Genomic DNA, 1,153,433 nt, shown 5'->3' on the forward strand with positions numbered 1-1,153,433 from the left:
CACACTGTAAGACATAGTAGGGGTTATTTTTGCTTAGATAAGTTAGCCATATTATGTTAGATAAGTGCTTAGGTAAGTTAGCCATATTATGTTAGATAGGTGCTTGACATGAGTCCATGTGTTTGACATAAGCTCAGGCCTTGATATGAGCTTATGATCAAAAACTGGTCATATAGGTGCGTTCCCAATCTCACACACTATGTCCAAATTAGATGTCCCTTTTCCGGTTGAGTACACAAACACCTCATCTTGCCAGTGAGTAATTTTCCGCTTTACTCTTTGAAATAGCCCCCACCTTCTCGTTTGTTCAGTCTTGAAAATTCAGCATGTTAACCCAAGCAAAACTTCCTCATTTTTGATGAAAACAGGGTCTAAAAACAGATATTAGGCTGACCGCAAGTTGTTCCACTTGAAGGATCGCCGCCCATATTTGTACCCTTTTCATTTTTCACTTGCGTCTGTCATATTTCTGGCCAATTATATTAAATGTCAAGGGTAACAGCAAATTGGGATATAGGTTAATTGGTCAAGACCCCTTTTGGCTAATTATCATCAAGGAAATATGGAAAAATTGATGTGTGGGTAATCTGTAGAAAATTACAAAAACCCCATATTGGAACTCAAGGGATCAGAGGGACACGCTCATTCCACAGGAGAGGGGGAGAGAGGAGAAAAGAGGAAGTACAAAGAGGTAAGATACAAAGGAAACCGTGACCACAGGTTTTGACAATCTTTTAAAGGTGTTAGTTTAATTGCCTGATCGCTTTAGAGAAAGGAGAATTGCTTTCTGTATGTTGAGATTCATCTGAAAATTTGGTGAGAAATAAAGCCTTTTAATTAATTTAATTAAGACAATTTTAACTTTAATCCAGGCTGGGCTGCCCTAGCTTGGGTTAGGCTGCACGTGTGAATAGCCTTTATGTGTGCTCTATCTAAAAGTCAAGCCTAGAAGGCCTCAGGATGGAACATAGGAATATAGGAAGCTGCCTTCTACTGAGTCAGACCATTGGTCCACCTAGCTGAGTATTGTCTACACAGACTGGAAGCGGATTCTCCAAGGTTTGCAAGCAGACATCAAATGGATTTTGCGGGAGATTGGTGGGGAATCCTGTGGGGAGGCACACAAGTGGTCTTCCTTGATCACAGATGATACACCCAGTGTGAGAATAAGATGAGTACTACCCAACCTTTGTAATTTTCTTGGAGGACAAGCTTAAAACCTTTAATTAGCTGACAACTGAACCCAGTACATAGCTTCAAGTGAACAAACCCTATATACTTTAAATAGCCAATCAAACCAGTTAGGAGAGCCGGCATAGTGTAGTCATTAGAGTGTTGGACTAGGACCAGGGAGACCTGAGTTTGAATCCCCATTCAACTATGAAACTCACTGGGTGACTCATTTTTGTTTTGGCAGCCATTTTAAAAAAACCAAAAATGGCCCCCGCGCATACGCAAATGGCCTCGGCGAGGCTGTGGGTCATGCCAGGCCTTGCAGAGGCCTTTTGCACATGCACAGTGGCCACCATTTTGGCCGCTGCACCATTTTCAGCAAGGCCCAAATGGGCCAAAGAACGAGCCTAAAAGGCCCGAGGGGTGCACTTTGAAGGCCGGCGGGGGGAGGGGGGACCTCTGTGCACCCCCCCACCGCCTCAACAATCATTTTAAAGGTATTTTTAAAGGTTTTTTAAAAGTACTTTAGATCTGCGAACACCCCATGGATTGGACCAGACCGGGGGGGCAATTCGAGGGGTGCCAGACCGAACTGGCCTGGTTCTGTTCGAGGCCGGTCCGGCCTCGAACCAAACTGGGCTGGAGGGTTCTATGCACACCACTAGTTTCTACCAGGTTTCTGTTACACCCACTATATCTATGTTTTCAATAGGAGCCAAGCAGTCCAGCTCACCCATCTTCTCTTGGAGGCTTCTGGCATTGGTATATAGATACCTATACGCCAAGTCCCTCACCTAGTGTTGGCGTGTGCTTATCCCCTTTATCAGCCTTTGATCTTTTTGGCAAGCTGTCACGTTATGTCATGATTCCTTCTGCTCAACAACTGGCTTTACTCTGTTCCTTTCTAGTTTATGTGAAACCTGTGCACCCCCGCATCTTAGGAGATTTTGCTGGCCAGATACTTCCCAGTTCCTGTTGGCAACCCCCCAGGTGTCATTTTAAAAGCTGCTCTGTGTCCTTTTTTATTTTAAGCACCAGCAGTCTGGTTCCATCTTGGTTCAAGTGGTTCCCATCCTTTCTGTACAGGCTTTGGTTCCCCAAAAATGTATCCCAGTGCCTACTGAATCTAAATTCCTCCTCCTGGCACCACTGTCTCATCCATGCATTGAATGCCTCAGCTCTGCCTGTCTCACTGTCTCTGCACATGGAACAGGTAGCACTTCAGAGAACGCTACCCAGAGGGTCCTAGACTTCAATATGCTACCTAGCAGCCTATATTTGGCTTGCAGGACCTCCCAACTGCATTTCCCAACACTGTTGGTGACAATGTGCACCACAACAGGTGACTCCTCCCCAGCACTGCCTAACAGTCTGCCTGGACACAGTGTGACGTCTGCAACCTTCACACCAGGAAAGCAAGTCACCGTGTGGTCTACATGCAGGTCACAGATCTATCTCTTTATGCCCCTAATGATCAAATCACCCACTACTAGGATGCCCCCACCCCCGGAGGAATATCCTCTGTTTGAAAGCATATGGGCACATCACCCAAGGAAGGAGTCCCTCCTAAAGGAATGTTTCCCTGTTCCTTAGACTGATGAAATCCTTTCCTAAGACCTTCACTCTCCATGACAGCTGAAGCACTGTCAACCTAGTAGGTTGGGTAGTACTCGCCTTATTCTCACACTGGGATCATCTGTGATCAAGGGAGACCACTTGTGTGCCTCCCCACAGGATTCCCCACCAATCTCCCACAAAATCCCTTTGATGTCTGTTTGCAAACTCCTGTTCGCAAAGTTCCTGGGAGTAAAGTTCCTCTGGTCTGAGCCTTGTATCCAAGATTAGCAGGCAAACTGACTCTCCTCAGGAATGTGATCCCTCCCACAAGCTAGAATGTCACTAAGCTGGAATGAATGCCCCACTCAGGCTAATTCCTCTGACAAACACACAAACATTTCCAGCCAGCCAGAAATTAAACCCTAGAAAATTACCAGCCCTAACAAACTTAGCTCGTCCTTTCCCTTTTGTTTTCCTGGAGAGAGAGAGAGAGAGAGAGAGAGAGAGAGAGAGAGAGAGAGAGAGATCTCCTTGCTGTCTTTCCTTGCTTGATATCTTCTTTAGGAGAGAAATACAAGCTTGTTGCCTCCTCTTCCTTCAAGATCAGCAGGCAAACTCCACATCCACTCAGCCACTAGAAGATTTGATTTCTAGAGACTGGGGAAGGAGCTGAATCCTGAAGAATGAGAGCTCTAACAACTCACATGAAAACAACTGAGTAAGGCATCCCCAAGTGGGGAAAACAGGGATGTTGGCTGATATCATGAAGAACTCAAAACAGTCCCATTGGTATTAAAAGAACAAATTAGACAATGCCTAGCTTAGCTTATCCTTTTGATTTCAATGGCATTATTGTGAGTAATTTTTTTCATCATGTCAGCCAGTGATTTAGCAGATTCCAGAAAACAGGGACTGTTCGTGGTAAGTAGGGACAGTTGCATTAAAAAGAAAAAACCACAAAGGGATGTAGTTCCCGAGAACTGTGTGCACTGCCAGCTCGGTCCCCTTTGCTGCTTGAGGTGAGATGCAACGAGCCACCCCACTTGTGCCTTGCTGGCCCTGCTCCCTGCTGATGCTGCACCTCTTCCACCTTGCCAGCCTCATCTTCCAGGGCATACCCTGCCCTCTCACCTGCACCTTTGTATCTAGATTTGCTGGCCCTCCTCTTGCTGTGCACCACTCCTCCAGCACCAGCTTGCTTGGTTGCTCCTGAATAACACACTTCTCTGCTTTGTCTTCCCCCAGAATGGAAGGGACAAAGTGGACAAGCTTGGTGCTGGAAAGACAGAAGGAGAGCGAGTGAGTGAGCTGGTGCTAGAGCAGCAGTGCACAGCAAGAGGAGGATAAACAAAAGTGGATGCACCCTACGGCAAACAGTGGGGCAGGTGGGAGGGCAGTGTGTGCCCCAGAAGGTGAGGGTGGTAAGGGGGAAGGGGTGTGTTGTTGGCACTCTGGCATTGGGGCTGAGGATGGTGGCCAGTGAAGGGGAAGAGCCAGAGAAGAAAAAGAGCCTAGAACAGGAGTGGTGGCAGCAGAGAGAAGGCAAGGCAGTGGGAACAGTCCACAGTAGACTGGTGGGGTGACCCTTGAGGTGGAGGGCAGGGTGGGATTCCCTCATTGCCCAAGGGCACGCTTGCCATCTAAGGCTGTTGCCTCACTCCACCTTATGGGGGATCCACCTAACTGCGAAGCTAATTCCATAAGCCCAAGGATGCTTTGGGCTTCTGTGTCTCAAAAATTCATCCTCCTTCGCACATGCTTTTCTTTAAATTGATGGGGAGGCAAAAAGCAGGATGTGAACTGCTGCTCAAACGCCAGACCTTTTGTACAGTTCAGCCATTGACAATTGTGACTTGCTTCACCCTCACTCAGTCATTACATACCGTTATATTCTCAATATAGAGAAACATAAGCTAAAATCCAAAGATGACACGAATACACTCGATGTGTATATAGACTGGAGGTTTTTAGAAGATGGTCCCTTTAGGCTACTATCCCCAAATGCTTTTTGAACTCCATGGGGGAGGGGGTAATTGTGCAAAAGACATGGAAATTAAAACTACCTTTGATTCATACACTCTCTGTTTAATGTGGTTCCCTTGTTGCATCAGTCCTACAAGCTGCTTGTGAAAGTTAGGAAAGTTTAATAAACAGCCTGGAATTCAGGAGCAGGGTGTGTGTGTGTGTGTGTGTGTGTGTGTGTGTGTGTGTGTGTGTGTGTGTGTGTGTGTGTGAAATTGCCTAAAGGGTTACCCCCACCCCACCCCCACCCCCCAGGACTGCGCCAGTCTGCTCAACTCTGTATCAGCCCTCTGGGGGGTTTCTGATCCAGCTTCCATTGATGAAAGTCTACAACCAGCCTCAGTTTGCTCCATTTCCCAGTTCTTTTCTTCAGATTATGCCCTTTCCCATCCATGATAACAAATAAAAATAGATATGCAACCAGCTTCTATTATAGTCTTTTAGTCCAAACACTTTTCTGATCTTTATTACTTTCCTTCGAACCCTCTCCAATTTGTCAGCACTGTTCTTTAAGATTTTCGAAATGGATGCAATCGCTTGAATGAGGCACTTTCAGTGCAAAAATAGATTTGTGACAATTATGCTCTGAATCTTAAATCCTTCTGCTAATGAGAGAGAAAATTATATCTGCTTCTTTTGCAGGAACATGTTATGCTATTGGCTTCTATTCAGTAGATGATCCTTGATTAACACTCCATTTGTTTTTATAAGAGGTAGGTCTGCTCAGTTATTCCCGTTTTTCCTCGCTTCCCTCTTTTCCTCCCTCCCTCCCTCCACACACACACACACACACACACACACACACACACTTAAAAATGCTATATCTTTACAATATGTGAAAGATTGTTTGTTTCTATACACACATAAAAATGTTTAATGGAGGAAAAATCCTTTTTAGGGTAGGGCTCCTTGTGTGAAGCACCGGGATCAAGGCCAATCCCGCTGCTGCCCTGCTTCTCTGGGCTATTACCCAGGAGGTACCAGGTTGTGTAGGCAGCCTGTGCAAACACAGAGCCAGGCAGTAGGAATGCCCGGCTGAGGGAGGGATGTCAGAGGACTTCCTCCGGCTCCCTGCTCTTCCACTCACTGCGGTGCAGCTCATGTGCTGCACAAGCAGCAGAGCCTTGGAAATAAATGTGATCATGTGTAGGGAGGCAGGCAGGAGCCTGTCTCCCCACCAGCCCTCCTCCCCGCCGCCCCCCCCCCCGCCCCCACACCATCATTACTGGCTGGGTGAATGACCTTCATGTCTATTGATCTACCAGTTGTGAGTCACTGATGGGATAGAAATTGGCAAGATGATTGGCATAAAAATTAGTTAAGGGGATGAACTAAGCCTTATATTACAGCCATAGCCGTTAATATCACCAGCTTCACTACTCAGTTTCTAACATGCTGCTCAGCTGAACACAGGTGGTTCACAACTGCCTGTGTCACTGCAAGCATCTAAAAAACATAGCCACAGTGCTGCATAACAGGGCTCTTGCGCTGCTGCTTACCCTTGTGCAATCCCACATTGCAATGCTACTTGCATGGGGGATAATGCTGTGGCACTGCAACATGCATTTCCACAAGGTTAAACAGTAGCAGAAAATCCCTGTAAGTAAATATCTGTATCTTTACTCATCTGAATAAAGAGAACACCCTGAGCTTTAACTACAAAATTAACAACAGTAATTTGTGTTAAACCTTGTTGAGTTCTTAGTTGATCCTTGCATGTCCAAAGGCAAAACCACTTACCTGTAAGGGTTTTAGTTATCCTGAACAACAGGCTTGGTGGCAATAGGGTTATGTGTGGTGGGGATTCAGTGCGTTTTAAACAGAGTTTCCGCTTCATGTGGGTTTTTCAGTGGGATCCTCCTCAGGGAGCAGGCATTCTTGAATAATTTTAGGCTGTATACTAATGTGACAATACTGTGTGACAATACTAAGGGAGTATTGTTACACAGAGGGACAAAGGGAAGGCAGGAAAGTCTCCTCTCGTTCTCTGGCTTTTCTTTCCTTGCCTACAAGTCTTCCCTTCCAGGAAGTCTGAGGAAAGGGCAGAGCAGAGAGGAGAGAGGTTTCCTCCCAGCTTTGGTCATTACCACAACTGTTGTTGCACACACTCCTCAATATCATGTGTTGGGGTGGCAGTGCATCTCACTCTATGCTACCTTTTGGAGACAGTAGCTGACATACTGCACAACATTATACACACAGTGGAGATGAGCCCCTGGTGGCACAGTGGTAAAAACTGCCACCCTGTAACCAGAAGGTTACAAGTTCGATCCTGACCAGGGGCTCAAGGTTGACTCAGCCTTCCATCCTTCCGAGGTCGGTAAAATGAGTACCCAGAATGTTGGGGGCAATATGCTAAATCATTGTAAACCGCTTAGAGAGCTCCGACTATAGAGCGGTATATAAATGTAAGTGCTATTGCTATTGCTATAACATTTGCATGGCTGCGTAAGGGTGCAGCTGTGTAAGCACAAAAGTTGCACAACTGGAGTTGCATGACCACTGTGTGCAATTTTCCCACTTGCGCACCAGTGCAACCATTACGTTCCACCGCATGAATAACGTTGTGCAGTACGTCAGCTGGTATGCAAAGTGATCCAGCAATATGAACCCTTGCTGCCATTAAATATGGAATAATGATACTTCAGAGCAATGCGATCTGGAGTTTACACCTTTCAAATGCCTTCCACCTCTCTAATTCTATTATCTATTACTCTGTTTTTCATTTTGGAAACATTCAACTGAATAGATTTAAGTGAATGACTAATATAAGCAGGCTCAGTGAAAGTTTCCATTCTCAGCAGCCTAGGAAGTCATTACTTTGGCACGGAGAATAATAGTCAGAAGATAATGGAATTGACCATGCTTCAGGGTCAGACTACAGAACGCTTCACTGATTGCTATCTGTAATGAACTCTTTGAACCTTGTTGACTTTTTTCAGATTAGGTCCATTTTGGTAGAGGGGGATGGACTGATCATTAAATTTTGCACACTCCAATTCCACTGGTTACAAATGCCAGGTAAGATATAGAAAGGTTTTAGTAGATTGATTTGTGAAAACTTTTAATGTTGATGAGAGGGAAGGGAAGGGAGGAAGATTAGATTTTGGAAAATTCAGAGAAAAAGATATACATGTTAAGTTTAAATAAGCTTGAAAGACAATACCAGACACAGTGCTTAACTACCACATATTACTTACTTAGAGTGGGTTATTGTATGCCATAATAAAATATGTATTAAATAGTAAATACCTCTAACAAAATTCTAAATAGAATGCCATGATGTCAGTTTGTCCACCAGAGAGAAAATACATCTATCCTGAACAGTAGAGCTGCAGAAGGAGTAACTTGCAGCCAGGATCTTGGGAAACAGGGAGGGAATTGGATGGTGTGGTTCTCAGGGGGAACGGATAATATAGTGACAAGGAAACTGCAGTAGGACAGAAGGGGAACAGACCCAGGGGAGGAAGTGCAGACCTGGTCCATATCCAGGACACCCAAATATCCAGAGTCTCTTCTGTAGCTCACACTCCCTTCGTAGACCTAGCTACTCCCTTAGACCTAGCTACTGAAAACTAGCTCAGGCAGAATAAACCTATAGATGGCCTGCCTGAGGCTCTATAGCTGCCATTCGACTGAAGCCAAATAGAGCCCCAAAGCTTTGCATAGCCCTACTGAACACATGAGAACTCATTATCAAGCTTACTCTGTGCAGTGATGGTGGCAAAGAATTATCACTTTTCCAGCAGCATTATATATTCAAGAATATTGTCCTGCAGAACTGTTCTGAGAGATTAGGAGCCTTCTCAAACATGGTCCTATTGCTGATGTAGTGTGACTTTGAGGAAAATCATTTTTATTACTCCTCATAGGGTGCATTCTGACAATGATTGGGGCTATCGGGAAAATGGGAATCTTAGATCCAAGTGGTGTGCACACTTTGGAATTTGTGTTGAAAGAACACAGAAATGTAGGGCTTGCAATCGCACCCAGAGCAACCACCCCAGACCAAATCTGAGATCATCAATTTGGCGATAATATAGGCTTGGTACAATTGCAAGCTCCTCATTTCCAGGTTCTCCTGAAACAAAATCAGGAGCATCAGCATACACACCACTTGGATGTAGGATTTCCACTTTTCCACCAGCCCAGATCATTGTGAAAACATGCTCAAGAATGCTGTTCAGAACATAATGTCTGCCTTTTAGCCACAAAAAAAAAAAAAAAAAGAGGCTGTATGGGTGTCTTACAATAGACACTGCAACAGAAGTGTGATTAGAATCTGAAACTCTTTCTGCCATGTTTATGAGTCGTACGTCTAGGAGTTCTGTAACCCAGAAAAATACTGGGGATATTACTTTCCACTTCATACAAGACAAAGAGGCCAAAGCAGTCAAAGTCAAGCAGGGCTAAACCTACAAATCTCTTTACTGGAGTTTACTCTATCCATTTCTGGCTGGAAAGTGAGGTGGCATGTCGCTGCAGTAGTGCTACCAGCACAATTTAAAGTTGTTCCTTGATATAAATGAAGAAAAACTAATCAAATAAGCAGACTTTACAGTTGGTATTTTCACAGAACAGATGAATAGAGCGTATATCAACCACAAGTGGCACATCATGAAAGATTCAGTATCAGGATCTTAAAATATATATCTCTCCTGGCAACTTCCTTCTGGCAAGTGAGGCAGCTTAAAACTGCTTTCTTCAGAGTTAATACTAATGCCTCTCCATGGGTTGCAGCCATGGTGTGCCGTCTCAGCAACTGGCTTCTTTCCCATCTTCCCAGATACACTGAGCATTCTCAGGTCTACAGAAAAATCACATAACAACAGAAAATCACATAACTGTCCCCAAATTCAATCCTTACTCTTCACAGTCCAAAACCTCTGAGACACATCCAGTACTAATGAAAGTTAGCAGCATCTCTTTGGAGAATGAGGTATTCTTTTTGAAAAAGGTTAGAAAAAGATAAAACAATATTTGAGGAGATGTGATCATTTATTTGACATATTAGCATATAATACCACTGTCCTTATTGAATAGCATCATTCTCACTGTGAGGACACAAATGCTTGTGATGGAGTCACAGCGTTTTTATTTTGAAGGAGAAAAAGCTTGGGGGATTTGTGTGGAGAAAATCATTTTGTCCTGCCTCTCCTCCCACCCAGCCCCAATTTCTCTCCAAATCATGTTAGAGGTTGTTGATTTTTACCCACAATAGGTAAAACAGCAGAGCACTAAGGAATGAGCACACACTCCAGTTACAGAGTAGGTAGCAGAGGATGGTTGGGATATTGCAGCTATTTAGAGAAAAGACATGGAGATCCTTGTATGACTAAACACTAAATATTTATTGGTTAAATACACTTAGATAGGAAAGACCTATCTCTAATCTAAAGGACTACATAGTGGATAGGTAAGGAGAGAGAGATAGATGTTTCCATCTGCTCTCTAGGAGGAAAGGAAGGATTGTGACTCAGCACAGGAAGTGCTGCAGAGTCAGTTCAGGGGTCATAGAGTAGGGACAGATAGGGAGACCATTACTCACTGTCTCTACTCCCAATGCCCCTAGTGGTCATTAGGACAGTTGGTGCAAAAGGTCGATGCACTGGAAGTTCATCTCCAACAAATCACCCATCCATTCATGGTACTGTCTTTTCATAATGCTTATTAACTGGGGGTAATCCAAAGAGCTCCTCCTCTCCCATTTTGCAGAAAGCAAAAATCAGGGCGGGTGTGAGGGGGGGCGTTTTTTATAATTTTCCAAGGAAAAGAAAATTATCAACATGCTAAGAAGTTCTGTGAAACAGTCAAGTGTGGCAAACGGCTGGTTGGCAGTGGTTGTCCGTTCTTTTTTCCTTTCATGGGTTGTTGTTGCCACCTCTGGTAGAGTCAACAACAACAGCAGTAGATCTCTTCTTAGCACCCATACTTGAACCTAATGTATACCAATTAATGCAGCATATCTTCAAGTACTGATTTTCTAGCAGCTGAAATATCAGCTTTTATACTATTTTTCTTTTGATTTATACTGCCAATATTTCCAGTATTCTGAAAAGTATGGAATGTGTAGCTAGATTTGTATGGCACACTGAAAGTATGCAGATTTGTCATCTGCATATGTCTCATTCTGATAACATTAAAAAATTGTTTTGATGTGACACATTTTGGAAAATTCATATTAGTAGGAAATATGATGCAAGACCAGGGGAATAACAACAGCTGAAACTGTGGGAGCAATTTTACCTGCCAAAATCTACCCCTTGATTCTGCTGTGATGACTCCACAGATCCAGATTGGGCTTTAATTCTTAAGGAGTCTCTTCCCCACAGATCAGGGACATGACCCACTTCTGAAACCGACATGACTCACTCCTGAAAACTGGATCAGTCAAACTCTCTTAATCCAGTGTTTGGGACTTTAACATATGTTTATAATGGTTTGAATGTGAAGGCTGGAGGACGGAGTCAAAAATAAGAGTCAAGGATGAGGAATGACCATTTGAGAATAGAAGGAAGATATTTTTAAAATAAAACAAGCAAAATTATATTATTATTATTATTATTATTATTATTATTATTATTATTATTATTTCGATTTCTATTATTATTTCGATTTCTATACGATTTCTTAAAATAGGGTTCGCATTTACATAATGTAAATGCAAATTCAAAAAATCTAGCATTGTGTGTGAAAACACCTTTAGAGTTCTGTACTTCTGCAGCTACTCATTATTACACACCTCATTTGGGGGCTTACAAGATAGCTGGAAGGTAACAAGGTCTGTTTGCAAAAGTTATCATCAAGCTAGGCAAACAACCTACCCATTTAAAAAGTCTAAATACTTTTAATAAAAAAAGGAAGAGTTTCCTCAAGTGTCAGGGAAACAAACCAAGGTTTTGTCATTGTACTTGAAGATGGTAAAAGATTGCATAGTCATACTGAAAAACACAACTCAGAATGTAGGACACAAGATGTCAGTGAGTTAAGATGGATGTAGCTAATGGGCTGTTTTGCATTTTTAAAAAGCAATTTCATACACTACAGGGGATTTAATCGGGAAACAGGGCAAGAACTGTACAAAAGGGGATTTACATGCAAATGAGCTTCTCAGTTACAAATTTGTTTTGTTTTCTAAATCTAACCATTGTGTCTTGGACCAGTTACAATCTCTTTCTAGCCTGGTAAACAAGAGCTTCAAGCGAAAATGTGTTGCATTCTCTGAATCTCAACTGGAACAGAGGGCTTTGAAGGATGTCAGATGCTGGCTTTCTAAAGATGCATAAAGTTCATGGATGAAATCATTATATTGATACTGAGGTTGTTCACATGACCCACAAAGCCGGGGCTGGAGAATGCTGGGGGGAAGGGAAGAGGATACCTGCCTTCCCCCACAAAACCTGAGGCTGCTGTTGCCACTGCAGCTCGTGCACCCACACAACCGGTGTGTGAACAATCCCAGATCAGCAAGGGGGAGCAGGGAAATCAGGCTGCATCCTCTGATATCCCACAATCCATTTTGTGAGGAGCACGGTGCATTGGGGCAGCTCCACACTGCCTGGTTGCTCCTTCATATGTCACTACAGCTCCCCTACTCGGGTAGGGCTGGTTGTAAGAATATGTCACTATAGATGTTGACATATTTCCATCCTCACTCTGGTATCTGAATCCAGCAGATCAGTCCTGCCAACTGTCTATGGCTGCATTCACATGTAACATGAAACTGCAGTAAAATGGAGCAGAGATTTGAATTTGTGAAAGTCCAAATACGTGCAACCGAGGTTTCACAGCAAAAGCTACCTTCAGTTTGCATCGCTAAATTCCAGTTTGAACCTTTGGTTTGTAGTGAGTTTCTCCACCACAACCTGAGGTTTTTTGGTGGCAACGTTATGTCCGAACACAGATGCCACCATAACCACGGTTTTGTGCTGTTTCTGGAACCGTAATCATAGAGAGGGTGGCCCAGACAAACGCGATGCCTGCGGCGCTTCTTGCTGGCTGCCTCTCCTAGCACTTCCCCCCACCCAATTCCAGTCTAAGAAAGCAGTTGCCCAGCAACAGGGATGACACCAAGACTCATCCCAAGCTTCCAAGCCTGTCAAATGGAAAGGTCACACAGGGGTATGCCCTCTTCCCACTCTTTCCCTTGTCCCCCCCCCCTCACATTAGTCAGGAAGGAAAGGGGACGGCATGGCAAGATGGGCACTATGTGCCTAGCTACCTGAAAATGAAGTGATCCAGATGTACATTCACAAGCACAGTGGCAACATAAACAGGGCAATCCCATTAGGTTGCTGGGACAGCAACATGTGGCAGGGCGGCGATACCAGAGGTCGGGTTTACAGGGTGACCCCAACCAGCTGAATTCTTGAATGGCGCTGCTTTATGTTTTGTACAATGATGTTGGGTAAGGGGGGCCCAGCCCCTTCCCCTTGAGGGAACAAGTACAGTCCCTAGGTTTACTCATGAGAGGGGCTGGGAAGAAGGATCAGCACTGCCTCCACTGAAAGGGGAAATTCCTCACATGTGATGAGTATGGATGCTATTCCTGAGTAGATACCCCTTCACAATGCATGAGAAGAACCGTCTGTGTGGATAGGGGTGTTAGGCAGAATTGCTAATACTGTGTGGTGACATCCCTTCTCCAATGGACAGTTCTCATGAGAGTGTCAGGCCACTGAGACATGCATCTGGGTCAGATGGCAGATGCCGTCCAGCCTGGTTGCTCTATACAGGCAAGCCACAAAGACGGGTACCCCAGCAGCAGCTCTCCCTGACTTGGCGACAGCTGTGAAAAACCATCAAAAACAGGCTCTGCCAGCCTGTCTGCCCATTTAAACATATCTATCTTTTTTTTTCCCCAGAATGGCGGCCCCACTCTCCTGAGGTCACAATCGGGGCCTTCTTCTCCCATGATTCCCCGTGGTGGTTGATCAGCATACAGGTTCGAAGCTGACAAATTTGAACAAATGTAAAGATCTGTCCCCGGTCCCGGTGTTTCCCCGGTCTGACCAACCAGCCAGTGGTCAGACCCCAGTCTGATCATTCCATTTTGACATGGAGCATCAAAATTTCCTTTGGGTGTGTGAAAGACTTCCCTGGAGAGGAAGGGGTCACTGTACAAAAGTTCTATCATTAACCAGAGATAAGGGGGGCATGCAATTGGGGAGGCCCTCTTTGCTTTCTTTCTTTCTTTCTTTTTTGATAGCTCAACTCATGAGCATACAGTCCGACAGAAGACCAAAGGTTTTTTGAGCCTAATAGACTGGCCATCTCATGAGAGTGCTAGCCTCCTGGTGACAAGCTGTCAAGGGGGCAGGAGTGTGGTTTGGTCTCCATGGACTGTTTTGTCAGGGTAATCCATCTCAAGAGCATCCTTGGTCACAGTGGGCCAGATCCCAGGATCCTTTGCCCTCCCTCATATACATGAGAACATAAGAACAGCCCTGCTGGATCAAGCCCAAGGCCCATCTAGTCCAACATCCTGTTTTGCACAGTGGACCACCAGATGCTGCTGGAAGCCTACAGGCAGGAGTTGAGGGCATGCCCTCTCTCCTGGTGTTACTCCACTGCAACTGCTACTCAGAAGTATCCTGTCTTTGAGGCTGGAGGTGGCCTATAGCACTCTGACTAGTAGCCGTTGATAAACCTATCCTCCATTAAATTATCCAAACCCCTCCTAAAGCCATCCAAGCTGGCTGTCACATCTTGTGGCAGAGAATTCCACAAGTGGATTATGCATTGTGTGAAAAAGTACTTCTGTTTGTTGGTCCTAGATTACCTGGCAATCAATTTTATGTTCTGTGAGAGGAAGAAGAATTCCTCTCTATCCACTTTCTCCACACCATGCATGGTTTTATAGACCTCTTTCATTTCTCCCTGCAGTCATCTCTTTTCTAAACTAAAAAGCCCCAGGTGTTGTAGCCTTGCCTCCTAAGAAAGGTGCTTTAGGCCCCTGATCATCTTGGTTGCCCTCTTCTGCACCTTTTCCAGTTCAACAATGTCCTTTTTTATATGTGGTGACCAGAATTGTACGCAGTACTCCAAGTGTGGTCGCACCATAGTTTTGTATAAGGGCATTATAATATTAGCCGTTTTATTTTCAATCCCCTTCCTAATGATCCCTAGCATGGAATTGGCCTTTTTCACAGCTGCCGCACATTGAGTCGACACTTTCAACGAGCTGTCCACCACGACCCCAAGATCCCTCTCCTGGTCAGTCACCAACAGCTCAGATCCCATCAGCGTATATATGAAGTTGGAGTATTTTGCCCCAATATGCATCACGTTACACTTGCTTACACTGAACCGCATTTGCCACTTTGTTGCCCATACACCCAGTTTCGAGAGATCCTTTTGGAGCTCCTCACAATCTGTGTTGGATTTCACTACCCTAAAGAATTTGGTATCATCTGCAAATTTGACCACCTCACTACCTACCCCTACTTCTAGATCGTTTATGAATATATTAAAAAGCACCGGTCTCAGTACAGATCCTTGAGGGACCCCACTTCTTACTTCCCTCCATTGTGAAAACTCTCCATTTATACATATCTCCTCTTAGGAAGCCATCATGTTCTCTTCCCTTTCCTGAGTAACAGCAAAACAGTACCCCTCAGCATCCTCTCCCCGCCACCCCGAGATTGTGCTTGTGCAAGAATATTTTGCTGCAGGGCTGTTATGGGGACAGCAGTGCAACTGCTACCAGATGAAGGGTTTGCTTGGCATTAAAAGAGACTTAAATGCCCTTCCCCTGCCCTTCCCCTACCGAGGGTGGACCCTTCCTGAAAACTCACAATCGTGCTCGGCACACCCACTTTACTATCGTGGCCAACGCGCTGATGCCTTGCCCGCAGTCTGGAGGCGCGAGTGCTATGGAGATGTGGCCTCGGTGTACCAGGAAGAGGGAGGGGCTCTTCTGCCCTGAAATCCAGACTGCGGCTCGACAAGCATCTGCCATGTGATTCACAGTTAGAAAATTAACTACGGGGTTGGCAACCTTCAGTTTCACGTTACATGAAGGTGCGGCCTATGCCACAGTGGAATAGTGAAGCATGGTGTATGACGTTATTTCACCCAGTTGTCCTCTCTCTTACCTTTGCGCCTATCTTCCTCCCCTCTGTCTGTTGCACCCTCTTTGTCAGATTTCAGATTGTAAGCCTCCCAGGGCAGGTTCCATCTTCTTCTTTTGCCTAGCACCAAGAAGGGGCACAGGGACCTTGGCTGCAGCTGGAAGGCAAAGTCCTGTGGTGGCTCCCCTGCCCCTAGGCTGGAAGGCAAAGTCCTGTGGTGGAAGGCAAAGTCCTCAGCTGGAAGGCAAAGTCCTGTGGTGGCTCCCCTGCCCCTAGGCTGCACAAACCACACCCTCTGCGTCTGTCAGGTGCAAAGGGCAGGGCCAGTGCTGAGGACAGGCCCATCAGCCCCACCCGAGCTTCCCCAGGCAGCAGTTCGAGAATCACTGACTGAGGCAGCTCTGCCAGGGCTGATGGGCCTTGACCTCGGCATTGGCCCCACTCCCTTTGTATTAACACAAGGGATGGGACAGCTGCCCAGGAGAGGGTCCATTTGGACCTCTCCCATCCTCCCCAGTCAGCATGTCATTGAAACCCTGGCTGGCGGGGCTCCCCCCCCCCAGCATAGCCAGCATTTCAGTGAAACACTGGCTGGGGAGAAGAGGGGAGTGACTTGTGCTCCTAGCTGATGAGCGCTTCGTGCACTGGCTAGGTGCAGGAGGGGGCAAGGGAGCACCCTGGCCATGGGTGAGGGGTGACTTGGCAGCCCCCCACCCTGGCCATGGCAGCCGAGAGACAATCATATCCCCTTACTCCCTCGTCTCTATGCCCGTGGCACCATGTACATTGATACTGCTGTATAAATCAACAGCAGCAGTAGCAGCATCCTCACCATCCTCATTCAAAACACTGGAAGAGTGAAAATTCCCTCCTCAGAAGCAATATTATCTGGATTCACATATTATAACATGCAGCCTCTTCATTGTAGAGGCTGGAAATATATTCCATTCCAGAGCCAATTACTTCGGACGGAGCCAGCTAAACAACCACATCACAAACAATGACGAGATGTGTACCCAGTGAACAGTGTACTCCTCTCCATTTTTGAAACTCTTTTGAGTGTTTTTATTATAAGACAGATTGCAGGCCTCTGTGGTTCTGGGATGAAGTGTGCTTTCTGCCACTTTTCCCAGTGTCCAGATGATACTTAACAACTTGGAAATTGACTGACTCGATCAGCCAGTGAGTCAGCAAAGTTTTGAGACAAGCAGAAGCTTAATTGCAGATAAAATGGGATTTAAATCCTAAAATCAGTAACAAGCCTTTGTTCTCACTAGAGATCAAATCTTTAGAGACCTCATTATAACCGGCTTTGCACAGTTAGTCCAGCTAATACAAGTACCTTTTTTGACCATTTACACTGCTCTGCCCTTCAGAGTATTTTATAAGCATATGAGGAGCCAGTTGTTATTATGTATGACATAAGTTAGTTACAGGCACACTCCTGCAGTATGATAATTGCTCATACTGTGGGGGGAATTACCAATATTCAAAGTGGGGGAAACTACCGATATGATCATGGTCTTATTATGCGCTTCAGTGCCCTAGGAAAGGCAGGAGTATCAAATATGTATGGCAGTAATTTCATAGCTATCTTTCACTGAGGAAAACTGAAAATTACAATTCGAAGATCAAATTTCCTGGTTACATGTTGTTTTAATTGGCACTGGTAAAGAGGATTAGTTTACATGTTGTTATTGTTATTGTCATTACTATTGTTGCTGCTGCTGCTGCTGCTTTTGCCCCCGCCCCCCAAAAGTTCTCAAAGAGGTTCACATATCAAGTGGAATGAGAAGAAGTTTCCCTGCTCCCAAAGGGCCTGCAATCTAAAAGAAACATCAGCAACAAGAAGTGGGAGAGACACTATGCTGAGATGAATAGGAATGATTGTGACTCCATTGCTAAATTTCGTGGTTTTCTTATATAGGCACCTCTTTGCAGGAATTATATATTAGTGAACTTCTCGGGGCTCAGGTTCAGGAAGGAGTCCTGGCAGTTAGAATAAGTTGCTTTGAAAAGAGAGATCTGCTCTTTAAAATCCAAGCTTTCTTCTCTACATGGAGAAGTTCACCAGTCCTCATTAATTTAATACTTTCACAACAAAGAGAGAAGAAAAAACAAATACTCAAAACTTCATTAATTATCTGAGCTGCTCAGCTGAAGTCTTAATCAACACTGTAGCTCAGAAAAGATAAAACAAAAACAAGAGGGACAAGTCACATGATACCTTACCAGCCACTAGCTTGGATGGCTTTAAAGGGGGCTTAGACAAATTCATGAAGGACAGGTTTATCAATGGCTACTAATCTGGTGGCTGTGGGCCACCTCCAGCCTCAGAGGCATGATGCCTCTCAGTACCAGTTGTAGGGGAGCAATAGCAAGAGAGAGGGCATGCCCTCACCTCTTGCCTGTTGGCTTCTCAGAGACATCTGGTAGACCACGGTGTGAAACATGATGCTGGAATGGATGGGCCTTCTTATGTTCTTACAGTCCATGCAATGAGAAAGGGTTCGCTGAAGACATTGTGACGTCTTCTGCAGACATCTTGATGCCTTCCCAGCATGTCCATTTATCATGGGGTGTGGTTGTTCACCCAAATGGTCCCTCTCCATGCATGTTAAAAATGCTAACTGGAACAGTAGAGTCCTAACTTGTCTAGCCGAGTTCTAACTTATCTAGTGTTTGTTATTTTCTTTGATTATGGATTATCAAATGTCATTTTTATAAGTTACAGATTTGGAAGGCAGAGATTTTAGAATTCTTGAATTCTTATTAAATATGCAGTTATGGGGGTAAGTGACAACATAATTTCCAAGCCAATTAAAGGTAATCAAAGGGACCGAGTCTATCTGTAGGTGACCTCTGAAACCACATTGTAGAATGTTGTCATAACGAACTTGTGGAATTCTCTGCCACAAGATGTGGTGACAGCCAACAACCTGGATGGCTTTAAGAAGGGTTTAGATAACTTCATGGCGGAGAAGTCTATCATTGGCTACTAGTTAGAGGGCTAAAGGCCACATCCAGCCTCATAGGCAGGATGCCTCTGAGTACCAGTTGCAGGGGAGTAATAGCAGGAGAGAGAGCATACCCTCAACTCCTGCCTGTGGCTTCCAGCGGCATGTGGTGGGCCACTGTGCAAAACAGGATGCTGGACTAGATGGGCCTTGGGCCTGATCCAGCAGGGCTGTTCTTATGCTCTTATGTTCTAATGTTATAGCTGCAGTCCTACCTGCTATAAGAACATCTTGCTGTGATGAAGTCCCCACCAATGGGAAGTCCTGACTACATACTGACAGGCTGAAATATTTATTTATTTTATTTCATTTTATTTCATTTCATTTCATTTATATACTGCTTGATATGTACATCTCTGGGTGTTGTACAACATTTAAAATATTTAAAAGTCACAAATTAAAATACACGACACAATAAAAATAGAATAAAATAGTTATTAAAACAAGTTTTTAAAATTATTTTAAAAGATTGGAATTTATGGTGGGGGTTTTTAACAGCTAATGTGGAAAGGCGGGACAGTTTTTTAAAAATAGAGGTGGTTTATTCCTTGTCATGAGAACACCTGAGCAAGCAATGGCTGAGTCTCTCCCGACTCAGCTGTTGTGTGAGCAGCAGTGAGCAGGAAAGATACATTTTCCATTCTGTCCCATGATTTATTCTTTGTATTATGGTATAGGCTCATCAGATGCCATAGCATGCTTAGCATAAATGTGAATCTTGACCAGGCTTGCAGAACTTGGGCTCTCCTGCAAATATTGGACTACAGCTCCCATCATCCCTGAACTACTGGCCACTGTGGCTGGGATGATGGGAGTTGTAGTTCAATTACAGAGGGAGTTGTGCAGCTCTGATCTAGACAGAAATTAAATCTTTATTTCTTCCCCTCATATGATATGCAACATGCAACTGTTGCATGTCCACTTGATACTTCTCGGCCCAAAATTTTCATTTCTTTAGTAGTTTGCATTCCCAGCTTTGTGGTGTAAAATAAATAATTTTATGTTCTTATTTATTTACTCATATGTCCATGATTTTTTAACTTAAAATACTCACACTGCCATTCTACCTGTAGGGGCACTCAGAGAGGCCAACAACAAAATCCACATTATAAAAATAATAAAGAATTAAAACAATCAAAATAAAACCAGCATCAGTGGAACTTACAATTAGCCAAAGAGTTAATCAGCCAGATAAAACAATGAAAGCTCTCAATTATGCAAGGCCATAAGCCTGATGAAAATGAGGCATTTTAATTAACCTCCTTAAGGCCATGATGGAGGTAGATGTCATGACCCTCATCCTAGCTGGCTACCCCTTAGGAGACAATGCTGGACCCAGTTCTGGGTCCTGAATTTGAGCCAACGCCTCCAGAGCTAGAGTCCCCCCAAACAGCACCATCAGAGCTTAAGCCCCCCTGAAGTGGCACCCTTAACAAGTGGCACCCTTACCCCTGCTAACTGGGCAAAGAAGCACCTTTTTAACATGACGATTCTCTTTATTTAGTAGGGGGAGAGTAACTGGCCCTATCCACCCCCAGCACAGTATCTTCAGTTACTGTTGCTGGTGTCTGTCATGTTTCTTTTTAAATTGTGAGCCCTTTGAGGACAAAAATCCATCTTATTTATTTATTATTTCTCTGTGTAAACCACTTTGGCCAACAGTCATGCTGGCTAACGTTGTCTTCCTGATGTGCTGGCCCATTTCACACCATTGTACTCCAAACAGGATAGGCAGGCAGGTTGCCAGACTCCGAATCAGAAATCCACCCCTGTCAATCTTCTACTCTCCATGCAGGGAGATGGAGCCCAGGTAGGGTATCCTGAGCTCAGAGATAATTAAAAGCTCAGACTATTTAAGATGACAGATCTACTTGACCCATGGATCCGTTCATGGTACAGCAGCCCACCTTGCCTTGCCTCAACTTGTTGCCTTTTAGACCTCATGGACTTTTGTGTGCAGGCCAAGGCAGGACAATAACTAGGTGGTCCTCGTGGACGAAGTCATTCCAATCCACAACATAGGCATGACCACAGAGAAGGCCCTCTCCAAGTTCTCATCAGCCTCACCTCTGCTGGCAGCAGAACTCAGAGCAGAACGATCTCTCCCTGGACGATCTCTGAGACTGATGGTTTGGTATGGAATCAGATGGTCCTTCAAGTACTCCATTCCCAAACCCCTAGGGCTTTAAAGATCAAGACCAGCACCTTCTATTGGGTCCAGAAGCAAACTTGGAACCAATACAGATTGCAACAAAATACTGGATTGCAAAATGCAATCCTAATATCAGCCTGGCAATTGCATTCTGTACAAGCTGCAGCTTCCAAACACCCTTCAGTAGCAACCCCACGTACAGCATTTTGCAGCAATCAAGTCCACCAAAGCACTTGTTACTACAGGAAGGGTCTCACTGGAGGTTACATATGCTTCGGTGGACTTGATTGCTGGTCTTGTGGTAGCAAGCATGACTTGTCCCTCTAGCTAAGCTGCCCTGAGTCTGCCTGGTTGCATTTGAATGGGAGACCACATGTGAACATTCCCCTCAGATGATGGAGCTGCTCTGGGAAGAGCAGAAGGTTCCAGCTAAGGTTCCCTCTCTGGCATCTCCAAGATAGGGCTGAGAGAGATTGCAGCCTGCAACCCTGGAGAAGCTGCTGCCAGTCTGTGTTGACAATAATGAGCTAGATACACCAATGGTCTGACTCAGTATACCGCAGCTTCCTATGTTCCTATTATTTAAGAGGCCTCTCACCACTCAGAATAGCTCCTCTGGCCAACACTGAGCAGATGCCGTGGGTGTGAAGTAAGATGTGTGCTACCATAATTCTTTCTCTAGCCCATTCTGGGAAATATGTGTACTCAAGATATGTGTCCAAAATGATGTGAGGTCTTCTGTGGAAGAAGCACATCTCTTCTCACATGATTCACTCTTTGATCCCCCCCACCCCATGCATCTTGCTCTTCTGCTCAGAGTATTAGCATACTGCACACTAGCACTTATTAAGCCTCAGCTCTGCTTTAGCTGTGATGTTTTCATTTTCCTGGGTGCTGACTGGGTCTGTTTTGCTGCTTGGTTGTTTCAGTTCTGATGTCTATGGCCAAATTGATTTTGCTGATATGAGAATTTTAAGAACATTTGGCAACTGTCACAGAATTCTCAAAGAAAATGCCAGCAGCTGCAGAAAACTGAGCACTTTTTAATTTAAGAGCCATTGGTAGCCAGGAGGACTGTGTGGGCAAAGCAATTCAGGAGTGACAGGATGCAAAGGATGACAAAGACCCTGAATCTTTATGAGACTATGTAACTATTCAAGTTACAGAAGTAGTGTCATTTTTTTTCAAAAAAAATTGGCCACCCTAAATGACTAGTTTCTACCAACATGTCTGGCGATAGAAATTGGGCCTGTGACTTGCAAAAAAGCGGGGGACAGCGGCTGACATACTCTGTGATATTATGCATGTGGTAGAATGTAACGTTTGCACAGTTGCCCAAGAGTGTTGTTGTGTATGCAAAAAAATTGCACAGAGTTGCACAACTATCATGCAACTCTGTGCAATTTTTGCTCTTGCACAACTGTGCAAATGTTACATTCCACCATGTGCATAATGTTCCACCATGTGCATAACATTGTGTGCAGTATGTCAGCCAGCAACTAGTAAACAATTTCCTTCTTTCTACTTTTCCTCCCACAAATATCTTGACTCAAAGCCACACATTGCTCACAACTCCTCCAGTAGTATATCATCTTCCACATATACCAAATATTACTTAATCCCTGACAAGATTTCCAAAAAACATGGAGGAGGGGAAACTAGGCCTGCTTGTAGTCCCATAACTGTTATATTTCCTGGTCTACTTACACAATTCGTTTTGGTGCTGTTTTTTCCACTGGTGGCATAGCCTACTCTGTGACTATGAGGGTAACAAAATGCCCTTCAAAAAAGAAATGTGCAGTCTGATTCTATGTGTGCATGTTTAGGGCTAGGTCTCTGTAGCTATAACAGCCCAGTGATCTGCAGCAATCATCAGGAGATACCTGCTTAGATCCATGACATGAAAAAACTGATCTGATGATTTTGCATATCAGACATCTGTTGAAGGCTCAGAAGGTGCAAACCAAGTTGAGTTTTTTCCGCTGGCCAGTGGGCGAACCTACTCAGAAGTATAATTATCTTCATGATGCAGGTGGGGGCTGAAACTGGGAGACAGTGGTTTGACCAGGGCTACCTAAGGAGTCCATGGCTCGGGCAAGATGTGAACAGGAACGTCTTGACTCCAAGTTCATGCTCATAGTAATGATATTAATGTAGCTCAGCATAAAGCACATGCTCTGCCACTGAGCTATGGCCTTTCCTTTGCATGTCTATTAGCATCAAACAGACCTATCCTGTATTGAATTACAAATACTTTCTTACAATCATATGTTTTAATTTAAAGTGTCTGCTCATCTCAAATCAACAAAAGAACATTTTCTGAGTTGCACAGATGATCACATGACCCTGGCACCTGACTTGTGCACATGACCACATTACTCTGGCATCTGGATTGTGCACATGACCACATGACCACACATGTGTACATGTGCACGGGACCACATGACCCTGGCTTCTCCAAGATAGGGCTGAGAGAGACTTCTGCTTGCAACCTTGGAGAAGCCACTGCCAGTCTGTGTAGACAATACTGAGCTAGATGGACCAATGGTCCATACTCAGTACATGGCAGCTTCCTATGTTCCTATGTCAAGGAAGAAAATAGACTGAGATTTGTTAAGCTGTAGCATAATTTAGATTTTGTCAAACTACTTTTTGGCAGGTCTGTATCATTTGCTGTGTTCCCCAGATACTATGTGTAATGGGAACCGTATGGGTTTCTTTCTTTTCAGTGTCTGTGCTGAACTTCAGTAAAATGTTTATGCTGCATTTGCTGTTATGGCAACTGCAGCCAAGTCCTAAAAATGACACTCCAGAAATAATGGACCCTTATGTGTCAGGGTTGCCATGGAAACACTTTTTTCCAAAAGTAACCTGTTCAGGATAGCCAGTCCATAATGTCACACATCCCTTTCAGAAGTATCCATCGTATTGCTTAGTGAATGGTGGCAAATTAGACAGGGGTACATCAGCTCAAGGGATCTTCTCAGAGGCATAAAAGGTGACTCAGAAAAAGCAAACGTTTCCTTGCAGTCACTGGACAGAGGACAATTAATTCAACCAACCTGTAACAAGAAAAGGAGGTAAAGAGGGCCGTAAGATTAACACATCTAGCAGAGGTGCCATTTCAGGTATCATGTTGGGGAGCAAATAAATTCCGGTGATGCGGGGTGGGTGGGCAAAAGTCACAACAAAGTTCCGAGTCACTCTTTGCCACTCTGATATATTTAAGTTTAAATTGCCAAAAAGTAGTTGCTCTCATCAAAAAGTAGTTTTCTGGAGCAGCAAGGCTGGGCATAAGGAACCCTTTTAAAATGCTCATCACATGTTTTGGTGGGGAAGCAGCCTTCCCAAGCAACCAATTGCCAGGAATTTAGTTTCTAAAAGAGGGTTCCACAGATGCAGCCCCACACTCCTAGTACTGTTTACATATGTCTCACAACTCTGTTGTTTTCCAGCCTCATATTTGTAAGTGTGTGTGTGTGATCTTCCCACTCCTAGATCACAGAGAATAATTCTATGTGCATTTCCTCACTCAGCTTCCATGCACACATGGAAGCCTAGCTTCTGGATACGTATGCCCCTAGATCAGGGCTGCTCAACTTCAGCCCTCCTGCAGATGTTGGCCTACAATTCCCATAAGCCCTGGCTATTGGCCACTGTTGCTGGGGATTGTGGGAGTTGTAGTCCAATAACAGCTGGTGAGCCTAAATTGAGCAGGCCTGCCCTAGATGAATCAGGCATAGTGACTGGCAGGATGCACAATTCTTGGAGACCTGGAGCATCTTGCAGAGATGGAAGCAACAGTGGGGCTGCTGTACAGATCGGTAGCTACTGGAATTACCATCGGGGTGTAGATATAATTGAATGGGGTGGGGCATGAGGATGGGGAGCCCATTGGCTGAGAAACAGACCACTCTTCACTCTCCCCCCCCACCTCCCTGACTCATGGCTCCTGATCAGAGTCTGGGAAGTGTGTGGTGTTATTTGCATAGGAGGGAGAAAAAAGGCATGAGAGAATGTTTTGGTTTTCACCATGTCCATAAAAATGTCCTGCTGCTAAGACATGGGGTGCAGATGGAGTGGGGGGGGGGAGAAATCTCTTGTCCCAAGGCCCACATCAGCTTTGCTACCATATTTCTTCCCAAGAATTACCATATTTCTTTGATTCCCATATTTCTTAGCTGTTAACTGTGGTAACACTGCTAGCACTACCACCCAGTCTCTACAGTTGCCTCACTGCTCCCATCTCTGCAGTAGCAGTTCCATAATAATTGTCCATCATGTCATCACATCAGCCAAGGTTTATTACACTGAAATGATTTTAAACTGATTTTGATTTGATTTTAATGAGTCATTTAAAAAAAATCTCTTTCTATATTTGTGAACTGCCTAGAGCCATCTGGGTGAGATGGTATAAAAATCTAATAAATAAACATGTTTGCTATGTAACTTTGTTTATACTTCATAATAACCAGGGATGTGATGTGAAACATGGGCCCTTCCTTAAATGGTTCCTCTGACACCTAGCGGCTTTATTTTGACAAAGCACATGGAATTAAAATTATACGCACTCCATCTTAATTCTTCCTCCGAGTCATTGTACTTTGGGTTTAGGGTAATACTGAAGGAGGTAGAACTTGTTTGGCATAGAGAAACCCGAACACAACTACTACTACCACTGCTTCTATTATTCATATATCACTTTTCAACAAAAAGGTCTTAAAGAGGTTTGCATAGAAAAAGAAGAGTAAGGAAAAGGTGGTTCCAAGTCACCAAAGGGCTCACAGTCTAAAAAGAGGCACGAGATAGTTGCACCAGCAATAGTTACTAGAGGGATTCTGTGCTGGACTTGTTGCTTTCTCCCTGGTTTAATATAAAGAGAACCATCACTTTGAATGTTACCTCTTTGCCCAGTTAGCAGAACCATGTTAAGGCTAGCCTGGCAAGAGAAATTTCAGATTTTGAAGAATCTGGTGGCAGTTTTTCCATTTCCTACTTTTTCTTAATATCTCAATATTATTTTTCTTATTTAGAATAAAATAGAATTACAACTTAACATTGCATGACAAAGCAAAAAGGTATATGAGTGCAAAAAAAAAAAAAATCTCATGGGAAAATGATAACCTACAGGTAGATCTAGTATGCACCAGTGCCTTTGAAAATCATTAAGAAGCATTTTCCCTTGACACAGTCTTACAAGATACTTCAATTTTGTTGATTCTACGATTTTAAAAAAATCTATACTCTTAATAGTCTGAGGATGTCTACTGTTTACTAGCCAGTTCTGTTCTGATAATGTTCAACACGAGATCCATATCAATATCTTACACTAATTTTCTCAGATATTCTGTGTTCATAAATACAGGATGTTATGCTTACAATAATCTTTTGCATATTTTCCCCCCAAAACTGGATTTTATTACAAGACCACCAGCACTGATAGTAGTCCTCATACAACGCTTCCAACATAGCATTTCAACACTTTGCTGACCTGTCCCCACTTACAGATGTTTACTACCTAAACCAAACTTTATAAAAGATCTCTTTTATATCTGCAGCACCGAAGACTATCAGTTATCATTCCATATACCCTTCTGCAAGTCTGTTATTTGAGTTCCTGCAGAGTAAGCCCATTTGCATTTGATTAATAAACTCATTGTACTTTTTGCATCAATGAATAGTTTTTCCTCATAAGACCTATAGGCCCTTGATAATTATTGCAAGGTTGTTCAAACTTTATCACTGATAAACTTTATTACCAAACTTTAGTATTTGATAATCATTGCAAGGTTGTTCAAAATTTATCAGTAATCACTGCAAGTAGGGTTGCCATCTTGGAACTTTTGAACCAGATTTTAGGCTACTTTTAAACCCATCCAACTATTTTCTTGTTGGAGGGGGTATCGGGAGCTAGGTGGCCAGATTTGGCTTTTAAAAAGCCAAATTCTGGCTTACGGCCCATTTGACCCACAAGTATACCCCTTAGGTTCTGGCAAATCTGAAATTCGGGAGTCCTAGCCATGCTGCCATAATTTGCCTGCCTCCTCCCGCCTGCTTTGCACTTTTCTTCTCGACCACTGACTGCTGCCCAGCAGGAGCAGATAAGGAAAAGTGTTGAAAACCAGCCCTGCCTTTTCCCAGCAGCCGCAGCAGCAGCAGCCGCAGCTACCTGATTGGGCCTCTTGGGTGGTTCTTTTTGGGTCCATTTCAACATCAGATTGATGTGCAGGTCCTCTTCAGCCTTTCATAACTCCACACCTACCATTCTGCTAGCCTGTTTAAAATCAGAGTGGTAAATAATATATATAGAGATTTATACCAACAGCAAATTGCTGGCTTTCCTTCTTTTGGACATGCACTATAAATACATATGCTTTTTGCTGTTGTTCATAGAAGGTATCAAACCAGGCTGCATACTACTGTGATGGTTTAAAAACAAACAAACACTGGGTTTTCATCTGAGTTTACATGGCTAGGATTGGAGTATATGTAGCTAAAAAACAACATAAATATGCATAGGAACATAGGAAGCTGCCTTGTACTGAGAGCCACCTAATGACACAGTGGGGAAATAACCTGCCTGGCTGTTGGTTCGAATCCCTGTTGGTGTGTTTCCCGGAATATGGGAAACTTCTATATTGGGCAACAGCAATATAGGAAGGTGCTGAAAGGTATCATCTCATACTGCACGGGAGATGGCAATGGTAAACTCCTCCTGTACTCTACCAAGAAAACCACATGGCTCTGTGGCCTCAAGGATTTGACACTGACTCAATGGCACAACCTTTGTTTACAATGAAAGGCAAGAGTCTCTCTCAGCCCTACCTGGAGATGCTGCTAGGGAGTGAACCTGGGACCTCTTGCATGCAAAGTAGATGTTCTTCAACTGAGCCGCAAGGGGAATGTCTTAACAGTGCTCATAAGTAGTCTCCCATTCAAATGCAGACCAGGCTGGACTTTTCCCCCCACTTACAAAAGAAAAAGCACAATTTGTCCCAATGGGATTCTGTGATCCAGATGTTTGAACTTTAGAGAAGGAGGCATGCGTGGCAGCTTTCATTTTTTTGTCCTAACAAATGCACCAGGTTTGTCAAAATATGCACAATATGCAAATATGCATATATTATACAATTTAACACATACTAATTTTATGCATTTTTTATACGAAGTGGAGGTCTTTGGGCTGAATTTCCATTCACCAAAAAATTCAGTATTTCCACTTTTTGGTGACAGATTTTGACTATTTTTACCGCCTAGACCTGTCAAGTCCCCTGCTGACTGAGCAAAGAGGCACCTTTTAACATGGTGATTCTCTTTATTTAGCAGGGGGAGAGCAACTGGCCCTATCCATCTCCAGCACAGCATCCCTCCTGTGGCTGTTGCTGGTATCTGTCTTCTATTTCTTTTTTAGAGCCCTTTGGAAACAGGGAACCATTTGTTACATTTATTTATATCTATGTAAACCACTTTGAGAACTTTTTTTTGAAAAGTGGTATATAAATATCCGTCATATATCATATCATATCATATCATATCATATCATATCATATCATATCATATCGTAACCTAATTGCAAGGTTGTTCAAACAGTATCAGTTCTCTGATGAACTCTACTTGTCTTGCAGGTATATTCCAGAAATGTCTAATATATAAGAACTGATAAAACAGTAGTGTAAGATTCATCTTAATACATACATTATTGTTAATTATTACATTCTTTGTTAGAAATCACAGGTTAAATAAAAATAATATATCTTCCAAAGAGATTCATCTTAATACATAAATTATTATTAAATAATATATCTTCCAAAGGGAACCCCACCACCACCACCTCAAATACCCATGTTTATTAAAATTAGGGTTGAATATCATAGAGCTTAATGGATAGTGGATGAATTACGAATAAAGCATCACAAATAAGAACAAAGCACCTCCAGTGTATTAACAGCTGCATACAGAGTGTTTTGGGGGTGTTTTTCCAGATGCCTGTCTTTTATGGACATCCAAAGAAGCTACTTTATTGGAATTAATATTCTGACTTCTACTAGCTAGTGCTATTGATGTTCCTCAGGGTCACCAAAAATAGTTGTCAGAATGGGATTAACTCAGGAAATCCACACACAGAATTTAAATGAGCTGACTACAGCTGACACTTCTCCCTGATGAGAGAGAGAAAAGGGCCTTGTTCATTTACAGATGTTGATAATTCATTTCAGTACAAATCTTTTACATATTGGACTGAAGTTGAGCTTTTTCAAAAAGCAGAATAGGCCATAATAAAACAAAATGTTGTGATCTTAGACATTTAGTTATTTGTTTAGATAATTTAATAGGCTACTTTTGGTGGTGTTTTCAGTTAATCCATTCCTTGATCCAGGCCAACGTTTGAAAGAGGCTTCAGTTACATTTTCCAGTCCTGGAGTACTGGAAGGGGGCTAGCAAACAGCAGGCAGCAAGAGCACTGAAGGCAGACTGTACTTGTCGCTCTGCAAATATCTGTCTCATTAAACTGTTAATATTCCTGGTTCAACCCCACTGTCTTGTCCTTGCGTACCACAACTCTTTCCTCTGGATTCTACATTTTTCAATCTGTTGTCTCCTAAAGCAGGTTACATAATTTAAACAAAAACAGAAAAATGTGTGTGAGGCGAGTGGTCAAATAACACTACAATAATAAAACCACTGCCAGAAGAATTCGTATCAAAATAAGGCTCATTAAAAGTACTAACAAGCCAAAAAGAACTTAAAAAGGTAAAAAGTAAAGTGTGTCATCAAGTCAATTTTCACTCCTGGCACCCACAGAGCCCTGTAAACCTTCTTAAGTCAAGAATCTTAAAAGGCCTGATCTAAATAAATTTAAATAACCCAAATAAAATGATATTCACCCAGTGCTGAAAAGACATCAGGTTCAGAACCAAGTGAGGTTCCCTGAGGAGCCTCGATCACCTCCTGCCTCGCTTGCTACTGAAGGCTGAGCAGCACAAGGAGAAGGACATCTGAGGACTAGCAGGTAGAACTGTTATGACACATTCCACAGTCTTCATTTACTGGGGAAAATATGGAAATTGCAATCTAAAGTCAAACAACCTTGACAGATATTCTGTCTATCATTGATAGATAATCACTAGAGGAATAAGCAAACAGAAGTAGATAAACATAGAAAATGGCCTCTGTGTGTCCACATGTGGGAGCATCGTATCTCAACTTTCAGTTCTGTTCCGTCTGATCAAAAATTATAGAAGGTAAGGCTCTGAATGATGACAGCTTTATTAGCGTGTTTCTCCCACTGGCTCTCTATGGCAATTGGATCCATGCCTTCAGTGCATCTGATTCTTGTTAGCCGCATATGCCTTGGACTGAGCCACTGTTGGTTCCCTGTCTTCATGGCAGAAGAAGCAACATAGTACAGCCAACTCTTGCTGGGCTGTCTACATAACCCAAGCTACCACACTGACACAAGTTTTTTTCCAAGCCACATTGTACTTACTCTTTATAGGATGTCTCCTGAACTTTTGCTCTGGTGCTAAAAAATCAAACCACATGCAGCAGAATGTCCCACTAACCTACTGTTCGTATTAGTACATATAAACAAACACAAAGACTATTATCATCTCCTTGTTTGTCAGATTTGCAAGATTTCAGCCATCTGAAACAAGCCTTTGAAAGATCCAGTAACCACTGCCGGAAAAGCACTCTTAAAAGCAAGCAGTGAAGGGGCTCATTGTGACCCTTGCTGTATCTCTTGTATAGTCTTAGTTTGATGAAAGCTGATCTATTTCAATAAGTCTCCTTCTTTCATGTGTGTGTGCGCTGCTCATGATGTTTCTTCTCTCTGCGTCTTTTTAAAGCTGTCCCAGCTTTTCATTTTATGCATTGTTTTTAAGTGCGGTTCCTTGGAAGCAACAGCAGGAGAGGGCAGAAGCTTTCCAGCCCTGCCTGTGAGCTTCCCAGAGGCATCTGCTTGGCTACTGTGGGAAACAGGATGTTAGAGAGACCTTTGGTCTGGTCCAGCAGGGCTCGGCTGGTGTTCCTGCCTTTGGCTCTAAATTGCTTTGGTTATTTTTTATAGAAAGGCAATTAATAAATGGAATATATAAATAACAGCCAACATGGTATGCAGCCATTACAGCGATAGAGGAAGGTGCCGCAGTGCTGCTGCAGACCCCAAACAGCAAGGATGCTGATGCATGAGTGCGAAAGCAGGAGCCCCACAGTTTTTCGCATTCAGCACAATGGGGAAAACGGTGTGGATGTTGCTTTTGCACCTATCCAGCAGCAGCAGCATCCTTACTTCTTAGGAATCCACAGCAGCATCCCCCGCTCCTCCTCTTTCCGTCTCTGTAATGACTGCGGTTCATGTCAGCCATTGTTTATTCCATAAATCTAATTGACAGTGGACTGCTTCCAGCAATACATTCCCAGCACACATGATTATTTATTTATTTATTTATGATATTTTTATACCACCTGATCTGTACATCTCTAGGCACTGTACAAAATTTAAAACAGTATTTTAAAATCAACAAATTAAACACATGAAACAATTTTTAAAAGTAGCATAAAGCACACACAGTAAAAACAGTAGCATAAAACAAAACAAATTATTAAAATTAATTCTAATTAAAAGCCTGTGAGAATCTTGAGGGTCTTTCTGAAAAACAAACAGATGCTCTTATTTCAGCAGGGAGCATATTCCAAAGCCCTGGGGCAGCCACAGAGAAAGCCCGGTCCCAGGTCACCACCAAAAGAGCCGGTGGCAACAGTAACCGGACCTCTCCAGAAGATCATAACAGGCAGCAGGGTTCATGACAAAGGAGGCACTCTCTTAAATAGGCTGGACCCAAGCCATTAAGGGTTTTATAGGCAATAACCAGCACTTTATGTTTAACCCGGAAACATATCAACAGCCAGTGCAGTTCTTTTAATGTTATGTGTTATGTGGTCCCTTTGTGTTGTCCCAGAGACCATTCTGGCTGCTGCATTCTGTACCAATTGTAGTTACTGGACTGTGTACAAAGGCAGCCCTACTTAGGGTGGATTGCAGTAGTTATGAAAAGGACGCACTGAGAGTGCATCTATTGTTATGTCCTCCGCAGACTTGTTTAAACAAGTATCTGGAGCATGTGTATAGGGGCCATTTGGATTAACAGCCTTCCCCATGCAGTACACACCAGGAGGGGTGTCAGGGCATCAACGGAGGATGTCCGGATAGTCACACTCTAAGGGAATCTCCTTCACAATCACATGTGCTGGAGGCTGTGTTGTCGGAACTGGGCCACTGTTAGTAGGAAACATGATCACTGCTGCCCACAAGGTTGTCTCCACCGCTACCACCAAATGGATCCCATGATTTTATTCATTCATTCATTCATGAACCACTTTTCTACAATGTAATCAGAACAGAATGCATGACAAACTTGAAACAATTGAAAATAGACAATGCAAATACAATGAAACTTTCAAAGAATAAAATCACAGGGACAGATAATGATGAAATCTACAAGGAAGCAGCAGTTAAATAAGCAAGCAAAGTTTTGTTTTTTTTTTAATCCAGGGACACAAAGAGGCAACAGCTGGTTTCTGCTGGGTCTGTATTGAAAGAAAATGTGCTGGTCTATAGACCACAATAATCTTATCTATCTATCTAGTGGAAGAGAGTTCCACAATCCAGGTGCTACCACCAAAAAAGCCCTGTCAAGAGACACTACCAAATGTGCCTCTGACACAGGCAGGAGCTGGAGTAAAGTCCCACCAGAAGATCTCAGAGAGAGTACAGGCTGCTTAATGCATGCTCCCCGGAGAAGCGCTGTTTTCCACACATTATTTCCACACAGACCCAGCTAGTGACACGCTATTCTAACTGCACAGATGCACCAGAGAGCTGGACAGTCAGGCTCAGCGGCTGTTCCCGTTCTGCCCACCCCTGCCACAGGGGAGAGGCCTGCTCACCTCACCCCCTCACCCCCGCCCCAACCTGGTGGCTAGAATAGCGGCAGTTTGGTCTCACAGCGGTGGCTGGGATGCGTTGTGGCAGCGAGGGCTCGTGGCAGCGGCATGGGCCTCATGGCAGTGCAGGGGAGGCCTCATCATGGTGGTCTGGGTGCCCAGATTGCCTAGGTGCACCACTGACTGATGTCATACACCCCAGTCCAAAATGGTGGACACATGAACGTTTGAGGTGTAAGAGGGCTAACTTGTGGACCGCCTAACCAATTTCAACCAAATTTGGTACAGTTGTAGTGCATGACAACAGAGAAACCTCAACAGCATAGTTTGTGATGATGTGGCCCACCCCAGTTCAAAATGGTGGACACATGAACATTTGAGGCAAAATTGGGCTAACTTGTGAATTGCCTAACCAAATTTGATTTGAACCGAATTTGCTACAGGTGTAGGGACCCATAGGGAATGGCTCAAGGGCATAGTTTGTAATGATGTCATCCATCTTTATTCAAGATATCGGACTCATGAACGTTTGAGGTGCAAGTGGGAACCGCTTTGGACCAAATTTGGTACAGTTGTAGGGGCACACAGGGACACCTCAAAGGCATAGTTTATGATGATGTCATCTATCCCAATTCAAGATGTTGGGTACATAAACATTTGAGGTGCAAGTGGGCTAACTTGTGACCTACCTAGCCAATTTAGACTAAATTTAGTCCAGTTGTAGAGATAGTCAAAGGAAAGTAGACAGACTTACAACAACTGGTTTTAAAAATTATATCACTGTATGAAATCACTGAGGGATGGAACTTATTGCCTAATTCTCACAAACAGTAGAGAAGGTGGGGGGAAAATGGCTCCCACTATTTCAGACTGGGTACTCACATGACTGAATGTTTCTCTGTTCAAAAAAATTCTCCATACAGAGAAAAACAGATGTCAAGGAGAACAGTTCTCACCTAACCTCTTCTTCTTAGCATGCTAGTTTTATGTGTAGGAATCTTTGGGAAGCAGATTGTAGGGGGAAGTATTCCACCATGTGAACCTTCACCTGAAGTCTGCAGTTCAGACATAGGTTTACCATTTCACCTTCTGCTTGTGATTGCTAGACACATGTTTTGGAAAGCACCGAAAACACTGAGTCACCTCACTTTATTCTCTAAAGGGACATAAGTGCCTTTTTGATATATACTTCTCTGTGTTGTTGATTGAATCCAGGTGCCCTGGTGATACAGAATTTATAATAACTAAGCTCTCTAGCCTTTTTATTGTCTGGTTGATACGACCCATTTGCCCTTTGAGTGCTATTACTGTTGGCCATGTATTATTTGGGGAGGAAAGAAGAGAACATCTCAGGCCTAATTTTGTTACAACTCAATGCAGGTGATTTTGTGTTGAATCACAATGCAAGCGGCGAAAGGAACAGAATCTCACAGTCATTGTAGCCCTTTCCAGATGTTCCTGTTGAGCAAAATGATCACTTGGGAGGAGAGGCATCATGATGGCAGGCTGTGTGCCATTGCTATGCACATTAATTAGAATGTCTGTCGAGAGCCCACACATTAATACTTGAAGGACTCTGTGTGCAACTTGGAAGCCTACTTTGGCAGGGTCCCTGATTCAAATGAGAGGACTCTCTGCCACCATGATGTGCCTCCCACATACACATTTCTTTTACCCCACATCAGCCTCTGGAGAGGGCTTCTGTCTTGACACTGTTGGTCAGGAAAATGTGTTCAGCTGGGGACTAAATACAAGAGCAGCAGTTTTGGCACAACATTTTGGCTTTTTAGTAACCACAAACCTTTTTCAGCATCCTAGAACTTTCCACTATCTGGAGTGAATCTTTGCCCCAATCTAATGCACGAATGTGGGATGGGGGAAGGGGTGATTTAATCCTTTGCCCGCTCCATGGTCCTGGGTCATCCCTCAGCTGCTATTTGCCCCCAGAAGGAAGCTGCTATTACCAGCGCAATTAGCAGCTCAGGAGGTCTTGCTCCAGACCTTGAGCCAGACAGGGCTCATGCCACAGTCCCTATCCATGATTGGAGCCCCCTGTAGCTTAAAAAAAAACAAAAAAATCCTATCTTGAAACCCCAAAAGCCTCACCCACATAACACTACCACCACAACTCGTAAAATAACGTGTTAACAGTCACATCTAGTTTGACTCTATGCCCATTATTCCCCAAAAGGCCATCGTAATTTTTTCTGAGCTATCAAGCGAAACAGTAAACAAATGCTTTGCAGATGTATTTACATGTCTAGGCTGTGTACCAGACCAGTGTCAAATAAAGCTGAAAAGTCATTTATGCATGTGTCTAGTAACGTTCCAATTGCTCTCAAAGAGAAAACTAAAATTATGAACTACTTTCATAATAGTGGAAGTAGATAAGTCTGTGGGGTGGATAAGTTCTATGATGGCCCCAGAAAAGAAAATTTCAATTACAAATTTGCTCAGAGATTTGGATTTAAGTCGTCATGAACGGTTGTTATTTTTATTTTATTTGTTTGTTTATTCGATTTCTATACTGCCCTTCCAAAAATGGCTCAGAGAAAAAATTACACAGAGAAATAATAAATAAATAAGATGGATCCCTGTCCTCAAAGGGCTCACAATCTAAAAAGAAAAAGGTTGAAGGAGGTCAAGGAAGGAAATGAAAATTAAAAGAAAGTAAGAACTTGATTAAAGAAGTCTGCCTTGACCACACTATCCAGGATAATTATTGATGTGTTTCTAACCAACCTTGTTTAAGCAAGATGCTTGAATGGATGGTGGAGACTCCACTCTAGCTGATCTTGAACTATCACCCATTTCAATCTGGTTTCTTGATTGGCTTTGGGACAGAAACTGCCTTGTTACACTATGTAAGCCTGCAACAGAAACAAACAAGCAGTCTTGGAGGAAATTGATTTCTAGACCCATTTCAAATTGGCTTTAGGGAGGGCTATGGAGTTGAGACGGCCTGATAGATGAGCTTCACCAGGGAACTGACAGAGGGAGTTAGGAAGCCGAGACAGATCAGTCCCACCATCCTCCCCACTCCCCCTTGTCTGTGTGAAAGACGCCCTCACCCCCCCACCCCCCCGGTCTCTGACTGATGAACAGCAGGAGGAACTGACTCTGCTTCCTGGACCTTCTCAACCCCAGATCAAGGGTGGTGGTGGTGGTGGCGGCGGCCTGCAGAAACAACCAGCGAACCCAGTACCACCACCACTGAAATGAGGTGGTGTGGGACCACTTTGAGCTCTGTCATGATGACTGAACCCATGCAGTCTGCATCATGGTGACCGACAATGGTCTGAACATAGTGAAGGCAGCCAAGCAGCTTCATTTTGTGGCCATCCTTGTGTGGTGCACACTCCAAAGCTGGTAATGCGGGTTGTGCTTGGCCATTCTGGGGTTGCAGCCCGGTGAAGCATCCCCACTGAAGCTGCAGAGTGTCAGCCTGCTGCCGCCATGGCATGTTCATGCTCTCTCCATGGCTGCTGCAGGATCACAGCCTACTTCTACCACAGTGAAAAGGGTAGGCAGATGCTCAAGGAGAGGCAGCTTGAGCTTGGCCTTCATGAACACGTGATCCATTAGGATGTTCCAACCCAGTGGAAGTTCACCTTTCTCGTGCTCCAGCACCTGCAGAAGCAAGAGCCGGCAATTCATCGCCTGGCAAGGAGGCATGGCTTGGAAGTGTGTGACCTATTCATCCAGGACTGGGCACTCATTTCCAACGCTGTCCTAACACTCGAGCCATTCTTTGTTGCACTAACGGCTTGTGTGTTGAGATAGTAATGCTGAGCCAGGCTTTGCCCACTGCTCTTCTCCTCGAGAAGATGGTGGGTGAGCTCCAGTCCACACTGACCACTGAGGAAGCAATCACCTAGACAGGAAGTAATGGACACAGGCAGGTCAGCTGAGGACTGGAGAGGTAGATCAGCTCAGGACACCCTTAGGTAGATTGGCAGAGCATGTTTTGTCCTGCCTATGTGACCCAAGGATAAAGGGCAAAGCTGTCACTCCTGACCAGTAGACCAGGTGGAGGGACCTCCTGGTTGCACAGGTTAGGCAAGCTGAGGAGAGGAAGCTGGGGCACAACCAGGAGGAGGGTTCTGGAGTGCCTACTGCTAAGCACTGTGTTGGAGTGTACCTGGAATGAAATCTTGAAATGAAATTTAACCTAAATTCAGAAGGTAACCAAAGGGAAACAGTTAAACAAGGTGTTGATGCCAAGGACAGTAACTATGTTAATTTGTTAAAAAAAAAAAAAATCAAAGCAAAACAACCCAGACACTGGGAAGGAAAATATTGTCACAAGCTCTGAATCCAACTGGATAGGGGCACCTCGAGCAAGTTTTGTAAGAGAACATAATCTGTTGCTATTTTTTTCGAAGGTTAAAAATAATTACATGCACTGCACAAAACAAATTTATAAAGTTCCTGCATTTTTTTAAAAAAAAGCTTAACATAGTAATTGGGAACCAAATGGAAAACGACAGCTCTTGAATGAGCTGAACAGTCCAGTCCTGGGCATATGTACTTGGAAGCAAATTTCATGGTGGTGTGTAGGGCTTATTCCCAGGAAAGTGTCATGGTACTGCAGCCTCTTAAAACGGATGTTAGGATGAAGTCCATCATGTTGTTGCTAGGTAATTATTTCATCAGGTCTGGAAAAGCAGACCTGATGAAGTGACACTTTGGATAATGCTAAGAAGTTAAGTGCTTTGAGAACTATCCTTTTATAGGCATTATTTGCATTTCCCCACACATCTATTTTAATAGAAGAATACTGGCAGATAATAGTTCAGAGCACCAAATGGTTTGAACTTGTTAATTATCAGTGAATTAATAAATTCAGTCTTATTGAGGCTTCTGTTTCCTTGTTTTATGGCCAACATCTTTTCTGAGGCAAAAGCAATGACAGTTGCCAAGCAACAAAGATCCAGAGTAACAAACAATCATTCAATATACAAGGCAGTAATATTTATAAGGAGACTACGACAAAAAAATGCTGAAATTTTACATCTCATGAATTATGTATAGGCAAATGCTAAATATGATATAACAGTCTAAAAAAAGAACAGTCTTTCAAATTGTCCCCTTAATTCAGAGAAGAATGAGATACTTAAATTTTGTAGTATGTGACATGGGCAGAATTAAGATATATGACCACTTGCTTCCATTAGGTACCCTAAAATTTCCCATCTGAGGTGAACCATCTTGCCCTGCCTAATGTTAGGGCCAGCCACATGTCCTCCAAAGGTTCAGTAACCTCCTAAAGGTTGTTTTGAGCCAGAATGCTTAGCATGGTAGGACCAGCTACATGGGAGACCGCTGTGAGCTCCTGAAGGTCTACCTTACAAGCTGCTATTGGTGGCACCAGCAAAAGTGACTACCTGCCATAAGATCTTAATGTGAGATGGAACTTTTAATAGCTGTCAGCATGTCACATTCATAACTGTGAGATGCTGCAAACTATTTGCTCATGTAGATAAAGTTATAGATGGTGGTTTACACGTCCCACAGCATACTGTGGGGTAGTGAAAAACTGTGTAAGTGCAATTTTTTTTAATTGTCTGCCAGTCCTGGGGCTGGGAGACTGCAGGGCTCCCAGCTGGCATTGAGGGGGATTTCCATAATGCTCCAAGCACTAGTGTGGGGCATTATGGGAGTTCTGGGGGCAGGCAGATGATCCCAGACCCCTGACCCTCCACGCTGCCTGAGGAGGCAGACTCTTCAAGAGGATCGTCTGCGGGAGAGATAAGATCTTGAGGGTTTCCTCCCCTTGCCCCCTTTGAGCCCTTTCTCCGATTGTGAGAAAGGGCTCATGGTGTGCTACTTCCATTAGGAATAATTGAAGTAGTACACGATGTGTGGCTGCACAGAAGTAGTTCCAGTACTGCCCTCTTGCGCAGTAGCATTGTCACATGTGTTAGAGAACTGCAGGATTAGCAGCAATTCTGCACTGCCTTCATTATGCTGCAAGACATGTAAGCCAATGTTCAGCAGACATCATGACAAACCATAGCTTTGCTAACCATAGTCTCCATACCATGGTTTGGGAATGCAGATCATGGTTTAGAGCTGCTTATCCACTTTCATTTTCCATCTGCTGAGCACTCAGCTTCATTCCTTTCTCCACAAAGCAGCAGCCACTTGAGGCTATAACTGCAGTCTTTCAATGGAATGTTAATTCAGACATAAGTAGTAAAGCATAACAACTAGTCTGCAAACCAGATTCCAACTGTGGTTTGATAAACTGTGGTTTGTGTAGACCCTTGCAAACCATGGTTTGTGAGCTGACATAGGTTCAAACACAGAACCACGGGTCCACTCCCCCACTCCCCACTCTCCTCTCCACATTTGGATGAAATGGAGAGCGGGCTCCCTGCATTTAGGGAGACTACAGAGAAGAGGGGAAACTGGCTGTGCAGGCTTCCTTTTTGCTTGAAGGACAGCCTGCACAGCCAATCAGACCTGGAGAGAGGGAGGAGCTTCTTCCAGTTGCAGGGGAGTTATGGCAGGAGAGAAGGCATGCCCTCTACTCCTGCCTGTGGCTTCCAGCAGCATCTGGTGGGCCACTGTGCAAAACAGGATGCTGGACTAGATGGGCCTTGGGCCTAGGGCCTAATCCAGCAGGGCTGTTCTTATGTTCTTATCTTCTTATGTTCTCCCTCAACTCTGGTTTGACCGAACGCAACCTACAGTTCTGCATTCGGATGTAATGTTCCCAGACTGGAACCCCAGTTATGAGCTGCGAAACTCACTACAAACCAAGGGTTCAAATTAGAGTCTGTGGAGCGCAACCTCGGGTCACTGGACAAACAGTATTGGAGTTGCATGCATCTGGACATAATGGTAGGGTAAACTGTGGCCCCTGCAGCTCCGATTCCACCTTGCGGTGGAATGCGGCCATAGTTTGGCATGATACCTGAATGCACCCAATGTTTTTATCACAGTAATTTTTTATGTGTTCCATAAAATATTATGTAAATATTTTGTAACTAGTCAACAATCAGAATAAACCGATGAAATATATCTGGGAGGAGTGGGGGCACATCATAAACTGGATGAATCATCTTATACCAGCATCTTATCCTCTTATGAATCATCTTATACCAGCAAGTAGAGGTGCTCTTGCCCCCGGACCTCGAGCTGAAGTCCAGGGCCTCCACACCACCTGGGGGCCTCCAAATCCTTCTTAGTCTGTCCTGGGTGGCACTGGCCCACCACTGTGCTGAGTGCCACCAAGTGTGACCACTGCATTAGGGACAGAGGGGGGCAGGGATATAAATATGTGGGGTGGCAATACTGCGTGTGTCACGGTGTGTCTGTGTAGCGGGGCCTCCAAAGGCCTTTAGGTCCAGGCTCCAAAATTACATAGGTGCACCTCTGCCAGCAAGAGTAAACAATGTGTAACTTATAGTCTCTAGAAGTCCAGCTCTGACTCTTGAAGTGCTAGTTCCTTCTTCCTTTCTACAAATCTTCCATTCAGCTGTTGTCTCTCACTTGCAATATCGGAAACGAAAATATTTCCAAATTGCAACTTCTATTGAATTTTACTTGGAAGGCTTGTTAAATTAAGGGCATGGTCAATAAATCATCTAACATAGATGAGGAGTCAAGCACATTTTGATGGGTGTCATTGATTGTACTACCCAGAGAGCCCATGTTCTTGCTTGCCTGCTTTTAGATCACTGCTCTTGAAATAATCAGCACACAACCATGTAAGGATAGCATGAGTTTCTAGGAATGGATGATCTCTGAAACAGCAAAGGCTGTGTAAATTATTGAGGAAGTATGAAAAGTGTATGGTTTGTATGGTTATTTTATGCTTGTATTTTAAATCTTTTTAGTCAGATTCATGTTTTTTATATTTTAACTTAATATTTTAATTGTGTATTTTTATAGTCTTGTTTTTAATTTTTCTGTGTGAACCACCTTGGGATTGTTTTAATAGAAGGCAGTATATAAATTTAACAATGAATGAATAAATAAGTGCATAATAAGAATACTATAATAAGAATAAATAAATAAGTGTGAGGCGATGGCAAAGTAATCAGCACTGTTGCCAGTTTGTCTGTATGCAGAGGAAGCAAGTCAGGCACGTAATTCATCAGCTAGCAGGCTGGCAGTACCATGGGTGAACATTTTGAATTAAAATCCAGACCAGAGTAGAAAGCATGACTGATCTTGTAAGACTGGATAGAGGCACCAGCATGAGTAAAGAAGGATTGCCTGATGTCATTTTATTGGCAGGGGTGGCGGCGGCTTAACTTGTTCTAGGATTCTCCCTTCTGATATTTAGGTTTGCAACATCAAGCTTTGCTGCTGAAGCTTTACTTTTTGCACCCTGTTCTTGAGGGGTCTTTGCACCCATTCCCCTAGGGCCTTGCAAGGAACAATCTGCCCACCTGAAAAAGAGAAAGTGAGGGTTTTTTTTCTTGCTGTGAACAAACCTTACCATAAAGATGGCAGAGACCAGAAGACAGGGCTCAGCATCCCGTATGAAAGGAAGCCTGAGGTTATACTGTACAGCTGAAGGATGAGGCTTTTCTTCATAGATTCTATCAAGTCTTTTAAACATCTAGCACTCTTCACAGCCAGCACTTGTACAGTGTTGTGGCACTGTGCAGTAGCGGAGCACAGACCCAAAACCAATTGCTCTCTCAGGGAGATGGCAGCACACAATTTCCAACTAGCATCACACAAAATTGAACATGTCACATGCTGTTCTGATGAATGCCTGGAAGAGAAGTTCTGAAATGCCCTAAAAATAACAGTAGATGTTAGTATAATCTGATTTGGTTTATGGAAGGAATAAAATAGTTATGCAGCTAACCTGTATATGCTGGCACCATTACTTATTTAAGATGTCTATGTGTCTTCCAAAGGGAGAGCAAGGTCAGCTGGGGCCTGTGTTCAATCAATGAACATCACACACACACACCCCTTTAGTTTTTATTTTATTTTTTGGTGGCACCTCTGGCTCCATGAACATTATTTACTTTATTTGTTTTACTTTATTTTTTAAAATCTACTACTGTTGCCACCTCTCCTACTCCTCCTGCAACCCCCACCGCTTCCCTCCTGTCCCATTGCTCCTTGCCCCTGCCACTCGGTAGCCAGTTCACACAACAGTGGTGGGATTTTCATGGCTTCTTGGCTTGCTCAAATAAGGAGAAAAGCCATAGAACCCCTTACTGTTGCATGAACAGCTAGAAAATGGAGGGTGTGTATATGCCTAGATTAGGCATCAGAGTAGCCTATGTGCATTGGACATCTTTCAACACCACTAGTTACACCCCTAGTGTCATCTATTTTCTCTGTTGGACTCTTGATCAGTCTAAAAGCACCTAATTAACCTCCTATTGCCTTCATTTTTATTTTGCTACGACAACATCCATTTAAGATTGTTACAGTCACTGCCATGATGTGCAGTATTACAAAGCCATTACGCTATATTTCGGAGCTGCTGGAGACTCCTAAGACAGCCCCAGTGCTGGTCAGAATGGACAGTAGTGCATGGTACCCCCATTATTGTGAATGGGGAGCCCTGCAGAAGCACTGCTGCATTATTGCTTGTTCTTACCAGTGTCGTGGCTACCTTAGGAGTCTGCAGCTATAATGCTGTAGTATATTGTGGGTCACTAAACATAGATTTTCACTTAGCTTTTTCCCCTCAACTCAGATTTTTTTATATTCTACAGTAATGTCTCTGAGGGACTCAAATATCCACAATGGTTCATTGTCCCCTGGGCCAGTGCAAGACAACACCTTTAGAAATGTACACTTTTAGATAATGTATTTACATTATTTTCATGTATTTTATTATCAGTAAGTAAAATAAATAGTAAATAGATACAAACCACAGATAATATCTGGATTCAGCCTAAGCTGGGGCACACAAACATTTTGGTGACAATACAGAGATTTAGCAAAATAAATCTGCAGATGCAACAAATCTGTAGATCCAACATTTACATGAAGGGAGGGGGAAATGTGCAATCACCATTAGAGGATAAAAGGTAAGGGAGGTAAACAATTTAGTGCATGAGTAACTACTACTACTACTACTACTATGGATATTTATATACCGCTCTTCAACCAAAGTTCTGAAAGCAATTTACACAGAAAAATAAATACATACATAAAAATAAATAATACATAAATAAGATGGTCTCCTGTCCACAAAGGGCTCACAATAGAAAAAGAAACATTTATTAATTTCTTATTTATTTATTTAATATACCACCCAAATATGCCACCCAAAATGCAAGTCTCTGGGCAGTTTACAACAACATAAGGCAGATACTGGCAACAGCCACTGGTGAGATTCTGTGCTGGGGATGGATATGGCCAGTTACTCTCCCCTTGCTAATTACAAGAGAATCACCACTGTAAAAGGCATCTCTTTGCTCAGTTAGCAGGGGTGCCATTAAAGCGGGGAGTGGCCAACAAAATATCAAATGTGGTTTAATGTAAATAAGTCTAAAGTGATGCACACTGGGGCAAAAAAAGAAAAATCCCAACTTCAGATATACGTAGTATACCCTGATGGGACCTGAATTTATGGTGGCTGACCAGGAGAGGGATTTTGGGGTCATGGTGGACAGCTCATTGAAAATCAGTGCACAGCAGTGTGAAAAGGGCAAATTGTGTGCTAGGGATCATTAGGAAGGGAGTTGAAATAAAATTGCTAATATTATAATGCTATTATACAAATCTTATAGTGTGGCCACATTTGGAGTACTGTGTGCATGGAGCCGGTTTGGTTTGAATCTGAACCAGTGAGGATTTTGCTTTACGAGTACAGGGGGTGGGGGGCCCTTTCAGGGGTAAGAGGCAGTCAGAAGGGGATGGTGAGCAAGTAAGTAAGCTGCCAGCCCCGGTTCTCACCACCATTCACCCTCCCAGCAGCCCCAAGCAGCGCGCTCCCCTCTCTTTGACTGAGCCACCGCATGCGCAGAGCCAGAACCGAGCCACCACCTAGCCAGTTCAGTAACAGAGTGGGGAGCATACTGCTTGGGGCTGCCGAGAGAGTGAGCAGCGGTACTAGCAGCTGCACTGGTCAAGTAACTTTCTTGCTCACCACCCCTGCCTGGCCCCCTTATCGTGCTGAACCAGTTCACTTGAACTGGGCCTGGTTCAGTTTGATCATGGACCAAACCACCTCCAGTTCAGTCCTCAATCGAACCAATGAACCAGCCCCTGTTCAAGGAGAACCGGTTCCACACAAACCATTCATGCACACCCCTAGTACTGTGTTCCCATATCTCAAAAAGGATGTTATACAACTGGGTAAGGTGCAGAAGAAGGCAACCAACTTGATCAAGGGTCTAAAGCACCTTTATTATTAGGTAAGGCTATAACATTTGGTCTTTTTAGTTTAGAAAAAAGGTGACTAAGGGAGACATTATAGAGGTTTATTAAATTATGCATAGTGTGGAGAGAGTGAATTTTTTCTCCCTCTCCCACAACAGTAGAACCAGGGGTCATCTGAAAATGGTTGCCCAAAAATTTAGAATAGACAAGAAAAAGAAAGTCCTTTTTGACACAGGATATGGTGATGGCCACCAGCTTGGATGGCTTTTTAGAAGGATTAAACAATGTCATGGAGGATAGGACTATCAATGGCTAGTCTTGATGGCTATATGATACCTTCAGGTTCCGGAGTAGGATTCCTCTGAATACCAGTTGCAGGGGAGCAGCAGCAAGATAAGGGGCATGCCTTCATCTCCTGCTTATGGGTTTCCAAGAGATATCTAGTGGGCCTCTGTGAAAAATAGGATGCTGGACTTGATAGGCCTTGGGCCTGATCTAACAAGGCTCTTCTTATGTTCTTATGTAGTATCTGAGGTACAAGATGGAAAGTGAACGCAAATATGCCATGGAACTCCATTTTGATACATCTTCCTGTGAATTACTTGTGTTTAAGAGATTTCTAGGCCATCCATCAGTGAAACATCAGTACAATATAAATGATAAAATAATAATATATAAAATCATAATTGAAACAAATTGCATAGCAGCATTTCAGCTTTAGCTTAAATATCTATTTAGGTGCCTAATTTAATTGAAAATGTGGCCACGTGCACAGATGGTAATCCAAAATATATTCAGATTACATGCTGCAAATACATGCTGCATTATTTATTCACATATTTAATCTATTTTTACCTTGCCTTTCTGCCTAACAACAGGCACCAATAATATGACACAATTAAATGCAGAAAGGGTGACATGATGAGCAGACTACCATTTTTATAATTGTCCACCACTTCTAAGGAAGCACTTATTCCATTACACATCTAAGAAAGACCTTGTGAATTCAGTCTCTGTGCTCCTTCCGACAAGACATAGAAGGAACAGGTCCTGGTCTAAGCATCTATGGACACAAAGAGGCTTTCCACACGAGCAGTGTGGCGAGCCAGATGGGGTTTGGTGGGGAGGGCAGGTCACCACCGCACACGAGCGGCTAGCCCACCCTGGGCGGCTAGATCAGCCGCCCACACAATTACCAGCTCCATCATGGAGCCGGTAGAGGAGGAAGGTATCGGGGGCCGCCCGTCCCCTGGAAGCCCCAGAATGCCCCATGCGAGTGCATTCTGGGGAGCCCCCCGACGTCAGAAGGCTTGCTGTAGCCTCCTGGTCAGGGGTCTCCTCACAAATTGCTGTGGCACGGAGCCGTGCCATGGTGACTCATGATATGAAAAACGGGATTAGTGGAGCACTCACTCCGCTAACCTCATTTAATGGAGGGGGGGATTAGGCAGGCTAGCTGCTGGGATTTGCATGGCTCCCAGTTGTTCACAGGCACGGGGGAAACCGGGCTGGCTCTCTTAGCCCAGTTTCCTCCGCCCATGTGGATAGCCCAATGTGTGCTTACAGTATTATAACAGCATTTTGTGGGGGTCTTTTTGACCCCTGGCACCAAAAGTACATAGTCATTTCAGTTAACATGCATTTCAATAGAGGTTGTCTGTACTTTGAAAAATCAATTTTTGGACACTATGAAGGATGGTGGGTGAAACACCACAGGGCACTTAACCTTTTAAAGGTGGTTCTTGGCCTCAAGGATGGAGTTGCAGAACACTGAACACAAAGTTTTATTATTTCCCCTTCTCAAATGAGGTACCGTTGACCCCAGTTCAACTGAGGGTCAAGCTATTACCCTACACCCTTGATCCCTAGAAAGTGTGCTACCTAGCAACAAGGGCCAGATAGCACAAATGTTTTTGTTCCTGATGGCTAGGGCATCTTCTCACCCAGACAGCTGGGCAATCTGCAGCTCCTGGCGTTTCTCAGTGGTAGGGGTGGCTTATGAAGGCTGTGGGATTATGATGATAATGGAAAATATCCACTCCCCATACCTCGGATGTTATTCCTCACTAAAATGAAATTACATTAGATTATCATCATTCACGTTACCACTGGCCAAAGAAAAGCCTATACCGTAGGTTATCAATGTCCACATTGATTTTGACATACAGTGAACCAAAATTACTGCATGCCAATATGACTCTAACAGAGTTTGTGTCTGTAGGGGAAGAGGTTACCGGAAAATAATTCATTTCCAGTTACCAGTCTTCACACTCTTCTGCATCACTTTTCCCACAGCTAAGCACAATAACTTGATGGATCCCAGAGCATACTTTATCACACAAGCAGTGAAGCAAGATGAAAAATACAGGATGCAAGACTTGATACTGATGACTAATGTGAATATACAGAGCCAGACTCTTCTCTGACTTTACTGCTAAGGACATTTGGCTGACTGTGAAACTTCCAGTTTTGTTTTTTAAGCTGCTTATATAATGGTTGTACCGTTTAAATGAATTTATGTCAGTAGAGCCAATAGATTTACACCAGGGTGTTGAATGAATAAATTGAGAACATCTCCGAGCTCTTTAGACTTATATCAGGGTACTTCATATTTTTACAAAGCTAAAACAGGTCCCAGTCCTTCAGACTTGAAGGTATCCCAGGTTTAGCTTCATGTTACCATAAAAGCCTCATTCTCAACAAGCTGGCAGATCTGTATCTAGGCAACTTTAGATTGCAAGTGAGGGGTGACATGACTGAATACTCCTCCATACCAATTCCCTACACATCAAATACTAAACTTTAGGAAGAAAGGTTTTGGTCATTGTTCACTGCTCCCACCACCACCACCCTTGCGGTTGCTCCCTGCTATCTTTGCACACAATTCTGGGGACTTAAGCAAGATCTTGTACACCCATCCACTACTGGGCTTCTCCCACCGCCACTTTCTCTAACCATTATGTGTAGAAGTTGGCACATCAAGAGAGAGACCCTTTCCCCCTTCTTTGTGGGAGAGTAGTAAGTACTTTCCCATAAAAAGTACTAGGAAGTAATCAGTCCCTGATGATAAAGAAATAATGAAAGTGATGTTTTTAAAACAAAACATACTTTATTACTACACTTTAACACATTGCATAACACACAGATAGAAATAGCTTGTCTGTAAAATTATCACAACACAACAGGGTGATTGCAGGATCACTTTAGCAGATGACACTGCTGTCTTTCTACCAGCAAAGCCTCAAACAACATTTACAGAAATAAACAGCCTCCGGGGATGTAGGGATATGCTGACAGACAGGAGGTAAGAACAGATCAAAACAAATGATGATTGGCAGGGAAAGATTAAGGAACAGAATGACACAATCGAGAACAGATTAGAGCAACAAATGTACAAATGAACAACCATCAGAAGGATTCTGAGAGAGAGAGAGAGAGAGAGAGAGAGAGAGAGAGTGATTCACTAGCTACAACAGAGATTAACACTGTTGTATTCATGTTGTGTGACGTTTATGGATGCCTACTGGATACAGCAGTTATGATACAGTATGTACATATCATAACTGCTGAAACAAGCAATGGCTGCATTGGATTCCCCCTTTTTTTCTTTATTTTTTTTAATACAGTATATGTATATTTTATTCTATAAAGGTGAGAACTTACTCAATGTGCCATGTAAGTGCTTGTGTGAAAAGATGTGATGCTAATCTCTTTTCTTTACAGCCATGCCCTCCTAATTCTAGAGCCCTTTCTTTTCTTTTTCTTTTGATTGACATGTAGGGGTGAGTGCGAACTGTTCGATGTCAAACCAGTTAACATTGAACCAAGCTGGTTCAGCAACTCAACCACAAACCAAACTGTGGTCAGTTTGGTCCGTGATAGAATTGAATCAATCATGGTTTGATGCAAACCAGTTCAATATCAAAGGGCAGCAGGGGAGCAGCGAGAAAGGTTGTCTAACGTTCTTGCCTGCTCACCGCCACTCACCAACTCTGCGTATGTCCCAATCACAACCAGATCACTCTTTAAAACAGGCCGCCCATGCGGAAGCAGCACAATTCTGGCCTACATGGATGCTGTATGACTTTGCATGGAGACCATGCAAATGGCCTCCACACATCCACAGGCGACCTGTTTTAAAGAGCAAACCAGCGACGACTGGAATGTACTGGAGGGCAGGGGGAGTGGTGGGAGATGGCAAGTGATGGTGAGCCACTAAGAACCTTAGACAACCTTTTTTTGCCGCCGCCCCCGCTGCCTTTGGTGGATTCCCTCACCCCTCACCAGATTCCCCTTTACAAGTATTGCTGTCGAGTTCAAACTGGTTTGGGGTTCATTCATTACACCCCTTGTGGCATGTATTCCTCTTTTTTTCCTAATTAAAAGTAAGGCACACACTTCTGCAGCAATATTCTTTCCCTCTCTGTTTGCACTTCCAAAACACTGCAGCTGCAGGATCAGGGCTAGTGTGGACACAATACTATGGAAGAAATAACCCATTGCTTTAAAATATGACTGTAACAAACATTGCTTATTTGTTCCCCTATTGGCCATGTTAATCTAAAGCATGGCACTAATTCATTTGTCCAGTTGTATCTCTTCTGCTTAAGAATACTTAAGCAGAAATATTTTGCTCATGCCCACTGGCTTTATTAAGACAGCCACCTGCACCTGGGAATAGCAGCCAACATCCAGACTAATGGAGGGAGTTTTTTCTGCTCAGTCAGGAGCTTGCGTTCTGGATTAGTTTTGCTCCGATGCAACAAGAAGTGCTTGCGCTACCTGTGTTGTGCCTCCTGCTGCGAAACCTCTTCCTCCATCCCTATATGTTGCATCTCTAAAGTTGCCCTCTATCCTTGTTGTACAAGTGGAACACTTGTACAAGTGGGCTGAAACTGCAAGGCAACTCGGAGCATCCCCTCAGCTATGCAGCCTTCTTGTGTCTGTGCATCTTTGTTCATTGCACTAGTGCAGCATTTATTAGTTAGGAGCAGAAGATTTAAATGGGTTTGCTCAAGTAAAAGGGGGAAGGATACAGGAAGAATGATTTCATACATGTTCATTCCAAAAGCACAAAAGCTGGTCTTGGGGAAGCAAGCATGACTTGTCTCCTTAGCTAAGTAGGGTCTGCCCTGGTTGCATATGAAAGGGAGACTAGAAGTGTGAGCACTGTAAGACATTCCCCTCAGGGGATGGAGCTTCTCTGGGAAGAGCAGAAGGTTCCAAGTTCCCTCCCTGGCATTTCCAAGATAGGGCTGAGAGAGATTCCTGCCTGTAACCTTGGAGAAGCCGCTGCCAGTCTGAGTAGACAATACTGAGCTAGCTGGACCTATGGTCTGACTTAGTAGAAGGATGCTTTCTATGTTCCTATGCACATTCTCACTAATATAACTTAATCTCTTTACATCTATCTAACCCCAGAGCCACAGTTCAACTGCCGCTCCTGACAGCTGTCTCCGTTTTTAAATTCCAAAGGCTAGAATGGCAAACTTCTCAACCAATGAGTTCACCACCAACCCTGCCCCCCAAACTCGCAGAGAAACACATGTCTACTCTGCTCTACACAGATGATGTTGCAGTTCTCTCTAGGACCTCCATAAGTCTCAGAAGAGCTCTGAGGGCCCTTGCCCAATACTTCAAGGAAGTCCAGTTGGAAATTAACTATCTTTTCTTGCTTTTTGTTTTAATCCAAAAAGTTATTTAAAAACAACAGATTGACCAATCCACTTCAAATCAGAGATATGGAGCTGCCACCCCCGCCCTACATCTGTGCCCAATATAAAAGCCCTGTGACAAACCATTCCATAAATATACAAAGTGCGGGGGGACGACGACAAAAAAACAGGAATCATACACCTTCCATTTTAACTAGGTTGGAGGGGAAGTAGGCACGGCTCAGTACACAGGGGAGCCAGCATGGCTGGGGCCAGGGTTGTGCAGGTTGTGCAGTGAGGCCTGCCTTGCCTCACTGTTTGTCCATCTCCTCTCACTGTGTGGCGAGGGGGCAGTCTGCTTGAAAAGGCCTGGCACAAGGCGACACCACACGTATGTGCATCTCAGAGAGCAGCTGGCCTGGCTGGCCCCAGCCGGCTCCACCAACCCGACCCCCACCCACCTGGGCCATCACTGAGTCCAATTCTCCATCTCCCAGGCCCTATGCAGCCCAACACAGCAACCAACATCCCTGCTATTTGCTACCCTCCCCCAGCCAGATGACTTTCCCTGCCAGGTGCCCACTCCAAAGGGCTCAGATGGTGTCCCCGCATATGCGGAGTATGCATATGCATAGAGGCCATCTGAGCCTTGGGGGTGGGGCAGCCATCAGGGGGCAGCAAATTATTATTATTATTGTTATTTCTTGTTTACACAGTCAGACAGGTGTTATTGACTGGTTTGTTTTATCCAGACATCAAGTCCTTCCCAAGGACCTAGGATGGCTGAATTTTATTGTCAATTGTTATAGATATTGTCGCAGAATATAGGCTGTTCCCAGTAAAGCTGCTTTTTGTAGTTGGCTGATGGTGATTTCTGTGGCCCCTATGGTATTGAGGTGCTCTTCAAGGTCTGTTGGTACTGCACCCAGGGCACCAATTACCACTGGGATTATTTTGGTCTTTTTCTGCCATAGCCTTTCAATTTCAATTTGTAGATCTTTGTATTTGGTGATTTTTTCTATTTCTTTTTCTTCTATTCTGCTATCCCCTGGTATTACTATGTCAATTATTTTGACTTGTTTTTCTTTCTTCTCGACTACAGTTTTATCTGGTGTATTGTGTGGCAGATGTTTGTCTGTTTGTAGTCGGAAGTCCCATAATATTTTTACATCTTCATTTTTTCAATTTTATGGTCCCACCAATGTTTGGCTACAGGTAGCTTGTATTTTTTGCAGATGTTCCAGTGTATCATCCCTGCTACCTTGTCATGCCTTTGTTTGTAGTCAGTCTGTGCGATCTTTTTACAACAGCTGATTAGGTGGTCCACTGTTTCATCTGCTTCTTTACAAAGGTGGCACTTGCTCTTTGTTGTTGACTTTTCAACTTTTGCTCTTATTGCATTTGTTCTTAGTGCCTCTTCTTGTGCAGCCAGTATTAAACCCTCTGTTTCTTTCTTCAAGTTGCCATTCTTAAGCCATTGCCAGTTCTTGGTGATGTCTGATTTTCCACTTATATTGTGCAAATATTGACCATGCAGTGACTTATTTTTCCATTTTTCTGCTTGACTTGTTCTTTCTTGTAGGCCTGCTTTGTCTCATTGGTGTTGAATAGTTTCGCGTTATTGACCATTTGAAGTGCATCTTCTTCACTGTCCTTGATATATTCTTCAAGGCCTCCTCCTCTACTGTTTGATGGACTTGCAGCATTCCTCTTCCACCTGAGCTGCGAGGGAGGTATAGCCATCACTGCGGGGGTGCAGAGCATGATTGATGGTCATGATTTTCCTGGTCTTACGATCTAGCGTCTCTAGCTCTGCCTGGGTCCAGTCTATTATTCCTGCAGTGTATCTGATCACAGGTATAGCCCAGGTGTTTATGGCTTGTATGGTGTTCCTGCCATTGAGTTTGGACTTGAGGATTTTTCTAACTCTGCTGATGTATTCACTTCCAATTTTTCTTTTAAATTCAGTGTGTGCGATGTTATCAGCCTGGAGAATGCCCAAGTATTTGTAATGTTCTTTCTCTTCCAGGTTCTTGATCTTGCTTCCATTGGGCAGTTCTATTCCTTCTGTTTTTCTTATTTTTCCTCTCTTCATTATTAATGCAGCACACTTGTCTAGTCCAAACTCCATTGCTATATCGCTACTGAATATACAGACAGTGTTTAGCAGTGATTCAATTTCTGACTGGGACTTTCCATACAACTTCAGATCGTCCATGTACAGCAGATGGTTGATTTTACTGGATGTTTTAGATGTTTGGTATCTGAGGCCTGTTTTGTTTAGTATTTGTTAAAGTGGGGTCATGGCGATTACAATCAATAGAGGGGATAGTGAGTCCCCTTGGAAAATGCCTCTTCTAATGCTAACCTGTCCAAGTGTCTCACCATTGATTGTTAACTGTGTACTCCACATGCTCATTGCTTTTTTAATAAATATCTGAATGTTTTTGCTGACACCAGTTGTTTCTAAACATTTTAGTATCCATGTGTGAGGCGATGAATCGAAGGCTTTCTTGTAGTCAATCCATGCAACACTTAGATTGGTTTTTCTTCTCTTGCAGTTTTCTAAAATCATTTTGTCAATCAGCAGCTGGTCTTTTGTGCCTCTGGTGTTCGGGCAATTTCCTTTCTGTTCAACTGGAAGCTGTTTGTTAGTTAATAAGTGTTGCATCACTTCATCTGTTATTATTCCAGTTAATAATTTGAACATGGTTGGCAGGCAGGTTATCGGTCTATAATTACTTGGAACTGCACCTTTTGCTGGGTCTTTCATGATGAGATGAGTTTTCCCAGTTGTTAGCCATTGTTCAATATCACCGCCTTGCATAATGTGAGGCACTACCTTGGCGTGGTTGTGGGGCTTGTGTGCTCTGAGGAAGTTGAGAGCTATGCCAGAGGTTCAACCATACTGGACAGGTCTCACCAGAGGAGCCAGACAAAGAGTGCCTCTCACATCAACCATATGATGAGACGTAACTTTAATAAATCTATACTGGATCGGTCATCACCCGGGCCAACAAGGACTGCACCAGGTGCTATAGTCCCTGGACATCTGGTGGCAAGTGGGCAACAGGACTCAGGATCTTCAGTTGAGCAACCAGGGCTGGAGACTGCAAGGTTACTGGAAGAAACATCGCTTAACCGAAAAAAATATACGAAAAGTACCAACAAGGAAATAATGATCTGCTATTGCAAGTCTAGTCCAACTAGAAGAGGTTATTTTAAAAGAATGCACCAAATTTGGAAAGAGTAGCATCCAGATACAGAAATAACAGAACAAAGGCTAGCAGACCAGAGAAGATTCATAATAAGAAATAAAGTATTCACAGGAGTTGAGCTGGAAGAACTGCAAAGAGCAACACAGGCTCAAGATATGGAAGAAGAATTACCATCAACTGAAGCAGTTGCTCAGGCACAGGTGGAGGAGGTGTTGGAAATAGAGGATGCCACTGTTGCTGAACTGTTTCAAAATCAAAACCAGGCAACCTCCCCTTTGCCTTCACCTCAAAAATCCAAATGCCGTTTAACAGAAAAGCAACAAGAACTAAAGCAAAAAATAACTGAGCACATGAACCAAACAATCACCAGGGTTCAACTTCCAGCTCTAAAAACAGTTGCCAAAAAACAACTTGCTCAGGCATTAAAAGATGTCAATGCTGCACTTGCAGAAATAACAACCAATAATTTGCCAGAAACAAACCAACTAATGTACAGTGCAGCAACAATAACAACACAAGAGCTCATATATAAGATCAGTGGACCTGTAAAAAAAGAAAGCAGTACATCACCTAAATGGAAGATTAGATTAGAAAATAAAATCTCCAGGCTTAGATCAGATGCTAGTAAATTGAAAGATATGAAAGACAAGAAGCTGAAGAATGAAAACACCAAACAGTATCTGATCCAAAAATACCACCTAGATTCAAGGAAAATTAGAGAAGTCCTGGAAATAATAAAGCAGCAAATAACAGCAGTGTCAAAGAAGATTAGCAGATATGAAGCCAGAATTACACAACACAGGCAGAATCTCCAATTCCAGTCGAATCAGAGACGTTTCTACCAAAGCATAGAAGGAGAAACTGCAAGAAACGTAGAAACACCAAATCAAGAAGAAACAGTGCAATTCTGGGGGAAATTATGGGACAATCCAATAGATTATAATAAAAAAGCAGGCTGGATGAAAGAGGTCAAAAAATGTAACCAACAAATGCAAGATCTAACAATAACACCAGAATTAATAAGTGAAAGAGCAAAGAAAATTAAAAATTGGACTGCGCCAGGGAATGATGAACTGCATGGCTTTTGGCTTAAACACCTAACAAGCCTTCATAAACAATTATTGTTGTTGTTGTTGTTGTTGTTAATTCGATTTCTATACCGCCCTTCCAAAAATGGCTCAGGGTGGTTTACACAGAGAAATAACAAACAAATAAGATGGAACAGGGAAGCCAGGGGATAACGGGGAAGCCAGGGAAACTGGCCCCAGCAAGTGCAGGGGTGCCATGTGGGGTGTGGTACAGGGGGATGCGACCTGGCAGTGTCCCAACCCCATGCAAAGTGCTGGGTCGCCGACCTGCCTCATCCCAGGTCAACTAACCCCTGCCTACTTCCTAACAAAACATTTGGGCTTAGAAGGGACAGGAGAAAGGAGCTCTAATCTTTGTGCCATATTTTAAATATCTTGGCCAAGAAAGAACCAAACATCACATTTCAGCTCCCACGAACAAAACAAAATCCCCACACAGAAAAACCCAACAGAAAAACCCACCCACTGCAAGCCACAAGAAGTAACCAAAATGCACCTCTCCCAAGTACCTATTGGTACTTATTGTTCCTATTGTAATATTTATTGGTATTTATTGTTCCTATTGTAATATTGTTCCAGACATTTCAAGCAAATGAACCATGCTACAGGAGAAAGGAGCCCTCCCTTCTGCATCTCCTTACCCCTAGAGATCATTAGTTAGCTGGACCGGTGGAAAGATTCCTTGACCCCAAATATGGTGAGCAATTACATGGTCCAGTTTACATAAACTCCTCTGAGTTTAGAAAAAGTATACTCTAAACTGCAGAGATAAAAAGCAGACACAGAGAGAGAGAGAGATACAAAGTCATACCTGCACAAGCCATGTGAGGAGAAAAATTAGATATGGGAATCTACAGGACCTGGCACATCCCTATAACAGGACCTGGCACATTCCCGTCAGTCCCTTTAAACCATTTTGTACTGATTCTCCAATGTTTTTGGAGCATCTGGTACTTCAAGCAGCCCCTGCCCCTTCAGTAAGAGCAGAACTGGCTTGTCTCTGTGGGGTCTGTTGTAAAGTAAGTAAAGTTGCACCATACAGTCGGTGTCGACTCCTGGTGAATACAGAGCCCTTTGGTAGAATATTGGGGGGGGGTACCATTGCCATCTCCCGCGCAGTATGAGATGATGCTTTTCGGCACCTTCCTATATCGCTGCTGCCCGATATTATAGGTGTTTCCCATAGTCTGGGGAACATACCAGTGGGGATTCAAACTGGCAACCTCTTGCTCACTAGGCAAGTTACTTCCCCGCTGTGCCATTAGGTGGCTTGGGGGTCTGTTGTAGTACATGTGAAGTCAATTCTGCCCTGACCACTCAGGTGGCATTTTATGGAGACGAGTCCACTAGGCCTAGTGCTGAGGAGCCACAGTGCCAACATGAGGCTGATGGTACCTAACAATCCTTTTTCAAAGGATCTGATCCCAACCGTACAGGGCACGGGGGTTCTTCAGTTTGCAGGGGTCCCTAGTGGCATGCATGTCTGACAAGGATATTGAGGGACTGGCTTCTCACTTTCAGGAATGTCAGAAGGGGAAAGGGACCTGCCCTTTCCAGGAACTCTTACTGTCCTCCTGATTGTGTAACAGGTTTGTTGCACAGAGAGGGAGCCTGTCTCTTTAAAAGCTTTGTAACATCAATGCATGCATCTGCTGTGCCTCTCTCTCTCTCTCTCTCTCTCTCTCTCTCTCTGTTCCATTACCCATCCTCATCTTTTGCTGGTTGGAAGAGAGGGTTAATGATCTGTTTGGGTAGCAGTAGAGGTGGCCCAAGGTAGTGTGGCAACCGATGTGTGGCACCAAATGCTGTCTTACCCCATGCCCCTAATGGAGACCAGCCACCTTTCAAAACAATCACTTGCAAGCTTTGAAAATGACCTGAGGTGCAGGGAGGCAGGCAAATTGCCAGCAACCTCCTCTTCTGTCCTCATGCTTCCTGTAAGCTTTGCAAGGAGTGTGAGGAGATATGTGGCTTGCGAAGCTTGCAAGGGCCAGATAAATCCTGAAGAGCTGCCTGAGGCAATCACCTTGCCTCATGAACGGGCTGCCCCTGAGTAGCAGGCTTGAAAGCAACGGAATATCTGCCTGAAGGGCTGATAAGCGTATTGTTTACCAGTGGACAGACAGAAAGGACACCAGCATGGAACTGCCCTGAGGAGGAGAGGTCTGCTGAGGACAAAAGATTGTTCAAAGCCCTGAAAGTTCAAGCAATTGTTCATTCACTCTTCTGAGATTTGAACTACTTTAAATGTTCCATTCTTCCTGAGGAAAAACATACACAAGCCCCAAGCTTTCCATGGGTTTTGCTGTCCTTCCTAATGTTCCTTTTAATGTTTTGGCAGCAATGTCCAATGAAGCCACTCAAGAGCACAATTAAGTTCTTTACACTACTAGTTTGTAGCCTTTGTGGACCGATATAAGAAAAGAAGAAGTTGTGCCAAGTCCTCTAACAGCCTACTTTTTAAATATAAACTCCTTTCCACTCCTTATATTGCATGTCCTCCTCCTGAGGCTAAATTAAACCAATAAGACTCCAGCTTATATTTTCTCTGTCCAAAGAGTGCTTTTCTTCATGGCCCTACAAAACTAGTCATCAGGTTACATCAGCAGGGAACAACACAGATTTATAGGACATGTAGAAGACCACTTGTCAATCAAGCGCACAGTTAATTCAGGCATTGGCCAGGACCGCTTTCAACAAAACACTGGAAGTTCACGTCTCAAGAAGATGATGAAAAACTAAATGTCAAAACTTCTTCCTCCTCCTCCTGCACCACACATACAAACACACACCCCATGTATAGGCCATATTTATGAGGCTTGGACACAATTAGTTCCTGTGTTACTGATATATTCCTTATTTTAATATGCAAACAACTTATCAGTTCATAGCCTTGCCAATAAATATCACAATTCACTTTATTAAAAGGAAAAGGAAAACTGATCAAAAGGAGTGATTGTTGGGACCATATATCCACTATTTCAAGATGGAGACAGACAATAGTTTTCAGAATGTGGCTGGCACATTAAAAGCTACTCATATTTTGAAGCACCCCAAGAAATCTGCAAAAATGTGTTGGATAGAATATTTACATCCCTTCCTTACAATTCCAGGACTTCAAAGCATCTTATAAAACCATTCATTCATTCATTCAATTTCTATACTGCCCTTCCAAAAATGGCTCAGGGCAGTTTATACAGAGAAATAACAAATAAAAAAGATGGATCCCTGTCCCCAAAGGGCTCACAATCTGAAAAGAAACATCAGATATACACCAGCAACTGTCACTGGAAGTACTGTGCTGGGGGATGGATAGGGCCAGTTACTCTCCCCTTGCTCAATAAAAAGAACCACCACATTCAAAAGGTGCCTCTTCGCCCAGTTAGCAGGGGTAATCAAACAATATCAAATCAAACAATAACTTACAAATATCTTTTTTAAAACATAAGAATAACAGCACAGAAAAAGCTAAAATAAATCATAAACCACATGAAAGAAAAACATGAAGGAAGAGTTGCACAAACCAAGGTGCTTATTCTGGCTATTGAAGGAAATATAGTGAAGCGTACGATTAAAGAGGCTATGTATATTGAACAGTTACAACCCTCTATTAATGTCAAGGAGGAAATGAGAGCACAGAGAGGGACCAACATCTCCCACAACTTCACTTATAAAATTAAACCCCCAAAGCGTTCCCCTTGCAGTCCTGGGAAAGGTGCAGGGTTTTCAGGGAACTGCAGTATTTCTGGGGCTGCAGCTACTGCTGCGGCCTGCCCGTTCAGATCCAAATTGAAGCTTCAGTGGTTGAATCAGACTGAATTGTGCTCGAGTCGAATCAGACAGCAGGACTTCGCATCACCCTAGATTTGATACATCACCCTAGATTTGATACAGTTCTGAGAGTTACTTTTGTTTGCATTTATAAATGCAATTTTTTGTTTGCATTTATGAGCCCCTGGTGGCGCAGTGGTAAAACTGCTGCCCTATAACCAGAAGGTTACAAGTTTGATCCTGACCAGGGGCTCAAGGTTGACTCAGCCTTCCATCCTTCCGAGGTCGGTAAAATGAGTACCCAGAATGTTGGGGGCAATATGCTAAATCATTGTAAACCGCTTAGAGAGCTCTGGCTATAGAGTGGTATATAAATGTTATTGCTATTGCTATTGCTATTATTTTCCCCGACGTAGCCGCTTCAACTGGAACAGACGTTACATAGGGTGCTGCCTTATACCAAGTCAGACCATTGATCCACCCAGCTCAGTATGGTCTGCATTGACTGGCAGCAGTTTCAGGAAGGAGTCTTTCCCGGCCCTACCTGGAAATGCCAGGGACTGAACCTGGGGCCTTCTACATGTGAAGCAAATGCTCTACTGCCTAAAGGTAGCCTCATGTTAGATGAGAAGGGACTGTCACTCAGTAGCAGAGCACATGCTTTGCATGCAGAAGATCCCAACTTCAGGCTCTGGTATCTCCAGATAGAGCAGGTAGAGATCCCTGGAGAGCCACATAAAGCAGCTGTATATGTTAACCATAGTCAGAGAGCTTGGAGATGGAGAGCTGCAACCCACAGTTTCCCTGAACTTTCACATGAATACCACTAGTCTTCATGGTTTCTCAAAGTAAAGTGGGGATTAAACATCAGATGGCGTTGCAATGTCAGCTAACGTGTTTGCTAGCCTCTTCCCCATAGAAGAAACTCACTTATCATCATTTAAACTGGTGTCTTTGTGTCCTCTATTTTTAGAAATATTTTTCCCCTGGAAATCTCATTTTCCCTTAAGCTCAGAAAAACCTTCTATCCAAGCTGGCATGGTAATAAGCACACACCCAGAGCTGCCTTGATATTGTTACTGTTCTGAAATGGTAATGTCAGCACTGCAGGGCTTCAAAAGGTGCTGCTTTTTTATTGTCATCCCCTGGGGTATGGTGTTTCAGTATTACGGATACTGAATGGAGACAGGGAGATGAGCGGTTGGTAAGTAAAGCAATACGGGGAAGCTAGCCTTCCTCTTGTTCAGTTGCACTGCTGTCATAGTGTCTGTAGTGCTTTTCTGTCACTCTGCCAAAAGGGTTTGTTCCCCCACACCCCAGCAGTTGACTGGAGAATTAAGGGGAAGCGAAATATAGGAGATGTGAAAAGAAGCACAGCAAGCTTGAAAGGGGGATAGTCAGGCAAGCAAAGAGATATTGCAAAGGCAAGTCGAAAGTGTCCAGTTACAAGAAGAGTTGAGAGGCAGACAAATAACAGGATATGGCTGGTAGAATAAATAGAAAGAGACTAGTCTTAAGGAGTTTCCATGACTCATTGCTGGGCTACAGTAACTAAAGCGGCACACAGAAATGATTCAAAAGGATGCAGGGAAAATGGATGTGGAAGAAATAAAAAAGGAGGATAAAAACTTTGTAGGGCTGAGAAGGCAGGGAAATGGATGGGATGGGATGATGTCATGGAGAGATACCTTTCTTGGCTAGACATGTGGAAAATTGAGGCACATAGATTATAGCTCTGTTTATGATCCTTTGCCAGCAGGCACTTGTTTACAGCAGAGAGGGTTAAGAAAAGATGACAGCTGATCCTTAATGTGACAGGAAACCTTATTTCACAGCAAGTCTGGATGGGCCTGGCAGCAGATCAGGTTTGACGGGAAAAGAGACATGACAAGGTTTTGTGTTAGTGTAATGGGCAAAGAAAACAGAGCACATAAGTTGCAGAGTAAGGAGGTGGTGGGGGAGAAACTCTTTTAAATCTGAGACATAGGGCTGGGGGACACAAAGCAGTTCCTGTGTGGAAACCACATTAAATTGCTGCCTGGGGCATTTTCTCCATGCAGCCACAAGCTTGCTATAGAACCTGAGGATCAGAGTGCAGAGACTTCCATCCCCATAATGGAGAAAACCGAAGAGCGATTGAATGGAAATAGCTTGTATGTATAGATGATTGCCATAGGTATCCATTTAAAATGGCCTCCAGATGGCGTCTGTTTCCTGTGTCTTGTCTTTGTGACAAGAACAGAATCACTGCTAGCATCACATGGAAATTAATGCATGTTTTTTAAAAGAGAGATTAGTTTTCACTCTCCCCAGGAGCCAATGTCGGAACAATCCTAAGCCTTCAATAGCTACATAAGTGTCTGAAATTAAACAAGCAGATAGTTTTGATGGAACAGATGTCCCCATGGCAATACAAGGATATCTCGCTCACTAAGAAGTGAAGGGAATGAACAGATGATAAAGATTCACAGTATTTACTGACGGTGCTCAAGGTACACTGTGTATCTTTAGAAGCAAGCTGTAAAGGATACACATAGGAGGAGGAACAGTACCACCGTTATAGGATTCATAAGTAATGTGAGACAAAATTGCTCTGAGAGTCAAATGAGGACAGCAAGCGGAGGGGTGGGGAACGCTTCCTTGTTAATTTTAGAAACAATTCTGTTCCTATGGCTAATGCATCCAAAGAGCCTTATTTCAAAAATAACCAACTTTTAAAATCAGATGTCATACATGCAATAGCCTAGATTTTCAGTAATGTGTAGCATTCCTGTTAAACAATATTGGCTGACAACATAAGTCAACTTTTGTGCACTTTGCCAATGTGGATGCTCACCTGGATGCAGACCTTGCCCAGCATTTGCCAAGCTCTGAGGCAGGTCAAAACTAGGGATCTGATTATGGTACAGAGGAGGCCAATGGCAAATGACATGGCCAAGACAGGCTGGGATCAGGTTCCAGAGCAACCAGATGAGGCTCCGATTCAGAGGCAGAAGATGTGGTTGAAGACAAGCTGATGGCTAGGTTCCAGATTCAGCAGATGAGAAAAGGCATGATGATGGAGTCTGTATTGCTCTTCAGACAAGTAGCAATCTGCTTGTACAGACTGAAGATTCAGGCCTGGAGCAACAGTTCTATAGGGCCACGCAGGCCCCGGTTGGTTCATCTGGAACCTGATAAGCAGCAATACCAGATCGATATTCTCTTATGGTCTGAGACCAACACTCCAACAGCACATGTAAGAAAAAATGATATTAACATACTAATATTACCTAAATCGCAGAGAAATGGGACTGGCACTTAATCGAAAATATATTCCTCAGTGCAAGTAGTTCACATGTTGTTCTGGTTCATGGTTTTGGGAAACACTCGGGCAAGATGTTCTCAGTGGGCACCCTTCTCTCAGAGTGCCAGCCTCCTCTTGACATCATTATCACCCATTTGCTTGCTCTCGCCCTCTAAGCCAGAGCAAGAGTGAGCAAGGAAGCAGGTAGCAGTGCTCCTCCTCACCACCACTATCAGTGCTCACTCACCTGCCCTCACTACCTACCTGCTTCTCATCCTGACCTTCAAAACTGTCCATGCCCTCCCCACCCTCATATCCAAGCACACCTCTGCCTATGACCTTGACCCAGTTCATCTGTCTGTAGGGGTCCTGGTTCCTGGCTACACCCTTTGGTCTACACCCTTTCCCCTTTGCTGTCCTGCAGCTCTGCCCACCAAGAAGCAGGGAGAACCTCATGTCCCAGACCCAACACGTGCCCCATTGCACTGCTTGATCCCATCTGCTGGCTGTAGCACCAAACTCCTGACCACAGACAGAGAAAAGGAAGGAGAGAAGAGGACAGGTCTTGTCTGGAGTTTGCTTGCTGGAGAGGGGAAGCAAGCATGCTTCAGACATGACCCATCCTCTTCTCTGTGTTCTTTTCTCTGTCTGTGGTTGAGACTCTGGCACTGCAGCTGGGTGGCGGGGGGGGGGGGGGGACAAAGCGCCAATCTTCGACCACAGCCACTCAGCCTGAGCTGCCCTACCGGGCAGGCAGAAAAGAAAAAAGAGGATGTAGAGTATCTGGAGCACGTTTATTGCTCCTCTCCCCATGTGATGATCACTCAGCAGCTGAGTGAGTGTATTTGCTGGCAGCTGCCACCTGACCCTACCTCACTCAACCCTAATGATAATTCGGATGCTGGGGGTGCAGGAGAGGGACTGCAAGATTACGTTTTGCCCCAGGTTACCTCTCTACAGCCTTGCCTGCTCCTCCTCATGCCTGGAACCACCTCCCACATTAATGCCCCTGTGATGCCATCTCTCTTATTTCCTTTCGGTCTCTGCTCAAAACCCACCTTTCTCATGAAGCCTTTGGTCCAAAAGCCCAGTCCCCATATTACCCTGTAACTTCGTCTAAGTAAGTGCAGATGAAATAATCACATATTCCTGTCTCTCCCGGCATACACATTCCTCCACTTTCTCTGCTGTCTCCTGTGAGTTTAGGTTGTGAGCCTTTGGGACAGGGATCTGTGTTTTCACACATTGCAAAGCACCAGTTATACAGGTGGCACTGTATCAGTTAAATAAATATAATAATATTACCCTGCTGTCTTGAGAGCTGTACAAGCAAGTGGTGATAGCAGGAAAGAGGAAGAGCAATTGTTGCTTAGTCATTTGCATGCCCTCTTCCTCTAGACCGGTGGAAGAGACCCAGATAACAACAATCGCTAATCTTCCAGAAGCTGCTGCTTTTACTCCTCATTCACTCAACCCTTTCTAACAGTGGAGGTGCCATAAAAAAATGTGGGGCACAGAAGGGGCAAAGTGTATGGGGGCAAACTCCCACATGTTAGATTTATGAACAATAAATCATGGTGTATTTCACATTAATGCTCCGATCCTGAATACAAACTGAATTGAGCCCATGAGGAACTGCTTTTTAGATATATTAATTTGTATAATAAAGGAAAGCATTCTTAGTATGTAAAAAGTATATTTCCTTTAATTATTATTATTTATTTTATTTTATTTTTTACATTTATATCCCGCTCTTCCTCCAAGGAGCCCAGAGCAGTGTACTACATACTTGAGTTTCTCTTTCACAACAACCCTGTGAAGTAGGTTAGGCTGAGAGAGAAGTGACTGGCCCAGAGTCACCCAGCTAGTATCATGGCTGAATGGGGATTTGAACTCGAGTCTCCCCGGTCCTAGTCCAGCACTCTAACCACTACACCACGCCAGCTCACCTTTAAGTTACCACAACAATGGGGGGCTCTGCAAGGGGGTGAATGACTTGTCCAAGGGATGGGGATTTAAAAGGTAAATCAGAATGGTGGACTAGATGGGCCTTGGGCCTGATCCAGCAGGGCTGTTCTTATGTTCTTAAGGTAAAGGGGTTTAACTTTTAAATCCCAACATGCAAAAGAGAAGTCACCTCTCAGCTGGGAAGCAGCTTCTTTTTTACCCAGTTTGGATTTAAAAGTTAAACCACTTTAACTTTAAAATCCCCAAACCCATGAATGAACAGCCTGCATTGCTTCCCCGGTGTCAGGTTGGGGATTTAAATGTTAAAGGAACCATTTTCCAGGTTAAGTTTTGAATATTACAGTTCTACTTTCACAGTCCTTTTGAGGAATGTTATCCCCATAATATTCAAGGGTATCCTGTACAACAGTACATTTCCTATCTGTACCATACAATTGATGGCCGTGTAACCAGGTTTACTTTTAAATGAATGTAGATACAGTCATTCACACAAAAAAATGTACAAGTGTACAAACATCTGAATGAAGATACAACATACTGTCTGAAGAGGGCTACAGTCTTCTCCCTCTGGGCAGCAGTAGGGACTGGGCCTAGCCTAGATCCTATCCCTAATGCCACCAAGAAGAAGAAAGCAGATATAGAAGCAGGCAGTGGCTGCTGCTCCTTCTTCTTGGTCATTATTATTATTTATTTGATTTTTATTTATTTGATTTGTATACCACCCTTCCAAAATGGCTCAGGGCAGTTTACAATTAAAACAAACCTCTAAAACAGTAAAGAGCTAAAACAAATTAAAAAACAATATAACAATTAACAATTTAAAAACATTTTAAAACAACAATTAAACAATTACAGTGATTAAAAACCCCAAAATCAGGTTTTGAATTTTAAAATAGACCCAATATTAAAAACCCCAAAATTTAGGAAGCTGAGAAAGCTTGGGTGAAAAGATGAGTTTTCAGGTGTTTTTTGAAAATTGCCAGAGATGGGGAGGATCGTATCTCAGCAGGGAGCACATTCCACAATCTCGGGGCAGCGACAGAGAAGGCCAATCTCTGTGTAGTCACCAAACGGGTTGGCAGTAACTGGAGACAGACCTCCTCAGATGACCTCAATGGGCGGTGGGGCTCATAATGAAGAAGACGCTCTCTTAGATACCCAGGGCCTATGCCGTTTAGGGCTTTGTAAGTTATAACTAGCACTTTGTATTTTCTCCGGAAACCTATTGGCAGCCAGTGTAACTCCATCAGTAAAGGAGTAACATGGTTTCTCCGAGATGACCCAGAGACCAACCTGGCTGCCGCATTCTGAACCAACTGAAGTTTCCGGACTACATACAAAGGCAGCCCCACGTAGAGCGCATTACAATAGTCAAGTCTGGAGGTCACCAACAGATGTACCACTGTTTTGAGGTCATTGATCTCGAGAAATGGGCGCAGCTGGAGTATCAGCCAGAGCTGATAGAAAGCACCCTTGGCCAGCGTCTCAACCTGAGAAACCAGGGAGAGGTGTGAATCCGGAAGTACTCCCAGACTGCGAACCAGTTCCTTTTGGGGAAGTGTGACCCCATCTAGAACAGGCAGATCAAAATCGTCTCTAGTGTTCTGACCCCGCACAATAAGTACCTTGGTCTTATCTGGATTTAGCTTCAGTTTATTCTCCCTCATCCAGCCCATTACTACTTCCAGGCAGGCATTTAGGGAGGATATGCCAGCTCCTGAAGAAGTTGACATGGAGAAGTAGATCTGGGTGTCATCAGCGTACTGGTAACACCCAGCTCCAATACCACCCTGATTATCTCTCCCAGCGGTTTCATGTAGATGTTAAAAAGCACTGGAGAAAGTACAGAGCCTTGAGGGACACCATACTTAAGCTCAGATTTTGAAGAGCAACAGTCTCCAATGACACCATCTGGAATCTATGCGAGAGGTAGGAGCAGAACCACTGTAGCACAGTGCCTCCCACCCGTAACCCCCTCAGACGTTCCAGAAGGATACTATGGTCAATAGTATCGAAAGCCACCGAGAGATCCAAAAGTACCAACAGAGTCACACTTCCTTTGTCAAGTCCCAATTGGAGTTCATCCATCAGGCCGACCAAAGCAGTCTCCACCCCATAGCCCACCCGAAAATCAGTTTGAAATGGGTCTAGATAATCAGTTTCCTCCAAGACCACCTGGAGCTGAGAGGCCTCCACCCTCTCAATTACCTCGCCCAGCCATCGGAGGTTGGAAACAGGCCTATAATTGCTCAACTCTGAGGGATCTAATGCAGGCTTTTTTAGAAGAAGTCTCCTTAAGACAAGGAGGCATCATGCCCTCCCTCAGAGAAGCATTTATGATTTCCACCAGGCTGTTTACAACAGCCTCCCTGCTAGATCGAACAAGCCATGTTGGACAAGGGTCAAGAGGACAAGTGGTAGGCCTCACCACTCCAAGCAGCTTGTCCACATCCTCAGGAGTCACAAACTGAAACCGATCCAGTCGAATCACATAAGAGGAGTCGTTGGGCACCTCCAGCTCAGACATCAAATTAATTGTGAAGTCTCCATCTAGGTTGGCCTGAATCCGAGAAATTTTATCTGCAAAAAACTCTTTAAACATATCACAGCGGGTAACTGATGACTCCAAATTCTGGTTCGGGGGGGGGGCAGATACTAATCCCCTCACAACCCTGAACAACTCTGCTGGACATGAACTCGCAGAGGCAATACGGGCAGAAAAGAACTGCCACTTTGCTGCACATATTGCCTGAGCATAGATCTTTAGATGTGCTCTATGTAGCAATCTGTCAGATTCGAGTCGAGTCTTCCTCCACCTGCTCTCCAGTCACCTACCTTGCCGCTTCAGCCCCCATAGATCTTCTGTATATCAAGGGGCCAAATTTGAAGCAGGTCAGAGGGGACGCTTGGGAGCAATCGTGTCTACTGCCCTGGTGAGCAAGTTGTTCCAATTCTCAACCAGGGCATCAACAGGATCACCAGCAAAGCCAACACTAAATCCCTCCAAGGCTTCTTTGAATCTTAGTGGATCCAGTAACCTCTTTGGGCGGACCATTCTAATGGGCCCCTCGCCCCTGCAGAGGTGGTAAGTGGTTGTAAGTCCAATCTTAACCAGATGGTGGTCCATCCATGACAATGGGGAAATCACAGGAGTCCCCACCCACAGAACACCACCCTGATCAGCGTAAAATACCAAATCAAGCGTGTGACCTGCAATATGCGTCTGTCTAGAGACCACTTGGGATAGGCTCATAGTTGTCATGGCCGCTATGAACTCCTGAGCTACCCCGGACAGATTGGTCCTGAAGTGAACATTGAAGTCGCCCATCACCAAGAGTCTGGGAGACTCCAATGCAAGTTCTGCGACCAAGTCCGTGAGCTCAGTAAGGGATTCCACTGGGCAGCAGGGTGATCGGTACACCAACAGAAGTCCCAATCTATCCCTGGTCCTCAAACTCAAGTACACACATTCAATATGGTCCGATACCCTGACAGGGACCCTGGTAAGGGAGATGTTATCCCTATAGACCACAGCCACCCCACCTCCCTGCCCACATCCCCTTACCTGCTCCTCTACAAAATATCCTGGAGGGAGAAGCTGGGACCAAACTGGACCACTAGCCTCCCCCAACCAAGTCTCGGTAATACATACCAGGTCAGCCTCTTCATCCATGATCAAATCATGGATGCGTTCAGATTTATTTTGGACTGGCCTGGCATTACAGAGGAGCAGGGGAAAGCATTGGTATGCCCAGTTAGCTACCCCTGCTAACTGGGCAAAAAGGCACCTTTTACCGTGGTGATTTTCTTTATTTAGCAGGGGGAGAGTAACTGGCCCTATCCACCCCCAGCACAGTACTTCCAGTGACTGTTGCTGGTGTGTGTCTTATGTTTCTTTTTAGAATGTGAGCCCTTTGGGGACAGGGAGCCATCTTATTTGTTATTTCTCTTTGTAAACCGCCCTGAGCCATTTTTGGAAGGGCGGTATAGAAATTGAATTATTATTATTAGTAGTATGTGGGTTGTTGCAGTGCTCCCCGAGGTCAAAGAGCTGGCAGGAGAGCCGGAAGGGGAGACAGCTATTAAATTTCTGACTACCCTTCCCCTGGAATGGCCTGCTGACCTGCCAACATTGCTTCTTCTATTCCCCACCACCACCGGGATAGCTGCCCCATAGTCAACAAAGGTACCCCCTGTCTCCTCATCTCCAGACAAACCCAAACACATTACAACAACTTCAACCCAAGTCTAAAACAGCTTAAAACTAATTAAACAGAAGGCCTCTAGCCCTCGCCCTCATTCTCCCCTGAGGTGGCTCCCCCAAAGGGGCAACCCCCTTTGATGTCACCCCTTCAGTGGTGACCCTGCCTCCACAAGGAGCCTTCCTATAAAGGCCAAAACTGAGCAGGTGACCCGAGGAACAGCTGAGTCACTCAGGGGCTGGTCCCAGTCCTGCCCACACTTACCACAGATGTTGACCTGAGGCTGCAGCCCCAAAGGGGAAGCAAAAGCAGGCAGGCAACAGCAGAAGGAGTGGGTTCTCATCACTGCTCATTCATTTGCCTTTTCTGTCCCTTGGGAGCAGAAGGGAAAGGGTAGGTGAGTGGGTGGCTACATGTAGGAAGACTGGCAAGAGCTAGAAGGTATCTAGTGATTAGCAAAGACCCCTGTCCCACTCACTGGAGCATAGATGTTGGCAGGTGCCCAGAGATACCCAATATACTGGCCCTGTTCAGATTATTTATGTGCTCCTGATGAGTATGCCTTGAACTAGCTTGTTTTCAACCTAGGCTCAGTGTGGGACTGTTATCATGATATCATGCTTCCAAAGAAACAACTCACAGTTTGAGCTCAAGATGTACTGCTCCCAGCACTGGTTCATTATGTGCCTGTTCGGAGCCTATTCTTAAAACAAGGTGCTTAAATCCGCCATTTGCCAGTCTCGATTTGTTACACAAGGGCTTGCTGTGCAGACACAAGGAGTTGATTAATTAGCTCTCACTCTATCAGCAACACTGGCTTTCCCTGTGCAGTGCCATGGTTTGCAACAGTTTCCCTCCCAATACCAGAACTTCAGGCTTGTAACATGTATGTATGCATGCATGAATATATTTTTATATTAGTATTCCATCTTTTGCTGAAAGCCCCCAAAGGAGATGAGGTATACACTTACATATAAACAATCTATTTTTTTTAAAAAATCAAAAATCACACAAATAAAAAATATCACCAAGACAGTAAAACCAAATTAAAAGCAGCAGCAGTTTCCAATCAGACTGCATAGGCCAAACAAAACAGATGGCCCTTTAAGACTTGAAGGCTGGAAGGGAAGGAATAATGTGAACTTCCTGTGGTAGGAGGTTCCAGAACCTGGAAGCTCCTATAAAAAGGTCCTGTTCTGCATACATGTCAACTGAGCTTTAGCTAAAGATGGAATCACCTCTTCCAAGAGACTGGAATTGGTGTAATAGTAGTGTATTGCCCAGTCCCATGTCAGAGAGGTGGTCCAGAAGGATATCATAGCTGATGGTACTGAATGCTGGTGAGAGGTCCAGTGGAATCAAAAAGGGCACACTTCCTCTGTCTAGTTCTTAGCATTGGTCATCAACGAGGCCAACCAAGGCATTTTCGGTCCCAAATCCAGACTGAAACAGGTTAAGCTAAACATAAAATATAATAATTTTAAAAACACTTTAAACATGAGTAAAGTGTACTTATCTGCAATAGTGGTTAGGCCTTAGAGCAAATGTGCCCCCCCACCAAATATTCTCCAAAATTTCTAGTGGAGAGAATTTGAGGTGGGAAACTATGACAAATTCCTGCTGAGCTTTCAAAGATTCTAAAAAAATAATCTCATGCTATCATTTCCAGAAATGATTTTTTCCGCAGCATCATCTTCATTCAGGGGAAGGAAATGAAGAAACAGGCATCAATAAGAAATGACTGATGAAAGAATGATCTGAGACTTTGTGGCTTGTCTATAAAAGAGCAAGTGGCTGTTAGATTTTTTGATAGCCAACATTAGATCTTTAAGAGTTATTTAGGAGTTATTCATCTTGCCTGTCTGTGTGATAAAGATAGATGACTGGTAGCAGCATTTCCCCCGACCCCTAAATGTTGCATCAGTACCAGCATTTTAGAAATTTACCATCATTTGGTTGGAACTCCAAGAAAGGGTTTATTAAATGCTTTGTGTAACTCCTTGTGTTTACTTTGTGTAACTCCAGTGTATACAAAAAGGAACAGATATCAGATCACTAAGTAATTCTTACCTGTTGGATTTTTGACAGGAAAAATTCAAATTCATATTCCTTCAGGGCACAAAGCTGTTTCTGTGCTGTACCTATACAAGCTTCATTTGCAAATCTAAAACATTAGCAGCTATTAGCACCTAAAGGTTTAGCTAAAAGGTTAGCAGCTATTAGCACCAGTGCATGACTGGTGCAATTCTATAACCCCCTAAACCTCATTCCTCAATCACGCCTGTAGTAAGAATTTGGGGGGGGGGTGTTTAATTATTTTAATTATTCTCAGCATGTCTAGAATATTCACAGCCACTTCTGCCATGTAGTGGTCACCAGTAGCATTACTGAACAGGACATTAATGAATAGGATTTTGTGGGAGCCAGGATGAGAACCATTTGCAGAGCCCCCTATGAATTGGTGACAGGAAATTTTAGAATGAATTTAGCAAGAGGGAAATCAACATGCACAGGAGTTCAACAGTTCAAGAATTGAGGCAATCATGCCCTGGTGCTAACAGGTGCTAATAGCTGCCAATCAATCTTCTATTAATTTTCCAATTGAGCTGGCAGGCAAAGGAGAACCTTTTAGATATGCAAATGAAGCTTGAATAGGTACAGCACAAAAACAGTTTTGTGAGGTTTTGTGGGTGTTTTTTTTTAACATGTTATATCCCTCTCTTCCTCCAAGGAGCCCAGAGTGATGTACTACATACTTAAGTTTCTCCTCACAACAACCCTGTGAAGTAGGTTAGGCTGAGAGAGAAGGGACTGTCCCAGAGTCACCCAGAAAGTATCATGGCTGAATGGGGATTTGAACTCTGGTCTCCCCGGTCCTAGTCCAGCACTCTAACCACTAGAATTAGGATTTTTTTCCTGACAAAAATCCAACAGAATTACTTAATTACAGATATATTATCTTAACAATTCTCCTCTGCCATATGTGAAGAATATGTGTGGGAGGGATTGAATTTTCAAATATTCTTTTCCAAGTATATCACATGAATGAGGTGGTAGAATTCTGAGGTGAGAGAATGGGCTGTACCACTTCAAAATGCAAGTGAAAGACTGCATTTTTAAATGCATTTCTACATTTGAAAAAATACTCTCACACAGAAAATTATCTCAGCAGAGAGTGAGCTGGCCTAGAACCTTTCTCCCTAATATGCTAATTTTCTACTTGGTGAGAGTTTGTTTAATTGGGGGGTTGGGTTTGGAAAATGGTGTCCTACTCCTGCAGCCTGAAGTGGTGCAGTCCCCTCTACCACCTCGTATGTGTGGTCCAGGCCAAAGTCCCATGCTGACTTGAAGAAGGAACCAGCTCTAATCTTCCCATTGCTGTTTCCATGACAGTAGAGTAGAGACCTGGTGTAGCAAAACCTTTCTCTCCCACCCCTTGCCTATTGTAGCCCATCAAAGTGAAAAGTTACATCATTTTGCCATGAAAAGGATTAATATACATTGACTAATGTTTCTATGCCAATAATTCCAGATTCCAGATGGTGTCGCTTGGAGGCTTGGAGAACTTTCATATGGCGTCCCCTAGGGCTCCATACTATCTCCAATGCTCTTTAACATCTACATGAAAGAGCAGGGAGAGCTAATCAGGAGATTTGGTGAAGGGCATTATCAGTATGCTGATAACACCCAAATCTATTTCTCTGTGTCAACATCATCGGGAGAAGGCATAACTTCCCTAAATGCCTGCCTGGAAGCAGTAAGGCGCTGGATGAGGGATAATAAACTCAGACTGAATCCAGATAAGATGGAGGTACTTATTTTGCAGGGTTGGCACTCAGGAGACAATTTTGATCTGCCATTTCTGGATGGAGTCACACTTCCCCAGAAGGAACAGGTTCCAAACAACTCCCTTGTGTCTCAGGCCGAGGCAGCAGCCAAAGGTGATTTCTATCAGTTTTGGCTGATAATGCCAGTTGCATTTGTTGCTTGAGATAAACAATCTCAGAACAGTAGTACATATGCTGGTAACCTCCAGACTTGACTACTGCAACACACTCTATGTGGGGCTGCCTTTGTACATACTCCGGAAACTGCAGTTGGTACAGAATGCAGCAGCCAGGTTGGTCTCTGGGTCATCTTGAAGAGGCCATATCATTCCTATATTAAAAGAACTACACCGGCTACCAATAAGTTTCTGGGCAAAATACAAGGTGTTGGCTATAACCTATAAAATCCTAAACAGCTTAGGTAAAAGGGTAAAGTGTGCCATCAAGTCAATTTCGACTCCTAGCACCCACAGAGCCCTGTGGATTTCTTTGGTAGAATACAGGAGGGGTTGATGCCTTTCAGCATCTTCCTATATTGCTGCTGCCCGATATAGGTGTTTCCATAGTCTGGGAAACAAACCAGCGGGGATTCGAATCAGCAACCTTCTGCTTGTTAGTCAAGCTGCTCCACTCAAGGTGACTCTGGACAGCTTAGGCCCAGGGTATTTAAAAGAATGTCTTTCTCACTAGGAATCCCATCACTCATTGAGATCATTGGAGAGGTTCGTCTACAGTTGCCACCACCTCGTTTGGTGGCTACACAGAGACGAGTCTTCTTGGTTGCTACCCTGAGACTCTGGAATGCGTTCCCTGCTGAAATAAGCCTTCCCATCTCTGACAACTTGTTAAAAGTCTCTAAAGATGTATTTATTCACCCATGCATTTTACCTAGATTTGTGGTTTAAAATTGTTTTAAGGTTTTAATTTCTTTCGATTTGTTTTATGTTGCCATTTTATGTTGTTTTATCTTGCCATTTTATGTTAAACTACCCAGAGATGGAAGTTTGGTGTGGTGTACAAATATAATAAACAAACAAACAAACAAACAAATAAATAAATAAATAAATAAAACATACATCTAAAGAAGACATTTTTAAAAGTATAATACTATCAAATACAGAATGTAGCATAATTTGTACTATCTTTCTTCCTTTAGCTGTGAGCACACTTCATTCTGAACTGATACAATTTTTAAAACATAGTTCTTAATAGGAAGAATTTCAGAAGCAAGGGTATCTGTCTAATCTCATCTTGGAGCTTTTTTACTGAAAGAAGGATCGGAAAGGATGTGATAATATATTTGAAATATTTGCAAAGTGCTCATTTTAACTTTAGTATTATAACCTTGTTCACGTAAAAGAGAGTAGCTGACATCCTGACTAAATTTATAAGAGGAAGTCCTATTGAAATGTAATAATCATTTATAGTAACTCCTGAATAGTACTACTGAGTAATTTAGTCAGAATTGCTATCACAGATTCACAGGACTAGCTGGACTAAGAATTTATCTAGTCAATTTTCTTGATCCAAGGTAGAATCATTCATACATCAGTTCAGCTCAAAATCAGAATTTGTCCAGACTAACATGTTTTCATGTAATCTGCCACCAATAATAACACAATCCAGTCATGTAGTCTACATCCCATTCTGTGTTATATCATTTTTCACTCCACTTCCTTAGGTTCTTCTCCCATGAGAGTATATATGTAGCCAGGATCAAAGGTTCACCATATCCTTCTTCCCAGGTGTGGCTCCTCCCAACTTCTCCTTCATTATAAGAGCGAAAAGGAGCAGGCTTTCAGGTCTAGTGTCAGTGGCCAACAAGGCTGAGCACCTAACAAAAACTGCCACCAACCCCTACTGGAATGCCAGAGGGATAGGAGAGAGGGTGGCAGCTCCTCCTCCTCGTCTTCTTTCTCCTCATGTCTGTCACTGCTCACTTATCCTCTCCACAATGGGGTGGCAGTGGGTGGAACCAAAATGGAGGAGCAAGTGCAACTGGAAGATAAGGGGCAGGAAGAGATGGCTAATGCTGGCAGAGCCATCTGCAGCCAGGAGAAAGTGACAGGAGTTGCCATGATGCAGTGGGAGGAGAAGCAGTGGCTTGATTGATCCAGCAGTGAATGGGAGCTCCTTCACTGCTGTGGGGCCAAGTGAGACAGCAATGTATGGCAAAACCAGAGAGGCTGGAGTGGGAAATTGGAAACATGCACGGACTGGAAGCCATCCACAATGAGAGGACATGGGCCAACATGTTTGTGAACCTTTTCCCCTCCCTTTGTGGCCATTCTCCTGACAGGAGGTGGGTTGAGAATGCCTGTTTTGATACATATATCCTGTGACAGAGCAGCTGCTGCCACCCTCTCACTCACCTACCTTCAGTTGGTGTCATCACCATGAGTAAGGTTGGCACACTCTTCATATTATATTGAAGACATCTTGTCCGAGGGTTGCCAAAAACTTGGGATTGGAATTGCATACTTCAGTTTACTCAATCCATATTCCAATATAATACAAGCTGAAGAGCAGAGAACAAAGCATACCACATAAAAGGGCTGTTTCACAGGGATGTGCACGAATGTTATTTGGCACTGGCAGGGGTGGTACTTTAAGGGCAGGGGAGGTTGTACTCACCCCTCCCGCCGCATTTCCCGTTATTTTTAAGCCCCTCGGGGCGGCAGCGTTCCTCCCTGACACCCTGTTTCCCTCATCAGCCGGAAGTGGCCATAAGTAGTGATAGTGCGTGTGCCCGTTGCGTGTGCACGCACGCCCGTCTGCCATGCATGCGCACACATGCAATGGGCGCACGCGCAGTCACTACTTCCGGCCACTTCTGGCGGATGAGGGAAACAGGGTGGCAGAGAGGAACGCCGCCACCCCGAGGGGCTTAAAAATAACGGAGCGCCGGTGGGGGAAATGCGGCGGGAGGGGTGAGTACACCTTCCCCCACCCTTAAAGTACCACCCCCGCCGGCACCAAAATGTTTCGGAAGCCTTTATAATGGCCTCCAAAACGTTTCGGGCTCAAGCCTACTATTTTGTATATAAATGTACACCAGCCAATAGAACATCACTTGATTATTCACAGCTGAGTATGTAGATTCCCTCCTAAACATTATATCCACTGGCACATATCAGGGCAGGACCATGCCAAGAGCAGGAACAACCTGATATCCTGCAATAGCTGTATGAAAGAGGGTATTTCAGTAGGTGCATGACAAGCAGTACTTGGGAAAAATTCCCTTTTCTTTATTTAGCAGGAGGAGAGCAACTGTCCCTATCCACCCCCAGCACAGTGACTGTTGCTGGTGTCTATCTTGTATTTCTTTTTAGATTGTGAGCCCTTTGTGGGACAGGGAGCCATTTTTATTTATTAATTATTTTTTCTATGTAAACCGCTTTGGAAACATTTGTTGAAAAGCAGTATATAAATATTTGTAGTAGTAGTTGTTGCTGTTTACAAAACTATCTGTCTTCTCTTTTATTTGGCACTATTTATTCTATTTATTTATTTATTTATTACATTTATAAACTGCCCCATCCAGAGGCTCTGAGCAGTATACATTTGGCACTATAACAATAATTAGTCCTACATTTCCCTCTCTTTCTCCTCCAAAAATACAATTTATTGTATAGAAAGCTATTCCATTCCACTATTATAAAGCCATTCCATTCCACTACTTTGTTGTCCAGGGGCCAGAAAAGCAAAACCAATTGCTGTATTCACAAAGTGATGTCTTGGTTTGTGGAGCTCTCTCCCTCTCCCTCTCCCTCTCCCCTCTCCCTCTCCCTCTCACTCTCTTTCCTACAGAGCTATTGGGAGAAGCTAAAGATTGGTAGTATGTTTTTAGCTAAGGCTAAATAAGTGAAGTCTAAATAAGCTAATGAACCACCTAATGGTGCAGCGGGGAAGTAACTTGCCTAGGGAGCAAGAGGTTACCGGTTTGAATCCCTGCTGATATGTTTCCCAGACTATGGGAAACACTTATATTGGGCAGCAGCAATATAGGAAGATGCTGAAAGGCATCATCTCATACTGCACAGAAGATGGCAATGGTAAAACCCTCCTGTATTCTACAATGAAAACCACATGTCTGTGTGGTTACCAGGAATCGACTGACTCAATGGCACAACTTTACCTTTAAATAAGCTGATAAACTATGTGGTTATGCAACCCTGGTGAATGGCCTTTTAAGTTAAAGAAGGGAAAGGAGCACTCTGGAGTTGTACGTGCCCAGTGAGGTTTTTCTTTGATTGGAGATTTGGAAAATCAAGGTCATCATTGAGCCTATGCAACTCCAGGCTGCTCCTTGCACCTCTTATTTCAATCTTCTTTCTATGTGACAGCCCTTCAGATATTTGAAGAGTACTATCATGTCACTGTGCACCATGGCATCATGGGTTTAGTATGCATGCAAGTAGAAAAGCCATGATATTATTGTCTTAACTTTCCTGGTAGTCTATGTAAGCGCTAGATAATTCTTTAGTCTATAACTTTAGTCAGGAAATCTTATCATGTAAACAGAGAGCTGCAAGCAGAGGCTACCTAACAATCACAATAGGAGATCACCTAGACAGGTCTGCTTCTGTCAGTCAGCCAGTCCTCTACTGGCTCATCTTTTGTTTTGCTTTTCACCTTTCTTCCTGTCCATGAGCAGCAGGAATGGAGTCTCTCCAAGACACAAAGAAGCTTGAATCCAGACTTTGAACCCAGGCTTAGCTGTACTTCTTTTACCTTACAGGTTAGATATCAGCATTCACCAACTCAAAGAACTCATCATGTTATGAGTTCCAGCCATGCTCATGCTTAGAACTGCAAAAGCGGGGAGGAAGTCCCATCCCACACTATCATTCGTCCCCTCCAGCCGACCCATTCACACTTATGGCCCCATCTGTCTGAAGGGGAAGGTGCCGTAAGCGTAATGGTCGGCACTTCTGTGAGCTGCAACCTTGGGTGGTTCAGGTTGCAGCTCACAGAAATATTGGCCATCACACTTATGACGCCTCCCTGTTGGGACAAATGGGATCGTAACCGTGAACAGACCAACCGGAGTGGGTGAATGACAGCATGGGGTGAGGACATGACTGGCGCGCAACATGTGAATAGGACATTTAATGTTTACATTTTGATTTTACAAAGGTATACAATTTGTGTACACTACTTTCCACTGCTTGCTGAATTAAGTGGAAAAACTTTAATAAATTTAAGCATGAATGCTTTGTTTTCCTGCCTTTCTCACAGAACGTACACTTAATTATCTGATAACATTTTAGGCTTTTTGTTAAAGGAACTGGGAAATGTGAAGCGTATAGTATAGTATAGTATAGTATAGTATAGTATAGTATAGTATAGTATATGGTAAGAGCAGCACCAATGCTTGAACAGGAGCTTGTGAATGTAGAAACATACTTAATATATAGCAGCAGAAAAACCTAGGCCTGCTCTTTGATCATATATTATGTAAGAGGCAAAATTATGATACACAATAATTCCTCCTGAGAAAGCGATTTGGTTTGCTGTAGTTCAAGCAAAACTTTAATGATATATATTCCTGGAAACGTATTTATATTAAAATTATATTTCTTTTTTTAAAAAACAGCCTCTAAAAATGGCAGAAAACATAAAGCATTTATTGAAAATAATTGTAAGACCTGCCAAAAGATGAATGCTTAAGATATTAACAAGGTATACAAAGGACAAGTGATAGTTTAAACTGATTTAAATAAATTAATTTAATAATATACTAAATTTAAATTGATTTGAATAAATAGATGTTTTTGTTCTTTGCAAATTTTAACCAGCCTCTTTGAGTAGATTTTTAACTCAGGAAAGCGGAGGCTGAAAAGGGGTATACTCTGGTGCAAACACACCTCAATTTGATCATTCAGCTACCAAGGTTTCCCATCACGTGTAAGCTTGCATGTGGAAAGTTTTTGTAACTTCTCCAATAGAAAGAGAGTCTTCCTGGAATTCCACCCAAATCTGGGGAGGGTGGTGGTGGTGTTTAAACACTGTAATAACTGGGTGATGGTGGCAGTGAATAACCTACTAAGTACAGGAAAGTTTAAAGGAACAGCCTTTGTGGGTGAAATCATAGAGAGGGGATGATTCAGCATTTTTCTTCCCCTCATGTGGGCTGGCTCTAAGACAAAGGCTGGGTTAAATGCGCTACATGGTGGCAGAGGTGGGATTGAACAGCCAGGTATCGCTCCTCAGGCCAGCTGGGACAAACAAACCTAATGATGAGATGCTGGGGAGGGAGGATCAAACTGCTTTTGAGGCTTCAAAAGCAGCCCTCAGTAAAAATCCCATCTTCCAAGCCCCAGACTTTAAAATAATTGTCACTCTGCCCACTGATGCTTCTGAGGGGGGCACTGGGGCAGAGATGATGCTATTGGGTCCAGAACAGGCCCCTCATAGGGGCATGGTCCTTAACCAGAAGCGGTCAGTGGGGGAGAGCCACTGGCTACAGGGGATACAACCCAAGAACATTGTGACAGGTGCCTTGTCACAGGGACACTTTGGAATCTCCACTGGAGCTTAAGGATGCTTGGGGAGGGTGGAGGCAACAGGACAAGAGATTCAAATGTTATTTTGACATGTTATTGTTTATTACTGTTTTGTATGTTTCGATAGTTAAGTTAGGAAATAAGAGTTGTGTTCCCAACCCTTTGAGTCAGGTGTTGTCAACTACTGTTTCCAACCACCTGTCTCAATTTAAGGTGGGGGGTGTAGTGATCAGTCACTGATCAGCCCCTCCCCTCCCCTAAAGAGTGAACCAGAAGTAAACCCTGTCCTGACTGACAGGCTGGTGACCTCCAGGAATCAGCCTATCAGCACCAGGTGTGTGGAACCTAGAGAGCTAGGAAGCGAGGGGTTTCTTTGTTCAGAAGCAGCAAGCCTGGTGAGAGAGGACGGGTGGAAGGCTTAGTGAGGAGCAATGGAGTTTTGCTGCCTCGTGGTCAAAAGCTAGCCTGGAGAATTCTCTCATGGAATTATCTCATGGAAGAACATCTGCAGATCCTTGAGAGACAGGATTGCAGGAAGCTTGACTCACATCAGGTTTGGGGTTAGTTCAAGACAGGGAGGAAGCCAGGGCTTCTGGAAATGTAGCCTAGGGAACAGTTTGTTATTCAGTTTGCATTAGACTTTTATTTTCCTTTTGTGTGCTCTGTATATCCCTGCAAATGGTCTATTGTTATTTTACCTAGAGTGTAATTAAACTAAGAAAGCAATAGCCTGCACCCATACATCCAGCTAGGGCGTTGAAAGAGTCTGTGTAAACTTTAAAGGTGCTTCTGTATTTTCTTGCATCCACATTCTTTGTAGCTGGGTAACCATGATTTTTAAAGTGACCCCTTCAATATCAGCTGGAGTGCTTTATGGAAGGAACCTTGTAATCAACTGAGTATTTCTACCTGTAACTAAAAGCTGAGAAAGCCTCAGACAGAGACTGTCTGTAGTATTTTGAATAAATACTTTTTTCTTTTTGTTCTTTGCCAATTTTAACCAGCCTCTTTGAGTGGATTTTTAAGTCAGGAAAGAGGGTGCTGAAAAGGAGTTTACTCTGTTAAAAACACTCCTCAATTTGATTGTTCAGCTACCAAGGTTCCTCACCATGTGTAAGCTTGCATGTGGAAGGTTTTTGTACAATAGAAAGAAAAGGAGAGTCTCCCTGGAATTCCACCCAAATCTGGGGTGGGGGGACCTCTGTAATAATTGGGTGGCGGCGGCAACGAATAAGCTATTAAGTACAAGGAAGTTTAAAGGAACAGCCTTTGTAGGTGAAAGCACAGAGAGGGGATGATTCAGCATTTGAATGTCTCTGGGCTGCTGATGGCTGTCCTTGAGTGTGCTATCAGCCTCTTGAATCTCATGGCAGCCTCCAAGAACCTTACAGCCTCAAAAAAAGGCAGCTGCTGCACCTGGGCCCTATACTCCTCAGACGTCTCAGAAAGCGAACCCTCTGCTGGGCTCTGTGTATTATTTCCTCCTCCAGGGTGCTGAGGACCATCTTCATGGCAGTCTGTACCACAATGCTGGGTGCTGTGCACACAGTGACAAACTTCTTCCTTTCTTGCTGTGAGGGAGGACATGTGCTGGCACACACCCTTATGAGAGCGTCAGTTGTGCATGCTGCCTACCTTGGACATCTGTGGGGGTGGATGAGGAATGCTCGCCCACCTAACTCACACAGCTGCGAGAACACAGGGGGTGGAGTCCTGAGAGGGAAGGAAGAGGCATCCATTCCTTGTTACCTGCCTGGGGCATAGTTCCGAAAAGTTGGTTCCAGGCTTGGTACACACACACATACACACACACACACACACACACACACACAAGCTTTCTGGCAGAAAGGCATGTGTGCATGGCCCATTTCTTGCCCCCAAGCAGCATACCCTCCTTGGTGGTTTGAGAACTCAAGCACTCTTGTTCCTGGCTGAGTGTTTGTGGGCCCCCTCTCTCCCCCATGCACAAAGTTCCACGGACCTTTGATTCTCTCTTTGCCAGGGGAGACTCTTTTACCTTCCCAGGAGTGTTCCCAGACAGCAGGCTATAATGCGGGATTAAGCGGGGTGAAGTACTACGAGTTACAGATGTTTCAAATTTACCTTTAAAAACCAATGCAAAAAGTGGAATTTTTTTACCCCTGCCAAAAATCAGGCTAAGCTCCAATGAGCAATGAAAAACTCAAATTGTGTATGGTGTGTTCCCTGAAAGCTCACAGGGACTTTGGACTAAAGCTGGATTTTAAATGGGTTTAATCTTTTAAATGATTTTAATTGTTAATTGATTTAATGTTTTTAATGATTTTAATTGTAAACCGCCCAGAGACACAAGTTTTGGGTGGTACAGAAATATTTTGAATAAAACAAATAATAAAATGATATGTGAATGCAAAATTGCCTTTCCATGTTTAATCAAAGTAAAATCACTGTCTGAGAACACTCCAGGAAGAAGGGGCAAGCCTGCCTGCCTTTTATATTTCCCCCTAGAAACCCTTCTGGAAATTGTTGGTGGGTCCCTGCCCCTTCTTTGATACCTCCATGGGCACTTTTAATGACCTTGAATGCAGGCAGGGGCATATGGCCCCCAGTTATCTGAATGCTACCCTCCCGCTCCCAGCATGGTCAGCAACATTCCTTTCCGTTGTATGGTGAAAATGGCTTGGAGGGTTGAATGAGAACAACTAATGCCAGTCTTAAGAGCAAAGGGACAAGATTTATTCAAAGAAGCAGAAAAAAAACATCCTCTTTGCAAATCTTTTAGAGGAGGACAGAAAACCTTTGGGGGTTTCAAACCAGTGGGTGTGGGCATCGCTATGTGCACACAGTGCGGGCTTGTAAGCTTGTGGTTTTGGGGTTTGCAAACTTTGGGGGAAAGTACAAAAAGAAAGCTCTACAAACAAGGCAATGACATAATGTGGTTCAGCCATGCCCACTACTTTGTAACCTCCTGCTCACAAGGCCTTACTTTGAGGAGCACTGCACTGGCAAGCTTACTTAATGGGGGAAGATTAGGTGGGTGTTTGCTCTGAATCCCCCTTGCCCTATTCTTGGCCTGTGCATGTCCATCTCCTTCTGTATTAGCCCAGGCATTAGTGTGGCTGTGCTGGGCCCCCTTGCCCTGAAGGCTTCTTTTTGTGAGGGGAGGAGCAGGTGGGGGCTACGCATTTCTGGATACATCCCTGGAGAGTCTTGGTTGCAAGGCTCCTGGTCTGTGGTGGTTTACTGTGCTTGAACCTTGTCTTGGCTGTGGCCTTGTATAGTGGTGGCTGTGGGGCTGCACCAGAGGGCCCTTATCCTGCCTGCCTGACACCCTGGGGTGTCAGCTGCAGAGGAGCTTGCAGTGGGGCCATGGCCTTGGTGCACATGGGAGTGCTGGCCTGCTGCCCTGGCATGACCACTGGGCTGGCAGGTGGCCCTTCACGTGTACCTGCTTTGTTGTGGGGGGGTGGTCCCGAGGGTGTTTCAGGCATGGGTGGGATGAAGGTTCCTGCATATCTCTGAAGGTCCCTTGCAGTGGTCCAGGTGGTGGCCGGACCTCTGCATTCTCTTGCAGAGGAGCAAATAACTGCCTCTGCCCTACTGAACATAAGAACAGCCCTGCTGAATCAGGCACAAGGCCCATCCAGTACAGCATCCTGTTTCACACAGTGACCCACCAGATGCCTTTGGGGAGCTCACAGGCAAGAGGTATCTGCATGCCCTCTCTTCTGATGTTGCTTCCCTGCAACTGGTAAGAGGACCTTGGGTGGCCAGAGTGGCTTGGAGTGGGCAGGTAGGACCCTAGCATCAGCAGCTGAGGCTGGTAGAGCAGCTGCTGGGGGACAAAGGGGGACAACTGGTTGGTGAGTAATTCCATTGAGCTGGTCATCCATTCAAGGTATAGCCGGTGTAGAGCTTAAACTGCCTCTCTTCAGGGCACCCACCCATTGCCCTCCAGGGCACCCACTTCACGGTGTGTTTGCATTTAAATGGGAGAGCACTGTAAGATATTCCCTGTAAGGAATGGGGTCGTTCTGGGAAGAGAATCTGCATGTAGAAGGGTCCAAGCTCCCTCCCTGGCATCTTCAAGATAGGGCTGAGAGAGTCTCCTGTCTGCAACCTTGGAGAAGCCGCTGCCAGTCTGTGAAGACAATACTGAGCTAGATAGACCAATGGTTTGACTCAGTATATGGCAGCTTCCTATGTTCCACTGTACAGTCTGTGGTCCAATGTGTTGCCTCCTCAAAGACCCACCTGTCCTCTTGATGCCTCTCCCCCTCTCTCGTGTCTCTCTCACACAGCACTTCACAGGTGGCCTGGAGCTCTCTGTGTGCCCCTTGGTGAGCTGCAGGCAGTCAACATGGTTCCTGTTGAGCACCTCGGCCATGTGCTCCATATTGGTCATCGACCTGCATGGGGCTGGCGGCATGAGGGCTGGCTCCTCCAGGAGTGCTGGAGTGTCAGGCATGGCGGGCAGGGCTGGTTGTTCCGGCAGGGGTCATGGTTGGCTGGAATCATCCCTCTCTGGTGACACTGTGGCACAGAAAGGTAGAGCAGTATAAGAGTTTAGGTGCGATTAATCCTATGGCATGACGTGCCAAGGTGCTATGCAGGGTTGGAGGCTACTCGCCTCGCGCATGCTTTTTCAGGACTGGACATATGTGGGTGTGGCAAGGCAAACAGTCCCCCCCACTGCAGCATGTGGCTAAGTACATTGCCCTCATGCCCTCAAGGCTTCATCAAGAGTATCAACTACAAAAAGTCCTTGATAGAACAGTGGAGCACATCAAACAATGGGGCAGCTGCAGGGCAGTAGCTGTGATCAAGACAAATGGGGTGGGCATCGATGACATATTCATTGAATGCTCATAGGGAGGAAGCAGGCAGGGGTGCAAGAATGGCCAAGGGTGGCCTTGGAGGGCCCCTGGCTCAACATCTGTGCCCGATTGTTTGAGCAGGACAAGGTTCCTCTCGCCTAAAAGCTTCCTCATCAAAGCATCCCCGTGGTCCAGAAGTTAATTAGCAACCTTATTGACAACTGCCAGGTTATGCACGGAGAGGACGATGGATCCTCCCCATCCCAATTGTGGTACTTACATAAACACTGAGATACACTCCTTTGTAGAGCTAGCCTGTGAGGGGAGGGACAGGTGTGTTGGAATTAAACGGTGCACCCCCACAGCAGCAGCCCACTGGTATTTGGCTGCCTCACTTTGGCCAGGTAGCACTCTTACAGCAAGCATCTAATTTAGGAGATGCTGCAGAGGGACCACAGCAAGGGCTACCTGTGCCCCAGGCTCTTCACAGCAGTATAATCTTTTGCTTTGCTTCTGGAGAAGAGGGCCTTTGCTGTAGATGCATTGGCACCCCCTGCCCACCACCTACCATCTCCCTGGGATCCCTGCAATGGTGACTGCTGTTGGTGCACAACTTTGCAGCAAGTAACAGCCTTCCTATGCCAGGCAGCCTTTGTTGGGTGTGGGTGAGACAATGATAGGGGTTGTTCTGTGGAGGGCATTGCTGTGTTAGGTACAAAAGCACCAGGCCATTTGTGTGGAGCACCACTATCCATTTGAGGGGGCCCTTCTGAGGTGCGGTGCTGCAGCAAGGCACAGTATGGTGCACCCCCATGTTTCTGCATGGATGGCCACGGGTTTGGCTGGAGTGGCAGGACATGCACAACTGTAGGTTAGAATGCCTCCCCACTGTCCACTCTCCCCGTCCCCGCTGAATCTGGAGTGGGCAACCTGTCCCCCTTGACAGTAGCAGAAAGCTGGGAATGGCCAAAAGGCTTGTATCTCTTAAAGAATATCCAAATGCATCACTGTTGCCAGGCAGAGTGGGGAAGAGAGGGAAGAATGATGGGGGCATGGCACTGCAGCTGAGAGGTGGCCAGCAAGATGTCCCTGGGTGGGTCTACGCCTCCTCCTCTATGATTCAAAAACTTCACAAAACCATAGTTATGGTGATGTCTGGGTTCAGATGTAACCCTTTGGCAGCCAAACCAGAGGTCTCAGTGGTGAACGTTTGTGCAAACTGAAGGTTCAAACTGGAATTTGACAAGGCAAACCACAGATTGCTTTCAGCTCCAAACTACGGTTGCACAAATTTGGACATAACAGAGTTACAACCTCTGGCCCGTTTAATTCTGGTTTCATACTACATCTGAATTTGGCCACATCTACATCTGAATTCGGTAATGAGAATAAAATGGAAGGGAAGAATAATATATTCCACCCAGACCTCCTTGGAAGATGGGTGAGATAAAAATGTAACAAATAAATAAATGATTGGAAATGCTCCAAAAGTTGATGTACGTCGAATACAGCAACAGGCAGTAGCCTAGCACACCAACGTCTTACTACAAGTCAGTACAGGCTGAGTAAAAACTGGAACTTTTGTGGGCTGAAGAATTTTTGAGATGGATTCTAAATGTGCCTTGAATTTATTATCAGGCATACATAACACACTTGTCTGTGGAAAAGGCTTTACCATTCATCTCATTTGCCCGCACAGCTACTGACCAACAAACAGAAGTACTTTTTCACACAACGCATAATCAACTTGCAGAATTCTCTGCCACAAGATGTGGTGGCAGCCAATAAGGTGGATGGCTTTAAGAGGGATTTGGATAACTCCATGGAGGAGAAGTCTATCAATGGCTACTAGTCGGAGGGCTGTGGGCCACCTCCAGCCTCAGAGGCAGGATGCCTCTGAATACCAGTTGCAGGGGAGTAACAGCAAGAGAGAGGGCATGCCCTCAACTCCTGCCTGTAGGCTCCCAGTGGCATCTGGTGGTCCACTGTGTGAAACAGGATGCTCGACTAGATAGGCCTTGGGATGATCCAACAGGGCTATTCTTATGTTCTTATGAGCCCATGACATGCCCAGGGCTAATACTGAACTTCAAAATCTGAGTGGAGATTTGAACCTAGGTCAAATTGGATTTGTGTGCATGACTCATCCGCATATATTTCATCAGGGCTGTGTAACTACTAAACCAAACACAGTCCACTATCCCTGTCTTCTGACCTGCCAAGTGCTTGACAACCTCACTGTATCTGCAGTCCCAGGCAGGTAGCAAAAACAGGTGGCTTACTGAGTGCTGAGTGCTTGTAAGCTGCCTCCTGAGTTGAAGGGCTGCCTTCATCTTGGTTGTGCAGGCCTGTGATAATGTGATCAAAGCAGCCTCTTCTCACATGGAACTTCATGTGTTTATTGGCACCCCCACAAAGTTTCGGATCAAGGCCTTTCAGCAATATAAAGGCAGAGGAGAGAATTAGTCAATATGCAGCAATAAGAATCAAACATGAGGGGGTGGGTCTGTTCCTGAACCATCATTTAAATCAGCTGTGTCAAACAATCATGAATATTTTACTGCACATCAAGTGTATGAGCTCTTTCAATGAATATAAAATACACTTTTTAAAAAAGTTTAGGTGAATAACCTGACCTGTGTTGCAACTCACATAAAAGACATTCACAACACCAAATGTGTATGATACAATAAATACAGTACTGCAGGTTAATCACATGGAAACAGATGTTCACCCTTAGTCAGCTTTATCTTAAAGATGCTTCCAAGGTTCAGAACTGTATCATCTTGAACAAGCAAAAAGATATGTGAGCACTTGTATAGCCAAACAACAATCAGATAAAAAGAATGCTACTTCTTTCAAGTACAGTGAAAACACGATGACTGCTTCGGCTCAGCAGTTTAAAAAGGTATTTCTGTATGGTGTTTCCACAGAGCAACTTCCCATATTCTCAGTTTTGGCACTTCAGTACACAGTCGAATATGTCCAAGGTTTCTTTAGAAAAAGCAAGTATATTTGCTTGATCGACACTCAGATGTCAGCCCTGGAAAGCCAATATCGCACACAGCACAGCCTGTGCCATCCAATTGCTCCTGCCATCCTGGTCAGTGCTGGAGATCATAAGATGCTGTGCTTGTTCGTCACTTCAGTTTCCAGTTCCTGCCACTACTGACCTTTTTTTATGTGCCTCAGTCGGAACCCTATGAAATCATAAATAAATATATTTCTTATTCAATAATAAATATTACATTCAGTAAGAAATGTGTGCAAATCTGCACAATATACAAAATTTATTATATAAGCACAGTTTATATTTCCATGGTGCAGTGTATATGGAGTCTGTACTTTTTAATAATGAATGTTACATAATACACTTCCAAGACAGGCTATGATTAAATCCCCACCACCACCACCAAAAAAAGCTGTTCCATTAATATTAGCTCAGTTTGGAATCCTTTAAACAAAAAGCACTGAAGAAGAGGGTTTTTATTTATTTCCCTTTCTTTCTACACTGCCCAGAGTTCTTGTCGGCAGAGCTAATGGTGCATTACTTTCCAGTCACTAGGGCTTAACAGTTTGCCAAGAAGTTGCTAAGCCCCAGAGGCAAATTTGTAGAACTCTCTTAAGTCTATAATGAATGTCAGTACTTTACAAATCATAACTTATGAACAATGATTTGATGGAAAGCAAGCTTTCAGGCAAAGGCATACATTAAAAATGCCATTACTGTTTTCCTCTGCATTCAGTATTTGATTTTGAAGTAGTACGAGTAGCTGAACTTCCTAAGCAAAATATATTCAAAATGAAAATATTAAATGATGCTACCATTATTGCTTTGCCAATTTACTTGAAAAATGAAATGAAATGAATGAACACTGGAGGGAAATGAAAATGAAAATATATGCAGATATTCTAAGAGGACATCATCATCCCATCATTGTAAGTTATCAGCCATTTATTGGGGGCTAGGAGGGGGTTACCAGCCATGTAGTGGCAGCTGCCTGAGAACGTTGCCAGCACTGTATTGTTTTTATTGTAACATCTTAAGGCAGTTTAAAAAGCCATAAACAACTATGCAGTTCTGTCTCTTGGGTCCATATGATCCAGTGCTGCCACATTACACAATACTGCTCGCCTTAATAAATTAGATTGTGTCTCTGGGCCAGCTGCTAAAACATGGCAGCAAAGTGCTCTAAGTACTGGTTTCAGGGTTGAGACAGTGCACTAAAGCCATGCAGAGAGACAGGCAGGCACTGGTGGTAAAGAGGTTGTAGTGGAGACAGGCAGGCAGCATGAAAGAGAGTGCCAGATGCACCTAAGTAATACGTTCATGACTTGGGAAGTTCCCAGTCACCAAGCCCAGCTAAGTCATCCTGTCATAAGTTGGCAGACAGCATTGAGCAGAGGCAGGCAGAGGAGATAGGAACATCCTTAGCTGAAGCACTGTTGCTTAAATGCAAAGTGCTCACAGTACAGGGCCATTCCCAGATGGCGATTTCACTTTGCTTCCTCATGGAAGGGCAGGTGTGCATTCATATATAGTCTGGATTTACCTCGAAGTCCCTGCAAGCTAGCAGGGAACACTCTATACACAATTCACGTTTTTCATTGCACTTTGGAGCTTGGCCCAATTTATGTCCGTGATTTTTTAAAAATCCACTCTTTGCGTTGGTTTTTTGTGCAAATTTGTAGTAAAGTCTCGCAGTAAACCCAGCCTTACAAAACAGTAAGCCTGCTGTCTGGGAAAGCTCCTGGTTTCAAAGTTGAGCCAGTGTACTGAACGAATTCAGAGAAGCAGGCAGGCATTGGCACATATGCGGTAGTGGTGGATGCAGGCATAAGTACCAAATGTATTTGTCCCACACACTCCAGCACGGTGCCCAAGAAATACACCAGAAACTGTACTGGGGAGAAAAGGGCCACAACTTTATTAGTAATTCAATTCAAATCAATTCCAATTGGATTTAGCAAGAGAAATCCAACACCCAGACAGTGCAGGCTTAACCTATGCTGGGGTTGGACAGTCATTGCCCTCCTCCAGCCTGAAGGGCGACACACCCTGGCTCAGGACTGGGCATCATAGCAGAGCTGATATCGGTCCCTCACAGCTGGCCAAAGAGGGTCGGGGCTACTTCTTGTACTTCCTGGTGCCAAGGCTGGACAGCCTTTGAGGTTGCAAAGTCCATGAAGCAGGAAAGAGTGTGAGATGTAGCCCTTGAGCCATGAAGCATCTAACGGCACACTGCACCCTCTCCTGAGTAAAATTAGCCCCCTTGATGTTCACCAATGTATTCCCAACTCCTGCTGAACACCCACCTACTGCCCCTGACATAGGGGAAGGTTAGCCCAGCTTGGGCTCTACCCCGCCCCCCACCCACCCACTAAGAATTTTCTAAGGACCCATTGCAGGTCAGATAAGTAACTGGCTCTTCTGTGCACCCAGAAGACAATCGAATGCCCACAAATCAGCACTTGACATGGAGCCACTGCTTGCCCAGCACCTGCCAAAACAAAACTAACGTTAATGCCAGTCACACAGCATTCAATGAATATAATGCCTGAAAACACGGGAATGCCAACGGCCAGTGTTCTGAATGGCCCTGTTGGGTAGGCCCAAGCAAAAAGCCACAGAGGCAGCCCCTCTGTGGAAAGAATGAAGTCCAAAATCAGCAGGCGACTCGCCACTCCTTACCAAGGCTTTGCGCAGAACTGCCCAGAGCTGGTACTGGGTCAAAGGGGTTCCATCCACATACATAAACAACACCATGTCCTGTGCTGGGCCAAATTCCAGGTAAGTTCTTAAAGCCCATACAAGGCATAATGGAGAATCCGCAGCTTGCTGCAAACTGACTATGTGAGCCCTGCCTGCCTGATCCAACTTGGACTTCCGCAACAGCAATTGCACCCACCGCTGGCCGTGAAAGCCAGATCCTCAGCCCGAAGGCAGGCAGACCTGTCGGCCATCAAGCTGCATGGAAGCACCTCAGATGGACAGAAAGCCCCAAAGAAAATTTGCAGACGCGGTGCCTGTTGGGAGGGCCTCTGCAGCTGTGGTACCCTGGGATGGCATGAGGGCCTTGGGTGGGGTCAGGCTATGAGATGCACTGATTGCCTCCCCACTCCCCATAGGACACAACTGTAGGGTGGGGTCACCGTGACTCTGCAGTTTATTTTTATATTTATTTATTTTTGCATTTTTATACCGCCTTTCGTTAAAATATAGCCCCAAGGCGGTTTACAAAAGTTAAAAACATACAATGAAAACAACATGCTAGGAGTATAAAAACATATAAAAACAGGCATAAAACAATACAACAAATAAAACAGTTGGCAGGTGGGGCTGGCTTTGGGGCCTGGACAGTGCAGCAGCAGCATCGGATTTTGAGCGGCTGGGGGCCTAAGGGCCTGGGGCCACTAGCAATTTGTAGGGACATTCATACCCAGGAGGCTTACCAGTGTGTGTGTGGGGGGGGGTGTAACTGGGGAGTAATTGAGCTGTCCTGTGGGGGAAGCGGTTCTCAGGCCCCTCAACACCATACGTCCCCAGTAGATATATATTTGTCTTGGTGGCCTGGTAGTTAGCCCTCCGCGTGCACACACACCCTCTAACTGGTCAGCATGCCTCCTAAAAAGGCCAAGGGGAGGACTTTGGGGTTAACCTCAGAGGCAGCCCAAGAAGCCTATTGTACTGCAGCTAGCCTTCTCAGACAAGGATGACGACCTGGAGGATGACGACCTGGAGGCACTGGAGAAGGCCAGGAAGCAGGAGGATAAGAAAGATGGATCAGGCCCATCTGGGGTGGTTAAGCAGAATACTAGAAGTGCAACCAGGGCTGAGCTTTTTGCGTCAGATAGGCTGGCCCAAATGGAACAGGAGGCACATGGAGATGGCGTTGCAGACCCTGACATGATCGGAACTCTGCATATTCTGCACCCTTTGAAGGATTGGGGTGCTCCCCTTCTACATGGTACACACATCAACCTGGGCCCGTGCTGCACACACATGCCTGGCAAGGTGCTGGTATTCCGCCTAGTCTCCCCTATGGATCTTGTGGCCAGGTGTGGCAGGGGACTGTGCACCATCATCATACCTTAGGGATAGAGGCCGGCGTGTACCGCATGGGAGTCACCCCATCTCCACAGCATTCCCCTTTGGGGGCTATAACTCTGCTTCTGTGCTACCATCTGCTTCCCATGACCAAGGAAAAGATTTAGAGGGGCGAGGAGTATGCAGATATATTTAGCCTCCTCTTTGGTGAACCTGAGGCCAAGCCCAAAAAGGAGGACAAGGGCAGGGAGCATAAAGTAGCCAAAAGGACGCCCATTGACTGGACATTGAACAACTAACTGTCCACTTTCAACATTTATATGGGGCTTGTGCCCCAGGTGCAACCTTCAAAACACCCTGCTTTAGTCAAATATTTAGAACTTATTCATTTCACAATTATGGACTTTGCAGGGACTTCCTGGGCCCGCTATGATGAAAAATTTAGGATGCACGTGGTGGTTGACCTCTCCGTTCCATGGGAGCTGAGGATCCTAATTATGTCTCAGACTTGGCCTGTGCATGGGGAGAGGGTAGACAGCGGGCATTTGGTATACAATCCAATATCATCAATAGGTACCACTCCCCAGGGCCAGCAGTGGGTTCAACCCCACTTGGTCTGCTGGGAGTTAAACAGTAGGGGCTGCTGCTCCCACAACCCCTGCCATTTCTGGTATGCCTGCAGCCTGTGCAGGGGGAAACACCCCAGCACTAACTGCAACCAGGGTAAACCTTGGGGCACCAGACATAAGAACAGCCCTGCTAGATCAGGCCCAAGGCCCTTCTAGTCCAGCATCCTGTTTCGCACAGTGGCCCACCAGATGCCACAGGAAGCCACAGGCAGGAGTTGAGGGCGTACCCTCTCTCCTGCTGTTACTCCCCCGCAACTGGTACTCAGAGGTAGTGGTGTGCCCGAACCGGTCCGGCGGCCATTCCAAAGAATGGCCGAACTGCCGGACCGGTTCGGACTGGGCTGGTTCGGGTCCGGGTGGGGGGTATATCTTTAAGGGCGGGGAGGGCTTGCTTAGCCCTCCCGCCTCCTTGCCCCCGCCAGCGCCCGTATTTAACATTATAGGGGCGCTGGAAACCAGCCGCCCCCCCCCCGCCGCCGCCACCGCCGCCGCCGCGAAATCACTCTTAAAAACATCCAGCCCTCCCTCCCTCCCAGCTAGCTGCCCGCCCGCCCCCCCCCACCCACCCACCCACCCAGTCGCTCACCCGGTCGGTAGATACTAAGCGAGAGGAGCTCCGGCACAGAGCTCCTCTCGCTAGGAAGGCCTCCGGGAGAATGGTGGCTTGCGCGCGCGCATGCGCGCGCCGCAAACCACGCCATTCTCCGGAGGCCCGGTCTACCCGCCGGGAAAGGGCCGGGTAGACCGGGCCTCCGATCGCTGGGTAGACCGGGCCTCCGATCGCCAGTCACTGTCAGTGTTTTGATCCGGAGGGCAATAGCACGTCCCCAGTAGCACGTTCCCTTTCAGGCCGTGTATTGTCACCCACAGGGTTTCTGTGGAGGACTCCAATCCATCTAGGTTTTCTAGCTTGTTAGATTCTATCCCTTCTTTAACATACAGTGCTACTCCAAGGCGCCCCTCCCTGTCCTTTCTATAGAGTTTATATCCAGGGATAACAGTGTCCCACTGGTTCTCACAGTTCCACCATGTTTCTGTTATGCCCACTATACCTATTTCTGCATTAGCAACCAAGCACTCCAGCTCACCCATCTTGACTCGGAGGCTTCTGGCATTGGCATATAAGCACCTATACGCGGAATGTCTCACCTGATGTGTGCTATCTTTCTTTTGACTCTTTGACCAGCTGGCACAGTGTTCTGTCTGCTCTTTATGCTGTTCTGCTCTGTCCCCTTCTGTTTTATCTGAATCCTTTGCACCCTCACACTTTGAAGGATGGCTTTTGCCGAATGGGATACTGCCCAGCTCCCATCGGCTGTTCCCCAGGTGTCTTTTTAAAAGCTGCCCTGCAACCTTTTTGATTTTAAGTGCAAGCAAAGGGTGCAAAGGATTCAGATAAAACAGGAGACAGAGCAGAACAGCACAAAGAGCAGACAGAACACTGTGCCAGCTGGTTCCATCTTGGTTCAAGTGTAGCCCGTCCCTTTTGTACAGGCCTTGCTTGCCCCAAAATGTGTCCCAGTGCCTAACAAATCTAAACCCCTCCTCCCGGCACCAACGTCTCATCCATGCATTGAAACCCCTCAGCTCTGCCTGTCTCACTGTACCTGCGCGTGGAACAGGTAGCATTTCTGAGAATGCTACCTTGGGGGTCCTGGACTTCAATACACTACCCATCAGCCTAAATTTGGATACCAGGACCTCCCAACTACATTTCCCCACATCATTGGTGCCGACGTGCACCACGACAGCTGTCTCCTCCCCAGCACTATCTACGAGCCTATCTAGCTGTGTGATGTCTGCAACCTTCGCACCAGACAACATTCTTTCTACCAACGGATGGTTCTGTCCCTCCAGCAACTAGGAAAGGGACCTAGCCCTATAAACCTGGGAGTTTTGGCCAACCTGCTGGCCTCCTACCCTTCAAGAGCAGATGTGAGGTATTTAGGTAGGGGGGTTTCTAAGGGGTTTTTGATACCTTATAAATTCAAGAGCGTGGCTTTTCATGCACCTAATTTGCATTCAGTTAATGACATGAAAAGGTGATTCAAAGGAAGACAGATAAGGAGGTTGAGGCTGGTAGGGTCCTGGGCCCCTTTGCATCCCCACCCATTCCCCATTTGTGGATTTCACCATTGGGAGTGGTGTCAAAGAATGCCCCAGGGGAGTTCCGTTTAATTCATCACCTGTCATTCCCGCGGGGCTCATTGGCAAACAATGGCATCCCCAAGGAGCTGTGTTCTGTATGGTATACATCTCTGGATGAAGCCGTTCACATCATCTGGAGCTGGGGTCCAGGGGCACTGATAGCCAAATGTGACATCGAACTGGCCTTTCACCTTTTACCGGTCCACCCTGACAATTTCAACTTACTTGATTTCGCCTTTGAGGGTAAATTTTATGTGGACAGGGCACTATCCATGGGGTGTTCTGTCTCATGTGCTGTGTTAGAAAAATCCAGAACTTTCCTAGAATGGGCCCTCAGGCGCAGGTCCGGGTTTGACACCACAGTGCATTATTTTGACGATTTTTCATTTGTGGGTGCCATGGATTCAGGACAGCGTGTCCTCCTTGTTAAGTACTTTATTTGTCATAAACCCACTACACTTAATGAGCAGTCCATGATTTACAATGCAGTAGCAGGTGAAGAGATGTCTCTGGTTCTATTCTTCGTCCAAGCAAGCGAGAGACTCCGTCCAGAGTCAGATCCCAGGGGTTCAGAGTCCAAGGTTCCAAGACGTACACCACCACTGTCACACAAAGAGGTATAGAGGCTGTTGATGAGTTGTCTCCAGCAGCCTGTCCAGAGCGAAGCTGCAGCTGGAATCAATCAGCGCTCTGCCCAGTCAGCCGCCCTTCATCAGTCGCATGCGTGCTGCAAGTGCTGCTGCATCTCAACTCCCTGACCTGGTCACACTGCTTCTCATGCCTGCGTGCCCTGGGAGATAACACTGGCGGTGAGAGTTCCTCCTGGGTTTCATCACTCTGCTCTGCTGGCTCCTCCTGCACCAAGCCTTCCTCCTGGCCCATCCCGAGTGCCTCCTCCCTCCGATCACAGAGCAGGCTCTCAGGGTCCTCTGGTGAATTCACTGCCTCCCACTCCTCTTCTGAGTCCTCAAACAAAGACATGACATTATTCAGATGGCAAGAGAACTCGGTGTACCCTTGGCTGAGAATAAAATGGAGGGTACTTCTTCCTGTCTAACTTTCCTTGGCATTGAAAAGGACTCGGTTGCAGGCTGTAGCTGCCTCCCTGCGGACAAGTTTGCATCCTGGTTGAGAAAATTCAGGGCATGCTGGGTGCGTGAAAGGTCTCTTTACAGGGCTTGCAGGTATTGCTAGGGCACTTGAATTTCACCGGTAGGGTGGTCACCCCAGGCCGGGCTTTTCTACATTGCCTTTGCAATGCCTCAAGGGGAGTATGGCTTCCCCACCACAGAATCTGGGTCACCAACCTGATTAAAGCTGATCTGTTTTTTGAAAGGTTTCAATGGGGTTTCCTTTTGGTGGGAGGAGCGCCTATTAGAGGCAGACATGCAGGTACATGGTGTTGCAGACCACTCAAGATGGCATCTGCACATATTCAGATGCCATTTTCAGCCCAATGCTGCCCAAAGGATGCTGGGAACAGGGAACTGATGCAGCCGGAGCAGTGTGGCTTTTTCAAACAGACAGCCCAGCTGCTTAATACAAACATCATTGTGCTGGGGTGGCGAGGACCAGCAGAGAAACAACAGAGGGGCAGGTAAGACCTGCCTTCCAACAGTTAAAGATCAGCTAGCCCCTGCCAAAACGATTTGGCTGGTGCAGCTCAAAGCATTTTGGCACCTTGAAATAAAGGTGCTGACATGCTTTTAGCACACTCCTAATCTAGTTTATTAATGCTGTAAGCTGCCCCAAGCAGTAGTGCACTGAAGTGGCAGGCTATAAATATTTTATTTATATTTATATTTGTACACTGACCCAAACTTCTGTCTCTGGGAGGTTTACAGAAACTTATTTTAAAAATTATTTATTTTAAATAAATAAATACTGCTTTTGTACACTGTGTTCTATGCTTGTGCACACTATAAGTCTGAGGCATATACTGCTATTTAGTTGTGCTGTCAAATCGGTGTTGCCTCCTGGTGCCCACAGCACCCTTGGTTTTCTCCGGTAGAATACAGGAGGGGTTTACCATTGCCTCCTCCTGAGCAGTATGAAATGATGCCTTTCAGCCTTCCTATATTGCTGCTGGAGTTTCCCATATTCTGGGAAACATACACGCAGGGATTCAAACCAGCAACCTCTTGCTCACTAGGCAAGTCATTTCCCCGCTGTGCCATTAGGTGGCTTTATATACTGCTGTATGATGTGTCTAATAAACCAAAACCAATAGTCTAATATATACACAGTAGTGTAAATAACCTCAGACACAGTCCAGTCTCAGTCACTCACAAACATTAGACACAGAAAAAACAGTAAAACAGAAACAGATTTTTTTAAAAAAGTATTGAGGTAAGAAGCACGAGACTCAGAAAGACTCAACACTAAACAGAGATTTTAGGAAAGGACAACTTGGAATGTAAGGTGGGATAATATAGGGCAGGATATATACACTAGACAGGAAAAGTACTGACAAGCAGTAATTTTTTCCACAACACCTTCCAAATGCTACTGCTCAGTGAGACAGCAGCTCACAAAAGAATCCTTTGAACAGCAGACACAGTGAGATAATCTTTCTACATCCCCAAAGCACTGTGAGTGGAAGGGAATGGAGAGGCAGTTCAAAGTTATTGGCCAGCTAGAGTTGTCAATATCAGAGAAGTCTGTAAGGCCTTGGCATTCTCCATATATGGAAGATCACCCCCATTCTTTCCGTCTTTTAAAAAAGTAACAATGATTTAAAGCAAAATCAACTTTAAAAAATAATAATATATTAAAACACTTTCAGCCCAGTTCAGAGTTCAGAAGCTTGCTGATTCAATTCGGAGATGAAATGTCAGTGGCCAAATTGGCCCAAATCAGCTCCAAAATGTATTGTCTACTGAAGTTTCCCACAGCCCTAGTGCTGATATTATTATACCTCTATCCAATCTCATCTTTTCCTGCTCATAAATAGGTTGCTCATATTTCAGGAACTTTATCCATAATAAGTAGAAAACAATTCTGTTTCTCCATAATTTTGTTGTTATGAAGACAGAATTGTGTGTCTGAACAAACCAGTCCATTTTGCCTTCAGTTTCAAAAATGTATTTGAGATAAAATGACTTCTATAGGCACCAAAAAGCAACAGTAAACCATAAGTATGCTTTTTGAAACAACCTTTAAAAGGGTAAGTTGTTGGTTTTTGAAAAATATATAAGCCATAGTACTGTTATTTAACTGAAATTCTGAAAACTAATATTGTGTATAGCATAAAAGACATTAGGCATTGGTGACCTCTTTGGACTCCATATTTCATCATTAAACTGATGTGGCTGCAGTTAACCCCTGAGAGGCATCCGGATCTTCAGCCAGGTGTGCTCCACCTTCAGAAGCAGCTTCTGTAAACTGAATAATAACTGTGCTCATGCAAGAAATGCTGACATGGGGCCCTTGCATGAGTGCAACTCTCTTTCTGTTTACAGAAGGAACTTCCGATGACACAGCAGCATTTTGCTGAAGATCCGGATGCCTCTCTTGAGTTAAACTCATTTTGTTCTATTGACACAGTACATGGGCTAGACTGGTCATAATTTGCAAGGTCACAAAATAGCACCCTTTTGCTGGCTACTTATTAAAACTCTAGAATGTTGCTGTCTCATGTTACTGGAGCAGAAATTATGCGCTATGTCGGCAATAGCATGTTATACATCATGGGCCAAATCCGCACCCAAATGATGTCACTCAAACAGTTGTATAAAACAAAAGTGGCCATAAAACATTCATTATCTAATTAATTTTATCCTTGTAATTTAGACACATCAAAACGGAAGAAATGGCAGTAGCTGAAGCAGGACTGAATTACAAGAAAAGCAAGGGCTGTAATATCTGTATTTTTGTGTAATATTTGTACTGTCAATATCTTCTCCCTCCCTCCACACGCAATCCAGGAACACTCCAATTCAGACATTAGAAATAAGAAGGCAACTGCAAAACACTATACACAGCCCTAAAATAAACATGGATTATAAATGTAATTCTTTGTGGTACCAGTGTAAAGGGATAAGAACATAAGAACAGCCCTGCTGGATCAGGCGCAAGGCCTATCTAATCCAGCATTCTGTCTCACACAGTGGCCCACCAGATGCCTCTGGGAAGCCCACAGTCAGGAGGTGAGGGAATGCTCCCCTGCAACTGGTATTCAGAGGCATCTTGCCTCTGAGGATGGAGGTGGCCTATAGCCACCAGAATAGTAGCCATTGATAGTCCTGTCCTCCATGAATTTGTCTAAGCCATCCAAGCTAGTGGCCATCACCACATCGCATGGCAGAGAATTCCATAAATTAATTATGCACTGTGTGAAAAAGTACTTCCTTTTGTCGGTCCTAAATTTCCTGACCTTCAGTTTCATAGGATGACCCCTGGTTCTAGTGTTATGAGAGAGGGAGAAAACCATTTTTCTGTCCACTTTCTCTACTCCATGCATAATTTTATATACCTCTATCATGTCTCTATGTTGTTTCCTCTTTTCCAAACTAAAGATGCTGTAGCCTTGCCCTATAAAGAAAGTGCTCCAGGCCACTGATCATCTTGGTTGCCCTATTCTGCATCTTTTCCAGTTCTACAATATCCTTCTTAAGATACGTTGATCAGAACTGAACACAATACTCCAAATGTGACCGCACCATAGATTTCTATAAGGGCATTATAATACTAACATACTTATTTTCAATCCCCTTCCCTAATGATCCCTAGCATGGAATTTGCCTTTTTCACAGCTGCCATGCAGTCAACACTTTCAATGAGCTATCGACCACGTTAGCCACGCTGGCATCCTCCTGAACTTGGTGGTACCTTTCCTCCTCCTTTGTAGACATTCTAACTGAGTTTTTAGTATTTTTGTTTTAAATAAGTTTCATGCTTTCTGGAATGATTTTACCCTCCTGACTTTCCCTTTCAGCTTCCTTTTTACCAGTCCCCTCATTTTTGAGAAGTTTCCTCTTCTGATGTCAAATGCATCTGTGTTGGACTTCCTTAGCAATGCTCCACTTGCATATAAGCTGAAATGGATCATACTGTGGTCACTGTTCCCCAATGGTTCCATAACTCTGACATCGCACACTAAATCCTGGGCACTACTCAGGATTAAGTCCAAGGTTGCCATCTCTCTGGTTGGTTCCACAACTAAGTGTTCTAAGGCACAATCATTTAGCATGTCTAGAAATGTGTCCTCTTTTTCATTACCTGAATGTGAATGTACCCAGTTTGGATAATTGAAGTCACCCATTATTACCACTCTGTCTCTCTTTGACATCTCTCTGATTTGCTTCTCCAGCTCCAGGTCACTCTCAGTGTTTTGATCCAGAGGGCGATAGCACGTCTTTAATAACACATTTCCTTTCAGTCCGTGTATTGTCACCCATAATAATTCTGTGGAGGACTCTGGTCCTCCTAGGTTTTCTAGTTTCTTGGATTCTATCTTCTCTTTAATATACAGTCTGCTCCTCTACCTCCGATCCTCCCCTCTCTGTCCCTTATGTAGAGTGTATATCCAGGAATAATAGAGTCCCACTGGTTCTCACCATTCCACCATGTTTCTGTTATGCCCACTATTTTTATTTTTTCATTAGTGAACAAGTGCTCCAGCTCTCCCATCTTCATTCAGGGGCTTTTGTCAAATATCATGTACACATAACTGGAACTGAACATACAAATACCCAATGTACAAATAACTGTACATTTACATATACATGTAAACATATTCCACATTATTAATCTATAAGCAGTCAATAACCCTATTTGATAATTCTATTTAAGCTCCAAAAAACCAATTTGAGAAACATGACTTCTTAATGTGGAGAGTGCTAGCATTTTCATTTTTGTATAAAAATAATGTGCATAATGTTAAAAATCCAACTGAAGGAGATGGTCTGAATGCTTCACTAGTTTGCATTTCATTTTCCATTATGAATATATTTAAAATTAGACCAACCTTTTCAGAGCTGACTAGTGAATTTGAATATCTTTCTGAGTGCAGAACCTGAGATTTGAAAAAGACGAGAATTTGAATACCAGTACTTTTTTTCAAAAATATTTTAAATTAACTCTTGATTGAACAGCCTTGCAGTGATAAAGCTTTATGATATGATACAAACCTCTTGACAAAGAGGAACAAAATCTCAGAAAGTGATGAATGGGGTGGGGGTGGGAATGAGGGAAACATTAAAGTGAACAAAGAGAGGAGGAGGAAGGGAAAGGAGTATATTTACTCATTTTCATTTAATTCTAGATTATTATTGTTGTTATTGTTTACACAGTCAGACAGGTATTATTGACTCGTTTGTTTTATCTAGACATTGAGTCCTTCCCAAGGACCTGGGATGGCTGGATTTTATTATCAATATTGTTGCCGTTTTTATTATAGATATCGTCGCAGAATATAGTCTGTTCCCAGTAATGTTGCTTTTTGTAATTGGCCAATGGTGATTTCTGTGGCCCCTATGGTGTTGAGGTGCTCTTCAAGGTCTTTTGGAATTGCACCTAGGGTACCAATTACTACTGCGATTATTTTGGTCTTCTTCTGCCACAGCCTTTCAATTTCAGTTTGTAGATCTTTGTATTTCGTGATTTTTTCTATTTCTTTTTCTTCTATTCTGCTATCCCCTGGTATTGCTGTGCCGATTATTTTGACTTGTTTTTCTTTCTTCTCAACTACAGCTATATCTGATGTATTGTGTGACAGATGTTTGTCTGTTTGTAGTCAGAAATCCCATAATATTTTTGCATCTTCATTTTCTACAACTTTTTCAATTGTATGGTCCCACCAATTTTTGACTACAGGTAGCTTGTATTTCTTGCAGATGTTCCAGTGTATCATCCCTCCTACCTTGTCATGCCTTTGTTTGTAGTCAGTCTGTGCAATCTTTTTACAACAGCTAATTAGGTGGCCCACTGTGTCATCTGCTTCTTTACAAAGGCGGCACTTGCTGTTTGTTGTGGATTTTTCTACTTTTGCTCTTATTACATTTGTTCTTAGTGCCTGTTCTTGTGCAGCCAGTATTAAACCCTCTGTTTCTTTCTTCAAGTTGCCATTCTTAAGCCATTGCCAGGTCTTAGTGGTGTTTGATTTTCCACGTATATTGTGCAAATATTGACCATGCAGTGGCTTATTTTTCCGTTTTTCTGCTCGGTTCTTGACTTGTTCTTTCTTGTAGGCCTGCTTTGTTTCATTGGTGTTGAATAGTTTCTCATTATTGACCATTTGAAGTGCATCTTCTTCACTGTCCTTGATATATTCTTCATGGCCTCTTTTCTCCTCCTCTACTGTTTGATGGACTTGCAGCATTCCTCTTCCACCTGAGCTGCGAGGGAGGTATAGCCTATCTACATCACTGCAGGGGTGCTTATTATTATTATTATTATTATTATTAATTTGATTTCTATACCGCTGTTCCAAAAATGGCTCAGAGCGGTTTACTCAGAGGAATAATAAATAAATAAGATGGATCTCTGTCCCCAAAGGGCTCACAATCTAAAAAAAAAAAACCATAATAGACACCAGCAACAGTCACTGGAGGTACTGCGCTGGGGGTGGATAGGGCCAGTTACTCTCCCCCTGCTAAATAAAGAGAATCACCATGTTAAAAGCTGCCTCTTTGCCAAGTTAGCAGGGGTTTTACCAGGTTTTTCTCATGATCAGACGCTTGCATGCTACTAAGAAAAACCTGCACAGAGATTTTTCATTACTTCGGTGCTCCAGTAAGTATCCTCTTGATTTCTGTCTCTATAAACTCACACTCTTAAAGCCAGCATTTCTGCACTAGTCGGTGGTGGTGGTGGTGGTGGTGGTGGTGGTGCTATAGATTCTCAGACTGCAAAATTAATCTTTTAGTTCACCTGCTATAAACACTTAATCCATATAGTTCACCTACGATAACCATTACTCCCACTTATTATCTTGGGACCAGAAGTCCAGAATGTAGTCCAAAGCGTGGTGACTGTTATAACAAGTGCTGTGTCCAAAACAAAAGTTTTGTGTCATTGCTGCCACCTTCTCTCATCATGCTCCATATAAGGTCTGAGACCTTAGGGGTTGGCCATTTGCCCTTTGATAGCACAGCCCCATAGTCAATTTCTGACCTGAGCCATCTCTAGACCCAACTCTGAACCAGGTTTTCCCTAATCTAATTGAGTACCCAGAATGTTGGGGGCAATATGCTAAATCATTGTAAACCGCTTAGAGAGCTCCAGCTATAAAGCAGTATATAAATGTAAGTGCTATTGCTATTGCTATTGCTATTGCTAATTAACCACTGCATCATGCTGGCTCATTCTGCTGCTGATCTTGTTCCTCAAATACTGCCTTGCAAATATTAGGCCCTTGTTACCTTCTAAGTAAATAAATTATTCTCCTTCTTCTTCTGTTTTTCTTCTCTTCTTGCTCTTATCTTCTTACTTAACTGGATGTAACTGTGTCTTAGATTGGGCTCTGATAAAAAATTAAGTAGCTAAGAACAAAACATAGATGTAATTATTAGGGGCTTTTTTTCTTCTAGTCAATTTTGCAACACCCAAAGAGATAATGTGTTTGCTTTTCTGAATGTCAAGAATAATTTAGGAAAATCTATAGTATTAGTGGCTGACATCCTGACTAGGGCTGCATGTGCACTAGATGAAAGGTGCCCATGCAGTGGAAGACTTCTTCTAACACAGCTATAGGCATTGTGTGGCGGTGGGGGGCAGGGTTTGATTCTTACTGATCTGTTTTTCCCTCAGTAGTGCCCTTTGCCAACCAAATATATGTCCCTGAGGTCATGGCAGCCCTCAAGGACAAATTTTCAGGCACTGCAGGGCACTTCTGGGGGAAGGGGAAATCAACAAGATCACCCTGCATGCGAGTGTCCAGACTGTGCAGTCTGGACACTCGCATGCAGGGTGATCTTGTTGATTTCCTCTTCCCCCAGAAGTGCCCTGCAGTGGGGAAGACTTCTACAGCCTGGGTGCTTCTTCTTGTTGCATATGCTCAGCCTTGGCCAGGATGCCAGCCATTATTGAAGATAAATATTCAGTAAAACTACTATTTTACTAATATTCATATACTTCAAAACTACTGCTCATATACCGATTTTCAACGAAAGATGTTCTCAAAGTGCTTTACATAGAAAAAGAATAAGGAGCAATTGGTTCCCCGTCCCCAAAGGGCTCACAGCAAGTCTACAAAGAAACAGAAGGTAGACACCAGCAATAGCCACTGGAGGGAGGCTGTTCTGGGCTTGAATAGGTGCAGTTGCTCTCCCTTTGCTTGATGTAAATAGAATCACCACTTTGAAAGTTGCCTCTTTGCTCTTAGCAAAATATTGATTAAAAATTGTTGGGATGTCATGACTGCATCCCGACCAACGTTGCACTTGTACAACAAATAAAAATACACCCGTGCAAGAAGGTCATGTAGCTGAGCAGATGCACATAGTTGCTTAATTTGTCTTGTGCTCTTGGTCTGCTTGTGCTTGCACAAGGATAGCATATAGCATTGCATCATTTCTTGCAATATATATGAAACTAAGGAGAAGGTTTCACAGCAGGAGGCACACTACAGGTAGCACAGGTGCACCCTGTTGCACCAGGGCAACACTAGTTTGGAATCCCAACTTAGTGAACTAGGTAGCACAACATCCTTGCACTAGTGCAGCATTAGTCTGGATGTGAGCCAATATGTGTGGAGCTGTATTTCTGAATAAGTCTCAACTGGTGCTCAGATGTTGAGCAGGGGCGTAACGATGGGGGGGGCAGGCAGGGCACGTGCCCTGGGCGCCACCCCGGCAGGTCATGTGGGGGGCGCCAAAGAGTGGCTTCCCCCCCGCCCCCCCTGGATCGCCCGCCAGCGTGGCGGGCGGCGGGGGGTCGCCCGCAGCCCGCCGAGTACGGCGGTGGCTGGTGGCTGGCGTGGCGGCGATGGGCTGTAGTGCGGCCCAAGCGGCAGCGGCGGATCGCCCGCCGCGCCGAGGAGTGCAGGCAGAGCGACGGCGAGCCTGCCTGCTGGCCCGGCGCGCAGTTGGGAAGCGACGCCGGGCCAGGAGGCAGGCTCGGCGTCGCTCTGCCTGCACTCCTCAGCGCGGCGGGCGATCCGCCGCCGCTGCTCAGGCCACGCTACAGCCCATCGCCGCCACGCCAGCCAGCCACCAGCCACCAGCAACCCGCTGCCGCCCGCCACATCGCCGCCGCACCCCCGCCACACTTGGTGGGTGACCCACCGCCGAATCGCCACCACTGCTGGTGATCTGCTGCCTGGGGGGCACCGCCGTGCCCTCACAGGTATGTGGGGGCCGGGGGGGCTGGGGGGCGCCATTTCAGGGCCAGAGCTTGCCCTGGGTGCCGTTTCCCCCCGATACGCCACTGATGTTGAGGTTCTGATTCCCATTTTTAGAGTTGTTTTCCATTGTGTGGCCATAACACTTCCAGATCAGTGTTCTACTTATTCTTTTAAGCTCTAGTCTACAAATTCTATTAACTGCATATATGAGACTATACATAGTCCAATGTTGTATAAGCTGATATTTTGAGTGTGAAAAATTGCCGGTGAGTTCCTGGGGTAAAGCTGTCCAATGAACACAATAAAGTTAAGACCGCTTTTTCTACCTGTTCCTGCTACGTTGCCACCATTGCACATTAAAGAGCTCCCCCATCATCATCAAAGGGTTAAAATTTCCCAAAGGATACCATTTAAGAAAATAAATTCTGAAAGAATATGAATAATCCAAAACTCGTGCACAATTTTTGGAATCTGGGTAGCATTCATTAAGCCTTTGTTCACATGTCATACTAATTAATGTATCAACTCCTACTGAGTATTTATCAGTATCACTGCTGCCAGTCATTGTGCTCATGAACCACGGTATCACTGGTCCTTCAGCTATCAACATAACTGAATGGGTTATAAGCAGGGGTTTGGGAGGGGCAAAATATGCTTCCCCTGAACAAAATCATACTTAAGATTGATCTCGGAAGGTGCAAATGAATTGGTATATATCCTAGTTCTTGCCTGTCCCTGCATGAGGAGACTGAGCTAGAAGAAACACTGACCATGAGACGAATCTATCTTCTTCTATTCCAATTTATTAGACACACAGAAATTGTCTCTGAACTGGTGCACTCTCTGTCAGGTATCAAGCATTATAAACAGTCAAGCATTATAAAATGGTCATTATAAACGTGTCATAATTATGGGCCACAGCACACAGGGGTGGTCCAAGACATTTTGCTTGGGAGGCGAGCTAGTCTTGTGGTAGCAAGCATGAATTTGCTAAGCAGGGTCTTCCCTGGTTTGCATCTGACTATATGTGATCACTGTAAGATATTCTCCTTAGGGGATGAGGCCGCTCTGGGAAGAGCACCCGCATGCCTGCATGCAACAAGTTCCAAGTTCCCTCCAAAATATCACACACACATACCCTTCCACAGGTGGTTGCTCAGAGTTATTAGGCCATGCTGCTAAGGGAGGGACAGTGACACATGGGCATTCTCAGAGTAAGCCAGGCAGTGGTGGCAGGGGCATTCCTAGCTCATGTTGGAGACAGGGGAAAGAAGATATGTACCCCAACCGGGGGGGGGGGCGAGGAGGGAAACATTAGCAGCATGCCCCATTTGGCAATGAAGGTTGGTGGCAGTGGATGACAGTGGGTGACCTGTGGTAGTAGGGCCTGGGATTAGTCACCCTCTACATCCTACCCCCATGCCTAAGGCCTCACCCTGACAATCCAGCACAAAGTGCACCTAAGGCTACTGAAGTCACTGGACTTAAGCACACAATCTATGTGCATGCAAGGAAGTCTAAGCAAGAGTGGCTGACATCCAGATCAACTGAGCGCAGATGCATCAGGAAGACAGGTCTATGTCACAGCGAGCTTTCCGAGCTGCACAACATTGGGCATGCAGTGGGGGATGAAAATTTCAGTACTTCACTCTGGCTCCAGAAGTGCCCTATGTAACCTAAAAAGATGACCCTGCGAATGACACAAGGCACTCCCAAAGCCAGAGCAAAGTATCGAAATTTTCTCCCCACTGTACAAGTTTTGCTCTAGGCATGGGCACAGCAGTAGTGGGGAACTCTTTGCAGCGTGGGTGCATCTTCCTGGTGCATCCGTGCTCAGTTGCTCTAGATGTCAACCAACATCTTGTTAAAAGTCCCAAGGGATAATTGATATTACGAAGTTATATGAATGTATCAAGTGCTATCAAGTGGCTTTTTATTTTTATTTTATTTAAACAAGTAATTAAGAGAAACTATTAATCTGTCATGAGGTGTTTTTAGCTTGTTATTAACGATCTCATTTGTTGAAAGAGTCCAACTGCTACAATGCAGTGCAATTATTTGCTTCTTAGCCTTGTATTTATAATGTCAGTGAAGCATAAGTCATTATAATGGTGTTAATGTGTGCAGCATGAATATTTGATAGACATGATTTTGGGGATAACAAATGAGCCCTTACCTCAGACTCCTAGCACTGCACTGAAAATAATAAAAGTTAATGTGTCTATCAAGTAACTTGTAATATGTAATTATAATTAGGCTGCCATCCATAACCAACTTCTTGTAAAGTTATAGTTCATTCTACTATGGCTGGATTTCCTATTTGGCCATTCTTACATGAGTATCATTCAACCACAGTTGATAACCACAGTGACTGAAACCACAGTGACCAATGATAACCACAGTGACTGAAATCCTGACTAATGGTGTATTAGCACAAAAAAGTTATGTGTGCATAAGGTGGCTATGGAGCTGTGTGAAGTTGTGGTGCTCCATGATGTTGCACAACTGCTTGTGGAAGACCTTCTCCAGGACATATACAAGGTTGCACTACAAGACTGTGCAACAATCATTGCACAATGATACTGTGTAATAGTCTTGAGCAATGATGATGCAATCTTGAGCAACTATGTTGTGAAATGAGTGTCATGCAACTTGTCAACATCTTCTGCTAGCACAAGAACTAGTCTCATGCAGACATTCCTTTCTTTGCACAACATTCTTGCACCACATCCTTAAGCTAGCACAACAGCATTATGCTAGTGCAACACTAGTCTGGAACACAAGCTCCCAATATAGTGCAAATTGGCTGTGCAATGTCCTTGTGCAAGTGCACCATTAGACAGGATGTCAGTCAGTATATTTTCCTTTCAGGGAAGTTCTTTATCTGGGGGGAAATTTTCTAGGAAGTTTTTGCTCATGATTTCTAACAAATGCATATTTGAAATGCAATAAGTGCTGCATTTTCCAGACAAAACTGTTAATATGTATTTGGAAAAGTTACAGTCCATGGAATCTGTAATCAACCAGCCCTGCTTTACAAATAAATGTAATGTAGCTTATCACGCAGCCTCTAGACTGTGAAGTGTACCACAGATTTTGCATCTGCTATCCAGGGGCGTAGCAAGGTTGGAGTGGGCCCAGAGACAAGATTTTAAAATGGGACCCCCTCACTGAAGCTCAGCTCATGAAGTAAATAAATCTTAAATGAGGCTGAATAGTGGTAACAAAAAGCATAGTAATATAACACACCTATGTGCCACAATAGAACATCATCCTAAATTATTTTTTGAAAAGGTTTTGTAAACTGTGGACAATGCAAGTCATTTAACGGTACTAGAGAAAGACATGCTGTTCTGGTAGCTCCAGGTCTTAACACTCAGATCAATTTCAGAGGCTGAATACAACTGAAGGAAGCCTGGGCAGGTGCGCGGCTGGGAGAGTCAGTCATGTGACTTGCCTCTGGGGGACCCCCAAGGCAGTGGGCCCCCAGACAACTGTCTCCCCTTGCCCTATTATAGTTACGCCCCTGCTGCCATCCAAATAATGGCCAAAGGCCCTTGTCTGAGGGCAAACACTGTCTTTCAAATATGCACTGTTACAAAGACAGACGAAGATATGACCGTATTAACAACCTATGTCTGTCACCCTTACGGAGCCATTAGATGACTCAAGGCTGGTTCTACAGAGAGTACATCACTTGCTGATCTTCTGGGGTTTATCTTAAGAACATAAGGACATAAGAACAGCCCTGCTGGATCAGGTCCAAGGCCCATCTAGTCCAGCATCCTGTTTCGCACAGTGGCCCACCAGATGCTGCTGGAAGCCACAGACAGAAGTTGAGGGCGTGCCGTCTCACCTGCCATTACTCTCCTGCAACTGGTACTCAGAGGCATCCTGCCTTTGAGGCTGGAGGTGGCCCACAGCCCTCTGACTAGTAGCCATTGATAGACCTCTCCTCCATGAAGTCATCCAAACCCCTCTTAAAGCCATCCAGGTTGTTGGCTGTCACCACATCCTGTGGCAGAGAGTTCTACAAGTGGATCACGCGTTGTGTGAAAAAGTACTTCCGTTTGTTGGTCCTAGACCTCCTGGCAATCAATTTCATGGAGTGACCCCTGGTTCTAGTGTTGTGTGAGAGGGAAAAGAATTTCTCTCTCTCCACTTTCTCCACACCATGCATGACTTTATAGACCTCTATCATGTCTCCCCGCAGTCATCTTTTTTCTAAACTAAAAAGCCCCAGGTGTTGTAGCCTTGCCTCATAAGAAAGGTGCTCTAGGCCCCTGATCATCTTGGTTGCCCTCTTCTGTACCTTCTCCAGTTCAACCATGTCCTTTTTAAGATGTGGTGACCAGAATTGTACACAGTACTCCAAGTGTGGTTGCACCACAGTTTTATATAAGGGCATTATAATATTAGCCATTTATCTTCTTGACAGGAAAATGTTAATGTGGACTTGTGTGAAATAAATGAGGTGCTTCATACCATTATTTGAAATTAGGCATCTAGACATAATAATTCAAGTGCACTTCCAAGTATTCTCTAGATAAAAGATAGCTAAGTTATAAAAAGAGGCATGTGAAGGAAGAAGGTATAGCTCCTGATTAAGACATTTTTTAATAGCCTGCCTGCCTGTTTATTAATGTCTTGCTATATATAATAAGAAGAGTTATTCAGGTATCATAGCATAAGTTTCAACAAAGCATGTTCCATATCGTAGGCAAACAACTGTAGCACATTGAGAATGAAATCTCACTAGCATACTCTTACTTACAAAAGAAGGGAATGCTGATAGAATAAGGTCACTTGAGAGTGTGTCGTTCTTCGCGCTCGTGGTAACGATAGAGGACTTATAATTAAGATGTGAAACTCTTTTTATATCATGTCTACAAAAGGTTTTCATAGGTAATTTTACAAGAAAAATTGAGAAAGCATGCATGCACAAAGAGCCTGGATTGTCTGAATACTCCTGCCTGGAAACACTGCGTTTTAGCTTTAGGTTTTGTGTCTAGTTGTCCAATCTTCCCCGCAGCATCTTTACTGACAGTATATTATATAGCTACAATAATGTAACCCTTGCGGCTGGTGGGCACTGCGGATGGGTAGGGGGAGAGTTCAGTCACCAAGGCAAGAGCCCCCCCCCCCACACACACACACTTTCCTCCGTGCCGGTGGGCTTGAGTATTTTTCCAAGCCTGCCAACACAGAGGAAAGCAGCCGGGGGGAGGGGGCAGAAAAGCAAAAACAGGGGGAAGCAGATAGAAGGGGCAAAAGGCAGAAAGAAGGGGCAAGAAGGGGGAAGCAGAAAGAAGAAAAATGGGCAGAAAGCAGGGGGCGTGAGGAAAGGAGAAAGAGGGGCAAAAAGTAGAACAAAAGGGGGAGAAAGTAGGGCTTGCATCCCCCCCACCTACAGCAAACAAAACAAACAGGAGAGCTCAAACTTACAGGCAGTCAGCAAATATTCCAAAGCAAGGAGCATACTACATCCCCTTCTTTATGCCTTTAACTTCCTTTTATGATCTTACTGGCTGGAACAGCTGCTATTCAAGCTGTTCCAGCTTCTGATTCCTAGGGGGCAGCACCTGACACTGCCTGCAAAAGGAAACAAGTTGTTCTAGTAAATAACAACATGGCGCTGCTGGATCAGGCCCAAGGCCCATCTAGTCCAGCATCCTGTTTCACACAGTGACCCACTTTGGGAAGCCCACAGACAAGAGCTGAGGGCATGCCCTCTCTCCTGCTGTTACTCCCGTGCAACTGGTACTCTCAGAGGCATCCTGCATCTGAGGCTGGAGGTGGCCTATAGCCCTAAGACTAGTAGCCACTGATAGACCTCTCCTCCATGAAGTTATCCAAACCCCTCTTAAAGCCATCGAGGGTCTTGGCTGTCACCACATCTTGTGGCAGATAATTCCACAATTTGATTATCAACAATGACTGATATTTATATACCACTTTTCAACAAAAGTTCCCAAAGCAGTTTACATTGAGAAATATAAATAAATAAAGATGGATCATATTTGTGTCTTGCTTTTCTTTTAAGGCACTCAGACTGGGTTTCCTCATGTTATCCTCACAAACACCCCTGTGAGGTAGACTAGGCTGAGAGATAATGACTGACCCAGGTTACCAAGTGAGTTTCGTGGATGAAAGGGGGCTTGAACCTAAATCTTCCTGGTATAAACTGAATGCTCTAGTCACTTACACTACACTGATTCTGCTAACATAGTTTAGCAGAGACATTTTGAATTGAGAGGAGAATCCAAGGCAATAAAGGAGGCTACAGTGGAATAGATTAGAGCACAGACAGGGGCTTCTCTGTGTTTATACAGGGTATAGTTCCTCTTGGAGATGCTAAAGAGGATGACGCCACCACATTTGAGATGCGAAGACTAAGGGACTCAAAAATTACCCCCCAATGTGTGCACCTCTCAAAATAACAAATTTGTTGCAGAAAATGCTAACTGATATAGGTAAGATATTGGGGAGAAGGTTTAGGAGGCTGCCCACCACTGAGTTCAATATGAGGTTTGGATTAAACATTCCAAAGGAAATGTCATTGGGCAGTAGTCAGGAATAGAAAGAGCTATCATTCATTAAGCAGCTACAATGATGAATGAGAAGCCCCATTCAGTGAATATAAAGGAAGTAAAGAGGCCTAAGACCAACTCTGAAGAACCCCTACACAGAGTGGAAGAGACAAGGAGGAAGGCAAATTGTAAATGAGGCAAAGGAAGAAGGATGGAGGCATTTGAAAAGGATGGAATAGCCAAAATTGTCAGTGGCAGCATACAATTCAAGGAACATGAGTATTATGAGAAAGGCTAGGAAAATGTCATGGGGCATCCTAGGGGGTGAATGTTAAGAGAGGTCTATGTGGACATATGTTAACTATCACTCTCTGTGGCTATGCTTTGCTTAAGTGGGGGAAATTAGCTTCAAATGGGTGCAGACCAATCAAAAGCAATATTACTCTTTAAATGCTGCAGGAAAGCTGTCCATGGCATGTACGCACTGGAAAGGACAAAGGAGAGTAGACATGTAAAAGCAACAGCCCTGCTGGATGGCCCATCTAGTCCAGCATCCTGTTTCACACAGTGGCTCACCAGATGCCTTTGGGAAACCCACAGGAAAGAGCTGAGGGCATGCCCTCTTTCCTGCTGTTGCTTCTCTGCAACTGGTATTTAGAGGCATCTTGCCTCTGAGGCTGGAGGTGGCCTATAGCCCTCAGACTAGTAGCCATTGATAGACCTGTCTTCCATGAATGTATCCAACCCCTCTTAAAGCCGTACATCTTATAGCAAAGAATTCCATCGGTTAATTATGCGTTATGTGAAAAAGTACTTCCTCTTGTCAGTCCTAAATTTCTTGGGAATCAATTTTATGGGATGACACCTGGTTCTAGTATTATGTGAGAGGGAGAAAAATATCTCTCTATCAATTATCTCCACACCATGCATGATTCCACCCCCCAATATGCATCACTTTACACTTGCTAGCATTGAACCACATTTGCCATTTTGTTGCCCACTCCCCCAGTTTGGAGAGATCTTTTTGGAGCTTCTCATAATCTCTTTTGGATTTCACTACCCTAAATAGTCTGGTGTCACCTGCAAATTTGGCCATCTTGCTGCTTATTACCAGTTTTTTTGTCATTACCTGAATGTGAATTTACCAGTCTATGCATGGGTAATTGAAGTCACCCATTATTACAGCTCTGTCTTTCTTTGACGCCTCCCTGATTTCCTTCTCCCAGTAACTCCCAGTCATGGTCAGCGTTTTGATCTAGAGGGTGATAGCACATCCCTAGAACCGCATTTCCCTTCAGGCCTCACCCACAGAGTTTCTGTGGAAGGCTCCATTCTTCATAGGTTTTCCAGCTTGTTATATTCCTTCTTTAACATACCGTGCTGCTACACTCCCAATTTGCCCCTCTGTGTCCTTCCTATAGAGTTTATATACAGGAATAAGCATGTCCCACTGATGCTTACTATGCCCACTATATCTGTTTTCATTAGCAATAGCAACCAAGCACTCCAGCTCACCCATTTTGGCTCATAGGCTTCTGGCATTGGCATATAAGCAACTATATACTGAATCTATTACCTGGTGTGTGCTATCTTTCTTTTGTCCATTTGATTTCTTTTGGCCATTTGATCTCTCACGTGTACTTGAAAACAAAGAGATGCTTTATTGGAAGTTAATGGGGTACAGAATGTGAAAAGAAGGTGATTAGCTTTAATGCTGGGAAGAGGCTTAAAGATGAAAAAGAGAAAGAGGAAAGCCATTTGTCATAGTTAGGGATCTGTCTGTCCAGTTGGCTCAAGCATGAGGCAAGCAATGAGGTGCGCCTGAGCAGCATAGGGTGCAGAGTTCTTTGACAGGGTGCAAATGCAAGGGTGCATGCAATGCAAGGGTGCATACACAATACAAGACAGCTATGCCATTTCTGAAGGGGTTCTTATAGGCAAAAACATACCCTGAGGCATGACTGAAGAGTTTCAGTGGAGGAGACTGATAAAGGGCCTCCTCAAAGTATTTCTAGTGACTTTAGGAATTCTTGCTCCTAATAAGGCATGAATATTGAGTATTGATTAGGTTATGTCTGGGCTGGCTCCCCTGTATATTCCCTAGACAAAGAGATGTTCACAGATAAATTGCTGAGCATCTGAACAGAGATGGGAGGGGGCACATCACACACTCTGGCATTACCCATTCATAGGGGTGTAACTATAATAGGGCAAGGGGAGACAGTTGTCTGGGGGCCCACTGCCTTGGGCCCCTCCCGAGGCAAGTCACATGACTGACTCCCCCAGCTGTGCACCTGCCGGGGCTTCCTTCAGTCGTATTCATCCTCCAAAATTGATGTGGGTGTTAAGACCTGGAGCTATCAGAACAGCATGTCTTTCTCTAGTACCATTAAATGACTTGCATCATCCACAATTTGCAAAACCTCTTAAAAATAATTTAGGATGATGTTCTATTGTGGCACATAGGATATATACAGAGAAACTTTATTTCGGTCGTAGACCAGCAATACAACAATATAAAACAAAGAAGAAGAAGAAGAAGAAGAAGAAGAAGAAGAAGAAGAAGAAGAAGAAGAAGAAGAAGAAGAAGAAGAAGAAGTGTGTATCTATAAATTTTTTACTATGCTTTTTGTTACCACTATTCAGCCTCATTTAAGATTTCTTTACTTCATGAGCTGAGCTTCAGCGAGGGGGGACATTTTAAAATCTTGTCTCTGGGCCCACTCCAACCTTGCTACGCCCCTGCTCATTCAGGTCTGATAACAGTGGGGAAGAAACAAGGTGAGAAGTTTTGTGTAGCCTTGAAACTGCTTATCATTGTATAAGGGAGGAAAAGAGCTTACATCCCATTCCGTTTGTCTCTAGTATACTCTCATTAGGGTCTGCCCTGCATCTCTCTCTGCTTATACTCAGACGCAATCAGAAAGGGGCATTTCCATTAGTCCTCTGAAAAGCACCATAAGGAAACACCTTGTCAGAATGAGCTTTTGTCTGGAATGCAGCCACCATTTCTTTTCCAAGCAGGCTAAGGAAATAAAATGCTTAAGTCAGGGGCCGAGCCACCATTGCGCGAACAGGTTCAGATGCCTCGCTCCCCAGCCACATCCCGTGTCTGATGTCAGCAGCAGGCGGTGAGGTTTCACTCGCAAACAAGGCTGCACACCCCATTTCCAAGCAAATTCCTGCCAGCGCCACATTCGCAGCGTGGCCAGGAATGTGTCTCCCTGCCTTTTAAAGCAGGGAGAGCCGTTCCCGACCATCCTACAAATGCAGCACTGGCCAGAACTGGCTTGCAAATGGGGCTCACGGCCCCATTTGCGAGTGAAACCACACACCCTGAGCCTGATGTCAGTGTCAGACACACAGGGTGTGGCTAGTGGGGGCCGTAGGTATCCTCCCTATGCTACAGGTCTACGTGGCTAAGTTTGAAAGCACCCCCAAATGGCGTAGTGAGCATGGCTCGTAATAAGAGTACACTGACTTGGAGGAAAACCAGAACAGAGAGAGTTTTGTACGTAAAGGCTCAAGTAGGGTGATAAGAAACAAAGTCAGTGACTGATAATCAGACTAACGCATACATGCAAGAAGATTGCATAGCTGAGCCAATACTCAGAGTTGTTCAGTCTCTTGAGCTCTTTGTCTGTACAAACATCATGCTTGTGCAACAAGGAAGGGTAACAGAACAGGCTGTGGGCATCTACTTCTCCCACAGTTTGTGCATCTTGCTCTGCAAATGCACCCTGTTGTGCTAGCACAACGCTAGTCTGGAATGCTAGCGCCTGACTTTGAGCAGCTGGCTAGTGCAAAATCTTTGTACTAACACAATGTATTTTCTCAAGCACAGTGTTAGTCTGTCGTCCAGTGTGTATACACCACTTACTCAAAAGAGTTTGAAGGGAAAGGAATGGATAGAATGAGGTGGCAGTTTGAGAGGAAGGCAAAGTCAATTATGAGGATGTGCTTGAAAATGGAGAGGGGAAAGCCAGTGGGCAGAGAAGAGGAAGAAGAAATGAGAAAGAAGAAAAGTTGATAAGGGGGATTTTTGAAAAGCCACCTCAGAGTTTGAGCCAGGATAGGGGGCAGTGGGCCGTAAGAAACATAGAGAAAGGAGATGGAAGAGAACATTGTGATGTATTTGGGTATTCCTTCCAGAGCTTGTCATTCTTTCTTCAGTGAGGAAAAGAAAAGGAGGTAGCAGAGATAAGGGCTCGAAGAAAAAGTCCTAGACAGAAAGGGCAAAAGGGAGTTCTTAATGAGGGTTACTTAATGAGAGTTGCTTGAAAAGAAGAGAGTACTGTAGTCTCATGGTTCACAGAATTCCTCCAGCAGTACACAACAGCATACTGAGAGGAGGAATAAGGATGCTGCAGAATAAGAATTCAGTGAGCCTAATCTCACAAGCAGCCTAACCCAGGCTAGGGAAGCCCAGCCTATGTTAGGCTGCTTGTGTGCAGAGCTGGGATCAAGTGCGATCCCTGTGCTGCCAAGGCACCTAACCATACTTTAAAACCCAGCCATTAGCTAGGGTTAAGGCCACGAGCACCGGGATCGTGTGTTTGCTTGGGCTGCAGGCAGCCCAAGCAGGCACAGAGACGGGAACCCTGGCATATCCGCAGGCTGGGATGCATCGTCCCAGCCTCCGGAGATCTGCACTGCTTGGATCAGCTCAGATCGTCTAGGAGCACGAGCCAAGCTCCACGCAGCATTTTTGTGATCATCAGGGGGCAATGTGAGTAGGACTCTGTCTTCCTCCTCGCCTGGTCATGTGAATAGCCTTAGTCTCTGCTGGTGTCTGGAAGGGAAATAGAATGGAAGAAAAGTGGAGCTGTAATGTTTAGAGGCAATTGAAACATGAGCATACAATAAAGAGATCACTATTGTATCTATTGTATCTAAAAGCCAGGAAAATCTATTGCTTTTCATAATCTATCTATTGAGATAGATGTGTACAAATGAGCTTCAAAAGGAACTTTGTACTCCATGCATGTATATCTTTCCATTGATGAGAGATTAGATTTCTGTATGGCACAATATTTCTGGCAACTTCTATATGCTCGGGAACATTTTAGTGTTCACCATACTCCCCCATTCATGCTATGAATGTCCTGAATCATAGTGAAACATTTTGTGTCATGTTGTATTGAGTAGCTGATAAGCATACAGAATGTCCATTTTCTGACTCTTGCTTATCTTTCTTCGTTTGTAATTTTAAATACCACTAGGGGGCATAGAATTCTTATAGCATTTCCTTCTGGATCAAAAAAAAAATACATGTCCCTAAGCCTTGAAATATGTCTGCTAAATCCAGTTGTTTTCCCTTTTTAATGTTTTGCTTCAGTTCTGCAAACATATACCCATTTGGAGTCCCCAAGTATAGATTTGTAGAATCGCTGCTACAAAAGGATTAGTAAAAAATATAGTTACTTTTAAGGTTTCAGGTGTCATAGATGTAGATAGTGGGTTCTTATGAGTATTTCTGCATGGCTAGTTTATTGTGCCAAAAATATCTTTCACTTGTTGCACTTCTGTGGTGAAAATATTTCTCAAGGTTGCACATCTGTGGTGATGACAGTTCATCTTAAAAGAGTACAAGTTGTGTTCCTTTCATGGCTATTGTGATGTGTGGAACAGGTCTACAGAAGTGTCACGGGGCACCTGTTGGACAACATTTATGACACAATTAGTGATGTAACTCCCCCATTACTCCTTCATGCCTGCCCCATTTTGTAAAAATGATTATGTACTTGATTTTTTTAAAAAAAGTTTTATCTGATTGTTGTGCTGAATAACTCCAGTTTAAAAGTCCTAAACCAGTTGTATTTAATTCAAAAAGTGGTAAGCAGCCGAAATGCTGATGCCTACAGCACTACTCCTTTTTGGAAGTAGCATGCTAACAGGGCATTTCCTTGATGTGCACTCTTAAAGTAAGGATGCTGGCAAATGTCTCCAACTCCGGCTTGGAGAAGAATTTTACAAGTTCAAAAGCCCATATCAAAGAAGAAGGGAGTTCTTCAAACCCCTGAAATTATTCTCCACTCAGAAAAGGTTGTTAGATGTGTCCCTTGTTTCCACCGCCATACCCACATCCTTCCAAGTACCCTCCATCAACCACTGCCCCTGAAATAACACTCTTCTCTTCCCTTTACTTACTGGTCTCTAGAGCAGTGGTGAAATTAACAATGGTGGTAAAGGGTGTGGTGGGGGGAGAGATTTCCTACATATGCCAGAAGGAACAGTGTAGGTCAGGAGGGGACTGGTAGGGGATAACCTCCCCCCCCCCACACACACACACACCTTCAGTGGCAGTAGCTTTTGGAAAGACAAATCCCAAGGGTCACTGTGAATTTCCCTTTATTCTCAGCACACTAAGGAGAAGCACATCAGGACAACAAAAAGCAAGAGAGGAAGAAAAAACCCACGCAGCCCCGCCGCCACCACCACCACTGCTGAAGCTTCTTCTGGTGTTTTGTGAAGTAGTGTGCCATGGCAAGAAGTGGGGGAAGAGAAGGGGTAAAACCAGCCCCCCACCCTGTGCCACCACCATTTATCATACCACTGCTGCATCAGAGAAGTGGGGGAGTGTTGTTTGAGGTTTAGATGCCCCTTCCCTATAGCTTTCAAAGCAGTTTGAAAAAGCTGAAAGTCTGAAAGAGAGTTATGGTATGCTTTGACCAGTGGTGAAAGAAGGGACCAACATTTTCAGGACTATGATTGCAAAACAAAAAGCCCTTTTTTCTTTTTTTCTTTTTTTGAGAGGGGATATTGACCAAATTGCTTCTAGCTGCCCTCTTCTGAAACCTTGCTTGCCAACTTCCCCTTAGTTTAAAGCAGAACTATGAGAAAAAGAACAAGATGATAACTATGGAGCAGATGACATAAAATCCCATTATATAAACCACACCTGAGTATGGATTGTTCGGATCTGATGTATTGAACTCTTACAACTCCTGCAGTCTTGGACTACTGCTGGATGTATCCATTCACCTTGTTTTGACATGATTTATCGGATCCTGATTTTGTCCCTCATTGCTATCTAGGAGTGTTTCCATTTTTAAAAAAATTAGTGAGATCGTTCATAATAAAAAAACTGTGTTCTACCTAGGTTGATGTGTGCTCCCAATTTTCGGTTGTGTGGAAGCAAGGCAGGAGGAAAACCTGGGTAGAAGTGATTGTGTGGAAGCAAGGTAGGAGGGAAACCTGGGTAGCTTTTCCTTGTACTGTGCTTCCACACAAGGAAGTTCTTTTCACGATTGGTGAGAAAAGCTTCTCTTGGGTCTGTGGGGAGAGCGGGCTTAGCCGCTATGAGCAGCTGCTCGTAGCTGGGCAGCCAGAACGGCTGCCCACATGACTCTATCACAGTGCTGGCGGGGGCTGCAGGGATTGGGGGCCACATGGCCCCCTGAAGTTTCAGGATGCCCCACGCAAGCACAGGGGGCATCCTGGAGAAACCCCCAAGCCCGGGAGGCTGCTTGCAGCTCCCCGGTTGGGGGTCTACTCGTGTGTCGCCACACGCCACGGCAACACATGAGCAAAAAAAATGAGGTTAACAGAGTGCTCACTCTGTTAACCTCATTTAAGGGGAGGGGTAGTTAGGCAGGCTAGCCACCTTGGGAGCACCAGGCTCATCTGCGAGCCCGGTGGTTCCCATGATACCATGGAAAGGGAAAGCAGGCTAAGCTCCCTTAGCCCACTTTCCAGGGATCGTGGGAATACCCTCAATAACTTCTATCCAGGTTTACCTTGTACCTTGCTTCCACACAACCAAAAATTAGGAGCATACACATCTCCCAAACCTGGGTACAATCACCACAGCTCCCAATCACCGTTTTTGATTGTGTGAATCACCTCATTTTCTGTCTTCATGTTTTTAACTGCATTGCCTGTAAAAATCTAAATTCAGTTTTTAAAAATAGTGGGCGAGGGGCAGTTTAATCTCAGTTTGAGTCTGGTTTGAAAATGGGATAGAGCCTGTTTGAAGAACCATGCCATGGAAAGAACAACAGGGAAGGAAGCATACTTATTTACTACTGTTGCAACTGAAAAGCTATTTGGGGTGGTAAAGGACATTTGCAGACTACTTACCTACATCCTGTGGTGTGCCTACCATAACAAGTTTGTTAAAAAAACTTCACAGATAAAATCACTTGCATCCAGTCATTGCTATAAAACACAGGTTTTCAGAGCAGAGCCTGGTTTGTTGGATTCCCATTTTCTTGGATCAGTTTGCACTGCCACCTGAAGATGTTTTATAATTATCAGTTTTTAGCTTTTAATTAACGTTTAGTTTGAAACTTTAAAACAAATGTAATTTTAATTGTGGTTTTATCCTGGTCTTTTAACTTGCTTAACTTAATTTGGTTAACTGTATTAGTCTTATTTTACATTGTGAGGCGGTTCCCACAATCAGTGGGAACCACTGAAATGGGGTTAGCGGGGAGAGCGAACTTAGCCCGCTCTCCCCACAGACAACCCGTCAGTTGGCTGCGGGCAGCCGAACCGGCCGCCCACATGACTGCCAGCTCCGTTACGAAATCAGCAGGGCCTGGGAAGTTCAGAGGCTGCGTGGTCCCCAGAAACTCCAGCATGCCCTGCATGAGTGCGCAGGGCATGTTGGAGAGACCCCCGAGCCAGGAGGCTGCTTTTTAGCCTCCCGGTCGGGGGGTCTACTGTGAGTTGCTGCAGTGCTGAGCCACAGCGCAGCAACTCACGATCAGAAAGCCCAGGTTAGCGGAGCGCTTGCTCTGCTGACCTGGGCTTAGGGGAGGGGTAGTTTAGCGGGTGACCTGCTTCCGTGAGACCAGGCTCGGCTGCGAGCCCAGTGGTTCTCATGGTCTGCCAAAATTGGGCTAGGCTCCCTTAGTCCAATTTTGGCAGGTCGTGAGAATAGCCTCTGTCTCTATTTTATTAATGTCACCACAGTGTATCTCCGTGCCATGGCAACTTGTGAGGAGATCACCACCGGGAGGCTAAAATGACTGCGAGGCATCCTGGGACTTCCAAGGGCCGGGTGGCCCCTGATCACTGCAGCCTCTACCAGCTCCATGACAGAGCCAGTAGTAGTGTGGGCGGCCGATACGGCAGCTGCTCGTCTGTGGGGAGAGCGGGCTAAGCCCACTCTCCCCACAGAACCTTCCCAGGCTCTACACATGGATCGTGTGTAGAGCCTCATAGTGAATGGATATTATATTGCCAATCAGATGCCAATCTGATTAGATTATATGATTATGTCACTGAGGACAAACACATCTAATTCAAGGCAGGGCAATGCTTTTTTACTTGATTAGAGATGTCATTGAAAATGGCTAAAAGAGAGGCATTCTTTTTTGCTGCCAATGTTTGCAAAAAGTGCTCATTCCTTTAAACTATGTTAGATCAAGAGGATCTTTTTAATTTTTTAACCAAAATCAGAATTGACCTTGAAAAAAATATATATGTGAAAAAAGTAAGCTCAAGGTATATTTGGGGGCGGGGGCAGGGAGTGCTATTCTGCATAATACTATCTTCCCGAACAAAACAAGCCTATGTTTTGACTTTGTGAGCTGCTCACAGAACAATTGTTATGGGGCAGTCAACAAATAATGTTATTATTTATTATACATTTGGCATTCTTTATTATTATTATTATTATTATTATTATTATTATTATTATTATTCAGATGGGGGATAATGGGTGAAGAGGCCATTTAGTGAGAGATATGTTTACCCTTTCTCCCTTCGGATGCCACATATGGCTGGAGTCTAGTTTATAATTTTTTTAAAATAAAGTGATGAAGCATATGATTGCTGATGAGCTCCATAAATTCCTGGATGAAGCAGGGTTTTTTTTTCCATCCAGTCAGGTTTAATTTTAATATTAGAACTGGAACTGGGCTTTTGTTGCCCAGTGGATAATATTCATCTGAACATGGCTGAAGTCCAAGAAAATGCTTTACAGTGTGTTCTCTTCTATCTAGTAATCTTTTTAAGTTTTGTTGTTTGTGTTTTGTTGTTTTGGAGATCCTGTAGCGAGTGTGGTGGGTGGCAGGAGCGTAGCGAGACCCCCAGGGGCCAGGGGACAAAACCTTATTCGGGGGCCTCCCCATCACGTGCAAAGCGTGCATGCCTCCAGCCCCCTAAATCTTGCCCCCTGTGTCTGACATCAGATGCAAGGTGGGGCAACAAAATCTCCCCACTGCTGCCCCTGCCCTGCCACTATTTGTGTTGGACAGGGGATGAGCCAGGTGGAAGTGGGTGTTGTGGCTGGTGAGCTGGCCTCTCTGCCTGAACTGCGCACCTGGGGCATGTGACATCCATATTTGAAATGTGCAGGTGCGTAGTTCAGAAGGAGAGGTGGCAGAGAGGCCAACGGGCTGGCCACAACACCTGCTACCGCCTGGCTCACCTCCCCCATCCAACAAAAATAGTGTCAGTAGGGCAGAGGCAGCAGCTTCACAGTTCAGCCAGAGAGGCCGGTGGAGAAGCCAGCTGGCCACAGCGGCCACCACCACAACACGGCCAGGGGTGGGGGCAGGGCACACCTGCTTGCCCCCCCCAAGGGCCCCCTGACCCTCTGGGCCTAGGGACATTTGTCCCTGTTTCTCCAATAGGTGCTATGCCCATGGTGGGTGGGGGTGGAGTCAGAAAGAAAAAGGAGGGAAAGGAGAAGGAGGGAAAATGGCGTTACTTCTGAATAAAACCTTAGTAAAATTAGCATAGTATTTATTAGTGTTTACAAGGGAAGCAGTCATTAAACTTTTAGCAATGAGGTTTTGAACCAGTTGTGCGTGTGGGCCTGCACAGCTTGTGAAAGTTCCTGCATCTTCCCTTCACTGAATTACTGGGCCTTCTTCCTGAACTGCATTACTGGGCCTTCTTCCTGAACTGCATTACTGGGCCTTCTTCCTGAACTGCTGCATTCTATCATTGCTGCTGATGATTGTTTCTCCAGCTTCCTGACCTGAACAACCCCTGAAGGTACTTTTTCCTTATCAATCCTGAACTCTGTTGTTCACTGGATGCCCACTGCAACATAGCTCAAATCCCACCACCACCTTTTTCCTTGTCCACCCCAGGAGAACCTGCTCTTCCCTCAAAACAATGGAGGTCCTACTTCTGCAATTACTTATTCACCATACAGACCCCTGATTTTACTCCAGCAAAGCAGAAGGCTATATTGCTTCTCTGACTGGGCCCTGAAGGTCAAAGAATATATATTCATTTGCCATTTCCTATTAACTTGGATGGGGATGCCAACACTTATGAAGCTGCTCTTCAAGCCTTAGATGATGACGACGACGACAACGACGACGATTTCTTGTTTACACAGTAAGACAGGTGTTATTAACTGGTTTGTTTATACAGACATCGAGTCCTTCCCAAGGACCTGGGATGGTTGGATTTTATTATCAGTGTTGTTGCTGTTATTATAGATATCATCGCAGAATATAGGTTGTTGCCAGTAAAGTTACTTTTTGTAATTGGCTGATGGTGATTTCTGTGGCCCCTATGGTGTTGAGGTGCTCTTCAAGGTCTTTTAGAACTGCACCCAGGGCGCCAATTACCACTGGGATTATTTTGGTCTTCTTCTGCCAAAGCCTTTCAATTTCAATTTGTAGATCTTTGTATTTGGTGATTTTTTTCTATTTCTTTTTCTTCTATTCTGCTATCCCCTGGTATTGCTATGTCAATTATTTTGTCTTGTTTTTCTTTCTTCTCGACTACAGTTTTATCTGGTGTATTGTGTGGCAGATGTTTGTCTGTTTGTAGTCGGAAGTCCCAGAAGATTTTTATGTCCTTATTTTCTTCAACTTTTTCAATTTTATAGTCCCACCAATTTTTGGCTACAGGTAGCTTGTATTTTTTGCAGATATTCCAGTGTATCATCCCTGCTACCTTGTCATGCCTTTGTTTGTAGTCAGTCTGTGCGATCTTTTTACAACAGCTGATCAGGTGGTCCACTGTTTCATCTGCTTCTTTACAAAGGTGACACTTGCTGTTTGTTGTTGACTTTTCAACTTTTGCTCTATTTGTATTTGTTCTTAGTGCCTGTTCTTGTGCAGCCAGTATTAAACCCTCTGTTTCTTTCTTCAAGTTGCTATTCTTAAGCCATTGCCAGTTCTTGGTGATGTCTGATTTTCCACTTATATTGTGCAAATATTGACCATGCAGTGACTTATTTTTCCATTTTTCTGCTTGACTTGTTCTTTCTTGTAGGCTTGCTTACTTTCACTGGTGTTGGGGGGCGGGAGGGGGTAAGCAAGCGGGAGGGCGGGGGGGCGGCAGTAGCTTTTCTTTGCCCCTAATCCGCTCGCGGGGGGGCGGCGGAGGCGGCTGGGGCGGCTGGTTTCCAGCACCCCAATTATACTATAGAATACGGGCGCTGGAGGGGGCAAAGAGGCGGGAGGGGTAAGCAAGCCCTCCCGCCCTTAAAGGAAGACCCCCCACCCGGACCCGGACCGGCCAAGTCCGAACCGGTCTGGAAGTTCGGAGGCCTTTAGAATGGCCTCCAGACCGGTTCGGACACACCCCTACTTCAGATCATTCATGTACAGCAGATGGTTGATTTTACTTGATGTTTTAGATGTTTGGTATCCGAGGCCTGTTCTGTTTAGTATTTGTGAAAGTGGAGTCATGGCGATTACAAACAACAGAGGGGATAGTCAGTCCCCTTGGAAAATACCTCTTCTAATGCTAACCTGTCCAAGTGTCTCACCATTGATTGTTAACTGTGTACTCCACATGCTCATTGCTTTAAAAAAAAAAAAAATATCTGAATGTTTTTGCTGACATCAGTTGTTTCTAAACAGTTTAGTATCCATGTGTGAGGCAATGAGTCGAAGGCTTTCTTGTAGTCAATCCATGCAACACTTAGATTTGTTTTTCTTCTCTTGCAATTTTCTAAAATCATTTTGTCAATCAGCAGCTGGTCTTTTGTGCTTTCTGGTGTTTGGGCAATTTCCTTTCTGTTCAACTGGAAGCTGCTTATTAGTTAATAAGTGTTGAATTAATTCATCTGCTATTATTCCAGTTAATAATTTGAACATGGTTGGCAGACAGGTTATCGGTCTATAATTACTTGGAACTGCACCTTTTGCTGGGTATTTCATGATGAGATGAGTTTTCCCAGTTGTTAGCCATTGTTCAATATCACCTCCTTGCAAAATGTGATTGAACTGTTTTGATAGTTGTTTATGGAGGCTTGTTAGGTGTTTAAGCCAAAAGCCATGCAGTTCATTGTCACCTGGTACAGTCCAATTTTTAATCTTCTTTGCTCTTTCACTTATTAATGCTGGTGTTATTATTAGATCTTGCATTTGCTGGTTGCATTTTTCGACCTCTTTCACCCAGCCTGCTTTTTTATTATAATCTATTGGATTGTCCCATAATTTCCCCCAGAATTGCACTCTTTCTTCTTGATTTGGTGTTTCTACATTTCTTGCAGTTTCTCCTTCTTTGCTTTGGTAGAAACGTCTCTGATTCGACTGGAATTGGAGATTCTGCCTGTGTTGTGTAATTCTAGCTTCGTATCTGCTAATCTTCTTTGACACTGCTGTTATTTGCTGCTTTATTGTTCCCAGGACTTCTCTAATTTTCCTTGAATCTAGGTGGTATTTTTGGATCAGATACTGTTTGGTGTTTTCATTCTTTAGCATCTTGTCTTTCATATCTTTCAATTTACTAAGCCTGGCGATTTTATTTTCTAATCTAATCTTCCATTTAGGTGATGAACTACTTTCTTTTTTTACAGGTCCACTGATCTTATATCCGAGCTCTTGTGTTGTTATTGTTGCTGCACTGTACATTAGTTGGTTTGTTTCTTGCAAATTATTGGTTGTTGTTTCTGCAAGTGCAGCGTTTACATCTTTTAATGCCTGAGCAAGTTGTTTTTTTGGCAACTGTTTTTAGAGCTGGAAGTCGAACCCTGGTGGTTGTTTGGTTCATGTGCTCAGTTTTTTTTTGCTTTAGTTCTTGTTGCTTTTCTGTTAAACGGCATTTGGGTTTTTGAGGTGAAGGCAAAGGGGAGGTTGCCTGGTTTTGATTTTGAAACAGTTCAGCAACAGTGGCATCCTCTATTTCTAACACCTCCTCCACCTGCGCCTGAGCAACTGTTTCAGTTGGTGGTAATTCTTCTTCCATTTCTTGAGCCTGTGTTGCTCTTTGCAGTTCTTCCAGCTCAACTTCTGTGAATACTTTATTTCTTATTATGATTTTTTTCTGGTCTGCTAGCCTTTGTTCTGTTATTTCTATATCTGGATGCTTCTCTTTCCAAATTTGGTACATTCTTTTAAAATAACCTCTTCTAGTTGGAAGAGACTTTTCATAGCAGATCATTATTTCCTTGTTGGCATTTTTCATATATTTTTTCTGGTTAAGCGACGTTTCTTCCAGTAACTTTGCAGTCTTCAGCCCTGGTTGCTCAGCTGAAGATCCTGAGTACTGTTGCCCACTTGCCACCAGATTTCCAGGGACTCCAGCACCTGGCGCAGTCCTTGTTGGCCCGGGCGATGACCAATCCGGTATAGATTTATTAAAGTTACGTCTCACCATATGGTTGATGTGAGAGGCACTCTTCGTCTGGCTCCTCTGGTGAGACCTGTCCAATATGGTTGGACCTCTGGCATAGCTCTCACCTTCCTCAGAGCACGCAAGCCCCACAACCACGCCAAGGTAGTGCCTCACTGGGGGATATATCATCATCATCATCATCATCATCATCATCATCTATTTACACACAGTCTACCAGATGTTATTGACTGGATTTGGTACTTTAATTATCAGGCCCTTTCCAATGGTCTAGGATAACTAAAGAAAAATTAAAGTTAGCGTTGTAGTTTTCATGCTGTCCCGAGTAGTGTGGCCTTCTGTAGCTGATGTGTTGTAATTTTATCAATGCCCAAGGTGTCAAGATGGTGTTCAAGTTCTTTTGAACTACAACTTTTGGCACCACTACTGTTTTCTTTTCCCAGAGCCACTCAATTTCAATCTGAAGGTCCTTGTATTTAGTTATTTTCTCCAGTTGTTTTTTGCCGACTCTTCTATCACCTGGGATTGCAATATCAATTATTGGAACCCAATTCTTCTCGGTGACTCTCAGATCTGGCGAATTGTGCGCTAAATGCCTATCAATTTGTATTCTAAAATCCCAAAGGATTTTTGCCTCCTCATTTTCTGTGACCTTCTCAGTTGGGTGATTCCACTAATTCTTGCTTGCTAGCAATTTGTAATTCTTGCAAAGGTTCCAGTGGATCATTGCAGCAACTTTATTGTGTATTTCCTTATAATCAGTCTCTGAGATTTTCTTACAACATACAAAGTGCTCAACCGTCTCATCTGCTTCCTTGCATAACCAGCACTTACTGTCTTTCTGGGTCTTATCAATTTTTGCTTTTATAACATTTGTTCATAGTGATTGTTCCTGGGCTGCAAAAATGAGACCTTCTGTTTCTTTCTTCAGTGTCCCCTTCTTTAACCACTGCCATGTTGTGCTATTGTTAACTTTTGATTGTGTCATTAAAGAACTGACCACGCAATGGTTTGTTGTGCCATCTGCTGTTTTTTGTATTCATCCTTTGATTCCTTTATTTTCAACAGTCCTGTCTTATTCACTTCCGGTAGCATTTCTTCTTGGCTTTCATTGATGTATTCCGCCAATGCTTGCTTTTCTTCTTCAACAGACTGTCTGACTTGCAACATTCCACATCCACCTTCATTTCTTGGCAGGTACAGCCTATCAACATCACTTCTTGGGTGCAGGGTATGATTGATGGTCATTATTTTCCTGGTTTTCCAATCCAGCGCATCCAATTCTGCTTGTGTTCAATCAACAATACCTGCTGTATATTGGATTGCAGGAATTGCCCATGTGTTGATTGCTTTGATAGTGTTACCACCATTAAGTTTGGACTTCAGTGTCTTTCTTACCCATCTGATATATTCCTTACTAACTTTGGTCTTCACTTCAGCATACTTGATCTTGACCTTGTCACTTTGGATAATGCCCAAATACTTATAACTTTCCTCAGTTTACAGACTCATTCTTTTCTGGAATCCACGTTTCAATGGGTTTGATTTAAAGTAACAAACCATAATTTCTCAATTTTCTGTGACTATATACTTACAACATTGAGGTTGTTCTTCCAGTAGCTCTACAGTCTCCAGCCCTGGTTGCTCAGCTGAAGATCCTGGGTCCTGTAACCCATTTTTTGACAAGTGCCCAGGTACTCTAGCACTTGATGCAGTCCTTGTTGATCCGGGCGATGACCGATCAGGTATAGAATTTGTTTTTCTTGTTCTCACCATGGTTATGGGATTAAGCACATTTAGTCGGACTTCTCCTCAGAGGCCTGTGTGGTTTGGGTGTAACCATTTTATTTGGGTTTTGGTTCATACATTAAAAGTCTTTGTCCATACTATATGGAGCATGGTATTTCCAGGGGCAACCTATTTCCCAACATTGGGCTATATGTGTAATATTTTGTATCCCACAGATGCATAGATTCAGTCAGCATTCCCCAGACATATACTCTTTTATTTATTATTTTTATTTTATTTTTACATTTTATACCGCCTTTCATTAAAAGAAAACCCCAAGGCAGTCTACAAAAATTAAAAACACACAGCAAAAAGCAATAAAAACATCAAGCTAAAAACAAGCATAAAAACAAGACAACAGATAAAAAGACACAAGAACGGCAGTAAAAAACAGTTATGTAAAAGCCTGGGTAAAAAGCCAAGTCTTTAAAAGTTTTCTAAAAGCTGTGATGGAGTCCGAGGAACGAATGGCCACCGGGAGAGCATTCCAGAGTCTAGGGGCAGCAACAGAGAAGGCCCTGTCCCGAGTGCACGACAGCCGGGCCTCCCTCATTGTCGGCACCCGGAGCAGGGCCCCCTCAGATGTCCTAGTCAAGCGGGCAGCAACCCTTGGGAGCAGGCGGTCCCTCAAATACCCCGGGCCCAAACCGTTTAGGGCTTTAAAGGTCAAAACCAGCACCTTGAATTGGACCCGGAAACGAACCGGCAGCCAGTGCAGCTCTTTCAAAATGGGGGTGATATGTTCCCAACGGGCAGCTCCAGATAGAACCCTCGCTGCCGCATTTTTCACTAGCTGTAGTTTCCGGATATTCTTCAAGGGCAGCCCCACGTAGAGCGCGTTACAGTAATCCAGCCGCGACGTGACTAAGGCATGGGTAACCATGGCCAGATCTGCCTTCTCGAGAAAGGGACGCAACTAGCGCACCAGCCGAAGCCGTGCAAAGGCACCCCTGGCACACCTGAGCCTCCAAAAGCAGAGTCGGGTCCAGTAGTACCCCCAAGCTGCGTACTTGCTCCTTCAAGGGGAGTGCAACCCCATCCAGAACCGGTAAAATCTCCTCATCCCGATTGGCTCTCCTACTGACCAACAGTACCTCCGTCTTATCCGGATTCAATTTCAGTTGTTAGCCCACATCCAACCCATCACGGCCTCCAGCCCCCGATTCAGGACATCCACCGCCTCCCTAGGATCAGATGACAAGGAGAGATAGAGCTGAGTGTCATCCGCATATTGCTGACAACTCAGTCCAAATCCCTGGATGACCTCTCCCAGCGGCTTCATGTAGATGTTAAACAGCATGGGGGACAAGACCGATCCCTGCGGGACCCCACAGGCCAACGGCCATGGGGCCGAGCAGTAGTTCCCCAGCACCACCTTCTGGACCCTCCCCTCAAGAAAGGACCGGAACCACTGCAACGCAGTGCCTCTGATTCCCATACTCGAGAGGCGGCCCAGAAGGATACCATGGTCGATGGTATCGAACGCCGCCGAGAGGTCCAGCAGAACCAACAGGGACGCACTCCCCATCTAGTTCCCGGCGTAGGTCATCCACTAGAGCGACCAAGGCAGCCTCAGTCCCATACCCGGGGCAGAAGCCAGATTGAAAAGGGTCCAGATAATCCGTATCATCCAAGACCTTCTGCAGCTGGGACGCCACCACACGCTCCATCACCTTGCCCAAGAAGGGAAGGTTAGACACAGGTCTATAATTGTCCAGGTTGGAGGGATCAAGGGAGGGCTTTTTTAATAGAGGTCTTACCACCGCCTCCTTAAGGCACGATGGCATCCTGCCCTCCCTTAACGAAGCATTAACGATCACCTCCAGCCATCTGCCTGTCCCCTCCCTGGCAGCTTTTATTAGCCATGTAGGGCAAGGGTCAAGAGCGCACGAAGTCACCCGCACACTGCCCAGGATCTTGTCCACATCCTCAGGCCGCACCAACTGAAAAGAATCCAAAACAACTGGACCAGATGGTACCAGAGGCACGTCTGCCGGAACTGCCAAAACTCTGGAGTCCAGGTCAGCATGGATGCAAGCGACTTTATCTGCAAAGCGACAGTCAAACTGATCACAAAGAGTCGTAGATGACTCCTCCCCCATTGTCCGGGGGGATGTGTGGAGCAATGTTTTCACCACACGAAACAGCTCTGTTTGCCTGCACTGAGCAGATGCAATGGAGGCGGAGAAAAAATGTTTCTTCGCCGCCCCCACCTCCACGGTGTAGTCCCTAAAATGGGTTCTAGCCCGTGTTCGATCGGATTCGTGACGACTCTTCCTCCAGCGTCGCTCCAGCCGTCGTCCGAGTTGCTTCATCGCCCTAAGCTCCGAGGAAAACAAAGGAGCAGAATGGGCTCCACCAAGCCGGAGAGGGCGCTTGGGGGCAACCGTGTCAACAGCCCGGGCCATCTCTCCATTCCAGAGATCAACCAAGGCCTCGACAGGATCACCAGCTCTGGACACTGGAAACTCCCCGAGGGCTGTCTGAAATCCAAGCGGATCCATAAGCCTCCGGGGGCGGACCATCTTAATCGGCCCACCACCCCTGCAGAGGGCAGATGGAACAGTCAAACTAAACCCCACCAGGTGATGATCTGTCCATGACAAGGGAGTGATCTCAGATTCCCCCACCTCCAGATCATTTATTTCCCGGTCGGCAAAAACCAGATCCAGAGTGTGTCCCGCCACGTAGGTAGGGCCCGATACCAATTGAGACAGGCCCATGGTTGCCATGGAGGCCATGAAATCCTGAGCCGCACCCACTAGGGGGGCCTCAGCGTGGACATTGAAATCCCCCAAAACAATAAGCCTGGGGGAACCCAAAGCCACCTCCGAGACCACCCCCGCCAGCTCAGGTAGGGAGACTGAAGTGCAGCGGGGTGGTCGGTACACCAACAGAATCCCCAGCCTATCTCGGAAGCCCACCCTCAAGGACAAACACTCAAAATTCTGAGATTGCCTGACCAGGCACCTGGAAACGGGGAGGGTCTCTCGAAAGATGACTGCAACGCCTCCTCCCCGGCCCTCGAGGCGGGGCTGCTGCACGATCTGGAAACCTGGAGGACAAAGCTGAGAGAGACCAACCCCGCCCAGCGCATCCAACCAGGTCTCCGTCACACATACCAGGTCAGCACGCTCATCCACAATCAAATCGTGGATGAGAGATGTTTTTGCGTTAACTGACCTGGCATTCAGCAGCAGCACCCTAATCCTCGAAGGAGTGTTCTCAGAGCTCCCTAGGGTCAGAGGGTTGGGAGAGGGCCGGAAAAAGGAACAGGTCTCAATTGCCTGGACCGATTTCCCCAGTAACGGCCCGCCCAACTCCCACCGCCATACCTCCCTCTGCCCGCTACCCGTGATATTGCCGCCCCCACTCCAGACCCACTTTTTCGCTCTCCCAGGCACATCTCCCCAGACTAACCCACCACAGCTTCTTGGCTTAATTTAAAAACCAGGACCAGGCTTATACGATCTCTGCTGATGTCTTAATTGAAGGAAGACAGATCTTCAAGGCAGACGAAAAAGGTCTTCAGGCCCTTCAGGTCTTCTTTTGTCTGGCACAGGGGACTTGTTTTTGTTTGAGGCAGCAAACGTTGCCTGAAAAAGACAGGAGAGAGCTCGTTCAGGGCTCTCCAGAGCCTGAGAGTGGTTGGGGGATGTTCCCTGAGGGCTCCTCTGGAGCCCGAGCCATGACCTGTGCCTGTGACTTCACACGCATGGGATGTTGCAAGAGGGGCCTCCAGGTGGGGCTGGACCCAGACCACCGTTCAGCTGGCTCTGCACCTGGACAGGGCTTTCCATGCCCTCTCCATCACACGTTGAGGTCATCTGGAGAGGTCCATCTCCAGTTACCACCGGTACACGTGGTGGTTACTCAGAACCGGGCCTTTTCTGTAGCTGCTCTTGGCCTATAGAAATCACTCCCACAGATATCTGCAGTTTAGGCTCGCTGTAGGTTTTTAAGAGAGCCCTAAAAACCTACTTGTTTGGCCTGGCCTTCCAAGGTTTTAAAATTGTTTTTTAGAGTATTTTAATTGGTTTTAAATGGTTAAATGGCTGGATTGTTTTTAGATTGTTTTTAGCACTGTGTCTTAAATGGTGTGTATTTTTATGTCTTTTAAAATTTGTTGTACACCGCCCAGATGGGATGGCATATAAATATAATAAATAAATAAATAATGATAATGATAAATATCTCACCCTGAGGATGCAGAGATTCATTATCGAGTAAAGGAGAAGCAACAAAAATATAAATTGTATGTGCATCAGAAACAGGGTGCGAAACAACAAACGTGGGGGACTTTGAGTATGGTTGCCTTATAAAGTGAGAAAGGGGTGTTCCCGATATTCTGGACCAAAACAAATAATCAAAATTCAAAGAGATTCTGTCATATTAGATGATGGGGGGAAATGGAACAGTCTGACTTTCCAACTGTGTGAGAGGAGACCACCTAAAAAATACTCAAGACTGTCACAATTTTAAATTAATTCAATTTTGGTTGTTATAAAAAGGAGGGATGTGTTTTAAGGCTTTATTCAGAAGCAACTCAATTTTTTCCTGAACATTTCTTTGTGTTTACAAGGAAAGTAGTTATAAAACAGTGTTGGGCTCATCATATCCAAGCAGGTACTTACAGAATTACAGTACATACTTTTGACAGAGAGTTGGCTTAATCACTGAGCATGAAGTTCCCAGTGAATTCCACAGCAGTGTTCTCATTCTTAAAAGACTTAGAGTGCTATCCTAAGCATGTTTATTCAGAAGTACATGACACTGAGTTCAGTAGCGCTTACTCCAAGTAAGTGTGTATAGGATCAAAGCTTTTGAGCTGCAATAGATTGGATGAGGGTGAAGGTGTACCAGATCTGGTCAGAGAGATGTTCCTGGACCCACTTTTGCTTCTGGATGCAATGTGGTAACAAGGAAGCTTCTGTGTAGATGTACCATAAAATTAAAGGTGTGTTGCTCTCATTTTACAACTTGTGCCTAAGTGTATAGGCCTACAGTACAAAACAGGTATGTATATGCAGCAGAACTGCATATAGTGGCTCACATACAAATTCTGACTGATTGTCATGGATGTGTAAGAATGTTTTGTGTATGCAAGGGCAGAGGGGCAATTTTTGCCAATCCCTCCTTCCTTTTGCTGCCACAGATGTCCCTCCAAAATATGTTCCTGACTGAAGTTCCCCTAACCCTCAGGGCATATTTTCAGGCAAGATCAGGGGTAGCAGAAGTAAGGTACTTAAAAAATAGCCCCTCCCCTCTTGTGTATGTGAAATGTTATTACGGCAGGTAACATTAGTCACTATCAACCAAGTTTTATTGATGTTCAGGAAGGTTATACTATTTGCAAGATGGCATGTGCTGTATTTTGATTGAGTTTGATCTTTGGTAACTGAAAAAAGAATATGTAAGTGAAAATTGGTTTGGGGGTCTGAAATGAGAGCATGAAATGTTTATTAATGTATTGCTCTTTTGAAATTGTACAATATTTACATTATGCCATTATAAATATACATGGCTGACAGCCAGACAATGTTACTTGTTAACAGACCCATTAAAATTAATGGGACAAGTGAGTAATGACTAGCTTATATTTAATTAATTTCAGTGGGACTAGTCATGAGAAACTAAGTCTGGATGTCAGCCTATATATGTTTCCTTAACTAAGCAACTGAAGAAATTTGAGGGCTATGAAATCCTCACCACACAAATAAATAAGAACGAGGATTGCCGTTTTCAGCCCATATTTTGAAGACACAGATGATTACTTCCCATACAGTTGCCATAGTTTTTTAGCCGACCTCCCAGTAGGCTTATGAGATCACCCAGCATTCCATGTGTGTGTCCATGTATGAGTCCTCCCCACCAACTTTGCAATGCCTGGACCAATATGAACCAAATCGTGTAAAGTTGTAGGGATACATAGGGACACCTCAACGGCGTCATTTGTGATGATGTTATCCACCCCGATTCAAGATGGCGGATGTACAAACGTTTGAGCTGCAAGTGGGCTAACTTGTGACCCGCCTAACCAATTTGAACCAAATTTACTAGAGCTGTAGGGACACATGGGGATGCCTCAATGGTGTAGTTTGTGATGATGTCTCCACCCCAATTCAAAATGGCAGATGCGTGAACATTTGGGGCACATGAGCTAACTTGTGGACTGTCTAACCTATTTTAATCAAATTTGGTACAGTTCTGGAGAGTGACACAACAGAGACACCTCAACGGTGTAGTTTGTTATGATATCATCCACCCCAATTCAAGATGGCAGATGTGTGAACATTTGAGGCACAAGTGGACTAACTTGTGGACCATCTAACCAATTTGAACCAAATTTGCTACAGGTGTAGGGACTCATAGGAAGGGCACAAAGGCCATAATGATGTCATCCATCCTGAACCTGGATGGCAGACACGTGAACATTAGAGGTGCGAGTGGGAACCAATTTGGACCAGATTTGGTACAGTTGTAGGGACACCTCAAACACATAGTTTGTGATGATATCAGCAACCCCAATTCAAGATGGCAGACACATGAACATTTGAGGTGCAAGTGGACTAACTTGTGAACTGCCTAACTGATCTGGACAAAATTTAGTCCAGTTGTAAGGATAGTGAAAGGAAAGTAGACAGATTAGTTCATACTAGGACAACTTGTTTCCCCTTGTAGGACTTCTCTGCTTTTGAATACAATTTAAAAGATAGCAAGTGCAACCTTTCCTGGAATAGACATGTAGTGGTGGGAAATGGTTCAGTTCTTGAATGTCTGCTCTTCATCCAACTGTTAAAAGCATAATAACTTTTTCAGAAAAAGTGGAAAATTCTGATTTTCCAGCTGTTGAAATTAAAATTAATGACATGGTTGCAGAATTTGTGCCTGCTATGTCAACAGACAGGGGGAAATATAAATGGTAAGAAAATAGAGGACTAATGAAATGCAGTCTGTGATCCTGTATATAATTTTCTGAGATTTACTTCTGAGAACATGCACAGGATTGGTCTGCCAATGATATGCTGCAGATACATTATAACAAAATACTAAATTGCAACTCAAGATTTTGCCTTCTCCATCCCTACCTCTGCCACAATTTCTCCCATGCAGCTTTTAAATGGCCTTCTAGACTTTTATACTGATTATGTCTGTTTGCTTTCAAAAGGCTGATTGTTTCCACAAAGGGAAATCTGGGAAAGATTCAGTGCAGCAGATCAAAACAACAAAAACAAATATTTATATACAGCTTTTCAACAAAAGTTTCCAAAGTGGTTTACACAGTACTTTGAGGCAAGAATGTTGTACAAATCAACACACATTTGTCGAAAACATAATAAAAAACCGTGATACCAAGTAAGTTACTTGAAAACAAGTTCAATACAAATTTATGAGGTATGCTTTCAGTTAAATGTATTCAGGATCTAAATGTTAGGCTGATATCTGCAACAACTAATTTCTGGAAGGGCAACGTTCTAAAGTTATTTTCCACTTAAAAGAATACACTAGTGTACCGTTTCCTTTCAGGAACACAAAACAAAGAATCCTGAAGCATCCTTGCAGGCAGTACCTTTCTTTATCTTGTGATTAAATAAGTTCTTTCTTATAAACATTCATAATGCAATAAAGAGTTTGATAAAGACCTTGATTTAAGGTGCCACAGGACTCTGTTGTCTTTGCCACAACATATTAGCATAGTTGATCCTCTGGAATTATTACTAAAATATTTGCATATGAAACTACGTGTTACAATGTACAAAAATTTGAAAGGGTTGTTTTGGGAGCTTGGTGGAAGAGAACCCTTTTACAACTGCAGGAGCCTTAATAGCCTCTCACATGGGTCTATAAGCTGCCCAGCAAACATCACATATCTGTTCTATAGCATCTAAGGGCTTTGATCAGGCTTCAAGTAAAGGGGCTAGTGGATTTTAAGGACCAGCTTTTAGGTACCTTAGAGTGACTCATCCTCTTTGGATGAGCATTATTGCTCCTCCAAATTATTATTCTTAATGCTGGCACTTGACTACTGCTATCCCCAGTTTCTGCCCAATAGCTAGATTTGTATCTTGACTGCATTTCTGCTCTTTTGATTCGCTTTGCAGGACTAGGAGCTTGGAAATGGACCACATTAAATGTTTTTCCTTCTGACAGTTGCTTTGAGGATCCCATCTCCACCTCTCCTTCCCAGTGCCTCTCTTCAGGATTTTCTTATCTTTGGATATAAGCAGAGAGCCAAATAGCACTGTTGTGCCCTTATTGGGTGTTTAAAAAGGGGAGAAAGAAAAAGATTTTCCTTGAGCACGACACTTGCACCAACATTGATCTAGTATCAATAGCATAATATATCCCAACCCCGCCTTAGGGATATGTGGTGGGAAGCCTTGCTGCAGACACAGAGTCTTGTTTAAGAACATAGCTGTACAAGAATTTGACTTCCTCCCTTCATTTAATTAGGGGGTTGTGCAGTGTAGTTCTGGAAAGAGGGAGTACATAATATGCAAAAACTAAATTAAGAAAAACAGCACAAAAAGAAATGAAATGGAAGAACATTGCTGGTAGTTCTTAAATGGTGTTCACCATTTAAGCAAAAAACATTTAAGAACTGTGCTGGAGTACTAGGATGTGTGCAGAAAAAAAATCACAAAAGGGCATGCTTGCAGAGGGCAGTCATCATCCGTGATGTCATGGGATGCTGTCTATTCAGTGCTTCTGGCATACAACTGCATCCTTGTACAGAGCATTCTTATTTCATGTGGTGTGTTCATGGGCAGGAGACAAACAATTCATTTTCCCAGAGACAAAACATTGTGGTTTAAAAGCTGAGAAAATGTGGTTTCTGACTTTAAAAAGGCAGCTAGAGTCCATGTGACTACTGTATGAGAGCTGTATAATTCCTGTATACAAAAATGTGTCTGGAAGGACACGCAGTTCAGCTGTATACTGGTTCATTTCCTTTAAAATATATAGCTTTGGTTCAAGTGACCAAGCTAAGAACTCACACTTTCAATTTATTCTAATGAGAGTTTAGAATAAATTATTATTCTAATAAATTCCTTCTTAGGGGCAAGGAGCTTTCAGAGTCCTGAGGCCTCTTCAATTTGAGGACTCTGAAAGTTACTTGCCCCTAAGGAGGAACTTTGAGACAGGGGTTGGGCAGTAAGATCAGATTCTTCTTCCATTCAAGGTCTCTTGTACTTTTGCAGAATGTGCAGAAGTGCAGTTTAAATTAAAACTCTGAGCCTCGTCCAACCAAACTTTTAAAATTAAGGCCCCTCCAAAACTTCCACTCTCCCCTGCCATAGCCACCCCTGCAAACTTAGATCCAACCATCTGTTCAGTGGGTTAGCATACAGTTAGCCAGTGTGCCCTTGTATGTATACAGCATACAGGTGCATATGTTAATCTGAGTGGGGGGGGGGATAAGGATTCATTTAGCAAGAGAGATCACTCTTACAGCACTCCCACCCATTCATCTGCAGAGTACAGCACTGAATTGTATAAAAGAGGAAACTGCTGGGAGAGAGCGATCCTAGCGGATGCTTGATCTCCAGCAGGACTGGTTTGGATTCCTCCAGACTCCCAACCCTTGCTTATCCTGTAGGCAGTGTTCTCTCTATTTTTTTTCCGTTTGTGTGTGGAATGAGTTTTGTTCTGGGTGACTGTATCAAGGCAGTGTCCACACATGCATCAGAGTGGGACCTTCTAGATTCAACCTGAGCAGGATCTAAAATTAAGTGAGCAGACATCAAAAACCATGTGCACACACATGCACGCCTTAGAGAGGGAAAACTGCCTGTAGGTTCTTGTTCACTGCCTCCCAGAAGGCTTTGCCCCACGGTCTGAAAAACTAGAGTTTACAAACTGTGTGTACTTATGGTTTACATACCACAAGCACACACACCCTCATTCATATATATATAATCTATCTATCTATCTATCTATCTATCTATCTATCTATCTATCTAAACTTTATTTGTGTGTGTATGTGTAAATGTATGTGTATGTATATATATTTGTTAGCCACCCCATAACAAATTGTTCTCTGGGAGGCTCACAACAGAGGATTAATACATACAATAAAAACACATAACACATTAAATTATAATGGACAAAAAGTGAAAATAAAATACAAAGTATGATACAAAGCAGCATTAAAAACTTATTTTAAAATTAGTTAAAAATCAGATCAAATCTGAAAAGTCGAATTTAAAAGGCCTGGGTGAACAAAAAGGTCTTTACCTGGTGTCTAAAAGAATAAAGTGATGAAGCCAGTCAAACCTCACTGGGGAGGCTATTCCATAAATGGGGCGTAACCACCAAAAAGGCCCTCTTCCCGGTAGCCACCCACCTCACCTCATTTGGCAGGGGCACCCAAAGAGGGCCTCCGAAGAAGATCTTAAGAAATGGGTAGGGGCATATGGGGCAAGGCGCTCTCTCAAGTAACCCAGTCCCAAGCCATTTAGGGCTTTAAAGGTTAAAACCAGCACTTTGAATTGGGCCCGGAAACGGACTGGGAGCTGGATGTAGATATAGATATACATACATACAAACAAAACATAGATTTAAATGTCCACAAACACAACACTGCGTGGCCATAAAAGCTGCCTTTAAATTGTGTGCTTGGTGTTGCATTTGTTTAGTATTACGAGAAGTTGGCAAGTCTTTTTAAGCATTTCTTCTTTTAGGAATAGTGACACTGCAATCTTTAAATATCTTACAAAGATAGGCATTGTTGGCTTAAGTGACAGTACATAGGCTAACACCCCACTCCTGCACACATTTACTTGCAAATTTAGTGCAATTGAGTCTAAGTGGATTAAAAAGATGGCAGCTTTCCCTTCCACACAGGGAGAGATCCAAGTCATGCAAACACATTAAGATAATTGATCACCTAGTGTTGTTTAATGCATTTACCACAAGTTAAACCTGTTTTCTGCCACTGAGAAGAAATTCTTCTCAATGGCAGAAAACAAGTTAAACTTTAAAAAGTCATGCCCCAGATGAACTTAAAAGGCCCCACGTTTTGCTCTAACCCCTTTCCGTCTAATTTTTAGGGGCTTGGTTGGCAGCAAAACTAACAACATCCCCAATGTTCCTAAAGAGCAAAAAGTTTGAAGCTGTGGGACCTACTGCTGGTGGTTAAAATCGGAGAGGCTCATCATCCCTCCTCCTTGCCGCACTCCTCGTCAAGCATCATTTCCTGACCTGTTTTCTTTCCAAGGCAGCTTGTTGCCTGCGTGTGTGGGGATGGCAGGGCTGGACGCAGTTGACATTAGGAAATGAATGTCACGCCGAGCTTTAGCCGCAATATGCAAAAACGGTAGCAAGAGCCAAGCAACAGGAAGCAACAGGAAGGGATGGTTTCTGCTTTTACTAGAGAAATACAGGTGCTGTAAATGAAGAAGAGTCACACCAAACCTGAAAGACCTAATGTACACTTGAATGTTCCAGTCTTTACAGACGCTACCGGTCATCACTATCTGCATTTAAAAGCGCACTCAGTTTCTTCCATTCCCAAGTCCATTCTCTTCCAACTTCTTGATCCCCTTTGCTGAGGGACTTTGGCGTCGACGGACCCCGCCACCGGCAAACGCAAATACCACCCAACTTGGCTAGCCCCTCCCGCCGTAAGCCTCGCGTGGAGCTGCCGGGCATCACGTGGGAGGGGGGCTCCCGAGAGCTACAGCGCACATTGCTTCAGCTTCAGTGCCAAAGAGCGAGCTGGAGTCTGTGTCCAGTCGACAGAGACTGTGGACCGCTGCGGCGACCTGCTGGAGCCGAGGCCTCAGCGCAAACTAAATAAAAGGGAGGAATGTCCTCTCGGCCTGCGTGGCCACCTGCCACAAGGGACGAGACTCGGGCGAGGAAGAGGCTGTGCTTTTCACGAGCGCTCATGTGAGTGAGGCGCTGGGAAGAGAGCAAGAGAGAGGCGGCTGCCTCTCTAGAAGCGGAGGGTCGCTTCTCCCGCTGCTCTCCCTTCTCTTGCTCACGTCGAAGGGCCTCGTCGTCCTCCTCCATCCACACCTTTGCTTCGCAACTGAGGTGAGGTTGGGCGAAACTTCCTGGAACTTGGCGGGAGCTTACGAGCGCGAAAGCAGTCAAGGTCCCCCACCCCGTTTTTTCCTCGCTGGATTTATTTTGCATTCAAACCACTGGGGTAACGTCGGCGCAGTTTTCTTTCTGCAATGGCTAAGCTCTCTTGGGACCTCAATAAATCATACCAATTGTCTGGGCGCAGAAGGGGTGTTTGTTGTGCAGTGTGAACCCGCCGCCGCCAAACCCCACCCCCCCAACAGAGAGAGAGACTAAAACAAAAAAAAGGGAGGGGGCAGGAGACTAAATGATGGATTTATTTTTATTTTTTCCTTGCGCAGGAGCTGCTGCTACTGGACTTGAGGCTGTTTTATGACTTTTTAACGGAGGTTTCTTCATTGCGTAATTGCCATGAGCTGCGCCTTATCATCCCCATCACCACCCTGACCGCCACCGCTGTTTGTGACTTTTGCGGCTATTTGGCGCAGGAGGAGGGCGCGTTCTGTGCATTCTCCCACGCGCCCCTTGCTTCTCCTCATGCCCGTTTTATTGGGTGGTGGTGACTTTCTCTTGCATTTGGACTGAGAGCAACAGCTTGCTTGCCTGCCTGCCCGGGAAGCGCCTGCCTTGCCAGAGCAAAATGTACTGACAAGCCAAGGGTAGCAGCAGGAGCCTTCAGCATTAGTTTGTGTCTTTCCAAGGCTTCCCGCCCCCCCCCCTTTTAAAAAAAATCTATAAATCAAGACAGCCAGCTTCTCTCTCTCTCTCTCCTCTCCCCACTCCTCCTTCCCCCCACAGCGGCCACTCGTTTTTTTCTTGTGTCATTTGTGGATGTTCCTGGCTCTCGCTTTTGGACGAGCAACACTCTGTTGCATTATCGCTGGGACTAGACTCTCTGCCCTTATGACTCCAAAGTTTTAAAATTAAAAAGAAGGTGGCCGAGAAGGCGAGAGCGTTCGGAACCTCTGAGGGCTTCAGAAAGCTAGCAGGAGTCTCCAAAAGGGAAGGCGTGTGAGCGGAGCCGCCGTCGCCTCTTCTCTCTCTCACCCGGCCCCCCGCCCCGCACACACGCACTCCTTGTTGTGGGTCAGCAAGGTGGCCCCCACGGCTTCCCCTGCCCCTTTCCTGCTTGGCGAGAGCTGTGGGGAAAGCGCTAAGCGCCTCCTGCCCCAGTCTCTTTTCTCCCGCCTTCTTCTGCTTCTTCCCTCTGCGCCTGGAATAGGCTGCTTGCCTCCCACCGCCTCCAGCCAAGCGGGTGCCGGCACCCTTTGCTGCTGCTGTCGCCGCCGCCGCTGCTGTTGCTTTTGCCCCCGCCGTGATGCCATGCCCCGCAGCCACAGCGGAGGAGAAGACGAGGGCGGCTCCGCCGGGCTCTGGCTGAAGAGCAGCTCGGCGGGGCGCCACGGCGGCAGCAGCAGCGGTGGCATGAAGGATGTAGAGTCCGGCCGGAGCAGGGTGCTCCTGAACTCGGCGGCCCCCCGAGGGGACGGCTTGCTCCTCTTGGGCACCGGCGGCGGGCTTGGCTTGCGGGAGAGCCGGCGAGGCAAGCAAGGAAGAGCCCGGATGAGCTTGCTGGGGAAGCCGCTCTCCTACAGCAGCAACCCTACCTACCGGCGGAACGCCAAGTACAGGAGGCTGCAAAACTATCTCTACAACGTGCTGGAGAGACCCAGAGGCTGGGCGTTCATCTACCACGCGTTCGTGTGAGTACAGCCGGCTGGCAGGAGCGGACGCGCACGCTCCTGCTATTGTTGGTGTTACTGTTGGTGTTTTGTTGCCACATGGGGAGGAGGAGCACCCACCTGGCATTAAAGTGGCCAGATTAAGCACACCTAAAGAAACAGGCATGCAGTGGAGGGCCTGGGAGGTGTGTGTGTGTTTCTTTCCCAGCGCTGTTGAATTATACTGAGCTACCGAGCTGATGCCCTGAAATGAGCATCCCACATGTTCTGTAGAGATGTGACGATGTCCTAGACATAAAGTAAGACACATCTTGATGCTGAAAGCACCTTTGAGCTATTTGCCCGCACACGTATGAATGTGGTTAATGGGAGGTAGAAAACTCGAGGGAGAGCCCTTAAAATGTACTTGCTGCTAGTGGGTGTAGATTTGACATCCAAATTTCAAACATGAAAAATAGAAAAGTGATAGGAGGCTTTAATTTTGCAATCATATACACATTCACCTGATATGAAACTCCACTGGATTATGTGGGGCTTTCTTCCAAGTTATTTAAAAAATCTATTAGGAGTATATAGCTCCCAGGGCAGTGTACACCTCAAAATCTTGCAATTACAGGGTCAGACTGTACATGCCATGTGCAGATCACCCCTAGTAAGCCTCCTTGAACCACTATGTCATAGTTACAACCATTGTAGTAAAAGGATGGATGTTTTTGTTTGAATTATCATGGAAACCTAGGATAGAGGGTGTGGAAGAGCTTTTTCAGATTAATTGACATATATTTTGAAGGTGTGATGTAGCATATGTTGTGTGGTTGAAAATCTGGGACATAAGGCAATACTGTCACAGCCAGGGATAGGAGCAGGGAGAAGTGAAAGGCTGAATTGGCTTGTGGTCAAAGGCTGAATGGTGTAAAGTCTCTTTTGCGAAACATCCCTCTCAAGAGTTGAAAGATGCAGTCGGTGAAGTGATCATAAACATTATTATGGTATGACATGCCCAAGAATTGAATGAACAGGACTTGCTTTTCCAGAAAGCAGGGTGGGGTGAGGAATAGGACATATTGGCCAATTACAGTAAGGAGGGGGAAATGATTAGGAATGGACACAGCAAAGGAACTGAAGGGGGTGAAAAGAGTCTTGGTACAGCAGTGATTTAAAGGCAATCCATAATGGGTTAGCAGAGTAGCTTTAGGAAAGCAAATTGGCATAGGAGATTGCAGAGTTATGGAATGGCTGTAGAATCCATAAATTCAATGGGAATTGCCATAGTTAACTTTTACATGTACTTTAAGAAGTTTAACAACAAAAAATATTTATATGCCGCTTTTCAACAAAAGTTTCCAAAGCGGTTTACATAGAGAAATAATAAATAAATAAGATGTTTCCCTGTCCCCAAAGATTTAGATTTTACAATCTAAAAAGAAACATAAAACAGACACCAGCAACAGTCACTGTGAGTACTGTGCTGGGAGTGGATAGGGCCAGTTAGTCTCTCCCTGCTAAATAAAGAGAATCACCACTTTAAAAAGGTGCCTCTTTGGGGAGTGGGGAGCAAAATATTTGTTTAAACATTTATATGTTTGCTTATGGAACACTCTTAAGGTGCACAGCACTTCACAATTCTTTTTTTATTTGTTTCATAGTACTTGCATAGAGCATTTCATGTGTTCAGAATGTTGTACTTTGTAATAAGGCAATCTTCTGTCCTCCTATTGCAGACAGGGGTATGAGACTGAAACAATAATGGCTTGCAAGAGCCACCTCATTGATTCATGGCCAAAGTGAAGTTTCATCCATGGACTTTCCACTTATAACTCACTCTCTTGTACATTGCATTGCTTCTTTTCCATTCAGCCAATTCTATACTCATTATTGTAACAACCCTGATCAATATGGGCAACTTCACCTGACATGGTAAAAGCTATGCCAACATTGGTCATGTTGTCTGAACCTACGAGTGTTGGCGTATTCTTCCTGATGTGTGGTTCTGAACCTGGTGTCTGTAACAACTTCAAATCTTGCCTGGCCATCTTAGGTAATGGGGAGGCGGCGGCGGCGGAAAAGCCCGGCCTGGCCGCTGGGGGCAGGAGGCAGCGGCAGGACAGCAGGCCTAGCCGCCCCGGGTAAGGGGGAGGCGGCGGCAAAGCCTGGCCTGGCTGCCGGGGCAAGAGGCAGCGGTGAGATGGCAGGCCAGGCCGTCTTGGGTGAGGGAGAGGTGGAGGCGGCAGCGGAAAAGCCCAGCCTGGCCACCGGGGGCGGGAGGCGGTGGGGGGAAGGCATGCCTGGCCGTCCCAGGTAAGGGAGAGGCGGCTCCGGTGGCAAAGCTTAGGGAAGCAGTGGAGAGACTGGAAAGGAGGTGAGTGGGAATTAGAGAGTGGGGCAGGAGGGAGGGGAGAATATCCGGCCCCAAATAGCGTGCAGATGCTCTGTGCAAGTCAGCTAGTAGTAGTAGTAGTAGTTGTTGTTGTTATTGATAATTCGATTTCTATACTGCCCTTCCAAAAATGGCTTAAGGTGGTTTATACAGAGAAATAACAAACAAATAAATAAGATGGATCCCTGTCCCCAAAGCGCTCACAATCTAAAAAGAAACATAAGACAGACACCAGCAACAGTCACTAGAAGCAGGGGCGTAACTACTATTAGGCAAGGGGAGGTGGCTGCCTGGGGGCCCCCACTCCTCGAGGGGCCCCCCAGAGGCAAGTCACATGTGAAATGTGTGTGTATCAGCGAGGGGCCCATTTAAAAATTTTGTCTCTGGGCCCACTCCAGCCTCGTTACGCCCCTGACTGGAGGTACTGTGCTGGGGGTGGAGAGGGCTAGTTACTCTCCCCCTGCTAAATAAAGAAAATCACCACGTTAAAAGGTGCCTCTTTGCCAACTTAGCAGGGTTTAATTTAGTTTTTACTATGTTGTCTGAAGCTGCCCTATAATTTCAATTTCGCAGATGGAGAACTGGAACAGAGAGAATGCCACACCACCCAGTGAGCTTACAGTGAATCCCATTGGCATCCGAAGGGTATATTTGAACCCAACTCAGGCCAAACACCTATCCACTGAATCCCACTAGCATCAGTTTTGACATTTTTTGTTGGCACATATTTAACTGTATCATAGAAATGAATGGGACTTAAATTTGATTTTGCCTGAATTGTGGCAAAACTTATTTTCACTGTCCATTGACAATGGAAATAATCTAGCTAAAGCACGCATCTGTCCATTAGTGTTTTCTTCTCATTAATTCATTTCAGTGGAAGTAATACTAGCTGTGGTGCTTAGAAGTGACTGTATCAAACCCACTGCAAAAGAACAAATACAAATAACTTCTGAAGTGGACTGTAGTCCACAAAAGTTTATGCTTCAATAAATTTGTTGGTCTTTAAGGTCCACAAGACTCTTTGTTTTAACTACAGGTAAGGTACTTGTGATGAGAAATAATGATGTATTTAATGTTTGCCACATTGTTACAATACTTCCATTAAATAATAGCCCCTGATGCCAAATCTCCAAATGCAATATTGACAAAAACATTAATATGCATAGTTAACCACTTTTTCCCAGCTATGAATATGCACTCTAGTAACTGCAAACTGCACATACTCTTCTATGGCCATTCTGACCTTTTCCAGAGGCAGGATGACCTCCAGATTGTGTGTGAGAGACGGTGGTGATCTGTCTGTGTATATGTGCGTTATTATACAATTGCCTCAGAGGGCAACTCTATAAATGGATGGATTAATGCAGAACATGTAGTCTCACTGGACAGCTCTTTTTCTAATGTACCTGGCCTGGTTGCTTCCACATCACATGGAAGAAGATGGGTTGTTAACCTGTGGACATTTGGAGCACAATACGGAAGAAAAAGAGCTGCATTGATTCACAATGCAAACAAGAGTTATATAATCCACAAGTGCTGTACAATATTACTTTTATTCTTAGAGTTGATCTGATGTGTTCCGAGGTCCTTCAGCTCTTTCTTAAGGATATATTCTTTTTAACTCATCCACGCACAAAAAATCTGTACTTAAAAAGAAAATGCTTTCTGCCTCTCTGTCTTTTGTAGAACACCCACTTGTACTTTTTACTCACCCCTATTCTATCCCAAGAACAGACTTTTGTAGGAAGTAAAAGCTAACAGTGTTTGGCAGTGCAGGAGCTTTTTGAAGATCTGGCTTGATTTCTAGATTACTTTTTGTATGTCTCCAGAGGACATAGGAGGGTTCTTATATTTTTATGTTCGTGTGTGTAAGAAAGAAGATCTCCAGCGTAGCAAAAGAGAGCTATGAATCAACAACTTTATACTATCTCCTCCAAGGTAGCTTTTTTCTCAGGCCAGGGAGGACTAGTTTAGGAGTATACAGTTCTTCTGCCCATTGAAGATTTTGCAGTTATTCCACCTGACAATTTCTTTCATTCAGCACTAGCTGCCATTCAGCAGTATTCATAGCTTTCTTACAGTTTTCTTACAGTCATTCCAGTCTTCCTGTGTTAGTATAGCCATTATCCTGTCTTTTCTTTTGTAGGCATCCTGCAATTGAGATGATAGCCCATTCTCTCAAAATCCTAACAAAAAATAACAACTGGCAAACTAATATTTATACATCACAGAGTGCAAGGATAAGTTGTATTTGTTTAAATCTTCATCGTAGCCTTTAGAGCATGGTCAGATGTTTAACTCTGTATACATAACACCCAATTACATATACAGTACTTCAGGGTAATCAGGGTAGTTAACAAGAGTTATTTATTTATTTATTTATTTATTTATTACATTTATATCCCACCCCATACAATAAAAGTCCCTGGGTGGTTCACAATATAAAACCAATTAAAACATTAACATATTTAAAACAATTTAAAATACAATAAAAACTCTAAAACTGAAGCTTTAAAACCATAAACTAAAAGCCTGACTAAACAGGTATGTTTTTAGGTCCTTCTTAAAAACATTTAGAGAAGGGGAAACTCTAATTTCATTAGGAAGCATGTTCCAGAGTCCCAGGGCAACTCTAGAAAAGGCCTGGTTTTGAGTTGCCACCAACCGAGCTGGTGGCAACTGCAACCGGACCTCCCCTGATGATCTTAACAGACGGTGGGATTTATGAAGAAGGCAGTGCTCTCTTAATACCTCTGACCCAAGTAGTGGAAGAGTGGAATCCCCCCTCCCCAGTCCTTGCTTGAAAGTTTAAGAGTAAAGTGGGGATTTAATCTGTGCTAGTACCAGGAAGTTTGAAGTCAAGAGATAGTAGTTATTTTCGCTTAATGTGGACTGCAAAGGTGTGATCTTCTCTATATAGCTCAAGGGTCAGAAACAGTGGCAGTGAATTGATGCATTTGGTTAGAAGTCTCATTATGTTTAGGACATCAGTAAAGCTATTAACGTGTGGGGACGAATCTCAGGAATATATATGAAAGATGTGCTGCAAGATATTCTGAAAATGCAAGCATTTGTGCTGAAAGTTAGCAGGCTTGTTTTTCACTACTTCATTTGGCAATCGATTTTCTGAAGTCAGGCTTGATATCATTTGTAGGGCAAAAAAGGAAACAGGAAAAGCAGAAAAGACCTAATGAGAGAATGATTGGAAGCAAATGGTTTTCTTCCCTCAGGCTTCAAATATCTGTGAATGGTTACAGGTTTCTATTGCATCTCTATAGTATCTTTTCATTAATTCCGTCCCTTGCTTGCTTGTTCAGTTACTCAGTCTCTCACAGTTTCATCTCACCTTTGTTATTTTTAAGTATTTCATCCATAGTTCCTCAATGAATGCACATTAAAACCAGGAGGAATTTTTGCTGAGGAAATAGGTAGAGATAAAACCTGTGAAAGTTTAGGTTTTTTCTTCTCCTGAATTCTTAATTACGTACGCTGTTGTTTTTAGTAATCGTAATCTCAACTTGAATTTGATCACATGTACTGTAGAGGCAGGTATAGATCTTACTTGGGAACTGATACTTTTAAATTCTGAAATTATTGATAGGAATAGATGAAAACATGAATATATATAGGTTAGATTTATGATAGGGGTTGACAGATCCCAGATGCCAGGGAGCCATGGCACCTAGACGAGGATATTCAGAGGTAGAAATAAAATCTTTATTTTATTACAAAACACATAATTATTATGTAACGATTTTACATAATAAAAACCCGGGCAGCCCTTTTTCTGTTCTAAGGAACTTACTTATAAAGGGAATAAAGAGAAACCCATGTATCTCCTTGCAACATACATCACCAAGTCCAGTGATTTTATAAAATGTCCATTGTCTGACTGACTCCCAAGTGTTTGGGCTGGCTCCTAAATCCAAATAAAACTTGTCAAGGCGTGGTTTATGATTATTTTGAGATCCATATACGTATCTTAAATATAAAGTCTCAGCAACTATCCAGCTTCATGGTATTAACTGGCCCTATCCACCCCCAGCACAGTACCTCCAGTGACTGTCCTTGGTGTGTGTCTTATGTTTCTTTTTAGAATGTGAGCCCTTTGGGGACAGGGAGCCATCTTATTTGTTTGTTATTTCTCTTTGTAAACCGCCCTGAGCCATTTTTGGAAGAGCAGTATAGAAATCGAATTATTATTATTATTATTATTATTATTATTAGGAATAAATACTTTTGATTGCTTATGTCTGTTCCTCATAATAGAATAAATAAATATAATACATACGATAAATATGTTTCCTTTAGTGGACTTTCAGTTACATACTTTGTCTCCATTATTACTGTAGTTTTTATAATAAGAAGCTTGCTTAGTAACAATTTGGATTACATAAGTATGATGCAAATTAGTCCACAATAGTGGTAGTAATTAATAAGCACAGTTTTACTGCGTGCTTCAGTCAAATCTTAATTAACAAATCAATAAATCATCCTTAAGATATCTAAGGGGTTTTGTAGTATTCTGTGCCAGCTAGGAGTTAATTCCCCTGTAGCACATTTCTGTGCATGTTTATTCAGAAATCAGTTTCATGTAGATCAATGGGAATTATTTGCTAATCAACGTGCTTAGGATCACCAACCTTAGAGCACAATTTACAGTATTTTAGGCTGCAGTTCCTAGTATTCTAAGGAAGGTACTCCAGAGGTAGTGTATGTGAGGACGGCTCTTTGTTGCTTTCCATCACTGATGGAAATTTAGTTTTTTCATGTTTTCTGCTTGTGGTTTGGGTTGAATTGTGTATATATTTCATCTCTTTTTCAAATATTATGCTCCTGCTCAGTCACACAACTGCTTTGGACGGACGCTTTAAGAATAGAGTACCTAGTGAATATGAGTAAAGAATGAACTTTTCATGTATTACTTTTCAAACATCTGCAACACTTAAGTGTTGTGTATGTTTACTTCCTATGTTCAATACTTGAGATTTTAGCTATTTAGAATAGGATTCCACTTAAGAAAGCTAGTAATTACCTTTTTAAATGTTTTAAAGTACTTTTAGACATTTTAGTAGAACTCTATGCAAAAGTTTCTCCTCTCCTATAATGATTGTGTTCTGTTAGAATACAAAACAAATGCTCTTTGCTTGAAAAATCACATAGCAATGTAATTCTGTTAAAATAAATGGAAGTTTTGCCATTTATTTCCGTGAGAAGCAAGCTGTCCTAAATACTTAACAGTATGTTGGAAAAAATAGATTGTTCATTGTAAGTATCAAGAATAATGTAATAAATGTTTTTGCAAAATTAATATGCTTGACATTTCCCCCCCAACAATTTTCTAGAACTACAGAAGAGACTTTTGCCAGAATAATATTTTCACTATGCAAAATAATTTTAAGGTAGACTTCTGCATATCACACTATGGTATTACAACAATGTTCAGTTCTTTTGATCTGTCTTTTATGACTTACAGCATTGAACTGAACTGAAATAAAGGATATGGATTTTTGGAGAAATGATAAACTGATTCCTGTTATATTTTGAATGAGAGTTTAATTTATTTGAACTCTAATTCAGAATGGTAATCCTGTTTTATATCTGGTTGTGTTTTTTTAAATGCGGGATCAAATCCAGTTTCAGTAGCAATTTCTTTGTGAGGTTAGTTTTGTTCACTCAGCTAGTGGCCTGGTTCAGATGTAACAAGAAACAATAGTTTCTCTTTGGGTGAATGAGTCCTGGAGAGCTATGAGCTTGCACGCTCCTCTGTACACTAAGTAGGAGATCAATGCTTCTGTTTTCATTTTTAAACTAACCACAGTTCCACATGTCACCCAACTCTGATTAGTTTAATTAAGCTAAATTAAACTAAATTTTAACCTTGACAATTTTTCTTTGGGTTTAGGAGCCAGCCCAAAAGTTTAGGGGCCAAACAATGGACACTTGACAAAATTAGAGGACTTAGTGATAGACAGGAGTGTAGTGGAGGGGGGCCGCTCAGGGACAGAGCTGTTGGGGTGGGCATAGTCATGGGGGGCTGTCATGGAGAGCGCCTGCACTTCTGAATTTGCAACTATGTCACTGGTGACAGACACTGTGGAGGGGGAGTGCAAATGGGCTTCTCTTTATCCCTTTTACAAGTAACATCCTTAGGACAGAAAAAGAGGTGCCTGGGATGTGCCACATGGCTTCAGGGTATCTGAAAAGTGAATCTGCTTTGCAGCAGATTTGCAGATGTTTAAATTGGGGGATTAAATAGACAGTTCACATAGGGTCACCTCCTCTCCGCAATCCCTGCAGATTTTTTCCTGTGCGTGTTCCCACCACTTGCTCTGGGTTTTTTATCCAACCAGTCCCATCAGGAGGAGGCAAGAGAGCTTTTTGTGTGTGTTAATTTGACAGTTAGTTACAGAAGACCTCAAGACCAAGCAGCCAGGGATCAAACAACAGAATGCAAGGGCTCAGGTTACATCTTGTGTTGTAACTCAGGAATTCCCCCCCCCTCCCCTTCTGGACTCTCTCATTCTCCCGGTGGCCCCTCTTCATTTCTCAGCCAGCCATTCTACTTCTTTCCCCCCTGGGTGGTATGAAATGCTACTCATCTTTAGCAAGCCTTCCTGGTAGCATTCTGCAGACAGAGACACGTGCACCACAGCTGGGACCACACTAGAATGCAGAAATGCTTTAGTGATTCAGCAGAGTTGGGGGTGCCTTCTGTGCTTAAAAGCATCTCCTTTGGGGAACCGTGGCCAATGTCTCACTTGCTCCCAGTTTGTTACCTCAGCACAGCACCCCTGCAGGTGCTGGAGAGGGCTTTCTCCACTGAGAGTGGTTTGTGAGTAATAGCTTCCACCCGAAGGGACATTTGTCTGTGTATTATGTAGGCTGCCTGGCTCTAATGTAACCTGACAGAAACATGAGCTGAAAGGAGCCCCTCCACAGAATTGCATCAATCTGCCACAACCCCTCTCCCACCCCTAGCTCTTGCAATTGCAAATCTCCTTTGCTGACACCTGGGTGGATTTCAAGTGCGAGTTTGGAAAGAAGCCCCTTCACACATCACAGAGAAACTTGGGAGCATAACAGAAGCCTCGGGTTCCCCCACCCCCACCCAAAGCCACTGGAAATAAAGGATTTTTTAAAGCCGGACATAATTCAGACTAAGCGAGAATGGGCAGCCTCAATCTGGGGGAAAACAAGAGTCCTGCCTGTACTGGCCCCCGATAGCCTGCAGCTAATTTGGGGTAAATGCAGCTAATATGTAGACTGGCCCACTCCATTCTGGAGGAGATTTGAAGTTAAAGCCCTGTGTGTAAAGCCTCCTGGGACAAATATAGATTTTATTAAAACTCTGCTTCTGAATTACCTAGTCCAAGTACCATGGTTAAATTTCTAGATGCCTGGGATTTATCAAGCTCTGGTTTTAGCTGTGATTTTATTCATAAAATAATAAAAATATTGACCTGGAGATGAGTAGAAAACATATTCTGTGATTGCCAGATAATGACATATTAACCTGATTTTCTAAAAAATCTAGGTAGTACTAGCATATTGCAGAAGCCAAATAAAATATTTTTCTAGAAGGTCTGAAAGTATTTATGCACATGATTACACATGCACAAGTCTCTATTGGATTTGTATGATGGATATTGCTTGAGTTCTGAAATAAATATCTTGAAAGGACTTTATTTTGATATATATTAAGCCATCAAATAGATGCCAGGAAAACTGGATTTTTGCTACTATTATCTGAGAGTGTGATTCGGATATGATCCAAGCTGAAAATACATTTGACAATGTTAAATATATTAAAATATAAATGTCCAGACAGTGAAAGTCATGACACAGCACTGTAAACAATAAGACTGCCAGCTACCTTTAGATAATTGCCTGCATAGAATGAGTGCCAGTTTAAATTTTTAATTGCAAATGGCAATCTTGGCAACTGGAAATACCAATATCTTTCCTCCCCTGCCCCCAACAAAATTGTATTAAAATTCTTGAAATACTGTTGTAGTACAGATGTACCTCCTTGTTTCAATACATATCCGCTTCTGAGTAGAGTTGCCATACTGTAGTGTTGTTAACCAGTTAAGTTTAATTTGAAGATCCATTACATGAAATTTGGCAGGCTGTGTCCTACATGAAGTTATCAAAATATATTCTGATAGTTTGATTTATGTAGAATAAAAGTACATTTCTTGGTGAGGAAAATTAATCTATGCCAATTTACTAAGCAAACATGGCATAAATTTGGAGAATCATGCTGGAATATATGTTGGATCTAGGGCTTACTCATAAAATTCATCTTTGTTCCTATTATAGTAGATGCACTGCAGGCTGTAGTGCCTGTCCTTTGATTTATTTATTTACTTACTTATTTACTACATTTTTAAACCGCCTCATCCAGAGGTTCTGGGCAGTATACTACAACTTTTTAAAAAGACATAAAACCCACAATTTGAACACAATGCAAAAAACAATATAAAAACTCAAAACTGATTAAAACTATTTAAAATCAATTAAAATACTTTTTAAAACAACAACACTTTACAAGCCTTGGAAGGCCAGGCCAAATAAATAGGTTTTTAGGACTCTCTTAAAGGCTGACAGCGAGCCTAAACTGCGGATATCTGCTGGGAGTGCATTCCAATTTCCATAGACTAGGAGCAGCTACAGAAAAGGCCCGGTTCCGAGTTGCCACCAGACATACCAGTGGTAACTGGAGACGGACCTCTCCAGATGACCTCAACGAGCGATGGGGATCATACCGAAGAAGGCGCTCTCTAAGGTAACCTGGACCCAAGCCATTCAGGGCTTTAAAGGTAACCAGCATTTTGTATTTCACCCGGAAACATATCGGCAGCCAGTGCAGCTGTTTTAAGACAGGACTAATATGGTCTCTCCGGGTTACCCCAGAGACCAATCTGGCTGCCGCATTTTGAACTAACTGAAGTTTTCGAACTATGTACAAAGGCAGCCCCACATAGAGAACATTGCAGTAGTTGAGCCTGGAGGTTACCAGCTGATGCACCACTGTTTTGAGATTGTTCTCTTCAAGGAATGGATGCAGCTGTCGAATCAGCCGAAGCTGATAGAAAGCACTCCTGGCCATGGCCTCCACCTGAGATACCATGGTGAGGTCTGGATCCAAGAGCACTCCCAAGCTGCTTATCTGTTCCTTCTGGGGGAGTGTAACCCCATCCAGCACAGGAAGATCTAACTCATCCCTTAAATTCCAATCCCCCACAATGAGCACCTCTTCTTGCTTAGATTCAGCTTCAATTTGTTATCCTTCACCCAGCCCATTATTGCCTCTAGGCAGGCATTTAGGGAGTGAATGCCATTTGATGATGATGAGGAGGAGGAGGAGGAGGAGGAGGAGGAGAAATAGATTTGGGTGTCATCAGCATACTGATAACACCCTGCACCAAATCTAATGAGCTCACCCAGCGGTTTCATGTAAATATTTAAAAGCATTGGTGACAAAATGGAGCCCTGAGGGACTCCATATAATAGCTCCCATTTTAAATAGGAACTGTCACCAAGCTCCAGCATCTGGAATCTGCCTGAGATATAGGAGTGGAACCACTGCAAAGCAGTGCCTCCTATCCCCAATTCCCCCAGGCGATCCAGAAGGATACCATGGTTGATGGTATGGAATGCCGCCAAGAGATCCAAAAGAACCAACAAAATCACACTCCCTCTGTCGATTCCCCAGTAAAGGTCATACATCAGGCCGACTAAGGCAGACTCAACCCCATATCCCGCTCTAAAGCCAGTTTGAAATGGGTCTGGATAATCGGTTTCCTCCAAAACCGCCTGGAGCTGGTTAGCCACCACCCTCTCAATCTCCTTACCCGACCATGGGAGATTGGAGACCAGCCTATAACTGTTCATCACTGAGGGATCTAGGGAAGACTTCTTAAGAAGTGGTCTAATAATTGCCTCCTTCAAACAAGGAGGCATCCTACCCTCCCTCAGTGATGTGTAGTGGGACATCTTGCATTATAACAGATTTTATTTATTTTTATTAATTTTTACATTTCTATACCGCCTTTCGTTAAAAGAAAACCCCAAGGCGGTTTACAAAAATTAAAACATACAATAAAAGCAGTAAAAACATCAAGCAATAAAAACATCAAGCTAAAAACATATAAACAAGCATAAAAACATGACAACAGATAACAGATAAAAACAGAGAAGCCGCAGTAAAAACGATCATGTAAAAGCCTGGGTAAAAAGCCAAGTCTTTAAAAGCTTTCTAAAAGCCGTGATGGAGTCTGAGGAACGAATGGCCACCGGGAGAGCATTCCAGAGTCTAGGGGCAGCAACAGAGAAGGCCCTGTCCCGAGTGCATGAAAGCCGGGCCTCCCTCATTGTCGGCACCCGGAGCAGGGCCCCCTCAGATGTCCTTGTCAAGTGGGCAGCAACCCTTGGGAGCAGGCGGTCCCTCAAATACCAGATCACGATTTCACACTGAAAATGCAACCTGGTTAGAAGTGTGTGTATATAATATTAAAAACACACACACACACACACACACACACACACACACTGCTATGGTTTCTTAGTCCATGGCTTTAATTAATAGATTTCTTGCTTGCTCTTCTGTAAATTGGACTCAAAGTGCGACAGTACATGGTTTAAGGTCCTCTGAGCTGAACAGAGTTTGACAAAACTTCCCAATAAGTTGGACTGAAGACTGGCAATTATTTTTATGAGAATTGAACATGGTTTGAGAGAGGCATCACTTTTTGCTTCTCATAGTTAACATGTATCCACAGAGGTTTTTGTTCATTCATTTGTCCCACTGTCATCTCTGGTCAAGGAGGATTTTTGCAATGATATGTGCAAAACCTTTTGTCAGAAGTAGAAATCTAATTAGTGTAAACGCACATACCACAAGCTGCAGTCTTCTAAACTGCCTTCAACACTCTGGTGGGAAAACACATACCTATTATCTGTCTCCAGCCCTTTAAATTGGAGCCATATGGCTTCACTGCATATAGAACTCTTTATGGATGATATCTTATATGTGATTTCACTGTGATGTTACTTATCTTTAGCTTTAAAAGCAGAAATGGACACTGACCTGAGGAACTGAATGAACTAAGGTGAACTAGTTAACTCTGAATGCACTGACTTCACAGAATCAGCATATTAGGAGTGTTATGTAGATTGTCTTGGCAGGGTGGTACATAATTGGTGCATAATTGTGATTGCTCTCTGAAGAGGGTTGTTACATGTTAGGCTTATATCAGTCTACAGTGCAGATGTAAAACCTGCATTGGCTAGAATATACGGTGCATTGACCTTTTGCGTCGTCCCTTATATTAATAACATAAACCCATGGCTGAAATGTGCTTTTAATGCCGCATTTCAAAGTGGACAAAACACATGCATACCATTTTTGTCTAATATAAAGCTGGTATATGAGTTACACATAGTAAACATGGAATGAACTGTATATTACATCTCAACACATTCTAATAAAATCTACATAAATTATTGTTTGTAATTATTAGGTAGAGATACATTAAAGTGGTTTATATGAGTACTTATTTTAATGCAAATATGAACTCTTATGGAACTTTCTCCTTGATTGTATAATTCTTGCAGTATATTTTTTAAAAAACGAGTACTTGGAAAGTAAGAAGTATCAGAATTCCTATTAACTGCATGGTCCTTAACACAAAATGTTCATGGTAAAACCTTTATGTTGGTAGAACAATGTGTAATTTAACTATTGAATGCATATATATGAAATGTAATCTGTTACAAAAGGTTTTCTATGTAGGCCTTTGTGTCTCTCTGTGTGCATGTGGGTGGAGTGCAATTGATTGCATATGGAGAACTTGATCAGTTATGAAACACTGAAAACGTCCATATTTTGAAGACATTAAGATCATTCACATGACTGAAAACTCTGGCAGGGCAGAAGGCTGCCTTCCTCCACACGATCAAAATTAGTTTTAAGGCTTTGCCGCTTGCCTGGCACGTGAGCAGGGAGCTGGCGGAGGAAGTCTGGCACCCCTCAATGTACTGCGCCAGGAATGTGGCGCATTGAGGGATTCCTCCTCAGCCGGGTGCTCTCACCACTTGGCTCTGAGTGTGCTCGGGCTGTTTGTACTCTCATCCTTCTGCCTAGGTAATAGCCCAGTTGGACTTCCCGATGGGGCAGCGGCGAGATAGACCTTGATCCTGGTGCTTCACATGAGCAGCCCTAACCGGTTGAGCTGTGCAAGCCCATGTAGGGCTGCTCATGTGAATAGCCTAATGAATAATCCCAGATTAAATTAAAAAGTCTACTCTGAAACAAATAACTTGATAATTTCAGAATATCTTTATACAGCTGCTTAAAATATAGATCATGATCCACTAAAATTAAACACTTGTAAATCACTTTGACTTCAATGGGAAACATTCAAGGATATCCACTGAAATAAATGGGACCCAAAAATGCCTTACTTTTGGCTGGATCGTGCGCTTTTCATGCTTTTTTCCTTTATGTTCATGGTGCAATTATCCGTTTCATTTATAGGATGACATAATAATATGGTTAGTGGTTTTTGGCTTTAAAATTAAAAAATATAGCTGTAAAATCGAGGCAAAATCCTCTTTGAGGATCCACATACTGATCTGATATAATTTGCAAATGTTTTCTTAAACTTTCTCAACATTAAACGGTATTTTCTGTTGGATAGAAAATAAAGTGTGGCCTGATGTTATTGGATACTGGTTTGCATTACTGGATACTGAAGAAGTAAATTCAACTCAAGTGAGTTAGGGGTTCAGTTTGCCTTTCAAAATGCACTGGAAAATTCTTCCTACTTGTAAGGAACACACATGGACTGGTGTCATATAAAGTGTGTGACAACAGAAACAAAGGGAGATCATCATTATTCTATTATCCTATATACAGAACTCTCCTCTGCTGTTTGGAATTGTATCACAGTTTATATTGGTATATAGCTTTTAGAATGATTTCACAGATGATGCTTGCTAATTGTCAAGTGAATAATTATTTGCAAGTATCATTTGTGAAATCATTCTAAAAGATAAAATTTTTGTCATCTTTTCTTTCATCTTCACAGTTTTCACTTTAGCCAAGAAAATCATGTAAATATGTCTGGTGCAGCTCCACCCTTATTTTTAGTGGATTTTAAATGTATGTTCTATATTTCAAGATAAATTATATTGAATGTTATGCCACCTACCTAGCTGTGCATACTCCCTCCTCTTTATTAGTTCTGGCCACGAACTATTCCATGAAACTGTGTTCAGAGACATTTGAACTGTGAAAGTTCCATAAAGTTGAGGAAGTTGATTGCACATCAAGTTACATATTCATGGAAAGTATGGGTTTGTTCATGCTAAAGTAGAGGGGTGCATTGTTTAAGGGGCAGTGGCCTGGATAGGTGAACATCATAATTATGAGTAAGCACCCACAAAGATCAGCTTTACTTGCTTGTAAAGGCTTTTGGCTTGCTGCCAAGCATTGCTTTGTCTCCCGGCACACACATACTCCATGTTCAGGCACTAAAGTGTCCCCTAAGTACACTCCCAACCCCTCCTCCAGGGTCCAGTAACTTGTGCCTGGGTTTGGAAGCCAGTACTGTAATTGATTTCCCTCAGCCGGTGGGTTTATACAAGGAATGACTCTGAGCAGATACAGAGATCCATTTCCTTCTTCTTACTGAGCAAGTAGCCCCTTCTCAATCAGAATTAAGGAGAAGGGCTCACAGGACAAATGCTATTTGCTGCTTCACAAGCCTGAGTTCTTAAACCTTTGTTTCTAGAAATTAAATGGTGCCCCACCTGTCTAGCAACTATAACTGACTTAATTAGAAAACACAACTCTTTCCCCTCCCTTCAAAATGCATTTTTGGCATTGTTCAGTTTCCAAAATTAAAATATCCACCAACTCTTTGATTCTCTTTCCATAGGCAGGCTCTTCATTTTTAAAATTTGCCCAGACACAGGATTTTATTTGTTCCACTCTGCTTTTTTATCCCTGTTGTTAAAAAGGCTGTTGAACAAAATCTTTCCCTCCATGGGGAAAGATCTAGACCAATGTTTCGCAATGTTTTTGGAGTCATGGACTGGTACAGGCTTTGTGCGCAGTTTCCCAGACCAGTAGTTAGTAAAGGGGTTGCCTCCCCTCGCCTCCACCCCCAGGCACCCTCGAAAACAATTTCAAGCCGGGGGGGGGCACTGCCGCTGGGAGCGCTCCAGAGCTCATTTCTAGGCAGGCGGCCCTTGCTGCTGGGATAACACTAATGTAGCTTCATCGCAATGAACGTTCTCCTAGCAGTGAGGGCTGCCTGCCTAGAAATGAGCTCTGGAGAGCTTCCAGCAGCGGTGTCCCCCCACCGGCTCAAACTTGTTTTGTGGGGGGCGGGATTAATTCCTCATGGACCAGCACTCAACTCCTCACGGACTGGCACTGGTCCATGGGGTTAAGAAGCACTGATCTAGACTATGGTCTAATTCCGGTTGTTGTTGTTGTTTTGCAAACAGCAACTATATTTCCAAATTCCCACCTCTCTTTCCCACCTCTCCTATCTTCAACCTTGGGAGAATATCACTGAGGAAGCTGGTGCAACACTTAGGCCTTTCCCCTCTTCTGGGATGAGAAACTTTGCTGCACAAAGCCCAGTTGCTCACACAGCAACATGAAAAAGTTCACACATGATCCCATCCATAAGAAAATCATGCAACTGAGTTAAATTTAGCCTCTTATGAAGGCATTTTATCCACTTCTTTCATTTTGTGTTTTCTGTCTGGCATTTACATTTTGAATGGTAGTGGAGTGAGATTAGGATCTCATGGCAAGGTGAGGGTGGAAAGGAGGGGAGGAACACTAAGCATTAAACCTACTCACCAATCTTGAAATAAACCTTCCAGCACCTCTTGTGAATCTGCACATTTGCTGTCCTGGTACAAGTGGAGAATGGTAATGGTGTGGACAGGAAAGCCATGTGTTCTGGTACCCCAAATCCATGGAGATGGAGGACAAACAGAACTGTATGTGTACTTTGGAACATAGGAAGCTGCCTTAGCTGAGTCAGATCATTGGTCCATCTAGCTAGGTATTGTCTCTACTGACTGGCAGCTGCTCTCCGAGGTTTCAGGCAGGAGCTTTTCAGTTTTCCCTCTAAGGTGTGAGCATGTGTGCACGCTCACACATTTTTTTAATGTCCGCTCAGTTCATTTTAGATCCCACTCAGGTTGAATCAGGAAGGCCCCACCCTGAATGCATGTGCACAACACTGCTTTGATACTACCACCCAGAACAAATCTAATTCTGCACACAAATGAAAAAAATAGAGAGAACACTGGGCCCTTTCCCAGCCTTACCTGGAGATGCCAGAGATTGAGCCTGGAACAGTCTGCATGTAAAACAGATGCTCTGTCACTGCGCTACAAGCCCACCCTACACACAGTCCAGCTGCTGCTTCCGTCAAGAGAAGCCCCATCTTCTTTCCTTCTGCAAATTGACTCTGAAGAAGATTTCTCTTTCCCTCTGGCTGGGCTTTTGCAGAACACAAAATACTCAGGTAAAGAATACAGACTCCACAAAATATAGTCTGGCTTTACAAAGTCATCTATCAGCAAAGAAGGGAACCTTTCATCTGCCAAAGAGTGGGAAGGTTCTTGCTACAGCCAAAGAGGCAACTGGGCTTATTGAAACTTGATTATGAACTCTGTCATGTGCTTCAGTATGCATAGTTGTTCGCGGGGAATGGTATTATGGAATAAATAATTATGAATGAGCAACTTTGTATGTACTTGGGCAAGTAAACGGAAGGGCATAGTGTGCAGAACAGAAGATAAAAGCAGTGCACAGCAATTTACTCAGGAAATTACAATTATTCAGGAAGACAATGCCTACATAGTTATGGCCTCTCAATGGCTACTAACATACAGAGTCTGCCAATGGTTACTAGTCATATTGGCTATATGCTAAAACTAAGTTCAGAGACTATTCTAAATAAGCTGCTTATGAAAAATGGAATGAGTCTTACACCAAATGGAATGAGTCTTCCTGCTAATCCATTCTGGGAAACCCTGTGCAGCAGTATGGTGATGTGCAGCAGTATTCTGTGTTGGGGCTGTTGTGGACTTGTTAGGCAGCTTCATTGCTTCAGGGAACAAGTGGTTGCACATTTAGCAAATTATCATTAATGGGAGTACTTGTGGTAGTGTTGATTGCACAACTGCTTGTTCTCCACAGCATTGGGGCTGCTCTACGTGCCTGCAGCAGCCCCAATGCAGTACATAGTAGCGCTGGTTTGCTGTGTTTGATGCAGGCCTGGGGGTAGACAGGACTGTGTGCCAGAGCGTCATGTGTTTGATTATCTGGTGTGTGGGTGGGCAAAGGAAATTAATGTTTATCATGAGAACTGAAAGTACAATAGTAAAAAAAGACTTGAAATGTTTTATTCAGTTGTTATTGCTCACTTTTTGCCTTCGCTTTCATATTATAAGAATGAGATGAGGGAAGCAACAGCTAATAAAAGCGTAACAAAATATTAAAATGTAGAATCCAAGTTTAACATCACAGCAGATCTTTTTCTCTCTAATGCATTATTTCACTGCTTCAGTGTTCTTGTTTTGAAGCTCAATTAAGTATAGTTATGAGCTGGAAGAAACACATTCTTCTCAGTGTAATTTGGTATTAATTTTTATACAAAATGCACTTTAATAAACATTAGAACATAAAAAGGCAAGAAGTATGTTTTTACAACCTGAGTCAAAATATCTGAATATATTTATTCATTCATTCATTCAATTTATATAACACCATTCCTGAAGTGGCTCAGGGCAGCAACTGCTAGCTGAGCAAAGAGGCATATTTTTAAAAGTGATTCTCTGATTGAGCAGGGGGAGAACAAATGGCCCTATCCAGCCCCAGTACAGCATCCCTCCAGTAGCTGTTGCTGGTTTTTTAGATTGTGAGCCCTTTGGGGAAAAGGATCCATCTTCATTTATTCTTATTTCTCTATGTAAACCACTCTGGGAACATTTGTTGAAAAGTGGCATATACATATTCTTCTTCATAGTCATCGTTTACATTAAAATCAGAAATACATAATAAAACAATTTTTTAAAAAACAATTTAATCAGATTAAAGGTAAAGTGTGCCATCAAGTTGATTTCGACTCCTGGTGGCCCACAGAGCCCTGTGGTTTTATTTGGTAGAATACAGGAGGGGTTTACTATTGCCTCTTCCCACGCAGTATGAAATGATGCCTTTCAGCATCTTCCTATATTGCTGCTGCCTGATATAGTACCCGTGAGGATTCAAACCGGCAACCTTTTGCTTGTTAGTCAAGCATTTCCCCGCTGCCCCACTTAAAACTCATTAAAATTAAAGCTAAATATCATTAAAAGCCAGGCTAAAAAGATGGGTCTTTAAGGCTCTCCTGAAGGCCTCCAAGGAAGATAATCCTCTTATATCCATGGGAAGCATGTTCCACAGCCTATGGGTGACAGCTGAGAAGGTCCGATCCCAGGTTGCCACCAGATGAACCGGTGGCACCTGAAGAGGACCTCTCCTGATGATCTTAATGAGTAGTGGGGATCTTGTTGAGAAAGGTGCTCTCTTTGGTAACCCGGACCTAAGCCTTTATTGCTTTAAATGCAATCACCAGCACTTTGTATTTCGCCCAGAAATATATTGGCAGCCAGTGCAACTGTTTACAAGCAGACATAATGTGGTCTCTCTGGGATAACTCAGAGACCAATCTGGCTGCCGCATTTTGGACTAAATGAAGTTTCCGAACCATATACAAAGGCAGCCCTACAAAGAGTGCATTGCAGTAGTCCAACCTAGAGATTACCAGCTGGTGTGTCACTGTATTCAGGTCATTCTCCTCAAGGAACAGGTAGAGTTGCTGAATCAGTCACAGCTGGTTTCAGTCGCAGTGCTCCTGGCCACAGCCTCCACCTGAGATACCATGGTGAGGTCTGGATCCAAGAGCACTCCCAAGCTACGAACCTGTTCTTTCTGTGGGAGTGTAACCTCATCCAGAACAGGAAGTTCTATCCCATCTTACAGATTATGACCCCCCCAAATGAGCACTTCTGTCTTGCTTGGATTCAGCTTCAGTTTATTTTCCTTCATCTAGCCCATTACTGTCAGTAGGCAGGCATTTAAGGGGTTAACACCATTTCCTGATATTGATGACTAGGAGAAATAGAATATAAAGTCAAAAAATTCACTTAGTTTATTTTTGTGATACACAAGCTCTTGAGACAGAACTGAACACCATACTTAATTTGAAATTGTTTTCAGCAGTTTCATGGTTTTTTTACTGCACTCCTTGGGACGAATTCTCTATTTCCATATCAGTTAATGAGAATTTTGCCACTTGGTTTAATAGGTACAGAATTATGTTTTTTCTATCCATCTATAATAGCTGAATTGCAGAGGAAATGTAAATGCATGATAATTCTGATCTTTGGTCTTTAAATGCAGACCCACACCCAAAAATGTGATTTGAAAAGAGGACACCCCCCACATTTCCCCTTTCTTCACTGCTCCCCTCAAAGATTCTGAACTTCATGATGTCTGAGGCTCACAGCTTTGCAGAGCCACTGCAGCTCTTCTGCTTAAGAAAGGAAGGGCTCATATTAATCAAAGTAGTTCTGAGTGGGTGGGGGGAATTGTGCTCAGTGGGAGTATTGAATGAGGGTGGAGTTTGGGGGCCAATTTACCCTTCCTCTGCTTCCCTTTAAATTGTGTTAAAAAGATATTTGGTAGTGAAATTGAGTGATGAGCTCCCTTCCACTCTTGACCAAACTCTCTCTCATTTAGCTTCTATATTGTGGTCCCTGTACCTCACACAGATGGGCTCTGTGCATGTGTGGAGGCCCATTTGGGAAACTTCCAAGCTTCTAACTCTCTAATTAGGTGTGAAGCCACTCCCCCATCAGGATGTATAGCTAGAGCCTTCTTCCCGTCCCCTTAGTTTTTTGTCACCGCCATGTTCTTCGGATCTTGGGCCTTCTGTGGACTTTCTGAGCTTCTGGACTGTGAGCTAGGGGCTGTGACGCAATGTGATTCAGCATCTGCACATGCACGGAGGCAGCTGGGAGAGAGCGCCACGAGGTGGTGAACGGAGGAGGAACAGGGATGGACCTATTTTCCTTTGTGTTAAAGAGGCTGTGGAAGCCCTCAGTTTAAAAGGGATTTTGCCTGCGATTTGGGCTCTGAATCATGTTTAGGCACATCCCTACTGTGAGCTTTAGTCACTTTCTGATTTTTTTCCTCTTCTTACTTTGTTAGTTTATCTTTTTTATTCCGCTTCTCCTGTTCTTTGGGTATGTACTCTTCTTTCATTTTTGCGTTTTGATTTTCTCCCTGTGCTCCTCCCTGCCCTCAATCTGAATCCTACCCAGACATCTTGGGATTCGCCGGAGTGGGCCAGTTTATGGCCAGTACAGTTAGCTTTGAGAAGTGCACCAACTGTGGGGGAAAGCTTCCATCAACAGATGGTCGTCAGTGCTATCTCCTTTGTTTAGGAGAATCGTGTGTTGTGGAGATGTGTCAGCATTGCCTGAAATCTACTAAAGAAGAGAGATGCTCAGGGCAATTTTATGAGAACTCTGTAGAGTAGCTCTCTAGATACAGTCTTACGTCAACACTAAAGCTTAAATAATATTGCTCCAGTTGTAATACATCTACAGTAATTACACCCCATACATCCAGTTATAGTGACCGTTTTTACAAGTACTCAGAAAAAGGAAACATTAAAACCATAATATATATCTCACACAATTATACAAAAAATAATCAACTTACAATAAAATAATGCCCAAAATGACAGCAAGGCCCAACAGTAAAACACAATACTCATCATACAGCACCAATATACCAGTTCACATCCTTGCTTAGGCTACTAGGCACCTCATTTCTGAGGGTATAAATCTAGAACAACTCCTTGGATAACAAAGGCCTAATCATGTCACTCCTCTTCGGTTTAAGTTTTCCTACACACCAGATACAGGATAGGATTGTATCTAGAGAGCTACCCTACAGAGCATGGGAATTTTATTTTTGACAGAAGGATCATTGGTAGCTCACTGTGAGTAGTATGGTTTTGTCTTCCTAAACAATTTCACTTGAAATGAAGTGATAGTTCTGTGTTTTCAGTATGGATGTATATATTTATAGTGATCTGGTGGGTACAATGAAGTTAGTACAAACATAGCCTGTATTTTGAAGCAACGCCGCTGAAGACGACCTTATTTTGGCTGAAACACATCTGGTGATTCATCAAGACATTTGGACTTCCTCAACTCCAGAACTTCCAACAGGAATACACCATTGGATTCTTTATGGAATTGACTGATATTAGGATATCTGATTATGTCTTAGGCATGGACTAACTGTTGGTGGAACTGTGGAGTATACTGTACATATTTCTATTTTTTACTTTGTGGTGCTACTTGATACTCTTTTGTACACTTCATTATATTATGAGTATGTGATAGGTATTGTAATTCTAAATATATTTTTATGCATTATATATATTTGGACTTTTTATGTTTTGTCTTGGTTTTTGCGGGAAACTTAGAGATGCCTTTGCAGGGGATGGAACTGGCCTTTAGAACTGAGTTCACCCCCTTCCTAAATTGTATAAGTTGCTGGGAACAGTTTTCTGTCAAGGAAATTTGGCTCAGGGGATTAATGTGCAGGTTTCCTAGGATCAATCCTTTCTTAGGGCACAAGGGAAGGAGGTGGCAGACCACTTGTTTCTGGTAACCTAACAGCAAGTTCTGCAGGCACAAGCACAGCAGGGGGCTTGTGCTTGTAATAACACATGCTATCCATGTCAGCTGAGGGCAGTGCACATGTGCAGTCCTTAGTCTCTTGCAGTTTTATTTATTTCTTTTAAACTTCACAGTTTCTGTGCATGCTTCAGGAACAACTCCCTCTTATTCTCTCCTTACCTCAGTTTGAGTCCCAACATGGCCGAACAAATGATGTCCTGGTTAAAAATAGGGGAAATTATCTGTACTTCCCGTATGAGTCGTATGCATTTCATCAGTGTCAGATATGCATTTGATGGATGAAACCAGTGATTTACAAAAGAGTCTAACAGTGTGGCTACATAATATGCAGAGTAGCCACAGGTGTACCCTCCCAGAATAAGTGTTTCTCCCTATTGCAGACCCTTTCCTTTCCTATTATTGGAGAGCCTCCTTTTTTTCCATACAAGTTAATGGAATGAGTATTACTTGTTTGACTTCAGTGAAGAAAGTGGAAGAATCCACAATCAAAAGAACCATTGATGGGCTGATAAGGGACAATTGCATGAATATGGTTCCATTGACATATTGAGGAAGATGAAGCGTGTTGAGTCATGGAAACTGATGAATGGTCTCTGTTCAACAGTCAGCAGTCTGTTCAACATGGTCTCTGTTCAACAGTCTGTCATCTCAAGGGATCATCCCAAGGCTGGGGGATAGAAAAGTGTAGCAAGCCTAACCCAAAGTTCTCCTGTTCCTTTACGCTTTATTTGTTTGTTTAATTTTTTACATTTCTATCCCGTTCTACCTCCAAGGATCCTGATACATGTGTTGATTCTCACAACAACTCCGTGAGGTAGACCTGGCTGAAAGTTAAGTAACTGGCCCAGAGTGACCCAGCGAGTTTCAGGGCTGCAGGGGGATTTTATTTTGGATCTCCCTGGTCCTAGTCCAACAGTCTAATTACTACACCACAGTGGCTCTTCTATGCCCAAATAAAGAATCAGCTCATTCCAACCAAAATTAAATACTTCCATTGCTGTCGGTGGAATTTTAAAGTGTTTAATGCTGGCCAGATTGCTCCCAGTGAGTTTATAAAACCACATTGGCTGCCACACACAAAATGTGATGTCTTGAAATATCCATTTGGATTGCCTCAAAACGTATCTGTATGTCTAATCAAATCATCTATCCATTGCCAAATTAAAATGACGCATCCCACACAGTGAACGTTATTGTCTGGGGAGAAGGTAAACCCGATCTTGCTTTCCCTTGGCACCCTCCACGCCCGCAGAAAATGGTTGTGTGCATGACCTTTGTGTATTTTTTTAACAATGCCAGCCTAAATGTTGTCCTACAATGCTATTACCAGAAGACACGCAACATTTTGTAAATGGATGCATTTTTAAGGTAAAGGATTGTGTGTATAAAATGCATTGCTAACTATACTATAATATTTTGGTCAGTATTTTGGTGTCACAAGATAACCACTGAGGTACCTGATCATGGAAAATAGTATGTTAACCATGAATTTCCTTGCATTTGGGCAGTAATATTTTCTTTTTTTTAAGAGGTTCAAAACATCTGCATTTTCTTTTATAGCTACTAATTTGTTTTGTAGTCATTGAATAAGAAAACAAAATCCTGTTGCTGTGCAAAGTATGACTAAAAACCAGCTGGCACTGATTTAAAAGTCATGATTCATGTACTCACCCTATTAGGAGTATAAGCCCCAGCCTATCTCTTTTTATTCATCCAAGATACTTCTTTTCGCCTTGGCTTTCTTCCTTTGATTGATACAGCCTACCTTTTCAATTTGAGTTGTTTGAAATAGAAATAAAATCAGCGAATGTAGGAATACAGGATAATGTGATTGTATCCTAGTTGGAGAACATGTGGGAAATGCACGTTTCATGTGATTGACCTTCAGCTCCTATCAGAAGAGTCCAAACTTATGATGTACACACGTATCTATCTCTATATAGAATCATAGCATTGGCGTGGGCCTTTTAGACCATATGTTTGAAGCTTCCGTTCAATGCAGCAAATGCAGAGATAGAGTATCACCAAGAGGTGCCTATCTAGCATCTGCTTGAAGAGCTTTGGGGAGGAAGAGCCCCTCCCTAGGTAACTTGTTTGATTTAACTTCTGTTACTGTTAGAAGTTTCTCCTAATGGTCTGTCAAAATCTACATTCCTGTAATTTAAGCCCATTAGATCAAGCCCTGGCCTCTGAGGCAGCAAAGAACAAGTCTTTGCCTACCTCTGTGTGAGTGTTCCTCTTGCCAAATTGAAATGGTGCATCCCACACAGCGAACAAGATTGTCTGGGGGAGAAGGTAAGCTCAATCCTGCCTGAGGAGAAACACTTCATGTTCCTCCTCAGTCAACTTTTTCAGGCTAAATAAACCAAGTTTCTTCAACCTTTCCTCATGGGATTCTATCTTTTTTCTCCTCCTCTGAATCCTTTCCAGTTTGTCTACTTCTTCGTTAAGGAGTAGCACTCACAACTGGACTGAGTACTCCAAATGAGGTCTGAGTAATGTGGAATAAAGTAACTTCTTGTTACTTAGAAATTGTGGTTTTATTAAGTACAGCTTAACATTGCATTAGCTTTTTCTGAAGCTACATCACACTGGTGACTCACGCTTATCTTGAAATTGACTGCTAATCTGGGATCCGTTTTACATGCACTAATGCCAAGCCAGGTATACCCATGTTATGTATGTGTATGTATGTATGTACGTATGTATTTAATTTGCCTAAATGCAGAACTTTGCATTTCAGTTTCCTTTCCCCCACTTTCAGCCCAGTTTTCCATTTTGTCAAGGCCATATTGAATCTTATTCCTGACTTTTGAGATATTGACTATCCCGCCTACTTTTGTGTCATTTGCAAATCTGATGAAGATTCCTGTCACCTCTTCATCTAAGTTGCTGATAAATATTACAGGGCCAGGAGGACAGAAGTCTGTCAGTGGCGGCTGGTCAGTAAGGACAGATGGGGCACTGCCGCCCACCCCCCCCCCCCAAAAAAAAATCCCCAACCAAACCAAGCTAAAGGCTCAGACTTAGCAGCAGCCAGGAAAACTTTCAGAGCAGGGAGCTTCTTCCACCTCCTATTCACCTGCCTGCATCTTGTTTTGGTCTTACTGGTTGGAACAGCTGTTACTCAAGGGGGCTCCTCCTGGCACTGCCTCCTGGAATAACTAAAATAATAGGTTAATATGTACTTCCTGGTTGCTTCATGGAGTATATTTTTTAATACTTTTCCCTCTTCTTCCTGAGAGCAGAGCCAGAAGGAGCCCCCTAGGAATCAGATTGGCTGGAGCAGTTTGAGTAGCAGCTGTTTCAGCCAGTAAGACCAGAAGAGGAAGTTTCAGGCAGGGGAAAAGGGCTGGAGGAAACTCTGGAGGATTTCCTGGCTGCTAGTAAGTCTGATCTTTTACTAGCTTTGTTTAGGTATGTGTGTGCAGTCCCAGCTTTCTGTCCCTCTTTCTGTCTTTTGTCCTTCCTTTCTGCCTTTCTCCCTGCTTCCCCCCTCTAATATCTAGATCTTTTTAAAAACTATGAAATGGTAACAACCAGTATTGCTCCTGCCTCCCCACCCATCACAAAAACTTTCTGTTTTCCATTTTTGCCCTACTTTCCTGCTTTTTCTGTTTTCCTTGGTGCTGGCAAGCTTGGGTAAATACCCAGGTCTGCTGGCGTGGAGGAAAGGGGTGGGGGATGGGCTTCTCCCTCAGTGACCAGGTCCTCCTGTGCCCTCCCTGCTCCAGTGCCCACCAGCTGCTACTGCAGTGGCATCCCACTCAAAACCTTCCTTATTATCAAAGGAGCTACTTAATGAGCACTCTTTATGCTCATTTTCCAATCAGTTGTGAATTCACCTGATGATAGAAATCAACTAACTTGTATTTCACCAGTTTGCTAACCAAAATATCATGGGAAATTTTGTCAAATAATAATATAACTTGATGAAATCAAGATAAATGACTTCCATAACATTCCCACAATAGATGAAGCTAGTAACTGGGGAAAAATAAAATAAAAAGATTAATTTGGCATGATTTCTTCTTGACAAATCCATGCTGGCTTCTACTGACTGCTTAAAATCTGTTGCACTAAGTCCACGCATAGGTCTACACAACCCAAGTCTCTACTTTTCCACTGTCATAATTCACATTAATTGTGGAGAATGGTCAAAGCAATATCTGGAATCAAATGTTAGTTTGTCAGATATGCATTTGCAATATCTTACTTAAGGCACGCATTACACATAGATGAGGGACAAGTTATGGCGGTAGGAAGACTTACTGGGGCATTGATCATGTCTGCTGATTGGACAGCAGCTGTCTGGGCCCCTCTCTTATATTCAATGGAAATTAAAAGCATACTATGAAGAATTTTTGTCCTGGATGTGGGTTTCTTTTTGACTACATTGTGTGAAATTACAGTGAGCCTGAATTTCATATACAGATGGTACAATTTTAGCTCTTTTTATTCTTAGCAATATCCATATTTATCTTGATGCTTATTTTAGAGGAGTGTAGACTATGGAGTAGTGTCTATCATATTTTGTAAGGTTAGTTTTGGTAACTATAACAATTGTTTGCATTTACTTTTGGAGAGTATGAAAATCATGGTGGTGAGATTTGTTTAGTGAGTGATGGTCTCCATGGATTATTTTCTGCTGAATCAAATCAGTAAGTAGTTTATTTGAGATGGACAGAATTGTTTGTGAAAGAAAACATCTGTCCAACCATTTAAGAGGTGTGTGTGTGTGTGTGTGTGTGTGTGTGTGTGTGTGTGTGTGTGTGAAGCATTTCTCACATTTGGTGAGAAGGGCTACCCTCTTTTGTGGGGAGAAAATTTTTACCTCCCCGCAGACAATCAGAAGGACGTTGATGGGTGGGCAAATCACTCGTCCAGACGAGTGGTGGCTCTCTTGCAGGCCGCCCGTGCCTTGCCGCACCTTGCCTGGCTGCTCCAGGGGTTGGGCTCAGGTAAGCACCACCTCGTGGCGCCCCCAGACCCCCAATAATGCACTGTTCAAGTGTGTGGTGCATTACTAGGAGCCTCCCTCCCCCGAGTTTGTCCGCCGTGGCTGAAGCAGCCGAGGCAGACACGCAATCAGTAAACCTGGTGTTTGGGTGTATTCATGCCCCAAACCTGGATTAAGCAGTGGGCTACATAAGAAGGCTTGCTGCTGCGCCGCCACTGGGAGCTGTGCGGCTCCCGGCAGTTATCACAAGCAGCAAAAACTGGGCTCGGCTTCCCTAGCCCGGTTTTTGCTGCTTGTGAGCATAGTTTCATTGTGCTTCAGATAGGGAAAGTAGCATTGGTAAGCATTAGAACTTTCTCGGATTATTGGGTGTACACATGGAATTTATTTATACCCTGCACTAAATTTATAACAATGGACCAAATCTTTAGTAGCTGCCTTGTAGCTTTAAGTGAGTGGCTTTTAAAGGGTGATAAATCACTGAGCTGATTTATTTTAGATTGCTTGAGAAACTATAACTTTCAAAAAAATATGTAGTTATCTGCGAGTTTGAGTAACGTGTCTCTACTAAAAATTAGTTACTTCTTATCAAATTATCCGTTTCCAAATTAATCTTTAATATATATGTTTAGAAGCTTGCAATAATACATTGAGGCTGTGTACACAAGCAGTCCTACCCAGGTTAGGGAAGCCCTACCTGGGTAGGGCTGCTCGTGTGCAGCACTGGGATCAAGCCTGATCCCGGCGCTGCCTTGCCTGCGAGCCCAGGTTTTGTACTCCCAGTAATGCAAGTGCATGCTTTACGGGGTCATCTGTATGCAGCCTGAGCATACACAGCCTGAGCATACACAGGTTCGGGCTCCTAGAGCACCCGACCCCCAGGGGAATCCTCCCATGCACCATTGTGGGATTCCTCAAGGCTGGAACGACGAGTCCTGGCTTCCAGAGATCTGAGCTGCTCCATGCAACGCGGATCATGTGGCAATGTGCCAAAGAGGATGTCTGAGATTGTCTGGGGGGTGGGAAGGTAGGTTCCACCCTGCCTTCCTCCCCGCTCGTTCGCACCCGGTTGTGAGAATAGCCTCTTTATTCAATAGTATTCCTGTTGCTACTATTACCAGATTGTGTATCCCCTTTTTGCAAACATTATATAAAACATGTCTAAATGTATTCTGTCAGTCACTTTGAGTGGGAATTTGCCAAACGTTGCTTGAACTCAGTTAATAGTTAGGTTTTTCTTTTTATGTCAAATGGTAATATTGAGATTCTCCTTGAAACTGTCATTTCACAATAAGATTCATACTGTGTTTTCTTACAGTTGTAGAATACATGAAAATGTTTAAACAGAACTACTGCAAACACAGTGCCCTTTCTGAACTACATCAAGTACTGAAGCCAAAGTGCTATGATCTCCAGGTTCCAGGCAATTCCCTCCAGACAGAGGAAGTAGAAGGAGCTATATAAATGGAGTCAGGGACTGATTGGTAAAGATCCCAGCCTAAAAAAGCAGTTGCTCTGTTGATCAGAAGAGCAATGTTCCCTCTAAGGTGTTCGCATGCGTGTGTGCTCACATGGTTTTTGATCTGCTCAGTTAATTTTAGATTCCGCTCAGGTTTAATCAGGAAGGTCCCACTCTGAATGCACATGATACTGCCACCCAGAACAAAACTCATTCCGCACACAGACTAGACCAAAAAAATTAGCGAGAATACTGCAGCAGAGTCTTTTCAGGACTGCAAAGAGATTGTTCTCTAGACCACTTTGCAGAACCAATAATATCTTCTGCCCAACTTAGCTTAGCTTGTCATGAGTAAAGTGTATCAGTGCAATTGGGAACGATGAACTAACATCTAGCTCAACATGGAAGCCAGACAAGACTGTGCCCTTATCAAATGGAGGACCCTTTGAAGGGTTACATCATACAGGTCTTGATGGAATCTGTATCCTGAATCTTTTGAAGATTCCATCAGCATTTAATGTATTTTGATTAGGGGTTATCTGAAGAAAGGAAGGTTCTGTGTTAGCAATTCCGTTAATATAATTAAACAATGTTAACTGTGCTTATAGAGCTAGATATTTCTAATAGGAAATACAAACGAGTTAAATTATGTGTTAAGAGAAAAGTGTGGAAGAAAGTTGATAAACTTTGCAAAACAGATTCAGAAACAAAGAATAGAATGATCTGGAAAAATGTAACCCTTCCTTCATGAAGTTTTTATAATCAGTGGCCACTATCTCATCAGCTGCTATGCTAGGAACATTTGACAACATAATATTTGGAGTTATGAATGTGAAATGGCCTGCTACAAAAAAATACATGGTCAGTTGTGTTAAAGAAGTTGTGAGCAATATTTATTAATAACTTTTGAGTGCAAAGATAAACATTGCAGAAGTTAAAACTCAAAAAGAATATTGTGTCTGTATCTGCCAACATATCTGCCAACTGCAGTGCTTTCCTTGTGCGATGGAAATGATATTGATTTTACCGTAAATTGTTGACAGCAAAAGGTCGAAGAGATCTTTGAGGTGGACAGATTTCTAACTTACCTCAGGGAAATATCACTAGCAATTAAGTTACCTGTATATTTTCTAGAACACCATTATAAACAAGGAGAAGAAAAGAGTGATTTCAGAAGTGTGGGGAAGTGGAATTCTGGGGAGATCCCAGAAAATACATAGCTACATCTTTCACTAGCAGAAGCTCTCCAGACACTAAGAAAGACACTATGCAGTACTATTCTGGAATATTTTTGTTCATATTTTTAAGAAAAATGTCCTAGATGTGCAAACTTCCTGCACTAGACAATTACAAAATATGACAAGAAATAAAACAGAGTTAGAAAGATAATAGTCATCGAGCCTCTTCTCACGAGCAGCAAGAAGGGCTAGACGGTGCGCTGCGAGTAAGGCTGGTTAAATGAACCTTTCCCGCAGACGAGCAGTTCTTCCTCCTTGGGTGGGCGGAGCGCCGACCAGATGGGCACTAGCTCCTGCCGGTAGCTCCGAGGGTTGGGGTGCTAGGATGCGCCGCCCTACCCCCCCAACCCCACCCCCGGAGCTCCAATAATGCACTGTGAGAGTGTGCGGTGGATTATTGGGATCGCCCTCCCCGCCGAGTCTGGCAGCCGTGGCTGCTAGCAGCCACGGCTGACATGTGACCAGAGAAATGAGGTTAAGGGGCACTCGCTCCCTTAACCTTCTTTTTCAGGGTGGCTAGTTAGGTGGGTTTGCTGCCGGGATCAACCCAATCCTGGTGGCTCACACGTACATGCAAAACCAGGCTGGGCTCCCTTAGCCCGGTTTTGCATGCATGTAAATAATATTTCAACTACTAAGGAGCAAGGTCTGCTACCTGTGTCACAACCTCCTAAATAGTTTAGTTGTGGAGAAGAAAAAAAACACAGACAATCTGGTGGCTGAGGGGGATATATTGTGTCTCAGGTTTGCAACTTGCTCAGTTATCTAGGTGTCAATCCTGCCCATAGATGCTTAAATCCTTTTGAAGCCTAACTGTGAGCAGAATTGCAGTCCTTGTGGACGATGCAAGTCATTTAATGGTACTAGAGAAAGACATGCTGTTCTGATAGCTCCAGGTCTTAACACCCACATCAATTTTGGAAGATGAATACAACTGAAGGAAGCCCGGGCAGGTGCACAGCTTGGGGAGTCAGTCATGTGACTTGCCTCTGGGGGCCCCCCCAAGGCAATGGGCCCCCAGACAACTGTCTGCCCTTGCCCTATTATAGTTATGCCCCCGTGCAGAAGAAAGGCAAGTGAGATCCAGTATAACTTTTATAACTGTCTTTTTTTGCATCAATTGGATTCAGCTAGTTCAATGAAGTAAACAGGACCACGTGGTCTACTTTCTTATTCTAGATAACCATAGGTGAGTAAAAAAAGATTAGAAGCCACTGTTCTTTAATCAATGTTAGTTCAACATTCAGTTGAAAGAGAATGGCATAGATGTGACAGCTGATATTCACATTTTATTGACACTTGATCAGTTCATGTGCAGTGTCAAAACATTGTTTTGGCCAGATGCAGCGGTTGAGATAGTTTAGGGGGCCTTCTAGTGTTCACCAGTGAGTGCTGTTGCATGGGAGAAAGGACCCTATGATTTTATTGAGAGCATCACAGAATGGTGGAGCAGGCATGGAAGTGTTTAACTCAGCACTGTGAATGTGTGTGGCTCTGAGTGACTAGCTTACTGTGCCCAGTATGGATTGTTGGCATCATGGCCTGTATCAGTGCTGGGCACTGAAGCTACTGAGCAGCCACACACTTGCACAGTGTTTATTTGAGTTAATAGACCTCCATGTTTCCTCTGCCATCTTGCAACATCCTTTGGTAAGGGTGCTAGGTCTCCTTCCATGTAGCAGCACTCTGTGGAAGATTTGGACATCTTCCAGAATCACCTTATGAGCAGCTGCTGGGTTTGGTGATCAGGAACATTCCCATGGGCTTGTGTGCACCCATCTTTCCCCCTCTCCTTTTGCATGAATGTGGTTATACTCTCCACTATCTGATTTTCACTAACCATGGTTTACTGTGGGTTCTGAATTGGCAAATTTCAGTTAGTGCCTTGCTTCTTAATCATGAATTTGTACCCATATTTTAAAGTAGGGTTTCAGACCATGGTTTGGAGTCAAGGTGCTAACCATAATTTATTAGTGGTGTTCCTATGGTTAGCAAAATTCAAGAAGTGGAGAAGAGAACCCCTTTGTGACAGGGAAGGAGAGAGCTCCATGATCTAGTTGCTCCTGATATCTAAATTAGGTTTGATGTTATGCCTGGATTCTGAATGAATGTGTTAGATACAGTGGCACACCTAGGCAGTGGTCCCTCTAATTTTTTTCTTCTCTATGCGGAATGAGTTTTGTTCTGGGCGGCAGTATCAAAGCAGTGTGTGCGCACCTGCGTTCAGAATGACACTGCATTCAGAACCTGAGTGGGATCTAAAATGAACTGAGCGAACATCCAAAAACTTGTGAGCGCGTGCACGTGCACACGCCTTAGAGGGAACAGTGCATCTAGGTGATTTTGGTGCCTGGACTGCCACCGCCATGATGCCCCCCTGCCGCCATGAACCACCCCCCCCGCCTCAAGACCCCCACTGCCGCTGTGAGATTCCCCTTGCTACTGCAAGGCCCTGCCAGACTGAACCATGGTTTTTCTGTAATTATGGCCGGGGGTGGTGGTAGTGAGCCGAGCAGCCCCCCTCCCCCCCCAGCGGCTGGAGGATTCGCCGCTTGGCCTGTCTGTCTGGCCCAGCAGCCCTTGAAAACTGTGAGGTGTGCTTACACAGTTCAAATAGATCACAACTTGTCTGTGTCGTCAGAGGCTTGCAACGATCTATTGGAACTGCGCAGACACACCTCACAGTTTTCAAGGGCTGCTGGGCCGGATGGACAAGCCCAGCAGCAACTCCGCCTGCCTGTGCTCACCCCCCACCCCCCAGGCATGCTCATGGCGGCTAAAAGTACAGAAAAGCTGCAGTTCGACACAGCAGGGAGCGGGATGGCGGCAGGAGGCCCTGCCTCCCGGTCATTTGGAGACCCACCCGTACCTTGGAGGCCATGGACCAGGGCCCCAAGGTCTGGGGGTAAGAGCGCCTATTGTTAGATATTCTGTGTATATTCACACTTAATAGAAATCTTAGTTTGATTGACTACAGAATGAATGTTAGCTTCTTACTATATTCTGGCCTAGAATCAAAAGAACACTCTGAGGCTGTTCCGACTATCAGTCAAAACTGGGCTAAGAAAGCCAAATCAGGTCTTGGCTGATTGTCAGAACCGCCAGGAACCATGTGGCTCCTGGTGGCAAACCCGCCTCCGGAGCCTGCCTTTAAAATGAGGTTAAGGGAGCAAGTGGTCCCTTAGCCCCATTTTTTAAAATCATCTCCAAGCAGCTGGGGCTGGGAGACTGTGTGGCTCCTGGCTGGCGTCAGTGGAATCCCCATAATGTACTGTACACTTGCATGATGCATTATGGGAGTTCTGGGGGGCTTGCCAGCCCCAAAACCTCCCTGCTCCCAGCAGAAGCAGGCAGATTTGCCTGCCCAGCAAAGCGATGGAGATCATCTATGGGAGAGGTAAGCTTCTTGATGCTTCCTTCCCTGTCCCTTCAAGCCCTTCTCATGGATCATGACTAGGACTCTTTCTCTTATAGGCTAGCACCACTCTCTTCAATACTTGGAAGTGCATGGACTATATTGCAGAAGAAGAAATAACGAGATACAGTATTTTGATTCTTATTTGAAACACCATTTTGAAGAGGGCAGAATTTAAACTGGAGACTTCTATAAAGGTATAATTATCAGTGCAATAAGGACAGATTAGTGTTGGCAGCTCTTATAATGGTATCTTTTACCTTTTTACTAGAGCTTCTTGAGTTCCACAGTGATAGAAGGATATTTCTGGCACTTATAATTATGAAATATGTCTTGACTAAAGTGTCCAAAATAAGACCTAAATATTTTTTTAAACATCTAAAAGTTATAAAAAGCCCCTAAAGAAACCTTTGAATTTTCAGTATTGTTATCAGCGCTATTTTAATTCATTTGAATAACCATTTAAACCCTAACATCATGATACAAGATTAAGTAATTAAAAATCCCTTAACATAATAAACTTTATGGCCAGAATGTAGTGTACATTTAGGTGGGCACACTTAAGTCTGATTGAAATCACTATTTATCAGAGAGGAGAGCTGGTCTTGTGGTAGCAAGCATGACTTGTCCCCTTAGCTAAGCAGGGTCCACCCTGGTTGCATATGAAGGGGAGACTAGAAGTGTGAGCACTGTAAGATATTTCCCTCAGGGGATGGTGCCGCTCTGGGAAGAGCAGAAGGTTTCAAGTTCCCTCCCTGGCATCTCCAAAATAGGGCTGGGAGAGATTCCTGCCTGCAACCTTGTAGAAGCCACTGCTAGTCTGTTAAGACAATACTGAGCTAGATAGACCAATGGTCTGACTCAGTATATGGCAGCTTCCTGTGTTCCTATGTTCCTATCTGTACTGGGCATGCTGGGATCCAGTGGTTAAATCCATAGTAAAATTAAAATGTAGTTGATGGATGAACAAAATTCAGATATTTTATGTATGTAAATGTGGCCAGAATCAGAATGGTGTAGTGGTGGATGGAGTGTCAGGCTGAGACCAGGGTTTAAATCTCTCCATAGTAGTGAAGAAATTTGGGTCAGTTAAATAGCTGCCTGGTTATTATATCTCAACCAAACCTACCTCATATTGTTATTGTGATAGTAAACCCATTTACACTGTCCGGAGCTTTTTAGAGTTAGTGAAAAATACATGAAACATTTAGAGGTCATGTATACTTGTCCAAACATCAAAGCCAATCATAAGATTCATTTTATTCTGTTTGTACATGTTGAGAGTTCCATGTGTATATGGAGGGAGCACCACGTGAGTACTAATTAGATTCCCCCCAATAAGATGTCTGGTGCTCATAAAAGTAACTTCTGTTTGTTTTACAACACTGGGTACTACTTCTGTTTTCTTATTTGTGATATTATTGAATAAAATTGGTCATCAGTAGTAAAATTCTACCAGAGACAACTGGTTGTAAAAGATTCTAGCAGCTTCTAAATTACTGTGGCACTAGAGGTCTTCCGAGTGATTTGCAACACAACTTTTTATCCATAAATGGAACAAATTGCTCTCTCTAAGGAGTGGAAACCTGGATATGTTCCTATTCCAAAACCAACTTTTTCAAGATCCATTTTATGTTTTCTGGTTTGAAGCCTGATGATATATTGTGTTTACTGCACTAATAGGAGATAATACAGAAGCCTATTTTATTAAGACAAGAAAATAAGTCAAATGACAATGTGTGGCATGGATAAAAAATGCAAGTGTTTTATTATAGCTACTAAATGCAATGAAGTAGTGCCCTATAGGTAGTTAAAAATAAGGATTGCTATTTCATCACAGTGGACATTGGCCAACATTCTGCTGAGTAATACCTCAGGGTTAGCAAGCCACTGGGGCTGCTGGGCACCTAAAAGACAGCCTTGGGGCTGCTGCGAAACGCCTTAAAACAGTGTGCCAGCAGTTTCGCAGTGCTACTTCAGTTGGAAACAATGGAAGCCATGCAGTGTTAACAGTGAGGTTACACTGCACAAATTGTTGGCCTTCATTCTCATCATAGCCAGAAAATGTAAATGACGGTGCCATGAACTCAGGCCTTACCCAAGTGTTCCTGGCACCTGAGGTGTGATAGAAAGCTGTCACTCCTAACCCTACTACTAGTCCCATACATAACCCCCCCCCCAAATTCCTTCCCCAAGCCCCCAAAACCTTTTCCTTTCCCTCCTGCCCAAACACTGGTAATTCCTTCCTCTCCCTTCCTGGGTTCCAGTGATTCTCCCCCCACCCGCACGCCTTACCTGGTGTTGGTTAGTGCTGCAGCTTCTACTCCTTGTCCTGCTCTGCCTTTTCAGACGCAGAAGGTAGTGTGGAGTGGCACGAAGCAGATTAAATGCACTTCCTGCTGTTCCATTTCCCCACAATCTGCCTGAGGCAGGGTGGGACAAACTAGTGGCCAGAGAGATGAGTGAGCAAAGGTTGCAGCAGTGGCGGCTGGCATGTGAATGTGCCACAGTCAGTTGAGGTTTAGCAGGGGCAGCCCAGTTGAGGTAATTGGAGGCAGTGGGTTGGTGGAGGCAGCTAATTCACCATCTATAGCAATCTACCACCTGAGGTGGCTGCTTCACTCAGCCTCATTAATGAGCCAGCCCTGCATGACCTGGCTGTTCATAAGGTGAAACACCAAAAGAAAGCATTTAGTTCTGTTCAGTGTCGTCTGAAGCCATGCTTTGTATTGGTATTCATTCAGATCTGATTAAGTGTTTCAGCTGCTATTGTAAATATATGCTTTCTTTCTGTTCTGTAGCTCTTCTGTACAGTGAGGTGTGCTGATATATGTCACAAGCTGCAGCCTGTTATATCTTATTGCTTAATTTAACTGTAGCTGGTGTGTTTCTTGTGGCCTGATAGGCTGGCTGAGTACACAGAAATTCTGAGTCATGTATACCTATTTTTGGATACCCAGTATAATTAGGCACAGCCTTGTAGCATTACACTCTAAAGAGTGTTTTAAAGTCTAAGGAGTACATTTTTGGGTAGGAATAAAGGACAAAAAAAATCAATATATTTTAGTCTAATATTATTTCAGAAAACTGTACAAGAAATTTTAAGTATCCCACCCAATAGCATATTTTATTTGCTTGTAATCCGGTTATAGTTCATATTGCAATTATTGTTTATAATAACTTATTAACAAAAAGAGTGATTGATTAAGTGCCATCAAGTTAGTGTTGACTCTTAGTGACCACATAGATAGATTCTCTCTAGGATTATCTGACTTCAGTTGGCCTTTAAGGTCTCTCAGTGGTGCATTCATTGTTGTCATAATCGAGTCCATCCACCTTATTGCTGGTCATCCTCTTCTTCTCTTTCCTTCAACTTTCCCCAGGACTTCTCAAGGAAGCTGGGTCTTCGCATAATGTGTCCAAATTAAGATAGTTTGAGCCTGGTCATTTGTGCCTTGAGTGAAAATTCTGGATTGATTTGTTCTATGATCCATTTGTTTGTTTTCTTGGCTGTCCATGATATCCTCAAAAGTCTTCTCCAGCACCAAAGTTCAAAAGCGTCAATGCTTTTTCTATCTTGCTTCTTCAAAGTCCAGCTTTCGCATCCATTGAGTGTCATGGGAAAAACCATTGAGTATACATTGGTTTGAAAAACCATTGAGTACACAGAGAATACACATATTGATTTCTTAACTATTAAGAATATATATGTGAAAACTAATACTCTGGTCAGACCTTGCCTTCAGCCCAGCACAGTGACTCCAGCTGTGATTATTTTATTTTGGATTTCCAAATACTGTGGACATTTCCCTAAAGCCTAAACAGCACCTGAAGCTGTCACCTGCTTCTATAAGTTTCCTATAGTTCATTACAGCTTATTTCTAAAGTACCACGTTTGGGATCTGAATAGCTGCGAGGGGAGTATATATGTTCAAATTAGGATTTCCAATGTTTCAAACGTTGATTGTATGTACTCTTTTTGTATTTTTACTTCTAGAATTACTACTGAGATGTTCAGCAAATAGTACAAATTTGAAAATAAAGATAGTCTGTAGTTGAGTGGATGGATGGATGCCAGTTCTGCCTTCTCTTTCCAACTGACTGTGCCATCTTTTAATAATGGTCAGACCTAATGTGAGATCAGTGAAAACATATTAATGTGGTAAACTAGCAGGATGTGGAGAAAACTCTCTAAAGGGGAAATTCTCTCTGAGGGTGGTATAGCAATATTTAGATGTTGCAGGAAGCATGGGCAATGTAGTCTGCAGATTTCCTTGCACTTCATAAATTACATGACATTACCCAGAGCTGGTTGGGAGAATGCAAACTTCTTTTCCAGTTCTTCCTGGCATGACTGAAAGTGGCTGCATGTGCTATGATCTCCTCCTACCCTCTTGGTAAGTTGAAGAGTATAGAACTTGCAAAGTGTATGGGGTGAAAGATACGTTTTGGAGAGGCCCGGACTCTGGAGGAGTTTTGGCCCAGTTCAAAATAAATTCAAGGTAAACCCATCAAATGCAGTTTCTTAAGCCTCCTCACGTTTCCTGTGCCTCTGCTTCCTTTCTCTTTTTGTCCCTAGGGACCCTCGCCTCATCTGCACTTGTACTTCAGTTTATTCTCCTCCTCCCTTTCCACTTCAGTCTTCATCCAGCTGCCCCTCAGTTAGTAGGAACACATTTTGAAACATGAGGTAGATAATAAGCCTCTTCTCACAAGCAGTGAGAAGGGCTCCAGAGTGGGCTGCGGGAAAGGCGGGTTAGACTCACCTTCCCTGCAGATGACCGCTTTTCCAGTGCTGGGTGTTCTCTCGGCACGGCCAGGCAGCAGGGAAGGTCAGGGGTTGGGATGTGTCATCCTGGCCCCCAGAAATACTGTACCATGATACACCACACGAGTGCATGGTGCATCATGGGGATCCCCCCTCCTGTCCCCAGGCTCCCTGCAGTCTGGTAGCCGCAGCTGCAAGCTACTTAGGTGGGTTTGCCACCATGTTGCTGCTGGAAACGGCCCGATCCCAGTGATTCACACATGTGCGCAAAACCAGGCTGCGCTCCCTTAGCCCCTAAACTTGAAGATGAGTCCTTGATTCCTCAAGTCTTGCACTACCACTTAGCTTTGTGTTTCTGAACAATGGTTCTGCTGCTTGTTGTTCACCTTTATACTCCCATATTCTTTCTTGACTCTTTGCTCCCTGACCTATGAAGCATGGTCAGGATTCCCCTTTTCTAAATGTGAGCTGTGTTGGTTGCTAGGCATGCAAATAGGCATGAGACAAGGACACGGATTGAAGTAATGGCTGCTGTCACGAAAGCACTGATGCCTGCGTTAAGCAAGAGTGTTATTCCCCAATGCAATTTTTAAGGCACAGTGCATATCTACATGGAAACTCTGGGGCTATTTACACACACAGGTAAAACCAGGCTAAGAAAGCCCAGCCCCGTTTTGCCGGTGTGTGTGAACTGCCGGGAGCCACGCAGCAGCAAACGTGCTTAGGAAGCCCGCTGCTTAGCCCGGGTTTTGTGCTTGAGGGCACCCTTAAACTGGGCCTAGTCCTTGTGTGACAGTGCCACATGGCTCTGCCTGCCACCTACTCACAAGTAGCCACCAGGCCAGATGCATCCCAGATCCGACCTTCCACGCTGCTGGCAGTAGCCAGCAATTGTCTGGGCAGGCGATCTTCCCGCTGAGGAAGGAGCCCTCGATCGTCTGCCGGGGAGGTAAGCATTTTAAGGCTTCCTTTTGGATTGGAGCCCTTTTTCACTGATCATGAGAGAGGGGTCCCTGACTGTGTGATTTTTGGATGCTGTACATGACTGCAGAATTATGGAGGTATTTAAAGTATTCTTTGTCCATTCCTTTGAATACTGCTAAAATATGTACAATATTTGAAAAATATGATTGATAAATAAATGAATATTAAATCATTTTCATGGTTTTGTTTTAATTGTAAACCACCTTGAGCCATTTTGGAAGGGCAGTATAAAAATGGAATAAATTAAATAAATAAAAATTATTACTCATATTTAATAGTGACTTGAGCAGTTGACCATAACTTAGAGAACTTTTTTCTAGGCCAGCTCTGGGACTTGCATGCACGCAGTGAGACTTTTGTTTGTTGTTCTTTAATAGGAGAGTATGAGGTTGTTTTTTCTTCCAAACTTGCCATGCAGCTCAAGGGGCTGTGTTTGGAAAAACAAAGATCAGTTATCTGCAGAATGAGACACAGGGTTATTTCGCTTGTGTCCTATAGTTATTACTAGCGCTGTGCATAGAAATATTTGATTCAGAAGTTGTTTTAGTTATTTGGTCGGGAGTATGATTCAATTTGCTGTTTCTCAACCACACATTGCACTTCAATTCAGCTGTATTCAGAGGATTGCTTTGATTCAGATCCAAAGCTTTGCCCATAGACAATAATGGGGAAATCAATGAATTACTTGAAAACATTTTTATTTTTCCCCTGAGTAGGAGAGCCTCATTATGGGTGGTCTACTGTGCATGCCCGAGACAGAACTGGCATGTGACTTGATTATGGGCGTAGCCGGCCCCTAGCCGCAGTTCCAGTTCTGTCTCGCTCGGAACAGCACATTCTAGGAGAGAGCTCTGCAGTAAGCGTTTCTTGGCTTTGCTACCTTTCGGCGGCTACTGAGCTGGGCGTTTTTTCTCCTGTCTAGTGTTCCCTTCCCCTCTCCCTTATCTCAGCTCCTCTATCAGTGTGTGCAAGGGTGGGAAGGGAGCTAGCCTCAATTGGGCTACAGACCATTTACTCGAAAGTATTCTTTATTATTTAGATTTGGTCCAATTGGCTCTATTCAAATTGCATTTTTAATATTTTGTTCTCCGTTTTCCTGCCCTTCCATTATGGAGCAAGCTCATGCTGAGGAGCTTCTCCAGGGCTCCATGTCTGACGCCTCGCAGCTGTTGCAGTGTGAGCTCTGTCTTTGTTCCTACCGTGGCTCAGCCTGGATTTTCCGCTCTAGCCAATACCGACTGCCCTCCCGTGGTGGCGGCTTGTTCTAAGGCAGACCGAGTGTTGGAGCAGCGCCCTTCTAAGGCTGCAAAGAAGGCAAAACACTCTGGGCACCATTCCTCCCAGAAGAAGAAGAGGAGGAGGAGGAGGAGGAGGAGGAGGAGGAGCCTCAATGGGGGGAGGGGCGCAAACAGCTGAGCGAGCGCCTCCTTATTCAAGCAGTCTGCTGCTGCTCGAAACAGAAAGCGGCTAAAAATGGAGCCAAAAGCAAAACGGAGGCTGTTAAATGCCAGCAAGAGGAGGGCAGTGACCGGAGCCCGGTGGGCACTATCCTGGCACCTGACCCTTGCCCAATGGGGGCCTCAGCGATTGAGGGGGAACTGGCTAGTCCGCGCCTTCCCCCCACGCTGCCAGAAGGAGAACCCACCCATCTTTCTACTGGGCAACCTCAGAGACCCACAACCGTGAGTAAGGACCCTTTCTCCCCTGGGGCTACCCAATGGCTAAGGGAGTTTTTTCAAAGGGAATTTCACATTGAGCCTGTGGTGCCAGTATTGCAGCCCCTGCATCAGCCTACCCTTGAATGGGTGGAGGTTCCCACACATACCTCCCTGGTTGTGCAGGACCCACAGTCTATCATGGGCCATAATTCCGGGCATTGGCGGGCCCGACGTTGGGGGGGGGGGCACTGGAAAAATGTCTTCATCTTCTCCTGACTCCAGCCCACGCCGCAAGGCCATTCTGCTATCAGAGCGGGGCCAGTTTATTCCTAAGCCCATCTCTCATAGACCTAGGAGGAGATATAGGGATTCTTCCTCGTCTTCTGATACTTCCCCCGTGGGAGAGCCCAACCGTAAGAGACCCAGACTACGGGCTCGTCCTGCCCCCCCCGCACCTCCTTTACCCCCTCCCTCCCTTCCTGCCGTACCCCCCACTTTGATTCCTCCATTACTGCCGGGGAAACCTATCTCCCAATCTCCTTCTGACACATCCTCCGAGGGTGACTCCCCTCTACCATTACCTTTGGACCCTACTGGGCCTTTGGAACCTGACAAGGAGGAAGGGGAGCTTTCGGAGGAAGACATAGTACCTCCCATATCTAACTCTGCCAGACTTTTCTCCTCAGCTGAGTTTGAAGTCCTGTTGACCAAGGTGAAACGCACGATCAATGATGTATCCCCAGCAGAACACTCAGAACCGCCATCGACTCCCGACCAACAGGTTTTCCCTATTGCTGAACCAATCACCCCGTCGGTGCCTTTTCCACCCCTCTTTCGCAGGGTGATGTGCGCCGAATGGCAGCGCCTCATGTCAACCAAACCAATTGGTAACTTGCCCCAAAAGCACTACCAGCTACCGGGGGAGGTCTCTAAGCTCCTTGCCACCCCCAGGGTAGACCCCCTGTGGCCCAGTTGGTGTCAGGGGCCATTGTCCATGCGAAAGGCCAGGAACAACTAAAGGCTTAAGAAGATAGGTGCAGGGACTCCTTACTTAAGAAAGTCCATGAAGCCTTTGCCACATTCATTACAATTTCTACTACTAATTCTATTTTTGCCAGGGCCTCTCTGCTCTGGGCAAAAGATTTGGTTATGATGGTCCCTCCTGAACTTCCCAAGTTATGCCAGGGCATCAACAAGATGACGAAGGCCGCGGCTCTGATGGCAGATTCCAGTTTGGACTGCATTCAGTCCTCTTCCAGAGCCATGGTAGCAGGTGTGGCCTTACATAGGGCCCTTTGCTTGAAAGCCTGGAATGTTGATTATAAGTCTAAAGTAGCCTTAACGGACACTCCTTTTGCAGGTACAGATCTGTTTGGACCGGCCTTGGAGCCGGTCCTGGTTGAAACTTGGGACAAGTAGAAGGCTATGCCTTCATCCCACAAAGAGTCCCGCAGGTTTTTTCGTGGCTCATCCAGTTCCTTTCATCCCTACAGGCAATCATCCCACCAGAACTTCTCCAACAGGGACACCAGAGCCGTTCCATTCAGAGACCAATACAGACCACAGTGGCGACAGCAATTCCGGGGCAATTCCAGGGGATCATTGCATAAATTCTCTGCCCCAGCCAACCCACAGAAAAAACAATGATGCCGTTCTGGTGGAAAGCAGGCTGGTGCACTTCTGTGCCACCTGGATGTGGAGAGGAGAGCTAGTCTTGTGGTAGCAAGCATGACTTGTCCCCATAGCTAAGCAAGGTCTGCCCTGGTTGCATATGAATGGGAGACTTGATGTGTGAGCACTGCAAGATATTCCCCTCAGGGGATGAAGCCACTCTGGGAAGAGCATAAGGTTTCAAGTTCCCTCCCTGGCTTCTCCAAGATAGGTCTGAGAGAAATTCCTGCCTGCAACCTTGGAGAAGCCGCTGCCAGTCTGTGAAAACAATACTGAGCTAAATAGACCAATGGTCTGACTCAGTATATGGCAGTTTCCTATGTTCCTATGTCCACAGCCACAGATACATGGGTCCTGGAGGTGGTAACCAACGGCTATACCATAGATCTCATTCTCCCCCCCCCGCCCCACCGATTCATCCCCACACCGATGTCTTCAAACCCGAACAGGCATCACCTGATGCTTCAGGCAGTACAACACCTTTTACAGATGAGGGTGACAGAGACAGTCCCTCTGGACCAAAGATTTCAAGGCACATATTCCATCCTTTTTCTTGTTCCAAAGGAAGACAGTTGTTGGAGAGCTATCCTCGATCTCAAGGCCTTCAACCGCTTCGTGCGCAAATGCAAATTTCAAATGGAGTCCCTGCATTCCATAAAGCAAGCAATTCAACCAGGGGATTATCTGGCCTCCATAGATCTTTGGGAGGCTTACCTGCATATTCCTATCAAGTGCGAATCCAGGATGCACCTTCGCTTTGCCTACGATAGTTCTTACTATCAATACTGGGTCCTGCCTTTCGGCCTGTCCTCCTCTCCGAGAGTGTTTACGAAGGTGATGGTCTCCCTCATTTCCCATCTTCGCCTTCAAGGCCTGTAGATCCATCTGTATTTGGACGATCTTCTTTTAAGAGCATGATCAAAAGCCCAGGCCATCAGGGATGTCCAGATCACACTATCAGCCTTGTGGGATCACGGCTTCGTGGGCAACCGGGAGAAGAGTCACCTTATTCCTTCACAACAACTGATGCACCTCAGAGCCCTGTTCAACACTGCACAGGGCACCATCTGTCTTCCGTGGGAATGTCGAGACAAAATCATAGGACAGCTCTGCTCTCTCCTGCACAAACACTCGGAAGACCTCATGACCCTAGCTCAGGCCTTCAATGATAGCTTGCCTAGAGTGCTCCCCTTGGGCCAGGTGGCACTCCTGCCCACTACAGTGGTTACTTCTCCCATTTCAGGATGACATCATGGCTGTCAACAGGATCCAAGTGGAGCTCCCACAGAGCGTCAAGCAATCCCTGCTATGGTGGCTGTCCTCAAGCCTGTTATGAGGATGTCCGCTGGCAGAAGCTTGGAGGGTGGTAGCAACGATGGACGCCAGCCTATCCGGCTGGGGCGGCCACTGCCAGGACCAGGTAGTGCAAGGGTCATGGTCAGTGAAAGAAGCCAAGCGTCCGATCAGTTGGTTAGAGCTCAGGGCAGCTCGTCTGACTCTACTAAGCTTCCAGGAATTAGTCAAAGGTAAGCACGTCCTTCTCAGAACAGACAATGTGACAGTAAAAGCGCACTTGAACCGACAGGACAGCACAAGGTCCCTATAGCTAATACAGGAAGCAGACAGCCTGTTCCTATGGGCAGAGAACAATCTTCAATCCATCATTTCGGAGCACCTAAAAGGGAAGAAGAACGACCTAGCGGATTGGCTAAGTCAAATCCCTAGACCCAGGCGAGTGGGCACTACACCCAGAGGTCTTCAGACAGATTACTCAGGCTCTGGGTACCCCTCAGGTGGACCTTTTCACCTCACCAGCTAATCATCAACTGGCGCGCTTCTTCTCCAGATACCAATCGCCTCTAGCGGAAGCGACCGACGCCCTACACGCACCGTGGGCGAAGGTCCTTTTCTACGCCTTCATAATGCACCCCAATCATAATGAGGGTCATCAGGAAGTTGAGGTTAGAAAAAGCAGAACTCATCCTGGTGATGCCCCATTGGCCTCGGAGGCCATGGTTTCCCGACCTCATCAAATTGGCAATCAAGCCTCCGTGGCATCTTCTACTTCGATAGGACCTCCTCCAGCAGGGCCCTATCTTCCACCCAACCCCCAGTGGCTTCAGCTGTCCGCCTGGAGGTTGAGCACGCAAAACTAGTGGCTAAAGGTTACTCTTGGCAGGTTCAGAACACCATTCTGGCTTCTAGGCGGTAGTCAACAAATCCGAGTCTACCAAGCCACCTGGTCAGCCTTCCGTACCTGGGCGTTTTCCCACAACAAGGACCTTTTAACAGCAGGAGTACCCGAAGTACTTGCCTTCCTACAGGCCAGTCTGGACCTTCGGTTACACCCAAGCACGCTCAGACGCCAGGGTTCCACACTGGCATCAGTGCTGAATATCTCTTCCACAGATTCAGGCCAGCCATCTCTTCACTCTCATATTTCCTGGTTCCTACAAGGGTCTTCTAACCTAGCTCCCCCGCCAGTCAAACGGTTTCCCTCCTGGAACCTCAACAGGGCACTGAATGCCCTTACCAGGGCGCCATTTGAACCTCTGTCTACTATTCCCTTGAAACTTCTATCCTACAAAGTTGTCTTTCTTGTCACAATCACGTCCGCACAGAGGGTATCCGAACTAGGTGCTCTAACAGCCAGAGAGGAGTTTTGCACCTTCCAGTTGGATGCAGTACATCTCTGCCTCGATCCTACGTTCCTCCCAAAGGTTAACTCTGTGTTCCACAGATCCCAAGTCATAGTTCTTCCTCCGTTCTGTCCTTCTCCAGCTCACCCCAGAGAAAAGCTATGGCACAAGCTCGATGTACGCAGAGCCTTGAAGGCTTACCTTCGCTGCACCAAGTCCGCCGATCTGACACCCTCTTTGTGTCATTCCATCCCCTGGCAGTGGGAAACAAGGTCTCCAAAGCCACCTTTGCCTCCTGGATTAGGTCATGTATCATGATGGCCTACTCGGCTCTCAACCTTGCCTCACCCGGGGGCGTCACGGCCCATTCAACTAGGAGTGTGGCGACCTCTGCGGCCTTTTCAGCCCATGTTCCACTAGCGAAAATATGCAGGGCCGTGACCTGGTCTTCTGCCACTCCGTTCATCAAACATTACAAGATCTCCGGATTCTCTGAGGCACAGGCTGCCTTTGGTCGCATGGTACTTCAACAAGTTCTGTAAAATACATCCTCCCAGCCCTGGGATATGCATCTGTAGCTTAGGCAAGTCCCTCCATGAGGATCTCCTACTCAAGGGAAAAAGGAACATTGGTCTTACTGTGAAGGGTTCTTTTTCCCTGTAGTAGGAGATCCTCAGCCCCTCCCAGATGTATTTTTGTTGGAGGGGGGGGTATTGGGGGGGTTGATCGGTCCAACCAGAACAGGGCTGACCGGTCAAGGAGTCAGCTTTCAGGGCTGATAGTATGTAGGCTGTTTTCTTCTCCTCCCCCCTCCCCCTTTTACCTTGTTTCGGGTGCTTTTGTTTTCCTTTCCCTTTTTCTCTTACTATGCAGTGTTTCTCCTTCAAGTGTTCAGAGCTCTCTCCAATCCATGGACATTACCTTACTCAACGGCCCTGGAACTGGGTCTAGGGGCCGGCTACGCCCATAATCAAATCACGTGGCCAGTTCTGTCTTGGGCATGTGCAGTAGACCACCCATCATGAGGATCTCCTACTACAGGGAAAAAGAACCCTTCACAGTAAGACCAATGTTCCTTTCTTGGCAGCATTTAATAAAATTCACAGGGATGGCAGCTCCTTCTGAGGGCATGAAATTTTACATACAGCAGACAAGTAGCTAAAGGGGTTTAAGTGCAGATATACTCTAAATGTTAAAGTTTTCCCCATCAATAAATGTTTTGTTTTAAGGAAGAATGGCATGAACATTGCAGGGATGGTGCCCCTTTCTGAGGATATGTAGCCTGCCAAATTGAAGAGAAAAGAGGTGTAGGGGTATCACCACTTAAAAGAGAGTATCACCACTTAAAAAGGTGCCTCTTTGCTTAACTTTGCAGGGGATTAAAATAATTACAGTAATTAATATCAAATAATAAAACACTATACAAATGCCAATTATGAGTAGTAATAATAATTAGCATTCATATAGTATTTTCAGGTGTTCAGAGTTTTCCCCATACAGGTGGTCCTCGTTATTTGAGCAAGTCCTGTTCTTGCCTATAGGTGCAAATAAGGAAACTGTGGATAATGAAACCTTACCCCTATGGGAATCCAGGTTCCTACACAAAAATGGTCTAAAAAGGAAGGGAGGAAGCAGAAATCAAGAACTGTACCTTGCCTTCCAGCCCCCAAACCCCAATTCCTCTGCTTTACTGTGAAAAATAGTGGAGATTTTTTTTTTTTAAAGAGCCACAAAATGGTTCTGCACTGTAAAATGGTGACTGAAAATGACATCAGAAGTCATTTCTGGGTCACTTCCGGTGACTCAGTTGACCTGGGCCCAGCGGTGAATTATTAAATTTATTATTGTTGTTGTTTCGAACCCCGGACTGGCTCTGAGCGGGCCTGGGGGGTTCAACTTGAGGTCGAACTGAACTAGGCCTAACTAAGAGGGCAAACCCTCGAGCTGAACTGGTTTGATGGTGAACCAGCTCCATCTTGAGCCGGTTCACTCATCCCTAGGTGGAAGCAGTGCAGAGCAACAGCCTCGTTTCCCCAGCCTCCGCATATATCACAAGGCTCCATGCGACGTGCACTGTGCCTTGGGTGATTCCCCCATTAGACGGGCACTCTTGGCACTTGTCTCTGTGTCTCCTCGGCTCCGTGGACACTGGTCCGGCAGCCAGGTTAAGAGAGCACTTGCTCCCTTAACCTCGGCTAAGAACCAGGCTTAGCAGCAGGGTTAGGCTGGCTGGGTGAGCCAGGATCCATGCAGATTCTGGTTCCCCACACAAGTAGCCTAGGCTACCCTAGCCTGGGCTAGCCTTCTCATGAAATCATCCACACTATGTATCAACAATTAGTTGAGCACTTACTTGCCAATGCTTTGAATTAGAGTCCTTTAAACTGCATACAGATCAGATATTATTATAATTGAGATATAGTTGTTACGCTTATTATACTTTTGGGATATGCTGGCTTACATGCTATGCAGCTTTATGAGGGCAGTTCAAAACCACCTACTCTGATGTGAGTGTCTAATAAGCATATCAGTGGTGCTTCACAACAGGGCTCTTCCACTACTACTTACCCTTGCACAATCAGATGTTGTGATGCTAGTTGCGGTGGGAATAATGCAAGCAGCATTGCAATGTACAACTGTGGAAGAATAAGTAGTAAGAGAAGAGCCCAGTTGTGCAGCACCACAATTGTGGTACTGTGGTATGAGTGGTTTGGAACCATTCTTGTAAAGCTTCGCAGCATGTAAGCCACTACTGAAAACTCATCTTTCTCTTTATAAGATTTTGATAGTATAGAGTATTAGCTGATGTATCATAGTGCCTAAGAGACTGAATTGGACTCAACCCAAATCCCCTGGTGCCTAAGACAACAGTATTCCTTCAAACTCCCATTTCCCTTCTTCATGGCATGAAGAGCATGCCATGTGCCAATTCGAGCACATCCAATCTTCCCTGGCTGACTTCGCCTGGTTGACCCCACCCCAATCAATCTCTCTCCCACTGATTCGACCCATCCTCACACTATTTCCATCTCTACTTCATACTTGCCAACATATCCATATTTTGCCATTCAGATGAATGGGGAAATAGGGACATGTTGGCAGGTATGCTACTTGTTGGTGGCTGTGGTGGCAGGCCACCACTCCTGCACCTCATCAGTCTTGCTTTTTCAAAAGGCAGATAGAAGGAATGGAGTGGCAGGATGCTATCCAAAGACATTTCCTGCTGCTCCATACTCTCTCTGCCTGTTGAAAAGGCAGGGCTGAGGATGGGATAAGGACAAGGGGGAAGCAGACATGTGTGCCACTACCATATGAGGTTTGAGGATGTGGCAGGCCAGATGAGGCTACTGAATCTGCTGCCTCTGCCAATCTGCTGATTGAGGTGGCTGCCTAACCTGGTCTTGTTAGTGGGCCAGCCATGAACTGCATTGCAAATTGGGAAATCTCTCATTCAGATGTCACCCTGGCATGAACTTGCTAAATAATCTTAGACAAGCCGTTTCCTCTCAGCCATTACTATCAACAATATGTGGATAATAATACTTATCTGATTGAGAATGTTGTTGTAAGGATTTTTAAAAAGCTGATATACAGGTGACCTGCGTTACCCACAGTTTCAACAGCCGTAGTTTCGCTTATCCATGGACGGGTTCAAGAGAATCTTTTTTAAATCCACGGTATAAAAATAGGCTAAAATTCAGCTATTCATGGGTTTGAGTGAATAGGTCACGCCTGGGCATGCAAATAGCATATATGCGTGCACGGTGGGCTACCAAATGGCCACCACGATCGAGGAAAGGGCCAGAAAGGTCCCAAAATGGGATGAACCAACCCCATAAAGACCAGGGAGAGGTCTGCAGGGGGAGTGGAAACTTTAGAGACACCCCCCCCCCCCCCGCCGCCATGGTAGCAGCCCCTGAAGGCAGCAAAGTTGACCTGGGCACAGCAGTGAGTTGTGAATTTTTTTTAAAAAAAATTTCAAACCTCGGACCAGCTCGAACTTGGCTGTTCGGGGGTGCACAAAACTGAATATGTCTGGTCCAATTCAAGTCCACTCCGGACTCAAACCGAACTGGGATAAGCGGTTTTGTGCACACCCCTACTCCCAGCAGCAGAGGTAGGCGCACGGCTTGCATGCCAAAAGGACCAAGAGCAATAATCTGGGGGAAGGGAGCTTGAACTCTGCCTCCCCCGCCCCCCAGTGAATATTATGGAAATAATATCTATGCAGTTGAATGCCTTGCCTTGTTTTGTGCTGAGGTTTTGAATCATCACTGAAGTAGCCTAATTCCAGAAGGAATGGAAGACGTTTGTCTTTTCTCATACTTAATGTATGAACCAGGGCTTTTGCTTGCCCAGTGGGACTTCTGACTTTTTTGTTTTGAAACAGCAGACATCTCACCTCCACCCCCACCATACACACCTGCCATATCTTAAAATGCTTTTAACCACAATCACCACCCTTATGTTCAAAAGAGTTGGTTGTATGGCAGGAAAGTCTGCTTTTTGAGAAATACAAGTCCAAAGGCCAGCTGAGTGCACAGAACTAATTGTGCAGTTCACTGGATTGTGGCCAATATTGTTTTGCACAGTCTTCCAGCACAATTTCAGTTGAGCACTCGCTCATGCTTTGAATCTGAGTCTTTTATACTCCATAAAAATAATTTTAAAAATACTAGTTTTTGTTGTTGTTACTAAGAACAACTTTGTGTTACTAAGGGCTTCATTTCTATTTCACATCCTTAGAAATATAAAATCAAGAAGCAAAGCAGCATGGAGTTTGCAAACCTTTATGAGCTTGATGAAACAGACTTCTGATCCTTGCTGTACTAACTTATTGTTTCCTTACTAAAGATATTTTTGGAACAGCTCCCAGGAGAGAGAAAACTAGCTTTGCTAAAAATGAGATTTGTAGTCTTTCTGTGCATTAATTAGTTGCATACACCTGAAATTTAAGAGATGCCGGGTCTGTTTTCTGGTTGAAAACTGTTGTCATGCATTAACCTTTTTTAAAGAATATTTTTAAATTTTGAACAATTGAAATAAGAACTAATGGCCTATATGCAAAATGTGCATTTGGGAGATACCCTGTGAATATGTAATATGTTCAGTGAAATATGTGATCATTTATAATTCATATTATGTATATTTTTATTTACTTGTCACAGACCCTGGCAGTGTAAAGCCCACTTCTTGCCCCCTCCCAAACACCATAATTTAATTACATTTAAATTATATTTAATACTAGAAATAACCTTTTAGTTTGTATAAATAGAATGCAACCATATATTTAAATGATTTTTTAATTTAAAAAACCAAAACCCTCTCCATTACTCAAGTGGCTTCAGGGAGGTTTCCTCCATTATGCCTGCTTTGCAACAAAGAAAAAGAGAACATGCAGTTCGTTTTCTCACATGACCTTCCTCATTTTGAAGCCTTCTCTAGACAAATTCATTGAGGACAGTTCTATCAGTGGCTACTAATCTGATGCCTGTAGGCCACCTCCAAACCTGGAGGCAAGATGCCTCTAAATACCATATGCAGAGGAGCGACAACAGGAGAGAGGGCATGCCCTCACCTTTTGCCTACAAGCTTCTCAGAGGCATCTGATGAGCCACTTTGGGAAACAGGATGTTGGATTAGATAGGCCTTGGGCCTCATCAAGCAGGGCTGCTACTGTGTTCTTATGTTCTGGGCTTGTGTTTGTGCTTTTTCAGAAGGAGGGGTGATGTCTTTTTCTTTCTTTCTGTTGCTTCACTTTCTTGGTCTACTTTCCTCCTCAAGGTCTTCTCTTTAATCCCCTAAATATGGCTGTTATAGTTTCCCAGTGGAGCAGAGAAAACTCTGCTCATGTCAGAAGTTACATTTCTGGGACTGAGTAGTCGAACCACATTCTGGACCTAAGCCCTGGTGAGCCCTGACTCAAATTTACCCAATTCTTGGGTTAGCTATAAATACTGGCTGACATCCAGATTAACACTGTATATGTTTAAAAGATGCTCGCTGTGCATAATAGGGGAGGGGTGATATCTGTCAATCTCCCCTTCCCTCTGCAGTCCACTGTGCCCCCTGAAAATATGCTCCGAAGGTTTGCAGCCCTCTGGGACATATTTTCAGGAGGCACAGTGAGCTGCAATGGGAAGGGCAGATCGTGAAAAATCACTCTCTGTGCAGTTGAGTGTGAAATGTTTCTCTCAAGTGCAATCTTAGTCTGGATGTCAGCCACTGATGCTAGAGAAAAGTAATCTGATAACTGCTGGTTTTTGTTTTTTGAAAGTGGGACACTTACCTGGAAGTAAGCCCTATTTTGAGCAGACATGACTAGACTCATGCTTATAATTTGATTATCTGGCCCAGTATGCCTCACTGTAATAATAATTTGGGACCTTTAGTACAAGTGAATGTTGTATAATTTTATCATTTTATTATGATCGCAATTGATATTTTATGTAAACAAGTTTTGAAAAGCTTTTTTACTGTGAAGCTAACATAGTATTATGCTGTTGGATAGCATACTGATTAGTATTTGCATGAACTGAAGAAGTTCTGCTTGTGTAATTGGGAGAAAGGCAGTTTTTACTGATTCCCTTTCCCAATGGAGTCTTCTCTGATCCTGAAAATATGTCCTTGAGGGTTGTGGAACTTTCAAGGACTTATTTTTGTGGGACACAGGGGGGAAAAATACCATCCCCCTCATGTGAGCAGAACATATTCATTTCGTACAAGTTGGGATGCTGCCCAATATCTATTGATATTTTATATAAACAGCTTTGGAGAAGTGCCCAGACAAAAAGTTATAAATAAAATAAATAAATAAATAAATAAGGCATCATTCTCAATTAGTCTGCATACAGTTAAGGGATTTGTGAGTATGGTCATTTTCTAAGAGCTACAATCAAATCAAGAAACACGGATAAAGAGGACTGTATTTAGAGTTAACTTATCATCGAATTAGAAAAAAAACACTTAAAAAACAATCCTCTAATGTTGAGCTAAAGGAAACAAATACTTTGCCCAAGATTTCATTAGATGCAAAAAGCACTTTCCTGTTTGGGTATTTTTGGTGGGTTTTTGGTGTGACAGAAGAGAGTTGTAAAACTGAAGAAAATTGTTTGCCCATTGAGATTGAGGGCAGGAAGAATTGCCCTCATTCTGGTATGGCTTTATGTTTTCATCTAGCCTGATCTGATTAGTTGCATAGCCTTATGATGTATTCCCATTCATTATGTGATCCCTGCTTGGAATAAGTGAAAATGGGCAAAGCCAGGGAGAAAATGGCACTGAAGCAGCAGTAGAGAGAAAAGAGAATAAGACTATAGTATTTGGCAGCAATCAGGAATTTGTATATGTTATGAAGTCTTTCTTGTCTTGTAACACATAGTATATAATTTCTGGTATTTTTTCAGTATTTTATACATGCTAATTTCTTTGTATAGTATCTTTTATAGAAGTTGTATAAAACTTATATATAAAAGTTTTCCAAACAAAGAAGTTATTTATAACTTCTATAAAAGACAACATATAAGAAACCATGTTTAAAAGACTGAAAAAGATACCAACACTATACTAATTCATTATAAATTAAGAGAGATACCATAACATATTCAGCATTTCAGATAGGTTAGCTACAAATGCTACAATTATCTTACAATTAGTCACTTTTAGATGGTAATTTCAATTGCTTCCCCCCCCCACCTTGCTAATGTTGCCAATTCTCTCCCACCCACCTCTGGTTTGAGTTAATTTCTTAACATTTACAAATGCATAATGTAAGAGGCATTTTATAAGAGCAAAGTAAGAGTATCTAAATTTTGGGGGTCATTTGAACAGCAGAATACTTATGTGGATTGCTTTTGTTAGTCTAAAATGTTGATTATGTCCTCTAGTAATATATTGGGATAGCACAAGTTTAATTAGACTGACGGTGCGGGTTAGAGTTGGTATTGTGAGCTTTCAGAGTCTGTTTCCATTTCAAGTAAGATCCAGCCCCCTCCAAGCTGGCCTGACATTTAGACTGGGGAGCTTCCCCCTCCCCCATACTTGCCAAAATTTCTCAGAGAGAGTATATGAGGGGGAAGGAAATTCTTATCATTTTCTACTGAACTCCCACATTCTCTCCTGAAAAGAAAGAGTGTGTTCCTTCAGTACAATAGCTGGCTTTCTGGAAATGACTCCTCCCTCCCTTCCCCAGCATGACCCCCACTCAGGAGAAGAAAATGAAGAAAAAACAAGAGGAGCCAGCCAGCAGTGAGGAGGATAGAAAAAACCAAGACTGTTACTGAATGTATGCCTCTGTGAACTGTTCATTCTGAGCTTGTGCCGAGTGCCTGTTCAGTTCTGTTCCGGAGTAAGACCCCAATCTGCTTTATATGGATTTAAATATATCCATTGTTGCTGAGCATGTGCAGAGTCTTCACAGCTGGACCTGTGCCCATGCACTGGAGTGAATGAGAAGTGTGGTGTAGTGGTTAGAAAACTGAAGAGTAAGACTTGTGGGCGGGGGTGGGGGACTGCAGTTCAAATCCCCATCTTGGCCATGGAGCAAAGCTTGTGACCTTGCACCAGTCCTGTTCTCTCATCCTAACCTACCTGGGTTGTTGTGAAGGGTTGTTGTGAAGATGAAAGAAGTGAGCACTTACAAATACATTTGCCAGTTCACCAGTGGTGAGTGCCCCCAGCCCCTTGGTGAGCAGTACACCCAACATCACACATACTTCCTCCTCAGAAGTCTCATTTCCAATGCCATTTTTTAGAATGTAAGAAACAGCAGAAATCCATTTTGAGCAGTAGGAGAGGGCTCCCACCATTTTTTTTACCATCTTCATATCCTAGTGCAAATGAGAAAAGATCTGCTCCTCTCCTAAGCCTGTGTGCCAGAAAGGATTTGGGATATGAGGGGGGATTGGTGGACAGCACAAATATTGGCTGGCTAGTGAGCTAATCCTAAACTTGTGGACCCCGGAAAGGAGAATAATGGAATTTTAGTTGGAAGGCACCTTGGAGGTCATCTACCCAGCATCCTATACAGATGGTCATCCTGCCTCTGTCTGAAAACCTCCAGCAAAGAAGAGTCCATTACTATGTGGGATATATTTAAAAATCCACAGCAAAGGAGAGTCTATCACTGTGTGATATGACCTGCTCCACTGTGCGGTTCCTGTCACAGATGGGAAATTATTCCTAATGTCTAGCCTAAATCTGCTTTCTTGTTGTTGCAGTGTATTGATTCTAGCTTTGCTCTCGGGAACAACAGATAAAAAGTATAGTCTTCCTTCAGTTTGACTGCCCTTCTATATAACTTCTATAAAAGACAACATATAAGAAACCAGCAAGTTTAAAAGACTGAAAAAGATACCAACACTATACTAATTCATTATAAATTAAGAGAGATACCATAACATATTCAACATTTCAGATAGGTTAGCTACAAATGCTACAATTATCTTACAATTAGTCACTTTTAGATAGTAATCTTCGATTGCCCCCCGCCCCCGCCTGCTAATGTTGTGATCACCAATTCTCTCCCACCCACCTCTGGTTTGAGTTAATTTCTTAACATTTACAAATGCATAATGTAAGAGGCATTTTATAAGAGCAAAGTAAGAGTATCTAAAAAATTTTTGGTCGTTTTGAACAGCAGAATTCTTATGTGGATTAGTTTATAATAGATACCAACACTATACTAATTCATTATAAATTTGAGTAACACTATATTTTACTGTGAAGCTCACATAGTCCAGATTCTTGATTGAGTGAGAATATGTTAATTAAAACTCTAGTGTTTGGGAAGAAAAACAAGGCAAAACAATTCCATTATTATGAAATGGAAGACAAGAGATTTTATGTATTTGGTATGGGAAGGCAAATGGATTTTGTGGTATTGCCCTCCTTCCCACATGCACCCAAAAAGCACCACCTGCTTTTGTTAATGTATACAACTAAGGCATGCAGTCTTTGATAATCCATGTATTCAGATTCTAAGAGAGATGAATGGGGAATTCCAATAGCCCTGTATTTTCTGAAGCATGTTGTATGAGAGCTTCAATTATATAACCACTGTACCATGCTATTCATTCACTCCAGCCTTGGGGAAGGAGTAGGTGGTGACAGGTGGTTAAGAGGCCCTGCCTATAGGGATGAGCCTGTTGGGCTGGTTCAGTTCAAATCTGGACCGGATTCGAACCGACCCAGCCCAATCTGATCTCGGGTTTGGCTGAACTGGTTCGCAGGCCGTTTTGAGGGGTATACATGTAAGGGGAATCTGGCGTGGATTCCCCTTTACAAGTAAAGGGCATTCCCTATAGTAATGTGGGGGGGGAGGGTGAGATAAAGGGCACATTTTACCTTTAATTTTGAGGTGGCGGGGATGGCAGAGGCAGCCATGGTGGTGGAGGCTCCTCCAAACTTCCTTCTGGCCACCTGAAGAGCAGCCTGGGCCAGCTGCGGTCCAGTTCGGACCTCTGTGCACATACAGAGGCCATTTTTGTGAGCTCCCCACATGTGTGGTGGCACGAACCGGGCCACAACTGGGTCACACCCAGCTCAGGCTGCTCTTCAGGAGGTGGGCGGGTTGGAGGAAGCTCCGCTGCTGCTGCTCATGCTGCTGCGGCCACCACCAACGTCTTTGCCACCACCGTGACCACCTCCACCATCCCCACACATGCAGAGGCCTGAACTAGTTGGCAACTGGGCCAGACTGCTCTTTGGAAGACTGTCAGGGTTGGAGGAGCTGCCGCTGATGTCTCCACTATCCCATCTCAAAATTAAAGGTAAAAAGTACCCTTTCTCTCCCCCGCTCCAGCATTAATATAGGGAATTTCCTTGGATTCCCCTTTACAAGTATACCCCCTGAACTGAACTGAACTGGTTCTTAGAACTGGGGTGGTCTGGATAGAACTCAGACCACCTGAACTGGGTCAGTTTGATTCGAACCATAGTTTGAATTGAGCTGGCTCACACATCCCTGCCTGCCTATCTTTAGCTGCTGAACATCATTTTCTGATAGAGGATCACTAGGTTTGTAATTAGCAAATTACAAGTGCTATGGTCCCCTTGTGCCCCAGCAGAAAATGATTCTTTGCTCATTGCCTAGATATAAGGAGAGATCTGTAGAATCTCTCGTCTGGAAGAGAGCCCTTTGCAATTCTTGTTGTTGTTGTTGTTGTTGTTATTACATTTATATCCCGCTCTTCCTCCAAGGAGCCCAGAGCGGTTATCCCCATTCCTTCTCTGAAAGCTGCTGCTTCTTCTTTAAAAAAAAAAAAACCTTGGGGAAATTTAGGGTAAACTAGTGGGTAGGTGAAAATATAATTGTGCTTTTAAAGTGTTCATATCAAAGGTTTGAAAAAATACTCCCATGTTTTTTTAGAATTCAGCTGGACCACTTGAAAGGCCCAAAAATAATTTTGGGAGTGAGCCAGAGGAAGCTCACAGATCCCTAGTAATATACTTTTATAAAATAAATGTTTGAATTTATTAACGTTTGCATGGCTGACTACTTTTTATAGTCTCTGGGAGTTTGCTGCATGTCTAAAAGTCATTTAATCTTCATGGATTAACATAATGTACCTAGGATATTTTGTGTAATAGATCTTACTTGAAGATAATATATTTCTTCTCTCTGAGTATCTTATTTGGTAACATTTCTCAATAGCTGCACGGTAGTCATTATGTATGATAAATATTACAATTTTCTATAAATTCATGGCCATGGATAATATATTTATATTTACTTTTTAAGCTGTGCTTCTTCAGCAGATTGTTTTTGTTTTCACCAGTAATGTTTTCCCTCTAAAATTCCTGATCTATATCTTGTATTACCAAGGTAATATATAAACAAAAGTGACTGTAAACATTGTTTGAATGCTTAAGACTGTAAATAAAGTGGAACACCAGCATTACAGAAGCTAGTTATAAATTATTTATTGGAGTTACAGTCTTCCTAAATAAAAAATTAGTCCAAAAGGTTTGCACTTAACTAAAATGCTCTTGTCACCACTACCCTCCATCCATCCTCCACACAGATATGTTTGTGTGTGTACTCTGATTTGATTTTTCTGTTCTGCATCAAAACAGAAAAAATTATGATTGCTATATGAAAAATGAACCCCTTTCCACATTTGAAATTTGAGTTTTTCTAGAAGTGTGGAACAGCTGTGGCCACTACAGTATGTAGCCTTTGCACTGTTATGTAACTGTATACTCTGCTTATAGCTGGCTAAATAATTGAATTTAGACCAAACCAGTTTCTGTATATTAGTACAGCAGCTTAGCAAAAATGATTGTGCACTTTTGCTAAAAGCATGAAAGGTGGTATATACAAAGGGTATCCTGTCAAGTTCACATTAAGATAGGGAGGCATTCCTAATATTCTCAAACTACATTATTCTAAGCATAGGTGATCACAACTGTGTGCTTTTTCTCAATGTGTGGGAGACTCACACATATTGGGATCACAGTGGGGCAGGGTGCTTAGACGCTTTGCCCCTGACATGATCCCGATAAGGTACTTTCTCTCTCTTTATCCCTCTCCCTCTCTCACACACTCACACCATGCACACTATTTGACTTGGGGAAAATGTTCCCACTAGCACCAACAGGAGGTTTTATCCAAGTCAAATAGCATGCACAAGTTCGTGGGCAGAGGCGTAACTAGGGAAAATGGCACCCGGGGCAAGCACTGAAATGGTGCCCCCCGCGCCGCCCCGTGCCACAACATACTACATTATACTTAGGTTTTTCCTCACAAGCGCCCGCCGCCGCCGCCAAGCCAGGCCACTGACTGGCTGCCAGGCGCCAGCAAAGCAATGCGGGGGGCGCGGAAGGGTCCACTCGTGGGGGATGGGCTGCCTACGCGCTCCCTTGACTGCTGCAGCGCTGCTGCACTGAGCAGGAAACATTTGTATTAACAAAAAATAAATAAAAATAAATAAAAATTTTTGTCATGTCGGCGCCCCCCATGTGACCAGAAAAGATGGCGCCCGGGGCACGTGCCCCCCCTGCCCCCCCTATAGTTACGCCTCTGCTCGTGGGCCTGAGCAGGGCTATGGTAGGGGCAAAGGTTTTAAGTCCCTCACTCCTGCAGTGACTCTGATCTGGATCACCTCCCCTTGCATGCTAAAGTACACAGAACAAACAGCTTCATAGTGATGTGAATTCCGGTTCGTCCTTGGGTCCGCCTTTTAGCCAATCAAACAGACTCAATGGGAATCAATTAGAGGCGTTTATTGCCCTGCAGGTAGCAACAGGTAATCAGCGGGCTTTACGCTCTCAAGCTGAATACAAATTGGTTATAGGTGCATCTTACATTTATACAAACAATCTGAATGATGCTGACACCCCAGACATAGTATACATGGCAACAAAATGGTGGACTAAGTATCTAGTACGCATGCGAATGATTCATTGTTCATCTGATGATCACTCCTTATTTGGTTACATCCTGTATTCTAAACTGTCAGCAAAGAACAGTGAGAATCCTGTGAGAACCAAGTTTCTTTAGATACATTTTAGTGGAGAGAGATAATGACGTTGATCTTGTGAGGCCTTGATGGCTCTGAGCTGACCTGGGGTTACTTTAAGTTGGAATTAGGTTTTCTAAGTAAAATGGAGTTGCTTTGGTTTTCTAAAACACATCAATAGCATATACGTAAAGCAACATATAGCTTGAACATAAGTCTCACTGAGTTCAGTGGGGCTTATGCTCAGGTAAGTGTGCATATCTGGGAGTAAGCCCCACTGAAATTAGGAGTGTTACTTTTGGGCAGCATGGGGCAGTGGTTAGAGTGTCAGTCCAAGATTTGGGATACCCAGGTTCAAATCCCCATTCAGACATGAAACTCATTGGGTGATCTTGGGCAGGTTACTCTTTCTCAGCCTAACCTACCTTACAAGGTTGTTGTGAGGATAAATAGAGAGGAACTATGTATGCCACCTAAGTTCGCTGGAAAAGGGTGGAATTAAAATGTAGTAAATATGCGTCATAGAGTACCTTTTGTATATGCTAACTTCCATGCTTTTAGAACAAAACACACAACTCTAACACTTATCATAACTTGGCCACTGTTATGAATTGTAGTTTTCAAATGTAGATTTGTAAGAACATGTTTAGTACATTGCTTCTCTTGCTTTCATATAATGGTTAGACCGTTTAGCACTACCGTTACAGAGTTATGAGTGAGAATTACTTTATAGTCACCATAGAGGAGAGCTGGTCTTGTGGTAGCAAGCATGACTTGTCCCCAGGGTCTGCCCTGGTTGCATATGAATGGGAGACTTGATGTGTGAGCACTGTAAGACATTCCCCTCGGGACAGAGCTGCTCTGAGAAGGAAAACTGTGTTGAAAATGCCATCATTTTTATTTCTTATAGATCCCATAACTTTGGCAGGAAGCAGACTTTTGGCATAAAGCTGTCAGTACATAGGGTAACATAGGAAACTGCCATGTACTGAGTTAGACCATTGGTCCATCTAGCTTAGTATTGTCTACTCAGACTGGCAGCAGCTTCTCCAAGGTTGCAGGCAGGAATCTCTCTCAGCCCTATCTTGGAGATGCCAGGGAGGGAACTTGGAACAGTAAGTAAGCTGTTATTGACAGCCTAACTGTGGAGAGGGAGCAAATCAAGCCTGTTTGCTGGGTAAAAACATGGAGGAAGAGCAGTGGACAATGTGAGCTGTTCATGCTGTCTGCAGCCTCCAGCCTGGGAATGCAACTGGTGGCTGGTCCCTGTCACAGACTGGTCTGTGTACCCAAACTCCTGAAGCTCCTTAAGGTGTGTGTCGACCCCCCGCCCCAGGAGTTTGAAGAGATTTCCCATTCCTGTTTATTCTCTGACTTATAATCTTTACCTAATGCCCAACCACCAATGGAAGAGGCAATGCTTAGCTTGCATTACTGAACAGACGGCTTAATCTTCCCAGTCTGGCTTCCTTTGTTCTTCACCACTAGAACATTTGGAAGAGGCTAGGCTGTTGTGCTTTAGGACTAGGTCATAGGGATTTTTTTCTGCTGCTCTGCTCTTTCCCACCTGATACTTTAGGGTTGACTGCTGTTAGCAGGGCATCATTTTGCCAGAATTCCTAATGTAGGTCTGCAATACACATCCTTGTCCATCGCCTTTGATTTGCATGGAGCAGCTACATATTTATCCTTCTTGGAGGGCATGATTCTGCAAGATCAAACAAATTTTAACAATTAATGAGAACGTAGTAAATTGAGAAGGATTATCTCAGTAGAACTAACATCCCTGCTGAGAAATTGCTTATAACCGATTGCCCAGCTAAAAAATTGCTACGAAATGGTTGCCCAATAATAACTTGCTCAGGACCAAATGGTTAGTAGTTGCTCAAAGGCACAAACATCCAATCTCTCTGCAGCTTATAGGGTTTGAACCCTGGACTTCAAACTTGGCAGTGACTGAAGCTCTACATGAAGCTCTACGAGCCTCATGGGGTTCAGCGGGGAAAGCAGGCTTAGCTGAATTGGCTGCACAGTCGGGTGCTTCTCACCAGGAGCTCCGGGGGAAGGGCAGCTCTGCCATGTGGCGCCCCAGCCCCCGAAGCCCCAGGAAGGCACCACATGAGTGTGCAGAGCCTTCCTGGGGCCCCCTCCCCTCTTCCCCAACCCCGAGTGTGTCAGCTGCGGCTGCAATCATGACACATGATTGCAGAAACAAGGTCAATGGAGTTCTCACTCCGTTAACCTCGTTTAAGGGGAGGGGTTGTTAGGCGGGCTAGCTGCCGTGGAACCACCGGTCTTGCCCGCGAGGCTGGTGGTTCCGACGGTCACTGGAAACTAGGCTGGGCTCCAGGGATCGTGGGGGGAATAGCCCCATAGTCTAGTATTGGACTGCTCAAATGTGTTTACATAGAAGTATATTACCTGCATATGTGTTATACCAAAAACACTCCTGCAGCAGTGTGATCGCCTTATGTTGTGGGTTGTGGTTATTAGCCAGCTGGCTATTCTTTTGTAAGCTAACTGGCTAACGACACTGGCTAATCTGAATGAGTGACACCATGATGGGTCTGACAAAAAGCAGGTAGGACCCACTTGGAAGGCAGAGATTAAGGTGACATCACTGTGTCTTCCTTTCTTCCTTCATCTTCAAGGTTTGTGTGTTAATAATAATAATAATAATAAATAAACAACTTAGTTAACCACCCCATAACAAATTGTTCCCTGGGTGGCTTACAACACAACATTAAAACATGAGATAAAAACACACATTAAATCATAACAGACACACACCCCCCACCAAAAAAAGTGAGGCCGTCACGGGCTTGCGACGATCTCAGCTGTGCAGGCTTGCTTCACAGTTGCTTCAAGATGCTGGCCTGGACGGATGGGCTCAGCATCCTTCATGCTCGCACCCCACCACTGCTGGCGGTGGCGGGGGGGGAGAAGGGAGATGGACTGTTCTGCTCTCCCTGCAACCACCCTTCAGCCGTGGTAAGAGTTTCTAAACAAAAACCAAACAAACCAAGGCGCTTTAGCGGGGTGGGCCCCCCATGGGGGGAGAGGTCACGGCTGGGTGATCCAGGTGCCCAAATTACCTTGGTGTGCCCCTGCGCACTGTAATCCCCTGTAACTTCTCACTGCTTGGGGAAGCGGCGCTGTCAGAGGCAGATTTGTACATTTGTACAAGCCTTTTACCAGCAAAAGACTGTCACAGTTATAATTACAGCTTGGCCAAACTTTTGAAACTTCAGTCTGAATTGGATGAGGGTGGGGAAGGGTCAAGGATGACTCCCCTTTTGTATTTCTGGGGTGGGGGATGTTGTGGGGGAGGTGAAACTTTCCAGAGGTCTTCCTAGATCTGACAGGAAGCTGCCATTTTATATTTACCTGGATGCCCTGTTTTGAGGAACATTCTAGGATAAACCCGGCAGCTACCAGATGTGGTCACCAATTTTTGTGTGAGGGCTCCCATTTCCCCCAGAATTTTGCAGAATGTGGCATTTTGGGAAGAGCAAAACAATAGTAGCTAGCTGTTTGGATTTTCAGGAAGCTCTGGTAATTTCCGTCATCCCTGAAAATTGTCCCCCTGAAAGTTGCTGAAATAGCACTACAGTTTTGTTGGAAATGAGGCTGACAGGCCCTAAATTTTCCTTCTCTTCTCTTCAAGTTGGCACTGCTGCTGTTTCCTCTTCCAGTTCTGATCTGGATGAATACAAAATGTGTCCTGAGCTCTACATAAATTTACCCCTTTATATCCTGAGGTGGACCAAAGAAGAGACACTCCTCTCTGGTCCGTCTGGCCAACTCTGCCTCCCACCATTGAGTGCTGACCAGGCCATCTAAATGGCAGACACCCTTATAAGTGGAGTAGTCAGGCAGCAGGCCCACAGTATGTACCACAATGCTGCTACCTTGAGATCCCCTCTTCCTTTCCTTAGAGCAGGCAACAGAGGCAACCCGTGTGGGTGGTGCCAGCGGGGTGGCAAGAGGTACCTTTAAAAGTCATTACTGGTGATACTGCTGGCACCCACACGGCAGCTGCCCCACTTATTGCACTCAACTGGCCTCCGCGCAGTCATTTGTGTGGTCAGCATGGTGTTTCTGACCACATAAATAGCTGCCACACATGCGCAGAGGCCAGGTGAGTGCTGTAGGCAGGGGATCACTGCTTGGGATGTCAGGCAGGGCGCCACTGCTCCCAGCAGCTTCCAGGTCCCAGGTATTGCCAGTAATGACTTTTAAAGGTACCTCTCACTACCCCCGGGGCTGCCCTCACCGGCTGCCTCTGGCAGGCAGAATGAGTTCTGCTTCTTACACACAAATGTATGCATTTTTAAAAAGAAGTACTGAATAGAAATTCTAGAAAATGATTGGATGTTCGCTGTAACATACACACCTTCATTGCCCACCCCAACTTTTTAAAATTACAATGACCAGAAAAAAACCAGAGTGAATAAAGGTCAGAAAGGAACTGGGTCCTGTGATTACCAGAATTTACAGGTAATATGAACAAATATTGAGAGAGCTCCACCACTCTCCAAGGTGTTAACAATTGGCTGAAACAGTTCCTTTTAAAAACCCTTGAAAATAAACTCTTTATCTGACCGTACAATGGGAGCATCACGGCACAAGTTGCATGTAGACTATATATAATACAAGCTGTTAGCCAAGGTTGATCTGTAATCTTCTTCCTCTTGTCTAATTACTCTTTGCTGAGAGAAGGTTGAGAATGTAAAGCAATCAAAGCCATAGGCCTGAATAGACAGAATATACTTTTCATAATGTTCTATGGCATGTTTCACTTCTGAAGTTTTTCTCTCATTCACCTTCCTGACAGTCATATGAGGTTAGCCATGGCTGCATTATTGTTAAATGGGAGAGTGAAGCTGAGATAATGCTCTGCTTTAGCATGTACTTATTGATTTCACCATGAACTCACTTATAGGCATTTCATCTCCGCCTTGACAATACTTCAATGCATGTTCAGATGATGGGTCACTATGGGTTTAGCATACAACATTCTGGAAGCTTGCTGAATCTGAAACAGCGTGATGTTTTCAGTCATGTTATTCTATCCTACTAAATTATTTGAGTGGGGGGCAGCATCCTTAGCCTGAAAATAAATTATTTAACAAGATGTCATCGTAACTGCCTTGCTGACGTAACTGTTAACAACATCAAGGCAAGACAGTGCCAAACAATGTCACTTTCTCAGCAGCAGGTTAAAAACAAGGATGCATCTTTCACAGCTGTATTATTGATATGATTATCATCATCTGTGGCAACATTCCAAGCTCTATGACACTGCATTCCTGGAAATTATTCTGTCTTTATGAACTGCTTGCAAATGATGTTATTCTCAGAGATGTCGTAGTCTTTTATTATTATTTTTCCACTGCTAGTCATCCTCATTTTCTTTTCTTTTCATTTTCCTAAACAAAACAGATGAGTGAGAGAGAGAGAGAGAGAGAGAGAGAGATTGAATGAGTGGGGTGTGGGGATGGATTTAGTTCACACAGAGTTCTGAGCAACAGTTCCCCACACATTGTTTTCTCCCAAACTATTTTCTGTTATGTCACAGTCTAGAACTCACATACTTGACATTAATGTGGGAAATGTGTGTATCAGAAAATGGTCACAGTGCCACTATTACCAAGCTACTGTGCTTGGTAGGGGGTAAAGAGGAGCAGAGGAGGGCTGGGGTTATGAACCTGGGAAATATTCGAGTGGGCAGGGTTGGGGGGGGGGGAGAAAGACAGTGCCAGAAAGGTGCCGGGCTGGAAATAAAGAATACCAGAATGGTGTTTATATGAAGGGAGAGAAAACCAAATAAAACATTTCCAGGCTGGGATATGCCATTTTGCATCTTACTTTGGGGGGGAAAACCAAGTGTCTTCACATGGAAGTGCACATCCCAAGCAACCCACAGTCAATCAAGAGTTCCTTAATGCTGGGACACCATTCATTACACTTAGTCATGTACAATGTGGGTACATGAAGTGTCAGCTATGAGTGGGATCAAACCCAGCACTAGCTGCTTTGAAGCACCCTTCTTGCAAGTGGCAGCCCACTACTCTCCTCAGAAAGCTCCCCTTCAGTGTCTGTGGGCTATCTAGAGCTACACAATAGATATAAGGGACTGCCATAAGAAGGAAATGTTTTCCCCCACTTTGCATGAGCAGAAGCACTTTCTGCTCATTCATGGAGTAGTCTGGATCTCATTATATGTGCTCTGTTGAGGCTTGTAAACAATTCATGCATGGGATCCATATATTTACAGTTAATGTGAGATGTCTTTAGGGACATGTGACTCCATGTATCACCTACACTGACCTATTGTATGGGAGGTCTGGTGAAACTTCAGCTGTTTAGGGATGACACAGTTCACACAATCAAGGAGTGAGATGAGTGCAGTTGTGTCCCATGCCATGTAGTTCCTCCTTTTCTGTGTCAGTTTCTTACAGTTAAACTATTTATTAACATTTTATTTAAGCAAAGGAGATGAATAGTTCTAAAAAGAGGTGTTTTCTTGTGTCTTTGAAATGTGTTTATTATTATTATTATTATTTCTTGTTTACACAGTCAGACAGGTGTTATTGACTGGTTTGTTTTATCCAGACATCGAGTCCTTCCCAAGGACCTGGGATGGCTGAATTTTATCATCAATACTGTTGGTTATTATAGATATCGTCGCAAAATATAGGCTGTTCCCAGTAAAGCTGCTTTTTGTAATTGGCTGATGGTGATTTCTGTGGCCCCTATGGTGTTGAGGTGCTCTTCAAGGTCTTTTGGGACTGCACCCAGGGCGCCAATTACCACTGGGATTATTTTGGTCTTTTTCTGCCACAGCCTTTCAATTTCAATTTGTAGATCTTTGTATTTGGTGATTTTTTCTATTTCTTTTTCTTCTATTCTTCTATCCCCTGGTATTGCTATGTCGATTATTTTGACCTGTTTTTCTTTCTTCTCGACTACAGTTATATCTGGTGTATTGTGTGGCAGATGTTTGTCTGTTTTTAGTAAGAAGTCCCATAATATTTTTACATCTTCATTTTCTACCACTTTTTCCATTTTATGGTCCCACCAATTTTTGGCTACAGGTAGCTTGTATTTTTTGCAGATGTTCCAGTGTATCATCCCTGCTACCTTGTCATGCCTTTGTTTGTAGTCAGTCTGTGAGATCTTCTTACAACAGCTGATCAGGTGGTCCACTGTTTCATCTGCTTCTTTACAAAGGTGGCACTTGCTCTTTGTTGTGGATTTTTCTACTTTTGCTCTTATTGCATTTGTTCTTAGTTCCCGTTCTTGTGCAGCCAGTATTAAACCCTCTGTTTCTTTCTTCAAGTTGCCATTCTTAAGCCATTGCCAGGTCTTGGTGATGTCTGATTTTCCACTTATATTGTGCAAATATTGACCATGCAGTGGCTTATTTCTCCATTTTTCTGCTCAGTTCTTGACTTGTTCTTTCTTGTAGGCCTGCTTTGTTTCATTGGTGTTGAATAGTTTCTCGTTCTTGACCATTTGAAGTGCATCTTCTTCACTGTCCTTGATATATTCTTCAAGGCCTCTTTTCTCCTCCTCTACTGTTTGATGGACTTGCAGCATTCCTCTTCCACCTGAGCTGCGAGGGAGGTAGAGCCTATTTACATCACTTCGGGGGTGCAGAGCATGATTGATGGTCATGATTTTCCTGGTCTTACGATCTAGCATCTCTAGCTCTGCCTGGGTCCAGTCTATTATTCCTGCAGTGTATCTGATAACAGGTATAGCCCAGGTGTTGTTGTTGTTGTTGTTGTTGTTGTTGTTGTTATTGTTATTATTATTATTATTTTATTTATGTACTGCTTTTCAACAAAAAAGTTCTCAGAGTAGTTTTCATAGCAAAAGGAATGATAGATCTGTGTCCCCAAGGGACTCACAATCTAAAAAGAAAAAGAGAGATACCAGCAACAGCCATTGGGAGGGATGCTATGCTGGTTGAACGGAGATGGTTGCTCTCACCAGCTGCTTAGATATAAGAGGTGCATCTTTGCCCAGTTAGCAGGTGTATGCTTAGTTAACATTCTGTATAGTGCAAAATCTCATCTAAGTGTAATGAGAGTATATTGAGTGAAATGAGAAACTAACAGAAACTTAAACTGTGACCAAATTTCAGGCTTACTCTTTTAGGGTCCATACATTTCAAAGAAAACAAAATGGGATGTCACAAGTATTGTTATCATTCCTTTTAAAGTACTAAAGGATGTAAACTAATGAGAAAACATCTATTTTAAATTAAGTAGAGGTCAGTTATATCTATATATTTAATTCTCCTAGAAGTACCTGTCGCTAATCCTGTGTGGCCTGGCTGGCAGGAGGAGGCAGCCACTGCTGGGATTGGCGGGTGGGTGGGAGGAGGTGGCGGGCGGTTTGCTAGCCAGCCAGCCAGCCCTAAACCGGCGGGTGGGGGGAGAAGCAGGTGGGGGAGAACCAGACTGGCCAGAAAGCCAGGAGGGATGGTGGGAAGAAAAAGTCAGTGGTGGTGGGTGGGCCAGCCGGAGGCGCAGATGCTCTGCACCTGGACCAGCTAGTATTGATGGTTACTTGAAGGATGGCAACAAGTCTCAAAACCAAACACAAATACTAAATATGCATCAACTGTAATTGGGGAAGGCAGTTTAAATTAGCAACCTTTTTGATTTCTAAAATGATTTGCAAATTTATACTATAACCCTTCTCCAGTATGTGGGTGCACAGAATATTAGAGGCATTGTTACAGAGTTCTTATTAAAACCTCCCCCCCCTTATTTTTGCTTTTGCTAGCATTCAGCAGAGGGGTGGGAAATTAAAGGTGAAAATGGAAGGAATTCTGAACAGGTTATGGAGCAGTTTAGGTGTGAAGAAAAATTCTAATGATAATAATTAAAAATATTTTTAGCAGAAATCACTAGGCTGCATAAAATTTTAACTATGAATCATGAATCGAAATAACCTCAAAGCTTTCCTGAAATTACAGTTCTTTAAGAGAGTTTTTCTCCCATTCTTGAAAAAGCAAATGAAAGGAAATTGGAAGAGTAACAGTTGAATGGGCTTTTAACAATTTGTATTATTAAAGCAGATTGCATTTAAACTTCCATTTATATTGCAACCAAGAAATTCTTGGAGGATTGAAATACTCCATCCCTGATTGTGAGTTTGCGTTTGGGAACTAAATATTTTAAAGGATCCTCTCTCTCTCTACATGAATCTGTCTGTCCATCATCTAAGGCCCTACTTTTGAAATCCCGTGACTGAGGTGACACATGACACACATGAAAAGCTAATGGGTCATGGCCCCCAGATTTTGGAATTCCTTGAGGTCTGTCTGATCCACTCTTTTAATGTTTTAATTGCCTGGTGAACGATGTTCTTATTTGTTAGGAACTATGGGACCTGTAAACTCTGGGGCTATTCTCATGATTAACAAAAATTGGGTTAGGAGAGCCTAGCCCGATTTTTGTTAATCGTAAGAACCACCGGGCTCGCAAGTGAGCCTGGTGGTTCTTGAGCGGCTAACCCGCTCAAGTAGCCCTCCCCTTAGCCCGGGTTTGCAGGGCGAGTGCTCTGCAAACCTGGGCTATCTGCTCGTGAGTAGCCGTGGCGTGGCTCCCCTCTGCGGCTACTCGCGAGTAGACCTCCAAACGGAAGGCAAAAAGCCACCTCCTGGCTCCGGGGGTCTCCCCAGTATGCATACTGGGGCTTCCGGAGGCTGCATGGCCCCCACTCCCCCCCAGGCCCCGCCGGCTCCATCATGGAGCCGGCAATCGTGTGGGCAGCTGATCCGGCTGCCCAGGGCTCCCTGCCCAGTTGGCTTAGCCCGCTCTTCCCGCAGCTTCAGCAAAAGCAGGTCTCACAGATCGTGAGACCCACCTCTCTGAATACTATGGCTGCTCTGCAGCACAAAGTTACAGAGGCATGCCAGTGCCTCTGTATTTAAGGTGAGACCAAAACAAAAACAAAAAAACCAAACCTGGTTGTTTTCTCATATAAATTTGCTTTTAAAATCTGCTACTAAAAACTATCTTTAATTTCATACTTTTATATTTTATAATCATTTCAAAATACTTAAACAAACAAACACAAATTTATATAAAGAAAAACTGCAGTTTAAAGAGAGATGTAAGATGAGTCTCAGGTTGAGTCGTAGAGGCTGTTTTCATGAGCAGCAAGAGCAGGCAGTGGAAGCCAAGCCCACTCTTGACTGTTTGTGAGAAACAGCAGGAGGCAAGCAGCATTCCCTCTAACAGGGATTCTGAGATGTTGTTGACTACAACGCCCAGAATCCCCAGCTGCAATGGCTTTTGGGTGGGGATTCTGGGAGTTTAAGTCAACAACATCTGGGAATCCCTGTTGAAGGGAACACTGGAGGCAAGTGGCTGCAGGCACCGCCTTGGTGGCAAACCCACCTGTGAAGTCCGCAGCTTAAAAGTGGTTAAGGGAGCAAGCGCTCCCTTAGTCCTGTTTTTCTTTCGGCTCCTGGCTGGCGACGAGAGATAACCACAATGCACCCCGCACCCACATGGAGCATTATGGGAGTTCATGACCCTCCGTACTGCTGGAGGTGGTGGAAAATTGCCTGGGTGCACAATCCACACACCCAGTGCTGTCCATGGATTGTCTGCAGGGAAGGGAAGGTAATAAAACCTTCCTCCCTGCCCACCCGCCAAGCCATTCTCACAGATCATGAGAAAGGGCTCATAATTTCAAAAGAATGAAAATTGAAATTTAAGAGGTGTATCTGAATTCATTAGGTACACCTTAAAGCATCACTTACTACACTTAATGATGAATTACTTATTAGCACAATGTACAGGAAGTGATTTGTTAAGGTGTACCTGTTGAATTTGTTGATGTAGATATCACTCACATCCTAAATGTGAAAGTGAAAGATGAAAGAAAAATTTAGGTTGATGGAATGTGATTTAGAAAGGGAGAGTGTACAAATTGTATATTGGTTCCATAGAAGAGAAGTGAAAGTAAACACATAATTTTAATTTCCACTCTTTTAAAACAGGTGCTGTAAATTATTGTTGTTTTCTTAGGATGAATTATTAAGCCAGTGATTATTTCCCTTTATATAAAAGCCCATATTCTCTGATTTTATTCAGGATGATATCAAGGCAAAGTTGCTATTTCAGATGATGGAAGAAAACTAGTGAACACTTTAGAGAGTGTTCCAGAGGCCCCTTTGCCCATGATCCCATAGAATCTTTCTTCATTGATTTGAAGTTTCCCATTCTTAATTCCTATTTTATTTAGAATTAGAGCAAACACTTTATATTTTCAAAAACCACAGGAAAATAATTTGATTCTCTCACTAATGTCTTCCAAAAGCATCTTTCATAATTTGGATTAATCATACAAGCACAGTTATTTTTCCTATTACTGTTACAAGGCTGAAACAGAATTTATTACCCCAACATGAGCCAAGACCAGAAGCCTTTTTGCGGGGGGAGGGTGCAACCTACACTACACAAGTTTTTCCTCTAATAAATGAAATGGAGGAATTCTTTGGCTACACTCTATATATCACTATGGCAAAAAGCCATCTTTCCAAGAGCTTACACGTGTACAGTCCTAGAATAATGAAATCATAATGCTGGAAGGGACTTTGGAGTCATGAAGCCTCTACACAGAGCATAAATCTGCTACAACATCCCTTACAGATGCCTGTCCCTGTTTGAAAATCTCCAGTGAAGGAGAGCCTGTCACTGCATGAGGCGGACTGTTGAACAGTCTTACAGTCAGGAAATTCCCCCTGATGTCTAACCTTAACCTGCTTCCTTGTAATTTCAGCCTACTTATTCTAGTCCTTCCCTCAGGGGCAACTCCTTCTGTGTGACAACCCCTCAGAACTTTGAAGATGGGCCATATGTTCCTTGGCCTTTTCTTCTCCAGGCTAAACATTTGCAATTCCTTTCACCATTCCTCACAGGACTTGGTTTCCAGACACCCTCACCATTCTTGTTCTCTCCTGAATCCATTCCAGTGTATCTATTTATTTCTTAATATGCTTTGCCTAGAACTGGACACAGTGGTTGATATCCTGACTAAGTAAGAACCAGTACTTCTCCTGAAGCAGCTCTGCTGATCCTCCAGGTGACCCAGTAATGGCCCGAGGGCTGAATGATCCTCTATAAACTACTTCTAGGTTGCAGGGAGCACTTTTGAGGACAGGGGATATGGGTGAAAATTGCCCACCCATCCTGGGTGGATTTCTTCAGAATGCAGCAACAGCACCTGTGCTTCACCAGTGCTTTGTCAGCCAATATTTAGGGAGGTCTGACCAGAGAACAGAGTGGAATTATCACTTCTCACATTCTGGACACCATGCCTCTTTTAATGCAGCCCAATATTGCACTAGCTTTTTAAACGCCTCATTAGACTGTTGGCTCCTGTTCAGTTTGTAGTCCGCTAGGACCTAGATCTGTGTTCTTCACTGCAAGGCTTGCGGGTCACTGGCAGCTCACACAGACTCAGTGGCGGCTCCCAGAAAACTCTCAAAGAAAGTAATAACCTGTTTTATCCATCTGTGATCTCTTGGTAGCAGCAGCCTGTATTTTCCCTGGCCGCCTGCAGCTGTGCTGGGTTTCCCACAGCTTCCTGCATCAACCCCGCTCCATGACTGGCCAGCTGCGCTCCATGGATAAACTGCTTCAGACTGTGAGGTGATTCTCACGATTTGCAAAAAGCGGGCTAAGGGAACCTAACCTGCTTTTTGCTTATGGTGTGCTGCAACAGGAGCTGCACAGCTCCTGGCAGCAAACCTCGGTAATTCTCCCTCCCTTAGCCGAGGTTAATGGAGTGAGTGCTCCGTTAACCTTGGTGTTTTGAGCATATATTGCTGTGGTGTGGCTCTGTGCCGCGGCAACACATGAGGAGACCCCCGACCGGGAGGCTGCAAGCAGCTGCCCTAGCTCGGGGGTCTCTCCAGGATGCCCCACGCACTTGCGCGGGGCATCCTGAAACTTCGGGGGGCCACGCAGCCTCCAATCCCTGCAGCTCCCTCTAGCTCCGTGATTCAGCCGGCAGTCATGTAGGTGGCCGATCCAACCGCCCAGGGCTGTCTGGGGATCATCTGTGGGGAGAGTGGGCTAAGCCGTTCTCCCCGCAAACCCTCTTAAGGTGGGTCTCACTGATCGTGAGACTCGCCTCTGTATGTCCTTCAGCCTGTTCTCTTGACCCTTGCCTAACTTGGCTTATTTGATCTGGTAGTTGTACTATCAGAGAGGGCCTGATAAACACTTTAAATCTGATAAACACTTTAAATCTGAGGGAGGACAGGGTGCTTGTCTTAAAGAGGCTATTTTTAGACCTTATTTGAAGAAATCTACATTGGATCCCTCAGAGTATGCTAATTACAGACCTATTTGCAATCTTCCATGATGAGGCAATGCAATTGAGCAGGTGGTGGCCTCAGCTCCTGGCAGCTTTGGATACAGATTATCTAGACCCATTTCAAACTGGATCCTGAGTGGGCTCTGCGGTTGAGGCTGCCTTAGTCAGCCTGATGGATAATCTCCAACTTTGTAGTGGCCAGTGTGGGTGCTGCTGGTTGTGTGTGGTGAGATGCATCTTTAAGCATAAATTAAGGGGTGCTTATCTCTGCTTCAGCCACACCTGTAAGCTGCTCCGAGCAGCAGTGCACTGCCCAGCGCTCCCTGTGTTGTGGGATCGGCTACGTCATGCACCTGGCTTTCATGGAGCTGATCCCCCGCTAGTGGCCAGGTGAGTGGTGGAGCCAATCCCCCACTGCAGGGAGTGCTGGGTGGCGTGCTGCTGCTTGGAGCAGCTTGCAAGTGTGGCTTGGGTGGAGGTAAGCACCTACTAATTTATGTGCTTCTCGTCACCACCCTGATGGTGCCCACACTGGCCACTACTGCTGCAGCTAGATATTGACAGAGGGAGTGTGATCCTTTTGGCTCTCTAAGTGGCTTTCAGTACCATCAACCATGGTATCCTTCTGGATCACGGGAGGGGGGTGGGATTGGGTGGCACTGCTTTACAGTGGTTTAGTTCCTACCTCTCAGGTAGTTCCAGATAGTGTCACTTGGAGACTGTTGCTCTGCAAAGCAAGAGTTACTGTATGGAATTCCACAAGGCTCCATACTGTCTCCAGTTCTCTTTAACATCTACATGAAATCACTGAGAGGATCATGAGGAGGTTTGGTGCAGGGTTTTATCAAAATGCTGATGATACCCAAATCTATTTCTCCATATCAACCTCATCAGGAAATGGCATAACTTCCCTAAATGTCTGTGGTATGGAGCTGGTAACGGGGTGGATGAGGGATAAAAAATTCAAACTCCTCTAATCCCAGGTCTGGTTACTGTTGTCACTGGCTCGTTTGATGGCAACTCGGGACTGGGCTTTCTCTGTGTCCGTCCCAAGGCTCTGGAATGTACTCCCTGACAAAATAAGAGCTTCTCCATCTCTGTTTGTTTTTTAAAAGACCATCAAGACACACCAATTTTCTTAGACTTTTAATTTAAATTAATTTTAAATTGTTTTCATCCCATGAAATTGTTTTAACTATTTTTATTTTATTTAACTATTTTTATTTTGTGAAATTGTTTTGTTTTTACTCTCTTCTATGCTTGTGCTTTAAATTGTCTAGAGATACATATATCAGGTGGTATATAAATATGATAAATAAACAAAACAAATAAATGATTTATATTGAGTCCATGGCCTGCACTCCATCGGCAGCCTGTACTTTTCCTGGCTGCTTGTGGCTGTGCTTTGCTTTTCTCATTGCAGCAACCCCACTCTGATCTCTGCCACCAGTAACGAAGGCTGCCTGTGCTCTCACTGGCCGCCTGCAGCTCTTCTCAGCGTTCCCCAGCTTCCCTCCTGAAAGCAATCCTGTTTGTGGTCTTTGGTACAGGTTGAGGTCTGTATTCTCTGCCCACACCTCTTCCCTCCCAATAGGTGTGGGCAAGGGTGGTGGAGCAGGGGCACGGGTTCACTCTCACAGTGAAAGGTTTTTTTGGTTTGTTTGTTTTGCATATTGCCCTCCACTTTGAAAAATAGTGAGTATAACTGACCTAAATCCTTTTCACATATACTGCTGCCAAGCTAGATCTCCCTCATCCTATTATCTATTAGGTGCTGTACCTAAATGTAAGATCGTGGCATGCATGTTTTGCTGCAGAGGCATAATAAAGTTACCTTTTCATTTATATATGGTGGCAAGCAGGAATTCACACACACACACCCGCCAATTGAAAAAACAAAATTTCCAGCAAGAATTTTTTTCCAGGTGTTTCCAGGTGTTATATCTTCTAATGGATAGGAGAACACAGTATATAGTTGGATAAATCCATGGCATCCTCCCCACAAGTACAAAATCTTCTATTAAACAAGATGTTCCTATAAAACAGTCTAAAACTGAAGAGTGTGCCTGTTGGAACTGGTAAATGGGTCAGAACCCCCCTGATAGAAAACTTTATAAGGTCTGCTAAATAACTCTTGTAATCATGATTATGTTTAATCATGAATCAATCTCCTCGCATTAAGACTTCTAAGAGCATAGATAGAGCATCTATTATATATTTTGAAGAGTTAGTTGGTTGATTGGTTTGTGTGAAATAATCATATTTTCTGATGACATACAGATACCAAATATTGCATGAACAATCATGCCAATGAAATGCACTACTTTTTGCACTGGAATATGCTCAGTGAATTTTTTTTGGGGGGGGGGCGTATTTTATAGAATAAATCCTGAATATCATACTTCCTGATCACCCACTGATTCCAAATTTTTCATGAACCGTGAATGTGCTGATTTCCTACACCAGAATATGCTGGGGAAATTGTTGACCTTATTTATTTATTTATTGTTAAATTTATACTCCACCTCTCATTAAGAAAATCCCAAGGTGGCTCACAATAAAATTTAAAAACAAGATTATAAAAAAGACACATTAAAATATTGAGCTAAAAAATATAAAAACAAATCTGCTTAAAATAAATAAATAAATAAAAACACTAGCATAAAAACAGTACAAAATACAAGAAGCAGCAGTTGAGACAATCATATAAAAGCCTGGGTAAAATGCCACAATTTGAGATGTTTTCTAAAAACTGTGATGGAGACTGAGGAGCGGATACCCACCGGGAGAGCATTCCAGAGACTGAGAGCAGCAACAGAGAAGGCCCTGTCCTGAGTGCATGACAACCTAGCCTCCCTCATTGTTGGCACCCGGAGCAGAGCCCTCTCAGATGACCTCATCATGCGGGCAGCAACTCTTGGGAGCAGGCAGTCCCTCAGGTATCCCAGGCCCAAATCGTTAAGAGCTTTAAAGGTCAAAACCAGCACCTTGAATTGGACCCAGAAACAATCTGGCAGCCAGTGCAACTATTTCAGAATGAGTGTGATGTGCTCCCACCGGGCAGCTCCAGATAAAACCCTAGCTGCTGCATTTTGCACTAGCTGCTGTTTCCGGATATTCTTCAAGGGCAGTCCCACGTAGAGCGCATTACAGTAATCCAGCCATGACGTGACTAAGGCATGGGTAACCGTGGCCAGATCTGCCTTCCTGAGAAAGGGACACAGCTGGCACACTAGCCGAAGCCATGCAAATTTTGAATATAATCATCATATTTTAGTATGTTATTACTAAAATGTTTTTGTTCTCAATAGATTTTTAACAGTCAATAATCAAATCAATAATTTCAAAAAGGCATCATGCCCAGGGAAAGCCGAAGATCTTTCTCGGATTCAAATTTACTATATATAGTAATTATTCAAGAAAATGAATAATGTTTGAAGTTGAAATCCTACAGATTTCAAGCTGTTCTTTTATTTCCCTTTTACAAGCACATTCATGAAAAAATCTATGATATATAGAATTAGAGGTGGCCATTGAATAGAAGTTTTGCTCATTTGTGGGCCACCTCCCTGTATACCACTTTAGTTATCATGGGAGTTAGTTTCGCTTATTCATGGTTTCTTACAAGCCCAACTAAATTGGTATCTATGTATTTAATCCTATGTATTTAATGCACCTTTAGAATGTGCATCCTGGCGCTCAGCCTGATAGGCTGAGGTGCAGGGAGCTCGCATGCGGCAGGAAGCTGTTGAGCTGCTGCCGGGGGAAATGGCGGTGGCAGCAGCCCCAGCCTCAGTGAGGCAGCGGCGGCCTGCGCACCTGCTGGGGTCAGGAGGTGGCTGGGCCGGCAGGATAAACTGTGAGCGGGGGAGGGGAGAGAAGCGGGCTGGGCAGGCATCAAAGACGCCCACTGGAAGACAGGGAGAAGGGGTTGAAGGGGGGGAAGAGTCAAACTAGGGGCTCAGATGCTATGCGCCCGGTCAGCTAGTACAGTTTACATAGCCACTGTCTCTACATCTCAGCTGGCATGTGGGGAGATGTAAATTAGTAGTTTCCATGAACATTATCTCCACAATATTAGAGGGCCTCCTGAAATTCAGTTCTTGAACTTACCTAGCAGTGCAATCTATGCAAAATGACTTTGCTCAGTCAGCGACAGGCCTCACTTACTAGACAAAACATATTTCATTCTGTTTTTAGCCTACTTTCCAGTAGGCTTATGAGATCATCCGGCCTTCTGTGTGTGTGTCCATTTGTCCCCCCCATCAACTTCACAATGACTGGACCAACATGAACCAAATTGGGTACAGTTGTAGGGACACATAGGGACACCTCAGTGGCGTAGTTTGTGATGATGTCATCCACCCAGATCCAAGATGGCGGATGCGTAAACCTTTGAGGTGCAAGGGGGCTAACTTGTGAACCACCTAAACTATTTGAACCATATTTGCTGCAGCTGTAGGGATACATAGGGATGCCCAAATGGCATGGTGTGTGATGATATCATTCAGTCCAATTCAAGATAGCGGCCGTGTGAACATCTGAGGTGCAAGCGGACTAATTTGTGGAGTGCCTAAGCTATAGCTATAGTTATAGTTAAGCCTAGGCTTGACTGATTTGAACCAAATTTGCTGCAGCTGTAGGGAAACATAGGGACACCTCAACGGCGAAGATTATGATGATGCCATCCACTTCAATTCAAGATGGTGGATTCGTAAACTTTGGAGCAGGGGCTTAGCAAGGTTGGAGTGGGCCCAGAGACAAGATTTTAAAATCCCCCCCCCCCGAAGTAACATATATTATTTTGTAAAAGGTTTTGTAAATTGTGGACGATGCAAGTCATTTAATGTTACTAGAGAAAAACATGCTGTTCTGGTACCTCCAGGTCTTAACACTCACATCACTTTCGGCGGACGAATACAACTAAAGGAAGTCTGGGCGGGTGCGTGGCTGGGGGAGTCAGTCATGTGACTTGCCTCTGGGGGGCCCCCCAAGGCAGTGGGCCCCCAGACAACTGTCTCCCCTTGCCCTATTATAGTTACACCCCTGCTTTGGAGGTGCAAGTGCACTAACTTGTGGACAGTCTAACCAATTTGATCCAAATTTGCTACAGCTGAATGGACACATAGTGATGCCCTAATGGTGTAGTTTGTGATGATGTCACCCACCCCACTCCAAGATGGTGGATGCATAAACTTTTGAGGCACAAGTGCACTAACTTGACAATTGTCTAACCGGTTTGAATCAAATGGGAACAGCTGTAGTGAATGACAGACAGAGAAACCTCAGTTTGTAATGATGACATCCAAACCTGATACAAGATGGCGGACACATGAACATTTGAGGTGCAAGAGATCTAACTTGTGGACCTCAATTTGCACCAAATTTAGTCCAGATATAGAGACAGTGAGAGGAAAGTAGGCTGATTAGTTCTTACTAGAACAACTTGTTAAATATCTTTTTAGCTACTACTGGTTAGTTACCAAAAAGAAATAGGCTTGTTAGTGCAGGTTAGCACTCTGGTTTTAGTATATTATAGCTTTTAGAAATATGTAACTCCATTATCCACTTATGCTATTAATATCTGAAATATCAAGCACAGAATAGGACTGGAGGGCAAGGTGAGAGGCAAGGGACTGTTACATTCTTCTTGGTTTGAGCTGGGGGATTTGCAGAGCTTACCTTACTTTCCCCATTGACTCTGTCAGTGAAGAAGATCGGTAAACTCCTTATGCCAGTTTCAGCCTCTGTCCTGACTGCCCTGAGAAGCAGCAGCTGTAGGGGACTGTTTCATCAGCTGAGTTCCAGAGCCCACATGAGAGACTGGGTACTAAGGACTATGGCTCAAAAGGATAGAGTGGTTGCCAGTGTGGTCACTGGTAGGCTGACTGCCTGCTGCCTTTGGTGTGGGACTGAGGTCTGAGGGGAAATTATGTTTGAAGTCCTACAGCTTTAGTGGGTTGTACTAGGCTGGTTATAAGAATGTGTCTGGGCTCTCTTGTTGAAGGGAGAATGGGGAAAGTGTTTGAGGTTGGGGTGGCTATTGCAGTAGTGCTGGGGAGCAGAGGATTTGGTGTTGGCAGGTCAGCACGCTGTTACAGGGGAAGGGGAACAGAAACCAGTAACTTAATTATTGTTTCCCCTTCCAGCTGCCCTGTTAGCTCTCAGGCCTTGGGGAGCAGTCACACTACTTACATAACCTAACCATGCTTCTCTGTAATGCTAGATTCTAATAAGATTGAAATCATCCATGAGCTGATCATAGATGAGGGAGCTGATCTAGCATGTATAACTGAAACCTGGTTGGAGGGAGGCTAGTGGCCCTGTGTGGGCCTAACTTCTTCCACCAGGCTAATCTGTTGTGCAGCAGGTTGGGGAAGTGGGCAGAGGTGTGTGGAGTGGCTGTAGTCCCATAACATCTCCCTTACCAGGATCTTTGTGAGAGAACTGACTTGTATCGAGTGTGTACCTTAAGCTGGGGACTCAGGATAGATTGGGAATTCTGTTAGTGTGCCGTCCATCCTGCTGCCTAACAGACTCCATAACTTAGTTGACAGAGTTGGTTGCGGAGCTGGTGTTGGAATTTATGGAAGTGAATGGGGGGGTGCTTACAGTGTTTTAAGGCTACTACTACTAATATAGTGCATTTCAACAAAAGTTCTCAAAGTGGTTTACATAGAAAAATAAGTAATAAATAAGTAAAGATGGTTCCCTGTACCCAAAGGGTTCACAATCTAAAAAGAAACATAAGGTGGCCACCAGCATCAGCCACTGAAAGCATGCTGTGCTGGGACTGGATTGGATAGGAACAGTTGCTCTCCCCCTGCTTAATATAAGACATCCACCACTTTAAAAAGGTGCCTTTGCTCTGTTAGCAAGGCTAACATGAAAGATTATTTGGCTGCAATTCTATGAATAATTTGATTTTGCATTTGCTCAAGATTAAATGTTAAGAAGGGAAATATATAGAAAAAATGTCTTCAATACTTACTAATTCAGCAGCAGCAACTCATGTTATTGCTATCAAGAAATAACTTTATGATGAAATATGCATACTTGGTTGAAGTTAGAGGAAAAGGCCTATAAGGGCAAAATAAGTTCAGAGATATGTCATACGATATACGATGGAATGATTATCACTGCTTTTTCCTTCATTTGGCACACAGAGATCTTACTTAAAGTCTGATTTGTGAGTTTGAGTCCAAATCAATTGCTGCTTTTCACTATTATTGACCAAAGGCTATGTCACTCCAGTATTAGGGATTCTGTGGATGTTTCTTTCATATTGTTAGCTAAAAGGGTCTATAAATATAAATCTGAAAATCTCTTATTTAACCAATATGCATAGATTTTTCTGATCACTAAAAGAGATATCATGTTTATTTTATTTATTTTTCCTCAAAGAATACTTAAAATTGCTCGTACGTGTAACTGGATACTGATTGGACAGGGCAGGTGGGTCAGTCTTATTCCAGTTTATCCCAGCTGGGTATTCATTACAGCATCAAAGGCAGAATAGAGCTGGGGAGGTGATGTTGTCATCTATTTCCACTGTTGTTTAGCTGTGCAGATATCTAGTTCAGGCAAAATCCATTTTTATTATGTATTTGAATGTATGTATGCCCATTCAGACAACTGGATGGGAAGGGGAGGCAGAGTCCAACTTAACTTCCCCTCCAGACTATCAAAGAAATGCTTCTGGGAATGTGATTCATGCTCCCAGATGATCTGCACTGCTCCAAGCCCATAGGATGCGTGCTTTAGGCTCTGGTCTCTGCACTTGCGCCCTCAGCTAAAGGACGAGCTTAAAAGTGGGGTTAGGCAGGCAGGCAGCACTGCACACAGGCAGCCTAGCCCAGGCTGGGCTGCCCTAGCCTGCGTTAGGCTGCTCATGAAAACAGCCTTATTATCTTTTAATGGGTGCCTGGAATAGATTGGAGATTCTGTGGGCACATTTTTTCTTGATCACCCATTGGTTCTGAGGAATTTCAATATCCTTGCAGAAGTCTTCTCTGATGGAATAGCTCAGAATTTCATGGCAACTATGGGATTGTCCTTGTATTGCTGGTCCAATAACATGTAGCTGGTCAAATACTAGATGCATTTTTCTGCCAGGAAACTGGTGGCCTGGAGGTAGCAAATATTAAGATAGAACCCTTGTCATACTGATCCCTGTGGCAAAAATAATTTCTAGACCAGTTCGAAAACTTCAATTTCATACCTGCTGCTATTTTTTTAGATAATAATGATTGTGTCTTTCTTACATTATACGATAAGCTTTGCTAAATCAAGCCAAAGGCCCATCAGCATCCTATTTCTAACAGTGACCAGACAGATGCTATATCTAAAAATATTTCTTCTTTGCATGTTGGAGTAATTAAAAGGTATCTCATTCCATTATCAGACAATGTGAATCAGATGCAGACTTTTTCTTTACTACTTTGTGAAGCAAAAATGCTGAAATCCATTAAGATTAAATAACATTTAATCCTTGGATAAACAATCTGATTGGGCTTTGCTAATTTATTTCTCAGTTAAAATCTCTGATCTTTCATTTTTTATTTGGAAGCCAATGCAAAGTTATGGTTTTATATAGCAAACTGATGCCTTCACTGAGTTATCCATATGCTCTTCTGTTCCCTAACTCCATCGCCCATATTAGAATATCCTTGCTTTCTCTCTAATTAATTTATATACACTATATTTATTTTTATACCCCCCAAAATCAACTATCTCTAGATGCTTCACTGTAATTAAAACCAACAAAGGCTAAAACCAGCACTATATGGTTGCTTGATAACAGCATTGTTAGCATTCGTCTCTGTATTCACATGGCATTCTCGGCACTTTTCTTCTCATCTTTATCAATTTCTCACTTAATTTAAATAAGATGTTTTAATGTATAATCCTATAATTGGTTAGCATTCCAGAAAACAGTCTGCTTCTCCAAAAAATTTTTTTTACTTCTGTACAGTACATGATTCTCAAATATTAAGCATCCAAATTTTTAATTGATAAAATTAATTGATTTTTAATTGATAAAACTAGTAGAACTAGTTCACAAGCAGTATTAACACCTGTGGTATTGCTGCTTTAGATTTGGCAGCAATAGGTAAACAAATGTTTAAGATAAACCTGGCATATAAATGTTTGAAACCTCAATCAGTGTTTTACTACTTTAATGTTACAAGTGAACCTTCCTTAGTTCCTCTGTTTTCAACTTAGAATGTGGAGTATGTGGGATGTATTTTTAAATAGAAATGAGAGATCATGTAGTTCCTAAAACATCTTCTCCAATGAGCAAATTTTGAAATTCAATGCTGGGTGAAATGTAGCTCCTGAAGCTCTTCTCACGATCAGTGAGAAGAGCTTCTCGCAGGTCTGCGGGGGCTTAGCCCACTCTCTCCACAGACGAGCAGCCTCCAAGCCTCTGCCCACACGGCTGCCGGCTCCATCACGGAGCCAGTGGAGGCTGCGGGGATCGGAGGCCACCTGGCTCCCTGAAGTTCCAGGGTGCCCCACACAAGTGTGCGGGGCATTCTGGAGAGACCCCCGAGGCCGGGAGGCTGGCTGCAGCCTCCTGGTTGGGGGTCTACTCGTGTGTCACCGTGTGCTGTGGCGGCACACGAGCAACAAAATGAGGTTAACGGAGCACTCACTCCATTAATCTCATTTAAGGGGAGGGGGAATTAGGTGGGCTAGCCTCCTTGGAACAACTGGGCTTGCCCAGTGGTTCTGACGATTGGTAGAAAGCGGTCTAGGTTCCTTTAGTCCACGTTCTACTGACCGTGGGAATAGTTTCCTTGTGCGTGAGCTGGGAAATATGGTGTGTACCCAAAAGCTAACCCTGTGCTGGTCATAGTCCATATGGGAAGGATCATCTGGGAACTGAAGGGGAAATTTTTTGAATGTGGGAAGGAAGTAACAATTAAAGCCTTTGCAAGTGTGTCACATCCCAAGCCTGTGTCACATCCCAGAGACTTTGAGAAATCTGAGAAGGGTTCTGAGTGTTTGATAGAAAAAGGGGCAGGACCATTCTGGTTCCCATAGCCAAGATATCAGCAAAGAAAAATAAGCTCTCTCTTTTCAAAACGTAATTCCTTAGTGCCTTCCTAAAGGTGAAGTGTGCCGTTGAGCTGGTGTCGACTCCTGGCGACCACAGAGCCCTGTGGTTTTTCTTTGGTGTAGAATACAGGAGGGGTTTACCATTGCCATCTCCCCTGCAGTATGAGATGATACCATTCAGCACCTTCCTATATCGCTGCTGCCCAGTATAGTCTGGGAAACATACTAGCGGGGATTCAAACTGGCAATCTCATGCATGCTAGGCAAGTCATTTCCCTGCTGCGCCATTAGGTGGCAATGCCTTCTTAGTGCCTGCTTACTGTATACAGATGTCAGATCACCTAGCTAGTCGTACCACAGTACCTAGTTTAGACATAGTGGATTGGGAGTAGCTTTGCTGTAGGGTTGGAAATTATTTATTTATTTATTTTATTATGAATTGCCTAATTTTTGGTAAACGAGGAAGGAATGTGCTTCCACACTGGTTGAAAAGGCAAACTTCACAAATTGACAGGACACTGGGGCAAAGAGAGAGGGTAAATATGCAGGGTTTTGCCATTATTTTGAAAGGACCACATAAGCACTCTTATACTTGAATGGACCACCAAATAGCAATACAATTAAATGTAATTAAATAAAAAGTGATGAAAATGGCATAAGCATTTCTGTTTGAATGGTATTTCACTTCTTACTGATGTCAGAGCACTGACCAATAACTACCCTTGATACTTGTGCAACTTGATTTTGTGCATAATTGTTCTTTTGTGTGCATAATTGGCATGCTTGTGTGTATTTGTTAGGAATTAGAACTGCATCTTTTCCTAGCAGCAAAATATTGCTGTTTGAATGAGGAGGAAATGTGATATCTCTGCAACAGAAGTGCTGCTTTCGGTGGGGTGGGGGTTTATCCCTTATAAAAGGATTGCCTGGAGAAGAAGAATAGTGCTAAATTTAGAACTTACTACATTTACGAAATAAACTTAGTGATTGTTTGTTTTAATTGTGTGTTCATCCCTACTGTATTTGCTGCTTCATGGCGTATGTGTCAAGTTGACTTTACAAGAGTGGCACATTCTGGCAAGCACGTTCCATTGTGGCTGCACGTATATAATTTGGCCATATAAAACACTGAAGTTTCTGGGAGTGGGAGGACTTTTCCCTTGTGCATCCCAGAGGGCCCCCATGCCACAAGTGCGGCAGCTGCTCATGTTAGGGCAGCCGCTGCACTCAGCGTGGCCACTCCTTCCCCCTGGCTCACTGCAAGAAATGGCAACAAGCCAGGCTTAAGTCTTTTGACTCAGTAGAGATCATTCACACAATTGCCTGCCAAGGTTAATTGAACCAGAGGTTCGTTTACTGTCTGTAAACTGCTGGGTCAAAAAGTTGGGCTACCCTCTTCTGGAGCAGCTGGGAGCCCTCTTCTGCTGACGCTGCAGATGAAATGCACTTCTTGAGGTGACACAGGCAGCTCATGTCATGAGAAGAGCCTCACTGTCTATGTAGGCTGTTATGAATTTGGAGTTGATGTGTAGACATGCATATTAATAATTCCTGTAGTATCTGGCAAAGCAAGGAATGAAGACCTTCAGACCATATGGTATGCCTATCAATGCAAACTGTAATTGGGTCAACCTGAAGTTCTGCCAGTCTTGTTTTTTAAAACAATTCCCAAAACCATTGAGATGTACTTTCCATGAGTGTTCATTAAGTTTATTCTGTCTTGTTAAAGGTGTGATTGAGTGCCTTCATTTTTGGCAATGACTGTAGAGTGTGCATGTGACATCTAAGATTCATGAATGAAGACTGGATCATTTAACCAATTTGCATAAAGAGGCACCATTCTAATGAGACTTCTGGGCAGAAGTCCAGCCCCCAACAGCCCCCGTTGTCTATGGGGGGCTTCCAAATGCCCCCAACTCTGCCTCCCAGATGCTGCACCTGTCCGGCAGGAATCTCTTTCCATCCTGCTGGGTAGCCGGGCAAGCATGAATTCTCTCCTTGAGGCAACAGGCATAAACGCTGCCTCGGTAGGTACACGAGACAGGGAAAGAAACAGTTGTAAGAAGGAAGCACAGAAGTGCACATTGTGGCTATAGACCTCTCAGCTTCCTACAGCTGCCACCACTGCATTTGTCACTGCCACATTCATCTCCTCGGCTGCCTGTCAAAGCAGAAGCATTCCTCCTCCCTTCCTGGATTGGTTCACACCACTGCCATGCTCCTTCCAGCCCCAATGTGAGGAGGAAATGCCACTGCTTGTGCAGGCATGGGCTGCGGGGAAGAAACATGGTGGTGGGATCCATCTGCAGCAAGTGGAGAGCAATTTTGCTGTTGCTGGGTGGGGGAAAGAAATGTGGTGGCGGCGGCAGCAGCCACGGGATGGTGGCACACTAGCTGCTGGAGCTGAGGACAGGGATGGGAGAAGATTCTCTGGTTTCCGCTGTGCCACGTTTCTTCCCCTGCCCCCCACTGCCTGCACCTGCTGAAGAGTTTCTTCACTGTGCTTCACCCCCCTCCCACACATTTCCTTTGCTGTGCTGGCACACTCCAAACAGGGTGAATGGAGGCGAGGGAGGAAGAAGGAAGAGTGGAAGGAATGTTCTTGCAAAATGTGGTATGTGCAGGTCAGTGAGCAGCATCTAATTCAGAATTTCTAATAAAAATACAAAAAAGAGAGGTTTCCACCTTTTCCTGAGCATATTCAGCTTATTTAAGTGGCAAGTTTGAATCTGTGTTTGTCACTGCTATTTACACACTTCCAGAAACAGTGATGGTAAATGCTTCTGTTTGCTCAAAGATTTGGGGACTGCAATATTCATGATGCCTGTGGTATGATATAATGGTATTATACAATGATATAATGGTATGATATAAGTTCAAGGCCACGCTGCAGTTTGGATAACAGCATAACAAGGGGCTAAAGACAGAAGGAAATAAAGAGCCCTTTCCCACGATCGGTGAGAATGGGCTACGGGGTGAGCGCTGAGCGGGGAGGAAGCCTTGAAATGCTTACCTTCCTGCAGATGATCCAGGCTGCTGCTCTGGACATGGAGGTCATGTGCCCAGACACGCACTGCTCCATTGAGCAGTGTGGAGGAGGGTCAGGAGCCCAGGCGCATCACCCCGCCCCCAGATCTCCCATAATGCACCACGCAAGTGTGCGAAGCATTATGGGGATCCCCCTGACACTGGCTGGGAGCCCCAGGGCTGGCAGACAATCCAAAAAATGAGGTTAAGGGAGCATTTGCTCTCATAACCTCATTTTGAAGGCTGGCTTGCCGCCGAGGCGTTGCCAGGAGCCGAGTAGTTCCCAGCAGTTCTTGTGTGCAGGGAAAACAGGACTGGGCTTCTTTATCCCAGATTCCCCTGTGTGTGAGAACAGCCTCAAAAAGTTCCTGCTTATCCCTAGCTAGCATGGCTACATATATCATTTATTTTAATTTTTTTTGTTATTTGCTTATTTAATGATCTGTTATAAAGTGCTCTAAAGACAATGTAGCTGGTGGGAAAGTAGGAAATAAATATGCTTTGAGACTTTGTTTGCTATACTTTGTTTGCAGCTGTTTTCATAATGTCTAAATGTGCCTATCCAAGTGGTGTGTGTGGTGGTGGTCAGTGGTCACTCTAATTTTTTTCATCTCTGTGTGTCATCAGTTTCGTTCTGGGAGGCAGTATCAAGGCTGTGTGTGCGCACATGCATTTAGAGTGGGGCCTTCCTGATTCAAACTGAACGGGATCTAAAATGAATGGAGCGGGCATCAAAAACTTGTGAGTGTGCATGTCCGTACACCTTGGAGGGAATGGTGGTGGTGGTGGTGGTGTGTGTGTGATATTTATCTTGCAAGTGGGGGGTGTAGCCATTAGGTCCAGGCTTCAAAATTACCTAGCTGCACCTCTGTTTGCATAGAGAGGATGTGTTTCACAGGTTCAAATACTCATAGTCCAGATAAGTGTAATACTTGAACCTGTGATAGTTCTTGCAGGTCTATATAGCTGATTGTGACCAGCATGGTCTCAATTGAGAATGAGGATGACCGGGGTGGGTGGAAATACCAAGGCTATTTCCCACACTTTCAGTTGAGTGCATGGCCCCCTGTCATCTTGTGAACAACCTCAAATGCCAGACTGCATGCTTATTTTTTAAAGAATGGTATAAATATAGGGAAACAATAATGAATAGATTCTTAGATATAGTTTCGCTCAGAATGTGCTAAATTACATGTTTATACTAAATATATATGCAAACAGTCTGGTAATCTATCCCTCTGAGGCTGTAAAGACCTAGAATTTCAAAACTTTCCCTGTGATTACAAAGTAAATAAAGAAAATATAATTCTTTAAATTGCTGTTATTGCAAATAAGCGTTATGATTTAGAAATATTTACTGGGAAATGGTATGTGACGGGGAATTTAGGAGAATCATAAGACATCCCTGTTGATGAGCCTGGGAAAATAAGACCTGCTAAATGAGTGTAAGCTACATTTTGATACTGAACCATTCTTGAGGGCAGCATACAGTAAATGCATTACTTAACAGATCAATGAAAAAAGTAGCTACACTCTTGGTGTGACTCTTGTGGATTGTTTTCACTTTGTGTTTTGCATATGAGAAAGGAGATGAAGTAAAAGGAACAAAATCTGCAACCTTTAAAAGCTGAACTTGGGGATAGTTTCTAATAGTCTTAGTTCCCAGTGAAAATCAAATTATGCACAACTGAAAGCCATTTTGTTACCAGTGAAATCCAAGACAGTTTTGCAACAAGAAGGATCTATAGCAAGTGCCTTTTTGGGTGAAGCACACGATATGGAGCAGGTAAGCTTTGCCAGTTTGCATGGGGAAATCCTGTTACAAAACCTAATTAAAACAAAACTGATATGACCTTAGAAGCAACAGACTTGCACTGTGAGCATTAGACTAGGATCCAAGGAAGCCATGTCACCCTTTCTGATCAGGAATTCTGATCCACCTCCAACTGCTGTGATACAAAGCCTCTGCTTATTCTGCAGTAGTTATATGATAGCAAGACCAAGCTGTTCATTGTTAAACCTTTTGCTCAGGGAACATTATAACTATACACACACACACACACACACACGTACAGTTAATGTGGCAAGGGACTGAGTGGGATCATCTCCATTGGCCCCACCCCTCTTCCTGCATGTTGCTTGGGTCTTGTGAACAGAGCCTATATGTATACAAGCTCTTATATACATAGATTTTGTCCACACAATCTGTATCCTGCATTTTTGCATGATGTTGTTGAAATGCCTTTTACATTTTTCATTCCTTGCAGTTCTCCTCCACACTTCTGTCCATTTCCTCTTGCTTTCCTCATTTTATGAAAAAATTGTGTAGCACATGAAGTGCTACACGAAAAATAATATGAAACCATGCACGGAATTATCACATGTATTCTGACTGCACCTATTTGATCATGAACCGTAGATGAATGGATCACTTTACACTTTTCATAGCTTTTTTAGGCTCCCTGCAAGCTCAACAGTACATTTCTCTAGTGATTACTTTCCCTTCATATTGAGAAGGTTTTATTTTTCTGATATCTATTTTTAGTTGTGGATCTATGAATCTTTATGTAGTGTACCCACAGGTTTGTAATTTGCTCCCTGAAGAGTATCCCACAGTTCAAGAATCAGTGTTATGTTATGTAAAGCAGCTCTTGTTCTGCACAGAAGTGAATAAAGAGCAAAAATTGATCTAATGAATCATTACTTCCTGATATAAACAAAATAAATATTGTTATGACAGGTAGCTTTCCTGAGGAGACACTGAATGAGGACGCCTGGGGATCAGGTAGGTTGCCTAGCAACCAGCTTGACTGTTGGATTAAGCTGGAGAAGCCAGATGAGGCCTATCACTGGCAGAAACACATGCCAAAGCCAAAAGAAAGGGTGTCTGTTAAAAGAACCTTAAAGGAACATTCATACAACCATGTTTTTCACACAGTAATTGCAATTACAATGTAAACACTTGGTTACTTGAAACCTGAGTTACATGTCAGCTACTCCAAACCAAACTTTTCAGCATAGACTTCCTCAGTTCAGCGATCCATGAAACTGTCTTCAACTTGGCCTTTAAGCCTCTCAGTGGTGCATTCATTGCTGTCGTGATCTAGTCCATCCACCTTGCTGCTGGTTGTCCTCTTCTCTTTCCTTCAACTTTTCCCAGCATTATAGACTTTTCAAGGGAGCTGGGTCTTTGCATAATGTGTCCGAAGTATGGTAGTTTTCACAATTCTAGCTAGCCTTTATATAGTGCTTTGAGTATTCAGAGGGCTTTGTGTGCATTATTATAGTAATCCTCACAACAACTCTGCAAAGTATCCCATTATTATCATACTACAGATGAGAGAGTAGCTTGGCTAAGATGATCTGCTGGATTCATGGGTGAGGTGATGTTTGAAAAATGGATTTCACAGTTCACCCTCTTAAGGTGTGTTCTGACATCATGTAGAATCATGGTTTATTTTGACTAAAGTTTATTTAACAAATCTCTATTCATGCCACAAGTGGTCAATAGATCTTGGCTTGTTTAGTCATATTGTCGTTTATTTAAGTTCCATCCTTTTGTTTTTAGCCTCCATGATCTGGACTTGCTTTTCTCTTTGTGAGAGCCCTGCAAGGGCATAGTTCCTGAAGCAAACTAGGATTAAATCACGATTGTGGCTCAGATTTCACACAAGACCATGGATAGGACAAACAAGGCAACTTTAAACCTTGAGTTCAGACTGTAGTTTGACTGCCCAAATAAAACCATGATTTGTTGACTGGCATGGTTTCAGAATACACACTAACCATAGTTAGACAAATCCTTTTTCCTTGACAGGAAAATTACTTCCTTTTCCATTTCAAGTTTTCTTCTCTGCTTAGTTAAACTTAGTAGAGTTCAAGAATAGACTGATCTTCTTTCCTAATTGAATCACCATAATCCACCAATGTGTGTTAAATTTAAACAGCAAGAGTGCATACTTAGGATCCCTTAACAGTTGGCGTAGCAAATCTGTGTAAAGCAATCTCATGTGTACTCTTGTTTAAGAACATATGAAGTGCCTTACTGTATCAGAGTGAAGTCCACCTAGTGAAACATTCTTTACAAGAATCCAAGCAGGTATTTGGTAATCCACTAGACGTTGACCAGTCCAGTGGACTGTAGTCTACTGTCCGTCCACTCCTGTTTTAATTTTTTTAAATTCACCTCTTGCTCCTCTCACCGTTCATCTACATGCCTATGCACAAAAATTGCGCACAGAAAAAACCCCACTGTCATAAAAGCGCACAAGAAAAATGCCCACATGGAAAAATACACACATATATATTATGCTCCAACGCAATAATTTTCTGTGTGGGCATTTTTCTATGTGGGCATTTTTCAGTGTGAGTGATTTTACATGTGGGCATTTTTTGTTGCAAGCAGTGTTCCGTGTGCGCATTTTTCTTGTGCGCATTTATGACAGTGGTGTTTTTTCTGTGCACAATTTTCTTGTGGGCTTTTTTCATGTGCGTTTTTTTCATAGAACCCTTTAAAAGACATTGGCTGACATCCAGACTAGCACTAGCAGTGCTGACTTCCTCACTAATGCTTCACTGTTGCATGAGCAGGGGAAAGTATGATTTTTGTCAATCTCCCCTTTGCTCTGAAACCCACTAAGCATAATAAAAGCATGTCCCTCAGAATCACGCGATAAATAACCTCTCCTTTGGTTTATCTAGAGCGACTCTCTAATTTTCTGTGATGCACTTGCTTGTGACATGCTATGGTCTAGATCAGGGGTTCCTATCTTTGTGTCCCCAGATGTTGGACTACAACTATCAACATCCCCAGCCACAATGGACCCCCAGTAGGCATATGGATGCTGGGAGTTGTAGTCCAGCAACTAGATTGCGTAGACTGATCTTGGAGGAACTGATGAGAGTAGTCCTGCCTTTGGGTAAGAGGTTGGATTGGGTGGTCTTTGGGTCATTCCCCCTCTTTTAAATGATCCCAGCCACACAGCACAGGAGGAAGGCAAACAATCCCAGGATCTTCCAGGACTGTACCTATTGTACAGTTAGACTTTGCTTCTTGTCTTAACTCTGTATTCTCTTGCTTTGTGGTGCTTATTTTTTATACTGATCCGTTTTTAACTGTGCAATTTTGAATTGATTATTATTATTGATTGCACTGTTTTTATTCTGTAAGCTGCATTGCAAGGCAGTGTATAAATATGTAAAGTGAATGATAAGCATAAACCTTGGAATGACCTTAGAAGCACTAACAAACTCTTTATTTGAAATTATTTGAATTTTGTTGTGATTCTAGGAAGTGAGCTTGACCTTGCAGGTCCAGACAGTCCTTGCAAAAACGACTAGAATAACTTAAATTGCTGATAAATGTGAAAGCATCAGGTAATGCACAATTTTGCATTTTCTGTATAGTTTATTTGGCATTTAGCTAAAGGTTAAGAATTTATTATAATTTCTTTTGTATCATTGTCATTTTATGGATTTCTATCTTGTAAATATTGAAAAGGTCTTTAAACACTGCAATAAATTAAAAGGAGCTTTCGATGGCACACTTTACCTTACTTTTCTATTAGGGAAGTAATAGTAATTTCTTCACCAGCAGAACAACAGTATCCACAACAAAAAGAGAAGTTGATGAATAATCTCAAATCTTCTTTCTGTATGATAAATATGTATTATGCTCAGTAAATATTTATTATTCTCAGTCATAGGCCATAACATATAAACAAAATACAGTAATATCAAATAAATACTGCTAAAACAAGTGCCTTGAAAAAGACGATAAGTCTGATTGAGGCTTTGGCACGTAAAGAGATAAATATGCAATCTGAATGGGGTACCTATAGGGACTTGTTATGTTTTCAAGAGAGGGGCTGTAAATTTAAAAAGCTAATCGAAGTACAAAATTTGGTTAGTAACTGGTTTCAGTATCATCAGCTAAATGAAATTTATAAGAAGGATCTTAAAGTTGGATTTGAGGATCAAATGTCGAGATTCGAGAAGGAATTGTGTGAAATGATGAAAAATTAGTCTCTAAGATGTATAAGTTGTTGCTTTTGGAGGAGACAAGAGATGAAGTGGTTAAAATGACAATGATAAAATGGACTCAAGATGTGGGTCATAATACAGATATGGCAGCTTGGGAAAAATAATGGAAAACTGATTTAAAGTTCACTGCATGTTATACTTTAAAAGAAAGTTATTATAAGATGATGTACAGGTGGTATTTGACACCAAAAAAATTAGCATTAATGTATAAAAATGTTCCAAACAAATGTTGGAAATGTGGACATTGTGAAGGAACCTTTTTTCATATGTGGTGGTCATGTGGGAAGGCTAAGGCCTTTGGGGATATGATATATAATGAGTTGAAGCAAATTTTTAAAATGACATTTCCTAAGAGGCCAGAATCATTCCTGCTGGGAATAACGCAAGGAGAGTTCTCCAGAAGAAACTTAACATTTTTTATGTGTGCAACCACGGTGGCTAGAATAGTATATGCGCAGAAATGGAAAGATAATAAAATGCCCTCAAAAGAAGATTGGCTGATAAAAATTTTGGAATACGCTGAGATGGCAAAGCTTACAGCACTCATAAGAGATGAAAACTTGGAATGTTTCAAAGAAGATTGGGAGCCATTCTTATTTTACTTAAAGAACTATTTTTCCAATATGGACCTTTCAGCAGGGTTTGAAATTTAGTAACAACATTAGGTTGGGTAGGGTAAAATTGAGTTTGCAATGTGTAGTATATGTGTTTTGAATTATTATAGCAATGGTAGATTTGTATAGCCAATATGAACCGTGCAGATTGGTAAGCGGAAAGTCAACATTTACTTAATTAAATGTAATTGGATTGTTAAGATATTGTAAAAACCAATAAAATTTTAAAATGCGGGGGGAAAAGGTGATAAGTCTTAAAATCCATAAAATCAACATTCCTGGTTGCTTAAAATAAAAGAAGTCCGTAACTTCCTAGCTGGCACAGCAAATAAGACGACAGAATACGTTACATGTGGATAATTATCATGCAATAATTCCCCAATTGCCTCATAAGATGATATATCAGGGAACTGCTGAAGGATAGGTACCAGAAATTTCTTCCGTGGTTCTGTATACAGAGGACAGAACAACAGATAATGGACAATATTTTCAATCTGGTCACAACCATCCTATCTAATAAAAGGCTTGGTGTCCATCCGTGCCTTCCTGGCCTCTTCTGGGCATGCGCGAAGCGCATGGCCAGAAGGAGCCAGGGAGGCAGGACCGCCAGCACCCGGCGGCCATCTTGGGCGGTCAGAAGCGGCCGCCCCGAAGAAGCCGGGTAAGCGGCGGCGGGGGACACTGGCCGAGGCGGCGCGGCCGAGGAGGCGGCAGAGCCATGGCCGAGGCCTGGCCGTGCCGCCGCTTACCCAGCTTCTTCGGGGCGGCCGCTTCTGGCCGCCCAGGATGGCCGCCGGATGAGGCGGCAGACAAAACAGTGCGGCGGTGGGCCCGGGCAGCGGTGGGCCAGGCCGGAGCCGCGGTGGGTGGCGGGCCCAGCCGGAGCCGCGGGCGGCGGTAGGTGGCGGGCCCGGCCGGAGCCGCGGGCGGCGGTGAGTGGCGGGCCTGGCCGGAGCCCCAGGCGCCGGGGGGTGGCGGGAGAGGGAATGGCGGCGAACGTCTGGAGCGCAGAGCTCCACTAGCGCCCGTTAACCAACGGGCTACAAAACCACTAGTAAATACATGTTATTCTGCGGAACCAGACTGAGAAATGTGAGCAGTCTATCCTCTGCGGCATCCTGCTCAAAAACCCAATTCCTCAGGGTGACCCTGGCCGTTGGCCAAGAAAGCATCCATCCTCATATTGTATTTACTTAGCAGAGCTACACATTGCTGTGCCTGACGTCCTTCCTGTAATTGTTCAAGCCAACACATCTTTGTGAGGCTTGTAACTCCCATTTCATTTATTCTATGCCAATAGCGAAGGAAAGCTAAATCAATTCTAGCAGCAATGGAGGGTAGCCCTGTCTCTGCCCTGAGATGGACTGCTTAAGTACCAGGAGGAAGTCCTAGTATTTTCCTCAAAAATATATTTTGAGTAATCTCTAACGGTTCCTATACTTTTCCTCCCCAGATTTTTACTCCATATAACATTTGAGAGATGGCTTTAGAAATATAGATCTTCAGAATGGGGTTCATCAGTTGACCCTATCTAGAATAAAAGAAGTGTTGCAGCTTTGCATTACTTTTAGCACCTGCTAGCAAAGTGGCCTCTATGTGATGTTTCCAATTAATATTAAGGTCAAAATGTATCCTCAAATACTTAAAGGATTGCACTTGGTCCAGAATGTGCCCATCAAGTAGCCATTTGAAGTATTGTGGTCTTTCCCCAAAGACCATTACTTTAGATTTGGAGTAATTTATGGACAGTTTTTCCTCATTACAGAAACTCCCAAACTTCGTTAACATTCTCTTTAAGCCTAGTCTATTTTGGGAAATAAAAATTAAGTCATCAGCATACAACAGAACTGCTACTTTTCGGGTTCTGAAGGTGCAAAGAAAGAAGGGGATGTCATACTTGTAACTATGCTGTTTACATATATATTAAAAAGGAAGGGGGCCAAAATAGCCCTTTTTTTACTCCTCTTGTAATTTGAATTGGTTCTGTCAGAGTACCTTGAAGTCCAATTCTAAGTCGTACGGTATTGTCCCGATATAGACCCTGAATGAGCCATAGAAGTCTTTTATCAATATTGGTTGTAACTAGTTTAAGCCACAACTAATCCCTATCCACAAGGTCAAATGCTTATATACTTATTTATAATATATACATATATATACTTATTTATAATATATACTTATTTGGACCTCGAGATAGATAAGTTTATTCGGTCATTGACCAGCAAACCCTGAGTATATTTTTAAATTAAATGCTGTAAAACATGTATTTGGTTGATGGTACATCTTCCTCCATTTATGCAGTTTATGGAGAAGATAACGAGCATACAATTTATAGGTCACATCGAGGAGACTGATGGGTCTGTCATTCTTAGGGTCTGAAGGATCCCCTTTCATATGAATTGGCACCACAGTGCTAGATGACCACCCTGTAGGAATGTTACCTGTGCTTTTTATCTGGGAGAATAACCATTTGGAGAGACCACCTATGATGCCTATCTCCCTGTAAAAACCCTTCCATTTTCACTTCTGATACTAGCCAAAGTTGTAATTTACTAGCATTGAATGTTAGTTGTAATGGAAGATGATCACTTTCTGCTCTGTCAGCCAGAGAAAAGGACCAAGGGTACTAAAGATGGTGAGCCTAGCATATAATCTACAGGTGAAACTCGGAAAATTAGAATATCGTGCAAAAGTCCATTAATTTCAGTAATGCAAATTAAAAGGTGAAACTGATATATGAGACAGACGCATTACATGCAAAGCGAGATAAGTCAAGCCTTAATTTGTTATCATTGTGATGATCATGGCGCACAGCTCATGGAAACCCCAAATCCACAATCTCGGAAAATTAGAATATTACATGGAACCAAGAAGACAAGGATTGAAGAATAGAACAATATCGGACCTCTGAAAAGTATACAGTGTACTGTGCTTGACTGGCCAGCAAACTCGCCTGACCTGACCCCATAGAGAATCTATGGGGCATTGCCAAGAGAAGGATGAGAGACATGAGACCAAACAATGCAGAATTGCTGAAGGCCGCTAATGAAGCATCCTGGTCTTCCATAATACCTCATCAGTGCCACAGGCTGCTAGCATCCATGCCACGCCACATGGAGGCAGTAATTGCTGCAAAAGGGGCCCAAACCAAGTACTGAATACATATGCATGCTTATACTTTTCAGAGGTCTGATATTATTCTATTCTTCAATCCTTGTCTTCTTGGTTCCATGTAATATTCTAATTTTCTGAGATTGTGGATCAATCACAATTATAACAAATTAAGGCTTGACTTATCTCGCTTTGCATGTAATGCGTCTGTCTCATATATCAGTTTCACCTTTTAATTTGCATTACTGTAATTAATGGACTTTTGCATGATATTCTAATTTTCCAAGTTTCACCTGTACTACACTTGTCCCCTTTGCTGTTAAATAGGTGAAATAACCAGAATAAAGGTCCAGATAACTACCATTAAGGCAAACCAGATAGTGCTTAAACATAATAGTATATAAAGCTTTCCCCTCTTTGTTAATATCTTTGTCTTGGGAAACGCAATCAAAATTAACATCATCTTCCAGTTCAAGACCTAAGTGGTCTTTTGCCATCCTTGCATTGAAGTCACCACCTATATGTAGCTGAAAGTTTGGACAATCTAGAATAAGGCCATCAATCAAATCCTCTAGCCTCCTCCAAATTCCTCCTAAGGTGCTCCAGGAACCTAGAGGAAAGTACACATTCACACAGGCCAAGGAACCAACACCACTACCTTGCACTAAGAGGTAAATTTTTTAAAAAATTAATTGTCGTGTTTTTAAATTTCTTGTTTCTGTTTTTAACTAATGTTTTATTTTTGTTTTTATCTGGTTGTAAACTGCCCAGAGACATAAGTTTTGGGTGGAATAGAAATACAATCAATCAATCAATCAATCAATCTAGTTGCCATGTTCACAGTCATAGTTAAGACTATAAGAATTTTTACTCACCCCAGGTCCATTCCTATCATGAGTAGTGGGATGTTGTCATCTGCCCTGCGCCATGGAATCATCCAATTTGCAGATCATATCAGAAGGGCATGTTCGTTTGGAATGTTGTTAGGAAAAGTCACACAATTAGGGCCAGGTTGTCTCCAATTAGAAGCCCTCCTAAGGCATTGAAATTGTTTTTGCCCCAAAGGAAATGGAGTAGAAATATTTTGTCCCCAATTTTCCTTCTCCATTTGATGAGGGGGTGTGATCCCTAAGTTGTAGGCAGGTGGCCTGAGTCTCTGGTGCAATTAAATGCTTCCTTATACAGTTTTGGATCTTTAAACCAATGTCCTCAGACTGAAACTTTAGCACTATTGTATTAGTGGAACTGCCCTGGGGTGTTTGGTCAGCACCCCAATGTTCGGGCTTTGTGGGGGAGTTAGTTTTGAAAAGGGGGATCAGTTCCATGTCAGTTTTAATTTGTGTAAAGTTGTGGACTCAGGAAATGACTGGACTGAGACCATTATTTAAGTTTCAAAATAAAAAGATATTTTGTAGGAAGGGGTACAAAAATAAGAAAGGTGTGGTTAGAGCAATATTACTATCAATAATACATTTAACTCCAATGAGGCATTTTATCTTAGGGTCCTAATTGTGTAAGTCCAAAACGGGCAAGAGAAAGAGGTTTTTGGAGATGGAGGGGGTTGGATTTAAGAAAGGGGTACAGAGATAGATTTTGGACCCAAAGAGGGGCGAAGGCTCATATCACCTGGTCTGGATGAAGGGCTCCAGGGACTACCAATGAACTTTATTCCTCAGGAACAGGACGGGCCAAGGTGGGTACAAGAATTTGGAAGGGTTAGTTGTTGGAGACTATTCCAGGAGGTTGCTTCCTCCCTGGACCGAGCTTCCCAGGCTAGCGAGGAAGGCTGGACAAAAGAGCCGATCTGGAAAGTGGCATGAAATACTGAACACCGCCTTGCATGGTGGCCAGTAGAAAGTAAATCGCCCAAAAAGCTGATGGAGTCCCAAGTGAAAGGCACACGTGGGAGCATACAAGGAAGCACGAAGATCATAGGGAGCACCCGATGGAGACCCAAGTGAGAGGCATGAGGGAGCAGTTGGAGTCCCCTGTGTGCACAGGGGAGCACACTGGATCATGTAATTGGGGGCCCTTATGCCCAAAAACATATCCTGGGGGTGAATTCCAATTTACTGTTGTTGACTAATGGGTGTGTTGGGAATTGACCTGCAAAGATTCTTTTGTTGCTAATCTTTCTTCCTGAGTGTAACAGTGTGGGGATTGCCAAGGTCAATCCCCACACTGGCTTTTGTCATGAAAACAGAGTGCATAGACATGAGAAGAGGGAATCTGCATAAACGGAACAGTTCAGTAATCTAATCAGAGCTTTGATTGATTGAATTTATATATTGCCTAATACAGAAATCTCTAGGCAGTGATGGGTGCATCTCCTAGGTTTGTATAGTTTGCTCAACCTCTTTTGTTGCGGTGGGGAATTTACCTACTCAAGCCTTATCTCTGCTCTTCTTGCTGAGCTAATTGGTGGATTTCTGACTGCTATCCTTTTTTTGTGGAAGGAGGGGAAAGACAAGGCTGTTCACCCTGGGTGCAAAGTGGCCTGGACAGAGTAACCTGCTCTTAGTTAACTTCTGAGGTCTACTTAGGAGGGCGTGCATCTGCTCCCCTTTACAATTTGCTTGTTTGGGGAGCCAAATCTAGGTGCAACTGGCCCACTGTTCCTAAGTGACCTGTCCCCATGTGTTTAACGGAGAACTTGCGATGCTGTGAGACTCCTGAGGATATCCAGAGTGAGATCTCCAAGCCTAGAAACTCAAACACGACCGAGGGGACTCCTGGGAGTCATCAGAAAAGCTTTGCTAGTAACAGTTGTGCCCATGAGACCACATGTGTCTTCAATTTCTAATATCTCCACCTCTTCCCAGACCAGTGTTATTCCACCAGTGCTTCCCAAATCCTGTAGGATGGCCTTTCCCCCTACAAATGAGCCTGCTTTGTCCTTTATTGTCCAATTGGACAAGGTAAGGATGAACGATTCTTTGGGATCAGGCTCCCTGGAAGCTCTCAAGGAAGAATGAGTATATTGGTGGACCACTTGCTCCCTACTACTGACTTAGTCATGAAGTTTAAAAGTGGGCTTTACAGCCAGGATAGTCTCATCTACCTTATCCCTTTTGACTGCAATTTCACTTGTCCCTATGGGTGTTTATTTCAGAACTATCCCAGAACTCATCTATTGTTACCAGGGTATCCTCTTCAAAGCTTGTGGAGACTGAGACTTCAATGACCCTAGGACCAATATGTGTAGGGCAGATTGCTGTCTCTGCAGGCCTATCATAAAACTGTTCACTATAAAGAGTTTTTCTCCTGAACTGGAGCTCATCAGTAAGGGATTAGTCACTGAGCATGCTCGAGACAGGCTGGAAATCAATGAAAGTTCATTCCTCCCACCAGAGGGCGCCATCCCCTGTTCTGGTCCTCTCTGCTCAAGGCTTGCACGCGTAAAGGTTTTGTTCTCTGGAATTTTGGCAAATAATATTAGATTTTCTGCTCTCCCTGCTCTATCTCTCCCTTAGAATGTGCAAGAGCGGGAAGGAGCTTGTCTTTAGGCCTTTTTATTCCTTTTTCCAACCATCTAAAATAGTTTTTTCTTTGCAAATTTGGCCGATTGACTCCATTTACTTTCATTTTTGGAATTGTTTTGTTTCCTGGGGACCACGTTTTTTCCTTCGGCTCGGCACTGAGTCCCAACATGGAACTTGCCCATGCCAAGGAGATGCTGGGGACTCACTTTCAGAAGGATCTCTCTGTTTCCTGAGCAGTCTGCCCCACTCTTGCTGGCTATGTCTTCGGCATCCATGGAAGTGCTGTTTATCATGCCTATTCCTGCTCCGGCGCAGCCTTTGCCATTGGGCTTTCTCATTTCGCCCCGAAAAGCAGCAAAAAAGACAAGGCACAGTAAGGAGGCTAATGGGGGCAAGATAAAGAAGGCAAAGAAGCTTTCCGCTTCAGTCTGCCTCAGTGAATGCCTGCTAATTTAGGCAGTGTACAAATGCATCAGACCCAAATCTAAGGAGCATAAAGGCAAAAAAGGCGACCATCACCCTGTAGGTGAACCATTGGTGTCTTCTACTAGCTCCCCTATGGTTGTTGTTGAGGGGGAACCGGCTGGTCCATGCAGTTCCCCCCACACACTGCCCGTGCAACCCAGAGGAAAGAGGCGTGCTCAGTGATCCGGCGGCCTCAGAGGATCAGGAAATCACAGAATCGGATGCTGCACTGCCTTTGGGCATGCTACCAGCCAGAGAAACCTCAGGTAATACTGCTCCCCCCTCCCTTTGGGGTCCGTTACCTCTCCCTTCCCTCCTGATGTGGCTGGTTGGCTTAAAGATTTCTTTACTAAAGAATGTTTGCCTCTGCTCTCGCAGCCTCAGTCAACAGTGCAGCCGTTGCTGCCCACCTGCCGAACACGGCCCCATAGACGTTTATCCTGCTCCTCCTTTGCGGATTCCAGCCCCAGGAGGGAGGCAATCCCTCCTCATGAACAAAGATGCTTTGCACCAAAGCCTCTTAATATAGGTGCGAACAGCACCATAGACATCCGCCATCTAGCTCTGAGTATGGGGAAAGGGGCCCACACCCCCACAGAGAACTGCCTCAGCCAGCTGCACCTATAGTCCAGGTGGTTCCTTCTAGTCCACTCCACCTCCCTGTCTTTGCCTAACCCTCCCCCTAACCCACATTCTGAATCTGCCTCAGCTTCAGATGCTCCTCTAAACCAGAATGAGTCTGAAAGAGAGGATGGGGAACTCTCAGACGAGATATCTACACCAGTAGCACCTATATCCTTCCGCCTTTTTTGAGCCTCTGATTTTGATGTCCTCTTATCCAAAGCTAAGTGAGCAATAAATGATGTTTCTCCCGCAGATGTGGCCCAACCTTCAGAATTAGATCAGAATGTGTTCCCTTCTTCTTCAGGCCCCTCTGCCTTGGTACCCTTTCCTTTCTTGTTTAAGCAGGTGTTGTTAGCAGAATGGCAAAACCCAGCATCCAGTAGACCCATTGGATCTTATCCCAGGAAACACTATACTCTGTCTCCTGAGGTTTCCTCCTTGCTGGCTATATCCCAGGTAGATCCGCTCATTGTTCAGATGGGCTCAGGTACGCTTCTTAATATTGAAAGCGAAGAACAATTGAGGTCTACTGAGGACAGAAAATGTGATCCGTGGCTAAAGAAAGCTCATGAGGCATCTTCTACGGTGATTAGGGCAGCCACAGCTAATTCTATTTTTGCTAGAGCCTCCACTCTATGGGCTAAACAGCTTGCCCCATTAGTTCCCCCTGGGAATTCTAAATTAAGGCAGAGCATTAACAAAATGGCTAAGGTTGAGGCCTTTATGGTGGACTTCAGTCTTGATTGTATCCAGCAGCGGGCTAGAGGCTTGGCGGCTGGGGTAGTGTTGCGCAGATCTCTGTGGCTCAAGGGATGGCAAGTTGACTCTTAAGTTTGCTTTAACAGCTTCTTTCTATTCAGGCTCCAACCTCTTCGGTCCCTCCCTGGACCTGGACCTGGTGGAGACCAGGGATTAAAAAAAGGCCATGCCCTCTACCAGAAGGGACTTTTGCAGAGGTTTTTGCAATCTTGGCCACTCCTTTCACAATCAAAGATAACTTTACTCCTCTCCTTCCTTTCAGGCAGGAGAATTCAGAAATTCCAACTTTGGGGTACAGGAGATACCAATGGAGACAACACTTCAGAGGCACAGCCAGAATGCAGGGATATAGAACTCCCAATGCCCATTTTAACAAGCAACAATGACTCCCTGCCCATAGGGGGCAGGCTTCAACAGTTTGCTCTCACATGGCTATCCACGACCCAGGATCACTGGGTGACAGACACAGTTTCCCACGGCTACTCCTTGGATCTGTCCCTAATACCCCACGATTCCTTCTATGCAATCCCACACTCTTGGAGAATGGAAAAAAAAAATCACCTGATGAAAGAGGTGATCCGACAGCTTCTTCAGATTCAGGCGATCAAGCCCATTCCTTGCACACAAAGATGTTCAGGCATTTACTCTCTTCTCTTCCTAGTACCCAAGAGGGACGGTTCCTGGAGGGCGGTGCTGAACTTCAGACGCCTACAACAAATTCATCACAAAAAAGAAGTTCAGGATGGAATCTTTGCGATCCATCAAGCAAGCAATAATTCCAAACTATTTCCTGGTGTCAGTGGGCATCTCTGAGGCATACCTGCACATCCCCATTTTCCCGGAACACAGAAGATTTCTGTGTTTCTCCTACAGTGGCCACCATTTTCAGTATCGGGCACATCCGTTCAGCCTAGCCTCGGTCCCACGGGTGTTCACAAAAATAACACCCCATCTCATAGCCCATCTCCACATGCAGGGGGTATGCATTTACCCATACTTGGACGATTTTCCCGCCAGGGCCTCATCCCTTCCAGTAGCCAGGGAGCATTTGCAACTCACCCTGACATGTCTCAAAGACCACAGGTTTGTTGTAAACCTGGGAAGACGTCATCTAAAACCCTCACAAGCGCTACAACACCTAGTGGCCGTCTTTCACACAGTTCCAGTGACCGTGACCCTCCCATCCGAAAGGAGAGACAAAATCGTGGAGATCGTCACCCTCCTGCTTCACACCACTTCAGTGGATCTGATGCTGCTAGCCCAGATTCTGGGGCTGATGATTGCTGCCATGGAATGTACTCCATGGGCCAGGTGGCACTCCCGGTCCCTTTAATGGCTCTTCTTGCCGTCCCAGGATGCCATCATGCCAGTGGATCATCAACCTATTCTCCTACCAGGTTATGTCAATAAATTATTCATCTGGTGGCTTTCCCCAGCCCTAGAGAAGGGCCTTCCCTTCACAGAGCCACAGTAGATTGTAGTGACGCCAGCCTCACAGGATGGGGAGCGATTTGCGAGGGCCTTCCAGTGCAAGGGTCCTGGTCTGAGATGGAAAGGACATGGAGCATCAACTGGCTAGAGCTAAGGGTGGCCAGACTAGCTCTCTTCCACCTTTTGACAGAGATCTGGGGCAAACACATACTCATTAGGACTGACAGCACAACCAACAAAGCCCACACAAATCGCCAGGTGGGCACCTGCTCTAGGGGTCTAAAGAAGGAATCCATTCTCCTGTTCAGCTGGGCCAAAAAGCATCTTCTGTGTCTTATCAGCGGTACATCTCAGCAGGTCGGACAACCTTCAGGCAGACTGGCTAAGCTGCCAGTCAGTTGACCCCTCAGAGTGGAGACTACATTCGCAGGTCTTTCTTCAGATTTCCAGGCTTCTGGGCTCTTCTCTGGTGGACCTGTTTGCATCCCCCCTCAGTGCTTAGGTACCATGGTTCTTCTCCAGGTTCCTGTCTCTGCAAGCGGTAGCCACGGATGGTCTCACATCTCCTTGGCCACCAGGGCTCCTGTATGCCTTCCCACCAATGCCCATCCTCTCAAAGGTCATCAGAAAGTTATGTCTGGAAGAAGCAGAGATCATCCTGATCGCACCTCACTGGCCACAACATGCTTGGTTTGCGAATCTGATCAACCTGTCGGTTCAGACTCCATGGCGTCTTCCTCTTCACCCAGATCTACTGTTGCAGGGCCCTATACAGCATCCAGACTTCAATTTGCTCCAACTTGGAGGTTGAGAGCCAAAAACTAGGTTGTAGCAGATATTCCTAGCAAGTCTTGGATATTATCGTGGCGTCTTACCGCCTACTACACAGTGCATCTACCAGACCACCTGGGTGGCGTTCTGCAGATGGGCATGTAGGAAGCGTGTCAACCCCATTTTGGCAGGGGTTCCTGAGGTTCTAGCCTTCCTCCAGTCGGGCCTGGAGTTAAGGCTGAAACCATCTACATTGAAGAGGCAAGTCTTAGCCCTGGCTTCGGTTCTGGACATCGCAGATCCTGGTACCCAGTCCCTGCACCCACACATTTCTCGGCTTCTCAGAGAGGTGTCAAATTTGGCTCCGCCACCAGTCCCTCATTTTCCATCTTGGAATCTGAATAAGGTGTTGAATGCCCTCATGTCTCCGCCCTTTGAGCTCCTAGATTCTATTCCCCTGAGGATACTCTTGTATAAGACTCTCTTTCTGGTGGCCATTATCTCAGCCCACAGGGTTTCAGAGCTAGACGCTCTCTTGGTTTGCAAGGAGCTGTGTCTTTTTCAACCCAAGGCGGCCATGATAAAATTGGACCCAACCTTTTTGCCTAAGGTTAACTCTATGTTTCGGACTTCCGGTTGGACTGCCAACGGGACTTCCGCTTGGACTGCCAATGAGGCTGCATGCTTCCCGACAGGGAAGACCAAGGAGGAGTTATTTGGGGGGCTTTTGAGTCTTCACAACCCCCCCTCACCACCCTGGATTAAAGGGTTGGATCAAGATTGACCATTGTACCCCCCAAAGCCTGCTCCTTATCTCAAGGCTGTGCTGAAAAGTACAGCTTTGATTTAAGTTGAGTGGTGGGGGCTGGGATTCATCAAGCTACACTCCTTCATCGGAAATCCAATGGACAGAAGCCGGTCTGGTGTCCAATCTCTTTCGATTTGGATTATAATGAATGGTTGAAGTTCAAGAAGCTCACCTCTCAGTGTGATTAGTGATAAATTGCTGGAATTCTACCTGCTTTTGCTGCAAAGATTGGACAGATCTCAAGCCGATGCTGTGAAGTTGTCATAAGTCTGCCAACTATAAATTAAGGATGGGCATTCAATCTGTGTACTAAATGCTGGAATTTAAAAATTGAACTGATGGCTAAAAGTTCTAAAAGTTAAAAAAGCAAAGCAGTTGGAATTATTTTTCCCCCAGTACCTTCTGAGAGAGTTTAACTCAACGAACAAGTGATTTGCTGTTTGCTGTTGAATATGTCTATCATGAAGTGCACCAATTAGCGCAAGAAGCCGGATTATTGAACCGTGGGAAAAATTTAACTGGTGGTGATAAGATAGAAAGGTTGTGGTCTGGAACTGAGTTTATTTGGAAAATAATTGCAGGCCTCTACTTTCTTGGACAACAAGGAGACTGAATCTTGCTGTAAGAGCTGTGTTGCTGGAGGAGTTGTAAATAATGCAAAAGACAAAGCAGCAGAGCCAAACACAGACCCAAACACAAACTAGGAGACTTTCTGTTCCAAACCCAGGCCTGGGTGAAGGGAAAATGTCTTCAGAGTTAAATGATACACTAGTTGCTGTGAAACAGTTACTAGAAGCTAATACTGGCACCCTCCAACAAGTAAGTCAGGATGTACAAACACTTAATAAGAGAACATCAAATATTGAGGAGACAGTGAAAAAATTGGCAGAAGACAACAAAGAATTTAAAACAAGGGTGGAAAGCCTGGAGCAAGATGTGGGATTACTAAGAGATGATAGGGAAAAATTATTAGATCAGATGGCTTTGTTGGAACGGAGGCAAAAAGAGCGTTTCCTGAGGTTTGGAGGAATCCCAGAAAAAACTGGTCAAGATATCAAAAAAGTGCTTAGGGAGGAACTTGCACTACTTTTGGGAATTTCAAGTGAAGACATGGAACAACAGATAGATGCAGTTTTCCGTGTGAATTCTGAATATGCCACAAGAAACAAATTATTTAGGGATTGCATGGTTCAATTCAACTCCAAATCAGTTGCAGAGCAGATACTGCAAGCACATTTTGCCAAAGCCCTTACCATTGAAGCTCAACAGATAAAAGTTCTGAAAGAAACACCATCCAGGATTTTAAGGAAACATAAGGATTACAATTTTTTAACAGATGCTTTAAACGCCAATGTAATACGTTTTAGATGGGAAGTACCTGAAGGGGTCTCCTTTTTTTTTTTTTTACAAGGAGAAGAGGAATAGATTCACAGAGCTCCTCAAAGCACAAGAATTTTGGCGGAAATACAAAAAAACTTTAACTTCTGAGCACCCAGTGCCTTCAACACATAATTCTAATTAGCCAAAATGGATTATAAAATAGCTTCATGGAACGTGAATGGATTAAATAGCAAAACCAAAAGGCTAAAAGTTTTTCACTTTCTTAAAAAACAAAGCTTGGACATTGTATGCTTACAAGAGACACATATTAGAAAACAAGATAGAAAATATTTGGTTAATAAGGCCTTGGGACAAGAATTCGTTTCCTCTGACAAGAAGGAAAAAAAGAGGGGTAGTGTTTTATGTGAAACAACAATTTGAACCCAAGTTGGTTTTTAAAGATGAAGAAGGTAGGGTGCTAGCTTTGGAAATCTTAGTTTCCGGAATCAAAACGGTGATAATTGGAATTTATGCACCCAATGGAAAAAAAGTAGAATTTTATAAATGTTTAGAACAGAAGATGGCTGAGGTATCGAATGCTAATTTAGTTTTACTGGGAGATTTTAACAGGGTTGTTTCTACATCCTTGGATAGAAAATCTGATATGTCTGAAAGGAATCTACAAGGCAGGCTACCTAAAGCTTTTTTTGATTTAGTAGAACATATGGATCTCTACGACTTGTGGAGAATCAAAAACTCAAATGCAAAGGAGTATACTTATTTCTCTGAAAGATACAAATCTCATTCAAGGATAGATATGGTCTGGAAATCTAAATCTATGTATTTCAGCCATGTATGAAAAGAATGGATATCTTGCCCAGAACCTTTTCAGATCATAATGTAATTTGCTTTACATGGAAGAAGGGGGGAACGGTTTCCTTTCACTGGAGACTGAATGAATACTTGCTGAAAAAAGCGGAAGTTGTGGAGAAAGCCAAAGGGAAGTTAAAGGACTATTTTGAACTGAATTTAAACCAAGGAATAGACAATAAGATAGTTTGGAATGCAGGAAAAGCAGTTATGAGAGGTTTTTTAAATACAACAAAATGCATACTTTAAAAAACAAAGGGAATTGAAAAAAGAGGGATTGATGGAGATTTCTAAAAAAGAAAGAGAACTTCTGTGGGCTAAGGACAAAAAGAAGATTACTCAAGTCATTAAAGTGCTTCAGCAGCAGCTCTCTATGTTACTATTAAATGAAGTTGAACGGAACTTAAAATATGCGAAGCAAGGAAAAGCTAGGAAAATGCAAGAAAAAGCTATGGCATAAGCTGGACGTGTGCCACGCCTTGTGTTTCTACATTCAACCCACTAAGGATATCAGGGCGCCGGATTCCCTGTTCAATGCCTTCCAATCTCGAACTCTGGGTCAGAAGGCTTCCAAGACTTCATTAGCGGCCTGGATTAAGGCATGCATTAAACTGGCCTACGAGTCACAAAATTTGATTCCTCCTATGGGAATCACAGCACATTCCACATGCAGTGCGGCGGCATCCACAGCCTTCCCTACTCAGGCACCATTGGCTAATATCTGCAGAGCTGCTACATGAAGTTCGACCGTGCCATTTATCCTCCATTACAAGATTCCTTCCTTTTCAGATTCCCAGGCCACCTTTGGCTGTAGGGTTCTGCAGCAGGTAGTCTAAACATCCTGTCCCACCTATATCTGTGTTTACTGCTTGGGCATGTCCCTTACTGATGAACTCCAGTACAGGGGGAAAAGGAACATTGCTCTTACCTGTGAAGGGTTCTTTTTCCCTGTAACTGGAGCTCATCAGGCCCTCCTGGATGTTTGGTGTCTGGGAGTTGGTCAGTGGGTCTTTTTGTAGATAGTTATATAGGTGAGATTCACTTTTGGGTGGAGGCAGCTCCAGGGTTATAGTTGTTAGTTTGCCTGCCTCCCCCCCCCCTTTTCCTATCACTCTAACCTGTCCTGTTCCTTCCTATTTTCTTCTGTGTTGCCTAGCATGCTGTTGCCTTGTTGTTATCTGACTTCCTCCAGCAAAGTCTCAACATGTAGACTCACTCTGCATCAGTCTCGAAACTGGGGATGGCGCCCTCTGGTGGGAGGAACGAACCTTCATTGATTTCTGGCCTGTCTCAAGCATGCTCAATGATTAATCCCTTACTGATGAGCTCCAGTTACAGGGGAAAAACTCTTCACAAGTAAGACCAATGTTCCTATCTCTGTCTCTTTTTGCTAGTTCCTGGTCTAATGTCTCATCATGAAAAGAGTTATCTTTGTGGCCAACCTGGTCTTTAGTTTCTTTAGTCCTCTCCTTATCAGGAATAGTGTCAGGAGAAGCAATTTTCAAAATGCTTTGTTCAATCAAGGAACAAATAGCTGATAAAGTTGCTTGAACCCCCATTAGAAATCGCTTTACTTGGGAGACCTCTTCAAATAGTGTTAATACTGCCTGTCCTGAACAAATACAGTATTTCCCCAAAGCTGATAAGGGAGTGGGAGTCGTACCTTTCTTTTGATGAAAAGGCTTTGGAGTAGACACATTAAAATCAGGTGGTGAAGTAAGGGGACCTAAATTATTGTGTTGCCTTTGAGGGGTAATATCAGGTAGCCTGAGGAACTGGGGGTTGTCACACAATGTTACTGTAGAGTCATTTATATCCAAAGTACATTATTTGTGTCATCAGGCCCTGTGAGAGTCCCAGCATCTGCAGTATCTACAGTCTGATTCACCTCTGGACTACCCAGGTCCCCCACCCATACTACATTAGAATCTGTTGCGCTATCATGTGTAGCAGGAAAAAAGTAATCCCCTATAGTTTTCTGCTTGAGAGAAATGGGCAGCTGTACAGAAAAACCCGAGGAACATTGCTTTCTAGGCCACAACATATTTGGTTATAAAAAGTCTTTACAAGTCCTCCAATTGCATGTGGTCCACCAATACTACTTGTTCACTGTGGTCTTTTTCCCCCCATGAAGGCTCCTCTCTTCACTGCTCGCCCCTTTGACATTCTCAGACAAGTTATACCTGCAAGTGGATGAGGCAGAGACAACATTGCAGAGTCAGCCCACCTGGGGCAGCTTTGGTTCTTCTGAATACCACACAGCTAATTTTGAAGCAGGTCGAAGAGGACGCTTAGGAGTGATTGTGCCTACTGCTCTAGTGAGTTCATTATTCCAAGTTTGCACCAGAGCATCGAAAGAATCATTGGCAGAGCCAACTTGAAACCCTTCCAAGCCTTTTGGGGATTCTATATAATCCAGCCCTGGGGGGAGGGAGAGAAGAGAGAACTATGGGAGCTGAAGTGGTGAGATAGACAACTAGAGTGCAAATGAAGAAAGACTCTAATCTGACAGGTTACGACATAGAGCACATCTGAAGATCTGTACTTTTCATGCTGCAGATCAATTGCAGACACAAGTTCATGTCCGGCGGAACTTGAGCCCTGCTGCCTATTAAGATCAGTGGAGGATCAGTTACGGTTGCTACCAGCTCATCTGGTGGTGGCTCAGGGCTGGACCTTCTCTGTGGTTTCCCCTGTCTTGGTAATATACTCCCTGTCAAAATAAGATAATCTTTATCTCCGATTGCTTTAAACAAGATCCTTTAGAACACACCTGTTTCTCAGGCTTTTAATTAAAACTAAATTTAAACTGTTTAATTGTTTTACTCTGTGGATATCTTTTAATTGTTTTGTTCTTTTAATTGTTTTTAATTGTTTTTATTTTATTTTTATATTGTAATTTGGATTATGTACACTGCCTAGAGAGAGAGATATCAGATGGTATATAAATATGATTAATAGATAAACAAATGTATCTGATTTAGATTTGTTGGGAACAGTTTGGCAGCTGGATATGGAAATAGGGTGAGTGCACATCAGAATGTGCAAGTCTGTGTTGCATTACTCTCAATGGGATGTACATTCCAATACATATTTTGATGCACATTAAAATGTGCACTCTCACCTGTAACTAGCTCAGTTGCATAATTTATGCAAAACTGAACCTCAGTTAGTGGCTGACATGCAGTGCAGCCTTCTGAGGGCAGAGCAAGAGTTCCATCATCACAAGGAGCCGGTAAACTAGCTGTGTGTGAGGCTTGTCTCATAATCCAGCATATGGGGAGGTGGTTGGTGATGGGGAAGTGATTTTCACTTTTCTGCCTTCCCTGCAAATGCTCTTTTCACTGCCATGGATATGTCTCTGAGGGCTGCACAGGGTGCTTGCCTGCAGATCCAGCATTGCTGTCCCCTTCTGAAATTGTGCATTAAAACAAGGCAGCAAAATTAAATTAAAATTGTGGTACAACAACCAGCAAATAGGATGTTGCTTAAGTTCTCTGAGCTCAGATTTGGAGTTAAATTATTGGAGCTTGGAACTGCCTCCTAGGGATGTGCACAAAACTGGCTTGTCTGGTTTGAGTCCGGACCAGACACAAAGCGAACCAGGCATGTTCGGTTTTGTGCACCCCCAAGCCCCCCCTCCCCCTGGGTTTGGCTCGAGTTCGAGCTGGTCCAGGGTTCAAAAAGGTTTTTTAAAATTTAGAAATTTAAAGAGTTAAAAAACAACCTGGAAACACAAATAGCCCATGCACATGTACAGTGGCTTTCAGAATGGCCGCCGCAAGACGGAAGAGGGCCGGAAAGTCCCGGAGATGGGCCGAACTGGCCCCCAAAAACCAAGGGAGAGCCGGGGAGGGGGAAGCTTCAGAGCCCCCCTCCCCCATGGCCATGGCAGCAAATGAGGCAGCAAAATTACCCCGGGCTTGGTGGTGAGTAATTAATGTTTTTTTTAAAAAAAATTGAACCCCAGACCATCTCTAAGCCAGCCCAGGGGGTTCGGTTTGAGGTTGAGCCAAACTGGGCCCAGTCCAGCTCAAGGGCAAACCCTTGAGCCAGCCTGGTTCAATGGCGAACCAGCTCATCGAGTCAGTTCGCACATCCCTACTGCCTCCCCCTCACCCAGGAGAGGCAAACTTTCAGAGTGTTGTGAATTCTGGGAGCTCAAAGTTTTCCACCCCTTCCTTGACAGTTGCTCTGTCAGCCTCCCTCACTGCCTTTCCTTACTGCGTTCTCCTTGTTGTTGTGTCAACAAGAGAAGAATCACAGCAGCAGTGCTGCAAGGGGAGAAGGAGAGCTTCCCCCCCACCCCCATCCTTATGTTTTCCTGGCACTCCAGATGAAACGTTTTGGTGGTGACAAGGGCTGGGAGGCTCTTTTCCTTCCTGCACCATTGTTACTTTGACTTGGTGCTCGGCAACTTGTCAAAGCAAATATGTTGGGGCTCTTTGGATTTGAAGAATGGTAAGGAAAGAGTGAGGAGGCTGACAGAATCACTGGCAGGGGTGGGGTGGAGAACCTCTCAGAACCACCTTGAATTGGATTGGCCAATGATCTAAATCCTTCCCAGTTTGGAAGGAAAGAACTAGGATAATTTCTGCATAATTCAAGGCAAGCTCTAGGGATTTGCTAGCAATATCTCCTATGTATCTCCTATACATGTGCACATTTAAAATATCTATGTACGTACATTGGTTCATCCAATAACATGTCATTTTGCACAACTGCTTTTTCAGAGGAGCTAAGAACTCTTATGCACAAAAGTTGTTTGCAAAAGCAGTAATTTATTTACCTATCATATTTACATACAGCCTGATCTCTCTTTCTCTCTCTCTCTCTCTCTCTCACACACACACACACACACACACACACACACACACACACACACTCCAAGATACAATATAAACATGAAATAAACAAAACAGTTTCACAGAACAAAAACAAAACAAAACCCATTCACAGAATAAAACAATTATTTATTTATTAAAATTTCTGGTATATGACCTCCTCCAAAGACTCTAGGCGGTGAACAATAACAATAGCAATAATAATAAAAATTTAAAGGGCAAAGGCCTGGCAAAAAGGTAGGTTAACAATAACAATAGTTTTTTGGGTTTTTTTAAAGGGCAAAAGCTTGGTGAAAAAGGTAGGCGCCTTAGTGGCTCCTTAAAAGCCACTAAGGAGGGGGCTGGACGAAATTACAGGGGAATGGTGTTCCAAAGAAGAGGATCAGCCACAGAGAAGGCCCTCCTACAGGCCCAGGCACCACGCACCACACATCATGCACTACACTAGGGCCCGGGACACTAAGGAGGGCCAATACAACTGGCCAAGAGAAGTGATCCTGGAGATATACAGGCACTAAGCTCATAAGTGTTTTGTAGGTGAGAACCTGCACTTTAAATTGAACATGAAATAGGCAATCAGTGCAGCGACTGTAAAAGAGATGTAACACTATCAAATCTACAGCCACCCATAAGGAGATGGGCTGCTGCATTCTAGACTAGTTGAAGCTTCCAAATCATTTTCAAAGGCAACCCTAGGTAGAGCACATTACAGTAGTCCAAGCGAGAGGTAACAAAGACATGAGTTACTGTTGCCAGGGCCAGCCGGTCAAGAAAAACTGTAACTGGCGAACCAGCTGAAGCTGGCCAAAGGCACCCCTGACTATGTCCTCCACCTGGTGTTCAAGCAGGAGCTATGAGTCCAGAAGGACCCCCAGATCACGAGCCATCTCTCTCAAGGGAAGCACAACCCTATCAAGAGATAAACTCACACACGGCAATTGGCCAGATCACAAACTGAACAAGAGCAATTCGGTCTTGGAGGAATTAAGCCTGAGCTTGTTTTGGCCCATCCAGGTCCTGACAGCCTCTAGGCACTGAGCCAGCGCATGAATGGCATGACCTGTTTGGCCAGGGGTAGAGAGATAAAGCTGAATATCATCAGCATATTGATGAAAACTTACCCCAAACCGATGGATGACCAGGCCCAGCGGTTTCATGTCGATGTTAAAGAGAATGGGAGCAAGCACAGAGTCCTGTGGAACCCCACAAGAAAGGGGCTTGTCTTATTTTAGATAAAAGGAGAAGATTTGGTGAAAGAAAATTCACCATTAGGTATCTACTACTGGTATTTATACACTACTACTAGTTGAAAAGAGGTTTGTAAATAGAAAAGGCAACTCCCACAGTGCATCCTAGTGCTCAGGCCAGATACACATACTAAGGACCAGCAAGCTGCCTTCACAGTTGGTCAAAAGTCATTAACATCTATCTATCTATATAAAATGCTTAGGCGACATATATGCATGTGTGAGACACTGGAGATGCATGAGGAAGAGGTCGGCCGAGTGAAGGAGCAGGACGGAGTAGGTTGGCCGCCTCATTAAGTGCAGCCCCTCAAAAAGGGACATACACCTACACCCTGCTTACCCCTCCGCTCCCTCCTCAAGTTAAGGCTGCTCCCAACAGTGGCTGCGGTAGCATCCTTTGTTCTGAGGAGAATCCCAGAGCAACTCCCCCCGCCCCCCGCCCGTGCTAACCAAGCAGCTGCTTGTTTCTTGCTGCTGTGCTCTGGAGGTGACACAGCCTCATGAAAGGGCACCTCGATGGCAGCTCATTGGCTAGCATCATTGGGGAAACACAGCCGAAGAGGGCTGGCGGGGGCTGGAGGACTCCCACCTCTAGCCCCCTCCAGAGGGAGCAGAAGTGCTGTGACCCAGTTGGAGAAGGCTGCATGTGCTGGAGCTGTTGCTCTGCGTGTTGAAGTGGGCATCCCATTCCCACTGTTGGGGGTGCAATGGAAAGGCCAGGGGGCAGCTGAAGGAGAAGTGTGCACAGGAGGATATAGAGGAGAAGAGACTCCAGGAGGGGAGGGAGAGAAAGAAAAGAAGGGAGAGGGAGAAAGAGGGGAGGAGAGAAAAAGAAAGAGAGAGAGAGAAAAGAAGGGAGGAGAAGAAAGAAAGGGACAGAAAGAGGAAAGGAGAGAGAGAGAAACAAGGGAGGAGAGGAGAGAAAAAGAGAGAGGAGGGAAGGGGGAGAGAGAGAGAAAAAGAAGGAAGAGGGAAGGGGGAAAGAGAAAGAAAGTCTTCACATTGTGTGGAAGTTTGAGGACAGGGAGCAGTGTTGGGTCATGCTGGGTGTTAACTGAAACGACAGGCTTCATCACCCCACAGGTTGTTTGAGGACATCTCCTTCCTCCAGTTTTTAGTAATGGTAAACTTTTTGTAGGTCTCTCACGCATAAGATCATTTGACTCAATAACTATTGTATCAGCAAACCAAGAGATTGAAAACTCCATGTATAAAGAAATTTGGCACAAAGCAATACAGCAGGGGCTGTGGCAGGGGGCAAGGAGAGCAATAAAATAGTAGCACGCAGATGCTCTGCACGGGTAAAGCTAGTAATTTATTTATTACAAAGACTACACTGACGTTTTAATATATCCCAGCAAAAACAGACAAAAGACATTTTGCATAATGCTTCTGTGAGCACACACGCTCTTACTACTTTTTTAGCCACCTCTTGCAGATAATCACACCAGGAAAAAGAAGTTAATTACCTAAGCCAAATCAAAATTAAGCTTTTCTTTTTCTAGGGAACTTTATTAGTAAACCCTGTCTTATATAGCTGGGAGAATTGATGAATTTATCTTGTCAGTACAATCAGCCACATTTCTTCTTTAAGTTTTATGTCTTTGTTAATTAAGCACATTGAAAATATATAGGAACATATATATTCATATAGATTCAGTGACACTGAATCTTAGGAACATAGAAAGCTGCTATATACTGAGTCAGACTATAGGTCAATCCAGCTTAGTATTGTCTACACAGACTAGCGGCGGCTTCTCCAAGGTTGCAGGCAGGAATTTCTCTCAGACCTATCTTGGAGAACCCAGGGAGGGAACTTGGAACGTTCTGTTCTTCCCAGAGCGGCTCCATCCCCTGAGGGGAATATCTTACAGTGCTCACACATCAAGTCTCCCATTCATATGCAACCAAGGCAGACCCTGATTAGCTAAGGGGACAAGTCATGCTTGCTACCACAAGACCAGCTCTCCTCTCCATATGTAGAGGCTGTTGGTTGTGCTGTCAAGTCGATGTTGACTCCTGGTGACCACAGAGCCCTGTGGTTTTCTTTGGTAGAATACAGGAGGGGTTTACCGTTGCCATCTTCCATGCAGTGTGAGATGATGCCTTTCAGCATCTTCCTATATCGCTGCTGCCCAATATAGGAGTTTCCAATATTCTAAGAAACATACCAGCAGGGATTTGAACCAACAGTCTCCTCTCTAGGCAGGTTGCTTCCCCACTGCACCATTAGGTGGCTTTGTTGTCATACATTTATTAACTCAGAAGTTCATCATCATCATCATGTTGTGGTTAGAGTGTTGGACTAAGACCAGGGAGACCTGAGTTTGAATCCCCACACAGCCAAGAAACTCACTAGGTGACTCTGAGCCAGTCACACATCTCTCAGCCTAACCTACCTCACTGGGTTGTTGGGAGGATAAACATAACCATGTACATCTCTCTGGGCTCCTTGGAGGAAGAGCGGGATATAAATGTAATATTAAATGTTAAATTAAATAAATCATCATCATTAATTAATGGAGTGCAAGGCAGAATACTATATGGAAATGTTTTATAGATCCCTACTTCCTAGTAAACCAGAAGTGAATCGGAGAGGGAGGTATGTGTGAAAGTTGGTCTGTCACTGACTGTTGCACTAGTGATAGCTGTCCAGGAATCAAAAGAGGGTTTGTTGTCACCTAAATGATGCAACTTTGCTGCAGTCCACACTGTGTTGAAATATAATTAAGGCTTTAAGAACTCCTGTTATGCCATGCCTCTCCTAATTCTGGAGCTGTGTTTTATGAACACAGTCAAGCCCACACAAAGAACTGCAAAATCTTGAGTTCATTCTCCGGGGATTTCTTACCAGTTCACTAAATTAGGCCAGTCACTGCCTGATGTAAAATGCTTATCTACAAACACAAAATAAAGACACAGTTTGATAAACCAAACTAAGTTGGGGCATATTGGCTCCCACGAAAGTAGCTTCCCAGAACTTTTCATTTCCCTGCAGTACTGAAGCTAGTTTCTGTCATTTGTTTCCTAAAGGTACTTTATTCTACTCTTCTAGTTAAAGACTTGTCAGCAGTTTTGTTTTTAAAAAGGCTTATTTTGGAGACTTCATCCCTTGGTAGTGACATTTTAACAGAGGCTTGAATCATGTCATAAGGTTTTTGAGAAAAATTTAGTTTTGTTTTAAATGTATCTTTAAAAAGAATGTACTCCTGTTTAACCATTTGAAGATGGCAAGGCATGTTTACAGTTTTGAATAACTCAGTTTTAAAATAAGCTTCCATTCCAGAGATCTTCACTTGCCACCAGGAGCTGCATCCACAAAAGTTATGCATAAGAGTGCCACCCCATTCCCCCAAATAAATGATTTGAACGTATGGCTTTGGCAGCTCTTGTCGTCTGCTACGGGGCTAGAATTCTCACACCAGATTCTGTTCTCCCTTCAAACAGATGATCTCCAGCAATCATCTGGACTGACTCCACACTAGCAGCTTAGTGCAGAATAGCTGTCTTGCATACACTCACTTCTTATGGGGAAGTGAGAGGCCATTGCTGGTCCATTGCACTCAGGCTTTTCTGCATTCTCCTCTCCTTTCCCCCTGATCTGTTTACTAGTTCCACACTAGGGCTCTTTAAACAGCAATGAAGGGTGCTCTTCCACTACAGGCAGAAGCACTCTTAAAATTCATTCATTCATTCATTCATTCATTCAGTTTCTATACCACCCTTCCAAAATGGCTCAGGGCGGTTGAATCATGTATGCACAATTGTGGATACCCGCAGCACTTACTATGGCCTGCTAATGAGGTCAGGTAATGCAGCACCTCTGGTGGCAGATTGGCAGAGGTGGCAGATCGCCAACCAGCATCCTTCATTGGCTTGACATCTCTGTCTGCTTTGGTGAGTCCACAAGCTCACGCAAACCTTACCAGGCAGTGGTGGCAAACATATTAAATGCCAACAGACACTAAAGCTGCTACCATCCTCACCTTTCTCCTCCCTCTCATTTGTCCTTTCATTCCTTTTGCGAAGGCAGAGCGGAGCTCAGAGTGGCAGAAAGTGTCTTTGAATCACTTCGTGCTTCTCTGCACTGCCTTGTACCTTTTGAAAAGACAGATGGGACAAGTAGCAGAAGTACCACCAGATTATGAGGTGTGGGGTGGAGGCTGGGTGGAATGAGGGGAGTGGGGAAAATTGGCACAGGGGTTGGGAAGAAGATTGGATTGAGTGAGGAGAACTGAAGTTCACATATTGATCTGAAATAATACTCAGGTATTTGGCTACAGGTGTCTATTTTAACCTATTATTTGAACATGGAGTGTACATGTCTATGTAATTTCAAGTAACACCTTCAGCAATATTCTGAAAGAGTGAGTATTGTTTTTAGTCTTTTTCTTCATGCATGCTCAGGGATATCTTTGTGTGTTTCCTCCAAATCTTATATTCTTGTTCATTATGTAACTACACAAGACATATTTGGACAAATGCATTTTAAAATAGTCTTCCTTAAGGAAAAGCAAATTTAGGGAAGTGTATTTGTATGCAAATACAGGTAATAGTGCAAATTCGTTGGATTTCAATTTATTTCTTTTAAAACTGTATGAGTACAGAATTATTCCAGAGTTCAGAATGCTGTTGTCAGGAAGCATCCACAGTTGTCCTTGCTCTGGATCTGCAGACATTAATATGGAACCGGAATCCTTACTTTGGAGGAAGCACTCCTCATGCCAGAGCAAGCACTCCTGTTTCAGACTAAGGACTCTGTAACAGCCTGCTCTTCCAGACTAAGGAATACTGTGGATATGATACTCATGGTAGATTAAGTTAAATGCTTTTGTTAGACCAGTTTGTCAGTAAATTTATTTATTTTTGAAAACATAATTCTAGGGTTGGTATGTTTCTTTAGGTTATAAACAACTATAGCCAGATATGTTGGCATATGTACATAAGTGAAGGTGCACTCAAAATAAATAAACTAATTTTCTGGAAGTGTGTGTCTCTTTTAGGTTGTGTTTCTATATACCCTTTCCTGGGAGTAGGCCCTATTGACATAATGAGAATCTATTTTCAGATAAAATATATACGATTATTATTTATATACTGCTTTTCAACATTTATATACCTGCCAGTCATGAACAGTCCAATCCCACACATGTTTATTCAAGAATAAGCATTGCTGAGTTCATTGGGACTTCTTCCTTAGTAAGGAGCAGAAGCATGGGCCTGTAGCAGTGTTCTTTCTAATTTTTTCCATCTGTGTGTGGAATGAGTTTTGTTCTGGGTGGTAGTATCAAGGCAGTGTGTGTGCACCTGCATTCAGAGAGGGGCCTTCTTGATTCAACCTGAGCGGGAGCTGCAGACACCAAAAAACATGCGAACGCATGCACATGCTTACGCCTTAGAGGGAACACTGGCCTGCAGCCTATAGTGGTTTGAGCTGAATAATGTTAGTGCTTTCAGAAAAATAGAATGGATCTTATTTAAGCAATTATGAATTTATCCCCACAACAATGGATAGATCAGTATTATGCGTGTATTGGGATCAATCTAGTAGTGCATTTTACTTATATTGGTCCAAACTATGCCAGCCAGCAGGAAAATTTGGTATAGAGGGGAATTCTGATAAATACTGATTTGAGCAGTCTGATGGTACAGATGGATAGTATTCATCCATTTATTTATTTATTATTACTTTTATAGACCACCCCATCAATTTAATAAATTGATTATATATACAGTACTATTACTTGATAGAAACACAGATCTGAAGATAATTTCCCCAAATGCTGTTGATGTTCTAGTTAAAATTCCGTGCCCCCCCCCGAAGAATGTTATTTCATTCACAGTTTATGCAGCAGTCCCATTCAGCTCTTTAAAAGAGCTTTATAACTCTACAGACTTGCACAGCTAAAATATAATTCCTAATTTCCTTAAACAAATTGTCTATATGTTTCCTACTTTTGAACAAATTTCAGACTAATATCAAAATCAGTGTAGTCCTTGACCACACACACACACGAGCACTGGTGCAACGCTGCAACATTGGCCTCATTTATATATTGAATATATATTGAAGGTAGTGACAGAAAACCAATCAGCAGGGGAGAAAAACAAGGAGATATAATGGCAGCCACCATCGAACCTTTGAACCGGGTTTGATTTGGTTTGGTCGCGGACCAGCTGCCTTTGCTGAGCACCAATCTAGTTCACAATTGAACTGGACAAACCAACCTGGTTCACGGTGAACCGGTTCTTTTCAAACCATTCGTGCACACCCCTAATGTGGGATATATAAAATGAGGCTAATGTGGACATATATGTTTTCACATTAAGATTATGAGGGTCAGGCTGCCACTGTTGCCCCCAGTCTCTGCATCTCACCAGTGCTTCTGAAGAGTTTGAGACTAGTGTTGCACCGGAGCTAGTGTGTGGGTGGGGGGTTTCCTGGCAGCTTCCTCTTTCTATAGAAGCCCTTTATGTCACTGGAAAATATGTACCTGAGGGCTGCATGACCCTCAGGGACATATTTTTGCATAGCACAGAGTGCTTTCTGGTGAAGGGTAGCTCATCGAAATTTGCCCCCAGCACTGAGCTAGAAGTGGAGTTGAGTTAGTTGAACTTCTCACAAGCACTTCTTTCATTACACTGGATGTTTGCAGGATTTCAGCAAACTCTCCTTTCCACAGAAGCCTTTTGTATTGCTAGAAAATATGTCCTTGGGCTGCATGACCCTCAGGCACATATTTTTGTATGGTACACGGTGCTTTCTAGGGTAGCTCATCAACAGTACTGAGCCTGAAGAGGAGAGCCATGGGGAGGGGAGCTGGTCTTGTGGTAGCTAGCATGAATTATCCCCTTTGCTAAGCAGGGTCCACCCTGGTTTGCACTTGGATGGAAGACTACATATGTGAGCACTGTAAGATATTCCCCTTAGGGGATAGGACTATAGTTAAATGGAAGAGCATCTGCATGCTTGAATGCAGAAGGCTCCAAGTTCCCTCGGGAAATGAATTGACTAGCAAGCCAGAGGTTGCCGGTTCAAATCCCTGCTGGTATGTTTCCCAGACTATGGGAAACACCTATATTGGCAGCAGTGGTATAGGAAGGTGATGAAAGGTCATCTTTCAACATCTTCAACTCATACTGCGCAGGAGATGGTAATGGTCACACACACACACACACACACACACACACACACACACACACACACAACCATATTCTATCAAAGACAACCACAGGGCTCTGTGGTCACCAGGAGCTGACACTGACTCGACAGCAAGCTTTACTTTATTTTAGTATCCAGAGTGCTTCTGGCAGAATGTATGCCAGCACAGGGCACCTTCTCCACTCCCTTCTCCCTAGTGAAGCTTCCTAAGTACCCTTCTTCCTAAGTACCTCTCTCCCAAGCTGTTGCTAAGCTATGTCACCACTAGCAGTTCCCCTCGTGATTTCGGGGTATCCCCTCTTGCACTGCATCTCTGACTGCTGCTGAATGTTCCCTGATCTTCAGCAATATTTTTTTTTTTTTGAGGGATCAGGAAGCTTCAATAGGGAAGAGAAGTTAGGGAAGGTATCTAGTGTTGGTGTACAATTCACCAGTGATGTACAAATAGATTAATATACAGTAGAACCTCAATTAGGGATGTGCAAACTGGTTCTACATCGAACTGGTTCGATGTAGAACTGGTTCAGTTTGACAGTTCTAGGCTGGACCGGACCACCCCCAGTTCGGTTTGGCCTTGAACCAAACCACCACCACCCCCGATAGTTCACGGGTGTTCACGAAATTCTTGAAGTTAAAACATTTTTTTACTTTAAAATTGCTCTTCGCGGTGGCGGGGGTCTGCGGAGGTTCCCCCTCCTCCTGCCGGCCTTCAAAATGCCCCCCTCAGGCATTTCAAAAACTTCAAAAATTTTGCAACCTCCCCCGAACTGGGGGGGGGGGTGTTTCGGGGTGCTAGACTGAACTGGCCTGGTTGGGTTCAAGTCAAGTTCTGTGCACACTCCTAATCTCAGTATTCATGGAGGTTCCATACCCAGCTGTAACCATGGATACAGAAACCGTGAATATCGAGTCATCGTGGGCTATGGGACTGCAGGGATTAGGTTCCTGGTTGTTGGGGAAATGATCAAAATTTGCAAAAGATCAGCCTAATTTTAGGGGGAAATGTAGAGGGGAGCTCCCTACCATGCTTTGCTGCTCCCCCTGAGTTGCACTGTGCCCCAGGATGCCCCCCCAAAGCTGAAAATAACGATTTCTTCCTTTCTTTAAAGAAAAGAAGCCATTTTGAGAGTCCAAAATACAAAATGGCGGCCATAAATGATCTCTGCAATCATTTCCGGTCACCCCCGACTGCGGATGCGCAAGGTCAATGTGTGTTTTCCTGCTTTTTTCCACATATGCCAAGGTTAGGTGTCTTTAATCCAGCCATGGATAAGCGAATCCACGGATATCGATTTCTTCCTGTACTGTGGATGGTGCACATCATTTGTGGCAGGGAGGGAGAGAACTGCAATGACATCCTATCCCTTTCAATCATATAATGTCATTGTGAGATAGAAAAAGCATTAAAAACATTTCAACTTGCAGGCTGTAAAAAGAATAATTCGGCTGTTTATCCTGTTGGTTGCTTTGTTGGTTTGAGTGATTGATAGATAGAACTTGGATACATATTTTCTTTGTTTTTGGCTTACATGCATGTCTGTTAGACCTGTGGTAATTACAATCAATCTTGTCAGGAATATACCAATAAAGAATATTCTGCTTACAATTATGGTGACTAATGTGTTATTTTTGTATACTTTGTATATGTAAATAAGATGTTTTGTACAAATGTGATTTGATTGGAGAGGTGAAATAGTTTCCTGGAATTATAATTTAGAGCTTAGAATATATAGACAGAATGAGTGCTTCTGTGGTGTGAAGAGGACTGCATGTCTAAAATCTAACAATATTTGCTAGTTGACTTCGGAAGGAGTAAAGCAGAGGAAGGTTCCCACTGATATTTGATCACATATAATAAGACAAGCAAGTAAACAGGTTGAAAAATTTTATAGCAAAACTGTAATTTAGTATGATCATTAAAAAAGCTAACAGGAAGCTGACTTCAAAAGCAGTAAAGCTTGGAATATATGACAGTAGCAGATCATAACACAGAATGACATGATTGCAGTGAAAACGGAATACTTGCGTCATAGGCCTTGTCATGGTTGGCCTTGTCATTTCTGGAGATTGTGGGGCTTGTCATGACTATAACTAGACATGCTTTATAACCGTCTGCTTTTTAATTCTATAAAAATCTGTGTTGGTAATCCAGAAAAAGTTTACTTTCAGGCAACATTTCCCCCTGATTTTGGGAGTTACTGAAAGAGAAAATGTTGCTACTTGGTGCAAATGCACTGTTTTTCTTTTAGTTTCCCTGTAAATGGCTCTTCTGCCAAAACTGTAAACTTGCTTTTTTTAACGTGTAAGAAGGTGAACTACTTAATTGGGCTGCAGAAGGAGGGGAATGTGCTGAGACTGAAATTCTCAGGAAAATTGAGTAGCGACATAGACAGTACATGCAAACCCTTGCTTAAATCACAGCTTTTAGTGTAACTATGTAACGTTCAGAGGCACTATTCCCCATTGACCTTGGGGCAAATGTCTGTGTGCCCCACTGTCCTGGAGGGGCCCACCACTGCCAGGAATCTCCCTCCTACTTCTTTGAGAGGAGAGCTGGTCTTGTGGTAGCAAGCATGACTTCTCCCCTTAGCTAAGCAGGGTCCACCCTGGTTGCATATGAATGGGAGACTTGATGTGTGAGCACTATAATATATTCCCCTTAGGGAATTGAGCTGCTCTGGGAAGAGCAGAAGGTTCCAGGTTCCCGCCCTGGCATCTCCAAGATAGGGCTGAGAGATATTCCTGCCTGCAACTTTGGATAAGCCTCTTCCAGTCTCTGTAGATAATAATGAGCTAGATGGACCTATGGTCTGACTAGGTATATGGCAGTTTTCTATGTTCCTCCCTTGCACTCTGCATCTTCCACTCTGGCAACCCAGGGAGACTCTCCAGATCCTGCAGGGAGGCTACTGCTCCTTCCTGCACCTGACCATCAGTTGTTTGGCAGGTGGATGGGGCTTCCGGAGGCAGAGCATTGTGCTCTCTCCTTGTCTCCCTGGGAAGCTCTCCAGTAGCAGAGCTGGAGGCAGAGAGGCCTGTGTTGCCCAGTGCACACCCTCTGCCCTACTGCTATCTCCTTGGTGGCCTGGGCCTGCCTTTTGAAGAGCCATGAAGTCCTGGAGAAGGCAAGAGGGACTATGGGACTTGTGTGGTTTATCCCCATCGTGTATGTTTCCAGAAAGGCTTGGCATAGGGCTTTGAAATCGGGCAAAGATATAGGGCATGGTACTAGGACTCTGTGTATTTATTTTGAAGCATATTGGTCTTTTCATTGGTTTTTAATAATTTTTTAAATAAAAAAACTTCAAAAATGTTATATAAGTGGCTTGTACCATGGCAGAAGTTTACAAAAACCTCTGGAATGGAAGTCCTCTCCCCCAATTACAAAATTACAAAAACCTCTGGAATGGAAGTCTACCCCCATGTGGATAAACCTGCCCTTTGCCTTAATAAAAAACCAGTAAAGGACTCAATTTTATGCCCCTACCTTTAGATCTCCTGGAATGGCTGGGCATAGGGCTTCGAAACTGAGCACAGATGACAGACAGGATGGTAGGGCTCTTGTGTTTTTTATCTCAAAGAAATCAATCTTTCCTGTGATTTTTATTGAATTTTCCCCCCTGCTGCAGTAAAGCTGCCAGAAAGCGTTATCTCTATGGCATACTTCACACCTAGTGAAAGTGGAACTATTAACATACAAATAAATAAACAACACACACACACACACACACAAATGCACAATGTTCACGTGTATTTAATTAGAAGGTCTGTGTGAGAACTGTGAAGCAAGGGGGCATATGGTTTGTTTTTGATATTTTTATACCGCCCAAAACATATGGCTCTGTTGTTGTGGTTTTAATTTTTGTATTCTATAATGTTGTGGTTTTAATTTTTGTATTCATTGGCATGATGCAATAAGAATTTGACCTAAGTTTAGGAAGCCATCAGAAGGAATGGACTTGTTTTCTGTTGTTCCTGAGGGCAGGACTAGAACCAAAGGGTTGAAATTACCCTTTGATCACAAAGGGTAATGAAGGTGTGGGGTGTGGGGCGTAAGGCCATTAGATCCAGGATCTAAAATTACCTAGCTGCACCCCTGTGTACATTCGCAACAGGAATTAAACTCTGAGAAGTTCAAGGAAAGAAGTGCAAAGGCTATATCCATAACAACATGTACTTGGAAGTAAATTCTGTTGTAATCAGGGGAATTTACTCCCATGTAATGGTTTAGGATCAAATTGCAACTGTACCAATGAATACCCATAATTAGATAAACAAGTTTGATTTATCTTTTCCTGGTCTAATACCCTAAACAGTAGATTTTATAAAGTTAGGTCTAAGTTATTGACTCTTTGGCTTCTCTCCTTGCTTGTTCTATATATAATCAATTCTTTTTCAGTTCCTTTAATGTAAAAGCCACAATGTGCTAAATCCCTAGAGGGTTGTTTTTTTAAGTGGGTGATCAGCAAATAGCAATAGTCAAAGAGTAGACTAAGACCGCAATTACTTATTGCAAATCACAAGTTGCTAGAAATACAGCTTACTAATTGGCTTTTCAAAGAGATGAAGTGGGGAAAGAGCAAGCACTTCCTTCCAAGGGTGGAGTGCCCTCACCCCCACCCCCACCCCCCAAATTCTGAAATGGAAAACTTGGAGATGTTTGGAAATATTTGAAGGGGGGGAAATCCTATGAAATAATTGCTATTCGAAAATGTGTGAATTACTTTTTAAAGCAGTGTTGTAAATTAATATTGTTAGAGCCAGTTCATGCAGCAGCATTTATTTTTTTTTTAATCCAAGATTCAAAGGCAGTAATGTTAGTAACTACTGCATTTGATTGGATTACTGAAGACTCTTAGGTCCTGATGCTGGCAAAGTACTTTCAAGTGTTGCCAGGGTAGACTGATTTAAATCAAGCCAATTAGAGCAATTGATTTAACTAGCCAAGAAAAATAAGGTGATTTGAATTGCTGATTTAAAGCAAGTGCCCATCTTTCTAATTCATATATTTCTTGAATAAGCATGCAATTGTTGCTATAACAATTAAAACACATATGTTTGTGACTAAACAGTACAAGAATATAATCCAGAATTTCTTGTCATGAAGCCCATGTGCTTCTTGTACTATGGAATGAGCCTCTTCTCATGATTAGAAGTCTGTAGGGAAGACAGGTTATACTTACCTTCCCTGCAGACGATCTTTACCACATTTCTGGACGTGCTGCCCGTGTACCCAGATGATTCCCCACATGCCCAGGCAGTGGGGAGGGTCTGGATTTGCCATCCCGGCCCCCGGAAATACCATGATCAGTGTTTCATGGGGATCCCCCCTCCCCTCCCTGGGCTGGGAGCCGCAGCTGCAATCAGATGTGGCTGCCAAACGATTAAAAAAAACAAAACCAAGGTTAAGGGAGTACCTCGTTTTAATAGGTGGCTATTTAGACGGGTTTGCCACCATGTTGCCGCGGGGATTGGGCTGATCCCAGTGATTCACACACACATGCAAAACCTGACTGGGCTCCCTTAGCCTGGTTTTGCACACGTGTGTGAATAGCCTCAAGGTATATTTGCTTAGATGAGCAATTGTGAAACCCTGGACTTCTGTTTGTACACTAAGCAAAATCATCTACATGATCTAAAACGTTTTTGGGTGTTCAAAACTGGTACAATGAAAGCATGTGGGGTTATCCAGGGCAGGGCATACATTTTTATGTTGTATAATCTTGCTAGTATACTTGTGCATAGAAAGAGATGATATGGGTTGAAGGTTTGAAATGGAGTTCATATCTAGGTTTATTTCAAGTAAACTCATTAGAATAAATGAAGACCGGTTGCCTCAGATGTCATGGCCCAACTGTCTAAGGGTGCTCACCAATCTCAAACCCTTATACGCCTCCCCTCCCCCCAGCCCTCACTTGTACCTGCCACAAAGAGAGGTCAGCTTAGCTTGGCCTTCCTACCCCACAACCCTGCAAGACCGCAACAAGCCTCCTCTGAAGGTTATCAAAATACAAACCACACCCTGCTGTGGACAAATGCACCCCATCAGGATGAAAGAGGTGAGGCAACGAATGAGTGATATCTGGTTGTGGGATAAATGCACCCCCCTGGGCCACAGCATGCTTGCCCATGGTAGTGTTCTCTTGCTTCCTGGCCCTTTCAACTCCTGGCAAACTCTGAACCCTGCTCCAAAATCTATGTTGAAGCCAGTCGGCGCATACGCTTGCAAATGGTGGAGAAGTTGGAGGTGGCTTGTTGAATCAGGGAGAGCCAAGTTCACTTCTCCAGATCATTCTCGCCCAAATGCACAACCAGAACCTTGTGAGGTGGGCTAACAGCTAAATATTCCCACAGTGCCAGAAGCAGTTGGCTCCACAGGATACCCCCTGTCCCAAGCCAGCACATGCTGGCACACTTCCCCAAACCAAGTTGGGTGCCGATTGACAAAGTGCTGGCTCGCTTGTAGGCCCAGAAGACCAGGGAGTGGCTGCAGATTAACACACGCACAGGAGCTGCTGCTCCCCAATTTCACCCATCCCCTCAGATGTTTTTCTGAAGGGATGTTATTCCCTTATTTTCTGAAGTGTGAATTCTCATTCTATGATAGCAAATGAGATTTTTTTCAATTAAACAACTCTCATGACCCCACTTTCACTTTTTCACACTCTCATTTACTAAGAATATGATGAATGGATCAATCTAGCACACTGCACCTTATGAAGAAAGACCTCAGAAATTCACCAAAATTCAGCCCTCTGCCCAATCACTCTGAAATTGGGGATGGGTGGTAGCCTCCACCCATTAGGCACTATCTACCAGCCCACCCCACTCTTTTGGGGCAGATCCACTTTCTGCCCCCAATCTGCCCCAAAGACACCAAAACTTCAAAAATTCCCCAAAAATCAGCCCTCTGCCCAATCCCCCTGAAATTGGGGTGGTAGCCTCCACCCAATAGGCACTACCACCCCACCCCACTCTTTTGGGGCAGATCCACTTTCTGCCCCCAAACTGCCTCAAAGTCACTAAAACTTCAAAAATTCCCAAAAAATCAGCCCTTTGTCCAATCCCCCTGAAATTGGGGTGGTAGCCTCCACCCATTGGGGACTACCACCTCACCCCACTCTTCTGCCCCGGGCCCCACTTTCTGCCCCAATCTGCCCCAAAGACACAAAAACTTCAGAAATTCCGCAAAAATCAGCCCGTTGCCCAATCCCCCTGAAATTGGGGTGGTAGACTGCACCCATTAGGCACTACCACCCCACCTCACTCTTTTTGCCCAGATCCCATGCTATGCCCCCAAACTGCCCCAAAGTCTCTAAAACTTCAAAAATTCTCAAAAAATCGGTCATGAGCCGAATCACCCGAATTTTTCGGCCCCGAAATTCAGGTGATTCGGCTCGGCCCCGAAAAATATCGGGGGGCATCGGGGGTGATTCGGTTTGGCCCCAAATCACCCGAAATTGCTCGTTTGGGGTACAGATTGATCTGTGCCCGAAATTTTTTGCACATCCCTATAATATACTATTGAATATTTTGTTATTTAACAATATCCAAATGTATTGGTATTCTGTTTTTTGTCTGACCCCCACCCCACACCCCATGTGTTACTTCTATTCATGCACGATAATTTTTAGGTCAATGTATGAAGCCCAGGTAATTTTTGCTGTTGTTTTTTACAAGGGTGATAGTTGCTGTATTCAACTTTAATTCCCCCCCCTTGTTTTCCCAGCTAGCCAAATCAAAAGTATTGTAGTGTACAACAGCTTACAGCCCTCTCTAATACTGGACATATTTGTAGTTATTGACTGAATAAATCTAAGACTTTTTTACTTTTAAATTTCATAAATATAGCAAACATATATAGCAAATACAGCAAATAGTACATTTGTAAATGCTAAGTCAATTTATTAAAGTAGTAAAATAAATTAGTTTTTACGAGAAAGTAAGTATTGCATATGTTTCAATTCCTACCAAATTTCTTCTCTCTCTCTTCATGTGCCTTCTCCGATTGGGAGGTTGGGGGCCAGCAAAATCCATAGATTGCGGTCCTTAGAATCGTGGTTGATATCTTCTGTGTACATGTCTAACCATTCTTTCAGGTCATCCATCCATCCCATCTTCCTCCTTTACCTTGATCTTTTTCCTTCTAGCTTTCCTTCTAGTGTTAGTTGTAGTATTTGATATATTACTCCTCTGAGTCTGTCCACAATACTCAAATTTCTTACCCACCCCAAACAGAGAATAGTACTTCCCATGGCTTCAAAATATCCAGAATTTTTATATCTTTAATCCTTAAGCATGTGGTATTAGATACACAAACTTTGAAAATGTGCAGAGAGGCAAGGTCTAGACTAAGCCTCCTGACTTTGAGAAATGGATCACTGTGCTCTGGATATTCAATTACTTTTACTAAATAGCAATTTAATGATTTTGTTGGTGTATTATGCATGTCTGATTGATAATTACAGTGCTTTTCATTGAAGAAGATTGATTCCTCAGGTCAAGCCATCTTCTGTCTCTTGTTTTGACACATATGTTCACACTGCAATTTGTGTGATAGAATTTTTTAAAAGTGTTCATCCATGTTGCAGGACAATTGTGGGAATCAGAATACAGGCCAAGTGCTCTGTCCAACACATGGCAGAACCATACTGTTGGGGAGGATACCATTTATTGGCCTTTGTTCTTCCCAGTTGCACAAAACTGGATCAGCAATGGATCAAACCTAGTTAAGGTGGTATGTATTCCGGGCACTGTAGTGTATGTTACCTTTCTGCCTAATTGTGGAGAATGGATCCAAATATTTTTAGAATATTTTTTAAAGAATGTTTTTAGAATGGATCCAAATATTGTTTAACATATTCAAATATTTTTAGTATTACACAGTCTGTTGTACAAGAAACCGGTTAGTAATAACTACTTTGCCACACACACACACAAACACACACAACACCGAAGCACCCCAAAGCAACCTGTCCAACTTCATACTTTGCACACACATGTATATCATTTTTATATCATTTATATCATTCAGTAGGCTTTACCTTTATCAGAGTGTGGCCAACTGATGAAGAGATAGGAGCAATTCCATAATCTGTATGACCTCAGGAACACTACCTTCCTTGATTTCACCCCATCCATACTGAGGCTATTCTCATAATCGACCAAAAACGGGCTAAGGGAACCTAGCCCGCTTTTGGGCAATCGTTGCTGCAATGGGAGCCACACGGCTCCCAGCAGCAAACCTCGCTACGTACCCCTCCCCTTAGATGAGGTTAACGGAGCGAGTGCTCCATTAACTTCATCTTTTTGCCCGTGCGTTGCCGCAGGGCACGACAACACACGAGTAGACCCCAACCAGGAGGCTGCAAGCACCCTCCCAGGCTCGGGGGTCTCTCCAGGGTGCCCTGCGTGCTTGCACGGAGCATCCTGGAACTTCTGGGGGCCACACGGCCCCCAATCCCCACAGGCCCCACTAGCTCTGTGACGGAGCTGGCAGTCATGTGGGCAGCTGATCCAGCCGCCAAAGGCTGCCTCTTGATTGTCTGCTTGGAAAGAGGGCTAAGCCTGCTCCTCCCACAGACCCGGAAGAAGCTCTTCTCACTGATCGTGAGAAAAGCTTCACTGAATGATAAATTACCACGTAAATGGCAAAGGAACTATTTTGTCTAGAGATAGTACCAACAGGGTTCAGGTGATATTACTTGTGAGAATGTTTGGTATAAAAACATAAAGGATTTCCCCCCACTTATATTGTATGTCTTCCTATGAAATTCACCTTCAGTTTTCTTAGGACAGTATGTATATAATGTATTTGGGAAATGATCTTATAACCTTTGGCCAGAAAAGTCACATGACATGGAAAGTATTTTTAAAACAAGCACTGATTTGTAATTTGAATCATTCAAATGAAAGTAGGGCTTGTCTTGAACATTTTCAAGTTTAAGACCCACCTTCTTCAATTGCCGTGAAATTGACCTTTTGGACCTACTCAGGATTGCCAAATGAAAACAAGGTCTTCCTTCAAGTGTTGGTTGCTAAGGGCAACTGGAACTGACTCCAAAAGAGGAATATTCTACCAACTTAGAGCATAATGCTTACTTTGTGAGCTAAATAAAGAGCTAAATTACAGAGAAGGAAGTTGCTTAAATGTGAAATAGCAAGGGAGAAAAACCTAAAATTATTTATTAAGGGCACAGAACTTATGAATTATTTGCAGTGCAGTGATTGCAACTAGCTGACAGTTCTTTTGAACATATTATTCAAGACCCATCCCTCAATATAGCGGGTTGGATTAGATGATCTTTAGGTCCCTTTTGACACTAATATTTGGCTGCTGCTACAAATTCTAGCACACTCTAGTTGAATGTGTTTGCCCAGAATACCTAATGGGTCTTAGAATCATTCTAAAGTACTATAAAATGACCAAACACATGGGATAGTTACACCTACTGAAATCAATTCAGTCAGATAGGACAATAATTCGTCATTTATAATTTAGGGACATGTAGGAAGTTGTTTTATATGGAGTCAGGTGAGATCTTTGGTCTATCTAGCTCAGTACTGTCTACCGACTGCCATGGCTCTCCAAGGTTTTAGGCAGAAGTCTTTTCCAGCCCTACCGGTAGATGCCAGGGATTGAACCTGGTGGAGCTTTCTGTGTATAGAGCAGATGATCTACCATTGAGCGACAGACCCATCTCTTATGTCTAAAGCTCCCTGGTTTGTCAAGGAGATTTCCAGTGTTCACTGCATATAAAAGAGAAAACTAGGGCTAATTTTGTATGCTAGGAACTGTAGCATGTAGAGAACACAGATGTTTATTACTTAGTATGGGATGAAATAAACAGGTAGTTGGTTCCCAGTCTGCATCAAAGTTATTTCAGACAGAGCAAGTCATTGCTGCTTCATATTATTTATATTTATTTATTCCCAACCATCTTTTACTATAATCTATTACCAAGACTGGTGGTGTGACGGAGCAGCTTCCTGTGTAAGTTCCTGGATGGAAATACACTTTCTAGGGAGAATGAGAAATGTCGAAAAAAGTGAAATTTGAAGAGAATTTCAGAATTTCTCCAAGGAGAAACTGAAATTTGAAGATAATTTGATGGTTCTGTCTCCCAAGGAGAAACACTGGAGAACTTTCTCAGTTCTGAATAACTTTCTCAGATGATTTTAGTGGTTTCTCCACTGGAGTCCATATGCCATTCACAAATTATGAAGTACAGTCCACCTTTTCCAACAATCAATATACCCTCCTGTTATGTTACCCAAAGTCAGGTGGTTGCTTCCTCCTTCATGGTTGCTTGCTTCTTCTTATTTTATTCATTCATTCATTCATTCATTCATTTATAAAAAGTGATTTACAAATCCTGTTAAGGAATGTTAACAGAAATTTCTCTCATGTTTCTTTCTGGGATGAGCCCTGAAATTATCTTTGAATTTCAGTTTCTTCTTGAGAGGAACCATGAAAATCATTTTTGAATTTGTTAATCCTTGGAGGAAAATTCTCTTTCAAATTTCCCTTGAGAGAAATTTTGTTTCCAGCTCTAGTCCTCCAGGGAGTGCAGCCACCTCCAGGACTCACCAGAGCTTTGCTCCAAATTTGGGGCTACTATAAGCATGTACCGAATACCACATTTGTAACCACAACCAGTAGCCATATATCGGGGTTTGTTATTTAATATTTATTTCTATTTTCTAGGCGGTATTTCTGTACCGCCTGATATAGACATCTCTAAGCGGCGTACAAATGAAAACATAAAACAATATAAAACAAACAGATAACATCTCAATAAATAAAAACACATTAAAATTTAGATTTCAATTAAAAGCCTGGAGAAACAGGAATGTCTTCAGGGTCCTCCTAAAAGCAAACAGAGAAGGAGATGCTCTTACATCAGCAGGAAGTGCATTCCAAAGCCCCGGGGCAGCCACAGAGAAGGTCCGGTCCCGAGTTGCCACCAAACAAATCTGCAGCAGCTATAACCAGACCTCTCCAGATCTTAATAGGTAACAGGGTTTGTGACAGAGAAGGTGCTCTCTTAAGTGCCCTGGACCCAAGCTCTTAAGGGCTTTATAGGTAATCATTAGCACTTTGTATTTCATTCGAAACATATCGGCAGCCGGTACAGTTTTTTCAGAATTGGTGTTATATGGTCCCTTTGGGTAAACCCAGAGACCAATCTGGCATTCTGTAACATTTGTCGTTTCTGAACGATGTACAAAGGCAGCCCCATGTAGAGTGCATTACGGTAGTAGTAGATTACCAACATATGTACCAATGCTTTAAGGTCATTTATCTCCAGAAATGGGCATATCTGGCATATCAGCCGAAGCTGATAAAAAGCATTCCTGGCCACTGCCTCAACCTGAGAAACCAGGGAGAGTTTATGATCCAGGAGCACGGACCTGATCTTTCAGGGGGAGTGCAGCCCCATCCTGAAGGCATATCTAAACCATCTCTCGAGTCCCAACCCCCTACAGACAGTATCTCCGTTTCATTTGGATTCAACTTCAGCTTGTTATCCCTCATCCAGCTTGTTATCCTTCATCCAGTTTCTAGATCGGAGTATGTGATTTCCTAGTTGACATGAGTCCTAATTGTGTTAGAAATTATGCATCACTTACCAAAACCTTTGTGGTCTTGATAGTGGCCAACATCCTGATTAATGAAGCGCCAATGCAGCACTGTTGATTCCAAACTAAGGCTGCACAAACACATGTGGAAAAGGAACTATCTCCCCTTCCTTCCATAACTGCCTCTGCCATATAAAAATATGTTCCTGGCTCTCACAGGCATATTTTCAGGTGGTGCTGGCAGCTGCAGTAAGAGATATTTTACCCACATGTGTGTCAGTGCAGTCTTGGTCTCAAATGCAACACTGTTCACTGGGGTTTCATTACTCAGGATGTCAGCCAGTGTATATCATGTATTTGTAGAACTGGATGGGTGGCATCCAAACCTTAGGTGCAGTATTGTGCCATAGGGATGTGTATGAAACAAATTTTGTGTTCTGTTTCGAGCTTGAAACAAAATGCAAAGTGGATGCAATGGCCCATCAAAACAGCGGTCCAGCTGGTTGTTTTGATGGAACAACTCAAAGGTTTTGAGTGTTTCAGCCATAGGGAACAATGGGGAAACTCAAAACACCCAATTGTTTCCCATGGGTAGCTCCTAGGGACACCAAAGTGGGTGGGTTGGGTAGTGCGTCATGATGGGTGCTATCTACCACCCAGCCCACAAAAGAAATGGGCAAGTGGGCCATTTTTTAAAAAGTTTAACCTTTCCCCCAAATCTCAATATGATCTTATGGGAGTTTGGAGAAAAGGTTCAAATTTTGTTTATGATCGCCCACTTGCCCATTTCTTTTGTGGGTTGGGTGGTAGGTAGCACCCATCATGCCCTACCACCTAACCCACTTGGGTGTCCCTAGGAGCTACCCATGGAGAACAATGTGGTATTTTGAGTTCCCCATTGTTCCCTATGGCTGGACCAAGCTACACTCACAGAGTGCTCTGCATACAAGTTTTGCATTGCAATTTGCAATGCATTTTGCAACCCTACCTTGAAAAAACTGCAGATGCACACAGTAAAAGGGAATCTGTCCCTCCCAATCCAGAATACGTATTTCAAATACAGTCCAAAAATGGACAAAAAGGATAACTGACCCAGAATCCACTGCCAGCCACAGTGCCTGTGCTGCAATAACATCATTGGCACAAGTTACTCTCTCATACAAAATTATGATTCTGTGGACCGGATCTCATGATCAGTGAGACCCGGTGCCAGGCACTGAGCAGGAAGAGCGGGCTAAGCCCACTCTCCCCACTCACAAGGGCCGGCTCCGAGACAGAGTTGGTGGGGGCTGGGGAGCTCGGGGGCCGCACGGCTCCCAGAAGCCCCAGTATGCCCTGTGCGAGCGCGCAGGGCATACTGGGGAGACCCCCGAGCCGGGAGGCGGCTTTTAAGCCTCCTGGGCAGGGGTCTACTCATGAGTAGCCGCAGCGCGGAGCCGCACCACGGAGCTGCGCCGCGGCTACTCACGAGCAGATAGCCTGGGTTTGCGGAGCGCTCGCTCTGCAAACCTGGGCTAAGGGGTGGGCTACAGGAGTGGGTTAGCCGCTCCAGAACCACCGGGCTCGGCTGCGAGCCCGGTGGTTCTGACGATCACAAAAATCGGGCTAGGATTTTCCTAGCCCAATTTTTGTGATCGTAAGAATAGCCCCTGTATGTTACTTCCCAGCATTGTAACAGCTACCATAACAGCACCATTACTTAGCTGCAACCATAGCCATAAGCTCAACTAGAGCAATTTCAGCCACATTTTGACTGAGTACACCTTGCAATGCAGATTGCAGAGCAGATGCACATAGCAATAGCAATAGCAATAGCACTTACATTTATATACTGCTCTATAGCCGGAGCTCTCTAAGCGGTTTACAATGATTTTAGCATATTGCCCCCAACATTCTGGGTACTCATGTTAGTTTCAAGGCCAGACATACAGCTTATCATCACAGCAATCACAAAGTCATATTATACAGAGAGAAAGCACTAGCTGCCACTGTCAATTTGTTGCCACAACTCTATCTCACAAACAAACGAGACCACAACTCATGGAAATTTCAAAGTAGGCACCAAGTTCTGCCTTTGTCAATCTGAGATACAGCAAAACCAGATAGTTATAGCAGCAATAGCATAGAATATTATACTTAGTGCTGAGAAAAGAAAACCACAAAATCAAAACTAGCTTCCTCCTCTCCAGATGTATCCTCTTCAAGAGAGGTGTAAGGGCTTTCTCTGTCGCCCAGTCCCTTTGAATACATTTTGAAATTCCCTCCAAAAGTGTTCCCTCTCTCTCCCTCCTCCCCACCCCCAGCCAATAGGGGCACAGTTGGCCATGACAAAACTTGATTTATATTATAACAAGCCAACCAAGAAGGAAGGAGATTGCAAGCCAATTGAAAGCCAATTCCGTAAAACCAAACAGCAAGGGAAAAACAGGCCTCCAAAATGGCACTTGGGACATCAAAATGAAACAGGGGTTCTGCTCTAAGCTTGAAACAGCCACTTTATTTGGCCCTTTTATATATGTATGTATGTATGTATATATGTATGTTTATCTATGTTAACCGCTTTGGGAACTTTTGTTGAAAAGCGGTATATAAATATTTGTCATATTTGTATTTATTTAAAGTGTGTTGTGTTTTGAGCTCAAAACACTTGAAACAACCCGTTTTGAGTTGGAATGTTTTGCTGGTGAAATGTTTTGCACATCGCTAATGTGCCATTGGTGGAAGTTCCTTCTGTGAGAGGAAGGAAAGTTGCACTTATGAAAGAACCACTTCTGCTTGTAGAAGGACCCCTTCTGCGAGCACAATGCTCCTTCTGCTAACTTAAGGAGCTTCTACTGATGGTGTGGCACTTCATCAAAGCTTTCAATGCCACCAAATATGTTTTGCATTGTTATACTTTGGTTTTTGAACACAAAACCATTCCATTCCATAACAACATTGGAACTAATTCTGTAGACCCCCAGGGGGTCCCAAACAACTTCAGAGGGTGTCTCAAACAGCGAGAGAACTGTCAGAAGGGCAGGGGCCTTACCCAACATGTCCAAGGTGTAGAGACAGAGATGATAGGAGGCAGAAACCTCAAGCTACTTGAGTCCGCCACCACTCACAAAGAGCAGGCTGACAGGCCAGGGGAATGTGGCTGACAGGCCAGGGGAATGTTGCTTCTTGGGCTCATCTAGTGAGTGGCCAAGGAATTGCCATTGCTATGTTGCCCTTGGCTTTGAGAGCAGCAAAGGATCCAGGTTGTTTTCAGCACCTGTTCCCTTGTCTGCCTCCCCATGTCTTGGAGAAATCAGGGCATCTCTTTGCTTTATATTCCTGACGGTGTCTCTTTCTGAATTCTGAATTAGTGTACAAGCTGACTAAAAATAATTAAATGAGAAAAACATGGCAATACTGACTCCCTTTGTTTGATTCCTACTTGTGTGAAAGAGTTTTCAGCAGTTGCTGCTGTAATGAGCAAATACCTAGTGAAAATAATTTGCAGCCTGAAATTAGATTGGCAGTCTCAAACCTAAAACCCAAGTTTGAAAAACTAAGTAGGATAAAATAAGCTCATCCTCATTTAAAACGTAAATGTGCTGTATTTATCTATGCCCAATTAAATCAGTGGCTTACATCCTGGCTAACAACGTGTGTGTGCTCCTAACATCAATGAAGAACTAGCCCCTACTCTGGTTTGCCGTTCCTCCAAAGTATGGGCACTCTTCCACTCTTGTGCAAGAATGAAAATATGTTCTGGAGTTTGCCCACACTCTGGGAGCACGCTGCTAGCCTGGAAACATGTTGCTTGGCCCTTAGCAATATGTTTCTGGTCTACACATCATTAGTCAGGATGTCAGTCAGTAGCTTTATACATGGGGGGCAGGGTCACACCGTTTTATATATTATTTTAGGGGGTCACAGTGTCAAACATTTTGAGAACCCCTGCTGTAGTAGGATCTAAAGATGACATGCCTGTTATTAAATCAACTGACTATTTAGGGATTATATTTTGTTTCGTGACAGTTTAAAAAGAAATCTTTGTGACTGTGGAGCTGCTTCTGAAACAGAGACGTTAAGCTGGGATACAGACAAACCTGAGCCAAAATCAATCAGAGAGGTCATTCACACAATCAAAAACTGTGTTCCACCCAGGTTTGGGAGCTGTGTGTGCTCCCAATTCTCAGTTGTGTGGAAGCAAGGTAAGAGGAAAACCTGGGTAGAAGTGATTGTGTGGAAACAAGATAGGAAAAAAAGCTACGCAGGTACAAAGCTACCCTTAACCTCGGCTAAATGCTGGGCTTGAAAGCAGGATTAGCCAGGTGGGGCAGTTGGCCTGCCCTAGCCTGAGTTAGGCTGGTTGTGAGAACAGCCTTATTGTGTGAACAAGCCTCCTGTTTCACAAAATGATGGTTGGTGCAGCAAACTGGGTAAATAAGATACATTTGTGATTGACCACCCGCAAGAACCCAGGGAGCAAATTTACTAAGAAATGTTTAATCCCTATTGGCAAAGTTAAGAGTTCTTCTGACCCTGGAAGAAGGGAAAACAAGTTCTTCTGCGTCTGTCTGTCCCTGATGCAGTTAGGGATGTGCACGCACCTGTTTGGAGGCCCTTTTACAGGCCTCCAAACAGGTTCGAACCCCGGGGCCAGTTCAAAGTTCGAAGGCGGTAGGGATAGAGGTTCAAGGATGGGGGAGGGTGCACTCACCATGCCTGCTGTTTTTCCCCTGCCGGCACTGGGGAGGGTGCACTCACACACACACACCCCCGCCGTTTCCCCCCTGCCAGCACTCGTTACTTTCCAAAACCTTTGGGGCTGCAGCATACCTCCCTGCTTCCCCTTCCCTGTCCTCAGCCGGAAGTGGCCAGAAGTACTGGGCACATGCCTGCAGACGGGCACACGCACACACACCAGGAACACGTGTGCTTGGTACTTCCGGCCACTTCAGGCCGAGGACGGGGAAGGGACGGCAGGGAGGTATGCAGCCGCCCCAAAGGTTTTGGAAAGTAACAAGTGTCGGCAGGGGGGAAATGGCGGGGGGGGGTGAGTGCTTAAAGTGCTAGCCCTCCCCAGCGCTTAAAGTGCTAGCCCTGCCGCCTTCGAACTACGGAGGCATGGTTTCCTGCACATTCCTAGATGCAGTAGCTTTCGGAAGAAAAACCTGTGTGAGTAAGCCTCTAAAATCATAGTACCAGGAGTTAGCTGGAACAGTTTTTATTTTATTTTTTTCATGCTTTACTTTTCCTATCAAAAATTAAAGCCATGTTCTACAGAAATATTTGTTATGGTATTTGCTACTGTTGTTAAAGGGTTGGCATATTACTACTTGTTTTCATATATATGCACTGGTCAATGACCGTAATAAGGTCTACCCATGTTCCAGTGTGCCAATTTGATAAAAGTGTGCCAATTTGTTAAGCAGCAGTCAGCAGTTGGTGACTGTGTGTTCTGAGGTGTTAACTTTCTCCCTTGGGCATGTTATTCTCTGGGCACCCAAGGGTGCGAAAGATTAGTGGAGGTTGATTGCCAAGGTGACAAAAGTCCTCCTAATTGTATTCTGTAAAAGGGGAGGATTGAAGGAGGTGGTGGCACAGTATCAAGTTGGAAGGGGTAAATGGGAAACTTTCTCCACAGTGGTATTTTGCACATTTGCAAGCTTGTTCATATTCTTAAAAAATAGCATGATTAAAACAGCATTCCAGGTTGTTAATTGGTGTTGTTTAATAAAAGAAAAGAACAAATGCAATCATAAAAGCAGCTAGAAACACAATCATTCAGTTTCAAAATACAATAGTTGGCATTACCATTAGCAAGGTAACAACTTTTAGAGTGAGCTCTCTGCTGTTTCTCTATCAATAAGATAGTGAAATAATGCGTGAGAGCTAGATGATAAAAGTCATCTTAAGTGGCGCAGCAGGGAAATGCTTGACTAACAAGCAGAAGGTTGCCGGTTTGAATCCCCACTGGTGTGTTTCCCGGACTATGGGAAACACCTATATTGGGCAGCAGCGATATAGGAAGATGCTGAAAGGCATCATCTCATACTGCGTGGGAGATGGCAAGGGTAAACCCCTCCTGTATTCTACCTAAGACAACCACAGGACTCTGGGGGCATCAGAAGTCGAAATCGACTTGATGGCAAACTTTACCTTTACCTTTAGATGATAAAAAGGTAGCTGCAACTTGTAGCCATGCAGACTCCCATTATAAAGTAATATGAAACTAGATCAGGGATTCTCAAACTTGGGTCCTCAGGTGTTATTGGACTTCAACTCCCATAATCCCCAGCCTCAGTGGCCTTTGGTTGGGGATTATGGGAGTTGAAGTCCAATAACACCTGAGGACCCAAGTTTGAGAATCACTGAATTATTTATGGATTAGTTGAAACATGCAAATGTTTCTGGCAGCACGGAGGACCCAGGCAGCACGGAGGACCAAGGGCTGGGATGCGTTGTCTTGGCCCCCGGAAATTGTGGGGATCTCAGCAGTGGGGATCCCAGCAGCAATTAGACAGGTACCTGTCACTGCTACAGCACCAGGTAAAAGCAGCCAGCGCTGCAGATGATTGAGAAAATGGGGCTAAGGGCTCCCTTAACCTCACTTTAGGAGGCTGGCTCTGAAGGCAGATTTGCTGCCAAAGCGCCTCTGGGATCGGGCATGATCCCGGCAGTTCTTACAAGCTGCCAAGATTGGGCTTGCCTGCCTTAGCCCGGTCTTGGCTGTGCATGAGAACAGCCTCATTCTTTTAGAGGGAACCTGAGATGGGATTAGAGAATGCAGACAAATGCTTGGATCAAAGCATGTGGACAAGCTGCTTGGAGCAGTGAGGCCTACCACTTGTCCTCTTGACCCTTGTCCAACATGGCTTGTTCTGTCTAGCGGGGAGGCTGTTGTAGGTGGCCTGGTAGAAATCATAAATGCTTCTCTGAGGATGCCTCAGGATGAGGATGCCTCCTTGTCTTAAGGAGGCAATTATTAGACCTCTTCTAAAGAAGCCTGCATTAGATCCCTCAGAGTTGAGCAATTATAGGCCTGTTTTCAATCTCCCATGGTTGGGCAAGGTAATTGAGAGGGTGGTGGCCTCTCAGCTCCAGGTGGTCTTGGAGGAAACTGATTATCTGGACCCATTTCAAACTGGCTTTCAAGTGGGCTATGAGGTGGAGACTGCCTTGGTTGGCCTGATGGATGATCTCCAATTGGCAATTGACAGAGGAAGTGTGACTCTGTTGGTCCTCTTGGATCTCTCGGCGGCTTTCGATACTATCGACCATAGTATCCTTCTGGAACTATGAGGGTATTGGGGGTGGGAGGCACTGTTTTACAGTGGTTCTGCTCCTACCTCTCGGACAGATTCCAGATGGTGTTGATTGGAGATTGTTGCTCTTCAGAATCTGAGCTTAAGTATGGTGTCCCTCAAGGATCCATACTTTCGCCAATGCTTTTTAACATCTACATGAAACCGCTGGGAGAGATCATCTGGGGATTTGGAACTGGGTGTTACCAGTATGCTGATGACACCCAGATCTACTTCTTCATGTCAACTTCTTCAGGAGTTGGCATATCCTCCCTAAATGCCTTCCTGGAAGCAGTAATGGGCTGGACGAGGGAGAATAAACTGAAGCTGTATCCAGATAAGACAGAGGTACTTATTGTGTGGGGTCGGAACTCTAGAGACTATTTTGATCTGCCTGTTCTAGATGGGGTCACACTTCCCCAAAAGGAACAGGTTTGCAGTCTGGGAGTACTTCTGGATCAACGTCTCTCCTTGGTTTCTCAGGTTGAGGCGGTGGCCAGGGTGCTTTTTATCAGCTCCGGCTGATACGCCAGCTGCGTCTGTTTCTCGAGATCAATGACCTCAAAACAGTGGTACATTTGTTGGTAACCTCCAGACTTGAGTTCTGTAATGCGCTCTACGTGGGGCTGCATTTGTACGTAGTCTGGAAACTTCAGTTGGTTCAGAATGCGGCAGCCAGGTTGGTCTCTTGGTCATCTCGGAGAGACCACATTACTCCTTTGTTGATGGAGTTACACTGGCTGCCAATAGTTTTCCGGGCAAAATACAAAGTTCTAGTTATAACTTATAAAGCCCTAAATCGCTTAGGCCCTGGGTATTTAAGAGAGCGTTTTCTCCGCTATGAGCCCCACCACCCATTGAGGTCACTTGAGGAGGTCCGTCTCCAGTTGCCGCCAACTTGTTTGGTGGCTACACAGAGACGGGCCTTCTTGGCTGCTGCCCTGAGATTGTGGAATGCGCTCCCTCCTGAGATACGATCCTCCCCATCTCTGGCATTTTTCAAAAAACATCTGAAAATACATCTCTTCAATCAGACTTTCTCAGCTTTTTAAAACTTGTTTTTAAATTCTTCTGATTATTTAATTGTTGTTTTATGATGTTTTTAATTGTTAATTATTTTTTGCTTCATAATTTTTCTTTTAATTATTAATTGGTTTTAATTGTGTTTTAATGTAAACCGCCCTGAGCCTTTTGGAAGGGCAGTATAAAAGTTTTAATAATAAATAAATAATAATAAATCAAAGAACAAATTTTCTTTACATTTTGCAATTTTCATTTGGCAACTCCCCCACCCCACTCTTCTACACACTTTAAAAGTTACTTTTCTTACCTCCCTCACAATTGTCTCAGTCCTCAACCTATTTTTTTGAGAGTGCTGAAGAAGGTCCAGGTGTTGAAAGTTTTCTGCAGCAGCTTGTGTCTCTTCAGGATACTGTGTGGCCCACCTCCTGCTTGGTACTTGTGGCTATTCTGTCCCTTGCTGATGCTTTGGCCATAGAACAGAGGACTTTGTGTGCAAAAATGGTTCCTGGCAATCCCTGTTAGCCCAGCCATGTTTATATGATAGGTTTTTCTAATAGAATTGGAGGCTCCTTATAATTAACCCAGTCCAACCCCTTAAGCAGTGCAAAAAATCCAGAGCTAGAGCATCTCCAGAAGATAGCTGTTGAGCCTCTGCTTGAAAATCTCCAGCAGTCCCATTGTTGAACTGCTCTTAGCTTTCTTCTAGTGTTCATCCTAAATCTGCCCTCCTGCAGCTGAAGCCCATTAAATCAATTGGAGCAGAAGAGAACGAGTCTTTGCCCTCCCCCTTACAGGTACTGGTTTCCTCTTTCATAGTCTCCTCCTGCTGTGTCCTTGCTCATGTGTGTTTGTGTGAAGGGGAGGATGCTCCTGTAGGAATTCATAAAACTCTTCAAGCAAAGTGCTCTGTTTATGGGGTTATCCTTGAAGATAGCCCAGGAGTTTCAGTGTGTTAAGGATGTGGCTGCAAGGGTTTTGTTTGGAGCCAGTAGATTATATCACTTTTCACCAATCCTTGTCCCCCTGGAGACGATGATCAGATGTACTGAAGGTTGCACTAGAAACAGTGAGGCTATTCACACACGCGTGCAAAACTGGGCTAAGAGAGCCCAGCCTGGTTTTGCACGAACATGTGAACTGCCGGGATTGGGTGCGGTCCCAGTGGGTACGCGGCGAAAAATCTGCCAAAGCAGCCTCCCTCTAAAATGAGGTTAGGGGAGCGAGCACTCACTTAACTTCATTTTTTGCAGCCGTGGCTGGCATACTTGGCGGCGAGAGGGATCCCAATAATGCACTTGTGCGGTGCATTATTGGAGCTCTGGGGTGTGGGATGACGCACAGTGGCATGTCCTGGCACATCGACCCCTGGAGCTGCCCAATCGTGATAAGAGCCCCAGTTTCTTTTTCTGTTGTGCGACTCTGAATATGGAATTGCTTCTCCAGAGTTGGCCCCAACACTTCTTGCTTTTAGATGAGTAGCAGATACAGTTTTATTTCAATTAAAATGAATTGGACCTTACTGGGATATTGCTTTTCTTAATGATTTTGTGTTTAACTGTGTGGTTAACTGTTTTCATTGTTATTAATTGTAAGTCACCTTGATTATATTTTTATACAGAAGGTGGGATAGAAATGTCCGAAATCACTCAGTCAGCGGTGCCAGGCCACATGCTGGGTTCCTAAGGAGTTCCCCCTCCATGTTCCTCCAAAGTCCGCTGAGGACACTGAATAGACATTAGAGAGTTAAAGGGACAGGAGGCTCAAAATCATCCATTTATCTGAGGAGTGATTGCGTTTGAGTTGACGGAGGCTAGAGCTGATCTTGGGAACTGCCTGCTTGCTCTTCTGCCAATCACCTGTTTGGAAGATTGGGTATTTGGTAATGTGACTCTAATAAATGCTTTAACATTGCACTCACACATCTCACGACTGTTCCTTAGAAGTGTATAAAGGTCTACACAGCTTAATTAGCTGTAAGAATGCGCTTCAAACATTAGCCTAAAAGGGCTAATGGGGATCAATTAATTCACTGTTGGTTTGAAATATACCTTTTCAATTTTCTTCATAGGTCCAGTCCTCTTCAGTCCTACTATGAACATCCACATATATGGTCTGAAGTAAATGGCCTAACATGTTTTCCATGGTCTTTGCTGGTAATATCACATCAACTGTGGAAATCCACTGAAACCTGGAGCCAGAAGACAAAGGTCCAGGTGAGTACTGTTTTTAGTATATTGTGGTGTTTCACAAAGTACTCTACGTGACTTTAACCCAAAGAGAAATATAACTTTGCAAAATGACACAATATACTAAAAAGTTCTAAAAACATCAACTACCTTTCCCCTGCTCCCAACCCCACATTTCTTGAATTCTCCTGATTCTGCATAGACTGACTGCATGCTCCAGTGGACTTCCGTAGTTGTTGTGAAATCACCAGTATAGCGTAAGTAACTTTTCTAATATGCAATTTATAAGGTGCATGCACTCATTATTTTCAACTAGTCAAAATGCAGTCCCCAGAAGGAACTACTATAGCTTGTAAATTTAAGAAGAACAATTCCAAAAAATGCACCTGGTCTGCAGCTTCAAGGGCTCACTGAGAATTGCCTTATAAGTTCTCCATAGAACATGATTCAGCTCATATGGGCAACAATATTCTTCTTACAGTTTAAGCAGACCATGAGGCTATTCCCACAATCGGCAAAAATTGGGCTAGGGAAGTCTAGCCCGATTTCTCCCAATCATGAGTAGCAACAGGAGCCGTGTGGCTCCCGCCAGTGGCTCAGCGGCAAGCCCGCTTACAGAGCCCGCCTCTAAATGGATCGTCTGTGGGGAAAGTGGGTAAAACCTGCTCTCCTCGCAAACTCACTTTTGACCCTTCACACTAATCGTGTAGAGAGCCTCCACATATGAAAGGCAGCACAGGCTTTCTATTCACACACACACACACACACACACACACACACACACACACACACACACACACACTTTAAAAAAAAACAAAAAACAGGCAGACATTCTGAGTAAATATACTAGAGGAAATTCTATTGAAATTTAGAAGTCCTTTACAATAACTTCTGAGTAGTACTACTGAATAATTTAGTCAGCAAACAAGCCAGCAAGTTTAGACATGTGTTGCAAAATATATGCATTTTCACACTTTTCAGAACTAGACAAAGAAACCTTAATTTATTCTAAACTTAGAACTGAAGACAATATGTCTTTTTAATTAATTAAGGAGATACTTTTAACACATACTATTGTCTATTGGGTTTACTTTCATTCCTCCTCTTGAGGAACATCAGATTTGTTTTGTTTTTTAAAATGCATGGACCATTCAGCTATGAACTCCTTATGGTTTCTGGATATATAGTGGATTTTGGGTACATTGATGGTTCCTTGTTTTCTGCTCTTTCTCCAAATAGAAACTGACAGCAGAATTTTTCTTTATTCTTTTGCAGCTTTTTATCCTCACTGAAATTTTCTTTTTGTTACTGACATACACCTTACTTGCATCTGCATGATACTGTTAGAAATAAGTCTGAACACAATCATTGCAAAATGTTGAAAGACAGCAATGTTGGCTTAATATCCATAATTCTGTTTTAAAATATATACACTACAAAAAGTAATAACAAATTAGCATAAAAATGAAAAATGTTCTTCTTCTAAAACACAAACATATTAGAGCAAAATCTGTATTGCACATATTTGCAGACTGGTCCAGGGCCATCTCATGGTATTTTCAACCTAGGCAAGGCAAAACATTGATCTGTTCCCCAATATAGTTTATGTTGGATAGCATAGTTGTGGCATAAATTAGAGTTCCTTGGAATAATGTTTTCTTAGAGTCATTCTGTTTTATTAACGGTGTAAGTGCTATTGTTTCAAAACATTCCATTTCAGAAGTCAAGAAGGAACCAAACTTCTTCCAGTAGCCAAATAAATTTGAATCATGACAAGGATTTTTTTTTTTTTTGGTCCTCAGAAACTATAAAATAATTAGTAAATAAAATGAATGAATAAATTTTTGTGATATATATCTTTTAACAAAGCTGTGTAGAACTATTTTAATGATGAGAGATGTTTTTCTTAATACTCCCAGCAGCCATATTTCATTTCCTTCCTGCATCTCTTGGGCTCTTTCATAGATCACATCCAGAAGTTTCTGTTTTTACACTTACATTTTAACACTTCTGCTTATTCAATACAATAGTGGCATATCACTGCAACAATTAAAATTCAGAACATCAGGTGGCCAAATCTGAAAATTAAGAAGGGTTGATAGGAAAGGAAACATATGCTCATTTCTAGACCCAATATCAATGCTGCAACCATCCAGGTAGATGTAGAGGGTCTCTAAGAATCTAACAATACTGCCTTTCTAGTAATTAATAATTGCATCAAAACTGAGACGTTTAAATGCTCACCCATCACACCCTAAAGGACATTTCTCCCATGACACACTTCACCTAAAATTACATCTTTCTATATGTGATTAATTAAGACAGAATAATTGCTATCCCTACATCACTTACAGAGAGCCCTTTCTCATGATCAGTGAAAAGGGCTTGGTGGCGGGTGGCGGGGAAGGCAGCAGAAGCTCGCCTTCCCCACAGACAACCTGGCTGCCAGATCTGGGAAGGCCAGGACGTGCAATCCCTCATGATCAGACAATCTGCTGTTTCCCTCAGCAGCACAAGGGTTGGGACACATCTCACTCCAATGCACCAAACTCCCACAATACACCAAATGAGTGCATTGTGGGTATTCCTGCAGTGACAGGCAGGTGCCAATCACTGCTACAGTGCTTGTTAAAAGCAGCAGGTGCTGCACATGATTTTAAAAAATGGGGCTAAGGGAGCATTCACTCCCCTAACCTTGTATAAGAGGCTAGCTCCACAGGTGGGTTTGCCGCAGAATCACTGCTGGGATTGGGTGTGATCCCAGTGGTTCTCATGTGCAGCCAAGACCAGGCTTGGCTGGCTTAGCCTGGTCTTGGCTGCATGTGTGAACTGACTCACAAGGTCACATCCTGGTACTCTGTTAAAAAAAAAAATCAGGATAAAGCAGCATCTAGTTCAATACAATAGCTTAAATGATTGGAACGCCTTCATTTGAACCCAAATAAGCTGCACTGAAACTTAAAATCTGAACATAATATAGATTATTAAGATGTATTTTAATCTAGTTCTATTTTAGTGAAAAATCATTTTCTCGGAATCATAGAATTTTAGAGTTGAAAGGATCTTGAAGATTTTCTAGTCCAACCCCCACCCCCTCTCCTTCAGTGTGAGAAGCTGCTGCGACATCCCTGGCAGAGGGGTGTCCAGCCTGTTTGAAGACCTCTAGAGAGCCCACCAGTGTATGAGGAAGACAGTTCCACTGTTAAATTTTCCCTAATGTCTAGCCTAAACCTGCTATCTTGTAGCTTCAACACTGTTTCTAGTCCAGCCCAGCAGCAAAAGAGAACAAACCTGTTCTGTTGGGGAATTGTCCTGACTGTACCAAGGGACAGGCCGCCGGAGAACCTGGATCACCCCTCATAATTGTTGTCTATCTGTGTACCAATTCCATTTTATCAATGTCCTCCTTAAAATGCAGTTTCCAGAAGTAGATAAAGAATTTCAGATGAGGTCTGGCCAGTGTAGAACAGAGTGAAAGTATTTCTTTTCGTGATCTGGACACTATGCTTCTGTTAATGCAGCCTAAGATTGCATTCGCTTTTTGTTGTTGTTGTTTTTGAGCAGCTGCACCATACTGCTGGCTCCTGTTTAATTTGTGCCCACGAGGAAACCAAGGTTCCTTTCACATGTATTTCTGCTATCCCATACTTGTGCATTTGGTTTTTCTTGTCTATATGCAGGACTTTACGTTTCTCTTTGTAGATCTTCATCTTGTTGGTTTTGGTCCAATGTTTGGGCCTGTCCATATGGGCTTGACTCTTGATTCTGTCTTCTAAAGTGTTAGCTATTCACCTCAGATTTGTGCCATCTGCACATTTGATAAGCATCTTCTCTAGTCCCTCCTCCAAGCCTATTATGAAAATGTTGAACAGCAGTATGGGGCCCAGGACAGAGCCCTGGGGAACTCCACTCAATACCTCCCTCTGCAGTGACATGAAGTCATTAATGAACAACCACCAGAGCTGTGGGTTTTCCAGAAAATTTTGAATTTTCTGGAATTCTCCCATCCCCCCATTTGTATAAAAATTGCATTCACATTTTTCTTTTAAAAAATTACTATACAAATTTTCCTGATGACCTAATTATATTGTGATCAGATCTGGCATGTTTGACCTATTTATACAGTAAAAACAAAAAACTACCATGTTACTTCCCCCTCCCTGTAACTCAAAGGTTTTTCAAATAGCCAAGCAAAAATTTTAGAAATGGAAAAATTTCTGTGGGGGGAAAAAAGTATGGGGAATTTTTATTTGCAACATGATAAATAATCTGGATAGATAGTGCACATAAATGCTTCAAAAAACTTGAATGTAGTATGCAGAGAATTGCAGTTACTAGTTGTGCATTTGTGCTACAGTTCTGAACATGCTTACGGATAAGTTAGTCCTATTTATGTTTTGGATTAAGGTGTTAGAGTTGCACATGTCCAGTAGAAGCTGTTCTTGGGTAAAACCATCAAGTGAAAAGAAGTCATCTTGTTGCTGCTGGCGTGGCTTCTTTTTTTACTCTTCAAGAAAGGGGCAGAAAAGAACCTTTCTGAATATCATGGGGACAACATAACACATAGCCAAGGTCTTCAACAGTACTATTCTTTATAATCAAAATAGTGGTCTCTGGAAAAGAGAGGTACATGGCAATCATAATTTTCCTTGGATCCTATACGGATGCAAGATAAAGTAACAAAAAGTACTGGTTGAATTTGGAATTTTTGGTAGAATTCCGGAGCACAGTGTTGGGGTGAGAGACAAGGGGAATTCTGCAAAAGCTTCAGAGATACTTTACCACTGGTTGGCAGGGCAAACTCTCCCTTTCCCCCTAATTTTTTTATAATCTCACCGCCTCTTTGGTATTTATCCATGTATTGTGAACTGCCCAGAGAACAATTTGTTATGGGGCGGCTAACAAATAAAGTTTATTTTTATTATTTGTTGCTATTATTGGCAGCAGTGTTGGAGGAAGAGGATTAATCAATAGATGACTGGCTCTCGCTGGTTGCCATGGTTTTTCCTCCTCCCCCCTGAAATTTGCCAAAAAATTCCGCTTATTTTACAGGGGCTGTTTCTGATCAGCCTTAAAATTACTTTTGAAGTCCTTTTTAAGAGGTGTTTGTTTACATTATACTTTTTTAATGCCTACACTTTGTGAATAGTGCATGATCATTTAAATACTGTTTCCTTAACAAAATACAAACAACTGGGAAGTACTACATCACCTCCCGCATTTCTATGCATTTTACTGAGAAAACCTAAATGTTAGATGTGTTACAGTTGGTGCAAAGTGCATGTATCGTGTGTTCAGCTACAGAGACCTGAGTACAAGTACTGCAAGGTGTGGTCTTCATTAGTTCACAGTGTTACTTATACTGAAATAAACTATCACAATAGGCTGCTCAGGGATGCATATGCTAAAAATAGACAGAGCCAGACTGGAAGCTTAGACTGGTAGTTAGGGCATAAAACTAGGGTGGCCAGGTCCAGATGGTGAAAATAGTCAAAATCCATCACCAAAAAAGAGGAAATAATTGGTAGTATTCACTTTAAATGTATCTTTACAAAACCCTTCACTTAGCATAAAAATTGCATAACATTTGCATATGCTAATTGGCATTATTTATTTATTTATTTATTTATTTTTTAATACCACCCTTCCAAAATGGCTCAGGGTGGTTGACAATTAAAACAAACCATTAAGACAGTAAAGAGCTAAAACAAAAATTAAAAAACAATATAACAATTAACAATTTTAAAACATTTTAAAACAATTAAACAGTCACAGTATAATATTATAATATTATATATTATAATATAATATTATAATATATTATATTTGTAATATAATATATTATATGCAAATATGCATATATTACATATACATATGTAATATATGCATATTTTGCTAAAAATAGAATAAGTAGAAAATAAATACAACTCAACAGGCAGAGCACAGAACTAATCTATGGTGTTCTCTGCCACAGGATGATAGGGATGTGCACGGAACCACAGAGCTGCGGTCCGGCACTGGGGTGGGGGTCCCTTTAAGGGCGGGGGAAGGGTGTACGTACCCTTCCCTCCGCTTGTCCCCCGCCGGTGCATGTCCATTTAGCAAGCATTTGGGGCAGCAGGATACCTCCCTGCCGCCCCCTCCCCCTCTGGCAACAAAAGGCTTCAGGAAGCCTTTTGCGCATGCGCACGTCATGTCTCCGCGATGTGCACTTGCGTGACATGCACACGCGCAAAAGGCTACCTGAAGCCTTTTGCTACCAGAGGGGGAAGGGGTAGCAGGGAGGTATCCTTCTGCCCCAAATGCTTGCTAAACAGACGTATGCCGGCAGACAAGCGGAGGAAGGGGTAGATACACCCTCCCCCCACCCTTAAAAGGACCCCCACCCCAGCGCCCGAACCGTCAACCCGCCCCAAGGCCGGACCAGTCTGGAGGCCTGCAGAATGGCCTCCGGACCAGTCCGAGCACATCACTACAGAATGATGGTCACCAGCCTTGATGGCTTTAAAATAAGCTTGGGCAGATTTCATGGAGGACACAATGGTGTATCAATTACCTCCCCCAAATATTTGCTTATATTACACTTATATTTATGTTTATTTTCTCTTTCTATCTATCTATCTATCTATCTATCTATCTATCTATCTATCTATCTATCTATCTTATCTATCTATCTATGCTTATTTTACACTGAGTGGGGATTTGAACTTTGGTCTCCCTGATCAATCATCCTAGTCCAACCCAAACTACACCACAGCACTGGCTTTACTGCTTCATTCCAAAATGCTGCTGTGACAAGGAAAACACAGTCCAGTCTAGTAGCCCATCAGTCTCCTGGAGATAGGGATGTGCACTTATCGTGATTGGACACATAATTTGGAACACATCCCCAGCCCCTTTAAAATGGAAGAGAACAGGTGTATACTTGCTCCTCTGCTCACTGCTGCTTCCTGAATTGGCGGTGCTCCTCCAAGCTATCTACACGTGCCTGTGGTAGTCTCCCCCAGTTGTACTTGCACAACGCCATAATGACAGCTATTTGCATGGTCAACAACCTTGTGCATGCTTGGAGGCCATATGCATCCTGGTATTGTGTGAGGGCAGCTGGGGGAGAGTGCTGCTGGTGCACATAGATAGCTGGGAGGAACGCCACAGATTCAGGAAGTGGCAGTGAGGGCAGAGGATCAAGTATGCAGCTGCTTTCCTCCATTTTAAAGGGGCTGGGAATGTGTTCCTAATCATCTATCAAATTGTGATTCGTGCATATCCCTACCTGGAGAGATTTATCTCTTGCATAACAAGACTCAAGGGTATTCGGAATGGGGAAACTAGTGTTGTTCACCAGTCTTGACTTGAGGAAGGGATGTTATATGGGTCTGCTGTGTTTGCTGGTTCTATTTTGACTATCTTCTAGCACAAGATGTTTGTGGGAGGGTGCACATTTGACTCCAGCTCTGTTCTCTGTGTACCAAAGGCGGCCCCATCTTGGTGTTACTTTTGTAAAGCACCCATTTCTTTTTGTGTGTGAAGGTGACATATTGCGGGTTGGTTCTCCAGGGCACCCCTCTTCTTCTGTACCTGAGCACACTTTTACCAGTTCACTTCTCTCATTGCTCTTTGCAATTATTTTTAAAGCAAGACCAGTTTTTATTGCTATTAAAATATTTCACCCCTTCTATTTTAATTTTATTAAAATAAAATAAAATTAATGTTTACTCAGAAGTAAACCTCACTAGTGTTAATGAAACTTCCTCTCAAGAAGTGGGGGAGAGCGGAAACGTGTTTTGGGGAAATAAACAGAACTGTGCATTGATTCAGATGGATGGTTTAAAATATACATATGTAAACAGACATTGTTTCTGTCCCAGCTGCTCCGATTGTGGCAATTTAAATGTAAATAAATCAAGTCTTAAAAGGTTAAAGTGTGAGCAGGGCTTCCCCTGCACACAGGAGAACCTCTGATTGGCTGGCAGTTGTGCTGCAGCCCACGCAGCAGCAGTAGCCATGAGTGTGGCTCAAAAGAGAACCAGCTGGCCGGCCGCGTGGAGGGGGTTCAAAATAGTCAAGAATCCTGGAATCCTGGCAATGCTACGTAAAACAATATTTATTGATGAGTGTGAAACAGACTGGGAATAGGAAACACTAAAATCAGCGCTGTTAAGCTAAGTCATGTAATTGAGAGAGAGAATTTTGATGATGATTATTTTTTAAAAGTTGCCGTGCAATTTTAAACTTTATATCCGAGTTGGTTCATTTGTTATAGTATAATTGCTGCTGAAAAGCATTCCTTCATAATGATGAGTACAAGTAGATACCGTAATGTGTGTTATGAGCTTACACATGGATTATAACTATCTTGTGGGACATATTTATGCCACCATGGCCCCTTCCTCCAGGCTGTGAATGCTGGCAAGGGGGTAGTCCAGAAGATACTGCCAGTCCATGTGGTAAGTCATACCATATGTTAAAGTATCCTCCTGGAGCACTGCCATGGGGAAGCAGCTTTCTGTGGAAACCAGGCTGCTGCTGTGAGGAATCAGGATATGTGGAATTTGTCACTTCATTTCTGTAAAAATTTCTGCCATTCTACCCTGTCATGTCAGATATCCATAGACATGCCATGGAATGTCTCAGATATCTTTAGACTTCTGTGCATGCCTTTGTTTCCCTCCTACACAAGTGTATCCCCCCCCCCACTTGCTTGCCTAACTGCAGCATCTATCTTTCCTCCCTCCCCTCTAAACAGTATGCACAGGAGTTTGCATGTTCAGTTAATGGTAAGTGCCCCCGCCCAGCACAAATGAAATCAGATAAAATTAGACATAAGGAAGGTTCCAGGATACTTGTTCAGAGCAACAGAACTGCAATTTATTTAATTTTTAACTTATTTAACATATTTTTATACCACCCCAAATTTACATGTCTGGTCAGTTTACAACAAAACAAAATAAATGACAACAGAAAAATTAAAACATTAGCTAACAAAATTAATGACGGCAGAAAAAGTTAAAACATTACAACAACTTAAAATTTTAAAACAATGTTTTAAAACAAAGTTAAAACCACTAAAACAGTATTTAATTAAAAGCCTGGGTGAACAGATGGGTCTTTAAAGATTTTTTAAAAATTGTCAGAGATGGGGGGGCTCTTATTTCAGCAGGGAGCTCATTCCAAAGCACCAGCACCTTGTATTTTGTCCGGAAACTTATCAGCATCCAGTGTAGCTCTTTCAATACAGGAGTAATATGGTCTCTCTGAGGTGACCCAGAGACAAACCTGGCTGCCATATTCTGGACCTGCTGTGGTTTCCAAACTACATACAACGGCAGCCCCACATAGAGCGCATTGCAGTAATCCAGTCTGGAGGTTACCAGCATATGTACCACTGTTCTGAGGTCAGTGAACAGTGTACCACTGTTCTGAGGTCATCTCAAGAAATGGATGCAGCTGGCATATCAGCCAAAGCTGATAAAAAGCACCTCTGGCCACCGCCTCAACCTGGGACACCAGCAAGAGGTTTGGATCCAGAAGCACCCCCAGACTGTGTACCTGTTCCTTCTGGGAAAGTGTGACCCCATCCAGAACTGGCTGATCAAACTCATCTCCCTAGTTTTGATCCCGCACAATGAGTACCTCCATTGCATCAGAAATATAACCAGGTGAATTACCGTGGCATCCCTGCTAATGTGTGTAATGTGTGTAATTCATAATATATGAATTATTATAATATGCTTTTTATTTTTTACCTTTCATAAACCAGATGTGCATACTTTTAGCAAATATAAATCATAATTGCTTTGGCAATCGATACTGCCCTCACAATATATTAAAAATGAGAAGGCAGAACAAATAAGTGCCTGTCATCCTCTTTTATGGAAGGCGCACAGAAATGGGGTACAAAGCTTAAACATTGCTTGAAATTGAGCCATTTGTTAAGTACTGACACCACAGTGAAATTATACAAGAACAGAGGGCATAAACAAGCTACCTATTCAGTTAGTATATAGGTCAGGGCCTTAATGATGATTGGTTGTATATAGAGCTGAGATTGAGAGCTTCTGCTGTTAAGTGACTGAATTGCATTTGTGTGATTTGGGGAAGCCAAAGCTGAAGGCTTTGATTAGAAGGCTTTGATATAGAAGGCTAGATTTCTATAACTGTAATGCTAACTGTGCATTAAAGTGTGCCTGTTTGTCATTTGTATCTAAGAAAGTTACCTATCTTAACATACAGTCTGGCAGAATCTGTGTATCAACAGCTACACTTCACTTTCTTGGAAAAATGAGAGCTCAGTTTCAACAGATAGGACTTGTCTTGCAAATCTGAAGAGGATCTAAAGGTCATGGCTGTGAAACTGAGATGGGTTGAGAAGTGAGATACTAACTAAAGGGAAAAAAATTACATTACATACTCAGGAAAGCATAGCATGCTGATGGCAAAAGAAAAGTTAATTGACTTTATTCCATTTGCTTACATGCTGCTGGCATTATGTCACTGACAGGTTGTGTATGTTAATGACAGATAAATTACAGTTTGGTAATTTAATAAGCCTAGAATGCTCTCTGATGTGGTTCTTCTTGTTTTAGTTTTCATGTAAAGATATAAGGAAGCTTTTATATTATACTAGTAAAAGGGCTTGCAGTTTGCAAGCATATGAACATCTACCCTCACTGTGACTCTAGTCTTTTTCTAGATCTAGAACAGGCATCCCCAAACTGCGGCCCTCCAGATGTTGCTGAACTACAACTACCAGCATACCCAGCCACAAAAAATTGTGACTAGGGATGCTGGGAGTTGTAGTTCAGCAACATCTGGAGGGCCACAGTTTGGAGATGCCTACTCTAGAAGGTCTCATTGCTCATGCATTTCCATGGAATAATTTTTCCTGATGTTCTGGGATATTAATGAATTTTCCTGAGATTTTGGATTGGATGTTTTTGGTAGTCTGGGGGAGGTCTGGAACCTACCTGCAAAAATTGCATGTATCTGTCTTTCATCATTTGGTCTGGGAGTTCTGTGTCAGTCAGTCAGTGACTCAGTGAGGGCTTACAATCTGCAAGCATATTAACATATTAGCTCTCTGTGACTCCATTCTTTTGTTATCTCTATGAGGTATCATTCCCCATACTTCATAATGGGAGAGTTTTTCTGGGTTTTTCAGGAAAGTGCTGGGTTTTTCTGGGGTTTTGGATTTCTTTGGTAGTCTGGTCAAGATCTGGAACCTAACTGCAAAAATTGAATGTCTCTATCTTTTGTGGCTTGTTCTGGGAGTTTCCTATGAGAGTAAATGAGTGAGTGAGGTCCAAGCAGCTTTATATTATGGATAGCAGAGGCTCATGAAACAATATGTTCCAAATTTTTAGGAAGCCTAGGCATTGACTCCCATGGTTTAAATAATCAAGGGATAACATTTAAATAATCATTGGGTGGGGCCATAGCTCAGCAGTAGAGCATCTGCTTTGCATGCATTCTGTCCCAGGTTCAATCCCAGGTACAATCTCCAGGTAGGACTGAGAAAGAATCCTGCTTGGAATCTTGGAAAGCCACTGCCAGTCATGGTAGACAATAATGAGCTAGATGGACCAATTGTATGACTCAGTATAAGGCAGCTTCCTGTACTGCTTATCTATCCATTTATAAAAGTACATATGTACATGGACTGACTATGATTTACAGCATAAATACACACACACACACACACACACACGTATATGTGTGTGTGTGTAATACAGGATACTAAAACCTCAGTAAATCTGTAAAAATATGTCTGTGACTAAAACATTCCATTTTATATAAGAGAACTTTTTTTTTTTAAATTATAACTATTCTAAATAAGTTAAAGATAAGTAAGTAAAGTGTGCCGTCAAGTCAATTTTGACTCCTGGTGCCGACAGAGCCCTGTGGTTTTCTTGGATAGAATACAGGAGGGGTTTACCACTGCCTCCTCCCGCGCAGTATGAGATGATGCCTTTCAGCATCATCTTATATAGTTGCTGCCTGATATAGTAGGAGTGGGGATTCGAACCGGCAGCCTTCTGCTTGTTAGTCAAGCATTTCCCTGCTGTGCCACTTAAGGTGGCAAGTTAAAGGTAATCTGAGCATATTAAAAAAGGCCATTTTACCTGCAGCATGTGTGTGTTTTTATTTTTTCAAAATCAGAATCACTATCCACTTGTATCATGGGGTGAGAATCTGCTCCATGTCCCACCACCACTGTCAGAGGTATGGTTGATCAAGATATATGAATGAGGCTTCTCCATCATGGTGTCTAGACTGTGGAACTTCTGCCATGGGAGATTAAATTGGCCCTTTTACCAAGGATTGTGAGCAGCAGATCAAAATGCTTTATTACAGCAAGTGTATGGATTATTTGGCTGTTAAAATTTTGGTTTTCTGTATTATATGGCTGATCAATCAATAATATTTTGGTTTTTGGTGTTTTCAGCTTATTGTATTATTCTAGGCATTGTGCCTTGTAGAGATGCATAAGGAAGAAATTCATCAGGGGCATCTCTAGCAAGTGATTGGGGAAGCTGCATCTGTTAAATTTCTTCCTGGATGCATTTCTCCCCAGATTTAGGCTAGACATTGGAGAAAATTTCCTAACTGATTTTCAGTATTTTATTATTCTAGGACAAGACCCTGCCCTGAGGGACTTGCAGTCTAGATATCAAAACAGAAGGGTAGGGAAATGGAGAGTCTTTTAAAAAAACAACCATCTTTTTAGAGAGGCTTTAACATATTTTTTCTGTTCATATTTGGTGGGTTTAACTTTTCAACGTTTCCCTAATTTGTCACTTTAAAATTTTGTTTTAATTGCATCTTGTTTTAGTTAATTTCTCTTAATTTTATGTTCTTATCTTTTGTCTGTTGTACTAATGTTGCGAGCCACCCTGAGCTTTAGTACACTGGAGGGCAGGGTATGAATATTTTAAATAAATAAAATTTAAAACTGGTCTATTGGAATCAATGGAACTTACGAAAGCACAAGTTTGGTTGGATCACTCACCATGTCTTTTAATCTGGTCCAAAACTCTGCTGGATATACTGTTTAGTATACAAGTACAAACACAGAAATATGTTAATAGCTGATTCACAAAGAAGAAGAGAGAGATTAGTGAAAAATACAACTGCTCCCATCTCTTCTAGCTATACTCTTAAAAAGCAAAAACCTTGTATATTAAAAAGACTAGCAGTCTGTGCAAAAATTGCAATTATCAAGAAACAGACAATATTTGTTCAATTGTTTTAGCGATTTTGATTAAGCTCAGTAAAGTGAGAGGAAGCTCTTAATACTTTACTGTAGCCTTTTCTAGGCCTCTTCATAATAATAGCAATGCAAAGAGCTTTCTTTCCCCCTAGAATTCCTTCTGCTTCTATTCTTAGGTAAGTCATTCCTTTTTAGAACATGAAATTGGAATTGACACTGATTGAAAATGCCTCCATTTAGGGATGGCTATTAACTGAGATTTGTCCTAGCTTATAAAATAGCCTTAAAGATTATCGCATCTTTGAAATTAGTTCCAGAAGCAGGAAGACTAAAATCATGGATTATTTAGGGCAATGAGTTTGTCCTCAAACCTTGTACACTCATTGTGCAGATTTCAACACAGTCTCCCTATTCTCTTAAAGCCTTTGATTTGCAGTATTCACGGTGCTTATATCCTGCAGATAAACATGGCATCCGACATTCTCTCTCTCTCTCTCTCTCCTCATCTGAAAACCTGAGATTCAAGAGGCAAGATGTGGTGATGCCATAAGGCTGCCAACTACTGAAACATTAAAAAAAAAATCTAGTAGTGGGGTGAAGTCCTTGGCTCCTGACAGGCTACAATAAGGCCCAGGGGTGCAGGGAACTCTCTGGCAGCTGCAGAACAGATTCTTACTGACGACTCCCTTCCCTGCATTGATTGGTTTATGCATACATGCAAGTGAGCACCAGTCACACCCTTGCATATGATGCCATATGCAGGGGGCATAGCCACAATTGGTAAGACAGGCCTCATGGCCCATCTGCTGCTTCCAGTTGGTGCTTTGTTCTTGCACCATTGAGGTGGGGTGCATTCTTGCTCTGGCTTGCTCTGGCTTCCGGCTTCTACTCTGCCCGAATTTGCAATGCAGAGTGGACACAAGCTGCAGCATGATGCTATGGGAAATAAGCTGAGTAGGCAGAAGTGGCAGCAGCATGCATGTGCATGCAAGCTGCTGCATTTGAGTGTGCTGTTGTTTGGACACCAGAGGAACTGCATGCACTGTGTATGTGCTGTTGGCTGCTTCCTCCAGTGGTGATGGCAATGATGGTCACCAGTGCTAGCCATGCAGAGGCTAAGGTCCATCTGTGACTCAGCTAAACTTACTCTTTCTTTGCCTGCAAGGTGAAGCAACAGCTCAGTAGCAAAGTTAATTGAGATGGGGACAGTGGGAGAGAGAGAGGGAGGCAGGGAGGGAGGGAGAAACAGAGCAATGGAGAAAGGAGAGCTGGTCTTGTGGTAGCAAGCATGACTTGTCCCCTTGGCTAAGCAGGGTCTGCCGTGGTTGCATTTGAATGGGAGACTAGAAGTGTGAACACTGCAAGATATTCCTCTCAGGGGATGGAGCCGCTCTGGGAAGAGCAGAAGGTTTCAAGTTCCCTCCCCGGCTTCTCCAAGATAGGGCTGAGAGAGATTCCTGCCTGCAACCTTGGAGAAGCCGCTGCCAGTCTGTGAAGACAGTAATGAGCTAGATAGACCAATGGTCTGACTTAGTATATGGCAGCTTCCTATGTTCCTGTGAGAAGCTGGGTAAATGTTTTGACCATGGACGAGAGGTCAAACTCCTTTACCAGGCTGTGGACAAACTGGAGATACCTGAGGAGGACAACTGAGCTGCATCATCCTCAAGCTCTTTATTTCTTCTCTTCTACATGTCCATTACAAAAGATGAGGGAAGAGTGAGAATGGCAGGGAATACTATGGCTACCTCCCACTTCCTCCAGTGCAGACCTTCTGCCAGAATTGGTTTTCTAGGGAAAGTAATGTTTTTAAAAGACTATCAAATGCTGAGCCGTACATTCCTCTCCCCTCCCCCTGAGTTTTGCCAACCTGACACGATCCTGCCCTGAACCCTCCCACAAGGACTCAGATGCTGGCTTCTCGGGCACTGGGCACTTGAGGGCTGGGACCTTGCCTTTTCCTTTGCCCTTTCCCTTGTCATTACTTTTTTATGGAAGGCATCCTTCAAAATGTCAATAATTGATACTCCCCCTCCCTTTTCTCAATTACTTTCCGCATTTATCCAATTATGTATAATAAATACAGCTATGTCTAAATCATTGTGTGAGGAGGACACAGGCCACTGGCAAATATGGCACAATGGGGTGGGGGGAGGGCACCTCTGACCACACCAAACTACCAGTCGGGGAGGAGGGGAAGGTGTGGGGGTGAAAAGACAAGTATGTATGTATGTAGTGAGGAAGTATTTATGAAACCTACGATCACCCTCTCCCCCTTTGCTGGCCCAGGTGAGCAGTGTTTTTGTCACCAGCCGGTCAGGCTGCAAAAGCAATGGCCCTTTGGGCCGCTGCGCTTTCATCAGCAGGTTGGGCAGTAAAAGTAACGGCTGTTTGGGCTCCCCCCTGCCAGGCCTCACACTGGGCAGGCCGAAATCACACCACCCTCATTCACCCCCTGGCTAAATGTGGCTGAGAAACAAACACCCCTCCCCCACCAGTGGCTAATCTGCCACATTTGGAAAGATCCTATTCCCTGCAGCACACACTGCCAAATTGTGGCCCAAGGAGGAGAGGCCTTGGCATGTTCTCTCCCTCGCCACTCCGCCAAGCAAAGAGGCTTGGAGAGAGGCGCAATCAGTGTCAAAACACTGATCTGCCTTCTCCCTTTGGGCAAGCACAGTCATGTGCTCGCCACTCTAAAATGGCGTTCGCATGTCCTCTCGTCTCTTTGGAGTCCAGACACAAGCCTGCCTCCCCCTCCCCACGCTAGCGTGGGGTGGGGAGCAGCATTCCATCTCCACTGATAGACCCCACTTCAACCCATGGCAATCAGTACTGACATCAACTCCCCAATCCACCCACGTCCTTACAGACTGGATGGCACATGTCTTTCCCCCATACAGTTAACCTCTTCCTTGACTTCTTTGCATGCTTTTTTGTTGTTTTTCTTCTTCTTCCAAACACTCCACAGCAGTGGCAGCTGGTGTAAGTGCTGCCGGTGAGAGGGCAGTGAGAGGAGCAATCCATTCCTTCATGTGCATTTTTTTTGCATGTATGTAGTAAAAATCCGTGGCCCTGATCCGTCATGTAGTTGCAAAATCAGAAGTGCAGGCACTCTCCATGACAGCCCCCATGGGCATGCCCACCCCAACAGCCAGAGAAGCCAAGAAGTACTGGTGCTCCTTCCCTGTGCATCCCAGCTCCACTACATCCCTGGTCCTGATGCAGAGATCTGCTCTCTCCTACTCAGCAAAGCTAATTTTTTCAAAATGGGATTTTTAAATTTCTAATTATTTTCAAAATAGAAGATACAGTTTTTGCACTATTTGCACTCCATTTCTCATTTATGAGGCATGTTTAAAATTGTTCAAGATTGTTTTCAAATATCAAAAAGTAATACTGTGCTTTTAAAACTATTGAGAATTCCTACCCATCCGCTTTTCTCAGCGAGTCTTTACAAACATCAGTATCACATCACTTTTTAATGTTGTGCTTTAGGCATTTGAGTAGAATTATTGTCATGAGTCATATTTAACCTTTGTTCAATTTCTGGCTGCAAGCAGATGAAACATTTTTAATTCTGAAGTATGCCAGTAGTTTTTTTCATGGTGAGGAGACTGACATACAGTTAAATGTTTAGGCAGGAAACCATGTCAGAGTTCAAATCTTAATTTGTACACTCACTATTATCACCTTGCAATTTGTTGCTCAGCTGACCAATTAAGGGAGTTCCATACTGTATAAGGTCAAAATTGCTCCACAGGTGAGGAAAAAAAACAGGCAAAACCATTTTCACACACAAAAACTATATAATATATAGCAATGACCTATGGCTGTATGAGTACATGTTTCTTGTGTTGATGGGGAAAGTGCGAAGATATCATAAATCCTTTGCAAAGTGCCTGCAATTAATGAAAAGGCATCTAATTGTGTCTGAGTACTGCTTCTGATAATTAAATGTCTCTGCCCCACCCCCACCCCCCGAGTGTCATGGCAAGTCACTCCAATAAAAACTAACATGACTACTTGTAGCCAATTATGCGTGTACTTAAAATCCTAGAAATTACATGGCACAGTAATTTTTTGGCTTTAGTGCTTAAATAAAGGATTTTCAATTTATTTCAGTACTAGCATACACATTTTGCACTAGACTGGAGACAAAAGGATGAACATTCTCACATTAAAATTTTGTGAATGATTTGCACTGCTATGAACAAAAAACATACTGCTACAGATGGTCCTAAATATTGATAGTATTATGCATAATGTTATGTTTGCTTAACTTTGGTTGAGCTGTCCTTTTAAGCAAAGCAAAACTACTTTGACTAAAACAGAACAATCAGAGCATAGTAGTTGCATTAATCTCCTAGAACATGCAGCAAAGAGCTAGGGGTCTAGCAAGGTTGCAGTGGGTCCTGGACAAAAAGTGAAGATGGGCCTCCCCCCACCCCCCACCCCACACACACACCGCTGCCTTCCGAAGGGCGCAAGGGGGAGAGAAAAGAGCAAGCTGGCACCCAGCTGGAGGGATCCCCGCCCTCAGGGACCTAGGGACATTTGTATCCCCTTGTTCAATTGTAGCCACACCCCTGCAAGAATTGCAGCTCATGCTTTATTGCAGCTCATGCTATACCCAACCTCAGACAATACCTCATGCTATACCCAACTAAATATTGCAGGTTTGAACTCTACTTTCCCCAGCAAGTTTAGGGGATTCAGGTCAAAACATAAAACTGAAAGATGAGTTCTTTTAACAAAGAAAACTGGGAAGGTTGGAACAGATAAAATGTTAATGGGGTTATAGACTGATTCCCCATTGCAAATTAAATACTGTATCATAAAATGATGTAGCACTGACTACTAGTGCTGTAAAATATTATGATTTTTTTTCTTTAAAATGTAAGCTTTAAAATCTGATTAGACTAAATCTCTGTGAATATTTTGTTGTCTGCAGAATTATTCATCTTAATAGTCATGTGAAGCTAAGAATAGTAAGACTCGGGCTCACATAACATCTACTTACACCCCACTTTACGATATTAAAAAATTTAAAATACAGTCAATGGTTATCTTCATCAAAGACAATCAGTCTTTCACAGCAAATAAAATAATGATTAAGCCTGTAAACATTTGTTAAATATCTATTAACAGTCTGCGGGGAATACTGTCAGATATCCCTGGTAATGATAATGGCAGTTGCAACTGTTGCACAGATTCACACAGCATATTTCTCACCTTGTGTAAATGGTGTGATCTCTGAGAAAACTCAACATTTCTCAAATGCCTTATTGGTAGATGAAGAATTAGTCCTTTATTATCTTAACAAATTATTTATTACATGTATATCCTGTGTTTAAGGTTGCTATTTTTTTCTACTAGTATTTGGAGATGTCCCTCATCTCCATTTAAAAAAATAATAAGCTGAATGTTGAAGTGCTTAGAATTCTGCTTCTCTACCACTATGCCCTCTCAGACTGGGAACCAGCAATGTCAGAGCACTGCCATTTTGAATGGGTTGGAATGTTCCTTAGGCACACAGAATATAAAGGTAAAGTATGCTGTTGAGTTGGTGTCGACTCCTGGCGACCACAGAGCCCTGTGGTTGTCTTTGGTAGAATACAGGAGGGGTTTACCATTGCCAACTCCTGCACAGTCTGAGATGATGCCTTTCAGCAGCTTCCTGTATTGCTGCTGCCCGACATAGGTGTTTCCCATAGTCTGGGAAACATACCAGCAGGGATTTGACCTGCTCATGCAGGTCAAACCTCATGCTTGCTAGGCAAGTTATTTGCCCGCTGAGTCATTATCTGGCTGCACGAGCATAAATAAGCAGCCACTCTGGGCTCCAGGGTACAAGTAGAATTCCCAGTAGGATGGTATTCTTCAGAAGCTTTTTATGTATCTTAACCTTGAAAGGGACAAGGCTGGGATCCAAAGAACTAGCTGGGTGACTCTGGGCCAGTCACTTCACTCTCAGCCTAACCTACTTCACAGGGTTGTTGCGAAAGAGAAACTCAAGTATGTAGTACACCGCTCTGGGCTCCTTGGAGGAAGAGCGGGATATAAATGTAGTAGTAATAATAATAATAAATAATAATAAAGCATAGAAGGAGAAACTGCAAGAAACCTAGAAACACCAAATAAAGAAGAAACAGTGCAATTCTGGCGGAAATTATGGGACAATCCAATAGATTATAATAGAAAAGCAGGCTGGATGAAAGAGGTCAAAAAATGTAACCAACAAATGCAAGATCTAATAATAACACCAGAATTAATAAGTGAAAGAGCAAAGAAAATTAAAAATTGGACTGCACCAGGTGCCGATGAACTGCATGGCTTCTGGCTTAAACACCTAACAAGCCTTCATAAACAACTATCAAAACAGTTCAATCACATTATGAAAGGCAGTGATATTGAACAATGGCTAACAACTGGGAAAACTCATCTCATCATGAAAGACCCAGCAAAAGGTGCAGTTCCAAGTAATTATAGACCAATAACCTGCCTGCCAACCATGTTCAAATTATTAACTGGAATAATAGCAGATGAAGTGATGCAACACTTATTAACTAACAAACAGCTTCCAGTTGAACAGAAAGGAAATTGCCCGAACACCAGAGGCACAAAAGACCAGCTGCTGATTGACAAAATGATTTTAGAAAACTGCAAGAGAAGAAAAACCAATCTAAGTGTTGCATGGATTGACTACAAGAAAGCCTTCGATTCATTGCCTCACACATGGATACTAAAATGTTTAGAAACAACTGGTGTCAGCAAAAACATTCAGATATTTATTAAAAAACCAATGAGCATCTGGAGTACACAGTTAACAATCAATGGCGAGGCACTTGGACAGGTTAGCATTAGAAGAGGTATTTTCCAAGGGGACTCACTATCCCCTCTATTGTTTGTAATCGCCATGACCCCACTTTCACAAATACTAAACAAAACAGGCCTCGGATACCAAACATCTAAAACATCCAGTAAAATCAACCATCTGCTGTACATGGACGATCTGAAGTTGTATGGAAAGTCCCAGTCAGAAATCGAATCACTGCTAAACACTGTCCGTATATTAAGTAGCGATATAGCAATGGAGTTTGGACTAGACAAGTGTGCTGCATTATTAATGAACAGAGGAAAAATAAGAAAAACAGAAGGAATAGAACTGCCCAATGGAAGCAAGATCAAGAACCTGGAAGAGAAAGAACATTACAAATACTTGGGCATTCTCCAGGCTGATAACATCGCACACACTGAAGTTAAAAGAAAAATTGGAAGTGAATACATCAGGAGAGTTAGAAAAATCCTCAAGTCCAAACTCAATGGCGGGAACACCATACAAGCCATAACCACCTGGGCTATAGCTGTTATCAGATACACTGCAGGAATAATAGACTGGACCCAGGCAGAGCTAGAGACGCTAGATCGTAAGACCAGGAAAATCATGACCATCAATCATGCTCTGCACCCCCGCAGTGATGTAGATAGGCTCTACCTCCCTCGCAGCTCAGGTGGAAGAGGAATGCAGCAAGTCCATCAAACAGTAGAGGAGGAGAAAAGAGGCCTTGAAGAATATATCAAGGACAGTGAAGAAGATGCACTTCAGATGGTCAAGAACGAGAAACTATTCAACACCAATGAAACAAAGCAGGCCTACAAGAAAGAACAAGTCAAGAACCGAGCAGAAAAACGGAAAAATAAGCCCCTGCATGGTCAATATTTGCACAATATAAGTGGAAAATCAGACATCACCAAGACCTGGCAATGGCTTAAGAATGGCAACTTGAAGAAAGAAACAGAGGGTTTAATACTGGCTGCACAAGAACAGGCACTAAGAACAAATGCAATAAGAGCAAAAGTAGAAAAACCCACAACAAACAGCAAGTGCCGCCTTTGTAAAGAAGCAGATGAAACAGTGGACCACCTGATCAGCTGTTGTAAGAAGATCTCACAGACTGACTACAAACAAAGGCATGACAAGGTAGCAGGGATGATACACTGGAACATCTGCAAAAAATACAAGCTACCTGTAGCCAAGAATTGGTGGGACCATAAAATGGGAAAAGTGGTAGAAAATGAAGATGTAAAAATATTATGGGACTTCCGACTACAAACAGACAAACATCTGCCACACAATAAACCAGATATAACTGTAGTCGAGAAGAAAGAAAAACAAGTCAAAATAATCGACATAGCAATACCAGGGGATAGCAGAATAGAAGAAAAAGAAATAGAAAAAAATCACCAAATACAAAGATCTACAAATTGAAATTGAAAGGCTGTGGCAGAAAAAGACCAAAATAATCCCAGTGGTAATTGGTGCCCTAGGTGCAATTCCAAAACAACTTGAAGAGCACCTCAACACCATAGGGGCCACAGAAATCACCATCGCCAATTACAAAAAGCAACTTTACTGGGAACAGCCTATATTCTGCGACAATATCTTTAACAACAGCAACAACATTGACAATAAAATCCAGCCATCCCAGGTCCTTGGGAAGGACTCGATGTCTGGATAAAACAAACCAGTCAATAACACCTGTCTGACTGTGTAAACAAGAAATAATAACTACATAACTATGTGCCCAAGGGGGGGCTTGGGTTTGTGTGTATTGAACAGCAACCCTCCATGCCACATCATTTTGAGACTCAGGAGAGTTTCAACGCGAGCGTATGATATGACTAATGATCTGTATCTTAAATAAAAGTGAAAAAATTAACTAGGTCTTCCAAAGCCCTTGGACATACCTAAAGTTCCTCTTTGGATTGCAGTCCTAATTAATCAGCTGAGTCCTGTAAGTGTCCATATCTCATGGGAGATTAAGACTTCTGTCTCTCTGGAATAAGTAAAAAAGAGAGAAAGGGTCTCTAACTATTAGGAACTGCTCTAAAGTCTGCCACAGAAATCACAGAGCAGACTCAAGGGTCACCACAAAGCCAATATTTTAATTTTGTTTTATTTGAATATATTGAAAATAATCCTGAACCTTCAAGGTAGGGCAATACAAAAATTCATATGAATGAATTTTAAAAAGTTGTTTTAATTTGAAACTAGCTGTGTGGTACAGAATTGTAACTACCCTGACTTCTTAGGTCCATATTATAAAATGGAAAGAATGGCTGTATTAAAAAACCCAACCAACCACCTTTTGCACAACACCATTTAAAAGTCAAATAAAATGAAATCTGTATTTGACTTTGAGACCTGAGCTAAATAGTGTATTAATCACTCAGAATTGGATTTGTGTCTGCTACACATAATCAAATCTATTGCTAATTGAACAAAAAAGGATTACATTGACTGGCCATAACAAGACTTAAGTATAAAGACTCCAAAATGATAATCTGACATTGCTGGTTCATTGTACATGTTAACTGAGATGGAAGAGAGGAGAGGCCTGAGGTGAAGATTGCTGCTGTAGACAATAAGCAGTCCCATATAAGAGACTTGGGGGTTACACTTGAGTTACATCTGTATGAGTAGCACCTAGGGAGAATGGAATATATTGTGTGCAGATATACAGGCCTATAAATTAAATAAATTAGGATATTCAAAGTCTTAATTTTGATGTTCTGTGAGTGTGAAATAAGAAAAATTTGAGACCGCAGACTTGTGAGATCCTGTAGAACCAGCAACCTGGAAGTGAATTCAAGAATGGCAAACAGTACCAGGGCCTAGTCATTGAATCTGGTCAGCCAAGACATTTGAAATGACTTGATTACTTGTTTAAAAAAATCATTTTCATGTGGGAAGTGCACACAGATATTTAAGTGAGGCTGGGGAAATGGAGTCAGGTGATGTTAGCAGTTTCTGGCAGACCCAAAGGCACAGAGGTCTTGGCATATCCTGGAGCAGATCTCAGTGGGTTTTAGTGGATCAGTTATGCAGTCTAGTAACTTTGGCAGGTCTGATGCAGAACCTAGTGGCTCACATTCAGTGTATCCTCACCTGACAGCTCAACACCTCCTACACTGCTGCGTGTTTAAAAAGGTGCCCATAGTGTTGTGGGACAGGTCTGTTCCACTGCAACTTAAGACTGAGCTAGTGTAGTTGTTCAACAAGGCATCCATACTGCTGTGCTTCTGCAGTTTTAAGCCATAGTGGAACAGGGCTGTTCCGCAACGTCACGGGTGCTGTTTTAAACACATGCAATGGTGCAGGCAGTACTGAACCACATGTGTTAGGCTGTGCTGAATGTGAACCAGTGGTTTTTGGTGGGTTTGTGCATGGAACCCAGCACAAAAGCTGTCTGTTCAGCTGAGACTGATAGTCAAGATAGCTGAGCAGGAAAGCACTGGCACTTTTTTCTTTCAGCTTGTCCCAAAAGAAAACAAGAAGTTCTGGTAAGAAGTAATCTGCCTACTTTCCCTTCACTATAATCTTAACTGATAATTACCAACTTTTACCTCAAACAGTCATATGTTCACCATCTTGCTGGGGTGGATAACATCATCACAAAGAATGCCATCGAGGTGTCTCTACATGTCCCTACAACTGTACCAAATTAAGTTCAAATTCGTTATACTTGCACCTCAAAAGTTCATACATCCACCATATTGAACTATACCACTAAAGTGTTGCTATGTGTCCTTAAAACTGTACCAAATTTGGTTCAGTTCAGTTAGGTGGTCCACAGGTTAGCCCACTTGTGCCTAAAATGGTCACACGTCAGTCATCTTGAATCGGGGTGGATGAAATAATTACAAACTACACCATTGTAGTGTCCCTATATGGCCTACAGGTCTAGCAAATTTGGTTCAAATGGGTTAGGCAGTTCATAAGTTAGCCCAGTTGTTCCTCAAATGTTTGCTCATCCACCATCTTGAATTTGGGTGGATTACATCACAAAATACACCGTTGGTGTCCCTACAACACTACCAAATTTGGTTCAAATTGGTCCAGGCATTGTGAAGTTGAGAGAGAGAGAGTGCTGCGTGATCTCATGAGCTTACTTTCCTTAAGGGAAGTAGGCTAAAAAGCAAAAAGACAAGGCTGGTTCCCCTTGCCCCAATCCCAGTCAATTAGCAAGCTTAATGGGGATACAGCTCTTCTGGAGGTATGGTCAGGTCGCCAGTTCTACAGGGTTGTCCTGGAATCTCCAGGAATCTGCATCATTTTTCAGGTGACTATTGAAAGCAATCCTAGATATCTTAATGACTTGATATTGTTAAAGATAATGGGGAAAAATATGGAGTGTGCGAGGAATCTCCAGGAAGAGCTTCAGTTAATGTTGGCAACCCAAAGACAATGAGATATTTGTTACCCTAATTCTCTCTCTCTCTCTCTCTCTCTCTCTCACACACACACACACACACACACACACACACACACACACGGGATATGCACGGAACTGGTTTGGAGGTGCTTTATGGAGGCCCTCGATGACGGAGGGTGTCTAGCCTTTAGAGCGGGGGAGGGTGCACTTCCCCCTCCCACAGCTTTCCCCCCACTGGTGTCCGTGTTTTGAAAAGCCCATTGGGGCGAAGTATACTTCCCTGCCACCCTGTTGCCCCCGTTTTCCGGATATGACCAGAAGTCTCGTTGGAGCCTTCTGCCCTGATCGGCTTTTCAAAAAAAGGATGCCGGCGGGGGGGGAAGCGGCGGGAGGGGGAAGTGCACCCTCCCCCACTCTTAAAGGTGCACCCCCACCGCCTTCGAGCCTCCCCACCGCGGTTCCATGCACATCCCTAACACACAGACAGACACACACACACACACTGTCACTTTCCTCTTCTTTCTCCTTGCCTTTATATTCTTCCAAATATTTACTACCAAATGTATTTTTTCTGAAGGCAGCTCACTGGATTCATTGGGAAATGCTTACTGATAGTACACTTGGGATTTCAGCCTAAAGACTGTCCCTACTGGAATTGTGAAAAGGGTTAGTTCTAGGCAAGGCTAGCCTGTTAATGAAACAGCCACTTCAGACAGCAGATTGACAAAAGTGGCAGGGTGGGAGTGGGTGCCCTGTGCCTGCTGACAACTGTCTCTGCCAGCTGCCTGACTATGCCTCTCCACTCCAATGCCTCCCCGTATCTTATGGTGGTGTTGCCGCTGCCACTGCCACCCCCACTCTGCACCCTGACCTTTGAAAAAGCAGGAATGGGGAATGGAAGCAGGAATGGGGAATGGAAGGAACTGTGGAGGAGTAGCCCATCACTCTGTTCCTTCACCCTTCCTTCCATTCCTCATTTGCTACCTTCTGCTTGTGCAAAAGCAAGGGAATAGGAAGAGATGGCATTGATGACATACTGGTGGCAGCAGCAGGTCATTTAAGGGAAGGAGCCGGGGAGATGTTCCAGCAGTGAGGGGATGAACAGTGCATGATTTGTTCAGATCACTGCAAGCAATCACAGATTGGGGGTGCCTTACTGGTACTAGGAGTTCAATGGCTGCCAGGACTCAGATCGCAGCAGATCCTTTTCATAGTGATAATATGACCATTATGTCAGTGAGGCTTTTGTTCTTGATTTTTCAAATGCACATAGTAACTGAATGAAGCTGTTGTAAATCTGTCAGGCTAGCCAGACGAAACGCAACAAAGACAGAAGCAGAACAGCAAAATCCAACAGGAATAAATTCTCCAAACCAGGTCCAGTCCGAGTCAGTCCAATAAATCCAACAGAGTCCAAAGCGAAATCCACAAGCAAGGTCAACACAGTCCAGGGTCCAAACACGGTCAAGGCAATACAGGAACACAGCCAATTAGCTCGCAGGAAACAGTTGTTGCTATCAGCAAGGTAGCTACGTTAGAGGCGTCTTAAACAGGCTGAGCCCGCAGTGCTGTTAATTAAGAGTTGCTGAGTCAGTAGCTTTGCCTGTTGTTCTACACATGCGGCTTCTTAGCTCTTGCCGTCTCTTGGATTGGCGCCTTTCCACAGCTGAGACTGGTTGCGCCTCCTCCACAAGAGCTGCCTCACCCAGCTCTAACTCATCTTCAACTCCCTGTGCGTCAGACCCACTCTCCTTTGCAGCCTCTGGTCCTTGCCCACCCTCCTCTGCTGTCAGCTCTGTCTCTACCTCCAACTCCTCCTCGGAGTCTTCCAGCATGCCCATGACAGAAGCCCTAATCTGTTTTGGGGCCACAGTGTAAGAGGAGGGAGACATCTTGCCTATCTCATGGCTCCATCCCAGTTCAGTCACCTTGCCCTCACAACAGCTGCTATTTGCCTTGAGGAAAAAAGCTGCCATTGACACCAGCTCCAGGGGCTCCTGATTCAGGTCAGGATGTTGTGAGAGATGGAGGGTTAAAGTTTCCTCTACCCTTGCCACAGTCCCAGTAAAGATATGGGCTCCACATCTCTGCTCTTTGCATTTGAAAAATCAAGCTCACAGGCCTCAGTCATGTGATCTGGAAGCCATTCTGGGGTGGATGGGGGCAAACAAAACTTAACCCAGGTAAGAGGGAGGTGCTCCAGCTGCATGACCCTTAGAGACACATTCCTGCAAGTGAATACAGGAGGCCTTCATAACCCGTGAGGGTTCCATTCTGCCCTACAACCATTGCAGATAATGAAACTGCAGATAACAAGACCTTGAGACATTAAGAATCGGGGGGGGGGTTAGGTTCCTCGGGGTTGAAAAAAGGGCAAAAAAGGCTTTAAAGGCAGAAATTAAAGAAAAAACATGCTGTGCAGTCTCCAGCTGCCCAGCAATCGCCCCCCCCACACACTTAAACCCCAATTCTTCCAGTTCCCCACAAAAAATCACAGGGATCCCCCCTCCCAGAAAGAGCCACAAATGCGCTCTATTTAGCAAAATAGGCCCAACTGCAGATACACGAAACTGCAGGTGCTCCGACTGCAGATCATGAAGACACGCTGCCAGTTTTTGACTGCTTTGCATTCCCACAGAGCTTCTTCCATTGTTGAAGCACTGTGGGGAATGTCAGCCACTATGACTGAATGAATGGTATATTCTCTAGTTTGGCCATTATACTTTGGCTGTATTATTAGACCTTGAGGTCATTTACACAATCAAAAATTGTGTTATACCCGGGTTTGGGAGTTGTGTGTACTCCAGGGGCATAGCAAGGTTGCAGTGGGCCCAGAGACAAGATTTTAAAATGCCCCCCATCACTGAAGCTCAGCTCATGAAGTAAAGAAATCTTAAATGAGGCTGAATAGTGGTAACAAAAAGCAGAGTAAAATTTATATATATATATAACCTATGTGCCACAATAGAATATCATCCTAAATGATTTTTAAAATGATTTTGTAAATTGTGGACGATGCAAGTCATTTAAAGGTACTAGAGAAAGACATGCTGTTCTGGCAGCTCCAGGTCTTAACACTCACATCATTTTCGGAGGATGAATACAACTGAAGGAAGCCCAGGCGGGTGCGTGGATGGGGGAGTCAGTCATGTGACTTGCCTCTGGGGGCCCCCCCAAGGCAGTGGGCCCCCAGACAACTGTCTCCCCTTGCCCTATTATAGTTACGCCCCTGGTGTACTCCTAACTTTTGGCTGTGTGGAAGCAAGGTAAGAGGAAAACCTGGGTAGAAGTGATTGTGTAGAAACAACGTAGGAGGAAAAGCTACCCCAGTTTTCCTTCTACTTTGCTTTCACACAATCATTTCTACCCAGGGTTTCCTCCTACCTTGCTTCCACACAACCAAAAATTGGGAGCATACACAGCTCGCAAACCCAGGTAGAACACATGTATTGATTGTGTGAATGATCTCCTTATCTTGGTTCTGTAATCAATTCCCAATGCTTTGGCAAGAAAGCAATAGTTAACTATTGAGGTCATTCACACAATCACAAATCTTATTCTACCCAGGTTTGGGAGCTGTGTGTGATCCCAATTTTTGATTGTGTGGAAGCAAGGTAAGAGGAAAACCTGCTTAGAAGTGATTGTGTGGAAGCATGGTCAGAGGAAAAGCTGCCCAGGTGTTCCTCTTACCTTGCTTCCACACAATCAGAAATTGGAAGTACACACACCTCCCAAACCCAGATAGAACACAATTTTTGATTGTGTGAATGACCTCATTGTTTTCTTTCACACAAGCAATTATATGTACTTTCACTAGTTGTCACTGTCATCATTGCTACCTGCATCACCATCACTGTCATTTTCAAAGTTTGAGAACAGAGAATTGTTATGTGGGGGATCATGAGAACTAATACAAACATAGTAAAAACCCAAAATTGCTTTCAAAATTATCTAGGATTAAGATAAAATTGTTTGAGAATTCTGTCCCCCCCCCCAGTAACCCTGAATATGCTCAAATTAAGTTATATACTAAATATGCTTACTTCAGGATACATTCACTAAGTAAGGCAAGATGCACAGGAATCAATTACAGAATTTTCTCTAAGAGTTCATCTAGGTTTTTAAACAACCTTGACTTAAACTAAGTAGCATTGTGAAATAATGTAGCTTAATCCATCTAAATTTCATGGCAATTTTGTTTGTTGATTATTATGACCCTATTAGTTTCCCAGACAAGCAGAGGGCATTCTATGGAAGACCGAAGCAGTAACACTGTTAAAACTGGGATGTAATTCACTCATATAGACAATCAGTTGTAAATGCAATTTCCATTCTAAAAATATAAAAGGAGGTGATATTTACTCTTTTTTAGCCTTCTTTCCAGTAGGTTTATGATATCACCCAGCATTCCGTGTGGGAGAATGAGACACATATGAGTGTGTCTCCCCTCCACCATCAACTTCACAATGCTTGGACCAATATGAACCGAATCAGGTACAGTTGTAGGGACAATCCATAGGGACACCTCAGTGGCATAGTTGTGATGATGTCATCCACCCCAATTCAAGATGACAGGTGCATGGTCATTTGAGGCACGTGGAACTGATTTGAACCAAATTTAGTACTGTTCATCATCAATTTTATTACGGCCACTGGCCGGCACAAATTTAGTATAGTTATAGGGATTCATATGGACATCTCAACAGCATGGTTTGTGTTGATGTTATCCATCCCAAATAAAGATGGTGGGTAATGTGAATGTGAGAGATGGAAGTTGGTAATTATCAATTAAGATTATAATGAAAGGAAAGTAGGCAGATTAGTTCTTACCAGTACTACTTGTTTAAAAATATGTAATTACATGAGAAAAGAAAGAATGAAATAGTTGGTGTGTGGTGACAATACATGTTAAAGCCAAATAACCCACCTGAACAATACTTGATTACATGTGATATTTAATATAAATTTAAATTTGCAGGTGACACTCATAATACAGATTATCATGAAATAGTAATCCAACAGTTGTGCTGTTGGACCACCAGGATCACAGATAGTTACCTTTTCTGAAAGCAGCTGAAAGAAGGAAGTAGTACAATATTTATTCAGTGTGAATTCATAAAGCCTTCTTACCCAGCTTGGGAAGAAGGATTATGTGCATCTAGTCAGCTATATTTAAGATAAAGAATAAGAAAGGACATTTAGATGTGACATTTTTAGTAAACCTAATGTTTTTGCTAAGCACTTGCATTATTTATATCCATTCCTCCTGTTTCAGTTATTGTGTCTGTGTTTTCCAATATAAAAACATTTAAGCATAAATATTTTTCTAGGTGCTACCATATTTTGAATGTAAAATATTATTATAATTTTACAACACACATTTTATGCAAGATGCAGCACAAGCCTATTAATATTTAAAAGTAAGTTCTACTGAGTCCAGTAGGGTTTACTCCCAAGCATATGTGCACAGGATTATAAAGCATGTTTACCTATGCATGTTTACTCAGAAGTAACTATCACTATGATCAGTGGGAGTTACTCCTATGTAAGTATGCATGGTTGCAGTGTTAGTTTCTTATTCTACTCCCTTTCTCATTCAATGTTTTCCATGTATGCATGCACGCACAGCTGCGCATGCACACACAATGTGTGTGTATATTGACTGATTCCAGACTAATGAAGCACTTCCACAGAAATGTTGGGCAAGTGTAAAGCTGTTACACTACCTAATTGTGCTAAGTCTGGAACTCGTGTTCCGGGCTAGAATTATGCTAGTAATTCTAACATAGAATTCTAGCACAGACACAATAACATGTTTGTGCTTGCACAACACACCTCATATGTTAGATAGCAAACGTTTGCAATTTGAAGTATTCCTGTGGCTTCATTCAATTATGTGTTCATTATTGCAGTAGTGCAACAGGCACTTCATTAGTCTGTATGCCTTGCAAAGAAAAATCTGTGAGGTAAATGGAAGCCTCTTGAAGAACATAATATAAGCACAGCCCTGCTGGACCAGGCCAAGCTTATCTAGTCCAGCATCCTGTTTCACACAGTGGCCCACCAGATGCTCTTTGCTCATTGCTATTTCCCAGAAATCAAAAAGATAAATTTTAAAGGCACAAAGACACAAATATTGATAGAGCATTAATGATTATTTGACATGTTACCTGCTTGAAAAGGAGAACTTTGGAATTAGTTTTATATTATCATCTGTCAGGCCTGGTTCAAAATGTACAACTGAACCAGGGTTTAAGGATCAGGATCACATTGCAGGATTGCATATGCCATCTTTTGCTCTCCATCTCTTGCATACAAATCCTACCTTTCCTCTGGATTTGGCATTAAGTGTGTGGCTCTCATCACTGTGGATTAAAATGAAGCAGGATATGTTCTTAAAATAACTTTCAGAATCCAGCCTTGTTTAGGGTTTTTAATTGAGCTTAAGAAAGTTTTAACCTTGTTTGCTGACAAGACACATGTAATGCCAGAACCAAGGAGTGTGTGTGTGACACACACACACACACACACACACGTGTTTGCATGTGAAGTAGATGTGTGCAGTAGGTGTGCAGCCAGTTCCTGTTCTCTAAACCTTGGTACAACTGAACTGGGCCCTTGCATTAATTCAAGTTTTCCTCATAATGTAACACTGTGATAGTGGTGTGTGTTTTTAAATCCAATTCTTGGTTCTTCCTGGACTGAGATGTATCTTTAGTGAAGAACCGGCTGCCTCCGCCCCTGGACTTACTTAGAGTGGCTTTGACAATGGTGCAGTGCACAAACCAACTAACTCATGCTTCTTGTCACTGTGCAATTATGGGATGAATGGGGAGAATGTCAATCTCTTCAAGAGAGATCTCTGAGGAAATGTTCCAAGAGGCAGTAGAAGTCACTTGTGCTTCCATGTTGTGAATCTACCACGTTAAGCCTGAATGTTTCATAGTGTGAGTGCAGGATTGTTTCCGATGTTACATAATGAAAGAAAGGTAGCTAGACAGTGATATATATATTGTTGTATGTTTTCAGTCTTGAACTATACAAAGTCTGGCACCAATTGCTTGCTGATTTAATATTTAACTTAATTCCTTTTGTACTATGGTGTTGCATGTGACCATTCATATTTCTGGAAGTCACCCACTTTGTCACAAGTGATCATTTTTCTCGGGAGCGCTTATTATTATTGATGTTATTGATAAATGGATGCAATACATGAGGTACCTATGATGTCTCAAACAAAAGAGGCTTCTAACATCTGACTGTAGCCTACAAGAATTGCTTGTGACACATTTTGTACTATGGTGTGGTTAAAATGGTCTGCCTTTTCTCACAAATAGGCACAGATGTTACAGATACCCTTCACATAACATGTCCTTTTTCTGTTATGTGTTGCACTGTATACTTTTCTGCCATTGGTATACAGTATATGACCAGACTATATCATGGCACTACAAATATGGGCTGGTGTAAGAACAATAGCAAGCTTTGTCTCACCATCAGTTATCAACTGTGCCTTATCATCTGCTATGGTGTTGGTGATGCAGTGGTGGTCAGGGCTGCTTCAAGACTTCCCAAGACCCCAGAAAAAATTAATGGATGTTCTATATGTACAGAAATGAAGATGCTACATATTTTCTGTATATATTTGTCTCTGTCAACGAACTCCATTGTGAAAATGTTTCCCAGCTTATATATACAAGCAAAAAACCTGGTGAACTTGAGGGGTAAATGGGAACTGTGATGGTTCCCATTTACATGCAAACCAAAAGTGATAATTTAATGAACATAGACAGAGAGGAAATATTAATGCATCTCTTCTTTATATATAATTCACTAAGGCATAGCTGTGGCCAATCCCATGTGTGGCAGCTCTTGCAAGAGTTTGGAGAGCTGCCGGATAGCAACAGGGACAGGCGGGGGGGGGGGGAGAGAAAATGGCGGCAGCAGCAGCCATCTGGCTGGCGGGCCAGGGAGATAATGGCGGTGGTGGGCAAACAACGGGCCCCGGTGGGCATGAAGAGAGGCAAGGGCAGGTGGCTGATGGCTGGAGAAGGCAGGGGCAGGCGGGAGAAAATGGCAGCGGTGGGGAGGGCAGGCGGTGGAGGAAACGGTGAAAGGGAAAACTAGAAAGTGCTGGCTAGGGTGGCCGGCGAGGGAAAGCGCCACTGGCGGGCAGTGAGAAAAAGTGCCGGCCTGGGCAGCTGGCAAGGGAAAGTGGACTGGGAGGGGGAGAATGGACTGGGGCTGGGCTGGGGTTTAAGATGGGGAGGAGAGACAGGGTGAACTAGGGGCACAGATGCTCTGTGCCGAATCAGCTAGTTTAAAGTAATAGGTTTAAGCCTAGTTGTGATAATTTAAGGACTTGAAATTCTATATTTACATATCTGATGTGTCAAGTTAGTGGGAAAACATTGGATTTTTATGATCATTCTAGTGGGATGTCTATATATATATATATATATATATATCAGAGTTCTGACAAATGCATCAGCTGTTAGGAATACATCAGCTGTTAGAGTAGTCTACACTACCCTACAAGCCTTGTAGTTTCCACATTAAAAAAAATTGTATTATTGAATGCAATCCAATTTGTATTATTGAATACAATTTACATTGGCTTTTGTTCTTCCATCTGTCTTCATTGACTGACTGCTCAAATGCAGTAAGAACAAAAATATGTGTAGTTCCTACCACCTTACATTATACAAATGATTCTGGTTATCATGTCTGATTACTAGTGACGAGAAGACTCCCTTAAGCTCAAATCTGAATTCGGTTCAGAAACAAAGCTATTTTTTTTAATTAGCTTGTCCTTTTTTTTTAAGCCCAATTCCAAATTTTAGATAGGAACCTAGGAAGCTACAATAAACTGAGTCAGACCATAGGTCCATCTCGTTCAGTATTTTCTACCCAGACTGGCAGCAGCTTCTCCAAGGTTGCAGGCAGGAACCTCTCTCAGCTCTATCTTGGAGATGCCAGGGAGGGAACTTGGAACCTAGATGCTGTTCCCAGAGCGGATCCATCCCCTAAGGGGAATAGTTTGCAGTGCTCATACATCAATTCTCCCATTCATATGCAACCTGGGTGGACCCTACTTAGCTAAGGGGACAAGTCATGCTTGCTACCACAAGACCAGCTCTCCTCTTGTCACACTCCCAATGTATGGCCTTGTGTGCCACTCTCAATGTGTGGTGGTTTTGTACACCATCAGGAATTTGATGGAATATAAGCAGTTCCCTCTTTATGGGGTACAAACAGTTCCCTCTCCCCAGTCTACCATGCACTCTTGAATCCTGACCCATCTCCTTTCCCTTCTTGCTTAGCTGGTGGTTGTGGCAATGATGGGAAGGTATCTTCAGAGGCCTGTCTGCATAGCTCCTATTCCTCCATCCCTGGTGCTTGTGATACTGCAATAGCAGTGTTCCAGGTGGCCAGCAGGAACCTTGGGAAATGCATTTCTCTACAATGTCTAAGTCCCATTGCACCTCTTCATTGCTATGGCTGCCCCAAGGTAAATGGGAAGGGGACAGCTGTAGTGGCAGGGACTGTGATGACTGTCCAATGAACTAATTAAAGTCAAACCTGAACTTCAGTGGCATTTGGGCTCAGCTCCTCATCAGTTTGTTGAGAGAACTCATACATTCACTACTATTCATCCTGTAAATTCTGCACCCAAAGCACTGCCTCTGGGATCAAGAAAGCCCAGCCACCTGTGTGGCCAGGGTGACCTGACAGGACAGCAGGGAGGGTTTCCTGCGAGTGCACAAAGTCTTGTAGGACTGTGGCTTCCAAGGGCAGCAACCTCACCCAATAGTGGTTGGAAGAAGGACCTAGTGGAAGATGGAGAGCCAGGGCAGAGCCCAGCAAGATTGGCCTGAAAAACCTGAGGCTGGTGTCTCGGGGAATTGGGTCATGAGGAGGACACTGGCTTGGCCCTGTAGAGGGGGAAAGGCCCTGAGACTGAGAGAATGAGGGAGGTGGAAGTTCCTATGTGCACTGTAGTGTCGTACCTCAGTTTGAGCAAGCAGAACCTCTGGTGAGCGTGAAGGAGTGAGAAGGACTATGAGTGCAACTTGTCCAGCATGCTCCTGTGCCAGGGGAGGTAAGCCATTAGTAGATAAGATGTTGCTACCACACCGCTTGCAACAAAATAATCTTTCTAAAGGGAAGCTGCCTCAGTCAGGTGAGTGTATTGCAAACAGAGATGGCTTCTTTGGCCCCCTTTGATTTGGAGCTGCCGTCCTGGGGTGACAGACCAAGAAGCCCCCACCCCACCCCGTTTCCAAACTTTGGTGCCATCATTAGTGATTAAAGGGACATACACAACGTTCTCTGAACTATACGCCTTATACAGTTAAAATAGTGCTAGTAGATATTTAAACAAGAGGTTGTAGACGAGAAGTCGGAACTACATATAGTGCTATATGGACGAATCCACATTATAGAACGGTATAAAAATACTTTCTAAGGTTTGGCCAACATATCACAGTTACACTTTCTCATGCCATGAGGATGCAGAAACCTCAATAAGGCCATTGCAAAACTGCAAGAGAAATAAAATATGTATGATTTATCCATAAAATCCCATTTCAAAGGCTTGGCAATCTAGCAGCTACCATCTAGCATCTTCCCTAATGAGGATCAAGATTGCTTTCAGGATTCCTGTTGTATGATAAATGCTTGCTTTCAGTGCTAAATGTGTTCGGAGACATTTGACATCTTTCCCATTTTATATTCACACTCAGTATGCATCTTTTAGTCTCTCTCATGGTTTTCCGTTGTCAAAAGTGATGCCAGATATTAGAATGATCAACCAACTTCAGCAGCAAGAAGGGGCATGTATTTACTGCCTGTAAAAATATACTTTCTTGTCACTGGTATTTTTAAGATGGTCAGACAGTAGATGGAAGTTTTCTGTTTTTGCACTTTCATGGCTGTTCATAGCTATTTGCAACTATTTTCTGTTCTGCCTTCCAATTTAAGAAGTAACAAATCTGTTTTCACAAAGGCTCAAGGCAACTGAGAATAACTAAACAGCCAGTTGTTGCTCTGAAATATGTCATAGAAATATGCCATATGCATTTATTAAGTTAGCCGTAAGTTCATCTTAAATATAGAAGCTCAAATTAGATACATGGATCATAAAACATCCAAAATAAATACATTTATTTGATTTATAAATACAAATTGCAAATATGTATAAAACATACACAAAACACACACACAATACACATAATATGCACATAATACAAAGTGGCATTAACATATTTTTTTTCTGAAATAGGTCTTGGTGACAGATATCCAGAGCAAAGAACCACATGCAGAACAAGCACTACTGTGCTAGTGCAAGAGGATGGCTTAGCTGAACTAAAAACTGATTTTGCATAAATACTATTGTACTATAGTGGTCTTACAAAAAAGTTCCCATTGAATGAATTCATTCAATGGCCAGAATTCTATCTATCTATCTATCTATCTATCTATCTATCTATCTATCTATCTATCTATCTATCATATTTTTATACTGCCCAAAACTTATGTCTCTGGGCGGTTTACAACAAAAACAAAAAGTTAAAACATTAGTTAAAACAAATAAATGACAAATTAAAACATTGGTTAAAATAAATGATAACAAAAAGTTAAAACATTACAAGAATTTAAAAACTTAAAACAGTATTTTAAAATTAAATTAAAACTATTAAAACAGTTTAACAGATAAGTTAAAACTATTAAAACAGTTAAAACTATTAAAACAACTATTAAAAGCCTGGGTGAACAAATGTGTCTTTAAAGATTTTTTTAAAAATTGTCAGAGATGAAGAAGCTCTTATTTCATCAGGGAGTGTGTTCCAAAGCATCAGGGCAGCAACTGAGAAGGCCTGTCCCCAAGTAGCCACCACACGAGCTGGTGGAAGCTGCAAATGGACCTCTCCTGATGATCTCAATAGGCGGTGCGGTTCATGCCGAAGAAGACGTTCTCTTAAATACCCAGGGCCCAAGCTGTTTAGGGCTTTATAGGTATAAAGATATATATATATATAAAAGATAACAAGTAATGAGCAAAAATATTTGCCTAAATAAAAGAATGTCTTCATTTACTCATTAACTACTCCTTTGGATTAATGTGAGGATGATAGGTCTGTCTATCCTGACTAATGTTGTGCATATGCAATGATGTAACACTAATGAAGGGCTGTTCCACTAGCTAGTTGCACTAAGTTTGTAGCTTGTATTGCAGACTAGTGTTGCACTAGCACAACAAGGTGTGCAACTTCTTATACATCTCTCATGTTTTGCAGGGAATGTTTGTGCAAGGGTGGAGTTCCAAAAGTCTCCATGATTTAGCACAGCTATGCCATTTTGCACTAGTACAACTTTGTTCATTGCACAAACGCAGCCTCCGTTTTGAGAGACAGTATTCCTCTGACTACCAGATACTCAAATTTAAATACATGAGATGATAAATTGCCATTATGTCCTGCATGAGAATTCCTTAGACATCTGTTTGATTATAGTCAGGATATTTGTCTTTGAATAGCTTAAGCTGGATAATTCACACAGCCCCACTGAACCATGTTAAGACAACCATTCCTACTGCACACCTCCTTATAGCCCTGGGCCACTCTCCACACATGGAGCTTCTTAAAGAGAAATAGAGCACTGTGGAGCTCCAGCAACATCTGTGAAGGTGCCTGGGAAGAGGGACTCCATTCCAGCTCTTTCCCCATAGAGGTCTATGTCTCCCCACACCATATCATGGGCAGTTGAGAACTGCCTGCACCACTGCAGATGTTCAAAACATCATTTGCACATTTGTTTCCAATAGATGTTATTTCCAGTGGGCATAGTGTCACACAATTGTGATTGCACAGTTTTAAGCTGTAGTAGCAGGACAGGGCTGTTCTGCAACAGTGTGGGCAGTTTAGACTTCCACAGCAGCATGGGCAGTTCTGAACCACCCACATTATGCTGCACATCATGTCGGCTCATATTTCATAACATTCTTGCCTGTCATGCCCTTCGGTCAAGGGAGAAACACACACACACACTCTTGGACAGGCTGAAGGACCACAGGAGGCACCAAGGTGTCACAGGTTCAGGAACAGCAGCAGGCACCTTGTGGTGGCAAGCCCAAGGCATAGGCAGGATTGGTGGGTCTGGGAGCAAAGGTCAGAAGGCTCTAGAAACAGAGCTGGCATGCAAGGTAGCCACCTTCAGGACAGAGGTCTACATGAGCTGTTGCATCCAGTAGCACCTAAAAGAACTGGGAAGGCTTAAGTAGGCCAGGAAAGGACCATATACATTTCCTGCCTGTGCTGGTGCAAACCTTCCTCATGAGTAACCCTTCTGTGGTTTGTTACACCTCCTCCTGAGGAGACTCATCTGGCGGTAGCTGCCTTGTGCTTCTCCACCTTGCCTGCAGTGCCTCTCTGTTACATTGGTACTGGCGGCTTGGAAGATCGGCTGAGGCATTCCTAGGGGGCTGGGATGTAGCTGGTGGCAGCTTCAGGGTCGGATTGTCAGGAGGGCTGTGGAAAGGCACCCCATCCCGAGATTCTTAGAACCCAGATGCCTTGGGTTCTTCGAGGATTTGGATGGATGTAGGGCAGGCCATGGGTGACTGAGGTGCTGGCATTAGATTGGTTTCCAGGGGCTCCTCCAAACTGGGGACGTCTTGGGGTCCTTGGGTGGGCACCGAGGCTTCTGGCACCACCAAGATGTGGAGGCCCATTACCTGGTTGCTGGAGTGTGGTTCCTCCTAGGTTCCTCCTCAGAGAAGGACTCTCCTTCCCCATCTGAAGAAATAGGATAGTCATTAGGTGGGACCTGACATAACCTAAACTTAGAAAGGTCAACTCTTGCAATGCATTCTACCACATGCATGCATCTTTATTGGCCTCGGATGGCAGTCATGAAGCAACTGAAGGGCATTTAGATATCTGAGGTTTCTTCTTCCTTTCAGCCTTCAAATATCTAAATGTCCTTCTTTCAGCCTCCCATAAATTGGAATTCAACTTTAGGACCTTGAGCTCACCATAGAATATGCTTGAGGAGATTCAGGCTGATAGTTTCCCAGGTGAAGCACCCCACCATTCCTCCAGGACTCATGACCTGCTCATGAGCAGTTTTATTATTTTAGATTGGAGATCCAGAGATGCATAAGCAGTGTCAGTACTACAATTGCTAATGCAAATGTACAACAAAACATTTAGCAACCATTTTATAACTTAACCATTTATAAATAATTCATAATAAAGAATTGCTGTGACTGTATAGTTTGAAATCTCTCACCAAATTAAAGAAAGAAAGAAAGAAAGTAAAGCTGAGTGCTAATTTTCTTTCTCTTGGCACTTGTGCTTCAGCTATTATCCTTCATTATTTATTATTCATTGGTTCCCAGAATACATCTTAAGTATATGATGGAACCAAGTCTCCCATAAGACAAGTGGAAAAAACAGAGACTAGCCCAACTTTTTAACATACTTGTTACATGTTTGAATAATTTTGACTAATAAGTTTGAATAATTTTAGACTATATTAACTACTGAAATGCACTGTTAAATATTGATCTTAGTAAAACATATATATGTGGTTCTGAAGTTCTCATGCTCTTGGAAAAGAGAGCAGTTATTTTTGAAACCCTTCCCATGTTCTGGAAGTGCTCTCTGACAAGAGAAACACATTCCTGACCCTCATTGCAATTGAAATCTCCTTACAATGGATAATAATTGCAATAATTGTGCATCTTTTGCACAAGAGCGTTGTCACCAAATGGAACTTTTTAGCATAATTAGCATTCTCTGCCCATTTAGTAGATCTATATTTTCACTTACCTGTCGATTTCTTGTACAAGTGCACTATTTTTCTGGTTCCTAAAGGATTGGCAACAAAACATCTCAAAGAACAGTCCATGGTATTTGTCTTCTCCTGTCACTCCAGAAAACTAATTGACCAACTTGACTCCTTCTGAGACAATAGCTGAGGAAAGAATGAAAGAAATCTACAGTTTTGATTTCTTATCCACAGATTTAATTTGCTTTCAACCTTTTAGCTAGTTATTTTGTAGGAAATAAATCTTAGTATCTTTTGGTTTCATCTCTGGAAACTGGTGTCAGTTGTATATCAGATACATATTGTCAAAATTCAGAAAATTGTTTGATTTTTCAAATTAAGCAGAGATGAAGTCTTTCTAAAATGACCATTAAGGAATACATTATGATAAGAACAATGAGCTTTATATTAAGACTTTTGAGAGATAATTATATAATGGTGTAATGTGAAAGAGATCTATTGGTCTTCATTAAAAATACTAGAGGAAATCATAAAGTAAAATATTGTTAGCAACAACATGTGGGAATGGTCTCAGTGAAGACCATTGTGCTGGAGATAATGTGAAGGGATATGCAAGTTCATCACTTGATGCTGCTGCCATCAAGTTATGAACATGTATGTGTGAACCATTGTTGGTAAAGAGTTAGGGCAGTAGCAGATTTAGTTTCAATAACGTTGTAGCCTCCTTCCTCCTGCCTACACTCCCAGAACAAGCTGTACATTGAGGTATGATTTCTTTCCCTTGACTGACCAGGACTTTGCCGATCTCTTCAATTGCTTGAGAAAGGGTCCCTGAATCAAGATTATTATGACTTATCAGACAATTGTGATACTTGAATGTTATTTTGTGCCAAAGAAAAGCACAGGAATTTTCTCCCTGCTTCTCTTCTCTCCACCTATATTAGTTCTTTCTCCCAGTTTTTCAGTGATAATTGCTTTTCAGGCTTTCAAAGAAAGCTTGAATATACAGTGTTATAGGGGAAAGCCAAAGAAATGAATGAATATTATGTTAGTAGTCATTCACCAATGAAAACAGCCATGGTACAGTAGATGCTATCACAAACATTTTCCATTCTGTAATTTTGAAAACATGACAGAACTATGCCTTTAAATATTTCCTTTATGAAAGAATCACATAAAGCTAAGCAACAGAATGCTAGAAAACAATAGTGTAGCATAAATTAACATTATAGAATGCTAGCCTCTCTAAAAATAACATGTTAATAAAATATTGCTATTTTGAGATGTGTGTGTGTGTGTGTGTGTGTGTAAAATTGACATTTTCACTAAGAAAAAGTAGTCCTAGGAACATAGGAAGCTGCCATATACTGAGGCAGACCATTGGTCTGTCTAGCTCCATATTGTCTTCACAGACTGGCAGCGGCTTCTCCAAGGTTGCAGGCAGGAATCTCTCTCAGCCCTATCTTGGAGAAGCCAGGGAGGGAACTTGAGTCCTAACCTTCTAATTTAGGAACTTGAGTCCTAACCTTTGTGGGAGAAGAAAGGACGGGCTCTCTCATTTTGAGATTTTCTCTCCTTGCCCATGCAAATTCCTCTGTTGCTTTCTGAGCAGTTGAAATCCATGCATGTAAACAGCAGAATAGGAATTACTTGCAAGTAACTTACAAGTAACTTGCTTTATTCACAAGGAGATCCATTGGCAACAAAGGATTCCTATTTAGTCTGTTGTTTCACATTGCAGATTGCAACTCTTTGGATTGCAACTCATTGCAGATTGCAGCTCTGAGTGCAGGCTATTTTTTTGCTACCCCCTTCTCCCACCTGAGCCCTACCCCCCAACAAAGCCATTTCCAATGACAAGGCATGGGTGAAGGAGGGGGTTTCTTGAAAATCAGACAGAGGTACCTTCTTACCACACATGGAAGGTGTCCCCTTCTAGTTTCCGCGCTCCATCCAGAATTCCCCCTCCTCCTGCAGCCACCCACACTGCCTCTCATGCTTTTTTCAAGGTCCTTTGACCCTCTGGAATAAATGGGAGTGAGGGCCCCAGGGATTCAGGGAGAAGGAGGAACTAGGGGAAATGACTTGTTCTCATGCTTTGCACATGCACTGCTGTGGATCCCCTAATGTCTGTCCAGACATCCTATAGTATTTTGTGGAGGCAGTGAGCACCCTCAGTAATAAAGTATCTGCTTTTATTTAAAACCTCAAAGTGGAGTCCTCATGAGGAATACTGCTAGGCAGGTTGCATCAGGTGGGGCCAAACTCAGAGTTCAAAGAAGATTAGATCTTCAGGTAAGATCTAATAAGGCAAGGAGGTGTCCTGCCCTTCCTCAGAGAAGCATTTATAATCCGTACCAGACCCTCTCTGATAGTACTATTGACAGATGAAATAACCCAAGTTAGGCAAGAATCAAGAGAACAGGTGGTAGGACATACAGTCAAAAGCAGCTTGTCCACATCCTCAGGAGCTACAAAATGAAAGTGATCCAATCTGATCCCATAAGGGGAGTTGCTGGATACCTGCCTAGTAGACTCTGCAATAAATGTGGAATCCAATTTGGTAGGGATGTGCACGAACCGGTTCGCAGGCCATGTTGGAGGCCTGCGAACTAGTTCGCTTGTCCGGTGGTCCGCTGAACCCCTGGTGAGGGGGGGTTACTTTAAGGGCAGGGGGGTTGTACTTACATGATGTTTTTAAAGATTTTTCGTATTCGGGCCAAATTGTAATGATGTGCACGGACCGCAGAGGCGCGGTCCGATGCTGGGGGGTTGCTTTAAGGGTGTGGGGGGGTTGTACTTACCCATCCCGACACTTTCCCCCCTCCGCTGCTCCATTTTTTGCCTAAGTCTTCGGGGTGGCAGCGTTCCTCCCTCCTGCTCCTGCCCCCTTGTTGTTCCCCAAACCCGGAAGTAACACGGGCACATGCGCCTGCCGCGGTGGCGCGTGTCACGCATGTCACTGTGATGTGTGGAGCACGCGCATGTCGGCAGCGTGCGCGCACATCGGTAGCGCATGTGCACGTCGGCGGCGTGCGTGGCAGCTGGTGAATACGCCCGTGTTACTTTCGGGTTTGGGGAACAACAAGGGGGCAGGGGCGGCAGGGAGGAACGCTGCCGCCCCAAAGATTTGGGCAAAAACTTCCAGAGGGGTAAAAGCGGCAGGAGGGATAAGTACAACCCCCTGCCCTTAAAGCAACCCCCCAGCGTCGGACCACGCCTCCGCGGTCCATGCACATCACTACAATTTGGCCCGAATACGAAAAATCTTATCCAAAAAAATCATTAAAAACAACTCAGCGGGTGATCAAAGTCTCCAAATTCGAATACAAGGGGGAAGGGCTGCGTACCAGCCCTTTCAACCCTAGACAACTCAGCTGTATGTGAACTTGAATTTATGGGATATTTATTTATTTATTTATTTATTTATCAAATTTGTACACCGCCCCAAATTTTCATCTCAGAATTGTCATGACTGATTTGATGCCAGTATGAGAGAACCATTAATTCCACAAACTTGTGCGTATTTAAATTCCGCATGATTAAGGCTGACTATTCTGTGAGGTCTTGGTTTGATAGGTAGTCATTGTTTTCACTTTTCAGCAATGTGAAGATTGATGTTGATATTTAACACATTTGTGTACAGTATGAAGGTATGCACGAGTGAATAAAATCTCACATATATCTGAGCATGTTTTTTATTTAAAGATTGCCTTTTGTCACCTCCTCCTCTCTAATCCTGTTTCTAACAGTATATTGTGTATTGGAATGAAAGGAAGAAAATCATTTCTGAAATTCAATACACTCTGCTTCTTGCTTTTCCAGAGACAGAAGGAGAACTGTTCGTTTTAAATTCTCTTCATGTATACTGATAGGTATTTATTTTTTATTTTTATTTAAAGGTACACAGACCGAGAGCCAACTAGTCTAGGCCATATGAACACAACTCATGATTCAAGTAACAACCTAATTTCCCCATATAATCTGAAGGCTTTCTTTACCCCCCCACCCCCCCCCCACACACTTATTAAAAAAAACTTTACACAGAGCATCCATTCAAGCTTTTCTGACTGTGGGGGTTGGCTGTCAGTTGTTTCTAAGCAACTGGTAATCACTGGGGCCTGGCTAGCGCAGCTGTGCTTGATCAGAATTCTCATGTAATAATTCCTGATCATGTAGATGCAAAGGGGGAGGGGGAGGTAAAATGACAGTGGCGCAAAGGTGAAAGAAGTTTCTGAGTCTTTATTGTTTTTAATGTTTTAATTTGTGTTTAATGTTTAATTTGTGTTTTATTGTAAACCATCCAGAAACATGAGTTTTGGATGGTATATAAATACATTAAATGAAAATAATCCTGTATTTAATCTGAGTGAAGGCATCAGATTGTGATAAGTTATTCATTGTTTAAAAAGAAAAACAGACTACCAGCTCAATGAAGACTAGCTTTTGACCAGTCTGTGTCAAAAGCAACCCAATACTAAACATGTTTATTTGGAATTCTCACTGGTTTTAATGGAACTTAATCGTAATTATGTTTAGGGTTTCAGTCTTAACCACTCATATTTGATACGCTCTCAGTTTGACTGTACACTCTGATGCTGAAGTGTTACTTTGATTGTAACAAGCAATACCAATTGGTTTCAGCCCTTGATAGAAACGTTGTGTTTCCCTCATAACCTCTAGTTCTGCCATTACTCGAGCCATCTGGACTTCATCATATCTCAAGGGACCTCTGATAGAATTTGGTATCTTGGTTGGCAGCTGTTTCCTGCCAGAACTCCTGCACCTTTAATAGCTACATGGTGGGCAAAAATTCAGTAGACAAAGCTTTCCATCACTGCAGCTCAAAGCAAATATTCTTCTGTATCTTAAACATTCTCATTACTACACTCCCACAATCTAAGCTATTCAACATGCGTGGAAAGCGCTTGCCAGACGATTAATATTTGACCCATATGCTGTCATGCAGATGACACTATGGGGAAATCTGTACATACTAATTGATAAAAACTCAGTTATATAGAAACATTGGGCACAAAGAGTAATCAGTTAACTATCACAGATCTTAACAGAGGACGATGTCTCTGAGCCCTTTTTGATTCCACAGAATGAATCTCAATTGCCGCCAACATCTACATGGCAGTTTGTGCTACTGAAACAGCATCTCAGCTTAATTTAGACAAGATGCTCTTACAATTCTAGAGACCCCAAGTATTCTTCAGGCTATTAGAGACAATACAGGTGAAACTCGGAAAATTAGAATATCATGCAAAAGTCAATTAATTTCAGTAATGCAAATTAAAAGGTGAAACTGATATATGAGACAGACGCATTACATGCAAAGCGAGATAATTCAAGCCTTAATTTGTTATAATTGTGATGATCATGGCGTACAGCTCATGAAAACCCCAAATCTCCAATCTCAGAAAATTAGAATATTACATGGAACCAAGAAGACAAGGATTGAAGAATAGAACAATATCGGACCTCTGAAAAGTATAAGCATGCATATGTATTCAGTACTTGGTTTAGGCCCCTTTTGCAGCAATTACTGCCTCAATGCGGCGTGGCATGGATGCTATCAGCCTGTAGCACTGATGAGGTATTATGGAAGACCAGGATGCTTCATTAGCGGCCTTCAGCAATTCTGCATTGTTTGGTCTCATGTCTCTCATCCTTCTCTTGGCAATGCCCCATAGATTCTCTATGGGGTCAGGTCAGGTGGGTTTGCTGGCCAGTCAAGCACAGTACACTGTATACTTTTCAGAGGTCCGATATTGTTCTATTCTTCAATCCTTGTCTTCTTGGTTCCATGTAATATTCTAATTTTCTGAGATTGTGGATTTGGGGTTTTCATGAGCTGTACGCCATGATCATCACAATTATAACAAATTAAGGCTTGACTTATCTCGCTTTGCATGTAATGTGTCTGTCTCATATATCAGTTTCACCTTTTAATTTGCATTACTGAAATTAATGGACTTTTGCACGATATTCTAATTTTCCAAGTTTCACCTGTACTTTACCTAAATTTAATACACACATGTATATCACAATGCACCATGTTCTTATTCCAAACTTAGATATAACTTGGAATAAATGGAATTTAGAACTCACTAGTAGGCTGGAACTAGTAAGCTAGAACCTGCTGGAATATAGAACTCACTAGTAAGCTGGATCCCATGCAGTTAGGGAAAATTATTATTGCTGTCAAACATAGAGGTTTTTCTCGTGCACACCCTAACCCAGGCTAGGAAAGCCCACCTTGGGTTAGGCTGTGCGTGAGAACCGCCAGGATCGGGCATGATCCCAGCGAGGCAGTGCCACCTAGCCCAGCTTTAAAACCAGTTCTTAGCCAAGGTTAAAGCCTCAAGCCAGCCCTTAACCTGGGCTCTGGGAACATGCGTTCGCTGCAGCTATGTTCAGCCTCAGCAGACGCAGAGATGAGTGCCTAAAGCACTCCTGCATGTCATGTGGTTCTTTGGGATAGCCCCCCAATGCACTGTGCATGTCATGCGGCACATTGTGGGCTCTGTGCTGCGCCATGCTGCGCCAATTGTCTGGGAGCACAGTCTGGTCTCCCAGGACCATTCAAGCTCTCACTCTTAGGTCGTAATGGATCCCAATCTGCCTTGAGCAATTAAAGCTTATCCCAAATAGTGATTGTTGGAGATGCCACAGTATGCATGCAGACTTGATCACTTTCTGAGTTTGCTCCATTATACAATGTTTCTGGAAAGTTGTTATTATCAGAGCAAACATGACACTGAACACAAATTTAGAGCTGAAGGACAAAAATAAAATACTGAGGTATGTCCCAAATACACAGAACCTAGATTTGAGTTCCAGACAATTGCTATTAAGAGGTTTATAAGTGGCAAAGTGGAAGGCAACTAATGCTCCTAAGTGGAGGACTGGGTACAGGATTTACTTGATCTAGCTTTGCACAGAAAATGGACTTTCACCAATGATGATAAATCAGAAATGTGGCTAAGGATTTGGTACCATTTCCTATAACTATATATAAACTAAAAGACAACTAAACACTTTCTAATTGCTAATCCATCTAGGCACCCATATGTTACAGTAATTTCTGGAAATTTATTTTCTTCTTCTTCCTTCTCTCCTTTCCTCTTCTTTCATTTGCTTCCTTCATTCATTGGATGAATATGGAAGAGGGTGGGATACGATGATGATGAGGACTTGAATACATTTTAAATGAGAAAAATGTTCAGTAAACTATTATTTAAAAAAAATAGACAAAACCTCAGAGTAACTTCATACTATAGAGTGTTTGGGACTAGAGCACTTATATGAGATATTCCTGTCTGGAAGGTTTCATATGTGAGGCAGAGCTTGCTGCCTCAGAATTTACTTTGTACTTGCCGATATTATTTGCTGGTACCACTGCTGTGAAGGATCTGCTCAAAGGATTTAATTCTCACATTAAACCTTCTATATGAAAATGCTACTGTGTGGCCACAATTATAGGGGACTGCACTATGTAACAATTGCCGATCAAATGGAGAAAGTCTTGTGTCAGCTGCCTTCACAGGGTGCTGTGTGATATTAATCAGCCCCCTGTCCTGTTCAACCATTAAGAAAATGCAAAGCAAGGCGAGAGAATGGTTTCACCTGTAGCCATACTCTTTTAAAAAAAATTTCACAATTATTATTTTTTGAAAGCATGATTAAAAATATATTTGGGAGAAAACTTGTTTGAATAAAATGTGTGTATGTAAGGAAGACAATTAACAAGACAGTTATGGAAGATTAGATCAATGTTCCATCTTTTGTTCGAAAATCCTACAGTATACAGAGAAACCAAATTCTTTTAAAATGGAAAAACACAGGTCACCTTAACCTGCTCAGTTGTCACTGAGTAAACTGATATCACATAGTCAAGGGAAAGTGATTTAAATGTCTAGATATTGAAGACAGCATGACACAGGACTGCAATGGAAAAAGGTCAATACAGATCCTTGAAATGCATCTACATTTGTTCATAAATTCTGGTAGCCGCTCAAATATTGAACAATATGGCAAGAATCATGTCCCTCAGGACATTGTTCAGATCAATATGCCCTGAAATGAAGGCAATGAAAATATCAAGGACAAAGGGCACCAAGACCCGGAACAATAAATCTCCAAGGATTTAGAAACATAGTGAAGTTTGACACCCAGATGCTTCCAAACAAGCAACACCCCCCACCCCCACCCCGGCATCACTCCATAAACCAGGGATAAGCAACTTTTGGCACTCCAGATGATGAACTACAATTCTTATCCCCAGCCACAATTTATTATGACTGGGGGATGCTGTGAGTTGTAGTTCAGCAACATCTGATGTGCCGAAGGTTGCCTTCCCCTGCATAAACTTCAGGGGCATATCTAGGGTGGGGCAGGCAGGGCACGTGCCCCGGGCACCACTTTAAGGGGGGCGCCATTTTGTAAAATTAATTTAAAAAAAAAATGGCTGCTGAAAACAAAATGGCCACTACACATGCTGAAATGGCCTCTGTGAGGCCCTAGGCCATGCCAGGCCCTGCAGAGGCCATTTGAGCATGCACGGTGGCCATTTTGTTTTCAGCGGCCATTTTTAAAAAATATTATTTTTAAAAATGGCCACCGCACATGCTCAAATTGTCCCTGTGAGGCCCTAGAGGCCAGCGGGAGGAGGGAAAACCTTTGCAGACCCCCCATGCCCCCACGTCCTTTAGAAAGCCCCCTGAAAGGGCTACAGGTAAAAGGTTTCTTTTTTAAATATTGTATGATATAAAACACTGTACACATAATCAGATTGGCACTATGTACAGCAAATCAGGGCTTGTGAATACTGAGCTGAAGCTTATGAGTTAGGATTGTATTCATTTGCTCTTATGATAAGTGAGTTAAATGTGATATCTTAATAATATGGCTGTTAATGGTGAGTTTGTCTTTGAATCAGTGTGAAATCCATAGTGTTAAGGCCCACTGGGAGTTTCTTGCTCTCTTTCTCTCATTTTAACTGTCTTTCTGAAAGACTAGAATATATTCCAAGCAGTGACACAGTTTATTCTGCATATCCTTTCATTATTTTCAGAGTATTTGGGAAAAGTCCAATTCTCCATTTAATTTTAAAACTTATGTAATAGTGATGCTACAATGCATAGTAGAGAATTAGATAGGCACTTCTGTTTAGTTTTCCAAGTACACCTCCACATAGTATTTGGGTATTTCATGAGCCCCAGCATACTGAAATTTGTAGTTTTCCAGCATTTTTTGGTCTGGCTACGTCCACTGCTGAATAGTTTTTGAAATATTAAAAGATTAATGAGCTTGACTTGTATTTTAGAGCTGATATTATGGCAAAGTTATCTGAAAGATGAGTATCAGATGTTTGGACAGGGGGCGCAATTTCAGTGTTTGCCCTAGGCGCTATTTTCCCTAAATGCGCCTCTGATAAATTGTGACAATCCTCTGAGTGCTGCTCCTTTTGAATCCATGCTTCCTTTTCTGGTTTGCATTACTCCCAAAGATTTTTCTATAACAACAAATGTGTTTTTAAATAATAAGCACAAGTTGCATAAATTACATTGCTTACACATTCAGAGTGCTATTTTATACATTTGTTTCAAAAAGGCACAATAAAATGGATCCATAACATAGGAGTCAAGAATTTTCATAATACCATGCATTAATTTTTGGCATGAGCATTTAACACACACTACAATCTGAAATAAGACACTTTCCTTTTTTGCCTGCATCGTTGTCTTTGACATGTTTGTATATTTTTAACTGTAACATTTATTGGATTTTAACATAATTCACACAACAACAAACCTTGTAGATAATGGATACCCTAATAGAAGTATAAATGTATGTAAAAGTGGGGTCTGGGGAGAACAGGAAGAATATAAAAATAAAAGGATGGAGGGGAAGAATAAAATCCCTAGATTTTGTAAATCTTCATGCATTGATACAATTAAGTAAAGTAGATATATTCAGTACAATAAGATTGTTTTGTACAGTATTTATTGCACAGGGCAGCATTCATGAGCCTCCCAGATATTTTGCGCCTACTTAATACAGTATATAAAAGTCTAATATTATATATAGAAGTGTTAACCTTCTACATATAACATGAGTCTTGGACATTTTTATATACTGTATTAAGAACACACCAAATATCTAGATGGGCCTTTCTAGATAGCAGCATAAACACTTTGCCAGGTTAATTCAACAGATCTCCAATAAATTCATCTGTACCTTAATGTCCTTTCCTGTTAACAAATCTGCTGATTAATTTATTGCAGGCTTTGCTACTAGAGCTGTTAAGGAATCTCAGCTACTATAAGATCTACCACTAGAGTAATTAATGGAGCAGAGGTAATAGAGCTAGAAAAGAGCCCTCTTTGAAACCTTGGAAATAGCTTCCAGTCACAGGAGACAAAAATCAGCTAGATAGACAAATGGTCTATCTCAGGAAAAAGTAGCATCTGTAGGTGAAACTAAATTCCCTTTTCTAGATATAAATCTGTTGATTAATTTAAGATATGCTCTATTGTTAATGGAACTGTTCTGGAGCGCTGGTAGAATGTCCTGTGACTACTTTTGGGTTTGTGCAGGGAATTAGCAAAGTTAGAGTGAACAATCCATTACAGTATCAATTGTACAAAACTTTTGTCTGGAAATAAACACTTGAGATAGGAATATCTGAAATCAGATTTATTTAAGCGGCAGGCTTTAGAGCGGAACATTCCACTCTCAACCACTGTATGATTTTGAACTATCTAGCATGTAAATATTCGAGTGCTCCCAAAGGTAGACTTTTTGCTGCTTGTATGGATTTAAAAGCTGTGTTTGATCTTATTCCTAGGGAATTACTGTGGTCCAAACTTGGGAAATCCTCGATGGACAAAAGATTGTTCTTGATTATGCAGCTCCATGTCAATTCTTCCATCCGAATCAGATATGCTCCTAATGGGGCATTAACTGATTCAATTCCTGTCACTCATGGGGTGAGGCAGGGTTGTGTTCTGGCCCCTTCTTTGTTTAATCTCTTTATTAACAATTTAGCGCAGTGTTTAGGATAGGTGGATTCATGTGCCCCAAAACTGGCCGATATTCGTGTGCCAGTGTTGCTATATGCGGATGATGCAGTGATTCTGTCCCAGACCCATCTTGGTCTTCTTAGATTGCAGGGAGCTTTTGCCTGCTATTGTAATGATAATAACCTCTCTATTACTTATGAGAAATCTAAGGTCCTGGCTTTTACTAAAGCCAGGAAACTTTACAAGTGGGTGGTAAACAAGGAAAATATCGAGCAGGTTTATAAATTGAAATATCTTGGTATACATTTCCAATATAATCTTAATTGGAAATCTCAAAGACTGTATTCTATCTCCATTGCACGTAAAACCCTCAATGCTCTTTTGCGATTTTACTATTCAAAGGGGGCCAGTATATACCTATGACTCTCCAGGTTTTCCGAGCAAAGATTGTAGCTCAGTTATTTTATGGGGTTCCACCCTGGATTCAGGGAGTAATATCTGAGATGGAAAGGGTTCAATCAATTTTCCTTAGAGCTATTTTTGGGGTACCCAGATGTGTACCTTATTCAGCGCTATGCTTAGAGTCTGGATCCCTTACAATTTCCTCTAAAGCATGGGAGCTTACCTTTATTAAATGGATCAAACTTAGCTTGGAATATCGGGAGCCCTCCTACTTTTGGTTCTTATGGAGGGACTCTTTCGCTAGCCTTTGGCTGTTATACGTCAACAATAAAATACTGCAAATCAGTCTGTCTCTTTCTGAAATTCTACTTATGGGAATTGAAAAGGCAAAAGATATACTCTTACAACGTCTCCATGACATTGAGCATCAGAATCTTGTGTTTTGGGGAAACAGGACCTGTTCTTTATTTTTTGGGATCATGCCCCCTTCGAGGAATAGAGGTGCTAGTTATCTAGCTTCCCTACACTTTAATAAGTTTATGATAGCATTTACTAGGGCCCGTATGAATGTGCTGCCCTCAGCCCTTTTGGAAAAAAGATTTGATAAGGGATTGCCAGACTCTGGCTTATGCCCTTGTGGTGTAGGCCTCCCTGAAATGGTTTCGCATGTGTTGTTATAGTGCTCTCTTTACTGTGATACCAGGAAAGAACTTATATTCCCTTTGTTAGAGCAGTTTCCAGGAAGAGCCGACCCCTTTTATTTGAACTTCTGCCTTGAGGACCAAAATAATGAAGTCACTAAAGTGGTGGCGAAATTCTTTTATGTTGCTATTAGATTAAGATCTTGTTCAAGATCTAATTTATAGGAGCTTACTGTTTTATTCTGTTTTATTAGGATTACTATGTATAATATTTTGTTTTAATGTTTAATATTTTGTTTTACAGCCTATGGCTGTAATAAAATTGATTAATTGATTTAAGGGTTCTTGGGGTACAGGAAATGAAGAATAGTTAGGTAAATGGCAAAAAGCAATAAAACGTTTACTAGTAATATCTAGTTCAGACTTATGAAAAGGCGTTTTAGCTTACAGGTCCAAATTGTACCTTCTTTCAATTCTATTTGTGTGTCTGTCAGAATGGGGAATGCAATGTCCTCTTTCCCAGGACCAGGCAGAAAAAGAGGGTAGAGAAGAGGCAAGCATCTCTACCCACAAGCCAGGGAACTAGGAAAGCGGCTGCTTCTAGGGAAAATCCAGGGGAAGTTGGTTCTCTAAGGCAGCCAAGTATGGTGCATGGTTTGGATCATGAGATAGGTCCAAACCAGGAGCTGGAAGCGAAGCTGGAGCAATAGTTGTGGTAGATGGAATTGCCAAAGCACATGCAGATGGTGGGTCTGAAGAAGGAGCACACCAATGAATAGGACTTGGGAGTGAAATAGGCAAAAACATGCCTTTACTCCAAACACAGGTCACACCTCCTGGTTGCAGGGGATGACATCCGTGATTAATAAAAGAATACATGCTGTATGATTCAATCACGGGTGTGTTCAGTCTTGAAGAACTATGGAGTGAAATGGTTTGAGAAACTTGTATGTGATAGGTTAAATGGGTGAACTCAAAACCTATCTCGTGAGTCAGGAAGACCTTCCAGGTGTGGAGATTGGAATGCTTTTCTCACCAGCGAACCTCTTCCCCTGGTTCGCATCAGACCATTAATGCTGCGATAGTCAGGTGGGAGTGCTACAGCCTTAGATGAGCTCTTTTTAGGTGATTATTTTATACCACCCAAAACTTACATCTCTGGGCAGTTTACAACAAGATAAAAACATTAAAACATTAGTTAAAAACAAAAACAAGAAATTTAAAACAACAATTTAAAATTTTTAAAACAATATTCTAAAACAACATTAAAAACAATCAAAACAGTATCAGTTAAAAGCCTAGATGAACAGATGCGTCTTTAAAGACTTTTTTAAAATTGTCAGAGATGGGGAGGCTCTTATTTCACTAGGGAGCGCATTCCAAAGCCTCGGGGCAGCAACAGAGAAGGCCCGTCCCTGAGTAGCCACCAGATGAGCCAGTGGCAAATGCATCATATTTAAAGTTTACAAAAACATTGAAGATAGTCTCCAACATTTATATTAACAAAGTATGTGTTCAGTGTGTTGCATTTCAGACTAAAGCAGCATAGGCGCTCGTGTGTGTACGGGTTTCACCCATCTCCCATTCTGTTTGAAGTGCTCCATGGTCCTGGACAGTATGTCTCCAAAGATCACACAGCCTTCAGGGTCATATTTTCAGTACAGAGTATTTCAGAGGGAAGGTGGTGAAAATCACCCCTCTTGTGTAAATGCTTGCTCTGCTTCAGTCTGGAATGCAGCATGCTGCACACACACTTCCTTTGCAGCACATGTACTTCAGTAGTCTGGATGCCAGCCAGTGATTTTAAAGTATACAATTTCTGTGTTACAAATTATTAATTGTTAATTGCATGGATTATCGTTAAGTATACTTTAATTATTTCTACATTTCATATTTTCCTGTATGTCCCACATGTAGGACACTGGCAGTTGGGTAAATGTCTCAGTCCATATTTTGCATATGTGTCACAGTACAGTGAAAACTTACAGTTCTGGTCATTAAAAGGTCACAATAAGAAAAATTCCTTTAGTTCTTCATATGGGTCATGCCCAAAGCATTTGCATTTGAGCCTTCTACTTGAACTCAGCAATTGAAGCTAAAGGAGTAATCTTCTCTGAGTACACACAATTACTAAGTAAGTATTCACATCAAAATGGTGTCAGACCACTATTTTAAGGGATAATTTGAACATGACTTATGTATGGCACAATCAGATGATCTCCTGTGTGAGTACAGCAGTTCATTTAGTTGGAATTGTGGAATTCCAACCGAAATTGGAATTGTGGGGTGCATACCAACAGAATGCCGCAAGTGGTGCTTTCACCACCACTGCCATTCAGAAATATACACTAATGAGTTAGATGGACCAATAGTGTAACTCAGTATGAAGCAGCTTCATATGCAGCCCTGCTATTTGAGATACTTTAACTAGGTGTGAGGAATTGAGCCTGGGACCTTCTGTACAGACAGCATATGCTCTCCCATGGAGCTAAAGTCCATCCAATCAAATAGAAGGGGTTAGCGGAGCACTCGCTCCGCTAACCCCATCTAAGGGGAGGGGGAATTAGGAGGGTTTGCTGCCAGGAGCTGTGTGGCTCCCGTGGCAGCACATGATCGGGCAAAAGCGGGCTAGGCTCCCTTAGCTCGCTTTTGCCCGATTGTGAGAATCTCCTCATTGATTAACCGGCATATACTAAAAAAGTACAGACCTATTTTCAATGAGCCAGTGACTACCCTACCAAAACTCACTTGCTTCTGTGAGACCATGGCAACAAAGCAAGTCTTTATTGTTCCTTATTCCAGATTCAACCGGTAGAGTTGGGAAATGTTCTAAAAGCTAATCTCTAGGAAAGATTATGTGAGGCTCAAAGTATAGATTCAGGACAAAAAAAGAACATAAGTAAAATTTTAAAAATTTAATTACCAGAGTCACTTCCCTTCCTAAAGAAAGTCATCTTGGGATGCCTTCTGTCTTCTAGGACCCAATCTTATGTCCCATTGATATAAATCTAGGTGCAGAATTTGAATGTTATTATTCTCGCTGAAGTATGTGAAAAATGCCTTCATTCTTTGTGGGGTGCTGTATTTTTAAAAATTAAATGTGACATATAATGATATTCTTTATGCCAAATGTGTTGTGCCTCATTTTCTTTATGAGTATTTTGAAAAGAGAAAAGTGTCAAGTAATGTTGCATAGAATGAAAGTAATGTTCTGAGGAAAAAGTGCTGACTTTCAGCTTATGCAATATGCAAGTTTAGCTGGCAGTGATTTTACTTTTCTTGTTAAACTATCGCTTTACTGGCTTTGATCTTTTAAATCTTATTTTCCATAGGATTTTGATGCAAAATCTTCCAATACAGATTGTGAGAATATTTCTCTGTTCTTACTATACAAGTGGACATCGATATTCACAGGGGTTTTGTTCCGTGGCTGTACCATTGATATGGAAACAGCGAATATTGGATCATTGATCCCTATGGGATCGTGGGGGTTAGGTTTCAAAGTGACTGAAAATGGCTAAAAATCGGCTGATTTTCACGGGGGGACTTCTTACCTTGCTCTGCTGCTCCGCCCAAGTTGCAATGTGCCCCCCCCCAATGGCAGAAAATCATGTTTTTTATCGGGGTGGTGGTAGACGGGAGCCATTTTGTGTCTCCAATCCCTAAAATGATGTCCGGAAATAAACTCCGCTTTCACTTCTGGCCACCCCTACCCGCGGATATGCAAGGTCAGTGTCCCTCCCGCTTTCCCCTCCCATGTATGCCGAGGTTGGGCGTCATTTTCCCCACCGCGGATATGTGAAACTGCGGATAAGGAATCTGTGAGTAAAGAGGTTTGCCTGTATAAAGTAAGGACAAAGAGAAGATAAACTGCCTTTAGCAGAGCTAGAGGCTATACATACGATTGTAGAAAATTGTGAGAACCACCGGGCTCGGCTGTGAGCCCGGTGGTTCTTGAGTGGGTAACTCGCTCAAGTCGCCCACCCCTTAAACTGGGTTTGCGGAGCGATCACTCTGCAAACCTGGGTTTTTTTATCGTGAGTAGCCATGGCGTGGCTCTGCACCATGGTTACTCATGAGTAGACCCCCAGTGAGAGGCTGAAAAGCAGCCTCGCAGCTTGCGGGTCTGCCCAGTATGCCCTGTGTGCTCGCGCAAGGCATTCTGGAGCTTCCAGGGGCCGCGCGGCCCCCGAATTCTCAGCCCCCGCTGGCTCCATCATGGAACTGGCAATCGTGTGGGTAGCCGATCTGGCCGGCCCAGGGCTCCCGCCCTGCTTCTGTGCAGAGAAAGCGGGCTTAGCCCACTCTCCCCACTTAGCTACCCAAACCGGGTCTCACTGATCGTGAGACCTGGCTCCTAGTTTTCCAGCACCCTGTTAGGGCAGAACTCTGTGGAGAATGATGGTCCACAGACAATGGTCCACCATTTAAAACCAACACAGACAACAAAATCAAATACAACAACAGCAATCAACACATACATCACAGCAGGAGGTGTCACAAGATAAAGACCAATGGTCTTATGCCAAGCCATTCGCCCACTGCAGGAGAGTGGCTTTTAACATCTTCTGCAAGTGGCGGAAGGGGCCAGATCATGGACAAGTCAAATTAAAAAAACTAGATGCTGTTCTCACGTGCAGCAAACAGTGGGCTAACGTATCCAAGCCTGCTTATGGCTGTTCATAAGTAGCAGTCCGATCCCGGCGGCGCTTCAGTGGCAAACCCACCTGCAGAGCCAGCCTCCTAAATGAGGTTAAGGGAATGAGCACTCCCTTAGCCCTATTTTTTAAAATCTTGTGCAGCACTGCCTGCTTTTAGCTGGTACTGTAGCAGTGACAGGCACCCACGCTTCTGGGATACCCACAATGCACCACACACTTCCAAGGTGCATCATGGGATTTCCAGGGGTTGGGACGATGCGTCCCGGTCCTCAACCCTCCGCACTGCCTGGGCCAGCAGAGGATCGCCTGGGTGCATGCCCAGCAAGGACCGACAGATAGTCTGTCAGGAAGGTAAGTTTGAGCAGCCTTCCCCACTTCCCGCCCTCAAGCCCTTCTCACTGATCATGAGAAAGGGCTCTTGATATTCTATATCCTGGCTTTGTTTGCAAACTCAGGTCAGGACAAACTGGGGTTTGCTGGATCCAGCTGTCACAATAAATCCCAGTTTGTTTGAAGTCGAGGCTGGAAGTTTAAAACCTGCTCCATTCACAGACAAAGGGGAGCAGGGAGTGTATGAGCCCAAGACTTGTTAATATTGATTAAACCTTGGTTCTACATGATGTCTAAACCAGACCAGTGTCTTCCAACTAAGCCCAGACATGAAGATTTCTGCTTAAATACAGAAACACATAATAATCAGTGGCAAACTCCTGTGAATACAGTTGTTTTTTCAAGGATCTCATGAAAAAGACACATCTGTCAGGAGAAGGGGTTGTCATATTTTCTTACTTATTTTGACACTTTCAGGCAGAGCTTAATCATAAAGTTTATCATAACATCATAAATTCATCTGATGTTTGGAAGGAGGGTTACTAGAAGAACAATAACCATAATTGTATCTTGTCTGATTCTGTGGGCCATCCTGAGCTTGTGAGTATGATCAGCTTTCATAAAACATAGCACTTGAAGATTTGAGATAGCTGGCCACTTCTGTGGTATTCTTCAGGGATGTCTGTGGTGAGGGGGGTTTCCCACTCCTGTACCACTCCTGCATTTGAGCTTGAATGTGGCTATATAGCACTTTAATAATGAGTATTTTATTTATTTTTCAGGTTTCATACCGCTTTTCATAAGACATCCCAAGGCGGTTTACACAAGTTAAAATACAATAAAATTTCATAAAAATCATGTTTAAAGCCTTAAAATCAGACAGTAAAAAACCATAAAACCCACCCACCCACACACAAACCATTAAAAAGATAAACAGAAGCAGGAAAGCTGAGAAACCTGGCAGCCGTGAATGGGTAAATGCCTGAACATATAAAGAGGTCTTTAGTTGTTAAAAAAAAAGCCACAGATGTCAAAGAGTGGATATTCCCTGCGAGAGCATTCCAAGCCTGGGGGCAATAACAGAGAAGGCCCTGTCCCACATACACAGCAGTTAAGCTTCTCTCAACTTTAACACATGGAGCCAAGGCACCTCAGCAACCTTGTTGGGCAGGTAGAAATCCTTGGGAGTAGGCGGTCCTTCAGGTATCCAGGTATATGCTCTGAGTGAGCAGTTCCAGAGAGAACCCTGGCAGCTGCATACTGCACCAACTGAAGCTTCCAAATATTTTTCAAAGGCAGCCCCACATAGAGCGTATTTAAGTAATCCAGCCACAACATGACTAAGCCATGGGTAACTGTGGCCAGATCTGCCTTCTCGATAAAGGGAAGCAGCTGGCACACTACCAAAGCTGTGCAAAGGCACCCATGGCCACCACCTCCACCTGAGCATCCAAAAGCAGAGCTGGGTCCAGTAGAACCAATAGGGATGCATTCCCCCTGTCTAATTCCCTGCGTAAGTCATCCACCAGGGTGACCAAGGCAGTTTCAGTTCCAATTACCTTGTTTTAAAAGGGAAGATTTGAAACAGGCTGGTTGTTATCAAGGTTGATGGAATCAATGGAGGGCTTTTTTTAAATAGTGGTCTTACCACTACCTGCTTGAGGCTTGATGGCAACTTACCCTCCCTTAATGAAGAATTAATAATTGGCTCCAACTACCTACCTGTTCCTTTCCTGGCAGATTTTATTAGCCATGAAGGGCCAGGATCCAGAGTGCATGCTGCTGCCCACACACTGCCTAGATTCTTGTTGACTTCCATAGGCTACACTAACTGAAAAGAATCCATCACAGTCGGACCAGATGGTTGCCAAGGTATGTCTCCTGGAACTGCCAAAATCCTGGAGTCTAAATGGGCATGGATGCGAACAACTTTATCTGCTAAGTGACATGCAAACTGGTCACATTGGGCTGCTGATGGTTCTTCCCCTGTCACCCGGAGGCCTGTATGAAGTAATGACTTTGTCACACAAAACAGCTCTGCTGGGCAGACTCAATGGAGGTGGAGAACAAATGCATTTTCGCTTCCCCCACTGCCACAGAGTAGTCCCTAAAATGGACTTTAGCCAGTGTTCAGTCAGATTTATTATGAGTCTTCCTCCATAGTCATTCAAGCCGTCATCATCGCCCTAAGTTCCAAGGAGAAGAACGGGCTCCACCAAGCCAGAGAGGGTGTTTAGGAGTGACTATGTCAATAGCCCAGGCTGTCTCCACATTCCAGAGATTAACCAGGGCCTCGACAGAGTCACCAGTTCTGGACACTGGAAACTCCCCAAGCGCTGTCTGAAAACTGATTGGATTCATAAGCCTTTGGGAGCAGACCATTCTAATTGATCCACCACCCCTTCAGAGGTTGATCGAAGCAGTTAAACCAAACCCCAACAGATGATTTTCTATCCATGACAAAGGAGTTATATCAAACTCACTCATCTGCAGATCATTAAGTTCCTGGCTGGCAAAAACAAGGTCCAGCGTATGTCCCGCCACATGAGTAGGAACTGATAGTAGGCCCATGGATGTCATGGCTGCCATGAAGTCCTGAGCCACTCCTACTGGGGCGGGGGGCTTGACATGGACATTGAAGTTCCCTAAGACAATAAGCCTTGAGGAACCCAACACCACCTCCAAGACCACCCCTGCCAGCCAGGCAGATAGACTGAGGTGCAGCAGGATGGTTGGAACACCAACAGAATCTCTATCCTAGCTTGTAGGCCCACCCTCAGAGACAAACACTCAAAATTCTGATATTGCCTGCCTGGGCACCTGGAGAGGGGAATGGATTCATGATAGATGACCACAAGTCCTCTTCCATGACCTTCAAAGTGGGGCTGCTGTAGGATCATGAAACCTGGGGGGCAGAGCTAAGAGAGACCCACTCCACCAAGCTCGCCAAACCAGGTCTTAGTCACACATACCAGGTTAGCATGCTCATGCACAGTTAAATCATGGATGAGAAATGTTTTGCATTTACTAACCTGGCATTCAACAGCAGAACGTTAATCCTTGAGGGAGTGTTACTGGAATTCCCTGGAGCTGCAGGATTGGGATAAGAGCCATGTTGCAATGAGCCCTTCCTTACCCTAAGGAGTGAACCGGAAGTGAACCCTGTCCTGACTGACAGGCAGTGACCTGGGGGGGCGGGGTCAGCCACACAGTGGGTGGGAACCAGAGGGCCTTGCAGCAGGAAGAGAAGCGTGTCTTTGTTCTCAGAAAGAGCTAGGAGGGAGATAAGAGAGGACGGGCGGAAGGCTTAATGAGGAACAGCAATGGAGCTTTTGCTGCCTCGTGGTTTGCTGTCTCTAGCCTGAAGAATTCTCTCATGGCCGAACATCTGCAGATCCTTGAGAGACAGGTTGCAGGAAGCTTGAATTCTCTCCTGGAGTTTGGGTTGAGTTTCAAGGGGAAAGGAAGCCAGGGCTTCTGGGCTTCTGAAGGGTTTAGTGAGAGAACAGTTCTGATTGGGTTTTTAACTCAGGGAAAGGGGTTTTACTCTGGTGCAAATGCGTCTCAAGTTTGATTGCTCAGCAACTCACTCTACCAAGTGTGCTCATCATGTGTAGGCTGCACGTAGAAGGGTTTTTGGACTTTTCCCTGGAGGGTCTCCCTGGACATTCACTCAAATCCAGGGGAGGCAAACCCTGTAATAATTAGAGTGTGTTGATAGCAAATCAGCTACTGAGGAAGCAGTTTAAGTTTTTAAAAAGAACAGCCTTTGTTGAGCAAACATGAAGGGAATGATTCAGCTTTTTTCTTTCCCCCACTTGGGCTTCCTTTGAGACAAAGGCTGGGCTTAAATCCACTACAAGCCAGAAACAGGAATAGGCCTCTGCTGCCCAAAACATTTCCCCCTGTAACGGTCTGCCCAGTTCCCATCACCACATCTCCCTCTGCCCACCACCCAAAAAATAGCTGCCCTCTGATTACCCCCAGTTCTCTGCTCGCCCATACATATGCTAAGCACCCCAGTGCACAAAGGCAAAGTTTAATTAAAAGTACAAGGACTGTACTCAGAGGAAAAGAAACCTACAACCAAAAGCAAAGTCCCCTTCACACACACCCCAGACCACTGGGAAGTGGGTTCCCGCTTTCCCCGCAGCCGAGCAGCCGCTCGTAGCTGGGTGGCCAGATTGGCCGCCCACACAGCTGCCGGCTGCGTTGGGGGCTGTGGGGATTGAGGGCCATGTGGCCCCTGGAAGTTCCAGGAGAGACCGCCGAGCCTGGGAGACTACTTGCAGCCTCCCGGTCGGGGGTCTAATCATGCGTCGCGGCGACACACAAGCAAAAGAACCAAGGTTAACGGAGCTATCGCTATCGCTCCGTTAACCTCATTTAAGGGGAGGGGGATTTAATGAGGCTAGCTGCTGGGAATCATGCGGCTCCCGATGCAGCACACAATCGCCCCAAAGCGGGCTAGGCTCCCTTAGCCTGCTTTGGGGCAATTGTGGGAATAGCCTCAATGTGTTGCTTGGCAGGTAGGAATGCTTGGAGAGGGACATTGTTATCACCATCCTGCTTGCAGAACTCAGGTGTTCCCTAGCAATTCTGCTCCTCTTCAGCTTCTGTGTCCCAGGCTACGAACCCCAGGCTTAGAGCCGAAGGCTCATACCTTTGGCAAGGCACATCCTCTATAACCTGCTGGGGGTGGGGCTGTAGATTGAATCACTTCAGCTCCCAGATGGCAACACACACAACAAGCCCTTCCCTGCTCAGCTTTTTCCATGTTCCATGCTTAGATGGAAGTTGGTCATTTTATTGGGGGTGGGGTGGAAACCTGCAATCCTAAATACAATTATTAGAAAGTACATCCAGGTAACTTGGTGGGGTCTGACTTCTTAGTGAAGATGCTTAGGGCTGGGCTATAAGTTGATTTCATTAACTTTCTCCATAGAGTTTCAGTGTCAAGGAAGCATTTCCTCTGTATCATTATTTCAGCTAAGTTTGTGTCCAGGCACAAGTAAAGCAGGCATCCTTCATCTACTTGTGTTGTGCTGATTGATTTGCTTGCTCACTGAATGATGGAGAGAGAATGCTGGCAAAATAAGTTAGCATGAAAATGGCACAGGTGTTGATCTCATGCTCCTAACAATCATACAGGATGCTTAATTTAGCTCCATGTCAATCTTCTTTGAAAGGACAAATTTTCTTTAGATAGGTGCACAGTGTTTGAGAGTAAAATGGCACACAGCCATGCTGATAGTCCTAAGGGTTTTGCAATAGTACCTCTTTGCACAATGGCCAGTTTTTGTACTGAGTTGCTCAGGTGCTGATTCTGTTCTTCAGATTTAAATATGTTCTTTGTCTATGTGTGAATCTGTTAAATTCTCATGCAAATGTATTAGGTTTCTCTTCAGATTTCTTTTACTGTCACTCCATGCGATAGTTAGCTGGTCTGTCAATATGATGCTAAAGGCTATGCTAAGTGTACTGGTATAGTCAGATATACCTACAAATTTATAGTTGGATATCAATGAAATAAGTATTTAGAATATTAGTATAATTCATATAGTGCCATTAATGTATTTCACTGTTCCAGTAGTGACACAAGCAGAAACATGTCTCTGTGCCAAGGAGCTAACATCCTGATGTAGAGTAATGTGAATTAAAGCATTATAATCAGAATCTTTGGAAGTTTGTTTTTAACTAATAGGTGATGTATGCACAGAAAAAGTGTTTTTGTGCACACAATGGCAGAGGGGCTATTTTTGCCAATTCTCCCCTTCCCTCTACAGCTCTTTGTGCCTCGAGAATATATATCCAGGGGTTGGGGTTTGCCGGACCCTCAGGAATGTATTTTTGGGAGACACAGAACTGCAGAATCAAAGCGGGGGTAATCAGAAATCACTTTTCCCTCATTGTGCATATGAAACTTTCTCCCATGCATGCATCATTTGTCTGGATGTCAGCAGTGGACTTCTATAAAGGATTAATCAACAAGATTAATGTGAAGCAAGGAACTGCACTCTAGAAAAAGCACAGTTAACAATGCAGCCCCTAAGCATGTTTACTTATCCCATTGAACTAAATGATGCTTACTTTCATGTAAGCATACTTAGGATTTCACTGAATGTCGTTCTGCAAACTAAAGACTCTTAAAGGAAGGTTCACATTTTGCTTCAAAGAAAAATTATTTTCAATATACTGTACATCCAGGAACCTTTTTTAAAACAAACAAACAAACAAACTCCCTAAACAGGTTTTTGCAACCAGGATGGCTATAAAATGTATAAGAAAATTAATATAAAATTGTTAAAATGTAACATAGTAGTAATGACAAAATTAATATAAAACACTCATATCAATACTTTTGTTAAACAGCAAATATATCAACTTTCTTAAATCCCTACTTTGCAAAGTTTTAAGTTATTTAAAAACCTAAATGAAGAAAATGAAATTAGGCATCAATATTAAAGTCTGTTGGTATGGAATACAGGAGGACCTTGATATCTGCGTGGGTTCCATTTCCGGCTGCAACCGCAGATATAGAAACTGTTAATATCAAGTCATTGGAGGCTATGGTATCACAGCGGTTAGGTTCCTAGTCATCGGGAAAATTGCTGGAACTCATCCAAATTTTGGGAGAAATGCAACCAGCATTTGCTGCTTTGCTGCCCCCCCCCCCCCCCGAGTTGTGCTGTGCCCTGGAATGCCCCCAAATTGGCTGAAAATCACCTTTTTCTTTCTTTTTCAAAAACAAAGCCATTTTGAGGCTGCGAAACACAAAATGGAGGCTGGAAATGACCTCTGTGTTCATTTCCAGCCACCCCCAACTCACGGATATGCAAAGACAATGTGGGTGTCTCCCCCCCCCCCACGTATGCTGAGGTCGGGTGTCTTTTACCCAGCCACATATAAGTGAATCCTCGGATATCTAGGCCCTCCTGTACATAAATAGTATCATTATAAAATGTGTTTGGATTAGTGTTGGAATTCAGTATAAAGGAGCTAGCTGACAAATGATAAGATCTCTGTCTACCCAGTGAGGGCCAATTCATATAATGTGGGGAATAGTATCCATTCAGATTTCAGCTCCAGCTGAAATACTATCCATTCAGATTTCAGCTCCAGCTGAAAAGGTTGGGGAAAGACTTTAGAATGTGCCCAAATTGCAAGTCAGTCCTTATGTACCATGCCTTTACAAAACTGGTGGACTACGTTTTGTTAAATTTAGCTGGATGTACCAATTGGTTAAGCCATGTGTCAAACACTAACATGGGAAGCTGCCATATACTGAGTCAGACTATTGGTCCATCTAGCTCAGTATTGTCTACATTGACTGGCAGTAACTCCTCTGGGGTTTCGGGCAGGAATCTTTCCCAGCCCTACCTGGAAATACCGGGGATTGAATCTGGGACCTTCTGAATGCAAAGCAGATGCTTTACCTTTGAACTATGGTCCCATCCCCAATCAACACTGTTGAGATCCATGCAGCCCACCTTCACAACACACTACCTGGGCTATGCATTGCCCAGGCATTTTCTAGGTGAAAATTGTGACAAACAACAAGCACTCTGTGCTGTCATTGTTGTCCCAATTGCAGCTTGAAGAACCTCCTACTTCAAATCAGCACCACTCTTCCCCATAGAGATTCCAAACCTTGTAGAGTAAAACATGCTTGCCTGATACAAAAATAGAAACAAGTTCATTATAATAGCATAGTAATAACAAAAGGCTGTCTTCATGTAGTGTTGGCCCTTGAGAGTGTGACTGAGTCAGCCTTAATCACAGCAGAACACCCTAAGGGACAAAATGTGACTCACGATCTGCCAGGCAAGGAACTACATAAAAATGCATTCTTTGGAGTTAAAAAGAAAACATCATGTACTGTGGTATGAATATCAACCTCAAAACTTAAAGCATTTCTTGACTGGAAGTTTGGTCTCAAAGCATTTATATAGAATTTTAGATTAACATTGTGCCTTCTCTTTCTGTCAGATTTGAAGCCCTGACCTGAGCCTCTTTTGAAAATGTAATCTTGAAAGGGCATTTCTGTTGATTTTACACCAGACATATCAGTCTATTAAACAGATGTGTTGTATTCCAGTCAAGTGAAAGCTATGAATTTCCTCTATCAATTAGATGGAGACATCTGCAGAAGAGCTGGATTAGAATAATAATTGATCCAGGGCCAGTGAACTTTAGTGTCTAGGGCTTTGGCAGAGGAGAAACTCCCGTTGACAAGGATTTACCTGGATGTAGCTATGATTGCCTCCCACATTTTGATTGACACAAACTTTAATCTGTTATAAATAAATAAATAGATGATAATTATGATACTCTTTATTTGTTAGCCACCCCATAACAAATTGTTTTCTGTTACAATGCGTATAGGCTGGTTGGGTAAAATATTGCCTGGATCAACCCTTTCTTTTTTAGTAGGAAAAATGTTCTGTGAAATGGCCTTTTCTGTATACCAGTGATTTTGAAAATATTCCCAGTTAGTCTCACATTTTGTTCCCAAAGATAGTAGTCCATTATCTTCTTTTTAATTAAAAAGAGAGGAAAGATTTTGCATATGTTTTAATTGACATAACAGATTCATGAATAGCATGGTAATTAGTTTCTATAGCAGATTGATTAAGGCTTAATAACATTTTCATAAAATAAATGCTTTGCAATTATGTAGGAACAAAATACCATCTGGGTTCCTCCAGTCATCACCTCCAGTTTATTTTTAGTATCTTCTCACAACATTTTAAAGGCTAAAGAGTGTATTGCCTAGACGACGTATCAGCTGAAGTGTTAGGACAAAGGAATAGGTAGATCATACCTCGATATTTTGAAGGGTTGTCTTATTTGTTGTGTCTGAGAAATAGAGTTAAAGTATCAGTGTCTAGATATATTTCATTACAATTTTGTGAAAATCAAGCTAGCCTCCACACATACTTTTTTTTGTAATTAAGTCTTAATTTATTCCATGACAAGTAAGGAAATACTTGGGATTTGCTACTGCTCCTTGAGTGGTTATAAATAATTGTCACCATTGCTATTTACATTCAAGAAAGGCAGGTATGGACCCATAACAAAATATTGCAGTATATCCCTGATGTGCATGTTAACTAGAGTCTGTGACTGAGCATGATGAAAAAAACAAAAGTTAGCAACAAAGACAGGAGTCCCTGTTCTAGTTTGGATCTTACTTCATATGCAACTTTTTATTATTTTTATGGAGTTATTTTTCTAGGGTGGGTGAGCATCAAAAGATTCCACAGGAGACTCCATCATATTTTTTTCAGAACTTCATGAAAAAGCCCCCCCCCACACACACACTTTAGTACTCCCACTGCCAGAAAGCCCCAACTTCCGCTATCAAACCTTTGTAGATGACCCGGAAGCTTCACTTGGTCCACAGTGCAGCGGCCTGCCTGCTTATGGGCACTAGGAGATACGATAGTATGACACATCTCTTGTGGTTGCTGCACTGGTTATCTATTTGCTTCTGGGTCCAATTCAAAGAGCTGGTTCTCACCTGTAAAACCCTTCAGGGCTTAGCACCTGTTTACCTTCAGGATCGCCTCTCCCAGCCTGTCCTGTCATGTGAGATCTACTCAGGTTGCCCTCCTTTCATCCCTGGTCAGAGAGGTCCATAGTACTAGGGCCCATGGAAGGGCTTTCTCTCTAGCTGCCCCTTCACTTCAGAATTCCCCCCTCCCCCCGATTCGGTCTGCCTTCTCCCTTTCAGCCTTTAAAACCTTATTGAAGACATTTCTTTTCTGCCAAACGTTTGCCCTTTAATTTTTTTAAAAAAACCTCAAATGCTGTTCTTGTTTGTATCCCGCCCTGAGTCTGTGGATTGGGTGGTATATTAAATATTTAAATAAATAAATAAGCAAGCAAGCTGGAAAAATATAGAACTTGTATGGCAGAACGGGTCAAAAAGGCAGCTCCAGAATGGAAGAGAAGTTGAGATGGTGTGAAGTTTAAGAAGGGGGGGGCACTGAAAAAGGGATTGTACCTCACATAGGGGTTCAGTCTGCTCCTAGGAGAAAAGGTGTGGGCACAAAGGAAATTCTAGAGACTAGGGGATTGTGAGCTAGGGAAGCCAAGAGGTAATTTGGGACATGAGAAGATAGGCAACTTAATTCCACATACCTGAGTTGAAGTAACCAGCCAAAATTTTTACCACCAGTCCCTAGTGTGTGCATTTTGTGAGTGGGAAATACAGTAATTGAATGTTTGATTATTTCTATCTGATCAGATGCTGACAAGATTATTAGCAATTCTGTTTATCTCTTAGTTACTTTCCAAACAGCTTATTCAGGGATTGATATTTCATTGAGATTCTCTATTTGAATTGCATATCAATTAGTGGAGCTATTCTCATGATCAACAAAAATCGGGCTAGGAGAGCCTAGCCCGATTTTTGTTGATCGTGTAAACCACCGGGCTCTCAGGCAAGCGGGTCACTCACTTTGGTAGATATCCCTAAAGCCCGGATTTGCGGAGTGAGCACTCCGCAAATCCGGGCTTTCTGATCATGAGTAGCCGTGGCGCGGCTGCGTGCCGCAGCTACTCATAAGGAGACCCCTGGAGGACAGGCGAAAAGCTGCCTCCTGGCTCTGGGGATCTCCCCAGTATGCCCTGCGCAAGTGCGCAGGGCATGCTGGAGCTTGCGGGGGCCAATTGGCCCCCGCTCTCCCCAGCCCCCGCCAGCTCCATCACAGAGCCGGCAATTGTCTGGGCAGCCGATCCGGCCGCCCAGGGCTCCCTCCCCGCTCGTGTGTGGGGAGAGCGGGCTTAGCCACTCTTAGATAGCTAGAGGAAAACTCAGATTTCTTCTCCAAACTGTTCTTTTGGGAACATGAAAGTTGGCATAACTGAGATATATAAGGTCCCAGCCAAGCTAAGCTGCCTTTATTTTGGCAGTTAACAAACAGTTAGGAAGGGAGATGGCGAATCGAGTTACAACCGCCCCAAACCGGGTCTCACTAATCGTGAGACCCAGCTCAGTGTTTGCTTTGGTAATACTTATTAATAAGAGGGCAGTATCTTCATTGTTGACAGAAGGGTTTGTAGTAAGGAGGTAGATGGCTTCTGGAAAGTTATATAAGTTTGAAAATGCTACATAGACTGAAAGTCTGAAAAGCTGAACTTTACTTTAGCCACACTATTCACTAATATCCAGCATAAATAAATATGGAGAATGAAAAGCAGTTTGCATTTTTGTCTTTTAAAAAATGTTTACCAAAATTAGTTTGCTTATAAGATCATAACAGCTACTGTACATTATTGTGTAGCCTAACAGATTTTTATTTAGTTGTGCATTCTGTTCAGAAAACATCTGAAGGCATTCGTTAGATTAGGAACAAAGCAGTCCATATATCACATTTATTAAAACAAACAACAACAACAAAAACCCCACACACAATCCTGTGCTGTTTTATTTGTCTTACAAAGCTTGCTAAATATGGTAAAGATGTGTTGTCCTCGAAGGGATGAAGTATTATAAATACTGTTGCTATTAGATAGTTCAAAGAAACAGTGTGGGAGTTACAATTACAGGTTCAAGAACCTATTTTCTCCCACACACACTCATCTCCTGTCATATTCTTTCCTGATAGTTTGCAAATTTCCAGTGTTTCTCAGTGTGCCCTCTTATGTATGTTGACTCTTATCTGTATGAACAATAAAAACAATATTGTTTCTATTGCCAGCTGCTCCATCTTCTTTAAAAAGTGATGCTGCAGTATTATTTGCAGCAGAGATAGCTTTAAATATAGCTGATGGTACCCAGGCAGTCTCTTATGTGCACCTGCAACTTCTGGATACCTCACATTAAGCTAGTAGAGATGTAATCTATCCCACCAGTGCTGGGGTCATTCAGACATTACTTTTATCTGCTTCTTTATTTGTGGAAATGATACACTTGTGTGAGATATCTAGGGAGTGATCTAGATAGCTAGAGGAAAACTCACAGATTTCTTCTCCAAAATGTTCTTTTGGGAACATGGAAGTTGTCATAACTGAGATACATATGGTCCCAGCCAAGCTAAGCTGCCTTTATTGTGAATGAAAAAAAGCAGTCAAAAGTAACAGTTTGGTAACTTGAAAGTAACTTGAACAAATAAACAGTTAGGAAGGGAGATGAGAATTGAGTTACAACTGCTTGTTATATGTAGTTCCATGATTCTTTCCTCCATACATTTTTAACCCAAAGCAATTTGGAAAGGCTGAATCTGAGCAGCAAAGGGGAAATTTGAGAGAGTTGCTTACATCTTCTCAGTGCATTTTTCAGTTCCAAATCAAAATCCCAAAGCTGCTTTCCCATCTGAATTTTAAAGATATGGGGGAGCTATCATTCCCTCTGTGGCTGAACAAACAGCTTGGAAGAGGCAATACTGAACTGGAAAAGGACTAGAGAGTGAAGGATTAAGTAGCCCTTCTTTTACCAACAACAACACTACGGTGAATATTTTAATACCGCTTTTCAACAAAAGTTCTCAAAGTGGTTTACACAGACATATAATAAACAATGCACATCATCAAACTCACAGCCTGCCTAGGCAGCTTTGGGTTTGTTTGTTTGTTTGTTTTTCAGCGTAATGAATCGTGAAACTCTGCAAAACATATGGGGATAGGATTGTAAGTCAGGATTGTAGGTCACATGCTTGGCATGCATAAAGTCCCAGGTTCAGTCCCTCGTATCTGCAGATAGGGCTGGGAAAGACCACTGAGAGAGCCACCCTGAAGTCAGTGCGCACAATACTGAGCGAGATGGACTTAATAGTCCATGGTCTAACTTAATAGAAGGCAGCTTCATATATAGCTTGAATCCCATAACGAAAAAGATTCAGGTAGACTTTTCTGGAGTTGTAGATCTTTGCTGACATTACTATTTTCTCCTGTTCTAGGCCAAGCTGTGGTCTCAACATAGGCAAGGATCCAGGAACTATACAAACCTCAGACAGCTCTGAGGAAAAAGGGTCACGACCATGGCTAGCTCCAAGCAGGAACCCCCAAGAGCTAGTTGAGATATTGCTCCAGCAGTTTCTTGAAGTAGACTTCCAGTTTTTATGACTTCTACAAAGGCATACTGAATTAGGTCCACCCCTTCCCAAGGAAGGCTCTAGGGATATTTACCTGATTTATGTGTGCTGGCTTCTGCAGTGCTGTGAGGCCAGTATTAAGACTGGCAAGTCTTCAGGGGACTCCTCCAAGTCAGAGAATGAAGGAAGGGTTGTGTCCTCAGCTCGTGGTAGAGGTGTTAGGTCAAGTTCCCCCACTTCTAGTGCTGGGGATCCTGGTGGCAAAAGATCGCCCAAGGTCTGGGTTGTAGGGACTTCCCACACTAACTCATCCCTGCACTGTCTGCCTCCTATCCCAGTTGGGGTGTCCTAACAATATTTGAGTGTTACTGAAATATCATGCAGTCTCCATTACTCTTTTACTTTTACTTTTACTCTTACTCCCACAGACATTCCCTCTCTTGGGTCTTGTTAATCAAGACTCAAAACAATTTCAGTTTGAAACAACATTGGCCCAGCACACACACACCACCACCAGTTGTGGTTCTGAGAGTGCACGCATTGAGACATCCTCCATGGTTGTCCTAATGCCCTGTTGGCACATTTCCTGATCACTTGTGGGGGCCGGTCTTGTTTGAACTGGCCCAAGAACAGAACAGAACCTACAAGCAGTGTGCAAAAGGAGGATACTGGAACTGGAAATGCAGCATAAAAACTCAAAATACAGGCGTATTCCAGAGAATTGACATTTGAGAAAACCACTAGAATTAAAGTAAGATGAGTTCTCATCTTACCAATTCATATAATAGTACATGACATACATTGTTTGAGTTTGGGGGAAAGCCAGGGAAATTTTTAGCTAGATTGTTGGCATCACAACAAAAAAATAAACTGATTCCTCAGATAAAATATAAGGGCATGAAGGCTAACACACAAAAAATAAATTGTAAAACAATTTAGGTTATTTTATAAATGATATAACTTTGTATTATGAAGGAGAGCGTTTCTTGTGGTAGCAAGCATGAATTGTTTTCTTTGCTAAGTAGAGTCGAGTAGCCGCCAGACGAGCTGGTGGCAACAGGTAATGAGGCTCATGCTGAAGAAGACATTCTCTTAAATACCCAGGGCCTAAGCTCTTCAGGGGTTTATAGGTGTCAGACTCCCAAGGGATGGAGTGAGCTCCTAGCCCTTCTTGGACTCCAGAATGACCGTGTCAGTACCAAAAAAAAGGTCAGCCTCAGGAACAGCCAGGGGAGGAGCTTCGTTTGTTGCCTGAGTCGTCCTCCTGGCTTGCTGCATTCAGCCAGTTCCCTCTCCTGGAGAACTCCTGGCTCCCATACCCAGAAGCAGCTCCTCATAATCAGCTGCCTTGTCTTTAAATATCCAAGTGCAGAGCTGACAGGGCTTCAAGCCTACTTGCAGCCCTGCCCTCTTCCTGACCTTGCTTCCTGTTTCCTGCCACACTCAACCTAGCTGTCTCCCTGGAGCTGTTTCCTGCAGTTCTCCCTGCCTTGTCCTCTCAGTCCCACTGGGATCTGGCCAGCCTGGACCCTTCTCATCCCTACTCCCCCCTGAAGGGAATAAAAGCCCCTCAGGAAGAATGCCACGCCCTTCTCCAGACTCCACAGGGCCACCCAGGAAACCAGGTAACATGGCATCCCAACAATAGGTAATAACCAGCACCTTATAGTTTGCCTAGAAAGTTATCGGGCAGCCAGTGTAACTATGTCAACACAGAAGTAATATGATCTTTCCTAGATGACCCAGAGACCAACCTGGCCACCGCATTCTGTACCAACTGCAGTTTCCAGACTACATACAAGGCAGCCTCACATAGAGTGTATGGTGATAGTCTCGCCTGGGAGTTACCAATATATGTACCACCGTTCTGAGGTCATTAATCTCAAGAAACAGATGCTTCTCGCATATCGGCCAAAGCTGATAGAAAGCACCTCTGGCCACCACCTGAAACTGGGACACCAGGGAATGGTTCAACTCCAGAAATACCCCCAGACTGTGTACCTGTTCCTTCCAGGGGAGTGTGACCCCATCCAGAACCAGCAGATCAAACTCATCTGAGTTCTGACCTCGCACAATAAGTACCTCCACCTTATTTGGATTCAGCCTCAGTGTAGCAATGGTACTTGATTAATGTTACTGAATACAATGGCATTCAGTGTAGCAATGGTACTGCAGAGGAATGCCTTTAAAGCATTGTTTCCAATGGAAAGGAGCACTGTGCTACTGCACTCCACATCAGCCCCACCACTACATCATTCGGGCTGCCTTTGATGTTGTGCAACAGCCCTGGTGGGTTGATACCATCGATGGGGGACTGCACAGAATGTAGGCCAATAACAACAACAATTAATAATTAAATAATGACCTATGTATCCCTGATAAACCAGCAGAATTTTAAGATTTCAAATTGTCTTTCTTTCTTAACAAAATATACCTAAATTTTCAGATGAAGATCTAGAAATCTTACAAGCCCTCATTATCTTGAGGAGACAAGAGTCTAGGTCTTCAAAATATTAAAATACCTGGGCTGAATGGATTTCATATCAAATATTATTTAAAATGTATTGATGTTTTATCAGCCCTATTGTACTTTACTATTAAAGATTGTATGGAACATAATAGCATGCTAAGGACCTCGAAAGAAACTAATTTAACTGTAATTTCTAAAGTGAATAAAGATGTGAATAACTCAAGCGTTATACCATCCAATTGCCTTAATTAGACTTGGAAAATAATATTCTTCAATGCATTTAAGAGAATGGATAGAATAATTCTCCAGAATATTTTCTTAAATTCTAATTAATGCATTGGAGGATATTCTTTTCCAAGTCTAGCCTTAATTCAAGATTTTAAATTCTCAACAACTATTTTGGCAGAAAAATGAATAAGATCATAGCACATATGATCAAACCGGTTTTATTGCTGATAGAAAGATGTATTATTATATTAAGTGTTTTGTTAGCTTAACCTTCAGTTTAAATCAGTTGAAACCCCATTCAAGAAGGGGGAGAAATAATAAAACTTTGTGTTCAGAGTTATGTTCCAGGTCAGGATCAGCTTTAATGAGGTTTAGTGCCCTGTGGTGTTTCACCCACCATTCCTTCATTACATTGTTTAAAGTTGCAGTGTATATTGATATGAATATTGGGATATTGGCAATCTCTGCTGCATTGCATGTTAGGTGAAAGTACTGTGCACTTAAGGTGCTGTGGGTCAAAACCGAGCTACAAAAGTTTGTCGTAATACTGTAATTACTCACTGGATCCATAGATGCTTAGACCTGAATCCATTCCTTCCATAACGTGTAGGAAAGGACTGTAGAGGAACACACAAGATCTCTACAAACAGTGTTGGGTTAAATATTATCCCAAGGATATGACAAATGTACTGTATCAGTCTGGTTTTGAGATAATAAGTTTCCTGAGTTATCCAAACATTTTCAAAACCTGGCGGTTACCTTAAGCAAGAGACCAGCTCAACCTCAAAAGACCCCAACACCTTATTTACTATTCAGTTTCTAGTGGGAAGGAGTAAAATAACAAAGAAGGCACTGGGATGTATGTTCCACAGCACTATTGGCATTACTGTTACAGAAATAGTTTCAGGGCATAATGTATCCATAGTTTTTAAATATGAAAAGACACAATACAACATGAATAACATAGGAAAAACATAATAATACCTGTAACTTAACTTGCCTATGCTAAATAATCCAAACACAAGCAACACAATTCACCATTGTGTGAATTCTCCAGTGGGGTACGCCCCACCCTTCAAAGGGATAAGACGTAAAATAGATTATGCAGTGTGGTATAATTGTGATTCTGATTTACCAGCTGGCAGAGTAGAGCCCACAGATACCCAGTGTGCTTCATGCTTGTGAAGAATTACATACCTTCTGTGTTACTTTCAGAACTGATATAAAAATTATGTAAGATTTCGAACTGCTGGCCTATTATCCTAGATCATGGCCTAGATCATGTATTGTCTCCTGTTGAAAATCTTTACATAATCCTTCATTCCTAGACTGGCATCAGTATGTTTTGGATGTCACTTTGCTTGTTAAATTTACTTACTTTAGACATGCAAAAGATATCGAAGATGTAAATGTATTAAGAAATAGGTATTTATTGTCCACTGGAATATGAAATTCAGTGATAACATTTATCTATATTCCATGCTTCCACTTGTATAATTTCTTTTTTGTTTTGTTTTGTTACAATAAAAAGTATACTTATAAAGCAATAATTATCTCATTCAATGAGGCTCTTCTCACGATCATTGAGAAGAGCCTCTAGGAGGTTTGCGGGGAGAGCGGGCTTAACCCACTCTCCCCGCAGTTGAGCAGCAGTCTGCACTGGACGGCCACAGTGGCCGCCCACCCAACTGCCAGCTCTGTCATGGAGCTGGCTGGAGAGTTCGGGGGCCATGTGGCCCCCGGAAGCTCCAGCATGCCCTGTGCGAGCATGCAGGGCATGCTGGAGAGACCCCTGAGCCGGGAGGCTGTTTTTCAGCCTCCCGGTCAGGGGTGTACTCGTGAGTCGCTGTGCCAAAAACTGGGTTTGCGGAGCACTCACTCCGCCAATCCAGGTTAAGGGGAGGGTTACTTTGGCGAGTTAACCACCTGGAGGCAACCAGGCTCGCCTGCGAGCCCGGTGGTTCATATAGTCAGGCGAAATCAGGCTAGGCTCTCCTAGCCCGATTTCACCTGATCGTCGGAATAGCCTCTATATCACAAATCAATCAATTGCTCTCTCCCATTGAAACCAATGATTCATTGTAAAACAATGTTTCTGTCGTTCTGTCTGGGTCACATCCCATACCTCTTGTGGTAGCTTTTCTAAGCACAAGGCTACCAGGCATTTCATCACAGCTCTTTTTACACATTAGTATACAATGATTTGAAAAATGCAAAAAACCAAAACCAAAACCCATGAGAGAGACCAGTATAACAGCACCAAATGTTTCATTGCTGTACAGGAGGACCTCGATATTTGTGGGGTTTCTGTTTCACGGTACAACTGTGGATATGGAAACTGTCAATATCAAGGCATTGTGGCAATGGGGAATTGGGGCTTAGGTTACCGGAAAACATCACCAAAACATTGATTTTCACAGGGGGAAACACAGGAGGAAGCTGCCTACCATACTTAGCTGCTCCCCCTGCATCATGCTGTGCGCTGAAATGGTCAAGGTCAACCCCCCAAGTTGGCTGAAAATCTCTGTTTTCCCCTCTGTTTTAAAAAAACACCAGCCATTTTGAGGCTCTGAAACACAAAATGGCGGTCAAAAATTATCTCCGTGGTCATTCCAGCCCCCTTGACCCATGAGGTTGACATGTTTCCCCCCTTTTTTTCAGTGTATGCTGAGGTCAGGTGTCTATTACCCTAATGCAGATACATAAATCAGTGGATAATGAATCTGCAGATATCAAGGTCCTCCTTTACAAGATACTGGATCTTGATAGTAGATCATACTAGATCTCATAGCATTGGTACCACTCCCTTTTGTTGGTCTCTGATTTTCTAGAGGTTTGGAGTTCTAGGACCTGTGAAAGGGCTTTTTCGGTTGCTGCCCCACTTCTTTGGAATTCTCTTCCCCTTCAGATTTGTCTAGCCCCCTCTTTACCAGTCCTTAAATCCTTACTGAAGACCTTTCTTTTTTGCCGGGCATTTGCCCTGTAGTTTACTTTATGTCCTTTCCATTATCTATTTTCGTTTGCAATTTTTAATGTAATTTTTGATTGTAATTTTTAATATTACCTTATTTACATGTCATTGTACACCGCCCAGAGTCTTTGGAGTGGGTGGTATATTAAATGCTTCGAATAAATAAAATAAATAAAATGCTGATCAGTTGAGGGGGGTGGGACAATGTTTGTTCATAAGCTTCGCTAAAATTAAAATACAGGATACCCTTGTTATGCATGGTTTCACAGATCGTGGTTTCATGTCTCTGAGGATGGGTCTTAGAAACCCAGTTTCTTTATAAGTGGCATGAAATATAGGCAATTTTTGCCTATCTGCTGTTCCCAAGCGGCCAGAAATGACTTCCAATGTCATTTCCGGCCACCATTTTGAAGCACAGCGCTGTTTTGTAGCTCTTTTTAATTTTTTAAAAAAAATTAAATAAAAATAAGGGGATTGGGGGTGGGGCATTCCTGGAGACCTGGAGAACAAGGTGCTATTTCTACCCTTATTTCTGCTCCCTTCCTGCTTTTTTGGCATTTTTTAAAATAAGGAACCTAACCCCTTGATTCCAATAGCGTAAAGGTTTCTTTATTTGCAGTTTCCATATCTGAGGTAATTGGCAGGAACGGAAGTCCCGCGGATAACAAGATCTACCTATAGTCTAGAAAAATGCATTTTAATAAACACAGGTTAAAAGACATTCAAATTCTATGGCTGAGCAATTGTCTTGGGATCTAAATTTGGACTTTGATGGAAACACAACCAAATATAATCTAAGCAAAAAACACACAAAAATCTCATGATAATATTATCTTTATGCTGAAGAGGATCTGTGGATGCTAGTACTCTAAATAAAAGATTACAGAAACCCAGAATTGGACTGATTAAAAGGACTAGAAATCAATGCTGAATAGTTCTGACAGTTAACTTCTTAGTAGTCTTGGGATAGTTCCTTGTGTGGAACAAACATCTGCACATTGTATTAGATCTTTAAAAACAAGGCAATCTTATTACTAAAATAATAGTAGTGACACATTTTATTAATATTATCAAAATGTGAGTCATGATCTAGGGACCATTACAATAAAAACTCCTTTATGCGTAGAATTTTGTGTGGTACATAGGATTTGGATGGGAGGGTGCTGTGAGATCTTCCCCTTCGGGTTGGGGCCAGAGCTTAGCGGAAGAGCACTTTTATGCTTGCATGCAGAAGATCCCAGGTTCACTCCCTGGCATCTCCAGGTAGGGCTAAGAAAAACTCAGAGGCGTAACTATAGGGGGGGCAGTGGGGGCACGTGCCCCGGGCGCCATCTTTTCTGGTCACATGGGGGGCGCCGCCATGACAAAAAAAATTTTTTTAATTTTTTTTTTAAAATTTGTTAATACAAATGTTTCCTGCTCAGTGCAGCAGCGCTGCAGCAGTCAAGGGAGCGCATCGATGCCCCCTCCCCCACGAGCGGTCCCTTCCGCGCTGCCTGCGCCCCCCCCATTGCTTTGCTGGCGCCTGGTGGCCAGTCAGTGGCCTGGCTTGGCGGCGGTGGTGGGCGTTTCTGAGGAAAAACCTAAGTATAATGTAGTATGTTGGGGGGCGGGGGGGCGCGCGGGGGGGTGCCATTTCAGTGCTTGCCCCGGGAACCGTTTTCCCTAGTTACGCCTCTGGAAAAACTCCTTTCTGAAACCTTTGAGAACTGCTGCCAGTCTGTGTAAACAATACAGTGCTGCATGTACCAAGGGTCTGACTCCATATAAGGCAGCTTCCTATATCCATATGTTCCTTAGTTTGTTACATCATGTGCCTTTAAACTATGCTCTGTGGGCACTTAAGATGAAACTATGAGTCAGCGGCGGAGCCTGACCACCGGTGGCCTGTGTGCGGCCGCGGTGGTGGCCCTGTGTCTGACATCAGATGCGGGGGCTAGCCACGCCCCCGCATCTGACGTCAGACGCACGGTGTGTGGTCTGGCTCCCGAACGGAGCCTTGAGGCTTCGTTCGGGAGTTGGAGTTTAACTCCCAAAGTGGCCGCGCGGCCCCCTGGGAACTAAACCTGCACCCCCACGTCTGATGTCAGACACGGGGGGCATGTCAGGGCCACGAGGTGTGGCCCCTGACTGGGCACGGTCCGGGTTCTTTGAACCAGTTGGCCCAATTGGCTCCGCCCCTACTGTGAGCAAATAGTTTTCTCATAAATAGTTTTCTCTTTATGAGAAACTATTTCTCTTGTGAGAATATTTCAGTTCTCATATGTGAGAACAGAAGCATGCACAAGACCTCTTTTAATAACTCAAATATTTATTTCTTATGACTCTGAAAAACCCTAGTGCAAAAAAAAAGTAGCTTGGTTAAAGCAGGTGGGAAAACAATGTTATCTGTGCACTATCTCAAGTTTCTAGTTGGGCCTGGGACTGTTCAAGCCACTGAGACTTTACAATCCCAACCACAAGATTCTGCTGCAAAACTGGAATTGTTTCGCCCATTCTCTCACGTGCATTTCTCATCCTGAGGCCTCCTGGACTTAAAATGACAGTACACAACAAATACTTCTGATTAAACAGATATAAGATTAGGATTAGATCAGCTGGCAAAGAGGAGTATCACAAATGTGATCCAATATTCTTTCAAGTAACTTAAGTGGGTTTTAAGTAGAGCTGAACCAAGATTTAATCGGTCCCGCTTTGGGAGTTATTTATTAAAAGTATTTATACCCACCCTTTGCCAATAGATGTTACTACAAGGTAGTCATTTTGGTGTTATAAAGGAAGATAATTTTCTGTCTAAATGACTAATCTACTTCCTGAATTACTGTCAATTTAGTTTTGAAAGCAGTTTGTTTTCTTTATAGATGGCTAGCTTTAATCTAACAATTTTTTTTTTGTAAAAAGAATGCCTCATACCTCCTGCCATTTGTAAAGCAGAAATGCTTTTTTTCTTTGAGGAAGTGAGCAAAAGCAGCATAGCATCTAGCGCATTAGGCTCATATCCATTCTCTGATATTAAATTTGCTGGGTGGCCTTTGGTAAGTAACTTTCTGTCAGCTATGTGTGATTTTGAAGCTCAAGAGCTGTGCTCCATGGGGTTAGAAATATAATAAATAAATAATATATATTTTAAAAATGATTCAATGAGAACACATCTTTAAAAGTGTTATTCCCTATCCTGCCCTAGTTGCATGCAATAAGATATGACTCCATATCTCTAAATGTGGATAGAGATGCACATCTGAATGCACATCCTAATGAAATCAGTGTGGTACAGTTGGATGACATCCACCGATGGATACACACATAAATGCACATCCAGTATATATGCCTACAGTTCCTGAGCCAAACAAGGAGATTCACATGCAGATCTCCTGCTCTGTACTGGGAGAGCAGTATCTTGTTCTCAAGCTTTTAGACAAAGTTGTTTTGTATAGAGAGGGAGAGAGAGGTGGTGTATGTGTGGGTGTGTGTAGGCTGAGGCTTTACGGGGGGCATGAGCAGCTGTTGATAGCCCACTGTTCCCTTCCACCTCCAAGTACCTAAGAATGAAGGGCAGGGAATGAAGTTCACTGGCACTTCAAGCCTCCAACTTTCTAACCAGATTCCTTCAGCCTTGCCCCTCTCCAGCAGCAGAGTCTGTCACTTTGGCCACTTATCTTTCCTCCTTGGTGTGGTGCCACCCTGCTCTGTCCTAAATAACCCTGTGCAGCCTTCACAATCTCATGAGAGCCTTTAGGCCTCTCATGAAATCATACTCTAGCCTCAGAAAACAATGCGGCATTGGTGTCTTGTAAATAAAGGCACAGTCTACCTGTGCCTTGAAGTGGACTGCTGCACAAGGCAACACTACATGGTGCACCTCCACACAGCAGTAGCTCCAACTTTAGCCCACTACCTGCTGCCGATCTTAAGTCAGAGAGGCCATCCTCTGTGACTGAAAGTTTCCCTGCAGGATCCACATCCAGCACTCAGTCATGTTATGGCAGCTGGGAGCCCCAACTGGCTGTTAAAATTATCAGTGTCAGTCACCCACTGTGCTTAAAATCTTCCTGTAAATAAAGAAAGCAGGGACTCATTGAAGAGTCTGGGAATACCAGATGCTAAGTGAACTTGGATGTGATTATTTATTACTATTTAGAATACGTATGGAATTTTAACCAAAATTAGTTGCTATTTTAGTAAAAGAATATTTTTCGTTCAGCTTTTTGCATAGGCTTTTAAAATTTAATAATAATGGCAGACATTTAGACTTGAGAGAATTTCAGCACACTTACAAATTTTGAATTTAAATCAACCCGACCCTGTTTTGGTACCTTTTTTAACCAATCAGGGGGCCTGCATGGTTTAAAGAAGGTGCCAAATGGCTCTTGGATCGAATTCAAATTGAATTTCAAAAATTTGATTAGGATTCAAATTGAATCCCACTTTTAAGGGGTGATTTAATTCAAATCACTTGAATCACCCAGATTCGTGTATAATTTATTTGAATTCAGATTGATTTGCACATCCCTACTGCAGTGTTGCTCAGATGCTTGTAGACTATCTCTGGGATGATCTTGAGACATCCCAGACTCCATTGGCTGGGAGTAGAAGTTGTGCAAGACAGTGTATTGTGCATTCTGCAATGTATTGAGCAAAGCCACTATGCGATGTGTTGTGCAGCCTGTTGTGAAATGTGTTGTGCAACATGTCAACATATTCCTCTAACTCCAAAACCAGTGTGGAATTGAGATCCCTTTCTTTGTGCAACATTATTGTTCTACATCCTTGCATGAGCACAACAGCATTATGCTAGTTTTCATGTTGGCCAATGACATTTGTAGTAGTTTGTTGCAGTTTGCTGTTTCAAATGGCAGGAAAGGCAGGATACAAATTATTTAATAAATATATAAATATTTGTAGAATCTATTTCTTGATGTATTCTCCTTACTAAGTTGACTGCTTCAGGTTCCAGTCAAAACTAAAGGTCAAATTATATAACTACAATTTACATGACCAAGCTGTTTTTATTTTGAGCCTGGATTGCACCTTTCAGACATCCTTTGTCTGAAACATCCATTACAAGCACAGGTGGCAATTTGTCATGCTGCTATCAAGAAGACTGAACAGGCATGCCAAATTGTGGTTCCTGTTTGAGTACTTGCATTCTCATGAGCACAGTGTAATCTGATATTTGTTGTGGGTTGGACCAGCCAGCTACATGCATAATAGTTGTGTGAACTGACCCTTCTCTTGTGCATCAGTACAGTATAAACAGTACAGTACAGGTAGACCAACAAGAAAGGCTTTGAATGGGAAACCTATACTTTTGATGTCCCCAAGGACCATGACATACTGCCAGTCAGGTATTGTCAATTCATTAATCTAGATTCTACACTGGTGCCTGCACCCTGATCCACAGCCCCCTGAACATTGCCATAAACACATTCTACTAGTACTGCTATGAATATGTATATCTTCCTTTTCAACAAAAGTTCTCAAAGCATTAGAGCTCCTGAATGGGTAAGCATCCCTATTAATATCAATGGAAGGGGCAGATCTACATGAGTTGTCCCCACATTGTGAATCAGGAATTCCTTGGAGATAGTGTAGTTTTTAAGAGCATGAGAGCCTTGGATCTGCAATAGATCACTAGATATATAAGATGTATTGCGTTAAAAGCAGCTTGTTAATGTAGAAGTTGAAAATCACGTGCCCCGGGCGCCATCTTTTCTGGTCACGTGGGGGGCGCCGCCATGACCAATTTTTTTTTTAATTTTTAATTTTTTGTTAATGCAAATGTTTCCTGCTCAGTGCAGCAGCGCTGCAGCAGTCAAGGGAGCGCGTCGGTGCCCCCTTCCCCACGAGCGGTCCCTTCCGCGCCGCCTGCGCCCCCCCCCCATTGCTTTGCTGGCACCTGGCGGCCAGTCAGTGGCCTGGCGCAGCAGCGGCGGCGGGCGCTTGTGAGGAAAAACCTAAGTATAATGTAGTATGTTGGGGGGGCGGCAGGGGGGCCCGGCGAGGGGGGGGCGCCATTTCAGTGCTTGCCCCGGGCGCCGTTTTCCCTAGTTATGCCTCTGATCACAACTGTTTTTCAAGTTTCCTCCATATGCTGTCACGGAGCAACTCTGACTGAATTGGTGTATTATAATTAGCAACTTGCTTTATAGCTGATATTTTTGGCACTTATACTATTTTTCAAGCAGCAAAGTTTTGAAATGAAATAGGAAGTGATATTTAAGGACTTGCTGTGTGGTGGTGGTCCCAAATTGATTTCATGACATTTTTTTAATCAAATAGAGTAGATAGGTAGTAAAGCAATTTTCTCAGTTTTATGTTTTTCTATTCACAGTCATAATAAATGAGGACAATTTTGGTATTAACATAACCTAAGAATTATTATCTACAATTTACTTTTCTAAACCAAAATTGTAGGTGTTGGTATGATTGTGTACTGTATTTAATAAATTCATCTTGTATTTTCCCTCTAATCTAAACTAATATTTAGTTTTCCTTACACTAAATATTTTTGTGTCTTTGTTTTAGACTGGAATGCTCAATCTGACTGGAAAGATTTAAATGCTCAGCGAATACTTATGAAAATCTCTATACTTTAAAAACATGTTTTTAGGCTTTTAGTTTTCGTATTGTTTTATACTGAAAATTTTCACTGAGTTGTAGAATTTGGAAAGGTATTCTGTTCTTCATTGATGCTCAGTTTCCCTTTATACAGATCTATGTCCCGAAGTGGTAAATTCTTTTAGTGCTGTAAAAAAACCCATTCAGGCATCAATCCTAAATACTTTCCAGGGAGTAAATCCCTTGGAAAAACTTCTGAACATGCTTGGAACTGAGCTATAAGAAAACTTTAGAGCGTTTTCTATTTATTGCTCCAACCTGGTGCTTCAGGTTGAGGCAGTGGTCAGAGGTGCTTTCTATCAGCTTTGACTGATACACAGCCGCGTCTGTTTCTTGAGATAAACAACCGCAGAACACTGGTACATATGCTGGTAACATCCAGACTTGACTACTGCAATGTACTCTGTGTGGGGCTGCCTTTGTATGTAGTCCGGAAACTGCAGTTGGTACAGAAATATTTATATATCATATAAATCATATACCTATCATATCCCCATATTAAAAGAACTACACTGGCTACCATATGTTTTCGGGCAAAATACAAGGTGCTGTTTATACAAGGTGCTGGCTTAAAGCCCTAAACAGGCTTTAAGTTTAGATACCCTCAGTCTATGTTTAGCTTTATGTTTAGATGCCCTAAGATACCTTAGATATCCTAGGCCTTTTACCCTAGGCCTAGGGTATCTAAGAGAACATATTCACTGTGACCCCCATCGCACATTGAGTTCATCCGGAGAGGTTCAGTTGCCACCAGCTCGTCTGGTAGCTACACAGGGACAGGCCTTCTCTGTTGCTGCCCTGAGACTTTGCAATGCACTCCCTGCTGTAATAAGAGCTTTCCCATCTCTGACAACTTTTAAAAAGTCTTTAAAGACACATGTATTCACTCAAGCTTTTTAAATAGGTGTGTTTTTAAATTGTCTTAAGGTTTTAATTTCTGTTTTAATTTGTTTATGTTGCTGTAAACCTCTGAGACAGAGGTTTGGGGCAGTGTACAAAGTTAGATAGATAGATAGATAGATAGATAGATAGATAGATAGATAGATAGATAGATATTCTTGCCTGTTTCTGTCAGTGAGTATGTGTGTAGAAAAAGAGAATTAATCCTTTTTGGAAACTGAAGTAACTCATCTAGCTGTCACATGAGAGCAGAACAATAGTAATCTGGTTCATTTGTCATCTAATTTTCAAATTACCCAAATTGCTACTAATGTATGGTGTTCTGGTTCAGATAATATACAGGAAATCCACCAAACACTGCTGATGAGCATTCTTTTATTCATTTCAATTGCTTTTGCAAAGAATAATAATGCAAATCCTATGGAAACGAATAGAGGATGTACAACATTGCTGGAAGGTGGATGGATTATGCCTTTCACCCTCTAAAATGATAATATTGCAAACATTAATCTTCAAAGAAACCAAACAAGGGAAGCATTAGTTACACTTTACATAAAAAGAGAATAATAGTTTCTAGCTCACAGTAATGGGTTTGCTCATTTTAGACTTTTAACCCATTTATAGTTATGAAGTCTTGATGTTGTGGATTAATGGAGTTTGTGTGATGATGGTAATAATACTGAGTATCAGTTCATCAGAGGGTGACAATTTTGTTTGTGTCTCAAAAAAGAGGAATGTCATTTTCTAGAAATGCATTCTCAAGAATGTCAAGATTGTTGTCTGAATAATCAGGCAGAGAGAAATTAAATTGGACTGTATTGTATAGAAATGAAACCAAGATTTACCCATTCATTTGGGAAGCATTTAAATCTTGTATAGTTGGAAAAAACCAAAATGTTTCTAAGAAATGTAGGAAAGCAGTCCATTATGAACAATTTATTTCTGTTGTAACAAGTGCATATGCTGTAGGTAATCACAGCTGTAAAGAAGACACTACAGAATCCACTTTATCTTGTTTGGATACTATATTTACATTATTTATATTCATACTGGCATACCAGAGGCATTGCCTGAAAATCTGATGTCTGTGTACCGATGCAAGTTTTCTTCCAAGTCTTCGTGGCAGTAGTAGCTCCCTACATGGTTCTTCTTGAACTGCTCTCTACGTACTGCTGACTGGGAAGACTTTTGAACTCCTGTGTTCATGGATTTGGGACATTGGAGTTGGGCCACTGTGTATATACACAAGGATATGGTCATGTGTTAACCCAAGCTCCAATTCCTAAGGCAGTAGAAATCACTGGCATTTTTGCATCAGTACAGTACAGGTTAGAATTTCATGCCTAGCTTTTGACTAACTGCAAGCATATATGCTGAGCGAGTTTCTGAACAGGAAAGCTGCTGTACGAATTCATATTAGCATGCATAGCAAACATTGAACATTTGTAGAAGACTTTCACAGTGATCTTCACAGTTTGATTAAAGTATTACTTTTAAATGCAGAAAATTATGGTTCTTTAAATACTGTATGTTATCCTGGTTAAAGCCTCCTTAACTGATATCAGCATTTTTTTTTTTTAAGTATGTTTAATAAGTAATTTGGAGTTTGAAGTGAGCGATATGGTAACAGCTCCTGGTATGATTGGGGACTGTTAACTCACCTCTGTTTCATCCCAGTTCAGGTGTTCATGTAAACAATATCAGCATATCTCTGATGAGTACAGAAACATAGTGACCGGTGAATTACCCCGATTACTCAGCAAGCATGTGTAGAATTCCTTATTTGTTAAGACAGGAGTGGTTATCTCAGGGTGACAACAGTATAATAGCATTTTCTTATGCTTTGTGTAAACAAACCTTGTATTGAGCATTACACAATAACTATACAATAACTATAAAACCATATAGTCAAAGGCATTCTTGAAGCATTCATATAGGAGAGTGAACCATAGAGAACATGTTATTCTTTTGAGTAACAGTCTGAAGCTGCCAGAGATTAAATGATGCTCCTCTCAGCTAGAATTTGATAAACATATCTGAGTGCAACATTTGTTTTCTTACTTCACCCCACATTGTGATTATTGATTGCTTGCCATTTATAAGATACAGAAGAAATAGAGAAGAGCATGGAGTGAGTGGACCTAGCACAGCGATCTTTTCAGATGAATGTTGGCTGTGAAAGTCTGACATAAAGAAATCATTCACATGTGCCCAAGTGAGCTAAAGGTCACTGAAATGACACTATGCTACTTGTTTTAGCTGTATCCTATTGGCCAAACCTCCTTCTCTTGGCATAATTATAACATATTTCTACTGACTACTCTGTTCAAAATGAATTTTGAGTTCATGTGCATGGTATTTTTAAAACCCAGAAAAGCTGTGTGTTACTGGAAATTATGGATTTTTTGTTTTTAAAAGGAAAATTTATTTCGCTTCAGCAATATTGTGTGACCAATCACAAATTATTTATCTTCCTTGAAAAGAATTCAAAATATTTTCTTAGATAATAAAGCTTGTATTGGTATGTAGTCTCCGCGTGATAAGAATACATTATATTGTACTTAAAATATCACCTAAAAGAAGACCACCCACAAGGAGCAAGGAGTCAAACAGAGGTTCAAAGATGAACTGGTGTTTCTGCAAGGTTAGAATCTCAACTAGAGCCTTGCTGTTAGGGTTGCCAACTAGGGACTTTTATAGAGGACATGAGGCTATATTGGGGACCAAATGACTTTTTTGCATTTGTTGTGGTGCCTGAAGTTCTGGGGGGCAGCTGGAACATTTTGTTGGCTCAGAACATTTTGTTCTCATGAGCAGCTTCTCTTCCTCTGTATCCTTCCCCTGCTGGTATCCTACTGACCACCCATCCAATAGGGAAGCAAGGTTCTGCTTCATTGGCAGGTTGCAGAGCCATGTGATGCAGGAGCACGGATAATTGGGCCTGGCAGGTGCAGCTTGCTTCCTTCATGTGGTAGCAGTGGTAGTGATGGTGAATCTCTTCTACAGTATTTATCATGAGCAGGGCAACCGGCCCTATCCAATCCCAGCACAGCATCCCTTCAGTGGCTGATGCTGGTGTTATCTTGTGTTTCTTTTTAGACTGAAATCCTTCTGTTACCTTTATTGCTTCAGATTGCAGTTGGGGAATCATATTTGTCATGATTTCCCATGTAAAAAACAAACAAACACCCCACACCCCACCATACAACTCTAGTACATTAGAAAGAGCAGTTCTGCTATAGCCTTGCACCCCGATATGTTAGTTTTCTTTAAGCAGGTAGTTGATTTTTTGCACAAATAATTGTTTTTAAAAAAGTAGTTTTTCATAGGTACGTAGAAAGCTGTCATATACCGAGTCAGACCATAGGTCCATCTCTCTCAGTATTGTCTACACAGAACGGCAGCGGCTTCTCCAAGGTTGCAGGCAGGAATCTCTCCGCCCTATCTTGGAGATGCCAGGGAAGGAACTTGGAACCTAGATGCTCTTCCCAGAGCAGCTCCATCCCCTAAGAGGAAATACTGTATCTTACAGTGCTCGTACTTCTAGTCTCCCATTCATATGCAACCATGTCAGACCCTGCTTAGGTAAGGGGACAAGTCATGCTTGCTACCACAAGACCGGCTCTCTTCCTTGCTTCATCCTACAGTTTGAAGTCACAGAAGTCATTCTACACAGAGTCACAGAAGTATTCTACATCATGGTTTGATGAGCATGTAGATTGGCTCTAAGTTGTTGAGCATCTTTAAAAGGAATCCATGATTCTGGCACCTATCTTATCTCACCTGTTGAACACCTCTAGGTGATATTTTAGACCACCCAGATAACTCAAAGAGAGTAGATATATTTTGTGCCAAATAAGACATCCATAACATGGATTTCTTTAAACACTGTGTCTTTTAAAAAGAGGATGAGAGACTAACACGCAGTAAGCAGAATTCCTGAAATTTAAGTTTATTCTTATGGCAGTAGTCACAAAACTTACAAATATAAAGAAATTAACAACCAAATAACACAGGGAACATATATCAGATAATTTAGAGGACTCAGAGGGTGATTACATGCATTCTGTCTTCAATTTGCAACACATTTTAATAATTGCAGCCCGGAAAATTGTCTCTTTCTGCTGGCCTTCTATCTGCTAATTAAAAAAAAGAAAGAACATAAGAATATAAGGATCTTCCTGGATAAGTTTCCAGCCTTGGATAAATGAGTGGTTCGTGTTAACTTTAGTATGTATGGTGTGAAAAACTAACATGGTGAAAGATAAGGACACATGGAAAGAGGAGAACAACCCTTCCCAGCAAATGCCATAGTGCAGAGAAATTCTCACACCTGCAACCCTGCCTGCTTCAGGGCCCAGGAATTCCTCTCTGCCCACCCCCACCAATTATAACTATACCCCTGGTTCCGGAGCTCACGATTTATTTTTTTTGCCAGGTGCTGGCAAGTATTTAAAGACCTAAAGGGTCTCTCACAGACTCCACAGAAGCATCCATTAAGACAGAGGAGGCAAGTATATAGAGAAATGGGGAGAAAGGTGCTTGAAGCTCCCCACTCCTTTATGACTAGCCCAGTTCTGAAACAATACTTAAAGACAACCACCAGTGCCAGTCCAGAGTCACAAGGGGACTGGGTCCACCATGGCCCACAAATTGCATGAGATCTCAGTGGACTGCTTTTGTTCTACAAATCAAAGCACCCAACTCATAAAATAAAAAGTGCAGGATTAATTAAAGATATTGTCAACTATTCTGCAACCTCTCTGCAGACCACATGGATGGAACTCACAGACCAGTGATGGTCCTTGGACCACAGCAGGAACACCTGTCATAGTGCCATAATCATCTATATCTAGAAGTCTGTGCTTCAAGCACTTTTTATCTTTAAAATACCCTTAGGTAACCACTAATTCCACTTTAACATCATCACATGAGAGACTAGTAGAAATCACAGTTTTGTTTGAGATCTATTTCTGATGGCAAATAAGGAAATGTAGAATAGCTACAACAACTGATAACAAAATTATCAAATTATCTGTTCTTAATTCACACTGGCCCACATGTTGCACATCAGGTGCCGATCCATCCAGGCTGCAACAGGCTCCTAACGAAGCCTTGGCCTTCAAGTAGTTTAAGTATACTTAGTGTACCTGCACTCTGGAAGTACTACATAGATTGGAAACACATTGCTGTCAGTCAAACAATGTGTTTCCAATCTAAGTAATGCTTCTGGATTGTGGGCACTTTTGCACTCTAGCTTCATTAGGCGCCTGCAGCAGCATGGGTAGATGGGCATCGCCCCCATTATGCTGTGCAACATGCAGCCACTATTCTTAGTGTGATCATTCTCAATTCCTTTAATAATTTTGAAATTGGATTGTAGCATGAAGTGGGGGGGTGGTGGAAATAGAAGGTATGGTGTTGGCAAGTCATCGGGCTATTACAGTGGAAGGTAACTACAGAAACTTAAAGTTGTTCCCCTTTCCAAAGAACTAACAGTTCTTTGACGGTAAGGTAAAGTGTGCTGTCAAGTTGACTTTGACTCCTGGCCCCCACAGAGCCCTGTGGTTTTCCTTGATAGAATACAGGAGGGATTTACGATTGCTTCCTCCCGTGCAGTTTGAGATGATGCCTTTCAGCATCTTCCTATATCGCTGCTGTCCGATATAGTACCAGTGAAGATTCGAACTGGCAACCTTCTGCTTGTTAGTCAAGCGTTTCCCCGCTGTACCATTTAAGGTGGTCTTTGACTGTAGGGAGTGTTAACCACTCACAGAACTTCACCTTGCTCCTTTGCAATGCCATTTCGGTTCATAATAAATCAGAAATCACCCATGATTTGATTGTGGATGAAGGCGCTGACCTGGTATGCTTGGGGAGGCTAGTGGCCTAGTTTGGACCCAGCTTCTCCCAGCAGAATACTCTGTTTTGGGGCAGGTGAGAGGATGTTGGTGGGAGGTGATGTGGTAGTAGTCTATAATAATATCATCTCCCTTACCAAATCTATTTCTCTGTGTCAGCTTCTTTGGGAGATGGCATAACTTCCCTAAATGCCTACCTGGAGGTGGTGGTAGGCTGGAAGAGAGATAACAAACTGAAGCTGAATCCAAGTAAGACGTAGGTACCTATTGTGCAGAATCAGAACTCAAGAGATTATTTAGATCTACCTTTCCTGGATGGGGTTACACTTACCCAGAAGGAACTTGTTTGTAGTCTGGGAGTACTCCTGGATCCAAGCCTTTCCCTAGTGTTTCACATTGAGGCAGTGGTCAGGAGTGCTTTTTATCAGCTTCGACTGATATGCCAGCTACGTCCATTTCTTGAGATAAATGATTATAGGACGGTGGTTCATATGTTGGCAACCTCCAGGCTTGATTACTGCAATGCATTTTATGTTGGGCTGCCTTTGTATGTAGTCTGGAAATTACGGTGCAGAATGTGGCAACCAGGTTGGTATCCAGGGCAATCTGAAGAGACGATATTACTCCTCTTCTAAAATAACATTTGTTTCTGGGCTGGTTATTACCTGTAAAGCCCTTAATGACTTGGGGTGATGGTATCTAAGAAAGCGCTTCCTTCGTCATGAACCCTGCTGCCTACTGAGATCATCATGAGAGTTCTGGATGCAGTTGCTGCTGGCTCGTTTAGTGGTGACTTGGAACTGGGCCTTCTCTGTGGCCACCCCAGGACTTTGCAACATGCTTCTTGTCTGTATAAGAGCTTCCCCATCTCTGACTGCCTTCAAGAAAGCTCTCAAAACAAACCTGTTTCTTCAGGTTTTTAGTTTAAAAAATCTCTATATATTGTGTTAACTGGTTTTATTTGTTTTATTTGTTGGTTATTTTAAGATCTTTAGAATGTTAATGTAAACTGCCTAGAGAAGTTTTAGTGGGTGGTTTATTAAATGAATGAATGAATGAAAGAATGCTTTTAAGACCAAAGTTCAACACTTTTGAATTGCATGGATTTCAATTGAATAGTTAAGTATGTGCTTAATAGTATTCAATTGATATCAACGGCACTTAAACATACTTAGCTTGGGCACAATGGTACTCTAAGTACTATTATGACTTATGACAGTCAGGCATGTGAAAAATATGCTAATAAACATCATCAGCTGAATAATAGTAAATAGTGACCAGAATTTCCCACAAGGTTGCCCCTTTTTATAAAATATTTGAATAAAACCCGCTTGTGTTTGTGTTTTCAAGAACTAGGAATGGAGACTATTTATCTACTGTGAACTCTTTAGGCTGTTTCACTGATATAATATAAAAATATAAAATGTACTTCATGAAATATTATTTTGATCCAGGGCCTCTATTTGAAGACCATATTTTGATGGGACTGTTCATATTATTCAGGATGAACCAGAATGGAATAGGATCACAAGAGCAAGCCCCACCTTTCTCATCAGATGCATGAACAATTCAGGGCTGGCCCACCTGCTAGGTGGACCGAGGCAGTATCTTAGAGTGAGAGGTCTTGGGGCCCCATCAGTGCTGAACTAAATAGTGCCAAATTAAACAGTGACACCCACCTGCCTATCTTCTAACCTGCTGGCTGGCCAATCCAAAATAAACAGAAGCTGCAGGCTGAACGCCTTGTATGCTAGGCAAACAGACAGAAGAGCCCTCCAGCTGGCTCAGCACCTCCTTCTCTTGCTGCCTCCCATGCGTGCACCCTGTGGAGGCAGGGTGAGACTGAATGAAGCTATGTGCCTTTGGCGCCATCACTCTCTAGCACTTCTCTCTGATTTTCCTCTGCTATGGGTGGAGGGTGGGTGGGGGGCGAGGGAGGCTGCTGGGGATGAGGCTAATGCAGGCAGCCTGAGAACTGCAAAGCAACCTTCCTGTGTGTCTTTGCGCTCGCTCTCTCTCGCTCGCTCTCTCTCTCTGTCTCTCTTGCAAAGAGAGCACTGAAAAGTTCTGTCTTGATTTCTCGCCCCCTCCTTTTGTTACATGCTGCAGAAAGGGAGAGAAGCTCAAAGGTGAAATTTATTATTGATAGGAGACATTCAAGACAATTCAAGTTTTTTCTCTGGTGGTGGGGGAGAAACGTGTGAGAGCAAGCAAACAAGAACAGCTGCCCACCCCCCACTTTCAAGCCCGGAACATAATGAAACGTGTTTGTGTGGCATTGAACAATACCAAACAAATATACTCATAAATACCCCCCCCCCTTTTTTTTTTTTTTACTCTTCAGTCTTGATGAGGAATAGAATTCACTTGAGCAGTTGGTTTGAGCAGCTGGCTGGGACCCTGTTCAAGGGAGGGAGGTTGACTTCAGTCCTTTCTTGCTGGACACACCTGCTCTCTCGGTCTTGCGGTCTCTCTCTGGAATGCAAGGTTTTTGCTCAGGGATTTAGGGGAAGGGCCACAGCCAAAAAGAAGACTGATAGGTGAGGAGGAGCAGTGGTGAGTGAGAATAAAGGAGAACTGGTGATCTGCTTGTTTCCCATTACGGTAAAATCAAGAGGGCACCTCTCCTTCCCACATCAAGGTTTAATTTGCTTTGGGTTTGTACTTGATATAATTGGTTTATGAACCTGGTTGAGTACAGCCGCAGTTCTATCCTCATTAACCCCCCCCCCCATTTCTATTAAGAAAAAAGAGACAACTAGATTTTATTTCCCTTTTATTTTCTTGGTGATGAATTTCGCATGCAAAGGAAAAATCCAGTCTGCCTTCTTGCTTAGAAGTAAATAAGAACTAAATAAGAGCTACTTCTGAGTAACCCTGTTTAGAATTATTTGCCAATTTAGATTTTGGCGAGAAAATCTACAAGCCACTTAATTAAAAATGGATTTAAAACAGGCCTTCAACTTGGATTCCCAGCCCATTATGCCTACATTGCAGCAGACAGCCATGGCAACAGAAGTGGTAATCCTGGTCCAGGTGAACTATCCACAAATCAATTGGACTGAAGTTGTGATGACTTTTTATTTCTTGCTCTGATTATGGAGGATGTGCACAGATGCCCTAATAGTCTCCCAGTGTGTTAGGGGGACAATGTGCTGCCTCAGCAGCACCACGGGTTTGGTATGCATGCAAGTATCAAGCCAGGTTAATATTATTAGACTTTATATTGGTCTATGTAACTCTAGAAGAATTATGCTGATCATGTAAGCTGAGAACAGCTAGTACAGCCTATTTAGAATCAATGTCTTGGGAATAGCTTAGTAGGGCTGTCTCAGTCTGAGAGCCAATAAAGCACTGGCTCCTCCTTTGCTTGGGCCTTTTCCCTGCCAGTCCTAAAAGTAGCAGAAAAGGGCCCTCTCTGGGAAGGAGGGAAAGAAGTAGGGATGTGCATGGAACCGGGCGGGGGTGGCTCAAGGGGGTCGGGGGTGCCATTTTAAGGGCAGGGGAGGGCTCACTTACCTCTCCTCCATATTTCCCCCACCGGCACTTGTTGCCCGTAAAAGCCTTCGGGGCGGCAGTGTACCTCCCTGCTGCCCCTTCCCCCTCTTCGGCCGGAAGTACCGGGTGCGCATGCACACGTAAACGCGCACGCACCCGGTACTTCCAGCTGAAGAGGGGGAAGGGCGTCAGGGAGGTACACTTCTGCACCGAAGGCTTTTATGGGCAATGAGTGCTGGCAGGAGGAAACCGGGGGGAGGGGTAAGTGCACCCTCCCTTGCCCTTAAAGAGGCACACTTTAAAAGGGCCTCCGAACAGGTTAGTGCACATCCCTAGAAAGAATCCTTCAATCCTCACCTGAACCTGATTGAACCTGGGTTTAATGTCCAAGCATCATCAATTTGAATAAACTCACCAACAAACTCTGAGGAAACAGCATCTATAATATGTGAGTTATCCTTTTGCAAGTTATTATTATTATTATTATTATTATTATTATTATTATTAATTCGATTTCTATACCGCCCTTCCAAAAATGGCTCAGGGCGGTTTACACAGAGAAATAATAAATAAATAAGATGGATCCCTGTCCCCAAAGGGCTCACATTCTAAAAAACACAAGATAGACACCAGCGACAGTCACTGGAAGTACTGTGCTGAGGGTGGATAGGGCCAGTTACTCTCCCCCTGCTCAATAAAGAGAATCACCACGGTAAAAGTTGCCTCTTTGCCCAGTTAGCAGGGGATAGCCCAGTTAGCAGGGGATAAATAAAAATTATTTAACATAATTTATTATGCTAATAAATTAATTAATAAATTAACATGCTAAAGCAGGTTAGACAATAAAAATTATTTAACCTTCTTGGATGTTACTTTGTTTGAATAATACTGCATGAAATCATCTGATGTTCAGAACAGGCAATACTTGACAAGCTGCACTTGGAGGTGGTATTTCTATTTCTCTTGCTGCTAAAGCAAAATCATTCTAAGTTGTTCCCACAAATCCAACTATTGCTAAATAGCTGCTGGGTTTTCTTACTACTGCTAAAGCTTGTACATGGGGATTTTATGCACACGTGGCACTTTTAAACCAGACCCAACTCCCATTTGGGGATTATGATACAGGTATAAGAATAAATGACTTTCTCTTTTTTGTTGGTTGGTGGGGATTGTCTCCTTTTCTTAAATAAAACAATATTTTTTTTTACATACTTGGAGAATCTCCTGAAAATGCAGAATGACAATTTATCTTGTCATTGGGAAAACCTTTAGGTGCCTTAGTGGACATTTTAAAAAACAAATAAAATATGTCTATTTTTATATTCATTTCAGTTGCCAAGTAAATATATATAACACATTCTAGACTACTCATTTTTCTCTATATTAAATGGGGGTGGCAAAGTCATACTTTGCCTATGGCTCCAAAACGACTCGAAGGCTCGAAATGTTTCGGTGCGGGGTTCTCTTCAGAGGAAGCAGGCAGGTCCTACCTGCCTTTCCTCCAAGCCCCCACTGGTCTGCCACGGCACTCTTGCTATGGAAAGACTTCTGTGCCTCACCGATGGGATGCATCCCCAGCATATTTCACGCGGCATCAGCCTCAAATGCATAGTATAGATAGGAAATGTACTGCTGTACCTGCATTCAGCATAACGTGAATAACTGTGCCTGTGTACCGATCTGTACCTGTGTATACTGTACACAGATTGTATGAGTGTTAATGTGTGAACAGGGCTAGGAAGTTGCCTTATATCATTTTGGAGCATTGATTCATCTAGGTTAGTATTATCTGCACTGATTGGCTCTCTAGGGTTTCAGATGGGGTCTTTCGTACCCATGCTTGGGGATGCCAGAATTGAACCTGGGATTTTCTGCAGGCAAGGCATGTGCACCACCATTTAGCTGTGATTTAGCTAAATGTGCACCACCATTTAGCTCCTTTACTGGAGTCTTCTTAATAGATACACATTTGAAATGGTTACTTCACTTAATCTCCTTCGCTGCAGCTGAAGCAACCATTGATAAACTGCACTTTACTTTTTATTTGGTGTGTTCATAATATCATTTTAAGGCCATGATATTAATATATTAAGATCTAAACCCATTTTGTGCTGGTTCCAGTGTTTACATACTACTACTCGGGTCTTTCAAAGAAGTATACAAATATATCTTGAATAGCAAGACTGGGAAGATACAACTCCAGCCCATTTTTTTTCAGGTTGGTATTTTGATTCATTATATTTGATTCCATTTCCTCCATTATTCAAGTCATTGGAGGTGATGCTGGAGTAGCTGCCTTCCAGGACAATCAGAAAATTAACTCACACTTTCTAAATTGAATAATTTCTCACCACTACATTAACAGAAGAATTTCATACCACACTACTGTCAATTATTTTAGAGAATGATAATAAAATAGCACATCAACAGTAGTTACTATAATAATAAGTTGTGAGGCCTTTTAATGATTTTTTTAAATGATGTGCTCAAGCAAGTACTATAATAAGATTGAAATGGCAGGATCAGTAAGGGGCGGGGTGGGTGGGATGCTAATTCAGTGGGCTGTAATGAGATTGTTCTCAGGCAGATAAGCTTTTCTAGAGAGACTGGATAACAAAGAATGGATGTATCTTCTTAGGAGATTTATTCAATTCACTGCTCCTCTCAGTTGCATTGATATACATTAATCCTGATTTCTGAATGAATAATTTGTTAAACATGCCTTGTCACATATCTTAAGTGAAGCTTTTGTGGAGGAGGCTGCTACTACATACTTGCCTGTTGAAAGCTGCTGTGTCTGTTGGGTGTAAGACTACAACATTCTGTTCTCTCGCCCTTACTGTTCAATATTTATATGCGGCCTTTAGCAAAGCTGGTGAGGAGTTTTGGGCTAGGGTGCCATCAATATGCGGATGATACCGAGCTTTTTCTGCTGATGGATGGCAGGGCCAAGGACACTATAGCTCAGCTGACCAGGTGCTTGGAGGCGGTCGCAGACTGGCTGAAGCAAAGTCGTCTACGGCTTAATCCAGATAAGACTGAAGTTCTGTGGCTGGGCTTGAAGAGGTCAGGGGGGAGTTTCCAATTACCGACCCTTGATGGTGCTCAGCCTGGGTGTGATTCTTGATGCCTCTTTGAATATGGAGGCTCAGATCATGGAGGTCGCTCGGAAGGCCTTTTTTCAGTTACGCCAAATATGGTGGCTAGCCCCTTATCTGTCCCCTCCAGATTTGGCCACTGTGATCAATGCGACGGTCACTTCTAGGTTAGATTATTGCAACTCACTTTATGTGGGGTTGCCATTGCGCCTAACTCGGAGATTGCAACTGGTGCAGAATGCAGTGGCCAAGATCCTTACTGAGGCGCCTTGGCGAGCACATGTGACACCTTTGCTCGTTCAACTAAACTGGTTGCCGGTTGAGTCCCGGGTTAGATTTAAGCTATTAACTTTAACATTTAAAGCCCTACATGATATGGGCCCTCCATACCTCCAGGACCGCCTTGTTCTATATGTCTCTCGCCGGGTCCTGAGATCGGCCACAAGTAATACCTTGGTGATCCTGGGCCCTAGGGATGTTAAACTGCAATCAACGAGAGCCAGGGCCTTCTCAGTGGTGGCCTCAGCTCTATGGAACAGTCTCCCGGATAATATCAGAGCTCTCCATGATTTGTTGGCTTTCCGTAAGGCACGCAAGACAGAAATGTTCCATTGGGTGTTCGGTCGCTGAGATAGCTGGTTGTAGAGTGATCTGGTAATCCATGGTTATTATGTCTTGTAATGAGTACTGTATGAGGTTGTGGTTATGATGTTATGTATGTTGTATTTTATAGAACTGTGTTGCTTTGTATGTTATTGCTTGTAAGCCGCTCTGAGTCCTAAGGGAGTAGGGCGACATACAGTATAAATCTTAACTAAATAAATAAATAAACAGAAGAACTTTAAATATATCTTTTTTTCTTCTGTAGCAAATTACTTGTTAGTAAAATGGTTATATGCAATACATGTTTAAAAGTGTTCCTTACTCAAGGATTTTCCAGTGAAACATTACATTTTGCATTTTCCTGAATGGGGCTGCAAAGCTGAGGCTCTTGGACATTTTGCTGAGGGAGACCAGATGCAAAAGAGGGCAGGGCTACATTGCAGTAGAGAAGAGGTAGTTTTGGCAGGTGCACTTGGTGATACATGGTAAGAAAAGTTCCATTGGCTGACATTCCTTCAACTATTCAAAAATTAAAGGAACAGGACATCTGTTCTCCTCTGCGTCTGATCATCCTTGTTTTCCTTTTAATAACAATACCTAGGTGACGAAGAAGAAAAAATGGATGAGAAGGCCACATTTCCGGTTTTAAACTGGAGGGGAAGGCTGCATCAAAAATGTATATGAGCGCACACTGCCCATAGCTAGATCCCAGCAGCAAGACCCATTTCATGAGGCTCTCCACATGAGCAGTGTGGAGAGCTGTAAGGTGTTTGGTGGGGAGAGCGGGTCAAGCCCTCTCCAGAATGCTGGAAGTCCCAGCATTCTGAGAAGACCCCATGCCGGGAGGCTTGTTTTAGCCTCCTGGTTGGGGATCTCCCCGTGAGTTGGCGTGGAGCCACGCTGTGGTGACTCTCAATCAGATAAACGGGGTTAGTGGAGTAACCTCGGGGTAAACCCATATTAACCTCATTTAAGGTTGGGGGCATTTATGGAGGTTTGTTGCTGGGAGCTCTGCAGCTCCCATTGCAGCACATGAGCCGCAGGAACCAGGTTGGGCTCCCTTAGCCCGTTTCCTGCTGCTCATAAGAATAGCCTCCATATGTTAATATTTGCCATGGTTAAGTCATCACACTACATTTGTGCAATTAATGTATTATTTGAATGCTTCCTTTAAAAGGTGAAAGCTACTGCCAGTGAGAACTATTGAAGACTAGGACTTGCACTGGTATAATAAATAACACGTCTCACCATAAGGGTGCATTCATACAACATATTATTCCTGCAAATATGCTAGGATAAAATCACCTTATATTTACTTGGACACATCCAAAATTATGCATGGCCTGGGGGGTCTCCACAGTATGCCCTACACACTCACACGGGGCATGCTGGGACTTAAGGAGGCCGGGTGGCCCCCGATCCCTGCCACCCCTACCAGCTCCTTGACAGAGCCGATAGTTGTGTGAGTGGCTGATGCGGCCACCCAGGGCGAGCATTCTGTTCGTGTGCAGGGAGAGCGGGCTAAGCCCACTCTCTCCACACTAACCCTCCTCGCACTTCACACTAATCGTGTGAAGCACCTCATTCATTCTTTTCTTGGTACTAAATAATATAGCCATAACTTTCAATTATTTATGGATTGATAATTTTGTGTCTATGAAGTTCTCCTGATCTGGGCTTGGAAACAAAAGATGTAAAAAAAAAAAACCCTTTGTGAAGATGTGAACTTCCTAGCTCACACTTGGAAAAACCCATCCCTTTTTTTGTGTCTATGAAGTTCTCCTGATCTGGGCTTGGAAACAAAAGATGTACCAAAAAAACCCTTTGTGAAGATGTGAACTCCCCAAACCTCCAAGTTTAACTTCCTAGCTCACACTTGGAAATACCCATCCCTTCAGACCTGCTAGCCCTTCATACCCCTAAAACTCACCCCTTTCTTACCTCTCTGACTGTGGAAACCATGGTGATGGACAAGTCCCTTCCTTCCCTGCTGGTTGTCCTGTTATGCTGGACATGGGAAGGCTTCTTCCCTCGTCTCTCCTTGCTGTGCTTCTTACCCTAACAAACTGGATCCTCCATGCATCAGGAAGGAGTGGCTGGAGGCAGCTGGAGTTTCTGTTACTAGACCCGCCCACTTGACCATTTAGGGGTACTTCAGTGTAGTTTCTAACTCAAGCCTCAGCCATTTTCTGTCCCTATGATTGCTTGGAAGAGAAACATTGGTTGCATTCCAGCTAAACAGTCATTCTGACAAGGGTTTTTTCTAAAAAGTCATTTGCAAAAGACCTGTAACAAGCCCAAGGAAATATCCTCGCTGATTGCATTATAAGCAGGTGAAATACAGAACAGACCCTCCTGAACATTGCATGATGTCATGTGCCAGTCTCAGAAGGCTTACCAGTTGACCGAGCAAGCAGGAACTCTGCTGGCACCACCATCCCAGTGTTAGATCTGTGGACTGGTAGCCAAGGAGCAGAGGCCAGATTCTCTGCACAGAAGCAAGGGACTGTAGTGAGGATGAGGCTAGATCAGGCAAGGCAGAAACTGGGAGGTTTCCAGGGCAGGACCAGCAAGAATCCTCAGGAAGCAAGTCCTAGGCAAACAGTTGCAGCCAGCAACTGACTAGGCAGAGAAAGTTTCTTAAATCCTTGTGAAGGGCCCTGCCTCTTTCCTAGAGCTGCAAACAAAGATTACTCCTGAGGAGTCCTGCTGGGCTTCAGGTTCTTGGCAGTTAGGGGATCACTTCTACGGCATTGGTGAAGGGCTTCGCGAGCTCAGTCACGACTGTGTGTTGGGGATCCTGAGTGGGGTTCCCGGCAAGTCCTGGGGTTGGCCAGGAACCCCGTCGTCCTGGATGTGCTGGCCAAATCAGTGGTTGGGGTGTACCTGGGAGGATCCTCCTGGGGGCTAGCTGGAACTGAGGGTGGTGGTAGCCTGGCATTCTCCTCTATGGGTACTATGGAGTGGCTTGGTGAAACATTGGGTAGGGTAGGGTCCGGCAGATCCTGGAAGGGTCCTGGAAGGCACTGAGGTAGGTCCAGGGTCTTCTGATGGAAATCATCTCCCCAGTCCTTATCCTCTGAGGGTTCCTTTGTCTCCTCGATAGCCCGTCTAGATCAGCTGGGGTTTCAGAGGGGGCTTGGAGATCCAAGAAGGAACGAAAGAGAAAGGAATGCAGGCTCGCTTCCCTACAGGTTTGATAAGAGTTTCCAAGGCTGACTCAAGTTCTACTCAACGTTTCTCCCCTATCATTATCAGACTTGAGTGAGCCTCTGCCAGAGGGCGTGATGTTCCCTTCTCCAGATGATTGCTCTAGAGATCTCCCTTTTTAAATATCCTTTGTCATGGAACATACAGGAAATCACCACCCAGACATAACCGAATCATAACTAATATTCACCCCTTATCAGGAGCAGTAACTCCTGAAATCATCAGGAAACTCCTGAAGGGGACCATCTGCCGGTCTTCCACTAGCCTCTGGACATGTTTTTGCCTATAAAGAACTCCCCCACCCCCAGCCCAACATGGAATGTTGCTTGCCATTTTCCATCTAGCCCTGTTGCTGGAGCTTTTGCCCCTGCAACTGCCACCACATGCATTTTTAGCCTACTTTCCAGTAGGCTTATGAGATCACCCAGCATTCTGTGTGTGTGTCCGTGTGTCCCCCCACATCAACTTTGCAACACCTGGACCAATATGAACAGAATCGGGTACAGTTGTAGGGACTCCTAGGGACACCTCAATGGCATAGTTTGTGATGATGTCATCCACCCTGATCCAAGATAGCAGACAGGTAAACTTTTGAGGTGCAAGTTGGCTAACTTGTGAACCTCCTAACCGACTTAAACCAAATTTTCTACAGAGATAGGGACACATAGGAATGCCCAAAGGGTGTGGTGTGTGATGATGTCATCTACTCCAATTCAAGATGGTGGCCACGTGAACATCTGAGGTGCAAGCAGGACAATTTGTGGACTATCTAACCAATTTAAACCAAATTAGGTACAGTTGAAGTGAGTGACACATAAGCATACATCAATGGCATAGTTTGTTCTGATGTCATCCACCCCGATCCAAGATAGCGGACACATAAACTTTTGGGGCGCAAGTGGGCTAACTTGTGAACCACTTGATTTGAACAAAATTTGCTACAGATGTAGGGACACATAGGGATGCCCAAAGGGTGTGGTGTGTGATGATGTCATCCACTCCAATTCAAGATGGTGGCCACGTGAACATCTGAGGCACAAGTGGGCTAATTTGTGGAGTGCCTAAGCAATTTCAACCAAATTGGCTACAGTTGCAGTGAGTGACACACACGGACACCTCAATGGAATAGCTTGTGATGATGTCATCCACACCGATTTAAGATGGCACACACATAAACTTCTGAGGTGCAAGTGAGCTAATGTGTGAACCACTTAACCAATTTGAACCAAATTTGCTGCACCTGTAGGGAAACATAGGGACACCTCAATGGTGAAGATTATGACTATGTCATCCACCTCAATTCAAGATGGTGGACACATAAACTTTGGAGGCACAAGTGCACTAATTTGTGGACAGTCTAACCAATTTGAACCAAATTTGCTACAGCTGAATAGATACATAGTGATGCCCCAATGGTGTAGTTTGTGGTGATGTCACCCACCCTGATCCAGGATGGTGGATGCATAAACCTTTGAGGCACAAGTGCAGTAACTTGAGGACTGTCTAACCGATTTGAATCAAATTGGGAACAGCTGTAGTGAATGACACACAGGGACACCTCAATGGTGACATTTGTAATGACGACATCCACCCCAATCCAAGATGGCAGACACACGAACATTTGAGTGCAAGAGATCTAACTTGTGGACCTCGATTTGCACCAAATTTGGTCCATCTATAGAGACAGTGAAAGGAAATTTGGCTGATTAGTTCTTACTAGGACAACTTGTTGCTACCTAGCCTGGTGTGTGTGCTTTTGCTCTTGCATTAGCCACCCTCATCTGCTACCAAACCCCACATCCCATGCTGCTTGAGTGTGCCCATGAGCTCGCTCTATGCTTGAGCTCGCTGGAGAGGAGCATTTCCTATAGCTAGATTCAGGCAGTTATGAAGAACACTTTTCTCATTTTTTTTTCACCCTTAAATCTCTATGCCACTTCTGAGTATAGTAACTTGGTAACATGCCTAACCAACCACATGTTCATTTCCTGTACCCCTATTATCCCTCAATAAAAGAAGTCTTGTTTTCAAAGTCATGTCTCCATCCCCTTTCTTTCCCCTTTGCAGTGGGTCCATGTTGTGGCTGCCTATCTCATACCGTTCTTGAGGTATTTGTATTGCTGTTCACGGGTCTGCCTCATTTGATGCTAATTTCTCCCACTCAAGCCAAAACCTAGTCATGGAGGGTGGTAGCTGAGACACTTCCTGCAGGCCTCGTAACATCTCTGCAATTCAGTCAGTGACCTAGCTAGTTGAACTTCAGTACATAGGCCATTGTCATATAGGCTCTGTTCACTATATTTAAAAAATGGAATAATAGTAGCAATTCACACATGGTGGCTGATAATTTTCAGCAGAATCCTGTGTAAACTTGAATGAAAGTAAAATATATTAAATGCAGTGGGACTTACTTCTGAGTAAATATGCATATGATTGGTGTAAAGGAAGCCCCCACTGAAGTTTAGGTACTTTCACTCACATACCCCTGCTCCAGTGAGGTATCCAGTAGTAGCTTCCACCACACTCTGCTTCCAGAGAGAACTCAGTCTGGGTTTGAACCCCCACTTTGAGGATCCCCTCTATTGTTGCAGAGCGGGAGCCAGGGCATGGTTCCCCATTCATTTAAGTTTCCTTTTTAAGTTACTCAACCAAGTGGTCAGCTTGTGGGGAGCGGCAACTCCATAATCTCTGTAGTGTGACTGCCCTCTCCTGATGGTACCAGGGGGCCCAGATTGCTTGGGCAGGCCATCCCATCTCTGGGAGGGGCTTTGGCCCAGGTGGGCTTCACCTCCTTCCAGCTCTATGATTCTCCCCACCACCACCCCTGCAAATCCCCTCACCACAGATGGCCCCCCCTTCTTCCACCCTCCCCCTTCTTCCACCATCTCTGAGCACGCACACACAAGAGGCGAGATTTTTTATTTTATTTTATTTTACTTTATTTTATTTAATATATTTTTATACTGCTTAAAATTTATGTCTCTGGGTGGTTTACAACCAGATAAAAACAAAGTAAAAATTAGTTAAAAACAAAAACAAGAAATTTAAAACACAGCAAATTTTAAAAAACTAAAAACAATATTCTAAAACAAGATTAAAACAATTAAAACAATATCAGCTAAAAGCCTGGGTGAACAGATGTATCTATAAAGACTTTTTAAAAATTGTCAGAGATGGGGAGGCTCTTATTTCACTAGGGCATGCATTCCAAAGCCTTGGGGCAGCAACAGAGAAGGCCTGTCCCTCAGTAGCCACCAGACGAGCCTGTGGCAAATGCAGACAGACCTCTCCTGATGATCTCAATGGGTGGTGGGGTTCATGACGAAAAAGACGTTCTCTTAAATACCCAGGGCCCAAGCTGTTTAGGGTTTTATAGGTTATGACCAGCACCTTGTATTTTGCCTGGAAACATATTGGCAGCCAGTGTAACTCCTTCAATATGAGAGTAATATGGTCTCACCTAGATGACCCAGAGACGAGCCTGGCTGCTGTATTCTGGACCAACTGTTGTTTCCAGACCATGTACAAGGGCAGCCCCGCATTGCAGTAATCCAGTCTGGAGGTTATCAGCAGATGTACCACTGTTTTGAGGTCATCTAACTCAAGAAACGGGCGCAGCTGGTGTTTCAGCCGAAGCTGATAGAAGGCCACTGCTGGCCACTGCTTCAACCTGGCCACTGCTTCAACCTGGGACACCAGGGAGAAACTTGGATCCAGAAGCACCCCTAGACTGCATACCTGTTCCTTCTGGGGAAGTGTGACCCAGTCTAGAACAGGCAGATCAAGATCATCTCCAGAGTTCCGACCCTGCACAATGAGTACCTCCGTCTTATCTGGATTCAGTCTCCGTTTTTTTATCCCTCATTCAGCCCATTACCGTCTTCAGACAGGCATTTAGGGAGGTTATGCCCTCTCCCGATGATGCTGACATGGAGAAATAGATTTGGGTGTCATCAGCATACTGATAGCACCCTGCACCAAATCTCCTGATGATCTCTCCCAGCGGTTTCATGTAGATGTTAAACAACATCAGAGACAATACGGAGCCCTGAGGGACACCATACAAAAGTTCAGATTTTGAAGAACAACAGTCTCCAAGGGACACCATCTGGAACCTGCCCGAGAGGTCGGAATGGAACCACTGCAGTGCAGTGCCTCTCACTCCTAACCCCCTCAGACACTCCAGAAGGATACTATGGTTGATAATATCGAAAGCCGCCGAGAGGTCCAAAAGGACCAACAGAGTCACACTTCCTCTGTCATTTGCCAATTAGAGATCATCTAATGGGCCACCACCCTCTCATTTACCTTGCCCAGCCACGGAAGGTTGGAGACAAGCCTGTAGTTACTCAGCTCTGAGGGATCCAAAGTAGGCTTCTTCAGAAGCGGTCTAATAATTGCCTCCTTAAGACTAGGAGGCATCCTACCTTCCTTCAGAGATTGTTCTCTCTCTAAAAGATTACTTTTTTAATCTACTCAGGAACCAAGGTGGGTAGAAAAGTAGGTAGGCATTAGTAAGATAAAGCAAAAGTCATTTATATCTCCGAACGCATTCTAAAATCTAAGCAAAGCACTTACTTATCTGGGTGACTGGTGGTCCAGTAAATAGATGCAAAGTGGATGACGACAAAGACAAAACAACACTTTAAAAAGAGTTTCTTAGGGAATGCATTCTTAGGGAGGGTCAGTGAGCCTTTCCACCAATAGGAAGTAGCCTATGAGGGCCCAGTTTGACAGCTCCTTAGCCAGTGAGAAGGTGAGGCGCCCTGGTGGATAGAGCCGGCTGGGAGACCGACACCTGTCCGGAGTTCAAAGAGTTTTCTGCTACCCTCTCCCCAGGATTGGGGAAGTGCAAAGACTCAATTTCTTCTGTGTTAGACAGGATTAGGTAATTGGTGCAGGGCAGGTCCTATGGATGCTGTAGACATAGTGTTCTCACTTTCAGGATGAGGGAGGCTAATTCCCATCACGCTCCTGGTTCCTTCACAATTGGATTTTATGTCAGACTTAATTTTACGTGAAGCTATATCTGTTTTGTTCTGAGATTAGCTAGAAACTGTTGCTTTTAATACGTGTGGTGGTGGTTTTTTTTGTTTTTTTTGTTCCTGTGTTTTTATTTGTTTTAGTACAAGTCACTCCGAAGGTCTTCAGACTAACAAAGTGGCCTATGAATACCAGTAATAAAATCAAATAAATAACATATAGATATTGATAAATATGTTGCTCTCCGTAATAAAATGACACTTCAGTGCCATTTTAAAAAGCTGATCTGTCATTTCCCCCTTTTCTTAACTGCATGTAGTCATACAAGAGAACTCAAAACCGACAGTAGCAGATCATATAAATGTGATGTTATACTCCCCCCAACCCCCACTTTCAGCTGCAGTCTTCTGATCACTGAAAGCCACAGTAATTACGAACTAGTCACATATGTGCTAAGTGCCCTAAGGTCAGAATAATGATGAATGAACATGCTTTTCTTATGAACTGCAGTTGTCTGAGTCCACTTCTTTGATTCTCCAGCTGGAGGAAATCATTGTTTGCCTGGCCCAGTAATAAAAAGAAAAATGCTGGTTTTCTAGGGCTGTGGTTTTTCAATATAATGGCCTGATTAATGCGCTTGTCACTTTTGCTGCTGATGGAAGTAACGGGTGATTCAATTTCCTAGAGGGGATACAGTGATCCAATAGCTAGTTTAATTATTATTAAGCAGGAAGCTTTCTGCTTATCTCAGCTATATGTTATAGAGACTTTAAGTCTAATAACAAGTAGTCAGATTTTGGAAGTGTTTTTTTTTTAAAGTTGTCCTGCTTTGTGCTTTTTAAAACATATCTTCACTTTATACAGCTGCTTCCACTGTTTTTGAGACTATTCCAAAATCTCAGCTTCTGTGACAATAACCCGTGACAAACAAACAGACAGATAGACAGACAACTAACTGTAACCTATCAGGTATCTTCACTTTTTAAAACAATCTGTTTCTGGTAAAAGAGTTCTGATTGATATACATTGACGGATTTCAGCAGTTGAAAGAACCTTTGAAATGGTGAACGCACTGTTGTATGTTGTGTGTGAAAATTACCACTGCCAGCAGTGGCAGCATTCTTTCTGGTAAAGACCATCTGGAAGAAGATAAAATGATTTTTATTTCCCAAATCCTCCTGTCAGCAGTGCTATGTCATGACATAGCATCCTTCTGACTACATCCTAGGGGATCTTGTGGGGAGGGGATAGTTGCCCCTACTGTTACTACCATTTGTTTCTGAGCTCCCCTCAGAACATCACTAGATCATAACATGGTGTTGCTTATGAAAGGATCTAGGAAATAATAAGTTGTTTTAGGTAGAACTAATGGATCTTACTTTCCCTTGGTGACTCTTACCTAGGATCCCCTTCTATATGCCCCTTCTATATGAATTTGATTTTTATACTACCGTCAATACATGGGTTACAAAGTGGTGTTGTCTATACTAAGAGACTGCCATCTTGAAACAACATGGCAGAGTGGTAAAATATATCCCCCTCCTGTGTGATGTGAATCTGGTTTATATATGACTGTGAATGCAGAAGTTGTTAGACGGGGACACATGGACACACATACAGACGAGATCTCAAAAGCCTTCCTTCCTGTGGAATGTAGACTAAAAATGGGGGCTGCTAGTTTGCAGGTTCCAGGAACAGTGCCCCCACTGGTAAACAGGTGGTGGCACCAAATGAGGGCAAAAAAGCAGCTGATTTTTTTCTAGTCCCCCAAATTTGAGCAAAAGCTTTGCATGAGATCATGTTCAGTTCAGCCCTATCTTTAATTCTGAGAGCTTCTTCTCACATTATCTCTTCAGCATGGCTGCTATTGCAGTGCAGCTCCTTCCTGTGTGACAGAGGTCATATTAGAACCCCCAGGTCATATGGTGGAGCCCATGCTACAACTCTTCCCCATGTCAGCATTGCCCTAGTTTAGGCCTTGCATGGAGGGGAATTTCAGCTTTCCCCACATGGCCCAGGGCTTCTCACATTATCTTCATTTCACACATGAAAGTATTTTGAGAAGGGTCTTTGAATTGTATCCTACAGTATTTGGGATTTACCAGTATTTATTTATTTATTTATTTATTTATTTATTTGTTACATTTATTTGTTACATTTATAAACCACCCCATCCAGAGGCTCTGGGAAGTGTACAACAACTTTTTAAAAAGAAATAAAACCCGCAATTCAAACAAAATGCTAAAAGCAATATAAAAACAATTCAAAAACTATTGTAAATAATACATGTTTGCGAAAGAACAATTTTCCTTTTAAAACCTTGGTGTCTCATGATGATGCAGACTCGTGAGAAAGGGGGAAAAGAACATAGTGAGGCAGTTCTCATGAGCAGATAATCCCAGGCTTAGGTGAGAACTGCAGGGATCCATGCAGATCCCAGTGGTCCTGCTGCAACAAAGCCAGCGCCAAAGCCCAGCTCTTAGACAAAACCCAGCACCAAAGCCCAGCTCGGCTCTTAGCCAAAGCCCAGCTCTTAGCTCTTAACCTGGCTGCTGGGGTTGTGTGTCAGCACGAGCTGCTTGCAGCTCATGCTGACACAGAAACGGGCACCTAGAAGGCCCATCCCCTGGGGGAATCCGTGCACTAGGGGATACCCAGAGGCTGGGATAACGGGTCCTGGCCTCTGTTGATCCGTGCTGCTCCCAGCAGCAAGGTTGTGTGGGTGCGTGGCTTTCATGCCACAGGGACAAAGAGCGATCATCTGGGGGAAGGTAGGTTGAACCCTGCCTCCCCGTTTCCTGTCCGCCCTTGCGGTCATGTGAATAGCCCTAGGATGACAGGAATTTCTTTAAACCCACTTTTACATAAGATACAAGAATTCAGCAGAATTTCACAACTCATTTATTCTAGTCCACTGGAAATGTTCTCATGGTAATTGCTCCAATACAAAGTACTACTTCACCTGAACACCTGCTAACAAGCAATTTTCAGAGACAAATCACGCAGATGCTATTTGCTTCAGTTGCAGATATAAATGAAATTGGATTGAGTGGAGAAACTGTATTCCAATACAAGCCTTCAAATATAAATTCATTATGTCCTATAAAGAGTTGTTAGAACCATATTTAAAATTATAACCTGTAACTAAATTGCATGTATTTCAGTCGTAGTTTTCTGTATGCTGCTTCTTTAATTTCTGATATTGTGGGAAATTTCTTTCTAAAGAGAACTGGAATAATGGAGCATTATTATTACTAACTACTTACATTTTCTTGACACTACTTTCATCAAAGCTTAGAACATAAGAAAATTGATCCTGTAGGTTAGGATTTGGGCAGTATAACATACCAGAAATGTCAATCTGAGTGGGAAAGAAAAATAGTGTTTCATGCATTAGGATTTGGAGCTTTGCCATCATTTACATATTTTCAGTGTTTTGAATTTTACATTGGTCACTCCTTTGAAAAAGCCATTCATTCTGCCCAGTAAAAGAAAAAGGAAACAAAATAGAGAATTTAAAAGCTATTGCACCATTCTTTTTCTTCAAGGTGTGTATTGGAAGAACCTACCTTCAAATCGATGCAGTTTTAACATGCTGAAGTTAATGGAAATTTAGCTGTCAGATCAGTAGCGATAGGATTTTGCCCTTAAGCAGAATAATTATTTCAGTTGCATTTTATCATGATGCTGTATGATATTTGTAGGAGGGTACTTACCCTCCTATAAAGGTATTTCATGGTACTTACCACAACAAATTTGGACATGAACTTTGGTTCACTCAAAGAGCTTTTTTTATTTCTGCCTGTCAGACTGAAAGAAGATATCTAAAAGACAAACTAGATATAACAGTAGCAGACCACTTTTTTAAATGTAGGTCTGCCCTAATTCCATATAAAGTGGAGAGTGGGAGCTCAGTGTTAAGACCAAAAGGGTCACTATGGCCTTGCAGTGTGTTGTCATTTCCCCAACACATTCAGCCGGGCAGTGAACCTAATTGGAAGAAAATTGTCTATGGGAGTGGGCTATAGAGAGCTAAGCAGCAGGGAAAATGAGGATTCAGCATGCCTCCCCTGTATATTTATTTATTTTACTTATTTTTTACATGTATATCCCACTCTTTCTCCAAGGAGCCCGAGCAGTGTACATGGTTATGTTTATCCTCACAACAACCTGTGAGGTAGGTTAGGCTGAGAGATATGTGACTAGTCCAGAGTCACCCAGTGACCCCTTTTTCTTTTAAAAGCAGCCCCCCTGTTTTATATGTGATTGAGATACCCACACTGAGAAAACAGGTCTGCCACAATAGTTCACTCATTTATACCAGTGGTGAACTCAGGTGGTTGAGTGCCTATCGGTTTGGAAGTGAAATTGTGGCGTGCGCGCGCACACACACACACACACACACACACACACACACACACACACAGAGTAGTGGCTTCTACATATTCCGCATTCTTCAAACTCCCTTCCCACTCTTGCTTTAGATTGGGCAGAGCCTCATTGGGACTGGAAACACACACTACAGTGTGTTGCTGTCATATTATTGCTGGGTCAAGGTTCAGTATCTTGTGTGCCCCCCCCCCCTTATTTAAAATATTTTGTTGCAGATCTCACTTGCCACATCTAATATCCTCCGTAGCCATACTTAGCAGGCCATGGTGGGTATCTTCAGTGGTTCATTTTCACTGGTTCATATTTAAAGTGAGGATTTGCAGTAGTCGTCTAGATATAAAACACAGTGAGGCTATTCACACAATGGTAGAAAATCAGGCCAGTCTCCACTAGCCCAATTTTCTACCATTGTGAGAACCACCAAGCTCAGCTGCGAGCCCAGGGGTTCTTAAGCGGGTCACCAGCCTAGTGCTTAAACTGGGTTTGCAAGGCAAGTGCAAGCGCTCCTCCAACCCAGTTTTTGCAATTGTGAGTTGCCGTGGTGCGGCTTCATGCCACGGCTACTCACGAGTAGACCCCCAACTGAGAGGCTGAAAAGCAGCCTTCCCGCTCGGGGGTCTCTTCAGCATGCTGGAGCTTCTGGGGGTCACGCAGCCCCCAGACTCCCCAGCCCCCACTGGCTCCGTGATGGAGTCAGCAGTTGTGTGGGCGGCCACTGCCCACAGAATGTCTACTCGTGTGCAGGGAGAGCAGGCCAAGCCCGCTCTCCCCGCAACACCCCCCCCCCCCCCCGGCAGCTCCCACTGATCGTGGGAACCGCCTCATAGTTAACTCAGGCAGAGCCTTCTTTCTCTATACAAAAATTTCTAATGGAAGCTTGAAAAAGAATAAGAGTGTAATTGAATCTGAGGGACTGCAAATACTCTGGCCTTGATCCAGCCAAGCCCTCAATTTCATACTTAGCTTGAGTCACAACTGATTATTGTGTCATTAAGACATAGGCTTGCAAGCTTAACACTAAGCACATACTGAATCTTGCAATGTCCATTGCTGGGTGAAGGCAGGGAGTTCAATATCTTGCACTTTAAAAAAAAAGAAAAGGCACTGATATCTGTAGACTAAGATGTTTGGTGAATTTGTGGTAGTGAAATTCACTATAGATATTAAGACAGAATAGCTGAATGGATCCCCTAAGAGCAGAGTAGTTGCTGGGCAGGGATGCAAGCAGCTGAGGAATTCTCTGATCTCATTCTTTCTACAAGGCTGCTTTATAATGCACTGGAAATTCTATGGAAACCTGGGAAACATTCTGAAGGCAAAACCACTATGGTAGGTTTTTTGCTAGTAAAAACAGGTATTCTTGGTTTTGTGAGCAGATCAATACTTTGTCATCAATATGAGCTGCTTATTGATTGAGGCAAAAGAAATCACAGTTGTTGTTCAGCAGCATCGAAACTAAGTTGTTAATGACGAAGTCCCTTTGAAAAGAATAGTCATAAGTAACTTGTCTCTTTGGCTGACATCCAGACTAACAAAAGCATCAATGCTAGGTGAAAGCACCAGTGCTGCTGCTGAGCTGCCAACTAAAGCAGCACTGGCATTTCACAGGGTGTGAAGATTTCAGCAACCTTCTCTTCTCTCAGAAGCATTCTGTGCCACCCAAAAACATTTCCCTAAGTGCTGCATAGCACTAACCACAATATGTGGCCCTTGAGTTGCTATACTGTTCTGAAAAAAGGTGGGTTACCCCGTTAATAAATGTGACGATATAAGAACAGGAAATACCTCAGACTAGTAGCCGTTGATAGACCTCTCCTCCATGAAGTTATCCAAACCCTTCTTAAAGCCATCCAAGTTGTTGGCTGTCACCACATCTTGTGGCAGAGAATTCCACAAGTTGATTATGCATTGTGTGAAAAAGTACTTCCGTTTGTTGTTCCTAAATTTCCTGGCAATCAATTTCATGGGATGACCCCCGATTCTAGTGTTATGTTAGAGGGAGAAGAATTTCTCCTATCCACTTTCTTCACACCATGCATGATTTTATAGATCTCTATCATGTCTTCCCGCAGTCATCTTTTTAATAAACTAAAAAGCCCTAGGTGTTGTAGTCTTGCCTCATAAGGAAGGTGCTCTAGGCCCCTAATCGTCTTGGTTGCCTTCTTCTGTACCTTTTCCAGTTCTACAATGTCCTTTTTTAGATGTAGTGTCCAGAATTGTACGCATTACTCAAAGTGTGGCCGCATCATAGTTTTGTATAGGGCATTATATTATTAGCAGTTTTATTTTAAGAACATAAGAACGGCCCTCGTGGGTCAGGCTTAAGGCCCATCTAGTTCAGCATCCTGTTTTACACAGTGGCCCACCAGATCCTGCTGGAAGCCTACAGGCAGGAGTTGAGGGCATGCCCTCCCTCCTGCTGTTACTCTCCTGCAACTGGTACTCTGGATTTTCAATCCCCTTCCTAATGATCCCTAGCATAGAATTGGCCTTTTTCATAGCTGCCACACATTGAATCGACATTTTCAATGAGCTGTCCACCACGACCCCAAGATCCCTCTCCTTGTCAGTCTCTGACAGCTCAGATCCCATCATCATTTTCTTGAAGTTGGGATTTTTCATCCCAATGTTCATCACTTTACACTTGCCAACACTGAACCACATTTGCCATTTTGTCGCCCACTCACCCAGTTTGGAGAGATCCTTTTGGAGCTGCTCACAATCTGTTTTGAATTTCACTACCCGAAAGAGTTGGGTATCATCTGGAAATTTGGCCACCTTACTGCTTACCCCAACTTCTAGATCATTTATGAATAAATTAAAAAGCACCAATCCGAGTAAAGATCGCTGGGGGACCCCACTTCTTACTTCCCTCCATTGTGAAAACTCTCCATTTATACCTACCCTCTGTTTCCTTTTCTTCAACCAGTTAGCAATCCACACATGTACTTGTCCCCTTATCCCATGTTATGTGCAAGCTCCCTGAATGAGAATTGTGAAAGGGAAATTTCCAGTGGGAAATAGCCTGTTCCTAATTGGCGGCCTAGGTGTGAATATGCCCCCGGGTTTATAATAGCTATGCCCCTGCTCTGCTCCCTTCTGTTGCCGTTCCTAATGAGAGCATTGTCGTTTCTGTGCACCAAATACTTTAGGGAAGGCACACATTAATACTCAGCACCCAACAAATGTTCTTAACCTCCTTGAGAAATACAGAGGCTGAAAATACATGTTGGGATTTTTGAGGGGAAAATAATCACAGCTTGTCTAATGTGAAGGGACTTCAGAGCGTGTTAATTACTTTCTTCTTGTGGTGGAGGTTTCAATTTCACCATAAGCCTTGCAACAAATGGAGCACTCTTCCCCGAAAGGAAGCAAACAAATTTCTTGAATATTTCCCTGAGTGTTGCTTTTTTATACTCTTCTTTCATGGTTTTACAGGGCAAGTCTTAGAATATCCTGCTGATTCTGTGAAATGCCTCCCTAATTTTACATCCAACACATGGTATGTTCAAGAGAAAAGAATGTATAAATCTTGTGCTGTAATTGGACCTGTGTGAGGCCTGCCTTTGCGAGTGAATAAGAAGCATTGGTAGTTCTATTTGTTTCACACAAAGTGAGGGAGAGAGGGAGAAAGAGTTAGATTTCTTAAATTGGTTTGCAAGTCACTTTGCTGAGAAGTTGTGGGTGCCAGAGGAAAAGCAAGCTAGAGGAAAAAGAAAACAAAAAAGAGGACAAGAAAGTTGAAATCCATAGGAAGCCTAGTGAGAAGATTTCTTTTTGTTTTGGCATTTTATACATACTGAGTAGGAATGAAAAGCTGCTTCTTGTCGTTAGCAACTTGTAAAATATTAAAAGATGTGCCTGTTGCGTATGCAGCTGCATTAGAACAAAAGGTTTATTTTTCTGTTTAGCTACCTGTTGTCCCTGCTGAGAGAGCTGATGTTATAAAGTGCTACCTCTGGTGAACACAATACTTATATGCATATTTCATTTTAAAGATTATGTGTTTGTTTACATCAGTTGCATTTATCATCCTCATGGAATTGGTAGAGAAACAGCAAGCTATTTTGTCTTTTCCAGAACAAACACTGCAAAGCCTAGGAAGGAAGGAAAATCCCTTATGTGGAAACTCTACGAAGGAATTATTATGTGAATTATGTAGTTTTATCTAGGTTACACCGATCAAGTTGTGCATCCATGGCATCTGTCCAAATTGATGTGGTGTAGTAGTGCTTATTATTTTACAAGTAGCATCTAAGTGATAAGAAAACTTTGGGAACCCCTACCACAGTGCATTGATTTTTATTCAGTGAAAATTAATAGTCGGTGAACTGATCTGTAGCAGCTACAGTGATCGCCTATCCAGAGCCCCTGCTAGAGTCTGAGGTGGCAAAGGTTAGTGCCAACTACTTTTGAGGCAAATGTTCTATTGACCAAACTAGTCTTAAAATGAGAGATGGGCTTCTCTAAGGAGTCATGAGCAGTTAACAGAGAAGGGCTCTTGCCACCATCATCTCTTCTGAGAAAGTCTTAAACCTGAACTGTAGCCCCTTCTGTTGATGTGTCAGTTCTGGGAATCAGAGAGGCAACCACAGGGCTTCAATCAAGCCAGGACTGATCAAGACTTGGCTCTGGAATCTGTACCCAGGGCTAGAAATTTAACCCTTTTAACTATGAAGTACATATGAAGCTGCTTTATATTGTGAGGCGGTTCTCACAGGCAACCAAGACAGGGCTAGGGCAGCCCGTGAGAACCAGCGGGAGCCAAGTGGCTCCTGCCAGCATCGTGGCAACAAACCTACCTACGGGGCCTACCGGTTAGCCAAGGTTAAGGGCACAAGCACGCCCTTAATTTGGGCTAACCGCTCATGTGCAAGTGCCGGCTGCTCCCAGCCACAGTGGGATGGGCAGCTGGAAAGAGTTTCCTATTGCCACGGCCACCCACGCCGCCCCATCCCACCACACAGCAGCATGGTTTGAGAAGGTAGAAGGGGGGACCTTCCCCTCACCCCCACCCTCCCCATAGCTGTGGCTGTGGCCTCTTCCCTTGCCCCTCTCGCTGCCGCCGTAGGCAAGTGGCGACTCTGCTTCTCCGTTAATCCACCACTGCCACCCCCTCCAAGACTCCCAAATAACAGGCCAGTCATTCTGCAACCTGTTTTGGGCCTCTGCACATGCACAGAGGCCATTCATGTTACCACACCAATTGTGTAGTGGAGGGTAGGCGAGTGGATGGAGGAGGGTGGGCATGTGCGGGAGGATGTCCCCCATCACCCACCTGCCCTGCCGCTGCCACTTGCCTCTCTTGCAGTGCCAGCGGGGTGGGTGGGTGAGCAGGCAAGCGGTGGGGAGGGGCGAGTGGGCGAGTGAGCGAGCAATTCCTACACACACACACACACACACACACACCAGGCGCGTAACAATGATAGGGCAAGGGGAGGCAGTTGTCTGGGGGCCCCACTGCCTGGAGGGGCACCCCAGGGGCACCTCACATGACTCCCCATTGCCCCCTGCCCAGCCCCAAGGCCCCTCAGCCACTTGCCCTCTTCGCCGTCTCTCCTGCTTGTTCTGCTGGCCGGCAATGGAAGCAGCAGACAAGCTGCAAAGAGCTCCTTTTCTCCCGCCTCTCAGCTGATCGGCGGGTGGGCGGGGCTTCCACGGAGGCCTCCGTGTAGGCCGCAGTGAAGCCTGAACTCGAGTAGGGCCCAAGCCAGCCAGGAAGGAGGAGGCAGCCAGAGTGTTCTCTGCAGCAGAAGACCCCCTGCTGCACTGCTTAACCCAGACCAGCATTTGCCAGGTAGAGTGTGAACTCCTTTTTGTGGTTACCTTTCCCGCCCCCCCCCCCCCATATATAGGGATCTGCTTGCCATAGGGCTTGGATATGGGGGGGGGAGGGACTGAGAAGTCTCTGAATATTTATTTTGAAACAGCTTGGAAAATTTGCTGACTTAAAAAAAACTATCTAAAAAGTCCTATAAGTGGCTTGTTTCATGGCAGAAAATTGCAAAAACTTCTGGAACAGTATCTTATTAATTTTATTTATTCATTCATTCATTTATAAATGCACTTATGTTCAAGTTGTTTTGCAGCCCAGAAGGTCTGAGTGAGAACTGTGAAGCATGTCTTGTGCTTTTATTTTATTTTATTTTTCTTGTGTGTGAACTGCTCCCCAATAACTTGCAGGGACTTCAGGGTAAATCTGGCCAACATGTGAATGCAGCACCTCCATTCCAGAGGAGATGTGTCTTAAAGGGCTTTAAAAGCCTCCTGTGAAAAACCTCCTGCAATCAAACTTGACTGAATTTGTTCAGAATTCTGAGAAAACAAACATAGGTTCACCCTGCATGGTTGAAAGTCTCCTTTGCTAATCTGCAGCGAGGGGCCCATTTTAATAATTCATCTTTCTAGTGTGTTCTAGGCATTAAAAGTAATACAAATGTATAGTACTCAATGTATATCACTATATATTGTGACGTGTGTGTGTGTGTGTATTCAGTGAAATGTATTTGCAGGTAGCATACTTATTTTGGAATATCAGACTTAAATCCTTGGGGGCCTGGGGTGTGCGGAGGCCCTGGACTTTGGGGGGGCCCATTTTAAAATCTTGTCTCTGGGCCCACTCCAACCTTGCTACGCCCCTGACACACACCATCCTATCCATGCAGTGCCCCTTGCCACCCTACTCCATTGCCAGTGATTCTCTCTCTCTCCCACGCTTCTGCACTCCACCCATCTATCTGAGGACCTTGGAATCCTCTGTTTCTTCCCAGGGATCTTGCACCGGGACTGCCCTACTCCCTTGAGCAGGCACCTTCTCTCCCCACAAAGCTCACCCTTCCATTCCCTTCCCTTCCATTGCTGCACCCTGAAGTCGTGCTTGTCCCCCAACCGAAGGCCCCCAGGCTTCACTGTCCAGACACTCCACCTCCTCTCTCCTCTCAGGTAAGGGTGGCCATTGGGCAGGCTAGCACAAACTAGGGTAGGGGTGGAGGCTATGTTCCAGGAAGTTGCAGCCAGGAAGCAGGTGGCAGTGTCTCCCCTAGCTCACCTTGTGCAGTGGGAGGGGGGTGACTTGAGACCCCAGCATCTTTCCTCAAAAGGGAGGCTCATCTGGATGACAGTGCTTCAGAGCATGTGCAGAGAGTGCTGCCTGAGGCCAAACATCTGCAAGGCTACAGCCTTGTGCTCCTGTGCCTTTTTGTGCCAAAGTGTTACCCACTGGCAAAGAGCAATCCTTGCTGTGTGCATTGGCCCTTCTGCTTCTGGTAGGGGAGAGCTGGTAGGTCCCCTCCAGTGTAAGCCGTTCTCCCCACGGCAGCTGCTCTCCCCCTTGATGCTGCCGCCCTGCTGCAGGCTTCCTCTTACCCTCCCCACCCCCATGGCTGGCACCAGGAAGGAGAGAGCAGCAGCCCCATCACCTGTGCAGTCTCCACCTGGAAAGGGCCAGGGGGCAGTTGTGCTTGCCTTCCCAGCACCTGCCATGGGGGGTGGGAAGGCATAACCTCTGAGGCAGCAGTGCAAAGGAGGAACCAGGTAGCTGCAGGCAAGCAGGGGGGACACTCCCACCATGCAATTGGAAGCTAGTGGCACAGATTGAGGGGAGCATGCCGGCCCATCCCTGTTTGCAGTGCTCCTGCTCTTGTCCCTTGGCATGCAGTGCACACAGTCCAGCACAGGAGACGGTGTCCCAGTGCTGAGAGCTAGCTGCAGTGACTTGCAGATAGCCCCCATCTCCCAGTGCCATCCTTATGGCTGTCTCTGCAAGGGCAGCCATGCCCCCTGGGTGAGTGTCCCTGCATCTATTACCCGCAACTGTTTATAGCTTGTGCATGGCCCCAAGGACCTGCGTATGGTGGTATAAAACTGTATTCAATGAATGGAGAACTCAATGAAGGTATAAATGAAGAAATAGATGAATGACTAGGTTGTTGGGAACCACCCAGAGATAAGTGCTTCAGACAGTAGCGAAAGTGTGCATGTCAAATCGGCAGAACAGCCGCCAGCTGCTGCCTCTGTGCTCTCTTGTTGCTGCCAATTGTGGGGTTTGTCAAGCAATTGGATGAGGCTTGAGCCCGTGGTCCCTAATCCATGGGGGAGAGCTGGTCTTGTGGTGGCAAGCAGGAATTGTCCCCTTTGCTAAGCAGGGTCCATCCTGATTTGCATTTGAATGCGTACTACATATGTGTCTGTGCTAATATTCCTCTTAGGGATGGGGCCACTCTAGGAAGAGCATCTGTGGCTGCCCCCGGGCTTTGGAATATGCTCCCTACTGAAATAAGAGCATCTCCTTCTCTGTTTGTTTTCAGGAAGAACCACAAGACTCTCCTGTTTTTGCAGGCTTTTAATTAGAATTATTTTTAATAATTGTAATACTTGTTTTAATATCTATTTTGTTCTATTGTTTTTATTACGTATTTTAATTTGTAACTTTTAAATATTTTAAAGTTTGTACGCCATCTAGAGATGTACATATCAGGCAATATAGAAAAATGATAGATAAGTAAATAAATCAATATAAAAATCATGTTTTACATTGAATGTAATAGACTAACCATTTTGTTAAGATGCTTTTTAATTTTCTAATGTTTGGCAGAGATGTTTCATGGTGGGTGCTTGATGATATCCTGAGTTGACAGACATAAAGCTAACAAACTTTCAGTAAACTAGTGACCTCAAGATTGAATTCACATAATTATCTTTCCCTGTTCACTGAGGGAGTATAACCATCCCCATGTCCAAGGATTGCTAATTCTGCAACTGCTAGTTATAAAGCAATGTAATATGCAATGAGGAGTCTTTTTATTTGGCATATTTATTTTCTTGGTTGAAAAAGTTAATGTATTAATTCAACTGCACATCTCTTGTAGTTCTGCTATGTATTTAGTTCATTTGAATTATTAATATGTCGATATAATAAATTTAAAATAAAAGTCAAAAGATGGGAGCATAAAAGCAAGTGTGGAGTAGGAAAGTGAGCACCTCAACTTGCAATTTCCACAGTTTTTAGAACACAAGTTAAAATCGTAAGCACCTTAACTTTCATTTTAACAGCAAGCTATTTTGATATTTGTATTCTGTGTCTTTTTTTGGCGACACAGAAATGGCAGTAGTAGTGGGAGTGCGCACCCAGCAGAAACTGGTGGTCCTCTCATACTTACTTGCTGCCATGTCATGGGAACCCAGTCATAATCTCAGTTTTTCCCTTATTAACCTTCAAGCCAGCTATCAACCCATAGCTATACAGTTCCTTCTTAATACAGTTTTTTATTGGATCAGTCAGGGTCAATGCAATATCATCTGCATTTAGACAGGATTCCTTCTTGTACACATTGCCAATGGTTCCAAATACAGTATACATAATAAGGCTGAGAGGATACAACCCCCCACTTTCCATTGAAACCAATGGCTTGTCTACCGTGAATTCACCAGCTGTGAGGGTTTCCAGGAACTGAACCCTTGCGGTAGGTGAGGGATGACTGTACTTGTATGAAGTACTTCATTCATCATGTGTCAGTGGAATGATTAAGTTGCAAGCAAAGGTTTTATAATAAGCTACCATTACACCATCAGGGCCAGGGACTTTGCCCTCTTTACTTGATCTAATAGCTTTGCATCCTTCGTCTAATGTAATATCTTCTTATAACAAGTGTCTATCTGATATATTAACCAACTTAAATATTAAATATGCCATACTAAGATGTTTTGGTAGCATATAATTATCCATAATAGCTTTCAAATTCCTTCATTATTTCTTTATACTTTGTTAATACTGAATTGCTATATGTCTTTATCAATAACACTTTTGTTTTCATCAGTTCTTCCTTTAATTTAAAGGAGAAGAGTTTATCAGCCTTTCCTTCCTTTCAAAGTACCTTTCTTTTGTCTACTTCAGTTTTTTATGTCTCAAGTAGGGATGTGTGAAACGTTTCGGATACAAAACATTTTGTACCCAAAACAGCCTGTTTCGGGTGTTTTGTAGACAGAACAAAACACCCATTTTCCAGATCCAAAAGTTTTGTATACAAAACAAAACGTCCCTGTTTCGGCTACAAAACGTTTTGTTGTTTCGGACCTCCATTTTGTGGTGATCTCTGAGTCAGTCTCCATTTTATGTTTGACATCTCTTTGAATTTTCCAGCCTTCTGATCAGTGGGCTGACCTGCTGACAATTCCCTCCTTGTTCCCCACTGGCTCTTTTGCTTCTTCCCACTCTTTACTGACCCCACATTGGCCAGGGGAAGGGTTGCTAACCCATGGGGTGCTGGGTTCTGCTGTTTCTGTGGTGTTCTGAGTGTAGATTCTCTGGTAGCATATGCTACCAGAGAATCTACAATGAACACCTCAGAAACAACAAAACCCAGTACCCCACAGGCTTGTGGGAGTGGGGGTGGTTGGCAACTTATGTGCACTACACACCCCTCGCTCTGGGCAACCCCAGTGCCCCCCAAGTGGAATTATGGGGCTGCTGAAACCTCCATTATTCCCCATGGGAGAAATCCAAGACACGTAAACTTCAATAAATCACAAAAGATCAGCCCTTTGCCCAATTCTTTTGAAATAATTCTGGAAGTTTCCCTGCCCCCATTGGGCACTACCACCCACCACACTCTGCTCTGGGTCATCCCTTTCCCCTTGATTTGAAGTGATACATTTGCTGGAATCCCCATTATTCCCTATGGGAAAATTCTTAAAGATGTATAAACTTTTAAAAAAATACACACAAAAAATCAGCCCTTTGCCTAATTCCTTTGAAATTTGGATGGTAGCTTCCACCCACTGGACACTACCACCACCACCACCCACTCTTTTTGCCCCGGGACCCTTTTTAAAAATCCAAATTGATTCGGATTTGGAAAATTTTGCTACAAAATAAAACAGGGCTGATTCGGATTCAGAAAATTTGGGTACAAAACAAAACGGGGATGTTTCGATTCAGATACAAATCGAAACAAAATTCCAAAATGCACACCCCTAGTCTCAAGCAAATCTTGTAGATTTCATCATGATCTACATTTATTATATGATTTAATTCTAATCTGTGCAGTTCTTCTATCAGACCTGCTTATCCCCCCTTTCTTTATTCAAAAAAAGACGAAAAAGGTATAAATTGCACCCAATAATTCTAAGATTATTGGATTGTGCTGCTGGTTGAGGTTTGGGGAAAGCGGTGGGCTGGCTGAAGTGGCTGGGGGCAGTCTGTCACCCTGTCACTCAGACTCTTGAGGTAGCCACTTTACTCAGCCTTATTAGCAAGCAAGCCATGTTCTGATAAGCAAGAAGTTGTGTATATCATTATTTACAGTAAAAGAACCCTAACCCTTTTCATATTATTGACTTGTGAGATAAACTAGTTTCCACTTTTTCTCTTGCAGCAACCAGTTATAGACTAAGACAAAGCTGCCAATACATATCCTCAAGGGACTGCACATATCTGCCAAGTTGTTCTAATGCTAATATTGATATACCCCCCCCCCCCAAATGGTGTTGTAGGGAAATGCTTGTTGCTACTTGCAGAATTTTAATATTCTCTCCTTCAAAGCTTTATGGGGTATATTTATTGTTCCCTGTATTTTCAGCAGCACTTTTGCCCTGTGGAGTTTGCTGGAAACACTTTCTTGGTATGTCAGATGCAACTTCTAATCCCTCCCTCCCTCCCTTCCTTTATTTTCTTTCCCTCCCTCCCCCTCCGAACTCTCCCCCCCCCTTAAGATGTTTCAGAACCTCTAGCTATCTCTTGTACAAATTCCTTTCTTTAGCCAAAGTCCTCTTAGTAGTTCCACAACATTGTTGATCAGCACAAGCCACTTACAAGTGTGTATTTTCTCATCTTATGCTGGTACAATAAGGCAGTATGCCTTTTCTCCCCACCATCAACATGATCGATAGATCACAATGCATAGTAGCTCAGCATGGGGGGCAGTTAGGTGAATGCAGAGGCAAGGAGAAAGTCTGGCTTCCTCACTATCCCTCGTTGCTCCTGGCTGCTGAGTTAACCCTTTGCATTCAAGCTGGTCATTTACAGTTTGGGAAAAACTGCATGCAAGGAGTTAACACTGCAGCTGGGTACAGCCAGGCAACCAGGACATCAATCAGTCAATCAGGGCAAGAGGAGTGAGAATGGTGTGGGGCTCAGAGCAGCGGGAGAGGGTTCAGCTCCATTAACCTCCTAGCTAAGAGGGGGTAAGTGTTATGGTCCTAGCTAGTGGCAGTGGGGTTTATCTGCCCCTCCTCCTGCTCCATTTGGGCCAATGGAGTTGCCCGGGGGGGGGGGGGAGTTTGAAATGTTTTTTTAAAAAAACTTCTTGGCTGCCTTGCGCATTAAAGGCAATTTGCACTCAAGATTGACAAAAGAGAGTCTAACAGCATGCATGAACCTAAATCCAATCAGCTGTGATGTAAACTACAAAGAACTGTGCAAGAAGATGCACCATTTTAAAAAGTCTGTGAATACAGTGTTTCTTTTGTACTATTATTCATCATCATTGTGTCAATTATCAATAATAAACTTGCATATTTTCAGTCATGCAAATGGACATTCTTACATAGTAACTGTTTGCGGACCTCTTGTTCTAAATGTTGATGTAGATTGGCTCTTTGGTTTGAAAAGTTTGCTGACCCTTGGTCTAGGGTGTCTCCTCTCTGCTGGCTTCAGTCTATTTCCTTCTTTACCTGCCTCTGCCTTTTTGTAGAATGCAGAAGCAGAAAAGGAGGGTGGCCATTTTGAAGCAGCTGTCTGCCAAGTGGTGTGGCTGCTCCCATGGTGGTGAGCTCCAGATGGTGGCAGGGCGGCAATTTGCCATCCATGTGGTGCCCCAAAATTCTAGGCGGCTGCCTCACCTTACCTCATGGAAGAATTGCCCCTGTTCCCAAACATTTTCCCCTGTTCATAATATTGTTTTACTGATTTTTCTAATAGCTTATCAATATTTTATTTGAATTAGTTGTGTTAACAGCTTCACAATTTATTTAATTGCTATTAATATTTTTGTTTTGAACCATGATGAGTCATAGGGATAGGGCCATAGCTTTAGTGGAGGGAATCTGCTTGGCATGCAGGAGAACCCAGATTCACTCCTTGGCATCACCAGGTAGTGCTGGGAAAGAGACTTGCCTGAAACCTTGGAGAGCCACTGCCAGTCAGTGTGGACAGTACTGAGGTAGATGGATGGATCCATGGCATACACTGTTTTCTGTGCTCCTCTGTCAAACCTTCAGTACAATAATGTCTATAGAGAGAGTGGGGGGGGGGGGGGGGAGTAAGAGAGAGAAGGAGAGAAATTTTCTACATCAATAGCAATGTTAAAGTTTTAGTCTTAGTGCAAATACCATGGTAGGTAAGAGATGAATGAGGGTTATGGCGACACACAAGTAGACCCCCGACCCTACAAGCAGCCTTCCGGCATGGGGGTCTCCCCAGAATAAGGGCTGGTGCAACATGGTAAGCAAGGACCACATTGCAGGGGGGTGCCAACGTTGGGGGGTGCCTGCAGCATGACCAGCCAGGGGCGATGAGGGTTAATGAATGCCGACAAGGAGGAGGATGGTGGGCTGGGGAAGGACAGCACATGCCTACTGCTCTCTCCTTACAACGCAGACCAATTTACTTAATAATCCATTGGGTTGGTCACTTTAATCATGAAGATTTTTAAAGTAATGGGCAAAACTTGCAAAGCTCTCAGGAGAAATCCGAGCGGGAGAATGTGTGAGTGGAAAGGGGGCAGGGCGGCAGGCAGTAATTGGTGCAAGGAGAGGGGTGGCTGGGAGAGAAAGAGACCTTGCTGGAGGCTTGCAGGAGATCTTTTCTCCAGCCCCAATTGTCTCCAATGATCCTTTCAGCTCCCAGCAAGCCTTGAGCTGGGAATGTCTTCTTTGTTTGCAATTAATATCTCTTTTCTTTCTATTCTCCTTTTACCCGCCCTGCCCCCTTCTCCTCTTTGCTGGTTGGTTTCGCTTTAGACTCATCTTGGAAGCTGAAGAAGGGAAAGGTGCATGCTCTCAAGCACCTGAGAGGTGATTGTCTGTTGCTTTTTTGGAGTGAAAGGTTGTTGGCTTTATGAGGGGAAACACCCTCCAAAAAAACAAAACCCTTAATTTTTCTTCTCCCTCCAGCTCTAGCATAAATGAGGCTAAAATTATCTCTCTTTTGTTTGCAAAGTGTTTTTTTTTAATCCCCCTGTGTTTGGGGAGTGGGGCGGGGGGCAAACGTTACCAGTGAAGCTGGAGACCAGGCAGATCATTTGGAGCTGAAGTTCAGACAAAATCGAAGGCATAGTAAATTTTTGAAAATAATGGGGAGCAGGGAGATTTGAACACCTTCCAAACACATTCATGCATGTGGTTCCCCCCCTTTTTTTTTTCTGAGCACCCAGGTTTGAGAACCCTTGGCCTAAGGAGAATCATTAATAATTTCCTTTCCTAGTCACTTGGGGAAATCCTTCTTTACCCTAGACAATCAGCCAATGTTTTTGTGCAGCTCTGCTTTTTGTAAAATCGTTGGCATGTTGGGCTAGGGCAATGAATACTGCCAGTGCAGTGAAGCCTTAGGAGTGCTGGACTTTGGAGACTCAGATTCAAATCCTCCTTAGGGACAAAACTTTCCTAAATGCAAAACTAGTTTCTCCCCCACCCCCCAAGTTATTTCATGTTACAAATCAGGAGAATCATCTTAAATTCAGAATCCTCTTCCTTTTGGGTAAATAAGAGTATGACCTGTTTTTAACCTCTATTTTTAAGGAACTTGTCCTAAGCTTTTCAGTTTTTCGCTTTTAAAATAACCTTTAATTTGTACCTAATAATGATTGTGGTTTTTAATTTGACAACTTTTTTGTTTAACTTAGTTAATCTTATTAGTTTTCTTGTATTTTTTATCTATCTTCTTGTTGTAAGTAGGGATGTCCAGCAGTTCGGGGGTTCGGTTCAATGGTTTGGGGTTGAACCGAACACACACACCCCAGTTCCTTCCGGACCGGAACCAAACCCTCTCACGCATATGCATTTTTAAAAAATTACTATTTTTAACCTGTTGGCCCCTTCAGGGGGCCTCGTTTAGGCCATGGGGGTGGGTCCGCAAAGGTCCTCCCTCCCCCTACTGGCCTCCATCATCACTGCCGCAGCCCATCCAGCCACTTTTTCTGGCCCATTTGGGCCTCCATTTCTTGGCACTGTGGCCATTTGGGATGCTGCCACACATGTGCAAATGGCCTCTGTGAGCCCTGGCATTGCCCAGGGCCTTGCAGAGGCCATTTGCTCATGCTCAGCGGCATCCAAAATGGCCACCACGCCAAGCAACAGAGGCCTGAATGGGCCAGAAAAAGCAGCTGGATGGGCAACGGCAGTGATGATATAGGCCGGCGGGGGGGGGACCTTTGTGGAACACCCCCCCCCCCCGCAGCCTAGACAAAGCCTCTCAAAGGGGCTAATTTTTTTTTAAAAAAAATCACGAACCCCCCTGAATCGGGGGAGGGTTTCAAGGAGGTGCAGAACCGAATTGAGCCGGTCAGGTTCAAGTCCAGTTCGGACTTGAACTGAACTGGTCTAGCCGGTTCCATGCACTCCTTGTTGTGAGCCGCCGTCAGCAGTAGTGCACTAGAGGGGCGGGGGATAAATAGTTTAAATAAATAATAAATTCAGAGTTGTCTTGTATTCAGGTAAATATAGTATTAGTAGCTTTCCTTGGCTAATCACTATCTTCTTGATTCGATATCAGCGTTACTACTGAATCCAGCTCAGTAGTTGCATGATAACATGGATGCAAGTTTTATTTTTGATTGTGATTTGTGCTTCATCCTAGTCACCTTAAGTGGCGCAGTGCGGTAATGCTTAACTAACAAGCAGAAGGCTGCCGGTTTGAATCCCCGCTGGTACTATATTGGGCAACAGAGATATAGGAAGATGCTGAAAGACCATCATCTCATACTGTGCAGAAGGAGGCAGTGGTAACCCCCTCCTGTATTCTACCAAAGAAAACCACAGGGTTCTGTGGGCGCCAGGAGTCAAAATTGACTTGATGGCACACTTTACCTTTTACCTTACGTCATCCTAATTTATCTCACAGGATTGTTGCAAGGATGTGAAAATGCATAATCAATTTTCATAATTGATCATGCATTCACTGAAGTTCAATGCAACAAGATGTCAAGATGGCCACTAGCTTAGTGATTCCATGAACCACTGACTGGAAAGTGCTGAGGGCTGGTGGGGCCCCATCCCTGGTATTGGCTCTGCCCTCTTCATCTGACACCAAATGCAAGGTGTGGGGCTCGGTGGCACACGCATGCTTTGCACATGCTTTTTTTTTAAAAAGGGTGCCGTGGGATATTAAGACTTGCATCAGAATAAGTCTGTGCAGATCAGTTGATGGGAATTTTTTTTTTAAGCTGCCTTTCTCTCCTGCAGTTTTCCCTTGAGTTGTTTTTTTTTCCCCCATCTGTGTGCAGAGATGAGTTTGTTCTGGGTGGCAGTATCAAGGCAGTGTGCATGCATTCAGAGTGGGGCCTTCCTGATTCAACCTGGACGGGATCTAAAATTGTCATGCATATCAAAAAAACTTGTGTGCATGTGCACATGCAAAAGCTCGGGGGAGGGGGTTCTATAGCCTGCCATTAATACTGATGAGGGAGGGGGGATTTTGATTTATAGCTTGCAGGGTGGGGGGCAGAACCCATAGTATCGGCCCTGCCCAGAATGCCTGGGGCATGCTGGGATTTCTTGTGGCCGAACAGCCCCAATCCCCGCTGCCCCTACTGGCTCCATGACAGCTGGTAGTTGTGTGGGCGGCCAATCCAGATAATGTGTAGAGCCTCCCTGATTACTAAAAGATTCTAAAACGAGGACATTTTTCACAATTCAAAACACACAACATAGAAGTCTCTCTAATAATAGCAGGCAGAGAGCAAGCCAAGCAGCACATACAGTGAAATGTTGTAGTATATAATTATAGTTTCCTTCTCACATGCTTGAATCAGGTTCAGATTAGGGAACAGAAAATCTGCAGATAGTAATGTGTTTAAATTTTCTGTGGAAGATACTACTGCATTTGTAATAAAAGCACCTCATATTGAGTAATTGGTTGTATACAATTCACAGTAGGAAAACTCCAGCTCTTCCTTTGTTCCCTAAAAAGCGGGGTGGGGGGGTGGATACTACAATCAATTGCCTATACATTTTTGATTGCTGATAATCTAGGCAGTAGGGCAAACCAGAGCACAAATAACCCATTAAAGAAGAGAAGAATATAGAAATATTGAACTGCACTGACAACTCCAGGGTGGCTTCGTTTAAAATCCATCCATGTGAGGAGATAACCTGCAACAGCAGTATGAACCACATAACTAGCTTTTCAGCAGCTACTGAGGTTATTCTCATGACCAGGCTAAGGGAACCAGGCTAAGGGAACCTAGCCCAGTTTTGCCTGGTCATGTGCTGCAACAGGAGCTGTGCAGCTCCTGGCAGCAAGCCTCCCTACATGTCCCTCCCCTTAAACGAGGTTAGCTGAACGAGCGCTCCACTGACCCTGTTTATTGGATCATGTGTCGCTGCACACGTATGACAATTACTGTGTCATTTCTGTCATCATAATCCACTTCCAATAATATAATACTGTACAAGGAATGACAAAACATGTGATCTTACTCCACTTTTGCATATTTCTTTTCTGAAATAAAATTGTTTTGATGGTCTGTAATTTCTCAGAAGATGGCACATCTTTAGGAAAAGAGACATAGGCAGATATAGGCAAAGCAGCTTTTATTATTTGTTTGATGCATTTATATACTGCCTTTCTGCCTTGATCAGAGCACCCAATGCGATTTACAATGTTGGCTGACATCCTGACTAACAGTGTGCTTGCACAATCATTATTTTATTATTATTTTTTTACATAGTTAGGTCAAGAAGGTTGCAGAGCTGCACAAAGTTGTGGCGCTCTGTGATGTTGCACAACCACTTGTGAAATATTCTCTAGGACATAAACAAAGTTGCTCTACAAGGTTGTGTAACAAGTTTTTGTACAACAGTATTTGCATAATGATTTTGTGGAACTGTCTTGAACAACAATGTGGAATAGTAATTGTCTAACGATGTGCAATGAATGTTGTGCAACGCTTGTCAACATCTTCCATTAGTGCAAGAACTATTCTCACACAGACATTCATTTCTTTGTCCAGCATCCTTGCACTATGTCTTTAAGCTAGCACAACAGTATTATCCTGTATTAAGCTAGCACAACAGTATTAAGCTAGCACAACAGTATTATCCAGACTAGTATCCACAATACTAGTCTGGAATGTAAGCTCTTGGTGTAGTAGAACTCACTTGTGAAACAACCTTGTGCAAGTGTATTGTCCTTGTGCAAGTACATCATTAAGATAGCCCTTAAAAATAAGCAAACATGTTGCTGAAGATTTAAAAGCAGTGTTGACTCAGGCCGCTGGTGGTCTCTTCCAGGACTGAGGAGAAGAGCTGGCCTCAGTGCCTTTTCAACCTTCCCCTCAGGGCATGCGGGTCTTACTGTATCCCTAGGAAGGTGGGGAACAGGCTGCCCAAACAGTCCTCACAGGCCAGTGCTGGTCTCTGTAAGGGCTGAGCAGAAGAGCTCCACAAGCTGGCACCTTTCCCTCAGGGCACACAGGTCTTTCCATATCTCTGGGAACAAGAATTATTGTTTATGATAGCAGCATTTCAATCCATTGAACACTGTTGTCTGAAATAATTTTTGCAGCCTATAAAATTAACATTGACTGGGAAATGGTTTTACCAAGCAGTTCAAAGCATACCCTAGACATTTATGGCCGTAGTAACTTACATCATGGCATAGTGGGGACGATGGAGGGGGATATGGGAAGTGCTCACAGACTATCTATTTGCATAAGATCTGGCATATTTCCTGCCACTGAGAGAGAAACAGGGCTTTATTAAACTCTGTGTGCAGTCCTGTGCCCACAGAGAGACTGTCCATAGTTGGTTTTTTTAAATATGTCCTGTGATTTACAGCATTGCTGTTATCATTCATGTGCAATTCAGAATAGTATTGCTCGTGCAGCACAGTTTTTCTGGGTTGTTATTTTTTTTGTTCACTCTTTTTAATTATCTCTACAAGCATATTATGAATCATAATGTGTGATTGCTGACTTTCTGGCTGCTAAGGGTGGCATGTGCAACAGAATGTGACCTTTTCATTCAACAACTAGTGGTCGCTTAGGAACCAGCCCTCTCGTGGGATGGCATTAAGTGGGGTTTCTATCATTTAAAAATGCTTTAAATTTTTAAAGCAAGCTTTTGGACAATTTCTTGGCTTTACTTTTTTTTTTTAACCTTCAGCTACTTATAACTAAAGGAAAGACTTGAATGTCTTAGTTGGTTTAGTCCATTTCTCTTTGCTGTTGCTGAAAGCCCCTGTTTCCAGCATAGTCATTAGACCTCCTGAGATTACTAGCCTTTTAAAACGCCATAGGGGGGGAAACTTATAATTAGGAATTCTAAAATTAGCCATCAGTTCTTTTTACTGAATTAGAAGTGACTGGTGTGATTACATTTGTTTCAGCCTTCTCTCATCGGCTACAAGCTAACAGACTAAATTATCTGGCCACTTGCTCTTCAGTCCCACTGGAGACATGGAGGAGCACCTATCCTGGAGTCAGTGGAAAGCATAAGGGTAAATGGTCAATGAATTTGTTCCCCAGTGACTTGAGAGAAAGAAATCCAGAGAGAATGTGTAAAAAACTTAATTAATTTAAGAATAAATTCCTTTTAGTACATTAAGCCAGCGCTCTCCTATCATGGTATTTTGCAATCAATCTTTGGTGGATTTTAAATATATATACCTTAAATTTTGGAATGAGCATAACATTTGTTTGGCATGCCATTTAGTATAGACTTATAGGCATAAAACTGGCTTATTGAAAACCATACTTTGCAGATTAGGAGCCTGCCTGTGAATGCATGCTTCCTTCTTTCTTTCCCCTTTCTGGAGAGATCGCTCCCCTCCCTTCCTTTTTGAGCATTTACCAAAGATAACCATTTGTGTTATATGTGAACTAAGGCAAAGCATGGTTGACAGAAGCCATGGTTAGGGAACGAAACCATGATTTGAAGTGGGTTTGCAAACCATAGTTACAAAAGAACCTGGCTGCTGTTCAGCTGGAGGCTCTACAGGTGGTGACCATGCAGCCCATATGTTTGTCCGCTTTGCAAGACTAGATTCCTCATGGATCATGCAGAGCTATTGCTATTGGTAATACTGAATCATGTTGAGATTATGAAATTATGTTAACTGGGCTTTTTGTTTGTTTGTTTAAAATATTTCTATGCCGCCCAAAACATAGGTCTCTGGGCAGTTTACAATTAAAACCATTTAAAACATCAACTCAATTAATAAGTAAAATCATTTAAAACATTTTAAACCCTGTATTAAAAATCTTAAAACTATACATCTAATTAAAAGCCTGGGTGAATAAATGTGTCTCCAGTGCCTTTTAAAAACTTGCCAGGGATGGGGAGGCTCTTATTTCAACAGGGAGCACATTCCAAAGTCCAGGAGCAGCAACGGAGAAGGCCTGTTCCCAAGTAGCCTCCAGACAAATTGGCGGCAACCGCAGACGAAACTCTAGAGATGATCTTAACAGGCAGTGGGGCTCATTGCAAAGAAGACGTTCTCTTAAATACCTTAGGGTTTAAGCCATTTAGGGCTTTATAAGTAATAAACAATGGGGCTATTCTCAGAGGCTAGCCCGATTTTTGTTGGTCGTCAGAACCACCTGGCTTGCAGCCAAGCCCGGTGGTTCTGGTGCGGCTAACCCGCTCGAGAACCCCTGGCAAAAAGCAGGTTTGCAGAGTGAGTGCTCCTGCAAATTTGCTTTTTGCGATTGTGAGTAGCCGCAGCGCGCCTTCGTGCCGCACCTACTCACAAATAGACCCCCGGCCGGGAGGCTTAAAAGCAGCCTCCTGGCTTGGGGGTCTCCCCAATATGCAGTATGCTGCGTGGCCCTCACTCCCCCCACCCTCCTCCGGCTCCGTCTTGTATCTGGCCATCGTGTGGGCAGCCGATCCCGCCGCCCAGGGCTCCCTGCCCACTCGTGAGCAGGGAGAACAGGCTTATCCCACTCTTCCCGCTCACCGAAACTGGGTCTCACTGATCGTGAGACCCGGTCCAACATCTTGTATTTTGCCCAGAAACATATCGGCAGCCAATATAGTTCTTTCAACACAGGAGTAATATGGTCTCTCCTGGATGACCCAGAGACCAACCTGGTTGCCACATTCTGAACCAACTGCAGTTTCCACACTACACATTGCAGTAATCCAGCCTAGAGGTTAGCAGCTTATGTACCACCGTTTTGAGATAGTTCATCTCAAGAAACGGGCGCAGCTGGCGTATCAGCCGAAGCTGATAAGAAGCGCCTCAACCTGGGACAACAGGAAGAGGTTCAGATCCAGAAGCAACTCCAGATTGCGTACCTGTTCCTTCCCAGGGAGTGTGACCCCATCCAGAACCAGCAGATCAAAATTGTCTTCCAAGTTCTGACCTCACACAATAAGTACCTCCTCCTTATCTGGATTCAGCCTCAGTTTGTTATCCCTCATCCAGCCCATTACTGCCTCCAGGCAGGCATTTAGGGGGGTTATGCCTTCTCCCACTGATGCTGACATGGAGAAATAGATTTGAGTGTCATCAGCATACTGAAAACACTCTGCACCAAATCTCCTGATGATCTCTCTTTTTTTTGTTTTTGTTCTCTTTTTGTTTTTGTTCTCTTTTTGTTTTTGAAAGAACAAACACTTACTTTTTGTTCTCTTTTGTTTTTGTTTTTGAATGAACAAACAGCTACTGCAGCCTGATTATAACATTTCCTTCAAATAAAATTCCTAAGGAGGATTGTGGGGGTGGGGGGATAAGGTGGATGTTTTTATCTGTCTCACGACATTATCTAGCTTCATTCACACAAAATAAGTGTTGGGGGAAATGCCATTTTAATAATTCTAAAGTACTTTGTTTATAATTCAAGTGCAAAACCTATTCATTCTGTATGATTTATCACATTAAAAAGCCATAATGTATTTAATATGAGCAATTATCATTAGCCAGAAGAAATGTTGTGATGGGATTAGGGGACCAGCTGATTTTAAAGATGCAGCAGTATAATTTCCACTTATATTGTACTCGTGTATGTGTACAAAGGATACTAATCATATCTCATTACCATTTCCCATAGGTATAATTTTCCATTCTTGATATTATTGATTTCACATTCCACTCCTTATGTGATCCGGCGTCAGAATATGTAATTCTCTTTAGAAGCTGGGATGTGGAGTGCCCCCTAAGCCTCAGGGCTATATATCCTTAACCTCCATCAGTTTCCACTGCTCATGACCCTTGTTTATCCCTAGCTTGTATCCTGTTTGCTACCTTTCTTCCTATTCCTTACAGTCACTTAGATTGTAGGACTTTGTTCTCTGCGTTAAGTGTTGTTTTTTTCTTTATGACAGTTACTTTGAGAGCTTCCCCTCCCCAATAGTGGATGTCCTTGGGCATTTTTCATATAGCCAGTATACATGAAACAACAACCATCTGGAGGCTGCTTTAATTTGCTCCCTGTAGCAGCCATTTCTATGAGGAAACCTGTTCATATACAACTTGTCAAATGGGTTGGGCGATTTTCCACATACCAAACATACTGCCAAGAAAAAGATATTTCAAGGACAAAAAGAAAATCTCCAGTTCACATAGTTAGCCGCTTCAGACTAAGAGCTTTCTATAACCACAGATAAATACCAAAGGTAGCTTCAAATGGTGAAACTGGTTTTTATTCCTTGGCTACTTGAGGTGGAAAAGATCCTTAAGGCAGAAATTATATTTTTATGGTTTTTCACAGGAAGAACTTATTAAGATGGGTCTTGATCAGGCAAAGAGAACACTTAAACAGCGATTACTGGATGTGAACGAGCAATTAGATTTAGTTAGCCTTCCAAGTGACATATTTCTGTCTAACCAACTCTCCTCCGTAAGACCTGAGATTATTTAAATAATCTAACAATGGCAAAATTCATAAGAGCTTTGACTCTTGCCTGATTTAACTTCCTACAGTGGTATTAGATGTGAAATATAAGGAAATAATTTATAGAGCTTGGTTATGTCCTTGTGGTACAAGAGCTATTGAAACAACTGTACATGCTTGACTTTATTGTTTGTTCTATAAGGTTATCCATAATAGTTTTATTTCTCTATTATTAGTAAATTATCCTGGCCATACTGATAGGTTTCATATTCAATATTTGTTATCTGATTACAATGATTCAATTTCTTTAAATGTGGCTAAATTTTGTTTTGTAGCCTATAGAATTCGTAGATAATTACTTGATGTAATCTCCCCCCCCCCCAAATAACTCTTGTTTTCAAACAACTCTTTCCCAGGTGTTATGTATGATGATTATTGTATGATGATTATTTAGCTGGTCAATGGCTGTAATAAAGGAATCTGATCTGAACAAGGGTTACACTCCCCAGAAGGAACAAGTAGGCAGATGGGAGTGATCTGGATCAGAGTCTCTCTTTGGTATCTCAGACTGAGACAATGACCAGGAGTCCTTTTTATCAGCTCTGGCTGCTACAACATCTGCATCCATTTCTAGAAGAAAATGATCTTAAAACATGGGTGCATATGCTGGTAACCTCTAGGCTTCAGTACTACAATGCACTTTGTGTAGGGCTGCCTTTGAATGTGGGAGATAAATTTTAGTTAGTACAAAATACAGCAGCCAAGGTAGTCTCTGGGTTTACTTGGAGAGACCATATTACTCCTGTTTTAAAATCATTATATTGACTGCCAGTAGGTTTCTGGGTTAAATATAAAGTGCTAGTAGCAACTTTTAAAGCCGTAAACAGCTTGGGCCCAGGTTACCTAAGAGAACAAGGTTGTACACATCAAGAGATGTGAGCAGTGAGTCGGGCAGGGAGGGCTGAGGGGGAAGGCAAGATCTCACCTATCTTCTCCGCAGGCAGTCTTTTGGCTGCACTGCTTGCGTGCCCACATAAACAGTGCTGCCGGGAGATGCATGGCCATCTGGAGACCTGGGAAATGCAGTCCACCCTCCAGAAATCCCATAATGCAACATCTTTATTATTATTATTTATTCGATTTCTATACCGCTCTTCCAAAAATGCCCCAAACATGCAAGTAGCACGATTCATTGCAGGATTTCCCCACAGCCAGGTGCTCTAGCTGCCAAGCTCTGTGGCTACTTGCTCTACAGGCAGCCCAAGCAGACATACAACCAAGTACTGGGGTAGATGGTCACACTTGTGCCCTTGTATCTTGGTAATAGCCCAGGTAAAATACTCGGTCTACCTGAGGAGGCAGTGCCGGGATCGAGCCCAAACCTCATGCTGCACAAGAGCAGCTCTACCCAGGTAGGGCTGTACAAGCCTGGGTAGGGTTGCTCACATTAACAGCCTCAACATCTTCTTCTGCATGATCTCCACCACTCACAGATAATCTGGGTAGGTCCACTTGCAGTTGCCACTGGCTTATCTTTCAGTAACTTGGGGTTGGGCCTTCTCTGCACCCAGCCTCCTCTAAGCTTTGGAATGTGGTCTCCACTGAGATACGAGGTTCAGGATCTTTGGCGGCCTTCAAGAAGATCCTTTAAAAAACCATCTTTTCCAGCAGGCTTTTAGTTGAAATGTTGGTTTTAATTTACTTTAACTATGTTTAAGTGTTTTAACTGTTTACATAGCTGTTAAACTACTACAAGATTCACTGAGTTGCAGTATAAAAAAGTAATAAATAAATTAATAAAACCAGCAAACTAATGTTTCCCCCCATATTCTGGAACTTCTTGCCACTGTAAATGTAGCAGTAGGTTTTTCAATAGCTCTTATTGTTCTCTAAATCTAAAAAGTATGCCATTTAATTTAAGCCCTGAACCAAGTTTGTGTGGTCCCAGTTAATACAGTTTCACTTAGAATCCAACTGTTTAGTATTATGAACATAAGAACAGCCCTGCTGGATAAGGCCCAAGGCGTGGCACACAGTGGCACACAGTGGCACACCAGATGCCCCTGGGAAGCCAACAGGCAAGAGCTGAGGGCATGACCTCTCTCCAGCTATTGCTCCCTGCAACTGGTATTTAGAGGCATCTCTTACCTCAGAGGCTGGAGATGGCCTATAGCCACCAGACTAGTACCCATTAATTGTTCCATGAAGTTATCCAGACCCCTCTTAAAGCCATCCAAACAAGTGGCCACTGAATCCCGTGGCAGAGAATTCCATAGATTAATTATGCATTGTGTGAAAAAGTATTTCCTTTTGTTGGTCCTAAATTCCCCGGCCTTCATTTTCATGGGATTACCCCTGGTTCTAGCGTTGTGAGAGAGGGAGAAAAAATTCTCTCTGTCCACTCTCTCCACTCTATGCATGATTATATACACCTTTATCATGTCCCCCTGTAGAAAACTCTTTTACAGACTAAAAAGTCGCAGGTGCTGCAGCCTTGCCTCATAAAGAAGGTGCTCCAGGCCCCAGATCATCTTGGTTTCCTTCTTCTGCACCTTTTCCAGTTCTACAATGTCCTCGTTAAGATACTGTGACCAGAACTGCACGCCATACTCCAAATATGGCCGCACCATACATTTGCATAAGGGCATTATAAAATTAACATTTTTATTTTCAGGCCCCTCCCTAATGATCCCTAGCATAGAATTTGCCTTTTTCACAGCTGCCGCACACTGATTCAACACTTTCAAGGAGCTGTCCAGTACGGCCCCAAGATCCCTCTCCTGGTCAGTCACCAAAAGCTCAGACTCCATCAGTGTATCTGTTAGTTGGGTGTGTTTTGTTTGTTTTGTTCTGTTTTTGCCCCAATATGCATCTCTTCACACTTGGTTACATTGAACCGCATTTGCCAGTTTGTCACCCACTCACCCAGTTTGGAGATCCTTTTGAAGCTCCTCACAATCTACTTTGGATTTCACTAAGATTTTAGTGTGATCTTCAAAATTAGCCACTTCACTGGTTATGACAACTTCTAGATCATTTATGAACAAGTTAAAGAGCACTGGTCCAAGTACAGATCCCTGGGGGACTCCACCTTCCCTCCATTGTGAAAACTGTCCATTTATTCCTACCTTCTGTTTCCTGTCCTTCAAGCAGTTACCAATCTACACATGGTCCTATCCCCTTATCCCATGACCAGTGTTCCCTCTAATTTTTTTCATCAGTGAGTGGAATGAGTTTTGTTCTGGGTGGCAGAACAAGGCACTGATATGCATATGTGCATTATTATATGTCACTATAGATACAACACACACACACACACACACCAAAAATATGGAAGGAAGGGAGTGTACTTTACAATTTTATTTATCTGTCTTCTTTTTAAAAAGCAACTGTATTTGCCATTGGTGGTTAAACATAGCCTATAAAATAACAATAATAAATAAAACTTGTCTAAGTTTTTTGTTTATTTAAATGTGAGTTCATCCTTACTTTCTCACTCTTATCCTGTAAAATGTTGATTGCCTGAGTGTTGCCCCAGCCCCTATAATTTGATAGTTACGCAGTAGCCTTCCCTTTTCTTTCCAAGTATCCTGGAGATTGGAGCTAACGCAAACTTTGCACCAGGCAGGCAAGTCACCATGCGTTCTACATGCAGGTCACAAACTCATCTCTCTGTGCCCCTAATGATCAAATTACCCAATACTAGGAGACCCCAACCCCCAGAGTGTCCCCTGTATGAGAGGATATGGGCACATCACCCAAGGAAGAAGTCCCTTCTAAGGGAGCATTCCCCTCTTCCTCAGATTGATGTCCTCCTTCCCTGAGACCTTCATTCTCCATTACAGCAGAGAAGCTGTCAGCCTTGGTGTGGCATACCTTTATCATTTCCCTGAGGGTCTAAACCACATACCTATCTGGCTCCCTGAGCTTCTCCAGGTCAGCCACCTTGTTCTAGGGAACAGACGGTCCCTGAAAGCCAGGACCTCTATGTACCAAGCACACACCCATGACTTCTGCCCCTCAGGCAGACAGCCATACAAGCAACACTCTGAGGCAATTCACACGATAGGAGAAAAGTGGAGGCTAGCCCGATTTTCTCCCATCGTGAGAACCACCGGGCTCAGCTGCGAGCCCAGTGGTTTCAGTGAGAAGAGCCTCTCTGTGTAATACACTAGGAAGCACCCTATCCCCTGCTGTCCTTCTACCCTAATAACTGGTTTTATTGGCTATTTTGAATATGTAGGGACTGTTTACTTGAAAGCTATGTCTTGGCTGCAGTTATCAGCTTAGTAAAGGTTTTAAGCTCTGTCCTCCAAGGAAACTTCAAAAGTTGGGTAGTACTTACCTTCTGCTTGTGCTGAGTGTCTCCTTTGTAATAAAGGGGGGAACAGCCTGTGTCCCTCCCCTCTGAGTTCCATACCAAACTCCTGTATCTGTTTGCAAACCCCTGTTTGCAAAGTACTGGGGAATAAAGCTCCTCTGGTCTCAGCATTGTCTTGTCAAGAGCTGCTTTCAAAATCAGTATTAATGATTTTGAAAATTATTTCCTTCAAATTAGTAGATTTTCAAATTTAGTATTTAGATCAACTACAATTCTTATGGTGTATCATGCTAGGGACTCTTTGAGAAGATGGATGGATGGGTGAACATGTGATGTGTAGGTTTGGATATTGATTATTTCTTTCTCTTGAAATGTTTGTTTTGATATGTGGATAAGTTAAAGAAAACTAGCTGGGCTGGGAGCAGAGCATCTGTGCCTCTAGTTCTCCCCCCTGCCCCCCACTGCCATTTTCTTTCCCCACCTTTGCCCCCACCATTTTCTTCCCCGCTTGCCTGCCATCGCCGTTTTCTCCCCCCTGCTGCTGTTTTGCCAGTGCTTTCCTCTGCCCCTGCCTGCAGCTCGCTTGCAAACTCTCGCGAGAGCTGCCACACCTGGGATTAGCGACGGGTATGCCAGAGAGAGAGAGAGAGAGAGAGAGGGCAGCTCAGCTTGGGTTAGGCTGGCTGAGAGAAGTGACAAGAACTCCTCAGATCCCAATGCCCACCTAACCCTCCTAAACAACCTGGCTGTTAGCCATTGTTAAGGGTGCGCTCCCACCCTTAACGTGGCTGCTGTGTACCGTGAGTCTCAGGCTGAGTTCAGTCCAAGGAGATACAGAGACAGGTACACAGAGCGCCCATCTGACAGGTAATCTACCAATGCAATGCACATGTTACTTGTTGCATTGTAGGATGCCCGGAGGCCGGAACATCCGATCCCTGGATCCCTGATTCCATGCTTCACAGAGCAGGGCTGCTTGTGTGGGAGCACTCCCACCACCAAGCCATGGATCATCTGCGGAGAAAGCCTTTCTCACCCACCCGCTTTCGGCAATCATGAGAATTGCTCCAATATTTGCATATTTATATGTGTCATTTAAGTTACCTTCAAAATTAGTTTCACTTTTAATGTTTTTCAGGAATTATATCTGGATGAACAAATTATACTGAGATGTAAGCATACAAACATGTATTGAAACAGAAGAAATTGTAACTATATTTCACGGTGAACACTAGCTACTGTCAACATTTAAAATATTCACATTATTTTATTTATTTCAGTTTACTAACAGGTAAGCCCAGTGGTTTACAAGAGGCTAACCTGCTTGCGAAGCTCTCCCCTTAGCCCAGATTAGCGGAGCGAGTGCCCTGCTAACCAGAGTTTCTGGATCATGTGTTGCTGTGCTGTGGCTCTGTGCCGCGGCAACTCATGAGGAGACCTCTGACCGGGAGGCTAAAAAACAGCTTCCTGGCTCGGGGGTCTCTCCAGCATGCTCTGCGCACTTGCGCAGAGCATGCTGGAACTCCCAGGGGCCACACGGCCCCTGAACTCCCAAGCCCCCACTGGCTCCGTGACGGAGCCAGCAGTCATGTGGGCAGCTGATCTGGCTGCCCGGGGAGGGCTTAATGATCATCTGTGGGGAGAGTGGGCTTAGCTCACTCTCCCCGTAAACCCTCTGGAGGTGGGTCTCACTGACTGTGAGACCCGCCTCCTAGTATTTTGATCTTCTTCAGTAAGGGCCGTAGGTCAGTGGTAGAGCACATGATTTGCATGCAGTAGGACTGAGGTTAAATCCTTGGCCTCTCCAGGTAGGACTGGGAAATTTAGTGAACCTTTACTCTGACAAGCCAGTGCCAGTCAGTGTAGACTAGGGGTGGACATTAAGAAGCTCGGAAGCCACTGGTAGCTCCCAGGCTTATCTCTTGGCATTTGAGCTTGTTTCTTCTTCTCTTCTCTTTGAGTCAATACTGTAAATCAACTGGCTGGCTGAGCAGGCATATGGCTGCACCATTCTTAATCTCTCTTCCTTTGAGTGATCAAAGTTGCTTTTACTTTCTCTCCCATTTATGTCTTTCCAGTGTCTGTAGTACAACTTTGTACTCTACTAGCCTTGTTAGGCAATGCAAGTATGTTCCTTGTTCAGTCGTTGCTAACGCAGTACAAGACTGACATTCAATAAGATTTGTTCTTCCTGTAATACCCACCATTTATTCTCACATAAAAGGGCTTGAAAGGAAAGCTCAACCATGTGCCAAAACAGATTGAAAAAGATTGTTCTTTTTTGTTCAAAACAAAACATCCTCTTTTTTCTGAGCATGAATATGAGAATTTTTGTCTGCAACAGAGGATATCACCATGACACCTACACTATAGTTCTTTGAACACCTACACTATAGTTCTTTGAGGAAAAAGAACAGATGCAGCTGCATTGTCAAAAAAGACAGGGTGAGGAGGGAAGAACTGGGAGATATCAGTATAAGAGTATTTACTTCTATCTTCTGTCTTAGAATCCAATATATTTGAGTAGGGCTGCAATCTTTAATCAGTTTAATTGGTAGATTAATCAATTAAAGTTTGTTTAACCAGTGGGGGGCAAGTTTAATCAACAATGGCAACTTTAATCAGTAGGGCTGCCTGTTAAGACAATTAACAAATCCCTTGAACAAAATGCCTTGGATCTGAAGCATTTGTGCTGTGGTGCCCTGAGGTTTGAGTTCCTTCTGTGAACAGGAGGAGAGTTGCATTTTTGGAAGGGCCATTTCCAAGAGTGCGATTCTTCTGTTCACAGAAGAGGCATCCAGCCACAGAGTGTCATAATGTGAAACATGAGAATCCAGAATAATGAAATTTATATATATATTCAGGGCACAATTCTAGGTTTCAAATTGTTTTCATTAAAAATAAAATCATATTGTTTTTGTAGGGGGTAGGGAAGCCAAGAAAATCAGATATTTTAACTAATTTCCAACTTCACTTTCCTGCTACAATAAATACTTGAAATTAAAAATATTGCTGACTTTAGACAGTATGTTTTGATACCTGACTTAGGAAATTGAGTTTTATGAGCTGCAGTGCTGTGAATTATAATGCTTTATAGTAGGCATGTCTAATACTGTCTACAAGAAGAATCTGTGATGATCTGAGTATAATAAATTCAGTTATGGAATGCCTGATTAAATCCATTAAACTTGGCAATTTGTTCCCTAGTTTTAATTTTATTTAAAAACACAGACTGCCTCATGAGCAATAATGCCACTTTATTTATATAAATGTTTTATTAGAAGACAGAATATCACACTGTGATATTCTGGTATGAATAACTTCCAGTTTCTCAGTTATGAAATAAACAAAACTTTTTAAAATTATTTATATAGTTACAGAGTTCATGTTATACTTAGAGAGAAATACTAGGTCTGCACTGTTTGCCAGTTCAGTTCTAATTGAGGGGATACTGAGTGAGTTGGCAATAATATTTCAAGTCCAGCCCTCTTAAAGAGATAGCATCCTCACAGACACAGATGCTAAAAATGTGTGGCTGACATCTAGACAAGCACTGTGCTGTTGCAGCAATGCCAAGATCCAGATTGCCACTGCACCATAATGTGAGTGGGGGAAGGGGCAACTTCTGACAATAGACTTTCCCTTTGAAGTCTACTTTGTGTCATGAAAATGTGTCCCTGAGGGGCACATAGCCTTCAGGGACATATTTTTGTGATGCACAGTGGGCTTCAGAGGAATTGTTAAAAAACGCCTCTTTCCCAATTGTGTGACAGTGCAGCAGTAGTCTGGATCTTGGTGCTGCTGAATCAAAACAGTGCTAGTCTGGATGTCCGCCAGTGAAAGTAGTTAAATGCCATAATTAAAATAACATTAATGATAAGATCAACAGCTGCGTATTCTTAAGCTTCTCTCATTTGCTTTAAGGTTTTGACATTTCAGTACTTATTACACATCTGTGAAGCATCTAAATATATTCAGAGCCTATTCCTCTGTTCCATATACTGTTAAATTTCTGACTGACTATTAAGGAAACAGGTTTACTTTGCAAACTTTCATCACTGTGCAGCTCATTTGATGTGGCACATTTAACTCGATAAAGTCTCAGAGGGTAGACAACAGATTTAATAATCTATTCCCCAATGAAGTAAATTGCAAAGTTTTCACTGTTTCTGTAAAGAAAATTAAAAGTTTACCAAGCAGATAGTTACTGAAATGATTGAAAATTATAGAGTTAGTATCCTAATCAAGGCACAAATGCAGGAAATCAATTTACATGTTAATCTCTTTTGTGGCTTACACCTACCCGTGACAACTAGCAAATTCCATTTGTTTTATCAGAATTTATTTCTTTATAAACACCTATATTGGGCAGCAGCGATATAGGAAGATGCTGAAAGGGATCATTTCATACTGTGCAGGAGATCGCAATGGTAAACCTGTATTCTGCCAAAGAAAACCACTTGGATCTGTAGTCGCCAGGAGTTGACACCAACTCAACAGCACAACTTTATCCTATATAATAAAGTGCCTGGCGTGCGTCCGTGTCTCCCTCGTCTGTTCTAGGCATGCGCTCCGCGCATGCCCAGAACACGCCAAGGGAGACACGATCGCCGGGACCAGGCGGCCATGATGGGCAGGAGGAGGAGAAGCGGCCGCCTAGGAGAAGCGGCCACCGAGGAGAAGCGGCCGCCGCGAAGCCGGGCGGGGGGAAGAGGCGGCAGGGGAAGCTGGCCGAGGCGGCGGCGGAGCTGTGGCCGAGGCCTGGCGCCCCCGCCAAAGCCCGGCGGGGGGAAGAGGACCTCCCCACCCGAAACCACCGCGGAGGACCCCCCCACCCAAACCAAAACCACCGCGGAGGCCCCACCCACCCAAAACCACCGCGGGAGGCGGGAGGCCCGGGTGGGAGGAGGAGGCGTGGGAGGGCGGAGAAGGCAACTAGTGCCCGTTTTTTTAACAGGCTGAAAAATACTAGTTTATAATAAAGTCACTGCCCCACCCAATGACAAATTGGCATGCATTTTAAAGCTTTATTTATTAAGAAGATGTTTGTCCCACCTTTGAATCTAGTAACATTCTTAAGGCAGTCATAAGGTGGGAATCCCCGATTCATCTCATGTGATAACTCACATTGGTGTGGGGTCTCACAATCACGCTAATGTTGGTAACCCATATTAAACCTAGATTTACATGTGTGAACCAAACTTCTCTCCAAGAAGGGCTACAGCTAGTATACCTGCCGAAGCTCACAAAAGGCTCTTTGTGCTACAGATGTCATTTGATCATTCAAAGTTAGGGCTTGATCTAAGTGCATTCCCTAAGCTGCAAACCTGCTACTTGAAGAAAGCATCACCAAGTCAAGAACAGAATAAAAATGATGTTCCTATTAGGTGACTCACTAACCAACATTACTTCTATCTTAACAAGACTAAACTTCATTTTACTAGCACTCATCCAGCCTATTACTGATCCCAAATATACATTTGAAATATCCTCTGCTTCATTCTGAATCCCCAGAATTTGTGTGTGTGAGTTATTTAGTTGTCATGGAGGTGATTAATAATATAAGGCATGGTATGCTTAATAGACAGTTTATCCCTGATAAAATTACAAAAGTAAAACACTTTGATGTGCCCTGTTATCCACTGTAGATAAAATATAAAATTATTTTATCAATTTTTGCATTTTATTGCTCATATCAAATTACTTTAACTTGATATTAGCCGGTGACATAGCAAGGGGCCTGTGTGCAAGAATTGAACATGGGCCCCTTGGGATAATTTCCCCATAGGGATCAATGGGAAACTCAAAAAGATTAATAACTCCCATAAAGATTAATAACTGGGCATAAAGCTCTGAAGTTTGAGACGGTATTAATTTAAATTTTAACATTTAATGTTAGTTTCTAAAATTGTTCCTAGTTAATCTAGTTCCTAAAATGTTTCTAAAATTGTTTAAAAGTGTCATAACTGCTTTGTTTCATAACAGAAAGTTACAAAACGTTCTGGAATTGAATCCTCCACTCTGTCCATCATTCAAACCTCATTTGGAGGAAATTGCCCCTTGCCTTCATATAAAAAGAGTAGTACCCCCATTGTTGTACCCCATGTTATCGTTCCAAAATGACTGGTCAGAAAGTTATCAAAATTATAATTGGGGTAGAGCATGATGGTAGCATTAAATGTGTGGAAATTCAAGCGGATCAATCTACCCATTCATTTTTAATGCATTTTATTTTTATTTTTTAAAATATATTTAACATATTTTTATACTACCCAAAACTTACGTCTCTGAGCAGTTTACAACAGAACAAAATAAATGCCAGCAAAAAAGGTAACACAATAAATGACAACAAAAATTAAAACATTAGTTTAAATAAATGACAGCAGGAAATTAAAACATTAGAACAATTTAAAGTTTTTTAAACTATTTAAACAGTATTTAATTAAAAGCCAGATGTGTCTTTAAAGATGTTTCTTTAAAGATTTTTTAAAAAAAAGTTTAAAGTTTAAAAAACTTTTTAAAAAAATCATTAAAAATCAATGGATGGAATGAGTTCCTTGAACATCCACACATTTAATACTATAATCATGTAGGAACATCATGTAAAATTTCAGAGATTTCTGCAAGCCATTCATAATCTATTAATATTTTTTAGTTTCCCATTTATTCGTATAGGGAAATTATGATTTATGTAGGAAATTTGGATTTCCTACATAATAATAAAATATTTATGTAAGAAATTTGGCCGCCCCTTTGTGACAGCCCATGTTAATTGAAAACACTTGCTCAATTGATGCTCTGCCCCTGATAATAGCAGTAATTGTGCATCACGGAAATTTGTCACTGAGAGTTGCATGACCCTCAGAGTCATATTTTCATGATGCACGGTGGGCTTCAGAGAGAAGGGGAGATGGTAGAAAACTGCCCTTTCCACTGCTCAAGCAATCATGCAGCCTTAGTCTGGAAGTTAGCACCATTGCACCAGTACAGTTCTCGTCTGGATGTCAGCCACTATTAATATTATCAGCATGTGAATTTAAAGCTTGAGCATAAAATAGCAAACCAATGAGGAATGTAAAAACTCCCTTGTGTACAATAATGAAGAATAAAGTATGTTGAAGATTATCATCTGCAATAAGAATTTTAAACTGCAGTTCCAGAACATATAACAAATTTGCCATAGATCATGATTGTGGATTTTAATGTGTTTACATTTTACATGCACCATATTTTTGTTTCAAGGCTGTAGTGAATATAACCTCAATGTTATTGCTTAACTATCTAGATTTTAATACTTAATATAGCTGAAAGATCCCATTGAAATAGAGTAAATAGTTTGAAAAACTATGGTAGCTGGTGTTAAGACAAAGTAGAAATGCTTTTTAAGTGATAAATGGGACCATTTCAGAAGACTCTGCTTAAGAAATATAGAGAGGTTATTCACACAATCAAAAACTGTCTTCTACCTGGGTTTGGGAGCGGTGTGTGCTCCCAATTTCCAGTTGTGTGAAAACAAGGTAGGAGGAAAACCTCGGTATAAGAAGCAAGCTTTTCCTCCTACCTTCAGTTCTGCAGGTGGTATATGGTCAGTATTCTTTGCTGTGAAGACAGATGAAAAGAAATCCTTCAGCTTCTCTGCAATCTCCTTATCCTCCTTAATAATCCCTTCCATGTCCTCATCATCTAAAGGTCGAAATGCCTCCCCAGCAGGTTTTCTGATGCTCATATATTTAAATACATTTATGTTATTCCCCTTCACACTTCTAGCTATTTGCTCCTCAAACTCTCTTTTTGCATCCCTTATTGTCACCTTGCATTTCTTTTGCCAGAGTTTGAGGAGATTCTCACAATCTCCAAAAAGCGAGCTAAGGGAGCCTAGCCCGCTTTTTGGCAATTGTGTGCTGCCACAGGACTACTACCCGTCCCCTTAGCCAAGTGTGGCGACACATGAGTAGACCCCCGACCAGGCTCGGCCGTCTCTCCAGGATGCCCTGCGCACTCGTGCAGGGCATCCTGGAACTTCCGGGGGCTGTGTGGCCCCCAATCCCCACAGCCCGTGAGGGAGCCAGCAGTTGTGTGAGTGGCTAATCCAGCCACCCAGGGCTCTGCGGGCAATCGTATGCGGGGAGAGCAGGCTAAGCCCGCTCTCCCCGCAGACCTCATTTCAGCAAATCTCACTGATCATGAGACTTGCCTCACAATGTTCCTTTCTGTTCCCTTCATTTGGGCAGGACTTCCATTTTCCTGAGATAGTCATCTTCCCTTTTATAGCTTCCCTGACTCTACTTGTTAGCCACGTTGGTGTCCTCCTGAATTCGGTGGTACCTTTTCTCCTTCTTGGTATACATTCCAACTGAGCTTCTATTATTGTGGTTTTAAATAGGTTCCATGTTTTCTGGAGTGATTTGACCTCCTGACTTTCCCTTTCAGCTTCCTTTTTACCAACATATCTATGTTGGACTTCCTTAGCAGTACTCCACTCACCCCTATGGTTCTACAACACTGACATCTAACACCAGATCCTGGGCACCACTCAGAATTACATCCAAGATCACCTTTCTCTGGTTGGTTCTGTGACTAACTGTTTTAAGGCACAGTCATTTATCATATCTAGAAATTTGGTCTCTCTGTGATTACCTGAATGGGAATTTATCCACCTAATAGCACGGTGGGGAAATGCTTGACTAACAAGCAGAAGGTTGCCAGTTCAAATCCCTGCTGGCACTATATCCGGCAGCAATGATACAGGAAGATGCTGAAAGGCATCATCTCATACTGCGTGGGAGGAGGCAATGGTAAAACCCTTCCGTATTCTAACAAAAGAAAACCACAGGGCTCTGTGGGTGCCAGGAGTTGAAATTGACTTGATGACACACTTTACTTTATGAGTGGGTAATTGAAGTCAGCCATTATTACAGCTCTGTCTCTCTTTGACACCTCTCTGATTTGCTTCTCCAACTCCAGATTACTCTCAGCATTTTGATCCAGAGGGCGATAGCATGTCCCTAGTAACACATTTCCTTTCATTCTCATATTGTCACCCATAATGATTCTGTGGAGGACTTTGGTTCTCCTAGGTATTCTTGCTTGTTGGATTCTATCCCTTCTTTAATATAAAGTGCTACACGTCCCCCAATCAGCCCCTCCATGTCCTTTCCATAGAGTTTGTATCCAAGAATAACAGTGTCCCACTGATTCTCACCATTGCACCTAGCATTGGCATATGCGATCTCCCTTACTTTTATTTGACCTTTTTGACCAACTGCCATGTGTTTCTAACTGCTCTATTCTTGGTTCTACTCTGTCCTCATCAGGTTTATCCAAAATATGTGCACCTATGCACCTTAGGGGATTTTACATGCCGAATCAAATACTATCCAGTTCCTGTCTTCAATCCCCCAGGCATCCTGAGCCATTTTTGGAAGGGCGGTATATCAATCAATCAATCAAAGAAAGAAAGAAAGCTACTCCTTTTTTATTTTAAGTGCCAGAAGTCTGGTTTCATCATGGTTCAAGTGAAACCCATCCTTTGTTTGGCTTTGTTTGTCCCAAAATGTATCCTAGTGCCTAACAAATCTAAACCCCTCCTCCTGGCACCACTGTCTCAACCATGCATTGAGATCCCTTCATTCATGTCTGTTTGGGAACCCTTTATAAATTATAATATCCGTTATGTTCAAACCGTGTTCCCATTTTCTGGATTTGACTTATAGTATTTTCGATATGTAACTTACAAGAAGCTGATCAGATCAGATTTTACAATTTTAAGAGTCTGAATTTCTTTTGCTTTATCTTGTTCTAGATATTTTCTCTTTACTGAGGTAATTAATTAGAAAAGTGAGGTTTTCCATTATGAAAAATTATTGGTTTTATATTTTATGGTGATTTGCCTCTGTCTTCTTTGGTTTACTTCTCAATAAAAATTCTTATTTTAAAAAAAGAGAGAGAGAGAGATCTCAGCTCCACCTGTGTCTCTGGCCCTACATGTGGAACAGGTAGCACTTCAGAAATGCTACCCTGGGCGTCCTGGATGTCAATATGCTACCTAGAACTCTAAATTTGGTTTTCAAGACCTTCAGATTGCATTTTCCAACATCATTGGTACTGACATGCACCATGACAGCTGACTCCTCCCCAGCACAGCCTAATATCCTCTCTAGATGCTGCATGACATCTGCAACCTTTGCACCAGGCAGGCAACTCATTATGCGGTCTTCACATGTGTCACCAACCCATCTCTCTATGCCACAATGATCGAATCACCTGCTGCTAGGAGGCCTCCCACCCCCTGGAGGAGTATCCTCTGTGTGAGAAGATATGGGCTCATCACCCAAGGAAGAGTTTCCTTCTAAGGGGTCATTCCCTTCTTACTCAGACTGATGTCCTCTAGGGATGTGAACAAACCAGTTCAGCGGTCCTTTTACAGACCACCGAACCAGTTTGGAGGTCCAGTGTTCAGACAGTTCGGTGGCAGGGGGGTTACCTTTAAGGAGCAGGGAGGGTGCCCATACCACCCTGCTGTATTTCCTCCATCAGCACTATCGCCAAAACCGCAGGCGCGGGGCCACTGCGTACCTCCTTGCAACCCTGGTCAGCATCGTATTGGAAGTGGCCGTTGCGCATGCACATGTCATGCACATCACCGGCCACTTCCGGTATGACGCTGACTGGGGCTGCAAGGAGGTATGCAGTGGCCCCACGCCAGTGGGTTTTGGTGACAGTGCCGGCGGGGGAAATGCAGTAGGGGGTGGTATGGGCACTCTCCCTGATCCTTAATGGTAACCCCCCTGCCACCAAACCATCTGAACACTGGTTTGTGCACATCCCTAATGTCCTCCTTCCCCGATACCTTCATTCTCCATGACAGCAGAGGAGCTGTCCACTTGGGAGTGGGATGCCTATTTCACATCTCTGAGGGTCTCACCCACATACCTCTCTGCCTCCCTGAGCTTCTCCGGGTCAGCCACCTTGGCTTCTAGGGAAAAGACTTGGTCCCTGAAAACCAGGAGCTCTTTGCACCATGCACACACCCACGACTTCTGCCCCTCAGGCAGACAGTCATACATGCAACACGGTGCAATACACTGTGAAGCACCCCCTCCCCTGCTGGCATTCTAACTTCATAACTGGTTCAATTGGCTGTTTAGAATGTATAGAGCTTGAAAATTAGCTCTTAGGTGTGGTTGTCAGCTAATTAAAGGTTTTAAGCTCTGTTCCCCTAGAAAATTACAAAAGTGGGCTAGTACTCACCTTCTTCTTGTGCTGGGTGTCTCCTTTGTGATAAAGGGAGATCTTTATTTTTGTGATAAAGGGGAACCACTTGTGTGCCTCCTTGCCCACTTCCCCACCAAACTCCCACTAAACTTTGATATCCGTTTGGGGCGGTGTGCACATTTGATAAATAAATATTTGAGTTGGCACTCATGATAGAAATCTGCACATGCTGACATCAGTTTTTAAGAAATTGCTGCTGTTCTCTGATCCTTTCGTGAATTCACATTACACATATGCACAGAAAAACATTCCTGCCATTATTTGGCCAGAGATTGGTGATGAATAGGGTAAGAAACAATTCCTTGTTAGCTCTCTTTCCAAATTATTTCTGTTTGTATTATCTGTGACTGTAAACCATAATATAAAGCAAAGACACCAACTGCATGCAAGAGTTTATTGTAAAGCTGTCAAAAAGATTATTTCATAAATGGTACCATGCAGAGAGAATACAGCCTTAATGGATTAGTTCAAGAGCTGCCTGATTTCATGTGTGCTGTAAATTGAGCTTTAGGTTATCTGATTAACCAAGATTATCTCCTCTTCCCACTCTTTCCCATGCTGCTTGGCAGCAGTCCCATACCATGTGAGAGCAGTCCGCACTCCAGTACTTTTGTCTCCATTTCCAAGGTGTTTTCCAGGTTACAAGCTTTGCAAGGTGTAAAGAAGCATTGCAAGGTACAGTGGAATGGTGCAACCATTTTGAACTGCTAGTAAAAGGTTATTCAATGCTTCATGATAGGCTGGTGGCCATTCATATTGCTGCCCATTGCAATGTGGTTTCCAGGGAGGGGTGTCCGTATTCTCCTTGCACTGCATTATCTGCATCTTCCTCCTGCTCCATTTTAGGCCAATGGGGTCGCGGAGGAGGCAGGGGGGTGACATGATGTCTTTTTAAAAAAATTAAAATTTCTCATCTCCCTTGCGCAAAGCCGTCAGGAAAAGCGCCATTCATAAACAAAAATTTACTTGCCGTGTTGTACCCTTGCAGAAGCAATCCAGGTGGGGGGAGTGGAGAGGGCCCCTAGATAGACATACTGTAAGGAGAATTGGGGATCGAGTGGATTTTGAACAAGAGGGTTGCGGCAGGGGAGTCAAGGCAGCTGTCCCCCTTGTTTTGCCCCCCAAAAGTAGTGAGCAAAGCAAGCCCAGGCAGAGCATCTCTGCTCTTAAGGCTTTGCCCTCCCACCACTTCCCCTTCACACAGTGTAAAAATAAGAAAGAATTGATGGGCAAAGTCAGCCCAGGCAGAGCCTCTCGGCTCTTAAGGCTCTGCAACCCTCCTACAACGGAAAAATTCTGCTACTTTCCTGCAACGTAGATGCAACATTGTAGTGCTGCAGCGCAGCAATAAAATCCAAATTAGGGCATCAGAAATATGGACGGCACCTCACTGCAAGCGATGTTGGATTGCAGGCAGTACGGAAACACACTTTGCAGATAGGTTGTGAAATTGTTGCAGCGTGTAATGCGGAAAGCGCCCAGGAGCAGTACAACTGTAGAAAGGAGTCACACTGTGGAATCCTTTCATACAACTTGGGGTTCTCACATTACCGTGACAAGATAACAGCATGCAAAGATGGTTTTCATGCCATGAAAGTAACGCCAATATGGGTCCTACGTGAATATCCAGCCTGGCATAAATTGACCTGCCAGATGTTCTGAGCATGTTTATGAATTCCCACTTAACTTTCTAGTAAGTGTGCTTAAGATTTCAGCTTTAACATAGTTGTGTGCTTTTTGGTTAACAAAACCAGTTTGACCTAGAAATGCCCAAGTCAAACTTTGACATTTGCCAAGTCTTATGACCAAACTAGATGTGATGTGTGAGATCTTTGATAGGATTTTCCGATCTTTTTCTGTGGGCAGCTTCACATGGCACACCATAAGCAGACCCACTAGTTTCCAGCAAGTATGTACTGTTAGACACAAGTATGTACTGTTAGACACAAGATGCCCTGGTGTGACATCTTTAATCTACATTTGAAATTGGACGCCACATGTTGGGTAGCAGTGGGTTTAGATGACACACAAACAACATAGCGGGTTCAGATGACACATGCTGGAACCAGAACTTGTGGCTCATGTTGGGAGCAGGTGTTCACCGGAAGCTGGCAATTCCACTTTCAGTGTATCGTGTGAAGCCACCCTTTGGCTAAATGCAATCAGGCAGCAATTTGAATTGGATCTGTAGTGTTAGGGAGAGGGCAGTTATCCATTTCCCCATGCCACAATCCTGGTCTAAATCTCCCCCCCCCCGCCCCCGCCCCCACACACTTCTATTAGCCACAGAGAGGGAAAGTCAGGGGCAAAAAAGTGTGATGTAGAATTTAGATGCAAATTAAGTAATCATTTCACACAAACAAAACACAGGATTTGCTCTAATCATGGGACTTGTTTCATTCTGAGTTTCCCCCCAGACAGTGTCTTCATTTTTAATTGTATTTTGTTGTTCACTAAAGGGGAAAGTTTGATTAAATCTTTGATTGATCAAATCCCACTAAACCAAAGGAATACATTTAAACAGGTCCATCATTCCAGCACAAAAAAATGCCATGAAATCTTTGCTGATATTTGTGTCCAGTACAACACTGTGATTCTAATGTATTTTACCAATTAGCAACTTCAAGCAGCACACAGCTGTTTATTTTCACCAGTCTCAAAATCATTGCATGAATTATCCAAATTCAGGATGCAACAGCTCATTAGCTGCTCTCTTAATGATCTGTGTACACTACAATCTGCCACATTCCTTGGTGCTATCACCTCTAACGGGAATTCCAGAGTGAGTGTAAAATATACATCTTAAATTGTGGAAATAGTTTGAGCACAGTAAGCAGCTTGGATGTCAATTTGGAAGTGAAATTTTACCCAAGTGCTTTTCATAAATTAGCTGTGTTCTTCTGAAATGTCCTGTCCCATTGGAGTTCTGTTAGTAAGACTGGAACAGAAGAACACATACTGTTAATCTGAACTTTTAAAAACAATGTAATAGCACGTCAGTCTCCCTTGACCAATATTTTTCTGAGGGGGAAAACAAGAGGCTATTCTCACGCACACCTTAACCCAGGCTAGGGAAGGCCAGCCTGGGTTAGGCTGTGCGTGAGGATCGCCTGGATCAGGCCCAATCCTGGCAGGGCATTGTCGCTTAGCCCCATTTTTAAACCCAGCTCTTAGCCAGAGTTAAGGGCTCAAGTGAGCCCTTAACCTGGGCTCCAGGGTTGTATGTTCACTGGGGCTATGTTTAGCCCCAACTGACACAGAGACAGGCACCTATCTCTGGAGACAGGAGAGTGTCCATCTCCTGGGGGAATCCAATGCATTGTGCATGCCATGCGGTGCATTGAGGGATATCTGGAGGCAGGGATCGTCATCCCAGCCTCTGGGCTCTGGAACATCTGGGAGCGTGGTCCACACTCTCAGCAACAGTACAGCACGTTTCTGGGGGGAAGGTAAGTTTAACCAGGCTTCCTCCACCCTCACTGCCCTTCTGCCGCCCTGCCCACCTGGAAATGTGAATGACCTCTAAGAATAATATATCACAGAGGCTATTCACACAGTCTGCAAAAATCAGGCTAAGGGAACCTAGCCCGATTTTTGCAGCCCGTGAGAACCACCGGGCTCAGCTGCGAGCCCGGTGGTTCCTAAGGGGGTCACCCGCTTCTGTAGCCCGGTGCTTAAACCAGATTTGCCAAGCGAGCGCTCCGCAAACCCGGTTTTAGCAATCGTGAGTTAGTGCAGTGCGGCTCCACGCTACGGCTGCTCACAAGTAGACCCCTGGAGGGGAGGCGAAAAGCCGCCTCCTGGCTCCGAGGGTCTCTCCAGCATGCTCTGCGCACTCACTTCTACCCAGTTTTTCCTCTTATCTTGCTTCCACACAAACAAAAACTGGGAGCACACACAGCTCCCAAACACAGAATAGAACACAGTTTTTGATTGTGTGAATGACATCACTGTCTCCAGATTCAGTGATAGTATGGATGGATATTCTTCTGGCTGCCAGTGGAAGTCCTCTTATCCACAGTCCAAGAATTTTTAATATATTTGACGAGTGGCCACACCACTTTATTTGGTCACATATATGGCATAACTCTTTTCCATACTTGTGTTACTGGAATGCCGGTCCTGCAATCCAAATATGGCTAAAGTGCATGAGAAAAGTCCCACATTCATATTTTTCCATTGGAGGTGTGGCTTGCTAACTGCTGGAGTGCTGACTCCAATTATGAAATAGACTTTCTATCACACATTTTGGGTGAGAGGCATAAAAATGCCCTATTTTCAGATTTGTCGTCAGGGCAACTTAGACTGTTTTAAATTCCAGTTTCCTATGTGGAAATACCTTAACAATTTTTATACCCCTTTGATAGAGCATTTTTATGACAAGGAAGAGTGTAGAGAAAATGAGAACAATTATTCTATTTCTTTCATAATACCAAAGTTTGGAGTAATCTAATGAAATTGATTGACTTTTAGTTCAGTCCAAACAAAATAATGTACTTTGTATAGTGGTATGCCCATTCTGGACAAGGTTCCTAGTAATAATCAGCTTGATCATCAACACGTCATATGATTTTAAACCAATGTATTTTCTAATGGATTTTGTTCCAACAGCTTGGAAGCGGCCCTCAGGTCAAAAAGCATGTTTTCTGAGAGCCTTATTGGTAGCAAAAAAGATTGCTTCTCCAATTCTCTAATAATTCCCTTGAATTAAAATACTGTAACCTTTGGATATATCAGCTAAATACGCAATGCAGTGGCTTTGTTTTGAACCTGAAGATGGCCATCAAATCACACACATAATTTTTGAAATAGATGGGTAATTCAGCTTCAGCTAGTCACAGGGGAAAGAGAATTTCCTATTTCTGGCTCTTATGTGCCTCAATAGAGTTTCATTTTTCTAATTTCTGTAGTGATCGTTCATTGCCCAGAATAGATTCAATTAGGATACTAGGAAATAGGTTTTTGTTTAAGAGTTAAAGAGAAGAGACCAGAACAAGAGTGTGAGTGTGAATAATACATGACAGTCATTTGGGAGATTATTCCAGAGACTTTGTTTTATGAAAAGAACAAGATTATTTCTGCTAGATCTAGAGGAAGAGGTGATTTTGATATTGACTTTTGCAATTTAGCCCCAGTCACCTGGTTCCCTATTAATAATGCAATCAATTATCTTTTCAGTCCAGCAGCAATGTAATTGCTCTTGGTAACAGTAACAATTACCAAGTAACAAACAACAGTAACAAACAGTAACAGGATTATCAGTATTTAGAGTGTTGTCTGTACCTAGTCCTGATCTTTTGAAAGAAGCGTGATTCTTTCTTGACCATGCCTGCTCCTTAACAAAGCACCGGTAAATGCAGCCCCAAATCAAGGAAATAAATATATCTATTTGAAATGGTGGAATGTAGTTCTGTGATTTCAAAGAATGGTTTGGAAAATTTCCTGAGGCAGTATTCCTATATAGTATACATGGGATATATTTGCACTGCAAGCAAGGAGAAACCTAATCAAGGAAAAACAAGTACAGTTCAGAAAATAAAAGGTAAAGTTTATTATTATAAATTACTTTAAAGTTGCTGATACATTTAAAAAGTTTAGTTACAGCAGAACGTAAACACAGAATCATATATCTTTTGTGATTATTGTCATAGCAACTGCAGAATAGAGAAAAAAGAATATTAAAAAATGAAAAAACTTTTCATCTACAATATTCACTTCTGTCTCTAACAATTCCCTAATGAACTCAGGTGGCATTAGACAAGAGGCTTCTGCTGACATTATTTAAAGTCACCCTGTAGGGAGTTGTCTTTAGAGACAAGATTAATACTGAATCAGGAGGCATTTTGAATCATTCTTGCTACAAATGAAATGCGCGTCAGCCTTCTTTGTTCATTATTCCTTTGTTGAAAGCCAGTGAAGACGGATGTCTTTCTAACTTAAATTTGAGCAAAGACATATGGATAACTGAAATTATAATAACCAAGAAATGAAATTAACAGGCCCTTATCACCTGGCCTTCTATGTATAAGTAGTGCATACATGTACGTAGGAAGGACCTACTAAATGATCACACATACATTGTCATACAAATATATTATCATGTACAAATACAAAGTTATCAACCAGCCCTTAATTCATGTAAACTACAGAACTGATTATATAATAATTATTCAGAGGTTGTTATTCCAGGGTATTTTTAAACCCTGCACAATGAATTTCCAAGAAATCCTTGTATATCTATCATATTAAGTTGCCTGAGACTGACTGACTGACTGATTAATTGACTGATTGACATGACACTCCCAGACCTAACCATGAAAGATAGCAACATGCCATTTTTGCAGGTAGATTCCGGACCTTACCCAGACCAGTGTTCCCTCTAAGGCGTGCACATGTTGGCACGCTCACAGGTATTTTGATGTCTGCTGAGTTAACTTAGATTCCACTCAGGTTTAATTAGGAAGGTCCCATTCTGAATGCATATGCGCACACACTGCCTTGATACTGCTGCCCAGAACAAAACTCAGTCCACACACCGATGCAAAAAATTTAGAGAGAACCCTGGCCCAGACTATTAATAAATAAATAAAAGGAAAACCCTGGAAAAATTCATTAAGTTTCCGGAAAATGTGAAAAAAACTCCCATTGTAAAAGCATAGGTTAGGGTTAGCATGAGGGTTAGTGTAAGCAAAAGGGTTGGGTTTAGTAGGTTCAGGTTGGGATTCAGTTTATGGGTTTAGTTGGGTTTAGTATTGGGGTTGTGGTTAGGTTCTGCCTTGGGAGTAGGGTTAGTGGTAGGATTGGGGTTTGAGAGAGTTGGAAGAAACTTTGGCAGTTTTCTCAGGTACAAAGAAAGTCCAGACTGTGAGGTATAGGACTATGCTTGCAAACTACAAGCTGTTTTGCTAGTTTATCAGTTTGTCTATCTATAGTAGTGCCTTATCCTGAGTCCAACCATTGGTTCTGTGGCTCTACAAGTCCTCATGCAGAAGTCTTTCCCAACCTTGCCACCCGAGGTCCACTGTTCCCTCTAAGGTATGTGCATGTGCACACACTCACAAGTTTTTTGATATCCGTTCAGTTCATTTTAGATCCCGCTCAGGTTGAATCAGGAAGGCCCCATTCTAAATGCTTGTGTGCACACACTGCCTTGATCCTGCCGCGCAGAACAAAATTTATTCCACAGAGAGATGAAAAAAATTAGAGGGACCATTGCTGAGATCCCTTTTTAATTGGAGATGCTAAGAACTGAAACCAGGACTTCAAGCAGTCAGCACTGGGTCATGGTTCAGCCAGCCAGAGGGTAGAGTGAAGCCAGTTCAGGACTTTTAGGTCCTCCTAGCAGAGGACCAGGAACTAGGCAGTTGACCAGGAAAAGAGGTAGGGCAGCAAACTGGGTGTCAGTACTGAAGCCAAGGGTCAAAGCTGAGCAGACAACAAGAAACATGAGTGGAGTGCGCCAAAAGCCAAAGCCAAGCCAAGTGAATGGATAGGAGCTGGAACTGAAAGACAGGCCAAAGGTTAGGGGTCAAGTCAAGCAGCAATCAGGATCAGAAAACACTAGGGCCAAAGAGACCTTTTAATTGAGGCAAAGCTTCATCCCAGACAGGAAGCCTTATATCCTTCCTGTTCTAAAAGGGTCCAGGAAACATCCTGGTTGGTGTAGTTCAGCTGGTTGCCACCTGATGCAGCAGTATGCAAATCCTCAGATTCCTGGTTACATAGCTAGCTCCTAACTCATATGTGAAGCATGTGCTGTACCATGTTATGTAGCCTCTCACACACAAATTATTCTGGTCATTTGCATGTATCTATGACCAGGATCCAAAGGGATATATGAGCATGCCAAAGGCTTGATATTTTTTATTTTCATTCTCTAAAGAGCTGACATCTGTGCTATATCACAAACTACTTAGAAACGCCTCCACAGTTTCAAACGCAGGAAGTTGAACCATTACAAATTTGGGGTCAGTTTCAGTTCAGGTTCATCTGTATGTGTTTAATTTTCTAGTTCAGTTCAAATGCTTGCATGCAGTGTAATTCTATAAAATGAAGTAGATAACTAATTGACAAAAATATTTTTTGCACTATTTTAGAATTGATAAATGTTACATGCAAATACATGCAACAGGAAAACAAAACATTAATCATACAATTGAAAGTGTAAGTGTTCCGTACCCATTTTAGTTCAAGGCAACCAAGAGATTTTAAATCCAATTGAGTTCTGGTTCAGTGGGGGGGGGGGAATATGTTTTTTGAGTTAGGGTTAGGGGTTGATTTGACTCTGTGTTCAAATATGATTTGCCATGCTACATAGGGGGAAAGAGGTGGCGTTGATTGTTCAGGGAGCTCTCCTTGTATATGCAGAACTATTTGCATGGCTCTTTAAATCCCAGCCTGTGTTTTTTCATGGATGCTTTTATGGGTTTATGCAGCTGTGATCTGCCCAGCTTCTTTTGAGAGCTTCAGCTGCAACAGGCTCTCACTGTTTGCTAAACATGAATATTCATTCCAGACCAGGGGCGTATCTAGGGTAGGGCAGGCAGGGCATGTGCCCCGGGCGCCACTTGAAGGGGGGCACCATTTTTAAAAATTAATTTTTTTAAAAAAGGCTACCAAAAATAAAAGGGCCACTGAGCATGCTCAGATGGCCTCTGTGAGGCCCTAGGCCATGCCAGGCCTTGCAGAGGTCATTTGAGGATGCACGGTGGCCATTTTGTTTTCAGTGGCCATTTATTTAAAAAAAGATTATTTTTAAGAATGGCTGCCGCACATGCTCAAATGGTCCCTGCCAGGCCCTAGAGGCCAGCGGGGGGAGGGCAGACCCTGCACAGCCTTTAGGAAGCCCCCTGAAGGGGCTACAGGTAAAAAAATTTTTAAAAATTTAATATAATATAAGACACTGTACACATATTCAGATTGGCACTATGGCACACATATTCAGATTGGCACTATGTACAGAGAATCAGGGCTTGTGAATAATGAGCTGAAGTTTATGAGCTAGGATTGTATTCATTTGCTCTTACTTTGCTTCTTGTGATAAGTGAATTAAATGTGATATCTTAATAATATGGTTATTAATGGTGAGTTTGTCTTTGAATCAGTGTGAAATCCATACTATTAAGGCCCACTGGGAGTTTCTTGCTCTCTTTCTCTCATTTTAACTGTCTTTCTGAAATACTAGAATATATTCCAAGCAGTGACACAGTTTACTCTGCATATCCTTTAATTATTTTCAGAGTATCTGGGAAAAGTCAAATTCTCCATTTATTTTTAAAACTTATGTAATAGTGATGCTACAATGCATAGTAGAGAATTCGACAGGCACTTCTGTTTAGTTTTCCAAGTACACCTCCACACAGTATTTGGGTATTTCATGAGCCCCAGCATACTGAAATTTGTCATTTTCCAGCATTTTTTGGTCTGGCTACGTCCACTGCTAAATAGTTTTTGAAATATTAAAAGATTAACAAGCTTGACTTGTATTTTTCAGCTGATATTATGGTGAAGTTATCTGAAAGATGGGTGTCAGATGTTTGGACAGGGGGCGCAATTTCAGTGCTTGCCCTAGGTGCTTTTTTCCCTAGATACGCCTCTGTTCCAGACTGATAACAGGAGCCCCATCAACTTCGCCATCCCCTTCTGAGAGAGCCCTCCCATGACCCCACACTTACCACAATGAAGGAGATGTCAGGGAGGGCACAACCACCCTGGGGCTTTAGGCCCTGGATGCTGCAGCAGCTACTACAAGTATGCACACATATAAACCTTAGGAAACATAGTTTCAATTATTACTGATATTCCTGATGCCATACAGTTGCCATAAGCCCACCTTGCCATGGGCTGAAATAGATCAATTTCCGATCAGACAAGACCAATGAGCTATACTATTTTTCAAATGGGGGCCACTTTGGCAAAACACACACACATCCTTTCAATGTGAGAGCCATTTCCCACTGTGCTGTCACAGTACTGCCTTTTTCTCAGTGCTGGGAGTGGTGGGAGGGCCCTTTAAGAGAAATGGAGCCCTCTCTTCAGAGCTTTAGGAGGAAAGCACTGGAAAGGGCTAGAAATCCCAGCACTCCCATGCACACCTTTGGAAGATGATGCAGGGGCTCAAGAGGGCTTTGTTTCCTTTATAGGAGTTCCCCCAACACAGCATGGCACAGTGGGAATGATCACCTCAGCATGGTGCCAGGGGGATTGTGAAGAGTATTCAGCTTTGGCTGAAGCTTCACTCAGACCAATATACAATTAGTCAGAGAGCTGCATTTAGGGTTGAGGGCTGCCGCCACTGGCTCCCCGGCCTTACAATGAAGACTACTGGACTAGACTCTGGAGGGTAGGGGATCTTGGTCATTATTCATAATGGACTTGAGGAGGGACAAACTTCCAGAGTTCAGTGTCTGAAACCCCACCCCCTTCATTGTCAGGCTCCGTCCTGTCATTAATTTGCAGAATTGATTTTATTTAAATTCAATCCCTATTTACCTGCATGCTAAGTTATTTAATTCAGAAATATTGAAACCCTTAAGATCACTTGCAGATTTTGTTTTCCTTGCTTACAGAATTAAAGACAAGATTTATTCCAGTTATTGCAAATATTTTAGAAGATATTTTTATCACTGTTTTAGTCATTTCTGACAGTTCACTTTGAAGCCAACAAATTCTCAAAGTGTCGTCCTTGTGGAAGGAGGACACTGCATTTGTGAATTAGTTTGCATTTGAAAAGTATGTTTATAAATCTGGACAAAATATCATTTTATTCTCCTGCGAGCCCGCTGGTTCCCACAATCAACAGAAAGCGGCCTAAGCTCCCTTGGCCTGCTTTCCATCGATTGTGGGAATAGCCTCAGTGGGTTTGACAGAAGCCAGGCTGGATCCTCTTCCATAGGGAAATGAACTGTCAGTGAAAGTGAGTTTAAAATGGGGGTTGCTCCTAACACAAATTAGCAGAATACTGGATTGATTGGTCCTCTGCGATGTTTTGCTTCAGAGTAAAAGTTACAACAAGATGATCTTCTGCATTTGCTTGCATGCACTTGTTGGGCATTGGTATTTAATTGTCTTTGCTAAAAGCCTCTTAATTTAAAAGGAAAGGTGAATCTTTTCAGCAACTCTGTTTCTAAGCAAAAAAAAAGGAGAGATGACCTAAGAAGCTGCTGGGCAGACCAGGGAGCTTTTGAGCAGACACCAGTGAGAGATGCTTGCAGCCTAGAGTGGCTGTGTTTCACAACTGTTATGGGCAAGCAACTTTGGGAGTGGTAGCCCTTGGAGGGAAGAGTCAAAGAAACAAAGTGGCTGTTCTCATGAGCAGCCAAGACTGGGCTAGGGCGGGTAAGCTCAGGCCTGGCTGTTTGCGGGAGCCAACCCACTTTCAGTGGCAAACTCACCTAGGGAGCCTACTGCTTAAATGGGGCTAAGGGAGCAAGCACTTCCTTAACCACCTTACCTTGACTGTGTACCGCACCGGCTGATTGTAGCCAGCACTGTAACACTGAAGGGCTCCTCTCCGTTGCTGGGGGGAGCCCCACAATGCATTGCACATTTGTATGATGCATGGTGGGATTTCCAGGGGCTGAGACAACACGTCCCGGACCCCAAACCTCTGCAATTCCTGGGGAAGCCAGCATACCCAGCAAGGACTCTGCAAACTGCCGCCTGCCCACTGCCCCACCCACCCAGTCATGAGAACGACCTCAACTATGGTTTACTCTGAGAGTGAGTTCAGATGCAACACAGAACTAAGGTTAAGTTTAACAGTTACACAAGCCAACTTCAACCCTAGGGTTCAGATCCTGCTTAGACAGCCATAAATAAATCACAGTTAGTGCCATGACAGAGGTTGAGATGATCAAAGTAAACTAGGTTGCTTGAAATAAGCTGAGGTTCAGCATGATGTCTGAACTGGCCCAGTGTATTGTCGCTGTATACTTGTATCTTCAGAAAATCTGCATCTACAGAGGGCAACCTGCAGCTTGACGAACTACCTTCCTGCATGTTGCAGTGACACAGCACATCCTGATAGGAATGCTGGAGATATTTCTTGGTCCCTGCTTAGCCCATAGCAAATGTATAATGTAACTAACAGAAGCTTTTGTCAGAGATGCTCAGCTTTATTTTAATTTGGACATCTATAAATTTGAGCATTTACGGGGGTTTGCACTTTTCTAATCACTTTGACCTTATACAGTTAAATACAATTTACTTAATCCACAGTAAGCATGTTATACATAAAATATGCTCTTGTCTGAATACATTTTAGAATAAATCAGCTTTTTGCATTGGCAGTGCTATTCAGAAATTTTGTTTGCAAAATTGAATAAAGTGGCTAACTATATTGTCTCTCAATTTTCCAAGCTAGTTATATATATGTAGGCATGATAGATTACCGGAGCAATATCACTGCAGTGATTTTAATAACAATGCCAGCTCTGAGAACTGAAACGGCAAACATGCTTTTTATTGCTCATGCAAATGTACACCAGTTAGTTAAATTATCATGTCTCTTTTGTCATGGTGGAGGGTGCAGGAGAACAAAGTATCAAACGTTTTGAGATTTAGTATGGTTCTAAGCAAATTCTTACCTCTTGGGCTTACTTTTGGTTGTAATACAGCTGGGTTTGTTTTATTGTGTTTTTAGTATGATTAATTTTAGTCATTTAAAATTGGATTTTCAGTCTCGTTAAGGATTATGCTACATACATATGCCTGACTGGATGAGGAACCATGTGTGCTAGGGATGTGCATGCAACCGGTTTGGAGGCCCTTTATGGACCTCCAGTTCGGAAATCTGGCAGTTCAGCCAGTTTGAAAGTGGGAGGGATAACTTTAAGGACTAGGGAGTCTGCTCTCCCCCTGCCCCCACCTCCGTGTTTCCCCTGCCAGCACTGTCATTCAAATTGGTCCCACAGGGTAGCAGCGTACCTCGTTGCTGCCCTGGCACATCGTGGACCGGACGTGTTTGCTGCACATGCGCATGTCGCAGTGTGCGCGCGAGTGAGCACAACGTGCGCTCGCATGTTGCGATGTGTGTACACGCAGCACATACTTCCGATCCATGATATACCAGGACAGCAAGGAGGTACACTGCCGCCCTGAGAGTCCAATTTTAATGACAGCGCCATCAGGGGAAACATTGGGGCGGGGGTAAGAGCGCCCTCCTCAGTCCTTAAAGTTATCCTCCCCACACTTTCGAACCGGCAGTTGCTGGTTCTGTGCACATCCCTAATGTGTGCTAATGGGTGTTATGTGTGCTATTTCTCTTTCCAGTCCTAAATACACAGGGCTTCATACACAAAGCTCACATAGACAAAGAGTAATCCTTCTCTCCTTCCTACCAAAAACATTCTTTGCACAATTAATTCTTTTTTAAGAGAGGTCCACATGCACATCAATGGAATAGAGGCCATTGTATGTTTCCAGTTTATAAGCTGCCTTGCACATAGGTTAATATAAATAAATACATCATTTTGTTCTAGTTACAGAATTCAGTAAAAACAAAGTATATTATTTGCTGTTATGGGGTGGCATCCACAGTTTCCCTTACTCTATAACAAGGAGTCTTAACTGTGATTGTATTGTTAGCCTATTTACATATAGCAAAAGAGTGGAAGTTTATATCAGACTCTTACCTATCAAATAAGTGAATGCTTGACATCTATTTTGCTTTGATGTTTTAGCTGCTTAAGTATTTCATGTTTGCAATATATGTGATCACATCTCCCAGCTCAAGACTGGACTGATTTCTGATGTGAGAAGCTGTAAAGGTTTTTAAAAAGAAAGAAAAGTTGTCTAACTTAAATGTTTCAATAGCAGCCTTAAAAGAACAAATGCTTAAAAAAAAAAATCCAGTCCTCCAGAGTTTATTAGGCATTGTGAAGGCATATAGCAATAAATTTCATGAGCTGAGTTATATTCTTAAGGCACAATCCAAAAAAGGGCTCCATCCCACTTCTGCTCTCCCACATTCCTGCACCATTGTAGGCACCATGCCTGGCAAAATTTGAAACATACCCTGACACATACTCAGGATCAGGACACTGCATGACTTGTGTTCCATGGCTAGTGGTAGCCAGGCAATAGGGCACTATTGTGCTGCAGTTCAGGGGTTGTCACAACTGTTCCCCAAAGTCACAGCAGCATCACTGGCTCTTGCAAGGCAAGGGCTGTGAGTTTCTGTCAGTAGCAGCTGGTACGGGTGGGAGGCAAATGAGCCACAGATGCAACTTCTTCCCTTTCTCCTCTCCCCTTCCCAGCTGCCTTGATTTGCCTAGTTTTGCCCGCCAAAGCTACTTCCCAAGCACGTGGATAACCTAGTGTCTGAACAGGCAGATCACCAGTCCGCATGCCTGGGATTAACATGGTGGCTGGTGAAACTAGGCCAAGCAAGGCAGCCTGGGCAGGGAGAGGAGATTGGGAATGAGCCGCACCTGCAGCTCGTATACTTCCCCCCCCTTTCCCGCCCATCCTTGCCACTACTGGTTTCCGTTGAGGCTGAGGGGTGGATTGCAATGGTATAGTCCTCCATGATTCTGTGCAATGCGAGTGAGTCATGGATCAGGCCATGGATTAGGCACCTGTAGCGGTGCAAGCAGCTCTGATCCGCCCATGTTATGGTGTGTGACATGTCAACCAATTTATTTCAGTTTCTTCTTTACTAAATTAATATTCCAGGTAATTCATTCAGTGAGGAATTAATCAGAGCCACTGTGGTACAATAGTTGGACTAGGACTGGAGACCCGAGTTCAAATTCCTATTCAGCCATGAAACTCACTGAGGCAGTTCCCGCGATCAGTGGGAGCCGCCTGCGGAGGCTAAGCCTGCTCTCCCCACACACGAGCAGGCAGTCTGCTTCGACTGCTGGCTCCATCATGAAGCCGGCAGGGGCTGGGAGGATTGGGGGCCGCGCGGCCCCCGGAAGCTCCAGCATGCCCTGCGCAAGCGCACAGGGCATGCTGGAGAGACCCCTGAGCCCCGGGAGGCTGCTTTTAAGCCTCCCAGTCGGGGGCCTACTCGTGAGTTGCCGCACTGCAGCAACACATGATTTTTAAAAAACAGGTTTGCGGAGCACTCGCTCCGCAAACCTGGTTTTAGGGCAGGGGTAGTTTAGTGGGTTAACCGCTTGGAGGCCACTGGGCTCGTCTGTGAGCCTGGTGGTTCTCATGGTCAGGCGAAATCAGGCTAGGCTCCCCTAGCCTGATTTCTCCTGATCATGAGAATAGCTTGACTGTGTGATTCTGGACCAATCACTTATCTCTTAGCCTAACCTACCTGACAGGGTTGTTGTGGGAATACATATAACCATGGACACCACTCTGGACTCTCCGTAGGAAGAGCAGGATATAAATGTAAAAATAAATACATACATTTAGTATGTGCATTAACATAAAATTTGAACTGCTTCTTAGACACCTTTGTGCAGCCATAATAGTTTCACCCAGGAAAGCAAACCATCTATGGATGCAAACGGAACGGAAAATTTACTGCATAGAAGAAGGTGGGACACTGATGGGTTCAGTGGGGTTTTGATCTAAAATTTAGTTGATGAATCGCACCAATTTATCCACTAAAGCTTGTATCCGTTCTTCTTATCTGTATTTTTCAAAAGTTGACTTGATATAAATTTAAGTGACGGCCTTGGCTCAAATTATACTATAATCATCCAAATCTGTGATTCTAATGAGGTCACATTCTGCCCTAAGAAATTCCTTTCAACTCCCACTGAAAACAGTGGGAGTTTTGGACATACAACTGTGGGGCATTATTTGGCAAATAAACTTTAAATTGCTTAGAATAAACAGCAAAATGGATAGCATGCCAAATCCTGAAGTCTTCAGGCAAATGTCTCACTAAAATTCTCCCCAGAAACAGATATATAAAAGGATGCAACTGTTGCAGTTTCCCCACAGAGGCAACCCTTAGGAAGGAGAAAGTAGGTTTTGGTCTATACTAGTAAAGGTTGTGTCATTGCAGCAACATCATATAAATTACACAAACAGAATCAGACAAGGATTAACCTATCTTGTTTTCTTAATCTTCTACTACTAGTTCAAAAAAATGTATGGTTTTCATTTAGATGGTTGATAAAAATTTCCAACACACACTTGTCAGTAATATATGTTGATATTTGCAAATTATGGGTTATTACAATCTGGAATCAGAAATGGTGGAGAACCCACCAGGTATCAGATCCTGTCCTGCCCTGTATCATCAGAATAGCTTCAAGTAAATCTGAGCATTGCCCAACTCTTTCCCAACCTCTCCTAAGATTAATTGAGCTGGCCCCTGCCCAGCTCAATTAAGGGTCTTCTGATATTAAGAGGCTATTCACACGCATGGAGGAAACTGGGCTAATGAGGCCCAGCCCCGTTTCCCCCGCACATGTGAACCACAAGGAGCTGCGTGGCTCCCAGCAGTTAGCCCGCTTAATTGCCCCCCCCCCACTTAAACAAGGTTAGTGGAGCGAGTGCTCTGCAAACCCCATTTAGTTGATTGTGAGTCACCGTGGCACGGCTCCGTGCCATGGCGACTTGCGAGTAGACCTCTGACTGGGAGGCAACAGCAAGCCTCCCGGCCTTGAGGGTCTCCGCAGAATACCCCACACACTTGCACAGGGCATCCTGGGACTTCCAGGTGCCAGACAGCCCATGATCCCCGCTACCCCTACTGGCTCCATAGCGGAGCCGGCAGTCATGTGGGCAGCCGATCCGGGCTAGCCTGATGATCATCGTATTAGGCTCTACACACCGATCATGTGTAGAGCCTCAGTGACTTTCTACCACCAGGAAAATGGTGAGCTTGTGTAGGGCCCAGGTGAGGTTCTTCTTAGTGCTTTAATTGCCTTCTGAGAGTAAAAAAGGAAGATGCACCAGCATGAGGAAAAGTTATCCTGGGGCCATGCAGCCTTGAGAACGTAAAAGTGGGGAGGCACATTTTGATGGTTCATTCTGGCACACAGCTCTCAAGGACATGTTTTAGGGTGACACAGGCCACACCCAGAGCCAGAGCAAATAATCAAAATTCTCTCCCCTTCTTGTGCACCAGACGTTGCATGGCAGGAGCAGTAGTGGAGAAGCTCTCTCTTGCACCGGTTCATCTCCCTTTCCTTCTACCAGAAGGCTGCTCTGGATGTCAGCCATTCTAATTACATTTCTTGATCTAGTGGCCAAGCACATCTCACTTCAACCCTCTAGCAGAAGTGTGGATTTTAACAACTCTGGAGAGGAGAACTTTACGGCTACCGATCTTCTCCATCATCTTTTGTGAACCTTGAAAAAGATGTAGTTCTAACCTGAGCATTCTCACTTCAAGCACTCAAGTGTGTGTGCGTGCGTGTGTGTGAAGAAGAAAAAATAAGAGACCCCCTCATAGCATGTGTTGTTTGCCATAATTGTAGGAAGGCATAACATTAGGAAACTGGCCAGCATGGCACTCATAATGAGGTCTTGCATGAGAAACAGAGGTATCTTGCCAGTTTCATAAATCATTGATTAACTGAAAATGGGTTTAAAATATATTGTTCTCAGTTTCTCGGTATTCCATTACCAATATTCAGTTTCTATCTTAATTATGTATGGAGCTGTTCAGTAACATATACCTAGCTTATTTTTTACATTTCAACATTTGCAGATGAGCTCTCAATTTTGTAGATGTTTTATTCCTTCTGTTTTCAGACCAAAATCAAAGCTACTGTACTAGCCACTGAAGACAGGAACTATGCAGTTTTGCATTTTCTTCCCTTTTTTAGTGTTTCCCTAACTTGATTCTCTGCTTCGATAAGAGTTTTGCCATCTAATTTTAATTCTGTAGCTGGACTTTCCCTTTCCCTATGAGACTAAGGACTCAACTCAACATGACGTGGATAATACATGATCCAGATCTCGTGCCTTTTTAAAAGCATAAGTAGTTACCACACTTGGCTGCTTTGAAAAGAGGGAAAGTGACACTTGGGGAGGAGGTGTTTCACTCTTTCCCTCTTGCACTGTTTCTCTGATCTAAATCATCCACTGACGCTGCTGGAAGCACTGTAGTGGGAAGCACACAGGTATCCCATATGTTTTCTGCAGAGATCTAATAAAAGCTTTGGAGATGATATAGACTGGGGAATGGGTACTGCCCTGTAGAGCCGTTAATGGTTAGACACAAACAAAAATAGATATCCTGCATAATTTCCAGTTTGGACTTGAGATTATAGTAAAAGATGAAACCCACTGGCAGTTGCAGAAGAAATGAAAATTGGTTATTCCTTTTTCAAGAGCTAATTTGGCAGATGATGGGAATAGGAAAAGTATAGTGTGTAAATTTTCCTTGTTGGATCAGACAAGTATGTCTAGCCCACCATTTTGTTTCCTCAAGCTAGCAAACAGATGCTTCTGGAAGTTTACAAGCAAGGCATGATGGCAATAGCTATCTCCTGATATTAGCCCCACGTATTTGGTGCTCATACTGTTTCCATACACGGAGGTTCCATTTAGCTATCATAGGTGATAATTGTTGATAGGTCCAGGAATTGGTCTAAACCTTTAAAAATGCTATTTGAACTAGTGATTATCACCATATCTTGTTGGCTTAAAGATACATAGCAAAACCAAAGAAAGGTTAGTTAGGGTGACTCTCGACATTTAGTTCGAGAGACTGTAGGGCGTAAAAGGAAATAAGGTTAGGGACTGCAAGTGTCAGATTAAGTATCCAGTTGAACTGATCAACAAGTCTGTTGGTCAAGAGAAAGGAAGAGATCCAGAAGAAGGGGGAAAGGTAAGAGAAAGACTGGTGCTGAGGGGAAGGGAAAGTGGCATGAAATAGAGAAGAGAAAGGCACTGACATGGAGGGAAACTGGAAGAAGCATCTTCCTCCAAACCCAAACATACAGGTGAAACTCGGAAAATTAGAATATCGTGCAAAAGTCCATTAATTTCAGTAATGCAAATTAAAAGGTGAAACTGATATATGAGACAGACGCATTGCATGCAAAGCGAGATAAGTCAAGCCTTAATTTGTTATCATTGTGATGATCATGGCGTACAGCTCATGAAAACCCCAAATCTCCAATCTCAGAAAATTAGAATATTACATGGAACCAAGAAGACAAGGATTGAAGAATAGAACAATATCGGACCTCTGAAAAGTATAAGCATGCATATGTATTCAGCACTTGGTTTGGGCCGCTTTTGCAGCAATTACTGCCTCAATGCGGCATGGCATGGATGCTATCAGCCTATGGCACTGATGAGGTATTATGGAAGACCAGGATGCTTCATTAGCGGCCTTCAGCAATTCTGCATTGTTTGGTCTCATGTCTCTCATCCTTCTCTTGGCAGTGCCCCATAGATTCTCTATGGGGTCGGGTCAGGCGAGTTTGCTGGCCAATCAAGCACAGTACACTGTATACTTTTCAGAGGTCCGATATTGTTCTATTCTACAATCCTTGTCTTCTTGGTTCCATGTAATATTCTAATTTTCTGAGATTGTGGATTTGGGGTTTTCATGAGCTGTACGCCATGATCATCACAATGATAACAAATTAAGGCTTGACTTATCTCGCTTTGCATGTAATGCGTCTGTCTCATATATCAGTTTCACCTTTTAATTTGCATTACTGAAATTAATGGACTTTTGCACGATATTCTAATTTTCCGAGTTTCACCTGTATGTCCACCAGCAAAGCCCATAATGTGCCATTTGTAGTGAATAATATAATATTTTTTTTACCATACTATTATTTGTGCATTTGGCATCCCGCAGAGGGAAAAGGCACAGGGGCAATTTGGAGTGGAGAAGTGGTGGGCAGGGAATGGATTAAGCACCCCTTCTCCCCCTCACTGCTTCTCTGACCCGTATCACCCTTCTGAAGTGATTCTTCCTGTTTCAAAAAGGCTCTTGAGGTAATATTACGCACATCCACGTTTGTGCATAGCATATATATGGGGCATGTTGAGGTTTGAGTGGGCCCTGGGACAAAGAACCAAAGATGGGCCCTGCCCTCCTTGTTTGGAGAGGCCCAAGGGGGAGAGCAAAGAGAAGCTGTCACCCAGCCAATGGGCCCCTCCCTCTGGGACACAGGGACATTTGCGGGGGGGGGGGGGCCCATTCAGTTGTAGCCATACACTCCTCCACATGTAATATCTAGTTTGTACCTTTTTGTTTTGCCCAAGAAATGAAGCCTCATCTCCTGTACATATTGAACATATGAAGTTGCTTTATACTGAATCCATTGGTCCATCCATTGGTCCATCCATTGGTCCATCTACACTGACTAGCAGGAGCTCTATGGGGTTTCACAAGGAGTCTTTTCCAGCTCTACCTTGAGGTGCCATTGCCAAGTTTAACCTAAAACTTTCTGCATGCAAAGCATGTGTTCTGTCACAGAGCTATGAGCCCATCCTGGATCATGCTGCTCCAAACCATTGCTTAGCATTAAACTCTTGCATGGTGTGTCTGATCAACACATGGGTTTTTCAGAGACAGGCAGCTGCTGGCGAGGTAACAGAGAAAACAATTTTCTTTTAAAAATAAATAAACCTCCTACCAAGAAATAGTTAGATCCCTACCTGAAAAAGTTGTGTTTCCACTTTTTAATATGTGGAGATCTGTAATATATGTGCAATAATATGACTTTCACTGGTTTACATACAATCTGTGCAGATGTGGGATGGGGAATAGACACTAAAGGCAAAAGAGCAGAGATAGTCCCAGAAGCATTATGATTTTGACAGTAAATGGAAAGTTAATGAGGCAGGAATTGACAGCATGCAGTTCCAACAACAACTGTGCCAGTAATACTGTTGTAATCATCGCTAGAACTTTACCTTCAGAAACTTCACTCAGATAATTATAGTCTGTGTGCAGCAGCCCTTTTGCTCTGCTGGAGACTTCCGCTTAAAGAGACCAAATGAGTTGCTCTCCTAAAGAACTCTTGCTAAGGCTTCTTATTTCATCATATCAAACATAGAGATGTTTACCTCTCTGTTAGAGCTGACACCTCTTGAATGATCATTCTAAGTTCATGGCTTCATTTAGCAAGCAATCTAAATTATTTCTTGTATATTGGAAACCAAGCTAAACCCTACTGTATGTTTGGTAATAGGGGATGAAGGTCCTGGTTTGTTTGCCTGTGGATGGGAAATCAGTAAGGGGGCAATTTTAATGTCAAAAGTGACCTATAAGGAAAGAGTTAGCACAAGGGCAGCCCTTGCATGAGGCAGGCAGGAAGAGGCAGTCCTCTTATATGGGGGAGAGGCACATGAAGCAGCAAGTCCTTGGGCCCTGCTACCCTGGGCATCACCCTGCCATCCATTGCCACCACCCTTCCTCACCTTGCTGGGGCACACTATTGATTTTCCCCTCCACACCCCATGGGATGCACCTCTTCCCCTGCCCCTGACTTGTGCTAGGAACACTCCTGCCACCACTGCTTGACTTGGTGGCATCATCTGAGAGTGCTTGTGTGTCACCATTTCTGCCTTTGCAGCATGTCCTGAGAATGCTGAACATCCACCTGCAGCTGGGGTGTGTGTGTGTCATAATGTCCTTCGCCTCAAGAGGAAAGGTTTTGACTGCCCCTGGCTTAGCACTCCCCTCCAACACCCAGGGGCTTAGGAAAGTTGGCATGGAACTTTGGACCAGAAGTGAAGATGGGCCCTGCCCCCCATCTTCTCTCCCCACCCAACTTCTTTGCTCCAGAATAAGAATAAGGACATGGTGAAAAATAAAACATTCTCAGTATGCCCTTCCTCCTGCACCTATGCAGATAATATCACACATTCCCCATATAGCAGACTGCCCCCACCGCAAGGCCCAGTAGGATTTGTCCCATGCATGTGTCTGAAAGATACAGTCTGAATTTAGTTCTTTTGTCAAATGTGTTTTGTCCTGAAAGAACATGCTGCAAGTAACAGTTGTAGCTGTTGTTGCTGCAATAAGATAGTACAATATTTATTGGCCCCCAAGGAAAACTAAATATCAAAACATATGGAGCATGTTATACTTTAGAACAAATTTCTATTTTTTTAGCACCAGTCTGAGCTTTGCCACTGCCTTTTTCTTCTTCTTTTTTCCCCTTCAACTTTTTGGTGCTGGCCATTCTTCTTGCTAAGCCTGAGATGCAACAGTTTGGCTACAGCCACTTAGCTTCAGTGTTGAGCCGAGATCTGAATTAATATCTAAAATTCTACTTATTGCACTGCAATGCAAATCATATCACTCAGTGACCTGGCTCGTACAATTGGTCAAATCCAGGTTTAATGTTAAATACTGACATTACTGTGATTGTGTGAACCCATGCCAAGGCAGAAATCTCAGATTTCTCTCAGGTTATAAACCACAATTGCACCAATGTTGGTAACCCACATTAACCCTACATTTGAATGGTTATGTGAACCAGGTCAGTTTGTGGTTTCCCTTCCAATTCTTTACACCTAAAGATGTTTAGATGGGTTTATGAAACAGACTTCTCAGCAACATCATTAGGATAAGCAAGGAAAGGAACAGTAGTAGGTTATATCACACTTAACCAAGGCTTACCTGGGAAATGCTAAGCAAAGACTCACTACTGAATACATTTTTAAATAAAGAAGACAGAATAAGACATAATGCATACAGTGTATGACTTGCCAGATGTCTTGCTTGTGTATGGCTTTCACTGTTTGCCAAAAATCCATTATCTTTGATTAATTAATCATAAACAACAAAGCTGCTGTGCTGGTTTGTATAACTCCTGAGGCACAGATTTTGAAATAAAGCACAGCACTAAAATGATAGGTTTTTGCTAAAGCATAAATGAAAGAAGCACATATACTTCATAATATCATATATATATATCTAGTACCCATATTGTAAGGATGTTGGAGTAAAAGGGTGTTGGTATATACATAGCAATAGCAATAGCACTTACATTTATATACCGCTTTATAGCCGAAGCTCTCTAAGTGGTTTACAATGATTTAGCATATTGCCCCCAACATTCTGGGTACTCACTTTACCAACCTCAGAAGGATGGAAGACTGAGTCAACCTTGAGACCCTGGTCAGGATCGAACTTGTGACCTTGTAACATTCTGGTTACAGGGCGGCAGTTTTACCACTGCACCACCAGGGGCTCATATACATGCAAAAGGTTGCAATACTGATGGATAAACATGTTCTGCCTCCTCAACACACATAACAAAACAATAAGAATGGAATTTCATATTGCTCTGTGGCCTGTTTACCCTCATTTTTATGTTGTTTCATTATTATTTATTGGTATTTTGGGCTGCCCTGAGCAACATTGTGCTGAAGGGGCAGGAGAGAGGGAGAGAGAGAGAGAGAGAGAGAGAATGAATGCCAGCTTTGAGATGAAAAATAATTTCCAAGTTGATGCTCAAATAATACTGGCTGACATCCAGAGCAGCAATCTGGGGATGCAGCGCAGCTGGCTGCTCTTAATTTAGACAGTCTTCCTGACCAGCAGAACATGCATGGTGGCGGGGGGCGGAGTGGGGAGGTTAGGAACATAGGAAGCTGCCATATACTGAGTCAGACCATAGGTCCATCTAGCTTAGTATTGTCTACACAGACTGGTTGCAGGCATGAATCTCTCTCAGCTCTATCTTGGAGATGCCAGGGAGGGAACTTTGAACCATCTGCTCTTTCCAGAGCAACTCTTACAGTGCTCACACATCATGTCTCCCATTCATATGGAACCAGGGCAGACCCTGTTTAGTTAAGGAGACAAGTCATGCTTGCTACCACAAGACCAGCTCTCCTCTCCCAATTGCTCTTAACTCAGCCAAAATATTTCCAAGCAGCAGAACATGTGAGGGGAGAGCGGGGAGTGATTTTCAATGCTCGGGTCTGCCTCCATAAGTGCTCAAAGGGCTCCTCAAAGGGTTGTTGTGAGGATAAAAATAAACATGTACTCTGGGCTCCTTGGAAGAAGAGTGGGATATAAAAGAGGAAACCCCTCTCCTGAGTATGCATCGCTATAGGCCTCACTACTGCAGTCGGAGGGGCAGGCAGGGCACGTGCCCTGCACGACGGAGGGGCAGGCAAGGCACGTGCCCTGGGCGCCACTTGAGAGAGGGTGCAAAATGCCACTGGTTGTCCCAGCCCGGCACCCCCCAGCGCCCCACCCCCAAATTTTAGTTTTTGGCGCCCCTGGGCACCACCATGTTTTGGCTCGGGCGCCGCACATTGCTCTGTTGCACAGCCTCAACCTGCTGCTGCATATTGGCTTGGCTGGGAGGGACCTAGCACTCCTCCCACCCCCTCACGCTTGCACAGCGCGAGATCACACGAGAGAACGTCTGCTGAGTTGGCTGACTTCATTCTCTCTCTCTGCTGGGGAGTCGGGATGCACAGCTTTGTCTCTTCAATAAAACACAAGCATATCCAGCAAGGTGTGTGTAATTTTTTTTTTAAAAAAAACCCTCTTCTTTCAATTAAATGTATGGAGGGGGAGGGTTGAGGTGAGGTGACTGCTTCGGGTGTTCTGGGGGGGTGTCTTCCCTTGTGGGGTGGGTGGGGGTGGGTGGCGGGGTGCCAGCAGCTGGCAGCGGGTGACCTCCCTGGGTTAAGGTGTGTGTTGTTGAGTAGTGGTGTGTGTGTTTGTTTGTTTTTTAAATTCTTTAAATTTACTGGGGGGAGGGTAGTTGTACAGTTCTTCTTGGGGCTTGGGGGTGAAGGGCAGGCAGGCAGGCCGCAGGCAACCTCCCCAGTGGGCCACAACAACGACAGTAACTTTGGGAGTGTGGGAGGAGAGGCGGCGGCGGCAGCGCAGTAGAGAGCCTTCCTTCCTAGACTCCCCACCCCAGACTAGCTTGAAAGAACTTCGTGGAGCCGAAGGCTGAGGTGGCAACTGCTCAGCGGGACTTCTGACTCAAAGGAGCCTTCCTTCCCCTCAGGCAGCATGGCTGGATTGTGCTTCCAGTGCTGCCTTCCCCAGCTAGGGGCTTCCAATCAAATGTAAAGCAAAGCGTGGTGTGGTGGGTGTTGAGGAAACGGCTGGTGCTTGGGGCGCACACGCGTCCCTTCTCGAAGGAGCCTTCCTTCCCCTCAGGCAGCATGGCTGGAATGTGCTTCTCACGATGTGCTTCTGAGCAGCCGCCGCCGCCACCGCTGCTGCCTTTCCCAGCGGGGGGATTCCAATAAAAGCAAAAGGTGATGGGGGAGGAAGGTTGAGGAAAGGAAATGGGAAGCCCCGCTCCCTAATATTTTTTGTGGGGAGGGGGTCTGGCTGCAGTCAAGCTTCCTTGCATGTGCTCCGAGAAGTTTTTCTTTGCTATTATTTTAAACATTCTCAGAGTCTCAGTCTCGGTAGTGCAAACAAACAGATCCCTGACAACAATTAAACTCTCTTGGGTGTAGGCAGGGGAAGAATTGTTTGTTTCATTTCTGTGACCTGTTGAGGTGTGGGTTTTGGAAACTTCATTGCTTATTCAACAGCTGCAACTCCAGCCAAATGCATGGTTCTCTCCCCGCCCCACAATAATATCACTTGTGGAGTGCCTTCACAAATTATTATTAATAATAATAAATATAATTTGTTTTTCAATGAAAAATTTCCCAAGCCATTTACACAGTATTGGTTGTGGCTGGAGGAGCAGGGGGTCAAGAGCAGGGCTGAAAGGCAATGAGGTAATGCAGGCGGTTCCTGTTGTTTAATATAGCATTTGTCAGGGGTGGGGACTATTTGTTATTATCCTGTTTATAGTCATCCTATGCTGTATTCTCACAACAGCTTGGGAAATATCTTTCCTATTGAGGACACGTGACTAGATATGTGGCTAGGACATGATCCCTAGTACTTGCTCATGTTAATGAATAGTACAGCAAACAGGAGACATACCGTTTATGGTTATTTCAAGGGGAGTAATGTGGGGAGGCAAAGTAAGTGGGGAGGCAAAGTGTTTGTATATTTATCTATAGAACTGTATTTATGAAAAATTGAATATCAGTACCCCAATGTATTCTCATTTTATACATCTAAAACCATCTGAGCCTTCTGCATCTTGGGAGTGGGGGGTCAAGTAAATGTTTGCCCAGTCATCTTATGCTGTATTCACTTTCTGAACAGTCAAGCCACTCCATCCTGCTGGCACAGATTCAATAACTGATCATCTGTAGCATAGATTAGCTCTTGGTTGAGTTTTGACACATCTGAATAAACTTTTCCCCTTAATAAATGCAGAGCTGCCGCCGCATGGTCTGCCGCCCTGTTCTACAAGAAAAGAGGTCCTCTTGTGGCTATGGCATAGTGTTAGGTTAACAGTCCAGCCTCCTTTTCTAACACCACACTGCTGCTTGGCAGGCCTACACAATGCTGCAGGTTTACAGTATAATCCCCTGTTGGAGAATGTCCTCCACTTTGTTTTTGCAGTTCCAAAGAATCTGCAAAAACAGATGTTTATCAAGCCTCTGGTGGGTCACCAGTTGTGCTTGGACAAGAGTCAAAACACCCCAAGGCACAGTGGGTTATATATACTTCTAATGTACAATCAACTGCCAGGGGACTTGACTTGTGACACACTCACTAGTTGGTACAAAGTGACTTTATACCGTGTGGGATTTTCACTTCTAAAACAACTGAAGCCTGCCACTAAATCTTGTTATCTAAATAGCTGGAAGGATTCTATCTCAGACAGGAAGACAATTTGCATCAGTGAAAGCAAGGAAGGTGCAGTTATAATTTTCAAGTATGTCATAATTTGCTAATTAAAAGATTAACGAGCTTGACTTGTATTGTTGAGCTAATATTATGGTAAAAGACAAGATTTCTGAAAGATGGGTGTCAGATGCTTGGATGGGGGGTTGCGGGGGGCGCAATTTCAGTGCTTGCCCTAGGCGCCATTTTCCCTAGTTACGCCTCTGACTGCAGTGGCTTGAGCAAGTGGAGGGAATATTTGCCAATTCCTCCTCCCTACGGAAGCACTCCATGCAAACCAAAAGTGGGTCACTAATGGCCGCACAACTCTCAACAACCTATTTCAAGCTTTTATGGAGTGCTTCTGCAGGCTTTGTGACCCTCAGAAACATATTTCTGGGGTTTCCTCTACATGTGCATCAGTAGTGGGCACGGTGTCGGCCACTGTCTTCTCCTCTTCTGCTAATTCTGCACTCAAAATCTCCAGTAATGTGGCAAACATGCCATTTTTATTTTATTTATTTTTGCATGTATATCCCGCTCTTCTTCCAAGGAGCCCAGAGTACACGGTTGTTTTTACCCTCATAACAACCCTTTGAGGAAGATGTCCCACCTTGCAGGTTGGTTGCTGCACAGTGGTCCCGCCAGTGGTTCAGCGTAGCTCCTGCCAGGGTTGGCCACCAGCCCAGCCAAGAGTCAGAAGTAAAGGGAAAGGGTTGCACCACCCATAAACCTCCTCTTTCAGGGCTTTCTCCAAGGCTGACTCCTCACCAGGCTCTGCAGCCACCTCTGTTTGTTCTGCCCCCTTTTCATCACTGGCCAGCTGTTTTTAAATGCTTTTTTGCATGCCTTACATCCTGGCCCCACCCTTTCCATTTCCTCCTCCGTATTCTTTATTAAAGGTATCCCAACTCAATCCTGAGCCTTGCCTTCCTCCTCCTGACCATCCCAAGTTCCCCTGATGTCAGCACTTGCAGGCGCCCCTTGCTTCAGGGCCAACTGCTTGCTTGTGTCTCCCAGACCGGACAGCAGGTTATGCAGAGTTAAGTGACTGGCCCAGAGTCACCCAGTGAGTTCCATGGCTGAATGGGGATTTGAACTCAGGTCTTCACAGTAGTAGTCCAGCACTCTAACCACTACACTATACTGGCCCACAAACCATGTCATGTTGTCCTGCTCAGCAGGTTGCCTGCATTTTATTTCCCCTGCAAGTTTAATAAGGGAGCAGCCAACTCAGGAAGGGGACAGGCATATGATCTGCACAGATGTGTTATTTAGATAATTACACTGGACAAATCAGTTTTGTCTGAGGTCCTGTTCTATAGCATATTTACGGTAATAGCAAATTGTAGCCATTTGTCAGTCTGTTAAACACATTTGTATGCTACCTTTCCTTCAAGTAACTCAGTGCAGCTATTATCACTTATGTACTCTGTCTTCAACAACTTTGTGAGATAGATTAGACATATTCGATTGTTCTAAAACTGTGTACACCATACCTAGGTCGAATGGGATCATGGCAACTAGCCTGTTCTTAGCCATGCCCTCTGGTCATAACCGTGTTCAGAGCTTGTCTGGGGAGAGCAGTACTAAACCTGGGGACACTTCTTCCATGTAATCTAGAACTCTGGAATACCCAGGGTTCTAAATCTCTCAAAGGAAATGTCCTACAGTTCTGCAGTACAAAGGGCCAGTTTGGACGATACTTGCCAGCCATCACATCACATCTCCCTTATAGTCTTTCCCCACATAGTCACATGGGTGTGGAATACCCAAAGCACCCTTTATTTCAAGTAGTATTTTACCCTTTCAGGCAGTATTTTAACCATACATTAAGCGGCAATTCAGACATTTCTTCCTCTGTGTGACTATATGAGGTAGAATGGCACATCATGTGCAGGGGAGACATGGCACATCAGGAAAGGTGAGTTGGACTTCCTCAGACATGTGCTGCATCCAAGGTGAGCAAGTAGCATGGTTAAGGAGTGCATCAGTATACGCAATGAGGCTACCAATCTCATTCCCATGCTTTCTTTACCTGGGTACAGCATACTCAGTTTTAGAACATCTGAATAGGGCTCAAGTGACTTTTCCATGACATTTGTTAAGCTTCATGACTGAGCAGGAATTTGAACCCAGTCTGTCCAATACAGACTCTCTAAACCACACCATACTGGCTCCGCTCTTTGGAGATGCCCATCTTATCCTGTCTGCCCAATGACTTGCAGGAAAATTTTGATAGTGAAATGGGCAGTTGCAGGGGTGTAGCTAGGGGGGAGGGGGCCCGTGTTCATCCCTCTCTTGGGAGGCCCCCCAGAGTGAGGGAGACAATGAAGAAAATAGGGAGGGGTGGAGCTGGAGGGCCCTCAGGAGCTGGGGGCCCATGTTCTTTGAACCCTTTCGTTCAATTATAGCTACGCCCCTGGACAGTTGTAAAATAAAACCAAGGCACTGCATGTTTAGCTCAAATGGACTCTTAACCTGCCCATTTACCTCTTCACAATCATACACTAAACATTAGCCTTCCTGTGTTAATTGTGTTTTCTAACTGTAGTTATTCTGAATTAATGTTCATGAAGGAAATAAAATGAATCTACAACTGCAAATGTACCACTTTGCATTTACATTGAAGCAGAGTCCCATCTCACTGAAGGGAAGCAAAGAAAAGCTATTCTGTTGTATTTAAAAAGAGTAGCATTAAGATAGTTCTCTGTGGTTTAAACATAGACAAGTTGAGAAGAAAGCTTGTGATTCTAAACAGGGACATCCAGAATCCTCTTGAATCCTGCCTTTCTTTGTAGCCTTTGGATATCTTATCCAACTTCTGAGATTCAGTGTTTTTGTTTTTAAAGGAGATAAAGTGCTTTCCTATTTCACAGAGAGTCTTATGTTAAATGTATTCACATTTATAGAGCAGTTGAGGTTTTGGTGCGGAATTTCAAAACCCTTATTCAAAGAGCAAAATTCTACTATTTTGCACAATAAACTCTATCCATAAGCTAGCCTGCTAAGCTGTTTTGGGGACTACATAATAAATCATGTGAGTTAGATTGTGTATTGGATGATTAGTTAATGAGCTCAACCATCTTGAAATCTGTGGCAAAGTTTCCATTGATTTTAATGAATATGGGTAGCTGTTAAGATCATCAGTCTTTGATGGCTGAAGTTCTCTGATACTGTACAGTTACCTGAAAGATGTATAGCCTGTACTCATCCTGCAGATTCCTGCACAATCCTCAATATATTCCTGTTCCCGATTATTAGGGGGGAATTCATGTCAACACTTCAGATCCTGATTTTTGTTTTTTAAGGGGAAAGAAGCTGTTGAATCATCCATTGCCATACTGTCAGGATGTGCAAGATTTATCAGCTACAACTTAGTATTTCACTGATAATCCCCAGTGTGTCTGAAAGTCAGTGGGAAAAAGGACAGACAGGAAGAATGTTTGTGAATATCAGATAATGAATGGTGTGTTAGTAGAGTAAAATACTGTCTATATGACAGTGAGTGTAATTTTGGTTCGTTGATTTCCACCCATCCACTCCAGTCTGCCTTGGGTATCAGTTTCAAGTAAACATTTGTTTGTTATTAGATGCTGCAGCAATAGGAATTCTAAGGATTAATGTTACAGACTGACATGGGTCCCACCAGGCTGCTACCATGTGTCACAGCCCAGTCTCGACCAGCCTGTGATTTTTCAGTTTCACTACTGCCACCAAGTAGACTTTTAGGCTTTCTCTGGCTGAGTCTACTGAAACCAGCCTTCCAGCTTCTGTTTTATTAAAAATGAAGTAGTGAGGGGTGAAGGCTTTAGGTTTGGGGTGAAGAAAACAGACAGGAGCTATAGTGGGTTTTTTTAATACAAACAAGCAATTTTTCTTTGAAAAAGTTCAATTTAAAACAGTAGTTCCTTTGGAAAATTCAGTACCAAAACAGCAACCAATAGAGCACAAGGAAGAAATAAAATGTGATCAAAATGCATCCAAACTGACCTGTCTAACAGGTCTAAACCCTAACTTCAGAGTCGTTACCCGGAGTTTTTCTGCAGTCACCTCAGCTTCTCCAGCAAACCCAATTTGTCCCTTATTTAGCCTAAGGTTCTGCTCTCATTTCACAGTTCTGGTGTTTCAGTCCCAGACTGCTGGTGAGTGATAAAGCTCTCTAGAGGGACTGACTCTCTCCTAGTGATTTTTCGCCTTTATTCTCAGCAACTCTTTTCAGTTCTTCTTTTCCACTCCAGCTCTGCAACTCTTTCCGGCAATGATGTCCACTTGATCTTCACTCTGGCTCCTGACTCTTCAGTTCTCCAACTTGTACTGCACTAAACTATGCTGAAGGCAGCCTCCCAATATTCTCCAACTTCCATCCCATTTTTACAAACCATCCAATCAACACAACTTAAGTTCCCTCCATTTTTCAAAACATACCCAATAAAATCACACTTCCTCTTTCCTCCAAAATTTTAATGGTCAAATTCTTCTACCACCAAAATCAAACTGTAGAACAGGAACTATGAACCTTTGAACCCTGCACAGCTTTCTTAACACAGTGAATAAGCAAGGTAATTGCAACATAAAATCTTATATACAAAACTCTTTTACGTAGTTTCCCATTTTTATCTAGAAAAATAAATATCTTAAATTTATAGATAGCTGAAGCAAAAGACATATGTCTCTGTACTTAAACTATCAGTGTATATTGAATGCTGTTTCCTGGTATAAAATTGGACAGGATATCACTGTGTCTAAGACTTCAAAAGACCAGAATTTCATTAAAGAAGGCACAAAATATGCTCTGCCCCCTTAATTGTTTTTAAGGGGAAATGAGTTCTAATTTTGCATTGATACATTTGTTTCTGCTTTTGTAAGTGAGTCAGAGTTTATGCATTTAGTGTCAGAGCCCAAAATGCCATTGACTGTAAAAATGTTTTGTATTTATGAGAAACGTATCAATTACTTTTTCTCTTGTTGACTCAAAGTATTTAGTGCTGCTTTATAACTTGGACATCTCTTGCAGAGTAAGAGATCAAAATTTTATATATTTGAGTATAGTGCAGGTACCTACATGCTGTCACAACACTGGCTGCACCCTTTTCCAAATTAGAAATATATATGGTTTGGAAAAAATAAATATTTTTGAACTGATATAATAGGGACAACACTAATATAGCACAATGTAATATTTGTTTGTTTGTTTATCATATTTCCACACCGCCTGATATGTACATCTCTAGGCAGTGTACAAAATTTAAAATATTTAAAAGTTAACACATTAAAATACATGACACAATAAAAACAGCATAAAACAGTTATTAATAGAAATAGTTAAAATTAATTAGTCTTGAGGGTCTTCTTGAAAACAGACGAAGAAGGAGATGCTCTTACTTCAGCAGGGAGCATATTCCAAAGCCCTGGGGCAGCCACAGAGAAAGCTCAGTCCTGGGTTGCCACAAAATGAGCTAGTGGCAACCATGACCAGACCTCTCTAGAAGATTGTAACAGGTGGCAGGGTTTATGACAAAGGAGGACCTCTCCTAAATAGCCTGGGCTCAAGCCATTAAGGCTTTTATAGGTAAGAACCAGCACTTTGTATTTCACCAAGAAACATATCAGCAGCCAGTGCAGTTCTTTTAACTGTTATGTGGTCCCTTTGTGATGTCCCAGAGACCAATCTGGCTGCTGCATTCTGTACCAATTTTAGTTTCTGGACGACGTACAAAGGCAGCCCCACTTAGAGTACATTACAGTAGTCAAGCTGAGAGATTACCAACGTATGTACTACTGTTTTAAGGTCATTCAGCTCTAGAAATGGATGTAGTTGACGTATCAGCCAAAGCTGATAAAAAGCGCTCCTGGCCACTGCCTCAACCTGAGAAACCAGGGAGAGCTTTAGGTCCAGGAACACTGCCAAGCAATGTACCTGATCTTTCAGGGGGAGTGTAATACCATCCAGAACAGGCAGATCTAAACCATCTCTTGGGTCCCGAAATCCCACAGTCAGTACCTCCATCTTCTTTTGATTCAACTTCAGTTTTTTATCCTTCATCCAGCCCATTACTGCTTCCAGGCAGGCATTTAGGGAAGATATGCCATTTCCTGATGAGGTTAGCATGCAGAAGTAGATCTTGGTGTCATCAGCATATCAGAGCCCCTGGTGGCGCAGTGGTAAAACTGCCGCCCTGTAACCAGAAGGTTACAAGTTCGATCCTGACCAGGGGCTCAAGGTTGACTCAGCCTTCCATCCTTCCGAGGTCGGTAAAATGAGTACCCAGAATGTTGGGGGCAATATGCTAAATCATTGTAAACCGCTTAGAGAGCTTCCAGCTATAAAGCGGTATATAAATGTAAGTGCTATTGCTATTGCTATTGCTATATTGATAACACCCTGCACCAAACCTCCTGATGATCTCTCCCAGCGGTTTCATGTAGATCTTAAAGAGCATTAGAGACAGTATGGAGCCTTGTGGAGCTCCACACTTCAGTTCTCGCTTAGCAGAACAAAAATCTCCAACCAGCTGGAATCTACCAGAGAGGTAGGAACTAGACCACTGTAAAACATTGCCACCCTATCCCACCTCTCTCAGGTAGTCCAGAAGGATACCATGGTCAATGGTATTGAAAGGCGCAGAGAGATCCCAAAGGATCAGCAGAGTCACACTCCCTCTGTCGATAGCCACTTGGAGATCATCCATCAGGCTGACCAAGGCAGTCTCAACCCCATAGCCCACATGAAAGCCAGTTTGAAATGGGTCTAGATAATCTGCATAATCCAAAACAGCCTGGAGCTGAGAGGCCACCACCTGCTCAATCACCCTGCCCAACCATGGAAGATTAGAAACAGATCTGTAATTAGCTAATTCTGAGGGATCCAGTGCAGCTTTCTTCAAAAGTGGTCTAATAATAGCCTCCTTAAGACAAGGAGGCATCCTGCCCTCCCTCTGAGAAGCATTTATAATATTTACCAGCCTCTCTGATAATATAATTATTAGATGATATAAGCCAAGTTGGAAAGGGGTCAAGAGAACAGGTTGTAGGACGCATTATCCGAAGCAGTTTGTCCATTTCCTCAGGAGTCACAAACTGAAAGTGATCCAGTCTAATCCCATAAGAGGAGTTGATGGACACTGCAGTAACTGTGGGATCCAACTTAGCCTGAATATGAGATATTTTATCCACAAAAAAGTCATTTAAAACATCACAGTGAGTAACCCATGGTTCCAAGTTTAAATTCAAGGGGGAGTGGGTACATACTAGCCCCCTCACAACCCTAGACTACTCAGCTGGGCATGAATTTGTGGAAGCAATGCAGGCAGAAAAGAATTGCTTCTTTGCCACCTGCACTGCCAGAGCATAGATCTTCAAATGTGCTCTGTCTTCTGCCCAATCAGACTCGCACTTAGTCTTCCTCCACTTGTGCTCTAGTCATCTACCTCGCCACTTCAGCTCCTACAGTTCATCTGAATACCTCGGGGCTGTCTTTAAAGCAAGTCTGAGAAGACACTTAGGAGCTATTGTGTCTACTGCTCTAGTAAGTTCATTATTCTATCTTTGTACCAGAGCATCGATAGAATCATTAGCAGATCCAAACCTAAACCCTTCCAAGGCTTCTTAGAATCCTATTGGATCTAATAACTTCCTTGGGTGGACCAAGGTTCTTCACCCCTGCAGAGGTGGGTCATGGCTGTAAGTTCTACCTTAACCAGATGGTGACCCATCCATGACCATGGGGAGATGACAGGAGTCCCCACCAATGGAACACCACCCTGATCAGAGCAAAAGACCAAATCGAGCATGTGACCAGTGTCATGTGTCGGTCCAGAGACCAATTGAGATAGGCCCACAGTTGTCATGACCGCTATGAACTCTTGAGCAGCTCCCAACAACCTGGTCCCAAAATGAACATTGTCGTCTGCCACCAACAACAACCTGGGCCACTCCAATGCCAACTCAGCAACCAGGTCCGTCAGCTCAGTTGGCAACTCCACTGGACAGCGGGGTGATTGTTACAACAGCAGAAGTCCCAGTCTATCCCTGGTCCCTAGACTTAGGTACACACATTCAATATAGGCCAAATCCCTGACAGGGATCCTGGTAAGGGAGATGGTATTCTTATAGACCACAACCACCCCACCTCCCTGCCCACATCCTCTCACCTGTTCCACCATGGAGTAACCCTCTGAGAGAAGCTGGGACCGAACCAGACCACTAGCCTCTCCTGACCAGGTCACCATGATACGTACCAGGTCAGCTCCTTCATCCATGATCAAGTTATGGACTACCTGAGATTTATTTTGAATTGACCTGGCATTATAGAGTTATAAGGTGAGGTTCTGTGGGTGGGTGGGTGGGTAGTATTTTGCTCCAAAGTCAAAGAGGTGGTAGGCCTGCTGGAAGAGGAAACAGCAATTAAATTTCTGAATTCCCTTCCCTGTAACAGACCGCTGGCCTACCAGCACCATATCTTCATCGATTCCCCACCACCACTGGTATAGCTGCCCCAGGGTCATCCCCCACCTCTCTATCTCTGTTCAACCCAAAACACCTAAGTGTACCAGGCCTAAGGTGTAGGCAACCCAAAACACCTAGGTGTACCAGGCCTAAGTACTAGGCAACAATGAAGTTAGCAGGAGTCTTCCTTCCAGTGGTCCAAGACAATAAGTTGGCCCCAGCACTCAGTCCCACTCCCAAAGGCCGCCACCAAAGGCTGCCACTAATATCCAACTGATATGAAACTTCACCAAGGTAAATGCTTCATTCTAGACTGGAGATAGATTGTTTTATTAAACTGTGCACATCTTAGAGATATTTGAGGGATTTTGTCTTTTAAAATGTGCTGTTTTTTTGTGGTGAGTTGCTTATAAAATGAGGTGGACCAATCAAATTTATATCTGCTACATTTGCCATTCTTCATTCAATTTTTTCATAAAGTGGAGGACTCAACCCATGAATGCTACCCAAATACAGAGCTATAGTGTATGGAAGTGAGATATACAAGTGGCAATCACCTGGATCTCCATATGGCATGATCATTTCCCCTGTGCCCAAGTACTATACTGTATATCCCAGCCATATGAACATGCATGAAGTGTTAGAGGTTGTTGATTTTTACCCACAATAGGTAAAACAGCAGAGCACTAAGGAATGAGCACACACTCCAGTTACAGAGTAGGTAGCAGAGGATGGTTTGGATATTGCAGCTGTTTAGAGAAAAACACATAGAGATCCTTGTATGACTAAACACTAAATATTTATTGGTTAAATACACTTAGATAGGAAAGACCTATCTCTAATCTAAAGGACTACATAGTGGATAGGTAAGGAGAGAGAGAGATGTTTCCATCTGCTCTCTAGGAGGAAAGGAAGGATTGTGACTCAGCACAGGAAGTGCTGCAGAGTCAGTTCAGGGGTCATAGAGTAGGGACAGATAGGGAGACCCTGACTCACTGTCTCTACGCCCAATGCCCCTAGTGGTCATTAGGACAGTTGGTGCAAAAGGTCGATGCACTGGAAGTTCATCTCCAGCATGAAGTTGCCAATACCTGCTGAGGCACTCAAGGTCTTAGTCAGAGGTCTGTCACTGCTCTCCTACCTGCGATCGTTTAACGATTGAAACTAGGACATTCAAAGCATGTGTTCTAACTGAGCTATGACTTCTCCCATCAGAGGCCTTTGGCTCCAATTGGGGACCAGAAAGTTGCCATGCAACTCAAACAAATCATGTGATTGATGCTTTCTTATTGCTGACATTTTACATCTGGATTATGTGGAAAGGGTCTCTGTGTGTTATATGATCCATTTCATATGAAACAGGTCTAACTGCACATATGTTCAAAGAGATACATTTGGTGGTACATCGGGATGTGCATGAGCCAGTTTGGCGTATCCTCTGGGAAGCGCCAAAACCGCGTGGGCACCAGCATTCGAACCGGCTCAATGGAGCAAGAAGCGGTTCTCTTAAGGAGCTGGTAAGGAGTTCCTTACCTGTTCCTCCCCGCCCTGCTGCTTTTCCGGGTGCAGCATCCAGTCCCCAACTGGTTGCGCAGGTGTGGCGCTGTTCCCTGAAGCTTGCATGTGGCACTGGCATGCACATGGCTGGCGTGCAGGTTTGTCAGCCATTTGCGTGGTGAGCATAGTGTTGCTGACCACGCACAAGCACCAGCCATGTGTGTGCCGATGCCATGAAGAGCCTACAGGGAACAGTGCCACAGACAGCCCCGCATGGTCGATTGGGGATCATGTTCCACACCCAGAAATGTGGCTGAGCAGGTAAGGAGCTCCTTACCATCTCCTTAAGGGAACCGCTCCCCACCAGCCTGTGCATGAGCCATTGGTGCACATCTCTAGTGGTACTACAGCCAATGGCATATGAAAGCCTAAGGAAGCTGCCCTCATTTAAAATTATGTTAAAAACAGAAACGAAGTCAGGATCTTGGAAGGACTAGCATTATCACAGCAATAGAATCTCAAACATTTGCACCAGAGTTATTCTGCTGAAGCCAAATGGACTACAGTACTCTGTAATACAGAACTTCATATGTATAATATATGTTTATTTTGAATTTAGAGTTCTATTTGGAAATGCCTGTAAGAAATAATATATCAGAATTAAAATATTTACAGAAAAAGTTTAGTGATAACGTGTCTAGTTTTGATATAGGAAATATGAAGAGAAGCTAGATAAATGCATTGTTTTGGATCTCTGACATAATGTTTTAAAGAGGTTTAATGTTTTAAAGAGTTTTTCAGAGCTTCTGCCTCTGAAAATAAATTTCTTTCCTTCATTCCAAACTGTCCTTGGTTCTAAAAAAAAATTTATTTGTGAAAACAAAACTCAGGAACTTGTACTTTTATTATGTCTTAAACAAAACTCAGGAGCTTGAAAGACATAATAAAAGTACAAGTTCCTGAGTTTTGTTTTCACAAATAAGATTTTTTTTAGAACCAAGGACAGTTTGGAATGAAGGAAAGAAATTTATTTTCAGGGGCATTTTTCTCATTTTTAAGTGAGACTGGAATTTCTGGGGACATAGCAGAAGATAAGAGTCCTGAAATTATTTTGATTTTGACTTTGGGGGATGAAGGTAGAATTTCCAATAACAAAGATAATATTTTTACTTTATTATTAGAAATCTTCCTTTTTGTTCTCCAAAGCAAAAATCAAATTTAAGGAGCCTGTCTTGCTACAGCCATAGAAATCCCAGTCTCACTTAAGTGTGCCTATCAGATTATATTGTGTTCATTCATTGTACCATATGGTATGACGTTCTCTGATTATGGTGAGCTGGAACCCTTATCCATTCATTCGATGCTTTGCAGCAGTCATTATTGAGATGGTCTGTATGTCTATGTGAAATATGCTCCCACTTCTCGTCTCTGAGAGGGAAACAGAAGAACTGCTTACATAGTACTTTCCCCTCCAAAAATCAAATGTGATTTATTACTGAACACGGCAGTGTGTGCAGTAGCTTTAATAGGCATAGTAATAGCCTAACTGCATTTTCTGCTTAATCATGTTAGGAGCCATTTTAGTGTTTAATTACATTCCCAGTGATCTTAATGGGAGTAACATTGTTAACATATTACATTTTTAATGAACTCAGGTCACCCTCCTCTTTACTCAGTAAAGATAAGAGAATGTGTTTTTTTTAAAAAAAAAAATACGTAGTTAGGGCTTAACAGTTCCAACATATGCCACGGCCTGAACAATTACATCACACTAATTAAAGTTATTTTCAGTTTCACTGAGCATGTAAGTGAAAGGCCTAATGGGTGTATATCTGAGACTTCAAAACTATAATAGTATTTCTTGTTCATTCTGAATGACAAAACCACACATGATGTGAAGACCACCATGATGAGAACTCCTGAAGTTTTATTGTTTTACTTTAAAGCAGATGCAGGAGGCTCAAAATTTTATTGGAGCAGTGGTTCTGGGAGAGGTGGGGGGCATGTCTAACTAGTTTCCCCTGTGCCATTTCCCCAGTCTAAATCACAGTCCTTAGAGCTGCAAAGAACTTTTGGCTATGAAGTTAGAGCTGCTGTTAACCCTATAGGGGAAACATACAGGTTCAGATGCTGTATCTTTGTTGAAAGCCTGCCCTTTATCCATCTATTTTGCCACATCCATGCTTCTGTCATTATTCCTAAGCTAGCATAGTGATTTAGTGGCCAAACTACAAATCAGGATTCTCTTGATTAAAATCTCACATCTGCCATTAATTCATTAGGAGACCTTATACAAGCCATTTCCTCTCAGCTACAGCTCCCCAAGTGCAGCACGTGAATAATTATACTTACAGGATTGTTGTAAGGATTCCATCAAAATAATACACAGGAAGCACTTTGTGTGCTCAAGAAGCACTATACAAATTCCTAGGATTGATATTCTTAGCTACATTAATTAATATTCCTAACAATCACATCCAGTGGTAAGTTCCCTGCATCTTGGACATCCGGATTGCATCCTGTATTTAGTCCTGCATCCTGGACACCCAGATAGAGGATGACAACTAAGCACAGCACATGATGTGCTTTTTTGAATGTGAAAAGTATTTTACTTTAACTGAAGTTTGAGTGGCCTATAATTTTTTTGATCTAATCCTGTTTCCCCATGGTTTGTTTTCATTTTTATAAATTTCATTTAAAATAATGTTTCAACTCTTTAGGTAGAAAACATGAAACTAGCAGGAATTCTTACTGTGCAATTAACTTTTCTTCATCCAGCTAAACCCCCAATGAGTTTGAAAAGTACTATTTTCATGCATGTCATGCAGTGTTCCCTCTAAGGCATGTGCACATGCCTGCGCTCACAAGTTCTTTAATGCCCGCTCATTTGATTTTAGATCCCGCTCAGATTGAATCAGCAAGGCCCCATTCTGAATGCATGTATGCACACACTGCTTTGATATTCCTGCCCAGAACAAAACTCATTCCGCACAAAGATGAAAAAAATTAGAGAGAACACTGGTGTCATGAACAATTTCTGTTTTATTGCTTCATATTTTGATATTTATTGATTGGAAGCTCTTATATTCAGGCAGCAGCGATATAGGAAAGTGCTGAAAGGCATCATCTCATACTGTGCTAGGGATGTGCACGGAACCAGCTGGCCCGGTTTGGTTGGAATCTGGACCAAACTTGAACATGACTGGACCAGTTCGGTCCCATACCCCTTAGAACATGCCCCCCCCCCTTTATTCGGTTTGGTCCGGGGGGGATTCACAAAGTTTTTTAAAAAATATATTAAAAACTGTTTTTTTACCTCTAGCCCCTTCGGGGGCTTCCTCTAGGTCACGTGGGGAGGGGGGTCCACGAAGGTTCCCCCTCCCCCCCGCCAGCCTCGTTTATCATTGCCATGGCCCGTTTTAAGCCCTTTTTTTGCCTGTTTGGTCCTAGGTAAGCTGGCGCTGCAGCCATGTTTCCCGCTGCTGCACGTGTGCAAATGGCCTCTGCGAGGCCTGGCATGGCCCAGGGCCTTGCAGAGCCCATTTGCGCATGCACGGTGGCCATTTTTTAAAAAAATATTTTTTAATTCAACGAGAAGAATCGGGTTCTGATCATTGATATTGCAATCTCAAGGGATAGACGAGTCGGCAAAAAACAATTGGAGAAAATAACTAAATACAAGGACCTTCAGATTGAAATTGAGTGGTTCTGGAAAAAGAAAGCAGTAGTGGTGCCAATAGTTGTTGGTGCCCTTGGTGCAATACCAAAAGAACTTGAACACCATCTTGACACCCTGGGCATCGATAAAATTACAACTCATCAGCTACAGAAGGCCACACTACTCAGGACAACACAAATACTATGATGCTATCTTTAATTTTTCTTTGGTTATCCTAGACCCTTGGGAAGGGCCTGATTTAATGTACCAAATCCAGTCAATAACATCTGGTAGACTGTGTTTTAATATTAATAATAATTAATAATACTGATTCTTAGTACCAGGGTCTCCATGAGGCCTACTATATTATTATTTTTGGATAGGTAAGCTTAATAACTTTCATTCTGATCTATTTAAAGCAACAGATCATGACAGTTCTTGGCCTTAAGAGTTTCATTTTTATAGCAATTCTGAAGCTGATGGAATGTTGGCACTGACTCAGCTATTTCATGCCATAACTCCACTTGCAGCATTGCCTTACAGTTTTCAGAATGTCATCATTTTGGACACTGATGTGAACCTTTTTATGTTTTGGAAAAGTTGTCCAGGCAGGAATATAGTCAGTTTCTTGAGAAAACTGGTGTAAATCCTGCCTCTTCAAAGAGGCGCATGGGATTGTACAGTTGCTAAAAACAAATGTGTGAATCTTATTTCAGAGATATTCAAGACTTAATATTATAATAGCCCCCATTTTCAACTGATCTGATAAATTTCAGAGCCAGAGTAATCTCAATAATTTGAAATATCCTTAACAATTGTTTAAAATAATTACAAATTGAAGCTTAAACTATTATAGCTTTTAAGATTATGAAGACTTGTTCATAAATTCAAAGTACATTGTATTGCAAAGAAAATCTCAAACTAAATATCCTCATTGTGCATGGGAGGAAAAAGAGGGGGTTATTGAAAATCGACTTGACATTCAAATAAAATCTGAAAAAATATTCTGGCATGTATGTTTGGGAACTGTAAAGACTTCAGTGAAATCCTGCATGTTCATTTATCTACTGGCAATTTACATTTTTAAACAAAAAATTATTTATCATCATATATTTTAAATTAAACTTGTGGACGTTTCATTAGAGCCATATGTCTTGAAGTCTAATGAAAAAGGACTTGAAGAAACTTCAGCCAGGAATTGTCAGGGTCAGTACTTCATGTGACATGGTTATTATGGGCAGAAAAGATGTGATCAAGGCAGACTTGGAAGCTATGTATGTCTTTTATCACTTCTTTTGCTGTAAGTTAAGCCAAGTTGACTATGAAATTCAAGGACTGTGGTGACTGCAAACAGTGAAGAAACTAAAGAATTTCTGAAGGCATTTAACTGTAAATCAATTTAACCAGTAAAGAAGACATAAATTAAAAGATTATGGGGCTTAAGAGTTACTATTCAAAGAAAATTGATAGGGGGATAAGGGAAAACAGCATTTGGGGAACAGCAGTCACAGGAGTCAGATGAGATAAGATCTTCTAGACTGAGATGGAGAAAGGAAGGAAAGAATTAAAGTAACGGGTATGTAAGAATCAAGAGAGAAGGGAACTGGAAGAGAGAACAGGGCTTCACAACATTCTTGGCTGGAACTATGGAAAATTGATAATAAAGAATATATTTTGCTTAAGTGCAGTACATGATCTTCTGCCAACTTTGGTTCACTCTCGGGGAAGGAGTCTGTTGCAGTTTATGTGGAGAGATATACCCAACTGACACATTTTTCAAACTGCAGCAAGGCAACAATCCAGGACTTGGCATCACAGGAAGTGTGTTGTGTGAAATGATCTTGCCAGGTGTGTACTGCATTATCAGTGTGGCTCCTTTTGTCTTCCTATTGAATGTATACCAGGAAAATAACAACCCAAATCAGTACATAAAAAAATTGGAAGGCTATTCACACAGGTGGGCAGGGGAAAGGCAGGGTCCAACTCACTTCGCCACCAGATGATCCGAAAAATGCTGCAGGGTGCGCTCCCAGATGATCCACACTGCTCCAAGCAGCACTGATCTCCGGAGGCTGGGATGATGCGTCCCAGCCTCCGGATATCCCACAGTGCACCACACAGCCAGTGCAGTGCATTTGGGGATACTCCTGTGAGATGCAGGAGGATAATCGAGGCACACATCTCTGTGTATGCTTGGGCTGTGTGAAGCCCGAGCATACACACGACCCTGTGCCCTTTGACCCAGGTGAAAGCCCAGGGGGAAAAACTGGGCTTGCAAAGGAAGCAATGCTGGGATCCGCAGAGCCTTAGAGTTAAAGGTCGCTTCTACAGTAGCCATTTAGCCTGAAGTTTATTTATTTTATTTATTTATTGTTGAATTTCTATACCGCCTTTCATTAAAAACAACCCCAAGATGGTTTATAAAAGTTAAAAACATACAATTAAAATGACAATTAAAATATTAAGCTAAAAATATAAAACACATCTAATTTAAAAACTATAAAATACAAGCATAAAAACACATAGACACAAGAATAAAAACACATAGAAGCAGCATAGAAATGGTCATGTAAAAGCCTGGGTAAAAAACCAAGATTTAAGAAGCTTTCTAAAAACTGTGATGGAGTCTGAGGAGCAAATGGCCACTAGAAGAGCATTCCAAAGTCTGGGGGCAACAACAGAGAAGGCCCTGTCCCAAGTGCATGACAGACAAGCCTCCTTCATTGTAGGCACCTGGAGCAGAGCCCCCTCAGATGACCTTGTCAAGCAGGCAGCAACCCTTGGGAGCAGGCGGTCCCTCAGATACCCCGGGCCCAAAGTTGCCATCATTTGTCTCCTTCTTTTGACGAACCCAGACAATGTATTTGCCAACCCACTGCATTCCATTTTACAGAAAAACCCAGACCACGGAAGAAAAAAGGCACATCCCTTCTAGGTCCTTGAATGGTATGAGTGCTTCTAGGAAACTGAGTATTTTCTGAGCCTTCATCCATGGCTGCAGCCTCAGAAAAGTGGAGGTTTTCTGAGGTTGCAGCCAAGGAACAGAAAGAAGGCACTCCCCTTCTAGGTCCTAAAGTGGCTCGAGTGAGTTTTTCTCTGAGAATTCAGCCATGGTTTTAGCATCAGGGGCGGGGGGAGAATTATTTCCCAGATGCACCCTTGCCATTCATAGACCTAGCTTAATGAACTGGGGTGGGGGGTGTTCATTTAAACTGAAACCACGGAAGGTATGTGTGTGCTCCCTCTGGAGCAAAGAGCATGGAACATGAGCCCTGTCCCCCACCCCACCCAGTAAAAGAGAAGGAGGAGGAGTCGTCAACAAGGGAAGACAAATATTGATGCGGGCGGCGGGGGGGAGGCTGCCATCGCTTTTCTCATACTGTAACTGTCTTGTTGACTCAAAAGAGGACTGGCAATATTAATCACCTCTCTGAGGACTACAGTGACACCTCTCGCATCGCTTAAGCATTTTGCTGTGGCCATGCTAATTCACTTTAGTCCCAGTGCACTGTTAATTATTATTGTCTATCTACCACTCCAGCAACAAAAACCTGTAGGAGCCAGTGTGGTGTAGTGGCTAGAGTGATGGACTAGAACCGGGGAGACCCGAGTTCAAATCCCCATTCAGCCATGATACTAGCTGGGTGACTCTGGGCCTGTCACTTCTCTCTCAGCCTAACCTACTTCACAGGGTTGTTGTGAAAGAGAAACTCAAGTATGTAGTATACCGCTCTGGGCTCCTTGGAGGAAGAGCGAGCTATAAATGTAATAATAATAATAATAATAATAATTTGCTCTGTGTGGACTGAGCATGAGCAGTACACAAATGACCTCCTTTTGGCCACCCCCGAGGTGCTAGTGGTGATGGGGGGTGACTTCAATGCTAGGATGGATCCTGATGACCACACACTATTCTCCCGCCACCACCTACCCATCCCTTGCCTGGAGTTTGAACCACTGCCCCTTATTCGTTATTCAGGGGATCAGAGAGCTAATTTTGCTGGGCTCTGCCTGGCACAATCAACAGCCAGACTTAACTTACAAATCCTAAACGGCTCAATGGAGAATGATCATTCAGGTGAATATACCTATCTATCTGGTGTAAAAACAAGCACCATAGACTATGTCACCGTCTCCAGGAATCTACTCCCTTATGTTCTGATCTTTAAAGTTATGCCGCATAGTGATCACTTTCTGCTCCTTTTACAACTGGAGTCCCTCGCCCAACAGTCACACTTGGAAACTCACTACCTGCTCAATATTCTTACAGAGGGACAAGACAGATGTCATGCAAAATGCACACCACAGCTTGACCAAACAATAAAGGAACTGCTCTCAGTGGAACCTTTTCTGAGCTATCGGCGAGACCTTATATCTTTCTCCTCTGTTTCAGCCCCCCTGGAGACATATGAGAAATGGGTGCACAAGCTCCAAAAACATCTTTGTAGGAAAGGTGGCTCTCCCGCCATGTCAGCAGGATGCCCTTCCAAACCCTGGTTTGATGAGGGTCGTTTAAAGGCCAGGAAAGCCCTTACCTCTGCCTACCTCATTTATAGAGCTAGTACAGGAATAGTTGCCTCTGAGGTCCTCTCACATCTCCAACTCCTCAAGAAACAATATAAAAATCTTCAGACAATTAAGAACAGAGGCCATGAAGGCTACCTGGACACTACTCATTCAGGCTGCCAAAGCGAAAGACTCTCCCACTTTTTGACGCATCACAGCTAATTCTTCTTGCAATGGCTTGGCCCAGATAGACTCCCATATCTCGCCATCAACCTAGGAATTGCACTTTCAGAACCTTTACGACGATGTTACGGTAAACTTAGACCCTTCTCTAAGGGATATAAAATACTTGCCCAGCTGGCCACCAGTCATAATGTCGGAGGTTGAATCCCTTGTCTTACAATCTAAAGGTTCCTGGATATCAGGCCTTGGACAGCTCTAGGTTCACGGTATCCCCCCCTACATTTTTGACCCAGCTGGAAATACCAAGTCACAGAAGGGCATTCACCCACACCCACTGTCATGCCCTTCCATCCATTGTTTTGTAGTTAGATATGTACTCATGTGTTTAACTATGTTTTATCTTTTTATGAGTCATCCCGTTAGAGTGGTATCTCCTTATAGACCAATTTTGTATATCGTTTGCACTAAATTGTTTATATCAGTTAGTTTTATCAGATTTATTAGTCTTATCAGTTGTCTTCCTTTATTTTTTTGCTATCCCGCTTTTACCCTTTAGCATATCTTATAGCTTATTTTAAGTGTTCCTAACTATCACGTGTGTGGGTGCATGTAAGATCAGAATTAAATCTTCCTAAAACCTAACATAAATCAGAGATAGATGTAAAGAGGAAGGGGGGAGGGGAGATAAGGAAGGCACTCAGGAATAGGATGGTTGGGAATCTGGAGTTAGTAGAGGGAGGAGAAAGGGGAAAGGGAAGTGGAGACCAAGGCTGTAGAAGCAACACATTTACCAGGATCTGGCGTGGAACAGCAAGTGTGCGCAGCTTGGGCACAAGGCTTGGGAACAATGAGAAGAAGTGTTGGGAAAGAAGAAGCTAAACTATATGTGAGAGACAGCAATTAAATCATTTTGTGTGTATGTGTGTGTGTGTGTGTTTACATCTGCCTAGAGTGTAATTCTAAAACCAGCAGGAGGATATAAATAATGCTTCTAATTCAACATTGCAAAATACCTTTTCAGAGAAAAGACAAGATTATCCCCTTTCTTTTCAAGGCAATTCACCAGATAACAATGCAATGACCAATGACAATTGTAAACCTTCTGTAAAAGGAAATGCACGCTCAACTCCTGGCTTCCCCCAAATATATTACCTGAGAGCAAGTCCAGACAATCTGTCTCTTAGGAGTTAATCATTTCACTTAGAGTCCAGTGATACTTTGCAACAGGGAGTCTCTTAATGGAGAACCTGGCAGAGACAGAGGCCATAGCCTGGTCCACTGGGCTATGAGTTCTGGTCCAATATGAGTGACCTGGGCCACAACATAGTCCAGTTGCTTGTGGGTGTAAACCCAACTAACATGCAACTGTAAAGGCATTCCAAAGTGATAGCATTTGAATATCTGTGAAACAGGAAAACAAGCCCGGCCACTGTGTTTCTTGATTACAAGTTTCACAAGCATTGTGAAACAATGCTGGATTACCTGAACCTTCACAAAGCAAGTACCCTTTGTCCCAAAGGCAAATCCTGAGACCTGGATGTCATGTACTGGTCAGTTCATTCAGAGTTCAGGCATTAATTGTTTTCTTAATAAAGTAGAATCAGACATAGGTCTTGATTTCACAAAACTCTGGGTCTAATGTGGCAGTCAGGGTGACCACAACACTTCCCCCAGAAGCCTACTGTGTCACTAAAAAAATTGCAATTCTCAGAGATATATTTTCAGGTAGCGCGGACCACTTCCCGAGGAAGGGGAGGTTATTGAATTTGTGCCCACTGCTGAGCCAGCAGTGTAGCTGATTTAGATGAACTTTTAAGAAGCACCAATGCTTAATTCATTACATTGGTACTTTAGGATGTCAGCCACTGATTCTTGCTGATCAAGATTTAGAATGTTGCAGTGGATTGAAAACAATTATACAATTCAGCAAGATGTTAACAGAATATATTTGAAGCAGATTCTAGTTTATTATGATCCAGATGAAGCAAAGTAATTAATTACCATTTGATGAGAGAAAGATACTAGAATAATTTGACCTTTTTGGAAGAACTTTTGGAAGCAATCACATCAACATCACATATTCAAGGAATTATTTGGAAGTTATATTGCCACAGTTATCTAATTTTGATTCAGCACTCTCCCTTTGCACTTGTTTTGGATTTATTGGTATATTGGTGAATTTGTTGAAACAGCCTTAAATGTTATATGATGTTTAATTGCCATTTGGTATATACCGTTACGTTTTAATGCTGGTCCAGCACAGATCATCTGTATGCTAGTTATCCACGGCCCCCCACCCCTTAAAATGCCCCCTGCCATCCAGGATGGTGGTGGAGGTGGTGAAAGCTTGTTCCATGAGCCTCCTGCCTCCCAAAAGATAGGTCAAGCCGTCTTCGGCCCATTTCAGGGCTCTCTGTGCACACATGCAGAGCCCTGAAATGGGCCAAAAATGGCCTGACCTGCCATTTGGGCGGCAGGAGGACTCATGGAAAGAGCTTTTGCTGCCTCTGCTGCCATCTCCGTCTTGGTCTCCCCTCTCCGCTGAGGGGGCTGGCCGTGCTGTGTGTGCTTGTGCTGGGCTGGCTGGGTGCTGCCGCCGCTGCCTCCTCCCCCTCCTCTGGCCCCTTAGAGTGTCACCGCCGCCTTGGCAGTGCCCTGATTGGTTTAGCACTGTGAGGGTGGGATGAGGGTAGGGCTTGCCACGTATGCCCTAAGTAGGTAGATAGATAGATAGATAGATAGATAGATAGATAGATAGATAGATAGATATTGCAATGTACAGTACTTTGTGCATATGATTGTTTTTTAAATACATCCAGGTGGAAGGAAATTCATTGCCCTCCTCCTGCCCACCCTTAATCAAATCCCTGCCTCCTGCACCGTAGGGATTTGGCTGCGGACCCAGTTGTGATGCACAGGTCTGCTGCCATCATGTCTAGCTTGGCTGTCAAAGTGTAAAGCAGGCCTGCATAACTTCAGCCCTCCTACAACTCCCACTATCCCCGGCCACAGTTGTCAATAGGTATGAAAGTTGTAGTCCAACATTTGCAGGAGGGCCAAAGTTATGCAGCCCTGTAATACATGTGTAATGACATGTATTTAAGAATAAGGCATGAATTGTTCATGAACAGAACAGAGGAATTATATTTTTACAATCAACTCCTAAATATGTCTATTCAAGTATAAGTCTCACTGGCTAAAATCCTAACTAATGAAGCACTGGTGAAATGTGAGGAGCACTAGTGCTTCTGAAAAGTTCAACTAACTCAGCTACAGTGGCAGGGGCACATTTTGATAACCACTCCTTCCCCACAAAGTGCTCTGTGCCACTTGAAAATATCTCCCTGAAGTTTGTGCAGCCCTCAGGGACAAATTTTTGGGAGACACAGAGGGCTTCTGTGTCATTGAAATTACACACCCCCACACATTCACACACACTAGCACTGGTGCAGCATTGCTCTGGAATGCTTCAGAAACACTGGTGCCACACCAGTGCTGCTTCCATTGTACCAGTGCTTCATTAGTCAAGACAGGGGCATAATCTTTGTGGGGGGCAATGAGGCTCAAGCCCCCTCTGGGATTTCCAGGAGGGGACAATGCCCCCCAGTGGGCTGCCAGATGGGGGTGGTGGGGCTCAAGTCCCCTTCTGGATTTCCTTTGGGAGGCAATGCTCCCCGCCTCCTTGGCTGCCAGGGAGCATCAGCAAGCATTCACGCTCAAGTTCATCAGTCAGTTGAACAACACAGTCAGTCCTGCATTGTCTTTCTAGCAACTCAGCAAGTTCTCTGGGCTCTTTCACTCTATGACTCTCTGATTAAAAGTAGTATAACAAGGAGAAAAGCTAATGGTGCTCTATGCATGCAGGTGCTCTGCCCAGAGCAACCCCATTCACTATCTTATAGTGCTCACATGTAGTCTCCCATTCAAATTTGAACCAGGATGGACCCTGCTTAGCAAAGGGAGCAATTCATGCTTGCTACCACAAGAACTCTCCTCCCATGTGCCCTGTGCCCCCTGGGAAATTAAGAAGTCAACACCCCTGAGTCAGGATGTCAGCCACTGTGTGCAGTGAGGCTTATAACCTACTGCAAAAGTTCACAAGTGTACTTGTGACTGCAGCCACATAACCTGTAACTTTACCTTTCCAGGTTGGAAAAAAAAGGGGGGGGGATTTGAGTGAAAAAAATGGCTAGAGGGGGAAAGTGGGCCCTCTGCCCCGTCACCATTCCTCTTTGGCAGCATCTTTTGAGGCTGTTATGTGTGTCTGAAACATGTACAGTAGTTTGATGCTTGTGATACACAAAGAAAAACGCAAACTAGATGGAATTTCTAAGGGGGAAATAGCAGCTTAGTGGGGAAAAGGTGAGTGGGGGAGGGAGATGCTTGAGAAGTGTCTGGCTTCTCAAAGAACATCCATTCAAATGAATGGAATGTAAGAATACTAGGTTTCATTTATCCTTGGCCACAAAGCTTTAGTACCTTTGACTGATATGCAGTACATGGTTACATAATCCTCATTTGAAGTGGTTAAGTCTAGCTCTTCATCTTAAGCAGTACAAATAATTGTCTTTTCCAGATAAATTGCAGTCAAATGATCCCAAAAGAAAAGCCTTTGCATGTGGTATTTTGTATTATTGTCATGCTGTTCTTTTGATCACTTATCTGCTAAACCCAGCCTCTTCTCAGTCATTATGTTCAGACTTGCCTTTCCCAAATTTCTTTTCTCAGACTAAACCTCACTTTATTCCTCTGGCAAATGACTCCCACAACTTAATGTTTTTCCCCACCCCAGAGAAAAATCAACATATTTGGGGAATTTCAAACAACATCAAAGACCTGAGAGCTGCTGTTGCTAATGACATTTGTCTTGAGGATTTGCGTAACATCCACTGATCTTTAATGTTTCTTTGTCTGCAAAACAAGAATAGTAATTGTGATACAAGCTGTCATGCTGAACCAGTGATGAAATAAGATGTATTGGGATTTCAGAGTTTTTGGCTAGGGATCTATACCCTGTCTTCTTGCTTGCCCGAGTATAAATACATGTCAGATACAGGCTGGTTGGCTAGCGTACTTGTATTGACAGTTCACCATGCTAACTTACACTACATTTTTAAAGAATTAAATCAGTTTAAGATTAAATTTAAGGTTTTTAAAATTTCCACCCATGCTCTACAAAGTATGGAAATTGCATGTTAAGGTAGTTACTTTCCTTTTCAGCAATGGAAGCAGTAACAGGTTTTGTATGGTCTTGTATATTATGCTGGCTTTACATATAACAAAAATATAAAGGATCAATGTTTGCTTAACATACAGTATGTTTAATACAGTGTAGAACAATATACTCAGCATAAAATAATAATAATAATAATAATAATAATAATCCCCCAGTGAGGCACTACCTTGGCGTGGTTGTGGGGCTTGTGTGCTCTGAGGAAGGTGAGAGCTATGCCAGAGGTCCAACCATACTGGACAGGTCTCACCAGAGGAGCCAGACAAAGAGTGCCTCTCCCATTAACAATATGGTGAGATGTAACTTTAATAAATCTATACCGGATCAGTCGTCGCCCGGGTCAACAAGGACCGCGCCAGGTGCTATAGTCCCTGGACATCTGGTGGCAAGTGGGCACAGGACTCAGGATCTTCAGTTGAGCAACCAGGGCTGGAGACTGCAAGGTTACTGGAAGAAACGTCGCTTAACCGGAAAAAATATACGAAAAATGCCAACAAGGAAATAATGATCTGCTATTACAAGTCTAGTCCAACTAGAAGAGGTTATTTAAAAAGAATGTACCAAATTTGGGAAGATAAGCATCCAGATACAGAAATAACAGAACAAAGGCTAGCAGACCAGAGAAGATACATAATAAGAAATAAAGTATTCACAGGAGTTGAGCTGGAAGAACTGCAAAGAGCAACACAGGCTCAAGATATGGAAGAATTACCACCAATTGAAGAAGTTGCTCAGGCGCAGGTGGAGGAGGTGTTGGAAATAGAGGATGCCACTGTTGCTGAACTGCTTCAAAATCAAAACCAGGCAACTGCCCCTTTGCCTCCACCTGAAAACCCCCAATGCCGTTTAACAGAAAAGCAACAAGAACTAAAGCAAAAAATAACTGAACACATGAACCAAACAACCACCAGGGTTCGACTTCCAGCTCTAAAAACAGTTGCCAAAAAACAACTCGCTCAGGCATTAAAAGATGTCAATGCTGCACTTCCAGAAATAACAACCAATAATTTGCAAGAAACAAACCAACTAATGTACAGTGCAGCAACAATAACAACACAAGAGCTCGGATATAAGATCAGTGGACCTGTCAAAAAAGAAAGCAGTACATCACCTAAATGGAAGATTAGATTAGAAAATAAAATCTCCAGGCTTAGATCAGATGCTAGTAAATTGAAAGATATGAAAGACAAGAAGCTGAAGAATGAAAACACCAAAAAGTATCTGATCCAAAAATACCACCTAGATTCAAGGAAAATTAGAGAAGTCCTGGAAATAATAAAGCAGCAAATAACAGCAGTGTCAAAGAAGATTAGCAGGTATGAAGCCAGAATTACACAACACAGGCAGAATCTCCAATTCCAGTCGAATCAGAGATGTTTCTACCAAAGCATAGAAGGAGAAACTGCAAGAAACCTAGAAACACCAAATAAAGAAGAAACAGTGCAATTCTGGGGGAAATTATGGGACAATCCAATAGATTATAATAAAAAAGCAGGCTGGATGAAAGAGGTCAAAAAATGTAACCAACAAATGCAAGATCTAATAATAACACCAGAATTAATAAGTGAAAGAGCAAAGAAAATAAAAACTTGGACGGCGCCAGGCAACGATGAACTGCATGGCTTTTGGCTTAAACACCTAACAAGCCTTCATAAACAACTATCAAAACAGTTCAATCACATTTTGCAAGGAGGTGATATTGAACAATGGCTAACAACTGGGAAAACTCATCTCATCATGAAAGACCCAGCAAAAGGTGCAGTTCCAAGTAATTCTAGACCGATCACCTGCCTGACAACCATGTTGAAATTATTAACTAGAATAATAGCAGATGAAGTGATGCAACACTTATTAACTAACAAACAGCTTCCAGTTGAACAGAAAGGAAATTGCCCGAACACCAGAGGCACAAAAGACCAGCTGCTGATTGACAAAATGATTTTAGAAAACTGCAAGAGAAGAAAAACCAATCTAAGTGTTGCATGGATTGACTACAAGAAAGCCTTTGATTCATTGCCTCACACATGGATACTAAAATGTTTAGTAACAACTGGTGTCATCAAAAACATTCAGATTTTTTTTTTTTTAAGCAATGAGCATGTGGAGTACACAGTTAACAATCAATGGTGAGACACTTGGACAGGTTAGCATTAGAAGAGGCATTTTCCAAGGGTACTCACTATCCCCTCTGTTGTTTGTAATCGCCATGACCCCACTTTCACAAATACTAAACAAAACAGGCCTCAGATACCAAACATCTAAAACATCAAGTCAAATCAACCATCTGCTGTACATGGATGATCTGAAGCTGTATGGAAAATCCCAGTCAGAAATTGAATCACTACACTGTCCGTATATTCAGTAGTGATATAGCAATGGAGTTTGGACTAGACAAGTGTGCTGCATTAATAATGAAGAGAGGAAAAATAAGAAAAACAGAAGGAATAGAACTGCCCAATGGAAGCAAGATCAAGAACCTGGAAGAGAAAGAACATTACAAATACTTGGGCATTCTCCAGGCTGATAACATCGCACACACTGAAGTTAAAAGAAAAATTGGAAGTGAATACATCAGGAGAGTTAGGAAAATCCTCAAGTCCAAACTCAATGGCGGGAACACCATACAAGCCATAAACACCTGGGCTATACCTGTTATCAGATACAGTGCAGGAATAATAGACTGGACCCAGGCAGAGCTAGAGACGCTAGATCGTAAGACCAGGAAAATCATGACCATCAATCATGCTCTGCACCCCCACAGTGATGTAGATAGGCTATACCTCCCTCGCAGCTCAAGTGGAAGAGGAATGCTGCAAGTCCATCAAACAGTAGAGGAGGAGAAAAGAGGTCTTGAAGAATATATCAAGGACAGTGAAGAAGATGCACTTAAAATGGTCAATAACACAAAACTATTCAACACCAATGAAACAAAGCAGGCCTACAAGAAAGAACAAGTCAAGAACCAAGCAGAAAAATGGAAAAATAAGCCACTGCGTGGTCAATATTTGCACAATATAACTGGAAAATCAGACATCAAGACCTGGAGTGGCTTAAAAATGGCAACTTGAAGAAAGAAACAGAGGATTTAATACTGGCTGCACAAGAACAGGTACTAAGAACAAATGCAATAAGAGCAAAGTCGAAAAGTCAACAACAAACAGCAAGTGCCGCCTTTGTAAAGAAGCATATGTGGACCACCTAATCAGCTGTTGTAAAAAGATCGCACAGACTGACTACAAACAAAGGAATGACAAGGTAGCAGGGATGATACACTGGAACATCTGCAAAAAATACAAGCTACCTGTAGTCAAAAATTGGTGGGACCATAACACTGAAAAAGTTATAGAAAATGAAGATGTAAAAATATTATGGGACTTCCGACTACAAACAGACAAACATCTGCCACACAATACACCAGATATAACTGTAGTTGAGACGAAAGAAAAACAAGTCAAAATAATCGACATAGCCATACCAGGTGATAGCAGAATAGAAGAAAAAGAAATAGAAAAAATAACAAAATGCAAAGAGCTACAAATTGAGATTGAAAGGCTGTGGCAGAAGAAGACTAAAATAATCCCAGTAGTAATGCGTGCCCTAGGTGCAACTCCAAAACACCTTGAAGAGCACCTCAACACCATAGGGGCCACAGAAATCACCACCAGCCAATTACAAAAAGCAACTTTACTAGGAACAGCCTATATTTTGCGACAATATCTATAACAACAACAACAACAATATTGAAAATAAAATTCAGCCATCCCAGGTCCTTGGGAAGGACTCGATGTCTGGATAAAACAAACCAGTCAATAACCAGTCATATACACAATATACCACACATTGTATGAAGCATATGTGTCATTATGTATCATATATTGACAGTTTTCATTATAATCTCTTTCTAAATATATAATTTCTGTTTAATATCTTCTCCTAGAGATCCTCGTATCTGTATAATATATCCAACTGCTAACACCTATCTGTCTGTGTAAAAACAAGAAATAATACACAATAATAATAAATGCAGATATATTTCTTATTTTCTTTGATCAACCCATTTTCACCAAGGAATATACAAAATTGTATATGATTTTATTTGATGTTAAGTTAATCCTTCCATGAATTTGGTTCCCAGTCAAAAAATAAAGAGCAGTCTTCCAGAATTGACCAGTAGATTTACTATGAGGAAAGAGAGTATGCCAGGAACTTACATACAAACATGTCATGGCACCCCAACTGTTCCCTTTTTTATAAGGAGGGTTATTTTGGCAACTGGTGATTAGGAGTGGAGAAATGGAAGAGGGGGAGGGGGAGGAGCGGGGGGGGGCTTAACACTTTCCCTGCCTGTCATTTTTCTACTTAAATTGGCTCCCCAGTCAGCTTCCACCCGAAGAAGTTCCAAATGCAAACAGCTGCCCAGTATATTACACTAGTAGATGAGGCAAGTCGTTGACCAAGCAAAGTCATTTTGCATAGATTACTCTGCTAAGAAAGTTCCAGAATTGAAATCCAGGAGACCCTCTAATACCACAGGGTTAATGTTCATGAAAACTGTGATACTGGACTGCTTGACCTAATCCAAAAAATAGGGTTAGTTAGCTAAACAATCCATTCCTGTGGCAAGAGTGGATAGAGCAGCCTGCATGGAGAGAGTGAGTATTTAAACTGTCCCACACATCAGCTGAGAAACATGAGGTAGTGTTTAAACAACCACTCTCCCCACTTCTCAGCTGACCCACAGGGAGGTTTAAATAAGCAACATAGGGGGCAAGAGCAGTTGGTGAGGGCAGCACCGGGGGCGGCAGCGAGAGGCACCATCGTTTAAGCAGCACCTGCAAGCTACAGCACTCCTCCTGTATTCCTGTGTGGGGTGGCGGTGCTCCGCCTGATATCCAGGCTGGCTGTGGCATGGCCCTGGTCTCTGTGCATGTGTGAGCACCATAGCTTGCAGGTGCTGCTTACACGATGCTAAGCACCTGCTTATTACCTCCTTAAAGGTGCCTCTCGCCACCTCCATGGTGCTGTCCTCACCGGCCACTCCTGATAGGAGTATAAAACTGCAAATAACTGAAACTACCCCCTGCAATAAATAAAGTGGTATACAGGGAGATGGCCCACGAATGAGTGAAACTGCTACGTGAGGGCCACCTGTATATGTCTTAGCATTCTTTATTTATGTGCTTGCAAAAGGGAAGTGTTTTTATTTATTTGCTTATTTATTTGCATGTTTGTTTGTTTGTTTGTTTGAGGTTCATCTGAGGGTGCCACCAGCTCATCTGGTGAAGACTCAAGGCAAGCCTTCTCTCTAGTTAACCCCTGGGCACTTCCTAAATGCACTTCCTAAAATTAGAGCTTCTCCATTCCTGATGGCTTTAGGAAACAGCTAGACACATCTCTTCAGCCTTTTTAGTTGAGGTTTTGATGGGTTTAATTGATATTTTAGTTGCATTTTACTGATTGTTTCAATTTTAAATTTTATATAAGTAAGTAAATAAATAAATAAACACTATATTTGTATACCACCTCATTACAACAAAAAATAACAGTTTGAAATTTGTAGGATTTCAACTTTGAAACATTATTCATTTTATTCAACATTATTCACCAACATTATTCATTTTATTGACTAATTACCAGAGATGATAATTTTGAAATAGTAAATTTGAATCTGAGAAAGATATTCTGCTTCTCTTGGGTATTATGTCATTCTGGAATTATTGATCTCATTATTGAGTGTTAAAAACCTGTTCAGAACAATAACAGTTAAAATATGATCATATACAGAATTTCTTCTTTTAAAAGTACCAAAAAAAATTTAAAACCTCCCCCCACCCGCCCGCCAGCATATTCTGATGTAAAAAAACAGTCCATTCAGCTAATTTAAGTGGCAGGATTTTTCATGCATCATTTGTTATCTGAAGGAAACTGGGAAGTATTATATTCAGAATTTCTGCTAGGAATTTCTGGTGGCTACTAGATGCACTGGTGGCAACTGCAACAAACCTCTCTGGATGATCTCAATGGGTGGTGAGGCTCATAGTGAAGAAGACATTCTCTTAAATACCCTGGGCCTATTAGTAGATAAGGTCTACTAACAGTCTACTCTCTATTAGCAGAGGTAACATGTAATTCCATCATAAGAAATGAGTTTCATAATCAGGTCTAAGTTGTCTGACTTCTCTCAGGGTAAGCCTCTTCTGGTAAGACAAGAATGAGAAGAGCTAAGAGTAGATAGTGGGCTTGCTTTCTGGCAATGGATCATGTATAGGTTATAAGAAACATGGGCACCTTGAGCACTAAATTAATGGCCTGGTTCAAATTAACATGGCTTTCCACACAGAATAACATTGGGGCCATGGCAAGAACACCCCCACCCCCAACAGACTGCCTATGCATTCACAGCACGTCCTTTAATCACGTGTGAAGGGTGTTCCTTAGAAATTGCCCTTCTACATGCGCTGCAAACACCTGTCACACTCTTTTGTGACTTTGGGCATGTGCATTCCCACCATGGCCGTAATGTTATTCCATGTAGAGGGCCATGTTCATCTGAACTGGCCCAATGTCTAGCTTCCTTTCCAAGAACTGGAAATTCAGGGTAAGGCTGGTTTACGACTTTATCCAGGTCTTCTATATAAACCAGTATTTCAAAACCAGTTTTTAATTTAGGAACCCAAATTAATTTCCAGTAAGTTTAGTTTTCTATTGTTATTTTTCAGGTCGTCAATATAAACCTGTATTTAAAAATCAGAACCTGAATTAGTTTCCAATAAATTTAATCTGTCTCATTTTTGTAGTGTTCAACACTTTAGGGTTAAACATGAAGTTTAAATACAAACTTTTACAATTGTTAATATTCCATATTAGCTGGTGTGACAACCATGGAAATATCCTTTGCTGAAATGTATCCTTTCCACTGTAGTATTCTATAGCACAAATCAAAGGAGAAGAGGGTTAACTTCTGGTTTTATTTATTAGAACAGCTTTTAATTTCCATTTATATCCTTAATGATTTTGCACACTTTCAGCATTAAGATTACATTACTTTTCTGGCAGTTCTACTCCTGGTTTACTGTGTTTTAAAGCTCAAGCATTTTTTCCTCCTGATTTTTGGATGTAACTAATCAAGCTTGCTGAGTCTCATTCCTCACTGTAGCAAACAAAACATATAAGTACTGCAATTATTTAATTGGGTGGTGGGGAGCAAAGATAGGATAAAATATGTAAAATAGATACAAATATGTTAAAACAATGCTGACACTTATAGTACTATTTAAATCATCTCTCATAACTTTTATTATTAGAAAGTATGTGCAATTGCCAACGTTTTAATTAGATTATGGTCTGTATTGGTTCAGAAATATGACTTCATGAAGGATCCAGCAGCCCCAAATTCTAAGCCAGTATGGCATCCACCATCAGCTGACTAATGGAAATAAAATTAAGTGACTATCAGCACAGACTTATGCATGTTTACTCAGAAGCCCCACGGTCTTCAATGGGATCTACTCCCAAGAAAGTGTGCATAGGATTGTAGCCTATTGTTTTATAGCTGCTTCCCTCTTGAACACAAAGAAATTTTATGATTGTTTAATTAAGCTTTATTCAGAAACAATTCCATTTTTCTCTTCCTTCTTTACCTCTCTTTCCTTTTTTACTCCAACCCCCCCCCGCAAACGTCTCCACTGGGTTAAACTTCTAATTAAAACAACATAAAAGATAGAATAGATATAATACAACACTTTCCTCCTCTTTATAACAACCAGAATGGAATTGATTTAAAATTTGGTGACAAAGTATTGAAGTATTTTAGGTGGTCTCCTTTCATGCACACTTCTCCTAATTCTTGGGGAATCTGGCACAAGAGCTGTTAGCTATTTGTTTTCTGGTACAAAGGATTCCCTGTAGGGTTGCCAACACTGCGTTGGCAGATATGGGGACAGGGACTCCAGGGGGCTGGGCAGGGACATGGCCACCTAGGGGTTTGTCTTTTAAAAAAATAAACATTTTAAAGCCGCTGCTATGCAGCGGCGGAGCAGGACAGCGGTAAGAGTTCTCCCACCTCACAAACGATGGGAAATGAATGGCTGTTCTCTGGGGTAGGGCAGGGGCCAGGGTGCACGGCATGCTGGTGAGTAGCGACAGCTGCGCGCTGCTTCTGAAAAGGCTCTACTGTACTCCCTCCTGTCCTGGAAGGCACTCTCTGCCATGACCGCCAGTCACTGACTCCAACAGGAGGAAGGAAGGAGAGCGGGCGGATGAAAGAATCCCTTCTTTAGCCCTGCCTTCCTCTGAATGAGGCAGACGGGCCGATTTCAGGCTTCTGCCCATACACATTCTAAAGAATGCATGTTCTAAACTGTCTTGAAAAACTAAAAATTAACAAATCACCTGGGTCAGATGGCATCCACCCAAGAGTTCTGAAGGAATTCAAATGTGAAATTGCTGATCTCCTAGCCAAAACATGTAACTTGTCCCTACAATCAGACTCTGTACCAGAGGACTGGAAAGTAGCTAATATGACTCCAGTTTTCAAAAAGGGATCCAGGGGGGATCCGGGAAATTACAGACCAGTCAGCTTAACCGGTGCCAGGTAAATGAATGAAAAGCATACTTAAGGACAAAATTGTTAAGCATATAGAAGAAAAGGCCTTGTTGAAGGAGAACCAGCATGGCTTCTGCAAGGGCTGGTCTTCTTGCCTCACTAACCGTCACATAACAGGTTCATGTGTAGATTGGTAACAGGTTGAAGGACAAGAAACAGGGTAGGAATAAATGGAGAGTTTTCACAATGGAGGAAAGGAAAAAGTGGGGTCCCCAAAGGATCTGTACTGGGACCAGTGCTCATTAACTTCTTCATAAATGATCTAGAAGTCTGGGTATGCAGTGAAGTGGCCAAATTTGCAGATGACACTAAACTGTTTAGGGTAGTGAAATCCAAAACAGATTGTGAAGAGCTCCAAAAGGATCTCTCCTTTTGAAACTGGGGAGTGTGTGACAAACACAGCAAATGTGGTTAAATGTAAGCAAGTGTGAAGTGATGAATATTGGGGCAAAAAACCCAATACACTGATAGGGTCTGAGCTTTTGGTGACTGACCAAGAGAGGAATCTTGGGGTTGTGCTGGACAGCTCATTGAACATGTCGACTCGTGTGTGGCAGCTGTGAAAAAGGCAAATTCCATGCTAGGAATCATTAGGAACGTGATTGAAAATAAAAATGCTAATATTATAATGCCCTTATACAAATCTGTGGCCACATTTGGAGTACTGCATGCAGTTCTGATCACTATAGCTTAAGAAGGCCATTGCAGAACTGGAAAAGGTGCAGCAGAGGGAAACCAAGATGACCATGGACCTGCAGCACTTTCCTTATGAGGCAAGGCTACAACATCTGGGGCTTTTTAGTTTGGAAAAGAGTTGATTGCGGAGAGACACGATAGAGGTGTATAAAATTATGATGGAGTAGAGAGAGTGGGCAGAGAGAAAATTTTCTCCCTCTCACATAACACTAGAACCAGGGGTCAACCCATGAAACTGATGGCAGGGAATTTTAGGATCAACAAAAGGAAGTACTTCTTCACACAGCGCATAATTAATCTATGAAATGCTTTTCCATGGGATGTGGTGATGGACACTAGCTTGGATGGCTTTAAAAGGGGCTTAGACAAAGTCATGGAGGACAGGTCTATCAATGACTACTAGTCTGGTGGCTATAGGCCACCTCCAGCCTCAGAGGCAAGATGCCTCTGAATTTCAGTTGGAGGGGAGCAATAGCAGGAGAGAGGGCATGCCCTCACCTCTTGCCTGTGTACTTCTGATGGAGAAATTCTAAGAATTCTGGGTTCATTTAATGAGCAGAGGCCCTTACCGACCATCAGGTTCAAGCTTTTATTGATCACAACATGTTGGGTGTCTCTCTTCCAAGAACACACACTTAGGCTTTTGGCAAGAGTCTTTTATACTGTTTACAGGCTATAGGACTGAGTTCAGAGCCTATCAGAGGCCAATGTTTCTTGGTATACACCAGTCATACTAGTACAAGCAGAGTAAAGCTTAGCCATTGGTAGATGAGATGAACCAATTACAAGGCAGAAACCAGCAATAATGCACCAATCAGCTTTATGCCTAGTCAGGCAGGGCCACCTATGGTCAACAGGTGTTTATCTCTACTCCGGCGGGGCAGAGTATTGTTTCCAAGAAAGGGGGCCCTTGTAATGGCAGGGTGCAGAAACCTGAGACCTTTAAGGCTTATACAGGTAACACAACTAAGTGAAAGGCAATAGTGGAATTTTCCTTCATCATTTCTCAGGGGCATCTGGTGGGCCACTGTGGGAAACTGGACTGGATGGCCTGGGGCCTGATCCAGCAGGGATGTTCTTATAAGTTGGCACTACCAAACAATAAGTCCTCAACACCAGCTCACTGAGAAGCATCAGTGGTAACAATAGTGTGCCTGATGTTGTTAAAAGAAGTGAGAACAGGGCTTTCAGCAATGGTCGATTTGATAGTCTGAAAACTAGCCTTGCTGGATACATCCCAATTAAATGCTATAGTATAAAAGAAGATGCAACAGCACAACTTAGCTTTCACCAAATCTGTTTTGGGATGTATGCCACTCTGAGATATTGTGTGTTCCAAATATGTCACTGAGTGTGCAAAATTGACATTTCTCTGCAGAGATAGTAACTCCATGTTGTTGGAGTTTTCTTAAGATTTCTGTCAGTTTAGTAGAGATGTGCAATATGAGTTGACCTTGAATTGATTTGGGTTGAATCGGGGGTTTACACAAATCGCTCTCAAAATAGAGGACCTGATTTGGGGTTGAGGAAAATCAACCCCTGATTCAACCCAAATTGATTTGGGGGATTCAAGTTCCATTTTTCCAGGGAGAGCTGGTCTACCAATTGGGGTTGACAGGTAGACCAGCCCTTCTCTCCAAGGTAGACCAGTCCTCCGAGGTAGGCTGACACACTGTGTCCAGAGCAGAGGGCTGGCCTACCCGCCGACCCCAGTTGGTAGACCAGCTCTCTGCGAAAACCACCATTTTGAGGCCTGTTTTCCAGCTCTTCCCAGAAAAGCGGGCCTCTAAATGGCACAAGAATCACTTGAATCGATTTGAGTGATTCAAGATTTATTCATTGAGGCAGCCGGCCAAGCCTTTTTTTCACTGACTCAATTTGTGTTTATTCGATTCGACCTCAAATTGGATTGCAAAAATTGATTTGTGCACACCCCAACAGTTTAGCATCATGCTTCTCAATGGTTTTGTCATACACTAAAATGTCATACTGAAAGTAAATGATGCCATCTATAGTCCCCAAAATTACAAGCATTATTCTTTGAAATACCAAAGCTGCAGAGGCTAACCCTCTGCGGCTGTAAACTGCCAAGAGCCGGAAGTTAGTGGCAGTGCACAAATACAATAAATTAATAATCCAAAGGGCAGCCTTTTGAATGGAAAAAGACCCTCTGGGGTAATGAAGGTTGTGCATTTGCGAGAACATTTGAGCAGAGGAATTTAATGATAGGCTGAAGACAAGTCCAAAGTTGTGAACAGGGAGGCCTCTTTCAGATTAAGCAGCATTTCAGTTATATTTGGTAATAGATGACAATCCACTACTAGGGATGTGCGAGCCAGGGTAGACATTGAGCCAGCCTGGTTTGAGCGGTCCGAGGTCAAACCGGACTACCCCCACTTCGAAGAACCGGCTCATGGACCAAAGTGGGCAGCATATTTGTAAAGGGGAATCTGGCTGTGGGGGCCCCAAGTGGGATTCCCTAGATTAAGTAGGGTGGTGGTGAAAGGGGAATATTTACCATTAGTTTCCCACCGGTGAAGCTGGTAGTGGCAACATCAGAAGTGGTGGCCGTGGCTCCTCTACCCCAGCCCCGCCAGTCTCCCAAATGACAGGCCAAGCTATCTGCGGCCCAGTTTGGGCCTTTGCATACGTGCAGACGCCCAGACAGGGCTGCAACCGGACTGGCCTGTCATTTTGGAGGCGGACAGGGGGGCTGGAGCAGCACCCGCCACTGCCTCCAATGTCGCCGCCTCCGCTGCCCCCACTAGTGGTAAACTTAAGGTGAATATTCCCCTTTCGCCACTCCCCAGCCTAGGGGATCCCCCTTTTCTTGTAAAGGGGAATCCTACCCTAATTCCCCTTTACAAGTATATCCCCCAAGCCACCCCGCAAGCTGCTTCAGCCAACTCGATGGTTGAACTGGACCTGGACCCATATTGGTCAAGCCCGGGCTGGGTCAAGTCGAATCTGGTCTGGATTCAAACCAAGTAGGCTGAATGACTGGCTCGCACACCCCATTCGCTACTGTTAGAATTCACATATCTTAAATCTACTCTTTATTTATTTATTTATCATATTTATATACTGCCCCAAACTCAAGTCTCTGGACAGTTTATAACAATACAATAAAAACAACAAATAAAAAAGTTAAAAGTTACAATAATTAAAATTTAAAGCAACGTTATTTGAGGTGTACAGTTTGATTTTTGTACCAGAACAATGAGGCCCATTCTCATGAATCATCTCTACATATAATTCTCTTAAATGCACCCATTGCTAATCCCATGCATGTCAGCTCTTGCAAGAGTTCGCGAGCGAGCTGATGGAGGAAAGCGAACAGGCAGGCTAATGGCCAGCCAGCTGAGAGAACGTGGTGCTGGAGAAAGCAGTGGGTGGGGAGGTGGGGAAGTGGTGGTGGGAGGTGGGAAAGTGGCAGTGAGGGGGAAGTGACGGGGTGGAAGCAGCAGCTGAAATGGGCCAAGAACGTGGGAAGAGATGAGGGGAAAGGAGGGCTGAGGGCCGAGAGTGAGGGAGGGGGGCTGAGAAGGGGGGAGAGCCAAGAGGGATGGGGGAGGTCTGAGAATGAGGGGGAAGGGGGAGAACTAGAGGGGCAGGTGCTCTGTGCCCAGGCCAGCTAGTTCTGATGGTTTTATGATGTCAGCATGCTGTAGTCTTGAAAGCACCTCCTTAATGGGTTGGCACAATGCTATGGGTATGTTCTTCACTTTTGTTTAACAGGTACTGCATTTGCCTTTATCTGAATTTTATGTTTTAAATGTATGGCAGTGCCAGTAGTATCAGCAAAAACATCCAAAAAATCAGCAATCATATCAGCAAATCAATGTTCCATCATCTGTAATATGGGTTCTGTGCCATTTGAATCTAACACTATCAAGAGATCTTTTTGATGTTTCCAGCCCAATATTGAGATTCCTTTTTGTGACATGTACACTTTCCCTTCTGCACTACAACCTTTATATTCCAGCACAGCAGTGAAGTATCAATTTATGCTATTCCACAACAAGGGAATCTCCTATTGTGGGGTACCTATTAGGAGTGTGCACGGACCGATTCGGAGGCCATTCTACTGGCCTCCGAACCGGTCCGGACATGGGGTGGTTTTGGTTCGGGAGGGTTTGTGTCGGGGGTTCCATTAAGGGCGGGGGGGGCTTTACTTACCCCTCCCGCCCTTTCCCGTTTTTGCGCCGTAAGTACCATAAAAAATGCGGGCTGCAGGATCCCTCTCCGCCCACTTCTATTCTCTTTGATGGCTCCGCGCTCGGGCGGGCGGCAGCTGCTGCCACTGAAGCCCCCTCGAGAAGCCCCCTCGAAGCTCTTTCGGTACCTTAAATCTCGCCCGGACCGAGTCTGACCACACTCGGGCGGGCGGCAGCGAGATGTCCTTCCGCCCGCCCGCTCCCTTCCCTGCCGTCTGCAAAGTGCAGGAAGCCTTCTGCGCGCGTGCGCAGAAGGCTGAGTGCAGGAAGCCTTCTGCGCACGCGCGCAGAAGGCTTCCTGCACTTTGCAGACGGCAGGGAAGGGAGCGGGCGGGCGGAAGGACATCTCGCTGCCGCCCGCCCGAGTGTGGTCAGACTCGGTCCGGGCGAGATTTAAGGTACCGAAAGAGCTTCGAGGGGGCTTCTCGAGGGGGCTTCAGTGGCGGCAGCTGCCGCCCGCCCGAGCGCGGAGCCATCAAAGAGAATAGAAGCGGGCGGAGAGGGATCCTGCAGCCCGCATTTTTTATGGTACTTACGGCGCAAAAACTGGAAAGGGCGGGAGGGGTAAGTAAAGCCCCCCCCCGCCCTTAATGGAACCCCCCACCCCAGTGCCGGACCGCAACTCCGCGGTTCTGTGCACACCCCTAGTACCTATGTCTGAAGGTTGCAGGTGCATATCTAATGTACTAAGGAGTTTCTTGTAAAGCAGATGGGAAATGATAGCATATAGAGAAGCAGAATCATCCATCATCTGCACTTCATGTTCATTAAATTTTACTTGACAATGTGGAGAAGCAGCAGGCTCTGAGTCTGTCACACTTAAAAGGCTGTCAGGAAGTGGTTCATCTGCCTCATCCTTATCATATAGTGAATCAGTAATGGAGTGGACAGCAGACTTGCAAACCTTAGCAAAGTGTCCCCTTTTCTTGCACCTGTTGCAAGTTGCTGGGAGGAGAGCTGGTCTTGTGGTAGTATGCATGAATTGTCCCCTTTGCTAAGCAGGGTCTGCCCTGGTTTGCATTTGAATGGGAGACTGCATGTGTGAGCGCCATAAGATCCCCTTAGGAGATAAGATAGAGCCACTCTGGGAAGAGCACCTGCTTTCTTGCATAAAGAAGGTTCCAAGTTCCTGGCATCTTCAAGATGAGGCTGAGAGAGACTCCTGCCTGCAACCTTGGAGAAGCTGCTGCCAGTCTGTGTAGACAATACTGAGCTAGATGGACCAAGGGCCTGACTCAGTAGAAGGCAGCTTCCTATATTCTTATGACCTACTATGCAGGACAGTGAGCAAAACTGGCTTTGTAGGCAGAGTCTCCACATCAGTAGAATTGGTAGCTCTTCCTTTGTTGTGCTGCCACTTTTGGGGGCCATTCCATATGAGAAGATTGGGTTTGGAAGGATTTAGGCTGAGCAGCCTGGATTTCAGGAAGTTGGTTTTGGGGTACCAAAAAGAGTAATTTGGCACAGTGAAGAGCATTTTCCACCCTCCTAGCAATCTCTATAACTTTATCCAAGGTACGTTTGCGCTCCAGTAGCAGTTCTTCACACAGTTTGGAGCATTTTGTTCTCATAACAATGTGATCCCTGAGCATTTCATCGGTAAAGTTAGCAAAATCACAGCTTATACTTAAGGCACACAATACTGTGACATATCAATCGACTGATCAGGCAGTTGGTCTCTAGAATAGAATAGAACATTCAGCAATCACATTCAGAGTAGGGTTGAAATGATTATCTAAAGCTTAAAGAGCAGCTTCATAAGTGTTGGCATGCCCTTCCAAGTGGGTAGGAAATGGCAATATATATTATCTCGCCTTCAGGGCCCAGGCAGTGAAACAATATAGCCTTCTGCTTTGCTGGAGTAAAATCAGGGGTTTGTATGGTGAGGAGGTAATTGCAGAAATAGGACCTCCATTGTTTCAAGGGAAAAGCAGGTTCTCCTGGAGTGGACAAGAAAAACGGTGGGATATGAGTCATGCTGCAGTGGGCATCCAGTGAACAACAGAGTCCAGGATTGATGAGGAAACAGTACCTTCAGGGGTTGTGCAGGTCAGGAACCTGGATAAACAATCAGCAGCAGCAATAGTAAAATGCCGCAGTTCAGGAATGTAGGCTTAGTGAATGAAATGAAGATGCAGGAACCTTCACAAGTTTTGCAGGCCCACTCACACAGCAGTTTCAAAATTTCATCACCAACTTTTTCTATAGCTGCTTCCCTTATAAACAAAGCAATCTTATGTCTGTTTAACTAAGCTTTATTCAGAAACAACTCCATTTTTCTCCTTCCCCTTTCCTTTATGACTCCACCCCCGCCCCGATCCCCACTGTCTTTGAATCCACTGGGACAAACTTCTAACTAACACAACATAAAAGATAAAAAATAGATTAAATACAGCACCTATGTCCTAGGAAAGGTTAAGTTCAGTGAAGGCTTTAAGCCATTGTTTCAGAGCCCATTTATCTTTTTCTTAAGCATGGAGACATTGCAAATATGTAACTACACACACCCCTTATAGTTTTTAATGGATGTTCAACAGGCTTACGGGAGACCTTTTCTTGTAGGACATTAATTGCATGGTTTCCAGCTTGTGCATTTTAAAGATGACCAAAGACTTCTGAGGTCTATGGTTTCTCATTTGATCTGTTTCTAGAAGCAAAATAAAGTTAAGGAATTCCCTGCAGAAACTGTGAGAGGATTGAAGATGCAGGAAAAATTCGGGGGGGGGGGATTGCAAAAACCCGTGGACAAAGAATGATGATGAATGATAAATAGAAATAAATAAGTGCTAAATGAATAAATAACCAGCTCTCAATACTCATGAAAACACAACCACATCTGTATATAGAATTACAACATGAATGAATAGATAACCAGCTCTCAACACACATGAAAACAATCAAATACATCTGGATAGCACATATAGACATACAATAACATGATAACATGTTGTTTTTATGCCTGTATTTTATGTTTTTTTAAAAAATTTTAGCTTGATGTTTTTATTGCCTTTTTACTGTATATTTTAACTTTTGTGAACCGCCTTGGGGTTATCTTTTAATGAAAGGCGGTATATAAATGTAACAATAAATAAATAAATAAATAAATAGAATTACAACATGCAATTGAAAAGTAAAAGACCAATATATGCAGGTATCCAAAAAACGTCCGAGATGTCTTCAAAATGAGACTGTAAAGAGTACATATAATGCAGGTAATGAATTTATTTGATTCTCTGCTGCTGCTCTTTATAGTCTTTATTGCTTTTATGCTTTTGTTTTAAATTTTTTAATCAGATTTGTTTAATATTTTTTCCCTACTTAATATTTTAATTGTGTCTTTTTTACCATCTTGTGTTAAATTTTTTTGTTGTAAAGCGCCTTGGGATTGCTTTAATGAAAGGCGGTATATAAATTTAACAATAAAATAAATAAATAAATAAATAAATAAATAAATAAATGCATGTAGTTCAAATCATGAATCCTTAATTCAAAGAAAAAAAGCAACATACTCTGTGATGACTGGTAATGACTGATGATGGAAAACAAATCACACCAGGGAAAAACCAGACAGCCACCCCGGGATAAGGAGCTGTTTCACCAAAAGCTTCATCAGAGGCAATTTCCCACTAGTACAGGCTGGAATAATGAAATGAGAACATAAAACAATATCTATAACACTGTAAAATATAAAAAACTGAACACAAAAAACACTCACAAAATACAGAATAACATTTCTATGCCTTTAAGCTTATCAAAGCTGATACAGAAACTCAGGGTTAACTTTACTAATAACAGGCTCAGCGGGTCAAAAATAATAAACAAGCCCAAAAGTTTTCTTAGCTGTACCCAAGACCAAAAACTTCACTAAGAGATATAGCATATCATAGATGCAAAATCTCAAACAATGTCATATCTTTTAATTAATCTTGTTTTAATGGTTTTAATGCTGTTTTAAAATATTATTTTAAAATCTTTAAATTGTTGTAATGTGTGTGTTTCCCCCCCCCCCCATAACACATAAAAAGTAGGAACTACCTGTAGTTTGTTTGTCCCGGCAATAATTACAATAGGAACAAACTGAAATGGTGATATGAGGAACTAATATATAGCACACTAAAGCAATACTAATAAGAAACAAAAGGATGAATACAAAAGGACTTACAAAAAGTAGAAAAGCATTACTATGCAAATGAATTTATAAAAGCATGTTAAAGCCTCAGGGTTCACCTAACTAATGAGAACTTATCCCAGATTATAAAGGGAGGAAAAAATTAACCCAAGAGGTGTTTCCGCTGTTCCTAAGAGCTCAAACTGCACTTAAAGGAGTAGCCTATCATGAAAGCTGACCTCATGTTATGTCCCATAGAGCTGAAGAGGTGACTGTAAACAATGAATCGTCCCTTCGCTAATAACAAACTAATAAACAAAGTTCAAAAACATGCCATACCAATGAGGGACCGAAAGAGGGCAAATGTATACATGTGAAAGAAGCCAAAAGAAGGTCATGCCAGCCCAAATCATATGTATAATAATACCCCAAGTAAGAAACTGAATGACTCACAGACTGTAACAGGGCCAAGCAGAAATTATTATAAAAAACAGGACAGATCATTGACAGAATTCAAACTTTGAGGTACCACAGTCGAATAATAATGAATGAAAAAAAGCTTCTTTCTGGAGAAGAGTCTGACAGACATCTGCTAAAGCAAAGGAAGATCCACAGTACTTATACAAAATTTAAAAACCGAATATCATCAGCAGAATGGTGTTTATCAATATAATGCATCAAAAGGGGAGCTTCTATCACCTTATGCAGAATACGAGAATGATGTTCAGCAATCCGAACTTTGGCACTTCTTTCTGATTTACCGATGTACCAAAGATTGCATGGGCATTGAATCACATAAACAATGGCTTTAGAACTGCAATTAGCAAAAAAAAAAAAGAAGAAGAAGAAGAAGAAGAAGAAGCAAGAATGATTTGTGTGTAAAAGGATGATGTACAGACTTGGTGGGAGCAGCTAATGAGCATACCGAACAATGGCCACAGGCAAAAAAGCCAAATGGTTCAGAAACATGCTTGTTTGGAGATAAAAAGTCAGTGCTTATTAACATATCTCGAATACTGGACGATTTGCGATAGGTAATCAGGGGTGGGATATCACACCCAGGTAACTGAGCCACTATACGCCAATGCCTTTTGATGATATTTTTGATTTTATAAGCCATTGGAGTGTACTGAATGGACCAAAAAAAGATGGGAACTGGAGCTACGGGTCGTAGTATGAAACAAGGACCGACGGTCTACAGAACTGGCACAAGAATGTGCCTTCCGAATAATGTGTTGTGGGTAGCCCCGATCAGTTAATTGGGATTCCAACAGTTTGGACTCCCTAACATAATCTGAAGCATTGGTAGAATTTCACTTAATCCTAAGAAAATGGCTATAGGGAATGCTTCGCTTGAGATGTTCAGGATGGTAAGAATCGAAATGGAGATAGGCATTGGTATGAAGAGGTTTTTTATAAAAGCTAAATGCCAACTTATTAGAATGGTCTGTGAAGACCAAGGTATCTAAGTAAGGGATACGATCTTTGTCCCACTGATAAGTAAATTTTATGTCACTGTGAAGTTGATTAAGCCAAGCAACAAAAGGTTCAAGGGTAGAAAGATTGTTATAAATCAGGAAAACATCATCAATATAGCGTTTGTACGTTAATATATCCTGATAGAAAGGGTTAAATGTCGGATTCAAAACAAACCTATCTTCCAGTGATGCCATGAACAGACAAGTGATGGAAGGAGCGAGACTGCAGCCCATTGCCAGTCCCTTAATCTGCGCATAAAATTGATATTCGTGTTTTAAAAAGCTGTTTTCAAATACAATATCGACAAGTTTCATAAGAAACAAGGTGGGAGGATGTGATGAAGGGCGAGCTAACAAAATATCCTCAACCATCGTGCAAGCTTCATCCAGAGGTACTGACATATACAAGGAAACCAGATCTAACATACATAAAATGGCTGATTGGGAAACTGCAAAGCCTTCAACCTTCATAATGAAATCTTTTGTATCTTTAATAAAAGACTGAGAAAGGGAGACCGAAGGTTTGAGAAAATGATCGATATAGATGGAAAGAGGTTCAAAAATGAAATTGGAACCTGACACAATGGGGCGGCCTTTAGGAGGACCGGCTTATGAATCTTTGGTAAAATATAAAAAATAGGCACCCGAGGGTAAGGATTAAACAAAAAAAATTCGGCATCTGTAATGAAACCTAAGAGATTAGCCTCATCCAAAACCACTTTGATGATAGACATAATTTTAGAAGTGGGATCTTTGTCTAAAGGAAGATAAAAGGACCTATCATCCAATTGTCTAGAAATTTCCTTTAAATAATCGGTCTTGTTCATAACCACAATGGCACCACCTTTATCTGAAGGTTTAAAGATCAAATCAGGATCCTGCTTGAGTGTATTTAAAACACAATGATCTTCTCTAGAAAAATTAACTCGATATCGGTGATGTCCAGACATCTCTTTTTCTACTTTGGCAATATCTCTTTCCACAAGTTGTTGAAAAACGGTGACATTGGGGGAATTAAAAATTGGAACAAAAGTAGATTTCCATCTAAATGGGGATCCCTCACATGTGGGATCACTCCCCCCCCCAAATCCTCAATTTTATCGATCTAATTAACCTTAAAAGGTCAACCCGGGTGTTGAAGTCATGGTACACAGGTGTAGGAACGAATCCCAAGCCAAGCTGTAAAACTCTGAGCTGATGTGGGGACAAAGATTTGTTACTTAGGTTAACAAATAAGGTCTGGATTGGCCGCGGGGGCGGCGATTCCTGCAGAAAAATGCTGGGAATCTTCTGATCTATTTTTAACAGCTCTCTCCAAGAGGGGATGTTTTCTAAATGAAAAACCTTCTTCCTCAGAAGGAATAGACTCATCAGTATCAGTGTATTCCGAGGAACTCACAGGATTTCTCCAAGAGACAGATTTGCGTTGAAACCGAGAAGGAGCCATCCAGTTATAAACTCTGCCTGAATCATAATCACGTTCATCACGTAAAAAAAAATTATTTTTAAAAAGAAGTTGTTCCTTAAATTGTTTAATATCCCCATCAATTTCTCTCATTTTTGTATCTAATACCTCAGAAGAGATGCTAGACCTTAAATTAGTTTCACACTCGTCTAATTCCTGTTTAATATCAATAACAACTTTAGAGGACCTTTGAATAATGAAAAGCATAAGGTTCAAACTGCATTTGTTTAGGTTCGAAATCCATTTCTCACAAAATTCTGTGTCCTGTTGAAATAAAGTAGGAGGTTTAAACAACTGTAAACCCCTCGGGATGTGAGAAGCCATGTCATATTTTTTTCAAATATAGGGCATGGAGTTGAGTTCTAACAAACTTCTTTTTCAGATCAACAGATTCAGACCAATTGGGAGTAAGAGAAACCTTTTGAGTGCCATGCGAGTCAGTCATGCAACTACCTAAAATTTCATTGATTTCATCAGCAGAAAAAGCAAAGAAGCTGGTAAGGTGACTAAATCCCCAACAAAACAGAAACAACAATCCCCCAACAAAACAGAGACTGGGGTCCACAGAATAGAGGAGGGGGGGAAATTGCAAAAACCCATGGACAAAGAATGATGATGAATGATAAATAGAAATAAATAAGTGCTAAATGAATAAATAACCAGCTCTCAACACGCATGAAAACAATCAACCACATCTGTATATAGAATTACAACATGAATGAATAGATAACCAGCTCTCAACACACATGAAAATAATCAAACACATCTGGATAGCACATATAGACATACAATAATATGATACCAAATAGAATTACAACTTTGGAAAAATTCTAGAGGCCCACTCATACAGAGTAAATATTTTGGCAAGAATAGGTATTAAATTCAAAGAGTGTTATTTCAGGGGTCAAAATCTGCCTAATGGATCTCTATAGATAGGCTTCATATTTAAAATAAATCTATTTTTCTTTTATTTCAGTCAATCCTTTTGAAGTCTGTAACTGACAAAGGAAGCACCAATGTAACAAAAGAATCAGAATAACAGCACTTCTAGACTGACTGCTCTGGTACATTGAGGAAGGGGCAATTTTTGACAACCTCTTTCTCCTCTGTGCCACCCAAATATGAAACTATGAAGTCTCGCGGACTTCATAGCCTTCAGGGACATATTTTTGGGTGGCACATAGGGGAAGGGAAGCTTTGTAAAAATAAGCCCCTTCCCCAATGCATCGGTGCAGTTAGCCAGGCAGTGCTTTTATTTTAATCCTCTTGCTGCACTGTCACTTCATCAGAATGTCACCCTGTGTTTTAAGTCTAGGCTGATGTAAAGCTACCATAGTTGGCACCAACTATTTTTGCAGTCATTTGCTATGCTCAGTAGTAAGTTTAAGCTATGTTTTTATGAGCCCTAAATCCCTTCATAGTATTTGTAAAAGCAGATAACATCATGTCTTCTTTTGAATATATAATTCCACTGTTTTGGAACATAAATCTTGCTTGAAAAGGTTAACTAATTTTATTACATTAGGAAGATTATCAGTTCATGGAAATCTGAACTACAGCAAACAGCAACATATGGTTTAAAGGAAGCATTACGTCTACCCTCTCTGTGTGTGTGCGCGCGTGCACATGCGCACACACGAACACTAAAATAATTTCTTGTTCTCTCCTTAAATTTTGGGGAAATTTTTTAAAGGGATTATGTTATAAAGCTAGCATATTTAAAATCCTAATAGTGACTAAATCTTGTGTTGAGGTCACAGTTGTCTGTGGTTAATGTTGTTACCCTGAATACTAGGGGGAATTGCTGGCTCAGATTCAGAAACCATGTATTAGATATGCGTTTGGAAACCATTTGCATTCTGGGATATTTTTAAAACGCTCAACGGAAAAGCTGTTTGGCAGCCATATAAGCTGTGTGGGCATCTTGCATTCTACCAGCCTCCATATCTGGAGTAGAGATTTGTCACAGGGGGTGGGGAACATTTTCCCCCATTGGTAGATGTTTTTTGTTTCAAGGGATTTAGAGTTTATTTTTTAAAAGAACAAAATCACTAGCATAACAATTGAAAGCTCCAGAAACGGTTATGCTTTGGGATTCTGGTCTTGTGAGAGAGAATTTTATAGCTGCCTCAGTATGTGGGGGAACTCCTAGTAGCTACATTGGAAAAATGCTAAATAACTTAAAAATCAAGGCTTCTTGATGCTTTAACATTTCTGAAATCTCTGGCTGCAATCCTGCTGAGATTCTCATGCATTTTTGCTTTGACAAATGAGTTTAAGAAAGTTTCTACTAAATGTCTTATTCACATAACTTTGGTTATAGCTGAACTCTGAATCAGGCACCCTGTAATTGTCCAAGTATTCCCTGCTTTCCACCATGGCTTCCTATTAATATTTCAGTATACTAGCACAATAGAGTGTTTTCAGCGTTCCACCATTATAAGCCCTGAACATTATATTGTGTATAGAATCAAAACCATTTGTTTGGTTTTGAAAGGAGACACCTACTCTGCAAAATTTGGTGAAGATCAATTAGAAAATGGCTTAGATAGAGCAGTGTAAAGTTTTTCTCTTTTAAACAGGGGTTTAAAGGGTTGGCAACATGTATTCGGACTGAGGAATTGGTATTTAAATGATTTTATTTGTATAGTTTCAGCCTTTAGACTGCATGCCAGAAACGTGCCTTTTGTTTGTCGTCCAGGACCCAATTGATTGTTATTTTACAATTGATCTTCAAAGTTGGATTTTAAGAAACATAAAAATGCATTTTTAGTGCTAACAGAGTCTGTGCAGTAGCAGGTTTGAGGTTCCAGTGCCCACAGCGCTGCCCACAATAAAAATGGCAGCTGACTCCCTGCCCCGATCCTACTGGTTGCTGCTGCTGCTCCTGCCCACCACTCCCACCTGCTGTTGGGGATGTGCACGGAACTGCGGAGGCGTGGTTCAGCACCATGGAGGGTCTCTCTTTAAGGGTGGGAGGGTTGTACTTACCCCTCCCACCTCTTTCCCCCCCTCTGGCGCTCCATTTGTCTGCAAAGATTTTGGGGTGGCAGCGTTCCTCCCTGCCGCCCCTGTCCCTGTTGTTAGCCAGAAAAAGAGGAAGTAGCTGTCGTGCATGCACCCGCCATGCACGTCACACATTGCGTGTGCACGCAACTTGCACACGCAATGTGTGATGTGTGCGGAAGGCGTGCGGCAGCTACTTCCTTTTTTTCCAGACAACTACGGGGGCAGTGGGCGGCAGGGAGGAACGCTGCCGCCCCAAAAACCTTGCACAAAAATGGAGCGCCGGAGGGGGGAAAGCAGTGGGAGGGGTAAGTACAACCCCCCCACCCTTAAAGAGAGACCCGCGCTGGACCGCCGGACCGGGCCACGTCTGAAACGATTCAGAGGCCTCGAAAATGGCCTCCAGACCAGTTTGTGCACATCACTCCACTGCCCCAATCCTGCTACCCACTGACACTCTCCCACTTGCCCCAGTCCTGGCAAGCCAGCATTCCCTGCCCTGTCCCAGCCTCTACTCCTAGGCAGGGGCGTAGCAAGGTTGGAGTGGGCCCAGAGATGAGGTTTTAAAATGGCCCCCCCCCCCTCAAAGTCCAGGGCCTCCGCACACCCCAGGCCCCCAAGGATTTAAGTCTGATATTTCAAAATAAGTATGCTGCCTGGAAATACATTTCACTGAATACACACGCACACGTCACAATATATAGTGATATACATTGAGTACTGTACATCTGTGCTACTTTTAATGCCTAGAACACACTAGAAAGATGAATTATTAAAATGGGCCCCTCGCTGCAGATTAGCAAAGGAGACTTTCAACCATGCAGGGTGAACCTATGTTTGTTTTCTCAGAATTCTGAACAAATTCAGTCAAGTTTGATTCCAGGAGGTTTTTCACAGGAGGCTTTTAAAGCCCTTTAACACACCTCTCCTCTGGAACGGAGGTGCTGCATTCCCATGTTGGCCAGATTTACCCTGAAGTCCCTGCAAGTTATTGGGGAGCAGTTCACACACAAGAAAAATAAAATAAAATAAAAGCACAAGACATGCTTCACAGTTCTCACTCAGACCTTCTGGGTTGCAAAACAACTTGAACATAAGTGCATTTATAAATGAATGAATGAATAAATAAAATAAATATAATACTGTTTGTTCCAATAGTTTTTGTAATTTTCTGCCATGAAACAAGCCACTTATAGGACTTTTTAGATAGGTTTTTTTTAAGCCAGCAAATTTTCCAAGCTGTTTTAAAATAAATATTCAGAGACTTCTCATTCCCACCCCCCATATCAAAGCCCTATGGCAAGCAGATCCCTATATATCCGTGGGGGGGGAGGGGGCGGGCGGGGAAGGTAACCACAAAAAGGAGTTCACACTCTACCTGGCAAATGCTGGGCTGGGCTGGGCTGGGCTGGGCAGGGCAGCAAGGGGTCTTCTGCTGCAGAGAACAGTGGTGGCCACTCTGGCTGCCTCCTCCTTCCTGGCTTGATTGGGCCCTAATCGAGTTCAGGCTTCACAGAGGCCTACACGGAGGCCTCCGTGGAAGCCCCGCCCACCCGCCGATCAGCTGAGAGGCGGGAGAAAAGGAGCTCTTTGCAGCTTGTCTGCTGCTTCCATTGCGGGCCAGGAGAACAAGCAGGAGAGACGGCAAACAGGGCAAGTGGCTGAGGGGCCTTGGGGCTGGGCAGGGGGCAATGGGGAGTCACGAGAGGTGCCTCTGGGGGGCCCCTCCAGGCAGTGCGGCCCCTAGACAACTGTCTCCCCTCGCCGGATCGTCGTTACGCGTGTGCTCCTAGGGCTTAGATGGCTTTCTTGCATGTGCAGAGTCCGCACATGTGCAGAGGCCATATGAGCCCGGGGGAGCAGGACAGCCAGCAGGAAATGCTCCCGCCCACCACTCCACTCTGGGGCACACCCCTCACCTGTTTGGGCACACTCCTCACCCCAGTCCTGGGGTGCTGGCATCCTCTGCCAGTTGCTGAAATGTTTGTTCATTTGTTTGTTTATTACATTTATAGACTGCCCCATCCAAAGGCTCTGGGCGGTACACAACAAGTTTAAAAAGACATAAAACAAACAGCATCTAAAACACACTACTTAAAACAATACAAAAACAATTTTGAAACAATTCAGAGGTTGTTGAGAAACCCAGTTTATTGAAGCAATCATCTGCCTGATACATTTGAAGTAAGACACAACTCCTCGTCAGAGTTATTTTCCATGTTATGTCTTATGCATGAGATAGTTTCTCCTTGACAGAACACTCACATATCATACTCTAAATGTATCAACATGTATCTTTTAATGTGATTTACATTCATGCTGTTATTGTGTGGGATGAGTATAAGAGTTGCTTCTAAAAGGAATACATTTCTTCTTTGAAATCGATGGTTTATATTGCAAATCAGTGAGTCTTTGGGTGGGATGGGATTGTAAGAAATGGAAAGATTCCTTTAAAAAACACTGGTAATCCCCCTCCCCCTTTAGGTACCTTGCAGGGGAAACGGGGGATAGGTAGAAGGTTTCTACCCAGAAATAGGGTAGAGATACCTGTGGCTGCAGCAACACTATTCTGGATGCTACCTGTGTTGTTACAGACTCAGAGGCTGTTCTCACAAGTAGCCAAGACCAGACTAAGGAAGCCAGAACCAGGATTGGCTGCCCATAAGAATTGCTGGGAGGCACGCATCTCCTGGCAACACCTCGGCGGCAAACCCACCTAGGGAGCCTGCCCCATAAATGAGGTTAAGGGAGCAAGTGCTCCCTTGGCCACGTTTCCCTGATCATGTGCCAGTGCTGACTGCTTGCAACTGGTGCTGATGAAGCACTGATGGGTGCCCTCCCATTGCTGGGAGGATCCCCACATTGCACTGTGCACTCTTATGGTGCATTGTGGGATTTCCAGGAGGCCGGGACAATGCGTCCCGGCCCCCATGCCTCTGCACTCCCTGGGGCAGCAGCGGACCATCTGAGCGCACGATTCATGTGCCCAGATGGTCCTCAGAGATTGTCTGTGGGGAAGGCAGGCTTCTGCAGCCTTGCCTGCCACCCCGTCTGCCCAGTCGTGAGAACCAGCTCGCAGTGATTTACATTTCTCAGAAGAGACATTAATTGTTTTAGAAATCACTCTGGAGAAGTCACTGTAAGGAAGAAGTTACAGAAGTTACCAGAAGAGAGGCTCTGGTAAAACATAGAAAGCTTGCCTATGGTTTAAGAAGAAAGAAATCAGATAAAGAATCTTTCATTTCAATCGTGCATGATCAAAGCATAGCAGATAATTTTCTAACAGAGGAGAATACAGGATAGTGCAGAGAAGGGGATTCTCTGCACAAACAAGCTTTTTACAAGAAGGCCAGAAGACTATAAAGAGTGCAATTATAATAATTAATAGCTCTTGAAGGCTATAAAGCAAGCTTTGTGTAATCTTGTAAAAATGTTTGTTCTAGGAAGTGACAAAGGAATAATAAGTTTATTATTTTGTATATGATATAAATATTGTAAATAAAGAAGATATTGCTAAAGAGGCCTCTCCATAGAGGATTTGCATACTGTAGGAATTGAGCAAGCCAGGAAGTTAGTTAAGCAATGTGTCCTGGATATAGAAGTTCAACAAGAAGGTGCATGGCTCAAGCAGGGTTTATACTTAGGGAGTCAAGCTATTAATCTTAAACCAGCTAAATATTTTGATGTGGTGCTTGTCCCTAAATTTAGACGAGCCCTCACTTTAGCACGTTTAAATGTTCTTCCTACAGCAGTATTGGATGGCAGGTTCAAGGGAGTTCTGCTATTTTTACGTCTTTGCCCATGTGGCAAAGGGGTTATAGAATCCACCTCGCACGTTATTCTTCATTGTGATTTTTATAGGGAACCCCGTTTAAGACTTTTATCTCCTATGTTAGACAATTTGCCTGGCTGGTCTGATGAATTTTATTTAAATTATCTTTTAATTAATGAGGACACTGATATTATTTCTGTTATGGCCAAGTTTTGTTATATTATTTGTAAAATACGTACTGGTTTATTGTAAATGTTTGCTGGTCAATGACCGAATAAACTTATAACTTAACTCAAAAAATAAAAATAAAAAAATAACTCAACTAAAGATAGATTGCCTGAGCATCCATTATGGATGCCTTAAAGCTGATTAGTTATTTAACAAACTTACTGGATATTCACCTTTCCAGTTAGATTACTGTATATTCTCACAAAGGGCACAATTCAGAGGAATTTAAGTTTGCTTAAATCTCACTGAAATGAATGGAATTCATGAACTTATAAAGTGCAAGATAGCTTTTATCCAGAAGATCATAAAAAGGGGTTATTATATGTATTCACATGAGAGAATTTTCAAAGTGGCATGACCCACTGAGGCTGTAATCCTATGCACACTTACCTGGGAATAAGTGCCATTGAACTCAATGAGACTTACTTCTGGGGAGACATGCATGGGCTTATGTTATAAATGGGGGAATAAAGGATCAAGTCCAGGCTGCTATTCCTGTGCACCCTCAGTCGGTGAGCGGTGTGAATATGGTTGGTGCCATGAAATCAGTTAATTCATCTCATTGTTTTGTGACCTGATGGTCTAAATGATCTTCCAAAATCCTTCATTGTTATGCCCTAGGCAGCTTGCTTTTGTAGTTACATTTCTTTCCTTTTATAGAGTTTAAGCCTACTTATCTATTGTTTTCCTAGAAGTTTAAAATGAGAAGAATAGGACAAGGGCAAACACCCCCACCATGGTTCTAAACCCTAACATTAATCTCCACTAGAATTGTCAAACACAGTGTCAAAACATGAATATTAATGCTTTAGCTTGTAATATAATTTTCCAGTACTCGTTCCCAAAAACAAATGCTTACAAAACATTGACTTTTCAGAAACCTTCCCCGTTACTGTATATTGGATGGCTTCAAATCTCTTGATTGCATTGACCAACTCTGTAATGGCACCATTGTACACAAGTCTCTTTTAATAGCATTTGTAACACTATCTTTTATATTGCTGGCATCTAGACATAACAACAAACTACATTGGTTGGAATCACAATAAATTGTAATATTAGATCCTGGTCTGAGAACAAACTATGGTTTACACAAATCACAATTTGCCACATTTAGACACAATGGCTCAGTTCAGATGTCACATGGAGCCAGGGTTGAATATAAACCAAAGTTTGCAAATAAACTCGGATTCAAATCTGGGATTGTAACCCAGCTTCAGGTCCTGGAAACTCTGGCTAAAATAAAGCAGGAATGCCAGCTCAGACAGCACAACAGGGCCCTTGGCAGCTGCCTCAAAATTCCAGCCTATATCAATGTCCTTGCATTTAGACAACATGTATGGTGTAAATTAATGGGGGGAAATCTAACGTTGGGCCCTATCAGATGCTAAGTTTCTAATAACAAGCAGAGATTCACTCTCCAGGTGATAAAAAATAACGTGGTTTATTTTGTCTGCTGCTGGCTTGTTTTGCCCTTCCCTTTGCCCAGTCCTCCCGAACACAATCCCAGAGTTCCTAGTCTCCCCAACTCCTGGAAATGCTTTGCCCTGTTGGTGTGGGCATGGAAAAGTTCCACGAGCTGCTTCAGCTCTTTTTGCCCATCCTTGACTGTTCTCAGTTGGTCAGAGCCTAGCCATGGCATAACTATATAAAGACAGGACACATGGATCTTTCTTGTAATAGGTTAGCGGGAAAGCATAAAGCTGGCCCACAGCACCCACACACAGAAAGTTGCTTGCAGCTTGTTTCCGCTCCTGTAGTCATTCTGCCCTTCCTCCCACTCCCTGGTCAATGTCTGCACCCAGCACACAACAGGATAGAAGGGTTGCTGTTGCAGACCACTTATGGTAGCAGTGATGTCAGTAGTCGCTAGGCTGGTTTAACCCGAGTGAATCCAGAGAAGAAACCATGGAGAGGCGTTACTCAGCTGCTTCTCAGTCGATCAGTGCCGGTATCTCTGTGAGTGGAGGTGGAGTTCTTGCAACAAACTGAGAATAAACCAACAGGATTGGTTTAGACACAGTGCAATTATTAATTGAAGCACAGTTAAAACAAACAAGCCAACTACAAATATTGGTTACAAAAGTTGGTTTGTTCGATCAAATTGAATCTCAGTTGAATTTCAGAGGCACATTCAGATGAAAAAAGAAACTGAGTATGATGAAATTCAACCGAACTTCTACGTTGCATCTGAAAGTGCCCTTTGGGTAGTGTCTCCATAAACAAGCATCATAGTTTATTCTCAGTGCCACAGGATTCATTCAGTGTAATGTGGAGAGCACAGCTCATCTCTCTGGTAAAGCTGAAGTGAATTGTAGAATATGGTTAAAACATTTGCTGAAATAAGCTATTAGTCTAATAGTCCATTCCAGTGTGTGCTTTAATCATCCAAGCAAGTGTATGGAGGATCACAGCTTTAGCTGTGCAGGCAGTGTCCAATCAGTCTATGAATATGTGCTGGAGCAGATACACTTCTAGTTAAAATAAAATGTTGTGACAACCAGCAATTTTTTTAAAAAAGAAAAATATTTGTGGTATGCATTTTCATCCATCTTTCTTGTTGCCTTTTTGTTGTTGTTCTCAACCACTTACTTATCTTCTTGACCATTTATCTGGGTAAATGGCCATGAGCCATGAGCCATGGCCAAACCTGACACAAGACTGTCCATGGGCTTTATCAATACAGGTGAAACTCAGAAAATTAGAAAATCGTGCAAAAGTCCATTAATTTCAGTAATGCAAATTAAAAGGTGAAACTGATATATGAGACAGATGCATTACATGCAAAGCGAGATAAGTCAAGCCTTAATTTGTTATAATTGTGATGATCATGGCGTACAGCTCATGAAAACCCCAAATCCACAATCCCAGAAAATTAGAATATTACATGGAACCAAGAAGACAAGGATTGAAGAATAGAACAATATCGGACCTCTGAAAAGTATACAGTGTACTGTGCTTGATTGGCCAGCAAACTCGCCTGACCTGACCCCATAGAGAATCTATGGGGCATTGCCAAGAGAAGGATGAGAGACATGAGACCAAACAATGCAGAATTGCTGAAGGCCGCTAATGAAGCATCCTGGTCTTCCATAATACCTCATCAGTGCCACAGGCTGATAGCATCCATGCCACGCCGCATTGAGGCAGTAATTGCTGCAAAAGGGGCCCAAACCAAGTACTGAATACATATGCATGCTTATACTTTTCAGAGGTCCGATATTGTTCTATTCTTCAATCCTTGTCTTCTTGGTTCCATGTAATATTCTAATATTCTGAGATTGTGGATTTGGGGTTTTCATGAGCTGTACTCCATGATCATCACAATTATAACAAATTAAGGCTTGACTTATCTCGCTTTGCATGTAATGCGTCTGTCTCATATATCAGTTTCACCTTTTAATTTGCATTACTGAAATTAATGGACTTTTGCACAATATTCTAATTTTCTGAGTTTCACCTGTACTTTGGCATCCAATCTGTGCTGTCATTATACTGTTGTATTACTATTATCTTTTTAACTTGGAGAGGAGAACTGGTCTTGTAGTAGCAAGTATGACTCGTCCCGCTAGCTAAGCAGGGTCTGCCCTGGTTGCATATGAATGGGAGACTAGAAGTGTGAGCACTGTAGGGTATTCCCCTCAAGGGATGGAGCCACTCTGGGAAGAGCAGAAGGTTTCAAGTTCCCTTCCTGGCTTCTCCAAGAAAGGGCTGAGAGAGATTCTTGCCTGCAACCTTGGAGAAGCCGCTGCCAGTCTGTGAAGACAATACTGAGCTCGATAGACCAATGGTCTGACTCAGTATGTGGCAGCTTCCTATGCCCCTAACTTAGTATGTGGTAAGCACTACATTGGTCCCTGAAGTCTACTCAACAGTCACCTCTGAGGAGAAACACCAGAACATGTATAGCAGGTTTTAGGTACTAACATCCAGTTGCTGGAATTGAAAGTTAAGTCACAAAGTGAAAAACTTGATACCATGGTTTCACCTATAGCCCTATCCATATATTACTGTTGTAGGTGCATAAAGGTGTCTACACATGTACATGTTTTTGTGTGAATGACTGTATCTGTCCCCTCAGGTACAGGGCCCCTCATATAGGGTATAGGTAGGAAGTGTACTGTATATGCATTGAACATCATGTGTGAATGACTGTACCTGCTTCCAGATCTGTGCACGCATACCCTATACACAGATCATACCTGAGTTGAACAAAACATATGAACAGGACTCATGTCATTGTGATTTTTCTGTGTATTTCACAATGGCTTGCAAAGTAGCCTTTCAATGATACCATTAAATACATTATAAATCTGTTTCAATGCCTAATATATACTAAGCAAATTTAAAGATCAGGCCTCCAAGGCTATCAAAATGATTCTGTGTTTAATTGTTAACGTCAGATGGAGAAGATAACAGAATGTGTGTGGATTAACATTTGTTTGTTTTGTTTATTCAATTTCTATACCGCCCTAGCAAAAATGGCTCAGGGGGCTTACACAGAGAAATAATAAATAAATAAGATGGATCCCTGTCTCCAAAGGGCTCACAATCTAAAAAACGTAGCAAAGTTAGGGTATGTTGGAAAATTCCCTAACTAGAAGCCAGCGAAGACATATGCCTATCTAAAGAACAAAGGGTTTTTCCTAACATTACTGTCAGAATTCTTTCTTTTTAATATGGGGTGTGGTACGACATTCCACAAAAGAGACTCTCTTAATTTACTTGGAATGTGCTGGTTTTGTAACCAATGATACAACAAATCAGACAGGGCCCAGTGGCCATGGGTATGTATAGTTCCAGCAATCTTGCTATTTTCATCTCATCAATAGAGTCTCCCCACATTTGTCTTTTTAACCCCTTTGGACTAAGCCTTTGGGTTATAATCCTGCATACTTGGTTTCATGAACATTATGCTTCTTGCGAGCATTAGGTTTCTTTTGATTAATTTAATTCAATCTACGCAAGGAAATCTACAGAAACATTGAAGCAGTCATCTCATACACATATATTCTTTCAAAATAGCAACAGTGGACTTCATCAGGCCCCATCTTGTGCTTTATAGACTTGGATCCTAACATCCATGAGCAGAGTTCCACTTAGGGGAAGCTGCTTTCCCACCTTTCTCTTCCCTCTGCAGCCTGGAAATCCAATTCTGAGGGCGAGGAAACTTCCTGGAATAGAAAGGAATGTGGCATGGTGGGGCTGGAGCAGGAAGAGAGGATCACTTAACATTGACCCGTTTGAATGAGGAACACAGCCTTCTACTTGTACAAGAGCATCTTAGATCCTAAACCATTATGTTTTTAAAATGAAGGTAAAATGAAATAAAGCCCATAACTGAGAGTATAATTCAGAATCAGTCTACTAAGGCGTGCTGCACTTTAACTTAGCATTATAGAAGAGGTTGGATTAGGACAGACTTCTCAAGTTATAATTTATATCCATGCCCACTAAAGGCTCTCCACAAAATCTATGACAGCAGCTACTTTAGAGTTTTTGTGTGGAAAGGACTGGCTGAAAAATACTTTCAACTGTGGAGAGCAATAATTTGTAGCTTCTTAGGGCACCATTTTATTAACAGTGGAAGAAGCTGCTCTTTACAAGTTGGAAAAGGCTGCTTCTCTCCCTTCTTTCATTTGCCCTTCTCAGTTCTGCAGTTTCACAGTGCGTGTTCTTAACAAGTTGTGTTGAATAGGAAAGAGCAGCCAAAACTGAGAACACTGACTTCACTGAAAGAAAAAGAATTCATATTATTGTTAACAAAACGATAATCTGTGCAGTACATGAGAATTTGTGTCATCTTGTTCTTTCAGTAGAACAAGAGCTTTTTGTGAATTATGGGTGTTCACTCCTCTTTCTCCACATTCTGTCATTTCTTTTAAAATTACAGTAAGTGGGGTTTTTTAAAGCAACTGCTATTGTGGTTACTGTGGCTGTAATTGAATAGTGAGTACATTTTAGGGTTCCAGCCCAACCTGATATTAAAAAGGCAGTATCAAAATTAAGATGGTTTTGATGGTTGGTTCCATTAGAATAATAAGAATGTTTCAGACATATGTTTCATGCAATGGTATGTGGAGCTGAAAAGTATGGGACTTGCCTGCAAACGGAAATCTGATAGAAGCTTCCAGCTGGTGTAGTTTGGGTTCTGATGCAATTTATTAATCTTGTTAGCTGTTACTGTGTTTTTATCTGGATCTTGTTAATTTAGGGTTTGTATTCAACTCATGAAAAAGAACTGGTTTTACTTTCCATATTCAGATATGAAAAAGCTCTTGGCTCATACCTTCAAAGGCAATTAAGTCAGTAGCATCATGGAAATTTGGCTAGGATTTGGACCTAGAGATACTATAGTTATTTAAAAAAACAAAACAAAAAACAACCCTTAGATTGCCTTAATAGGCTATTGCCCTCTAAGCTCTTTTTTGTTTGTTCATTTTTCTCGTTTAACCCTTTAATCAAGATGTTCAATTATTTAAAGCAATGTTTAACTCCTATTATAAACCCAATCAATGCATTGCTTGGTTCAAGGTATTCTATAACTGCAGCTCTTCATTTAAATACAAACATGATAATCCAAACAAAACCACTTTGGGAACTTTTGTTGGAAAGCGGTATATAAATATTTTTCTTTGTCATTGTCATCTATAGACCTGACAGTCATGTCTAGACCCTTTGTCTTTGAAATTCTTCTGAAGGTCCACAATCTCTGTCCCTATTCAATAAAGGTCCTTATTTCCTAGAGTACAGAAGCCCTTGGGTTAATTTGCTGTGCGATGACTCCCTAGGAACTGCAGTTATGTAACCACAAACCCATTGGAGTGTCTGCTGCTAGCTGCACAAAACATGTATAGTGACAATGTAGCTAGCTGCTTATTAGGTTAATTAACAAGTTGTTCTAGAAAGAACTAATCAGTCTAATTTCCTTTCACTGTCTCTACATCTGGACTAAATTTGGTGCAAATCAAGGTCTTCAAGTTAGATCTCTTGTGTGGCAAATGTTCATGTGTCCACCATCTTGGATTGGGGTGGATGTCATCATTACAAACTGCACCACTGAGGTGTCCCTGTGTGTCTTTCACTACAGCTGTTCCAAATCTCATTCAAATAGATTAGTCAGTCCTCAAGTTAGTGCACTTGTGCCTCAAAAGTTTATTCAGCTGCCATCTTGGATCAGGTTGGGTGACATCACCAACTACACCATTGGGGCATCCCTATGTGTCCATTAAGCTGTAGCAAATCTAGTTCAAATCGGTTAGACTGTCCAAAAGTTAGTGCATTTGCGCCTCAGACGTTTACATGTCTGCCATCTTGAATTGGGGGTGGATAACATCATTGCAATCTTCGCCATTGAAGTGTCCCTATGTGTCCCTACAGCTGTAGCAAATTTGGTTCAAATCGATTAAGCAGTTCACAGGTTAGCTCACTTGCACGTCAAATGTTTATGGTTCTGCCATCTTGAATCAAGGTGGATGACATCATCACAAACCACACCACTGAGGTGTCCCTATATGTAACTCATTACAACTGTACCTAATTTGGTTCTAATCAGTTAAGCAGTCCACAAGTTAGCCCACTAGCGCCTCAAAACTTTATGTGTCCAGCATCTTGGACTGGGGTAGATGACATCATCAAAACAACACCATTGGGGTGTCCCTATGTGTCCCTACAGCTACAGCAAATTTGGGTCTAATAGGTTAAGTGGTTCCCAAGTTAGCCCACTTGTGCCTCAAAAGTTTACACATCTGCCATCTTGAATTGGTGTGGATGACATCATCAGAAATCACACCGTTGAGGTGTCCCTATGTGTCACTCACTGCAATGGTACCTAATTTGGTTTAAATTGGTGAGGCAGTCCACAAATTAGCCTGCTTGCACCTCAGCTGTTCATGCGGCTGCCATCTTGAACTGGCATGGATGACATCATCACACACCATGCCATTTGAGCATCCCTATGTGTCCCTATAGCAGTAGCAAGTTTGGTTCAAATTGGTTAGGCAGTTCACAAGTTAGCCCACTTGCGCCTCAAAAGTTTTCGCATCCGCCATCTGGGATTGTGGTGGATGACATCATCACAAACTACGCCGTTGAGGTGTCCCTATGTGTCCCTACAACTGTTCCTGATTTTTTTCATATTGGTCCAGGCATTGCAAAGTTGATAGCAGGGGACACATCATGGACACACTCACAGAGAATGCCGGGTGATCTCATAAACCTGCTGGAAAGTCGGCTAACAATAACTTGGTTATGCAATAATCTGGACCTGGTAGTTACCAACTACGCTTCGGTCCTGGAAGTGGAAACATATCTGAGATCAACCCCATATCCAAAGCTTGTGGGATTAACACCAAAGATGCCTCAAGTACTTCTGCTTTCCCCCGGCTATTATTTCTTCTTTCTCTTCCTTCTTTTCAACCTCCACTTGAAGACTGCACTTCAGCCTTTTAAAGGACAAAAGGCCACCATCTCTAAAGCAGCATCCGATGCTGATATTGCACCATGTGGCTCTGCAACCTGCCACTGAAACAGATCCTCTGTTTTGGCTTCCCCATTGGATGGAGGGTCAGTAGGAAGGGGAAAGAGACAAAGGAAGAGAAGCTGCTCATGAGAGTAAAGTGTTCTGAGCCAACAAAATGTTCCAGCTGCCCCACCCCCGCCGAACTTCAGACACCACAACACACACACACACACACACACGTTGTTTGGTCCCAAAAATAGTCTCTATTCCTCCTAATGGCGGGGGGGAGGTTTTGGTCTCCAAGATGTCTTATGTCGCCCCTAATTGGCAACCCTACCCAGGGGTTGGCAACACTATCCAGTCAGGTCACAGGAATTCCAAAGGAATCAGAAAGCAGAATGAACTGCTGCACCAGCAACTGATAGCTCAGGACTTATTTGCAGAGGTGGACTTGGAAGCTACATCCTCAAGCCTTAATGTATTTTAACTTCGATCGTACTCATCCTTACAATAGATGCAGGGAGTTTGGGTTCCTTCAAGAGACAGTGACAGTGTGAGTAGATAAGTGCTCTGGAGGATTGTATCTGACTAGGCCCTTTGATTATGAAATAGGCTTTACTCTCTCTCTCACTCTCTCTCGTTATGGTCTTCTAGTGCTGAAGGGCTCTTTTCTGTGGACACTGGTATAACTTGTGATACTAAGCTTTCTTGAACTCTGGAAGTCCTTCAGTGATGTTGTTGTGTTGTTGTTTATGTACTGCTTTTCAGTGAAGAAATTATCAGAACAGTTTACATAGAAAAAGAATAAGAAGATGGTTTCCTGTCACTAAAGGGTTCATAATCTAAAAAGAAACACAAGGTAGACACCAGCAACAGCCATTGAAAGGACACTGGCTGACATCCTTGACTAGTGAAGTACCAGGGGCATAGGGAGCTCGCCTGTGGCCAGAGGACAAATCCCTGCCGGCAGCTACCCTGCCCCCTGGGATTTCTAACTGCGTGCATGAATCACATGCATGCCCCAAGTCATGCCCCCGTATCTGACACAGGGGGAGTGGCTCTACGGGGGATAGTCTCTGCATAATTTCCCCAGTCAGTGGTTTGAATTGCTGACTGGGAGCTCCTTTCCTTGCCTCCCTGAGGTGCAAAGAAAACAGCTCCATCAGTGATTCAACAAACCATTGAAGAAACTCTGCAGGGGATGACAGGCCCCATGCCTGGTACTGGCCACACCCCCTGCATTTAATGGATGCAGAAGGTGTGGCCACTGCCTGGGAGAGCCTCTTCCCATCCTCCCTAGTCAGTGTTTCATTGAAATGCTGACTGGCTGGGCGCGCGCGTGCGCACACACACACACACACACACACACACACACACACACCTGCCTCCAGCACAGCTAGAATTTCAATGAAACACTGGCAGGGAAGGAGAAGGGTGCACCTTGCGTTCCCAGCTGGTGAGTGCTTCATTAAAGCACTCCCTTGCCCAGGAGTGCCCCGGGCAAGGGGTTGCCTTGGCAGCCCCCCCCCAGATCCTGGTGGCTGCGGGGTGGTCAACCCCCTCGTTAAATTTCCCCACACCCCTTTTGATGTCAGCCACTGTGCTAGGGTCGAATTGGGTCAATTGCTGTCCCTCAACCCAATATAAAGAGAATCACCACCACTTTGAAAGGTGTCTCTTTGCTATGTTAGCAAGGGTTAGCATGTCCCAGCAGCAATTTTCTTCTAGGAAATCTCACTGAGTTCACAGAGAGAGCTTCTGTTGCTCCACTCTCCACTCCACTTCTCTCAGAAGAAGAAAAAATATTATTATAGGGAAATCAGAATTGTGCATTGCACAGAAAACACTGAAGAGGTATTTAGGCGGGAATTCCCTTAAGCTGAAGCTGGAATGCTGTAAAACAACAAGTCTGGAGATGGGTTTGTGTTTTTTAATACAAATAATTGATTAAGCTTTAAAGGCCTTGTACAGGACAATATGTTTCTTTCTAACCATTTGGTATCTAGAGATCATACAAATTGCTTGCTGTTTGCTAAAGCATAGATGTAGTAGTAAAATACCACTTTGCAAAATTGTTAAATGCACAGAGCCAATTTTATATAATGTAAAATGATGCATTACAGCTCTTATAGCAAATACTGCCTGTTACCTAATTCTCTAAACAGCATCCCTCAGCTATCACCATAAGCAGAAGCAAGAGCATTTGCTAACGGGCTTGTCAGGCACATATTCCATTTGCTCTAATCTGTCTTAATTTCCAGGAAACTTGAGTAAATAGATATGTATTGTGGTGTACTGGAACACAGGAGAGCGATTTTAAAGCTCTTTGCTTCGAAAAATGATGTTTCAAGTGAAAGAGTCTCCTGAATGAACAATAATAGTTGCTTTAAAGATTTTGAAGCCTATAAGCAGAAGTTTTAAAAGTTATTTTTAATATATTTTCAATAAGAATTTTTTAAGAAGTAAACCAAAGAAGACAGAGACAAATCACCATAAAGACAATATAAAACCAATCATTTTTCATAATGGAAAACCTCATTTTTCTAATTAATTACCTCAGTAAAAAGAAAGTATTCAGAACAAGACAAAGCAAAAGAAATTCAGACTCTTAAAATTGTAAAATCTAATCTGATCAGCTTCTTGTAAGTTACATATCAAAAACACTATAAGTCAAATCCAGAAAATGGGAACAAAGTTTGACCATAACGGATATTATAATTTATAAAGGTTCCCAAACAGACATGAATGATTCAGTAGACATACCATGTACAGTACATAAGCCGAGACTTTTAAAACTGAAGCATAGTCCCACACTTTCAAAAACCAATCATGTAAGGAAGGGATTTCCAAAATACGCCAGTTAGATGCATATATAACCCCAGCCGCTGTAATCATATATAAACACAATTCATTTGATTTGATGGGAATATAAGGTTTTATCATACTTAAAAGAAAAATTTCTGGAAGGAAGGGAATCTTAACTTATAAGATTTGTTCAACTGTCATATGAATTTGTTTCCAAAACTGTTGAGCTTTACCGCAACTCCACCACATATGGTAAAATGAACCTAAATGTGAGTTACATTTCCAGCATTTCTTAGAGAAAGAATCATCTATTTTATTAATAGTCAAAGGAGTTAGAAATTTTAAAGGTTCTATTAATTTGATCTCAAGGCCTGCATTCCAATTGTGCCAAACATGCTGACATGTGGATGTCTTACCCTTCAACTCTGCTGATTTAGCTGGGACAGCTCCTTTTCAGAGAAACCCCCACTCTCAAATTGTTCCTATTCCTTCCTTCCTTGCACTATACATGCTTATGTTAGCTAAAACTGAATCCTAAGGAGCAAGCATCACAAAGAACCTGCTTAGCTACATGGTATATAAAATGCAGCAAGGAAGCAGCTTGCCTAGAGTGCAAGAGGCTGTAGTTCAAATCCCTGCCGGTGTGCTGCCCAGTCTGAGCCTAGTAAATACATTTGTAGTCACCTATATTGGGCAGGAGCAATATAGGAAAGTGCTGAAAGGCACCATCTCATACTGCGTGGGAGGAAGCACTGGTAAACTACTCCTGTATTCTACCAAGAAAATCGCCTGGAATGTGGTTGCTAGGAGTCGACACTAACTCGACAGCACAATCAATTCCTGACATAATCAACCCCTTATTTTAATGTTAAAGATTATAATTGTTAAGGCAAGCAAATAAACTAGCATCATTTCTTCTTTTATGTGCAAATACTGATGTTTTACATCTGAACTTTCCAACCTACAGTGCTTGAATTTTAGGGGTGGCCAAGGAGGCTGATCCCTTTACCTTACCTGCTGTTTTTAGAAGGACACAAGGGGGCATGATCGGGCTAAAGTTGGGGGGAGTCAGCTGATTCAGCTGTGGATTTCATTAGAGACTTCCTCCCCCCCACAATGTAAGCATTTCCTGCCCCAAAGGTGAATGCAAAACAGATTATTTTTCCATTAGCTAGTAGTACTGTCTACTTCTCCCAGTCTTCTGAATCTGGACAATGGAAGTGCTTGGTTCAGCCCTCCACCCTGCTCTCTTAATTTGTTAAACTAATTTGTTAAACTATAACAATTAAGGTGAACTTTTAAAAAAATGAAGGGGGGGGGAACCCTTTCCCACTATGCTCAGAAGTTGTTCTTTAAGAAAAAAAGCACCCATTCATTTATTAGATTTATAGACTACCTGATATGAAACATCTCCAGGCTTATGTAGACTCAGATTTAAAAACAGCCAACAGTTAAAAGCAATTAAAAGAGTAAAAAACAATTTTAAGATTTAACTAAAAGCCAAAAAAACAAGTGTGTCATAAGAGCTTTCTTGAAGGCTGGCAGAGATGGGGAAACTCTTATTGTGACAGGGAGTGCATTCCAAGGTCCTGTGGCAGCCACAGTAAAAACCCAGTTCTGAGTCACCATCAAACAAGTCACAGGCAACTGCAAAGTGACTTCTCCTGATGATCTCATAAGGCAGTAGGGTTCATGACACCCAATTCACATCAGAATTATCAGAGGAGAGCTGGTCTTGTGGTAGCAAGCATGACTCCCTTAGCTAAGCAAGGTCCACCCTGGATGCATATGAATGGGAGACTTGATTTGTGAACATTGTAAGATATTCCCCTTAGGGGATGGGGCCACTCTGGGAAGAGCAGGTGGTTCCAAGTTCCCTCCCTGGCATCTCCAAGATAGGGCTGAGAGAGATTCCTGCCTGCAACTTTGGAGAAGCTGCTGCCAGTCTGTGTAGACAATACTGAGCTAGATGGACCCATGGTCTGACTCAGTATATGGCAGCTTCATATGTTCCTGTGTTCCACATAACAGCCCATTTCACATAAATATTCATTTATGTGAATTGGGCTGTAGAAACAGAGAAATTGGAAGGGAAGAGGGAGCAGAGAAATTGGAAGGGGAAGAGGGAACCAGGAATGGATTTTTTTGTCAAGGTAATTGACCTTGATCTCAACCCTTATTCTGAGAAATCTGGGCTTAGTATGTCCCTATTATTTGTTCCCTTGGAGTCGTGTCAAAAATTAAATCAGGTGGAAGGTAAAGAGTTTGCCTATAACAAGAAAGTGGGGCAGAGCTGTTCTTTGCAGTAGCTGCAAGGACAGTGAGGGTGGAAACTAGGAAATGATCTTTGTTATGGAGAGAGAGAGAGAGAGACTCTGGCTGGGTTCAGACATAGCACAGAACTGTGGGTCTAATGGACCAGCAGTTCCATGCCCACTCCTCCCACTCTCCCATCCGTGTTTGGCTGATGGGGAGAGGGACCTCTCTGCAGTCAGTGAGACCGTAGAGAGGCTGGGGAGCTGGTTGTGTGGGCTTCCGTCTTGAGAGGACAGCCCTCACTGCCAATCAGGCCAGATGGAGGGAGGAGCTTCCTCCCTAAACTCTAGTCCTGTTGTGCTCAAACTGCGGTGCCAGCTTTCTAACGTAGCGCTGGCACCACAGAAATGGAGTATGCAGAGGCAAAACTCCTCTCTGAACACTCTCTGTTTGGTGTTTGAAGTTTGAGTTTGGTGAGGGATTTGCAAGTCGCTTTCCCCCACAAACTCCATTTCCTCAAGTTTGGCTGTTCAGGTTAGGAAACCAGAGGTGAAGGTACCTCCAGTTTCCTATTTCATCTGAACTTGGCCTATGTGGTTATAGTGTGCTGAAAACAGAGATAGGTCACTTATTAATTTCTAAGAGGAGATGTGCTGGGGCGTTATTTGTATGGACAAGGCCATCTGCTACAGGTTTCTGTGAGTCCTTGGTCACAGCGTGTCATCAGACCCTCTTTGTCTCACCCCTTAAGCACTGCCCCATTCTCCTAACAAATACTTAACACAGTCCACCCACACTCTGGAAGTGCTACTTTGCTGTGTACAGACAGGGAAAACTTCCTTAACAACTTCTCATTTTGCGGGGAGGAGGAAAGACACTTTTGGAGGAAGTTATGGGTTATTTGGCTTGGCAAGGGGAGTTCCGTAAAATGGAGGTGGGGGGACTCCTCAAGTGCTTGGAGACAAACAGCACCCTAGCTACTTAGATCAGAAACATGGTGGTTGACCATCAGCAATGTTTCTGATCTGAGTAGTGCTTTTGGAGTGTAGATGAACTACTTTAGGTATTTGTACTTAATTAGGACCCTGCAACAGTGCAGGTGGATTGGTACCACTTGCATTAGACTGCAGAACATGTGGGCCAGTGTTCTAAGTCCCCTCAATTTTAATCGAGGGAATTTATATGCGCTTGCTTCTCCAATTGAAATCACTGGGCTTTAAAAGTACTTAATTTGAGCTAGATTGTGTCCACATTCTATAGCTTTGTGAGTTAGAGCTCATTGCTTCCAAATTGTATTGTATAGCCACCATGTCTGGTCCAACCAGTGTTTTTATTAACAAAGGAGTTCACAAGAGCACATACTTCAGACAGCGTCCACCTTGTGGCTCACCACTCACAAACTGAACTGAAGAAAAAAAACACTGAGCATGCTCAGCTCATCAGACAAAGAGAACCCCACTGAGCATGCTCAACAACCCAAGAAAATTAGACTACTAACAGTCTAGAGGTAATATTCCTAAACTACAAAAACACTTCGAAATATTTTTAGAAACAGTAACCTGTAGGGATGTACACAAAATGTTTTTATGCCTCATTAGAGAGGCACTGAAATGATTTGGGTTGCTGCAACCTAAACATTTCAGGCAGGGTGTGTGTGTGTGTAGAGCGGTTGCTTAAAGGAGCAGTTACTCAGGTCCTTACTTGCTCTTCTGGCGCCCCACTGCCGTTCCAGTCACAATGCTGTGCTGCTCAAAAGACCACACGTGGCTGCTTCCCTGTTCCCAGCAGCTTGCACACGGCACACACATGGCATCTGCAAATGCTCTGGTGCCATTTGCATGAGAAGCAACACCATGCTGACCATGCAAATGGTGCCAGTGCAATGAGCGCATGCACAGAAGCCATGTGCATGCCAACACTGTGCGCAGCCTGCTGGGAACAGAGAAGAGCAGCACAACACTGTTGCTGAAATGGCAGGGGGCAGTGGAGAAGCTGTTGCTCTCCACACACACACACCTGCCCAGAATGTTTCATACACATCCCTACTGTCCTGTTTTTAATATAGAATAGCAAATGATGTATATACAATTGCTGAGAGAGAAAATACTGTGAAAGAGAGAGCTTCACAGACAATCCACAGCCAGCAGTAATATAGCTATAACAATTCAGAAGGCGATGGGTCCCTGTATTTTCCCCGTAATTCCTTCCATCAAATTAAGCCATTTCCAGTCATCAGCTTGTGCAGATGTAACCAATTCATACAGAGAAATTCCCGCTGATTTCCCCCCCTTTATATCATAACACTAGAGAGCTGAAAGCTGCTTAGGTTTATTTATAACTTGTTCCTTCCCAATTGCAACCATTTTTAGTAAGAACTGATATAGAGGACACTTTTTTAAAGATAAGGATATGGTGCTTTCAAAGCACAGAAATGAAACCTTTGCTCCATGAGTGGGAAGGAAGGAAAATATAACTTTGAACCCTACCACCATTGCATGCAAGGGGGAAGGGAAATAAAACTCTCAGAACAACTGAGAGTCTCCTGGAATTGGAATTTATATTCTTCTTTGCAGTTGTGCTGATCACCATCTGTTGCCTTCCCCTCCTCCTCTGCATCCCCAACCTGCCCCCAGCTTGTTGAGCTCCTGGCAAAAACACTGGCTTGTTGCCACTGCCATTACAATCACTCACCTTGTTCACTTGCTGCCCGCCAGGCAGTCAAGTGCTGGAGAGAGGAATGGCATGGGGCCTCCCTCATTCTGAGCTCCCCCTCAACCTGATGGCAAGCGGCGCTGGGCAGCAGGAGGAGCAGTGGGCAGCAGGAGCCACCTCAGTCAGTGGGAGGAGTGGCAAGCCACTGAGAGGCCTTCCTGGAGGCCCATGTAAACACCATCAGCTCCACCGCTGGCTGCTTGGTGAAATGTGGCAGGCTTGGGCTCAGAGTGCTTGTTGTCAGCACCAGCAGCTGGACAGAACAAACATGGAGTTGGCAGTGAGCGGTGTGGGCCTTCACAACTATCCCAGAGGCCCAAGGCCCTCAGCTAGTACCCAATGTGGCCATTTTCATGTGCCTCCCCTGTACATGGGAACTATGCTATGGCAGCACTGTATTCAGTCTGTCTTACACTCAGGTAAGTGTGTATGGAATTGCAGCCAAAGTTGGTTTTCTTCCACTCAACTTCCATATATCCAAAACAACGAATTTGTTTCCCATGCTTAACATGAGAGTTAACCCTGCAAAACTCATTCCCTTTTGATGCTCATACACACATCAAGCAGTGTGGGAGCCACTTCTCTGTTGTTCAGTTCCACATTGCTGGGAAGTGTGTCTGAATTAAATATCTGCTTGGGTGGGGCCAACTGCACAGGCCTTTACGTGCAACCAGCACTCCATCAAGAGCGGTGCTAAGCAGGTGAAAATGATAGACATGATTGACCCTATCCATATAATGGTTTAATTCACACAGACACTACAGCCCTCAGGCACCCCACACCTTTTCCCCAGCTACCCCACACTTATTCTCAACATGCGCTACACAATTGCCTGCCCTCCCCATGTTTGTTCCTGGCCACACCACAGCTGGATTTTAAGAAGCCCTACCCCACCCACCATCACTGTATTACCTGGGGCAATTGCCCTGCAATTGGCTGCCTCCCCATGGTGGGGAGGGGAATGGGAATGGGAATGAGAATTCCGACACACGGCTTCCGATCATTCTGACCTCACAGCTATACAGAGACGTGACTTCTTCACCAGTGGGTATGTGAGTCCGAAGGGGTCCTAATTGGGAGAGCCGGCAAGTATGAATATGGTTGAGTTGCAAATGATATGATGCAGTCACAAGAGTAAATGTAACATTAGAACATAGTCCTAATTTGCAGAAGAGGTTTATGATCTCACATTTGCTACCAAGCTTCAAAACACAGGACATTCATAAATTTTCATTATGTATTGATATTTGTATTTATTTTTGTTTCCAAATTATTTTTCTCTGTAGTAAAGCACTGATTTTTTAAAAATTCTTTGACCATTTTCATATGATATATTAAAAAGCACTTTTGATCTGCTCTTATGCCATATGTGGCAAATATGAATGCTAATGCAAGATAAGATGTGGAAGAGAAATAAAATGTACATTCTCATTAACACAGGCTTTAGAGACAAAACCTAGGGAGGAGAAACCAATGTAAGCCTCAAATGGAAATTCCATTGCCTTCATATTATTTAATGAGCCCATAACAGTCATATTATTGCATGTGTTTGTTTTATTCATTGGAATAAAATCAGGTAGGGGTGTGTGTGTAAGGAAGTTCTTCAAATTTGAAGTAGTAAGATAGGAGCTACAGCTTATAATATGAGGCTCTAGCCTGCCTGTGATTATGTCAAGGGGGTTTCAAATGGTTTGAGAATAGAAAGAGGAATGTTTTGATAGATTCATTGCTGAATGGGGTTACCAGTTTGGGCCCTGTTGTTCTTCAGCAAATCTGAAGTCAAAGCTTCCACACTGTCTAGGAACCAAGTGTGTAGAGTTTGGTAAGTGTCGCAAAATGGCAGCGAGACACGAAGCATATCAGAGACATAATTTTTTAGAACTTTGAAGAATTTTGTTTTGTTCCATTCATTTTTGTTATGAAAACCCAATCATCTAATTCTTCATTTGTTAAAAACTGATTTAGTTTAATAATGAAAGCCATCTATTTTTCCTTACCGGACACTTATCTGAAGTATGGCTGCAGCAGTGGACTGTTAAAAAACCCACAAACCATCCAAGTTTTAAAGGAGCAGTAAAGCTCCTTTTCGCAGCTGTCTCCTGGCAGCTGCCATTTTCCACCACAATGTCCCCGATATAGTGTAGTTCCAAGGCATTGTGCGGGAAGAAACAGCAGCAACCCCACCCCCCCAAAGGGTGGCTCCCACTGTCAGCCACCTGTTTTCTCACAAAGTTATGGAACATCTGGGTCATTGAAGGGAAAAGCATGGTGACTGCCCTAAAGTATTCTGGTGCTTCTCTTAAACGTCTAATGGTTGCAGAAGTGGGGGAAGCCTACTGTCACAGTGCAACAATAAGTCTCCCCATTATGAAAATGGATGAGGCTAAGGAATATCTTTTGGTTCCTACAGGACTTCTCTGCATTTGTTTCATAACGAATGAAAAAAAAATCAAATGGGCCCAGCTTGGTTCTATTTTTCATTTGTTTCACAACAGATGCAGAACATTTTTGCTGTTACATTGGTTCTTGATGCTACTGTTTTACTGTCTTATGTTCTTATGTTATATTTTTAATTAAAATTGGAAAAATTAAAGATTAAAGTAATAAATACTGTACTGCTGTGCTTGTTATCACTTTATAAAAGTTGCTGTTAATGGAAAAGGTAAGCAAATGTATCCCTGTGAAATATCAAAAGGGATATTTCTTTTGAGGGGGGGGTGGCATTTGGCTTGAGAAAAAAACACCATACACTTTGTCTCAAATGTACACATTTGGGAAAGTAATGCTGGCACTTGTATTAATAAAATTACCTCAAATAAGATTTTCCCGTTTGTAGCATCTGTTTGCTCATTGTCCCCTTATGAAATTTTTCATCTGCTGGAATTGCTCATTTCTTCAGAGCAGCAAGAACCTATTTTTCATCGTTTTGTTGGTTTGTGATGTTTCAGTCTTTTCTGTGTTTTAATCACAAGGACTAAGGGCAATTATCTTTTTAAGGTAATTATAAGGTAGGCACTGACCCTTCAGTTTCCCCCACATATCTGAAATCAGCTGTTTTAACGTGCTGTTAAAGGCCAGACTAGGTGTGCAAAGCACCTGCATGTATGTCAAAGATGTGTTTGTCCTTTTCAAATATAAAGGGGAAGTCTACTCATGATACAAAACGGAGTTCACAAGGATATGGCCAGAAACCTGTCTCCTCCCCTACCTTGCCTCACAGTGCTCTGTAACTTTAAGCAATTTTCATTCTGCCCAGCTCATTTCCAGTATCAGAACCAGACTGGGGTGGGGGGGCTGCTTAAAGGCACCAGGAAGTTTTTCACACCTGGCTTCTAGTTTGCATCTCTTCCAGAATGGAGGAGGTGCGTTCATATATCGGCAATATTTACCCCGAAGTTCCTACGAGCTATTGGGGAGAACTTCACACATAATTTGGGTTTTTTATTGCTCATTAGAATGTAGCCCAATTTATATCCCTGGTAACTTGGCAAAGGGGCACCTTTTAACGTGGTGATTCTCTTTATTTAGCAGGGGGAGAGTAACTGTCCCCATCCACCCCCAAAACAGGACCTCCAGTGACTGTTGTTGGTGTCTATCTTATGTTTCTTTTTAGATTGTGAGCCCTTTGGGGACAGGGATCCATCTTATTTATATATTATTTCTCTGTATAAACCACCCTGAGCCATTTTTGGAAGGGCGGTATAGAAATCGAATTAATAATAATAATAATAATAATAATAATAATAATAATAATAATATCTGGAATGCTGCAAGTCCATCAAACAGTAGAGGAGGAGAAAAGAGGCCTTGAAGAATATATCAAGGACAGTGAAGAAGATGCACTTCAAATGGTCAATAATGAGAAACTATTCAACACCAATGAAACAGAGCAGGCCTACAAGAAAGAACAAGTCAAGAACCGAGCAGAAAAAATGAGAAATAAGCCCCTGCATGGTCAACATTTGCACAATATAAGTGGAAAATCAGACATCACCAAGACCTGGCAATGGCTTAAGAATGGCAACTTGAAGAAAGAAACAGAGGGTTTAATACTGGCTGCACAAGAACAGGCACTAAGAACAAATGCAATAAGAGCAAAAGTAGAAAAATCCACCACAAACAGCAAGTGCCGCCTTTGTAAAGAAGCCGATGAAACCGTGGACCACCTAATCAGCTGTTGTAAAAAGATCGCACAGACTGACTACAAACAAAGGCATGACAAAGTAGCAGGGATGATACACTGGAACATCTGCAAAAAATACAAGCTACCTGTAGCCAAAAATTGGTGGGACCATAAAATTGAAAGAGTGGAAGAAAATGAAGATGTAAAAATATTATGGGACTTCTGACTACAAACAGACAAACATCTGCCACACAATACACCAGATATAACTGTAGTCGAGAAGAAAGAAAAACAAGTCAAAATAATCGACATAGCAATACCAGGGGATAGCAGAATAGAAGAAAAAGAAATAGAAAAAATCACCAAATACAAAGATCTACAAATAGAAATTGAAAGGCTGTGGCAGAAAAAGACCAAAATAATCCCAGTGGTAATTGGCGCCCTGGGTGCAGTTCCAAAAGACCTTGAAGAGCACCTCAACACAATAGGAGCCACAGAAATCACCATCATCCAATTACAAAAAGCAACTTTACTGGGAACAGCCTATATTCTGCGACGATATCTATAACAATTGACAATAAAATTCTGGCATCCCAGGTCCTTGGGAAGGACTCAATGTCTGGATAAAGCAAACCAGTCAATAACACCTGTCTGACTGTGTAAACAAGAAATAATATTTGGGGTGAAAAAAATCCCCTTTTTACATCAGTTTTTGGGGGCAACTTCAAACGCACAGTAAAGTCTCTCAGTAAACCCGTGGTAAAGCCTGCTGTCTGGGAAAGCTCCAGAGCATGGTGAGATAAGCCAGGGTTTCACTCCCAGGGCAGATTTCACTCCCTTTCGCTGTGAACTCCTTTTGTATAAAGAGCAAATCCTCCACCCCCTTGCATTATATGCGAATGGGAGAAACACATCTTTAGAATATATACTGCACATCTGTCCTGCACATCTAGTTTGGTCCTAAGTTTTATACAATTAAAAGTATAACATTTTAAAACCTTAACATTAGTGTCACAGTTAGCTTTTTCCTCTCATGTGAATTATACTGTTTTCCGTTTCAGGTCCAATACCTGCCCACTATGGTTAAGATCCATAGAACAACGTTGCATATCAGCAATGGAATTTTGCTGTTGTGTTTTTTCCTTTGAATAGCAGACCCTCGTGTCATATCAAACTGCTTTTAAAATTCCCTTCTTCTTCAAAGGAGATTTGCCACATGGAACAGGACATAGTGCATGTACTGTTCTTTGAGAAGTACAAGTCCAACATTGCTTAGGTACACATTGCTGGCCATGAAGTTTTTTAGACCAGTATTGGAAAACCAGAAAATACAAGGTACATGAAAGTCTGCGGCAGAGGTGAGCAAAATGAAAACAAAAGCACCTTAAGTATACATAAACATTATCTAAAGCAGGAGCAAAGTCCCTGTGATTTGGAAGCTGTTTAATGTTCTTAGGAGTTAATTTTCCCCTCTGAGAAGCTCAGTTAATAAAGTAAAAGGCACAGCTGTCACAATCTTATTTTTATATTTAAAAAGCTTAATTTAATCTGCTCTTCAGATCTTTATAGAGATTAATTTTAGTCCTGCTCATGGGATGCCCCTTGCTTTCATGAGGTCTCAGACCCTAATGTCTTGCTGTTATATTCATAGAAAAGGCTAAAGTGCAAGTCATTTCTTATGAATGTTTACAGTATAAATTTACAAGCCTTCTTCTATGGAAGAACGCTTATGCTCTATACAGTTTTTGTCAAAACATTTAAAACAAATTATAATAACCTTTTGTCATATCTCATTTTACTTGCATAAACAAGTCACAATGAAACTATAAATGATGGAAAATTTAATCCGCATGGCTTGCATTATCAAAACTGTATTTTCCTCAGTGTCAGCAGTGCATTATCTTTGAAAAGACTCCTTTTAAAGAAAGATGTCATGGTAGGATCTGGATAAAAACTATTTCTAAGCTTCAACTAGTTGATGTTTTCACCTTCTAGATATTTCTGAGATAAGCAAATAATCCCAATAAAACAAGATTTTCTGTTAATCAAATGAATTTCCCAACTGGTGGTATTCCAGATATTGCTGAATTACAATTGTCATCATCCCCAGCTACAATTTATTGTATGGGAGTTGTAGTTCAACAACTAACTTGATGGGAGTTGTAATTCAGCAACATCTGGAGTACCACGGGTTTGGAACTCCTGGATTAGATCAATGGCTAACAGACTGCATTTGGAAACCCTGTATTTTCTTGAAAGTGAATCAGAAATTCCTCATTGTAAAAGCAGACATCTTGCCTAACACTACTGAACATCCTCTTCAATGTGTAGCTGCAGGAGCTTTGTGAGCGGCTGTTTTGTGTCACATTCCCAGTTCAACCCAGGCAACAGAGAGGCCCAACAGGTCTAGCCAGGGTCTCACATGAGCAGGTTCTCTCTCTTAGAACAAGGCCCAAAATTATCTGCAACATGCTAGGGTTCTGTAGCAGTCACAGAGGGATTCATTGACAGATAAGTCAGTGTGGAAAGGCAGAAAGATCTCTTCTTTGGGCACAGTGAGGTGGTTGCCTCAGGCAGTGGATTGATGGGCCGGGTGCTGCCTCCTGACTCAGCAACAGTAAGAGTGGCTAACCTGTGACACCCCACCTGCCCATACTGCTACTGGCTCACTGGGCAGCAAAAGGCCTGAGCACAGAGACATAGATAAAATTGTCTCACAGGGATGTATGACACAATGGAAAATACAGAAGGAGGCAATTCACATTCATGTGGTGCATTATTGCAGCTCCGGGGGTGGTGGAGTGATGCGTCCTGGCACGCTGACCCTTGCAGTTACCAGCAGCAGCCAGTGCTCATATGGGTGGGCGATCCGGCTGCTCAAGGAGAGGGAACTGCTCGTATGTGGGGAGGTAAGCTCCTCACGCAGAGGCATAGCAAGGTTGTAGTCGGCCCAGAGACAAGATTTTAAAGTGGGCCCCCTCCCCTCACTGAAGCTCAGCTCATGAAGTAAAGAAATCTTAAGTGAGGCTGAATTGTGGGAACAAAAAGCATAGGAAAATATGTGCCACAATAGAACATCATCCTAAATTATTTTTTTTAAGGTTTTGTAAATTGTGGATGATGCAAGTCATTTAATGGTACTAGAGAAAGACACGCTGTTCTGGTAGCTCCAGGTCTTAACACTCACATCAATTTCAGAGGATGAATACAACTGAAGGAAGCTTGGGGCAGGTGCATGGCTGGGGGAGTCAGTCATGTGACTTGCCTCTGGGGAGCAGTGGACCCCCAAGGCAGTGGACCCCCAGACAACTGTCTCCCCTTGCTCTATTATAGTTACACCCCTGTCATCAGGGTTTCCTCCCGGCTAACCCTATTGCCCTTTCTCACTGGTCATGAGAAAGGGCTCCCAATGTTATTGTGATGATCAGCCTTATTTAGTCTCTTCTCTCCGCATACCTTTTGAAGAGGCAGTGACAATTCACAGATAAAATTGGAGAGAAACTTGCAATACCCCTGTTCTCATGCAGCCCAATTTCCATCCATTACATATGCACACATGTGCACACACACCATTTGACCCCATACATATTAGTATTACTGAAGGCTCTGTTGGATTTATTACTCCTCATTTATTCTGAGTAAAGAAGCACAAGATCAGACACAAGACTAGAATATAAAAATAACTGGTTAGAGAGCCACCCAGTGGGGAATTTGTCGAGACTGTTGGACATAGACCATGAAGAACACGCATAATTTTTTAAAATCACCGACCAGGCTGAGTGGTCAGCTGCTCAGGCTGACCTAGGCTGACCCAGCCATGGTCTACTCTGGAACACACTACATAACCTTAGACAAGTCACTCTTGCTTGACCTATCCTTACACATAGCTATTTTGCAAGAAAAGTGATGCAATTCTATATATGCCATTCTGCTGCCAACTTGGTGGTTGATAATACACCTTTTTTTCTCATATGGACTCTGGCTTTAAATCAGTTGGGTGGTGGTAGATCTCCATTTCATATGTATCACATATAGTTGGTGTGCTTTCCTTTTACATGGACTCTAGCTTGTAATCAGATTGCTTATAGTTGATGTATTTTTCCCTTTCCTGAGTGACCTTTTGGCAAGGTAATTTTGGGGTGCAGTAAAAGGAGAAAAGTACTCTGTTCCTTGAATTTTCATGAGTGTCATTATGAGGGCTATGGACTAATGCACTGTGTGAAGCTGCCTTTCAGACAAAAATATTACGATGGTTTTTTGGTCTGTGTAAACAATGTATACTAGCTTAACCCGTGCAAAGCATCTGTGCGCCAGTACTTGATTGCTCCCCTCACCACCCTCCACCACAGGCCCCTCGCCTCAGAGTTCTCTCCACCCTCACCTGAGCTGCGCTGCTGCTCCTTCCGCTCCGTCCCATTGCTTCCATTCCCCTCATCCCCTCTCCTCTCTTGGTTGCTCCTCCATCCCATTGCTCCATCCCCCTCACCTCAATTAGTCATGGCTGCAGCATTACCAGTGCCGATTGGCCAAGCTGCAGCCCCCTAAACCCAGAGACCTCACCCAAGCCCTGCTCCTGCTCCTTCCCACAGGAGTAGCAGAAGCAGTTGACTGGGCCCTTCCTTACTGCTGCCACCATTGCTGCTCATTCCCCTCAGGATGCTGACAGGCTTGGGCCCATCCCTCCTGTGCCTGCCTCTGCCAATGGACTCTGTAGCCCTGAGCAGCTGTGACAGTTGACTGGGCCCTTCCAGACCCCTCCACCCCACCCCCTATCTCTCTCTCTCTCTCTCTCTCTCTATCTATCTATCTATCTATCTATCTATCTACCTTCTCTCCTCTACAGTCTTCCCACCAGTATCAGCTGCATTCCAACTGACCATAACATCACAGGCTCCTCTCCTCTATTTGCAAATGGAACTCCCATTGACCAATCACGACAGTGCTCCTGATCTGTTACCTTTGATTGGTAAAGGACTGTGTGGGCAGGGCTTGCCACACACCATTTGCTACAGACCAACAACAGCAACAGCAGCAAATATTTATATACCACTTTTCAGCAAACGTTTCCAAAGTGGTTTACATACGTAAATAATAAATAAATAAGATGGCTCCCTGTCCCCAAAGGGCTCACATAAGATAGACACCAGCAACAGTCGCTGGAGGTACTGTGCTGGGGGTGGATAGGGCCAGTTACTCTCCCCCGCTAAATAAAGAGAATCACAACTATAAAAAGGTGCCTCTTTGCCCAGTTAGCACCTGAGCCTTTTATATATTTTGATTTCTATGCATTATACATATGTAATTTTAACTTCCTGTTAAAGTGCTGCACTTTATTTAAAGAAGTAACTTGGATTGCAGGGAGTCAGCCAAAGGCCTGTAAAAATTAGCCTTATATACAAACAAACTATGAATGTAATTCCCCATTGAACAACATTAGCTAATTTAATACATCAACTCTGCATTGTCTGATATTAGATAAGCAACTCACTTTTACAATAGGAACATAAGAAGCTGCCATATACTGAGTCAGACCACTACCCAGGACTTTTTAAAAACAAACAAGCTATTCTAGTAAGAACTGATCAGACTACTTTCCTTTCACTGTCTCCACATCTGGACTAAATTTGGTGCAAATCGAGGTCCACAAATTAGATCACTTGCACCTCAAATGTTCATGTGTCTGGCATCTTGGATCGGGGTGGATGTCATCATTACAAACTTCACCATTGAGGTGTAGTGTCACTCACTACAGCTGTTCAAAATTTGGTTCAAATCAGTTAGTCCTCAAGTTAGTGCACTTGCACCTCATAAGTTTATGCATCCGCCATCTTGGATTGGGGTGGGTGATGTCATCACAAACTACACCATTGGGGCATCCCTATGCGTCCATTCAACTGTAGCAAATTCTGTTCAAATCGGTTAAATTGTCCACAAGTTAGCACACTTGTGCCTCATAGGTTTATGCTTCCACCATCTTGAATCAAGGTGGATGACATCACGAACTACACCACTGAGGTGTCCCTGTGTGTCACTCACTACAACTGTACGTAATTTGGCTCAAATCAGTTAGACAGTCCACAAGTTAGCCCCCTTGTGCCTCAAACATTTATGCGTCCACCATCTTGGACTGGGGTAGATGACATCATCACAAACTACGCCAGTGAGGTGTTCCTATGTGTCCCTACAACTGTAGCAAATTTGGTTAAAATCGGTTAGGCGGTTCACAAGTTAGCGCAATTGCACCTCAAAAGTTTACGCTTCTGCCATCTTGAATCGGGGTGGATGACATCATCACAAACTATGCCGTTGAGGTGCCACTCACTGCAACTGTACCTAATTTGGTTTAAATTGGTTAGACAGTCCACAAATTAGCTTGCCTGTGCCTCGGATGTTCACGTGGCCATGTACCTCAACAGTTTACGCATCTGCCATCTTGAATTGGAGTGGATAACATCATCACACACCACATCATTTGGGCATCTCTATGAGTCCCTACAGCTGTAGCAAATTTGGTTAAAATCACTTAGGTGGTTCACAAGTTATCCCACTTGCGCCTCAAAGGTTTATGCATCTGCCATCTTGGATCGGGGTGGGTGACATCATCACAAACTACGCCGTTGAAGTGTCCCTGTGTGTCCCTACAACAGTTCCTGATTTGGTTCATATTGGTCCAGGCGTTATGAAGTTGATAGTGGGGGTGGTGGGACATATGGACACACACAGAGAATGCCAGGTGATCCCATAAGCCTACTGAAAGTAGGCTAAAAACCAAGACATCAAATTGTTCCGTTCAGAATGAGGAAAACAGTGTCTGTATTGGCCCCAAAATATGTGTTAGAATGTTAGAATTCACAATATTCATTTAAAAGATGCATCTTAAAATGCCTGAATAAAACATAGATAAGCAGCAGTCAGTACAGCTCTTTCAGTGTCCTGGTGTTCTACCGCGGTGTCCTACCACGTTTTGGGTGGTATAAAAATGTGATAAATAAATAAATAAAATACTACTGTGCTTTGGATTGTCTTTCCCCCCCCTAGTTAACCATAAGTGTGAGTAAACAAGACCTTATATTATAGGGCTGCAACAGCAGCTATAAGGGTGTTAAGGGTGAGATGGACCAATCTCATTCCACCACTTTAACCAGAAATCTGGAGGGCAGTAGATTCTATGGCTTGTAGTTAGAAAATGGCTCAGTGCCTTGATTTTGAAACTTTGCTATGTAGGAGAGGTGAGTTTGACGCCAACTTTGAAGTAGAAAGGATAAGACATGGCTTATTTATAGGAGTGTAAAGTCTGATGAGTTACTCAGCAATTTGACAATTTTTTGTTGGTTTTTTCTCATAGACTTTGCTAGGTTAGACTTTATTTGGTGATTTCTTTGTACTGGGAGTTTTAAGAAAAGACTTCTTGTATTTGGTTAAGGAGAACATCTAGTACACGCTTTGCCCTTGTAGTAGTGTTAAAGGTTTGTAGTTTTTATTAAAAATGCACTTAATTGGTCCGTTTTACCCAATGAATCTCCACACATGCTCAGTACAAACCTGTGTTGCTTAGCAACTGGTTCCCCTGAGCTCAAGGGTGTCAAACTCAATTGGGTAGTGGGCCAGAGATTATTCAAATGCACCTCCAGGGGGCCACACATAGCATACCAAAAATGACTCATTACTTTGAAATTTAAGATTATACACCCCCACCGCACTTCTGTGCTCCACACTTCTCTTCAATTCCCTCTGGTCCTTGACAAAGCAGAATGGAAGGAAGCAAACAGTTGCTTTATCAGATTGGAGCCTTGTAAGGATAATTTTGCTGGTTGTGAGTATTCAAAGGTCATAGGCAGTGAAAAAAAGAGCACAGAGGAACAATAGATTTGGATCGAAAACTGGGCAGGGCAAGTGTCTTATCCAGGTTTGGGAGCGGTCAGCTATCCATATCCAAGGCAATGGTGGCACTGGGACTAAACACAGCATAGAATACCATACCATATCCATATCTCCTAAATAACAAACTTTCCCAGCATTTTGAAGCTTAGGTGAACATGGGAAGCCCTTAACATGTTAAACAGAAAGATTGGGGGGGGGGTAATAGAATTCTTAAGGTGAGCTCGAAAGCATGCTGCACAAAGAATCCACATAATTTGAACTTTCTTATGTTTTGAAGTTCTACCTTTTCCCCTGTTTCCTCACTATTTTTAATACTCTTTTGTTTTGCAGCTTTCTCCTCGTGTTTGGTTGCTTGATTTTGTCAGTATTTTCTACTATTCCTGAACATACATGGCTTGCCACTAGTTGCCTCTTCATTCTGGTAAGTGGACTTTATACCACAAGAAAACTTCATGGATAGTTAAGTAGGTTTTTATATTCTGTGCATTCCCAAACATATTAATGTATCTGATCCAGGAGTGCGAAATCTATGCCACTGAGCAGTCCTTCTGGGTTAGGAGAAGATATTGCTTACCAGGATTATTCCCATCCCCAAGAAAAACAAAAGATTGAGTTCCAATGTTGGGACAATACTTTGTCAGAGTCTAAGGCAGTTCTCTTTGGACAGTAGTGACCAGCTTGTTCCTGTTCTCTTCTCCCTGCCCCAGCTGCTGCAATCTGCCTTGTCTTGCCTTCCGCAGGGTTAAACCTTGGCGTGTGGGCTGGTTATTTTCCCAGTTGTGGAATCAGGTTAATAACCAGCCCACATGCTAAGGGTTAAACCCATGGCGGGCAAGACAAAGGGAAATGTGCAGCTGGGGCAGGGAGAGGAAAACAGAAACAAGCCACCCCTGCAACTTGTTTTGTGCTCACCTGTCCTTCTGTAAAACTGCTATTTCTTTAGGGTGACCGTGGTTCAGAAGAGATAGGCGTTCTCTTCAGATGTTCAAAAAAGGGGCACTCCAGCATTCTGGTAATGGAAAGAATCTCTATCACGTTTAGTGTTTGCCTCTTAAGATAGCGGGGCGGGGGGAAGTGGTTAAGGCTTTTTGAGTGCATCAGTAACAGGTTGGGACTTCCAGGGATGTTCTTGGGAAACTCTGTGAGTACAGCATATCTCTCTCTCTCTCTCTCTCTCTCTCTCTTAACACCAGAAGAGGGCTGTAGATCCTGTTTATTTAGAAATTAGCAAGAAAGGCAACATTACCTTTCCTTCAACATTTCCAATCCAAAAGTATAGATGTACGCATAATTGCAATGCATCGGTAGAAGCTCTGTCATTCTTCTAAGTGACAGAAGCCTTTAGCTTTGGAATGTGGTCACTATAGTTGTCTTCCCTACAGGATCCAGGGGATACTTACTGATTGGGTATATGTCCTGCTCCTGCATCTGGCTTTTCCTACATTAAAATTTTTTTTGGCTGACATCCAGACTAGCACTGTGTAGATGTAGCAGTGCTGTTCCAAACTAGTGTGCTATGCTATCATGTGAGAGGGAAAGGTGAATTTTTGCCAATCTCCCCTGCCCTCTGAGCCCACTGTGTGTCATGAAAATATATCCCTGAGGGTTGTGCATTCGGCTTCTGAGGGAAGGGAAGATTGATAATTATCACTCCTCCTATAACTCGCACAACAGCACAGCCCTCACCTGGAACTGCACGTCACCCTGCTACACCCACACACTGTTAATCTGGATGTCAGCCTATATGTATCCATTGTGTCTGGATTAACAAAATGTATGTTGGTACCAAGAGATAGAAAGTGAGGCATTATCAGGTAAGTACTTTAGTTATATTGTGCAGCATAAGATATTCACATTGATTCATACAACAGATATGCAATATTACTTCAAACATATGCTTTTATTTCTATGTCTTCATTATATATTGCCCTTTTAACAGCATGGGAGTTAGACGGGAGTTAACTTTGATTTCTAATGAAATCAAATATCCAAGAAGCCAAATTCTGCACTATATAACAGTTTCCCTTGAAGAAGCAATGGGACGTGGGTGGATATCTTGTTATTAATGGGTCACTGCTTTCCTCCTCTGAACTCCAGAAAATTAAGGAGTCTCAGGGCATTAAGTCCTATCCTACAAGGTTCCCAACAAGGTTAGCAGCTGGTGTTTGTGTTTGGGAAGTCTTTGCGTTCACTGCTTTGCACAGAAACACTAGCCCTATTCACACATTATGTTCAACACATGTACAGACTGTTTGCCAAGAGGTACAAATCTGCTCACAGATACAGTTCTTCATATGTTATAGTGCATATAATATATTGCACCCTTGCGCAAGTGCTATAGCAAAGAAAACAAAAACAAAACAGTGGCAGGGAAAGTGCCACTTAGAAACAAGAATTTACTTTCAGTTTTGTGACCTTGCACAAGCAATCCAGCAAAACAAACAAAATGGCGGAGAGGGTGGCAGTTCATACTGCTTTCCACTTCTTGGTTTCCAGGCAGGGGCTGTCCACATTCTCCTTGAACCACATTATCTGCCCCCTTCTCCTGCCCCATTTTTGGGCAATGGAGTCACGGAGGAGGCAGGGAGATAACGTGACATATTTAAAAGACAAATTCTCGTCTCCTGCGCGCAAAGCCGTCAGGGAAAGTGCTGTTCAAAAACAAAAAATTAATTGCAGCATTGCACCCTTGCACAAGCACTGCAGCAAAGAAAACAAAAACTAAAAAAAAACAATGGCAGGGAAAGTGCTGCTCAAAAACAAGAATTTACTTTCAGCGTTACACCCTTGAACAAGCAATCCAGCAAAAAAAGAAAGAAAGAAATGGTGGAGAGGACCCCTAGATAAACATCAGGCGAGTTGGGGATTGGGTGGATTTTGAACAAGCAGGGAGCAGCAGGGGAGTCAAGGCAGCTGCCCCCTTTGCTTTGTCCCCCAAAAGTGGTGAGCAGAGCAAGCACAGGCAGAACCTCTTCCCTCTTAAGGCTCTGCCCACCTGTCAGCTGCTCCTCCTTTGCACAGTGTAAAAATAAGAAAACATAAGGGAGGAAAGATAAAATAACGGCACTTCACTGCAAGTGATGTCAGATTGTGGGCGGTACGGAAGCACACTTAGGGGACATGTTGCAAAACTGTTGCAGCGTGTAATGCAGAAAGCCTCCTGGAAGCAGTGATGGGCTGGATGAGACATGACAAACATACTGAATCTAGACAAGACAGAGGTCGGAACTCAGGACACAGTTTTGAGCTGCCGGTTCTGAATGGGGTCATACTTCCCCAGAAGGAACAGGTGTGTAGTCTGGGAGTGCTTCTGGAACCAAATCTCTCCCTGGTGTCTCAGGTTGAGGTAATAGCCAGAGGTGCTTTCCATCAGCTTTGACTGATATTCCTGCTGTGTCCATTTCTTGAGAAAAACAACCTCAAAACAGCTGGTAGTCTCCAGACTTGACTACTGCAACACGCTCTTTGTTGGGCTACCTTTGTACCTATTCTGGAAATCACAGTTGGTACAGAATGTGGAAGCCAGGTTGGTCTCCGAGTCATCTCAAAGAGACCATTTTACTCCTATATTAAAAGAACGACACTGGCTACTAATAAGCTTCCTGGCAAAGTACAAGGTGCTGGTTATTTATTTATTATTTCTTTATTACATTTCTATACCGCCCTATCCAAAGGCTCTGGGCGGTGTACAAGTGTATATAGGTTATATCCTATAAAGCCCTAAACAGCTTAGGCCCAGAGTATTTAAGAGAACGTCGTCTTCACTATGAGCCACATAACCCATTGAGATCATCCAGAGAGGTTCATCTGCAGTTGCCACCAACTTGTCTGCTGGCTACATAGGGACAGGCCTTCTCTGTTGCCACCCCAAGACTGCAGTGCACTCCCTGTGATTTTAAATTGTTTTAAGGTTTTAATTTCTGTTTTAATTTGTTTGATATTGTTTTAAACTGCCCAGCAATGGAAGATTGGGGCAGTATACTTACTTACTAAATAAATAAATACGAAACTGCACAGCAGTAACTCTGTTAAGTCTATAGCAGCAAAAACATTGAAGACACTTTAAAGACTAAGAGCTTTTCCAGGCAGCAATTAGTGCCGTATCTTTAAAGTTTCCACACAAGCTCCAAATGCCTTTATACTTATAGTCAACACGATCAAATAGGTTTCTGTGCTCCTTCCTAACTTAATCTTACTCTCATGCACATGCCAAGCAGGGATCTCTCAGAATGCAAGTACTGAGTGACAGGTAGTGCTGTGAAAATCTTACGAAGTTCCTGTTCAGCATATGGCCAGAGAGAAAGAACATGTTAGGAAAGAGCATGTAAGCCTACATGACTGTGTGGACTGTGAGTCAGTGGCGGCTGGTACTTACATCCCGTACTGCCGCATGTGAAAGCTATTCCCAGCAGTGGCGCACCACTCAGCACCCACGGCGGTGGAGGATTGACTCTGCCACTCAGCTGGCCTCCGTACATGTGTGGACATGTGTGGAAGCCATTGGCTGGCCACGTAAATGACCTCTGCCAGCTGAGTGGCAGAGCCAAACCTCTTCCGCAGAAGGTACTGGGTGGCACGCCGCTGCTGGGAAGAGCTTCCACTTGATGCAGTAGGAGACAAGTATGGGAGACAAGCACCTACTAACTTACACTAATAGGTGCTTCCCAACACCCACCCACTGCAGGCAGCGTTTGGAGCTTGCACTTTCAAAATTCTGCACTTGATTGCTGTCTGAAAAAGCCCTAACAGATGTATAAACATCTGTGTGTATAGAGATTGAGGAGAACCATCTCTGCAGCAGAAGGAAAAATGTCAGAAAAAATAAAAAGACATTGCAATGAATGAACAGATCAGCACATCCCTAACCACCACCTCTTTCAAACAAGATTGCAACCTGCCCTCCCTCAATGAAGTATTAATGATATAAAGTAGCCCAGCTCCAACAACCTCCCTACAAGATGAAATCAGCCATGTTAGGCAATGATTCAAAGAATAGGTGGTAGGCTATACTGCTCCAAGCAGCTTGTCCACATCCTCAGGAGCCACAAACTGAAACTCCACCAATCCAATCTCACAAGAGGGATTGCTGGACACCCCCCAACTGCCCCTGCAGAAATATTGGAGTCCACACATCAGCCCAAATGCATTAAATTTTATCTGCACAGAACTCATTGAATGCGTCACAGTGAGACATTCTTTCCAGAAACAGATTTTAAACAGAAGGGGTTTGAGTTAAACTCCTAACAATCTGGAACAGCTCTACTGGACAAGAACTTGCAGATGCAATACACACAGAATAAAATCTCTTCCTTGCTGCACGTATTGCCACAGCATATGCCTTCAGATGGGCTCTATGTTGTGTCTTATTGAATCCAAGTCCTCCTCCATTTGCATTCCAGTCGTCTCCCTTGCTGCTTCAGCTCCCGTAGCTCTTCCATATACCATGGAGCTGATTTTGGTCGGAAATGACGCTTAGGAGCGATTGTGTCTACTGACCTGGTAAGTTCTCTGTTCCAATTATCCACCAGCACATCAACAGAATCACTGGCAGAACCAACTCCGAAACCCTCCAAGGCCCTCTGGAATCCTACTAGATCCAACAGCCTTCTTGGGTGGACCATTCTAATAGGTCCACCACCCCAGCAGGGGTTAGACTTGACTGTGAATCCAACCTTAACCAGGAAGTGATCCCTCCATTACAATGGGGAGACTACAGGAGAATTTTACTCTTGATATCCATGATATTCTTTATGTATAAATCTATCGTTCTTGTACACCTTATTGCGCAAGCACAAACATGTTTGCACTAGCACAATGCTAGTCTGGAACTAGTACCAGACTTAGCGCAACTACCTAGTGCAACAGCCTTGCACTAGTGCAACATTCCCGCACAAGTCCAGTGTTGAGATATCAGCCATTGTTAATTAAAAAGGATAAAATGATTGTCCTACTGATGTGATCCATCTTGAGGGTCACAGGTCACAAACTGAAGATTAATAATCTAGTAAGACTTTGTTGAGGTAACATAAGATGATAATACAGTGCTGTTGCCAAATATCCAAGGATAACTAGCCTCAAATCCCATCCTTGAAACAAACCTACTATGTAGCATAAATCGAGTTATGTATACATGATACACACAAATCAAGCGTCATGAAGCACAACTAACAAGAACATTTATAATTTATTTTTGTAAATAATAAATTATTATTTATTATAATAATTTAGAGCAAGGATTGTAACTAACAAAGCGGATGCACATCACAGAACTATGGCCACACTTCCAAAGTACCGCAGTGTGGAGCACAATGGCAATATTCTCCAATTCCTGTTAACCCCAGAAATGCACTGTGCCAACTGAAAATATGTTCTACAGACTTGTAGAGCCCTCAGGTGGCACAGGCATCAGAGAAAACCATCTCCCCGCTCTCGTACTGTGCAGTGAGCAGCTAAGAAATCTTTCCACAGCATGGACTCATCTTCCTGGCACACATCCACTTCATTAGTTAGAATGGCAGCCACTTTTATTTTTACCTCACTTCAGCAAAATAGGCCCTAAAGTAGCTCTCTTGAATCTCACCTTCTGGCTCTTTCTGGAGACAGCCACGCATGACTATTGTGTAGTGCATAATTAGTAGCAGTGACAGTGGGTGGGAATTTCAATTTGCATCTGAATTGTAAAATGAATGGTCATGTCATTCCCATTCACAGTCTGTATAGCAGTTGGGATTGTATTGGATGTTTTACATCCAGATGTGATTTACAGTGTATCTGGATGTGCATTTAAATGTACATATGGTTCCTAATCCAGCAAGGAAATTTTCAGTTTTATCAGTCAGTCAAAGGAGCAGTCAAAGATTTATTTCTTAACTAATTAGGTTGTTACAAGACTTCACATCATTGCAAATAGATAAAATCAAAATTAACTAAAACTGGAATAGTCCAACAAACAAACATAGGGATATATAGGTTGTTCATATATTTAAAATCACATCTTGTTATATCCTAATATTTATTTATGTATTTAGTTATTTATTTCCATTCATATCCCACTCTTCCTCCAAGAAGTACATAGTGACGTTTCTCCTCACAACAAGCCTGTGAAGTAGGTTAGGCTGAGAGAGAAGTGACTGGCCCAGAGTCACCCAGCAAGGATCATGGCTGAATGGGGATGTGAACTTGGGTCTCCCCGGTCCTAGTCCAGCACTCTAACCACTACAGCATGCTGGCTTTGTTGCAGTGAATTTTGTTCTCTGTCTTTGTGGAGCTAAAGCACATCTTGAAGTTTAGAATTAAGTTCTCTTTAGACAGAAGATATATTGTTTTAACCTGTCATCAAAATTGACCAAACCATCTTACAGTGATTGAATAAATCCCACCTGGCATCATTATAAACATTGCAATGGATGATAATAAGGACAAATAATGACACTTGAGCTCAAATGTTGATCAGAAATGATCTTCCAGTAGCATCACTCAAGATATTGAATACACATAGTCGGCAATCTTAGTGTGGAATAGGCCTTCTATGGAGCAAAATATGTTGTTATTTATTTTTTTATTTTATTTAACCATTCTTGTATACCACCTCCTCCAAAGACTCTAGGTGGTGAACAATAACAATAGCTCTCTCTCTCTCTCTCTCTCTCTCTCTCTCTCTCTCTCTCTCTCTATATATATATATATATATATATATAATTTTTTTTAAGGGCAAAAGCCTGGCAGAAAAGGTAGGTCTTGAGAAGGGCCTTAATAGCCACTAAGGAGGGGGCTGAAAGAATCGGGGGGGAGGGTGTTCCAAAGAAGAGGGGTGGGCCCAGAGAAGGACCTCCTATGGGCCCAGGCACCGCACACTACACCAGGGTCCGGGACACTAAGGAGAGCCAACTGAGAACACCTCACAGGACAGGATACAACTGGCTGAGAGAGCTGAACCCAGAGATATACAGGTGCTAAGTCCATACGGGTTTTGTAGGTGAGAACCAGCACTTTAAATTGGACCCAGAAGCGTACAGGCAACCAGTGTAGTGACCATAAAAGAGGTGTAACACTATCAAATCTATGGCCATGAAGAGGCAAGCCTCTGCATTCTGTATTAGCTGAAGGTTCCAAATCATTTTCAAAGGCAACCCTAGGTAGAGCGAGTTACAGTAATACAAGCAGATAACAAAGGCATGAGTTACTGTTGCCAGGGCTTGCCGGTCAAGAAACGGCCATAACGGTGAACCAGCCAGCTGGCCAAAAGCACCCCTGGCCACGTCCTCTACGTGCTGTTCAAGCAGGAGCCACGAGTCCAGAAGGACCCCCAGATCACAAACTTTCTCTCTCAAGGGAAGTGCAACCTCATCAAGAGATAAACTCACACATGGCAGTTGGCCAGATTGCAAACTGAACAAGAGCAACTTGGTCTTGGAAGGATTAAACCTGAGCTTGTTTAGGCCCATCCAGGTCCTGGCAGCCTCTAGGCATTGAGCCAGCACATGAACAGTATCACCTGTTTGGCCAGGGGTAGAGATATAAAGCCGAGTATCATCAGCTTGCTTATTTGTTTGTTTGTTTGTTTATTTAACATATTTGTATACCACCCAAAACTCTGGGCAGTTTACAACAAAACAATAAAAACAACAGATAAAACGGATCAAACATTACAATAATTAAAATTTAAAATATTAAAACTATTAAAAACACAATTAAAACACAATATTGATGAAAAATTACCCCAAACTGATGGATAACCAGGCCCAGCAGCTTCATGTAGATGTTAAAGAGAATGGGAGCAAGGACCGAGCCCTGTGGAACCCCACAAGAAGGGGCCAGGGTGCAGAACACTCATCCCCAATCAACACCAATTGGAACCTTCCAGTGATATTGGGCCAGAAACACTGAAGAATAGTGCCCCCAAGGCCCAGCCCATTTAGGTGATCCAGAAGGATAACATGGTCAGTGGTATCGAAAGCCACTGAGAGAACAAGAAGAACCAAAGAGATGCACTTCCCACATCAAAGTTACAATAAAGGTCATTCAACAGGATGACCAATGCTGTTTCAGTGCTGTACTGCAACCTGAAACCTGACTGGCAAGGGTCCAGGAAATCAGTTTCCTCCAGGACTCTCATCAACTGAGCACAAACCATCTCCTCCAAAATCTTACCAAGAAAAGGAAGATTGGAGATGATGAAAATAACTTTTGAGAGCGTGTTCTGTTTTAATGAAACAAAGATCAAGAGGAAAAAATGATTTCCATATCTTAAATTCTTAGGTAATATTGTCAAGAAAAATAAAATCTACTCAGAGAGGCTATTCTCATGACCTTCAGAAACCAGGCTAAGGGAGCCCGGCCCGGCTTCTGCAAGCTGTGTGCTGCAACAGGAGCCACACGGCTCCCGGCAGCAAGCCCACATAATCGCACCCCCCCCCCAAACAAGGTTAGCGGAGCGTGCGCTCCGCTAACCCCATTACATGATCGTGTGTCTCCACAGTGTGGCTCCATGCTGCAGCGACTCATAAGGAGACCCCTGATGGGGTGGCAACAACAAGCCTTCCGTTGTCGGGGGGCTTGCCAGAATGTCCCATGCGCTCACACAGGGCATTCTGGGTGCCGGGAGGCCCCCGATCCCTGCCGCCCCAACTGGTTCCGTGACGTAGCCTGTAATCATGTTGGGGGCCAATCCGGCTGCCCCAGGCTAGCCGCCTCATCATCTGTGGGGAGACTGGATCAAGACTGCTTTCCCTGTGAAACCCCTTGCGGCTCTCCACACTACTCGTTCGGAGAGCCTCAGGGTTTTGCTGATATTGTTCTTCAGTCTTTGAAGATATTTTATTGATACGCCTTGCCAATATATAATATGTGCACTGGATGATGCTTAAAAATAGTTTGGAGAAGACTTAACGGGTAGTCACATGCACAGCCCAACCCAAGCTAGAGCAGCCCAGCTTGGGTTAGGCTGTGTATATGAAGTGCTGGGATCCATATGGATCCTGGCACTGGCTGCCCACCTGGCCCAGCACACCCTTAACCACAGCGCCATGGACATGAGTGTGCTCAGCCTCCTTGCAGCCTGAGTGGACACAGAGATGGGTGCCTAGAGTGCCCATCACATGGGGGTATTCCCCAAAGCACCGCGCTCGTAGCACGGTTCATTGTGGGATATGTGGATGCCAGGACGCATCATCTTGGTCTCTAGAGGTCTGCACTGCATGCAGCAATGCAGATTGTTTGGGAACGTGGTCCACACTTCCCACCACCACTGCAGGAGCGTCCAAGGGGAAGGCGCATTTTGCACATCCTTCAACCCTGCCTTCCCTCCCCACCTCCTAGTCGTGTGAATAACCTTAAAGTATTTCAAATGATCATATTCCCCAAATATCCTTTTGTGGGTAACTTGAAAGCAATAAGCTTAAACAGAAGATCAGCATCATATTGTTCCATATACCACTAGCCTTTAATCTAGAAAATAAAATAATGAAATAATAGATAATGAAATAATGTTCTTCATACTGATATACTGCAGATAGACAACAATAAAGATTATGTTATGTTTCAAGTACACCATGGTTCTTTCCTTTTCCTCCTTTCTGCTTGAATTTTTGATTCTTCAAATTGCAAATTAGTTGATAAAGCTCCTAATTTGTAACAATAAATAATTATTACAACTTGTAATAATATACTGTATACATTGTCATTATATTTAGTTTATTTATATTTATATATGAGAAAAAAGCAGCACATTTACAGCAGGGAAGAAAGAATAGGTGGGAAAGTAGAGATAAAATAAAAGAGAAAGAAGAAATGCGTCTCCTGGAACACTTCATTGTACCATGGAGAAACAAATGTAAGATTAGAAAGAAATAGAAAAATCATATATTTTGAAAACAATATATAGACCACACAAAGTACATTTTAAACTTGCACAAAAAGCTCTCTCATCTTGTCTCTCACACAACCATGCACCTTACAGGCTGATATACATATATAAATCACGTAGGCCCTTTCAGAATTTACACGAATTCTGAAAGTGGGATGGTTTCCTGGACATACTACATAGTTCAGACTCTTAGGACTTCAGATCACAATCCAGTACAGGGATAGAACACTCTGTGTATTGCTTTCAGGGGTCTTAAGTGCACTTAAAGGACCATCTGATATTACTGTAGCAATGCTGGAGCCACTGCTGCACATGTCTTTCCTGCACCACTCTGGAAGTATCTGGTGTTTCTGGATATCTTGGCAGGAGTCAGTTTGACAACCCTATAAGTAGCCCATTTGGCTATTTACTAGTAATATGTATAGAGGAGATTCTCACGATCCACTAAGGGAACCTAGCCCGCTTTTAGTGGATCATGCGCTGCCACGGGAGCCGCATGGCTGCCGGCAGCAAACTCTACTAATTTCCCCTCCCCTTAGCTGAGGTTAGTGGAGCGAGCGCTCTGCTAACTCGGGTTTTTTTATCGTGAGTTGCCGTGGCGCGGGTCCACACTGCAGCAACTCATGAGGAGACCCCCGGCGGGGAGGCTAAATGCAGCCTCCCGGCTCGGGGGTCTCTCCAGCATGCCCTGTGCGCTTGCAGGGCCCCGCGGCCCCCGAACTCCCCAGCCCCCGCTGGCTCTGTAATGGAGCTGGCAGTCGTGTGGGCGGCTGGTTCGGCAGCCCACAGCCAACTGACGGATCATCTGCAAGGAGAGCGGGCTAAGCCCGCTCTCCTCATAAACCTCATCTCGGTGGTTCCCACTGAGCGTGGGAACCGCCCTACTGTGTTTCTTGTGACAGCACAAAGGGCCTGCTCTATATTGGGTAGGCCACCACCTGTGCAGAGACTCCTAAGGGTTGGTGCACAATGCTGATACCATTGATGCCTACAGTATCTGGATTTCTCTGGCCAAAACTAATATGATGGGGAAAGACATCCAGATTCTAGTAAATTGCCTTGGTTTGATCCCCTGTGGTTTATGTGAAATATGTCTAGACTTAGGCCAGTAATGCAATCAAAATCAGGCCTTTTGATAATGCCATCGCTCCAATAAAAGGACTTGGCTTTAGAAGATTGATGGCATGTGTTATGGTATCTTCTTTCAGCTACCAGATGTTGGAGGTTTGCAAATGCTTCCAAATTAAGAGAGTCCTTCTAACAGAACTTGAAAATGATGGGCTTAACAAAGATTCAGCAGTCACATCCTACACCCATTATCACTAGATTTTCTGACATCACAAACAGGAGTATTTGTTTCTAGTAGGTTGGATTGGCTATCCCCCATATTTGACTGCTGTGAGTACTGGATTGTTTATAAGCTGGTGCTAAAATGATAAATAATTACAAAATTGTTCCTAAATAAACTGCATTTTGATCTTTAAAAAATCCAAGAACAGACCCTTGGAGAAAGGAATCAACTTTCAACAAATTCAGATGACTATAAAAAATATTTGGCATTCATTGTGATTAGTGTGCCATTCAAATAGATGGGAACAAAAGCAACTGTACTAGCACAGTTGAAATAATTTTATAGTGCTCAAAATGCAGCAAGTAATTTAAAGTCTTACAATGGAGAGTAAAATCCAGTTAGAGGAAGTTGTGAATATTTTTTTTAAGTACAAATGCAGTACAGCAAATCAAGAAATGTCACTGGTAATATATTGTACAAAGCAATGTCAGTCTTCACACACACACACACACACACACACACACACACCTGTGTGCACTGAGCTAGCCAGAATCAGATCAATAAATTTAACACCGACTGATTCATGCATGAATGAGTGCAATGCCCTTTATGCAGATAATTTTCATGGGATAAAACCATGTAGATTAGCTTTGGAGAAAATGTGTTTTCTGTAAAGCCCTGAAACTTGAAGAAAAGACCACAGGGAGAACTGCAAAGCATTGTGGCAGATGGCATCAGTCACTTAGAGAAAATATTTAGAGGGTCATATACACTCATCTACAATAAATGAGATGATAGCTGAGATGGCAGGAGTGAAAAGTCTTTCCTCTGACCATGTGCATCAGCAGGATGTTGGCAGATGATAAGTTCTATTTGTAAAAATACTGCTGCTGTTTTTTTCATGCAATCTTTCAGTCACACACCTTGAGGAAACAGCTCCCAGGAGTTTTACAAACCTCCTTGTCTCCAGCTTGGGAGAACTAGAAATAAATGTGGGAGGAAAAAGCCTTCTGGCTTTTTCTGGCTGGTAGAAATAACATTTCCATAGCTACATTTGGGAGTGAGGTTTGTCTACAGAGGATGCAGAGGTAGAGATTCCATATCATTTTCTTCAGACCAAAGAAAAACCCCAAACAACACAATACTATTGTAAGAAGGCTATTCACTAGGAAATGTTACTTCATTTACTATTTCCCATATTCCCTGCTGTGTTCCACTATGAGCAACACAAATATAAAGTTAAAATAATTTAAGTGAAAATATGTTTGTTTGTTTGTTTGTTTGTTTGTTTGTTCCATTTCTATACCACCCTTCCAAAAATGGCTTGGGGCAGTTTAGACAGAGAATTAATAAATAAATAAGATGGATCCCAAGGTCCCCAAAGGGCTCACAATCTAAAAAGAAACATAAGACAGACACCAGCAACAGTCACTGGAGGTACTATGCTGGGGCTGGATAGGGCCAGTTGCTCTCCCCCTGCTAAATAAAGAGAATCACCATGTTAAAAGGCAGCATTGAATTGCAGAAGGTCCTGGCACACAGCCCTGCACTAGGCCTCACAATGGTGCAGAAGATACCTTTCACCTGTGGAAAGGCGCCTTTGGCTCCAACCCTTTGTGCCCATAACCACATATTGCACTATTTATTTATTTTTAAGATTGTGAGCCCCTTGGGAAAGATCTATGAACGTATAGGGGAAATACTGTAAGATGGAATAGAGGGGTTGTCGAATGCACGAAATGTCAGTAGATGTAGTGATTTATTTTTTTTAAGGTGTAGGTATTAAACTGTCGTCAAATTGTCTCTTTAACTTGGAAGTTATGCTTTCTTGGGTGATGTGCAAATGACGTATGTTGTATCTGAATGAATTTGAAGCTGAATGTTGAGGAAAAAGAAACTCATTGAGGCTATTCACACGAGCAGCCCAACCCAGGGCTGCTTGTGTGGAGGGCGGCCAAGTCTGCTCGTGTGGAGCACCTATCCCAGTGCTTCTGCCTCCGCTAGCCTGACTTTTTAACTCGGCTGTTTACGGCGGTTAAACAAAGCTGGGGTTTAACCTCGGTGGGCGATTGTGTCCCCAATTGCCTCCAGGTCACAAGCCTTACCCGCAGCCTGTTGCCATTTCCAGCAGCAAGCCAGAGGGAAGGGTGCGGGGGACCATGGGATGCGGGAAGTCGGACATCCTCCCGTCCCCAGCTCTTGCCTTCACCATGCCTGATTGCTCATGTGGGTGCTCAGCAAGGGGAAGGCAAGAACGGCTGCCTCTCATCTGTTGGGAAGGCGGGCAAGCTCCCAGCCCACCCACCCCCGCAGCCCTCCAGAGCGGCGGCCAGCAGGTCGTGTGCACAGCCTCATTGTATAATTTAGATCTAATCCATGTGTTTCAACCATTTAGTAATATCAAGAATGAAACTTTGATCATATTGAGAAAGATATGGTAAGAAAGATGAATTCTGTAGCTGATTCATGTTAGAAAGTCTATGGTACAAGCCACAAATTTTTTTGTGCTTCACTGATTCAAAAGCCTATTGGCATGACCCAGCAGCTGTGCAGTATAACCATATACACTGATACGTCTGATTCAAGCAGTCATAACAGCTTTTAGCTAGGCTTCTACCTGTGTACCATGACTTGTAAAGGTGAAGTTGTGCCCTCGAGTCGGTGTCAACTCATGGCGCCCACAGTGCCCTGTGGTTGTCTTTGGTAGAATACAGGAGGGGTTTACCATTGCCAGCTCCTCTGCAGTATGAGATGGTGCCTTTCAGCATCTTCCTATATCACTGCCAAATATAGGTGTTTCTCTTAGTCTGAGAAACATACCAGTGGGGATTCGAACCGGCAACCTCACTAGTCAAGTCATTTCCCGCTGCGCCATTAGGTGACTTGTAACTCCTGTCTAAAAGCTATTGTGGCTGCACGAATCAGTCACAGGCCACACAGTCACTGACTCCCAAGCCACACAGTCGTCCCAGATTTCAGGTATGCCTGGGGTTTGCTGAAGCCTTGCTGTCTTTGCTGCTGGTGAGGATGAGTAGGATGCAAAGTGCAGGAGGCTTCTGAAGCTCTGAAGCTGAAATTCTAAGCCTAATTATACTGAAAGTTCCCGGTGGCCTTGCTCCCAAATAAACATAGGATTAGGTTCCAAATGTTTATAAGATTTTCTACAGGAAGATCATGGGAATTAATTGGTAATGATTTATATTCCATTTAGAACATCTCCTCCAAATTTTTTGTGCTTTTAATTTATGACTCCACTTTTCCTACTTTACAAATTTGGTTGGATAGGATTCAACATTAACTCTGTGTTCCTATGTTTTAAAACCATCTCTGAATTCTTGCCTCTTATATCTGAAAGGTGAGTCATGCTTATTCATCTAGCACATTGTTCGCTTGAAGTATATGTAATACAGCATATTAATCAGCCCCTTAATATGAAATGGAAATAGATAAAACCTTGGAGTGAAACTGAACATCATAATCATTTTTTTAAAAGTGATCATCAAACAAAGACAAAAGAATCTAACTGAGATAGCAGTGTTCTGCTATGTGTTAAGCTACTGCCAAAGAGAATAGTGAGACCCTCCGTATGGATAACTTATAGAAAGCCTTGATTGCCATCATAATCATCTTATTTATTTATTTATTTATTTATTTATTTATTTATGCAATTTACAAACAGTCTACCCGATGTTATTGACTGGATTTGGTACTTTAATTAGTGAGCCCTTTCCAAGGGTCTAGGATAACTAAAGAAAAATTAAAGATAACGTCATAATATTCATGCTGTCCCAAGTAGTGTGACTGATGTGTTGTACTTTTATTGATGCCTGAGGTGTCGAGATGGTGTTCAAGTTCTTTTGGTACTGCACCAAGGGCACCAACAATTATTGACACCACTATTGTTTTCTTTTTCTGAGCTGCTCAATTTCAATCTGAAGGTCCTTGTATTTAGTTATTTTCTCCAATTGTTTTTCATCAACTCGTCTATCCCCTGGGATTGCAATATCAGTTATCAGAACCCGATTCTTCTTTATGACTATCAGATCAGGCATATTGTGTGCTAAATGCCTATCTGTTTGTATTTGAATATTCCAAAGGATTTTTGTCTTTTCCTTTTCTGTGACCTTCTCAATCGGATGATTCCACCAATTCTTGTTTGCTGGCAATTTGTAATTCTTGCAAAAGTTTCAGTGGATCCAGAGGCGTAACTAGAGAAAACGGCGCCCAGGGCAAGCACTGAAATAAATTGCGCCCCCCCCCCCGAAATTGCACCCCCCCCGGCGGCGAGCCCTGAACACTCCAGCCGCCGACGCCGGCCTCACCCCGCCCCGTCCCCCCTGCTGCCCTTCGCTGGTGGGGTGGGTGATCTGCAGGTGGGGTGAGTGAGCAGGGGCCAGGGGTCCTACCGTCCTCCTTCCACCCCGCAGCGGCGGGCAGCAGCTACGACTGGAGTGTTCAGGGCTTGCCGTCTCCCTATGGGGGTCGCCCATGCCGCCGCGACCAGGGGCCCGGGGTCCTCCTTCCACCCCTGCAGGCGGCGGGGGGCGGCGGCTACGACTGGAGCGACGCCGAGGCCTGCCGTCCGGCCTGGCGTCGCTTCTCAACTGCGCCGCGTGCCTGCGTGCACCTGCGTGCAGCACAGTTGAGAAGCGACGCCGAGCCGGATGGCAGGCCTCGGCGTCGCTCCAGTCATAGCTGCCGCCCCCCGCCGCCTGCTGGGGTGGAAGGAGGACCCCTGGCCCCTGGTTGCGGCGGCATGGGCGACCCCCGTAGGGAGACGGCAAGCCCTGAACACTCCAGTCGTCTCCGTAGGGAGACGCGAGCGCGGCGGGAAAGGAAGGGGATCGGCGGGGGCACTTTTTGGCGCCCCCTACCAAGTGGCGCCCAGGGCACGTGCCCTGCCTGCCCCCCCTATCGTTACGCCCCTGAGTGGATCATTGCATCAATGTTGTTGTGTCTTTCCTTATAATCAGTCTGCACAATGATGATGATTTCTTCTTCCTTCTCCTCTTCTTCCTCTTCCTCCTCCTTCTTGATAGGCTAGTTATAGGTGCTTGATTAGACTATGGTTGGAGAAAGGTTATCATTTCTTTGCATTTTAATGATAAAGCCACTTTTCCTCATGGTGTATACATTTATTTCTCTCCCATTATCTTCTCTGGTCAGACAGATTTTTGTTGTGTTCCAGTGGGACAAAATAAGTATGTAAATTAATATGTAAACATTGCTATATCTTACCCTGTAATTGGGAAAATACATATGCTCTTACAAAACCCATTTACCCCAATTTAGCAAAAGTGAACCATATTAATTTAGCTCACAAACTGAGTCTTTTGTAGAGAAAAGGTTTCGGTTTCAGCACTTGAGCACATATATGGTAATTCTGCACCCCAGGTAAACCACTAAAAATGCATTTGGTGCAACTGGCAATGATAGCACTGACCACCTGTTTAAGGGGCCATTTCCTTCCACACAGATGATGGAGTTAGAGACGACAATGTTGATCATGGTCTCCATCCAGACATGTGTGTCCATAGCAATGGGCTGCTACCTGCCCAGCCAACCATCATTACAGTAACAGGGGTTTTCACCTGGGAGTGATGGAAACTGAATTCAAGAAATAGGAGGAGGATAGGATAGTGAGTGTATTTAGTCCCCATTCCTTCTAACAAGGTATTGACAAAGTAGACAGCAACAGCCTTCTGCATTGCATAGGCTCAAATGATGAATGTAAAATGTGTTTGATATATCCTGTTCTTTCTCTGGGAAGCACATGAGCAACACCTGTTTGAATGCATGCTCTAATGGGAACTCTTCCTTATTGTTAACTCCCAAATGACTAAATTCCCAAATATTAAAGATGAACTTTCTATTTTATAATGTTTTAAATAACTCTCTTAGTTTTAAATTTGTATAATGTTTCATACCTCTTTCAGCATCTTGAAAAAATTGTTTTGTTTGAATGTAATTTATTAACATCGATCATTAACCCAGATGAATAATCAATAACCCGGAGAGACCATATTATGCCTGTTTTGAAAAAGTTACACTGGCTGCCGATATGTTTCTGGGCAAAATACAAAGTGCTAGTTATTACCTTTAAAGCCCTGAATGGCTTAAGTCCGAGTTATCTAAGAAAGAGCCTTCTTCTACATGATACCCACAGCACGTTAAGGTCATCTGAGGAGGTCAGTCTCCAGTTGCCACCAGTTCGTCTGGTGGCAACGCAGAGGTGGGCCTTCTCTGTAGCTGCTCTTGGACTGTGGAATGCACTCCTGGCAGAAATTCGTAATTTGAGATCATTACTGTCCTTCAGGAGAGCCCTTAAACCCTATCTGTTTGGCCTGGCCTTCCAGGATTTTAAATGATTGACTAACTGTTTAAAATTGTTTTAAATTGTTGCCCTGATTTCCAGAGTTTTTAGTTATTTAATTGGAACATAGAAAACATAGGAAAGTGCCATATACTGAGTCAGACCATTGGTCTATCTAGCTCAGTATTGTCTTCACAGACTGGCAGTGGCTTCTCCAAAGTTGCAGGCAGGAATCTCTCTCAGCCCTATCTTGCCAGGGAGGGAACTTGAAACCTTCTGCTCTTCCCAGAGTGCCTTCATCCCCTGAGGGGAATATCTTGCAGTGCTCACACATCAAGTCTCCCATTCAGATGCAATCAGGGCAGACCCTGCTTAGCTATGGGGACAAGTCATGCTTGCTACCACAAGACCAGCTCTCCTCTCCTTAATTGGTTTTATTGTGTTTTAATAGTTTGTTTTTAATTGATAACTTGTTTTAATTGTTTTTATCATGCTGTAAACCGCCTTGAGCCAGTTTGGAATGGCGGTATATAAATCTAATAAACAAACAAACAAACATCTTTTAGTTAGCAGTTCTAAAACTGATGGCCAACATCCAGACTTAATAAGACACATGTGCTGTGAGCAAAGTTGCTCTAGTACATGATGACTGTGTAGCTGTGTAATGTCTCAGTGAAGCTGGAAATAATGCTTTTCCGCAAAAGTCCCCTGGAAGAGGCTTCACAGCAGGAGGTGCACCAGAATACAAACTCCAGCCTTAACACATCTGGATAGTGCAACAATCTTGCATAGTGCATCACATGTGTGGAAGTACTTCATTAGTCTGGATGTCAGCCAACATACAGGTGAAACTCGGAAAATTAGAATATCATGCAAAAGTCCATTAATTTCAGTAATGCAAATTAAAAGGTGAAACTGATATATGAGACAGACGCATTACATGCAAAGCGAGATAAGTCAAGCCTTAATTTGTTATCATTGTGATGATCATGGCATACAACTCATGAAAACCCCAAATCCACAATCCCAGAAAATTAGAATATTACATGGAACCAAGAAGACAAGGATTGTAGAATAGAACAATATCGGACCTCTGAAAAGTATACAGTGTACTGTGCTTGATTGGCCAGCAAACTCGCCTGACCTGACCCCATAGAGAATCTATGGGGCATTGCCAAGAGAAGGATGAGAGACATGAGACCAAACAATGCAGAATTGCTGAAGGCCGCTAATGAAGCATCCTGGTCTTCCATAATACCTCATCAGTGCCACAGGCTGCTAGCATCCATGCCACGCCACATGGAGGCAGTAATTGCTGCAAAAGGGGCCCAAACCAAGTACTGAATACATATGCATGCTTATACTTTTCAGAGGTCCGATATTGTTCTATTTTTCAATCCTTGTCTTCTTGGTTCCATGTAATATTCTAATTTTCTGAGATTGTGGATTTGGGGTTTTCATGAGCTGTACGCCATGATCATCACAATTATAACAAATTAAGGCTTGACTTATCTCGCTTTGCATGTAATGCGTCTGTCTCATATATCAGTTTCACCTTTTAATTTGCATTACTGAAATTAATGGACTTTTGCATGATATTCTAATTTTCCGAGTTTCACCTGTATATTAAAAACAGAGAGTGTGATCACAATAAGAAAATTGATTTAATATCTTTTGCATCCTATTGCTAAATTTATTTTTGAATAGTTAATTAACTATGATTGTTTTTAGACTAGGAAGTATAACTCAAAATTTATGTCGTAGTTTGTTTTTTTAAAACCCCAATGCCTTCTGATTCTCTAGAGTAAGAGACTAAAACCATGAGAATCTGATGGCCACAGCACGTACTGTGCAAATTTACCAAATATTATTTAGAGTGTTAATGATTAATGGTGTTAATTAATGAGGAAACTACTTTTAGTCATTTTAATGCCCTTACTAAAAGAAACTACTTATTGCTGAAACCAATGGAGAAGGAAGGCAATTTAAGCCATTTCAATAGCTTGAGTCCTAATAGAGTATGAACAAAATAAATAATGAACACAAAGGGCACAATCCAGCCACAGTTAGCATTTTAAAGTCTCATTGATTTCAGTGGAAGAGTTAAGCACATTCTAAAATGCATCTGTTCTGCTAGATTTTGGACAAGCTCTTTTATTGCAATTATCACATTAGTTTCCATCACAATTAAAGACAACTTATTTTTTTTCTGTATGCATGTTACTTTGTGCAGTCCTACAGCTTTCTCTAGCGCAGCAGCTATGACTTATTCATATGTGAAAGACTCCAGGAGCTTTAGAAAGGCCCTTATTGTTTCCTGAAATCAGTAGGTGTCAAATCTTTCATATGCATACATGGCTTTATGTAGGCACACCTTCAGCTGAGATCAACAGAATCCCTGAACAGAAAAACAAATCTAAATCAAATGCCCAAATTAGTTGGTGGTGCTGAATATGAGCATACAATTGTTGACAAATTTCCATGGCAGATTGCACAGCCCCTGGGGTTCAGAAAGAGACCTTTAATTCACCTTTGAAAAAATGAAGCCCTTGAAATAACACTTCTCAGTTTCAAGCCATAGCTCTACCACTCTGTCACTGGTGACTGTTCTTAGTCAACAATATGAAATGTATCATGCATGATGAAATAAGTAATAAGTAAATGTATTTGTATTAGCCATTGGACCTAACAAAGAAATAAAAATACCCTTTCACATTCTATAGGAAACACCAAGAAGCTGGACATAGTTACTACCTCTACGTACCCACCCACATCCCCCATTTCAGAAACGTGTAAGGCAACTATTTTCTGCCCACCCGTATTTGAAAATGTTGTTCAGGCACAGGCAGGACTTAACCACTTAAGGCAGTGTAGTGGATTTAAACCTTTGTCTCAGAGCCAGCTCACATGAGGAGACAGATTGATGAGTTATCTCTGTCGAGCTGCCTGAGTGGGCTTCCGTTTTAAAACGTTTTACGTTAGACCTTTGGTAGATTAAAATGCTGCCACCAGACACTCTTTTATCAGAGACTGGACAGCCTGGGATGGAGTTCCACAGCCTAGACTTCTCTCTTTATCTTGCTATTGGGCAAATATCAAAACCTTCCACATGTGTGGCTACACGTGGTGAGACAACAAGGCAGCCGCTTTAGCGGCCCTGCTGGAGTCATTTTCACTAGGGGCCCACCCTAGCCTTTCAGAATAAATCAAGCACTCTGTCGGACTTTTTAGAAAAGAAAAGAAAATGCTTTATTAAATTGCTACAAAACTAGTTTGGCTTATGTTCCAGCTTTTTGGTTACAGAGTATTTTGAAAACGGCCAGATATTTTAAGGCAGCACGTAGATAATTCAGTTATTCAGTTATGGGGTGGGGGGGAGGGTATTGGACCAGATATTGAGATATGCACAGCAACACCCACAAAGGAACAGAAATTCTAACACACGTTCTTAGTAAAACACTTTCTTTTGCCCTAAACTTCCGAAGCCACTAGCCTTGGTTTCTCTTCCCTTGGAAACTCACCAAATTCCCTGATAAGCTCAAGCCCCCTGCAATCTTGTCTTTCAAGAATCTGCAATCACTATCTTGGAGCAGATGCTGCTCACTCAGCACTTACCTTCCCTTGACTTCCTGCTTCTACTTCCCAGAAGCCCCAGTGACTCTCAAGTCCCACCCACCTGGTGGATTGATTGGTCAAGACCTGGGGGTCATCAGTCTGTCACTCAAGATAGGGGTTCATTTCCTATTAGCTCTATAGAAGGTGGGGAGGCTGGTCACCACATATCCCTCCTTAAATTGAGACAGGCAGCTGGAGACAGAGTTCACCATTCCTGTCTCAAAAGAGATGGAAATACAAAGTGGAACTTCGTAACTTAGCAATCTATACATATAAAACAGTACTAAACCACAACATTTCAAAATAACATTTGGAATTTCTCGTCCTTTGGCTTTCACCCTCCTCAAAGAGTTCCTTAAGTTCCCGTGAAGTCCTCAAAGTGACACCATTACAAGGCTTCCACTACGATATTGGTCTTCCCATGAATATGTTCTATTACAGTGGTTCACTTCCTATTACCTCTTTAGCGGGTGGGGAGGCTGGTCACCACAGGCAGAAACAGGAATTTTATATCCCTGTCAATTGGGCAAAGAGACACCTTTTAGAGTGGTACTTGGCAAAAACCAACTGTCCAGCCCAGCATAATATATCTCCAGTGAGTGTTGCTGTTGTCTTATTTCTGTGTTTTGTTATTGTTGTTTTAGATTTGTTAGATATGCCATTTTGCAGCAGGAAGCCATTTTATTAAATCTTTTGCTTTGTAGACCACTTTTAGAACCTTTTTTTGTGTTGAAAAGCAGTATACAAATATTTGAAATAATACTAATATTCCCACACACTTTATTTGGCTCAAAAGGAGCACAGGATACCTCAGTAGCTTGACGTCTTAAAGACTGTATTTTGTTGCATGTTCACACACATACAGAATGTCCATCCCTTGACAGTAAGGAACTAATGAATGAATTATTTATTTATCTATCATATTTTTATACCGCCTGATATGTACATCTCTAGGCGGTGTACAAAATTTAAAATAATATTTAAAAATCAGCACATTAAAATACCTGGAACAATTAAAACAGTAGCATAAAACAAAAACAGTAGCACAAAACAATTGTTAAAACAAATTATTAAAATTAATTCTGATTAAAAGCCTGTGAGAACAAGTCCTGAGGGTCTTCCTGAAAACAAACAGAGAATGAGATGCACTTGTTTCAGCAGGGAGCATATTCCAAAGCGCTGGGGCAGCCACAGAGAGAGCCCGGTCCTGGGTCGCCACCAAACAAGCCAGTGGCAACTGTTACGACCTCTCCAGAAGATCATAACAGGTGGTAGGGTTCATGACAAAGGAGGCACTCTTTTCAATACCCTGGTTATAGGTAATAACCAGCACCTTGTATTTAACATGGAAACATATCGGCAGCCAGTGCAGTTCCCTTAAAACCAGTGTTACATGGTCCCTTCGAGTTGTCCCAGAGACCAGTCTGGCTGCCGCATTCTGTACCAATTGTAGTTTCTAGACTGCATACAAAGGCACCCCACACAGAGTACATTACAGTAGTCAAGCGTGGAGGTTACCAGCATATGTACCACTGCTTTAAGGTCATTTACCTCCAGAAATGGACATAGCTGTCGTATGAGCTGAAGCTGATAAAAAGCACCCCTGGCCACTGCCTCAACCTGAGAAACCAGGGAGAGATTTGTGTCCAGGGGCACTCCCAAGCTACATACCTCATCTTTCAGGGGAAGTGTAACCCCATCCAGAACATGCAGATCTAAACCATCTTTCAGGTCCTGACCCCCCGCAGTCAGTACCTCCTTCTTATTTTGATTGACCTTAAGTTTGTTATCCCTCAGCTCATTACCTCCTCCAAGCAGTTTATAATTTATTTATTTATTTATTTATTTATTTACACAGTCAGACAGGTGTTATTGACTGGTTTGTTTTATACAGACATCGAGTCCTTCTCAAGGACCTGGGGTGGCTGAATTTTATTGTCAATGTTGTTGCTGTTATAGATATTGTCGCAGAATATAGGCTGTAACCAGTAAAGTTGCTTTTTGTAATTGGCTGGTGGTGATTTCTGTGGCCCCTATGGTGTTGAGGTGCTCTTCAAGGTCTTTTGGAACTGCAATTATTATTATTATTATTATTATTTCTTGTTTACACAGTCAGACAGGTGTTATTGACAGCTTTGTTTTATCCAGACATCGAGTCCTTCCCAAGGACCTGGGATGGTTGAATTTTATTGTCAATTGTTATAGATATCGTCGCAGAATATAGGCTGTTCCCAGTAAAGCTGCTTTTTGTAATTGGATGATGGTGATTTCTGTGACCCCTATGGTGTTGAGGTGCTCTTCAAGGTCTTTTGGAACTGCACCCAGGGCGCCAATTACCACTGGGATTATTTTGGTCTTTTTCTGAAACAGCCTTTCAATTTCAATTTGTAGATCTTTGTATTTTGTGATTTTTTCTATTTCTTCTTCTTCTTCTTCTTCTTCTTCTTCTTCTTCTTATTATTATTATTATTATTACATTTATATCCCACTCTTCTTCCAAGGAGCCCAGAGCGGTGTACTACATATTTGAGTTTCTCTTTCACAACAACCCTGTGAAGTAGGTTAGGCTGAGAGAGAAGTGACTGGCCCAGAGTCACCCAGCTAGTTTCATGGCTGAATGGGGATTTGAACTCGGGTCTCCCTGGTCCTAGTCCAGCACTCTAACCACTACACCATGCTGGCTCTGTTATTATTATGTATGAGAAGATTTATGTATGAGAAGAAATGCCATTTCCTGATGAGGTTGACATGGAGAAATAGATCTGGGTGTCATCAGCATATTGATAACACCCTGCACCAAACCTCCTGATGATCTCTCCCAGCGGTTTCATGTAGATGTTAAAGAGCATTGAGGACAGTATGGAGCCTTATGGAACTCCACACTTTAGTTCTCACTTTGCAGAACAGCAGTCTCCAAGTGACACCATCTGGAATCTACCAGAGAGGTAGGAACGGAACCACTGTATATCAGTGCCACTCAATCCCACCTCCCTCAGGCAGTCCAGAAGGATACCATGGTCAATGGTATCGAAAGGTGTAGAGAGATCCAAAGGGAGCAGCAGAGTCACAATCCCTCTGTCGATAGCCAGTTGGAGATCATCCATCAGGCTGACCAAGGCAGTCTCAACCCCATAGCCCACAGGAAAGCCAGTTTCAAATGGGTTTAGATAATCTGCATCATCCAAAACTGCCTGGAGCTGAGAAGCCAACACCCGCTCAGTCACCTTGCCCAACCATGGATGATTGGAAACAGGTCTGTAGTTAGCTAACTCTAAGGGATCCAATGCATGTTTCTTCAAAAGTGGTCTAATAGTAGCCTCCTTAAGATAAGGAGGCATCCTGCCCTCCCTCTGAGAAGCATTTATAATATTTACCAGACCCTCTCTGATAATATAATTACCAGATGAGATAAGCCAAGTTGGACAAGGGTCAAGAGAACAGGTTGTAGGACACACAGTCTGAAGTTTGTCCACTTCCTCAGGAGTCACAAACTGAAAATGAGCCAGTCTAATCCCAAAAGAGGAGTGGCTGGACACCTAGACTTTGCAGTAGCTGTGGAATCCAGCTCAGCCCAAAGGTATTTTATCCGCAAAAAAGTCATTAAAAGTCACAGCGAGTGACCAATGGTTCCAAGTTTAAATTCGAGGGGGTAGGGGACATACTATCCCCCTCACAACCCTGGACAACTGAGAACTGTTCAAGTTCGGTCACATTGGATGGTAGGTGTTGGTGGACTGCTATCCTCCCTGGATCTGGTCGGCCCTCCAAACTGGATGGAAGAGCAAGGAGGAAACTGGTAAGAGAGGTTACCAAGAGGCCAATGGCCACTCTGAAGGAGTTAAAGGACTTCATGGCAAAGAGTGGTTGTTCTGTGCATGTGGCAACAATTTCACGAGCACTCCACAGATGTGACTTGTTCGGGCGGGTCGCAAGGAGAAAGCCGCTTCTCAAGAAAGGCCACATTAAAGCTCGTTTGCGCTTTGCCAGAAGGCACCTTGAAGATTCTGATGCCAAATGGAAAAAGGTCTTATGGTCAGATGAGACCAAGATTGAACTATTTGGCCTCAACACCAAACAGTACACCTGGCGTAAATCCAACGCAGCTCACCATCCACAACACACCATACCTACAGTGAAGCATGGAGGTGGCAGCATCCTGTTCTGGGGGTGTTTCTCAGCCTCAGGGACTGGGGCGCTCGTTAGGGTAGAAGGAAAAATGGATTGGGCCAAATACTGTCAGATTCTGGAAGAAAACCTGCTACCCTCTGCCAGACAGTTGAGGATGGGCAGAAGATTCACCTTTCAACATGACAACGATCCGAAGCACACAGCAAAATTGACCACACAGTGGCTGAAGGAGAAAAAAGTGAACGTCCTCATGTGGCCCAGTCAGAGCCCAGACCTAAATCCCATAGAAAATCTGTGGAGAGATTTGAAGATAGCAGTCCACCAACACCTACCATCCAATGTGACCGAACTTGAACAGTTCTGTATGGAGGAGTGGGCAAATATTGCTCCGTCTAGATGTGCAAGGTTGATAGAGAAGTATCCCAACAGACTCAAGGCTGTTATTAAAGCAAAAGGTGGTTCAACAAAATATTGACATTGGGGGGGGGTGATCCTTTTTCATTCTCAGTAATTCTTGTTTTTTATTTCTGACACTTTTTCTGGACTGTAATTGTGATGTTTTTCAGTTGGATGTTATAGGTTGCATTGGATAAGTACAGCTGGTGAAGGGAATTTTCTTTGTGTTTTCATTTCAGGATGTAAGGGAACCAGAATTTAAGGTCTATCAAAGGGGGTGATTCTTTCCTATACCCACTGTAGATGTAGATCAAAAAGAGATGTAAGCATGTATGCATATGAGTGTGTTATTAGAGCTCTCACCCATTGAAGTAATATTAGTTTATGGTTTAACCAATTGATGAAATTTGCATATGTTGTATTTGAATAAGACAATAGTTCTAAAGGGGAAAAAATCATTGATTTCTTTATTTTAAATAATACACAGTTTTTCATCGCAAGCACCAAAGAGGGATTCTCTCTTATGTGAAAGTAAAATGCCTTTTCTAATACAGAGCTTTCCACCAGCAGGTTAAAATTAAAAATATTAACATTTTGTTTAAAATCTGCTGCCTAATTAATCTGAGACTTCTTAATCAATCAGGAGGGTTTTAATCAATAAATCTAACCAATAACTAAATCTTGCAGCCCTCATATAAAATGTTTATTCAATTAATTGGTTGAGAAATGTTGTTAAAAAGCAATATAGACAATCTGCAACTTCAGGCACACCTGTATGTTCTAATCTTCCTGGCATAATATGACACGGACTGCATTTTTGACACCCTCACCAATTAAAATTTCCCCAGACTAACTAAAATTGCTATTCATAAATTAAAGCTTTAGTTGACGACTCTAAATATTAAAGCAATTAAGAGTTTCAACCCTGGTATTATCATGATGCAGTTACTGAAATGCATGTGTAATAAAATGACAATGAACTGGACAGATAGTGAATGCTTTATAAAATATTGATAATTGGTTGTTCTGACATTTCTTATTCATATTTAAGCTCCAATTAAAATAAATTAATGGCTTTCCTGTCCTCCTACCTCGATTTTTGCCCACACACCTCTGGTTCTTGAGAACACACACATGTCTGGAATTCCAGTTGGACTCTTCTCCTACCTGGCTTTTGAGTGTAGGAACCAGCCCATAGTTTCCTTCTGGAGGTCCTAATCCACACATTAATTTGAGCTCCTGCACCTATCTGCTTAATCAAGGCATTAAGTAGCTTACAAAGTTATCCCATCATTATATAGCCATATCTTTTGTATAGAAGGACAGCCATATCCACTGATTCTCACTGTTCCAATAGATGATGTGCCTTCAGAGGCACTCTTACCCCCAGACCTTGGGGCTCTGGTCTGTGGCCTCCTCGGTCTGGGAGGGCCTCCAAAGGTCGAGGACTCCTGCAGCCACTCCGCATGCTGCTTCCATGCCCACCCCACTGGGCAGCTCCAGCGCACCTATACAAAAAACAACAACAACCACCCGCCACTGGGCAGCAGCGGCACTAGCTGCGGGGAAGGGAGGGGGGAGAAGGGGAGAGTTCCCCTTTAAGGAGATGTTTACCCAGGAGAAGGTGGGATGGAGAGGGTGGGATGGGGCGTGGCGGTGGTAGTTGCAGAGAGGGTGGGGCGGCAAGTAGGGGAGAGTTCTCTTTGTTACCCTCCAGGATGGGAGGCAGTGAGCTCCGTCCAGCTCTGCTCCCTCTTCCCAAGTGATGGCCTCTCTGCTGAGCAGCCTTCCTCCACATGGGGGAAGCACTGTTTTTAAAAACAGTGTGCAAAAGGGAAGAAACTTTCTCCTCACACACACACACCCCAACATTGCAACAGCAGGGCCTCTGAAGCCCTTCAGGTCCGGGCTCCGAAATGACTGGGTGCCTTCTGTATTGTTCTCTTAGTATCAAGCTGGTCTTGTAGTAGCAAGCATGACTTGTCCCCATCGCTAAGCAGGGTCTGCCCTGGTTGCATCTGAATGGGAGACTTGATGTGTGAGCACTGCAAGTTATTCCCCTCAGGGGTTGAAGCCGCTCTGGAAAGAGCAGAAGGTTTCAAGTTCCCTCCCTGGCTTCTCCAAGATAGGGCTGAGAGAGATTCCTGCCTGCAACCTTGGAGAAGCCGCTGCCAGTCTGTGAAGACAATACTGAGCTAGATAGACCAATGGTCTGACTTGGTATATGGCAGCTTCCTATGTTCCTATGTTCCCACCATGTTCTGGTGTTAACATACACATTGCTTCCCACTCCAAATGTCCTTTTTGTGTGCAGTTTTATTTATTTTATTTATTTATTTTTGCATTTTTATACCGCCTTTCGTTAAAATATAGCCCCAAGGCGGTTTACAAAAGTTAAAAACATACAATAAAAAGACAATAAAAACAACATGCTAAGAGTATAAAAACATATAAAAACAGGCATAAAACAATACAACAAATAAAAACACCCAGAAGCAGCAGTAAAAACGATTATGTAAAAGCCTGGGTAAAAAGTCAAGTCTTTACAAGCTTTCTAAAAGCCATGATGGAGTGCGAGGAACGAATGGCCACTGGGAGAGCATTCCAGAGTCTGGGGGCAGCAACAGAGAAGGCCCTGTCCCGAGTGCACGACAGCCGGGCCTCTCTCATTGTCGGCACCTGGAGCAGGGCCCCCTCAGATGTCCTCGTCAAGCGGGCAGCAACCCTTGGGAGCAGGCGGTCCCTCAAATACCGTTGTATCAGTTGTATACAGTTGTATCTTTGGTCTCTGTAAATAGCTGCCCTTTGTCCCAAAATGTTCCCAAATGCCTAAGAAATATAAACCCTTCCTCCTAACACCACTAGCACATCCACACGTTGGGGCTTTGCAGCTCTGCATGCCTAGCTGACCCTGTATATGGAACAAATAGTATTTGTCAGAGGCGCACCTAGGTATTGTTGGTGGCTAGACTTGAATGGCTTCGGACCCACCCCACCTTCGGTAAGTTAAAATTAAAAGTTAATTTTTTAAAAAAAGTTATATACCTCAATTTCCCCTAAAGGTCCAGGGAGGGGGGCCTCCCGCCATGTTGCCACCCCATCCCATCACTACCCCATGAAAACATCAAAAATTCTAGCCACACCATGGGGTGTGGGTGTGTGGGGTGAGCCGAGCAGGCCTCCCCCACCCCCGTGGTGGTGCCAGTAGGTAGGGTGGGGCTTGGGAGTGGCCGCTGGGCTCGACCATTCAGCCCAGTGGCCCTTGAGAACTGCAAGAAAGCTCCACCGAATGCTTCTTTGCAGTTTTCAAGGGCCGCAGGCCAAGCAGTCGATCCCAGCGGCTGCTCCTGAGCCCTGCTTCGCCTGTCGATGCCACCACGGGGATGGAGAAGGCCTGCTCAGCTCAGCCCCCACCTGTACACCCCCCCCCCCAGCCAAGAACCCCCGGTGGCCATGCACCTGGCGTGGCTAGAATAATTGAAGTTTTCACGGGGCAACAGCAGGGTGGGGTGGAGTGGTGGCACGGCAGGAGGCCCCCCTGGACCTTAGGGGCCAAAGGCCGGGTCCCCAAGGTCCAAGGATAAGAGCTCCTCTGGTATTTGTCAAAGTGTTACCATGCAGGTTCTTCATATCAGCATCTTAGATAGCAAGCTGTGTGTGGCTTTTAGAACTTCACAACTATATTTTCTAAAAGCATTGGTGCCAAAGTATAAAACAACCATTGACTCTTCCCTGCTACTATAAAATAGCACATGATAACTTCCTGATCTGAAGGCTACAAGCATGTCATGATGCAGTCAATATACCTATCACAAATCCATCTCTATTATTATTATTGTTTCTTGTTTACACAGTCAGACAGGTGTTATTGACTGGTTTGTTTTATCCAGACATCGAGTCCTTCCCAAGGACCTGGGATGGCTGAATTTTATTGTCAATTGTTATAGATATCGTCGCAGAATATAGGTTGTTCCCAGTAAAGCTGCTTTTTGTAATTGGCTGATGGTGATTTCTGTGTCCCCTATGGTGCTGAGGTGCTCTTCAAGGTCTTTTGGGACTGCACCCAGGGCGCCAATGACCACTGGGATTATTTTGGTCTTTTTCTGCCACAGCCTTTCTATTTCAATTTGTAGATCTTTGTATTTAGCGATTTTTTCTATTTCTTTTTCTTCTATTCTTCTATCCCCTGGTATTGCTATGTCGATTATTTTGACTTGTTTTTCTTTCTTCTCAACTACAGTTATATCTGGTGTATTGTGTGGCAGATGTTTGTCTGTTTGTAGTTGGAAGTCCCATAATATTTTTACATCTTCATTTTCTTCCACTCTTTCAATTTGATGGTCCCACCAATTTTTGGCTACAGGTAGCTTGTATTTTTTGCAGATGTTCCAGTGTATCATCCCTGCTACCTTGTCATGCCTTTGTTTGTAGTCAGTCTGTGCGATCTTTTTACAACAGCTGATTAGGTGGTCCACGGTTTCATCGGCTTCTTTACAAAGGTGGCACTTGCTGTTTGTGGTGGATTTTTCGACTTTTGCTCTTATTGCATTTGTTCTTAGTGCCTGTTCTTGCGCAACCAGTATTAAACCCTCTGTTTCTTTCTTCAAGTTGCCATTCTTAAGCCATTGCCAGGTCTTGGTGATGTCTGATTTTCCACTTATATTGTGGAAATATTGACCATGCAGGGGCTTATTTCTCCATTTTTCTGCTCGGTTCTTGACTTGTTCTTTCTTGTAGGCCTGCTTTGTTTCATTGGTGTTGAATAGTTTCTCATTATTGACCATTTGAAGTGCATCTTCTTCACTGTCCTTGATATATTCTTCAAGTCCTCTTTTCTCCTCTTCTACTATTTGATGGACTTGCAGCATTCCTCTTCCACCTGAGCTGCGAGGGAGGTATAGCCTATCAACATCACTGCGGGGGTGCAGAGCATGATTGATGGTCATTATTTTCCTGGTCTTACGATCTAGCGTCTCTAGCTCTGCCTGGGTCCAGTCTATTATTCCTGCACTGTATCTGATAACAGGTATAGCCCAGGTGTTTATGGCTTGTATGGTGTTCTCGCCATTGAGTTTGGACTTGAGGATTTTTCTAACTCTCCTGATGTATTCACTTCCAATTTTTCTTTTAACTTCAGTGTGTGCGATGTTATCAGCCTGGAGAATGCCCAAGTATTTGTAAGGTTCTTTCTCTTCCAGGTTCTTGATGTTGCTTCCATTGGGCAGTTCTATTCTTTCTGTTTTTATTTTTCCTCTGTTCATTATTAATGCAGCACACTTGTCTAGTCCAAACTCCATTGCTATATCGCTACTTAATATACGGACAGTGTTTAGCAGTGATTCGATTTCTGACTGGGACTTTCTATGCAACTTCAGATCGTCCATGTACAGCAGATGGTTGATTTGACTTGATGTTTTAGATGTTTGGTATCCAAGGCCTGGTTTGTTTAGTATTTGTGAAAGTGGGGTCATGGCGATTACAAACAACAGAGGGGATAGTGAGTACCCTTGGAAAATGCCTCTTCTAATGCTAACCTGTCCAAGTATCTCGCCATTGATTGTTAACTGTGTACTCCACATGCTCATGGCTTTTTTTATAAATATCTGAATGTTTTTGCTGACAGCAGTTGTTTCTAAACATTTTAGTATCCATGTGTGAGGCAATGAATCGAAGGCTTTCTTGTAATCAATCCATGCAACACTTAGATTTGTTTTTCTTCTCTTGCAATTTTCTAAAATCATTTTGTCAATCAGCAGCTGGTCTTTTGTGCCTCTGGTGTTCGGGCAATTTCCTTTCTGTTCAACTGGAAGCTGTTTGTTAGTTAATAAGTGTTGCATCACTTCATCTGCTATTATTCCAGTTAATAATTTCAACATGGTTGGCAGGCAGGTGATCGGTCTATAATTACTTGGAACTGCACCTTTTGCTGGGTCTTTCATGATGAGATGAGTTTTCCCAGTTGTTAGCCATTGTTCAATATCACCTCCTTGCAAAATGTGATTGAACTGTTTTGATAGTTGTTTATGAAGGCTTGTTAGGTGTTTAAGCCAAAAGCCATGCAGTTCATCGTCGCCTGGAGCAGTCCAATTTTTAATTTTCTTTGATCTATTACTTATTAATTCTGGTGTTATTATTAGATCTTGCATTTGTTGGTTACATTTTTGACCTCTTTCATCCAGCCTGCTTTTTTATTATAATCTATTGGATTGTTCCATAATTTTCCCCAGAATTGCACTGTTTCTTCTTTATTTGGTGTTTCTAGGTTTCTTGCCGTTTCACCTTCTATGCTTTGGTAGAAACGTCTCTGATTTGACTGGAATTGGAGATTATTATTATTTGATTTCATATATTTTAATTGCTTTATGCTGCCTTTTCATGAACTGGATTCACAGTGGCATTACGAAGTACTGTAGGGGTTTTGTGTTCGCTGCCTTTGTAAGCTTGCATGAAACTGAATGTGGGTTGTGTTCATTGGCATTGTTAGCACACGGCACATGCTCCCATTGTTTGGCTGAGTGCCCTGAACTTATTGGCTGCCTGCTCATCCCTGACCTTTTTTGGAAGTAAGAGACAATGGGGGGGGGGAATGCTCTGAGCTGGAACTTTTCAAGTGCTCCCCATTATTGCCTTCTGTCATTGAGCTTCCCCACTCTATGCAATTGGGGTGGAAAGTGGGAGGGACAGACCTGCACACCTTCTCCGCATTCCCTCTGTCTCTGTCTCATCCCATCCCATAACAACTCAGTTGTTGGGCTTAATGAAGGGGGGGCAGTGGCACACCCAAACACAGGATGTGCCTATTGGCATCCCAATTGCTGGGCATAGTGGAGGGCCAGCAGGCAAACTCATGCACAGCAGCAACCCAGCAGTCAAGAGTGGTGGAGAGGCAGCGAGTGACCCTCTGCCCAATGGTAACTCAGCTGCCAGGCCTGGTGAATAATGTGGTGGGCAGGCCTTGTACCCAGCAACAATCAGCAGTTGAGCATGTTGGAGGGAGCAGCAGGATGACTTCGGTGCTGTGGATCGACTATGAATTGTACCTACTTTCAGGCTTAATTAATCTGCAGTTTAAATTTAGAACTGATCCTAAAGATTATATTAGAACTAAATTTATGTATATAACTTGCTTTAAAACTTGGTATAAATTTTAAGTCTTTCACAACTTCAGTATCTAGAGTGCTGCTCACACAAGCCTCTTTCCCTGCCCCCTTCTCCCCACTAAGGCCCCAAGCTCCCTGAAAAGCTATTCTGGAGGATCAAAGGACATGCTCTTATATGCTTGATAATTTTCTCTTCAATAATGCTTTCTGTCAACTTACCAACTTACCCAGAACAGATGTGACTGGCCTGTAGTGTGGATCCCCTCTGGATCCCTTTAAAAAAATATTTTGTCCTTGGTTCCTCCTTTCTTCAGCTCCATATCTCTACCACCCATGGTTTCTTATGGCCCCTGTTTTTCAGCCCATAGCCTGCTTTGTTTCACTACCTCCAGCCATCCTGTCTTGGCCAAACTCCCAAGGAATCTCCCTTCTTCCCCATAACATCCAGCTCCTCCTGACCTTATGTGCTATCAGGTTTCTTCAGAGTCTACTCTTGCTTCCATTCTGTTGTATCTACTACAAATATTTTAACAACATTGGAAACTTTGCAGAGATTCTGGAGTTGGGAATTTTTATGAGCTGGACTGTTTGTAACAATCAGTGTCAAATCTCACTGCCACAGCAAAGTAAAAAATGGATTGGAAACTACTGGGGTGTGTGTGCTATACACATGACAAATTATGTATATTTTAATGAATTAAGTGGAAATTATTACACTCTTAAGAAACTAATAGGTTGTTACATCATGCTAGCAAAGCAGTCACCCATAGTTGCTGCCTGCTATTAACTTATTAACTTACTGAAGAAGATCAGTTTCTTACAGAGTAAAAACATGGGTGATTTATTGGGGGTCAGAAATCAAAGGTGGGTCACCACTTTGTCAATATTCCTGTGTTTAATTTATTTTTAGTATACAAGTGATTCCGTTCCATTCTAGTGTTCATCATGAAAGGATAACAAATTAGCTACAGTAGCTGTCATAGAACAGCTTTATGCTGAACAGGGAAATGTTTTTTACCAGCCAAATAAAATATAAATCCTATTCTCTGTTTCTTTGACAAACTGCTTAATAAACTTTTTCAAGCACTTTCGTCTCTGCTGCATTCGGTCATGAACCCATAATCATTTCAAACCAACAAAGGGTAACAGTGATAGCCTGGAAGTTCATTTCTGTGAAGGCTGTAGCACCATACGTGTTTTCGATAGTGTATACTCATTATTCTCTTGGTTATTATTTCCAACAGTGTGGAAATAAGGGCCTATGAGGGCTCAGTTCAATTAAAAATATTTGAAAATAAAAACTATAAAAATAAAAACACAGGTACTTTCCATCTTAGCACGGACCTTAAAAAAAACAGATCAAATAAATTTTTTTTTACAATTATTCTAAAAGAGGCTGCAGTTTTTATTAATTCTGTAGAAGACAAGTTCCACAGACACTGAGCCTTGTGAGAGACAGTAGTTTTTAAATGATGTAAAGGGGTCGTTACTGCTATTGTTACTCATAGTGAGGCAGTGCAAGAAATCTTGACTCGGGGGCAGAAAATTTGACTAGTGCCCCCTGTGGTGATTAAAAAATACAATAATAAACTAAATAATAGGCAATGCACTGACCTTTAATAATAATCCAGTGTTGCCTGAGGCAGTCTCTCTCACCCCATATAATTATATGAGGAGCCCTGCACTAATTTCTTTTGACCCATTATCCCCTCTGGTCAAACAGATTTTGCAGGTTTTGGAGCACTGCAAGATACAAAACAAAAATGTGTCCACATCACAAACGAGGATGGCTCTGCATCATACCAAATTTAATTCTCTGGGGGAAAAGAAAAGAAAAGATTGCCCGACTGTATCCTGAGGGCTAAACTAGATATGATGTGGGAGGTTGTGCTCAGATCTTCCATATCTTTTTCTTTGGTTAAAAGCAGCTGGAGTGGAGGCAATTTGGATTGGGGCCATGGTGCTGGAGGAGGGTGGTTGAACACTTTCCCACCCCATGCATTTTCAAATGAAATTGCCTCTCCTCAAATTCCTATTAGCCATGGAGAGGTGAAAAGCAAGTACAACAGAGATATAATCCAAGTAATCCCATGTAAATTGCTACCTGAATAATTCTAAAGTGCATATGGAAGAAAATTTCTAGCCTAGTCCTCTCCGTTGTGCTTTTTTAATGAACTGCCACCTACAGACTTGTAGATCTGATCTGTACTGCATGGAGATGCAATGATTTAAAAAAAAAAATTCTAGATGTCACAAGCAATGTATTTCATTTCAATTCTTGAAAAGAATACAGTTGTATTCTAACTGCTTGACATTAATTAGCTAGCACTGACAAGCATTTGCTTCCATTTTCTGTGCTGCTGACTTCACCAGCTGTGTTTCTTATTTGTCCCCTTTTAGGAGTCTGTCATGATTGTTGTCTTTGGTTTTGAATTTATTGTACGCATCTGGTCTGCTGGCTGCTGTTGTCGATACCGTGGATGGCAAGGAAGGTTGCGATTCGCAAGGAAACCATTCTGTGTAATAGGTAAGCATCCAGCCATGGCCATTATAAAACTACAACAATGTCATCTGTCTCAAGCCCATGTTAAAACCAGAAGAGTAGGATTCAATTTGCCATTCATATGATTTAAATCCTAGGTTAAATTTGGTTGTGATTTTGATGGGTAAGTATGTTTTCCATATTCACCTATGGAAAGAAAACAATCTCACACATGCCTTGGAATTTAGTACATGTATCTGGTCTGCTGACTGCTCAATACCACAGAAAGCAAGAAAGGTTGTGTGTCTTCCCTCTTCCCACAAGTGACTATGGGAAGCTGATAGCACTTGTAGCTCCTAGATACAGAAGCACTGACAACTAGTTTTTTACCAGGAGGTTTTCCAAACGGCAGTTTACTCTAAGGATGTAAATGGAAGCACGCGGGGGAGGCTCGAAGGCAGTGGGGGGTGCTGCTTTAAGAGCGGGGGAGGGTGCACTTAACCCTCCAGCTGCTTTCCCCCCCAGTGTCAGATACTTCCGGTTATATCCAGACAATGGGGGCAACGGGGCGGCAGGAAGGTACACTGCCGCCCCAATGGGCATTGACAAAAACAGACACTGGCAGGGGGAAAGTGGTGGGAGGGGTAAGTGCACCCTCCCCTGCCCTTAAAGTTAGACACACACACACACTGTCAAACCAGCAGAACCACTGGTTCTTTGAACCGGTTTGGAGGCCCACAAATGGCCTCCGAACCGGTTCCATGCACATCCCTATTTTACTCCTGCTTCACAACACTTAGGATAGGGGTGAGTTCATATAAGGCAGATATTTACAGAGCCTTCAGTTCAGTGCTGTTCATACAGCCAGTGGCATTATTTGGCTTTTAGTTTTTTCATGACAATTGGCCCTTAATGTGAAACAAGCATCTTACAAATGCTGCACTTTTTTTGAGTGTTGAAAACTATTGTGTGGTATACTCTGGCATTTTTGCAGAGCCATTTGGTATTACAGAACTGCCATGCAGTGCTGGCTAGATGCTGCAACTCTGCTTTTGCCTTAGAGTGGCGAATGGGCTTTGTTTGAAGGAGCAGTTTGGTTCCAGTATAAATTAGAGTGAGTTTTGGCATATTGGAAAGATGAGGAAACAGGAATACAGTTCAAAGGCTTTGCTTGCTTGCTTGCTTGATTGATTATGTGCCGTCAAGTCGGTGTTGACTCTTAGCGACCACATAGATAGATTCTCTCCAGGATGATCTGTCTTCAACTTGGCCTTTAAGTTCTCTCAGAGGTGCATTCATTGCTGTTGTAATCGAGTCCATCCACCTTGCTGCTGGTCGTCCTCTTCTTCTCTTTCCTTTAACTTTTCCCAGCATTATGGACTTCTCAAGGGAGCTGGGTTTTTGCATAATGTGTCCGAAGTATGATAGTTTGAGCCTGGTCATTTGTGCCTTTATTTAAAATTCTGGATTGATTTGTTCTATGATCCATTTGTTTGTTTGTTTTCCTGGCTGTCCATGGTATCCTCAAAAGTCTTCTTCAGCACCAAAGTTCAAAAGCATCAAGGGTAAAATGGGGGTACAGAAGGCAAAGGTTTGGTTAGGTGGTGCTATCAGTCTTAGCTGGAATTCTAACTTCTAACTTACTGGAAATAATTTAGCTAAGGTCCCAACTAAGAGTAAATAAGATGACTAAGACTCTTGGATCAGCGCCTGGCTTAAGGCTTGCCATGAAAACTGCTTGGAAAGTGGAGAGGAAAAAGGAGGGAGAGAAGGGGCAAGGAGGCTTAGAAAGGCAAGAGGTTAGGTTACCTATCCTTCCTGGGTAATTTGGTGCATTTGGTGCATGTTGCCAGGGAGGCCTCCTCATGGGGCAGGAAAGTAGAGAAGAATGTCGAGGAGCAGAGGGTTACAACACATGTGTGTGAGAGTGATCCAAACAGATTCTGAGGCCTTGTGCTTCGTCCAGAGATAGATATACCTCAAAACATGACCTGAGGCAGTTTCCAAGCCATTCTGCCTACCCAGAAAGAGGTTTATTGCTATTCAAACTTAATGATTCCCGCCCAACAAAGGCAAGAGGAAGCTATGCAGATGTGGTGTACATGTTGAATAGAGCTGTTCTTAACTGACTATCTCTAAGACCAGGATGTCTTCCAGGATGACAAGAACAGGATGCTCCAATTCCCCCCCCCAACTTTTTTCCAACTAAAATAGCTTTTATGGGCCTCTCTCCTTAGTTCTTGCCAACCAATGGCAATGACGAGTTGGGAAATGTTCCACTTATCTGCATTACCCTCGAAGAGTGCTTTACATTTATCTTTTTAGATAAGGAGATTCCTCCTTTCAGTGAGTTACCTTTGAAGTAGGATCTGAATAGCCAGACATACCTCATTATCAAGTGGTTGGAGCATCCTTTTCAGTTTTGTTAGCTGCTTAACCTGAAGGCATGCTGCTGGCGCAGCCTGTGCTTATCGACCCATTTGGTGCGAAGTCTCTTGACTGGGCAGGGTAAAGTGTGTACTAAGATAATGACTGATGAGCCAGTGTGGTTAACATTTGAGTAGAGCGGGGGTCTTCATGTTAACCCAAAATAGGGCTTACTGGCAACAGTGGAGAGAGCCTGCGGATAAAGTGGATAAAGCAAGAAGGAGATGTGGCTTCCTGCCTGAGGGTGGCTTTGGGGAATGTTGGCTCTGCCCACCCACCCTCTCAGTTTCTTACCAGGCAGACTTGTTTCCTTTCCTTCACAGTCAATGGACAAGCACACTACACAGGTCAATCCAAAATCCATAGCAGCTGTCACACTCTTTTACTGATAAAAAATATCAGTTAAAAATATCAGACTATCAGATAAAAAATGGCAGCAGAAATACAGAAGCAAAAATACAAAATGGTGTCCGCAGCCACTTTATGTAGTTCTAGCAATTTTGCTCCCCAATCGCAACTGGGATTACTGTTCTCTGAGCATTTTCCCTCTCTCTCTCTCTCTTTTTGACAAGGTGTTCCCTCTAGTTTTTTTAATCAGTGAGCAGAATGAGGTTGCTTCTGGGCGGTAGTATCAGGGAGGTGTGTGCACATATGCATTATTATGTGCCACTATAGATATAACATGCACGCACACAAATACTGAAGTAAAGGAGTATATTTTGCAATTCTGTTCTATAATTGGGATGTATAGCTTTGTAGTGCTAAACTAAGTATGCTAGCTTTTGGTTTTAAGTCGAGCTTTTAGTATTCCATAAAGACAACATTTATTCTGTCTGAACGTTTCTGAAAGTTGTGTCATCTTGATATAGTGAATGGTGAGGGAATCTAGCACTATTCCCCAAGAATTATCAAAGTTATATAAGTGACAGAGAAGATAATATAGTACAACAAACAGGAGTCTAATGCACAGGTCAAAATGAATCACTATATCGAAAAGACGCTACTTTCAGAAAAGCTCAGACAGAATAAATCTTGTCTTTATGGAATTTTAAGAGCTCAGCTTCAACACCCAAACAAAAGCATGTCCAAGAAAAGCAGAACGCCCTCCCCCCCCACTCATTCCATTCACTCCACCTGTGGGGAGGGCACCTTAAGCACCAAAGCAGCCAGGGCATGGGTGACAGAGAGGGATGTCTGGAGAGCAATGAGCATGCCAGAAGAGAGGAAGCCCAGCCAAATAAGATCACAGGGACAGGGCCACTGCTTCTAGCACTGGCGATGATCCCACTACAGTGTTACTGGGTTGCTCCCTCTTTGTTACTGCTGCCTTGGGGGCCAGCTCCAGGAAGTGCAGTCACCTCCACACGCTGCCGTTATCTCAGCAGGCAACGTTGCTGCAACAAGGCACTGGAAACGGCCTCCCTCTGCCTTCTCCCTTCATAAAATCCCACTTGCCCATCCTGTCCCAACTCGTCCCACTGCTCCCTGAGGGTGGAGGGAGCTGTTGCCAGTGCAAGGGGAGAGAACTGAGCGAGAGGCACCAGGGAAGCGTGAAGAAAATGAAGCCTCAAAGAAAATAGGCCTGTTTTGTGAATTGGGCCCCTGACGCTAGGAGATTTCAGGAGTCCCTCCAGCCACCTTCCTTCTCCCTCCTCCTCCCCACTTTCTTTCTTCTTCCCTTCCTCTTTCTCTCTCTCTTCCTCACACGGGAGGGGCTGAGGAAGGAAGGAGTAGCTCACCAGCAGCGTCTTTCCCTCCACGTTTGCCATTGGGGCAGCAGGAGGGGAGAAAAGAAGGCGCGGCTTGACTCACCTCCACATGATGGTGGGGGGGAAGGAAGATGTGGATGGCGGGGAGGTTCAGTTCATCTTCTCCCCTCCATCTCCACCTGCATGCCATCCCACAGTGCACAACTGGAAACAGTTAAAAGGAAGGAGAAGCACAGTGCAGCGTGGATTGGTGGGTACAAATAGGAAGTGTCCTGCTGTACTTGTATTCAAGATAACATGTGAATAACTGTACCTGCAAACAGACCAGTACTTATGTACACAGATTGTACACCAGCCAAGGCTAAAGGGTGTAAGTGGTGAATATAATGTGTGAACAGAGCTAGTATGTTCATTCCAAAATATGTTGAAGGTATATATTGATATCAAACCAGTGAAAAAGCCTTTTACTCATGAGCAACAACATGTGATATCAGAAATAAAGGAATCTTAGGTTTTGCCTCTTGTATTCCTATTGTTATCTTCTTGAGAACAACAGCAGGGATGGGAGGGAGAGAAGTTCTAGGGAAGTCTCCACTCAAAATGCAGCAGAGCAGTCTCTTTGCTATATTTTGGAAGGTGCTCGATAATAATATCTGATAATAATATTGCAATATCATCAGGCGCGCCATGAGGCATAGAACCCAGCATAATCTCTCCTGTTAAGGTACCTGATAAGGCTTTGAATCCTCTCAACCCCCTTGTAAGCCCCACTTTCCCAAAAAGGTACCTGTTGGTGGATGAGGGCTGCTGCCAATGGACTTGTTAGGCAGCAGCACTGTGGGCAGGAAAGCTCCTGAGATATATAGTTTCCAAGTATAATGAATTCTGCTTAGCCTGTTTCTGGTGGGGAAATGCTCAAGGCATAGAATGTTGAGGTAGGGGGGGATATGAGAAAGGTGGAATGTTGGGGAAATGGCAGTTGAGATGGGTCAGTGAAGTCAGTGGGGCTTGGGATGTGGAAGGACTATTAAGGTAATAGGTCATATTTGGCTATGAGTTGCAAAGAAATAATGCAAAGTCATTACTGAAATGCAAATAATGCAAAGTCATATTTGACTATGAGTATGCACAGAAATAATCGATCATATACACAAACACCTGTAACAAGTACATCTCCAAATTACAATGTTTGTGTCAATAAACCGGAGTTAAGTTCTAGGTAGTGACTTGTTTGTGTGTTCTCCCCCACCCCGGATACACATTTACCCTAATGTGTTGCAAATAACACAGTGGGACTGTGAGAACTCCCAAGTAATCACCATTAAATTATTATGGAGTAAATTTGTTATGACTGTACACTAAGGCCATACTCTGAGTTAAGGAGTGCTTAAGCTTAAGTGCACTGGCCCATATGTTGCACAGTGTAACGCAGGTGTGGTGCTGAGCCACCCGCACTGCTGCAGGCTTGTAGTGATAGATATAAGTTTATTCAGTCATTGACCAGCAAACATTTACAATGTTTGTAAAAACATATTTTACAAATAATATAACAAAACCTGGCCATAACAGAGATAATATCAGTTTCCACATTAGTTAAAAGATAATTTAAATAAAATTCATCAGACGGGCCAGGCAAATTATCTAACATAGGAGATATAAGTCTTAAACGAGGTTCACTATAAAAATCACAATAAAGAATAACATGCGAGGTGTTCGGGGCATATGTACCCCAACCTTAGATCCAGAGGTACCGGCCCAGAAGTATATGGAATTCAGGCCTGTGTCTGATTTCATTTTATATTAAGAGTTCAATTAAGTGCCTGAACTTGAGGTGAACATGACACCCAGATCTCATGACTGCCTGGTAAATGATTTGTAAAGGCAGGGGTAATCTAGCATTGTTTATCAGTGTTTGTGGAATTCACAAGAGACACAATGGGTCAGGCTTAATTACCAGTCTCACACTGCTGAAATTAATCTGCTGTCCAGTAATCCCCTTACCTCACTGACAGGATGCTTCTGCCTTAGTCAAATGTGTTGATTAACTCGCCTCACACATGTACCCCTTTTGATGTTACTTTAAATATTCTTTTGTTATAATTACAGACTAGATAGAATGTAATTGCTGTCTCACACAAATAGAGCTAATTCTTTCACTAACTCCTGACTTTTAACATTCTTGGGACAAGGCAGGAGAAGATGTAGATTTGTTTTGGGGAATGACAATAGAACAATACTCTTCTAACAGGAGAGACCCTGTTTACCCTGGACTGACCAAATATCCTGAGCTAATTTTGATAATTAAAAGACAATAGATGCCTTTTGTGATCCAGAAGACTCAAATGAACATCAGAGGATGGAACCACTATAAGAAGGAGTCTCTGGACATGGCAGATGGGCAGTCTTTTGCCTACTAGCAATCTTGTGCCTACAAGCAAGATCTGCTCATGAACAATCCAAGGGTTTGCTGCCCAAGCCGTGGGGCTAGAGGCAGGAACTCTTGCCATGGGAGAAGGGACTGTTTGTGACTTCTGCTGCCAAATGAGAAGTCAAGACTTCCCCAACCATGGTGCTCTGACTCTCAGCCTTGCTCTGAGCGAACTGCATGCTTGATCTAAAAGCTCCTGTCTCCAGCCAAAAGCTTCTCTCCTTCAGCTGAAAGCTCCACCATTCTCAAGCCTCTGATCCGGGTAATATGCCTCCCCACAAGCCTTGGATCCCTCCATCCTTTCCCCTCCTTCTCCTTTCCCCCCCTCTCCCTCTACTAATTCCTGATCTTCCCAGCCCATGCCAGCCCTCAGCCTTCCTTACCTCCCCCCTTTTTCCATCTATAGCTGAATTGTATTAAGATTTAATACACACACATATGTTAGTTAGGAACACTGGGTGAACACTGGGATAGGGTTGAAATACTGTTAGTAATACTGATAGAATGTTCTGCTTTCTGCTCAGATTGATGTTATTCTTTCATACTCAATAAAGCCCATTGAATCATTTAGGATTGGTTTGATCTCCTTTCTTCCTTGCGCCCAGATCCTACATGGTCACTATATAATCAGGCCTGGACCACAACAGAGGTGGATTCTATAACCTCTTTGCCACATGGGCAAAGTTGTAAAAATAGTGGAGCTCCCTTAAACCTGCCATCCAACACTGCTGTAGGAAGAAAATTTAAATGTGCTAAAGTGAGGGCTCATCTAAATTTAGGGACAAGCACCACGTCAAAGTACTTAGCTGGTTTAAGATTAATAGCTTGACTCCCTAAGTATAAACTCTGCTTGATCCATGCACCTTCTTGTTGAACTTCTATATCAAGGACACGTTGCTTAACTAACTTCTTGGCTTGCTCAATTCCTACTGTATGCAAATCCTCTACGGCTTGTAGTGAAGCTTCAGCATTCTTACACATTTGTACAAGAGCACAGATATTTGAAATGGCTCACCCACACTCCAGAAACACTAGTTAGATCAGGAACATGCTGCTGACTGTCAAGGGATGTGTTTCTGACCTAAGTAGAGCTTCCAGATTGTGGGCGTGCTGTTTGAAGTATGCAAGGCCACTGATGCTCCACTACTGGCCTGCGGAAGCATGGGTGAATCAACACTGCCTACATAATGTTGCGAAACATGAGGACCGCTGATTTAATGTTGTTGAATTCTGGCCTAAGTCGCTTTCTTCCCAAGTGATTTCTAATTTTCCTGCCAGCAGCTCTCTTAGGAATAATGTCGCCAGTATGATACAATTAAGCGGTAGAAGTGTTAGAATTCAGAGACCTAGGTTTCAGTCAAATCATTGTCCTGCAAGCTCTTGGGCCAATCACTCACCTACCTCATTGAATAGTTGTGAGGAGAAAATGGGAACAACTATGCAGACTACCCTGAGACCCTTGGAAGAAGGGGGTATGTGACAAAATACATTAAAATGTGAAATGCCTGACACATGAAGCTACAAAAAAAATCTCTCTTACTTTGCTCTTTCCAATGCCAGCACCGATTTGAATTGTGTACTTTAAGCAAAAGCTCAGCATGCACAGTTTTGAATGTTAGGCTTTGAGGTTGTTCTCATGTGCAGGATAACCCAGGCTAAGGATGCTCATCCTGGCTTAGGCTGCACGTGAGAACCACCAGCATCAGGCCCAATCCTGGTGGGCCAGTACCGCCTAGCCTGGCTTTGTAGCCTAGCTGTTACCCAAGGTTAAGGTATCAAGCACCATGCTACTTGGTTGTGTGTTCGCTGGGGCTATGTTTAGCCCCAGAAGATGCAAAGACGGGCACCTAGAGCTCCCATCTTCTGGGAGAATCCACCAATGGATCTTGTATGTCACGTGGTGCCTTGTGGAATCTCCAACCTCTAGAGCTCTGCACTGTAGCATGCAGCACAGATCATCTGGGAGCACAGTCCAGACTTCCAGAAACAAAGCAGGACTCTTCAGGGTGGGGGAGGTGAGTTTAGCCAGCCATCCCCACCCACACCCACCCCTGCACCAGCCCACTCAGACATGTGAAAGACCTCTATATTAAATAACTGCAATTTTACAGTCCTCTCTACTGACAGATTGCAGTAACTAATTAGAAAATTCCATTAAAGGTTATGTGTCTGTGGGAACAGTTGTTTATAACTCATTTGAGAACTGTTAGCATTTCAGTTTATAACAGATAGGCTAATAAGTCTGAACAGCAGCATCTATACATTTGTAAGCAGAGTGGCACACAAAAACTCTTCTTAATGTTGATGATTACACGCTGGATGTGCTACATGGATGTCTTAGCCATGTACCCATCCTCTTGTCACCATTTCCTACTTAAATACCATGCTGAGACTTTAGAAGCTTGTGCATCTGCCGTAGATGTGTTCTTCAATTGCTTTTGGGATCAACCAAAATCAACAGCCTAAGTGCACACAATAATAATAAATTTGCACTGTGATGGATCATCCAGCAGTTCACTGGTGGGCTTTGGCCACTGAACACCACTGATGACTAGGGCCCCAATGCTATTAGTGGAGTGCATCATGAGGCTGAGGGGCGATGCCTGCAACTTCAGCACTGTGCGACAAGTAGCCTACATCAAGCACTGCTATCCACATGGCTGCACACTAGTGAAGTAGCAACCCCTATACTTCTGCCATCTTATGAAGCTCTTCAATGAGAGTGCCAAGTCCCCCTCACCTAGGCAGATGTGCTTCATGGTGAAAGTTGGTAGTCCACCAGGAAATCACTATACAAACCACCAGTGCATATAGATAACTTTGCAGGTTAAATTCAGAGGCCTTTTCCTGTTCAGCATTCCTTAGAACTTTGCTTCTCTATAGTATCTGCAACCAAAGCCAGCACCAACCAATTTTTTATTAAATAGATAGATAGATAAATAAATAAATAAAATAGTCACCACCGCCCCACCCCCAGTCCCCAACCACAGCCAGGCCCAAACCAGTTCAGACTAGAGATGGAACAGGCCCGGCTCTAGTGTGCATAGGACTAGATCCAGTTTGGTTGGAGTTTGGTCCTACTCGAACGAAACTGGGTTTTCCAGTTTTGTGTACACACCTATCTCCTCCTCTTCCTCATGGACTATGGAGTCACATTGTGATTATTTCTTTTAAAAAGAAATTACCTGCCTGTATTTTGACAAGGGATTGTTATGTATGCAATTCCTTCGTTTCCTCAATGTAATTAAAATGCCATATTATGAGAGCAATCCCCCAGGAATATCTCCTCTATGCAATCCTCAGTAATATCCACCAGGAATATATCTTGAAATGGATGGGGAGTGAACAGGAGAAGAAAACAAGCAACCATAATGTTTTCTCCTCTTTAGTGCTGCTTATAAAGAAACAAACAGCGCTGGGCAGAGATGATCCAATGGTCTATTGCTCTGCGTTGGACCGGATTCTTAATATTTTCATATGCATCAATGAAACCTAAGCTGAGAACACTAGGGTAGTGAGTTTTACTCACTCCCCTGCCTGCAGAAAATATCCATGTAAAGAGGACAGAAAGAATAAAATTTGAAGGAGACATAATCACATATACGTGTATTTGTAGTCCACAAAATCTATTGAATAATTAGGTTCCTGATTCATGTTTCTGCTTTCAGGTCTCTTCAGTCCTTAACTTCTTTGAATCCTTAGTGTTTGTGCTTGATATATGAAAGATACACATTCCATCCCAATGTCACTATATTCACAAATAGCACTCGATATGTGGGGGGGACAAATAGAAAGTTGAGCATCTGAGCTGCAGTCCACACGTAGATTTCTGCTATGTAATAGTCCCAAAATTTGTCTATGAATTCATTCCAGCTGTATACCAAACTCTGGCCTTGAAGCAGTCCCACAGTTATGAAATACCAGCCTCCAAAGAATGGAGCAAAAACCTGGTCGATTGTTACCTTTATGATGGCAGGCTTAATACCATTAACATCTTTTCCTGGGATTATTTTGTCTATCCAGTAGTACCAGTAATGCAGAAGTGGTCCCATGGCACATCCTGTAATAAACATGTTAACCATACGGTCAGCATTCCAGTTTTGTGTAGGCTTTTGCCTCCTTTCTAAAGACTGCTGAATGATATCTGCAGCTCCCATTAAAAAACCAGAAGTCACAGTATTGGTCATCATAAGGTAGCGTCTTGTGAAAAAAGGCTTGAAAAGGGGCTTGGAAAAGCGTATCAGTGCAGCAAACTGTCGTGTAGCGCGGCCAAGCATCTTCCTTTTTCTCCTCTTTGAATTAAATAGACACAAGTCAAATAATTACAAGAAGGGCATTTTTCTTGATCAGTCATCTTCCTTTTCCAGACTGAGAATGCTCTTTTTCAGGAACCGCTATGTTCCTGAATACTGTACAGTTATTCATTCTGAGGACAAGAAGGCAAATCAGCTTAGGTCAGGCACATAAGGTGAGGCACAGGGAAATACATCATAGGAGTCTAGTGAAGCATGTACTTTTGTGCTTTATTATGATGTCACTGCTGATCTTCAACATCTTGCAGTTAGTGTAGCTTAAACAAATAAATAGTGGGCAGTCATTAGTTACTAAGCACTATTGAAATCAACAAGACAAGTTAGTTGCCACTAACTGAGATTCCCTCATTTTCAATGGGACTTAATATAAGAACATAAAACAGACCTGCTGGATCAAGCCCAAAGCCTATCTAATCCAGCATTCTGTTTCACATAGTAACCCACCAGCTGCCTCTGGAAAGCCCACAGACAAAAGCTGAGGGCATACCCTCTCTCCTGTTGTTGCTCCCCTGCAACTGGTATATAAAGACATCTTGCCGCTTAGGCTGGAGGTGGCCTATAGTCCTCAATCCAGTAGCCATTGATAGACCTGTCCTCCATTAATTTGTCTAAACCCTTCCTAAAGCCATCCAGGCTGTTGGCTGTCACCACATCTTGTGGCAGAGAATTCCATAGGTTAATAATGCAATGTGTGAAGAAGTACTTCAGTCCCATTTGCTTACTGCATTTGTTTACAGATTTTTTTCCCCTTGATGAATGCAAGCAAGGAAGCCCAGTGAACTGAATATTTATTTCTACAGCCCCTTTCCACTCCTTTACATTCTATTTCTTATTATTTCTAATTTTTTAAACTTATTTTTTATTTTTATTGTGCAAAGGAGGAATAGCTGACGGGCTTTTCCAAAGAGATGGCGGGGGGAGAGAAAGCAAGGGCGATCAGGCAGCAAAGCTCGACACACTGGTTAAAACCTGGCCTCCCCTTGGCGCAGCTGTTGGAAAATGCAAACATATTTCTAAAGGCTTGTGAAGCAAACCAGTTCTGCGGCACGTGGAGTCCTTGTTGCCAGGATGTTGGAAGTCCTAGCTGGCACCGCCATCCTCCCTCCTCAGGAGAAGGCCTGGTAGGAGAGAAGCAGCAAGGGCGACGGCAGAGAGGAAAAAGGCACCCCACCGCTGCCTTCCCAGCGCTAGCTAGCGAGGCTCTGCCTGGGGCGCCGACTGAGAAGGAGTGGCGGAGGCTGCTGCTGCGGCTGCTGCTGCAGCCACCCCCAGTAGCCCCGGCAGGACCTTCCTTGGGACCTTTAAGGCTACAGTTATACCTTTAAGGCTACCAGAAATTGACACCCCCACAGATTTTAAAATCTAATTAATAATACATTTTATTGAATACAAAGCATTTAGATTATTTTAGAATAATCTAAACCCGCAAGATGTCTCCATATGTCATAAAACACACAAGATAGAAATGGATGTTCTGGCATGAATGCTTAACCTATGTTAAGAGATTGTGCTTTTATATGATTAAATGCTCTAATGTGTGTTACCGATGGATTTGGAGTATAATACTTTAAACCTAAAGAAGGGGGAATGGGAAACCAGGGTAGGAAGGGGTGAACCAAATGAAATACCCTAACTGATGTTGAAGAGAGCTTTAGAACCAAAACAGGGCATTTAAAACACCTAAGAAAGGTAACTGAGCCCAGACTAAACCCCATCTGAGAGATAGTTCAGGTTCCTAAGACAGGCCAGTCCAATCCAGCCTGGGCTTCAAGAGCTGAGGCCAAGTCAAACCTCTCTCAGAAAGCTGAACTCACTCAGGAAGATGGCTGATTCATGAAGGGAGAAAGGCTGTCAGCAAGGCTTTGTGCTGTAACTTTACCTAGGGACCTGGGGTGTTATTATTCAAATGAAGTAATGAAACCACATAATAAAAGTGACTTCGCCAATATTCCTTAAATATAAGTTCTCGTCTTATATTTAAACCTAAGGAAAGGGGAAAGGGAAGGCAGAGGAGGAAGGAGTTTACAAATAGAATGCTATCTAACTGCAACTGAGAGCACCAACATGACAGACTTAGACAAAAACTCCAAGGACACAGAAGGAAAATGCAGAAACAAGATCTCCAAGAAGGAGACAAATGTGGATTGGTGCAGAACCACAGGCATAAACCATAGGACCATAAAACACAAGGCTCCAACAAAGGAAACAAACCATGGAAGGCAATGGGAAACAGACACTTCCCAATCCAGTGAATTTTAGTCACACAAAGTTAATCCGTTCAAGTCATGTTTCAAGAGCAGGAACTCAGACTAACTGGCCACAGAAAACCATACACAATCAGGTACATAAAAGTCAGAGAGAGAAAAAACTTTGTTTTAAAGGGGGGGGAAATCATCATTTTTTCTTCCTGCTTGTAATTTTACCCATGGCAAGATCATGTAAATAAAGGACACAGAATGATGCTAACCTCTTGGTAAGACTTTAAGAAAATTATATACACATTGATCAGGAGTGAGAGTTCTTGGTACTAGGTACTAGGTGAATGATTAAGAATATAAGCAACAGTTCTCTTACCTTTAACCCACTTACTAGAGTGTTATCTTTAACTCTTTAGTGAACTAACTCCTCCCCCACCCTTAGTCTAAAAGAGAGGCCTCTAATCTAGTTTTTCTAGCTGTCTGGAAAAACTGAAAGCTAACAAATCACCAGGGCTGGATGGCATCCATCCAAGAGTCCTCAAAGAACTCAAATGTGAAATTGCTGACCTCCTTGCTAAAATATATAACTTATCCCTGAAATCGGGCTCCATACCAGAGGACTGGAGAGTAGCAAATGTAACACCGATTTTCCAAAAAGGATCCAGGGGCGATCTGGGAAATTGCAGGCCGGTTAGCCTAATGTCAGTTCCAGGCAAATTGATGGAAAGCATCCTCAAGGATAAAATTGTAAAGCACCTAGAAGAACAGGCCCTGCTGGGAGTGAGCCAGCATGGCTTCCGCAAAGGTAAATCTTGCCTCACCAACCTTTTGGAGTTCTTTAAGAGTGTCAACAAGTGTGTGGATCCAGGTGATCCAGCTGACATAGTATACCTGGACTTCCAAAAAACTTTTGTCAAAGTTCCTCATCAAAGACTCCTGAGGAAACTTAGCAGGCATGGGATAAGGGGACAAGTACATGTGTGGATTGCTAACTGGTTGAAAGACAGGAATCAGAGGGTAGGTATAAATCGAGAGTTTTCATAATGGAGGGAAGTAAGAAGTGGGGTCCCCCAGGGATCTGTACTGGGACCGGTGCTTTTTAATTTATTCATAAATGATCTAGAAGCAGGGGTAAGCAGCGAGGTGGCCAAATTTGCAGATGATACCAAACTCTTCCAGGTAGTGAAATCCAAAAAGGATTGTGAGGAGCTCCAAAAGGATCTCTCCAGACTGGGAGTGTGGGCGACAAAGTGGCAAATGCGGTTCAGTGTTAGCAAGTGTAAGGTGATGCACATTGGAACGAAAAACCCCAACTTCAAGTATATGCTGATGGGATCTGAGCTGTCGGTGACTGACCAGGAGAGGGATCTTGGGGTTGTGGTGGACAGCTCGTTGAAAGTGTTGACTCAATGTGTGGCAGCTGTAAAAAAGGCCAATTCCATGCTAGGGATCATTAGAAAGGGGATTGAAAATAAAACAGCTAATAGTATAATGCCCTTATACAAAACTATGGTGCGACCACACTTGGAGTACTGCGTACAATTCTGATCACCACATCTTAAAAAGGACATTGTAGAATTGGAAAAGGTACAGAAGAGGGCAACCAAGATGATCAGGGGCCTAGAGCACCTTTCTTATGAGGCAGGACTACAACACCTGGGGCTTTTTAGTTTAGAAAAAAGACTACTGCGGGGAGACATGATAGAGGTCTATAAAATCATGCATGGTGTGGAGAAAGTGGAGAGAGAGAAATTCTTTTCCCTCTCACACAACACTAGAACCAGGTGTCACTCCATGAAATTGATTGCCAGGAGGTCTAGGACCAACAAACGGAAGTACTTTTTCACACAACATGTGATCCACTTGTGGAACTCTCTGCCACAGGATGTGGTGACAGCCAACAACCTGGATGGCTTTAAGAGGGGTTTGGATGACTTCATGGAGGAGAGGTCTATCAATGGCTACCAGTCGGAGGGCTGTGGGCCACCTCCAGCCTCAACAGCAGGATGCCTCGGAGTACCAGTTGCAGGGGAGTAATGGCAGGAGAGAGGGCATGCCCTCCATTCCTGCCTGTGGGCTTCCCAGCATCACTTGGTGGGCCACTGTGAGAAACAGGATGCTGGACTAGATGGGCCTTGGGCCTGATCCAGCAGGGCTTTTCTTATGTTCTTATATTCTTAACCCATACAAAAACACACACAAGGTTCACATGCTCACCCAAAACCAAAGAGGTTGTTCACACGACCAGGCGGTAGGGTTGCCAAGTCCAGGTGGTGAAAATAGTCAAAATCTGTCACCAACAAGTGGAAATAGTTGGTGTTGTTCACCAAAAAAAGTCTCTAAAAAGTCTTCATTTTGCATTAGAAATGGCATAAAATTTACTTATGCTAATTGATATGATTATATGCAAGCTTTGCTAAAAACAGGATAATTTGAGAATAAATAAAACTCACACACCCCTTTCCCCACACAGTTAAAACACCAGACTTCCTCTGACTGGGTCACAGAATCCTATGGGACAAATGGTACATTTTCTTTTCATTTTCAAGGTGGTGGGAAACCAACACAGAACCCTTTCCACGCAGTTCAAACACCAGTGAGCTCTGGATCACAGAATCCCATGGGGCAAATGGTGCATTTTAATTTCATTTTGTGGGGGGAATGCACCCCTTCTCCACAGTTCGACACTAGCCTGCCATCCATAGTGGTACATAATACATATTGGGGAAGCATAACTTTCCTGACCTGGAGGGAGCTTTCTGGCTGTGCACCTGCAGCTGTAGAACAGCAGAGACACATGACACAGTCAAATGAAGAAGACACCCCCCCCCCACACACACACACTTGGGGGCACTGGGCCAGTCACAGTGAATCACTGAGAAAACAAAGAGGTAGGCTGCTGCAGAAAACACATGGCTGGGGAAATGGGATGGGAATTGCCAGCACAGCAGCAACATACAAATGACAAATGAGCTCCTCCTGTTACCACACAGCAAATGTTACACATGGGTAAGTCCATCATGTCCAGTAGGCCTACTCACAGGTTACACCCACTGAGTGATTTGAACCACTCGACACTTGCAGTAGGATCACTGGAACTCCAGAAACCCCCTCCAGCACAGATAGAGTTGCAGAGGGGTTAAAATTGTTGCTAATCCAGGATAAAAGTCTACATCTGGGAACCCTACCAGGCAGGCAGGGTGGTGGGGAAGGCTGGGTAAACTCACCTTTCCCCCCAGATGAGTGATTTCTTGTTTTGAGAGCATGGGCCGTGCTCCCATACGAACACTGCTGCATGGCACAGCACACAGCTCTGGAGGCTGGGACGATGCATCCCAGTCTCTGGGAATCGCAGAATGCACTGCATGACACGCGCAATGCATTGGGGGATTCCCCCAAGAGTGTTCGTCTCCGTGTGTCGGGCTGGAAGCAGCCCATGCTTGCACACATGAACAACAAACCCAGGTTAAGGGAGTGCTCACTCCCTTAACCTCAGGTAACAGCCGGGCTAAAAAACGGGGCTAGGCAGCACTGCCCCACTGGGATCAGGCCCAATCCTGGTGGTTCTCACGTGCAGCCTAACCCAGCCTGGGCTTTCCTAGCCTGCATTATGTTGCGCGTGAGAACAGCCTCAAAGGGTGAGGGAAATCCTAATCAACTCCTCGGGAGTAAAGAAAGGAACTGATGACTCCCTAACATACCTGTCCAGTGAGCAGGCAATGAAGCTGTGACCAAAAGCTATGCTGAAACAGGCAGCAAAGTGGGCCACCTTAGGATAGAACCCCAATATCTTGCACCCAAAAAAGCAAAAGGAGGATGTATGTTTGTATGTATGTAAGAGTGAAAGTGTGTGTCTAAGTATAGATGAAGCTCTGAGTGAAGGTATGAGTGAAGTGCTCCCTAGAGGTTTTAAGGAGCCTTCTTATAGGAAGCAAAAATGAAAACTTACCAAAAAAATTTATCTGAGAACCGGATCAAAGGTAAAGTTATCCCCAAAGTGCTGGTGATTGAAAAGATCTAACACTCTCTCTATTAGCCAATAGTTGTCACAAATATGGGCACATAAGCCCAACACCTTCAGTTCTCAGGCTGGAGAGGATGCAGGGCAAAAGCAACTTAACAATCTCGCTTAGCAGTGAAAGAATTTTGGCAGGTATCCATAATACATTGGATTTTATAGTGGAAAAGCAGCTCTAATGTGTCTGTATCTATGTAAGGTACTTGGCTGGCTTGAAAAATGGTGAGTTATCTTTGTAATGAAAAAGTCATATGACCACAAGCCAAGTGATCATGTTAACTGACCCTAAAATGAATGTTTTATGTATGTATGTATGTATGTATTTTATTTTTTTACATTTTTATACCACCCTATACAAAAAATCCCTGGGTGGTTCACTATATAAAAACCATTAAAACACTGACACAATTTAAACAATTTTAAAAATACAAATAAAAACGCTAAAACCTGAAGCTTTAAAACTATAAACTAAAAGCCTGGCTAAATAGGTATGTTTTCAGGTCCTTCTTAAAAACGTTCAAAGAAGGAGAAACTCTAATTTCATTCGGAAGCGTGTTCTAGAGTCCCGGGGCAACTCTAGAAAGGCCAATGTTTTGACTGCATTGTGCACAGATGTGCATGACGTCAATTATAATGTATAATTACAATGGCCTTTTAAAATCAGAAATATTTACTGACAAAAAAAACTATCAGTGTTCCCTCTAAGGCGTGCACTTATGCGCATGCTCACACATTTTTTGAGGTCCGCTCAGTTAATTTTAGATCCCACTCAGGTTTAATCAGGAAGGCCCCACTCTGAATGCCTGTCCGTGCACACTGCCTTGATATTGCTGCCCAGAACAAAACTCATTCTGCACACAGAAGAAAAAAATTAGAGAACATTGTCACTGATTAAATACTTAGACTTACACCTGTGCAATGAAAACACTAAAAATATTGCAAGTTCTAATTCTGCAAATGCTTCAAATCACATGTTTCCAGCTGGGAATTGTAAGTCCTTTATCTATAATCAGCTTCATGAATTTCATGCTGAGAAAATAGAATACTTTAGAGTATTCACCACTAATGGTTGCTGTTGCCTTGCATGATATATTTCTCATTAATCAGAGTAGTAATCAACCATCAGAGACTATGATCATCCACACTCTGTAAACCTGTGTATAGGTTGCTTTAAGGCCAAATGAAAGATTAATTTATTTCAATTCATTTTATCTCATCACCTAATTAAATGTTTTTTATCAATCACCTTTGCATTTAGAAATACTACACACAGTACATGGTTCAAAGAAAAGTGCTTCACTTTCTGGCATTTCCTCTTCACACATCGCCCAGGACTCCTTTTCCCTGTATCTGTAGAGGGCTGTCTGGAGAGGACAAGATCTTTGACTCCATGTGCTAAGTGTCTTCCTAACCACTGAGTTGCAGTGTTTACAATGGATTTGTTCCCTGATCCTAACTAATACTTTAGAGTACAGGGAGCACTCTAGGAAGAAAATAGAGAGAGTGGAGTGACTGGCTGTATATGAGCAGATGCAAGATGTTAAACTGGCCATGTTGCCTTTTAGGACATCAAGCCTCAGGATCTGTTATGTCTTGCTGAGCTGAGGATTCTGAAGTCCTCAGATCAGCAGGACATGGTGTGCAGCATCCAAACCAATTAGCCATTAGTGGAGCCATTTTTTAATAACTGAAATCAATGAGACAAGTTAGTCATTGTTAAGTTCAATTGATTTAGCCGTGACTAATTTAGTCTGGATGCTGCCCGGTAGCTCCAGTACATCTCTACTAGGACACTACCATTAACGACTGCATTGATAATCCGTTCAAAGGGAAGAAGGATGTTGGGGCAACTGACTGACATGATGCGTAGCCTACTACCTCTGTAAGGAACCACTGTGGGACTCTTGCACACTTCAGAGCAAACACCAATGCTACCCTGAGGGAGCAATTGTGGAAATGCAGCTTCCGCAGGTTTCCTCATTATCTCGAATGGGGGAAACTGGAGATGCAACTTGGGCAATTGCTACCTCAGGGCAGCATCAGAGCTTCTATTGATATCTGCAAGAGTCCTGCAGTGGATCCTTACGAAGGTGGTAGGCTATGCATCATGTCAGCCACTGAATTCAGCCCTCTGCTTGGTCTATGCACCCCAAAGCATGTCACTAATCATGTCACTAGGGGCATGTGCATAGCCCTAGTCTATGCACATAGCTGCTGGATCATGATACAAATGAAGCAGTTTCTTGTTCAGCTTCTGAATGCACATGCCCCTGGTTTGATTTAAACTTGTATTTCAAAGGTCTTGGGGAAATTAGAGTTGCTGGCCATAATTTGTGGAATTTCATATGTACGTAAGATTTTGATAAAATGGAAGATCAATTTGTGCCAAAGTCTAATAATGCATGGATCTATTCAGAGGCTGTTGAATTGGTTTTAATCTTGATTTAGAAAAATAAGAGATCTGTTGAGTCATGTCTTAATATGGTTTATTATTTGTTCTACTTATATACCAGCGTATCCACAGGCATCCTCAAAGTGGTTCACAACTTTCCATACACAGTGTAATGCAACTGAATGCCATAAAAATACAATAATAAAAATGCAGATTAGAAATACAACCTTTAAAAACATAGTTATTCCTAGCAGCAGCTGCTAATAAGCCAAAATAAACCATCAAGCCCCATAAGAAATATCTTCTTACACTGATAGAAGATGACTAGTGAGAGGGCCTGTTGGGCTTCCAGAAAGAGAGAGAGCTTCCTGTAGCCTAGAGGCCATGACCAAAACAGCCCTATCCAAAGTCCAGTAGTGGCTCGTCCTAATGAGCTGGGGGGAGGGGGGCACCACACGAGGCACAGCTGCCTCTGGTTTCTAGCAACTGTGTTGCGTCTCTCCCTCCCATCCCGCCCTGCCCTGGCATTAACAAGAGCCACGTTGCCTGCAGGCTGGCCATTAGTGCAGGCCGGTAATGGCCAGCCTGTGAGCAGCACAGCTGTCGTTAATGCTGGAGTGGGGAGGGATGGGGGAGAGAGGCGCAAGGGAGTGGCCGGGGACCGGAGGCAACTACACCTTGTTTGGCAGCTACTGCCCAGGTCACTACCGGTTGAATTTCTGATGGTGGTGGAACCTGGAGCGGAAGCTCTTCTGAAGATCTTTGTGTTCAAGCAGGCTCATATGGGAGGAGGTGGCCCTTTAGATACTTGGGCCCTAAACCATTTAGGATTTTAAAGTTAATGGCAAACAACATTTTGAATGCTGCCCAGAAACAAATCAGGAGCCAATGCAGATGATACAACAGTGGAGTCATATGCTCTTTGTAACTCGCTCCTGACAGAAATCTAGCTGCTACATTCTGAACTAATTGATGTTTTAAATGCTTTTCAAGAGTGGCCCCATGTAAATCCTGTTACAGTGTTGAGCCTCCATGTGACCAAGGCATAGAACAGGCTTCCCCAAACTGCGGCCCTACAGATGTTGCTGAACTACAACTTCCAGCATACCCAGCCACAAAATATTGTGTCTAGGGTTGCTGGGAGTTGTAGTTCAGCAACATCTGGAGGGCCGCAGTTTGGGGAAGCCTGGCATAGAAGAAGGAACATAGCTGGCACACTAGTCAAACTGTGCAAAGGCATTCTTGGGCACAGCAAAGGAGCCAAGCTGGCTCCAGAATGAACCCCAAGCTGCACACCCAGTCCTCAAGGTGGAGTACTACACCATGCACTCATTGCCAGAATGGTCTTTCTCCTGACAAACAGCACCTCAGTCTTGTCTGGGTTTAGTTTCAGTTTGTTTGCATACATCCAGTCCATCACTGTTGTCAGACACTGGTTCACGACTTCCACTGCTTCCTCAGCATCAGTTAAAAAGGAGAGCTAGAGCTAGATGTCATGTGCCTACTGATAACAACCCACCCCAAACCTGATTATCTCTCTTAGAGGTTTCATGTAGATGTTAAATGGGGTGGGATGGGGAGGATAGAACCATGAGGGACCCTACAGTCAATAAACCACAGGTTTTTACCACATTCCCCCACTCCCCCAACATCACTTTCTGGAATTTATTGGTTCAGTAAGATTGGAATTGTTGTCCCACCATACAGGCTGGTCCTGCCTGGCCAGACAGCCCCAAATGATACCATCTTGATGAATATGAATATGACGAATATTTATATACCACTTTTCAACAAAAGTTCCCAAAGTGGTTTAAACAGATATAAATAAGTAAATAATAAATAAATATAGCTTTTTCATTACAGACCAAATGTTTAAACATAGAATAAAAGAATTTCCCTAGAAAGTGGTCAGAATGATCTGTTAGCCACTTGTTGAGGCCGTGTACACTAGCTCACCAGGGAGGGAGGATGGGCTGCGGGGAAGGCTGGAGCTCCTCTGCCTTCCCCATCAGACGAGCAGCTGCCGTCCTCCCCTGCACCACACTACAAGCCCACCCAAGCAGTGGTGCAGTGGAGGGAGACACTGGGAGTGGGAGGACTCCCCACACCTGCCCACATTCCAGGGTGCCGTGGGGCATGAGCTAATTAGAGCAGCCACCACACTCGGTGTGGCCACTCCTTCCCCCCAACTCGCTGCCGGAAATGGCAGTGGGCCGGGGGGAAGCTGTTTAATCCGACGGTGATCACCCAGACCTCAGACTAAATGAATTGTTGGACCTGAGGTGTCCCTGGTAGTAAAAACAGAATAATAAATTAAATAATTGGACATTTGCTGACTTATAATTGCTATTTATTCGCTTGGCATCTGCTTTATTACTCTGCCTGCTGGTAGGTCTAGGCCTGGTTCTGGGCTGGAAATAGAAAATTGCAAAGATGTCAGGGCTGGAAATGCCCCAGGTTTTTGTTGTTTTGTTTAGGCAGTCCAAAGATCTTTAAATCAGGAATCAGCTCTAGCAACCCACAGCAGGAAAGAACAACTACCTATCATTCCTGAAAATTTCTTTTGCCAGAGGAGATTGACCCACATAAACTGAGGGAGCCCCTTGTTCAACACTGGCTCAATTCTTAATGTATTTATATGCTTCAATGACACTATTATTACATTTATTTATTTTTTGTTAAATGCCCAAGTTAAGAAAATGAAGGCAGTAGAAATTTTATTTTCCTCTGAAAAAGCAAAAAACCAAAAAACATAAACTTGTAATACTAAAATTCCAAGGAGACAGTAGCATATCTACAAGTATTTGTAGCCAGTACAATCCATTGGAATAATTGGATGTCTGATCCATTTTTCTGCTTCCAGGTCCTTTCAGTCTATAGCTTCTTTGTGGTCCTTATCTTCTGTGCTTGAGATATGAGAGATATACATTCCATCCCAATATCACTGTATTCACAAATAGCACTCGATATGCCGGTGGGAGAAACAGAAAGTTGATCATCTGACATGCAGGCCACACACACAGTTCTGCTGTGTAATATTCCCAAAATTTTTCTCTAAATTCATTCCAGCTTTCTGCCCAACTGTGACCTTCAAAAAGCCCCATAGACACAAAATACCAGCATCCAAAAACTGGAGAAAAGATCTGATCAATTGTTACCTTTAATGTGACAGACTTAATACTTTTTACTCCTTTTGCTGGGATTCTTCTGTCTAACCAGGAGTACCAGTAATGTAGGAGTGGCCCCATGGAGCATCCTGTGAAAAACATGTGAACTGTGCGGACAGTATCCCAATTTTCTGCAAGCTTTTGCCTTCTCTCCAAAGACTGTTCAATAACATCTCCAGCTCCCAGTAAAACACCACAGCTCGCTGTATTGATAATGACAAGGTACTGTCCTGTAAAAAAAGGCTTGGAAAAGCGTACCAATGCGGCAAATTGTTGTGTAACACGGCCAAGCATCTTGCCTTTTTATCTCTCTGAAAGAATTGGACACCAGTCAGATAAATATGCTGAGGGCATTTTTCTTGCTCTCTCATCTTCCTTTCCCAGACTGAGAATGCACTTTTTCTGGAACTGCTGTGTTATATTTGAAGCGGGGAGCTATGTATGTCTTAATTTATTCATTATGAGGTCCAGAAGAACTATCAGCTTTGGTCAGGCATGTAAGATAATGCACACAAAAAATACATCATAGGATTCTAGTGAAGAATGTACTTTTGTGTTTTATTATGATGTCACTGCTGATCTTCAACATCTTGCAGTTAGTGTAGGTGAAAAAACAGTGGGCAGGATCTAGACTTAGTAATCACTAAGCACCACTGAAATCAATAAAATGTGTTAGTTATTACTAACTTAAATCCCTTCAATTTCAGTGGGACTTAATCATGACTTCCTTAGTTTGGATTCATAAGAACAGCCCTGCTGGATCAGGCCCAAGGCCTATCTAGTCCAGCATCCTGTTTCACACAGTGGCCCACCAGATGCCTCTGGTTAGCCCACAGGCAAGAGCTGAGGCCATCTCCTCTCTCTTGCTGTGGCTCCCCTGCAACTGGTATTGAGAGGCATCGTGCCTCTGAGGCTGGAGGTGGCCAACAGCCACCAGATTAATAGCCATTGATAGACTTGTCCTCCATGAATTCGTCTATGCCCCTTTGAAAGCTGTCCAAGCTGGTTACCATCACCACATCCCATGGCAAAGAATTTCATAAATTAATTATGTGCTGTGTGAAAAAGTACTTCCTTTTGTCGGTCCTAAATTTCCTGGCCTTCAGTTTCATGGGATGACCCCTGTTTCTAGTGTTGTGAGAGAGGGAGAAAAAGTTCTCTGTCCACTCTCTCCATTCGATCATGTCTCCCCTTAGTTGCCTCTTTTTCAAAGTAAATAGCCCCAGAAGCTTTAGCCTTGCCTCATAAGGAAGGTGCTCCAGGCCTCTGATAATCTTGGTTGTCCTCTTCTGCACCTTTTCCAGTTCTGCAATATCCTTCTTAAGATACAGTTATCAAAATTGTACAAAGTACTCCAAATCTGTGTTCCTGCCCTATTTCTACTAAACAGGAGCTTATTAACAGCTGTCCTTAACAAGCACATCTGGCAGTAGTTCTCTTGTTCATACAAAATTACGAATAAAATGGACACAATTTCGAAGGGAGACTCATTGTGAAAAATAGTTGTGAACATTTTAAAGCTATTAATTATTCTAAATAATTAAATCTGGTAGATAATTAAATAGAATTAGAGTTTTAAAGAGACGTGGAGGACTTGCCATTGTGTGTCTAATATTTCTTTTTTCCTAATAAGGGTTAGTGTAATACAGCGTGCAGTGTGAAATCATCATGCTTCAGGTTTCTCCACTTAATGCCATAGCACAATGACATTATGTCACACACTGTACTATATGCATAACACATCAGAACCAAAAGAGCCTTCAAAATGAGAGAAGTTTTATCTTAATTTACAAGCCCACTGATAAAAATTGGCTGTACTGATTAGTCAACAAAAGTTTGCCTACCAATTTATGTGATCAAAGTTTTCACCCCAGCATTAACTTTCTCCTTGTGATTCTTTCAGACACAGCAGTGGTATAGTCCTGTATTATACAAACATGATGCAGGAACCTGTTCTAATCTGATTACCTTCTTGCAGTTCCTAGAAAACTGTGATCACAATCCAGTGTATAATTAACACATGTTTAAGCTCAGCGGTAAACTGGATTGCAGCCTATAGCTATAACCGCAGCATTTTTTCTTACATACTGCTATGTATTAAGTACAGTCCAAAAAGCTGACAGTCTAACTCTGCTTGAATTCTATTGATTTTAATGAAACTTAAGTATACTTTAGCTTATCCAATTGTGCCCTATATTTATATTGATACTGAGTATGATACATATAAATTAATCACTTTTCTGCTAAAGAAAGTGTGCAAAACAACTTATAATCAAAAACAAAATAATACTGAATGCTCACAATTAAGATCTATGCAAAACAAACTGGCCAACATCCCAACTAAGGTTATATGGATGCCTGTGTGTATAAAGGGGCTATTTCCACTGATCTCCCATTCTCCTGGAATCACTCTGTCTAATTTCCCCTGAAAGCACCCTGACATAATTTCAAGTGGCACAATGTACTTCTGGTCGGTGGGGGGATTGGCAGAAATCACACACACACCCCATGAAAATGTCCACGTAGTCAAAACAGTCTTCAGCAACAGTCTTAGTCAAGATGTCAGCCACTAAAAACAAAATGTAACAGCTTATCAGTTAAAATTATTTTAACTGATACCAAGAAAGCCTGACAGAAATTTTTAAAAAGTCTTCCCTTTTCTGCAAAAAGAAAGCAGGGAAGTAGCTCACTGGATTTCCTGGGCAGAGAATTCCAGAGGGTAGGTGTAATTACTGGAAAAGCCATGTGGCTACTAAAAAAAAAGGTACTAAGAAAGCTAACACAAACTTAAGTTTCATTAATAGAAGCATAGTGTCCAGGACATGAAAAGAATCAGTTCTACACCATTCTGCATTGGTCAGACCTTACTTGGTATACTGTGTCCAATTCTAGTGCCTGCGTTTTAAGAAGGACATTGATAAACTAGAACGGGGTCAGGGAATAAAACAAGTGATGAGAGGTCTGGAAACTAGGCTCTGTGAAGAATGGTTGGAGGTGCTGGGTATGTTTGGCATGGAGAAAAGAAGTCTAAAGGGAGATATGATAGCTATCTTTAAATCGGCTTTGAAGGGCTGATACAAGAAATCAACTTTTTCTGCTGCTCCTGAGGGTAGAACTAGAACCAATGGGTTGGAATTATAAGGGGAAAGATTTCAGTTAGGTCATTAGGAAGAATTTCCTAACTGGAGAGCTGTTTGACAGTAGAATAGTCTGCCTTGTGCTGTGGTGGACTTTCCTTTGCTGGAGGTTTCCAAACAAAGGCTGGACAGCCATTTGTCAGGGAGGCTGAAGCAGTTCCCTGTTCTGAGCAGGGGTTTAATCTAGAAGACTTCCAAGGCACCTTCCAACTCCAAAATCCTGTGATTCTGTGCCCTTGTTTCCATAAAAAAGGAGGCCAAAGTCTGACCTTCGGATCCCATTTTTCCTTAAATCCAGGGATGGAGAATAATAGACAAAGGCACTGGTAGAGGAACAGGGGGAAACTTGAAAACACTACACAAGTGTGCATGTGTGTGCTTACATGTGCATGCATGTATGTGTGTTTGTGTGCAAAAGAAATCTATGACTGACGTGTATGTACATTTGTGTGTGAAAACATAGAATTGTTTTGGAAAATTCATAGGACTCCACCAGTTTAAAATGTGGTGATGGTCTTTCTGTCAGATAAAGATGATGAATCTCCAAGACTACTGTGTACATATATGTAAATTCCTTTATGTTCTTGCAAATGAGCAAAAGAACATAAAGCATATATATCATTTTCAGTCTTGGAGAATAAGAGAATAAGTAAGGCAAGATATATCTTTTATTTATTGGACCAACTTGTTATGGGGTAGAAGTATGGAAGCTTTTGAGTCAAACAGAAACTCCATCAGGCAGAATGGGAGTTTTCTAAATCCTAGATAAGGTTGTCGAAAGAACTGGGAGCTCTGGAACAGAACTGTAGTTTTGTGATAGAAAACTAGCATGCAGAAGATCCCAGCTTCAACCCCTACTATCTAATAGTTAAAACTATCTCAGATAGTAGGGCTGAGATCTGTCAGTCAAAGTAGACAGTACTGGTGGCTTAGATGAATCAATGCTCTGACTGTATAAGGAAGCTTCATATGTTCATATCTATGTTCAACAGCATACCGTGAGGAGTGAGGCGCTACCTCCAGAAGGGGGAAAAAGTCTGTCTTTTCTTTGTGTGCATACAGAAGTGATTGCATGCTCACGCAGGCTTTTTTCAGTCCTGGATGATATATTTTAGCCACTACAGATATTGACCAGTTTGCCAAGGTTTATGCATTTGTGTCTTTTCATTTTAGCACAGTGACTGACATCCTGACTAATGAAGTGCGGGTGCTACATGAGATATGCCAGTGCTGCTGATGGGTTCAACTAACACAGCACTGGCCCTTGCACAAGGGAGGGGAGCAAATTTAAGTGATTTAAGGAGGAAGATGTACACTAGTCTCTCAGGAGTGGGTTGAAAAACAAGCTCTGGACAACTTAAGACTAATAATGTCCTTTTCTTTTGGTTCAAGAAGTTCTAGACTGTCAGAAACATGGCATCTCCAAATTGGTTTCATATATTAGTGCAATTTGATGTGCAGTAGGTTCTAAGGGATATATACAATACATTTCCATGGAGCAAGTAATTCTGATAATTCGTTTTTTTCTTAATTCTTGCAGCCTAAGAACACTCTTGTCTTAATGCATGACAATAGTACAAGTCAGTTTTTACAACACAGTCTGAGTTATTACTGAAGATTATTGTGACACTTTGGTTTCATATATCTTAAAAGGTCTCTTGAAACAAAAGTGCAAAAACTGGGGAGACTGAAACTTTTGTATTTCCAGTGATGTAGATGTATGTAGCGTGTGTAGTGTAGGGACTTGAGAACTTAGAGACTTCTTTGGCTAAAGTGATAACTCTGCAAAAACCAGACAGTACCATTTTTTTCCAGAGAATTTCCTGAAGATATCCTGCCAATTACTTTTTGCTAGTTGGTGATGATTAATTATAACCCGTCTGGCTTTAAGCAGACAGATCCGGTTTCTTTAGCAGAGAAAAATGCAACATGAAAAACAGCTATAAGTCAACATTTATGCCAGGATATAGGAACCTGAACTCCTCTTTGACATTTTTAGTTAGTGGGAAATGAAAGCATTGTCGTCTGCATGGTTTTTTGAATGACCTGTGGTTATCTTGTTTTACATCATGGCAAAAAGAACATCCAGGAAAGGGATGTATGAATCTTGGATGGTGCTATTGCATGTCAATTTGATAGTGGAATGGGCAGGAGCAGCTACAGTTCTGAACTTCTTTTGTCAAGATTTAGAAGTTGTCATCAGTGTATCATCAGCAGATGGGTAGTCTTTAAAGAACCCACCTACAAATCATTCATCTGATGCCAGTAGCACTGCATTGATGACATTTTTGTCACCTGGACCAAAGGCAAAGCAAGTTTGGAACAACTCAAGAATTTTATCAACACTATCCATCTCACCACCAAATTTGCATTCAATAGCTCCACTGAAAATTCATCCATTCATTTTTGTTGCCGTGTATCAAACTGTCAAACAACCAGTTTGGAAGAGCAAAGAGGTGACCAAGAACATTATTAGAAGAGCCAGAATTTTGCTTAAATACTTATAGAGGTAATGTCATCAATGTTCTTAATTTATTTGCCTTATTAATGAAACTGAATATGCCTGTTGTTAGAGTATCTGCTTTTCTTTGCATTTTATTTCATAAAAAGCTCTGAAATTGTCAGTGACTGCTTGCTTGGCATTTTCAAAACTCATTCAGAAAATGGGGCAGATTCCTCTTAGAAAATTCTGTCTTTTTTTAAAAAATTACACCAAAGCTTCGAGACTGCTTTCCAGGCAGAGGCGTAACTAGGGAAAATGGCGCCTAGGGCAAGCACTGAAATTGCGCCCCCCCCGCCCCCCCATCTAAACATCTGACACCCATTTTTCAGAAAACTTGTCTTTTACCATAATATTAGCTCAACAATACAAGTCAAGCTCGTTAATCTTTTAATTAGCAAATTATGACATACTTGAAAATTATAACTGCACCTTCCTTGCTTTCACTGACGCAAATTGTCTTGCTGTCTGAGATAGAATCCTTCCAGCTATTCAGATAACAAGATTTAGTGGCAGGCTTCAGGTGTTTTAGAAGTGAAAATCCCACATGGTATAAAGTCACTTTGTACCAACTAGTGAGTGTGTCACAAGTCAAGTCCCCTGGCAGTTGATTGTACATTACAAGTATATATAACCCATTGTGCCTTGGGGTGTTTTGACTCTTGTCCAAGCACAACTGGTGACCCACCAGAGGCTTGATAAACATCTGTTTTTGCAGATTCTTTGGAACTGCAAAAACAAAGTGGAGGGAGTTCTCCAACAGGGGATTATACTGTAAACCTGCAGCATTGTGTAGGCCTGCCAAGCAGCAGTGTGGTGTTAGAAAAGGAGGCTGGACTGTTAACCTAACACTATGCCATAGCCACAAGAGGACCTCTTTTCTTGTAGAACAGGGCGGCAGACCATGCGGCGGCAGCTCTGCATTTATTAAGGGGAAAAGTTTATTCAGATGTGTCAAAACTCAACCAAGAGCTAATCTATGCTACAGATGATCAGTTATTGAATCTGTGCCAGCAGGATGGAGTGGCTTGACTGTTCAGAAAGTGAATACAGCATAAGATGACTGGGCAAACATTTACTTGACCCCCCACTCCCAAGATGCAGAAGGCTCAGATGGTTTTAGATGTATAAAATGAGAATACATTGGGGTACTGATATTCAATTTTTCATAAATACAGTTCTATAGATAAATATACAAACACTTTGCCTCCCCACTTACTTTGCCTCCCCACATTACTCCCCTTGAAATAATCATAAACGGTATGTCTCCTGTTTGCTGTACTATTCACTAACATGAGCAAGTACTAGGGATCATGTCCTAGCCACATATCTAGTCACGTGTCCTCAATAGGAAAGATATTTCCCAAGCTGTTGTGAGAATACAGCATAGGATGACTATAAACAGGATAATAACAAATAGTCCCCACCCCTGACAAATGCTATATTAAACAACAGGAACCGCCTGCATTACCTCATTGCCTTTCAGCCCTGCTCTTGACCCTCTGCTCCTCCAGCCACAACCAATACTGTGTAAATGGCTTGGGAAATTTTTCATTGAAAAACAAATTATATTTACTATTATTAATAATAATTTGTGAAGGCACTCCACAAGTGATATTATTGGGGGGCGGGGCGAGAACCATGCATTTGGCTGGAGTTGCAGCTGTTGAATAAGCAATGAAGTTTCCAAAACCCACACCTCAACAGGTCACAGAAATGAAACAAACAATTCTTCCCCTGCCTACACCCAAGAGAGTTTAATTGTTGTCAGGGATCTGTTTGTTTGCACTACCGAGACTGAGACTCTGAGAATGTTTAAAATAATAGCAAAGAAAAACTTCTCGGAGCACATGCAAGGAAGCTTGACTGCAGCCAGACCCACTCCCCCAAAAAATATTAGGGAGCGGGGCTTCCCATTTCCTTTCCTCAACCTTCCTCCCCCATCGCCTTTTGCTTTTATTGGAATCCCCCCGCTGGGAAAGGCAGCAGCGGTGGCGGCGGCTGCTGCTCAGAAGCACATCATGAGAAGCACATTCCAGCCATGCTGCCTGTGGGGAAGGAAGGCTCCTTTGAGTCAGAAGTCCCGCTGAGCAGTTGCCACCTCAGCCTTCGGCTTCAGCTTTCAAGCTAGTCTGGGGTGGGGAGTCTAGGAAGGAAGGCTCTCTACTGCGCTGCCGCCGCCTCTCCTCCCACACTCCCAAAGTTACTGTCATTGTTGTGGCCCACTGGGGAGGTTGCCCGCAGCCGGCCTGCCTGCCCTTCACCCCCAAGCCCCAAGAAGAACTGTACAACTACCCTCCCCCCAGTAAATTTAAAGAATTTAAAAAACAAACACACACACCACTACTCAACAACACACACCTTAACCCAGGGAGGTCACCCGCTGCCAGCTGCTGGCACCCCGCCACCCACCCCCACCCACCCCACAAGGGAAGACCCCCCCCGAACACCCGAAGCAGTCACCTCACCTCAACCCTCCCCCCCCATACATTTAATTGAAAGAAGAGGGTTTTTTTAAAAAATTACACACACCTTGCTGGATATGCTCGTGCTTTATTGAAGAGACAAATTTGTGCATCCCGACTCCCCAGCAGAGAGAGAGAACGAAGCCAGTCGACTCAGCAGACGTTCTCTCGTGTGATCTCACGCTGTGCAAGTGCGAGGGGGCAAGGGGAGTGCTAGGTCCCTCCCGGCCAGCCAATATGCAGCAGCAGGTTGAGGCTGCGCAGCAGAGCAACGTGCGGCACCTGAGCCAAAACACGGTGCCGCAGTGGCACCCAGGGGCGCCAAAAACAAAAATTGGGGGGTGGGGCTCTGGGGGGTGGTGGGGCGGGGCAGCCAGTGGCATTTTGTGCCCCCCCTCAAGTGGCGCCCAGGGGACGTGCCCTGCCTGCACCCCGTCGTTATGCCCCTGTTTCCAGGCTAGTTTTTTTTTTTTAACTTCCTGTCCAAGACCATGTGGTAGGAAAGATTTGGGTGGGAAGAGAACCCAGTACCAAGCCATCTGAAAACTGCAAGAGAGATGACCCAGCACCCCTCTGCACACATGATCTCACTCAGTCCCGTTCTTGACCAGGAAAGAAGCTAAGGGGTTGGCCTAGTTCCTGAGAGGCTGGAGGAGTCTCCCAGCTACCTGGCTATACTGACTTCTGCTGCTAGTTCTGAGGTAGAGGAGTGAGTGAATGAGGCTTCTTTTAACAACAGAGGGCTTTAAAAATTATTCAAGCTACAAGACCATAATATACTACGAGGTCTTGCACACTACCCTAATCGCCAGTGGTGGGGGGAGGGCTGGCGGGGAGGTAGGCTCCTGCCTGCCGCCCTTCAAACGATCTCCCTCCCCATTTTGCTCTGCGGCAAATGAGCGGTGCTGCAGTGAGCAGCAGAGCAGGGAACCAGAGGAGGAAGACCTGCAGCATTCCTCAATGCCTCACGCCAGGAGCATGGTGCACTGAGGGATCCTCCCTCAGCTGGGCACTCTTGCTGCCCGGCTCGGTGTGTGCTCTGGCTACATGCAACCTGAGCATACACACAACCCTAGCGCAGGGGTTAAGGGTGCACTTGTGTCCTTAACTCGGCTAAAGGTCGGGGTGCAAAGTAGAGTTACGCGAGCTGGGAGTGCCAGGATGGGGAGCAATCCCGGCGCTCTACACAAGCAGCCTAACCCAGGCTGGGCTGCCCTAGCCCGGGTTAGGCTGCTCATGAGAATAGCCTCTATGACTATTGTCTGAAACGTTGCTCAAATGTTCCAGTCTGATGGATGGAGAAGCAAAAGGGGGAGTGGGAAGTATTTGGGGGGAGCACTTGCTACCCCTTGGAGTCACCTCTGATCTTGGATCACAAATCAAGTTATTGTTTCACCTGTGCTTTTCTTAAGGAGACCCACCTTCACAAGTGAATGACTGAACAGGCCCTTTATAATAAACTAAATACAATCTGCATAGGAACATAGGAAGCTGCCATATACTGAGTCAGACCATTGGTCTATCTAGCTCAGTATTGTCTTCACAGACTGGCAGCGGCTTTTCCAAGGTTGCAGGCAGGAATCTCTCTCAGCCCTGACTTGGAGAACCCAGAGAGGGAACTTGAAACCTTCTGCTCTTCCCAGAGCAGCTCCATCCCCTGAGGGGAATATCTTACAGTGCTCACACATCAAGTCTCCCATTCACATGCAAACAGGGCAGACCCTGCTGAGCTAAGGGGACAAGTCATGTTTGCTACCACAAGACAGCTCTCCTCTCCATGTTCAGTACTAAAGCATAAATTATGGAATGCAATTTTTCCTGGAGCCATATGCAGTATATTGGGAAAACAACCTTCATATCCATTTCACAAACCACTCCAAAAGCATAAAAGGATTAGAGTGTAACAATAGCTATTTATTTATGCATGCATGCATTCATGCCCTCCCAAAGCATTTCAAAATGAACAAAGGAGTTGCCAAGGGAGATAATTTATTGATAGGTGAATTACCAAATCACCTATCACCTTGGGAGGAGAGCTGGTCTTGTGGTAGCAATCATGACTTGTCCTCTTAGCTCAGGGTCTGCCCTGGTTGCATATGAATGGGAGACTAGAAGTGTGGGCACTGCAAGATATTCTCCTTAGGGGATGGAGCCGCTCTGAGAAGAGCATCTAGGTTTCCAAGTTCTCTCCCTGGTATCTCCAAGATGGGGCTGAAAGAGATTCCTGCCTGCAACCTTGGAAAAGCCGCTGCCAGTCTGTGTAGACAATACTGAGCTAAATAGACCAATGGTCTGACTCGGTATATTGCAGCTTTCTATGTTCCTATGTACTCAATGCATTTCAACAAGTATCTTCATCAGGGGCAACTATAAATATCAATAGGAAAATACTAAAATCAATAAAAGGATAACATTCTTTAAAAGCCCTGAATAATATGCATAAGAAAACACTGTAAGTGCAAAACTAATAAAATCAAAAGCAATTAACATACATCACATACCTCTTTTAATACTAACATCACAATGACATACAAAATCCTTTTTATGGATGTGAACAAAGTGTTTTGTGCACGTCCAGGGCAGTAGAGAGTGGGCACTTTAAAGGACGGAAGGCAGATCTTACCTGCCCCTTCGTTATACCCAGTGGAGGCTCTTCACTTAGGGCAGGGTGGGCAACGCCCACCCCCCAAAAAGGCCAAAATGTCCAAAGAAACTAATAAAAATGGTCCAAAAACAATAATAGTCAGCCATTCTGTCCTCTGCCACCATTTCAGGTCTGACTGACTCAGCCACTGCAGCCCTGCACTTCCCTGCCTGTAGCTTGCAAGCCTGCAGTGTTGACATATAGTGGGCACTGGTAGTAAAATTCCTTAAACACCTATAAGAGCCCACGAAACAGTTTCACATAACAGTGTTCATAAGGCAGGAGCCAATCCCATGGCTTGCCTTTGTTGTCAAAAGATGGGCTGAATTCAAATAGCCCTATCAGCAAAGACATCATACTGATTGACAGCTCCCTCTGCCTCTGACTAGCAATCAGTGTAGCCGGGGGCAGTCCTTGTTCTAGTCTTCTGAAGGAAGAGAGCTGCAATCCCCATTTTGTTCACTCTTGGACAGTGTGTTGTGTGAACTGCCTTGCAGAGAGAAGAGAGACCATTTCTTATGTTTATTTAGCCTCAGATTATGTAAAATAAGTTTATGTAATTGTCAGATTATGTAAATTATGTAATTGCTAGCACCAATTACTGGCAAGGCCCATTGGGGCACCTTTAAGGAACTAATCAACACAAAACAAAGCATGTTGGTAGCCCCCTGCACCTCTCCTCAGGTCTGTACCTGAAGCGATCACTTTGTCTTACCACATGAAAGGGCCACCCTTGCTAAATGCATGCTATATTTGTGCTTTTATTATCATGAACTTGCAATAATTACTAATTTCCTGCCAGGTCTGCCATGATTTAAAAACCATCATTTCACAAATTGGGAATCTAATCTTCCCATAGTTGCAGTCTGCAGATATTTCCTATCATCATTTGGACAGTTTTATTTATAAACCAGGAGGGGTAGCTTAGAAGCTTTTTACATCCACCTCCCTAGTTAAGCATTCTGGGGCCCTGCCAAGCCACATCCCCCCCCCCCCCCCGGCCTCCTCTGCATTCACCCAGCCCACCAATTTCTTCATGCGGGACAGCGGAATAGGCATGGCCCCTCCTGCCCCTGGAAAGAGCAAGCTGCAAATGTGAGAAATAATTATAAGCCCTTCATGCTAGTACTATGTGGAAATAACGACTTAATTTGTGGAGGGTTTGGGTGGGTTTTTTGTTTGTTTTTAGCATTTTTAAATACACCAAAGCTGCAGAGCCAGACAGATGGTTTTCTAGGCATTCAGGTTTACAAGTAAAAAGAGACAGGGAGATGATCGATACATATTTTAAAACTGTCTGTTAGACATTTCTGAAATAGTAAAAAGTGGCAGGAGGGCCAGGCTTCCAGAGAGGCCTATGCATAGGCCTTGCTGAAGCCTGAAGCTCTCCAGGGAGGCCTTGGAGATCGGCAGGAGCAGACAGTCAAGAGAGGGTTAACTTTTCTCCCAGCCCTATTGGTTCTCCTGGAGTCTTGTGCTCCTCCCCCGCTTGGAATTTGTATGGAACTGCAGAGCCCAGGTAGCTGGCTCTGTTGGACTGAGGGTCTCCCTCCCACCAAGAAGGGAAGTAAAACTTTTGCTGTTTGAAAGTAAACCCTTTGCTCTTTGTTTTGTATGTGTGTGTGTGATTTGTTCCCCTTGGTCAAGCTACTATACTGCTCGCTCTCCCCCACCCCACCCCCATGAACCGTGTGTGTGTTGTACATGGGAGAGAAGTCCCATCCTGTGTGTGTGTGTGAGAGAGGGAATTCTTAAGCTTTAAAAAACAACCAACAAAACATTTTCAAAGTATTCCAAAACATGTACTCATGGCATGTTTTAATAACTGTCTGAAAATGGGTGTCTTTGAGTGCAGAGGCTTTTACAAGTGTGTTCCTTGGAATGACATAGCCACCTAATGGCGCAGTGGGGAAGTAACTTGCCTGGGGAGCAAGAGGTTGCTGCTTCGAATCCCCACTGCTATGTTTCCCAGACTCCTATATCAGGCAGCAGTGATATAGGAAGATGCTGAAAGGCATCATCTCACTGCATGGGAGGAGGCAATGGTAATCCCCTCCTGTATTCTATCAAAGAAAACCACAGGGCTCTGTGGTCGCCAGGAGTTGACACCAACTTGTTGGCACAACTTTACCTTTTACTTCCTATATGCCCACAGGAGTTAGTGTTGTTGTGTGTTTGGTTTTTTTGCTCCACCCCTGCGCCACTCACTTTGTCTCTGTCCTGCCTGGCGCCCACCTAGTCCCAGGAGTCACCAGCTGCCACTGGGTTACACCTTCGCTGCCCCCCATGGCACTGTTTGTATTAAGCAGCCAGGCTCTCTGTTTGCCTAGCTGCATTTGCTTAGAAAGAAGTTCCCTGTTCCCAGCAGAAAATGGCGTCTGAGCATGTGAACTGCCCAGAGACGCAAGTTTTGGTGGTATAAAAATATGTTAAATAAATAAATGAATCTTGAGTGGTCAGTTCTTGAGTGGTCAGCAAAGGTGTAATGAAGGGGCAGGTAAGACCTGCCTTCCTCCTTTTAACAACAAATATTTATATTCCGCTTTTCAACAAACATTTCCAGAGCAGTTTACATAGAGAAATGATAAATAAATAAGTAAGTGGATCCTTGAACTCAAAGGGCTCACAATCTAAAAAGAAACATAAGATAGACACCAGCAACAGTCGCAGTCACTTTAAAGTGCCCACTCGTCCCCAGCTAAAACAATTCAGCTGAGGCAGCTCAAAGCGTTTCAGTACTTGGAAATAGCAGTACCAAAATGCTTCGAGCACATCCCTAATCTTTTTTGAAGGGACTATTAACATCAGCTTTATGAATGATAAACAATCTCCAAACTTACATGCATAAGTGAAGCTTAAAAGCCTAATGGTTAGACTATTATCTCCAGGTGTGCTTGGAATAGTCAAGTCCACCACACAGTGGGACAGCTTTATATCATGCAAGCTATGAAAAAGCTAAAACAAAAAAACTCACCTAGGCAGAGAAGTTCCCAAATACATTGTGTAAAATGAAAGGTAAAACTACAGGGTAAAATGAAACTTTGGAATACAACTTTTAAAAGCCTTTTTCATGGTGGTTTAAAGTTTTTTTAAAAAAACTCTAAATATTAATAAATGCCCACTGTTGATAAACAGGTACGCTCAAGACACAACATTTATCCAATTTTGTGTCTAACAACAACAAAAATTACACAAAATTATCCAACCCAGTTACTGCAAAAGGCAGAAGTTGAAATGTTTGAATACATCATTTCAGACTTGTTATTTAATTAGATAAATTTAAACCAAATAACTATTATCTATCAGTTATTTACACACATATGTTAATCTGTATAAACATTTGTCCATGTATACTACCTAGTACAAGCACACACACGCATGTCCCTATATTTTAAATCATTGCTTTAGAATAGATTCTGCCACCCTTACTCATATTGAATTGAATTGAATTGAATTGAATATTTATGCAGAAATACTGCATTTTCTTAAATTCGATCATTTTTAGTTTTTCAGGCCATCCAAGCACCAGTTTCAGAAAGGTGTTAAATGCTTTCAACACTCATTCTGCTCAGATGCTTAGTGCATTGAGAGATGAATTTCAAGTTAGCTGCACTCTTAGCAGTCACTCCCATGTTTCAAGTGGAAAGACTCACATTTGAGCAGCTTCTTGCCAGCAGCTTTTCTCAGCAAGAGAAAGTTATATCACAGTTCCACCATTATAATTCCATGCATCTTCACTTCAGACACAGTACATGTCACCTCCAAGAATGTGGCAGTGAGATGGATGATTCATGTGTTACCAGAGTGGATGGCTGCCACTCCCAGAGGACTGGATCCCATGTTGCTTGGAAAGTGGTATTTGAATAATAGAGTCATATGGAGCAGGTAGATCATATGAGACATTCCAACACCAGCACTGCATTTCACTGTTTCCCCTAGAGAATGCAGCACTGATGTGAACTGACCATGTGATCTACCTCTCTATGTGATTCTGTTATTTCAATTTTGCCAGTACACTGTAGGATCTAGCTACAGAGAAGAAGAAGCATACCACTTTATCAATGTATGAATCAGACCATTTGTCTATTAAGAAGCAGCCCCAAGGATGATTTATATTTTTTTAAAGCAAGTAAAGCATCTGGGACTAGAGGTATGGCAAGAGCATCCCTGTTGCCCCGCCCCTGCAGTAACAAAATGGGTAGTTCTTACATTACCAGTCCTGTCTAAACCACATTTCCTTGGAAGTAAATACCATGAAATGTGGTTGGGATTGATATGCATACTTGGAAGTATCACTTAAAGTGAGATAGCTGCACTGGCCCCATCATAACAAAAATCACAAGATCAATAAAAATAGTAGGTTTATTAGCACAAACAAATATTTGCAGTACAGTACATTCAGCCCGAAGAAGAATCCTGTTAACTCAAAAGCTGGTGTAGTGGTTAGAGTACTGGACTAGGACTGGGGAGACCTGAGTTCAAATCCCCATTCAGCCATGAAACTAGCTGGGTGACTCTGGGCCAGTCACTTCTCTCTCAGCCTAACCTACTTCACAGGGTTGTTGTGAAAGAGAAACTCAAGTATGTAGTACACTGCTCTGGGCTCCTTGGAGGAAGAGCGGGATATAAATGTAAATAATAATAATAATAATTAATTAATTAATACAAGCTACCTGTAGCCAAAAATATCACCAAATACAAAGATCTACAAATTGAAATTGAAAGGCTGTGGCAGAAAAAGACCAAAATAATCCCAGTGGTCATTGGCGCCCTGGGTGCAGTTCCAAAAGACCTTGAAGAGCACCTCAACACCATACGGGCCACAGAAATCACCATCAGCCAATTACAAAAAGCAGCTTTACTGGGAACAGCCTATATTCTGCGACAATATCTATAACAACAGCAACAACATTGACAATAAAATTCTGGCATCCCAGGTCCTTGGGAAGGACTCGATGTCTGGATAAAACAAACCAGTCAATAACACCTGTCTGACTGTGTAAAATAATAATAATAATAATACTCCATTGTGAATATTCATTGGTTCTACTTAACATGACTGACATCCAGAGCAGGCTGATGTGGGCACTTAACTGCTGTGTGCTCACTCTGAAGCATGGGTGGTCACTTTTCAGAGCTTGTCCTCCCTCCAGAAGTCACTGGTGTGTTTCTGGTCTAAAAGGGCACTTGGTGAGCTTTGGTGAGCTCCAAAAGTATTTGCAGAGACCACCCATGCTTCGAAGTCAGCACACAACAAGAATGTGGGGATAAATGGAGGACCTTCATTAGGCTGATCTGGATGTCAACCAACTTACTTTCATGTTAACACATTTAGCATGAAAGTACTTTCATATCTTGTAGAAAGTGAAGGCCAGTTCAAACATGCAGACATAGCATGTGATTTAGCATTTACTGAACCCCTTCAGACTCCAAAGAGGAGGAAATGCATATTTGAACTCTTTCCTACATAAAAACTCACTTGTAACGGAAAAGCTAATACGTCAGGGAGAATGCTAAGCTTATATGCTAACCAGCTCCAGGCGGTTTGGGAGGAAACTGATTATCTAGACCCATTTCAAACTGGCTTTAGACCGGGATATGGGGTTGAGTCTGCCTTGGTCGGCCTGATGGATGACCTTTACCAGGGAATCGACAGAGGGAGTATAACTCTGTTGGTTCTTTTGGATCTCTTGGCGGCGTTCGATACCATCGACCATGGTATCCTTCTGGATTGGCTAGGGGAATTGGGGATAGGAGTCACTGCTTTACAATGGTTCTGCTCCTATCTTTCAGGTAGATTCCAGATGGTGGAGCTTGGTGACAGTTCCTCTTTCAAACTAGAGCTATTATATGGAGTCCCTCAGGGCTCCATTCTGTCACCAATGCTTTTTAATATTTACATGAAACCACTAGGTGAGGTCATCAGAAGATTTGGTGCAGGGTGTTATCAGTATGCTGATGACACCCAAATCTATTTCTCCTTATCATCATCATCATCATCATCATCAGGAAATGGCATTCACTCCCTAAATGCCTGCCTACAGGCAGTAATGGGCTGGGTGAAGGATAACAAATTGAAGCTGAATCCAAGCAAGACAGAGGTGCTCGTTGTGGGGGATTGGAATTTAAGGGATGAGTTAGATCTTCCTGTGCTGGATGGGGTCACACTCCCCCAGAAGGAACAGATATGCAGCTTGGGAGTGCTCTTGGATCCATGCCTCACCATGGTATCTCAGGTGGAGGCTATGGACAGGAGCGCTCTCTATCAGCTTCGGCTGATTCGACAGCTGCATCCATTCCTTGAAGAGAACGATCTCAAAACAGTGGTGCATCAGCTGGTAACCTCCAGGCTCAACTACTGCAATGTTCTCTATGTGGGGCTGCCTTTGTACGTAGTTCAAAAACTTCAGTTAGTTCAAAATGCAGCAGCCAGATTGGTCTCTGGGGTAACCCGGAGAGACCATATTATGCCTGTCTCAAAACAGCTGCACTGGCTGCCGATATGTTTCCGGGAGAAATAGAAAGTGCTGGTTATTACCTTTAAAGCTTTGAAAAGCTTGGGTCCGGGTTACCTTAGAGAGCACCTTCTTCGGTATGATCCCCATTGCTTGTTGAGGTCATCTGGAGAGGTCTGTCTCCAGTTACCACTGGTATGTCTGGTGGCGACTCGGAACCAGGCCTTTTCTGTAGCTGCTCCTGGTCTATGGAATGCACTCCCGGCAGATATCTGCAGTTTAGGCTTGCTGCCGGCCTTTAAGAGAGCCCTAAAAACCGATTTGTTTGGCCTGGCCTTCCAAGGCTTGTAGTTGTTTTTTAAAAGTATTTTAATTGGTTTTAAATGGTTTTAATCGTTTTTGAATTGTTTTTATATTGTTTTTAGCATTGTGTTTGAATTGTGAGTTTTATGTCTTTTTTTAAAGTTGCTGTACACCGCTCAGAGCCTCTGGATGGGGCGGTTTATAAATGTAATAAATAAATAATAAATATTAATAAATAAATAACAGCTGCTGTTTTAAACATCCTGGATCTGTATGATGATGTCATAATGATCCATATTCAGTTATTTTCAGGTCATATCATCACACATTTCTAATGAAGGGAACAAATATGATGATTTGTGATGGATAACATGCATCTTTAAGACCGGTGTCCATTCACAGGAGCAGGAACATGTACACCCATCAGATTCTTCAGATTTCAAGTTTTAAATTCATACTTCAAGTTTTTAATTCATACTTGAATTAGCTGTTACTTGTATTGTGTATCACGTCAATCATAGTCACATTTGTCTGTTGTTGTTTTTTTAAAACTAAGCCATAGTTTTGTAACCTGTTACATATGCTAGGAAGCGCTGTGTTTTTGGTTAGTGCTTTTTGGACCTCTGAAGCTAATGAAGCTTTTGGGATCTGTAGCTGTTGGATGCAGCTTCTGTAGATCCTGAGTTCTAGCAATAAAGTGTGATCCTGGCATTTTTCCTGCTACCAACACAGCATAATCAAACAACAAAAACAAAATATTCCTTTCCCAAGTACTAGATGTATGAACAGCATAAATATGTATAATTTGAGGATTAAACCATTTTTTCCAATTTCAGGAAATTGGTACATATACACATCACGCCAACTGCACTACGCAGGCCTTGAAATGAATTTAGGATGCCCAAGAACAAGGTCTGTGTGTTGGAATGTCCAATTCTGACAAATGTGTACCATCACCACCACCTTGGTGCCCATGGAGAAAGCACTGGGAGGAACGACACTCCCTAGATGTCCCTGTGCACCTTACTGGCATCCCCATGTGCCTTCCCAGCCATCCCTGTGGGATCTGGTTACATAGAAATGGCTCCCTTAGCACTAGAAATGTCAGGTACTTCCCAGAGCTTGTTGTGCTAGGATGGCCTACCTCTGCATGGTGCCAGGGGTGGGCGGGCAGGTACAAATTTGTCAAAATTGACATTCCAACACACAGGCCTACCAAGAGGAGTGCTTGATAAAATCAAGAAATCTACCTTTTCTTACAAATTGCTATAAGAATTACATGAAAGAACATTTGTTTTGCTGGAGCTTAGCATTAGTTAATGGAATATTTTATAGCATCTATCTATCTATCTATCAGCTGTAAAGGGATGTTATTTCCATTCACTTTTCTTTTCAAATTCTTAAATCTCTCCACTGTTCCTGAAAGTTTTGTCCATGAAGATATTTCACAAGATTAACTCCTTAATCATAATAATGCTGACATTTGTCTCTCCAGATTCTTTGTTAAAAAAACAAAGTAAGGCTGTGTTTGCACAACTGTGGGAAACATGATTAAAGAGTTAACTGCGATCACTAAGCCCCGCACACTCCCGTGGTGCATGACAGATCTTTGTTATCAATCCTGGTTAAATGCTGTTTCACCACAGCAGTTTGCCCGGGAATGTCCAGAAATTCCGAGATCTCACATCATGCTCCTTGGGAGTGCGCAGGGCATAACAATCATGGTTAACTCTTTAACTGTGCTCCCCGTGGTCATGAGAACATGGCCTAATTTTAGCTTTTCTTCAGTTTACTGCTGTAGTGAACATTAGCTTCATAATCTAATGTTATGTGCAATGCAGCTTAGCCACAATACTTGAAATTACTCTTAGCAAGTGTTTCCTTCCTTCCATGCAGGCTACATGCAAAAAACTGATCTCTGAATTTATTCAAGATCCTGCTTCTGCAGTCCTAATCAAGACTGTTGACATCAAGAATATTATTTTTGTACAAATCAGATACTTCACCCAGCATATGACCATATTACTAGTCAATATGAGTACATTAATATATTTTGTAATGTATTTCTTTCAGACATCATTGTTCTCATCGCTTCAATAGCAGTTGTTTCTGCAAAAACTCAGGGTAACATTTTTGCAACATCAGCACTGAGAAGTCTTCGTTTCCTACAGATCCTTCGTATGGTGCGCATGGACCGAAGAGGAGGGACTTGGAAATTGTTAGGTTCAGTGGTTTATGCACATAGCAAGGTAAGTGCCTGTCCATATTGTTTGCTTCTCTGGATTTCTTCTATATGATTCAGGTATGTATTTATGCTAAATAAAGAAAATACAGAATTCCAATAAAGAGTTTGAATTTCCTGCACTGTTTTTAATTGTGCTTAGGAATAAGCAAGCAACTACTTTGCTGTGCCCAAAGGGACTTTGGTCTTGCATTTCTTGAAGAGCAGCTCCCACACTATGTGGCAAATTTATTTTGAAGCTAAGGAGGGTTTCAAAAGAGTGTTATGATCTGCGTCTTCATCCATCCATCTTATTTATTTATTATTTCTCTGTGTAAACCGCTTTGGAAACTTTTGTTGAAAAGCGGTATATAAATATTAGTTGTTGTTGTTATTCAAAGAAAATAAATAAATATATGCCAGTTACTGCAACCAGTCTTTTAAAGGTAAAATTGGGCCATCAAGTCGATTTCGATTTCGGCCACAGAGCCATGTAGTTTTCTTTAGTAGAATACAGGAGGAGTCTACCATTGCCATCTAGGCATACCAAAAATAGTGATTGAAACATACATGCCCTGAAGTGGCATGACCTTTTACATCTATTTAATGAGAATTTGTGCATACTAGAAACTGTTCACATATAGCTGATGTCTGTTGAACATGGGAATATAAATATTCCAATAAATGATGGGCCTCCAGATAAATTATCAAGATACATATTTACCTTTTACTTCTGTCCTTTTTGTCCTATAGGAATTAATCACAGCCTGGTACATCGGATTTTTAGTACTCATTTTTTCATCTTTCCTTGTCTATCTGGTGGAAAAAGATGCAAATGCTCAATTTTCTACATATGCAGATGCTCTGTGGTGGGGCACAGTAAGTACAGAATCCATCCAAACTACATAATTTGTGCTCTACTGTATTATATATTCACAGTCCTAGTCAGTGAATAGCCCAATTCCTTTGTATCATGATCAGTATTAGTTTATTCCTATGTAAAAAGGTAAATGGGGTTGATTCCGATGAACAGCAGCCACTAAACATGAGGAGGACAGGTTCGCGTGGAGAGAGCGCCCATCCTGACATCACTGAAGGACATCCTGACTGTGTTGGGATGTCCTTCAGTGACGTCAGGATGGATTTGCACTCAGTGGGACCCCGTTCTCCTCACATGTAGTGGCCACTGTTCATTTGAACCAGTCCATCATGATTTCAATTTTATAATATTTTGAAGCATTTGATGCACAGGACTTACACCCATTCTTAACTTTGAACATTACTGAGGCTGTTCTTGTTGATCTTCAGCAAATCATGCAAGTATTCAGTCATACCCAGGTGACTAAAATAGTTTCCTAAATTAATCAAAATCCTGAAATTTAAGATATCCTGTGTTGCTGGTTTTTTTAAAAAGCATATATCCTTTGGTAAGGAACAAACCTCTTGAAATATATTTTGAAAATATCAATGCAGTGAGTGTCTCAAGCAGTGGTTCTCCAATATTGCATATGACTATGGTCCAGGTGTGAGTATTTATGTGGCGTGTGGGCAGCTTTCTTTTTTTTTTAGGATGAAAAGCTTAGAGCCCAAGTTGAAGGATCACAGAAACAGACAGAGATTGCAGCTGTATGGGGTTTTTCAGAACTCCATCCTGTCACCAATGCTTTTTAACATCAACATGAAACCGTTAGGAAAGCTCATCAGGAGATTTGGTGCAGGGTGTTGTCAGTATGATGATGACATTCAGATCTATTGCACCATGACACCATCATCAGGGAATGGTATGACCTCTCTAATGCCTGCCTAGAGGTGGTAATTGGTTGGACGAGGGAATAAATGGGATGGATGAAGGATAATAAATTGAAGCTGAACCTGTACAAGTCACTCATTGTGGGAGGTCACTTCAAGGGATGTGATAGATCTCCCTGCTCTGAATGGGCTTCCACTCCTCCAAAAGGAATAGGTACACAGTGTGGGAGTGCTTCTTGATCCCGGATTTGGATCTTTGGTACATCAGATTGAGGTAGCAATCAGGAATGCTTTTTATCAGCTCCAGTTGATACACCAGCTACATCTGTTTCTAAAGGGTCATAAATCAGTGGTGTACATGCTGGTAACCTCTAGAACTGTCTACTGCAATGCATTCTACACAGGGCTGCCTTTGAATGTAGTCCAGAAACTCTAGTTAGTGCAGAATTCAGCAGCTAGGTTGATCTCTGGAATAACTTGAAGAGACCATATTTCTCCTTTTTAATAATCATTGCATTTGCTGCCAGTAGATTTCTGGGTGAAACACGAAGTGCTGGTGATTAACTTAAAAGCCCTAAATGGCTTGGCTCCAGGTTCCCTAAAGGAACCCCTTCTTCTGTATGATCCACACCACTCATTGTGGTCATCTGAGGAGGTCCACTTGCAGTTGCCACCTGTTCATCTGGTTAGAAATTCAGGGTCTGGCCTTCCCTGCAGCTGCCCTTGAGTGTTGAAACATGCTCCCTGCTGAGATACAAGGAGGCTCTACACATGATCCGTGTGTAGAGCCTAACCAGGCTCTGCAAGGAGCTCGCCCTGGGAGGCCAGATAGGCCGCCCACACGATTACCAGCTCCATCATGGAGCCGGTGGGGTGGTGGGAATTAGGGGCCACCTGGCCCCCGGAAGTCCCAGGATGCCCTGTACAAGTGTGCAGGTCTCCTCGTGAGTTGGCGTGGAGCCGTGCTGTGACAACTCACGATCGGTGAAACGGGGTTAGCTCTGCTAATCTCGTTTAAGGATAGAGGCAGTTAAGGAGGTTTGCTACCGGGAGACGTGAGGCTCCCGTTGCAGCACATGGCCTCCAAAAACGGGCTGGGCTCCCCTAGCCTGCTTTTCAGAGGTCGTGAGAATAGCCTCAAGGTTTAACATCCTTGCTGATCTTTAAGAAGGCCTTGAAAATACATCTTTTTAAACAGGCTTTTATCTGAATTTTAAAAAATTGTTTTTACATTGTTTTAATGTGAAACTATTTTTACTGTTTTAAATGTTTGTATTTGTTTTGTTGTAAACAAGATTCAGTGAATGGTGATATACAAATGTAATAAATAAATAAAGTAATAAACTCATAGGTGCATTGTTAAGAATGAGAGTAGTATAAGGCAAAGGGATGTTACTAGTTTTATAGCTGCACATGCCTTCTCCACCAATAAATCTATTATCAGGTTTGCTCTGAAGTGTGGTAGTTACCACTCTTTATGACTATGCTTTGGCTTAATGTGTAGAATTTAATTCAACTTAGTGCAAACCTGCATACAGCCAAATTATATGTAGAGATACTGGGAAAGCTGACCATGGATAGGATACACTTGAGTCAGAGTACTTAGAAGGGCACATTAAAGTACAAGCTGCTGGTCATTTGAAGGGCCTCCAAACAGGTTCATGCACATCCCTAGCTAGCGAGAGCTGGGCAACCTCAATCCTTGGGCACAGTGAGTGAATCTACATGTTGTTCTGAATGGCACTGAATTGTTCTTGTGGATAAAATTGTTCTGAAAGCCAAAAACTAATTCTAAGAAGGGGGTTTATGGACTTTTGGGACTGGGCTGAGCACTTTTTAGAATGTGAATCCTTATTTGAGCACCAATGAAGCCTGGCATTCAGATAAGCTGAATGACTTAAGGGCAGAGCTCGCTATAGGAGTGAGGCTCAACCTTTGAGAATCTAATCATGAGGCTTAGTTCTCAAGGCGAATTAATCATTGGTGGGAGAAATGGGTGAGTGAAATCTTTCACTTAGGGAGATTGCTCTGAGGAGGAATTTCCTTATTGGTGATCAGTGTCACCTTTTAATTTACTAAGGGAGGCTTCATAGGATATGCATACCAAATTTGTTTAGTCTTCATGGAAGGTCTTCCCAAATCATCCAGGTTAGTCAGAGACTTGTTCAGCCTATTCTTTACTGAGATTCAGTAGGAGGGAGGGATACTGCTGTCAAAACCTCCTCTCACATTCCATTGCCAGTTTCCTGTTTCTGCCTGGTCTCTGGTAATGCCAACATGGACCTGAAAGGGTTCTGGTATTGCTTGTAGGGGGTAACTTCTAACAGGAGGCGGGTCTTGATTTGGAACTCCCAGCAACTAAGTTCTGCTATCATATCTCCTGTACTGCAAGGGCCATATAGCCATCACAAACCATGCACACTGAACTGCATTCCTCATCTGCATTAATTAGGCTACAATACAATCCTTTCATGACTGAGCACTTAATTAAATGGCCCCAGGGACCAATCCACCTCCACCTGTCCTTACAAAGTTCCAGGCTCAGAGATTTACCATTCATTCATTCATTTATCATTTATTATTTATTATTATTGAAAAATTTATACCACCCTTCCAAAAGGCTCAGGGCGGTTTACATTAAAACATCATAAAACAACAATTATTAAATAGCCAGAACAATTTAAAAACAAGTTTTAGAAAGCTAAGAAAGCTTGGTTGAAGAGATGTGTTTTCAGAAGTTTTTAAAAAATTGCCAGAAATGGAGAGGCTCGTATCTTAGTAGGGAGTGCATTCCACAATCTTGGGGCAGCAACCGAGAAGGCCCATCTCTGTAGCCACCAAACAAGTTGGCGGCAACTGGAGACGGACCTCCTTAAGTGACCTCAATGGGTGGTGGAGCACATAGGGAAGAAGGCGCTCTCTTAAACAAGTTGGCGGCAACCACAGGCGAACCTCTCCAGATGATCTTAACAGGCACTTGGGCTCATGGCGAAGAAGACATTCTCTTAAATACCCAGGGTCTAAGCCATTTAGGGCTTTTAAAGTTATAACTAGCACTTTGTATTTTGCCTGGAAACCTATTGGCAGCCAGTGTAGCTCCATCAACAGAGGAGTAATGTGGTCTCTCTTTTGTTTGAGAAACTTCTCTCACTGAAGAAGACTCCGCTTGCCTGGCTATGCCCATACTCCCTTTCCCCATGTTGCTGCTTCAGAAGTTGACCACCTGTCTGCCCTGGTATAGGTTTCCAGCACCCCTGAAAATGGGAGGGGGTCATAAGCAGCTGAAGCAGGGGAATTGGTCCCAAGCCCAGGCCTAACAGAGCAGGTTAGTCTCTGGGTCATCTAGGAGAGACCATATTACTCCTGTGTTGAAGGAATTACAGTGGCTGCCAATACATTTCCGGGCAGAATACAAGGTGCTGGTTATTACCTATAAAGCCCTAAACAGCTTAGGCCCTGGGTATTTAAGAGAACGTCTTTTTTGCCATGAGCCCCACTGCCTGTTAAGATCATCTGGAGAGGTTCATCTCTGGTTGCCGCCAACTCGTCTGGCGGCTACTCAGGAACAGGCCTTCTCTGTTGTAGCCCCTGGACTTTGGAATGCTCTCCCTGTTGAAATAAGAGCCTCCCCAACTCTGGCAACTTTTAAAAAGGCACTGAAGACACGTTTATCCACCCAGGCTTTTAATTAGATTTATAGTTTTAAATTTTAATACTGGGTTTTAAATGTTTTTAACCTTTACAATCTTTAATTGTAAACCGCCCAGAGATGCAGGTTTTGGGTGGTATAGAAATATAACATAACATAACATAACATATAAATAAAAAACATTAGCAACAGATTCCTTGCTATTGTCCTTGTAGCCAATGGAACATGGCACTTGGCAAACACTGACTAAAACTGGATACATCGTGATGCATTTTAATGGATGCACGGTAAGGGACTAAATGGAATATAAGATAAATAAACAGAATTTATTGTGACTATTGGAGAAATATTAGAACACAGGAATCAAGAATGTATAATTTATTTGGTTTGGGCAAGTGCAATATTAATGCACTTGGCTAATGGAACTTGTGCAATATCTGTATGATTGTGTAATGGAAACTGTAAAGGACACTGTGGTGGGGTTTTGTTTAATAACTTGGAGCGATGTTTTAAATATTTGGTTTAATATAGTATTTGATTTAGCTATTGTGTAACATGAAGTACTTTATCCTCTTGAATTTGCTATTATGGCTTGTTTACAAAAGAGTCTGAAGCTGTTTAAAGCATTTTATTAGGATAGGTATAATATAATCACCCTGCTTAGAGAAGATGCAATGTGATGACTAAGGGGAGAAGTGCAATATAAAAGGACATATCATCTTCATGATGAGGCAAGGTGTGGAGGTTCTGCTGGGCGGGGGAGGAAGATACTGAGACTGCTGGAAAATCATACATGGTTTTAGAATATTAATTTTTTGATGAGATAATGTTTTGGAGAGTTATATCAGAAATTGCAAGGTAGTTTAATGGTAAAGCAAGAGCGGATCATGCAATTCTTGATAAAAATTGATTCAGAAAAGAGAAACAGGGCTGAAGTGAAGAGGAAGAGTAGGAATCAGGGCAAATCTTAACTACAGGCAGACTCCAATCTATTTCAAGGGCAAATTGAGGAGAACAGAAATAAAAATATCATGAGTTAAAAGGGAGAAAGAAAAGAAAGTGAAAGAAAGAGAATATAACTTGGAAAGGCATATAGGCTCACATGTTGCACGGTGTTACATCAGTGTTTCCAACCAGATTGTACTGCTGCAGGCATCTAAGAAAGCAGTGGCAATCTTGTGCAAGTGTGCAAATATTTAAAGTTGTGGTTCCAAAGTGTTCGTGTGCATCTTGAAGTATTTGAGCTCTTCTGCAAGACCACCAGTGCTGCTTTAGATACCTGTAGCAGCATTGGAATCGCTGGCATAACACTGCATAACATGCGGGCCTCTCTGTTTTTCCTGGTTATTTTCTTGTTCTTTTGCTTTCTCAGTGGTGGCACTGTAGCTTTGGAAACAGCTGTTCAGGGAGACTCATCAGGCCACAAGTAAAGCTCGTCCTATTTTCTCATGCGTTTAAAATTGAATTATTGAATTAATATTTTTTTTGCTTGTATTATGACCTTTAACATTTTTTAATTTTTTAACTGGTTCTGGTTTTAGAAATCATGCATTGCCTTTGATGCCCTGTATACATCTACCCATCTAGCTAGGGCTGCCATATGGAAAAGAGGACAGGTCTCCTTCAATAGCCCCATTGTCCGACCTTAGGGCACAAGTCCAGTTCCTGTAAACATGGGGGATCCCAGCAGTACACCTGCCAGGAATCTTCCCTCTCTCTTTCTTTCTTGAGAGTGAGTGCTGTGATGAATGCATGCAAGTGTGCTGCCATCTCAGCTCCTCCGTCCCCCTCCTCCTCCTTGCCGGCCAGCACACAGCATGCTCTTCTCACATGCTGCCCAGAGAAACAGCAAAGAAGGCACTTGTTTGTTTGTTTGTTTTGGTTCCCAACTGGGTGGCGGGGGGAGTTTCTTCCTTCAACTCATCCTTCTTTCTTTCTTTCTTTCTTTCTTTCTTTCTTTCTTTCTTTCTTTCTCCTCTCTTTTCTTTTCCTCCTCCTTCCATCCCTTCCTATATGGATACAGGGAGGTTACTAGAATAATTTAGGCACTCTACAAGTAACATAGTTGCTCCTCTCTCTCTCCCCCTCTCTCTCCTTCACTCATTCATTCGTTTGTTCTACACTTGTATACTGTGGGGGAGAGGATAACGCCATTAGACTCTGCAGAAGTCTAGCTGCACCTGGTCTCCTGTTCCTTTAAGATATGTTCATAGGAGGGAATTTCAACAGATGCAGCTTATCATGCAGGGGGAAGCACCTGCTGAAATTCTCTCTAAAGATAAAGTGTGCCATCAAGTTGATTTTGACTCCTGGCACTCACAGAGTCCTGTGGTTGTCTTTGGTAGACCATTGTCTTTGGAGACCATTGTCTTTGGAGACCATTGCCTCCTCCTGCGCAGTAAGAGATGATGCCTTTCAACATCTTCCTATATTGCTGCTGCCCGATATAGGTGTTTCCCATAGTCTGGGAAACATACCAGCAGGGATTTGAACTGGCAGCCTTCTGCTTGTTAGTCAAGCGTTTACCTACTGCGCCACTTAAGGTGGTCTGAAATTCCCTCTACTGTGCATCTATTAAAAGTACAGGAGACCTGTCCTCTTTTCCAAATGACAATCCTACACCTGGCAAACTAAAAGCAATGTGAGTTAAAAACAAAAGTATCTTGCTCTTTGAGTGGTTAGTTCTCACCAGATAGACTTACATAGTCATAGATGACACCATAGTGACAAATCATCTTTAGAAAAATTAACATGGATATGTCCTGCCAGGGCATTGCCCCCAATATCTGACGCACATTTCTGAGCTACACAATAGCTGTGAACTGTGTAGCTTCTGACAGTGGTGGCTTTTGCTAGGACACTGGTATTGACTAAACTACTGAACTCACCTGACAGAATGCCCTAGTTCAACTCATTATTACAGGTATAATTATGTGCTTGCAGTGCACTAATTGTGACCAAGATGTTGACTGCATCTCAGGTGCCATAGACAACCTTAACTCTTATTGGAAGCAGGTGAATTAAGTGCTGGTATTTTAAGGCTTTGAAGTGTGGTGCTCCCACATGACAGAATGTTCTGTAGATACAAGTGATAATGTCCCCTCTGTATGATTAAGATTCAGATTTCAGTAATTGGAGCAGCCATGTTGTAATAAAAGAATGCACAGATGATATCATTTACTACACTAGATTAATTCTCTAATTGTTTGCCTTATTAAGAGTTAATTGTAATACACTGTAATAAATTGTGTTCCATTAAATATTTTATCTAGGGAACTAAGAGTCTTTTGACATTATCCTTATTTGGATACATCAGTTCTACTCCTGTTCACTTGTAACCATTATTAATCATTATAACACAAGAAGCAGTTTAAAATCTTATAGAATAATTCTGCCTTTGTGGCACTGCCTTGGGTACTTGCCCCCTGATCTGGCCCTTCCATGTGATTTGACCTTTTCTTGCAGTGTAGGGTGCTTTCCAGTTTAGCTGCTCAACAGCAGCAAAATGCTTCCATTCAGGCAAATCACATTTGAAATGTAATGAGCAGGGGGAGCAGTCTCGCAGAAACGAACAACCCCCCCCCAAACAGCAGCCTTTCTGGATACAAGCGATTATATTCAAAAAAAGGCATTGGAAATGTGAATTGCACCCTGCTGTCAGCGTAGGGACTATGGTGTCACAACACAAGAAGTGTGGAAGCACACTTCCGAGATCTGCCGTGACTCCGTTGGAGAGTGTAATCTGGAAAGCTCCTGGGATACAGCAAGTCGTGGGCTACCCAAGATATAATCAACTATGCTGCCTGGTTACACATAAATAGGTCTCTAGAGTCTAGTTGGCTTCTAGAGCCCTCAACACCTTTGTTGTCCTCCCCTGAACCTGTTCCAGTTTATTAATGTCCTCCTTAAAATGTGGGGTCCAGAATTGGACACAGTATTCCAAGAAAGCTAATGCAGAATAGAGTCAAATTAATAATTCTTGTTATCTGGACACTATATCTCTGTTAATGTATTAAGATTGCATTAGCTTTCTTAGCGGCAGCATCACATTGCAGGCTTATATTGTCCACTAGGATACGTAGGTCACTTTTGCAATTACTGCTGCCAAGCCATGTCTCTCTTATTCAGTACTTATGCATTTGTTGAACTTCATCCCATAATTTGAGCCTTTTGAGATCAGATTGAATTATCATTGTCTTCTAAGGTATTTGCTATCCCCCACCCCCAGCTTCATGTCATCTGCAAATCTGATAAGCATCTCTCTACATCTTTCTTCAAGTCATTTATGAAAATGTTGAACAGCACAGGGCCCAAGACAGAGTCTTGTGGCACTCCACTCAGTATCCCCCTCCAGGATGAAGTGGAGCCATTAGTGAGTATTCAGTGGATACAGTTGTTCAAACAGGTGTGAATCCACTTAACAGTAGCATCATCTGATTTTATGTATTTGTCAACAAGGATATTGTGGGAGACTTTGTCAGATTCTTTGCTAAAATCAAGATACACTATCTCCACAGCATTCCCTTGATCTTCTGAACTAGTAACTCTGCCAAAAAAAAAAAAAAAAAAGTGGGGGGAGGGATGAAATTAGGCTGGCACAACTTGTTCTTGACAAATCCATGCTGGCTCCTACTAATCACAGATTCTTTTCTAAGTGCTCACAGATAGACTGCTTAATAGTCTGATCTAGAATCTTGCTAAGTATTGTTACAGACCAGGCCTGATCTATATACTAAATATGCTCATTAGCTAGTATATAAAATAGGTCTGGGTCAAGTTCTTTTATATTGGTGACCACGTTTGATCTGGAAACAAGGAAGAAAAGAGATCCAACCACTCAAAGATTCAATGGGCTTTATTGAGTATAAAAGAATAACAACATAATCTAGCAAGCAGAAAGCAGAGCACTCTATCAATATTGCTAACAGTATTTAAACAGAACATCCTAACCAGTACCAATATTCACCGTGTGCCTAACTAACTTAAGTGTGGGTAATTAAATCTTCCTAGATTCTAATAAATTTCAGATACAGGCAGAAAAGAGGGGGGTGGGTTTGAGAGAGGCTGAGGGCTGGCATGGTTTGGAGTTAGTATAGGAAAGGAAGGGGGGAAGGAGAAGGGAGCAAGGAAGGATGGAGGGGATTCCAAGCTTGTAGGAGCAGCATATTTACCAGGCTTGAGAATGGTGGATCTTTCAGCTGAAGAGGAGAGACTGTAGCTGGGAGCAGCAACAGAGCGATGGTCTGGCTTCTGGTGGTCAAGCAGACAGTTTGCTCAGAGCGAGGCAGAGAGTGAAGGTGCCATGGCTGGGGAAAAGTCTTGACTTCTCACTGCGCAGTAGAAGTCACAGACAGTTCCTGTTCATGAGCAGAGTTCCTGAGCAAATCTTGCTGTAGGCACAAGATAGCTAGCGTGTGAGCAGAATGCCCGTAGGCACAGAATTGCTAAACTGCCATGTCCAGAGACTCCTTCTTATAGGTTCCATCCTTTGATGTCTTCTGGATCACAAAAGGTGTTTTTCTGCTATCCTCTGAATATTGTCTTTTAATTACCAAAATTAGCTCAGGATATTTGGTCAGTCCAGAGAGATCTCTGAATCTCATCTTCTGTAAACTCTGTGCACTCAGGAAGGGAGGGGGTGGGGAGCATTGCCCAAGGCAAATCTGCACTTGAGAGCCACAATGGCATCTCCCCAGAAGGTGTTAAAAAGTCAGCAGTTAGTAAGGGGATTCAGGATATTCTGTGTGAGACATTATTTCTTGTGTACCTCTTCCTAGTGTTTTTCTTGTAATTGAAAACAAGAGAACTGCAGCAGACGCTGCAGTGAGGTAAGAATTTAAAGTCCACAGGCATTTTCTCTGTATCCATTTGGCTATGTTGAATTTCTATAGACAGCAATTGAGCTAATCACTTGGGCATTGCAGAGCCATCACTGACAATGGAAGGAGGAACTCAACAGGTTGGGCAAACCCTTCCACAGACATAGTGAGTCAGATTTTTAGCATATGAAAGCTCAGGCCAAAGCCTTTGTTTCTTGCATATCCATTTTAGCAACACAATGCTATATTCCTCCTGCTCCACAGAGCAGTTGACCTGGGTGCCAGAGTTCAGGTATCATTTCATTTCTTGATATAAAATGGAGTCAGACACAGGCCTATATTTCTGGGTTGGTACCTCTGGTTCTGATATGTTATAAACCGTTCATAGCAGTATTGACATCACATTGTCAGGTTGTAGTTTCCTGATTCCTCCTCTCCCCCCCCCCCTTTGAAGATGGGAACATTTGTTCTTCTCCAGTCTCCTGGAAGCTCATCTGTTCTCAAAGATTACAGAACCATGGTTCTGAGATCACATCTAAAAGTTCCTTCAATAACTGAGGATGTTATTCATTTGGACCTGAAGATTTACTCATTGAATTTAGCTAAGTGTTCTCTTACCATCTCTATGTATCTTGAGGCACATTTCTCTCCTTTCTTCATTTATGCATCCTTGTAAAGCTGGCTGGGCCACATTTGCCTGGTAGGAGAAGACATATGTAAAATAGGTATTAAGCCACTCTGCTTTCTCTCTGTCACCTGTTACCATTGCACCACCTTCTTCAAATAACAGATCTACTGCTTCCTTGACCTTCCTTTTGTATCAGACATATCTGTTTAAAAAAAAACAAAACACCCAAAACCTTTTATTGTTTTTGGCACCCCTCACAAGCCTCCGCTCATTCTGAGTCTCAGCTTTTCCTACAGGTTTAGGCCACTCTTCTGTACTTTTTTCTTGGTTAGATGCCCATTTTCCCATTTCATATTTGTGTCCTTTTTGCTTCTCAACTGCTCAGAGAGTTCTCTATGCATCCACATTAGTTTCTTGAGATGTCTCCCATTTTTCCTTGTCATGGGAATTGTTTGTGATTGTACCATCAGTATCTCCCTTTGTAGAATCTCTCATCCCTTTTCAACAATTTTTTCTTTTAGCATTTCTATCCATGAGATCCTATCTAGTTTTTTCTTGAGCTCATTAAAATCAGCTTTCCTGAAGTCAGAGTACAAGTCTGACTTCTTGAATTTTTTCCTGCTTTTGATAGCATGAATTCCAAGATGGCAAGATCACTTTCCTCCAAAGGCCCACCCACTTCCACATCATCAACCAATTATTCCCTGTTGGTTAGGACTAATGCCTAGGTAGCTGACCCCCTTGTTCCTTCTACCTTCCTTCACTGTCCATGTTGCTTGGTGCCCCTGAGCACTTGGTCTCCCCCGCACCCTTCCCTGCTAAATTCCCCTGCAAACTCCCTTATTTTTCTTAGCAGTCTCCTGTTCACAAGCTCTAGTTGCAAGCTCCCAGACCTCTGTGGGTGTCAAGACCCGCACCGGGGCACAGTTAGAATCCCACAGTTCCCTGTCGGAAAACATAGGGATGTCCCCGGATGAGGATTTCTAGCCTGAGGAACCTGTGGGAATCACCCCAGACCGTTCTGAACCAGAGGTCTCGGCTGAAACCACTCTCAGGAACTCCCAAGCATCTCCCATCCAGGGGACTCCACGGATGACATGCTTGATGGATCAGACCTGCTGACAGAGACTCCAGGACCATCAGGGCTTACCATAGCCCCTACTTTGAGAACTTTCCCCAAGGATGAGGTACCCATCTTGAGTCCCCTATGAACCACCAGACATAGGGACATCCCTAGTATGAACCCCAACTCCTCGAACTCCCAGGGAGTCCCCTCTAAACCCCCAGTCCTGCAGGCACCATCGGGTCAGGGTAAATCTGCAGGTGAAACACAGAAGTGATCTCCTGGCCACCACACGCCTGCCTTTTAATAGGTCTCAAGGGGAAGCAGCTCAGATGGAGCAAGTCTTGTTTGGAGTAGGCAGGCAGGAAAGAGTGTGGCTCTTCCCAAGCCTATTTAAGCTGCTTTCTGAGGCTGGGGCATTGCTGGTAGCAATGGCTCTTTCTGAGCACCTGCTTAAGGACTGCTGCGGTACACGCTAGCCCTGACTTAAGTATCCTGTTTGCCTTTTGCCTCTGGACTCCTGAGGCTAACTGCAGTTCTCATCATAAGCTGCTTCAGCTCATATTCCTGCTTCCCAATCTCTGCCAATGAAGGCTACTCCGGTTTCCAGGCTGTGCCACCTCCACCACCTGATCCTGGTAGCATGGTGAATCCTCACCATGCCTGAGCATCCCTGGTGTGTGACTGGTGTGTGTTTCTTAGAACTGACCTAAAGTGAACCTTAACCAGCTCAGGGCTGTGGCTCCACTCCGAAATCACCAGTGACTGACCTCTGCAGCCTCCTGATTGCAAGCTCCCAAGCCTCTGTTGTTGTAGCACAAATCCCAGCTTTCACTGCACAGCTTCAGTGGTATCCTATGTGACACACATGAAGCCAGTCTTCCAGTTCTGCCTCTTCTACATTTTCCAACTATAATTAACGAGTGCAAGTTTGTGCTGCTGCTGTGGGAATGTAGCCATTTCCACAGAAAAGGCACCAAGACCATGCCCCACAAAAAGACCATTTTACTCCACAGCTACTGAAGGCACACTGAACTTTGTCACTGTGCTTTAAAGAAAAATATCTCTCCATATTTGTTGCAGTCAAGGTATATTTCAACTCCAGCACATTTGCTGAAGAACAGTTTGGTTCCAAGCAATGCACATGGTGCTTTACAGAGGAACATAAGCAAAAGACTGGTTCCTGCCCTCGGGAACTTACACTCTAATTTTCTTCTGGGTGCTCTAACTATTACAGTAGCAAAGAAAAATAATGTGCAGAGTTTTGCTGGGAAGTGAACTTGTGAAGACAGAAACATAGAAAGCTTCCTCATACCAAGTTAGACCATTGGTCCATCTAGCTCAGTATTGTCTATAGGAGAGAAGAGCTGGTCTTGTGGTAGCAAGCATGACTTGTCCCCTTAGCTAAGCAGGGTCTGCCCTGGTTGCATACGAATGGGAGACTACATGTGTGAGCACTGTAAGATATTCCCCATAGAGGATGGAGCCACTCTGGGGAAAGCATTTAGGTTCCAATTTCCCTCCCTGGCATCTCCAAGATAGGCCTGAGAGAGACTCCTGCCTGCAACCTTGGAGAAGCCACTTCCAGTCTGTGTAGACAATACTGAGCGAGATGGACTTATGGTCTGACTCAGTATATGGCAGCTTCCTATGTTCGTATGTCTACATTGAGCCCATTCAGATGTAACGCAAAACCGGAGTTGAATGGGCCTGAGGTTGAAATATTTTATTGTCCAAATGTGTGCAACTGAAGTTCAGACCCAAACGCCTCCTGAGATTTCCCTCCTGAGATTCTTATATGAACCTTTGGTTTGTAGTGGGTTTCGCCACTCCTACCTATGGTTTGGCAGTGCTAGGGTTACATGCAAATGCTGCCCACAGTCTCACTCTGCTGCAACCGGAGTTGAGGGAGAAAGCTCTTCCCATGCTCCAGCTGCAATTGGCTGCCAGGGCTGTCCTTCAGTCCAGAAGGAAGCCCACTCAGCCAGTTACCCCTCCTGCCTTCAGTCTCCCTGACTGCAGAGAGTCTCCCGCCCACTACATGTGGACAGGAGAGCGGGGGAGCAGAACCATGAGTCCATTGGACCTGCAGTTCCTCATTATGTGCAAATGCGGCCATTGACTGGCAGCAGCTCTCCACAGTTTCAGGCAGGAGTCTTTCCCAGCCCTACCTTGAGATTCCGGGGACCTTCTGCATGCAAAGCAGAAGCTCTACCATTGAGACATCTGTGTATTGTCTAAAAACCAACCTGAAGTTGGAAACCAACATAGTTCAAAGGAAGAAAGGAGACTGTGATACACTTAAGATATGCTCTTCTTGTCAGAGTTTCAGGATTTATTGAAAGTGCAAAATAACAGGTTGAATTTTGTTTTTTGAGAGAGAGATTGCTGCTGTTCTCTCTTTCTGAGGGTCCTCAATTATATAAAGATCTACAGGGCCCATAGTAAGTTTCTCTGCTGAGGAGACGATGAGCCTGCTATGTCATTAAAGATGGATGATAGTTGGCTCTGTCTTTTTCATAAGCTCCTCTTCTTTTCATCAAATATAGCTTGGAAACATATCCCTATTCTCCAATGTCTGGCAGTGATAGCAACCTGGATGAAAGCCAGACTATTCAGGTTCATTCCTGATAAAACAGGCTTATGCTGATTTGCTGAGGGAAGAACATTAAGAAACTGCAAGTCCATCAAGGAAAGGAAAGGCATTAGTTACTCCCTTGTTAACAATTAAAGGCTTACTTTCCCTACATTCATTTTGGGAAATGATATTAATATATCATTATTTATTTTTATGAAAACTTTCAGAAGTGTTAACTATTATTCTGTTATCTTAAAGCTATGGATTGGCCCTTACACAAAGTAGCAGCCAGTATGACTTTTTGCAGTTGGAACACTGTCTAGCCAAAGCGCCAGATATTCATGTAACCTGATTGTCTGGAGTTGAGTGTACATGCTTAAGTGCTGTGCAGTTGTAGTAAATGGAAATGAAATTAGTTTCTCCATTCAAGAAGCAAAAAAGGGTGTGTGGGTGTGTGAAGGCACTGCGATGGCACAGGAACTATGCAATATGTGACTGTGATTGCTATACAACTGAGTTTCCATTCTCAACATCTGTGGTGCAAATCACATTTATCAAGAAAAAACAAACTGCATACTGAATGAGGGCTTTTCTGCTTGTCTGAAGGGTTCCACCAATAAGAGAGGTGATTATTGTGGCCTCTGCAGAGTGTCATAATTTCTCCCAAAAGTGTGTATGTGTGTGTGTGTGTGTGTGTGTATATATTTATATTTATATTTATATTTATATTTATATTTAAAAACTGTACAATAGGATGCCTTTAAACATGGTGGCCAGGTAAACTATCCCTACAAATCTCTTTTCTGAGCATATGAAGGTGCCTTGTTCTGTTAATGGAACTGCCCTGGGGTATTTGGTCAGCACCCCAATGTTCGGGCTTTGTGGGGGAATTAGCTCTTAAAGGGGGTAAGCGCCACCAGTTTTAATTGGTGCAAACGTTTGGTCTCAAGAAATGACTGGATTGAGACGAGGTTATAGTTTCAAAATAAAAAGATATTTATTGTAGGGAGGGGTATAAAAAGAAAGAAATATGTGGTTAAAGCAATATTACTATCAAAAATACATTTAACTGCAACGAGGCGTTTTAACTTCAAGTCCTAATTGTGTTGTTCCCAGGCAGGCAAGAGAAAGAGGCTTGTGAGAGAGATAGTGGGTAGCTTAGATCTATGAAAGGGATAGAGAGGGCCCAGTTGCAGAGCAAACGTTCACCTTCACCTGATCTGGACGATGGGACTTGAGGACTCCAGGGAGGGCTGCAGAATCTCATCCTCCAAGACAGTGTGATTGAAATCAGGAGGGTTGCAGAGATTAATAGAGGGGGAGGTACTCACAAGGAGGGTACCTCCATGAGGCCAGCTTCCTGTGGTGGCTAGTCAAGATGGATGGATTAGTAAGAGGAACAATCTGGGAAGTGGCACAAAAAACTGGAAACCCCCAGTTGCAGTGGCGAGTGCACAGCAGATCACCCAAGCTGTTAGTGATTTCAAGCTCTTTGTAGGTTGCAGGAGAACACAAGGAGTGCTCAATGGAGTACCAGGTTAAAAACCCAAGGGAGCACACAATGGAGTCCCAAGTGTAAAGCACAAGGGAACACACTGGTTCTTGGAAGTGGAGATACTTATATCCCAAAACATGCCTTGGGGACAAATTCCTCTTGCCCTTTCCTTCTGATTAAAAGTGCCAGGATGGACCTGCACGGAATGCCTTGTGTCTGATCGCTCTTTCCTGTATGTAACAATGTGGGGATTGCCTTCTGTGTGCAAGGCTGATTGTGATGAAAATCAGAGTATGCAGGTGTGCAAAAGAGTATGTGTGCCTGCAGAGGTGTAGCTACGATTGAGCAGATGGGTTCAAGGACCCCAGGCTTCCAAGCTCCAGAGGGCCCCCCAGCTCCAACTCTCCCTATTTTCTTCATTATCTTCCTCACCCTGAGGGGACACCAGGAAGAGGGCTGAACACAGGTCCCCTCTCCCCTAGCTACACCCCTGTGTGCCTGGATGGGCTCTCCAGTAATCCTATCAATAATTTCAATAGATACACCTCTGGGTCTATGTCACTGACTCATTTTCTTTGTGATGGGGATATCATTGCTCCACTACCTTATCTACTTTTCTCCCTGCTTAGCATAATTGGCTCATTAGCATGTCGTTATCTCTTGCAAGAGGATGAGGGGAGTTAAAGCAGTTCACTCTGAATTTAGAGTGGCCTTGGATGCCAGTTAACTGGCTGTAGTTAACTCTGGAGGCTGCTTAGCTGGGGCTCCTGCATGGAGAGGGTATGTGTATCTTGATCTCCGTTCTAATTTGCTTTGTTTGTAGCCAAATCTCGGGGTGACTAGCCCATTACCAACTAAGTGACCTGTCCTCCATTGTGTACCATAAACTGGGAGCTTACATTGCTGTGAAGTTCCTGAGCATATCCAAAGTGCAATCTCCAAGCCTGGAGATGCAACGGCAAACAGGGAGGCTCCTGGGAGCCAGGCAGAATAAGCACAGCTAGCAACAGTACTGAACCAGAACATTAATCCAGCTATTTCAGCGTTGTCTACACTGACTGACAGCAGTTCTCTGGGATTTCAAACTGGGGTCTTCGCCAGCCCTACCTTGAGATGCTGGAGATTGAACCTGGAACCCTTTACATGCATACACACGTGGACAAATGTGTTGGTACCCCTCCACGAAAAAAGAAGAACCCACAATTGTCTCTAAAATAACTTGAAACTAACAAACGTAATTGGTACCCATCATTTTAACAAAAACCAGACTTTGCTTTAGAGTTTTGATGCAACAGAATATTTCAAATAATAATACAAATGAAAATGGCATGGACAAAAATGATGGGACCCTTAACCTAATATTATGTTGCACAGCCTTTAGAGGTAATCACTGCAAACAAGTGATACCTATAGCTCTCAATGAGACTTCTGTACCTGTCAACAGGTAGTTTGGCCCACTCTTCCTGAGCAAACTGCTCCAGCTGCGTCAAGTTTGAAGGGCGCCTTCTCCAGACTGCATGTTTCAGTTCTTCCCATAAATGTTTGATGGGATTCAAAGCAGGGCTCATAGAAAGCCACTTCAGAATAGTCCAATGTTTTGTTCTTAGCCATCCTTGGGTGCTTTTAGCTGTGTGTTTTGGGTCATTATCCTATTGGAGGATCCATGACCTGCAACTGAGACAGAGCTTTCTGACACTGGGCAGGATGTTTCGCTCCATAATGTCTTGATAGTCTTGAGATTTCATTTTTCCCTGCACAGACTCAAGGCACCCCGTGCCAGCTGCAGCAAAGTAGTCCCCAAACATTAGCGAGCTTCCTCCATGTTTCACAGTAGGTAGGGTGTTCTTTTCTTTGAAAGCTTCATTTTTTTTGTCTGTGGACACAGAGCTGATGTGACTTGCCAAAAAGCTCCAGTTTTGTCTCATCTGTCCAAAGGACTTTCTCCCAGAAGCATTGTGGCTTGTCAATATGCATTTTAGAAAATTACAGTCTGGCTTTTTTATATTTTTCTTTCAACAGTGGAGTCCTCCTGGGTCTTCTTCCATTGAGCCCACTGTCACTCAAAAAGTGACAGATGGTGCGATCAGACACTGACGGACCTTGACCTTGGAGTTCAGCTTGTATCTCTTTGGAAGTTGTCCTTGGCTTTTTGTCTGCCATTCTCACTATCCTTCTGCCCATTCTGGTTTTCCTCTTGCGGCTACGTCCAGGGAGGTTGGCTACATTCCCATGGACCTTGAACTTCTGTTGTCTCAGGAACATCAGACTGCTTTGAGATGGTCTTATAGCCTTTGCCTCTAACATGCTTGTCTATAATTTTCTTTCTGATCTCCTCAGACAACTCCCTCCTTTGCTTTCTCTGGTCTATGTTCATTGTGGGACACACGATGATACCAAACAGCAGAGTGACTACTTTTCTTCATTTAAGTAGGCTGAATGACTGATTGCATGATTGGAGACGTGTGATACTAATTAAAGAAAACAGCTAATTTTAAAAAAATCACTCTAATCCAATTATTTATGATTTTTTTCTAGGGGTACCAACAAATGTGTCCAGGCCACTGTAGAATATCTTTGTAGAATAGGCAATACTTTGGGGCTATTCACACGGTCTGCAAAAATCGGGCTAAGGGCGCCTAGCCCAATTTTTGCAGCCCGTGAGAACCACCGGGCTCAGCTGCAAGCCCAGTGGTTCCTAAGCAGGTCACCTGCTTCTGTAGCCCGTTGCTTAAACTGGGTTTGCGAAGTGAGCATGCTGCAAACCCAGTTTTAGCAATCATGAGTTGCTGTGGCATGGCTCTGTGCCATGGTTGCTCACAAGTAGGCCCCCGGAGGGGAGGCGAAAAGCTGCCTCCCGGCTCCTGGGGTCTCTCCAGCATGCCCTGCGCACTCGCTCCGGGCATGCTGGAGCTTCTGGGGGCCAATCGGCCCCCGTTCCCCCCAGCACCCACTGGCTCCGTAACGGAGCCGGCAGCTGTGTGGGCAGCCGCTTCTGCCACCCAGAGCAGACTGCTGCTTGTGTGCGGGGAGAGTGGGCTAAGCCCGCACTCCCCAGGCAGGTCTCTGTGATTGTGAGACACGCCTCTTTATCTCTTTTCACACTTGCTTTGCTTTACTCAATGACATATCAAAGGCGTGCAGGTATACATGGGACAATTGCTTTTCATTTAATTGCTTTTCAGGAGGCATAAAACACTTTTTCAATTAGCTGTGTAAGGCTACCACCAAATTTATCCACTTGTGCATGCAGCACATGTGCTCCACCACTGACCTATAGCCCCTACTCAACTACTGCCATGCTTATTGCCAGGCATATAAGCTATAGTTATGGTCATGATTTCATTGTATGTAATTTTTAAGCTAATACAGGTTAATGTGTGTAAAGAAATACCTTCTTCATGAGCTTTCCTTGACTTACTTTATATACACATTCATAGGGCCAGTTCAAATTATACCAGCCTAGAACACATGAAGAAAGAGCAGCCACGCCAAGAGAGCTCCTGTCAGGACATCCCAACACCTGCCTGGCACATCTCTTGGTTGTATGTAGGCAGGGGCGTATCTAGCGTGGGGCAGGCAGGGCATGTGCCCCAGGCACCACTTGAAGGGGGGCACCATTTTTTAAAATGAAAAAAAATTTTTAATGGCCACCAAAAACAAAATGGCTGCCATGCATGCTCAAATGGCCTCTGTGAGTCCCTAGGCCATGCCAGGCCCCACAGAGGCCATTTGAGCATGCGCGGTGGCCATTTTGTTTTCGGTGGCCATTAAAAAAAAATTTTTTTTGTAAATGGCCACCGCACATGCTCATATGGTCCCTGCAAGGCCCTAGGCCTTGTCAGGCCTCACAGAGGCCATTTGAGCATGTGTGGCAGCCTCCAAAATGGCCATCACACCGATCTTTGCAGGCCCAAACAGGCCCGAAAATCAGCCCGGGACAGGCTGCGACGGTGAATTAAGAGGCTGGCGGGGGAAGGAGGAACCTTTGCAGACACCCCCCAGAGCCTTTAGGATGCACCATGAAGGGGCTACAGGTAAAAAATTTTTTTTAAAAGATAATAATATAATATGTCACTGTACACATATTAGGGGTAAAAGGCTTACATCCCTCAAAAAACACGCTACTGGGGATCCCATTGCAGTAGGGAATGTGGCTCTTGGTGGTGGTCCAAGGCACCTATGCACTAGTCCATCAGTGAGATTCAATTCGTACTCCAAAGAGGCTGCCTTTTATAGTTGATTTCAAATAAACTCCACTTGCTGGCAAATAGACACACATGAGCAAAGCATTGCCAGCCCAGGTGCACAGAGAGACCATTTAATGAGCAAGGTTCTCACACAGAATGCTGATATGGCGATGCAGTTAATTATATCACTAACTAAAACAAGGGAGCCCAGCAGAGATGAGAGGGAGAAAGAATGCTTGATACAAGCCACTAACTCTCACGCAAGATAGCTGCTCGGTGCCTTCTACAAAGGGAAATGCATAACACTACATTTCATGGCTGAGATCCTGACACAGATACTACACTTTTCCTCCTTGTGTTACAATAATCTGGTGCAAGGGGATCTTTCCCTACAATGTCCATACAGTCCTGCACTTCTCCTGCCCATGAAGTGCTCAGATTTTGGGCCAGCCTGCTTTTTCCTGTCCTGCTGCTAGCAAGACATTGCCCTATCAGCTATTCCCTCACCATGGTCTGGTTAGAAAGGGTGTGTGGACATCAAAGGGTGTGTGGAGCACAAGTTCTTTTGGAAACGGAGATGCCACATTCAATCCCTCTCTCCCCTCCACACCCACTGACCATGCACTTTTCCTGACTACTGCTCAGTATAGTACTGATTTCTAAGTAACAATCTCTACCTTCCCCCAAGCAGTTGAATCCCTCCAACAAGCTTGTCCCAGACTCTAGCAATATTCGCATGTCCTGACTCTTTAAAAACATCAAGCAGGATTCAGACTAACAGTGCATGAGGGGAAGAAAGTTTCACTCATGCAACTGGAAAGGTACAGTTTTTGGCCTCCTTTCTTTCTGCTGCCCTCAATGCACCCTGAAAATACAGGCAGACCTCGATATCCAGATGGGTAAAAGATACCCGACCTTGGCATACACGGTGGGGAAAGAGGGGGGCAACCTTGCAGGTCAGGGGTGGCTGGAATTGACCTCAGAGGTCATTTCCAGCTGCCATTTGATGGTTTGGGGCCTCAAAATGGCTCTGTTTAAAAAGGGGGGGAGGTTATTTTCAGCCAATTTGAAGGCATTTGGGGGCATAGCACAACTCAAGGGGAGCAGCTAAGATGGTAGGCAGCTTTCCCCTGCATCCTTCCCGCCAAAATCCTCTGTTTTTTAACCATTTTCTTCAAACCAGGAACCTAACCCCCAATTCCCCATTGGCCTAATGCCTTGATATTTGCGGTTTCCGCATCTGCGGTTGTACCATGGAACGGAATCCCCACAATATCGAGGTCCTCCTGTATGTCTCTTGAGGGTTGGGAAACCCTCAGTCTTGGTCTGGCTTCTAGTCAAAGTATGTGAATTTAATTTTTAAAAACTCTTTTTACAATTCCTTCCTATGATGATTGACGTCATCTCATAGGCGTAACTGGGGGGGGCAGGGGGGGCACGTGCCCCGGGCGCCATTGGGGGGGGCGCCATACCAGTCCCTGCCACCCCCACCCCATTGCCCACCTGCCCAGCCCCAGGGCCCCTCAGCCACTTGCCTCCAGCTCCGGCTGATCGGCAAAGAGGCCTAGGATCGGCAAGGCCTGCAAACTGCAGAGCTCTTCTTCTCTCCCCGCCTCTCAGCTGATCGGCGGGTGGGCGGGGCTTCCAGAGAGGCCTCCGAGTAGGCCTCTCTGAAGCCTGAACTCGAGTAGGCCCCAAGCAAGGAAGGAAGGAGGAAGCAGGCAGCAGACCCTCTGCCCAGACCAGACCATCCAGAACAGCCATTGCTAGGTAGGCTGTGAATTCCTTTTTGTGGTTACCCCCATATATAGGGATCTGCTTGCCATAGGGCTTTGATATGGGGGTGGGTGGGGCGAGACTGAGAAGTCTCTGAATATTTAATTTAAAACAGACTGGAAAATGTGCTGGCTTTAAAAACAAAAACTATCTAAAAAGGCCTATAAGTGGCTTGTTTCATGTCAGAAAATTACAAACACTTCTGGAACAAGTATATTTTATTTATTTTCATTCATTCATTCATTCATAAATGCACTTATGTTCAAGTTATTTTGCAATCCAGAAGGTCTGAGTGAGAACTGTGAAGCATGTGTTGTGATTTTATTTTATTTTATTTTATTTTTCTTGTGTGTGAACTGCTCCCCAATAACTTGCAGGGACTTCAGGGTAAATCTGGCCAACATGTGAATGCAGCACCTCTATTCCAGAGGAGATGTGTGTTAAAGGGCTTTAAAAGCCTGGTGTGAAAAGACTCCTGGAATCAAACTTTACTGAATTTGTTCAGAATTCTGAGAAAACAAACAAAGGCTCACCCTGCATGGTTGAAAGTATCATTTGCTAATCTGCAACAAGGGGTCCATTTTAATAATTAGCATTGCTAATGTGTTCTAGGCATTAAAAGTAGCACAAATATATAGTACTCAATGTATATCACTATATACTGTGAAGTGTGCATGCGTGTATTCAGTGAAATGTATTTCCAGGTAGCATACTTATTTTGAAACATCAGACTTAAATCCTTGGGGGCCTGGGATGTGTGGAGGCCCTGGACTTTGAGGGTCTGGGGGCCCATTTTGAAATCCTGTCTCTGGACCCATTCCAACCTTGCTATGCCCCTGGCGGAATAGTTACATATGTATTGATCACTACACATGGGTTTCTGCACAGCACCTGCACAGAAGAAACTTCCATGTAGAAAATGTGTCTCTTGTAAATTGACCCTGAATTTTCCATCCATGACTGCGATATCTGAGAGTTAGAGTCAATAATAAAAGAACAGCACACTGCTTGTGACAGGAAGGGGCAAATTACAATGATTTCTTAGTTTGGCAGGGGCTGGTTTTGGCCCTGGCAGAACTTGGCTGTCTGCTCCTGTTGCAAATTCCTCTGTCTAGTGTGGCAAACTAATGTATCCTCCTCCCTCTTGGTGTCAAAAGTAAGCACTATTGTGGTGAATGCACATATACCCCATCATGAGCCAACAGTCATCATAAGACAAAGGCTGGCAGGAATCATTCACTGGTTTATAGACACACACACACACACACCACCACCACCTTCTTCTTCGCCTATTTTGCTAGTGGCTATTTGGGCAGGTGATCCTCTAGTCTAGGACAAAGTCATGTTTTTTAAAAAGCATGATACGAGACAGAGAAAATGACACTTGGAATCCTCACATAACTCCTGACTGTTGTTCTAAGTCCTTTACAGAGATGGCTCATGTTTTCAGGTTTTGATCAACAACCATGTCTAGATGGTACAGTGTTCCTTTTAACGGGGATTTCCAGATATTGCTGACTACAAGTCCCATCATTCCTGCTTGGACAGTGGCGCAATTTCAGTGCTTGCCCTAGGCGCTGTTTTCCCTAGTTACACCTCTACCTGTCTTGTCTTTTCCATTTTGGGACACAAAACCTATTACTATGTTTAAAAGCATTTATTTTCTGGCCATGAGGACTGCAAACTTAGGCTGTTGGTGTGCAAGACATTTCTTTAAAATATATATTTCTAAAGAGCCTTGTAGCCTCATGTTTCCTTTTTCCTGTCCCAGTATACTTGCATGGATGCAGCCCACAACCCACATTTGACTATGGCTGTGACACATTTCCATATTTCCGGGGGTGGCGGGGGGCGCGCGGCGGGGGGGGGGGGGGCGCAATTTCAGTGCTTGCCCCAGGCGCCGTTTTCCCTAGTTACACCTCTGCGTCATCTGTAGCTATGCAGAGTGGTGTCATTCATAGAGAGTTCTTCCATAACTCTAGGCACAGTTTATAAGCAGAGAGAAACATTTCTGGCTGTACTAGCTGTCCCCTCACCCATCTACAGTTGCTCACCGAGCAGAGCTAACCATTTCCTACCTATTCCGCATTTAACCCAAAGTGTACTTTTTTGCTGTGACTTACTGCTCCAAACACCATCTCTCCCCTCCTCCGCCTGGAATCACTTTATTGTCCAAAATACAACTTAATAGATTATTTGATTGATGAGCCTTCTGGGATGTTTTGCCTCAGGGTAAAAATCACAATGGGATGCATTTGACCCATTTGTAGTTGTTTGTTTGTGTGTGCTTGTTGAGCAGAGTTTTTTAATTATCTCATCAAAAAGCCTCTGAATTTAAAAGGAATAATGAATTCTTTTAGCAGCTTTATTTCTAGGCAAAAAATAGAGAGGAGACCTAAAAGTTTGCTAGGCAGACCAGGGGAGGCACTTGCAACCTAGAGCAGCCATGTTTCACAGCTGCTCTGGGCTAGCATTTATGTGAGCAGCAGCTCTTGCGGGGAGGAGTTCAAGAAACAACCCTTTAATCTGAGAGTGAGTTCAGATGTGATGCAGAACTAAAGTTAAGCTTAACCTAGGTATACAAGCCAACCTCAAATCTAGGGTTCAGGTCTTGGTTAGACAGCCATAAATAAACTGTGATTAGTGTCATGGCATGGGTTCAGACAATAAAAGTAATCTAAGTTCCTTGAAATAAACTGAGATTCTGTGTGGCATCTTAACCAGTGCAGGGTTAACATTCTTGGCATTTACGGTGTCTGCTTTTTTCTCATACTGATTCATTTATTTGTTAGATTTATAAACCACCTAATAAAACCACTTTAGGCAGTTTACATAAAATTAAAATTAAAAAACCCCAATTGCACAGAAACATAGCAGTAGCCAGTGAATTATTTTAGAATAGGAATAATATGATTTATTTGGGTTGCCAAGGAGACCAACATGATTGCTGCATTCTGCACCATTTGTAGTTTCTGGACTACATATAAAAGCAGCCCAGCATAGAGCACATTGCAGTAATCAAGCCTGGAAGTTACCAACATATGCACCACTGTTTTTTAAGATCATTTATCTCAAGAAATAACATAGCTGGCATATCAGTCAAAGCTGATAAAAAGCACTCTTAGTCACTGCCTCAGCCTGAGATACCAGGGAGATGTTTCGGACCAGGAGTACTCCCAAACTATATACCTGTTCCTTCTGTGGGAGTGTAACTTATTCCAGGCCAGGTAGATCTAAATCATCTCTTGAGTTCTGACCCCACACAATAAGTATCTCCATATTGTATGAATTCTGCTTCAATTTCTTATCCCTCATCCAGCCCATTACCACTCCTAGGCAGGCATTTAGGGAAGTTATGCCATCTCCCAATGATGTTGACATGGAGAAATAGATTTGGGTGTCATCAGCGTATTGATAGCACCCTGCACCAAATCTCCTGATGATCTCTCCCAGCGGTTTCATGTAAATGTTAAAAAGCATTGAAGACAATATGGAGAGCAGTGGGACTCTGTACATAAGTTCTCACTTTGTAGAGTAACAGTCTCCAAGTGGCACTGCCTGAAATCCACCTGAGGGATAGGAGTGAAATCACTCTAAAACAGTGCCTCCCACCCCAGTCCAACTCTCTCAGGCAACTCAGAGGGATACCATGGTCGATAATATCGAAAGCTACTGAGAGATCCAAAAGGACCAACAATACTCTGTCGAGTCCCAGTTGGAGATCGTGCATCAGGCCAACCAAGGCAGTCGCCACCTGGAAGTCAGTTTGAAATGGATCTAGATAATTTGTCTCCTCCAAGACTGAGTGGAGCTGAGAGGACACCACCCTCTCAATCAACTTGACTAACCATGGGTGGTTGGAGACAGGCCGATAATTGCCTAATAATTGCCTAACACTGCGGGAGTTACATTTAAAAACAAATTTACATGTGTTTCCTTTCAGATCACATTGACAACAATTGGTTATGGAGATAAAACTCCTCTTACTTGGCTAGGAAGGCTGCTTTCTGCTGGATTTGCATTGCTTGGCATTTCTTTCTTTGCATTACCTGCTGTGAGTATATTTACAAGTCTTTAAATCTTAAGAACCTTCATATACTAAGCTGTCATGATGTAGAAAACAATGCTAACAATCTGGTTCAATATATTTGTGTGAATACAGGATTTCTATCATTGTTCATCTGCAATGAACAATCCTTTAACAAAATTCAAGCTGCTTTAAAAGCTCATTCAAATCCTATGGCAAATGTTTAAAATGTTATGACATATCCAAAAGTTTAGTTCACTAATATATCCATATAAACCTTCATAGTCATAATCAGCAGCTTTTGTGGGGAGCATGTTTGTGTGGTGCTTACCAGATATGATGCATTCAGTCTCCAGTATCACTAAATGCCAGAAGATTCATCCCACCCTGATTCCCCATCTGTCCACATGGTTGATAAAGACAACTGCAGATCTCTGTAGGCTGCAGAGCTAGCTTCCTGCTGTCAACACAGAGGTATCCCCAAGGGAAAAAATATCTGCCTTGTCCAAGAACACACTTCATAGCATGGGTATGTAATCATACCCTCAGTGAGGATCTAGGAATCAATATGTATGTTTTTCAGGCATATTCATTCCGCTTTCTTGGCATAAGCAATTATAACATTTTTTCAGATTGCCAAAAAGCATCTAGAAGAAATTTTACTCATCTTGCAGAAGGTTAAGAAAAACACTACACTGTCCTCTTGAGCTTTTCAGTAGAATTAGAATACTGTATTCTCAACCATTTCACTTGAGAAGCTGAAATAAGTGGGAAAATCATTAACTGCATTGTTTCCATGCCCCGCAGACACTCTATTCCATATTAATTATTATTAGAGTGAAGTCTATTCGCCTTAGAGCATGTAGACAGGGATATGATTTCTGAGTTTTCTAAATTCAAATCCAGCTATTGGTCTTGAAGGAAATTGTACAATTATGCTTTGCTTAAATCCCTCTGAATATGCATACCTGGAGGATAAGCTTGCTTGCCTGCTGATACTGACACCTAGTTGAAAGTTTTAGTAGCACATACACAACCTGATCAAAAAGAATAATGCAGATGTGAAGGCACAGTAAATTGAATCTTGTACAGTGGTCCCTCGACTTACGATGTTAATCCGTTCCGAACGCACGTTCGGAGGTCGAAATTTTTGTAAGTCGAAGGGCGCATCCACGGAGGTCTGAAAACATTCGTAAGTCGAGGAAGCCACATCTAAAAATTCGTAGGTCGAGTAAGCTGCATCTAAAACGGCAACGACTTCTGGTCTTTTTTGTCATTCGTACCTCGAAAACATCGTAAGTCGAGTAGTTCGTAGGTCGAGGGACCACTGTATATATCTTTGGCTGTCTAATAGGATAAAATAACATCCCCGGTTCAAGAAGTTCTTTTACTTGTGCATGTGGGATAGCATCCACCCAGTTAATTGATGTAGCATAGTAGTTAAAAGCATGTGCAATAACCTAGAAATCCCTTGATGAAATACTAGGTCAGTCATGCTTATTTGGCAGCCTACTATCTTTCAGTCTCAGGCTACCATTTGTAATATAGGAATAATAGCAGGGTATTACCTTGCAGAGCTGTTGTAATTACTATTGAGATACAAAACCCCAAAAATGATGTAAACTTGCTAATTGATTTTGATTTTTTAAAAGTGTTACTTTCCACAGCATTACAAGCTACTTTTTAAACTTGGAGGTATTTAAATAGCGATCTTTCATGCATTGTAGGGTGGTACAATTTGGCAGAAGTAAACAAGAGACTTACTGAATTTGCACGTTTCCTATCTTCATGTTTTTTCTGGATCAAAGTAAAAGAGCTCATTCCAGAGAAAGTTGTACTCTTAAGTTCAATTAAAAGCATTAGAATCTGAGTGCACAATTAAGCATTTATGTTTCAGTGATTTAAATGAGGGCCAAACTACATATGCATGCAAACATATATGCTAGAAGCATGCTTCCATCAAGCAGCACTCTTAGGACTAGACTTCTGGGACAAAGTCTGGTCCTCAGGAGAGGGCCCCCCAGGACATATGTGCTGGGGCCCCCCCAGGGCTGAGGACTGGATTTTGTCCCAGAAGTCCAGTCCTCAGCGCTGGGAGGGGGGCCTCCAAATGTCCTAGGGGGCCTCTCCATCCACCCCTTGCCTGCCCCAATTTTGCCACCATATACACGGCTGGGAGGGTATTGAGGCCTCCCCATGGCAGCAGCGGTAGCTGCTGGACCTGTCCAGGCCTGACTGAGCACAGGTGAGATGCTCTTGTGCATCTGTGCAGTGCGAGTCTCAAGCATCGCAAGTCCATGAGGTCACAGGCTTACGACGTTTGAGACTCACTCTGCACAGGCACACCGGAGCGTCTTGCCTGTGCTCAGTCAGGACTGGACTGGTCCACCAGTCGCTGCTACCACGGGGGATGCCTGCTCGGCTCTTACCCGCCAAGCCCCCCAGCCACACGCAACCCTTCAGGTCCGGGCTCCCAAAATGCCTAGGTGCGCCCCTGCTTCTAACCAGAAGTGCTGTATGTGTAAAATATCTGTGTGCGGGGGAAGAATTCAGTCAAGACAAGTGTACACAAGCAGTAGGAGGATTCATGCTGAGCTTTTTCTGCATCCCATTTTCCCACTGATCTCTCCCTGAAACAACAATTTGCCCCTGAAGTAGGGGGGGTGACAATTTTCAGTGGGCAAACAGGCCACAGAAAAAGAAGAACTGAGCTGAATACTATATGTTCGACTGCACTGAGATCAATGAAGAGGCCACACACCAATATTTGGGTAAAACAGGCAAAGACAAATGTCTGACCTGAATTTAAATAGAGGTGTCAATTGGGCATGAGGTAGCTGGAAGGCAGGGAAGGAGGTCATGTCTAACTAACATGCACATGGAATCTCAGCCGTCTCAACGTGCAGCTGGGCTACCCAGGGCCCAGTAAACTTTACTCACTAAGGTGTGGGAGTATCCCAGCTGATAGGTCTGGAGGTTAACCCCCTTTCATAAATTCCCAACTATAATAAATACTAAAGATTCAACTTCATCTTACAAAATAAGCCAATGATCTTTCACTCTGGCCTCCATAACTTAATTAACATAACTTTCCCAAGCTACTTATGCAACCCTGCCTTCCAGCTCCCTCACCACAGGCAGGTGCATCAGAACAAGAAATCATCTTAAGAAATGTAAAACAGCAGGGAAGCCCAAAACAAACGTAAAGCACCACTGCAAAAAGGTGCTCAGATGCTCAAATGCAGATCATGAAATTGAACAGCCCATAGGAAGGGCTTTATCAAAGTAATAGTGCCCCCCAAAATGAAAGCCCGATACTTCAAAATCCTCAGGGTGAACCGGTAAAAACCGGAAGGCAGACTTAATGTCGCATTTAGTATGCATTTAGTAGAATGCATGAATCATTCCATCTCGAACCGGTTCACCTTGAATTATGCCAGTTTGACAGTTCGATTGTGAACTGGACAGGAGGCAGTCCAATCCGTGATCAAACCTAACCAAGCCCAGTCTGTGGCGAACCAGTTCAGGATTGAGGGGATATGTTTGTAAAAGGGAATCCAATGGGGTGGTGGCACGGTTCCAGCTTCCACGGATGCACAGAGGCCAATTGCGTGGATCTGCTTGTGCGGACCCAACACTCTACCAGCCCTAATGTCTTTATCCAACTTGTGCTGTACAACTCACTCCAATCCTTCCATAGATTTCAAATTTTTTTGAAAGGTGGAACAGCCAGGGCCCTTTGTAGGGGATTAAAAAACCAGCTCGAAAACCTTCTAGAAGGTATGTCACACTGGGCCGAATCAGGGTAAAAGTGTAAGTAGAGCTTGTAGCTGCACTGGTGTAAGTAGAGCTTGTAGCTGCACTGGCATTGGGGCCCTTGTTAGCAGCTCCCATTGCCTGCCCATCCTGGCTTGCCCTGTAGGGTGCCTGGTGACATGTGAGCAGCCCCACCTTTGAAGTAATTAGATGCTGGGTGGTTATGCCTGCATTGGGAGTGCTCCTGCTTGTACTTGCAAGGAGTGCGAAGATTCTTCCCATTCACACTGAATTCCCAGCAAACCCCTTTCCTTACTTGCCAGCCTCTGCTCTCCAATATAAGCCCCTAGCCGTACCTACAGACAGGATGTGGCCACTGTCAGTCCGATTGCCCGAGGCCACCCTCTTGGGACATGATGCCCCACCACAATTCCCCATCCATCCTATTTCAAAAGAGGACTTGATCCACTGCACTTCATATTTGAAATTGCTTGTCATACAACAGCCAGGACAAACTCAAGTAAGAACTGCAGGCCCAGTGAATAATGCCTACGCATTTTACCAAAGATGCTGCTCTCTACGGCTGGGCCTCCAACACAACTGCCATGAAAATAGTGTAACCAGAAAGCCAGATACCCAGTTTTTCTCTGCTTTGGGTTGCTTAAATTGCCCCACTTCCCTCAGTTGGGTGGTAAGAATGCCATCCTTCACCAACAGTTTGGACTCGGGATCCCTAAACAGTAGGGAAAACCGATCAACAAATTCCCCTCTCCAGATCTTTTCCTTGGTGACGTGCTAGAAGTGACAACTCAGGGGAGCTGATACCATCATATACAGGTTACATTGGGAGGACCAGTTGCCCCAACAGAATGCAGAATTCACACTGACCCACTGAGTTTTGGTTCAGCAACGATGCCCCAATCTGTAGGTCAAGGCCCCAAACCTCTCCCATAGTCCTGATGTATTTCCTGGGGAAAGGTTTGGGTGTTGTCCATGGCATCATGCACAGATGGCCCATCAGCAACTTGTCCCAAATTGGTGTAGCTGCTCCCAGCTTGATTAGACGTGTCTGTCGGGTGCACATGATCTACAGTTCCGCCCAATTGAGGCACGAAAGGTTCTGCTGATGAAGTCGAGGCCACTGCTGCCACACGGCCAGCCAATTCCATAATATCCGAAGACCCACTTGACGTCTTTTGCATGAATGTGGCCCAGTATTTGGGAATCCAGCTGGGTGTCAAAAAGAAAACAAGGGGAGAGCCAGCCTTAGCATGGCAGCACCCCATCCCCCAGCTCCCCCGTAAGCAGGCTCCAATGAGGCCAGAGATGCTGGAACTGGTATGTGGACCCCAGGCTTTGTTGCAACTCTAGCCATCCAATTTACACCCCAAGTAAGATCCCTGGGCATCTGCATTTGCCCAATGCCATTCTGAGATGAATGCAAAACAGGAAGTTGAGAAGCCACTCCAATCCTGGATGTCTCTTCCAAAATGCCAAGGCAGGCACTAGTCTCGCCCAGTAGGGATATGATCTGACCAGATTCAGTTGCCGACAGTGCTTCCCCTAACCCACTTCAAGGCCCACCCCCCAATGGGACGAGCTCATCATGGAATCCGCCTGTTGGAGACCCACTTGCCCCCATGGGGCAATCAAACCAGATTGCTGCTCAAGCCTTTCAGAGCCATGCAGAAGCAAGTCTCACAACTGAGAGTCAGGTTCACTGTTGTCAGGCAATGAATGGGAAGCCCCCAGAGTAGGGATGAGCCCGAAGTTAGTTATAAGTTTATTCGGTCATTGACCAGCAAACATTTACAGTAAACCAGTACATATTTTACAAATAATATAACAAAACTTGGCCATAACAGAAATAATATCAGTGTCCTCATTAATTAAAAGATAATTTAATTATTTATTTTAATTATTAATTAAGCGTTTTGGCGCCTCTTTCAAGAGATACCAAAACGCTTTGGCTCCATGGCGCCAAAACATATCTGCGTGGGGCAAGGGGTTCCCTTAAAGGGAGGCAGGCACGTCCTACCTGCCCATCCTCAAGGTTGACTCAGCCTTCCATCCTTCCGAGGTCGGTAAAATGAGTACCCAGAATGTTGGGGGCAATATGCTAAATCATTGTAAACCGCTTAGAGAACTCCGGCTATAGAGCGGTATATAAATGTAAGTGCTATTGCTATTGCTATTGCTATCCTCCAAGCCCCTGCCGGCCCACCGTGGCACTGTTCAAGCGGAAATACCTCCATACACATGGCAGCTTGTGCCACTTGCTCCTTTGAAACGTTGCATTGCGCTTATGGGTTGCGTCCCCCAGCATCCCTTGCACAGCATCGGCATGTAAATGGCGTCAGCACATGTGTCTCCCCTTAAGGGAACCCCTCACTGCCCTTGGATGTGTACTGAAGCAATTCGGTGTACATCCCTACCCCAGAGACTTGTATTTCTTAGGTGCCAGCCCCCAGAAAGATTATTTGAGAACAGACAGTCACAAACAAGTACGTGATGGTACACCCAAAACCCATTCGGACAAAGGAATGGTCCCAATCATGTAGCTTGGACTTATGTACTCCTCTTTCCTGCTTCTTGTGAACTCCTGCAAGAGGAAAGGACTTATAAAACAATACTGCCTCCACATCATCTCAGTTAAAATTACCCCCAGCCCTGTCACATTCACAGTGAGGGAGAGCATTTCCCTGGCTTTTTGTATACTAGGTTAAATCAAATTTTATACCCAAAATTAATGTCCAAAATTAATGACTGATTGGGGATCAATCAGTCATTTTCTCAGACAGCAATTTATGCTAGCCTTGGAGATAAGATCCAAGCAATCGGAGCATTCCCACTCACAAAAATATAATTCTCCCTCTCCACACACCCCAGTCCCAACCAGATTTGCCTCCCATGGGGCTGGCTTTGGCACAAAATGAGTTGATTCTGTTTGGAAGGACATCTAACACTCACAAGCATGTGTAGTTTTAAGAAGTTCAGTCCTTGCTTCTCCACTGCAAAGGGGATTGAGCACTGGGCAGCACATTGTGAAAGTGTCAAATGCATGTTAAGCAGTGCAAACCTTGCAGGGGAGAAGCAGCATTTGAGAGGAAGGTGTTTCATTTCCACTTGTCTGTCATTTCCCCCCTGCATTTCCTCACCTGCCCTGTTCCCCCAACAGGATTCCATATGCATGTTGAAAAATGTCTGAAACACCAGTGGAGGGGAGGGAAATGTGGGGCAAAAACAGTAGACATGAAAGGGTTAAGCAACACCTCTCATCTGCCAGTTCTCCCCTGCAAAGCATGCTTTCCGTACCTCCCTTTACAGCGGGAAAGTGGCAGCTGGAATTTGAAATGGAAAACACAAGTTGACCAGATAACATTTAGTTGTGGACTTTGGGCCAAATGAGAGGTGATGGTGTCAGAATCAGATTGCTGCTGAATCCCTATAACAGTGTTCTTCATTGCAAGACACAGAAACCGTGATGGCTCCCATCATCTCTAAGGGTGGATCCCTGACTAATTGCAAAACAGAATATGCGTTGCAGCCCGCCTGGCACAGTGAGGAGGCAACAAGTCTCATTAAGCAATGCTGTGCTTTGCCTAGAACTGGTGGGGTTCCTTTAAGGGAACTGGAGCCCTCTCAAGCCCCATGCCATCTTGGAAGGTGCACACTGAATGCTGGGAAGTGTAGTCCTTCCCAGCACTTTCCCCATAGAGTTATATGGATAGAGCACTGGGAAGGATTACACTTCCCAAAACCCCATGTGTGCCTTCCAAGTTGGAGCTGAGGTTTGACAGGACTCCATTTTCTTAAAGAGCCTTCCTTCAGCCTCTTCCTCAACCCCCAGCATTGGGAGAAGCACAGCATTGTGCTGAGGTTAGCTTGGTGGAAAGTGACTCATACGTTGGAGGTTTTTTTGCTCCCACTTGAAAAATAGTGAAGATCACTGCCCTGTAAGGCTCCACTTAAGCTTTAGCATAGTAGAGAAGGCTGATCCACCCCCCCCCAACAAAACTGCCTCTAAGCAGACATTTTTCTCCCAATGGGCACCAAGACCACTAGTGCCCCCTATTGGAAGGTAAATGGATGGGGAAATGAGATTATGGAGCCGGGGAGTGTGAGTGCAGAAGAGGCTCCGCAGCCCCTCCCCATTCACTCCTATTGTGCTTTAAATTGCCCACTTCCATTGTTTTATATAGACTCAGCACAAGCCCATCTTGTTTGGCGATTTGGCCCTTTCATATGCACTTGGTTATCTTAAGATAGTGTCCAGAGTGCCATTTCAATGATTCGTGAACGAAACCATGATGGGTGATTTTAGAGCTTGTGTACTTATAATACTTACCAAAATTACCCTCCTGACTATGAGCATTTGTTGTACTACACTCTACTCCAGGGCATTCTTGGGTCAGGATTTGCATTAAAAGTGCAGGAGCAGCATCGTCAGAAACATTTTGAGAAAAGAAGGAATCCTGCTGCCAGTTTAATTCAAGTAAGTGGCAAGTGAATCATATTTTTAAAAGTTCTTGTTAGGGAATAGGATAATTAATCCCTGTTATGCAATGTTTAAAAGAAAAACAAAAATTACTTGGATGATTTCTCGTAACACAGCATGTTCAGCAAACACGTTACCTCAATCAAGTAGGGGCCATATGTACATGGAACCAAGCTTCCACATACATACCCCCGTTAGATGGAAAAATCAAAAATATACACTCTGGTTGAGCTGGGATGGCACATGTGAAATCCTTTTCTAAACACTGAAATTCTGCCAGTCAGATGTCCATGAATAAGGGCAAGATTCTGTTGCTCCCACCTGCCTGCTAAATTGCCAATTGGCATGATTTTAGTTTTTTTTTTAAAAGAACTGTGTACACTCAGCCCCTGTTCTGCTGTGTGTGCTTTGTTGGATAGGAAACCTTGGGTACAATCCACCACGCCCCACTGAAATCAGCATTAAAACTCCTATTGATTTCACTGCAGCTGAACTTGATGTATTTGATGTTTCATGTCCAGCAGTGTTGGATAAATGTACTGTTGTACTTTCCACCAAAAAAAATTCTTCCAAAAGAACTAGGATAAAAATTGTATGATGTTTTGCATGAAAGTTTCCATTATAGTTTTCTAGAAAAACCCAGAACTGAGGAATAAATGGTGGTACAGCATATTTGTCCATGTTCCATTAGATCTCAGTAGTGGAATTGTAATAGAGTGCCAAGGGGTAATGCATGCATTTCGAATGAAGACACCTCTATCGGTCAATGCAACACTTTGAATGACTGAACATAATTTCCCCCCCCCTAAAACGAAGGGCACCTTAGTGGCGGAGGTGGCAGCGGTGATATTGATATACACAAGGAATGGAATAAATCAATTGAAATGTTAGCATATTTGATGTTTTAAACTATTGAATTATGTTTAATTTTAGATCAGTAGATTTCACCTTGTTGGTTTGAGCTGAAAGCTATCCATTCAATTCCCTGGCTTTTTCACATTAGATTAAATCAAGAAGCATTTTACATCCAAAATGAATTTCCAGTCTGCTGCTGCAAGGAGCTATTCTTTTTTCCCTTTCCTTTTTAAGTGTAATATTTATGGATCCAGAACTGTGTTCCCATGTTCATTTTTGATGTGCTTGCTTTCTGGATGTGTATAGCTCTCATTATTCTTTAGAAAACCAAATAATATCTCCTCTAAAGGATTTTGGCAGCAGAAGCAACTCCCAAATTATGCTGGATTATGCCCATGAAGTACAGCTGCCAAATGTCTCTTTAGGGATCAATCAGTCATTTCCCCAGCCTGTCATTTGTGCTAGCCTTGGAGGTAAGGTCTAAGCAGTCAGAGTATTCCCACTCACATAACAGAATGGGAAAGGAACATGCCAGAACTGTTATGATCACATGACCACTGAGCAAGCTCCAAGTTGATAGTCCCAGTGCACTGTTCCTGGCCAGCACAGGGTCTTCTTTTATATTATTAGTAAACACACAGCGGGGAAAATACATGCTGCTCTCAGAATCTTTGCAAGGTAATGTTAAAATACAGGTTGATTATCAAGAATCTATGTGTTTTCACATTCAGAGGGTGGGGGTACAAATTCCTCTTCAGTCCTTACTCACTTATAATGAGTACACTATTATGAGCCAGTTACGGTGAACTAGAAGCTAGCTTGGCATATGTACTGCACATACTACCGATTCATTCCAGAACACTGTTAAGGGTGTAAGCCTCTAGTTCAGTTGTCCCAGGGCTTATCACTAATGTGAATATAGTCCAGCATTCACAATGGATGGATACAAAGAAAAAGTTGACCCCAACCCTCTCTCCCAACATCCCCACACAAAGTAAAAAACAAACAAATAAAAACTTGTAATAAGTAATTTATTTAACAATTACAGAACTCAAAGGCAAAACTTTAAACTAATTCATAATGATAACCCAAATGGATTATTGAAGATCATTGGACAATTGGAAAATTAAGAACTAACACAAATGTAATTCTGAACATTTGTATACCTGTTTTGTCACAACACTCACAAATAAAGACTGGTTATGAACATCCAGCACTGAATGATTGAAGGTCACCAAGATGTGTCATGAAACTAAAATGGGCCACATGAACACCCCCACTCTTGGAGTTGGGGTGACTAGCCAGCACAAGAGGAGAAAGTGAAATGCCTAAGGTGGGAAGTTGTAAAATGAAACAAAACCTCTGGGGAATGCTTGTGGAATGCAAGAGTTCCATGAAAACCTGGTTCAAGAACACTGCTGTGAACCCTCAGGACTAGCGCAGATGTAGATTGTGTTCAGACATTACAGTAAACCATGTTTCAGCTTGTTTAGAATTATTAACATGAGCCTTGGGTTTGCATGCTCCCCTCTCCCATTCACATCCAAGGGTATACAACTTCTGATTCTGGTTTGAAATGTGGGATTTATTTTAAATCAGGGGTGCAAGTTCCAAATTTCTCCACTCAGGCCTGAAGAGGGGCTAGTGCATGAGCCCAAGGTTTGTGAAGTAATACAAAAAATCATGATTAAAGCATTGTTTAGCATGGTATCTTAACCCAGCTATACTCTAAAAGGGTTTTACCTGAATCAGGCACAGCTATATGCAAGGGTTATTTAGAGAACTCACTAGAGGTTCAGTGCTAAGAGGATGGAAGAACAAGTGTTTTATACATTTTGTCCAACAGTCTATAATTATACAAGTCTATAAGAATACTGATTCTCTCAGGCCTGCACAACATCCAGCCCGCGGGCCTCATCCATCCTGCGGGCATATTTTCTCTGGCCCATTGGGCTGTTTCCTGCCATTTTCTACCCTTCCTCCTCTTGCCACACCAACTCCTGGATAATAGGAAGGAGGGAGCTCCCATTCAGGGCTTTCTTCCCTCTCCCCTCCAAATGGCATGGAAGGAAAGAAGAAAGACCAAATGGGAGTTTCCTCCTTCTGCCCAGACTAGAACTGGCAAAAAATGAAGGATGTGTATGTGCCACCTGAGAGCCAAGAGGCATTCACCTGTGCGGTATGGGGCACCAGGCTGGCAGAGCAGCCAGTGCTGTCTGCCCCATGGGCATTACTACCACTGCTGCTGCTGCCTGCACCTGCCTTGTTGCCTCCTTGATGTGCTCAGTCGTTGGAGAACTCTTTTGCGAAGCTTGACCCATCCCCTTTCCCTCTCTCTCCCCCACTATTGGTAGTGAGTGTGTGCAAAGCTAATCGTGAGGGACCTGGATGGTTTATTGCATTTGTGGGGTGTATAAGCCAAGTGGCTGCCGGGAAGAGCTATAGTGTGTGCAGTGGAAGTTACTACTGGATTTGTAGGAAAGCAGGGCAGATTTGGCTATTGTGCAGGGATAGGATGGTGTAGTGAAATGGTTAAGAGCATGAGAAGTCCCCAGTTCAAAATCTCACTTCAGCCATGGATTTACAAGATGGTATTAGGCAAGCTTCTGCCTTAACCCCCCCCCATCTTCAATACAGAAATAATATTAGCCAACTTTCCAGCACTGTGTTAAGAATTATTGAGTTAAGGTGCATAAGGTGCTATATAAATGTCAAGTTGTCATTAAGTTGTTAAAATATATTCTTCAAAATAATGTTGATACTAAATATTTGAAATGCTCAATATGTTTCCATATGCTCAATGGAAAAATCATTTCTTGTTGCTTTATTGTTGCTAAATACCTACCAAATCCATGTGTTATACTTTTGAAACCTGTTATTTTAAAAATGTACAGTAGTTGCATTAGAATTGTTAAAAGAAGTGATCTTTAGTTTTTCATTGTGAAGCAAGTTTCAAGCAAACTGAAACTACAGAACCACTAATGAATCAGGCCACAAGTGTCATATGACTTGTCTGCATAAGAAGTTATTCCATAGGTTTTCATTTACAACGTGTCCTATGTGGGTCCAAGAATGGCCCAGCAATGGCTATGCCTTGTTAGGAGTAAATGATGAAAATGATGTTGGGGAGCTGTATATACTTAAGTCCCTAAGAAGAGCTCTGCACTATCTTTGACCATGGTCGACTCTGTGTTGACAAGAATACAATTTGATGATGACTACTATTGCACAGCTGCCAAACTGAAAAAAGCCACCAAACGTCAGTTGCATTCATCAAAGATAGTGCAATAAAACGCTTTCTTGAAGTCTTGGTGGGTATGGCTGTCTAGCGTACAAATATAATGTAGGGCATCTTTATCATTTTTAATGAATGTAAATACACACAACCTAATCTTCATTGCATTTTCCCTACAAAACTAATTATTTAAACCAGTGTAACAGATATTGCTTCCAGCTTGAACAAAATCCAGATTTCCCTTAGTGATAACAGTGCTACTTTCATTTCGTATATTGTTGGCTCCTTTGTGCTTTTCTATTGTTTCCTCACACCAGGCTGCGTGGCGGTTTTATTCTACTGATTCCAGACGAACAAACCTGACAGCCACCTGGCGATATTATGAAAGTATTCTTCCATCCCTCAGGCATGTATCAGTGCTATGAATGATACAAAAAAGCTATGACTTGTATTGGTTTACTAATATGCTTTTCAATTTTTGTTTCATTCCCTGCTCCCTCTTGCCTTTTTTTTTCTCTTTATCATATATCCTGCACGTAGTGTGTATGGCGTAGTTATGCGGCTGATGAGAAATCGGTTTCCATTGCTACCTGGAAGCCTCATTTGAAGGCCTTGCATACCTGCAGCCCTACAAAGTAGGTAAAAATATGGCAACTGGTGCTGTACTTGATATCTGTCCAAGCTTATTAAAAATAAATAAATCCGTGTGTGGTTTTTCTTGTTCTTTCTCTCTCTCTCCCCCACCCTGGTCCATTTCCTTTTAATTTATTTCATTAAGGAACTCAGCTAGCAAACAGGGTCAATTATACATCCTGCAACCATAATAAAACTAATTCCTATTTAATGTTGCTTCGGAAACAATATTACAATAAGACAGTAGACGATTTTTTTTAAACCCCCCCCCTCCCCCGCCCAGGACCACAAAAGGCTCCTGAAGTTGATCTTCTAATTGTATCCAGGCAAAATATTACCTGCGTTTGACTCTTTTAATGCTAATTCATCCTACTGCACATAGTAAGGGATATATTATTCACTGTGAATGTATAGCAGCTTACAACTGCTGACTCCCATTGGTTGCTCTTTTTTCAGAATAATTGTGTTTATAAATGAAAGAGAAAAGTTTTCTTCCACTTTGCCACTTGAATCCTCAGCTCTGTAAATCAACACCTCCTTTGAGGTCACTGGACCACACTAATTTATGTCTACCAAGGTTTTGGCTTGCAGCATTTAGTCCAGAAAAAGACTGAGCAATTGTTAATTCACTATAATCTCTTGCTGCTTTCGGTCTACAGTGCAATATTTTTAACATCAGTATATATGTCTTTGAACAGTAGCTTAAAATGTCACCATGTTATCCTTTTGATCAGTTTGAGTTCCATACTTTTCTTCTTCGTATGAGAAACCTATACAGGAGGGTTTCAGCATTAAATAATGTACAGGGGCTTATATTAATATGACCTCTCAGAAACATTCCTTATCTTCTGTGTAGCTTAGACTTTGCTGAATGCTGATTGTTCTTCTCATAAGCTAGATATATGTGGAGCTCTGGAGCAGTGGCACATGTAGGTAATTTTGGCACCCAGACTGCTCCCGCCGTGAGGCCCTCCCCACCATGAGGCCACCCCGAAACCTGCTTTGGGGGCCTCCTGCCACTGCCACATCACATCGATCCTCTAGTCCCCCCCCCCGCCTAATTTCAGCCACCATATGTGCAGCCAAGGGATGGCAGCAGGGGGGTGAGCCAAGCAGGGATCCTCTCAGTGGCGGTGGCAGCGGATAGAGCGAGCACTGGGCCTGTCCGTCCGGCCCAGCAGCTCTTCATAACTGTAAGGTGCACCAGCGCGCCTGCGCAGTTGAAGTAGATCATCACAAGCCTGTGACATCAGGTGGCAGGAGGACCCCCTGGCCATTTGGAGACCCCCATGGACCTTGGAGGCCACGGACTGGGGCTCCAAGGTCCAGGGGTAAGAACGCCTCTGCTCTGGAGACCCTTTTGACTGTGAGCAAAATATTGTTATTACTAATATCTCTAAGTGCAAGAAAGCAGGATAGTTATCTCATATGTGTGGAGCAGACTTTCATGCAACAGCGTAAAGAGAGAGAGAAAGAAAATCCATGTCACCATATTTCCACCATCTTCTCTTCCATTCTCCCGCAATTGAATAGGCACAGAAAGCTGATAGGTGAATTTCAAATGCTTGACAGGAACAAAGGTCCTAAGTGATCCAATGTTGCATATCAACAGCTTCAAGGGCCTTGTTCAGATGTAATGGCTAACTACAGTTAAAATTTATTGGCCAACGTTCTGATCCTTCTCTCCAAATTGCGCCGCAGACGTTCATCAAACCGCAGCCAGCCAAACTCCAATTGCAGGAGGGGGAGCCCCTCCCTGCTGCTCAGCCTCCAAGGCTGTTCCCAGCCAGCTCCACAGCCAGACTGTGGGCAAAGCATCACCGCATCAGTGGGGCAGCTGTGATTGGCTATGATTTTGAAGGGGCGTGCCAAGTGCCATCGTGCATTTCCAGAGTGCTCTGCCCACTGTCTGCAGGGGAAAGGGCATTGAAAGCCCTCTAAACGTCCTGTAATGCAGAGCTTCTTCTGCCCGTAGCCTTGTATCCTGAAAGCACCACACAATCACAAATTAATTCTCTGATGGTTTTGTGGCCCATGAGGGTGGAATTCTGCTTTCATTACGGGAGGGGCAGGAAAAATCAACATTAGATATGCTGATGGGGGAGGGCAAAGGATGCTGGGAGTTGGGGGGGGGTGTCTGTCCCACCATATCCAAGGAAGATGTCACGAGGGGTGACCCTGGCAAGGTAGTCCATCAAGATCCATCACGAATCTGCTGTCTGGCAGCTTGCTGCCCAGTGGGCTCACACTCTCATGAGAGGACCAGTCTTTTGGGGATATGGCTGTGCTGTGCCCATCCATTAAAGGGTGTTCCCCACCCATAGACTGTGAGCTCATGAGTTGAGCCACCCACTTAACCACCAATGAATGCAAGTTGAATAAAGTTCATACCATAGAGAATGTAACTCTCTATGGTGAGAAACTAGAAATGATTTTCCACTACCTCCCTTCCCTGAATCCCTCTGAAGCCTTGCATGCACCCCAAAGGAGATTCTGACCTCCCATGTGCCATTGCCTGGCCGTGGCTATGGAGTGAGCCAGCGTGGCCATGGAGTGAGCATTTTGTGTAAACATGCATTTACACAAATTCAAAACTCTCAGGTTCACTCCTTCTGTGCAATGTATGCAGATAAGCAGGTGTGGGGAATCATGAGAGAGCACTTTCCTCTTCTTCCCCAACCCTGGGGCAGTGGGGGCAACTGCAATGGCTGAAGGTGAGGGCGCAGGTGCAGATGGCCAGGCAGGGGATATTTCCGCAGCAGCTTGGCCACCATCCCCAGGATCAGGAAAGCACTCTCTGGGATACCCCTGCTCATCACTTTCCAACACTCAGCAGCACAGCACAGCTCTGCTTAGAGTATCCATGTCCTGACACTCTTGTGAGCAGGTGTAGTCTGTGTGGGGTATCACATAGGAAGAATCGTTCCCAAAACTGGATCAATCATGATCCTGCTGGCCCTGCTAATAAGTAAGCCTGGGTTGCAAACCACACAACCCCGGGAAGTGGATGGGCCCCATTTATTCATCATTTCTTTATTAAAAACAAACTAGCTCCCCCTGGAGCTTCCCCACCCTCTTCCCCTTTGCTGACTTCTACACACCCAAAGGCCATCTAGACGCTCCCTATGTCCGTGCCCGGGTGCATGCGTGGAGGGGAGGTAGGGGTAGCCATCAGGACACCTTTAAACCCATTCAAAATTCCCGAGTCCTGGTCCATCGCTGTGCTGTATGCAGATCTCGAATGCACGGATTAGAAGGAGAGGGGAGTCCCCATTCTCCAACCATCCTCGGACAGCAGGGTGGCTGTTCCGGGGAGATGGCAAGAGTGTACATGTGCATATGGGTGGGCAAGCTGGCAAGGGTCATGGTTTCACAGCAGCTTGTCTGTGGTCCCCAAGACAAGGCAAGTAGTCTCTGTGGTACCACTCCTCGTGGCTGCCATCCAGAAAATAGCCTTGCACTATTTAGAGCACCCATGGCCTGACACTCCCGTGAGGGAACTAATAGTGAGAGAAGGGATGTTTTGTTATCTGGCATCATTTCAGATTTGTCCGGGCATTTATCTCCCCTCCCCTCTGATGGGCCTTCTCATGAGTTGTCTGTGGATGAGGGGGATCCCCATGGCCTTTTGCTCTTATGCCTGACAAGTGAGTCCTGAGATGGATTTCTGTTGACCCAAGATTGCCCCTGGTGACCCTTGATCATGGGTAAGCCGGGAGGGGCATGAACCCCCCCAAAGGGGGACTGGTCCCTTTCCCCAACCTTTCTGTGAGAAAGATAGAACTTGGCACCTCCAGAATCCCTGCTTGTGGCAGACCCTCAAACCTGGACAGGAACACGCCCCCCCCTTTGCTCCCCGGCTGGAGAGGGGATGCCCTGCTCATGCTGGCTATACCTGCCATGAGGGGGCCGTTTGCCAGGGCATACCCACTTGTGTGGATGGTATAGACCAGACCTGCTCAACTTAGCCCCCCCCCAGATGTTTTTTGCACTACAACTCCCATAATCACCAGCTACAGTGGCCAGTTGCCAGGGATTATGGGAGTTGTAGGCCAACATCTGCAGGAGGGCTGAAGCTGAGCAGCCCCGGTGTAGACACGGATCAGGCACAGCCATTCAAAGTTCCCCAGCTCAGTCTGGCAGGGCACTATATCTCCCAGTGCAAGGAATCTCAGGAGAGGAAAGCTCTGGTTTCCAGCTGCCCCAGAACACTGTGGCTGGGGGCACATCTCCACATGGATGTGCAGGCTGGCAGGGTGCAGGATTTGATAGTAGACTGGCAGCAGTCACCAAGGCTGGGACAGCACTCACCCAAGTTCCCGTTCCCACGGCTTTCCTGCATGGTGCATCCTGCCTCAGTATCTAGTCCCCTTAGGCTGCCACACTCATGAGAGAACAGACTGTGGGATAATACGCTGTTTCAGCATTCATTGAGAGTACCACCTAGTACCACTAGAGTACCATTTCATGCATTTTACATTAGTCCTCACAGTCTGCTCTACTCCCTAAGCCTAGGGACTAATAAACCCCAAGGGGAAGGGGCTGAACCCCCCCTTCCCCAACCTATATGCTTGGGTCTGCCTTTTATACCTGCCCCTGCCATCCCCCAGGCATTTGTTCCGCTCCCAGTGCTGTGATGGGGTCCCCTGCTTATGGTGCCACCTGGAGTGTTTGTATTTTGTGAAAATACATCACTGTTGCTCCCTTCTCAGAGAGCAAAGCACTTAAGTGCCCGTCCTGTCATCCCATGCCCTTTTCCTACAGCTTGCCAGTTGGGGGGAGCAAGGGGCAGAGTGGGAAGACAGACTGTCCCCGAGCGACTGTACAGCTCAACAGACTGACATGTCTAGGATGGGGCATGCCGGCGTCCCTGTAGCCTGGCAACTCCATAGCTAACAGGTGGGGTATGGCTAGTTTTCAAGAGGCTGCCAGCGAGAAGTGCCGAAAGCATGGAGCAGTCACATCCTTGGGTGGGTCTGCACTGCCACCTCAATGATTGCAGTTTGAAAATTGGTGCAAAACCATGGTTATAGCTACACCAGCAGTCGGACATAATGCTTTGGTGGCAAAACCTCAGTTCTCAGCGGTGAACCTTAGAGATAACCAAAGGTTCAAACTGGCGTTTTGCAAGGCAAACTGGATGTAGCTTTCGGCCTGTAACCATGGTTTTGCATGTTCGGGCATAACCAAATTAGACCCTCAGCCATGGTTAACTGTGGTTAGCCATTACGTCTGAATGCGGCCAAAGTAAAAACAGTTTGCAAACTTCTCAGAGGACAGAAATAATGTTTAGTAGTTAGTTGTAACTAACTTGTCCTATTAATTTTGATGTTCTGTTAATTTCCTTTCATCAAGTAATTTAGACAGGATATCAGCCAATTATTTTAAGAAATAGTATTTAGGCAAATAGACATTTGTACTTGAAGACATTTTTTCCATCAATTATGCTGGAGTTATGTAAAACCAGAGTCTGTCTAAAGTATATTGCAGGCGAAGGAAAACAGAACATTGAAAATTATCTGGCATTAGTTCTTTGGTGTGACATCTCTGGTCCCATTCAAACCTGTTTCATTGCTACCTACATCTAATAAAAGCCTACTGCTTTCTGTTAGCTATGTGTCAGCACTTCATTTTGCCTAAATAAAGGCTTTGCCAACTCATCTGTGGTGGCATGTTTTAAACACGTTGAGCATGCACTTGAATTTTTTCTAATGTCACTATTACACATCCCTGCTTGAATGTTTTGTGCTTGCTTTATGAAGTGTTGTTATTAAACATATTAATGTAATTAACACAGCCAATTGTAATTTAGTACATATCTAACACTATTTGTAACCACATCATGATAGTGACTGCCAACATAACAAATTTCTTCCTTCCCTAAACCTTCTCTTTTCCATTCTCTGAAACCTGAAGGAAAGAACAAGGGGAAACATCTAGCAGGTTTGTGGTGTTTATATTTGATTTATATTTATATATTTAAAATCTAAAATGCTATTTGGGAACACGTATGCATTTTTGGGAGTGCAGACTCAAAATGCATTGGCATGATGCCAAGTAAAAGACCATGATTGGATCCAAAAGGGAACTTTTAAAATATTATAATTTCTAATAGTCAAATTCTTATAATAAATGGGACAGAATGTTGCTCAACATCCTCCACAGATGACTAGTAATATTTACCTCCTTAATATTAGATTCTGCGGTAAAATGGGTGGCCAAGCAATAAGCCCCAATGAATGCTAGCATGAGAGCTGGATTAAGACTGTAAAGATATCTATTTTTAGGTCACAACTCATGATACATCCAAAACAAGTTGGCACTTTCTTAAAGAACATGGGCAGGAATTCAAATTTAACAATGCTGCAACAGATACAAAATACCATTTTGTATATTTCATGAAATAGCTAAACATTAAGTAAAATGTTATTTTTAATTCTTTATTTATTTAATACATTTATATACCGCCCCATAAAAAAGTCCTGCAGTTCACAATATAAAACAATTAAAATAATTAAAACCATTTAAAATACAGTAAAAACTCTAAAACCAAAGCTTTAAAACTCTAGATTAAAAGCCTGACTAAACAGGTATGTTTTTAGGTCCTTCTTAAAAACATTCAGAGAAGGGGAAACTCTAATTTCATTAGGAAGTGCATTCTAGAGTCCTTGGGCAACTCTAGAAAAGACTCTGTATCGAGTCGCCACCAACAGAACCGGTGACAACCACAACTAGAACTCCACAGATGATCTTAACAGGTGGTGGAGTTGATGAAGAAGAAGGCGCTCTCTTAAATGTTACTGTAGTTTAGAAAGTCTCAGATACATGTTATGGGGAAACCAGCATTTACCCATCATGACCCTCCTTCCATAGCACACTGTAATATTAATCTTTCACAGTGAAAGACCCCTCTTTCAACAAAAGATCCATCTTTATTTATTTGTATTTCTCTGTGTAAACCGCTTTTTTGTTGAAAAGCGGTATATAAATATTCTTAGTCATCATCTAGATCTTGGAGTCACATCTATTACAACATAGTTAAATACAAATTTCTGTCCAACACTTCAAGGGAGTGTCATTTTGTTTTGAATGTAACATGAGTTACATTCATTTAACTTAGTTGAATAAAGTTCATTCATTGTCAGACAATCAGAATCTAGTTCAATATCTGTTGACTGTGGCTGTCTAGCTATGTATTGGAAGGATGCAAATGATCTAGGTATGAGTAGGTTAATCAACTTTAAATTTATCTGGAATATTGTAACAGAAACTTTTAAAAAGCTACCTAGGAATGGGCCACATGATTGCAAGAATTTCTTTCTATCTTTGATGTACGAGCTTTATGGTTTTTCAAACAAATGATCTCCCATGTGCATATCTGAGGTGAGGAAGCAGCTTTCCTGTGTGCTCACTTTGCCCTTGAGACAAAGAATAACTATTACTGCTTAAGTACACTGATGAAAAGGAAGGAATGAGAGAATATTTCTTCCTACTTAGAAGGCAGTCATGACAAACTATAAAAACTAGAATATAATCTAGTCCCAATAACTAGCCACCATCATCCAAGATCTAGCTGCAAAACAGAAATTTAATACAGCCTTACAACTAGAGCTGTAACCCAATTAAATAAATCTCAATCAATTGTATAAAATGTAGTCTATTAGTAAACTAAATCAGCATAAATTTGATATGAGAAAAAAGCATTTGAAGAAAAAAAGCATATTTTGTTTAAGTGATGCACATCTGTATTGCAACAGGCATCATCTTAGAAGAGACATTCCCCCTTCTCTCAGTCACAGGAGCAAATGCTTCTTTTTAAATGGCATTTGTCATCTACAGTTTTTACACATGCTTATATTAAAAACAATTGCCATGATTTTCCAATTCTAATACAGTCCCATGTGCTAATGTTTAAAAGAAAATGGAAGGAAATTATTGTTTCCATTTGTTACTCACCACCAAACATGGACTTGTTTTTTCCCCTCACTTTCTTTGCCCCTGAATTGCCTGAACAAGGAGAGCTACTGCTAGTTAGTACAAATTCCATAATTTGCCTTGGCAGGAAGCAGGAAATAGTTTTCTTGCTGGTAAGGTTAGGAACTGCTGGCACTTCTATTCTACAGTGTGCTGTACATTAGGATGTAGGGGCAGGCGGTTCATTGACTGGAATGATTGTCCAACCATTCTAGGCTGATTTGAGCCTATTTGGGAAGAGGAGAGGATGGGATTTCATGACTGGGGGGCAAAAAAAAAAAAAGCAGCTCTATGAAGAAGGTATTATTTGTAAAAACGCCCCCATTTTACCTCTAAAAGGTATATCTCCATGTACTATACACACCATGGGCTGAGGCTGTTATTAAAGGCAGGTGGGGAAGCATATTATAGTTGGGAAATGAAATAAAACGTTTCAAAAATCTGCTGACCAGTTAACCTTTCTAGTCAACCAAAATGTTTTAATCTATTAATCTAACCAATTAATCAACTAAATATTGCAGCTCTACTGATAAAAATTTTTGGATTTAGCATTACATATGAAGTTTGAAAACACTAACTGTTATGGCCTTTTGCTAAATAAACAGTTATACACACTTTGGGTAGTTCTACAGCTTGTAGCTTTCATTTTGATCGAGTTGCGTTATTCTGCTCACATATACCTGTCTTCTGTTTGCTCTGTTACTTTATATACATTCACTCCTTTGGCTATTTAAACTTGCGGAGGCAGAATTTTTTGCCTATCCTACCTATTCCACATTTGAGATTTGCCTCTTTGTAGAGTGGAGAGCCATGCTGTTTCATGCATGGTAAGCTTCCATCATTTTGAATTTCCTTGCAAGAGAATGAGGCTATTCACACGATGGGAGGAAATCGGGCTAGTGGAGGCTAGCCCGATTTCCTCCCATCGTGAGAACCACTGGGCTCGGCTGCGAGCCCGGTGGTTCTTAAGCGAGTCACTCGCTAAAGTACCCCTGCCCTAAGCCCAGGTTAGCGGAGCGAGCGCTCCGCTAACCCGGGCTTTCCGATCGTGAGTTGACGCGGCTCCTCATGAGTAGACTCACGAGTAGACTCCCGACCGGGAGGCTGAAAAGCAGCCTCCCGGCTCGGGGGTCTCTCCAGCATGCCCTGCGTGCTCGTGCAGGGCATACTGGAGCTTCCGGGGGCCACATGGCCCCCAATCCCCCCAGCCCCTGCCAGCTCCATAACAGAGCCGGCAGTCGTGTGGGCGGCTGGTTTGGCTGCCCAGAGCAGACTGACTGCTCATCTGCGGGGAGAGCGGGTTTAGCCCACTCTCCTCTCAAACCCCATCCAGGCTTTTCTCACTAATCATGAGAAGAGCCTCAATATGTCATTGCTCCCATTTTAGAATACCACTTTTTCACTCATTAAGCTGCCTTTAAATTTGGAGGTTCCATCTAACTATCATGGCTAATAGCCAGTGACAGACCTACTTTCCATGAATGTTCCTAATTGTTCTAAACCTGGTGATGCTTAACATATCATTGGAGGTTATGTATCCCCCTACTTACTAAAATAGCAGTTTCAGAGGCTGAGGCTGTGCTGAACAAACAGGGAGGGGGTATTTATGTCAGAGTACCATTCCACTTACGGAAGTACCAACGAAAATGTCCTCCCCAAAGCTGTTATAAGTCCCAGGAGGGAATAATAGCATTATATTGCACTTGAACCAAGATGGAACCAGATTGCTGATGCTTAAAATAAAAAAAAAGATTGCAGAGCAGCTTTTAAAATAATGCGTGGGCATTTTTCACACAGCAGGCTTTACCGCGAGTTTACAGTGAGGCTTTACTGCACGTTTGAAGTCGGTCCCAAAAAACTGATGTAAAAAGTGGATTTTAAAAAAAAACACCTCTGGATATAAATCTGGCTACACTTTAATGCACAATGAAAAACCTGAATCTTGTGTGAAGTGCTCCCCGATAGCTGGCAGGGACTTCACGGTAAATCTGGGCAATATGTGAATGCACACCTTCCATTCCGGAGGAGATGCGAGCTAAGGGCCTTGAGTGAAAAACACCCTGTGGGGTTGCCAACAGGAATTGGGTGGTATCTCATTCAACAAGCAAAATCCCCTGAGGTATGAGGGTGGAAAGGTTTCAGATCAAGGGGACAGAGTAGAACCAAGAGTAGAGCAAAAGGAAGCACATGACAGCTGGTCAAAAAGATCAAATGACAGTAAGGGAGATTGCAGACGCTGACGCCAAGTAAGAGACTCAGCATATAGGTGTATATACACCAATCTCAGAAGCCTCCGAGCCAACATGGGTGAGCTGGAGTGCTTGGTTGCTAATGAAAACAAAGATATAGTGGGCATAACAGAAACCTGGTAGAAGGGTGAGAACCAGTGGGACACTGTTATCCCTGGACATAAACTCTACAGAAAGGTCAGGGAGGGGCGGATTGGGGGAGGAGTAGCACTGTATGTTAGAGAAGGGATAGAATCCAACTAACTAGAAAACCTAGGATGACCAGAGTCCTCCACAGAAACATTATGGGGTGACAATAAGAACTGAAAGGAAATATGTTACCACGGATGTGCTATCACTCTCCAGATCAAGACGCTGAGAGTGACCTGGAGTTGGAGAAGCAAATCAGAGAGGCATCAAAGAAAGACAGAGCTGTAATAATGGGTGGTCTTAATTACCCTCACATACACTGGGCAAATTCACATGTGGGTATTGTTGGAGAGGCCAAATTGCTAGACATGCTAAATGACTGTGCCTTAGAACTGATGGTTGTGGAATGAACGAAAACAAAGCAACCTTGGACTTAATCCTGAGTGGTGCCCAAGACCTGGTGCAAGATGTCAGACTTGCAGAACCACTGGGGAACAGTGACCATAGTGTGATCCAGTTCAGCTTATATGCGAGTAGAGCATTGCCAAGGAAGTCCAATACAGATGCATTTGACATCAGAAGAAGGAACTTCTCAAAAATGAGGGAACTGGTACAAAAGGAAGCTGAAAGGGAAGGTCTGGAGGGTCAAATCACTGCAGAAAGCAAGGGTCATATTCAAAACCACAATAATAGAAGCCCAGTTGGTCCTTCTATACCAAGAAGGAGGAAAGGTAACACCAAGCTCAGGAGGACACTAGTGTGGCTAACAAGTAGAGTCAGGGAAGCTATAAAAAGGAAGACTTCCTTCAGAAAATGAAGTTCTATCCAAATGAAAAGAACGTAAAGGAACATAAACTCTGGCAAAAAAATGCAAGGAGACTATGAGGCTGTGAAAGGTGACTTTCATCTATGGTCTTCCAAGACCAAACCAAACAAGTTATCTGTTGGACAAAACTAGCTAGTGACTTATGATAATGAAGCAGTGGACCTCATCTATTTGTAGCTCTTAAAGAGCGTAGAGCCTAACTGGGTTCTCCCCACAGACGAGCAAGGAACTCACCCTGGACTGCCGGATCAGCCACACACATGACTACTGGCTCCGTCATGAAGTCAGCAGGGGCGGCAGGGATTGGGGCCGCTCAGCCCCCAAAAGCCCCAGCATGCCCCGTGTGAGTGTGTGGGGCATTCTGGAGGGATCCCTGATGCTGGGAGGCTTGCTGCAACCTCCCAGTCAGGGCTCAACTCGTGAGTCACTGCAGCGCAGAGCCACACCATGGCATCCCACGATCTTGAAAAGGGGGTTAGCGGAGTGAGTGCTCTGCTAACCTTGTTTTAGGGGAGGGCTACTTTGGTGGGCTAGCCACCGTAGAACTGCCAGGCTCACCTGCTAGCCCGGTAGTTCTCATGATGGGGGGAAACCAGGCTGGGCTCCTTAGCCCGGTTTCCCCGCATTGCAAGAATAGCCTCAATAACAGATGCAAAAAGAGAGTTTGGGGAGTATATAGCTAGAAATGTCAAGGGGAATAACAAAAACTTATTTAAATATATTTAATGTGAACCGCCCTGAGTCATTTTTGGAAAGGCGGCATAGAAATCAAATCAAATAAATAAATGAAATATATTAGAAGCAGAAAACCAACCAGGGAGGCAGTTGGACTCTTAGATGATGAGGGCCTGAAAAGGATAATTAATGAGGATATGGAGATTGCAGAAAAGCAGGACTGGTTCTTTGCATCTGTCTTCATGGCAGAGGATACTGACCATATACCCGCTCTAGAACTGAGCTTCTCAGGATTGGAGGCTGAAGAACTGAGCCAAAACTGAGACAAGAGATGATGTTCTAAACTGTCTTGAAAAACTAAACATTAACAAATTGCCAGGGCCAGCTGGCATCTACTCAAGAGTTCTGAAGGAACTCAAATGTGAAATTGCTGATCTCCTAGCAAAAATATGTAACTTGTCTCTACAATCAGGCTGTGTACCAGAGGGCTGGAAATTAGCTAATGTAACTATGATTTTCAAAAAGGGATCCAGGGCGAACTGGGAAACTACAGGCTGGTTAACTTAATGTCTGTGCCAGGTAAATAGATGGAACATAAGAACAGCCCTGCTGGATCAGGCCCAAGGCCCTTCCAGTCCAGCATCTTGTTTCACACAGTGGCCTACCAGATACCTGAGAAGCCCACAGGCAAGAAGTGATGGCATGACCTCTCTCTTGCTGTTTCTCCCCTGCAACTGGTATTTAGAGAAAAGAACACTTAAGGACAACATTGTTAAACATATAGAAGAACAGTAACTGGTTGAAAGACAGGAAACAGAAGGTAGAAATAAATGGGCAGTTTTCACAATGGAGGCAGGTAGGGACCCCAGGGATCTGTATTGGTACTGGTGATCTTTAACTTTTTCATAAAAGATCTAGAAGTTTGGGTAAGCAATGAAGTGGCCAAATTTGCAGATGATACTGAACTATTTAGGGTAGTGAAATCCACTACACATGGTGAGGAGCTTCAAAAGGATTGATCCAAACTGGGTGAGTGGGTGACAAAATGAAAAACAGTGAAATGACTTGATTAGCAAACCAGAGGTTGCCAGTTCAAGTCCCCGCTGCTATGTTTCCCAGACTTTGGGAAATACTTATATCGGGCAGCAGCAATATAGGAAGATGCTGAAAGGCATCATCTCATACTGCACAGGAGGTGGCAATTGTAAAACCTTTCTGTATTCTACCAGACAGCCACAGAGTTCTGTGGTAGCCAGGAGTTGACACCAACTCGATTGTACTCTTTGTTTTACTTTTAAGCAAGTGTACAGTGATGCATATTGGGCAAAAAAACCCTGAATTTAGAGATATAATGATGGGGTCTGAGCTATCAGTGACTGACCAGGAGAGAAATCTTGGGGTTGTGGTGGGCAGCTTGTTGAAAATATCAACCCAGTGCATGGCAGCTGTAAAAAGGCAACTTCCATGCTCAGGATCAATAGGAAAGGGATTGAAAATAAAAATTCTAATATTATAATGCCCTTATACAAATCTATGGTGTGGCCACATTTGGAGTACTGTGTACAGTTCTGGTCACCATATCTTAAGAAGGACACTGTAGAACTGGAAAAGATGCAGAAGAGGGCAACCACCTTATGAAGCAAGGCTACAGCATCGGGGGGGGGGTTAATTTGGAAAAGAGGTGATTACGGGGAGACATGATAAAGGTGTATAAAATTATGCATGTAGTAGAAAGAACAGACAGGGAGGATTTTCTCTCTCTCACACACTACACTAGAGCCAGGGGTTGTCCCATGAAACTGATGGCCAGGAAATTTAGGATGAACAAAAGGAATTATTTTTTCACACAGCGCATAATTATTCTTTAGAAGTCTCTGCCATGAAATGTGGTGATGGCCACTAGTCTGAATGGTTTTAAAGGGGCTTAGACAAATTCATGAAGCACAGGTCTATCAATGGCTATTAGTCTGATGGCTATAGGCCACCTCCAACCGACCTCATCTGTTTGTAGATCTTAAAGAGTGTTCTACATATAGCACATAAAATGTGGTTTTTAACATCTTTCTTATTTATTTATTTATTTGATATCTATACTGCCTTTCCAAAAGTGGCTCAGGGTAGTTTACATTAAAATGAAAACAACTAAAATCAATTAACAGTTAAAATCAGAAACTATAAAAACAACTTAAAAACATTAACAATTATTATTTATTCAATTTTGATTTCTATACCACCCAATTAAATTAAAACATTTAATTAAAACATTTAAAAGTTTTTTAAAACCCTGGAATGCCAGGCCAAACAGATAGGTTTTAAGGGCTCTCCTGAAGGCCAATAATGAACTCAGATTACAAATTTCTGCTGGGAGTGCATTCCATAGCTCAGGAGCAGCTACAGAGAAGGCCCGCCTCTGAGTCGCCACCAAACGTGCTGGTAGTAACTGAAGACGGAGCTCCTCAGATGACTTTAACGTACAGTGGGGATCATGCAGAAGAAGGTGTTCTCTAAGATAACTAGGACCTAAGCCATTCAGGGCTTTAAAGGTAATAACCAGCCCTTTGTATTTTGCCCGGAAACATATCGGCATCCAGTGCAACTGTTTCAAAACAGGCATAATATGATCTCTCTGGGTTGCCCCAGAGACCAATCTGGCTGCTGCATTTTGAACTAACTGAAATTTCCAAACTATGTACAAAGGCAGCCCCACATAGAGCGCATTGCAGTAGTCAAGCCGGGAGGTTACCAGCTGATGCATCACTGTTTTGAGGTCATCCTCTTCAAGGAATGGACACAACTTTCAAATCAGCTGAAGCTGGTAGAAAGCACTCCTGGCCATATCCTCCACCTGAGATACCAGGGTGAGGCCTGGGTCCAGGTGTACTCCCAAGCTGTGTACCTGCTCTTTCCAGGGGAGTGCAGCCCCATCCTGCACAAGAAGCTCTAACTCACCCCTCACATTCTGAGCCCCTACAATGAGCACCTCCGTCTTGCTTGTATTTAGTTTCAATTTATTATCTCTCATCCATTATCTCTCATTACTGCTTGTAAGCAGGCATTTAGGGAATGAATGCCATTTCCTGATGTTGAAGATGAAAAGGAGAAGTTGATTTGGGTGTCATCAACATACTGATAACAAAATCTCCTGATTTTGTGCCAAATAAATTATTTATTTATTTAAAATATTTCTAAGCAACACCTTATGTCCCTACAATGGAATCTCCACAGTAGGTAAAAAAATAATATTTTCAGGGAGAACATGAGCAAAAATGGGATTCTAATTTCTAGGCCAGTTTTCTTCATTGCAAGGCCTGGGAGCCAGAGGTGGCTCCCATTGACCCTAAGTGTGGCTCTCTGTCTAATTGTGAAGCAGAATCCTTAGCCCCCCTGGCAAAGTACAGAAGCAACCATTCACACTGAGTGGTGCTGTGCTTTGCCCAACACTGACGGGACTCCTTTCTGGGAACTGGAGCCCTCTCAACCCCCAATGCCATCTTGGAAAATGCACATGGAATCCTGAGAAGTGTAGTTCTTCCCAGTGCTTTCCCCATAGGACTCTATGGATAAAGCACTGGGAAGGACTACACTTCCTAGAACCCTTTGTGCACCTTCCAAGATGGCACTGCAGTTTAATAGGGCTCTGTTTCTCATAAAGGTCCCTATTTCCCTTTGCACTGGGAGAAGCATAGCACTGTGCTGAGGTTAGCTTGGTGAGAAATGACTCTCACATTGGAGGATCTCTAACATTGGAGGATTTTTGCCAAAGTAAGTCTCACTTGAGGAAGAAGAAGAAAAGACCCCTGTTCTATGCCAAAGACATGATGTAATAACACTGTTTTTACATGACATCAAAATGCTGCCAGTTGAGCTTCTCAGGGCAGAGAGTTCCAAGCCTGAGCATGACAGGCCTGGGACACATCTCGTGAAGGCCCTGTCCTGACATACCCACCAGCTGAGCCTCTGCTGGTGATGGGACACAGAGGAAATCCTCCACTGAAGACCTAAATGGCTGGGCAGAATCATGTGGGGATAGGCAGCCCTTCATGTACCCTACTCTCAAGTCATTTTAGGCTTTAAAAGGTGATAACCATTACTTTGAATTGGACTTGAAGACAAACCAGCAGTTAATGAAGTTGGAACAACTGCAGAGTTATGTGATCTAAAGAACCAGCCCGTCAAATCTCTTGTTGCCACATTTTACACATTTCCAAATACTTTTCAATCACAGCATCACTTCTTAAAGTGTGTTGCAGTAATCTGACCTGGATTTGACAAAGGCATGTGGATAGCAGTCAGATCTAACTTCCAGGAAGAAGGATACAGGTTGTGCACCGGCCAAAACTCTGCAAAAGCACTCCTGGCCACAGTCATTATTTAGGCATCCGGGAGCACTCACAGACTGCAAAATGCTTCTTCAAGGAAAGAGCAACCCCCCTACAAAACAGGCTGTACATCTAATCCCGGATCAGCTTTTTTTACTAACAAACAGGACCTGTACTGTTTGGATTAAGTTTCAGCTTGTTCATCTACATCCAGTCTATCACTGATTTCAGACACCAGTTCAGGACCTCTATTGCCTCCCTGGAGATTTATGACAATGAAATATAGAGCTGGATGCTATCCACATATTGATGGCACCGAATCCCAAACCTCTGGACAATCTCTCCCAGTGGTTTCATATAGATGTTGAGTAACATTTGTCCATTGTGACTGCAATGTTCTGCAATTACAATGTTCTGCAATTACAAACAGTGATGGGCTTTTCCCTTTAAATTCTCTTTGTTCTGACTGCACTGCTAAGTCATCTGCATGAAATACTGGCTGACATCCAGACTAAGTTACTCAGGAGTTACTTTAAAGGGCTACTTAATTTCAGTGGGACTACTCAGGAGTAACTTAGTCTAGATGTCAGCCACTTAGCTAGTTAAGTTCCTTCACTCTTTCAATTAAAATGCATTTGTATTAGGGTCACTTTTCACAGTATTATTACTATATGGAGATGGCTTAAAATGAAACTGCTTTCCCAATGTTAGCTCCTCTGTGTGGCAGTTTCCTTTGTGAGTACCAGCTCTCTGTATAGCTCAGCCTCCACTATGTGGTATGTTTCCATGCCACCAACATATATTCCTGGTGCTGGCTTGAGCGAAGGGTAGTGGTGAGGACAAATCACATGGTGACACATGAATATGGTGAGCCCCCAAAGCAACTTGCTGTATGTTACAATTGTCACATAAATAGTGGTGTTTTAAGAAGCTGTCCTTAGTCAAACAGTGCACAGGAACAATGACTCTGTTCAGTCTTAAGTCTCTCAATAAACATAACCTGTAATATTAACAGATTGTCTTAATCCATGGTGATTGCTTAATAAGTGTTTTAGATTATCTGCATTTTGTGGTTGTGATATATTAAAAAAAAAATAGGATAGTGACTTTCAAATAGGATAACGTTTCTTTACAGACATGCTAATATGGGGATGTCTCCTGAATCTCATATAAAAATTTTAATAGTAGTATTCCATTAAGCAGCTCACTTATTAGGTAGTGTTGTTATTTTCCCCCAACCTACTTGAAGTAGTTTGTTTTAAAACCCTGTTTAAAGATTCACATTTCCCTCACAGAACAAAAACACTCTCCCATTGGCTGAGGTGATTATGACATCAGTGCTACTCAACCTCCCTGCAGCCTTCTGATATGTTTTGTGCTGATTACTGAAAATGAATGGGGAAGGATTTGTAAAAGGAAATCCAGGAAATCTGCCATTTGTAGATTCCTGCATGGTCGCAAATTTCTTCGCTAGCAATGAAGATTATGTTGGAGTGGAGATGAGGGGAGTAAAGACCACAAAGTCTTCTGTTTCTGTTGGAGCTGGTAAATTCTGGTGAAATTTAACCCCATGGAATGAGAAATCTATTGAAAATAAAGGGCAACTCTTATTATAGGGGGGTGCACAGAAGCACAGAGCTGCGGTCCGGCACTGGGGTGGGGGGTTCCATTAAGGGTGGGGGAGGGTTTACTTACCCCTCCCGCGCTTTTCACCTTTGGCGCCGTATTTACTTTAGAAATCGGGCGGCAGGATACCTTCCTGCCACCCCTTTCTCCCCGCTTGGCTGCTCCGCCTCCTGTTAGAAATCGGGCGGCAGGATACCTCCCTGCCGCCCCTTTCTCCCCACTTGGCTGCTCTGCCTCTTGGCTTCTCAAAAGCCTTTTGCAGCCAAGCAGGGAAAGGGGCAGCAGGGTGGTATCCTGCCGTCCAATTTCTAACAGAGGCGGAGCAGCCAAGCGGGGAGAAAGGAGTGGCAGGGAGGTATCCTGCCGCCCAATTTCTAACAGCAGCAGCCAAGCGGGGAGAAAGGGGCGGCAGGGCGGTATCCTGCCCCCCGATTTCTAACAGGAGGCGGAGCAGCCAAGCGGGGAGAAAGGGGCGGCAGGGAGGTATCCTGCCGCCCGATTTCTAAAGTAAATACGGCGCCAAAGGTGGAAAGCGCGGGAGGGGTAAGTAAACCCTCCCTCGCCCTTAATGGAACCTCCCACCCCAATCTTTCCGAACCGAACCGCCCCGTGTCCGGACCGGTCCGGAGGCTTATAGAATGGCCTCCAGACCGGGCCGGGCACATCACTATATTATTACACTTGAATTATTTAACCCATGAGTCTGAGGTAAACAGAGACATAGGCCTCATGTAGGCCTTGGCTCCCTAGCTGTAACAGTGGCTTTTCCTTCATTTTACCTCAGAATGCTAGGTCTCAGTGCTCTTATTTGGCTTTTACAACCCTCCATTCTTGTATCTCATAAGCAGAAGGGGCTGCCAAGTTTCTTGTAAGGGCCAGAGAGCCCAGGACTTTCAGGCATGACCAGTGTTCTCTCTCATTTTTTTCATCTGTGTGTGGAATGAGTTTTGTTCTGGGTGGCAGTATCAAGGCAGTGTGTGCGCACATGCATTCAGAGTGGGGCCTTCCTGTTTCAACCTGAGTGGGATCTAAAATTAACTGAGCGGACATCATAAAATTTGTGAGCGTGTACACATGCGCACGCCTTGGAACAGTGGGAATGACAGGCAGACATTCTTAACCCCAAAACCACTTTCTAGGTAGCAAAATTCTGTGCTACAACGTGTGCTTGAAGAAAGAAGCAGGTTAAGTTTTTACCATATTTTTGCACCAAGAACCTGTGGGTTGTACAGTATTTTACCAAAAGAAAGGGAGGGTGCAGGAACTGAAAGGGTGCGGGTTGTCTAGCCACACTCCACCACCACTCCTCCCTCCCACCATTGCTTGATATCTACTCTCCAGGTGCAGGGCTGGGGCAAGTGGGACTTCCCATCAGGCAAACTCCACCACCACTCCCCACACTTAGTATCCAACACTAAGAGGTGACCAAACTTCCTAGCACCTAGCTGGATACTAAATGAGAGGCACTCTTGTGCACCTGCACCCAGATTAGGCATTGGGTGCAGGCACCTCTTGGTGCTGGATACTAGGCAGTGGTGGGTGTGAGGAATGGCAGCAGAGTTTGCCTGAACCCCAAGCATATCCCATCCCCTCACTTGCTCTGAGGACGTAGGGCATCCCCTCCCCTGCCCGCCTCCTTAGAGCGAGTATGTAAAAGGTACAGAAACATTGTTAAGAGGAGGGGGCAAGGATGTGGGGAGCAGCTAAGTGCAAGATTTCTAATTTATTTTTAACAAGAGCCGCTCAAAACTGCAGACTCTAAACAGGTGCGGGCACCTGCCATGGGAGGGTTCTTGGTGTGGAAATACAGTAAATGTATTATAGAAGTTATATTGATGGTTTGGTGGTTATTCTATAGTGCTGGTCGCTACTTGTATCTTAGGGGTGTTGTATGTTTTTGTTGGCTGTTCAGATTGTCATAAATGAATAGATTTATTGACAGGCAGACATCAAACTGGTGCAACTTTACCTACAATACAAGGATAGTAAAATGAAGCAAGAGGCCACTGTCATATAGAAGCAGCAACACTAAGACCATTTAAGGCCTATGTGACAGAAAATTTCAAATCTACCTCAGAGACATGAGTTAAATCATTCAAATGTAATAATGGTTGCCCTTTATTTTCAAGAGATTTCTCTTTCCTGGAGGCAGGGTGGAAAGGCAGATTTCACCAGCCCTGACAGAAATTATTCTCAGCTGTTACTAGGGCAAAAGACACAAAGTGCAGGAAACAGGCATTGTTCACCACCACCCCTTCTCCACACAGTTGCTTCCTCATTTAAGGCAGAAGAAAATCAAATAAAAATAATTTCCCCTTATACTGGCATTAAAAAGGCAATGGAGGGTTGAACTATTAAAACTAGCTTTCATACTAATCTTGTGGTCTTCACTCTCCTCATCTCCACTCCAATGAAACTGTTCACACACACCCTTCTCCACACAGTTGCACCCTTTCTTAAAAGGCAAGGGGGGGAATCAAATAAAAATATGAATCAAAATACAATATTGGGGAATAATAAACATTTAAAGTTTATTTGAACTAAACATTTTAAAGTTTATTTGTACTAAAATTGAAATGGCCCTAACACACAAACACCAAAGATTTCTTACACATTTTCTCTTCTTACTGCATCTACTCAAGCTTTCCATTGCTTTTCTGTAGGTACATACCCAATTTTTCCCCCATTGTGCTTTTTGTTGTGCTCTTGCCCAGTGATACTATACACCACTTGAAGCTTCTGGATTTTTCAGATTGACAGTTGTTTACCACAGGAAACTTTATTTGCCATGCTTAGAATGACCAGGCCTCAAAGAAGGATAGCAGCAGTGATGTCACAGCAGAGCCAACATGGCTGCTGCCTGTTTTGAGGAGCATGACCAAATCAGAATTTCAAGCTTTGATTTCAGCTGCATATGAGTAGATTTCAGCACACACACAAAAATACCAGGTGACTTGTAAAAACTTTTTGATGAGACTTGAACACTAACAAAAAAAAAAAAAATAGGAGACATCCCCATTGTCAATACAATTGTAAATGTTCTATATAAGTGCCCTTCAGTTTAGGTCGTATTTTCTTGTATTTTTAATGGTGTAAAATATATTGTGTACAGATCATGAGTAACCACTTCTACACATTATGGGTTTAATTCAGTATTCACAAGAGACTTTGTTTAAGGACCACCATGTATACATCCCACATAAGATTTCTGCTAAATAAATTTATTTATTTATTTATTTAGTTAAATACATTACTTAAGATCCTCAACAGATTAATGAGTTTTACTGTTTGGAAAGTAGGTTTTTACTATCCTCTTATACTGAAATACAGTACATTCTGATCCTGAGCTTGTACTCCAAAGTTCCTGTGACACACTGCAAGAATTTTGTCCATGAATGTTCGTTTAGGAAAAGACCAGTATTTTAAATGGCTTTTTCATATTCATAATTCTGACTTCTATTTGTCACATTAAACTTAAATTTAACAATTGATTTGTTAATTGTTTGGCTTATTAACTGAAAAGGAAATCAGTAGTGGTCTGACTTGGCTTACATGGAAAACCTAACCCCTTTCCTCATATGAAATGCTTAGTAATATGATCCTCTATTTCCCCTCACTCCTAGTAAGCTTTATAGTAATAAACAGAAGCTCTTCAGGATGTACACCTCTCGGAAACATAGGTATCCAGCATCCTGTCTATTCACATGATATTTGGGAATGCCAACTAACATCAGGTGCATGAAGAGTTTATTTCCCTTCTTAATGTTTTACAGTTTTTTACTCCTTAAAGGGTTCTTCCATGATTTGGGCTGGGCTCCCCTTCCCCCTGGCACAACTGCTTGTAAATTTCCTTGTTGCTTGCTGCCTGCACTTTTATACCAAAAAAAGAAATGAAAAAAAGCGGGGGAAAGCCTCCGGTGATTTTGTGTAGCAATACTTTAAATACCCATGCAATGGGACTACTGCAGTTCTGCAGTGTGTCTTGGTTTGTTAAGTCTAGTTGTGCTCCTTTGCCTTAAATCCTTGAGCAAAGAAAGAATAATAGAAGATTTAAATGACCAAGTTTTCCTGAGTTATATGAGGATTGTTGCAGTAGTGGTGTTTATCACGTTATGGTGTGTGGCTACAAAATGTGTAGAAAGTAACCACTCACCATGTACAAAGTGCTTTTAAGAGAACTGCCCTTCTGTAGAATCTGTGTGGCCCAGCTTGTGAGGACTGCAGTAGGCCAGCTCCAGTGTACAGGGCTGCTCCAGCTGGAATCAGTTGACCTTCTAAGTCAGTTACTAAAAACAGTAATTCCAGTTTGTGGATCTCCTGGAGGAAATCCTTCAGTCTCTGCCAAAAAACTAGCTAATTTTATTTTTCTTATATCAAATCAGGAAAAAAATCAGAGAAGCAAAGTTTGTTTGTTCATTACATTTATATCCTCTTCTTCCTCCAAGGAGCCCAGAGCAGTGACCATGATTATGTTCATCCTCAGAACCCTGTGAAGTAGGTTAGGCTGAGAGATAAGAGCACTCCACTTAATTATTATTAAAATTTATATACCACTTTTCAACAAAAAAAAGTTGTCAAAACAGTTTTATATAGCAAAAGGAATAAGAATATGGTTCTCGTCCCTAAAGAGACTCACAGTCTAAAAAGAAACAAGGTAGACACTAATAACAGCCACTGGAGGGATGCTGTATATGGGTAGTTGCTCTCCCCCTGCTAAGTATAAGAGGCTCATCACTTTCAAAGGTGCTAACTGGTCAAAGAGGCACCTTCAAAGTGGTGACTCTTTAATATTGAGCAGGGGGATCTCCTTAACACAGGCAAACTGATTATAGAAAGTTAAAATTCATAAGATGCTAATTATTAAGAACAGCAGCTGTCCTACTGGAGTACTTTGGAGATTCCTTCCTTAAACGATTGGTTTTTGAAAGCGTGGGACTATGCTTCAGTTTCAAAAGTCTCGGCTTATGTACATGGTATGTCTACTGAATCATTCATGTCTGTTTGGGAACCCTTTTAATTATAATATCCATTATGGTCAAACTTTGTTCCCATTTTCTAGATTTGACTTATAGTGTTTGCGATATGTAACTTGCAAGAAGCTGAATAGATTCGATTTTACCAAAAAGGGGGGGGGGGGGAGAGAAAAAGAACAGCAGCTGTCCAATACCATTCCTCTGCACAACCCTTAAGGACACTTTGAACATGATACTACTACAAATATTTATATACTGCTATTCAACCAAAGTTATCAAAATGGTTTACATAGAAAAGTAAGTACATAATTAGTTAAGAGGGTCCTCTGTCCACAGGGCTCACAATCTAAAAAGAAACATAAGACAGATACCAGCAACAACCACTGGAGGGCTGCTGTGCTGGGGTTGGATAGGGCCAGTTGCTCTCCCCCTGCTAGATTTAAGAGAATCACCACTTTAAAAGATGTCTCTTTGCAAAGCCTTCCTAAGGTTTCATTTACACATGTAATGAGTAGTAGATGGGTGCTTAAAAACAGCTTTGTGGAAGCTACTCCACACAGCAAGCCATTATTAAAAAGCTTGTCTCTGTATGGCTTCAGAGGTTTTTACCACATCACCACCACTCTTTTTTGTTATTTGCAATCCTGTGGTGAAAATGTTGGTGGAGCTATAATATAATATATAATAATGTTGGTGGAGCTATAATATTATATAATAATATAATATAAATGTTGGTGGAGCTATAATGTTGGTGGAGCTAAAATGTTGGTGGAGCTATAATATAATATAGTAGTTGTATTTTCAGTGTGTGGATCACGTCTAAAATTATTTATGCTGTCTATCTCATATCTCAAAAGTGTGGGCTATGATTTTTAGAAGTTAATGAAGTCCTAGCAGATTGGTTTTTGTTTTGTTTTTTGTTGGTAGTTTTGCAATGGAACCACAGTGACCTCTAGTGTATCCAAGATATATAAGTAAAAGTCAGAAAAATACAGAATCACCCTCTCCCACACACAAAAATGGCCGTCTATGAGACAAACAAAGACCTTAGAAGGGGAAAGTAGTGAGTTAACTCCAGTTCTGATTACTTGAAGCCAAATGCAGTGAAAATCCCACACCTGCCCACTCTTCCATTTTTTGCAAGATAAGTCCAAATTTATTGTTGATCTCCTTCATTGAGATTGTAATCTGATCTCTACTTGAGCTATCTAGCTGCTTACATTCAGCAAATAATTTTAATGAATTCTAATTAGTTCCTTGGCAAGCAACCTACACAACAGATGCCTAAAGTAGATAGTATCTTTACTCTGACCAGTACTTAAGTCTAGTATTCAACCTTAAATAACAGAATATGAAGCAAACTAAATGGCATAGAAATGTGGTCCATATGAAGGCAAGTATTAAAATATCCTGTTCCCAGTTTTTATTTCCGTTAGGGAAAGGACCATAACTAGACACTATGAGTAAGGCTGTTGTACTAGGTGAGGGAGAGGATGCACACCAAACTTGCCCATGCTACAACTTCTTCTACACTGCTGTCCCGTCCCCCACAACCACCACCAATTTACCAGCTGAATCTGCAGGGGCAGAAGAAAATTCACAGATGGCACGGAGGGCTGTTAAGGTGGGCAGTACCAGAACCACTTTTTGGGAGGGCGGGGGTCTATTTAAGTGAAAGAGAAAGTGAGCAAAACAGAAAGGTAAAGACAGATAAAATTACAAGTGTGTGGAGACTGAAATTCAAATAAGAAAAACTGACATAACAAAAACAATGGAAAGTAGGCCTTAAGTTCCAGGTGGGTTGCATGTCTAACATGATTGAGAACTACTGGATAGAGGATTAGTTGCCGGGTTCCCTTGCATATAGAAATAAAAGATTAGGGCTGGCTCCTTTTCTGTATGCTTCACGTGCAAGGACCAGATCAAGGAGCGCAGTGAGGGATGCTTATCCTAAGCATGCAGTGCAAGTCTGGAAGTGAGTATGGCGGCTTAATACCCCTCATATGAGGGTTCAAGTCAACAAAGTTTCCTCAGTTCAAGTAGGATGAGGACTGGTGTCCCTTGGGAACTCTGACAATCTGCAAATTCCCAAGCAGATTAACAAAAAGAAGTATCTGAACAAGGGGAAATACTGTTCTAAACTACAAACAGACCAGAGTTTCAGGATAAAGCTTACAAACAGTCAGGATTCCATGGTTCACAAAGGCAAGATGCAAGGAGACATGATTCTAAAGTACTGCTAGGCAAGAGTTCAGGGAAACAGGTTAATAAGGACCAGGTGTGTCTATCTTGGAGAGTAAAGCCACAACCCAACACACTGTTGTCCTTGAATTACAAGGAGCCCCGCTTTCTTATCTAGCTGGGTGCCAACTACTTAGCTACTGTTTTTAGGCAGCTGTAAAGAGGCATGATTTAGCTAAACGGGTGGTGGCGGGGTGGGGGGGACAGGAACTGCAGCTTGTGAACTTGAGCCCCCTCCCTCTCTCTGCCCACATAATTTGAATACTATACCAGTGGCAGCTGGTGGCTTCCAAGATGGGGGGAGGGCCGCCAGACAGGGCAGATGGGCAGAGCCAAGGATAGTGAGAGGTAGAGCCAATCGTGGGCTTCTCTCTCTGTCGCACCAAGCCTCTTTTCTCTCTTTCTCACCAACCTCTGCCATACCTCATTTCTCTTTCTCTCTCAGCCCACCTCTCACCAAGCCTCCCTCCCTCTCCCCCACCAAGCCTCTTTCTTTCTCTCTCTCACCAAATCTCTCCCACACTGCAAGCCTTACCATCCAACCCACCTTTTCTTTCTTTCTATCTCTCTCACCCCACTCCCCCAACAAAAACAAACACAGAAAGATCAAAATTACAAAATAGCCAGTTAACTCTCCCAAGCAGAGAGCTTCCTCCAATCCCTTCTCCCCCTAACTTTTTGTTTTGTTCTTACTGGCTGGAACAACCTACTCATCAAGCTGCTCCAGCCAGTCCGATTGCTAGTAGGCAACGTCCTGCCCCCGCCCCACTGGCAGTAAAAATTGATGGAAAAAATACAGTTCTTTTTGCTTTTGGACTGTCTCTTCAACTCGATTTTTACTTCATCTGTCTTTAATATGGGAAGCAAAGGGATGTCCAAAAAAGATAAACAATAATTTTATTCTTTATTCAGTTTTTTGGGTTTGTTTGTTTTTTTACTTCTGGGTCAAGCAAATTTAGTATGTAGGGGGAACAGCTACATATATATTTGTATTATGCAAATAATACATATATATAGTATGGTGACATTATATTCCAAGAATAAAAGTTAGTTATTAATCTCATCAGCTAAACCCGTACACATGTATGCTCTATATGTATCACCATCCCCATTTTAGATATCCCTATGATCTGAGCTCTTACTGATCAGAATTACAACATAAAGTGGAGTACAATTAAATATAGAACTCACAGATCTGTGAATACAGAACTGTGTTTTGTTGGCTTCATACAGTCACGGTGACTATGGGGTTGGAGCAAAAGTGGTGCTAAAATACTGCATGTGAGTCTACTAATTACTTGCAGATTACTTGATTTTACTTTCGAGATTCCACCCCCCACCCCCGTTTTCTTTCTTGTGATTTTTTTCATAATCAGTAGAAATTACTGCAAAGCAAATAAGACTGAAATGTAACTGCAAAATAAACTTTGAAATTTTCTTTTTAAAAAAATAAACCTAATTAAGAAGCGGGATAGTGGTAAAGATGTAACAAAGGAAAAAAATTAAGTTTCAAGGCTGTATGTCATCTTTGCCCAATAAATGTGCATTTTTTCTGCAGTTAAGAAAGGAGATTAAGCTAAGAAAATTCTGGAAACTCTCTGGACTGCCACAATAAAAACACACATTTATACAATTTTCTATTAGCTTGATTGTTTTACAACCGTTTCTAAAATGACTTCATTAGAAGCTGTCCAGCATGTGCTTGATTTGCTGCATATGGTATCCTATGCCCTGCCTGAGCTATGCTTGTATTTTGGAATAAGATGTACAGGCTGCATGTACAAATTTCTTTGATTATCTAGGAGCTCCATAATCACAGTGTCTCATAATTTCATTCCATTTTGTATAATCATACAGAAAAACATTTCCTTTTTAGATTGCAGCTGGTTAGGCAACTAGGCATGGAACAGTACACTTTAAAGTTTCTTGGTAGCTGTAGAATACATTTCCATTTCAAATGTTTCGTACTGTCATGCTGCACTAGGATGCACTAAGAGGCCATGACATAAACAGAACAGACAAGACCTCAACTTGATTAGCAGCTATAGCAACGGTCAGATAATCTTAGCCACATGCACCTTCATAGTTCCCAACATAGTTCCTACAAGAACGCTGTGTCCCCATCACAGGAACCAGTGAAATCAGGTCAAGTTTTGGAGATTCTTCCGTTTGCAGCACAAGCAACATGTGTTTGTCTAATTCCCTTCTCAGTGACTTCCCTGTTCAGGGAAATGTTCCCAGTGACAGTACTGAAGCTGTAAACTGTAGCACAATTCCATGCCACACAAACATGGAATCTGTAACTGTTATATCCCACCCATAACACGCTGACTGTGAATATTTCTAGTATTCAATTAAATGTAATCTATACACTTTTCTTTGTAAATGAATATGTATTTACAAAAAACATGAACATATGAATGAACATGCACTATTAAGCAATCTACAATGTATGAGTTCTTAAGTACTTTTTATGTGCAAGTAAACAATGTGGGAGGATCACCCACAGATAAGCAGTCTGCATCTTTTGGTATTTTAATTTAGACCTGAAAATTCAAGCTACATGGCACCTTTGATGTGCTAGCTAAAATTGACTTGTTTTCCATTCTCAGTCCATTAGTGGGTTCTGCACCCAATCAGTTGCCAGAAAGTCACCCAGTGTATTGTCATATTCCTGTGAACTATTCATCCCACTAATAATGTTTACTGAATATTGTGTTAATTGTTTTCAGGTTTGTTTAGATTCTTTTTTTTTTGTCTTGTCCAAATGAGTATTGTAAGTAACAAGGAATTTAAATTGTAATGTTTGCTAATACTGTTTGTTGAGTGTTGAAAAATGTAATGTCTTGGGAAAATGCATGGATAACAACATTAATCTTGCCTGCTTAACTCTAACAAATAGCATGCAAAAATAACAGCACTTGAAAAACATTATTCCAATACAGATTATTAGAAATGCACTGACCTTCACTGTGGAACTTGAAAACATAGTTACAACTGGTCTAAACGTTTTTTAAAAGCTGTGCTAAGGCTAAGTTTGATAAGAGTTTATATTTTATTTTGTTTCACTTTTTTGTGATATATAGAGGCTCAACCGGAGATTTTTCTCAGTAGATGAACAAAATGTCAATATGTCAATGAGAATGACTGAAACCATCTTAAAAAGTTAACTAGAAATTAAATCATATTACTAGTAGGAATTATTATACACATACTCATTGTGAAGGAAATACATATATGGTTCCTTAAAAGCAAAGTTTCAGTGTAGAGTGTAACCTATATCAGAACTTACTCTAGGAGCCACTGCCAAAGGGTGCAATGCCACATATTTTCCTCCTTCTATAAGCCTGAAAGTGTGCATATGGAGATCCATGCATATGCTGTGGAATATGGGCTTATTAACCCAGTCCCATGATTGGTTCTGCTCATGAAGTTTACAATGCTGACATGGAGCTCCCCCATTCATTTCAGTGGAGAGAGCTGATCCACACAACCATTCCTTTAACATGGATGGGAACTGGGGAGCCCTCCACTCATGTAGTAGATTCATATGCACATGAGCACATGCTGATGTGTGAATCAGGGCATATTTGTACATCTATGTAGCATTATCCAAAAACTGCAGTGGGTTGGAGTGAATGAAATATGAAGTAAAATACATTCTCTGCTTTCACAGTCAAAAGCTAAGCTTTAAGGAACGGGTACGGATGGCTAGCCCAAGAGGACAGAGTATCAAGAACAGGCAACCTTCGGTTGGTGACAGAAGATCACCAAGTACTGACATTACTGCAGAGGGCAGCCCAACAAAAGTACAGAAGAGCTGGAGCTTCAATGACCGAACACGCTTCCGACCTTCCCTGCGTTTGAAGAGTTCACAGCCAAAGCCAGTGCCAGATAGTAAGGGTTTGTTGTTGTTTTTTAAGTCAAATTTCCTTTTCATTGTAGTTGTCACAAAAGTGGCTCAAACCCCTGTGGCACCTGAAATGGGGAAGTATATACCACCAACACCTCCTCCTGCAGTGCCAAAGATTTCCTCCCCATCAGTTGCTCTGCCTCCAGTCTCTCTGTCTCTCACCTATTCTCCTTACACTCTGCCCAACTCATCTCCTCTATCTACACACACACCCAGCCCATCACACCCTTCACCACTTATTTCACATACATGTTGCAGAGCCAGAGCCACCCTCACTCTTGTCACTCCCTGCATTTCCCTAAGTTTTGAAAAGGGAGAAAGCAGAAAGAGGTTTTTCAGCTAGTACGTACTGTGCTGCCCTAGAGAATCTCCATGGTATCACTCTAGCCCAGCATACTACTGGCCCAGTCCACTTCCTTCTCCCTTTGCTGGCCTCTGCCTTTTGCAGAGTAGGAGCAGAGATAGAAGGCCATTTTGGAGAGTTTTGCACTGCTCAGTGAAAAGCTGCTCATGTGGTGATGGGTGGCAAGTGGAGGCGGGGGAGGGGGGACATTTTGACATCCCACAGGTGTCCCCAAAACCTGCCTTTCAAAGCAGCTATCTAACCTCACCTCATGGAAGACCCGCTCCTGGGTTGTCATTCAGTTTGCAATTACAGTAAATTAATTAATTTTCATTCCTATACTATGAAGCCCCATCTACATTTGGGAAATGCTGTGCTGGAGTGCTATTTTTCCTGTTGAAGTCATGCTGTTTCCATTGCTGAAGTCATGACCAAGGTTATGCATCTGTGCTTTCACATATACAGGGAATTCCAGATATTATCAGAGGCCTCTTCCTGTAGGTTCAAAACTGTGTCTGAAGATCTTGTTCCCACTAAATCTGGATCCAATCTTGTCCCTACAACGCATAAGCAGAAATGTCCTGGTAGCCCATTGTACCTCATGAAATGCCACTCTGAATGGGCAGGGAAGGCCTGCCACTGGAAATCCCCATGCACAAACAATAGCACCCTTGTGCACCATTTCATATCCAAATCAATAGGCTTGTTCACATGATCCGAAACCGGGTCAGAGGAGCACCCAGCCAACGTAGGACAGCTGTGCGCACTCCCAGTCAATAGTCATGTAAATGCAAACATCAAGGGGGGAGGAGAAGGATGGGAGAGTGATCATGTGGGAGGTGGGAGAAGGATAGAATGGCTTTTTGTCCACCCTTGATAAAATGCCGGGGACAGCCATCCTGCCCAGCTCCTGCCTCCCTCACAATCACTCTCTTTTCTTCCCTTGGTGTTTGGGAGTGTGCACAGCAATCCTATCCTGGCTGTTCCTCTGACCCTGTTTAGGGTTGTGTGAACAAACCTAAAATATTGTATATGTTTTCAGTACATGTCCATACCTTGAAAAAGCTATCGCTCAAAGCAATTGCACTGTACAGTATTAAACTACTGATTGGAACACATTATGGACATTTCACAAATGCAAATCTTATTTAATGTAATAAATCAATCAGATTTCATTAGGGTTGACACTCCCCACACCCACACAAACTCTACTGAGGTTCCTTTGACAGCAGCCTGATAGTGCTGACACTGTTTAATTTTATTTATTTATTTATTTATTTGTATTTGTGTTTGTATACCACCCCAAAATTCCATCTCTGGGTGGTTTACAGCAACATAAACAAATTAAAACAGAAATTAGAACCTTAAAACAATTAAAAACCACAAGTCTAGTTAAAAAGCTTGGGTGAATAAATGTGTCTTTAGAGACTTTTTAAAAGTTGTCAGAGATTGGGAGGCAAAGGTGTGTGTGTGTGTGTGCGGGTGTTTAACATGGTGGTAAAGGTTCATTAATGGTGACAAAAGGCTTACCTATTAAATGGTACCTACTCAGTGATAGAAATAGGAAAGGCACAGTGGTAGGGAAAAGATAGCAGCCCTGCATCTGATTAAATAAGTACAACTCTGTTCAGCATCAGAAATGTTATGTCTTGAACTATCCACTCTGGGCTACACTCTTTCATAGCTACAAAATAAGACAGCAGTCATTAGAATGGCCACATTTTTCTGGCATGGTTCCTATGCCTTTAATAACTACATGAAATTGAGCGCATGAAGCTTTCCCCATATCTGTAGCTGCAGGCTAGGAGACCTTGGACCGGGTCTCACGATCAGTGAGACCTGGTTTAGGGCTCTGAGCGGGAAGAGCGGGCTAAGCCCGCTCTCCCTGCTCACAAGCGGGCAGGGAGCCCTGGGCAGCCGAATCGGCCGCCCACACGATGGCTGGCTCTGAGACGGAGACGGTGGGTGCTGGAGAGCTCGGGGGCCACACGACCCCCGGAAGCCACAGTATGCCCTGCGCGAGAGCGCAGGGCATACTGGGGAGACCCCCCGAGCCGGGAGGCTGCTTTTAAGCCTCCCGGCCGGGGGTCTACTCACAAATAGCCATGCCGCGGAGCCGCACCATGGCTACTCAAGAGCAGATAGCCCAGGTTTGCGGAGTGCTCGCTCCACAAACCCGGGCTAAGGGGTGGGCTACAGGAGCGGGTTAGCTGCTCCAGAACCACCAGGCTCGGCTGCGAGCCCGGTGGTTCTGACAATCACAAAAACTGGGCTAGGATTTTCCTAGCCCGATTTTTGTGAATGTAAGAATAGCCCCCTTGATTCTGCCTTTCAGATGCAACTCTTAAACCTTCAAGGGGAAGAAATTGGCAACCTAGCATGAATAGATAGGGAGAGTGACATTCATTGGATATTGATGGGCAGTGGAGCTGGGGCGGATTAAGCAATTTGCCGGCTGTAGGCAGCCAAAGATTTGCCGCCCCAGTAGCAAGGGAGGAAGGAGGGGGGAGTTCAAATCATTTTTTTTTTTAACATTTAAGACTGCCACCGTGCAGAAGCGTGATGGCAAGAGCTCCCTCGCACCTGCCAGCCCGCCTCCCAAATTATGACAGCGGCAGGTCGGGGTAAGACAAATTTGTGGGCATGTGGTGTTGAGAGAATGGTGATATTCCTCCTAACCCAAATTCGCCCACCTCCCAAATGACTGCAATCGCCCAACTTTGGGCTTTTCTGCACGTGTGCACGTGCAGAAAGGCTTGAAACTGGGCAACTGCAGTCATTTGGGAGGTGTGCAGGCTTGGCGGAGAGAGTGGTGATACCCCTCCTAACCCAAACCCACCCACCACCCAAATGACTGCAACCGCCCGACTTCTGGCCTTTCTGCACATGCACACGCATGCAGAAAAGCCTGAAGTCGGGTGATTGCAGTAATTTGGGAGGTGGGCAGGCTTGGGTTAGGCGTATCGCCACTCTCTCGGTGCCATACGCCAGCAAATGTCTTGCTCTGACCCGCCACCCTCATAATTTGGGAGGCAGGCTGGCAGGTGCAAGGGAGCTCCCGTCACTGCGCTCCTGCATGGCGGCAGTTATACACATTAAGAATTTCCCCCCCAATGAACAAAATTTGCCGCTGGAGGAATTTTGCCGCCATAGGCAGTCGCCTCTATTGCCTCTCCGTTAATCTGCCAGTGACTTTAGAAGAGACTTCTTGCTTTGAAGAGTATGTAGGTTTGTTAGCTTTTTAACTGAAACTTTAACAGCTGCCTGACATACAGAGACATATCAAGTGAAGCTTTCCCCATCATTCACTGCCTCCATGCCAGGAAAAACTTCACATGCAGTGCAATCTATACATGTCTACTTGGAAGTAAATCCCATTGAATTCAGTATGAACTACTGCCAAGTAAGAATGCATAAAATTTGCAACCTTAGTACATTTCTCTGTGTTAGATTGCTTTAAGAGGCACAGAAGTGGGCGGGGGCAACTCTAAAGTGGATCCATTATAAGTAATCCACTCCCAGCTTAACGTAAGAATCTCTTCTGACCACCTAAATCATTATCCTGTTTTTGCTTTTGTGTGGGAGCAATTTCTTCAGACCCTCCTAGCAGAGGCGTATCTAGGGAAAAGAGCTCCTAGGGCAAACACTGAAATTGCGCCCCCTGTCCAAACATCTGACACCCACCTTTCAGATAACTTTACCATATATCAGCTGAAAAATACAAGTCAAGCTCGTTAATCTTTTAATATTTCAAAAACTATTTAGCAGTGGACGTGTAGCCAGACCAAAAAATGATGGGAAACTACAAATTTCAGTATGCTGGGGCTCATGAAATACCCAAATACTATGTGGAGGTGTACTTGGAAAACTAAACAGAAGTGCCTGTCTAATTCTCTACTATGCATTGTAGCGTCACTATTACATACGCTTTAAAAATAAATGGAGAATTTGACTTTTCCCAGATACTCTGAAAATAATTAAAGGATATGCAGAGTAAACTGTGTCACTGCTTAGAATATATTCAAGTATTTCAGAAAGACAGTTAAAATGAGAGAAAGAGAGCAAGAAACTCCCAGTGGGCCTTAATACTAAGGATTTCACACTGATTCAAAGACAAACTCACCATTAACAGCCAAATTATTAAGACATCACATTTAACTCACTTATCACAAGAAGCAAAGTAAGAGCAAATGAATACAATCCTAGCTCATAAGCTTCAGCTCAGTATTCACAAGCCCTGACTCTGTACATAGTGCCAAACTAAATATGTGTACAGTGACATATTAATTTGTTACTCTCTTTTTTTAACCTGTAGCCCCTTCGAGGGGCTTCCTAAAGGCCATGTGTGGGGGTCTGAAAAGATTCCCTCTCCCCCTGCTGGCCTCTAGGGCCTCGCAGGGACCATTTGAGTATGTGCAGTGGCCATTTTTAATTATTATTTTTTTTAAAAAAAAAGTGGCCGCTGAAAACAAAATGGTCACCACGTATGCTCAGATGGCCTCTGAGAGACCTGGCATGGCCTAGGGCCTCACAGAGGCCATTTGAGCATATGCGGTGGCCATTTTGTTTTCGGCTGCCATTTTTTTAAAAAAATTTCATTTTAAAAAATGGCACCCCCCTTCAAGTGGTGCCCGGGGCACGTGCCCTGCCTGCCCTACCCTAGATACTCCCCTGCCTCCTAGACTGCTTTGCCAAGTCTGCTAATGGAAAGCCCCACTAAAAGGTTTTGCCTAATTTCAGTTCCCATTTTATGACTTGTGATCAGTCTGAGACAGCTTCTGTTATATGATGTCCCAGCAGATCATATTCCAAACTACTCATTTTGAATTTGTGATTTTACCTAAAGGATGTTTAATCTATATGCAATCATGTAATTTTTCTAGTCTTTTGTAAGTAACAATTAGTATTCAGTGCATCTTGAAGTGAAGGTGCAACTTACTGACTAACCCATCCAAGTGTTCCATCATGGGAAATTTATACAATTTCATTTAATTAATGAAAAAGAGTGCTGTAAGGTCATACTCTGTTCCCATTTCTATTTCTGTGAGCTCACATGAACTCTGCCCTTCCATAGCCTTTAGAGTAATTTTGCAGTCCTCAGGGTAAGCAGTGTATTTTAAAAAAAAAAACATGGAAAGAATGTACCTCCTCCTCTGTGCTTTCATCTAATTCATGTATTATAAATGACAGCTTTTCCTTTCAGTACACAAACATGTTCCTCATTTGGATTAACTTGTTCTGGAGTGAGGCCCTATTTAGTAGCTTGATGGTTTTTAATGAGTAATTTTCACATATAATGCTGTCTTTATATTCTCTAGTAGATTAATGTCATTTGCTAGATCTGCATTAACTATTTTCCAGGCAGTTGCTAAAGGCACAAAAATCCTGGCCAAAAAAAAAAAGGTGACATCTTGCGCCCATTCCCGTCACCATCCTTCCCCCCCTCAAGTGACATATTAGTGACATGCACTGAGTATTGGAACAGGTATGGATGGTGTCCTCCAATCCATTTATTCCATTCATTTGTACCTAAGTACAAAATGTCTTGTACAAAAGACACCAAGAGATCAGGAACAGGAAGCAAAATGATTCATACTGGTTGAATATCTTCCTGTTCTCTTTTTAAGAACAATTTCATGATGGAATAATTTAACCTTAGAATTATTGTTCCTATGGTTTTTAGAAAACCTCACAATTCTACACATCGTCATTCAGAACAGAAGGATTTCATTTTTAATTAAGTAGGAGAAACTAAACAGTGCCAAGACTTCTGCCAAAGGATATCACAAAATAAATAACAGTTAATGCTCTCTGATAAATGTTAGTAAGAAACTTATGTAGCATATTGAATAAGCAGTCAGAATTTGGCAGCCATAATCTCTTAATTCAAGTTCACCCTTTTGCAGTTCACACAGGCAGAAGGGTTAAATACAAGTTAAGGGTTTATATAAACATTGGATATCCACAAACACTAATCATTGGTTATTCCAGTACCATTCATGACAGTTTGGAAAACTTCCCTTGCTTGAACTGGCGGGAGCAACATAGGGAGAGGGACATCATGACTCCTTGAGAGATTTCCTGCTTAACCCTTATCTTTTGTTATGACATCAGACACTACCCGCCCACGCATTCTCTGATGCATATCTTCCAGCAGGCTCTGATGACCAAACGAGAAACAATATGTGAGTGGAGGGCAATCTCATCTTGTTTTCATAGTACATGTCCACCTATCCACACAGGCATTGCTGTGTCTCTCTGGATTCCTGCTGCATTCCAATGAGAAAGTTGGAAATGCATAGTAATCTTGGAACTATCTGTGCCATTAAGATTCATCAAGGGAGGAGAGAGGGAAGCAGCTCCTGTATGCCAGAGCAGACCCCAGGAAGTCAGGAACTAGCAGAGAAGAGAGGCTGCTGGGATTCCCCTCCTTCAGAGCTCTTAGCTAATGATGCCATTTGGGGCAAGTAGCCACATGTGGCCTGATCCATCTCAAGACCATGGTGGAGGAACAGGGTTAAAGAATTTCCACAAACACCATGGTCCTGATCCAGATTAGGGGTCCCTATCGTTGCTATTTAATGGTCGGGGGGAGCACACAAGAACCAATCCTGTGTTTTTTCTAACATGCAGAATTAACAAGAATTTAGGGAGAGCTGGCCTGGGGTCAAGAGCAAGGTGTGTGAGACAGCCCATTCGCTTTATATTCTTTAGGATACAAAATCTGTCACAAGGCGCCTGACTGTACTATCATCAAAGGGCTCTGGAGGCAGATCTACCATCTCATTCCAGTTGTCTCACATTACTAATAATAATTAGTAATAATCTATGTATAGAAGCTACCTAAAATAGTTCATGCACTGACTGTATTATGGAAGCCCAAGGCTAGTCACTGTGTAACACTGTAGCAGGAATCTCTTGTAGTTAGTGAAGTAGATATAGCATAATTTGTCATCAGGTGGTGGGTTTCATTCTCTGTTGGATTAGTGCAGTGGTTCCTCCAGATGTTCCACCTGGGTTCCTCCAGATGTTGCTGAACTACAACTCCCAGCATCCTCAGCCGTAATAAATTGTACCTTGGGATACTGGGAGTTGTAGTTCAGCAACATCTGGAGGAAACAGTTGTAGTTGTAGACCTATAGTATGGAATTTGTCTTGGTCCTTTTGGATCTCTTGGAGGTTTTCAATACCATCAACCATGGTATCTCATCTGGATCGTCTGCAGAAGGGACAGGAGACACTGTTCTGCAGTGGTTCTGTTCCTATCTCTTGAGATTCCAGATAGTGTCACTTTAAGACTATACCTCCTCTAAACAGAATATTTTGTATAGTGTCCCACAAGGCTCCATACTGTTTCCTCATCTACATGAAACCACTGGGGAGATAATCGGGAGACTTGGTGCGGGGGTGCTACCAGTACACTGACACCCAAATCTATTTCTCGATGGCATCTTAATCAGGGAATGGCATAACTTCCCTAAATGCCTGCTTGGATGAGGGAGAACAAATTGAGATAGTGAACAGTGAGACTGAGGTACTCACTCGGGAGGACTGTAGCTGTGGAGAGGGGTTGGAGCCATCTGTTCTAGAAGGGGTCACACTCCCCCAGAAGGAACAGTTACATACTCTGTGAGTACTTCTTGATCCACACCTTGCTCTGGTTTCTCAGGTGGAGGCAGTGGCCAGAGGAGCTTTTTATTAGCTTAGGCTGATACACCAGATACACCATTCTTAGAGAAGAATGACCTAAAACAGTGGTACATATGCTGGCAACTTCCAGACTTGACTATTGCAATGCACTGTATGTGAGGCTGCCTTTATACATAGTCCAGAAACTGCATTTGGTGGTACAAAATATGGCAGTCAGGTTGGTCTCTGGGGCAACCCGAAGAGACTATATTATTCCTATTTTAAAAGCATTGCACTGGCTACCCATATGTTTCTTGGCAACATATAAAGTGCTGGTCATTACCTATAAAATCCTAAATGACTTGGGTCCAGGGTATTTAAGAGAGCACCTTCTAATTCAAGATCCCCACTGCTTATTAAGATCTTCTGGAGAGGTCTGCCTGAGGTTGCCTACAGCTTATCAGGTGTAGTCTCAGGGCTGGCCCTTTTCTATAGCCTCCTCAAGATTTTGGAATAAACTCCCTGTGGGTGTAAGTTTCCCCATCTCTGGTAGCCTTTAAAAATAGCTCTCAAGACTCATTTATGTAAGCAAGGCTTTGACCAGTTGTAAATTGGTTTTATGGTTATTGCTGTTTTGAAATTCTTGACTTAATGGAAAGCATATCTAAGGACAAAATTGTTAAAAATATAGAAGAACAGGCCTTGCCAAAGGAGAACTAGTATGGCTTCTGCAAGAGCAAGTCTACAACTAACCTGTTATAATTCTTTGAGAGTGTCAACAGGTATGTGGATAAAGGTGATCCAGTTGACATAGTACACTTGGGGGCTATTCTCACGATCAGGCAAAATCGGACTATGGGAGCCTAGCCCAATTTTGCCTGATCAGGTGAGCCCAGTGGCTCACTAGTGGCTAGCCCTCCCTGAAGCCCGGGTTTGTGGAGCGAGTGCTCTGCAAACCTGGGCTTCCCGATCGTGAGTAGCCACGGTGCAGCTCCGTGCTGCGGCTACTCGTGAGTAGACCCCCAGAGGGGAAGCGAAAAGCCACCTCCCGGCTCCGGGGGTCTCCCCAGTATGCCCTGCGTGCTCACACAGGGCATACTGGAGCATCCAGGGGCCACGCGGCCCCCGAGCTCCCCAGCCCCTGCCGGCTCCGTCACGGGCTCCCTCACTGATTGTGAGACCCGGCTCTTGGACTTCCAAAAAGCTTTTGATAAAATTCCCCACCAAAGGCTCTTGAATAAACTTAGCAGTCATGGGATAAGGGGACAGGTTCAGGTGTGGATTGGTAGCTGGTTGAAGGACAGGAACAGGGGATAGGAATAAATGGAAAGTTTTCACAATGGAAGTAAGTAAGAAGAGGGGTCTCTCAGGAATCTGTAGGGTGCTGGACCAGTGCTCTTTACCCTGTTCATAAATGATCTAGAAGTAGGGGTAAGCATTGGTGGCCAAATTTGGAGATACACTAAACCAAGGATAGAGAAATCCACAACAGATTTTGAGGAGCTCCAAAAGGATCTCTCCAAACTGGGTGAGTGGGCAACAAAATGGCAAATTCAGTTCAATCTAAGTAAGTGTAAAGTGGTGCATATTGGGACAAAAAACCCCAACTTCATATACAGTGATGGGCTCTGAGCTGTCGGTGACTGACCAGGAGAGAGATCTTGGGGTCATGGTGGACAGCTCATTGAAAGTTGCAGTGTATGGCAGCTTTGGAAAAAGCAAATTCACGCTAAGAATCATTAGGAATGGGGTTGAAAATAAAAATGCTGTCATCATGTCCAGATGATCTGTTTCCTCCGAAATTGCCTAGAACTGCAAGGCCACCACCTTGCACAAACATGGAAGGTTAGAGACCAACCTATAATTGCTCAACTCTGAGGGATCTAATGCAGGTTTCTTCAAAAATAGTCTTATAATTGTCTCCTTAAGACAAGGGGGCATCCTGCCCTCAGGCACATTTGATATTACTAAGGCTATCTCTAATAAGCTCCCCACCAGATTATATAAGCCATGTCTGACAAGGCTTGAGAAAACTGGTAGAAAGCCGCACCGCTCCAAGCAACTTGTCCATATCATAAGGAGTCATATATTTAAGCTGGTCCAATCTAACCATGCAAAAGAGTCTCTGGACACCCGCCCCGCATTAGACTCTGCCACAATAGAGACATTCAGGTTGGCCCAAATGAGAGATATTTTTTCTGCAAAAAAATCATTAAGAGCATCATAGTGGGTCATCGAAGGATCCAAGTTGGAATTCATGGAAGGAGGCACCCGAGTTAGTTCCTTCACAACAGCTCCACTGGATGCAAGCTTGTAGAAGCAACATGACCAGAGAAAAACCATGTATTTTGGCCATCTGTGTTGCCAGATAATAGATCTTTAAAAGTACTCCATGTTGTAACCTGTTGGATTCAAGTAGAGTCTTTCTCCAATCTCTTGCCTTGCCATTTCAGCTTCCAGAGTTCATCCATATACCATGGAGCTAGTTTTGAAGCAGGTCAGAGAGGATGGTTGGGTACAATCCTATCTGCCACCCTAATGAGTTCCCTATTCCAGATCTCAACCAGGGCGTCAACAAAATCACTGGCCGAACCAACTATAAACCCTTCCAAGGCTTCTTGGAATGTTACTGGATTCAGTAACCTTCTTGGGTAGACCATCCTAATAGGTCCTTCACCCCTGTGGAGGCAAGTTGTGACAGCAAACCAAACCTTTACCAGGTGGTGGTCCATCCATGACAATGAGTAAATCACAGGAATCCCCACCCACAGACCACCACCCTGATCAGAGCAAAAGACCAAATCAAGCATATGACTGGTGGTGTGGGGTCCCAAGACCATTTGGGATAGGCCCATAGTTGTCATGGCCACTATGAACTGAACTACACCTGACAAACTGGTCCCAAAGTGAAAATTAGAACATCATCCTAATCTCTCGCCCAAGTGCACACACATGCACAGTACTTCCTGCCACTTCCAGTCCGATGAGGGGGCAGGGAGGTACACTGCCGCCCCACCGGACCATTTAAAAGTACAACGCAGGTGGGGGAAACGTGGAGGGAGGAGAAAGAGCTCCCTCCCCTGCCCTTAAAGGTATCCCCCCACTTTCGAATTGGCCCCCGCTGGTTCGAGGTACATCCCTAGTCAGCTAACTTAGGTAGAAGTGACTTGTTTAAATCTTGATCGATGTGTGATTATTGCCAGCATCTGGCAGTTTTCAAAACAAGTAAGCAGAATGATACAAGAGTTTCCACTGTGTTGAGTAGACAGAAATACCTTGGCTGTTACTAACTCTGAAATGACTGCACTATGAGGAAAACAAGTTATTCTAGTAAGAACTAATCTGCCTACGTTCCTTTCACTCAGCCCTGGATTAACCATAAGGCAAAACAAGCACGTGCTTAGGGTATCAAGGGAAGGGGGGCACCACAGAGCTTCCCCCCTAGCTATCATGCCCTTAACTCTTTCACTGAACATAAGAACAGCCCTGCTTGATCAGGCCCAAGGCTCATCTAGTCCAGCATCCTGTTTCACACAATAGAGCACCAGATGCCACTGGGAGCCACAGGCAGGAGTTGAGGGCATGCCCTCTCTCCTGCTGTTACTCCCCTGCAACTGGAACTCAGAGGCATTCTGCCTTTGAGGCTAGAGATGGCCTACAGCCCTCCAACTAGTAGCTGATGATAGACCTCTCCTCCATGAAGTTATCCAAACCCCTCTTAAAGCCATCCATCTTGTGGCAGAGAATTCCACAAGTTGATTAGGCGTTGTGTGAAAAAGCACTTCCGTTTTTTGGTCCTAGATTTCACAGCAATCAATTTCATGGGATGATCCCTGGTTCTAGTGTTATGGGAGAGGGAGAAGAATTTCTCTCTCTCCACTTTCTCCACACCATGCATGATTTTCTAGGCCTCTATCATGTCTCCCCGCAGTTGTCTTTTTTCTAAACTAAAAAGCCCCAGGTATTGTAGCCTTGCCTCATAAGGAAGGTGCTCCAGGCCCCTGATCCTTTTGGAGCTCCTCACAATTTTCTCTGTATCCTCTGCCGTGAAGATGGACACAAAGAACCTATTGAGCTTCTCTGCAACCCCTTATCCTCCTTAATAATCCCTTTCACTCCCTCATTGTCTAATGGTCCAGCCATCTCCCTGGCAGGTTTCCTGTTTCTGATGTATTTAAAGAACTTCTTGTTATTCCCCTTGATACTTTTAGCTAAATGTTCCTCAAATTCTCTTTTCACCTCCCTTACTGTCACCTTGCATTTATTTTGTCACTTTGCATTTCACTGCCACACTCAACTTTAGTCGATTTCTTGTAATTGTTTTTATCTGATGTGTTCGACTTTACTCTGCATTATTTTAAAAAAAGTTTTCTTTGGCTCGGTGAGTGACTAAAGTTTCGAGAAACTACTAAACTATGTATCTGAAGTAAAAAGTCATTGATTTGCGAAAAATTACTGTAAAGAGCAGTACAAAATATTGATAAAACTTTATGTAAAAGATGGTCATATGTTATGATGTCTGATCTTGAAGATGAAATACTTTTCTCAATCATTCCTTCTGTTGCGGCTATTTATAAGAAATTATAGGCAGTGGAACTGTTTTGTTTTACCTTAAAAAATCTAGAAGAAAACTTTTAAAAATTTAAATAAATATTAAGGTATAATTAATAATTTGCTTGGGTCTTAATGTCTTGTCAGTTAAGCAATGGAGGGGGCCGAGGGGGGCACCATTGTTGGGCTGTGCTTAGGGCATCAGTTGCCCTTAATCCAGTCCTGCTTTCACTATCCTTACAACTGGACTAAATTTGGTCCAAATTGGTTAGGCAGTTCAGAAGTTAACCCACTTGTCCCTCAAATTTACATATGTCCACCATCTTGAATTGTGGTGGATGACATCATCTCAAACTATGTTTGAGGTGCCCCTGTGTGCCACTTACTACAACTGTACCAAATTTGGTTCAAATCAGGTAGTCCACAAGTTAGCCCTCTTATGCCTCAAACGTTCATGCGTCAGCCATCTTGGATCGGGGTGGATGACATCATTACAAACTACACCACTGAGGTATTCCTATGTGTCACTCACCACAACTGAACCAAATTTGGTTCAAATTTGGCACGATCCCCACTGCACATTAAGGTCATCTGAGGAGGTCCGTCTCCAGTTACCACTGGTTCATCTGGTGGCGACCCAGAGGCGAGCCTTCTCTGTAGCTGCTCCTGAGCTGTGGAATGCACTCCTGGCTGAAATCCGTAATTTGAGATCATTACTGTCCTACAGGAGAGCCCTTAAGACCTATCTGTCTGGCCTGGCCTTCCAGGGTTTTAAATGACTGGAAAACTGTTTTTAAATTTTTTTAATGGTTGCCCTGGATCTCCAAGGTTTTTTAGCTGTTGAATTGTTTAACTGGTTTTATTTTGGTTTTATAGTTCTGATTTTAACTGTTAACTTGTTTTTAATTGTTTTTACCTTGTTTTAAACCGCCCTGAGCCATTTTGGAAGGGCGATATATAAATCGAACAAATAAATAAAAATAAATAATAAATAACTTAGTCAGACGGTCCACAAATCCCACTTGCACCTCAAACATCCATGCATCCACCATATTAAATCGGGGTGGGTGACATCATCACAAACTACACCATTGAACCATCCCTATGTGTCCCTACAGCTGTAGCAGATTTGGTTCAAATCGGTTAGACGGTTCACAAGTTAGCCCTCTTGCACATCAGATGTTTACGCATCTGCTGCCATCATGAAATGGATTCATCATCATGATGATGATGAATGACATCATCACAAACTATGCCATTAAGGTGTCCCTATATGTTCCTACCACTGTACCCAATTTGGTTCAAATCAGTCCAGGCATTGCAGAGTTGAAAGCAGTAGACACACACACACAGAATGCCAGGTGATCTCATAAGCCTACTAGAGTAGGCTAAAAAAATGAAACCATGGTCAAAGGTCGACTCTAATCAAAGGAAGCCACAGAAAAAAATATTGCTGAAAATGAATGCATGCTACATTTACTAACATGAACACAGTTAATCACTCTCCATGTATCAATCCATAGGAAATGCTTTTATTTTACAGTAATAGCTTTGATTTCTGTTATTATGCATATCTGCAATATTGAGGAGCTTGCATGCATCATATATAAAATTATGTTTAAAATGCCATTTGATTAAAAACTATTTAAAGTGGAAACATTGCTGAATTCTACTTAGCAAATACTTCTCAGTTCTTATAAAAAGTCCCCTAGGTGCTGTAAAGAACCATGCAAGTTTCCCATATAAATCAAATAAAGTTTATAGTTTTTCCAGAGCAATTTAGTATCACTGACATTAGGAACTTAGTCCCTACCATAATACAAGGCTACTTATAGTAGCTGTGAAGATATTAAACAGAAAGAGGATGATTTAATGAGAAAAGTACTTTCATTTGAAGCTGGTTTTCCAATATATAGCATGTCTAAACATGCACTACATGGGAAACTGCACCAACTGATATTCATCTCATAAAGTTTCCACACCATCTTAAAAGGAACTCGGTGCACAACTGAGGATTTTAAAAAATCATTCAGCTGTATCATTATTTATAAAGAAGTGTGTATGTTAAAGTTCTAAGGACTGCATTCTCTTCCTGTGCTTGTTTTATACTAGTGTCATTCCATTGACATTAGCAGATATTCATGATTTACACTAGTGACAATGAACCAAAATGAATCCAGGATGACCAGTCTCTCTAAGGCATGTGCGCTCACATGTTTTTTGATGTCCACTCAGTCAATTTTAGATCCCACTTGGGTTCAGTCAAGAAGGTCCCACTCTGAATGCATATGCGCACACACTGCCTTGATACTGCCGCCCAGAACAAAACTCATTCTGCACACAGATGAAAAAAATTAGAGAAAACACTGCCAGTGGATATACTACGGGATAGCACAGACTATTTTTAGCATGCCATGATGTACAAAGAATATTATTTATGGTCTTCAGCTATGATTGTAATTATTAGCACCTTTTTGTGAACAGCTTTCAAGGAGTCAATATTAAGCAATAAAACAATAATTACTTAGTTCATTTAAAGAAATATAAATATTTGACTGTCATTCGATTTTTCATTAAGTTGAAGGGGGCAGTAAATTACTTTATGCATAAGACTGTAAAAGTTGCAGTGGCCAAAGCATGTGGAAGAGTATCAAGGAATGGAAGACTAACTATTCTAAGGAGAATTCAGCATTGTGAGTGGGAACGCTTAACATCTTATAAGATGAAGAAGTGAGAACTCTTCAGCAAGTCTCAATCTCTTTGATACCCTGGCTTGACATCCTCACTAAATTACTCAACAGAAGTCCTACTGAAAATAACTAGTCCTTTAGAATAACTCCTGAGTAGTACTATTGAGTAGCTTAGTCTGTATGTCACTCAATGTACTTTTGACAATTCTTTTAGATCATTTCATGTTTTTCACTTGAAATATGCTTTAAATATTTAATAGACTTCTGAAGGAGGTGCTGATTTGATCTGCCCTTACTTAGGAGCACAGAACTTTGCAGTGATTCAGACTATTGGCCAGACACTATAACTTTTCAAGGTCAATTGAGTTTGCAATTGTGAGTTTCTGAAGAGAAACAGGGTGTTCTCTCCTATCTCAATTGACTTGACATGCAGCCATGATAGTAACTATCCCAATGGAGAAAGTTCATTCAGTTTGAAATTGTTTTTCTCCCAATTGACTTAACATGGAAATGGGACAGAAACAAACTTGACTTGACTTAATATGGGAATGGGACAGCAGTGGGACAGAAACCCAATGGAGAAAGACCATTTGTTTTTATTATTTTTCTATTTAAACCACTTTGAGAACTTTTTTTGTTGAAAAGTGATACATAAATAATAATAGTAGTGATAATAATTTGGGGGGTGTTCTTATGGCAATTGGTTTAACATGGGAATGGGCTAAAAACTACCCGACCATTGGAAGTTAATTCATATTGGGGTTGCTTTCTACCATGTGTCATATTTTTATTAATGACATAAACATCATAACTGGTGAAAGGTCATACTTTTGAATATATTGTGTACTGAAGTGTACATAAGAATATAACAACAAGGGCATAGCTGGGAGTGCAGTGGTTTGTTTATGCACATTTACCCAGCCATGGGTAAGGCTTTGCCCCATAATTCAGGGTGAGGGATAAGCAAAGTAACAATTTTGCTTATTTAAAAGCCAAAGCAGATATTGCCTAAATCAAAGGAGAAACTGTTGCAACAACACTATTAGCACTGAAACTCCTTTCATGTTTTATTGCTCCAGTTAAACTACCTATTTTAATTTGCACTTAATTTATTGCATGGATTTATTAATGCTATTAACCTTGTGATGTGCATGTGTATTCTTTATCAGTATGTGTATCATTTATTTGGTGTTCTTCTCTTGCAGCTGATGCCACTCTTGGTACAGATGATCTATATGATGAGAGAGGTTGCCAGTGTGATGTATCAGTAGAAGACCTCACGCCAGCACTCAGAACAGTTATACGAGCTATCCGGTAATTGTTAAATACTTCAACAAGGGAAATCACTTATGAAACTTCATAGATTATCTTCCTAGAAGCAACAGTTATAGGTTGATAGGGAAGTTGTACTTGCACTGGGCAGGATCTAGATTAGTCATGACTAAGCAACTTTAAAACAAATGAGACAAAATCATGATTAACTTAAGTCCCATTAATGTCAGTGGGATTTGATAATGACTAATTTACTTTGAATTCTGTCCACTTTCTGTGGGTGCTTGTTCTCATGACAGCAAAATTATCGTTAAAGGCTTAACTATGCTCACTGAGCCAGGTGCACTCCCACAGAGCAGGACACAAGAACCCACACTTTGCTGGCAACCATAGTCTTGCTGCCGCAATTAACTATGATTAAACAACAATCAGCAACTAGTTGCTGATCATAGTTTAATCCTAGTTAGGTGGGAGTATGGTTGCCAGTAAAGCACGGCTTCTCACACCACACTGTGGGAGCACACCCAATTTTATGATCATAATTAATGCTTTAACTAAGATAGTGCAGATTGTGAGAACAAGCATTGGATCTTACTGCCCTGCTGGAAATGATGTAATAATCTGATAGTTGGAGTGGAAGGGAATATAAGAAAGTATTTTCTGCCTTACCAAAAGAAAACCACAGGGCTCTGTGGGCGCCAGGAGTCTAAATCAACTTGACAGCAAACTTTACCTTTACTTTTAATGGATTTTTAATGCCACAGATGTTTGTTACAACATTCATGCTATAAGTATGTATGTAGATGCTTAGACCTCACTCTCTCATAGGGAACCAAAAATGTTAAGCTACAGGTTAAATGCTGAAATTTAATACTCTTGTAGCTCAAGGGTCAAACTACACACTGCATTGTCTCTGATGTTTAAGCTTAACTTGCAGCTACAGGGGGTCTGATCAGGTCCACAGTGCACAGAGAGGGAGGTATTTAACCCTTTCCACTGTATCCAGAGCCCAGTGAAAGTTGTGCCCCCAAAACCTGCTATTAATCCCTGGAGGATAGCTTCTGCTGGTGCCAACGATCAGATATCCTCTCCCACACAAAATAGTCCTGATTCTGACTGAGGATCCCACACCACCCCGGTGGCTTCTATTTTAGTTTTTTTGTTTTAATGGAGGGCAAAACTACATGTTTACTATAACATGTAGTTTGTCCCTGAGGCAACTAGATCTGTATAATGCCTGGTTTGAAAAAGTGGTCATGTTTATACCTCTCACTCCAAACATGTGGCTTTAAGTCACCTCATAAATGCTGGCAGAGCTCCAGCAGAGAGAAAGGTGACCCACAAATGATATGGAATGTAGAGTAGGTGACCCTGAACTAGTGTTGCACTGGGAGAGGGATGTACAGTAGCAACCAGAAATTTAAATCTGAAAATGGGAGAAGCCACACATGCAACAGAATGGAAGGTTATTGAAGTTCCCCTCTTCATACATACTAATAATCTTAGTGCCTAGTGTGTGTATCACGGGGAAATTCTCGTGACAACCAGGAACGTATCTATGATTGTAGGATGCAACCTGCATTCACTAAGATTATATATAGCTTTCTGTAGCTTTACTGAAAGGTGTTGATGAAGTTGTTTCAAGTTCTAGTATATTTGACTGAATGAGGTTTATTTCATGTTCTCTGAGGGCTCTTCCAGATCCTATCTTTCTCTGCTGATCATGGTACTTTTGCCAGATACCAAAATGCTGACATACCAGCATTGGGGACAGCCCCAAACCAGACACCAACTATACTGATCACCAATACTGCTAATGCATACAGGATCAGTATGAGGATAAGGGGCAGTACTCAACCATTATGAAAAGTAGTGTGGCTCAAAATCCATGTGATAAGTTACTTCTTTGACGGACTTCAAATTTAGCTTTTGAATTTATATCTAGCCTTGTAAGGAATGTGACATCTGGAAGCATGCTAAATTTGTAATTGTATTCAGAAGAGAGCAAGATAGTTACTCTTTTGCAAATATGTAGAGCCTTCTGTGCAGCTGTCTCTTAATTTAGATCAGTCCTGCACAATGTGATCCATAAAGTAACATGCAACCCATAATAAACCATGCATCCCAGAATACCAAGAACTTGATCAACAGTCTTGTATTGGTATTGGCAAAGTTCAAGAATGGTGGCATAATACATGGGTAGTGGAATGCACTTGGCTTGGAGGGTAACAAGTGGTATAGATCTCATCTACATGCTGTTTCTAAGATGCTATCAGCACTTTCATTAATCCATCTGGGCCAGATTAAAGGCCACAGGGTTCCTCTGCTTTTCTGAGGCATCGCCCAACTCTCTATTTATATACAAACACATATTGAAGACCCAAACCCAAAATCTCCAAATTATGGAATTTAAACTTAAATTTCTCCAGATCTGGGTAGATGCTGGTCTTCAGTTAATGTGACAGAGAAACATCCACTAACTCTTGAGCTGTGAGGATTTCTGAAGGGAGAAAAGTGGGTATATTCGTTTCATTAGGATGTTCCTACATGATTCATAACCAAATGGCTGAAAAGTATCTACAGATAGACTTAGAATAAAGTTTTATTCAGACGAGAATATGAGGGAGAAATTACCGTACAAAAGCCATTTGTGTGTGTATGTGTGCTACATTTCCTGTAGAATAAGGACTTCTGATTATTTATTTATTTAAAAGGCGTATACTATACCCTACCTTTCAGTCTTCAGTGCCCTACAAATCACAACTGCCTATGAAGATTTAAAGTAATGTTTTAGCCATTTCTTATTCAGCATATCACTTCATGCTTGTCTTTCCTTTAAAACATAAAGGCCAACAATAGTTCTTTGATTTTAAATAAATCAAGTCTCAGTTATCAGATTGCATTGGATCTCGTATTTGATATGTACGTAAGTGGAGGAGCAATTTGAATGAAAAGCTTGTTTGCCCCCTTGTGGAAAAGTTAGGAAAGGATTACAGAACTTTTAATTTCTCAGGCTGCCAATAGCACGCATTAGAATCAGTATAATACTAAAGAGCAGGAAGAGATGGTTCTTTGTCACAAGATCTGGTCCCTTTAATAACTTGAGTACATAAATTAATATGTTTTTGTTAAGTTATCCCATTTCGTGTAAACAGAAATGCTTTTGGCAGTAGTATATCATAGCTTTTATTTTGACATGCAATTCTAATTCAAACTATGATTGCTGATTTAAAAGGGGAGTAACAGCAGGAGAGAGGGCATGCCCTTAACTCCTCCCTGTGGCTTCCAGCAGCATCTGGTGGGCCACTGTGCGAAACAGGATGCTGGACTGGATGGGTGTTGGGCCTGATCCAGCAGGGCTGTTTTTATGTTCTTAAAAGTTGCCTAGAACACAAACTTCTTGAATATGAATTATATTTCATGATTTCATCATCCTAAAGCACGTTTTGACAGTCTTAACTTCCCAAAACAACTGGGGTTTGACAGCTCTTATTTCAGTGAGAGTTGTGAGGGGAAATTCTGGTAGAGGAGGCAGGCCCTCAGAGACTATGTTTAAGGGTTATGTTTCAAATCAGCAACACCAAAAGTAATTAAATAAACTAGCTGCTGGATTAAACAAATAAACATGATAAGTTAACAGATTAATAATTAATGAGAAACAAATTGCATGTAGTGCTTTCTCTTGCAAAATGAAAATCGGAGCACCTTTATAATAAATAAGAAAATAACTGTAAACCCTAACTCTACATGGCTACAACAGACCAATACTTTCAAATGCAGGTCTACCTCCATCATGTCTTCAACAGAGAAAGAGGGTGTGATTTAAAGTGCCACAGGGACACATTGGAGACTGTCGTCTTTCCCTCCACAGCTTATCTCTCTAGGTCAGGGCTTCTCAACCTGTGGGTCCCGAGATGTAATTAGACTTCAACTCCCATAATTCCCAACCAAAGGCCACTGGGGCTGGGGATTATGGGAGCTGAAGTCCAATAACATCTGGGGACCCACACGTTGAGAAGCCCTGCTCTAGGTGCTTTTCTTCCAGCCAGGCTCACTTCAAGTATTGGAGCCCAGCTGGAGGAAAAGGACATGAGGGGGTTGGACTGTGGGATAGCAGCAGGCATCCTGGGTAGCAGGCTTCAACAGCCACACTCATGCACCCCTTTGGCACTTTAAATTACACCACATACCCCTCTTTAAATGATGGTTAAGGTAGAGCTGTGTTTGAAAGAACAGGTCTACCACCATCACATGTACCTTGGGCCTTAACGTTATATATTGAACTTATAAAATCTAATTAGTTTAATTGGGACTTGGTAATTGGTTGACTCCAATGAGAACAGGATCTAGCCTATACATTTTTATAAAAACAAAAAAAGAACTTTTCTCTTTGTCATGTCAAAGCATTTATCCTTCTAGATTCTTAGAAAAGTTCATATACTCGTTTTCCACAACAAATTAGAAATTATAATTTGTAGACTGGCAATAACATGTTGCAGTATATCCCTGGTGTGCATGTGTTACATAAGCCTGTGGGTGAGCATGGTGTGGGGGCGGGGGAGTTAGCAGCAACAAAGACAGAAGTCCCTGCTGTAACTTGGACCTTACTTCATATGCAACTTCCTCCTCCATTCCTCAGAAAAATTCACACACACACACACACACACACAATTGTGTTTGTTATTTCAGGGAACCCATCACACCAAGAGCTTATTTGTGTCAAATGCCTTCTCCCTCTGAAATACAAAGGTGTGTTTCAGAGAGCTCATTCCTGAGATTGTGGAATGCACTCCCTGCTGAGATACGATCCTCCCCATCTCTGGCAATTTTTAAAAAACATCTGAAAACCCATCTTTTCACCCAAGCTTTCCCAGCTTTTTAAAACTGTGTTTTTAATTTTATGGCTAATTTTAAATTGTTGCATTGTTTTAACTTTTTATATGTGTTTTAATTGTTCTTTGTTAACCGCCCAGAGACGAATGTTTGGGTGGTATAGAAGTTTAATAAATAAATAAGGCTTGTGAGAAAATAATTGTTTTAGACACCTTTCCTTCTCAGAAGAGTGCTTGTGAATATCTTGAGGGAGCATTCTTCAGGCGACGAAATTTTCTGCTCTTTTTGTTCAAGCTTTCTTCCCCCACTCCTCACCACCGAATCTGTTAAGTGCCCTCTGAGTCCACAAACTAGGGATGTGCACAGAACCCTAACACCCGGTTATGGGCCTCTGAACTGGTTCGATCGGCCAACAGTTCTGTCGATTTGAAGGTGGGGGGGGCATACCTTTAAGGGCGGGGGAGAGTGCACATACACTTCCTTCTGCTTCCCCCCGCTGGTGCTCCATTTGTAAACTCCCTGCTGGGGCGGCAGTATACCTCCCTGCTGCCCTGTGCCCTCTTTAGCCAGAAGTGCCAGGTGCATGTGCGCATGCCAGGTGTGCACACGTGCATGTCACACTCACTCACTCGCACATCAGGCACATGCAAGAGCGAGTGCATGTGCACCCGGCACTTCCAGCCAAAGAGGGCATGGGACGGCTGGCAGGTACGCTGCCGCCCCAACGGGGACTATACAAACAGAGCGCCAGCGGGGGGGGGGAAGTGGAGAGAGGGGTGTGCACCCTCCCCCGACCTTAAAGTTGCCCCCTTGCCTTCAAACTGACCCCTTCCACTTCCGTGCCCATCCCTACCACAAACATCCCACTCCATTGTGTTACATGGCGCAGTTTTGGAGATTTGTTGCCCCCTTGGGATATTTTTCTCTTTCCAGTTTTTTGTGAAACCAGCATATCTGCAGGTTACCTTGAGTCTGCAGGTACCTTCCTCTTGCCCACAGGTGCTCTGGTTATGTCCATGAGGATCCTAACATTTCAAATTCTTTCAGAAATAGATATAAGATTGTAGAGAACATTAAAGCACATTTAATTTTCTGGGTGGTATTCAGTAGTTTGGGAGACAACAATCCTAGACAATTTAGAATTATGTTGATTGTTCACATATTTTGTTTAGTATTTTGTTCACTAATTGTTCAGTATTTTGACTGAATGATCCTACTCTGTGAATCATTATCATGGCCTTATTTCAATGTATAAAATGTAGATGAATGAATTAATCCAGTTATTTCTTTCATAGAATCATGAAATTTCATGTTGCCAAAAGGAAGTTTAAAGAAACTTTGCGTCCCTATGATGTCAAAGACGTCATTGAACAATATTCAGCAGGCCACTTGGATATGTTGTGCAGAATTAAAAGTCTTCAGTCACGGTAACAGGAGAAAAAAATCCATTTACAGTGGAGCCCCTCCATATAGATTAGATTAAACACTGACTTGTGAAGTGTGTGTCTAAACATTTTTTTAGTCCTCCCTGACACTCATTTTTCATGAGCTTTTACAGGTTTGGGTCTTCTTCCCAAGTTCATTTGTGCTTTAAATTAAGAATTGGAAAAACAGAAACTCTTAACCATCTATTAATACTTGTGTGGAAGCACCACTAAACATCTCATTGTCCTGTTAGGTTTTACAGCTCTGATAAATGAGGAACTGATTCTAAGCAACTCCTTCACCATTCCCAACCAATAATGAGCACAGTCAAAGGCAAAACCACCAGCACCAACTATCCCTCCATGTTTAGCAAGAGTTTCACATGCAGTAGCAACAGGAAAAAATATTGGGTTGCATCCAAACCTTTGTACAAGTGGAAGAAGGTCATGCAAGATAACTTCTCTGGCGCTCCAGCCTCCTCCTCTCCACAGCAGTCCATGTACCCGCTGAAAAGACTTTCCTGAGGGTTGGGGGAGTTGGGGTTTGTGATTATTTAGCAAAGCACCAATGAAGCTACCACTTCAGTTACAGAGTGCAGAGTTTTGTTGTTGCAGCTATTTAAGTAGCATGCATGGAGATCATTGTAGAGTCTAAACTAAATAGGTTTATTAGTGAAATACATTTGGAATAGGAAAGACCTATCCTATCAATCAGCTACGTAATGAATAGGTAGGAAGAGAGAGATAGATGTTTTTATCTTCTCTCTAGGAGGAAAGGAAGAAGCCTGACTCACTACAGGAAGTACCTTAGGAGTCAAAGCAGGGATCATAGAGCAGAGGCAAGCAGGGACAGGTAAGAAGACCCTCACTAGCTACCTCTGCTCCCAGTGCCCCTAGTGGTCATTAGGATAGTTGGTGCAAAAAGTCAGTTCACTGGAACTCCATCTCCAACAGGGGGATCCTCCAAAAAGGGGTATAATAGGATTGCGAGGGCTGCAGGAGGAGTGGGAAATTGCTGGAAATTGGGCAAATTCTGGACTGTTTAGCAGCCAGGATTTTCTAGATCCAGACATCACAGCATATCCTGACTTATTTTAAACCAAAGCAGAAGTAGAACTCTTCCTCTCCTCATGTGCAGCTGGTGGAAGATTATGTGAGTTGAGCTGAGCAGTATTGCCTGGAACCAGGACTGGACCATGGTTCTGTCTGGCATCTGAACTGGGCCTTAAATATAGTAAGAGATCATTGAGATAGGGACATTCATATTATATGGCAAGGTCCAAATTTTAAATACATATGTAAAATTATATATTTAAACACATAATCCCAAGCACAATTGTTGTTATATTCTTCTAGTGAGGAAAAACAATAACCTGTAAAAGAAAGTTTTAATTGTTATACATGTAACATTGGCTGACATCCTGACACAGCACAGGTGCAATGGGAGAAGCACCAGTGCCTCTGAAAATTTCAACTAAATTAGCTCCACTGTTGCCTCAGCAGTAGGGGCAAATTTCAATGACCTCCCCTTCCTCAGGAAGTACTCTGCACTATCCAAACATATGCCCCTGAGGGTCACACAACCCTTAGGGACATATATTTCGGTGACACAGAGTGTTTTCATGGGAATGGGAAGTTGCTGAAATACACACACACATACGCACGCATGCACTGGTGCCATGTTAATAGGGAACTCTTCAGAAGCACTGGTGCTTGTTCCATTGCACCAGTGCTTTGTTAGTCAGGATGTCAGCCCTTGTTAGGAACTTCCAAAAATTTAGTAAGTGCTTTCCTTTCCTCATGTGCAACAGGTGGAGGAGTATGTGAGTTGAGCTCAGCTGAATATTGCCTGAAGTGGCTGCTATCCAGACTAATGCTGCACCATTGCCCTCAGAAGGCAGGGCAATTTTGTGCGATCTCCATTTCCCTATGAAGCTCACTATGCCTCCTTAAAATAGCTCTTGAGATCTGCATGACCCTCAGGAGCATATTTTTGGGAGGCACAGTAGGCTTCAGAGGGAAGGAAATATCATTGAAAGTTGCCCCTCTGCCCACACACAATGGTGCATTAGTTTGGATGTCAGCCAATGCTTCTTACTATTGTGAGTCTGAATGAATGTTTGTTGGTGAAAATCAGAAGAGCTTTCAGTGTAAAAATGAAAATGTCTTCATGTAGCATGGCTCAGACTTGTTTCCATTTGATAGCCCAATCTAGTTAGGATGTCCCATGCCCTGAGCTTCTACTAGACTGGGAAAGAACCGCACACTCAAACGTGTGCAGCATGTGCAGCTTCTATTGCTGGATCTCGACAGCATCAAGGGCTGCAAACATAATTTCTGTTACTAGCTGATATCCTGACACAAGCGTGCATAAAACATGCTGTGTTCCAGGCCAAAGCTGTAGCAATGCTTGCGAGGTGTGTGTAGATTTTAGCTGGTCTCTTCTTTCCCTTGAAGCACTCTTTAAGCCCCAAAAATATGTCTTTGGGGACTTCATGACCCTCATGGACATACTTTCAGGTGTTAAAGAGTGCTTCAGAGGGAAGGAGAGATCGGTGAAAAGTGCTCCACCTGCATGAGTGATGCTGCAGCTTTAGTCTGGAATGCAGTGCGCTGTTTGCACGCTGCCTTAATCAGGAGATCAGCTACTGGGTGGAAAGTCTGCTCAGCATTCAGTAGATGGTTGTTATTGCCAACATGGATAGCATGAACCATCTTTAGGTGGTGGCACATGGAAACCTTTGTCCAACAACAGGCTATCGTTTGAATGTGAAGGATGTAGACGAATCATTCCAGATATAGAATTTGAGTTTTCATTGCCTGAATTAGAAGTTTTTTCAGTGCAAAGTTCTAGAATGGAGTGCCTTAGCAAATGTCAAACAACTGTAGGTACAATTTCATTTTGTATTTCTTAGTTCTTAGATGCTAGGTCAACCATAGTCTTTTATGATTCAAAGTGATGGCCAGTTATCATTTCAGGAAGAAATGCTACAATTTGCTTAAGGATTATTATAAGCTGTTTTACCATTTTCTGTTTCAAAAACTTGTTTTCAATTGCTGTTATCTACCTGAGTTCTCATTCATTTTCAGCTATAAGAATAGTCTCTTTATCTTGCAGGGTTGACCAGATTCTTGGAAGAGGACAAATTACTTCCGACAAAAGAAGTCGAGAGAAAAATACGGTGGAGAATGAGACAGCGGATGATCTTAGCATGCTTGGGCGCGTAGTCAAGGTGGAAAAACAGGTAACTTGACTCTTAAAAGATTACAAGTTCATTTTACTGTATTTGTCAAGTATTTCAATAATTAATGATAGATATGTAATATTTAGAAGATTTTAAAAATTGTTTGGTCTTTAATTTTCTTTTATCTCCATAACATGGTAATTTTGGTGGGAAATTATTATAGAGAAGGATGGGGTGTCAGCAGCACCTTACCATGGCTGACATCAAGGCTAACATTTTACACACTGAAAAATGTTTCACATGTGCAATAGGGGAGAAGCCATTTTTACTTCCCACTGTGCCCCTGAAAATATGTCCCTCATATTTTTCCCCTTAGGGACATATTTTCAGAAGACACAAGTAGGCTGCAGAAGGAAGGGGAACTGGGCACAAATCATCTCTCCCCCATTGCACAAATGAAATGCAAGACTGGATGTCAACTACTGTTGTTATGCCACTGTCAGTGGAAGTTTCAGGGATACGACTGTAGTTGTAGAGCACCTGCTTTGCATGCACAGGTTCCCAGGTTCAGTCTCTGGCATCTGCAGCAGGTAAGGCTGAGAAAGACCTCGGTCTGAAACCCTGGAGAGTGGCTGCCAGTCATTGTACACAATACTGAGCTAGATGGATCAATGGTCTCAGCCTAAGACAGCTTCATATGTTCACTGTGCTAGTGCAGGTACTTACAGAGTTGGTTTAGAAGATTGATGCCCATACCCAACTGTTCCACAGAAATATGAGGAAGTCCCATAGGTTTCAGTAGAACTTCATTGGGGCTACTAAGGGTAGACTGCAGCTTCAAGGATACACTTTTAATTTATAAAACACTTATTTTTCAGCAAATATTTTAATGCAAATAATTACTCTTTGAAAATCCATATACAACAAATAGCTTTGTATGTTTTGTTACTATTATTAAGGATAAGTATCCTTTGTTTATAATAGTTATTCAGACTATATTTTTCCCCTTCTACCTCTCTAGGTCCAATCAATAGAGTCAAAATTAGACTCGCTGTTAGATATTTATCAACAGGTCCTGAAGAAAGGATCTGTATCTGCACTGACTTTGGCTTCATTTCAAATGCCACCTTTTGAATGTGATCAGACTTCTGACTATCAAAGTACTGCAGATAGCAAAGATTTGTCTAATTCTGCCCAGACTAGTGGATGTGTATCCAGATCAACCAGTGTCAACATGCCATGTGGCCTACAGCTTATACTGACACCAAATGAATTTAATCCTCAAGCTTACTATGCTTTTAGTCCAACTATGCATAGTCAAGCCACACAGGTGCCAAATGATGGACCTGCAAATCTATCAGCTAACAATGCACTAAACCAAATAAACCAGATACCTAAGTCAACAGCACCTACAACATTACAGATACCCCCCTTTTCATCAGTAAAGCATATTAATAGGCTGGAGCCTATGCATATTATTCCTATGAGCACACAGGAAAATACTTCTGATGTCACCGCTTGCCTTGTAGCTTCAAAGGATAATGGACAAGTTGTACAGTCCAGTGTGACAAAGGATCTTTCATGGAGAAAAGGCTTTGATACAGAAGGGGAACCCCTGGTCTCTGTGAAACCAATAGTGCAAATGGACTTAGGGAAATCGCTATCTGTACAAAACCTTTTACAGTCAACAGCAGAAGAACTGAATGTGCAGATTTCTGGAAGTGACACCAGTAGTTCAAGAGGAAGTCAAGAATTATACAGCAAATGGAGGGAATCAAAATTATTTATAACTGATGAAGATTTGGAAACAGAGAGAGAAACTGAGACTTTTGAAGCCATTTCCCACCCATTAGTGGAAACGACTCTCTCTACTGACTCTCTAAGGACTGGAATGTCAAGATCATCTCAAAGCATTTGCAAGCCAGGAGACAGTACAGATGCTCTCAGCCTGCCTCATGTCAAACTTAAATAGCATTTGTGAATTTTGTTCACATGCTAAGTAATCCTTTCAGTCATACATATCAGAGCATGGACAATTTTGAAAGCCCTTTTAATGAATTTTTTTAAAAATTAAATAAATCAGGAAGAAAGGCAGTTGTATGAGTCCATATCTTTTAGTTGCATGAAAATGCATGTTTAGGTGATGGATAAAATTCAGATTTATACCTACAGTACTCTGTTCTTTCATGTAGTACAGTAGGTATAAATTAGTAAATGAATGTTACAGATTTATAAAAGAACAAAAGATTTGAACATTTAGAAACTGTGCTGTTTCTACAGGACAGAAATAAAATTCTCAAGATATTAAAAGCACTTTCCTTCTGGTTTAATACTATATATGTCCTAAATCAGACAATAGTTACGTTTACAACAAAAATATTATCTACAGCTGCTAACAAAGGAAACACATAATATGAGATTACAAATGGCTGCTAGTTGCAAGCTACCATTAATCATCTATTTTAGAATATTGATTTCTGTATCCCTTTTGAGATATAGAACTGATAAAATACTTTGCACAGCACTTTTAGGTTTTCTTTGTGACAGAACCTTTTTTTTTTTTTTTTGCTAAAAATGTACAAAACTCCAAGTTATCAGGGATGACCTTCAATGTGAAATTTTCTCTATCTAAATTTTTCTGAACTAATTGATGGTCACCTTATGGATCTGAAGTATTTTGGAAAGGGAATTAACAGATATTTGGTTGTAGATATAACATATTCTCCCTTTATGATGTAGTCTGTCCTCAGAACTGAGTTTTGAGACTGAATGATAGCACAATCAGAAGTTGGGGAAAGAAGACAAAGTACTGGGTGAGATAAGAGTAGATCAAACAAGAACTGTAGAAATTAAAGAAAGAGGAGAAAAAATACTGTACAAGAAATGAGAATGAAGAAAACTGGAGGTACAAAAAAGAATTTTTTTAAGTATGTGTGCAAGAACAAGTGAGTAATGTTGGGGGGAAACAGAAAGAAAGTTTGTATAATTCTATCTTATAAGTCAGAGACTGTTTCTCCCCACCACATTTAAAATACTTCTAGGAAAATCCAATTTGTCTGGCTGTGCTAAAAATTAGTAGTCATATCCTCCAAGCATCTGTACTGGCAAGAGCCAAAGGTTCAGCTACTGCCTGCAGAACTTTTTTGAAAATACGAATCTAAAATCTGATCTCTCCTCTGAGTATATGTTGCAGAACAGTTTCTGCCCCCGGCCCCACCTTGCTCCAACTCTGTCTATATAAGCTTGTGATTCTTAGCCTACAGAAAATGGATTTCCCCCTCAACCTCTCCTCTTACTTTCTTGCTAAATATAATTTGGACTGACCTGAAGCAACAATACTAATAAATACTTACAATTCTATACTTGGTCTTTGCCACTGAAATATTTTATGAGCATAAGCACATTCCAATCCCACTTCCCATAATTAACCAATACTGCTACTTATATCCCCAGAAATTATATCCTGTATGCTCATGAGCAGGATGTCTTGGGCTCAAGCTTCTCAAGTGATTCCAGAGGCATTCCACAAATTAAAGGAGGCCACTCCTAGCTTACTTGGAACATGTGATGGTTTATGAGCCAGGCCTGCTGAGAACAATGTTATACAGAAAAATGTCACAATAGTCTTAACTATGGTTAAATGCTGCAGATCATTCTGCAAACAATTTAAACTGTTTACTCTGAATCAGTTGTAATTTCTGCCTCCATAATTCTTTTTATACAGAAGAATTTTCTGAATGTTACATCATAATCATATTATATGAAAGTACACACAAACTGTAAAGTGTTTACATGGTGTCATTCATATGAAACCTGCTGTTTTACAGCTGTTGCTTGGTCAAAACTTGAGGTAAATTCCAAGAGAAGGCATCATGAAGCACATGGCTGTCCTTCACTTTCCATGCAAGTTTCCACATTTTCCTTTTACAATTTGTGTGTGTTTTTGCTGAAAGTTGATTGCTGCAAGATCTTTTGTGAGGATTTTCCCTCTACCCCTCCCGCCACCCCCAGTATCACATTTGGGGCAGCAACTAGAGGCCCCTTCATCATATTTGCCCTCCCCCAGCTGATTCTGTCTACCCTTCCAATTGCCAGAATCAGAGGAAAAAGAGGGTGTTTTTTTATGGCAGGCCATTTTGCAGTGTGGTGGGACAATGGACTTTGTCCTGCAACCTCTTATTCCCTTGTCAACATAACCCTTTGACAAAACTATTTCCTGACCAGGAGATTTACTTATTTGGATGTCCCGCCAAAAGTTATAACATTTAAAATATTGCAGAATACCTACAATGTCCATCTCCTTTATTTATTGAATGTTTTATAGTGCCTTTTTGTGCTATATGTGAAATCTCCTAAACCTGCATTTAAGCCTAACAGAGGAGATAAAATGAGCAAGCATGGCACAAGGCAAGCAACACATGTAACAATAATGAGAAATGTTTCCCTTTAAAAAAAAAAAAGAGGTATCATTCTGTCAAATGTTTGTGGTAAGACCAGCATCCAAGTGGATCTCCAACTCAATTTCTACTGAAGCAGAGCAGTTGCTGCTGCAAGGCAGCTATAGTTGCTTGTCTTGGCTTAGATGACTCACCTATCAGAAACTGCTATTTTTGCCTTAATTAAAGGACATGCTTGAGTCCTCATAACGTTAATTATGCACATAATGATGTATGAGAAAGTGAATGGCTACTTTCAAAAATACAAACTAATCAGGAATATATCTTTTCAAAATTACTGCTGACAATTTGTATTTCCCCCCTTTGTATTGGCAAGTTTTTACAAATACTCTTCTAAAGGTATGTTTTTTTTCCTGCTGTTAAATTGATGGAATTTATATATTTAAAATTTTTGATCTGAATGTTGAAAAGTGGAATGGTATTCATATTTCCTCAGTGGGAACTTATAGATGTGTAATATAAAATGTGGGCCATATTTTATATTATTGAAATAATTAACAAAATCAAAAATTGCCAAGAATCTTTCCTGAAATATGTACTGAGCCCCTCATTATGCTGTCATCTGCATGAGTAGCTATTTTCATGCTTATTTTCATACTACTGAACTCAACATAACAAAAGTGCAGTATGAAGGACAAGGTCAATATGTCCATTGTTATTAATTGAGAGTTGTTTATGAGAGTGTGTATAGGAGCATATGAAAGCTGTAAAAAGTTGGGGAAAAGAATCTGATCCTTCAAATAGGTTTTGAAACTACAGTGTAAACAAAATTGATTTTTACCAGTATGTATGTTGTTTTTGATTGACGAAAGAACTGAAAAGAATAGTTTTGATTATGGTATCTTTAGAAAGATATATTTTCTTCCATCACATATGATATATTTTTATTTAAATATGGATAAAATGTTCTAACCTAGAATTCAGTATGGCAAAGGTCATACATTTTTACCCACACTATCCACATATCTTATATGTGTATATGAGAGAAGCATACTTAAATTGACTGTTTTATTAAATATGGTGATGGATACTTCTCCTGTTCTGTGACCAGGCAAATAAGTCTTGAACACTTTATAAACTGCAATGTCCAGTTTGGGCTTGCAGGCTTACTTAATCGAAATTCCGATTAACTTACCTCAATAAGAGTGTTGACCCAGTTAAGAGTATGCATGCTAGAGCTCATACTTTTGCTAGGCATCTGTTTAAATTGAAAATGGTAATATTCCAGTTATTTCCTGAGGAAACTCATGCTTAGCTAAATTAATCCATATATCACATTGACTCTTTAACAATGAATGCACAAAATACTAACGGAAAAAAGGGATAAAGAAAAGAAACATTTATAAAGCACAGAACAAAGTAGAATTTAGCAGAAAAAGAGAATTTAGCCGAAAAAGTAAAGGAATAAATGTTTACTCTGAAGTAAACCAAGTTGAATTCAATGGGACTTACTCACCTGTAAGGGCCAAACTACACATTACACACAAACATATAGAATAGTAACCCATGGGTCTGGTTTTTGTTAACCAAATGCCATTGTGGAAGAGGCTGATTAAGCAGAAAGGTAGGGGCACAAAGTGCTTAACTCTTTTCCTGCCTGCTGTTTCTTCAGCCCCAGTTACTGTATTTCTTCCTGAAGTGGATTTTCTTATTTTAAAAAGGAAGAAAAAAGTACTGCTGGTTTAGTGTTACATCAGTTTATGTGTAATGTGTCATTTCCCCTTACGTGTGCTTAGAATTGTAACCTTAGTTCCTGTCCTACATGTTTCAGTGACAAGTTCACACATAAATGTGTTTAAGATTAAGGACCTTAATGCATGAATACAAGAGACTAAATTTGTCCCTATGTGATTCTGTTGGCTTCGCTGGACATACTTGCAGACAAAGACAACAATTTGCCCTTTTGAGCCATTTTTTCTTCTACTTGAAGGAAATATTAATTTTAGTAGAGCTAAATATGGCAGATTTTAGATTTAAAAATTGGTCATATTTCTGTTTTACTTTCCTCACCACCAAATGTTTTGGCACAGTTCACATTGATTGCAACATGAAGATTCTATAACTATTTAAGTTATTTACTAGGTTTTTAAAATTCCCAGTCATTCAGGTAGATACAGGATACATTCATAGAAGAAATATCTTCTGTTCTTGGGAGTGTTGGCAGATACTTACTTTGGCCCAAATATAAGGGGAAGGTGCTGAAAGGTTGGTTTTATGACAGTAATGGAAAAACAGATGGGACATTTTCACTGATGCTAAAGTGGCGCAAGCCATTACATTACAATACAATGTTAATTGTAATTTCATGATAAAATGAATCCATATTGTTGTTAATAAAAATGGTTTAAAATAATGACTATGTATGCTTTTTGAAACTTGAAGAAGTGCTGGTGGAGTTTGTTGCATAGGTCCAGTTTACCTGTGAGTCATCTGTTTCTGGTTAATCCTGCTGCAAAGCTAAGATTTCAAGGATTTGGGACTTGCTTCCCACACTGATAGCCAGTACTGAGGCAAGCTCCTTGGCTCTAGAACTCTCTGCTCACACTACCAGATCTCAGAATCACAGAGTTGGAAGAGAGCTTGTAGTGGCCTAGTCCAGCTCCCTGCTCAATGCAGGAAACCCAGAGCTAGAGCATCTCCAATGGATGGCTGTCCAGCCTTTGCTTGAAGACCTCTGAGGGAGAGCCCACCAATCCAATCAATTTTATTACAGCCTTAAGCCAACCAAAAAAACAAAAACAAAAAGAAGAACATACAGAGGTGCAATAAACATCATAAAGAACATCAAAAATGTAAAAACAGGATTGCAAATAGAACTAAAAATACATTATAAAAAACCATGGCGGGATGTCTGTCTCATAGCCCCATAAATGAATTTAGCTACTATTTTAGTGACTTCATCATTGGTGTCAGCCAGGCAGTAGTTAAGATAGAAGGAGTCAGGCCTACCAGGGAACTGCTCAAAAATTGGAGAAAAAATAATTCTCTCCTCAAATCACGGTATAGGGGACAATATAGCAAGATGTGCATGACAGTTTCAAGGCTACCCTCTCCACACAGACACAGCCCTGAAGCAGAAGAATCTTTAGAAAACCTGCTAAGGAGTATAGCAGAAGGTAAAACATTCAACCTGGCCCTAGCAAAGGCCAACCCGAATTTAACAAAGTGAAGGGAAGATAGATATTTAGCAGACCCACTCCCACATTAGAGAGCCCACCCACTCCCACATCTGTCAGCTTGAGTGCCCACAACACCCTGAGGCAACGCCATTATGCCAACACACACTGCCATCAGGAAACACACCTCCTCTGCCACTTGTGTTTCCCAGCAAAACACCCACTAGCTGGCAAATACAGGTGGCACAATTCTTGATGCTGTGGCAGCACGGAGCAGCAGCAGGGTGAAGCAATATCCACAGGTGGTAGAAAGCAAAGTGGGATGCTCACATTCATTGTCCAGGGCAGAACTGCTACCTGACACCATCACCTCACCTTGCCTCATTGGTGAGTTACCCCTGCTCCAGGTAACTGATAATATTGTTGAACAATTCTTATTGCTGCCAAGTTTCTGCAAGAAATCTACCCTCCTGTAATTTAAGCCTATTAAATTCAGTTCTGCCTCTGGGCTAGCAGAGAACAATTCTTTGCCCTCTTCTATGAGACAATCCTACAGGTATTTGAAGAGTGGTATCGTGTCCTCTCTCTGTGTTCTCTCCAGGTTAAACATACACAGTTCCTTCAAGCTTGGACTTGTTTTCCCAACCTTAACTATCTTCATTGCTCTCCTCTGAAATCATTCCAGTTTATAAGCATCCTTTTAAAAGTGTTGTACTCAGAACTGGACACAGTACTCCAAATTAGGTCTGACTAGTGTTGAATAAAATGGAACAATGACTTATTTTTGCTTGGAAATGATAGTTATATTAACTTATTACTTGGATATGATAGTTGTAAAATGTAACATTAACCCTTTTTGCAGCTGTATCACACTGTTGATGCATGTTCAGCAGTTGCCTGCAATCTTGAGATCTTTTTCATGTGTACTACTGCCAAGCCAGTTTTGCCGCATCCTATACTTGTTCATTAGATATTTTTTGTCCAAGTGCAGAACTTTGCATTTGTCTCTGTTGAATTTCATTCCTGTCTTCTAAGGTATTTGCTATCCCTCCCAGTTTTGTATAATCTGCAAATCTGATAAGGATTCTCTCCACCCCTTTACTTAAATAACTGATAAAAATGTTGAAGAGTACTGGAGAGTACATCTCTCCAATCTGATAAAAAACCAGTGACCACTTTGAGCTGTTACAGTGCACTCCATCACAGTTTTCCAACCAGTTGTGAATCTCCTTTTATGTTCTCTGCCTAATGCAGGTTCTGTTCCCTCTCCTGTCATCACAACACTAGTGCTACCTAATTCCCTAAGAACCTGTAAAGCCAGCAAGCCCCAGACCTTTTCTGGCAACCTCCATGCACCCTGTCTCTTCATTAAGGATCATAACCATTTGCTAAAGTGGAGAATTCCATGCAGACTAGAGTTACACCCATGAGATGCACCCTCTCACATGTTAATACAGGTTCTGCCCATGTATTACATTTTATGAACATGTAGATAGACTTATGTAGCCTTTAGGAAGCACCAGGGGCGTAACGAGGCTGGAGTGGGCCCAGAGACAAAATTTTAAAATGGGCCCCTCACTGATACACACACACTCACTTCACATGTGACTTGCCTCTGGGGGGCCCCTCGAGGCGTGGGGGCCCCCAGGCAGCCGTCTCCCCTTGCCTAATGGTAGTTACGCCCCTGCGAAGCACTATGAAGAACTTTCTACATCAGAAATGAGCATGTATTGTGAATTTTTCCATGATTTCATGCAGCCATGTTTCAGCTAAATAATATTTTTATACAAAAATCTGCACACAGTACTCCTCAGTGTTTCTTGGATATTTTAAAAGCTATAATTTGTTAAATCCAATGCAACATCACATCACAGACTTATTATAGAAACTATTATTTTAATAAGGATGAGCTAGTTCTATGGATCTTCTCAGTTCATTTTTCATTATTGCTGCTGGTTGATTTTTTAAAAAATCAGGAACAAAATAATATTATGAATCAAAGCAGTCCATATTATGGCTTAGCAATAACAGTAAAGTCAACAGGATATTTGCAACATGAGTGCAGAATTTCAGCCTTAAAGGTTTTTCAAGCTCCACTAAAGTGGTTTTAAATATATATATATATCAATAATGTTTGCTTACCTCTGTATGTTAGATGTAGCTTTTGTTAAGCCTGATGAAGAACTCTATAATTTTAAGGGTTGCACTTGATGTGATGTGTGCATTGCTCTCTGTGCTTGAGGGCTTGTTAGAGAGAAAAAGACAAGCACAACGCAGCACAGTCTGCAGATCTGTGAACAAACGTACCATTTTTCAGGGACTAAAAATGGTCATGGCACCTGATACATTTATTTATCATATGTATTTCCTGCAGAGTCCCATGGGCTCAGAGCAGCTTACCGCAATTTTTTCTAAATGTTAAAAGTCCTGTCTGCAAGGGGCTCAAAATCTTGTGGGGGAGGGGAGTGGAGAACTTGTATTTTAAGAAATCTTGGTACACCTGAAGGAGTCTGTTGCTCCTTGCCATATCAGCACATATAGCCATGTGGTGCTCTCTGTCGCTGCAGGTATGTGAACATGCAGCCTAATCTGCACGGAGCGGAGCATATATGATCCATACCCGTAATAAGCAGGAGACAGACGCTTCTATTGGGGGGATGTGGGAGTGTACTGATCTGAGCATGTGGTGTAATGGTATTGGAACGAGCAGCGAGACCACCAGGTTCAAATCAAATCCCCGTTCAGCCACAAAGCTCATCGGACGGCCTTGGACCTATCGCCGTCTTCTAATTTATCCTACTTCCTAGCACTGTTGTGAGAATAAAAGGGGGCGGGGCAGAACCAAGTCTAAATTGGAAGTCTGGCCGGGTAAAAGATCTGAGACAGATAATGTGCTTTTCTTGCAGCACCTCCTGTTTGCCCAGCGCAATCCTAAACATGTTTCATCTACTTTGAGACCTACTTTGCTTAACGGGACATACTCCTAAGTAAATTAGTACAGGACTGCTGCTGCACTAGAGGCAACTTTTCTAGAAACCTAAGGGAGGGGCGTAGTTAGGGGAGAGGGGGCCTGTGTTCACCCCTCTCCCCCGCGGCCCTTTGGAGAGAAGATAATGAAGAAAATAAGGAGGGGTTGAGCTGGGGGCCGGGGTTCTTTGAACCCATCCGTTCAATTATAGCTACACCCCTGGGAAGAAAGTTCACTTGCACGGTGGTCACCGCCTGCACCAGTCATAAATACTGTTGTCAAAACTTGCTTGGAGATTTGCTGCAGAACTTTCGTCTCCCACTTTCTTTTGCCAACTAGGCCATCCTAAAATAAAGTGGCACACCTCCGGGCTTTGCACCCTAAAACATATTTACTCGCCATTTACTTCCCAGTAACGGTGCTGTTTCTCTTCTCCCCTGAGCCGGGGGCGGGAGTTTTGCTTTTCTCTCTCTCACACCGTCACAGGCTTGCCCTTTATTAACATTATATCATAATATACACGGACACTTATTTGTTGTATTTTGATTATCAGAAAATTGCTCAAAACTAATAGGGAGTTTCCTTCAAAAGGAATCCGTGATTTTGAGGTGTATTTTCTTAAAGGAAGCCACACGCTCTCTTCCAGGCGAGCAAGGGATTCATCAGGGTTTGGGCGGGTTTCAAGGCACCAACCAATCACCTCCTAGAAGTTAGAGACGCTGTAGCCAATCAAAGCGGCTGCCGGAATCGGGCGGTTTACACTGCCACGCGCTGAGAGAAAAGACAGTTGGTGCGCGTGAGGGTGGTGTTGGTCGTCCGTCCCTCCTCTCTGCGCGTTGACGCTTCTCGTCATGTCTGACTGGGAGGCGGACAGCGACGAGGACGGGCCCCATGGAGCCTCCACCAAGCCCCCTCCCACTTTACCTGCGTGGCGCCCGGCGGCGGCTCCTCCTCCTCCACGGGCCCGTGGGAACCCAGACGCGGGCGAAGACAGGGAGGAAAGCGGGGGCGGGAAGAACTGGGGTTCGCGGCCGGCGTCCGCCCGCGAGCCGTGGCAGTCGAGGCCCTTGGAGTATCGGGCCCGAGGCTCCTCGAGAGGAGAAGACAGAGAGCGCGCGCCGCTCTGCTTCCCTCTGGATAACGCTCTCGTCGGCACCCTCATAGGTTAGGCGCCGCTCCCTGCCCTCCAGCGCGCGCAAGGTTCTCTTTGGGGAGGGGAAGGGGAGCCCGCGTGGCCATGAGAGCGTGCTTGCCCGTCTGAAGAGGGATGCATTATAGGGTTCAGAAAGCGAAAGGAGTGGTGGAGGTAACACGGGCGAGGTGCCCAATATAGACAAAGGATTGGCCTTGGAGTGGTAGAGGGGGTAAATCTTCTTATGCAGGCCTGCTTATGAAGGTGACTTCAACAAAGTGTGAAACACTGCAAATTCACACTATTATTTATTATACTGCTTTTCTGCCTGTGCACTTAAGAAGGTTTATAGTATAAAATAATGGCCTATACGCTAATTGACAGCATACAGAAGGAATGGGGAGGGAAAACATATATGTGATATAATTGCTCCAAATAAAATGATTAAGGGTGCCAGGATGTGGCAGCTCCATAGGAATGTATGCATCTATAAACAAGATATACATATATAGATGTTCTATATGTGTATGTACTAATGTAGTATATTATATGTGTGTCCTGGAAAAAAAACGTAGTTGAGGGCTTTTGTTGAAACTAGTTGCTGTTCGAATGTGATCCTGGTCTGGCAATCATTCATGAGGCTCCATTTCCACCCATCCTGATGCCAGTACATTTTGAGATTGGAGGAAGAAGCCTTGTGTTCACTGTGTCGTTTGCTTGTTATGACTACAAAATATATAGACCGACTTTGGTCTGTAACTTGGAATAGTATTTTACTAATCAAATGTGTTTGCACTTGAACAGAGAAAGCCTGTTTAGTTAAACATGGAAGATCCATTGATAGTTTTGAGAGTCTCATTTGAGCAGCTATGGTATTTAGAGGAAATTCTATTCTGTTAGTTGTATGTATGTGAAACTAATCCAATGTTAACTTCCTGTTAAAAACAAGAGTACCATCCTTCTGTTCTGGCAGATTAAGAGTTCTAATAGACTCAAGAAAAATTCATCAGAACTATAACATATGATTGTGTCTATTGGATTCCATTTAAGTTCGTTGGTTTAGCTTGGCAGGACTTTACACATTGTGTTTTGCATACATGGTTGTATGTTAAAATTGAACATATTTTGCCCTGGTTACGTGAGCAAAGCAGTCTCTTCAGCCATTCTCACAGGAGGTGGTATCCATGTAGTATATGTCACATGTGGTCAGCAGTGTTCTCTCTAAGGCGTACGTATGTGTGTGCACTCGAGTTTTTTTAAAATGTCTACTCAGTTAATTTTAGATCCCACTCAGTAGTAGATCCTGCTCAGGTTGAATCACCACCTAATGGCACAAAGGAGAAATGTCTTGCCTAGCAAGCATGAGGTTGCTGGTTCGAATCCCAGCTGGTACCTATATCGGGCCGCAGCTAAAAGGCATCATCTCATACTGTGTGGGAGGAGGCAATGGTAAACCCCTCCTGTATTCTACCAAAGACAACCACAGGGCTCTGTAGTTGCTGAGAGTTGGCAGCACACTTTACCTTTACCAGGTTGAATCAGGAAGGCCCCACTCTGAATGCATGTGCACACGCAATGCCTTGATACTGCCACCCAGACCCAGAACAAAACTCATTCCGCACACAGATGAAAAAAATTGAGAGAACACTGGTGGTCACCATTACCTAGACTGCTAGTGTCATATTACTGGTTCACTGTGATTCCATGTAACATTACAAGGGGGTAAGAATATTCACCTAGTAAAAACTGGAATATCTGTGCATTGGTCTGTGTTGCTTCTTGGGGCCAAACTGTATGTTAATGCATCATTTATGTATGTATTTAAAGGATTTTTATCCCACCTTTCAAACCACTGAGGTCTCATTGCAAGATGAACTTAAAAACAATATGAAAATTAACACTTTTACATTTCATGCAATATGTCCGTTGTAGTTTAAAAAAACAGCATCAAATAAAACAAAGGGAGAACATCATAAAGACCAGCTAAATATTTATTTATTTGACACATTTCTGTACTGTCCCATATGAAAAACTCTGGGTGGATTGCAATCTAAAAATACGATAATTAAAACATTAACAAAATTAAAACAATTTAAAATATAGATTAAAACTTTAAAACTTAAAGCTTTAAAACTATAAATTAAAAGCCTGATTAAACAGGTATGTTTTCAGATTTTTCTTTAAAATATTCAGAAAAGGGTGGGGTTCTAATTTTGTTAGGAAATGTGTTCCAAAGTCCTGGGGCAACCCTAGAAAAGACCCAGTTTTGAGTCGCCACCAACCAAGTTGGTGGCAACTGCAACCAGCCGTCCCCTGATTATCTTAATAGGCGGCGGGGTTCATAAAGAAGAAGGTGTACTTTAAATACCTTGGACCCAAGCCATTCAGGACTTCATAGGTAATAACCAGCATTTTGTATTTTGCCTAGAAATATATTGGCAGCCGGTGTAGTTCTTTTAAAATGGGTATAATATGATCTCTTCAGGTAGCCCCAGAGACCAGCCTCGCTAGTCGCTACTGCATTCTGTACCAGCTGCAGTTTCTAACTATGTACAAAGGCAGCCCAATGTAGAGCACATTGCAATAGTCACGTAGTAGTTTGTTTTATTACAGTCATTGACCCAACAATACAGAACACAGTAAAGATAATATAAATATTATCTGTATTTGCATTACATTTTGTGGATAAAATTGCTCTTATCCATTCTGACTTGGATGCTAAGATTTTTGTGGTGCTGGAACTGGATGTTGCCGGTGCACCATCCGGTGGTGTTATGTTGGATGCTTTTCAGACTGTGTTGCCTGAGGAGGTGGACAGGTTGCTTGGAAGGCTGAGGCCTACCATGTGCGTGCTCGACCCTTGCTCTTCATGGTTGGTGAAAGCTAGGGAGGGACTGGGTCCATGGGTGGCATGGGTGGTGAATGCCTCTCTAAGGCAGGGGGTGATGCCACCTCAGCTGAAGGAGGCAGTCATCAGGCCTCTACTAAAAAAGCCCTCTTTGGACCCAGATGACCTGAATAATTTTCAAACAGTTTCTAACCTCCCCTTCTTGGGCAAGGTGTTGGAGAGCGTGGTGACATCTTAGCTCCAGGCTGCCCTGGATGAATCTGATTACTTAGATCCTTTCCAGTCTGGTTTCCAACCTGGATATGGAATGGAAACTGCCTTGGTTACCCTGGTGGATGAACTATGCTGAGAGATAGACAGAGGGAATGTGATTCTGTTGATCCTCCTGGGCCTCTTAGCTGCTTTCAATACTACTGGCCATGGTATCCTCCTTGGAGACTCTCTGGGTTGGGACTTGGGTGCACGATTATACAGTGGCTCTGCTCCTACCTTGAGGGTCATACTCAGAAGGTGGTGCTGGGGATGCCTGTTCCACCCCTTGGCCTATGGGGTGCCACAGGGATCTACTCTGTCCCCCATGCTGTTTAACATCTACATGAAACCTCTGAGAGCGGTCATCCATAGGTGTGGGCTGCAGTGCCATCAGTATGCTAATGACACCCAGCTCTACCTATCTTTTAAGTCAGCAGACACCAGGGAGGCAGGCAGTGGATGCTCTGGACCATGGCTTGGAGGCTGTTCTGGACTGGATGGGGGGAAACAAACCAACAATCTAGATAAGACGGAAGTGCTCTGGGTTGGTAAAACTGATTATTGGAGTAGTGAGGTAAATCTGGTCTTGGACAGGTTTAAACTCCCTCTGAAAGACAAAGTCTGCAGCTTGGGGGTGCTTCTGGACCCAACACTGTCCTTGGAGCACAGTTGGCAGTGGTGTACAGAAGTGCCTTTTACCAGCTATGGCTGGTGCACCAGCTGCGACTCTACTTGGATAAGTTGGACCTGACCTCAGTCACTCATGCTTTGGTAACGTCCAGATTGGACTACTGCAATGTACTGTACATGGGACTGCCCTTGATGATAATTCAGAAGCTTCAGCTGGTTCAGTATATTGCTGCTAGGGTGCTCATGGGTGGAAGTCACTTCATGAGTATCACACCCATCCTGCGGCAGCTTCATTGGTTACCAGTCTGCTTTTGGGGTAGATTCAGGGTGCTGGTCTTGACCTTTAAAGCCCTACACGGCATGAGGCCGGGGTACCTGTTGGACCCCATTTGCCCATATGAACCTGCCAGGGCCCTCTGCTCATCGTGTGCAGCATGCCCTCTGACTCAATGTGCAGCAGCTGTGGAAGAGGCCAATTCCATGCTAGGGATCATTAGGAAGGGGATTGAAAATAAAACTACTAATATTATAATGCCCTTATACAAAACTATGGCGTGGCCACTCCTGGAGTACTGCATACAATTCTGGTCACCACATCTAAAAAAGGACATTGTAGAACTGGAAAAAGGGCAGAAGAGGGCAACCAAGATGATCAGGGGCCTAGAGTACCTTCATTATGAGGCAAGGCTACAACACCTGGGGCTATTTAGTTTAGAAAAAGATGACTCTGGGGAGACATGATAGAAGTCTATAAAATCATGCATGGTGTGGAGAAAGTGGATAGAGAGAAATTCTTCTCCTTCTCACATAACACTAGAACTAGGGGTCATCCCATGATATTGATTGCCAGGAAATTTAGGACCAGTAAACAGAAGTACTTTTTCACACAACACATAATCAACTTGTGGAATTCTCTGCTACAAGATGTGACAGCCAACAACCTGGATGGCTTTTAGAGGAGTTTGGATAACTTCATGGAGGAGAGGTCTATCAACGGCTACTAGTTGGAGGGCTATAGGCCACCTCCAGCCTCAAAGGCAGGATGCCTCTGAGTACCAGTTGCAGGGGAGTAACAGCAGGAGAGAGGGCATGCTCTCAACTCCTGCCTGTAGGCTTCCAGTGGCATCTGGTGGTGGTCTGCTGTGTGAAACAGGATGTTGGACTAGATGGGCCTTGGGCCTGATCCAATAGGGCTGTTCTTATGTTCTTTTCATCTCGGGCCCTACTCATGGCCCCGCCACTAACAGAGATCTGGTTGGCAGGGCCTCTTTGGTTGTGGCCCCTCAGCTTTGGAATGCCCTCTCTGATGAGCTTCACTATGTTCCCTCCCTCAGTGTTTTTAAAAACACTTCTTTTTAAAGAGGCTATTAAATGTTTCACGTGTTGCTTATATTTCATAGGTTCTTTAGTCTGGTTTTTATCACTCTTGGTTTTTAGCTTTTTAAAGAATTTAATTTTAATTTTTAAAAGCTAATTCTGATTGTGGTGTTAGCTTGTTTTTTAACTTGTTTTATTTGGTTAATTTTATTAGTCTGGTTTTATATTGTAACTGTCTTATAAATGTTATGGGCCACCCCGATCAGTAATGTACTGGAGAGGTAGGGTATGAATATTTTAAATAAATTAATAATTAAAGATATAAATAGTGCAAAAAGACATAGTGTCAAGGTCTTCATAATAAATACCAATAACTCAAACCAGCTCAGACCTGATCTTGCATGCAGCCGCACAAAATTTGGCCACACACAATGTTATAGATACATAGCGATCAGCTAGTAAAAATGATGTATATCCATCTGTTCTAACAGAGATGTTTGATAAGAAGGGGAAATAAGAGAAATACAAAAATCTCTATAAAATAAGCTGTATAAAAGAATGTGAGTCAGTCTCAACACCCTGACCAGAGGGACAGATCCAGCTGATAATAGAAATTTTATGGTATCTGCCCTCCAGAACAGCAGATGGAAGTGCATTAAATCATGCAAAGAAGAAGGCTCTTCTTTGGGACAGTTTAGGGTAATTGGTAACTACCAAAAGTTTCTTATAGAGATTCGTGCCAGATCGCTCTGTTTTTCAATGTCTGCTATACATTGTTTTATAAGCCTTTTAGCAGCATCAAGACCCAAAGGCATCAGAAATTGAGGGGAGAATCTATGTTTGCCCGACATAGCATAGTCAAGTCTGGATGTTGCCAGCGTATGCACCACTGTTTTAAAGTTTTTATCTCCAGAAATGGACATAACTGGCTTATCAGCCAAAGCTGAGAGAAAGCTCTCTGGCCACTGCCTCAACATGTGAAACCAGGGAGAGATTTGGGTCCAGAAGTACTCCCAGACTACGTACCTGCTCTTTCTGGGGGAGTGTAACCCCATCCAGAACAGGCAGATCTAAGCCATTTCCTAAGTTCTGACGTCCCATTACAGCACTGTAAAACAACTTGCCCTTTTTGGTGAGAAGTATCTGTGAGAATTAACTTTATACCTCAGCAAAACGTCAAATTACCAGACACTCTGTTTTTGGTTTGTTTCCGCCCCCCATTCTGATCTCTCAGAAGGCCATAAACAGTGGCTTGTTAGAGTAAAAGGCGTGTTCTTCATTGTGGAAAGCCACTGTAGTCCCTGATATAAAGGATTGGATGAACAAGATGACAGCTCTGTCTGCCAGAGAAAACGTGTTCAGGAAAATGGACAAACTGAAGCAGTTTAACAGCATTTGGAAAGCTTTTGTTGAACTCTTCTCTGACTTAAATATAGAATAGTGATACCTGTGATTTGTGGTTGGTCCGGTTTGATGGTAGTGGTATTTTGTTTTGTTCAATTGTTGATTTTGATTTGCTTTGTTTTCCTTTTCTTAATCTGTGCTAGAGGTCAGGGATGGGTTTACAGGGTATTATTGTTGCTATTTTAATTGTGTAATCTCATTTAAATTTTAATAAAATGTTAATACACAAAAAAAGTTCCAACCTCCCACAATGAGAGTCCGCCTTTCTTGGATTCAACCTAAGTTTGTTCCCCCTCATTCAGCCAATTACCACTTCCAGGCAGGCATTTAGGGAAGTTAGGCCGTTTCCCGATGAAGTTGACATAGAGAAATGAATTTGGGTATCAACACCCTGCATCAGATCCCCTGATGATCTCTCTCTCTCAGCTGTTTCATGTAGATAGAATGGAGCCCTGCAGGGCTCCATACACTAGCTCTCATTCTGAAGTGCAGCAATTTCCAGATGACGCTATCTAGAATCTACCTGAGAGGCAGGAGCGGAACTATTGCAAAGAAATGCCTCCCAACCCTTTCGGGCGCTCCAGAAGGATACCAAACACTTTGCAAAATAGTAGGATTTTGACTTTTTAAAAAAAAGTTTGCCTCAAGGGCCTTCACAGGGAGGGTATTCTAGAGGTGTAGTGCCATTATTACAGTGATCTGCTTAACCTCCCCCCCACCCCCAGGAGCTGGGGAGGAGATTCACATTAGGACTAGGCACAGGTGGGAATTAATTCTTTCTTCTCACCATGGTCCTGATTTGAATTGCCCTTTCTGGCTGTGTGGGGGGTTTTGGGACCATGGCATCACCACATTGTGGTCCTGTTGCAGATCCCCCACTCAGCTCCTGTTTACTTAAGAAAACCTAAGTTTGTCAGCTCTGATGTACTTGGTATAGTATGTGGTTTAGGTGTATCTTCTATATATTTAATTCTCTAAGACATACCCGTGGCTAATCCCAAGCATGGCAGCTCTTGCAAGAGTTCAGAGAGCTGCCAGATAGCCATGGGTGAAAGGGGGTGGGGGAATGGTGGGGCGGGGGGAAGGCAAACAGTGGTGGAGGCCGGCTGGCGGAGAAAACAGCAGCGGGCGGACAGAAGGAGGTGGCAGCAGAGGGAAAGCAGCAGCAAGGCCAGCTGTGTGGGGGGGAGCGGCGGCCAGGCCAGCGGGCGGCTGAGCGACTGGGACCGGCAGGCAGGCGGCGCAAAAGGAGGCAGTGGGCAGGGGAAAAGGGAATCGGCGGGGGGGGGGGGCAGGCATGCAAAATAGCGGCGGGGTGGGGGGAGGTGGCGGGCTAGGGGTGCAGATGCTCTGTACCAGATCAGCTAGTTTTTCTTTAAACTTTACATCCTTTTCATGGAGTTTCAGGTACTTGGCCTTAGCTCTTCTAATCTTGATAAAAAGTATGTTTGTATTTTACCAACAGCAAAATGCATTCTTAAGATACTTGGCACAAGTTGGGATGTTGCCAAGATTTACATACGTACTAATTTACTTTTACAACAGGTCGAGGGGGAACTAAAATAAAAGAGCTTGAAGAATCTTCAGGCTGTAAAATACAGGTGAGGAGTCTTCCTTCCTTCCTTTAATCCAGTGCTTCTCTCAGACATATCAGTTGTCATAATACAAAAGGGCTGCAGACAGATACAGCTCATTTCTACTGTTGGTCTAGTATCCTGCAGAAAATAACTAAAAGGAAATAAGAGGGGACTTAGTTAATTCAGTTTAGTGATACCTGACTGAATGTTAAACAAGAGAATATTGATCTGCACATTTGCAGTTTCTAGTTTTCAGTTACCCAGGTCCTTCAGGAAAACCTGTTTCATACTTCAAAGAAGTTTTAAGAACTTAGAAAGAAGAGTTAAAGGAGGAGTATTGTAGCATTCATTCTAGTATCCTATGCTTGTATTTAATAATACCTTACATTTAGGTTGTAAAGGGAAATTGTGAAGCTATGATAAAGATATTTGGTGGTAATGATAAGCAAACAAAAGCCAAAATGCTGATTGATGACCTTATTGAAAGGAGTAGCCAAGGCAATGCAGGAGAAAGGTATACTAAAGGTAAGACAATAAAACTTGATATGTACTTTACACTTAAGCTTTCTATGCCAGGCTAGTCTTGTTTCTTTAAAATCCACATGAATGATACATAGCTAGCCACTCTGTGCTTGTCAATTTAGTACTGAAAGTTTATATTTATTTATTTTCTACATTTTTATACTGTGTTCCTGCCTTGACAAAGGCACCCAAAGCGGTTTATAATATTAAAAGAAGCAAATTACAGAATGTTAATAAAATGTTGTCTCAGGCTGTTGGTCTTTTCAGGAGCTGAGGACAAGAGCTCCCTGGCCTGGGTGCATCCTTTCCTGCCTTCCTCTTGGGGCACACTGGTCTTTCAGTACTCCTGGGAACGTGGGGGGTGGGGCTGCCCCAACAATCCTCACAGGCCAGAGTTGGTCTCTATGGGGACCGATGTTATGCTCTCCCCTGGCCTGGGGGCCTCCTTTCTTGCCTTCCTCTCAGGGCACTGGTCTTTCAGTACTCCTGGGGGAAAGGGGGGGGGGCTGCCCCAACAGTCCTCAGAGCTGGTCTCTATGGAGGCCGGTGTTATGCTCTCCTCTGGCCTGGGTGCCGTTCTTCCTTGCCTTCCTCTCAGGGCACACTAGTCTTTCAGTATTCCTGGGAAGGTGGGAGAGTTTATAGTGGGTATGTGGGGAAGGAGTAAGGGTAAGGTAAGAGGGATTTCCAGAGGTTAGGAGGGGGTTCTCTATGATATGCCCGAAGTAAAAATATGGTCTTGTGAGGTGGAGTTTGTCTCTACACTGCCATAAAATGAGATGGGCTTTTGGCTCCCTAGAAACTCATTCAAACTTCACAATAATCTGGTAGCAAAAAGACACAAACTCTTTTCCTAAATGTTAGCTTTGTTTTAACAGATTCCTTCAAACACCCAGATGTTGGAACCATTTGTTACCATGATAGTAGTTTTGGTGGTTTGAAGTCTGGATACAGTAGTCCGAAACAGTCTATTAACTGGGCATCCCTTCGAGAGAATAAAGCTAAATATGAAGCTATGAAGTGGGCTGGTTAGTATAACAGGTTTTGGGGAGTTGTTGACCTTCAATGTCAATTCCTTATTTTACATATAAGTAATTTCTTTTTTTAGAAAAACAGTTTCAAAGATGTATTGAGACTATGTGAGCACCTGCAATATTTATTAGAACGATCTGGCATACGGTTTCTCTTTAGAGCAAAAAGCAGATAGTGAAGCTCTTCACTAGTGTAACTGCGGCTGCAATCACTTAGACCGGTTTTTAGGCACACTCGCATGCAAAACCTGGGTTAAACGGTGGGCCTCAGTGTCTGATATGTAGAATTGCCAGTTATTCGAACTTCATTTTCAATCTTGATAAAGTTAATAGTTTTTGTACAGATTGGCACAATACATTTTTTAAAACTCGTTTCTTCTTGGTTTAGTAAATCTATGTAGAAATATTGTGTAGTCTAGAATGGCATGTAAAGAAATTAAAAACTATTCATGGCTTGTTTGAGAGAACCACATATCTATAGTGGATGTAACTTTATTTCTGTAGCAATTTCTTGAATTTGCTTTGCCCTAGAGCATAGAGATATCTGCTTATGGTAGCCAGAGTGCTGAAAAGCTTGGTATGTGTTGCTTTTTAAAACAAGCAGATCATGAGGGGATCATAGGCAAGGGAAAAAAATCAAGTAATTTTTGAAGTGCTTGTCACTTCTCTGGTTTTAGAGAAATATTCATGCTAATTCAAGAATTTGGTTCCCCCCTCTAATAGCCTATTCCTTTTAATCTGAACAGATTTACCTCCAATTGAAAAACAGTTTTACAGAGAATCACCAAAGATTGCTTCCATGTCACAAGAAGAAGCTGATAAATGGAGGTAAGAATTCAGATATGGAAAGTTGTGTGATATATCAGAGTGTTAGATTGACTTTTCAAGGATTGTATCATGTTAAAGGTGGGGAGGGGTGTTGAGGATGTCCACTAAATAATAAGTAATGCTCTGAAGTCTGCTTAGGTGAACATTGTAGACCCAGGCTAAGTGCATACTTTGTACAGGATAGATCTTATATTCCATGAACTATGTCATTCTTAACTTGAATATTACATTGAACCCTTTTGGAGTATTGGAGCATGCAAGCTTTCTGTGTAGCTTGCAAATTGTAAACGCTTATGTCTTCAGCTGTGGGACACTTCAACAATTCTCAGGAGTTTGGAATCACTTAGCCAGCTTAACACAATCTCTTAGGTGTACACCTAAGTGTTGTGTGTTGAGACATGTATATCACCGGAGCCAAGACTGGTTGCAGCACTGTGTCAAGTGTACATTCTGCAAACACATAATGTTGCATAGTGTGTGAAAAGGCTCTTAATTGTTCTCTTTTATACTAAATTGACTCCCATATTGTAGCATGGTTGACTTATTGACAGCTGATGTTGGTAAAGGCCTAGAAGATTTTTTTTTTTTAAGTATGGTAACAACTCTGCTTGTGATTTTTGTTAAAGTATGTCAGTTTGAAATAACATTGGTGTAGCATGTTTAAGTGCTATTTTCCTAGGGCCAGTTCAGGCAGTCAAGTTACAATCATGAACACTGCCCGAAGAACTACAAGCCCTTGTGCTCCCCCTGCCCCTTGGCTCTGTTGACATCTCTGTTCGTTTAAACCACAGCTTGTCTGAAGCTCAGATATTGTTCTTTATTGCAAGGCCCAGGAGCCAGTGGCAGCTCCCATTGACCTCAAGTGCAGCTCCCTAATTATTTATTAGGCCTGTGTGAAGGTTTGGCCTGAATCCAAATGCTCTGCACAGCCTGCTTGGCACTTTGCAGTGGTGACATTGCATAGTGCATTATAGGACACTGTAGAACTGGAAAAGGTGCAGAAGAGGGCAACCAAGATGATCAGGGGCCTAGAGTACCTACCTTATGAGGCACCTAGGGCTATTTAGTTTAGAAAGAAGATTACTGCGGGGAGACATGATAGAGGTCTATAAAGTCATGCATGGTGAGGAGAAAGTGGATAGAGAGAAATTCTTCTCCCTCTTACATAACACTAGAACCAGGGGTCATCTCATGAAATTGATTGCCAGGAAATTTAAGACCAACGAATGGAAGTAATTTTCCACACAACGCCTAATCAACTTGTGGAATTCTCTACCACAATATGTGGCAGCCAAACAACCTGGATGGCTTTAAGAGGAGTTTGGATAACGTCATGGAGGAGAGGTCTATCAACGGCTACTAGTCGAAGGGCTATAGGCCACCTCCAGCCTCAAAGACAGGATGCCTCTGAGTACCAGTTGCAGGCGAGTAACAGCAGGAGAGAGGGCATGCCCTCAACTCCTGTCTGTAGACATCCAGTGGCATCTGGTGGTCTACTGTGTGAAACAGGATGCTGGACTAGATGGGCCTTGGGCCTGATCCAGCAGGGCTGTTCTTGTGTTCTTAAGATTGTTCCCACCATGCAGTGCTGCACTCTGCCCAGCACCAGTGAGGGATTGTCTGAACGTTAAGGGAAACTGAGCCTTTTTCAAGCCCCAGTAGTTTCTTGGAAGGGACACATAAAGCGCTTTCCCCATAGTTCTAAGGGGAAAAGCTCTGCGAAGGATAATACTTTCCAGTACTTATGTGTGCCTTCCAAGATAGTGCTGGGGGTCAGTAGGACTCTATTTCTCTTAAAGAGCTCCTTCCTGGTTCTGCGATAAGTGCAGCACTGTACAGGGGGTCAGTGCAGTAAGAAATACCTCTTATAGTGAAGAGTTTTTTTGCCAAAGTGGCCTCCACTTGAAAAATACTCAAGATGATTGAACTGTCATTTTATTCTGGCTTACAAACCAGAGTGTTAAACTATAAAGTTGTTTAACATTGTGGCTCATAACCCAGAGCTAAAGCACAGTTTCCAGCTTTGCACAAACTGTGAAGCTATTGTTTAAATAAACCAGGGTGTCATTTAAGACAAAGCGTGTGTGTGTAAATGGAGTATGTGAGCTTGGACCACATTTATTATTCTAACTATAGTTAGTTGATTGTCTGAACTTGCCCTTAGTCTTTTGGCATAGAGTATTCTACTAGTTGTGAAGATAATTAAAAATGACATTGTTCTTTGCTCCAGATACTTTGAGTACTAAATGTGTGCCTATTGATACTATATAACTTTATCTCTCTATATTATTTAAAGAAAAGAGAACAATAATATCACATGTAATGACCTGAAAGATGGTGAAAAGCGTCACATTCCCAATCCTATCTGTAAATTTGAAGATGCTTTTGAGTATTATTGTGATGTTATGGAAAATATAAGGAAAGTTGGTTTTCAGAAGCCTACACCAATTCAGGTATTGTGACTTTATTTCTGAAATTTTTTAAAACAGTTCTGTTTAAACTGCTTATATACTGTATTTACTGCTTATTATAGTCACAGGCTTGGCCAATCATACTTCAAGGATATGATCTCATTGGAATAGCACAGACTGGTACTGGAAAGACATTGGCTTATCTAATGCCTGGATTTATTCATTTGGATTTACAGCCAATGTAAGAATTAGATGTTTATTCACTTGGATTTACAGCCAATGTAAGAATTAGATGGGATGAGAGTTTGTTTGTTTGTTTGTTTGTTTGTTTGTTTGTTTGTTTGTTTGTTTGTTTGTTTGTTTGTTTGTTTGTTTAAAGATTTAATATACCACCCAATCCACAAACTCAGGGTAGTGTAGAAACTTGTGTTTTGTGTGTGGTGGGATTTTTGAAACACAAAATTGGGTCACAACTTTGACTCTAGGATATATTGCAGACTAGGTCATGACAGCCCTATGCAAGACACTCATCCTTTTCCCCCTCTTTATCTGCTTCTCTCTCAATTCCCATTCTTGGCTGTGGTATATTGTATTGTGTATAATCTGGCAACAGGTTCTGCAGAGAGAGAGATCTTCAATGGGGATAGGAAGAAAATGCAGTAAAATTTGCAATATGAATGTTACTGCTAACAAATACTGTAACTGAATGATCTGTATCGTGATCCGTTGCATTCATAAGATTGGGTTCTGCGCCTGCGCATGGACCTCATGGACTGATTAGCTAGCTCCTCATGCTTCTTATCTCCTAATCCTGGTTCAAATCACTGTATGGCTTTCTGTCAGCAGTGGACAACAATTGTTTCTGGTGTGTAGTTCATTGATAACAAAGCATATTACAACTCTGTGATTTTTTTTTTATTATTATTTTTTGAGATCTGGGATTCTTCACATAGCATTACAGAAATTCTTTTTTTTTTCAAATTCCTACCACATCTCAGCGACAACTGTTGTATTTCTGTAGTAGCCATCATGCTACCTGGATATGGAATCTCATACCTAATTCACCCTGAATCTACACAAATCTAGGTTATTTGGTTTTGTGTGGGCAGCTAATAAATATCATAAGACAGTGATGTCTGCTGGCTTCTTTTTTTTTGTTCTTAATAGAATTGGTTGTCTCTGCCTTTGTTTTGCTCACATTATTTTTCTACATGTACTAGGATTACTATATCATACGTTAAAGTACAGCTCAGTCCTAATTGTTTTTGTTTGAAAATAAATCGCATTGAGTTCTTTGGGATTTACTTCCTGGTAAATATGTTTAAAAGTGTAGCCTTAATGTGGTTAGTGCCAATGTTAATTACTGTATCTTCTGCATAATTGCTATTTTAAATAAGATTGAACTTTCTTCCAGACCTAGAGAAAAACGTAGTGGGCCAGGTATGTTGGTTCTTACTCCTACTCGAGAATTGGCCCTTCAGGTTGAAGCAGAGTGTTCAAAATATTCTTACAAAGGATTTAAAAGGTAGTATTTAGTCATCTTCTCTTCCACTGCTTTTGGCATTGTTACTAAGCTATGTTGCTCTGTATTTGAATAGAAGGCCACTTAGTAAAAAAGCTAAGCTATGGTCTGAATGGAATTTATCTTCCAACTTTGTGCAGTCTCACTATTGGTTGACTATTATTGTCTAGATGTTGCTGACAGTGTGTTAGATGGAATGCAGAAGCAATTGCCTTTCTAGAGAGCTTAAAATGCCTCCTAGCTTTTTGTGTGTTCAGAGTATTACGACACCTGATTAAGGCTGCAGTCCTGTTAAAAAACACTTAGTCCCAATGAACTTACTAGGGACTTATTTCTAAGTAGATATACATAGGATTGCTTTCTCCAGAAGGGGTTTTAAAGGTAGTTTAAATTGTATTCATTTACTCTCAGTGTGGGAGGGTCACTTTAATTGTGGAGGGTTTTTTCCCCATTTCTCAGTGAAATCTTAAGTGTTAAGTGTAAAATATTAAAATACATGGCATTGTGTCATTCCAGGTTAAACTTAGACTAAATATTGAACAAATTTTTTTTAGCATTTGTATATATGGTGGTGGAGACAGGCACGGGCAAATCAGCTTGGTTAACAAAGGTGTGGACATTGTTATTGCTACTCCTGGTAGACTGAATGACCTTCAAATGAACAACTACATAAATCTGAGGAGCATAACATACTTGGCAAGTAGTCAGCCTATTGTATTGTGTTGCGAATTAATGTGTGTGAAAACTTCATTAATTTTACTTTTAACGGGGTGTGTGTGTGTGTGTGAGAGAGAGAGAGAGAGAGAGAGACATTGAATTTTCTTACTTGTTCCAACTCTGGGCATGAACAATTTGGCTTCTGGACACCATAAAGTTAGAGTAGCCTGAATATCCAGTTATGCTGCTTAATGAGCTGCTTCTGATGAATGAGCCATGTTCTCATGGAAGTGATCGTGACTGGCCACCCCAATCACTGCATGTCTTGTCTCCAGGCCCACACCAGATATCCAAGTGTGGGTTCCTTTTGTATAGCAAGAAAAACCCAACATGCATAGGCTCAACTCTGCACCCGACTAAGCTGATTTTTAGACTTTCCCAGAGAAATCATATAGTTTGAGCCTGCAAAGTCTGTGTATTTTGTGTACACAGGCCCTATGCAAGGAACATATTCACACATTGACATCTGACAAGTGTTCTCTGTGGTCACATTTCTCCACTCCACGTAGCTGGTAAGAACAGCCTACTGAGCCAGATGGGGAAATGGTTAAAATGGGAAGTGACCATTGTCAAGTGCCATTATGCATATGTGTCTTCAGATATTTGAAGATGGAAGAAAAAAGCATAGAAAGGCAGATTGAAGGATTCACAATGACTGAGAATATTTAGCTCCTTGATATCAACAGTTGATCCAAAATCCTTGTGTTTCAGAACAAAGGAAGTATTTTCAGATCAAATTCTCTTTCATTGGAAGATGTCCTTGAGTAGTATGGTTTTGTGTTTTCCTTTTAAGTAATCACAAATAAAGGAGCTCTGTTTCCTTGAACCTCAGTGTGTGTGAGCATAAAACACTTCAAGGTTATTCACACAATCAGAAACTATTCTACCTGGGTGTGTGCTTGCAATTTTTGGTTGTGTGGAAGCAAAGTAGGAGGAAAACCTGGGTAGCTTTTCCTCCTACCTTGCTTCCACACAATCACTTCTACGCAGGTTTTTCTCTTACCTTGCTTCCACATAACCAAAAATTGGGAGCACACACGGCTCCCAAACCCAGGTAGAACACAGTTTTTGATTTGTATGAATGACCTTTCTCTCTTAGGCATGGAGAAAGGCAAAATTCCCTTCTCTGGAAGTGGGAAGTTCAACTTATTTATACAACATTCCCTTTTTAAAAATGCATACTCCCCAGATATTCCTCTATTGGTTTCTACATAGATCGAATGTGTCTAGTTCTGCCATATTCACAGTACACTTAAAAGTTCTTCTTTAGGTAAAGAGGATATCTTGTTTAGGTTGTGTCTTGTGGAACAGCCAGAAATCAGTTAGCTGGATTTTCTTTAGAAATGCAGTTCCATTTATTTTGTTGCAAATGCTGAATGTCATAAGTGAGAGTATGGATGTAAAGCAAATGTGCCTGCAAGGTAACAGTTATGCAATTCAGTATTTAGAACAGAATGCAATAGAAATAGTGGCTGACATCCAGAGCAACCTAACACAAGTGCTCTGAATAGACCTGTGCTTTATGGGCTCGCTGCAAAGCACAGACAGGAATGAGCCCACTGATAGCTCCTTTAGACTGGAAATATAAGCAGTGCACTTCTGGTCTAAAATCATTTCCTGATAGTGGGCAAGTACCAAAAAATATGTATGCACCTGTGGTTCACAGTGATCCTGCAGCAGCTCGGGAATGTTCAGAGTGCCCATGCTAGGCTCCTATAGATGTCAGCCACAGTATTTTGACGTGGAGTTTCAGGGAGTTAGTAGTTTTACATTGGAGTCATGAGTACTTAACCATTATTTTTATCAGGTGTTGGATGAAGCGGATCGAATGCTGGATATGGGATTTGAGCCTCAAATAATGAAGATTTTATTAGATGTACGGCCTGACAGGCAAACAGTTATGACCAGGTATATATGCTTTTTAGCAGCTCACAGTTTCATCTGAAGGCTTGTAAAGAAAATGTGATCTGTAGATATTCCACCTCATTCTTGCAGTTCTATTTAACTGTGCATTGCTTTGAGTACCTTTGGGTAGAAAGGTGATCAACAAATGTCATTAAATAATTGCAATAGTTTAAATAATTAAATAATTGTCAGAAAATGGCAACTTGTCCAACAACTTGGTGAATGCAGGGCAGATGATTCCCACACTAACAGATCAGGTAGCAGTCATACGGTCATGAATTGCAGAAATCCTATAGGGTTCCAATACAGGAACTCGCGAAGGCTTTGGGGCTCGAGATACCCCCTCCAGAGTCGTCAGTCAAGGACCCAGTCTATGACTATTTGTCATCAGTTTCTATGGCTCATCCTATGGCTTTGCCAATGCTTCCTGCTCTAGTTGCAGCTTCCAAGTCTGTCTGGACTATGCCTGTCACTTCTACACTTCCAAGAAATTGGAAAGCCTCTACAGAATTCAAGAGGCCTCATGCCCATTTTTATTTAAACATCCAGCCCCCCAACTCCCTAGTTGTGGACTACACCTTGCAATCAAAATCTTCAAGTAACTTCATGGAAGAGAGGTCTATCGATGGCTACTAGTCGGAGGGCTGCGGGCCACCTCCAGCCTCAAAGGCAGGATGCCTCTGAGTACCAATTGCAGGGGAGTAACAACAGGAGAGAGGGCATGCCCTCAACTCCTGCTTGTGGCTTCCAGCGGCATCTGGTGGGCCACTGTGCGAAACAGCGTGCTGGACTAGATGGACCTTGGGCCTGATCCAGCAGGGTTGTACTTATGTAAGTAAGCACCCCACACCACAAGGAGGGCTGGAAACTGGATTCGATAGCAAGGAAATTCTACTCCACCTCCTGTCTCTCACTGAAGATAGCCAACATGGTGTGCATGTTGAAATATCAGCAGCCCCTGTGGGATTCCTTGAAGGATGATGCCATTGACCTGCCTTTTTGAATCTACACTTCTAGCCAGGCTGCTGTCAAGTCTTGCCAAGTCTGCTGACTTGACATGGCAGCATCTTAGCACTGCCAAGCACCTGACAGAGACAGAATCCAGGTTGCTGGCAGGCTCAGTTGTTCTGTGATGCCATGCATGGCTTTGTTCCACACCTTTTAGAGTTCCATATGAAGGACAAGATTGAAAATTTGCCTTTCAGTGGTGATGGCCTTTTCTCCAAGGATATAGATGGCACCATGGAGAAGCTAAAGAAGTCTCTCTACACAGCTAAAACCTTTGTCCCACCTCAACCAGCTGTGTTCCAGAACAGGTACCGTTCTGGGTACAAGCAGTGCTATCCGCCTAAATCCTCTCAGGACAAAGTTGGCTATATATAGGGCTCCAGACAGTTCTCCCAGCACCCATTCCAACAGCGTCAGAGGAACCAACAAAAGTCTAAGCAGCAGAATCACCCTAAACAATCCTTTTAACCTTGAGGTCCTGGAAGTTTCTGCACTGCCCACTCGTGATTCCATCCGCCTTGCTCCCTTCCTGGCGTCATATAACATCTGACTCCTGGGTGTTGTGCATAATTGCCTGTGGCTATGCCATTGAATTTGAGGCTCTCCCCACATATGTGGGAATAAAATACACCCACTTGTCTCCTATCCTTGAACAGGAAGTTTCTTCACTTTTGCAAAAGGGGCCATTGAACCAGTTCCAGCCTGTTCTATGTATTCTAGCTTTTACTCTAGATACTTCCAGGTTCCTAAACATGATGGAGGCTTTCAGGCCATCTTAGACTTGAGGGGATTGAACAAGTTCATTTGAACTAGCAAGTTCCATATGATATCCCTGCAGTCTCTTCTCCCACTACTGTGGGAAGAGCAGTGGTTTGTCTCCCTTGACTTAAAGGATGCATATTTCCATAAGGCCTCTCCACTGCCAATTTCTGTGCTTCTGCCTGGGTACTAGGGCGTACCAAAACAAGGTGCTTTTCCTTTTGGTCTCTGTACTGCCCCCAGAGTTTTCACCAAATGTATGGCCGCAGTGATTGCTCATCAGCGCATACAGGGTGTTTCAATTTTTCCATATTTTGATGACTGGCTTATCACTACCAGAGAGAAGTCTAACCTTTTGTACAGCCTCTCCCCCCGCCCCCCAGCAGATCTGGGCCTCGGTGTCAACCTCAAGAAGTATGTTCTGACCCCTCAGCGCACAATCCAGTATATTGGTGCTGTTCTGGATGCAGTCACCAGATGCGCCTACTTACCCATCAAACATGTCCAAGCCATCTCGGCCCTGGTTGCTGCTTTCCAGGCCTCACCCAGACAGAGCACACTCAATTCAGCTCCTTCTGGTTCTGATGGTCTCGTGCACCACAACGGTGGCCAATGCCTGTCTGAGAATGCAGAGACTCCAGATGTGGCTGCTTCCCTTCTTCCGACCAAATCTGGACAACCAAAGGAAGTGGTTAGTCATTCCTGATGCTATCCTGCAAGACCTTACTTGGTGGTTTCTGCCTGACTCCCTTTCGCAGTGTGTCCCATTCCATGTCCTGACCCTCCACGACCTCGGTTACTACTGACGCTTCAATGCAGGGTTGGGGCACACATTATGGTTCACTGCGGACAAGGGGCTTGTGGAATCTTCACCAACAGGAGCTCCAAACTAACTTCCTAGAGCTGTTGGCGGTTCTCCTCGCTTTTAGAAGCTTTCCTTCCTATCCTACAAGGACAGGTGGTTGAGGTTCACATTGATAATACTACAGCTATTGCCTACCTGAATCATCAAGGAGGGATCATCTTGAGATCCTTGAATAACCTGGCCTTACAACTGTGGGAATGGTTTTTATGACATGACGTCCACCCTGTTGCCATCCACATTTAAGGGGGAGGATAACATTCTAGCTGACTCACTGAGTAGGGACATTTCTTTTTCAACCCTCCATGAGTGGGAAATGAATGACGGTGTCCTTTCTGATGGTTTTGCTTCCTGGGATGTCCCTACTGTTGGCCTATTTGCCACCAAATATGATTTATTTTGTTCTAGGGTGTGCATTGGATCGAACTCCTTAGGGGACGCCTTCCAGTTACAATGGAAGGACAGACTGTACTACCTCTCCCCACCCCCTTCCTGCTAATGTCCAAGGTGGTGGGAAAGATACTTCAGGAATGGTCTCTGTGCATTCTAATCTGCCCCTGGTGGCCCAGGCAACCCTGGTTTCCAGGTCTCCAAGGCAGTATTCCCTCTAATTTTTATTATTAGTGAGCGGAAAGAGTTTTGTCCTGAGCGGCAGCATCAAGTCAGTGTGTGCACATAACTCTCTCACACAAGGGCAACTGCCTCCGTCTTCCACTATGGAAAAGGCTTCTGATGGAGGTTTAGTCCTGCACCATGCTTTTCGCACTCTCTTGCTGATGACATGGAGACGGAACTTTTAGATGAGATCCTGTTGAACGAGAGAAAAGCCTCAACTAGAAGACACTATATGTGCAAATGGAAGCATTTCCTATCCTACACGTGTTCAAAAGGTTTTGAACCCTTCCATGTGTCTGTCTGACAGATACTCCTAACCTTACTTCACTCAAGGGTTTGGACCTCTCTAATACCGTATTTTACGGACTATAAGCCGCACCTTAATTTCAATCCAGTTTTTCAGAGTTTTTGAGCTTTCCTTCTCCTTTCGCCTCCATCTCCCCTCCAAGCCCTCCTTTCCCTCCTTCTGCTAGCGGCAGTGAGCCCACGTTGGTGACCCGCGACGGCTGCTGGTTGTTGCTTATCACGGCCGCCGGCAGGGCCCGCCCGGGACCACCTCCTCCATCTCCTCTTGTGCCTCCGGCGGCTCCTGCGGGCTGGCACTTGTCTGCGCGGGCTCGTCTCTGGGTCGGGCCCCGCGTCCCCTCAGAGGGTGGTGGCGCAGCATCCTCCGTCACTGCAGCAGCATCGGGGCAGCAACCGGAGGGAGCCCGGGGAGGGGGGCGGCAGGCAAGCTGACTAGGCTGCTCCCGGCAGGCCCCAGCGAGAGAGGAAGGGAGGTGGTAAGCAAATCCTCCCTGCTTGCCCTTCCTCCTCCTCCTCCCTCTCTTTCCCCGATAAGCCCTAAACTTCCAACTTCTCCCCGGCTCCGGCCACACAATACAACATGGTAGGGAGTGAGGAGTGGACAAGACCAAGCGGCGCGAGTGGAGAGGGGAGGACGGGGCTAGAGGCGAAGCAGCCGGTACAGGGAGCAGCAGCAGCAACAGCGTCAAGTTTTTTGCAGAAGGGCCCCTCCGCGCCTTCACTTTCCCCTCCACCCTCCCTCCTTTTCCGGAGTATAAGACGCACCTGAATTTGGGTGGATATTTTTCGAGGAAAAAAGTGCATCTTATACTCCGTAAAATATGGTAGTTCCCTTAGAGTTCATCACATGGCTATATCAGCTTGCCACCCCGGCAGGGATGGGAAATCTATTTTTGTCCACCCTGACTAAATGTTTTTTTAAAAGGGATTAACAATCTCTACCCTCCAGTACAGGAGCTAGTTGAACCATGGAGCCTCTCACTTTTTCTGTCCACCTTCTAACATCCTCGATGAAACTGTTGTGCCTAAAGACTGCCTTCCTAGTCACTCTCACTTCGGCTAGGCAGGTCAATGAGCTCACTAATTTGAGGGCTGATTTCCCACATACCAACTGCTTACCCAGACAGGGTAGTCCTTTGTCCTGACCCTGCCTTTCATCCTAAAATTGTATGATTTCCACACCAATCAGGACATTATCCTTCCTACATTCTTCTTCAATCCTTAAGAACATAAGAACAGCCCTGCTGGATCAGGCCCAAGGCCCATCCAGTCCAGCATCCTGTTTCGCACAGTGACCCACCAGATGTTGCTGAAAGCCACATGCAGGAGTTGAGGGCATGCCCTCTCTCCTGCTGTTACTCACCTGCAACTGGTACTCAGAGGCATCCTGCCTTTGAAGCTGGAGGTGGCCTTTAGCCCTCCAACTCGTAGCCGTTGATAGACCTCTTCTCCATGAAGTTATCCAAACCCTTCTTAAAGCCATCCAGGTTGTTGGCTATCACCACATCTTGTGGCAGAGAATTCCACAAGTTGATTATGCGTTGTGTGAAAAAGTATTTCCATTTGTTGGTCCTAGATTTCCCGGTCCTAGATTTCCTGGTCTAGATTTCCCTAGATTTCACAGTGGATGTCTGCCTGACCTAAAGAGAAGCAGGCTGCAGTTTCCTTGTGCTCAGACACTGACATGTCCTAGAGGAGAAGAGGAGTGAGCTGCAATTATGATTTACAAGAAGAAAATCAATTTCTATTAAGACCTTAAAAGACATTTTTAGATGTTAAGTACAAACTACCACACTTTTTGTTTTGGCCTGATGTTGAGGCCTTAAAACCTTGAGGTTCCTGTGCCTGATGGAATTCTTGTAACATACACTTGTGTATCATATAAAGATACCACCCTGTTTCTCTTAAAATTTAAGAGAATGGGATGACCCCTAGTTCTAGTGTTATGTGAGAAGGAGAAGAATTTCTCTCTGTCCACTTTCTCCACACCATGCATGATTTTATAGACCTCTATCATGTCTCCCTGCAGTCATCTTTTTTTCTAAACTAAAAAGCCCCAGGTGGTGTTGTCCTGCCTCATAAGAAAGGTGCTCTAGGCCCCTGATCATCTTGGTTGCCATCTTCTGCACCTTTTCCAGTTCTACAATGTCCTTCTTAAGATGTGGTGATGACCAGAATTGTACGCAGTACTCCAAGTGTGGTCACACCATAGTTTTGTATAAAGGCAATATAATATTAGCCGTTTTATTTTCAGTCCCCTTCCTAATGATCCCTAGCATGGAATTGGCCTTTTTCACAGCTGCCACACATTGAGTCAACACTTTCAGCGAGCTGTCTGCCACAACCCCAAGATCCCTCTCCTGATCAGTCACCGACAGCTCAGATCCCATCAGCGTATACTTGAAGTTGGGGTTTTTTGTCCCAATGTGCATCACCTTACATTTGCCAACACTGAACCGCATTTGCCACTTTGTCACCCACTCCCCCAGTCTGGAGAGATCCTTTTGGAGCTCCTCACAATCCTTTTTGGATTTCACTACCCAAAAGAGTTTGGTATCATCTGCCAATCTGGCCACCTCGCTGCTTACCCCTGCTTCTAGATCATGTATGAATAAATTAAAAAGCAGTCTCAGTACAGATCCCTGGGGGACCCCACTTCTTACTTCCCTCTATTGTGAAAACTCTCCATTTATCCCTACCCTTTGTTTCCTGTCTTTCAACCATTTAGCAATCCACACATGTACTTGTCCCCTTATCCCATGACCGCTAAGTTTCCTCAGGAGTCTTTATGAGGAACTTGGTCAAAAGCTTTTTGGAAGTCCAGGTATACTATGTCAACTGGATCACCTTGATCCACACATTTGTTGACACTCTCAAAGAACTCCAAAAGGTTGGTGAGGCAAGATTTACATTTGCAGATGCCATGCTGACTCACTCCCACCAGGGCCTGTTTTTCTATGTGCTTTACAATTTTATCCTTGAGTATGCTTTCCATCAATTTGCCTGGAACGGAAGTTAGGCTAACTGGCCTGTAATTTCCCGGATCGCCCTTGGATCCCTTTTGGAAAATCGGTGTTACATTTGCTACTCTCCAGTCCGCTGGTACAGAGCCTAATTTCAGGGATAAGTTATATATTTTAGCAAGGAGGTCGGCAATTTCACATTTGAGTTCTTTGAGGACTCTTGGATGGATGCCATCCGGCCTTGGTGATTTGTTAGCTTTCAGTTTTTCCAGACAGTTTAGAACATCATCTCTTGTCACTTCTATCTGACTCAGTTCTTTAGCCTCCATCCTTTAAAAAGCCTGGTTCAGGAACAGGTGTATGCTCAGTATCCTTTGCCGTGAAGACAGACGCAAAGAACTCATTTATGAGTTCCTTCTATGCTCTTAGAGTGTTCCATACATGCCGTAGACGTTCGCAGGTGCCTACTGTACTTCCTGAACTGTACGAAGGCGTACCGACACTCAAACAAACTGTTTATCTCTTTCTCTGGGCCTCACAAGGGCTGCGCCATCTTCAGACAAAGGCTATCAAATTAGCTTGTGCAGCTCATCTTCTCCTGTTACAGGAAGCAAAGTGTTCAGCCTCTTGCCAAGGTCAGGGCCCATTCTACCTGGGCCATGGCTATCTCAGCAGCCCACAAGTCAGGCATCAGCATGACTGACATTTGCAGAGCTTCTACTTGGTCTTCTGACCTACCTTTTGTTAAAGCACTATGCAATGGACTTGCACTCTGCCTTGGAGGCTAATAATCGCTAGCACCCACCCCCTGTGTGGAAGCTAGTCACTCATCCAGTTGTCAGGGACCATGGATCCCTACAGAGATAAACAGGTTGCTTACCTGTAAGACATGATCTTTGTGGGGATCCATGGTCACTCACAACACCCACCTGGCCATTCCGTCTTTTAGCATATCTTTGTAATTCTTTGCTTACCTGTGCTGCTTTGTTGTTTTTTTCTTGGTGTCTTCTCTTGATGTTGTCAGTCTCCTTTCAGCGGCCAATTCAGGAACTAAATAGGGAGGTGTTCTACAGCCTGCTTTATAGGCTCTGCTATCCCTATGCTTTAAAGGGCCAGAGAGCACCTAATCAGAGCTATAGATTCCTCTGTGAGACTCCTGCGCAGGTGCAGAAGTCCCCAATTGTGAATAACCATGGATCCCCACAGAGATCATATGTTACAGGTAAGCAACCTGTTTTTATAGCTAGTCCTCACTCATAAACACATGTTCAGAGGGTAGATAGAGCCTTACAGGAGTTTATCCCTTCTTTTTGGTGCCTTTCTTCAATAGATGACAATGTTCATCTTTCAGCAAGTTTTTTTGCTCATGTTGATATAGTTCTGCTAGTTGCATAGAGTTTTCCTGCTCTCCGGTTCCAGTCTGGGAGGATGGAGAGCTTCATCCCCCAGTGAAACAGAAGATTGATCCTGTCTTCTGGCCAGGATGAAGACCTTTCCCAGTCATAAAAACTCCCATCTGGACTTGCAAAAAAATAGGAACTCGCAACATCATAAATCTTCTCCTCCTGAATAGGTAGCTCAAGAAGGATTACAATTTAAATATTCATGAGAATCAATTCCATAAGGAACTTGCTGTTAAAAAGCTGCACTGTAGATATCAACGCAAACGAACCATTCCTTTGACTAAGGCTAGCTATGTTCATCTTAAATTTCTGAGTCCTTTGAAGAGATCTATAGCTACTACATTTATATCTTGTTCTTTCTCCAAGGAGGCCAGAGCAGTGTACATGGTTATGTTTATCCTCACAACAACCCTGTAGGTTGAATCTACCTAATAACTCAGGTAGATTAGGCTGAGAGATGACTGGCCTGGAATCACCCAGTGAGTTTTGTAGGTGAATGAGGATTTGAACTTGGATCTCCCCAGTCCTAGTCCAACACTCTATCCACTAAATCATACTCTCTCTAACAATATACACTTCTCCCCCCCCCCAATAAAGCATTTATACCTAAGTAGACCTGTATAAAAAGCATAATAGAAACTTGGTTCCTTCTATCTGAGCAAATAATTGAGGAAATATTCTATAGCACTTTAGTCAACAATAGTAAGAATTTGTGGGTAAGCTTAGAAAGGGGCTATAGATTGAATATGTACACAGTTTCACAGAAAGGTTTATAACTGGAGAATAAATAATGCTTTCAAAGAACAATTACTATGACTGCAAAAAACCTTATAGGGTTCCTAAAATAATACCGATTGAAAAGGAGCCCCAAAATATAATCTTCTATTCAATCTGCTCATACATATTTTAAATCAGAAATATAGATTAAAATTGTAAACAAATAATGTAGATCCAAAATCTCTAACTCCACTATGCAAAAAATGTGTGGCATATAATCATAACCTAGGCATTCTATATACAATTGATTAACAACATTCACTTTAAAAATTTTCCCTCTTCAAAGAGGGAAAGGATGTTCGTAGATACAGTTCTGTTAAAATGAGATTATATTTTTAAGTAACTACATTGGATTACAGGGAGTATGATCTGTTTTAACTAAATCCACTGATAAAGACTATATTTTAATCGAAACGTATCTGACTTGTGGTATAGGATTATCAGGAATCTGCTTGCACCGTATGATAAGAGGTCAAGCTTCATGCGGAACATTTAGTTGTTTGTATCCAACAAAGAAGTGTGAGAAATTCTCTTGGAGCACATGATTCTTGTCGGAACTACATGAGAAACATCCTTTGGGACTCTTTCAAGATCTCATAATACAAGGATTTTTTTGATATATCTATATGATGGCTTTGATTTCCATAACTGAGTATGAATTTTGTTGATTGTATATGGAATATCTAGGTTATATTTATGACTGTATGCCATACATTCTTAACACAGTGGAGTTATAGATTGTGGATCTACATTGTTAAGATTATAAACTAATCTATATTTCTGACTTTAAATAAATTGGAGCAGATTGATAGAATGTGCATGAAATGGATTTTTCATTCTGTTTTGAACTCAAAACAAAATACACCACAGCCAAAATGTTCTGTTGAAACCACGGTTAAGCCAGTTGTTTCAACGGGACAAACTCGTAACATGTCAAGTGTTTCGGCCACAGGGAACAAAGGGGAAAATTTAAACACCCCATTGTTTCACATAGGTAGCTCCTAGGGATACCAAACTGGGTTGTGTGGTATGTCATGTTGGGTGCTACAAAAGAAATGGGCAACTGGGCAATTTTTAACATTTTTTAAAAGAAATACTCAACACAGCTGGTTTCGAGTCAAAACATATCACTGGTGAAAAGTTCCGTATGTCCCTACAGATTAAGGAGTAGATTATATTTTGGGACTCCTTCTTTTCCATCAAATAATAATTAAACATTAAGAAAAGATCTTCGATGGGCACATGGTTAATACAAACAGCAGAATAAACTCATTTGATTTTTAACAGGGAGTGACTTTATTCTTGAGTCATTTATTTGTGGTAACAAACTTCACTTGAAACTCATGTGGTGGCATATAGAGTGGAAACAACAAGAGTCAAAATAAAAGGAGTAATATAATTGAAATATTTCAGAATGACTTCCCATTTTGTTCCTGCCAGTGCTACATGGCCAGATGGTGTCCGCCGTCTTGCAAAATCATACTTGAAAGATCCTATGATTGTGTATGTTGGTACTCTTGATTTAGCGGTGAGTTGCTCTTTAAATTTGGGGCTGTATTTAGTCCTATACCTATTTTTGTGTTACAAAAATTAAGTGGATAGTATATGAAGTGCGCAAGAAATCCACTCATCTGTGACTAGTGAAAAATGTCTGGCAAGTGAAAAAATATCCTGACGAGTGATGTACCACCATAGCTTGAGGAGCCATTTGGCAAGTAAAGTATTTTATCTGACTGGTGAACTGATCCAACATTTATTGACCCCTGGGTGCACTTGTCCTGCCTCTGAGACCAATGAACTTCCACCCTTTTTGAAGTTTATAACCACACATGGATACACCTAAAATCTAATACACATTAGCCCAAGTCACATAGTTGATTGCCACCACCACCCCTCAACATCTAGAAATTGACTTGTCAGTTGAAGTTTATACACATCCTGTCACAAGCATGTACATCCTTTTGTCATGCCTGGATATAAGGTGATCTCAGTGGCATGCTGGGGTGCTTGGTAGGTGGAGCAGGAATTTCCATGTACATGGATATGCAAACACAGAAAAGGTAGCAGAAAGTACTATTTATTTATTTTATTAATCAGATTTGTACACCGCCCCAAGCTTTCGTGTGTGGGCAGTTAACAATAGCACAAAACAAGTTAAAATATATACAAAAACTTAAAGCAATTTTTAAATTTAACAATTTAAAAATCACGTACATATTAAAACCTTAAAATTTTAAGAACTGAAAAAGCTTGGGTGAAGAAGTGGGTTTTCAAATGTTTTCTAAAAATTGTCAAGAGATGGTAGGATCATATCTCAGTAGGAAGCGCGTGCGCAGAAGGCTCCCTGCACTTCGCAGAAGGCAGGGAAGGGGGCGGGCGGACGGAAGGACATCTCCCCGCCGCCCGCCCGAGCGCTTTAGCACTCGGTCCGGGGCGAGATTTAAAGAGCTCAAATGGCTTGAGGGGGCTTTGGGGGCGGCAGGGAAGTATCCTGCCGCCCGATTTTGAAGTCAAGGAGCCCCGGAGCGGCGAGGGATTCTGCGGCGCATTTTTCAAACTAATTATGGCGCCGAAGCAGCAAAGCGCGGGAGGGGTGAGTAAAGCCCCCCCCTTAATGGACCCCCCCCACCCCAGTGCCGAGCCGCAGGTCCGCGGTCCGGTGCACACCCCTATGGCGCAGTGGTAAAACTGCTGCCCTGTAACCGGAAGGTTGCAAGTTCGATCCTGACCAAGGGCTCAAGGTTGACTCAGCCTTCCATCCTTCCGAGGTCGGTAAAATGAGTACCCAGAATGTTGGGGGTCAATATGCTAAATCATTGTAAACCGCTTAGAGAGTTCCAGCTATAGAGCGGTATATAAATGTAAGTGTTATTGCTATTGCTATTGCTATTGCTATGTAAAGCATAGGAAGACCCACATTTTGCAGTTTATGCTTGCGTTTAACTCAGGAATTTCTCCCTCCCCTTCTGGACTCCCTCCTCAGAATTTCTCCAATCTGCCACAACCCCTCCCCCCCCCAACGCTTGCAACTGCAAATCGCTCAGAGCTGACCATACCCAACACAGCTGTCAAACTCCCCTTCATTGAATTTTTGGGAAAAGCCAAAGTACTGGCAATGGCCACTCCACACATCAGGGGAGAAGCAGTGGGGCATAACAGAAGCATCGGGTTTTTTGTTTTTAAAAAGCCACTGAAAATAGGATCTTTTAAAGTCGGACATAATTCGGACTAAGCCAGAATGTGCAGCATTGATTCAGAGGAAAATAGAATCATATCTGTAGTGGTCCCTGATAGCCCGCAGTGACTTCAGGGTTAATGCAGCGAATATGTGGACTGGCACTCTCCTTTCTGGAGTAGAGTTGAACTAAAAGCCGTGTGTGTGAAGCTTCCAGAAATGATGCTAATGTAGTGGATAGTATTTACTCTTTATTACATCACAGTTTGGGTCTCAATTTGAATTTCCTTGCCTTGTGTGATCTGCCAGGAAATTGTGTTCTTTTAGGAAGAATGGGACTCCCTAAAAACTGTTCCATTGTAATTGAAAAATATCAGCCAGAATCTCAAACTTCCACTTTCCAAGCAAGAGTGTATTTCTGTTCTTTGCTGCTCCCCGCCCCCTTTTGGCAAAATCATGGCATCTTTTCTCTCACGTTATAATGGATGATGATGTTTGCATCATGATGCAAAAGTAGTCTTGCAACCAGTTTGTTAATCTCCTTTCATAAAGCTTGTGCACTAAAATATGGTCAGTTTTTACCTATGTGTATTTGTTTCCTTTGCTGCACCATCCTTAATTACCAAATTACATTCTGATAACAAACAATCCAAAAGATCATTGAGGTAGACATTCTAGAAATAGATACTGGAGAAAGGACATTTATTGCATTAGCTAATTTTTCATTGTCCTGCTGGAAACTTTTGCTGGTCTCCTTTCAGAGACCCAAAACGCAAAAAGTTGTGTTTCGTTACCATTCAAAGAATTACAGCTGTATAAGGCTATTCACATGAGCAGCCTAACCCAGGCTAGGGCAGCAATCCTGGTGCTGCCTCACTGCCTAACCCTACTTTTTGCCCCAGGCTTTAGCCATAATTAAGGGTGCAAGTGCACCCTTAACCCCAGCACCAGGGATATACATATGCTCGGGCTGCACACAGAATCATGCATCCCGAGGGTGCACAACTCTTGGGGGATTTCTCCAGTGCTTGTTGTGTGGTGGGGGATTCCCCCATTGCTTGTTGTGTGGTGCATTCTGGGTTATCCAGAGGCCAGGTCCATTGTGTGGGAGCGCTATCCGCACTTCCCACCATCAGAAAGATCATCTGGGGAGAAGGTAAGTTCGGCTCAGCCTTCCCGCCCCACCTCAAATTAAATCACGCCCCAGTCATGTCAAATCAAATCTTTATTGTTGCAATCATTTGACCAGCAAAACACAAAGTGCAAACACTTTACATAAAAGCAATCGTGGTCAAATAAGTAATAAACTGTTAAAACATAAAACAGAGCCGTAACGCCCAAGTTCATCCATTACATAAAACAGAAGGCTCCATAAGTTACATAAGTTATAATCTAAATTTAGTTCAATCCAACCCCATGTCTTGCTTTTCAACATTTCTTATCTGAGTCTTGTTAGCCAGAAAACAAAACTTCGCCACGTTATAAGATACTACATCCCAATGGTCTGTTAAAAGTAATTCCTAATAGTATTGCTCAAAACAACTGGGATATGCTGTTAGAAAAGGACTTCTATATCCCTCCTGCAAAGTTCGATAAAACTGACAATTCAAGATAACATGGGCTGTTGACTCAACTTCCCCCAAACCACAAGGGCAAACACGCTCCTTGTAGGGGATCTTACAGTATCTCCCCTCCCGGACAGCCATTTCTAAGGCATTATACCGGGCCAACGTCAGAGCCCTCCGGAAACTAGGTACTCATATTTTATTAAGGTACCTTGCTGGGCCAGACAGAGATGTATGGTAGCCTAAGTAAATGCCAACCTCTATCTGGCTCCTGTACATCTGTTTCTCCATATCCATAATGCGTTGACACAGACATGATCTCGTTCTCCCATAGCCCAAGACAACCAAAGCATCTCTGGAGAAGCCGCAGTAGTTCAACCCCTTCTCCACATAGTATTTCCACCTAGACTTATATATATCATTCAACACTAAGGGTGCTACTCCTACTGGCTGAAAAATCAACTTCAGCCAATATGTAAATATTACCAGCCAAACACTTGCCTCCACCTGAATCCATCCTGCTTCCGATCGTAGAATTGCATTAGAGACACCCCGGGGTAGTTGGAGCACACTTCTCAAAAACTTAGATTGGATTGCCTCCAGCCTGGCAAAGTTGGAATAAATACCTAGCTGCGCTCCATAAGGGAGCAAAGGATGGACTTTGTCTGAAAAGAGTTTCAGCCAGAACAAATTGTACACCTTGCCTCCTATGAAAGGAGTTAATAGCTGCTGCTGCCCTCGAGGCATTTTGCATTACATATTCTTTATGTGCATTCCTCCTGGTATTGGTCTGGAAGACTATACCCAAATACTTAGACCAGGCTTCCCCAAACTGTGGCCCTCCAGATGTTGCTGAACCACAACTCCCAGCATCCCTAGCCACAATAGATTGTGGCTAGGGATGCTGGGAGTTGTAGTTCAGCAACATCTGGAGGGCTGCAGTTTGGGGAAGCCTGACAGACTGTGATACTTGTTCAAGTCTATGTCCATTCAATATCCAACACCGCTTCTTAGATTTGTTTGCAAAGGCCATCACCTTAGTCTTTTCATAACTTATGGTGATCGCCTGTGAATCACAGTAGGACACCAAAGCATTAAGGGCTCTCTTAAGGCCAGTTGGGGTCTGTGATAAAATCACTGCGTCATCCTCATATAGGAGTATATTCAAGTGTCTATTGGCCAGCTTAGGGGGATGAAAATCCTGGTTATTCATCTGAGTAACTAAATTATTAAATAGAAATTGAATAACATTTGTGCCAAAATACATCCCTGCCTAACCCCTCTACTCGTTCTAATTTCATTTGTAAGATACTCTTTGTTACTGCAATGCACTCTTATACTTGAATGTTCATGCATCGTAATTATTAAGAGCAACAGCCGCCTATCAATGGATGGTCTTACCAATTTTCCCCACAGTATTTCCCTTGAGATTAAATCAAATGCATATTTAAAATCTATGAACTCAGAATATAATGTAGAATTTGACTTCCCTGTATATTTTTCGGCTAAATGCTGAAGTACCAAGGCTGGGTCCGCTACCGAGCGACTGGCCCTAAAATCATTTTACTCCTCTGCTAGGATCTCTTCTGTGTCAAGCCAATCTACCAAATGGTTATACAAATGTCTAGCATACAACTTACTCACTATGCTAAGAAGATGATAGGATGGTAATTCCCTGGCAGCTTCCAATCACCCTTCTTATATATGGGGGCCACAATAGCAACTCCCCAATCTTTTGGTACACATGTTGTCCTGTCAATGTAAGAAAACAATGCTGCCAATACAGGGGTCCGCCATTCTAAATTACAAGATATTATCTCCACCGATATATAATCAGCACCAGGCACTTTCCCTGGTTTTATTTGTTTGACAAGCAAAGCAATTTCTGCACACAATACCAATGGCCATTCAGTTAAGGTGTCAGCATTTAGCTCTGGAACTCTGAAATTTGCTTCTGATTTCCTATACAATTTACGAAAATGCTCTTCCCTGGCGGCGGCTGCTATTTGACACTCAGACCTTAAAGGACCCTTGCTCTGTCATGCAATAATATGACAGAATAAAGATGAATTTTTAAGTTGAGCAGCCCCTATTAATGGATTCCACACAACTCTATCCGCTTCTCTCTTTTTAATTTTCAGTAGCTGTTTGTAATGCCTCTTGGCTTGTACCAGAGAATACGATGGCAATGAACAGGTCTGTCCCACATAAGTCTGATACTCTCGCAACAGCTTCTTTTTTGCGTCAATGCATTCCTTATCAAACCAGCCTCTTTAGATCGAGGAAAATACCTTAGCTCTCTCTTATCCTGAGCCCAAGTCAACAGAGGTTTAAGCATTGCTACTACTTTTTGATAGAATAAGGGAGTTTCTGCATCTATTTCCCCTAAAACTATCTCGTCATGTATCAGACTGAGAGGTTCAGAACAAAGAAGTAAAGTCACCCTTTCTCCCTGGTCCACTGACCATTTAGCTCTAGATGGAAGAACGTCCAACATGCCTTCCATAAAATTAGAGGGCTCCAACTGCGGGAACCATCTACTCAGGGTCAAATATAATTCACTAGGTAAATGGTCGCTATCTGGGTCAGAGGCAGTTCTAAATTTCCCCAAATAACCCAAAAGGTCAGTGGAAATAGCCATATAATCTATGGTGGGAGATCTGACACCAGACCAGTACGTAAACTCAGCTGGATGGTCATGTACCGTAGCTCCGTTAGACATATAAACTCAAGCCGTAAAATGTTTGCGCTAAACACAAACCTGCAAATGTTCCCACCTTATCTTTAAATTTCCTAGCCAGCAACAGGCTGGGAACATCAATGATGGGGGGTTGTAAATGGAATTTTGCATATAAAGCCGTATCATCACTACTCGGTCATGCATTAAAATCCCCTGCAACCAGCAGGGCCACTTGCAGATGAGCAGACTGAAGACCCTGTATATATGACACCAAAGAGCCCCATCTCTGGTTAATCTGGGTGTTAGAGCGAGACGAGGGGAAATATACATTAATTATCAAAAGTGATCTATGTTCTAGCTGTATAAGAATTGCCATGGCATATCTATCAAGAGTAGGCAGCTCCTCGATTGAAGCCCTTATTGAAGATGCAATAGAAATAGAGAGCCTTCCACTTGGTCTTCCCCCTCTCCCTCCTGCCCCAGCCCCCTGCACTGCACTCAGGACAAGGGTCACAAACCGCTCCATAAATATGTCCTCTCTCAGCCACATTTCCTGCAAGAGAATCACATCATACTCTGCCAAATACTTGATGAAGGAAGAATCTTGTAACTTAGCTTTTAATCCTGCCACATTCCACGAGACCACCTTTAACAAGGCACCTTGTTGGTCTATCAGTCAGATTTCAGAATTTTCTGGGCCATTCTGGCTACTTGAGGCCGCATGCCCCTCTTCTTCATATCTGACATTTAAGATTGAAGTTTCAGAGATCTTCTGGGTCAGTACTCCCTCTACTGTCTGAGCTTCAAGGCCAAAATCGATAAATGGACTCCTAAGAGGAGTCTTGTTAGGTGTTCCCAATTGCGACTTAATTCGAGCCCCCTTCACGCGACAGGGTGCTGTTGCAGTCTCTTCTTCACTCCCAAACAAGAGATTTCTGTTTTCCTCGATCTGAAGACTTCTAACAGGTTCCAATGATATCAAGGCTACAGAATCTGCTCCCTTGGGCCAGGGGTCACCAACATCCCTTGAAAGCTGACTTCTCTCCGTATGTTCCTCTGGACATAACAACGCAGTGAACTCATCGATGTGTGGATCGCTTGCAAACATCCTCCCAAGTCTCAGATCTGTCAACTCTGGCTCCAAGGGAGTCTCGACATTGCTGGCGTGGACTTCCCCTCCAACCATTCGACAAGCAACCACTTGAGGAGACCTCTGTGCATCTTCCTCTATCTGTAATCTGGAGGATAGCTTTGCTTGTGTTTTACCCTTTGGGGTGGATTTACCTAACATCGAATTTCTCAGATAACTCCATGGTCAGCTCAGCAATCTACATGTTATCATACAAGGATATCTCTACTTTATTGATGGAATTTGAAGCCACTTCCTTTAAATCAGAATAAGCTGTGGTTAACCATCTATTACTTTCTGCCACTGATTTAACATTGCTACGTTGGTGGAACTGGCTAACAGCCACATCTCCAGCTGGCCTTGGAGTCTTAGATCGTCTCTCAGCAGTGACACCAGGAAAAAGAGGGTGAATAGGTATTTCAAACACTCTATATGGCTAAATCTGAAAACTGGCCAAAAAGTCTTGCATTCTAATTAGAGTTAACAGAATCAAATCAGTGCCAAAAGTTAGAACAAGCCTCATAGTCCTAAAATGGAGAGGGCCACCATCTTTGTCTGCAGCACTCTTTCCAAAAAATTTGAACTCCCTCCCCCAGAAGACCCAAGTTGAACGGTTTCCTTCTTTGAGACTAAACTTTAAAATTATTTGTCAACTTCCAGCCGCTTCCTTGAATCTTGTAGCTTGTCACAAGTGTCTTTAGGAATTAAGAGACTTATAATCTTGGCTAAAGAGGTTTCCAGAGCTGACAGTTTCTTTAAAACCAAAAGAAACGACTCAGCTGTAATATATTATATAAGCTTTTAAAAGAGCTTTTAAAAGATCATCGTATTATAAGCTTTTAAAAGAGCATCATTATAAGCTTTTAAAAGAGCATCACCACAGACGCCAAAGTGTCTTGCTTCACCTCTGGAGAGTCAGTCAAAAATTCCTGCCTATTATTAATATGCTTACAAGTCCTTAAAAATTCCTGCAAAGCTGGAGAACCTTCAGCCGTTGGCAAATTTAATACATCAGTAAACAGCTTGTTACTACGCGACGGAAGTGTGGCATGTGTCGGCTCAGCTGTAATTTTTTTACACAAATCAGTTAGCTCCGAGTATCTATTTTCCAAAGGTAAGTCAGTACTTACATTTCCCACAGGTGTTAAATATTGATCAATATTTGAATTTTTCAACTTCTTCTTTTGCCTATCGGGCTTCCCCTCTAAAGGAGATCTAATCCTCTTTTTGTTTTTCTTCATGTCACACCCACTAATCTCAGCAGAAGCAGGGGAGAGCTTGTTATTGAGTGAAATACAGCACTCTAATCGTAGAGGAGAGCTTGTTGAGTGTAATCAAGTGAAATACAGCAGTCTAATCAGTCCAGCAGCTCCAAGGCCATAAATCCAAGTTAGCCTGTAAAATTCAGCATGCAAAAGACCTGGGAAATTTACTAAAACTATAACTCAGCAAGGGAGCTCTCTGAAAAGATTACTTAACTGGTTGCCATCTTAACCGGAACTCCCATGTGCATATCCTCAATGTCTGACTCTCGTTACTTGTTGTGAAGCACTTTTGTTACGACAGTTAATCTTGGGTGCCTGATTTCCCCCTTAGAGAAAATACTTGAATGTCATTTAATTCAGGGTTGCATTAGACATGACAAGAAACATATCATTTAGCTGGGAAGAGTTTTTTCATTTTAAAATAGCTATGCAGGGGCCTAATTCAGGCCTTTAAAACTCATAGCCTGGAGTGGGGATTGGGTTGGGGAAGAAACACAGAATTAAAGAGTTAAGCATGCTACACTTTTTACAGTGGTTCTGGGTGGGAACGGCCTCTATGTGATTGCTCCAAACTAGACAGTATTGCATTTAACATCACGTCTAGTTTGACCCTCAGTCTCACTGGAAACAGTAGAATCTATATTATTAATCCCCGTAGACGTGCCTCTGTGGGGATGCGTCCCGGCAACCCAGTGGATTGGCTGGGAAGCTGAGGCACCAGATTGGCTGGGCGGTGGAGCACACGCGCGGCAGGATTCATGAGACTATTGAGCTGCTGCCCAGGGAAATGGCGGACGGCGGCGGGACCAGCTGTGGCGGGCACTGTGCGCCGCCAGTGTGAGGAAGCGGCAGCAGGAGCAAACGGGCCAGCAAGCCGGTCAGAAACCACAAGCGGGGAGAGGGGGAGGGAGAAGCGAGAGGGGGGGGCGGTGGTTAGAGACACCTGGGGGAAGAGTTAAGGAGAAGGGCCTGAAGGGGGGTAGCCAGGAAGAACTAGGGGCGCAGATGCTATGCGTCCGGTCAACTAGTTGTTTATTAAAACTAGATTCCCTGGGTTGTAGATTGTATTTTAAAACTGCTTTCTGATACAAACAAAATATTTGATGATTACTTGGCTTTTTTAAAGTTGCATGTTGGTGTTAACTGTACAGCAGCATCCATTAACTTAAATAATACAAGAACTAGGAATTAGTTCTTCTATTGTCAGCCACTTGTAGGTAGAACACAAATACAGAATGTACAGGCATATAGTGTGTGTGCGTGCATGTGTGAGAATTTTAATTATATCTGGTAGGATGGAAAATGTAAGATCTTTTCAATGATTTATTAAGCTACTGTACATATAGTTGTGTTCTATTGATAAACTAGTTTTAACTCTTTAATAATCTTTTCTCATTCTCTTGTGAGCAAAGTCCTATGATTCCAGAAAATGCTATACACATTGATAATTTTCTCTCCAGGTACAGATACAGAACTGTCTCCACTATAACTAAGTGTGTACAGTTCTCATATGAGGTTTTGACAGTGTTTGAGAAATGAGAGACCTTAAATTTTCATTCCCATTTCCATTTACTAAACTTAATCTTACAGGCAGTAAGTACAGTTGAGCAGAAGATTGTTATTATTCCAGAAGAAGAAAAAAGAGCTTTTACACGTTACTTCATTGACACTATGAAGTCTGAAGACAAGGTCATCATTTTTGTTGGAAAGAAACTTACGTATGTAGCAGAAATTGAGCACAAATATTATTTATATACTCTTTTCTGCAGTTTTTTGTACTCCATGTACAGTAAAAACAATAGAAATTATATATTTGTATTGATTCTTATGTTTGTGCTTCAGTATTAACCATTAATTGTGACTTCTTTGATCAGAATGTGGTGCTGATTAATGTTTTTAGTTCTAAATGTGATTTAAATTTTCTTCTGATTTTCAGCTATCAACAATCAGTGAGATACTGTAGATAATTCCCTCTCTAAAAAGTGACAGTGGGACACTGACTTATGTGATATCTCTTTCCCCTTTGGAGTTGGATGGAAGAATACACAGCTTTATTCTGTTTAAGACAATATGCAGGATTATCTCAAGCTATGATTAAATCCTCCTTTCCTTTTTCCTCTCTGCTATTTCCTCCTCTCTCAGTCCTAGTCATGGGGGTCATTGTCTGTTGGTGGAGAAGAGCATCTACTGTGGTTTATCTTTACTTACTTGCTATAGAAGCAGAGCAATGTCAATGAGAGGATCTTTAAGAGCACTGTGGGAAGAGCTTCCTTCCAGTTCTGTCCTGCTGCTCTAGAGCCTATCACCCTCTTCAGCTTTCTTATTTCTTCAGGACTCCTTTTAGCTCTCCTATTCTTCTTAGTGTATTTTGTTCTGTTTCTTGCTGACCTCTTTGATTCCTTCTGTATTTAATAATAAAATTCTTTACTCCTTCCTTTTGTCCTGTCTTTCTCTCCACCCCGACATTAGAAGAGAAATGGCTTTGTATGGAACTTTTGGATTTGAAAAACCAGTCCAAGAATAATAAGAAAGGGTGAAATTTTGAAACCTTCGGGATATGTTAATTTTCTGCTTTTATCCTGATTGGAGTTGCTTTGCTGCAATCCCTTAGCCAGGGCCACCCATCACTTCCCAGGCCACTCAGAGATGCCCTTCAAGTAGGTTGCCAAAACTGATAGGCATTCCGAGCCACAGAGACCACTTGAGCCTCTAGTGACAATGCTGGATCAATGAGCATCCCCAGACTGTGAACCTGGTCCTTTGGGAGGAGTGCAGCTCCATCTAGAGCAACCTGAACATAATTCACCCAGATGGATGAACCACCAATCAACAGTATTTCTGCCTTGTCTGGACTGAGTCTCAATTTGCTCACTTTCATCCAGTCTGTTACTTAAGAAGGATTGTCATGCCCCCACTCGAGGACACTGGAGAGGAGTGAGAGGCAGGCGACTTACTAGAAAGTGGGGAGGTGCTTGAGGAGCAGCAGGTCGGTGATGTGAGTGGAGAGGTAATTGAGACAGGCTAGGGAGAGTGTTTGGCACAGGAGGGGCCAGCAGGGCTGGGTGATCTTTGGAGAGAAAAGTCAGGATCTGAGCCAGAGTTTGAACAGCCACTAACTCCTCAAGAATGCAGACGGGGAAAACATCAGCAGCAGGTGAGGGAATTACGAAGGAGTAATCGGCTGGCAAGAAGACAGAAGCCGGATTGAATCTTTGGCAGCTGGCAGGGGTAGAGTGTTCATTAAGTGCACGTGGCTGCTGACTATAAATCAGGCAGCCTGTGCCTTGAACAAACTGCTGGAAACAACACGTCAAATCAGCTTGGAGCTTTTGTTGGAGAGATTGTGACGTTGGAATTTGATCTTCTCACTCCTCACTTCTGTATTCTTGGTGAGACTGTTAAACCTGACTATTTAGCAGTAAAACTGAAACTTGAGCTACTGGCTATTGTGTCATATATTTCTGGCCAGCGTCTTCCGTCGAGTGAGCTTGTGACAAAGATAAGGTGTCCTCCGTGACTGCATCAGCAGCAACCACCATAAAAAGAATGCTATGATAAAACATTCCTTAGGCAGGCCAGCTCTCCCAATCAAGTAAAGGAATTTCAGCCATTGCTTCTTCACTCTGAGGCATAAATGGATGATGGACTTCCCTCCTCCCTTACCTGGAGCTGGCAAAGAAGGTAGCCTTATCCACTGTACCAGACCACTGGAGGTGGGGGCCAGATGCACTCAGCCCTAAGACCGTGGTGTCTGAAAACCCAAGAGGAATATTGGAGCAGCTAAAACAAGTGCGAGTGAATGCCTTACTCTTGTCTTTCATCTTTACTCCTTCAGGCATAGAAACATGAACCATCCACACTTTTCCTACACAGTGTTGATAAAGTTGTTGCCAACTATGTGGGTAAAAGGATCCAGATGTGATAAAGTTACAGGTCCTCCTCTCTTCTGCAAGCCTAAAAGGGGGCTACTTGCATATTTGCATCTTTAGAAATCTGCCATCTAAAATTCATTTATGTCGGCCAGTGAAGGACCTTGCCAATTGTCAGTGCCAATACCTGTAGTATTTGCCACTCACCTCCAGCAGTGGGAATTAGTGGTAGCAAGCATGAATTGTTCCCTTTGCTAAGCAGGGTCTGCCCTGGTTTGCCTTTGAGTGGGAAGCAACATATGAGGACTGTAAGATACTCCCCTTAGGTGCTGGGCCCACTCTGGGAAGAGCATCTGCATGCTTGCATACAGAAAGTGCTGAGTTCCCTCCCTGGCATCTCTAAGATAGGGCTGAGAGAGACTCCTGCCTGTAATCTTCCAGAGAAGCTACTGCCAGTCTGTGTAGGCAATATTGAGCTAGGTGGACCAATTGTCTGATTCGGTATAAGGCAGCTTCCTATGATCTAGTATCGTGGATTGTTTGTTTTGTATTTAGCAAGAGCTAAAGGATGTAAAAGCCCTCTAGTGCCTGACCAGGCATTCAGTCACTGTAAATAATTGGTATCTGCGAGTTATCTTGAACCCTATGAAGAACTGCATGGTTGAAATCATCTAGAATTCTCATCTGGAAGTAATTTTTTCTATCCCAGGCCTCAACAGGAATTGTTTCCAGGCTAGTGCCCATAAAAACACCATATGGAGCCAGAGGTGCACCTAGATAATTTTGGAGCCCGGACCTAAAGGCCTTTGGTGGCCTCCCTCCACAAGTTAAGCTTCATCCGCCTACACACACACGACACACAATATTTTTAACATGTGGGTTCTTGAGGGCACAGACAGCAGCTGAACTCACAAGAACGTAAGCGTATAAAACATATACTTATGCAAATATGCATTAGCAGAAACATTTCAACACACAACTTAACATATTCCCATTTTAAAATTTTATTGATTTTTACAATACTTTAACAATCAAGTTACACTTAATTAAGTATTGACTTCCCGCTTACCAGTCTGCGTGGTTCTTGTTAACTATAGCCATTGCTATAATAATACAAAACATATATACTCCATCTTACAGTTCGATTTTGCCCTACCCAACCTGCTGTAATTACTAAATTTCAAACCCTGCTGAAAGGTCCATGTTAGAAAAATAGTTATTTAAGTAAAGGAAGAAAGGTTCCCAATCTTCTTTGAAACATTCCAAGTTTTCATCCCTTATAAGTGTTGTAAGTTTTGCCATCTCCACGTATTCCAAATTTTTTTATCAACCAGTCTTCTTTTGAAGGCATTTTATTGTCTTTCCATTTCTGCGCGTATACTATTCTAGCTGCCGTGGTTGCATACATTTAAAAAGTTAAGTTTCTTCTAGAGAACTCTCCTTGAGTTATTCCCAGCAAGAAGGATTCTGGCCACTTAGGAAATGTCATTTTAAAATTTTTCTTCAACTCATTATATATCATATCCCAAAAGGCCTTTGCCTTCCCGCATGACCACCACATATGGAAGACAGTTCCTTTACATTGTCCACATTTCCAACATTTGTTTGAAACATTTTTATACATTAATGCTAATTTTTTCGGTGTCAGATACCACCTGTACATCATTTTATAACAATTTTCTTTTAAAGTATAACAAGCAGTGAACTTTAAATCAGTTTTCCATTATTTTTTCCATGCTGCCATCTCTATACCTGGTGGCGCAGTGGTAGAACTGCCGCCCTGTAACCAGAAGGTTACAAGTTCGACCCTGACCAGGGGCTCAAGGTTGACTCAGCCTTCCATCCTTCCGAGGTCGGTAAAATGAGTACCCAGAATGTTGGGGGGGGCAATATGCTAAATCATTGTCAACCGCTTAGAGAGCTCCGGCTATAGAGCGGTATATAAATGTAAGTGCTATTGCTATTGCTATATTATGACCCACATCTTGAGCCCATTTTATCATAGTCGTTTTGACCACTTCGTCTCTTGTCTCCTCCAAAAGCAACAACTTATACATCTTAGAGACTAATTTTTCATCATTTTCACACAGCTCCTTCTCAAATCTCGACATCTGATCCTCAAATCCAGCTTTAAGATCCTTCTCGTAAGTTTCGTTTAGCTGATGGTACTGAAACCAGTTGCTAACCAAATTTTGGACTTTGGCTAGATTTTTTAATTTACAGCCCTTATCTTGAAAACATAACAAATCTCTGTAGGTACCCCATTCAGACTACATATTTATCTCTTTACGTGCCAAAGCTTCAATCGAGGATACCCATAATGGAGTTTTAGGTTCCAGCCATGTTTTATATTTTACCCACACTCGCATTAGACTCCTTCTTACATAGTGATTAAGAAAATTTTTATGCACTTTACTTTTATCGTACCACAAATAAGAATGCCATCCAAACCTTCTATCAAATCCTTCCAAACCAAGTATTCTGGGATTTCTTAATGTTATCCATTCCTTTAACCATGTCAAACAAACAGCATCAAAATACAACCTTAAATCCGGCAGGGGTAAGACCACCTCTTTCTTTAGCATCTGTTAAATTTTTAAATTTAATTCTTGGTCTTTTCCCTTGCCAAACAAATTTAGTTATGTCCTTTTGCCATTGCTTAAAACAAGTTAACGTATTAATTATAGGAATAGTCTGAAAAAGAAACAACATTTTAGGTAAAACATTCCATCTTGACAACTGAAATTCTTCCCATTAAAGATAAGTTCATTCTGGTCCATCTTTGCAAATCAATTTTTACTGTATTCCATATTTTGACATAATTATTTGAAAACAACAAAGATTTTTAATTTGTCAGCCAGACACCCAAATATTTAAATTTTCTTCTCCACTCTCAATTCGCTCATTTCATAGAGTCTATCCTTAGATTTCTGGTCCATGTTCTTTGTCAACACCTTCGTTTTGGTCTTATTTATATAAAACCCAGCCAATTGGCCGAATTGTTCTATTTTTTCCAAGAGCCTTCCGATCTTCTCTAATGGATTTTCAAGAAAAAACACCACATCATCCGCAAAGGCTCTACGTTTATACTCCTGCTTCCCTATTTTCAAGCCTTGTATTTGATCATCTTCTCTGATATTTCTACAAAGGACTTCCAGAACTAATATAAAAAGTAATGGGGAAAGTGGGCAACCTTGTCTGGTTCCTTTTTGTATTTTGCAATTATTTGATAGTTCCCCATTTATAATAATTTTAGCATATTGCTCCGAATATATTGTCTTAACCACTCTAGTGAAATTCTTGCCAACTCCCATTGCATCCAGTAGCCTCCACATAAACTGCCAGGAAACATTATCAAATGCTTTCTCTGCATCCAGAAAGATCATAGCTATTTGTTTATCATTGTGTTTTTCATAATACTCCAATGCATTCAGTACTGTTCTCACATTGTCTCTTAATTGCCTTTTTGGCAAAAAGCCTGCTTGATCTTCATGAATAAAAGCTCTTAGTACAACCTTCATTCTCCTTGCCAAAATGGCAGCAAAGAGATTGTAATCATTATTTAACAGTGAGATAGGCCTGTAATTCTTAACTTGCGTTAAGTCTTGATCCGGTTTTGGAATTACTGCAATGTTGGCATACTTCCAAGACTCCGGCATATTTCCTCTTTGTAAAATATCATTAATCGTCCATTGCGAAGGCTGTAATAATTGATCTTTAAAGGATTTGTAGTATGAAGCTGGTAGGCTGTCAGGCCCTGGCACTTTATTGGATTTACTTGAGTTTATTACTTCCGTTATTTCCATTATTGATATTGGTGCATTCATAATTTCTATATGATCCTTGGAAAGTTGTGGGATATTTTGTGTCTTCAGAAATTTATCAATTTTTATATCTTCTACTTTGTTTCCTTTGTATAATTCAGAGTAGTATCTAAAGGATTCCCTTTTTATTTCCCTTTCATCATAGGAAAGCCCATTTTATGTTGATATCTTGGATGTGTGCTTTTCTTTTTCTCATTTCTAATTTTCCAAGCCAATAACTTGCCTGGTTTGTTTGCAAATTCGAATGACTTTTGCTTTGCATATTTTAAATTCTGTTCAATTTCATTTAATAGCAACATAGAGAGCTGCTGCTGAAGCATTTTAATAGCTTGAATAGTCTTCTGCTTGTCCTTCGTCCATAGCAGTTCTCTTTCTTTTTTAGAAATCTCCATCAGTAGTCCCTCTTTTTTCAATCCCTTTTGTTTCTTAAGATATGTGTTCTGTTGTATTAAAAAAACCTCTCATAACTGCTTTTCCTGCATCCCAAACTGTTTTATTGTCCATTCCTTGGTTAAAATTCAGTTCAGAATAGTCCTTTAACTTTCTTTTGGCTTTCTCCACAATTTCCACTTTTTAAAGCAAATATTCATTGAGTCACCAACGAAAGGATACCATTCCCGTCTTCTTCCATGTAAAGCAAATTGCATTATGATCTGATAAAGTTCTAGGCATAATATCCATTCTTTTCATACATGACATGATAGATTTGGATGTCCAGACCATACAGGGGCGTAACTACCGTTAGGCAAGAGGAGACAGTTGTCTTGGGGCCCCACTGCCTCAAGGGGCCCCCCAGAGGCACGTCACATGACTCCCCACCCACCTGTGTTGCACCCCCTATGAATTATGTTCTCTTGGAGATCGGCAGTAGCAGAGAGTAAAAAAAACAGATTGAATGTGAACCAGATATTCACCATATTCATAATGGGGATGTGAGTGTGAGTGCACTATATATTGTGAGTGTGTTTGTGTGTGTATATCAGCGAGGGGCCCATTTTAAAATCTTGTCTCTGGGTGCACTCCAACCTTGCTATGCCCGTTAGACCATATCTATCCTTGAGTAAGATTTGTATCTTTCAGAGAAATAGGTATATTCCTTCACGTTTGAATTTTTAATTCTCCACAAATCATAGAGCTCCATGTGTTCTACTAAATCAAAAAAGGCTTTTGGTAGCCTACCTTCCAAAATCCTTTCAGATGTATCAGATTTTCTATCTAAAGTTGTAGAGACAACCCCATTAAAATCTCTCAATAGGACTAAGTTAGCATTCGATAACTCAGCCATCTTCTGTTCTAAATATTTATAAAATTCTCTTTTTAAAAAATTGGGTGCATCTGTTCCGATTATCACCGTTTTGAGTCCAGAAACAATAATTTCCAAAGCTATCACCCTGACTTTAAAAATCAACTTTGGTTCAAATTGTTGCTTCACATAGAGCACTACCCCTCTTTTTTTTTTGTCAGAGGAAATGAATTCTTGGCCCAAGGCCTTATTAACCAAATATTTTCTATCTTGTTTTCTAATATGTGCCTCCTGTAGGCATATAATGTCCAAATTTTGCTTTTTAAGAAAATGAAAAAATTTTGCCCTCTTGGTTCTATTATTTAAACCATTGACATTCCATGAGACTATTTTGTAATCCATATTGACTGGTTGGAATTATGTGTTGAAGGCACTGGGTGCTCTGGAGTTAAAGTCTTTTTGTATTTACACCAAAATTCTTGCGCTTTGAGGAGCTCTGTAAACCTATTCCTCTTCCCTTTGTAAAAAAAGGAGACCACTTCAGGCACTTCCCATCTGAAACGTATTCCATTGGCATTTAAGGCATCTGTTAAAAAATTGTATCCTTACGTTTAGTTAAGATCCTGGATGGTATTTATTTCAAAACTCTTAACTTGTTGGCCTTCAGTGGTAAGGGCTTTAGCAAAATGTGCTTGCAGTATCTGCTCTGTGATTGATTTGGAGTTAAATTGAACCATATAATCTCTTGGTACCTTGTTTGTTGTGGCATATACAGAATTTAGACGAAAAGCTGAATCTATCTGTTTATCCATCTCTTCACTTGAGGTTCCCAAAAGAAGTGCAAGTTCCTCCCTAAGCACTTTTCTGATATCTTGCCCAGTTTTTTCTGGGATTCCTCTAAACCTCAGAAAGAGCTCTTTTTGTCTCAGTTCTAACAAAGCCATCTGGTCTAGTAATTTTTCCCTATAATCTCTTAATGATCCCAGGTCTTGCTCCAAACTTTCTACCCTTCTTTTAAATTCTTTATTGTCATCAGCTAATTTTTTCACTGTCTCCTCAATATTTGATGTTCTCTTATTCAGTGTTTGTATGTCCTGACTTACTTGTTGTAAGGTCCCAGAGTTAGCTTCTAGTAGCTGTTTCATAGCAACTAATGTCTCATTGAGCTCTGAGGACATTTTCCCTTCCCCCAAGCCTGGGTTTGGGACAGAAAGCCTTGTGGCTTGTGTTGGATTCTGTTGTTTAACTTTTTGCATTATTTTCAACTCTTCTTCACATAAAGCAGTATGTAAATAGTCAAACCCAGAAACATAACTCTTAGAGCAAAATTCAGTCTCCTTGTTATCCAAAAATGTACAGGCCTCCAATTGTTTCCAAATAGACTCAGCTCCAGACCGCAGCCCTTCTGTCTTATCACCCCAAATTTATTTTCCCACAGTTCAATGGTCCACCTTCTTCATCTAATTGGTGCAGTTTCTGATAGACATATTCAACAGCAAATAGCGCTTGCTTCTTAAGTTTTACTTTCTCTGGAGAATTCACAGAATAGTCCCAACTACTTTACTTTTTAAGTTTTGGAATTTTTAACCATCAGTTCAATTCTTGAATTACAGCATTTAATACACAGATTCAGTTCCCAGCCTTAATTTATGGTTGACAGACTCACACGGACCTCTCAGCCATGGCTTGACGGCAGCCCAATCGTTACAGCAACAGCAGGTAAAATTCCAGCAATTTATCACTTATCATGCTTCGGGGTAAGCTTCTTGACCTATAACCATTAATTATAATCCAAACAAAAGAAATTGGATGCCGGAGAAGCTTCTGTCCTTGGATTTCCAAAGGAGGAGTATAGCTTGATGAATCCCAGGCCCCACTGCTCGGCTTAAATCAAAGCTGTATTTTCCAGCGCAACTTGAGATAAGGAGCAGGCTCCGGGGGATGCAGTGGGCAATCCCAGTCCAAACCCTTTAATCCAGGGTGGGGGGGTTAAAAAGGCTCAAAAAAACCCAAAACAGCTCCTCCTTGGTCTCCCCTGTCGGGAAGCATGCAGCCTCTTCAGCTGTCCAACCAGAAGTCCAACTTAACATATTCCCATATCATGTATTTCTTTCCTCACTCCCCCCACCCCATCTCTAAAGCACCAAGCACAGGTCATAATCACACCCTGCCGCCTGGTGCAGTGCTGGCCAGCAGCAACTACACCACCCAGGACAGACTGAAGATTATTTTGGGGGGCCCAGGGGGTGTGGAGGCCCTGGACTTCAGCCATGAAGTCCAGGGTTAAGAGCGCCACTGTATGGAGCAGCAAAATCAACATCACAAAAGATTGAAAGGTCTGGGAAAAGAAAGATTTTATCTGACATCAAATAATATCAAGGTTGGTACCTGGTGAGCTTTTGTGTGAAGAATGTTCTCGAGATGGGGCATCACAACTGTTCCTAGTTGCCCACCTTAGAATTATGGGTTCCTGTTTGGACATGTTTGGATGAACCTGTTGCAGACTGCTCCAGAAATTTCTAATACCAGAGTGAAGTTGTGGCGCAGTCAGACCTCCCAGCAAAGAAACATCTTACAGTGATGAATCTAACGAGATTAATTTATTGACTGTATATTTCAAGGAAATTCAAGCAGAGATCTGTTACAGTAGCAAGAGAAACCAGTTTTTTAGGATGAGTAGCATTCTGCATGTTACTGATAGTACAGGGCTGGTGAGTCATGACAGAGCAAAAAGAAACATACTGGTTAGAGCTCTAAGCAATTCATCTGTTGCTCTTGGAGTCCACTAATGTTGGCATAAGAGAATGTTCACAAGCAACACCATGGAGAAAGTGTACATCATTCATCAGGGCAGAATTAAGGTTATAACCCTGCATCTTCATGACTTGAGTCAATTGGCAGTAAAGATAATATCTTCACAGTGCGCTGGTTTTAGGAACTGGGAAGAGGAAAACTTCCAGTCTCTGAGAGATAAACATCTGGCAAATGTTTCAGCAACAACAATAAGTTCTGTCACCAAGTTGTGGGTCAAGCAGGGAGTGCTCCAAGTATTACAATTGCTGACATAGAATAGGAAGGCTAGTGGTGGGCCTGTTTGCCTCATAGTTAGATACCAATACTAAAAGGTTATTTGCTGCCAGAAAGCCGTGGTGGACACACCATCATTGAATTGGCCAAAGGGCATCCTGTACACCTCTAATTATTCACAAGGTTGGTACAGAATATTGAAGCACAGAGGAAACAAGTGAGTCTTCGTAATCACCACAAATTGGCTGAGGAAAACGGTTTGGAGATCTGCCTAGTGATCATGTTGTCCCTTGAACCATGGAGATTCCCAGTAAGAGTTGGACCTGCTAAAGTAAGGGCCACTGTAATATTATCTCCACCCAGATAAATTCCAACAGTTGGCCTAGAAACTGAATGCTGATTGCGTAACCACCACAGATTACTCATCACTATGCTTTGTTCAAGGTGGCAATCTGCTTCAGAATCTTAAAAATCAATTTGGAGGAAGTTCTACTAACGTTGCAGCGGGTCATAACCAAGGCTGACTGTGAGTCAAGAAGACTATAGATTGTGAATTACTATAAGAAGACCTAGACAAAGAATTAAATGCTAATAACTCTAAATGGCAGGTTACCATACATATTTCTTTGTAAGTTGATAACAAGTGGTGTCAGCACTTAAAGTAGGAGTGGCCATCAAGTTTTTTCTTATCAGGTTATAAGGTGAACTTAAAGAAGTTTGAATGGCTTAATATTTTGTTATCAGACAAAGTAGCTCTTAGCTACTTATGTAATAGTATATGGGAGCTGGAAAGTAAATATCTTGACTTTTGGCTCCCTGGTAACTTAGATAAAATCACAAATATGAAAAGATATAGAGAGAGGTCAGAGCAAGACTTGAACAATAGTATAAACTTATATTATCACGAATTGGAAAGTTTTTCCATTATAAAGACAATGTTTTACCCAAAAAAGACTTTATTGAATAATATTTACCACTCAGTCCCTGTACCTATGTTGAACATGTAACAAAAGGTGTGTTTGGTATTTTTATCTGGAATAATACATGCTAAAGAGTGTCATTATTAGTTGTTTATAGTTCTACATATAAAGGATAAAAGTGTGGGATTTCCAGCTTTGTATAAGAGTAGCTATTATATATGTGAAGATATGTAATGTAAGAGCCAAGCATTCCTATATTGTTGTTTTTTTGTTTTTGTTAACCTTTCTAATCAGTGCTGATGACCTATCAAGTGATTTTGGTCTTCAGGGAATTCCAGTTCAGTCCTTACATGGCAATAGAGAACAGTGTGATCGTGAACAGGCTTTGGAGGACTTCAAGAAAGGTAAAGTTTTACACATCTAAGCGTCTTTTCCGTTCTGCTTCAAAATTGGCTCCATGGTATACTAAAGAGCTGACGCAGCAAAGGAGAAGACTAGAGCATAAGTGGAGGAAAACTCTAATTGAATCCAATAAGACATGACATAAAGCCCATCTGTAGGCTTATTGTGTTGCAATATGTGCAGCAAGGAAGCAATTCTATTCTACATGTATTACGTCTGCAAGTTCATGTCCAGTGGAGTTGTTCAGAATTGTGAGGAGATTGAATTGTGAGGGTGGTGGCCTATCAACTCCAGGTAGCTTTGGAAGACACTGATTATCTAGATCCATTTCAAACTGCTTTAAAGCAGGCTATGGGGTGGAGACAGCCTTGGTCAGCCTGATGTATTATCTCTACTAAGGAATGGACAGAGGGAGTGTGACTCCGTTGGTTCTTTTGGACCTTTCTGCAGCTTTTGATACTATCGACCATGGTATCCCTCCGGATCGTTCAGGGGATTTGGGAATAGGTGGTACTACTCTGCACTGGGCTATATCTCAGGTAGATTCCAGATGGTGTTGCTAGGAGATAGTTGCTCTCTGAAACAAGAGCTATTGTACGGTGTCCCTCAGGGATCCATCCTATTCCGATGCTTTGTAACATCTACATGAAACCTCCTGGTAAGATCATCAGGAGATTTGGAGCAGGGTGTCTTCAAAATGCTGATGACACCTAAATCTATTTCTCTATGACATCATAATCATGAAATGGCATACCCCCCTCCCCAAATGCCTTCCTACAGGCAGTAATGGACAGGATGAAGGATAATAAATTGAAACTGAATCCAAACAAGACAAAGATCTGGATTGTGATCCATTGTATCCATAAGAACGGGGTTTCTGCGCCTGCGCAGGGACCTCCCGGGCTGACTAGCTAGCTCCTCTTTGCACCCCGCCCGTCTGCACGTCCTCTGCTTATTCCGTTGGAATTGACCGTTGGGGCGCTTCTCCCTCAGTTTTCTCTTGACCGCCAAAGCGTATACACCTCTTGGCTGTTGCTCCTCGCAGAGAAAATTAGGACTGTTTTTTGACTACTCTATTGCTTATCGATTACTGTTTGAAAACTCAACCTCAAACTTACCTTGCGGTGAACCCTCAGCTAGTAGACATCCATCCTCGGCCGCCAGAGAAGCCTGCGGGTAAAAGGAAGAGAAAAGCTACGCCTCCGCCTTCTGAACCATCCTCGTCTCCCTCTGATGATAGTGGAGATGACGAATCTGGCCCTAGTTCTGAAGGAGATGATATCAGCCGCAGATCGGACCCACCATCAGATGTTCCTCCTAAGCTCTCAACCTCTCCAACTGAGGAATTGAAAGCCTATCATGTCCTATTAAGGGACATTGCAGAGGCACTAGGAATGGACATAAAATCCCCGGATGCTGATGTGGCGGATCCCGTCTATAATATGATGAGGAGCTCCAAGACATCGCACCCTGTTGCCCTCACCATGATTCCAGGCATAAGTAAGGCCGCCAAGGTGACATGGGACATGGTGGGGGTCAGGGCGCCGACCTCTAAACGTATTGAAAACTTGTATAGGGTGACTGAGCAGGATAACACTTACCTACTACAACACCCCGTGCCAAACTCCTTGGTTGTGAGTTGCGCATCATCATCTAAAGGTGCACACCGTCATTCCACGCCGGGAGATAAAGAAGGCAGGAAGATCGATGTTCTGGGTCGCAAAATCTATAGCACCTCCTGTCTAGCGATACGTATAGCTAATTATGCGGCGTGCATGGCAAGATATAACCATCTTCTTTGGGATGCTTTAATGCAGGATTCGGCATCGTTATCTCCAGAGGAATTTCAATGGAGATTCAATGATACTTTTGAAAAGACTACGGCTGTTACACGCCAACAATTGAGTGCCTTTAAACACTTGTCCAAGACTGAATCTAGGGCAATGGTGACAGCAGTAAGTTTGCGGAGGCATGCATGGCTGCGTTCGGCGAGCCTGCAGGCCGATATGAAAGAGAAAGTGGAGTCTTTACCCTTTGATGGAAAGGGCTTATTCCACGAGGAAACATACTCGTCAATGGAGACTTTGAAAAAGTCAAAATTCACGGCGCGCACATTCATGACACCTTCAAGTGGGTCCAGCACATCTTCGCGAACCCGTACTTACTATCAGCGAAAGCCTGAGAGGTATCGTGACAGAAGGGAGTACAGGAAACAATATAAGCCCTATCAGCGCAATAGGGGATTCAGCCATAAGGCTAAAGGGAAAACTGCTCGGCAAGGTGATAAGGACACCACCAAGCAGAACTTTTGATGGGATTGTCCGTCCATGGCACTATTGTCCCAGCAACCAGGCGTTTCAAATTCCGACACCGCCAAAGGAGACATCCAGGACTCAAAACATCGGCCCTGTAGTTGCCAGGTACAACATCAAACTGGCAAGCCGTGCTCAAGCATGGCACAACATAACATCTGATCACTGGGTTCTAAGGATAGTTCAGACGGGATCTGCATTGGAATTCGAAAAAAGGCCTCCTTTTTCGGGACTGGTTCACACGCCAGCCACGGAAGTTCTCCAGGAGGAAGTCAGGGTGTTGCTGGAAAAACAAGCAATTGCACCAGTGCAATGGACGGACAGGCTGAAGGGTTACTATTCTCGTTATTTTCAGATCCCCAAGAGAGATGGGGGAATCAGAGCAATAATGGACCTGAGAGGTCTCAACCTTTACATACGGTCCAGGAAATTCAGAATGGTGACTTTATAGGGCATTCTTCCCCTGTTGGTCGACGAGCGTTGGGCGGTGACCCTGGATCTGAAAGACGCCTACTTCCACATAGGGATCCAGGGGAGTCACCGCAAATATCTCAGGTTTACGGTAGGGCCACAGATTTATCAGTATGCGGTGCTGCCCTTTGGACTCTCCACGGCACCCAGAGTATTCACCAAGGTGATGGCAGTGGTAGTGGCATACCTCAGGACGTGGGGCCTAAGGCTCTATCCATACTTGGACGATTGGCTGGTGGTGAGCCACGACAAAGGCATGCTAGTTCGTCAGGTGCAGGAGTTGTTGGACTTATTACAGGACCTCGGGATCAATGTGAATTGGAAGAAGTCGAGGCTGGAACCAAGAACCAGTGTGGATTTCATTGGAGCGGTTCTGAACCTGGAAAAGCAAAGGGCATTCTTACCGGAGGAATGGGTTGCTCAGATACGGACTCTCATACTGCTCTTTCAGAGGTCGCCACGACAGCCAGCGGTTCAAATCCAACGATTGCTGGGATTGATGGCATCTTGCACCGCGACAGTGGAACACACACGGCTCCACATGCGCACGTTACAGCATTGGTTTCTCCGAAATTTCCGACCCAATGTGGATGGCCAGAATATGCATTTAACACTGCCGCCGTGTACTCTTGCAAGCCTACAGTGGTGGCTGGATCGGAACAATTTGGGGATAGGAGTTGGGTTTGTGTCCAGAATACCCACCTCACAGATAACGACCGATGCGTCAATGACAGGTTGGGGTGCGCATTGCGCCGGGACCTGAGTCCAGGGCCAATGGACTCAATTACAAAGTCGACAACATATAAATTACTTGGAACTAATGGCTGTGTTCTTGGGGTTGAGGGCATTCGAACCAATGATACGGGGGAGAACAGTACAACTAGAGTTGGACAACACAACGGCAATTGCCTACCTCAACCACCAAGGAGGGACAGTGTCCTTATCTCTTTGCCTGCTAGCACAGAAGATATGGGATTGGTGCGTACAGCATTCAGTGCACCCACTGGCGATCCACATAAGGGGTGTGGAGAACTGTCTGGCCGACAGGCTCAACAGGGACATCAACTTCAATCAGAGACACGAGTGGGAGATAAACCCCTTACAACTGGAAAAGGTGTTCATAGCCTGGGGGGTCCCATTGATAGACGTGTTTGCCACGACTGCCAACAGAAAGTGTGCCAACTTCTGTTCGCGTGCGGGCATAGGCCAAGGATCACTGGGAGATGCTTTTCAGCATACGTGGAGAACAGGACTGCTTTACCTATTTCCCCCACTACCGTTGATGAGTCGTGTAATCGCAAGAATAATGCGAGACAAGGCAAGGTGCATACTTCTGGCCCCATGGTGGCCACGCCAGCCGTGGTTTGCCACACTTCTACAAATGTCAGGGTCAAGTTATTACAGGTTCCCTCGGGTTCCAGACCTGTTGCAAAGAGAACAGGGAAGGGTGTTACACCCCGAAGTGCAGTCACTGAAGATGACCGCCTGGAGGATCAACTTTTGAAGAACATTTTACTAAATAGCAGGCGTGAGACGACTAGACGCAGCTATGCCTGTAAATGGCGGCGCTTCAGAGTCTATATGAAAGGAAAGGGTGTAGCGCCCATGCATGCAACATCGCGTGATGTGCTGCGTTACCTGACTTCACTAAAAATGAATGGCTTGGCGAATGTGTCCATCAAACTACATTTGGCAGCGGTCTCTTCAAAACATAAGGGATGGGATGGGTACACAGTCTTCTCCCACCCAGAGTGCAAGCGTTTCCTAAAGGGAGTTAATAATCTATACCCACCTGTTCGTAGTCCAGTGGAACAATGGAGTCTGTCCTTAGTGCTCTCTGCCCTGACTGAAGCCCCATTTGAGCCGCTGGCGTCTATCCCAATAAAGTATCTGACTCTGAAGGTTGCCTTCCTGGTGGCCATAACATTGGCGAAAAGGGTAGGCGAAATGACAGCCTTGAGGATGGACAAGCCGTACACTCAGTTCTATCCACACAAGGTGGTGTTGCGTTTTGATCCGAAATTCCTACCTAAAGTGGTGTCGGAGTTCCACCTGAATCAGGACATAGTATTGCCCACTTTCTTTGCCAATGCGGAGTCGGACTTGGAAAGAGCACTCCACACATTGGATGTGCGAAGGGCACTCCTGTATTACTTAGAAAGGACTCATGAATTTAGGAGAACTAAAAAGTTGTTCGTCACCTTTAGGGGACGTAGCAAGGGCCCTCCAGTTTCACGACAGAGACTTGCACATTGGCTTGTAGAACTCATATTTCTGGCCTATAAGAGCCAGAAGGTGACACCGCCCAGGACGGTGCGTGCGCACTCTACCAGAGCTGTGCGACGTCCGCAGCGCATCTGTCAGGCATTAGACTGGCGGACGTCTGCTTGGCGGCAACATGGTCGTCACATCTGCCATTCGTTAAACATTGTGCACTGGATCTGCGAATGGCTAAGGAGGCAAATTTTGGGAGGTCTGTCTTGAAGCGAGTGTTGGCATAGCTATGGGTCTTCTGCACCCGCCTCCTTATGGGGTAGCTTGCTAAACACCCAGTTCTTATGGATACAATGGATCACAATCCAGATAAACAGGTTGCTTACCTGTAACTAATGATCTGGATGTGATCCGTTGTATTCATAAGTCCCTCCCAGCCGGTCCCACTGCAGAATGTAGGGGTTGATGCTTCCTGATATGCGGGTCGTCACGGTGTGGCGGTCTGCAAGAAAACTGAGGGAGAAGCGCCCCAACCGTCAATTCCAACGGAATAAGCAGAGCACATGCAGACGGGCGGGGCGCAAAGAGGAGCTAGCTAGTCAGCCCGGGAGGTCCCTGCGCAGGCGCAGAAACCCAGTTCTTATGAATACAACGGATCACATCCAGATCATTAGTTACAGGTAAGCAACCTGTTTATACTCATGGTAAGAGGCCATACTTCGATTTCACTCCCCCCGAAGGATTAGGTATGTAGCCTGGGAGTGCTTCTGGACCCAGGCCTCACACTGGTTTCTCAGGTTGAGGCTATTGCCAGGAGCACTTTCTGTCAACTTTGGTTGATACAACAGCTGCATCTGTTCCTTAAAGATAAAGATCTAAGAACTGTGGTGCACTCTCTGGTAATCTTTAGGCTTGACTACCGCAGTGCATTCTACTGGGACTGCCTTTGTATGTAGTTTGGAAACTTAAGTTAGTCCAAAATGCATTGGCTAGATTTGTCTCCAGGGTTTCTTATAAAGACCATATTATGCCTGTTTTAAAACAATTGCATTGGCTGCTAATTGGTTTCCGGGCAAAATACAAAATGCTGATAATTACCTTTTAAAGCCCTAAACGGCTTAGGAGCAGGTTACCTGGGAGTGCGCCACCTTGTTCATGATCCCTATCGCACATTAAGGTCATCGAGAGAAGTCCGCCTCCAGACACCGCCAACATATCTAGCGGTGACTCAGGAGCGGGTCTTCTCTGTAATCACTCCTGAGCTGTGGAATGTGTGTCAGGGTCTGGCTGACTGCCAGGGAAGATCACGGGACAAAACGGAGCTGCTGCAACAGGATACGGCTCGGAAAGTTCATCTTGACCGGACTTGGCTGCACACTGTCGACACGGAGGTTGACAAATGTTGCTTTTCAGCAGTGAGTAGAAAGCTGGTGACGTAATTTATAGTGCAAGCCGAGAGCTAGGAATGTGCATGGTCTGGAGCAGTCCAGACCGGCACCGAAGGGGGGCCTTTCTTTTAGGGCGGGGAGGGCTTGCGTACCCCTCCCGCCTCTTTGCTCCCTCCAGTGCCCGTATATGACTAAGTAATTGGGGCGCTGGAAACCAGCCCCCCCCCCCCGCGAGCGGATTAGGCCCAAGGCTACTGCTGCCCCCGTCACCCGCCCTCCCAGCAGCCCATCCTCTCTCCCAGCTGCCCGGCCCAAGTCCTCACCAGAAGTTGATTTAAAAATAGAGAGGAGCTCGCGAACAGAGCTCCTCTCTCGGCAAAATCCCAGACGCTACTGAGGCTTTGCGCGGCGCATGCGCGCCACAAAGGGCATCTGGGAGTTCCGGCGGAGGCCCGGTCTACCCGCCGGGACGAGACTGGGCCTCCGCCGGAACTCGCAGTCGTCCTTTGCGCTGCGCGTGCGCCGCACAAAGCCTCAGTAGCGTCTGGGATTTTGCCGAGAGACGAGCTCTGTTCGCGAGCTCCTCTCTATTTTTAAATCAACTTCTGGTGAGGACTCGGGCCGGGCAGCTGGGAGGGAGGGAGGGCGGGCTGCTGGGAGGGCGGGCGGGCGACGGGGGCAGCAGTAGCTTTGGGCCTAATCCGCTCGCGGGGAGCGGCGGGGGCGGCTGGTTTCCAGCGCCCCAATTACTTGGTCATATACGGGCGCTGGAGGGAGCAAAGAGGCGGGAGGGGTACGCAAGCCCTCCCCGCCCTTAAAGAAAGACCCCCCCACCCGGACCCGAACCGGCCACGTCCGAACCGGTCTGGAGAGTTCGGAGGCCTTTTGAATGGCCTCCGGACCGGTTCGGACACACCCCTACCGAGAGCTCCCAGCTGACAGGAATTCAAGGTTTATCAGCCCTCTGCAAGAGGCGTTTGCTCCTCCTAATAGTCTCTAGTTGAGTCCTACGTCTCATAAGACGCCACTGTTGTGGAGTCAGTGGAGGTTGATTGTATAGCTCCTCTTCGGATCGGTCCTTCACACTTTCTGCTGTCTCAGGTTGTTGTGCCTGCTCTGAATCATTAGCTGGATCTGCCACAGCCGTTTCTGGGAAACTGACAGCTGGGCTCTGCCCCTCAGACACTCCTGCATCGGCTGGAAAGTTGACTGCTTCCCCTTCCTCCTCGCTGTCTGAGATCGAGGGCATGACAATGTGCTTCCTATAGATATTCGTGTCTTATCATCTGTATCATCCTTTACAAGAGCCCTTAAGATGTATTTTTTTTTAGCCTGGCTTTTGGTAATCTTGGAATATTTTAAATTGTTTTAAATTGTAGTTTTAATAGTTTGTTTTGTTGTGTTTTTATTGTATTTATTGTTGTGAACCGCCTAGAGCTTTGGAGTCAGGTGGTATTTAAATTAAATTAAATTAAATTAAATTAAATTAAATTAAATGAATAATATAACTGGTCACAGAAAAGAGATGATAGAGAAGAGGTAGAGAAGAGATGATACTGCTCAAGTGTGAATCAAGTTTCTAGTTATAAAATTATGTTTAAACTTGAGTAGTACATATCCTAGAAGTCATTAAGAAGGGAGTAGGTTTATAAGACTGTAACCAGCCCTCTACAGGGAGAATGAGGAGGCAACATCGTGGACTATTATTTGTTGGTGTCTCAGTCCTGAGACGTTTTGTAGAAAAATGAACCTTAATTCATGATTAAACTGTATGTAATAAGCTCTGGGTATTATACTAAAGTCTAGCAAAATAAGCATTGTTTGTGTTGTATAAGTTTTCATTGTGCTTTGTTCTAGGCAGAGTTCGTATACTGATCGCAACAGACTTAGCCTCTCGTGGGCTTGATGTTCAGGATATCACTCATGTGTTTAATTTTGACTTCCCACGCAATATTGAAGAATATGTTCATAGAGTAGGCCGTACTGGACGAGCAGGGTAAGTTAGGTGTTCAATATAAAGCAAGCCGGAGCTCTGGAATGCCACTTGATTGCTTCTTGGAGGAACACCAGTGTTCTCTAGTGTGCCCTACATAGATAGTTGCTGACAAAGGGACATATCAAGGTCATTCTCACGACCATTTTCAGTGGGTGCAGGGGGGGAAGGGAAGATCTAGCTTACCTCCCCCTCCCAGACAATCTCGTTGGTTGTGTGGGATGCGCTGCTTACACACCCACATGATCTGCGCTTCGGATAGTGTGGATCTCTGGAGTCCAGGAAATGAGTCCCGGCCTCCAGAAATCCCAAAATGCATCACATGTGCAGTGCATTGAGGGATTCCTCCTCAAGTTGGGCACTCTAAGTGCCTGGCGATGTGTCTTCTTGGGCTGCTTGCAGCCCAAGCAGATTCACGACCCCAGACCTGGGAGAGGGCTTGCTTCCTCTAACCCAGGCTAAAGCCCGAGTTGAAAACTTGGGCTTCCACATGAGCAGCCAAACCCAGGCTGGGCTGGGCTGTTTATGTGAACAGCCTCATTGTATCTCGTTATTTGGAAGAAGAAACAAAATTCAAGTCCAAGCACAATAGCAATAGCACTTACATTTATATACCGCTCCATAGCTGGAGCTCTCTAAGCGGTTTACAATGATTTAGCATATTGCCCCCCAACATTCTGGGTACTCATTTTACTGACCTCGGAAGGATTGAAGGCTGAGTCAACCTTGAGCCCCTGGTCAGGATCGAACTTGTAACCTTCTGGTTACAGGGCGGCAGTTTTACCACTGCGCCACCAGGGGCTCTTGATTAGGAACCAGCTCTCAATGATTAGGAACCAGCGATCTTGCTGAGATACTAGTTGCTTATCTATATCAGAATGAAAAATCAGTGCGACTTAAAGAACCTTAAATGAAAGGTTGGGGTTTCAGTACTTTGCATCACCATGATTTTAATCTGGCTTGGTGGTGCAACAGGTTTCCCTCTCCAGTATCAGCTGTTTTTCTAGGGATTTTTCAATATGGGAAATAGCAGCTGGAGGCCCAGTTGTGATGAAGAACATGATGGGGCAGGAGTTTAAAATCTCCCCCCGCCCTGCAACACACACCATGAGCCAGATTAGGCCCACCTCCTATGGCTGCTACTTACAGTGGAAAACAAAATAAACAGCATGCTAACTGCATGTTTCTCATAATATGTATTTCTTCTTTGCCTCTGTGTGTCACGCTATTTAGCTTGCACCTGCTGAGAGCCAATAATCAAAACTTTCTAGAGCTTTACCTTCAGCTTCTCATAATATATATTCAGACCCTTTTGGCCAGTGTTCTAATGTAATTACAGTACATCTGTGTTTGGAATACTGTGTGTAGTTCTGGCCACACCATCCCAGGAAGACTATGTCATGACTAATATAGTCTGGGTTCTGCCCCAAGAGTTTTAAGAATATAATTGTCTCCAAAGGTAAGATATTCTGCTAAATAAATGCTCTGCATATGCTTTCCACAAAAATGATACAGTTTATATATACATGCCATCTAGCTTTGTGTATTGATTTACAGGTTTAGCTGTTGAGTTAAATTCTTACATATCTGTTAAAAGAGTGGGTTTTGTTGAAGGTAAATGTTGATTGATAGATAGACAGATAGACAGATGTTTACAGTCTTTGATCAGTACAGAAACATGAAGAAAGGAACATAATGTTGCACCTATTACAAAAGCAACAATATAGTTTTTACAGATATACAATGACATAATAAATTATTCCTCTACATTAGTCATTAGGTGTTGTCATAGGAAGTTGCCTTGGTATAAGACCATTGGTCCATCTAGCTCAGAATTGTCTACACAGACTGGCAGCAGCTTCTCCAAGGTTGCAGGCAGGAATCTCTCTCAGCCCTATCTTGGAGAAGCCAGGGAGGGAACTTGGGACCTCCTGCATACAAGAATGAAGGTGCTCTTCCTAGAGTGGCCCCATTCCCTGAGGGGAATATCTTACAGTGCTCACACATCTCCCATTCAAATGCAAACTAGGGTGGACCCTGTGTAGCAAAGGGGACAATTCATGCTTGCTTCCACAAGACCAGCTCTCCTCCCATATATCCATTGCTATTAGACAAAACGTAGCCATGTTGTAAGTAACAATGTAAGCAAATGTCCTTTCAAACATCACAGAGACATACTTGCAAATCTCAACAGCTTTCCTTTTTTTCATAGGCGCACAGGAGAAGCTGTAACACTTGTAACTAGAAATGACTGGAGAATTGCATCTGAACTGATTGACATTCTTGAAAGAGGAAACCAGGTAATGTTATGGTATCTAAACTATGTACTGATTCACTCACTGTCCTTTCCTCGATCTTTTGGTTTCACAAATTAGCAGTTTAATGAAATAATGTTTTTACAGTACCAATACCATTGTAGTGCAATGTCATTTTAATATGAAATATAGAAGTAGCAGTTCAATCAAGCTTTAATACATAGGAGCCCTCAATTTTTTGCTTGCCCTTAGTTGTCAAGCCTTAAATTGTGGATGCTTACTCTTCCTCCATTCATGTCGTACCCAAGCAGCACCAAGGAATTTCCTTTTGGCTTTCCCAAAGGAAAAAGAAGCACATGGCTTACCCCTTTTGGCCACCACTCAACTGAGGTGTTCCAGGTACTTCAGCCAAGCAAAGGCTAATGAAGCCCTCTGCCTCCCTTTCCTGCTCAAGAACAGGAAAACAAGACAAAGCGACTTCCTAGTGTGGCTGGAGTGTGGCCACAGTGTTTTGAGCTATGAACAGTGTTTTGAGCTTCTGAACAGCAGCCAAGGAAGCCTCCCCTCCAAACCCACAATAAATCATCATGTCTCTTCTGGAACTACCCCACAATTAAATGAATTATTTTTAACAACATTAAAAATCCTTTACTTCATACCAGAATCACAGCTTACACTTATGTCTAACTTGGTGTGGGAGAATACTTGTTTGAAGGAATCTTTTGTGTGGGAAGCAAGACCATTCTGCCAATTCCTGGCAAGAAAGTCACATGCCCAAGAGTTGATCCAGTATCACGAGGTTGATTTGTCCAAGGTTTCACCAATTAGGAGACCTTCTGCTCTTCCTGGGATAAGATATGAAAGTTCTTAGTGTCTGATTATACCCCTGGGTGATCTATGGCCTAGTTTGGAATCATGGAGCTCTTTCTCTTGTTTACAACAAACCTGTGATCCTGAGAACACTACAAGGTGATCTACGTATTCTTGAGGCTCGGCATCCCAGAATGGTGATAAACAGGTGTATCATTCATATCTTTGTCATGTTCTGTTGTGTATTCACATATATGAGTGATGTGCCTGCACAGTCACCTCCTGAGTAGGAACATAGGAAGCTTCCATATACTGAGTCAGGCCATAGGTCCATCTAGCTCAGTATTGTCTACACAGACTGGCAGCAACTTCTCCAAGGTTGCAGGCAGGAATCTCTCTCAGCCCTATCTTGCAGATGCTGGGGAGGGAACTTGGAACCATCTGCTATTCTCAGAGCTGCTCCATCCCCTAAGGGGAATATCATACAGTGCTCACACATCAAGTCTCCCATTCATATGCAATCAGGGTAGATCCTGCTTAGCTAAAGGGACAAGTCATGCTTGCTCCTACAAGACCAGTTCTCTGGCACTCCAGCTCCGCCCCATCATATTCAGCATGATTGTTTATGTTGGCAGTTGACGCACCTAACTGCTCAGTTCCTTTCTGACCATTGTCATGTTGACCTCTTCAGAACAAAACTCCCTGTTGACTCAGATGTGCTACTAGGTTCACCAGCACTTTAGTGAATTAGGTCTACAATAAGGTAAACAGGTAGGGCCCTGTACTGGTAGAGTCTGTTACTGATACATGACTCTCATGAAGTGCCCGTGCACTGGCCTTATCAAAATGTGGAGTTATCAAAATGTGGATGGGGAGAAAAGTCTGATGCTCAAAGACCACAGTCTACTTGAAACATTGTTACTTGAACAATGCATTCCTTGAGAACACTGAGATCTGGATTGTGATCCGTTGGCATTCATGAGTAATGAATGCTGTGCATGCTCAGGGATTTCACAGATAGATCTACTAACTCCTTGCAGTGCCCCATCTGCCATGCACATGCTCAGCATATCTGTTATTTTTGTCAGCTAGGGTGCCATTTTGATCAGTTTCTTTCTGACCGCCATAGCGTGGACACCTTGTAGACTGCTGCTCCTTGAATCTGAAAGGAAATACATAACCTTTTATTATTTTTAACTGGTTTTGCACTTGGACTACTTTTAAACAACTTTTGGATTGCGGATGTTAAAATTATTGCTTGGGAGACTTTGGAATAACTCTTTTGGTCATCAGACAGTGGACTTGTTAAATTGCTTTGTGGTTGCTTAAAACCATAATGGAAAAGAAAACAACTTTTAAAAGATGTAAGGAATCCAGAGCAATGTGACCATCTACTGATGATCATGACTCCTGCTTGTTATGCCTGGGAGAACAGCATAACCCAGCTGCATGTAAGATTTGCATGGCATTTTCTAAGCAAACTCTGAAAAATTGGGCTCTCTGTTTGCATTCAGTGCTTTATGATGATGCTTTACGCCCTTTTGACACCGAGACCAGGATTGGCTTCGCCATCGATGCCTACTTCGGGGTCAAACTCGATGTTGCCTCATGGGATGAGATCTGTGCATGTGCAGTCTAAAACCTTGTCCCCATCTACGTTGACTGCAATATCAGAAGCAGTTTTCAAGTGCTGGAAGGAACTTCCCAAGGAGTTCTCGTAAGCAGAAGTGTAAGACTCCCCTCCTTTTAAGAAACATAAGAGTAAATCTTCTAAAACATCCTCAAGATCAACCACAGAGAAACCATCAATGTCAGGAATGCCTTCTCTGTAGGATGCCCAAACCCACTTCTGTTCGCCATCAACACCAACAGCTCATTCGGCATCGAAACACTTGAAACCAAAGATTGTGTCAACATCAAGACACAACATCAACAGTTGATCGATATCTAAGAGATCTGGATAGTGATCCGTTGCATTCATAACAATGGGTTCTGCGCCTGCGCAGTGACCTCATGGACCGATTAGCTAGTTCCTCGCTCCGCCCCTAACTGCCCTGCATGCGTTCGTGCTCTTCTTCACTTTGGCAGTTGGGGCGTGTCTCTTTCAGTTTCTGTTTGACCGCCATTGCGTCAACACCTCGGACAGTTAGCTCCTCGGCTAGTTCGTGATTTGATTAACGGAAAAAGGACTAAGGACTGGACTAGGACGACGAATAGGCTAAAACGACAATTAGATTGTATTTGGACTTGAAAACGGGATTACAAATTGGATTCTAAAGCATAAAAACGATCATTTCTGCGATGGCTGAGGCCATGTCGGCTAAAGACCGACCCAAGACAACTTTCAAACGCTGCTCACAGTGCAAGGCAAAGTTGCCTTCAACGGATTCACACGAGTCCTGTTTATTGTGTCTGGGGGAGCAGCACAACCCAGCGGGTTGTAGGATTTGCTCGTCATTTTCAAAACAAATGTTGAAAAATCGAGCACTGCGGCTCAGAGCGGCGCTCTATGATGATGCGCTCCGCCCACCGACTCCGCGGCCGTCGACCTCGATGTCAGGAACCACCTCGATGTCAGCCACGATGTCAGGAACCACCTCGATGTCAGCCACGATGTCGAGGCCGGGCACACCCACGCTGTCAAGGGCGAGCGCTCCGTTAGTGGACCCTGCCAGCAGGCAGTCTAAAGCCACTGTGATTACGGAGTTCAAACAACCAGCTGACACCAAAAAGAAACGTCATCGACATAAGCGGCACAAACAAAAATCATCGACAGAGGAGGAACGAGAGCCTTCGCCTCCTCGGAAGCGGACGAAGAAGACTCGAGTTCATAGCCGCACTCCAACTCCGCCGCCACGCCGATTGGATTGCGAAGATTGGGACTCTGCGGAATCGACTGCTTCGACGCCGTGGGACTCGTTGTCAAGGAGCGATCGGAGTCTACCGACACCAATTGCGCCGCTATCGGTATCGATGCCGACAGTCACACCACAATAGCTAAACGCGCCGATGTTTGCGACATCGACAAGGGACCTGGTATCGGCTTCAAATTCCCCATCACAAGGCACATCGATGTCGATGGCAGTATCATCCACTCTGCCTGGACTACCAGGCTCGGTATCGAACTCGGTATCGAGGACCGATACGGGGCAGACTTTGATGTCGAGAGATGCATCGATATCTGAAACACAAAATCAACATCAACGGTGTGCGATGGAGCTCACCCCGGCGCAAACCCCGCTGGTATCGCCGGCCGCAACTCCAAGGCAGGAATACAGGACTGAGGATTACCTGGACTTTGGGGAAGATGCGGCAGAGAGGGAGATGACTGCGGAATCGGGGGCACGACGAGACTTGTTGGCCCTTTTGGAGTCCACAGATACAACTCCGACAGAGTCTACGTTTCATGGCTTCCAGTAGCGGGGAGCCAGGGTTCTATCAGTATCGAATACTCCATGCTCAAGGCTGCCGGTACCGAGAACCCCTTCAGCCTCACCACAGCGAGTGCCTCTGCAACTGTCGGCAGTTTTCCGACCGGTGCAACGTGTCTCGGCAGCCACTAGCCCGATGCAGACTCCAAGACCTCTAATGGTGGATAGGGCTGCTGCCACCAGACCATCTCCGATGTTTGTTCACCCGCCATCGTCGTTGATTGACCAGCGGGTAGCATCGCAAGTTCATAACTCCTGCGGGTTCACTCACGCTCCCCCAGTGGTTTATCCAGCGGACTATGCTGATTATAAGATATGGAAAGCGCAACAACAATTGGGTGCTGTATCTGCCCGCCCTGCATTAGTACCTACCACTGGGACTTTAGCTGTCAGCGCACCAGTTAGAGTAGCTGCCCCTGCAGCAAAACAGCAACCGATGGTACCGGTAAGTCCTTTGGGAGTGCCGGATTCTGGGGATGCGGACTCGTCAGAAACATCGGATTCTGAAGAGGACGACCCATCAATACCGGAGGAACCACTGGAGCCGGAACTACCATCTGACGTAGCCCCGCACACTTCAGTTTCGCCCTCAGAAGAGCTAAAGGCGTACTATATTCAGATACGGGAGATGGCGGAAGCTTTGGGCCTTGAATTGAAACAACCTGAGCTGGACCTAAAAGATCCCGTCTATAATATGATGGCTCATGCTAAAGTGTCTCACCCTGTCTCTTTGCCCATGATACCGGCAATAACTAAAGCAGCAAAGACTGCGTGGGAGGTCCTGCAAACATCAACAGCAACCTCGCGTAAACTTGAGATATAGGGTGCAAGAGACTAACAATGACTACCTTATGAAACACCCAGAGCCAAATTCATTAGTGATAGAATGTGCCTCTACGAGGGGGGTAGCTCGACATTCGACGCCTGGTGATAAAGAAGGCAGGAAACTAGATGTCCTGGGCCGAAAGGTCTATGCCACATCGAGCTTGGCAATCAAGATTGCGAATTACTCAGCTTGCTTGACAAGATATGGTCATCACATTTGGGACACACTGTTCCAGGACTCAGCAGCAATGTCTCTGGAGGAGTTTCAAGAGAACTTTAAGAAAACATATGAGAAGGCAACGGTGATTACGCGTCACCTACTAAGCATGTTTAAACATGCGGCCGAGACGGAGTCACGACAATGACAACAGCCATAACCTTACGGCGCCATGCATGGCTACGATCGACTAATTTACAACAGGACATGCGCGATAAGGTAGAACACTTACCTTTTGATGGCAAAGGCCTCTTTGCAGAGACAACTGATTCTACTATGCAGTTGTTGAAGCAGTCAAAGTTCACTGCCAAGACTTTCATGGCTACAGTGGGTGGCGGACAATCGTCAAAGTTCCGCGCTTATGGGCGCCAACAAGGCCGTTCCAGATTCAGACAGGAGAGAAGGGACTACAAGCGGCAATATAAGCCTTATCAGAGAAATAAGTCCTATATGCAACGAAACCAAAGGGGACAGAAACAAGGCAAGGACCAACAAAAGCAGTCTCTTTGATGGGATGCTCCATCCACCTCACCTGCAGCCAATTACACTACAAGCTCAAACACCCAAGGCCCACAACAACGGCCTTGTGCAGGTCAGTGCTACCATCAAACTGGCCAGTCACGCTCAAGCGTGGCGCAATATAACATCAGACCAATGGGTATTGAAGATCATAACGTGTGGTTATGCAATAGCATTCAAAGCTTTGCCACCTTTCCAAGGGATAACCTACACCAGACCAACCCAGGTCCTAATAGAGGAAATACAAGTGTTGTTGGAAAAGCAGGCGATTGTACCGGTGAGGTGGGTGGACAGAATGCAGGGATTCTATTCCCGATATTTCCAAATCCCCAAGAAAGATGGGGGAGTAAGAGCAATAATGGACTTGAGACAACTGAACTTATATGTGGATACAAGGAAGTTCAGAATGATAACACTGCAGAGTATCTTGCACCTACTGGTGCAAGAAGAATGGGCCGTCACCCTGGACCTGAAGGATGCCTATTTTCATGTAGGTATTCGCGAAGGACATTGCAAGTACTTGCGGTTCACCGTAGGAGATACAGCGTACCAATATCAGGTTTTGCCGTTCGGCCTATCCACAGCGCCACGAGTATTCACCAAAGTCATGGCAGCTGTGGTCGCTTACTTAAGAACCAATGGGATAGTGATATATCCATACTTGGATGATTGGTTAATGGTCAGCAACGAAAGAGAAGAGTTACTTTTGCAAGTCCAGTATGTACTCGCACTTCTGAAAGACTTAGGAATCATGGTGAATTTAAAGAAGTCCAGGCTAGACCCACAGAGACGGGTCGATTACATCGGGGTGATACTGGACATGCAGGACAAGAAGGCTTACCTACCACAGTCCAGGTATACTCAGATCAGAGAACTAGTGTAGATGTTTCAGCAACATCCCAGACAGAGGGCGGTGTCGGTTCAAAGACTGCTGGGTCTTATGGCGTCATGCAATGCGATGGTGTACAACACGCGTCTGCATATGCGAACCCTGCAGACTTGGTTTCTGAAAACCTTTCGCCCAAATCAAGACAGCCAACAAAAGTGGATTTCACTGTCTCGGGCAGTGTTGAAGTCTCTGAAGTGGTGGACAATTTCAAACAATTTACTGTCGGGCGTGTCCTATCAACCTCATACACTGACATGCAGTATCACGACGGACGCCTCCCTGCAGGGTTGGGGGGCGCACTGTCTACACCATCAGATACAAGGACAGTGGTCGGAGCAGCAGGCAAGAAGACACATAAACTACCTGGAACTCCTGGCTGTATATTTGGCGCTGAAAGCTTTTCATGCACTGCTACACGGGAAGGTAGTGCAGGTTCGGCTAGACAACACCACGGCGATGGCGTACCTAAACAAGCAGGGAGGCACAGTTTCACGGGCGCTATGTGTACTGAGTCAAAACATCTGGAATTGCTGTGTGCCCAAGAACATTGTACTGATGGCGATACATATAAAAGGGGTGGACAATATTCAAGCGGATGGACTCAGCAGGTCCCTGACGTGCAATCAGGAGCACGAATGGGAAATGAATATGGACTGCCTGTCGGTGCTCTTCAACAATTGGGGTTGGCCGACAGTAGACTTGTTTGCGACGGCTGCAAACGCAAAGTGTCCAACGTATTGCTCTCGTGCAGGTGTTGGAGTGGGTTCTCGGGGAGACGCATTTCAATACAGATGGACCAGGAGCCTATTTTACCTGTTCCCGCCACAGCCACTGATATCGAGAGTGATAGTACAGCTACTCAGAGACAACACGAAAGCTATTCTGATAACGCCATGGTGGCCCAGGCAACAGTGGTTCTCAACGCTGCTGAGAATGTCCAAAAGAGTGTACCACAGGTTCCCAAGGCGCTCCGATTTATTGTCACAGAGCTCCGGGGCAATACAGCACCCACAAGTGGACACACTACGACTCACGGCGTGGCGCATAGGTTATTGAATAAGATCCTACTAAATAATAGAAAGAGATCAACGCACCGCAACTATATGAGTAAGTGGAGACGGTTTAGGCAATACGCCAAGGAGCATGGCTTCTTCCCGAGGAGAGCCACGGTGACTCAGGTACTCCTTTATATGACTACACTAAAGATAACAGGGCTGGCAAATACTTCCTTGAAGGTGCACTTGTTGGCAATCTCATCGGAACATAAAGGATGGGGCGAAACCACAGTTTTTCCCCATCCGAAATGCAAGAAATTCCTCAGGGGATAAAACAATTTGTACCCACCGGTACGACGCCCACAGCAACAGTGGGACTTGGCATTAGTGTTGCAGGCAATGACTCATTCTCCATTTGAACCTATGTCTGCAACTACTTTGCAATTGCTGACCTTAAAGACTGCTTTCTTAATAGCAATCACGACAGCACGGAGAGTGAGTGAGCTGGCTGCCCTTAGGATGGACCAACCATATATGCAGATTTATCCGCATAAGGTCTCTCTCCATCTAGATCCACGTTTCCGTCCCAAAATAACATCTGATTTCCACATCAATGCAGACATCGTTCTGCCAACATTCTTCCAGGATCCAAAAACCAGCCTGGAATAAGAGATGCATGCTCTGGATGTGCGCAGGGCGCTGCTATATTATCTGGATGCCACGAAACGTCTACGACGTACGAAAAAGCTGTTTGTGTTATACATGGGAACATCTAGAGGCAAGCCTGTCTCCCGTCAGCGACTGGCACAATGGATTGTGCAGGCCATTAGACTGGCCTATACTAGTCAGGATCGGGTGCCACCAGGGACTATCACGGCACACGCTATGCGGGCCTACGCTTCTTCGGCTGCGGACTTGGCCGGTGTGCCGCTAAAGGACATCTGCAGGACCGCGACTTGGACGTCGGGTCAGCCCTTTATACGACACTACGCAATAGACCTCCGCCAATCAAAGGAAGGAGAGTTTGGGCGGAGTGTACTGAAGCGGGTCCTGCAATAGATGATGCCCGCCGCCGTGACGGAAGCTGGCTACTCACCCATTGTTATGAATGCAATGGATCACTATCCAGATAAACAGGTTGCATACCTGTAACGTATGATCTGGAAGGGATCCGTTGTATTCATAAGACCCGCCCAAACCTCCCCGCGGATAATGGGCAGGACAAGGTTGAAGCTAGAATGTAAAGATAAGGCAACTGCCAGTCCTCCAGAAACTGAAAGAGACACGCCCCAACTGCCAAAGTGGTGAAGAGCACGAACGCGTGCAGGGCAGTTAGGGGCGGAGCGAGGAGCTAGCTAATCAGTCCGTGAGGTCACTGCGCAGGCGCAGAACCCATTGTTATGAATACAACGGATCCCTTCCAGATCATACGTTACAGGTATGCAACCTGTTTTTATCCATGCTCTCCTTTAGCCACAGTGCAATCTCCCCAACTTTGCATCAAAACTAGTCTCTTAACACCAGCACAAACCCAGTTCAGTCTTCTTCAATCCCAAGGAATCAAATTCAGCTCCACAAGCTCAGTTAATTACAACAGCTGATTCTGTCATTGGATTTGAGCCAGAGGAAGAGCAATTTGAAGCAGCAATGGATCTGAACACTGCCAAGACTTTGCTTTCGATACAAGATTCTACAAACAGTACTCCTTCAGGTTCGACATTCCAGGGCTTCCTTAGCCAAGGCTTAGATGTCAATCCCGATATCGAGGAGGTGCCTTTGTCATTACCAATATATGTTTCTTCTATATGCTTCACTGCTGAGAAGGCTTCTGCTTCTAAGTTAATTCCAGTGAGTGCATCTGCAGCTACGACAGCTGGAAATCTTACTACCTATTCGTCGCAGACTGTTTGGAAGATGCCTGTAAACTATACTGCAACTCAGGGTTTGCTGCCCCCTAGGGATGTGGATTAATTATTGAAAGCACAATGTACATTTCAGCCACATCCTTCAACGTCTGCAGGGCTGCACGTGAGTCAAGTTGCCAGGGTGCGCCTACTCAATATAATCTACTTCTAAAACCTCAAAATGTTACTTTCACTATTTGTCAGGTATTGCAGAGTTCTGCAGAGATTGTATAGCCACCACCAATACCTGTGAAGGAAGTAATTCTTCCAAAGCAACCTTTGACAAGTTATTACATCTAGGACTGTCCACACATGACATTCCTTCTAAGCCTGATCAACCAATGTGGCCATTGGTTCCTACTAATCCACCTGTGTCCATGCCTACTAACCCAGAGGGTAATTTGCCCCCAGAGGGCTCTGAGAGTGATTCAGATGCCACATCTGATTCTGAAGAGGACCCTGTAATTACTGAGGATCCTTCAGACCCACCTTCAGGTGTGCCACAAGCCCTCAACATCCCCAAACGAGGAGCTGACAGCTTATAACATACAACTTACTGAAATGGCAGGTTTGGAAATAAAGATGCCAATGACTGACTTAAAGGACCCTGTTTATGCCATCATGGCAGCAGCACAATTCTCTCAACCAGTAATACTGCCAGTGCTGCCGGTTATATCAAAAACAGCTCAGTCAGCATGGGAAGTGCTGGGAATTGCAAATTTTGCCATCTGCATGGCGTGATACAACCACTGCTTGTGGGACAACTTGCAATAGGAACCCACTTCTCTCTTTTCTGAGGTCTTCCTGAAACATAATGAGGTTCTTCCTAAACCCACAACAGTCACCAGACAACAATTAAGTATATTTTAAACATCTTTCAGAAACGGAATCTCAGGCAATGGCAACAGCCATTACCATCAGAAGACACACATCTGCAAACCTTCAAAATGATATGAAGGATAGGATTGAGGGCCTACCGTTCGACAGCAGACTATTCCATGAAACAACTGATGGAGTCTCTCCAAAAAATCAAAATATACAGCCCTTCCAACTGCCCTCGCCTATGCAGTGGATCACCACTGATGTGTGTCTGACAAGATGTGGTGCTCCATTGTGAACATCAGATTCAGGGCACATGGAATGTACATTAGTGTCAATTACACATCAGTTTCCTAGAGCAGTGTTTCTGTCACTCAAGTCTTTCTCCCCTTTACTTCAGGGCAATGTGGTTTCAAATACAGCTTGACAACAGCACAGCCATTGCATATATCAACAGACATGGCAGGGGTGGTTTCTCGTTCCCTGTGTGCACTCAGCATCCAAATATGGAACTGGTGCATTGTTCACCAAGTGTACCCAATTGCCATCCATATCGGGGGGGTTGGGGGGGTTTGACAACATACTGGCAGACAACCTCAATAGGTCTATGCTACGACATCACCAGTGGGAAATCAACAACCTTGACCTACGACTGTTCAATCTATGGGGGATTTTAATAATAATAATAATAATAATAAAAAATAATAATAATAATAATAATAATAATAATAATAATAATAATAATAATAAATACGATTTCTATACCGCCATTCCAAAAATGGCTCAGGGCGGTTTACAAAGAGAAATAACAAACAAATAAGATGGCTCCCTGTCCCCAAAGGGCTCACATTCTAAAAAGAAACTTAAAACACACACCAGCAACAGTCACTGGAAGTACTGTGCTGGGGGTGAATAGGGCCAGTTACTCTCCCCCTGCTAAATAAAGAGAATCACCACGGGGTGCCTCTTTGCCCAGTTAGCAGCATTTTAGACACGTTTGCATCAGCAGGCAACAAGAAGTATCCACATTACTGTTCCAAAGCAGACCATGGACCAGGTTCTGTGGGAGACACATCTCAACACCTTTGGAAATTGTTTTCTGTATGTTTCCAACTCAGCCACTTCTCAACAGGGTGGTAGCATGGTTGATCCAGGACAACACAAGATGCATACTGATAACTCCCATGGTGGCCCCGCCAACCATGGTTTGTGTCTCTACTCAGACTGTCCAAACAGACATTTTGTCACCTGCCACAACATCCGGATCTTCTGACAAGGGATGCAGGAAAGCAGGGCCAGATTAAGCTAGTGTGGGGCCTGTAGCATATGTTATAAAGGGGCCCTAAATTTTAAAAAATGCACATAAATATTAAAACATAAATTATTTACTTGCATAGTAAAGTAATTCAATTTTTTCATTTGCTTTATTTTGGAGTATGGGAGACCAAGCCACAAACTCACACTTACTACAACAGTGAATGTTTATATACCGTTTTCCAATCAAAATTCTCAAAGTGGTTTACATAGAAAAATAAAGAGTAGATAGATGATTCTCTGTCTCCCAAGGGCTCACACTCTAAAAATAAAAATGTGATAGGCACCAGCAATAGCCACTGGACAGATGCTGTGCTGGGCCTTCTCTTAAAGGCACATTTAGCAGAAAAGGGATTTTTTTTTTAACATGGACCAAATAAAACAGGTAAAGTTTTAACTTTAATTCCCAGAGTTTTTGATTTAGGAATGAAAACAAATATGCCAAGGAAAAGTGAAGGGCAAGATTGGAAAAAGGCACAAACCATATAGTCTGTTAGTTCTGCTATCATTTAAATCTACAATCTAGCATTTAGAAATAGTACAGCTGGAAACCTATTCACCTGAACCTTGGAAGTGCCACATACCGTACAGGACTCAGGAGACCAGAAGTTTCTCCCTGCCCCACCCCCGCAAGAGAGTCTACTGTTCACAACAATCTTTCAGCCATGTCCCAAGGGAAATACATTACATACAGTGCTTCAGATGCAGAACAGGGCATTTGCTTTGCAAATGGGTTGGGGCAATGTATGATTGCTACTACAAGACTAGCAGCTTATCAAGCAAAACTAAAGCCATTACAGTCAGAAGTTTTTTCTTCTGCATCAGATTTTTATCCTTCAATTAATACCCACATAGTGGAGAACCAGTGTGGAACTGTGTAGTGATTAGAGTGCTAAATTCTAGGACTGAGGGACTTGTGTAGAAAAGTAACCGGCAAGCTCTTGTATGAGCTTTGCAAGACAATGTGCATCCTCCCAGCTACAACTCACTTGGCCAAAACTAGCAACATGACAGGACATTTTATGAAGGAAAGGGGTGGGGGGAAGAAAGGCCAAAAGGCATCACCAACCTGCAGCTTTAGGTTTTCAAAGCAAAGGTTAAGGCTCCCTGGAGAAGGTATGGGCTCAATGTGTGTATCTTTGTTCTGCTCTCCTGCACTTCCTCCCTGTTCCCCGGGCTCAAGATTTTTAAAAAAGTCTTGCTCGCACCTTCATTTTTGTTTTAGCCTCTGCTTAAGATGATCTGCCTGCCTGGTCTGTCTCCAGCTTCACTTGGAACATTTTTCTTTTTAGCCTCTGGGATTTCTTGAAGTAAAAAAGTATTTTCCTAATTTTTTTTCCCTGGAGACAATGGAGTCAGGGCTGGAGAAGAATCTCCTGCAAGCGTCACGGTCTCTTTCTCTCCCTGTCCCAGCTAGCCACGCCACCCCGCCCTTGCAGTGATTACTGTCTGCCCCCTCCCACTGCCATTCAGAGACTGATAAAGATAAAGATCTGCTGAAAATGCTCCATTACTTGTTGACAGGGGAGGGGTACACTACAGCTCAGCTGAGCCCACTAATTGGAGGCAAGTAAAGTGAGAACAGGTGCTTACTGCAGCCGCATCAGAGGCAGGAATCAACAGAGCCCTCTTTTCAGCATGCTCTTCCGCACGCACCAAGTAGAGAGAAGAGAAGGGGCAGTTGGAAGCCAGGCATGCGGGGCCCTTGAAAACACGGGGCCCTTGAAAACACGGGGCCCGTAGCAAATGCTACATTTGCTACTACGTTAATCTGCCATAGCAGGAAAGGTTCTGCACCTGAATTTAAGAACTCTTTGATTAACAGCATGGAGAATAGATTACTAAATAAGATATTACTAAACAATCGTAAACCTTCTACTAGAAGGAACTATTCCTGCAAATGGCGATGCTTCTGCAAATACGTTGCTTTTCCAGCAAACCACGCAGAGCATCTGTAAGACAGGTACTACCTTATCTGATAAGCTGGAAGATCTCAGGTTTGGCCAACATTTCCATAGAAGTTCACCTGGCAGCAATATCAGCAAAACATAAAGTTGGGGTGGAAAAACAGTTTTTTCCCATCCTAACTTCAAGAAGTGTATTTAAGGGGACTAAGTAACCTGTTTCCTTGAATTCATAAACCTGTTGAACAATGGAGTCTTTCACTAGTATTATCTACTTTAACAGAGAGTCCCTTTTAGCTGTTAGAATTGGCTACTTTGAAGCTGCTATCTTTGAAAACTGCCTTTTTGGTGCAATTACCAAAGCACACAGAGTTGATGAACTAACAGCTCTCCGTATTGATGTCCTGTGTACGCAGTTTTCCCCCAATAGGGTTGTCTTGCATATGGACCCAAACTTTTGGCCCAAAATTGTATCTGATTTTCATTTGAGTTAAGACATAACAGAGCATCTGTGTGCTCTTTGGGGCTGGCGGTTCCCCCTCCCCCCCACCTTCTGCGCCAGACTCTCCTGTCCTCCCCCCCAACCTTCTGCCCAGGTCTGCACCGCTAGCACGCTTTCCTTCCCCGCTGGCCGGGCACAGTGTGGCTCCAGCACCCGCCCAGGCTCCTCTTGGGTGTGACTCTACTGCCCACCTCCTCTCACCTCCACTGGACCTCCACCGCCCTCCGCCGAGCTGCCACCACACCATGGCCAGCCCAGACCCCCGCCACCACTTCCTCACCACGGGCGGCCGGGCTCCTCTCAGGCACGGCTCCACTGCCCGCAACCTCTCACCCCTGCTGGGCCTCCGCCGCCCTCTGCCTCTTCCTGGCAGCCAAGCCGCTGCCTCACCACGGCCAGCCTAGACTCACCACCACTTTCTCCCGCGACCGGCCTGGACCAGGCCCAGCCGCCTCTCCTCACCACCACCACTGCCGCCTCCCCCTTTTCGCTGCTGCCACCTCCTCGCCGCCGGCTTCTGCCCAACCCCAGTGACTGGGACTGGGCCTGCCTCCACTGCTGCATTTCTGCCCGCCAGACATCCCCACACGTCCCCACATCCCCACACATTTCCGGTCGGCTTAGTGAAATAATTATATAGATATAGATACTACCCACCTTTTTTCAAAATCCAACCACTAGTTTGGAGAAGTGGTTGGACTAAACATCTTCTCTTTAGATGTGCACAGATGCCTTATATATTACCTGCAAAGAACAAAGAGTTTTCATAAGACAAAAAGCTTGTTTGTTTTGGAGGGAAGAACAAAGGCTGTAGAATATCCTGCCAGAAACTCTCTCATTGGTTTCTTGAGTTAATATTCTTGACTTACAATTTACAAGACTTGTAATCCACTCAAACTATAAAGGTATTTATTTATTTAATACATTTCTATACCGCCCAAAACGCAAGTTCTCTGGGCGGTTTACAAAACAATAAAAACAGCCAATAAGAGATTAAAATATTTCAACAATTAAAATTAAAAAGTTAAAACTATTAAAACACAATTTAAACAGTATCTAATTAAAAGTCTGGGTGAACAAATGTGTCTTGACTGCCCTTTAAAAAGCTGTAAAAGATGGGGAGGCTCTTATGCTTCCTTGGCTGTGCACCTGTCTGACTTTAAATTCCAGGACATTTGCGCTGCTGCTACATAGTCTTCTCAACTTGCCTTCATTAAGCATTATGCACTGCTACAGAGGCAAGTTTTAGGAGGGGTGATTAAAAGGGGGGCAATGATACTTACCTAGCTACTGCACTCGCTTCCTTGAAGACAGCTCACTATTCACCCATTACTCATGAATGCCAACAGATCATGATCCAGATAAACAAGTTGCTTACCTATAGCTGATGATCTAGAAGTGATCCATTGTCATTCATGAGAACCCCATGCCTCCCCACTGCAGTAATCTATGCATTAAAAAAAAATACCTCTGACTTTGTTCAACAGATTATCATCAGCTGGTGGTCGTTCCACAAACTGATCAAAATGGTGCCTTAACTGCCAAACATAATGGACACGCTGAGCCATGTGCATGGCAGAGGGAGCACTGTGAGGAGCTAGTAAATCTGTCCACAAGGTTCCTGCACACCTGCAGTACCCATTATTCATGAATGACAACTGATCACTTCCAGATCATCAGTTACAGGTAAGCTACCTATTTTTATATTAGATCCAGGATCACCATTGTGTTTCCATTTTTCTTGGATACAAAGGGGGGAAATGGAATAGATCCTGGAGTGCTTCTGGCTCTGCGTAACAGGCTTGATAGCTTCAGTGTCCAGGGGATGTAATTGCTTGCACAGTTAGATTCTCTCTGTTTCTGGACCTTGACAAGGCAATGAACCAGACTCTCAAACCTTTGGTGAACTCTAGGATTGTACCCAAGTGGAATTGCTTTGGGGGCCTGTTCAGGTTTGGTCTCTTTCAACTCCTTTTGTATCAATGCAAAGTGCTATCAGGGTGTCAAAAGTGAAGTAAACCAGGATGAGCGCTTAGGCTCCTTAAAGCTTCAATTCCCCCTCCCCAAAAAACCCCTACTCACTGGGACCAGCTGAGGATAGATTCTGCCTTTTTGCTCCTTGCTGCAAGGGAGTTAGCAGCCACTTTCTGCAGCTTGACTTCTACAAATGCTTTTATCATCATTTTTATTAGGGCCATTGGCCAGCAGAAAAAGGAATAACAAATATGTCCAATACAACGATCAATAAACAATGCTAAAACACAATAAAACAGAATACAATCACTCATAATAAATTAAAAACAATGAACAGCTCTCGCAATTAAGCGCTTAATAGGGACTTTAACCTAATGGCAATGTAGAAAAAATTAGCTACAATTTTTGTAATCTCGGAGCTTGAATCCGCGAGACAGTAATATGTATAAAAGAGCTCACACCTTCCAGGAAATTTGAGTAACAGAGGAGAAATAAGTTCTTCTTTGGCATCCCAATACAAAGAACAATATAGAAAAACATGGGTTACAGTTTCCAGGAGGCCAGCGCCACAAGGGCAAAAAACTGTAACAGGATGATCTTTAGCAAACCTCCGTTCCAAAAGAGAAGAGGGCAACATGTTAAACCGGGCCCGAGCAAATGAAACCCGAAATTTAGAAAAATGCAGTGTTGTTAAGTAATTAGCACCTCTATCTCCCCAAGGTGGCAAAATCCCAAAATGTAAAGGGAAGCAAGTCCTATTGGCCGAAGACATAAGTTCCTGCCATTCAATACCGTGCAACCGGAGAAATAATATTTCCTTCACCTTATTATATTCCCAAGTGAGAAGTTCTGAAGGAGAAAGGCCCAGTTGCATAATTTTATTGTTTACATATGTTAGCCAAGAGTTAAGATAAGAATCTACCCATAAATATTGGAAAAAAGAAAATTCCTGAATCTCTGAACAAAGTTTACTCCATCTAGCAAAAGTAAGCTCCCAGGCTTTACAGAGTATAGAGGAGAAAGACCCAGATTCCAAGCATAGAGCAGAATAAGGCACGCACCTAGGCACTGCAAAGATTGCTCTTAGAAAAATAGACTGTACTCTCTCCAGTTCAGCTGTTACTCGCTGGATCCATAGTCGGACTCCAAAAAGTAGTTGGGCCACAATCTTAGCACGAAATACCTGGAGTGGCATGGGAACAAACTGGCCCCCTTTAGAGTAATAAAATCGCAAAAAGGCACTGAGAGTATTGCGGGCTTTATGAATTGAAGACAGCCTGCGGGTTTTCCAGTTTAGATTATATTGAAATAATATGCCTAAATATTTATAGTTGTAAACCTGCTCAATGTGGTTCTGATGTATTACCCATTTATATAATTTCCTGGATTTAGAGAAAACTAGGACCTTGGTTTTTTTGTAGTTAACTGTTAGTTTGTTATTATTACAGTAGCCGGCAAAAGCGTGCAACAGTCTTTGCAGACCTAATCTGGACTGAGATAGCACAGCTGCGTCATCGGCATAGAGTAAAACGGGCACTCGTTTGTTAGCCAGCTTCGGAGCATGGGAATCCACACTCTCCAGAAATGGAGCCAGATCATTAATAAAGAGATTAAACAGTGTCGGTGCCAAGATGCAGCCCTGTCTGACCCCTCGAGTAGAGGGGATAGAATCAGTTAGGGCCCGATTGATAGCATATCTAGCCCGTAATGAGGAATTGGAGTAAAGCTGCATCATCAAAAATAGCAATCTCTTATCTATTGTTGTTTTTCCAAGTTTGGACCATAATAAATATCTGGAGATAGAATCAAACAAAATTTTAAGTCAATAAAGGCAACACAAAAATTGCATTTGGAGCCGCTAGAGTATTTCTTTGCTAGATGGTGCAGGATCATACAGTGATCGAGGGTAGAGCGGCCTGCTCTAAAGCCCGCTTGTTCAATCCCGAGAATTTGATTTTCTGAAATCCATGCCTCAAGCTTATCCAAAAGATACAGAGCATATAGTTTGCCAACCACTGACAACAAACTAATGGGTCGATAATTAGATGGATCTGAATGGGAACCATTTTTGAATATGGGAACAACTATTGCTGTTTTCCATTGCTCTGGTACAACACCTGAACTATTAATAGATGTAAATAAATTAGCTAGAACTAAAGCCCACCATTCTATATTGGCTTTTAATAGTTCAGGAAGAAGAAGATCAGGACCAAGAGCTTTTCCAATTTTAAGATGACCTATTAAATCCGTTATTTCTGCAGGAGTAACAGGAAGCCAACGAGACAACTCCCCTGTAAAGACATATAACAACTTATGGATCTGGATTGTGATCCGTTGCATTCATAATGAATGGGGTTCTGTGCCTGCGCAGGGACCTCGCAGATATATTGTCTAGCTCCTCACTACGTCTCCATCTGCCCTTCACATGCTCCATGCTTCCATTATTTTCGGCAGTTGGGGAGTGTTCTTGCTCTGTTTCTATTATTTATTTATTTATTTATTTATTATTTCTATACCACCCTTCCAAAAATGGCTCAGGGCAGTTTACACAGAGAAATAATAAATAAATAAGATGGATCCCTGTCCCCAAAGGGCTCACAATTTAAAAGGGCATTATAGTATTAGCAGTTTTGTTTTCAATCCCCTTCCTAATGGTCCCTAGCATGGAATTGGCCTTTTTCACAGCTGCCACACATTGAGTCGACACTTTCAATGAGCTGTCCAGGACCACAAGATCCCTCTCCTGGTTAGTCACCAACAGCTCAGTTCCCACCAAGTTCTTGTAGTTGGAGTTTTTCATCCCAATGTGCACCACTTTATACTTGCCAACATTGAACCGCATTTGCCATTTTGTCACCCACTCACCCAGTTTGAAGAGATCCTTTTGGAGCACCTCACAATCTGTTTTGGATTTCACTACCTCAAAGAGTTTAGTATCATTTGCAAATTTGGCCACCTCGCTGCTTACTCCTGCTTCTTGATCTTTTATGAATAAATTAAAAAGCACCAGTCCCAGTACAGATTCCTGAGGGACCCCACTTCTTACTTCCCTCCATTGTGAAAACTCTCCATTTATCCCTACCCTCTGTTTCCTGTCTTTCAACCAGTTAGCAATCCACACATGTACTTGTCCCCTTATCGCATGACTGCTAAGTTTCCTCAGGAGTCTTTGATGAAGAACTTGGTCAAAAGCTTTTTGGACAAAAAAGATTTTTTTTTCTCATTAACATCTATATGAAGCCGCTGGGTCAGGTCCTTTCCCAGTTTGGGGTGAGATTTCATCAATACGCTGATGATACTCAGCTGTATATTGCCATCCCAGACCATTCTGGGGATGCTGTTTCTGTGTTTACTCGATGCCTGGAAGCTGTTAAGGTTTGGATGAATCAAAATAAGCTCAGACTGAATCCCACTAAGACTGAGCCACTTTTGCTCAGCCCTCTTACTGGCCAACAGCTGGATGTGAACCTTGCTTTAGATGGGGTGGCGCTGCCCCCAAAGGAGCTTGTTCGTGATTTGGGGGTCCTTTTGGACTCGCGCCTCCTGCACGAACAGCAGGTGGAGGCTGCGGCCAGAAGTGCTTTTGCCCAACTTCATCTGATTTGCCAATTACGCCCTTACCTTGATCGGCAGGCATTAATGACAGTGACCCATGCCCTTGTTATCTCCCGCTTAGATTATTGTAACACTCTCTATCTAGGGTTACCTTTGAGGATGATCAGGAAGCTACAACGGCTCGCCTACTCATAGGTGCCAGAAAATATGACAGGGTAACACCTCTCCTGCAGTCATTGCACTGGTTGCCTATTCGCTTCCAAGTTCAATTTAAGGTCCTGGTTTTGACCTTCAAAGCCTTGCGGGGTTTGGCGCCTGTCTACCTACAGATCAGCCTCTTCCATCCAGTTACATCCCGTCCAGTCAGATCATCTCAGATGGCCCTTTTGTTGGTCCCTGATTTCCGAGACGTTCTGGGCACTAGGGCCCGTGAAAGGGCTTTTTCAGTTGCTGCCCCACTTCTCTGGAACTCCCTTCTCCTTCAGATTTGTTTAGCCCCTTCCTTACTTATTTTTAAATCTCTGTTGAAGACTTCTTTTTCGCCAGGCTTTTGCCCTGTAGTTTACCTATTTGGTTTTTTCTTTTTTGTTAGTTACTTTAGTTTTTAATTCAGCATGTAATTTTAATGTTGTGTGGCTTTGCATGTTTTTGTACACCGCCCAGAGTCTTCGGAGTGGGCGGTATATTAAATGTTTCTAATAAATAAATAAAATTTTAGACGACTGGCTCATGGTCAGCAACGACAAAGAAAATCCAATTTTCACAAATCCAATTTGTGCTACGTCTATTGGAAGACCTAGGCATCAAAGTGAGCTGGGAAAAGTCACGCTTCACACAGAGAAATAATAAATAAATATAAGATGGATCCCTGTCCCCAAAGGGCTCACAATCTAAAAAAGAAACACAAGATAGACACTAGCAGTAGTCACTGGAGGTACTGCCCTGGGGGTGGATAGGGCCAGTTACTCTCCCCCTGCTAGATAAAGAGAATCACCACGTTAAAATGTGCCTCTTTGCAAGTTAAAATGGAAGACTTGGCAAACATGTCCCTCAGAGTCCATTTGGCAGCGATATCATCTGAACACAAAGGATGGGATGGCACAACAGTGTTTTCCCACCAGGAATTGAAGAAATTCCTAAGAGACTTGAATAACTTATACCCACTTGTAAAGAGACCAATGCAGCAATGGAGCTTGTCTTTAGTGCTGGCTGCCCTCACTGAACACTCATTTGAACTCACAAGAGAGGCTACATTATGAATGAAGACTTTAAAGACAGTGTTCTTAGTTGCAATTACTACAGCACAGCGAGTGAGTGAATTAGCGGCGCTGATGCAAATGGATCCATGCTTCAGACCAAAAATATTAACGGAATTCCACTTAAATGTGGATATAGTGTTATATATACCTTTTTCCAAAACCCAGAGATGTCACTGGAAAGGGCCATGCACTCCTTGGATGTGTGGCGCATGTTGCTGTATTATCTGGATGCGACAAGAGACATAAGAAGGACAAACAAGTTGTTTGTGGTACACAAGGGGAGGTCCAAGGGGCAACCAGTGCCAAGACAAAGGCTGACCCAGTGGTTAATCCAGCTGATAAGGCTAGCATACAAAAATCAGGGGAAAGAATCTCCAAAGGCCATTAAGGCACAGTCAACGAGGGCTTGTGCATCTTCAGCAGCCAATCTGGCAGGAATGAAAATCTGCAGGGCAGCGACTTCTTCTCACCAGCCAGTTATAAGGCATTATGCCATTGATTTCCATATAACAAAGGAGGCCAGTTTTGGAAGGAGTGTTCTGAAGCAGGTACTGCCACAATGACAGGCTCTACAGTGCCCACCAGCAGATGCAGAGCTGGCTAATCACCTGTTCATTATGAGTGCAACGGATCACGATCTAGATAAACAGGTTGCTCACCTGTAACATGATCTGGAGGTGATCTGTTGTATTAATCCAACCAAAACCTCCCTGCAATCTTTAAAAAAAAAAAAGATACTCTCGAGGATCGTCAACACATGGTCTGAAATAAACTGAGCAAGAGCACACCCCAACTGCCGAAAATAACGGAAGCACGGAGCACGTGTAGGGCAGTTGAAAGCATAGTGAGGAGCTGGTCAATCTATCTGTGAGGTCCCTGCGCAGGTACAGAACCCTATTCATTATGAATATAACGGATCACCTCCAGATCATGTTTCAGGTGAGCAACCTGGGATTTTTTTTTTTAACAAAAAAGAAACTATATAAAAATGGAAGGGGGGCACCATAGTAAAATTGGCCTAGGGCACCACAACCCTTTGATCTAGCCCTGCCAAGGACCCCCTAAAAATAGATCTGTCTGTATCCAACTCTGTACCTTTTGGAAGAAGAATTGGTAGGACATACTTTCTAGCTACTTGGAAGTCATGCAAAAACTTGCTACAAAAGAGACATCAACCTCTCAACATATCAAAGATACACAATGTAAACCAAACAAAAGCCATTAACAAAGAATTGTTAAACAGTTCATGGAGTTGTATCTTAACTATTTTGCTTAAATAATACATCAACACTGCATTTTCTTTTAAGTAGTTACTACAAAGTTTATGGGGAAGTCCAAATTTGATGTGATACAAAGATATTTAGCTTTTACGGTATGGTGAGATGAAATATTTATATATAGAAAAAAGTAATGTTGATTGGATTACTGAACTGTATGAAATTTTGTTGTGGTTATTTAATTTATCAGGTAATTCCTGAGGAGCTAATTTCAATGGCTGAGAGATATAAGCAGTTTCAGCTGAAAAAAGAAATGGAAAGAGATTTAGGACGGCCTCGTGGTAGATCACGGAAAGGTTTTTAATCTGTTTGGTGATACTTGAACACAGTGAGTACCTGTAGAAATGTCAGTAATTTGATAATAGACTATATCAAGCTTGTGTACACACTTGAAATCTAAATGAGGAAAATCTGATTCTCCTTGATTTGCGTGATTTGTAATAAAGTCCTTTTCCAGGTTTGAAAAAGAAAATGCATATTGTATATTCATTGGAAATCTGAGTCATCAAGTGATGATTTGATGGGTCCCATAGCATGGTTTGAAGGCACATAACGCAATAACTGCTAAACGGTGTCTGGTTATTGTCTGAATAGGAGACAGTGGAACCCTATGCACACTGCCTTATGTTCTGTGAAAAGAAGGTAGAATATACATGTAATGAATAGAACTATGAAGTAGTTTGAGAATAGTGGCCTTAATATAACACATCATAGGACTTATTATAATACACTGATTGCTTCTTGATTTCAGGAAGGAAAACTTGCACATAAAAGCAGTAACTGTCAACTCTGAAATTTTGTCTGCTTTTGAGTACATCATCAATGGAACTTGGAAATACTAGAAGCTGTGCTCCCGTGTAATCATTTTCAGATTTCTCTGTTTGCTCTAAGGTATTTTACACGCAGTGCTGTAGCAGGTATTTGAATTATTAGGTTTCAGTTTTTGATACATTTTTATTGGCAGTAAATAACTTAATGCTTTGATAAATAGCAGAGCATGTTAATTCTTGTTGCATGGTTTATAATAGGTTTGTTGAATGGGAGAATTGTGCTTCATAGAATAATGTTGACAAAGTTCTGATAAGAGAAATAAGTGAGGCCAACAGAAATCCTCCCCTGCTTTAATTTAAAATAGACTTTATTGTGTGTGTGTGTTGTGCACTGCATTTTTTTGAGTAAGATGTGGAAATACTGAATATGGACAGTCCAAGTCTCATTTATAGAATAATATTGGATCTATGACACTGAGCAGATTACTGTTCAACATAATCTTTTTATGAGAATTTTTTCAACACGGCTTCTGGATAGTTTGTTAGTATGAAAACTATGAGCTTTAAGGGAATAAAGCAGTGTTTTCAGTGACATACTGTATACTTTTTGTTTACTAAATAAACAGTATCAAAATTGTGTGCATTCCTTTGTTTATATAAATAACATGGTCAACAAAGAGGTTGCCAGATAGTGTTGCTCACCTTTCTGAAAGTCATTAACATTTATTATAACTCTATTCAGATTCTTGGACCACTTTGTTTCTACACGTATAGCCCAAGAATAATTTTTTGGCTTCAGAGTAACATCTCTGCACTTGAGTGCCGTGCTCTTGTGTGACAAAGAAACAGACTAGGTTAGGGCTAAGCAGATAGGAATGAGATATATCAAATGGTTCATAAAGGTCTATGGAACAAAGTAAACAAGCTGTAACCAGCAAGACTATTGGAGAGTCAAAAGTTTCTCTTTTTTCTTCCCTTAAATTGGGGTCATGATATGATGTACTGTTCTCCTACTAGTGTGTGTGTGTATGCCATAATCTACAGGATCTGGATCGTGATCCGTTGAGGACCATAAGAATGGGTACTGCGTCTGCGCAGTATTCTTGCAGTGGAATGCCGCAGCTCCTCAAGGCGTCTGCGCCCCACCTCCACGCCTCCGGTGTGGTGCTATTTAAAGTGGGTTGGACACCAAGTTCCTCAGTTCTTTTCCAACTGCCGTTGTGAACAGACTTTGTTCTCTCTCTCCTCATTTGGATTAGTTCCTCTTCTGAGAGTTCACAATCTTTTAAAAAAAGATTCTTTTCAGTTTTATTGACCACAGAACAGCTTGCCTAACACAGTGGAGTTTTTGACAATGGAATGGACTGACTATGATAACGGATTATGGCTGATGAGAAGAAAAAAGAAGTCTCAAAAACACTTCTGTAGATCTACAATCTTCTTAAAGTGTGAGGGCTGCAATGCAAAACTCCTCTCGAAGGATGTTGCTACATGCAAGATCTGCCTATCTTTCTGAAAGCAAATGAGGAAAAATCAGGCTTCTAGGCTTTGTTCCGCAATCTACAATTGTAGATTGTAGATCTACAGAAGTGTCTTTGAGACTTGCAGTTGCCCACCATTGCAGCTACATCTCCTGACCCACTCCCCCTCAACATCTCTATCAAGGGCAATACCATCATGGCGTTCAACCAGCTCCACCAGGTTTGTGACCCCATCATTGACACCAGCGACCAGCTCTATGAAACTGGCATGCCATGCCGCTGCATGGCACCATGTAACATCGTACTGTTGGGTCCTTAAGATGGTTTCCATGGTGTACACCATAAAGTTCAAGGTGATTCCGAAGTTCTCCGGGGTGAGATTCACTCAATCGACCCTGTCATTGAAGGAAGAGGAAAAGCAGCTGCTGGTAAAGGGTTCATTTGCTCCTGTTGAGTGGGCACACAGACAAGAGGGTTTTTACTCCCAGTATTTTCAGATACTAAAGAGAGGAGGTGGAATCCTAACAATTATGAATCTTGGCCACTTAAACAAATTTGTCCATGTGAAAAAATTCTGAATGATAGCATTGCAAGAGATCTTACCACTTCTGTATATAAAAAACTGACTTGTACTGCTGGATTTAAGGGATGCATATTTTCACATTGGCATCAGGAAGGTGCACAGAAAATATCTATGATTCGCTGTAGAAGGACAAGTATACCAATACAAGGTATTACCCTTCGGCCTTTCCACTGCCCTCAGAGTATTTACCAAGTGCATGGCGGCAGTGGTGGCTCACCTAAGAATGCAGGGCATTGCAGTCTACCTGTATTTCAACAACTGGCTCATAACATCAAAAGACCAAAATGAGTTACATTCTCAGACGTTGGATGTATTAGATCTTCTCCAAGACTTGGGAATCCAAGTCAATTGGGAAAGATCTCATCTACAACCTGTATGTGTTATAAGCTACATTGGTGCAATTCTAAACACAAAAATGAAATGGGCATACTTAACCCAGGAACGCGACAACTGTATCAGGGAGATGGTTCAGAGTTTCCACCAACATTCAACGACTGCTTGGTTTCATAGAATCCTGCAATACAGTAGTGCGTTATGCACGGTTAAAGATGCTGAAACTTTCACTTTGGTTTCTATCAGTTTTCCGCCAGAATGTAGTCAGCCAACAAATACGTCTTGAAACAAACAAAGGAAACCTCTTGTGTAGGGGTGTCCGTTTTCAGATGCTAAATCCAACTATCTGGATAACAATGGATGCACCCCTACTAGGTTGGGGTGCTCACTGCAGTGGCCATCAAATACAAGGTAAATGGAGTCCACAACAAAAACAGTTCCATATCAATTTTTTGTACAGCTGGACAATACTACTGCCCTGGCCTAGATCAACAGACAGGGTGGATGGTGTTGCAATCCCTTCTGTGCCCTCGGCCTACAACTTTGGCACTGGTGCATCAGACACCAGATCTGCCTTCTAGCAATTCACATAAAGGGTCTGGACAATGTCTTAGACAGTCTGAGTCACACTTTTGCTCAACAACAACATGAATGGGAAAGAAAGAAAGTATGTTACACCACTCTTCAAGAACTGAACCTGATCATAGACCTGTTTGCCACTTCAGAAAACATGAAATGCATTCGATTTTGTTCCAGAGCAAGTCATGATCCTCAGTCATTGGGAGATGGTTTCCAGATGGACTGGACTTGGGAAATCCCTTACAACTACCCCCACAACCCTTGATCAGTCATGTGGTAGCACACCTGTTAGCCACTCCAGTATCGTGCATTCTAGTGACTCTGTGGTGGCCAAGGCAACCTTGGTTTCCACAGGTACAAGAAATGGCATCACAGGTTACCACAAGAAACAGATCTTCTAATTCAAGGCAATAGCCATATATCACATCCAGATGTGCTCATGCTACGCCTGACAGCATGGCAAATAGGCTTCTAACAAAGATATTGCTTAACCAAAGAAAGCCTTCCATGAGATGTAATTACTTGGGAAAGTGGCTGTGTTTCAAAAACTATGCAGAAACTAGAGGTTTCAACCCAAAACAAGCTACAATCAAAGAGGTTCTCTATTTGACAACCTTGAAATCTCAGGGTTTGGCAAATGTGCCACTGAAAGTCAATCTAGCAGTGCTCTCATCTAAACATCCTGGCTGGGAGGGGAAGAAGCTCTTCTCGCACTCTGATAGCAGAGCTTTTCTAAAAGGTCTCATGATCTTATATCCACCTCTTTGAATTCCAGTGGAGCTTATCATTGATTCTCTCGGTCTTGACTCAAAGCCCTTTCAAACCACTAAGGTTGACTCAGCCTTCCATCCTTCCGAGGTCGGTAAAATGAGTACCCAGAATGTTGGGTGCAATATGCTAAATCATTGTAAACCGCTTAGAGAGCTCCGGCTATAGAGTGGTATATAAATGTAAGTGCTATTGCTATTGCTATTGCTATTGCTATTGCTATTGCTAAGCACTGCTTCTATCAAATCAGTGACTTTGAAGACAGCCTTCCTTATAGCTATAACAGCTAAATGAGTTAGTGAACTAACAGCTTTGCATGTAGACTCACCTTTTACCAGAATTTATCCTGACAAAGTGTTGATGTGTATGGATCCAACTTCCTTCCCAAGGTACTGTCAGATTTTCACCTTAATCAAGATATTGTCTTTCCAACATTCTTCATTCTTCAAGGATCTTTTCACACCTTTGGAGCGAGCTGTGCACTCCCTAGATGTGTGATGAGCCTTGCTATACTACCTAGATCACGGTTTCTCAACCGCCGGTCCCCAGACCGGTGCTGGTCCGCGACGGGTGGAGTGCCGGTCTGCGCCTTGGGAAATTCCCCCCCACCCCACTGTGAGCCTCCATACTTTAAAAAAAATAATAATTATTCCAATTCCAGCTGCCACGCAGCCGAGGGGATGGCTGTGGGGTGTGTGTCAGCTGTCCAGTGGTCCTTTTACCCCCGTTGGCGGCAGCTGATACCAGAGCGAAGCCGAGGCCTCCCCTCCGGCCCAGCGTCACTTCCCAGTTGCAAGGCACACAGCTAATAGACTTAACTGCGCAGGCACGCCTCGCAGTGAGAGCGACACCGTGGCCTACCCTCCGGCCCGACGTCTCTTCCCAATTACCCATCTCAGGTCAGCAGTACGGTAACAGTTAGGATCGCAGCCTTTCCATTTCGGGGCTGCTTTTGAGGGAGCTGCCAGAAAGGCCATTCTGCAACTGCCAGAAGGGCCAGCCTGCAACCCGCTCGGTCAGGATGGGAGGTAGAGTCGAGGCTCTGGTTGGACAGGAGCTGCGATAGGGAAGGCAGAGTGGGAAGTTTGAATGGAGATGACTCTGGGGGCCGCAGCAGCAGTTGCAGTGACGAGGATGGCGCAATGAGACGGTGCCACGGGGGGATCTAGGGGTCCAGCTCCACTAGCATGCAGCTGGCGAAAGAACCGGTGAGCATCGGGGTAGGTAAGGTAAGGGGAGGATATTGTTCCCTTTCCCACCCTTTTTTAGGGCTCAGCCTCTTTCTCTCCAGTCAGCTCCTAGGACGAACCGGCAGAAAGACTCACAGACGCTGCCGCTCGAACAGTCCTTCTCTCCCTCTCTTTGTGCATTCCCCTCCTGAGCCTTTATTTGCTCGGAAAGCAAGCAGGGAAGGCGGGGAGGCTAGCAATGAGAAGGCAAGGAGCTCTCCTTGCCCCCCTACTTTCCCTGGAGATCTTTTAGCTAAATCACAACAAGAGGGTCTGCCCATAGATCTTCTTTTCTCTGTCGCGCCCAAGAAGATAAAGGGGCGGGCTCAGCCGATAAGGAACTGGCCTAAAACGGAGTTTGATTGGCAAGATTTCCCTCAAGAAGAATCACAGGGATGGTGGCTGCTAAGTTGGCTGGGCAAAATCTGGCAAAATCTTATAAATTGCTGCTTTAAATTTCCAGTGATCAGATATGTACAGCCACTGTGTACTATTTAGCTCCATTCTCCGCCCCACTGCTGGAAGAAGAAGAATAAATTCTGCAAAACCAAAGCTTCCTGTACAAAATTACTATATGTTGCAGAATTTTGCTTTTCATATTTTTCCACTATTTAAAAAGAATTTATTATTTGTTTTTTGCACAGCTGTAATGATCATCTGATCTTTTGGAATCGGTTGTAGACTTGTGCTAATGAGATGGATACAACCCTTATGGCCCTGAAGCATTTTTAGAATTGCTTCCTTTCTGCCAACAATATTTTGCTCACAAAACCAATATTCACATTATTGAATTGGATTAAGTAACACTGGTTCCAGAGTTGCTGGTTGCTAGTGTGTATTACATATTTAACTCTGTCATTCACCTGATTCAGATACTATAATTGCACTACTGTAGCTGTGTATAGCAGCCCGAAGGGCATTGCTCTCCCTCTCCCCCTTCAAGCCTGCCCCATCCTCTTTTTCTATCCCTCTGTCTCTCTCTCTCTCAAGCCAAGCCTGCCCCATTCTGTTTCTCAAGCCAAGCCTGCCCTATTCTTTCCCTCTTTCTTTCCCAGTCTCGCTTCTCTCTTTACTTCTTCTAAAAGCCTGTGTGGTTAAAGATCAAAGTATAATCTTCTTATCAAAAATTAAGAGAAAAACTTCTCTAATTTTTTTCCTTAGAAGTGCTCTGTGTTAAGTGTGATGATATGGCAGAGGTGGAAAGGGAGAACAATGCATTTTATTATGTATTTTTTACAGATTGTATTGTATTTATTTTATTAGCATTTTTAATTGAATTTATTTTATTGTAATTTAAATTAATCTTGGCCTGCCAGAACTTCAAAAGTTACATTTTGATTAAATTCATTTTAATTAAGTTCACTTTAATTTGATTGATTTAGTTGATTGATATTTAGTGTTACTTTAATAATCAGCATCCTAAAAATTGACCTTGGCCCCCATGAACCAAGTCACGGTCAGTTCTGGCCTACCAGGTCATTTGAGTTGTGCATGCCTGTAGTATAGTACTAACAGATAAACTTGAAACCCCTTTATTAACTGCTGGTCCAGGAAACTGTGCACAAAGAATGTAGTGCTCCTTGAAACTCCACACAAAGAATCTAACGGTCCTTGACTCCAAAAAGGTTGAGAAACACTTACCTAGATCATACAAAAAGTTTCACGACCACCAAACGCTTTTTTGTCATTTACAAAGGCTCGGTTAAGGGTTGCTGCATTTCTAGACAACAAGTGTCCCACTGGCTATTGGAACTAATTATACTGACTTATAGATCACAGAACGTAGATTCTCTAAAAGCTATCAAGGCTCACTCTACTCGTGCCTATGCTTCATCTGCTGCACACTTATCTAGTGTAACTTTTAAGGACATTTGCAAAGCAACATGGTAACTCCACAGAGTTACAACATGGTAACTCCACAGAGTTACCATTCATCAAACACTACACCATAGACTTAGGCTCAGCAGCTGAGGCCAGCTTCAGGAGAAGTGTTTTAAAGTGGGTGTTACAATGACTGCTACTGCATCCTCCTCTAAAGGGAGCTATCTAAACACCTATTCTTATGGATCTCAACAGATCACGATCTAGATAAACAGGTTGCTCACCTGTAACTTATGATCTTAGAAAGTGCACCAGCTACGTTCCTTTCTCGAGAAGGTAGATCTGGCCACAGTTACCCATGCCCTAGTCACATCATGGCTTGATTACTGTAATGTGTTCTACGTGGGGCTGCCCTTGAAGAATATTCGGAAACTGCAGCTAGTGCAAAATGCAGCAGCTATGATTTTATCTGGAGCTGCCCACTGGGATCACATCACACCCATTCTGAAAGAGCTGCATTGGCTGCCAGTTTGTTTCCGGGTCCAATTCAAGGTGTTGGTTTTGACCTTTAAAGCCCTTAACAGTTTGGGCCCGGGATACCTGAGGGACCGCCTGCTCCCAAGAGTTGTAGCATGCTTGACAAGGTCATCTGAGGGGGTTCTGCTCCAGGTGCCAACAGTGAGGGAGGCTCGGCTGTCGTGCACATGGGACAGGGCCTTCTCTGTTGCTACCCCCAGACTCTGGAATGCTCTCCCTGTGGCTATTCGCTTCTTGGTCTCCATCACAGCTTTTAGAAAGCATGTGAAAACTTGACTTTTTACCCAGGATTTTGTGTGATTGTCTCTACTGCTGCTTCTTTGTATTTTGTATGGTTATTTTATGTGTGTATTTTAATTTTGTTTAGTTCTCTGTTTTTATATTTTATCTTAATATTTTGATTGTGTAATTTTTATAGTCTTGTTTTAATTTTTCTATGTGAACCACCTTGGGATCGTTTTAATGAAAGGTGGTATACAAATTTGGCAATAAAATAAATAATGATAAATCTGGTAGTGATCTGTTGTAACCCTCCCGAACCACCCCTCTGCAGTAGTGTTCTGCTATGGGTGTGCATGCAGTAAGATTCCAAAAGTGAGCTCACTAACAAGATGATCGTCATCAGAGAACTTGCATTTTGGGTGGTATAGACATGTATTAAAATAAATAAATAAATAAATCGGTGGTCGTCCAAGAGCTGAGGAACATGGTGTCCAGCCCGCCTTAAATAACACTACGATGGAGGTGGGGCGCGGATGCCTCGAGGATCTGCGGCATTCCACTGCAAGTATCCTGCGCAGGCACAGTACCCATTCTTATGGATGTCAACGGATCACTACTAGATCATAAGTTTCAGGTGAGCAACCTGTTGTTTTCCATCCACAGTTTAGTCAACCGTTTTCTATGCACACATCATTCTCTACTTGATTATGGATTTCTGACACCCAGAGCTGCAGATACGAACTTCAAGATCTCAACTTTGCTTTGGAATTATCATAAGAAAATCCCTGCTGAATCAGGTCCAAGGCCCATCTAGTCCAGCACCCTGTTTCACACAGTGGCCCAACCAGATGCCTCTGGGAAGCCCACAGGAAAGAGCTGAGGGCATGCCCTCTCTCCCACTGCTACTCCCCTGCAACTGGTATTTAGAGGCTGAAGGTGGCCTATAGCCTTCATGGTAGTAGCCATTGATTGATCTATCCTCCATAAATATATCTAAACCCCTCTTAAAGCCATCCAGGCTGTTGGCTGTCACATCCTGTTTGTTGGTTCTAAATTTCCTGGCAATCAATTTCATGGGATGACCCCTGGGTCTAGTGTTATGTGAGAGGTAGAAAAATTTCTATCCACTTTTCCCACACCATGCATGATTTTATAGACCTCTATCATATATTCCCTCTGTCCTTTTTTTAAACTAAAAATCCCCATGTGTTGTAGCCTTGCCTCATAAGGAAGATGCTCTAGGTCCCTGCTCATTCTGGTTACCCTCTTCTGCACTTTTCCCAGTTCTACAATGACCTCCTTCACATATGGTGACCAGAACTGCACGCAGTACTCCAAATGTGGTTGCACCATAGTTTTGTATAAGGGCATTATAATAGTAGTAGTCTTATTTTCAAGCCCTTTCTTAATGATTCCAAGCATGGAATTGGCCTTTTTCACAGCTGCCACACAATGAGTTGACATTTTCAACAAGCTGTCCACCATGACCCCAAGATCCCTCTCCTTGTCAGTCACTGACAGCTCAGATCCCATCAGTGTATATGTGAAGTTGAGCGGGGGGTTGCCCTAATATGTGTCATATTACACTTGTGTCAACAATTTTACACTTGTTAACATTGAACCACATTTGCCATCTTGTTGCCCACTCCCCCAGTTCGGAGAGATTGTTTTGGAGTGCCTTGCAATCTGCATTGGATTTCACTACTTTAGTGCTCAAATTGCTCAACTGTGTAGGCATTATGTCAATTATGTGAATTTGTCTACTGATATTTTATTCAATTGCTATAGCTTTATTTTCATTCTATATTATCTGCCAAGTGTCAACCACCTTTAGAAATGTACTTGAAAAGCAGTATAAAGCTTTAATCAAACAATGTTTACAAGTTCAAGTCAGCAGGATTCTGGAATGAGGATCAAGATGGTCATAATTTTTTTTAATTCTAAGAGCAATATAAAGCACAATAGTCAATCAAAGGCAAATTTATTTACGGTCATAGACCAAGGCTCAACAAAACAACATATCCAATACATAATTAAAATTATACAGCTTTATCTTGTAAACAACTCAAACATCTTTTGTATCAATCTTGAATCTGCGCACTCTAGTAGCTATATAACAACATTTTGCTACTGTATATGAGATACCTGTGTCATTATCAGAAGGTAAAAACTTAACTAACCAGTCTTCAGACTGTCCCAGAGCACTGGTCAGTAAAGATAAAATTAACTGATGCCTGACATCCCGATAAAACCTACAGTTCAACAAAACATAGTTTACAGTTTCAGCTTCGCCAGAGTCACAAGGACACAGTTGGGCATCCAAAGGCACCTGGTGAAACCTTCCAATAAGCAGGGCTGATGGAAAGGCATTAAATCGGGCTCTCAAGAAAGCCCAGCAAAACTTGGGAGAAGTGATGGAGGACAAATACAATGCGGGTAAAAAACACGCCCTTGTCTTTAAAGATCTGTAAAGAACAGGCAGACAAGCTATCTCATTTTGAAGTTCAGTGTTCTCTAATCGCTGGTGAACTGCTCTTTTAGCACTCACTAAACCCATTTCCCACAGGGAATTGGGATAAACCAACACTAAGAAGTTTGTTGGTTATCTTCAAACACCAGGATGGCTGCGGTATGAATGAAAAGAACTTGGGTATAAGCCCTACTGGCCAAAGATGGAGTTTTAGCCAGTAGTAAATAATTAATATCCAGGCCCTGGTCTCTCTCTTTGGTAATCCAGGCTCCTGTCGGATCACCGCATTGGCAGTACATCTAGGAGTACCAAATAGAGCTCTAAGAAAATCAGCCTGGGTCCTTTCTAGAATGGCAAAATTTTCATAGGGGCCTAACTGAGCACCATACAGTAGTTGTGGTATGGTTTTAGCTAAAAACAATTTTATGGCGGCACGGATGTATTCGCCCCCTTGAAGATGATAGTACATCAAAATGGCTGTCGCGTAAAGCACAATATACAACAAAATAAAGGTGAAGAGACTTGGTAGCACTTCTGTCTTTAACTTACATTTGCTTGCCAAGGATAGGATTGCTACTATACTGCTTGGACAGGCAAAGCACCAGGCCAGCATTGGTTAATGGCGCTGATGCAAGGGGCAAAGATGAACAAAACTATGAGGGTGTGCCTATGGAGGAGGGAGATTTAGTTGGAAACTTATGTTTACCTAGAGGTCTGCCCCCAACAGAATTATGTTATGTAAAAGAGGTGATGTAAGTTTAAAATTCCAACTATAGTCAGTGGAAAGCTTCAGACGACGCCCTACCCCTTTTAGGCTACTTTCCAGTAGGCTTATGAGATCACCCGGCATTCTGTATGTGTGTCTGTCCGTGTGTGTGTCCCCTCAACTTTGCAACACCTGGACCAATATGAACCAAATTTGGTACAGTTGTAAGGACACACAGGGATGCCTCAAATGGCATATTTTGTGATGATGTCATCCACACCCATTCAAGATGGCGTAAACTTTTGAGGCACAAGTGCACTAACTTGCGATCCACTTAACCTATTTGAACCAAAATTGCTGCAGCTGTAGGAACACACAGGGATGCCCAAATTGTGTAGTTTGTGGTGATGTCATCCACCCTGATCAAAGATGGTGGATGTGTGAACTTTTGAGGCGCAAGTGCACTAACTTGAGAACTATCTAACCAATTTGAACCAGATTTGGTACAGTTGTAGTGAGTGACACACAGGGACACCTCAATGGTGTAGTTTGTATTTATGTCATCCACCCCGATCCAAGATGGGGGATGCATGAACATTTGAGGTACAGGAAATCTTAACTTGTGGACCTGGATCTGAACCAAATTTAGTCCAGTTGTACAGTGAAAGGAAAGTAGGCTGATTAGTTTCTTACTAGAACAACTTGTACCTTTGTTTCTACAGTCATAATATGGCTTCTGGCTAGCTCTTCAGCCAGTTACAGCATATACCACTAGTAGTATATATGCCCCTGCCAAGTGACACACATCTCTGGTTTCATTACTCTTGGCCTTATGGCTCAAGCAGTTACCCAGTACTAAGTTGCTGGATATTAGGCACTGGGCCCCTCACTAATTAAAACTTTTTACACTTCTTCAGATACAGGATTAATAGCTTGTTTCTGACAAGAACGCTAAATTTAAATGGCATGCATTGTCCTATTGTGATTTTATTAAAACTTGTGGGAGGGAAATTATTGTGGATGGGATTGTGTTCAAGTAGGTCACAAGAAAAGGTTGAAAACAACTGGACCAGAGAATTTAGAAACACACATAGGGACTGGGCCAATCAGTTGCCTTTGAGAAGGCCACAATTGGGGCATGAACTAATAGCCCTCTCCTGCTGTTGCTCCCCAGCAGCTAGTATTTCATGGTTTACAGTACTTCCTCCGAATCTAGAGGTAGCATGTAGCCATAGATACATTTTCTATTACATTAGTCAAATTCATTTTTGAAGCCATCTACTATAAGCTAATGACCATCACTACATATTGTGATAATGAATTCCCTAAATTAATTACTTGCCATGTGAAGCATTTTTAAAAATCTGTTCTGATTCTCCTGCCCCTTAGTTTCATTTAATGAGTGAGGGAGAAAAATGCTCTCTAGTCACTTTCTCCACATAGGCATTGCTTTATAAATTACTATTGTGTCCCCTATTTGTCTGTTATTGCAGTGAGAATCTAGGTAGACACTGGAACATGTATGTAGTTTGAAAACAGTACAATAACTTCTCAAAATCAACTGCTTTTTATTGTATATTGAGAAAGCAAAGTTCATCCATCTTCTGACTTGTCACATCTAATTACAGAGGCAAGGTCATGCCTGTACAGTCAAGAGTGATCAAATCTCTTTTTAAAAAATCTTCATTTTGATTCTAGAGTGTATTGTAATAAATTAAAAAACCGGTGTAGCTATTCATTAAAATGCTGTTCATTCATCAAAAGCTTATTTGGCAGTTCAGAGAGCTGCCAAATAAGCTAGCTACAGGACAGATGGGAGAGGGGGAAATGGTGGTGGCGGCTTCAGGCCATGCGGGCGGGCAAAACGGCAGGAGGATGGGCGGGCAAAACACCAGTGGTGGCCAGCTGGTGGGCCAGCAGGCAGGGGAAGGAAGAAGCCGGTGGGCGGGGGGAGTGAAAACAATGGTGATGGGGTGGGGGCAGGCAACTAGAGGCGCAGATGCTCTGCGCCCAGCCCAGCTAGTATTCATGAATCCCATTCCCATTTTAAGATCTATTAACCTGATCAAATATGACCATGACAGACTGTCAAAAGCCTTGAACATACTAAGGTGAGTATGGCTGGGGGATGTTATCCTTTTTTACTGAAATATATACAGTTTAGTATGCGACGAATGGGATCTGCAATCTGCCTTCCTTTTATAAAACCTGACTGGTCTGGGTTTATATACTGGGCTAAAAAATTGTTTAATGTTTTTGCTAAGCAGGATGTGAAGAGCTTGATTGAGCAAGCCATTAGGTCTGTAGGATTCTACTAACTCCTTAGCTTTGTTAGGTTTTAGAAGCACAATGATCCTAGAGTATCACCACAACTTTGGAATCACTTGATCTTCCAAGATGAAATTAAATAAGGCTAAGAGTCTGGTTATCAATATTTCACCAATTTTTTTTAATGGGAGCACTTTGTTAGTGATCGGCCCATTTAGGCTGTGCCTATGATGGTCCTGCAGCGAAGGGATAGATACTTCCTCAATAAATTCATCAGTTTCAGTACTGTCTATTAGGTCAAAGGTATATAAATTCAAATATAAGTTAGCAAAGGACTTGTTTATCTCTGTGGCATTAATTTTCTACATTAGTTTCTTTAATTTGCTGGACTGAATTGTGCGTTACCTTTGTTTTCAATCTGTTTGCCAACCGTTTAGAACTTTTAGTCCCATGTTCATAGAACCTTTGGTAAGCGTAGGTCATGGCAGCAGCTATCTTTTGGCACTCAAATGTCTCCAGTTCCTTTCACTTGTGTAATAATTGCTTTTAAATCCTACTGGAACCAGTGTCTTTATGCTTTGTTTCCAGATCTTTAATTTGTGTTAAGAGTTCATTTAATAGCTTTAGTATTGTTCGTTTTCATTAAAATTGACTTTAATATATTATCCCTCAGGCAAGCTTTCATGGCATCCCAATTAATCGCTTTAGGAGTATCCCAATTATCATTATGTCTATAATGCAGTATGGAATTATTGAGTCTCATTACAATATCGGGCTTGTCCAGAATTACCAGGTTTAACTGCCAAATTGAAGAGAAGTTTGAGCCTTCATGAGATTGAAAGATGCTGAAACTGGGACATAATCTGAGGGTCCTATAGATCCAATATCAGCAAAGTTTATTGATAATTTCAAAATATTGGTAATTAAGATATAATCAATTTGTGTATACACTTTAAATCTAGGAGGAAAGTATGTGTAATTCTTGGCTGAGGGATTAACCTCCCTCCAGACATCTGCAAGTGAAAATGTGTTAAAGTGTCCCTAAAGAGGACACTTGCCTCCCCCCATATAATCTGGTGACTGTACTTTTATCCTGTCTGCAGTCAACAATCTGATTCAAGTCTCCACCCACAATGACATAGCCTTCACTGGTCCTATATTTATAAATGAGAGACCTCACAGTTTACCCACTATAGCTAGAACTCCATCCAAGCCCCAAATCTCCAGGCTTCAGTGGGATTACTTGAGCTCCTGCTAACTGAGCAGAGGCACTTTTAAAAGTAGTGATTCTTTTATATTTAGCAAGTGAGCAGCAACTGCCCCTATTCAACCACAACACATCATCCTTGCAGTGACTGTTGCTGGTGTCTACCTTGTATTTTCTTTTAGATTGTGAGCCATCTTATTATTAGCCTACTTTCCAGTGGGCTTATGAGATCACCCAGCTCTGTGTGTGGGGGTGGTGGTGGTGGTGGTTGTGTGTTCTTCCGTCTCTGTGTATCCCCATCAACTTCGTGACGCCTGGACCAATATGAACCAAATCGGATACAGTTGGAGGGACACCTCAATGGCATAGTTTGTGATGATGTCATCTACCCTGATCCAAGATGGTGGATGTGTGAACATTTGAGGTGCAAGTAGGCTAATGTGAACTGCTTAACCAATTTGAACCAAATTAGGTATAGTTTCAGTGAGTGACCCATATGGACACCTTAACAGCGTAGTTTGTGATGTCATCCATCCTGATCGAAGATGGCAGTTGCGTAAACTTTTGAGGCACAAGTGGGCTAACTTGTGAACTGCCTAAGCAATTTGAACCAAATTTGCTACAGCTGTAGGGATACATAGGGATGCCCAAATGGTGTGTGATGATGTCATTCACTCCAATTCAAGATGGCGGCTGCATGAACTTCTGAGGCACACACGGACTAATTTTTGGACTGCCTAACCTATTTGAATGAAATTGGGTACAGCTGTACTGAGTGACATACATGGACACCTCAATGGCATAGCTTGTGATGATATACATGCCGATTCAAGATGGACACAAACATTTGAGGCGCAAATGGGCTAACTGGTGAACCGCTTAACCAGTTTGAACCAAATTTGCTGCAGCTGTAGGGACACATAGGGATGTCTCAATGATGTGGTTTGTGATGATGTTATCTACCCCATCCAAGATGATAGACGTGTGAATGTCTGAGGTGCAAGCCAGCTAATCTATGGACTGTCTAACCCATTTGCTCCAAATTGGGTACTGTTGCATTGAGTGACACACATGGGCACCTCAATGGCATAGCTTGTGATGATATACATGCCGATTCAAGATGGCAGATGCATAAATATTTGAGGTGCAAGTGGGCTAACTGGTGAACCGCTTAACCGGTTTGAATCAAATTTGCTACAGCTGTAAGGACACATAGGGATGCCCCAATGGTGTAGTTTGTCATCTACCCCGATCAAAGATGGTGGACAGGTGAACTTTTGAAGCGCAGACACACTAACTGATTTGAACCAAATTTGGTAAAGTTGTAGTGAGTGACACACAGGGACACCTCAGTGGTATTGTTTGTAATGATGTCATCCACCCCGATCCAAGATGGTGTATGCATAAACATTTGAGGTGCAGGAGATCTAACTTGTGATTTGAACCAAATTTAGTCCATTTGTAGGGACAGTGAAAGGAAAGTAGGCTGATCAGTTCTTACTAGAATAACTTGTTTTTCTGTAGAAATCACTTTGACATTTATTGAAAAGTGGTATGTAAATATTCATAAAAAGTTTTTTAAGAACTCATAAAAGCAAACTAAACTGTTTAAAATCATTTTCAGTTAAAAGTCTGAGAGAACAGGAGTGTCTTGAGGGTCTTCCTAAAAGCAGAGGAGATGGTCTTATTTCAACTGGGAGCATATTCCAAAGCCACAGGACAGCCACAGAGAAGACCTGGTCCCAAGTCGCCACCAAATGAGCCCATGGTAACCATAACCAGATCTGTCCAGATGATCTTAATAGGCAACAGAGTTCATGATAAAGAAGGCACTCTCTTAAATACACTGGACCTAAGCCGTTGAGAACTTTTTAACTAATAACCAGCACTTTGTATAACTTGTGGTAACAGATCGGCAGCCAGTGCAGTTCTTTTAAAATCAGTGTTATAGGTCCCTTGGGTTGTCCCAGAGACTAGTCTGGCTGCTGCATTCTGTACCAATTGTCATTTCTGGACTACTTACAAAGGCAGCCCACGTAGAGTGTATTACAGTAGTCAAGTCTGGAGGCTACCAGCATTTGATTGATTAAGTGCCATCAAGCCAGTGTCAACTCTTAGAGACCACATAGATAGATTCTCTCCAGTAGTGATGTGCGGTTCGGTCCGGATCCGGCGGTTCGATCCCGGACCGAATCGGGCCCTTCTGGGACCGATCCGGACCGAATCCGAACCGGTTCGGGAGTGAAATTGAGTCTCTGGAGTGTCTCTCTTAGTCTCTTTAAAGTTCCAAGTGTGTCCTCCATTTTGTGTCTCCTTCCCGAAACTTTTGCTCCTCCTTGCATCCATTTTGTGATGCTATTTCCAGGCATTGTATTGGCTGCGCTATTGATCCTTGATTGGCCAGAATGAGTCCTTTGGTCTGGTAGGCTGCTTGGCTGTTGCACTGTTGAGAGCTGGCACCCTGTTGGCCGTGGGGGGAGTGCAAAGGTGGGGGCTCCCAAAGGAGGGAATTTCAAACCTATATAAACCCAAGCCTCTTCTCTGGAAACTTCTCTTGGCTGCAGTTGTGGGATCATCTCTGAGACCTTGCTTGCTCTTTTGCTGCTGGTGTCTGCTGTGAGTCCCTGACTGTGTGTCACATTAGTGTGTGTCTGTCTCTCTGCTCTCTCTGTGTGTTGTTGTGTGCCACCTTGTCCATCTGGCCTCTGTCTGTCTCTGTCCAAACCTCTTTAATACTTTCCCCTCAACTTTTTCCAACTTTCCCTGTTGTGTTTTCTGTTCTCTTCACCCTTTCTCTCTCAACCCTCCTTCTCCCAAAGTTTTGGCTTGCCCTCCCCCCCCCCCCATCTTCTGCATTGCTTTCCTGTTTTTGTGCCTTGCCTGACTTTTGTTCCACTTTTTGAGTTTCATTCAATTATTGCTTCTGTGTAAATTTATATATTTGCTGATTTTGGTTTTTAATTAATAACTTCTGCTATTGTTATTGCTGGCTGCCTGTCTGAGTTGTGTTCCTGAGGATTTAGTTTATATTATTGCTGCAATTGGATTCCTTGTGTTCTGATTTTGATTGTTAATTTGTTCCCCTCTGGCCCTGCTCCTAGCTTCCCCCCTCCCTCCCTCCCTCCCTCCCACCCAGATAAGATTGTTTCCCTCCTGTGCTGCTGCCTGTTGAGTCTTGCATTCTTTGGATTTCTTTGTGGAATTAGGTTCTGGTTTTGGTTTTGCTCGCTGTGTGTGTCCCACCCACTCCCCCAGTCCCTCCCCCTGGTAGTAGTTACCCCCCCCCACCCTGAGACTTTCTGGCTGCCCTTTGGTTTCCTTTTTTTTAACTTTGTGTATAGATTGTTTTGATTCAAATTTGATTGTTCCCCTGTGTGGCCCTCTGCTCCCAGCTTCCCCCTCCCTCCCCTCCAGAAACCCACTCCCCCCACTGCCACCTCCTCCTCCTCCACTCCTGCCCTGCCTGCCCCCTCCCACCCAGACTGAGTGTTGTTCCCCATCCTCCCTGGTGCTGCTGCTGCCTGTTGAGTCCTGTCTTAGTTACTTTGGTTTTTTGTGTGAAATCAATTAGCTTCTTTTGGTTCTGGTTTTGCTCTGTGTGTGTGTGTGTGTGTGTCCCATTCCTCCCTGCTGGTTGTTGTTGGTTCCTCCCCCCCCCCCCCGACTTTCTGCCCATTGGTCCCAGGGTTTTTTTTTTGTTTTTTTTGGACTTTTTTTCATATTGTTTGGTTTGCTTTGATTGATTCATTGATTGTTCCCCTCTCTGTGTGGCCCTCTGCTCCCAGCTTCCCCCCTCCCTCCCCTCCAGAAACCCACTCCCCCCACTGCCACCTCCTCCTCCTCCACTCCTGCCCTGCCTGGCCCCTCCCACCCAGACTGAGTGTTGTTCCCCATCCTCCCTGGTGCTGCTGCTGCCTGTTGAGTCCTGTCTTAGTTACTTTGGTTTTTTGTGTGAAATCAATTAGCTTCTTTTGGTTCTGGTTTTGCTGTGTGTGTGTCCCATTCCTCCCTGCTGGTTGTTGTTGGTTCCTCCCCCCCGCCCCCAGACTTTCTGCCCATTGGTCCCAGGTTTTTTTTTTGGACTTTTTTTCATATTGTTTGGTTTGCTTTGATTGATTCATTGATTGTTCCCCTCTCTGTGTGGCCCTCTGCTCCCAGCTTCCCCCCTCCAGAAACCCACTCCCCCCACTGCCACCTCCTCCTCCTCCACTCCTGCCCTGCCTGCCCCCTCCCACCCAGATTCATCCCCCTTTACGCATACTAATCCCCCCAAAACACACCCTGCCCTCTAGTCTCTCCCCCTCTTGCCCCCCGACTCCCTGCTACATACCCCATACCCCCTGAAACACACTCCACCTCCCAAACACCCTCTGGTGTCTCCCCCTCTTGCCCCCTTGACTCCCCGCTACATACCCCAGACCCCCTGAAACACACTCCACCTCCCAAACACCCTCTGGTCTCTCCCCCTCTTGCCCCCCTGACTCCCCGCTACATACCCCAGACCCCCTGAAACACACTCCACCTCCCAAACACCCTCTGTTGGTCTCTCCCCCTCTTGCCCCCCTGACTCCCCGCTACATACCCCAGACCCCCTGAAACACACTCCACCTCCCAAACACCCTCTGTTGGTCTCTCCCCCTCTTGCCCCCCTGACTCCCCGCTACATACCCCAGACCCCCTGAAACACACTCCACCTCCCAAACACCCTCTGTTGGTCTCTCCCCCTCTTGCCCCCCGACTCCCTGCTACATACCCCAGACCCCCTGAAACACACTCCACCTCCCAAACACCCTCTGGTCTCTCCCCCTCTTGCCCCCCTGACTCCCCGCTACATACCCCAGACCCCCTGAAACACACTCCACCTCCCAAATACCCTCTGGTCTCTCCCCCTCTTGCCCCCCTGACTCCCTGCTACATACCCCAGACCCCCTGAAACACACTCCACCTCCCAAACTCCCTCTGTTGGTCTCTCCCCCTCTTGCCCCCCTGACTCCCTGCTACATACCCCAGACCCCCTGAAACACACTCCACCCCCCAAACACCCTCTGTTGGTCTCTCCCCCTCTTGGGACCGTCACTGCTGCTGCTGCTGTCCTCCTCCCACACCCGAATCCCCCTCCCTGCTGCTACATTACAGCTCCTCCTCTCTTCTTCCTCTCTCTCTCTCTTTCTCTCTTCTCATCCCTTCACTTCTTCTTCCTCCCACAGCTGCAGCCACACAGTATCCTACCTCTGACCTCACCTGGAGGTCCCCGCCATCGGGTTTTTTTCTTTTGAAAGTTGTTTTATTTCATTTGTCTCTGCTTGGGGGTGAGTTGAGCAACAACACATAAATAGTGTTGTCTCCTCACTTCTGCTCCTCCATCGTTGAACTACCCCGGTTGCCTGTGCCTCGTGCGGCCGCCCTGTTGTGTCCCAGCCCAGGGGGTTGGCTGGCGGCGGCACATCCGTGACCAGCAGTGAGCGGCAGGAGAAGGACTGGAAGAAGAGGGGTTAGTGCGTGTGCAATTGTGCACCTTTTGTTGCCCCCTTTCTCTCCCTAGCTGGTGGTTTTAAATAGGGACACCCCTATCTTGAAATGCATTTGGGTGTGGGGAGGAGGGAGAGGAGATGTACCGTTGCAACTTGTGTCTTCATGCCCAATAAAGAAATTGCTGCTGTGTGTTGCGTTGCATTGCATGCGTCTTGCAGGTGGTTTTTGAACAGGTGCCTTCTTCCAGAGTGTTTCCTTGCCTCTGGGGCAGTCTGAGTGGGGTCAGGGGATCGGATCCTGCCACTACATGCTGGGCCAATGCCACGCCAGAGTGTTTCCTTGCCTCTGGGGCAGTCTGAGTGGGGTCAGGGGATCGGATGCTGCCACTACATGCTGGGCCCATGCCATGCCAGAGTGCTTCCTTGCCTCTGGGGAAGTCTGGGCTCTGATGCTGCCACTACATGCTGGGCCCATGCCATGCCAGAGTGCTTCCTTGCCTCTGGGGAAGTCTGAGTGGGGTCCTGGGCTCTGATGCTGCCACTACATGCTGGGCCAATACACACATATGATGATGATCATGATGTTCAATCCATGAGGCTGCCATCAAGTGTTTGCTGCTGCTTGCTTGCCATGGCATTGGGCGGGCAGAGTCACAGAGTGGGTGGGTTCAACCTCTGTGTAGGTGTGACTGGGTTCTGGTTTTGGTTGTGTGCAATTTAGAGTCACTTGTCACTAAATAGGCTGCATTGAGTTTGATGCTCCCCCCACAGGAGCATTACTTGAGAACCACCCCCCAGAACCCACACTTTGTGTTCCAGTTCACTAAATAAGGGTTTCCTCCTTTGATCTGCAGGTTCCCAAGCGTTGACTGCGTCCCTCCCCCACCCCCGGTAGGTGCTGTGCCCTCCCCCCATCCACTCTCCCCCCCCAAAAAAGTTAAAAACTTGCCACCCACACCACAACTACTCCACCCAACTGCCCGTGCCACCCTCCCACACCAGGGGTCCACCCTTTAACCCCCTATTTTTTTAAAAAACCCTCCCAGACCCATCTCCCCAATTGGCTTGGTGGTTGACTCCCAAATTCTAAAAGGACACCCTCCCCCTCACTTCAATTGGCTTCCCCCCCCCCATATCAAAAAGTCTTCCTTTCCCCCCAATTGGCTTCCTTTTTTAAAAACAAACTTCCCCCCCGCCGTCTCCAAATCAGCTGCCTTTTTTTTGGCCCCTAAGCCCCTCCAAATTATTTTTTTGACCCTGTCTGGCCTTCCTCCTAAAGTCTCCCTCCTTCTGACCTAGCAGCATGTCTGAGCGCCGTGTGGCGGGCAGGGCTCGCTCAAGGCTGGCAGGCAGAGGTGGGAGAGGCCAGGTGCGGGGTGCGCCTGCGGCACGGGGAGGGAGAGGACGCTGGGAGCCTGAGGACACCCCAGTTCTCCCCATTGGAGAATTCTTCGCTCCGGCCCCATCTTTGGTGCGCAGGATTCAGTTCCCCACGCCTGCTGCCGCCAATCGCAGCAGAGGCAGAGGCACCGTTAGGGCTGTGGCGGGTCCCTCCTCGCCGGCGGCACCAGGTGCTGCTGAGGTACCGCCAGTTGTTGTGGTGGAGGAGACTGTGGAGTTGGAAGAGCAGGTAGAGGGCGGTGAGGACCGTGCGGCTGGCAGCGATGCAGCCAGGTTCTCCCTCCCTCTGGGGCCCCTTCCCCCTATCCTTTCGCCGCTCAGTGGGCCCCCCCCCTCGTGAAGCCCGACACTCTGGTGGGGAGCGGTCTGGCGAGGTGGTGGAGGAGAGGCCTGCCTCTCCGATGCCAGTTGAGCCGGGCCCTTCCTCCGCTGTGGAGGGCGGAAGGGGCGGGTTGGGTGGCAGCAGTGGGCAGGCAGCGGCGGCCGCCCCCCCCCCAGGACTGCAGCCACCCCGCGAGAAACGGCCTAGGACAGCGCCCAGGGCGCAGGAGGCCAAGGGCAGTGGTGTATGGGTGCATTTTGAGGTCGCTCAAGATGCCCCATTCCACGCCCGCTGTGTCCACTGCAGGATGCTTGTCAGCCGTGGAAGGGACCCTGCGCACCTGGGTACGACGCCTATGTGGAGACACATAGAGCGTCACCACCCAGGTCTCAGGGGACGGGCTGGCAGCGCTAGTGCGCCTTGTGCATCTGCCACTAGGGCGGGCAGCAGCAGTGTGCCAGCCAGCAGGCAGGCTACACTGCCCGTCCAGTGGTGGACGCAGTCCTCGGGCAGCCAGCGTATTGTTCACGTGGACCATCATCACCTCACCCGCCTCATAGGGGAGATGATTTCCACCGATGACCAGCCGTTTCAGGTGGTCGAGAACAACGGCTTCCGCCGGATTCTCCAATACCTGGCTCCCGAATACGTCATCCCCTCAAGGACCACGTTCAGCCGGAACGTGGTCCCCTCCGTGTACCGCCGGTGCAGGGAGCTCGTGTCGGCCGAGCTGCGTGCAGCTGCGGCTGGGACAAGCGTGCATTTCACGACTGACCTCTGGACCAGTGTCAGTGGGATGCATGCTTCTTTCCTGGGCCTCACTGCCCACTGGTGGGGACCGGAGAGTGAGGGGACCTCCGTGGGCGATGCTTCCGGGTCCGGCGCGGCTCCCGCTACACTACGGCACAGGTGGGCCATCCTGCACGTGGAGACGATGGACACGAGGCACACCGCGGAGGAGGTGGCGGCCGTACTCGACCGCCAGATAGAGGAGTGGCTTGGCGGGTGTCCACACCTCTCCAGCGGCTTAATTGTCACCGACAATGGAGCCAACGTTACTGCCGCTGTCGAGACAGTCATGGACTGTGTGAACATACGGTGTATGGCACACACGCTCCATCTGACCGTCAGGGACGCCCTTGGCCTTAAGGAGCTGAAGGCGTTCCAGGAGAAGGGGGCCCGCCCCATCCCAGGTGCTGTTGCTGCCACGGCCACGCTTGTGGATAAGTCTCGCAAGCTGGCCGCCCACTTCCACCGCAACAAGAAGTCCAGGAGACTGCTTCGCCAGAAGCAGGATGACCTTGGCCTTCCTCGCCATCTCATCCCTACGGATGTGGAGACGCGGTGGAACTCCACCTTCCTCCTGTTCCAGCGCCTGTTGGAGCAGGAGAGAGCCCTTGTCGCCCTGGCGAGGGACGAGTCCTTGGATGTCTGCGACTTCTCGAACGCAGAGTGGAAGCAGATGTCCGAGGCGGTGTCGGCACTCGAGCCCTTCCAGCTTGCCACGAAGGGCTTGTGTGGCGACACCACTCCCTTGAGCCAGGTGCTGCCCACAGCTGTTGGTCTCGAGAAGCTGATGGGTGGACTCCATATCTCTCTGACCACGCCAGAGGGTCGTGCTCTGGCTGGGAGGCTGAGGTCTGGGGTTGACAAGCGGCTCGTTGATGTGCTGGGAGACAGGGAGGAGTATGTCCTCGCTTGTCTCTGTCACCCAGCCCTCATGGGCAATGCCGTGAGTGCCGACGAATTGCCCAGGTGGAGGGGCATCCTGGTCGAGAAGGTTAGGGAGGAGGAGGCCGCTAGGGCCCGCAGAGACCAGGGTGTTGGTAGTGGTGCGGGGGCAGCCCTCGCGGCCCAACCCACACCCAGCAGCAGCATGGGCGGCCAGCCGGCGTCAGCTTCCCCTTCCCCTCCCTCTTCCCAGTCCAGCAGCGCGGCATCCCAGGCGGCGCCATCGCAGCAGCCACTTGCTACCGACTCGAGATCCGCCCAGTGGTTTCAGCGGTTCTGCTATGGCACCATGCCTGGTATGCGGGAGGCTCGACCTGCCAGGCCCCCCTCCAGTGCTGAGCAATGCGTTGCACAGTACTTGGAGGAGCCTGTGGAGGGAGACGGCGTGGACTGCGCACAGTTCTGGGCGAGCCGCCGCCGAGTCTGGCCGGACCTGGCGGTGGTGGCTGTGCGCCTCCTCTCCTGCCCCCCAACCAGTGTTCAGAGCGAGCGGGTGTTTTCACGTGCCGGGGACGTGGTGACACCCTCTCGCTCCCGCTTGGACCCTGGTCTGGTGGAGCAGCTGGTCTTCCTTAAGGTGAACCTCCCCCTGTTGGGCTACCCCAAGCTGGAGTTTGAGCCGGGCGAGTGATTACCGTGGGTTGCCCCATGGTTGGTCACCTGCCTGGCTCGACCTCTGTGCTTATCCCTCCCCTCCCCCCTCTAGCTGAGCTGACGTGACAGATGCTGAGCCGTGCCAGCCAGTCGCAGCGTGTAGTGTGCCCACACAGAGATGCAGTTGTAGTAGTTGTTGTAGTGCTGCGACTGGCCAGATGTTTACAATGCCCACGCCCACCTAAAAAGAAACCCAATGCTGACCAGCACAGGCCCTTTATCTATCCACCTGTCAGCATTTGGGGACCTGGCGTGGGCACGGCCCACCCCCCCAAAGTAGCACAGCCCACAGAGTACTAGACTTAGCGGCAGCGGCGGGTATACGTTCTAAAATGCAGTGTAGATATGTAAATACAGTATGTAAATAAACATGTAAATAAATTTTTCTTTAAAAACCCCATGTTAAAATCAAGCCTCAAAATTATGCAAAAGAAAGAAAAAAAGGTGACAAAGGGAGAACAAAATGATGAATGCCAAATGAATTGATTTTATTGAAAATGTTGCCAGAAATCATGTGTGGGGGGCTTGGTTTACATGGAGAAAATGATTGGATGATTTTTTCTAATGAAACGAATGAATTATTATCATCTTATGTTCATCTTGATTGTGGTCACTGTTGATGTTGGCTGATGGCAAAAAACCCAAAACCATCAGAATAGCAACGAACTGGCTGCCAACACAACATATTGATTGATAACTGTGCAGGGGGGGGGGGGAATTGGGTCTCTCTCTGTGTGTGTGGTGCAGGCTCAGTCTGTCTCTTCCTGTTGTCTGTCTGTCTGTGTGAATGGATGCCTAGCACTGTCTTTGTGTGTGGATGCTTTCTGTGTGTAGTGTGGTGTGTGTCTGTCTACATGTTTTTCCTCCCCCCTCCAACTCCCTCCCCCCCCATGCCTCCCTCCATCCCTTCCCCCTCATCCTCCCCCCTTCCTCTTCACCACCCTCCATCCTCCCTCCCTTCCAGCCCACCACCGCCTCACCTGCCCCCAACCCCGGTCTGGCAGATGATGAGAGTCTGGTCTCTCCCACCGAAGCACACACGTGAGCACGTGTGTGCACAAATATGTGGCTGAGCAACTCTGAGCCGGACCCTCCCCCCCTTCAATCCCCTCTACATCCCTCTCCCCCTCCCCTTTCCTCCCCCCTGCCTCCCTCCCCCCTCCTAGCTAGCAGCGCACACATACACAGTACACACACACAAAACACCTGTGGTGGCAAACACCACCAGCACACATGCACTCACACTGGTGCCACCACCTGCCTTGGGCCTCTCTGTGTCCTTGAGCAAATATGTGGTGGTGGACCAGAGAAGCATTTCTTTCCAGCAAGGCAAAAGGCATGCACTCACTGCACACACACACACGAAGAAGAGGTGAAAAGACGAGAAGAGGCAACTTCTAGAACCAGTAGCAGCAGGTGAGTGTCGTGTAATTGTGTTGCTTCCCAAGGCCACTGCCCATGCTCAATGCTCAGTCTGCTGAAACTAAAGAACTAGCCACAATCATCCTTCCTCACACGCAGCGCAGCGCAGCTCAACTGCACAGCACACTGACTAACTAGACACTTCAGCTGGTGGTAGAAAAAACAGAAGTCTAGATTCTAGAAGATGTCCTGGTGGATTTTAAACTTTCAAATCTGTGCTAGGATTGCCTCGCCTCCTCCTCCTCCTGCTGCCTGTAATTGTGCCCTCTCCCCTTGCAGTTGAGCCGTCGTGATGGGTTGGTGATGTGCGTGCGCCGTCTACTTAGCTCTCTCCTCCTCATGTTGGCTGGGCTTGCCAGGCACTGGCTGGCAGCAGCTGTTGGCTGTGTGCTAGGCTCAGGCTGTGGCGCGCGTGACTGGACTGGGAATGTTATTGTAGCGGCAACACTGGTTGTGGTGGTAGCTGTTGTTGTTGCTGGGCTGGTGGCTGCTGGCCTGTGCTGACTCTGCGCACTTGGTCTGGTCTGGTAATTTGGATGCAGATGTAGGGTGTGTGTGCATCATCCATGGGGAGCATCAGAGCAGAGCAGGTTGGCTGGCTTCTGTCTGTCGAGCCTAGTCAGTGGCAGGCACTGAGCGAGGCGGTGGTTTCTTTGGGCATCACATCACCCATCATGCAGAGCGGCAGGTCTGCTGCTCTGCTGCTCCGCCTCCTGCTTCTTCTCTGTGTGTGCTGCTCTTGTGCTTAGTGTGCTGCTCCGCTGCTGCTGCTGTGCTGGCAGGCAGCACAGCAGTGGCCTTTTTGTTAGATCAGAGAGTGGGTGTTGTCTCTCTGAGTGTCCTCCTCTTACTTGCTTGGATAGGAGTGGTGGTAGTAGGTAGGCATTAAGATGGACTGACTAGGTGTTACGTGTTAGGGCGCCCAGAGAGAGGCGCCAAAAAGATGGGGTGGCAATTGTTGGGTTGCTCCTAGTATTATTGGTGAATTTTTGAAGAAAATTTTTTTTCCATTGGCTAGAATGGGGGTTTGGGGCTGCCCCAGACCCACCTCTGTGGGGTGGCAGCACCGCCAAAGTGGGTCCAGGACCATGGCAAAAATGCCCTCAGTCCCTCCCAGCAATCCCCGTAGAGATAGGAGTGATGGTTCTGTTGTTTTTCTGAGGTGTTCTGAGTGAGTGTGGATTCTGTGATAGCAAATGAGAGTGGATTCATGGTGTCTCATTGGAAATCTCATTAGCTATCATAGAATCTACACTCAGAACACCTCAGAAAAACAACAGAACCATCACTCCTATCTCTACGGGGATTGCTGGGAGGGACTGAGGGCATTTTTGCCATGGCCCCGGACCCACTTTGGGGGTGCTGCCACCCCACAGAGGTGGGTCTGGGGCAGCCCCAAACCCCCATTCTAGCCAATGGAAAAAAAAAATTCTTCAAAAATTCACCAATAATACTAGGAGCCACCAATTGCCTTGGGATTTTTGGGGTGGAGGACACCCATGGGTGGCTACCACCCACCCCAGCTTTTTTGCCCCTAAGGGCTCCACATTGTGAGTTATGGGCAAAAATTAATTTTAAAAAAAAATTGTAAAAAATCAGAGGAAGGTCCAATCGACTTGAAATTTGGGTGGCAGGTAGAACACAATGTCCCCTTCAAAACCAGCCACTTTTTGTAATCCGAACCGGTTCGAAACCGAACCGGACCGGGGGGGTGGTCCGGCAAAACCAAAACCGAACCACCCCGGTCTGGTCCGGACCCGGTTCGGACCCGAACCGAACTGGGAGAACCGGTTTTATGCACATCCCTACTCTCCAGGATGATCAGTCTTCAACTTGGCATTTAAGGTCTCTCAGTGGTGCATTCATTGCTGTTGTAATCGAGTCCATCCACCTTGCTGCTGGATGTCGTCTTCTTCTCTTAAACTTTTCCCAGCATTATGGACTTCTCGAGGGAGCTGGGCTTTCTCATAATGTGTCCGAAGTATGATTGTTTGAGCCTGGTCATTTGTGCCTCGAATGAAAATTCTTGACTGATTTGTTCCATGATTCATTGGTTTGTTTTCCTGGCTGTCCATGGTATCCTCAAAATTCTTCTCCAGCACCAAAGTTCAAAAGCGTCAATGCTTTTTCTATCTTGCTTCTTCAAATTCCAGCTTTTGCATCCATAGTGTGTTAGCGGGGAAACCATTGTCTGAATGATTCTAATCTTTGTAGGTATAGACACGTCACGGCATCTAAATATCCTTTCCAAGGCCTTCATTGCAACCCTACCAAGTGCTAGTCTGTGGCATATTTCTTGACCAGCATATGCACCACTGTTTTAAGGTCTTACCTCCAGAAATGGATGCAGCTGGCATATCAGCCGAAGCTGATAAAAAATGCTGGCCACTGCCTCAACCTGAAAAACCAGAAAGAGTTTGGGATCCAGGAGCACTCCCAACCGACATACCTGGTCTTTCAGGTGGAGTGTAGCCCCATCCAGATGTAAACATGTTAGATATTTACAGAGCATAAGTTCAAAGGGAATAGATTCCAATTTGGTTTGTGTGAGGTTTTTTAAAAATTCAAGTAGTTCCTATTTTTTGTAATTAAACTTCTAGAAAAAATATTGGAAACCCATTCTCTCTTTCCTTTTCAATTACTCTTGCAAGTGCCTTACATTTTGTTGCTTCAATTCTGCGTGTATAGAATAAGTTGAACTCTGGTATAAAAAAGTGCAGAAGCTCAGAATTTCTGAGACAATTCAGAAAGTAATCCAAAAGTCTGTTGAAGCAGGCCTCAAGGTCTGTGTAAAGCCAGTTGTCATCAGAGGACCATTTGGAACATACATGGAAAAAGGCAGTTTTGACATGATAAGAACAGAATTTGTCAAATTGATTTCTGTTGTCATGTTTTGTTTTAAGCTGCTCCAGAAGATATTTCAGAAGCTTTAGGCATTCCTTCCTGTTAGGAAATAATGAAAATAATTGTGAGACAGATTTTCTAAATACAGAACTCCTACTATGCAGAGATCCTACAGCTGCAATTGGTTTAAGGGAGACATTTACTTTGCATATGCCTGTGCAGAATAGGCAGTGTTGTTGAGTCGATAGTGTTAGACTTTACTATTAAGAAAATGGGAATTGTGAAGCACCATGTAAATTCAGAAATGATAGTCACAAATGGTGGTTGCTTCAAACATAAACCACTGGGCTTTAAACAAAACAAAACAAAAAAATCAAATTTGTTACAATTGTGTCATACCCAGTGATGTAGCAAATTCAGAAGTGCAAGCGCTCTCCGTGACAGCCCCCATGGCCATACCCAACCCAACAGCCAGAGAAGCCAAAATGTACCAGAGCTCTATCTCTGCGTTTACCCACCCACCCACCCTCCACTGGACCCTGGTCATACCAATTGCTTGGAGCCTATTCAGATACTACTTTCAGGCAGATGTCTCAACCCAATAAGAAGCTCAGGGTTCCATACACCTTTATCATGTGTCCAGATACGGACCTTAATATAATCTTCAGAGGCCCTGCTCCGAGTGCCCCTGCCAAACAAGCCTTGTTGGTTATTGCACCCCATTTATGGAATAGTCTCCCCAGTGAGGTTCAGCTGGCTTCATCACTTTGTTCTTTTAGACCCCCGCTAAAGACCATTTTGTTCGCAGGCCTTTTTAAATTTTGATTTTTAAATTTGATTTTTTAAAACTGGTTTTTAAATAAGCTTTTGTATTGTATTGTTGTGTGTGTGTGTGTGTGTGTGTGTGTGTGTGTGTGTGTGTGTGTGTTGTGATTTCAGGTGTTATGTATTTTTACTTGATGTTTTAATACTGTGTTCTGAGCCACTCAGAAAACAATTTGTTATGGGGTGGCTAACAAATCAAGTTTATTATTACTATCTCACAGTGAAAAACATCTGATTTACGATGCATTTTATTTAAATTCCAGTACAGGAAAATCTCTATATTTGTGGGGGTTCCATTCCACTCTACAACCGCAGATACAGAATCCACAAGTATCAATGCATTGGGGCAATGGGGATTGGGGGGTTAGGTTCTGGTCAGCCAAAAAAATGCAGTGGGGATGGTAGTGGCGGCTCCATGTACCTTTAGGGGGATGGCAGCGAAGGTGTCCACAGTGGCGGGGACTCCTCCTTTTTAAAACCACCACTGTGCTGGCAGCAGCGGCAGTGGTAGGGACTACTTCTCCCTTCCCGCCTGCTGATTTGCAACCCATTTCAAGCCTCTCTGCGCACGTGTGTGTGTGCACAAAGAACCAAAATGGGCTGCAGACCAGCCCGTGTTGTCATTTGGGAGGCAGGCGCAGAGAGAGAAATCATTGCCACTGCCCTCCCTGCTGCACAGTGGCAGTTCTTAAAAGGTCGGAGCGCCTGACCCCACCTCCACCACTATCTATGCTGCTATGGCCTCCTCCTCCTCTCCCTTCGCCTCCCTCCAACCCAAGCCCTTTACTTGTAAAGGGGAACCCTTGCCAGATTCCCCTTTACAAGTATGGCTGTGGCCAATCAGACTGGGCCCCCAACCAGCATATACACGAATTCAAAAGGCTCCTGTCCCCCTGCTGTGTATGTAGAGGTCTGGTGCCTATTCCCCAACCACGGATACATGAAACCACAAGTGCTGAACCCTTGGATAATGAGGTTTGCCATGTCGGGGTGTGTGTGTCACTCTTTTAAAAACTGATAAGCCTCAGCTCATACCTGAAACAGCTTTTATATAGACCTTACCTGCCCTTCAACTAAAAACCCCAGGGCAGTTCATAACAATAAACATAGTAATAAAACTTCAACAAAAACAGACCTACATAAAAAAGAGAACCAGGGGCCACTCATCGGCCAAAAATCTGTGTAAAAATGGCAACCCATTTCCTCAGAATGGCTGGATGAGAGGGAGCCACAGAGATCTCAACCATGAGTGAATTCTGCAGGCTGGTGGTAATCCCTGAGAAGGCCCTGTCCCGCATGCTTGACAGATGGGCTCAGCAGGTGTCAGCATGTGAAGCAGAGCCCTCCTAGCTGACCTCATCAGTGAGGCAGATTCAACTAAAAACAGGCAGTCCCTAAGGTGGGGCCTAAGTCGTTTAGGGCTTTAAAGGTGATAACCAGCACCTTAAATTGTGCGTGGAAACAAATGGACAACCAATGCAGTGTCAGCGGACTGATGTGATACGTGCACCGCATGCAGTCCCAGAAATCAATCTGGAAGCCACCACCTGCAGTTTCTGAATACTTTAAAGGCAGCCCCTCATACAGTGTGTTGCAATAATCCAAAATATGACATGACTAAGGCATGGGTGACCACCTTAAGTGGCACAGTGGGGAAATGTGGTTGGCGGGGATTAGAGAAGGACCTTTTTGGTTGTGGTCCCTCAGCTTTGGAACACCCTCCTGAAGAGCTTTACCATGCACCCTCCATCATTTAAAAACAAGCAAACACCTGCAGATCAATGTTGCCTCTAAGACATGTGTGCATGCCCTCACATGTTTTTGTTGTCTGCTCAGTCAATTTTAGATCCTGCTCACATTGAATCAGGAAGGTCCCACTCTGAATGCAGGTGGGCACACACTGCCTTGATATTGCCGTCCAGAACATAACTCATTCTGCACACAGATGAAAAGAATTAGAGAGAACACTGCTGCAGATGCATCTTTTTAGAGGCTTTTAAATGTTTTATCCGCTGCTTAAATCTGCTAAGTCTTTAGCTTTATACTTATAACTTCTAATCTGAAATGTTTAGAATTCCTAAGTTTTAAATGTGGTTTTAACCTACTCTTAACTTTTATTTTATTTTTTTAAATGTTGTGAGCCATCCGAAGTAGATGGGGCAGGGTATAAATATTTTTAATTAATTAATTAATTAAGGGGTAGGGGGAAGCATGTGAAGCCACAGAAGTGTATCTTGTAGCACTAGACAATTCTCTAGCATTATATCTGACCAGGGTATAGTGAGGTATAAGTTTAAGATCTGAGATTAAGAGGTCAAAAGCCACACATTCAGCTATTATTGATAAGATGTTTAGGAGGGAACCATTCCAGGTGTATTTTATCAGCCATACGATTTTGTACCAGTCCAGATCAAACCACTGCTGGTTTGAACCTGTGGAAGTTAGGATTTTTTGGCACCCAGCTAATTTTACCTGCTTCAAACGCAGGAGAATAATTCAGGCAATAAAACTTCCCTGTTACTCACTAATTAATAAGAAATTGCTCCAGCAGTTTATATGCTTTAGCCATTATACCAATTTCTCTAGTATAATGGCTAAAGCAGATTACAAACAATGTCATTAAAGATACTAACCTACAGCATTTTCCCCCACCACTTTCACAGCATGTCTTTTTGTTGCCATGATGCTTTATTATAATCTTCTCAACAAGCGAGAAAGAGAGGCGCCAAGTGTCTTCTAGGTTTTAAGAAACAAAGAATGAACAAGTTACTGCAATATTGATTCTAGCAATGAAGGACATTTTTTCAAAGTAGTTCAGCATTATTTCCACTTGAAACAATGGAAGTAATGCTACGCAACTGCATGTGGGCTCTTTTTAAATATTTCTGCAGGAGTGCTGTTTGGCAACCCTGCCAAGACTGCCTTCCATGTGGGCAGTAGCCCTGGTGGGTCCCCAACACCAGTGTTAAATTACACTGAATGTCAGCTGCTGACAAAGGTGACTTGGGTTCGCTTAAGTGTTGATCTGCAATAGATGCTCTAAAATCTTTTTAAGACACTGGCCCACGCATACCACACAGCGTCTGCTGCTGGCATTTTTTGAAAATTGTCATGATTGCACAAGAGCACTCTTGCAAAAATCCCCAACAATTGCACAAAAACAGTTGTGCAACACTGAGGCCACTGGAAATAATGGTCAAATGTAGTAGCATAGGGAGGACACCAGTGGCCTGTTCAGCCAGCCGCCACTGGCCTCCTCCACCCCAGCCTCGCCCCCTGCCTCAGATATCAGATGCAGGGGGTATGGCCATGTTAGCAAACACGGCCATAAAATCAAGTAAAATTCGGCTAGCACTGTGTTTGCAGCCTGGCCAGGATGGCTTCTCCCGGCTTGCAAAGGTAGAGAAAGGCGTTCCTAGCCGGGCTGTGAGCCCAGCACTGGCTGAAACTTCTCAAAAGCGGAGCCGTGTGACACATGGCCCCGTTTGCTAACATGGCCATGCCACCTGCATCTTGATGACACATGCAGGTGTGTGGCTGGGGCGCGAGGTGTGGCCCCTGAGGCGCACCGGCCCTGGTTCTTTGAACCCCCATGTGGAATGGTGGCTCCACCCTGGTCAAAGGGTCACACAACTGCATTTGCTCAATTTTTCAGGATTTGCACAAGAGCACTCTTATGCAACTACAGCTATTTTGTTTTAAATGCCTGTAGCAGCATGAATGGTGGGGAAACTGCCCGCAGGACACTACATGGTATGTGGACCACCATAAGCACTGCAATTCATAAAAGCAGACAATACAGCAGATTTTCTGCAGTGAAAAGCCACAACTTGTGACCCAAGTACTTCAGATCTGTGTTGATAAGGACTGTCAGCCAGCATAAGTGCCATCGTAAAAGACAGTGACCCACATCTTCTACAGCACTATGAAGGTAGGAAAAAGCTCCACCCTCACAAAGTGGCTGGAATCCAGCTGAGATTTTAATTTCTTCCCCCCTCCTCTCCCTCCACCCATGCAGGGCTACAGAGCAAGGTATCAATCCCTACCACTGAAAGCACTGCAGATGATGTGGACGATTGTGTTTGCCTTGGAACAAGGAACATACTCCACTTCAACACCATTTCTCCCCCTTCAAGTGTACAACAAGTTAAAGGCTACTTTAGCCGCCATGATACAAACAGTTCACATCACAGCAACTCAATCTCACCATTAGCACTGAGTTATTAGACTAGTTCTCAGTCTTAAAGTTTTACACATTTGTCTTGATGCTTAAGGGATAGCAAAGGATGAAAAACTAATGGATCCGCTAATCATTTTTTGTTAGAACAAACATCTATGAGTTTTGTACAGGGGATAGCAACCTACAACAAGAGGACCCCGTTATCTGCAGGGGCGGATAGCAAAACTGCGGATAATGGGAAATTAAAGTCAATGGAAATTGAGAGGGCAGGTTCCCAAACTAAAACAGATCACCCCCAAATTGTCAAAAATTATCCCCAAAACTTGAAAACAGGTCAAATAAAGTGCCCTACCATGTTCCACAGGCCTTTAGGAGTCCAAGGATGGCCCCCACGAGTTGAAATGTTGCCAAAATTTGGCAGAAAATCACTTTTTTAAAAAAGAGCCAATGGCTCCTGCACTCAGAATGGCTGCCAGAAATGAACTCTTGAGGTCATTTATGGCCACCCCCAACCTGCAGATATGTGAGTTTAACCCCCTTTTTGCTGCCCGCCCACCCCACCCAGTATTCTGAGGTCGGATGTCCATTGCTCAACAGGGATATGCAAAACTGTGGATGATGAGTCCACGAATAGCTATGTTTCCCTGTACTGTAGGCGGTTGAGCTATCCAAGTTACATGGAACAGCTAGAACATCTGGCACAGTACTTGATTTTCTCTGCTCTTGCAGTACATGAGCACCCTCGTCCCATTGTGCAAACACATTTGTGATGTAGAGGAAAGGATTGGACTACTGACAGGCTTGCTGGGATAAAATTCAAAACCCTTTGACCTAAGGCCTTGTGCAAGACGAAGTGTGTGCGTGTGTGCACGCACACACACTGAGCCGGGCAATAAATACATGATTTTTATTTTCAATACCTATTAAGCACCTTCCATCTTTGACATTCTTAGGCACTAGGTAGAGTGGTTCACTGAGCAACTTTTTCCTTTCTTTAGCTCCTAGCCAGCTTTTAACATCCAGACCATCCTTTGTACTGTCACACAATTTTCTATCAGTTTCCAAAGCAAGGATGATATCTACTGATATATCTGAAGGAGCCTCTCCAATAAGAAGAGTTACTGCTGGACATCCAGCCTTCTTTTTCACCATCGACACTTTCTCTTCTGTTAATAGCAAAACATGAATTACATCGTATATTGGAGAGAGAAAATGTATTTGAGGATTTCAGGTGGCTTCTTCACAAAGAGATATGCACAAAGTAGTAAGCTAATGCAAAATATTACATAAACACAGTATAACTGAGTTACCACATAGATTTTTTTAACACAAGGAGTTCATTTGTGGAACATAATGCCACTGGCTTACATATCGTGCAAGAGCTTATTGCTCTGTCAGTGGGGTGCCTATGCTACCTTTGTCCATCAGAAACCTGCATGCCCATTGCTGAAGTGGCTCCATGGCTGCTAAAAGCAGCATCAGCATGGAAACAACTCTCAGAGCAAGTCACTGGTGCTCTTTTTAGCAGCTACCGGGCTGCTCCGGCAGCATGTATGTGGCTTTGAGATGGACAGAACCAGCGTGTGCACCCTGCTGTTACATCAACAGACCCCTGCATGTATGTAAGCCAATGGCATTACTTGCTGGGTGACTCTGGGCCAGTCACTTCTCTCTCAGCCCAACCTACTTCACAGGGTTGTTGTGAAAGAGAAACTCAAATATGTAGTACACCACTCTGGGCTCCTTGGAGGAAGAGCGGTATATAAATGTAAAATAATAATAATAATAAAAATAATTACTGAACTACTGCTGACATGCATCATGGAATGGGCAAGGTGGTAATTACCCTGGCTGACATACTGCTCTTGCCCAAGATGCAAGAATTGCACTAACGTAGTTGCACAATAGAGGGCCGTTGATAATAATAGCCCTGTATCATACAACTGCATTTGTGCAATTTTAGCATCTTGCACAACTGCTCTGTTGCTAGGCAGAAAGAGTGTTAGTATGTCAGCCACTCTCACGTTCTAGTACTCTTCCTCTACAGCAGAAAACTACTGCTTTGTGCTGGTCAACGACCGTAATAAAGATTATTATTATTATTATTATTATTAACTACTGCTTAAGCCCAGTTTCACCACGACAGTACAGGCCTGCATGTGGAATACACATTGTTTAAATTGGGTTCTCAGATACAGAATATGCACGGTCAGCATATTGGCACAGTGTCCGTCCAGGCTACAAACCCATGGCATGCTAGCAGCACACACACAAAGACAGAGAACCTAATTCAAACAACACTGTCCCAGTTGCATACAGAGCAAGCCGTTCTTATTTCCTTGCATCATGTCTAAATTGTTGAAGAGGCAACATGTAATCAGAGTTTCTTAGGTTGTCTGCAGAATAGTTTACAAGCTGCCTTAACAACCTTCACTTAAGAGTATCTGTAGAGCAGTTTACATATATATGCCAGATTTATTCCACTACATTATTCCTCCTGTATATAGGACCGTGAAGAGAAATTTCAGTGAAAGTTGGGCTGCACACAGAAACTCTGCAGCCATTTCCACAGCTGTGGCAACATCTCTTCCATAAGTTCTGTCCTGAACACTAGCTGACCCTAACAAAAGGTTTAATTTCACTTGCCTGTGGCTTTTGCTCTGCTCAGCTGCCAAGTCATGCTCAACAGTAAAATAGTGTTTTAATTTTGTGCTCAGGTTCTACTAATTTCAGGTGAACTAGATAGTGTTTGTGTATGCACAGTTACTCATCTCTAAAGAGGCAGAAGATAATATAAAGTAATAAATACTTGCCTTTTATTTTCTGTACTTCTTCTACAATAATGTTCCTTAGTGCTGAAAGCATTTGGGAAGCTGAAAGTTGTCCTTTATCATTTAAAAATTTGTCTAAGTTCCCTCTTCCGGGATTCCTTTTCAGTTTTGCAAAATAATAAGCACCAGCAGAAGCATCAGCATCACAGCGTTCCAGCTCAAGTCTTAGTTTTGGAAGTATAAGCATAATATCAAATTCATCTGGGTTAGATATCTGTGAGCCAGACAAACAAAAGCACATATTATTTCTCATCTTTCCAAGTTTCAAGGTGGATAGGAAAATTAAATGTAAAATGTATTACAAGAATAAAGCACAACTCTATTATCCAAGTAGAAAGCCCATGTTAGCCCCACAATCTCCCCTATAATGATAGGAAGAAAGGTAACGGCATGGCTTAATTGCCTAGCTGGGCTGCAAGGATTAGACACAGTGGCCGCCTTCAGACATAACACCAAATCAGAGGCAATCATACCAGAGGTTCCATGTTGTGGTTGTCCGAATGTGTGAAACCATGGTTTCATCACTCAACCAACCTGTGGTTTTCCACCCTAAACCGTAATCTGAATTTTTGGTTTGCAGTGAGTTTCACTGCTGGAACCTCAGTTTCAAAGGCAGCATTGTGTGATCCAAATTCTGCGACCTTAGTAACCTGGGTTTTGTGCTGTGGCTGCTCCCGAAACCATAGAGAGGGTGGCTCAGACCAGCCCAGAAATGCGTCAGCTCTATGCCTGCCCCACTTCTCACTGGCCACCTCTCGGATCAGTTGCCCTGCCCTCCACAATCTCCGCATTCCTGCAGTTGCCTGGCAACAGGGACACCACATTGCTGCATCCCAAGCTTCAATGCATTTAATTGCAGTTTCTATACAACACGTTTTAGCTTCCATCCGGGGAAGGGGAGGGGGCACTTGTGCAACGAACCCTTTTATTAATAACACACCTGATCAAGTGTGGCTGCCCAGCAAGGCATCCTTTCTAAAAGGTTGCATGTGAAGTGTAGTTGGTCAGCAGGGCATTGACTTCCTGGATGTCTGAACAGTACCTGTATTAAGATTCTCATGGATGGTGCTGCTTGCACCAACAATATACACTATGATCTACTCCTGGTGTTTTCCTACTCTGCTCACCTGAAACCGCCTGGACACATGGAGCAGCCCGGACTCCTTGAGAGTCTGGAAGGGTTTAGTGGGGATGAGAAGGTATGGAGTATGAACTCTATTATTAACCAGAGATACCAGAAGCCCCACATCAGCAAGGGGCCCTAGAGCTGGATGGCCTACCTCATGAGAGTGCAATCTAATGGAGTGCCGAAGCTCATGGAGCCTCTGGTCATCCCCAGTGGACTGGCCATCTCATGAGAGGGCTAATCCCCAGCAAGCAAGCTGACACAGGGGCAGGAGTATGTTGGGGCTTCCTGGACTGCTTGGCCTGGGTCTACCAGTCAAAGAGCACTTTTTGTCACAGTGGACCAAACCCCAGGATCCTTTGCTCACCCTCAAATACATGTTCCCTCCTAGGATGTCATCATGACTCCTTCCAGGAGTAACGGAAAACTGGTGCCCCTCTGCATCCCTCGATACTAGTAGTTGTACTTGTGCTGGGCAGGCTTAGTATGGCTGTGGGGCCCTAGCAAGGGCAGTGGTACAAGTGGTGAGAGGAATGGGTTTAAATGCCCTTTCCCTGCCGAGGGCAGCCGAACATAAGAACAGCCCTGCTAGATCAGGCTCAAGGCCCATCTAGTCCAGCATCCTTTTTCACAGAGTGGCCCACCAGATGCCACTGGAAGCCTACAGGCAGGAGTTGAGGGCATGTCCTCTCTCCCGCTGTTACTCCCCTGCAACTGGTACTCAGAGACATTCTGACTTTGAGGCTGGATGTGGCACACAGCCCTCCGACTAGTAGCCGTTGATAGACCTCTTCTCCATGAAGTTATCCAAACCCCTCTTAAAGCCATCCAGGTTGTTGGCTGTCACCACATCTCGTGGCAGAGAATGCCACAAGTTGATTATGCGTTGTATAAAAAAGTACTTTCGTTGATTGGTCCTAAATTTTCTGGCACTCAATTTCATGGGATGACCCCTGGTTCTAGTGTTAAGTAAGAGGAAGAAGAATTTCTCTCCATCCACTTTCTCCACACCACGCATGATTTTATAGACCTCTATCTTGTCTCCCCACAGTCATCTTTTTTCTAAACTAAACAGCCCCAGGTGTTGTAGCCTTGCCTCATAAGGAAGGTGCTCTAGGCCGCTGATCATCTTGGTTGCCCTCTTCTGCACCTTTTCCAGTTCAACAATGTCCTTTTTAAGATGTGGTAACCAGAAATGTACACAGTATTGCAGGTGTGGCCGCACCATCATTTTGTATAAGGGCATTATAATATTAGCCGTTTTATTTTCAATCCCCTTTCTAATGATCTCTAGCATGGAATTGGCCTTTTTCACAGCTGTCACACATTGAGTCAACACTTTCAATGAGCTGTCCACCACGACTCCAAGATCCCTCTCCTGGTCAGTCACTAACAGCTCAGATTCCACCAAGTTCTTGTAGTTGGGGTTTTTCATCCCAACGTGTACCCTTGCCAACACTGAACCATATTTGCCATTTTGTCTGCCACTCACCCAGTTTGAAGAGATCCTTTTGGAGTGCCTCACAATCCGTTTTGGATTTCACTACCTGAAAGCGTTTGGTATCATCTGCAAATCTGGCCACCTCACTGCTTACCTCTGCTTCTAGATCATTTATGAATAGATTAAAAAGGACCAATCCCAGTACAAATCCCTGGTGGACCCCATTTATTAATTCCCTCCATTGTGAGAACTCTCCATTTATACCTACCCTGTTTCCTGTCCTTCAACCTGTTAGCAATCCACACACGTACTTCTTCTCTTTTCCCATGACTGCTAAGTTTTCTCAGGAGTCTTTGATGAAGAACTTTGTGCTTTTTAGAAGTCCAGGTATACTATGTCAACTGGATCACCTCAATCCACACACTTGTTGACACTCTCAAACAACTCCAAAAGGTTTGTAAGGCAAGATTTACCTTCTGCAGAAGCCATGCTAGTTCTATCCCAGCAGGCCTGTTCTTCTATGTGCTGTACAATTTTATCCTTGAGGATGTTTTCCATCCATTTGCCTGGAACGGACGTTAAGCTAACTGGCCTGTAATTTCCCGGATCACCTCTGGATTGCTTTTTGAAAATCGGTGTTACATTTGCTACTTTCCAGTCCTCCAGTACAGAGCCTGATTGCAGGGATAAGTTCTATATTTTAGCAAGGAGGCACATTTTTGGTCCCAACATGCACCATGACAGCTGTCTAAGTGTCTATCTAGACACTGTGTGATGTCTGCAACCTTTGTACCAGGTAGACAGGTCACCGTGCGGTCAACACGCAGGTCAAACCCATCTCTCTATACCTCTAATGATTGGATCACCCACTACAAGGAGACCCCATTCCCCCAGAGGAGTATCCCCGGTGCGAGACAATAAGGGCTCATCTTCCATGGAAGGGGTCCTTTCTAAAGGAGCATTTCCCTCTTTCTCAGACCGATATCCTCCTTCCCTGAGATCTTCATTCTCCCTGACAGCAGAGGAGCTATCAGCCTTGGAGTGGGATGCCTCTACCATGTCCCTGAAGGTCTCATCACATGCCTCTGAGCTTCTCCAGATCTGCCACCTTGGTCTCAAGGGAACAAACTTGTTCCCTGAGAGCCAGGAGCTCCATGCACCGAGCACACACCCATGACTTGTGTCCATGGAGCATTTTTAACTGATATTGTTTTAATTTTGTTTTTAGAATATTGTTTTTAAAATTGTTTTTAAACTGCTGTGTTTTAAGTTTTGTTTTGTTTTTAACTAATGTTTTATCTTTGTTTTTATCTGGTTGTGAACCGCCCAGAGACGCAAGTTTTGGGCGATATAAAAATATGTTAAATAAATAATTAAATTAATTAAATAAATAAAAGAGTCATACATGTGACACTCTGCAATACACAGGGAAGTGCCCCCTCCCTTGCTGACCTTCTATCTTCATAACTGGTTTTGTTGGCAGTTTACAGTATTTACTTTATTAGAAGGTCAGGTCTCAGCTGTATTGGTCAGCTATTGAACTGTCCAAACTGCCTTTCTCAAAAACATGAAGGAGGGATTTGTACTTACGTTCTCTTCTCCACTAGGCTCCTTGTAATCACAGGGACTTGCTCCAGGCTCTCCCGCATACTTCCCACTAAACTCGAATGCCCTGTTTGCTATCCCTGTTGGCTAAGCTCTGTTCACTATGCTCTTAGGCCTTCACCTCTTATGTAGAGAGTAGGCTTCAAACTGAGACACAGGAATGTGGCTCAAAGGAATGTGGGGCCTCCCACAGCCCTAGCTGACTCCACCCCCTCCAGGCAGGGAGAAACAAAAACTGGATGCCACAGGAGTTTGCTAGCCTTGGCAAATAACAAACACACCAACTAGGACTTATGCCTTAAAGAGAAACCAACATCTCACAATCTCCCCTCCTCCTGTTAGTTAGTTTGAAGGGGGGAAAGGCTTGATGTTGTTTAGAAAAGCTTGCTCACCTCCTGAAGCTGCTTCTGCTCTTCCCAGAGTAGGCTTCAAACTGATCAATGCCAGAAAGGCATGATCGCACAATCTTGAAGATCGTGGCCAATGGTTGCCGCTCTACTGATGTCCTCACACCTTGCCACAGTCTGGTGATGCGAGCACTTAAAAGCTTGTTGGGATGTGGCCTCGGTGGACCAGGAAGAGGAAGGGGCCCGTCTGCCCACAAGCCAGAGGCTGCGAAACCATGGCTCAGCAATCATCTGTGGGATGACTCCCGGGTTCACAGATTAACCACTGGTTTGTCCACCGGAGGTTTCACACTACTTCTGAAGATGGCCAGTGGCTGTCATCCAGAACAGCCATCTAGCAGAGCTGCGTCCCTACACAGAGAGGCTGCTATGGACTTAGCCTGTGTCTTGCAGAGCAGCACCACGCTTGCATGGTAGGAGTTATTTTTGCTTCTCCCCTCTACCCCCATAAGAATGCTCTACCTTCCAAAGATATGTCCTTGAGGACTGTGGAGCTGCATCCCTAGATGGTCACTCTGACATTATGTCAGACATTGTACAAGCACAATTGAACTTCAGAACATGCCTGAGCAAAAGTAACTGGCAAGGACTGGAATCATTTGAACAAATTACATTATATTCGCACTTTTAAGAAGATCAAGTTATTCACACAAGCAGTCCATTGATTTAAGAGTTTGATGGTTTTTAATAGTTTTAACATTATTTTAAATTTTAAATTGTTGTAATGTTTTAACTTTTTTATTGTATTGTAAACTGCCCAGAGACTTGCATTTTGGGTGGTATATACATATTTTAAATAATAACAATGCCCGGGGTTGCACAGCCCTACTCAGGTAGGGGTGGTCTTATTGAGCGCCAAGATTGGTCCCAATCCTGATGCTCTTCACAAGGGTAGATCAGGTTTTTTACCTGGGCTTATACTGAGGTAGAAGGGCACAAGTGCCCAGTAATATGCCCCCAGTCAATGAGTGACCCCAGTCCCCAGTAATGCCAGATGTCTAGAATCCCCGGTAGTAGGTAAATCCCCCAATACATTGCACTCCTCGTGCAGTGCATTGGGGGATTTCTGAAGTCTGGGCTTTGTTTCCCCAGCCTCCAGATGGCCACATCGCCCGCTGCAACACAGTTTGTATGGGCACGTGACTGGCGTGCCCAAAGAGAAAGGATGGATCGTCGGGGAGGGGGGGACGTAGGTGCAATTCTGCCTTTGCCCCCGCCCTCTCCAGCCCTACACAGCAGTTGTTTGAACAATCTAAGGTGTATCCAAATCCTGTCTTCATTCACATTGTCTTGCAGTTGCAGAAGACAAAGGCCTACATTTTCTTTAATCATTTCTCACCTCCAGAAAATCTGTTCCTGAGAATTGGGGGACCCTCAGGAACAGGAACATAGGAAGCTGCCTTATACTGAGTCAGAACATTGGTCAATCTAGCTAAGTATTGTCTACACCAGGGATTCTCAGCGTTGGGTCCCCAGATGTTATTGGACTTCAACTCCCAAAATCCCCAAACAAAGGCCACTGGGGCTGGGGATTATGGGAGCTGAAGTCCAATAACATCTAGGGACCCAATGTTGAGAATCTCTGGTCTACACTGACTGGCAGTATTCCAAGATTCCAGGCAAGAGCCTTACACAGGCCTACCTAGAGATGCCAGGGATTGAACTTGGCACTTTCTGCATGCAAAGCAGATGCTCTGCCACTGAACTACAGCCCCAACCCCAATTGTAGATAGGGTAGTATGGGGATGCTGAAAGGAGAATCCATTAAAATCACACACCCCTCTTGCATCATTAAAAGCTCAAGGTGGAGGAAAGGTTTACTTCCCAAGAGAAATAAACAGTACAATAGCACTAGAGTTGGCAGAGTTGCAAGCTTTGATTTGGAGGGCTTGTTTTTAAGAACAGAGATTTTGCTTTTGCTTTAAAACTCAGCATATCAGTACATTATGTCCTACAAGCTCAGAAACCAAGGTAATTATAACAAAACAAAAAGTACTAATGATTTGTGCTTCCTTAACTCCAGCCTGACATCAATAGTTTCATCCCTTAGGTAGAGACCATGAAGAAGCATACCATGTAAAGCACCAGATCAAACTACCCCTCCCCCCAGCACTAGGGATGTGCACGAACCTGTTCGGAGGCCCTTTTACGGGCCTCCGAACAGGTTCAAACACCAGGGAGGTTCGAAGTTCAAGGCCAGGGGGGAGTGCTGCTTTAAGGGTGGGGGAGGGTGCACTTACTTCTCCCACCGCTTTCCCCCCACCGGTGCTCATTGCTGGTAAAAGCCTTTGGTGCGGCAGCGTACCTCCCTGCCGCCCCTTCCCCCTCCTCGGCCAGAAGTGCCGTAAGTACCGGGTGCGTATGCGCCATTACGACGTGCACGTGTGCTCACGCTACAGGTGCACGCACACCTGGTACTTCTGGCCACTTCTGCCCGAGGAGGGGAAAGGGGCGGCAGGGAGGTACGCTGCCGCCCCAAAGGCTTTTACCAACAACAAGCGCTAGCAAGGGGAAAGCGGCAGGAGGGGTAAGTGCACCCTCCCCCACCCTTAAAATGGCACCCCCACCACTTTCAAACCACCCTGCCGCGGTTCCATGCACATCCCTACCCAGCACCTGAAGTAACATGTTCGCCACTCCCGCCCCGGAATGGAGAGAATGTGCCCCACCCACTGCACTTCCCCCCTCCCACCGCATGTTCCCCCTTCCTTTCTCTTACCCAGCACCACACCCTCTGCTGCTGCTGCTCCTCCCCCTGCCCCCTCCTCTCTATCCTACATTCAACTGTCCTCTGTGCTTCTGCACCAGTTGTTCCTCAGTGTCTTGTAAAAAACCAGGCAGCTGGATGAAAAGCAGCGGCATTAGTTGGCATACTACCAGGTAAGGAGAGTGCTGGCATGGTGCCGCCACCACCACCCCCGCCAATAACCTGTGCCACCTGAAGTGACTGTCTCATCACACCTCATTAGCGGGCCAGCCCTAGCCATTTAATAGGTAGCCATAATGTTTGAAAGTCCCTTGCCAGATATGTAGATACAAATGTGTGTCACTGCAGCACCATCTTGTCAGTGTTGCCTGTGCTTGGTGATAACTATCATGGAGATGCCCCAAGCACTCATGATGAAATGCTGTAAATTATTTTCACTTATTACCCAGGGAGAGGCAATTACCCAGTGGCTACACCAGGAAAAAAATTGAGGGGGGGCACAGAAGAGGCAAAGTACATTTCTGAGCAGGCAAGCTGTGTTTTACATCATAAGAGATTTCTGAAACAGAAACGGGGCAGGGGCCAAACCCTGAGGAAGTCTGAGGGGGTGCTAACCTCCCCCCTCCCCAGAAGCCCTTGGCACTACCCCACAGAAACACTGTTCAGCAGTCTTAATCCAAGTTGTGGATTTTCCCATAAATTTTGAACTGGGATTTTTATTTTTTTGAAAATTTCCCATCTCCTTTGAAGACCTTTTTATTACATATAAAAGGAAATAAATCCAACAAAATTCTATGAAGAAAAGCAAACGTTTTGACATAAAAACGTCATTATCTATGCTTGGTGTTTAACCTGCATTCTTAGATAGCAAAATTTCCCCATGTAATTTCCCGCATTTGCATAAAATGCATTGATTCTTTTCTCAAAAAATATTACTATAGAAATTTTCGTGGTGCCTTAAATAGTTTGTGATCTGATTTGGCCTGTCATTTGAACTATCTATACAGTTTAACAAAAACCATCACTACCATTTTAATTTCCCCTCACCGTATCTCAACTTTTTTCAAGTAATCAGGTAGAAATTTTTGAAGTGGAAATTTTTCCACAGAAAAATTAAGTATGGAAATTTTTTCCACCCCACATCTCTGATTTCAATGTGTAAACTGGCAAGAGATGCAAGTTTTGGCCGTATATACACCTATTACATAAATAAGTTAAAATGAAACAACATCCGAATCAGCCCCATACATCAACATCTGCAATACACCAGACTACTGTTTCAGGTTTTGGAGCTGGCAGCCCTTTGGCTCTTGCTAGAAAAGCAGCCAGATCAAAAACGAGATGCCCTCAGAGATCAATGAAGCCTCCGGCCGCGTGTCTTCCCTTCCCGTTTACCTTTAGATGTTCATAGTAACTGCCGGATCCCAGTTTTTCAATAGAGCTGAAACACGGCTCCTTCTTGATGGCTTCGATCAGTTTCTCCCTGACCATGTTGACACGCCGCGAAGCCTCCGACACCGCCTTCTGACTCAAGGTGAGCGTCTCCAAGACCTTCTTCAGGCTCCGCTTCCCTTTCTGGTCAGGCTTCTCTTGGACGGTCTTCTTCAGAGAAGGGGCTTGCTTTCTGAAGGCGCCGTCTGCCATCTCCTGGGCAGATGCCCCTGCTCTCAGGACACACCCCTGTTGCTCCACCTGGGGCGCCCGGGTCTTCTCTGCCGCGGGTTGAGTTTTCTCCTCCACCCGGTCGGATTCCTCCCCTCTAGGGACGCCCTCCTTTTTCTTCTGGGAAACTTTTCTCTTCGTGCCGGCAATGACTTCTTTCCCCGCCTGGTAGGAGTCGTCTTCTGTGGGAATACGTTTCGGTTTCAGCGAAGCGGGGCTCTTCCTGCAGGCAGCTCCTGCCTTCCCCTGGTGGCCAGGCTCCTCTCCTCCTCCTTCCGAGGCGCACTCCTGCACTTTCTGGGGCGCTGTTTTCTTCTCTTTGCGGGCCATCCTTTGCCCTGGCTGCTCAGACTCCCCCGCTTGGGCGGCAACCTCCTTTCTGCTCTGGGAAGTTTTCTTCCTACCCGAGGCCACGTCTTCCCTCGCCTGGCCGGCTCCCTTTCCTTCATCCAAAGGCGATGCCTTGCTTTTGGTGGGATGTGTGCCAAGAGACGGCGGGGGGACGCTCGTTTGCGTTGCGCTCTGCCTGCGCCCTCGCCCCTTGGGGGCCGATGGGGACTTGGCTGCAGCTCCAGCATCCTGCACAGTGGAGTCCTTCTTCGCGCCTTTCCCTCTCCCTGTTGAGCTCCGCTCCATACCGTCGTCAGCCGGTTCCCGCCAAAGGAGTGGCGACTAAAGCTTGAACTGAAGATGCACCAACAGCGACGACAGAGCTCGCAGGTTTATTGGTTCAAATTGGTTCAGAGCCCGGCCCGCCCCGGTAAAACCCGCTTACCACGTGAGTGGGCCCATTCGCGTGGAGAAACGAAACTCAAGGCAAGACGGGAAGAAGAATTTTAGCTGGCAGCTGCATGTCCCACTCTCTCCTCCTTCCTCCAGGCTAGATTTGGCTGGGCTGCTCGCCAGCGAGTTTCCCGTAGAAACTTGCCCTCTGGTGACAGCAGGTGGGACCGTGGGGTGCCTCACCTGAAGAACGGTCAAATGTCTGCTGCTTCCTTTTCTGTGTCTCGCACACTGAGCGTCTGCAGGCAGCCCCGTTCAATGCTTCTCTCGTTTCCACCTCCTTCTTTATCGGACAGGGAGGGAGAGAGGGGAGGGAGAACAGGCAGCCTCGTGCCATGGTGCTGCGTTTTGCAGCACGCCGCCGCACTTCACAGTTATTGCAAGGGAGCCCGACTCTGAGGGACGGAAGGTAACAGGCACCCATGACATCATCTTCCATATCCCAGGATGCAGGCTTGCCAAGTCGCAATTGCTCTGCTAGCCGAGGAAAGAATTGCATTTTCCCCATTACGTTTCAGTAATTTTCAAATGTTGGGAAAATTATAATAAAATGCAAAAAAATCGGGGTGGGGGAGGACACCAACCAACTACCCAGGGCCCCCACACTTTAGGGTCCCCACCACCACCAAATCTTGTACATTTCTTAATGGATGAAGTGTTAATAACATGGGCTTTACTGAGAAAGGTGTTTATACTTAATTTCTTACCTTGGTTCTGTGTTCATAAAAGGTTGTTTTTTACAGTTCTGAAATAGAAGATAAAATATCTTACTGCAGCAGGGTAGGAGGGCTGCCGGGCTGCCCGGGATGTGAAGGTGGGTGTGGTGTGTGGTGCCAGGTGCTACCTCATGCAGATCATGCCGCTTCTGCTCATGTCAATATGACATTGCAAGGGATGTTGCCCACTGAGTGCTTCTTTCCTTTCCCTTGCAAATAAGGGAGAGGAAAGAAGCACCTAGCCAGACTGTCAAAGAAAGCACTTGCTGACTGGATGGGCCACACATCCGTGCCCGGCGCTGATAACAACTCCTTTGTAGGGATGTGCACAGACCAGTTCGGAGGCCATTCTAAAGGCCTCCGTACCGGTCCGGACACGGGGTGGTTCAGTTCGGGAAGATGGGGTGGGGGGTTCCAATAAGGACAGGGGGGCTTTACTTACCCCTCCCAACAACCGCGCTGTATTTCCTAGAGAATCGGGCGGCAGGATACCTCCATGCCGCCCGATTCTGAATACATCAGGAGGAGCCACAGCCAAGCGGGGATTGAAGCGGGCGGCAGGGAGGTATCCTGCCGCCCGATTCTCTAGGAAATACGGCGCGGTTGTTGGGAGGGGTAAGTAAAGCCCCCCTGTCCTTATTGGAATCCCCCACCCCAGTGCCGGACCGCAGCTCCGCGGTTCCGTGCACACCCCTCCCTACTCCTTTGGTGGAAAGGGACATGATCAACATGGGGTAGTACACCTGGTGACAGCACACACTCAAGAACAAAACAAGACAGACCCAGGCCCAGCACACAGTGAACACAGCGGGGGTGGGCATGGCAGCCAAGAGCAACAGTTGCACCCTGGCAGACCCACACCCTCCTCCGTGACTCGGATATTTGTCTCCCTTTACCCAATGTTGGCTATGCCAATGTCTTACTGTAAGTATACATAAAATACTGGTTCTTAATAGTGTTTTCTCTGATGGATGTCCAGAGAAAATGTATTCCCATGGCCACGTGTGTACCATGTAGTCATGGAAATTAACTATTTAATTTTTCTGCTGCTAGCTTTTAACTTTAACTGGGTTTTTTAAAAGGTTAATAAAGAATAGGTTGAAAGTTTTTAAAAATTGAAATCCAACTTTGCAAGAGTTTTTCATCTTGTAAGGAAAGGAGCTTGGGACTTCTTGTTTGAGAGAGAGAATGAGCATGAGCATGAGCATGAGCCTTCCTATGAGATGGATCTCTTAAGAACTACAAGTTCAAGAGTCCCTTAGTTCATGCTGGCATTTTTTCTGCTCTTGAAGACTAAACAGGCCTAATAAAAATTAACAACAATGAGTGCATTATGATACATTTATCCATACTTTCATTGCAGCTATATAGTTTCATTGCAGCTATAGAGTTAAGTGATTTAAACTGACTTCCTTCCATACCTTAAAGGGACCTCAAATGATTATTTTTCCCAAGGCCCCTGAAATCCTAGGGCCACTTCTGGAAGTGCTTTCTTGAGGGAAGCTCTCGTGGTCCTCCAGCAAATGAGCAACAAGGACACCCTGGCCTTACAGTCACAATGCATGTTCATATTTTGGTGACTAATCAAAACTAAGTTTCAAAAGGAAAGGGAAGATATTTCAGTTGCATTTCATCTGGATTTCAACACAGTTAAGGGAGTTAAAAGCCATTTATCTTCCAATGTGCAAGTCATTTTGTGCATACCTTTCCAGCCTATCCGGACAGGTAGTTTCTTTGTGCTTAAAAAACTGGGCTTGCCACACTTTTTTCCTATTATGGCCATGACATGCCAAGGCAGGTACATAGGAACATAGGAAGCTGCCATATACTGAGTCAGATCATCAGTCTATCTAGCTCAGTATTGTCTTCACAAACTGGCAGAGCCTTCTCCAAGGCTGCAGGCAGGAATCTCTCTCAGCCCAATCTTGGAGAAGCCAGGCAGGGAGCTAGAGTCATCAGCACTGCTGGCACAAGGGACAAGTGCCCCAAATGCTTGGCTGTGTGCCCCCAACCTCTTGTCTGCCTGTCCACCTACCCCCTACACCTATCCCACCCTCTTTTTTTGGACAGTGCGGGAGGTGGTGTCAAGGTGGTACCCTCTGGGTGGGAATTAAACATTCCAGCCCAGCAGTGCTGCCTATCACTACCTCCTCCACTCTTGAGCCTCCATCCTAGTCTTGTGGTAGCAAGCATGACTTGTCCCCTTTGCGAAGCAGGGTCTGCCCTGGTTGCATAAATGGGAGACTACATGTGTGAGCAATGTAAGATATTCCTCTTAAGGGATGGGGCCACAGTGGGAAGAGTATCTGCATATTTGCATGCAGAAGGTTCCAAGTTCCTTCCCTGGTATTTCCAAGATAGGGCTCAGAGAGACTGTTACTCTGGCCTATTTTTGCACTATGCTGGACTATGGAAGCTCATACTAAAAAAGGAACAATGGACCAAAAACTGAACAAAAGGAAAAATCTAACATTTTTTTGTATGCTATGAAATACTCTTAGCAGAGAGAGGCCATAAGAGCCTCCAGCGAGAGATAGCTACCATTTGGCACAATATAGTCAAAGAGTGTTTTGAAGATAAGGCAGCAGATAAATCACTGGGTATAGGTCTTGGACTGTATGTGAGGAGACTGGAAGACCCATTTCCATCAGCGCCTTGTCAAATTAGTATATGGTTTGTAGTACCTTATCGAGGAGGAATGAAGAATAAGAATTACCAGGCTTAATGGTAGTAGTTCATTGAGGGAAATAAACAAGCCCTGTCAAAAGTGGGGATTGGATTTTTGATGGAATCCAGGTTGCCATGATCTACACAGGATATGGGATTTCTAATAACTATGGAGTCCAAAGAGCCAAAGAAAATTAAGGGTGCAACAGATGCAAACCAATTAAGAGTCTGAAAAGACAGACAAAGAAGGGAAGTGTGATCTTTGGATATAAAAAGTCAAGTCAGTAAGAAAATAGCAGATTTTTCTCTCTTCCTACATATATATTTCACTTTCCTTTCTTACAATGTACAGCCTTTTCCAAATCTCAAAGGTTAGGCTAGGAAGGAAAGAGCAAGTATTTCCACCCTGCCACTTTCCAGCCTAACTTTATCCCTTCTTCCCAAATCCAAACTCCCCATCCTTATGGCCTGTGACCTGACTAGAGTTACCTGCCTACCCTTGCAGGATGAATCTTCCAAAATATGCTCATATTCCTTTAGCATTTCAGGGAGCCAAAAATAACCCCCAACTAATCCTTGGCAAAAGTAGTCTATTGTCAAAGCTGTTCATTTTAACATTTAAGCACATGGGGTGGGGGAAGCAAGCAAAACCGCCTTTCTTGGAGCTGTAAGATGGGATGTCTCTCTCCTAGCATACTAAAACTCAAGAATCACACTGCTGCATGCACTTGGCATAGTTACCGGATTAGCAGTCGGGTGCTTTTCAAAGAAATGGGCTCTCTGACATAAGTAACTTAATAGCTGCACTGGGGTGGGAAACTCGAGTGGGGAGGGGAAGCCTGTGCAGTGAAGGCTGAAACAAAAGACATATGAAGACATACTGAATACATATTTGTTCACCCAGGCTATTAGATTCAGGGGTTCTCAACCTTGGGTTGACTTCAACTCCCATAATCCCCAGCCATAATGGCCAAATGCCATTGTGGTTGGGGGTTATAGGAGTTGAATTCCACCAACATCTGGGGACCCAAGGTTGAGAACCCCTGTAGTCTTAACATTCCATGTTTGCTTTTAAATTATTCCAATTTTAATGATTTTAATGCTTATATTATTTTAATTGTAAACTGCCCAGAGATGCAAGTTTTGGGCGGTATAGAAGTCTGTTAAATAAATAAATAGATAAACTTAAACTTGAAACCCCTTTACTAACTGCTGGTCTGGGAAACTGCACATGAAGAATGTAGCGGTCCATGAAACTGCATGAAGAATTTAGTGGTCCTTGACCCCAAAAAGGTTGAGAAACACTGCTGTACACCAAGGCTGTATGGCTTCTGTCCTCCAGTTGTTCAAATATAGTTCCCATTATCCCTGATTATTGGCCACTGTGGCTGAGGATGATGAGAGTTGTAGTCCAATTGCAGCTGTAGGGCCAAAGTTGTGGAGCCCTGGTTTACACTGACTGGCCATGGTTCTCCAAGGTTTCAGACAGGAGTCTTCCCCAGCCCTACCTGGAGATGCCAGGGATTGAACATGGGACCTTCTACACTGCATGCAAAGCAAAATGTTCTGCCACTGAGCTATGACTCCATCCTAACAGAAGACTATTGCCTCAAGCCCTGCTTGTGAGCTTCCCAGAAGCATCCAGCTGGCCATATGGGGCACAGGATGGTGGACTCAGGAGTGCAGATCTCCCCCATAAGCATGTAAGGAATTCCTCATTTTACTGACCTTCCCCTCCCTAATAATCCATCTCTCCCCCTCAAAAGTGTCTTTGCTCGTCCTCACCCCCCAAATGTAAGGAGTTGTCCCTCAAGCTTTCCCTCTGTTTGTACCCCTGACTGGACTAGTTGGGCCATGGTCTAATCCAGCATAGCCTGTGTTTAGTTGTCTGTACATATATCTTTGGTTGCTTACCTGTAACTGGGGTCCTTCTGGTGCTCATGTGTCCATTCACACAGATGGGCTTCAGCTGGAGAGCGAAGGCCTAATTGGGAGTATGCAAGCTTCCTCTTTCTCTCTCCTGATTGATAGTACCTCCCTTGCAATACCCATAAGGTCACATGACAATCCCTTTCCTCCTTAGTTAAGGAGTCCGCTGCCTATGAGACATGCTCTGTGGCAGGGAGGTTGGGTAGGTGTGTGAATGGACAGATGACCACCAGAAGAACCCCAGTTACAGGTAAGCAACTGAAGTTCTTCTGGGTGGTCTCTCTCCATCACACAGATGGGCACATTGCAAACTTTCATCATTGGAGGCTGGACAGCAGGGACACTCAAAGGTAAAGTCAGGTGTTAGAAATCAGGAGTTAGGAGTAGATGGATTGAAAAACTGTAAGCAGGATCTCTTTTAGCTTGAATATCCAGGGTGTAATGCTTGATGGAGGAAGGAGTAACCCATGTAGCGGCTTGGCATATGGAGTCCAAGGACAGTCTGGTGTTGAAGGCGATAGAAGTAACTAGAGCATGGGTAGAATGTGCTTTGACGGATGAGGGAGGTTTAACTCCCACTAGCTGGTATGCCTGCTTAATGGTGTGGATGATCCAGTTGGAAATTGATTTGAGAGGAGGCTTGGTGCCCCTTGATAACAAGAGAAGGTGAGGTTCTGAATGATTAAGTTAAAAAGGCTAGGGCCCTGCAGACATTGAGGGTATGCCAGCATCTCATCATTGGTAAAAAGATTGGGAAAGAAGACTGGCAAGGTTATCAGTTGAGATTTATGATCTACAATCTTGGGAGGGAGGAAATATCTGTACAAAATGTAACCTTGTCCGCATGAAAATTCAGGTAAGGGGCATCACATCGAAGGACTTGAAGCTCATCCACCCTCTGGGCAGAAGTGATCGCCACAAGGAAAACAGTCTTGAAGGTGAACAAGCAGATATCACAAGCAGTCATAGATTCAAAAGCCTTCTTCATCAAGTTGATAAGGACCAGCAGGAGGTCCCATGTAGGGGAGAACACAGGGGGGTCTGGGTAAAGGCGGACTAGGCCCTTCAGGAAACGTTTCACTTCTGGGTTTAGAACAGTGTGATTAGACCAGTGTACCGTGATGGTTGCCAAAAGGTCACACAAAGACCCAACTTCTTGATTTCTAACAAGTAGGAAAGGATAAGAGGTAAAGGTGCCAAAGTTGGATCCTGTAAGCGGAGCAGGTGTTGTGCCTTAAAGGGTCTATTATAGGTGGAGGGCACAAAAGAAGAAGACCAGCTAATAGATCATGGGGTTGTACAAAGTTCCTGGACCCTTTCTAATGTATCATCCATTCTGGGTCCGAAGAGAGCCTGGCCATTGAAGAGCAGATCCTCACTCCTCATCTTGGCCTCTGGTGCAAGGCGATATAAAAAATGTTATTAATTATAATTATAATTATAATAACATGGGGGCGGGGCTTCAGGACATGTTGTACTGTACACATCTTTTTATAAGGTTAGAGGTCTGTCTGTGCACAGATTATACGTGCATTGAACATATCTTGTGAACAGGGTTTATGAGTACCATGCATTTGAGAGAGTCTACCCAGCTTCACTTTTAAAACAAATGCATGTATAATAATTAATACAAATATGTGTACACCTGCATGTACATAAGACCTAATTATTATTATTATTACATTTATATCCTGCTCTTCCTCCAAGGAGCCCAGGTGTCCTAGTCCAGCACTCTAACCACTACACCACGCTGGCTCTCTAATGTCTGAATAGGACTTGAGTTGCTACGATCTCTTGTTTCTTGAGAACTTATTTCTTTTTTGGAAGGACCCCCTTCGCCTCCACCTCAGTTCCACAAGCTCTGTGAGGCATGCACAGGTTGGGGGTGGGGAGGAGAGACCGACAGATTACTGAGGTGGCGGCTGCTGCTTGGGCGCACCAATGAGAGTCCAAAGCCGGCATACACACAGACAGCTGTTGACACAGCTACATGCATGCCAGAGAAGAATCGCGGAGGTTGATCAGGTTTCGCAGGGGCAGCTTTCTCAGCGCCGCCCCTGCTCGGTGGGAATAATCCCAGGAGGAGACCGTCAAAGCTGCGCCCCTGCCGCCCCAACCCTGTTGCTCACAGCCAACTCTGCAGCTCCATTCAATCCTCCAGCGCAGACTTAGACACACGCCCAGTAACACGTCTACCATGCCCGCGATTGCGCATGCGGAGAAACGTTCTGGGGCTGGGTGGGCGTGGCCTGTCAATCATCGTGTCACCTTCGGCCGGTACGTCATGGGCAAGATGGCGGCGACCATGGGTTGCGCTGGGTGAGCAGGGTGTGGGAGGTCCGCCTGCTGAATTTCGCCCTCAGGCTTCTTCTGTGGCGCTTTCCTGCGGCTTCACGGCAACCGTTCTGCTCGATTCCTCAGATGTTGCCGCTCGGCCGGAGCTGGCACCGCATTGCGGTGACCCCGATCCCCACAACCTGGGCCCGCTGTGCGGGAAATGGCGCCTCCTCGCCGCCTCATGATCTCAGTGCTTCGAAGTATGACGTCATTGTCATCGGTGGTGGTCATGCTGGCACAGAGGCGGCATCGGCGGCTGCGAGGGTGGGAGCCCAGACACTGCTCATCACGCACAAGATAGACACCATAGGTAAATCAGTGTGAGAAACAGGCCTTTGTTATTGCCAAGTTAAATTCAGTAGCTCTGGTTGACAATGAACATGAGAGATGCATGTTGCTAAAATTTCTGCTGGGGAACGAGGGTGAGTTTCCTCAGATAACAGAGGGATTTGAAAAATCCTAATAGGTGATGTCTTAAGTTTCAGGGGAGTGGCCAAATTAACTGGTCACAAAAGAGCCTTTTGACATTTAAAGGCTAACAGATTTACTGTGGCATCATAGACTGCATCTGATGGTTAAACAATCTGAAAAAGATGGAAATACAGAATCTGCATGGACCTCTTAAATTTACATACACAAACACAATGATTAGCATTCATGAAATATTGTTTGTTTGTTTGTTTGTTTGATTTCTATTCCACCCTTCCAAAAATGGCTCAGGGCAGTTTATACAGAGAAATAAGTAAGTAAGATGGATCCCTGTCCCCAAAGGGGTCACAAACTAAAAAAAACCCCATAAGATAGACACCAGCAACAATTACTGGAGGTACTGTGCTGGGGATGGATAGGGCCAGTTACTCTCCCCCTGTTAAATAAAAGAGAGTAGTAAGTAGTTACTACATCCACTAGGTACATAATCTAATGAAACAATCTCAGTTGTTCACCAGGGAATTGTGGGAAGGGCATGAACCTATGCTGAGGTTCTGGATAAAACTGCATCTTTCCCCAACAGGATTAATCCCCAAATTACTGGCAGCCGAGCCACAAGCATCCTGGTGTAAGGAAATAACGCATAAGCTTTCCTGCTGCAGATTATCTCCCGCCTTTTTGCTGGAGGCTGGTGCGACTATTGCTCGCAAATTGGTGCAGCAAAGACTGGTCGATATAGAAATACAAAATGAGAAGGCTATTTTACCACAATTTTACAAATCTGTACATCTTAAGACAGACTTAAGCCCAGCTACTTATTTGTTTATGATTAACCAATGTAATCATAGATGGGCTTTCTCTAGGGCGAGGTTTAATGCCTTCCAGTCAGCGCTTTTATACAGGAAGTATAACAAACTGCCCTATGGAAAGTGCATATGTCCTTGTGGCCAAGAGATTGAGTCAATGGCCCATATTCTATTAAAGTGCCCATTTTACCAGGATGTAAGACAGCACTTAACTAATCCCCTGCTTAATAATTTGAAGGGAAAAACCGGGGATTTCCTTGAAAAAATATTTATTAGCCGATGAAGATGCAGTAATTTCCAGAATAGTTGCTAAGTACTGTTATGTGGTTTTTAAAATAAGAGTCTCAGACTTATGAGTGTATTTTAAATTGCCATTTTTAGGTATATGTATATGTTTATTTTAAGGATTTTATGCTATTTTATGTCATTTACTACTGTATATCTCTCTTTTGGTCATTGACCGTAAATAAAGTAATCAATCAATCAAACCTATGCTGAGTGAAGAAGTACCAGTGACAAAAGCTGCCTCCCCACGCATCTATTTTCAGACAAATAGCACATACTAAAAATGTGCTATTTTCAAAAGAACATATTGAGATTCAAAGGATTCCACATGGCTGTGGAATTCTGTGGGAAAACATGCTTTCAAATTTCCTCAATATGTTTACAGATATGTGGAACCCTGGATCTCTTTGCCATATTTATATTTTAGACCTACTATGTTAACTGGGGAGGGTGGGGATTAGTAAAAGCTGTTTTTTCCACTACATTTCTAGCACACTTCCATTTCCAGCTAGTGTGGTGAGGAAGCTTATATCTCTCTTTGAGTGCATGGGGAGGCTTATACACACACCATTAGAAAATCCCATTTATTTATACCGGTTTTTTTTAGTAAACAGATATTTTTATTTTTATTTTATTTTTTTCATTTATATTCCGCTCTTCCTCCAAGATGCCCAGAGCAGTATACTACATACTTGAGTATGTAGTACATACAGTATGTATGTAGTACATACAGTGTACTACATACACAACAACCCTGTGAAGTAGATTAGGCTGAGAGATACATGACTGCCCCAGAGTCACCCAGCAAGTTTCATGGCTGAATGGGGATTTGAACTCGGGTCTCCCCGGTCCTAGTTCAGCACTCTAACCAGATATACCTAAGACATGATAACTACACAACTAACTAAAGGCAAAATGCTATCAAGCTTCTTGCAAAGAAAGTTTGAAAAAATCATTCCATATGATCATGTTTCTGGGACAGCCTGATGTTATCAGATCTCCAGATTGCAAGCATTGGCAGCATAATGTTAACTGACATTCATAGCAGATGTGTTTCCCAGATAGGTGTGCTAGATCCAGGTATTTAGAAATAAGCAGAATCATTGATAGTCTCAAATAGCATCTTTTAAAATGTTGGGTCTAGAGAGCTGCAGTGGATAGAATATTGGGCATTGGGAAGCCAGTTCCAACCCTTGCTGGGTGGCTTAGGTCTAATAGACCTAATCTTACAGATTACCTCACCTAACAGATTACACATCTCTCTGTCTTCAGGAATAACAACTGTGTTCCTGGAAATGTTTCTCCTGTCTTCTTGACCCAACTTGCTTTTCTTTCCTTTCATAAGGATTAAGCTCAAAAATCCTGCTTGTCATAGCAAGCGTGATTTGGACAACTACCAGTGTTGACTGGTTTACCTGTATTTTTTAAGACATTGATAGGAAAGAGGGAGGAAGAGTACTTCTACTTTCTTTTCTACTAAGCTGTATTATTGGTTCTTTTGTGGTAGTTGGTGTCATCTTGACCCTGAATCACTAACTTGGGGCAGAGGAGCGGAGTGTTTCCAAAATATAAATATATGATTTGCTGATAGTTACAAGAACTTTTCCTGTTATCCTGTCTAGGGCAAATGTCATGCAACCCTTCCTTTGGTGGTATTGGGAAAGGACACCTGGTGAGGGAAGTGGATGCACTGGATGGGCTCTGTGGTCGAATCTGCGATCAGTCTGGGGTGCATTATAAAGTGCTAAACAAGCGCAAAGGACCAGCTGTCTGGGGTCTCCGAGCTCAGATCGACAGAAAGCTCTACAAAGAGAAGATGCAGGTGAGAATGTGGGAAGGAATGAGGAAAACAAGGATCGGTTATTGAGTTGAAAAGAACAATGAGGTAAATGTGTGAACCACGGTAGGGACATAGCATGGAGGTAATCGATGTGGATTCCACATACAATAAAGCTGTATGTTTACTATTCCTTAGAGAAATTTTAAAGTGTCTTCTACAGCAGTGTTTCTCAAACTTTTTGGAGTCAAGGACCGCTAAATTCTTCGTGCAGAGTTTCAAGGACCGCTACATTCTTCATGCGCAGTTTCCCGGACCAGCAGTTAGTAAAGGGGTTTCAAGTCTGTCTATCTGTCTGTCTGTCTGTCTATCTATCAGACTTCTATACTGCCCAAAACTTGCATCTCTGGGCAGTTTAGAATGAAAATAATATAAGCATTAAAATAATTAAATTTGGAATCTTTTGCAAACATTGAATATTAGGGGTTCTTAACCTTGGGTCCCTCAGTTAAACTCCCATAACCCCCAACAACAATGGCATTTGGCCATTATGGCTCGGGATTATGGGAGTAGAAGTCCACCAACGTCTGGGTACCCAAGGTTGAGAACCCCTTAATCTAAAAGCCTGGGTGAACAAATTTGTCTCCAGTATGTCTGGAGTGGAGGTGCTTGTGATTACTCAATGGAGAGGGGATGCTGGGCCATTGGAAAAATTCAAAAGCTACATGGGGCCAATGAAAACAACATACAAGCAAGCCCCACTGATGCAAGAGGGAAACAGTGTTCCCTCTCAAGGCGCCTCGACCACAACAGGCAGCTGGGTTTCAATCAACCAACCTTTGGCTGCAAACAATGAGCATGCAAGAACCAGCAGCCCTTCAAGTGGCGCCCACTGCCATACTTTTTCCTCCATGCCCCCGCATCGCATACAGTTTGAAGCTGTAAAGATAGGGAATAAGATAGCTATAGGAAGATCTCAGCAGCACGTGGAGGCAAGGCACAAGAAGGGTCCCATGCCTCCGTGATACTCTTCCTCTTCCGTGCCATGTGCAAAATTGAGGAAGTGAGTGCCTTGATTTCAGTGGGGGGGGGGGTTGACTCCCAGTCAGGGACCGGCACTCAACCCTTCGGGGACCGGCAGCGGTCCAGGGACCGGTGGTTGAGAAACACTGTTCTACAGAGTGTCTTCTCCATCTCTCTACAGAGATAGAGAGATGGAGAGAGAGATATAGCAAAACATTCTTCAATATGAGAGACCTCTGCACAGTGCTATTCTCAGCACTGGGAGATAGGGGCTGGCTTTGAGAGAGCCCTACTGAGTTCCAGGAGGAGAGCTAGTCTTGTGGTAAAGTTAAAGTTGTGCTGTCGAGTTGGTGTCGCCTCCTGGCGACCACAGAGCCATGTGGTTGTCTTTGGTAGAATACAGGAGGGGTTTACCATTGCCTCCTCTTGCGCAGTATGAGATGATGCCTTTCAGCATCTTCCTGTCTCGCTGCTGCCCAATATAGGTGTTTCCCATAGGCTGGGAAACATACCAGCGGGGATTCGAACCGGCAACCTCTTGCTCCCTAGGCAAGTTACTTCCCCACTGTGCCATTAAGTGGCTCCTAGTGGTAGCAAGCATGAATTGTCCCCTTTGCTAAGCAGGGTCCACCTGTTTTGCATTTGAATGGGAGACTACATGTTCAAGCACTGTAAGATATACCCCTTAGGGGATGGGGCCACTCTGGGAAGAGCACCTGCCTGCTTGCATGCAGAAGGTTCCAAGGTAGGGCTGAGAGAGATTCCTGCCTGCAACCTTGGAGAAGCCACTGCCAGTCTGTGTAGACACTACTAAGCGAGATGGACCTATGGTCTGACTCAGTATATGGCAGATTTCGATGTTCCCAGGGCCATCTTGGTAGGTGCACATAGAGGACTGGGAAGTATAGTCCTTCCCAGCACTTTCCCCACAGAGTGCTATGGAGGAAACGCAGAGAAGGACTACACTTCACAGCATTCTGTGCTCACCTTCCAAGATGTGTCTGGGCCCTGGGGCTCTGCTTCTCATTGAAGCCCCACCAGCACTGGGCAAAGTACAACACTGTGTAGTGGAAACCTAAGCGATTCCTTTCGCAGATGCTTTAAATTGGAGCTGTTCAAACTCCATCCATCCATGAATGGAAGGAGCTTATGCTGACAGACCATTTAGTCTGGATGCCACCCATTCTATTAGTATTGAAATACAGCGGAGGGCTCCTTATTTATGTTCTTATTTGTTGTTCTTATTTATGGCACCTACCAAAGCCTAGTAGTGAATGGAAAGAGTTTACTTATGCTAATAGAGAGCTAGTTTGGATACTGCCCCAGGACATGCAGAAATAGAAATTTCTGGATATGGGGAGAGGGAGCTTATTATTGTTAGTATAAGTGAAGGAATGTGCTCTGAATTTCACATGACGTTTTCACAAAGTGAGATGTTCCTGAGAAGGAGGAGGCATCCTTTCCATGGGTTCATTTTATTCTCCAAAAGGTCCTGTCCAAGTTAGCATTTGTGCAGCCCTTTAACAACTCTTTTTTCTTATTAGAAAGAAATTCTACAAACACCACTTCTGACAGTTTGTGAGGCATCTGTGGAAGATCTTCTGCTGACAATACCAGAGTCGGATCATCCTGGGAAATGTTGTGTCAATGGAGTCATTCTGGGTCAGTACTAGAGGAAAACCACTTCCTGGACCATTCCAGTCATCTTAGAGCCCTTGAACCATGAGAGTAATAATATCCAGCAACCTACTTGATTTTATAGTGTAATAAATGTGGCACTCCTTAAATTCCTGTTTCCAGTATGTTTGAGGTCACTCCAGCTAGTCAAAGACTGTAATAAAGTTATTCTGTTCTGAGGTCACTCCACTCTAACCAGACAGCTTAAGCCCTATTCAGATCTTATGGTCAACACACATACATTCTGCGTAATGTGTGTATGTGCATAAAGATCTGAACCTGCATGCAGTTGTTCACACGTTATGTTTGATGCACTTCCTATCTGTAGCATGCATTTGAGGAACCTGTATTCAGGTTCCTGTACAGTCATTCAAACAAAAACACAAATTTGTGTACAGGTACCTGGACACACATACAGCATCTCTCAATAGGGTTTTAATGAAACATAGATGTCTTGGGTTCCTTCTAAAGACAGCTATTGTAGACATGACTTAAAAAAAAAGGTTGTATCAACAGTTTAAAAGTGGCAGTTTTAGCACTGGTGGAATGTGCTGACTTAACTGATTGACATTCTTCTGTTTCCTTTTTCAGGAAGTAGGTTATCAGCTTTCTTGGGCTGTTAGACTTCTTTGTGGAGATGTTCAATAATAAAGAGGAACTAGAAAGCAGGAACATATGGCCTCCCATAATTAAGTCAAAGCATGACTGAGTGGTTATTGTATGTGATTTTATCATGGATATAAATGTTTACTCCTGTGAAGTTGACTCAGAAATAGCCTGTGTTGGCAGACAAACACATTCAAATATAATTAGCTGTTTGAATGAGTTAGACCTTTTACACTCTAATCCTAAAGAAACTTATTTAAAAGTGAACTTTTAAAAAGTGCTTTTAGTGAAATTTTCTTCCAAGTAATAAGTTTATGATTGGGATCTTCTAGATCTTAATGAACAAATGCCTGCATTTGCAGCCATCACTTTCAATGAATATGCAGCCATGTCAGCAGTGTGATCATCTGAGGAGAGCCACATGGTCCTTTTTGAGGTTGTAAAACCACCAAGAGGTGGCTTTATGTGTGTATGTGTAGGGTAGCCAGTTCCTCAACTGATCACAACATCTAAAAGCCCTAAGGCTCCAGGAAAGGAAGCAGCCACTGCCACTCTCTTGCTGATCCTCCATTGGTCTCTTCACCCTCCCTGCTCCTTCTGTAGGAAGCAAGATTTTGCCCCACAGTAGACAGGAGAAGCTGCAGCATCTGCATTCTTTTCTGCTGGAGCATTTATAGATATAAGCTTACTCTCCAGATTCAAACCTGGCAGCCCTGTGTGTTTGTATGTGTGTGGTGGTCAACAGTCTCTGTGTTCTGATGTGCCTCAGAAATTAATCACAATTGCATGTTGCAACTTCCAGGGAAATATTCAAAATGTAAATTGAGTCAGAGAGGAGTCAGAGACATGTTGTTAGGGCAGGTGTGTCAAACTGTGGCCTTTCAGCCACAGAGTTGGTCTACAACACCCACTATCCCCAGTCACAGTGGCAAGTAGTCAGGGATGATGGGAGCTGTAGGCCAATATCTGCAGGAAGGCCACAATTTGACACCCCTCTGTTAAGGCATCAGGAGACTGAGCACCCTCTTGAGAAGATTATTTGGTTTTTGGTGGCTTCAGCACGTAAAGGTGGCCTCATAAATCCACCCTGACCCGAAGATGGAATTTCCTTGGTTAGAGATGGAGCCACATTGGACCACTGGGAATTCTATAACCAAAGCCAATTACTCAACGTGTTGCCCAGGTTTTTCTGGGTCAGTGTTAAAAAATACAGCTCAGTTCAATAGTTTTGTTGTTCTGCCCTGTGTTGTTGAATTCAAGTGTGTAGCCCTTTGATGTTCACAGTTCAGAAAATGACAGACCAGAATAAGTTTGAAAACAGTAATAAGAGGCTGTTTTTCCTCTCTCTAGTAAGATGGATGCAAATGAAGGTCAGGATGCTGATTTTACATGGCACAGGGATTTCTGTGACATTAAATGGAAAAATTCCTCCCCCCCCTTTTTTTGTTTTATTAAAGATATTTCTGCATTATGTTAAACTACAGTTTTTCTCCTGTCCAGATGATCTCAGGCACTTAGTGGAAAGAGCAGAAAGAGCAATCTGGTTGACTTCATTAAAGTTTATTATTCTGCATATTAGAAATAATATTACTTCCTCTGCAATTAGGGTAGCAGCTGGTGCACTAAACTTGCTTTGTTTCATTTCATGTTCCGTTCCTGCGCTCCACTCAGACAATGGAAGGAGAGTGCATGCTGGAAGTGTCATTTTGACCACAGGAACATTTCTGAGGGGGACAGTCCTAATTGGATTGGAAATGCATCCAGCTGGGCGGATGGGAGATCAGCCCTCCATAGGCCTTGCTCGAACTCTGGAGAAACTTGGATTTAGCATAGGAAGGCTCAAGACTGGGACTCCACCCCGACTGCTGAAAGACTCCATTGACTTCAGCAACCTAGAGATACAATTAGCTGACAACCCTCCTGTGCCATTCAGCTTCCTGAGTGAAAATGTGTGGATCAAGGTGAGATGGAATCCTAAGCATGTAGCAGTTTGAGATGTGCCAGTTCCTAAAGTGACCTACAGAATCCTAGCAACGCTGTGTATTTCACCTCACAAGGACAATATTTTGAAACATTTGCTTCAATGTGGCAGTGATCTGGGTAGTGCTGTGTCTCTGTGTGGAGGTACCTGAATGACCATTACATTTGTCTATGCCTGTTAAAAATTGCTGAACATAGTATAAGTCGTCCCAGGAAAACTTACCCTAGAGAATAAGACCTTCTAATTACTGTATCATGGTTGAGCCTTCTTATTTCTAAGATATCAGCCTTCATACTTATGTAAAAGGACTTAGGGTAATTGAAATGCCATTTTCCACCCCGTTCCCCAGTAGCCTCTTGTTCCTGAACTATTTGCCCTATGATTTGTAATGATGGATAAAACTTCTTTGAGTCTTGCATTTCACTGACTTGGTTATTCTCCCAGCAATGCCATTGAATTGTCTTAAGTCCAAGTGGACTTTATGTGTTAGTCCCAAGAAAGACTACTTGCTCCCAAAATGGTTCAGAGTATGCATTTTTTTCAGAAATGCTATCTGAACTGTGTTGGAACCCTCTCTGCCCTTTTGAAGTTTCACAGTAACAATGCTTACCAAAGGAATAAAAGATGGTATATGAAGTAACAGGGCTGTAGATTGGGATGCAGATCAGAGTCCCTTGACTTTGCTGTATGGCTTTTGGTACCTTACTAGATATATTCAAGATTGGGGCCTAATTTAGAGTTTCCATTTCTTTGTGTGTGCAAATTGTATTTTTTATAACATGCATACACTCCTCCCCCTGCCCACCCCGTAGGAGTGGCATTGTAACTGCTGGGGGTCATAACAAATAAAACACCAGAGATGGAATAAAACACAGTGGCGGACATCTAGAAGAGCCTAATGCAGGTGGTGCTAATCCTCTCATGTTGCCGTGGGCTTGCAACACAGTGCTGGAGCTGACACAAATACTTTGGGGCGCTTACCCCACGGTGGAAGTGCTCCGTAGACCAAAAGACATCAGTGACCTGTTTCCAGTCTAAGGCGCACTTCTGGAGTATGGGTGGGTGAGCTCCTTCAAGTATTTGCCCTTTTGCACAAAAGCACAAGATTGCTTACACTGTGCTGTGAGCCCATAGTAGCACAGGGGGATCAGCACCGCCCACGGAAGGCTGCTCTGGATGTCAGCCAGTGGCATCCACAGAGGTGTGTTACAAATAATTCGGCTTGTGTTTTAAAAGGCCTGGTAAAATAAGAAGGTCTTCACTTGGTATGGAGAGACATACGGGTAGGTCTCAGGCAACCCTCCCTGGGCACAGCATGACATAAACATTGTTCCATATTACGGTTAGAAATAATGACATAATACTTTGTTGGGGTGTCACAATGATCTCAGCATTGGATTCAAGCACTTTTAATAAGCTCAGGTGGTTTGGCAAACAGCTGCTGACATTACTGTCTAAACCATTCAGCAGGTATAAAAACTATCATAATTATTTCACTGGCTGACATCTGACCAAATTTATTTGAAGAAGTCCCCCTGAGATTTCCTTTTAACTTCAATGGGACTTCCTTGACTAAATTTAGTCAGGGTGTCAGCCAATGAATCTTCGGGGTTCTTTTTTTTTTCCCCCAGCCTGAAGATCAGTTGTTATGTTACAAGACTTACACCAACCCCAAAGTGGATCAGATCATCCATGAGAATCTTCACCTGAACAACCACGTCCAAGAGACAACAAGAGGACCTCGGTGACTCCCCATTTATATTATTTACATAATTATTTCCATCAACATTATGGCACGTTACAGAGTAACATAAGCAAAAAAGACACGTCCAAGCTGCTTTCACACTAAATTCTGCTTATGTTACTCTGTAAAAAGAAAGAAATGAGAGGAGAGAGGTAAGGGTAACATGGAAGAATATGTTTACATGCAGGCACACATCCTCCTTTAATTTCTGTAGGTAGTGAGGAGTACAGCCATAAGAAAGCATGTCCAGCCTCTTGCACTGCTTTGGGGGATCCTGGGATGCAGTTAGCCTCCTCACCATGTTGGCATCCTGACTTAGTTTGTTATTCCTGTGTCTAGGTACTGCCCCTCCCTTGAGTCTAAAGTTCTGCGTTTTCCAAATCGCATGCATCAAATCTGGCTTGAGCCTGAGGGCCTGGATTCCAATGTCATCTACCCTCAGGGAATGTCACTGACGTTGCCAACTGAGATCCAGGAGAAGCTCATCACCCACATTCAGGGCCTGGAAAAAGCTAAAATGGTACAGCCAGGTGAGAAATGGGGGAAAGGACAAATTTCTCGTCAGATGAGACTGTATATGCGGTTTATCATATGGGAGCATATGCCACAACCTACTTAGAGGGGTGTGCCCCCCCCCGACTGTTAACCAAGTAGTATACCACACATTGTGATGCATGTTTTAATTATCCACAAGTGTGTGATTTTATACATTCCACATCTGGGAATGTTTGAATCCATTCATAAGGCATTTCCCCTCAATCATACTTGCATCCATTTTACCTGTCCTAGGCTATGGAGTTCAGTACGACTTCCTGGACCCACGTCAGCTGACTGCCTCCCTGGAGTCTTGTCTTGTTCAGCGGCTGTTTTTTGCAGGGCAGATAAATGGCACAACAGGCTATGAGGAAGCTGCAGCACAGGTGAGAGAGTTGAGGAAAGTATGCAGAAAATGGAGGAAGATCTGAAAAATCTTCTGTTGTACCAAATTACAGAGGCTTGCAGTTAGAGATGATTTGGTTGGTTATTTCAAATGTATGTGTGATTCCTCATCTCTACAGCTCTTGACCAGCTGCACTTTTCTCTCCGTCCTCCAGTTGTCTCCTTTCTCCATCATTCTGCTAGACCACTCCATCTTTTGACCATCCTTTCCTAAGCCTTCCAGGTTCCCTTAGGCTGCTGCCTTCTCAGACCTCTGCTTCCTTGTTTCCTAGGCCTCTAGTGCTTCCATCCCTACTTCCTTAGACCTTTCTGCCCACCTTAGAACCGGAGTAGCTCAGCCAGTGACCATTCTGCATGATGTAATCAGGGCAGGCAGCTCAATCAATCACCATCACTTTAGCGACATGCCTATAGAAGTCCAGTAAATTAAGGAGGCAAGTTGGGGCCTCATGTTTGCCATCACTGTGCCTGCCTTAGAGTGTCAGTTGACAGCAACACAGTGAAGGATGAAAATCAGTTGTCAGCCATTCCACCCAGTTATCATGACTTACGATATCTTTTTGTACTGATTTGCAGTAATTGCTATATGCCATATTTATTTTGTTAGACCATCCATAAAAGGTGGAATATCCATTATATATGTCATTATTTTAACCCTTGATAGACATCAGGGTGGACCCTATCCCATCTGAGAAGGGGGAAAAATAATAAAACATTTTGTTCGGTGTTCTGGATCTCCATCTTCTAGGTGAGGATGAACCTTAATGAGGTTAAGTGCCTGCTGTGTTTCATCCAATGCCCCCTCATAATATTGTCTAAAAGTGCCCTTTTTATTAATATGGATATTGGGGAATCAACAATCCCTGTTGTATTGCATGGGAAAACAGAATACTGTACATTCATGGTGCTTGGGGTTCAAAGAGACCCCACAAAAGGCTGCCGTTTTAATACTGTAGGCATTAACCCCGTTTTCCATCAAGGGTATGGATATTACAGGATGGATAATGTCTATCTTGGGATTAGCAATAAAAATCATAGTGCTGTAGTTGCAAGCATACTGTAACTACATTACTATTATGCTGTCTACTCCTACTCAGAAATGCTCACCTACTGGTAACATTTACTATCTGACATCCTGACTACCAAAGCATGTGGGTCAATAGCACCTCTGAGCATGCAGTGGGACTGCCCCACCGCACCATAAGTTCCCTTACACGCTGTTTTGTCACTTCTTTCAGAGAGCTCTCCTCTGTCAGATTGTAAAGACATTGCTGCCCTCAGTGACACGTTTCCCAGAGGGCTTTGGAAGAGCAAGAAAGTGCTTCAGGAGAAGGACCAGTTAGCTCCATTGCCCAGAACTGTGTGTAAGGGAAATGACAGTGCTGTGGAGGCGGCCCCGCTGTGTCTCAGAGGTGCTATTTACAAGCACGTTTTAGTAATCAGAGTGTCAGCCAGTGTTTGTGATCACCAGAGAGCCAGTCTGAACCCATCTAGTAAAGTATTGTAAATGCAATCTCAGTGGACAGTAGTGTTTTCTGTTGGTGAACCATAGTTCTTACCTGCAGTTGCATGTACAGTGCTATTGACACTGGCTGTGGCTGCTCTTGGGCCACTAACACATTTATCATCTGTGGTTTCAGCACTGCCATCTTGAAGAGAAGTGCCACAAAGTAGACCAAGATTGTATAGTCCAGGGGCTTCCCTGCATCTTACATAACAACATTGCTCTCTGACAGGGTGTAGTTGCTGGCATCAATGCTGCCCTACGGGTCAAAGATAACCCCCCATTTGTCATCAGTCGCACTGAGGGTTACGTTGGTGTTTTGATTGATGACCTCACCACTCTGGGCACCAGCGAGCCATATCGGATGTTCACCAGCCGAGTGGAGTTTCGGATGTCCTTGCGTCCAGATAACGCTGACAACAGGCTCACTTTTCGAGGTAGTCAACTCCTCTGGCAGCATGTTGCATTCTGGGCTTTCTCTTCCCCGCCTTAACGTTTCATCCTTTCTCTAAAGGCTATAATGAAGCTGGTTGTGTGTCACAAAAGCGATACAAACAAGCATCTCACATGAAAGCAAAGTTGGAAGAAGGAATTGAAGCACTGAAGTCTGTTCAGTTCAGCTGCACAAAATGGGCCCAGCTCATTCCAGAGGCAAGAATAAGTGTTCAGCGTAGCTCACTTTGCAGGTAGAAGCTGCTCCTTGACTCTTTCTTGTCTTTCCCAAACTGTATGTTTAATGAGGTATAAGAGGGAGGCAGTATACAGACATTGCACCTTGTATTCTCTCTTTCATAATTTTTAAAAAAATCGATCTTGACTAGGAAACACGATATCTGAAGGTTTTAGGCTGCAACCTACAAAACTTTGTTTCTATGGAAAAGAAGAAGCAATCTCCTTAATTCCTTTGTTGTTTTAACGGAGTCTTGGGGTTCTTACAAGTCTCAGCCCAGACTTGTAAGAACCCCAAGACTGGGAGTAACAGTGAACCATAGATTCTGATCTCCAGTGCTGAGTGCAGAGTGCCCTGTGTGTCTGTGAAATTAGCAGTGTTTTGTAACTAAAATACTTGTCCTTTAGAAATAAGACCTTAAAACTAGGGCTTATTTGCACAGTTGCTTATTGCAATGTAAATCAACTCTTCACCTCGTCTGTTCTCTCCCTTTCAAAAGGGAGACATTCAAAACCGAAACTGTTGAATGTGAGGGAAATAGGCTCTGGATAGTCTTGGACTCTTTCTCTTTTTCTCTTAACCTTAAAATAAATGATCCTAAACTAGTACCTCACAGAGGCAGGGTGTGAAATTCACTCGGTGGTGAGATAGTAAGCAAGGCTATGCAACTAAAACTACCTGAACTTCTTGTCTGAATAATAATTGTCTGAATAATACAATAGAGGCAAGCGGAAATCAGGATTTCAATTTAACTTTGATACAAAACAGTCTTGCACTAAGAACAACGTAAGCACAAGTGAATGGGTTTAGGGTTGCCATCTTAATGTAAAGATTGTGTGTGGGGGACTTTTTGGGAAGGTCATCTGTGGTGTTCTTTCCATTTTTTAAAAAAACTTCACTATTCCCCTTGAGCTAAAATCCTGTTTCTTCCATCATATATTAACCTAGTTTCTTTTAACATATCACAGTATACTAATTTCAGACAGAAAAGCTGGGCTACCATGTAATGTTTCTTTGTAACTTCCTATCTGTGGATTCTCTTTTTAACTTGTAAGCTTCCCAAAGATGATGATGTTGTTTTGTACATGAAGCATGTCTAATGTAGTGTGATTAGGATTCATAGATGGTGGGCCACAGTATGAGCAGCTGTGAGAAAGGACTTAGATCTATAAATATCCTGAAGTGTCAGGGAAATTGATGTTGTTCACTGGCCTAATAAACAAGGATGATTTGTTCTTGTTTGCTCAGTGCTCTGGACATCCTTCAGTACCAAGAAGTCAATATGAATATTTTGGCAAGAGCTGTCCCAGAGTCCCTGAAAATGTTTTCTGAATGGAGACAACTGGCAGAGAGGCTGAAAATAGAAGGTAGGGAAGACCAACAAACAGAACACAGTAATTCCCAAATGACCAAGATCTATTGGATTAGCTCAGACCAGAAATGATGTCCAGTCTCAGGTTACACTGCATTTCTGTGAAAATTAGCAGTTACTACCCCAGACAGCTCACAACCCTGTAACAGTACTTAACTTACAGGGTTGTTGGAAGTGTTACATCAGATATACATATGAAGCACTTTGCACTTTCAAAAAGTGCTTAACAAATTCTAAGTATTATAAAGAATTGTGTTCAAGATCATATGAATAACCACTTACCCATGTGCTGGAAAGAAGCATCACCACTGTGGAGAGCTTTCTGAACTCCACAGTGCTTATTGCACAAGCGGGAGGTATTTTTGCCAGTCTCTCCTTCCCCAAGAGGTGCCCTTCACCACCCAAAAATGTCCCGAGGGCTGCGTGACCATCAGGGACATATTTTTAGGTGGTGCAAGGCACTTCTGGGGGAAGGAGAGTGGTAAAAATGCCCCCTTGTGCAATGCTCAGCAAAGCTTAGGAAGCCTCTTTAGCGGGGATGCTTCTTCCCAGTGCACAGCTGCACAGTTAGGGTGGTGGCAAGTGTTGTTCTCAGTTTCCTTCGCTGGGTCTTCTGATGGGGTTAATTTATCAAAAGCTCCCATGCTGTATGAAGTTCCCACCCCTATTATTTGTTGTTGTCGCTTTTGTTCTCCTATTCATTCTCTTTGCAAGCTGTTTATGGGTGGTATGTATCCAGCCAGAAGTTGGAAATAGAGGAAGTGCGTCGAAATGAGGCTCTCCAGCTGCCAAAGAATCTGGATTATTTTGCCATCAGTGTATCACTATCACAGGAAGTACGAGAGAAACTGGATTCACACCGTCCCCAGACAGTAAGGCACTTGCACTGAATGGGACAGAATGTTTTGTTTTTGTTTTTACATTTTATATCCCGCTCTTCCTCCAAGGAGCCCAGAGCGGTGTACTACATACTTGGGTTTCTCCTCACAACAACCCTGTGAAGTAGGTTAGGCTGAGAGAGAAGTGACTGGCCCATAGTCACCCAGCAAGTATCATGGCTGAATGAGGATTTGAACTCGGGTCTCCCTGGTCCTAGTCCAGCATTCTAACCTAATAATAATAAAAATCTAAAAATGTTAGATACTACACAAGCACTAGATATGATGGGTGGCATTTGGACCTTTGGCACAGATCAGTGTATGACGAAGGAGCTTTCACCAACTTTGACCATTGTACTGAACATCTGAATGCTAATCAATGTCTGTCTCTAAAGTTAATGGCCGACATGTGCAATGAAACAGTTGCCAGAAGGGCAATTAGAATTGTAATGAGTTAGCAATGGGGAGAGCAGCTTTCCCCTTCATTCAGTATAAAATCTGCACTTCAGCATCAGATGTTCCGTAGTCTCCACTTCACTGTTCTGGCAGGGGCATAATCTTTGATCATAGGGCACCTTCCCAAAACATCCTTCCAATACTGCCATATGAAGGGCGTTAAGTCTAGCCGCTGAAAGAGCCCTACGATGATCCCCGTTAGAGATCCGAAGTAAATATTCAGCGGGGAAATGGCTACTGATTTGGTCTCCTAGGAATAGGCCAGGACCTATTTGGGCAACATCCCCCTGCTTTGTCATGTCCCAGATACGTTGCGTTATGGCAATTTTGGCCTTGCTGTGGCCCGAAGTTCTAATCAGGGGCAGGGGTCAACCAATATGTACAGCGGTATATAGGAGCTGATATGGTGTAATGGCTAAGAGACAGCCATGAATCGGGGTGTGCGCAGTTCACATCTTGCTTCTGCCATGAACTATGTGTCAAGCCATTCTCTCTGTCTCCGCCCCCGTTTGCAAATGGAAGATAATAGCACTGACCTTCCATACACTCAGAAGTGCTATACAAATGCAAAGTAGTGTGCTATTATGTGATAATTAATGAAATGTTAGGCATGAGTTCACACATGCTCAAAATGTTAGACCTATCCAGACGATATAGAGAGAGGGACATGTGGCAACAAAAACAAGAGAAACAACTTTTAGCCTTGATTTTTAAATTATAACTTATACCTCACCCTTCTGTAAACCATACACCAAAAGCGGCTTACATTAAGACGATATAAGACGACAGCATTGTGAGAAGTGGCAATGCTGACAGCATACAACCTGTCAGGAGCCGCTACTTCATTGGCCCATCAGATTGCGTTTTCTGAAGTGGCTTTCATTTTGGGGGGCGTTATGGAGCCAAAGGCATTATACCCACATCCGTTCATGGAGTCACGACAAACATTAATGCAGTTTGTTTCTTGTTACACTTTTATACTGCCTCAAACAATTGTCTCTAGTGGGTATACAAAATAGTTTAGAAGTGTGTGCTTTCTGAATGGTGATTACAGTGACTTTGTTCATAAAATCTTGATACTCTGTTTTCACTGACCCCCCCTTAGGAGGATTAATATGGTATACAGTGAAGACATACTTCGACTGTGTTTTCTTTCTGTTTCATTTAAGTAATAACCACAGAAAAAGAGAGGAGAGGGAAGAGAGCACACAACAGGATATGTGCCCAGTATATTGGAGGACTAACTTTTGAAGTTATTTTGAATCTTTGTTGCTTTGTTTCTTAAAGTAGGCATTCTCACCTTGATATTTACTGTTTCTAGATTGGTGCTGTCAGCCGCATCCCTGGAATTACACCAGCTGCTGTTGTTAACCTGCTGAGATTTGTAAAAAACAGTCACCAGAGAGTAGAGAAAATAAAAGGTTCATCTAGGCATGCTGGCCCCTTACCAGATGGAGATCTGCTGGAGCAGAAGACGTTCCAAGCTGCTGATATGAACAATGCTTTCTGAGCAAAAGCCAGAGAACTAATTTATTGGTAATAATGACACTGAATGTTATATATATGCATGCCTGAAGCCTGTGGTTTTAAGGTCATACACATACTGTGTATGTATATCACTGTCTAATAAATCTATAAACAGAGCACATTGGTGATACACAATGTAGCCACTGTCTCAAGCTATCTTACAGATCCATAAATCTATGCAATCTAATGAACAGTGATGGTGGCTGACAAACTGAGCAACATTATGAGGCTGTTTTCATGTGCAGGCAAACCTGGGCTAGGAAAGCATAGCCCAGTTGTTTTTGGAGTAGGCCATACTTGGGGTAGATGGACTAATAGGCTGACTTGGTATAAGACAGCTTTGTATGTTCAAAAGGATACAGGTATTCACAGGTTGGCTCTAAAATCATATTGAAATACAATTGTTTTCCCCTTGTGGGAAACACCCCCCCCCCCAAAAAAAAACAACTTTGAGTCAAGGTGGGTCTCCATAGGTAATAGTTACCCAGATAGCACTGCTATACCTGATTTGGAGCTACAGGCTTGTAGTTTCCATTTTGCCTTTCTGAACCCACAGGATAGTGAGATCATCATTTAGTTCACATGAGCTAACTTACGGAGTATGTCACTTGGCACGGAGCATGGGAAAGGTGGCTCTAGGTACAGTGTGACTTGCGACTGCAGGAGGACCATCCCTCTGCTCACCTCCTGGATTGCAACTCAGGTTAAGAAGCTGAAGTAGTCACAAGTTAATTAAGTGCTATTCTTCTGACTTGCTGGCCAAACGCTCTCCCCCTATATTGGCACATCAGACCAGCACAAGCTTATCACCCTCACAGGAAGGACTAGATAAGAGGTAACAGGCTCATCACAAGTTATGTGTTTGGGCATTAGCCACACCATCTTGCTGTGTCTGGGCTCTTGTTGCCTCCAGATCAGCCCTGCTTCCAAGCCCATTTCCTTCCCTAACAAAAGTGTTAATGGCTGGCTCAAGGTGCAGGAAGCAACCTTGTGAAAACATTCCTAGCCATTCCCAAGGTCCTTCCCAACCATGAGATAAGCTCTGATGCACCCATTTCATTCCACCCTACAAAGTTTCTTAACCTATTCACCTCATTGTGCGAGTAGCAATGTTTGAACTGAACACAATGCATTCCTTTTCTCATCACCATTGTCTAGGGATGTGCACGGAACCGGATGTGCACGGAACCGGTTAGAGGCCCCTTTATGGGCCTCCGAACCGGTTCGACGGCGGGGGGTGTCTAGTTTTAAGAGCCGGGAGAGGGTGCATGCACCCCTCCTGCCACCCCGTTGCCCAGATATGACGAAGTCTCTGGTGCATGTGCACATGCCCATGCTGGCACGTGCAGGTGTGTCAGAGACTTCCGGTCATATCCAAGCAACGGGATGGCAGGGAGGTATGCCGCTGTCCCAAGGGCTTTTTAAAAAATGGATGCCAGCACGGGGGAAAGCAGCGGGAGGTGTAAGTGCACCCTCCCCAGCTCTTAAAGCAGCACCCCTGCCACGCTTCTGTGCATATCCCTACCATTGTCACCCTTTCCAACAGAAAGGTGTGGTCAGCATTCTGCCTCAGGGCAAGATGCTGCCTATTTCAGCCCTTGAGACCACCAAACTGTGTGTCTTTTCCTTGTATTCACCCACTGAGTGTCCGTGCATTTGGGCATTAGCCACATCATCTTGCTGTGCCTGGACTCTCGTTCCCATCCTGCTTGTTGCCTCCAAATCAGCCCTGCTTTGAAGCCCAATCTGTGCAGCGTGCTTGGCTGCATCCAGATACTGGCTTTCCTAAGATCAGACCCTCTGGATTTTTCCTGGTTCTTTGATCCTCATGTGACACTTGAGTCCCCACTTCTACCTTCCCACCTGTCCCAGAGGAAAGAGGTCCTTCAACACTGGTAGAGCTACAAGGGTCCATACACCCCACCTGCCAGACTTGGGTATTACTAATCTCTGTTCTAAAGCCTCTGGCTCCCCTCCAGCTCTCTTTAAATCCAAAGCTGTTCCCTTATACACTTTCTCTGATCAGCCCTGAGTGGATTTAATTCAGGTCTAAAGCCAAAACATCTCTCCGTGAGCTTCAATTTAGTACTATTAATATCAGTCTGGTTAGCTCTAAGTTAATATTGTGTTGCTTGCTAATCAAGATTTCTTCCCTGTACCCTGAAACCCTAAAATGAACTTGATTCCCTATTGTACCTCAACTCTCTGGCAGTTCTTCCCAAGACTGAAGCTTTCTATAAACTTATTCTGATAATAAGCTGTTCCACCTAGTTCCCCTCACAAACACAAAAGTAGTCAGGGGGTGTTTGCCAATTCCCCAGGAGCAGTTCCATTAACAGTAAAAAAAACAACACCCCAATGAACTGGGGCCCACATAGATAAGACACCCCCCCCCCAATGCTTCCCACAGTTTTCCTCTTGGGCAGGAAACAAAAAATACCTCTGTGCTAGGATATAACTGGGCTTCTATGAAGAGAGGCGAGCTGAATTCACACTCTGAAATCTGTAAGTAACGTCTTGAGTGTGGCCTAAAAGGAAAGAGGTAGCCAGTAGAGCTGCAACAGAAGCACAGACTGAAAACTTAGAAATGGGTATAGTGCTGCTCCTTTCACTATAACATGCTAGCCAAATATAACAAGTCAGCAGCTGTTTTTCACAACAACTCTTTGTTTCATTTCCTTTGCTTGTGGGGACAGTAAAAGACAATTGTCTGTATGCCTATGTACATACCTTGTAGGTTTGGTTATTTGCAACCCTTGGGTTACATCCAGCATTTGAGAGATGCTGAATGACTCCCAAGAGGCCAACCAGAGGTGTAAGCAGGATCTGATGCCTGTAGTGCATCTAAGGGCAAATAAAACTTTGATCTTAAGTCCTCTCATCTGGGCTGATTATTGGACTCCATTCCGCCCAGGAATGAACCTCCCCTATTGGGGACAGGGGTACCCCGATACTTCAGTAGCACTGGGAATTGGGCTGCAGGCCTCTTTGAATGGAGGCACATTTGCTCATCATGTATACTTCCTTCTCAGTGACTCTCCAGAACAATAGGAGAATCGGCAGCAGAATAAATTACCTCAAGACTAGCTTAAACATTTTTTGCAATCAAAAGCCACCAAAACAAATGAGGCTTCAGGGTCTGTTCAAAACACATAAGCATGGAGGCCTGACACATTGAGTAGGGACTTCCATAAGTGTGGTACCACCACTGAAAAAGCACTGTCTCTGAGCCCTACAAGTCAAATCTATGACAGTGATGGCCCAGGAAACAGAGCCTGAGATGAGGTCCTTAAGGCCTTGGCAGGCACATGTGTGCAAAGACAGGCCTTCTAGCTGTGAATATCCATGAAATAAAGGAATATAAACACTATGACCTCAATGGGGTAGTAAGCCTGTGTCTAGGATGTACAGATTGTGGCAGGTGGGATGTCACATGATTGTGTTATCCTCCACATAACCTGCCTACCCTGCCCCCAACTCCCTTCTATTTAGGAAACAAACATGTCAAGGAAAAGGCAGGCCCCTTCTCCCTGACAAGTAGGGAGTGGGTAGGATTTCTTCTTTAATTTGGAGGAAGTATTTAGTCACGGCCCCGCCTGTAGTAAGAAGTGGGATAGCCCAGACATAGGTTTACCACTAGGCCCAGCTGAAGGCCTCCCTGGTGCCAGAAGCACAGTGGTGAGCCCCACAGAGTGTGCCAAGCACCAGTCTCACATCTATCCCTGCAGTATGTCGTGCACCAATTCCCTCGCTTGCTCCATTCTCCCTGTGGGTTAGGAACATAGGAAGCTGCCATATACTGAGTCAGACCATTGGTCCATCTAGCTCAGTATTGTCTTCACAAACTGGTTGCAGGCAGGAATCTCTCTCAGCCCTATCTTGGAGATGCCAGGGAGGGAACTTGAGACCTTTTGCTCTTCCCAGAGCGGCTCCATCCCCTGAGGGGAATATCTTCCAGTGCTCACACTTCTAGTCTCCCATTCATATTCAACCAGGGTGAACCCTGCTTAGCTAAGGGGACAAGTCATGCTTGCTACCACAAGACCAGCTCTCCTCTCCTTGTGTCCTGAAGTTCCCTCCGCACAGTCCCTCCCATTTCATCCACCCCTGCTCATCTTGCCTTGCCATTTTGAAAGATTTGGAGCAGTGAACAAAAGGGCAGGAAGCGGCAGGAACTACTTGTTGCTCTGTTCACCACTCTCTGCCTTTGAAAAAGGCAGGGCAGAACAAGCAAGTGGGGGAGGAGAAGAGATGGCGGCCTGCTATTACTACCATGAGGTAAGGGCAGGACACATGTTTAGGGGGCTAGTGGGCATAGGGTGCCCATTGCTACATCTTATTAGTGAGCTGACCCTGTTTAACAGCTCAATGAAAACTCGGCTTCTGTATGCATAAGGTCAGCAACTAGTAGGTTTTTTTTGGTGGGGGGGACAGAATGTCTTAGGACAGGATTTATTGTATTTTTATGAACTGCTCTATACAAATAACCATTTGTTTTAGAAAACTAGGATAACGATGGTTTAGTTAAATAATAGCCCCTACTTTAAATATCATTAGGCATAATATTATCAGTTTCTGGACTGCAGGTTTTTGTTTAGCACAGTAGCGTCTCATGTTCTATACTCTAGTGCCAGCCAGCCAGCGTGGTGTAGCGGTCAGAGTGCTGGACTAGGACTGGGGAGACCTGAGTTCGAATCCCCATTCAGCCATGATACTAGCTGGGTGACTGGGCCAGTCTCTTCTCTCTCAGCCAAACCTACTTCACAGGGTTGTTGTGAGGAGAAACCTAAGTATGTAGTACATTGCTCTGGGCTCCTTGGAGGAAGAGCGGGATATAAATGCTGTTTAAAAAATAAAATAAAGAAATTAATAATAATAATAATAATAATAATAATAATAATAATAATAATAATAATAATAATAGTGGTGCACTTACTGGCTTATATGATGCGCAGCATTATGGCTCTGTGATGCAGCACCCTGGGGCTGCTATGGATGTCAGAGCAAACCTGGCATTGTTCTGAGGCAGCAGATGCAGAAGCCGCATTTCCACAGGTCTCCCCATTTGTGACAATGGGGAAATGCTGCTTCAGGACAGAGTTGAGGCTGCCTTTGAGGTCTGCAGCAGCTGGGCCAGGGCACAATGTTACAGAGCCGTAATGGTGTGCATCATGTAAGCCACTATGTTTTCTCTGAATTTGCTTAGTACTTAAGCAATCCTATTGCCATGTAAGCAAAGGGAAGGTGTTGGCAAGCTTCCTGTGGTAAGGAGCACTTACTTTTCTTAGTTAAAAGCAGCTAAAAGACTGGTTTGACTTGAGGCATGGCTCAGACACAGAACATGTCAAGTGAGATATTAACATACTGGTAAAGGAGAACCTCTGTTAATTGTTCTTTCTCAATAATGGAAAACATGTAGTGTAAAAATATGACTGACAGACAGACAGACATAGAGGGGCATAGAAAGCTGCCATATACCAAGTCAGACTAGGGGTCCATCTAGCTCACTATTGTCTACACAGACTGACAGCAGCTCCTCCAAGGTTGCAGGCAGGAGTCTCTCCCAGTCCTATCTTGGAGATGCCAGGGAGGGAACTTGGACCCTTCTGCATGCAAGCAAGCAGGTGCTCTTCCCAGAGCAGCGCCATCCCTTAAGGAGAATATTCCACAGTGCTCAGACATGTAGTCTCCCATTCAAATGCAAACCAGGGTGGAACCTACTTAAGCAATGGAGACAATTAACACTTGCTACCACAAGACCAGGTCTCCTCCCTGATTTTTGTGTAGTGGAAACAAATCACCATACGAGCTGGAATAGATGAATCAGCTTAATTGCTTATTATTTTAATCTCTAGTCCCACAATGTATTTCAAAGTCAAGGCATTCCAAAATTAGACCGTCATACATCACCAAGGACTGAATTCTGGAGCAAACTGACTAGAGAGAACTAGGGATGTGCACGGAACCACACGGGGGAGGCGTGAAGGCGGCAGAGGTGCTGCTCTAAGAGTGGGGGAGGGTACACTTACCCCTCCCGCTGTTTCCCCCCCACTAGCGTCCTTTTAAAAAAAAGCTCATTGGGGCAGCAGTAGCATACCACCCTGCTGCCCCGTTGCCCCGATATTACTGGAAGTCTCCGGCGCATGCAGGAGCATCAGAGGGCACTCCCCATTGGTTGAACTGGTTTAGAGGCTCATAAAGGGCCTCCGAACCAGTTCCATTCACATCCCTAGAGAGGACTTCTCCATTTAATACAATACAGAGTATGCTCACCACTAAGTTAACACAGCTTGCCTGCATTCTCTGGACACAGATGACAAGGCTGTTGGGGCAGACTGTGCCCTTTCTTATTTTTCAAAATTAAGTACTATTTACTAGCGTTGATTCTCAAACACACTGCATATTGTGCCCCCCGCCCGAGAAAGGCCTTAAAGGCAATTAGTTTAGCGCAACCGCCAGGGTTATCTGGGTGATCACAACTACTACAAATAATGGGTTTTTTAAATAAATAAAAAATCTAGTATGCATTTGTAGAGAAAACTATTAATACTGGCCTGAATCCAGCTGTAGTTGTGAATAAAGAGCTGGTTGGAGATCCACATCTGCATTGTAATTCCAACCAGTCTTGGCTGAGCATGAAGCTGTCGAGATGGATGCATATCAGCATCTGCATTGGCTGTGTGTGTAGCAGCTTGCTTCTACATGGGAATCTCACTCAGTGGAATCTCAAAGCAGTGCAAGTGAGATAGCAGTTGGGCTTTTGAACAAAATAGAGGAGTTGTACAATTTAGTTGAAGTTCTAACCACCAGGCCTAGATCTTCCTTGCTTTATTTAATAGGCCAGGCACGTAATTGCTTAGTATTGTGTCCCCAGACAAACCAGAGAGCCACGGTGATGTAGTGGTAAGAATGTCACACTAGCATTTGGGAAATGTTCAGTTCTTCAGCATAATGCTCACCGGATGAGTGGCTTTGGGCCAGTTACTACCTTTTGGTGTAACTTGTGAGGATAACATGGTGGGCAGGGAGCTATGCACATTATTCTCAATTCCTTGGGGAAGGGGCAGGATAAAAATGCAATTAAAAAAAAAAAAAGCCCAGTTGCCAGCCTTGTTATCCCTACTGAACTCTGCCTATGTTTTACAAAGCTCTACAGCAGCCACAAGATGGCACTGAACAGGCATTCTGCAAGGAGGGGACCAGGGTTGTATTGGTCTCTCAAATCACAGGTAAAATCATCCAGTGTATTGGACCCAGTATTAAAATACTAGCAGCATATCAAAACATGCTACAAAGTTGTGCAGGGCAATTAGAAATGGAACTGCACCTTATTATATTAAAAGATATGGGCACAAGACTTGGATCAAGAAATCACTGACAATCAATGGAAAAATATCTGAATGTCCTACTCAATGCTTTCTTCTTCTTTAAACATCAAAGAGGAAAATTATAAAATACTAGCTGATCTGATGCAGAGCATCTGTGCCCCTAATTTGCCACCTCCTTCTCCCCCCACTCCCGCTGCCACTTTTCTGCCTGCCCACCCCACCTGTCTTCTCCTTCTGCCCGCAGCTGCTGCCACCTTCTTGTTCCCTGCCCGCCCCCATCTCCTCCTTTTGCACCAGCTGTCAGTCACAGCTGCTTGCCCGCCCACCACCGCCGTTTTCTTCAGCCGGCCGGCCCTCACCACCGCCACCATATTCTTTCTCTGGCCCGTCCCGTAGCTATCCAGCAGCTCTCCAAACTCTTGTGAGAGCTGCCACACATGGGATTAGCCACGGGTACACCTTAGAAAATTATATACAAAGCTTAGCCAGATCGCACCTTTCCCCCTCAAACTTAGCTGTGACAAATCCGGACATGTCCCACTTGGCTGCAGGAAAAGGGGTTCTTTCTATCACCAATGGTGGGCTTGCTCATTTATATACAAATTTTGGCTACAAGTACACAAACATATTAAAGCAATATTAAACATAGACAGAGTTAAACCCAATGAATTATTTACTGGACTTACCGCTACAGTCTCAACTTACCACTCCAAGCAAAGAACTCTTTAGCCTCCTAACTATATCGGCAAAATTTGTCATCGCCTCACAATGGAAGAAAAAAAGGACACATTTCTCTTAAAGCATGGTTCAATAGAATATGGTCTACAGTGGTCATGGATAAAATTTCTTTACTGCTGAAAAATGATACTGATCAGAACTTAAGTGCACTTTACTATGCCAGGTGGGAGCCCTTCTGAAATATATAGAAGAGGGGTATGATATAGAAGAGGGGAAAGACCCAATGCATGACCCTAATGCTCTGAACTACATTTACACTTGGTGAAAGTGAATGTTCATTTGCAGAAACCAGCCGATTCTAATCTTAAATTTCGAAACTGGTTCATTGAACGATGCAGGGGGAATTGATCTTATAGATGTGTCATTGTTATTCCATAATGTGATACCTACCTGTTATTGTATTTTGAAGGAAAACATTCTAATAAAATTTTATTTTTTTAAAAAAAGTTGTGCAGGTCCTCAACAACATACCTGATCTTCTTCACATGTAGAATTTTTGTTTATAAATCGTTTTACAGGACATGATCAGCTCTACTACATGACTTTTGTTTTCACTAATTTCTAAAATAAGCAGGGTACAAAACAATAGATGCTTAAATTGAATGAAAGAGGGACTGGGCTTTGTTTTGAAGTGGAACACACTGATCTGCTGCTAAAATACAAAAACTGCATCCAATAAAATGGAATCACTGAACCTGTCTGATCCTTAAGCAGCGAGATGCACACAGCCCAACCTTCTGCTTCAACAGTGAGAACCCTCTTTCCTGTGATCAGAACATTTTCACATACCATCACAAAAACACATTACTTCTAGATGGTTTTAGTGTGATCTCCATGTGTGTTTTTTAAATAGATGCAACAACTAAAAACTGCACTCTGCAACAGGAGTAGTAGCTTTACTTGGACTTTGCTAAATAATCACAACACCCAACGTTTAGTGCAGCACAGAAAACAGGAAAAAATCTGTAGAAAAATGTACACTTTAGGTAGTGCAGCTGTTTCATTTGGTTTAGGGACACTGAGACATCCATAAACCAAATGTAACTGCTGTACTCCTGATATAATAAGAACATAAGAAGAGCCCTACTGGATTAGGCCCAAAGCCTATCTAGTCCAGCATCCTGTATCACACAGTGGTGCACCAGATGCGACTGGAAGCCTACAGGCAGGAGTTGAGGGCATGCCCTCTCTCCTGCTGTTACTTCCCTGCAACTGGTACTCAGAGGCATCCTGCCTTGGAGGCTGGAGGTGCTTACCCCTACTTCTAGATCATTTATGAACAAATTTAAGAAGTACTGGTCCCAGTACAGAGCCCTGGGGGACCCCACTTCTTACTTCCCTCCACATTGTGAAACCTCTCCATGTATATCTACCCTCTGTTTCCTGTCCTTCAACCAGTTAACAAACCACATATGTACTTGTCCCCTTATCCCATGACTGCTGTTTTCTCAGGTGTCTTTGATGAGGAACTTTGTCGAAAGGTTTTTGAAGTCCAGGTATACTATGGTATAATACTGGGCTTGGACACTGTACATTTGTTTTAGCTTAATTGTAATCTAGATTATTTAAATAAAGCAAACTTGTGTGTGCGTGGACACGTGTGCATACATGTGCCTCCTGAGATTTCTGCAGACTCTGAAAGCTCTTGTTCCAGGCTCAATGTCTAGAAACAAACAAAAGCTGAGATTCTTCAGATGATCAGTATCCACTACTATGCTTGCATGTACAAAGTCAAACCACTTTTCAAATTAGCCAAGGTCCTCTGCTTCTTCTGTTTGGCAGCATACTAGAAAGTGTTACAAGTAGCACAGAGATATTCAAGTATCTCATACACAAACAGAAAGTACCACAGTGAAAATATAGCTTTTAAAAAATCCCCAGAAATGTTTTAAATTTTGTGCTAACCACAGCAACAGGGTTGCTGTTAATTTCATATCCAATAGGTATCATTGAGAAAAGGTGGGGTATCCAGCTGTAATTCAGCGTTTCTGCTAATTAGCCCTTTTTTACAAGCAACACTCTGGCAGCTATTGAAGCAACAGCCGCTTGCCCCACTCCTGTGCCTCCTTACCTCCTGGACATTCTCTTAACCCCCTACCTATTCTCCATGCATCCAGTGCTTGCCTGCAAAGACAAATGCTTTAAGCAAACACAAACACACACAAAATTTATTTACTACTCCGTGCACACAGAGGCACAAACAAACAAAAACAAAACACACACACAAATTTATTTACTAGCTTAACTCGTGCACACAGAGGCACTCTAACCCCCGGACCTTGGGGACCCAGTCCGGTCCTCCAAGGTCTGGGGGCCTCCGCACCCTGCATCCCACCAAATCTCCTGTTTTTTTGTTTCCCCCCCACTGTGGTCAAGGGGTGGCTGCAGGGGGGAGCGGGTCAGTCCTTCTCCCCTCTCCCTCCCTCCCCCAGTGGCAGCAAGGACCACAGCGATGCTGGGCTCGTCCATTCAGGCCAGCATCTTTTACCAACTGCGAGGTGCACCTGCACAGCTGAAATCTTTGCAAGCCTAGTTAGATAGATAGCAAGTACATATAGTTGTATACTGCCCCAAACTCACATCTCTGGGTGGTTTACAATAAAGCAGTTTAAAAACAAAGTTAAAACATTAACACAATGATAAATTCTATACATCTAATTAACAGCCTGGATGAATAAATGTGTCTTGACCGCCCTTTTAAAAGCTGTCAGAGATGGGGAGGCTCTTATTTTGGCAGGGAGCACATTCCAAAGCCTCGGGACAGCAATTGAGAGTGCCCGGTCCTGAGTAGCCAGTAGACAAGCTGGTGGCATCTGCAGACAGAGCTCCCCAGATGATTCCCCCCCCCCTCAGGTGTAAAATAAAGTGTGCCATAGAGTCAGTGTTGACTCCTGGCGCCCACAGAGCCCTGCGGCTGTCTTTGGTAGCATATAGGAGAGGTTTACCATTGCCATCTACCGCACAGTATGAGATGATGCCTTTCAGTATCTTTCTATATCGCTGCTGCCTGATATACGTACCAGCGGGGATTTGAACCGGCAACCTCTAGCTTGCTAATCCAGTCTAAGGTGTACCCTGTGGCTAATCCTGAGAGTGGCAGCTCTCTCAAGAGTTCCAGAGCAGAAGCACTGTGGTGATTGGGCAATGGAGATTCCATATGCAGATAGGGAGGAGGAGCCTGTGAGAGCAGAAGCACCATGGTGATTGGGCAGTCGAGATTCCATATGCAGATAAGGAGGAGGAGCCTGTGATGGTTAAGGTCAGTTGGGATGCAACTGTTACTGGTCAGATGTTCTTGATTGTAGAGGAGACGAATCCTCTATAATAAAGAGGTTGAGTGTGCGCCCGTGTCTTTCTCAGCCGTTCTGGGCATGCGCTCCGAGAAAGATACGGCCGCAGGCACCAGGCGGCCATGTTGGAGGAGGAGAAGCGGCGGGCTGAAAACAGCCTACGGGGAGGGCAGAGGCGGGACCGGCCCTGCCGCCGAAAGGGACAGAGGCGGCGGCGGGTCCGACCTGACCGTGGGGGAGGAGAGACAGAGGCGGCACCAACGCCGCCGAACAGGGTGAGGAGGCAGCGGGAAAAGGGGCCAGGGCCACCACCGCCAACAGACAGAGGAAGGAGCCGGTAGGGGAAGCCGGCCAAGGCGCCACCGTGCAGAGGAAGGAAGCAACCGAAGAAGCCGGGCAAGGCGGCGGCAGAGCCGCCGCCAACAAATGGGGGAAGGAGGGAAATACTAACTGCCTCCAAGCCCAGAACAGCTGGCAGCCCACATTCATCCACGCAAGCCGCCATCTCCAAACCTGCCTGCTGCCACCTCAGACCTATATTGTGCGGCCAGCTGCTCAAGCACCTCCTGCTCCTCCTCTACCTTCTCCTCAGCTTCTGAGGAGCCCGGATACTGGGCGGAAGGAGCGCGGAGAAGGCTACTAGCACCCATTATTTCAACGGGCTGAAAGATACTAGTCTTTATGAATAAAAGGATAGTGGGCAGGAGTCTGCAATGAGAGGGGTAGTGAGGGAGGAAAGAGCCCCTTCAGGAGAAGGAGACTGCCATTGTGTGAATTAGATGAGGAAACAATAAGAACAAGGTCTGTTAACTCAGGAAGAGGGGGAGAGAAGGGAGGGGAAGAAAGAGAAGGGAAGAGAGAGAAAAAGAAGGGAGGGGAAGTGAAAAAGGAGGAAGGGCGTGTGATGGGCCCAAGCCTGTCAGCAGCCTGAGGGAATGAGCAGCCATGGCGGTGGTGGCAGCGAGGAAAGGCCTGGGCAACCGCTGCTGCTGCTCCTGTGGGAAGCAAGAGTGGGGCTCGGGTGGAGAGATCTCTGAGGTGAGGGGGGCAATCAAGTACTAGCATGCCAATGCTCTGCATGGGTTAAGCTAGTATTTATTACTTATTTGCACTTCTAGCCTATGCTATACTCAAATGTCTCAGAGTGGGTTACAATAAAACCAATATAAAACATAATTAAAATTCAACTTCATAAAATTAAAAAAAATACAGTAAAAAGTACAGTGCTTGAGAGGGGAAGAACCATTACATCTCTAGTAAAAATCCAGGGTAAAGAGGTGCATCTTCACCATTCTCCTGAATGTGCACAATGTCAGAGCTTGGTGCACCTCAGAGGAGAGGGCATTCCGCAACCTAGGGGCCACCACGGAGTAAGCCCTCTCATGTGCCCCTACCCCTTTAACTGCTGGCTATGGTGGCACTACCAAGAGGGCCTCTCCTACAGATCTTAACAGACAGGCAGGTCTATATGGGAGAAGGCGTTCCCCTTCAGGTATTTGGGGCCCAGGTTATTCAGGGCTTTGTAAGTCAGCATTAAAACCTTGAATGGGGCTCGGTGGCAAATTGGCAGCCAGTGCAGTCCCCCTAAGACCGTGTGATGTGCATTCGGCCAGAAGTACCCATCAGGAGTCTTGCTGCAGCAGGGTTCATAACAGAGGTGGTATTCTCTTGAATACATATGCTAATAAATTAAAAATGCTGCTGCTGTTGTGCCATCAAGTTGGTGTTGACTTCTGGCGACCACAGAGCCATGTGGTTTGCTGTACTTGGGCAGAAATTCTCACAAATAGTTAAGAATACTGGGCATGGTCCAACAGGTACAGCTCCCACGATTAATAAATAGGTCTGGGGTTCACACTTATGCTCAGGGTGGTCCTTTTCAGACCAGCACTAAATGCAAGGATGTCAGTAGAGGAGGGTATGGGCATGGTTGGCCATTCCCACTTCAATGAACACAGGAGGGTAACTTGTGAAAAGTAGTGTTCTCTCAAATTTACTATATACTCCTAGATGGCAATAAATTTTCACAAAGCCAAAAATTGCAACCTTGATTTTTAAGATATTCTAACTGAATGTAGTAGGCATCCTAGATCTTTTAAGTACAGCTAGTTACCCATTTTTGTCCAAAACAATTTTTAAAAAAATACAGGGATCTCCCCACTCCTTCAGGCCCTATATATACACAAGACCTAACATCTAACCTACAAGGCACATACTCGTCTTTCATACACAAAGACCATGTTCATATTATGGCAAGACCACTCCAGAGATCTAGCAAAAGACATAAGCATGCTTTCCCAAGGGTGTAAGAAATGTGACCAGTCTCGCCTCACACACATTTAGTACTATTAAATTTAAGAGAAAAAGCTAAGCCATTGGTGAACAGACAAGCAACTTGCTTTCTCCCCACACGAACATGGGGGTTTAGAGGAATTGTAAAGAGAATTGCACAGGCGAGGTGGGCTGAGAACATTAAAAAGTTACGTTTAGTTTCCACTGTCAGTGCCCACATAGTAGTAGTTGCTAGAGCTCCACCCCAGCTATGAATACCTGTTCCTATACATATACACTTGTGCTGAAATCCTCAGGAGTCCCGGTTCATGTGCCCCTAGCACCTGAAAAACAGCAGGTGCAAAGTAAGAGGGGGTGCTCTTTGCAATGGCATCAAAGCAGTGCAACTCTACCCTTACCACTTTTCTATATAGGCTTTTAGACACCAGAGCAAGGCATCCAATTTTAGTGTTTTTGGGTTGTACCAACTCCTTGTCTCTGCTGCTAATATAAATGTGTTGTTTTTAGTGTGTTCTAAAGTTGTTTAGGGCCAGCTTAAGGCCTGTGTATTCTGGAGGGGTCTTGTTATATGTATACAATCTACTGTTTACAAGGAAGCATCTGCAGATTGTTGTACGAATAAAACCAGGCACTAGAGTGGGGGGAAATATGTGAATGTGCAACATCTCCCACCCAAATCCAAACTGGATCTTTTAAAGAGGATATTTACTAGAATAGCAGGGGGAGAACAACTGGCCCTACCCAAACCCAGCTCAGCATCCCTGCAGTGGCTGTTACTGGTGTCTACATTTGTTTCTTTTTAGATTGTGAGCCATTTAGGGACAGGGTGCCATCTTATTTAAGTAAGTTTATCTATGTAAACCACTTTGAGGACTTTGGTTGAAGGATATATAAATATTCATAGTAATAGTAGGATGATTCAGTTCATAGTTCAGAGAAGAGATTCTTTTATCCTCTAAACTGCTTGGGTTGCCTCTAGGTGGCAGAAGTAGCCAAGTTCCTAATCTTAAGTCCACATGCCGAGTCTGTTTAAGCAGCACAAAGCGCATTACTATTGTTGTAGGACCTTCCCCCACTAAAAAATAGCCATCTCTAGTACTTCTTACAGCCATCCATCTCTATTCAGTCTCTTACTTTGTGTCTCCCAGATTTATCATTTATCTGTATATCCAAGACAACTTATGTGGCCCTTTAACAGGAAAACTTTTAAATTGATCTCAAATGACTTCCATTTCCTGAATCCATGAAATCAGCCTTCAATTTTAAAGTAAAAATAGCATTTTTTTTGCCATTTCATCTACTTGTGAACTATTCAGAAGAGCACCAAGTAGGTCAGAGTTAATGGTGCTCTGTTTTTCAAAACAGATTTAATGCTGCTACTCTAGACAGAAAACATTATCCTACCTGGAAAATAAACAGCCATTGAGATCAAGTAGTTCTAGACTCAAAATTTATTGAAGATAAACTAAAGTCCAAATGTTTGCTTACAAAATTTAGTATTTTCCATTAATCAAACAGAATTATACTATCACATATGCATTAGAAACCAAAACTAGTCTATGGAAGTGAATTGCCAGACAAGTATCAAAATGTTGATGTAATTTGGGCTTAACTAACCAAAAATTCAGCACAGGTGAAGTCAAACCACCATCAGCTCTAAGACACAGTATACAGAAAATCCAGTTACCAAGGTAATTTTGAATGACATCCCTCCATCAAAAAGTGTTTTAGCAGACCCCTTCAGATCAAGTTTACTTTGAACTTCCTACAGCACAGGCACCCTTCTGCCCCAAGTACTTTTTTAAACACAGGAACTGCCCTGTACAGCTTAAACATGCAGTTCAACCTATCCCTGGAAGATTTTGCCATTTGGTTTTAATTTCCTTATATCTCTATTGTTTCGGCACAGATAACAAAAGTTCCGTTTAGGAAAAGGTTTTGCAGAACAAGGCAACTAGACAAATGTATGACACCTGCACTGGTATCTCCTCAGCCAAATGCATAAGATTTAAGTCCCAGAAATGTCAATTGCAGTACCTTTTCATGTTACCATCCTTTTCATTCACCTTTAACACAACCTTTCAGTTGCTAGTTTTTGGTTTGAAAGTTCTGATCAGATCATTTCAGGGTATGATGGTTTTGCGACTTAGCACCTGTTATGCCATCCAACAGATTTTCCTGTAATCCAATAGCGTTTTGCACCTTCAAGATCCAAAAGCCATACCAAACTGCCATTAATTATTTAATGATCAAGTTCATGAAGATCCACGGGTTGTTAAATTTACACAGCCCCGCATCATCTGCACCAAAAGATGTACTCACAAAGGGCACAATCCAATCTAAGCACTCATGGGTCCCATTGTAAAGCATATACTTAAAGTTCCCACTTTAAGCACTTTTAAGAAGTGCACAAGTTTGGCTGAAACATGCTTTAAAGTCACTAGCATAAGTTTGAAAGAAAGGTGGTCAGAATAACCAAAAGCAGGACCCTGTAATCTAGAACACAAGAACAAAGCAGAAGTTCAAGGGACAATTAAAACAGCCTTCAACTACTGGAAAGGTCATAAATTTGTGTCATTGTTTTTTAAAAAAGGCTTAAGGGTACAGAATTACAGAAAGGCAATGTATTCTTAAGAGTAATATGCTTAGAACATTAAAATTCTGCCACCTTTAATGTTGTATGGTCAGCTCATAGAAGCTACAATATAAATTATCTCTACAAGTGTTCAAATACTCTTCAAAAGACATGGTCAATGCAAACTACTTAGAATTATGTATAGATTAAATGGTACATATACCAATGCCTTCTTGCTTGTGGTACAAGTGTTAGACCTGCTCCAAGGCCTGTAATTTGATCAAGTTTCTTAGTAACTATAAAGAACCCCCCTTTGGCACAGCACCTAGAACCTGAATCTTGTTGGTGTTGATTTGATACACAATTCCAATACATTGTTCTATACAAGGAATTAAAAAAACAAGATAGGGATACATCATGCTCTTCTTACACAAATACACTTAACTCATGATCAAATTGGAAAGGTTATATAATTTCATGATTCTAATGGACTATCCAAAGGACCAAGTAAAATCAACCTTCTTATGTCAAAGTATAGCCTGACTCTTCAGAACGTTTTTAAGTTCACAGCAGAATGCTGTTCAGAATACCTTAATGATTTCTCAGCCATGTTAATCCATAGGATACCATATCAATTTGTATTACTAGCTTGAAAAATATTTTGAGATAGTCTTCTAATCTTAATGTGGTAAACTGCATAGTAATAATTTTTAAAATTAAACCAGCAACACCAAAGTTAAGAATTTCAAGTCCCAAGTACACAGTTTAGATCAAAGAGAACAAGCCATTAACTACATGTGCTTTGCTTCCTTAAATATGAAAAATTGAGAAATTAAGGCTGCAGTCCTATGATCACACTAGGCTTAGAAATACCTGTTTTACAATTGGGTTACTCAACCACAACTCAGTTCTGACTACATGTTGGCACAAGTTTAAAAAGTTGCTACCTAAGCACTTTGTGTTGCAATTCCTTTAGAAATTTTAAATACCACTATCAAGGGTAAAATGTGATTTTAATCTTCCATCTTAGTTTTGCAAGTAAAGGTCCAAGTCAACTATCCAAAATGTAACTATTAACCCCAAAGAACACACAGACTTTGCATTAAACTTTGTTTTAATGGTCTCAAAATTTGTGACAGATTTTGGTCAAGTTGTTTCCATTTAAAAAAAGGTTACCGATTTTAGAAACTAATAACTTAAACTGCCACGAAACAAATGGTCCACAAACATTCCTTTCCTTCTGAAGCTTTTACGATGCATTGTAATCATTAACCAGTCTTTTACTATTAAACTTAAATGGCCAATTGAGACAAACAGTTCTGAGACCATGCTTCCACCATTGATTAAGACTGAGGTGGCAGATGTACAGAATTTTCATTTAGCCTTCTGAGCCTTCTGGGCAGACTTTGTGACCTTGCCAGCACCAGCTGCTTTCTTGTCAACCGCCTTGATGACACCGACAGCAACAGTTTGTCTCATGTCACGCACAGCAAAACGACCTAGGTATAAAGAACATTGTTACAGCATTTCCTAAATGAAGATACAAGTATGTAACAGTACTACCCACTCTATGCAGCTGTTACTTAACTTAATAAAAGCCTTTTTAAAACAACTAACAGAACTTCAAAGCACTTTTTCATAAGGTCTCCCCCCCCTTCATTATTACAAAACTAAGTTGACTTCAGCTAGCACATTCAAGGATAGGAAGAGTACCTCATGTGAAGGTTAGTGCAGGCATATAAAGTCACAAGACTCTCTCTCTCTCGCTCTCAAAAAAAAAAAGGCAATCTGGTACAATGAGAAATAGCTGGCTAGTAAAGAGAAACAATTAAATCACAGCTACCCCATGCAAAGCATGTTCAGATGCTCAGGCTAATACATGATAAACAAACACACACTAAAACAAGTCTCTGGCCACTTACCCAGAGGAGGATAGTCAGAGAAGCTCTCGACACACATGGGCTTGCCAGGGATCATGTCAACGATGGCAGCATCTCCAGACTTGAGGAATTTTGGACCATCTTCCAGCTTCTTACCAGAACGACGATCAATCTTCTCCTTCAGCTCAGCAAACTTACAGGCAATGTGAGCAGTGTGGCAATCCAGCACAGGGGCATAGCCAGCACTAATTTGGCCAGGGTGGTTCAGAATGATAACCTATGAAATGATTGAAAATACAAGATTAATCCACATTTACACCATTCTAGCTCACGTAAGTTTACTGAAATCAATAATACTAATCACTTCTGCCAATACCTGTGCTGTGAAACCAGCAGCTTCCATTGGTGGGTCATTTTTGCTGTCACCAGCAACATTACCACGGCGGACATCTTTAACAGACACGTTCTTTACATTGAAGCCAACATTGTCACCAGGCAGCGCTTCACTTAGAGCCTCATGGTGCATCTCAACAGATTTTACTTCAGTTGTAACGTTGACAGGGGCAAATGTTACTACCATGCCTGGTTTCAGAATGCCAGTTTCCACACGACCAACTGGTACAGTACCAATCCCTGAAAGATAGATTCAAATATACCTATTAGGCAATTACTAAGAGCATCAGCTGTGAGAAAGGAAGACAAAAGTTTGAGTGAGCAAGTTAGCACAGAGCCTTGCCTAGAAAGAACACAAGTGCCCTGATCATAAGGTGAATGTTATTTCCTAGTGTCTTCTGCATTCTGCAGGCACAAAACTACACAGTTGATGTTACACAACTTTTATTTGTAAGTTCATCTTTACTGATACTTTTCAGCAACCTCAATTTGAACTTCTCACTATACATACCACCAATTTTGTAAACGTCCTGAAGTGGCAGACGCAGAGGTTTGTCAGTTGGACGAGTTGGTGGCAAGATGGAATCCAAAGCTTCCAGCAGAGTAGTTCCACTAGCATTACCATCCTTACGGGTAACTTTCCACCCCTTAAACCAGGGCATCTGCAAATATACATGTAAATTAAGTATTATAAAGGCTTTAGAATTTTATCGTGAGGTTCAAGGGGTGAGGGGAGCAAGAGATGCTGAATAAGAGAATTCAAGTAACTCATGTCTTGACAGCTGAGGGAACATCTGAATCACTCACACCCAGATCTTCCAGAGTTTTACATATTTCAATCCCATCAAAGCTGAATTTGCTCACCAATCTTTTGAGCATTATTACTTACATTAGAACTGGGCTCCAACATGTTGTCCCCATTCCAACCAGAAATTGGCACGAACGCCACTGTATCTGGGTTGTACCCAATTTTCTTTATGTATGTGCTGACTTCTTTGACAATTTCTTCATATCTCTTCTGGCTGTAAGGTGGTTCGGTGGAATCCATTTTGTTAACGCCAACAATGAGCTGTTTTACACCCAGGGTGTAGGCCAGAAGGGCGTGCTCACGGGTCTGCCCGTTCTTGGAAATACCGGCTTCAAATTCACCAACACCAGCAGCGACAATCAAGACAGCACAGTCGGCCTTTAGAAAAAATTATGAGAAGTGGTAATGTTTACCATTTATTCATTATACAGTAACGACTTATATTCCTAATAAGTGTCATCCAAATCTCTGACAGGGCAGTGTTTTACTACCACCAGAAACATCTTTGGCTTGTAAAAGAGGCTCCCAATTATGCAGTACCTTTCTGCAAAAGGCTTGGATGTTGTCAGTTATACTTCAATAAAGATGTATTTGCTCACCTGAGAGGTACCAGTAATCATATTTTTGATGAAGTCTCTGTGACCAGGAGCATCAATGATGGTGACATAGTATTTGCTTGTTTCAAACTTCCAAAGTGAGATATCAATAGTGATACCACGCTCACGTTCTGCCTTCAGTTTGTCCAAAACCCAGGCATATTTGAAGGAGCCTTTACCCATCTGTTTTTGAAAAAGAAAATAGTAGCATCAATTTAGTATAGGATAATATCAATAGCCATACGAGTTAGCAAAAGGAAGCTGTCTCTAAAAATAGCATACATCAGCGTTCTGAAATATTATACAAGTTATGTTTAGCCAAATATACTTGGCACAGGAGGTGAGAGATTCCGCATCTGTTTCACTTTCTTAACCCTGTGACACTTCAAACCATTAATGCCTAATGTAACACTAGAAGTGTTAAACCTAGTCACTCCTTCCAAGTCTCTTCTGCAAATTTTTATAAGAAATGTCTGCCCAAGTAGAACTTCTACTATTACTGAGCACATCAGTTTTCTTATGGCAATACAGTTAGCAGGCAGCCTATGGTTGGAACAACGAATTGCTGTTTTGTAACTCTACACACACACACACACACACACACACACACACACACCTCAAGCTAAATAATTCAGAACAGAACCGAACAGCTCATGTAGCAAAGAACACATAAGCTCAGAGTTAAAAAGTTTTAGTCACAGCTGTAAAGCTTTGCAGTACTTTATAAGCTTGTCTACAAAGGGCACAAAACCCCTTTGCCATCTCAAATACAAACACCACCCTTGCAGCAGAAATAAATTGTTCCAAAGCAATTTTAAGCAGCCCACTATAGGTGGAGTAACCAGCTTTCTAATCTTATTACAGGCAATTGGAAGACAAACTAACCTCAGCTGCTTCCTTTTCAAACTTCTCAATGGTCCTCTTGTCAATGCCACCACATTTGTAAATCAGATGACCGGTGGTGGTGGACTTGCCAGAGTCGACATGTCCGATGACAACAATGTTGATGTGGGTCTTTTCCTTTCCCATTTTGGATGGTTAGTGGATGGCTCTCTTGCACTTCAGATAAAGCACCTTGAGAAGGGAGCGAAAACACATAAACAGGTTAAACTCACTGGAAAAAGTCTGTTAAAAAACCCCAAGAGCCCCCTGGTGGACAATAGTGGAAGTAACTAAGCGGCGAGAAAAAATGTTAATGGCAGAGACCGAGAAGCCACACGGATTGGCCATCCAAGGCCGGTTATCGGTTGCTTTGCTTTCAGGCCCCACTAGCGATCCGGGTCGGAGCTAGGCCAAGGCCTACCTCGAGTGCCTCCTCACTCCACCCATCCTACGGCGCGGAAGGGAAGAAAACGGCAGGGCAATGGAGAACGGGCGTGTGGGAGCCTTTCCCCTCGCAAGCCATCGCCAGCCCCCTCACTGCCGTCCGTGGCGATCAGAGGGTATTGGGGGGCGGGGGAGAAGGGGGACGCCAGAGCGCGAGAAGGGGCGGCTCCGGCTCCTTTGTGTCGAAAGACCGCGAGGAAGCGAGCACGCGCCGGGATGGGATGGGGGGGGGGGGAGTGAGGGCGCGAAGGGCGACCGAGCCACCCTCGTCCGCCGCGTCCTCCATTTTGTGACGGCAGCAACGGCGGCGGACGCCGGCCATTTTTTTTTTTAACAGCGCGAAGCGAGTTCAGAGGCACAAGGGGGGACGATTCCGGAGACACCCCCCCCCGGGAAGGGGGAGAACAAGCCGTCGAGCGACAAGCCCCGGCCCAGGCCGGGAGAAGCTGAAGCCGAGGAAAAGGGGGCTCGGGCGGAGAATAGGAAACGGGACGAGCACACCTGCCACGACCGCAGTCCCCCCTCCCCCCCCGTGTGCCTGCCCCCCGCCTCCCCCTTCACTCCCCCTGTGGCGCTGCCGAGCTAGGAGGGGATGGTGGAAGGAGACGCCCCCTCCCCTCGAGACGGGTCTCTCCCCCAAACCCCCTTCCTCGCACGAGGATTGGGGCGGCGGAAAAACGAACCAGGGCGCGCGTACGCACGCGCAACACGCTTTCGCGGCCGAGTGAAAGCGTAGCAGTTCCCCCCCCCAACTCGGCCGCCCCTCGTGCGCCCCCCCCCCCGCCGCCGCCTCTGGAGCGGCCGCCCCTCCCGTCCTCGGGCCTCTTCGCCAGCGTCGATCGCTGCCCGGGCTAGGAGCACGTGGGTCTCCGCCCTTCCGCCTAGGCCCAAACCTTGGCCTGGTCTCGCGCGCGAGAGAGAAACAACGTGCGCCTACCTCTGAAGCGGCGGCAAACCCGTAGCAAAAAAGACCGAAGCTGTGAGCGGCGCCCTTTATATAGCTTGAGCCGAGAGGGCGGTGGCCTCGGGACACGTCACTGCTCCCAGCATTCCATTCGTTGCTCCCTCCCTCCTTTTTTCACCCCCTTCCCCAGAGAACTCCCCCCTTCACGAGCATCGCCCAGGGAGCGAGGGAAAATAGCTTTTCCTTCGCAGAAGCGTAATTTCCCCGGCTTCCTTCCGGTACTATCTTAATCTGCTGCCATCCTCCTTCCCAAAGCCAACGCCTCTCATGGCGGACTTGGAGAATTGGGAGATGCTCCCTGCCGCCTGCCATGCATTGTGTGGGCTGAGCTGGACAGTCCAGGCTTCAAGCAGCTCCTCCTGCCCCTCCCCCACCCCCACCCTAGAACTGCCTGGCTCGAATGGCTTTCACAGTCCCCACCTATCCCTGGGCCTGATCCTCTTTTTACTTCTATCCCTTCCGAGCTGCTCCTCCAGTTTTTCCTTCCTCTTCCAGCCACATAACATTCAGCCTGGGAAGACGGACGGCTCTTACTCCCAAAGAGACGGGCGTTGCTAGAAACTGCTCTGTGTTCCACAGCTGGCGCCTTTCGATAAAAAGCACTTGTAGTCCCTTCCCCCACTTCATACACTAATGAACTAACCGTGTCTTTACTCTATACTCACCACTCGCCCTCTCTTAAAAGCACCCTTCTCCCCATGGTCACCCTGGGGGATACTGAAAGGTGAAATGTGTGAACGCATAGAAAACTCAGGCCCTTGATCCTTCAATATCATTCTACGCCCCCCCCCCCAAAACCCCACCAAACAAAAAACAAAAATCCTTTTCTCTTAGTCCAGGCCTAATGGATTAGAAAGATAGTTTCCCTTACCATACTTCAATTTCCCTCAAGTTTCGGAAGCTGCATATTACCAAAACTGCAATCAATCACCTTCCCCAAACAGATTTTTTTTTTTACAAGTTTCATGTGCCTTTAAAAGGTACACATTGTAGTTCTGTCAATGTAACTTATGATAGTGATAAACATTCATTCAAGAGTTCGGAAAGATTTTAATTTACTTAAAAAAAAAACATTTTATATCCTGCTCTTCCTTCAAGGAGCCCAGAGCAGTGTGCTACATACTTAGGTTTCTCCTCACAACAACCCTGTGAAGTAGGTTAGGCTGAGAGAGAAGTGACTGGCCAAGAGTCACCCAGCAAGTATCATGGCTGAATGGGGATTTGAACTTAGGTCTCCCCGGTCCTAGCCCAGCACTCTAGCCACTACACCATGCTGGCTTTAAAATGCAATACATGCATTTTATGGATTGAGACCATAAGCTGTACAAAATTACACTTTTGCCCTCACCCACCCTAGACTGCAGTCCTATATGCACTTACTCTAGAAAGCCCTGTTGAACTGAGTGAGACTTAACTTTCCAGTAAACATGCTTAAAGGTAAAGTGTGCCGTCAAGTCAGTGTCAACTCCTGGCGCCCACAGAGCCCTGTGGCTGTCTTTGGTAGCATATAGGAGGGGTTTACCACTGCCATCGATACCGCACAGTATGAGATGATACCTTTCAGCATCTTCCTATTTCACTGCTGCCCAATATAGGTGTTTCCCATAGTCTGGGACACATACCAGTGGGGATTCAAACCATCAATCTCTTGTTCCCTAGGCAAGTTACTTCCCCGCTGCAACATTAGGTGGCTGCATAGGACTCAGTAGAACAAATTAACTTTGAATTCAAATGGCATAGTAGAGATGTTTCTCAGAGCTTCTCATATGACAACAAACTGAAATTTAAGCACTTCAGACCTGTGACCTGCCACTGTTCTGGACTGTTACTGTTAAATTTAACAGTAGCAATTAAATTTTTACATCCCAGACACATTATTTTTCAGATAGTGGTGTAAAATGGCTCTAGAAACTCTGCATTGTTGTGGGTGGGGAAGGGAAGTCACACAAGATCATATAAGATCATATGAACTCTTTATTGACCTTCAGGAGAGCCCTTAAGACTTATCTGTTTGGCCTGGCCTTCCAGGGTTTTAAAATTGTTGTAAGGGGTTTTTAATGTACTGAGTTTTTTTTAGGGTTTTTAAATTGGTTTTTAACTTATTGTTTTATGGTATTTTAATTTTTTTGTTTTTATTGTTGATGGATTTTAACTGTTTTTGTTTTGCTTGTAAACTGCCCAGAGCCAAATTAGGAAGGGCGGTATAAAAATTCAATTAATAACAACAACTACTACTACTACTACTACTACTACTACTACTACTTTGGCGTGGTTGTGGGGCTTGTGTGCTCTGAAGAAGGTGAGAGCTATGCCAGAGGTCCAACCATACTGGACAGGTCTCACCAGAGGAGCCAGACGAAGAGTGCCTCTCCCATTAACAATATGGTGAGATGTAACTTTAATAAATCTATACCGGATCGGTCATCGCCCGGGTCAACAAGGACCGCGCCAGGTGCTGGAGTCCCTGGACATCTGGTGGCAAGTGGGCAACAGGACTCAGGATCTTCAGTTGAGCAACCAGGGCTGGAGACTGCAAGGTTACTGGAAGAAACGTCTGGAAAATCAGACATCACCAAGACCTGGCAATGGCTTAAGAATGGCAACTTGAAGAAAGAAACAGAGGGTTTAATACTGGCTGCACAAGAACAGGCACTAAGAACAAATGCAATAAGAGCAAAAGTAGAAAAGTCAACAACAAACAGCAAGTGCCACCTTTGTAAAGAAGCAGATGAAACAGTGGACCACCTAATCAGTTGTAGTAAAAAGATCGCACAGACTGACTACAAACAAAGGCATGACAAGGTAGCAGGAATGATACACTGGAACATCTGCAAAAAAATACGAGCTACCTGTAGCCAAAAATTGGTGGGACCATAAAATTTAAAAAGTGGTAGAAAATGAAGATGTAAAAATATTATGGGACTTCCGACTACAAACAGACAAACTTCTGCCACACAATACACCAGATATAACTGTAGTCGAGAAGAAAGAGAAACAAGTTAAAATAATCGACATAGCAATACCAGGGGACAGCAGAATAGAAGAAAAAGAAATAGAAAAAAAAATCACAAAATACAAAGATCTATAAATTGAAATGGAAAGGCTGTGGCAGAAAAAGACCAAAATAATCCCAGTGGTCATTGGCGCCCTGGGTGCAGTTCCAAAAGACCTTGAAGAGCACCTCAACACCATAGGGGCCACAGAAATCACCATCAGCCAATTACAAAAAGCAACTTTACTGGGAACAGCCTATATTCTGAGACGATATCTATAATAACAGCAACAACATCTATCTATATATTTAATTCTCCTGGGTGTGCCTTAGAATGTACGTCCCGGCTGGGTGGCGGACGCGCCTGATTGGCTGAGGTGCACCCAGGAGGATTGGTTGCCATAGCAGTGGCGGGCCCGGCCACGGAGGCCAGAGCAGTGGCAGGCACAGCCCAGCCACGGAGGCACGGCCCAGGAGGGGGGAAAGAAAGGGGGGGCAGAAGTGGGGGTGGAGAGGAGAGGCGGCTGGGTCCGGAAGTGGAGACTAGGGCAGAAGGTGTGGGGTGGAAGAGGCCCAAAAGAGCACACAGATGCTCTGTGCGGGGTCAGCTAGTTGATAATAAAATCCAGCCATCCCAGGTCCTTAGGAAGGACTCGATGTCTGGATAAAACAAACCAGTCAATAACACCTGTCTGACTGTGTAAACAAGAAATATAAGGGGGATAATTCATTGACTTGCTTCACTGATCTGATGTAAGTTACTTTAGCAGGGAAATATATAAACTAAGACAGCAAATAATCACTTAAGGAAACCATAATTCAAACATTTATGGAAATTTTTACAAGGCAAAGGCTACAATGTTAAGTATACTTACCTTACCTCCCTCCAAGCTCAAGTGAAATTTATTTCCCAATGGACATATTTAGAATCATGCTGCAAATCACATTAGACTCAACTACTCAAATTCAGACTTGACTATTTTGTTTACTTTAAAGGTGACCTTCTTTATGCTTCTCAGAGGAAAGCTAATCATTATAGATATTGAGTAAAAGACACACAACTTGCAGGCCCACAGTGGATAGATTCACAATTTCCTTCTGATACAAAACCAGCCCCACTCTGCATATCTGGAATTGTACTGCTAAAGATTCCTTTCAGAGTTGCAGATCTTTCTTATTATGGCAGTGGAAAAGTTAACACAGCCAGAGGGGATTCACAATAGCATGGAATAAAGGAACTATTTGAATAAACATGCCCAACTTGTTCACAAGGATTTTTCCATTTAACAAGAACAGTTTGTTGTTTCCTAATCTTCCTGACAAGTTAAAATCTTTGTTAATGATCTCATTAACACAATCAAAAACTGTTCTACCCATATTTGGGAGCTGTGTGTGCTGGTTGTGTGGAAGCAAGGTAGGAGGAGAACCTGGGTAGTTTTTCCTCCTACCTTGCTTCCACACATCCAAAAATTGGCAGCACATACAGCTCTCAAACTGGAGTAGAACACAGTTTTGGATTGTGTTAATGACCTCACTATGTTGAATTAGGTTGTGGGAGGGGCAAAGCATGGGGGAGATACCTTCTGAGTATCCCCTCTCTGCTGCTTTGCCTGGGTTAATATCAGTGCTGTGAGAAATTTCACACAAAAGACTTTCTCAGAGGTTACCTATCACTGAGCATACCAGAGCTGCATACATTCATCCCACCCATTCCTCCACCCACAATTCTATCAGGTAGACAGAACCCTTGCTGGATAGGTGATCCCTTTTGAAATCACCTTGTAAACATCTGGCAAACCCGATTCACAACTGAAAACCTGTTTCTACCAGGGCTTTAGCTTCCAAGTGGTTCCTATGGGAACCTCATCACCTTGGGAATATTCCAGGCCCCACCCCCTCCTGAATTTTCAGCTTTCATTAAACAACACCTATATCCTTTTTATTTATATTTAATATAATATATTATATAGGACTATAAGAAAAATATGCAGGCAGTATTCTAGTCCTGGTTTCTATGTCACAGACTGAATGCAAAGGCACTCTTGATGATAGACAAGTCCTTGGGCACTTCACAGGTTTTAAAGTTTTGTTAAAATTATCTAATAAATTGCATCATTTTAGTTTAAACATATGCCAGTACTTATATTTTGGATCTTTTTTAGCCTACTTTCCAGTAGGCTTATGAGATCACCCAGCATTCTATGTGTCTGACTGTGTGTCCGTCCGTGTGTCCCACCCACTCCGCATCAATTTTGCAACACCTGGACCAATATGAACCAAATCGGGTACAGTTGTAGGGACACATAAGGACACCTCAACAGTATAGTTTGTGAAGATGTCATCCACCCCGATCCAAGATGGCGGCCGTGTAAACTTTTGAGGTGCACATGGGCTAACTTGTGAACCGCCTAGCCGATTTGAACCAAATTTGCTACAGTTGTAGGGACACATAGGGATGCCCTAATGGCATGGTGTGTGATGTTGTCATCCACTCCAATTCAAGATGGTGGCCGTGTGAACATCTGAGGTGCAAGCGGGCTAATTTGTGGACTGCCTACCCCATTTGAACCAAATTGCAGTGAGTGACACACAGGACACCTCAATGGCATAGTTTGTGATGATGTCATCCACACCTATTCAAGATGGCGGATACGTAACCTTTTGAGGCACAAGTGGGCTAACTTGTGGACTGTCTAACTGATCTGAAACAAATTAGGTACAGTTGTAGTGAATGACACACAGGGACCTCAGTGGTGTAGTTTGTGATGATGTCATCCATCCTGATTCAAGATGGCAGAACCAGAAACCTTTGAGGCACAAGTGAACTAACGTGTGAACTGCTTAACCGAATTGAACCAAATTTGCTACAGCTGTACGACACATAGCGGCACCTCAACGGTGAAGATTGTGATGATGTCATCCACCCCAGTTCAAGATGGCAGACAATAAAACTGTTGAGGTGCAAGTGCACTAACTTGTGGACAGTCTAACCAATTTGAAACAAATTTGCTACAGCTGAATGGACACATAGGGATGCCCCAATGGTGTAGTTGGTGATGATGTCACCCACTCTGATCCAAGATGGTGGATGCATAAACCTTTGAGGTGCGAGTGCACTAGCTTGAGGACTGTCTAACCGATTTGAACCAAATTTGGAACAGCTGTAGTGAGTGACACACAGGGACACCTCACTGGTGCAGTTTGTATTGATGACATCCACCCCAATCCAAGATGGTGGACACATGAACATTTGAGGCACAAGGGATCTAACTTGTGGACCTTGATTTGTACCCAATTTTGTCCAGATGTAGAGACAGTGAGAGGAAAGTAGGCTGATTAGTTCTTACTAGAACAACTTGTTTAGTTACTGATTTTCATTTACTTAACGATTTATCTCCCAGTGTAGCCTTAGGCCATCCCACTACAATCCATCTCCCTGAGGGCCTGATTACTACAATGCAGATAGCAGTCTCTCCATTAGGGAGATGGTAAAGGTAAAGGGAGACTATACAGAAGTAAATTCGTTTAAATATGTGGATTTAACTGGGCAAAGAGGCAACTTTTACCATGGTGATTCTCTTTATTTATCAGGGGGAGAGTAACTGGCCCTATACACCCCCAGCACAGTACTTCCAGTGATTGTTGCTGGTGTGTGTCCTGTGTTTCTTTTTAGAATGTGAGCCCTTTGGGGACAGGGAGCCATCTTATTTGTTTTATTTCTCTTTGTAAACCGCCCTGAGCCATTTTTGGAAGAGCAGTATAGAAATTGAATAATAATAAATAATAAATAATAATAATAATTTTAACCTCCATGTAATGGATTTAGCTGATGTTATATCATCAGTTTAGGATTTTAGAATTGTGCTTGTATAACTGATGTGTGTTAATTTCATTGGTCAGCAACTAGTTCTCATATTATGTGAATGTGTAAATAACTCTTTCCCCCCCACCCCCAATGTTCACATACTTCAGTCACAGTCTTTATTTTTAAGTGGAAAAATGTAACCCTAGACGTTTTTCATTACCGAAGGCATTATATACCTCAACAATACTCCACTTGATAGATCCTTGTCAAAATCACTATAGAGAATGCTCTTATTAGAGCTTCTGATAGCATACCGTTATGTGCTTTCCCCCCACTCCCTTGAGCAATGGGAAAGTTATTCTGGCTGCTTTTGGAGAAGAAATCACTGGAAGATTATAGTGTCTTTGTAATATTCAATTTATCTTCAAATTCAGCATTAGATGGATCTGAAATAGCAGAGCACTCCTACAAGTCAGCAACAGCTTACATCAGTTCCCAAAAAGCAAACTCTGTTTCCTAGGTGCTGCAGCTCCCTGCCCAGCTTCTCCATTCCAGCCTCTCCCAAACTCAGTCTGTGTCTGTCTTACACACTTAGCCTGATACTGCAGTGATCAAAATGCACACCTGGAGGTGGGGAAGGAAAGATGAATTACCTGACATTCTTACATCAGCCCCTCCCTTCAGCTGAAGGATAGCTGTATCTTACAAAGGTTTTGTTGGCTTCCTCTCAGGGTACTGTGGTAGTTCTTTTATTGCAGCCATAGGCCAGACAAAAACAAAGGTGACAATAACACAGCAGTTCAGAATTACAATATGGAATAAATAAAACAATACATACAGATAAGACTAAAACTACCACAAGATCAAATGTATAAAAGACCGTGGCAGGATGTCTGTCTCATCGCCCCATAAATAAATTTGGCTACCACTTTGGTGACTTCATCATTGGTATCAGCCAAACAACAATTAAGATAAGAAGGATTAGACCTTCCAGGGAATTGCTCTAGTAATGGAGGGTACTGCAGAACCCTTAATGTCACATGCAGAGACATCTACTGGCCTCCTGGACTATTCACGACATATATCCAAGAACAAAGTTGATCCGCTGGCAATAATCATAACCTTGAATTCACTACAGTGGCCAACACATTATACACAATGCAACACTGGCATTAGTGATCGGCTGGCACTGCTGCACACATAGCCTTGGTGGTGTTGTGCATGAGCACAATTGTGCAACTACTTAAGACAGCATATGCACTTGCGCAACACAGAACTACCATTGATTCCATGCCAGAGCTGATCCATCTGTGCACACAGCAGCACCAGCCAATCAGTAATGCCAGCATTATGTATCATGTTGGCCCATATCTTTATACAGGAGTGATTCTGGATTACAGATAACAATAGAGAATGCAGCAGACAAACTTGGGATGTTGAAAATTTGTTTGGGGTGCTCCATCCATTGACAGCAGAGTGACTACATCAGTCAAGTACAAGCACAAAGTGGGGTTTGTGCTTGTGCTTTTCATCTTTGTCTGACCTGACAGATGTGTAGCAAAGCAAAAGTTCTCCAGCATCACATTATAGAATCTGCCTGTCAGGATGGATTGGACTCACTAGAGCACAGTACTCCCAGTTCCTATTCTAGGTAGTGTCCCAGAAGCATATAATGATCGATGGTATTAAAAGCTACCAAGAAATCCAGAAGAGTCAACAGGATCTCACTAACCTGTCTTTCTCTCAGCATAGGTCATCCACCAGTGCAGCCAAAGCAGTTTCAATTACAAAACCAGGCCAGAAGCCAGATGATTTTATAGGTGATAATCATGAGATCTATTCATTTGTGACATTAGTGCTGGATGTTTTTAAGCTCAGTTACTGAGTAATTAAAAATGAATGAATGAATGAATGAATGTTGACATCAACAAGCAAATTCCTTTTGGTTTTGGGAAAGGAATCAATGACTAACATACATTCAGTGCACTCATTAAAATAATTTCCAGAGTGACAGTTGTGTTACTTTTTTGTAGCAAAAGTAACAAAAATGTGTGGCATACTAAAGGCTAATAAATTTACTGTAGCCTAAGCTTAAATGGAAGTCACCTTAAGTGGCTCAGCGGGGAAACGCTTGACTAACAAGCAGAAGATTGCCAGTTTGAATCCCCACTGGTATATATCCCAGACACCTATATCGGGCAACAACGATATAGGAAGATGCTGAAAGACATAATCTCATACTGCGAGGGAGGAGGCAATGGTAAACCCTTCCTATACTCTACCAAAAGAAAACCACAGGACTCTGTGGGTGCCAGGAGTTGAAATTGACTTCACGGCACACTTTACTTTAAGCTTAATTGGACCATAGTCCACTACATCAGATGTATGATGTTTTACTCTCAGTTGGGAAGGTATTCAGCGCTTGAATCAAAGGCTTCATTCAAGCCTGAATCAAAGCAAGAGGTTTCGATTCAATTTGCTCAGACTTGAATCAGAACAATGGATTTTTCTCCCATTACACAGAGCCATTGGCCCAGTGCCTTGATAAGTTCCACAAGCCTTAGTGGGGGCTTAGCAGGTGGGCAGTGACCTGGAGTGCTTTCTGGGAGCCATGTGGGTGTCTGCCGTTTTTTTTTTAAATGATGTAATACGTCTGCCACATTGCAGCAAGACTGTGATGCAGAACACACTGCATTGTAAAAAGATGGTGGATGTTTGCTCTGCTGCCACAAATTGCTCTGGGTTGCTGCCATCCTACTGCCTAGGCCCTAGATAAACTTCTCCCAACTCCTAGTAGGGGCTTACCTAGGTGGTGGGTGTTGCTAGAACAGCCTGTTTGGGGGCTACAAACAGCACCCTACTATGTAATTTGGAACTGCAGGCTTGCAATCTCCATCTTGACTAAGACCTCATGGGATCATGACCTCTACTCATGCCCATATTTGGCAAAGCTCTCAAGTCAGTCGCTTAGCACAAGCAGCATGTGGCAACTTTACCCAGGTCAAGTATGACATGCGACTGTAAGGTATTCCCCATAGCGCCTCTTTGTTTACAATACAGAGAAGGAGGAGGGCTGAGCAGACACAACTTAAGGAGAAGGACTATTTCTCAAGAGAATAGTAGAACTCCAACTTTTGGTATGAAGGATTAGTTTCACTAATCATCTCCACAGGAATTCAGATAAGGCTGAGCACTCCCACCCCACTATCACTGCATTAATGGTCTGGGGCAGACCAGCAGGAACAGTCACTTTCAAATAATTTTTCTCTCCCCTGGAAGGTCTTCCTGATGTGCCAGATAAGCCTTGAGACTGACCATTCACTCCCGCCCATACAAGTTATCCAAACCATTTCACTTTATTGTTCATTGAGATCACACCTACCAGTGACAAATCAAGCAATATGAATTCTTTTGTTAACCATGGATGACAGCCCCAAGAGCAAGGAAATGTGACCTGTGGATGCTCCAAAGGCAAGAATTTGCCCATTTCTAGCCCCAGCACCAACAACTGTTGTGCGAGTGCATGTGTGTATGCTATAGCCATACTATCAGCTACGGTTTTTGCTCCAGCCTTGATTCTAGCTCAAATCCCAGCCTTCAGGTTGGATCAATCTCCAGACCCAAACCTTGCACCATGCTTGGCTACCCTAGAGAACTGGACCTTAGAGACCTGACCACCTCTGGATTTTTCTTGCAATCAGACCCTATCCTGGTTCTGTGGCTTGCAAGTGGCACACTTGCCTCTCCTTTTTCCTGCCTTCTTGCCTTGTCCCTGTGAGGAAACCTACCAATGCATGCTACTCTACAAGTATGACTGACAAACCATTGGATATTGGGTTAGGTATTTACTAGCTGCCTATCAGTCATCTAATGGCACAGCAGGGAAATGACACGCCTAGCGAGCAAGAGGTTGCCGGTTTGGATCCCTGCTGGTATGTTTCCCAGACTATGGGAACTATGGTATGTTTCCCAGACTATATCGGGCAGCAGCAATATAGGAAGGTGCTGAAAGGCATCATCTCACACTGTGCAGGAGGAGGCAATGGTAAACCTTTCCTGTATTTTACCAAAGAAAACCACATGGCTCTGTGGTCATCAGGAGTCGACACTAACTCGAGGGCACAACTTTACCTTTAACTGCCTATCTCCCTAAGTGTCCTCTCTCACTTCTTTTCTCTGTTTAAGGCCAATGCTGCTCTTCAGACCCTTTCTCTAGCCTGCTCTCTGCTGATTTTGTAATAATTCGAACCTTAAGCTAAAACGCCTCTTCGTGATATTCCAAATCAGCATTATCCTCTATAATAAAAGCCTTGCCTGTCCGTCCGTGTCGCCCAGGCGTGTGTCTGTGTCTCCCTCGGTTGTTCTGGGCATGCGCGCAGCGCATGCCCAGAACACGCCGAGGGAGACACGACCGCCGGCACCAGCCGCCATATTGGGTGTCTTGCAGGCGGCGGTGGGCGGCGAGCGGAGGAGGAAAAGGCCAGGCGAGCGGAGGAGGCGGCGGGGGAAGCTGGGCAAGGCGGCGGCGGGCCCGGCCGGAGCCGCAGACTCGCCCGGAGGAGGCGGTGGGCCCGGCGGGGGGAGGCCAGGGAAGACGGTGGCGGGGCCGGCCGCAAGGGCGGGGGAGAGGGCGGGGCGGGGGCTACGGGGAAGGCAGAGACGGCAGCGGGGGGACCAGGATGGCAAAGGCGGCAGCGGGAGGAAAAGGAAAAAAGAGAGGGGAGACAGAGAAAAGAAAGGAAAGGGGAGGCCGGCAGTGGGGCCCCCGCAAAGCGAGGAGGCGGGGGGAAGCCGACCGAAGATGGCGGGGGCGGGCGACACTCTTGGCGGTGGCGGCGGAACTCTCCCGTCCTAGCACCTGTTATTTCAACGGGCTTGAAAACACTAGTTAGTTAATATTTTATCACCACCTTGCCTGCTTAATCAATTTTTCTCTTCCTGTGCCTCTAAATCCGTACATAAATCTGATTGTACCATCTCTCTCTCTCTCTCTCTCTCTCTCTCTTTCATATTATTTCCAGACCAAAACTTTTTACAAATTGATTTTGTAACAGGCTGTTCACTATAACCTTGCTAATTCCCCACAGAAACCCAGAAGCAGTCTTGGGATCAGACGCGTAACTATAGGAGGGGCAGGCAGGGCACGTGCCCTGGGCGCCACTTTGGTGGGTCATGTGGGGGGTGCCAAAAAGTGCCATGGACCCCCCCCCCCGATCACTGGGAAAAAATTTTTTTTTACAGCCGCACGCCCACCAGCTTGCGGCGCTGCCGCTACCTGCGCCCTGGCCGGCGGGCAGCCTGAAGGAGTCGTTGTGTGCCCCCTAGGATGGCTTGTGGGGAGTGAGCGCGCAGCACGGCGGTGGATCGCCGAGTACAGAGTGACGCCGAGGCCTGCCGTCTGGCCTGGCATCGCTTCCCAACTGCAAGGCGGTGGTGGGCTGGGGCGGATCGCCGAGTACAGAGCAACGCCGAGTCCTGCCGTCTGGCCCAGTGTTGCTTCCCAACTGCACAGGTGGCGGGGGGGGGGGGGGTTTGCGCAATTTCAGAGGCAGAGCTTGCCCTGGGTACCGTTTTCCCCAGTTACGCCTCTGCTTGGGATGTTCCACCACCGCTTCAGAACAGTTCTGTTAGCATGGTCCAGTGATCCAAAGCGTTAGTGGCTGCACAAATGGCTACTAACTTTCCCAAAACAAGAGTGCAATCCACCCTGCATGAAACAATGCAAACTGCATTGTTTAAAAAGATGGTGGCCTTCAGTGTGACTTCTGTGAAGAACTCTGGGCTACCACCACCACCCTTGCAACCCAAGTAAGCCCCAACTACAGAGCTTTTCCAGGCACTCTACCTATTTGTGAATGGGTTTTTTTTCCAGAGGCCCCTGCACAAAACCCATTCTCAGATGTGATAGTGCCCGGGGAATGGGGGGGAATTGCAGAGCAACTTACTCTATGGTCATCATCTGCACGTGGGCTTCACCCGGAATCCCCTGCAATGACCATTCATGGATTGGGAGGGAGGAGAAGGCAGTGATAGTGTAACTACTACTACCACCACTACTACTACTTATATACTGCTCTTCAACCAAAGTTCTCAAAGCAGTTTACACAGAACAATAAACACATAAGATGATCCCCTTACCCCAAAGAGCTCACAGTCTGAAAAGAAACATAAGGCAGATACCAGCAACAACCACTGGAGGGATGCAGTACTGGGGCTGGAAAGGGCTAGTTGCTTTCCAGATAAATAGAATAATAGAAATATAAGAGCATCACCACTTTAAATGGTAGCTAAGAGAGCTCCTCCTGCTAACTTAGTAGAGAAGGTGTTGCTGCTGCTCCTCCTCACAGGTAGGCACCTTTCGATGGCCCCAGGCCTCCAGCCAGTGTTGCTAGTACTGCTCTTTGGGCTCCCAGATGCCTCTCTGCTTATGTCTGAGACCACAGGAGTGTGGTTCTCATTTTTAACATGCTCAGGAGTCTCACGGGATCATGGGCTCTCTGTTTGTTGGCATATTGGGGATCAGTTTACTTAGCAGGCAGTGGGACAGTCACCCCCAGGTTCAACAGCTGCCAAGTAAATTGCAAGGGGATCAGCCTCGCACCTTTTCCTATAGTTTGGGAATGTCTGAGTAGACTCCGGAGTTAACTTTTGGGTTAGTCTCAAGGTCTGTTTGTCTGTAGATTGACCCCCTTACTTCCCCTCTTCTGCAGTTGCCTCAAACAAGCTAAATCACCTCAACAGGAAAGTCAGATAAGGCTCTGTGATTTTATTTTATGTATGTACCGTATGTATGTATGTATGTATGTATGTTTACATTTCTATCCCGGTCTTCCTCCAAGAAGCCCAGAACAGTGTACTACATATTTAAGTTTATCCTCACAACAGCCCTGTGAAGTAGGTTAGGCTGAGAGAGAAGTGATGGCCCAGAGTCACCCAGCGAGGATCATGGCTGAATGGGGATTTGAACTCGGGTCTCCCCAGTCTTAGTTCAGCACTCTAACCACTACACCACGCTGGCAACGCCCTTCCCATCAAAGAAAGCTAAGTGGGCAACAAAAACTCAGAGGTGTACTCATTAAAAAACTGATTGGTTTCCAAGGTTCTTCCAACCTAAGGAACATGTTTGCATGTTCATTCACTCTGTTTACATACAGGTTAGTCTCAACCATTCAGATCATTGTGTCGTAACTCCACCACAGCAAACAAGACAATGGGACCTTTTGAGATTCCCTGGAATTGCCCTATTCAGGAAAGAAGGGCAGCTGGAATGTTGCCTCAGGACACATTTTGGGCTATTATTGCTCCTGGTTTCATGAACCAGTGTGCTTCATTTGGTTTCTACACCTTGGAGTCACCCACATTTTGGACACTAGACCTGGCACCTACTATAACATCTAGCCATGCCTTGCTCTGCACGCAAATCATGCTTCCAGCCTCCAGATCAGCCTTCATGCCTGGCCCGATCCATCCAGCTCGCCTTGCTGCTAGAAGCTGGCTACACGAAACGAGGCACCTTTGGGATTTACCCCTGCTACCTAACTAAGCTGTCTTCAGTTCTTCATCGCCTGGTTCCATCCCTGAGGAAAGAGGTCCTTCGGTTGCGCCAGAGCCATGATGGTCTAATCGTCACTAAAGGAAGGACAAGATTGAATGATAATCGCTGTGCCCCTCTGAGTTCCCTGCCCCTGCCTCTTTAAAATGAAGAAGAGCAGGTGCATACCTACTCCTCTGCCACTAGTCACTGTTTTCTGAATTGGCAGCGCTCCTCACAACTATTTTCACATGCTGGCAGCGCTCTTCCCCAGCTGCCCTTGAGTGACACTGGCACGCACATGGCCTCCGCAGGGGCAGGGGATGTATTCTGAATCGTGTTTCAAAATGCAGTTTGTGCCATCTCTATTGTGAATCGTCACTGTGCTTTTAAAAATAGAGCTTTACCAACTATACCTCTTATATTCATGGCCATTTGACTCCACCGTTTACCATTTTCTTTTGTTCTCTATTCCTATTGTAGTGATGGGAAGGCTTTGAGGGAGGCCTCACTTGGAGCAACTGCTGGGAGGGTAAAGATAAAGGTAAAGGTAAAGTGTGCTATCAAGTCAATTTCAACTCCTGGTGCCCTCAGAGCCCTGTGGTTTTATATTATAACATTGTTTTAATCATTTCATTCTTTTTATATTTGTTGTATTTTAACTTATGTACATCTACAACTTAAGTGGCGCAGCAGGGAAATAACAAGCAGAAGCTTGCTGGTTCGAATCCCCACTGGTACTATATCAGGCAGCGATACAGGAAGATGCTGAAAGGCATCATCTCAAACTGCACGGGTGAAGGCAATGGTAACCCCCTCCTGTATTCTACCAAAGAAAATCACAGGGCTCTGTGGGTGCCAGGAGTCAAAATCAACTCGACAGCACCCTTTACCTTACACTGCTAAAGGATGTACATGACAGGCGGTATATAAATGTGATTTAAAAAAAACCCCATGCTTTTTCTGTGTGAAGGGAATGGTTTTGTATTGTAGAACATGCAATTGTGTGACACCCCCTCCCCCACAACTGAAGTTTGAAGTGGTACAGTCCAGATGACTGTTTATTGTCTCATCCATTGCTTATAGGTGCTAGGCCTCAGAAAGCATGCTAGTGAGCCTATATAATCCACTCTGTTTTATCAGTCCTAGTGGAGAGCAGTGATGTTGTTAATGACTTGAAAGATTAAAAGCTTTCTCTCAGAGACTGCTACAGTAGACTTTGGCCCTTTGGACTTGTGCTCTCTTGTGAGTCACCTTTTAGAGCATGTATGCCTGCAGGACTGTCATACTCGGTCAAATGATCACATCAGCTGTGAAAATTCCAGAACATCATAATGCCACATTTTCCTCCTTCCTGGTATTCAGAAAAGTGGTACTGCTGAATTTCAGTTTGTTGTGCAGCTGTTAGAGGAACAGAACCTTGGTCAGGAAAGCAAAAGTGTAAATCCTAGATGAGGGTGGTAGGGCAGAAAGAAGCACAAATGACCTATAATATGAGAATTTAGATATTCAGATAATGCTCTTATATTCAGATAAGGCTGAGTAATAATTATTTTATCAGTTCATAACATTGTATTCTACTTCTTCAAAGTACTTAAGGCGATATTAAAGCTAAAACCTCATATATCAGAAGTATTTATTTAAAATATTTCTATACTGCCCAAAACTTGTGTCTCTGGGTGGTTCTCAGTTGCCATCAATCATAACTGCCATCAAAACTGGCATCAATTCTCCATGCCCCCAAACTTCCTGGAACTTGTACACAGCTGCCTAAAGATCAGAAAGAACAGGGCCAATACAAAAACAAACAAACAAAAACAAACAAAACCAAAACCCTGCCCTGTTACAAATGTCTTTACTAACTTGCAAAATTATCAGAGTGAATTGTCACAGTTCCTAACTCCTGTGGCACCTCTTTTGGATGCAACAGTCCAGTAGCCGCTTGCAAAAGCTTTGCTGGATGTTGTTTTGCTGAGATGATGGTAGTGAGAAAGAAAGATTTACTTACCATCTCACCACATCTTAGGCCTGCAAATTGATTCTATAAAGTGTTCAATTAGACTGGGCCTGTATTTTTCACCATAGTATGCAAAGCCACCTAATAGTGCAGTGGGAAAATGACTTGATTAGCAAGCCAGAGGTTGCTGGTTTGAATCCCTGCTGGTATGTTTCCCAGACTAAGGGAAACACCGATATAGGGCAGAAGCAATATAGGAAGATGCTGAAAGGCAACCTCTCATACTGCATGGGAGATGGCAATGGTAAACCCCTACTGTATTCTACCAAATACAACCACAGGGCTCTGTGGTCGCCAGGAGTCGACACTGACTCGACGGCACACTTTATGCCTTATGCAATAATAAGTAAAATAAGTAAAACGTGTCCAAAGGACCGGGGTGGGGGTGGGTGGGTGGCAGTGGTGGTTGCATCCTAAATGGCCTGCTAAATTATTGTATAGATACCACCTAGTGGATGGAATCAGAACTCTCATTTTATTGGATAACATCATTAAAATAGCTCAGAGCTGTATGTGGTAGCATTCTTACACTGGAAGCCTGAGAATCACTTAGTTCAGCCTTTTGTGCAACACAGTGGAAAATATCTGAATTCACTATGGTTTCATGGCTGACATCCTGACTAAATTATTCAATAGAAGTCCCATTGAAATCAATGGGACAAGTAAGTCATGACACACTTGTCCTGTTAATTTCAATGGGACTTCCATTTAGAAATTTAGTTAAGACAGCTGATCTAGGTTTCTTTCTTTTTTTAAACTGGCTGCTAAAAAATACAGACTGAGCTATTGCTAATAGTCCATTACCTTCTGTTAATCATGTGGCTTGTCTGTACTGCTTTGTTTTTGCATTTTATAAATGTTATCCATTGTATGCTTATCAGTAAAATACTGTAATTTCTTCAAATCAGACCAATGAATATCCACACACATTGTGACAGGTGAGAAGGAAGAAAATGGTGGTGGTGGTGGCAGCCAGCTGGCAAGCGGGAAAACAAAACGGTAGTGGACAGTGATGGCGGCGGACTGCCCAGCTGGCGGGGAGAAGAGGGAGGGTGGGCAGAAAATGGTGAAGGCAGCAGTGAGTGAGTGGGCGGGCGGGGAGTAGAGGCCAGCAGGGGAAGTAGCGGCAGAGGCTGGCTGGCGGGCGAATGGCAGTGGAGACAGGCAGGCGGGAAAGAAGACAGTGATGATGATGGCAGGGGTGTGTGCAGTGGTAGTGAACTAGAGGCTCAGATGTTCTGCACCTGGCCCAGATTGTAATTATTTTATTTTCTTAGAACACAAAAACAGCCCTGCTGGATCAGGCCCAAGGCCCATCTAGACTGGTTCAGCATCCTGTTTCACTCAGAGGTCCACTAGATGCCTCTGTGAAGCCCACAGACAAGAGCTGGGGGGCGGGCATGCCCTCTCTCCTGCTCTTGCTCCCCTGCAACTGGTATTTAGAAGTATCTTGCCTCTAAGGCTGGAGGTGGCCTATAGCCCTCAGACTAGTAGCCATTGATAGACCTGTCCTCCATGAATTTATCTAAACCCCTCTTAAAGCTATCCATGTTGTTGGCTGTGTCACCATATCTTGTGGCAGAGAATTCCACAAGTTGATTATGTGTTGTGTGAAAAAGTACTTCCGTTTGTTGGTCCTAGATTTCCTGGCAATCAATTTAACGGGATGACCCCTGGTTCTAGTGTTATGTGAGAGGGGAAAAAATTTCTCTCCAACTTTCTCCATACCATACATGATTTTATAGACCTCTATCATGTCTCCTCTCAGTCATCTTTTTTTCTAAACGAAAAAGCCCCCGGTGTTGTAGCCTTGCTTCACAAAGAAGGTGCTCTAGGCCTCTGATAATCTTGGTTGCCCTATTCTGTTCCTTTTCCAGTTCTACAATGTCCTTCTTAAGATATGATGATTAGAACTATAGGCAGCATAGATTTGTATAAAGGCATTATTGTATTAGCAGTTTTATTTTCAATCCCCTTCATAATTGCAGTCTGGGAGTACTTCTAGATTCACACCTCTCCCTGGTTTCTCAGGTTGAGGCGGTGGCCAGGGGTGCTTTTTATCAGCTTCGGCTGATATGTCAGCTGTGTCCATTTCTTGAGATGAACGACCTCAAAACAGTGGTACATATGTTGGTAACCTCCAGACTTGACTCCTGCAATGCGCTCTATGTGGGGCTGCCTTTGTACGTAGTCCGGAAGCTTCAGTTGGTACAGAACGCAGCGGCCAGGTTGGTCTCTGGGTCATCTCAGAGAGACGACATCACTCCTTTGTTGATAGAGTTACACTGGCTGCCAACAGGTTTCCGGGCAAAATACAAAGTGCTTGTCATAACCTATAAAGCCCTAAATGGCTTAGGCCCTGGGTATCTAAGAGAACGTCTTCTGCATTATGATCCCCACCGCCTGTTGAGGTCGTCTGGAGAGGTCTGTCTCCAGTTGCTGCCGGCTCGGCTGGTGGCCACACGGGGATGGGATTTCTCGGTTGCTGCCCCAAGACTGTGGAATGTGCTCCCTACTGAGATATGATCCTCCCCATCTCTGACAATTTTTAGAAAGCATTTGAAAACCCACCTCTTCGCCCAAGCCTTTTCTGTTCTTTAAATTTTTAAGGTTTTAATTCGTGGTTGATTTTAAATTGTTAAATTGTTTTAAGTTTTGTTTATATTTTAACTTGTTTTATACTATTGTAACCACCCAGAGACGAAAGTTTGGGGCAGTGTAGAAATGTAATAAATAATAGAATAAATAAATAAATGATTCTAAGCATGGAATTGGTCTTTTCCACAACTGCTACACATTAAGTCGACACTTTCAACAAGCTGTCCACCACGACCCCAAAATCTCTCCTGTTCAGTCACTGACAGCTCAGATCGCATCAGTGTATATGTGAAGTTGGGTTTGTTTGTTTTTTGTCTCAGTATGCATCACTGTACCCCTGCTAACATTGAACTGCACTTCAAACCCCTTGAAGTTGGGTTTTTTTGTCCCAATAAGCATCACTTTACACCTGCCAACACTGAACCACATTTGCTATTTTGTCACCCACTCCTCCAGTTTGAAGAGATCCTTTTGGAGCTCCTCACAATCTTGGATTTCACTACCCTAAATAGTGTGGTGTCATTTGTAAATTTGGCCACTTCGCTGCTTACCCCAACTTCTAGATCATTTATGAATAAATTAAAAAGTCCCAGTACAGATAGATCCCTGGGGGGACCCCCTTTCTTACTTCCCTCCATTTAGATAACTGTCCATATACCTTCCCTCTGTTTCCTGTTCTTCAACCAGTTACTGATCCACACATGAACCTGTCCCCTTATTCCATGACTGCTAAGTTTTCTCAAGTTTTTGATGAGGAACTTTGTCAAAAGCTTTTTGAAAGTCCAGGTATACTATGTCAACTGGATTACCTTTATCCACACACCTGTTGACACTCTCAAAGAACTCCAAAAGGTCGGTGAGGCAAGATTTACCTTTTCAGAAGCCATGCTAGTTCTCCCTCAATAGGGCCTGTTCTTCTATACGCTTAACATTTTTATCCTTGAGAATGCTTTACATCAGTTTGTCTGGAACAGACATAAAGCTAACTGGCCTATAATTTCCTGGATCCCTTTCTGAAAATCGGTGTTACATTGGCTACTTTCCAGTCCTCCTATGGTACAGAGCCTGATTGCAGTGATAAATTATATATTTTTGCTAGGAGGTTGGCAATTTCACATTTGAGTTCTTTAACGATTCTCGGGTGGATGCCATCTGGCCCTGGAAATTTGTTAATTTTTAATTTTTCCAAACAGTTTAGAATGTCATCTCTATCTGACTCAGTTCTTTAGCCTCTGTCTCTGAGAAGCCCGGTTCAGGTACAGCTATACGCTCAGTATCATCTGGCATGAAGACAGATGCAAAGGACTCATTTAGCTTCTCTGCAATCTCCATATCCTCCTTAATAATCCCTTTCACTCCCTCATCATCTAGTGGACCAACTTCCTCCCTGGCAGGTTTCCTGCTTCTGATGTATTTAAAGAAGATTTTGTTATTCCCTGTGATGCTTTTAGATAAATGCTCCTCAAACTCTCTTTTTGCCTCCCTTATTGTCACCTTGTTTTTTGTTTTTTTTTTGCCAGCGTTTGTGTTCCTTTCTGTACTTGTCATTTGGGCAGTCCTTCCAATTTCTGAAGGGGAAGAAGAATTCCTTCAGAATTAGAAACATCTCTCTATACCCCAATGATCAAATTGCCACCTACTAGGAGGCTCCCACCCACTTGAGTATATCCTGTGTGAGGGTTTAATACAGGTCATTTATTACCAGTCCAGCTACCTCTCAAAACTGTGCATAAATGTCTGGAGTATTTATATTCTTCCATGCAATGACAGCACTTGGGTGCAATGCGGTCAGTGACCAACTAATATCAATTAGATTTCATGGGCAACCCTTTAACATGATAGTTTCTCAATTCTATGCCTGAACGACTGATGCAGAAGAAGAGGAAGTTGATGAGTTTTATGCTCAGGTTCAATCTGAAATTGACAGAACACGCAAGCAAGATGTGCTGCTGGTGGTTGAAGACTGGAATGCCAAAACTGGAAATGGTAAGGAGGAAAACACAGTTGGAGTATATGGCCTAGGAAACAGAAATGAAACAGGAGGATGACTTATTAGTTTCTGCCAATTCAATGATCTAATCGCTAACACATTCTTCAAACAACCAAAGCGGTGCCTATACAGGAATTGATGGAATAGCTACAGAAATATGGCAAGCAACAGAAGAAGAATCAATCAAGGCTCTAACCAAACTATGCCAGCAAATTTGGAGAGTGAAATAGTGGCCAACAGATTGGAAGAGGTCAGTCTACATACCCATAACAAAGAAAGAAGATGTGCAGATTGCACAAACCATCACACAATATCTTTAATTTCACATGCTAGCAAAATAATGCTCAGGATCATCCAACGCAGATTAGAACCCTGTGTGGAAAGGGAAATGCCAGATGTTCAAGCTGGTTTCAGAAAAGGCCAAGGAACGAGAGCCATCATTGCTGATGCATGCTGGATAATTGAGAAAACCAGAAAGAAGTCAATATGTGCTTTATTGACTACAGAAAAGCCATTGATTGCGTTGACCATGTCAAGTTGTGGAATATCCTTAGGAAAATGGCGTCCCAGAACATCTCATTGTTCTCATGAGAAACCCATACACAGGACAGGAAGCCACAGTCCAGTTGGAATATGGTGAAACAGACTGGTTCCAGATCGGCAAAGGAGTAAGACAAGGCTGTCTACATTCTCCTTCTTTATCCAACTTATATGCTCAAAAAGCAGCAGCAGCAGCAGGGTGTCGGGCTGGCTCGCCTTGCCTCTCCTCCCTCGCTCCTGGGGTTCCTCCCTCACTCAGGGCCCAGCATAGTTCAGGCCGCGCAGAAACTGGTCAAGGCTGTCACCACCAACAGGCCGCAGCTTGTTTCTGCTGCTGTCACTTACTTAAGACCTCGTCTGGCCACATTCTGGCACTACGCCAGGGTTGAGCTGGTTCCACCCACCCCTGCTGAAATTCCTAAGGCTATTGACAGTATGAAAGCAATGGTGAAGAGCTTCAAGTCTGTATGCCTCACACAACTCACTGTCAAGGAAGCTCTGAGGAATGGTTTGGTGGCTACCGAGGTGCTGATGTGGTTTTACATTGGCGAGATCATAGGCAAGCATGGTCTGACTAGATACAATGTTTGAAAATATCTTGCTTTTGAGTCTTATATGCTCAACATATATTGAGAAAAGCTGGGTTAGAAGAAGATGAGCATAGTTTTAAAGTTGGAGGAAGAAACATCAATAACCTGCACTACACTGATGACACCACTCTGATAGTTGAGAATGTGGATGATCTGCAAGCTCTAGAAATGAAAGTCAAGGAGCACAGTGATAAAATGGGACTACAACTACATGTAAAGAAGACTCAACTAATGACAATAGGTACAGCAACCAGCCTCAGAATTGATAATGAAGACGCTGAAGTGGTGGATAGCTTCTGTCTTTTAGGAACAACCAGCAACAGTAAAGGATCCAGCAGTCAAGAAATATGCCACAGACCAGTACTTGGTAGGGTTGCAATGAAGTCTTTGGAAAGGATATTTAGATGCCGTGACATGTCTATACCTACAAACATTAGAATTGTTCGGACAATGTTTTCCCCTCTGACACTCTATGGATGCGAAAGCTGGACTTTGAAGAAGCAAGATAGAAAAACTATTGACACACACTTTTGAACTTTGGTGCTGGAGAAGACTTTTGAGGATAACATGAACAGCCAGGAAAGTAAACCAATGGATCATAGAACAAATCAATCCAGAATTTTCACTCAAGGCACAAATGACTAGGCTCAAACTATCATACTTTAGACACATTATGTGAAAACCAGCTCCCTTGAGAAGTCCATAATGCTGGGAAAAGTTGAAGGAAAGAGAAGAAGAGGACGACCAGCAGCAAGGTGGATGCACTCAATTATGACAGCAATGAATGCACCACTGAGAGACCTTAAAGGTCAAGTTGAAGACAGATCATCCTGGAGAGAATCTATCTATGTGGTTGCTAAGAATCAACACAGACTCGGCAACACTTAATCAATCAATCAATGCCTACAAAACTATTTTGCTGTAGAAATTTACATGCAAGTGCACAGGCAATTTTAGAATGGCATCCTAATTACATAAGAGTAAGTAAGGGATTTGCAATGTGCTTTAGTGATATTAGGATTTGTGTCTTGGATCTGAAGCTCTGTGCAAACACTAATCCTTGGTGCACAGAAGAACCCCCTGGATTAGGCAGTCATTTTATAAATTGGCTTTTTAAAAAGAGCATAACTAGTATTTAACAGTGGTTATTTGGTGGCTTTGCAATACATTTTGAAAGGTGAGGAGGATTTCTATTGCTCATTTGTATTATGAGCACAATTGAATTCTGTTTCTTCAGTTATCCAGATCTTCCCAGTTTTCCACATTTCTTTTGTGTTCCCACTTGCATTTTCTCCTAGTAATTTCATGTCAAAGTGACCTCAGTTTAGTAGTGAACAGTGAACACTTCAGAGTCAGAGAGGATGAGCAAGACATGACATCTGTTGTTAAGGGAAGGAGCCCACACATCCTAAAAATATACTAATCATTTTGCAAACATTTTCATATGATGTCATCATTTCATATGATGATGAATGATGAATTCAGTCATCCAAAAACCTTCGGTTTAAGATGAGAGTTACATTTCATGCTTTACATTTTCACTTGTGCTCTAAAAAGAATGGAAATTGCAAGTTAAGGTGCCCATCTTAACTTCTGCACCATATAAACTGTAAAGACTATACAGTCTGGTATATGATGATGGCTTTAGAAATGAGGCTCTATACACCCACACTTTGCCTTGATCAGAGATGCATCAGGCAGAAATTCACCAGGGGCATCTCTAGGAAGTGATTAGGGAAACTTCACCTGTTCAATGTTCCTGGATACATCTCTCCCCAGTCCACTGTCCAACTGAAAGAACAAGGCATGATTTCAAAGGGATTGGATAGATACTTTTGACTTTATAAGCAATAGAATGTTCAGGGATTATGAAGGTGGGATGCTGAAAATACTTCTCACCTTAACTGTGCCAGTATAATGTTTAATCTTAAATACCAAGCACAGGCTCAATTACAGATTTACTAGCTCAAATGCTGTTGGCATCCAATTTGTTATAGTGAGAGAGCTGGTGGAAATGAAAACGTTGTGGAAGTCACAGCTGCTGACTGGGCAGCCAAGTGGTGAAGAGAAGACTCTCTTCACATATGAGACATGTTTCAGGACTTAGTCACAGCTTTGAAACAGGAGGAACCAAACCCTTCTTAACTCAAATTAAACTCAGAAGAAGTCTAACTACTATATTTGAAGCAAAAATGTTCAGTTTTTCTGAGATGCATTTTAAAAGTGCAACTGTTGTTTGAAAGAGAACTATCCAGGTGAAAGCTATGCACAAGAATGGTTGGTGTTCCTTCCAGCCTCAAGGGGGCATAAAGTTCAAACAAAATTAGGAGAAGCTTTAGCTGCCAACTTTGATGGCACACTTTATCTTAGCCACCAAAACCACAGTTACAATGTCTTAAGCTATGCTCCATGCTCAGCCATGATGATTTCATCCATTCCCCATAGCTGGGATAGAGAGTTGGGGGTTTCTGAATCAGCAGTTTAAATTAAAAACAAAACAAAACAAAACAAAACCAAAACATGGGAATGGGTACCAGTGTGAGTTGAGAGAGGAACTGGTGGGAGGCCAGTTTACAGGGAATTGTTCAAACATAAGCTAAAGGAGGGAGAGCAGGACCAGTTAAACGGGGGAGGGGGGAGTCTTTCAAAGGTGCCGAGAAGTGTTTAATTCTTAAAAAGCACTCCCAAGTTGCACCAAACACATTTTGAACTACTCTTCCTCAAAGGTGACTTCTGTCTTACTTGCTTCCCTTGAGGACAGAAGAATGTCACCTGCAAAACCCAGTAGTGCTCCCTGCAGAATTATTATTTGAAAAGTGTTAAGGGCAGTGTTGGAGTGTTTGTAAAGTATCAAACACATTTCTCAGCACCCTGGGGTCCACCTTGTTTCTTCTGGGTATTTTTGACCCATTCTTTCTCCCTGTTCATTGCACTCCTGCTCCTTTCCCAAACAGAAAATCAAATGTTGTCAGCAGCAGCAGCTGTACAAAAGGGATGGTACTCAAATTTGGAGCTCAGTTGTTTTGGGCCTCCAGTTGTTTAGGATTCTCCAATCCATTCCGGTCCCTGACAAATGCTCCTAAACTGATTACTCTTACACCTGTGGCCTGAAGAAGTCCTTCTCCAGCAACTGTCTTCTGTTTGCTTCCAGGTTCTTCCTGGTGGCAGTTTTCTTAGGGGTTATTTACACTGGGCCTGCTGCAGCTTTAAAAACCACCAGCAGTCACACCCACACATGTGATTGTTTTTTTTTTCTTTTTTAGGTATACAGGCAGCTTTGAGAAGCCTTACCTTGAAAGACAGTATACAAATAAATAATGATGATGATCAAGATCCAAAAAAATCTTTTGGAGAGGTTTTTCTGATGTGCAAGCAGAGGGGTGGTTTTCAGCACTCCGCTTCCCTCTGCAGCTACCTATGCCTCTGGAAAGGATCTTCCCGAGAGTCCCCCAGTTCTCAAGGACATAGTTTTGGGAGGCACAAACAGGTGCAAAAGAAAGGAGAGAGTGTCAAAATCAATCCCTCCCAGCTCGCACATGGAAAAAACTATGCTAACAACAAGCAGCATCCAACCACTTTTATATATAAAAAGTACATATAAACACACTACTTTGGAGCATTTCTGAGGGCAAAGTGGTTTTAAAATACTGAAAATAAATATTTTATATAGTCAAACATGATCAGTATACAATGTAATAATGCTTTATTTTAGTAAGATCCTCATTAATTTAGTACTTTTTGCCTTGATTACTTCAATAAAATAGTTTCATTCAGGTGAATATTTTTTCACCTTGTTGAAGTGCTTTGAAAAGGATTTGAATTCTACCAATCTTTCTGAGGGAACAGAAAATCCCATTCTGATGTTGGGGTGGGGGCGGGAGCAGTGGTAGTCTACTGCAAGCCTTTCTTTAGCCTGCAGGCCTGGTTTTGCTCTTGATTGTTCCAGAAACAGGCACTAACTCAGCATTGTGCTGCTAGTCATTTTAAATCCCCCTCTTTGTCTTTCCTCTCTGCCAGGAACAGAAGCTCTAAACAGAGTCACTTCCTTGCTTGGTGCATTGAGACAAAGCAATTGACAGCGATAGAGTTATGCTTCATGACTCAGCAAAAAGGCGATCCATCACTCTTCTGAGAGCAGCCAGACTTAATATTAGCAACCCCTCTCTGAAAAACATACTTCATTACTTCTCTGAGTGGAATTCCTTTAAAACATACATCCCAAAACACCTATGACTCACATAGTTAGGGAAAAATCCAATGTCATCATAAATTTAAATGTCATCAGCATCCAAACTGTAGAGCTTTCTGTATTTTTGAAATTGTGTTTGACATAATATATTCTCCAGGCCAGTGAGAGCATTATTTTATATAAATGGCCTTGGATGTTGCTCGTGGATGGTACTGGATGTAGGACAGAAAGGTGTGGCAAACTGGTTGGCATAGAGAAATAAATGTTCTGAACTGTTTCTCTTAGTGACATTCCTAAACAATATGAATGTGGCCGTCTGCAACCCAAGAAAGGAAGGCATTTCCTGTACTTTTGCTGCCCACTGTGAGTCACACTACAAAGACATTATGCAAACTTTTTTTTTTAAACATTTGACTTTTGCTAAGTGGAAATGGTCATTCATGGAATTGAAATTACTGTTCACAGATCATGAAGTGTTCAAGGCACAAGTGGTACGTGGTCATCTAGCACACACTAGTGACTTCATCTTGCAGTGATTTCTGTCCATCTATCTTGCAACATGAGCTGTATAGTGGTTGTTTGCTAAGAGCTTATATAAACAGCCAGTCTTGTTTTCAAACTATGCATGTTGACAGTTTCTTACATTTCTAGATTAAGTGACAAGTATCATCCTGAGGGTAGGAAACATTATAGTCTGGATGAATTTTAATTCTAATCCTAAACACTTTTATTGGAAGTAAGCTCGATTCAACAGGATTTACTCTCAATGAAGTATATTTAGGATTGCAATCTTAGGTTGAAATCAATAAAATATTTTAAAGAAACATTTTTTAAGGATTGAGTCATAGGACAATGCCTTCATTATGACCAGCTAAAATATTAAAATATAGTGAGCAAGCTTTTGAGTTTTCCAGAACCTTTTCATGCTGGATGTTAAACAAAATTCTAAAAAAAAAAAAATGCAGGGGGAGAAAGGAAACAGATTTGGGCATGATTGAAGAGCCCCAATGTCTGCAACAGTCAGTGCAGGAAGATTTTTGTAGACTCCATTTGATTGTCTCTGATAGGTATGAGGCAGAGGGTTGATGAGTTAAAAATGGCCATCCCCCAGGTTTGTTTTTTTACATTGGATTAGAAGTCTCCACTAGGACCAATTTATACAGTCAGCAGAAACAAATGCTAGAACTGGACCTGGACATCAGCTTCTCCCCGATCTGAGTGCTACATAGAACTCTTCTCCCTAGCATGCTATTTTTCTATATGCAGCAAGTATATTTTTCCTATTGAGCCAGTATAAAATATAGGAAGTCCTCAACTTAAAATACTCTGAGTGAAGGCAAATGGCAGTCAAGACATTTGTAAACTGCCTGTTTCATTTTTACACCTGTTTCAGCTTTACAACACTCCCCACAAAAGGGAAAGCTCTGCTAGTTGACTGCTGGTGCACAAGCTAGAGGGGGCGGCAGGGACCATGGTAGTTCAGGCTCACATTGTCATCGAGACTGGCAGGTCTGGTGGCAAGGGCTGCTGTTGCATCTGAGGCTAGAGGGATTGGCTGACTCACCCGTCCAATATGCTCTCCCTGCCCTAGCTTCTGCTCCTCCTACTCCAGGCTTGGCTGCTGCACTGTGATGGTGAGAGGAAAAGAACACAGCCTGTTCCCAGCCCACATGCTGCTTCTTTCCCACCCTCCTTCCTTCCTTCCTTGTTGCTGTAGGATGAGGAGGAGGAGGTGGCGGCGGCGATGGGAGAACTGCCTCCCTCCCTTCAACAGAAAAGTGAGAAAGATTCAGGAAGGGAGTGGATGACAGTGCCAAGGGTGAACAACTTCCAATTTTCCATCAGTTTCCTTGCTCCATGTCTGCACATTTGTGACTGACACACACCACTGCTTTGATAGCAATGGGAGTGGGGGGGTGGGGGAAAGAGTAGCTAGCCTTGGTTCAGGAACCAAAGCCGCATTTATAACATTGCTTCCTATGGGAAAATAGGTTCCGAATGATGACATTTTGACTTAAGATACAGTTTTCAGGAACCAGTTGTGTTGTAAATCTGAGGACTTCTTGCCACTGCTCCTCAGCAGCTTAAGTTCTGGGGGGGAAAGAGACAAAAGGGCCCTTCCACCTCCTGCCTCTGCAAAATTATAAAGTTTTAGTTAAATTGTACCTCTTGTAGCCTCCTAAAAATAGCATCTAGGGAGTTGTTGCAAAAGCCTAGGAGTACCAGGTCCCCTCTGCCCTGCCACATTCAAGCTCTGGATTCCATTCTTACTTTCTCACAGGGAGAGATTATTTAAAAATGTAAGAGATTTGGCCCACTCCCCACTCAATATAATGTTTGTCATTACCTGAAACTTTCCCAGTTGGCTTAATGATGAAAGGTGAACTAGACTGAGAACATAGTTGTTGCAGACATGAAGAATTATCTGTAAGGTGAGTACTGTGGGCTGTAGTCAGTTCTTAAAAGAAACACACTCACTACCAACGACCTCATTATCATTACAACCTCCATTTTAGCTGCACAAAATACAAAACAAACATGCCAGCACTGTTTATTACACTACAAGTTGCAAATACAACGTGACTAACAAGCTGTTGCTAGGGGAACACTTCAATGGAAATGGAAATGCATTGAAGGCTGGTAAAGAGAGGTAACTGCCATTTCTTAGAAATGAAGTCAGTCAGGCTCCACTGGAGTAGCATGTGGCAGGTGTATCAGTTTTCCCTTTTGATGGGTGAAAGGAACACTACCCAGTGACAGGTGTCCTCCACTTACTCTTGCTTTATAGCAGGATTGCTTCACAAGGGGACCTTTACCTGCTGTACCTGGCATGACTGTAAATAAGAGCACTCAAAAGCTCAATTCAGACGTTTTCCTCCCAAAACCACGCAGGGTAACAGCTCCAAGAGCAGGTATGAAGTCCTGCCATGGAGCGGTCACTCCCTCTAGTCCCTCATGGTTATAGCAGTGGTTATCTGCAGAGAGATCTGACATAACCATTCGGGAAGGTGCTTCCATGAGTGACAGCCCAGGGAGATGCAGGCTACTGATCATGGACGTGTCTTCCCTCATGGTTACAACGGGGCTTTCTGCAGACAACTGTAAGTGACTGGAGAGAGGGGATGAGTGACAGCTCCAGGGTGGGACTTCCTGCTCATTTTGGAGCTGTAACCATGAGTGGTTTGAGGAAGAAAATGTCTGAATGTGGCTAAAGTCTCAGCCTTATAAGCCACCATGTTGTTCCTGCATGGTGCGGAATGTTCAGTCTCCCAATATGCTCCTAAATAGACTTATACCACACCACTGCACACTTTCATTGCTATGGAAGTTTGAAGATTCAGTCATGTAATTGGGGTCTAACATTTTTCTGACTAGGGACAAGTAGTATCGAAGACTATTCCTAAAACGGAAAGGTGTTTGCTTTCTTATATCACTTTGGAGATATGTGAATGGAATTTTCTTCTTCTTCCAGTATGATGCACCCCAGATGGTATTTGTGGAAAGCCCACTGAAAAAATGATGCAGTATGACACAGAACCACCTCATGCTAATATTTTATCAGATATCAAGGTATGTAGCAGCATACTTATCTGCAACGTGAGTAGGTAAATAACAAACATTGGCTGAAGGCTGCGGGATTCTGATGCACTGCATGAATACAACCAGTCCCCGAAGAAACCTTGGGCAGACATACACTTAGATTTCTAATGAGTTAATAAAATTGAAAGTTAACTAGCAGCCAATTAAAATTAAATAGGTTTTGCCATCTGCTGCTTACTGACTGTAGAATGCTTCTGCAGCTGCTTTGATATTGAGCATGTATAGTGGATCTACCCTGACAAAGTATAAGAGAACACACAATAGAACCCACCCCTCCTTTTTATTTCCACTGCCTTTTTTCTTTTTGATTAATAGGACGAGAAAAATCAAATACATCTAAGAATACATCTAAAAGAATCAAATGAGAAAAATCAAATACACCTAAAAATCATTGCTGAAAATAGCAATAATTCTAACAAACCTTAGGACAACATTAATAACATACATAAATAAACCCTCTGACTGACCTCCAGGTGAACAAAGCACTGGTGTGGTGCATGTGCAATGCACTTCAGGAGAGGGGTGATTTTAATCAACTGGCCCTTCCTGCTGAAGTTGACTGTTAATTCTTGAAAATAAGTCCTTGAGGCCTGTACAGTTCTCAGGGACACTACTAAAAATAATAATCATAGTTTAGTTCACAGGGAAGGGGAGATTGACAAAAATCACCCCTGCCTTGGAGTGTGCGTGCGCAGCATTGCTGCATGAGTGCTTTGTTAGCCTCTTTTGGCCTCTCTTGATATGAGAAGTCTTTCTCTACACAACCTCAATTATTACTTATTCTCATTTCAACAATAAGGCTTCCTTTTCAATGCTTTAATTTGAACATAACATTTTAAAAAGTTGATAAATTGATTAAAACATGTCAGGTTCTCGGGGATACTTGACACCAAGAGGAAGTATAAGGATACTGCATTAGACTCCAACTTCTTCCCAGCAGATTAAAATGCGAAATGACTTCTAATCACAACAGGAAAGGGTTACAGTAGGTTTTGTAGGTGTCATGTGAAAGGCATTCCAAGTCACATGATCATAATGCTTAGTCATGAAACACAGTGTTCCTTCAGTTCCCGTGCAAGTGGTAGCCATTGACTGCCCAGTCTTGCACTTCTCCACTGCTGAATAATGCAAAGAAAATGGCTCCAAATAAGTTAATGCCAGCAGCAATATAGAACACAATCTGCCACTCTCCCACAGTATTCTGGCAACAGAAAAAGAACAAAAGAGAAATCAGGGGAAATTGTACTTAATATGGAACTGCACTGCAACAAATTCAAACACTGTTTTAACTTCATCCCCTTCCACCTGTCTCTGATACCTTTATTTCTCTCTTATTAAAATGTGTTCTATCAGGAAAATCCCTTCAGCCCCCATTCCACACACTGGAATCCATAAGCATCTACACTTGGCTCAGAGTGACAAGACTCACATCTTATCTAAGCAAAGAAAGTTGACATTTTCAACACTTTTAGTAAGGGGAAAGAGGTGGAAACGTCATAGATCACTAAATAACTCAACAGTAGTGGCACTTTTAGACTGCAGTCATGAAATCTGATGTTTGTTACAGATCACAGCATCTAATTTAACAAGTGCCATGAAACCAATGTGACTATCAAATTCGTAGTCTAAATTCTTTAGTGGGTGGTACAAGAGAGAGATAAATGCAAATGTATCTATAAGAGTTTAAGGAGTCAGATTTCCTCCTAGAAAGTTTGTTGATTGCTTTTTTATGACTACGACAAATATTTATATACCACTTTTCAACAAACGTCCCCAAAGCAGTTTAGATAGGTATAAAGAAATAAAGTCAGTTTTTAATTACTAAAAGGACTGTTGGATAATTTATATTATGTTGTGCTTGTGGTGGAGAAGCCTATGGCACAGATTGTTTATACTGTGAGGGAAGAGCAGTTGTCTGTTTGGCTGGGATTAAAACCTCACATAGGGCCAAGCTTGAGGATTGGGAAAGAGGGCCTGGGAGGTAAGGAAGTAAAGTGCAGGAGATCTCAGAGACAGGAAGGCAGAAGGAAGGGTGCAAAGTAGTCAGTAGATTGAGAAAGATAATATGGGTTGGAGGAGAATGAGGCTTGAGGAAAAGAGCGGAGCAGACAAGGAAGACCTGGGAAGAGATCAAAGAAACTTCAAAGTATCAAATGAGAAGGAAGGAGACTCCTGAGCCTGATGGGGGAAAATTCTGACAGTCATGGCTTAAAAGCCCTGCTGCATCAGGCAAAAGCCTATCTAGTCCAGCATCCTGTTTCCCACAATAGCCAACTAGAGGCCTCAGAAGATGAAGGCATTCTCCGCCTCTGCCATTATTGCTCCCCTTCAACTGCTATTGCATGTGGCCTCTGAACTTGTAGGTAGCATATAACCTTCAGGTTCAGAGGCAGTATGCTTCTAAATACCTGCTGCAGAGAAGCAATGACAGGAGAGGCCTTCTACTATTATTACAGCATTGTGACCTGGCAACCTTAATGAAATAATGAGGGCCAAGAAGCAGTGGATAGTGGAGGGCTGAATTTCACATAATGCTTTGAACTAGCCAGCCAGTTCTTTGGCTGCCTAATTCTAGTCATTTATAACTGATGTATAAAGAATCCTGTTAATATTTTAAAACAAAGCTACTGAGGCGATTCTCACGATTGCCAAAAAGCAGGCTAAGGGAGCCTAGCCCGCTTTTTGGCGGTCATGTGCTGCCACAGGAGTTGTGCGGCTCCCGGCAGCTAACCCGCCTAATTCCCCCTCCCCTTAGCTGAGGTTAATGGAGGGAGCAATTCATTAACCTCGTCTTTATGATCGTGTGTTGCTGCGGTGCGGCTCCATGCCGCGGCAACACATGAGGAGACCCCCGGCGGGAGGCTGAAACAAGCCTCCCGGACCTGGGGGTCTCTCCAGGATGCCCCACACACTCGTGCATGGCATCCTGAAACTTCCGGGGGCCGTGAGGCCCCTGATCCCCACAGCCCCCATTGCCTCCATGACGGAGCCGGCAGTCGTGTGATCCGGCCGCCCTGGGCTCTGCAGGCAATCGTCTGCGGGGAGAGCAGGCTAAGCCCGCTCTCGGTGAGTCTCACCGATCGTGAGACTCACCTCACTGTGTTTTAACTTTCAACACTGAAATAATAACAGTGTTATTTCATTACAATGGTGAAAGGGATTTATAGCCAGTTCAATCAATTCACCAGCAGTATGGGGAAATCCCCCCACCGCTTAATCAGTGTTAACAGTAAAGCACTTTCAGTTTATTGTGAAAAAGAGTTACAAACTATTCTCAATCTCTGAGTTAGATTGTGGCTAGATTTTGATTTGAGCATGTCCAACTTGGTGTTGGATTGTGGCCTCTATATTCAACTCAGAATTGTTAACAGAAGAAAGTGAGGAGGGGATTAGAATTTATTAACAATGCATTTACTTGTTTGTGACAAACCAGTGTGGAAACTGTATGATTTTGATCAGCTCCCCATGACTTCTACAAAATAAGATTCAGAGATGCAACTCTTACTTGCATAAGTTACATTCAAGAGTTTAGTTAGAATTGAGATAAACACCCCCTTTGAAGCGTAACTTCAGGTTACACCTCCAGAATTGAAGTGGAATAAAATGCACCAAAAATGTTGTGAAGTTGCTCAAAGTTGCAAAGTGTTAACTTTCAACATTAAATACCAATTCAGGTTATTTTGCTACAATGGCAAAACAAGGATGTGAATGAATGAATGAATGAAAGAAAAACTTTGACTATCACAGCATACATGGACCTCATACATGTGAGGTCCATGTAGGGAGCTGCCAGGGGAGGTGCGACTTGCACCTTGATCCCTTCCAGTTATGCATCCTGAATGAATCAGGAGGCTGGGACAACTTAATGATACACGGTCAGACTCAATGTGGCAAGAGAGGCTGTGTGCCTATGAGTTAATGGTGTCAAGTAGCTTTCTGTTTTTTGCAAGGCATTCTTTCCATAAGGGTCAGTTCCACAGATAATTTATACTGCAGGCTCATTTGGCTCTACTCCTTTCCATTTTCTTGTGGTTTGCTTGTCCACAACTTGTGGACAAAAAAGAAAGACAGTCTGTCTTGCATTTCTCTTTATCTACACTTGAAGAGGCTTGAGCAACGGTGCTATTGAATTTGGCAGGGTTACTATAGAAAAGCTCATGAAGCAGAGAACAAGAGCATATGGTTTTTAAAATAAAAAGGGATATTATTACAGAAAGTCTCAGAGCAGAGATTCATTCTCTCTGCTGCAGAAGGAATGAATATAACTGAATAGAATGTTTGGTTTCACAGCAATACATATTATGAAAGAGAAGAAAAGTAAAAAAAAAATCTTCTTTGCTTCAAAACAAACACACACACTCATCCAATAATAAGACATATAACATGGCAAATCTTTAAAACGACCAGAAAGGACTTACATTATGAGTTAGACTTGTAGCAACAAGTGGTCCCACCATTCCTGGGATGGTAGCAAATGAATTTGTAATTCCAAGGAGGATGCCAGCATAGCTAGGAAGACATGGAAAACAACGGGTTACTGCAACCATGGTGCTTTGAGCTTCTTCCCATCACTGAGGAACAGTGGAATGATTTTCAAACATTCTCCTCCCAGTTCTTAGAGGCCAACAACTAAGAACTTAACAACATTATATAAAACTAGACATTCATGGAAGAGAAGGGAGATATTCTTAACACTACTAGCCTGAATGCTTTGGCACCCAAAGCCCTCTTGACATACTGAAATTAGAGACACCAGAAGGAATTTCACACATGATTCATCCACTTGTCCAGAGGGGATTAGAGGAGCTTCTCAATGACATATTTACAAGGGAAACGCCATCTAAGCACTAAGCTGCCAGCATTTTCACTTAGACTTTAGCACAGGGATTCACAGCATGGGACAAGTGGCCCTCTTCCAAGTTCCAAGTACAGGAGTGCATACACTTACACAGGGGCAATGCAGTCTGGTGGACTGTATGGCTCTCTTGTTACACTGCAAACTAGGCTGAAAAAAATACCAAACAATAGACGAGAGGGGACTAGAGTCCATTCCAGTAGGGATTTTGGAAGTGCACTGCAGGTTCCATGTCAGATAATTGGGAAAAGAGAAACACATGCCCAGAAAGCAGGAACCCATTCTTTTATCACATTTTGCTAAGAGTCACACTCTTCAGAATGACAAGAGAAAGGCAATTCTTCTCAATGCTTAGCAACAGAAGAAAATGGTCTTTCTTCTCACTCAAAAACTTAGAAATGTGTTGAGCTTTGCAATGCCTGAAGCAGCCCTTTCAGCAAGTCAGTCTTGAAATCAATTTACACATATATGCATAAAACTTGCAATATCGGCAAGAGACCCAATGCACAGCCTATACATTCCCTGTCCAGAGTACTATTTGTGTTGCGAGGTGGTGTGTACACTACCAGGCACAGCATCTGCCAACTTAGAGCAGGTGCTGTACAGGTTGCCTGTGCAATGGGACATTATAGGTTTCCCGTGCATTGGCATTGAAGCCACAGAGAAATTTAGCATCCCTGCTAAAAGCAAAATTAAAAAAAGCGGGGGGGGGGATATTTCCCCAACACATGGGAGGATTCATAATGCAGACACAACTATTGACTGGAAAACAGCCCTGAGCCCTGCACTGAATAAAATGGGCAGGAACTTAGATCAGTGGGTGATAGCTGGGGAACATATTTTAAAGCCAACGTGTATGAATTACATATTCCTTTGAATAAAGAGCATGGCATTTATATGTCCTTTGCTAACTTGGAAATGCTTTAAAATTAATGTCTTTATGAAGACAAATGACAAAGAGTAAAAGCATCACAGGACAGATAAGTGTATAAAAAGTTTTCATAAATATTTTAGTGGTATAACACATTTTACCCCTGGGATGTTTAAGCATTGCAGTTGCATTAATATATGCTTTGAGAAATAATGTATATAGTTCATCTGGGCTCCATGGAAGCATTTCCTAACTTCTTCTAATTCAGTGTCCATTTATGCAAGTAGTTCTAAGAGCACCTTGAACAAGTCAGCACTTACTCTCTTCAGATATTATGATATACGTATGCTCAGGTATCTGGATACATGTTTTTACATGGATCCCTGAACATGCATTCAGTTAAGAAGTGATCCTGGGTACAAATCTCTCAAATGCAGGGTACACCTGTATGTGTATTGAACATAATGAATAACTACACATGCATACAGATCTGTATGTGCAAACATCGTGCACAAGTTTTATGTGCATTAAACATAATGTGTGAATAGGGCTTGTGAACTTCATAAAACTAGGATACAGAAGCAAAAAAGCTGACAGAAAGTAGCAACAGCAGATTAAGTTTGCCATCCTATCCATGTTTACTTTCGAGTAAGCATATTGAGTACAGTAGAATCTAAAGCTCAATTAAAACCCACATATAAGGCTGCAAAGCATAGCAGTTCATAGTGCTGGTGTACAAGTACTTCAGTGTCATATAAACCCAAATCAGTGATTTATGTCTACAATAAAAATGTAAAAAAATATATGAGGGATTGCACAACAAAACAGCAGCAAAATGGGTGAGACAATTGTGTACAGATTTGCTGACCAGCTATTGCACTTGCAACTTCTGCAATTGGAACTTTTGCAGTTTTTTTCATTGAGAACAAGACTCTCCTGTACCAATTGATTATTTGGATGTTCAGGACCTATGTTCATTATGTACTACTCACACTCATAGTATTTATGCAGTGAAAGTTTAAGTGATTTGTATATCAAAAACCCTTTGAGGTCTCTTTTTTGTATATACTCAAAAAATAATAATGGATATTTTCACAACATTGAAAGTGTTTGGATTTTGTCACAATAATGCATAGGTTGGATTCTTCTTATGAACAAGAGTTTTGATAGTGCTGTATGTTTTGGGAGTGTTATCAATTCCTATTGCTATCATTACCATTATTTTTGCACGGGCTCACCCATTTTGCTACAATAAAAATGTAGACATAGCAGAACGTTTATTTATTTTATTATTATTTATTCAATTTATATACTGCCCTTCCAAATTGGCTCAGGGAAGTTTACAACAGAATAAAAACAATTAAAACCAGTTAATTAAAATCAAAAACTATAAAAACAGAAAACAAACAATTAAACATTCAAACAATTAAAAACCCTGGAAAACCAGGGCAAACATTTAAAACAATTTACAACAGTTTAAAAACCCTGGAAGGCCAGGCCAAACAAATAGGTTTTAAGTGCTCTCCTGAAAGACAGTAATGAACTCAAATTGCACATTTCTGCCGGGAGTGCATTCCATAGCCCAGGAGCAGCTACAGTGAAGGCCCGCCTCTGAGTTGCCACCAGACAAATTGGTGGTAATTGGAGATGGACCTCCTCAGATGACCTTAATGTGTGTTTCTGAATGCTTAAGAAATTCAGTGTCAACACATGAGGATCAACACATGAGTGTCAACACATTATGTGGACTGCCACCATAAACTACAACAATTCATTTCAAAGCATTCTCCTGCCTCTGTTTCAGCAAACCTTATGTCACTCTCACTACAGCATATGAAACCTATCCAGTTTAGTTCTCTGGCAAGTTTGTGCAATATTTTATGCAGCTTTTAAAAAAATGTTATTCAATACTTACGATGGTGCAATATCCAAGTGGTTGATGCTGTAACCAGATGTGGAAAACCCCCCCAGGGTTGTCGATATGGTTACAAATGCAACAGCTAGTTTATAATTGCAACCTATGTATCCAGCTGCTACAAGGAATATTGCAGGTCCAATCATCCCTTAATTAAGAAAAATAAAAGATATTTCTCAAAAAACAAACCATCAGCTTTAATTCTTTGCGCAACTTATTTGTTAACTTTGATTCTTTGCTTTTTCAATACTAGTGGCTATCAGTTGTTGATCTAGATAGAACACATTGCTACAGAGTAGCAATCCTCTTATTGATCCTCAGGGAAAGAGAGCAATACTACCCATCTACAGAGGTCAGCCGTTGGGGCCCTGTTATAACATGACTGCAAGGGAAAGAGAAGTCATGTGCACGTTCCCTGGGTGGAGGTTTAGGAATGTAAGAGATGCAGGTGAGTCAGCAGGAAGTAGTCAGGGGTTTCAGGAGAGGAATATGGTGCTCCGTAATGAGGAGTGGGTGAGAGCTAAGCATTTTGGAAGGTACAGATGGATTCAAACCACGGAGCTGTATAGGGATTCTTGCTGCATAATGGACTGCCTTAGGAAGTACTACTACACTAGTAGAGCACATACTTTCTCTGCAGAAGGTCCAGTCTCTGGCATCTCCAGTTAAAAGATCTCAGGTAGCAGGGCTAGGAAAAAGCTCTGCCCGAGACTCTGCAGAGCTGTTGCCAGTCTGAGTAGACAATATGAAGCTAAATGGACTAAGGGTGTAACACAATGTAAGACAACTTCCTATGTTCACATAGCCAGCAGAGGGTCAGTTTAAGATATGTGTGGCTCGTGGGAAATCTAGCATGCCAAATGAATGCATTCAGTCCCTCCTAAAACAACTCTATGCAGGTGCACTTATGTGGTCAGTTGGTCCTGGCATTAAAAGGCTGGAACCTAAGATGTGTCTGGAGATACCTGCTATTGCAAAATGATAGCATGCACTGGAATAATACTATGAAACTGTTTTGTCTGGACCGGTCCTGTCATCTCTGTGCTATCATTGTGTCTGCAGCATGATACTATGCATGTTGACTTGGAACAAAATCCAAAAGCCCATGGATTTTGTTTTACTTGGAACAAAATCCCATTCAATAGGATTTATTCCCATAGAATTGCAACCTCTGTGAAGCCAGCAAGTAGTTTTGCATACTGCAACTAAAATTGAGACCTCTAGGTTTCAAAAACGGAGTCTGGCCCTTTTTGGATGCTCCAGTATGGATTGGTTTACTATGACAACAAACAGAATGTGTCGCCACCTAGTGTACAAAGCACATCTCTGTAGTATGCAGAGGTGCATGGGCACCTCCTGCTTAGCCACCTGCGTCTCAGTGAAGAGGCTTGCCTTACGCTGGAAGCACCATGGTTTTAGTTCAGGTCCGGAGAACTCATGATCAACTAAGCTGAACAAAGCCCACCAGCCATGTACTGTGGCCTGACAAGTGCTTGACCTTACAGCCCAGTGAAGCAAAAACAGGAAGTTTACCAAGTCCTTGGCAGGTCACCACCATACATGCTTATGTATGGGCGTGTTTGGCCCGATGAGTCACATGGTGTGAAGGCATCATCTGGTTACTATTGGAACCAATAAGTATATACAGCAAGCAGACAGAACTTGATAGAGAAACTGTAGTTTTGTTTAAAAAATAGGGAAATAGGAGTTTAAAATTGACAGAAAGGCTTATTTCAATGCTAAACAACCCCAAACAGCTAATGAACATAACATAATGCGAACAAGTATAAGAAGCATCTATGCTCTTACTGGATACAATATACTTTTAAAAAAGCAATTCTTCTTCCTTACCTATTAAAGTAAAGGTTCTTCGCACACATACAGTAGACATGTTTTGCTGTTCCCGTAAATAATCAGCAATTTGACCAGACAGAATTATACAAACCCAGCACCCAAAATAAGGCAGTGCAGATAAAAATCCATTCTGCAAAGAAAAAGAAAGAAAAATTTGTGGTTGGCTGAGGAAGGAACAATTTTTAACAACTGTTTTGAACATTCTGAAAGAGTATTTATATTGCAGTGACAACAGATACTCAAATTGTACTGTAAGACAGCCAACATAAAGTCAAAAACCATGCATTTTATGGTAAGAGAAACTGACACATTAGTACAAAAGTAGTAATATATTCTTGCAAACTATAATGTCAATACAGCCTATCACTATGTCCCTCTGTTACAAGACATGAGTCCTCGGTTCAGCAATAATAGGTTGAAAAGCTGCTATCAGTAGTACATGAGAAGTTCAACAACAAAGATGAAGACAGAAGACATCTCCCTGATCTGGGGCTGGAATGAGAGCTAACCTTGCTTGTTTAACTGCCCAGATTGGCTTCATTGTTTTAATTTAGGGGTAAGAGTCCTTCCCCTGCCTACAAGATTTAGGGAAGTCCACTTAAAAAAAAATGTTTGAGAATCCCTTAAAACTAAAAGATTATAGGAAAGGAAATCAAATTATGTGCATTAAAATCAAGACCAAGTCACATACCTGCCAATGAGGCTCTTCTCACGATCTGGTGGCTTGTGGGGAGAGTGGGCTTAGCTTGCTCTCCCCGCAGACGATCAAAGGGCAGTCCTGGGGTGGCCGAATCGGCCACCCACACGACTGCTGGATCCATCTTGGAACTGGCGGGAGCTGCAAGTATCGGGGGCCGTGTGGCCCCTGGAAGTCCCAGGAGGCCCCACGTGAGTGTGCGGGGCATCCTGGAGAGACCTCTGAGCCCGGGAGGCTGCAGCCAGCCTCCTGGTCAGGGGTCTACTCATGTCTTGCCACGCGCCGCGATGACACATGAGCAGAGAAATGAGGTTAACGGAGCACTCGCTCCGTTAACCTCCTTTAAGGGGAGGATGTTCTAGGCGGGCTAGCTGCCTTGGGAGCACTGGGCTCACCCGTGAGACTGGTGGTTCCCATGATCGATGGGAAGCGGGCTATGTTCCCTTAGCGTGCTTTCCGCTGATCATGGGAATAGTCTCAATATGTCCCAATTTTTCCATTCACCTGAATGGGAAAGTGGGGACATGATGGCAGGTATGAAATCGGCTTTCATTGGAGTCAGCTGCAAAGCACCAATTACAGATTAATTTCAAATCAACAATAGCAATAGTGCTTTGATTCTTGCTTCCCTGAAGGAAAGGTGATGCTTTTGTATCTCACTATGCCATGGTTGGTTCATACTGGTCCATAATGGCCACCCCTTCTCTCTGCTGACTAAGATTTAAAGGGAGAAAAGCAATGAGAAGAAACATAGAAATTCAGTTTAGTAAGATCAAAAGCAGCAGAGTTGGGAAAGTTGAACACCTACACCTGCTTCACAGCCCTACACCTGCTTCACAGCCCTTCACATCGTGAGGCTAGGGGTAGGGATCCTTCCTCCTTGGCCAAGGTCAGCTTCCTACTCTCTTTGCTCTCAGTAGGGATTTCTGCACTTCCACAATGTCCTTCTGTTCATGGTCAAAGAGTGCCCTTAATCTTTTATGTTTTTTCATGATCAAACTGAACTGTAGAGTTCAGAACATATATTCTCTCTTAGGCGTACCCGTCACTAATCCCATGTGTGGCAGCTCTTGCAAGAGTTCGCAAGCAGCTGTCGGATAGTGATGGGATGGGAGGGAGACAAGACAATGGTGGTGACAGATGGGCCAGGGCCTGGTAGGGGAAAAAGATGGCGGCTGGGGGGTGGGCAGAGAAAACTATGGGGAAAGGTGGGCAGAAGAAAGTGGCAGCGGAGGCTGTGTGGAAAGTAAGCAATGGTGGCAGGGGGGAGGGGAAGCAGTAGCGAACTAGAGGCGCAGATGTTCTGCACCCAGCCCAGCTAGTTTTCTTTAATTTTCCAGTTTGGCAAGTTGGGTTTTCAACAAAACAAATCACATGTTTCAGTATTTCTGTTAGCAACAGAAGTAGAAACTAATGAGGCTCTCCACACAAACAGTGTGGAGAGCCTGCAGGGCTTGTACAGGGAGAGCGGGCTAGACCTGCTCTCTCTGCACATGAACATTCTGCACCCCCGGGTGGCCGGATCAACTACCCACATGATCATTTTTATTTTTATTTTTAATTTATTTTTACATTTATATCCCACTTCTCCACCGAGGAGCTCAGAGCGGTGTCCATGGTTAGGTTTATCCTCACAACAACCCTGTGCAGTAGGTTAGGCTGAGAGATACATGAATGGCCCAGAGTCACCCAGTGAGTTTCATGGCTGAATGGGGATATGAACTCAGGTCTCCTCGGTCCAAGTCCAACACTCTAACCACTACGCTATGCTGGCTCCCTCATGGACCCTTACCGGCTCTGTCACAGAGCTCTGTAGGAACAGCAGGGATCAGGGGCTGCCTGGCCCCTGGAAGTCCCAGTATGCCCTGCGTGAGTGTGTGGGGCATTCTGGGGAGAACCCCGATGCCTTCTTGTCGGTAGTCTACTCACGAGGCGCTGCAGTGCAGGGCCGCACCATCTCACAATCAGAAAAATGGGGTTAGCGGAGCGCTCCGATAACCTCATTTTAGAGGAGGTCTACTTTGGTGGGCTAGCCACTGTTGAATCACCGGGCTCACCTGTGAGCCTGGTGGTTCTCATGATGGGGGGAAACTGGGCTGTGCTCCCTTAGCCTGGTTTCCCCCCATCGTGAGAATAGCCGCAATGTCTCCTGACATCCTGGCTTATACTATAGGTCAATTCAGTGTTAAGGTTTATAAGAACTGGAAAAAGTAGGTCTTCTTACCTCCTGCACATCAAATCTCAAAATCTCCTTCATGTAAGTAGGCAACAAGGTAAGAAGGGTGTAGAAAGTCCAGTTATAAGAAAAATGTGCTACAACAATAGCCCAAAGTGGAAGGGATGTCACCATGGCTTCCCAAGGCACAGATTTCTGGTTAGAAAGCTAAAAAGAGAGGAATGAAATCCAGACAGACATTTAAAAACTTCATTTCTCAAAACTCAAAGAAGTTGACTTCTAAATATAATGTTTTTGTCCGTTTGCAGTACTGAGGACACATATAGATAAAATGGCCCTCTAGTCACAGTTAAGGGATCAAGAATGGACCATGGGATCAAGACTCCCTAGACACCTTCTGTCTTGCATACAAACTCCCATCTCCTCCTCTTAACCATGGCTTGTCATCACCAATGTTAACATGACGAAGGAAAAAACATTTTGTATGAATGATTGCTTTTTCATTATTCAACTGCTTTCACTTTTCCCCTCTCATCTTAGTGTTATTTTTAGTTAGATAAAGAGTTATTGAGCTTAAACATGATTTTAAAGATTCACTTCTTGTTTAAACATTTCACCTGGTATTTCAATAGCAACAAAGAAAGGCTTTGCCAGAACCACACACCTGATCTGTAAGGGAAGAGAGAATATATTCTTTTTCTGCATGGGAAATTCTCTTGTGAGTTTCGGGCTTATCACTAACCATGCAAATCCAGAAGAGGAACCATAGCACACCCAGGGCACCTTATAGTGAAGAACAAAGGAATACTTCTGGTTAAATGGACACAATTCAGATTTATAGGCACCAAGAGAAAGTCTATAGCTAGGACAATTGTAGTATAACCTTCTTGAGTTGGATCTATATACTGACTTAAAACAAAATCTAGTATCCAGCTTATACAGTCACAGCACCCCGCCCCCAATGAGAGAATTCATTCAGACCTAGAGTTTGTGTGCGCATGCATCTTCACAGGACCTACAGCAGCATAGACCTGTGGGTGCAAGTTGCATCAGAAAAATCCTCACAATATATTCTACTATCACATGCCAAATACTAATTTCACACAAAAACTTCAAATGTGCCAGCTTCTGCAGGGCTATAAAAGACCCAGGCCCAGTTTATCATAAGTCACATTTCCTGTCCAGACAACCTGCCGTCTGTTGGATCAGGGTGGCGCAATGAGCTTGAGTGCTCCCTCCACCTTTCATGCACCTGGCTTTAAATGAAACCGAACAAGGCTGTCTCTAGCTTGTGCAGCATCCCACCACCCACCATGAATCAATATTGTTTCAGCCCTGCTGGAATTAGTCACTGTGCTACAGCATGGGGCCCCTGTGAGCACAGGGGCCTGGATAATTGCTCCCTAGCCCCACTTTCAGGCATCCTGATAGAATACTTTCTGGTTTGTTAAACCACATGTTGCTGTGATCCGTGTTCTCTCTAATTTTGTTCATCTGTGTGCAGAATGAGTTTTGTTCTGGTTGGCAGTATCAAGGCAGTGTGTGCACATGTGCATTTAGATGGGGCCTTCCCGATTTCAACCTGAGTGGGATCTAAAATTAACTGAGTGGACATTAAAAAAAACCACCTTGTGAGCGTGTGCACGTGCGTAAAGGGAACACTGGTTGTGATGTCAGAACCTGGAAATTTTGAAATGAGCAGAACTAGGGAGGGGAGGGGAGGGAATGCGCAAGTAAATCGCTTGTTGGAAACTTGGAAACAAACTGTTGGAAATGGAACAGTTCATTTTGACTGTTTGAACTTAATTTCTGTATGCTGAAGGTAGTATATAATACTAGTATAAACAAACAAACTAGCCAGGCCTCAGACAAGTGCCGATGGGTGAAAATATAAAGCAGAATCAGAGAGAAATTTACAAGATGACCCTAGTAAGTCAAAGAACTGTGCTGATGGTGGGGTAGGGGAAAGGAAACTGCTCAACAGAACAGAACAGCAGAAATAATTGACCAGACAAACGCGGGTGGGGTGGATACACTCCATCCTCCCGAGGAGTATGACCTTTCAGGTAAGTGACAACGTATCATTCTCCCTCCGTTCGGATGAGTGTACCCAAGGATGGGACCTACCAGAGCCCCTTGAACCTCCCGGGCGGGAGAGGAGTCCGGACTCAAGAGGGCACTACACACTGTAGCACTCTGTGCCCAAACAAAGCATCAGCAGATGCCAAAGTTTGGATCTTTTAGTGCTTAATAAAGGTAAATATGGACAACCAAGTTGCTGCCCTGCAGATGTCTTCCAAGGGCGCCAAGGTGGGAAAAGCTGCTGAGGCTGTCGTGTCCCTGGTAGAATGGGCTAGGATCCCTACAGGAGGAGTCTGACCTTGAGATGTATAGGTCAATTATATCTCATAGAAGATATTATTCTCTCACTCAGAAATCTTTGTAAATCATATTTTTTTGATAAGCACAAATCTATTCCTTTCGCAGAAAAATGCCACTGAACAGCTCTGGATTAACCATTAAGCAAAATAAACATGTGTTCAGGGCATCAAGGGAAGGGGGGCACCACAGAGTTTCCCCCGCTAGCTATCATGCCCTTAACTCTTTCACTGCGACACTCAACTTTAGTCGATTTTTGTAATTGTTTTTATCTGCAGTGTTCGACTTTACTCTGCATTGTTGGCTCGGTGAGCAACTTAAGTTTCGAAAAACTACTGAACTATGTATCTGAAGTAAGAAGTCATTGATTTGTGAAAGATTACTGTAAAGAGCAGTACAAAATATTGATAAAACTTCATGTAAAAGATGATCGTATGTTATGATATCTGACCCTGAAGAGGAAATATTTTTAGCTTTAGTTTTATTTGTGTTAGTATTGCATTATTCAAGTGTGTTTTGTAATATTTTACGATAAGATTCCATCGATGGCCTTCTCCCACCGGGGCCACCTTGTGGAGCCCCAAACGACAAAGTCCGGAACGGAGGCCTGGTCTACCTGCCACAGCCGGCTATGGAGGTAGACCAAGCTTCCGCGCCTCTTGCTGGCCACGTGGGGAGACCCTGTTTCTTCCTCCCCCTGGTGCCCCACCCCCCTCATCCACCCCCATTTCCAGGGCTTAATGTGCCACTTTCCCCGGCTCAGGCCTACAAATCCCACCCAAACCCTGGACCACCCCTTCCCAGGCTTAATGCTCCAGTTTCCCCAGCAAAGACAGCCCCAGCCTGCCCTCTGCCCACTCACCCCATGGCTGCCTCTAGTGGAGGGAGGGAGGGGGGCACCATTGTTGGGCTGTGCTTAGGACATCAGTTGCCCTTAATCCGGCCCTTCATTGAACCAATAGCTCTAGGGATGTGACAGGCACAAAAACTGTGCAAGAACTTTCATTGTTTATTTGCAATAATCAGGAGAACAGTGTTTTAGAAATGCACAGAAACGCAACGGAGTTATATTTACAATGAGTACACTTACCAAATATGTAGAATACATAAATCCAGTCCATATAAAAACAGATCAAACCAGACAATGGAAGTGACACAACAGTTCCTAGCTGCGCACCTAGAAATCAAAGTTAAAATAAATAAATAAATAAATAAACAAACACACACACACACACACACAAACAAACATACTGTATGGGCAATCTCTCTCTCTGAGAAATACTGTTTGTTAAAAGCAAACAGGCCTGGCCCAAGCCCTGCTGGCACCCAAGATGGCATGGCAAAACCACCACTCCCACCTGTGGCACACAGAGTGCACTGCATGTTCATTTCTTCCCCCACACCCAATTTCCTTGCAACCCAGTTGCCCCACTGTCATTGCGGTGTGTAGAAAGCCCTGATCATTGGTTCTCCCCCAATGTTTCTCCACCCCATCTCCCCTTACCTTGTCATTGCCATCACCACTCCTCAGCCTGGCCCCTGCCTTTCCAAAAGGTAGAGAGTGTGAAGGAAGGAAGGCTGAAGGAGCAAAGTGGGTGCCTCTATTCCTCCACACATTTTGCTGCTCCACTGCCCACCTGTTACCTTCTGAAAAGGCAAGAAAATGGGAGTGGGGGGAGAAGCAGCGGCAGTAGACATGCTGCCACCGCTGCCAGAATTTCTTCCACTAATGGAGCAGTGAGCTGGCTGGCTGAGGGAGGGCATGCATGAGGTACTACCCACTGCCTCTTGCGCTTGAGGCGACTGCCTTACTGAGCCTCAGAAGCGGGATTGCCCTCGTTTCAAAGTCCGGGACTAAGAGCATAACTGGATTAGGGTTAACCATAGTTAATGGTTGTGCATGCATAATAATCAACCATGGTTATGGGCAGCAGCAGGAGAGGAGGGCAGGGAGGAGATGGCTACGTGAGAGAAGAGGGGCTAAGGGAAGGGAGTGCACAATCCTACAGACTGTTCCTAATCCCATTACCAAGAAAGGATTAACATTATGTCTGCGTTGGCCTGACTTGGGTATTTTACTATGTCTCACCTGCATATGAAATACTAAGAAGTTTGCTGCGTTCCAATGGAGGAGCCCACAAGGACCACATGGCATGCATGGCAGGAAAGGTGACTCCCTGGAAAATAAGTTGGTTTATAGCACAACCTAAATTTTAAGAGTAAAACATTTGTTTCTGTGAAATTTCTCCCTTTAAAAGCAGCCTGGGAAAGTATTGCCTGAATTAACATGGAACTATCTCTGAACAAGGGTACATAGCACATGGGAAATTAAGCAGAACTAATTTCTTGCCTGCCTCAATTCATCAGCTGAATATGCTTTGTAGACATAACAATTATGCTGAACTTTTGGTTTCTGCTAAGCAACGGCAACACAAATATTTTGACGTGATGAATTTATTCAGTTTGGATTGTTATATGCAATAGGCTGAGAAGAACATGAAGAGTGGTAGTGAAGGGACCTAATTCTGCATGAGGCAGAGTGATTAAAAATAAATAAACCTTGAATTCCACATCTAATAAACATGATGTGGAGTTTGAATAAAAATGATCAGGGACAATAAGCTTAAATAATACCACAGTCTCAAAGCAGCCATTCACCACTGAGAGTTATAGGCAGGATTGTATGTATGCTGCAAATCTGAAGTACCAGAAAAAGCATTGAAAGTGTTACTGGGTGCTGGATTCAGCTTCCTAAGAATCTAAACATTAATAACATTCTCTCTAAAGAGTGGTTACCAGTCCATATAGTTGTGAAGACATGCTTGAAGTACATGGGCAATATTTGCTGAACTCTAGCCATTCAGAGGTGACAATGCAATGACAATGCGATTTCTAGTGGCGGTGATACTATAGGAGAATTTCTGTGCTCTACATAGCTCTTGGCTTTCCTCCAAGACAAACAGTTACAGGTAAAAGTATAAAAAATGTGGAGTTATGCAAAATGAGAGAATTTATGCAAAGGTTGCAGAATTCCTGTAGAACTCAGAAAGGCTGCAGAATTCAGCTCTTCTTGGTGAAGAATTTAGGAATTTTAATTCCCTCCCCACCATGAAAAGCACAAATAACTGTGCCTAAGCAGTGGACATTTTTATACATTGTCAACATTCTCTTGGCATTCCCCACTCCCTCCACTCTGTTCCTGATATGTCTGTCTAACTACATAAGGTCATTTCAGGAGCAGAGCGAGGCTGGCGGCAGGCTGTATTCAGCCACTGTGGCCCCCTGGCACCGCATCTGACATCAGATGCAGGGGGCCAGCTAGCCACACCCCCGCATCTGATGTCAAACACAGGGGCGTGGTCTCCTTCCCAAATGAGGCCGCGCGGCCCCATTTGGAAGATCATTCCGCGTTGCATTGGGCAATGTGGACCGGAGCAACTCTCCCTGCCTTTAAAGGCAGGGAGAGTCGCTCCGGCCCACACTACTAATGCAGTGCGGGCCGATTTCATTCCCAAATGGGGCCACGCAGCCCCATTTGTGAGTGAAATAACGCTCCCTGCATCTAACATCAGACGCGTGTGTGTGTGTGTGTGTTGGGCCCACAAGGTGCAGCCCCTGATTGGCGGTGGCCTGGGTTCTTTGAACCCATTCGCCCAATGGTGGCTCCGCCCCTGGGTCATCTGCTGATGCCCATCAGTGATGCAGTGTGATGTAAACTCCCTGCATAGTGAGATCAGGCAAGACACATCCATCCTTCTACTGCCTGCTTGAGACTTTTCTCTTTCAAAAGGCTTTTCACCTCTCAGGGAGTTAAGTCACCATCCTACCTTATATTTTCTGCATCTATTGTAGAGTTTGTATTGAATATTATTCTCCCATTATAGATAAGAACAGAGGCTGAGAGAGAGGAAGCAGTCTTCAGTTCCAAGATACAAGCCCTTCTCTCTGTCCATGAAACACACCAATCAGATAGGCGAGGACCCTCTAGAAATACACTGAGGAATTTACTTGGCAGCAAATTAGACAGGTTATGAAGTAGTGCCTTGTCAACCAGTGTGCTCACACAATCCTGTTTTCCTTAACGTATTTGATGATGTTGAAGAAAAAACAGATTACCTCACCCAGGCCCTCCAAAGCTCGAACTCCTATGAGGTATCCAACTCCCAGATCTGCAGCTAAAGGTGTAAACAAGGTGAAAACTGCAGTGCCCAGGATGCCAAACCCCAACAGCAGCTTTCCCCCTACTTGACGTGCAAGATATCCACCAGGAATCTGTGTAATGATGTAGCCGTAAAAGAAGGAACCAAGGATCCAGCCTTGGGTATCTGCATCCCAAGCATACTTTTTCCCCTGAAAATGAGAAAAGAGGCAAGTAGGTTTGCTTGGGGTTTTTTTTGCATCCAAGAGCAGAGATTGCTCACCATCTAGTCACCATGCACAAGTATCTAGGGCATTCCTTCTCACCTATTAAATGGCTAATAGGGCTGTGCACAAATCAATTTTTGCAATTCAAGCCAAGCTCGAATTGCAAAAACTCGGATTCATCAAAAGCATCTGGTCTGGCCAGCCGCCTTGATGAATCAACCTCAAATCACTTGAATAGATTTGAGTGATTTGACTGCCATTTTGAGGCCTGTTTCCCTGGGGAAAAACGGGCCTCAAAATGACACAATTTTTCCAGGGAGAGCTGGTCTACCAATTATGGTCAAAAGGTAGTCTAGTCCTCTGCTCCGGATGTAGCCTGTCTGCCTGGTAAACCAGTCCTCCAAGGCGAGCTGACATCAATCTCAAATGGTAGACCAGTTCTCCCTGGAAAAAGGCAATATTTTGAGGTCTGTTTTTCCAGCAAAATGGGCCTCAAAATGGTGTTCAAATAATCTGAATCGATTTGGGTCCAATTGGGGGCGATTCTCCTTGACCCCAAATTGGGCCCTCTATTTTGAAGGTGAATTAGATTCATGGCCGAATTTGTGAATTACCTCCAATTTGACCCAAATAGATTTGAGGTCAAATAAAATTGCAAACCCCTAATGGCTAACACACACCCCATAGTTTTCACCACTAAGGAAGAGGAAGAGAAAGAAGGCTTTCATTCTTTAATGTATATGCTGCCTTTCCTTTTCGAAGACATTTTACAGATTTTTAAAAAAATCTGTTGGCTATATAATAAGTTATAAAAATCTTCAAACAGCATTTTTCTAAACAATTCTGCAAGGTAATTCACCATTACTGCTGTTTTGCAGATGGGGAACTGCAGCCAAACGGTGAATCAGTTCAAATGTCACGAGGAACCAGTTTAATCTTGGTTTCATATGACATTCATGAGGTTTGGTTTCCAGACTTCCTTTCTCACTCAAGGGAAGGAAGATTTTTCTTCTTCTTTTCTCTGCTTAGAAAAAGTTGGAATTTGCATGATAACCAAACCTAGCAAATCCTAGATTCTTCTAACTAGAGTTTCTGAACGTCAAGGTATGCAACTGGGATATCCTGGCTTGTTCAGAAAATCTGGTTGTTAGAGCAAACAGGCATTTGCTGGCAAGATGGCATGCTGGATGGGGATGCTCCTCTGCCCATGCATTTAGCAATAGCAATAGCAGCAATAGCACTTACATTTATATACCGCTCTATAGCCGGAACTCTCTAAGCGGTTTACAATGATTTAGCATATTGCCCCCCAACATTCTGGGTACTCATTTTACCGACCTCGGAAGGATGGAAGGCTGAGTCAACCTTGAGCCCCTGGTCAGGATCGAACTTGTAACCTTCTGGTTACAGGGCGGCAGTTTTACCACTGTGCCACCAGGGGCTCATTTGCCAGTTGCAGATATGCCAAGCTGGTCCAATGTGACAGGATGATGAAATATAAAGATATATTCCCTGATCAGAACTACATTTAATGCATCAATATATAATCTGGAATGGGGGTATGGTGATTTGAATATTGATCTCTGATTGAGTGAAGGCTCACACTCAGACAGAACCCATGGAGAAACCCTGTTTTGGGAATTCAAGCAACCTTCCTACTGCTGAACAGGCTCTTTATCAACATCCATTGCAAAATACTGTTGTAGATAAAATGTTTAGATAGCACATACTTTAGCAAATAGATTTTGTAAGATTACCGTAGTGTTATGAGGAGTTACTGGGGAGGAAGAATGTTCCGGGCATACTTTGGAAGTTGTATTTTTGGTCAAGCTTGCGTTTGATTCTACCATGTCCACTAGGGCAACACTTAAATTCACACGGAGTGCATATAAGAGAAAGAATCCAAAGAAAGCCCATATTGCTAAGCTGAGGCGAGCAGAGCACCACAGTGCTGGAAGAGAAACAGGAACAGAGACATAAAATAAAGTGTTAATAGTGCTGCACTCAAAAAATTTCTGCAACCCTAGTCAGCAAACACATCTCAACGAGGTTTTTATCCAAATGGAAGGTCCAACAACATTCACTCTGCCCACTGTCTCATTCTCACATGAGTCAACAGTTATGCAAAGAACACTTTAACCCTTTGCTTGAACAGCGAAAGAGTTTTTACCTATGTTAGGAAAACCAGCTGTTCCCTACCATTTCCTCATCTGCCTTAGCTTGTGTACTGGAAGAAGCAGCTGAGGTACATAGTAAAGGGAGAGTTCTGTCAAAGCCGCGCTCAACATTTGCACTACAGGAGAGGAAATTAACCATTTGTTCTCTCAGCTTTGGAGAAAGAAGCCAAGGAGCCCCCATAACTTGACTGGGGCTCCAGAGGGGCAGGGCGCTGCACGGCGGCACTTCCCTGAGCCCAACCGCCAGAGCGGCTGGGTGAGGTGTGGCCGGCAGGCAGGAAAGCCACCACTTGTCTGGGCAGGTGATCTGCCTGCCCAGCGATGTCCTTCTGATCACCTGCGGGGAGGTAAGCGCTTTCGGGCTTCCTCCTTGCTCAAGAGGGTAGCCCTTTTCACTGATCGTAAGAAGGGCTTCAATGATTTACTATCACAAACATGATTTTGTTTCTTGCCTATTTAGGAGGGTAAATCTCATTGTTTACAGCCAGAGTCACAATGGGAGACAGGCAATCCACACAAAGATTATAAACAGTTCCTCAGTATATACAGCACAACTTGCTCTAAGATTAAAAGTAGATAATAAGAGTGTCACAAGAACACAGCAATCAAGTGTAGAAGCAACATGGTTTGCATAGATAACAGACTTTGTGTTTCACTCTTCAAAGTACTTTCCAAAAGCCCTATGCCTCTCAAAGTATACTGGATTTAGAAGATTAGTTTTTTTAGAGGAAATATCTGTAGCTGGCAATCCGAGCTCATATGAACAATTAGTGTGACATTTTTCGTTATCAACTGAGGAGATCAGACTAATGCAACAGAAACCGCAAGCTTTGGAAGGCAGATCAATAGAGTTGAAAAAACCCCATCCTAGTAACCTAGGAACATAAAAGCTGCCTTATACAGTACTGTCAAATCATGGATCCATCTATTCTGGACCATCTGTCTACTCTTACTGGTAGCAGTTTTCCAAGCAAAGGTCTTTCTTAGCCCTGCTGACCAAGGTTCTTCATGCGGAACTGTCATGGACTGAACCTAGAAACACACACTAAAATATGGCCTTCTTATCATGAGGCTAAATCTGGACCCTACATTTGTTTAATGAAACTTACTTCCAAGAAAGTATAGATAAAATTGTAGCCCCAAAGATATAGTTTCTTTCCATACTGTATCTACATCAAACTATATACGTTTCTCATAGGCTTCACTTGTTCCCATTTACCAGGGATAGCCCCTATTTTCTGAAGTCTGTCCCTGGTAAATTTCTCTCTTGGGGATGTTCTGTTCAATTATTTTCATGCTAGAGTTCTCATTCTGCAGGATTCTGTTCTCTTCCCAGAATCTCTAGAAATCAAGTTTTCAAGTGGGCGAGTGTGGATGTATCATTTCTCTAATGTCCCTGCATATAAATTGATACACAATAATAAGGTACCATCCAGTGCACATCTTAAAAACGGGCAGAATCCAGTCTTGGGCAATGGGTGATAATGGGTGGGGCCTTGAGCAGTAATTCTTGGTATGAGAATTATTTGTTAGCATTGTGTACCTGTTTTCATCTGCAAAATGTTGGGAGGGTATGTGTTTGGCTCATCTGCTTCAGTAATCTGGAATAAAGGGTTCTGCATGCACTTTATTACTTACTTTTCATTTGTATTAAGCTTGTAGTCTGAAGTGTCACACAACAAGGTTGCTTGGCCATGCCCCCTACATAAAGAGCCCCTGGTGGCGCAGTGGTAAAACTGCCGCCCTGTAACCAGAAGGTTACAAGTTCGATCCTGACCAGGGGCTCAAGGTTGACTCAGCCTTCCATCCTTCCGAGGTTGGTAAAATGAGTACCCAGAATGTTGGGGGCAATATGCTACATCATTGTAAACCGCTTAGAGAGCTCCGGCTATAAAGCGGTATATAAATGTAAGTGCTATTGCTATTGCTATATTCACAAGTGTGTCCCTATTTTCATTAGTGAAATGCTGGAAACTGTGATTTCTCTCTCTCCAATTACAACAATGATTATATGATTAACTAACAATGAGTTAAATTAAGATTATTCTAAGGTTAAGATTAATTTAAACTACTCTAAAATAAACTGCAGCATTTTAGCTAAAACCATTTACCAGTACATAAAACGATTCTTAGCTCAGAACAAAGACCAATCAGTTTTCACTGACTGTAAAAAAGAAAGGAATATATGCAGGTTGTGCTTTAAAAAACCACCACCACATTAGGACACTCAAAGATCACAGGTGAGAAAACAGACATGTTTGCTCTGAGTTAATGACACAGCAGACAGTGGCTGACATCCTGACCAATGAAGCACTGGTAAAATGGAAGAAGCACTGGTGTAGCATGGTTCCAGACTAATACTACATGTGTGTGCATGCACATGTGTATGTGGAAAATACTAATGATCTCCCCTTCCCTAGAAGCACTCTGTGCCACCCAAAAACATGTCCCTGAGACCTGTGCAGTCCTCATGGACATATTTTTGGGTGGCACAGAGTGCTTCTGGGGAAGGGAAGGTTGTTAGAATTTGTCCCTGCTAAAGCTTAAATATGCTTAGGGGAAATTAGGCTGTATTCATTGGTCAGTTGGGGTGAATGCACATATATAGAGCTGCATCCTGGGAGGACAGATGGGTCATTAAATTAAAATTTGGCATATATGACTTATATTATAGTCAGCACAGAACAAGTTAAGCCACATGTGGGATAGAAAGTTGGAACACTAGAGTTCCACTGCCTCTTCAGGGTTGTGCTTGTGGGAGGGGGTACTTATAGTAGTGGCCAGCAAACATAGGTGGGTAGTGCATGCCAAAAATGAGGGCTACATCACAATAACGGATTTTGTCAACAATTGCAGAGTCATTATATATGGTGAAATGTATCTACAGCCAAAACCAAACAAACTAGAGTTCTGTCATGAAGGGCAGAGATACACCTTTTCAAACACTGAATTCAAAGTGACATTTCTGGTAAAACATGCTCCTTCTTTTTGCCATAGAATGAGCTGTACTCTACCTACAATAGTACCTAAGGGCTCATTTTGAAACTCAGGATCTCTTTAAAAAACATTGAGGTCTGCATACCCCAAGTAACAGGAATACAGCAATAACTGACAATCTAGCAATTAGGAAATTTCCACGCCCAATGACTGACAGCCAGACGAAATTACTCATGAGTAGCTCCAATGAAATTAATGGGACAAGTTAGTCATTCCTAACTTGTCCCATTAATTTCAATGGCACTACTCATGAGGAATTTAGTTTGGCTGTCAACCATCACCTCCTATATGCAAGTACATCCAGCACATTTATGAGATCCTCATGGACGCATGATATTTGGGCTGTTGGATGTTTGAAAAATGCAGAAAATCCCTTAATTCTCCCTGCCCCCAAAGGTAGTACAATGTTCAAGGTGTACTTGTCTGGTAGCTTGGGATGAATTTAACAATGCTGATAAAAAATTCTTAACATTCCAATTTATTATATTTTAAAACTATTTATAGTATATATGTCAACATTAAGTGTGCTCTACTTCCACACCTACCATATCATTGCTAATAGACATGTGGAAGAGAGAAAGATTCACATCTGTTGATCTTCATTTCGTTTCATTGTCCCCATTCATTTTATGTTAGTTTTAGTGGGAAACCCACACAAATTCCGATGCCTGTAACTCAGTGTTCCTCAACCAAACAGCATGAAGTTTTCAAGCACTGTAATACTCCCTTAGGGCATCACAATTACCAACTTCCAGAAAGATTGCCTATAAAATTGAGTCAGTGTATCCAGTCCTAAAAGGCACACAACAGGCCAGTGATCTTCACTATATTTCAAGAGGGGGCCACTTTGGCAAAATAAATCTTTAGTGTGCGAGCCACTTCCCACCGTGCTGCCCTCTGCATAGTACTGTGCTTTTGTCAGTGCTGTGAGGGCCCTTTAAGAGAAATGCAGCCCTCTTGTAAAAACTCTAGAAGGAAAACACTGAGAAGGGCTACTCTTCCATATACTCTGTGCATGCCTTCCAAGATGGCGCTGGGGCTCAAGGCGGCTCTGTTTCCCTTAAAATGGCCCCTCCCCTAGTGCTGGAAAAAGTGCCACACTATACATTGGGAATGATCATCCCAGCAAGGTGCCCAGGGAACTGAGCAGAGAATTCCGATTTGGCCAAAGCTTCACACAGGCGCAACAACAATTAGTAAGGGAGCAGCATTTAGGGTTTGATGGGAACCATCACCAGCCCTCGGGCCTTACAATGAATAACACTGCAATAGGAGAGCAATTTTATTTGAATCAGACAGACCCAACAGCATTTTTCCTGCTGTAACGTCTGTGTTTTCTATCCTACTGGCATTATACAAACCATCTAAATGGACCAGATTTCCCAAATTTTAAACACAATTTCTCACGTTATAGGCAATTTAACAACATTATAGTGTCTTGCACACATGCTGTCTTGTGGGAAATGTGACCTCGAAATTTTTTGCAAAAAGGTGTGGCTCTGATCACAGTGATATAATCTGATTTTAGCTGCACATTCCAACATTTATAATGACTGTAAATAATTATATAAACCATTTAAAAAAATATAGACGAGTTTACAAAAAACACATGACTATGATGCAACCTTAGTTTGTTGATTTGGCATGTAATGCCCCATCTGTGTTCCTGGCTCCTACTGAAAGTGAACCCTCTCCTACTGAAACCCTCTCCTACCCTGGCTCCTACTGAAAGTGAACTCTCTCCTACTGTGTTCCTGGCTCCTACTGAAAGTGAACCCTCTCTCAGATGCAACCTGAAGGGCAAGGGAAGTCTTGTATCCCAGCATTCTGTCCCACATGTGGCTTGGCTTGCTCTGTGCTAGAATGCCAGTCTCTATCAAGAGGTACCTGTAATGTCTCAGGCTTTGCCTTTTAGTGCAAAATGTACTGCTTTCCGATGGTTTTTTTGGGCTATGAGCATATCAAACGTCAGCTTTTTGGATAGCCTTTAAGTAATTTAACCGCGTTGAGGTACACTCCTTGTCCCCTATTTCTAGGGATGTATAAATGTCTAAGTTTTATATTTTTCTAGGGATCAGGGCATCTTGTACAATATATAAACAGTATCAAATTTCAGAGTGCTAGTTCATCAGAGAGTACCCTAATGAGTTCAATAATCCCACCAGTCAGTCAGTAAGGCCCTGGCATCAAAAATATATTTCATTTTAATTAAAAAAAAGAATAACTGAAGGTTCAAAATTCATCTTGGCTTCATCTAAAAATAAAAAAGTTAGGGTTTTAATTAAAAGCTTTTGATTATAATGTGAAATTATAAATTACCCTTACTACAGTTACTACTTCAGAAATGTTTAAGAACATTAACTGTTTTTATCACTCAAGAGGTTTTTCATAGGAACAGTAAAATGACCATTCCTGCGTTTCCAAAATGAACAACTAAATAAGTTAAATAGTTTAAATCCTGGGATAAAATCTGAATTTTAAAACATTAATTAGAAGTCAATAGCAACAATCTTCCCATGGTTTTGAGGTCATGACAAGTAAATCAAATCTAATCCAACCTAAAAACTATAATATCAATCTTAACATAACAATGGAGACATTACTTTAAAAATCGAAAATCTATATGAATTTATTATACTTTATCTTGAAATTATGATAAATAATTTTTATTTATTTAACAAGCATTACAGATTCCTAATACCACAAATCTATGCGTACTTATATGCAAGTAAATCCTTCTGAAAAGAATGGAGATTACTTCTGAGTAAGCCCATATAGGATTGGAGTTTTAGATACTATAATTCAGAAACTAAATGAAAAAATAAAGATTTTTCTAGATGATCAGAAGAACATAGTTTAACATTTACACAATACGCAAATAGACCATATCATGTTCATCTTTGTCTTACTTTTAGCATATATAAAATGTCTCACATTTCCATATCTATACAACCAGAAAACACCAATTCCTTACCTTTACCATCTGTGGAAGCTTCTGCTTTTACAATCAACCCTGTTTTTGAATTCATGTTTTAGAAGCTCCTAGTTACAGGTGTGCTGGTTCAATAGTATCTTTCCAGGATCTGAACAGGCAGTTCCTGCAACATTCTCAGTTTAAGGAAGTTGCTCTGTATATTTATTCTTGCAAATGAGGCGTATAAACAAGATGTGGCAGATTGTGCAAGTTTAAGAGCTTTCTGTTCTAGTCTATATTGTTCTACATCTAAATTGTTCACACTGTTGATCAACAAGACCACCTTTAATCCACAGCTTCTTCTACAAATCACTTTGGACGTTCCTCGGCACACCACAACCTCTGGAATAGCCTTTTTGTTCAGCACTCCTTAGAGACACTGGCCAGCAGCTAGGCTAAATTACTTTTGAGTAGTCCTACTATGTGTCACTCACTACAACTGTACCAAGTTTGGTTTGAATTGTTTAGGCGGTTCACAAGTTAGACCTCTTGCACCTCAAATGTTCATGTCTCTGCCATCTTGGATCGGGGTGGATGACATCATCACTAACTATGCCACTGAGGAGTCCATGTGTATCACTAATGACAACAGTACCTAATTTGGTTCAAATCGTTCCGACAGTCCACAAGTTAGCCCACTTGCATCTCAAACATCCACACGTCTGCCATCCTGGATTGGGGTAACTTTCCAGTAGGTTTAGGAGATCACCCAGCATTCCATGTGTCCATCCGTGTGTGTGCCCCCTCCCGCCTCATCGATTTGAACCAAATTTGCAACAACTCTAGGGACACTTAGTTACCCACCTAATGGAGCAGCGGGCAAATGACTTGACTAGCAAGCCAGAGGTTGCCAGTTCGAATCCCTGCTGGTATGTTTTTATGGGAAACAACGATTATTATTTTATAATTATTATTTTTACATTTATATTCCACTCTTCCTCCAAGGAGCCCAGAGAAGTAGGTTAGGCTGAGAGAGAAGTGACTGGCCCAGAGTCACCCAGCTAGTCTCATGGCTGAATGGGGATTTGATCTCGGGTCTCCATGGTCCTAGTCCAGCACTCTAACCACTACACCATGCTATCGAGCAGCAGCGATATAGGAAGGTGCTGAAAGGCATCATCTCATATTGCACGAGTCCAGCACTCTAACCACTACACCATGCTATCGAGCAGCAGCGATATAGGAAGGTGCTGAAAGGCATCATCTCATATTGCACGAGAGGCGACATTGGTAAACTCCTGCTGTAGTCTACCAAAGACAACCACAGGGCTCTGTGGTCGCCAGGAGTTGACACCAACTCAACAGCACACTTTGCCTTTACTTAGGGACACATAGGGACACCTCAATGGCATAGTTAGTGATGATGCCATCCACCAAGATTCAAGATGGTGGATGCATAAATGTTTGAGATGCAAAAGGGCTGACTTGTGGATTGTCTAACTGATTTAAACCAAGTTTGGTACAATTGTAGTGAATGACACATAGGGACACCTCACTGGTATAGTTCTTAATGATGTCATCCACACTGATCCAAGATGGTGGATGCATGAACGTTTGAGGCACAAGAAGACTAATGTGGAATGCCTAACCGATTCGAACCACAAGTGTAGGGACCCAGTGTGTAGCCTCAAGAGTATAGTTTGTAATGATGTCATCCACCCTAATTCAAGATGGTGGACACATGAACTCTTGAGGTGCAAGTGGAAACCAACATGGACCAAATTTTGTACAGTTGTAGGGACACATAGGGGCACCTCAAATGCATAGTTTGTGATGATGTCATCCACCCCAATTCAAGATGGTGGATGCATGAATGTTTGAGGTGCAAGTGGGTTAACTTGTGAACTGCCTCACCGATTTGGACCAAATTTAGTCCAGTTGTAGGGATAGCGAGAGGAAAGTAGGCAGATTAGTTCTTAATAGAACTTGTTTTTATTAGATTAGAGTCCACCTAAGGTAGCATTCTGCTTCCAATAGCAACTATCCAGATGCTTCTGAAACAGGTAAACAATATAGATGCTATTCCTCCCCCAGCATCTAGTAACCAAACTCTGAACATGGAAGTTCTTGGGCAGGGGAGCTTGGTCCAAACAGCACTATGATGGAGCCAACTGAGAATTCCATTACCTGCATGTTTAACTAGAGATTTTATTAGAAACCACTGACCCTCCTCAAAACAGTGCAACAAGAATGACATAAGGAGAGGTTGTAAATGTGGTTGTAAAACCACAATTACACAACAGCTCTGGGTTCAGATGAATTTGACAAACCACCCTTTCCCTGGTGCACAAGCAGAGGAGATAAGGGGTGGGGGGAGCATGTAAGTTCAAGAGAGTTAGAAGCCATGTTAATAATCAAACCACAGTTTGGTTTGATAGGCCCACTATCTCAAATACAGAGCTAGCAGGAGAGAGGCAATGTGCTGAATTCTGAGCCCAGAAAACTTTACCATTGGAGCAGGGGTAGATATTATGGATAGAGATGGTCTAACCACCATTATCCACAGACTGGTAACATCTCATTTGGACAATTGCAACACACCATATGGGAGGCTGCTTTTGAAGAATGTTCAGAAACTACAGTTAGTACTACATATGGGTACATGTTTGCTTATTGGGACTGAGAGGCTAGAACACATCTCGCCTTTTAGAGTGGTGATTCTCTTATATTTAGCAGGGGAGAGCAACTGGCCCTATCCAGTCTCAGCACAGCATCCCTCTAGTGGCTGTCATCTGCCTTATGTTTCTTTTTAGACTGTGAGCCCTTTGGGGACAGGGAACCATTTTATTTATGTATTATTTATTTTTCTATGTAAACCGCTTTGAGAACTTTGGTTGAAGAGCCGGATATAAATATTATTATTAGCAGTAGTAGTTGGGTAACTGCTGAGGGCACAGAAGGGCCACTGATCCCCAAGACCCCGAGTCTAACTGCAGACAGAGCAACTCTTCTGGGGCCCATGCAGACAGGAAAGAATCGTTTGCTGGGTGTCCCCTGAAACCTGCAGCCAGCCGTGAGCATAAGTTATGTGCCAATAATCACATGCAACAATTACACATGTTGCTGCATCTATATGTGCAGAAAAGCTCAGCCAGCCATTACAGCTTCCCAGTGCATCTACATCCTGCAAAAGTGTGTCCATAAGGCTTTCAGACATGCTAATCTACACAGGAGTTTGAAATGCAAGTAGAGTCTGTGACATTACTATGCAAAACTAAGGTATACTAGATAAACCCAGTGACCAAGCATAAAATAAGTGTCACAGACTGTACTACTCACTCATTGATTTTTTATCCTATTGTTTATACGTCTCCCCCCACCCCCACCCCGCCCTCTATACAATACATGCGTTTGAGTAATCCACTGAGGATAATACTTCATTCACTTGATGGCGTGGGATCTAGTACACAAAAACTTATGCCACCACAATACATCTTTTAGCCTTGAACAAGGCTTGTTTCCTATAACAGAGTGGAACAGCTAACGACTGGATTTGTCATCATTTAACTCAGTAAGACCTATTACTTAGCAGTAAACACGTGTACAGGTCCCCCACGAAGAGAAGCTTCCGCCCAAAGAGCTTTCAATAAACAACATTCTACTGCTGATAGCATCGCATTGGTGAGGTCCCAAATTAACTGGATGGTGACGCCCCCCACTGTGGTACCCTACACCACTGCTCAATGGAAAAGATATGGGAAGAGAAAAAGGAAATTCAAGTCGGGATGTGTGTGTGTGTGTGTTTGTGTGGAGAAAAAGAATCCCTTCAGCAGCTGCTCTCACCCGCCTTGCCGATGGGCTGTGAGTCTCGCAACAGGAGCGGAGTGCGATCCTCTTCCTCCTCCTCTTCAGGCTCCGGAGTCTGCATGTCACCTTTCAGAGTAAAGGCAAGCAATGGAATCGGGACCCCGTAGTCACCCAGTGAGCCCCCTTGGCTGAGCACGAAAGCCAGCAGGAAGCAGGCACGTGACCGCCAGCCGGGCGGAAATGTCCCACTGTTAGGCTCTAGCGGCGTACTAGCTCGCTTTCTCTCCCACGGAGGTATGAAAAGGCTAGAGTGACGTATGTCACTGTCTAAATAGGGAATCTTCAGGTTTTCCTTGGAAAAGCCATTTTTAAATTTGTCCCGGAGGCTGAAGGGAGACTAGATCATAGAAATCAATGGAGAAATCTAGGATTTTAACGTAGTTGTAATTAACCAGCGAAAAGGCAGCAACAAAGAAAGGAGTTTTTCTGTTCTAACTCAGATCTTAGTTAATATATAAAAAGCAACATTTCCCAGTGATTGAACATTTTAAAAATTGCCCGGACAATGCAAATTCTAATGCTAATACATTTCATTATCCCCATATTACAGGTGGGGGGGGGGGAGCTGGGGCTGAGAGAGAGCAGCTTATGATAGCCCTGCATTGTAGTCCACTGTTAATCAATCATGCTGAGACAGGTTTTCTGCACAATCCAGGGGCGTAACTATAATGGGGCAAGGGGAGACAGTTGCCTGGGGGCCCACTGCCTTGCCCCGCAAGTAACATGACTGACTCCCCCAGTTGTGCACCTGCCCGGGGTTCCTTCAGCTGTATTCATTCTCCAAAATCAATGTGGGTGTTAAGACCTGGAGCTACCAGAACAGCATGTCTTTCTCTAGTACCATTAAATGACTTGCATCGTCCACAATTTACAAAACCTTTAAAAAAATAATGTAGGATGATGTCCTTATTGTGGCACATAGGATATATATATATATATATTTACTATGCTTATCGCTATTCAGCCTCATTTAAGATTTCTTTACTTCATGAGCTAATGTGGGGGGGGGGCATTTTAAAATCCCTTCAGTGGGGGGGGGGACATTTTAAAATCTTGTCTCTGGGCCCACTACAAACTTGCTACACCCCTGACACAATCCTTGTGACGTAATCCAGTGATATTGTATTTTTACTGAAGGCTGGGCTAAGACGTCAGTATAACTGTTGCTACAGTGGGCCAAACTTGTAGAAGGGGCCAAAAGCGAGTACATCTACAACTAGCTGACTACGATGTGCTGCTGCCTACACCGCTGTGCAGAAACGGGGTGGTGGTGGTGCTGGCCAATCATCAACAGGATGATTGGATCATTGGCCAATCATCAACAGGAAGGGTGGGAGAAGGAGGAACTGCAGAACGAAGGTTTTTAGCCTACTTTCCAGTAGCCTTATAAGATCACCCAGTATTCTGTGTGTGTCTCTGTGTGTGTGTCCCCTGCATCAACTTCGCAACGGACAATATGAACCAAATTTGCTACAGCTGTTGGGACACATAGGGACACCTCAGCGGCATAGTTTGTGATGATGCCATCCACCCCGATCCAAGATGGCAGACATGTAAACTTTTGAGGCACACGTGGGCTAACTTGTGAACCACTTAACTGATTTGAACCAAATTTGCAACAGCTGTAGGAACCATAGGGATGCCCAAATGGCATGGTGTGTGATGATGTCATCCACTCCAATTAAAGATGGTGGCTGTCTGAACATCCGAGGCGCAAGAGGGCTAATTTGTGGACTGTCTAACCCATTTGAACCAAATTGGGTACAGTTGCAGGGAATGACACACAGGGACACCTCAATGGCGTAGTTTGTGATGATGTTTGTGATGATGTCATCCACCCAAGTTTGTGATGATGTCATCCACCCAAGATGGCAGACGCATAAATTTTGGAGGTGCAAGTGGGCTAACTTGTGAAACGCTTAACCAATCTGAACCAAATTTGCTACAGCTATAGGGACACATAGAGATGTTCCAATGGTGTAGTTTGTGATGATGTCATCCACCTTGATCCAAGATGCTGGATGTGTGAACTTTTGAGGCACAAGTGCACTTACTTGAGGACTGTCTAACCCATTTGAAACAAATTTGATACAGTTGTAGTGAGTGATACACAGGGACCACTGTTCCCTCTAAGGCATGCGCACATGTGCACGCTCACAAGTTTTTGGATGTCTGCTCAGTTCATTTTAGATCTCGCTCAGGCTGAATCAAGGAGGCCCCATTCTGAATGCAGGTGCATGCACACTGCCTTGATACTGCCGCCCAGAACAAAACTCATTCTGAACAGAGATGAAAAAAATTAGAAGGACCACTGACAGGGACACCTCAATGGTATAGTTTGTATAATGTCATCCAGCTTGATCCAAGATGGTAGATGCATGAACATTTGAGGTGCAAGAGATCTAACTTGTGAACCTCGATTTGAACCAAATTTAGTTGTAGAGACAGTGAAAGGAAAGTAGGCTGATTAGTTCTTACTAGAACAACTGGTTTCTTTTTACCCTACTTTCTAGTAGGCTTATGAGATCACCCGGCATTATCTGTGTGTGTTCGTGTGTCCCTCCTATCAACTTCTCAATGCCTGGACCTATATGAACCAAATTTGCTACAGCTGTAGGGACACTACTTCAACGGCATAGATTGTGACAATGTCATCCAACCCAATTCAAGATGGCAGACATGTAAACTTTTGAGGCACAAGTGCACTAACTTGTGGACTGTCTAACTGATTTGAATCAAATTTGCTACAGCTGTATGGACACATAGTGATGACCCAATGGTGTAGTTTGTGGTGATGTCATCCACTCTGATCCAAGATGGTGGACGTGTGCAATTTTGAGGTGCAAGTGTAACTTGAGGACTGTCTAACCAATTCGAACCAAATTTGATACAGTTGTAGTGAGTGACACACAGGGACACATCAATGGTGTAATCTTTAATGATGTAATCCACCCCAGTCCAAGATGGTGGATGCATTAACATTTGAGGTGCAAGAGATCTAACTTGTGGACAGGGGTGTAGCTAGGGGAGAGGGGGCCCGTGTTCAACCCTACTTCTGGCAGCCCCCCAGAGTGAGGGAGATAATGAAGAAAATAGGGAGGAATGGAGCTGGAGGGCCCTCAGGAGCTGGGGGCCCGTGTACTTTGAACCCTTTTGCTCTGTTATAGCTACGCCCCTGCTTGTGGACCTTGATTTGAACCAAATTTAGTCCAGTTATAAAGACAGTGAAAGAAAAGTTGGCTGATTAGTTCTTACTAGAACAACTTTTTTCTTTAAATCATCACATCCATGGACGGCTCTACCTATTTTCTGGAATCTGTCTCTGGTAAATCATTGCACCTATTTTGTCCCTCCTGGGGAAGAATCCCCTTTTCAATCATTTTCATATGAACTATCAATCAGGATTTAGCTCCCTCCCCCAGTCTCTAGTGGTTGGATGGATGGGCCCATGTGATTGATTGGTTGATTGATTGATTAAGTGCCATCAAGTCGGTGTCGACTCTTAGTGACCACATAGATAGATTCTCTCCAGGATGATCTGTCAGTGATGCAAAACACTAAGGCACTACAGTATGGAGAACATAGCAATCCAGTGCAGAAGCAATATTGTTTGCACAGGCAGCATTTGTGCTCCATTCCTCAAAGTATTTCCCCAAAACCCTACACCTCTCAAACAGGGGTGTAATGAGGCTGGAGTGGGCCCAGAGACAAAATTTTTAAATGGGCCCCTCGCTGATACAAACACACTCACTTCAAATGTGACTTGCCTCTGGGGGGGCCCCTCGAGGCGTGGAGGCCCCCAGGCAGCCGCCTCCCCTTGCCTAATGGTAGTTACGCCCCTGCTCTCAAAGGGTTTCTTATTTAGAAGATCATTTTTTGGAAAATATCTGCAGCTGGTGGCAATTCAAGCTCACATAAACAAACAGTGTAATATGTTCTTGCATTATAACGTGAGGAGACCACACTAATGCAACAGAAAGCAATACAACCCCAAATTTTAGAAGGCAGAAATCAATACAGTTTAAAACATCCCCAAGAATTCCTCCTGATAACCTATGAACAAGTACGCCACCTTATAATGTCAAATCATTAATCCATCTATTCTTACTGGCAGCAGTTCTCCAAACAAGGATCTTCACTTGCCCTGCTGTCTGAGATTTTTGATGTGAAAGTGCCATGGATTGAAACACCTATCACATTTCCACATGCACTAGAAGCATGCACTAAAAGAAGAGCACTCAGCTCTGTCTTCTGCTATTCTGTCTTTATGGTTGTTGCTTTTAAGTATTTTATGTATCGTTTTGTCTGATTTTAATGGAGTTTTATTCTATTTTAATTTTTGTAATCTGCCTTGGGATAAGTTTTATGAAAAGTGGTATAGAACTTGAACTATAAATAAATAAATTGAAATATGGCCTTCTTATCATGTGGCTAAATCTGGACCCTACATTTAGTCGGAAGTCCTGAGTTTAATAAGTCTTACTTCCAAGTAAGTGTGCATAAAATTGTAGCCCAAAAGATACAGTTTCTCTGTAGTTGGAATTTATGTCACACATCCCAGGTTGCTTGGCCATGCCCCTAACACATTCACAAACATGTGCCTGTTTTCATTGGTCATATGATTTTTGGATTGGCACAACATTCGTTACCTTTTCCCTATCTTTTCTCCAGAAACTTCCCAGTATAGTACAGGGCAGGGAGGGGATTTTAAAAAAAATCTCATAGCACGCATCCCACTAAATCTTAGCCCACCCCTCTGCAGACTATGTCAGTTTCCTCCTCCCCACAATTTTCCTGTGTTTTTCCCCTCCAGCTAACACCCTAACATTCAGGGGCGTAGCAAGGTTGGAGTGGCCTGGGCCCAGAGACAAGATTTTAAAATGCTCCCCGCCCCCCACACTGAAGCTCAGCTCATGAAGTAAAGAAATCTTAAATGAGGCTGAAAAGTGGTAACCAAAAGCATAGTAAATTTTACATAGATAGATAGATAGATAGATAGATAGATAGATAGATAGATAGATAGATAGCCTATGTGCCACAATAGAATATCATCCTAAATTATTTTTAAAAGGTTTTGTAAATTGTGGACAATGCGAGTCATTTAATGGTACTAGAGAAAGACATTCTGTTCTGGTAGCTCCAGGTCTTAACACGCACATCAGTTTTGGAGGATGAATACAACTTAAGGAAGCCCGGGCGGGTGCATGGCTGGGGGAGTCAGTCATGTGACTTTCCTCTGGGGGGCCCTCCCAAGGCAGTGGACCCCCAGACAACTGTCTCCCCTTGCCCTCTTATAGTTATGCCCCTGCTAACATTAAATCTTGCAGAAAACAGATGCTGAGAATTCTCTTCCCAGTGATAGCACCACAGAAACAGATTGAGGGGGAACACAGAAGGGGCAAAGTGCATTTATGTGGGTAAGCTGTATCCCACATGTTAAAGTTCTGAAACAAAAATGGGGGGGGGGGAGTTGGGGGAGCAAACTACTAGCCTGAAGGGATGCTTGCCCCCTTGCCTCCCCTTCTGGAGTCACCATTGGATATTCCTAGCCCTCCCATCACAGAATTACAGTTTCTATGGCCTTTCAGGGAAAGGGAGGATAATTATAACTACAGAATACAGAATGTTTTTAGCTCAAATTTCTGAAGAGGTGAAACATTCTTCTAACTTGTTATTGTTATATAGAAAGCATGTCACTGAACAATAGTACCAAAATTAATCTAGCTGCTATTTTGAAAATATAACAATCTCTCCTTAATCACAGTGCTGGGGATGTTCTGTTTGTTTGTTTATTAACATTTTTATACTGCCCAAAACGTATGTCTCTGGGTGGTTTACAACAAAATAAAAACAGAAAGTAAAACATTAGTTAAAACAAAAATGAAAAATTTAAAACATTACAACAATTTAAAATTTTTAAAAGAATATTTTAAAACAGTATTAAAACCATTAAAACAATATTAATTAAAAGCCTGGGCGAACAGATGCGTCTTTAAAGACTTTTAAAAAGCTGTCAGAGATAGGGAGGCTCTTATTTCACTAGGGAGCGCATTCCAAAGCCTCAGGGCAGAAGCGGAGAAGGCCCGTCCCTAAGTGGCCACCAGACGAGCCGGTGGCAAATGCAGACAGACCTCTCCAGATGATCTCAGTGACAGAGATAGCTCAACAGAAATGTTTTTATAATACTAAAGCACATGTTCAGGGACATAGTTTTCTGTATGATAAATTCACATGTTCTTTGGGTGACTTTGAAAACATGTTCATTCAAAAAAATTACACAGAAAACATGTTCTGAGGCTGAAACAGAGGTGTATCTAGGGAAAATAGCGCCTAGGGCAAGCACTGAAATTGCGCCCCCTGTGCAAACATCTGACACCCATCTTTCAGATAACTTTACCATAATATCAGCTCTAAAATACAAGTCAAGGTCGTTAATCTTTTAATATTTCAGAAACTATTTAGCAGTGGACTTAGCCAGACCAAAAAAATGCTGGAAAACTACAAATTTCAGTATGCTGGGGCTCATGAAATACCCAAATACTATGTGGAGGTGTACTTGGAAAACTAAACAGAAGTGCCTGTCTAATTCTCTACTATGCATTGTAGCATCACTATTACATGAGTTTTAAAATTTGACTTTTCCCAGATACTCTGAAAATAATTAAAGGATATGCAGAGGAAACTGTGTCACTGCTTGGAATATATTCTAGTCTTTCAGAAAGACAGTTAAAATGAGAGAAAGAGAGCAAGAAACTCCCAGTGGGCCTTAATACTAAGGATTTCACACTGATTCAAAGACAAACTCACCATTAATAGCCATATTATTAAGACATCACATTAAACTCACTTATCACAAGAAGCAAAGTAAGAGCAAATGAATACAATCCTAGCTCATAAGCTTCAGCTCAGTATTCACGAGGCCTGATTCTCTGTACATAGTGCCAAACTAAACATGTGTACAGTGACTTATATTATATTAATTTTAAATTTATTTTTTTTACCTGTAGCCTCTTTGGGGGCTTCCCTAAGGCCTTGGGGTGTGTGTGTCTGCGAAGGTTCCCCTCCCCCTGCTGGCCTCTAGCACCTCGCAGGGACCATTTGAGAATGTGCGGTGGTCATTTTTTAAAACAAAATTTGTTTTTAAAAAATGGCTGCTGAAAACAAAATGGCCACTGCGCATGCTCAAATGCTCTCTGTGAGGCCTGGCATGGCCTAGGCCCTCACAGAGGCCATTTGAGCATGTGCGGTGGCCATTTAAAAAATAATAATTTAAAAAAATGGCGCCCCTTCATGTGGCGCCTGGGGCACGTTCCCTGCCTGCCCTACCCCAGATACGCCCCTGGGCTGAAAGCTCACACAATCCTTGATTGCAGCACAGTAATTCCTTACTATTGATGGAGAGGACTCCAGGATACTATTTGGTGTGTGTGTGTGTGTGTGTGTGTGTGTGTGTGTGTGTGTGTGAAAGAACCTCTGATAAAAAGAGATACATGTGCTGGAACAGACAGAAAAGGAAAGGTCTGCTGGGAATTGGAATATATTGAAACTAGCCAACCCCGCACAGAGCATCTGTGCGGTGTTGGGGCCGGCTGTTTCCCCCTCCCTCTTCCTCCTGTCCCTGTCTCTCCTCTCTTCCCCTTCCCTCCGGCCTACGCTCTCCAGCCCTCCTCCCTTTGTTTCCCTTAAAGGAGTCCCCTGGTGCTTGGTAAAACACAGCACAGCACAGCACAGCACAGCGGGAATGGTCACCTCCACATGCCAGCCAGGGGGGCCTGTGGAGAGTGTTCAGCCTTGGCCAAATCTTCACACAGGCCCAAATAAACAATTAGTCAGGGGGCCACACTTAGGGTTGATGGCAGTTACCACTGTCCTCTGGGCCTCACAATGAAGAACACTGGTATAGATCATGTGTGACCAGGAGTCTGGCACTCCTAGAGGAGGGAGATCCATGGGGGTGGTTATGGGACAGGGCCAGCCTACGGTCCTGCCAGGCTTTCTGAAGATGATTCTGAAGGCTGCATATGTGCAGCAATATATTTTCTAGAGACTAAGTGACAACTGTTGCATACTTTGAACTTGACTTATGGCACATTTGCAAAATGGTACTATAATGGTGTATAATGTAGTTAAACTTGTTAAAGGATGGTAAGTAAAACTAATCAGTGTTAGTTATAAACAAACTAATTCTGGAGAAAAAGGGCTAGTTTGGATGATACTGTTTACTGGCCCTGCAGAATTACATGAAGAGGGACATGTGCATGCATGTCTTACTCCTCAGTGCATCATTCTGCTCTGTATAATAGCATGGGGGGAATGGAATGTCTGAGCCACATGATTTAAATGCTGCTTTAAATCAGTATGTACATTATGCATTGAAGGGTGGTTCCGACATCCCACCCCCACATTATTAGGCAGTAGAATGATAGTGCACCAGAGGTGAGTGTGGGGAATGTGTATCATGTGATTTGGAGGGCTAGTCAGATGTATCATCTGAAATGACCTAGCATATTAACCTAAATGACTGAAAGTGTGGTGAAGGTGGACTGAAAGCACACTTGCATTTAGAAGCATTTATTTTCAGGTCAGAGAAGGAGAATTCAAACCACAGTCAATGCACTTAGCATGTCTTGTCTTCAGCTTTAGGTGATCTTCTTAGGTTCCACCAAAGGTGGCTCAGAAGGGATCCTTCATACCCTGCTAACTTGGCAAAGAGGCACCTTTTAACGTGGTGATTCTCTTTATTTAGCAGGGGGAAAGTAACTGGCCCTATCCACCTCCAGCACAGTACTTCCAGTGACTATTGCTGGTGTCTGTCTTATGTTTCTTTATAGATTGTGAGCCCTTTGGGGACAAACAGCCATCTTATTTATTATTATTTCTCTGTGTAAACCGCCCTGAGACATTTTTGGAAGGGCGGTATAGAAATCAAATAATAAATAAATAAATACCCAATAAGCATTGGAGTGGTGCCCATTGAACCTGGGTGCTCTGGAGGAATTTTGGGTGGGACCCTTGGGCTTAAGCTTCTTAATCTGCCCCTGCCTATGTACTACACTGAGAAGCAGAATTACCACACCAAAATGTGAACAATAATGGCAGTGGTTTATAATAGGCATTCTTTAGAGCTGCAGACAGTATTCTGACATAGCAACATAAGAACAGCCCTGCTGGATCAGGCCCAAAGTCTATCTACCTCAGCATCCTGTTTTCCCACAGTGGTTCACCAGACATAAGCAATATCCAGTTCTAGATGGTGGCATATTGAGGCATGAGAAGTAATAAGAGACTGTTGGGAATTAATCAAAATGCAAAGACTGGAGGTCTGTTTAGAGGTGCTCCTGGTCATGTGGGTAGCTGCCGCCACAATAACACTCTCCCACAGTTTGGACTCCACATTGCGCCACTAAGGTGTAAAAGTGTGGCACTGACACTGATGTGGAGAGTAACTGTGCAGTCCATGTGTCAGATGCTTTTATGTAGTGTGGGCTGTGGAGCCAGATGACAGGTGTGTGGGTTTTGGAATTTTGGGGTGGCTAGGCTACTACTATGCTGCAGAGCAGAGGCAAGATGTGAGTTGGCCCTGAGATGTGGGAAATGGAAGCTAGCAGAAGATAATGTAACTCCTGGTGGCTTTATAACTGACATCCTTCCCACCGGCAACCCGCCCATCTCTCAGTGCCTCCAGAGCACATTCTGCACCCACATACATCATGGATACATTGACTGTGGTATAAACCAGTTGAGAGAAACACCCGCCTGCTAATTTTTTCTCAACTTCTGACTCAACAGGGATGATTTGATTTTTTCCACTCAGCTGAGCTCCTTTCAAGTCTGAACTCTCCCCGCCTTTTTTGACAGGGGTGGGCCAATTTAAAAAGCCGCCTTCTTCTTTTAGCCTCCAGAAGATACTGGGCTGGACCTGGACGAAAGCACACACACAAAATTGGTGGTGGGAGCTGGCCTGCTGCGGGAAATACCACCACCACACCACCACCACACGGCCTTTTCCCTTTCCCTTAGTGGGCGTGAAGGGCGGCTTCCGAGCCACCCGCGAGCCCTGGAGGTGGAGGCTAAGAAGAGCCGTCGGGGAATGAATGCGCGACTCCGGGTGGGGTGGAGCCAGTTCAGGGGTGCGGGGGAGACGGTGTTGCCGCAGCCTCTCCACAAGCCGCTCCTTTCTCTCCCCAGGCAGGCTTGCTCTTCCCAGCGGCTGAGCCAGAAAGGACGAGGGAAGCGGAGGAGAGAGAGAGAGAGAGAGAGAAGAGGAGGAGGAGGAGGGAAGCGAAGCGGCATCTTCGCAAAGCAGCTCGCTAACTCCCGCAGCAGGATGCTGCCCTTTTCAGACTCCGCTCCTGCCGCCGCTCGAAGGGGCTCTGAGCTGCTCTTCACGACCCACCTCGTCGTATGCCTCTTGGCGACTTCTTGGGCCGCTGCCACCGGGTAGGATTCTGATGATGGGGCGATGGCGGGGCGGCAGCATAGAGTAAACAGTTAGAGGGCTGCCTCTTGCATCCTTGTGGGCTCCGACTCCGAGACCGAAGTCCCATCCGTTGGAATCTGCAAGTCAGAATCTCTCGTTCGGGCCACATTTGGAGAATACTAGGCAGACAGGGCCGTTCCCAGGAGGAGGCGAGTTTACTTTGCTTCACCACGGGAAGGGCAGGTGTGCGTTCACACCTCGGGAAGATTTAAGCTGAAGCCCCTGCGAGATATGGGGAGCTCTCCGTACACAATTCGGGTTTTGCCCTGCGCATTGGAGCTTAGCCCGCCCTACCTCCACGCAAAAACGTTCCACTGTTTACAGTGGCTTTGGGGTTGGGGATACTTGGATAGAACCGATATACGCTGATGTTTCTTCTGAGATGTATGGAGGGGCCCTGCTGATAGAGCGTCTATTCTTAAAGCCTGGCTTAAAAAAATAACCAATAAATAAATAAATAAAAAATTACTTGTAATCTTCCGGAACATCCTTCTTTGCACCAGGGGCGTAGCTAAGGGAGAGGGGGACTGTGTGTCCCCCCCCCCCCCGTGGTCCCTCTGAGTGAGGGAGATAATGAAGAAAATAGGGAGGAGTGGAGCTGGGGGCCCCTCGGGTTCTTTGAACTCACATCTGCTCAATTATAGCTACACCCATGCTTTCAACCCTCAGCATTTTGAATTAATATCTATCTATCTCACATGTATGTGGTCTTGATTGTGCTGGGCCAGATACTTGGGTGAGGAAGGTCATGGAAAAATTAATTTTTGAAGGCTATTTTTATCACTACAGATAGGTGGACAACATTCTGCAGCCCTTACTTGTGGTACTGTACCTTTATCACTGTGTCTGCTCTCTGTAGATACTGAGGCCTCCACTGCTTTGTTGCTCAACAATTTCTTGTTAGGGCTTGTATTGTTTCCCTCATTTAGCTATGTCTATTTAGGAATCAGGTCTGGGACTACTCGAAATGGAAAACAATAATGAATTCTAATGTTAGTTTATGTGGGCAAGCAGCAGCATTAGTAATAGTAGTATGTACCAGGTGGTGACTTTAATCTGTTTTGTTCCATCTTGTGATGTCTAGGCCCACATACCTGTTGACAGCTCCTAAATTCATCAGGCCTGGAGCAAATGTGACTATCGGGGTAGCTCTGCTGAAGAAGAGCCCACCACAGGTTACAATAAAAGCAGATGTGATCCATGCAAACAGCACCATATTACGCGGGGAAGCTGTCTTTCAAAGAGGTGAGGTAGCTTTATTGGTTTAAAAAAATCTTAAGTAAATTCTACCCTTCAATAACTAGCCTACATGATTAAAGATGGATTTTTAGGATCGTTTAAGTAACTATCTTTGATATGCTGAATTCAAAATACTCAAAAGAGATGTTTTATTCTGTATATGAGTTCCAGGGGTTGGGGAAGAAGTGAGGGGCTATGTATCTTTAAAAGTGAAATTATTTGCTGATTCACTGATTTGCATGTAAAACCACCAAAGGAAAACAAAAGTGGGACACATTCTTCTTTAGCTAGCGAGCGTGGTGTAGTGGTTAGACTGCTGGACTAGAACCAGGGAGACCCGAGTTCAAATCCCCATTCAGCCATGATACTAGCTGGGTGACTCTGGGCCAGTCACTTCTCTCTCAGCCTAACCTACTTCACAGGGTTGTTGTGAGGAGAAACCTAAGTATGTAGTACACCGCTCTGGGCTCTTTGGAGGAAGAGCGGGATATAAAATGTAAAATAATAATAATAATAACAATAACAACTTCCTTTCTTGATTCTGCCTATCACAAGGTGCTGAAGTTGGTTCTTAGTTCTCAGTTCCCCATTTGTTACAGAAGTGGCATGAACAACCTGAATAAAAAACTAAATTTGCATGCTGTTGAACCCCCAAAATAAGCTTTAGGCTACAGCATATCACATATACTCCATATCACTGTCCTCTGAGAGATACACAAAGATTCATCCTAACTCAGTGTTTTTGTGCAAAATGTATTGACACTTGATGATTCCAAACAGTCCTTACACATGAGGAACTGGGGAAGTTACACCCCAAAATAAGCCTTAGGATGCTCCAATTTATGCACTGATATGACCAGTAGCCTCTCCTCTGTGAGAGGCCATAACATTATGTCCAGCCCAGTGTTTTGTTTTTGCACAGGACAGTGTCAAACCAGCTCTTTGTTTTAGTGATGAAAAAGAAACTGGCAACTAGGAATCAATTTCTTCATCCTGCCTGTTATGCTCATTCTCTTTATGTGCCATCTGACAACTCCTCTTTTGACTCTGAGCCTGAGTGAGATCACTTTTCTACTATTTCTGATTGGGAGACAAGTGGTTGATGTCTTTGGGAAAGAGCTTGGCTTCTTTCTGCTGGCATGGGGATAACTCTTGTGAGTTGTAACCCTGGCAAATAATTGTTTCAGAATAGTCAAAATTTGTTTTGAGACAGTGGCCTAAAATCTAAGCTGTGTTTTTTTTTGGGACAGTGGCCCAAAATTGAAGCTGTACTTTCTGGGACCATAACTACCTGTAAATTGCCTTTCTGAACCCTCTGTGCCTGGGATAGGACCAGACGCATGCCTGCTTGTGCTTCTTTGGCCCCACTTTACCAACTAAAAACATCTGAAGCATAGTCAAAGCTTGCTGAAAATCCCTTTTTAACAGCATGATATTTATTTTTCATATTTGAATCTTGCCAGTTCTCCAAGGAGGTCAGGATGGTGTATCCATAGTTATTTCATTTTAGCCTTACAGTAACCCTGAATTGGGGAAATGGTTATCCTCACAATAATCCTGAGGGTTAGTGACTTGCCTAAGGCAACTGAGTAAGCTTCATCGCTAATCAACCATTTGAAACCAACTCTCGCAAGTTCAATTCTTTTGCCACTTTATCATAAGAGGGGAAAAGTTAATAAAATGGTGAGCGTTACTAGCCTTGCTCGTGTCAGCCACTTTATTCTTTTGTACACTGCCCAGAGCCGCTGGATGGGATGGCTAATAAAATAAATAAATAAATAAAGGCTAGATAATGGTGTAGTAAGAAGAGAACTTGGGTTCAAAAACATTGAAGGTGGTGTGGCAATCTTCTATATATATATTTATCTTAGGCGTACCTGTTGCTAATCCCATGTGTGGCAGCTCTTGTGAGAGTTCGTGAGTGAGCTTCTGGCGGGGGAAGGGGAACGTGCGGTGCCAGACAGGCGGGCGGGGAGAAAACGACGGCAGTGGGCAGGTGGGGGGAGGGAGAAAACTGTGGTGGTGGTGGGTGGGCAAAGAAGATGGCTGGCCGGGGGGAGGGAGAAAATGACAGCAGGGGAGCAGCTGTCCAGTGGGGGTGGGGCGGAGAAAATGGTGGTGGTGGTGGGGAACTAGAGGCGCAGATGTTCTGTGCCTGGCCCAGCTAGAATAAATTAAAATAGTGTCAGGAGAATGCATTGCTAATCACCGTTAAGCATTATAGGCAATATCAAATCAGTGCCTGTACTGGTTATACAGTCCCATTCAGTAATCATGTGTTATGTGGGAGAAGTATCACATTTTCCCAGGAACCAAATGTCCATTCAATGTTTGGGAAGTTTTTCCACAACAGGAACACAACTCTGAAGGAAGTTGTGTAGACTGTGGGGTAGCAAATAAGGCACCCTAAATCACATATGCAGAAAGGCCTTGAGAAAAGTATTAGTGACAACTTCCTTGCCAAAATCATGAAGCTGTTCTCAAGAGCAGGCAAAACTGGGTTAAGGAAGCCCAGCCCGGTTTTGCCTGCATGTGTGTACCCCTGGGATCAGGCCTGATTCTGGTGGTGCTGTGGTGGCAAATCCACCTCTGCATCCACCCTCTAAAATGAGTTTAGGAGAGCGAGCACTCTCCTAAACATGTTTCTGTGATTGTCTGCCAGCCATGGCAGATAAGCCATGTTGGGTATAGAGCCAAAGGACAAGTGGTGGGCCATACAGCTCCAAGGAGCCTGTGCACATCTTCAGGAGTCACAGATTGAAACTGATCCATACTAATTAAACTAGAGGAGTTACTGGACACCTCTACAACTGACCCAGCCATAACTGTAGACGGCTCAAATGCGAGAGATTTTATCCGCAAAAAAGTTATTAAAAGCATCACAGTGGGATGATGAAAAATCTAAATTCAGAGAGGAGGGAACCTGAGTCAGTCCCCACACAACTCTGAACAACTCTGCTGGACGTGACCTTTGGATGCAGTACGTGCAGGACTTGCACCATCTAATTGACTTTACTTGTTCTAAAGACAATGATTTTTCTTATCCCCTTCATGGGGAAGAATGTTAACTCTCCCTTTCACTCCTCTAAGCTCTTTCAGCTCATCCACTTTCTTCCCTTGTTTATTTCCTTGCTTTACTAGCCAAAGTTGGAGGGGGTGCATTGAAGAAAAGTGTATTTCTCTTTTCCTTTCCAGCAGAATCTCAATTTGCCTAAGTGAGATCTACCCAACAACCCACAGAGTGCATTTTTTCCCCTTTATTATGATACTACTAAAATGAGCTTGCAGTTTGCAAGCATTCTTCCTGTACTACAAAATGACTATACACTCTTCCTTTATATCTTACTAGTTGATGACCAGCAATGCTGCTTTGTTTTGAGCATGTAATATTGTCCCAGACCCCAAGGAGACGCGGAGGCAACATGTGATGGTGAACGGTCAGACTTTATTTTGCTTTGGTTACAACCATATGAGCTGGGATTGGCAATGCCCCCCACCCACGCAGTGCGGTAGCTAACGGGCCGGCCACGCGGTGGCCGCCCCTCCTACTGACTGTGGCATTAGCACCCTGGCTCCAGGCGAATCCTCCGCCAGATAGCGCAGGTGCCCTTCTTAGCCGACTTAAGGTCAGGCGTTTAACTAACAGCACGCCATCCCCCCGATGCTGCACAGCCATACGGCGAGGATGCGCCTGTAAGAGTTATGGGCCACATCCCTGATCTGTCAAGCCTCAAGGGAGTGGCCCTCCCCCATAGATTTTACTTCACCTCAGGTGCCACACCCATTTAGTTAGCGTTCTTTACCGCACTGCACCTGCCACAGCGGGCGTTAGCACAGCTTAACGACCCGCACCCCACAGACCCAGAGTCACCGATGCCAATCCCAGCCTCAGGTCGTCTACAAAGCGCCTAATCTACTTTGTTCTGCCTGATTGCCCAGCACTACACCGAGGTCTTGCTCAGTTTATCGCGCCAAAAAACTCTCAGCGCACATATCTGCGGTAAACCACGGACTGCCCCTGAGTAGCCGAGGGCAGCGGCGGCCAAGGCCTCCCCAATCCAAAAGGAGTGCCCTGAGAGGTCCCGGGTGGCCACCCCAGCTACCCTCAGGGCCTTCTTCATGACAGCCCCAAACTGGTATTGGGTCAAATGGCGACCGTCAGCGTGCACAAACACAACCATCCGCCTCGCCCCTACTTGCCCTGTAGGCCACCATGACCCGCACCGGGCACATGAGGGGATCTTCCGCCTTTTTTAAAAGAGTCATTTTAACATTTTAGCTGTAACTATATCTGGTGGATGTTTAATTTTTTAACCTCTTAACTTTTAATGTTATATCTCGTAATTTTAAATTTTTGTTTTGATGGAGATTTGTTTTTTAGTTTGTTTCTATTTTTATTGGTTTTATATTGTTTTATAATGTGGTGTTTTTATTGATTTGATGGCTGCCCCAAGCAGTAGTGTACTGGAGGGGTGGGTATAAATATTTTAAATAAGTTTTCTGATATTATATTTGTCTTCCATGTCTCCTCCAAGGAATGTGTGGTAGCTTACATGGGGTTATCTCATCCTCACAACACTCTATGAGGTAGGTTAGCCTAAGAAAAAAGGATTGGCCTCAGGTTACCTGCTGATATCGATGACTGAGTGGGGATTTGAACCCAAATGTTCCTGGTTCATGTTTAATACTGTGGTCAGTATAACAAAGTGGTTTTGTTATAACATCTCTTCTCTAATCCTTCTATTTTTTTTTGGCCTCTTTCATAGCATCTCTGTTTTCTCTTAAGAACTAATTGCATTAGTGATTTAGTTTTTTTATTGTTTATTTTTTAAAAAACCCTTCATCATCATAATCAGCCTTGAGGTAGCAGACTTGCTAGGATAGTTCCAAGTTGTGGGAATCCATGCCATTGAAATAAATTCTGGGCATTGTTTTGCTCCCTTTTTCCATTGTCTGCTGAAGCATCAGGGAAGACTGGGATAGCAATTGCTCCAGTTCTTTAATAATCAACAATGTCCATGGGCTCGATGAATAATATTTACTTACTATGAACTCAGTCTTGATTAGGTAAAGGTAAAGTTGTATCCTTGAGTCGGTGTCGACTCCTTGCAACCACAGAGCCCTGTGGTTGTCTTTGGGAGAATACAGGAGGGATTTACCATTGCTTCTTTCTGCGCAGTATGAGATGCCTTTCAACACCTTCCTATATCGCTGCTGCCCGATATAGGTGTTTTCCATTGTCTGGGAAACATACCAGCGGGAAGTCGAACCAGCAACCCCTTGCTTGCTAAGCAAGTCATTTTCCCACTGCGCCATTAGGTGCCTGCTAATTGGTTTGAATTTTTTGTCAGTTTTTCTGGTATACAAGGTGTGTTAAGCTTTTATCCATTTAGGGGAAACCCAGTTCTTTTGGTAAACATGTTTTGAACTTTGAATATCTTCAGATAACACCTTCTAGAAGATTCTTGATGACTTGCCTTGTTTACTTGGTACATTTCCAGTTCACAAGCTCTGATGTCTCATTGCCAGGGGTTGTCGCTAGCACATAAACTAGCAGCAGCTTACATGAGTGAAGATTCAGCTCAGGACTTCTCCAAACCATCCTTTTTGGGGAAATTCGGAGTCCAATTCCATGTCACATTTAGTTTGGCCTTAAATGTCCCAGTTGACTGCCTTTAAAAGAAAAGAAAGGGCTCTTTGTATATATGCTTCTAGCATATTAGAAAATAACATGCCGGGTTTCATCATATGTATCAATAAATATATTACTATTTGTTTATCAATAAATGCAATATTTTTGATTTTTTTTAATAAGAAAGGAAGGCTTTCATGTTCAGCATTGTGTCTGCTTGAAACGTTTTGACTAGTGGTTTGATTCTGTGATGATGTGAAGAATCATGGCATTTGGCTAACAATCCTCTATCAATATGCTTTCATGTTGACACTTCATGTAGCGATACCATTCAAATTCTGCTGTTGTGCTCCAGATATCTATCAACACACTATTATTAAGCCTTTTTGTTACAGAAGATGGACTGATTTTTAAAGACAATTTAACAGTTTATTTCTGTAGCTAATACTTCAATAAAGCACACACAGATACGTATATCTTAATTGGGACCTCAGAAACGTGCAGTGTGTGACATTGTTCTTCCCTGGCCCCCATAGCTTAATCTGTCTTGCTCTGGGCAAGAGGCAGCAGGGGTCTGTTATGTCCCCCTAGCGATGATAGACATTTTAGAAATGAAACCTGTCCCATAAGAATGGCTAAAAAATAACATAAAAGCTACTGGATAAAAATGTTGTTAAACAGTAACTTCAACAGGAAAGAAACCCCGCTAGAATTTCCAGGTTAACAATACATATAAAAGAATTTAACATGATTTAGGAGTACATCTAATGTCCTCATAGCCACAAAGAGGTCCTTGAAACCATGTGTTTTGTACAACTACACTTGTTAGAGAACTGAGATTGGTTCCTCGTGGCAAATTTAGTTGCAGTCTTTGGTTTGTTGCCCACAGATATTGGGTTGGATGCTTACCTCTTGCACTGCTGTGCTCCATAGTGAGAAGCTCCTTCCATTCATGAAAGGAGAGTTGTGCTCACAGAAGGGGTCCTTACCATGAGCACAGCTGTCTTCCTATGAACAGGAGGGACTTTTAGCTGTGAAGTGCTGTAGGGTAAAAGATTAGGAGTGAACCTATTCTATTTATTCATTTATTGAAATATTTATTGCATGTCTTGATTAAAAGTATCCACGGTAGCTAATAAAACATGTTTAAAACAATATAAAATTATTTAAATCATAAAATTTTAATTGAACCCTGAGTGGTAAAACTGACATGCAGCAATAGAAACTCTGAATAGCTTAGGTTTTAAAACATTTTGAACCATTTTATCTCTTGCAAGTTGATAAAATTGCAGCATTATATTGAAATAATATATACGTTGGTGCATGTGGGTGAGGAAAACCTACCACTTCCAAACTTTAAAAAGGCAATGCAGTTTTGTAGTGATGAAGGAGTTGCTGCTATAAATATATGGATCATATAATACAAAGATAGTTTTTCTAAGTTAAAACTGCTATTGGAAACAAAACTCTAAAGTGTGTGATAGTAAAGTGTTAAGCCATTGGCTTGCAACAGTAATTAATAAAACAAAAAGGACTCTGAAGGGGATATAGTTGCCATTTACCTGGTTACAAGGGAAAAGTTTGATTCTGAAGAAGAGATTTATAAAAACAAAAAATCCCAGCTAAGAGTTATTAAATAGATAGAGACTATGCAAATTACCAACAAGCTCAGACAAGCAGCAATCATATCAACCCTGGGAAAAATATGCATGGCAGCAGCTGAGGCCTGTCTACTTAACAATATAATGCAGCCAGTTTTATATCCCAAGCTTAGAAAACACTGATAAATGCTAAGTTGTTAAACAGCAATGAAACAGGGGTGGGGCTTGATATTCTGAATCTCACATCATAATATAAACATACTATTAAGTTTCACTTATACTCCTGCTGGGTGACTCATCAGACACTGCTGGCTTGTGGCTTCCAAACTAGTCTTGGAAAAGTTGAAAGTCTAATTTTGAACACACACATCTCCAGAAATACCTTTGCATGCAGATGGTCAGGAATATTTATGCTACGGCATTCCCTTTTCTTTCTGGATTAAACAACACAAAATTATAGTGAAGGTACAAATCTTCCCGTCACTGAGAATTAGGACAATGTAATATCGAAGAGTGTTACTAAATACACTTACTATGGCATATTTTTCTGATAATGTGAGCCCCATTTCTCATGCAGGGAAAGGTATGTGTGATATTTCTGAGTAACATATATTACATATGGATTCAGTAACTTTCTATATTCAAAAAAGTATTATTTGCTCAGTGTACCATCTTCCTTACAGAGTTGAGGATGGTGGGAAGAATATTTAAAAGGTTGTAGTTTATAATAATCCCCGTTAAATCCAGTATTAAAATATATTGTGAAAGCACTGAGCTCATATGCATAACAACAACAACTTATATACCTCTTTTCAACAAAAGTTTTCAAAGCGGTTTACACAGAAAAATAATCTTTGTATATATATAATTCTCTAAGGCATAACCATGGCTAATCCTGTGTGTGGCAGCTCTCGCCAGAGTTTGCGAGCAGAAGCACCATGGTGATTGGGCAGTGGGGATTCCACATGCAGATAGGGAGGAGGAGGCTGTGGCACCATGGTGATTGGGCAGTGGGGATTCCATATGCAGATAGGGAGAAGGAGCCTGTGATGGTTAAGGTCAGTTGGAATGCAGCTGTTACTGGTCAGAAGATGTTTTTGATTGTAGAGCAAAGGAATATTTATGTATAAAAGGGTAGTGGTCTGCGATGAGTGGGGTACTGAGGGAGGAAAAAGCCCCTTCAGGACTCTTTCTTTAACAACTATTAAAAATTTAAAGCAGTTTTAAAACTCTGGAAAACCAGGCCAAACCTCCTGGAATACAGGAGGGACGCTTAGGAGGAATCATGTCTAATTAGCCAACCCGCAAAAAGCATCTGTGCACTCTTTGGGGCTGGCTGTTCCCTTCTCCCTCCTGCCCCACACTCTTGCCCCTCTTCCCCTCCCTCTCGCCCCACTCTTGCCCCCTCCCCCCCACCCCACTCTCTCTTGTCCTCCCACCCCTCTCTCACCCTTCCCTCTCTCTCACCCTCTTGCCCCAGTCTCTCCTGCCCTCCCACCCCTCCCTCTGCTCCTCTTTCCTGCCCCCTCTCCCCCACTCTTTCTTACCCTCCCCATCCCCCACTCCCTCTTGCCCTCCCCCACTCTCTCCTCCCCCTGCTTTTTAAAAAGCTCTACTTACCAGGATGTGCTGCCGCTCCTCCTCCCAGGCAGCGAACAGGAAAGTCCCGCGAACAGGAAAGTCCTCCGCGGCCGGCCCCGGCCCTAACCGACTCCGCGGCTGCTTGCCAGTCTTTGCGGCCACCCAAGGAGGCTGGCCACCTCTCCTCCCACCTTCTGCCCCAGTATCGGGGCCCGCTGCCGCCTCCTCACCGCCTTGGCTGGGCCCGCCTCACCGCATCGGCCAGGCCCGCTGCCGGCCAATTCTCCTCTCTCCTCCTGGGTGCACCAGCCAATCAAGCACCTCCGCAGCCCAGCCAATCAGCTGATCGGCTGGGACACATTCCGATGGCACACCCAGGAGAAATATATATATATATATGCCCTGGTGAGTTCCCTGTTCTAGGTTCCCACCAGGGCATCTACAGAATCACTAGCTGCACCAACTTCAAAACCCTTGAAGGCTTTTTGGAATCCTACTGGGTAGTTTTTGGACAGACCATCCTAATAGGTCCACCACCCCTGCAGCGATTGATTGTCACTGAGAAACCAATCTTAACCAGGTAGAGGTCCATTCATGACACTAGGGAAACCACCCGATCCCCCACCCATGGAACATTCCCCTGATCTGAACAAAAGACCAAATCGAGCATGTGGCTGGCAACATGAGTTGGTTCAGAAACTAATTGGGATAGGACCATAGCTGTCATGGTTGCTATGAACCACTCGCCTCCTCCAGCCAGGTCTCAGTTATACATGCCAGGTCAGCTCCCTCATCCACAATCAAATCATGGACAATTTCAGTCTTATTCTGAACTGACTTGGCATTGAAGAGGAGCAAGTCCAGACTCTGTGGTTAGTTGGAGCTGCTTCTCGAGGCCTAAGAGTTGATAAGGCAGTTTGAAGTGGAAACAGTTACTAAATTACTGATTTCCCTTCCTTTGTAACAGCCAGCTGCTCTGCCAGCGCCAATTCTTCTATTCCCCACCACTACAGTAATAGCTGCTCCGGAACTGCTGGGCACACCCCCAGCACCATCCCACTCAAGAGAGCTCAAACACATACCTGCAAAAAGGCCTGGCACAACCCAATAAAAATAAAAGACCAACAATCTCTAACCTAGAACCCACAATATAACCTCCCCCCAGCCCTCAGACCCACCCTGAAGGCCCAACCCCAAAAGCTGGCCCCCTTTGGCGATTGGCTTCGGCAGCCGCCTACAAGCCAGCTGCCTACCACCAGCCACGCTAGCCAGCACGGCCCTTAGAATAGAAGTAATAGTTCTCTTCTCCTGTCCTTTTCTCAGTTGGTATGTCAATAACTTATCAGGCTTATTGCCCTTCAGTGCTGGCAGATGTTAGCCATCAGCACTCAAAAGGGAGGGAACAAAAACTCCAGCCAGGCTGCAATACTGAGACAAGCCAACATTCAGGCTTTTCTTCAGGCCACGAAGAAGGGGTGGGAGGCTGCAATCAAACTCAGCCATGGCCTGGTGGGGGGGGGGAATAGGTTAGCAGAGTCCAGGCCACTGGCTCACTCCCTGGTCTTCTCAGTAGCAGCCAGCACAGCCCTTCCTTAAATAGCCCCTGTGCCACTCCTCTCACAAGAGACACCAGGGGCAAGCTGGTTAGCAGTTAGAAATTGTTTAGGCATCAGCTTTTGTGAACAGCAAGTTGGTTGATTTAGGAATTAATTGAATAAGTGTGTACACATACATATATACACACAGAGAGAATATATAAGGTTGAGAGGAAAGCAAGACAGAATGTACCCAGGCCAGGGAGCTCTTGTCTTCAGCTCCTGAAAAGACCAACAGCCTGAGACAACATTTTATTAATCTGTTATTTGTCTCTCTTAATCTTGTAAACCACTTTGGGTGCCTTTGTCAAGGCAGAAAGGCAGTATAAAAATGTAGTAAATAAATAAATAATAAATAAATAACTTTCAAGTATGAAATAATGATTTAATTTGTGAGAATGTGAAAAGTGGACAGGGAAAGAACTGGTATCGGGATCAGCAGTTACCCTTTCGGCGTGTATTTCCTCCTCCTGTGAACCCTGCCCTTCAAGTGGTGCTTTCCTTATCTTCCATATTGGTCAGTTACCTAAAGTATCTGTGTTCACACTTTGGGAAGGCTGGGATCTTTTCTATGCATATGTATGCTTTCTGGCATGGAGCACTGCAAAGGTTTTAATTAAATAATGTCATCAAACTAATGTAAGCCTGAAAATATTTTATATGCATTGTCATAGATTATAAAATAATGACAATATTAACATACTGAGTATTTAATATTTGCTTTTTGCACACAATTAGTGACAGTGTGGGAGGAGCAGTGGCTTCTCACTCCAGACAGTAGGATCAGTAAGGGCAAAGGGCAGATTTATTAGCTCTCATCCTACTGGTGATTGTGAGCGCAGGTTTTTTTTTTTTTAACTTTCTCCAGGTCTGCAGAAGAAGGGTAATATGATCCCCCCCACCAACTCACCAGGAGCCAAGTTTAGTAGGGATAAAGTGAAGCAGGCTGTGTGGAACATTGCTCCCCCCCCATTTCCACTTGAATGCAGCTTCTGGTGTAAGAGTGGAATAACTGTTCAGTGTTTCTTACCTTTTCTTCCAGACCTGTAGACCATATTTGGTTTGGAAGAAGGCAAAATTAGATTTGGCAAAAGAGGTCTGACCTCTTTCCTTTCTCTGACTGTGATAATCACCACAGTGATGGATATGAAGGTGGGGAGGAGGAGAAGTAAGATGGTGTGGTTGGGGAAACTCTATTCCTTCTAAAGGTAAAGTGTGCTGTTGAGTCGATGTTGACTCCTGGCAGACACAGAGCCCTGTGGTTTTCTTTGGTAGAATACAGGAGGGGTTTACCATTGCCTCTTCCCGTGCAGTATGAGATGATGCCTTTCAGCATCTTCCTATATTGCTGCTGCCTGATAAAGTGCCAGCGCAGATTCGAACTGGCAACCTCCTGCTTTTTAGTCAAGCATTTTCCCACTGCACTCTACACTGATCAAAATTGATGAGGCTTTTGCTATGGTAAGATAATAGCTTGTTTAAAGCAGGATTCTGTTGCAAAGGAAGCTCACTAAAAATCTATGATGCTGCAGAGTCGTGTATCATCATCTAGACTATTGATAAGCTTTATGTATATAGATCTTGATAAACATAATTTTAAATATAATAAATATGCTTCCAAGTATAATATCGTGGAATATAGTTCTGCAATTAGGTATCAACGAAGGTTCAGAAAAAAAGTTAAATCATCTTCTTAATCAAGATTGCCTTTGGATAATTTTGGATGAAGTTTTCATTGTGTTTGGAAGGATTTATTATTAAAGGGAAGAGTGAGAACATGGGAAAAATCATTTGGGAACAATATTATTTTCCACTTGGCCAGTGAGAGTACATTAGAGATTAAAAAGAAAGTCTCAAGCTTGGTCAGGTTGACAAGTTCTTAAGCTCTTGGCTTAAATTTTTAATAAGATCAAGCCCTAACTTTGCTTTTCTGCTTGAAAAAAATTGGAATTTTTGCACTTGCATTTTCATTTTGGTTGATTGTTGTGGAAGCTTATCCAATAGTACTCTAAAGAAGCAAGCAGTGATCTCCAGAATTTTCTAGAAGCTTGAGGCAAAAACCAACCTGGAGACCTTTTAGCCCAGACTAGTACTTATATTTTGGTTCAGGTATTGGTTCCAGGGATGCTATAGTAGCAGTCTCTGTACCTGCTGTTGCAGGCAAGTACTCCCCTCTTCCACTGACTCCACTGAGGAACAGCTAACTGTCTCATTGCCAAAATTTTGTTTGGGCGCTAGATTTCCCACCCCCTCTTCTCCACAGCTGCTTTTTTTTTTTGGCGAATGTAGGATCAAATTTAGAAAGCTGATTTTTTTTAAAAAAGAAAGATAGAAAATGGTCAGGGGCAATCATGACATATAGGCCATAAGAAATTTTGGAAGTTGGCGTGAGGAAAGCAGGCGTTGTGCCATTTAAACAAAGTTTTGTTACATGAAAAAGTTGCCACAGATTCAAGTGTACAACACAATTTCTATCAGGACTAGGTTCTGCTGTTGCTAGTAATCCAGGTTATCTGGGCATCTGTTGTCACACTGTCCAAAATAAGCCTAATAAGTTCAATGCAAAACATGAACTTATGCAAAACTTGAACCAAGCCACTGAGTTATGGGTGGTAGTTCCAATTGCTGATAGTAGAAATCTTCATTTCAACATGAAACTGTAAGCTAAAACAAACATGCCAGCTTAAAAAAATTCTGTTTGACTGCATACTCTACATAATTGGAGCGGGGTATTTGTTGTAACATTTAAGGTGCTATTTACATTTACTTGGGAGCTAGGGTTGCCATCATCTCATTGCCAGAATGAGGGACACAAGTTTGCGGAGGCTGGGGGTGCTGTCTGGGGTGTGTATGTATGCAGTGGTAATCAAGAGCCTGAGTATCACTGACATATATGTAATTGAATTATATGCTATTGAATAATGCCAGCATTATTATTTAGAACATATTCAAGTTATACCACTTTTCAACCAAAATTTCTCAAAATAAGAAGCTACTCGCCCTGCCACCAAAATGAGGGACAAATGCTGTCCCTATAGGGACCAACATTTCATCCCTAAAATGAGGGACGTCCTGCGTAATGAGGGTCAGTTGGCAACTCTATTGGGAACAATCCCCGTTGAGCTCAATAGTATTTACTTTTGTGTATCAGCTTTGCTAGTAAGGGGCACATGTTCCCAACATTTTGCTGGGTGCCTTGAACTGTTTGCCTATCAGCCTGCTCCTCATCTCCCCCTGCCCCTCCACTGACCTTGTTTGGACAAAGCAGGAGGCAGTACTACCCATCACTACCTCCCGCCTCTGGGGGAGAGACAGGGCAGAGCACCTTCTCATTTCCTCCTAGTCCCTTTCCTTTGTGTGCAGAGGGAAGGGGAAGGTGGTTGAGCTGGGGCCTCAGCTCTTTCCGTGTGCAGGGCCCTTGGCCTTGTGCCTAGAAGCAACCCAGCTGCCAGGATAGGTGGAGGGGATGACAGGTGGCTCTTGTGGCTTGTGCTCAGTGGCAACCCATGGTTACATAGCCCCAGGGACATGTTTTCTGGTGGCACAGAGTGTTTCAGAGGAAGGGGAAGATCAGTGAAAATCACTGCCCCCTCATCTAAGCAGCCGTGTTGCTTCACTCTGATACAGAGCAGCTGCATGCGTGCTTCCTTTGCTACCTTTTTGTTATATCTGTTTTGGCCACAGGCATTGCTAGGGTCCTATTTGGATTAGATCTCTGGTCCACATTATTTGCTTTATTTTCAAATTTCCCTCTCCTTTGCAATCAATTGTGGTGGAATTGCTGCCGCATAGAATTAGGAGAGAAGTTTACTATGCATTAATATCTCTATTTAGGAGGAAGTATTTCAGTGTGAGTATTTTGTGGATCATGGCCTCATTTTAAGCAAGGGTTCAAATTATTTGACATTGCATAAAGATTTGAACTATATGACAGTGTGATCTGATTATGAGAATCATGATCCAACCAGGCTTCCTATTGACTGCTAATTAGTATCTTGAATGATGCAGTGTTGGTGTTCAACTAACCAAGTCCTCCCAGTGCTGATGTCTTCAGGAAAGCCAAGTTACATATTAAGTACTTGTGATTACAAATCTTTGGGAATTAAAATTCAATTTGTCCATTGGAATTAGGTCATTGGGAATCAGGAATCCATTCTCTTTTTGAATATTTCTTCCTAAAACCTCATGCTTCATCCTTCCAGTTTACTATAAGGATCAGAAGAATATTGTTCCATGCTCTCTTTCCCCCTTAAGGGTTTGGTCTTTAGTCATTTTAAGAAGGTATTATAAGTGTAACTTTTCTGTATACTGGCATACCTCATTACTTGCGGAACTGCTATTCATGGTTTTGCGTGTTTGTGGGTGGCTAATTGACACCCGATTTCATTATCCATGAGTATGAAAGGGTTAAAACCCACATATCCTAGAGGGCTGGAAGTGCCCGCAGAGGTCACTTCCAGCCTCCATTTTGTGGGTTGTTTCTTTTTCTTTCTTTTTTCTTTTTAAAAGCATTTCCCCCACAATTTTTCACAATTTTGGGGGGCATGCCATGGTTTGAGGTGCATTGCTGGGCACAAGGAGGGCCTGCCATGTTTTTGACTCCCCCCGCCCCCGGCCGTGTTTTTGACTTTTCCCCCTTATTTCAGTTTCCAGGAACCTAACATCCTGTTTTCCATAGGCACAATGCCTCATTACTCATGGTTTCATTACTCGCAGTAGTAGGCAAGGAACAGAACCCCTGTGAGTAATGAGGTATAGCTGTATAATGGACTCACAAATGGGATGTGACACTTTCTGACTTGTTTCAGACTTTGTAAATAGGTTAAATGACAGGAAAAGGACAAGGCTCTTGTCTGCTTCATTTAACGTTTTTGCATAAGTTGAATACAAGAAGCAGTATATATTATTTAACAGAGTAGTGCTGGAATGCCATATTCAAACATGCTTTCTAAGAATTTGTTTGCAGAATGTGGTGGGGGCGGGGGAAGTATATACCATACACGTAACAGGAAGTTCAGTAATTTTATCTCTCTTCCTTTTAAATACAGATTCATTTGGGATACTTGTCCTTCCAGCTGTAAGTATTCTTTTTGAAAGCACCTGAGATTCATAGACAGTAATATCTGATTCTGTACCTTTTATTCAGTTACCTTAATGACATTTTAACCTTGTGTAGGGCACAAGATAGTTTCACTATTGGCAGTGTAATAATCCTGCAAACAAATGAGTCTTAAAAAAGGAAATACTAATGTTTCCATCTTATTTAAAAGGTCTAGGAGATCACTCCCTGCTGATAAGGAAGATGGGTTCCTTGTTTCTCTCCTGTTACTTCTTCCTTGTAAAAAAACAGGGATGAGCAGGAGAACCGGAGGAAGCCAGTGAGCCATTGCTTTCAAAGCACAATCCCTTGCTTATCTCTTGTCCATGTTAAGCACATCTCCCATTGTTGGCTCAGAGGAGAGGCAACACACTGCTGATTGGATTACCGATGAGACCACACCAGGCAGCATTGTCCTCCTCACTCCAGTTACAGTTTGCCCTCTTTGAAGTAATCACACCTAATACAGGATCTCTGATTGGCTGGGAACATTCTAGTAAGGATAGATTACAGAGGAGAAATGGCATTGAAGTAGCAAGAGCCACCCTTAGAAATACAGTGTTTGTCCTGAGTGTGTTTGTGAGTCAGCATTCAATGCAACTCTATTTTAAAATAGCTTAGAGCTCATGACTTTCTAGGTAGTGTGAGAACAGATAAAGAGTGTGGCTGACATCCAGACCAATGAAGTGCATGTGCAGTGAACACACAGCATGTGCTGCAGGAGAATAGCAATTTTCGTTCATCTCGCCTTCCCTCTGAAACTCCTGAAAATAAACCCCTGAGGGCTGTGTGACTCTCAGGGACATATTTTCAGGAGTCAATCTGGCTTCAGAGGAAGGGAAGAGAGGTGAAAATTGTCCCTCCCCACAATGCACATTTGCTCTACATGTTTATCTTTGTCTGTCACTATTATCTTACCTCTGCTAACTAGACAGAGCGGCACTTTTTAAAGTCATGGCTCTCTTACATTTAGAACATATATTTATGTTCCTGTTCAGCCCAGTGTAGTGTCTTTCCAATGGTTGTTGCTTGCGTGTGTGTGTGTGTGTGTGTGTAAGATTGTGAGTCCCTTTTGGGACAGGGAATAATTATCTCCCACCTTTTGCTTTGAGAAGCACTACTTTGAGAACTTTTTGTTGAAAAGTGATATATACATATTTTTAATAAAAACTATTTTCATATTAGCCTCCCTCTCATGCATTTAAGGAAATTATTAATTAAGGAAAATTATTAATGAAAATTAATTGCCTGATTCAGGTTGACAAATATAAGTGAACACAACTGATAGATGATACCTTCCATAGTTGGCAGGCATTTCGAAACAAAACTCAAAACTTCTTCATTCACTTTACAAAATGGTCTTAGAATCTGGCATTTTTCTGTGATTCTATAGAACTAATTTTCTGTCACTCACTATAAAAATATTATTGGTAATATGACCAATATTATCCACAATATTAAATATTACAGTATTAGAAAATGAGACGCATCCCTCCTATCCCATGAGGTGGAATAAAATGTAAACAGGACTCTTCCTACCATCATAAAGATTTGTTAAACCTTTGCTTATTTAATAGTGATATTAGAGTACAGGGCTTGCAATTGTGGCCTGTCTATGGTCTACAAATAGACATGTGAGTGAGTGCCAGCTTCATTTTTATTTCCCATGGGCTCCACTTCTTCCAGTGCTCCCTCTTTCCCCTTCAGCTTGCCTATTCACTTTAGGGCTGACTCCATTTTCTAGTCTTAGGTTTAATAATGTGCTTCTAGGAATGTTATCCAGCTTCCCAGGAAAGACATCAGCTAAGGATGAAAAAATGTAATTGGGAGAGGATTGTAACATTCCTTTCACCTCACACAAGCTGAAAGTGGTCTCTGCAGGGCGCTTTCTTCACTCTCTTCCTAGCCAGAGGAGGGTTTTTGTTAGGTGGACAACCAGTTGAAGGAGAACTTGCACCACCTTTGTGTCATCTGGAAGGAAGGAATTGGCTGGCACAACTGCTGTTTTCTAAGTGGGAAGATTGGGCCCTACTTCTCTCCATTTTACGTTGCAGAGGATCCTATTCCAGTGCAGCCTGGCCCAATCCTTTCCCTGAGAGAAAAAAGCTAAGCCAGCCACTGCCTTATTTCCCAGGTTGCAGGGGCATGAGGTGGGTGTAAGATTACTATCTACTATTTGAGGGGGCACTAGAAGGGTGGGAAAGTATTCAAACCTGGGTCTAGTAAGGGAGCATTAGCTCTCTAGTGGAGCTGCTGAACCAGCAAAGAGCTGGTGACAGAAGAACTGGTGATTTATATTTTGCAAGGGCTCTGCCCCTTCCTGGACACCTAGGGCAGCCTTCCTTCTGAGGAGGCACCCAAGCTAGTATCCTCCTCTCAAATAGTCCGATTGAGAAGTAGGCCCCAAGCAGCCGGGCATGTACTCTACTTTTGGAGCTGGAGCTCCACCCTGGCTTGGTATTGCCATTGCTCCTGGGGACCTGGGGGCAATGGATGGGACTCTAGGGAAGATGCTGGAACCACCTCAACAGGCACTGGGTCCTCAGTGCTCCAGGAACTGTTGGCTCCGGCTGCTCCAGCTCTGGTTGATCCAGGAGCTGTTGTCAAGGTTGAAGATCCAGACTGCACAGGACTCCATTTCTTCTTCCAACTTGAACTCCCTTGGATCTGTGTCTGTGTGAACCCTAACACGAAGGGGGGATGCTTAATATTTTGCCCATCTGCTGATTATCCTTAGCAGAAGCCCTCCTAGCTGTTTTAAATTGATTTCATGCCCCCCTCCAGCTAGGCCCTGAAACAGTGGCACCCTTACCCCTGGACCAAGTGGTGCTCTTACCCCTGGGCCAAAGTCCTGGGCCTCCAAAACCCCTGGGGGGCCCCAAGTCTTCTTTAGTTTGTTCTGGGTAGTGTGGTTGCTGCTGGCCTGCACTGCGCCGGGTGGCTGAGTGTGATTATGACCTGTGCTGGGTGCTTTAGAGACGGGGTAGGGGGAGTTGGGAAAGAACTGTATGGGATGGGAATATGTTAAGTTGCGTGTTAAAACGTTTCTGCTAATGCATATTGGCATAAGTATACCTGTTTTATATGTTTACATTCTTGTGAGTTCAGTTGCTGTTTGTGCCCTCAAGAAACCCGTGTGTTAAAAATATTGCGTGTGTCATGGGGTGTGTGTGTGTGTGTGTGTGTGTGTAGGGGGATGATGCTTAACTTGTGGGGGGTGGCCTCCAAAGGCCTTTAGGTCCAGGCTTCAAAACTACCTATGTGCACCTCTGCCCTGAAACCAGAAGTAAGTCTTTTCTCTTCAATGTCCCTTTAGGTCAACTTCATTATATAGTTGGTGATGTGCCTACTTCTAGAGGTCATATAAGCCTTATTTGGGCATTCACCGTGAGCAGCAAATGCTTGAGCTAACCCTGTCCCTTCACCAGTTGCTCTGTGGCCATGCCGCCTTCTGTCCTCATGTTCAACACAGGGAAGTGCTGATTGCAGGGATTTGATCATGGGGAGAATCTCTCCTCATATTCAATACTTGGCTCACCAAATAAACACTAAATGTGGGAAGCGCAAGGAGTGTAGCCATGGAACATTTTCCACAGGAGGTCATGGCTGGATAGCGTGCTCTGGTTCACTCCCACCCCTCATGCGTTTGCTGTCCTCAGATGGCGAATGCCTGAATAAGTCTATAGTATATTTTATAATTTATTTATTTTTACTACATCAAATAATCTGTGAGGTACTCTATTGTTTAAAGTGATAAAAACACTTGGGGGGATGGTATCACTGAATTTTTTGTTATTTGTAATTTTATCGTTTTGCGAGTTTGAATTATTTTTAATCATGTACGGTTTCATTTACGTAAATCTGTGTGTTCAGAAGCTTTTTAAAACTGAAATAATTCACTTGTGATGAAAGTGAACTGTGTTCTGTAGTAATGTTTTCCTCCTCTACCTTCAGCTCCCCTTGGGCACTTCTGACAGTGGTTATAATTTAAAAGTCAAAGCATTTTCAGAAGGTCAACAGCTATTTTCTAAGAGCACTGCCCTTTCATTTGAACGGAAGAGTTTCTCGGTCTTCATCCAAACTGACAAGTCTATATACAAACCAGGACAAGATGTGAAAATACGGATTGTTACTCTACATCCTGACCTCAAACCATATAATGCTCCTGTAAATGTGTATATTCGGGTAAGTGCAAACTTGGGATTATGTGATCAAATAATAAGAGTTTGGAGATATCACCTGTGGTTTGTTCTCATTAAAGCTATTATTATACAAAAATAGCAAGGGGGTTTATTATAGAATAGGCTCCAAATAAGTACAGCATCTGGGTATAATGCAGTTAGTCACCTATAGGCTCCAGATTTCAAACCAGTTCCATGCTCTTAGAGCACAATAGAGAGGTCAATTCAGGTAACTACATGTTACTACATGTTACATGCAAATGCATGTAATGAAGATCCCAACATGTGTTTGTTTTTCTTTTAATGAAAAGCAGCCTTGGGAACCTGCAAATCTAAGTAGGGAAAAGGTGGGAAGCAAGGGAGTGCTGATCTGGTAGTGGCTTAATTTGATAGTGCTAAAGCTATCAATAATTTCATTTTAAAAGTAGTTTATCTATGTTTACCTCTCTCTGGATAATTGTGACTTACTGAGGTTTATTTTTCTTATTTTTCTTTCCCATCCAGTTTTGGTTTTGTAAACTGATATTTTGCTATGCACTAGTTTTGTATGGTAAATTGACAGGTATTTTTCTGTTTAACAGAAAAGCATGGATCATGCACAAATATGTGCACTCTAAGTGGGTTTGGGCGTGCTACTGAAATGATCACACGATTATTCCTAGCACCTGTCTAAAGGGCACATTATGTGCAAATACAATAATGGACCCCCAAGACCTTTTCCAAGTTGTATGAGGGAAAACAGCTCTGAGGCAGCCCTGCTAATTTTCCGCTAAAAAAATCATGTCCTCCAAAGAGGGGATGGAGACGGGGATAACATTGGCTATCCATTACAAACATTTTACATTACTTCTAGTTAATCCCTAAGTGATAAACGTTTTTGTGACATACAGGAGAACCTCATTACTCATTGGGGTTCTGTTCCTCATCTAGTACTGCGAGTAACAGAACCATGAGTAACAAGGTAGTATTTCTATGGGGAAAGGGGTTGGGTTCTAGGCTGAAGGGAAAATGGAAAAAAGGCAAAAAAAAAACCCCTTACTTTGGTGTGCTGTGCAGCATCTTCATATGACCAGGAATCCCCCCCATTTGTGCAGGAATGTCCCCAAAAGGACACAATGCCCCCCCATTGCAAAAACCCATGGGAAAAAGTCTGTTTTAAAAAAGGAATGAGCCACAAAATGGCTCCTTCTGAGCTCCTGCAGACAAAGTAGCGGGTGGAAATGACCTCCGCAGTCACTTCTGACCCTCTAGGAACTGTGGATATGTGGGTTTTAATCCTTTCATATCTGTGGATACTGGAAACGAGTGTCTATTAGACATCCTGTGGGTATGCAGAACTGTGAATACCGAGGTCCTACTGTAGTAATAATGGAAAATATAGGTGTTAAAAAGCCATACCTATCAGCCTAGGAATCTGTCCTTTCAACGTGTCCAAAGAAGGCAAAACATTTTAGGTCACCTAGCCAGCTCTAGACAGTTTTGGAGGAAGCAGATTATCTAGACCCATTTCCAATCAGTTTTCAGGTGAGTTATGGAGACTGCTTTGGTCAGCCTGATGGATGATCTCCAGTTTGGAATTGACAGAGGGATCTCTTGACAGCTTTCAGTACTATTGACCATAGTATTCTTCTGGATTGCCTGAGGGAGTAGTTCCACTCCTACCTCTCAAGCAGATTCCAAGTGGTGTTGCTTGGAGATTGTTACTCTTCAAAATGAGAGCTTTCATACAGTCTTACAGGGTACCATGCTGTCTGCAATCTTTTAAAAGATTTTTTGATTTTTTATTTTATTTATTTAATACATTTCTATACCGCCCAAAAGGCAAGTTCTCTGGGCGGTTTAGAAAACAATAAAAACAGCCAATAAAAAATTAAAACATTTCAACAATTAAAATTAAGAAGTTAAAACTATTAAAACACAATTAAAACAATATCTAATTAAAAGCCTGGGTGAACAAATGCATCTTGACTGCCCTTTTAAGAGTTGTAAGCGATGGGGAGGCTCTTATTTCAGCAGGAAGTGTGTTCCAAAGCCTTGGGGCAGCAATGGAGAAGGCCCATCCCCAAGTAGCCACCAGACGAGCCGGTGGCAACTGCAGACGGACCTCTCCAGATAATCTCAATGGGCGGTGTGGTTCATAGCAAAGAAGACGCTCTCTTAAATATCCAGGGCCCAAGCTGTTTAGGGCTTTATTGGTTATAACCAAAACCTTGTACTCTGCCCGGAAACTTACCAGCAGCCAGTGTAGATGTTTTAAGATAGGAGTGAAATAGTCTCTCCGAGATGACCTAGAGACCAATTTGGCCTCCGCATTCTGGACTAACTGCAGTTTCCAGACTACATACAAAGGCAGCCACACATACCTGTAGAGCACATTGCAGTAGTCAAGTCTGGAGGTGACTAGCAGATGTACTACTGTTCTGAGGTCATTTATCTCAAGAAATGGACGCAGCTGGCGTATGAGCCGAAGCTGATAAAAGGCACCTCTGGGCACTGCCTCAACCTGAGACACCAGGGAGAGTTTTTTGTCCAGAAGCACCCCCAGACTGCGTACCTGTTCCTTCTGGGGACGTGTGACCCCATTCAGAACAGGCAGATCAAAATCATCTCCTGAGTTCCGACCACGCACAATAAGTACCTCTGTCTTATCTGGATTCAGTCTTAGCTTGTTACCTCTCATCCAGCCCATTACTGCTTCCAGGCAAGCATTTAGGGAGGTTATGCCCTCTCCTGATGATGTTGACATGGAGAAATAGATTTGGGTATCATTAGCATACTGATAATACCCTGCACCAAATCTCCTGATGATCTCTCCCAGCGGTTTCATGTAGATGTTAAACAACATCGGAGACAATACGGAGCCCTGAGGGACACCATACAAAAGTTGAGATTTTGAAGAACAGTCTTCAAGGGACACCATCTGGAACTTGCCCGAGAGGTAGGAGCGGAACCACTGCAGAGCAGTGCCTCTCACTCCCAACCCCCTCAGATGCTCCAGAAGGATATTATGGTCGATAGTATCAAAAGCTACCGAGAGGTCCAAAAGGAACAACAGAGTCACACTCCCTCTGTTAATTCCCAGTTGGAGATCATCCATCAGGCCGACCAAGGCAGTCTCTACCCCCTTGCCAGCCTGGAAGCCAGTTTGAAATGGGTCTAGATAATCAGTTTTCTCCAAGACTGTCTGGAGCTGGGAGGCCACCACCCTCTCAATTACCTGGCCCAACCACGGGAGGTTGGAGACAGGCCTATAGTTACTCAGCTCTGAGGGATCCAAGGTAGGCGTCTTCAGAAGCGGTCTAATAATTGCCTCCTTAAGACTAGGAGGCATCCTACCTTCCCTCAGAGACGCATTTATAATCTCTACCAGGCCTTCTCCAGAAGGACGCTCCAGAAGGATACTATGGTCGATAGTATCGTAAGCCGCCGAGAGATCCAAAAGGACCAACAGAGTCACACTCCCTCTGCTAATTCCCAGTTGGAGATCATCCATTAGGATGACCAAGGCAGTCTCCATCCCATAGCCCACCAATATCTCCATGAAACTACTGGGAGAGATCATTGGGAGATATGCAGGGTGTTATCAGTATGCTGATGACACCCAAATCTATTTCTCCATGTCAGCTTGATCAGGAAAAGGCATAACCTCCCTAGATGCTTGCCTGGAGGCAGTAACAGGTTGGATGAGGCATAACAAATGAAGACCGAAGACAAATAAAAAGGAAGATTTATTGTGTGGGGTTGGAACACATAAGACAAGTTTGATTTGCCTATTCAGGACAGGGTTACACTCCCACCAATGGATCAGATGCTTAGTCTGGGAGTACTTCTGGATTCAAATTGTTGGCACCAACGTTGGTGGCACGTTGGTGCCAACAATTTTGGGAATTGCAGTCGGGAGGTCCTGGAAGTATGCTGATGACACCCAAATTTAGACTGCTAGGTAACATACTGAAGTCCAGGACCCCCAGGGTAGCATTCTCTCAAGTGCTACCTGTTCCATGTGCAGGGACAGTGAGACAGGCAGAGCTGAGGGGTCTCAATGTGTGGATGAGACAGTGGTTCTGGGAGGAGGGGTTTTAGATTTGTTAGGCACTGGGATACATTTTGGGGAAAGTGAAACCTTTACAGAAGGGATGGGCTCCACTTGAACCAAGATGGAACCAGACTTCTGGTGCTTAAAATCAAGACGGTCGCAGAGCAGATTTTAAAATGATGCCAGGGGGGTTGCTGGCAGGAACTGGGTGGTATCTGCCTAAGGTGTGAGGGTGAACATGTTTCAGATAAATCAGAAGGGAACAGAGTAGAGCCAGGAGTTGAGCAGAAGGAAATGCATGACAGCTTGCCAAATAGGTCAAATGATGGTAAGGGGCCATCATGCATGCCAACACCAGGGTGGGGGACTCGGCATATAGGTGTCTATATATACCAATGCCAGAAGCCTCCAAACCAAGATGGGTGAGCTAGGGTACTTGGTTACTAATGAAAACATAGATATAGTGGGTGTAACGGAAACTTGGTGGAATGGTGAGAACCAGTGGGACATGGTTATTCCTTGATATAAGCTTTATAGAGATGCATGTTTGGGGTGGTGTAGAAATATTTTAAATAAATGTTTTAAATAAACAAAAATATAGAAGGGACAGGGAGCGGAGGATTGGGGTAGGAATGGCACTGTATATCAAAGAAGGGATAGATTCCAAATAAGCCAGAAAACCTAGGTGGACCAGAGTCCTCTACAGAATTGTTATGGGTAACATTATAAGAACTGAGAGAAAATGTGTTACTAGGGACATGCTATCGCCCTCTGGATCAAAGTGCTGAGATTGACTTTTTAAAAAAGAGAAAAAATTAAGAGCGGTATCAAAGAGAGACAGAGCAGTAATAATGAGTGACTTCAAGTACCCACACATAGACTGGGTAAATTCACATTCAGGTAATGAAAGAGAGGCCAAATTTTTAGACATGCTAAATGACTGTGCCTTAGAACACTTAGTTGCAGAACTAACTAGAGAGATGGTGACCTTGGACTTAATCCTGAATGGTGTCCAGGACCTGGTGTGAGATGTCAGTTGCAGAACCATTGGGTAGCAGTGATCATAGTGTGATTCAGTTCACCATATATGCAAGTGGAGAATCGTCAAAGAAGTCCAACACAGATGCGTTGGACTTCAGAAGAGGAAACTTCTCAAAAATGAGGGGACTGATGAAAAGGAAGTTGAAATGGAACGTCAGGAGGGTCAAATCACTCCAGAAAGCATGGAACTTACTTAAAACCACACTACTAGAAGCACAATTGGAATGTATACCAAGAAGGAGGAAAGGTACCACCAAGTCCAGGAGGACGCCAGCGTGGCTAACAAGTAGAGTCAGGGAAACTATAAAAGGGAAGAAGACTTCCTTCAGAAAATTGAAGTCCTGCCCAAATGAAGAGGACAGGAAGGAACATAAACTCTGGCAAAAGAAATGCAAGGAGACAATAAGAGTACAAAGAGAGAGTTTGAGGAGCATATAACTAGAAGTGTCCAGGAGAATAACAAAAACTTCTTTAAATATAACAGAAGTAGAAAACCTGCCAGGGAGGCGGTTGGCTCCACTTTCTTAGATGATGAGGGTATGAAAGGGATTATGAAGGAGGATAAGGAGATTGCAGAGAAGCTGAATGTGTTCTTTGCATCTCTCTTCATGGCAGAGGATACTGACAATATACCCTCTCCAGAATCGAGCTTTTCAGGTTTAGTGACTAAAGAACTGGGCCAATTTGAGGTGACAATGGAAGATGTTCTAAACTGTCTTGAAAAAGTAAAAATTAACAAATTGCCAGAGCCAGATGGCATCCACCCAAGAGTTCTGAAGGAACTCAGATGCGAAATGTCCAATCTCCTAGCAAAAATATGTAACTTGTTCCTACAATCAGGCTCTGTACCAGAGGACTGGAAAATAGCCAATGTGACTCCAGTTTTCCAAAAGGGATCCAGGGGGAATCCGGGAAATTACAGGCTAGTCAGCTTAACTTCAGTGCTGGGTAAATTGATGGAAAGCATACTTAAGGACAAAATTGTTAAGCATATAGAAGAACAGGCCTTGTTGATGGAGAACCAGCATGGCTTCTGCAATGGAAAGTCTTGCCTCACTAACCTTTTGGTGTTCTTTGGATAAAGGTGACCCAGTTGCAGGGGCGTATCTAGGGTGGGGCAGGCAGGGCACGTGCCCCGGGCGCCACTTGAAGGGGAACACCATTTTTAAAAATTAAAAATAAAAATAAAAATAAATGGCCACCAAAACAAAATGGCCACTACGCATGCTCTAATGGCCTCTGTGAGGCCCTAGGCCATGCCAGGCCTCACAGAGGCCATTTGAGCATGCACAGTGGCCATTTTGTTTTCAGAAGCCATTAAAAAAAATTATTTTAAAAAATGGCCACTGCACATGCTCAAATGGTACCTGCGAGGCTCTAGAGGCCAGCAGGGGGAGGAGGAACTTTCGCAGACACCCCCCCACAGCCTTTAGGAAGCCCCCTGAAGGGATTAGAGATTAAAAAAAAATTAAATTAATATAATATAAGTCACTGTACACATGTTTAGTTTGGCACGATGTACAGAGAATCAGGGTTTGTGAATACTGAGCTGAAGCTTATGAGCTAGGATTGTATTCATTTGCTCTACTTTGCTTCTTGTGATAAGTGAGTTAAATGTGATGTCTTAATAATATGACTATTAATTGTGAGTTTGTCTTTGAATCAGTGTGAAATCCTTAGTATTAAGACCCACTGGGAGTTTCTTGCTCTCTTTCTCTCATTTTAACTGTCTTTCTGAAAGACTAGAATATATTCCAAGCAGTGACACAGTTTACTCTGCATATCCTTTAATTATTTTCAGAGTACCTGGGAAAAGTCAAATTCTCCATTTATTTTTAAAACTTATGTAACAGTGGTGCTACAGTGCATAGCAGAGCATTAGACAGGCACTTCTGTTTAGTTTCCCCCACATAGTAGTTGGGTATTGCATGAGCCCCAGCATACTGAAATTTGTCATTTTCTGGCATTTTTTGGTCTGGCTACGTCCACTGCTAAATATTTTTTTAAATATTAAAAGATTAAGGAGCTTGACTTGTATTTTTCAGCTGATATTATTGTAAAGTTATCTGAAAGATGGGTGTTAGATGTTTGGACAGGGGGCGCCATTTCAGTGCTTGCCCTAGGCGCTATTTTCCCTAGATACGCCTCTGCCCAGTTGACATAATATACTTGGACTTCCAAAAAACCTTTTGACAAAGTTCCCTATCAAAGGGTCTTGAGTAAACCTAGCAGTTATGTTATAAGGGGACAGGTTCATGTGTGGATTGGTAACTGGTTGAAGGACAAACAGAGAGTAGGAATAAATTGACAGTTCTCAGAATGGAGGGAAGTAGGGTCAGTAGCGAAGTGGCCAAATCTGCAGATGACACTAAACTGTTTAGGGTAGTGAAATCCAAAATAGATTGTGAGGAGCTCCAAAAGGATCTCTCCAACTGGGAGAGTGGGCAACAAAATGGCAATGCGGTTCAATGTAAGCAAGTGTAAAGTGATGCGCATTGGGGCAAATACCCCCCCCCCCAACTTCACATATGAGCTGTCGGTGACTGAACAGGAGAGAGATTTTGGGGCCATGGTAGACAGTGTCAACTCAGTGTGTGGCAGCTGTGAAAAAGGCTAATTGCATGCTAGGGGTCATTAGGAAGAAGATTGAAAATAAAAATGCGAATATTATAATGCCCTTATACAAATCTATGGTGCGGCCACATCTGGAGTACTGTGTACAGCTTTGGTCACCGTATCTTAAGAAGGATATTGTAGATCTGGAAAAGGTGCAGAAGAGGGCAACCAAGATGATCAGGGGCCTAGAGCACCTTCCTTATGAGGCAAGACAACTGCACCTGGGGCTCTTTAGTTTAGAAAAGAGGTGACTAAGAGGAGACATGATCGAGTGTATAAAATTATGCATGGAGTGGAGAAGGTGGACAGAAATTTTTTTCTCCCTCTCTCACAACACTAGAACCAGGGGTCACCGCAAGAAATGGAAGGTTGGGAAATTTAGGACTGGCAAGAAGGTGTAGTTTTTCACACAGGGCATGATTAATCTATGGAATTCTTTGCCATGGGATGTGATGATGGCCACCAGAGTAGATGGCTTTAAAAGGGGCTTAAACAGGTCTATCAGTGGCTACTATTCTGGTGGCTATGAGCCACCTCCAGCCTCAGAGGCATGATGCCTCTCAGTACCAGTTGTAGGGGAGCAACAGCATGCTCTCAGCTCTTGCCTGTGGACTTCCCAGAGGCATCTGGTGGGACACTGTGTGAAACAGGATGCTGGACTGGATAGACCTTGGGCCTGATCTAGCAGGGTTATTCTTATGTTCAAATCTGTTTCTGGCAGGAGCATAGGGAGCCTGTCTGTGCCTGGAGGACAAAGTTCTCTGACGGCTCCCCCACCCCGCAGGCTTGATCATCATGTGCGCAATGTGCACATGTGCCCAAGCCACGCACCCTGCATCTGGCGTCAAATGCAAAGGGGTGTGGCCAGTGCTGAGAACGGGTTCGTCTGTCTCGGCAGAGCTTCCTTTCCCATATGAGCGATTCCATGAACCGCTAACTGGGAAGGAAAGCTCATCATTGGCCCCACTCCCTTGCACCTGATTTCAGATGCAGAGATGGGGCCAATACCAGGGAGAGGGTCCATTCGGACCCTCTCCCATCCCTCCCCAGTCAGCATTTAATTGAAATGCTGGTTGGCTGGGCTTTCCCCCTTAGCACAGCCAGTGTTTCAGTAAAATGCTGGATGGGAAGGAGAAGCAGTTCCAGCTGGCGAGCACTTCATTCGCCTGCTGGCTGCAGGAGGGGTCAAGGGGGTGTCCTGGCCTAGGGGGAGCCATAGCAGCAACCTGGACCCTGGCATCCGGGGTACAGTCTCCCCCCCTCCTTGCTCCATAGTTCCTATGCCCCTTACCTCTGGTGTCTCAGGTTGCAGTAATGGCCAGGAGTGCTTTTTTTGGGTTTTGGCTGATATGTCAGCTGTGCTTATTTCTGGAGATAAATGACTTTAACAGTAATATATATGCTGGTAGCCTCTAGGCTTGACTACTGCAATGTGCTCTGTGTGGGGCTGCCTTTGTACATTGTCTGGATGTACATTGTCTGCGGCATCCAGGTTGGGCTCTGGGTCATCTTGAAGAGATCATATCACACCTATATTATAAGAACCACACTGGCTACCAGTGTGTTTCTGGGCAAAATACAAAGTGCTAGTTATAACCCATAAAGCCCTAAACAGCTTAGGTTCAGGGTATTTAAAAGAACACCATCTCCGTTATGAGTCCTGTAGCATATTGAGATCATACAGGGAGGTATACCTGTAATTGTCACTGGCTTGTTTGGTGGCTACTCAGAAACGGGCCTTTTTTGTTGCCATCCTGAGGCTTTGGGATGCAGTCCTTGTTGAAGTAAGAACCTCCCTGTTTTTGTTAGTCTTTATGAAGATGCTTAACACATCTGTTCATCTAAGCTTTTAACTAGATTTTTAATGTGAACCGTTTTCATGTTTCAACTGCTATTTTTATTATGTTTTTGTACTAAATTGTCTAGAGATGCAAGTTTGGGGTGGTATACCCATATACCAAATAATTAATAAATAACTAGTCATATCAGCAGGATTTGTGAAGTTTCCATATGGATGTCTTTTGCTGAAACATATTTCACATCCCTTAAGCTATTGTGAATGTTCATTTATGATACATAAATCAGGAAGAAGCACTTTGACAATGCAGTAAACTATTGCAATAATTCTCTAGCTTGGATGTGGTCATAGATTAGTTACTGTTAGGTTAATAAATACACAGCATATACCTTATGGATTTTTCTTTAGGATCCTCGATCAAATTTGATTCAGCAGTGGTTGGCACAGGATGGAAGACTGGGCAAGGTTACCATGCAGTTTAAACTATCCAAATTTCCTGTGCTGGGTGATTGGTCCATACAAGTTCAAGTTACTGTGAGTATTAATAATGGGTATTGTATGATAGAGTTGTAATCCATCTGTTAGTCAAATCAGCAATAAAGTTCCCATTGATGCTAATAGGGCTGTCTTGCATCTTAGATACATTCCTCTTTTAAGGCTGGATTCAGATACTACATTGAACCATGATTAAATCATGGTTTATCATTACTATAACAAGCCCTGGACTTTGTACACAAGGGTAAGGCATTTGCAGCTTCTATTCCTAGTTTAAAAGAACCTGAGATTTGTTGTTGTCTCCAGATGAATTCCACCTTGCTCTAATCATAGTTTGTGAACATTCTAGGATACAATTAAGTTATGACTAAACATATTTATATAAAGTTTTTCAATAAAAAGTCTTTTCAAAGCACTTTACACAGCAAAATATATAAAAAATGGCATATGTCCCAAAAGGGCTCACAATCTTAAAACCACACACACACGGCACCAGCAGCAGTCACTGGAGAGATACTATGATGGGCTAAATAGGGACAAATATAAACTAGGATTCAATCAGAAATGGAAGTTGCAAATATCCCCTCTTCATGCCCAAAGGGAAGTGGAAAGCATGCGAGCTCAAGGCTCATGATAGAAATGGTAAATCATGCCTTAGTTGTGGTGTAGTTGATGCCTGACATAGCCTAAAATGTCTATATCTCTGCAGTCACTGAAAGAGGTCCAAGTGCTGCTACCTTTAGACTGCTGCTGTTGGGTTCAAGAGAAGCCATTCTGAATGAGCAGCAGCTCATCTAAGTAGGGTGGGAGCAGGTGGAGGGGTGGAGAATGAGCCACAGGTGTGACTCATTTCCACTCTGATTGCCGTGCCTCAGCTGCCTTGCCCTGGCCCACTGCCGTATTGGCCCCAGGTGCATGGGCTGGTCATTTGTCTGGTTCCCGAACCTCTGATGTTAAAACTCCATCCATTCCTGCATGCTGCACAGCTACAGCGGTGCACAAAGTTGGCATGAAAGGCTCTGTTGTTACCAGGGTCTGCTGGACACGTGTACTACCACGGTTTGTATGCTTTTCTTAAAGTGGGAGGAAATTAGTGTCAAATGGGTGTAGACCCGTGAACAGGCATTTCCTCTGGCTTTTTGCAGTCCTTTGTAAATGAACCTTTTGGGGAAAATGCCTTGACAGAATGACCCTTGGCCTGGAATGCAGCCACCATTTCTGTTCCAGACAGGCTAGGGACAGCAAAAATGGTTGAAAGGCTAGGTTTGAGAGGTTCATTGAAGGACTCCAAAATGGTGCAACAGGTGTGGCTAGTAACACAGTCTCTCCCTTAAAAAAAAAAATTAAAACAATTTTACAGTACTAAACAATATTGATCAAAATGCAAACAGCAACCATCTCTCCCTTTTCACACTGCTGTAGCTTCTCAGTGTGCCAGGATGGATGGGATTAAAACTCCACCTCTCCTGGCATGCTGGAAAGCTGCATCAGTGCGAGAAGAGAGAGGGATGTGGTCAGTGTTGGCATGACACTGCTTCAGGTGGTGTCAGTGCTTATTAGGAATATGCACGAAACTGCATTTGTGTTCTGTTCTGAGCTCAGAATGGAATGCAAATGCCCTGATTGTTCTGCTGGAACAACCCTCTTCCAAGTTTCAACATTACAGGTGCCACTTTGGACTCCAAAATGGTGCTCTTTTGCCCCTGCGCACACACGGCAGCCACTTGCATAGTGGTGCTGACCATGGCTGCTGTGCGTGTGCAGAGGCCAGAAGAGCACCATTTTGGAGTCCAAATGGTGCTCGGAACATTTCGAGTGTTCTCAAGTCATAATGGGGTTGTTCTGTTCCGAGCTTGGAACAGGCCCTTAATTTGAAGGGCATTCTGTTCTGAGCTCAGAACACTCAAATTGGCCCAGTTCGTGGTCGGAACATTCCGACCATGAACTGTTCTGCACAGCCCTACTTGGTTGTTGTAAAGTCTGAGACTTGAGTCTATTCCATAGATAATTTAAAGAGTTCAATTCCTGACTTCTGATGTTGGTTATGACTTCTTGTCACTTCTCAAAACATGCAGCTTAGTATGTGCATAATTTTTAAAAAATTATTATTTGCTGGAATTGGGTTAGACAAAGCCCTATCCCTAGATGCAATGAACCATGGAATTTAACACACATTTAATAGATGGTTGTTTTTTTTTGTTTCCATAGGATCAATCACATTATCAGATATTTACTGTGATGGAATATGGTAAGTAATATCTGCAGATATTGATTGTTCATTTTTTTGGAATACAGAAGGGTATTTTAAGGGTCAAGGAGGCAGTGGTCCTCCTGCAACATCATTGAAGTGACGGCTGTTTACAAAAGACATGTGCATACTTAAAAGTCTGCATATTGTGGGAGATGAGATGCAGATTATGAGGGCCTCATAATTTCTGTATTTGGACATACAGAAAAGTGTCTGCAGAGTCATTTGCCATTTTGAACATGCTTTATAGATTGCAGAGTGTTGGGGAAGAACTAGGGAACATCCTTCACATATCTGTGGAGGATATGTATGTGATAAGGATATTATGGGAACATCCATCACATATCTGTCTCACATACATAGCAGTGGGGAGTTTCTTGCTTCAGCAGTAAAATGAGCATGTGAAGGTCATATAAGCCTTCCCTTCTCCTGTGGGAATGGGCACTGGATCTTCTTCTTCAACAGCAGAAGTTATCCATGTGGAATATTAGTGGAAGTTGTCCAGGAATGGGTTATGCCTGGATGTTCTCAAACTATGGGTCTCAGAAAAGTTCTGAAATTTGGGTCCCCAGGCCATTGTGGCTGGGGACGATGAGAGTTGTTGTTGTCCAACAAAATGTGGGGACCCAAGTTTGAGAACCTTTGGGTCATTGCTCTTGTTAGCTTCAGGGGCAGGGTTATGGAAATTCTTCATGTTTGGTTCTCCTTAAATGGGAGGAGTCTTCCCCGTTTTAATTTTAAAGCTTGTCTGCTTCAAAGTAACAGTGCTTTCACAGAACTCTGTCTCTGTTAACTTTCTTTTTTGTTGTGTTAGCAGCGGGATTTAATGTTTGTTTTTCTAACAATGTATCTGATAAAGGACTCTTATGTCACATGCATGCCTTATGAACGTTAAAGTCAGCTCTGTTTGCAGGGGGAAACTTAGCTTCTAGGAATAAGCTGAGAAACTTTTGCATCCCAGAATAAGGAGCATCCTCATTTTAGCTGGCAGCCAGGCATTGCATTGCCTACCCCTGGTTTAGAGGATTTATTTTACATTCAGTTACTTAAGACACTAAGGGCCTGTTCATACTAGTGCATTCAATTGGTTTAACAAGCATTTTCTATTCCCAGGGAATCCTGGGAATTATGGTTCTGGACAGTGGTGATGGTGTGTGTGTGGGCAGGATGTATGCGTGTATGAGGAGTGAATAGAGCATTTTCTACACCATCATCAAAGACAGTTCCCAGAATCCTTTGGGGGAACCAGTTACCCTTAAAGTGGTATAAACCTGTTATGTTTCTAATGTAGATGGGACCTAGAAGTAGTTATTTCTATTGTTTTTGAAAAATACATGTTGTTGAAACTTTTTAACTATGGCCATTGTTTTGTCATTATAGAGTCTTTGTAGAGTCTTAATCATAACCCTCTCTCTTTTTTTAGTATTACCAAAATTTGAAGTTTTTCTAACAACACCTCAATATTATTCTCCAAAAGATGAGAATTTCAGTGGTACTGTCACGGCAAAGTAGGTAAAATAAATTAGAGATCTGTATGCCTTTCTCAAAAATATTTACTCCTATTTGTGGTGTGCCAGTCAAAGACAGAAAGTAAAACCTTTAAAATAGCATCTTGTCTGTCTTGTACTTATTTAATGTGTGTTAAAGGATTTATTTCTTTAGAGTTTTTCTAAATTTCCAAGTTGGATTTATTTTTCTATTTTTCAATTAATTTAATAAGCAAACATACAGAGAAAATCCAATTAAACACCAATCATCAGTTACACAGCTCAATTGAAAAACAAACTTTGAATTATTAACCCAGCCAACCAAAATTATAAACAAAAAGATCTCAGAATGGTACATTCACATTTCACATTAGAGAAAACATTGCGTAGGGACATGCATAATCACTAAATTTATCATTGCAAAATGATACAAAAAGTGACCATTTCCTAATACAGTAAAGTAAGTCATCTATCTGATTGTCTTTTATATAATAAGTAAGTTTTTTTTGTCATCAGAGCTATATCCCATATCCTAAAAATCCGCTCCCCACTATGTGCTGCTATGGAGATCTTTGCATCAGTTAGCAAGTTGATAATAATTTTGACATCACCTTTATCTACAACATGATTTAGATAATTCAATACAATTCTTAAAGGATCTTCACTGGTAACTGATAATGTTTTTTGATTAACATAGAACAATATAAATTGCCAATATTGCTTGAGTTTGCAACATGTTCAGAATATATGTAAATGATCTGTATGTAGTTCTTCACATCACCAGCACCTTTCATGAGATAAATTATGTTATTTTCAATTTATATGGTGTTCAATATGTTTGTTATAATGTTTTCAAATAGTTCTCTCTTAAATTCATAGAAATCAAGTTCTCACCCACATTTTCTCCTATCTATTTCCATACTTCATCTGAGATTGGCCATTGTAAATCTCTTTCCCATTTATTTTGGAAGGAAGATTGTCTGTTACAATGGAAGCCAACAAACATAATGAGGCTGGTCTCACGATCTGTGAGACCCGCTTTCTGCCAAACAGCGGGGAGAGCGGGCTAAGTCCGCTCTCCCCGGAGACGACTGAGCAGGGAGCCCTGGGTGGCCAGATTGGCCGTCCACACAGTTGCCAGCTCCGTGATGGAGCCGGTGGAGGCTGGGGGAGCAGGGGCCGTGAGCGTGCAGGGCATACTGGGGAGACCCCCGGAGCTGGGAGGCGGCTTTTTGCCTCCTGGTCAGGGGTTTACTCACGAGTAGCCGCGGCGTGGAGCCATGGCTACTCACAAGCAGATAGCCCGGGTTTGCGGAGCGCTCGCTCTGCAAACCCGGGCTAAGGGGCGGGCTACTTGAGCAGGTTAGGCGCTCAAGCGAGCCCGGTGGTTCTCACGATTAACAAAAATCGGGCTAGGCTCTCCTAACCTGATTTTTGTTAATCGTGAGAATAGCCCCAATGTATAATTTGCCAACCAACCCCTTATTAGTTTTTGAAAATAGCAGTAATTCAAGTTTAATTGAATATGAGAGGTCCATATTTCCTAATTAAGGCTAGATTTGCATTTTTGATTTGAAAAAATTGATACATCTTTGGGAAATACGATCTCACCTGATCCTGAACTTGTTCAAGTGGAATAGCCACGCTACCCACCAGGGAGGTAGCAAAGGCTTTGACCACTTTGACCACTCTTCTCTTTTTAACATGCTGTATAATTTTATTTGCTTTTTCAAATAACATTTGCTTAACTTACCTTAATGATTTCTCTGATTCTAATGCATTTTTAACTTCCCATTGTTTTCTAACTAGGAGTAATTTTTCATATGCTTTTTGGGGGGCAGGTCTCTTTAATGCAGGTCTTGAGCAGCTCTTTCATAATGTTCTAGGGGATATATCTGACAGGACAAGAACATCTTCTCCATTAATTTTAAGCCCCGTCTTTTGTCTTATAATATTCCAAACTAATTGCTTCATACATTGACTCAAAAATTTCACTAACACATCTCTTGGCTTTTTTAGTATTTAAGCAGTTTTTGCATTCATTCTATAAACAAATTGCATATAATTTGAAATATTGGTTCTTCACTGTCTGTAACCAAAATATTTTCAGTTTCGAAATCATTAAATTTCCTTTTTTCTGCACCCTCTAGTATCCCTCTAAAAACCACATTTGTGTGCCTTATAATATTTTCCAGATTTTAGGGACGTGCATGAATCACGAATCATGCACAGATTCGAAGCTCACCTTGGGCACTTTTAAAAGTGAGGAGAGTAGGTCGATACCTGTTCCTCCACTGTGCAGTGCAGCTTCCTGCTGCGGTAGTGTACCTGCCCTCCAGCACCCCTCATGCGGTGGTGGCATGACGGCAGCACACACATGGCCTCTGCACATGCGCGGACATGTGCATGCCGCTACTGCACCGCCACAACGGAGGGGTGCTGGGGTGTGTGCCCCCACAGCAGCAAGCTGCACCGTACCCTAAATGAGTCTCACTCAAGATAAACAAAATATGCTACACATTTAAACATTATTTACACACATAGATTCCCACAATACAAGATTAGATGACAAAAAATCATTAAGGGTCAATCAGTAGTGCAGGAAGGAATCAATAAATCAGTTTCTGAAGATAGTTCTTAGCATTTTAACATCTGATGGAGAAACGCCCCAAAGTATCCAGACCAGGCGCGAAGCCTGACTGCCAGTGGTCCGTTTGCTGCGGCGGCCCCACTAACCCTGCCCCCACGTCTGACGTCAGACGCGGGGTGTGTGGTCTGGCTCCCGAACGGAGCCTTGAGCGCGGTCTGTGTGGCCTCTTTGGGAGCTAAACTAAGCCTGGTGCTGTGTTCGCAGTGCAGTGAGGAGTGGCTCTTCCCTGCAGGAAAGAGCTGCTCCTGGCTGCGCTGCAAATGCAGCGCCAGCCTTCTAACTCTTAAGCGGCTGCGCAGCTCCTTCGGGAGCTAAAGTAAGGCTGGCAATGCATCTGCAGCACAAACGGGAGCGGCTCTTCCAGGGAAGAGCTGTTCCTGGCTGCGCTGCAAATGCAACGCTGGCCATTTAACTCCTGAAGGGGCTGCCTGGTCCCTTCAGGAGCTACTTAGGCTGGCGCTGCGTTCACAGCAGCCATTTAACTCCTGAACGGGGCCATGTTGCGCCTGCTCGGGAGCTAAACCAGCACCCCCGCGTCTGACGTCAGACATGGGGTGTGTGTCGGGGCTGCGAGGCGTGGCCCCTTATTGGGCACAGCCCAGGTTCTTTGAACCTGTTTGCCAAATTGTAGCTCCGCCCCTGATTCAGACTCTTTCTGAAGCAAGGCTTCCAGCCTATCATAGTGGATTAGGGAAGAGCAGCGGAATCCACAAAAGCTAATCATTATTGTTAACAGAACTGTTCTGGGGTGCTGGCTAAACCCTCTGGAGCTACCTTTGGGCTTGTATGCAGAATTAGCAAGACTATAGCGAACAGTCTGTTACAGTATCAATTTGTGCAAAGTTTTGGTTTGGAAAATAGAGGAGACTTAAATGTGGGGCGATCAGATTTATTTAGGGGTACAGGAAGAAAAAAATTGATTACGCAGGCAAGAAGGTAATAAAATCTTAACTAATAACGCTAATTTGGAATATCACGAAGAAGCGTTTTAGATTAAAGTTCTAATTATTACAGAAACAGCTCAGGGCTGGCTAAAGGGCCTGAAGAGCAGCTTTAGACTTTAGCTTTAGACAAAATCATGCCTTCAGGCCATCCAGTGGTTGCACCTCCTTGCTGTTGGGGCTGACATTCATATTGCTTGATTAGATCACTGGTAGGTGTGATCCTAATGAACAATAAAGTTAAATGGTTTGAGCAACCTGTATAGGTTGGAGTGAATGGGTGAGCTCAAGGCTTATCTGGCACACCAGGAAGACCTTCCAGGTGTGGAGATAATGATCCTTTTGAAACCAAGGACCTTCCCTCTGTTCTGTGCCAGACCATTAGTGCAGTGGTAGTGTGGTGGGAGTGCTCAGCCTTATCTGAACTTCTGTGAAGACAATTAGTGAAACTAATTCTTTATGCCAAGAAAAGGGAGTTTTACTATTCTCTTGAGAAATAGTCTCTCTCCTTAATTCATGTCTGCTCAATCAGCTTCCTTCTCTAAACAGAGAAGACGGGGCCATAGGGTTATACCTTGCAGTCGCTTTTTATACTGACCTTGGGTAAGTTACCCATGTTTGCGCGTGCTAAGTGACCAACTTGAGAGTTTTGTGAAATATGGGCACGTGCAGAGTTCACGGTCCCATGAGCTCATAGGCAAGATGGAGATTGTAAGCCTGCAGTTCCAAATCACATAGTGAGGTACTGTTTGTAGCCCTCAAACAGGTTGTTCTGGCAACAATATCTGAAAATTCTTCTAGATGGGGTCATATTACCACTATTTGTTCCATTCAGACTTGTGAGCCCCCGACCAAGAGCAACAGTCACGGAGCCCTTTGGCTCACACCAAGGCTCATGCCTTGAGTGAGGCATCAACAATATATAGCAGTTACCTGTAAAAGAGAGGGAGGAGTGCATAACCTCATCAAACTGCTTCCAGGTATTATAGCAACACAAACTCCTCCCTGCTGAGCTTTTCTCCAAGTTAGATTTCTAAATTAGTTTGAGGGTCAAAATAATACTCAGGAGACGCAGGAGACTTGTGATTGGATCTCCTGATGCTTAAATAAATACCTTAACCCCCCCTGCCCCTAAATTAAATAGGGGTAGTGACATGGTGTAGTGGTGGGGAAGGGGGCTTAACACTTTTGAGTTTGCAGTTTTCCTGATGGAAAATTCTGGCCTTCTGAGTATTATGTCCCAGAACCAGTATGTTGTTCTGTATAGAGTCTGGCTGCTTCCACATTAGGAGGCTATTCACATGAGCATGCAAAACCGGGCTAAGGGAGCCCAGACTGTTTTTGCATGCTCGTGTGAACCACCTGGATCGCGCCCGATCCTGGTAGCCGGGCAGCGGCAAACCTGCCCAGGTAGCCTCCTGCTAAAATGAGGTTAAGGGTCCGAGTGCTCCCTTGACCTCATTTTTTTTGGATGATGTGTCTGTCTTGGTTGTTTTGCTTGCTTGTTTGTTTATTTATTTAATTTCTATACTGCCCTTCCAAAAATGCCTCTGGGTGGTTTACACAGAGAAATAAATAAGATGGATCCCTGTCCTCAAAGGGCTCACCATCTAAAAATAATTATAAGATAGACACCAGCAAAAGTCACTGAAGGTACTGTGTTGGGGGTGGAGAGGGCCAGATCTGGACGGTGGTTCCAGACATTCATAATAACTGGGTTCTGCTCCTGTGCAGACCATGCTTCGGATAGAATTCTTTAGCTCCTTGTGATGCCCAACCGCAAACAGCACCACGGCAAGCACACTCGGGGTGGGGGGAGCCCCGTGCACTTGTGCAGTGCATTATTTGGGCTCTGGGGGTGGGTGGGAGTCGGGGGCCACATGGCGATGCTTTCTTGCACCTGACCCCTGTAGCTGCTGGGTGAACCACTGGGGAAGTGGGGCACTGCATGGCGGTGCTTTCCTGCACCCAACTCCTGTAGCTGCTGGGTGAGCCGCTGGGGAAGCTGCTGCTCAGCCCAGGGAAGGGAGAGTGATCGTTTGCAGAGAGTGTAGGGCAAACCTGCTCTCCCTGCAGACTACTGCCATGATCGTGAAAAGAGCTCCAAGCTCAAGACTCATCTCAAATTGTCACCCTTTATTCACCCAGTTTTTATGGGGAATCTGGTCAACTCTGTTGCCAGTCCATTGCATTGCAATTTGCAATATTTTCTGCGCTGTCTTTCAGTATTTTTTTTCAGACCTGATTAGTGGTGATTTTTGGTCATAAAACTCAGTTGTCTTGTTTACTTGTCTAGTGTGAACTGGCAAAGTGTTGTTGAGGCTTTCAGGGTAAAACTCGGCAAAAGTTTATTTAAGGTTCAATATCAGTTTTACAAAATATATGTTAGATTATGGGTTACCTCCTATCTGAAGATTGCTTAGTTTTGATTTCAGGTAACTGTGGAACTTTAGTCGTTGGACAAGGATGGGCAAGTCAGTAACAAACTTGTCGAGAACAGTAAATATGGCAACTGAAAAAAATTCAAAGGATCCAATGGGTCCCACACTGGAAAACTGATTTTTCAGGACATGGCATATTGCTTACTTGACAAAATTTAACAGACTACGGTTACAGAAAGTTGATGACAACATAACACATTTATGGGAAAAAGGTGTGTAGTTGTAATGCATTGGAATTGTGAGTTTTTCAAGGCAATATGTATGTATTTATTTTTGGATTTATATACTACTTTTGAGGTGAACCTCCCAAAATGGTTTACAGAAAAACTTTAAAACCATAAGCAATAAGCATCAATCAAAATATATACAATAAAACAGCAAAGAACAGCAATAAAAAGGCAGTGAGACCTAGATCTTTACATGTTGCGCTTTTAAATTGATCATCTGATACTGTGTCTTGTCTCTCTTCCATTCAGAGCAAGATGGCTTTTGCATAGCTCTGTGGTACCAGCTGAGGGAGGGGGAGACACATCAGCTACAGCTGGGGATCTGGATGGCAGCAGCTTCCCAGGCTGTGCGTGTCTCTTCTCTCCTCAGAGCAAGATGCATTTGCATTTTTTATAGTGTTCTGTAATTTCTCTCTTTCTGTATGACTAACTATATTGTTATAGTTGAGAAATAAAGGCGGGGTGGGGTGGGGAAATAAGAATGTGGAACGCTCCTTTCCCTCACAATATGGTTCCATAATATGCATGGGAAAGATCAAGTGAAGGAATGGGAGAGTAGGTGCAGCAGCTGCATCCTTGGTCAGAGTCTTTGGGTGCCATTTATGATAAAGATCTAGTAGACCTGATAATTTAGCATCATTTGTGACCCCTCTCTCCTCACTTGTATTTTATGGACTCTGCTACAGTAGTTATTAATCTTTGTAATCTCAATCCTAACTCTCTCTCTCTGTTACTCTTCCTTTTAACTCATATTTTTTAACTTCTCTTATCTCTCCCCCGCACCCCAATCTTCTTGCTTGTCTTCAAATCTCAAAATCCACCCACTTGGAGACTGTGGCTTGATTTGTGGCAATCTTCTGCCTTTTCACTCATTTCCCCATAACCCAATACCCCAAGTTGCTGAATACTCTCTTTTCTGTCTTGTTCATGCATACTGCTGTCTACATTAGCCAGCCACATAGTGACTAATATCCAGACTAAGTTATTCAATAATACTGCTCAGGAAGTAATCTAAAAGACTATTTAATTTCAATAGGACTACTGAGGAATGATTGAGTTTGGATGTCAGCCACTGTTTCTTTTTTATTTTCATCACCATTGATTTTACTTACTTTCACAATTCTGCTGTCAGCAGGCCTACTTTTCTGCCATCTTATGTCATGCTCCATTTCAGCCTCATTCTAAATCTTAAATTGATTAATCCTTTACCTTATCCTAGTGTACCTGTTGCTTATCTAAATCTCACCTCCTACAAGTTCAAGGGAAATTGACACCTGTTGGTTTATGATATTGATTCAACCTGTCTTTAGAAACAGAAAGTGCAAATAATGGATTTTTATGGCTATTTCAGATACACATATGGAAAGCCAGTGAAAGGGAAAGTAACTATCAGTTGCTTTATATCACCGGTCTACTCAAGAAAGATAGATATCACAAAAACATTGGAGGTGAGTTGTGCTCAGTCTTGCAGTGTACTTATGTTTCTGAAAAGTCTTACATCTTCAGCCACCTTGATGTTTTCCTGGAAAAGAGAATATCTTCTGCCTTTCTTGTCTTGCCATACTGCTACTTAGAGCTCCCCCTTCTCTCTTTGCCAGTCCGCTTCCCTCTTCTCCTTCAAGGAGCACACTAGCCTCTCTATATTTCCTCCTCCACTGCTATCTGACTTCCCTAACGTGACCCTGCACAACTTGTGACCCACCAGGCTCAATGCAGTCCAGTAGTAGAGTCTAGCAACTTACCTGAGGCTCGATAAACATAGAACCTAAGAAGTACTTAGGCCAGAGGTCCATGTAGTCCACCTTGCTGATTCCCACAGTGGTTAACCAGGTGCTTCCTGAAAGCCTTCCTGCAGGACATGATAGCAATAGCTCTCTCCTGCTGTTGCTCCCCAGCAATTGGTATTCTGTGGTATACTGCCTGTGCATCTGGAGGTTCCATTTAACTGTTGTGACTGCTGATAGATCTTTTATCTGTGCATTTGTCCAAGTCCCTTTAAAAGCTATTTAAGCCAGTAGCCATAAACACATCTTGTGCAGCAAACTCCATAATATGTATTGCACATTAAGTGAGTTCACATGATCATTGATGGAGTAAGACAAAAAGCATCCTACTCAGTTTCAGGAGCTGTGCGTGTGCTCCTGATTTTCGGTCTTGTGCTAGCAAAAACCTAGGTAGGAGGAGTGGGCAATGATAATCTGTAAGACGGTAGCGGGTAGGAAGGTGCTGTCCTACCTAGCATTTTAAAAAGATAGGACAAAAAGTCATCTTGAAATCCCGTCTCACAGATGATTACTCCCCAATCTTCTTACCTAGGTTTTTGCTAGTATACAACCAAAAACTGGGCGTGCGCACAGCTCCCGAAACAGGAAAGGACACTTGTCCTACCCCATTAATGATCGTGTGAACTGACCTACTGTGTGAGGAAGTACTTTCTTTTGTCAGTTTCCTTGCCATGAAGTTCTTATGTTATGAGAAAGAGAAGAAAAAATCCTGTTCCCTTTCTCTACACCATCATAATTTGTAAACCTGAATCCTGTTCCCATCCAGTTGTCACTTTGTCTAAGCAAAAAGGCTCCAAATTGTTCTAAAAAGCCCCTTTTTGTAGAAAAGGTGATCTAACTCATTGATAAATCTGGTAACTCTTTACTGAATCTTTTTCCAGCTTTATGATACCCTTTGGGACAACCGGAATTACACATAGTATTCCAAATGTGACTGCACCATAGATTTATATAAAGGCGTTACGATATTGCCTATTGCATTCTCAGTCTTTCTTAATAAGCTCTAGCATGGAGGTTGCCCTTTTCACTGCTGCACACTGAGTTGATGTTTTTATTGAACTATCCACCATCACTCCAAGATCTGTGTCCTCGTGAGGTGCTGCCAGTTCAGACCTCATCAGATTATATGCGGTTAGGATTTCCCTCCTTAATGTGTAAAATAAGTTTACACTTATTTGCAGTGAACCTCATATGTCATTTTCTTGCTCATTTATCTATTTTGGAGGAATCCTGTTAAGAATCTCAAGAATCTACTTGAGTTTTCATGATCCTGAATAATGTGGTGCCACCCACAAATTTGACCACTTGACTGCTCATCCTTTACTTTAGATCACTTAAGAACAAGTTAAATGACAAAAATAGATCCTTGGGGAGACATCACTGCTGACTTCCCTGTGTTGTGAGGATTGTCTGCTTAGTTCTACCATCTGTTTCTTGTTCTTAACCAGTTACTGAACCTGGAGGCATGAAAACTGGAGGCATGAAAACATAGCTGAATATGATAGTGATCAATATGAATCTAGCAGCTTCAATAATCTCTGTGGGTGGTTGTTGTCACAATCCAGAGATAGTTGAGCATATTTAAGTCTCATTGATTTCAGTTAGACACACCTAACTTTTTCTGGACTAGGGGTATGCACAAACCTGAACTGGTTTGTCTCGAACCGTGCTGGCGGGCGGTCTGGTCTGAGATTGAACTGAACCAAGCCCAGTCTGTGGCGGACCGGTTCGGAATTGAGGGGCTGTGCTTTTAAAGGTGAATCCTGTGAGGATGGGGTGGTCTGTACCAAGCAACTAAGGACCTGAACTTACTGGGGCTAGTGAGAAAGGCTGATTTGTTGACATCTGTGAGGTCAGGAAGTATTGCCTTCTTGCTCTGGCTTATTGATGTAAGAAGGCTTCTTTGGCTGATGTGATTGATCTTAGCTTGTGAGTGGAGCCATATTCCTTACCTGGGTGTGGTTCAGTCTAGAGACACATAGAGGTCTGGGAGATTGTGACCAGTTTTGGGGCACTACATTTTAAGGAGGATATTGATGAACTGGAACTGGTTCATAGAAGGGAAACAAAGATGGTGAGGTGTCTGGAAACCAAGTCCTATGAAGAATGGTTAAAGGAGCTGGGTATGTTTACCCTGTATAAGAGAGAACTAAGGGGGAGATATGTCAAAAATCTGAAGAGCTGACACATAGGAGGAGATAAATTGCTCCTGAGAGTAGGACTAGAACCAATGGGTTGAAATAAAGAAACAGATTTGAGTTAGACTTTTATTTATTTAAAATGTTTATACCCTGCCCCTTTAGTACACCACTACTCAGGGTGATTCATTAAATAAGAAAAATAGATGCACTATACAAAAATATAAAATTAATAGAATTTAACTGAAAACCAGTCTCAGTTAAAACCAAATTTAAAATTACAAGTTAAAAAGAAGGAATTCTCTGATGGTAAGAGCTGTTAGATAGTGGAGCAGTCTTCCTCATGCAATTGTGGGTTCTCCTTTGCTGGAGAATTTGAGACAGACTGGACAGCCATCCAAGGTCCCTTCTAACTCCAAAATCCATGATTCTATTTCTCTGCTGTTCCATTAGTTGGCAAGAGCTGGCTGGTGATGCTTGGACTAAATCTTTACCTAACATTCATCATGACACCCATTGCAAGTTTGAGTTCTGACAGTATGCCCTACTACTACTGCCCGAAGGCCTCAGTGAAGTGTAGTGGTGAAAAATACCTTCTGGGCTGATTTTTATTTCTGATTATTCCTTTTCAAAAGATGAATAAGCTGAGCAGTTTGAATTGTTCTTGATTTCAGATTAATGGAAATGTGAACTTCACTTTTGACCATCTAGAGATGAAGAATATAACTTACATAAACTTGTATGAGAATTACCTAATGCCTATAGAGGTTATAGCTGTGGTTACAGAAACACTGACAGGTATGTTGCTTAATATAGGCTTCTCTGAAACCAATAATGTTTATTTCTCTTTCCTGGAAGAACAGTGGAAACCCTGAGAACTGGCTTCATGGGATGCTAAACATTTTAATTTGCAGTATACTCTGACTGGACATCATTACACTCACCCTCCAGGTCACGTAGCTGTATACTGCAAAGTGATTCCTGCCCCCCCACTTTTGTTTGCAATATACTTGGCACAGTATTGTACCCTTGTTCACAAAATGCAACAGATAATTATTCAAAAATTCAGTGTTGTTTTTTTTAAACTGGCTTGTAACAATGACAGAGCATGCAGGTGAGATTTATAATCTGCCTATAGTGGGTTCTAATAAGAAATGAGAGTTCAGTTCCCCAGCCAGCCAATTTTTTTTTTTAAAGGAAAAGAAAAGGAAACTGTTCCATCACTCAGTTTCTTATAGAAAATGTATAATGTTAATTTCTTAACGTTATAATGTTAATTTCCATAACATATAAAATAATGGTATCCAATCAATTGCTATCTGGTCAAAGTTAAATGTTTGTTTTTAAAAAGCTTCCTGTTAATTTCATTGAGAAAGATTTGAGTGTTGCTTAACTGTTGAAATCAGAGTGAATTCAGAGTGCTTGCTTGACCAAATTCTGCCCATATTTAACTAAATAGGAGTTAGATATTTGTGCTTTCCAATGCTTAGGTCTATTACTTCTTGCTTTAGTAAATTGCCCACTGATATTATTTAAAATATCTTGCCTTTCCTATGCTCAAGGTGGCATATAATATCATTCAATATATCATTACAATACAAAACAACAATGAAAATCTAAACCAAGAGGGACATGTAAAAATAAAAACCAGCTAAAGAACAGAGGCCAGCTAAAAATAGAAGGTGACATCCAGATTAAATGACTTAGTAGTACTACTTAGGAGTTATTCTAAAGTACTACAATTTCAATTAGATTTCTGTCTAGTAACTTAGGATGTTAGCCACAGTCTACAGAGTGCAGGCCATTAAAACAAATTAAATAATAATTTGAATAAATATGTTTTTTAAAACCTTATATTTTTTAAAAGACCAAGGGGGCAAGATTGTGGTAGTGAGTTCCATAGCCTGGGTGCTGCTGAAGATAAGACTGTTTCCCATGTGCTTGCTAACTATCCCTTCTCAAGCGGTGGGACATGCTGGAGGACCTCCAGATTTGATGTTGTTGATGTTGTTGGCAGGCAGATATAGGAGGAGGTGGTAGGTACTTCAGATACTTTGGTCCCAAGCTAGTTAGAACTCTAAAGATCAAAACCAGCATCTTAAAGCCTGGAAATGGATCAGTAGCCAGGGCAGTTGCATCCACAATGGTATTATGCAGTCTAGTCAACAAGCCCCACTTAATGGCAGCTCCACTTAATATCTGCTGTACACTAGCTGAAGTTTTTGAGCTCTCTTCAGGGGCAACCCCACATAAAGCACGTTACAATAGTCCATACTGAGGTGACGAAAGCATGGCCAAGTCTGCTTTTCAAGGAATGTGTAATGCAAGGGTTACACTACATCATTCCAATAGACCAAAAGGATTACTAATGAATCAAATGGCAGATCGGTAATGTTCCTAATCACCACAATTGCATTATTCCAGTATGACTGCATGGATGTGCAGTGCCACCAGATATGAAGATAAACAGCACTTGGCTGTTGTCTTCTGTCAGAGCAACTGTGATTGAATTTATTTAAGTTTATTGAAGTTAGGTGTTAGGTATTTTGATTTTGTAAAAGAATTCTTCAAGTGCTTCACTGACTGAATAGCTGGGCACATCTCTAAATACATTTCAACTGATCTTGAGTGATTTGGATATTTACAATAATTCTTATTTTTGTTTATAGTATTATAAACAAATATATTAGTTTATAGTATTATAAACTGCCTAGAGATGGACATATCTGGTGGTATAAAATATGATAAATAAAGAAATAAAACTATCCTTTACTCTGCTTGCCCATAAAATAAATTAACAATTGAGAAATGTTCACAACTGCCAACAACAGTGGCATAGCTAACCATTAGTCTGAGAGGGGGTTGTTCCTGGGTTGTCGGGGTCTGGGGACTGCTATGATGCCACCTCATCCATCCCCTAGGACACCCCCTCCTACACCCAGGTGATCCTTGCCTGTTCCTAGCCGGCTGGGTGATTTCTTTGTTGCTTTCACTTTGGAGTGAGGGAGAGAAAGAAAGTACCACATCAGCAGAGGAAGTGCTGGCTGGGACAGACTGAAGGGCTATGCATCCCCCTTCATGCTATTGGCCACACCCTCTGCACCACTATGCATCTGATGCTGATGCAGGGGGCATGGCCAGCACCAGGAAAGGGGGGATGAACAGCCTCTCACCCCCTCCCACCGAGTGCTTCGTTCATTGGCTGGATGCTTTCTTTTTCTCCTTGCTTCAGAATGAGGGAGAGAAATAAAGCACCCAGCCAGTGAATGAAGTGCTGACTGGGAATGGGTGAGGGGCTGTGAACTCCTTTTTCCTGGTGCTGCCCACACCCCCTGCATCATCATCAGATGCATGGTGGCACAGGGGATGTAGCCAGCAGCACAAAGGGGGCTGCATAGCCTCCTTAATACATCTGATGCCAACGCAGGGGGCATGGCTAGTATGGGTGTGTTGCAGTCTGTCCCTGGGCTGCTGTCGAACTTACTATGCCCCTGGCTGCCAATAATTCTTTGAATTGCATTTATTTGGTTTAAATCTTGGAAGGCCTGTTAAGAACTTATTTGATTTCTGTCTTGGAGGGCATCTGCAGTTTGGCGTTTCTTCTTCTAAAGAAGAGGTGGCTGTGTATATAGACTCCTTGTTGTGAATGTTGGCAGTACAACCATATAGTAATGATAGCTACAATAATGATAAATATACATTTTTCAGGTGGTGAAAACCTATTTTTATGCACTTGGTTTCTTAAAAATATCTCCATATATTCTAACAGGAATCTCTCAAAATGCAAGTGCTACCATATTCACAAGACACGTTGACTACATATTAGAGTTTTCTGAGTATACCAGTGTTCTTAGACCTTCTTTGAGCTTCATAGCGAGGGTAAGTTTCTGTTACTGTTTGCCTTATCAATATCACTTCCTGCTGCCTGGAGCTGAGGACATCTCTGACTGGGTTATCCTCCCCACATGCTCGCAGGCAGGACTAATTGAAAAGTATTACCAGCCTTAAGAGACCGGGATGGATAACCCCGCCCAGCTCTTTTAGTCCTGCTTTGCTCCTAGGCAGATATCCATAGACTAACTTGTTACTACTTGATTTAAACCTTATTATACCTATCTTGATTTCTCTGTACCCCCTTATCTGATTTCTCTCTACTTTGCCTTATCTGTACCTTATTATCCACTTTACCTTAAAAAACAAAAACAAAAAAACCCCTTCCCTTTCCCCTCTTTTCAGTATGCCTGTGGAATGCTGTCAGGCTATTAGGCATATCCTTGTACCGAGGAGAAGGAGCAGAGCGGGTTTTCCGCTTTCAACAAGAGCCCTGCTTCCTGCTTCGCCGCCATTAATGGCTGCACCATGTGGCCAAGGAGATATGGGGGATACCAGACAGGGTCCCTCTTGGAACGTGGGGAAGGACGCCGGACTGGGTCATCCGCAGCTAGCCTGCATGACTCAGAACTCGTCTAGAGCTCAGGGAGAGAAGGAGCCGGTCAACGTGGGCCAGGCTTCAGCCTCATTCCCACCACTGCCGAGCTCAAGAGAAGGGACGTGCGCCATTTCAGCCGTGAGCTCCAACGGCTCTGCAGCAGCTTTGGCGGGAAGGTTGGGAGCCACCTCTGGGCAAAGCCATGCCTCCCCGACTGGGACCATGTTAACCAGAGATCACCGGGGAGCTGGATCTGGGCATTGGAGAGAGGCTGCACACACCAGACTGAGGGACACAGCTACAGCACGGGTGAGATCCCTCCTTGTTCCGGCTAGTCAGAATGCCCCCAATGGGTCCCAATACCTTGCAATGTATTAATCTTCTGCAGGAAATGCCCACTAGGTGGAAGAGCTGGATTAAGGATACTCTGATTTTATCCCTAAAGGGGATTATGCAAAGGGCTAAAAAGGGCAAGAAGAGGGGCAGGGGATTTTCTCCCTCCTCCTCCTCCTCCTCCTCCTCGGAAGAGTCTGGGACACATTCCCTTAGAAAGGCAAAGCACAAGAGAAAGCACACTAGCAGTGCTAGACAATGATCTCTTGATAAAAGGTTTGGGCTAATATGGAAGAGGGGGTACATTCTTCTGATGGCTCTAGAAGAGAATCCACTAACCCTATGCCTAGCACCCCAATTCCTGTAAATGATAATACTGCTGCACTGAGATCCAATACTATATTACAGTATACTGTACCTGAGGAAACAAATGATTTAAATGTCCCCATTGTACTGGTGGAAACGCCTCCTGGGGACCCGGGTCTGGACGCATTGGACAAGGAGGAGGGAGAATGGTTGGACGCCCAGGACAACCCGGCGTCTACATTCTCCCAACGCTTATTCGCACAGGCAGACTTTGCACACCTTGTAACTAGTGCCATTAACACCTTGGGCCTATAGTCCTCAACTCCCACAGAAACTGCAAAGCCTTTTTTTTTTTCTGCAAAGCAAAACAACAACAACAACAACAACAGAGAGCTGACTTTATCTCTACCCGAACTGTTTGCTGACACTGTTAAGGAGGAATAGGTACTGGCTACATCTAACCGAAAATCTGTATCTGTGGCTAATAAATATTTATTCATTTCAACAAGAGGCAACTGATATAAAAGGATCGAGGCCTCTTTTAGAAGGGCAAACAAAGCATCCTCCCTATCTATAAGAGCTTCAGCGGCAGCATCGATGGTATCTCGTGCCTCAGTAGTGTGGTTGGATGACCTTATCCAAGATCCTCCACTGGACATATATAGCTTTAGACATCAATTGATAAAAATACAAAAGGCTCAGGCTTTTTTCTTCAGATGCTGCCTTGGATGCTATAAGGTCTGCTTCTAGGGCTTCTACTGCTATGGTGGTAGGAGGGTGTAACTTATGGCTGAAGCATTGGCCTGTAAATGTGGTGTCCAGAACAAATCTGGCTGAAGTCCCTTATGATGGGGTGAAACCTTTTGGTGAGGAGGCACTCAAGGAGGTATTAATAGAATCAAAAGAAAAATGTAAAACTATGCCTCTGCCTCCACCTCCATGCTGGCAGGAACGTCCACCACCCAGGAGGAATGTCCAATATCAGTTCCAGCCCTTTCGGTCATTCTGACCCTATTTTTGTGGGAGGGACAGAGACCTCAGGTCTCAATGCCCCCAATGGAACAGACAATGGGGAGCTAGAGCCTACAACCAAAATTGCTTCTCAAATCGGCCCAGACCGCAAAAACAACAGTGACTTGTCACTGATGGGTCTTGGGGTGGGGTGGGGATGGGCGCCTGTCAGCCTGCTTACACAAATGGCAGACGACTACCACAGACCAGTGGGTGCTACAAACAATTGCAACAGGATACAAAATAGACTTAACAGCCTCTCCTCCCAACAGAGTTCTCCCCACACCAAGGTCACGCTGGCCTATCAAGCATATAGGCCTTCTAGATGCAATACAGCACCTAAGGGATATAAATGCTGTAGCGTTGGTTCCTGCCTCTCAGTATGGCAAGGGAATATATTCAATACTGTTCACAGTTCCCAAGAAGGACAAGAACCTCAAAGCAGTCCTGGATTTAAAGTTCTTGAACTGCTGGATCCTGAAACACAGATTTCGAATGGATTCCCTTCGTTCCATAACAGAAGCCTTACATCTAGATCTGCTAGCATCCATAGATCTAAAGCATATTTACTTGTGCCAATACACGCCGACAGTCGACATCTACTGCATTTCAGGTACTCCGGGATACCAGTATAAAGCCCTTCGCCATTTCACTTGTGGGAATCATATTGGGGATCTCCAAGAGTAAGATCATGAACCATCCACATATTAAGAGGAGCTACTTTGCTTTCACCTGTGGTGGTCCATCACTTCCCATCCTGGATTGAATGCCTAGGTCTTGGGTAGAGAATCACCTAGCATCGGTCATGGCTTACCATGTACAATCTACTTGACTGCAGACTGGCTGAGTCAGGAACAACTGTTGCCAGGCGAGTGGGCACCCAACCAGAGGGTCTTCCAGAGGATTACTCAACGATTTGGGAGACCGCAGGTCAACCTGTTCGCGTTGACACTCAACACGCAACTCCCCAGATTCTTCACTCGTTTTCCATGCCCACAGGTGGAAACTGTGGACGCACTGTTGGCGGAGTGGCCTCTGGAACTTCTCTATGCATTCCCTCCCCAGCACCATTCCTCACATGATTCCTATGCAAAGTTCATCAGCTCAGAGCACAGGTCATACTGGTGGCACCATATTGGCCCAGGAGGCCATGGTTTCCAGAGCTGTACCACATGGCCCGTGAACCATGGTTTCTGCCGTGTCAGATAACTTACTACATCAAGGGCCAGTAGAACATCATGATCCAGGCTGGTTACAGTAGCCGCCTGGAGACTGAGCGGGGAATATTGAAACATTATGGGTATATGAACAGAGTAGTGACCACCATGTTTAGCTTCCACGAGAGACTCAACAAAGCGCATCTATCAATACACCTGGAGAGCTGTTCTCCACTGGTCGGCTAGACATTCAATTCCTTATGGCGCAGCAACAATTAAGGACCTTGTAGCCTTCCTGCAGGAAGTCTTGGACAAGGGGCTCATGGTGAACAACCTGAGGAGACATGCGGCAACATTTGTGGGAATTATATTGGGGATCTTCAAGAGCAAGATCATGAACCATCTGCATATTAAGAGGAACTACTTTGTTTTCACCCGTGGTGGTCCATCGCTTCCCATCCTGGAGCTTACGCAATGTGCTCTGGGCTCTACAAGCTACACCTTTTGAGCCACTAAAAACTGTACCTTTGAGAATCTTATCATACAAGATGGCCTTCAGGATAGCGATGACTTCTGTGTGTAGAATTTCAGAATGACATGCCTTGTCTGCTCACAAGAATCTTTGCATATTTTCAGCTGATTTGGTTCGTCTCATACCGGACCTCTTTTTCAGACCTAAGGTGACCTCCACGTATCATCACTCGCAGGATATCATTTTGCCATCATTCTGTCCTAGGCCAGTACAAGCAAAGGAATGGGAGTGGCACAAATTGGATGTACGGAGATGTCTCAAGATGTATTTAAAAAGGACAGAGGAATTTAGACATACGGAAGCATTATTTGTTAGTTTTGTTCCGGCCTCCATGAGCAATCAGGCATCAGTACCTACTATTGGCAGATAGATACACACATGCATATCTCTTGCTTTTGAAACCCTTACATCTATGTCCTCCAGAATATATATCGGCACATTCTATCCAGAACAGTGGCCACATCTGCTGCATTTTCAACAAATGCTCCTGTACAGGAGATATGCAGCGTAGCTACCTGAAAGGTGCCATCGACGTTCACAATGCACTACAAGATCGATTCATATGCTCTTCACAGGCTGCATTCGGTCGCAGAGTGCTTCAGTGGGTTCTTTCTCTGGAGTAGGCAGGGATACTCCCTCCCAGAGAGTGTTACGGCCAGAGCTGGGATATGTCCCAATTAAAGATGTCCTCGGCTCCAGGCAGCAGAGAATGGAGCATTGGTTCACTTACCGTGAAGGCTTCTTTTTGCTGCTGGAGCTGAGGACATCTCTGCTCTCCTAGGTGGTGTCCTGGCCTACTCCATGGAAAGCCTGTAGATTGTAGAAAATGAGGCTTTCAAATAAGGTTGTGTTACTGCTGTTGTATTTATTTTATATGTTATTTTATTACTTGTTTCTATAATAATAAATATGTTCCGTGTTACTTGCACATTTGGCCTAAAAGAACTGGGCGGGGTTATCCGTCCTGAGCTCTTAAGGCTGGTAATACTTTTCAGTTAGTCTTGCCTGGGAGCATGTGAGAAGGATAACCCAATCAGAGATGTCCTCAGCTCCAGCAGCAAGAAGAAACCTTCACGGTAAGTGAACCAATACTCTGTTTCATAACAAAGAATATCAATATCACTTCATAGCAGGGTAAATGAAGTAAGTGCTAGGGTTGTGAGAAGCTTCAAGCTGGTATTTGACTCCAAAGCAAGTTTGGAGTCAAGTACCAAGTTTGACCCAACTCAACCCTAATAAAATTGCTGGACAGTTTGTGTCCTGCCGATGCAAATTTGGCTGGCTTTGCTTTGGTCTGTGTTGGCAGCTCATCCCCCAACCCCTTTACTGATTGGCAAGAAACAGGGGCAACTGCAGCAACACATCTTGAGTGTGAAAAGCATTATCTGAAGAGGATTTTAATTCCTCTTACTGAAGTCTGGGAAAATCACAAGGTATTCTGGGAATTGTAGGCTTTTCCAGGGCCAAGGCTACTATGATTCCCAGAAGACCATGCATTTCCCCCAGAACTTCAGCAAAAGGAATTAAAACCCTCTTCTGAAAGTCCTCTGCAGACTTGAGCCATATCACTGCAGCTGCGCATGTCTCCTGCTGGTAAAAGATGTCAGGGAAGGAGAACAGGTCAGGCGGTGGAGGGGAGGGGGAAGACTGTTGAAGTGAGCTGAAGTGATTTGGTTTGAATTGAACCACTTTTTAGTCCTAAGCTCTGAATCAAGTTGTGGGCTGCCCTGAAGTGCTGAGGCAGCACCCCCAATCAAATTTGGACACAGCCCTAGTGTGCCTTTTGGGGACAGAGTTATATTTTAAAAATAGCTCAAAGCTGTCTTATAAAGAGCTTAGGAGCCCTTTCTCACAATCCTGGAGAAAGGGCTCCACGCTGCAGGGGAGGAAGCCTTAAAAAGCTTACCTCCCCCACAGATGATCCTGGTTTTCTTGCTGGGCGAGTAGATTGCTGGGCGAGTGGATTCGAGTGGATTGCTGGGTGAGTCGATTGCTGTTAGATGGCTGCTGCCAGCACCCGGGAGGTTTGGGAGCTGGGAGGCCCCTGGAGCTCCCATAATGCACTGCACAAGTACATAGTGCATTATGGGGAGCCTCCCTGATGCCAGCCGGGAGCCCTGCAGTCTCCCAGTCCTGGCTGCAAGCAGCCAGGCCTGCCGGATAATCAGCAAAACAGGGCTAAGAAAGTGCTCGCTCTCTTAAACCCATTTAAGAGGATGGTTTGGTGGGTTTGCCGCCGGGATCAGGCACGATCCCAGTGGTGTTCTCACACATGGGCAAGACCAGGCTTGGCTTCACTAGCCCGGTTTTACCTGCCCATGAGAACAGCCTCTAGGTATGACTTCATTTGCATCAATAGGGTTGGAAACTGAGAAATGCGGGTTGAAGGAAACTTGTGCAAAAGAACCTTCTTGCCGCTTCTCCACGCTGCAGCGCCCTCTGGAATGATGTGAGGAGAAGGGAGTTTTGGGGAACTGGGCACCTTGCATGAGCTATCCTGTGCCCCCCTGCACCTCATCCCACACCATTTGGAAATGTCCCCCAAACTCCAGGAATGGGTTTTTATGGGGAATAGGGTTTGCAGAGGAGCCAGGAAAGTTCTATTCCACTTGTGTGTCTCAGGAGCCAACTGTAGATGTTTTGGTCTTTATTAGCTAGAGATAGTGATTTATAAGAAGCCTGTCCCTGATAACTACACTGGATTTCAATCTAACCCTGCTTTTAATCAAACAATAGTTTTTACAAATCATTGATTAATATCCCGGTATTTGTAATAGTACATCTACCGTAGAAATGTGTACTGTATTAATTTAATACCAGTTTAACTGCCACAGCTCTCTTTCCCCCCTCCCCACACCTTGCAATTCTGTGAATTGCAGTTTGGTGAGAGTGCTTAGAATTCTTTGCTAAAGTTCCACAGCCCCACTCACTTCCAAAGTTTCCATGGTTCCCAGAGGAGAAGGAATAACTGCTAGACCAGTTTAAGTCTGGAATGTTAAGTCTGTATCTCATGGGGACTGTCATTGGCTGTGTGTGCACCTGATGTTAATGCTTTGGGTAAAATTGCATAAAGGCTGCAATCCTATGCACACTGACTTGGGAGTAAATCTCATTGAAAACAGTGGGGCTTACTTCTGAGTAAGTGTGCGCAGGATTTGTCTATACCTGTTTGGGACTTGAAATAAAAGTTTCATTTTCTAAATAAATAACATTTCATGGATGTGCAGGAAAAATAAATATTGACTCTATTTATAGATAACTTTTTTCCTGTTTTCAGCTGAAAGTAACAAAATCTGACCAAAGTCCATTGACTTCTGATGAACGAAAGAATAATGTAATGATCAGCGTCAAACACTTAGAAAAAAGGTACTACGTCTATAAATATGGAAAGGAATCACAGAGAAATCACACAGCTCGGACTTTAAACTACACTATTCCAGAGAATGGGATTATTCAGATTGAATTTTCAGTTCCAGTTGATACAGTAGGGCTGGAAGTTAAGGTATATATTTATATGTATTTTTCTATTATTCTGTCCAAAGCTTTAATTAGTAGATTAAAAACTGCTAGTATGGAGAATTTTCTTAAGCCTGCCATAGTATTTCTATAGAGTTCTTTTCTATGTTCAAAGTGTTTCACATTCATTTTGGTAATCCCTGCAACAATTTGTATAGTAGACCATTATTTCTTCTGTGAAATCTTTGTGTATCAGTGTGAATGTACAGAAGGCCACTAGAAGGACTCTTGTTATAGATAAGCAACTTGTCTTTATTATTTATCTCCATACTGTAGCGACTGGGCTGAGGCTGAGAGATAGTGGTGGCACTGGACTGGTATAATAAAACTTCCTCCCAAGCGAGATCTCTCACGCTTGTTCTATTGAGATGTTTAGGCAGTCACTTAAAACATCTCTCTTACAAGAATTATTCGTTATTGTTTATTCCTGTTTAGCTGCTGCTGATTTTGTTGTGTTAGTTTTTAAGAGAATAACTTAAACAGATTAATTTTTAAAATGTCATATTTTATGAAAATGTATTTTATGTGTAGCTATTGATTGTAAAGCTCTTTGAGTGTCTTTTTGGTATAAAAGAGCTATATAAATATAACAAGTAAATTAATAGTGACCTGCCTATGGCCATCTAGTATAATTCTGAATAGACGTGGACAATTTCTGCTGGGCTCTCATTGCATTGGCTTGGTAAGTAAGTTGAGCTACTTCCCTAAAAATCGAGAACTACTGTGGCTTATTTCTGAGCCAGTCCAACTTTGAAACAAAGAATTGCTGCTGCTAGCAATAAAGTATAAACATGGCCTAATGAGCATCTTGTTAAGGAATAAAAATTAATACGTTTGGTTGTTTGCACCCTTGATTCTCCACTGCTTTTCTTGGCTTTTGGTGGGGAATGGCAACTTCATTTATTCATCTGTGTTTCCCACATTTTGAGGGTATTTAGGGAACAAAGCATACCTAATTACTGCAGAGTGAATCTTTTTACACAATAGTTACACTGTGGGGAAACATTCTTGAATCATCACCTTATTCACAGCTGTTTTAAATGCCACCCCACACCCGGGCCCACTTCCCTTTTGTTTTACAGGCTGAATTTCTTGAAAGTGAAGCTTCTATAGAGGTACATAGTGTATTCTACTCTTCCACCAAGACTTACCTTCTAATTAAGAAAGCAAATCAAGATGCAAAGGTAACTTATGCTCACCAATAATTCACCAGTTTCTAAATTCCCCAGTCATGCATGATTATTATTCAAATCATGTTTTTTTTCTAGGTTGGGACACCTTTGGAGCTGAATGTTCAAAGCAACCAACCCATGAAAGAGATCAACTATATGGTAGTTTTTACATAGTTTACATTTGTTGTAAAAGATTGAGTACAGACAAATATGAGAAAAACATATGGTATTCTCATATAGCAATAGCACTTACATTTATATACCGCTCTATAGCTGGAAGCTCTCTAAGCGGTTTACAATGATTTAGCATATTGCCCCCAACATTTCTGGGTACTCATTTTACCGACCTCGGAAGGATGGAAGGCTGAGTCAACCTTGAGCCCCTTGGTCAGGATCGATCTTGCAACCTTTTGGTTACAGGGCGGCAGTTTTACCACTGCGCCACCAGGGTTTGGTCAGATATTGAAGGCACTTGGTACTAAACAATATGTGCAATACTAATTTGTACATTCAGATGGAAAAATATTTAGTTTTGCTGGAGAGAAATGCTGTTTGATATTCTGGATTGAATTCCAACTAGTAATTCTTCAAACAGAAGAAGGTCTGTTCATGCAAGGCGGTGGAGTGGGGAGATGATTTTTGCTACCTTCTGTCCCTCTGCAGCCCTGTTCTCTTCCCCAAAAATCTGCTCCAGAGGGCTGGGATTGCATATAACTAATTGGCATCCAACCTGTTGTTCTATCACATGCATGTCTAACTTGCTTATTCTGAGATTTCTAAGTAGCACTAAGAACATAGGAAGTTACCTTATACCGAGTCAGACCGTGAGGCACTTCATACGACATGTGTGAAGCACCTGATGGGGTTCTGCGGGGAGAGCGGGTTTAGCCCACTCTCCCCACAGACGAGCAGCCACTCGTAGCTGGGCAACCGGATCCGTCATGGAGCCGGTGGGATTGGGGGCCGTGTGGCCCCTGGGAGTCCCAGGATGCCCCCTGCGAGTACGTGAGGCATCCTGGAGAGATCCCCTAGCCCGGAAGGCTGCTTGTAGCCTCCCAGCGGGGGTCTCCTCATGTGTTGCCACATTGTGAAGCCGCTCTGTGGCAGCACACGAGCAACCAAACGGGGTTAGCGGAGTGCTCGCTCCACTAACCTCATTTAAGGGGAGGGGTACTTTAGGTGGTTTGCTGCCGGGAGCTGTGCGACTCCTGTGGCAGCAGACGACCAGGAGAAATTGGGCTAGGCTCCCTTAGCCCGATTTCTCCTGGTCATGTGAATAGCTTCCATAGGTCCATCCAGCTCAGTATTGTCTACCTAGACCTTGACAGTTGCTTTTCCAAGGTTGCAGGCTGGAGTCTCTCTCAGCCCCCTCTTGAAGATGCCAGGGAGGGAACTTGGAACCTTCTGCGTGCAAGCAGGCAGGTACTCTTCCCAGAACGACCCCATTCCCTACAGGGAATATCTTACAGTGCTCAGTTCACACATGTAGTCTCCCATTCAAATGGAAATGCATAGGCAGAGCAGGGACAATTCATGGTTGCTACCACAAGACGAGCTCTCTTCCCAGTGGGAGCATATCTGAAATGTAAAGTATAAACGTGACCATGAAGTGTTTGGAACATCTTGTATCATTTAGTTATGCTAACCAGAGAGCTGAGATTGGCTGTGGCTTTCTACTGAGTATACACTTAATAGGAAGCCACAGCCAATCTTGGTGGCAAACTGGGTTAGTTCCTACGTAATAGCAGCAGTGAACATAGGGTCAGCTGTGTTTCTTTTGGAGATGTGTGAGTCAGTATTACACACTGTGCAGGCAACTTTGTTTTGCTTAAACTTCACAATGCCACCCCTCCCCTGCATATAGTTTCCTAATTGGAATTTTAAATCGCAGATTTGAAATTAGTCCTGGACCAAAGGAGTCATGCTTTTACCCAGGAGGTAATGCAGTTATTTGTGAGCTTAACTTTAATGAATTCAATTTTATCATCTGATGAAGCCAGTTTCAGGTCTTGGGCTTCACAGTTTTGGGCAAACTAAAATAAAATAGTTGGCTAACCTGGCAGCACCAGGAAAGCCTGAAAGTAACTTATAGTTATACTTATACTCTAGTAGAGTAACTTACTGAGGCTATTCCCACAATCAGCCGAAATTGGGCTAGGGGAGCCTAACTCGATTTTGGCTGATCGTGGGAGCCACCGGGCTCGCAGGCGAGCCCGGTTGCCTCCCAGTGGTTAACCTACCTAAGTACCCCTCCCTTAAAACTGGGTTTGTGGAGTGAGGGCTCCGCAAACCCGGTTTTTAAAATCGTGAGTAGCTGCGGTGCGGCTCCGCGCCATGGCTACTCACGTGTAGACCACCAGAGGGGAGGCGAAAAGCTGCCTCCCAGCTCCTGGGGTCTCTTAAGCATGTCCTGCATGCTTGCGCAGGCCATGCTGGAGCTTCTGGGGGACGGTCAGCCCCCACTCCCCCCAGCACCTGCCGGCTCCGTTACAGAGCTGGCAGTTGTGTTGGTGGCTGGTTCGGCCACCCAGAGCAGACTGTCCGCTCGTGTGCGGGGAGAGCGGGCTAAGCCCGCTCTCCCTGCTCACCCTTAGAAACCAGGTCTCACTGATCATGAGACCTGGCTCACTGTTGTTCTACTATTACTGTAGTGTAACTTACTGTTGCTCTAGGACTGTGTTCCAGTAGGAGGCCTTCTTCAAGGACATCAAGACATTGAAATGGTTCCATGTATTCTCCCTGACAGAATTCGGGGAATGGTGCCCTTGGCTTTTAAAGAGAGGCAAACTGGAAAGGAAATCTCATCTGCTGGTTCCCCATAATGTGTGGTATCCTGTGATAGGTGGAACATATTTTCCTCTCAGTGTCCAGGACTATGTCAATCTCTCCTTTTTATTTCCTGTCTCCTAACTGAGTCAGATGAAAGCCGTGGAAGAGTGCTTATATTACCACATTGACCCAATGTCTGAATACTCTGACATGTTAAAGAAATTTGGAGAGATCACAGTAAAAACACCTCCTGGAAAATTGACAAGGTCTGCACTGATCCAGGAAGTTGTAGGTGATCATCTCTATAAGTTTGTGACCTGTTGGAAGATTCAGATGCTGACTACCATACCAAAGCTGCCATCTTCAGTGGGAGATCAAAGAATAGGTGCATTTAGAAGCTTATGCTCTAATATTCCTTCCATGAGATCAAGGAGACCTGCTTATGGTTTCATCTGTATATGCTGTGGAATGCACAAAGCAACTGATGCCAACATGTTGTATCATGCATGGTTTGTCTAGGCATGGATAATTTCCATGCCTTTTTCAGCAAAAGATCTCCAGGATTCAAAGGGAATTTCTCAGGACATGTTTCAAATTTTAAATTCACTTGTGGTGGATGCACATTTTATATTTTTAGGATGTTTAAAGCATTCTTAAAAGAAACACTTTAAGAGATCCAACAATATAGTTTTGCTTACATAATAAAGTAAGACTCAGCTAGTCTTCCGTGGGATAGTAAATGTTCCAAATATTAAAATGTATGCTGACACCACTAATTAAAATCTGTTTACATTTCTATTCCTCCTTCCTCTAAAGAGCTTAGGGCAGAATACATGACCCACCCCTTATTCTTCAGCTGAAACAATATCACCTACTGACATCATGACCACCAACTTGAGCAGTAGCTCAGGCCAACCCAGATGAGGGGGGAGCAGTCAGGCCAGTAGAGCCATCTCCAGGCCCATGCCCAACTGCATGCCCTGTGGGAGGAGAGCTGGTCTTGTGGTAGCAAGCATGAATTGTCCCCTTTGCTAAACAGAGTCCACCCTGGCTTGCATTTGAATGGGAGGCTACATGGAAGCACTATAAGATATTCCGCTTAGGGGATGGGGCTGCTCTGGGAAGATAGATAGCTCTGGGATAGATAGGTGATGATGGTGAATTGTGAGAGTGGTGACCGTTTCAGTTGCTATACAAATACTAGGTAGATTAACTAGCTTCATTTTCTTGTCATTCAGGTGGTGTCTAAAGAACAAATTGTGGCTGTAGGTAAACAGAAGTCTACAACTTTCTCTTTAACACCAGAAAATTCTTGGACTCCCACAGCCTGCATTATTGCCTACTACGTGCATGATAATGGGGAAGTAATAAGTGATTCTCTAAGCATTCCCATTCAGACTGTTTTTAAAAACCAGGTAAGTGTGTAATGTTTCCCTTTGCATTAATTAAGCAAGTGAAATTTACAAACTACTTCACAAATTGAGGCCTGTAATTGCTAGCTCACTTGTTTACGTCCAGGCTTTTAAAAATTCTGGTTTCCTGTATTGTAGTCCTAATGTTTGCTGTACCAGCAAAAGGTGCTTATCAGAGATTCCCAGATTGTGGCATTATGTCTTAAGAACAGTCCTACTGGATCAGGCCCAAGTCTGTCTAGTCCAGCATCCTGTTTCACACAGTGGCCCACCAGGTACCTCTGAGAAGACCACGGGCAAGAGGTGAGGGCATGAATTCTATTCTGCTGTTGCTCCCCTGCAATTGGTATTTAGAGGCATCTTTCCTCTGAGGCTGGAGGTGGCCTTTCACCACCAGACTAGTAGCCATTGATAGACCTGTCCTCCATGAATTTGTCCAAGCCTATTCTCTGCTGCTGCAATCCAAGGATGTCTCAGTGTGGGTTATGCTTTTCCATGTGGCGCTAAGGTAGGACTATGCAAATTAAGTTGAAGCCTTCAAGAGCTAGGGGAGCATGGCCTTACCCAGTTCTTTTAGTCCTGCGTTTGGCTCCAGGCAGTTCTCTCTGTTTTTCTCTGATTGCTTCCTTGTTTCTCCCTCACTCATTTCTTTTTATTCTTCTTGACTGTCTGCTTTCTTTCTTTGTTCAAAGATCTTCCAAAACTCTTATCAAAAAAAGAAAAAGAAGAAAAGAAAAAAAGGGGAGAGGTTGGCTTTAGTTTTCCTTTCAGTCTTGTCCCCCTCCCCCTCCTCTCTCCACTGCTTTTTCTTTTCTCCTTCTTTCCCTTTGCTGCATGGACCAAGTTTAAACACAAAGTTCACATTAGGGTCCTGAAGGGAAAGCACCAGCAAGCCCTTCCAAAGGCCATTCAGGCAGCCAGTAAGCCGCCCAGGAGGCTGCATTACCACAACTGCCTAGAGAGCCCCCCAGAGTTCCAGAGGGCACTAAAGCCCCAACCTCCTGCCATCTGGCCGTGAGTTTGGACAAACACTTGCAAAAAGGGGGATTCTGAGCTGGGAGGAGTGGACCAGGCAACTGCCTCTCTTCCACTCCCTGCCATTGGGGCAGCCTGAGCCGCAGCAGCACTGCCACCTCCACCATTCTCCAGAGCATTCCTGCTGGGAATGACCCAGCTTCCTTGCCGGCTGCCATTGCCTCCACCAGCAGCATGTTGAGCATGGCAAAGGACAAGCACTGGGCTGCCAATGAACGGGCTACAGCTGCATCGGAGGGTGCAGGATGCAAACGCCCAGCTGCAGGGCCCAGCTGCAAAGGCCTCCTTGGGAGCAAGGATGGTGGTCACAGGAACGCTGTGGCAGGAGCAGGCAGCCAACTTGTGAGCTTGGCCCATGCTGGGCCTTCTCCTTCGGCTTCCTTCCCTGCCCTAGCAAGCCCTGGGGGTGGTTGGGTCTGAAACTTCCCAGACTACGCCAGTTCAGTAGACTTTCTACTGGATGCCTACTGATATGCCACCTAGTTGGTGTTCTTGGTTTGTAGATATGCTGGCACACTCATTTGAATGTTATGGCCAATTAAAAAGCTGTCTAGAAAGGGATCATCTTCTCCCTCAAGTGCTTCATCCTCTGCCTCAGGGAGCCCTGCCCCTAAAAAAACACAGGAAAAAAGTTCAAAAACATGTTTTAAGAAATCTAAAAAAGGGAAGTCTAGATCTAAGCAAAAGGGGAAAGGGCATACACTATTCTGAACTCTCAGGCCCTCACTTGCCTGACCCCAGAAGGCCCACCCTGCAGAGTTCCAGAGGGCTAGCGGGACCCCTCAGAATCCTCTGGTTAAGCTTCCATCTACCCTATTATCTCCTTGGACGAGGAGCCCACCCAAATGGATGATTCCCCAGAGGGCCCCGGGGACCCCTCTGGTGTGCTAGACCCTGAGCACCCTGACAGAGAAGAAGGGGAGTGGTCTGATGGGCAAAAACCAGCAGGTTCAGAGGCTTCGCATAGACTCTTCTGCTATTTGGACTTTGCTCCACTGATGAATAAGTCTATACATACTTTGGGGCTCGATCCACCCACGTCTCCGGAATCCCATCCACCAAGTAAAAGTGCGCTGGTGTTTCCTAGCTCAAGGGCAAATAATATGGCACTTCCAATTCTAAAGTTGTTTTTTTCATGGAGGCAGCAAAGGTGGAATGAAAACTTTCCATCTCCAATACAAAGGACGCTGCAATAGCTAACCAATTCTATTCCTCCCTCCACCCCAAAAGATGCTCCGGTGGTAGTGACTATTTGAGATTGGCCCTCCCCTGCGACGGGGAACCTGCCCTAAAAGTCCCCACTGATAAACGCCTGGGAGTGGCCATGAGGTGCTCTCATGATTCGGCTGCCTTAGCAATGGGAGCTTCTGCATCTGCTTTATGGTAGCCAGGGCATTCCTCATCTGGCTAGATGGCTTAATACAAGAACCAAACTCTGGTACTGCTCGCATGAGGCAAACACTCATAAAATTACATGAGGCGTTGGCCTTTATCTCAGCTTCTACTCTTGACTGTATTTGCCTTGCAGCAGGGGCAGCAATGGCTTCAGTAGCAGGCCGCTGTAATTTATGGTTGAAATATTGCCAGGTTGATGCTACCTCCAAAAGCAGCCTCACAGCAGTACACTTGAATGGGGAAAAGTTGTTTGGGGATGAGGCCTTAAAAGAAACCCTCATTCAAAAGATGAAAAGAAAGCGATGCTCTCTTCGACATGTAAACCAGAGTGCACACATGGGAGGAGACTATTTTCAGCCCTTTTTTTCGCTCCCTTGTCTCTCCTTGGTGGTAGGGATTAGGGTTTTAGGCCACAGCACTCGTCCTGGAATAGATCCAGGCCTTCGGCAACAGGGCAGCCTTCAACACCCGCCCCCCCCCACCCCCCCAGCAGTCTAAGCAGCAATTCTGACACCAGCGTGTCTGCTCTTGGGTGGTTGCCTCTCCGCACACTTGCACACCTGGAGTGCACTGCCTCTGTCCTCTGGTACTTGCCTCCATTGAGGAGGGCTACTCCATAAGAGCAGGACATGAATCCCCCTCAGTGGTTCCTGCCCCCTCCAACCTCTCATCTACCCTTAAAACATGAGTTTCTCACAGGGACAGTTCAGCATCTCTTGTCAATGGGGCCACAGAGCATGTCTCAACAGTTTAACGGGTACAGGCATCTACTCCATCATTTTTACAGTCCTCGACAAAGACGGCTCCCTACGGGCAGTGCTGGATTTAAAATTCTCAACTGCTGCTTACAAAAAGTGGAAATTCTGCTTGGAGTCCCTAAGGTAAATCACGGGGGCCCTCCAACATCTCGACTGTCTAATTGCAATGGACCTAAAGAGGCTTAGCATCTTGCATATTTACAATAATCTGGTTGCGAGTGATAATGCATCTCCACCTCCTGGCAGTGGCGTATCGGGGGGAAACGGCGCCCAGGGCAAGCTCCCTGAAATGGCGCCCCCGGCCTCCACATACCTGTGAGGGCGTGGCGGCGCCCCCCAGGCGGCAGATCACCGGCGGTGGTGGTGGGTCGCCCGCCGAGTGTGGCGGCGTGCATGCGGCGGCGATTTGGCGCTGGCGGGCGGCGGCGGGTAGCCCGCGGCCCGCCGAGTGCGACGGAGGCTGGTGGCTGGTGTGGCGGTGATGCTGTAGCGTGGCCCAGGCAGTGGTGGCGGATCGCCCGCCGAGGACGGAGTGCAGGCCGCAGAGCGACGCTGAGCCTGCCTCCTGGCCCGGCGTCGCTTCCCAACTGTGCAGGCGCGCCTGCGCAGTTCATTCTGTGAACTCTGCAGGCATTCCTGCGCAGTTGGGAAGCAACGCCGGGCCAGGAGGCAGGCTCGGCGTCGCTCTGCAGCCTGCACTCCGTCCTCGGCGGGCGATCCGCCGCCGCCGCTCGGGCTGCGCTACAGCATCGCCGCCCCACCAGCCACCGCCGCACTCGGCGGGCCGCGGGTGACCCGCCGCCCGCCAGCGCCAAATCGCCGCTGCACGCACGCTGCCACATTCGGCGGGCGATCCGGGGGGGCAGGGGGGAGCCACGTTACCCGCCGGGGTGGCGCCTGGGGCACGTGCCCCCCTTGCCCCTCTATCATTACGCCCTTGTCTCCTGGGCGTAGGGATATTTGTGTATCTGCATGAACGGTTGCTAAAATTTCCTTCACTTCAGACAGGGACCTGCAAAGCACCCTTCAGGTGCTCCAGGACCATAGCTTCTTGATCAACTGAGAGAAAAGCCAGCTCACCTCATCACACCAACTGCTCCATCTGGGCGTTCTGATAGACATGCAATGGGTCATACTATTTATACCCCCAGAGTGTAGGTTCATTCTGGAGAACGAAGTGAGACAAGCCCTAGTACAGAGATCCCTTCCACTGCTCTCCCATTTCAGAATCCTGGGGCTGATGGTGGCAGCCATGGAGGCAGTGCCATAGGTATGCTTTAATCTGAGCAGTTTCTTCTACCATTCCATCCGGAGATTGCAGTAAAATCCAGTAGATGGGTCACCCCGACACCTCTGATACTTCGGCCCCTTCACTGGGGGACGACTATTCCATACCTCTTGGAAAGGAGTTCCTGGATCCGCCCTGGATCATCATTGCCACAGAAGCCAGCAAGTACAGATGGGGTGCCCACTGCCACCGTGAGTCAGCTCAAGGAAAGTGGTCAAAAGACAAAAAGCAGCACAGTATCAACTGGTTGGAGCTCCAAGCGATCCTGATGGCACTCTGGGCATTCCAGTCCACGTGTTGATACGCACAGACAAAATCACGGCAAAGTCACTCATGAATCACCGGTGGGGATCAGGTCGGGATCCCTGCAGGTCGAAGTAGTATTTCAGTTCCAGGGGGCCTAGCAGCATGTGACATTCATGACAGCCCACCATATACAGGGAAGACTTGAACGTGGTGGCTGATTGGCTCAGTTGGAAGGAACTTCTCCCAAGGGAATGGGAGATAAACCTGAATATCTTCCACTTTATCATGCCACACTTTGGCTGGCCATCTGTGGACCTTTTTGTGACTCCAACAAATGCAAAGCAACAGCGTTTTCTCTCCAGGTCCCCCTGCCCTGAGGTAGAGGTGGCGGATGGACTTTTTCAGCTCGCTGGCTGGAGGGTCTCCTGTACGCCTTCCTGCCGACCCCACCCCTTGCCCGGGTCCTTTGGAGAGTAAAACTCAAGGCACAAGTCATCCTTGTGGTTCCGTTCTGGCCAAAAAAACCCTGGTTTCTCAGAACTCACCAACCTGGCCACAGCAGAGCACCTGGTTATGGAGCCCTTCTTCAGCAGTATGGCATCTAGCTCCAGTCCAGTCAAAGCTAGCCACCTGGAGACTGAATGGCACCTCCTGTGCCTCCAGCATAGTGTAGTGGTTAGAGTGTTGGACTAGGACTGGGAAGACCCAAGTCTGAATCCCGTTTCAACCATGATACTTGCTGGGTGACTCTGGGCCAGTCACATATCTCACATATCTCAACCTACCTCACAGGGTTGTTGTCAGAATAAAAATAAGCATGTACACCGCTCTGAGCTCCTTGGAGGAAGAGCAGGATATAAATGTAATAAAAATAAAAATAAAATAAAAATGGCACAGCTATTCATCCAAGGTGTTCGGCACAATGTTAGCCTCAACAATGTTAGCCTTCAACAAGTAGGATTTGCCAACATACCTGGAAGGCCTTCCTAAGATGGTCTACCAAGCATGCAATCCCCAAGGGATTGGCTACCATGAAGCACCTCCTCCAATTCCTCCAGGACAGACTGGGGTCCCTCTGCAAACTCATTAAAATGCCAGGCTGCCTCCCTGGTGGGACTCATCTTAGGGGTTTCCAAATGCTCTCTGCCACAGCATCCTCACTTAAAGTGTTTCCTCAGAGGTGCAACTGTTAACACTCTCAAAGAACTCTAAATGTTTCGTGAGGCAAGACTTTCCCTTGTAGAAGCCATGCTGTTTCTCCTTCAAGGCCTGTTCTTCTTCCAAATGAGCTTCTATTATTGTAGTTCCATGCTTTCTGGAGTGATTTGACTCTCCAGTCCCCTCATTTTTGAAGAAGTTGCCTCTTCTGAAGTCCAATGCTTCTATGTTGGACTTCCTTGGCAATGTTCCACTCACATATAAGCTGAATTGGATCACACTATGGTCACTCTCCCCCAATGGTTCTACAACTCTGACATCTTTCACCACTCAGGGTTAAGTCCAAGGCCGTCTTTTCTTTGGTTGGTTCCATGACCAACTGTTGTAAGACATAGTCATTTAACATGTCTAGAAATTTGGCTCCTTTGTCAATACCAAGATGTGAACTTGCCCAATCTATGTGAGGGTAATGAAGGTAATGTCAAGGTTGCAGAAGTGAAGGTTTTTAGTGTATTAGGGAGATACACCAGAGAGAAAACTTAGGATGTGTAATGTTAACCAGGAAAATCATCTTAGACATTTGAAGGTCAGAAAAGCACATATTCTAAAGATGATAATCACAGTGAAAACTTTGTATACATTGGCCAAAGTCTATATCCTGACACATCAGACAATTAAATCACTCTTTGAAATGCACAGTATTTTCTCCCTGTTAGGGTTTCCCAGCTGTAGGAAAATAGGATTTCATTTCCTTGTCCAATCAAAATGTACACACACAAAAGTCTGAATATGCAATATGTATTATAACAACATTCATTCCTTTAGCAGCTTTTTGTTCCTGCTTAGCAAGGCCCTTGTCATATTTTTCATGGTTTTACAGAGTCTTCAGTTCAACAAAGATCAGTCTGTTTCACTTCTTAAATTTTATTTTTGAATGAAGAGTTAAATTATTAGTTCTCTCCAGCTGTTGATACCAAAATGTAGTCTCCTGAGGAGGAAAAAAGGTTGACTTATTAATCTGGTACAGGAGTTTGAACATTAGCAATGGAATTTCAGATATCAAAATGTCCACTAGATGGTAGTAATGTACTGTATAAAGAAATATAGTTTGTTGATGGAGCTGTGAAGAACAACTGTATCTAAGTGGGCAGTTGAATGCACATCCCACTTTTGCTGTGCCTAGCTGGCTTTGCTTCATTTTTTTAAAAAAATATTATTATTAATTTTTTACATTTTATATCCCGCTCTTCCTCCAAGGAGCCCATTTTCCACATTCTTAAGTTCCTCCTCACAACAATCCTGTGAAGTAGGTTAGGAGAAGTGACTGGCCCAGAGTCACCCAGCAAGTATCATGGCTGAATGGGGATTTGAACTCATGTCTCCCCAGTCCCAGTCCAGCACTCTAACCACTACACCACGCTGGCTTCATTTTCCTTGCCTCTAGTCCTTGGCTTCTTGTAGTGCTCTTTTCTCAGGAGTCCTGTCTTCTTCCCTTCTGTACCACACTGTGTGCTAAATGTTGCTTATCATGAAATAGCTGTGGGTGAATTGGTCTACTAACCTGCCTGTGCATTTAAGAGATTGTTGTGCAGGCGCGCCTCACAGTTAGAAAGAGACGCTGGGCCAAATGGCAGGCGATGGTGTTGCTCTAGTTAGTAGGTGCCGCTGCCAGGGGGAGGCAGAAGGACTACTGGCTCACCCCCCTGCCCCCAGCAGCCATTCCCTTGGCTGTGCAGCGGATGGAACTGGCATTAAAAACAAAACACGGAGGTTTGCAGCAGAGGGAGGCAAGCTGCAAGCAGCGTGAGGCGTGGTATGGTGGCTCTTTCCATCTTTCTTTTTAATCTCTCTCTCTCTCTCTCTCTCACCAGACCTATCCATCCTCTTTGCATCTCTTTCTTTAACTTTCTCTCTCTTGCTTTCTCTCCCCTCAAGCCTGCCCCATCTCCTTTTCCTTTTTCTATCCCCCCTCTCTCTCCAAGCCTGCCTCCATCCTTTCCCTCTTTCTTTCCCCATCTCCCTTCTCTCTTTCCCTCTCATAAAAGCCTGTATGGTGAAGGATCAAAGTGTAATCTTATCAAAAATTAAGAGAAAAACTGCTCTAATGTGTGCCATGTTAAATGTGGTGATTTGGCAGAGGTGGAAAGGAAGAACAATGCATTTTATTGTTATGTATTTTGTACAGATTGTATTGTATTTATTTTATTAGAACAAATTTTAATTCCATTTATTTTATTTTAATTTAAATTAATCTTGGCCTGCCAGAACTTCAAAAGTTAATTTTTTGATTAAATTCATTTTAATTAATTTCACTTTGATTTGATTTGATTTAATTTAACTGATTGATATTAAGTGTTAGTTTAAGCATCAGCACCCTAAAAACTGACCTTGGCCCCCATGAGCCAAATCATGGTCGGTTTCGACCCACCAGGTTATTTGAGTTGTGCACCCTTGGTCTGGAAGAAGGTCAAGCCATTAAGCAACTTACTACTGTGGATGAAGCAGAATGCTATATTAAGCATTTTACCCATTTGTAGGATTGTGGGCAGGAAGCTTCTTATTAAATGTTGGCTGACATGTTCTGTAGTGTTAGCAGGGTGGAAATGGGAGCTGCATTCTCACAAAAGACTGTCTTGGAGCTCAGTCCAGAGCATTGCTATGAAGCTGAATGCATGCAGAAGGAGACCAAGAGTGACCTGTGCTGCCTCTCTCTCTCTCCAAAAATACTTTTCACTGCCACAAATGTGTCCTTGAGGGTCACACAGTGCTCAGGGACATATTTCTGGCAGTGAAAAGCTTATGAAAGGAGGGGTGGTGGCAGCAAAAATTGCTTCCCTCTGTGTATGTTTGGCTGCTCGGCAGTGCTCTGGGCTGAGTTGTGAGACTGCCTTTTGCACGAATGCAGCACCTGATCTACCATGCTAACACTGCAGAATGTGTCGACCATTGATACCTTCTCTAAAGGTTTTTGAAAGCAAGTTCTTGGTGATTATTTTCCTCTGGGCCAGTTCAGTTAACTCTCTTAGCCTTGGGAGTATGTGCTCCTTCCTGCCCACACATGAATCAGAAGAATTCTGTTTCTGGTTGTGGTTCCAGACAAACCAGGGTCAGATGCAATTCTGAACTGTTCGATCCTGGTTTATTCTAACTGAGGTGTTTGAAAGAAATCATAACATGACTCCAAAGTTTGATGTTGAATTCAGAGCATGGTTTCTTTTAAGCACTTCGAACTGATGATTCTGGCATACTCTAATCAGACATCACAGCTAATCCTGGCTTTTTTCTAATCCCAGTTGGAAGTGGAATTCTCTTCATGTGTGGGCAGGGAAGTGGGCAGAATGTGTTCCTGAGGCTGAGAGATGGTGCATGAAGCCAAGGTTTAATCTTGGCACCAGTGATGTCTGAACCATCTCTCTGTATTCCTAGCATGATTTGCTACCTAAAAATAAAATAAATTCAAACAATGGCACTTAAGCCTGTTACCTCAACAGCCTTTTTATGTTTTTCTCCCACCGCGGTTCTTTGGGGTACATTGTGTGGAAACTTCTTCCCAGGTTCTAAAAACAGAGTCTGTTACCTTTCCCTACTTCTCATCTTTCTTATCATATATATCTCTGCTTTCCTTTGTAGTAAAATAGTTTGGGATAAGAAAGCAGAAGTATGGATGTACTCATGGACATATAGTACCTGCCAAACCATGAGAATGTGTAGGGAAATGGTTCCATAAAGACAGAAGAGTGGGCAATTGAGTGTCAGCCCAAAATTCCCTTCCCTACTCTGGACTTTGGTCCCACTTCATGTTTTTCCCCCTGTTTTGGCCTTGCTACTGCTAGTTCTCTGAGGTCATTTGCTAACCATTCCTCCATCTCCTGGCCCTGTTGCCTTTATCTGCTGCCTTGTCTGTCTCTTTTTCTTAGTCTCTTGTCACTGCTACTCTTGCCTCACCCTTCCGTCTCTATCCTCAGCCTAGATCCTTTGATGTTGCTTCTTTGTACCGAGCCAAACATGACATTGTGGGATCTATGATTGTATCTCCCACACTTGTTTTAAAATGGCATATTCAGTTGCAGGGTGGGATGGCTAGGTTCAGATCAAGGCCATGGCACCGGGGAAGCGTTTGATCATTTCTCCCTGCACCGTGTTCCAAATCCAGATTGCTTTCCTGAAGCTGCTATTTACCCTGTGGCAGAAACATACAAGCATGGTACATGTATGTTTTCTTCAGTAGGGCAAATAGGAGCTTGAGGGATGTGATTGAATTTGGGAAAATGACATGAAGTGAAAAACTTCCAGAAGAACTTCTCCTGGCCTCATAGCCCTGATCCGAAACCACAATTCCCTGTGCCTGCATTAAAAAAAAATATTGTGGGAGATGCGAGCATGATTTCCCAGTGTCACTTCTTGTTTGGCTTTTCCACATGTTCATGACCAGTCTAGATTTATGACTGGTCGTGAATGATTCAGTCAAGAGCATTCACACAATTCAAAAGTGTGTTCTACCTGGGTTTGGGAACTGGGTGTGTGCTCCCAATTTTTGGTTGTCTGGAAGCGAGGTAAGAGGAAAACCTGGGTAGTGGAGGAAAATCTTGGTAGCTTTCCCTCTTACCTTGCTTCCACACAATCACTTCTACCCAGGTTTTCCTCTTACCTTGCTTCCACACAACCAAAAATTGGGAGCACACACAGCTCCCAAACCCGGATAGAACAAGGTTTTTGATTGTGTGACTGACCTCCAAGTTATAGTAAACAAAGCTGATAAATATATGATTGAAAGTGAGTAGTCATGTCAAATTATAAGGCAAACCAATATGATTTCCCCCCTGTAGGTTAACATGTATTGGAGTAAAAATACAGCTGGGCCTTCTGAGAATATTGCCCTCAAAATCAACACAACAGAACCCCAAACAACAATTGGACTTTTAGTTGTGGACAAAAGCACTCGGTTGTTGGGAACAAGAAGTGATATCACTGAGGCTGCTGTAAGTTTAATAGAGAAACCTATTTTTATGAAATGTTTTTCAGGGTTGTGCAGGGTTATAGAAAGCAGTTCTTAGGTTTAATTATTAGTTATGCTGTTAAAAATGTTAAAGTAATCTCTTAGAAAATAAGATCAAGCCATTTAATTGTGACCTGGATTTTTTGTAGTAGTCTTCATTTGTTTGAATGAAACCCCTCAAGATATGGCTTAGGACCTCTGTGCCCCACTCCTAGGTGTTAGCCATATAGCAGTGAGTGAGAGGGTGTTTTTGGTTGCAGTGTTCCCTCTGTGAAATGCTATCTGCACAGAGGCACCTGCCAGTCACTCTCATGTCTTTTCATTAGGTGAAAACCTTTTTATTTTCCTAGGCCTTTTAAAATGTCAGTGGTATCTGATTTTATTTTGAGTTTCCGCCTACTATTCAGTTCTGCTATTCTAATTATACTGCTGATATTCACTGTTGATTTTATTGTGTTAATTATTTTCATGGTTTAGGCACACTTAAAAGCTATGCTTCTAGGACAAGATACATATGTCTGAACAAATAAAAAATAATTCTGTCTCAGAGCAATAGCATGAACCCTCTTTGGTCCAAATTACATGTAGCCTTAAATGTTTGGCTATCATTGACCTGGACCTCTTCCTTGCATCTCCTGGGCACTTTCCAGACTAGACCCTACAACGGGTTCAGGACATATCTCAGAAATGTGCTTTCACACTTCCTGCTTCATGGCACCACAGTCACTACATGGACAGCAGGGTACTGTTCACATTTCTAATGCCTTGTTTTGAATTTAATCACTGCAATATAGCGCTATGATGTCGTATATCCGGCATTAAAAAGTTGCTTCCCCCCCCGGGTTATTAGTTGCTGTGAGACTGCTCCCCCAGCTGTTTATGTTTTGAATGCAACTTGCCCAAACGGAGGCATTTTGCTGCTGATGAGCAGCTAGTCTGGAAAGCGCCCTGGTAATTTTAAGTTAAAGCGGATGATATGCACAGTATTTTTACACCTTGATCTGCTTCCGTGGTTGCTGCTTGTGGGAATGGGGAAATACACAGCTTGATGATATAATATCACACTTCTGGTTTAACTAAATATTACTGGGAGGTGTAGCGTGCAGATATGGGGTGGCAGCCACTCATGAAAGAGAATGTGTAGTTTGGGCCTTTGCCTGCCCACCTAAAGACAATCCTTACTTGCTATAAGTGACCAGGTTAGCAACTATTTACAAGCCTGAGGTAGTGAGAACAAAAGTAGTGAGGTAGTTTGAGAACAAAAGGGAACAATATTTCTAAAATTTTCTTAGCAGTTATGTATATACTTGAATACTCTGTATTCTTAGTCTTCATCTATGTGAATCTATGAGGCGCTTCACACAAACAGTGTGAAACGCTATGAGGGCTTATGCGGGTAGAGTGGGCTTGACCCACTCTCCCCCACACGAGCAGGGAGCTTGCCCTGGGTGGCTGGATCGGCCACCGACACGATTACCAGCTCTGTCACGGAGCCGATTGGGGCGGCAGGGATCGGGGGCCACTCGGACGTGTGCGGGGCATTCTGGGGAGCCCCCTTGATTCCAGGAGGCTTGTTGTAGCCTCCTGGTTGGGGATGAGTCACTGTGAGGCATGGGTCACTGTGGCGTGGAGCCATGCTGTGATGACTCACGATCACAAAAATGAGGTTAGTGGAGCGCTCACTCTGCTTAACATTGTTTAAGGGGGGCATTTTAGAGGGGGGCATTATAGAGGGCTGGCCGCCAGGTGCTGCACAGTTCCTGTGGTGGCACAAGACCAGCCGAAACAGGGCTAGGCTCCCGTAGCCCGGTTTTGGCTGGTCGTAGGAATAGCCTGTTTATGTGATAACATATGTTTGTTAACTTTTAGTATTGATGTTCCTTTAACCGGACATTGTTGGACATTCTGAGCGTGTGTGTGTGTTCCCATTTGCATCTCTCCTCCACACCTCCATCAACTTCGCAGTGCCTGGACTAATATGAACCAAACTGGGTGTAGTTGTAGGGACACATAGGGACACCTCAATGGTGTAGTTTGTGATGATGCCATACACCCCAATTCAAGAAGGCGGACGTGTAAATTTTTGAGGCGCAATAGGGCTAACTTGTGAACCGCCTAACTGATTGAACCAAATTTGCTACAGTTGTAGGGATACATAGGGATGCCTCAGTGGCGTATTTTGTAATTATGTCATCCACCCCAATTCAAGATGGCGGACAGATGAACATTTGAGGCACAAGTGGTCTAACTTGTAAACCGCTTAATTGATTTGAACTGCATTTGGTATAGTTGTAGGGACATATAGGGACACCTCAGTGGCGTAGTTTGTGATGATGTCATCCATCCCAGTTCAAGATGGTGGATACATGAATGTTTGAGGTGCAAGTGGACTAACCTGTGAGGATGTATTATCAATTACGATTATAGTGAAAGTAAGGTAGGCAGATTAGTTCTTATCAGAACAACTTGCTATAAATAAATTTCTAAAGTATAGTTAATAGTATGAGACCCATTTGAGCACTAGATTTCTTCTACTTCAAAATTCAAACTTGCTTTGGCTTTTTTAGGTACATAATGAGCTAAGTTTGTATAACAGAGAAGACTACTATGGTACAGCCAGAACCTCCTTCCAGATCTTTGAGGTATAGTTCTGAAATGTCAGCCAATATCTTAAATTGAATAATTCAATGTCTTAAATCTCTTTGTCTCTTAAAAATAAAGTGTTTAAAAACCTTTTATTACTGTTCTTAATGTTCCACCTTGTTTTAAGAGTAAACTGCCTAGATACTTAAATTGAGGCGGTATATTATATAAAACCTTAACATAAAATAAACAAATATAAAATAGTATTCAGTTGGCAAGATCACCATCAAATTCATTAGCAAACACATATTTTCAAATGCAGTCTGGTGAAAGAAAATCTGTCCACTTAGGGTTCCCTCATTTTTGAAGGGGGGAATAAATGAAAAGGTCCATAGGTGCAAAAAAGTGTGTGGAACAGTAACTGCTGGTAACAGAAGAATAATTATTGGAGGATCCCAATGCATTTCGAGCTGTGGTTCTTCATCAGGGGCAGAATTAGACCAGTAACAATATTCTTGAAAACTTGGAGGGGCCAAGTACTCAAGAAACTTCACTATTTTAAAATAAAACAAAGTTCTGGAAGTGATCTGTTGTCATCATGAGAAATGGGTACTGCGCCTGCACAGGGACCTTCTGGATGGATTAATTAGCTCCACTCTGGCATCCCTCCCTGCCATGCACATGCTCCGTGCCTTTCTTTTCCCGGCAGTTGGGCGCCATTTTGTTTCAGTTTCTTTTCGACCGTTGATGTGTTGAGACCTGTGGCTTATTGCTCTTCAGTTTGTAGAAAAGAAAAAGTTACTTCGGACAGATATTGAATTGTTTTGGACTTTGGACTGTGAGTTGACTGTTCTTAAGATTTTGGATGTTGGACTTGGTTGTTATGGTTCCACGGCTTCGCCGTTGGAGAAGACATGGCTGAGAGAAGAAAGACTACATTTAAACGTTGCTCTCAGTGTAGAGCTAAGCTATCCTCGAATGATGAACATGATCTCTGTTTGCTCTGCTTGGGTGAACAACATGTTCCAACTTCTTGTAGAATTTGTAGATCTTTTTCAAAGCAGACTTCAAAAAATTGCTTGTTGCGCCTCAGGGAAGCGCTGTATGGAGACGCGCTGCACCCACCAACACCGAGGCTGGAGTCGACACCAATCTCGGGATTGACACCAAGGTTGATGTCAACCTTGTCGGTGCCCGACCCAGGGTCTGTGCATGCACAGTCTCAAACCTTGAGGGATAATCTTGAGGAAATTGTCTTCATAAAGCCCAAGTCTACCACTGGGCATAAGAAGCGTAAGCGACATTGTGCTGCATCAGATAGTGAATCACTGCCTCCGAAAAAGCACAAATTGAAGTTGGCTCACCTGTTGAGGTAAAGGATGCCTTCGCTGTCGACGATCCAGTATCGACCACCTTTACGATGGACCCTTTTTGACGGACCCTTCGATATCGTCCCCCACTGTAAGAGGAGCTCCCGAACGCCCACTGAGCCATTTGTCCCACCATCGACGTCAATGCATACGGTGACATCAACAATTCCGTCAATACTGATAGCAGGCTTTACATTGACATTGATGTTGAATATTCCAATGCCATCAACATCGGTAGTGCTCCCGACCTCCTCGGTGTCGTCCTTCGATACCGTGTTTGGCACCCTTCATCATGCTCTACCAAACTCCATGGGCTACTGTTGTTCCGCAGATGTAGTACTGGCAAGAACAGTACCAGTCTTTTTGATTTCAGAGACTGTCCACTGCTTGTACCATCATCGCCGGCCGAAGCCTTAAACAACTGTGTACTAGCTGTCAGTGGCATGCCTTAAGTAGTGACTCATTTGCCACCCAGTGTCATCAGTTTGGCCAGTCATGCCTCAGCATGGCACCAGATAACATCAGACCAGTGGGTCTTAAGAATTATCAACACTGGTTACGCTATCGAGTTCATAACTTTGCCAAGTATCGAGGGTATAAAGACCACTCACCCGACCCCGGCGCTATGGCAAGAAGTACAAGCTTTGTTGGCAAAAGGTGTGATGGTACTGGTGCAGTGGACAGACCGATTGAGGGGATTCTACTCATGCTATTTCTTCGTCCCCAAAAGGGATGGAGGACTCAGGGCAATTATGGATCTCCGCAACCTAAATCAAGATGTGGATATGCGCAAATTCCATATGACAACATTGCAGGGAATTCTTCCGCTCCTGGCCAAGGAGGAGTGGCTGGCCATGTTAGACCTCAAGGACATGTGCTTTCATATTGAAATTCAGGACAACCACTGGAAGTTCTTGAGATTTGCAATAGGAAATTTAGCATTCCAGTACAGAGATCTGCCCTTTGGCTTATCAACAGTGCCAAGGGTGTTCACAAAGTGCATGTCAGCAATCATAGCTTATCTATGAACGCAAGAGATCACTGTATTTCTGTACCTGGATGATTGGCTCTTGGTACACCGCGACAAGTTGGAATTGAAATCACAGATCCAATACGCCTTATGACTACTGAAAGACTTGGGAGTCCAAGTCAACTGGACCAAATTGAAACTTCAGCTGGCCAGATCAATAGATTTTATAGGAGCCTTCTTGGATACGCAAACGAAAAGAGCTTATTTGCCTCTGGACAGGTACCAGCAAATCTACACACTTGTGTGCTTATTCGAGGATCATCCCCAACAACATGCTGATCAGATCCAAAGACTGCTCAGTTTAATGGCCTCATGCAAAGCTACAGTTCTCTACACTCTGTTGTGAATGCGTAAAATACAGTCGTGGTACCTGCGATCGCTCCGCCTGAACATTGACAGTCAAGGGATGCTGCTGGACATCCCCACATAAGTTCTAAAGTCACTGGGATGATTGAAAGTGAGGGAGAATCTTCTAAATGGGGTTGCTTTCGATCTGCACTATGTCACGACAGATGCCTCTCTGATGGGTTGGGGAGTCCATTGTGGAGCCCATCAAGTTCAGGGTCTGTGGAGAATGCAACAACAAAGAATGCACATCAGTTTCTTAGAACTGATGGCAGCTTACCTGGCACTGAAGTCATTCGCGCCCTTACTTTGAAACATTATTGTGCAGTTACAAATGGACAATACTATGGCGATCACCTATGTAAACTGACAGGGCGGCACAGTGTCATGCTCCCTGTGTGCTCTGAGCACCCAGTTGTGGTATTGGTGCATATCCAATAATGTTTATCTCGTTGCCATCCACATCAAGGGATTGGAGAATGTCTTGGCAGATGACTCAGCAGGAACCAGCAACATCATGAGTGGGAATTGAAGCAAATGTTCCTAGATCGTTTGATAGAAAGATGGGGCATTCCTCAGGTGGATATGTTTGCTTTAACCACAAACAAGAAATTTCTGTGGTTTTGTTTCTGAGTGGGCATTGGGCAAGAATCCCTGGGGAATGCCTTTCAGCACCACTGGGGGAAAGGCCTCCTCTATATGTTCCCCAACCCCTGGTCAACAGGGTGGTAGGCAAGCTGATACAAGACAATGCAAGAGCTGTTTTGGTGGTGCCATGGTGGCCGTGCCAGCCATGGTTTGCGCCGCTATTCAGAATGACAGGGAACAACTATTGTCACCTTCCACTGGACCCCGATCTACTGTCGAGAAATGTGGGAAAATATTATATCCATCCCTTCGGACGTTGCAACTAACGGTGTGGAAGGTTGGCTTTTGAAAAATATCCTTCTGAACTATCGTTGAGCCTCCGTTATGTGAGTAAGTGGAAGTGATTCACAATTTATGTGAGAGAGCATGGATTCCACCTGTTCAAGGCCTCTACAAATCAAGTCTTGTTATACTTAACCATCCTGAAAGAAGCAGTTTTAGCTAATGTGTCTTAGTGGGTCCACCTGGCTGCTATTTTGGCGAAACATAAAGGCTGACAAGGTTATTCTGTCTTTTCACATCCAATGTGCAAGAAGTTCTTGCGGGGTGTTAATGACCTTAACCCCCCAATAAGACACCCAACTGAACAATGGAGACTATCTCTAGTGTTGGCCTCTCTGATGGAAGCCCCTTTTGAACCGCTTTGTGAAGCAAGCCTACGTTAATTAACGCTCAAGACCGTCTTTCTGATTGCTATCGCTACTGCCTGAGGTGTAATTGAACGAGTTCCTTTAAGAGAGGATGCACCGTATACACAATTTTATTCTAACAAAGTGGTTATGCGTACTGACCCCGCTTTCTTACCAAAGGTAGTAACTGACTTCCACTTGAATCAGAACATTGTGCTTCTGTCTTTTTTTCCAGAAGCCTGAAACACAATTAGAGAAAGCATTGCACTCTCTGGATGTAGGAAGGTGCCTTCTGTATTATCTAAAGGGAACAGAACATATAAGACAAACTAAGATGCTCTTCATCTTGTTCAGAGGCAAAAATAAGGGCCTGTCTGTGTCCAGACAAAGACTGTCACACTGGTTAATGGAGCTCATTTTCTTAACATATAAGTTACAGAATCAACAACCTCCCAAACTGATAAAGGCACACTCTGCAAGAGCGTATGCTACTTCCGCTGCGCACTTATCTGGTCTTCGTTTCAAGGACATATGTGCGGCTGCTACATGGTCTACACACTTACCTTTCGTAAAGCACTATGCCTTAGACTTACGCATGGCGGTGGAAGCCAACTTTGGAAGAGAGGTACTCGAGAGTTCTTGAATAGTGGGTGGATCCGTTGCACCCTCCGCCATGGAGGAGAAAGCTGGCTAGTCACCCACTTCTCATGATGACAACGGATCACTTTCAGATAAACAGGTTGCTTACCTGTAACTTATGATCTGGAGGTGATCCGTTGTCAGTCATGACACCCACCCGTACCTCCCCACTGCAGCATTTGAAGGAATGAGACTGACTTCCCTCTTTGGTCACTGGATCGCATGAAGTGTGGATCGTCTAACATCAGATGGATCTGCAAGAAACTAAAACAAAACGGTGCTTGACTGCTGGGAAAAGAAAGGCACGGAGCACGTGCATGGCGGAGAGGGGCGCCAGAGAGGAGCTAATTAATCTATCCAGAGGGTCCCTGCGCAGGTGCAGTAACCCATTTCTCATGACTGACAATGGATCATCTCCAGATCATAAGTTACAGGTAAGCAACCTATTTTTCTCATATGTTGCCTGTTCTTCAATAGAAATATCTTTTTATACCTTGTGTTTAGAAATGCAACCTCTGGGTATCGACTGATGCCAACTTTCCAGAGCATGTCTTCAGTAAGTAAAGACTGATCAATTAATTAATGCCCTGTTTGTGGCTTGTAAAATATAGATGGCAAAGGACAGACAGTGATAACATTTGTGATGCAGTGTTTTTATATGTACTGGTTGGCATCTGGACTAGTGTTGTACTAGCATAATGCTGTTGCACTAGTGCAAGTACATAGCATAGTGATGATGTGCAAAGGAGGGAACAACTGTTTCAGACTAGTTGTGCTAGCAGAAGATGTTGACACACTGCACAATGCTTGGCACAAAGAGTGCTTAACTCCTTGCACATGTCGGGACCCACTTAGACTTCCACCCGGAGGAGTCCCTCTCAGAGGAGGAGAAGTATGCCCTAGCTGAGACCCCCTTAGATCCATTAGATGCTGAGGAAGCATAGCATAGTTACCTCTCCTTCCATCAGTCCCTTGCAGGGGCTCTTATGACCCAGAGCTCCCAGCAAGGCTCGTGACCTACTCCAAGAATCCCCTTCATTACTCCCATAACCTCCAGAGCAAAGGCAGTGCTAAGACTGTGCCAGTAGGGATGTGCACAAAACCGGTTCGCCCGGTTCGGTTCGGATCCGAAACGGGTCCGAACCAGGAGGGGGTGGTTCGGTTTTGGTTTTGTCCGAACCACCCCCTGGTTTGGTTTGGATCCGAACCGGTTTGGACCGGTTCGGATCGGTTCAGACACCTTAAAATTGGTAGGATGGTAGCTGGCACCAGGGGTATAGTACCTGTCAGCCAAACCCCAAAGCAATCGGACACTCGTATGATTTTTAATGAATTTTTGAAAATTATTTTTATTTTTTTCTCATAGGATATAATGGGACCTGAACCAGGCCATTATTCCTTATTGTGGAGCACCCATTGGTGCCAACAACCATGTAAACCCTGAAGCAATCAGACACCCCTATGATGTTTTATGAATATTTGAAATATTTTAAATTATTTTTCTCATAGAGTATAATGGGACCCGAACCAGTTCATATCCCCTATTGTGGAGCACCTAGGGGCACAAAAGCGGGGTGGGTGGTAGACAGACAGGGGTGCCTACCACCCAAAAAATCCCAAGGCAATTGGACACTCCTCTGATTATTGGTGAATTGTTAAACTATTTTTGAATTCCTCATAGAGAATAATGAGGATTGCAGCAAATGTATAGCTTCACGTCAGGGGGAAAGGGGTGTCGTAGAGTGGAGTGTGGTGGGTGGTAGTTCCTAGGGTGGGCAATCGGTTCAGATCCGAACCAGTTCAGATCTGAACCGGTTTGCACATCCCTATGTGCCAGAGGCTTAATGCTCTCAGCTGCTTGGGGACTCCCTATTAATGTCTACTTAGGAGGATGGGGAGGCCAGCTCTGGCACCTGCAGTGCCAGCCTGAAATTTGGGAAGGTGTAGGTTTCTTGGCTGCTTCAAAGTGGTCTCTGTGCTTCACACTCCTGAGCGTTGCACCTGCACAGAAACTACATCAGGAATCTCCTAAAGCTTTTCTCCTCAGCATTTTGGAAGGAGCCCCTTGCCCTTTCCTGGTTTAGTTATGCACCCTCACGCCTCTCACTTAGTCTTTTTTTTTGTCCTCTGTGAGACTCACTTTGTTAGTGCTTCTCACTTTGCTTCTCCGTGTTTTCTGAAAGAGAGAGAGAGTTTAGTTCACCTTCTTCTACTTTTATTTCCTCCTATCTCACTTCTATATAACCCCTTCATTTTGAGCTAACCTTTGCTGGATCAACAGCTCTTTCACTGAGCTGCTGCCCTGCTGCTCCCAGGCACAGAGAGCGCAATGCTTTGCAAAACCTTGTTTGTGTCCTGGAAAAGGTTGTCACAAGTGGTTGTACAACATTGCAGACCCATTCAACTTTGGGCAGCTCCGCAAACTTCTTAAGTGCCCATAGCATCTCATGTTGTGCTAGCGCAATGCTGATCTGGATTTCAGCCAGTAAACCTACTGTACATCCTAACAATATTTCACTTTGTCATGCACAATTTCTTAATCACTTGACACTTTTATTTTTTTCTATAGAAAATCCTGCTTCTATAGAAAATCCTCTTTTTGACTATGATGTCCTTGAAGGTGAATTTGAGTATGATGACTATCACTCAAAACTGGTGGAGACCGCAGGAACAACTGCTGTTTTTGATAGTCCTCACATAAGGACAAATTTTCCAGAGACCTGGATTTGGCATGACATCACAACAAGGTAGAAACTTACACAGGAAGAATCTTTATTATTTCTTGCAATGGAATTTCCAGCATACCTTTGTATAACTTGTCAGTTTTGCATCCTTAGTTTGTATGCATTGATCAATGGAGAATTTGTATGAAAACCTATTGCCATTGATAACTTATGTTATGTCACTTGAGTAAAGCCCTTAGGTGAGAACTAGAAGAGACCTACAGTATGTTTAAACAGGTATTTGGAGTATGTATAGAGGGGGGATTCCAATGAACAGCCCCCCCGCACAATTAAGGGATGCCCAGAGAACATGCTGGGACACCCTCCAGTGACATCAAAGCAGGCATGCTCTCATTCTTAGTATTCTTATCTCTCATTCTTATCATGTGTGCCGCTCAACTGGCCCAGAGTCAGCCCAGCTTTTATGCAGATGTTGGAATAACCTGTTTAACACACAAAGTGGGACAGTGGATGACTCCTTTTATAGACTTTTCATGTATAGGTCTGAGGTGGGTTCAGCAGGTGGCTATTTCAGGGTCATCTGTGATTGCTTTGGGGCTCTCAGGTTTGGGTGACAAAATGAAGTGCTCCTCTTGTTGTGAAGCCTGCTAGACAACCATGAATTAGTTCATATGATGCACCGGCACTAGTGGGTGCGGCTCAGGATTTCATGGCCTCCATGGCAACCATGGGCCTGTCTCAATTGGTATCGGGCCCTACCCACGTGGCGGGACACACTCTGGATCTGGTTTTTGCAGACCGGGAAATAAATGATCTGGAGGTGGGGGAATTTAAGATCACTCCTTTGTCATGGACAGATCATCACCTGGTGGGGTTTAGTTTGACTGCTCCGTCTGCCCGCTGCAGGGGTGGTGGGCCGATTAGGATGGTCCACCCCCCGGAGGCTTATGGATCCGCTTGGATTCCAGATGGCCCTCGGGGAGTTTCCAGTGTCCAGAGCTGGTGACCCTGTCGAGGCCCTGGTTGACCTCTGGAATGGAGAGATGGCCCGGGCTGTTGACACAGTTGCTCCTAAATGCCCTCTCCGGCTTGGTGGAGCCCGATCTGCTTCTTGGTTTTCCTCTGAGCTTAGGGCGATGAAGCAAATCGGACGACAGCTAGAATGACGCTGGAGGAAGAGTCGTCACGAATCCGATCGAACACGGGCTAGAGCCCATTTTAGGGACTATGCCGTGGTGGTGGGGGCGGCGAAGAAATGCTTTTTCTCCGCCTCCATTGTGTCTGCTCAGTGCAGACAAACAGAGCTGTTTCGTGTGGTAAAAACCTTGCTCCACACGTCCCCCCAGACAATGGGGGAGGAGTCATCTACAGCTCTTTGTGATTGGTTTGCCTGTCGCTTTGCAGATAAAGTCGCTAGCATCCGTGCTGACCTGGACTCCAGAGTTTTGGCAGTTCTGGCAGACGTGCCTCTGGTACCATCTGGTCCCGTTGTGTTGGATTCTTTTCAGTTGGTGCGGCCTGAGGATGTGGACAAGATCCTGGGCAGTGTGCGGGCGACTTCGTGCGCTCTTGACCCTTGCCCTTCATGGCTAATAAAAGCTGCCAGGGAGAGGACAGGCAGATGGTTGGAGGTGTTCGTTAATGCTTCATTAAGGGAGGGCAGGATGCCATCGTGCCTTAAGGAGGCAGTGGTAAGACCACTATTAAAAAAGCCCTCCCTTGATCCCTCCAACCTGGACAACTATAGACCTGTGTCTAACCTCCCCTTTTTGGGCAAGGTGATGGAGCGTGTGGTGGCGTCCCAGCTGCAGAGGGTCTTGGATGATACGGATTATCTGGACCCTTTTCAATCTGGCTTCCGCCCCGGGTATGGGACTGAGACTGCCTTGGTCGCTCTAGTGGATGACCTACGCTGGGAACTAGACAGGGGGAGTGCGTCCCTGTTGGTTCTGCTGGACCTCTCGGTGGCGTTCGATACCATCGACCATGGTATCCTTCTGGGCCGCCTCTCGAGTATGGGAATCGGAGGCACTGTGTTGCAGTGGTTCTGGTCCTTTCTTGGGGGGAGGGTCCAGAAGGTGGTGCTGGGGTACTACTGCTCAGCCCTGTGGCCGTTGGCCTGTGGGGTCCCGCAGGGATCGGTCTTGTCCCCCATGCTGTTTAACATTTACATGAAGCCGCTGGGAGAGGTCATCCGGGGACTTGGACTGAGTTGTCAGCAATATGCGGATGACACTCAGCTCTATCTCTCCTTGTCATCTGATCCTAGGGAGGCGGTGGATGTCCTGAATTGGGGGCTGGAGGCCGTCATGGGTTGGATGTGGGCTAACAAACTGAAATTGAATCCAGATAAGACGGAGGTACTGTTGGTCAGTAGGAGAGCCAATCGGGATGAGGCGATTTTACCGGTTCTGGATGGGGTTGCACTCCCCTTGAAGGAGCAAGTACGCAGCTTGGGGGTACTACTGGACCCGGCTCTGCTTTTGGAAGCTCAGGTGGAGGCGGTGGCCAGGGGTGCCTTTGCACGGCTTCGGCTGGTGCGCCAGGTGCGTCCCTTTCTCGAGAAGGCAGATCTGGCCACGGTTACCCACGCCTTAGTCACGTCGCGGCTGGATTACTGTAATGCACTCTACATGGGGCTGCCCTTGAAGAATATCCGGAAACTGCAGCTAGTGCAAAACGCAGCAGCGAGGGTTTTATCCGGAGCTGCCCATTGGGAGCACATCACCCCCATTTTGAAAGAGCTGCACTGGCTGCCAGTTCGTTTCCGGGTCCAATTCAAGGTGCTGGTTTTGACCTTTAAAGCCCTAAACGGTTTGGGCCCGGGGTATTTGAGGGACCGCCTGCTCCCAAGGGTTGCTGCCCGCTTGACGAGGACATCTGAGGGGGCCCTGCTCCAGGTGCCGACAATGAGAGAGGCCCGGCTGTCGTGCACTCGGGACAGGGCCTTCTCTGTTGCTGTTCCTAGACTCTGGAATGCTCTCCCAGTGGCCATTCGTTCCTCGGACTCCATCACGGCTTTTAGAAAGCTTGTAAAGACTTGGCTTTTTACCCAGGCTTTTACATAATTTTACTGCGGCTTCTGTGTGTTTTTATCTGTTGTATTGTTTTTATGGTTGTTTTTATATGTTTTTAGCTTGATGTTTTTATTGCTTTTTATTGTATGTTTTAATTTTTGTAAACCGCCTTGGGGTTGTGTTTTTAACGAAAGGTGGTATAGAAATGTAAAAATAAATAAATAAATAAATAAAATAGTGAAGAGGAAAGTGGCACACCAAGAGCGTACCCATTGTGACATTCTCCATAGACTTCCCTTCTGCTGAAGGGCTTCCCACCAAGTAACTAGTTTGACCAACAACACGCACATGTGACTATATGCAGGTCACTCTTGAAGCGCAATAGTGACAAATAAATAACATGTTTTTAAATGTCGCAGGTAATGGAGGATTATTCATATTTCATTATGCAGGGTTATTTGCTGTGTAGACTCCAGTTCTGAGTGAAAACATAGTAAACAGCTTGGGTCCAGGCTATATAAGAGAGCACCTTCTCTGTCATGAATCCTGTCACCTATTAAGATCATCTGGAGAGATCTGGTTACAGTTGCCACCAGCTCGTTTGGCGACTCAGGACCGGGCCTTCTCTGTGACTACCCTGGGGCTTTGGAATATGCTCCCTGTCAAAATAAGAGCTTCTCTGTTTGCTTTTAGGAAGACCCTCAAGACACACCTGTTTTCTCAGGCTTTTAACTGTAATTGGAAAAAAATTAAATTTTTGCGAAGATTGGGTTTGCGAAGAGAGTGGGCTAAGCCCGCTCTCCCCACAGACAAGCAGTCAGTCTGTTCTGGGCAGTCTCAGTGGCTGCTCTCATGACTGCCGGCTCCGTCATGGAGCCAGCGGGCTGGGGAGTTCGGGGACCATGTGGCCCCCAGAAGCTCCAGCATGCCCTGCGTGAGTGTGCAGGGCATTCAGGAGAAACCTCCAAGCTGGGAGGTTGCTTTTCAGCCTCCTGGTCGAGGGTCTCCTCGTGAGTAGCAGCAGCACGGCGCTGCACCGCGGCAACTCACGAGCAGAAAAACCGGGTTTGCGGAGTGCTCGCTACGCAAACCCTGTTTAACTGCCTGGCTACTTAAGCAGGTGACCCGCTTAAGAACCACCGGGCTTGCAGCTGAGCCTGGTGGTTCTTATGATGGGAGGAAATTGGGCTAGCCTTCGCTAGCCCGATTTCCTCTCATCGTGTAATAGCCTCATGAATTTTTAACTGTTTGTTTTTATCTCATGAGATTGTTTTAACTTTTTATTCTGTTATTTTTTTAAAAAAAACTCTGTTCTATATTTGTTTTGTTTTAAATTGTGTACACCACCTAGAGATGCACATACCAGGTGGAATATACATATGATAGATAGATAGATATCAGGTGGTATATAAATATTATATACCTGTTTGTAAACATGTATTGGACATGTTACTGGATCCCTGGTATACATCCACTGCATGGTTATAAACATCAATTTCTGCTTCATATATACTGTTTGCCACTCCAAAACACACTTGCCTAAGAAAGTATTTATTAACTGTGTAGGAATTGAGAGCTCATCCATAAACTGCTGCAAATCTTCCTTAAGACAATTAATCCAGTTAAGCAAATCACTCATCAAAACACTAAGAAAATGGACTGGATCTACTGAATGTTCAGTGTGTACATTTTTGGAACTATGAGGTGCTTCTGTTTTCTTTCCATCTTCAGTTCTACTGAAACCACAGTGAATGTAACTGTTCCTGATACCATTACTTCCTGGGTCGCCAGTGCTTTTATACTGTCTGAAAACCTTGGACTTGGTGTGATGAAAATGCCTGTTGAGGTAACAAACCATTAGTCAATTCAGGTTTACTTCCAGGACTCTGATTTGTTTCAAAGTCTGTTTATTCCAAATATTTATATCTGTCTCTGTTAGTTGGAAGACTTTCAGAATGGTTTATACTTTAAAGCCTTATAAAATTATAACATGCTACAAAAAGTATATAAAACCAGAAGCATGGTCTCAGAATGAAAATAAATACAGACCCAGATTCAATTTGATCTAAAAAGAGAGCCAAAAGGCCTGGGGAAATAAAGTGGTCTTCACTGAAATGACAGAGTTGTTACCTAGCGAGCCTCCCTGGGAGGAGGATTCCACAGCCAGACACCCCAGCAGAAAAGCCCTTTCCCATGGTACCATTTGACTTCCTTCAAAAGGCATGAGAGTTCTGAAAAGTGCCTCTGAAGAAGATTTTAACAATGGGCAGATTCAGGCAGAAGGTGGCCTTTCAAGTTCCCAAGTCCTAAGCTGTTTAGGATTTCAGAGTTAAAAGTCTTTAAGTGAACAGCAAAGGAAGTGAAGTTCATCTGCAAGATCACAGTGGGCTGGTTTATATAATAGATAAAGCACAGTTTATTGGGGAATTCCTCAAAGCGAGATATTCAGTTAGAAGAATTTTTGACAAGCATGCTGACGACAAAGTTACTTGTCTAGTGTGAAGACCATGAAATTTCTAAATAGTGCATTGGAAAGTGTTGGGGAGGAGTCAGTAGCTCTGTGTGTAGGCATCAATCATGTTTTGAAATTTAGTCAAGAGGAGTTCTGGAACCTAAATTTAGGTTGCTAGATATGAAATTGAAATCCAGGGCTCTTAAAAGTAAAATAAAATGTTATATTAATCATGTACTTGGCTCTGATGTGTTTGGTTTTTATTTTCTAAATAGTAGCCATGGGAGCAGGATCTAGACTGGGACTGCCGTGTTAGGGAAAAGGGACATTTCCCCCCGCCACAGTCCCAGTCTATATTGTAGCCACATCTCAGCAGCAGGGTTAGCAAAAAATAACCCTTCCAATCACTACCTCCTTAACCATTGGAAACCTTGCTATAATAGGCACCCCATTACTAGCCGGATATTATTCAAAAGATACATACATTGAAACAATAAACACCTCCTATCTAAACGCCTGAGCCCTATTACTAATTATTACTGAGTTATTACTCTTACTGAGCCCTAAAACTAATTGCTACTGCACTAACAGCCGGCTATACCATTCACATCTTTTTCTTTGTCCAAATAGGAACCAAACGCTTCACATCACTCACTCCCACTAATTTAAACAACCTAACCCCTTATTAACTCAATCCTCCGATTAGCAGTGGGAAGCATCATATTGGGCCTACTAATTTCACTAACAATCCAATCAATTAAAATCACATTAATAACTATATCTCCTTTAACAAAATTTTCTACACTAATTGTTACAATCCTTGGCTTAATTTTTGCCATAGAACTAGCAACCAAAACAACAACCCTCATACTTCACAAACACAACAAACTTTACCACTTCTCCAACCAACTTGGATTTTTCAACGTGATCACCCACTGCAACCAACCAAAAACATTATTGATTGGACAAAACCTATCAACCCACATTAACGACCTATTATGATATGGAAAAACAGATCCAAAACTAATTACTACACTAAACACCACAATAGCTGACCAAACCTCCTATGCTAATATCCATGGGAGAAAGGCTTATGGACCACAGGGTTACTAACTCTTGATTTCAGTGGTAGAGGCTACGGAAAAACATTTTCTAGTTAGCTATTTTGACTTGCATAAAGATAAAGCAGGTTATAAGGCAGCACCAGGATCCACATCGATCCTGGAGGTTCTCACGGGCTGCCAAGCTTGGGCTTGGCTGCTCGTGAGAACAGCCTTATGGTCTAATTTTTGAATGACTTATATTCTGTTTAAGCTAAGTACCACAAGGGTTCACTGTTGTATAACTTTTGTTTTCCAGTTAGAAGTCTTCCAGCCCTTTTTTGTTTCCTTGAACCTTCCTCCTAGTGTTATGAGAGGAGAGCAGTTTTTACTGGAAGTAAACATCTTCAATTATTTGAGCGAAAGTACAGAGGTAAAATAATGAAAGCTTTATTCATTAGGGTTTTTAAACAAAATTCTATTTTGTAATTGCACTGCTTTTGCTTCTCTCTCTCTCTCCCTTGTCAACTTTGCTGGAGCAGTTTACTAACTTGTTGGAATATATGGATTCACAACAGATGGCCTGCTTCAGACTATTTTCCACAGGGGTCAGAAAAATCTGTGTTCCTCAACCTGTATGAATGAAAACAAACAAACATGATTTTAAAAATATTGTTTTGGCTCCCTCTGAATGAGATTGGACACAAGTAGATTTGTCTGCCTGATTTTGAAGACCTAAGGTCTGTTCTGATTTAACACATTTTCAATATATGTTATATTCCTAAATCATTCAGCTATTGGGTGGTTATGTGGCCTGTTCTCTGTGGGTGGAATGCTTTTAATCCCCACTGACCTTATGAGGTCACTGATGTGATCAGGGGTGTAACGATAGGGGGGGCAGGGGGGCACATGTCCCGGGCGCCACCCCGGCAGGTCACGTGGGGGGTGCCAAAAAGTGGCTTCCCCCCTGCCCCCCTGGATCGCCCCGAGTGGCGGCGTGCGTGCGGCGATGTGGCAGTGGTGAGCGGCGGCGGCGGCGGCTGGCGGCGATGGGCTGCCTGTAGCGTGGCCCGAGCAGCGGCGGATCACCCGCCGAGGAGTTCAGGAAGAGCGACGCCGAGCCTGCCTTCTGGCCCGGCATCACTTCTCAACTGCGCAGACGCGCCTGCGCAGTTCACAGAATGAACTGCGGAGGTGCGTCTGCGCAGTTGGGAAGCAACGCCAGGCCAGAAGGCAGGCCTGGCGTTGCTCTGCTTGAACTCCTCGGCGGGCGATCCGCCGCCGCTCGGGCCACGCTACAGGCAGCCCATCGCCGCCAGCCAGCCACCGCCGCACTCGGCGGGCGACCCCGGCGAGCTCCGCGGACATCCGCATCTGAGGGATGGCGCCGTCACGCTGCGGGCGGACAGCAGGGCTCCGAGGAACCCGCCAGGAGCAGGTAGAGTCAGCCGTCTCCTAGCGAGGCTCAGCCTCAGTCCTGGATGTCTTGGCATCATCATATATTTGAGCAGTTGCCCTGGTTTGTGTGAGAGGGATAGAAGATCTTTTAAAAATATATTGCTAGAGTATTTTCCTTTTTAATATTGCAACATGGATGACTGTATCTGATCTAGACAACAGCACTGGACAGCTGGAAGATGTGTGTTTGTGTATTTACCAGAATTTCTTCAGCTCCTTCTGCACAACAGAATTTCCCCTTAATGTTTCTTAAAACAACTATCCATAAAGTATAATGTAGTATGTATCATCATTCATTGCATCATAATTCTGATGTTTGAGATACAAGCCAACTTCACAGGGTTGTTGTGAGGAAAAAACACATGTGTGTCAGTCAGATGTATGTTGGGGGGGTGGCGGGGGGGGGGGGCGCAATTTCAGTGCTTGTCCCGGGCGCCGTTTTCCCTAGTTACGCCTCTGGATGTGATCAAATATTTCTTTTTGTCAGTGAGACTTGCTCACTCATATGTTCTTTTGTTCTTGGTGTGTTGAGCTTGAACTCTCGGCTTTCTTCTGTCCTTTTATTCACCTCATAGTGTTGTATCTTTCTCCTTGTTGGCCAGCAATCTGTAGTTGTCACATCTGTGTGAAATTCTTTTGTATCCTCTGATAAGCAATATGGCAAAAACAACTGGAAGTTTGTGAGAGTGCAGTAGTATGAACTGGTGTTGCCTATAATAGAAAAACATTAATTGTTCCTGTTTTTTAGGTTACAGTGACTCTTGATACAAATGACACCTTTGAAATTCTTATTGTTTCTAATGACATAAATGCTATGGGAAACCAACGGTCAGTATGGGTAGCAAGTGAAGATGCGAAGACTATCATTTTCCCAATCAAACCAAAGCAAATTGGAGAGATTCCCATCAGAGTGACAGCAATATCATCCATTGCTGCTGATGCTGTCCTCCAGAAAGTGTTAGTGAAGGTAATTTAAAGTCAGTAATTTAGAACAGAGGTGAGCACACTTAAGGCTTCCAGGAGCTACTTTTTATTTTTCCAGCCAAAGCCTTGGGATTTACCAGCATGAAATGGTGGCTTGGGAAGGCAAAGCCAAATACAAAATGGTGGGTTGGGTAGGCAAGGCAGAGCTAGTCACAAAATGATAGCATCTTCTGAACTGCCCTTACTGATGTGGGCATCTAGAGCAACATCCACGTTGTGGAACAGGGCTTGACTGCTACTACTTAAAATGGTGCGATCGCACATGAGTTGGTGTATACACAACATACACTGGCTCAACCTACATAGAGAGAGCCAGCATGGTGTAGTGGTTAGAGTGCTGAACTAGGACCAGGGAGACCCGAGTTCAAATCCTCATTCAGCCATGAGACTTGCTGGGTGACTCTGGGCCAGTCACTTCTCTCTCAGCCTAACCTACTTCACAGGGTTGTTGTGAAAGAGAAACTCAAGTATGTAGTACACTGCTCTGGGCTCCTTGGAGGAAGAGCGGGATATAAATGTAATAATAATAATAACAACAACAACATACCAACTCATGTTCTGTGCAGCATTAGTTGGGTGGAACAAAGCAGTATGCCTGTAGAAATGCTGTTTCAGAACTCAGCCCAAAGCTCAGGGACACATTTCTGACCTGCAGGGACACATTTCTGAAATCAAAATACACTTTTGGAGGGGAAAAAGAGCAGTGAGATCATTCCTCTCTCCACCTCCATGCATGTTTGGTTACTCGGCAATGCTCTGGACTGAGTTCCGAGAAAGCAGTTCTGCAGGCATCTTTCTCTGCTCTGCCCTACTCACGGCACATAGAATGTGAGCCCGTGTATGTAATGCCACGGAAGTGTGATTGGATCCTTAGCAGTGAATTTTATATGAAGAAGATGCACTATTGTCATGGGAAAACCTTGAGCTGTGTGATCCCTATTATTAGATTTTAGAATAGACCATTATTGCTTTTTCATAAGATGAAATATTATGATAAGATGTTTTATAAGATAAATGTATCAGCCTGTAAGGAAAAAATGCATTTGAAGATTTATTGTTACATCCACTTTACTCTTGCTTCATTTACCAGTATCAGCAGTAAGTGCTGCAGAGACCTCTAATACTAAGAGTGTAGGGACACACACTAAACCATATCTAATCACATTAAGTACTGTAGGTGCATCTTATCTTTGCTTATTTTTATAGGCAGAGGGATTAGAACAATTTCATTCCCAGGCGCTTCTTTTGGACTTGACTAAAAGATCTGAGCTTCCAAAAGAATCTCTGAATTTCATTTTCCCCTCGGATGTAGTACCTGGCAGTGAAAGGGTGCAAGTCACAGCTGTTGGTAAGTATTATGCTCTTCTTTGTAAGAGCAAAAGAGTTTTTATTTCTGAAAACTCACTGCCCACTGGAAAATAGATCATAAATACATATGTTGTGCTCTGGATAAATTGGCATGTAAGGTATTAGTGGAATTATATTTTGATTTTTTTTTTTTGAGTCAATAAGTTATCCCACTTGAATTGGACAAGGGATAACTTATTTGCTCAAAAATAGTGGTGTTCCACATCAATCAAGAACTAATTTTCCTTGAGAGAGTTCTACTCATCCCTCTCTTATTATTATTATTATTATTATTATTATTATTATTATTATTATTATTATTATTAATAACAACAACAACAACAACAACTTTATTTATATGACCACTCCTTAACAAATTGTTCTCTGGGTGGCTCACAAAACAATAATTAATTTCAGCCTGCTTGCTATTATTAACGTCTTAGCATAAGTCTCTTGCTCTTTCAGTCAGTTTATACATGTTGGACATTTTTGTTTATCTTTTCTTTAATTGTTGATGTCAGTTTTGTATGTCATTACCTGCAGACATTGTATAAAATATGTTCTACATAGATAATTTCAGTGGTTGTGTGACATATGTGCATATTTGAGTATCACTTAATGGTTATCTTTAGGTTCTTTTTTAGTTTCAAAGAGGACGAACCAAGTGGTTGGCTCAAAATAGTTAAAACTACTTGACAGATGGTTTTTATCTCAAATTTCCACATTGTCTGGTGATGCAATTTCCATATATTGTAATATGAACTGTATCTTTCAGGTGACATCCTTGGTCCTTCTATCAGTGGTTTGGAGTCACTGATCAAGATGCCTTATGGATGTGGGGAACAGAACATGATCAATTTTGCACCTAATATCTATGTTCTGGACTACCTGACCAAAACAGGAAACCTGCAGCCCCAAGTTAAATCGAAAGCTTTGTCATACATGAGAGAAGGTAGGGATTTGTTTTTGGTGAAATGCCTGCCATTAAAGTTAGACCTCTGTGAAGGTTTCTTATACCCCCCGCCACCAACATATTATTCTAGAAGTAGGAGCATTGGTAACTGTGCTCAAGGAGAAGCAATGAGGCTTTGTGCTGCTTCTAAAGTTCAGAGTGTTGATTTACGTGTGGGCCAGAGGGGCAGAATTTTCTGAAAGCAGAATTTGCTATGGATAATGAGGCTCAAATGTTCAATCACAGTTCATCCTTCTCCAGCCCATCTTTCCAATTATATGTGTCAACTTTGTTATTTGCTATGCTCCTTGGCAGGAAATCTTGCATAGGTTTAGTGAGAACTAAATGTACTGATCTGAAAATCAAGGTTCTTTCATACTATTGTTAAAAATATTTATATACTGCTTTTCAACAAAAATCTCAAAGTAGTTTACGTAGCAAATGGAAAAAGAAATTGTTTCCCTGTCCCCAAAGGGCTCACAGTTTGTCTGTGAACAAAAAGGATGCCACAATTTTTGTTCATATGTATCTCCTCTAAGTGGCTGCTGTTTAGAGGATTCAGGAGCGTTTGTTCAGTCAACCAATTCTCGAAACACACCTGTATACAACTTGCATGTAGTTGTGAATATGCCCTATCAATTGCATCTGTACAGCCCTTTCAGCATGCCAGTAGATGCAATTGATAGAGCAGTTCTGTTCAAAACTAACAGTACACTTTCCCAGGTGGCTTAAAATGGAGACCTGTGATTCTGCTGAGATTTTGGTGGAGCAGAAAGGATGCCACGTCATTTTCCTATAACTATATTGATTCTGTTCATAACGATATTGATTGTTAAAAAAAAGTAAGAAATTGCTTGTCCCAATGTTTGTACCAGAAGATTGTAGTGAAATTAATTGAGTAGCACTATTATTCATGTATCTAGGTAACCCCATGATAGCACTGTGACATGACAAGTGCTCAACAAGGTAGTATGAGTGCCACAACCAGTACTTCATTCTATCTATTGGTGGACCTCATCATGTCACCTCTCCAAGGAAAAACAATTTCTGGACCTGCCGTGGGTCATAGTCACCATAGATGCTAGCAGTCGGGGGTGGGGTGCACATTGCCTCCACCTGTCAGTGCAAGGAAAGTGGTTGCTGGAGGAGAGAGCCCACAGCGGAGCGATTTAATTGGCTTTACCGGCATTCCATCACCTTCTAGCTCACCAACATGTCCTAGTGAGAACAGACTATTACAGCGAAAGCTCACATAAACAGATAGGGGTGCACCAGATCAAAGTCTCTACATGCAGAAGCCACCCTTCTGATGAAAGGGGCAGAGCTGCACTTGGCATCAGACACGGCACATCATGTGAAGGGGGGGCCTCAATTCAATTGCTGATTGGCTTCGCTGCAAGGAGTTGCTTCCAAGAGAATGGTCACTCAGCCGAACACTTTTTTCCAACTCCTCACTGAATCCATTGGGACCCCAATAGCGGACCTGTTTGCGACGTCCCACAATGTCACCACAATGCCAAATGTCCACGATTTTTCTCCAGGTTCCCTTGCAGTGCAGCAGAAGCTGTGGACACATTGTCAGGCCCATCGCCACTGGGCTGGTTTATGCTCTCCTGCCGGGCCCTCTCCTCAGCCGGGCCCTTTGGAAGATATGGCTCTCCCAGGCCCAAGTGATTCTCATAGCCCCATTTTGGCCATGGAGGCCATGGTTTGCAGAACTCCTCAGTTGAGCAGTAGCAGAGCCCTGGACCCTTCCAATTTCACAGGATCTACTGCAACAATTCCCAGTACACCATTGTGATCCAGGCTTGTTAAATCTAGCCACCTGCAAACTGAACAGAGCCTGCTAAAGAAACAGTGATATTCCAACAAGGTCCTCAACACTTTTATGGCATCCAGATGCACTTCCACGAATCAAATATATCAGTACACATGGAGGGCATTCCTGTGTTGGTCCGCAAGACACTCTTTTCCAAGGGGGGCATCGTCTATGAAATACCTATTCCAGTTGCTACAGGAAGGTCTTGATAAAAGTCTGAAGGCAAACACTCTGAAGCACCAATCATCCTCCTTGGTGGGTCTTATGTCTGGCATTAAAACAGCCTTGGGATTGTTTTAATGAAAGGCGGTATACACATTTAACAATAAATTTCTACCAAGAGTGCAACCATCCTCACCTCTGTCATTTCTTTAGGGGAGCCACCCTGTTCTCTCCCCCTACAGTTCATTATTTTCCCTCATGGAACCTCCATACAGTCGTGCATGCTCTACATTCACCTCCATTTGAATCAATCCACTCTATTAAGTGGATTTCTTCTTTTAAGTTGGCTTTCTCAGTGGCTATTATGTCGGCATGCAGGATTTCTGAATTGCTGACTCTAGCCATCCACAAGAACCTCTCTGTCTTGTCGCAGATTCAGTTTGCCTGATCCCTGACACACAACCCCCTCCCTTTTTTTTTTTTTGCCCAAAAGCATCTTCTTCTTTTCACCATTTATAGGACCTCATTTTGCTATCTTTTTGTCTGAAGCCAGTCCATCCATCTGAAAAGGCATGGCTCAAATTAGACATACGCAGGTGTCTGAAGGTCTACATATAACATACTGCTAGTTTTTAGATCCGTGGAGGCCCTGTTTGTTTCTTTCATGCCTTCCTCTATGGGCAAGTAAGTATCCTCTGCAACCATTGCCAGATGGTTAAAGGCATGCATAACACTGGTGTATGAATTACAGAACCTTCGCAGAACCACAAAACCAAGCATTCTTACTCACTCCACCAGGGCAGCAGTGACATCAGCAGCCTTCTCAATGAACACTCCAATTCCTGAAATCTGCAGGGCAGCCCCTTGGAAGGCTCCCTCCACCTTTACCAAGCACTATAAGATTGATTCTTATGCCTCTGCTCAGGCAGCCTTTGGCAGGTGGGTGCTTCAGTAGGTTCTTCCTTAGGAGTAGATGTGGACACTCCCAACCAGAGTGTTTTTACAGGGCTGTGATATATTCTACTCAGAGATGTCTTCAACATCCAGCAGCAGAGAATGGAGCATTGGCCACTTATAGTGAAGGCGTCTTGCTGTGGGATTTGAGGACATTTTGGCTTGCCCATTGTGTGTTGTCTACTCCCAGGAATGATCTCCTTGATTTGTTTTTCTCCCCCTCTATTGAGTCTTTTCTGCTCGATCTTTTGTATGATGTTGTTTGTCTTCCTAAAAGAACTGGGTGGGGTTATCCTCCCTCAGGCTCTTAAAGGCTTCAAACTAATTAACATAGTCCTGCCTCAGAACACATGAGAAGGACAACCCACTCAGATGTCCTCAAATCCAGTAGCAAGAAGAAGCCTTTATAGTAAGTGTCCAATGCTCCGATATCTCCTGAACCACCTCTCCTGTATGAAGCTGCTTAAGAACTCTGATCCAACTCAGAGGTTTCCTCCATATCCCCTTGCACCTGTGATATGGCAGGTGGATATGAGAGAGAGGTGTCTTAAGGGGTAGCTTCCAAACTGTGGAATGCCCTCCCTCAGAAGGTATGCCTGTCCCTGTCACTAGCTGCCTTGTGGGGGCAGTGAAGACTGGCTGAAATGATGCAAAGCATTCTATCACTAGAACACTCTGCAGATGCCCTGGCAGGCCTGACACTGTTAAGAACGAGAAGTTGCAGCAAATAGGAATAACTGCAGTAAAGCTGGTTGTGCAACTGCTCATTCGTAAGTGTCCAGGCTGCCTGCTCATCCATAGCAGCCATGGCAAGGAACAGAGCACACATCTTGGCCACTGCTTTTGACAGCGGGTTTTTGATTCAATTTAATTGCCTCATGTTACTTTTTAAAATTGCTGCTGCTCTTTTAAGATGTTTAGGTTATTTAAGATTGGGGCTTTTGGGGGTTATTTTTGTGAGCTTTGTTGTTTTGTTTTTAAGCTGCTTTGTGCAGTAGGGGTGTGCACAGGCCACAGTCTGAATTTGGACCAGTCTAGTGAACCGGTTCAGTCCAGATCGGCTGAACTGCAGACCAGTCTGGCAGTTCACGGTGGGGCCAGGGGGTGCGGCAAGCGGCACCTTTAAAAGTAAAGCCGCAGGTCCTTGCCCATGTGACCGCTGCTCCAGGCAGCTTCCTGCTGTGGCTGTTCTCCCCTAGCAGCCCACATGCAGTGGTAGCATGGCTCCAGCTGAGAGACAGAGCCATGCCACCGCCACACCTGGGCTGCTGGGGGTTTGCCACCGCAGGAGGAAGCTCCCTGGAATGGTGGTCGTGTGGGAAAGGACCTGCCGCTCTACTTTTAAAGGTGCTGCTCACCTTCCCACCTCGAACCACCGGACCAGACCATGGTTTGGCAGAATTGGACTGTACTGGTTTGCTGGACTGGTCCGAATTCGGACTGTAGCTCAAACCACAGTCTGTGACTCCTCTAGAGTGCAGTTTATTGTAAAAAGTCAAGTTACAAATTATAGTGATAAATGATGACTAAAAACTTTAAAAATGCAATCTGAGCTGAATTTTGTATTTAGTACAAATTATCTGCTTTTTCTTTTTTCTTTTGGTACTTGAGTACAGTTGTAGCATGCACACAGTCTTAACTCAGTTGCTCTTGGATCACATTGGTTGCTCAATGTGAGCAACCACATTGCTCACATTTAATCTCTGGTGTAAATCTGTTGACTTTGGTAGCATAATGTTTTAACTAAATTTGGACTAATATCCCAGTCTCCCACAAAGAGGGAACAAAGGCCATTGAGAACAGAGACAGTTTAGTTTGCTTTGTTGAACTCCATGGGTTATATTTGGCCTGCCTACTGGACTTTGGCCACCCTAAAGTTACACAGTTAGTTTCAAAAATAATGAACATCTGTTTTTAAAGCAGGTTCTTTGAAGTTGCTTGCAATCTGTCACTCCCTGCAGATTGATTTATATTACCATAATGTTTTTTTAAAAGTTCTCCAAACATCAGTTTTATTAAAGATATTTTTAAATGAGTCATAACTGTATTGTAAACTTGATATTCAGTGATGCACTGTTTTGCTTAAATCGTGCTTGGCTTTGGGATTTCAAGCAATGTTCTTAGCATACTTTTGTGACCCAAACAAGAGTTGTTGTGGAATAGCTTTAATTTTTGAAAAAGAAAAACAAGATTTTTTTAAAACTGCTTCTTATGGTCCATTTAAAGACTGATATTTAATTGTGCATGATGCATTATTTTATATGTCATGTTTGCAGCACAACCGATATAACATAAAATAAAAGCGTTGTACCATATATCTGAATTCCTAAGAAGTACAGGTTTCAAAGATGGGCAGGATCCAGATTAAGTTAATAACTCCCACTGAAATGAATGAGATAGAAGTTCACCATTATTAACTTGTCTTAATTATTGCAATGGTGCTTAGTCATGACTAACTTAGTCTGGATCCTGCTTGTTATTTACAGATATGTTCTTAAACTTTCTTTGATGTCTAAAAATAAGCTTTTGTTACAAAATGTAAAGTGCTATCTATGAAACTCCTCCACTAGTTTATGTTTTGAGCATTTTAAAATAGCAGAGCCTCTGAAATAAACTACATGTTCCTGAAGCATCCTTGAAAGACACCTTATCCAACTTTTCTCTGAAATGGCTTAAGGGCTATTTCATATAGTACATTTGTTAGGTGTGCCTTTAAGGTTTTATATGCCTAGAAACTGTGAATGTCACAAATATAGGTATTCTGCTGATATGCTTGTCAGAGGATGTTAATGAACTGTATCTTCTTTTGAGTGTATGTTTGGTGACAAACCCAGGCTTGCCTGCCTGTGAAATGTTCCTAACACTTATATATCTTTTAGCATTAAATCTACTTGTAGTTGAAAGCACTGTGCTGTCCCAGTGGATCTGGTAATCAGTTGTTCCTGTTGGCTGACATCCAGACTAATGCATCAGTGCAACAACATTTTCCATTGTGTGAGAAGGGAAGGATGATTGGTTCTCCAGCTCTCAGGGATATAGTTTTGGGAGGCACAGGCAGTTGCAGAAGGAAGGGATGGTGGGCAAAACCCACCCCTCCATTGCACAACAGAAAACACTGGAGCAGGGCTGAGAGAGATTCCTGCCTGCAACCTTGGAGAAGCCGCTGCCAGTCTGTGAAGACAATACTGAGCTAGATAGACCAATGGTCTGACTCAGTATATGGAAGCTTCCTATGTTTACATGAAACCTATGTTCCTATGTTTCCTATCTGAGCAGCATTAGTCTGATTGTCAGCCTGTCTTTAGCAGTATTATAGGATGCAACTAAAGTTTGTTGAGAGTTGGGGTGTAGGGATAAGTTTGACACATGCCTTTCTTGCATCCATCATTGCCTGTTCATATGGTCTTCTCAGTAATGGTAATCATACTCCCTCCTTCAGGGCTTCATATTTCTCCAAGGAAAGTTCAGCTTCCTGCACATAAGATGCCAACAATACTTCCTCCCCTCATTCTGATTTGACTTCATGATGTTTGTGGTTCCCCAAACCATTGACTTGCATGCTGAGGAATAAAAAGCCAGCAGATGGGTTTCACATTTCACTTCATCATTCTCTGTCTTGAGAACTTATTCCTCAGTTGTGAAGTGGGAGTAACAGTTGATTTCTGATCATAGAACCCCTTAAGTACTTTGCTCACTAAATGTGCTATAGATTGTACTTAACAAGAGAATATTTGCATTTAGGTCACCTTTCAAGCTCTTTAACAAACCAGTTTTGCATTCTCTGTGTGTGTTTCAAGTGCCAGTTCGCCTACCTGTTACATTGTTCATATGATTCATTTCATTCACTGTTCAGTAAGGGGAACATGTAAAACTGATTCAGGAAGTAATAATTGACACTTATCATTTTGGGCAATTGGCCAGTAGTTGGTGCCAAGTGAAGAGCTGATAATCTGTCACTTCATGTGTGAGTCAAGCTTATTAAGTCATCCTCAGTTGTTCATCACTGTTCTGTATTTCATTTCTTTAGGCTACCAAAGAGAGCTTCTCTACCAAAGGAATGATGGCTCCTTCAGTGCTTTTGGAAATGAAGATCATTCTGGGAGCACATGGTAAGCACACACCCCCGCCCCCCGCAACCCAGAGTAAACAACATATAGTTTTTACAGTCTTGCAGTGATGAATTAACTCTTGGTGCAATAACCAATTAGCAAAACCAAGTACATACACAAGCCTTGAATTATTGTGAGGCTCTGAATTGGACCACATGTAGCATGAGGAACTCTTCTGCAGTTTTCCTTGTGCACTCCGTCTAGGAATGCCTCAGGCTGCTAATGATAGCCTCTAAGGACTTGTGGCTTCATTGACAAAGGCAAAAAGAGAGGAAAGAGTATCTATGGTGCAAAGGAACCAGCATTATTTGGAGAGTGGTGTTCTCCAGTGGAGAGGGACTGAAAGAAGAGGAATACATATTCAGCAGGAGTTTTTACATCATGAAAGTAAACCTTTACTGTCTGTTATCCTGACTAACAAAGCACTGGTACAACATGAGAACCACTGATGCTTCTGAAAAGTTCAACTAACTCAGCTTCTTTGCTGGCTCAGCAGTGGGGGCAAATTCCGATGATCTCCTTTCCTCAGGAAGTACTTTGTGCCACCTGAAAATATGTGTCTGTGGATTGCTCAGCAATAATCAATTATTTATAAGGATTAAGAGACAATATAATTCCTGGAAGTAACTCTGGGTGGAGATGGTTCCCAGTATGCTGATGCATTATGACCTGGAACTTGGATCTAGGAGTAGTGTGGGTCACTAAATGCTTCAAGGTGAAATTTGAAACTCTAAGGGCTGAAAGCCTTGGGTGCTCTTGCTGCCAACCCTTGGAGGATGACACATCCATACTTGTTCTGGCTTTGTATTTAAGTTCTTGCATTATAATTAGACAGATGAGCTCTCAGTAGGAAAAGCGGCCTGCTATTACCAAGTATTACTTCCTAAAGTCTGATGCTTCATACTTCTCACTGTTGAGATTCAGAATGCAACACTGCAGAATGCTGCAGCCCATATACCTCCCAAATGTATTTTATTTATTCACACTTATGCTTTGCTTTTCATCCAAGAGAGCACAGAGTGGCTTACATGTGGCTCCCAGAGGGTCACCCATCCAGACAGTTTGCAGGGTCATGTTCATGAAAATATGTAATGTGTAAATTATGTGCATTACATGCAACAAGCATACCCACACATTTTCTTTTATCCTTCTGATGAAGATATTTCTGATATTTCCTGAATAAATTGCTTGTTCCTGATGCAGCCTAAATATGAGATTTGAGTTAAATAGGGGGGAAATGGAAGTGTGCCTGTGTGTTAAGACAATGTATCTAATGTGTTGTGTTTTCATTCTTTGGTTTAATGATCCTCCCTAGGTTATCTGCTTTTGTATTAAAAAGTTTTGCTCATGCTCAGCCATTCATTGATATTGATCCATCTATATTGGAGAGGACAGCTGCTTGGATTGTCAGACATCAGGAACCCAGTGGAGAATTTCAGGAGCCTGGAAGAGTAATACACAGCGAATTGCAAGGAGGCACCAATGGACCTGTTGCACGTACAGCTTATATTATGGCAGCGCTATTAGAGTACCAAATGGATAAGGTAGTAGTAACACTGTTGTTGATTGCCTCTTTAAAAAAATAGTTTTTTTAAAACGATAATTTTATTAAAATTCTGTTGAATTTTCAGGGGCCAAATAAATTGCTTTGGGGACTGAATCCATCTGATGGGCTGCCAGTTGACTATTCATAAGTAATTTAGTCTGGATCTCTGCTAATATGCATACTGGGTGCAGGGTGCATGGAGGCATTGCAGATAAAGGGTTGTTGATACCTGCATCATGAAATAAATAGTATTGACGCAAGGTCTTGTACACTGTGCAAGAGGAACGATCTGTCTCATGATCTTTCCTTCGCCATAGGAAATAGGAAATTACAGTTTCATTTATCCCATGGTTCCCTTCCTACCATACAATGGAGCCTTACCTCAACTACCCCTTTTTAGTAGTTCCTTTTCACATATTTACAGAAAATTCTATTGTGCCATTTTACCAGATGCAAACACCATATGGTAATTAGTTGTGCTTTTGGCGGGGTCCTAAAAGCAATTTCTTATTTCATCCTCTGATCCCTACTTTCCCCCCCATACAGCTGCATTTTTCCATGTTTAGTCTTGTTTTTCCTCAGGTCTGTGAGCTGGTAAGAGTTTATATGCTACTAAATCCCCTTCTCTTAAAAAAAAAAAAAAAAAAGGAAGCAGAACAAACCTTGGCATGTTTGTTCATGAACAGCATTTGATTAGAAAACTGTAATCTCCAAATAGATATTACAAAAGACATTTTGTCACACAGTCATCTGGATAATACAAACGGTATGAACAAAAGTTTGCTCTGTTGATTTGGGCAAAAATACTGACCCCCAAAAATTGATATAGTGGTGTAGGATTTATTGCTGTGTGCATACCAAAGCATCTTTAAACTTTTGAGACATCCCTATGTGGAGAAAGGTTATTGCAGATAGGAAAAGATAGAAACAATTGAGATGTGACCAAGAGCATGGTGAATTGAAGCAGGGTGATGAGGACAGGACATACCTTGAAAGCGTCTGGAGAGCAGAGCTGGAAAATGGATGAGTTTTTATTTGAGAGAACTAGATTGATGCTGCGGATCTGATATTGCCATGTATATTAATCATCAAGAGTATTTGTACGCTGCATTCACTCAGTCACCTCTCTTATGATGTTATCTTTGTTTCCCCAGTATGACCATATAAATAGGGCTTTGAACTTTCTGGAATTTGAATTAAGTAAAGGCATATCAAATAATTATACACTGGCTCTTGTGACATATGCTTTATCACTGGCAAAGAGTAGAGAAGGAAAGACTGGGCTGAACAAACTGAATGAGAGATCAGAACAGCAAGGTACTGTAAACTGGTCTTTTCATCTTAAACAGAATATTCAAAATGTTTTTTGGGTGTTTGTCTTCAAACTTTAAATCTCAGTGAAAGGTATAAGCATTTTGATATTATAGTAACCTGAAGCTTCTGTCTATCTCTCTGTCTCTCTATCTAATTTTATACTGTCTTATTCTTTGCAGGGAATTCCTGCATGATTGCAGAAAAGGTTGCACTTATTAATTTAATTTAACAAAGGAATCTGTTCTATAAAATAGGTTAATGCTTTAAGTTATCATTCTGCTTATGTATCAAAACACATAAAGACATGCTTAGCTTTATTTGCTTATTTCATGAAGCAGTATGACAAAGCAGCAAGCTGTGTGAATGAAACTATATCAAAGGTTTGTCTGTTACTTCCTTGAATTGTGATTTCAGTGAGATTAAAACTGAAAAATAATGTGGCATGTCTCAAATGGCCATGTATTATGGCCAATAATTCTTACTAATGAAGTGCTTTAAGACTAGGGACTTAAAACTTAAGGTACAAGAAATTATAGAATTGACTTTTGCAATACTGTAGCTGTCTTTGTATGAGCTAGAGAAGACGTCGTCTTCCCTACATCATGGAAAGTGCTTTTGAATTGTGAGAGTTGGTTTCCCTTTTTCAGGAGAGCTCAGATTCTGGATATCACCAGCTCCTAAACTGTCTGATTCCTGGCAGCCACGTTCTATAGATATTGAGGCTGCAGGCTATGCTCTGTTGTCTCATGTTAACCAAAGGAGATTATCGGAGGGGATCCCTATTATGAAATGGCTAAGCCAGCAACGAAACCATGTTGGAGGTTATTCTTCTACACAGGTTGGAAAGTTATTTTTCAAAATTAACTCATGACTAACTGGGCAAAAATGTGCTTTTTAAAAAGTGGTGGATTTCTTTACCTATTCAATTCAGCTTGACTTCTCTCCAGTAGCTGTTGCTGGGGTGTGTGTGTGCGTGCGTGTGTAGATTGTGAGCCTCTTCACAACAGGGAACTATTTTCTCAGTCTTTTAAAAAATACTTTTTACTCTTTTACATCGCTCTAGCCATGCAGTATTTAATTTAAAGGCTTAGACTGAAAAGTTAGAAAGCACTGTTTGGACTTTTGTGAGTTAACTGTTCAGTCAGTAGTTTGTGTTGAGAGCAAAAAAGAGGCAGACACATAATTTTGAGAAAACATGCAGGAGCAGGGCCTGACCACATCTCTATTAAAAACTGGCAGCTTCAGCTTTAACCAGGAATACAACAAGGCTTTGATCAGGTAGCTGGATGGGGACAACTTAACAACTGTATTCTCAGGGCAAGGGCAGGCTTCAGCCTGGGGAAGTATTGGCCCATGGTGAGAGAGAAATGTGCAGAGGCCAACCACCTGGGTAGCATCTGCCCCAGCCTCTCTCCCTGATGGATGAGCAATGCATGATGAAGGGGTAGGAGGAGGGGCTCCCCTCCCCCCCCAGGCCCTATCCCAGGCTCTGAATGTACCTTTAACCCAGGCCAGGTGTAGCCTGCCCAATAGCTGGATTCTGTCACTGCATGCCCTCCCTTGTCACTATCTGGCTATCCCTGCCCTCAAAAGTTGTGATGGAAGCCAATTGTCCAAATTAGAATTGGAGCTCAGTCCTGTTGAGGGAACCCCTCCTAACTCCAACAGTCCTATTAGGAGAATGGATATAAAATTCCCCCATAGCCCCCCTGAGGTGTAGCTGGTCATGGCCCAGTAAGAGCTAATCTGAGGGCAGGTGGCTAAGTGCTCGTGATGAATCCACCTGCATACTACTGGCTATTCCGAATGAATGCCTGTTTTTAAGCATGCTTTCCCACCTTTTGTGTCATCTGGTGAGAGTCAGGATGCTGGTCCACATACAGTGTTTTATCACCGCTTGCTGTGTCCCATGAGAGGTGGGGGCACCCACCCAAGAACAAAACCCTAACCTGTTTCCTGGCTCTACACAAACCACCCCCGTGCCCCATTCACAGGAGATGGGCCCTTCTGGATTTCCAGGAATCTGTGAAATGCAAATGTTTTCAAGGATTAAAGGAAGGCATTGTTGATTCTTCCAAAGAGCCAATTTGTACTTGTTTTTTACATTTGTGTTAAAGCCACAGTTTTGATAATGGTCTTTTTTGATGGTAGGGGTGCAGTTGATGAATTCTCTCCCAGAAGAGGTCCAATAAGCTGTCTTTCTTTCACTTTGTAGACAGCTGTTGAAAACTTTTTTATTCTGGAAGACATTTTATGATTTATCTTGCTTTTTAATAATCCTGGGTCAGATGATCCAACAGACTATTGTTTGTTGGATTTTGAGCAAGCCACAGGCCTGTATGTCCCCTTCCCCCCCACCCCTGCTTTTTGTACCTGGCTGAATTGAACTCTTCTTGGTTCCTTAAACCCCAGTTTCCCATGATGATTGAACTGAAGAACTGCAGTATATTTTAGTGATTCCAAAATCCAGAATATAAAATGACTGTTAATGTTGTTAATAAAGATGATAATAACTTGCTAATTCTGCTGTTTCTGAGTATGAAGACTCAGATTTTGTATGAGACTCAGAGACGAGTCACATGATTGCCTGGGTAGATGGGGAGGATGCAGGAGGAAGGCTGCTTTCACCTTCCCTTCCCTCCAGACGACCAAGCAGGTAATCTTTGGTGCACCTTCCATGCGCCCACACAGGCAGCCCTGCTCCATGAAGCTCCGTGAAGCACAGAGCAAGGCAGAGGGATCTGGGGCCAGAACGTGCTGTTCCAGCCTCCCAGGCATCCCTCAATGCAGCGTGCAGCACACACGTATTGGGGATTCCTCCCTCAGACGGGTGCTCTATGCACATTTCTCTGTGACTCCTCGGGCTCCATGTAGCCTGAAGAGTCACATGATACCCTGTAGCAGTGACGGCCAGCGCACATCACTGTTCAATCCCTCCCATATGCTCACTGAATGTCTGAACAAGGCTATAGTGACTTTCCTTTCCTGTGGATTCCTTGTTTCTCCTCTCCACTGCTGCAGAGGGTCAGTAGACAAGTAGTTGTGGTAGTGCTGCTACTGTGAGGTGCTCTGGGTATTGACAACCATACCTGATTGACTTTTGGGCTTTAGTGGAGGACCAGCAAATCTAAAGTGAGCAGTTTATTACAGAATAATTTTTGTAAAGCTTTGGTCTTGGAAATGTCCGACAGAGAGTTGGTTCAAATACAATCAGGTTTATTTTAGGGTTTGGGGGTACTGAAAGAAAATATTGATTAATAAGCAATACAGTATTAACTAGTAAAACTAACAACAACAAATATTTATATACCACATTTCAACAAAAAAGTTTCCAAAGCGGTTTACATAGAGAAATAATAAAATAAAGCAAATAAATAAAAGGCTAATAATATCAATACATTGATATTATTGAAGCTCATTGAAGCTCACGAAGAGGCATTTGACTGGAGTTCTGAATTAAATGCACTCAAGGTTGACCAGAGAAATGATCTTAGAGAACAGCTTTAGACTTTAAAGTGATCAGGAAAAGAGGGGAGCAAGAGGTTTCAGAGCAGGGATTAGTATATCTCATTCCATCTGATGGTGTGTTTGGACGCTTGTTGCTCAACCAATGCCGAGGGACCTCTCTCAGAGGCGTAACTAGGGAAAACGGCACCTGGGGCAAGCACCGAAATGGCGCCCCCCGGCGCCCCCAATATACTACATTATACTTAGGTTTTTCCTCACAAGCGCCCCCCACCGCCGCCAAGCCAGGCCACTGACTGGACGCCAGGCGCCAGCAAAGCAATGGGGGGGACGTGGGCGGCGCGGAAGGGACCACTCGTGGGGGAGGGGGCGCTAACGCGCTCCCTTGACTGCTGCAGCGCTGCTGCACTGAGCAGGAAACATTTGTATTAACAATTTTTTTAAAAAAAAATTAGAAAAAATTTTTTTTGTCATGGCGGCCCCCCCCCACGTGACCAGAAAAGATGGCGCCCGGGGCACGTGCCCCCCCTGCCCCCCCTATAGTTACGCCTCTGACCTCTCTCATCAGGGACAGGCAGGGAGGCAGGAGCAGGAACCCATGTATCCCTTGCAGGTCAGGAAACCAGAAAAAATCCAAAGGGGGTCTGATCTCAAGAGACAAGTGTCTCGCTGCTGCCAAATGTGCTACACAGATTGGGCCTGGAAGCAGGGCCGATCTGGAGGTGAAGAGTGAGATGGGCATGAAAGTCAGGGCACAGCAGGGTGGTATAGCTGAGGCCCAGACTCACAAACACACAATGGATGAATCCAGAGAAGAGATATATTGGATTGTGTCTTGGGTAGAAATAGACAGCATCTTTCCCTGAGGCTGAATTCTGACCACACCTTTCTGCTGGAAAAGCTGACAATTGTGCTGGACAAAAGAATAAATTTTTGTGCTCTTCAACTTTGCTGGGTGTGCTCTGAAAGCACAATGTGGTGAAAAGGGTTGAAAAACCTGTATAGGGTGGAATGAAATGGGTGCATCAGAGCTTATTTTGAGTGGTCATGAAAATCTTGAGGTGCTGGAATGTTTTAACAAGCCTACTTCCTGAACCTTTGATCACCCATTAACAAGATGAGCCTGTTATCTCTTATCTGTGAAGGTGATAAGCTCGAAGCTACTCTGGTGAAGGAGAGTATTTGGCTATCTCTGTTAGAAGAATAGCGTTTAATTAACTTGTGTCTACTTCGGCTGCCTCACCTGCACTGAAATCAAGAGCGGCAAGCAGAGGAATAGTCCTCTTACAGTCACAAGTTATACTTGACCTAGAGTTACCTTTCCCCATGCTACATACATGCCAGGTGACATACCTTTGTTAGTTGGCTCATGTAAGCAAGTGGAGAGCCCATGGTTTCATGAGCTGAGAGAGGCAAAATGGAAACTACAAGCCTGTAGCTCCAAATCAGGTGTAGGAGTGTTGCTGGGAGCTACCAAACAGGCTACCTTGGTAACAGAGGGCTAGAACTGGATTCTAACTGGATGTAGCAGAGTTCAGAATTGTATATGCAGAGTGGTGGTGGTGATTCAGAAGCTCCTGTGTGAACCAGCCCTTAGAGTACGAGAATCCACTACTGCAAGGCAGGCTAATGCCGACTTACTTTACAGGCATTCATATTCAATTCAATTTGTTCTTGTTTCCCTCAACAGGACACTATTGTGGCTCTGCAAGCTTTGAGTGCCTATGCTATACATATCACTAGCCTTGAAACAGACCTGAGTATAACAGTTAGTACATCTAGTGAAGATAACCCAGTTGTGTTCAGAATTGATGATGAAAATCGCTTTCTTCTCAAGTCCAAAGAGGTACTGTAAAGAAGTACCACTGTTTTCAAGCAATGACTCCAGTTCATTAAGCTTTTTAAGCATGCTAAAATCCATTATTTCTTTCAGATTGAAGCTACACAGCCAATGGGAATGATCGTTTCTGCAAGTGGCCATGGCATAGGAATCTTCCAGGTATGTAGCAATAGTCTTTTTAAAAGCTTCTCTTTTGAAAAGGTTTTGCCACAAAAGGCTATTTGAATTGGAAACTCTCTGTATAGGTGAATAGTTTTTGTACTAGGGAATGGATTTAACACTATGTCAACCAGGCCACTGACTAGAGTCCCAGTCAGCTGGGGCAGCTCTATAATTAATTAATTTGGATTTTCTGATGTGTTCGGTCTGCTCCTTGTACTGCACTTGCTTAAAACTTTCTGCATAACAGAGTATATTGGAAGTGTGCATGAATCAGATTCTGCTATCCAATTCAAGCGCTAATCAAATCACAGAATCATTGAATTGATTCATCGAAATTATCTGTCTTGGCCAGCTGTCTCAACTACTTACTCTTGAATAACTAAAATCATTTCGGGTGATCGGATCACCGTTTTGAGGCCTGTTTTCCTGTGGAGAGTGGGAAAAACAGGTTTCAAAATGGCACCATTTTTCTGGAGAGAGCTGGAGACCAGGTAGACCAGTCCTCCAATGTGGGCTGACATGCTAAGTTCAGAATAGAGGGCCAGTCTACCCGCCAACCCCAATTGGTAGACCAGCTCTCCCTGGAAAAATGGAACCATTTTGAGGCCTGTTGTTCCAGCTCTCCCCAAAACGGGTGACAAAATGGCACACAAATCACCCAAATCAATTCAGGTTGTATCAGGGGTGATTTCAATCTTGAATTGGGCCATTTATTTTGAGGGCAATTCAACTTCAAATCACCGCATCTCGCCCATTTTGAGGTTGAATCAAATTGAACATTCCTATGGCATACTAATTCCATCAAGAATTACCACTGCATTGTCACATTATTGTTACATTTATACAGAAGTGTATCCATATTTATACAGAAGTGTATCACATATGCTGTATTTACAATGCTAAATCATTGTAAACCGCTTAGAGAGCTTCGGCTATAAAGCGGTATATAAATGTAAGTGCTATTGCTATTGCTATTGCTATATGAAAATCATGTTTTGATCTTTTACTACTGATTGCCCAAGACTAGGACACTTAGTCTAGCAAGTGAGGCCTGTTGATAAGGCAAAGTTGTTTTGTGTAGATTATACATATAGGGAAGTTCAAGAAATTAAATATATATAATATAATATTTTATTAATGTGCTTGCAAAAGTGAAATAAAAGAACAGTTTTAAATGTATATGGTTTCAACTTCAAACATTATTCATTTTATTGAATAATTACCATAATAGTGTATTTGAATCACTGTAAATTTGATTCTGAGAAAGACCTTCTGCTTCTCTTGGGCATGATGTAATTTTTGAATTATTGATCTGATTATTGAGTGTTAAAAATATGTTGAGAAAAATAACATTAAAATAGGATTACTATGCAGCATTTCTTCTAAAATAAATTTGAAAACCAGTTGTTTAAAGCTTTCACCCAGCATATTCCAGTGTAAAAAGTAGTTCATTCAGCTAATTTAAGTGGCAGGATTGTGTATGTAACATTTTGTTTCAGTAAGTAATTGGGAAATATGACTTTATTTTGCACAAACAAACCCACAAACACTCTTCAAAATATATGATAGATACAAGTTGTAAGACAACTGTGTATACAACAGTGAGGTCAAAATGAGTTAGTAGACCAGAAATCCACAGAGTTGGAGATCATATTGGATCCAGAAACTGGAGCTGAAATTGTAGTAACAGTTTCAATCACAAGAATCATGTTTGCCTTTGTTAGGAGAATAATTTGCACATTTTTATTGCCATAAAAAGTTGTTAACAGCATATACCTAGCATAAGCTTACTGGACTTCCTGACAGTTAAGAAATTGGATATCCATATGTGCTGAAGCCATATAACTTTTGCACAATAGATAGAAAGTAATATTATAATTATACTGATTTATGGACTTTCATCTTATTATGGAAGCTTTTACAGGACATCTTATTTAATTTATAAGGGTCTTTATTAAACTATTAGTTTCAGTGCAGTAGTGCTTAGTGTATGGACTGAACCTCATTAGACCAGGGATATATTTACTCTTGCAGAATTGCTTGCTTGCTTGCTTGCTTGAGTGCTGTCAAGTCAGTGTCGACTCTTAGTGACCACATAGATAGATTCTCTCCAGGATGATTTGTCTTCAGCTTGGCCTTTAAGGTCTCTCACTGGTTCATTTATTGCTGTTGTAATCAAGTCCATCAACCTTGCTGCTGTTTGTCTTCTTTCCTTCAACTTTCCCCAGCATTCTGGACTTCTCAAAGGAGCTGGGTCTTTGCATAATGTGTCCAAAGTATGTTAGTTTGAGCCTGGACATTTGTGCCTTGAGTGAAAATTCTGGATTGATTTGTTCTATGATCCATTTGTTTGTTTTCCTGGCTGTGCATGGCATTCTCAAAAGTCTTCTCCAGCACCAAAGTTCAAAAGCATCAATACTTTTTCTAACTTGCTTCTTCAAAGTCCGGCTTTCCCATGGGAGTGCCTTATGAGAATTAGGTGTGTGGATACCTTTGTGTTTGGGGTTTGCTTCCATTTGTAGATAGTATCAAAGGGGATAGTATTGTTTGTGGGGAAAATGTATATTCTATGACATGTATAGTTCTAAACAGCTTAGGCCCATGGTATTTAAGAGAACATCTTCATTATGAGCCCCACCACCCATTGAAATCATCTGGAGAAGTCCATCTGCAGTTGCCACCAGTTCGTCTGGTGGCTACTCAGAGATGGGCCTTCTATGTTCCCACCCCGAGGCTTTGGAATGTGCTGCCTGTGGAAAAAAGAGCCTCCCCATCTCTGACAGCTTTAAAAAAAGACTCTTAGACACATTTATTCACCAAGCTTTTTAACTAGAATCGTGGTTTTAAATTGTTTTAATGTGTTAATTTCTGTTTTAATTTCTTTAAAAGTTTGTTGTAAACTGCTTGGAGATATGAGTTTGGGGTGGTGTACAAATACACTAAAAATATTAAAATAAAATAAGTACTATGGATCAAATGTGTCGAGGAGCATGGAATATGTTATAACATAGGAATTCCATGTCTATATTACCCATTTGTATCCTTAATCCCTATAGGAAACATTGAGTTTCAGGTCCTTAAATTACATGTGCCAGATTCCATTCTGAGTTTTATTCTGCAGAAATAAATAATAGAATGAATATCTTATTTGTAGAATGAATTGAACAGGAATTGTAGATTAATCTATACATAATAATGTATACATGTAAAAGATACATGTAAAATTCAGTGAAAAATTGGAGTATGATAAATAACCATTATTCTGGTTTATATAATTTCATATATGTGGTTTCTAATGACAACAAAGTTCAAATGTATTAGAGAATAATTTCAGATACAGTTTTGAAGGCCAAAATTGGAATCACTATTACTGTAGGGAATTATTTGCTTGTCTATCATAGTAGGAGGCAGTAGATTTAGCAGGGTTAATTTACAACAGCAGTCAAAAGTAAAGTATCGAAAGGTTACACAAATAAAATTGAAAGTCAAAACTAATTGAAATCTAGAGGTTAATAAAACATATTCATTCACAGCCTGGCCCTATGCATATTTACTCAGAAGCAGTGGGTTCAGTGAAATGTATTCGTAAGTGTACATAGGATTGCATTGTCAATTTACTTTGCTGTATGTATTCATGAGCAGTACTTTTTTTTGGTAAAAATAAAAGTACCAGTACTCTTAAATAACTCCCACATATATTTATTCCTATGTGTTTCCGGGGGGCTTCACGTAGCTTGCCAACCCAAAATGATCAAAATGCACAAAACCAGACTATGTCAATACTGTGTACAGCAGTAAATTCACCTTTATCTCTTACTAATACTTAAACATTTTAAAGAAGTAATTTTGGATATAATCATCATATTTTAACTCTTATTTTCTTAAAGATTTTTAACACTCAATAATCAGATTAAGAATTCCAAAACAACATGCCCCAAAGCAGGTCCCTTCCTCCCAACCCTTAGAAAGTGGTGCCTCTTGAGTCCTCCAGGGCCCTTATTTATCCTCCTCTCCTCCCTGTCTCCCATCCCTTCCTTCTTGAGTGAGTCCCTCTTTTGCCTTCCATGATGACTCAGTCCTTGTTGTTCTGCCTCTATCAGAGAAATGCTGGGGTAGTGGCACTGGCTGGGAGCAGGCTCCTGCAGAGGACAATGGATGGGGGCTGTGGGAGTGGGGCTGGGGAGGGGAAGACTAGCGCAGAGTAGTAGGCTGTGTTTTGAGGACTGGTCTGGTGTGGTGGCAGGGGGACAGGAAGGAGGAACCCGCCAGTTAGGCCAATTCGGACAAGCTGCGGGGGTTGGGGGCCAGCAGAGCCCGGAGGCCAAACAGGCCTCAGACAGTCAGCCTCGCTCTATCCACCTCACGTCGCCTCGCCTCGCCATGCTCATGCTGTGCATGCTGCAGCTGACTTGGAGGCAGTCTGCTGCTGTGCATGTCACTCGCATGAGCTCAGAGCCAGCAGAAGGCAGGCGCAGTAAGTCATCGAAGTGAGCAGTGAACTGCCATGCCACTGCCGCTTGCTCATCAGGAATCACCACTGCTGCCTCTTGACTGGCAGGAGGAGGGAGGAGCTCAAGCCCACTGGGAAGAGGGGAGGAAGAGAAAGCAGCAGGACAACCTGCTTTGCCTTTTGCTGTGCTACTGCCGAAGACAAAAACCTGCCAGGGTGTTGTGATACTGGCTAGGAAAAGGTGGCAGTACACAGTACCGGGGAGTACGACCACAAAAAAAGTACTTCTGATAAGTTATGTTGGCATAAGAGCTTGTAGGATCTGGTGGTAGCATTTCAAGTGGTAGGCTTGGTCCAGTACTAGAACCTGATTGGCAGTGCTAGTGGAGGTAAGACCTACAGAAGGCCCCACTATACATAACTAGGACTAGGTCACTGGAGACTCGGGAAACCTGGCACAGCTGTAGCATATGCCTTTCCTGGAGGTGATGGACAAGGTAGGATGTTCTCCTAGCAGGGAGTGGAGCCAGACAGGTGACTGAAAATCCAGTGTGTGTATATGCCACTATAGCGAAAACAGATTTATAGGAGGGAGCTACCTTGATACAGTTCCAAAAACCTGCACTTTCTCCTCTGTAGTCTGGCAAAGCAAAAGAAAGACTTTTGGAATAACGTCATCCAATACTATTGTGGTTTGCTGGGACCACCTTCTTCCTTTTATTTTTCTTGGCAGGATTCCTGAGAAAAAAACTTGTATACCCTTCAAAGAGTGTTTTTGCTCTTCAGCCCCCAAGCTCTGCATCTTGCTTGCTAAATGAAATAACACATGATTACGATCACCTTTCACTAAGATTTCCACTTTATTAATAGACATCCATTGAACCAGTGCTGCAACACTATTTTCTGGCATAGACATCCAGTCTTGGTGTGACAGAACAATTTGTCCTCTCATGCTGGATGCAGAGATATAACCTCTGGTCAAGTGCTGGAAACCCCTGATCCATGGTTGGTGGGCTTCGTTCAGCTTTGTGGGTCAGCTTTGGTTATTGGTTATCTCATTATATATCACAAACTAGAATACCTTGCTCTTTGGATTCTAAGAACAGAACCATTTTTTAAAAACACACTTTCCTACTCGGCAGATTTTTAGTAGAAGAACCTGCCCTTTTCTTTTTCTCTAAATTTGTCTCTTGAATCCATTCTGAACATCTTTTCTTAGAGGGTCTCTGAGTTTCTGTACTGCCTCCATCATGGCCTCCATGAAAATTTATTTACTTTGGATGAAGCAAGTACAAAGGCAGAGTTGTTCTTTGTATCTACTGTTGATAAATTTACACAGCAAGCTGTCATCCTGGCTGGAGGGGAAACATCCTTAATTCACCTCTTTGTTGTGAAATGATTTGATCAAGCTGCGTGTGATGGCATGCATGACTTACAGGAGCCGTTCTTTCCTTCATTTTGGATAATAAATTCAGTTCCATACCTAAACCTGAAAATAGATTCAGATTGGTTATAAGTAATGTGTTGTGTTTTTAAGTCAAGGCAGGAATGCTTATTTTGAAATTAGGGGTTTAATTACACTTAACCAAATTAAACATCAAGATATACTGTGAAGACTTTTAGCACATGGGAAAAAAGCAGCTATTTAACTGACATAGAGGCCATTCACACAATCAAAAATTGTGTCCTGTCTGGGTTTTGGAGCTGAATGTGCTCTCAACTTTTGGTTGTGTGGGAGCAAGGTAAGAGGAAAACCTGGGTTGAAGTGATGGAGCCCTTTCTCATGACCAGTGAAGAAGGGTAATAGAGTTAGTGGGGAGGAAGCCCTGAAGAGCTTACCTCCCCACACACGAGCAGTTCCCTTTCCTTGGGCAGGCGGATTGCCCACCCAGATGAGCACCGGCTGCTGCCAATAGCTCTGAGGGTCGCGGTGCCAGGCAATGTCCCCCCAGAAGTCCAGTAATGGAGTGCGCAGTGCATTATGGGGATCTCCCCTCCCCAAGAGTGCTGCCGTCTGCTAGCCGCAGCTGCTTGCAGTGACGAAGCTCCCTTGAGATACTGCTCATCCAGATTTATTAGGTTGCCCATTTTCACAGGTGCATAAATTGGATCATTTTGATGGGAGTTAGCATTCTGTTTCCCTCCTTAATTCAACTGCCAAAGGAAAATATAACTCCTTCAGCAAGAAATTCTTGCTGAAGGTAACTCTTCCAACATATACCTTCATTCAGACATCTTTTGTTGATGCACATTTCAAGTGCCTTGAAAAGGAAAGTGCTGGTTGACACAGAACCAGAATGTGACTTCTGCCATGGACACTGTTGGTTTTCCTGAACTATTAAAGGAACCCCAATGTCAATTTATCATTTCTCTTATTCTCCTGCAAGCACTGATCGAAACTTTATCAGTTTTACAATATCCCATCTGTCTTTAAAGATGGGGGAAACTTACTACAGAGGGATTGCTGTGCTGCTTGTTTGCCACTCTTGTTAAACCTTGCTGGTTGTACACTTCAGAGAAGATGGAGAGTGCACAACACACACACATATTCTGGATGAGTATTTTAGAGTCAGACAGTGGAAAACACATATCAATTCAAGAATATTGAATAAAATAACCTAAGGAAAAAAGCTCTCAAAATGATATAGGCAGTTGCTGAGTGGTATCACTAATGTAACCTTTCCTGAGGTGGCAGAGAGGCAACTTTTAAATTGTGTGTGTGTGTGTGTGCGTGTGTGTGTGTGTGTGCGTGCGCGCTCTCACATTTAGCAGGGCAAGAGCAATTGTCCCTATTTAGTCCAGCATAGGATCTGTTCAGTGCCTGTTGCTGGTGTCTCCCTTGTGGGTTTTTTAAAAAAAGATTGTGAACCTTTTGGGGACAGGAATAATTTTCTCGTAGCTTTTACTATTTAAACAATTATGAGACTTTTTTTTTTGTTGAAACATGGTATATGACTACTTTAATAATAATAGTAATAATTCAGTCACAGGCGGACTCCAGTAGATGCTCATAACACTTACACATTCACAATCCACATCCACTCACAAAAGCAATGGATGGGAGAAGCATAATACAAAAGCAATGGATGGGAGAAGCATAATATTTTCCTGGATACACAACATTGCAGTGGCTCCCATTCTACGCAGTGAAACCTCAGCCTTAGCAAGCCGCTGGAACTGCTGGGCACATAAAAGGTAAACTTGGATTGGGGCAGTAGCAGAAGCAGGTTGTTGTTAAGTTCCTTAAAAGCAATGCACAAGAACTTCTGCAGTGTTACTTCTATTGGAAACCACGGAAGTAGAGCAAGGGAAGTACCTGCTTGCTGTTTTAGGAGTTTTGCGACACCCCTGCTGCTGTCTTTTACATGTGCATCAGCCCCGGCAACTTGCTAATGCTGAGGTTTCACTGCGAAGAATGTTGGAAAGTACCTTTAGAACAGAAGCGCATCCTCAAGGGAAGATGTATGGATTGTGCACAGCAGTGAAGGAACAAATATGCATATATTGCACAAAACTGATTTGCTTAGAATGACCCTGCGTGATCTCAACTCATCTTGCAGTCTCCACAAACTCCATGGTATTGGCAGGTACCAGTGTGGATGCATGTCACCAATGTGTGTGAATTGGGGGCTATACATTGGGTGCATATCCATTTCCTTTCTAAACTGCCATATGATTGTACCTTACAAAATGAGTTGGTAAGACTCTCCCTTGCTGTAACGGCAAATCCTGCTTTGGTTTCTTTCAGCAGAGCTGTCACTGTAGGCCAGGTAAGGCATCTTCAGTCACCACTCAGTGAGCTTTGATTTTTGTATGGACTTCTTTGTCCAGAGCCAAGACAGAATGGAAAATTAAACATGAGACTTCTTCCAGTAAAATGCTTGCTTAAGGGGCCAGTCAGTATGTTGCTTCAGATGTTCTTGTGTTGCTGGTAAATTCTTACCCTTTTGCTTCTCTTGGCAAATACTAAAACAACAGTGTTTGTGTGATGACAAATTGCTGATTTGCTTCCAGCTTGATTTGACCAAAATTCACAGCACGCCTCCAAAAAGGAGACCACATGTTTAACTTTATTCTTCTGTGATCTTGATGAGCTTGTTTTGAGGCCTAGGGGTGGAGATTTTCATTTCGGAAGCAGCAGTGTACCTTGCTGTTTTTGAATTCCCCACCCCACACCCCATGTGATTTACTATAGCATTTCTATATTCAGTCTGCTATATTTTCAGGTAACATAAATCAAGAGTTTAGCTACTTGTATGCTAATATGTGTAATGATGTCCTGGGGGGACTACTTAGGGAAGAGGAAAGAAGAGTGTTGGGGTGGGTGGAAAGAGTGCTTAGCCCTTTCCTCATCCACCATTTCTTCTCTTCAGTCCCCCCTTCCCTGCACCCAGTAGCTTTTCCCTTGAGGAATTTAAGATGCATGTTTTGGCCTCAAATTGGAAACCCCATGGAGTCAAAACAGTGATGGTGGAGTCAACAACTCCACAAGGTTAAAAAGGGTTAAACACCCCATCATTCTCTGACACTTCTCTAATTTCCTTCCTACTAAAGGGGCTTTGCTAAAAAAAAAAAAAAAGGTGTCAGGACGTGGTTATACATGTTTGTGTGTACTGTGCGGTTTGATTCTAATGCTGTTTCAAACCGACGTTCAGTTGCTCCTTGTGATGGTGGTGGCGGGGAAGCTTTAGGCTTCCCTTTTAACTCAGGCAATGAAATGTTGTCATCACTCACTTCCCACAAAGACAAGATGTTTTCAGATTTCTTGACATCCATTAGTATATAGCAGTTGCCTAGAATGCTGATGTGCTTTTTGCTAGGTTCATAGTTTCTGGTGAGAAGGGCTCCAGAGTGGGCTGTGGGGAAGGTGGGTTAGATGTACCTTCCCTGCAGATGACCTCTCCCCCATACTGGGTGCGCACCCGTGTGCCTGGAGAAGATGGTTGGTTCAGTATCGAATGGTTTGGTTTGAAGGCTCGATGTTGAGCCGAACACCCCCCGGTTCAGGGGGGTCGGTTTGACATCAAATCGAACCCCCCAACCTGTTCGGGGTTAGGGTTTTACTTACCGGCTCTGGGGGGCTTCTCCAAGGCTGTGGGGTGTGTGTCCCTGGAGGTTCTGCCTCCCCCTGCTGGCCTCCGTTATGCCTTAAATCACGTGGTTTGGGCAGTCTTCAGCCTTTTCTGGGCCTTTCCTTCATCGTGGTGGCCATTTTGGAGGCCATTGTACATGCACAATGGGCCCCTGTGTGGCTGTGACCCAGGCCACACAGACGCCCATTGCATATATGCAGCAGCTTCCAAAATGGCTGTTGCAATGGGGGAAAGGGCTGAAGACCGCCAGAACCAGGCAATTTAAGATAGAGGCTGGCGGGGGGAGGAGGAACCTCTGGGGACTCCCCCATGGCCTTGGAGAAGCCCTCCGGAGGTGGTAAGTAAAAAATTTTCTAATTTAAAAAGATTCATGGGCCCCCCGAGCCGAACCAAACTGGGGGGTTTGAGGGTGGCAAAACAGAACTGACCTGGTCCAGTTCGAGTCTGCTTTGGACTTGAACTGAACTGGGTCAGCCGGTTTTGTGTACATCCCTACTTGTGACTCACATATGACCCATGAGCATATCTTTAAAAGTATGTTGTCCTCTACTGGGCAGAATGCTGCACTAGATTATTATTTTGTCCCACAGAAGCCATGCTTCAGGTATAATCCAGCTGACTTCATGGGATACATTCTGAAATACACCTCAAAAACTAGAACAGTTTTGCACCTCATCCCTCTTTTTCTGACTAGGTTCTCTTTCTGAGTAGGGCTTCACTCCTGTTTCATACTTGGAAAGCTCAGTGCATCAGTAAAAAGGTGCAAATTTTCTCTCCATGTCTTGATTGTGTGGAGAGACATCTTAACAATGATGACAGGCTGAAGATCCTGTTTTTTAGCTAAATGTATTTGTGAGTAGGTGCCTCAGCTTGCTGTTTGTGTCTCATAATTTATTTTGTGTCTCAAAAGCTGTGAATGTGGACTGCTGATATACAAAGAGTAACACAGGAACAAATAAGAGACAGCGAGGCTCTTCACACGAGCAGTGTCGGGAGACTAAGAGGGTTCTGCCGGGAGAATGGACTTGACCCACTCTCCTCGGAGCCAAGCAGGCAGCTCGATCAGCCACCCACACAATTACTGGCTCCATCATGGAGCCGATTGGGGTGGCAGGGATCAGGGATCTGGGGAGCCCCCCCTCCAGTGCTGAGAGGCTTGTTGTAGCTTCCTGATCGGGGGTTTCCTCGTGAATCACTGAGGTTCGAAGCCGTGCTGCAGTGGCTCACAGTCAAAACAATGGGGGTAGTAGAGCGCTCACTCCGCTAACCTCATTTAAGGGTGGGGGGTATTAAGTGGGCTTGCCAGCGGGAGTCATGTGGCTCCCATCGGTTCACATGCACGGTGGAAACCAGCGGTGCTCTCTTAGCCCGGTTTCCACTGCGTGTGTGAATAGCCTCAATAACTATCATTTTTATTGAAAAAATGATAGTTATTAACAAATGAAATGACAAATGAAACATTACAAATGAACTGCACCAGAGAGACTCTGGTGTGGGACATTCATGAAGGAATGTCTAGCTGTCTGAGTTAACTAATGTGACAAAACAGCCAACTATTTTGATTGCAGAATTGCTTCAGCTAGCATGCTCTTTCCATTATTAAGTAAATGCACATTGGCAAGAGCAGAAATATATGTTCTGCTTAAACCCGGCGGGAGGGAGCGATTATTTTATGCCACTTTCAAAATTTGACAGCACTGAAAATCATCAAGCAAATGGCAACATGTTTAAAAATGTCTTCTGATTTATGGAAATTACAGATGTATTGCTCATTCATGGTAGTATTATATTAATGGCAATGGAGCAGTTCAGTGATTGAGAGTAGCTTGGATTGACCTGACAATTCTGTTTCTCTCATGTACCCAAGGGTCACAACATATTCTATGATGAATATTGATGCTTGAAACTTTATCAAAACTGGAACATTGAGGAGTCTCTAGAATCCCAGTTGCCCTACATCTACTTATACTTGTTTTCTAGAGGGCTGTCATTATCCTTCTGTAAGATCTCAAATTATTGCATTATCCCATTCATATTTACTCCACACACATCACTAATTTGTGATGTTGACATTCTTGCAGCTCAATATTATGTACAATGTGAAAAGTTCACATACCAGCAGGAGGCGTAGATCTGCACAAAATCAAGAAGCCTTTGACTTGGATGTTGTTGTAAAGGATGACAAAAAAGATATAAACCACTTAATCTTGAATGTTTGCACCAGGTAAGTAATTGTGTGAACCCGTCACTCCTCTTCATAAATAAAAGAACTTTTTATAGCATATGTGAGTGGTTAAATATTTTGTATCCTCACATGTAGCTGTCCTCTATTTATAATAGTGAAGAGCTTCATTGGAAAGGAATCAAAGGTTGCAAGTACAACAAAACACTAAGGAGCTCTTCTCACAATCGGTGAGAAGAGCTCCAGGGCGGTCTGAGGGGAAGGCGTGTTTAACTTACCTTCCCTGTAGATGATCTCTGTTCGTTCCCTGGGCGGGTGGATTGCCCACCTAGATGACTGGTGGCTTGCCCGGCAGCTCCGGGTTTGGGGTGCCAGGATGCGCCAGCATGTGTCACCCGCCTCCACGGAGCTCTGATAATGCACTGTGCGAGTGCGCAGTGCATTATGGGAATCCCTTCTCCCCTCCCCAAGTGTGCTAGCTGTGGCTGCAAGCAGCCGCAGCTAACACCCAATCAGAAAAACGAGGGTAAGGGAGCACTTGCTTACCCTTATGGGAGGCTACTTCAGTATTTAGTGCTTTAGTATTTTGTGTTTTAATGAGAGGCTGCTTAGGCAGGTTTGCTGCCGTGTAGCCACTGGGATCGGGCCCGATCCTGGTGGTTCACATGCATGTGCAAAACCGGGCTGGGTTCCCTTAGCCCGGTTTTGCATGCCTGTGTGAATAGCCTCTAAGAGTCTATATATATAATTCTCCTGGGTGTGCCCAGGAGAAATGCGTCCCGGCAGCCCAGCTGATTGGCTGGGCTGCAGGGGGCGCCTGATTGGCTGGCAGCACACCCAGGAGAATTCGCTTGCTGGGTGGCTGCGGAGGCAAGGCGGCGGGCCCAGGGCCGCCGCTGCGGAGCCCAGCGAGGCGGTGGGCCCAGAGCGATGGCGGCGGGCCAGGCCGTGGTGGTGGGGCCCAGCGAGCGGTGGGTCCAGCGAGGTGGGGCAAGGTGGCGGGGCCCAGTGAGGCGGCGGGGCCGGGCCCGGCCGCGGAAGCGAGGCGGCGGGACTGGCCGGGCTGGGCCTGGCCGCGGAGGCAAGGCGGTGGGCCTGATGGCGGCACTCTGGGGCCGGCCGCGGCATCGGCGGCGGCACTCTGGGGCCAGCCAGGCCCGCTGGCGGCGGCGGCCGCACTCTGCCCCGCTGGAGACGGGGGGTGGGAGGAGAGAGAGAGGTAGCCTGGCCTGGCCGGGCCCGGCCGCGGAAGCGAGGCAGCAGGACTGGCCGGGCTGCGGAGGCGAGGCAGCGGGACTGGCCAGGCCCGGCCGCGGAGGCGAGGCGGCGGCGGCTGCACTCGGCTCCCGCAGGGCGGCGGCGGCCGCACGGGTCAGCTAGTGATATATTAAAAAGAGATGATTAATACACACAGTTTAGACACACAATACCCCTAAGCAGTTTGGGATCAAGATATTTGAAGGACTGCCTTCTCCATATGAGCCTGCCCCCTCTTTGGCAGAGGAGTGGGGGCGATTGGGCTCTGTTAAGATCTCTTTATGCACTTGGTTATAGTGAACTGGATCAAGCCCTATTTGTTGTTTGCTTTCAATTTGCCCTTCTTCCAAGGAGCTGAAGGTGCAGGGGCGTAACTACCATTAGGCAAGGGGAGGTAGTCATCTTGGGGCCCCACTGCCTCGAGGGGCCCCCCAGAGACACATCACATGACTCCCCACCTGCCCATGTTGCACCCCCTATGAATTATGTTGAGTCTCTTGGAGATCGGCAGGAGCAGAGAGTAAAAAAACTAGATTCAATGTGGATATTCACCGTATTCATAATGGGGATGTGAGTGTGAGTGCACTATATATTGTGAAGTGTGTTTTGTATGTGTATATCAGCGAGGGGCCCATTTTAAAATCTTGTCTCTGGGCCCCCTCCAACCTTGCTACGCCCCTGTGAAGGTGGCATGTATATTTTAAATAAATTTTCTTCTTTTTCATCCTGACTAAAAGCCAGTGGGTAGGTTAAGCTGAGAAATAGTAACTGGCCCATGGTCACCCCTTTCAGAGGGATTTGAACTTAGGTTTTCCTGGTCAGAATCCAACTCTTTGTCTATTATATCATACTGATTCCCTCTCTAGAATAGTTTTGTAGAAAATAACTATACTTTGATGGCAATCACTAGTGCTTCCCTCCCCTCTGCAATTACAAAGCAGACATAATTATGTCCAGTTCCAATTCAGTTGTTTTCAATAGCAGCCTCTTTGGCCTGGCTATTCATCCCACATATGGTTTTGTTTGCTTCTGATCTCACGAGCCAACCGCAGCTAGCAGTTGTGCTGAATTTCTTTCAAAGCTGAATCTGTATTTAATCAGCCATGCTGCCAGGCCTAAGAGCATTGCTTTGAAAAGTGAGTCTTCCTCTCTTGCAAATTGTCCATGTTTAAAAAGAAATAACTTTATTCAATTACTTCTAACTACTGTCAGGTATTCAAAATAGAGATTGGAAGCATGCTGTATTCCAAAAGAACAGTGGTGGTTTACTATCCTTGCCAAGCAAAATGCTTTTGCCACCTATTTGAAGAGTGCCCTTCATCACTGGGCATTTAAGTGTTGCTTATATAAAATAAAAAGCCACAAACATTTTCATAGTTTTCATAGACTAATTGAGCACTGGCATTATGATGTGGCTTGCAGGAATCTGATGTACTCAGAGGTTACCATTTGGCAGAAGGTACTTTCATGCACACTATTTGGAGGTTAAAATAGAGAGAGGAAGAGATTTTCTCCAAGGCTCTATTAAACAAATTAGTTGTTTAGTTCAATTACATCTATTACCTGAGGTGTCACTTAATAAGCCTATCAACTTATTTACATTTGCAGTAGATTTAGCTCTGTTTGGGTAACAAGTTCATAAACTAAAAATGTTACACTACATTAGGAATACATTCAGACAATCAGTATTGTTCCAAGAAGCTCTGAATAATGTGGGTAATGAATGAAGTGGAACTCAGGTGTCTAAAGTAGTCCAACAAGCAGTAGACTCTGGAGTTACCACATATGCGACAAGCTAGATATTTTTAGTTCTACAGTAGAGTTAGTCATTCAATGGACCCTTTCAAATAACGAGTTCCACTTGATTTTCTTATTGCCAAGTGGGCACAAGCCATCAGAAATAACTTGGGATTAAGCCCCCTTTAAAGCAAAGGAATGGGATTTTGCGCGCAATCTTATGCATGCATACATGGGAATACACCTTTATTGAACTCAGTGGGACTTACTTCTGAGTAAAATATGCATAAGATTGCATAGTTAATCACAACTAGCTTAACCACCATTAAGAAGCATCCAAACTATTGCTGCCCTTGTGTTAGAACTTTGTATGTACAAGGATTTTTGTACATACCCATACCCTCTCCTGCTCCCAGAAGGCTGTGGGATCCTTCGGGACATACTTTGGGAAAAGGGGGGATTGTGAAAAATCTTTGCATGTACAGAATGTTTTAACACGACAGAGAAGGCGCGCTCTTACATACCCCGGACCTAAGCCGTTAAGGGCCTTATAGGTAATAACTAGCACTTTGTATTTCGTTCAGAAACCTATCGGCAGCCAGTGCAGTTCTTTTAGAATCGGTGTTATATGGTCTCTTTGGGTAAACCCAGAGGCCAATCTGGCTTCTACATTCTGTACCAATTGTAGTTTCCGAACTACGTACAAAGGCAGCCCCACATAGTGTGGAGGAGGAGAGCTGGTCTTGTGGTAGCAAGCATGACTTGTCCCCATAGCTAAGCAGGGTCAGCCCTGGTTGCATATGAATGGGAGACTTGATGTGTGAGCACTGCAAGATATTTCCCTCAGGGGATGAAGCTGCTCTGGGAAGAGCAGAAGGTTTCAAGTTCCCTCCCTGGCTTCTCCAAGATAGGGCTGAGAGAGATTCCTGCCTGCAACCTTGGAGAAGCCGCTGCCAGTCTGTGAAGACAATACTGAGCTAGATAGACCAATGGTCTGACTCAGTATATGGCAGTTTCCTATGTTCCTATGAGTGCATTACAGTAGTCAAGCCTAGAGGTTACCAGCATATGTACCACCATTTTAAGGTCACTACTCCAAGAATGGACATATCTGGTGTATCAGCTGAAGCTGATAAAAAGCACTCCTGGCCACAGCCTCAACCTGAGAAACCAGGGGAAGTTTGGGATCCAGGAGCACTCCCAGACTACAAACCTGATCTCTTAAGGGGAGTGTAACCCCATCCAGAACAGTCAGGTCTATACCATCTCTTGGATCCCAACCCCCTACAGACAGTACCTTCATCTTTTTTGGATTCAACTTCAGTCTGTTATCCCTCACCCAGCCCAGTATCGCCTCCAGGCAGGCACTCCAGGCATGCCATTTCCTGATGAAGTTGGTATAGAGAAATAGATCTGGGTGTCATCAGCATATTGATAGCATCCCAGACCAAACCTCCTGACGAACTCTCCCAGCGGTTTCATGTAGATGTTAAAAAGCATTGGAGACAGTATGGAGCCTTGTGGAACCATTCAGGTATGTGTTTGAACTGACTCATATATTTATCATTATTACATGGAATATTAAAGTAGGATGTTTGTTTTTATTTTTCTGTAAAGTGTTTCCCCTTCCTTTTTTTTCTTTGTTAGATATTTGGGTGCTGACTCATCTTCAAAAAGTGGTATGGCTCTCATAGAGATTGGATTACTGAGTGGGTTCTCTCTGTCACCCAGTTTCATGTCACTAAATGATCCGATTAAGAAAGTGGAGAAAGAGGAAGGCAAAGTCAATTTATATTTGGACTCTGTAAGTCAAAATACAAGGAAAATTTAATCTTGAATGAGGGTCTACGTTTGATTCAAAAATTATTGCAATTCAGATATTTTGCTTATTAAAACATTGTAATCCTTTCTGGAAGTGGTGGAATGGGATAATCTCATAAGAGATGCACACCTCTTAGTCCAAAGTAGGGGTTCTTGTGCAGTACATTATTCATGTTCTGAATAATGATTCTGGAGCCAGCTTGCTGTGTATACTTTTTCTTTTGGAGTAACACACCAGTCATAAACACAGTGTGGATGGTTTCACATTGCATTGCTACCATGTACTCTTTCCCAAAGGAAGGGTGTGGTTTAAGCCTTTACTTATGTGCCCCTTTCCCCCAAATGTGGAACCATTTTTGTGAACCAGAAAATACATTCCTATATGAGTCTTCTCTGCTAATACAATCTGTTTACTCCTATGGGTAAGAGACAGATCACATGGGTAGGGTGCACATATAAGAATAAACTGCTGTAGGTGTTGGTTAAGTGTCCTATGTGCAATCAAAGAGTCATGGTCCCCACCTCACTTTAGTAATGAGAAGTTAGGACATTAGTGAATCATCCAGTCAGCAGCATGTCTATCATAGAAGCATACAGAATAATATCTCTTTTATTTTCTAGTTAAATGCAACACAGGTTTGTGTGGATATTCCAGCTGTGAGATACTTCAAAGTGGCAAATACCCAAGATGCCTCTGTGGCTGTGATTGATTATTATGAACCCAGTAAGTGCCTATCATTTTGGTGCATTTTATATTTAGTGCTAAAACACTATGTTGATTCAGTGGAGTAAAGAACTAACTGTAAGTCAAAAAACCACCAAATTAAATGGAAGAGGCATTGAAGATTGCATAGGATCAATGGAAGTAAGAGAAACATAAGTAATAATTAATAGTTGTATTTGGCAGTTTTTAGAATGTGTACCAGTTGATTCTGACCACTTATATTTCATAGTGAAGTACTAGTGTTATGTCAGTTCAGTTCTCAAACCAATACAGGAGAACCTCATTATATGCAGATTCTATATTGGATATATTGCAATTCATGGGGGTCTAATTGACACCTGATTTCAGTATCTGCGGACACGAAAGGGTTAAAACCCACATGTCCACATGAGCCATTTTGTGGCTCAGCAAAAAAGGGGAAATCCATTATTTGGAGGGCCATTTTGGGTTCTTGGGGGTCATTGCTGGACACCAGTAGACCCATGGAGCATGGTAGGGCACTTTATTTGGCCCATTTTGGTGTTCTTTTTTTAAAGTCTGGGAACCTAACCCCCACACCATTGTCTCAATTACTCATTATCCATGGTTTCATTGCCTGCGATAATCGGTGGGAATGGACCCCCCATGGATAATGAGGTCCACCTGTAATTAATTATCTTGCAAGTAGCTACTTATTCTATTCCTCATTTAAACTACTGTGGTGGTATTTTGGTTTCCAAAGTTTTGTAAAAGTAGTGGATGAAAGATTCTGTTGAAGGAATTCAGTCGCATTACCTCTGAATGAGTCAGGAAATTTAGTAGTGCACAAGATTCTGTCCTAAAAAATAAAAAATCACAAGAAAAGAGATTTGGACAAGGTAGCAACAGTTAGAAAAACCTGGCTTGGCAAAAGTTTGGGCTGTTATTACAGAGGAAGGTCTTAATGTTTTGAAGGTAACACTGGCTGAAAAGAGTGCTGGATTAACCATCAGCCACCCCAAAAGTTTAAGATGCAGGGTCGTATCTAGGGTAGGGCAGGCAGGGCACGTGCCCCGGGCGCCACTTGAAGGGGGCCGCCATTTTTTTAAATTAAAATTTTTTTTAAACAATGGCCACCGAAAACAAAATGGTCACTGTGCATGCCCAAATGGCCTCTGTGAGGCCCTAGGCCATGCCAGGCCTTGCAGAGGTCATTTGAGCATGCATGGCAGCCATTTTGTTTTCAGCGGATATATATATATATATATATATATATAAATGGCCACCACACATGCTCAAATGGTCCCTGCAAAGCCCTAGAGGCCAGCGAGGGGAGGGGGAACCTTTTCAGACCCACCCCGCAGCCTTTAGGAAGGCCCCAAAGGGGCTATAGGTATTTTTTAAAATTTAATATAAAACTTATGTAATAGTGATGCTTAAATGCATAGTAGAGAAGTAGACATGAGTTTTCCAAGTACACCTCCACATAGTATTTGGGTATTTCATGAGCCCTACCATACTGAAATTTGTAGTTTTCCAGCACTTTTTGGTCTGGCAACATCCATAACTAAATAGTTTTTGAAATATTAAAAGCTTAACTAGCTTGACTTGTATTTTTGAGCTGATATGGTAAAGTTATCTGCAAGATGGGTTTTGGATGTTTGGACAGGGGGCGCAATTTCAGTGCTTGCCCTAGGCACTATTTTCCCTAGATACGCCTCTGTTAAGATGAGAGTTAACATTTGTTCACTCGTGCTCTAAAAAGCATGGAAATTGCAGGTTAAGGTTCCCATCTTAACTTATGTGTAATATAAGCCAGTAATTCCCAAACTGGGAGCCTCCAGATGTTGCTGAACTCTAGCTCCCATCAGCCCCAGCCACAATAAATTGTAGCTGGGGCTGATGGGAGTTGTAGTTCAGCAACATCTGGAAGCTCCCAGTTTGGGAATCACTGATATAAGCTGTCGGTAGTGAAGCCTGTGCTCAGAGCATGGGGTGGGGGGAAAGCAGGAAACAAGAGACAGATGCAACTTGTCTCTCTACTGAGATACAATCCTCCCCATCTCTGACAATTTTTAGAAAGCATTTGAAAACCCACCTCTTCACCCAAGCTTTTTCAGTTCTTTAAAAATTGTAAGGTTTTAATTTGTGGATGGTTTTTAAATTGTTAAATTGTTTTAAGTTTTTGTATATATTTTAACTTGTTTTATACTATTGGTAACTGCCCAGAGACGAAAGTTTGGGGCAGTGTACGGATGTGATAAATAAATGAATCAACAAACTTGTTCCTATTCCCCTCCTCCCAACTTAACTGCATAGTTCTGTCTTGGCTCCTCCGGCACCATGTTAACACCAGGCGTGTGGGCTGCTCATTTGCCCGGTTCCCAGAGCCGGGCGAAAGAGTAGCCCAGGCACCTGGGGTTAACACAATGGTGGGGGGAGCAAGGCAGAACAAGGCAGTTGGGGTGGGGAGACGAGAGTGGAAACTGCGGCTTTTATTGCGCCCCCCCCGGCCCTTATAGGTCATTGCTGTAAGCTGTAAAGGCTTTGTATAGTCTTGCATATTATGCTGCTTTAGAAATGAGGCTCCAAGCACCTACACTTGTTCTTTACTAAGACTGGACTTAGGAAACATGCACCCAGGCAGAAATCCAACAGGTGCAGCTCCTGTTCCATCACCTCCTAGAAATACTCCTGATACATTTCTGCCTGGTGCATCTCTGCAAGGCACAGTGCTTCACTAAAATGCCACCTGTGTAGTAAATGTCTACAGGTCTTTGGTGAATTATGTCTCTTTTCATCATCCTCCATCATCATCATGTTCCTTGCCATATACCATACATGAGGTGCATTATTTCTATATGGGTTTCTTTTTGGCATCATTAGTGTTTGCAGCTGCAAAATATAATTAGTTGAATGTTCTTGTGAAAGATGTAGTCACAATCTGGCCTTTATTGATTAATTGCTGGAATCCATGAAGCTTTTTGTTAGAACAACTGCTGAGTTCCTCGGCATTATTTTGGCATTCTTTGCCTGAATTAAAACAGCATGCTGCAAGTGTTTGCAGTAAAAATTACTCGGCTTAATATTCTCAGACTCTAACACGAAGTCATTATGTGTGTTGATGCAGAATTTTATTTATAAATAGAAGGAAATGCTTGTGCATTATCTGCCCCCCAACCAAATTTTTCTAGCTTTGAAACAGAATTTGTTCACATTTTTTCAAATTATTTCCCCCATAATACTGAGAAGCTTATTTAAGGCTGTTGGTGCTTAAAAAAGGTTTGTAGAATGTATTCCGATTTTCTGAAACAGCAATCAATTGCTCATACTACATTTGAACTCAAAACATTATTTTACGTCTGCTTTGTTCTGTAGCTAGAATCAGTGCCACAGGAAAACACTTGATACCACCGGCAAAACAAAAGCAGGAAAACCAAGTTATAGAAGCATTTAAAAGAAACCTGTTCATTTTATAATTTATTTATCTTTGTATATTATTACTGTGTGTCTGTAGACGGACGGACGGACAGACAGAGACACACACACACACACACACACACGCACTGTACAATAATTGTAGACAGACCAAATAAAATAAACCTAATACTATTGGGTTACATATCCACCTGAATAGATATCAAACTACAACTGATGTTGCTGTTATAATGTATGTTATGTACCCTTTGGCTGGTTGGTGGCATTCAGGCCTTAGTGTGCATCAATGAAATAATTACAGGGTAGATCTGAGGTGCTGGTGTCTTCAGGGTTATGATCACTTTCTAAGGTCTGAATTGCATTATAAGTCATGTAGCATTTCCAACATTTACTTCAGTGGAGTGTAAACATATACAATTAAAATTTAATGGAATATGTTTGCCACTAGCCTAGCCATCCTGAACACTGTTCAACAATCTCTCTCTTTCTCTTTCTCCCTCTCCCCCCTCCAGGAAGAAGAGCAGTGAGAAGCTATAACTCCAAAGTGATGCAGGGACTGTCAACTTGTGCATTTTGTGGAAAAGAGGAATGCAATCTTTGTAAAAGCACACATACAAATGCCTCTTCACCAGTTTCCTTCTCCTATCAACTGTTCATTGTGCTCATAAGCCTGTTGTACAGCTGGCTTGTCTAAGAACTTGGCATCTTATCCACATTGCGCTTTTGAGAGTACTGCTGAACACCCCCCCCATCTTGCACTATGGTAATCAGGATAGGGAATCTCCCAACTTCCACATTGGAAGCAGAGACTCAAACCACCCAGGTCAGGTAGCCAAGAAGAGGGGCATTCTAAATTGGATAAGTGAACTGGGATCCTGTGAGAATTTGCACTTAATAAAACAAATAAGTCTAGAATTCTTTGAGAGAGTTTGCATCTCAAAATAACTATATACATCTATCAGGAAGGGCCAGACGTCTCCTCAAAGAGCCTGTAAGAAAGGAAAATTCACACGTCAGTTTTCCCCATTTTTACACCCAGTGGTTTTATCTGCATTTGTTAAAGTTAGATTTATTTGGTGGGTGAAAATTTAATGGAGTATATTTTCTGCAAGTTGTTTATCTGTACATTAAAAATAAGAGATTGGGTGTTTTTGTTTTTTTTTAAGTAGTCTTTTTAGTTTTAGAAACTGCATACAAAGTTTACCATTCAGTTTAGTTTACAGTACGTTTTAGACCAACTTAACATTTAATTCTGAAATATGGCTGATTTCAATGACACAGGATCAGGTCCCAACTTCAAATGGGATTTAACTAGATAAGCATTTTTTGGATCAAGTTAATTAACATTTAGTATGGCTATCACTTCTATAGTTGTGTTCTAGAAACTTTATGGTTCTTACCCAGGCTGTTCATGCTTGTACAACATGCAGAATTGGAAAGGTACTGAATAACAACACGACAAAGCAAATTGAGTTGTTATAAGCAATTACCTATCAGTAAAAGTTGTATAGTCAGCATTTTTCATTTTTTGATAATAATTGTGACTGGGAAAAATGTGTCTGGTTATATGTTTTCCCCCTGTAAAATGAAAGTGTGTAAAAGCATCAGATGTATTAGTAGCTGTTGAACTGAACTTCAAGTCTGCCTGGCCTTCAATACTTTTCATACTGATGGACTTGTCTTTGAGGCCAGAAATTTGGCAAGCATTTAATTTACAGTATGGGATTTATTAGTTGCCCTACTTCTTGTAGGCTGCTTCCCAGCTGGGCCCTACATACAGTGTCAGCTTGCCCATTCAGTCCTGCAGAGACTGAGAAGAGGCATTAGCAGCTGCTAAACTGCAGACTAGCTTAAGCATTGCCTCTGTCTGAGACAAAATATGAGCACTGGTCCTGAGGAATTTGAATGGATTACGATCTGCCATCTTATTTAAAAAATGAAGCAACCTTATCTGCTGCAGTCAAGTAGAGAAGGATGTCTCGCAAAATGAGGAAGTTGAAACAGGACTCCTGAAATAGAAACAACCACAAAAAGAGAGCCTCTTTTAAAAATTGCTAGTTTACTGGCTAAAATGGGGCACCAAACAATCCTCTTTTACTCTAGAGACAAAGGCATGCTTAGAAGCCAGATATGAAGTAATAGTCCATCTCTGTTCCTGATGGAAATCTGCCTCCCTGTGCCTGAGGAGAAGCTACAGTATAGTACAGCTCTACAGCTAGTACAGTTTTACAGCTAAATGAATATTCACAAATAATCAAAATCTGCCAAAATTTCAGATGTGAAATGGCACATGAAATTTGAATTTTGGGTGTGACATTTTACCTCAATATCTAAATGCTCTAGACTTGTTGACAATGTCTGATTCTTTTAATTTTGTTAGGCATCAGATATTAAATGGCTTCATCCATCATCTGTAAAATAGTCAGAAATCAAGTACCATTGCATGTCAGCTATCAAATCTGTTAAATATCATACGGATATTTAAATATCATACAGATATCAATACAGATACCAAACATTTAGGGAGCAAGTGCTTGACCATACAGATAAATACGTGGTAAATCTCAGACATCAAAATTCACAGAGGAGAATTTTTAGAATTGCTGGGAGAATGCTTTCTCCAACTTTGTACAGTATCAATTTTTACAATATGTGAAGGCTGTTGGTATGTACCGACTTTGTGCCTAAATACTCACCTGCCTAGTTTGCTAGCGCTATGTTGCCTCAGTGGGAATTAGATTACACAACCTTGCTAGAGACTACTCAGTGTTGGAACTGGACATTTTAGAGTTTGGGGAAAGAGTGAAGCAATAGCAATGAATGCATACAATTTTATGACTTTGAAATGATCACAAAATGCAAATTACAGGAGGACCTCAATATTTGCATGGGTTCCATTCCATGGTACAACTGTAGATAAAGAAACCGCAAATATTGAGGCGTTAGGCCAATGGAGAATTGGGGGTTAGTTTTCCAGTTGGAAGAAAATGGTTAAAAAACAGTTGATTTGGGGAGATGTTGGTGGAGGATACTTAGTTGTCTTAGCTATCCCCCATGAGTCATGCTGTGCATCCAAATGCCTCCAAACGGGCCATAAATTGCTGGCCACAGAGAGGCCCATTGGGCATGTGTGTCGGCCTCCAAAATGGCCAGTATAATGGAGGGCAGGCTGGTGAGGGAAGGCAATTTGGACATAAATGGAGGCCGGTTGGGGAAGGGGGTACCCCTGGAAATGTGCCCCCTTGAAGGGGGTGAGTAAATCCTAATTTAAAAAATAAATAAATTGTGAAGCTTTTTGACTTTGTAGTTAATTGTCAATCTGTCACTTTTCTTATTGCCATTTCACCTTCCTCCTTCCCAAGATAACTCTGGCTCACATACAGCGCAGCGCACTGCCCATAGAAAAGTGGGTGTGCACTCTGGCTCTGTGTGAATCAAAACCATGTTCTTCCTTCTCCCAAGTTCAGAGGCTCCATCGCTACTAAGGATTGCATAATCGCTGCACTGAGAACCCTCCCATTGGGAATAAATGGGAGGCTCGTGCCTACAGTTATGACACAATCCAATAGTAACAAAGCCTCTCTGAGCTTGGGAGATCATGGTTTTGACTCACTCAGAGTGACCATGCATGTCTTGCTCTTCCATAGGTGGTATGCTGCACTGTTCATGAGCCTGTGTCTTTATCCCTAGACATGTATTACAGTCATTAGAATCGTTTACTATTAGTTTTGTTCAAATGTTATGATGGCTTGATTACACATTTTTCTACTTTGCAACAATTTAGAAGCTTTTGAAAGAATTGCTTCCCAGTAATGTTGGAGCTTTCTTTTCCAGGCTTTCTATAATACAGTTTTGGCTTTTAAACCCCATACAAAACAAGTTTTCAAGATGGTTACAACCCTTAGAGTTCAAGGTCACTACTTTACATAAACAGATTTTCTCTTGTAGCCTATCTGTATCTTTCCTTTGATTTTGGAAGTAATTGTGATTGCTTCATCAAATAGCAGCATGTTCTGAGGTGGATTAGATGGCTCTTCCTTTACTAACACATGTTAGTGGGAATTCACTGTTGCAGCAAGGGCACAGTTCCAAGCACTCGCTCCCTTAACCTCATTTATGAGGCGGGCTCCCTAGGCTGGTTTATCACTGGATCACCACTGGGATCGGGCAAGTTTGGCTGTGCATGCAGTCTCCAGGGCTTTTTAAACATCAACTGCTGCTGCTCCAATTCTCATGCCCACTTGTGTGATGACAGCCCTCTGTATTGGATATACCACTGCAATTCATGTGGCTAAAGTAAAAAAGTTGCCTAGCAATCAACTGACCCACTTTGCGTACAAAACTACTTGTGTATGCTACAGCACTCTGGGAGTCACTTGCCTTGTCCCACTCTCATGTGGAGAGGGATTACTAAAGCATGTGCAATAGTACGAAATGATTGCGAAACAATATGAGAGGCAAGGGCATCCGCAGAAATAATTCTTGGAGGAAGGAGACTGGAGCTGGATAATTTTGGAGCTGGTGGGGCTGTGTAGTTGGGGTGTGTGTGCTATGCATGTGTTTTTTGTACACTACTTCAGCACATTTGTGAATTTTTGTTTCTTTTGTTTCCTCTGTGGACACCCATGATGAGAAATTAGAAGGAAAGGAGACACACACCTATACCTAAAGGGCCATTGCAATGGTTGCAATGCATGACAAATATGGTACAGAACGGTCAGGAAGTAACGTAGACTTTCAGAGGCAATCCGCACAAGTGTAGCCTGTCAAACTATGCGACAATGGAGGAAGAAACAAGCCGCCTACAAGATTTTGCCTGGCACTGGGTGGATGGGCAGGCAGGAGAAACCTGAACTTATTTTGCAAGGACTCATCTGTCCTTAGGCTGGAGTCATTGCATAGTTTACAGTGTTGTAGTTACTGTAGGTTTCCTGGAAAGAAACAGCACTATCAACCCACTTTCTTTCGCCCTCCTGCAACACTGCGGAGTTGGACAGTGACCTGGATTTGCGGACAGTGCTCTTGAGCTGGAGAAGCAACTTGGGGAGGCGTCAGAGAGAGAGAAAGTTGTAATCATGGGTGACTTCAGTTATCTTCACACAGACTGGTTAAATTCATGTGTATGGCGGGGGGATGTGTAGGGATGGAGTGCCGGTACTTCTTGGCTTCTCTGGCTATTGGAGTGGGCATGGGGCTGGCCATGGGGGCTGTCATGAAGAGTGTCTGCACTTCTGAATTTGCAACCACATCACTGCATGCAGGGACTGATAAAGAAGCCAGATTTCTAGACACACTAAATGGCTGTGGCTTAGAACAGTTGGCCATGGAACCAACCGGAGAGAAGGCGACCTTGGACTTAATCCTGAGTAGTGCCCAGGACCTGGTATGAGATATCAGAATTGCAGAACTGTTAGGGAACCCTCACCTCTTGCCTGTCGGCTTCTCAGAGGCATCTAGTGGGCCACTGTGGTAAACAGGATGCTAGACCAGATGGGCCTGATCCAGCAGGGCTGTTTTTATGTTCTAACACCAACCACTTTTCATGCTTGTTCTGCTGTAAAATCCCATCTTAATAAAAGCTGGGGAAACCCCCACTTTGTAAAGCAAGCAAGCAGCTCAAAAGCATTCCATATATGATACAATAATTGCAACAAAGTATATCCTAAAAGTTAAAGCTGGGATACTATGCTTGAAAACTAGATTGGTGTATAATTTTCAACAAACAGTATAACTTTAAGTACAGGTTAGCACTTTTTTCTACCACTAGGTGGCAATAAGTGGTTGAAACAAATTAATCATTTCCTGTTCCAGTTGAAAAGTAAGAATGTAAAATATCCATTCAATGAGGGGAAACAAAAAACCTAACATTAATAGTGTTTCATTCCTATGCCATATGTTTTAAAATATGCTTTATACTCATCTATGTATTTGCCGCATAAAAACAAAAACATATCCCCCACAAGAGCAAAACTTGCATATTCTGCTTTCTAAGAATTTTTTTCCACAATCATAGGAAAATATTTACCTGTGCAGTAATAGTCTTGTAAATTATAAAATGTGTGCTTGCTGATATAATTTAACACAGTGAACGATAAGATTGCCAGCTGACCAAGGAGCTTTTCCTTGGTCAGCTGGCAATCTTATTGTTTACTGTGTTAAATTATATCAGCAACTTAGTTTGGTTTTGGCTTTTGGTTTTAATTTCAAACTGTTTGACAGGAAAACAAAGGCAAAGACCATCCCCACCCACTGACCGTTTTTTGTAGCTGTACACCCAAGGCCAATAGACAGTTTTTAGTCTGGCTCCATCCTTTGACCCACAAAACCCCACTGTATTGTGTGTCCCCAGTATAATAAAACCTGCTGGTCTCTGCCTTGCCCCCCGCCCCTCCCAAATTCCCAGGCTCTGTCCCCATACTCCAAACCCTATTCAAGTAACATACTTTTGATTTAAAGAACTAGTAGCCTTAGGACTGCAGAAGAGTGACGTGTGTGGAATCTGCCTCACCAGATTCAAAGATTATTTTCAAGTCAACCATTGACTAAGAGTGCATAGTCTTCCCCGCTGAAGAGTTTAATTAAGAAATACTCTGAAGCCTAAATGTTGCTTTGGGACATTAGTGATGTATTTTGAGGCAACTCATGCCAAATCCTAAACATGCTTTAGATCAGGCCTGCACAGCTGGTGACTACCAAGCCAAACACAACTGGACAGCCATGCATTATGGCCTGCTTGGTGTTTTGTCCACAGCAAGAAGTACAGGAGGTTTATTAAGTACCCAAAGAATGCCTACAGCCCAAAGCACATTTATAGGGATAGAAGTTCCACAGATTTCAGCTCAATTTATTTCCAAGTGTGTGAAGTTTAGGACTGTAGCCTTAGATTTATATTATAGTTTCCTGAAAATGAGAAGAAGTTCAAACTGTAAATAGGAAACAGCTTTGGTTGTTCCTTGGTCTCCTGCCAGAGCAAGTGCTCTGCAAATTGGAGGTAAAATTTAAACAATGAGGTGTGGGAGACTGTGGAAGCAGAGATCAAACAAATGGGGATTCTGACTGAGTGGAATACCAAAATATCCTTACGATTTGTGGACTCTGCTATGACAACCTGCTGTTTTAAGTGCTTTGACGCTACAAATTGCAGGATATAACAATGCACGACTGAACAACTGAACATTCCAAAGCAGAAGTGGAATAAATTTGTCTCCAGATGTTCATTAATTGGATTGTGTTTCTGAACCTCACTGATAGGCCTATCTCATTCCATCTGGAGGACTTTGCTTTGGGCTGGTAAGCACTGGCTGAGGCCTGGCTTCCACATGCAGCAGACTGAGGTAGTAGAATCCTGAAGTGGTAGAGAGGTCTGTCCCACTTTAGTTCAGACTGCGTGTGAGTGACACTGTTATCCCTCCTTCCTATGTTAAAAAAAAAAAAAAAAGTAATCCAAAGACTAATATGAGAGTTAAAATGCTTTACATTTTCACTTTTGCCCTAAAAAGAATGGAAATTGCAAGTTAAGGTGCCCAGCTTAACTTCCGCACCATATACGCTGTAAGGACTTTGTACAGTGTGGTATATGATGATGGTTTTTGGAATGAGGCTCCACATACCCACACATTGCCAGAGATGCATCAGGCAGAAATTCACCAGAGGCAAATCTCTAGGAAGTGATTAGGGAAACTGTACCTGTTCAATGTCTGCCTGAATGCATCCCTCCTGAGCCCAATGTCCAACTGAAAGACTAAGGCATTTCCTGGCATTTTAAAAAGGGAAATCTGATGAGACACTGTGTGAAGAGCTTGCCCAAACCACAAGGTAGAACTTTCTGATGTTGACCACCAAAAACTTTGTTAAAACTTCAGCTAAGATAAAGCCACACTCCCCCACCACCTGAAAAAACACAAATGAAATTAGTGGATTCAGTAATAGTGACTGTGTGATCCCACCTCTTGGTTATTCAGCAGTGAATGACACAACAAAAAGCAGGTGATTTGTGTTCACTTTAAATCTTTTTTCTTACACACACACACACACACACACACACACACACACACAGAGCTTTAACAGTGTCCTAATCTACAGATTATCTTCCCAGAAATTTCCCGTAAACCTCAAAGTTTTCCTGCTTGATCTAATTTCCTTCAGGTTGATTGATTGTTTAAGTGCTGTCAAGTCGTTGTCTCTTATCGACCACATAGATAGATTCTCTCCAGGATGATCTGTCTTCAACTTTGCCTTCAAGGTCTCTCAGTGGTGTATTCATTGTTGTCATAATCGAGTCCATCCACCTTGCTGCTGGTCATCCTCTTCTTCTCTTTCCTTCAACTTTCCCCAGCATTATGGAGTTCTCAAGGGAGCTGGGTCTTCACATGATATGTCCAAAGTAAGATAGTTTGAGAATGGTCATTTGTGCCTCGAGTGAAAATTCTGGATTGATTTGTTTTGTTTTCCTGTCTGTCCATGGTATCCTCAAAAGTCTTCTCCAGCACCAAAGCCCAAAAGCATCAATGCTTTTTCTATCTTGCTTCTTCGAAATCCAGCTTTTGCATCCATAGAGTGTCATGGGAAAAACCATTGTCTGAATTTGTCTAATTTTTGTAGGTATAGACATGTCAAGGCATCTAAATCCAGCTTTTAGGTGCCTATTAGAATGGTCCGCCCGAAGAGGTTATTGGATCCGGTAGGATTCCAAGAAACCTTAGAGGGATTCAGTGTTGGCTCTGCTGGTGATCCTGTTGATGCCCTGGTTAAGAATTGGAACAACTTGCTCACCAGGGCAGTAGACACGATTGCTCCTAAGCATCCCTTCCGACCTGCTTCAAAATTGGCCCCTTGGTATATGGAAGATCTACGGGGGCTGAAGCGGCAAGGTAGATGACTGGAGCACAAGTGGAGAAAGACTCTACTCGAATCTGACAGATTACGACATGGAGTGGTTCTTTTCTGCCTGTATTGCCTCTGCAAGTTCACGTCCGGCGGGGTTGTTCAGAGTTGTGAGGGGACTAGTATCTGCCCCCTCTCCCTTGAACTAGAATTTGGAAGCCTCGGTTACCCGCTGTGATTTGTTTAATGAATTTTTCACAGACAAAATCTCAGATTCGGGCGGACTTAGATGGATACTCCATAATTAATGTGATGTCTGAACTGGAGGTGTCCGACAACTCCTCTTATACGATTCGACTGGATCAATTTCAGTTTGTGACTCCTGATGATGTGGACAAGCTGCTTGGAGTGGTGAGGCCTACCACTTGTTCTCTTGACACTTGTCCAACATGGCTTGTTTGATCTAGCAGGGAGGCTGTTGTAGGTGGCCTGGTAGAAATCATAAATGCTTCTCTGAGGGAGGGCAGGATGCCTCCTTGTCTTAAAGAGGCAATTATTAGACCTCTTCTAAAGAAGCCTGCATTAGATCCCTCAGAGTTGAGCAATTATAGGCTGGTTTCCAATCTCCCATGGCTGGGCAAGGTAATTGAGAGGGTGGTGGCCTCTCAGCTCCAGGTGGTCTTGGATGAAACTGATTATCTAGACCCATTTCAAACTGGTTTTCAGGCAGACTATGGGGTGGAGACTGCCTTGGTCAGCCTGATGGATGATCTCCAATTGGCAACTGATAGCGGAAGTGTGACTCTGTTGGTCCTCTTGGATCTCTTGGCGGCTTTCAATACTATTGACCATAGTATCCTTCTGGAAGGCTCCATTCTCTCGCCAATGCTTTTTAACATCTACATGAAACTGCTGGGAGAGATCACCAGGGGATTTGGAGCTGGGTGTTATCAGTATGCTGATAATACCCAGATCTACTTCTCCATGTCAACTTCTTCAGGAGTTGGAATATCCTCCCTAAATGTCTGCCTGGAAGCAGTAATGGGCTGGATGAGGGAGAATAAACTGAAGCTGAATCCAGATAAGACAGAGGTACTTATTGTGCAGGGTCAGAAAGCTAGAGACGATTTTGATCTACCTGTTCTAGATGGGGTCACACTTCCCCAAAAGGAGCAGGTTTGCAGTCTGGGAGTACTTCTGGATCAACATCTCTCCTTGCTTTCTCAGGTTGAGACGGTGGCCAGGGGTGCTTTCTATCAGCTTTGGCTGATACACCAGCTGTGCCCATTTCCTGAGATCAGTGACCTCAAAACAGTGGTACATTTGTTGGTAACCTCCAGACTTGACTTATGTAATTCGCTCTACGTGGGGCTGACTTTGTACATAGTCCGGGAACTTCAGTTGGTTCAGAATGCGGCAGCCAGGTTGGTCTCTGGGTCATCTCGGAGAGACCACATTACTCCTCTGTTGATGGAGCTACACTGGCTGCCAATAGGTTTCCAGGCAAAATACAAAGTGCTAGTTATAACTTATAAAGCCCTAAACGGCTTAGGCCCTGGGTATTTAAGAGAACGTCTTCTTCGCTATGAGCCCCACTGCCCATTGAGGTCATCTGAGGAGGTCCGTCTCCAGTTGCCGCCAACCCGTTTGGTGGCTACACAGAGACGGGCCTTCTTGGCTGCTGCCCCGAGATTGTAGAATGTGCTCCCTGCTGGGATACGAGCCTCCCCATCTCTGGCAGTTTTTAAAAAACTTCTGAAAACACATCTCTTCAACCAGGCTTTCTCAGCTTTTTAAAACTGAAATTGTTCTGGTTATTTAATTGCTGTTTTACGATGTTTATAATTGTTAATCATTGTTTTATACTTTTATAATTTTTCTTTTAATTAACTGATTTTAATGGTATTTTAATGTAAACTGCCCTGAGCCTTTTGGAAGGGCGGTATAAAAGGTTTAATAATAAAAATAAATAAATAAATAAATATCCTTTCCAAGGCCTTCATTGTAACCCTACCAAGTGCTAGTCTGTGGCATATTTCTGGACTGCTGGATCCTTTACTGTAGATGGTTGATTATCAGCAAAATAGTGTAAAAATTGTACACAAGTGACGTAGCCATCCTCTCTCTCTCTCTCTCTCTCTCTCTCTCTCTCTCTCTCTCTCTCTCTCACACACACACACACACACACACACACACACACACACACACACACACTTGCCCATTCTGGTGCGAGCCTTGCCTCAGGCCCAGCAGGTCGGTGTTCCCTGCTGGATGCCCCACCCCCAGGCTTCAGATGGCCTCCATGCATGTGCAGAGTCTGCACATGCACTGAGGCCATCTCAGTCCTGGGGGTGAGGGCCAGGCACCCTGCAGGGAATGTTGGCTTGCTGGGTCAAGGCGCATGCGTGCCAGAACAGAGGCAGGCAGGAATGATGGCAGCCACTGTCCGTACATGCACAGGCACCACCTAAGCACTAGGATCTGGGCAGCTGAAGGGTCAGTGAGGACAAGGAGGTTACAGCTACACTGGGCCAGTGCTGGAGTGTGGCAGTGCAGCCCTGAGGGGATTGAGTGGCCATTGGGCCAGAGGAGCAGTGTTGGGGCAGTTCGAGGGGCAGAGCAGTGAGTCAGCTGCCATGTTTATTGTGGTTAGCACTTTGGGCACTGTAACCTCAAACTTGCTACTGCACAGACACTTTTAGCACAAAAGATGCATTTTTCTGCCTCTTAAAATGCAAATTTGGAGATCAATTGTGAAATAACCATTGATTGGGTCCCATTGATTGGGGATATACAATCACTGGCATGCAGTGCACAGGTTGAAAGTATGCAAATGGATTACAAATGCTGCCAACCCTTTAAACCTCTGTTCAATAGAGAAAAAACTTGAACTGCTCTATCTAAGCCATTTCCCAATGGATCTTCACCAAATTTGCTGGAGAACTGTCTCTTGTCATCAAATGAATGTGTACCAGTGGCCAGGCAGATAGGACAAATGATTTTGATGTTGAGGGCTTATAATGGTGGAACATTGAAAACACTCTACATCTTAACTATAAATGGCACAGTTGTGCCTGTATAATAAAACATATGGACTGGTTCGGGTGATGGTTTCTGGCCTGTTCAATTAAAAGTTAGATGCACCCAGATTACACCCATCATAAAGTCTTTCACGGACATTCCATTGCTCTTCCAGCACGTTCCTTTATCACATGGGGCTGCTCTCCAACAGCAGCTCTACATGTGACCCGCGTACTAGTTTAAAGTTTGAATAGCGACCCCTTCCCTACATACAGGATAAAGGAATCGTGGGGCTCATCATTTGGTTCTCATGAACTAACTCATGGGGTATGTCACTTGGATGCAGCCTGGGAAAAGTTGTCTCTAGGTCAAGTTTAACCCAAGACTGCAGGAGGACTATCCCTGTGCTCACCTCCCTGATTGCCTTTCAGGTGGGGAAGCCAGAGTAGACCCGGGTGAATTAGGCACTATTCTTCTCAAGTCCTAGCCCTACTCTCCCCTTCGTTGGCACATCAGATCAGTTTAAAATTATCACTCTGCTGGAAGGAGTGAGATAAGAGGTAACAAGTCATCTTCTCTGCTAACAGATGTGTTAATGGCTGGCTGGGTGGTGGTGGTGGGGGAAGCTAGCTTGTTAAAAGATGGTGCAATGGTGAGTATCCCTTCTCTTCCCTCCCTCCCCTTCTGCTCTCCTTCTCCCTCTTTGTGTCTCCTTTCTTTTCTCATTTCCCTCCAACTAACACTGACTCAGGAAGGGAAGGTTGGGCTCAGGGGGAGGGCAGTGGGGTGGGGGGAATGGGAAAGATGTTTGTAAAATATAAAATGTCAAAACACATTATTATTATTATTATTATTATTTAAAAAATATTCCTAGTTATTCCCAGGATTTTCTGAAAAACACAAGATAAGCCCTGATGTGCCCATTTCATTCCACCCCACACAGGTGTCTCAAACCTATTCACCTATTGTACTGAAAGAGCACATCCAGCAAAGTTGAATAGGACAAAGATGTATTATTTGGTGGTCTATCTGTATTGTCCACCTTTTCAGCAGAAAGATGGGGCTAGCATTCCACCTCAGGGCAAGATGCTGTCTATTTCTAGTCAAGACACATGCAAGCAATGTGTCTCTTCCATGGATTCGCCAGTTATGTGTCAGCTCATTTGGAAATTGGCTACTCCATCTTGCCTTGCCTGGACTTTTGCTCCTGCCCTACTTATTGCCTCCAGGTCAGACCTTTTTCTAAGCCCGGTCTGTGCAGCACATTTGGCTGTGAGATACTGGTCTCCCGAGATCAGATTCCTTTTGGATTTTGCCTGGTTCTCAGGCTCTTGCTTGGTCCTTTGGGTCCCTGTTCCTGCCTTTTGCCTTCTTGCCTGTCCCAGAAGAGAGACATCCCTTGGCACTGGCCAAGCTACAAGGATCTATACACCCTACTGGAAAGACTTAGGTAGTATAACTAATCTCTGCCCTCAAACCTCTCACTCCCCTCCTTTCTTGCTTTCTCTAAAATCCAAAGCTGTTCTCCAAGACCATGTCTCTGGTCAGCTTTGAATGGACTTAATTCATATCTCAAGCCAAATTGCCTCTTTGTGAGTCTCAACTTTGTCATATTGATTCGATAGTTTTGTTAGTAAATAGTGTTACCTCTTAATCAATATTTCTTTTCCTGTACCCCTATACTCTAAAATAAACTTGATTCTGTTTTTGAACTTCAAACTCGCTGTCAGTTCTTTCCAGGACTGCTCCATTCCAACTCGCTAGTTCTCCACACAAGCCCCAAATATAGCCAGGGGTATTTGCCAATTCCCCAGGAGCAGTAACATAAACACTTTCATCAGGGTTCCAATCTGTGGGGTTCCCTGATCTGCCTACTACTATCTACTACTACTACTACTACTACTACTACTACTACTACTATTTATATACCACTCTTCAACAAAATTCTCAAAGCTGTTTAAATAGAGAGAAAAAAGCATTCCCCAGCCAATCAAGTCTAATAAAGCTTTAAACGTCATGGGTACTTCAGTTCTAAATCTTATATGGGATTAGAACTCCCCACAACTTCTTAGCTTACTTTCGGAAGGAAGGAAAGCTTATGAGATCACCATGTCTGTATGCATGTCCATGTGTCCCCCTCTAATAACGTGTTTGTTTACAAACTGATACTAACCAATCTCACAGCACAAGGGAGGAATTCCTAGAGGAGCATGATGGGGGATTTTTTGCCAGTTCATTTTGCTTCAAGATGGAGGCCATTTAACGTCTGTGCAGCACTGTTTTGCAACTCCTGTGCTGACAGCCGAATACAAACACAGTTTAGATGGAACTACAGTTTAGACTGGGATCACAGCACAGGGTGAAATGAAGGGGGTTAACCCTTTAGGGCTGGGGCTGTAGTTCAGTAGTAGACCACATGCTTTTCATATGGAAAATCCCAGGTTCCATCCCAGTCATCGTAAACACAACACAAAATAGGGAGTATTGCTGATCCAAAAAAGAATGTAGATGCAAAAAAAAAAAAAAAAAAGGAGAGAGACCAGAACAAGAAACTAGTGTAATAATAGGCTGCCCAAAATTCAGAATGTAACTGAAAATGGATTGCCTTGTTGTTGCCTTGTTGATGAGTTGATGAGTGTTGCCTTGTTGATGAGTTTCTGTCCTGCTTTGAGCTCGAGCCAAGCAGCACCTTTGCGACTTAAGAGCAAATAAAAATCTTGATCTTAAGTCCTCTCGTCTGGGCTGATAATTGGGCTCCATCTGCCCAGGAACAAACCTCCCCTATTGGGGTCAGGGCCACCCCTATACTTCAGATATAGTAATATAATTTACAAGTTCTACATAGAACAACTACACACATTTAAAATCATACCATAAAAACATTCCTGTGCAGACAACAATAAAATACAAAATAACAGAAAGGAATATATTAAAAAATGACCCTGAATAGTCAAAGTAGGCTCTCAGTGAGCCAAAATCCTTATGAAGACTGAATGCCTTTCCACCAAGAAATAAGAAGTCTTTTCCAAGTGTAAGGGTCCTTTTCAGTGGGTCATTTCCAAAGAGTCAGATGTGTTTCGACATATGTCTTTCTCATTGACCCATAAACTAAAGGTGAAGTGTGCCGTCGAGTCGGTTTTGACACCTGGCGCCCACAGAGCCCTGTGATTGTCTTTGGGGTTCACCATTGCCGCCTCCTGTACAGTATGAGATGATGCCTTTCAGCATCTTCCTATATCACTGCTGCCCGATATAGGTGTTTCCCATTGTCTGGGGAACATACCAGCGGGGATTCGAACCAGCAACCTCTGGCTTGCTAATCAAGTCATTTCCCTGCTGTGCCATCAGGTTACCTTTGTAAAAACACCACTTTTAGAGACTGCTGGAGACAAACAGCCAAATTATATGAAAGTTGCTATGATTCCCCACATAATCCCTATCCTCCTTCATGAGCGGAATGAATAAAACAGGCTTACCGATTATCTCAACTCACAAATTTGTACACTGTTCCCCTTGTGTATAAGGCCCCCGTTTTTTCCTCTTTAAAAAATATTTTATAATAGAAAAGTTAAACATTTTAGGTTGAAAAGATTGAAAGGTTACATTTTAAGTTGATGTAAGTTATTAAAAGGTTACATTTTAAGTTATTTCTCGATGGAAAGGCATTCAGTCTTCATAAGGGCTATGGCTCATTGTGAGCCTACTTTGACTATTCAGGGTCATTTTTAAATATATTTCTTTATGTGACTTTGCATTTTATTGTTGTCTGCACAGGAATGTGTTTATGGTATGATTTTAAATGTGTATAGTTCTATGTAGAACTTGTAAATTATATAAATATATCTATTTTCAGTTACAGTCTGAATTTTGGGCAGCCTATTATTACACTAGTTTCCTGTTCTGGTCTCTTTTTTTGGCATCTCCATCCCAGTCTTTTCCAGGCAGGGTTGGGAAAAGCCCTTGTCTTAAATCCTGGAGAACCATTGCTAGTCAGTATAGGCAATACTGATCTAGATGGACCAATGGTAGCTTCCTGTGTAACTTTCCTTATCACATGGCCCCAATTCAAATCAAGGTCTTGTAAGTGGCACAGCGGGGAAATGCTTGACTAACAAGCATAGGGTTGCTAGTTCGAATCCCTGCTGGTATGTTTCCCAGACTATGGGAAACACCTATATTGGGCAGCAGCGATATAGGAAGATGCTGAAAGGCATCATCTCACATTGCGCAGGAGGAGGCAATGGTAAACCCCTCCTGTATCCTACCAAAGAAAACCACAGGCTCTGTGGGCACCAGAAGTCAACATCGACTCGTTGGCACACTTTACCTTACCTTTAGCTGGTATGTATGTATGTATGTATGTATGTATGTATGTATGTATGTATGTATTTAATGACATTTATAAACCACTCCATCCAGAGGCTCTGGGCATTGTACAACAACTTTTAAAAAGACATAAAAACACACAATTCAAAACACAGTGCTAAAAACAATATAAAAACAATTCAAAAACAATTAAAACCATTTAAAGCCAATTAAATACTTAAAAAAAACACATACAACACTTTACAAGCCTTAAAGCCCAAACAAGTTTTAAAGGCCAAACAAGGCCAGGCCAAACAAGTTTTTAGGGCTCTCTTAAAGGCCAACAGTGAGCCTAAACAGTAGTTGAGCCTGCAGATATCTGCTGGGAGTGCATTCCATAGACCAGGAGCAGCTACAGAAAAGGCCCGGTTCCGAGTTGCCACCAGACGTACTGGTGGTAACTGGAGACGGACCTCTCCAGATGACCTCAATGAATGATGGGGATCATACTGAAGAAGGCGCTCTCTAAGGTAACCCGGACGCAAGCCGTTCAGAGCTTTAAAGGTAATAACCAGCAGCACTTTGTATTTTACCTGGAAACATATCAGCAGCCAGTGTAGCTGTTTTAAGACAGGCATAATATGGTCTCTCTGGGCTACCCCAGAGACCAATCTGGCTGCTGCATTTTGAACTAACTGAAGTTTCCAAACTATGTACAAAGGCAGCCCCACGTAGAGCGCATTGTAGTAGTTGAGCCTGGAGGTTACCAGCTGATGCACCACTGTTTTGAGATCGTTCTCATCAAGGAATGGACACAGCTGTCAAATCAGCTGAAGCTGATAGAAAGTGCTCCTGTGCATAGCCTCCACCTGAGACACCATGTTGAGGCCTGGATCCAAGAGCACTCCCAAACTGCGTACCTGTTCCTTCTGGGGGAATGTGACCCCATCCAGCACAGGAAGATCTAACTCATCCCCTAAATTCTGATCCCCCACAATGAACACCTCCGTCTTGCTTGGATTCAGCTTCAATTTGTTATCCTTCATCCAGCCCATTACTGCCTATACGCAGGCATTTAGGGAATGAATGCCATTTCCTGATGATGATGATGATGATGATGATGATGATGATAAATAGATTTGGGTGTCATCAGCATATCGATAACATCCTGCTCCAAATCTGATGACCTTACCCAGCAGTTTCATGTAAATATTAAAAAGCATTGGTGACAGAATGGAGTATAATAGCTCCCATTTTAAAGAGGAGCTTCACCAAGCTCCACCATCTGGAATATGCCTGAGATATAGGAGCGGAACCACTGCAAAGCAGTGCCTCCTATCCCCAATTCCCCCAGGTTATCCAGAAGAATATCATGGTCGATAGTATCAAATGCTGCTGAGAGATCCAAAAGAAGCAGCAGAATCATACTCCCTCTGTCAATTCTCTGGTAAAAGTCATCCATCAGGCCGACCAAATCTGTCTCAACTCCATAGCCAGCTCTAAAGCCATTTTGAAATGGGTCTAGATACATGTACAGTATGTCCATCTTTTAAAAGTAGCTGATTTTCTGAGGTTTGAGAACAGTTTGCCTCTGTGCCTGCATGACACAAAAGCAGGTATTCAGCTAATCCATTTACATATGAATCAGCTCTTAGTCCTTCACCTCTAGAGGTGAGATTAAGTCTTTGCTTTCTGACTGGGAATAAACCGACTAATTCCATTCTTAATTTCTGTTTTCTCCCACTTTTTCTTTCACAGCAGCACCTTGGCACACCCCACCCCCTTGGCCACTTCTCCTCCTCCTCCTCCTCCTTCTTTTTCCTCTCTCTCTCTCTCTCTCTCTGCCCTGCATGCGGATCCAGGGCAGTGGGGGAGTTGCTTCTCCTCCTCCTCCTTTCTGCTTTCTCTAGAGTTGCCATCTCCCCCAGAATTCCAGGTAACACCTGGATTTTACCTGGATTTCAAATGTGCTGCCCAGTGTGCCCAGATTTTACTGGCAGTGCTTGATTTTCTTTACAGCTGGCTGAGAGAGCAGCCTGCTCCTGTTTTGCACAGCTGGTTCTGTGTGCCATGAGCCTGCGCACAGGCAGCGCATGGCACACTAGCCTGCGCACAGGCAGTGCATGGCACACAGTGCATGGCACACTAGTCACAGAAGTGTGAGCTTGGAGGAGGAGCTGCCCCTCCATTTCCCAGCAGCAGCAGGAGCACATGTGTGTGCCCCTCACCATCGTCTTCTTCTTCAGCCAGGTGAGTGTCCTGTCCAGTCCACCTACCCGGGCATGGGCGGGAGGCGAGAGGCCAGCCTGGGGAAAGCAGCTCCCTCCTTGGCCTCCCTGCATCATCCATCCCCAACGGGATTTGCTCTTCAGCTGAAGCCTCGAATAACCACCCTTCTTTGCTTCCACACTACTAGCTCTCTGAGGTGGCGAGTGGGTACAGGGTGGGGCAAAAGTGTGCGGCAACTCAGTCTGAGGCTGAGTGGGTTGTGAAGGAAAACAGAAAAAGAAGAGACACACTTTTAGGTTAAGAACTAAACTGATATATTAGAAAGTGTTGGGATATTTAAGTTATCTATGTAAGTGCTGTCTGAAATGGTCAGTTAAAAGATAAGTCTGCAACTGTTGGTGGTTGATGTCCAGAGGTTAGAGACATCACAGTGCATCAGTCAACTTTCACACTTTGCATAACATGCAAATTAGGCTACCCGGATTTGGAAAGATTGAATATGGCAACCCTCGTTTCCTTCCCTCAAAGCCTCAGTAGTGTAAATCCGACACGGCTAACTCTAACTGGCTTCAAAACATTAGGGTTACACCACTTCCTCCAGAGCATTTTGGAAACCACCCGGGTACACTGACACAGTATGGTTCCCTTTCATGCCTTTTGAAGATGTTGTGGGTGTGAGAGGCTAAAAGTGTCATTCTTTAGGTTTAGCTCCCTCTGCTCTTAAATCTTTGAATGAGGTGAAGATGCATCTGGTCCCTAATGCACATGGGTTACATGTATGTGCATGAGCAACTGAGGTACACATAGTGCACAGATGTCATTTTGCACACTTTTTTTGAACTGTTGTAAACCTGTTGTAGGACAACTATGTCCCTCTACTATAGAAGCAGAGAACATGCATTGTGTGGCTTGGAAATCAGTAGAAGACCGGCTATTTGCAGAATAAAATAAAACAGCAGGCAGAGAAGAACCTTCAGCAATGTGTAAGAATTGGGGAGAAGCAATGACTTCAGTCCTTGATCCTCATAATGTGCACAGGGTGCTACAAGCATGCCCTGTGGCATCCCTTGTTTTTCACTGAATCAAGTGGAGGCATAGTATGGAATGCTGTTCTCCTGGAGAAATTCCAAATGTGATTCCTTTATCTCCAGTCTGTGGCTTGCAGAAGCTGCGATTGCTAGATTTTACATCTGCTGATGGAATTTGGATTTAAACAGAAAACACCAGAATGGTGTTTGACTAGTGCCAGCTGTTAGTTCCCTTGAGCATTCTGAAAACATAAACAAGCCTTTTATGGTTTGCTCCCAAGACTCCCTCTACTAGCAAATATGTGCTTGGGCTGGAGTTCACCCATAGCCACTAAATACAATATCGCAATACATGATGCTAGCATGGTGTTGCAGGCAAGCATGCTGCGGTGCCAGTGGTTTCCTTTTCTCTTCTTTTTCTTAGGGCTACTTTCTTTCAACAGACATACATCTCAAGCTCTGTATCTTAAGACCTGGGACATAGCTATAACTGAACAGGGCAGGGAGATGGACAAATGTCCTTAGGGAGTGGGGGCCAACCAGTTGGGTAACAGCCTGCTCTTTGCTCTCCTCTTGTGCCTCTCTGAAGAAGAAAATGGTTTTGTGCATGTGTGCAAGGGCCCATCTTCACTCTTTGTCCTGGGACCCACTCTGACCTTGCTATGTCCCTGCTTAAAAGCCATACAAACGCCCAGTAAAACTGACTAGATGTGTGTCTAGTTCATTGGCAAGAGATGCATGCTCCTGGGTTTTTCTGAATATGCATCTTCTGTGAAATAAATAGGGAGACTGGAAGTTTTTCACACCCGTCTTTTAGTACGCATCTCTTCCTGAATGTATAGAAATTGAATTAATAATAATAATAGTTATAATTAATAATAATGGTATGTATTCACATATCGGTCAAATTTACCCCAAAGTCACATTCACATATTGGCCAAATTTACCCCAAAGTCACTGTGAGCTATTAGGGAGCACTTCACATGCAATTCAGGTTTTTCATCGAGTGTAGCCCGATTTATATCTGGGGTAAAAAAATCCACGTTTTGTGTCATTTTTTTGTGGGGGAGGGAAAATTTGAACTCACAGTAAAGCCTCACAAAGAAACCCATGGTAAAGCCTGGGAAAGCACCTGATGAAATAATTGGATAGATGACAATCACCCAAGGAACCTAAATATGTCTGCTGGGCACATCTCAAGCCATCATCGTTGAGAGCTCATGGAGACTGGGCGTTCCTCTCAGAGGACCAGAAAACAGAAAATATAATCCTTTACAGATCTTGAGTTTAATTTATCTACCCAAGCAGACATCACACCAATTTATTTTGGAAACCATGAGAGAATGTAGCTAATTAGCAGCAGGCAATCTGACTCCATTAAGAACATATAATGCCTGGGCATTAAAACTACACATGGCATTAATCATATCATTTGGATGAGTGTGCTTAAAAATAACCCATAAATAGTAACTATGAGGGTACTTATTTGGATCAAGGTCATGGCACAGGAGGAGGGGGCTTTATTTCCCCCTCCACAGTCCAGATCTGGATCAGGATTTCCTGCGACTGCTAAATGCTCTCACTGGCAAACTGGCAAGTTCTCTCTTGCACCATTCCTTTACCCAGTTTCCTTCTTTGATAGAATAACTGGCATGGAACACAGCCTTCTGGGTAATTCTTCTCTGCAAGGTCCATTGAAATTAGTGGCTACAGTAGAAGAGCAGTAGAAGCGAAGAAGAGCATGCTTTGCCAGACATCAAACCAAGGAAGTCAAAGAATGAAAGAATGGAGGATTGAGATGAGTTTCATTACAGCATCTGACATTCTGAAGAGCTTGCATTGGGACTGCTGAGTCTAGGCACTGCATTTCCCACCAGCCCTGACGATTCTTCTCTTAGAAAAACCAGTTATTTTTTCTCTGGGAGAATAGGAGAGCTTGAGTGGAAGGAGAGGAAAGCATAGGAGAGACTGAGGAAGAATTGTAGCCTGGAGTCGGTCTCAGAGGACTGGTGAAATGAAGAGGTGAAGAGGAATGCTGAGCACTGAGGAGAGGATAATAATTAGGAGGGTCCTTAAAATAGCAATGGGGTGACGGGGTTTTTTAGTGGCTCCTGCATCTGCTGCTACCACCACGGCAGTCACGCGCCCCCTCCCTTCCTTGGCAAAGAACTGGCAAAGAACTGGCATGCATGGGGCTAGGGTTGGGGGGAATGGTGCACCACCAACCTCCACAGCCATCCACCCACCTCTCTGCCCCTGCCCTCATCAGTGATGACAGAGGGCTAGTGATGTCATCGACCGGTGACACGTGTCAGGCAGTGGTATCATTAGTCCCCATCGGCTTTGCCAGTGCAGAGGGAGGGAATAGGGTGGTTGGTGGCTCTACTGGTCTTGGCCCTGTGTATGGCAGCTCTTTGCCAGCACCAGTGAAGGAGAGTGGGCAGCTGGGCAGCTGCTGAGACAATTGGTCCATGGCTCTAGCCATGGTCCCAATTTGTGGACCACCCTGGCCCCGTTCCCATTGGATGATCCATGTTCATTGAACACAATCACCCAATGGTAGTTCTGTCCTTGTAGGGTTGTGCTTTAGTGTGTCCAAAGCTGAATAATATGCCCCACCTCTTGGGAGCCATGTGTATGTGGCCGCCTGAAGCATGCCCATCTCTGTGCATTGCTGTATGCTTCTGGTGCAAGCGGGGGGGGGCTCCTTTATGGGAAGCAGGAACCTGTGATCTGTCTTTCTATCAGACCAAATGGATTTTCTGTTGCCCTATCCAATTTCTGTGATCTGAAGCAGATCCTTGTTAAACCCCAGCAATGGCTGGGATAATGTGTAGGGTGCAGCGGGAGGTGTGCACAGGAAATGCTGCTGAGAGGGCTACTCTTTTTAAGCATGTCCCCTATAGACCTGTATGGGGAAAGGTCCACCCCTCCCAGCATTTTCCATTCACATCTCCTGCCATGCCTTGTGTGCCATCCCAGCTGTTGCTGGGGCAGTATAGGACTCTGCTTTCCATAAAGGAGGCCTCTCCCTGGAAGCATGCAGCACTGCACAAAAATGGGTTCGCTCCAAGCAGCAGCCTACATGTGGCTCCAAAGGGGTGGTGCACATTATTGGGCTTTGGACATGCCAAGGCACAGCTCTACTAATTAGCAGATTGTTGAGTGAGGTAAATCTGGAACTATTTGGTAGTAGACTGGCTGCTGGGGAAGACCTGGAGCAGAAATACTCAGCAGAATTTGAACAATTATATTTCTGGACTGGCAGCCACGGAAGTCTAGCTAAAGAATCAAATAAATGATTGCATTTGTTACATCTTATTCCTTAGGTAGCTATGATCCGTGTTTTACCCCACCCTATTAATTGCCTGTTGCTTTTTAGCCGCATGCTCTTGTGACTGCTAGAACCTACAAGTATTAGCATAAAGATTGGCACACTTTCAGTACTTCTCGCCTTCAGTTGCACAGGCATGCCATTGGTTTATATTCTCATTCCAAACTGAGCAAATCCTCAGTAGTCAGCAGGAATTCTGTAACCATCTATCAGTTGCTTCAATAATTTGGAAGCCTGGCTCAAAGGGAAGAGACAGCCCCCCACTCCCGGCACAGCCCAAGCAGTTGTGGTCAAGAACTCCATCTGTGTGGCTTTCAAAAAGTATAATTTTCAGTGTGTGTGGGCTGCAGTGCAATTGACCACAAATATTTTTCCTGGTCTCAGATATGATTTTTCCTGGCACTGAATGTGTACGATGTGACAGAATGCATAATAGAACTCACGGAGGTAAATGTTCTGTAGCATGAAATTAACTCTTCCTGTGGAGGTTCCTCCCCCAAATTCTTTCTTGACATGTAATATGTACCATGGCTCAAATATCAAGTTGGTTACGTCTCTGGGTTGTATTACATTGTATGGAGTTTTATGAATTGTAAGGAACACAAGAGTCGAAAGGGGTCAGAATATCACCCATCAGTTCCCTTCTTATAGGGCACCTCCACCACCACAGCCCTCACAAACTAATCTTCACATTCCTGATTACCATTTACCCACAGAGAAGATGAATACCAGAAGGTGTTCACCAGATCAAATTGTATAGGAAAAGTTAAGCTCCACAAATCAACCTGACCTTGGAAAAGTGAATTTCTAATCCTAAGCATAGCAACTAGACAGGTTGCTTCACAGGTGGGCCTTTTGGGGGGGGTACTTAATTATCTCTCCCTTAAATCAATGAGACTTTAAAATGCTTATCCTTGGCTAAATTATGCCCAGGCATGGAAGTCAGGTGTGAACCACCCAGAGCTGACTGTTGGGACAGCATAGTAATATAATAAACAAATAATAGGTTTAAGTACTCCATTTGTAAGATCTTGTACCTCTAAAATATACACAAGCAGCATCTGGAAAAGGTTCTGACCTGCTTGTGTATTATAAAGTAATGTGGATCTCTCTGTGTGTGTACACACACACACACACACACTGTATTTTTAAAATATTTTTTAAATTTTGTTTTATTTTAAATTGCAATAGTCCACCTCAGGATGTGTTAGGTGGTTTATAAATAAAACAAACAGACAAACAAATAAATAATAAAAGTTAATTCAGGTTCAGGCCACTGCATGGCAGGAGACTACACAGTACAACTGGCTCAACATGTCACGAGTAGACAGCAAACCGCAATGTGTTTGATTAATTCATACCCTGCTCTGTCCTACAGGCTCAGAGCAGTTTATAGCACTTAAAAAAAAATCTTAGTCAGTTCAAACATATTGGCTGCCAAAGTTCATACAAAGGTCCTTGACCATTGACTGGAAGGGCTGAAGAAATATGTGTGACATGCAAATACAGTAGATGCAGCAAAACTGACAACCGATTTCTTTATTGCAAAGCAGCTTTGGGAAGGAATAATTTGGAGTGGAGAAATGGCATGGGAATGATAATACATAACCCTTTTCTTGCTGATCCCTCCACTCCCTCTTCAAACCCTTTCCTGAAATGTGTGTGGAGTGGGTGCAAGGATCTCGAAAGGACTTCGGGGTAAGTTTGGCTGATGTGTGAATGCACACACTCTCTTCTGAAGGAGACTTGGGGTAGAAGCCCTATCTGTAAAGCCTCCTGGCAACTTATATCACCTGGCTGAGCAAATGCTCAGCACCTTGGATTGTCCTCTGGCTTTGTTCTCAATACATTGAGGTGATTCTCATGATCGCCCAAAAGCGGGCTAAGGGAACCTAGCCCACTTTTGGGCAATCATGTGCTGCAACGGGAGACACGCTCCCAGCAACTAACCACCCTAAATGCCCCTCCTCTTAGCTGAGTTTAACGGTGCGAGCGCTCTGTTAACCTCATCTTTTTGCTTGTGTGTCGCCATGGCGTGCAGCAACACACGAGAAGACTCCTGACCAGGAAGCTACAGGCAGCCTTCTGGGCTTGGGGGTCTCTCCAGGATGCCCCCTGTGCTTGCGTGGAGCATCTGGGAACTTCCAGGGGCCACGTGGCCCCCGATCCCCGCAGCCCCCACCAACTCTGTGACGGAGCCAGCAGTCATGTGGGTGGCCAATCCAGCAGTCGTGTGGGCGACCGATCCAGCCTCCCAGGGCTGCCTTCTGATCATTTGTGGGGCGATTGTCATCTCACTGATCATGAGAATCACCTCATTGGTCGTGTATCAGGCGAGGCCATTGAGCTCTTCTGTTTCTGGCTGTGCCATAGGTGAGTTGGCTGAGTCCCAACCTATCACTGGGAGTGGATACACAGTCAGGGACTGGGACCCCCTGACACCCACCATGTGTTTACTTCACAAACATATGCCTTGAACTCTATAGGACAGAAACTGTGGGGAAGGAAGAAGCAGGAAGGAAGGGTTTAGAACCCCTCCTTTCCCACCTCCAATTCACCAACATTATCCTCTCTTAATGATGTTTGGCAGCGAAGAGTTTTCTTATAGTCACTTGTACCTAAGGTGTAGTTGATTCCTAAGTGTGATACAGGAAATAGGCACTTCAGATATGCCTTTGTATGCATAACATGGAGTACAGCACCACATATAACCAAACCAGCAAACTTTCAACCCTGGTAAGTATGCTTTCAAGTGTTATGCAACTGTACCCAGAATAATATTCCACAAATTGTAGAATTCCAGAATCTAATAGTTTTAAGCTTGTTTCTAATTTTATCTTAAGTTCATGCAAGCAAAAAGAATAAAAACTGTCAAACTGATTTATTGAGGCTTGTATAAAATGATCCAGAAGTTAGGAATAATTCTGATCAAATGCACTAAATAAATATATTCCATATGGTGTTTTTTAAAAAAATTGATCATGTACTAGTGGCATAACCACCATTCATCAAGGGGGGACAAATGCCCCTTGCCTCCAGGGGCCTCCAGGGTGCCTCTCCCTCCAGGGTACCCCTTGCCCCCAGCCCCTGTGCTGTTGCAGATGCAGCAGCAGCTGCCAGCTGCCACCACAGTTGATGGGCTCTGTATACACCCCCCCCCACACACCCCCGATACCATGAGCCGGGTCTCACGATCAGTGAGACCTGGTTTTGGAGTGTGTGTTAAGCCCGGTCTCCCCACACACGAGCGGGGAGGGAGCCCTGGGCGGCTGGATTGGCCGCCCACACAATTGCAGGCTCCGTGACGGAGCTAGCAGGGGCTGGGGAGCTCGGGGGCTGCGCGGCCCTCAGAAGTTCCAGTCAGACCTGCGCGAGCACGCAGGGCATACTGGGGAGACCCCTGGAGCTGGGAGGCGGCTTTTCACTTCCCCTCCGGGGGGGGGCTACTCACAATCAGAAAGCCAGGGTTTGCGGAGCACTCGCTCTGCAAACCGGGGCTTTGGGGAGGGCTAAAAAAGCGGGCTAGCCACTTGTAAGCCACCGGGCCCGCCTGTGAGCCCGGTGGTTTACACGATCAGCAAAAATCAGGCTAGGTTCTCATAGCCCGATTTTTGCTGATCGTGAGAATAGCCCCCATGTCTGCTTCATGCTGCCATCAGGTGCTATGCCTTCTCCCTCCACCACCACCATGTGCATGGTCTATTCAGCTAGCAAGTGCTTTCTTTACCAGCCCAGCTGGGTGCTTCTTTTCTCTCCCTTGCTTATGAGCAAAGCAAGCAGTCATTGGCTGGGTGGGTTGCATATTCATGCCCAGTGCTGGCAATGCTCCCTGCATTGGTGTGCTGACACAAGCAAAAGGAGCTTGGCTGGTGCACATTTGGTGGTGGAGGTTTATTTTTATTTTTTTATTGTTATTTAGTATATTTGTATACCATTCAATATCAAAATTACCAAGTGTTTATTGTTGTGCATGAAAATAGATGGCATCAGTATGCCAAATGTTTATGAAGCAAAGATGGGATTCCAACATGGGATGTCTTTGTTTGGTAATGATAATATGAGGATGTGGGGACAAACTGGCAGGTGGGGGAGGTGGTGCTTCAGTTTTCTTGGCCTGCCACGTTCTGCGGCAGCTGTTTTCCCAAGTCAATTTCCCTCTCAGTCTGGTTTATTTATAGCTATACAGAATGGCTGTGGAGAAATCAGGGGAAAACCAATCAGGAAAATGGGGGAGGGTTTTGGTAACTGGGGGAAGGATTAAGACTCCTCTACTATCCACTGATAATCATCTGGAAATGTAGCCCCTGTCCTTCCTATTAGAGTATCCAAGTAAAAGCAGGTTCTGGAATTTATGTTTGTCTCATACCAAGGTCATTTGCACAACTGGAAACCGGGTAGAACAAGTGTACTACCCGCGTTTGGGAGCTGTGTGTGTTCCCAATTTTTGGTTAGGAGGAAAAGCTGAGTAGGACAGCTTTTCCTCCTACCTTGGTCAAATGCTGGGTATGAAATTTGGGCAGGACACCTCCTACCTTGCTTCCACACAATCATTTCTCCTACCTAGTAATTTGCACCCACACAACCAGAAACTGGGAGCACACAAAGCTCCCAAACCTGGGTAGGACATTTGCCCTATTCAGTTTTTGGTTGTGTAATTGACCTCATTGTATTGTTTTGGCCTTAATTCCATATAAGCTAACATAGTGTTGTCAGATTATCAGCTATCAAGTGAGCCAGTATGGCACCATGCTTACAATGTCAAGCTAGGACTAGGGTGTCCTGGGCTTAAATTCTGACTCATCTTTGAAGCTCCCTGGATGACTGAGGTTAGTCACCTTCTCTCAATCTAGCCCAACTAAGAGTATTGTAAGGATACATTGGGCAAGTGAGAGGGGAATGCTGTACACTGCCCTGAGCTCCTTGAATGATGAGTGGGATTAAAAAAAATATCCCACCATTTGTAATCCATCTTGCAGCCCCAAATACTAAGATTTTGCTCAGAACTCTCATATGGACAGAGGGAACAGGGGAAGGTAGGGGAAGAAACCTCAATAGTAGCGTTTCCTGTGCTGCTTCTCCTCCTGGCCCCCACCTTTGCTCAGATTTTTTCACTCCACTCTCCCAGAGGCACTAGCCTGCTATCCACTTAGAATAAATGAGAATGAAGAGAAAATCTCCCACCTAATGCCATAAGTGCTGCAATAGGGAGGGAGAGAGGGAAAGCCATTAATGCAGCTCTCCTTTGCACAGCAACCCCCCCTCCCCACCACCTCTGATTGAGGTGACAAGAGCCGGAAAGGAGAGAAAACCTACCCTCTCTCCGATCAGCACTCTGACTAGATGCCCATTCCATGGAACTCCTCCTGCTATGCTTCTCAAATTATTGCTGTACTAAGAAAGCCTGAGCCACCTAATGGTGCAGTGGGAGCAAGAGGTTGCTGGTTTGAATCCCTGCTGGTAGGTTTCCCAGACTATGGGAAACACCTATATCGGGCAGCAGCGATATAGGAAGATGCTGAAAGGCATCATCTCATACTGCGCAGGAGATGGCAAGGGTAAACTCCTCCTGTATTCTACCAAAGAAAACCACAGGGCTCTGTGGGCACCTGGAGTTGACACTGACTCGATGGCACAACTTTACCTTGACTTTAAGAAAGCCTGAATATCCATATACATGTACTGTATTGACCCAAATCAAAGATGATTCCTTAAAAAAAAAAGTAATACCTGCATTACCTCAAAGGAAGAGGACTCTGAATTTAAGACACCCCCTGCCACCCAACTGCTATCATCAAACAGGTACATACTGTATGGTATATGAGATTGCAGCCTTCACGTCTAATAGCAGTACAAATGCCCTTGATTTAAGCATTCTCATATGCCTGGCGACACTGATGACTAAGATCTGACTGACTGTAAAGACAAATCTGGACATAGATGTACTGTTGTACTGGCACATTGGATGGACATCGTAGGCAGTCCTTATGATGTGGAGGAATGTAGAGCAGGAAAAATGTGAATGAAAGCTTCTTCTTTTTTTCTTTTTCTTTTTACAACAACCTGGCTTGAATATCACAAACAGGTGGCTTCATACTTTTGTACCTTGAGTAGGTTTAGAGGAGGCCCTCGTGGCTCTCCAGATGTGAGGGGAGAATCAGCCACAAAGAGCCATGCAAGAGAATAGACATTTATCTATTAGAAGTATGCTTTTAAAAATGCTGATCCAAATGGGGAAAAAATGTAGACATGTGGAATTAATGTTCTGCAGTTTCACTACAGATAAAAGTGGCCAGCCAACTAGCTCTGTAGGTTTGAATGTACAATATGTTCTTAACTTTCATTTCAGAATGTGTATAAAAGAGCTGTCATATGATGAAGTAAACCGTGGTTTTCTTCAGTCCAGGTATGTCTCCAAAATTATCCCCGGAATGCCACTCAAGGAGACAGACAGATAGATAGATAGATAGATAGATAGAGAGAGAGAGAGAGAGAGAGAGAGATTATAGTGAAGTATGCCTGTCATGGCTGGTTGGTAGAGCATAATGTGCCTTCATCAGAGTGCACGATGATACACATGGCCCACTCTTGGCTAACTGGTTTGCTCTTTGGAGGCTGTGAGGCAGTGATTTCTGGGAACAACCAGAAACAGAAATACTTTACTCTGGTTTAGTCCTAGGATCTGTGCTGAACGGTGCCCATTGTGGCTGATGGGGCAGAGGGCAGGGCGGCTAATGGTAAATAGAAGAGCCAGGGTTAACAATTTGTATCCATGCCTGAGAACTCAGAAACAAACAAACTCCCCCTTATCATTATTACAGCACAAGCTTATGCATGTTTACTTGGAAGTAAATTCCAATGAGTTCAATTAGTCTTGTTTTCAAGGATAGGATTGCAGCCTTAGTTCTGTTATATAGAAATAGCAGACACAGAAAACATACAGACACACTTTTCTCACACACAGAGACTGCCTGTCTCATTAACACACAGCGCAAGCCACCATCATCCTGCAGGGAAGGAAGGGGACTCACAAAAGGTATGGGAGAGCTCCAGCCCACCACCCCACCTTTGGAAGGGCTAGAAAGAGAAGTAGACGGGAAAATAGGGGCAGACAGAATAGAATACGTTTACTATTGTAACTGCTTGTCAGTATACCATGAAATAGGGAATAGAATAGAATAGAATAGAACAGAACCGTAACTAATTAATATAACTTAACTTTAGATAAATAACTTTATCTACCATATGATAGAAGCAGCACCTGCACTTTCTAACATGCTGAATGACAGGCAGAAAAGTTGCACCTGTTGGATGTCTGCCTGTCATGTTAAAACAGTTCAAACAGTTAAAAGTCCAGGGCCCTCTGGCCCTAAAAAGGAGCTCATCAACCTCTTCTGTTTATGAGGTACAAAGTAAAAGCCAAATAGGAGCACGGAGGCCTACCAGTAGTAAAATGAAGCAAAATGGAGGAGGCGGCGGCTACTGTCACATAGAAACAGCAACACTACCACTGCTAAGCAGTTGAGGCCTGTGTGATAAAACAGGACCAGTCTACCTCAAAGACATGAGTTAAACCATTCCAATGTAATAATGCTTGCCCTTTGTTTTCAAGAGATTTCTCCTTCCCTGTGTGGGGGTGGGTAGAAGCACAGATTTCACCAGCCCTGACAGAAATTATTCTCAGTTGTTATTAGGGCAACAGACCAAAAAAGAAAAAAAGAAAAAGAAAAAAGAAAAGGCAGGAAACTAGCACTGTTCACCCCACTCCCCATTCTCTGCACAGTTGGTCCCCCGACTTCTTTAAAGGCAGAAAAAAATCAAATAAAATTAATTGCCCCTTATACTGGCATGCGATTGGAGGAGGGTAGGGTTTTTTTTTTGGTTTTTTTTAGTTATAAAGCCAGCTCTCATACTAACCTTGTGGTCTTCACTTCCCTCATCTCCACTCCTATGAAACTGTACATCCTCACCCTTCTCCACACAGTTGCTCCTTTTTTAAAAAGTGAGGGCAGGAAAATAAAACAAAATGAAAATATGCATAAAGATACAATATTGGAGTATAATAAATTATTGTATAACTTATTTGGACAAACATTGAAATGGTCCTCCTGACACACAAACGGATTTCTCACGGAACAATTGTTCTCTTCTCCTTGCATCTACCCAAGCTTTCCATTAGGGGTGTGCATGAACCTCGAAGTGTAGTTCAGTTCAAATTCGGACTGGCTGTCCCAAACCAGTTCAGTTGAACCAACCAGCCCGTTCAATCTGTTTGACTGAACCAGTTTGGCGGTTCAAGGGGCTATATTTGTAAAGGGGTAAGCTGGTGATGATTCCCCTGTACAAGTAAAGGGGTGGGGGAATCCTCTAATGGGCAGCAGGAGGGCGGCGAGAGAAGTAGTTTAAAGTGGTTACCAGCCTGGTGTGGCTCCTGCCGTTCATCCCCCTGGTGCAGCCCAGTCAATCAACCAATTTATTACAGCCATAGGCTATACAGAGCCCAGTCGCACGACAATCCCCCTTTAGCAAGCTGCCCACGTGGCAGTGGCATGGTTCCGGCCTCCACAGAGACCAGATCCATGCCACCACCATGTAGGTAGCTTGCTCAAGGGGGATCACTGTATGATTGGGCTGTGCAAGAGAGGCGAGTGGCGGTGCTGGCTGTGTCAGGATGGTGACCACTTTTAACTACTTCTCTCACTGTCCCCCCCTACCCCACTGCTGCCTTCTCAATGCCAAACTGGTCCACCCAAACCGGGCTTGGTTCAGTTTGATCATGGATTGAACCACCTCCAATTCGGTTTGTGATTGAGCCACCGAACCAGCCTAGTTTGAGATGAACCAGTTCAGCATCAAATAGTTCGTGCACACTCCTACCTTCTATTGTTTATTTTCTTAGGTTCATGCATGAATATCCCCCCCCCCCAGTGTTTTTGTGTGTGCATGCTCTTGCACAATGGTTCTAGTATGCACCACTTGTACCTTCTGGATTTTTCAAAATCACAGTTCTTCATTCTCTATATTCGGTATGACCAGACCTCAAAGAAAGTCAGCAGGTATGATACCGCAGCACAGCTAACGTGGCAGCTGCCTGTTTGGGGGGTATAGCTGAATAGGAATTTCTAGGATTTCAGCTACATATGAGCAGATTTCAGCAAAAAGAAACAGACAACACCCAGGTGACTTCTAATCACTTTGTGGTGAGAACTGAACAATATACAGGTGAAACTCGGAAAATTAGAATATCGTGCAAAAGTCCATTAATTTCAGTAATGCAAATTAAAAGGTGAAACTGATATATGAGACAGATGCATTACATGCAAAGCGAGATAAGTCAAGCCTTAATTTGTTATAATTGTGATGATCATGGCGTACAGCTCATGAAAACCCCAAATCCACAATCCCAGAAAATTAGAATATTACATGGAACCAAGAAGACAAGGATTGTAGAATAGAACAATATCAGACCTCTGAAAAGTATACAGTGTACTGTGCTTGATTGGCCAGCAAACTCGCCTGACCTGACCCCATAGAGAATCTATGGGGCATTGCCAAGAGAAGGATGAGAGACATGAGACCAAACAATGCAGAAGAGCTGAAGACCGCTAATGAAGCATCCTGGTCTTCCATAACACCTCATCAGTGCCACAGGCTGATAGCATCCATGCCACGCCGCATTGAGCCAGTAATTGCTGCAAAAGGGGCCCAAACCAAGTACTGAATAGATACGCATGCTTATACTTTTCAGAGGTCCGATATTGTTCTATTCTACAATCCTTGTCTTCTTGGTTCCATGTAATATTCTAATTTTCTGGGATTGTGGATTTGGGGTTTTCATGAGCTGTACGCCATGATCATCACAATTATAACAAATTAAGGCTTGACTTATCTCGCTTTGCATGTAATGCGTCTGTCTCATATATCAGTTTCACCTTTTAATTTGCATTACTGAAATTAATGGACTTTTGCACGATATTCTAATTTTCCGAGTTTCACCTGTATATTTTTTTAAGAAGATATTTCCATTTGTGGACTGTTTGTTACTGAGCCAATGTTTGTTCTTTCTCTTATTGCCCCAATTCATTCCCTGCTGTGAGTACAATAATAATTACTTTTCAGATTTTACATGGCATTTTCAGTTGTGCATAAGAGGAGGAAGTGAGATTAGATGAGCTACTAATTTACCCTGCTAGTAGCAGTGAGTATCCAGGAGGCGAGAAAGTCAGGCCCAGTGTTCTCTCTCGTGCGCCCCCTCCCCATCTGTGTGCAGAATGGGTTTTGTTCTGGGCAGCAGAATCAAGGCAGTGTGCACGCACATGCATTCGGAGTGGGGCCTTCCTGATTCGACCTGAGCGGGATCTAAAATTAACTGAGCGGACATCAAAATCCATGTGAGCACATGCACATGCGCATGCCTTAGAGGGAACACTGACTCAGCTGGGAGCAAGTACCATTTGGTTTCTCCGCTCAAAGAACTGTTTCCATTGCCACACATTACCCTATAAAACTGTATTCATTTTGCAATGTATAATGTATATATCTATATGTCAAGGGAATGTATAATGGTATGAATGTATTTGTATGAACAGAAGTATGATCCTCTGAATATAACGATGTATGAGAAAAGTAAATTACCCAATAGTTTCACTCCAGTTGCTTGAGATTGTTATCATCCTAATCATTGGCTGAAGACATGGATGGAGAAGTGGAAAGTCCCTCAAAGTTCACTGTGATCCCTATAAAACTGTATTCATTTTGCAATGTATAATGTATATATCTATATGTCAAGGGAATGTATAATGGTATGAATGTATCTATATGAACAGAAGTATGATCCTCTGAATATAACGATGTATGAGAAAAGTAAATTACCCAATAGTTTCACTCCAGTTGCTTGAGATTGTTATCATCCTAATCATTGGCTGAAGACATGGATGGAGAAGTGGAAAGTCCCTCAAAGTTCACTGTGATCCATCAAGCCAAGCAAATAGATGGCAAAATATTGATATATTTCTTTCCCAAATGATTACCAATAAGCAGTGATCATGTCCAGAATATACTGATAATGGCCATTGGTTTGCCAAAAAGGTATATAAGTCTCAGGGAGATGAAAGATCTACAAAGTTCCTACTCCAAAGCCAGCCCATAACCTAGAGCATCAGAAAGTGTGGACTCCTGATTTTAAGGCACATAATCTGGCTAACCATTAAGTCTTGAACAACTTTGGGCAAGTATTATCAACTCTAAGTGGGTGAATGAATGAATGAGGATCCTTTGAAATAATATGCTTATGCATACTAGTTAAAGTTTGTCACTGAATAAATCTATACTATGGCCCTCACATAAGATCTGGACAATAATTTTTGGGACACCATCATCTGCCCTGATTCCACTTGGCTGGATCTAAGGGAGAGGTGAGACAACAAGGCCCTCTCAGTTGGCCTGGCTGGGACCAACTGCCGTCTGGCTCTTGCTCTCCCCCAACTGTTTCCTGTGGTGAACATTCCATCTGGTAATTATGTAACTTCATTATGTCACAATATAAGAGAGCCGATACCAGCGTGTGTTTATTTTCCACTTCCCTTCCCATTCTTTTTGTATCAAGTCTCTTGGCTTGTAAATGCAAATGATTATAAAATGCAAACCACTTTGAGTGGTTTGGCAGAAAGACAATATAGGAATGTAGTAAATAAAAGCAAAGGAACAGGTATGCAGTCTGGGAATACTTATGGATCCAAACCTCTCCCTGGTGTCTCAGGTTGAGGCAATGGCTAGAGGTGCTTTCTATCAGCTTCAGCTGATATGCCAGCTGTGTCCGTTTCTTGAGATAAACCACCTCAGAACAGTGGTACATATGCTGGTAACCTCCAGACTTGACTATTGCAATACACCTCTGTGGGCTGCCTTTGTATGTAGTCCAGAAACTTCAGTTGGTACAGAATGCAGCAGCCAGGTTAGTCTCTGGGTAATCTTGAGGAGACCATATTACTCCTGCACTGAAAGAACTACACTGGCTACCAATAGGTTTCCAGGCAAAATACAAGGTGCTGGTTATAACCTATAAAGCCCTAAACAGCTTAGGTCTATTAAAGAGAACATCTTCTTCACCATGAACCCCACTGCCCATTGAGATCATCTGGAGAGGTTCGTCTGCAGTTGCAACCAGCTCATCTGGTGGCTACACAGGAGCAGACCTTCTCTGTTGCCAAGCCAGAGCCTCTGGCATGCACTCCTTCCTGAAATAAGAGCCTCCCCATTTCTGACAACTTAAAGACATATTTATTCATCCAAGCTTTTAAACTAGACTTGTGGTTTTAAATTGTTTTAAGGTTTTAATTTCTGTTTTAATTTGTTTATGTTGCTGTAAACCATCCACTGTACACGCATTTGAAGCTCTATACAGATGTTATGAGCCACCTAATGGCACAGCAGGGAAATGACTTGACTAGCAAGCCAGAGGATGCCGGTTCGAATCTCCGCTTGTATGTTTCCCAGACTATGGGAAACACCTATACCTGGCAGCAGCAATATAGGAAGATGCTGAAAGGCATCATCTCATACTGCGTGGGAGGAGGCGATGGCAAACCCCTCCTGTATTCTACCAAACACAACCACAGGACTCTTTGGTCACCAGGAGTTGACACCGACTTGATGGCACACTTTACCTTTACAGATGTTATGAACGCTGCAGGTGCTCATGCTTAAAAGTGAGGAGGAAGTGGGGAGTGAGAAAGGGAAACAATTTGGAGGATAGGATTAGAATACAGAATGTTCATCCTCTCTAATAAAATGCTTGGTGTCTGTCCGTTCGTGCCTGGCCTGTTCTGGGCATGCGCAAAGCAGCCGCGAATGCCAGCACCCAGCGGCCATGTTGGGGCCGGGAGAAGGAGAAGTGGCCTCTGCCCACGGCGGGAGGAAAGCGCGGGTGAGGCAGCTGTGGCCAGAGGTGGCGGTGGCCGCGGCGAGGCAACTGGCGGCGGGAGTGCGGGTGAGGTGGCGGCGGGGCGAATGGCCCCGATGGCCGCTGCTGCGGAAGTGCGGCCGAGGCCGCGGCGAAGCCACGGCCTCGGCAAGCGGGGGCCACGGCGGGACGGACAGGGCTGCTGCCGCAGGGAGAGGGGGCCGCGGCGGGGCGGCAGGATGGACGAAAGGAGAGCCGCAGGGAGCAAATAAAAGGTAAAAGAGTCTTCTGGGCAGGGGGGAGGGCAAGAGGGAGTGGGGGTGGGCCCGGAGCACTCACTTGCGCCCGTTATTTAACGGGCCTGACAACACTAGTAATAAATAATAAGGGGTGTGTTGAAAATTATAAATATAAATCCAAGAATCACAAGTTCAACACATTTTGAGGAAGAAAGGAAAAAAACAAACTTTTGCATACAATACTGAAATGTCTAGCAACATAAATTTTGAGATTGTAGTGGAACAAGGACTGCCCTGAGTCATTTTTGGAAGGGTGGTATAGAAATTGAATGAATGAATGAATGATAGACAATTAAGTCATTCAGGCAAGCAGGCACTAGAATTTCATTTTGGATTTTAATAGTAGATGTATTGCTTGCAAAAGAGAACAACTATAATGCAAGAAATGAAAGTATCATCCATTATCATTGTTCCTCTTGTATCATTAGACAAAGCTAAGTATATTGAAGTGGGTAAAAAGAAATAATGATAGTAAAATACTTGGGCCTGGGTACTAACTTGTGCCTCTGCACAAACTGTGACTGTAATTAGATGCATGAAACAAGACCCCACATACAGAAGACATGATCAGGATGCAGTGCAATTTTCTTTCTGCATGAATTGCTTACACAAAGAAAGCAACTGCTCCAGATAGGAAAGAAGATCTCAGAATCCTGGCCATAGACTGTAAGTACCCCCCTGCCCCAAATGATAGAAACAAGTAGAGTGAGCCTGTAGAAACTGAGAAGATTGAGGGCGTGAAAAGGATTATTAAGGAGGATATGGAGGTTGCAAAGAAGCTAAATGCGTTCTTTGCGTCTGTCTTCATGGCAGAGGATACCGAGCATAAACCTGTTCCTGAACCAGGCTTTTTGGGGATGGAGGCTAAAGAACTGAGTCAGATAAAAGTGACAAGAGATTCTGTTGTCACTGTCTGGAAAAACTGAAAACTAGCAAATTGCCAGGGCCGGATGGCATCTATCCAAGAGTCCTCAAAGAATTAAAAAATGTGAAATTGCCAACCTCCTTACTAAAATATATAACTTATCCCTGCAATCAGGCACTGTACCAGAGGGCTGGAAAGTAGCATAATTATGTAACACTGATTTTCTAAAAGGGATCGAGGGGCGATCCGGGAAATTACAGGCCAATTAGCTTAATGTCCATTCCAGGTAAATTGATGGAAAGCATCCTCAAGGATAAAATTGTACAGCACATAGAAGAACAGGCCCTGCTGGGAGAGAACCAGCATGGTTTCTGCAAAGGTAAATCTTGCCTCACCAACCTTTTGTAGTTCTTTGAGAGTGTCAACAAGTGTGTGGATCAAGTTGATCCAGTTGACATAGTATACCTGGACTTCCAAAAAGCTTTCGACGAAGTTGCTCAACAAAGATCAAAGTTGCTCATCAAAGATTAGCAACTGAGAAAATTTAGCAGTCATGGGATAAGGGTACAAGTACATGTGTGGATTGCTAACTAGTTGAAGGACAGGAAACAGAGGGTAGGGATAAATTGAGAGTTTTCACAATGGAGGGAAGAAGTGGGGTCCCCCCCAGGTGCTTTTTAATTTATTCATAAATGATCTAGAAGTAGGGGTAAGTAGTGAGGTGGTCAAATTTGCAGATGATACCAAACTCTTTCGGATAGTGATATCCAAAACGGATTGTGAGGAGCGCCAAAAGGATCTCTCCAAACTGGGTGAGTGGGCGACAAAATGGCAAATGTGGCTCAGTGTTGGCAAGTGTAAAGTGATGCACATTGGGACAAAATCCCCCAACTTCAAATATATGTTGATGAGATCTGAGCTGTCAGTAACTGACCAGGAGAGGGATCTTGGGGTTGTGGTGGACAGCTTGTTGAAAGTGTTGACTCAATGTGCGGCAGCTGTGGAAAATGCCAATTCCATGCTAGGGATCATTAGGAAGGGGATTGAAAATAAAACGGCTCATATTATAATGCCCTTATACAAAGCTATTGTGTGGCCACACTTGGAGTACTGTGCACAATTCTGGTCAACACATCTAAAAAAGGACATTGTAGAACTGGAAAAGGTGCAGAAGAGGGCAACCAAGATGATCAGGGGCCTAAAGCACCTTTCTTATGAGGCAAGGCTACAACACCTGGGGCTATTTAGTTTAGAAAAAAGACGACTGCAGGAGACATGATAGAGGTCTATAAAATCATGCAGGCTGTGGGGAAAGTGGATAGAGAAAAATTCTTCTCCCTCTCCCATAACACTAGAACCAGGGGTCATCCCATGAAATTGATTGCCAGGAAATCTAGGTCCAACAAACGGAAGTACTTTTTCACACAACACATAATCAACTTGTGGAATTCTCTGCCATAAGATGTGATGACAGCCAACAACCTGGATGGCTTTAAGAGAGGTTTGGATAACTTCATGGAGGAGAGGTCTATCAACGGCTGCTAATCTGAGGGCTATAGGCCACCTCCAGCCTCAAAGGCAGGATGCCTCTGAGTACCAGTTACAGGGGAGTAACAGTAGGAGAGAGGGCATGCTCTCAACTCCTGCTTGTAGGCTTCCAGGTAGGGATGTGTGGTACCGGTCCAGCAGTCCGCGGTCTGCCGGTTCGGTCTGGGGGTTCCGGATCTTGGTTCCATTGGACCGGAACTGGACTGCCGGGTCCGATCCAGCAGGTCCACAAACTTAAAAAAAAAATCTAAAAAGTAAATGTATGTACCTGTAGCCCCTTCAGGGGGCTTGGTGTAGCTGCGGGGTGTGTGTGTGTGTGTGTGTGTCCGTGTGGGTTCCCTCTCCCCCTGTCGGCCTTCTTCATCACCACCGTGGCCAGGTAACTGTAGTCTTTTTGGCCCTTTCGGGCCTCCATAAAAGTGAGTGGCTGCCATTTTGGCAGCCGCCACGCATGCGCAAATGCCCTCATTTGCGCATGCACGGTGGCCACTAAAATGGTGGCCGATCGCTTTTATGGAGTCCTGAAAGGGCCAAAAAGGCTACGGTTACCCAGCTGCAGCGATGATGAAGAAGGCTGGTGGGGGGGGGAGAGGGAACCCGTGCAGACTCCCCCCATGGCTACACCAAGCTCCCCAAAGAGGCTACAGGTACATACTTTTACTTTTTAGAATTTTAAGACCGGACTGGGGGGGAGGTTCGATGGGGGCCAGACCAAACTGGCCTGGTTCCGTTCGAGGCCAGAATCGAACCGGGCCAGACGATTCCATGCACACTCCTACCTCCAGGGGCATCTGGTGGGCCACTGTGTGAAACAGGATGCTGGACTAGATGGGCCTTGATCAGCAGGGCTGTTCTTATGTAAGATTAATGAAGACCGGAGAAGCTAATACATGTAACACTTTTCTAAAGTTCCCAGAAGGAATGTGCCGAACACTTGCTCTTTTTACCTGCAATCTGAACAACTGTTGCCTCCTCCCCAAGCAGCCCCCCTGAGTTTTCTGAAAAGCACTTGCTGAACGTGGCTGCAGGAGGAGAGAATAGAGTCTGGCAGAAACACCTGCATCACTAGTAGAGCTCCACCTGGTTTCTGGCCCCTCTCCCCTCCCTCTGCAGCCATCTGTGTCACAGCACATGGTATTGCCAAGTGTCCCTCAGTTCTCGGCAAGAACTTTTCAGGAAGCTACGGTGATGCTGGTGTTGCTCTCTACATGAGGCGGGAAACATGATGCCGGGGGGTTGGTGTGCAAAGGGTCCTGGACTAATTTTGCGAAGTCACTTTTCTATGTGTTGGAATCTTTTTTTTTTTTTAAATCAATTCAGTCATGTAAACCGTTGCTGCCATCCAAAATGAAACAACTGGAAACAGGCTTACCACCTCGTCCCCGAGAACTAGGTCTAAGAGACAGAGACAAGGTTTAGGTCTCATATCTGAAACAACAGTTTCACAAGAACACTTGGGCAAGGGAACAAGTTGTCTAGAGAAATAGTTGGAGGGTTTGGGAATAGGGTGGATATTGATAAACATCTGCTTAGGGAGTTAGCAGATTCCGTTAATCAAGACTTTTATTATGTATTTTATTACTCATGAGGTCATGATGACCCTTGAAGGTCCATCCCAATCTTATCATTATATGACATTAAATGAATAGTTCCATGTCAGTTGACCTTTTTAAGAGCCTGGCATCCTTCTGACTCTCTATCAGTTCTGTCTCAAATCCAACAAACCATGTAATGTTGCAGTGGTCTTAAGCAATATTTGTTAAATATTACATAAGCTGCAACACATGGAAATTTAAACACTGACAACAGTGGCGGTCAGTACTAACAAACTGGGGTGGCGGTGGTGGTATAAACAACCTCTCTCACCTGCCCACACCACCTGCCTGTTGCTCTCCTGGCCCCAAGCCTAGCAGGCTGGTAATTTGCCAGCGTGGTGTAGTGGTTCGGGTGCTGGACTAGGACCGGGAGACCCGAGTTCAAATCCCCATTCCGCCATGCAACTAGCTGGGTGACTCTGGGCCAGTCACTTCTCTCTCAGCCTAACCTACTTCACAGGGTTGTTGTGAAAGAGAAACTCAAGTATGTAGTACACCGCTCTGGGCTCCTAGGAGGAAGAGTGGGATATAAATGTAATAATAAATAAATAAATAAATAAATAAACAAATCTCTCATTTATGGCATGCAGTTGAGTAATATGGCATGCAGTTGAAGCTGGAGTGCTGTGCTATTTTGTGAACAATGTAGCAAAAGCACTGCATGTTCCACTGCTTTGCACTTGAATTCATACAAGTTTTCATGTCAGTTTATAGAAGATACAGGTATTCTAAACAAGAGAATTCTTTAAGCAGGGGTTCATTGGAGCCAGAGCCTATTTTAATGTTCTCTTAGGGTCAAACTAGACATGATGTTAATTATGTAATTGAACCATGCATGGTTATTTTAATTTGTTAGATTTCAGCCACGGGAACAAGGAGGAGCCACACAATAAGAATCAGGACCAGGTAGAAAGAAAGGGTTAACATCCTCCTTCAGTCCTCCATCAGTCCTAATGAAACTAATATTTAATAAACAGCATCAAAACTATGCAGGGCCAAATGATGTGATTAAGCACCTTAGAGTCAAAATATGTGCAACATGGAAGAACTGTGAATGGACTTTTTTCCCTGCACTAAAAGGCAGCTTGGGGGTGGGAATTTGGACAAGAGCTGCTGTTCTAGAGATGGCAGGGGCTAACCTCCCCACTCGCTGCTTTGCCATTTCTCCAAAGCAGATCCCTCCACCCACAAGCTGCTATTAGCCATGGAGGGGGCAAGAAGATGTGTATGATATCAACACTTTTTAAAACCCTCTAGCTAATAGCAGTTATTTGGGATGGGATATTAATTTGTAAAAACTGATGTATAGTACTATACTAAACTCTTTGAAATGGAGCCATTTCCGCCTGTTGATAACTGGCAGCTTACAGAACAGTCATAAAAGACTCCAATGCTTCAGTAATATTTTCAAGGAATGTTGGATACAATGATGTGGGATAAAATTTGCTAAGTGTCAGACTGTTTGCCTTTCATTGCTATTCTGTTTTAATTTATACAGTGGGCTGGTTCTGACATAATGTAGAGCCAGGATTATATTCTGGCTTTGGATGATGTACCTGAGAGATGTTCGTGCTCTCCCACTCTCCTTTGTGCCAAATTCTGACTAAGCCAGAATCACTCATTACATCTGAACTACTCAGTTTAATAAAATCCTGGTTTATTCAAGCCAGAGTCCCAAAATAGATCAAGGTCACTGAAAATATCCTCCAAGATTCCCCCAAAACAACCTACACAGTTTAAAGTCAAAGCTCATTTTATTGATGAGGCTATTCCCATGATCCACGGAAAGTGGGCTAAGGGAGCTTCGCCCACTTTCTGTGGATTGTGGGAACCACCGGGCTTGCAGGAGAACCACTGGGCTTGCCCTCCTAAAGCACTCTCCCCTTAAATTAGGTTAACAGAGCGAGCGCTCCGTTAACTTCATTTCATTGCTCGTGTGTCACCATGGCGCACTGCGACATGCAAGTAGACCCCCGACTGAGAGGCTGCAAGCAGCCTCCCAGACTCAGGGTCTCTCCAGGATGCCCCGTGCACTTGCGCGTGGGGCATCCTGGAACTCCCAGAGAGCTCTGGAGCCAGCCACCCAGAAAGGAGGCAGTGATCGTCTATGGGGAGGAGAGCGCTTTCGGGCTTCCTCCCCGCAGAGGGCGGTAGCCTCCTGCAGTGATCGTGAGGATTGCTTCTATCTCTGTCAAACAGTTAAATCACCTTTCTATATATAAAGAACTTTGATCTCCTGTGGAAGTGGGAGACTAGCAAAAGCTGCCTCTTCAATGCATCGTAGCTTCTGATCTATGACAGTCTGTGGCAATCACGTGTGTGTGTATGTGTGTGTGTGTGTATTGTTTGTTACAAGCAATTCAAAGCTTAGAGATAAGTACTTCTGCCAGTAATGTAAACAACACTTTAAGCAAGGATAAAGATGACCATTGGCTGCCTAGTACCTTACAATGGTATGCAAGTGAATGAATGGTTTGGCATTGTCAATAACAACATACCAAGTGGTGAGGAGAATTTTACCACATACCCACACCTGTTCAGTGATCATCTCAAGAAGCTGTTTATGGTTGTTTAGCACTGTTGGTTGTTCAATGCATTCATCTAGGGCACTGGTTTCCACACTGTAGAACCTGAAATTCTTTGGAAGCTTCTCAGTAAGAAGATCAGTAGTGACAGACAACAAGTCTCTCTGTTCACATGGGACAGCAGTGAGGTCTCCAAAGGCCTGGCTAACACCCTGCCTATGTAATTGGAATGTACATTCTAGATTTGGGTGGATGGGAGGTTGTTTTTGTTTTGCCCAGTTCAAAGGCTGATGCACTTTGCTTGTATTTTATTTCCCACCAACTTTAGCAATATTAACTTATGAGAGTCACAATTCTTGGCTGCTTATGGGGTACCTGAGCTGAAGCTTTGAGATAGAAGGGGTACACTTGTTTAAAAAGTTGAAAATCCCTGCTCTAGAACATGCTCCAGTTTCTTCTGCAGCCTGCATGAGTGCCATGAAGATTGATCCTTCCTGAGGGATTGCTTGTTGAACAAATCAAGGTGAGAAGTACAGAAAGAAAATTTTTATAAGCATTAATCAAGGATTCATTGGGCCCTTTAAAACAAATGCACCAGTCAGTTTTTATGTAACTGCACTAGCAAAAACTATAAGTGGCTGTGTGGGCATTCATTAAATATTACTTTAAAAAATCTGATGACTTGAGGCCACCTCAAAGGATATCCTACTAAATGTGGGAAGGAAATGCATTTGCACAGGAGACTCACAGTGCACTACAGTGAGTGAGGTTATTATGGGAAAAGAAGTTGAAAACAAAACAAAATGCCATCTGGGGTGATTCACACATGTGAATTCCTCATTTGGTTACTTAACTCAGCACTTGATGACTTGCAGTATAACATGTGAACTGGTTCCATAAAAATACAAACGTTCTAGCTGTGGTGGCTGTTTCACAAATACAAGTGGTCAGTTCTGAATATGCATGTGTGAATTCCTCAGCCTTCATCTGCGCAAGGTTGCATAAACTGTTAAACTAGGCTTTTAAACAGTTTGTTTTACTCAGTTTTAATCTGTTTTGGATTAGAAACTGTTTTTAAAATGTTTACTGGACAGCAAGTGTTTGGTGTGCAGTCTTCCAGACGGAATATTTTAAAATTATTGTTTTCCTTGTTTTATTACTTGTCAGAGTAACTGAACTATGTTTATGGAAATATATTTGAGAAGGAATGTGGCACATAAGAGATGTTTCACTGTCCTATTCAGTCCTTATTAAAAGGAAGAATGGATTTCTAATTAAATCAGGTGGTGAAAAGCTGCATCTGCATTTCCAGCGCTTTTAAATACATTAATTTTTTTAAGCCCAGCTATTTCCTTCCACTCCCCTTCTTGTTTGACAGCTGCTCCAACTTCTGTTGGGAAAACAGCAAATGGGAGAGACATAATCTAAAGCAACTAAAAACAACTCAACACATTGTTGGCTTGGTCCTTTTCAATAAATGCTGTTATGGGGTGTTCAAAAAAAGAATGGGCGAGCATTTGGATTTGGTACTATTAGTTTGCCATTCAGAAACAGATAGGAGCCCAAAGAGAGCTATTTGGAGCAAAGGAGAGAGAGAATTCCAGTTTTATTAACATGGGAGCATCTGAAACAAACCTGGAATGAATTAGAGCTTCTTTGTTTCCAGCCTTAAACCTTGGAATACTATTATTGTACAAGCCCAATAGAGCTTAACAGTTTGCCTTTCACCTTGCAGATGTACAATCTTGGAATGATATCCCAGTTTGAATCCAATTTCAGTTTTGAGGGTGTTGCTGTTTCTGCTTCTCAGCACTGGTGCAGCAAGATAATGCACTATTGCCCACAGTGCTATACCTCCCAAAGGGGCCATTTCTGATATAATGTTAGCCACTGGATTTTTAGCCTACTTTCCAGTAGGCTTATGAGATCACCCAGCATTCTGTGTGTCTGTCTCTGTGTGTCCCCCATCAATCCCAACGCCTGGACCAATATGAACCAAATCAGTTACAGTTGTAGGGACATATAGGGACACCTCAATGATATAGTTTGTGATGATGTCATCCACCCCGATCCAAGATGGAGTACATGTAAACATTTGAGTGGGCTAACTTGTGAACAGTCTAACCGATTTGAACTAAATTTGCTACAGCTGTAGGCACAAATACGGATGCCCTAGTGGCATGGTGTGTGATGATGTCATCCGCTCCAATTCAAGATGGAGGCCGCATGAACTTCTGAGGTGCAAGTGGGCTAATTTGTGGACTGTCACCAATTTAAAACAAATTAGGTACAGTTGCAGTGAGTGACACACAGGGACACCTCAACAGTATAGTTTATTATGATGTCATCCACACCGATTCAAGATAGCGGATGCATAAACCTTTGAGGCGCAAGTGGGCTAACTTGTGAACCATGTAACCAGTATGAACCAAATTTGCTGCAGCTGTAGGGACACATAGGGATGCCCTAATGGCATGGTGTGTGAAGATGTCAACCATTTCAATTCAAAATGGCAGCCATGTAAACATCTGAGGTGCAAGAAGGCTAATTTGTGGACTACCTAACCCATCTGAACCAAATTGGGTACAGTTGCAGTGAGTGACACACAGGGAAACCCTCAATAGCATAGTTTGTGATGATGTCATCTACCCCAATCCAAGATGGCGGATGTGTGACCATTTGAGGTGCAAGTGGGTTAACTTGTGGACTGTAACTGATTTGAACCAAATTATGTACCATTGTAGTGAGTGACACACAGGGACACCTCAGTGGTGTAGTTTTTGATGATGTCATCCACCTGATTAAAGATGGTGGAACCATAAACCTTTGAGGTACAAGTGAGCTAACTTGTGAACCGCTTAACCAATTTGAACCAAATTTGCTACACCTGTAGGGACACATAGGGACACCTCAGTGGTGAAGATTGTGATGATGTCATTCATCCCAATTCAAGATTGTAGACACTAAAACTTTTGGGGCACAAATGGAGTAATTTGTGGACAGTCTAACCGATTTGAACCAAATTTGCTACAGCTGAATGGACACAAAGGGATGCCCCAATGGTGTAGTTTGTGATGATGTCACCCCGATCCAAGATGGCGGGTGCATAAACTTTTGAGGTGCAAGTGCACTAACTTGAGGACTGACTAACCGATTTGAACCAAATTTGGAACAGCTGTAGTGAGTGACACACAGGGACACCTCAATGGTGCAGTTTGCAATGATGATATCCACCCCGATCCAAGATGGAGGACACATGAATGTTTGAGGCACGAGATATCTAACTTGTGGACCTTGATTTGCACCAAATTTAGTCCAGATGTAGAGACAGTGAAAGGAAGGAGGCTGATTAGTACTTATTAGAACAACTTGTTTTTCTTGTGACAATAAGTATACATAGCCTTGTGCAAAATTTTACTAGAATGTGCTGAAAGTTCAGTCACATGAGGGAACACTAGAATATCAATCATTCATGAGATTTTCTTGGTACAGACTTTTGGAGACCTCAAACTGTCAACATAGGCTCTGACGTTACCCATGTTATTATAGGGGCTGCGGAGCACGTGGGAGGGATAGCACTGATTTCTTCTTGATCAGGCGCACATTTGTAGAGTAAGAGTTCCGGAGAGAAGTGATGTCACAGGTCCCACTTTCCATGGCCTTAAATCTAAAAAATATGCTGTAAGAAACCAATCAGTGTTGGGGTTTGTGATTATTTAGCAAAGCACCAAGGAAGCTATCACTCTAGTTACAGAGTTTAGAGTTCAGTTGTTGCAGCTATTTAAGTAACCCACATGGAGATCACTGTAGATTGATTTACTGGTGAAGTACATTTGAGATAAGGAAGACCTATCCTATCAATCAGCTGCATAATGAATAGGTAGGGAGAGAGAGATGTTTCTATCTTCTCTCTAGGAGGAAAGGAAGAGGACTGACTCACTACAGAAAGTACCTGTGGAGTCAAAGCAGGGGTCATAGAGCAGAGGCAAGCAGGGACAGGTAAGGAGACCCTCACTAGCTGCCTCTGCTCCCAGTGCCCCTAGTGGTCATTAGGATCGTCGATTTAAAAGGTTGATGCACTGGAACTCCATCTCCAACAATCAGAAGAGACACCTCACTTCAATGGGTGAAAGACAAAGCTTACTTTATGACAAAAAGAATCTTCAAATGCCAACATGAAAGTGCCTTTGTGTATATAGTTAACTACTATAGAATATATAAGCAAAACTGTACAACAATATAAACTGTTTCACATATGCAGATACCAAATATAAACTGTTTCACATATGCAGATACCATTTTATTCCACAGTAGAGATCTCATAGCTAAATCAAAGGGAGCATGCCTCTGAACACCAGGTGCTAGGGAACACCAATGAGAGGGTGTGTTCTATCCTCTTCCCACAACTTACGGTCTTCCCAGATGCCCCTGCCTGGCCACTACCTGCTTCACTAGATGCTGGACTAGCTGGACCTTTGGTCTGATCCAGAAGGGCTTTTCTTATGATCTTATTAACCTGGTTCCACTGAAAAGCACTGGGCAGCCTAAAATAATTGATTTTAATGGGCTTAAGCATGTGAAATATGTGTTGGCTTATGGCCATTGTAGCTGAGGTAGTACGCAGTTTGATCTGTGTTGGCTCATCATTCGTACATGTAAGTCAGCACAGCAATCACATGATCAACATGCATGTTCAAACTAGGCTTTACATGATCCAAAGGCTTTGGAGACACTCAAGGAGGCTATTCACAGGATTGCAGAAAACCGGGGTAGCCTACGCTAGCCCAATTTTCTGCAGTCGTGAGAACCATCGGGTTTGCAGCGGGTAACCTGCTCAAGCAGCCCGCCCCCTAAAACAGGGTTTGCGGAGCGAGCGCTCTGAAAAACCCGGGATTTTTTATCGTGAGTAGCCTCAGTGTGGCTCCGCGCCACAGCTACTCATGAGAAGACCTCCCAGAGGGGAGACAAAAAGCCGCATCCCTGCTCCGGGGGTCTCGCTAGCATGCCCTGCATGCTCGTGCCGGGCATGCTGGAGCTTCCAGAGGCTGATCGGCCCCTGCTCCTCCCAGCCCCCGCTGGCTCCATCACAGAGCCAGCAATCGTGTGGGCGGCCGATCCGGCTGCCCGGGACTCCTGCCCTGCTCATGTGCGGGGAGATCGGGATTAGCTGAGATCCTGAAACCGGGTCTCACTGATCGTGAGACCCAGCTCAAGGTGCTTGGATATCGTGGAGGCCTAGTCTACAGCTGCAATAAAATAAAGTGGTAAAAACCTGATATGGTAAAATGGGTTGAACAAGCTCATTTTTAAGAGAGGTATTTAAAACACTTCTATTAAAAATGCATGTTAGCTTTCTACTTTGCAGCAGTGGTGGCTGGTATGAGTAGATTGAGGGGGTGGACAGTCAACAAGCCTCAGGTGAGACTTGTTCCCACTCCTCTCACCCTGTCCTGGTTGCTTTGCTCTCCCTTGCCCTACCCAGCTGTGGAGTTAACCCCTTGCTTGCAGGCTAGTTGTTCACCAGACTGCAAGTAAATGGCCCGCATGCAAATGGTTAACACTGCAGTTGTGACATGGTGAGTGGAGTGTGAACAAGCCTCACTTGAAACTCATTTATCGCTTTAAATGGAAGAAGACGGGAATGGTATCCTTTCCTTGGAGACTCAATGAATATTTGCTGAAAAAAGCGGAAATTGTGGAGAAAGCCAAAAGAAAGTTAAAGGACTATTTTGAACTGAATTTAAACCAAGGAATGGACAATAAAACAGTTTGGGACGCAGGAAAAGCGGTTATGAGAGGCTTTTTTGTACAGCAGAACGCATATCTTAAGAAACAAAGGGGATTGAAAAAAAGAGGGACTACTGATGGAGATTTCTAAAAAAGAAAGAGAACTACTATGGACTAAGGATAAGCAGAAGACTATTCAAGTTATTAAAATGCTTCAGCAGCAACTCTCTATGTTGCTATTAAATGAAATTGAACGGAATTTAAAATATGCAAAGCAAAAGTCATTCGAATTTGCAAACAAACCAGGCAAGTTATTGGCTTGGAAAATTAGAAATGAGAAAAAGAATAAGCACATATCCAAGATATCAACAAAAAATGGGCTTTCCTATGATGAAAGGGAAATAAAAAGGGAATTCTTTAGATACTACTCTGAATTATACAAAGGAAACAAAGTAGAAGATATAAAAATTGATAAATTTCTGAAGACACAAAATATCCCACAACTTTCCAAGGATCATATAGAAATTATGAATGCACCAATATCAATAATGGAAATAACGGAAGTAATAAACTCAAGCAAATCCAATAAAGCTCCAGGGCCCGACGGCCTACCAGCTTCATACTACAAATCCTTTAAAGATCAATTACTGCAGCCTTTGCAATGGACGATGAATGATATTTTACAGTGAGGGAAATAAGTATTTGATCCCCTGCTGATTTTGTCCGTTTGCCCTCTGACACAGAAATGACCAGGCTATAATTGGAATGGTAGGTTTATTGTAGCTGTGAGAGACGGAATAACAACAAACAAACCCTCAAAAGCCCAGTGCCCAAAAGTCAGCGATGGATTTGCATTGTAGTGAGGGAAATAAATATTCGATCCCTTCACAAAAGATGTCTTAGTACTTGGTGGCAAAACCCTTGTTGGCAATCACAGAGGTCAGACGTTTCTTGTAGTTGGCCACCAGGTTTGCACACAACCTAGGAGGGATGTTGTCCCACTCCTCTTTGCAGATCCTCTCCAAGTCAGAAAGGTTTCGAGGCTGATGTTTGGCAACCCGAACCTTCAGCTCCCTCCACAGATTTTCTATGGGATTAAGGTCTGGAGACTGGCTGGGCCACTCCAGGACCTTCATGTGCTTCTTCTTGAGCCACTCCTTTGTTGCCTTGGCTGTGTGTTTTGGGTCATTGTCATGCTGGAATACCCATCCACGACCCATTCTCAATGCCCTGGCTGAGGGAAGGAGGTGCTCACCCAAGATCTGACGGTACATGGTCCCGTCCATCGTCCCTTCGATGTGGTGAAGGTGTCCTGTCCCCTTAGCAGAAAAACACCCCCAAAGCATAATGTGTCCACCTCCATGTTTGATGGTGGGGATGGTGTTCTTGGGCTCATAGGCAGCATTCCTCCTCCTCCACACACGGTGAGTTGAGTTGATGCCAAAGAGCTCGATTTTGGTCTCATCTGACCACAACACTTTTGCCCAGTTCTCCTCTGGATCATTCAGATGTGCATTGGCAAACTGCAGACGGGCCTGTACATGTGCTGCCTTGAGCAGGGGGACCTTGCGGGCACTGCAAGATCTCAGTCCTTCATGGCGTAGTGTGTTACCAATTGTTTTCTTGGTGACTATGGTTCCAGCTGCCCTGAGATCATTGACAAGCTCCCCCCGTGTAGTTCTGGGCTGCTTTGTCACCGTTCTCATGATCATTGCAACTCCACGAGGTGAGATCTTTCATGGAGCCCCAGACCGAGGGAGATTGACAGTTATTTTGTGTTTCTTCCATTTGCGAGTTATCGTGCCAACTGTAGCCACCTTCTCACCAAGCTGCTTGGCGATAGTCTTGAAGCCCAGTCCAGCCTTGTGCAGGTCTACAACCTTGTCCCTGACATCCTTCGACAGCTCTTTGGTCTTGGGCATGGTGGTGAGTTTGGAAGCTGAGTGATTGCTTGCTTCTATGGACAGGTGTCTTTTATACAGGTACTGTAACAAGCTGGGATTAGGAGCACTCCCTTACAGAGGGTGTTCCTCATCTCAGCTCGTTACCTGCATATAGTGAAAAGACACCTGGGAGCCTGAAATATTGCTGGTTGATAGGGGATCGAATACTTATTTCCCTCACTACAATGCAAATCCATCGCTGACTTTTGGGCACTGGGCTTTTGAGGGTTTGTTTGTTGTTATTCTGTCTCTCACGGCTACAATAAACCTACCATTCCAATTATAGCCTGGTCATTTCTGTGTCAGAGGGCAAACGGACAAAATCAGCAGGGGATCAAATACTTATTTCCCTCACTGTACAAAGAGGAAATATGTTGGAGTCTTGGAAGTATGCCAGTATTGCAGTAATTCCAAAACCGGATCAAGACTTAACACAAGTTAAGAATTACAGGCCTATCTCACTGTTAAATAATGATTACAAACTCTTTGCTGCCATTTTGGCAAGGAGAATGAAGGTTGTACTAAGAGCTTTTATTCATGAAGATCAAGCAGGCTTTTTGCCAAAAAGGCAATTAAGAGACAATGTGAGAACAGTACTGAATGCATTGGAGTGTTATGAAAAACACAATGATAAACAAATAGCTATGATCTTTCTGGATGCAGAGAAAGCATTTGACAATGTTTCCTGGCAGTTTATGTGGAGGCTACTGGATGCAATGGGAGTTGGCAAGAATTTCACTAGAGTGGTTAAGACAATATATTCGGAGCAATATGCTAAAATTATTATAAATGGGGAACTATCAAATAATTGCAAAATACAAAAAGGAATCAGACAAGGTTGCCCACTTTCCCCATTACTTTTTACATTAGTTCTGGAAGTCCTTTGTAGAAATATCAGAGAAGATGATCAAATACAAGGCTTGAAAATAGGGAAGCAGGAGTATAAACTTAGAGCCTTTGCGGATGATGTGGTGTTTTTTCTTGAAAATCCATTAGAGAAGCTCGGAAGGCTCTTGGAAAAAATAGAACAATTCGGCCAATTGGCTGGGTTTTATATAAATAAGACTAAAATGAAGGTGTTGACAAAGAATATGGACCAGAAATCTAAGGATAGACTCTATGAAATAAGCAAATTGAAAGTGGAGAAGAAAATTAAATATTTGGGTGTCTGGCTGACAAATAAAAAATCTTTGTTGTTTTCAAATAATTATGTCAAAATATGGAATACAGTAAAAATTGATTTGCAAAGACCAGAATGAACTTATCTTTAATGGGAAGAATTTCAGTTGTCAAGATGAATGTTTTACCTATAATGTTGTTTCTTTTTCAGACTATTCCTATACTTAATATGTTAAGTTGTTTTAAGCAATGGCAAAAGGACATAACTAAATTTGTTTGGCAAGGGAAAAGACCAAGAATTAAATTTAAAAATTTAACAGATGCTAAAGAAAGAGGTGGTCTTACCCCTGCCGGATTTAAGGTTGTATTTTGATGCTGTTTGTTTGACATGGTTAAAGGAATGGATAACATTAAGAAATCCCAGAATACTTGATTTGGAAGGATTTGATAGAAGGTTTGGATGGCATTCTTATTTGTGGTATGATAAAACTAAAGTGCATAAAGATTTTCTTAATCACTATGTAAAAGGGGGTCTAATGCGAGTGTGGGTAAAATATAAAACATGGCTGGAACCTAAAACTCCATTATGGGTATCCCTGATTGAAGCTTTGGCACGTAAAGAGATAAATAATATGCAATCCGAATGGGGTACCTATAGAGATTTGTTATGTTTTCAGGAGAGGGGCTGTAAATTAAAAAATCTAGCCAAAGTCCCAAATTTGTTTAGTAACTGGTTTCAGTATCATCAGCTAAATGAAATTTACAAGAAGGATCTTAAAGTTGGATTTGAGGATCAGATGTCGAGATTTGAAAAAGAGTTGTGTGAAAATGATGAAAAATTAGTCTCTAAGATAAAAAATTAGTCTCTAAGATGTTTCAAAGAAGATTGGGAACCTTTCTTGCTTTACTTAAAGAACTATTTTTCTAACATGGACCTTTCAGCAGGGTTTGAAATTTGGTAATTACAGCAGGTTGGGTAGGGTAAAATCGAATTGTAAGATGGAGTATATATGTTTTGTATTATTATAGCAATGGCTTATATGTATAGTTAACAAGAACCGCACAGACTGGTAAGCGGGAAGCCAATATTTACTTAATTAAGTGTAACTTGATTGTTAGGGTATGTAAAATTTTAAAATAAATATTAATAAATAAATATTTATTAAAAAAAAATAAAAAAAATTTTTAAATAAAATTTTAAAAATGCAAAAAAAGAAACTCATTTACCGACCACCCCCCAACCCACCCAAACTAGCCACCATTGCTTTGCAGGGAGTTTTGTTTTGTCTTAATCCACATAAGGACCCTTTAGCTGTGCAGCAATCCATGGCTCAACTACTGTGGTTTCAAACAGCACCTAATATAGCACTATGTTCTCCACGACAATCCTACAACACCCATCTCCACAATCCCTCCCCCTGCCCTATAAAACCCTTTTGAAATGTGGCATCATTCCTGAGGCATTCTGGGAGAAAAAATAGTAGTTGGCAGAAGCTGGCTGCTAAGAAGACCTACAGCACTTCCAGTACTGCTGACACTGCCCATAGTAGCACGTGTGCACACACACACACACACACACACACACACACACACACACACACACTTTATTTAAAAAAAAAGAAAAAGGCAGCCAGAGCTGCCACCAACCAGTCGAAAGTCCACAAAACTATGGGGTTTGCCCCCACTGCTGAAATTGCCCTAGTTCATAATTCCCCCTGAAACCCTCTTGCACCCCCAAATTTGAGCAAAAATATCTTTAGCTTTTTAAAGAAAGAATTTTAACTCCGCACCACTGAAAGGCAATTTTGAGCTCATGAGTGAAAACACCTCAGAACTCTTAGGATGCACCCCGAAACATACAGAGAGCCTTCCTTCCATGAAACTTCCTTAAGTTTCATGACTTAATGAAAATTAAGTCATGTTTAATTTCTACTGTAAATAAGCGTTGAGTGTCTTTAGAACCAAGATGTTGACATTTTTTTATACTCAGACTCGTAATATTTGAAGTTCAAATCTGTATTGTATTGCTCTATAGAATAAACTCAGGGTCAAAACAGATATGCGGTGGAATCAGCTCTTACAATGAGGGATGTGCAGGAACCGGTTTGGTGGTCCTTTTCTGGTCTTGGTTTGGAGGTCTGGCAGTTTGGTGTCAAGGCGGTTACCTTTAAGGAGAAGGGAAGGTGCTCTTACCCCCCACCACATTTTCCCTGCCGGTGCTGTGTCCAAAATTGCTAGTATAGGGTAGCAGCATACCCTCTTGCCTCCCCCGTCACTGTCAGACTGGGGCAGCAAGAGGGTATGCTGCCACTCTGCACCAGCAATTTTGAACACAGCACTGGTGGGGAAAACATGGGAGGGGGGTTAAGAGCACAATCACTGCTCCTTAAAGGTACCCCCCCTGCCACTGAACTGACTGTCTGCCAATTTGTGCACATCCCTACTCACAATCAGCTCTCTGCTATTTTTAAAATTTTACAGTGGCCATGGCGGGATGGTGGTGACTGGCTTTGAATTTGATTGGAGGAGTAACTCTGGGAGGAAGATGTTGAGTAATTTCCTCTATGCTGTTTTCCCATTCTGAATCCCCACCAAGGAGTCGTTGGTCACACAATGGAAACAAATATAAGTACCTGTATTATTCCTGTATTTTGCCCCAGAAGAGCCTAATAGTAGAGGGATAATTTATATCCTGAATATGGAACAGGAGAAAAGGGTTAACTCCCACCCATGTCATGACCCAAGATCCAGCCCCCATCATTTGAGGGGTGATGCAAAGAATTGAGGGGATGAGGCAGGCTGGATACAATCTAAGATCAAATCCCAGGTGACCCCTCACACCAGGAGAACTAGGGGAATCTGAGGCACAACTCCCACCTCAACCTGAAGAAACAGCCCTGCCTTTGTCCTCTGAATTGGAGGAGTTCCATGAGAACATGCCAGTTGTAATGGAGAGCTCCCAGCATCACCAGAACCAGTGCTTGAAGAGTTGGGCAAGGGCCCTTTAAGGGATACAGTGACCACGTTTGCACGTAATGAGGAACCACAGTTGAAAAGGCCCATTGTTCCATGAATATTACCTCTAATGTGAGGAACCACAGTCAGGCATGGTGATGAAACTGATGGTTCAAGATTGAGACTCCAATCTGAACCCTCAGGTTGCATAAAGTTTCATTGCCTCAACCCGAGGTTCTTATTGGTCTGCAGTATGTCCGAATTTGGAACCGCAGGCTGCTGGCCTTGGAACCGGAGCAGAGGGAGGAAGCTCCTTCCTCAACTCCGGCCTGATTGTCTGTGCTTGCTTTCCTTCTGTCAAGAAGGAAGCCCACACAGCCAGCAGCCCTGCCTCTCTGCAGTCTCGCGGACTGCCCGGAGGCAGCTTTCCTGAATGTCCGAATTCAGATGGGAGAGTGGGGGGAGCCATAGTTTCTAAGGAAAGGGGTGGGACCAATTCACCCTGCCTCAACAGCAACTATAGGAACTGGCACTCTGCTTCTGTTGCATAATCAAGTTAAGTTACTTTGGCTGTTGGTACCACCTCTGGTTTGATGCACTTGTGGAGATTTTGGCTCAGCCTGGAATAAGATACTGTACATACATTGTCAGTGCTCCAATAAACACTGATGCTCCCAGAAGTTGCTTTAAAGTTAAAAAAAATATGTTGGGAGAGCTGATTACAGATTTCTCTTGTATTGCATCTGTTTTGGTCCTTGCACGATACAGAATTTTATGCAGTGTTACAGAACTTATTCTACATATAGAATTTGGGTGTTTCATTGTGGCATGTACATTGCTTTGCTGTGTCATCAGTGTTTGCTTTTTTAATGAGAATACTTTCGTTCTGTAAAGGTTGTTAAAGGCTATTAAATTAAGAGGAAAAATGACAGGGGAGTCTAGAAACATTGATATTTCTCCCTTATGAAGCAGAAGCTGGGAAACAGGAATGGAATTCAATTCAGATGTTCCATGTTTATTAACCTAGGATTGCTTTTGTAAAATGAATTTCCTGGCCTGCTTTGATAAAACTCCTTAAATCAATAGTGTTTTTAGTTTGGATGCACCTAATAGAAGTTGGAAAGACTTTTTCTCTACCTGTCCTCCAACAGAGCTTTCACCAGTAATGCTTTTCATTTGCAGAGGTGGGTGAAATATACTTTTGGAACTTGCTATTACATTCCATAGCAGAAGTTTCTCATACACGGTTATTATCCTCAATGATGAATCAACCCCCAATATTCATATAAGCAAGGAAGCCACAGCTATGGCTTATGTCAGACTGTTATTTACTCCTGGCTCCTTTGCAGTAAATACTGTACTTGAATGTTCATGACTGTGTGGTTTCTGTAGTTTTCTGTAGTTTACTTTGCACCAAAGTTTGCAAGGCCCTTTATGCCATCAGAGTATCCGAGCTTATGGAAGAAAAACACTGATCCACCTATGGCAGAGCAAGTCAGCCAAGAGCAACAAGGGAAAGGTGACTTTCTGAAAGAATGGCGGTGGGGGGAAGTAAACATGATAAAGGGTGGTGGAGGAGGAAGAAATGCAGGATTTAAAGGGAAAAGGACTGGGCAGGGGCGGAGCCACCATTGGGGCAATGGATTCAAAGAACCCGGGCCGCGCCCAATCGGGGCAATCATGTGTCCCCAGTCCCAGACGCAGAGCCTGACTGCCAGTGGCCCGCACAGCCCCTTTGGGAGCTAAACTAAGGCTGGCGCTACTTTAGCATGGCCCTTCCAGGAGTTAAAAGGCTTGTGCTGCGTTTGCAGCACAGCCAGGAGTGGCTCTTCCCTGCAGGGAAGAGCTGCTCCTGGCTGCACTGCGAAAGCAGCGCCAGCCTTAGTTTAGCTCCCAAAGGGGCCGCGTGGCCACTCCAACTCCCAAATGGAGCCTCAAGGCTCCGTTCGGGAGCCAGACCACGCCCCCCGTGTCTGATGTCAGACGTGGGGGGGCAGGGTCAGCGGGGTTGCTGCTGCGGCAGGCTTCGTGTCTGGGACTGGGGACATTTGTGATTGTACATTTTGGCTTGAACCCAAGCCAAATCTTCTTGTTTTCAGTTAGAGGTGAGACCTCACTAGCCCCATGTCTATCTACACTAATGAAACAGGCAGGCACTGCAATTACATTTTATTACCAAAAAGGTCACTGCAAACCAGGTCTGAAAATACTTAAAATGGGAGGGGAATACAAAAACACTGGAATGCAGCGATATGGCAACAGCATTATGTGGACTCCCAGTAAAATGTGAGTGGGCAAACAGGGCCAGCCCTTGGATAAGTAGCACCAGAGGTGCAGTTAGGTAATTTTGGAGCCTGGACCTAATGAACTTACGGAATCCCCCCTGCAAAATAAACATCCTTTCTGTATATATATACAATTCACCACAAACCTACAGGTCTGGGCCAGAATGCACTTGCACTGGGCCACTACACAACCCCCAAGGATCAATACATCTTGATCATTGACCACAAACCCAGAGATCTGGACTGCAGTGCATTTGACTCCCCCCCCCCCCACGATGATGCAAGTCCCAGTGGATTCACACAGCTTCTTGACCATTCACAAACTAACTGCAGGGTTGAAGGACCTATTAGTTTGGTCCACTTGAGGATGTTATTGGATCCAACAGGATTCCGAGAAGCCTTGGAAGGGTTCAAGGTTGGCTCTGCTAATGATTCTGTTCATGCTCTGGAGCAAACATGGAATAATGAACTCATTAGAGCAGTAGACGCAATCGCTCCTAAGCATCCTCTCTGACCTGCTATAAAGACAGCCCTGAGGTATTCAGATGAACTACGGGAACTGAAGTGGTGAGGTAGATGACTAGAGCCAACTGGAGGAAGACTCTATGAGAGTTTGATCGGGCACAACACAGAGCACAATTGAAGATCTATGCTCTGACAGTGCGGGTGGCAAAAAAGTGGTTCTTTTCTGCCTGCATTGCTTCCACAAATTCACATCAAACTGAGTTGTTTAGGGTTGTGAGGGGGCTAGTATGTCCCCCCTCCTCCTTGAATTTAAACTTGGAAATTGGTCACTCGCTGTGACATTTTAAATGACATTTTTGCAGATAAAATCTCTCAAATTCGGCCCGAGCTGGATTCCACTGCTACTGCAGAATCTACTGTGGAGGTGTCCAGCAACTCCTCTTATGGGATTAGATTGGATCATTTTCAGTTTGTGATTCCTGAGGAAGTGGACAAACTGCTTTGGACTATACGCCCTACAACCTGTTCTCTTGACCCTTGTCTAACTTGGCTTATCTCATCTGGTAAT

The 1,153,433-nt window shown here is 43.4% G+C and overlaps 9 protein-coding genes and 3 long non-coding RNA genes across 27 annotated transcripts; 4 read left to right on the plus strand and 8 right to left on the minus strand.

The window, feature by feature from the left end:
* The first annotated feature begins 138,514 nt into the window (after positions 1 to 138,514).
* KCNQ5 (potassium voltage-gated channel subfamily Q member 5) lies at positions 138,515 to 714,606 on the plus strand. Of its 12 annotated transcripts, XM_053286872.1 has the most exons (18): positions 139,124 to 139,240; positions 225,732 to 225,845; positions 226,692 to 226,890; positions 227,845 to 227,889; positions 230,395 to 230,480; positions 534,761 to 534,851; positions 570,538 to 570,664; positions 612,849 to 613,024; positions 613,750 to 613,875; positions 639,884 to 639,994; positions 648,123 to 648,218; positions 652,852 to 652,946; positions 658,861 to 658,887; positions 681,633 to 681,853; positions 698,288 to 698,396; positions 704,483 to 704,614; positions 707,730 to 707,856; positions 708,818 to 714,606. In XM_053286872.1, exons 7-18 carry the CDS (start codon positions 570,547 to 570,549, stop codon positions 709,766 to 709,768), a joined length of 2,289 nt encoding a protein of 762 aa, XP_053142847.1. In that variant the 5' UTR covers positions 139,124 to 139,240; positions 225,732 to 225,845; positions 226,692 to 226,890; positions 227,845 to 227,889; positions 230,395 to 230,480; positions 534,761 to 534,851; positions 570,538 to 570,546; the 3' UTR covers positions 709,769 to 714,606. The 12 variants fall into 12 exon arrangements, with proteins under 12 accessions (XP_053142842.1, XP_053142853.1, XP_053142841.1 ...); XM_053286876.1 differs by lacking the exons at positions 139,124 to 139,240; positions 225,732 to 225,845; positions 226,692 to 226,890; positions 227,845 to 227,889 and adding an exon at positions 539,830 to 539,929 and having other exon boundaries at positions 227,929 to 230,480; XM_053286873.1 differs by lacking the exons at positions 139,124 to 139,240; positions 225,732 to 225,845; positions 226,692 to 226,890; positions 227,845 to 227,889; positions 230,395 to 230,480 and adding exons at positions 373,842 to 374,048; positions 499,577 to 499,683.
* On the minus strand, positions 319,343 to 341,157 carry LOC128340942 (uncharacterized). Its single transcript, XR_008314100.1, has 3 exons — positions 341,047 to 341,157; positions 320,989 to 321,133; positions 319,343 to 319,950 (listed from the first exon to the last, which is right to left on the minus strand). It is a non-coding gene; the product is annotated as an uncharacterized LOC128340942 (long non-coding RNA).
* LOC128340938 (mpv17-like protein 2) lies at positions 580,773 to 604,247 on the minus strand. Its single transcript, XM_053286881.1, has 2 exons — positions 603,875 to 604,247; positions 580,773 to 581,609 (listed from the first exon to the last, which is right to left on the minus strand). The coding sequence occupies exon 2, from the start codon at positions 581,458 to 581,460 to the stop codon at positions 580,882 to 580,884; it is 579 nt and encodes a 192-aa protein (XP_053142856.1). The 5' UTR covers positions 581,461 to 581,609; positions 603,875 to 604,247; the 3' UTR covers positions 580,773 to 580,881.
* Positions 592,805 to 593,769, minus strand: LOC128340939 (mpv17-like protein 2). Its single transcript, XM_053286882.1, has one exon. It carries the CDS (start codon positions 593,563 to 593,565, stop codon positions 592,999 to 593,001), a length of 567 nt encoding a protein of 188 aa, XP_053142857.1. The 5' UTR covers positions 593,566 to 593,769; the 3' UTR covers positions 592,805 to 592,998.
* Positions 611,740 to 624,912, minus strand: LOC128340941 (uncharacterized). Its single transcript, XR_008314099.1, has 3 exons — positions 624,832 to 624,912; positions 613,721 to 613,812; positions 611,740 to 613,090 (listed from the first exon to the last, which is right to left on the minus strand). It is a non-coding gene; the product is annotated as an uncharacterized LOC128340941 (long non-coding RNA).
* On the minus strand, positions 710,107 to 719,398 carry LOC128340940 (uncharacterized). 3 transcript variants are annotated; one of them, XR_008314097.1, is made up of 5 exons: positions 719,262 to 719,398; positions 717,512 to 717,660; positions 714,673 to 714,967; positions 713,389 to 713,451; positions 710,107 to 711,381 (listed from the first exon to the last, which is right to left on the minus strand). It is a non-coding gene; the product is annotated as an uncharacterized LOC128340940 (long non-coding RNA). The 3 variants fall into 3 exon arrangements; XR_008314096.1 differs by having other exon boundaries at positions 710,107 to 711,384; XR_008314098.1 differs by having other exon boundaries at positions 710,107 to 711,384; positions 719,038 to 719,337.
* Positions 719,092 to 802,459, plus strand: DDX43 (DEAD-box helicase 43). Of its 2 annotated transcripts, none has more exons than XM_053286879.1 (17): positions 719,092 to 719,501; positions 727,466 to 727,521; positions 727,890 to 728,022; positions 728,898 to 729,047; positions 729,797 to 729,878; positions 732,175 to 732,331; positions 732,412 to 732,530; positions 733,704 to 733,814; positions 734,366 to 734,507; positions 736,336 to 736,436; positions 746,567 to 746,654; positions 756,531 to 756,658; positions 768,118 to 768,227; positions 776,468 to 776,606; positions 778,816 to 778,903; positions 801,243 to 801,380; positions 801,804 to 802,459. In XM_053286879.1, the coding sequence occupies exons 1-16, from the start codon at positions 719,189 to 719,191 to the stop codon at positions 801,354 to 801,356; spliced, it is 2,031 nt and encodes a 676-aa protein (XP_053142854.1). In that variant the 5' UTR covers positions 719,092 to 719,188; the 3' UTR covers positions 801,357 to 801,380; positions 801,804 to 802,459. The 2 variants fall into 2 exon arrangements, with proteins under 2 accessions (XP_053142854.1, XP_053142855.1); XM_053286880.1 differs by lacking the exon at positions 719,092 to 719,501 and adding an exon at positions 719,653 to 719,733.
* A 26,033-nt stretch (positions 802,460 to 828,492) lies between these two features.
* On the minus strand, positions 828,493 to 853,029 carry CGAS (cyclic GMP-AMP synthase). The gene is made up of 7 exons (XM_053286889.1): positions 852,736 to 853,029; positions 848,146 to 848,183; positions 846,389 to 847,915; positions 837,690 to 837,921; positions 835,797 to 836,042; positions 833,330 to 833,432; positions 828,493 to 829,970 (listed from the first exon to the last, which is right to left on the minus strand). The coding sequence occupies exons 3-7, from the start codon at positions 847,289 to 847,291 to the stop codon at positions 829,616 to 829,618; spliced, it is 1,839 nt and encodes a 612-aa protein (XP_053142864.1). The 5' UTR covers positions 847,292 to 847,915; positions 848,146 to 848,183; positions 852,736 to 853,029; the 3' UTR covers positions 828,493 to 829,615.
* On the plus strand, positions 852,958 to 874,956 carry MTO1 (mitochondrial tRNA translation optimization 1). 2 transcript variants are annotated; one of them, XM_053286888.1, is made up of 12 exons: positions 852,958 to 853,000; positions 858,230 to 858,429; positions 860,952 to 861,069; positions 863,362 to 863,651; positions 865,303 to 865,415; positions 865,755 to 865,945; positions 866,205 to 866,335; positions 868,091 to 868,295; positions 868,373 to 868,544; positions 869,777 to 869,895; positions 870,615 to 870,772; positions 872,556 to 874,956. In XM_053286888.1, the coding sequence occupies exons 1-12, from the start codon at positions 852,973 to 852,975 to the stop codon at positions 872,742 to 872,744; spliced, it is 1,914 nt and encodes a 637-aa protein (XP_053142863.1). In that variant the 5' UTR covers positions 852,958 to 852,972; the 3' UTR covers positions 872,745 to 874,956. The 2 variants fall into 2 exon arrangements, with proteins under 2 accessions (XP_053142863.1, XP_053142861.1); XM_053286886.1 differs by lacking the exon at positions 852,958 to 853,000 and adding an exon at positions 855,002 to 855,397.
* A 15,124-nt stretch (positions 874,957 to 890,080) lies between these two features.
* On the minus strand, positions 890,081 to 895,077 carry EEF1A1 (eukaryotic translation elongation factor 1 alpha 1). Its single transcript, XM_053286890.1, has 8 exons — positions 894,925 to 895,077; positions 893,547 to 893,735; positions 892,665 to 892,844; positions 892,147 to 892,443; positions 891,769 to 891,919; positions 891,241 to 891,497; positions 890,907 to 891,141; positions 890,081 to 890,483 (listed from the first exon to the last, which is right to left on the minus strand). The coding sequence occupies exons 2-8, from the start codon at positions 893,688 to 893,690 to the stop codon at positions 890,359 to 890,361; spliced, it is 1,389 nt and encodes a 462-aa protein (XP_053142865.1). The 5' UTR covers positions 893,691 to 893,735; positions 894,925 to 895,077; the 3' UTR covers positions 890,081 to 890,358.
* A 28,661-nt stretch (positions 895,078 to 923,738) lies between these two features.
* On the minus strand, positions 923,739 to 956,079 carry SLC17A5 (solute carrier family 17 member 5). Its single transcript, XM_053286893.1, has 11 exons — positions 955,847 to 956,079; positions 945,673 to 945,866; positions 943,667 to 943,900; positions 941,640 to 941,727; positions 940,641 to 940,727; positions 937,836 to 937,954; positions 937,220 to 937,378; positions 934,296 to 934,428; positions 932,445 to 932,592; positions 929,222 to 929,312; positions 923,739 to 926,004 (listed from the first exon to the last, which is right to left on the minus strand). The coding sequence occupies exons 1-11, from the start codon at positions 955,929 to 955,931 to the stop codon at positions 925,867 to 925,869; spliced, it is 1,476 nt and encodes a 491-aa protein (XP_053142868.1). The 5' UTR covers positions 955,932 to 956,079; the 3' UTR covers positions 923,739 to 925,866.
* Positions 956,080 to 963,980: 7,901 nt separating this feature from the next.
* CD109 (CD109 molecule) lies at positions 963,981 to 1,099,848 on the plus strand. Its single transcript, XM_053280308.1, has 33 exons — positions 963,981 to 964,015; positions 967,435 to 967,595; positions 983,047 to 983,075; positions 987,051 to 987,281; positions 997,177 to 997,302; positions 999,472 to 999,511; positions 1,000,935 to 1,001,019; positions 1,008,609 to 1,008,705; positions 1,011,854 to 1,011,977; positions 1,014,949 to 1,015,058; positions 1,022,225 to 1,022,449; positions 1,023,546 to 1,023,647; positions 1,023,732 to 1,023,794; positions 1,027,643 to 1,027,819; positions 1,038,523 to 1,038,675; positions 1,041,260 to 1,041,334; positions 1,046,441 to 1,046,492; positions 1,048,506 to 1,048,683; positions 1,053,369 to 1,053,483; positions 1,055,449 to 1,055,562; positions 1,057,336 to 1,057,554; positions 1,058,778 to 1,058,919; positions 1,059,694 to 1,059,870; positions 1,066,833 to 1,066,914; positions 1,068,230 to 1,068,458; positions 1,069,615 to 1,069,777; positions 1,070,422 to 1,070,612; positions 1,074,930 to 1,075,085; positions 1,075,173 to 1,075,238; positions 1,086,866 to 1,087,008; positions 1,091,608 to 1,091,764; positions 1,092,403 to 1,092,505; positions 1,096,414 to 1,099,848. The coding sequence occupies exons 1-33, from the start codon at positions 963,981 to 963,983 to the stop codon at positions 1,096,593 to 1,096,595; spliced, it is 4,302 nt and encodes a 1,433-aa protein (XP_053136283.1). The 3' UTR covers positions 1,096,596 to 1,099,848.
* Positions 1,099,849 to 1,153,433: the final 53,585 nt, after the last annotated feature.

The sequence above is a fragment of the Hemicordylus capensis genome, chromosome 1 (assembly GCF_027244095.1).
Source record: "Hemicordylus capensis ecotype Gifberg chromosome 1, rHemCap1.1.pri, whole genome shotgun sequence".
In the NCBI taxonomy this organism is placed as follows: domain Eukaryota; kingdom Metazoa; phylum Chordata; class Lepidosauria; order Squamata; family Cordylidae; genus Hemicordylus; species Hemicordylus capensis.

Coding starts and splice junctions, on each gene's coding strand:
- KCNQ5 (XM_053286867.1), top strand. CDS start 138,861: ATGCCCCGCAGCCACAGCGGAGGAGAAGACGAGGGCGGCTCCGCCGGG. Junction 570,665..612,848: donor GAAACCATTCTGTGTAATAG/GTAAGCATCCAG, acceptor TATTTCTTTCAG/ACATCATTGTTCTCATCGCT. Junction 698,397..704,482: donor ACAGTTATACGAGCTATCCG/GTAATTGTTAAA, acceptor TTTCTTTCATAG/AATCATGAAATTTCATGTTG.
- LOC128340938 (XM_053286881.1), bottom strand. CDS start 581,460: ATGCTTGGCCGCGCTACACGACAGTTTGCTGCACTGATACGCTTTTCC.
- LOC128340939 (XM_053286882.1), bottom strand. CDS start 593,565: ATGCTTGGCCGTGTTACACAACAATTTGCCGCATTGGTACGCTTTTCC.
- DDX43 (XM_053286879.1), top strand. CDS start 719,189: ATGTCTGACTGGGAGGCGGACAGCGACGAGGACGGGCCCCATGGAGCC. Junction 729,879..732,174: donor GAAGAAGCTGATAAATGGAG/GTAAGAATTCAG, acceptor TATTATTTAAAG/AAAAGAGAACAATAATATCA. Junction 733,815..734,365: donor TCTTACAAAGGATTTAAAAG/GTAGTATTTAGT, acceptor AATTTTTTTTAG/CATTTGTATATATGGTGGTG.
- CGAS (XM_053286889.1), bottom strand. CDS start 847,291: ATGGAGCGGAGCTCAACAGGGAGAGGGAAAGGCGCGAAGAAGGACTCC. Junction 837,922..846,388: donor GTTACTATGAACATCTAAAG/GTAAACGGGAAG, acceptor TCTGGCTCACAG/ATATCTAACCCAGATGAATT. Junction 836,043..837,689: donor AGAAGTACAGAAAATAAAAG/GCAAGTATTTAT, acceptor TGCTATTAACAG/AAGAGAAAGTGTCGATGGTG.
- MTO1 (XM_053286886.1), top strand. CDS start 855,172: ATGTTGCCGCTCGGCCGGAGCTGGCACCGCATTGCGGTGACCCCGATC. Junction 858,430..860,951: donor TCTACAAAGAGAAGATGCAG/GTGAGAATGTGG, acceptor TTTTCTTATTAG/AAAGAAATTCTACAAACACC. Junction 863,652..865,302: donor GTGAAAATGTGTGGATCAAG/GTGAGATGGAAT, acceptor TTTTTCCCCCAG/CCTGAAGATCAGTTGTTATG.
- EEF1A1 (XM_053286890.1), bottom strand. CDS start 893,690: ATGGGAAAGGAAAAGACCCACATCAACATTGTTGTCATCGGACATGTC. Junction 892,444..892,664: donor TGATTACTGGTACCTCTCAG/GTGAGCAAATAC, acceptor TTTTTTCTAAAG/GCCGACTGTGCTGTCTTGAT. Junction 891,498..891,768: donor GGACGTTTACAAAATTGGTG/GTATGTATAGTG, acceptor TCTATCTTTCAG/GGATTGGTACTGTACCAGTT.
- SLC17A5 (XM_053286893.1), bottom strand. CDS start 955,931: ATGCAGACTCCGGAGCCTGAAGAGGAGGAGGAAGAGGATCGCACTCCG. Junction 937,379..937,835: donor TCTCTTCCCTTACAGATCAG/GTGTGTGGTTCT, acceptor CTCTCTTTTTAG/CTTTCTAACCAGAAATCTGT. Junction 929,313..932,444: donor CACTTGGATATTGCACCATC/GTAAGTATTGAA, acceptor ATGTCTTCCTAG/CTATGCTGGCATCCTCCTTG.
- CD109 (XM_053280308.1), top strand. CDS start 963,981: ATGGTGTATAATGTAGTTAAACTTGTTAAAGGATG. Junction 997,303..999,471: donor CCATACAAGTTCAAGTTACT/GTGAGTATTAAT, acceptor TTGTTTCCATAG/GATCAATCACATTATCAGAT. Junction 1,048,684..1,053,368: donor TGGCATGACATCACAACAAG/GTAGAAACTTAC, acceptor TTCCATCTTCAG/TTCTACTGAAACCACAGTGA.